This window comes from Schistocerca americana, chromosome 2 (assembly GCF_021461395.2).
Source record: "Schistocerca americana isolate TAMUIC-IGC-003095 chromosome 2, iqSchAmer2.1, whole genome shotgun sequence".
Lineage (NCBI taxonomy): Eukaryota > Metazoa > Arthropoda > Insecta > Orthoptera > Acrididae > Schistocerca > Schistocerca americana.
In genome coordinates this window covers 334712068-335865500 of record NC_060120.1, presented here as the reverse complement: position 1 = coordinate 335865500, position 1153433 = coordinate 334712068, and the positions used below count along the sequence as shown (strand labels likewise).

At 43.1% G+C, this 1153433-nt stretch overlaps 2 protein-coding genes and 2 non-coding genes across 7 annotated transcripts; 1 reads left to right on the top strand and 3 right to left on the bottom strand.

The window, feature by feature from the left end:
• Positions 1–225387: 225387 nt before the first annotated feature.
• On the bottom strand, positions 225388–985967 carry LOC124593138 (atypical protein kinase C). 4 transcript variants are annotated; one of them, XM_047131902.1, is made up of 15 exons: positions 985827–985967; positions 985424–985586; positions 983051–983172; positions 971884–971973; positions 452411–452461; positions 427404–427489; positions 418475–418655; positions 417950–418048; positions 413383–413558; positions 411167–411401; positions 406331–406511; positions 390289–390407; positions 387498–387667; positions 382600–382715; positions 225388–227231 (listed from the first exon to the last, which is right to left on the bottom strand). In XM_047131902.1, exons 2-15 carry the CDS (start codon positions 985486–985488, stop codon positions 227144–227146), a joined length of 1779 nt encoding a protein of 592 aa, XP_046987858.1. In that variant the 5' UTR covers positions 985489–985586; positions 985827–985967; the 3' UTR covers positions 225388–227143. The 4 variants fall into 4 exon arrangements, with proteins under 4 accessions (XP_046987858.1, XP_046987857.1, XP_046987859.1 ...); XM_047131901.1 differs by lacking the exon at positions 382600–382715 and adding an exon at positions 381417–381532; XM_047131903.1 differs by lacking the exons at positions 382600–382715; positions 971884–971973; positions 983051–983172; positions 985424–985586; positions 985827–985967 and adding exons at positions 381417–381532; positions 853100–853484; positions 899149–899306.
• Positions 368532–368606, bottom strand: Trnas-uga. Its single transcript has one exon. It is a non-coding gene; the product is annotated as a tRNA-Ser (tRNA).
• Trnat-ugu lies at positions 861923–861997 on the top strand. Its single transcript has one exon. It is a non-coding gene; the product is annotated as a tRNA-Thr (tRNA).
• A 115523-nt stretch (positions 985968–1101490) lies between the features above and the next one.
• LOC124596575 (F-actin-capping protein subunit beta) lies at positions 1101491–1151877 on the bottom strand. The gene is made up of 5 exons (XM_047135768.1): positions 1151593–1151877; positions 1151016–1151227; positions 1149291–1149463; positions 1121212–1121405; positions 1101491–1103571 (listed from the first exon to the last, which is right to left on the bottom strand). Exons 1-5 carry the CDS (start codon positions 1151593–1151595, stop codon positions 1103329–1103331), a joined length of 825 nt encoding a protein of 274 aa, XP_046991724.1. The 5' UTR covers positions 1151596–1151877; the 3' UTR covers positions 1101491–1103328.
• Between the last annotated feature and the right edge of the window lie 1556 nt (positions 1151878–1153433).

Here is a 1153433-nt window from a genome sequence, read left to right as displayed (position 1 = left end):
TGGCCTCCCTCTTTTTATTTTACCTGTACCTCTGAAAAGGCACACACTAATGGCTTTTTCTCCAGGCATCTGACACAGCTGGCCACTCAAGACGCATTACGTCAAGGTCACTTGGCTTTCTTACCAAAATATTTACGACTCCAGTTTGCACTACTGTGACAGTCTCATAAAAATTTCATGGTTCGAGAATTTGCGTTGCAAATCTGTAGAAACAAAATCCTATAAATATAACAGTGTCAAAAAATATTTGTCAGCATTGCGATACATTCATGCATTTAGACACATTTCATAACTCTGAAAGTACGTTTCTTGGATTCCTACATACTTTTTCACAAGTCACTACCCATTATTCCTTACCTTATTACACATATACATATTCGTCGACACTTCTTCAATATTTCATCATAATAAATACGTAGCATAATCAAATTCCTCATATAGCATCAGCTTATTGATCATAAACATACCGCAACAGTGTAATACACATCGTCATCATAACATCATGAAACCTCAGCCAAATCTCAAAAAAGGTGTAGCTTTCTGCAATAATGTCAAAACCTAAAAAAAATTTTCTGCTCATTTCGATAGTGTCATCTACCTCAAACGTACTTTAAAAATCATGCTCCCTTACCAAATACATCACTCAAAGCTCTCGTAGTATCATAATGGTTCCGAAAAAATATGAACAGTTCACAAAGTACAGACAAAAATACAATTTCATAAGTGTGAAGTTACCCAACTGTGTAACTGTGTAAACATGTGTCACTGATGTAGTAAAAAATGTTTATCTCTCAGTTAAATGATCAGATAGCTGTGTAATTTGTGTGTTAGAGAAATATGGTACCGATGTGTAAAGTTGTATCAGCAAATACCATATTAGCTAGGGCTCCTTGTGCTTGCCAAACACATGGTACAAAAAGTAAGCGTGTACCCCCCTGAGGATTAATGTAATTATACCCTAGGGTGTTACAGATTACAGCAATGGAATGAAATGTATCACGGAAAACCTTTGTATCATTGTACTTCAAATATCTTTAAAAATAAATGATTTAAGTACAAAATTAATCACTCAAATACGTGTACTGTAGCGCTAAACTGTGCGTCATGTTGTAAGAATCTCTGTGGAAGTCTCGTAGTTATCGTCCTCCGAAAGCTAAGTTCTGCAGACGTCAATGTACTTACCTCATGATAAACAAAAGTGAAATGCTTTGCGTATAGATATCTTAGTTATTACGCTTATTGTTGTGATGAAGAAAGTACTGTACTGTAACGTATTGTTGTGCTACGGAAAAGGCTGTCTCCTTGTAGCTATACCACAAAAGTTACTACTAAAACATGTTTTACTTTCCAGAATAATACATAAAACTGTGCAGACATAAAACAGAAACACCGCAAAAGCAACATTGTAAATTGTCACTCATTAGTAGCGTCGTGATAAAATCGTGTAGCTGTCACATAAACTAACCACTGTGTCATCTGGTATCTCTCAGAAAGTACTTTAAATCCAGAATATATTTTCAAGTAAACCAAAATGTTGCATTAAAATCTCATTAGCAGTACCAGTATATGTCCTAAGTATGTAAGTCTGATAGTCGTTACGGAATCGTGCAACTAACGAGCAAGAATGTACAAATACAATAACACCTAGTCGCCTGTTCACTATAACAATGCATTCGTAATTTCTGTTTAAATATGTTCTCTTGGTTCTTGACTGGATATTTAACTTCAAACATTGTTGCATGTTAACAGTTTCTTAAGTCTGACAAAGCATACTAGAAATGTGAAGTGAAAAATTTTATCGCAAAGACTAAGTTAAAAAGCAGATTATCTTCCAATAAACGGTTTTACATGTGAAATGTGGTGCAATCCTTTACTCTTCCTAGTACGCAGAGTTTCAACTTCAACGCAATTATGTAGTATACGTCGGATTATGTAAGGTCCATTGTATTGTTGTTGTTGTTGTTGTTGTTGTGGTCTTCAGTCCTGAGACTGGTTTGATGCAGTTCTCCATGCTACTCTATCCTGTGCAAGCTTTTTCATCTCCCAGTACCTACTGCAACCTACATCCTTCTGAATCTGCTTAGTGTATTCATCTCTTGGTCTCCCTCTACGATTTTTACCCTCCACGCTGCCCTCCAATACTGAATTGGTGATCCCTTGATGCGTCAGAACATGTCCTACCAACCGATCCCTTCTCCTGGTCAAGTTGTGCCACAAACTTCTCTTCTCCCCAATCCTATTCAATACTTCCTCATTAGTTATGTGATCTACCCATCTAATCTTCAGCATTCTACTGTAGCACCACATTTCGAAAGCTTCTATTCTCTTCTTGTCCAAACTATTTATCGTCCATGTTTCACTTCCATACATGGCTACACTCCATACGAATACTTTCAGAAATGACTTCCTGACAAATCTATACTCGATGTTGCCCGCATCTCGTGGTCGTGCGGTAGCGTTCTCGCTTCCCACGCCCGGGTTCCCGGGTTCGATTCCCGGCGGGGTCAGGGATTTTCTCTGCCTCGTGATGGCTGGGTGTTGTGTGCTGTCCTTAGGTTAGTTAGGTTTAAGTAGTTCTAAGTTCTAGGGGACTTATGACCACAGCAGTTGAGTCCCATAGTGCTCAGAGCCATTTGAACCATATACTCGATGTTAACAAATTTCTCTTCTTCAGAAACTCTTTCCTTGCTATTGCCAGCCTACATTTTATATCCTCTCTACTTCGACCATCATCAGTTATTTTGCTCCCTAAATAGCAAAACTCCTTTACTACTTTAAGTGCCTCATTTCCTAATCTAATTCCCTCAGCATCACCCGACTTAATTAGACTACATTCCATTATCCTTGTTTTGCTTTTGTTGATGTTCATCTTATATCCTCCTTTCAAGACACTGTCCATTCCATTCAACTGCTCTTCCAAGTCCTTTGCTGTCTCTGACAGAATTACAATGTCATCGGCGAACCTCAAAGTTTTTATTTCTTCTCCATGAATTTTAATACCTACTCCGAATTTTTCTTTTGTTTCCTTTACTGCTTGCTCAATATACAGATTGAACAACATCGGGGAGAGGCTACAACCCTGTCTTACTCCTTTCCCAACCACTGCTTTCCTTTCATGCCCCTCGACTCTTATCACTCCCATCTGGTTTCTGTACAAATTGTAAATAGCCTTTCGCTCCCTGTATTTTACCCCTGCCACCTTTAGAATTTGAAAGAGAGTATTCCAGTCAACTTTCTCTAAGTCTACAAATCCTAGAAATGTAGGTTTGCCTTTCCTTAATCATTTTTCTAAGGTAAGTCGTAAGGTCAGTATTGCTTCACATGTTCCAGTGTTTGTACGGAATCCAAACTGATCTTCCCCGAGGTTGGCGTCTACTAGTTTCTCCATTCGTCTGGAAAGAATTCGTGTTAGTATTTTGCAGCTGTGACTTATTAAACTGATAGTTCGGTAATTTTCACATCTGTCAACACCTGCTTTCTTTGGGATTGGAATTATTATATTCTTCTTGAAGTCTGAGGGTATTTCGCCTGTTTCATACATCTTGCTCACCAGATGGTAGAGTTTTGTCAGGACTGGCTCTCCCAAGGCCGTCAGTAGTTCCAATGGAATGTTGTCTACTCCGGGGGCCTCGTTTCGACTCAGGTCTTTCAGTGCTCTGTCAAACTCTTCACGCAGTATCACATCTCCCACTTCATCTTCATCTACATCCTCTTCCATTTCCATAATATTGTCCTCAAGTACATCGCCCTTGTATAGACCCTCCATATACTCCTTCCACCTTTCTGCTTTCCTTTCTTTGCTTAGAACTGGGTTTCCATCTGAGCTCTTGATATTCATACAAGTCGTTCTCTTATCTCCAAAGGTCTCTCTAATTTTCCTGTAGGCAGTATCTATCTTACCCCTAGTGAGATAGGCCTCTACATCCTTACATTTGTCCTTTAGCCATCCCCGCTTAGCCATTTTGCACTTCCTGTCGATCTCATTTTTGAGACGTTTGCATTCCTTTTTGCCTGCTTCATTTACTGCATTTTTATATTTTCTCCTTTCATCAATTAAATTCAATATTTCTTCTGTTACCCAATGATTTCGACTAGCCCTCGTCTTTTTACCTACTTGATCCTCTGCTGCCTTCGCTACTTCATCCCTCAAAGCTACCCATTCTTCTTCTACTGTATTTCTTTCCCCCATTCCTGTCAATTGTTCCCTTATGCTCTCCCTGAAACTCTGTACAGCCTCTGGTTTAGTCGGTTTATCCAGGTCCCATCTCCTTAAATTCCCACCTTTTTGCAGTTTCTTCAGTTTTAATCTACAGGTCATAACCAATAGATTGTGGTCAGAGTCCACATCTGCCCCTGGAACTGTCTTACAATTTAAAACCTGTTTCCTAAATCTCTGTCTTACCATTATATAATGTATCTAATAGCTTTTAGTATCTCCAGGGTTCTTCCATGTATACAACCTTCTTTCATGATTCTTAAACCAAGTGTTAGTTATGATTATGTTGTGCTCTGTGCAAAATTCTACCGGACGGCTTCCTCTTTCGTTTCTTAGCCCCAATCCATATTCACCTACTATGTTTCATTCTCTCCCTTTTCCTATACTCGAATTCCAGTCACCCATGACTATTAAATTTTCGTCTCCCTTCACAATCTGAATAATTTCTTTTATTTCATCATACATTTCTTCAATTTCTTCGTCATCTGCAGAGCTAGTTGGCATATAAACTTGTACTACTGTAGTAAGTGTGGGCTTCGTATCTATCTTGGCCACAATAATGCGTTCACTATGCTGTTTGTAGTAGCTTACCCGCATTCCTATTTTCCTATTTTCCTATTCATTATTAAACCTACTCCTGCATTACCCCTATTTGATTTTGTGTTTATAACCCTGTAGTCACCTGACCAGAAGTCTTGTTCCTCCTGCCCTCGAACTTCACTAATTCCCACTATATCTAACTTTAACCTATCCATTTCCCTTTTTAAATTTTCTAACCTACCTGCCCGATTAAGGGATCTGACATTCCACGCTCCGATCCGTAGAATGCCAGTTTTCTTTCTCCTGATAACAACATCCTCTTGAGTAGTCCCCGCCCGGAGATCCGAATGGGGGACTATTTTACCTCCGGAATATTTTACCCAAGAGGACGCCATCATCATTTAATCATACAGTAAAGCTGCATGCCATCGGGAAAAATTACGGCTGTAGTTTCCCCTTACTTTCAGCCGTTCGCAGTACCAGCACAGCAAGGCCGTTTTGGTTATTGTTACAAGGCCAGATCAGTCAATCATCCAGACTGTTGCCCTTGCAACTACTGAAATGGCTGCTGCCCCTCTTCTGGAACCACACGTTTGTCTGGCCTCTCAACAGATACCCCTCCATTGTGGTTGCACCTACGGTACAGCTATCTGTATCGCTGAGGCACGCAAGCCTCCCCACCAATGGCAAGGTCCATGGTTCATGGAGGGGGGGGGGGGGTCCATTGTAAACTAGAAAGAATTAGTGACTCAAGTGTTTCTTCTTATGTGACAATGAATGAGCTTTAATGAGAACTTTCTGATCAATGTATAATTTCTTTGCATTTGCTTTACCGTGTAGTTTCCTCCTTTTGTCTGCTGCAGATTTTATATTTTAATAGCCAAATCAATTATGTCTTTGTGTCGAAGTTTACATGTATTCGGGAAAGGTACAAACTCTCTGATTCTGTTCGGTGGTTCTTCATTCTTCAGTACAAGAGTAGGTGGTAAAGCAGTGGAGTCATGAGGCATTTCAATCAGGACATTTTGAGATAAATGTAAATATCTGTCCCAATGCTGATGCTTTCTGTGACAATAAAGACTGCAAAGATTATTGATTTCTTTCATAATCCGTTCAGACGGGTTACAATGTGGTGAGTATAATGAAATAAAAACAGGTTTGATTTTATGATTCCGTAGCATGCATGACCAAACAGCAGATCTGAATTGCGGTCCGTTATCGGAAATGACTTTACTAACGTGTCCAACTTCACGTAAGAAATTTTTAACAAAGGCGTTGGATACAGACCGTCCAGTGGCTTTACGTAACGGTGTGAAAGAAACAAATTTTGAAGTAAGTTCAACAGCGACTAGAACGTACGAAAATCCATTAGATGTTCTGACAAACGGTCCCAAGAGATCAACAGCAGCAAATTCTTTTAATTTAGAAGGAATAATGGGAAACAACGGAGCACGATGTGAGATAGTAGATGGTTTCGCCTTTTGACAAAGTTTACAAATAGACAAGACTCTTCGAATTCTCTTTTCCATATTGTTAAAACAACAAGTCGTTCGAAGAATATGATAACATTTTCGTGGACCAAAATGTGCGTAGCTGAAATGAATGTACCAAATGAGCTTATTAACAAAATCGTCTGGAATGCAAAGTACCCATAGCTTGTCATCAACAGTGCAGCATTTGAAGAGTATATTGTTTCTATCCAGATAATAATGCCGAATCTGAGTGTGCGGCTTTTCATGCCATTTACCTTTGATGTCTTTCCAAATCGGATCTTTACCTTGTTCATGAGCAATGTCCTTTAAAGATGTGGTGATGAAGTTTTCAAAGGCGACTTTCTGAATGTAAAGAATACTGAAATTTTTCTCGAGGTTGCCTTCTGTGTTACTTTTCTCAAGCCCAGCCGGTGCGCGTGACAGTGCGTCCACAACAATGTTCTCCTTGCCGGGAATGTAGACTATTGTGAAGTGGAATTCTTGCAGAAACAATGCCCAATGTTTTAACCTGTCATGATTTAATTTTGAAGACATAAGAAATTGTAATGCACGATGATCACTATATACTTTTACGTGCTTACCAGAAAGAAAGAAACGGAATTTGTTAAATGCCCAAACGATAGCTAAAGCTTCTAATTCAGTAACGGAATAATTTTTTTCAGATTTTGTTAGCACTCGGCTAGCAAAAGCAATGGTCTTCTGAACAGTAGTGTCATTTTCTATGGCTTCTTGAAATAAGTGGGCACCAAGACCGACTTTAGAAGAATCCGTGCTAAGGCAAAAATCTTGTGAGAGATCTGGATGAGCTAGTATTGGCGCGTTAAGTAGCGTTTCTTTCAAAGAATTGAATTCCAACTTTGCTTGTTCGTCCCAGTTCCAAATAGTATTTTTTTCAGTGAGAGAACAAAGTTTTGGTGTAACTAGTATTTGCATATTCAGAAAACGACGGTAAAAATTTACGAGACCTAGAAAACTGCGGACTTGTCTTTTTGTGGATGGAACTGGAATGGCTCTGATTGCTTCTAACTTTTCAGGATCCGGCTGAATGCCTTCAGAAGAAATAATGTCCCAAAAACCCCGCCTTTGACCTACCGAATTCAGACTTTTCCAAGTTGACTGTAATTCCAGGTTCTGCAAAAATTCATAACAAAATGTTGAGGATGCGACTATGTCGTTCCCATGAGGCTTCTGCTATTAGAATATCGTCCACATATAAGGTGATGTGACGTTTTAAGAACTCAGGTAATATGGAATTTAGCCCGCGAATGAATGCTGCCGAAGAAATGTTCAAACCAAAAGGAAGTTTCCGAAATTGATAAACGGCGAAATAAAGAAAAGCTGTGTATTTTCTACATTCTGGATGAAGTTCGATCTGATAAAAGCTGGATCTGAGATCAATAGAAGACAACACTTTTACGCCATTAAAATTTTGAAGGAGTTCTTCCATCGTCTGCGGCCTGTCTGTTTCAGGAATGATGATAGTATTGATTTGTCTCGAATCAAAGACAAGCCTGATCGATCCATTTTTCTTCTCAACAACATGTAATGGATTGTTGTATGAGCTTACTGCAGGCTCAATAATGGCCTCATTAAGCGTAGATTGTATTTCTGTTCTAACACGGTCCCTATAATACGCCGGAATTCCGTATGGTCTAACACAAAATTTAGTATGCTCACGAACACGAAATTGGTATTGAAATCCCTTGATTGTTCCTGTTTTGTGAGTAAAAACAGTGGAATCTGCTTGTAAAATCTCAAAAAGGTCTTCCCTATCAGTGTCATTACAATTCTCAATTGTTTGAATTTTATTCTGAATTAACTCATTAGTATCAAATATGTCGTCGATATCATCCCTGTCAGTACTTGCAGAGTATTGTTAGTGTCTAGTTCTGTAGAAAATTCCGAACTGTTGTCTAACAGAAGGTAAAGCCGATTAATTTCCTCGTCATGGTTTGAGAACCAATCTTCAAATTTCAAAGCTATTGACTTACCTTCTTTCTCTAAACTTATTTCAGCATCGTGAAAGTTTAAGACTGCTTTGTATTCATTCAAAAAGTCTACTCCCAATATAATTTCCGTCGACAATAATGGAACAATAAGAAAGTTCATAGAGAAGCTGTGGCTTTGACAAAAGAATTCAAAGTTGGTTTGTTGGCGTACAACTACACTTTTTCCAACGATTCCACCTTGTAATTTAATCTCACGTAACGGAAGTGTGGGGCAATGGTTCGATTTTTTGCATTTGGTAAAGGCTGTTTCACTAATTACTGAAATGGGACTGCCAGAGTCAAGTACTGCAGTAAATTTTACGTCATTTTGAGTAATGTGAATCACAGGATATGCAATATTGTTATGTTTTACGTCGTGTTCCTGGAGTAAGATGTCCCTAATGTCTTCCATTTTTACGTAATTACTAACTACGGCAGCTGCGTCGTAAGTTTCATACGTACGTTTCGTGGCTGCCAGCGGTATGAGTCATTGCCTATTGTCTCTTTGTTGGCGTGCGTCGTTATTGGGATTTGGAGACCTAACTTCTACAAATTCACCTTGTCGAGAGGGCCCTGCTCTGTTTGAATCCCGCCAGTTCTGATGCAATTCAGATCTGTCATTACGATTATATCGTCTGTCGTCATGTCGGTAGATTCCATAGTTTCTTTCTTGTCGCTCACGTGGTGGAGAATTTCTTCCTGAATTGTAACTGCGCACTGGACCGTTGCGTCTAAAGGTATTCTGTCTCCCCTGATAATATTTATTTTGGTTCCCATATTGTCTGTTTCTCTGATTGTCTCTGTGATAGTGACTACTGCGGAGAGGTGATCTTTCCCTGTAATTATTACTACTCTGCCAACGGTTGTCATACGGGTGGTGTCTGTTTTGGTCACGATTTTTGTTGTGAGAATAGCCTTGTAGCGTCCAGTTATTAATTCTTCCATCGCAGAATTGCGACGGATGTGACCTGTAATTGTTGTGTTCCTGTTTTCGCGTTCCGCGATTGTCAGTGTCAATTTCTAATTCTTTTAACAGTCCCTGAAAAGCTTCATTGTTGTCTTTGCAACGTTCTGCCAAAATAATATGTCGTAAATGTTGAGGTAATTTGATTAAGCAAATGCTGATGAGTTCTGAGGGGCTGTATGGGTTTGACAGGTACTGATTCTTGTGCAACATGTCTTCAAAATATTTCATAAGACTGGAAAATTCAGATTGTTCGAAATGTTTCATCATTATGGTGCTATGTTTTACTTGGTCTTGTGTAGCTTGAGATCAATATGCTGAGAGGAAGGAATGGTAACATTCTCCTTCACTGTGACAATCGTGAATGACCGATCGCATTCTTACAGCTGGTTCATTCTCTAAATAGCCACACACAAATTCTAATCTGTGCTCTAATGACCAGTTGGGAGGAAAACAATGAGAGAATTGATGGAGCCACGCTTGTGGATGAATGTCGTTGCCAGAATTCTTAAATGTTTTAAATTTACGTGTAGTAATGAACAGCTTATAGTCAAAATCATCACGTCGGCGAGTCGCATATCGGTCATTGTTACGTCGTTTCGGCGGTTACAATTCAAAATTCGGTGCACCTTGCCAATTTTTCATAATGTCCGAAATGTCCTGTGTTATTATTTTGTGGTTGTTCCGTATTTCTATGTCCCTCTTCCCATACTGGAGCACGAGTGTCCTCTGAAATATGAAATTTTTGTATTACTTGTGCCAACTGATCTTGCACTTCCCGGATTTCTCTTTTGTGTTGCGTATTAATTTGATTCTGATGTTGTTTGAATTTCTTAATTTGTTCATACTCTTCTGTGTCAGTGATGGCTACAGGTCTTGTGTCATTCAGATCATCATCTACCTTTGTAGATAAGTTAGTGAACTGATCCGAAAGTTTGGCTACTTTCTCCGATAGTGTACTTATTTCCTCAGTGTGTTTTTCTGAACCAAGTTTCAGAGTATCTACTGTGTCCTTTAAGTTTTCCTGCGTTTTTACAAGTTGCGTAACCGAATCGGTAGATGCAACTGAGTCAATTTTAGCTTGCAAGGTGTCGTGATTTTCATGAACAATGGTTTGCAGTTCTTTTATGGCTGCTTCGTGATTCTGTAATGCATTTTCATGCCGCGAAAAAATAGGTTGAAAATGCTTACAAATTTGTGTTTTTGCGTCATTACAGACTTTTTGACATTTCGATTCAATGTTATGTAACTCAGTAGTTAAATCTTCACATGTTTGTTCAAGTGTGGCGTCTAACTTTTGAAGCTTTTGCTGTGTTTGTCTCTGATTTTGTTCCATTGTGTCTAACTTTTGAAGATTTTGTCCCATTTGTTTCTGATTTTGTTCGAGCGTTGTGTCTAACTTTTGTAGCCTTTGTCCCATTTGTTGCATTAACTGTAATAACAATGCATTAGTGTCTGGAATCTGTTCCTCTACGCTTTTCGGCAGTGCATTTGCACCGGCAACATTCACATTTTGACAAGCAGAAAATGTGTCTTGACTTATATGAGAAAACGGTGAGGACGCAAAACCTGAATCTACAGTATTTGCAAAATTGTGTCCTGTCATTTCGGATTCCTGAGGCGAGCTGTTGCCGAGCGATCGATCGATAATGCTTCCCTGTTCACTAATTGTTTCACTGCCTACACCATTGTTTGCCGCCCGCTCCATTTCCCTATGCACAATTACCAAATTACTATGTTGAACATTAGTTAATTCATTACACGGTGGCGCTAAAGCACTGCTTTCGTCTTCACTGTCATTTCTCAGTTTATTTTGGAGCCTAGTATTACGTTTTTCACACGCCATTATTGTCACAATATTTCACACGACAACACAGAAAACTACAATTTGAAGAGCAAAATAAGAAAACACATTAACATAGCATTGAAAATAATATCTCGTTAATTGCAAGCGCAGCTGCGAAATACTTGGTGCAAATCTACATACATGCCACCACTGTTTTACTGTACAACTGCAACTACAAAGGAGATTCTCTCTACAATTACGCTCTAGCAATAAACAAAATCTACACTAATTACACAAACTACAAGAAAAAATCAGAAGATTCCAGTGAGGTATCCTCGGCTAAGGGTCGACATATGAAACGTCCCCTTAGAACAATTGTATATGACTGCTTAAACTGACACACAATATTTTTAGCGCAACGCAATCTGACTTTCAAAAACCCCTACAAAAGAATGGCCCTGACTAACATTAACGAATACCTTTCACAAATCACTTACCTCACAAAAATCTTCGTTACTCGAACTACTGCAACACAGCAAGCGCCACTACTGCCAGCTAAATAAAAGATTCAAACTATGGAAGGCACTAACTACTGATAGGCATAGTTAGCAAATGAAAGATTTTAATAGAGAACAAACAATGTATTTACCTTAATAGTCATGATATATATAGCAGTTCATGTCATCCAGTCTTACAAATTTCAAAACTCCGCCATTTCTCTCCCCACATCCACCACTGCTGGCGGCTCACCTCCAACTGCGCAACGCTACGCGCTGTTAACATCCAGCTCCCTAACACTACAATAGCAGACAACAATGCAAACCAGCCACAGACTGCACGCAGCACAGCCAGTGATTTTCATATAGAGCGCTACGTGGCGTTCCCAATATAAAAACCTGAACAGCCTACTTACAATTTCTCTTCTTCAGAAATGCATTCCTTGCCATTGCCAGTCTACATTTTATATCCTCTCTACTTCGACCGTCATGAGTCATTTTGCTCCCCAAATAGCAAAACTCATTTACTACTTTAAGAGTCTCATTTCCTAATCTAATCACCTCTATATGGAGAGTGTTTGTTGCAGTGGCCAGCACACTCTCCAGATCTCTCATACATATTAAAAATTGGTCATGGGTGACACTGGCACTCCATTACCGGCTGGCCACCACGACTGATCAAGTCTGGCATAGAGTTGAACCTGTAGGGGGCTGACGTACCCGTCGTTGAGGCTCAGTTCGATTCGGCCAGGCTAGAGAATTTCCTTTTTTTTGTGAAGTCGCAGCTTTGTGTACTACACTGTCCAGTGACGTTAATGTGACGACCTGTCAAAATACTGAATGATCACCTTTTTCAGCACGGACCACAGTGACACGTGCAGGTGTAAAGTCAGTGATGTTCTGGAAGCTACAGACACAGATGTGGAGCCATACCGACTCTACTGTAGTGACCAGACGTGCTAGGTTTGTCGGTTGAGGATCCATGGTGCGAATAGCCCACTCGAGGCTGATACCATAGATTCTCAACTGGGTTTTAATCCGGGGAGTTTCGTGGCCTGGGAAGTATGGTAAATTCATGTTGGTGCTCTTCGAACCAAGCACACACACTGCGAGCTGTGTGACACCTTGCATTTTCCTGCTGTTAGATGACATCCTCCAGAAGGAAACCAAACTGCATGCAGGGGTGAATATGGTCCCCAGAGAAATACGAAGACATTGATCCATTGTGCCATCAAGAATGGCGAGATCACCCAGGGACTGCAACGAAAACATTCCCGAGAGCCTATCTCTCCGTTATCCAGCCTGGAGTCCTTTGCTTTCAGAAGTTTCATGCCGTACACGACAACCATCATCTGTCCCATGTAGCATAAAACGTGATTCATCTGAAAAGGCCACCTCTCGCCACTCAGCAGACGTCCAGTTGCGATAATGGCGTCACTTAGGAAGAGCAGTCAGCATGGGCGCAAGAACCAAGTGCCTGCTGCAGAAGCACATACATTGAAACATTCGCCATGTGGTCGTTGAGGAGACAATTTTGGTAGCCCGAAGGTTCGTCTAGGCAGTCAATTGTTCAACGGTTGCATGACTGTTCGTCCGTATACATCTCTGCAACTGTCGTTCACCCCTGTCACCCTTGGCCGTGGTGCACCACAACTGCCTCCGGTCCGGTTCCGGAACATGCCATTTTACCATACACGGTACACGTTAAGAACCGTGTCATGCGAACTATCTACAAACTTAGCCATTTAGGACATGCTTCCACCTTTTCCCCGAAGGCCAGTGGGATCATGCTCTTGTGGACGTCGGATAAGTCACTCCGTTTCCACATTACAACGACTTCCCTATTTTCCGTGTACCTCCGACAAGCTTCACGTACCCTCATTTGCCTAGCGCTGACTGAAACATCGGATTTAGGGAAAGCAGGAAAGGTGTGGACGGGGCTGAATCAGTTATCGTTGACTGCACAGAAGACACACTTTACTTTTAAAAAACAAAACTCTCAACAATCTTTTTTTTAAATTTACTACAATGGCGGCTGAAAGCCTCATGAGAAGAATTGCCAGTTATTGTCGGCTGAAGGCCACAAACAATGTTACACACAATCAACAGCTGAAGGCCTGATAAAGAAGGTTGAAAATTATTCGTGGGCTGAACGCCTCAAGCAATTTCAGAATACAAAAGGGCTGAAGCATGAATAACTAATAAGGTGGACAATTACACTTTAAAAATACTAAAACCCTTTCTAATAATCTTAAGTTATAACAAGATGTAGTGGTGGCTGAAGGCCTCACGAAAATAGGATTGAAAATTATTTGTCGGCTGAAGACCACAAGCAGTGTTACAAACAATTAATGACTGAAAACCGGAATTACAAGTGGGGAAGGCAATAACATGTTAAAACATGAGGGTAAATTTTAAACAATTATGACAACTTGCCCAAACAAGACGGAGTGATCCACAGGCAGGGCTCCCTGGATCGACCCGAGGAAGGTGACTATGGCTGTGTAAGCGGTGAGATAGGAAGCCAAGAATTGTACTCACGTAACAGATGGTGCAGATGGCTCTGAGCACTATGGGACTTAACTTCTGAGGTCATCAGTCCCCTAGAACTAAGAACCGCTTAAACCTAAATAACCTAAGGACATCACACACATCCATGCCCGAGGCAGGATTCGAACCTGCGACCGTAACGGTCGCGCGGTTCTAGACTGTAGCGCGTAGAACCGCTCGGCCACTCCGGCCGGCCTCACGTAACAGGATGACAACTCATACTAGGGGTAGATTAAGCGCCGACCGACCGACTAACCAGTCCGCCTAACGTCCGATCACCGGTAAAATGATGGAATATTTCTAGGCAAGGGTGAAGAGACGGACAGCACCACGTCTTCAGAAACACACCCAAGGCCAAAGGAAACACTAGAACCAACGTAGACCTCCCAAAAACATATGCACAGTACAATTCCAGAGGCTGTCGAACTACACGCCGTGTCGGACAGCATCAACACGATGAGGAAAGGTACACTGGCAGAAACGTACGCTAACCTCCAGGGCAGGTAACTGGGGCGTTAGCGGCCACAAAGCAGAAAATACCGCTGGTTGCACTTCACTAATAAGAATGATACTAAATCCAAACTAACATCAAGGAGTAGAAGGCTGATAATGGCTTCCGCCAACCTGACAGACTCCACTTGTTGCGGTTGGTCTCACCGACCCTGTGAGCAGCAACACGCAAACAATAGCGAGATCTCAAACAGTGGAGGTTTCAGTACTGGACACGGTTCACTCAACTTCAAACGTCCTGGGTTCGGTCGCTGGCTACAGCCCCTCGTTCTGACAGTGTCTGCACACTGCCAGCAGTCCCGACCTGCCCTAGCGCTGCGGAGCTCCTCGCTGTTTCATCCGAGGCCGCACTACCGTCACGGGAACGCTTGCGGAGTATAAATGTGGATGTAGATGTAGAACACAAGCCTTCCACGAATATGCGTAGCTGGAATATTAAAATGCTTGTCAGTACGAAGTAAAACAATGTTATATTGTAGCATTCCCCTTTTCCATTTTCCACATATTACTGAAGAAATTCTACGAATTTTATGTTAATACGAGCCTTGCGTGTAAAGCAGAAAGTTAAATATGCTGGTAAATTTACACAGGTGGTTCTGTTTAAGAGCATGAAACAGCGCACTCAACTGCAGTGTGTTTATAGCGTGTATTCTCGAGTGCTTTCTCCTCTCTGGTTCCTGACGTTTCCAGTGTGCAAGTGATAAAACGGATCAGCGCTGCATGTAAATTAATATCCACGACAGAGGCGCGCCCCAGCCAGGTACGAAGCGTAGCGCGTGAAAGAAAAAGAGGAACGCATCGCAGCGCAGCGCAGAGCTGGCTGGCTGGGGTTCCCATAAATCTGCCGTCAGCGGCGCAGCGTCTCGCACTACATCAGCATTGTGAATGTGGAAGGAGTACCGACTGTTCGCGGGGGCTGCGTGCGCAGACATTTATCTCAGTTTCCGGGCGGAACGAGCTGACAAGCCGAAAATCCATGTAAATCCAAATATAAGAAGTGAAATATATGTCGCTGTGATACACGATGACAATCGGCGTAGGACAAGCGTATCGTAGAATGTATATATTTTATTTTTGTTGCCCTTGTTACAAGGGAAAGTCCCCACCACACCCGCAACACACCCTCCCCTCCCCCCCCTCCCCCCCCCCCCCCCCCGCCACAGATTTAGTGGTAAAATAATGGCCCAGCGGGTAACCAATCAAAAACTGAACACAGATTAGTCATGAAAACAGCAATAAGTGTACTGAACCGTGAGCGGTCCAAGCTCAAGATGTGCAACATGGAGCGAACTGCGAGACCTACGGTGTCGTGGTCGTGTGGTCAAGGCGTTGGGCTGCTAAGCATGAGAATGGTGGTCAGCTATACCTCGTGCGCCTTTCTTTTTTGGCAAAATTATGACCTTTCCCTCCAGTCATTGACGTGTCTGTTCTCCTGTTGTAGTCTTGGCGGTTGTGATACTATACATTGGGTGTAGAATTTGAGTCATGAAGTAAGAATATATTGTCACCTGGAAGAAGGTGTACTTAGATGAATGACTAACAAATGGTTCAAATGGCTCTGAGCACTATGGGACTCAACTTCTGAGGTCATTAGTCCCCTAGAACTTAGAACTAGTTAAACCTAACTGACATAAGGACATCACACACATCCATGCCCGAGGCAGGATTCGAACCTGCGACCGTAGCGGTCTCGCGGTTCCAGACTGCAGCGCCTAGAACCGCACGGCCACTTCGGCCGGCCAAATTACTAACACCAACGTCAGTTAACAAAAGTTTATTCAGCACTTGCACATACAAGAGCGCGGAGGAAACTGCCTCTGGCCAAAACACACATAGTATATACACGGTGATCCACTGATAGTGACCGGGCCAAATATCTCACGAAATAAGCATCAAACGAAGAAACTACAAAGAATGAAACTCGTCCAGCTTGAAGGGAGAAACCAGATGGCAGTATGGTTGGCCCGCTAGATGGCGCTGCCATAGATCCAACGGATGTCAACTGCGTTTTATTTATTTTTTTATAAGAACTCCCATTTTTATTACATATTCGTGTAGCACGTAAATAAATATGAATGTTTTAGTTGGACCACTTTTTTCGCTTTGTCATAGGTGGTGCTGTAATAGTCAACCGTATAAGTACGTGGTATCACGTAACATTCCGCCAGTGCGGAAGGTATTTGCTTCGTAATACATTACCCGTGTTAAAATGGACCGTTTACCAATTGCGGAAAAGGTCGATATCGTGTTGATGCATGGCTATTGTGATCAAAATGTCCAACGAACGTCTGCTATGTACGCTGCTCGGTATCCTGGACGACATCATCCAAGTGTCCGGACCGTTCGCAAGATAGTTACGTTATGTAAGGAAACAGGAAGTGTTCAGCCACATGTGAAACGTCAGCCACGACCAGCTGCAAATGATGATCCCCAAGTAGGTGTTTTAGCTGTTGTCGCTGCTAATCCGCACATCAGCAGCATACAAATTGCGCGACAATCGGGAATCTCAAAAACGTCGGTGTTGAGAATGCTACATCAACATCGATTGCACACGTATCATATTTCTATGCACCAGGAATTGCATGGCGACGACTTTGAACGTCGTGCACAGGTTCTGCCACTAGGTACAAGACAAATTACGGGAAGATGACAGATTTTTTTGCACGCGTTCTATTTAGCGACGAAGCGTCATTCATTCACCAACAGCGGTAACGTAAACCGGCATAATATGCACTACTGGACAACGGAAAATCCACGATGGCTGCGACAACTGGAACATCAGCGACCTTGGAGGGTTAATGAATGGTGCGGTATTATAGGAGGAAGGCTAATTGGACCTTATTTTATTGATGGCAATCTAAATGGTCCAATGTATGTTGATTTCCTACGAAATGTTCTACCGATGTTACTACAAGATGTTTCACTGCATCACAGAATGGCTATGTACTTCCAACATGATGGATGTCCGGCACATAGCTCGCCTGTGGCTGAAGCGGTATTGAACAGCATATTTCATGACATGTGGATTGGTCGTCGAAGCACGTTCACCGGATCTGACGTCCCCGGATTTCTTTCTGTTGGAGGATGTTTGCTATCGTGATCCACAGACAACGCCTGACAACATGCGTCAGCGCATTGTCAATGCATGTGCGAACATTACGGAAGGCGAACTACTCGCTGTTGAGAGGAATGTCGTCACACGTATTGCCAAATGCGTTGAGTTTGACGGACATCATTTTGAGCATTTATTGCATTAATGTGGTATTCACAGCTGTAACAGCACGCATTCTCAGAAATGATAAGTTCACAAAGGTACATGTATCACATTGGAACAACCGAAATAAAATGTTCAAACGTACCAAAGTTCTGTATTTTAATTTATAAAACCTACCTGTTACCAACTGTTCGTCTAAAATTGTGAGCCACATGTTTGTGACTATTACAGCGCCATCTATCACAAAGCGAAAAAAGTGGTCCAACTAAAACATTCAAATTTCCTTACGTACTACATGAATATATAATTAAAAATGTGGGTTCCTATTTAAAAAACGTAGTTGATATCCGTTTGACCTATGGCAGCGCCATCTAGCGGACCAACCATAGCGCCATGTGGTTTCCCCTTCAAGCTAGACAAGTCTCGTTCTTTGTAGTTTTTTCGTTTGACGTTTATTTCGTGAGATATTTGGCCCGGTCACGATCAGTGGACCACCCTGTATACAGCTAAGAACATTCCAGTACAATGATTCTTGACATTGGTGGATACTTCTAGAATGTACCGAATATAGAAATTAAAAAACACACTCCTGGTGAGTTTTGAGCTCACAACCCGCCATTTAACAGTTTATTGTCATAACTACTACACCACGGTAATACTCGGCTTCTGCTGCGACAATATTACAGTCGCAAGGAAATGCGATGAACAGTGAGAGCAGGAGAGATGCTGCATAGACCTCTCACAGAAATGAAAACAACAAATAAACATGTGTGAACTATGTTACAACAAAGGAATTCAAGAGTCAAAACTTCCTAAACCGAACGCAAGAGTCATAACATGGGGTACTTCTGGAGATCCCTTCTTTACAATGCGCTGTTGCAAACGGACGCTACACCACGACGCAGACGCTAATTTGAATACCGTTAACAGACACGTCAATGACCAGATGGACAGTTCATAACTTTGTGGGAAAAACTGGAGCAAGAGGGAGACCTGAGCACCTCTCCCCTCGCCCCCTTCCTTTCGCAATCCAACACCGTGACCAGACAACCACGAAGCCGAGGCTATTGAAGATCGCTCGACGTAGCACAATTTCACCTGAGACTCTTCACTGTTTCTATTTTGCTTTTTGCTTCTTTTTTCACAGTTCAGCACATCTTCCTGTTTTCATGCTTGATCTGGGTTCAGATTTTGACGGGCTATACACTGGGCCATCTCGCCACCAAATCTGAAGGGGATGGGTTGTGGAGTTTCCCTTGTTACTGGACTGCCGTTGTTCAGTTACCTCGTAATGTTTTCGTCTTCGTCGATGTCTGTACTCCTGAAGACGGTGAGTAGCCAGAGAGTAATTGGCATCACAACGTTATCTATACTTACTTAATCCCATTAATGGATACCTAGTTACTTGTATCCCCATAGCAAATATACCTAAAATTCCTGGAACCTAGCAGTGCTACGCGCTGTTTCTGTTATACCTTAACCCAAGGTCCGTCAGTGTCAGTTATTTACTTATTCTCCAGCGGTCGATGGGTGGAACGATAGTGCGCTCTATATTTTTACATACTGCGCATACCATTCAACGCCCTCTGCCGACACTACCACACAGTACTGTTCTTGTCATTTACCGCATGTTGTCTTTTTCATAGACCCACAACCTGTTGTTATTATCGTTCTTGTTTCAAATGATATACAGCAATGATTTTTCATGATAATCCAGTAATTTTACAGGGTGCTCAGAAACAGTCTGATAAGCTCATGAGCGTGTTGGCGGGTAGACTGTTCCGAGAAATAACTGTTGAGAAAAAATTAGATATGTTGCTACGTTTTTGATTGAATTAGCATAGAATTTAGACAATCAGATAGTTAAGTACGCAAATTCTGTCTGCCAGAGATGCTGTTGCCAAACATTTACTTCCTTTGGTTTCCTCAAATCGAACAAGAGAGAGATACAAAAATGGCAATTTTGACGGTAGCAAGGATCGCACGTGCTACCATCCAAAGTGTCCCGTGTTTTACTTTGAACACATTTTCCGACACCGCCTCTGGCAGGCTGCTCGGTTTTGCAAGCGCAACAACCTGATTGCTCGTCCTGCATCACAGCTGCCTCGACGCCGGTTTTGGAAAGCTTTATTTTGCCATACACGGTGACCTTGAAACACGGCACGTAAACAGTTTAAAATCTTAGCTGCCACCTTTGGTCAAATAGCCAATGATCACGATCACCCTCTTTTGGACGTCTGATAAGTAGCTCCGTTTGGGCATGACGACAACAACCGCTCTGTTTCCCGTCTCCCTCAGACACGCTTTATATTCCCTAAACTACAGTCTGTAAGCGGCTATTGCACGTTGATGTCGATGATATGTGACTGCAGCGTGTTGTTATTTGTTTGGAGGCAGCGGCATCTGTACTCTTATGGTCAGCGCGTACTTCTCACATACGTTTGCATGCCTGCCACCTGTCGCTACTCTAGTGTCTAAAATTCTGAAGCTACAACCGACTTTCGACATTTAGCTGGCGTTCGCGTCGGGTGAAGTCCCTCGCTCGCTGTGTGGTGCGGTCTTCGTCCTGACGGCCGAATTTACGAAATCGTCTTTAACGATTTGGTAGCAGCAAAATAACGTACTGTGACAGCAATAATATAAATGTCACATCTGCTCATATGACTCGTAGCAATTTAATCTATGCTCTTAGGTTCCTGCCAAATCACACTCTAGGAAATTGAGACATACTCGGGAAAAACGGCCAAATATTTGTGGCAATCGAGAATACAAATATCACTGCTGGTCGTTTCACTGGCATGTGTTTCATCTTTCGTTTTTTGATCAGACTGAAGCCACAAAATCTAAGAAACTCGTTCTTGAAAGGGCACGCTCTTATATGTAATTACCATCGAACATTACAGAACATATTTCGATCACATGACTCAGAAAGAACCAACATCTGAACAAATGCAAAGGTGGGGTAAAAACATATCTGCATACAGCACTAAGCGAACCTACTTCCTATGGCTCCACAACCACAAGCCTCTAACCACAAGACCATATTGATCACATTAAAGTCTAATGATTAGTACTGATTACCTTAGGATCTGCTAAGGGCTTTTGTTCGCCACTGTATCGTTAATTGACATTTAATTGTAACAAATCGTACCAAGAGTGATTGTGATAAATCTTCAAAGAGTCATTGCCTTGAAACGACGTACTGTCATAACATGTAAGTCATAATACAGAAACAACACAATACAATGAAATCGAATATAGCGCCTCCAAAGAAGCGAGTGAGGGACGTTACGTGACCCAACCCAAGTGCCGGCTGTAGATTCAGAATTTTAATCACTCACATCGGTACAGCAGTTGCTGTGTCAGCCTGTCTGTTGTCTAGCAAAACACCGGCATCGGTAGCTCGTCCTACAAGTGGCTTTCAAATGACTCGCTCGGTTGTTCTGAAGGCGACCTGGCGCAATGCAAAAGCTTTTAACAACATTAACTGACAGGTAAGTGTTTATTTATTTATTTATTGCTTATTTAGCTTGACTAGATTACGGCCTTAAGGCCTTCTCTTGCATCTGACAAGAAACAACACATAGCAAAGATGTAACAAAAACATTCACGGAAATACTACTAACTAATAGTAACTAATAGTAATGATAATAGTAAATGGCATTAAGAACGATACACAGTAGTTTAGTACATTTGAATACACGTTTAATGTTATAGACTCGAAAGTAGTAAAGAAAGAAGCTTGAAATGACACTGTCGGTTCCTGTTGGGAAAGAAGACAAATAAGAATTCCGCCGACTTGAGGGAAGAAAAAGTTGTTCGTGAGGGGGGGGACTGACGAGAGAGAGCTGCAGACAAGTAAATGGGACAGACGGCTATTGTGATAGAAGGTGGGCCATTAACTGTCTATTGAAGTTTGGAAGAAATTTTATTTCTCTGATTTCTGTAGAATATTGTCTCAAAGTCGGAGACCCGATACAGAAAATTGTTTAGAGGACATGGCAGTGTTATGTGATGGTACAGGGAGGATTTTACTTTCTTGGGAACGAGTATTTCCGCTGTGCTATTCAAATAGTAGAGTAAGAGCAGAAGATAAATAAGAGGGAGTGCAATGTTTGAGACAACGATAGAGGAGGCATATAGTAAGCCCTTGAAGAATAGCATAATCAAAGTCAAGTACGGGGAGAATTAATGAGTCTACTGGCTTCATTTTAAGCACAAAAGGAAATACTTTTTTATATTTCTCTACAGAATGAAGTGACGTTGACACCTTGTTACAGACCGCCGCAGTCCAGTCTAAGTGATGGTCTAGAATCATCCCCAAGTTATCTGCAGAAGAGAAAAATGTTATTTCTGTGCCATGTAGGACTAAGGGTGGAAGAGGTTCTCCGAACTGAGTGGTAACGAGTCTTTCTTGGACCACTGACATTGCTTGCGTTTTGATGGGTCAAGTTTGAAACCTATGTTCTGCGCGCACTCTGATGAAGCAAATAAGTCAGCATTTACGTTCTGGATGGCTGTACGCAGGTATGTTGGACTTAAACTTAGGAATACGTGAACTTCGTCATCATATAAATTATATTTTCAATGGGAGTTAATAGTGGATACATAATTAACATTTAATGATGAAAATGGACCTAATACTGATCCTTGTGGAACACCTGATAGTACATCCTTCCATTGTGACCTTACAGTTCTAATCATTACACACTGTTGGCGGGATGTAAGATATGCGTGAAGCCACCAAACAACACTTGAAGAAAATTTTTACTAGTGAGTTTAGCAAGTAGAATATTAAAGTCAACAGTGTCGAAACCTTTGCTAAAATCCAAAAATCACATGATAATCTCTTGTTTGCCCATAACTTGTCTCGGTTCATTAGCCAATTTTATAAGAGCGGTCGTCGTACTGATATTTTACCAGAAACCAGATAGGTATTCATCTAAAAGGTTAGTTGATGTTAAGTAACTAGTAATCTGTTTGTGGACTATGTATTCTAAAGCCTTGGTCTGGTAGAATACAAATGCGACTGCAGACGGAAGTTTGATTGGGTAATTGTTTTATCAGTCCCTTCTTCCATACTGTTGGGAAGATGCTGGAGGGGAGAGAACGGTACTGGATCGCCGAGAAAATTTATCATTTGTACTGTTATACGAGGTGCATTCAAGTTCTAAGGCCGCCGATTTTTTTTCTCTGGACTGGAAAGAGATAGAAACATGCGCATTGTTTTAAAATGAGGCCGCGTTCATTGTCAATACGTCCCAGGGATGGCAGCACCATATGGCAGATGGAATTTTACCGCCAGCGGCGAGAATGAGAACTGTTTTAAATACTTAAAATGGCGACGTTTTCCTTACTTGAACAGCGTGCAATCATTCGTTTTCTGAATTTGCATGGTGTGAAACTAATTGAAATTCATTGACAGTTGAGGGAGACATGTGATGATGGAGTTATGGATGTGTCGAAAGTGCGTTCGTGGGTGCGACAGTTTAATGAAGGCAGAACATCGTGTGACAACAAACCAAAACAACCTCGGGCTCGCACAAGTCGGTCTGACGACATGATCGAGAAAGTGGAGAGAATTGTTTTTGGGGATCGCCGAATGACTGTTTAACGGATTGCCTCCAGAGTTGGCATTTCTGTGGGTTCTGTGCACACAATCCTGCATGACGACCTGAAAATGCGAAAAGTGTCATCCAGGTGGGTGCCACAAATGCTGACGGACGACCACATGGCTGCCCGTGTGGCATGTTGCCAAGCAATGTTGACGCGCATTGACAGCATGAATGGGACTTTCTTTTCGCCGGTTGTGACAATGGATGAGACGTGGATGCCATTTTTCAATCCATAAACAAAGCGCCAGTCAGCTCAATGGAAGCACACAGATTCACAGCCACCAAACAAATTTCGGGTAACCGCCAGTGCTGAAAAAATGGTGTCCATGTTCTGGGACAGCGAGGGTGTAATCCTTACCCATCGCATTCCAAAGGGCACTACGGTAACAGGTGCATCCTACGAAAATGTTTTGAAGAACAAATTCCTTCCTGCACTGCAACAAAAATGTCCGGGAAGGGCTGTGCGTGTGCTGTTTCACCAAGACAACACACCCGCACATTGAGCTAACGTTACGCAACAGTTACTTCGTGATAACTTTGAAGTGATTCCTCATGCTCCCTACTCACCTGACCTGGCTCCTCGTGACTTTTGGCTTTTTCCAACAATGAAAGACACTCTCCGTGGCCACACATTCACCAGCCGTGCTGCTATTGCCTCAGCGATTTTCCAGTGGTCAAAACAGACTCCTAAAGAAGCCTTCGCCGCTGCCATGGAATCATGGCGTCAGCGTTGTGAAAAATGTGTACGTCTGCGACGGCAGAGTTGTAAGATAACACACCGCTAGAAAAACGCCTGGAACAAGAGTTGCCACTTCTCTCACAGCTTGACGACACCTTATAGGCTTACACGGTCATTCATCATACGAAGAGTATAACACGGACTTTGTTCTTTGTGAAAGTCGTATTTTTCAAGGCCCAAGAGAGTACTGAGAAAAAATTGTCTTCTTTCATCGTGACACCGTGTGCGACTAATCCAGTCTCGTCTGTGATTCAAATCCCTGCGTCGATTAAGATGTCATCTATTAGGCTCTAACGGTTCTCTGGAGACACAGACTTGGCACAGATTTTGGGAACAGCTTGAAAGCTTTAGCGATGGGAATGCTTCCGTGTCTACTATTAATAAACACGAATTCCTCGGAGGATATCTCACTGGTGAGCCCGAACAACTGGTTGATGGCATAGCAGTGATTGCTTCTACCTAGGAAGACAGCAAACGATTTCTTCAGGTAAGATATGAATACCGTAAGAGCATAGTGCAGGTCCACTTAGACTATTTAGAAGAACAACCCGTTCTAGATGAATGTCCTTAAACTCTTAACACGACATTCATAGGATGCAATAAACACATCGAAGCTCTGAAACCCTTTGGTAATGATGTAACTTTGCACGCTTCCCCGGCGTTTTGTCGGTGTTGGATAATTCAAGTGCGAAGGAGACTTACTACGTTGAATGGAATTTTTATGGGAAGATGTCGATGGTGCACTCACCGTGCTTAAGACACTTGAAAGGGAACGAACGAGAAAATAACGGGCACATATAAGCTAATGTAACTTTTATCGTTTGAGACATGATTGAGCAAATTTAGTACGTGTTCTCATTATCTTATTGGCTATAATCTGGCTTTTTCAACATTTTTTGTCAACTAATTTGATGAGGACGTTGCCAGATACTTTCAGAACACAGTGTTACATGAGGAACATTTTCTCAAAAGTTACTGTTCTTGCCACTTTCAAAATGTGGTAGGTTATTCTTACTAATTACACAAACAAATCTGTGAACCAGTTTTTTAATATTCTTAGAAAACTAGTAACAATTTTTTAAATGTGTATCTATGACACATAGCAATTTTTATTTCACGAAAATTTAAATACAGTCGACACTAACGCATATTGAAAAATTTTGCGCCATAGTAAGTTGTGTTATAGCATTTACAAAGTCTGTAGCAAATTTCACCTTATTATCTGCTATGGTTCAACAGAAAATGTTCCTTATACACTGAAAAATGGAAGTTGCAAAAAATGGAGGAAAATGATTTTGTTAACTTTTATGCTACAAACAAGAACCTTGATGTTGGCCACAGCTATACATTTATTCTTTTTGGTCTTCGTGTAGCTCTTTTCTTCTAGACTGATCCTTCTGGCGTGCCCTTTTGGCAATATACTTCACTGACATCTCAGAACTAGCGATATGCACCTCATCAGCCTTCTTCAATAGGCTTTTAGTGAATCTACCTCCATCAAATCCCAATCTTATAAGGGTCCTAATTCTTTCATTGTCACCATCATTGAATTCCAAACAATCGTTATATGAGGAAATTTTAGGAACAGTGGATGAATAAAATGCTGTCTTTTAGGAGTTTCTTCTAAATGAGAGTATTAAGGGTGTAACGTTGTTGCTTTAATTTGCTATGAAAGCGGTACTGATAGACAATACAAGCGGGTTAAAGCTGTGAGCTGTCTGGGGAAGTTAACCTTGCATTACTGAGCAACTGTTTCACCAGGTATCCAGTCTAGCTTACCAAATTCCCAACCAGACTAACATTAATTATAATCTTTTAATCGTCATGCGACAACCGGTGATTATATATATATATATGAGAAAGAGAATTTAAATGAAAATAAATAAATCAGTTTACATTTGGAAATTTATTTTAACATTGATCATTGAAATTTCAGCATATTTAACTTTAGTCATAACTAAGCTGGTGCCTTATTTAGGACTGTGAAAATGTGAGTTTGTAATCTTACGGAACACATCAAATAGGGAGCCAAGATTGGGAGACTACATACAACACTGCATTCATAAAATAACACACAAAGAACGTTGAAACATATGCAAGAGGAAATTAACCACAACCAACCGATTCAATTTTCACCCAAAGAAGTTACGTTCGTAGCGCAATCCTGTCCGTCATGTAATTACCACACACTGGTATACTAAATTCATACTAACTCTCTGTGAAATCTTCCCGAAAAGAATAGCTGAGGGCTACTTTGATGCTTTCACCACATACTTCACGTGGTCAACTTGGTTTACACAAAGAGTGTAACTCCACAATAATTTTGATAATTAAAATAAATTACATCGAAACGCAATTTACTAAAGAAAAACCTCGAACTGGTTACTATCCTCTTATTATTAACCTGATGGGTCAAACAGTTGTATAAGCACGTGGTACTGGTCTCATAAAGTACACCCCACGTGGGTTGAACATAAAGAAAAGTTGCTAAATTAAAAAAGAAAATATTGTCAAGACGAGACGCTATAATCACACGAGCATTCGCATTTTAGAGTTACTGATCAACACGTGGTTCCACTTTACTCACCAATTAGTGACAAAGCAACTACCGGAATATATTCTGAACTGTACACTCGAATCACACTGCGTTGCAATTTAAGATAACATTAGATATTTTAGAGCTAAACCTGAAATAAAGGTGATTAAATTTTCAGTTAGGCTGAACTTAAGAAATCCATTGTCCTACGGACTTAGCAGACGCGCGCTTAGCCGGAGATCTTACCACTTCAGACGCTCGCCACGGACAGACTGCCCTGGTCCCTTCCTGAGGGGTGCCTCACAAATACAAACGGAAGTGACCAGAAAGGCAGCTTCCTATACCAACATGACAAGGGACGGACAGGACATACTAAGGATAGAAACCTCTTTGCTTTTAGAAAGCGTAGCTACCTGTTCCGACGTTGGTCCTACTGTTCTCTAGCAGACAGGGTTGTCTGCTACCAACCAGCATGCAACTAGAAATACATTTGCTCATTCATCCTCACACAGAAGGGAAGGGGGATGACAAAGCGGATGTAGGTTCCATATGAGACTGTGTGACATGAATTACATATACACTGTGTTTTAAAGTGTAGTAGTGTGACAGATCGTTCTTGTTTATGTGTAAAAGTAACACGTTCCACTACTCAGTCTCCTCCCAGATAGTCAGAAACGCCACAGTAAATTTAGAAGAGGAATTTATGCCGTAAATGACAACAGATTTAAGAAATTAACATGAAAGGAATCCAACAGAGACCTTTCAAGGGTTCCGTTCGCGTATTGTGTTCCACCATATGTGCATTTCTTTAATAAATCACCATTAATCTCATCGTAAGTAAACCTGAGGACTTTTATACATTTATATGGCGATCAGTTTAGCTTTAGGAAAAGTAAAGGCCCCAGAAAGGCATTTGTGATGTTGCATTTGATAATGAAAGCAAGAACGAAGAAAAATTAAGACACGTTCATAGGATTTTTGACCTAAAGAAAGCGTTCAGGAATGTAAAATGGTGCAGTACGTTAGAAATCCTGAGTGAAATGGAGGTAAGCTATAGGAAAAGATGGATAATACACAATATGTACAACAACTAAGAAGGAACAATAAGAGTGTAAGACCAAGAATTAATTGTATGGATTAGAAGGAGTGTAAGGCAGAGATGTAGTCTTTCGCCCCTGCTGTTCAATCTGTGCGTCGAAGAAGCAATGACGGAAATAAAAGAAAGGTTCAAGAGTGGGATTAAAAGTCAAGAAGAAGGGATATCAGTATTAAGATTCGCTGATGATATTATTATTCTCAGTGGAAGTGAAGAAGAATTACAGGATCTATTGAATGGAATGAAGTCTAATTAGCACAGAATATGGAATGAGAGTAAACCGAAGAAAGACGAACGTAATGAGAAGTAGCAGAAATGACAACATCGAGAAATTTATCATAATTGGTGATCACGAAGTAGATCATGTTAAGGAGTTCTGATGCCTAGCCAGCAAAATAACCCATGACGGAGCAAGGAGGACATAAAAAGCAAGCAGACAAAAAGGGCACTCCTGGCCAAGAGAAGTCTACTAGTATCCAACACAGGCCTTAATTTGAAAAAAAAAGAGCCGCGCGGGATTAGCCGAGCGATCCAAGGCGCTGCAGTCATGGACTGTGCGGCTTGTCCCGGCGGAGGTTCGAGTCCTCCCTCGGGCATGGTTGTGTGTGTTTGTCCTTAGGATAATTTAGGTTACATAGTGTGTAGGCTTAGGGACTGATGACCTTAGCAGTTAAGTCCCATAAGATTTCACCCACATTTGAAAAAAGAAATTTCTGAGAATGTGCGTCTGGAGCACAGCACTGTATGTCAGTGAGGCACGGACAGTGGAGAAACTGGAAAAGGAGGGAAAAGAAGCATTTGAGATGTGGTACTACAGAATAATATTGAAAGTTAGGTGGTCTGATAAGGTAAGGAATGAGGAGGTTCTCCGCAGAATCGGCGAAGAGAGAAATACATGGAAACACTGCCAAGAAAAAGGGAGAATGTGGTCAGACATCCGTTAAGGCATCAGAGAACAGCTTCCATGGTACTAGAGGGAGCTGTATAGGATAAAAAGTGTAGACGAAGACTGGGATTGGGAAACATCCAGCAAATAATTGAGGACATATGTTGCAAATTCTTCTCTGAGATGAAAAGGCTGGCACAGGAGAGGAATTCATGAAGAGCCGCATCAAACTAGTCAAACGAGTGATGACTCAATAAAAAAAAACCACAGCCTTTTATACTCTACAGATGTCTTCTCTGATGGCAGGAAATTGTAGAATATCGCAAAAGAGGACAGAATCGTGTACACAAGAGAACATGGCACTGCGCATTGTTTGAAACAAGGTAGCTTTTACATTGCTTGCGGCACGAATTGAATTCTGGAAATTGGAGACAATATGCTATCGTGCTACACAACTACCTTGTGGCAAAAAAATTCAACGTTTATGACCAATTTTACGTACATCCCCCCCCCCTCCCCCTAAAGGACACTCCACTCATGGGCATATCTGGTCCTCTGGGCATATTAATTCTTGCTCCAGCCACTCTCAACGTTAGCTCCAAGCAAGGCTATTCGAACCACACGACCATTCGCATTGAGAAGCCTTCCTGCGTTTTTTTGCGAGCATAGCGATAATTGGTAACTAGATTTCAAAGCAGTGCACGGTATCCCAAAGCGTCTCAAGATACTAAGATCGAGAAATCCGCTTTGTCTCAAGCGAGGACACCCTGTCAAAGACTGTTCGAAAAAAGGAGAGCCGCCTGCTCCCACTGCAAACGGAATCGTCACCGTTAAATTTCGGACGTTTCGAGATCAATCTAAGCCAAACAATCTGGTTATCCCTGTTAAAGCTCAGTGGGCGATGGAGTCGAGGGATGCCCAAGTTTCACGAACCTTCAGACGGCACGCGTGTTTGTAATAGGGCCCATAGGCGAAAACCGACTCGCGCGTTCTACAGGGTGATCAAAAAGTCAGTATAAATTTGAAAACTGAATAAATCACGGAATAATGTAGATAGAGAGGTACAAATTTACACACATGCTTGGAATGACATGGGCTGTTATTAGAACCGAAAAAAATACGAAAGTTTAAAAAATGTCCGACAGATGGCGCTTCATCTGATCAGAATAGCAATAATTAGCGTAACAAAGTAAGACAAAGCAAAGATGATGTTCTTTACAGGAAATGCTCAATGTGCCACCATCATTCCTCAACAATAGCTGTAGTCGAGGAATAACGTTGTGAACAGCACTATAAAGCATGTCCGGAGTTATGGTGAGGCACTGGCGTCGGATGTCGTCTTTCAGCATCCCTAGAGATGTCGGTCGATCACGATACACTTGCGACTTCAGGTAACCCCAAAGCCAATAATCGCACGGACTGAGGTCTGGGGACCTGGGAGGCCAAGCATGGCGTAGGTGGCGGCTGAGCACACGATCATCACCAAACAAAGCGCACAAGAGATCTTTCACGTATCTAGCAATATGGGGTGGTTCTAATAAAACCCCATGTCATTCCAAGCATGTGTGTCAATTTTTAATTCTCTATATACATGATTCCCTGGTTTATTAAGTTTTCAAATTTATACTGACTTTTTGATCACGCGGTATTTTGAATGCAGGAAGCCCATCCACGTTCATTTTCCGAAATCTGACTGATCATCTAATCTACAGGTTATCGATACTCTGTCTCTGTCACTAGATACACTCGAATCTTCTTTGACGTCCGTGCCTTGCAGATTTGAGATTTGTGCGTTTCAAGCTAAGCAGAGCATGGAACAGTGCTTTCGAGAGTTGACATAACTTCGCCAAACCTCCGACTGTGCCCTAGGATATCAACATAAATCAAAACATCGAATATTTACAGTTAGCGGACCTTAATATCTCCTGTAATAGTTGATATTTAGGTTGGAATCGCGTTTTGGAGAATATGTATACTTTTTTAAACTGAACTCGTCCTGAACTGGTTAGTAGCATCATTAGTAAATTTGTTTTACAGCAGTCTAAAGAACCTATAAAAACGGAATATATGTTGTTGGGTAGGAATGAGCCATTTCCTTTAGTCTTTTTTTCTCTAGTATTGCATAACCAGCTGGTAACCGTAAAGGTCTTCGTGCAGAGGTTGTTTTATCCATGCAGACATGTTGCTATCTACATTTCAATGTTTGTATAGGTTAAAAACTTCACTTATACATACTCTATTATTCATAAGCTTTTAAAAATAACTAGACAAACAGCCAAAGGTAAATGTGATCTCAGTTTTATAGCTACGTCTGGCGTGTGTATATTATCATGTATTAAGGGGGAATATGATTCAGTATGTATGGTTACACTTTCCTCAGTTGGACTGATACCAAAAGAAGTGAGTTCTATTAAAATTTATATATTTTCGCAAATATTTAACTGATGGAGTCCAGGCAATGCGTTTATCAATGGCTACCTGCATAGCATAGCCTGCAAATACTAAATTCTTATATGTCTTTTTTTAAAGGTGTATACAGTCGTTCTAGTTGAAAATTTTAACTTCAGTCCGAAAGTCTCTACTGTAAACTGCATGGTATTTCAACTTCACTAATGAGTTTTAGTGGTTCAATTAAAGATTGCCTAATACGTACAGAGTTATCACAAGGTTGTACCTAGCAATCAGTACACAATTGCTACCGAGGTAAGAGAATTACTTAACTTCGTCTTCTTCGTGATCCCTAATGCTGATGCAAATATTCTCCCTGTTCTAATTTCTGCTACTTCCCGTTTCTTTCGTCTCTCTTTGATTTACTCTCAATCCATATTCTGCATTCAACAGGTCCTGTAACTCTGCTTCACTTTCACTGAGGGCAGCTATGCCATCCGCCAATCTTATCATTGATAATTTTTCACCTTGAATTTTAATTCCACACATAAGCTTTCTTTTGTCTCCATCATTGCTTCTTCGATGTGTACATTGGACAGTAGAAGCAAAGACTACATTCCCGTCTTACACTCTTTTTAATCGGAGAATTTCGTTCTGACTCTTCCAGTAGTATTACTCCCTCTTAGTCCTCGTACATTTTGTAAATAACCTATCCTTCGCTATAGCTTACTCCAGATTTTCTCAGAGTGTCAAACAACTTTCAGCATTTTACATAGTCGAAAGCTTTTTCTGCGTCCATATATTCTACGAACATGTCTTTATTTTTCGTAAGTATTGCTTTCATTATCAATCGCAACTCCACAACTGCCTCTGTAGTGCCTTTACCTTTAGAAAGGCAAACTGACCGTCACCTGGTAGGTCCTTTTTCATTCAACTGCATATTATTCTTGTCAGCATCTTGGATTCATGAGCTGTTAAGCTGTTTGTCAATAGTTCTCGCACTCATCAGCTCAGAATTGCGTGGGTGATATTTTTCCGAAAGTCTGATGGTACAGCGCCAGTGTCAGATTCTACACACCAACCTGCATAGTCGCTTGGTTGCCACTTTCCCCAACGATTTCAGAAATTTCAAAGGAATGTTATCAATCACTTCTGCCTTATTTAGTCACAAGTGTCCTATAACGCGACTCTTAAGGGTGGATCCGCAATATCTTCGGCATCGACTCTTATTTCTTCTGTTACATCATCCGAAATTTTCTTCCTCTGTTGGAAGCCTTCAGTGTACTACTTCCATCCATTCGCCCTTTCCTCTGCGTTTAACAGTGGAATTCCCATTGCACTTTTAATTTTGGCATACTTGTTTTTAATTTCCCGGAAGGCTGTTAGGACTATTCCAACTCAAATTCTCACAATTAGATTTCTATGCAGCTGAGTCAACCTGGAGGGGGACGGGGAGGTAGCACAGAGACACAATAAAACTTGAAAACTAGGGCTACTTTAGTGTGTAACCTCCCCCCTCACTTATCGACCTTAATGACAGTGAAAAATTAAACCGCGTGTACCTAATGGAAATTTGGGAAAAAGCAATCGTCACCGAAGTTAATCTGTCGGTAAAGAGGGAGGAAAGGGTTACATCTAAATGAAAGGAAAAATGCAAATGAAACTGGTGGAAATTAATTTTGAAAAGGGGTAAAGTTAATAAAGAAAGTAAATGTGCGGCCGTTACGTTAACAATTAACTAGCGGTAATTAGATATTTGAGATTTGGGGGAAATCACGGTCGCCAGTCCTAAGGACAATTACTATAGTAACTGAAAAAGAAAGGTTATTACACATGTAATTAACACTATAAGCGTGGCAACTGAAGGTTGACACGTGTAGTGTGAAAACTGAAAGTTTGTCAGAAGTAATAAATTTCGCTACACACTGACTTAATTTAGCAAAAGAATTAATAAAACCGGAAAATCAAAAGTTAATTTAGTGACTGAAGTTAATAGTGAGCTTTCTTTCTGAAGCACATCGAAATCCAGTAAAATACGGTTAGTCTTGGACTACCTCAACAATCATTTCAAAAGCAACTTGACTCTACGCAATTTAGAAACAAGAGATTTTACTTTGAACTTGAATTAAATGATTCTGAACTATTAACAATAGTAAAATTTAGTACGTACCAAGCTGAGCTGCAATCACAGGTAAGCTAAAATATGCTAACAAAACTCGCACTCTAAATTTCTGCTCGTGTAACCTAAATATTGTGGCCAGCTACTGAACTTTGAAATTAAAGCAGTGAAATCTAATTATATTATTTTAATGCTGGCGTTTGAATTTCAACGACACTCGGGTTCATTTCGGAAAAGGAAGGGACCCTGCTTGGCAATGCAATTGGGATAATGAGCAACAAAGGTTCATGCTAAGTTGCTGTAATTTTGCGAGGCAAATGGAACAATTTGAAAAGCTGAGGTCTGCCATACAGTTCTGAAACTTTACGTGCTTTTAGTCTTCCTTGTTGGTTGATTGAAGGTTTGAAGCCGTCGATCGAGGAGGTGGCGACAGTCACTCATTGTCGGCCGTCGCTGTTGCAGAAGCTGGATGTTGGCGCGCCTTCTTCTCGACACGGTCACCAGGCGAAACGGGCTCTTGATGTGCGCCAGCTAATGCTTCCCGTCCGCGACACCATGTCAGAAACTATCATCGCGAGTCGAGCGCAATTACATGCTGCCAAACCCCGAAAGCGCGGCAACTCGCGGGAGCGTCACACAACACCTGCTCCACTCGCTACTCCCGCCAGACTCTCACTTGCTCTGCCCGCGCTCCACGCGGCAGAGTTAACCCTACCAAAGATCCTACACACTTTGATTCTTCACACGACCTATCGATGTAATCGTTCGATAGCAGTTTTCCCTAGGCAAGACCCAGCGTAAAAATACAAATAATATTTACGAAACAAACCAATTATACATCGACATAAGTGCATAAATATATATATATACACATAGTAAAACAATTACAATATATAAAGACACAGAAGTGTCATATCTTGAGGTAACAAAACAAGGAAAAAAAAATAGTACAATAGATGGAAATAGGAGGATATGCATTTCCGGCGTTACACGTGCCCCACATTGTCTGAGGATGTTCGTGTAACGTAAACAGACTCAGAAAATGTCCCAAAAAAGAAACAGCGGAAATGCATATGCTCAAAACATCAACAAAATTTAGCATTCGCCTAATTAACCATAAATCAATTTTTAGACCATAATAACTGAGTGGAGACACTCCTAATCTTATTCCACTCTGTCATCTTGCACAAAATAAAACAGGTTGACAACATATTAAAATTCATAGAAGATATAGAAAATGGTTTAGCTATTCCAAAATCGTCGAAATTCCTAACAGTATCAAGAAATGGAATACTATTTACAAAATTAATCAGAGTACATGGTCATAAAAACAGGTAGATCAAAATACGCAAATTAATTATTAATTACATAGAATACACATTTTATATAACCTTTTCGTAATTAATACGCTTGCCATGAGAGTCCACTTAATGCTAAACAAGAAAATAATATTCAGTAGATCGAAAAAAACATAAATATTGACAGTAGAATTCTTTCAGCTGTCCAGGAAGAAAAACAATTCCGCCTTCCGTACTCGCAAGTACAAAGAATGCCGACAGCGGCCCAAGAGCCGACAGCGGCACCGTCTCGCCAGTATTGTTGCGCCCGCCTGTGCGGCACGCTTGATCTCACTCGCCTGTGTAACGGCATTTCCAGAACGTCCGTTTCACTGAATTCTTTCGGAAAAACTCACTCCCGAGTAATCTCAAGGAGTCCATAAACACTATCACAGTGGATAACTCAACACTGTCCATCATCACACATGTACAAGCCTGAAACTTAAAACAGCGTCTAAGTACATCGGCAATGACTAGTAAAACACATATTCATGGGATCTCACAGCTAGTTACAAAATCATATTTACATTGCTTAATCTACTGTGACTCAGCTGAAAACTTAAACTAGCAGCTTGGATTTTTAAATTGATTAATATTCAGTAACTCTTAAATCATTTAATCAACATAAATTACTTATTAATTACAACTTCTTTAATGACCTCTGGGTCAGGCAAAAGCATCGCCACATGGCACATCCTTAAATCTTACACTCTATATCTACATACTGCACAAATTACCCTATCTGTGGTACTAATCAATCCTTGGTTGGTACAATTTCAGGTCTACAATGTTTCGTATACCTAATAGCTTTCCAGAGCTTGGATACTCTAAGCAATAAGCATTTGTGTGAGGTATACCAATGACTTTATATGGTCCATTATAAACAAACTTAAATTTAGAGATTTCATTGTCTATCTCGCTCGATTTCTCATGAGCTTTTACAAGTACTAAGTCTCCGATCGCAAACTTAGCAAAACGCGCTTTAGCGTCATGACGACGTATGCGAGCATCGGCTTTAAGCTTCATTACTTCTCGCAAACGGTCTTTTTTCACACCAATACTAATGTCAATCCGTGGAGGGAATTTGATTATCTCTTCCACTAAACTTTTACTTCTGTCATCCAACAGGATTTCCTCTGGAGAAAATCCCGTCGATTCATGTCTCAAGGTGTTCATAATTCTCTCAAATACTGCTACATATTTGCCCCATGCCCTATGGTTGTGATGGCAATAGGTACGGCACAGTCGGCCTAGCTCGCGCATATACCTCTCAGCGGGATTCCCAGCCGGACAATAAGCCGAAATATGGATCACCTCGACCCCATTACTTTCCATGCCTTCATTCCACAACTTAGAAGTAAATTGTGCCCCATTGTCTGATAGAATCGCCTTGGGCTTACCAATATGAACAAAATAATCGTTCACAAGCTTGCTATAGACCGCTTTGGCTGTAGCTTTCCTAATCGGGTATAGCTTGATGAACTTGGAAAAAGCTTCTAGCACTACTAAAATGTAGGCAAAGTTTCCTGATGACTTGGGCAAAGGTCCGTACAAGTCCACGCACAGTAACTCAAAGGTGTCGTTAGGCCTTATACTTTGCATAGGACCACGACTCGTACAGTTGGTAACCTTCACCTTCTGACATAAATCGCAAGTTTTCACTCTGTCAGTAACTCGTTTTAACATGTTGTTAAAATGCACTACTTCACTCAGCTTTTCCGTACATTTCTTTGGTCCACAGTGACCATACGCCAAATGGTAGTAGTCTATTATTTCCGTGACGTATTTGGTGGGCCAGCATACCCGCCAAATATTACTATCTTCACCCTTACGTATGTACAAGATATGATCGTATATCTTGTAATACTTCCTTAATTTCTCTCCTCCTGGACTCTTTTCATCATATCGGGTTTTCACCATATTTAAACAACCATCCTCGTTCTGATGACGACGTAGATTCTTACAGATGTTCATTATTAATTTACGTCCCTCAACTTCTTTAAAATAGTAGAATTTGACCACTCCATCTGCCTCATCTTTCAATAGACCTTGATTAGACTCGGGCAACCGCGACAGCGCATCCGCTACGCAATTGTCGGCCCCTTTTACGTAACAGATGTCATAGTTAAATTGCTGTAAATACAACGACCACCTAGTCAGTCTTTCGTGAAGTAGTTTACAATCCTTCAGATAAGTGAGCGCCTTATGGTCCGTATGAATAATCACCTTACGGTCCCATAGGTAACCCTTGAACTTCTTGAATCCCCACACGATAGCGAGACACTCTTTCTCAGAAATCGTGTAGTTTCGCTCACTTTTTGATAAAGTTCGACTCGCGAACGCTATCGTCCGGTGTTCCTTATCCTCTCCTTTACCAACTTCTTGGAACAGTTCTATTCCCACCCCATAATTCGACGAATCCGTTCCCAGATGGAAGGGTAGCGATAAATCAGGATGAAATAGTATGTTAGATCTTAACAACTCGTCTTTTAATCTCTCGAAAGCGGCCTGACACCCGTCAGTCCACACAAACGGAACATTTTTGCGTAAGAGGTTATTCAAATTTTCATCATTAAACACTTGTCCTTTTACAAATTTACGGTAAAATCCTGTGAGCCCTAGAAAACTTTTTAACTGTTTCCTAGACTTGGGTGGAGGACAATTCCTTATTGCCTCTAGTTTCTCTGGGTCTTTCGTAATACCAGCAGTGGTAATTACATGCCCTAAAAATTTCAGTTCCTGCTTCACAAATTCGCATTTCTTTAGCTTTAGAGTCATTCCGCCACGGCGCAATGCTCTAAAAACTTTATCTAACAGGTCACAATGGTCATTCCAAGTGGCATTGGCCAACAATAGGTCGTCAACATATACAGTTAATCTTGAACTCAAAGCCGGTCTTAGCACTTTATCTAGGGCCCTGATGAATACGGACACAGATATATTAAGTCCAAACGGCAGTACTCTATACTGATAACACCTGCCCGCAAACAAGAAGGCGGTGTATGGCCTAGATTCTTCTTCGAGTTCTATTTGCCAGTAACTAGCTGTCAGATCGAGGCTAGTCATGAACTTAACGTCATGAAAACGTTGCAAAATCTCCTCCATACTCTCTGGTCTGTCTGTTTCACGTTGAACGACCCTATTCAACGTGCGTGCGTCAATCACAATACGCACACTACCATCCCGTTTTGCTACAATGACCAAACCGTTATTGTATGGACTTGTACTTCTTTCAATCACTCCCCATTCGATCATCTTATCGATCTCCCGTTGCACTGCTTCCTTTTTGGACAGCGGTATAGCATACGGTCTCACGAAGAATGGTTCGTGCGGAATTACATGCAACTTGCATTTATATCCTTCCACAAGACCCGGTTTGTCTGAAAACACACTCTTATTCGTCATTATTACTTCATACAGGCCTCGTCTTTGTTCGTGTGTTACGTTTGACGCACCGTCTACAATACTTTCCAATTCACTTTCTACACTATTGTCAATGCCGAGATTCCTCACATTACAGTAGTTCAAATTCATACCTACGTCAATACCATTCGGCCAGTTAACAATGTGTATAGGCTGGTATTGCCTATGCACACCGTCTCCTGCCTCGTCAAAACTAACTACTATTGTTTTATCTTGGGACGTACATGTCAAAGTTTTGCTTTCGCAGTTAATCACTGCACGGTACTTTAATAGCCAATCTAACCCGATAATTACTTCCGTAGTTAAGTCTGGCACGACGACAAACTCTTGTTCAAATCGTGCCCCACATATCTCGAAGTTGACAAAAAATTTGTTTTGTGACCGGTTTACTGGCCTTCCCAGTAGCACCGATAATTTTCACTCCTGTTACTGGCATAACTACGATGCCAGGTCTGTCTTTCAGTAACTCAAATATTTTCCCAGATACAGCACTCCATTCTGCACCGGTGTCAATCAACACGTTTAGTTGTAGTTCGTGCATATTAACAGACACTACTATCTGTCTACACTTGTCCTCGACTGTTTCTTTATTTTCCCACAGTAAATCCTCGTCTATATCCAGGTCATTCCAGAAAAAACCATCCGGTTTTGATCCTAAATCCGGTTTATCTGGCGGCTTTTTCAGCCTCTGTTCACATACAGTTTTAATTTCAACACGTCTGTCCTGAGGCTTAGTCTGTAGCTTCGCCTCCAATACCGAAACCTTTTCCTGTAACTTGTCAACTAGTGAGTGTTGCTTTGCTATCAATTCACTAATTGTCACCTTTGTTGATTCCTCTTTGGCCAGATTGATCTCATCTGCCAATCTACCTGGAAGAATGTGCCCAGTAGCATCTGAAATTACTTCCTCTGGATCTGCGCAACCCACACTGCTACCGTCTGACCGTATAACGTCAGCTCTAACCTCATACACGCTGTAATCTACGTGCTTTTCTACCAATCGTTTCCGGCTATCACTAAAATTTTCGTAATCTTTCTCCTTAATACTCTCGCAATGTTTAAACTGGATGTTCGCGTCGGATGGGTCGGCTACTTCTACCACTACAACTTTCGGTAAAGTCTGCCGGTTAGGGCCAGAGCTTTCCGTTACGACTTCAACATTCAACTCTTGCGGGACGAAACACGACGCATCTTGCTCGTGCTCCCCATTAACAAACTATTTCTAGTAAAGTCTGCCGGTTAGGGCCAGAACTTTCCATCACTTCACAATCACTATCTTCCTGCGGGACGAGACGCGGCAAATCCTGCCCGCGCTCCCCATAAACACTTCTCCCGTACAGGCCCCTATAATCTCTTAGTTCGTCGTATAAGCGACCGAACTGCCTTAACCAGACCTCATCCCTCTCTGCATCCCCTCGCTCGATGACGGACGTTTTATCCGACATCTGATCTTCTTTCAACACTTGCGAATCATTCTTAAACTCAATCTCCAGTTCCGCTGTGGGTATTACAGCTGCCACTTTATAGTCGATTTCCGGAACACCACTTAAATTGTTCTCACTGACAGTGAATGTATTTTCTACTGCCGTGTCTATAGCTGATCTACTACTTGTGGGCGCACTCCTTTCTCCTAATACTGGCACACTCTCCCGCCGTTGATTATTCCATACGGAATTTCCATAACGACGACACCTCGGTTTTCTTCTGTTATTGGGCCGCCAAAATTTCTCCACGCCCGGTCGGCCCCTCACCGGCGCGGCTAATGGTTTCCCTGTCTCGTCCCAGCAGATACGCTCCCCGGATGCTGCTGAGGCGGCTGATCACACCCTCTGGCGTTATTACTACTCTGTGAAGCCCGTATCACGCTAGTATGATACTGGTTTCCGTTATTCCTGTTATTATTTGCATTGTACCGATTGTTATTACGGTCCGAACCATTATTGTTATTGCTGCCATGGTTGCGGTATGCATTATTCCCATGGTTATCGTAGTTGTGATACCCATTGTTGTTACCACGGCCTCTACCACTGTCGCGATTATTGCGCCAATTGTCCTCCTCCTCCACTCTTTCCAGGAAATCATTTATTGTCCTGTAATTGCTTCCTACGTAGCGTTTTGTATCATCTGGAAGCTTTTTGTAGAGTTCCCAGACTATTTCGGATTCCGTGCGGCGATCACGCAAATATTCCAACTTGCGGATCCAGCCCTCACAAAACTCCTCCATCGAGCCACGCGAATTCACATCGAAAGGCCTCGATACGACAAATTCGCGCCAGACACTTTGCTGTTTTTGCTCTGACCAGTATTCAGCCAGAAACAAATTTTTAAACTCGTCAAAAGTCAGGTTCGTAATGTTGATGTTTAGGCCCCAACGCTTGGCATCACCAGCCAACACATCAATAACCGCATTAATTTTTCTCTCATTAGTCCATGATCTGGGTAAAACTCTTTCACAATTCTTAATGAAATCCGTCGCGTGTATACCGCCTTTTTTCAAGGGGTCGAACCGCTCCTCTTTCGTCAACAATTCCGAACTATGTGCATAGATTGGCACATAGCTCTGTTTTTCGTCAAGTTTCCTTTCTAATTCCGACACCCTCGCAATCACTTGGCAAGTGGTTGTCGCAAGCGTTTCCACTTCCCTCTTTTTCTCTTCGCAGGTATTAGCCTGCTTCGTCACTTTGGTATCTACTTCGGATACTAAAGCCTTTAAAGTTTCCACCTTCTGTTGATCCTCTTTCCTCACTAATTGAATTTGTTCCGTCACCTTATTCTCGATGATCGGAGCAACTGATTCTCCTACACTTTTCTCGATTCTGCTAATTTCAGAATTAAAACGAGTATTTACGCTCGCAATTTCCGCCTGAACGCCTATCATTTCCTGTTTAAGATTACCGATTTCGGTATTAATTACAACAATATCTTCTTTGATTTTATCAACTTTTGTGTTAACAACTCCAACATTGTTGATAACAACGTTAATAGCTTTGTTCTGATTGTCTAGCATCCGTTCAAATTTTTCAGACTGAGCTACTTGCTTGGCAGCCTGAGCTTCTTGCTTGGCAGCCTGAGCTTCTTGCTTGACCGATTGACTCTTGATTTCGTTAATCAAAACATTCAATAAATCAGTTAAATTCCCGGAAACTACCGGTTTTACTTCCGCAGCGGCTTCCTCTTTAATTGTCCCCCCATATTCGTCATCAAGGGATTCAGATTTGATTTTCACTTCCGATTCCGAAACATTTTCTAAAGTCTGGAATTCCATTTCTGCTCTTTGTTGCGTTTCGGCGGTCGCATCTTTCATGCTAGCCGCCTGCCCCGGAACAATGGGTACCGCTGTGCGCGTTTCCCACTGTTCGACCGATTGTTCCGTATCTAAGTCTACCAAATTTTGGTAATTGTTGCCTTCACTCATTTTAATAATTTTCAATATAAATGCAAAATCTCAACTCTAATTAGGATTCCTCACACGAATATTCTCGCTGACGTATCGACCATTTCGTAACCAGTACTTTGTTACGAGATTTGCACAATGCAAAATTCGTGTCCAGAACAACCTCAAATTTGAAGATTGTCCTGTCACCAGGTCGCCACGTGTAACCTCCCCCCTCACTTATCGACCTTAATGACAGTGAAAAATTAAACCGCGTGTACCTAATGGAAGTTTGGGAAAAAGCAATCGTCACCGAAGTTAATCTGTCGGTAAAGAGGGAGGAAAGGGTTACATCTAAATGAAAGGAAAAATGCAAATGAAACTGGTGGAAATTAATTTTGAAAAGGGGTAAAGTTCATAAAGAAAGTAAATGTGCGGCCGTTACGTTAACAATTAACTAGCGGTAATTAGATATTTGAGATTTGGGGGAAATCACGGTCGCCAGTCCTAAGGACAATTACTATAGTAACTGAAAAAGAAAGGTTATTACACATATAATTAACACTATAAGCGTGGCAACTGAAGGTTGACACGTGTAGTGTGAAAACTGAAAGTTTGTCAGAAGTAATAAATTTCGCTACACTCTGACTTAATTTAGCAAAAGAATTAATAAAACCGGAAAATCAAAAGTTAATTTAGTGACTGAAGTTAATAGTGAGCTTTCTTTCTGAAGCACATCGAAATCCAGTAAAATACGGTTAGTCTTGGACTACCTCAACAATCATTTCAAAAGCAACTTGACTCTACGCAATTTAGAAACAAGAGATTTTACTTTGAACTTGAATTAAATGATTCTGAACTATTAACAATAGTAAAATTTAGTACGTACCAAGCTGAGCTGCAATCACAGGTAAGCTAAAATATGCTAACAAAACTCGCACTCTAAATTTGTGCTCGTGTAACCTAAATATTGTGGCCAGCTACTGAACTTTGAAATTAAAGCAGTGAAATCTAATTATATTATTTTAATGCTGGCGTTTGAATTTCAACGACACTCGGGTTCATTTCGGAAAAGGAAGGGACCCTGCTTGGCAATGCAATTGGGATAATGAGCAACAAAGGTTCATGCTAAGTTGCTGTAATTTTGCGAGGCAAATGGAACAATTTGAAAAGCTGAGGCCTGCCATACAGTTCTGAAACTTTACGTGCTTTTAGTCTTCCTTGTTGGTTGATTGAAGGTTTGAAGCCGTCGATCGAGGAGGTGGCGACAGTCACTCATTGTCGGCCGTCGCTGTTGCAGAAGCTGGATGTTGGCGCGCCTTCTTCTCGACACGGTCACCAGGCAAAACGGGCTCTTGATGTGCGCCAGCTAATGCTTCCCGTCCGCGACACCATGTCAGAAACTATCATCGCGAGTCGAGCGCAATTACATGCTGCCAAACCCCGAAAGCGCGGCAACTCGCGGGAGCGTCACACAACACCTGCTCCACTCGCTACTCCCGCCAGACTCTCACTTGCTCTGCCCGCGCTCCACGCGGCAGAGTTAACCCTACCAAAGATCCTACACACTTTGATTCTTCACACGACCTATCGATGTAATCGTTCGATAGCAGTTTTCCCTAGGCAAGACCCAGCGTAAAAATACAAATAATATTTACGAAACAAACCAATTATACATCGACATAAGTGCATATATATATATATATATATATATATATATATATATATATATATATATATATATAGTAAAACAATTACAATATATAAAGACACAGAAATGTCATATCTTGAGGTAACAAAACAAGGAAAAAAAAATAGTACAATAGATGGAAATAGGAGGATATGCATTTCCGGCGTTACAAGTGTATAGGCGATAATGTATGCCTTTTTTTAACTAATAGCCTGTCAAGTTACCACATGATTTCCTCGTTTATATTTTCTCTTGGAAAATGCACTAAAATTTTAATTACTTCATCTATTTTATTCTACTCTTAATTAATTGAAACCACTCTAAATATTCCAAAAGCGGTTCAGAATGTTCCCGAGACAGTCTTAAAATCTGTAAAAATGAGGCAAAATAACAAAAACTGTTAATCTGTAATACGGAAACGCACTCAGGAAACAATATACCGGTACCCTTGAGTAAGTCGAAGTTGCTTCGAATAGTGTGAAAGTCAAGAGGAAAGTTCTGAAGCCGTGGAAATTAAGAGACTTATTTACGTTGTCGGAATGGCTCTGTAGGCATTTCACCAGGTACTCTGTTGTTTATGAGTTCGGAGCACATTATCATGCGCCTGAGAAAACAAGAGGATTTTACTGATTAATTGCAGCAACATTTGTCGGGCACGAAATCGTACCGCTATGAAAGTGATCGAATAGTTCAGTTTCGGGAAAATCATTCTGCAAGCTCTGAATAATTGGTAATGAATGGGTGAACTACAATTGGACTGTGAGAGAGTTCGCTTATGAGAAAGTTACGTAAATTGTACTGGTATACTACATGTTTGTGTGATTACAGAAAAAGCGGCGTACAGAGGCGAGATAGCGCTCTTGTTTAGGACACTGATCGCGGCGAGTTAGTAAATTTGATAAGATACACTTTCAAATATACTTTCTATTATCTAAAATAACCTATTTACAAACTTCCAAGAACCGATTTTCAGAAAGATATGTACATATGTTCTGCAGTCACATTACAGTACTACAGAGACCGTAAAGATAAAATCTGACGTATAAGTAATAATGTTTTTCGTACTACATCCGTGAATCAAACGAAGAAGAAATTTTTAATACTTCGCCTAACTAAAAGAAACCAGCGGTATTATATGGCTCGGAGTGAGTTATACTAAACATGAAAACCGAACTGGAAACACCAAAAAGAGAAAAAAAAGGAGTACCTTTAGGAAAATGTTAAGACGATATAATACTGGAGATGTGATATGGCAAAACAGGATAAATGCAGAGATCTCCATATATATGCCGAAAATTTTACAGAAACTTTGTGCAAACGTAGGTTGAAATCCAGTGGACATTTTTTGACCATGGACGACAACATTTTCCTGAACACCGCTGAATAGTTAACAACAATCAGATGGGTGGATGATGTGAAGAAAGACAAAGAATAGACTACTATCATGTTAGAGTTTACACAATACTAAAAATGAGTACTGGAGCAGCATAAAAACACCAAGAGTTTCCAAAGTTTTTTAAACTCAAGAGCAGGAGGAGGAGGAGGAGGAAATGAAGTGAAAGAAATTAAGAAATTTTGTGAAGAGAATACGCCTATGGGAGAAAGCCTTAAATTCTATGCGTTCCATAGTTTGCTAAAATCGAATGAACAAGGAAACGCCTGCAACTTCGCCACGGACCTTGAGGTGGAGTTTTTCGGATTTAAGAGGGCAGCCGAAGACAGATGATTACTTACAAGAATGAATATGCAGCTGGCCAGAGTGCATGCTCTATTCATAAAACGTATAATGTTTCTAGTGTCCATGCTTATAATTTTTCATTAACACCTTGCAAACCGGAATGCCTTATCTGAGATGCAAATATTTTCCGTCTTATCTCCTGAGGACTGTAACATAGCCGAGAGAACATGTTTCACTGACTATAGCTACCTATACACGTAAGCTGCCCATACGAGTAAGTCTCAACATTGTTGCAATTTAACGGTAGGGGAAAGCTATTTCAGTACGATCGCGGTGTGAGCTGTTGGTTTCCACATCACTTATTCCAATGATAGTTTACTCCAGACAGAAAGCGCTCTGGTGAGTACATTGCTATGTTTGCAGACGGATTCCCTATGTTTCACTGTCAGTGAATGTCTGACTCGCGATGGAGCTTTTCGACCCTCCTCTCGAACCGTTTCTTTCTCTGAGTCCATCGTTTCTCCCTTTATTACGCAGATATAAGAGGATTGGTGGGAACGTCGGAATTTACGTAAGACTCAGACGAACTCTGCGATCTTCGTAACGTTCACTGCCGAGCTTTGGAAAGCATCTCAGCGCATCTCAAGTGGATACTTCAAGATTCTCGCTAACGGCGGGTGAGACCTGGGCAGTAGCTGGAAGGGCGTGATCAGGTTTAAGGCGTTATTGGAAACTTTTGTGATGTACCAACCTTTGCCATTTGGAAACAAGCCGTGGAAAAGTTGGGAATTGTTTTCAAGTCGATGACAGAGAGCGACATTCATTATCTGTAGTGGAAGTAAACATGGTAAGGAGAAACGAACTTTAGAAATTTTAGACTCTTCGAGGGATGATAAAATACAAGAAAACAGATTGAGATTATAATGTGTGTATCTAGGAACAAGAATATCTAAGTGGTATAAGAAGGTTAACTAATAATGCTGTTCATTACATGTACAGTCGTAGATAAAACGAGCGAGACCCTCGCCTTTTCGTTATGCTGATCCGCACAGCTTTAAAGTCTGCTGCACAGCATAACAGGCAAGGCGACGAAGTGCTACCAACATACTATGCACAGGCGTGAAATTGACAAACTATCCGAACTTTGTCAGACTGCTTTCAATCATCTGTAAGACTATACTAATGCTGATTAGTGTGTTAAACACAACACGTAAATATAAGATATAAATGAAAGAAGAAGCGCTAATTAGTATGAACTGTATTAATAAAAATGAATGTCAGCTTATTGAGATAACATAACTGTTTTAGTAAGACAAAGTACCCCAGATCGTTACGAATTAGCAAAATATGTGCATTCGGCCGCGAAACTGTGTGTCATCGTTCAGACCAGTCATACTGGATCCTAACATAGCTCACTTTTTTACACCACCAAAGGAACGTATACCGCAGGAAGTGCGATACATTTCATCTTATGTCTACTCGAGGTAAACGAGTTTTGAGGGTTGGGTAGACAGATAAACGGTCAAGAAAGTGAGACTAGTAGGGTTCCATTTTTACCGATTTAGGTGACGAAATCCTAAGAACGAAATAGATACGACAGTTACTGAAGATGAGGGCCAATTCCCCTACTCTTTATTCGAAATGTTCTAGTTGCAGTCGATACATCAGCATATTAATCGTAGCTACGCTTTCGAACCAAAACCCGTTTAGAGGTATGCAAATTAAGTCCATTTGCCTACACACGTGGTAATTCAGATCCCAGTGTTAATGCCAATGCGTTTTAGAAGTGCGGGCATTCCCATTGCTAGCTAGCTTAAGAAACACTTCGGTTATTGAACGTTTTCTCGCTGTGGCGAGGGCCGGCCGGAGTGTCCGAGCGGTTATAGGCACTTCAGTCTGGAACCGCGCGACCGCTACGGTCGCAGGTTCGAATCCTTTCTCGGACATGGATGTGTGTGATGTCCTTAGGTTAGTTAGGTTTAAGTAGTTCTAAGTTCTAGGGGACTGATGACCTCAGATGTTAAGTCCCATAGTGCTCAGAGCCATTTGAACCATTTGAACAAATCAGCATTAATGTAGTCTTACACATGATTGAAAACAGTCTGACAAAGTTCTGATAATTTTTCAATTTCACGCTTCTGCGTAGTATGTTGGTGGCACTTCGTCGCCTTGCCTGTTATGCTGTGTAGCAGACTTTAAAGCTATGCGGATCAGCATAACGAAAAGGCGAGGGGTGTCGCTCGTTTTGTCCACGACTGTACATTCTGTTTATTAGTTAGGGATATGATATGGAATTACCCGTAGGCTCAGTTGGAAGACGGCAGACTGCGGTTCATTAGAAAGGTACTGACTAGCACTCAGTTAGAAAAGAAACTGATTGCAAATCACTTTGTCCTTCACCTTAGAATATCCCTCAAGTGTATGGAACACATACCAAACAACACTATCAAGGAATGATAAACACATACAATAATAGTCAAGTTTTTTTATTGGCTTTCTGGGCAATACCATAAACCCATCGCAATAGCAGAATGTCAATTACGATGATACAAACGTGAGGACAACACAGCGACCAGTTCCCGAGTGGAGAGAATTTCCAACCCAGTCAGGAATCGAAATCTGGCCATTTTGATGAGCAATCCGCCACGATGACGGCGCAACTGTCGAGGCAGTCTTATTGTAAGTAGGCTGTTTAGGTTTTCTTATTGGTAACGCCACGTAGCGCTCTGTATGAAAAATGACTGGCTGTGCTATGTGCAGTCCGTGGCTAGTTTGCATTGTTGTCTGCCATTGTAGTGTTGGGCAGCGGCAGCTGGATGTTAACAGCGCGTAGCGTTGCGCAGTTGGAGGTGAGCCGCCAGCAGTGGTGGATGTGGGGAGAGAGATGGCGGAGTTTTGAAATTTTTAATACTGGATATCATGAACTGCTATGTATATTATGATTTTTCAACACTATTAAGGTAAACACATTGTTTGTTATCTATCAAAATCTTTCATTTGCTAACTATGCCTATCAGTAGTTAGTGCCTTCAGTAGTTTCAATCTTTTATTTAGCTGGCAGTAGTGGCGCTCGCTGTATCGCAGTAGCTTGGGTAACGAAGATTTTTGTGAGGTAAGTGATTTAGTGATTTGTGAAAGGTATAGTTTAATGTCAGTCAGGGCCATTCTTTTGTAGGGAATTCTGAAAGATTGCGTTGCGCTAAAAAAAATATTGTGTGTCAGTATAAGCAGTCATTTGTAATTTTTCTAAGGGGACGTTTCGTTGAAAGGGGGCGTTTCAGAATGTTCGCGTTTTTTAAAAACCTTACCTGCCAGCGGCCTTAAGAGGGACGGCAATTATCCAGAGAAAGCAAACATAAAATATTTCGAGAACCAGCTTTATATGAATAACGTATTTAAATGTGCTCCACTTTGCTCTGTGCCTGTCGCTTCTAGGTGGTGTAAACTACCTGATAGCTTACAGGACGGTTGTGTTGTGTTTAACAGCGTTCTGCAGTTTATTTACTGGGGCAATAAGAATACATGAAAGTCGACTGGTAAACCTTAGAGAAAATTAAGACCAAAAAAAGATTATTAACTATGTTATGCCTGAATGCAGTTTTAAATAATTAACTGCAAACTATGTGAAACTTGTTAACACAGGCTCCAACAAAGACACATAAATATTACGCGCTAGTATTATATCAATGCTGAAGAAAAATAATTTTCTCAATGCAGGACACTCTTCTCCACAACACCATCAAATGAAGATACTTCTGCATTAGGATTTGTTCCCACCAAGAATTTTACCTGCAGGTCTTAAGAAAAAAAAGAAGCTATGAACAGACTAAATCATTTCCTATTATAGATACTACTATTTTAAATGCAATTACTGTGTTACTTGTATGCAAAAGAAAGCTGGAAACGGAATATCTTGAAGTCGAAAAAACGTAGACTTGAGCGTTAGGAGAAACTGTTGCCAGGAAGGAAAAATGGAAACGGTGATGGGAATAAGAACAAGCCATTCCAGATGTGAAATAAAAACTTACAAATTACTGTAAACACAATATAAGGAAAACCCTGGATATGACTGTGGTATATAAGTTATCAATGTTTACTGCAAATCTGTATGTAAAGTGGTCACACATAGCAGCACTCGCAGAAGATGATGGCTCCAGTGACGTTTAGTACTTTAACGGATATACGAAAAATCCGTTTATAAATCTCCATTCATGTTTCGATTTGCTTAAGAACAACGGTTACAATGTATCTAAATGTGCAGGTCTCGACATTGTGCTTCTAGTAACAGAAAAAACATTTGTAGAGTGTGAAACTGATGTAATAAATACATTTAACGGTAATCGTTTACAGAAATGATAATTTTGAGGTTATATACGCCATTTCCTCTAGAATTTGGGCATAAATCCATGGCGTTTATGAGTTTGCGTGACAAAAGAGTGATGACTTCATGATGTCACAGATACTGTGCTGCGAATGGTTGACGGAAGCAAACTATGTTGATCTAAATGTTTACGAAGCGAACATGTCTCATGTGTTGTTTTACTTAGTTATGCTTGGGGAAGTACGAAAATATACAGTTTAAGGAATACGTCACATTAAAGGCCCCCCAAAACTTATTATTTTCGGTATGCTTTCTTATGTTGTCAGGTAAATACGCAGCCACACGCCCTATGAACTTATCTTGGAGTTAACTCTTGGTATTATTTAGTACTTTACTATTAAAAGGAAAGAAGATACATCCAAAACTTTTTAGAGAGCTCTGGCACCAAAATTCAAACTGTTAAATATGACAGGCCTCCTTAGAATGGCAACAGCGAGACACACCTGTTCAGATATGAAGCTACATCGGAGCTTTCGCGAAGTACAGAAAATATAATGCCAGTCAGTAATGTTAATTATATTTTTCTAATGTAGAACATGATTCATAATCTTCTTTCCCCACTAGAATGGTGTTTAGTGGATTGAAACATTATTGAATAGCTTCTGAAACGGCTGATGATGAACATTCGTTTATTATACCACCTGTGGAACATGATCTCAACTAAGCCTAAAATTATAGACAGGCCTCGGTGGCCGAGCGGTTCTAGCCGCGCGGTCTAGGGCGCTGCAGTCATGGACTGTGCGGCTGATCCCGGCGGAGGTTAGAGTCCTCCCTCGGGCATGTGTGTGTGTTTGTCCTTGTGATAATTTAGGTTAAGTAGTGTGTAAGCTTAGGGACTGATAACTTTAGCAGTTAAGTCCCATAAGATTTCACGCACATCTGAACATTTTCGAGCGGCTCTAGGCGCTTCAGTCCGGAACCACGCGGCTGCTATGGTGGCAGGTTCGAATCCTGCCTCGGGCATGGATGTGTGTGATGTCCTTAGGTTAGTAAGGTTTAATTAGTTCTAAGTTCTAGGTGACTGATGACCTCAGCAGTTAAGTCGCATAGTGCTCAGAGCCGTTTTTATAAATGCGAAAATCTGAACTATGGCGACTTCAGTATCAAGTAGAACGAACGTGCTGTTATTCTCTTCTTGGCTGCCGAAGGACAAACACAGCTAGACATCCATGAGGAAATGAAGAACGTGTATGGGGCAGCGTGTCTGTCGGAAAGCACCTTTGAGGAATGGTTCGTAGAGAGTTACTGCTGCTTCATGATAATATACGTCCCCATATCGCAAAAGTCGTAATGCAGAAGTTACAGCAACTCAAGTGGGAGACAATCGAGCACTCGCTCTATAGTCCTGATCTCTCGCCGTGTGATAAGCGCGCCTCCGGCCCCTTAAAAAACGCCTTGAAGGGTCGACGATTCCAGTCGGACGGCGATGTTTCAGGACACGGTGTCCTACCAAATGGGTATCTTCAAGTTGGTGCCACTTGGAGGGATGACTGCCTCAATGCTCACGGCAGTTTTGCCTACTTGGCATACCGATTCTGGACTGTACGACCTTCGAACGAGGCTTTATGATCGCGCTACATGTTTCATGTTTTACTCATCTGCTAAATCGCGAGCAGATTTGCTGTGATAATCATTGCCACTAATCGACATCTGTGGTGTAGTCAATTGTTGCTAGTGGTTTGTGTTAATGATACTCTTTGGTGAGCAGTAGGGCTAGACCAATAGGAACTCAACGTGGCCAGTTTGGGAACAGCATCGTCTATCTTTCATTGAGGTATAAAGAGGTTCTGTTCTGTTGTGTGGCTGCTCTGAAGTATATCGAGAGAATTACAGGCCTATAACACTAACGTTGATTTGCAGTAGGGTTTTGGAACATATACCATGTTCGAACATTATGAACATCGAAGAAAACGATTTATTGACACACAGTCAGCACGGTTTTAGAAAATATCGTTCCTGTGAAACACGACTAGCTCTTTATACTCATGAAGTAATAAGGGCTATCGACAGGGGATGTCAAATTGATTCTATACTTTTAGATTTCCAGAAGGCTTTCGACACCGTTCCTCACAAGCATCTTCTAACCAAACTGCGTGCCTACGGAGTATCGTCTCAGTTGTGCGACTGGATTCGTGATTTCCTGTCAGAAAGGTCACAGTTCGTAATAATAGACGGAAAGCCATCGAGTAAAACAGAAGTAATTTCCGGCGTTCCCCAAGGAAGTGCCCTCTATTGTTCCTGATCTATATTAACGACATAGGAGACAATCTTAGTAGCCGTCTTAGATTGTTTGCAGATGATGCTGTCATTTACCGTCTTGTAAAGTCATCACATTATCAAAACGAATTGCAAAATGATTTAGATAAGATATCTGTATAGCGCGAAAGTGCGAATAAGGAAAAGTGCGAATAAGGACAAGTGTCAAGTTATTCACATTATTACTAAAAGAAATCAGCCTAATTTCGATTACCCGACAAGTCACACAAATCTGAAGGCTGTAAATTCAACTAAATAATTAGGGATTACAATTACAAATAACCTAAATTGGAACCATCACATAGATAATATTTTGGGTAGAGCAAACCAAAGACTGCGATTCATTGGCAGGTGCAACAGATCTACTAAAGAGACTGCTTACACCAAGCTTGTCCGCCCTATTCTGGAGTACTGCTGTGCGGTGTGGGATCTGCATCAGGTGAGACTGACGTATGACATCGAAAAAGTACAAAGAAGGGCAGCTCGTTTTGTATTATCGCGAAATAGGGAAGATAGTGTCACAGACATGATACGTGAATTGGAGAGGCAGTCATTAAAACGACGGGATCTTCTAGTGAAATTTCTATCACCAGTTTTCTCCTCCGATTGCAAAAACATTCTGTTGGCACCCACCTGCCCAAGGAGAAATGATCACGATAAAATAAGAGAAATCAGGGCTCACACAGAAAAATTTAAGTGCTCGTTTTTCTCGCGTGCCGTTCGAGAGTGGAACGGTAGAGAGATAGCTTGAAGGTGGTTCATTGAACCCTCTGCCAGGCACTTTGTGAATAGCAGAGTAATGACGAAGATGTAGATGCAGAGAAAGAAATTGGTTCGGGGCTACAACTTGAATTTGTACAGCAAGTCTTATAATGAGAATTGCGATCTGCATTCTTTGAACAAGAATGACGAGTAATAGGATAATATAGGCCACAATGCGCTTCTTGGTGTGCCTTATTGACACAATGTATTCACGTCTGGACTTGAGCCATCATGAGTGATACTGTGGGGCATCCTCTTTCGATTATTGTCGGCTAGAATTCATTTTCTACATGCTATGCATTTGATTCGTGGGCGACCTAAATAGATCTGTTCTTCATTCAATCCACCATTCTTAGTATTTTCGTCGGTTTCATGAATGGTTTGTGAGCGGAGTATTTGTCTTCCAGTGGCACGGACGCTGTGTAATATATGTAAAATGAGTGTCTTCGGGTTCCAATAATTAAAAATAGATACAAAATATTCCTATATTTATCCACGTACCTTCCAGTCATTAAACAGAGCAACTGCATGAAGTTTCTTGTCAAGAAGCTACGTAGTCATGGACTTACACGTTATACAGTAATGTGGGTCCCATTGTGGTCAATTTCCTTCAGCAAAAGTATTTATTCAATGAGAATGATTTTCCATGTACTGCACACATTTAGTCAGCGTAAGATAGCTCTTCCTCGTCCCAGCCAGAGGGTGAGTATTCGTCGGGATCTATGGAAGAACAAATATATTAAGTTGCATATAGTGTTTTTCATTTATTCAGAATTTTCAGTCTCTTTGTAGCAAAATGTTTAAATTAAAATAACATGCCACGCATTCTCAATGTATATGTTTTGCATGTAAGGTGGAGCATATTGAACATTTCGTTAATTAAACAGTAATTCTGTCAGTAGGAAACTATCATTAAAAGTGTTTTTTTAAACACTGATTAAGCCCTAATTAACCTCCTCGTGAAGTGGCACATGTGATTACTTATTCTTGGAATATAGCCAGATCGTGTTACAATAGTACAGAGTGGCTATAAACAAAGTGCAGTATCGTATGACAGCGGAACATGATAGGTATTCTAATGCGTTAAGGTGAAACCGATTTACCTAAGAGAAAACATTATTTCAATGCTGGACACATGGCGCAAATCTGGCGCTGTGGTTACAAGAAAGACATACATAAATGTTTCCATATGTAATGGATTAGAAACAGGGCGTAGGCAGAAAGTGTGAATGGCATGATTTTTATTTTATTTTTACCCGTTGCTTAAAGAATTTGTTCAGTATGAGCACTGAAGACGTCGACTAGATGCTGTACAATGCCACGTTTGCACTTGGTGGTCAAAATTGGAACTAATCTTCTCTCGCGTAAATCGGTTCCGCGTTAACGCATTAGCATATCTACCAAGTTTCACTGCCATACGATGATTACAGCCGACACTGGACTTCCATGAGTAGGTGCACTTTAATTACAATCACCCGGTACTTTCGTGGGTCAATATTCACAGATAAAAAGGGGCATTAAGATAAATTTCTGTAGTCATTCTTAGCATAAGCAAACACTGGCACTGGTGCCGCGCGGGGGTAGCAACGCGGTCTCGGGCGTCTTGTCGCGGCTAGCTCTCCCCCCCTCCCCCCCCCTCCCCCCCCCCCCCCCCCCCCCCGTCTCCCGTCGGAGATCCGAGTCCTCGGGTGTGCGTGTGGTCCTTAGCGTAAGTTAGTTTAAGTAGGGCGTAAGCTTAGGGACCGATGACCTCAGCACTGTGGTCCCATAAGAACTTACCACAAATTTCCAATTTTTTTCCAAACACAGGTCACTTATAACTTCAAATCTTTTTTTCACACAAAACGCCAAAATGTAATATAAAGCTACGACCCGTTTGCGACGCCTGCACGGTTAACACAAGCATATTTACAGGGTGTTTCAGAAATAACCGGTATATTTGAAACGGCAATAAAAACTAAACGAGCAGCGATAGAAATACACCGTTTGTTGCAATATGCTTGGGACAACAGTACATTTTCAGGCAGACAAACTTTCGAAATTACAGTAGTTCCAATTTTCAACAACAGATGACGCTGCGGTCTGGGAAACTCTATAGTACGATATTTTCCACATATCCACCATGCGTAGCAATAATATGGCGTAGTCTCTGAATGAAATTACCCGAAACCTTTGACAACGTGTCTGGCGGAATGGCTTCACATGCAGATGAGATGTACTGCTTCAGCTGTTCAATTGTTTCTGGATTCTGGCGGTACACCTGATCTTTCAAGTGTCCCCACAGAAAGAAGTCACAGGGGTTCATGTCTGGCGAATAGGGAGGCCAATCCACGCCGCCTCCTGTATGTTTCGGATAGCCCAAAGGAATCACACGATCATCGAAATATTCATTCAGGAAATTAAAGACGTCGGCCGTGCGATGTGGCCGGGCACCATCTTGCATAAACCACGAGGTGTTCGCAGTGTCGTCTAAGGCAGTTTGTACCGCCACAAATTCACGAAGAATGTCCAGATAGCGTGATGCAGTAATCGTTTCGGATCTGAAAAATGGGCCAATGATTCCTTTGGACCAGACCAGTACTTTTTGAGGATGCAGGGACGATGGGACTGCAACATGGGGCTTTTCGGTTCCCCATATGCGCCAGTTCTGTTTATTGACGAAGCCGTCCAGGTAAAAATAAGCTTCGTCAGTAAACCAAATGCTGCCCACATGCATATCGCCGTCATCAATCCTGTGCACTATATCGTTAGCGAATGTCTCTCGTGCAGCAATGGTAGCGGCGCTGAGGGGTTGCCGCGTTTGAATTTTGTATGGATAGAGGTGTAAACTCTGGCGCATGAGACGATACGTGGACGTTGGCGTCATTTGGACCGCAGCTGCAACGCGGCGAACGGAAACCCGAGGCCGCTGTTGGACCACCTGCTGCACTAGCTGTGCGTTGCCCTCTGTGGTTGCCGTACGCGGTCGCCCTACCTTTCCAGCACTTTCATCCGTCACGTTCCCAGTCCGTTGAAATTTTTCAAACAGATCCTTTATTGTATCGCTTTTCGGTCCTTTGGTTACATTAAACCTCCGTTGAAAACTTCGTCGTGTTGCAACAACACTGTGTTCTAGGCGGTGGAATTCCAACACCAGAAAAATCCTCTGTTCTAAGGAATAAACCATGTTGTCTACAGCACACTTGCACGTTGTGAACAGCACACGCTTACAGCAGAAAGACGACGTACAGAATGGAGCACCCACAGACTGCGTTGTCTTCTATATCTTTCACATCACTTGCAGCGCCATCTGTCGTTGAAAATTGTAACTACTGTAATTTCGAAAGTTTGTCCGCCTGAAAATGTACTGTTGTCTCAAGCATATTGCAACAAACGGTGTATTTCTATCGCTGCTCGTTTAGTTTTTATTGCCGTTTCAAATATACCGGACATTTTTGAAACACCCTGTAGGTACACATAGAAAATCTAGCGAAGAGGCAAATTCCGATCGCCACATACGTTGCGTGCTAATCATCAGACTGTGGCAGGCGAGTGTTGTACAGAGGGAGCTACAGACAACACAAGCGTTGTGTGTGACGTTGTGCGGGTTCCAGTAGCCAAGGTTTGATTGCCGCTTACGCCAAACTGGACGTGAATTTTGTGCAGGGTGTACGCAGCTGCTGTGTGCGCAACAACGTGGAGACAGTTTCCATTCGGCGCATACGTTGCACCCTGAGCATCGGAATCTGGCGGGTGGTGTGGGTGTGTCGACTTTAGCCAAACTAAGACGAGTTAGGTGCGACCTTGAAAAGAAGTTAGATAAGATCATTGCGTCATTTAGCACTTTGTACCAGGTATTAATGATGTTAAATCGACTGACAAAAAAGTAATATACCCAGAAAACATGGATGTCAATGACACTTCGGACACGATCAAACCATCGACGTATATGTAAATCCTACAGTGTTGTTATCCGTCCTGGTAGGGAATGTAACGGGCGTGAACAGCTTCAGCTGTCTACTAATGTGATGCAGCGTTATGAGACCTGAAAGTTTGAAAGGGCCTCATTTGGCTAGTGAAATCCCTGCGCTAGCCGGACAAAGCGGATGAGGTTATATTTGTGTAAAGGGGCCAAAATAAGTTACTGTCAGTTGCACTCGACATACAGACTTTATTTCTTAAAACATACAATCACACAAGCAAGAATCAAAAACTCAAGGTTTTCACGAAATACCTCTTTTGATCTAATTTAGATCGGCTGAAGGCCACATCGAAAATCCAAGGCACAAGGTCTAAGCAAAGAATTGAGGTACAGGAGTTCCTCTGGAGATTTCACTTCTTTAGAAAAAAATTTTTTATCGTCAATATAAATAGGTTAAAAGCCTAGGCTTCAATTTTTCCCCACAGAACTCGACTGAAGGCCTCACATTAATCAAGAACAGTGTTACGGCTTAAGGCCGAGACAAAGATTTTCAAAGTTTAATCTAAATAGGCTGAAAACTATGCTGAAGGCGGCATATCAACAAAACAATTTAACGGCTTAAGGCCTAGGAAGAAGAGCTTTCAATCTGAAAAGGCTGAAGGTTTTATCTTAAAATATTTCGGCTGAAGGCTCCATACTAAGGAATAACAATCTTATGAGTTAATGGCAAGACAAGGATTTTGAATTTTTAATTTAAGAGAGATTAAACTCGGCTGAAAGTCACACACCATGCAGAAAACAATTTTACGGCTTAAGGCCTATAGGAAAGAGCTTCTCAATTTCAACAAACAGTCTAAAGGCTTAAATCCCAGATAAAGAAATTTCACATTTTTAATTTATGCTGGAAAACTCGGCTGAAGGTCACATACCAAACAAGAAACTTTTTTTACGGCTTAGAAGAAAAGCCTTGCAATTTTAATAAGCTAGAACTCGGCTGAAGGCCACACAGAGTACTTAAGACTAAAAAGGAAATCACTATGTAAAACACAAGTAGCGGCGCTCAGAAGGTTCCAAGGATCGGCCTGGGAAGGTAACACTAACTCTCGTTTAGGTGAGACAGGCAGCCAGACCGACAACCTCTTAATCTGAAGTCAACCCAACCGAAAGCCAGCCGACGAACCAATCAACAAGATCAGTTCTGCTTCACCCGACCAGCAAAACGACGACAACATGTCAATAACACAACGTTCTGGATACTGGTGCCCAATCCAGCCAAGTCAGAATAAACGCCCAAAACTACCAGCAACACCTCAGCTGTCGAACTACATGCAATGCTGGACAGCGTCAACACGACGAGAAAAATACACTGCCAAAAACTAGGACAAAGACCAGGACAGCTTACCGGAACGTCAACGGCCACACGGCAGAAGATACCGCTGGTACACTTCGGCTCCGGCGTGACCACGCGCCACGGAGACTTCCTCGCTGCTCTGCCCCAACCGACTGACTGCAGTACACAGACAGAATCTCAACAGAGACGCGAAAAAGTCTCACGCTAAAACTGGCAGCTGGTGTGGCCCTTTTAGTGTTATCGTAAGATCTATACTGTTCTTCTGGAGGGCTCTATCTTTTAACATGGGCTGGGGGTGGTCCTGGTGGTTGGCTGGCAACGTGGGTGTCCGTTCCTTATCGTAGGGTCTTCTAGCTTAACACGGTTCTGCTCTCGGCTTCTGTTCTCGTTTCTTCCCTCGGAACTGCGTCTGTTTCACGGTGGGAAGGTATGACATGCATTTAGGCGTTCTTGTGTTAGTCTGTGGTATTCCATTTCCTCACTCGTTGATCGTATTACCTTGGTTAATTTAATGTCAGGATTTATTCGGAGCTATGTGACATACTGCCGGATTTGCTTATCATGTCAGGGTTTTCATGGAAGGTGTTGGAATTGCCTGACACCTTACAAGAGATAGTTTAAGTAAAAGTGAAATACTTAAAAGCACTCCGTCTTCAGGCCACAAGTGGCCCATCGGGACCATCCGACCGCCGTGTCATCCTCAGTTGAGGATGCGGATAGGAGGGGCGTGAGGTCAGCACACCGCTCTCCCGGTCGTTACGGTGGTTTTCTTTGACCGGAGCCGCTACTATTCGGTCGAGTAGCTCCTCAATTGGCATCACGAGGCTGAGTGCAAAAATGAAATACTTAGTTATAACTAATCATGGGTTAGCCAAGTTGCATTGAAAGTTAATAGTTCACTTCAAGCAGTTTTATTTACGAAGCAAAAGTTAAGAAAAGGAAAAGAAAGAAAATAGTTTTATAACGAAACAATCGATTTACAATCAGAACTAAGAGATTCTATTAGTCTTTAACTGAGAAGAGCGCACGGCTATGCGTCTCACGTGTTTGTTGTTGAAGAGGCGTGGCGGCGTGCTGAGAAGACAGCTGCGGCTCGTAATGTTGCAGATGAAATTATTACAGCAACTCCGTTTGTCGTATTTCCACAGCGAAGTATGCTGGTGAAGTCTTTTACGGTTAGACTGCAAAGTCAACCGCAGCGGCGATTAACAAGCCACTGGCTGAATAGACATTATTGTTGGTGATAATTCACAGGTTTAGCACGTGTGCGTTGTTATACACACCTATTTCTCGTTTGAGTACTTTATACACCGGTCGTGGTACTTTCCAACTGCAATGTAACTGCTCGTCACGTTTGCATATGACTACCCCAGTCGTAAATTCACAGTCCGTAAAACCGTTGGTACACCTGATCCACAACAGTACTTGCGTTCACAGCGACAGTTACTGCTTCAAACACTCGGAAATTCATTAAGAGTACAAATATATTACTCTGTTCTATGAACTCCTGTCTCTCGCGATGCGGTTAAATGTAAAAGCAGTTCGACTCACACGGTAGCGATAATGAAAATATCTACTTGCGAAAGCATTGACAGTACCGGTTGAGAGACAGCTTATTTAGTAATACTCAACCTGTACGATCCATCTGTTCATAATGAACACTTCAACTTTCATTACGCACTGCGACGGTAAGCCGACTCATCAGTAGCTAAGTCCCACAATTCACTTGTCTTGGCAAATTTTTGCATCTCTATCAACAACTCTCGTCCCGCAATACTGCCACTCACAAACACACACACACACACACATACACACACATACTGCCACTCACAAAAACACACACACACACACACACACACACACACACACACACACACACATTCTGACACTCCCTCACTGTATATTACTTGTCAACTGAGCTTTCGATATCGCGCTATGTTCTTTCATGTCTGCGATTTACGCAGCAGTTTTTGACATCAAAGTTGATATTACAAATGCAGGTAAAATAAACAACAGAATGCAAAGTCTTTCCATATTCAAGTAGTAATATGAAAAAAATATTTCGTCCCTTGGAGAGAAGGAAGTAAAGTTGTGTTACATTTCAACGTTATTACCAACTACAGCTATGCTACACCATCAAAGATGTGAATACTTAACCTAAGAAAGCAAAAGAAATGACAAAAAAAGAGAAATACATTTACCTTTCATTAATGACTATATCTTCACAAGTTAGAGACTTCACTATTCCTCTCAAATTGTGATGGATTATTTATGATGAATTTCGTTAGCAAATACGCACATTTTCTGAAGATGCAGTTAAAATGCGTTAACTCCTTAAAAAGGTACCTACAAGACTACTGCTGCCTAACGCCACATATTATTCTTACTGGCGGCTTTTGTGTAGTTAATACTTTATATGTAATGAGTTATTCCGAAAAAATATTATTGCTGAGAGGAAGTATGATACAAACTATATCAGGAGCAAGATTCGTTTGTTTCCAAGACTAGCAATTATGCGAAGAGCAAAAGTAGCTTAACTTCACTGCTGAGCAGCTCAGTAATACGCTCCTTCGAGTTCAAACTTTCATCAGTAAATACAATCAAAAATGTGGAGCATTGTATCCAGTTGACTGTCTCCTGTTCTTGTGCTACACCAATTGTTGCTATGACTGTTGTACAAAACTGAAAATAACGCACTTTCCCAAAATTAACAAAATTCCATATGCAGAGGACCACCTAACAATACTGTGAAAAACATCGTTAACTATGTCTTCTGCTGCTTACAACACTAGCATTGTCTGCAAAAAGTTACAATTCTGCCCGGTGCATGCTAAGTGGAAGGGCATTCACACACATAAGGAATAGGAGTGGATCCAAAATTGAACACTGTAGAAATCCTTTTGCGATTTCACACCAGTCAATAACATCTTCTGTCTTTCCAAAATCATTTTCATTATTCAGCACAACACCATGCATTCTGTTTGTTAAGGATGATTCAAACCAGTTCCCTCTAAAGCAAGCCATTCCACAAAACTAAAATTTTTCCAAGAGTGTAACGTGATCTATGAAATGAAACGCCTTGGGAATAACATAAAAACTGACGACATTTTATTATTATTTTCTTGTAACAATTAGTTAAAATTGCATTCTCAACCCTACAGCCCTTTCAGAGTCCTAACTGTGATATGCTGAGAAAATTCTTTGTACTCAGATATGAGATTCAGATGCATTACTTCTTCGTGTATTCTGGAAAATGCTGTCAGTAAGGAAATGGACCAATAATTATTCCTTTCTTGTCATCTTTGTTACAAGAAGTTTAAATTGGCATATCTTAATTTGTTGGGGAAAAGTTCTTTATCAGTAATGCATTATGCATACCACGCAAGACATTTAGAACAACTCATCACAATCCTGTTTCATCATACCATAGGAGCTTTTCTTTTAAATAACGTTTATAATTAATTTCATTAAAGGATGTGCCTCTCCCTATCCTTTCCCACTGCCACCAGGCTCCTCATATTCTTTTCCTTTTCCACCTGCCCAGTATTGCTATGAATCTTCCATTTGCCTCCTACACATCTTGCCTCTGTCCATCCCCTCCTCCCCTCTCTCTGGCCATTTCCTAAGTCATCCCCACTCCACCCAAATGGCAGGCACATGGTTCTTACCCCCACTACATAAGTGGTTCTTACCCCACACAGTTCCCCTTTCTCTCTTCATCTCCTCCTCCCGTTCTCTCTTTCCATCTCTTAAGTCACCCCCACTCCACCCCAATGGCAGGTAACTAGCTCTTACCCCCAGCAGGTAAGTGGTTCTTACCCCCCACAGTCCCTCTCTCTCTGTCCATATCGTGCTCCCTTTCTTTCTGTCCATCTCTTAGGTCACCCCGACTCCACGCCAATGGCAGGTAAGTGCTTCTTTCCAGACACACACACACACAGCTGACCCTTCCTATGGGTTTTGCGCAACCTGTAAAACGTTCAGAAATCACGAGTGATAATTTGATATTATCTTGCTCGCTATGTGCTAACAATTAGTCTTACATAATAACTGAACAAAACTATTTCGTAGTAAATTTAATGTGGTTAAATTTTGTGTCGGGATAAGTTTTCGCTGGAAGCCAAGGTTTTCGAGTAATTCAAGAAAAACGTTTTTGCAGGTCACTTTTGTACGTTTCTTTCGAATAATACGGAAACTATGGCCTCTAGTGAAAACGTATCCCACTAAAATACTTAACTACAATTAATATTCTAGAAAAAAGTCTTGTTTATTTCCTTTGTAACACTAACAGTTTACGCATAGCAAGCGACAGAATACGAAAATCTTGCCAGTGGTATTTGGAGGCGTTGTGGGTTGTAAAAAACCCATAGGTAGGGACAACTGAGAATGTTGAGGTTAGAGGTGTATTTCCTCTACTTCTTTCACAGCTACGTCTTTGCCCTTTTTCAAAAATTGTTATCACTTCTAATATTTTCGAATAGTCGGGCATTTTACGCCAGTGGCAACATTCATTAACTAAAAGTAATCATCTAAGATCACGAGCCGGCCGGGGCGCTACAGTCTGGAACCGCGGGACCGCTACGGTCGCAGGTTCGAATCCTGCCTCGGGCGTGGACGTAAAGTGCCCTCCGCCACACACCGTTGGGTGGCTTGCGGAGTATAAATGTAGATGTAAATGTAGATGAAGATGTGATGTTCTTACGTTAGTTAGGTTTAAGTAGTTCTAGGTTCTAGGGTACTGATGACCTCAGAAGTTAAGTCCCATAGTGCTCAGAGCCATTTGAACCATTTTTTGTAAGATCACGAAAGGCACCAACATGTTCCTGAAGTTCTAAATTACTATCTTTTCCTCCACATATTTTCCTTTTTTCACACTTTTTAATACTGCACTATTGGCCATTAAAATTGCTACACCACGAAGATGACGTGTTACAGACGCGAAATTTAACCGACAGGAAGAAGATGCTGTGATATAAAAATGATTAGCTTTTCAGAGCATTCACACAAGGTTGGCGCCGTGGCGACACCTACAACGTGCTGACATGAGGAAAGTTTCCAACCGATTTCTCATACACAAACAGCAGTTGACCGGCGTTGCCCGGTGAAACGTTGTCGTGATGCCTCGTGTAAGGAGGAGAAATGCGTACCACCACGTCTCCGACTTTGATAAAGGTCGGGTTGTAGCCTATCGGGATTGCGGTTTATTGTATAGCGACATTGCTACTCGCGTTGGTCGAGATCCAATGACTGTTAGCAGAATATGGAATCAGTGGGTTCAGGAGGGTAATACGGAACGCCGTACTGGATCCCAATGGCCTCGTATCACTAGCAGTAGAGATGACAGCCACGTCTCGATCCCTGAGTCAACAGATGGGGACGTTTGGAAGGCAACAACCATCTGCACGAACAGTTCGACGACGTTAGCAGCAGCACGGACTATCAGCTCGGAGACCATGGCTGCGGTTACACTTGACACTGCATCACAGAGAGCAGCGCCTGCGATGGTGTACTCAACGACGAACCTGGGTGATCGAATGGCAAAACGTCATTTTTCCGGGTGAATCCAGGTTCCGTTTACAGCATCATGATGGTCGCATCCGTGTCTGGCGACATCGCGGTGGACGCACATTGGAAGCCTGTATTCGTCATCGCCATACTGGCGTATCACCCGGCGTGATGGTACGGGATACCATTGGTTACACGTCTCGGTCACCTCTTGTTCGCATTGACGGCATTTTGAGCAGTGGACGTTATATTTCAGATGTGTTACGACCCGTGGCTCTACCCTTCATTCGATCCCTGCGAAACCCAACATTTCAGCAGGATAATGCACGAGCGCGTGTTGCAGGTCCTGTACGGTCCTTTCTGGATACAGAAAATGTTCGACTGCTGACCTGGCCAGCACTTTCTCCAGATCTCTCTGCAATTGAAAACGTCGTCACAATACGCCAGTCACTACTTTTGATGAACTGTTTTATAGTGTTGAAGCTGCATGGGCAACTGTGCCTGTACACGCCATCCAAACCCCGTTTGACGCAATGCCCAGGCGTATCAAGTCCGTTATTACGGCCAGAGGTGGTTGTTCTGGATACTGATTTCTCAGGATCTATGCACTCAACGACATTGTAATTCTGTCAGAGACAGCAAAGGACCTGGTAGAGCAGTTGAACGGAATGGACAGTGTCTTGAAAGGAGGGTATAAGATGAACATCAACAAAAGCAAAACGAGGATAATGGAATGTAGTCGAATTAATTCGGGTGATGCTGAGGGAATTAGATTAGGAAATGAGACACTTAAAGTAGTAAAGGAGTTTTGCTATTTGGGGAGCAAAATAACTGATGATGGTCGAAGTAGTGAAGATATAAAATGTAGACTGGCAATGGCAAGGAAATTGAAGAAGAGAAATTTGTTAACATCGAGTATGGATTTAAATGTCAGGAAGTCGTTTCTGAAAGTATTTGTATGGAGTGTAGCCATGTACGGAAGTGAAACGTGGACGATAAATAGCTTAGACAAGAAGAGAATAGAAGCTTTCGAAATGCGTTGCTACAGAAGAATGCTGAAGATTAGATGGGTAGATCACATAACTAATGAGGAGGTATTGAATAGAATTGGGGAGAAGAGGAAGTTGTGGCACATCTTGACGAGAAGAAGGGATCGGTTGGTAGGAAATGTTCTGAGACATCGAGGGAACACCAATTTAGTATTGGAGGGCAGCGTGGAGGGTAAAAACCGTAGAGGGAGACCAAGAGATGAATACACTAAGCAGATTCAGAAGGATGTAGGCTGCAGTAGGTACTGGGAGATGAAGAAGCTTGCACAGGATAGAGTAGCATGGAGAGCTGCATCAAACCAGTCTCAGGACTTAAGACCACAACAACAACAACATGCACCAAAATTGCATGAAAATGTAATCACATGTCAGTTCTTGTATAATATATTTGTCCAATAAACTGGTGTTGCAATTGTAATGGCCAGTAGTGTACTTCCGCTTCTTGTATTGTGACTGAACCCACAGTAATGTTATACACTAAAGAACCAAAGAAACTGGTACACCTTACTAATATCGTGTAGGGCCCCCGCAAGCACAAAGAAGTGCCGCAACAAGACGTGGCATGTATTCGACTAATGTCTGGAGTTGTGTTGGAGGGAACTGACACCATGAATCCTGCAGGGATTCCGTAAGAGTACGAGTGGTGGAGATCTCTTCTGAACAGCACATTGCATGGCATCCCAGATATGCTCAATAATGTTCACATCTCTAGAGGTTGGTGACTAGCGGAAGTGTTTAAACTCAGAAGAGTGTTCCTGGAGCCACTATGTAGCAGTTCTGGACGTGTAGGGTGTCGCATTGTCCTGATGCAATTGGCCACGTCCGTCGGAATGTACAATGGGCGTGAATGGATGCAGGAGATCAGACAGGATTCTTACCTACATGTCACCTGTCACAGTCGTATCTAGATGTATAGTGGTCCCATATCACATCAACTGCACATGCTCTACACCGTTACAGACTCTCCACCAGTTTGAACAGTCCCCTTCTGACATGCAGGGTCCATGGATTCCTGAGGTTGTTTCCATACGCGTACATGTCTATCCACTTGATACGATTTGAAACGAGACTTTGGCGACCAGGCAGTACGTTTCGAGTCATCAACAATCTAATGACGGTGTTGAAGGGCACTGGCGAGCACAGGCGAGGCGTAAACCTTTGTGTCGTGCAGTTATCAAGGGTACGCGAGTGGCCTTCTGTTCTGAAAGCCCATATCGATGATATTCCTTTGAATGATTCGCACGCTGACACTTGTTGATGGCTCAGCATTGAAATAGGCAGCAATTTGCGATAGGGTTGCACTTCTATCACGTTGAATGATTCTTTTCATTCGTCGTTGGTCCTGTTCTTGCAAGATGTTTTTCCGGCCGCAGCGATATCGGAGTATTGATGTTTTAGCGGAGTCGTGATATTCACGGTACTCGTAAGAAATGGAGGTACGGGAAAATCGCACTTCGTCGCTACCTCGGACATGCTGTATCCCATCGCTCGTGCACCGACTATAACACCATGTTCAAACTCACTTAAGTCTTGATAACCTGCCATTGTAGCAGCAGTAACCGATCTAACAATTGGGTCAGACACTTGTTGCCTTAATATTTTCAACATTTCGCGGCACTGTCAGCAATTGTATAAATATGCAGCTGATCGTTAAAAAGGTCATCTTTGTCACATAATAAGTGTTTAAAAATTTGCATTTCTTCCAAAATATCCAACCTCACACCCTTCACTTTGCAATGCAAGAACTGAGTATTATCCGGAGGGTTGGGTGCACTTTTGCACTAAGTGTTCAGCGAATGTCGAACACTTATTATATGACAAAAATAACCTTCTTAACGACCACCTGCAGCTGCGACATAAAAACTTTTTTGAAGGTTTTCAACCGTTATTCCATCAGCCATAATTTTGGGGAGTAATCATTATACCCTTGCCAACATGTTTTTAGCGATCCCGTTTGGTGAATAGCTGGGATTATCTGGTATTTCAAACCCGTAGTTATCCTCATGCTGTCAAGTTCGATGATTAGCCCGAATATGCTAGGTTGGCTTAAAATAGTAAACGCATTGCTCCCTTCACTTTTGACGTCCAACAAAAAATTACAAATGTTAAGACAGTCGATATGTCATTGCTCCTTACAGGATAACGTATACGTCAGTTTCGTTAGCCGCACCTGGTTATTCATAAAATGTTAAGTTTAGGAGTACATGTTGGTACCAGTGTTAACAAGTAGGGGCCTACGCATGACACACTATGGCGCATGCGATCGCGAGGCTATAGCCAGTTCCAGTACAACATCCGTTGCTGCCGTACTGCGGTCACGAAGGGAGGCCGAGGCTGTTTCCCAGATAAGTTATTACAATATGACGATGTATTACTATATTATAGATTTTAGTTTTGACGTTGTCCATTCTGGACAAATCGTAGTTCCTTTTATTTTGAAGAAGGTTGGTATCCCAAATGAAACCTAGGTAAACATTGCAACTGAGGCTGTTGTTAATTTAAAATTTCTTTGTTGCCTTATACAGGCGTTGCCGACAGCAGCGCTGTCTTCTGCCTGTTTATGTATCTCTGCATTTGAATACTCATACCTATAAAGTTTATTTAACGGTTCAGTGTATATTGTGATCTTCTCTCCCTTCAGTTGTGAATCTGCTGCCTGCCAAAACACATTATAAAATCCCTCCCACTAATCGTCGGTAATTATATTCAGTTCTGAAGTATCTTTGTCTGCTCTGTTTAAGTGGTTCATTAGTTTGCAGGCAATAGTTTGTCTCCCATGACTGTATTTTTCTGCTTTAGTTAGAAAATGACTCCATGACTCTTGTTGCGGTATCCTAGTTATTTGCTAGGCATGGTTCCGTTTTTGGCTACCCTCCTCTTTAGTTTCTGGTGTTTTATTTTGCAGGAGTTTTTGTGTACTCGATCTCTTTCAACGGCCTTTGCGGTAGTCTCATGCCGACCTCTTAATCCTTCCTTTTTCTTCACTTTTTCTTCACTCCAGTGCCTCGTATGCTTCTCTTGCTACCCGTTCTCAAATATTTTGTCATTTTTTTCTCTACATCCTAAACATTTGGAATGTCTAGCAAATATTTTTGCAGCCAATTCTGATATAATTTGCTCATACACCGCTGTCGAGAAGGTATCTCTTAAAGACATCGTTTCAGGCTTTGTTTGTCTTCTACGCCCTAGTTTCTTCACTTAACTATCGTTGTGGTGAGTGCAGATATCACTTCCTCGGTGTATAAGTTTCTGTTGCAAATATTGACAGTGTAACACTACGAATGGGGGCATTGAACAAACGTCAAACTGCCATGAACTGTACAGCATGAGTGGATATACAATTGGTTATCTTTCCAGAGTAACCGCATAAAGGAGTGACGCTAGCTACATTCTGCATGTAAGGAAGGATTACGTAGAAGTTATCTATAGACATGCGCTTTAGAAAGTGGGGTGGTTGTTGGAACATCGCGTTATACCTCGTGCAACAAGGAGAACTTATCTAGCAGCACCTATCGGAATTAGATAGAGGCGGACCGTAGCCTATCGAGACTGCCGTTTGTATTATCTACGATACTGCTGCTCACGTTATCCTGGAGCCGAAAATGGAATCAATGGATTATGAGGAAGCATACTGAACGTCTTGCAGCATTTCAACAGTCCCGAGAGACTAGCGCTCTAGAGGACAGCCGTACCTTCCGTTCCGCGGTGCAAGGAGACGAGATAAGTGTCGACACTGAGAGTACAACGACGTGTGGAGCACCCCAGACTGTTAGAATGGTCCGCAACCGCGGGACTGCTACGGTCGCATGTTCGAATCCTGCCTCGGGCATGGATGTGTGTGATGTCCTTAGGTTAGTTACATTTAAGTAGTTCTAAGTTCTAGGGGACTGATGACCTAAGATGTTAAGTCCCATAGTGCTCAGAGCCATTTGAACCATTTGAACCACTGTTAGCATGGCGACCTTTCTTTGCGGCTCCCCTTGACGCGGTAGAGAGGGAGGCGTTCCTAACGAGAACACTGGGTTAAAATGGCTCTAAGCACTATGGGACTTAATATCTGAGGTCATCAGTCCCCTAGACTTAGAACTACTTAAACCTAGCTAACCTAAGGACATCACACACATCCATGCCCGAGGCAGGATTCGAACCTGCGGCCGTAACAGGCGCACGGTTCTGGACTGAAGCGCCTAGAACCGCTCGGCCACAGCGGCCGGCAGAACACCGGGCACAGGAGTATCAGCACGTCATATTGTCAGACGAGTCCCGGTTCTGAGTACACCATCACGAGGGATGCATTCATGTGTGAAAGCTCCGAGGAGAACAAATGTTGCGCGACTGCGTATGTCGTAGTCGTAAGAGCCCAACACATGGCTTGACGGCCTTCTCATATCACTGCGTACATTATAAGGACGAGCGAGGTGGTGCAGTGGTTACCACTGCTGAGGCCGATGGTGTCCGGCATCTACGGTGGCTGGTGGAACAGGGTTGTCAGAGGTAAGAGTGACAGTGGAGCTGTGAGTGGATGCCTCATTGTCGGTCGACCTTTTGTCATGAAACTACCATTGTTGTAACTTTCATTTATTGCTCATCAAACTACAACAGTTGTGCGGATGCTTGGAGAAGCCAATGCCCTCAAATCGCAAGCTGTACACGGTCGGAGAGGTGTTGCAGGTAGCGAGAACCTGTTGCCTCTACTCGTAGCTGCCCGCGGAGTTGCTAACCCAGTGAAGTGAGAACAGCAGCGATTTAGCAAGGACGGTGACTCCAGGAGTGGGCAGCAGCTCACGACGGTAGATGCACGTGCTAGAGGTAGCGGCGCGACTTGTGGTAGGGTGAGCCAGGGTGCGCAGCATCACACCGTGTTCCCAGCAACATTTTTTGCAAACACAAACAGAGGCGGACAGCAAGGAGTTGACCTGCACAGACAACGGATGCCGAGTGGCTGCACCGACTCTCGAACTGTAGTCCACAAGGGTAGGAGGCTGGCAGCAGCTGAATAGGCCTGCAGGTGGCCCACTGGCTGTAGGTACTATGTCAGCAGCATTGGACTCAGCGCAAACAGCGAGGCTGCAGCTAGCGGTGATGCAGTTCAGATGTGGAAGCTAGTTGGTCCACACAGACTCGCAAAAAGGCGTAGGTCCCCTTCAGAGCTGGTGGCTGTCAGACAACATATTTCTGTTTATAAATGAGTAGTATTTGTACAGTCCTGGTCAGTCCTAGTTTTGTCGAGACATTACTCCCCGTCATGTTAGCCACTACAGAACCACAGTTCGGGCGTGAAGCAGTTAGGTCACCCACACCACAGTAGCTCTCATTTCTGCTCTGTCGATGTTAATACAACTGTGGTCCTTCTGCTGGGCTGGCCTATGTCAAACCTGCTCGACGTCGTGGTGACGCCACTCGTTGTGTCAGCAGGACACACCTGAAGTCAAAGCCTGACCCATCTGACCCAGTTCCATAAGGCTCTTCCATTGCCCATGGCGACGTCTGTAGTTTTGAAACATCCTCTTTAGAATATTTATGAATTACTGTGCTGGTTAAACCGATACGTCATTTGATTTTCAAACAGCTGAGCAAAATTGAACGTACTCAGACATTTCTCTCTTTACTTATTCTGATCAACAATAAACTCACACACAATATTTTTAGCGCAACGCAATCTGACTTTCAAAAGTCCCTACAAAAGAATGGCCTTGACTAACAACAACCTATACCTTTCATGAATCACTTACCTCACAAAAATCTTCGTTACTCGAACTACTGCCAGCGAAATAAAAGATTCTTACTACTGAAGGCACTAACTACTGATAGGCATAGTCAGCAAATGAAATATTTTGATAGAGAAAAACAATGTATTTACCTCAATAACGTTCAAAAGTTATTTTACATATATATATCAGTTCATGATATCCAGTATTACAAATTTACTCTTTCTGATAGACACACGTCCAGATCGTCCGCTCTCAAAATTCTGCCATCTCTCTCCCCACATCCACCACTGCTGGCGGCTCACCTCCAACTGCGCAACGCTACGCACTGTTCACAAGCAACAGCCCAACACTACAATAGCAAATATTCCAACAATACAAACCAGCCACAGACTTCACACAGCACAGTCAGTGGTTTTCATATAGAGTGCTACCAACATAAAAACGTAAACAGCCTACTTACAGTTTATACAGCCATGCCAGGCAAATAAGATGCAGCGCAACATGTCTCACTTCATCAGGGGATTCAGCTCATCTGATCCAGCTCATGGCAGTTCTGCAAAGTATCGACGCAGCACTATGGATTCGCATTCAGAAGGACAAAGGTTCATACCATCGTCTAGCCAACCAGATGTGAGTTTCCTGTGATTTCCCTAAATATTTGGGCGTAACATTGCAGAGCGATATGAAGTGGGACAAGCATGTAATGGCAGTTGTGCGGAAGGCGGATAGTCGTCTTCGGTTCATTGGTAGAATTTTGGGTAGATGTGGTTCATCGGTAAAATAAACCGCTTAGAAAACACTAATACGACCTATTCTTGAGTACTGCTCGTGCGTTTGGGATCCCTATCAGGTCGGATTGAGGAAGGACATAGAAGCAATTCAGAGGCGGGCTGCAAGATTTGTTCCTGGTAGATTTGATCATCACACGAGTGTTACGGAAATGCTTCAAAAACTCGGGTGGGAGTCTCTGGAAGAGAACCAGCATTTGAGGCTGACTGCAGTACAATTTTACTGCCGCCAACTTATATTTCGCGCAAAGACCACAAAGATAAGATAAGAGAGATTAGGGCTCGTACAGAGGCATATAGGCAGTCATTTTTCCCTCGTTCTGTCTGGGAGTGTAACAGGGAGAGAAGATGCTAGTTGTGGTACGAGGTACCCTCCGCCACGCACCCTATGGTAGATTGCGGAGTATGTTTGTAGATGTAGATGTAGAAGTCACTGCAGGAAAAATCCGGAATGATTCCTATAACAAGTGCATGCCTGGTCCCCTTCCCCATCCTTTCGTAATCTGAGCTTGTGCTCCCTCTCTAAAAACCGTGCTGTCAGCGGGATGTTAAACTCTAATCATCCTTCTTTCCTTTTTGTACTAAACGATCACCTCTTGTTCGCGTAGCCGGTAACTTGTGCAGTAGTTGTGCCGTTGCCTCGAGGTCTCTGTGATGTTATCTTTCAACAACATAACACAAATCTGCATGTTTCACGTACTTCCCAGTTCCATTTTGCTACAGATGATGTTTGCTGTTTTGAGAGGACGTCCAAATCTCTCACCCACTGAAAAGATCTGGTTATCAATTGTCCTGAGATTGGCACATAATAAATCGCTAACCAAAATGTCTCATGAATTCAGGCACACAGTTCAAGCAGGTTAAAATGGTGTACTCGTATCTATCATCCGAGTTAGATTCGATGTTCAGCTGTTGTCGTTACAATAGGTGAAAGTTTTGTGTGCAATATTTCACACCTTGTATATTCAAAATGCCTACCAATTTACTCAAGTATTCCTCCTACAAAGATGCCTCGTAAGTAGCCCCTTTCAATTTTTCGATCACAATCTTCCTTTATTTGTGGATTAATAATTGCAGGTACTTGCCGAAGATGCTTCTGTAATCAGAATCGAATACAGGCAGTTATGGTCTTTGGGGTGCCTCTCAGTCTATTATATTTGGGAAACTATCTATCCGGCGTTTCTGGCGAATGGGCCAATCAACAGCCGGCCGGTGTGGCCGAACGGTTCTAGGCTCTTCAGTCTGGAAACGCGCGACCGCTACGGTCGCAGGTTCGAATCCTGCCTCGGGCATGGATGTGTGTGATGTCCTTAGGTTAGTTACGTGTAAGTAGTTCTAAGTTCTATGGGACTGATGACCTCAGCTGTTAAGTCCCATAATGCTCAGAGCCATTTTTTTGAGCCAATCAACACTTTAAGCGCTGCCTAGTTGCTTTTAAATAAATCGTTCCCGCGATCCTTTTGGAGAGAGCTGGCTATGCGGTGACAGCAAGATTGTAGTTTCTTGGTGAAACTGTTCCATTTATTGTGAAATTCGTAGAGATTTTTCATATGCAAAGCATCTCTGTTGAATCATACGTAGCCGGCCGATGTGGCCGAGCGGTTCTAGGTGCTTCAGTCTGGAACCGCGCGACCGCTACGGTCGCAGGTTCCAATCGTGCCTCGGGCATGGATGTGTATGATGTCCTTAGGTTAGTTAGGTTTAAGTAGTTCTAAGTTCTTGGGGACTGATGACCTCAGATGTTAAGTCCCATAGTGCTCAGAGCCATTTTTTTTAATCATACGTGAGAGATCACATACTATAGCTGGATTTTCATTGGGTTCGGCTTGCTAAAGTCACTCCGAATCGCGGAAGCGAAAATGTATCCGTACGTTGGCAACGATTTGTCTATTTGTGAAGCCAATAGATGCGAACCTGCTGACAGGCTCGGGATAATTAGTCCTAAATATTATACAAACATTTCAATAATTTTTTTCACTCAGTTAGTTCACTTAATGCCGTGTACGAAATTTATTACATGTGATGGTAATATGTTCGACGTGTCTGATCACGTGTCTTTGTGATGACAAGGAGTCCGGATTTCAATATTCTTACGATTTTGGGTAAACTGTGTAGTTTAAATTCAACTACTATTTCTCATTTCTACTTTCCTGATTCATTTATTATTTAAGTGCATTCTGCGATACACAACGTTACCCTCAGCACACTTCTGCATTTGATGAGTCTCATTAAATATTTCACACCTCGCACGATATACTCCCTACTTATATTTTCTCATTTTGAGAAGACCGAGGGAGCCATCTGCTTAACTTGCTAGAAATATTTTAAAGTAAACATCGCATAAATATTTCTTTATTTAACAACCGGTCTCGACAGAATTTCTTCTATCTTCGGGCCCTTAAACATATTGAAACTTGTTCATCTTTTATCCACATGACAATATAGCGTGAGATGCAACTTTAAATCAACACGTTTCATAACAAGAAGATTTTTAAGGCCTGAAGATGACAGCAAAGCCTGTCGAAGCCAGTTGTTTAAAATAAAGAGATATTTATGCAATCTCGGCTTTAGAATTCTTTTAGCAAGATATCCCGTAAGTTTAGTTATAAACGTCCCGTTCTAATGCACGCAATTTCAGATGACGGACGCTGGTCGGAGTGATCCTGTGGCTGATCCTGCAACGGTGTATTTAGTCATATATCTACTAAGATGGTATCTGTTCTTTCGGACATGTCCGAAAGAACAGATACCATCGGTGACCGTGCAGCTCGTTAGAATGAAATTACAATGAAATGAACACCCTTAGCTGCTTACAGGCGTTGACATACGTCAACGGGGACAGATGAAAATGTGTGCCCCGACCGGGACTCGAACCCGGGATCTCCTGCATACATGGCAGACGCTCTATTCATCTGAGCCACCGAGGACACAGAGGATAGTGCGGCTGCAGGGATTTATCTCTGGCACGCCTCCCGCGAAACCCACATTCTCAACGTCGGGCAACACATTTTCATCTGTCCCCGTTGACGTATGTCAACGCCTGTAAATAGCTAAGGGTGTTCATTTCATTGTATTTATTCATGCCTCACAAGCTATTTCAAGTGGAATATTATCTCGAGAGGTCTGCAAACCACGAATTTTTAAATATTCCGAACTGTGTCATCATTCAACCGGCTTTAAGTCGTTTTGCTAGCAGTCATTCTATGTTTCGTATTTGATTGTTGTGATTAGCGTGTTGGAGGCATATTCGATAGCACGTGAGCCGCTATAAGCTGCTCATTAGAAGACTTCCAACATTTTTAGGATCTTGTGATTGCTTTTTCACGGTAACTATTGAGCCTTACCATGTCGATAGGTCGCAGTACGTCTTCCACATGTCATCTTTGCCTCTAGCGGAGGGCGAGCCTTTTTGAATTAAACACGAGGTAGTTTGAAAAGTACGTCGGACGGCGGCAGGTAGCAGGGCAAAAAGGGCTCTTCAGTCACGGCGTGTTGTGATTTGAGCCGTGCGATTTCTTTATTGAAAGACTGGATTTCAGTATTCCGCCTGGGGTCGCGTGTCCGAGAATAAGTCTTCATCCTGGCGGCTCCGGAGAACACGAGGCGGCTGGAGTTATTTCTACTGCAGAAGTCCGTGGTTGACGCTTTGGTTCAGATGGAAGCGTGGCATATGGGAACTATGGTCAGATACCTTATTTCTGTTGAGTGAATTCGGGGACAGCGTGAGGTTCACAAAGTGTTCTTTGTACTGTCTCCTCCAATGTGTCGCCGTCTGCTCATGCGCCTTGCCCTCCTTCCCGGCTGTTAGAACTCCAAAAGAATACCGGCTCAATCTTCCTGTTTACTTAAGTCCCGGTGGTTGAGTGCAAATTCAAGAGTCCTGTACGTGTTTGTACCAACTGCTTATTGTACCATCACTAAATTTGTGATTTTCTGTAATTAAGAGCTCTTGTGCTTTTATCTGCTTTTATCTGCTTTTATCTGCTTTTATATGATAGCTTTGTGGACTTTGGTTTAAGTTAGCTCACTTATTGCTGTGAATGGCTTCGATACTTGCTGGTTAACTTGTTAATTCTAGGAGGAAAGGGTTTCTTGCTAAATCATGAAAGGTGTCTACACTGAGCCACAGCGCCAGAGATTGCGCCAAAGAGTATTATTCAGCCGCCTCCACTGGCAGTGTTTGTTGAGATGTGGTAGCGGAGAGTGCTTATTGAGAAGTAGCAGTAGGCAGTGCTTGTTGAGATGTAACAGTGGTGAGTCGTTGTTGAGAAGTTCCCATGGAGAGTGCTTGTTCAGATGTTGTCATATTGTTTTAATGGGCTAGACACCAGATATTGTTGGATTGGGGATGCTGTAATGATCAGAGTGTGCTTTTCGTCAATATATATGAAGTTAAAAAATTCATTTTTTTCATTATTTCAATGTCTTAAACAATAATGCCTCTTGGTCACAGGTTCAGTCAACAAAGCTGTCTTTGAACATTTTCATAACTACATACAACATTTTGGGTTTCATATGTTTTTAACGGTATAATGCGGCTCGATGTGGCAGTGTGTTTAAGTCTTACTTGAATACAAAGTAGACACTGCAGCACATGTTGGTGAAGTACATTTTTATCAAATTCTCTTGAGGTTATTGTTGTTCTTAACGTGCTTTTTTAATTGTTGGAAACTTGCAAGTAAATTTTCCTTAATTAGTATGATAGATCCTTTAAGCACCAAATGTTAAATAAATATTTTGGTCACTAATGATGTTCAACCCTTGCTTGGGCCTCGTCCTACCCCTCCTAGATAAGCTCACGCAGTAGGCGGTGTACCAACTATTACTCACCTTTTCATGCTATGCCTGGTATCTTTCTTTTGCGAATGTAATCTAAGCGTGTCCTGCTCATGAATCTCTGATTTCGCTTATCGAAGACATATTGCGTTAAAACGTGTATTTTTGGGTCATTACCTGGTTGTTATAAGGCATAGTTTCTTTACACCAGAGCAAGATTGGTTTACTTAGGATAACTAAACCGTTTTCTTAAAAGAAAACGCCGCTATCAGTACAATAAGAAAAAACTTTCTTGCTATTCGTCCTGTTGTTACTACACTGCTCTGCAAAACTTGAGCACGAGACAGATAAAGTAAAATAACATACTATGTCTTATTAACTACGCAGTGAAAGTGAGTGAAAGTGCGGCAGCATATTGCCAGAGGTCTTCCAGCAGTGCACAGAACGTTCGAGCTCACATGACTTCAGACCAGCGTGAGTCTAGTGCCAAATGAGGCTGGCCCCGCTACGCAAGGCATTTAAAGAAACGGGAAAAGACAGTGTCTGTATGCGCGCTAGCGCTTTTATCCATACATATAAAATTCTCGTGTCATAGTGTCAGCGGCCATACTCCTCCGAAACGGCTAGATCGATCCTGATGAAATTTTAGATGTATATTCGGTAGGTCTGAGAATCGATCTTAATCTGTTTTTCATACCCCTAAGTGATAGCGGTGGTCCACCCCAAACATTTTTTCTTGTTTTTTGGACACAACTTTTTATTTTTATTTTTTTATGATGTGGCATTACAAAATACATACAACCCTAAATTTTCACTCTTCTACCACCAACCCTATTTTTTAATAGCGATTTTAGTAATTTAATAATTTTCAACTCCGGTCGATAACTGATCAATTATCACTTGATCAGTTATCCCCGCCAGGTGTCTGCCGGTAATAGTCTTTCACTATTCGATAGATAGGTAATTGAAGAAAACGTACCAAAAGCAACGACTCGAATATCCCTCTTTGATCGACGTATCTAGACCGAGAAGTTCAACTAGGTAGCACGCGTCATTCGCCAAACCGACATTTAGGGCTAGCGCACACGCATCGATTTTTATCGTACGGAAGTATATCGTACGATCTAATTCGTTTAGTGGAACAAAGAAGTTGCTCTGCTCTCCTTTGTTCCTCTAAAAGAATTTAATCGTACAATATTTTTACGTGCGATAAAAATCGATGCGTATGCGCTTGGTCATATTCATAATGCTGGCGAACACGTTTCGACACGAAATTGGCGCTATGTTTGTATGCTCATGGACGAGCCGTGTATCGGCTGCAATTGTTAAATCCGCGCGATCTACCGTAGAAACGCTAGAACTAATAGTGGCCGATACTGCCGGACTTCCCCCTAAGCCTTTTCTCACTCCCTGCACAGTTTTCGGCCATTATTATTGTTTGTGTCACGAGTTCCCGCCAACAATGGCTATTGTGTTACACATATACATTGTGTTACAGTTGTACATTATTCATATAGACTAGAGATAATTCATATGGCACAACAACGTTTACCGGGTCAGCTATAACATATAACGATATTCAGAGGTGGAGCGAAGTTCGCCGGTTATAGTATATATATATATATATATATATATATATATATATATATATATATATATATATATATATATGTGTGTGTGTGTGTGTTTGTGTGTGTGTGTGTGTGTGTGTGTGAGAGAGAGAGAGAGAGAGAGAGAGAGAGAGAGAGAGTCGAGCAGCGCGCAGTTACAATACAATATGGCGGTGTTGTTCATTACAACGTGGCCCAGAGACAACATTCGGATGAAGTCACAGGGGAAGCATCATCAGGAAACTGGAAGAATCACGAAGTATGACAAGTGTAGCCCGAGTTTGGTATTGCTCACAGCATTGTTTCAAGTTCAGATGAGCATTCCGAGCTACATGCACTGCTTTCTGAAGGTGAGGAGGTGGTCAATCATGGTCAATTACAGCAGCAACAGGCAAGAAGCGACCCACGTCACATAGTCGGTGCAGTTACATCCACGTTTAATAGGACTGGAAGGCAGACAATCTTACGCTCCACAGTGGCACGGCGACTGCATGTGGATGATCTCGTTGACCGACAACCAGTGTACTGTGTCCCATTGACACCCACCCATCGGCGGCGGCGTTTGCGACAATGCAAAAAGCATCGGGACAGAACCAACGAAGTGTGGGTTCTCGTGTTCCTCTCCGCCGAGAGCAAATTTACTCTGAGTAGTTTAGATTATATTAGATTAGATTAGATTTACATTCATTCCAATTGATCCGTAGTGAGGAGGTCCTCCAGGATGTAGAACATGTCAGAAAAACAACAATACATGACAAATATTTACAACTAAAACAAATAAGCTAATGTAGCATTCCACAGGTCCCAAGTGGAATGATCGTCATTTTTTAATGAACGCTATATGAAAGAGTCATTTTACAGATACTAATGCACTGAATTTAAAATAAAAAAGTTTATTTATTTATTTATAAGGTAATAAACGTGTAATACAACTACTATAATACTTATTTACAATGAACACATTACTGCACTGAAATGGCGCAGAAGTTATATTGTACTTATATACAAATCAGTTGGTTTTACTGAGAAATTCACCAATGGAGTAGAAGGAGTTGGCCACCAATAAATCCTTTAGGCTTCTCTTAAACTGAAGTTCATTGGTTGTTAAGCTTTTTATGGCTGCTGGCAAGTTATTGAAAATGTGTGTTCCTGAATAATTCACACCTTTTTGTACAAGACTAACAAGGGAACCTTCCCATCGCACCCCCCTCAGATTTAGTTGTAAGTTGGCACAGTGGATAGGCCTTGAAACTGAACACACATCAGTCGAGAAACCAGGAAGAAGTTGTGTGGAACTATGAAAAAATAAGCAAATACATACAAACTAAGTAGACCATGCGCAAGACAGGCAACATCAAGGATAGTGTGAGCTCAAGAGCACCGTGGTCCCTTGGTTAGCGTGAGCAGCTGTGGACTGAGAGGTCCTTGGTTCAAGTCTTCCCTCGAGTGAAAAGTTTACTTTCTTTATTTTCGCAAAGTTATGATCTGTCCGTTCGTTCATTCACGTCTCTGTTCACTGTAATAAGTTTAGTGTCTGTGTTTTGCGACCGCACCGCAAAACCGTGCAGTTAGTAGACGAAAGGACGTGCCTCTCCAATGGGAACCGAAAACATTTGATCGCAGGCTCATAGGTCAACCGATTTCTCCACAGGAAAACACGTCTGGTATATTCTATACGACACTTGTACACTTGTACACTTGGCGAATGGGTAAAAAGATTCTTCTACCTTGCCCGATTTAGGTTTTCTTGTGGATGTGATAATCACTCGCAAAAAAGTGATAAAAACGTAAGAGTTTGTCACACAAACTTAAAATTAAAAAAATTAAAGTTTTCACTCGAGGGAAGACTTGAACCAAGGACCTCGCGTTCCGCAGCTGCTGACGCTAACCACGGGACCACGGCGCTGCTGCGCACACGCTATCCTTGATGTTGCCTATCTTGCACATGGACTATTCAGTTTGTATATTTTGCTTATTTTTTCATAGTTCCACACAACTTCTTCCTGTTTCTTCGATTGATCTGTGTTCAGTTTTTCAAGGCCTATCGACTGTGCCAACTTATAACTAAATCTGAGGGGGTTGCGATGGGGAGGTTCCCTTGTAAGTGACTTTAAATCCTTGTAAAGATTATTCTTGTTTCTAGTATTGATTCCATGAATTCAGCTGTTGGTTTGAAAAAGTGACATACTTTTTAATGACAAATGTCGTTAAGGAATAAATATATTGGGAAGCAGCAGTTAGTATCCCTAGTTCCCTAAACAGGCTTCTGCAGGCTGTTCTTGAGTTCACACCACATATAACTCTTACTGCACGTTTTTGTGCCCGGAAACTTTAGCTAGGCTTGATGAATTACCCCAAACAATAATCCAGCTTTTTCATTTTTATATCCCCTATGTCTGACACAATTCGCATTGCAAATAGAAATTTGTTAAGACACTTCAGCAGTTCTGTGGTGTGCTCCTCCCAGTTGAATTTATTATCAAGCTGCAGTCCGAAGAATTTAACACTGTCCACTTCCTCTATCTGCTTGTCATCGTATGTTAGACATATACTCGTGGGACACCACTTACAAGATCTGAACTGCATGTAGTGTGTTTTTTCAAAGTTTAGTGACAAATAATTGGCTAGGAACCAGTGATTAATGTCCACAAATATTTTATTAGTGATCTTTCTACGACTACACTTGATTTTCTATTTATTGTGATGTTTGTATCATCGACAAACAAAACGAACTTGACATCTGGTATTGTTACTGATGAAAGGTCATTGATATACACAAGAAAAAGTAAGGGCCCCAAAATGGAACCTTACGGGACCCCATAAATAATTAGTTCCTAGTTGGATGATGCCTGATAGCTTGATACATGTCTCTTTCCTAATAACACCCTTTGTTTCCTGCCAGATATATAAGATTTGAACCATTTTGTAGCATTTCCTGTTACACTATAATATTCTAATTTGCTTAAAAGGATATTGTGGTTTACACAGTCAAATGCCTTTGACAGATCACAAAATATACCAGTTGCCTGCAATTTTTTGTCTAATGAATTAAGTACATTTACACTGTAAGTGTAGATTGCCTTCTCAGTATCAGAACCCTTTAGAAATCCAATCTGTGAATTTGACAGTATGTTACTTGAGATAATAATAATGAGCATATGGCATTGGTGGCCGGGAGACCCCTCGCGGGGCGGTTCGGCCGCCGCTCCACAAGTTCTTTCACGCCACTACGGTGACTTGCGAGTAAATGAGGATGAAATGATGATGAAAGACACACAACACCCAGTCATCTCAGGGCAGAAAAAAATCCCTGACCCCGCCTGAATCTAACCCTGCACGCCGTGCCCAGAAGCGAGAACGCTACCGCAAGACCACGAGCCGCACTCTTATTTGAGATAAGATGATAATAAAGCCGATAGTATATTACTTTTTCTAAAATTTTTGAGAATGCTGGCAACAGTGAAATTGAACAGAAATTTGATGCTATTTCTTTATCTCCCTTCTTCAACAGTGGCTTAACTTCAACATGTTTCAACCATTCAGGAAATATTCCACTGATAAACGACTGGTTAAACAGATAGCTTAATGTGTTACTTAGCTCTGAATCACATTCTTTAATTAACGATATTATGATGGACATTATTTCTGCTGGGGTAGTGAGGGTCAAATTCATATTATCGAAGTTACTTGAAATGTCTCAGATGTTAAGTCCCATAGTGCTCAGAGCCATTTGAAATGTCTGGTCTGAGGTATTCCATAGCAGCATCTACCGAACCTCACAACCCCATCTTTTCAGTAACTCGACTCTGAACATAACACATATGACAAGGAGTTGGAATGAGTATTGCATCCTGGATCACTGTCGAACATGTTCGTTTGAATGGCCCAGGTGATATAGTGTGGAAAAGACATTATGTACGTAGGCGAACTGACTTCCAAATCTTGAACTCGGTACAGCCACGGATCTCCTTTCTCATGCGCGTCTTTTTAGGTGTGCTTTCTGTCCTGTCTTTATTTTTGTGTATTGCAGTGCGAGGTCACATCGAACTGCGCATGTGTATGAGCTCTTGGAAAGAGAGGATATTCGGTGAATGTAGAGACCTACCCGTTCCCGGATTTAAACCTCATTGAGCACTAACGGGATGCGTTAGGAAGACGCACGTCCACATGGATCAACGACCATCCAGAAACTGTCAACCGAATTGGTGGAGGAATTGAACAACCTGCCACAGAAACCCCTTACCAATCTTGTGACGAGCATAGGGACATGTTGCAGAGCATGCACTGCGACCGTAGTGATTACACACCCCATTATAAACCACATCCCATCTTTGGTGACGTCCAGAGAATCATCATGAATAGCGGTGACTTCATTGTATTCTGTAGCAGTTCTTTCCATGTATGGTCTATATTTGTTCGACTTTTGTTACTTCGCAGTGACACATTATGGGAAAGTTATTTCAGTCTTTAAGTTTAACAATTAATGGCGAGTTGTGTAATTGCAATTTCTAGTAATACAGAATCGTCGTCCAACAGAAATACGAGTATGGCCAACAGTAGCGGGAAAGTAAAGCGTAGCTGGGCATTGGTTTTAGTAGATCTTCGAATAATGTGTAGCAGCTGCGAATACTGTATAATGGAATGGTGACGGTGACAACTTGTGCCAGACAGGGAACCCGGATTTCCTGCTCATCGCGTGCGGTCGCCTTACCATTAGGCTATCCGAGCACGACTCACGGCCAGATCCAAACATCCATATGTCGTCAACCACGTGTCTACAACCTGTACTCGTACATCCATTGTGTGTTTTCCTGTACAGGGGACACAACGTATTTGGAAGCTGCTTGCTCGGTGTCGGGGGATAAATATGATCTTGCAGTGACTTTGTTGTCCGGAAGTGTGATGTAATGTTCCTTTGCACATGGAACACTGCATCGTAATTCTGAATAGCACAGGCACTGAAACATCGAATTTGTAAGGAGTCGCCGGCCGCTGTGGCCGAGCGGTAGTAGGCGCTTCAGTCCGGAACCACGCGGCTGCTATGGTCGCAGGTTCGAATCCTGCCTCGGGCATGGTTGTGTGTGATGTCCGTAGGTTAGTTACGTTTACGTAGTTCTAAGTCTAGGGGACTGACGACCTCAGATGTTAAGTCCCATAGTGCTTAGAGCCATTTTTTTGTAAGGAGTCGCGGTGTAGCTGACACTGGGCAGTAAGTATACGGTGGCATCACATGGGGCGTAGTAACACGTACGCAAAAACATTCTGAGAAGGGCTAGGCGTACTCAGCAGAAAACTGTTACCTGGAGCAACAATTGCTGGAGTTGGCGGACGGTGTGACCACTCCAGGGTAAGACTCTTGTTATGAGTGACGCGACACGGTGTGGTGTTTTAGTATAAAAAGTGCGCACCGGAGCCACATAAACAGTAGTGGATTTTGAGGCAGAGATATTCGGACTCCAGCAGCACCACCACGACACCAGACGATGAGACGACTCTGCATCGCCAGCTGCAGCCATAGGTTCGAGACTGGGCCGGGCCAGTTGCACCCTGCAGTGAGTCTCCCTGTGGGAGCCGGCCGCTGTGGCTGAGCGGCTCTAGGCGCTTCAGTCCGGAACCGTGCTTGTGCTACGGTCGCAGGTTCGAATCCTGCCTCGGGCATGGTTGTGTGTAATGTCCTTAGGTTAGTTAGGTTTACGTAGATCTAAGTCTAGGGGACTGATGACCTCAGATGTTAGGTCCCATAGTGCTTAGAGCCATCCCTGTGGGACTTGGCACCACAGCGCCACTGACTTGCCGTGTCGGCTTACCGCCGTCCGACTTCTGTCAGGGGACAGGGTGCCACGTACTGTGCGTTGCGGTCTTCCTTCGCCTTCACGGAGCACGTCGCCAGGTCTGAGCCGCCTAAGTGATGGCGTTCGCCACTACAGAACAATCGTGGCCCAGTGTCAGACCATCGGCAGTCACTCAGCCCGACATCTGAATCACAGGGCGCTGACGCTGTTTCTTCGTGCCAGGGTGAGCCACCGCCCGCGAGACTGGGATACTGAGTGGGGTGTGTATGCATCACATTGCTTACAACATCATGTGTATCTGAAGCTAATAAAGTAACACTATACACTGCAGCAGTGGGTTACGGCTCGAGGGTCTGGGCACACAGGCTCACGAGGGTTGTGCCCGCCATGACAGTGAGAAGGGTTCAGAGGAACATGATACTCAGATCTGTGGGGGCCTATAGAACATCACCAGGGGGAGCCCTATTAGTCATAATGGGGCTCTACCCCCTGGACATTAAAATTAGAGAGCAGGCTGCGTGGTTCTGGGTTAAGGAAGGGAACGTCACGAAGACAGAAGAGATATTAGGCACTGGGGCTAGGGATGAGGGTGAGATTCGGCAAAGGGCCGAACAATTGTGGCAAGAACTATGGGAGGCGGATGAAACAGGGCGTAGAGTATTTGAACTCCTTCCAAACATTAGGGAGCGACTGAAAATAACATAGTTTGAACCCACTAGAGGACTAATCCATTTTCTCACCGGACATGGGCCATCCCGACATACCTATGTCGGTTCGGGAAAAGGGCCACACCAACGTGTGAATGTGGTGGACCGGAGGGTACCCCCGATCACGTGATCTACGAGTACCCCCTTTTCAATGATGTTGCTTCCACATTACGTGACCGATTACCTGACTGCGACACATTCCAACTAATAAGACAACAGGACACTTTCCAAACTCTCAATAAACTAGCAGATGAGGTATCACGAAAAGTGCTAAAGGAATACCTGAGGGACATAAATTATCATAAATTAATGTAAAAAATTGAGACATACTAAATACAGAACACGCGCTCTACTCCTATGCCGCCTGCGCGTGGATAGGCCGACTTTCTCGTAGTCTGGAATCCGCCACGTACAGGACAAGGGGGAGTGGGGAACAATATCACCAACTAGATAAGGCACCGGATTTGACTTAGGTTAGAACTAGTTAGTAGGACTTAGATTAGGAAATTAGTTATTAGGAACCTGCAGCGAATAACATCTTGGCCTGCCGAGTGTCAGGGGCACGGCCATCGGGATTAGTTCGATGGGCTAGGCAATAAAGTAGGTTTATATATTCCTGACACAACTGTGACGCTGCAGGCAGTAGAGTTTAGTCAAGATATTGTACACTAAATATTAATACTTGTAGGGATTTAGCTGTCCATTGTAATTAGTTGTAGCTGTAGCTGTAGCTCACAATTAATTAAATTATAATTAGCTGCATTTGATGCTTAAACAAATTAGGACCCACTAATTATACAAGGAATTGGGTTATGTTGTATAACTATTATTGTTGTTGAAATAAAGAATTATTTTTTTTAAATAAGTTATTGTTCAGGGACTGATGACCTTAGAAGTTAAGTCGCATAGTGGTTCAAATGGCTCTGAGCACTATGGGACTTAACATCTATGGTCATCAGTCCCCTAGAACTTAGAACTAATTAAACCTAACTAACCTAAGGACAGCACACAACACCCAGCCATCACGAGGCAGAGAAAATCCCTGACTCCGCCGGGAATCGAACCCGGGAACCCGGGCGTGGGAAGCGAGAACGCTACCGCACGACCACGAGATGCGGGCAAGTCGCATAGTGCTCAGAGCCATTTGAAAGTATTGTTTCTCGGTCATCAGTGTATCTACAGTGCCCCACCGGCGCGTTACGACCATCACTCCAGCGCCACCAGCACTGTTCAATTTGGCAGAGAGTGAGTACGGGGCGTAGTGGGCACAGCCGCCGGCAGGGCGCGGGCAGTGTGTGGGTGTGGCGAGCGCTGCCCGCGCCTCATTTCGCGACTGATTACGAGCCGCCGCACAGCGAAGAGCTGAGGTGAGCTGTGGTGAGACGAGGAGGCGCGACGCGCGGCGCCCATTTCCGCATCTCAGCCCATCTCACCTCAGCTCGTCACGGTACGGTACTCTCAGCGGCGCCCGAAGAGCTCTCCGCACACTACAAACTGCGCTGCTGCTGCGCTTCCGCGTGTCTCCAGAGCGATAGCGAGCATTTGTCAAGCGTAGTCAAAACGAGACACAGGGGGGAAAAAAAAACAGGACAAGCGAGAGTGGGACTCCAGCTCTGACGGTTCCGTGCACACTTAATTGTGTATACCGCGGTTGCAACAATACAGGGTGATTCAAAAAGAATACCACAACTTTAAAAATGTGTGTTTAATGAAAGAAACATAATATAACCTTCTGTTATACATCATTACAAAGAGTATTTAAAAAGGTTTTTTTTCACTCAAAAACAAGTTCAGAGATGTTCAATATGGCCCCCTCCAGACACACGAGCAATATCAACCCGATACTCCAACTCGTTCCACACTCTCTGTAGCATATCAAGCGTAACAGTTTGGATAGCTGCTGTTATTTCTCGTTTCAAATCATCAATGGTGGCTGGGAGAGGTGGCCGAAACACCATATCCTTAACATACCCCCATAAGAAAAAATCTCAGGGGGTAAGATCAGGGCTTCTTGGAGGCCAGTGATGAAGTGCTCTGTCACGGGCTGCCTGGCGGCCGATCCATCGCCTCGGGTAGTTGACGTTCAGGTAGTTACGGACATATAAGTGCCAATGTGGTGGCACTCCATCCTGCTGAAATATGAATTGTTGTGCTTCTTGTTCGAGTTGAGGGAACAGCCAATTCTCTAACATCTCCGGATACTGTAGTCCAGTTACAATAGCACCTTCGAAGAAAAAGGGACCAAAAACTTTATTGGCTGAAATGGCGAACAAATGTACAACTAAATGAAACTTTATAGCTCCCTTAATTCGCCGACAGATAGTGCTTAGCTCTGCCTTTTGTCGTTGCAGAGTTTTAAATTCCTAAAGTTGTGGTATTCTTTTTGAATCACCCCGTACTTTTACAAACTTGGGCGACAGGTTCCTTACACCAAAACAGGAAGAAAATGTCCGGTAAACATGCGCTGCAGAGCTCATACCTGAATACCTACACTAAGGTGACAAAACTCACTGGATACCTCCTAACATCGTGTTGGACATCCTTTTGCCCGGCATATTGCAGCAACTCGAAATTACATGTACTGCACAACTGCTTCAGTCCAGAACCGCGCTGCTGCTACGGTCGCAGGTTCGAATCCTGCCTCGGGCATGGATGTGTGTGATGATGTCCTTACGTTAGTTAGGTTTAAGTAGTTCTAAGTCTAGGGGACTGATGACCTCAGATGTTAAGTCGCATAGTGCTCAGAGCCATTGGAACCAAAGTTTCAACTCCACAACTCGTTGCAGAAATCTTGAGCCACGCTGCCTCTATAGCTGTTCATAATTGCGAAACTGTTGCCGGTGCTGGATTTTGTCCACTATCTAATGTCTCGATTATGTCCCTTAGATGCTCTGCTGGTGGACAAATCATTAGCTCAAATTCTCCTGAATGCTCTTCAAACAAATGGCTCTGAGCACTATGGGACTTAACATCTATGGTCATCAGTCCCCTAGAACTTAGAACTACTTAAATCTAACTAACCTAAGGACAGCACACAACACCCAGCCATCACGAGGCAGAGAAAATCCCTGACCCCGCCGGGAATCGAACCCGGGAACTCGGGCGTGGGAAGCTCTTCAAACAAATCACGAACAATAGTGGCCAGTGACATGGTGCATTATCATTCCTAAAAATGGTCTTCAAGTAGTCGGACGTAATCATTCATAGTCAATGCCCAGTTGAATTGGACCAGAGGACCCAGTCCATTCCATGTAAACACGATCCACACTATTATAGAGGCACCACCAGCTTGTACAGTGCATTATTGACAACTTGGGTCCAGGTCTGCGCCACACTCGAGCGCTACCGTCAGCTCTTACCAACTGAAATCGGGACTCACCTGACCAGGCCACGGTTTTTCCAGTCCTCTGGGGTCCAACCGACATGGTCACGACCTCAGGACAGTAGCTGCAGGCAATATTGTGCAGTTAGCAAAGACACTCGCGTCGGTCTTCTGCTGGCATAGCCCATTAACGACAAAATTCGCCGCACTGCCGTAACGGATACGTTCGTTGTACGTCTCACATTGATTTCCTTGGTTATTACACGCAGTGCTGCTTTTATGTTAGTACTCACAACTCAACGGAAACGCAGCTACTGTCGTTTGCTAAATGAAGCCCTTCGGTCACTACGTTATCCGTGATTAGAGGCAATGCCTCAACTGTGGTATTCTCGGCAAACTCTTGACACTGTGCATTTCGGAATAATGAATTCCCTAACTATTACCGAAATGGAATGTCCCATGCGTGTACCTCCAACTGCCATTCCGCTTTCAATGTCTGTTAATTTCCGTCGTGCGGCCGTAATCACGTCGGACACCGATTCACACAAATCAGCTGAGTACAAATGGCAGCTCCGCCGACGTACTGCCTTTTATTACTTTTTTACGCGATACTACCGCCATCTGTATCTGTGCATATTGCAGTCCCATGTCACCTCAGTGTATGAGGACTTGTTCAATGCAAAATATGTGTTTCACAGTAGCAAAGACGAAGAAGTGCTCATAGCTCATAGGGTATACATTTAGAGCCCATGTTTACTGGGCATTTATATTTTGATGCATAGTATCTGTACCCAAAATTTGGAACTCAAAGAGCTTGTAGTAGAAGAGATGTATTTCATGGTACCTAAGATGAACAAATTCTCGCAGCTCTTGAGTTATGCATTTCAGAGCCTGTGTTTACTCGACTGTTTTTACTTGTTTCCGCTTAAGGAACCTACCCCCAAAGTGATGTGAGTATCTTACAAATACTCTGTACACATTATATACTGGCTTTGTGCAAGTCTTTTCTAGTGGACATCACTGCGGCGACTTGAGTGTCTCTAATCTAACACAGTTATCCGTTATGGGAAAGGGGACCTACAGTTTGACATGGAATCCAAACCACGTGTTTCTGGCGACTCCTCATGTCGTGAGAGATGAAGACTACGTTGAAACGAAAACTGAAAAATCTTAAGTCCGAGTGCGGTTGGACGCCGTGATCTCCCAGTATCCAGGCACGCGCTTTACCGCCAGAAAACCAGGCCTCATATCTATATAACTTTATCTACGTGGCAAATGGCTCTGAGCACTATAGGACTTAACATCTGAGGTCATCAGTCCCCTAGAACTTAGATCTACTTAAACCTAACTAACCTAAGGACACCAGACACATCAATGCCTGAGGCAGGATTTGAACTAGCGACCGTAGCAGTCGCGCGGTTCCAGAATGTAGCACCTAGAACCGCTCGGCCACACCGGCCGGCTCCGAGAATCAAAGTATGTCACTTATGCGGTGGTACCTTTTGTCTGGATTGACTTAGAACGTTAAATGATTTACACCTACAAGGGACTGTATACCTTAGTACGAGACAAAAATTTCATTTCCCCTCTACCGGTTACTGAGAAATAGGGGTCTCCCCAGACGCCCGTATCTTTTGATTGGCTAAATTTTTTACACCGCCAAGAGATCATAGACCTTAGTATTTCACGTAAATTTCACCTTGATACCTCTATCCGCTCCTGAGAAAAACGGGTCTTAATAGACGGGCAGACAGACGGAAATGACAGAAAAATATTTTTTATGTGATATAATAACAAATTATCTGTTTTCGGATTTTATCCTTTACTTGTACTGTAAAATCTTGTTTCTTGTTAAATTTCATTACTCTAGGTCAACCCTGTAGGTTTTGATGAATGACTTTGCAAGTATCAAAATATGTAACATAAATGGCCGTATCTTTTGCCTACATTGACCTTACATTTCTCACCGGCCCAAGGAAAGATAGGCCTTGGTATGTATATAAATATCAATTTTTTCCCTCTACCGTCCCTGAGAAAAAAGCTCTTAAAAGTCTGACAGACAGATTGACACATGAACAATAAAGTGGCCTTATCAGGGTTACGTTTTTACAGAGTGAGGTACTGAACCCTAAAACGTAAGTAAACTGTTTATTAGTTCAAAAGTAATCGCCATAACTCTTAATACATTTCTCGCGCTGTGAGATAAAACGATCAGTGCCTTCATGGAAAAATACTTGGGGTTGCCTGTGGAACCACGATTGTACGCTGGCTTGTAGATCTTCGTGCGAAGAAAATCAATGGCCACGAATATCTTTTCTCAGGGCCACAAAAATATGGAAATACCACGGGGAGAGATCGGGATTATGTAAGGGCTTTCCAGCAGCTGCAGCGTAGTCGAAACAACAAGCACAACAGTTCTGGGAAAATTATGATGACCTTTTTCGCTGACTGCAAAGGCGCGCTGTTTATTGTCATTCTGGAACACGGCACTACAGTTAACGCACAGCGGTAACTGGACAGTTTGCAAAAACTAAGCGCACCATCAAGTCCAAATGCCCAACAATGTAGACGGACGGCATCATTCTGTTGCAGAATATTGCCCGCCCACATGTGACCCAGGCTGTTTCTACTATGCTGAAGAAGTTTCTCTGGGAAACCCTTACACAACCTCCATACACACCTGATCTCTCCCCATCCGATTTCCATATTTTTGGAGCCGTGAAGAGACACATTTGTGACCGACGATTTGCTTCGGATGAAGAATTGCTGTCATGGGTGCAATCATGGTTCTGTAGGCAACTGTAAACATTTTTCCATGAAGGCGCTGACTGACTTGTCTCACAATGGGATGAATGTATTAACAATTACGGCGATTACTTCTGAAATAATAAATAGTTTACTTACTCTTCTCCGTCTGTCTCGTGTTCTTTGACTGTCCCTTATACAACAGTGAATCCCAACCTCAGAGGAATTACCCCAGGAGGGATAAAATAAAATTTTCTAATGGTAAAAACAAGAGAGTTTGATTGTGTTTCGGTTTTTCAAAAGATCATAACTATCTACTTGGTCCAGTAACATTAATGTTACCAACGCCTATGGTCGACGACAGCGAGCAACAACGACTTATCGACGGTAGGTGGCAGCACTAGCAGAGGGGCAGGGGGTGGTATACAAAGCGTGTGAGAGGGAACGCAGAAAACGCTGCCGTCGTTGTAATGCGGAAATGGAGCGATTTATATGACGTCTAAAATGGCATTATCATTCGATTTCGAGCCAAGGATGAAAGAATTTCCGAAGCGGTGAGTTTGTAAACTGCTCGCGTGCCGCCATGGCAAAAGTATAGTGGCATGGCAAAATGGCGCCATCCAAAACCGGCGCCGAGGCAATTGTAGAGCACCACGGGGCATGCATGACAGGAGTGAAAAACAGCTGCAGACACGTGCAAGGGCGAATAGACGTGCAACTGTTGAGCAACAGAGCACCCCGGTGAACCAAGTGGCGACCAATAGTGTCCCTCGACGACTAAACAGTGATCATTGCTGCATATGGGCCTCCACAGCAAGCGCCTGGTACATGCAACCGTGCTGACTGCTGGAATGAGATTTTCACCCTGCAGCGGAGTATGCGCTGATATGAAACTTCCTGGCAGATTGAAACTGTGTGCCGGACCGAGACTCGAACTCGGGACCTTTACCGCGAACGGCAAAGGTCCCGAGTTCGAGTCTCGGTCCGGCACACAGTTTTAATCTGCCAGGAAGTTTCGTGCTGACTGCTGTTCATCGGCGACAGAGGCTGCAATTTGCACACCGATACCGCAACTGTTTGTTCACTGGGTCGCGACTGGTGGCCTTTACTTATGTCAGATGGTCGTTAGAGTGTACGGCGTGAGACGTCTAGAAGCAAACACTCCGCAACAACAGTCGGAAGGGTCCAGACGGAAGGGGTGAGAGTTGTGGTCTGTGGAAAGTTTTCGTGGCATTTCATGGCTGATCTCGTCATTCTGGAAGGGGCAGTGGATCAACACAAGTATAGCATCTGTCCTTGCATACCATGTCCATACCAACAAGCAGCTTTTTTCCCCGGTAGGTTCGAAGAGCAGCAGGATAAGTTTACCGTACCCCCTTGGCCACCAAGCTCCCCTAATTTAAATCCAATCGAGAGTCTGTGGGACGACACCGGTTGGGCTGTTCGTGCTATGCATCCTCAGCGGAGAAACCTAGCGCAGCTGGCCACAGCATTAGGGTCGGCATGGCCTTACATTCCAATTGGTGCCTTCCAGAACCTCATTGATTCTCTTTCTGTACCTCTCGCCGCGGTTCGCGCTGCAAATGGTGATTATTCAGGCTCTCGACAGGTGGTCTCGTTAATGTGACTGGACAGTGTATATCACTGAGCAGCTATCCCAGAACCCAGAGCCAGCTGCAGGTTGCCTATCTAACGACTTCCAGGAAGAACAATTATTGACTGAATTTAAAAATTTAAAACGCTGTCACAATCTAGTCATTAGCAGGTACAATCGTATGCTAAAACTTAACTCAGTAAGAGAAGAACTAGAGTTAGAAACTCTGTGTGTGTGTGTGTCTTGAAGCAACCTAACTGACGCCGCGCATATACCCGGACTTTATTCACGCAGTGTTTGAGAATGCCAGCATATAGGGACTTCTGACAAATTTCAAAATGCCAGCATATAGGGTCTTTTGACAAATTTCAACGTAATTTCAAACATTTTCGAAACTTTTTCTCACTCACACCCTTCCCTCCCCCCCTCCCCTTCCCTACCCAAAAAAATGATGTAAACACAGAAGTTTGTCATTTACCACTTTTATGCTGTTCACGCAGTGAAATGGCCCCATCAGGTAGGACTTTTTAATTTATTACTTATTTGCTACTAACTTTCTTGGAAACACACTTTTCAGACAGTATCTGCATATACACTACTGGCCATTAAAATTGCTACACCAAGACGAAATGCAGATGATAAACGAGTATTCATTAAAGAAATATATCATGCGAGAACTGACATGTGATTACATTTTCACGCAATTTGGGTGTATAGATCCTGAGAAATCAGTACCCAGAACAACCACCTCTGGTCGCAATAACGGCCTTCATACGCCTGGGCATCGAGTCAAACAGAGCATGGATGGCGTGTACAGGCACAGCTGCCCATGCAGCTTCAACACGATACCACAGCTCATCAAGATCAGTGACTGGAATATTGTGATGGGCCAGTTGCTCGGCTACCATTGACCAGACGGTTTCAATTGGTGAGATATCTGGGATATGTGCTGGCCAGGGCAGCAGTCGAACATTTTCTGTATCCAGAATGGCCCGTACAGGGCCTGCAACATGCGGTCGTGCATTATCCTGCTGAAATGAAGGATTTCACAGGGATCGAATAAAGGGCAGAGCCACAGGTCGTAACACATCTGAAGTGTAACATCCACTGTTCAAAGTGCCGTCAATGCGAACAAGAAGTGACCGAGACGTGTAAGCAATGGCACCCCATACCACCACGCCGGGTGATACGCTAGTATGGCGATGACGAATACACGCTTCCAATGTGCGTTCACCGCGATGTCGCCAAACACGTATGCGACCATCATGATGCTGTAAACACAACCTGGATTCATCCGAAAAAATGACGTTTTGCCATTCGTCCATCCAGGTTCATCGTTGAGTACACCATCACAGGCGCTCCTGTCTGTGATGCAGCGTCACGGGTAACCGCAGCCATGGTCTCCGAGCTGATAATCCATGCCGCTGCAAACGTCTTCGAACTGTTCGAGCAGGTCGTTGTTGTTTTGCAAACGTCCCCATCTGTTGACTCAGGGATCGAGCCATGGCTGCACGATCCGTTACAGTCATGCGGATAAGATACCTGTATCTCGACTGCTAGTGATACGAGGCCGTTGGGATCCAGCACGGCGTTCCGTATTACCCTCCTGAATCCACCGATTTTATATTCTGCTAACAGTCATTGGATCTCGACCGACGCGAGCAGCAATGTCGTGATGTGATTAACCTCAATCGCGATAGGCTACAATCCGACCTTTATCAAAGTCGGAAACGTGATGGTACGCATTTCTTACACGAAGCATCACAACAACGTTTCTCCATGCAACGCCGGTCAACTGCTGTTTGTGCATGAGAAATCGGTTGGAGACTTTCCTCATGTCAGCACGTTGTAGGTGTCGCCACCGGCGCCCACCTTGTGTGAATGCTCTGAAAAGCTAATCATTTGCATATGACAGCATCTTCTTCCTGTCAGTTAAATTTGGCGTCTGTAGCACGTCATCTTTGTGGTGTAGCAATTTTAATGGCCAGTAGTGTATCAATGAATGTGCTTGGAAAATTATACCATTCTATGAAGCATAGTTCAGGAGATACGACAGTATAAACATTTAGATGCGTGAAAAACAGGCCTTTGCTAAAACTGGCGCGCAATAAAAACTTGAATTTCAGGCAGGATGATTTAAATAATTACTTCTTCACGATGAACTCTATTCGCAACACACAATTTTCAGACATTACCCATATATACCACCGAATATAAATGCATAATCATATCACTGTATGACACACAGTTGAGACATGACGCCATAAACTCTGAGGTGCGTGAAAACTTGCTTTTGCTTCAAATGAACCGAAAATTACGCAGCCTATGTCGATGTAGTGTTTGGTAACAGAAGTACTTAGCGACTTCCCACAAACGTGAAGCATAGTTCCACACATTTTCTATATTTTGTTTCGCTTACATGCTTAACGTCAAATTATTTAACACATTAACTCATTACTAAAGTAATCAGACGTTTGAAGTTGTTGTATATATAGGAGTTCGACTCTTAAAGGAATCGCGATTTTACTTGTTGTCAGCCCGCATCTCATGGTCGTGCGGTAGCGTTTTCGCTTCCCACGCCCGGGTTCCCGGGTTCGATTCCCCGCGGGGTCAGAGATTTTCTCTGCCTCGTGATGGCTGGGTGTTGTGTGCTGTCCTTAGGTTAGTTAGGTTTAAGTAGTTCTAAGTTCTAGGGGACTTATGACCACAGCAGTTGAGTCCCATAGTGCTCAGAGCCATTTGAACCATTTACTTGTTGTCACTTTTTTGTAAGGCTGTAATGCTGATTCCGTTACCATTAATTACAAGATTTTTTTTTAAATACTAGTATTAGCGCGTGGCACAATGTAGAACTGAAATATATATACATCCCATATCTCATGGAAATTCCTTCGCCGAGTTACACGTAATACCTGCAACGGACCAGAAATTGCTTCATTTTTCATTTCGTAACAAATTAACGAACTTATTAACATCACAACGCAGCAGTAACTGTTGGCAGCCGTAAATCTTCGTATTTCTGCCATTTCAGAAGTAAGGAGTCCAGGAATCAAGTATTTACATACTAAGTGCACACATCTTAACGTGGTTGATTTTAAATAGGGATGCAAAGTATGGCTGAAGAAAATGTCACTAGGGAGAGGCGTGGTGCACAGGAAAAAGTTCTACTTTCAATGTTGACAGATAGGTTCTTTCTGAGGAGGAGTTTAGGTATGCTTGCCATGCACTGAGAACTGCTTCATCATTCTGTAAAAAAGATTGTTGGAAATAACCGCTACCTGTTTCCTCGTTGAGTCATTACTTCGTAGTTTAATGAAACACTAATTAAATATAAATATTATATACCTTTTGCTGCTTAAAAAATAAAATTGTTCAAAGCAAATTCTTTTTTTATTCTAGAGCTATGTGCTAATGTTGAGGGTGAGGGGAGGGGAGTACTAAATAATACCTGATCACACTCAGCGATAAGAGATGTAGAATGGTTAGCAATCACAGATCTAGAAAAATCCATGCCATATTTTAACGCAGAAAAATACCGGTACTCGTGCAGTCTCCACGGTATCTGAGTCATCAGGTGCATGGAAATGTAGTGAATGTAAATTATGTGCGACTTTATGAGCAATCGGTGACAGAACCTGCAAAAGTATAATCAAGAGAAAAATTGTATTTCAATGTCAAAACGAAGCGTTGAGCGGCGTGAACAGCTGCACTGCAAAATAATATAAAGTAGCACGCTGTGTATGTCCAAGCGCTCATCGACTCCTTTTGAAAATAGTGTACAGTTTACAAGATCCTCTTTACTCTTTACTTACAGTGATCAAGTAACAACAACAAAAATTGGCCTGGTGCGCTTACTTGCGCACTGACAGTTCCTTTCAAACTTTATTACGTATTTCGACAGTCCATCCATTGCTGGAATCGAGAATCTCGGCCATTGTAGCCTGTTTCGATACTGGCAAGATACTGGTTAGAATGTTTTAATTTCAATAATATAAATGTGACGGAATGTAGTGCAGGGGGCAGGCGACCGTTATTATAATATTCAGTAGTTCTCCATTCAGGCTAATTGGGTCAAAATGGTAAAAGTCAAACACCAGGCAGGAATAACTATATTCCTCGTATGACACGCTTCAGTATTTATCCAACATTAGATATCCAAGAGCGATTACTACGTTGATACCGCATTTCAAGATGTATGTGAAACAAACATTCGTAGATTAGTCTGCTAAACCTACATGTAGTAATCGCTCCTGAATTTCTCATGATAAATATTCCAAAACGCGTCATATGAGCGATAAAGGCATTCCTAGCCTGATGCTTGACTTTTACCACTGCGACCCAGTCAGCCTGAGTGCAGAACTACTGATTGTTTTAAATTAAGTCTGACGTCGGATAACAAATGACAAGAAATATATTTTTTCGTGTGATACAATTACAAAATAATAATTTTCGTTTTTTTTTTCTTTACTTGTACAATGAGACTTTACTTCTTGCCAAATTTTATGATTCTAGGTCAACGAGAAATACCCTATAGATTTTGATGGGTGAGTTTGCGAGTATTAAAATTGTGACGTAAAGGGCCGTACCTTTTGAGTGCATTGACTTAGAAGATAACGTTTAGTACACTGCCAAGCGGCCGTAGACATGTGACATCAGTTTCATATTGATACCTCTAGCGGTTCACGAGAAAAAGGAGTCTCAGCAGACAGGCGGAAGGACAGAGAGTCTGATAGCAAATAATTTTTGTTTTTCGTGTGATGTACACTCATGTTCAGAAAAAACAGGACAACTTGAGCGACTAGAGACAGGACGTTCATATTCACAGGACGTATGCATTCTGCAGAAATGATTACCATTTCAGTCACCTCGGTTCAGCATCGACGCGTATAAGGCGCGGATGGCGTCCTGTGATACAGCCCTTTTTATTGCTCATGAAAACCAAACATTGCTTGTTGTAGCACCATATTGCGAGACCTCCGGAGGTGATGAACCAGATTACTGTAAACACCGGTACCTCTAATACGCAGTAGCACGTCCTCTTGCATTGATGAATGCCTGTATTCGTCGTGCATACTATCCACAAGTTCGTCAAGGCACTGTTGGTCTAGATTGTCCCATTCCTCAACGGCGATTAGGCGTAGATCCCTCAGAGTGGTTGGTGGGTCATGCCGACCATAAACAACTGTTTTCAATATATCCCAGGCATATCGGATAGGGTTCGTGTCCGGAGAACATGCTGGCCACTCTAGTCGAGCGATGTCGTTACCCTGAAGGAAATCATTCACAAGATGTGCACGATGGGGGCGCGAACTGTCGTACATCAAGACAAATGCCTCGCCAGTATGTTGCCGTTATGATTGCACTAGCGGTCGGAGGATGGCATTCACGTATCGTACAGACGTTACGGCGCCTTCCATGACCACCAGCGGCGTACGTGGGCCCCACATAATATCACCGCAAAACAGCAGGGAACCCCCACCTTGCTGCACTAGCTGGACAATGGGTCTAAGGCGTTCAGCTGACCGAGTTGTCTGCAAACACGTCTCCCACGATCGTCTGGTTGAAGGCATATGCGACGCTCATCGGTGAAGAGACCGTGATGCCAATCCTGAGCGGTCCATTTGGCATATTGTTGGGCCCATCTGTACCGCGCTGAATGGTATCGTGGTTGCATGATGGAGCTCGCCATGGGCGTCGGGAGTGAAGTAGTGCATCATGCAGCCTATTGTGCACAGTTTGAGTCGTAACACAACGTTCTGTGGCTGCACGAAAGGCATTATTCAACGTGGTGGTTTTGCTTTCAAGGTTCCTCCGAGCCACAATCCGTAGGTAGCGGTCATCCACTGCAGTAGTACCCCTTGGGTGGCCTGAGCGAGGCATGTCATCGATAGTTCCTGTCTCTCTGTATCTCCTTCATGTCCGAACAACATCGCTTTGGTTCACTCCGAGACGCCTCGACATCTTCCTTGTTGAGAGCCCTTCCTGGCGCAAAGTAACAATGCAGACTCGATCGAACCGCGGTATTGACCGTCTAGGCATGGTTGAACTACAGACAACACGAGCCGTGTACCTCCTTCCTGGTGGACTGACTGGAACTGATCGGCCGGCCGATGTGGCCGAGCGGTTTCTAGGCGCTTCAGTCTGGAACCGCGCGACAGCTACGGTCGCAGGTTCTAATCCTGCCTCGGGCATGGATGTGTGTCATGTCCTTAGGTTAGTTAGGTTCAACTAGTTCTAAGTTCTAGGGGACTGATGACCTCAAATGTTAAGTCCCATAGTGCTCAGAGCCATTGGAACCATTTGGAACTGATCGGCTGTCGGACCCCCTCCATGAAATAGGCGCTGCTGAGGCGTGGTTCTTTACATCTTTGGGCGGGTTTAGTGACATCTCTGAACAGACTGAGGGTCTGTATATGTGATATAATATCCACAGTCAACGTCAATCTTCCCGAGTTCTGGGTACCAGGGTGATGCAAAACTTTTTTTGATGTATGTAGTTGTTCTTTCATTTCTTGCATTGATCAGCGTATATCATTAAGTCCAATTCCGAATTCCTTATGGGTCTTATTTAGTTCTTTTGATATTCCCATCGTAGTCCTTTCGCTCTCTGCCAGTAACACCATATCATCCGGAAATCGAATAATTCTATCCTCCTACCACCAACCCGCACTCTTCTTTTTGTTTCCAACGTTGATGAAGAACGTGCCCAGAGAGTATTGGGGAGGGACAGCATTCTTGCCTAACTTCCGATAGTGATTTTCTCTGTCGTCCCATCCCCAATTTGTACTCGCATTTTCTGTTGTAGGTATAGATTCTTAATCCGCCTTCTATCCCTCCAGTCGACGCCATTATTCCTTAGGTTGCCCATTAATGTATTCCACAATACTCTATCAAAGGGTTTCTCCAAGTCAATGAAAACAACTTCACTTTCTATTCCATTGTATGTCTCGCCTATAATTCTCAACAGCCCAGTTGCATCTTTGGTACCTTTCCCTTTTCTAAATCCATACTGTTCCTCTACAGCACTTCTTTCCAGTCCTCCATGAAGTCTTTTATTTATTTCCTGTAATAGAAATTTTGCTGCATCATAAATCAAACTTTTGGTTGTAAAATCCTTATATTTCTTGGCATTGCTTTCGTTTCAGTCAGTATCAGTACTGCCGAGAGAAAGTCATCCGGATACTCACATTTTGCATAGCATTTATTACATAGATAAGTCTTTCACACTCTGCTCCCAAGGCTCTTAAACAACTCTGCTTGCAATCCAACAGTTCCACTTTATTTATGATTCTTTGTCTCCCTCGAAGTCTCTTCTACTTCTCCTCCCAAGATGCAGCAACCTTTGTCCTCTTCTATAGTTCTCGACTCCTCTTCTAATTCAATATACACTCCTGGAAATGGAAAAAAGAACACATTGACACCGGTGTGTCAGACCCACCATACTTGCTCCGGACACTGCGAGAGGGCTGTACAAGCAATGATCACACGCACGGCACAGCGGACACACCAGGAACCGCGGTGTTGGCCGTCGAATGGCGCTAGCTGCGCAGCATTTGTGCACCGCCGCCGTCAGTGTCAGCCAGTTTGCCGTGGCATACGGAGCTCCATCGCAGTCTTTAACACTGGTAGCATGCCGCGACAGCGTGGACGTGAACCGTATGTGCAGTTGACGGACTTTGAGCGAGGGCGTATAGTGGGCATGCGGGAGGCCGGGTGGACGTACCGCCGAATTGCTCAACACGTGGGGCGTGAGGTCTCCACAGTACATCGATGTTGTCGCCAGTGGTCGGCGGAAGGTGCACGTGCCCGTCGACCTGGGACCGGACCGCAGCGACGCACGGATGCACGCCAAGACCGTAGGATCCTACGCAGTGCCGTAGGGGACCGCACCGCCACTTCCCAGCAAATTAGGGACACTGTTGCTCCTGGGGTATCGGCGAGGACCATTCGCAACCGTCTCCATGAAGCTGGGCTACGGTCCCGCACGCCGTTAGGCCGTCTTCCGCTCACGCCCCAACATCGTGCAGCCCGCCTCCAGTGGAGTCGCGACAGGCGTGAATGGAGGGACGAATGGAGACGTGTCGTCTTCAGCGATGAGAGTCGCTTCTGCCTTGGTGCCAATGATGGTCGTATGCGTGTTTGGCGCCGTGCAGGTGAGCGCCACAATCAGGACTGCATACGACCGAGGCACACAGGGCCAACACCCGGCATCATGGTGTGGGGAGCGATCTCCTACACTGGCCGTACACCACTGGTGATCGTCGAGGGGACACTGAATAGTGAACGGTACATCCAAACCGTCATCGAACCCATCGTTCTACCATTCCTAGACCGGCAAGGGAACTTGCTGTTCCAACAGGACAATGCACGTCCGCATGTATCCCGTGCCACCCAACGTGCTCTAGAAGGTGTAAGTCAACTACCCTGGCCAGCAAGATCTCCGGATCTGTCCCCCATTGAGCATGTTTGGGACTGGATGAAGCGTCGTCTCACGCGGTCTGCACGTCCAGCACGAACGCTGGTCCAACTGAGGCGCCAGGTGGAAATGGCATGGCAAGCCGTTCCACAGGACTACAGCCAACATCTCTACGATCGTCTCCATGGGAGAATAGCAGCCTGCATTGCTGCGAAAGGTGGATATACACTGTACTAGTGCCGACATTGTGCATGCTCTGTTGCCTGTGTCTATGTGCCTGTGGTTCTGTCAGTGTGATCATGTGATGTATCTGACCCCAGGAATGTGTCAATAAAGTTTCCCCTTCCTGGGACAATGAATTCACGGTGTTCTTATTTCAATTTCCAGGAGTGTAGTTTAGTTTTCGATCAGCCTCGTACAGGAAATGTAGTCCTGCCACCTTCCCGACACTTCCACCGGTGCCACCGGAACCTCCCTCTGTAACAGAAACCTGAATAAGTAATCACGAGCCATCAATTTTTGCACCAAGCTGTCTGATCTATCACTTTAAAGAAATGCAATAATGAAACCATAAAATAACCTCACTTCAAATCGAAGTGAATAAAAAATGAATCCAGCAAACTCTGGAAATCCAGGCTACTTAATACACTACTGGCCGTTGAAATTGCTACACCACGAAGATGACGTGCTACAGACGCGAAATTCAACCAACAGGAAGAAGATGCTGTCATATGCAAATGATTAGCTTTTCAGAGCATTCACACAAGGTTGGCGCCGGTGGCGACACATACAACGTGCTGACATGAGGAAAGTTTCTAACCGATTTCTCATAGACAAACAGCAGTTCACCGCGTTGCCTGGTGAAACGTTGTTGTGATGCCTCGTGTAAGGAGGAGAAATGCGTACCATCACGTTTCCGACTTTGATAAAGATCGGATTGTAGCCTATCGCGATTGCGGTTTATCGTATTCCCGCCATTGCTGCTGGCTTTGGTCGAGATCCAATGCCCGTTAGCAGAATATGGAATCGGCGGTTTCAGGAGGGTAATATGGAACGCCGTGCTGGATCCCAATGGCCTCATATCACTAGCAGTAGAGATGACAGCCACGTCTCGATCCCTGAGTCAACAGATGGGGACGTTTGGAAGGCAACAACCATCTGCACGAACCGTTGGACGACGTTTGCAGCAGTATGGACTATCAGCTCGGAGACCATGGCTGCGGTTACCCTTGACGGTGCATCACGACAGGAGCGCCTGCGATGGTGTACTCAACGACGAACCTGGATGCACGAATGGCAAAACGTCATTTTTCCGGATGAATCCAGGTTCTGTTTACAACATCATGATGGTCGCATCCGTGTTTGGCGTCATCGCGGTGCACGCACATTGGAAGCGTGTATTCGTCATCGCCATACTGACGTATCACCCGGCGTGATGGTATGGGGTGCCACTGGTTACACGTCTCGGTCACCTCTTGTCCGTATTGACGGCACTTTGAACAGTGGACGTTACATTTCATTCGTGGCTCTACCCTTCATTCGATCCATGGGATACCCTACATTTCAGCAGGATAATGCACGACCGCATGTTGCAGGTCCTGTACGGGTCTTTGTGGATACTCAAAATGTTCGACTGCTGCCCTGGCCAGCACATTCTCCAGATCTCTTACCAATTGAAAACGTCTGGTCAATGGTAGCCGAGCAACTGGCTCGTCACAATACGCCAGTCACTACTCTTTATGAACTGTGGTGTCGTGTTGAAGCTGCATGGGCAGCTGTACCTGTACACGCCATCAAAGCTCTGTTTGACTCAATGCCCAGGCGTATCAAGGCCGTTATTACAACCAGAGGTGGTTGTTCTGGGTACTGATTTCTCAGGATCTATGCACCCAAATTGTGTGAAAATGTAATCACATGTCAGTTCTAGTATTATATATTTGTCCAATGAATACCCGTTTATCATCTGCATTTCTTCTTGGTGTAGCAATTTTAATGGCCAGTAATGTATTATAAATGTCTGGAAAAAGTCACAACTGAGTAATTTTAACAATTATTTTAATAATTCTTTTAATAGTGAATATAATTATTCCTTTAATAATGATTATTAAACTGACTTTAACTTCGTTATTATGTGGCGCCAAGTTCAGAAACATCTTTCAATAAGTGAACACCAAAATACGAGATTTAACTTCACAAGGACCTCACATTTCATTGTGTTGACAGACACACCACCCAGAAGGTTACATCAAATCTCAGGTTAGCGACAGTAACTTAAGGCTTCCAGTCTAGTGGATGGCCACTGCTTTCACTACACCCAAACTACTGGCCATCTAGAGCTCTCTTACAACTGCTTAGTCTTAACAACTTAAAGCAAGACATTAAGTTCACTTAGTTCTTATATTTTACGACTAGTGAGTCTATTCATTTCTACCAGCACTATCCGCAGCTTAATTTAGAATACTCGGTGGGGTTTGGCCCCTTATCACTAGGTAGGCACTAGCTCAGTTAACACAGCCTGCACTTAAAGCGATAGCTTGCCTATATGCAGAAAAGCATTCTAATTCATCACTGACTGCTAATCCGTCACTAAGACACAGGCCGGAGAAGATGCTGAAACGTTGATTTGCTCAACAGGCAGAGCATTGTCTAGACTGAGAGAAGAGTGCCGTTCCGACGTCGTACGGCGCCACTTTTTGCGTCATTTTGAGGAGCGTTGTTTACGAAATCGTCCGCCCATGTTCGAAGAACAACGGAGGGGTATCTGTTGAGAGGCCAGACAAACATGTGGTTCCTGAAGAGGGGCAGCAGCCTTTACAGTAGTTGCAGGGGCAACAGTCTGGATGATTGACTCATCTGGCCTTGTAACATTAACCAAAACGGCCTTGCTGTGCTGGTACTGCGAACGGCTGAAAGCAAGGGGAAACTACAGCCGTAAATTTTCCCGAGGACATGCAGCTTTACTGTATGATTAAATGATGATGGCGTCCTCTTGGGTAAAATATTCCGGAGGTAAAATAGTCCCCCATTCGGATCTCCGGGCGGGGACTACTCAAGAGGACGTTGTTATCAGGAGAAAGAAAACTGGCGTTCTACGGATCGGAGCGTGGAATGTCAGATCCCTTAATCGGGCAGGTAGGTTAGAAAATTTAAAAAGGGAAATGGATAGGTTAAAGTTAGATATAGCGGCAATTAGTGAAGTTCGGTGGCAGGAGGAACAAGACTTTTGGTCAGGTGATTACAGGGTTATAAATACAAAATCAAATAGGGGTAATGCAGGAGTAGGTATAATAATGATTAAAAAAATAGGAGTGCGGATTAGCTACTACAAACAGCATAGTGAACGCATTATTGCGGCCAAGATAGACACAAAGCCCATGCCTACTACAGTAGTACAAGTTTATATGCCAACCAGCTCTGCAGATGATGAAGAAATTGATGAAATGTATGATGAGATAAAAGAAATTATTCAGGTAGTGAAGGGAGACGAAAATTTAATAGCCATGGGTGACTGGAATTCATCAGTAGGAAAAGGGAGAGAAGGAAACATAGTAGGTGAATATGGTTTGGGGGGAAGAAATGAAAGAGGAAGCCGCCTTGTAGAATTTTGCACAGAGCATAACTTAATCATAGCTAACACTTGGTTCAAGAATCATAAAAGAAAGTTGTATACCTGGAAGAATTCTGGAGATACTAAAAGGTATCAGATAGATGATATAATGGTAAGACAGACATTTAGGAACCAGGTTTTAAATTGTAAGACATTTCCAGGGGCAGATGTGGATTCTGACCACAATCTATTGGTTATGAACTGCAGATTGAAACTGAAGAAACTTCAAAAAGGTGGGAATTTAAGGAGATGGGACCTGGATAAACTGAAAGAACCAGAGGTTGTAGAGAGTTTCAGGGAGAGAATAAGGGAACAATTGACAGGAATGGGGGAAAGAAATACAGGAGAAGAAGAATGGGTAGCTCTGAGGGATGAAGTAGTGAAGGCAGCAGAGGATCAAGTAGGTAAAAAGACGAGGGCTAATAGAAATCCTTGGGTAACAGAAGAAATATTGACTTTAATTGATGAAAGGAGAAAATATAAAGATGCAGTAAATGAAGCAGGCAAAAAGGAATACAAACGTCTCAAAAATGAGATCGAAAAGAAGTGCAAAATGGCTAAGCAGGGATGGCTAGAGGACAAATGTAAGGATGTAGAGGCTTGTCTCACTAGGAGTAAGATAGATACTGCCTACAGGAAAATTAAAGAGACCTTTGGAGAGAAACGGTTCAAATGGCTCTGAGCACTATGGGACTCAACATCTTAGGTCATAAGTCCCCTAGAACTTAGAACTACTTAAACCCAACTAACCTAAGGACATCACACACACCCATGCCCGAGGCAGGATTCGAACCTGCGACCGTAGCAGCCTCGCGGATCCGGACTGCAGCGCCAGAACCGCACGGCCACCGCCGCCGGCTTTGGAGAGAAGAGAACCACTTGTATGAATATCAAGAGCTCAGATGGCAACCCAGTTCTAAGCAAAGAAGGGAAGGCAGAAAGGTGGAAGGAGTATATAGAGGGTTTATACAAGGGCGATGTACTTGAGGACAATTCTATGGAAATGGAAGAGGATGTAGATGAAGATGAGATGGGAGTTAAGATACTGTGTGAAGAGTTTGACAGAGCACTGAAAGACCTGAGTCGAAACAAGGCCCCGGGAGTAGACAACATTCCATTAGAACTACTGATGGCCTTGGGAGAACCAGTCATGACAAAACTCTACCATCTGGTGAGCAAGATGTATGAGACAGGCGAAATACCCACAGACTTCAAGAAGAATATAATGATTCCAATCCCAAAGAAAGCAGATGTTGACAGATGTGAAAATTACCGAACTATCAGTTTAATAAGTCACAGCTGCAAAATACTAACGTGAATTCTTTACAGACGAATGGAAAAACTGGTAGAAGCGGACCCCGGGGAAGATCAGTTTGGATTCTGTAGAAATGTTGGAACACGTGAGGCAATACTAACCTTACGACTTATCTTAGAAGAAAGATTAAGAAAAGGGAAACCTACGTTTCTAGCATTTGTAGACTTAGAGAAAGCTTTTGACAACGTTAACTGGAATACTCTCTTTCAAATTCTGAAGGTGGCAGGGGTTAAATACAGGGAGCGAAAGGCTATTTACAATTTGTACAGAAACCAGATGGCAGTTATAAGAGTCGAGGGGCATGAAAGGGAAGCAGTGGTTGGGAAAGGAGTGAGACAGGGTTGTAGCCTCTCCCCGATGTTATTCAATCTGTATATTGAGCAAGCAGTAAAGGAAACAAAAGAAAAATTCGGAGTAGGTATTAAAATTCATGGAGAAGAAGTAAAAACTTTGAGGTTTGCCGATGACATTGTAATTCTGTCAGAGACAGCAAAGGACTTGGAAGAGCAGTTGAACGGAATGGACAGTGTCTTGAAAGGAGGATATAAGATGAACATCAAAAAAAGCAAAACGAGGATAATGGAATGTAGTCAAATTAAATCGGGTGATGCTGAGGGGATTAGATTAGGAAATGAGACACTTAAAGTAGTAAAGGAGTTTTGCTATTTAGGGAGTAAAATAACTGATGATGGTCGAAGTAGAGAGGATATAAAATGTAGACTGGCAATGGCAAGGAAATCGTTTCTGAAGAAGAGAAATTTGTTAACATCGAGTATAGATTTAAGTGTCAGTAAATCGTTTCTGAAAGTATTTGTATGGAGTGTAGTCATGTATGGAAGTGAAACATGGACGATAACCAGTTTGGACAAGAAGAGAATAGAAGCTTTCGAAATGTGGTGCTACAGAAGAATGCTGAAGATAAGGTGGGTAGATCACGTAACTAATGAGGAGGTATTGAATAGGATTGGGGAGAAGAGAAGTTTGTGGTACAACTTGACTAGAAGAAGGGATCGGTTGGTAGGGCATGTTTTGAAGCATCAAGGGATCACAAATTTAGCATTGGAGGGCAGCGTGGAGGGTAAAAATCGTAGAGGGAGACCAAGAGATGAATACACTAAGCAGATTCAGAAGGACGTAGGTTGCAGTAGGTACTGGGAGATGAAGAAGCTTGCACAGGATAGAGTAGCATGGAGAGCTGCATCAAACCAGTCTCGGGACTGAGGACCACAACAACAACATGTTCGAAGACGGGAAGGAGTCGCGCCAGTCAAGCAGAAAGGCCGCCGTCGAGACAACCAGTGAGTCGACCATGAAGTCGCATTGCTGTTTTGAAGAGCGCGCCGCAGCGCGTAGTGTAAAGTAGTCGATTCCGTTTCTGGCGGTGGCGCCGCTGTGGCAGTCGCAGCTTTGGTGTCTCCCTCTGGTGGGAAAGGGTAAAGGTTGCGTGTACACGTGCATTTAAGTGGCGCTATGAGCTCGCCAGGGAGTCAGTCTGGGGGTCAGTTTCTCGTGCGCAGCTTGCTAGTCTGTCCCTCGTCCGCATTTCTTAGGCAGTTAGTGTCTGTCTGTCGGTCGGATTAACCTTTAAAGCCGGCAAAATGAGAGTCTTTCCACTTCGCCAGTAACAGAACTCAGCGAGTGGTCGCCCGGTCGGGGCTTAGTTCCTGCATCTGAGTCTGCGCATTAGGCCACCAGTCTGCTCGAGTTTGCTCAGGCAATGGTCATTGGTGGTTGGATCGATCGGTTGGTCGGTCGCGCACTGAGACACAAGGTGACTCGTCCGTCTTGAGCGTCGGCGCATGTGAGGTCGCCACGTGAGTCCAGTGGGCCGCGCCGTATAGCGAGGGGTAGTGGCTTCGCGGCTAACACGAGAGCAACATAACTCAACCCACTACATCAGTCTGCCCGTTGTGAGCTGCGACGCCGTGGTGCAACTGGTTCTCCGAGCGCTTCTGGGTCCCTTCAGTTACCATCTTGTGGAGCTAGGCTCGGTCCTTTCCTGGTGCAGGGATGTCGTTCTGCCAGTGGGCGTGTTTCCTCTGCATGGTTGGGTCCTAGCCAGTATTTCCGCCGTCGTGTGTCTGGAAGTGAGTGGGAGACGCACCAGCAGTGCAGTCGCGACGGAGCAGCAGTCGCGGACGGAGCAGCGGGCAGTCGGTCGGTTGGTGCGGACCAGGAAAGACGGGAGATCGGCACGCCTTCCTGCGTCCGTTGAAGCGGCCGGCAGCGGACGGTTCGGGAGTGCGATTTGGGGGTGCTGCGCCAGGTCTTCTCGAGAAATCGCAGTTTATTAGAAGTTCAGCGATTGGTGATATGTTGTGTGATTTACTCTTGTTAAATTTTACTTGTTTCTTGGTCAGTCTCTCGTCCCCAGCTTGCTCGTCTGCTTCCGTCCGCATTTGTTTTCCAGTTAGTGTCTGTCTGTCGTTCGGAGCTGCCTGTGTCTTGTTTGTCGGATTTGGTGTGTTAAAGGATTTATTGCTTGGAGTGTAACGGCCTAATGTCTGAAATATGTTTTGATCTTGCCTATCATCTTGAGAGGCGGCATCTGTGTACTGTAGAGCATCTTAACTTGTTTGGCCAACCTTGTAGAATTTTATATAAATTTGAATTTCATGGGCTTTTATTTAAATGATCATTTTAGTATATAAAGTTGGCACCCTTTCACCGTAAGACTTTTCTTAGAAGTAAAAATCAAGTTACACCTTCGGTGACAAAATTAATATTTTAATGGTTAGTGTTTTGTACCATTTCCATCCCTCTTCCGGCCGTGCATAGTTTGTGTGCTTGTGTAAATTGTTAATACTTTAAGTTTAAAGTAATTTGGTGTGTTGCAGAATTGCACCAGTGTAGTCTTTCAGAGGCTGTTGTGAGCGGTCGTAACTACGGCCGTGTCAAAAGGGAGCGGCAAGGTTCTCTGCCCGAAAGCTCATACAGTCAAAACTTGTTTCTTTCTGCCTTTGAATAAATTGTAACCTTGATATTTAGTGGGTGCTTTCTAATTATAATTTTAAATCTGTTTCTTTTAAAAATGCTTTTTAGGCACTATTGAAGTGAATAAAATTCCCATTTGTCAAAAGGAATTTGGTTATGATTTCATCAGTTACTCCCTGGCAACTACTTCCACACTTACATAGTGTGATTAAATGTGTTAATGTTTTTGATGACTCGCTAGTAAATAAAATAAACTCTTAAGAATATTCTTTGGAAATAAATGACGGGTTCAGACATGACTGTCGGCCACAGGTGCAGCCGGAGCAACCACCAGAACTGAGGACACGGCTGAAGTCGCATCGTCAGCCAGCTTGTCCACAACCGGTTCAGGAAGTAGCGGAACACCATCCATCAACTGCTCACGTGATTCCCGAGAGCCACCGTGCTGCCGGCAGCGACCTACGCTCCGTCGCATACGTGACAAGAAGTATCCAGACGAGGGAAGCACCACTCCTCCAGATGGTAGCTACTTTATCGGTCGCTGCAGATCTGGGGTGGTCTTAGTTTCCACACACAGAATAAATATGCGGCTGTCCGTCGTACACGATTGAGGCTCGACATCCGCTGATGGTCAGATCACACTCAACACGGCTGCGCAGATCAATTGTGACCTGACGCTCCCGGTAAGAACAGAGTATGTGCGGAAGTGTGCCCATTGTTCTGCCTTACGATCATGAACAGCGCCTTATGGTCGAAAGCCGCTCTGCCGACCTGTGCAGGTACCTCTAATGGCAGTTCGAACACGCGACTAGTTCTAATGCCTAATCCTGCATGTTCGACTTTGACCACGCCGAGCTAAAACGTGCTCGCTCGCAATATCATTGATCATTTTAACGTGTATGGTGCTAATGAGAATCAAGAGGTGGTTATCCAGGAGCTCCGATGGCGGGATCTTCGCCTCCTCACGGAGGAAACGTTCCACATTGAGGTTATCGGTAGTGATATTGGACAAAAATAGAAATCTAATACCGATTTCCTCAACTTATTTGCCATGATCGCAGTGCGCGAAGCCCGCGTGCAAGCTAAGTCGCAACCTAAACAAATACGAACTCACACGCTCCGCAGGCGGAAGTACGGCACGTCCTCTCTGACGGGCTGCTAAAGCCAGACTGGAGGGTTTAGCCCCTTATTGTTAAGACAAGATAGTCTGTGGTTAAGGCGATAGTTTGCCTATATCCAGAAAAGGGAGGACTCGAACCTCCGCCGGGACCAGCCTCACAGTCCATGACTGTAGCGCCTAAGGCCGCTCGGCTAATACCGCGGCGAACTCTTACAGGAATCGTCACCTTAGTGTGCGCGAGTAATGAGTGGATGGGCAAATATCTAATAGCCACATTATGTATGTAGATTGTGGACAGTTGGGAATGTGGGTGTCACGGGAAGCGTGCAAGTGATAAGCCCCTGCAGTGGCGCTATTCATCTGTGTCCTCAGTGGCTCAGATGGATAGAGCGTCTGACATGTAAGCAGGAGATCCCGGGTTCGAGTCCCGGTCGTGCACACATTTTCAGCTGTTTCCATCGAGGTATATCAACAACACCTGTCGGCAACTAATCATCATTTATAGAAAGAAGTGATTGTACAGTGTGTGCCAATTTGACCGTCCACCAGGGTGATTTGCAGTTCCTCCATGTCGGCTCTCAGCGGATGCCACTCTGCGCAGGCACTGGTGAGCTGCGGCCCGCGGACCGAGGCCAGGGAGAGTGCTTGGTCTGCTTGCGGAAAGAGTCGGCTGGTGCAAGGCACAGGGTCTGTGTTGGTGGGCGGTGGTTGCGTGGGCGTTATGGTCTTTGCTTTTGGAGACACACGGACACCTTTTGCTGTGACTCGAACTGTTCACGAACTCTGGGTAGTTTTGATAGCTCGTTGCCGAATTGTGTCTACTCTGTAGCGAGTGTGAGTTATGATCAGCCAGCAGTTTGTGCTGTGGGGGCTTTGTGTTTCCGTGTGAATAACTGAGGAAACCAAGGCTGAGTTACGTTAGTTGGCGTTAGGGTACAGAAGGGCTCAGCAGGCCACTGTGGCCGAGCGGTTCTAGGCGCTTCAGTCCGGAATCGCGCTGCTGCTACGGTCGCAGGTTCGAATACTGCCTCCGGCGTGGATGTGTGTGTCGTCCTTAGGTTAGTTACGTTTAAGTAGTTCTAAGTCTAGGGGACTGATGACCTCAGATGTTAAGTCCGGTAGTGCTTAGAGCCATTTGAACCATTTTTAAACAGAAGGGTTCCTCTGCACTCAACCATATCTGCTGAGTGGAACGCTGCAGTTCAGAGCTGTTGCTGTATATTCTGTTAACGCGGGAAAACGGTGTTCAGCGCCTTGTCCGGCATGTGACAGACCAACAGTCAGTTGTTTGTCCTTAGCATAATTTAGGTTAAGTATAGTGTAAGCTTAGGGACTGATGACCTTAGCAGTTAAGTCTCATAAGATTTCACACACCATGTAAGGGTTCGGGAAACCTTAGTGTGCGCGAGTAATGAGTGGATGCGCAAATATCTATTAGGCACATTACGTATGTAGATTGTGGACAGTTGGGAATGTGGGTCTCACGGGAAATGTGCAAGGGATAAGTCCCTGCAGTCGCGCTATTCATCTGTGTGCTCGGTCGCTCATACCGGAGTCTTAGTATATTATGAGCCGGCACGGTAGCTCAGCGTGTTCGGTCAGAGGGTTAGCTGCTCCCTGTAATTAAAAATCGAGTTAATGGATCAAAGACGAACTGAAACGGGTGTCTTGCGACGTCCGCCCCGAACAGATACATCGAATGAAAACGAACAAAATGAGATTTAAAATTTAAAAAATGGATAGAACGTCTGACATGTAAGCAGGAGGTCCCGAGTTCGAGTTCCGGTCGGGACAAACATTTTCAGCTGTCCCCCTCGAGGTACATCAACAACACCTGTCAGCACCTGAGGATTTCAGGTAATTGTCATTTGTTCTAGAGAAGTTGCACGGTCATCAATGGTTTCTGTTCTTTCGAAAGCAGTTACTATCTTCATACTTCTTTCTATAGCCGTATTTGTGCTGCTTTTCTTTGCTTCAAAGACTAAGTCAGCAGCTAATGTATGTATCATATTTTCCTTCCCTTTCTAGTTCGTCTATTTCTGTACATCTCTCTTTAATCCATGTCTTCCTTGCTTGTTCTGTTTCTCTCCTTAATTCATTATTCACTTTTCTGTACCTTCCTTTCCCTTCCTCAGTTCCTACTCTATTCGATTTCCTTTTCCCTTCCAATTTACCCAGCATCGTCTTTCCTACCTATTCTTTCCTTATTCTTTCGAACTTCCTCTGCGGATTCACTAATGTTTTGCCTCTTCCTGTTAAAACTCTTGTTTGATATCTCTTCACTGGGCTCTCTATCCCATTTTGACAAAAATGTGTTTTCCAACTAAGCATCCTTACTTTCTTACTTTCGTCTTTCTAGGTCAAATTTCTCTCTTGGTTTTCCTTCTCTCACTCTCCTCAACCTTATTTTCAAGTCAGCCATCACGAAGTTGTGGTCCGAATCTATATGTGCTCCAAGATATGCTCTGGCACTCTTTAGGCCGTATTTGTACCTGTTCTTAGTTATAATATATGTGGTACCTTTCGTAATTCAACTTAGATTGCTACGTATTATCTTCGTCTTCAGCCAATGTGTTTAGCCGGCCGCTGTGGCCGAGCGGTTCTGGGCGCTTCAATCTGAAACCACGCGACCGCTACGGTCGCAGGTTCGAATTCTGCCTCGGGCATGGATGTGTGTGATGTCCTTAGGTTAGTTAGGTTTAAGTAGTTCTAAGTTCTAGGGGACTGATGACCTCAGATGTTAAGTCCCATAGCCCTCAGAGCCATTTGAACCATTTTTTGAACCAATGTGTTCCCAGGCATGAGAGAATTTTCTCTGCCAAAATTAACTAGCCTTTCACCCTGTAGGTCCTATTTCCCAATACAAATCTTCCAAACTCTCCCTCTTCTTTTCCCTCTCCTACCACTACATTGAACTCCCTCATTACGATAATGTAGGCGTTTCTTTTTTCTTTATCCACAATTTCTTCAATCTTTGCATAATATTCCTCTACTTCCACGTCAGTGTGTTGACTTGTTGACCTGTATATTTGTATTAAAACGATATCCTGATTCAGAACGAAATTTTCACTCTGCAGCGGAGTGTACGTTGATACGATGCTGCCTGACGGATTAAAACTGCGCGCTGGACGAGACTCGAACTCTGGAACTATTTGGAAAGTGTTCGGTTTTACTCTACTGTTCATAACCAATAAATTATGGTGTACATCTACATGTACATGATTGCTCTGCAATCCACATTTAAGTGCTTGGCAGAGGGTTCATCGAACCACAATCATACTATCTCTCTGCCATTCCACTCCCGAACAGCGCGCGGGAAAAACGAACACCTAAACCTTTCTGTTCGAGCTCTGATTTCTCTTATTGCATTTTGATGATCATTCCTACCTATGTAGGTTGGGTTCAATAAAAGATTTTCTCATTCGGAAGAGAAAGTTGGTGACCAAAATTTCGTAAATAGTCCTCGCCGCGACGAAAAACGTCTTTGCTTTAATGACTTCCATCCCAACTCGTGTATCATATCTGCCACACTCTCTCCCCTATTACGTGATAATACAAAACGAGCTGCCCTTTTTTGCACCCTTTCGATGTCCTCCGTCAATCCCACCTGGTAAGGATCCCACACCGCGCAGCAATATTCTAACAGAGGACGAGCGAGTGTAGTGTAAGTTGTCTCTTTAGTGGACTTGTTGCATCTTCTAAGTGTCCTGCCAATGAAACGCAACCTTTGGCTCGCCTTCCCCACAATATTATCTATGTGGTCTTTGCAACTGAAGTTGTTCGTAATTTTAACACCCAGGTACTTAGTTGAATTGACAGCCTTGAGAATTGTACTATTTATCGAGTAATCGAATTCCAACGGATTTCTTTTGGAACTCATGTGGATCACCTCACACTTTCCGTTACTTAGCGTCAACTGCCACCTTCCACACCATACAGCAATCTTTTCTAAATCGCTTTGCAACTGATACTGGTCTTCGGATGACCTTACTAGACGGTAAATTACAGCATCATCTGCGAACAACCTAAGAGAACTGCTCAGATTGTCACCCAGGTCATTTATATAGATCAGGAACAGCAGAGGTCCCAGGACGCTTCCCTGGGGAACACCTGATATCACTTCAGTTTAACTCGATGATTTGCCGTCTATTACTACGAACAGCGACCTTCCTGACAGGAAATAACGAATCCAGCCGCACAACTGAGACGATACTCCCATAGGCCCGCAGCTTGATTAGAAGTCGCTTGTGAGGAACGGTGTCAAAAGCTTTCCGGAAATCTATAAATACGGAATCAACTTAAGATCCCCTGTCGATAGCGGCCATTACTTCGTGACGAATAAAGAGCTAGCTGCGTTGCACAAGAACGATGTTTTCTGAAACCATGCTGATTACGTATCAATAGATCGTCCCCTTCGAGGTGATTCATAATGTTGGAATACAGTATGTGCTCCAAAACCCTACTGCAAACCGACGTCAATGATATAGATCTGTAGTTCGATGGATTACTCCTACTACCCTTCTTAAACACTGGTGGGACCTGTGCAATTTTCCAATCTGTAGGTACAGATCTATCGGTGAGCGAGCGGTTGTATATGATTGCTAAGTAGGGAGCTATTGTATCAGCGTAATCTGAAAGGAACCTAATCGCTATACAATCTGGACCTGAAGACTTGCCCGTATCGAGCGATTTGAGTAGCTTCGCAACCCCTAAGGTATCTACTTCTAAGAAACTCATGCTAGCAGCTGTTCGTGTTTCAAATTCTGGAATATTCCGTTCATCTTCCCTGGTGAAGGAATTTCGGAAAACTGCGTTCAATAACTCCGCTTTAGTGGCACAGTCGTCGGTAACAGTACCATCGGCACTGGGCAGCGAAGGTATTGACTGCCTCTTGCCGCTTGTGTACTTTACATACGACCAGAATTTCTTCGGATTTTCTACCAAATTTCGAGAAAATGTTTCGTTGTGGAACCTATTAAAGGCATCTCGCATTGAAGTCTGTGCCAAATTTCGCGCGTCTGCAAATTTTAGCCAATCTTCGGGATTTCGCGTTCTTCTGAACTTCGCATGCTTTTTCCGTTGCCTCTGCAACAGCGTTCGGACCTGTTTTGTGTACCATGGGGGATCAGTTCCATCTCTTACCAATTTATGAGGTATGAATCTCTCAATTGCTGTTGATACTATATCTTTGAATTTGAGCCAGATCTCGTCTACATTTGCATAGTCAGTTCGGAAGGAATGGAGATTGTCTCTCAGGAAGGCTTCTAGTGACACTTTATCCGCTTTTTTAAATTAAATTATTTTGCGTTTGTTTCTGGTGGATTTGGAAGAAACAGTATTGAGCCTAGCTACAACGACCTTGTGATCACTAATCCCTGTATCAGTCATGATGCTCTCTATTAGCTCTGGATTGTTTGTGGCCAAGAGGTCAAGAGTGTTTTCGCAACCATTTACAATTCGCGTGGGTTCGTGGACTAACTGCTCGAAATAATTTTCGGAGAAAGCATTTAGGACAATCTCGGAAGATGTTTTCTGCCTACCACCGGTTTTGAACAAGTATTTTTGCCAACATATCGAGAGAAGGTTGAAATCCCCACCAACTATAACCGTATGAGTGGGGTATTCATTTGTTACGAGACTCAAATTTTCTCTGAACTGTTCAGCAACTATGTCATCGGAGTCTGAGGGTCGGTAGAAGGAGCCAATAATTAACTTAGTTCGGCTGTTAAGTATAACCTCCACCCATACCAATTCGCACGGATAAGCCCCCCTCTACTTCGTCTTCACTACAAGATAAATCACTACTGACAGACACAAACACTCCACCACCAATTCTGCCTAATCTATCCTGAACACCGTCTGAGACTTCGTAAAAATTTCTGCAGAACTTATTTCAGTCTTTAGCCAGCTTTCTATACCTATAACGATTTCAGCTTCTGTGCTTTCTATTAGCGCTTGAAGCTCAGGGACTTTCCCAGCACAACTGCAACAATTTACAACTACAATTCCGACTGTTCTTTGATCCAAGCACGTCCTGTATTTGCCATGCACCCTTTGAGACTGCAGCCCACCCCATACTTTCCCGAGGCCTTCTAACCTAAAAAACCGCCCAGTCCACGCCACACAGCCTCCGCTACCCGTGTAGCCGCCAGCTGAGTGTAGTGAACTCCTGACCTATTCAGCGGAACACGAAATCCCACCACCCCATGGCGCAAGTCAAGGAATCTGCAGCCAACACGGTCGCAAAACCGTCTGAGCCTCTGATTCAGACCCTCCACCCAGCTCTGCACCAAAGGTCCGCAGTCCGTTCTGTCAACAATGCTGCAGATGGTGAGCTCTGCCTTCATCTCGTAAGCAAGACCGGCAGCCTTCACCAAATCAGATAGTCGCTGGAATCCAGAGAGAATTTCCTCAGATCCAAAGCGACACGCGTCATTAGTGCCGACATGTGCCACCACCTGCAGCTGGCTGCACCCTGTGCTCTTCATGGCATCTGGAAGGACCCTTTCCACATCAGGAATGACTCCACCCGGAATGCACACGGAGTGCACACTGGATTTCTTCCCCTCCTTAGCTGCCATATCCCTAAGGGGCCCCATTACGCACCTAACATTGGAGCTCCCAACTACCAATAAGCCCACCCTCTGTGATTGCCCAGACCTTGAAGGCTGAGAATCATCCTCTGAAACAAGGCAGGCAGCTGCATCTGGCTCAGCCAGAGATAGTACCTGAAACCTGTTTGTCAGACGCACCGGGGAGGCTTTCTGATCAGCCTACGGGGACATCTTTCGCTGCCTGCCACGCCTTGGAACGACCTCCCAATCAACCACAGGCGAGGGCTCAGCCCCACTGCGGGCAGCAACCGGGGCAACCACAGCGGCAGACCGATCTGGGGACAGACGGGACGAGGTTGACATCCCCGTGATACCCAAGTCCGGCTCCCCACAGTGGTGCCCATTGGCAACAGCCTCAAGCTGCACGACCGAAGTCAGCGCCGCCTGCAGCTGTGAGTGAAGGGATGCCAAGTCAGCCCTCATCCGAGCACAGCAATCACAGTCCCTGTCCATTCTAATCGATGTTGAACAACAGTTACTGAAACACGAGTCTGTGCCTAGATAATGCAAGGGAAACACGCAAATAATGTATGAACTAACCTGTACAAATGCCTAACTACTGCGCTACAGTCTGCCTGAATTTACGATTACAGTAACTAAAACTCGAAATTACACCTCCTATACGAAACCCACACGCAATGTAAGTAAGAATCTACGAAGTAAACACAGAAAAGAAGCTATATACGTATCTTTCTGCACTGTCGATGTGCACCAACTGGGAGCTCAGGCCACATCTCCCCCTGGAAATGCCCTACTCGTTAAAATCGGGTCCCGATATCTCTGTCTTATTATTATATGATAAGGTAATCTGAAACTTTGTGGTGTCTCTAGGTCTTTTCCCCGTCCACAACCTTTTTTCACAGTGGTTAAACCAAGTATTAGCAATAATTAAATTATGCTCTCTACAAAACTCCACCAGGTGGCTTCATCTCTCATTCCTTTCCCCCAGTTCATACCCTGTTTTTCCTTCTTTACCTTCCGAATTTCAGTCACCAAGCACACTTAACTTTACCTCTTCTTTAATTATCTGGACAATTTCGTTGTCTCATCATACATTTTTTGTTTCTATTCCTCATCTGCTGAGCTATTCGGCATATAAACTTGTACTAGTGTGGTGGGTATTGTCTTTGTGTCTATCTTGGCTACGATAGTGCGTCCACTATGTTGCTCATAGTAGCTTACCCACATTCTTTTTTTCGTATTCATCTGTAGCCCTTCTCCTGTATTTCCCCTGTTTAATTCTGTATTTATAATCTTGTACTCCCCTGACCAGAAGTCCTGTTCTTCCTGCCACCGAATTCTCTAATTCCCCTGTACATAAGTTAAACCTACCCGTTTCCCTTTGTTAATTTCCTAACCTACCTACCCGATTAAGGGATCTACCGCTCCACGCTCCGATCAATGGAATACCATTTTTGTTTTTCCTAATGACAACATTCTTCTGAGTAGCCCTGAACCGAATGGGGGACTACTGTATCTCCTGAATATTTTATCCAGAAGATGCCGTCATCATTTAACCACACAGTAGAGGTGCATGTCCTCAATATAAGTAATTGCTGTAGTTTCCCCTTGCTTTCAGCCTTTCCAAGTACCAGCAGAGCAAGGCCATATTGGATAATGTTTCAAGATCAGCTCAATCAAATGGTTCAAATGGCTCTGAGGAATATGGGACTTAACATCGGAGGTCATCAGTACCCTAGAACTTAGAACTACTTAAACCTAACTAACCTAAGGATATCACACACGTCCATGCCCGAGGCAGGATTCAAACCTGCTACCGTAACAGACGCGCGGTTCCGGACTGCAGCGCCCAGAACCGCTCGGCCACCGCGGCCGGCTCAGATCAGTCAATCATCCAGACTGTTTCCCCTGAAACTACCGGAAAGGCTGTTCGTCCTTCTTCAGGAACGTCATGTTTGTCTGGCCTCTCAACAGATACCCTTCCGTTGTGGTTGCATCCACGGCGCGGCTACTTGTAACGCTGAGCGATGTAAGCCAGCTCACATCCGCAGTGTCTGTGGTCCAAGTATTTTATCTATTATCAGGTATCTTATCTGTGACTGGTGTGCGTGCAATGTGCAGTTGACTTAGATCGTATTTTCAAATAAGTTCTGAGTCAACTGCAAATTGGACACACATCAGTGTGGACTACATTGATGTGGAAAAGGACGAAAGTAACTTTCCGCATGATACGTCAGTGCCAAGTAACATAGCTCGATGCAACATGGACCATACACAGAAAAAAATGCTATAGTGTAGTACAGAAGGTAAACGAAGGAAACATTGTGACGAACGAAAATGACTCCTTTTTTTCAAAGACCATAGTTATACCGAAGTCACAGCGATTGATGATGTTCCGCTGCACATTAAAAAAGGCGGGACATGGTTCTCAATAGGGTGTGTGATCACATAATCTGCAACGTTCTCTAACGCTGAGCACACTTCAGTGTAATTATTGTCTTTCAATAAAACTGTCATTTCTGCTCATCTCAATGGACCTTTCCTTCAGTTAATTTCTGTAGTATACTATAGCAGTCCTTTCTGTGTATGTATGGTCCAATTTTCATCGGGTAACGTTACTTGGAAGCGACACATCATGCGGAAGTTACTTTCGTCCTTAAGTTTTGCACACCAGTGCACACCATCTACAAATTGTTCCTAATATTACTCCTACCTCTCCAGAAGCATTTAACACCCCACTTTACACGCCCTGCAGATACAACTTGATATCTGAAATATTTGTGAGGTCAACTCTACAGAGGCGGGGAAAGCCGTCACCCCTTTCTGTTCCCATCCGCTGGGCAAAAATTTTAACACGTCTAGCGTAGCGATTAGTTTGCAAACTCCGGCAGCCCACCTTTTTTTTTTGCCGTATTTTTCGGTAGCCACCACAGGGCGCAGGCGGCGAAAGTTGTCCGGCGCTGGCGAAGCATCAAGTTAGGCCGCAGTTGGCGGCTTATTAGCGGCTAATTTCGGGCACCCCGTAAACAACAGGCAAGGCCCGCACGCCAGCATTAAAATTCAAACACCGGCGTGCGCGCTTTTTGTACTCCCACGTCCGTCTCTACAATTTCCGTCCCACGGCACACGAAAAGTTTCCGCCAACTATGCCAGACACGTCTGCGCATCTCCGTCAAGTGTGAAGTCGAAGTTTGCCGCTTGCCTGAATGACTCTTCCGGCTCCAAAGGTAATTGTAACTCGTAACAGTGTATCATATAGTCTCCGTTGCGATTGGAGAGACAAATATGAATTATCATTTTCTTCATTTGCTTCTCCCTTTCTTTCTTTATATCTCCATCTCTACTGTCTGATCCTTCATGTGTATTGCTTAACATACATGCCATTCTTCGCATTTTCCTCTTCCTTTCTGCTGCATGGTTATGTGGCATGAATGTTTCCGGTTTTCCTCTCTTCCGTAGAACTTGCCACTACTGACATCTAGCTCCTATGTCGGAACGTTTTGAGCCTCTGGTTGTAGTGCTGGACGAAAAACTATTGAGACATTCGCCTCGGCATTGTAGTGGGTCGTAGCAAGCCAACATTTACTTCGGGAGAAAGTCCATCAGATACTACAACACACACAAAATATTAGATCGCTTCATTCAAACTTGAAAAATATAAAATACTGAACTTGGAAACAATCTATGTTTACGGAAATGTCACTATGCATTTCTAACTGTCGCTGAACACCGTAACTTAGCACTTAATACGATACAGAGTGGTGGTCAGATCCCAATGTTTAATTGACTATAAACTTTGACATACAATTCTGGCATCTACTACATCTCACGCTGCTGTATCTGAAATAAGATGATGCCGTCGTTTTAAGAGAAGATCACAGAGTGGGCATAGCGGCGTTGTGGTCCGACATACCCAACCTTCCGGCAGCGGTGGCGTATGGAATCTCTAGAGGGCGTGTCTTCGCCGACGTCTCTCATTCGTCCTTAATTGTTCTTACTTGTTATTCCGTCTTGAAGCACCAACATCGACATGGGACCTCATTCTTCGGACGACACGACAAGGGTGGCTTAATTCTATTGGTGAAAACAATAGATTCGTCGGTTCTTCGTACCGCAACAGAATACGACCCACAAGGTAGCACTTCCACTGTGTCAGGCACTATACTAAAAACAGCAACAGCTCCATTCCGGTAAATATGGTAGCAACAATTACACGTTAAAACTATATTCACTACTGGCCCTTAAAATTGCTACAACAAGAAGAAATGCAGATGATAAACGGGTATTCATTGGACAAATATATTATACTAGAACTGACATATGATTACATTTTCACGCAATTTGGGTCCATAGATCCTGAGAAATCAGTACCCAGAACAACCACCTCTGGCCGTAATAACGGCCATGATACGCCTGGGCATTGAGTCAGAGCTTGGATGGCGTGTACAGGTACAGCTGCCCATGCAGCTTCAACACGATACCACAGTTCATCAAGAGTAGTGACTGGCGTATTGTGACGAGCCAGTTGCTCGGCCACCATTGACCAGACCTTTTCAGTCGGTGAGAGATCTGGAGAATGTGCTGGCCAGGGCAGCAGTCGAACATTTTGTGTATCCAGAAAGACCCGTACAGGACCTGCAATATGCGGTCGTGCATTATCCTGCTGAAACGTAGGGTTTTGCAGAGACCGAATGAAGGGTGGAGCCACGGGCCGTAACACATCTGCAATGTAACGTCCACTGTTCAAAGTGCCGTCAATGCGAACAAGAGGTGACCGAGACGTGTAACCAATGGCATCCCATACCATCGCGCCAGAATGGCGATGACAAATACACTCTTCCAATGTGCGGTCACCACGATGTCGCCAAACACGGATGCAACCATCGTGATGCTGTAAACAGAACCTGGATTCATCCGAAAAAATGACGTTTTGCCATTCGTGCACCCAGGTTCGTCTTTGAGTAAACCATCGCAGGCGCTCCTGTCTGTGGTGCTGCGTCAAGGGTAACCGCAGCCATGGTCTCCGAGCTGATAGTCCATACTGCTGCAAACGTCGTCGAACTGTCCGCGCAGATGGTTGTCTTGCAAACGTCCCCATCTGTTGACTCAGGGATCGAGACGTGGCTGCACGATCCGTTACAGCCATGCGGATAAGATGCCTGTCATCTCGACTGCTAGTGATACGAGGCCATCGGGATCCAGCACGGAGTTCTGTATTACACTCCTGAACCCACCGATTCCATATTCTGCTAACAGTCATTGGATCTCGACCAACGCGAGCAGCAATATCGCGATACTATAAACCGCAATCGCGATAGGCTACAATGCGACCTTTATCAAAGTCGTAAACTTGATGGTACGCATTTCTCCTCCTTACACGAGGCATCACAACAACGTTTCACCAGGCAACGCCGGTCAACTGCTGTTTGTGTATTGAAATCGGTTGGAAACTTTGCTCATGTCAGCACGTTGTAGGTGTCGTCATCGGCGCCAACCTTGTGTGAATGCTCTGAAAGGCTAATCATTTGCATATCACAGCATCTTCTTCCTGTCGGTTAAATATCGCGTCCGTAGCACGTAATCTTCGTGGTGTAGCAATTTTAATGGCCAGTAGTGTAGTTGCTGCAGATATTTGATCAACGAAAAGTAATTACTTACTGAACACAATCTGACTGCTTCCCTTTTTTAAAATGGAGAGCTGGAGTCATCATCAGTGATTACCATACACATAAATGTATACCTCTTACAAACATCTTACCATCTGACAAACACAGGGTTATCTTTCTGTAATGCAAAATAAGAACAATCTGAAATGTGAAAATTGTTTGTGAAAATTATGTCACCGCAAATAAATCATAAGGTAGATCAAAATGTGTCCATTCGATGGCCGTACAGTCCAGAATGGATATGCTAGGCAAACAAAATCGCAGTGCGCATAGAGGCAATAATCCCACCGATGTACCAGGTTGAAGATACGCGTTTGGTAAAACAACGTGTCCTGCTGCGTGAAGAAGTCCTTTTTAAAGGATCGAAGGCGCGACAACGGCATGGGGAGAGACGTGGACTGTAGGTCGGGTGCTGTTGTCTCCATCTTAATATGGGGACGTTCGTTATCATCAAGCGCAGGAAAACGAGGTTTCTGACGGACATGTTACCTCATGCACATTCTTTATTCTCCGATGGGTGTCTACCGGTGTTTGTCCTTCGGTAGCCAAGAAAAGAAATACAGCACGTAGGTTCTGTTTAGACGCATATGGTAGTAAGATCGTCACAGGTCATGTTTCTGCATTTATTGTACGCACGTCGGAAATACACAAATGTCACACTAATTCTTCACTGACGTGTCGGTGCTTATATACCCGCATCGGAGTCGCGCTGTGTTGCATGTAAGCTGCAACAAAGCCCTCAAACGGAAGCTTTTTTGATGACCCTTATAAAAGCCTAAGATTTGCGCCACATATATAAAACAGTGACGATGACAAGCTAATAAACTGCTCTAGTTCGACCATACCTCCTTAGCCGAGTCCACTTCTGTTGCTTTGTGGCAGATACACTGATCAGCCAGAATATTATGACCACCGACCTATTATCGGTATAAACCCGTCCAAGCGACACCAGCTTCACCTGCCGAGCAATGCCTGTTAATCAGACGCACACACGGTGCATGTACTATCAGTGAGCGTGCTGTCCGTGTGTAGAGTGGGGAAGGCGCGCGGTCTATCTGAGATTGACCGGGGGCAGATTGTGATGGCCCGGAGGCTCGGCACGGAGATTTCTGAAACTGTACAACTTGTCGAGTGTTCGAGGAATGCTGTGCTGAGTGTCTTCAACACGCGGCGAAGCCAAGCTGAAACTACGTCCAGACGTCGTGGGGCTGGGCGGCCACCCCTCGTTACAGATGTCGCACGTCGTAGGCTGGGCAGACTCGTAAAACAGGACAGGCGGCGAATTGTGGCGTAACTAACATCACGCTTTAGTACAGGTCTGTCTGAACACACAGTGTAACTAACGACCGGCCTCCGCATCCGGCGACGCGTGGACCCTCGAATGTACCAGTGTTAACACACGACACAGGCAATTACGGCTGAAATGGGCGAGTGAGCATCGGCACTGGACCTTGGCGCAATTGCAGAGCATTGCATGGTCTGATCAGTTTTATGGGTGGACGCGAATCCATCGTCTTCCACAGAAACAGCTCCTTGATACATGTACTGCGGAACGGAGACGAACTGGCGGCGCCTCCATTGCGCTCTGGGGAACATTCACGTGGGCATCCACGGGTGCAGTGGAGCTCGTGCAAAGCACCAAGACGGCCACGTAGTATCGTACACTGGTTGCAGGCCACGTACGCTTCTTCCTGACGATCAATTTTCCCTGCGGCAGTGGCATTTTTAAACAAAATGGTTCAAATGGTTCAAATGGCTCTGAGCACTATGGGACTTAACATCGGTGGTCATCAGTCCCCTAGAACTTAGAACTACTTAAACCTAACTAACCTAAGGACATCACACACATCCATGCCCAGGGCAAGACTCGAACCTGCGAATTTTTCAACAGAATGCACCACGTCACAAGGCTAGGAGTGTGACGGAGTGGTTCCAATTGATGAGCTGGCCCCTCCAACTCGCCAGATCTGAATTCGATCGAACACATCTGGTGTGTGATTCAACGTAGCATCAGAGCTCATCGCCGCCATCCCGGGAATTTACCGCAATTAGGTAACTTGTGTGTGCAGGTGTGGTGCCAACTCCCTCCAACGACCTATCGAGGCCTCATTGCTTCCACGCCACAACGAGTCGCCGCTGTTATCCGTGCCAAAGGTGGGCGTACCTGCTATTAGGTAGATGGTCATAATGTTCTGGCTGATCAGTGTATTCGTTTGACTGCATCGTATGAAAAGCTCGTCACAAATTTTTCTTAGTAAACTGTGCTAGACGTTCCAATCATTGCCTCATCTACCATTACTACATCCTGCTATCGCTGCTCCTTCGCATACCCCCGTTAGCCTCTTCTGTCTGAGCAAACGTCGCACCAAACTTGTACGGTGTCAGGCAAATCCAACACCTTCCATAAAAACTCTTACATGATAAGCAAATCCAGTAATATGTCACACAACTCTGAATAAATGGTGACATTAAATTAACCAAAGTAATACGAGTAACGAGTGAGCAAAGGCAATACCACAGACTAACACAAGAATGCCTAAATGCATGTCATACCTTCCCACCGTGAGACAGACGCAGTTCCGAGGAGAGAAACGAGAACAGAAGCCGAGAGCACAACCGCGTTAAGCGAGAAGGCCCTACGATAAGGGACAGACGCCTACGTCGCCAGCTAACCGCTACGACCACACCACCAGCAAGTTTTTAGCGTGAGACTTTTTCGCGTCTCTGTTACTTTAGGACCACCCCCCAGCCCATGTTAAAAGCTAGAGCCCTCCAGAAGAACAGTATAGATCTTACGATAACGCTAAAAGAACCACACCAGCTGCAAGTATTAGCGTGAGACTTTTTCGTGTCTCTGTTACGTTGCAAACTTTAAAAACATTGCCCACCACGAAAAGTATAACGTTTCTCATTGGATAGACAGAATTTTTGTTGCCGGAGCTTAAGGTTAACATTGAGACCCTGATTGGTCAGATGAAAACACAGCCAGATAGTTTTTTTTTAAACCAACTTCGGTAAATTGTAGTAAGGAGAAGTTAGGAGAGAGTTGCTTCCGAGAGGGCGAGCTGGACGGATCTGCGCCGGCCGCCACCCCCTGACGAACACCGACAAGGTAATGAATGCACGCGATGCCGCATTTTTTAGTGCATAACGCTTCACTCAGAACTGCAGAAGTCTCATCTGTTACATCCCCTTTACGTAATACTAGTGTCGATCGTCAATTAAAGCTCATGGTGTTCACATTTGTCACTTGAAGTAAAAATCTGAAACGCGATGATTTTTCTGTTATATAGCTATTGAGAAGCCACATCAGCCACTGTAATTTACGACAAGTTAGATAAGTAATTAAAGATAATTGAGGGTCACTGTAGACCATTTTGATAGTTTTCTCTTTTGTGAAGCTTAATTTAAACCTAGATTATAGATGTGATATGGCATAGGTCATCCTTCGATCCATTGTAGAACTTGGAAACCCATTCAGGGAATATTCGTTCACATTTTTGTTGAACGCATTTGGTTTTTACCATCCTGTATTAGAACATTTCCTTTTATCAATAGTGTAATTTATAAACAATGTTTTGTGAGTAGAATAAAATTTCCAATGGTAAACTTAACTGATTTTTCGACGTTATTTTACAAGCTAACTAAAAATAGGAAAGCCTTGAACCCCTTCCACTAAATTTAGTTAGTATTATGATTCCTTTACAGGGACTGCAGTGGAGCTGACGCTGAATTCATTAAGTATTTGGTTATATCATCGCTAGTCTCACTGAACTCTTCTGAATTCTACATGTCATGTGTGGTCTGACGTCTCCTTACCAGCAACAGGTCCCAGGTTCTTCAAACTAGTCAATTCCCTAAAAAACACACTCAGAGCGTCGTTGCGCGAAAGTGGTAGGGAGACACGATATGGAACAAACAGACACCAAGCAGAATGTTTAGAAAATGGCGACCTTGCCAGGATGGTAAAATACCATGATTGAAGGTCGACCACATGCCTAACTAGGTCAGAAAAATATCCTGTTGAAAAATTTTCGTAATAAAAAAAAAATTTTTTTACCGTTATAAATAGTCGAAAACAGTAGCTGCAGCGATAGATAGTAAGAAAGTATTCAATAGATAGTCATTCTAGCAGAGAAAATAGCATAATTAAGTTATGAATTTTAAAAATTGTCAGAATTACGTTTTCTCCTCAACACAAGCGCACAGGTGGCGGATACATCATTGACAAGTTAGTTCTGATCCAACAAGTAAGTGAATGGATTGTCAGTCTTGGTAGTGTCAAGTCGTGTGAACAAAAAGTTTATGAAACGCGTGAGATTGTATGAGCGCATGTTGACTCGAAGTAGGGCGCGTGAATTGCTTTTAAAACAGAAAATAAGGGATTCGGAAAGATTAGCAATGGCAGATCGAGAGCTTGACCGAATTGAGGTAGAGACCCAGCATGAAAATGGACAGAGAATAAAGGACAGTACAACATACGATGCAGTATCGCGAGAAATAGGACATATAACGCACCATAACGAGGATAATGTACGTCAAGGCATAGAAAACGTAAGTCAGCATACGACAGAGGAGCAGGAAAGTAGAGAGACAGTCGATGAGGATTCTAACTTGCGTCTTGAATACGCAGAACCCATAGTACAAGTAATCAGAGTACAAGGAATTCGAGCAGAAACGTGTCGCCGCACAGTTCAATGCAGTCGGTTGCAAACCAAAACTTGGGCGAAAACACAGAGCGTAGGACGTCGGAAGAAAACGCAATAGGACCCACCAATCTGGCAGAATTATTACAATTAATGACGGAAACCATGACAAGACAAAATAAAGAAATTGCGAACCAAATTAAAATTCAGAATGCAGAAATGACGAAACAAAATGCAGAAACCACGAGACAAATGCGTGAGATTAAAGAACAAAACAAAAAAATTCAGTTACACCTAAGTCATATTGAAGACGAGGCAAAAGAATCTCGAGAAGTGATAGGAAACTTAATAACAGGTCACAATCAATTGAGAACAGACATTGACAAGGTACAAGCGGACGTACAAACATTGCGTAATGACACTCAGGACGAGATCAAAACATTACGTAACAACACCCAGGGAGAAGTCACGAAACTACAGAAACAGATAAACGAAATTACTAGACAAGCAGCAGGTACAGCGCGTGAAATTGTTGAAAACAGTGTGTTACACAAACGTATCACGAAAGCAGCGCTGAAAAGATATGATAACCTCATAGTCATAATACAAACGCAAACGAAGCGACAATTTCAGAAATTGCGAACAGAGTTTTTGCAAACCATTGAAGAGCGTAGTGAACAGGATCGAATAAGCACAGAGTCTGCAACCATATCCGTATCTGTAACAGCACCGGAAAAACAAGCAATTAACGAAGATATCACGCATTTGCGATTCCAATCACAGGCGGAAAGCCAGGTCGCGAAGAGTACAGTGCAATGCATTCAGCTACACGTTCACAACCGATGGAAGAAAATTATTGCGTACCACTCCAACGATACTACGCAAGGGTAGGCGAAAGTTACAGTGGACAATATCCAATGGATCTACCACAACCAGAAAGAACGACGGGAGAAATGATCAGAAACAAAAGTGGCGAAGACCCGCGAATTTCATATGGAACTATGACGAAGTACGACAACGATCGTTTCCTCACAGTCAGAAAATTTCAACACTCTCGAGAAGGAAACTCATTACATCCACGAACTTTTATTGATCAATTCCGAGTAGGATTACCAGAACACTGGACGCTAGCACACAAATTAGACTTTATATGTGCACACATGTCAGGAACAGTCGCAGAAACCATGCAGAATGTTGTAGTGACATGCCGATCGTACGAAGATTTCAGAGAGAAGTTTCTCTCACGATATTGGTCCAAAGAAGCAAAGAACAGAGTGAAGTACGAATTATTACAGAACCCATATTTTGAAATTCAGGAGAGAAGAGTCCCGTGAAATTTTTCGAATTAATGGCAAAGAAAAATCAATGCTGAGACGCACCATACAGTGACGGAGAGTTGATTAAATTATGGGCGATGAAGCTACCATCGAAATACCAGCAATCATTAGTAGGTCGCGGAGGCAATGACGTCGAAGCATTTAAAGGTATTCTAAGGGAACTAGAGTTCATATTTTCGGAAGATGACGTAAGAAAAAGACGAAGTGTGCGTGAAAACGAAAGCAAAAAGCAGTGGAATCCACAAGGCACAGTACGAAGAAACTATAATTACGAACCATGTGATAACTTCGCACCAAGAAACGACAATAGATTTCAACAAAGAACCGGTTATGGATTTAGAAGAGAATATGGCAATAACTATAATTCACCCAGGAACGGCAACAACTATTACGGAGGAAATAACGACAACCGCAACGGGTACTGAAGAACCAATATACCGACAAATTATCAAAAAAGAAACCACTACCAACAAGCTGAACAAGAAAAGAGAATAAAGATAGAAGAGGTGGAGGTAAGACCACCAAACCGAGATAAACGTTCGAATTGACAGCTAAGCGCCCATGCCAAAGAGAATGACGCACCGACCCAGGACAATTGCAGCACCTTGAGCAGAGAAGTAAAAATCTTATCATGAGAAGAGAAGAAGGAAGAAACAAATCCGCAGGGACCAGATGAAAACGAAGACAGGAAAAATAACAATATCGTGTTGGGACGAAATTAATTGGGAGAATACTGACGAGGAAGATGAATTACCAGAGGCATGCACAACGAATGTAGGAGGAAAGGACGAAGTAATGAGTATTGCAGAGCTATTTGAGATGGAAACCAGGGAAAGCGAATTTAATGAGGATAATGCGCAGTCGACAGAAGTTGAAAATAAGTTACGAGTAGGCACACAACCCAACGTATATAATGAAGGAAGTTATGAAGCGATAATTAGAGCATTAAGATGCGATTATGTGGAAGTAGCGACAAAGAAGGAGAAGATAGACGAGGATGAGGAAAAAGTAGAGGATGTTGAAGAAAGCGTAAATGAAGGAAGAAATAGAGAAGAGGAAATAAAAGAGAGAGAAGTAGCAGTCGAAGCTTATCCTACAGAAACTTCGAATTCACAAGGGAAATTCCTAAAAAGACTCATGTATGATTCAGTGGAGGATTCGTTGATGCAAGAAGAAGAAGAACAGAACCAACCCTTTCAAATTCAACCAATTGTGAAGGCCATGGTAAAGCATATCCCAGTCAATATTGTAATTGATAGTGGAAGTGAACTGACTGCGATCTCAGAAAATTTATTCATGTAGTGTAATGCCAATGAGGAATAGCCAGTTCTGAAAACACGTAAATTAAAGTAAGAGGTCCTATTAGAAACAATGCTGCGGAAGTTACGAGACAAACAAGGTTAACACTTTCGTGCCAAGGTCAAAAGATCGAAGCCAACTTCGTGATTATACCTAAACTAACTGTAGATTTGATTACAGGTGCAGATTTTTTAAATGAGAGACGAGCGATAATAGATATGGGGAAAGGTAGCGTAACATTCGGGAATGTCACACTTCTCTTTGAGCAAAAGTTAAAATTAGAAGAAATACCAGTCATAAACAAACAATTAAGAATGATGCGACATAAAAAGGATGAAGAATTAGAATGGTATGCACAAAAGGGGGAATCGCCTCAGCTCATGTTAGAAGTGCATAAAGAAATCGACGAAAACTTGCAAGAAGTTCAAGGTATTTCGGAACACAGTAAAAGAGAATTAGAGGGTATTTTACGAGAAAAAGCAGAGGTATTTTTACCTAAGACTGGTAGTATTAAACACTTTCAGTACAAGTTTGAAGTAAAACAGCACAAACCATTTAGAGTGCCACCCTATACAATCCCATTAAGCCACAGAGATAAAGTATTCCAGGAGATATCTAAAATGTTAGATGACGATATTATTGAACCAGCTACCTCCACATATAACAGCCCGCTCCATATTGTACAAAAACGAGATAGGAGCATCAGGTTAGTGCTTGATTCCAGACAGATTAACACAATCATAATCACTGAGGCAGATCACCCAGAAAAATTAGAGGAATTGATACAAAACTTCCACAGTGCTAAGATATTTTCATCAGTTGATTTACAGAGTAGTTTCTGGCAAATAGAATTGGCCCCAGAATGTAGAAAATTTACAGCATTTATCGTATTCGGTAGATGTTACCAGTTTAAACGATTGCCATTTGGTTTAAACATATCATCAGCAGCGTTTATTAGGGCATTTAATACTATACTCAGTCCTGAAATTTTACAAAAAATTACTTGTTATGTTGATGATGTGATTATAGCAGAACCCTCTTGGGAGCATCACAACGACACATTAAATCAGTTTTTACAGATCATGAAAGAGCATGGGGTCACAGTAAACATAACAAAATCCAAATTTGGAAGGCGAGAGGTCAAATTTCTAGGACACATAATTTCAGAGAAAGGGGTAATGCTCGACCCAGCAAAACTAACAGCAATCAAAGAATTCTGTACTCCATATAATACGAAAACTCTCAGAGGATTTCTAGGTCTCACCGGATTCTATAAAAAATTTATTTGGATCGACTCTCTCGCAACACCACGCCTATGTGCATTGACTGGAAAAAACACGCCGTGGGTATGGGATCAACAAGCCAATGAAGAATTTTTAAAAGTGAAAAACGCACTAACAACAGCACCGATTTTAACACATCCTGATCTAACACAAAATTTTTGTATGGCCACTGATAGCGCGAAAACAGGTTTAGGAGTTGTTTTATTCCAAGAATACGAACAGGCAGGGCTAAGATCATATAGAACAATTGCATTTGCCAGTCGGGTGCTCACAAAAAGCGAGAAAAACTATTTAGTCACGAAGCTGGAAGCATTGGCCGTTCTATGGGGCTTCCAACGTTTTCGATGCTTCCTATTCGGAAGAAAAACAAAAGTATACACTGACCACAAAGCATTAGAATTTCTGTTATCCGCCAAATTAACTCATGGGAGGTCAGCCAGATGGATGTTAATACTACAAGAATTTGACTTCGCTATTACACACATACCAGGACCACCGACTGTATTAGCAGATGCTTTATCACCATGTCCACAGGGTGCATCCAATAACATAGGTTTGGAAGCAGCAGAAGACCAGTTTACAATGTACTATATGAAACAAGTACCTTTCGAAAACTACATTACGACAGCATTGAAAAACATAGGCAAAGAACAGGACAAGGATCCCAAAATACTAGGAATCAAACACAAATGGAGAAGTAAGGATTTTCCAGACATTCGACAGCACTATCTCGTAAAGAACAATGCTTTATTTTTTAGACGAAATGTTGCAACGAATGAATGGTTAATTTATATCCCAGATGAACTAATTAATAAGTACATATGGTATACACATTTAAGTAATGGCCACTTTGGACCAAAGAAATGCTTTTTAAAAATAAAACAAACAAGCCATTTTCCTAATATGGAAAGACGAATTAGAACAGTATTAGTCAAATGCAAAAAATGTATGAGGGCTAAACACGTCACTTTCCAAACCAAACCACCTATGTTTCCTATAATCCCTAAAAGATTAAAACAAATAGCTGCAACAGATTTGATGGGGCCCCTCCCACACACAAAAAATGGATATATTTTCATATTTGTCGTTTTGGAACTTACTTCTAAATATGTTACCTTGACACCATTAAAATGGGCAACAGGTCTTACTATAAGTAAAGCATTTAGACAAGATTTTCTCAGACAAGTAGGTCAAGTGGAACGAATAATTTCGGATAACTACCCCGCAATACAAATCAGTGCAATGGCAGAACACGTTAAAACAACACAAAATAAAACCCATCTACATATCTAAGTACAAACCTAGCGTAAATCCAGCAGAACGATCTATGAAGGACATAGGCACTTTATGCCGATTATATGCAAGCAAAAGACACAACACTTGGGATATATACCTTAAAGATTTTCAAGAAGTAATAAATGAAATGCCACATAGCGCTACACTACTACCTCCAGTTCTTGTACTTAAAAATATTGAACCCCCAAACATAACCAGAGAAAATGTTAGATTTCCTATTGCATCACATAGACAGCACAAACAAGTCATAGCAACAGCACTCTCCAACATCAGAAAGGCAGCCATTAAAAGAAAAGAAAGAGGAGGTAGAACAGCAATTAAAAGAACATTCTCAGTAGGCCAGAAAGTATTTGTAAAAACACACCATCTCTCCAGCAAACAGAAACACAAAATACATAAGTTTTACGCTTCACACAAAGGACCTGTCATAATTAGCCGAATTGCTCATGATAATGCTGTGGAACTAATGAACCCAAAAACAGGTAAAACCATGTGAGCCATATCAAAAAGTTTGAAGATTAATTTTATTACTGGTAGATAATCAGCACAATATTTCAAGATTATGTTGCAGATAAGATTGTCAGGAGAAAGAAGAATGAAGAGAGAGGAAGGTGGGAAAAAGAAAGTAGTTTCAATAATAACACCAATAGTACCATAGATTAAGGTGAAGGGAGAAAGCATAGATAGTCTAACAGCATGAAACACTAAAATGCTATACACCACAACACTACACAAAAATAATAAACGAATTTGAGGTTTCTTGTATAAGTTAAGACTCAAAATATCTTAGAATTGTAACATGGAAAGGGCGCCGAAATTTGTAAAGCTTTTTAAGAAGGCGTAAAACAATGTAGGTACTAGACATATGTTAAATGATTGTAAGTAAAACTTTTTGTAAGAACCATTGTAAAAACTCCAGCAAAGACCAGATGCAACGACCCACAAGTTGCAACGCGAGAAGTATCAAGAAAGAAAAGGACGTAATTAGTAAGACACGATTCCTACAAGGCAGAAGCGTCGAGAGAAGGGAAAGGACAGCGAGACCAACAGAAGGCCCTTGTAACTGAAGTGGGCAATAAATCTAACCGCTAGGCAGAACCCTGCTGGAACAAACATGGAGCCGCACGGTGTCAGAGCCCTGCAGAGACGGGACGATGACTTTCACGCATACAAAGCCAGTAAAACATGAGATTCTGCACTCACAGCTCCATTCCATTATGGGACCTCCACAACAGCAACACACACTTGCAAAGCCAACAAGAAACGACAAACGAAGCTGTACATCAAATACTTGCCCACATCCATCTCGCTCAAGTCCATCACCTTCGTGCAAAAACATTCGCCAACCTCATGCTTAAACATTCATAGGATTGTGTGAATGTGTGAAATCAAATTATGTGATGTAGGAATTGTGCAAAAGAAACGTGTGAAAAACTAAATAAGTTAAGCACACCAGACAGCTAATAAACTACAAAATAACAGTCATTGACTATGGACTTAAGTAAAAAATAGACTATCGATAAAAATAAGTCATTAGTTCTGAAATGGACAGTGCATAAAGAACTAAAGTAAGGCATAATAAACACTAAAACTATATGCCACTTATTTTCTCCTCATAAAAATAAAAGAATAACTATATTTTACTTATTTTCTCCTTATAAAAACAAAGAATAAAAAATTATCTTGTTGGATGTGTTCCCTTTTTTTTAACATTTGTACCATTTGTTAGGATAATATCTCAATACTTGTGAATGTATATTTCTTTGTCAAAGCAGTTCTTGGAAATAATTCTTATTTCTTAGTGTAACAATGTTGATATGAGTGTCTAGAAACAAAAACATTTTACTTGTACATGATATTTAGAAAAGTGTTAGGAATAGAATTTACTTAATTACTACATTTATAAAGACAATATTTCTAAGAAAATCGATGTGAAAGACTCCTCACTTTCGATAACAAACTTCTTAAAAAACAAACTTCACACTTAAATAAAGAAAGAAAATAATTAAAAATTAATAATAGCATAAAAATAATCTCTCTTGTCATTTTTAAGAATAATGTAGAAGAATATAAAAATGTAAATTAGTAATACAAACTAGCAAAGAACGAAAATAATGTGGCTGAACAGAAGGCAACAAAATTTAGATAAAGCAATAATTTTTGACTGACTTAGACAATGATTCAATCATTGCCTAACTTCAGTGCAAAAATTAAGTTCGAAGGGTGGTGATATGTAAGGTGTCAGGCAAATCCAACACCTTCCATGAAAACCCCAACATGATAAGCAAATCCAGTAATTTGTCACATAGCTCTGAATAAATCGTGACATTAAATTAACCAAAGTAATACGAGTAACGAGTGAGCAATGGCAATACCACAGATTAACACAAGAATGCCTAAATGCATGTCATACATTCCCACCGTGAGACAGAAGCAGCTCCGAGGAGAGAAACGAGAACAGAAGCCGAGAGCACAACCGCGTTAAGCGAGAAGGCCCTACGATAAGGGACGGACACCCATGTCGCCAGATAACCGCTACGACCACACCACCCGCAAGTCTTTAGCGTGAGACTTTTTCGCGACTCTGTTATTTTAGGAACACCCCCCAGCCCATGTTAAAAGCTAGAGCCCTCCAGAAGAACAGTATAGATCTTACGATAACGCTAAAAGGACCACACCAGGTGCAAGTTTTAGCGTAAGACTTTTTCGTGTCTCTGTTACGTTTCAAACTTTAAAAACATTGCCCACCACGAAAAGTATAACGTTTCTCATTGGATAGACAGAATTTTTGTTGGCGGAGCTTAAGGTTAACATTGAGACCCTGATTGGTCAGATGAAAACACAGCCAGATAGTTTTTTTTTTAAACCAACTTTGGTAAATTGTAGTAAGGAGAAGTTAGGAGAGAGTTGCTTCCGAGAGGGCGAGCTGGACGGATCTGCGCCGGCCGCCACCCCCTGACGAACACCGACAAGGTAATGAATGCACGCGATGCCGCATTTTTTAGTGCATAACGCTTCACTCAGAACTGCAGAAGTCTCATCTGTTACATCCCCTTTACGTAATACTAGTGTCGATCGTCAATTAAAGCTCATGGTGTTCACATTTGTCACTTGAAGTAAAAATCTGAAACTCGATGATTTTTCTGTTATATAGTTATTGAGAAGCCACATCAGCCACTGTAATTTACAACAAGTTAGATAAGTAATTAAAGATAATTGAGGGTCACTGTAGACCATTTTGATAGTTTTCTCTTTTGTGAAACTTAATTTAAACCTAGATTATAGATGTGATATGGCATAGGTCATCCTTCGATCCATTGTAGAACTTGGAAACCCATTCAGGGAATATTCGTTCACATTTTTGTTGAACGCATTTGGTTTTTACCATCCTGTATTAAAACATTTCCTTTTGTCAATAGTGTAATTTATAAACAATGTTTTGTGAGTAGAATAAAATTTCCAATGGTAAACTTAACTGCTTTTTCGACGTTATTTTACCAGCTAACTAAAAGCAGGAAAGCCTTGAACCCCTTCCATTAAATTTAGTTAGTATTAAGATTTCTTTACAGGGACTGCAGTGGAGCTGACGCCGAAATCATTGAGTATTTGGTTATATCATCGCTAGTCTCACTGAACTCTTCTGAATTCTACATGTCATGTGTGGTCTGACGTCTCCTTACCAAGCAACAGGTCCCAGGTTCTTCAAACTAGTCAATTCCCTAAAAAACACGCTCAGTGCGTCGTTGCGCGAAAGTGGTAGGGAGACACGATATAGAACAAACAGATACCACGCAGAATGATTAGAAACTGTTTATCCAAAAATATAATTTCTCGAAAGTACTATCTAACATCCGTTTATTTCTTGCTATAATAATGTCATAGTGTTCATCCTTCAGTGCGTCGTATGTTTTCCCAACCTGAGGAACGCCTCAGTTGTAGACGTCTGCAATTTGACTGTTTAGGAAAAGTTCCACTATGAAAATAACCTCGTTATTATTGTGAAATGCCTGTTGCGCAATGGTTTCTCCAACAAGGGAAACAGGAAGAAATTACTGGGTGCCAATACAAAGAATATGGAGATGAGGCACAATGTTACAGCCCAAAGAAGCAACATGAGTCACGTGCTAAATGAACAAATGCAACACCTTGGACTTCTTATCGCAACACTTCGTACCAATAACCCTTCCCTCCCCTCGACACGTAGTCAGTAGATTTGGATAGTATACACCTGTGACGGTTTTCCCCCTTCGAGCATCAGATAGCACTGCAATATGCCAATCCCAAAAAACGTACAGCAAAACCCTGCTCGATAATGGTTGGGTCTTCGTTTCTTTCAGCGGCGAATTCACATGTTTCTGAAACTGCTAGTGACAATTTCGGAGAGCTGAGGGTACAAGGTGACCAAAAAACAACTTCAATTTAAAACAAATTTCACAAGGCGCTACTGAAATTGTAATTTACGAAACTTCATAAGCAATAGCAAACTTCATAATGCTTATGTCATATACATCATTTACACAAGCTGAACCAGCTTCACCAAGCTGCCTTGAAAATTTGAAATCAATAAACTTAACAGGGAAGACGTTAATTTAAATTCTCACACACTCTTGAATTCAACCGATAAAAAGTATTTCATCATAGAAGTTGGGATGGAAGTTTAATCTTCGCCTCCACCCATGAGCACAAATGATGAGCTACCGTTGGATAACAGAACTATAGCAGAGAAAAGTTTACGCTGTTAAAGATCATAAGATATAGCTTGGTGCAAACATATGGAGCGGAACCAACCTGACACCAACGTAATCAGTTAAAAAAAGAGTAATAATCAGTATGTGGCTAACCATAAACCTTCAAAAATATAGCTTATATTGTTAAGATTAAAACCATCCTCGATCAGTAGTAGAACTGTCAAAAGCATTTACAGTGAAAGTAGTAAAACTAACAGGTATCTGAGCGTACAGAACTGACTTATAAATTCTTTCTTTCGGTTTAGCACAACAGGTATCGTAAAAGCTGTCGGTACTGCAATACATTGTTCACAAAAATGTACTGCCATAAGGCCATTACAGAAACACCTTAAACTATATATTAACATGCCGATGCACTCAACACAAGTGATGCTCACTTTTACAAGCGGAGCGATTTCTTCAACGTGCTTAAAATATTTTCAAAAGCTATACCAGTCTTCAACTACCAACATGCTACAGATTGCAAATGGCATCAAATCGCTACACACTCTTTGAAGATAGTAGTCTGCCGAACTAGACCACCACATCAGACAGACTCTTGGCAATTCCAATCAAAATGTTCTCTACGCCGCTTGCAGACAGGCAGTATCTGCGCCACATCGTTAAACACACGCTGACAATCAGATAACAAAATAACGTCACTGTGGCTAGGCATTTAAGCACCTGCCTGCTGAGACTCCAGGACACACCGAGGCCTCCAGTAACACTGAATCATATCATCGTAGCGCCACCAACACGCCACCTAGTCGGGCGGTGCTGGCTGGCGATAACATGCAGAATTACTGACAACCAAGCCATCGCACTGGAGACAGTACCAAACTGGTTCAGTTTCCGCGGCTTGCTTTGCTTCTTTTTCTACTGTCAATAGTGATGGGCACAGCATTCTTCTGCGTTAATTTTGCCACTAAAGAAGTAACCTTGATTGGCCTGACACAGCTGCAACATTTCCACTCCTCTCTCGGTTTCTACTGGCATTTTGACTGGATGTGACCCGTTGTGGAACCTTTGTGATATTCAAAACTAGCTGAGTACCCAGCGTTGTCTAGGTATGCATGTATCCCGTCCTTCCCCGTCTATCCATCTGCTCCCCCTCTCTCTCTGTCCATCTACTCCCCCCCCTCTCCATCACCTCCTTCCATCTCTTGTTCCCCCTCTAGGGTCCTCTCCTCAGCCCCTGTAAGTTAGTCTCCTCCTCCCTCTCGCTGTACATCTGCTCCTCCCACCTCCTCTACGCTTTCTCTGTCCACATCTTTATCCCGCCTCTCTCTGTTCACCTCTTTCTCCCCCTACCTGTGTCCATCTCCTCCTTCCCTCCTTCTGTCCATCTCCTCCTGCCGACCCTCCCTCTCTGTCACCAGCTTATGACCCCCCCTCTTCCCAAGTAGCAGGCTGGTGGTCCTTACCTCCACAGTATTTCTTTCCAGATAAGTAGTATTCTTCAGTGGCAATGAGGATGGGATCCAGTGCAGAATATTCAGTATTGTAGAACACTAAGTACAATGTCGTTTATTGAAGCTGAACTATACTCCTCGAACAATCACTATACATACTCAAAGAAAACAAATAACGTGTAGACGACTATTCATCAAGAGCATCAATGAGGTCAGTCGGAGCTGGTCCTATCTTGGCGAGGAGCTGCTGCACTGGCCTTATAAAGCCAGTGGAGGTCGGCGGAGAACTTCAACTTTCCCTGTGTCTTTGAGGCGACCTCTGCAGGAAAACGTTTGCATTAGTCTCTAGCAAGTTCTGTTTATTTTGAATAATTGTTTTCCTCTTGGTTGCCCCTGCAAGTGCTTGTGTATGTTATATGGTGCACAGGGGTGTCTTGAGTGTAGTCTGCCTGGCAGGGGCCGCCTGTGGCAGACGTAATAGATGGTGTCTGTGAAATTTCTTACGAATGAAGTCAGTAGCAAAGAAATAATAAAATTAAGAGTCAAGCATGATGCAGCAGTATTTCACGCATCTCAGTGTTTATGACGACGTATCTCCTGAAATATGTGTCATATACTGATATAATTTTGCACGTACATTCTGTGGTATAGGTGAATACTGTTTTCTAAACATTTCGCGAATACTGTTAGTATTAAAGAAGTAATAAGTTAAAACGTCACGTCTGATACTGCGTATTTAGTGCATGAACAACGAAAATGTAGTGAGAGATAAATTTTGTGTCTGTCGTCAAAGAGAAAAAGTTTCCGAAAAGGTTAGAAATTATGTGTAAAGTTTGTTGAAGGCCAAAGCTGTAGTACCGTCATTCTCAAATACTGGATGAGTGTAGTATGGACATTCGCACGCCTTTGGCTACACGGCTTTTTCACCTCCACCCCTTTTGGTAGGTGGTGGTTGTTAGTCTCACAGCAATTCCTTCCAGACGTGATATGTGTACCTAGTTTGGCTGAAATCGTCCCCAATGGTTTAGGAGGAGATTTGGAATATACACATACAAATACATACATGCATACATACAAATCCTTATCCTCGTCCTTATAAATAAAATTCTCGTGTCACAGTGTTAGTTGCCATACTCCTCCGAAACAGCTCGATCGATTCTGATGAAATTTTACATGTATATTCGGTAAGTCTGAGAATTGGTCGTAATCTGTTTTGCATACCCCTAAGTTATCAGTTAGGGGTATGCAAAACAGATTACGACCAATTCTCAGACCCCAAAACGTTTTTTCTTATTTTTTGGACAGAACTTTTTATTTTTATTTTTTTATGATGTGACATTACAAAATACACGCAACCCTCAATTTTCACCCTTCTACCACCAATCCCTATTTTTTAATAACGATTTTAGTAATTTAATAATTTTCAACCCCAATCGATAACTGATCAATTATCACTTGACCAGTCATCCCCGCCAGTTGTCTACCAGTGATAGTCTTTCACTATTCGATACATAGGCAATTGAAGAAAACGTACCAAAAGCAACGACTCGAATATCCCTCATTGAATCGATGTAACTAGACCAAGAAGTTCAACTAGGTAGCACGCGTCATTCGCCAAACCGACATTTAGGCCTAGCGCACACCCATCGATTTTTATCGTTCTGAAATATATCGTACGATCAAATTCGTTTAGTGGAACAAAGAAGTTCCTGTGCTCTGCTTTGTTCTTCTAAAATAATTTAATCGCACAATATTTTCACGTACTACAAAAACCGATGCGTCTGCGCTTGGCCTTATTCATAATGCTGGCGAACACGTTTCGATACGAAATAGCCGCTAAGTTTGTATGTTCATGGACGAGCCGTGTATCGGCTGCAATTGTTACGTGCGCGCGATCTACCGTAGAAACGCTAGAACTAATTGTGGCTGATACAGCCGGACTTCCCCCCTAAGCGTTTTCTCACTCCCTAGACAGTTTTGGCCCATTATTATTGTTTGTGTGACGAGCTCCCGCCAACAACGGCTATTGTGTTACACGTATACATTGTGTTACATGTATACATTATTCTTATAGACTAGAGATAATTTATATGGCAAAACAACGTTTTCCGGGTCAGCTATAACATATAAAGGTTTTTCAGAGGCGGAATGAAGTTCGCCGGGTATATGGTTCAAATGGCTCTGAGCACTATGGGACTTAACGTCTGAGGTCATCAGTCCCCTAGAACCTAGAACTACTTAAACCTAACTAACCTAAGGACATCACACACATCCATGCCCGAGGCAGGATTCGAACCTGCAACCGTAGCGGTCGCCGGGTATACACTGTGTTACACGTATACACTATTCTTATAGACTAGAGATAATTTATATGGCAAAACAAGGTTTGCCGGTCAGCTATAACATATAAGGATTTTCAGAGGCGGAACGAAGTTCGCCGGGTATAGCTAGTATTTTTATAATATTTGTGGATGTATGGATGTCGTGCAATAGGCTATGCTGAAACTAATTTCCACCTTTTCATCTATCAGCTTAATGGTGTTACGCCTGTCTTCGACCATCGAGGACTCCACTTTGCTTGCGATTCTCGCTTCTTCACAGAAAGCTGTTCTGAAACTTCGTTATTTGTAATTCGGACTTGTCTGACCACAATGGAAGCATTTGCACCATCTAAGAACTGTGTCATATGATATTGTGTATTCCTGTACACGTGAACCAACGTGGATTGTTGCAGAATTGTTCTCTTCAAATCCAGGAAGCGGATTACGGCACTATAGCCCGTTTTACCAATGTGTTGGTCATTTCGTTTCGGCTCCTCTAGGGGCGTGCTACGGGAGTGTGGCGTGGGGTTTCAGAATTTACCAGGACAGCACGCACACACTGCTAATAAACAAAATAATAATAATTCACAATAGCCGACATAATAGTCGCGAGAGAATTCAGCAACTGTATTGATATTTAAATTTTTTATGTTGTTCCCTTTTATAGTCCCAATAGCACAATTTTTCACATTGCCTGCAGCGCCTCTCCTGGCCCCATGACCATGACCTTGATCACTGGAAAAGTGACGCCTTGTCAGTGAGTCCCGATTTCAGTTGGTAGGGGTTGATGGTAGGTTTCGAGTGTGGTGCAGACTCCACGTAGCCATAGACCCAGGTTGTCAAAAAAGCACTGTGCAAGCTGGTGGTGGCTACATAATGGCATGGGTCGTGTTTACATAGGATGGACTGGGTTCTCTGGTCCAACTGAACCGAGCATTGACAGTAAATGATTCCGTTCGACTACTTGGAGACCATTGGGCAGCGATTCTTGAACCGAATCATAATTGTTCGTGGTTGCTTTGAAGAATATGTTGGACGCTTCGAGCAAATAACTGGCAACCCATATGGCCCAACATGAATATTTGTGGCACATAATGGAGGGAGCAGTTCGTGCATAGGACCCTTCACTGGCATTATAAACGGCTCTAGGGGCAGCATGACTCAGTATTCCTGCAGAGGACTTCCAAAGACTTGTTGAGTCCATGTCACGTCGAGATCCTGCACGACGCTGGGATAAAGGAGGTCCGACACGATATTAGGAGGTAACTTATGACTTCTATCACCTCTATTTATACCTGGCATCTTCCGCAGTGTCTGACATCGTTAGCAATTCAGACAAAACGAGATGCTTAAACTCTGACAAGACTTGCATAAACCGTCGACTCAGAATAAGCCCAAAGGAAATAGTTTTGACGCTCTGGAAGAGATGCGCGAGCATACCAAGGAATTCCTCCACTATTTCGGTGACAAACCAAGGCTATGAGCATTAGGGTGCAGTCGAGCTCATAAATTAAAGAGCGCAGCGGTGTCAATGTCTAAATACATACAAGTGTTAATACGGTGTCTTCCTAGTGATCCGGCATTATTTTGAAGGAAGTAATGGAAACACGCATGTGAGACATTAGCAGTACCTGTCAACTATGCAAATAAGTATAGCCAGATCACTGTTCTCTCATACGAAAATAAATGTTCGTATTTAATATTATTTAACAGGAAAAATTCAACATGACGATCTCACTACGTCATAATCACTAAATTCACAACATTCGTGACTTAATGAGGAACCAATTCGTAACGAGCGAGGGATCAAACTCTAGACGCCACCTTCCTGAAATGGTCGCTGTGCTACGAGTGACCAGCTGAATATAGCGACACAGGAAAGGAGCCGAAAGTATTTCGTAACTCTGACTCGTGACGTTTATATTAGTTACACATTTTTCTGGCGGCCATTCTGTGCGTTCCGCAGCGGTGCCAAAAGAAGAGGCCTATTTTAGGAGACGTGGGCGAGTTATGTTCCACATTTAGCTTGCCGAGGTTATCCGCCAACTTCCCTAGAATATTGTACTGGGTGTGGGTCGCTTCATGATTTTCAATCTGAATGAAAGATAGAGGGAAGCACCAATTGTCAACATTTCATCAGTTACTACATCTTCATTTCGCGGCTTAATAGTTTGTAAATTATGTATTAGCGTAGGTGGCTACGTTCGTATTTACTTTTTCTGCTCTGGATATTTTAAACGTCTGCTTTCATTTTGTTCTGTTCTGAAGATGGTAAAAATTTGTTTCCAAATTATGAGGCATTCTTGATTTCAGAATAGTGAAAGTCCCGTAGAGGCCTTCTTTTAAGTTTTTAATCTGTAGCCTTGTCAGAGATGTCATCTTGGCACCCATGTTTTCTTCTTGATAATGCAGATACAATATTTGGGATGCCTACACTACGGTTTGAAAAAAGTGAAGTACCAGAACCGGGAGATCACAATGAAATTTATTCCACCGATTAGGCGCGTGATACTACACCAATGATTAACGTTACAGACGTGTACCTGCACGGCGACTGCGGAAATTCAGTACAGTGTAGCGACACCACGTGCTGCAGTCACAGCTGATAGATGTCTTGGCACGGAATCAAAGAGATCCTGAGTATGCTGTTGGGAAATACTTCCCACGCGGTTTGTAAGCACGTCCACAAAGCACTAGCTGTGGCTACGGAAAGACCTGAACGAAAGAGTTACCGACCGACTATACTCCAGACATGATCGATTGGTAACATTTCAGGCAAATGCGCAGGCGAGGGAAAAAGTAGTAGCCATCGTTCTTCAAAGAAGGTTTACACATTCTTCGTCACATGTAGCAGGCGTTGCCCTGCTGAAATATGACATGGGGAACAAACAATGGGAGAGACAGTGACTCGGGTTGTAAAACCTCCCCGATGCAGCGATAGTTCACATTGGGCTCAAGAAGTAGGAGGCAGGATCATGTGTTACAGGCAATTTCGCCTCAAACTACACAGGCCTGCAAAAAATTTTTTTGTCAGCTGCATGAGATATTTTTAGTGAGTTAGATGTTTTAGAATGCACTGATTTCAGAAGTGATGTCCATTTTCTTCTATCACACAAGGATTTTTTTTTTTTTTTTGCAAATTCAAACACAAAAAATTGGTAAAAGCACTCGTTTATTCAAAATTATCAAACATAATATTTTTTACAACCAATGAAACATTATTTTGAGACGTATATTAACAATATTGTACTTATTCATGTTTTTTATGAAACCTTGTGCCGGCCGGGGTGGCCATGCAGTTAAAGGCGCTACAGTCTGGAACCGCGCGACCGCTACGGTCGCAGGTTCGAATCCTGCCTCGGGCATGGATGTGTGTGATGTCCCTAGGTTAGTTAGTTTTAATTAGTTCTAAGTTCTAGGGGACTGATGACCTTAGAAGTTAAGTCCCATAGTACTCAGAGCCATTTTTTGAAACCTTTTCTGCTTTTCCTTAATACTCCGCCGACTCCTTTCCCAATTTCCGTCTTTAGTTTCCCGCTTAAGCATCCAACAGTAGTCAGCAAGCTCAATGACATCCCATCTTCCTTGGTTCCGTCATTCGATATCACGGACATCTTGGTGAAACCGCTCTCCCTGTTCTTCACTATAAGCTCCCAGGATTTCAGGAAAACTGTCTATGTGGGAGTGTAAAAAATGGACCTTGAGCTCATCTTGCACCCTGATGCTTCGTATGCTGCTAGCATCCGTTGAACAATGGTTTTGTAGTTAGGATTCTTAGTATTTCTCAAAAACTTTCGCAGTACATCCTTGAACGATACCCAAGCTTCTTTTTCCTTCTCATTCATACTTTCCACAAAGAGGGTGTTGGTTAAAAGTTTTCTTATGTTGGAGCCAGTGAAAATTCCCTCTTTCAACTTTGCTTCTGACAGCTTCGAGAATTTTGTACATAGATATTTAAAACAGACTCCATCCTTTTGCAGTGATTTTACAAATTGTTTCATCAACCCCAATTTGATATGGAGAGGGGGAACAAAACCTTTTCTGGTGGTACCAAAGCAATACTGATAACATTTTTCTCTCCAGGTTTTAAAGTTTCTCTGGGTGGCCAATCACTTTTAGTCCAGTGCTGTTCTCTGGCTCTACTATCCCACAAGCATAAGAAGCATGGGTATTTAGTATAGCCTGCCTGCTGACCCAAAAGCATCGTGAGTATTTTGAAGTCCCCACAAACCATCCATTGATGGGACTGATATCTGTTTTTTCCAGGATAATGGCCAAATCGTTATAGTTTACGTCCATATGCACAGAATATCCCATAGGAAGCGATGCAAATTTATTTCCATTGTGCAATAATACTATTTTAAGACTAGTTTTAGATGAATGAATGAATAGGCGCCAATCAGATGAGTCATACTGCGTATCAAAGCAATGCATGAGTCCTTCCACATCGTTGCAAAAAAAAGAAAAAAAAATCTCCTTCCTTTGAGAAAAACTGGGTAAATTCTTTTTCTCGGTGTCTGTACCATGAAAATGATGTGCCAGACGAGAAAAGGTTTTTATTTCTTAGTGTGGAACCTAACAGTTCGGCTGCATCGTTTGAAAAACGTAAATCTCTTACTAGACCATTGAGCTCGCTTTGAGAAAATTGTTGAGGTCTTTCATCTTCGTCTGAAGAAAAATCTGAGCTTGATTCACGCTGAGGAGGTAATGTAACTTCGTCCTCCAACTCACTCGGGTATTCATCCAAACTGGAAGGTGACTGTCGGATACGTATTTCAGAGCTATGGGGCACTGGACGTATAGGTGAGTCAAGGTTAGGATAACTTACGCTTCTTTTGTTTTTTGAATTGAATCCCTATACGTCAATTGAACAGAAGTAGCAATCAGTGGTATGATCTTTCCGCCCACGCCATATCATAGGAATTCCAAATCGAAATGCATTTTTCTTAACCTTAAACCACAAACGAAGATCTTCTTCACATCTTCTACACACCTTATGCGGGGCCCATGGTTTATCTTGATCATCAAGTTTTAATTTAAAGTAAGCAAAATAAACTTTCCTCACAAAATCTCTGTTGCTTTTAATAGTGTATTCACCACAGATATAACAACAATCGTTTGGAGAAATAAAACAACATCTTGTAGCCATGACTAGACAGAAACAATAGCATTGTTCACTTGAAAAGCAATATGTCTACTGAGAGTTTCTCTTAATTTCATGCGAGATACAAATCGTCATTTGACTTGTCGCAACACGATAAAACTGAACAATAAGATTGTTTGCATTTGCTTCTGGCGCCCAGGAGTTCACGGTAAAACCTGCAAATGGTAACAAAGAATAGTTAACATTGTACATTTTAAAATAATAAAATTATAAACAACCGACCAGTTGCAATGGATAAAGAAATTCTTTACCTAGGTTTCGACAAATATAAATTTGTCTTCTTCAGAAGGTAACCTAAGGACAATGAACATCATAGCTTACATTAGAAAAGTATGTAACTTGTAAGCCAAGAATAAATTTTAACACAAATTAGAGAATCCTTGCATTACAGAAGCATGATAACGACGACTGGTACTTACAATTTTACATTAGTAAGGACTAACGAACCATCGCCGTTTTTACAATTGTCGGCATAGATCCATGTGTCAAAAATAAAACATAGCCCTAGAATTAGGGTTTTTCACTTTAATACAAAATACCTCATGGATCTTGCAGAGCTCACAACCGACTGAGTGTAATCGGCGAGCGTAGTTACTCTGAAAACAGGGCAGGTGGCGCTCGTGTCGACAAACATGTGGGAACTGGCGTACAAACGCAACGCGTAAATTATCAATATTAATAACGTCCTTAGGTAGAGTAACAATAAAAAAGGAAGGAAATTATCACTCCTGTTATAACAGTATGGGAGCATTGGTACAAATAATGTAGTTATACATCAAAAAAGGCAGGTGGCGCTTACGTCGAGAAAGTTACGCCCAGTGGCATATACAGTCAAAATATATAAAAAATTACATTACTATATTAGTGAAGCCCACAAACGGTATACATGTCAGAACTTTAAAATTCTCGGCGTATAAGAAAATGTTAAAAAAATCCAAAGAAGTTTTTTAGTCGCAGACCTGTGCTATCACTCTTGGCGATTGTCCGCTAGCCGCGCAACAATACAGTCTGCCTGACTCGTTCACCACGGCGACATAGAACGCATATGCTGCCATCGATATAAGACAAGTTGAAGTGGGGAAATACTACATTTTGTCACTCAGCACGCCAATGTTGGCCCCAATTGCAGTCAGTGGTGTGTTCTGGTGAATAGAAGCCGACGCGATGACAAGCTTGCCACGGGTCCCGACCGGAGAGAAAGGCGTCCAACCGTCGGCACAGACACTGTCACACCCCTTGCAATACTCCAAAGTCATGCCAACACTGTTTTGTACGACACGGCCAAGCGGACAAGATGGCGGCCATCTTGCGCTGTGGTAATACTGTGTCATCCAGTACTCTGTCGACGCTGTTTTCGGCCATTCCCTCTCCTCTGGCTCCACATACGCCTCACTGTTGAAACAGCGAGCCCTGAACTAGCCGCCGTGTCATATAACGACAGACTTGCCTCCCTGGCTCCAATCATTCTGCCCCGTTCGCACGCACTCTCATGCCGGTATTCCACCATACGATGTCGGCAAGGCACAGTGGCAGTTGGTTACACGTTTCCACTTCGTATGAAGGATCCACACAGACTGAGCGTTTGGTAACAGTAACCTGTCCAGTCACGTCTTCTTATCGTACCGTGTTGCACAACATTGCACATGAGTGTTTCACTTTTTACAAACAATAGTGTAATATACTGAGTCGAAAGCCATTCCATCAGATAACATAGGTAAAGATGAATTTTGCAAGGACAATTTCCAGCTTTGCTGCAAAGATTTCAGCATGGGTGTTTGCACTTGGGACTTGTTTGGCTGATTGTGAGACACTATTTTTGCTGCAGATAAGTGTTGATCCAAGTGAAATATTCCTTTTTTACTTTAATAGGCACAATTTATATTTAATTGTACGTGGTGACTGTCAAATGATTGATTTGAAATTCTCCATGATGTCGGTTGGACGATAACCTAGCCGGCCGGAGTGGCCGAGCGGTTAAAGGCGCTACAGTCTGGAACCGCACGACCGCTACGGTCGCAAGTTTGAATCCTGCCTCGCGCATGGATGTGTGTGATGTCCTTAGGTTAGTTAGGTTTAAGTAGTTCTAAGTTCTAGGGGACTTATGACCACAGCAGTTGAGTCCCATAGTGCTCAGAGCCATTTGAACCATTTGAACGATAACCTACACTACTGGCCATTAAAATTGCTACACCAAGAAGAAATGCAAATGATACACGGGTATTCATTGGACAAATATATTACATTAGAATAACATGTGATTACATTTTCACGCAATTTGGGTGCATAGATCCTGATAAATCAGTACTCAGAACGACCACCTCTGGCCGTAATAACGGCCTTGATACGCCTGGGCATTGAGTCAAACAGAGCTTGGATGGCGTGCACAGGTACAGCTGCCCATGCAGCTTCAACGCGATACCACAGTACATCAATAGTAGTGACTGGCGTACTGTGACGAGCCAGGTGCTCGGCCACCATTGCCCAGATCTTTTCAGTTGCTGAGAGATCTGGAGAATATGCTGGCCAGGGCAGCAGTCGAACATTTTCTGTATCCAGAAAGGCCCGTACAGGACCTGCAACATGCGGTCGTGCATTATCCTGCTGAAATGTAGGGTTTCGCAGGGATTGAATGAAGGGTAGAGCCACAGGTCGTAACACATCTGAAACGTAACGTCCACTGTTCAAAGTGCCATCAATGCGAACAAGAGGTGACCGAGACATGTAACCAATGGCACCCCATACCATCACGGGTGATACGCCAGTATGGCGATGACGAATACACGCTTCCAATGTGCGTGCACCGCGATGTCGCCAAACACGGATGCGACCATCATGATGCGGTAAACAGAACCTAGATTCATCCGAAAAAATGACGTTTTGCCATTCGTGCACCCAGGTTCGTCGTTGAGCACACCATCGCAGGCGCTCCTGTCTATGCTGCAGCGTCAAGGGTAACCGCAGCCATGGGCTCCGAGCTGTTAGTCCATGCTACTGCAAACGTCGTCCAACTGTTCGTGCAGATGGTTGTCGTCTTGCAAACGTCCCCATCTGTTGACTCAGGGGTCGAGACGTGGCTGCACGATCCGTTACAGCCATGCGGATAAGCTGCCTGTCATCTCGACTGCTAGTGATACGAGGCCTTTGGGATCCAGCACGGCGTTCCGTATTACCCTCCTGAACCCACCGATTCCATATTCTGCTAACAGTCATTGGATCTCGACCAACGAGAGCAGCAATGTCGCGATACGATGAACCGCAATCGCGATAGGCTACAATCCGACCTTTATCAAAGTCGTAAACGTGATGGTACGCATTTGTCCTCCTTACACGAGGCATCACAACAACGTTTCACCAGGCAACGCCGGTCAATTGCTCTTTGTGCATGAGAAATCGGTTGGAAACTTTCCTCATGTCAGCACGTTGTAGGTGTCACCACCGGCGCCAACCTTGTGTGAATGCTCTGAAAAGCTAATCATTTCCGTATCACAGCATCTTCTTCCTGTCGGTTAAATTTCGCGTCTGTAGCACGTCTTCTTCGTGGTGTAGCAATTTTAATGGCCAGTAGTGTAGTTTCTTTCTTGACATTAATTATCTAGAAGTATATCGACTGTTTTACGTTAACAGTTTGACTGAGATCAAATCATATATCACAATTATTGTTTGTTCTTCGACTTTCTGCGTCCCGTACGTTCATTGTTCACATAAATTTTGTTTCTTCATCAGTTTGTGCATCGATGTCTCCCAGCGATATTTTCCTATTTTTCATTATAATTGTAATTATTACTTCTTCTTGAAATACTCAGATATTATTTGCTTTCCCTTGTGTTTTCCAATAATAGCTGTTTGTGGAAGAGGTGCCACTGATGCCTGTTATGTAGTATTTGCTGATTTCATGGAAATAAGCGACATTCTTGCAGAAGAAGATGTCGGATTTAACACTGTCTTTATGGTATTTCCCCTGCAGGTCCAAACAGTGGTAGTTCGTTGGAAGCAGACTGACTGGTTGCCATTTACAGAGACTCAAATTTTCTGATTCAAAATTGTTTGATCTGTATTGCAAATCTCTAGTAGTGTTGAGATTTTAGTATACATTTGTCTACTACACCGATTACTTGCTTTAGTTTATCAATTTTTGTAATGCTCTGATATTTATAGCTCATATGAAGGGTATGCGTTCGGCTGAAGAGATGAAAAATTCCTGTAGATTCCCGAATAATGCTCTCGGTGTATGAGGATCTGTTGGCCGAGATAACTCAGAATCTTTTCTAGGCGGTTTCTTTGCAGGCGTTCTCATCACGCTAGTAGATCTAAATTAATCACGAAATTAATTTTAATCCATCTCTTTGTTTCAGACAGGGCACAGAGCCCTAATGGTTGACTCAACACCGTCTGTGGCTAAGCTTTCGAATCTGCTTTGCAGACCAACCATACTCCTTTATCCAGACTTGCGATCAGAAAAGAAATTACTGAACTATTCGTCACACCTAGTAGCAACAACAGCAGCTGATATTTATTTAGTACTCTGAAATAATATTAGACGCACATATAGTGCCAGATGTTGCTAATTTGTTCAGAAGCGTTGGCGATGGACTTTATTTATTTATTACATTTATTTATTTTGAGTTATCAGTCTTCTGGCTGGTTTGATGAGACACCGCCACGAATTCCTCTCATGCGCCAACCAATTCAGTGCAGAGTTGCAATTGCAGCCTAAGTTCTCAATTATTTGCTGGATGTATTCAAATTGTAAGTAGGCTGTTTAGGTTTTTATGTTGGTAACGCCACGCAGCGCTCTGTATGAAAATCACTGACTGTGCTGTGTGCAGTCTGCAGCTGCCAGGCATTGTTGGAATATTCGCTATTGTAGTGTTGGGCAGTTGGAGGTGAGCCGCCAGCAGTGGTGGATGTGGAGAGAGAGAGATGCCAGAGTTTTGAGAGGTTACTATAAGCGGACAATCTGGACTTGTGTTCACCAGAAAAAGGAAAATTTGTAAAGATGGTTGTCATGAATTGATAGATATACATGATGACTTTTGTACACTATTAAGGTAAATACATTGTTTGTCCTCTATCAAAATCTTTCATTTGCTAACTATGCCTATCAGTAATTAGTGCCTTCCGTAGTTAGAATCTTTTATTCAGCTGGCAGCATTGGCGCTCGCTGGATTGCAGTAGTTCGAGTAAAGGAGATTTTTGTGAGGTAAGTGATTCATGAAAGGTACAGCTAATCGTTAGGGCCATTCTTTTGTAGGAATTTTTGAAAGTCAGATTGCGTTGTGCTAAAAAATATTGTGTCAGTTTAGTGATGATCAGAATAAGTAAAGAGAGAATTGTCTGAGTTCGTTCAGTTTTACTCAGCTGTCTTTGTATCAAATAACGTAGAAGTTTACCAGCACAGTCATTCATAATTTTCTAAGGGACGTTTCAAAATGTCTGTCTTCTCCTGATGTTTTCACCCTCTACAGTTCCCTCCACTACCATTAAGGACATTCCCTGGTGCCTTACCACATACCTCATCATTCTGTCTCTTCTGCTTGTCAGTGTTTTGCATACGTTCTTTCCTCGCCGTTACTGCGGAAAACCACCTCATTCCGTGTCTTATCCGTCCACCTAATTTTCAACATTCTTCTGCAGCATTACATCTCAAATGCTTCGACTCTCTTCTGTTACGCTTTCGCACAGTCCAAGATTCACTACCAAACATTGCTGTGCTCCAAACGTACATTCTCAGAAATTTCTTCCTCAAATTAAGGGCAATGTTACATACCAATTCACTTCTCGTGGCCAGTGTGTCCTTTTCCCCGTGTTAGTCTGTTTTCTACATCCTCCTTGCTTCGTCCGTCATGGTCAGTTTTGCTTCCAGTTTAGCAGAATTCGCTAACTTCGTCTGCTTCGTGATAAACAATTTTGATGTTGCTGTTCTAATTTCTGCTACATCTAATTACCTTCGCCATTACCCGGTTTGCTCTCATTCCGTAGTCTATACTCCTTAGATTGGTCATACTGTTCAAGGTATCCTGTAATTCTTCTTCATTTTCATTCAGGATAGCATTTTCATCAGCGAATCTTATCACTGATAACCATTTACCCTGAATTTTAAACCCACTCTTGAACCCTCCTATTATTTCCTCCATTGCTTCTTTGATGTATAAACTGAAGTGAAGGGACGAAAGACTGCATCTTTGTCTTTCACCCTTTCTAACCCGCGCACCTCGTTCTTTGTTTTCAAGTCTTATTTTCACTCTTGGTTCTTGTACATACTGTATACAACCCGTCATTCCCTGTAACTTGTTCTTATTTTTCTCTGAATTTCGAACACCTTTTCTTGATTGACAAGTCCTAAGTGCGTATCTTGATTTTTCTTTAGTCTTGCTTCCATTATCGAGCGCAAAGTTAGAACTGCCTCTGAGGTGCTTTTATCTTTCCTAAAGCCACACTGATCGCCATCTAACAGGTCCTCAATTTTCTTTTCCATTCTTCTGTATACTCCTGTCAGCAGCTTGTATGCTGAGATGTTAAGCTGATTATGCGGCAGTTTTCTCACCTATCATACCCGTGCTATCTTCGGTATCGTGTGGTTGATCTCTTTCAGAAAGTGTGATGGTACGTAGCCAGTCCCTCAGATTGATTCCCATTTCCCCAAATGATCTTAGAAATTCCGTTGGAATGTTATCTATCCTTTCTTCCTTATTTTATCTCAAATCTTCCAGGGCTCTAATAAAATCTGACCGTAATTTGGATCCCCTATGTCTGCCTTATAGACTCCAGTTTCTTCTTCTATCAAATCTCAGACAAGTTCTCTCCCTCATTGCGGCCTTCAGTTTATTCTTTCCGCATATCAGTTCTTTCCCCTGCTTTTGATAGCGGAATTCCATAGCATTCTTAATGTTACTACCCTTGTTTTTAATTTCATCTACGGCTTTTTTGTCTTTTCTGTGTGCTGAGTAAGTCCTCCCGACGATCATTTCTTTTTCGATTTCTCCACATTTTTCCTGGAGCCATTTCGCCTTGGCTACCCTGCAATTCCTTATTATCTCATTACTTAGTGATTTATATTACCGTATTCCTGTCTTTCCCTGAACATTTATGTACTTCCTCTTTTCGTCGATCACTTAAATTATTTCTTCTGTTACCCATGGTTTCTTCGGAATTATCTTCCTTGTGGCTATGTCTGACTCTCCGACATCTGTGATTACCCTTTTTAGAGATGTCCACTCTTCTTCAACTGAACTACCTACTGTGATATTCCTCATTGCAGTATCCACAACCTTAACTAACTTCAAACGCATCTCATCATTCGTCAGATCTTCAGTGTCCCATTTCCTTTCACACTGATTCTTTCGTACGATTCTCTTAAACTTCAGTCTGCTATTCGTCATTACAAAATTATGATCTGAGTCTATATCTGCTCCTGGATATGCCTTACAATCCAATATCTGATTTAGGAATCTCCATCTGACCATGATGTAATCCACGTGGACACTTCCCGTGTCTCCGGGTCTTTTCCAAGTACACCTCTTCCTCTTGTGATTCGTAAACAGCATATTCGCTATTATCATTTGAAATTTATTGCAGAACTCAATTAGTCTTTCTCAACTCTCATTCCTACTGCCTAGACCACGAGCACTATCCCTCACATCTCTCCTCGACCTTAACGCTCTTTTCTGAAAAAGTATCAGAAACACCGTTCCCATCAAAGCAAAATCCTTTCTGTCTCACTCAATTGTCCAGCCATTTTCTCGAAGTCATTCTCAGTAGCAGCATCCCAACTCTGCAATAAGCTCCCAAATCATACTAGAGAAATGAATAACATCTCCAGCTTCAGAAGACAGTTAATGAAATATCTACTGAAGCAGCAATAGTGACCACCGTTGTCCCTGTAAGCGCTCGTTACCTCGTTACCCCTGTACATCCTTCTTTCCAAGTATTCTTAGCTGACGCAGTTTCCTTAAATTTCCTTTCCCCAGAACTCGCTGTATCAGAAAACTTCTATTCTGTACAACTACAAATTCTTTTTATATCTGCTATGTTATTATTGTCATTTTTATTTTTTATTTTTTTTTATTTTTTGCAGTCGTATTGACCAACTAGGCTCACGTTAACAACTTCAGTTCCTCTTCTTCCTTTGTTGTTGTTTCCTATTTTTCCAGTACTCCCTCATTTTCTCCCCATGAAGTCTCTTCCTTTCTTCTGTCCATGTTGTACCCGATTTTTTATTTCTTCTGCTTTGGAAGCCTTCCAAATCTAGTAATTTATTTTTAGAACGGTTTTTTCTGCTATTTCTGATTTTTTGATGTTGTTTCTTTCTAGATCTTCCTTGCTTCTGTAATCCATTGTATTGTCGATTTCATCTCCCTTTACATACTGAATAATCTGTTTAATATCCTCCTATAATACTTTCTGTATCTCTTTATCTTCGGCTTGTGACATCGGCATGCATACCTGAGCTATCGTTGTCAGCGTTGGTTTGCTGTCGATTCCGATGATAACAATCCTATAATTGAATGTTACAGTAACTCATTCCTTGCCTTACTTCCCTATTCATAACGAATCCTACTGTCGTTATACCATCTTATGCTGTTGTCGATATTACCATATATTCGTGTGACCAAAAATTATTTTCCTTCCATTTCACTTCACTGATATCCACTATATCTAGGTTCAACCTTTGGATTTCCCTTTTCAGATTTTCTAACTTTCCTACTACATTCAAACTTCTGAGATCCCCTGTTGCGACTCATAGAATGTTATCCCTTCATTGGTTATGCCATCTTTTTCTCATGGTCGCCTCCCCCTTTGGTAGTCCCGTCCTGGAGATCCGAATAGTGGCCTAATCTACAGAGATCAACACGACACCTTTTCAGCTACAAGCCACATGGCCTGAGAGTACACACTTTGTGCCTTTAATGCAGTGGTTCCCACTGCCTTCTAAACCCTCATGGTGCTGATCATTGCTTATTCTTCCACCTTTTCGGAACAGTTTCCCACCTCAAGGGCAAGAAAGTATCCTGAACATCTGTCCGCTCCTCCACCCTCTTTGACAAGACTGTTTCCAGAACGAGGACAGTTTCTTATGCCGGAAGTCTTCAGCTGCCACTGCTAATGCTTTTTATTCAGAATTTAAGCAGTGGCTGGGTTAGAGCCTGGAACCCCTGACATTTTGATTAATAGTCAGTGGCGTTAAACCTAGCCCATGGAGGATCCTTTATAAACTGTACATCAGTTGTGGGTTATTAATTTAATTAGATTTGTGCTTATATGGCAGTAGGTATGCAGAGCGGGTTCTTGGACACATTGCACCACTGTGTTGACATTATCAGTGACGTCGTGGGATTTCCCCACTCCCACCCAACACATTCCCCTACCCCCATCTCAACCACACCTTCATCCCTATCGCCACCCATCTGACCAAGGTCCATTGCCCTATGTATAAAATGGCGGGAATTCAAATTCTGGAATGAAATTCAAAATTTTAGTGTGAAATTAAAAAAGAATAGCCCAGCTGCACTATTGTGTTTCCTGTGTAAGGTGGATTGCCTGAGTATAAATTGGTGGGAAATTCAAAATGGTGCATTGTCATACTGGTTGAGCTGATACATGAATCCCAGCTTAACTATGACGTCAGAATACAGTATGTGTGACCTGGAATACAAGATGGCAGCCGAGGCATACCGGTGCAGCTCAATGACATCACCATCTACCTCAGACCCTTTAATGTGTGGAATGCTCTGGTTTTTGTGCAACCTACCCCACCACATAGAGTGCAAGGAGTGCTCTGAAAAGGAAAATATTAATCCTGTTAACTCAGGCCCTACTGGATAGGGAGATCCCACACACAGACATCAGGATAACAGTTGTTGTCGGTGTAACTAAAGTATCAGTGAGGAAGGGGAACCTCTATTTTAGGACAAACAAACAGCCTATTCCATGTACATATATGTCTTTATTACGTAAATTACCATACACATTCGGGTTCAGGATGCGAAAATGATAATCTTATGAAAATCTTATGCAGTCTAGGGAGATCCCATGTTAAAAACGTAAGGCAAGAACACTATATTCATAAAATTTAACGAAACTTAATACGAAAAACATGACAAAAGTGTAAGTTGAAATCTCAACTGAAATATCCGTCAGAAATATTGACTCTGACAACATAAACTAAGCTAAAGTAGCTGGGCAATATTTCCTATCACCTGTATGATTTATCCGAGTTTTAACCTCAGGGTGATGTGGCTGTCATGAACATGAGAGAGTTCTAGCTATTACTCTAAGCTTACACAGTTCTGGTATGAAAGCACGCTAGTGACTTCAACATTCAGTGCCTCAGCAATGCCTCATTTGCCTTTCAAAGTGTTCAGCCCAGTGGCGGCAATGGCCAGCTGCTGTGTTTGATCTATCTTGTACTGTCAACTAAATAACACTATGCTGGTCTCTGACTGAATTTAATCAGTTGAAATCTTCCCAAAGTTTCCAAGCAGTAGAAGACTGCATGTGTCCCCAAGCTAACACAGAATGGCTCTGTACACTCGCCATGGCTGGGCAACGTGTACAATATTGCTCTCAAAGCTCTCGCAAGAACATTAAGTAGAAAGACCCATCTCTTTACTCCGCTTTGGTGATCTATGAGGGATTCACCACAAATATGGCTCAAACGGAGGCTATTGAACCAAAGATGTTCACAGAAAAATGTCTCTCTGCATCATCACAGGGTGTTAAGTGCCCCGTGCAACACTTGACACATCTTGAGAGAAGAGAGGCTCCATTATCCATCCACAATTGGCTTATATTCTGAAGAACTTCTTCCATTGTACCGCGGCCTCGCCTCACACCAACACTGGTACTGGCCAATGGAAGCGCTCAGTACATTCCGTACTTGCTTGTTCGAGACAATCAGAGTTTTCCTATTAAACTTCTGCATCAAAATAACATTGCCTTTCCCTTTTTGTGTTCAATCAGCTTCTGAGTTATTGTTATTACATGTCTTTACATGTGAACCCCATGCTCTATTCACGACGGGATCACGTGATCCGAGTTTTTACTAAAACTTCGATGCAGAGGGTCTTTTCCACCTGCCTTAGAAATGCGCAGAGGCAAGGGTCCAGACCATTATCGTCCTAAATTGGCTCCCTGCGGTGAGGGTCTGTTTGTTGTGCTTCACTAATATGGATTTCCACGTCGCGCTTCTGCGTCCTAACCTGAGCGACTGGTCCCTTTCACATCAGTTTCACGTTGCTACAAAAATGTACCCATTTATCTGCATGCAAATTAGGAAGGGATTGTTAATACTGTGTACGCAAAAGTCATGTACATGCACACTGCCCATTACACTCCTCATTATGCAAATTAAGCTAATTATGTCCAAAGTATGTCATGTACCATGTCAATCGGATCGGCATGTGAGGTGGTAAAACACCCTGCCACCTTAAAACCCTTTGGGCTATGTATGTAACAATGTGGAATTCTGGCTTATCGAAGCAGAGCTGGAATACTGGCCCTGGTTCTATGGTGTCACAATCCCACTCAGTCCTTTTGGACTATTTATAGCAGTGTGGAATTCCAGCATACTGTCCCAGACTTTACCTACTGGGATAGGTTCCATAATTTGAGAATTCACATTCCAGAATCTGGCAAAGCTGCGTCTGAGACAGAGGATGTATTTGCAGGTCCAGGTCTGTGACATGTTTTTCTCTGCTGCTATCTAACTTTGATTCTTTGCATTTTTTATCTTTAATACCACACTAGGAGGGAAAGGCTCTCACTCAGAGATGTACAGTTACTTATTCTTGCATACTGCTCTTCCTAACTCTGTTTCCTCCAGCTCACCCTGAAATCACACTGGAGACAGTTCCATGCACTGAGATGTCACATGCATAGTATTGATTGAACTATGTTCATGATTGAGAAGTCCACCCATGGCCAAATCACTGAGCACCACTGCCAATGTTAGAAGACAGGGCTGCAGAGCTCGCCATACTAAATAAGACATGAGGGCCCCAAGTTAAAATGATGGGAAATATGAAAACACCTGTACTTTAAAGCAAGTGACAGGTAACGGGAAACGCCAGCCGGCGTGGCCGAGTGGTTCTAGTCGCTTCAGTCTGGAACCACACGACTGCTCTGGTTGCAGGTTCGAATCCTGCCTCGAGCATGGATGTGTGTGATGTCCTTAGGTTAGTTCAGTTTAAGTAGTTCTAAGTTCTAGGGGACTGATGACCTCACATGATAAGTCCCATAGTGCTCAGAGCCATTTGAACCATTTCTGAGGTAAGGGGAAACAGCAGTAGGAATGAGATGAATTCTGGGATTGAGAAGCATCAGAGAGTTCCTCCAGCTAGGTCTACTCAATAGGGAATGAGAGAAGAATACTGGGACAGCCAGGGGAAATAAACAGGTATCATGCTTGTCAATTTCGACACATAAATGTGTGTGGAGCAGATGGCGGTATTAATGTAAACAACCACCACAGAGTTGTTTTTTTTCCTTTATTGTTATTTCATCCCTATCACCCTACTTGGGGAGGGATGTGCCGTCAGTGGTACAATATTCAAATCTTCAGCCGAACGAATTTAAAAGTATTGTAGTGACTCGAGAACTGTTTGCAGTATCATACACCATGCAAATTACTAATGAGGTCGCCCCACGTCAGGCATAAAAAATGAAGTGGACTGAAAATTCGTCTCTGTTCTCTGACATGTAATGATGTGTAGATGACCACGTTTGACGCCAAAGTGTTATGATTCTAGGATTCGAGATCTGTTTGTGATATCACACAGCTTGCAAATTACTTACCTTCAAGTGCATGTTCTTAACACTCCATCCTAGTGCTGCAGTGGTCCATCAGTTTCCAGCATTCTTCTCATTGTCTGTCAGGCTCTTCAAAGAGGTCTATGCTTAAATAAGGTGAGGACACCTCATCCTTGCAGAATGGCTCTAGTGCCTACATCTCAGGTGCTTGTCACATAGGGTCCACCTCTCTCCTTGTCCCAGGCTGTTGGCCCTTTGAGTCAGTGAAAGTGGCTCCTGACAGAGGCACCGTAATATAGAATAAGGAACAAAATTTGTGGCTGGTCTTTCTAGTTTAAACTAAAACTTAAAAACAGATAGCTAAAAAACGAAAATATACACATTTTGAAAACGCATAACACAAAGGTGAAATTCTTCTGATTAAAAAAACCACTGAAGTTGGACACTTTCATTTAAAATATGAATGACCCACACTGGACGAGGATTATCATCAGAGGACAGAATACATTCCATAATGTTGAAGGGTATGCGTAAAAAGATAGGGGCCTGTTAGGTAGAAAAACTATGGAGATGTCAAGTAGCAGTTGAGGATAATGGGAAATATAGCCAGTGGAAAAGATGGACGGTTAGCAGTAGATTGATGTGTGGGTAGGATAGTGGTTACAAGAGAAAAGAGGGGGATATGTGGGGAAGAGTTAAAGTTGTTAGGAGCTCAGAACCATCTTTGTTTTCTCTGTTGTTATTTCATCCTCCACACCCCTTATGGGTGTGGGGTGAACTATTAGTGGTACAATATTCCGCTCTTCAGCCAAGGCATTCATAAGGATATAACAAAGATGTACTTGAGGACAATATTATGGAAATGGAAGAGGATGTAGATGAAGATGAAATGGGAGATATGATACTGTGTGAAGAGTTTGACAGAGCACTGAAAGACCTGAGTCGAAACAAGGCCCCCGGAGCAGACAACATTCCATTAGAACTACTGACAGCCTTGGGAGAGCCAGTCCTGACAAAACTCTACCATCTGGTGAGCAAGATGTATGAGACGGGCGAAATACCCTCAGACTACAAGAAGAATATAATAATTCGAATCCCAAAGAAAGCAGGTGTTGACAGATGTGAAAATTACCGAACTATCAGTTTAATAAGTCACAGCTGCAAAATACTAACGCGAATTCCTTACAGACGAATGGAAAAAGTGATAGAAGCCGACCTCGGGGAAGATCAGTTTGGATTCCGTAGAAATATTGGAACACGTGAGGCAATACTGACCCTACGACTTATCTTAGAAGAAAGATTAAGGAAAGGCAAACCTACGTTTCTAGCATTTGTAGACTTAGAGAAAGCTTTTGACAATGTTGATTGGAATACTCTCTTTCTAATTCTGAAGGTGGCAGGGGTAAAATACAGGGAGCGAAAGGCTATTTACAATTTGTACAGAAAGCAGATGGCAGTTATAAGAGTTGAGGGGCATGAAAGGGAAGCAGTGGTTGGGAAGGGAGTGAGACAGGGTTTTAGCCTATCCCCGATGTTATTCAATCTGTATATTGAGCAAGCAATAAAGGAAACAAAAGAAAAGTTTGGAGTAGGTATTAAAATCCATGGAGAAGAAATAAAAACTTTGAGGTTCGCTGATGACATTGTAATTCTGTCAGAGACAGCAAAGGACTTGGAAGAGCAGTTGAACGGAATGGACAGTGTCTTCAAGGGAGGCTATAAGATGAACATCAACAAAAGCAAAACTAGGATAATGGAATGTAGTCTAATTAAGCCAGGTGATGCTGAGGGAATTAGATTAGGAAATGAGACACTTAAAGTAGTAAAGCAGTTTTGCTATTTGGGGAGCAAAATAACTGATGATGGTCGAAGTAGAGAGGATATCAAATGTAGACTGGCAATGGCAAGGAAAGCGTTTCTGAAGAAGAAAAATTTGTTAACATCGAGTATAGATTTAAGTATTTGTATGGAAGTGAAATGTGGACGATAAATAGTTTAGACAAGAAGAGAATAGAAGCTTTCGAAATGTGGTGCTAGAGAAGAATTCTGAAGATTAGATGGGTAGATCACATAACTAATGAGGAGGTATTGAATAGAATAGGGGAGAAGAGGAGCTTGTGGCACAACTTGACTAGAAGAAGGGATCGGTTGGTAGGACATGTTCTGAGACATCGAGGGATCACCAATTTAGTATTGGAGGGCAGCGTGGAGGGTAAAAATCGTAGTGGGAGACCAAGAGATGAATACACTAAGCAGATTCACAAGGATATAGGCTGCAGTAGGTACTGGGAGATGAAGAAGCTTGCACAGGATAGAGTAGCATGGAGAGCTGCATCAAACCAGTCTCAGGACTGAAGACCACAACAACAACAACAACATCATAACAAAGATGATGGAAAATATAAAATACGAATACTGTCTGTGTTATAAACTAAAAATATTAATGATGGACAATCAAAAGGATGAAAAATATATACATTTTAAAAGAAATTCGAATAAGGTTATATTCTTCTATGAAACAAACACTGTAGCACTGCACTCTCACTTAACAACAGAAGGGTCCTGCACTGGGGGAGAAGTATTGTGTGAGGAGAGAATATGTTCCATAGAGGTTGAGAGGTGTGGGTAAAGAGTTGGGGCTTGTTTGGGGGGAAAACTATGTAGATGATAAGTAGGAGATGAAACAGGTAGCAGAAATACAGATGATGGGATAGACAGAGAGTGAGGAAAAGTAATGGGGTGTTGGAAGGGCAATGGTACAAGAAGAAAGGGCTAGGGATGGGTGAAGAGGGTATTTAATGAGATGGTAGAGGATCGACGTGAGGGAAAGTACATAGATGCAGAAAGCAAGACAGACCACGGCACTCAAGGAACTAGAGAGATTTGTAGAACTTTGGAGGTAGAGATCTATAAACATTTTTGTGGCAGAGGATGGATTGGATCAGGATTTTGTAGGTGTGGAGAACAGTGGAGGGGTGTAAACATAAAGTTAGACCTGTTAGTAGTTTTAGTCGATTGTGGGCTTTCTGGTGGATGGTTAGTAGGTGAGGTGTCCACACTGGTTGCCATTCGAGGGTTCAGTCCAATATATTGTAGTGTGTTAGTTAACTAGATAGGATGGTCATAACTGGTAAGGTACAAGTCATGGAAGTGGAAGATGCACATGGTTTATCCTATAACTATTTCCTTGGAAGGACTGATCTTAAGGAGGTAAACTGATTGAGGTGGATTTGGAGGGATTGTTGGGATTCTGGATTGTGGGGTAGAGGGCGAGGAAAGAGGTTTCATCAGCATATTGAAGAAGGTGGACTCGGGGAGCTGGTTAAGGCATATTGCCAGTGTAGAGGAGATAAAGGAGAGGAGAGAGGAGAGAGGACAGAGCCTTGGGGCACTCATGCAGTGGGATGGAAGGTGTTAGAATTGGAGTTTTTAATAGTGACAAAGGATATAGTTAATTGGAAACGAGTATGTCTAGAGTCTGTAAAGGAGGCCACAATGCCATACACAGTCATAGGCTTTCTCTAGATCGAGGGACACAAAAATAACAGATTTACAGGAGCTGAGTTGGCAAGTTAGGAAGTGAGTGAGGTGCAGGAGCAGATTATCAAAGGCGAAACTGGGACAGAAGCCACACTGGTTAATTGAAAAAAGGTGGCATTGGTGCTGGGGTTGACGGATGCACTAGGAGAGGATGTATTTGAAGACCGTGCTGAATATGGAGGTAAAGAAGACAGGGTTATTAGAGGAGGCATCAGTAGGGGATTCGTACAGTTTGAGAGAAAGTAGGATTTTGGAGGTTTTCTGTAGTTCAGGATGGTAACTGGGGAGAAGATAGTGGTAAACGGTCAGAAGGGTGATGAGAAAGGAGAGGGGGGGGGGCATTCTTTGAGGTGTTGATAGATGATGTGGTTGTGACCAGAGGACGTTTGCGTTTTTTATGAAATGTGTGTTGTATGTCATGTGGATGGTAGGAAATAGGGGGTAACCAAAATGAGGCTCATCAGGGATAGAGAAGATGTTGAAGAGATAGGATGCAAAATGGTAAGCTTTGCTCAGGTTGCTATCAGGAAACGGATGGTTGTTGTAGAAGTGCAGGTAGTGAGGTATATGGTTGCTGTCTGTGAATTGATGGAATGATTTCTGGCACTTGGAAGAGTGTATGGGAGTGTAGTGTCGTGTCTGGTGAATGTCTGGCGCCAATTCTGGTGTTTTTTACATTTAATAAATTCCTGGTGCGTCTTTGTGCTTGCCAATGAATGTAACCCAGTCATGAGTTTGAAGGAAGGAGCAGTACATGTGATGAGGTTCTGAAAGGAGGAGTAGGGCTTCTGGCAGAAGGGTGTGACAGTCAGGATATATCATCTTGGTAGGAATGCAGGTAGATATAAGTGTCTGACAAGGTCTGCTGCAAGAAGGATGCGGCGTGATGGATATCATCACGTTGTTGGAAGGTCAGGGGACGGATTCCAGTCTGGGTATCTCGGAGTCCTAGTAGGCATTCTAGGTGGTACAGGAGTAGTCTTGGATATTGGATTGTATTGTATGTTAACCAGGGGCCTAGAAATGATGGAGAGACTCTTTCCCCACTGCAACTGCAGTGGTCCACAACCCCACGACGACTACTGCAGTCCACTTCACCCCTCTGCCGGCCAATACCGAACCACTCTTTCAGGGTTATTGTGCAGTTCGGCCCCCAGTGGACCTCCCAGGGAACGTCTCACACCAGACAAGTGTAACCCCTATATTTGCATAGTGGAGTAATGGTGCTGTACTCATACATGGAGAACTCGTTTGTGCAGCAATCACCAACATAGTGTAGCAGAGGCAGAATCAGGGGAACCAGCCCGCATTCGCCAAGACAGACGGAAAACTGCCTAAAAACCATCCACAGACTGACCGGCTCACTAGACCTCAACACAAGTCTGCTGGGCGGATTTGTGCTGGGGCCAGGCTGTCCTTCCCAACCTGTAAAGCTATGAGTTAGACCACACGGCTAACTGGGTAGGCCATCTTGGATTACTCTTGGATGTAGACTGGGATGGTGTGCACAGGAATAAGGTTGTGTGTAGTAGATGGTGAGAAGTACAGGTAGGTGGTCATTTCCAACCAGATCGAGGAATTCTGCAGTGAGGTGTCCATGGAGGTTGTGAGATGCTAGGATGATACGAGGGTTTGTGTTGCTTTCAGGATGGGTGAGGTGTGGGATGGGAATGATGTCACCTTGCAGGGAGTCAGTAAACTGATGTCACCACTGAAGTTCTGTGGAGGATCTGCAATAGATGTTGAAGTCTGTGGCAATAATATAGATTGAAAAGGTATGATCTATGTGGGTGAGGAAGTCGTAGGGAATCAGGTGATTAGGTCAAATATAGCTGATTGCACAGGTGATGATTCAGGTTTGAAAAAAGAGGTTAAGGATAAGATGTTTAGTGGGAGTATTGTACAAGGTTTGTGGCTGAACAGGGATGTCCTTGTTGTGGTGAATTGCAACTCTACCTCTGGGTAGGGAATTATCTGTGCAGTGTGGTATGTAGGGAGACTTTCGGATTGTGTGACAGGGTCTGAGAAACATTTAATTAAGAACAAATGTATTGATATTGTGTTTGGATACAGTACGCATTAAAAGATGTTTATTGGTGTGGAGAGAGAGGGTATTGTGGTAGAGGATTTTGTAGTGCTGTCGTACCATTATAAAAAATAAGACTGGTTTTTGTAGATGAGGTCTGAGTAGGTTTAGATGAAGGTGTCAAGCTGGGTGAACATGAAGTGGACCTGCCTGTGGAAGAAGGTAGCTTGAGTATTGAGATGGGAGGTGGAGCAAGCAGCAAGGGAGATTTGTTGGAATGAATGGATGTTTTGGAAGTTGAGTATAATGAATTTGATAATATCTTCAGTAGTGGGGATAGGGCAGAGAGAATTGTTGGGTGAATGGGTGTATCAGGGGGATGGAGTGGAACAGTGATCTCGGATTTGGTAGGTTGTGGCTTTGCATTTCACGGATTAGGTGTTGCAAGTGCAAGGTGCCGGGGCAAGCAGTGTATTTAACACTAAATTCTTCTAGAATCTACATATGTAAATGATGCTCTAAGCCCCCCCTATTCTAGCTGTTGCACATGGATTAAAAAATATACGCGAACTGACTGTAATCAACCCTGCAAGTGGAGTAGAAAAGAGTTTGGCACCTGCAATAATTTACTTTGATAAATAAGTTAAATAAAGGAAGGTTTCATTAACGTAGTGAGAAATGATGGGTTGCTCTACCGATTAACAGAATGAAAGATCTGTCCAAAGTAACAATATGATTTATTAAGACTAAACACAAAATAATAAACAAAAACACATAAAACAGTTATAATACATCAAATTGGCTCAAATTGGATACTCAAACAAACGCTGTGAAGGTGAAGTTGTCCCTAAACTAGATTGTGAGGTTTATGACGATGTGGTATGTGGAGCCAATTCCTTGCCACTCAAATCTTAAGAGAGACACACAGCTAACCCAACAAAGTTAGAAAAAGACGAACAGGCGCGCTCTGCTGAGCTCTGATTATCACCTAGGAAAATCCCTATCTGCCGGTGCTGCGGACATACATTACCAAACTGTCTTCTTAACTGCCAGAACACGATCTGGCGTACCGGAGGCGATGGCTGGTTGCTTCGACGTCCTCGACCGAAAGGCGAGAGCCGACTACTTAGAGCACCCGTACAGGCCGAACACACAACATTCCCGCCCCCACGACAGTGGCCGTGGTTAAACGTTCCAATCAGCAACTCGAAAACCGGCGGGAAATTCCACTCCATTGCCGGAGCACTACCATTCCACCAATGGAGATTCTTAGCGCCAATTTCTGCGCTGATTTTGCTACGTCACGGAGCTATGCCATGAGCAAGCCAATCACAGTTACTATTTAGCAGAAAGCGCGGGAATTTTCCCGCCACAGCTGCCTGGGTACACAAGTCATTCCCACGCCTAGCTGGTAGCCCGCCAGAAAGTGTTTTCACTAAGATTCTGCGAAGTAACGGAACCTCTAGCCCAGCCACTACTTCAGACCCCTCCGGGCGTGTCTTTTGACAATGTCGGCGTCTGCAAAGCATTCACTCGACTTCCTCACACCCGTCGGCTTAACCCTTTCCAGATCAGCGGAGCCCGCCTGTCACTGGACCACCCGGGTGACGAGAGACGCTGCGTGGGAAGTCCGCGTGTGAAGGAATAGCGACTTTTCACTGCATGCAATTAGAGAGGAAAATCGTAAGATAGAAATATGAGAGGGGGCTCATGCCACCTCTCACAAGTAGGAGGAGATGATAGGTTAGGACACTGAGAAAATGGGAGGTTTTTGCTGTGTGGATAGGTAGCTGGATTTTTACAATCTGCAGTAAGATGGTCACTGTAACAGACACATTTTTGGCAGCAATAGGACTGAGGAAGGGATTTTGAAAGTTTGACATTGTGGTGGTGGTGGTGGTGGTGGTAGAGCAGGGTTCTCCCTCTTTAAAGTCTATGGTGGCAGCGGATTCAGGTAAGGCTCAGACGAGGTGAAAAGGGCCAAGGTCATTATTGATCCAAACGGCTTTTTCAACTTCTGAATCTAGGTATTTGTTCAATTCAGATGCCACTTCCTCATCCATAATCTCTAGGTAAATCTTTGTGATCCCCAGCATCCTCCCACTGTGACTACAGTGCTCTCAAATGTCGACCTTGAGATCATGGACGGGAGGGTGGGAGGACAACAGGGAGGCTGAGGTTGTTTGACGCAGGGTGTGGTGGTGAGAGGAGTTAAGGAGGCTTTGGGACCAAAGCCAGTGCGAGGAATTTTAGAGAGGAGGCAATATGGAAGTTGCGTTTCAGGGACTGTAGTAAGGCAGAGTCCTTTCTTTGGATGATTTGTTCGATGTGGAGGCTAGGTAGGTGTTTTTGATTTCAAGGGTGAGGGATTTAGGTTGAAGGAACTTTGGGTCAGGGTTGAAGAGGATGAAGATGTGGATGGTAGGGTTCAAATGGTTCAAATGGCTCTGAGCACTATGGGACTTAACAGCTGTGGTCATCAGTCCCCTAGAACTTAGAACTACTTAAACCTAACTAACCTAAGGACATCACACACATCCATGCCCGAGGCAGGATTCGAACCTTCGACCGTAGCAGTTGCACGGTTCCGGACTGCGCGCCTAGAACCGCGAGACCACCGCGGCCGGCGTGGATGGTAGGGAACGATGTTGGTGGAGGAGGAGTTGAATCCATATGCTGAGTGTTGTCAGGTACAGTTTGTGGTTTTTTAGTGTGGGAGTGAAAGGGAGGTCAGTGGTTTGATGTTTTGTAGGTTTCTTAATGCCTGAGGGAGGGAAGAATGATTGTGGGTTGGGGGGTGTCAGAATACAACATGGTTGGTGGTTACCTGTGAGTTGTGCAAGTCCTTCAGCATGGCTTGCAGTGCTCAGTGCAGTGCGGCTCGATGAGGTGACACTTGTGATGTCGTTCTTTACAAGTGGTACTCGGTAGACAGTGACACATGTATCAGTGGTGGACGCAGGGGGCGAGTCGAGGCTGGAAGAGAAACGGGGGGGGGGGGGCAGCTGGGAACAATGCTGCAGTAGAGTAGGATACAGTAGCTAAGGGATGGGATGGACAGATGTAAGGCGGGGGGGGGGGGGGGGGGCTTAGAGGACATGCTCCATGTCGTGACACTGAGAGCAGGAGATAGAGAGGTGTAGATGATTGATGTAGTAGGGTGGTCCATGATGGCAGAGAGTGATGAATGACATTGATTGTGGTGAACGACCGCGAAAGTGGCGCTGGGACAACGGCGACGGGTTGTGGTGGAGTTGTGAATGATGAGAACTTCCCTGATGTGATACGAATGGAGGCAGCTATGTCAGTAGCGGCGATCGACAGATGGAGGCGATGAAATGGCGGTGACACTTATGTAGAAGATGATGACTGGCAGTGAAAGCGATGATGGGTAGCGAACGCTGGCAGCAAAAGTGATGACATGTAGCGAGGGCTGGCAGTGAAGACAACGACGAAGAAGATTGGAAATTATAACCTATCCGAATTTAAAGCCCAGACAGTTGTTATATACGAGAGGAGGAGAGGTTCCAACCCTTGAATGACAGATCCATCTTTCTTATTATTTTTATTTCATTCCTCCCACCCCATAGGTTCTTCAGCCATATAAGAGCTCAATTTTAAAACATAGTAAAAAATTGCAAGTGACAGTTGATAAAATGAATGTTTGACCTAATAAAAAGTCTTAGATTTACTCACAGTCTAAACTATAAAAGGCAGATTAGTGGAGTAATTAAAATATTGATACAAATGAAACAGCAATACAATGTTTCTTGAAAGATGAGAGACTGAATCATAAGTTAAAAATATGTAAAAAGCCACTGCGCAGTAATGCAGAGCCTATACTATCAAAGAGAGGCGTATCATGGAGATACAGAGTCATCAAACACGCTAACTTATATGCGGAAGCTATGTATCGTCAACATTTGTGAATGAAACACACTTATACCTACTAACAACTCAACTCGTACCCATAAAAACGCGACAAGTGCAAATCACAGGAAAGAACGATACCTTCTAGGAGAAGAAAAACTGCGCTGCCACCACCACCAACAGAGAGATGCGTCAACTGGTGGTAGATGACTGTAGCATCGCCGAGCAACATGGCACTGGTTGCCAGCTCCATCTGGTTGAAGGAGTATGAACGCTGTGCCTAGAAAGTGCGAGCAGAGGCTAACGCGAATGACGTGTGCGAGCTCTAGCTGCCGCATAACGTCGCATATGATTCATGCACGCAGACAGCGCACCATCGATCTGGACGAAGAGATGTCTCTATCAGATCACGTGTGCCAGCTTCTGTCACGAGTCGCTGCTGCATGAAGCTCTGCAGACTACATTTACTATCTTTCCTATTAGGCTTCCATCAGACGGTTCCATTGGACTTCTAAGCCTGACGTTGAAATATCGCGTTGAAAACGGTATTGTTTCTACAGAAACCAGAAAACAAATAAGATTTACTGTCTACTACTACTACTACTACTACTACGTGCTCAGGCCCAGTGGACCGCACGCATCTACAAGTTTCCTCCTCCACTGTACTCTGTCCATTGCTGCTATCCGCCATTCGTCCACAGCTATTAACACTTGGTTTAAGTCTTCATGGAGTCCATCCCTCCAACGCTTCTTGGGTCTCCCTGGCGGTCTTTTTCCTGTAGGTGTGAAATCCAGGAGCTTCCGAGGTCATCTGTGATCCTCCATCCGGGCCACATGGCCGGCCCACTGCATTCGTTTGGCTTTGACATTTCCTGCTATGTTAGGCTGCTGGTATAGTTCCTCAAGCTCTTGCTTGTATCTGATCCTCCATTCCCCTGTGTCTGCATCCAGAACCGGACCGAAGATCTTCCGAAGCACTTTTCTCTCAAAAACAAGGAGCTTATGGAAGTCCTGTTTCCGGATACTCCATGTCTCACAGCCATATAGAATAACAGGCTGGATCAGGGTTTTGTAAAGTCGAATCTTGAACTGTCTGGAGAGATATTTGGACCGAACCAGTTGTGCTAGGCTTTGGTAAGATCGGTTTCCTGCTTGTATTCTGGCATTGATCTCTGCTTCACATTACGAGTTCTAAGTGAAAAGTGCCCCTAGGTACTGGAATTCTTGCACTCTCTTGTAGGAATGGTCCCCAACCTGCAGTGATTATAGATGATCAGCAGTCTGACTATGGTTGTTGAAAAGCGTTTCGATATGCATTACAGTCTCGATTTTGCTACACAAGAAGAGAATGTCGACATAAAAGTTTTCTGGGTTTGGTACCGCGTCATAATGTAAACACTACTGCTGCTATAGAAAAACCAACGTTTCGGCCATGATTGCAGCGGCCTTCTTCTGGGTCTGACACAGAAGCAGGCCGCTGCAATCGTGGCCAAAACGTTGACTTTTCTATAGCAGCAGTAGTTTTTACATTATGACACGGTACAAAACCCAGAAAACATTTTATGTCGACTGACTCTGGCCGCGGAAGCCTATGCAATTATAAGAAGAGAATGTTTCTGACGGCGTTGCCATATTTCGAATTTGTCACGCAAAACGTAGAATCCATCCTTTATTATGTATTATTTTGCAATAAGAGCTGTACTTTACGAAATCAAGGAACTATCCCACTGTAACTGCGAAAAGTTTCAGTGATTATGATCATATTTGACCGGAGGTGGGACATCTGCTTGATGGCACGGTAGTTTCTTGAAAGTGTATATGCAAAATTTTCAGGGTTGTGACGAGCAGGCAAAATCTTAATTTCATCTCTCTGTTCGGACATGACTATGCGAGAGAGCAGCACTTCGAATCCGCCAATTTACACAACTAAGAAGTGTGTGGCCCTTGTATTGTATTGCATGGAACTGGGGACCTGGAAACGACGGAGAGGCGTCGTCGCCGCCGTAGCCCACAGCGGTACACAACCCCACAACAGGCTACAGCAGTCTACTCACCCCACCGCCACCCCACACCGAACCCAGGCTTATTGTGCAGTTCGGCCCCCAGTAGACAACCCTCCCCCCCCCCCCCCCCTCCCCGGGAACGTCCCACACCAGATGAGTGTAGCCCCAATGTTTGCGTGGCAGAGTAATTATGGTGTACGCATACGTGGAGAAAATGTTTGCGCAGCAATCGCCGACATAGTGTAACTGAGGCGGAATAGGGGGAACCAGCCCGCATTCACCGAGGCAGATGGAAAACCGCCTTAAAAACCATCCATAGACTGGCCGGCACACCGGACCTCGATGCTAATCCGCCGGGCGGATTCGTGCCGGAGACTGGCACGCCTTCCCGCCCGGAAAGCAGTGCGTTACACCGTACGGCTAACCGGGCGGGCCGTGTGGACCTTTATTTCGCGAAACATTAATGCTAAACTTTACAGAACCCACAACTGACATAGCAGAACGATCCACATCTCACGTAAACACTTCGATAAAGTACCGTTACTCACTGTTGGTGACTGACGACGTGATTACAGAGTTCCATATTCAATATCTACTACTTTTTACGTCAAACAGAACATCTATTCCGCCTGACACAAACCATTTATAAGTTTCCAGGGAATTATTTATGAAATTCACATCCGATAACGCTTGGAAGTTATGTTCACTTCATTGTTATAAAATGATCGTCGGTAATGGCAAATGTATGTGACGAAAGTGCGAAATCTTGTGAGAGTAAATAATCTGTCCCCTTCATATCCACAACACTTCAACGCGAAAAATAGCCGCCAACGGAAGACATTAGGCCACAGTGCACCCTACATTAAAACACCGACCAGAAGTCAGGAACTCTTATGTTCTAACACATACTTAACAACATAATCGAAGAGCATTTAAGATCTCTCTATTGCGATTCACATTGTAGAGTCAAGTATCCTAGGTTCACCCCAACTCAACGCTTAAAAATTTCTTGTCAGAGACACATATTCGTTCTCCCATTGCTCCTTACAACTGAACGCTAAAATTTACTTGACAGAGACGCATATTTGTTCTCCCACTGCAGGTGGAATAGCAAAAGAGACGAATCAACTTTTTTGTCTCTCTCTCTCTCTCTCTCTCTCTCTCTCTCTCTCTGTCTCTCAGTGTGTGTGTTGATAAAATAAAGAGATGCACATTCATCGTCCTGATGGTGAGCCATTCCCTTCTTATACATGACATTTGAACACGAGGAGCAGTCACCACACCACAGCGCACCATGTACTTAACACTGACCAGAAGTCAGGAACGCTAACTTTGTGTTCCAACAAATAATTGACAACATAATCGAAGAGTAAGATATATCCACCACAGACTAAGTCTCTCCATAGCGATCCATACTGCAGACAACATGTTGCACAGGTTCACCGCCGCTGAATGCTTAAAGTTACTTGGCAGAGACACGATTCGTTTTCCGTTGTTACATATGCGGGTGGAATAGCAAACTGGTCGACTGGCGATGAGAATCCAAGACTTGGAGGACTGGCACTGGCTCTATGACTTCACAATCCAGCTCACACCTGTCGGCCTATTTATAACAGTGTGGAATTCTGGCATATTGGCCCAGACCTCAGATACTGGAATAGCTTCTATGATACTTCCTGGCAGATTAAAACTGTGTGCCGGAACGAGACTCAAACCCGGGATCTTTGCCTTTCGCGGGCCAGTGCTCTACCAACTGAGCTACCCAAGCACGACTCACGCCCCTTCCTCACAGCTTTACTTCCGCCAATACCTCCTCTCCTACCTTCTCATTCTGGAAGCTTCTATGATGTCAGAACTTCTGTTATACAGGCACTGTAAAGGAAAATGTATTATAATCATTCACATGACAACATTGTCGAACAGCAGATAAGATACAGCCAATATAGATAGACTCCCTGTAGTGATCCCTATTGCAGATTACAAATCCCACAGGTTCACCACATTTCAATGCTTGAAGTTACCTGTCAGAAGTATATATTCGTTCTCCCATCGCTTTATATGAAAGTGAAACAGAGAAAGGGACTCATTAGCAGTGATAAAAGATATTCTCCACTATACAGGCTTACTACTCATCAAGAATATATTGGATCAAGAGAGCACCAAATTCTTTTGCACCACACACAGCACACACAAGAAATTGCACATCACATCTCTTATTTCTGATGAATTGTAAGAGTGTTTGTCTGTAACGAAAATGTTCTACTGTAGACGCTTTGACTCACTTGGTGTAGTACCATAATAATATTTGAGACAGTAGATTGAAGTAGTTGACCTCATGACTAATTCAGCCTGCAATAAGTTCCCAACTAACTGTAGGATTTTCAGCCAGCTGTACCATAGCGACAGACACATTCTTTTGATCGGTAGCAGTGTAACATTTTAACTGACATCGATTTTCGCTGTAGACGTGCCTTGGTGTGATATAAATTTCACATTGATGCAGACGGAACATTGAACTCCAACCACCATCCTTCCTATAACCAGAGTGTGATCTAACATATGGGCTGGCACTGCATTTTTAAGTGATTCCTCATATAAATTTTAAGCGTTGTACAGTGTACATATGTCATCTAAGATTTACAATATATTTCTATCCACACCTCACTTGTAGCACCCAGGCTCACCATCCATCAAAAATGAGTCTCTGCTATGAATTTCTAACATGTTATTCTCATCTTACATTCCAACGTAGTAAACTACTGAGCAGGGTAACGATCTTTCCATGACATCATCCTGAAGGTACTAACCTGCATGGTTCTGGGTTTAGAATCCATGACATCTTCAGTTACATCAGAATCCAAAATGATTAACCTGGGGATATGAATGCAGTCCAAAATTGTTACAATTCTCATGGCGCTGTGATCATCTCCCTCACACCACTCATCAGCAGTGGAGGCTTACTAATCGTCAAGCAAACCCACAACATGTGCTCTGTACTCCATAGTGAGAGGCTGATCATCATTGTCACCATCATCATGAAGTGTCATCAGAGATCTACCACTCCAGACAGAAGAAACTGACTCACACATTCACTTGTAAGTAACAAACCATTCGTTTCTCTCAATGACTGTTATTCGCTATGTGTGTGTATATGTATGCGTTTTCCACAGTTTTCTTTTATTTCTCCCTCACTTCAATGCCTCCACGATGTAGACAATGCAGTCTGCTGTATCTGAGCATTGGCAGTAGATATCAAATCAGCAGACAGGCACATATCCTGATGCAGCTTCACCACGTTGGAGTGCATTCCAGCATCAGAAATGATGTCAGCATTCAGGCAAACTCCCTGATGCAACTCCCGACATACTGGACTGCAAATCAGGTTAGCATGAAGAAGTGTCTCCATAGTTCGCGTTTCCACAATATTCATCACTGGTACCATCAAGTCAGCATTTAGACAAACTCCTTTATACAATGCCTGATATATCGGAACAGGAAAGTGAACTGTTTCCCATCTTTGACTTTCGATTACATCCAACGTCTGCACCACTTGTCGACCCTTTGCTAAGTCATTTCAGAGTGCTGTTGTTCACTACTACTTCTCAACTGACCGCCAATAGATCAAAGCATGTTAATGTTGTTTTAGCACCTGACATAGACTTCAGAATTGTCATGGAAATAGAAAATGTCCAGTAGGATGCAATGGTGAAGTTCAGTGATAGCAAGTGAGGTCAACTGTGCAACAAGTTGAAATACGAGGGCAGTTCAATAAGTAATGCAACACATTTTTTTTCTCGGCCAATTTTGGTTGAAAAAACCGGAAATTTCTTGTGGAATATTTTCAAACATTCCCGCTTCGTCTCGTATAGTTTCATTGACTTCCGACAGGTGGCAGCGCTGTACGGAGCTGTTAAAATGGCGTCTGTAACGGATGTGCGTTGCAAACAACGGGCAGTGATCGAGTTTCTTTTGGCGGAAAACCAGGGCATCTCAGATATTCATAGGCGCTTGCAGAATGTCTACGGTGATCTGGCAGTGGACAAAAGCACGGTGAGTCGTTGGGCAAAGCGTGTGTCATCATCGCCGCAAGGTCAAGCAAGACTGTCTGATCTCCCGCGTGCGGGCCGGCCGTGCACAGCTGTGACTCCTGCAATGGCGGAGCATGCGAACACACTCGTTCGAGATGATCGACGGATCACCATCAAACAACTCAGTGCTCAACTTGACATCTCTGTTGGTAGTGCTGTCACAATTGTTCACCAGTTGGGATATTCAAAGGTTTGTTCCCGCTGGGTCCCTCCTTGTCTAACCGAACACCATAAAGAGCAAAGGAGAACCATCTGTGCGGAATTGCTTGCTCGTCATGTGGCTGAGGGTGACAATTTCTTGTCAAAGATTGTTACAGGCGATGAAACATGGGTTCATCACTTCGAACCTGAAACAAAACGGCAATCAATGGAGTGGCGCCACACCCACTCCCCTACCAAGAATAAGTTTAAAGCCATACCCTCAGCCGGTAAAGTCATGGTTACAGTCTTCTGGGACGCTGAAGGGGTTATTCTGTTCGATGTCCTTCCCCATGGTCAAACGATCGACTCTGAAGTGTATTGTGCTACTCTTCAGAAATTGAAGAAACGACTTCAGCGTGTTCGTAGGCACAAAAATCTGAACGAACTTCTCCTTCTTCATGACAACGCAAGACCTCACACAAGTCTTAGCACCCGAGAGGAGCTCACAAAACTTCAGTGGACTGTTCTTCCTCATGCACCCTACAGCCCCGATCTCGCACCGTCGGATTTCCATATGTTTGGCCCAATGAAGGACGCAATCCGTGGGAGGCACTACATGGATGATGAAGAGGTTATTGATGCAGTACGACGTTGGCTCCGACATCGACCAGTGGAATGGTACCGTGCAGGCATACAGGCCCTCATTTCAAGGTGGCGTAAGGCCGTAGCATTGAATGGAGATTACGTTGAAAAATAGTGTTGTGTAGCTAAAAGATTGGGGAATAACCTGATGTATTTCAATGCTGAATAAAACAACCCCTGTTTCAGAAAAAAAATGTGTTGCATTACTTATTGAACTGCCCTCGTATATCGAGAACTGCATAGCAACCAAGAACAGTCCATTCCCTCAAGACATCAATCTCTTCAGCAGCAACAGTGTATCCATTGTTGGCATGTTTGGAGGTAGTATGATGAAGTTAACATTTTAAGATGCGATGCAGTGCGTGTATTTAAAGCATCCAAGTGTCATGAAACAGCATGGTCTGTGCAGTGTATTACGGGTCACCATGGAGAGACACTGTCTATGGCGAATCTGTTGCAATATGAAGTTCATGACGAGGACTAGGAGTTAAGTAAGTGTGTAGTGTGTGTAGGTGTGCTATACTTACGTCTGCTAGTGTCACTTCTATAAAGAGAAATTCCATACATGTGGAGTTTACAGAAGGCTCTCCTAAGTCTACTAGTGCTTCAACTGGATTTCGAGGAATACATGCTAAATTTAAAGCAGATAAAAAGCAATTTTTGGAAAGTACTGCAGAGTGATGAATAAGTCTGATGTAGAAAAAAGAGAATGACAATGTTTTTTAACGATAGCGTTTTAGTTACTACAGTTCACAGAGAACCAAATGTGTGTTAAGTGTGTATAGAAGCTGTATCAAAAATATGTATTATAACATTTTTCACTTAGAAATTGTAATTTGTTTTATTCTATCATACACATTTACCATGAGACTTAACAGTGCATATGTTGGACGGAGAGTTTTAGTAGTTCATATATTTGCAATGTTGGAGAGATTTTACAGTTCAGTGGTTGCTATGTCAGAGAAACTTAGAACATTTATAGCCTTCACAGACAGATACTGTTCAGGTGACAACACACATGGTGTGTTAGCAATAGCAACCACTACAAAAAAAAAAAAAAAAAAATCAACCCACCTCCACTCCTCTCATGTCTCTACCTACACACAAGACCATTCCACAGATTTCACAAACTCTCTCTCTCTCTCTCTCTCTCTCTCACACACACACACACACACACACACACACACACACACACACACACATACATACACAAATGAAAAAAGAAGAAATAGTTTCACAGGTTGGAAACATTCACAATGTTAACGAAAACAAACGAACAGACATAAACACTGTTGCAGTGCTCGTTGAGAATCAGTTTAAGAAAGTGAAGTGTAAATAAAGCAGCGCAAGAAATACTACAGAATGGCAAAAACTTTCAAGTGCAAAAGTGAAACGAAGTCTTTCGACGCCAACAGCTGCTAGCAAGGACAGAAGGAGAAGAATATATAAAGAAACATTGTAAGTAACTTGCACACCAACTTTACAAACAAAACGCTGTTTTTAACTTAAAACAATCAAAAATGTACAAACTATGTATCCAATTTGCAGAATAACCAAGGAAGATGCTTTATAATAACAAAAGCGAAACGCATTTGGTGTAATTATTTTTAATTAAAGTGCATTCAGCTCAAGACAGATAACCTATAGTAATGTGTGGAAGAGATTTTGGTTTAAGGTTATAGTTGCTCTGAAATTAATTTTTCAGTTTTTTGTTACCCCAGGAGTGCCCTATTTTTCAAATTTTGAAGGAGAGCTTTTCTCAGGGGAAAGATAACGGAAAAGTGCTGCAGAGAATTATTCAGTAAAATATTCTTACGAACTATGCCAAATTTCAGGCTGTTAGCCTTTATAGTTCCTGAGAAAAGGTACGTTATAACTCAAAAAAGTCGGTTTACAGTAATTCGCATTTAATGTTTTTATTTCAATTTTTGACAATATTGCTATAGCTCTAGTGAATAATGATGTCTCTTCCTCATCTTCCTGGAGTAATCTCTTCCCCTGCCTTCTTTGCCTAGCCAACTTTCGCATTTTTTCTTCTGCTGCCTGAGCTTTGCCAGCCGCACTTGATCGATGCTTCTGAGTATCTTTGGTGTGAATGCACCTGGATGGAAGCGTAGTCTCTGCAAGCACTTCATCCTACCTACATTTCCACTGTCGAACTCTAGACAGGCATCACATGCAGCTATCTTCACAACAACTGAGGACACAATTACTGTTTTTGGACAACACATCCACATAAGATGATTGTAGCTGTCATTTTTATTCTGCTTTCCCCTGTACACATTTTTTCAGATGTTCAGGATCGGCTAGGTATCTGAAAGTTGGTTTCATAACATCTAAAACAGAAAGTGGCAAATCATGTTTGTGGATGTATGGCTTTCCACTGGCTTGTGCCTGAAGACATTTGCCCCACGATATGTCACAAAGGGAATGTTGAGAATTATTACACGTGGAAAGTTTTTGAAAGAATATTGCCCACATGGCTTGCTGCACCGTTTTCGCACTAAGTACGTAATCCTGACAGCTCTTCCATAATGTATTTGTAAAGAGCGAATTTCCTTGTCTGTCGGATTCTTAACACCTCCCAGTGGCTTTCCATCTTCTAATTTCTTGCCTTTCGTTTCTTTCTTCAATCTGAGAAGTCTACCTCCCACTCGCTTTTGAACATGCCCCACACGTTTCAGGTTTTCTTTTTTTTTTTCAATTTTAATTTGTGAGTCATAAGGATTGCTCTGTAAAACAGTCTTAAAAGCACTGGAATCTCCATAACGTAGATACCTCACATATCTAACATCACGTTGTTCAACTGACATTTGGAATATTAGTTTCATCCCAGCTGCTTCCATCCCACCACTTGACCCCTGGTAATTCTTGCTGTACACTTTGTCTTCCTGCTGCCACCTATCTTCTTCACTGCCATCATTGTTCTTTCTTGTGTCACAATGAGAGCAGTATTTGCTCGTTACTTGGAAGTCTAAGATTTTCACTGTATCACTCACGAGAGACACACAGATCTGTCTTCACTACATAGTGTCCTTCTTCACCTGCATTGTTAATATCTACAGCTCCCTCAACAACTGCTTTCATGTACTGTTTGTACTCAACTTCAAGAGCACCGAAGAATGTTCTGTTACGACCACAGAATCTAGTCACTGGTGCAGGCATGTTCATGAAACCACAAAAAAATTTGTGCTTTCTCCCACTGCACATAAGCATCCCATGGCATAACACAGTCTTTTATTGGCCTCATACTTCTTCCTATGGTGAATGGAAGTCTTGAACGGAACATTATATTTACAAACTTTGCACAAATTATGTATATTATTTACAGTGTCAGTTCTGTCACTGTCATCATACAGTCTAAGGCCCCTTGACCCACAATTGCACACGAAACATTAATCATATGGGTAAGTACTTCTAAGTCATTTAACCTAAATCCACTGGAAAACTCGTCTCTAGCACTATACACAGCACAATCAACTCCTTCACTAATTTTCTTCTTTGATGAACTCACTGACTTTGTCAAAACTTGTTCTTCACACTTAGGAGCAGCATATGCAACAATATTATTTAAATTTAGTGTATTTTTTACATGTGAAATTCATCATTTCCTCACTTGTTTGTTTGTGCGCCCACTGTTATGCCCCATTTTGAGCAAAACAAGCTGATATATGCAAAACTAAAAATTGAAATAAGTTCGTAGCGCGTGCTATTCAAAAAACCACGTTGTAAACAAAGGAACAAGCAAAGATAATCTTTCTCACAGCCTTCTAGACATATCTGCGGTTCGTTTCGATCGTGTCAACAAAAAACCGACGCACGAAAAATTTTAGCGTAGAGAAGGTGTGGATGACATCATAGAAAGAGGGGACATGGCAGACGCAGACGCCCAAACAAGCTCTTTTTAAAACATATTTCTAGGCAGTATTCGACTATGAAACTTCATGATGTTATTCCTAAAGAATCAATCTAATAAATTACGCAACAAAAAAATTTGGAATTTCTGCCATTAACCTATTACGGCCGAGCTCACTCTTGTTATAGAAATGGATCTTGTGCTTTTGTGTCCATTGAATCTTTAATGTGTTGTTTTCTTTGTTTCCGTGACACATTGAAAAATTAAATGAGGACTCTGTATTTTTTGCTACTAGCGTTCTCCTACTACTGAGACGAAATCTCTGAAAGGAAAAATGTATTTACCTTTTACAAAGAGAAAGCCGACACTATGCATAAATAAGAACGTTAATAGAGAAATGTGTTTCAATGAAAATTATTTCGACATTGAAAATGTCAGAATTATTTCACGAGAAAAAAAAATTCAGTGTTATTTGGCACTTAGCAAGGAAACAAGATACAAAAGATAAAACAAAAATCGCTATTTACTGCATTCTAGATAATGTTTGATATCCTTTCCAGTATTCATTTTCTCGACAGATAAACTTATATATTCTGAAATATCTGGATGACACTTTTCCAATTCTTTTAGTTGTCAGGAGTGTAAGGAATTTACCACAAGATCTTTGACAAAAACTTCCACTAAAACGTGGACACGAAAACGCACGTTGACGAGGAGCTAGTGGCGCCACAGCGTGAAATTCCACGTTACGCTACCGTGTGGAGCGTGAAATAAAGAATTTGGCATGCCAGATTTTTGCCCCTTGGAGTGGCACGTGGCCAATGAAATGCAACATCGTTTACGTTACAAGCAGAAAACAGGAGCCTCCATGTCGTATGGCGTTAAACGTCGTATTTCGTCGGTTCTCTTTCTCATAGAGTACGTTATATGAATGTCAGTCTTTCAAAGCATCAGAAAATTGAGGATCTCTCGAAAACGCTTTGTTTTAGCCATTATTTGTCATAGTAAACCGACCTGAAACTGTGTATCATTAGGTAAAGTCTTCCTATACTTGATGTTCTTAGTGTTACAACATGTGTGTTGCGAAAGCATACCGTCTCAGTGCAATGATGGTCTATCAAAATTGCGTATTTCTGAAACTTTGCAAATATCAAATAATGACATTCATAGACACAATCTTTACAGACTCTAGACCGAATTCGACGATCCAACTGTTATATCGAAGTTGTAGCGCAGTGAATAGTGTCGCGGGATTTTGAGTCGAGAAGAGCACGGTTGCAGGTTCTCGTCCGTCTTCCCGAATTTCTTCTTCCACCGTCTTTTTTCTAAACGCAGATAATGTAAATGCTGCAATTCTTGTTGCAAAGACCGCCGACAGGAACGTTTCTCCAGTGGCCAGAAATCTTATCGAGACTGCAGTGAATGTCTGAAAGTAAACAAAAGTTACACACTGGAAATTTTTGCTATCATAAAACTTTCTGTAATATATTATTACCTTTCTCTGGGTTAAGGGACTGGCTTATGTTTGTATCTTACAGGTAAGTGTCTATTTTAGTGACGCCGAGCAGTTTCCAAAAAATCTCCTCTTCTATTCAAATGAAATTACGAAACGAATCTTGGTCTTGAAATCTATGTGATGGATTATGTTATTTCAGTGTTGGGAGCGAATGTAGTATCGAGAAAATGGATATTATGCATGCCCAAACTGACATCAGACAATATACCTTAATTACATACCGAGCGGGGTGGCGCAGTGGTTAGACACTGGACTCGCATTCGGGAGGACGACGGTTCAATCCCGCGTCCGGCCATCCTGATTTAGGTTTTCCGTGATTTCCCTAAATCACTCCAGGCAAATGCCGGGATGGTTCCTCTGAAAGGGCACGGCCGACTTCCTTCCCAATCCTCCCCTAATCCGATGAGACCGATGACCACGCTGTCTGGTCTCCTTCCCCAAACCAACCAACCAACCTTAATTACATTCAAATTAAAACCGAAAAACGCATGAGAGTTAACGAATAACTTCTGTTGGTATGTATCTCAAATCGCTGTAGGGCATTATGTAGTGTTCCTCTACCAGGCAATTGTGTTCATGTCATGAATCTTCTTCGCGATTTTCTCCGTTCCTCTTCGACAGTCACTAACAGGGTTAACGCATCTATTTTACGCGCGTACTGTGTGGTCTGCGAGCCAAATGAAGCCGACAGTGGCCGCCGGAGAGCGCTGAGAACGCAAATCACGTCCCGTGTGCCGACGGCGATGTCTCTCGTGAAGACGGATGTGAAATGCACGTCCACGTCAACGTTAGCTGTCTCGTCCAGTGTGATGCCGGCTTAAGAACTGTGCTTTGGTCATTAATTATCTGTGTTATCATTGCTTTTTGCTGCATTTTGTTACTATATTTTGATTTTTTCGTGAAAAGGATATTCCGTCGTAGCCTCAGTTTCACCTTTCAAGATGCCAGAATGCACAGCAGACAGCTCTCACAACATTCGCAAATTTTGGCGCTGACGTGCAAACGAAAATGACCACTCGAAAGAAACGAGACTGAGTACAGAAATAAAACGCCAGGGGTGCTGCAGTAGACTAACTTGTCTCGAATCGTCAATTGAGAAATGAAAGTCGATGGTGCAATAGGGGCTTTAAAGGGTCCTTGAAACGGCGACACACCCCCCCCCCCCCCCCGCAGCCTCCTTAAGACCCCCGCAAACGATCAAACATTTTGTCAAACTTAACTACGCTTGGCAAATATTTGACCGTGTACGGTGAAGTTTGCCGTATTTGTCAAGCATAGGTCGTGTTTGAAGTGTTTGAGAGAAATTTTGATTGACAGAAAGTTTAACAAGATGGCGGACGTTGTTTGTGTTGATGTTTCGCCGCATATGTATAGTGAAAAATTGTTTTATTACGATTTATCTCACTGTAACGTGAGTTTTCTCTACTATGAGAACTACAATCAAGTATAAAAAACAAAAAAGCTCTGACTATCATCGAAATGGCATTGTTACCACATCTTTCCCAGCCATATATTACGCACAAAGAGTTTATGAACAAAATCAATATTTTACGCATACAGTCACATACAAGCGGAATTGAATGAAATAAAAGAAATCGAAGTTCTCCGGTTCTTCCACGGACGATGTGGGCTATATGTTCCCATGTTGCGATGTTTTAATGACCTGTCATTAGAGGACCAAGTCAAAAAGAATAAATTTTCGCGAACTTGTGTCCTCTTTTTCAGTGTGAGTGTGAGGAAAAGTGAAATAAGCTATTAAACGTTTCACTGTGCATTCGCAGAAAGTTGATGTATTTGTCAGGTTGTGAGAGTAAAATTTCCATTAACATGTTTCCAGGTAAAATGTTCCTCATTTTAAACCATTCACTGGACCAGCATCTTGTTTTCTTCTTCTTTAAACACTGTACCAGAGATAATGTTAGAAATGTTTTATCTACGTTTTAGCCATTCCCACTAGTGCCAAAATACAACAGACACGAAAAGTGTCTGCTTCAAAAATAAGGTTAATTTGACAAGCTTTGTTAGAAGGTTTAAGGACTTATTTGACACATCCGTGGCTAGACAAGAGCGAACTTGACACCCAAGTTTGCTCTCTTATGGGGGACTTGTTAAGTTTTAAAAAGTTTCATTGTCCATTCGAAGTAAGTTCATGCAATCATCGGGTTCTGACAGTAATATTTCATTTAGCATATTTTCATGGGTAAATCTCTCATTTTAAGCCATTCCCTGGACCGGAGTCTTGTTTTCTTCTTCTTCTTTCAACACAATGCCAGGACTGCTTTGTCTACATTTGTGGCCGTACTCATAACGCTCGAAACACACACGAAAACGAATAGCGTCTGCTTCAACGTGAGGCTAAACTCAAAAGATTGTTTGAAAGTGAGCGGACTTGCTTGACACATCCGTGACTACATAAGAGCGATTTTGTCAAACACGTTTGATCGTTTACGGGGGCCTTTATCCTCAGAACCAAAGCCTAGCTGAGTTTTGGTTTTAAAAAAAATGGTTCAAATGGCTCTGAGCACTATGGGACTTAACATCTGTGGTCATCAGTCCCCTAGAACTTAGAACTACTTAAAACTAACTAACCTAAGGACACCACACACATCCATGCCCGAGTCAGGATTCGAACCTGCGACCGTAGCAGTCGCGCGGTTCCGGACTGAGCGCCTAGAACCGCTAGACCACCGCTGCCGGCCAGATGAGTTTTGAAGCGTCGGTTGAGCCGAGCGGCTGTGGGCGGCAAGCAGCAGACATACGCAGCAGGCAGCCCGCGTGTTTACGTGTCGGCCGGCGCGTGTGCGCCCGCGTCCGCCTTCAGCCTCGCGGGGGCGGCCGTGTCTGTACCTGCCGCACGGCGCGCCGCGTTGCGCAGATCAGGGCCGGCTGTTGCGCAGGGTAAACACCGCCCCTCCTGCCCCTCCCCTTCCGACACGTCCCGCTGGGGTCCGCGACCTGACCTGCCTCACGGCAGAGCCTCGCGCTGTGACGCCACCCACCGCAGCTGCATGCTCGCCACTGTCCGCTGCTGCGCCACAGGAAACAGCTTCTATGACTGCATGTTGGGCGAAGGTCAACAGCGGTTGGGGCCCAGCACTCCTTCTTATCGAGTGCTGATCGTACTTCAGCTGTAGTGTTCGCTACATACTTCGCCGCACAAAACGTTACTCACGCCCTTTAAAAAGCATGCTGATCCCTCTGGTACTTGTGGGAAGGGGAGGGGAGGCAGGAAGCGCAATTTCTTCGCAGTATTCCAATATATACACGAAACTTTCTTGTCAGTTTATCACTGAGTCAGTACCGTGTCTATTTTGCACTTTGTTATTGCTATATGCGACCGTTTTTACAAACTGGAAGAAACTGTCCCTTCAGATTTGCATCTTTCAGACTGTAATGCCGGTGCTTGCTAATTAAAAGTTGCAGACTATGTGCCGGGTTTCATTGTCGCAGATTGTTCCTTCTCACAGATATCCAACAGAAACACGACGACATGTTGTACACGCAACATTACAGTAATGTTTACAATGTAGATACCGTCTACATTTCATGTGACGTTGAAAGGCAATGGGAAATCTTCGATATGAAACTTTCTGGCAGATTAGTACTGCGTGCTTGACCGAGACTCGAACTCGGGACCTTTGTAGCCGGCCAGGGTAGCCGAGCGGTTCTAGGCGCTACAGTCTGGAACCGCGCGACCGCTACGGTCGCAGGTTCGAATCGTGCCTCAGACATGGATGTGTGTGATGTCCTTAGGTTAGTTAGGTTTCAGTAGTTCTAAGTTCTAGGGGACTGATGACCTCAGAAGTTAAGTCCCATAGTGCTCAGAGACATTTGAACAATTTTTTTGAACCTTTGCCTTTTGCGGGCAAGTGCTCTACCATCTGAGGTACCCAAGCGCTACTCACGCCCCGTCCTCACAGCTTTACTTCTGCCAGTACCTCGTCTCCTACCTTCCAAACTTCACAGAAGCTCTCCTGCGAACCTTGCAGAATGAGCACTCCTGGAAAAAGGATATTGCGGAGACATGGCTTGCCACAGCTGGGGGATGTTTCCAGAATGAAATGTTCACTCTGCAGCGCGGTGTGCGCTGATATGAAAGATCGCGAGCTCGAGTCTCGCTCCGGCACACAGTTTAAATCTGCCAGGAAGTTTCATATCAGCGCACACCTCGCTGCAGAGTGAAAATTTCATTCTGGAAATCTTCGATAGCACCTCGTGCAGGGCAGCTATGCTGAATTCCTGCATCATAGCTGACATTGCGAGTAGGACTTTGTATGTCCATTTTTCACAGATGATTGCGAGATTACGGCTGTTCAGTACAGCATGTCAAATCAAATATCTTTCAGCCGTCTAAATTTCCAAATTGTTATTTTATTGGGATACCAGTTTCAGCGGTATATTATGCCATATTGACTGCACCAAAGGTGGGAATCTTCCAATTCGTCGGTCAGGGGGACTAAAGAAGGCCTATATCGCCGAAAGTGGTAGTCCAATAAATCAACAATTTGTAAATTTAGACGGCTGGAAGGGGTTTGTTTTGACATTACAGGTATGATGCTGATCTTGACAATCCACTCAACACCAAATTAATCATGCAATAACCACGATAATGAAGAGGTAATATTATGGCACCTGTAAAATCGTGAAGGAAATCATACACTGCCTGACGAAAAGGAAATGCAACACCCAGAAGAGGAGGAGGGCACGAATTGAAACTTCAGGAGATCGCCAGGATATGTTTTGTTATTTCGGTGAATACAAAATCGAGCCAAATATTCAGAGAAATTGTCAGTACCAGACCAGTTATAAGTATTACGTTGCACCTCCTCTGGGTTGAATGCATGCACTGATTCGATTCGGATGTCATAAAGCCATTATATCCTCTCCTAATGTTAGCTGGCCCGCATCTCGTGGTCGTGCGGTAGCGTTCTCGCTTCCCACGCCCGGGTTCCCGGGTTCGATTCCCGGCGGGGTCAGGGATTTTCTCTGCCTCGTGATGGCTGGGTGTTGTGTGCTGTCCTTAGGTTAGTTAGGTTTAAGTAGTTCTAAGTTCTAGGGGACTTATGACCACAGCAGTTGAGTCCCATAGTGCTCAGAGCCATTTGAACCATTTTGAATGTTAGCTGGCCCACAACAGCTGTAAACGTTCATTGATATCCTGGACACTGACACAGCGACGGAGCTGACGTGCGAGATGGTCTCACATGTATTCTATCGGGGGCAGAGATGGGGCATTGCTGACCTCCGAGTACCTGAACATCCCGCAGACAATTCAGAGACATGTGCCATATGTGGACCAACATTATCCTACTCAAAAAATGGCACCACGATACTGGGAGGTAGTATATGAAGACGCAGCATGTCCGTGACGTAACGACGTGACTTTAGAGTTACCTGAATCACTACCAGCTGTAACCTGAAGCCATACCCGAATAGCTCCCCATACTATGACGCCGGGAGTGATACCGCTGTGCCTTACAAAACAATGGAAGAACGGGTAGTCTCTCAGGTCGCCGCCAGACTCGTCTTCGACGCTCATCTGAGGCAGTCCAGTTCCGCGATTCTTCGCTGGCACAGCGCGACGCCATCGATTAGCAGTCCATGCTGCCGATCACGGCACCTGTCCAGACGCAGTAGTTTGTGTTGTGGTGTTAATGGTAGCCTACACATGAGCTGCTGCTGCTAGTTTTCGATCAATGGTTCTGGATGACGCAGACTGTCGCATGGAATCCATCACTTGTTGTCGCTTAGTAGGCACAAATTTGAAGCGATTACGATGTGCTTGGTGCACGATACGACGATCCTACCTTGTGTTGTAAAATGTGGTGGACTGGAACCTTGACGAAGAGACGCTTGGTCCCACGTTCCCATGCGGTCCGACATTGGGGCATTGTAACATCCGCGCAGAGTGCCTCACAAATCTAGGTACTGCACGATTTGACCATTCAGCCAAGTGGAGACCGACAATGAGGCCAGCCTCAAACTCTGCAAGGTGCTGATATCGCTGTCTCACACAAGTACACAGCATCTCCATGTCCTCCATGGTGATCACTTCACATCTAACGCTGCTCATGCCTCCTGTTATTCCCCACCTAGTCTTGGTAACAACACTAAGCACGAATAACACTAGTGCACTCTGGTGGCCGTTCTGCCTGTTACAGAGAATTACAACTTCAACCATTTACATACCCGCCAATGGTGGGTACATGTGAGAACTATTACATCCAACCGTCTCTTCTCGGTACTTCACTTTTTTTGTCACACAGTGTATTTCTTCTTCTTCCATTTATTTTCTTTTTTAATGTATGTCTCTTATGATGATTTGAAATGTGCACCTCGTAGGATCGTTTCTGTGTGAGGGTGACGTGATGAGACTCGGCAGGTGAAAGTGCTATCTGTCTGTCACACTTTGGTGCTCATCACAGAAGCGATATTTAAACTGGCGTAAGCAACATATTGCCTTAATGCAGCAAACTATTAATCACAGAATTCGAAAGTGCTCTGTGATTCCAAAACTGTTAAACATAAATGAGAGCAATTTCATCAATCGTTTGACATGTAAATTAATCAAATATACCTACGACACATACTCTGAAGAGCCAAAAAAACTGATACACCTGCCTAGTTTTAAAAAACTGGTTCAAATGGCTCTAAGCTCTATGGGACTTAACATCTGGGGTCGTCAGTCCCCTACACTTAGAACTTCTTAAACTAAATTAACATAAAGACATCACACATGTCCATGCTCGAGGCAGGATTCGAACCTACGACCGTAGCCGCAGCGCGGTTCCGGACTAAAGCGCCTAGAAGCGCTCGGTCACAGCGGACGGCTGCCTAATTTCGTGTGGGGTCCCCGCGAGAACGCAAAAGTTCCTCAAAACGACGTGGCATGGACTCAGGTAATGTCTAATGTAATGCTGGAGGGAACTGAATCCATGAATTCTGCAGGGTTGTCCATAAAACCGTAAGAGTACGAGGGAGTGAAGATCTCTTCTGGACAGCACGTTGCAAGGCATCCCAGATATGCTCAATAATGTTCATGTCTGGGGAGTTTGGTGGCCAGCGAAAGTGTTCAAACTCAGAATGTTCCTGGAGTCACTCTGTAGCAATTCTGGACGGGTGGGGTGTCGCAAATCCTTCGGAATACACAATGGACATGAATGGATGCTTACGTACGTTTCATCTGTCGAGTCGAGTCTAGATGTATCAGGCGTCCCATACCACTCCAACTGCACACGCTCCACGCCAGTTTGAACAGTCCCCTGCTGACATGCAGGGTCCACGGATTCATGAGGTTGTCTCCATACCCGCTCACGTCCGTCCGCTCCATACAATTTGGAACGTGACTCGTCCGACCATGCAACATGTTTCCAGTCATCAACAGTCCAATGTCGGTGTTGATGGGCCCAAGCTTGGCGTAAAGCTCTGTGTCGCGCAGTCTTAAAGCGTACGCGAGTGGGCCTTCGGCTTCGAAAGCCCATATCGATTATGTTTCGTTGAATGGTTCGTACGCTGACACTTGTTGATGGCCCAGCATTGAAATCTGCAGCAATTCCTGATATTCGTGGTTCACTCGTGCAATGGTCGTAAGGGAAAATTCCCACTTCAACGCTAGAAAATCCCCACTTCATCGCTACCTCGGAGATGCTGTGTCCCATCGCTCGCGCGCCGACTGAACACTGGAATTCTTCTAGCTATTAGTAACCGCTTCAGCTTTTGAAAAGTTATATTTTCCACAGATATCCTTTTTCCCATTTCTTCTGTAAAGCTTCCGTTCCATGTCATTTAACTTCCCGGGTACAGAAAGGGTATTTCTTATTCTGTCCATCTATATATGTTAACTGACGTTTCGTAATTCTTTATTTTCATCACCCTTATCTTCCTTGTATTCATCTTCATTCCATATTCTTCTGCCCTTCTTGCAGTACTCTATAACATTTGTTGTAGCTCCTCTTCTGATTCCGCCAGTACTGCGCGAACATAAGCACAGTTTGCAGTCTTTACCCCTTTATATCAGTTACAAGTCCTCTTGCATTCTCTGTGGTCTTACCTATGACATGTTTTCCATATTTGCTGAACAGCTTCGTGACACTCAGCATCGTTCCCTTAAATCTATTGCAATACTGACGTCTTCAGTCTCCTCGGTCCCTATTCTTACTGTCACTTTTTGCTTTATGTACATCTTCTTTACTGGCCTATCTTGTTACTTTATTCCAGCATTCTTTTTCAGATTCTAAGCAGTAAACTTCATTGAATGCCTTCTCCCAATAGATAAAACAAATATGTACACCCTTCTGCACTTCTGTCATTCTTTCTTCAGTCATCCTCGTACAATCTATAGCATCTCATGTTCCTTTACCATTTCTGAACTACAACTGGTATCCTCCAATATTTTCGTCACTTTGCACTTCACATTAGTATCAGTCTCGTTACAGCCTTTGCAACATGACGACAAGACTAGCTGTCCTATAGTCTTTGCATTATTTTGTGTCGCACATTTTAGGTAAGGGTTCTATAATGGTCTTAAGTAGAGCTTGGGACCAGTTGCCTGTATCACAAATTCTGTTTACTATCTCAATAAATCTGGCTATTGATTTGGACCTAAATTTTCAGTGCCTCAGATGGTATTGTGTCATAACCTAATGTTTTGTTTTCACGGACCTCCTGAACTGTTTTCTCCAACTCCCATTTCAATATCTTAAGACCTTGGTCATCTTCATTTCTGTTCCCCTCTTCTGAAGCCAGTCTGGTGTTGACTGCTGTCCACCGTATAACTCTTCTCGTAATCCATCCAAATTTATTCTCCTTTTATATGTATACTGTCCTCTTCCCATGTTTACCTAACTTCATTGTATTTTTCTTACTTCTCTTATTCTTAAATGTTTCACTGTTGTTCAGATTTCTTTCAATTTTCCTTTCTCTTACATTATTTCTCATTCCTCACATTGTTTCCTGGCCAGTTAACCTTCTTAGTTCATTGGTCTGTTTTCTGTATTGTCGTCAGTCTTTTTCGAGTTGTAGTTTTTTTTTAATTTCCTGTACTCATCCATTTTTCCAACGTACTTCTTGTTATCTAATCTTTATTATTCCTTGTTCTTTTCACTTTCCCAATTTCTATCTCAAATACTTCCAATCTTGTATTTCTAATGGTATACCACTCTTCAATGACTTCCGCTCTTCTCCTTAAGTGTTCCAAATTATTTCCGACATAGTTACTGTACTCAAGTTCCTGACGTTTATTTTTGCTCTCCCACAGTTTTTCGAGCTCCAACTGGTGCCTGCACGTGAAGACTGAGGCCACGGGGCCGACGCAAATAAACGTGGCTCTTTGGCCTTTCGGCTGGGTTTTTGCCCGAGTGCAGGAGAGGCGTGACGTCAGGACTCAACAAACACAGTGTCACACACAGAGAGAGTGCGTGGGAACCACGGTAAGTGGAGGGGACTGTTGAAAGACGGCAGGGCGTTGGCCCGGAGCTGGCCTGCCCCACGCAGACACAGTTAAGTATAGATCAAGTCTGCACAGCGTCTCGCGTCACGAGACAGCTGTTGGCTCTCTACTAACAGCGGGTGATTCGTAAACACGGTTGGCAGCTCCCGAGCTGAGAAGTCACAGACCCCTCACTAAACGAGCGAAAAGGTACTCGTTACTCGTCAAGGTAGCCATGCTGAAACGCGGCAATTTGATGGTGTGTCAAGACTGCATCTGTGTGCCCACGTTCCATCTCGTGTCTTCCATGGGGTCGTTAACCTAATGAAATTGTAAAGAAATCTAACTGCACTTTATTGCATTTTTGTGTAAACATGAGACAACAGGTGTCAGGAAAAGTTGTTTTAGCAAATCTCTTTTACGGTTTGTGAGCTATGACGTACTGAATTTTCGTATTCATAGGGGTAGTTCAAATAGACTCTCTAAAACCATCTCTGGAATCGCAGAGCAAGAATATCTGTGGAGTAGCGTACTGCACGTTACCAAACTGAAACAGTCACGAGACACTGAAATGACGCTGCTTTTTAAATTTTGCCCTAAAACCGATAAACATACATTACCCTTCATTGCACTGTTTCCACACATTTATTTGTTAGTAACAGCTATGGTGTTGAATTTTTGGTGTTATCGGTGGAAAACGAAATTCCTCAAAGGGCAAAAGTACAAAAAGGTTCTAATTATAGCTACGACAACAGTAAGAAGCGCTTTGTGTGTTCCCTAATATTGCGACACAGTGTAATGAAAGCATAAAATCGTAGGGCTAATGTATGTGATTGTATAGCCGGCCGAAGTGGCCGTGCGGTTAAAGGCGCTGCCGTCTGGAACCGCAAGACCGCTACGGTCGCAGGTTCGAATCCTGCCTCGGGCATGTATGTTTGTGATGTCCTTCGGTTAGTTAGGTTTAACTAGTTCTAAGTTCTAGGGGACTAATGACCTCAGCAGTTGAGTCCCATAGTGCTCAGAGCCATTTGAACCATTTGTGATTGTATGGCCATATATTTATGAGACAAATTTAAGATAAAGTGGGATATACAAGGTGGTCCATTGATCGTGACCGGGCCAAATATCTCACGAAATAAGCGTCAAACGGAAACACTACAAAGAACTTCACTTGTCTAGCTTGAAGGGGGAAACCAGATGGCGCTATGATTGGCCCCCTAGATGGCGCTGCCATAGGTCAAACGGATATCAACTGCGTTTTTTAAAAATAGGAACCCCCATTTTTATTATATATTCCTGTAGTACGTAAAGAAATATGAATTTTTTTTGTTGGACCACTTTTTTCGCTTTGTGATAGATGGCGCTGTAATAGTCACAAACATATGGCTCACAATTTTAGACGAACAGTTCGTAACAGTAAATTTATTAAATTAAAATACAGAACGTAGGTACGTTTGAACATTCTATTTCGGTTTTCCAATGTGATACATGTACCTTTGTGAACTTATCATTTCTGAGAACGCATGCTGTTACAACGTGATTACCTGTAAATACCACATTAATGCAATAAATGCTCAAAATGATGTCGGTGAACCTCAGTGCATTTAGCAATACGTGTAACGACATTCCTCTCAACAGCGAGTGTTTCGCCTTCGGTAATGTTCGCATATGCATTGACAATGCGCTGACGCATGTTGTCAGGCGTCCGTGGATCACGATAGCAAATATTCTTCAACTTTCCCCACAGAAAGAAATCCGGGAACGTCAGATCCGGTGAACGTGCGGGCCATGGTATGATGCTTCGACGACCAATCCACCTGTCATGAAATATGCTATTCAGTACCGCTTCGACCGCACGCGGGCTATGAGCCGGACAACCATCATGTTGGAAGTACATCGCCATTCTGTCATGCAGTGAAACATCTTGTAGCAACATCGGTAGAACATTACGTAGGAAATCAGCATACATTGCACCATTTAGACTGCCATCGATAAAATGGGGGCCAATTATCCTTCCTCCCATAATGCCGCACCATACATTAACCCGCCAAGGTCGCTGATGTTCCACTTGTCGCAGTCATCGTGGATTTTCCGTTGCCCAATACTGCATATTATGCCGGTTTACGTTACCGCTCTTGGTGAATGACGCTTCGTCCCTAAATAGAACGCGTGCAAATAATCTGTCATCGTCCCGTAATTTCTCTTGTGCCCAGTGGTAGAACTGTACACGACGTTCAAAGTCGTCGCCATGCAATTCCTGGTGCATATAAATATGGTACGGGTCCAATTTTAATATTTTTTTTTTGTTGGTAGGATCTAAAATTTAAAAAACCTCTCTCACACCGGCCTGATTTAGCTTCACTAACCAGGATAGTAAAAACACGCGTATATTAAGGGAATTTTCATTCACAAAGCAGGCTTATCGCATTCACACAGTTCAGTACTGTTTTATCCTGATTAAATTGAGCTTAACTTAAATTCCATAAGGCAGTGAAGCAATTTCGAAGTCTCGGTGCGACGAAAATTGTCAGTCGATCTCCTGAAAACATTTGTAATAATTATTAACTTTCGGTGATCACATGGGGAAGACCGGAGATCTGCTGGTAAGACCGTGTTAGCCTATTTATTTCAGCATACAAAACGGCAGGTTGGTCCAGTGTAAATCAGACGTTCCCCACTGATCCCGTGCAACACAGCGCAGTAAGCAGACACGGTCAATAATAATCAGTTAAATAATACGCGAACACACTTACTTTAGTTTAGTTCATGTATTAAATTCCTTCTCACACAGAATCTCATCAAGATGGCGACTAGCTCAACAATACATACATATACATCCTCCTTCGTTCACGGCTAATCAGCAAGATCTCCTTCATTCTTTTCATAAGAGAAAGCATAGATAGCAGAGAAGCTATTCCAGGGAGTAAATGGACGCTCCAAGGAATAATAGGGCTTGAAACTACTTTGCATTGATAATCATCGTATATTAAAGTTTAGGAATCGGTAAGATAAGAAGAGATATTTCGAGATATGTACTGAGTTATATAATTTATAAAATTTCTGAAAATATCGCGGAGAGACCGCTGCAAGAGACATTACACAATCGATGTTGATATAGCATTCTCAACACCAACGTTTTTGAGATTCCCGATTCTCGCGCAATTTGTCTGCTACTGATGTGCGGATTAGCCGCGAGAGCAGCTAAAACACCTACTTGGGCATCATCATTTGTTGCAGGTCGTGGCTGACGTTTTACATGTAGCTGAACACTTCCAGTAAGTATCCGGCGAACGGTCCGGACACTTGGATGATGTCGTCCAGGATACCGAGCAGCATACATAGCACACCTTTTGCGCAATTGGTAAATGGTACATTTTAACACGGGTAATGTATCACGAAGCAAATACCGTCCGCACTGACAGAATGTTACGTGATACCACGTACTTATACATTTGTGACTATTATAGCGCCATCTATCACAAAGCGAAAAAAGTGGTCCAACAAAAACATTCATATTTCTTTACGTACTACACGAATATGTAATAAAAAATGGGGGTTCCTATTTAAAAAAGAACGCAGTTGATATCCGTTTGACCAATGGCAGCGCCATCTAGCGGGCCAACCATAGCGCCATCTGGTTTCCCCCTTCAAGCTAGAAGAGTTTCGTTCTTTGTAGTTTTTTCGTTTGATGCATATTTCGTGAGATATTTGGCCCGGTCACTATCAATGGACTACCCTGTATGCGAGTGTGCTGTTGGTCAGTCTGTTGAGTGTATATACATATCGAACAATTTTCACCTGAAGATACAATTTTTGCACATCACAATCTCAGTCATTGCCTCAAAATCATACAGATCTCCTAACTACCGTGTCTATTTTACAATAGCGTCGATAGGAAATTGCAATAACAATATCTGTGTCGTTGAGAATGAGCATTTATGTGCGTTCAATATTTTAGTTATTTCATTGTGAACGAAGATTAAACACGAGGTACCATAAAGTAAAAACCGAACAATTTAGTACCTAGAAATACTTCAGTGTCCGATAAATCGCCAATTTGCCGAATGTCTACGCTCCAGATTCAGTCTTTTTCAGGACACATTCATTTTCGTGTCTGGCATATTTCGCAATGTGCCAGTAGCATCAATTATGAAGCCGGCCGAAGTGTCCGTGCGGTTAAAGGCGCTGCAGTCTGGAACCGCAAGACCGCTACGGTCGCAGGCTCGAATCCTGCCTCGGGCATGGATGTTTGTGATGTCCTTAGGTTAGTTAGGTTTAACTAGTTTTAAGTTCTAGGGGACTAATGACCTCAGCAGTTGAGTCCCATAGTGCTCAGAGCCATTTGAACCATCAATTATGAAAACACGATCAGAAATATGATCAGATGCAGTACAAAACCGAAAGACAGCGATGCCCATCAGTTCTTTTCCTACGAAAAACGCATACCAGCTGTGGCAAAAAAGAAAATGTCTGTGCATTTATGTTATAGGATTCTTCCACAACACACACAGTAACCGAATAAACTGATTTCATTTTCAATATTCGAAAATTCACGTCGATAACGATGAGCAAACAACGAACTGCCAACAAAACTAAGAAAACATCCATCGGCAAAGCTACTTCAGCAAATACACTCCTGGAAATTGAAATAAGAACACCGTGAATTCATTGTCCCAGGAAGGGGAAACTTTATTGACACATTCCTGGGGTCAGATACATCACATGATCACACTGACAGAACCACAGGCACATAGACACAGGCAACAGAGCATGCACAATGTCGGCACTAGTACAGTGTATATCCACCTTTCGCAGCAATGCAGGCTGCTATTCTCCCATGGAGACGATCGTAGAGATGCTGGATGTAGTCCTGTGGAACGGCTTGCCATGCCATTTCCACCTGGCGCCTCAGTTGGACCAGCGTTCGTGCTGGACGTGCAGACCGCGTGAGACGACGCTTCATCCAGTCCCAAACATGCTCAATGGGGGACAGATCCGGAGATCTTGCTGGCCAGGGTAGTTGACTTACACCTTCTAGAGCACGTTGGGTGGCACGGGATACATGCGGACGTGCATTGTCCTGTTGGAACAGCAAGTTCCCTTGCCGGTCTAGGAATGGTAGAACGATGGGTTCGATGACGGTTTGGATGTACCGTGCACTATTCAGTGTCCCCTCGACGATCACCAGTGGTGTACGGCCAGTGTAGGAGATCGCTCCCCACACCATGATGCCAGGTGTTGGCCCTGTGTGCCTCGGTCGTATGCAGTCCTGATTGTGGCGCTCACCTGCACGGCGCCAAACACGCATACGACCATCATTGGCACCAAGGCAGAAGCGACTCTCATCGCTGAAGACGACACGTCTCCATTCGTCCCTCCATTCACGCCTGTCGCGACACCACTGGAGGCGGGCTGCACGATGTTGGGGCATGAGCGGAAGACGGCCTAACGGTGTGCGGGACCGTAGCCCAGCTTCATGGAGACGGTTGCGAATGGTCCTCGCCGATACCCCAGGAGCAACAGTGTCCCTAATTTGCTGGGAAGCGGCGGTGCGGTCCCCTACGGCACTTCGTAGGATCCTACGGTCTTGGCGTGCATCCGTGCGTCGCTGCGGTCCGGTCCCAGGTCGACGGGCACGTGCACCTTCCGCCGACCACTGGCGACAACATCGATGTACTGTGGAGACCTCACGCCCCACGTGTTGAGCAATTCGGCGGTACGTCCACCCGGCCTCCCGCATGCCCACTATGCGCCCTCGCTCAAAGTCCGTCAACTGCACATACGGTTCACGTCCACGCTGTCGCGGCATGCTACCAGTGTTAAAGACTGCGATGGAGCTCCGTATGCCACGGCAAACTGGCTGACACTGACGGCGGCGGTGCACAAATGCTGCGCAGCTGGTGCCATTCGACGTCCAACACCGCGGTTCCTGGTGTGTCCGCTGTGCCGTGCGTGTGATCATTGCTTGTACAGCCCTCTCGCAGTGTCCGGAGCAAGTATGGTGGGTCTGACACACCGGTGTCAATGTGTTCTTTTTTCCATTTCCAGGAGTGTAGTTCAAATGGCTCTGAGCACTATGGGACTTAACATCTCAGGTCATCAGTCCCCTAGAACTTAGAACTACTTAAACCTAACTAACCTAAGGACATCACACACATCCATGCCCGAGGCGGGATTCGAACCTGCGACCGTTGTGGTCGCGCGGTTCCAGTCTGTAGTGCCTAGTACCGCTCGGCCACCTCGGCCGGCCTACTTCAGCAGACCAAAGGACAACATTTACATTTTTAATGGCTGTCACTTGTAAATGCTTCTCACGCAAAGCCCCTGCGGTAGAACGGAGCTTCTTGGAATGAGAGGCTATCGTACCCGTCGGCCTGCTTCAGTACAAACTGCCCTGGCGAGTCCTGTGGAATCTCTGCTGAGGCGAGGGCGGCACTGGGACTGTGTGACGAGGACAGCTACTGGGTTGGCTTGAAGTCGTTGAGCCAAGGGTTCTGATCGTTGTGAAGGGGCGACTTGTATTAGCAAACATGCCGGCTTGACCTGTTCCAGTGGTACCGCTCGTGGTTTGCGATTGAACATTATTTGCACCATATGTTCATACCCGTTGAGTACTTGGCGGTTGTAATGGTGGGCGGCCGGCCGGGGTGGCCGAGCGGTTCCAGGCGCCTCGGTCCTGAACCGCGCGACCGCTCCGGTCGCAGGTTCGAATCCTGCCTCGGGCATGGGTGTGTGTGATGTCCTTAGGTTAGTTAGGTTTAAGTAGTTTTAAGTTCAAGGGGACTAATGACGTCAGATGTTAAGGTCTCATAGTGCTCAGAGCAATTTGAATTTTGGTAATGGTGGGAACACTTCACCTTCCTTATGATAAGGGCCCGGGTTCGATTCCCAGCTGGGTCGGAGATTTTCTCCGCTCAGGGACTGGGTGTTGTGTTGTCCTAATCATCATCATTTCATCCCCATCGACGCGCAAGTCGCCGAAGTGGCGTCAGATCGAAAGACTTGCACCCGGCGAACGGTATACTCGACGGGAGGCCCTAGTCACACGACTTTTTTTTTTAAATTTTTACCTTCATTAGGATCATATGCGAGCACTAGACTGTGGACGAAAACTTTCTGGTCTCCATGGCGGGATGCTGGCGAAGGACGTTGCTTAGATGTTTGTATCTTGATTGTTACCGTAAAAGTAGCAGCTCCTGTTCAACTGACAGCTACTGTGCCGAAAAAAAACATCCGATGGCGGGCTTCCTGTCGCCCATAAACCACTTCCACTATCGATGCTCCAGTCTCGCGTCTGAAACTGTGTGCAGGCGCAGTAGTACCAGTGATAGAGCAGTAGTCCAGCTGTTTCCCCGACAGGTAAGCGCAAGTTTAACATTATATGCCAGCGTTTTACCATTTCGTTACTTAGGGCAAGGTAGCTGGTAGTACACTGGTGTTGGAACCCAGACGCGTTGTGCATTTCTAGGAACAACGTTGAATAAAATGTACTTCCTGGATCCGTATTGAAACTTGCTAGACAGCCGAAACGGGAAATACACGTTTACATGGTTCAAATGGCTCTGAGCACTATGGGACTTAACATCTGAGGTCATCAGTCCCCTAGAACTTAGAACTACTTAAACCTAACTAACCTAAGGACATCACACACATCCATGCCCGAGGCAGGATTCGAACCTGCGACCGTAGTGCTCGCGCGGTTCCAGACTGTAGCGCCTAGAACCGCTCGGCCACCCTGGCCGGCAATACACGTTTAAGTTCCTGCTGTTGTTTCCGCTGACATGTCACTGACTGGTGTCGTCTCAGCCCAATGTGTGTGTCTGTCAATAGCCGTAATTACTAAGTGGTTATAATTAAACTTTCACTACATGAGCCAGTGTAGACGAAAATCTATTTACAGTATGAATACACAACTTTATAGGAACAATTTTCAGACCGTGCGCTGCAGGATTTGCATTGTTTCTAGTGTTAGTGTCATGACTTGCCGTTAGGCGCCGGTACTGATACGGCGACGTAGGTTCCAAACACAAGCACCATTGTGCAACTAAACTGCACACAGTCAAAATGGGTCTGGGCAACGTGAGCAGAGCTTTACTCGTAAAAGTGTTTTATCAAAACAACAGCACTAGTGCTGCTACTCTTCGTGAGTATCGACACATTGAAGGAGATGTCCTCTTCCCACCTCCGGGATTCACGAACATTATTCGAAAGTTCGATTACAAATGTTTACACGAAGTTTCATTGCCCTACAATCACGCGTTTGTCATGAGGACTCTCTCAAGTGGCGAAAGTCTAATTATAAGCATCCTGTATGTATCGGCACCCCTCTGACAGTGGAACTTGGTCCTCAAGATCTCTGTGTAAGTGGAAGAAACGGCCTGTTGCTTCTGGAATTTCTGCCACTGGTTTGTGTATATATCGGTTGACTTGGCACTGCTGAGATGCGACACATGTTTCGACGTCTGGCGACGAGTCTATCTTTTTTTTTTTTTTTTTTTAAAAAAAAAGATAATTATACAGAGCCATGCATATTTCTCTGTTATTAACTTAATGGTGGCTTTTGTGCTGGGATGGGCATGGTTAGGAATGCTGAAAAAAACTGCTTGATGTAAAATTTCAGACAGAAATTCTCTGGATGATGGTCGTAACACATCGCCTCAGATAAGACTTTGGTGTCTATGAACAGTATATGTATGGGCTGGAGATCAATTGAATTTCCTTGTAAATACTCCTGTAGCTATTTGTCTGTGGATCGCGCTACACTGAGCTAACTATAATTTATTTTGCAACAGATGGCACCAATCCTGGAGGACCGAGGGAGGTGGCGCCGTGGTTAGCACACTGAACTCGCATTCGGGAGGACGACGGTTCAATCCCGCGTCCGACCATCCTGATTTAGGTTTTCCGTGATTTCCCTAAATCGCTCCAGGCAAATGCTGGGATGGTTCCTTGGAAATGGCACGGCCGATTTCCTTCCCCGTCCTTCCCAAAACCGACGAGACCTATGACCTCGCTGTTTGGTCTCTTCCCCCAACACAACCCACCCCAATCCTGGAGAAAAAATTAGCAACTACATTTTCTGACCCCTTTGACGCATTTATGTCCATCGTAAATTGACAAATGAACTCCAGTTGGCGAAACGAGTGTAAAACCTGTGACGGGTCCTCCGGCTTCCTAAGATTGCTTTCGTTCATCGTTATTACGTTAGTTTAGCTAGGATTCCACTGTTATATCCACTCAAACTTTCTATGCTTGTCTTTCGACTCATGTTAAAGCCTCGACGGAGTATCATCAAGAATCCTGTCAGCTTTCCTGACTCCAAATTTTTAGATACATTTAAACTTCCTTTCATTTTCTACATTTGCGCGTTGTTGCCCCTATTGCGACTCTCAGCTAGCGATGGGAAAACAGACAGGTTAAAATCTATACCGGTATTTCCGTTCTAAATAATCGGTATTTTTCGGCATTTGATTGGTTTCAGGTGTAAGACGTTTTTCCAGTTTTTCTAATAATCGGGTACAAAAGTCAGCAAATTAATTTGCCATAGCAGCAGTGCGAAAATCTTAAGTTCTCGTATAAAACATTTTTTATAGATGATTAATGTTCATTCATTAAATTTCTGTTACTTTGAAGTTAGAAATTCCAAAATCGATCAGCACAAGTTTAATAACAACGGCTATACATAGTAACTAACAACAAATACATGAAGTAAGAATAGGTACAGCACTGCAGAGAAAATAATGTACCTGCTACTGTGTATCGTGGCCTGTTACATGCTAAGCGTGTACTTGCAATATGAAAGCCTTGCCCCATCTAGCCTACACGGTGGTTTCTCGCTGTTGTCGCTGCACATCAGTTGAATTGCAGAGTAGTACCACCCCTAGTCTGGAAGTATTTTACGAAGTGTGTTAGCAGTGACGTACATTCTTCCATTTGCTTTACAGGATTAAAAATGGAAGGAAGCACAACAAATTTGCAACATCTTATAATGAGAAAACGTTCACTATGTTCCGTGGAAGAGAAGTTAAATTTTATTACTATACTCATAAATTTATTGACGTGCTGTAAACATGGGATAATAACTGAACCCCTTAATTGTGTGGGGGAAAAATCCATGGCATCTAAAAGTGACGATACAGGACAGTGAACAACTTGTCACCTTTCGCTCTCACTGTCTCCACACCCGTCTCCTTCACCTTCGCAATCTTTGCTTAAGACAATGAGACCGATTTCTGCCGCAGCTTCGACCCTTATATCGATCACTATCTCTTACTTCTTCACATTCATTATAAGTTTTCAATCTTTGATCTGATTTTGCATTTATTACTGGAAGCAAAAGCAATAAAAAACTGAAAATCGATTACTTCAGAAACCAGTTATTTTGAGCGGTTTTAACAGTAATGTTAAAACGGAGACGAAAAGAACCTATGTAACCGAAAACCGGTTGTTTCTGCAACTGTCATCCCTACTTTCAGCAGCCATCTCTGAGAAAGCAGACTGGGCACGTGTCTCGCCCGTCCACTCTGGGTCGTAAAATGTGTACAAAACGGAGTGGCAACTCCACCGTGTCACGTCGGCAGTCCGCCAACTAGAACACTCTCCCTCTATTAAGGAATCAAACCACTTTACCCTGCTGCTGCTAAACTACGACATGTATCTTCTTACATACGGAACAACCACTTTTCACTCTCAATAATTACACTGTTCGCAGTTGGCAGAATAACACTGCCGCTATACCGACTTTGATTCCATAGAAGAAGTTAAGCCCAACTTATGCACTAAGAATCAAAACTGCTTATAGCTTCTACTATCAATTCTGAGAAAAAGGCTAATGTGAATAATGACGGCTCCAGCAACAAGCACATGAGAAATAAAATCGCTCAGTCAAAGAACATGTCCACAGTTATAGGTAATGTTGATGTCCATTTACTTTTCGTCAGCATGAGGATGCGGAGATGGCAGGCTGTGTCCTGCCTCCTCCAGTCTTGTGTTCCAAGCAAAGTTCCTTGAGAAAGTATTAAGGGAGAGGGTTAGGAATATTTAACGCTTCGGTGATATAAAAGTCAGCAGTTCAGAAAATCAATTCTTAACATCATATTCCCCATTCATTGACGAAACAGTTCTGAACCAAGGCGTTACACCATTTATGGCTGTTACTAGATGATGTCCCAGCAAGTCTCTAAAGTCGTTGTCCTTTTTCCAATGACAGAAAGTTTTATGAGATCCTTCCCTATATGTGTGCCACGAGCCGATTTCTCTCATGTTTCTGGCCGGAATCCTCCAGCTTGACAGCTGATGTTTCACCGATGGTGTTGGCTGATGATGGTGTGCTGGACCACCTAGTCAGAGGCTGAGATAAATGTTGGCAGCCTTCTGAAATGTCTGCCGCCGCCCAGGTCGCTTCCACTGTAACGTGTAGGTACCACAATGAACAGACCACCCACAACTGCCCAAGGGTTCTGTCACTAGCGACGACCATATTGTCGCTTCCTCCAAGCCTTCCTCCACCAAGGGACTCCCCCGTTGGTAAGATTTTTCAGCCTCCTGATTCTTTGTTATACTTAACTTCTGTTTGATCCAGAAAATAATGTACATTCTATATTTACAGTTTTAGATTATACTCTAACCTTTTCCTCTTTGTCAGTGCTAAGTTTAACACTGGAGGTACTTCTTAGTTACGTTAGAAACGTGCTATTTGAAGCTCCACCAAAGATATGCTTCTTGCTTGTTGCTGAGGCTTCTCGCCCCTCCCTGCCTAGGTTCATGATCCCACAGCAATTAAGGCATCGCCGGCCGGTGTGGCCGAGCGGTTCTCGGCGCTTCAGTCTGGAACCCCGCGACCGCTATGGTCGCAGGTTCGAATCCTGCCTTGGGCATGGATGTGTGTGATGTCCTTAGATTAGTTAGGTTTAAGTACTTGTAAGTTCTACGGGACTGATGACCTCAGATGTTAATTCCCATAGAGCCATTTGAACCATTTTGAACTAAGGCATCCCTTTTTGGCCTCTTGAAGCCTCTTCGCACATCATTACTAAAATTTTCAAAAAATTTCTTTAGCCATGAAACATAGCCGCCATAAACACTTCTTGAGTTTCTTAAAAGTGAACGTAATCGGTTTATAGTCCTTATAGACTACAATCTGGCTCCTATATAAGGGCGAAAGCAGTACAGCTTCACAGATGGCCAGAGCAGCTCTTGGTCATACGCATTCCATTTGGTTTGTGCCCCCGTCAGTTTCCGGGAAAAAAGATCTAAAGGTTTCAAATACTTTCCAACATATTGATGGAGAACTGCACTAATAGCATACTAGCATACTAGCATTTGCCACTACTCGTCTTGTCACGGTCCGCGTGTCTCCCTCCGTCGGAGGTTCGAGTCCTCCCTCGGGCATGGCTGGTTGTGTTCTCCTTAGCGTAAGTTAGTTTAAGTTGGATTAAGTAGTGTGTAAGCTAAGGAACCGATGACCTCAATAGTTTGGTCCCATGAGATCTTACCACAAATTTCCATTTTTTTCCACTACCGCTAATGGAGCGTTATAGGCTGGTTGAGACAAGAGAACTGCTTTATACAAGCTGGTTTTTACCTTTTGAAAGGTTTATTTCACCCCGGCGTCATTGAAGGGGGTGTTGACTGTGGTGTTGTTGCCCATTAGTGTTGCTGCTGGTAGTGCCTGTATCTCTGCTGCTCCCAGTAGAAGCAATCGGGTAGAACTTAACAATGCCCAAGAATCATCTCACCTGCTGACAGTTCATATAGTGTGTGGTATGTTTTTAAGGACATCGGCCTTCTCTTTGACTAAACAAATACTGGACATATAAATTTTATGGCCAAGGAATGTTATTTGCTTTGGTACAGACGTATTTTTTCATTCACTGCCAAACTGTATTTTGATATCTAATTGAACACCGCACTGAGATTTTTATGGTGTTATACAGCTGTCTATATGGATATCAAAATATCGCTTATATAGGCAAAACTTAGATTCAATCTCCATAGTGCTTCATCTAAAACAAGCTGCCATTTTTGGGCAGCATTTTTCAGACCAAATGGCATATTTAGATGCTCGAAAAGATCAAAATGTGTTTTCACTGTGGTCTTCCTTTGCCACCGGAATCTGGTTACAAATCTTTTTGCAGTCAATCACACTAAAACTTGTAGCTCCAGCTAATATATTCATGAAATCTCTTACATTGGGGAGTAGGTAGCAGTCAGGGCTGGTATGTGCATTCAGTGAATGGCAATTTCTGCAGGGCCTCCAGGTTCCTTCTTCTTCTCCAGATGTAATGGTGATGCCCATGGGCTGTCACATGTGCGTATGATACCCATTTGTACAGCTTCCTCAAATTCCGCTTTTACTACAGAAAAATGGTTGGTTGCTGGCAGTCTCTGCGGCCTTTGAGCGACTGGTTGCCTGTGTGTTGTCTTAATGCAATGCATTGTGGTATGCTGTAGTTCACCGAAACGGCCAATAACTACGTGTCAGGCTTCTGGTACAACATAATTACAGGGTGAGATGATGATGTTCATAGAACTTTCGGCTGTATTACCTGTGACTGTCTCTGTACCTATCTTGATCTGTGTTGTACAGGGGCTTATTTCCAGTCTTTGGTGGTGAAAGAAATCTGTTCCCAACATTGGTTCAGCAACAACTGCTAGTATGAACCTCCATTTCAACTTTTGGCTAAAACCCAGGTCAACTGTTACTTCACGTCCGCCATATGTTGTAACAGGCGAGTTGTCGGTTGTAATACGTCACAGAGATGTGCCCATTGGTGTAGTTTCGTTCTGTGTGTATGAAGTGTATCATATCTGTACCTAAGTCAGTAAGTTAGCGAACGGTTTGCTTACTTGTCCATCACATACAAACGGCGCAATGTTCTAAACAAGTATGCTGGACTCACTGCATGTGTGGATGTGATTGCTCTGCGAACAATAACTGGGTCAATTTTGCGCGCGCTGTTTCAGTTACTTTCGGTTAGTTGGTCGGTGGCGCTTCCAGAACTAACGATGACTCCTTCATGCATGATTCGGCGCTTTTGTGGAATAGTGCGGTCTGCTGCTCCTACTACACGGCGCTGGGGAGATTTGGCAACGTGTGGCCAGACCACCTAAACTCCTGTAGTACCAGCACTCCAAGTAGGATAATAATGTTTCCAGTGTGCCATTTGGTCGCCGATTGGTTCTGCCAGCAGAAAAATTGACTATCTTCTTTACTTTGTCTGATGCAAGCTCGCGTTTACCCTTTGTGCCAGTAACTGCTTCTGAAGTGTGCCCATTCGACATCACGAAACTGTTCGTAATGTTCAGTTGCTGATCACGTTGTATAGCAGCAGTCTCACCCGAGCTGATGTCGTTACCCGCTTCCGCTAGCCTGTTCCATTATGCGTGAACCTAGATAAAGTTATTTATAGTGAAGATTCAATATCACTTTTCTCACAGGCCAGCATAGCTCCTTTTACTGGTAATGGCAGGTGTGTCAGCTTAACATAACGTAGCGTTCCACCCGTCATTGCTTCTTCCTCGACGATGTTTCTCAGGTGGCGCCAGATCTCCATCGGTATTATGTCGACGATACGCTCAGACTGGAATACTTGTTGCATGCCTTGTTCCACCACTGATTTACACATTTAGCTGGACTAAGGTGCTCTCAAGTGGGGATATTGTTGTTACAAGGGTCGCATTAATATCATGTCCGAAACCATTGCGACTGCTCAGGCATCTGAGTTGTTAACTATTGCGAAAAAGTTTTTGCGTGAACGCTAAGTCCTGATTTATCAGGTAGGAATTTCGGAATTTGCGCTTCCATTTGCTGTATGGAAAGTCGCTGGTTTCGGTGGGTGTATTGTCTATCATATTTGCGGTCTGTCTCGCTGCTGGCGGGAATAACTTAATACCACTGTGTCTTGCAGTTTGAATTTGAAGGTCAATAACCCGATTTTGCTGGTGTTCTCATTGCCGTAAAAGTTAGCTTTGTATCTGACATCGTTTGAAGTCGTGATGCGAAGTCATTGTTGATCTTTGCTCGTTAACCGCAGTTCCTATGTTCATTTGTAATCCAGGAGTCACCAATCCATAGGAGTCTTCCTTAATACACACAATAATAATTCAGAAATACTCCTTTTCCGAATAAAGTTATTTTCTTCAGTATTCGGAAATACATATCGACAACAGCAATCAAACAAGGAATAGTCAACAAAACTTAGAAAAAACATAAACATCGCAAAGTTAGATCAGCAGACCAAACAGCAACTTAAACACTTTTAATCGTTGTGACAAGTCGACGGTTTCTACAATGTCTTCAAAAGTCCTCGAGTTTATTCCATATGCAAATTATTAGGATGCCTATGACGCTCGTGTACAGAATCCGCGGTACTTTTGAATGAGATCTGTCAGTACGAGCGACTTTATGACATTAAAAATTTGCGTCACTGTAAAACACGGAAAACAGACGTTGCGCAAGAATGCAGTAAAGAAAGAGAGAGAAAGATGATGATGTTGGTTTGTGGGGCGCTCAGCATCGCAGTCATTAGCGCCCGTACAACTTCCCAATCTTTCCATTTCCATTCTCGCCACTTCCAGAAACGATGACGAGATGTCGAGGACAACACAAACACCCAGTCCTCGGGCGGATAAAATCTCCGACCCGACCGGGAATCAAACCCGTGATCCAGAAACAGGAACGCTAGCCACTAGACCACAAGCTGCAGACAAAAGAGAGAGAGAGAGAGAGAGAGAGAGAGAGAGAGAGAGAGAGAAAGGCAGGAAGAGTTGATGGAAATGATACAGCAATATACGTCATTCAGAAATGACATCGATAGAAAATTATGGGAAACTAAAGCAAAACTGCTGCAGAAAGAAAAAGTAGGGAAATGGAAATGGTCGTCGGAAGGACAGATTCAGTATATAGAAAAGTTAAAATAATTTTCTGCTAAATTACAAGTAGAGCTGTCAACATAAAGAGTGCAAAAGCATAGGCGAGAGCGGGTAAGTGGAAATAGCACAGGGTGATTATAATTAAACTTTCGCAACTTGAGGAAAAACAAGTGACCTTAGGATAATGAAATTTTGTGGAAAAATTTGTAAGGACATGAGGAAGAAAAATAATAGATAACTCAGTGAAAGAAACACATTTTAATTACCTCTTGACACCGTTCACATCTGGCGATCATGGTGGTTACGCAGTTTGAAACGATAGGTAAACGAATCGGTTTTCTCATGGGAGAGCCGACAGCTAACTGCGCCACGAACTGGCGAAAAATTTACTGTTGCCATGGGTGAGAAAGCTGGAGCAATGTGCAATCTTCAAGCAGTGAACGAGCTGTGTCTCGACAGCTGAACATTCCATGGTCCACCATGGAAAAGTGTTGCGAACAACTGTGAAACGATATACTTACAAACTTCACATTACTTACCAACTTTTGCCACGTGACGCAGACATTCAAGTAGACTTCGTTCTTACGTTTCTTGTAACGGTTGAACTTGACAAGATGTGGCCTTGGAATATTTTGTGAAGTGATGAAGCACACTAAGTTTACTGGGCACTGAACACTCACAGTTTTCGTATTTGCGGTTCGTCACCGCCTACAAACTTTCATTAAGTTCTCCTGCACATCGAACGCGCCTCTGCCGGCCAATGTGGTCGAGCGGTTCTAGGCGCTTCAGTCTGGAACCGCGCGACCGCTACGGTCGCAGGTTTGAATCCTACCTCGGGCGTGGATGTGTGTGATGTCCTTAGGTTCGTTAGGTTTAAGTAGTTCTAAGTTGTAGGGGACTGATGACCTCAGATGTTAAGTTCCATAGTGCTCAGTCATTTGAACCATTTTATTGAACGCGCCACTGTGAGATGTGGCTTCATGACACAGTTCATGATGGGTCCACTATTCTTTCAGGAACTCGGACCCCAAGGACTAAGTGGCATGCAACGTGAACGGCACACGCCAATCTGATTTGCTTCGACAACATATGATTCCTGCTCTACGGGAGAGACGTGCTATGGACTCAACTGTTTTGATGCACGATTGAACGCCATCCCACATTGTTCGTGAGGTCACTCCGTAATACAATTCAAGCAAACCGCATCATTCTCCGATCGTTACAAACTGCATAATCACCTAGATCACTAGATTTGAACAGTCTCATATGGAAATAAAAATGTGTTTCTTTGAGTGGTTTATTTAGTTTCTGCATGTTCTTACAAATGTAAAAGTGTTTCTCCAAAGTTTCATTGTTCTACGATCATTCTTTTTTCATGGGACAACCACCCTGTACATTGATGGACTCTATAATACGGACGAAGTGGCAGCTGACGTAAGGCAAGAAGAAATGTGTGTCGATTAGGAAGGCATGCAGAATCCAGTGTTAGAATCTGAGTTTGACAGTGCTTTGGAAGATCTGCGATAAAACAAATCAGGAGGGATAGATAATGTTAGTTTGGAATTCCTAAAATAACCGGGCAAATGGCATCCATTGATTTATTCAAAAAAATGTTCAAATGTGTGTGAAATCTTATGGGACTTAACTGCTAAGGTCATCAGTCCCTAGGCTTACACACTACGTAACCTAAATAATCCTAAGGACAAGCACACACACCCATGCCCGAGGGAGGACTCGAACCTCCGCCGGAACCAGCCGCACAGTCCATGACTGTAGCGCCTTAGACCGCTCGCGTTACTCAAGACAGTGTGTAGACTCTATAAGGCTGCAGACATACCATGGGTGTTTTGAAAGAATATCGTCTACACAATCGCACAGACGGCGTGGACAGAGAAATGGGAGATTTATAGAATCATCGTAACAGCTTGTGTATAGATTTCTCGACCTATAAAAAGCGTTCAAAAACAAAATATTGGGCCATGTTTGAAATTCGCAGTAAATTATGTGTAAGATGTACGGAAAGAAAGGTAATGTACAGTAGCTACAAGAGCCATGACGGAACAATAACAATGTATGACTAAAACAGATGTGTTCACAGTAACAAGGGCCTAAAGCAGGGAAGGATTCTTTCTCCCTTACTTCTCAACCTGTAGATCGCTGATGCAACGACGGAAATAAAAGAAAGGTTCGAGAGTGAAATTACAGTTCGAGAGTGAAATTATAGTTCAAGGTGAATGGCTTTCAGTGTTAATATCCACTGAGGACAATTGCTCCTCAGTGAAAGTAAGGGTATATTATAAAAAATGTGGAACAAACTGAACAAACAGTGAAGAGCAGCAGAAATGAGATTAGCGATTAAATTAACGTAAAAATTGAAGACCTCGTGGGAGACGAAATAGAGAATTGTGCTCTCCTTGAAATAAAATAACGAATGACAGACGAAGCAAGAAAGGCATAAGAAGTCAAACAGGACATTTATGGCCAAAAGAAGTGCATTAGTATCAAATATAAGCCTTACTTCGAGGAGGAAATTTCTGAGAATATAAGTATGGAGAGCAGCATTATATGGGAGTGAATCATGGAAGAGCGGAAAAGAAGAGAGTCGAATTTTGTGAGATGTGGTGCTACAGAAGAACGCTGGAAATTATTGGACAGGTAAGATAAGATCGCAAGCTGCACTCTGCAGATTGGTGAAGAAAGGGATGTGTGGAAAACACAGACAATAGGGCATGTTTCAAGACATCAGGGTATAACTTTCACAGTAGTAAGAGAAAAATCTAGAGAATAGGATCATACATAGCAAAGTGCCGTCGCGTTCAAACCAGCCTCATCAGTTCACAATAGCTTTGATTAATGACCTACAGTACTCTGAGTATGTAAATGCTATTTCTTCATCGCATTGTACTGCATCACATTGTACTTACATCTATATATTTCGAATGTTTTACATGCATTGTGATTATCAGTTTCACATTCAGGTGCTATGAATCCTCACGCATACTCATTTGTTTTTTTAATTTAGTATCTTTATGCTGAAGCAATTATTCATTGTTGGATTTATTCCTCCGAAAGTAGTAGTCCAGAAGTGTATTTCCTTAGGTGGTGAAATGTCATTCATAATTTATGTCACAGTTCTCTCTTACATTTGAGTATATAAAGCAGAGTGTATGTGTGTGTGTGTTTGAGATCTCCCCCCAAACCTCTGGATCGATTTCAGCCAAATTTGGCACAAAAACAGCAGGCCTCATGAGCGTCAGCTCTCTGAGATTTATAACCTCCCACCTCTAATAGGAGCAGAGATATGGGTAAAAAGTGCTTTTTCCAGCCTCTGGCATAGAGGCTGCACTGCACAACAGGCATGTTGGAACAGTATCAGCCTGCAAAATAAACCTGCTTTCCAGGGCAGCCTCCTGAAAGAAAGGGTATTGTGGAGACATGGCTTCGCCACAGCCTGGGGGATGTTTCCAGAATGAAATTTTCACTTTGAAGCGGAGTGTGCGCTGTTATGAAACTTCCTGGCAGATTAAAACTTTGTGCCGGATGTGGCGATGACGGTTTGGGTGGCAGAGGTGGTGGTTACTCCTCAATAATGGAGCAAAAGTGTTTAATTCATAAATGTCTTTTGTCAAGTCATGATCTGTCATAAACTGAACTTTTGAAGTTTCGTAAATTTCAAGCAAATTAATTGTAATATAAATAAAACTGAGACGTGCAGGGGGTAAATAAGATATAAACTTGGCCACAAATTAAGGGATTTGATCCCCAGCCAGGCTAAAAAGTAATTTAAGTGGTACTTTGATATGAAATTGGATTATTTATGTTATGTATATTTGCAAACTGCACCACTACCATACACTATCGTTCGGTAATCACGGACAACGTCAGTATACAGTAGATGGAAGAGGGAGGGGGAGGGGTAGTTGTGATAGATCTTATTTTGGGTACCCATAAAGCTTATGTCATTTAATAAGTATCGGAACATTGTGTGGGGCAAAGATACAATACAAACATGTCCGTGCCAAACAGAGATATGTACGAAAAGAAGAATTAACACGTATCTACATTCTTATGTTCCTTTAAACCAATATCAAATTTTTCGCTCAACTATCTGCCTCTTCCCTTACGTGATTTTGGGCGGACGTATTTTGTGTGTGTGCGTGTGTGTGTGTGTGTGTGTGTGTGTCAGCTATGGATTTTTAGGTAAAAGTTTATTACAATATATTTTCTGAAAATGCAGGCAGTTTCTTTCATTTCTGAATTATTTTCCAAGAAATGATACCTGGATGCACCGCAGGCTGCAATCTTCGAGATATAACTGTGACGTCATCAAGATTGTATTACGTTGCATTATTTATCGGGGTGATGCATCCTTTTCTTCAAGAGAGCAGAGGTAAATATCATTTCGTTAAAAGGTGAATCAATATATCAATCAGTTTAGACTGGTTCCGTGGTAGCCGTAGCGAGAAACTATGGAGGTGCGAACTTAGACGCGTCAACCACACACCACGAAATAATCTACATTATCCGTTCCTCCCTTATGGCACCAGTTTTTAAATGACCAGCATAAGTGCAAACGTCAAACTGCTGTCTGATATGGAAAGTCTTTTGAGACCTCGTCACCAACTGGTTTCTTGTTCTTTCTTTTGTTTTTCATGAGATATCTGCCACGCTGGTTGCCGGTATGTGATTGTGAGTGGTATTGGGTTAGTCGATGACGCGTCGAGAGCAGGCTGATTCATCGTTGGCGATTCCAGGGTCTTCGGCGAGGCTGCAGATGCTGGTTCCAGTAGTAACTGCTGTAAGAAGGCTGTTTAGGTTTTTATGTTGGTAACGTCACGTAGCGCTCTGTATGAAAATCACTGACTGTGCTGTGTGCAGTATGTGGCTGGTTGGCATTGTTGGAATATTCGCTATTGTAGTGTTGGGCAGTTGGATGTGAACAGCGCGTAGCGTTGCGCAGTTGGAGGTGAGCCGCCAGCAGTGGTGGATGTGGGCAGAGAGATGGCGGAGTTTTGAGAGCGGATGATCTGGACGTGTGTCCATCAGACACAGTAAATCTGTAAGACTGGATGTCATGGATTGATATATATATATTATGATTTTTGAACACTATTAAGGTGAATACATTGATTGTTCTCTATCAAAATCTTTCATTTGCTAAGTATGCCTATCAGTAGTTACTGCCTTCAGTAGTTAGAATCTTTTATTTAGCTGGCAGTATTGGCGCTCGCTGTATTGCAGTAGTTCGAGTAACGAAGATTTTTGTGAGGTAAGTGATTCATGAAAGGTATAGGTTATCCTTAGTCAGGACCATTATTTTGTAGGGATTATTGAAAGTCAGACTGCGTTGCGCTAAAAATATTGTGTGTCAGTTTAGTGTTGATCAGAATAAGTAAAGAGCGAAATGTTTGAGTACGTTCAGTTCTGCTCAGCTGTTTGAAAATCAAATAACGTAGGGGGTTTATCAGCACAGTAATTCATTAATTTTTCTACGGGAATGTTTCACTGCCTACCCCGTATCTTACGCTTTAGGCCATAGCCGCTGAAGGACTTACGACGGATAGACAAAGATTTAATTGTAAAGTTAAAAAAAATTAAGTTGTGATCATGAAAACTGGTTTAGTCCTATACGCACTCACCCTTCATGTGACATATTTTTCCCAATGATGAAAGACTTGGTGGACATCTTGATCACAGACAGCTCTATTTCGGCTGATCAGAAAACGTTCCAACCTGAAAACCACATGGTACCAATTCTGGAAATGCCTGCCAAGACTGGGTTCCATGGCGCGAGGTGCTGTCCCACAATGTTAGTATTGGCTCTTGAGCAAAAAAGGTTGACAACCACTTTTCTGCACGAATGCGGATAGAAGCATGGAGTAGATTTTACCTTACACATTGGGCTATAAAGTTTTTGTTTTCAATACGATCTTCCGATTTTACAGTGATATGTCTTTTTCTCGCATCCACATACAACCACGGGATGTTTTTTTACATTTACGTTTACGATCCAAGTTTTCATTTGACTTTCATAAATGGTCAAACTGTCCTTCATCGGAAGTACAAGAAATATCCTTACCAGAGTAACATTCGTTCATCTGTTTTGTAAACAAGTTCGGGGCTACTGCATTCGCCGTTGTTGATATGCCTCGCGGCAGTTCAACCCAAGTTGCACGGGGAAGCGCGCAGGCGGAGTTTTCACCACCCCGCACCGTACCAACCATCCAAATAGTAAAAACAAACTTTACGGGAACAGACAACATGGGAGTGCAGTGGTACAATCCGAGACCTGTATGCGTCTTACGCTCTAGGAGTGTCAGTGTCGTCCTGTCGCCGAATATGACACAGCATGGATGTAAATGAATTGCATCTGAAAGTTCCTAGGCAAAGGTCCTGCGTTCGAGTCTCGGTCCGGCACACACCTTTAATCTGCCGGGAACTTTCAAATCAGCGCACACTCTACTGCAGAGCGAAAATTTCGTTCTGAACTGCACTCGTTGGAATGGAGAACGCAAAACACGTCACCATCTCCACTCCGCCCTCGCTGAATAGCAAGGAAGCTAGCTGCAGCAGGGAGATTGCTGGTGACACAATTTGCTCGAAGATAAACTTTTAGTGTGGATCCGCAAGTTAAAATCCACCCCACATTTCTCCGTGTACAACACACAGTACTCTGGGAAATCAATACTCTTTTTAGAACAGCTTTTAAGATAGGGGCATAATATTATTTAGAAACCAACGACACAGTAGGGCAAAAGTGTTATTAGAGTTTATAATTTCCGCTAACCTTACGCACGTGAAAAAAAGAAGAACAGTTGCCTTGTCGTATGCGAAAACAATGACGTGAAAATAGAAGAGATTTTACTTTATAGGAAGTGAAGTAGTGGCTGTAATGGAAAGCTGAAATTTGGGCTCAAGCACTGATATTGCAAAAGAAATCGCTTTTATGAGTTCAAAGGTACAAACAAGCCTTTATCTTCAGAAATATCATAACGTAAGAATCTGCGTTTCATTCCGTGCAGATTCTTGCGTTAAGATGTTTCTGATGGCGAGAGCCTATACGTTCGAAATGTTTAAAAATAAGTTATGTTGCACTGTGTGTGACTGGGAACACATTTTTAACTTTCATTTGATAATAGCAGCTAAGCTGCCAAAACATTGACAGGTTTGTAGTGTTTTATAGCTGCTATCAAGTACTAACTTTCTTGATTTACTTTAATATGTTACTCCATTCATTTACTCCGAAAGAATGAAACGCAGCTGAGGAACATTATACCAGAAATCCAAAACACTGTATAAGAAAAAGAACTTCAGACCAGCTGCTAGTCACAAAGATTTTTTGTCTTTATTGTTCTTCGGTTGCACCCATACGGTCAGTGAAAAAATACATATTCGAAAACTAGAGCTGCGTCTGACAACTGGTTCAAATGGCTCTGAGCACTATGGGACTTGAAATCGATGTCATCAGTCCCCTATAACTTAGAACTACTTAAACCTAAATAACCTAAGGACATCACACACATCCATGCCCGAGGCAGGATTCGAACCTGCTACCGTAGCGGTCGCGTGGTTCCAGACTGAAGCGCCTAGAACCGCTCGGCCACACGGGCCGGCGCTGCAGCTGACGGTAACATCTGCACACGAAAATAAGGAAGCTGACCATAGTCGTCTAACAAGATACTGTTCTGACATTTAGCAGTCATAGTTTTCCATATATACTGGGTTTGGAAAAAATAATGGATTCACCACGAGAAATTCAAGTTTGAACACAAATGCAGATGCTAGCGAAGCCCACAGACTGAGCCGTTGTATTTGACCACGATCGGCATTGGTGCAATGTCCTCTATGCGCTTCAAATGTCAGTCGTGGTCAGAACTGTGTTCTGTGTGGTTTTGAGTGCGTTATATCGGAGATCAGTGAATTTGAACGTGGGTAAATTGCTGGCGCTCGTATGATGGGAGCGTCCACAGTCAAGGTAGCTGAAGTGTTTGGTGTTTCTAGAGGCACCGCGTAGAAGAGTTACACCGCTTGCAAAGAAACTAGTAAAATAATATCCGTCACAATACAGACGATCGTGTGTCTAGTGTGTTCGTTACAGACGGTCACTGGAGTGGACTGTGAAGGAAAATAAGAGGAAGACTGCTGAAAAAATCATTGAATGTCGCACTCGCAAACCCTGACAGCACTAAAATACCATGAAGGGAGCAACATGATAATGGAATTGCACGGTCGACTGGAACTCCAAAACAACTCGTGAGTGATGCAGGCACCCGTAATAGGGAAACGTGGTGCCGAAGATACAAAACCTGGAACATTGAATAATGGAAAACAGGAATTTGATCGGGCGAATCTTGCCTCACGCTGTTTCCAACTTCTGGCAGAGTTTACGTCCTACGCGTGAAGCGTGGCGAGCGTTCGATTGTGATTTACACAGCCGTATTGTTGTATTCCATGGGCTCCGTGGCTACTGTGCAACGTCGCATTGTTACTAAGGATTATGTGATCATTTTTGCTGATTATCTCTATCCCATGTACAATGCTTGTTGCCAAATGGTGGTGATGTGTTTCAACACGACAGGGCGTATCATCCGGGACTGGTTTTGTGAGTAGGAATATGAATTATCACATCTCCCTGGCCACCACAAACAGCAGGTTTCAATATTATTGGGCCTTTGTGGTCTACTTTCGAGAGAAGAGTGCGTTATCGCAATCCATCTCCGTCATCGTTCCTGAACTTGCCCGTATTTTCCAGGAAGAGTGGTCTAAGAGCCCCTTGAAAACCATCCTGGACCTGTATTTATGCATTCCCAGACGACCGGACACTATTTTGAATGTCAACGGTTTATCTACACCATATTAGGCGTGGTAATGTGTTTTTAGGGCTTTCATATTTTCGTCCACCCCCAGTATCTGTGTAATAGACAGTGAGACACGATGGATCTGTATTTTCAGAAAGTTGCACTTCCGGTTGTGCCACATCTGGCGAAGTAACTGCACTGACGTAAATAGGAAGTGTTACTTACGTCACTAACACTGCGCCGACCTTTATATATACTGATTATTCAGTTCTGGCATATATCATGTTTGACAGATTATTCATGTAAACAAAGATTACGTCGTGAGCTTAAAAGCTAAAGAGAGTACAGTACTACCTCATCATAAAACTTGTAAACGTAAGTCATTTATTAATGGCGAGAATTATTATGAAATAACTTGTCACTGAAATGTTGCCTTATGAATTTTGCAAGCGAATAGACTTCTTACATGTTATTCATTTGTATTTAAACACTGTTAAGCAAACATTAAAAATGTAACAAATTCATGTTGAAACTTGTATGCAATTGAAATGTATTAGACCTCACGTTAGCTAATATTAAAATGACATTTATATGCAGTTATAAGGAGCAAATTTACGTCATCTTTTAATTTCTTTATGTAAACCAAGTAAAATTTTACGCACTTGTACAAAGACATGTAAGATAAACTGTATATGAAAAGGGTGTTTAACATACGTGAAATAAAAAAGGACATCAAGAAGAACTATCCACATGTCATATGTTTAGCGTGTGTTAAATGAAGACTGCACCCTCGTGTGAAGCAGTGATCAAACTTGAGTGTGCCCTTTGTAGTGGCGTTGGACGCCGAACTTTACTACGAAGGAAAATTAAATCAAGTAATTTAAAGACTTGCCAGGAACTCTCGACGTGGTACCAAAGATACGGTATGGCCTTTTGGACACTGGAATGTGTGATGGACGATGTGATCTTTGCAACCATGGTCCGAACTTTATGGCTTCTTCGTCGTAGCATCGAACTTTTTAACTAAAAAAATATCAACGTGCGCTTTTCCTACAGAGCTACCCTCTAGACGCAATAACGACATACAGTTCGTCGTCGTCTACAGCGTTATAGACCCGAGGCTGAACTGTTCTCCGTAGCTGCACTGATGGTACCGCAAGGTACGCGCACATCCAACACCGCTTAACGTTTGGAAATGTGGCCGCGCTTTGTGAGTGGTGGTTACGCTTCAATAGTGGAGCGAAGGACTCTAATTCAACCGTGCCCTTTGAGAATATCAGAAACTGAACCTTCCATGTTTTGTAAATTTGATGCAAATTAACTGTAATATAAATAAACCTGATCTTGCAGGGGATATAAACTCGGTACCAATTAAAGGGATCTGACACCCAGTCACGCCAGAAAGTAGTTTAGGCGGTACTTGCATCTGAAATTTGATTATTTAAGTAAGGTATGTGTGTAAAATGCACCACTACTGTATACTGTCGTTCAGTACTCATGGACAACGTCAGTATACAGTAGGGGGAAGAGGGGCAGTTATGATAGATATTATTTTGGTTTAGCCGCAAAGCATCCGCTATTAAATAAGTATCGCCACACTGTGCAGGGCAAAAATGCAATATAAATATGTCTTCGCGGAACAGAGACGCGTACGAAAGGAACAATGATCATTCTCTTAAGATGAGAATTAATATGTCAATCAGTTCCGAATATTTTAGTGGTAATTGTAGCGAGAGACTGGGGTAAGCGTGTAAACTGCTGCACACCACGAAATAATCCACGTTATTCGTGCCTCCCTTGCAGAGCCAACATTTAAGCGACCATTATAGTCTCAAGCGTCAAATCGTTGTTTGTTATGGAAACAGTCTTTTGGGACCTCATCGCCAACTGACTTCTTGTTCCTTCTTGTTTTTCTCGTGAGGAATGTCTGCCACACTGGCTGCTGGTAGCTGCTTGTTACTGGTTTTGTATTAGTCGAAGCTGTGTTGGGCACTGCCTGATTGCTGGGTCTTCAGCGTGGCTGGAGGTGCTGGCCCTAGTAGTAGCTGCCTACCCTGTACCTTTTGCTTGAGGTCATTGCAGGTAAAGGATTTACAACAGATAGAAAAACGTTTAGTTATAAGTTTGAAAAAATCACTCTATGACAACGAAAATAAGCGTTAGTCCTCTACTTATTCACTCTTCACGTGAGATACTTTTCCCAAAGACTGAAGACTTGGCGGATATCTTGGTTGTAGAAGTCTCTATTTTAGATGATCGGGAAATGTTTCACCTTGAAAATCACGTGGTGTCTGTCCAGGAAATGCCTGTCAGGACATAGTTCTTTCGTCTGAGAAGAGAGGAAGAATTCACTGTCTTCCATGTCAACAGAATTTCAGGCTGAAGCAAAATTTGGTAGCCAAAAGAATCAACATGTATGACTGCCTCCTTAGCAGAATGAATGGGGGAGTTTGTCGTGGAACAGAAAGACCTCGTTGGACAACTTGCTGTTTTCCTTTCTCAGGACAGCCTCCCGTAACCTCTTCAGGTGATTTCGGTGGTGTACTTCTGTGGCAGTTTACCCATTATGGTTATATTCTGTTAGCTCCACATCAATGCCGTCTCCAAAAACACCCAGCATCAACTTTGTCTTCAGAGTTCTGTCACCACATTGCAAGTGTCTGCAACAGATAGTCACTGTGTCACATGATAGTCCATTGTTGCTTTACAATTTCCACCACTTCAGCAAAGACGGTTACAGTGTTTCTCCCCTACTAATGCAGGAAACGAATTACTGCTCGGTAACCCACTTCATCAGTGAGGTGTACTATATTGTTTCTGCTGCTCTAACGACAGCATAACATTCTGCGGCATAGCAATTTCAATGTGTAGTATCGTATACCATATTCCACTTGCAAGTATGTGCCTATGAACAAATTGAAAATTTAATTATGTAACTTTATATTTTTGATTTGATAGTTAAAATTTTAATACTACCTATTGTAGTTGGAAGTACTTCCTTCTCCATGGTGATTTTACACATTCCACAGTGCGAACGCCAATGCCAAGTCCCTCTTGCTCTTATCATACATCAACGAGTTCTATTGAAAAGGGAAGATACTGACGGCCAGTTTCAGTAAACTCGTGGCAGTCGAAGGATATGTATAGTATGATAGTTGCTATCTGTTACGTCTCTGCCACCTTCTTGCAAAGACATGTCCGTACACAAATTATCGGCCACTGGTTTGACTGCTAATTTCGTGCCGACACAGGTCTTACACTCCTCCTGCGGGTCACATACCTGTTTTCATACTTTGAGCTAGAACAATGAGCGGTAGCCGCATCTCCATTGTGGTAGAGATTTCATCTACTGGAGCTAAATGCCGCCGACTCCGCAGCGATGGGTGCAGCGCTGGAGATCTGAATTGATATGGCAGTGCTTTTTCCAGTGCATGACGTTTCATATATCACAAGCAACCTACTTCCGTTTTGAATTTGCGCTCTCTTCTACATTGCTGACTTAATTGCATGTCCAGATCTAGAAGAGTACACTAGCAATTCCTTGGTCCCATCACACTTCGTGTGCTTTGAAATTGCGATTCTGTGACAATCTTGAGCCTGGATGAGGTTAATGCCACAGTCAAGTCACTTGTTCCTCTTTAGCCGTGTCACGATCCAAACTAGCTCGCGACTCTACACAGTGACTTACTTTCAAGTCTTGGTTGCACACTTCGTTGTTTATGCCCGTAACAGGAAAACCTCACGCCGAAGATATAAAACTTGGAATGTGGAGCAGTGGAAGAATGGTTCAAATGGCTCTGAGCACTATGGGACTTAATTTCTGAGGTCATCAGTACCCTAGAACTTAGAGCTACTTAAACCTAACTAACCTAAGGACATCACACACATCCATGCCCGAGACAGGATTCGAAATTGCGACCGTAGCGGTCGCGCGGTTCTTCACTGTAGCGCCTAGAACCGCTCGGCTACTCCGGCCGACGGAAGAAAGGAATCTATTCGGATGAGTCTTACTTCAGACGGTTTCCAACTTTTGGCAAAGTTTACGTCCCACAAGTGAAACATGAAGGCTCTTCGGTGGTGATTTTGGGAGCCATACTGTTGTACTCCATGGGCTCCATGGTTACTCTGGAATGTTCATACAGTTTACATCGTCCAGGACAATTGTAGTATCTCCGTGACCATCGCAGTCAGTAGGTTTCAATATTATTGGGCCTTTGTGGTATACTTTCGAGAGAAGGGCGCGTGATCCATCTCCATCATTGTTATCTGAACTTGTCACTATTTTCCAGGAGGAGTGGTATAAGAGTCCCTTGAAAATCACACTGGACGTGTATTTATCCATTCCGAAATGTCTGGACGCTATTTTGAATGTCAACTGTTTTCCTACACCGTATTACGCAAGGTGATGCGTTGTTTTTGGTGTTTCCGTATTTTTGTCCACCCCCTGTATCTCTATAACGGCCAGTGAAACACACTGCACCCTTATTGTCAGGAATACGCACTCCCGGCTGTGCCACGCCTAGGATAAAGTAGCTACACTGACGTAAATGGGAAGTGTTACACCACTAACACTTGGCCGAACTTCACAAGCTGATACTTAGTATTTTGAAGACCTCGGGATAATGTTGGTTAAAATCTCATCATTATGAGAGCTTATTTTTAGAATTTTCAGTACAGCACATGAAATTCCTACAGATGACTAATGATGCGAGTACATTATGTCTATTGGGCTTGCCTAATAATACTCGAACTTTCCACGTGGACAGCACAACACAACGTCAAGCGCGTGCACGTGCACCTTATCGTCGTCTTACGGACTTTGAGAATGTTCCAATCATTGGCAAAAGGGGACATGAGAGCATCATAGGAACAGATCGCACAGATACATCTACACCTGCATAGATATTCCGCAGGCCACAGAACGGAGTGTGGCGGAGGGCACTCTGTACCACTACTAGTCATTTCCTTTCCCGTTCCAGTCGCAAACAGAGCGAGGGAAAGACGACTATCTATATGCCTTCGCACGAGCCGTATTTTCTCGTAACTTACCTCCTTGGTCCTTATGTGCGATATATGTTGGCTGAACGGAATGGACAGTGTCTTGAAAGGAGGATATAAAATGAACATCAACAAATGCAAAACGAGGATAATGAAATGTAGTTGAATTAAATCGGGTGATGCTGAGGGAATTAGATTCGGAAATGAGACGCCTAAAGTAGTAAAGGAGTTTTGCTATTTGTGCAGCAAAATAACTGATGATGGTCGAAGTAGAGAGGATACAAAATGTAGACTGGCAATGGCAAGGAAAGCGTTTCTGAAGAAGAAAAATTTGTTAACATCGAGTATAGATTTAAGTGTCAGGAAGTCGTTTCTGAAAGTATTTGTATGGAGTGTAGTCTTGTATGGAAGTGAAACGTGGACGATAAATAGTTTAGACAAGAAGAGAATAGAAGCTTTCGAAATGTGGTGTTACAGAAGAATGCTGAAGATCAGATGGGTAGATCACATAGCTAATGAGGAGGTATTGAATAGAATTGGAGAGAAGAGGAGTTTGTGGCACAAGTTGAATAGAAGAAGGGATCGGTTGGTAGGGCATATTCTGAGAGATCAAGGGATCACCAATTTCGTATTGGAGGGAAGCGTGGAGGGTAAAAATCGTAGAGGGAGACCAAGAGATGAATACACTAAACAGATTCAGAAGGATGTAGACTGCAGCAGGTATTGGGAGATGAAGCAGCCTGCACAGGATAGAGTAGCATGGACAGCTGCATCAAAACAGTCTCTGGACTGAAGACCACAACAACAACAACAACAACAACAACAACAACAAAAACAACGAGCCCTAATTTCTTCAAACTTACCTTCGTGGTCCTTATGTGCGATATACGTTGGCGGCAGTAGAATCGTTCGGCAGTCAGCTTCAAATGGTTCTCTAAATTTTCTCAAAATTGTTTCTGGAAGAGAACGTCGCCCACCCTCTAGCGATTCCCATTTGAGTTTCCGGTGCATCTCCATAACACGTGTTGTTCGAACCTACCGGTAACAAAATCTAGCAGCCCGCCTCAGAATTGCTTCGATGTCTTCCTTCAACCTGACCTGGCACAGATCCCAAACACTCGAGCAGTGCTCAAGAACAGTTTCCTATATGCAACCTCCTTTACAGGTGAGCCATTCTTTCCTAAAATTCTCCCAATAAACCGAACTCGACCACTCGCCTTCCCTATCGCAGTTCTCACATGCTCATTCCATCCCATATCGCTTTGCAACGTTACGCCCAGATATTTAAACGACTTGACTGTGTCAAGCTGGACATTAGTAGTAGTATATCTGAACGTTACTGGTTTGTTCTTCCGACTCATCGGCATTAACTTCCATTTTTCGACAGTCAGGGCTAGCTGCCATTCATCACACCAACTAGAAATTGTGTGTAAGTCGTCTTGTATCTTCCTACAGTCACTCAACTTCGACACCTTACCATACACCATGGCATCAATAACAAACAACCGCCGATTGCTGCCCACCCTGTCCGCCAAATGATTTATGAATACAGAGAAAAGCAGCGGTACTGTCACACTTACCTGGGCACTCCCTTGTCTCCGATGGACACTTCCCGTTCAGGACAACAAACATACTGGGTTCAATTACTTAAGAAGTATTCGAACCACTCACATATTTGTGAAATTCTGTCTGTGAACAGATAGCTGGCGGTGGTGTAATGACACCAGAACAAGTGGTGACTAGATGGGTTCAGGACAACAGTATAGGAAGGGGAGGAGGCACGGATCTTTCCAGAATGACTACACCGCGAGATCTCAGGATTTTTCGACTGGTTCTGTCCGACGGACGGAGTGCAACAGCTGGAATCAGTGAACAGGTTACAGATACAACACAATCTCGAACTGTCAGGGACAGATTATTAGAAGCTGTGTTCACTTCTCCAGTTCCCATGCACCTTTTACCAAGGCAGTAAATCGCAGGACAACAGAAACATGCAAGTCGTGGGGCCAGCGTCAGTTGGACATTATGTAGCTTTTGTGTTCAGCGATGAGTCTCACTTGCGTTCATGGAGGTCAAAAGGACGCCAACGTTTGAGCAGACGGAACAGTGAAAGGTTATAGGAAGCCCAAGTCTCTCCAACCCCTGGAATTATGGTGTGTGGAGTTACAGGATATGGTAAGACTGATACATAAGGGAGGGTGAATGCTTACCACTATGTGGCAAGAATGATAACTCTGCTGTCATATCCTTCATCATCCGGGTAACAAATGTCGTATTTTGGCAGGATAACGCAGATAATGCCACCAACGACTTGAGTGGCCTACCTGATCCAATCACCTGACACACACAGGGCATGTTTGGGATGCCACGGAATACATATACAGACTGTCCCACAGAACACTGACAATGTTTAGTATGCTGTTCAGGAAGGCAAGCTGTCCTGTTTTCAAGGAGAATCCCATATACGGAAATGTCATGGCTTGAGAGCTGGAGAGTGTCGAAGCCTGCATTCCACATTACATCAGCAAACCCTAACACGAGTAGCGCAACGCACTGTCTACATTACAAACGGGCTCTGAACTGCGTAACTTCTACGCCAATACAGAGCGTACATCGGCAGTGCTGACCTCACGCACGAGGCAGTTTGTGTCTTTGATTTATTTTAATCGCTCTTTGTACTCGAGCGATTAGGTCCTCTGCTGACGTTACAGGTCTGCCAGACACCGTAATCTTCATACTACTCCACATAAAATAATCGAGAGGTGTAGGATCTGGCGAAAGTGGCGGCCATGGAGCTGGTCCACCCCTACCAATCCATCGATTGGGATATGCGACGTTAAGGTCATTCCACACAGCTGCATCAAATTATGCTGCAGCTCTGTTGTTTGGAATCGCATGTCCATCCGAACATTTAGTGGCATTACATCAAAACATTTCTAATACATGAAAGGTACATCAGTCCTTTTAGTCTGCTTGACAGTAGATATAGCCCAGTGATATTGTCACCAATTATCCCAGCCCAGAAGTTAATACTGTCCGATATTGGAGGTCCTGGATCACCCATGCATGCAGAGTTTCATCCGCCCAAACGTGCAAGTTTAATATGCTGTCTTTAGTAAATGTGAATTCATCCATGAATGGCACCAAAGTCAGGAATTGTGACTGGAGTATGTTGTAAATAGCACTGCGCAAACTGTACCTGTTGTGGATAGACCTCTTCCCGTAAAGCCTGAGCTTCCTGGAGATGGTACGGATGGAGCTGGTGTTCATGGATAACAAGCCACATGGCACTTTTACCCGTGTACTGCACGTGTACCAACTACCAAGTGCTGGTAGTTGGGTCCTCTTTGAACATTGTCAACGTGTCCTCCTCCAACTGTAGTGTTAGTGCCAAGCGTGGACAACCTGCATCAAATTTCGGCTTCCGCCAGAGGCCAAACTGCAGAATGGAGATAGTACTCGCAAGTAACAACGGTCTCTTGATAACAATGTGGAATGATGTCTGTTTGGAAAACATTCCGCATACAGTCTTGCAGCAGCTCTCCCATTGCAATCCGCCTTGGTGTATGCAAGTCCCATGTCGGTCATTTCCGCGGCTGTGTTCTGGTACATGTTGCACTGCCGTTAACAATATTACTGTATTGGCAGATCACACCAGCAAGGTGCGCAGTAAGATGTGCACAATGGCTGTGTGGAAGAATGTAGCGCTTCCAGACACCAAAACTAATCGGAAGAAACCGTCACGAGAGTTCGTTTTCTGACTTCTATGCTCTACAGCGCCCAAGCCGCGCATTTCCAGATATGGGTTCCTTCTTGCAAAGCGATCAGTTTGCCTCCCACCAGCCTCCAAGCAGTAATCTTTATAAATTGACACAGTATGTGTTTGAGGCTTGAGAAGAAATTCCTGGAGATGACATTGGGTTGTTGATTGCTTCCATGCCGTGGGCGTCACTAAAACTGATACTGATGATGGACGTCAGTTCCGAATGGAATGCTCGATAATTATCGTAGTGCAGCTTCATGGTGCAACACTTCCCATTTTTGTCACTGGATCTGTTGTAGCGATTTTTTATGTTCGAATGTTTTTAGACATTACGCGTGTCTTGCCTTCTGACAGAGCGTAAGCAGCACTTCTGTAAGAAAATGTTCGTTCAGCGTCACTCATCTTTTTCAGTAAGTTGAAAATTGTCATTACATTAAGGACACAGTTGATGGTCGAAACTCAGTGTGCTGTGACAAATGACTCTTAGGGAACCAAGACGTTTCTTTTTTTCACATTTCGTACAGCAATTTAGAAATTCAATTACGCTGCAAGTCTTCAACGTACCATGCAAGAGACAAAGTGAACAACGGGATACTGGAGGCGAGTCGCGATTTCACCTCTTTAGAAATTACGTAAGCCATCGAGTGCATCGACGGCTGAAAGAGGCGATTAACGTATAGTCTGTGGATGATGCAGTTCAGGCTGGAGGTGATTCTCTCATGTTTTGAGAATGTTTTCCTTACCATGACTTGGGCCCAGGATACGTGAGCGTAAACCAGGATGTCTACGGTTGGTGCCTAATTTTTTTGCTCGTGTCCGTAAGTACAGGAGGCAGTACAACGCAGTCATGAAGGCACTAGCGTAAATAGTGCATGAACTTTGGAATGACGTTGAGGTGTATTAGGGAAACTTTATCATCGCATGTTTCCTTGTATACCGATTTGCATCGATCTACAAAAAATTGTTCAAATGGCTCTAAGCACTACGGGACAATATCGGAGGTCATCAGTCCCCTAGACTTAGAACTACTTAAACCTAACTAAGGACACCACACACATCCATGCCCGAGGCAGGATTCGAACCTGCGACCGTAGAAGCAGCGCGGTTCCGGACTGAAGCACCCAGAACCGCTCGGCCACAGCGGCCGGCATCGAATCTCCTTCCTGGCTTCTAGCTACTGACTTCTGACAGAGAATATACGTTGAGATTGGTCCGATGTAATCGAACCCCCCCCCCCCCCCCCCTGTTAACTAATGTGCATCACATAGTTTCCATACTTAAGTCAGTTCTCAATGCATGAGTTATTCACAGAGAAGCTGCCGTCTGCTCCCAATGACACTGCAGTGTGTGTGTGTGTGTGTGTGTGTGTGTGTGTGTGTGTGAGAGAGAGAGAGAGAGAGAGAGAGAGAGAGAGAGAGAGAGAGAGAGAGCAAGTGGGGGCTGGAGAGGGAGGAGGAGTGGTTGGACGATTAATACACTGATTGGCAGGTGACAATAGTGGACTGTGTTATAGGTCAACACTACAATGAAGCATTTTTCGTTTTGCAATTTGTGGGTTCCAGCACTTGTGCTCGGCAGCCTCACGGCAACAGCGTGTCAGGTCCCATAACAGTTATTAAAGTTATAAAAGTTGTTACAAATCACACATCTCATTTGATCCCCTAATTGTTTTGAGCAGTATAGTACCAGCACTTCATGAAATGTTACCCCAAAAGGATTCAATCCTGCAGACATACTTTAACCGACAAAACAATGAGGTCATTAGTTGAGATATCTAGGTCCTGAAGTATTGTCATCGGCAGAAGGAACTAAAATGGTTCGACGTCTTTCTGTCGGATCTACGGAGTGGAGACAACAACATTACGGTCACCGAGATAGTGGTAATAAAGGAAAGTTGCTGCAGAAGGGTTTGGTGATCACTTGCGTTTACTCTACCAAACGAATTACACAAGCAATTGGCTTCAGATAGTGTAGTGAGCAGATAGTGCAGTGCAAGAAAAACGTGACTTACCTGAGAGCCATAGGACGGTTAGAAGCGGGACAGGCACAGAGGGCGGTGGCTGCAGCTATTGGAGTTTCCCGAAACGTAGTTTCCAGGACCTGGACGCGATTTCAGATAACAGAAACCGTTAAAAGAAAGCAACGCCAAGGTCGTCCACGGGTAACATCAGCAAGAGATGACCGTTACCTCCGGTTAACAGGCCGTCGAGAAGGAGACTGAATGCAACTCGGCTGCAACGCACCCTCCAGGCAGCAACACGACGCGCAATATCACCACAAACAGATCGTAATCGCCTTTGGGAATGTGGCCTCTACGCACGGAGGCCTTGGTGTGTGTCCCATTAAAACTACGCCACCGTTTAGCCCGCAGAAACTTGGCGGAGGGACATCAGGATTGGAGTCGTAACGCATGGAGCCGGGTGCTGTTCACAGATGAGTCAAGATTTTGTGTTCAGTGGGACAATCGTCGCTCCTTCATCTGGGGAGAACGTGGAACTCTGAGCAATCCTGCTTATCTGTAGGAAACACCGCCGAACGAATGGTGTGGGCTGCAGTCAGTATTGGCGGACGTACGGACCTCTATGCCGTTCAGAATGGCGCTTTGACTGCTCAGAGGTATAGAGACGAGTTCTCCGACCTTTTATTGTGCCCTAAGCTGGTGCGATTGGAGAAGGGTTGCTTCTGGTGGACGATAACGCTCGTTCCCACAGAGTTGCACTGGTGGACAACATGCTTGAAGTTGAGGGAGCTGAACTAATGGAGTGGACACCTTGTTCACCGGACTTAGACCCGATTGAGCATGTCTGGGATGCACTTGGCAGACGCACTGCACCCAGACCAGCACCTCTCGTAACGGTTGGACAGCTGGAATTGCTCTCACGGAAGAATGGCCAGATGTCCCTCAGGAGCTGATTGATAACCTCACACTGTCCACGCGACGCAGTTGTGCAACTGTACTGGCCGTCCGAGGTGATCACACACCATATTAGAGGACAACGAGAATGACTGTTTCACCGTTACGGTAGACTCATGGTGCCTAGCTCTACGTAAACGCCATGTAAACCTCAGGTGAAGAGTTGAGACACCAAAATATCGCACTGTATCACACACAGATTACAATTGTAGCATATATCTGAATAAAATAAGTTACCATACGTCTATTTTGTATGATATCTCATCTGATCCCCTAATTGTTTTGAGCAGTATAGTACCAGCACTTCATGAAATGTTACCCGAAAAGGATTCAATCCTGCAGAAATACTTTAACCGACAAGCTGAGCCCTATATATTCCTCGACTAGTCCTTAAAAATAGCGTACGAGGGCAATTTTTTTTTTCAACCTCCAGTCAATCGTGAAACGGGAACCACAGTGAAAATCAATAATGCTTTATTTGCAACATTAAGCTACACCTTCCAGCTACTTCTCAATCTAGGCGCCGTTCTGACTTACTCATTTGTCGTAACGTGGCACCAAACTAGCATTCCAATACCCTCGTTATAGAAGACAGCCGCCTGTTTTCTGCCAGTTCCCTACACTGGTCCACTCGCGGTCTGTGCCATAATGCTCTTCTGATAGCCAACGGTTCATGTGAGCGAGGAGATGAAAATCTGAGGGAGACAGGTCTGGTTTGTGTGGTGGGCAATGAAAGAATTCCCGTCGGAAACGTTGCAGGAGAGCGTCTTCGTTGCACCTGCTGTACGTGGGAGAGAACTGTCATGAAGCAGAATCCCAAAATATCAGGATCAAACAAAGTGTATTTACATTCGTGAAAATCGTACATTGACATAACCTGTCCATGATCATACATGCTTTCTAAATTTGCACCATCTCGGGTAAACCTATGATGATCATGACTATGTCAGGGATACTTTTGAAAAATCTGGAAAAAAACGTCTTTTGAAGATATACATGGTAAAACAAAAAAGTTTTTAAAACGAATTTTTGGTGTCCCTGAAGACTGTGTGGTTTCAGTCCAGCTGTCCATTTTGTTTCCCTGATTGCAATATAAGTCACGGAAGTTCTTTCAATATCTGGAAGTTGAATAAGTACATAGAAGTGAACGAGAGTTGTAGTACAAGTAATCAGGGCTAGTTTATTGTTGGTGATCTATTTTTATTTCAAAACATATGCATGAGATACATAATAACAAACTTCACGTCTGTTTTACATTTAGTTAATTACATAAAAATAAGTAAAGCACTTAAACACAAAAAGTTTTCTAAAGTACAAATATCCATTAAGAATAAACTAAAAACTCGAAAGCCAAGCACATACTGGAATGTTAAGGATCACCCGTCTACACACTGCAAACAATTGCTGTCAACAAAGCAGCAAGTCGACACAATAAAAACAACAACAAGCTGACTTCCTCCTCAAGGCCAAAATTATCTTCTTCATTAAAAACAGTGTTGACAAGACATCGTATAGAAGTCGACCGTATGGATCGTTTCAAATCAACTTTTCACAGAAAATATCACTTCTCGCTTCATTTTTTTGAACTACATTAAATCTCCGAGAAAGATTTAACCGCAGCATGAGAGGACCAGGAAAACACTACAGAGAAGCTAGGCTGTTGAAATTGTTTGGAATATACTATGAAGATTAACGTTACGTGTTTATACTTAGGTATACATACTGGCGGTGTGGCCGGAGTACACTAATCGCAAGTTTTCTCGTCCCGGCTTTGTTATCTGGATTGCAATCCCAATTTCTTTTTCTTACTCGTCAAATACTGCAAAAACGTTATTCACAAGCGAAGCTACATAAACTTTCAAAATGCGAAACTTTTCTCCATCCACGCTGCCTGTAATAAGTGATTTTTTTCACGCGTAAAATACGTCAAAAAGAGTGGAATGTACGGTAATAATACTTGTTCCTCTAGTACAAAGGAACGGATACTTTTTTTTGTATTTTTTGTCGGACTACTACACGACGTATCGTTACAAGAGCTGAACGACCAAACTGTTGTACAAAGAGCACACAAAAACGTAACGCTAGCACACGGAAAGAGCACCGCGCGGCGTTCGGAACACAAGAAGTTTCCGTCTCGACTCTTGCGTTAATTAGTGGAGGAGAAAGACCACTTTGCACCAAAACATCGTTAATACTTTCAAGTGACTCTTCGGAAATACTGAGTTTTACTCCACAAAAATAAACGATATCAAATACAACAATGGTATGTATATTTATATGTATATATAACTTTTTATACAGTGCGCTATGAAGCGCCACACTTTAGTGTCACGTTTTCATTTTTTTCATAGCCTCCAATACTTGGAGTCCGATGATCTAAGTAACCATCTACGACTTAAATCTTAATCTACAGACCTGCTTCTCCGTCGTTGAAGAATTTATAACTCTTACATCTAAATTACTTGATACGTAACGCTCTCTTTCTCTCTCTTTTTAAATACACTTCTCTTCGAGAACATCCTTTCTTGCTTCACACTTTCTTTTTTTTTACAGTATAACAATAGCATTATGACAGAGCTAGCCTCCATTGATTTTTTTGTTTGTTTCTGAGTGACTGTGCAGGAAAAAATTAGGCCTGAATGCGTGAGCCGTAGAAGCAGAGAGAACACGCGGGCGGCAAAGTAGTTTTAGGGTGCGAGTGTCGAGCAGTCCTCCGGCGCACACGGGACAGTGAGAGTGTGTAGTGGTGGGGGTGGGGGTGGGGGCCGGGGCGGGCGAGACGGGGACATGAGGGCCAGGGATCCAGATAACGCGGCGCGCAGCGACGCTGACGCCGCTAGAGCGGCAGCGGCAGGCACAGAAGCAGCGGGCCCGCCGCCGCCCGCGGCCGCGCTGCCGCCCCCGCGCCGGGGGCCGGGACTCCTCGCCCGCGCCGTCACACGCAGTCCTCCAGCGACATCAGCAGCGGGTTCACGTACTCGAAGCCCTCGAACTCGGACTGGTCGATCTTCTCAATCACCCGCCTGAAACACGACAAAAACACACACACACAATAGTAACTCGGAATTTCCTCCATCAGCCCACTAACGCTGCACACACAAAAGACGTATAAAGTCTTATCTTCCTACATCCATCTTCCGCCAAATAATGAGACGGCAACTCAGCTGTCACTATATATTCACGTAATAATGATGACGCATTAAGCTATATTTATAGGCCTAATTTTATCTCCTCCTCTGTGATACCAGATGATCATGTGGATATCGGGAAATAACTAAAAATGTGTGTGAATTTCTAAGGGACCAAACTGCTGAGATCATCGGTCCCTAGACTTACACACTACCTAAACTAACTTAAAGCAACTGATACTAAGGACAAACACACACACCCATGCCCGAGGGAGGACTCGAACCTCCGACGGGAGTTGCCGCGCAGTCAGTGACATAGCGCCTCTAACCGCGCGGCGGGGAAATAACTGTTATACATCTCACGGAGGGTAGCAAAAACGATGTCCGCTGTGCTGAACCTCCTTTCGTGCTTGCGCAAATTTATTTGGTGTGTTGCCGCCATGAACATCTTAAGCAGGAGAGACGAGCCTGCATCGGTTTTTTGTACCCTCCATGAGATAATGATTATCTGTCATGGGATCATAACCATATAAGCTGTAATACTGTAAGATTGTGTACTTTAATTATCGTGTGTAATACTGTCCATTGCCTAAAGTTAAGTTTATAATGTTCAACAACATAAAGAGTGAAACTTCCTGGCAGATTAAAACTGTGTGCCGGACCGAGACTCGAACTCGGGACCTTTGCCTTTCGCGGGCAAGTGCTCTACCACTGAGCTACCCAAGCACGACTCACACCCCGTCCTCACAGCTTTACTTCTGCCAGTACCTCGTCTCCTACCTTCCAAACTTCACAGACGCTCTCCTGCGAACCTTGCAGGAGAACTGTGAAGTTTGGAAGGTAAGAGTCGAGGTACTGGCGGAATTAAAGCTGTGAGGACGGGGCGTGAGTCGTGCTTGGGTAGCTCAGTCGGTAGAGCACTTGCCCGCGAAAGCCAAAGATCCCGAGTTCCCGTCTCGGTCCGGCACACAGTTTTAATCTGCCAGGAAGTTTCGTATCAGCGCACACTCCGCTGTAGAGCGAAAATTTCATTCTAGAAACATAAAGAGTGCTTAGTTTAACAATTTCTCAACCAATATAAAGACCTTACGACATTTAGCATTATAACAATTTGACCTGCAATATTGTGTAGCTGAATTATTTATTGTGCTTAACATCGTCTATTACGAAAATTTTAATTTTAACGTTAAGAAATAAGTTCCATACACAACACACTCCGCAAGTGTATTGTATCTTTATGTATAATGTTTGGTTGCATAAGAACTAGCGTCCCCTTCAGACATCAGTCAGTTGTTTCCTGAAGATGGCCTAACAAGCCAAAAACTAGTCCGAGATTAACGAAAAATCAGTAGGACAAAAACAGTGCACTTATTATTCAAACTTAAATATGTAATTGGTTTACCAAGTAGTAACAGAAGAATCCATAAATAAAAATGTGTGCTTATAGCACGTTAGAGTAGAAGACTAACAAATCTAAATACCCTGGCTTCTGAGATCTGATTGTTCATGAGGATATCTTTTGGTTGCTCAATGAATAGACGGGCCTCATAACCAACAGAGTCTTAGGCATTTGCGGAAATGTGCTGCACCATACACTCTTAGCTGTGTACATTCCCGTTGTGAAGTGCATACGCCTCTACATCCATTCTCTGCAAACCGCTATAAACTTCACGACAGACGATGCTTCTCATTTTACCAGTTGTTAGGGTTCTTCCCATTCCATCCCGTGGGGAGCGCGGGAAGAATGATTGTTTAAAAGCACCTGTGCGCACTGTACTTAGTTTAATTTTACTCTCGTGACATCTCCCGGAGCGATAGGTAGAGGGTTGTAGTACATTCCTAGAGCCAACATTTATAGCTGCTTCTTGAAACTTTGCAAGTAGACTTTCTCGGGATAATTTACGTCTACCTTCAATAGTCTGCCAGTCTTGCAGCATCTTCCTGGCACATTCACGTGGGTCGAGCAAACCTGTGACCTTTCGTGCTGCTTTGTTTGTATCGGCAGAATGTCCCCTGTTAGTCGTATTTGGTACGGGTAACACACACGTGAGGAATATTCTAGGATGGGTCGCACGAGTGCTTCGCAAGTAGTCACCTTCCTAGACTGACTACATTTCCCAGGTATTCTACGAATGAACCGAAGTCTGCAACCTGCTTTATCTACAACTGAGCCTATGTGATCATTCCAGTCAATACCTTTACAAATAATTATACCCAGTTATTTGTATGAAATTATCCATTCCAACAATGTTTCGCTCATATTCTAGTCACAGGACACTAAGTTTTTTTGTTTTGTGAAATGCACATGGTTCACTTATAATTACAGTAAATAAAAACACGTAGCATGGCAAATGTGTTGTCGACTAGCTAATCTTTCATTTACACATATCTTATAAGTCGTCATGTCTGCTCCACGTTGACTGACTTTAATTGGCCTGTAAATAACACAAAGCTACGTATTACGTTACTCGTGTCACCGATAACAGCCGTTTATGGAATTACCATTAAACGTGTCACAGACATACTACGGCATCGTTATTGTAGTCTAATTCTATGTCGTAACATGTCATCGAGTCTTGTAAGTTTGTGAATGTTAACAGACTCAGAATGAGATTTTCACTCTGCAGCGGAGTGTGCGCTGATATGAAACTGCCTGTCAGATTAAAACTGTGCGCCGGACCGAGACTCCAACTCGGGACCTTTGCCTTTCGCGCGCAAGTGTTCTACCAACTGAGCTACCCAAGCACGACTCACAGCTTCACTTCTGTCAATACCTCGACTCTTACCTTCCAAACTTTACAGAAGCTCTCCTGCGAACGTTGCAGAACTAGCACTCCTGAAAGAAAGTATATTGCGGAGACATGGCATAGCCACAGCCTGGGGGACGTTTCCAGAGTGAAATTTTCACTTCGCAGCGGAGTGTGCGCTGATATGAAACTTCCTGCCAGATTAAAAACGTGTGTCACTATAATAAGAATCCTTACAGCTGACAGGGGCAGTAAGCAAGCTCACCTTGCTTTAACACGGCTTAAATGAAACCATTTACGCGAAGGACTGGCGTGAAAAAAATATCGCTTCTTGCTCACGCACGTACTTGAGTTCGGCCATCAATCCAACAGTTCGGGCGCAGAAGGCCGCTGCCGCTCCCATACGCCGCGTCGCAGGTAAAACTGGCCCGCGCTGCATAAAAAGTTCCCAAAGGGCGCCATTACGACGGAGCTGACGCCGCTATTCTCAAGGTGGACCGGGCCCCGGCGCACGGCTCCTTCGCGACGGCGCAAGTTCTGCTAGGGCCTTTGTCCCTCCCCCCCTCCCCCTTTACGTGGACGGCGTTTTATGGCCGCATTAAAACGGGTACGCCACCGAGTGGGTTTTGTTCCCCCTTATTTTTTTAAATTTTTTTGCGACTTGGCTCCTACTCAGCCGTAAAAGCGCGCGGAACGCGTTTCTGAAGGGTTGCACGCACACCGCGCCGCGGTTAATGAAGGGCCGGTGGCGGGCGCGCGGTGGCGTTATTAAATAACTCGGGGCTTCCCCGCAGCGCCGCCGCCGACGCCGCCACAAATTACCACCCGGAGGGCTTTTGCGGCGAAAATCCGCGCCGGATTCGTCGGGGTAATTGGCAGCGTTCTCCCCGCGGTAAGAATAACATAGTGTGGTGGGATGATAAACGACCATCTGCCGGCCAGATACGGCCATTAAGAGGTGACGCCCGGGTTATAATCCCCAGTACAAAGTTTTTGTCATACCACCGGCGGTCGTGGCACTTCGCATTAGATACACAGATATATGTGCAGAAATTGTATTTGCTTAAAACACCTCTAATATTTTTTTACTGTGAAATTTTATTTCCCCGTATGGTAATCGAGACGAACTCTGAAATCATGTGCATGTTTAACGAAACCAGAATTAGTCAATTTTGACGTGAATCGCCTCACAAAGAAAGGTGGGGTATTTACTAAATGTGAAGATCATGACTGTACGACAGTTGGTACAGCTAGGGTTCCACCCTGTTATCTTACGTTTACGTGACAAAACAAGTGAAACTGCGCTATATCAGAAACTTCGGAGTTCCCATGAAGGACACACACACACACACACACACACACACACACACACACACACACACAGAGAGAGAGAGAGAGAGAGAGAGAGAGAGAGAGAGACTTCTTGTCAGTCAGATAAATCTCAATACTTCTCCGTTTGAAGCGCACCCGAAATCAGTACATAACGCATTTAACAAAGAGTTCCCCCAGTATCTACTAGTATTACGCTGTCTCTACCGGTATATATTGATACGTTTATGAAATATTGCGGGTCAGTCCGATGCCATGAAAGTTCATGAAACAAATGACACCAAGCTAAACATTTAAAAATGAACGAATGATTTTAGTGTACTGTGATTTCTTACGCAAATTTCAAGTCTATCATTCTCTTATAGCAATCGTTTAGAATTGGACCTGGTGTAACTTCAAGTGGATAAATTGTTCTGAAATGCACGACGTACAAGTGATGAACATCTGAAGAAAATACGGCTAGTAGACTACCACATACGCAAATTTAATGCAATATGCAAAATATCCAATATAGTTTAGTTACACCTTTATTAAACACTCTGTAGAATCAGTCACAATTGTGAAACATTTATAGGAACCTGCAAGGAATGATTGAACATGAGAAGGTCAGATAAATTATGATTTATAGGTTGTTTCACTAGAACCATTATTATTATTCATGAGTCATTATACGTATTACACAAAAATGTGAATGGTTCATCGGACAAAAGAGGAAAGTAACCCAGGAAGCTACGACATATAACGCATCCTCATTGTGTAGCTTGATATCTGGCTTTCATCGAAGGTCGGATGGTTTCCTCAGTATCTTTTGTCGGTGTAGTGTGGGTAACAATCGAACTACGTTGTTTATGTGCCTGATGTAATTGTTTAAAATGAATTCGACACTACACATTCTCGTTGAGTGTGCGGTAGTTTTCGATAATAGAAAGCTCGGGAGGTGAAACATGTAGAAAGCTAATGTCAACTGAAGGTAATTTACGGTTATATACTAAAGAACGAAAAATGAGACAGTGTGAAATGCCGAGCCAATACTTTAAGAAAGTACAGGTCGAAACTCGACTCGAAAATCCACTACTTGTCATATACGAATTGAAGAGTCAATCGAAGAATTAAACTGTGGAAGATACCGACCACAAAGTAGATACGTTTCCTGGACATGAAACGTTTTTGAAGCCAAAGCGAAGAATGCTGTGAAAAAACTGCCTTAAGGGGCTACCAGTCGCTTTGGAGCGCTGTCGATGATGTAGAACTCGTATCAGATGCTCAATTAACTATCCACTGCTGACCTAAGCCATGTCAGCGAAATGGTATTTGGCAATCGCTTATATGCAATGACAGTGGTAAGGTAGAATGCTGTGCGGCTGGTCCCGGCGGAGGTTCGAGTCCTCCCTTGGGCATGGGTGTGTGTCTTTGTCCTTAAGATAATTTAGGTTAAGTAGTGTGTAAGCTTAGGAACTGATGACCTCAGCAGTCAAGTCCCATAAGATTTCACACTCATTTGAACATTTTGAAGGTAGATTGACGTGTCAGGCAGGCAGAGAAGCGGCTGTTGTGTTTGTATTTGCGCATGAGCACACCGTGATTTAAGCTTCCCATTTGTTGGTCTCACAGGCCTGCATGTAATGGCGTACCACTCACAGCCATGTAACACACCACAAGAATAGGCGTAAGAAGTACCTAACGAACAGGGCCCTGAGACGGGAGTCCCGCCTTGTCAATGGAAGCCGATTTCAAATCGGGCAGGCACTGTCAGTGAATGATGCACGTCCAATTCAACACGTTTCCTAGGGAATACCTGGAAAGAAGTCTTTGTTCAAGTACAACATGCAGTGTAAGAATTTGGGGGTCACAAAATCCTGGCGTCATCTTCGAACTCGAAAGAGACTCACCGAAACTGAATGCGTTTTGTGCCTTTTTTGTTCACAAAGTTCATGGACCTTTCTTTTTTGTAGCGGAAACTGTGACAGGATTGTCATACCTCGATATGCTGCGAAACTCATTGTTTCCTGGATTTCACGAAAATTCCAGTGATTTCATTTTTATGTGCGACGTCATCCCGACTCTTTCACCTTGAGGTGTGGCGTTATCTTAACACCACCATCCCACAGCTTTGGCTTGGAAGAAGTGGACAACAAGATCTTGTTCATTATTTTTTGGCCTCCCAGGTCACCAGGCCTCGCGCCTTGCGGTTCTTTTATGTGGGGGTATATACAAGGCACTCTTAGTCCCACTTATGGCAGCTACTCCTCAAGAGCTGAGAAATCGAACTGTTGGAGCCGTCGATTTAGTACACAGGGACTGTTGATTCGAGTGAGGAATGAAATGGACTATCGTTTCGATGTTTCTCGAGCAAAGCATGGTGCTCGTGTCGAATGTATGGCACAGCGTCTCTGCGAACATGAAACTTTGAACCTTCCTCTATCCAGTGACATGAACAATGAATTTCTATCTTTGTTTGTCTGTAATAAACACCTTACAGGTCACTGCTCACATTGGCACAAATCTGCACGACAGTAACTGACAGTAGGTGTGTAGTGTGGTCCGAAGAGTTGCAATTTTCCCTGTTCTGAAATGCTGAGGGGCGTCAAGTGCACCTATGGCCCAATGAGACGATTAACTCTCAGTGTGGGAAGTGTACAGTTCAGGCCAGAGGCGGTTCTGTGATGTTTTGCGGCTATTTTTCCTGCCGTGACTTGAGCCCACTTGTCTATGATACGTTAGCATGAACCGGTAAATATTTTTCAGCATTCTGTTGACCAAGTGCGGCCCCTTCTTTTACGTCTAGTTGATGAGTTTGCTGCGGGCAGTCCTATCTTTAAAGAAGACAGCCTCGACTGGAGCGCTGAACCCCTTGATCTTAACCCCACAGAAGTTATCTCGAACAATTTGGAGCAGCGAGTGAAAACTGCAATCAACATTCCCACGACTTGGTAAGTGTACGGGGAACCCTCCGATATGCACCATACCATGGTTTGAGGAGTTTGCATGTGGCACTCGACGTGGCACAGACTCAACAAGTCGCTGGAAGTCCCGTACAGAAATATTGCGCTATACTGCCTCTGCAGCCGTCCACAACTGCGAAAGTGTTGCCGGTGCAGGATTTTGTGCACCAAGCACCCTCTCGATTATGTCCCATAAACGTCGATGGGATTCATGTCCGGCCATCTGGGTGGCAAAATCATTTGCGTGAATTGTCCAGTACGTTCTTCAGACCAATCGCGAACATCTGTGACCCAGTGACACGATGCACTGTAATTAGTAAAAATTCCATCGTTGTTTGGGAACTTGAAGTCCATAAATGGCTGTAAATGGTTCTAAGTAGCGGAACATAACCATTTCCTGTCAATGATCGGTTCACATGGACCCGAGGATCCAGTCCATTCTATGCAAAGGCAGCCCACATCATTATGCAGCCAACACCAGCTTCCACAGTGCCTTGTTGACAGTTTGGGTCTATGGCTTCGGGGGTCTGCGCCACACTCGAATACTACCATCAGCTCTTACCAAATGAAATCGGGTCTCATCCGACCACGGCACGGTTTTCCAGTCGTCTAGGGTCCAAAAGATATGGTCACGAGCTTAGAAATGCGGTCGTCTGCCGCCATAGCCCACTAACGGCAAATTTCGCCGCACTGCCCGTCGTCGTACGTCCCACATTGATTTCTGCGGTTATTTCATGCAAGGTTGCTTGTCTATTAGCACGGGCAACTCTATTCAAACGCCACCGCTCTCGGTCGTTAAGTGAAGGCCATTGGCGACTGTGTAGTTCGTGGTGCCACTTGCTTGAAATTAGGTACTTCTGCACACTCTTGACACTTTGGAACTCGGCATATTGAATTCCCTAACGATTTCCGAAATGGAATATCCCACGCAGCTAACTACTACTCCGTGTCCAAAGTCTGTACATTTCCGTCGTGCGCCCATAAAGTAGGAAATCACGTGAATGACCCTGAGTACAAATGACAACTCCGCCTATGCTCTGCCCTTCTATACCTTGCGTACGCGATATTACCGCCACCTGTATATGTGCATATCGCTATCCCATGACTTTGGTGACTATAGTCTGTCGGTAAACTGAAGAGCGAGCGAGTCCCCACTCTGCCAACCCAGCTACGTCACAAGTCGTTTCTACAGGCTGTTTCAGAACGTAGTACCGGCCCTGCGCCGCGCGCGCTTTAAATCTGTGGCGACGCCGTATACAGATACGTCTCGGCTACGTTCATTTTTAGACAAATGCATTAAGACCATAAGGAATACGAAAAACGATATTTTCTACCGACACACAACATTATAGAGTAAATAATATTAAGATAAGAACGGAAGTCAGGATTATACTACAAACATAGAACCGAAGGCCTGTTCATGTGAATGTATTGTATGTTCCTCTATTGCTATGGGTAAAACGAACCTCATATAATGCAATCAATCTGTAGAATTTAAGGCTTGTTCTTACTTTGTGTTTCTACTAAAAGGTAGAAGTTTTCTTTGAAGGACTTGCAACACGAAGAGTGTTTTAAAAGTAAGCAAAAGTTTATAATTTTGTGTGTTGTATTAGTCGGATTTGCACTACTTCTTTGCCACTGTCTTCGTAAACATGTCTCAAAAGTATGTGTACAATGTTATGCATATTGGGTGTCGACTCTGTTCTCAGCTGTCAAAAAGGTTACGTGTGTTTTCGTAGCATCAAGGATTCTTGTTTTGTATAAAAACAGATTAGAGAATCTTTATTAAATTTTGTTATAGGAATGGAATAAAGGGTATGAAATTTTTAGAAATGTTAAATATTGCTTTTGGTGAGGCTGTTATGAGTGAACCAAGGGCATACAAGTGGTATAAACATTTAAAAGCAGGCCTTAAAGGACAGCAGTTTTACGAGCATGGATGAGATTAAAAACGCACAGTTAAGAGACCTATAAACTATCCCGAAGAAACAGTTCCTAAAGGATTTCGGGAATTGGAAAAAGCACTGGCACAAGTGCATAGTATGTAATGGGGAATATTTTGAATAGGATAACATTGCTGTAGATTAAAAAATAAAGTTCTTACCAAAAAATAAAAATTAATATGTGAACGCACCTCGTATGTCAAGCTTTTTGCTTAGAAGCCCAGAATCGATGTACATGTTTCGAAGAAAATTTCAGCAGTGTTCAGAATAGCTATTGCGCCTATATTTAAAGCAATATGTCTAATCAGTTTAATAGTGACCGAGATGGAGACTTTGTGTTCCAAAAGCATCAAAGGTGTTACGCGATTTTGAAACTGTCTACAACGATCGGTCTCCTCATAAGATTATTAGTTTTCCTTCGTGGCGATTTCACTAAACCGTGCGGCTCATTTTCGCGTTCGTTCCTTATGCGTCCAACTGGACGAGGCTGACGTTTGTATAAATTGCAGCCCTTTGATTGGGACTGGTAATATTGGCCAACAGTTCTTTTTGGGTCGTCTCTTTAATACATGCTGTAATAACATTAGAGACGATCGAACGCTCGTGCAAATACCTCCTCTTCCTCGTATTCTGCACATTTTCTTGCAATGATAGACGATTATCCCTCACTTCCGGACATCGAAGTATATCAGTAAGTATACAAATTTAACTGGCTGCCACTGGCAACTAAGATCCCACGAACAGAATCAACGTTTATCACTTCACGCCGATCTACACCGCTAGACAGGTAATGCCCAACACATTTTGGGTGCCCCTGTAGGCCGGTGGCAGCGTTCTTCCGGGAAAGGCCACTTCCCCCACCGAAAGCGCTGCTCCGTCTTGAGTTTACAGACACGACTATATGTGTGAGTGGAACCATTGGTTTCCTACAGCGTAACCTAAGGACAAATTGCCTGCAACACACGTGAAAGATAGTCGGTAAACCTCGCTTCTACATCTACGTCTACATTTATACTCTCCAATCCACCCAACGGTGTGTGGCGGAGGGCACTTTATGTGCCACTGTCATTACCTCCCTTTCCTGTTCCAGTCGCGTATGGTTCGCGGGAAGAACGACTGCCGGAAAGCCTCCGTGCGCGCTCGAGTCTCTCTAATTTTACATTCGTGATCTCCTCGGAAAGTGTAAGTAGGGGGAAGCAATATATTCGATACCTCATCCAGAAATGCACCCACTCGAAACCTGGACAGCAAGCTACACCACGATGCAGAGCGCCTCTCTTGCAGAGTCTGCCAATTGAGTTTGCTAAGCATCTCCGTAACGCGCCGCTCTTCTTTGGACCTTCTCTATCTCCTCTGTCAACCCGACCTGATACGGATCCCACACTGATGAGCAATACTCAAGTATAGGTCGAACGAGTCTTTTGTAAGCCACCTCCTTTGTTGATGGACTACATTTTCTAAGGACTCTCCGAATGAATCTCAACCTGGCACCCGCCTTACCAAGAATTAATTTTATATGATCATTCCGCTTCAAATCGTTCCGTACACATACTTCCATATATTTTACAGAAGTAACTGCTACCAGTGTTTGTTCCGCTATCATATAATCATACAATAAAGGATCCTTCTTTCTATGTATTCGCAATACCTTCCATTTGTCTATGTTAAGGGTCAGTTGCCACTCCCTGCACCAAGTGCCTATCCGCTGCAGATCTTCCTGCATTTCGCTGCAATTTTCTAATGCTGCAACTTCTCTGTATACTATAGCACAATCCGCGAAAAGCAGCATGGAACTTCCGACACCATCTACTAGGCCATTTATATATATTGTGGAAAGCAATGGCCCCATAACACTCCCTTGTGGCACGCCAGAGGGAAGTGAACTACGGTGTAACAGTGCCGTAGTTGCGCGGTGTAGTGCGTACAGTGCAACGAGTGGCAGAAGACGTATAAGCGTTAATTGAACAGCGCTGGCGAGAGCGGCGGCCGGCGTGTAGCCAGTGGGGGGTGGAAGCGGTGGTTGGGGTGCAGGTTGGGGCCGGGGGCGGGGCCACGGCGTCGCCGGGCCGGGCCAGGCCGGCCACCGACCGATCAATACGCGCCGCCGGGGCGCGCGTGGGCGGCGAGGCGCTGCGCTGCGCTGCAAAAATAGTCGCGCGCCGCTACCTAGCCGAGCCCGGACGGCGCGGCGGGCGAGCGAGCGCGGCAAACCGCACCTTGCCTCCCTCCACGCTCCAGTCTCGCTGCCTGTGGACCCCTGCTGTCCCGCGCAACTGGGCACAACTACATGCAATAGCGGAGACATGTGTGACGTTTTATACTTCTGTCATGAGTGACGTCACCTACCTCAGTACCTTCAGGAAGGTAATGACGAACTATTTCAATCAGACAAGGCCCAAAATAGTATTATTGCCTCGAAACTGACCCTTCGGTACACTGTTTTACGTCGCAATTGAAAATAGTTTCCTAACAGGCCCTCCCACACACATTCCGGATTACCTGTCTGGTATACCTGCACCGGTTAACGTGAACAAACGTGGCACAGAAAAAGCACGCCACGGTACACCTGAGAGCACAGTTTTGACTGAAGGCAATGAGTTGGCTGTAGTAAGTTTGTTACTTGTTTTCACTTTCAACACTTCTGTGCAGTTTCTTGCCTCCCTTTGATTAGATCCTCCTGTTTTAGGGTTCCGTGCCTCAATATGAAAAAACGGAATCCTTACAGGATCGCTTTGTTGTCTGTCTGTCTCTGTATGTCTGACCGTGTATTAAGAACCCTTTTTCTCAGGAACGGGTAGATGCTCCAAGTTCAAATTCATGTCACATGCTGAAGTCTATGGTCGTTTGTCGGTGTAAGAAATTTAAGCTTCTAAATCAACAGAATCAAAACATTCAGTCATTTATGTTACATATTTTGACACACGCAAACGCACTCCCCAAAACCTCTAGCGTCCTTCCCATTGACCTACAAACACGAAATTCGGCATTCGCAAGGCTTCACGGTGTAAGTAAAGTAACAAATCTGAAACTTGTTAAGCTGTAATTATACCACATAAAAAAATATCTTTTTCCATTTGAACATACATTGCATTCATCATCTGTCAAAACCATAATGGACGAAGATTACAGCATCCAAACGTAAGTTGTAGTCATGTTTTAGGAAGTAAATAAAAATGCTGTATAAATCTTCTCTCTCTGTCTCTACATATATAAAATGAAACCTCCGGCTCGCTTCTTTTTGTATCGAGGAACTGCTGTAGGGATTTTGAAACGGTCTTGGAATTCCCTGGACCAATATCTTTCCAGTATCGATATCGGTCACAGGCAATCTTTGGCATTCTCAATTCGCAAGGTGCGCGAGTCCTACTCACACTAGCCCAATTTTTATTTTTCGTCCACTACACAAGGGCGCGCTTTATACACTATAGCTCAACGATTTCCCCAGCGGTATTCCTTTAACGACATGTCTTGTTGCTAATCAAACAAACCGTCAGAAAAACAAAGGTCAACACTATCAACATTACAAATTAACACAACAAGAACCACAACAAAACATAATTTTTAACTATTCACGCGGTTACTAAGACATACTAGAAGCGGCGCTGTGATAAGACGCTGGATTCAAACTCTGCATCTAACACGGTATGTGACGGAGGGTACTTCAGGTATCACTACCTGTTCCCTCCTTTCCCATTCTATTCAGAATGGCCTGTGGGGAGGACTACATTCGGTAAAACTCCGCATTAGCTCTAATTTCTCGGATACTCTCGTTGTGATAATTTAGCGACACATACACAAGTGTTGCGACAAACTTTGAGAGGTTATAAAGGGGTCTCTTGAAGTACAAATCGAGGAGGATAGGACCTAGTGTTTGTAAACGTCATCCAACGACGCTACAGAGCGTCGAAGTTATGGCCGCCCCTTCGGCAGCAAACGTGATCTTGTACGTTGACGGACGTAGGCGGAATATCTCGCTAGCTACCGGTCAAACAGGCCTTGTCTCCTATGACCGCGAGGCTCAGTTGAGTTTCCATCTGCTGTTTATTTTTCTCCTGGAACACTCTACAATCTCGAATGTTTTTCTGCGTACAAGAGAAAAATAAACTGAGGAAGGAAACGTATGACCGAAACTGTCGTACACCAAGGTACTGAATCCACTCAGAAATCTGTTCCGATACTGGATAATCTCCGATATCTATGACTTTCTGTATCTCATGGACGGCAGAGCTTGCTGAGTTTCACAAAATCTGTATTTGCGGAATCCATGTTGATTATTAGAGGGGAGATGATGTTCTCCAAAAAAATGTCATAATACGTGAGCATAAAACATGCTAAACAGTTCTACAACAGTCTGACGCCAGAGATAGATGCTTACAGTTATGGGCATCTGTCCTACAAGGACGACAGTTAAAAGGATCGTCCGCCCAACCAAATTCACTTTCTCTGTGGTTTTCCTAAATTATTTCAGTTGAATGCTGGAGTGGTTCCTTCGAAGTCGACGTTAAATCTTAATTTTTCTCTGTTCTGAAAAAAAGGCGCTAACTAAGAGCTCTTGAAACCTGTGCAGGTGATTAACACACACGCTCTGGTCTCGAAGCACTTGCAAGGAGGAAAAAAATCGAATTTCGATTCTTCTCTGGCCATCGTCGTGTTCGTCTGCATAGTTTTGTTTTGACAAACGCTACGGTCCATCATTTTAGTTATACCTAACAAGTGTACCGGCAAGTGTTCGGGCCTCTTAACGACAAAATTAATACAGACGGTATGGGATTTGCGTAATTGTGAACCTAAATATCTGCGACACCCTGTAGGTCGAAACTCTGTTGGAAATAGCACACGCTGAGAAAAGCAAGGCTTCAGGTTGGTATTCCAGGTCGCTAATCAGCTGCTAGCTGTCGAGAAGTTTCATTAAAGGTTACAAGGCGCTACGCAGCGAAGGGATCATTACGATAATATATATTGTTTGCAGTATATGGTATTAATATTTCCTATACAATACTCTACTCTTAGAAACACTAAGGTAATGGAAAATTGTCGCTGTTGAACACGCAATGCTCACTGAGAAGATTCCGTGCTTATACACCGGCTGCCCTTACCCATCACAGGTACGGCTCATCAGCGACGTGGAAGATAATTTTCTTTTAGTGTGAAGAGATTTGTTTCGACTCCTGTGTGTCATCTTCCGAGTGCCAAATTTATTTCTGAAAACGACATTGCTAGTGAAAATGCAGTTCTACAAATTGTTTTTGTGCCCTGTTCTTGTTGTTTTGACCGAAATGCATATTTTTCGTCTTGTTGTGGATCTCTGTTCAAAAATGGTTCAAATGGCTCTGAGCACTATAGGACTTAACATCTGTGGTCATTAGTCCCCCAGAACGTAGAACTATTTAAACCTAACTAACCTATGGACTTCACACAACACCCAGTCATCACGAGGCAGAGAAAATCCCTGACCCCGCCGGGAACCCGGGTGTGGGAAGCGAGAACGCTACCGCACGACCACGAGCTGCGGACAAACGTGTGAAAACAATGTACAAAATACCATTACAAAGAGGTATGCACCACACCTACACAATAGGGCGAAAAATGACATACTGACAAAACGACAAAAAAGGGCAACGAAAATCGATGTGTGTTTTCGCTAGCAATGTAATTTCCTAACGGACTGCACGAATTAAAAAAGTTGTGTTTATAAATATGCGCGTAGACGAAGCGTACACAGTTTGGTTACTTTCAGTACGACTTACAAATGTAAGGCTTGGAAGTGGCCACTACAAACTCATGTAGACGGGCAGATGATGTCCTGTGGCAGTCCGGCCCGATGGTACACACGGTTCGCGGCCGCGGCACTTGGCAGCAGTCAGTTCAGGCGGCCAGATGTGAGTCGCTGCCCTCGCCCACGACTTGGTGATCCCCCAAAATACGTCGGGCCGCGCTTGGTGTGTTCTAAAAAGACGCCCGTCAAGCCGCTCCCAGAATAGTGCGGCCGTCGTTCCCGTCTCCTCCAGCACCTGCCGCGTGTGTACGACTGACTGCAACCACAGCACCGGCCGAGCCCTGCTACCCGTGTGTCCGACTGGACTCTCTTAGGGCTACCTCCGTCCGCTGCAGATAGTGTCACTCCTTGCTTTTCACTCTACAAGCTATTCTTTCCTCTTGTGAAAATCCCTGGGAGTTTAAAACCCGATGTTGAAATAGACTGAGACATCCAGGCACGAATCTGTTAGCAGCTGTCCCCTACCACTGGACAGACGTAGAGATACGACTGCGGGTCGAGAGTCTTCCATAGATAGCTTAATCGGTTAGAGCATTGCCTCCGCGAAGCAATTGTTTTAGGTTCGCGTCGCAGTTCGGCATTTCTCACACTGACTACTCCATTCCTAACGCGATTTCTACCTGACATTGTAAACTGTGAAACGAACCGCTTACAATTAAGACGACTAAGTAACGGTCTTATAGGTTTTCAAGACGTCTACAGGCGGACAGAAGCACTTTTTCTATTTTATGTTAGCTAAAATATTTTTTTCCTGGTGTGAAATTATTCGCTTCAAGCAGTCATCAGATAGTTTCGAGCCACACTAAGACGTGTTATCGTTGATTCCCGCTTATTTACGTAACGAAGACTCAACTTCTAGTAGTAAATATTGGAGCGACCTCTCAAAGCTTAAGTATTTCAGTCGAGAACAACAAAAAAAATTATCATCATCTATTCACAACAAACGCTTCACATCTGTAGTCTAAGGAAGTGCACTGTCTGCAATTATACCACTTCGGGAAGAAAATGAAATGCTCGGATTACTGCAATAGTCTGCCTGTATAGTCCCGGAAGTGCAAACCATCAAATCCTACAGACAACTGCCTAAAATAAACAACATCTATTTAGTATCATATAGCTAGTTAGGAACTATCCACGGTCGGTGCCGAAATCCACTAATTTGCTGGAGGGAAAGACAGGCTGTATACCGAACTGCACATTTTCCAACATGTCGCAAATAACCAGCTCGCTTTTTGCCCTTCATCAAGATTCGTTCGTCGTGTTTGCACAGATGTACAGAATTAAAGAAGCTGAAAAAAAATCTTCACGTTGAAGACCGACAGCGATTCGGGGAAGTAGAAAGAATTCTTCAATGCAGCCTTTGATCGCACCGGTCACACACGATTAACTTTTTCAATAAGTGATAATCTTCGGATTTGCGTTCAAGTACGTTTGTGCAGAACCACATAACGAAGTTCTTTCATAATAATGAACATGAGCTCAGATGTCGAAATTGCCATCACTGACAGAAACAATACTCACACACTAAAGTTGCATCCGAACACTGGAAGAAAGATTCCTTTCGAATTAGAACAATTTTCCTTCGAAGGTCAAGTACAAAAATTTTAGACGAATAACGAAAAATCATTCTCATATTTTTCTGGAGCTTCGTTTAAACTACTATTTTGCAATGATTACAATAATTCAAATTATTCAACAATTACAAACGTACAGCAATACGCTATAAAAACAAGACTGCAGGACACAGTATGGCCACTAAAACGGCAATGGAAACATGACATACCACGAAAATAAGGCATCTGGTACATCTTTATAATTTTTTAATTTGAGTTTTATTCTCAAATGTCGCTGCAGATTGACTGCCAGGCCACGACAGTGGCCAATGTTTGAAACAGACATCTGGTGCACTCATATTCCATTCCCTAATAAGCGAAGGATTTTCGGACATGGGAGGACCAAAACGAGACTTATTAAGTATTGTGTGGAAGAAAGAATGAACAGCGTTTAACGAAAGGCTGATCACAAGGCTTAAGAGACAAAGTGTAAACACACATCGGGCAGTGGCAAAGAAGGGAAGCGGACTGACAGTTCCACATAAAGCGTCCCTGTATTCGACAGCAGGAACTGTATTTGCATACTGTAACTGCTAAATGTGAATCCACTAAGGTAATCAGTGTGGAACTTAGATCAATAATCTCTGTCGGATGTCAGAGAAACAGTGATTCTGGTCTTGACAGCGTACACTATTGGCCACCGATAATAGCTGTCTTGACAATGCATCCCTCATACTCGTAAACCGTGGTGGCACTGAGTATTATCCAATTTGTACCCTCTTATTTTGCACCATCACAGAGAGAAACACTCCACAGAACTCAAATTACATCCATTTAATGTCCAAATAAGGAGGGCACAAACCTAAAGCACAAAATTTATTTCCAGAGCTGCAAGAAATCTGAGACCACAATAGGCAGTGGTTTGACTTAGCAGACGATGCAGAGTTTTAACGCAGGGCAACCTACATGCCATGATCCTGAATACCTTTTCTTGCCCCTGACATGCAGGCTGGCTTGCAAAGCAGGTCGATTTGGTAAGCCAGTACTGTTCCCACACAACAGGCTGTCATGCAAGGCAATCTATGCACCAGGCATTTTCGCCTGTATTTCTATTTTAATCAGTGCTAGGAGGTTATACGCCCCACAGTGCTGATACTTGCGAGCTCAGCTGTTTCTATGACAAATTTGGACTAAATTGATTCTGTGGCTTGGAAGGAGATTGTCTTTTAGTGAACTGGCCTATTTTGGGGTGTTGAGAGATGTGCGCAAATCTGCCCCCCCCCCCCCCTCCCCAATCGTCAATCTGCATGAGAAAACCAATTTTAACAATGGCATCTCCCCAGGGAGAATAAACAGCCTATCAAATTATACACCTTTTGCAGTTAATCTATCTACGGGGTAATGCAGGAGTAGGTTTAATAATGAATAGGAAAATAGGAATGCGGGTAAGCTACTACAAACAGCATAGTGAACGCATTATTGTGGCCAAGATAGATACGAAGCCCACGCCTACTACAGTAGTACAAGTTTATATGCCAACTAGCTCTGCAGATGACGAAGAAATTGAAGAAATGTATGATGAAATAAAAGAAATTATTCAGATTGTGAAGGGAGACGAAAATTTAATAGTCATGGGTGACTGGAATTCGAGTGTAGGAAATGGGAGAGAAGGAAACATAGTAGGTGAATATGGATTGGGGGACAGAAATGAAAGAGGAAGCCGCCTGGTCGAATTTTGCACAGAGCACAACATAATCATAACTAACACTTGGTTTAAGAATCATGAAAGAAGGTTGTATACATGGAAGAACCCTGGAGATACTAAAAGGTATCAGATAGATTATATAATGGTAAGACAGAGATTTAGGAACCAGGTTTTAAATTGTAAGACATTTCCAGGGGCAGATGTGGACTCTGACCACAATCTATTGGTTATGACCTGTAGGTTAAAACTGAAGAAACTGCAAAAAGGTGGGAATTTAAGGAGATGGAACCTGGATAAACTAAAAGAACCAGAGGTTGTACAGAGATTCAGGGAGAGCATAAGGGAGCAATTGACGGGGATGGGGGAAATAAATACAGTAGAAGAAGAATGGGTAGCTTTGAGGGATGAAATAGTGAAGGCAGCAGAGGAACAAGTAGGTAAAAAGACGAGGGCTAGTAGAAATCCTTGGGTAACAGAAGAAATATTGAATTTACTTGATGAAAGGAGAAAATATAAAAATGCAGTAAGTGAAACAGGCAAAAAGGAATACAAACGTCTCAAAAATGAGATCGACAGGAAGTGCAAAATGGCTAAGCAGGGATGGCTAGAGGACAAATGTAAGGATGTAGAGGCCTATCTCACTAGGGGTAAGATAGATACCGCCTATAGGAAAATTAAAGAGACCTTTGGAGATAAGAGAACGACTTGTATGAATATCAAGAGCTCAGATGGAAACCCAGTTCTAAGCAAAGAAGGGAAAGCAGAAAGGTGGAAGGAGTATATAGAGGGTCTATACAAGGGCGATGTACTTGAGGACAATATTATGGAAATGGAAGAGGATGTAGATGAAGATGAAATGGGAGATATGATACTGCGTGAAGAGTTTGACAGAGCACTGAAAGACCTGAGTCGAAACAAGGCCTCCGGAGTAGACAATATTCCATTGGAACTACTGACGGCTGTGGGAGAGCCAGTCCTGACAAAACTCTACCATCTGGTGAGCAAGATGTATGAAACAGGCGAAATACCCTCAGACTTCAAGAAGAATATAATAATTCCAATCCCAAAGAAAGCAGGTGTTGACAGATGTGAAAATTACCGAACTATCAGCTTAATAAGTCACAGCTGCAAAATACTAACACGAATTCTTTACAGACGAATGGAAAAACTAGTAGAAGCCAACCTCGGGGAAGATCAGTTTGGATTCCGTAGAAACACTGGAACACGTGAGGCAATACTGACATTATGACTTATCTTAGAAGAAAGATTAAGGAAAGGCAAACCTACGTTTCTAGCATTTATAGACTTAGAGAAAGCTTTTGACAATGTTGACTGGAATACTCTCTTTAAAATTCTAAAGGTGGCAGGGGTAAAATACAGGGAGCGAAAGGCTATTTACAATTTGTACAGAAACCAGATGGCAGTTATAAGAGTCGAGGGACATGAAAGGGAAGCAGTGGTTGGGAAGGGAGTGAGACAGGGTTGTAGCCTCTCCCCGATGTTGTTCAATCTGTATATTGAGCAAGCAGTAAAGGAAACAAAAGAAAAATTCGGAGTAGGTGTTAAAATTCATGGAGAAGAAATAAAAACTTTGAGGTTCGCCGATGACATTGTAATTCTGTCAGAGACAGCAAAGGACTTGGAAAAGCAGTTGAATGGAATGGACAGTTTCTTGAAAGGAGGATATAAGATGAACATCAACAAAAGCAAAACAAGGATAATGGAATGTAGTCTAATTAAGTCGGGTGATGCTGAGGGAATTAGATTAGGAGATGAGGCACTTAAAGTAGTAAAGGAGTTTTGCTATTTGGGGAGCAAAATAACTGATGATGGTCGAAGTAGAGAGGATATAAAATGTAGGCTGGCAATGGCAAGGAAAGCGTTTCTGAAGAAGAGAAATTTGTTAACATCCAGTATTGATTTAAGTGTCAGGAAGTCATTTCTGAAAGTATTCGTATGGAGTGTAGCCATGTATGGAAGTGAAACATGGACGATAAATAGTTTGGACAAGAAGAGAATAGAAGCTTTCGAAATGTGGTGCTACAGAAGAATGCTGAAGACTAGATGGGTAGATCACATAACTAATGAGGAAGTATTGAATAGGATTGGGGAGAAGAGAAGTTTTTGGCACAACTTGACCAGAAGAAGGGATCGGTTGGTAGGACATGTTCTGAGGCATCAAGGGATCACCAATTTAGTATTGGAGGGCAGCGTGGAGGGTAAAAATCGTAGAGGGAGACCAAGAGATGAATACACTAAGCAGATTCAGAAGGATGTAGGTTGCAGTAGGTACTGGGAGATGAAAAAGCTTGCACAGGATAGAGTAGCATGGAGAGCTGCATCAAACCAGTCTCAGGACTGAAGACCACAACAACAACAACTATCTACGGAATGCACTAGCGAGACCCACCACAGACCTCAAATGACAGATTCGACATGCCATTTCGCTCTCTAACTCCAAAGCACCGTTCTGCCGGTTTTCGGAAGCAGGAGACTTACTGGAACTGCGAGGCGTCCTTTGTCCATGAAACGCAAGGGTCCAGGTTCAAACACGAGCCTAAACACAGTTTTAATCTAGCAGGGGATGTTTCATCACACAGCGTGCACTGAAATATTCCTTTCACTTCACCAACTGGGCATTCTGATCAACTGGTGCAAGCACTTGGAAGGGAATGAATTCAAATCTCTTTGATCACTGTAAAAGGGGAACAAAATTACACTACTGGCCATGAAAATTGCTACACCACGAAGATGACGTGCTACAGACGCGAAATTTAACCGACAGGAAGAAGATGCTGTGATATGCAAATGACTAGCTTTTCAGAGCATTCGCACAAGGTTGGCGCCGGTGGCGAAACCTACAATGCGCTGACATGAGGAAAGTTTCCATCCGATTTCTCATACACATACAGCAGTTGAACGGCGTTGCCTGGTGAAACGTTGTTGTGATGCCTCATGAAAGGAGGAGAAATGCGTACAATCATGTTTCCGACTTTGATAAAGGTCGGATTGCAGCCTATCGCGGTTGCGGTTCATCGTATCGCGACATTGCTGCTCGCGTTGGTCGAGATCCAATGACTGTTAGCACAAAATGGAGTCGGTGGGTTCAGGAGGGTAATACGGAACGCCGTGCTGGATCCCAACGGCCTAGTAGCAAAGCAGTCGAGATGACAGGCATCTTATCCGCATGGCTGTAATGGATCGTGCAGCCACGTCTCGATCCCTGAGTCAACAGATGGAGACGTTTGCAAGACAACAACCATCCGCACGAATAGTTCGACGACGTTCGCAGCAGCATGGACTATCAGCTCGGAGACCGTGGCTGCGGTTACCCATGACGCTGCATCACAGACAGGAGCGCCTGCGATGGTGTACTCAACGACGAACCTCGGTGCACGAATGGCAAAACGTCATTTTTTCGGATGAATCTAGGTTCTGTTTACAGCATCATGATGGTCGCATCCGTGTTTGGCGTCATCGCGGTGCACGCACATTGGAAGCGTGTATTCGTCATCGCCATACTGGCGTATCACCCGGCGTGATGGTATGGGGTGCCATTGGTTACACGTCTCGGTCACCTCTTGTTCGCATTGACGGCACTTTGAACAGTGGACGTGACATTTCAGATGTGTTACGACCTGGGGCTCTACCCTTCATTCGATCCCAGTGAAACCCTACATTTCAGCAGGATAATGCACGACCGCATGTTGCAGGTCCTGTACGGGCCCTTCTAGAAAATGTTCGACTGCTGCCCTGGCCAGCACATTCTCCAGATCTTTCACCAACTGAAATACGCCAGTCACTACTCTTGATGAACTGTGGTATCGTGTTGAAGCTGCATGGGCGGCTGTACCTGTACACGCCATCCAAGCTCTGTTTTACTCAATGCCCAGGCGTATCAAGGCCGTTATTACGGCCACAGGTGGTTGTTCTGGATACTGATTTCTCAGGATCTGTGCACCAAAATTGAGTGAAAATGTAATCACATGTCAGTTCTAGTATAATATATATGTCTAATGAATACCCGTTTATCATCTGCATTTCTTCTTCTTGTAGCAATTTTAATGGCCAGTAGCGTAAAAATAGTTGCACCAAACTGGAGATCTATCCGCAAAACGCCGGGAGCGAGGCAGCGCTCCCCTCGGTGACGGCGGGGCTCGGTTAACGAGAGCCGAGCCGTGTACCTGGCAGCGGCGAAGCGCATTAGCAAATTGCATTAGGGGCGACCCTGTCGCCAGCTTCCGGCGACAACTGCAATCAGTCAGCCGCGACCGGCGCCGGCCATTCACTGCGCGGGCAGTTGGAAGGCGGCGCCATTAGCGGAACACGGCGCGCAGGCCGGGGAACGAACGCCGACCCCGCTCTGCATCAAGATTTACAGCGGCATCTGGCAGCTACCCACATGGAAAACCTTAACCCTGTCGTCTTTAACGCATGTTGTTATTTTTCACGATTTAACGTTCCATTGGCTACGCAGCTGACCAGAAGCAGAAATGAGGGTCAGTGGAAAGACACATGCTGATGGACCTATCTGGCGTTCACTTTAGGAGACGTTAATGTGTCTGCGGAAAAACTCAAACATGGCGTCCGAATTGTAATTACTCCTGGTCATTCTACATCTACATCACGTTCAGCATGCCACCTAACGGTATGTGGCGTACATGTCCGTACTGTTTTACGATTTAAATTGGTAGACGGGAGACGAAGCTCCACAGCTGCGATGTTGTCGCGCCAAGTAGACTGCAGGCAGCCACCACAGGGCTCTTTTCTCTGCATGAATAGAAAATCGCGTGAAAAATCAGTCTCTTACAGAACGACAATAAATAGCTTAGACATTTTACTGTGTCTTTCCATTGTACGACGGTTGGAACTTCAATAGCGACAAATATTTATTTAGACTTTATGCAGAATAGATGTTTCCAAGATTTACTATCCTTCAACGTAGTCACCAGCGCTGCGTATAACGTGTTGTCAGTGATACGGAAGTCACAGATTGCCCTCGGCAGCGCCAGTTGTGTTGGCAGTTTGAATGAAGCGGTCTGTTGCCGCACAAATATCTGTAACTGTTCTGAAGCGAGTGCCATGAAGTGCTTCCTCTAATTTAGGAATTAAATTGAAGTCATAATGGTTTAAATCCGAGGAGCATAGTGGATGGTATACCACTTCCCAGCCCCATCAGTCGAACAAATCAGTCACAACTTGTGCCATAAGCGCCCGAGCATTGTGCTGCAATCTTGTTCATTTTTCGAACAAAGCCTGCGAGTAGTTCAGGCCACGTCCTATATAAGCGACAGAAGCAACGTACAGCGCGCAACAACTTCAAGCGACAAAACACAACCGCAGAGACAGCTAAGGAAGTGTCCTATATTGGTGACATCCGTCTCCCTGCTTGTCGTCCACTACAACGGGCGACGTTTGAATTCAAACGTGTTTGAATGTTGTGGCTGCTGCCCACGTAACAGTCACAGCCGAGTCTTCTCAGCAAAGCGCTGGAGCGGACACACCGGTTGCTATGAAATACTTATCGTCTGATTTTAAAGGAAACTATTTGGTGAACATAGCTGACTTTTTTCTTATCTTACAGCTCGATATCTCCGCTCGATAAAGGACTGAATTTCTTTTCGTTATTCGTCATAGTGACTGTGCTGCACGAAATGAACTACTGCACGAAGTTTTTACAAGTTTGCAAAGGTAAAACCGCACTGCATGTCTTTGCGTACAGTTCGTTTTTGACCATACATCATTATGTATGAAATGTAGCCAATATACCGAAATTCCATATGAAGTTGAGAGCAGAAGCACATCTCTTTTCATTCTCAAGGTACTGGTTTTTTGACGCACCGGTCGTGCACGCTATTCCAAATTCCTTCCCCTGTGTATTGGTAAGCATGCGGTTACAGATATCGTCATATTTCATAAATGGTTCAAGACATTGACATGAGATTTTCTGCAAATGACAACGCGCAGAGAGGACTTAATTTATCATACGTTGAAACAACTGAATGTTTTGGTCAAATGTTGGAGTGGAGGGAAAATACGACTCCCTATAAAATACACAATGGTTTTTTTATCTGAATATATTCACAGCCAAAAGAAGACTGAGAAATGAAGAAATGGGGTGTTAAACAGACCAGTGTGAGTTCTAGTTTTGAAAGACAAATATTTAATCACTTGAAAGTAATTGGGATAAATAAGAAATATTTAATGAGTTGAGGGAAAACTGAAATATTTCACTAATATCTGCCACTAGCTACATAAATGAAGTGCCAAGAAGTTTCTCTCTTCAAGGTTTAGCTATTTTGCGCATAAAAAGATGTACTGGTGTGATAAGGTAAGGCTGTATGGTGCGGTAAAGGCTTTTTCGAATCATATACAAAATACAGGATATTTCGAGAACCTAAGACGTTAGGAAGACAAATGAGGTGTCAGTAACATCACGCTTTCTGAATAAAGCTTGAAAATAAAAAAAATTACAAAGAAATCGATAAAATGTTTTGTGAAATGATTTATCTACGAAAAATAAACTAAATTACAGAAACATCTTGCGTGTCTTTGAATGATGCCTAAAACTGTGTACAGCAAGAGAGATGCACCAATTGTTTCTCTAATCTATTTTATTTCTTACTTTTAGACAAATCATTGAAACACTCGGTATTAATATTGATTACGATAAATTACATTCCTAGCAATCAAATGTCAGCGAATTTCCATGGTTGTGCAATGTGTTTTATTAGGAATTTAATGTGTTACGTACAGGGATAGGTATGTGTAAAAAAAAAAGCATTTAAAAACCAAGTACTTTGGCAAGACCTCAACAATATGCTGTGAGGTACAGTGTAAAGAGTATAGATGAAACAGAAGGCGAAGGTGGCGAAGGTTAGTGTTTAACGTCCCGTCGACAACGAGGTCATGAGAGACGGAGCGCAAGCTCGGGTTAGGGAAGGATTGGAAAGGAAATCGGCCGTGCCCTTTCGAAGGAACCATCCTGGCATTTGCCTGAAACGATTTAGGGAAATCACGGAAAACCTAAATCAGGATGGCCGGAGACGGGATTGAACCGTCGTCCTCCCGAATGCGAGTCCAGTGTGCTAACCACTGCGCCACCTCGCTCGGTATGATGAAACAGAGAATATGTCATTGGATTGTAGGTGAGTCAGGTAAATTACAGGAAGTAGCTGGCTCCGAACCCAGGACCCACGACGTTTCACATTACTAACGCTACACCACAGACACCTCGTGTGGAAAGTCCCTTATTTTTCCATACCTGCGTTAAACGGTCATTCTTCCACAATTATCAGCTACTCAAAGGTCTTTGCCACATAAGAAACACTCTCTTTTAATTCATTCATGAGACAATCTGACGTCTCTCTCCTCACCCGCGTATGTTCGATGAATTCGTCTGATTCTACCGTTTATAGGCGACGGTTTATTGAAACAGCTGGTCGGCTCTAGTAGCCACCTTGTAGCGGGAGTTCGCCGCCGCACGCTGGACACTCCAGCGTATCGCCCTATGCCGCCCCGTGTAGAAGGAATTATCCGGAAGTAGCCCGCTGTCAGTCGCTTTTGTCACTTATGGTAAAGAAGAGGCCTAAGGGACACAGGCGACGTCATTTCTGCAGGAGTCACCCATCATTTTGCAGGACAATGCTGAAGCGCGTATGACGTACGTTGTGACTCTTTTGTCTGATCTCCCTCTGTCGGAGATTCGAGTCCTCCCGTGTGTGTGTGTGTGTGTGTGTGTGTGTGTGTGTGTGTGTTGTTGTTGTTAGTTTAAGTTAGATTAAGTAGTGTGTAAGCCTAAGGACTGATGACCTCAGCAGTTTGCTCCCACAGAACTTACCACAAATTTCCAATTTTCGTCTGATCGACGAAGCTGGAGAATGCAAAAAAATCGTTTAAATGGCTCTAAGCACTATGGGACTCAACATCTGAGGTCATCAGTCCCCTAGACTTAGAACTTCTTAAGCCTAACTTAACCCAAGGACATAACACACACCCATGCCCGAGGCAGGATTCGAAACTGCGACCGCAGCAGCAGCGCGGTTCTGGACTGAAGCGCCTAGAACCGCTCGGCCACAGTGGCCGGCTGGAAAGTGCAGTACCACCCATCACAGTCCTCGGATCTAAGTCCTTGTGAATTGATTCCTAAATTGAAGGAAGCACTTCATAGCATTCGCTTCAGAACTATTACAGAAAGATTCGTCAGGCAATGGACCGCTTCACTCGAACTATCAACACAAATGGTGCTGCTGAGAGTATCCTATGACTTCCGCATCGACGGTAATGGGTTGTATACGATGCTAGAGACAACTTTAAATAATAATAAAACTTTGAAACACACATATGATTTCTATAAGTTTTAAATGACTAGTTACCATCATTAAAGTTCCAGCAGCCGTCATATCTTTAAATATCTACGCAAAACCTTTTAAATCTAAAAACCGATATGTAGAAACAAAAATCTTGTAACATTGACGGCCACTAACTGCAAGTGCCTTGTTGAAAAGTATATATATATATATATATATATATATATATATATATATATATATATATATATATGCACGCAAAAAGGCGTTTTCGTAGTAGCTATTGCAATTTAAAAGTATATGTTTCCATTAGCAACAAAAGTAAATACATATTTGCTTCAATATCTCGCTTAACAGAACAGTTAATTTCATCATACCAGCAACATAATCACGTGCCTCTCTTCCTATTACCATTTGCTGAAAATTCCGTTTCGAGATCTTGAACCATTCACGAAATAATAGTGGTGCAAGTCTGAGGTGATTACCTTTGTACAATAAGAATGGGTAGTACGTACAATGAAGGTGGATGGGGTAGAAAGGAAAGGGAAGGAACTGATGATTTCAGCTGCATTGGGGCTTTATGCTGGTACGGCGGCGACGAGTGAGAATGTGTGACGGCGCGGGACTCAACCACTGGGTCTCCTGCTTATTAGGCGTAAACCACACAGTGTTAGCGCAAAAGCGCGCATTATCTCGGCACGCTCCCTGGTCGACCCACACTCGCCACCTATCCGCACAGTCCACGTCCATATTCTTCATACACGCTAATTTTAGATTCTCTTTGGAGGTCGAATACTGTGCATCCGCACTGAAGGTTGCGGATTAGTTGCCCATATAAAGGAATGTGTAGGCTGAGAATGACAAGAAAATCAGGCAGAAAGAAGTGGTACAAAGCTATATAGAATTCCGAATAACGGAGTTGCTTGCTTGTTGTGGGTGCGGTAACTTTAATTTCGCGTACAAGAATATGAGAGACCCAACAGGAAGCAAGGTTTCTTTATCTGTGCTTCACTTCACTTCATTAGTTTCCTGCCGGTGCGCAGCCCACTGGTGCCTCTCTATAGAGAGTGCCCAGAAAATAGCGGACCATATGAAAACGAATCCGTAGCAAGCGGAGGAATAAAATCCAATTTGGAGGCGCACAGCTGAGGTCAATGCTCGTCGGCGAGGTTAGAGCGGAGTGAAGCCGTACCAGCAGAGAGAGAGAGAGAGAGAGAGAGAGAGAGGCGGTGGCTGTGCCGGGGGAACGCCACGCAGTCGCCAGCGCCACCGTGAGCGCGAGCGGATATTGGCGGCCCAGGCCAGCGCCGCTTTGATACGAGTGCGGCGCCTCGATTTCCCGCGATCGCTCAATAAAGGCCGCAGGCGGCGGGCGGCGGCCGCTTCTAGGGAAACGGGTCGGCCTCGTTCTGGGCCGGCACTCCGCAGGAAGCGCCCGCTCCTAATAGCTCATCCCAGTCTCAAAGGAAGCGCCGCGCCGCATCGCTCCACCCTCCTTGTTTCCGAAGGGATTACGCTCTCCACTGATAAAGTACGAAATGAGAGGCCTCAAGTAGGAAGGCTAGGCCTTGGAGAAGGTAAGAGTGAGTGAGTGAGTGAGTGTGTGTGTGTGTGTGTGTGTGTGTGTGTGTGCGCGCCAGCACGCACGTGTTAGGAGGAAAGGGGGGGGGGGGGAGAGGAAGCCGTTACGTACCTACAGAATTTAAACTTGTGCCGAGATTTGCGCTGAAAAACTGGTCTACACAGATGTACCCTTGTCCATTTCACTATGAGCAGCCATTTGACAATAATTAGACAAAGACCTGAAGCTTCATGGCAGATTAAAACTGTGTGCCGGACCGAGACTCTAACTCGGGACCTAGGTACAGCACTTGCCCGCGAAAGGCAAAGGTTCCGAGTTCGACTCTCCGTCTGGCACACAGTTTTAATCTGCCAGGAAGTTTCATATCAGCGCATATTCCGCTGCAGAGTGAAAATCTCAATCTGGAAACATCCCCCAGGCTGTGGTTAAGCCAGGTCTCCGCAATATCCTTTCTTTCAGGAGTGCTAGTTCAGCAGGGTTCGCAGGAGAGCTTCTGTAAAGGTACTGGCACAAGTAAAAAAATGGTTCAAATGGCTCTGAGCACTATGCGACTTCTGAGGTCATAAGTCGCCTAGAACTTAGAACTAACTAAACCTAACTAACCTAAGGACATCACGCACATCCATGCCCGAGGCAGGATTCGAACCTGCGACCGCAGCAGCCGTGCGGTTCCAGACTGTAGCGCCTTTAACCGCTCGGCCACTCCGGCCGGCCAAGAGAGGAACTCGCGGCAGGCCACAGCGAAACGATGAAAAGTCTGGCGATCCCGAAAAGAAGTTAATTAAAGCCTTTAGTATTATGCAAATATTAACTGAGACGGGACAAGAGACGGTACACATAAAAATATTCCACATAAAAGGTTTTGATATATTTAAAGGTCCATTTTCATTCGCACTCTTTCAGTACAGATGCAGCATGCTCCAGATCTTCAGGCTCAAAACAAGTTACAGAGTAAACTAATTCTTCCGAGGCTTCTTTACAGACCGACATCATAACTATAATTGAAAGGGACAACACTATGGATAACCTACAGTTAAATTTATTGTCGTTACCCTGTTTTCGGCTTACAAGGTCATGATCAGATTCATGATGGCCTTGTACGCTGAAAACAGGTTAACCAAACAAATTAATGCCGTAAATCATTCTCAATATTGATCTTTTCATTTACAGCTGGCAGAGGATCCTACACACAGTAAGCTAAGGCTTGAAATCGATGTTTACGTATTACTGGCATAAACATCTGGCGACAGTAACTGTTCCAAGTTAAAGGCATCAGCTTCAATGCATCCTTTGCCGTGGCAGACACAAGCCTACCAACCAGCTTCTCTACCGTTTCTAACGCAGTTTCAAACAACAACGAGTTCGTGTACACCCACAACAACACAACAAAAATCACACTGAGAGATATCCAGCTATCGCGTTGGCCATGGAGCTGAACCTCCACTTTCAGTCCAAGAACGGAGATACCTGTACTCCCGAGTGTCCAGAGGCATTACTCATTTCATCTTCATTCACTCGCAAGTCGCCGTACTGGCGTTAAAGAACTTGTGGAGCGGCGGCCGAACCGCCCCGCGAGGTGTCTCCCGGCCACCAATCCCATACGCTCATTATTATTGTCGAAGCTGGACGGCGCACTGTGTCTTTCAACCACATCATGTCGCAGGCAATAAAAGGTACAGCTGGTAACAGCTGTGGAAGCAAATGAAGTCCTGTTAATCGAACTTGTAGAATTACAGCATTATACCGCTCAACACATTTTTTCATTTTTTGATTCTGTACTGTTTATGTACGACGGCATTGTGGAACTAATGCCTCCGAATCTTTTATGAATCTTTATAAATAAAAGAAACATTACTGACATTCCTCATCTTTATTCATTGTGTCTACGTACTTGCAACCCTCTGCTGTTGGAGGGCTCGGAATTTTAGAATATAAAATGGTGGTGTTTAACTTAACTATGTCGGGGCCTTAGAAACAGTCCTCAAAACACTGAAAGCGTGAACTCGAAGAGTTCCTCCTCGCAGGGAGCACCCACTTCTTCGGCATGGCTATGCCAGACCACACTTGAGCGCGGCGATATCTGCAACCATCCAAAACCTTAGGCTCACTGTTATCGGTCTGTCTACATAGTCCCGACTAGGCCTGTTTATCTGTTAGCAGAAACGTAAATAATACCATCGAGGACTCCACTTCGATAGTGAAGAAGAGGTGCAAGGAGAGGTGAGATCGTGGTGCCGTCAAGAAAGACCCGTATATGGAAGAATGGCTCAAATGGCTCTCAGCACTATGGGACTTAACATATGAGATCATCAGTCCCCTAGAACTTAGAACTACTCAAACCTAACTGACCTAAGGACATCACACACATCCATGCCCGAGGCAGGATTCGAACCTGCGACCGCAGCGGCCGCGTGGTTCCAGACCGAAGGGCCTAGAACCGCTTGGCCACCGCGGCCGGCTTTCCACCTTCGAGATCAGGGCCACTGCTGCTGCTCCTTGCATTCCTGAGGCCTACACCAATGCTGCCATCTTCTAACTTGCAAGTCAGCAAATACTTCAGGTGGGCCGAGGGTGGAAGGGGGGGGGGGGGGGCTGACTCCTGAGTCCGACGTCAACGAGAGCACTTTGGAGATTCATATGTAGGGCTGCAACCACCAGCGCCCATGGGCCGATGGCCACCCTGTGACGTAGCCAACGCCACCTGAGGCTTCGTTGCGCTGGCGCAACCCGAAGTCGAGCACATGCAGCCCGTCTTTCGCTGACGAAGCCACCGCTCTGCCGGCCTAGCTGTGGCGCGCCGCTTTCCAAGAATATCCTGTACTGTTGCTTAATAAATGTGTTACAGTCAATGATGTTTTCTTGTCGCTCTCGAGCGCACCTTCGTCCTCATCACTGCATTCTGCCCAGCTCCCTCCTGACGACCGCAGCACTGCGAGACTGGACTCTTTTAGCTCTACCGACTTCACAGGTGCTTCCGGAAAGCAATCATTCCGCGATCACGTTTCTTGCATTATGTACTATGTACCATGTACCCGCTGGGTGACGGGAGAAGAAAATCGAAAACGGAGCGGCAGCGGCGGCTGCGGACTTTGGCCTTATCATCGGCCATGACGCGCCGCGGCCTAAGTGCGCCGGCGTGTGCTCCGATACCGCGGCCGTAAAACGCCAAGTCTGGGAGCTGTTAGGGCGCCAGGCAGGCACCGTAGCGACGTAAAAGCGGGACGCGGCATTTGGACGCAATTCGCTTGAGGGGGGCGGGGGGCAACAGAAGCGGAGCCACTCGTAAAAAGGGGGCCCGGCTGGCGCGACAGATAGCGGTGGGATGCGACAGTGCAGCGCCAGGGCAAGACCGGCCTACTCCTGGCCCACACTCGCCGTGTCTGCTGCGGGTTATCCTGCATCTGCATACGTTCTAAAAATCATGGTACGGTAAGCTCACCGGACAAAACATTACTTGCGTCCTTTAAAAAGAGCACACTGGCCCCTCTGCAGCACTATAGATGGTGTAGAACTGATAAGAAGCGGTCACGTGACCCTCCGCCGCCGACGTACACGTGCTGAAAAAAACCTTGGATACACCGCTAGAAATGCGTGCTCGAACATAAACGCAGATTCCAGCCGAGCCTGCAGGCTGTGCAATGTCGTCAGTAAATTGCATGTGTCGGTCGTGGTCAGTGTAGTTGTTAGTGCATTATGTCGCAGCTTAGTGAATTAGAATGTGTGCAAATTGTGGCGTTCACATTTAGGATGCTTCCGTTACCAAGGTAGGCAAAGTGTTTCGTATTTCAAGATGCACCGTATGGAAGATTTCTAGTGCATACAAGGAACGGGGTGATCGTGAGTGGCAGTCATTGAAGAGGATTGTGACGAAACATAAAAAGACCTGCCAAACTCACTGCAGAACTGAATGTCGCAATCGCGAATCCTGTCAGCACGAAAACAGGAACGGAGCTTCAAAAATGGCTCTGAGCACTATGGGACTTAACATCTGAGGTCATCAGTCCCCTAGAACTTAGAACTACTTATACCTAACTAACCTAAGGACATCACACACATCCATGCCCGAGGCAGGATTCGAACCTGCGACCGTAGCAGTCGCGCGGTTCCGGACTACAGCGCCTAGAACCGCATGGCCACCGCGGCCGGCAAACGGAGCTTCATAAGCAGAGTATTGCAGCTGGAGCTGGAATTCCAAGACCAGTCATCGGTGATTCAAATTGCCGTAACAAGGGAACAGAGCGCCGAAACGCTGAAACCTGAACTATAGAGCAATGGAAGAAAGTTATTTAGGCGGGTGAGTCTTGCTTCACACCACTGAGGTGTAAAGGCTACATTAAAACGATGACAAACATCCGTAGTCGGGCCAAGATTCGATCCTACGACGTCTCGATTTCTAACCACGCGCTTTATCGCTACACCACCTAACCCGACATGTATGTAGATAGTTCCAGTTTTGGTGAGTATCAAAACATGGGACATAAATAGCCGTGTCTTGTGATTTTACTGACTCAGACGCTTAAATGTTGTACTCCGCCAAGGCACTGTAGACCGTAGTATCTGACAAGTTTCAACTTGACGTATCTACCCGTTCCTGAGAAATAAAAAAAAGAGTCTTAACAAACGCACAGACAGACAGTCAGCCCATTTTTATCACATTGAGGTATAGAACCCTAAAAACAGCTGACATCGTAATAGCTTTGGTGTATACTGTAACATCTGTTCGTTAGACATCAAACCCAAGAAACAGATTCTAAATACCCATGCCGACCCCAGTGGCCGAGCAGTTCTAGGCGCTACAGTCTGGAACCGCGCCACCGCTACGGTCGCAGGTTCGAATCCTGCCTCGGGCATGGATGTGTGTGATGTCCTTAGGTTAGTTAGGTTTAAGTAGTTCTAAGTTCTAGGGGACTGATGACCTCATATGTTAAGTCCCATAGTGCTCAGAGCCATTTGAACCTTTTTTGAACCATTTTAAATACCCATGTTGGAGCACCTGAAAATCAATCCATAGGATCTGAACTGTAGTTGTGCGTTATTTTATAGTTATTTTGTAACTGGAAGAGATAAGAGGCACATTCGGAAAGTAAAGAACTTTTTTTTTCCTACAGAAAATTTTATTTGATATAATAATTAAACGAAACTATATTCTACATACAATTTTATACCCAAATTAATCATTTGAATGCGGTGGCGTTAACCCAGTACTTCTCCACAAGTATAACAGCACAGTCATGGTTCGCAGTTCTCTCGTGAAGCTGCATTAGCATCTCGCAACAATATTTGCACGAGATGGTGAGTTATGGAAGTTCTGTGTCTAGCTTTAAGTACATATTCCTTGGAAATAGTCTAGTTGAGAACCTTGTGCACTGTCTCCCTCCGCTCAGGCCCTTCTACCGCTACCACCAGAAACGTGATCTCCAGTTCAAATCGTTCTTTTACGCCACGAAGACCACTAATATACAGAACACAGTCTGTGTTTGCATAATATTAGCGTTTCAGTCGATAGCAATTCCAAGAAGCGCTTTAGACTTGAAATGTCTCGGTGCGGCCAATAATAACGAAGAGGGAAGAAATTATAGGTCTGCAGAAGCAGCCACCGCAAAGTAGTCCGAATCCCTGTTCAGCGGAACCGCTCCTATTCCGTTGGCGCGGTGCGAATCACTAATGCATGCGCTGGCGATCGTGGCCAAGCGGCTGGTGTGTAATGGCCACCATCCATCGCTTCTAATGGAGCTGCCGCGCAACGAGCTACCCGACCTCCCACGTTGGACGCCACAGCTCTAGTTGACGAAAGAACGCTCATACACTGAAGCGGTGGAGAAACTGGTATAGGCATGCGTATTCAAATACAGAGATACGTAAACATGCAGATACAGCGCTGCGGTCGGCAGCGCCTATATAAGACTAGAAGTGTCTCACGCAGTTGTTAGATCTGTTACTGCTGCTACAATGGCACGTTATCAAGATTTAAGTGAGTTTGAACGGGGTGTTACGGTCGGCGCACGAGCGATGGGACACAGTATCTCCGAGGAAGCGATGAAGTGGGGGATTTACCAGAACGATTATTCTACGAGTGTACCGCGAATAACAGGAAGCCGGTTAAAATCTCAGACATCACTGCGGCCGGAAAAAGATCCGGGATGATGACAACTTGTGTTATTTTCGCTACAAAGGGCTGGTGGTGGTGGTGGTGGTGGTGGTGGTGGTGGTGATGTGATGATGACGACGACTACGACGATTCGATCCCGATCAGGTTCGCCCCTCCGTCTCCCATAATCAGCACGTTAAAGCGCTCAGCTATCTGGGGAGATACAAGGTACTGTTTACACTAATGATTCACTGGAGTCAGTAAAACAGGCAGTTAGTACTGAAGCTAGCTTACCCGCCTTCAAACATAATGTCACCGTTCGAAATTCACTCTGCACTCGATCATGATGAATTATCAAGCCCAGATTTTTAATTTAATTCAAGATATTTATTGGTCACTGTTGTGTAGCACAGAACTACGCAAAAAATTATACAAATAACAAAGCAAGTTTAAAAAAAGATATTACTTACCAATTCTCCTTGCCGTCTACACACCACAGCTCCATTCTTTCTATGTTACAACCCCCTGACTACCACCACAACAACGCCTAAGTGCCGAAAGCGCGGGAAACCAAACATCATCTCTAAACATACCGACAAGTCACAGAAATTTTACAAAAAACACAGTTTAATTATTATATGCGAAGATCGAAACTGTGGGGCAGCCGCATGCAATGTTCCGAGCCGAAACCGGTTAACTGTCATAAATCCACCAAATACCATCAAGACATTTGTGTGCTTTACTGATAGATTATCAGTTTATGTAAGACAGCGCATACACGCGTCAGCTATCGTCATGACATGTTCCAGCGCTGCAAAACTCTCTTTTGGAAGAAGCGTGAAATCACTTCAACGGGGTTCACTGATGACACTTTTAAAGAAACTGTTTACGACAACAATATGTGGCTTACTGGTAGTAAGTGATCCCGCCCCTTAGCAGTTTTTTGAACCGAATCAAGCGACTGGCAGGTCTCCTGGTATTTTTACGTATCTGTGCAACAATGGTGGTGCAACTGTTTGAATATAACGGGAAAATTCTCTAAGAACATCTGCAGATCACGACTGCAAACAGAAGTGTTTCTTCTGTGGATCATGTAGTCCGTAGAGCCACGACCCATAACTGCTTCCAGCGGCCCCCACATGTTCGGCCTAACGAGATCGCACAGCGTTAGTCCGTGGCCCGCTCATGAAATATGCAGCGCCCCGCAGCCTGTTACGTCACGAGCAACAGGTGCAGCACGTCCCCCGTGCCGTGGAAACCATCACGTAAGAGCCTGCGCGCTACCAAACGGCAGCGCCATTTGCGACACAAATAAATGCTGCTTTCATGGGACCACCTGGGATCCGTTTGCAGTAACCTCCTAGTGTGCAGCATCTGGAGTGGGAGTTCCAGCAAATAAGGATCGTGCATGCCTCTAAGCAGACACTGAGCGCATTCTCGTTCGACTTTACAGACGGCATAGTGCTAATAAGTGTATGGACCTCAACAAGACTAATAAAAAAAATCCAGTACATTTGAATTGCAGGATAAATCATACAAATTTTAATGGTTGACGTTTCAAGAAAATACCTAGGGATTACATTAACGAACAACTTAAAGCGGCACAAAAAAGTTGTGAGGAAGGCACACCAAAGACGGCGTTTTATTGGCAGAAGACTCAGAAGGTGCAACAAATCTGCTGAAGAGACTGCCTAGTCTACACTTGTCTGCCCCTTCTGGAGTATTGCTGCACGGTATGTGGATCAGCACCAGATAGGATTAACGGAGGACACCGAAAAAACCCAAACAAGGACAGCTCCTTTGGTGTTATCGCGAAATAAGTGGGATGTATCACGGATACAATAAGTGAATTGGGGTGGATATCATTAAAACAAAAGCTTTTTCGTTGCGTCAAGATCGTCTAATGACAATTCAGTTACCGATTTTCTCCTCTGAATACCCAAATATTTTGTTTACTCCTACCTGCTCAGGGAGACATCTACATCGCAATACAAGGTGACCCAAAAGCTCGTTAACAATTGAAAATTCAATACTTCCTGGGATAGCATAGGTAGAGACGTAAAAATTGACAAACACGTGCTTGAAATGACACGGTATTTTATTGAATCCAAAAAAGTGCAGAAATGACCAACAGATGGTGCTTCATATTACACAAAAGCGATAATTAGTATAAAGACGATGTTGCTTTTAGCAAACGCTCAACATGTTGGCCGTCATTCATCAACAATACCTGTAGTTGAGTGATAATTTTGTGAACAGCACTGTACAGCATACCAGGAGGTATAGTGAGAAACTGCCGTTGGATGTTGTCTTTTAGTATCCGTAATGAAGACAGACGATCGCGATGGACTTGCGACTTCAGGTAACCCCTGCAACCAATGATCACACGGACTGACGTCTGGGGACGTGGGAGGCCAAGCATGAAGGAAGTGGCGGCTCGGCACCCGATCGTCAGCGAACGATGTGCGCGAGAGATCTTTCACACTTAACAGCAATACGGGGTGGAGCGCCATTCTGCATGGAAGTAGTACCTTCCAGCAGGTGTTTATCAGCCAAGCTAGGAACGAACTGACTCCGTCACTACAGCTCATTTTATGCACGGTTCTAATGAGCGCACTGACGTGTTGCTGTCCAATAGTATCTGTTGGCCAGTTTTTGCAATCGTTTTTTGGTTTCAATGAAACGCCATGTCATTTCAAGCATGTAAGTCAATTTTTACCTCCCAACCTACATTATTTCGTGAATTCGTGCGTTTTCAAATGTTAACGGTGTTTTGGGTCACCCTGTCGAATAAGAAAAATCAGAACCTGTACGGAAAATTCTCGTGTTCGTTTTTTCCACACGCTATCTGAAAATGAAACGGCAGAACACCAGCATGAAAGTAGTGCTATGAACCCTCTGCTGAACACTTCCATGTGAACAGCATAAGAATCGAATAGAGTATTAGAGCATCAATTATAATGGGCATGTTTTCCGCCATCTGCTCTAATACTGTTACCACTTCGTTGAGCACATTTTATTATTATTCCATGAAGATTGGGCAAAAATTTGCAAGCCATTTAGTTCCTTTTCTCCAGAGACAGAGATGACGGAACAAATTTTCTCCATTCTGCTTCACAGCATATCTAATAACGTTCAATGATTCTGTCATTACATGGAGTGATCCACATCTACACAATAAAATAAGGCACACACGACACATTGGGATATGCTCAGTACCGCTTTCGTGTAGTCGCAATCGCATCATATAGATTATAGAGATGACTTATAAGCGTATTAGGTTTAACTTCCAATCGACAGTAACGTCATCAAAGTCAGTAATGAAAATCGTCGAAAAACGAGCTGTGGCCTTGTTGATATGACCACGCCGGTATTCGTCGGGAATTAAGAGTAGCTACACATATTACAGTTTAGAATAACATGACAGGAATTTGAGCAAATCATTTTTTTCACAGCCTGTCAACATACTCATACTTTAGTAGCTATGGAAGTACGCAGCTCTTACTGGTTTGCTGCATGAAATTAAACTGATGACATATTAATACTCGCGATTGTAAGTCAACTAGTCTCACTACTGCCACGGGAATGACAGCTAGAACCACACACACACACACACACACACACACACACACACACACACACACACAACCTCATCCTACCAGAAACTAACCAAACGTCGCTACAACGAAGCAAGCGCGGCGTACATCTAAACTGTAGCGGAATCATAAAGTGGATGGTGCTGGACGAATTACTGCATTGAAATAATTAGGTTAGTTGCCTCCGTGAAAGCGACTGAACTTTGTCCTAGCGACTTAAGCTAACGCGTCTGTAATTATTCGTGTGAATGAGATGAGAATGTGGGACCATAACTTTCAGCTGCATATTGCGCAACTGTAGCAACTGTAGATGGCAAGACTGGAGTTTGTGATTGCGCTAAACGATACGAGGCGCACAGGAAGGCCTCTGACGATCTGAGCAATCCAATATTAACAGTGGCTCAGGCTTAATTCGGAGATGATTTCACGCAAGCACCGGTGCAGGGAGCTTAGTCAGCCAGCGTCAAACTCGCCCCGACGCACAGTAATGAAGTTTGTCAGCCCTGAAAAGGCGACGCTCCAACGCAAACATTGGGCTAAATCTCTCCGTGTTTCATGTATGCTGGCAGATCAAAAGAGCTATTGGCCTCCGCTACCGCTAGTGCCACAATTAAACCATACAGGACGTAAACCACCTTTAGGCGAGAATTCAGGCAGCCTAGTACACAGAACATACTAATCTGCTCTGTTTAGAAACAGTCGCCCCAATGGCGTTAACCTACCGTAGGTGGAAGAAAGGTAATTTGTGTAACACTTCTGAGTTTATATGAAGAGAAGTAAACAAAAAATTATTAACAGAGCCAGCAGATAAAAATCAGAGAGAAACATATCTGTTAAAGAAAGGGGAAAAAGGAGGAAATGAAAGAACTAAGTTGTAGAACAAAGTAAAACGACGTGAAGGGCTGAGAATCACAGATGCTTTATCAAACAGAAATGAAAATATCTGCGAGACTCTATAGTGCAAATACTCGGATGAGCAAAGCACATGCTTTAAGCAATTAATTTCAACCACAAGATGGAAGAGCAGCTACCACGCGCTATGATTTTTGGCAGTCCTAGCGCATTCACGTAGCTGAACGCTTCGATGTTACGTAATACTCTCTCAAGCCGTGATCAAAAATAATAACGGAAATACAGTATCGCTGTGAATGCTAAATAGGCGTATATTCAAAAAACAAGATTATGATATGAATAAATAACAAGAATAACCTGTTACAAAATCTTAAGTTAATCGTCGCTGTTACGATAAATGTACAGCGCATGCGATACGATTGCTGCAACTCAGTCAAGAGGCGGCAATATGCAGTAACTCAATTAAAAAAGCAAAAGAGTTCAAGAAAACTATTACTGAGCACTTACTTTTAAGTGACGATGCAATGCCAAGAGAACGCTACCACAGAGGTTATAATTCAAATGGCACTGCATAATTTAGTCAAATCTAGGAAGGAAGGGTAAGAGAAGGGTCAACACGAAATGAAGTCATCATTAGACAGCGGGAAAGCTTACTGTTTAGTGCTTTGCGCATGAAAATCTGAAATAGAACGGAAAATCGCAGATGATGGTCGAAAAGTGATTTAAAAAGAGAAGAAATCCGTCTGTATGGTGATCACCACCACCACCACCACCACCACCACCACCACCACCATCATCATATTATTATCATCTTCTTTCCTTTCTCAGACGTTATGTCTGGTTAAAAATGGAAAGTGACGCGGACCTTGATCAAGCGTGACTTCCTTTTAACTGCACGGTATATGTTACATTGCATTTAGGAACTTTCGGGTAATTGAACATGTATCAATAGTTACAGATTTCTGTAGTTGTATATATACGTTTGGATGTAGCTGTATTGCGTTGATGTACTGGTGGATATTGTGTGGTATGACTCCTGTAGTTGATAGTATAATTGGCATGATGTCAACTTTATCCTGATGCCACATGTCTTTGACTTCCTCAGCCAGTTGGATGTATTTTTCAATTTTTGCTCCTGTTTTCTTCTGTATATTTGTAGTATTGGGTATGGATATTTCGATTACTTGTATTAATTTCTTCTTTTTATTGGTGAGTATGATGTCAGATTTGTTATGTGGTGTTGTTTTATCTGTTATAATGGTTCTGTTCCAGTATAAATTGTATTCATCATTCTCCAGTACATTTTGTGGTGCATACTTGTATGTGGGAACATGTTTTATTAGTTTATGTTGTACGGCAAGTTGTTGATATATTATTTTTGCTACATTGTCATGTCTTCTGGTGTATTCTGTATTTGTTAGTATTGTACATCCGCTTGTGTTGTGATCTACTGTTTTATTTGTTGTTTGCAAAGTCTGCATTTATCTGTTGTGGTATTTGGATCTTTAATAATATGCTTGCTGTAATATCTGGTGTTTATTGTTTGATCCTGTACTGCAATCATGAATCCTTCCGTCTCACTGTATATATTGCCTTTTCTTAGCCATGTGTTGGATGCGTCTTGATCGATGTGTGGCTGTGTTAGATGATACGGGTACTTGCCATGTAGTGTTTTCTTTTTCCAATTTACTTTCTTCGTATCTGTTGATGTTATGTGATCTAAAGGGTTGTAGAAGTGGTTATGAAATTGCAATGGTCTAGCCGATGTATTTATGTGAGCGATTTCTTTGTGTATTTTGCTAGTTTCTGCTCGTTCTATAAAGAATTTTCTTAAATTGTCTACCTGTCCATAATGTAGGTTTTTAATGTCGATAAATCCCCTTCCTCCTTCCTTTCTGCTTAATGTGAATCTTTCTGTTGCTGAATGTATGTGATGTATTCTATATTTGTGGCGTTGTGATCGTGTAAGTGTATTGAGTGCTTCTAGGTCTGAGTTACTACATTCCACTACTCCAAATGAGTACGTCAATTTAAGTATATTATTATTATTATTATTATTATTATTATGTGACTCGTTTTCCGCAAGAAAACGACATATGACCGTTCTGTGATTTCTAATTTTCCTCTAGAAACCACACGAGGAAAACGAACTAGAAAGAAACAATACCAGAAACAACTGGAGTACTGCAACGGAGAAGTACATCCTAAAAATCGAATATATATATAGCAGAAATGAACGGGAATAATAAAGCGAAGAATTGTGCCAAGGCATACAACGATGTCAAACGTATGTTCCGTATGACAAAGTAAAATACGAACGCCCACAGCTTAAGCAAATACTCAAATGGTCGCCATTTCAAGGCGAAACTGAGCACTTTCACTCATTTTTATTGTGAACTCCAACGGTGTTCATAAGTTATGGAAATTGAAAATAATAATTAATCAGAAACGGCAAACAACGTATGTTCAAGCAGCCCACTAAAAATATTCACATACTGTAAATGGATGGGATGTTACTACAGTTCGTTGCAGTCTCTTAATCGGCTCATTTTCTTCACCGAAGGCTGGTATCGTATTGGGAGTGTAATTGTTATATGTGGCTAGGAAGTATGCACTGATAGAACGTAGCGCCATGCTATTAAGGTAGAGGGTGATGGGTGGAAAGGGACAGTCACAATACGAAGGACATATGGCTTTCAACTGTTTCATTTTGCAATACGTCATGAGAAACTGCAAAGGAGACTGATATCTTATCCCATACCTGGAAATCATGCACAGACGACTTCGGTTCCCCTGATTTTCCCTGACTTTTCTACCACCAAGGCTGCAACCCGGGGACCCAAGGACGATTGCTAAAGTTTTGCAGCGCGAAAACAAACGCGGCTAAGGAGGCGTGACTAGAGATTCCAGATTATAGCTGACAGAAGCACTACAGATCTGTATGTCAAAAAATTATTGCAATTAGCTATGAAATGTGAATGCCTGCAAGATAATGATTTCGGTGGTTATGATTTTGCTGTCAGATGACACTGGTTCGGGCCAGTGAACTACCTCTTAGTCAGAAAGGACGCTGGCGTGAATGGGCGCTAACGCATAGGCCTGTGACAGCGGGCATCCATCTCTGACAGGGCGTCAGTTCATCACTTTCAAATGCAGAGAAGCTACGACGCCGTCCGTCTCCAAAACCCCGGCAAGGGCGACAAAAAGACCGATAATGGCTGCAAAATTATTAATTATCATCTCCATGACGAGGCAACGAGTGTCACACTGTATTCATTACTCTTACGTACTGCTCCTCCGGTTCCGCGTTGGAGTTCCAAGCTTCGTTGCAACAATACTGCGTACACCGGTTGATTACAGTGATTTTTCGTCACGTTCCCGTAAAACTGCAACGGTACTGTCGTCCGCAATAGCGGCACGTGGCTTACATCAGCATCTTAATACCTGCCAACACACACACACACACACACACACACACACACACACACACACACACACACACGGCGCTTCCTGTTTCGCGCATTACAATACGACACGACATTTCACACGCACACCGCTCTTGATTTATGCAAACTTTGCGCAATGCAGAGACCTCGTTTGTAAATAGAAATTGCGTCTTTCTCAGATCGCACAGGTTACGCCCAGGCTCACACACATGGGACTTTGCTCTGAAGACGCTTGTGTTTGTTAGTACTTCATCCAAGTCGCACTATAAGAATGACAGTTGTTGGTTTTCGCGGTTGCACTAACGAGTTTTTCGTAAATAATACTGCTGGTAAGGAAGATACGTCTGACAAACGCCACCTTCACACAGTAAGAAAACCAGTGTTAAAAGTGCACAGTTCGATCGAATGCTGTAATACTGTGTCAAGCATGTTGTTACTCCCTCTCTCCTCCTCCTCCTCCTCCTCCTCCTCTCCTCCTTACCCAGCTTGCCACTGTGATGTTTCGGTATTAAGAAAGGAAATAAGCGCTACCAACAAAGTATTAAATCTCATTGTGAAGTTCTTTATACAAGTACTACACTATCTGTCAAAAACTGGTTTAGGAGACACACAGAAATTTTAAGATGGCGGTTTTAATGGTTCAGATGTTCTACGTAATGCCGCGCCGTGTCGTCGTCGTCGTCTCCCCCCCCCCCCCCCCCTTACACACAAACTTTAATACAAGGCACAGAACGTTAATTCGGCCACGTAAAACTTTGCGAAAAGTTCTTCTTTGAGACCTCGTTCAACTTGTCCGTCATATTTGCATCTTCTTTGGTCTTGGCGAACCCATCAGAGACCCATTTTCCACTGTGGTATTTGTGGTAGGATCGTACTCATCACACCAATTCTTTTTTAAATGTGTCCTTTAGGCACTACATAAGCTATAAACCTGAGAAATACGGTGCCAAATTCCATCATGTTACCAAAACCTAGTTGCTCAAATAGGCCGCGTACTTCCTCTACATAAATTTCTACAAAACATGTAGGATTGACCGTGGATTTTCCGATACGCAAGGGAGACAGACATTCAAATGGTTCAAATGGCTCTGAGCACTATGGGACTCAACATCTTTAGGTCATAAGTCCCCTAGAACTTAGAACTACTTTAAACCTAACTAACCTAAGAACATCACACACACCCATGCCCGAGGCAGGATTCGAACCTGCGATCGTAGCAGTCCCGCGGTTCCGGACTGCAGCGCCAGAACCGCACGGCCACCGAGCCGGCGGAGACAGACATTGGTTGTGGGATTTGATATCTAAGTGACAACTAAAAATATCTATTACGGGAACTCGGGGCAGAAGTGGATAGCGGGGCATGACGGGATTACGCTGTTTTCTAGATTTGGGAGTGCTGCTGTCTACTGTAGTGCCATGAAACTACTTCTCTGAATGGAATGAAAAGTGCGACAGTGATTTTGACGTGATTTGGAGTGCGAACTGTAACTGAAAGATTGTCCTTCACGTTTCTAATTCTGTTTTTATAATTATCAATGAATTTAAACGCAAGGTAGGGCCGTTAATTTTTAATTGTACGCCCTTAAATAACATGTAACGTAGAAATGTATGCCATTCGCTGTAAGTTCGTTACATAAAACTTTTAAGCCCATCAGTTGTTATGCTCCATAAAAGTGATCAATCTGGAATGTGTTCTCGAAGTGGATGAGGACGGGGCTTTCATGTTTTGATGCAAGTAGATTTCAAGCTATACATTCCTTTGTCTCCCCCCTCTCGCATTTCCAGATGGCGTGAACTCACATTAGAAAGACTGTTAAATAGCAACTGCGTATTAACTCAACGGAAATGGCAGTTTCACTCGCTTTCTCTTCTGAAATGGGAATTTTGAAAGCTCATAAGAAGTTTAACGCACCTAAATCAAGGTTGCAAAGATACGTTTATAAGGCTAACAAGAATCCCAACTACAGAGTTGACAAATCAATAGTAAATTGAAAAAAATGTGTTCACAAAATGACGAGCTGGTAGAATACTAGAAGTCAATGGGGAACAAACTTTATAGTCCAGCGATGAAATATCTCACTGTCAGATCATTAACCTACCAGATAGTTGAAAGAAATAGTTTACCACACATATTTGACAAAAGAACTTGTCTAGCTTGGCAGTACTGGGTTACAGGATTGTCTACTCGCAAACCGGAAAATACATCGGATGCAGAAACGAAGGGATTCAAAAAGTGATAGGAAGAGTAACTTGGTATTAGGCATTAAAAACAATTGTATATTTTTCAAAATGACAATATATTTTCTCACTGTTAACTATTTTTTGACGATTCCACATTCCTTAGTCCAAATTGTTCATTAAGAAACCTTGTGTGTTGGTTTTAAGACGATTTTAAAAATAATTTCAACGTTTATGCAATAATTTCAAAACAAAATTTGCTTATCCCATTGTGCCGTATGGGTGGGAACAACGGGAAATACTCAAGCATTTCCTTCATACACTGTAAAAAGTACGTAACACAGTTTTAAGCGATTTTCGAGTAAGGTAGGTTAGGTTATACTACAAGGTGAATTTTTATATCTTTAGAAAGTGTTTTCTTGTACTCTTGTATTTTACAAAAATCGTTAAACATTACGTATCACGCTCTGTCCCTGCTTCCCTTACTAACTGAAAACGTGTGGACATGCTTCAGTATACTCTTGGAATGACTTTTCAGGCTGAATTTGGATTAAGTTTTTCAGATTTCGTAAATCTGAATGACCTCACTCTATGAACTGGTACTTGCACCCCGTACTGCAACATAGCCACGACTCGCCATGACGCAAGGTGTGTCTGATTTCATTGAAAACCCTGGCCGCAACGCACAGCCAACGGTACTGAATCTTTTCAAAGCAATTTTAGCTTGCCGTTTCACCACGGTAAACCAGCACGAGTAACGGGTGCAAATCATTCAATGTCAACTCACTAATGCCGGTTCTGCGTGTCAGTTTCTCACTTATTAACACAAACATCATCTCATTTGACTTTATGTGGCTGAGCGAGCCCAGTTTCAGACCACCTCACGGCAAAAAATTCTTAAATGGTTACGGGAGTCAAAGCAAGGAACAGCGCATCAGTATTCTGCGAGGCTAAGACAGCGCTTTCTTTGAACGTTGTCGTTCACAAGTGCGACATAGTCACATCAACAAACGTCTGGTATTTTGAAGAAATGGTGTAAAATAGGACTTTATGATATTCATGGTTTTGATGAATCTCTGGAAGTAATAACACAGCTGACGATGAGGCAAGCTGTCACACAGGTCATTAATAACGAATAATTACTGAAAGACACACCACAATAACGAAGAGCATCCACCTGTGTCGTATGAGTAGTAGTCATATCGTTTTAATTACCACATCGAGAAATAAAATTAAGTGATTAATATTTTTGTATGTTTGCAGGTACGCGTCTCCAGTCCGGATAACAATACCATTTCCCGCTGGTCGAGCAGCGAAAGCTAATCGGCGCTACCCACTGAAAATACACCGAGGTGACAAGAATAACGGTATAGCAATTTGCACTTATATAAAAGGCGGTAGTATCACCTACACAAGCTATAAAAGGGCAGTGCATTGGCAGAGCTATCCCTTGTACTAAGGCAATTCGTGTGAAAGGGTTCCTCACGTCATTTTGGCCGCACGACGGAAATTAACATATTTTGAACGCGGAATCTTAGTTGGAGCTAGACGCACGGGACATACCATTTCGGTAATCGTTAGGAAATTCAACATTCTGAGATACACAGTGTCAAGAGTGTGCCGAGAATGCCAAATTTCAGGCATTACCTCTTACCACGGACAACGCAGTAGCCGACGGCCTTCACTTAATGACTGAGTGCAGCGGCGTTGTGGTGTAGAGTTTGCTGTGCTAACAGACAAGCAACACCGCGTGAAATAACCGCAGAACGTATCCGTTGGACAGTGCGGCGAAATGAGGAGTTAATGCGTTATGGCAGCAGACGGCCGAAGCGAGTGCCTTTGCTGACAACGCAACATCGCCTGCTGCGCCTCTCCCGAACTCGTGATCATATCGTTGGACACAACACTACTGGAAAACTGTGGCTTAGTCAGATGAGTGCCGATTTCATTTGACAAGATCTGATAGTAAGTTCGAGTATGGCGCAGACCCTACGAAGCCATGGATCAAGTAGTCAGCAAGGCACTGTGCAAGCTGATGGTGGCTCATAATAGTGTGTGGTATGTTTAGATGGAACGGACGGAGTCCCCACGTCCAACTGAATCGATCATTGACAGGAAATGATTATATTCGCCTACTTTGAGACCAACTGCAGCCATTCATCTACTTCATGTCCCCAAACAACGGAACAACGATGAAACTTTTATAGATGACAATGCGCCATGTCTGCACATCCTAGACAATTCGAGCGTATTTATTTCGTCACCCTGATCGCCCGACATCAATCCCATCGAACATTTATAGGACGTAATCGAGAGGTCAGTTCGTGCGAAAAATCCTGCACCGGCAACACTTGCGCAATTATGGATGGCTACAGAGAAAGCATGGCTGAGTATTTCTGTAGGGGACTTCCAACGACTTTTTGACTCCATGCCACATCGAATTCCTGCAGTATGTCCGCCAAAAGAAAGTCGACACGATATTAGGACATATCCCATGACTTCTCTCACCTCGGTGTAAGCGGAACTGTTGAAGCTGTGCCAAGTCAGGGGAGACTTTATGATTAAACCTAGTAATTACAATTTTATTCTACGGGGAGGAGACCGCTTTTCTGTAGTCTTCCTAAATAAGACAAATTATCCGTATGTTTCTTCAAAGCAGCGGTAACTGATTCACTCCTCCAGCTCAGTTGCTTAGCGAGAGTTCGGTTTGTAATGACAGAGACGTCAAAATTACATTAATTTTACAAAAAATGGTTCAAATGGCTCTGAGCACTATGGGACTCAACTGCTGAGGTCATTAGTCCCCTAGAACTTAGAACTAGTTAAACCTAACTAACCTAAGGACATCACAAACATCCATGCCCGAGGCAGGATTCGAACCTGCGACCGTAGCGGTCTTGCGGTTCCAGACTGCAGCGCCTGTAACCGCACGGCCACTTCGGCCGGCATTAATTTTACAGAAAAAATAATGCTGTGCTAGAGGGTGTTCAGTTTTATGCACAATATTTTGACAGGTGCTGTGAGTTGTACTGGTAAGAAAACTCTCCCCTTGGACTCAACCGTTGGTGTCGAGCCGTGTTTATAGCTGATGCCCGCACTTTTGTTTTCCAGAGCGTGCAATGCACATTCTTTCAGTGTATCCCAGCTCCAGAAGATAAATCGAGAGCCAGATCACAAGCCTTGTTTATATTGAACCTCCATACCTGTTTATTATGTTTCCGACATATTTATTTCGACATGCTCCTTAATTATGATGTCCCTGAAACTTGGTAAGTGGACCACCGATACTGGTCCCATCGTATTTCACTTCTTGATTATTCTCAAGACAGTCCTCGCAACAGCTGATTTGCTCGGTCGTTGTAGTAGTCGGGTATGTCTTTCATATTTCTTGCATGTCTCATCAACTGTTCTAATGGCCTGCCTCAGGTAAGACATGGTACATTCGCATGGAATGTCGTACGTACCCGACTTTCGGTGTCTTAAATCGTTCTTTAGCTTTTTATCCTTGTTATTGGAAGTGAAATATAATGGATGTTACGTTTCGGCAGGAGCCTACCCATCTTTCCGAGCAATGGGCCAGTAAGATAGAAAACGTTGCTTGACTTCACTTTCTCTGGAAGAGTCTCAACCTATTTCCCAGATGTTCTTCATTTCGACAGCAATTGCCGCTCAGTTAGACTACCTGAGTGCGCTTTCCATCGGAACACGAATCGCAGGCAACCCTCTCCTTGTGTGAAAGCGATCGCGCTCTAGCTACATCTACATCCACACTTCGTACGCTACTGTGTGGTGCATGGCGGACAGTATCTTGTATTACTACTATTACTACTACTACTACTACTAATACTACTACTACTATTATTAGTAGTAGTATACACGATTACTGTTAACATAAATGAACACGTTATTATTTTAAGTCCCACTCTTGGCAGCAGTAGACTGGTTCTGCAGTCGACGTCACCTGCTGGATCTCAAAATTTTCTCAGTAGTAATCCTTGAAAAGAACATCGCCTTCCCTCCAGGTACCTCCATTTGAGTTCACGAAACATCTCCGTAATACAGACAGGTTGATCGAAATTGACGGTAAGAAATCTAGTAGTCCGTCTTTGAACTGCTTCAGTGTCTTCCTTTGGTCCGACCTGCCGCGGATCCCAAACACTGAAGCAATACTCAAGAATGGATCGCACTAGTTTTCTACACGCAGTCTCTTTTACATTTGAACAACATTTCCTAAAATTCTCCCAGTACACCAAATTCGACCATTCGCCACTACAATCCCTACATGCTCGTTCCATTTCATAACGCTTTGCCACGTTACGCCTAGATATTTAAGCACACTACTAATACCGTATTACAATATTACGGGATGGGTTTTTACTATTCATCTGCATTAACTTTCATTTTTCTACATTTAGAGCACGCTGTAGTTCATCACACCAACTAGAAATTTTGCCTAATTGTAAATCATCTTCAATCCTTCTACTGTCACTCAACCTCTACACTTTATCGTATCTCACAGCGTTGTCATCAAACAGTCGCAGACTGCAGATAACTCTGTCCGTCCGATCATATATGTCTATGGATCATATCCTATAACACCTGATACCTTTTCGGCGAACGGCGATCGCTCGAGGAATGGAGATACAAGTTAGGGTGCCAGCATTTCTTTGTTTACTGTGATCCACAAGAAGAACCTGAGAGATCATGCGTTGTCATTATTACGTGGATCGACTGTAAATCGGAGAAGGGACCGAAAATTAATACGTGGAGCTCCGAGGCTAGGGGCGACAGCTCTAGCGACGAAACGCGTCACATTTAGGATTTGTCGTGGCGATTGAAAAGTTATCGCCCCGCGGCAGACAGCGGAGCCAGCACGGCGAAAAATAAACGGAAATTGGTTGGTTGCAGGCGGCGGCGGCGGCGGCGGCAGCGACTGCCGTGGCGTACATTAAACATGGGGCGTGCAGATTGGCGGGCGCTGCTGAATTATGCATCGCGCCGGCTGTCGGCTCTATTTGATTTGGCAAGATGGATGCGCCAGCGTGCGCCATCAATCAGCCGGCCGCATCCCGCGCTCATTAAGCGCCCTGCCCGGACCAGGCTGCGCTGCGCTATACTACGCTGTGTTGTCTATGCTATGCTATCAAGCGCTGGCTGCTGCTGCGTGTTCTTTACAGTGGCGGTGGCTCATACCAAGCACCGAGCACTCAGGTGGTGGTGGTGGTGGTGGTGGTGGTGGTGGTGGTGGTGGTGGTTGGGAGGGAGGGACGGAGGGAGGGGGGGGGATATAAGCAGGGAGAGAGGAGGTGTTCGCTCTGTGCAGTGCCCGGTTGACCCAATTCTCTCTTGCGTGGAGGCGACAGAAATGCCAACACTGCATCGTGGAAAACCAAAACTGCCTTCGTATCTGCAAAGAAGATCTTGCAGGCTACTCATCCTCCACTTTCTTCACAATTATGACACTTGAATGTGTATAGGACAAATGATACCCGTCTTCGAACTGGCTCGACATTTCCCGAAGCGCAACAGTGCTCGGTAGGCTAACGAGCTTGTTCGAACCGTTACTTGACATTCGGCTGGGGCGTCGCGAGTGCAACAGATGCGCGAGAAACCACAAACTACTCGACTCGTACAATCAATGCTTCCACTTAACATTTCCTGAAACTCACACGGAATAGTATTAAATCTTACCACTGTACAAACTGATGATGTATCTGAAAAAATATGCAATAAGAGTTCTCATATAGGTCTGTATGGATATACACTGTGGAGTACCATTAATGTGACCACCCATCAACAGCCTGAATAACCACCTTCTGCGGTGTGAACCAACGCAAGACGTGGAGGGGGAGAGAGAATGAGATTCTGGGAGGTATCGACGGGCAGTGTGGAGTCATGCTGACTCCAGTACCGTGACCAGCTGCACTAAGTTTCTCGGTTGAGAATCTATGTCACGAACAGCCTGACTAAGGTGGTCCAAAAGATTCTCAACTGCTCTAAATACGGGAAGTTTCATGGCCATGGGAATTCGCTTAATCTTATCCTGGTACTCTTGGAACCACACACGTATGATGCGAGTTGCGTGACACGTCGCATTGTCCTGCTGGTACATGCCATCGCGCCGAGAAAAAATAAACCGCATTTAGGAGTGGACATTGTACCGAAGGATAGAGGCAAACTTATGCTGATCCACTGTGCGTTCCATAATTATGGGATCACTCATCGAATGCCCTCTGACCAGGGCCCTTCTGACGACTGCTGCCCAGTGTTTGGTTTCGGACGTTTCACGTCGTACGCGCCAACGGTCATCTGTTCGATGGAGTATAAAACGTGATTCATCTGAACAGCCTCCTGTAGCCACTCAGTGGGACGTACAGCTGAGGTACTGGCGTGTCAAGTCCAGATTTTGTCACCGATTGACGGCACTCAGCATGGTGCATGAACCAGGCGACCGCTGCTGAGGCCCACTTCCAGCATAGTTCGGTGAACGGTCGTTAAGGAGACACTGCTGCTGGCCCCTTGGTTCGTCTGGGCCGTCAGTTACTCAGCAGCTGCACGTCTATTCGCCCTACCATATCCCCGCACCCTCCACCTGTCATCTGGTCCGTCGTGCACCACGGTTGTCTCGGCGCCGAGCGCCATTTCGCCATGCACGGTATACTTCAACCACGGTGGCAAGCCAACAGACTACAAACTTAGCAGTTTCGGAAGAGCTTCCACCCTTGGACTGAAGGTCAGTGATCATGCCCTTTTAGACGTCCGATAAATCGATCCCTAACCGCCTTATGACAACGACTGCATTGCTTTCTGCGTCCCCCCTTCCTCCGTCACACACGTTATATCCTGCGCTGCTAGAGCTGCCCCCCGTCGTCTGTGAGTGGTTACTGCAAGTTGACGTCCACAGGCTATAGATACATATATGACTGCATGGTGTTTAAATATTTATGCTGATATTTGAGTAAAGGTAACAGACAAAGGCGACAACGTTGTGCTAAATATATTTATCCCTGTACAATACCTTATTTCTTTATGAGGAGCTAATAATTTAGGAAGTGGTTTGCAAAATAGCATTTCAGTTCCTTTTACGCGTTATAACAACTGGTATGAACGTTACAAATATGTTTGAAAATAAGATGGGAACATTTAGATGAAACAAGGGAAAAAATACAATCAAGAATTAAAAGTCTAACAAACGAAATATTTTTTGGTAAACTGACTGAATTGTTGCCGCGAGAATAAATTAGAGCGGCAAGACCCGTGTTGGAGATAGTACCATCAGACAACACTGATCGTGGGACGAGCGAAATTTTGAGAAGTGGACAGAATCTTGACATCAATCTTTTATTTATTTATTAATTGTTTTTGTTACACGTGACCTGCATCCTAGAAGATACTGTAGTCCGTGCTTCACAGTTATTTTTATTATCAAAATCCACTGTGCATTAAAAACGCTAAAACCAGTGGCAGAGATAGTACAACAAGAGCCACTGGACTGTGGCCCCACTGAAATATCGAACAGAACACGTGGTTTCCCGAACTGTGACGTACACTGTACGAGCAGTTTGAGTCGTGCTCAAACACAGCCCTACTATCAACATCCAGTAGATCACACTGCAGTTATTAACACCGAAGCATTTCGCAGAGGTTCATAGTACCACTTTGCCTCTACCTTTTCACTCTCTAACACCACGCGAGAAAATAAACCCCCTAAATCTTTCCGTTTTCTCTTACTTCATCACGATGGACATTTATCCCTATGTAGGAGGAAGTAAATATTTTGACATGCGTAGAAAAAGACTGATGATGTAACTTTCGCGAAAAATCTCACCGCTACGTAAACAGCCCTTGGTTTTAATAATTGCTACCCTTACTCGCCTATCTCACCCGCGAAACACACTCTCCCCCGTTAAGTTGTTCGTAATTGCAACTCCTAAGTATTTAGTTGAATTGACAACCTTTAGAGTTGTGTGATTTATCATGTAACCGAAATTTCAAGGATTTTCCTCTTTAGTACTCATACGGAAGATATCACACTTTTTATTGTTTCGCGTCAATTGTCACTTTTCGCACGATGCGGATGCCTTGTCTGAGACGTTTCTCAATTCGCCCTTGTCTTTTAATGACTTTAGTAGACAGCAAATGAGAGTTTTTTTTTAAGGGCTACTCAAATTTGCCGCCAAATCGTTTATCCAGGTAAAGAGCACTAGAGTGCCCGTAACTCGTCATTGTGGAACTCAAAACGTAACTTGTCAGTAACTACAAACTGAAAACTAAAACTTTCCGACAGAAAATCACGAATCTAGTCGCACGACTGACACTACGTTTGCAAGACACGCAGTTTGATGAAAGGTCATTGTACCGACTTACAAGCGAGCTGATCTCACTTACGAAACGCCTGGGCTACCGACTTCCCTGCGTAACATGTGCGTTTAGCGGTACACCTGACTCTCTTGGCGAAGCGTACTGCAGCGCTTCAATGCGCTATCACGGAGGATAGTATCATGTCAACATCTCATTTTCCAATGGAAAGATGCATATACAGGGTGTCTCAGGAGGAATGGTCAATATGCAGGGATATGACAGGAGCGACCATTCAAATCCGAAAAAGTGTAGTAAACAAAGGCTCTAAAATGCATACCTTGAGAGCTAGAAGAGATGAATTTCACAGTTCTTAAGGCATGCACTGCAGAGCCCATGTTTAGCAGACTTTTATGTTTCGTTCCTCTCACATTCCTGACTATTTACCATTTCTCCTGGGACGCCCTGTATGATATACAAACTTCATGACGTTTAGCTACGTAAATGACTCGTATAGCGATGACTAAAAACGCTAATATCGTTAATTAGACCTACAGTTTCCCCCTCTACTTATTTATGCTACAGGAATGCCGTTACGATACTAACATTTTGTGTTCACGACTTTTATTTATTTGTGGTACGTGAGCGACACTTGATGAGTCACGTGACTAGTTGTAGAAAACGTAAGGTAAAGCAGAAACATTTCTCCTCACAATTCGTTACGACACACCTTTACTAATCGTTTGTTTCCGTTTTTAACAAGCAGTGTTGACAGCGTATTGTATAACTTACGTACAATATGCGTGAGTTTGCACGTAAGGCAGCAACAAAAACCCACAAGTACAAGTCATTTTCAAATTTCCTATTATACACAGGAAAAAAAACAACAATAATTTGAATAACTGCACTTGTTTCTAGAATAGCACGTTACCAGAACAATGTAAGCTAAAACATGCTAATATCACACTTAAAAATGTACTACACGACAAACGCATTTGATAATGGTAATTATTTCAAGAAAAGCGTCGTGCAGAAAACAAACACACAAAAATCGTGCCTGGAAGCAAAATAGATAAGCAATTTTTTGTAATTAGGATTGCTTAATACGTTTGTTCGGATTTACGGGCATTTGAACCTGCAACAACATACATTAAATACACGTCTGAAAGTCCACGCCACAGGCAATACTGTATGATCGACAACCAAACATGGGCTATTAATAGCGGTGAATTCCACTGTGCGGTCACGTCGCTCGAGGAGCGTGTAATGTTTTGCAACGTGGCGCTACCAACTTTGTCGGGACATTGTGAAACATAATGTGGTTTACTAAGACGTCCCTCACATGCGTCCCCCCTTCAAAACGCGCACTGACAGACGTATTCATTTCTTGCCCTTTATATCTACTACATGCCCGTATACGCTTCGGAAGCTACTGTATATTGAAATGTGGAGGATATATCGTACCTGTATTACGAATTTTCTTTCCCATTTCCTCCACGTATCGAGCGAAACAAAACTGACTGCTAGCGTGCCCTTAGCTCTCTTATTCTATTCTCGTGATCTGTATGCGTGATACCACGATGGCGAAAGCTTACTGGCCGCAGTCTTTCTTGAATAAAGTCTCTAAATTTACCCAAGAAGGTTTAACGAGAACTACATCATCTTCCTTCCAAGGGTTCACATTTATGTTCCCCATAGATTTCTGTTACGCGTTCATAACGACTGTAACGAACTCGTTACGATCCTACCGGTGCGTCTCTTGAATTTTTTCTGGTTCTGTTGGCACAACTCCTTGATAATGATTCTCTAAACAATCGAACAATACACAAGAAATTGTCGTACTAGCGTTGTCTGGTGCGATTTCCTTTAGGAATGCAATGCATCTTCGCAGAACACTTCCAACAAATCGAAGTCTACCACCTACTTACCCTAATACTGATGTTAGGCGATCAATGCACTTCATATCATTTGTTAGTATTACCCCAATATGTAGAGGCGTGACGTGCTCAGGATGTTCACCAGTCATCTTGCAATCGCATACACTCTGGTTGTTTCTCTTTCTTACAGGCGTTATCTGAAATTTGAAATGGTTCAAATGGCTCTGAGCACTATGGGACTTAACTTCTAAGGTCATCAGTCCCCTAGAACTTAGAACTAATTAAACCTAACTAACCTAAGGACATCACACACATCCATGCCCGAGGCAGGATTCGAACCTGCAACCGTAGCGGTCGCGCAGTTCCAGACTGTAGCCCCTAGAACCGCTCGGCCATCCCGGCCGGCTATCTGAAATTTATCCGCATTTAAATATAGCTGCCATTCATTACACCAAAGTGCAAATTTTATCCAGGTCTGTCTGCATTTTCTTACGATCGTCCAACGTTGATACTTTCCCCTACACAACATCATCATCATTAAACAATCTGTTAGGATGCTGATCCCATCTGATGAATAGTTCATGTTTACCGAAAAATCTGCCGATGCCGTTACGCTCCTTGGCGCACACTTTCAGTTCGTGTGTAACATTCACCATCCAGTATAACGTGCCTGGATCTATTAGTCAAATACTCGTGACGCAAATCACATATCTGCGGAGATATTTCGTGTTACCGTCTCTCGGTCGCTAGTCGACGACGTGATACAGTGTCGAACACCTTTAGGGAGTCCAGAACGACGGATTCTGTATGTTCAGCTGCAACTGTTGTTTGTAATATGTCTATATGAATAAAGCATGCTGAGTTTCACACGAGTGGGTTTCCCTTAATCAGTGCTGGTTTTCCAGAGAAGCTAGTTTTTCCCCAGAAACATCATAATGAATTAGCTTAGGACCTTGAAACACACAGACTTCAGTGATACTGTTCTATATCTTTAAACGTTTTCGTAAAACAGTAGTCATTTCCACTCTTTTCCAGTCACACTGACTTAAAAGCTGCGCAAGATATTCTCGGAAAATAAGAGGTAGGAAGGAAGCTAGTTATGCTGTGTATTAGATGTAAAATCCAGCGCTTCTCCCGTAAATGTGCCCTGCGAGCGGCGGGCACTGTACCCCCTCCGTTGTCATAAAAAATGGGGTGGGTGGTCTGTTTGCATATTTTGTAATCGAGGTAATGAGTCTTGAGGGAATTGCTTGAAGAAATCAGGACTGCACAGTGCCTGTCACATTCATTGCAGATCAATTATTTAAAGCTGTGTTGTCAGCGCGTATTGGGCACTTCGAGGTTTTTCGTTTTCCCACTCAGCTGCGCTATGAATCCTGATTTATTTCCCAACATGACTGATGTTCCTTCAGTAGAAAACTAAACTAATAAATTCCTTGACAAACCTACATTTTCTACACTTACTTCAACGCTGAAGAGAATGTCGCATCGAGGTATGTGCCTTTGATATTCATACTGCTACAGATATGCAACACGATCCTTAAAATGATTTTACGAGCAGCCATCTGCCATAACCTACGTCGGACACATGATTTTCATATTTTATAACGCACCCAATCGAAACTTTCTACATAAAGCGGATATAGAATGGTCAGCTACAAATACCAAGTACACTTTTAACAAATCGCAATCTGTGGAAGGCTGCTAGGACTTTTCTAAAAATAGTGCAATATTGTACCCCGTCGTAATGGCACAAAAACCTCTTGTACACGGCCAAGCACATCACATTTTGCATTTCCGTACTCTCCTTGACATGATAACACACATGAAGTTTTCGTAAATTGAACTTTCTGAAACTAATCAGTGTCTTACGATACACTAAATATTTTGCGAACCCACCTTTTCTTGCGAAAGAAGATTCCTAGCACTGTGGATTGAAGGACGAAATCATTGACGGTATTAGACGATATGGATTCGGCATTGTTGCTATTATAAGGTATCTCTGTCAAAATCTATCGTCCTCGACTTCGTAGTTGGCGCTCCTCCCATGTTCTCGCGACCACATGGTGCGCGTGCATTTCGATCACTCCCCACCACACCGCAACTGCTGCGATCGTGAGCAGGCGCGGGTTTAGAACCAGGGACGCTTATGAGTATAGGAAGGCGCTCCGCACCGTAGTGCGTGCGCCAGGTTACAAGTGGTAACAGAGCGGTGTCACCAGGGAGGGAGAAAAAAAATGTGTGTTAAATCTTATGGGACTTAACTGCTAAGGTCATCAGCCCCTAAGCTTACACACTACTTAAACTAAATTATCCCAAGGACAAACACACACACACACACACACACACACACACACACACACACACACCCATGCCCGAGGGAGGACTCAAACCTCCGCCGAGACCAGCCGCACAGTCAATGACTGCAGCGCCTGAGACCGCTCGTCTAATCCCGTGCGGCAGGGAGGGAGACGCTACTACTTGTTGCGTACGAGCGACAGGCGCATGACTCCGCTACAATCCTCATACCTGGCCGATGTCCACGCAACAGATTTTTCCCGCCAGCAGCGCGCCAAGCCGTGCCGTGCCACGCCTCGTCGTGAGCTGGCGTCCAGGTCCGGCCGGCCGACCGCCCGCGGCTGCAATTCAGTGCGGCTTCTCGCCGCCGCGCCGGCCGCCCGGGACGGGGTCGTTAATCCTGGCGGCCACAGCCAGAGCACGTGTGCACGCGCGGCTGCCCGATTTGTTGCGCTCGCGAGCGCCATTCCGTTTCGCTCGCTTCTCCACTTCGGCGGGGACTCTCTAATTACCCTGTTTGCGTCCAACAGCCTCCGACAAGTTTACAAACGCGCCGTTTCCACGAACGTCTCTAGTTAGCTCAACATGCGATGTGGTGTTAATTAACGCTGTCGTAAATTCTAGCTTTCTGTGAAGTCTCTGACTAGTACTAAAGGTGGCTACACCATGATTGTATCTAAGCGTACACCTCTTCGTCCGAAGCAAATCGGCGGCCACAAATGTGTCTTTCTTCAGGGATCCAAAAATATGTGAACTGCATGGGGAGCGTTCGGGACCGTATAGAGGGGTGTCCGGACATTTGCCACGCCGTACATTTGCCACGATTTTACCTGCTCCGAAGGGTTGGGCCCCTTGTCTCCCCCTCCCTCCTCCCCCTCCACCGCATCGCTTACTGAGCCTTTCCGCCGATTTACTTAACATAGAACCAGAATCTCTTTGGGTTTTACGCCACATTTCTAGAGAGTGTTTCGTTGTGGAAATTATTAAATGCATCTCGCATTGAAATCCGTACCAAATTTCGAGCGTCAGTAAAACTTCGCCAATCTTGGAAATTTTGCGTTCGTCTAAATTATACTTGCCTTTTTCGGTGCTCCTGCAGCAGCTCTCTGTCGTGTTTTGTGTACCATGGGGAATCAGTTCGTCGCTTATTAATTTATTTGGTATGAATCTCTCGAGTGCCGTTGATACTATTTCTTTGAACTTAAGCCACATATGGTCTTCACTTACATAGTTTGGAAGGATTGGAGACTCACTCTCAAAAAGACGTCAACCGAATTTTTAGTTGATTTTATAAATAGATATATTTCGAGTTTAGTTTTGCCTTTCGTAGGCAAGCGCTCTATCAAAGGTCCCGAGTTCGAGTCTCTGTCCGGCACACAGTTTTCATCTGCCAGGAAGTTTTATATCAGCGCACACTCCCCTGCAAAGTGAAATATCTCATTCTGGAAGCATCCCCTAGGCTGTGGCTAAGCCATGTCTCCGCAATATCCTTTCTTTCACGAGTGCTAGTCCTGCATGGTTCGCAGGAGAGCTTCTGTAAGGTTTGGAAGGTAGCAGACGAGGTACTGGCGGAAGTAAAGCTGTGAGGACGGGGCGTGAGTCCTGCTTGGGTAGCTCAGTCGGTAGAGCGCTTGCCCGCGAAAGGCAAAGGTCCCGAGTTCGAGTCTCGGTCCGGCACACAGTTTTAATCTGCCAGGAAGTTTCATATCAGGGCACACTACGCTGTAGAGTGAAAATCTCATTCTGGATACATACTGACATAATCGTTTGTTTCCCAAAAGTTATAAGTATTTCGATTTCGGAAAGAAGCTCTATATTTGGCAAAGATGTCGAAGAAGAAGGTCCCTTACGTACTGGTTGTATCGAGTAACATGTGGAGACGGTGGTTTGAAAGAGGACGGAAGTAGTACGAGGAAGGGGCGTCCCTTACCTGAGGGATCGCTACCTGGCGAAGGGGCAAGTGTGGCAAATGTCCGGCATTCTATAGAGGATGTGCAAGTGCTTCCCTGCGAAACTTCTGCAGCATTGTCGAAGCAACCTTTGAAACATGTGGGCCGGTCCACGGACCCGATCTCTCCCGTGCGAGTTCTTCATTTTTGGAGCCCTGAAGAAAAACATTCGCAGCCGTTGATTTGTTTCGGACGAAGGTGTAGACGGGCACGTACAATCATGATTGAACAGGCAATCGCAAACATTTTTCCATGAAGGCACTACACCTCTTGCCTCACTGTTGGATAAATGTAATAATAATTATGGAAATATAATTGCGTCGGCCAGGGTCAGTCGACATAAAATTTATCTGTGTATGGTACCGCGTCATAATGTATAAAACTACTGCTGCTGCTGCTGCTGCTGGAGAAAAACCAACGTTTCGGTCACGGTTGCAGCGGCCTTCTTCCGGGTCTACTCAATAATGATAATTATGGCGATTACTTTTCAACTAATAAACAGTTTACTTAATTTTTTTCAGCTGTCGCGTTTTCATTTGACTGCCCCTTATGTATGAAACTGCAAGCTCTTTGCTATTACGAACATTACTATGAATGGACATGTCCGAAAGAACAGACACCACGTATTCACACAACAGATTCGTCTTGATGGGCAACAAATCGATAACTTTCAGTGCGGATGCACACCTACTTTCGGCCTCCTACGGGCATCTAAAATTAGCCAGCATGGAGGACACGGACGAGGGGTGCGGATAGGTGGCGCTAGGTGAAAATGAGTCGGCCGGGTAGCGTGTAGAGATAGTCCGCGCATTTGTAGTAAACACTGTGTCCTGATGACGGAGTAGTTAACGCAACTGCCTCGTAACCAGGAGATCCCGGGTTCGAGTCCTAGACCGCCACAGATTTTCACTCATATCCGCTGATTCCGCATAACGTTCTGATACAGCTGATATCATTAGTTCCTTCCCCTTCCATTTCTTTCGCCCCCCCCCCCTCCACCCCATTTACATAAATAGCAGAGAGCTTACCGTAGAAGAGATGTGTTTCACAGGAGCAAAGATCAACAACGGCTCAGACTCTTACGATGTGAATATTCGAGCCCATTTTTTCTGGCCTTTTTTTGGTCCATGCTACGGCCTCTCAAAATACGGAATAGTATTTCAGGTCCTGTATATACACGAGAGAGAATGGCAAACTAACTGCGCTACACTTGCAGCTATTGTTTAAATCTGTATGAGTCTACCAACCCTTGGCAATCCTGTGCTTAAAACAATGCAGCCGCGTTCCGCTGGTCCGGTGCTCAAATCCAATCTGGCCCTAATATATCGGAGACAATCATCTAAAAAATAAAAATATCCCATCCGGCCCTAATATATCGGAGCCAATCAACTAAAAAATAAAAATACAACAGAAAGTTTACCGCCACGGCTGGTTCTTTCTATCCTTCTTTTAGAATTTGAGTGAAGACTACTGCTACATCTGTAATTGTTCTCTGTTGGCCATCACTGTACTTAAGCCTTCTAGCGGTTCCTCCACCCTCCCATGAGCAGGTAATTGGATTCTACTGTTAGGGAGCTCACACCATACTACTTTTATCATTATGCACTACTCTCAATTAATTTCACAAACAAGACAAAAGCGAAGTCCCTGGGTCAAGGCGGATGTCTCATCTGAAAACAGTACGCTACAAGCTCTCGCCTGTCATTGCAGGAAAGTGCTCCTCGAAAGAGAAAACATACAGCACGATCACATACGTTCCTACAACGCTACTTAAATAGAGGATATGTAACAGTGTTCTTCCCGAAACAAGAGTACAACAAAAATTTCTTGTTTGCCTCTCATTTGTGTGTAAAGTACAGGGAAAAACGATGGTTGAGGAACATGATACAACGTAGCTACATCGGCACCCAGACTACACAATCTTGTCGTCTCAGATGACTATTTCAAATCTGCACATGCTCCCACCCCTTGCATCCCCTGAAATGAATAAATCCATGGAAAGATCGCCGCTGCACACGGTTCCTCTACACCGTATATTATGGATACAGTACACAGTATCACGATCGGGAGGGCAGAACCACCACGCAGCGAGCGCCGCAACACTAACAGTATGTGTGTTAAGCCGCGTCCACACCGGCTGCGCTGCGACGCACCGCGCAAAACCAAGAAAAGAGGTTCGGCGCAGCGCGAGGCCTCTGGTGTGGACGTCAAACCACGCCTCTCTGCGCAACAACGAACAAGTAGCGTGCAGTGTAGGTACATCGAAGGAAATGGTTGGTTCGTGCACGGCTCTGTTTGGACGTTTCCCACTGTTAGCGACGCGAGGGCGCACTGGAACATTACTGCGCACCTACGAACACGCTGCTCCATTCTGCGCAATTCTGTGCTGCTCTGCGCCTTTCTGCGCTGCACGTCCTATGTGGACGCGGCTTTACGTTGAAGTCAATTTACAAGGTGGCTCGATTCTGCAAAGCTTCTCACTGACAAGGGAAATACCCCAGTTCGAATGACTAAAACCGAATACAAATGATTTAAAAATAAGGAGATGTGCGTTTCATTATTTATCAAAGTCATTCATTCGTAAAATTCTGAGTTTACATAAGGAAGACTGTAACAAACGTGTCGATAAGGTTCCCTCGTCAATCACATCCAAAAATCGATGTCTGGTTGGTTCAAATGGCTCTGAGCACTATGGGACTCAACTGCTGAGGTCATTAGTCCCCTAGAACTTAGAACTAGTTAAACCTAACTAACCTAAGGACATTACACACATCCATGCCCGAGGCAGGACTCGAACTTGCGACCGTAGCGGTCTCGCGGTTCCAGACTGCAGCGCCAGAACCGCGCGGCCACTTCGGCCGGCTCGATGTCTGGAAAGTGTTTCAAGTTGTTTAGGAGAGAACTATTCGACACGTACGTGAACATTCCACGGTTATGCAGCTCCTTTAGGTCACATTTTATGACGGACGTGAGACTTTTTGATCGAAACCCTCGTTTCGCAGTATTATTCAAATTCCACGTGCGGAACAAAGTAATTTGAAACACGGAAATTGCTGCGTCGTATTTCCGAGCAGCACACGTTGAGATAGTAAACTCACGATTAAGATGGGTTTAATTAGTTCCGCATCTGTTTCTGCGCTTGAACGAGATTTGCAGATTACAGGCGGTATATATCTACGAGCACATTACTTTTTACAGAGTCGATAACAAGGCGCAACGAGCGGAGCACCTGCCTCTGTCCCTGGAGGCGTTTATTAAAGCCATCAATCGCGACAGTAATTTAAAGTTAATCAAGAGAGAATAGGAAGGAGCAGACAGCTCTCTAATAACGGCGCAATTAGTGCCCGCAGGCGCGGTGCGCCCGCATCGACCGCGTAATCGTAATGGCTCGCGCGAGGCACACCGCGGTAGCCAGCCCAGGGCAGCGCCGAGCCGCGCCGCTTACTAACGCAAGCGCACGTCTCGTTCTCATTACTGCCTCCACCACTACCACTACCACCACCTCCTCCTCCTCCTCCTTCTCCTCCTCCTCCTCCTCCCCCCCCCCCCCTTGCCTCCTACATTTCAAGACGACAGCACAAAGCCCCTAAGATACTGCTCGTGTACTGAGCCTAAGTATCCGACAAAAAGTCGCCATACTCGTCGCTTGTAAGTAGAACGGTAGAATTACTGCGCACACACAGCCTACTGCCACAAATGTTTGGAGGGTCACTGTGACCCTGGAGTAGACATTGCGGAACTGTTCTGTGATTTAGTGTGAAGTTCATTTACGTGGAAATGGCACGTGTGAATGACATTTCACCAAGAGGAGACACTAAAAGAGAAGCACTGTTAGAATAACTCAATCGTGAAAGTGATGTGAGTGAGTTTCGTGATGAAAGTGATTCTGAAGCCGATGCTTCTGCCGCCAGTTATGGATAATTGCGAAACTGATCAGTATGCTGAATCTTCAGCCAGTGATGAAGAAAACACCTTCTTCCACGGTAACAACGGTCTTTGTTGGATCACACCTGTCCCAAACAGAAAAGGTCTGCCAGTTACTAACATTGTAATTAATATGCCATCCATAATGAATGGATTTATGAATAACTGAGAAGAAACTTCCTGGCAGATTAAAACTGTGTGCCGGACCGAGACTCGAACTCGGGACCTTTGCCTTTCGCGGGCAAGTGTTTGGAAGGTAGGAGACGAGATACTGGCAGAAGTGAAGCTGTGAGGACGGGGCGTGAGTCGTGCTTGGATAGCTCAGTAGGTAGAGCACTTGCCCGCGAAAGGCAAAGGTCCTGAGTTCGAGTCTCGTTCCGGCACACAGTTTTAATCTGACAGGAAGATGATGGCTCTGAGCACTATGGGACTTAACATCTATGGTCATTAGTCCCCTAGAACTTAGAACTACTTAAACCTAACTAACCTAAGGACAGCACACAACACCCAGCCATAACGAGGCAGAGAAAATCCCTGACCCCGCCGGGAATCGAACCCGGGAACCCGGGCGTGGGAAGCGAGAACGCTACCGCACGACCACGAGATGCGGGCTGACAGGAAGTTTCATATCAGCGCACACTCCGCCGCAGAGTGAAAATCTCATTCTGGAATAACTGAGAACTTCTCAAAATATTCGTGTAATATGTGCATTTCATTAAATGAACAGCGTCTTCATCTAATTAAAATGCAAATAAAGTCATCAGGCCCGGATCACTTTCAATTTTCTTCACTGAAAATTTTTTATAAAGTTTTTACTTAGTCTCTAATTATGAATGCATAACTAACTTACGCTAAGGACAACACACACACCCATGCCCGAGGGAGGACTCGAACCTCCGACGGGGGAAGCCGCACAAACCTTTCATTACGTATCTGTTCATACGAGATGCTTAGTCATTACTGGCAGCTCAATTACGTTACATAACTATTCACAAATACATACTTGTGTTTTTTTTTTTTTTTTTTTTTTACACTTACATTAATTTTATGTCATTTTCATATTTCTATATGTTGTTTTGTCACAGAATTTTTTTTTATATAACCAAGATCTCTGTGCTGTTAACTTGAGTTTGTTTGCTACTTGAAAATCACTATTTATCCTTAAATTAATGTAAAAATGTACCTGATCAGATCGGAAAGATTTTACAAAAATTTGGCATCAAACCAGTTTTTACACCAGTTAAGAAAATGTGTCAAGCACTCCGTCCTGTTAAGGATAAACGTCCCCCTCTGTCAGCATGTAGGGTATACAAGATTCTATGTATTTGTAAGAACGGTCTACTTTTGAACTACCAAGAAAAAAGTGAATACAAGATTGAAACAACGTAGAAGTCTTTGCCGACTATGGCAAATAGAACAACCAGCTGTAGCACAACATATGCTTCAGTCACGAAACCACGAAGTGAAGTTTTCTCAAACCACAACTTTATCCACCATGCTAAAAATATTACCCACGGCTATATAAAGAAGCCATCCAAATATCTAAGCTTGGGGATAGTTTTTACATTAAAAAATGGTTCAAATGGCTCTGAGCACTATGGGACTTAACATCTGAGGTCATCAGTCCCCTAGACTTAGAACTACTTAAACCTAACTAACCTAAGGACATCACACACATCCATGCCCGAGGCAGGATTCGAACCTGCGACCGTAGTAGTCACGCGGTTCCAGACTGAAGCGCCTAGAACCGCTCGGCCACACCGGCCGGCTTAACATAAAAGGAGAAGGTATGATACCTACTGATATATGGGCAATGTCTCTGCAGAATCGACAGGTAAGTTTTGATCCTTGACAGACCACAAATGATAGTTAAGTTTTATCTCTAACAAGTATTATCTCCGCTGATCAAGTGTAAGTGTTAATTCGACCACACCCATTTTACACAGGACTTCCGTCATTCTCCGGCATCCGACTCGTCAGTCGGCAAAACGCAGCATTGCCAAGAGCACCTCCGAAGATTGTCCTTTCCAGTGGTTCTTTTTACAGCTTTTTTTGTTGAAATTAAATTCCCAATGTACCACATGTGTCCAAGTTTTTATGCCAAACGATAAATAAATAAAGGAAACCCCGATGTATTAATACAATGAGATAAAAATCTAAAAATAAGAGCGAATTAGTTACACGAAATAAATGACGTAGTGTAACTTGGCCTCTCTGATCCTCATGATTTTTGCGTATCTGTATGGGTTTATGAGGCTCAACAGAATTTTGCTTGTACAGATAACACTCCCAAAGATAAAAAATTAGTGAACTACAAACTATCATTAAGGTGTTCGAACGTGCAGCGAGACACGTACGGAACGAAAGATTTTCCGGATGTGTCATACACGTAAAAGAGGCGGTGGGTTCGGGATGCCCAATGTGACAGAAGCAAGAACACAAACGAAGGCTACTGCGACAAAGTGTAGTTTATATCTCCATCTGCTACACATGCAGCGTATTCGAGCAAGCCGGCAGAGCGTCGAGGGCCCCTGTAGGATACACCGTTTAATTTACGGCGCAGCAGTAGCAGAGCGCAATTTTTATTGCGCAGCGTGATGCACTTTAGGCTTCTGTACCAGCTGCCGGTAGTCCTTGGCAACGAGGTCGAGCGGCACGTGTGCACACTTCGCCTGAAGCTAGCCACTCGGCCTAGCTTCCATTACTGCCAGATGTCCGCTAAAACACCTGTCACTGGAATACTTCTTTCAATATGTCTTATCTCAACCGTTCAGCACGGCGTGTCGATTCTTACAGCTGTAACAATGAACTCGGACAGATTTTGTACAGTCTTCAAATTTCAGAGTTTTGCAGCTGAAAATTATTGCTTATGGACACCTTAAATCCGTCCGCGTTCTGGCCCTGATGGGAAAATCGGGACCGATCGACCGACCGACCTCCGCTTCATCCTCTGCCAATGACATTAATGGATGCAGTATGGAGAAGCGTGTGGTCAACACACAGATCTTCCGGGCACTGTCGGCCTCTCTCATCTTGGAATCGCTACTTCTCACACAAATAGCTTATCAACTGGCACCAAGACGCTGAGTGCATCCCGTTCCAATCCCTCCAACAAGAAAAAAATCCCTGAAAGTCCCGAGAATCGAATTTCGCATTCCAGTCCACTGTGCTGCCCACTGAGAGGCGGAGGCTGACATTTATCTTATCAGCATGTAACGAAATCACGAACGCTGACGTTGTGGACCTGTTTTGTTAGAGAGAGATACAGTTTAGCTGAGACCATCCCTTTTTTTCCAATTTATCAAAGCAAGTTCCGTTATCATTTGCATCATCACTGTCATTCCTTTCTCTCTCTCTCTTCATCACTAGATTCAATGACGTAAACAACCCTCGCGGCTACGCACAAGGATATCTTTCGTGATTGCTTCCCATGCTTTCTCTCTGAGGTAACAGCACGCATTACTCTGATCCGGGCCATGGCTGTATCTTGTCTTGAGACCAAGTTAGTTCGCGTTATGGCCGCGACTGGGGTTCGCTTTATCGAGTGATACGTACTGTCGTCGTCTTTGGTTCTAGACGAGATAATGGACGACTGTCTTATGTGGCTCGTTGAGATCTTACTTATTTACAGAGTAACTCTGTAGAACAACACACTTTACATTTTCTTTCATATTTGTCGAAGCGCTCTCTCTCTCTCTCTCTCTCTCTCTCTCTCTGCCTCCCGTACCAAATGGGGAGATTTACTTCGACTAGAAATTTTAGCCAAGACTGCTAGCTTGTCCCGCGAGGCACCAGGTTTTACAACCCAACAACAAGCGGTGTCCGAGGCGGGGAACCAGTGCCCGGCGGACCTTTATTCACTCAGCCACAAAGATAACTCGCCAGCGGACATAAAAAGCAGCGCGCCGAGAGTAAAACTAGAGCTGCAGGCCGGAAAAACCAATAAACGCCTTGGGCCGCTTCTCGAGGCGGGCGCCCGTCGTAAATCTGCGCCAAATTAACCGGCAATCAGGGACTCTCTGCCGCTCCGCGCTGGGCCCGAGCTGAAAATTCAGATTTACGAGGCGCCGAGAGGACCTGCACATGAGGGAATGAGGCTCCCCATGTTTATGAGGTGCGAGGCGCCGACCGGGCCCAGGGCCCTAAAAATAAAGCACGCCCAACCGGACTCCCTGCCCTCCCGAGCCATCGACGCTGGTAAACCACGCATTTGGGAAGGTGCGAAGAATGACAGCCAGCTTCTACATACACACTCTTCAACAGGACGAATCAAAAAGCATTAGCGAATACAGTGTTGAATCGCATGAAGAGTATTATCACCATACCGTGGATAGAGAGGTCAGGATGTGTTTCAAGACTAGAGTTGTAAAACTACCATAGGCTACCGACGACTATCATAAGTAAGCGTACGCTACGGTAGTTTTTCTAGTAGCTCTGGTCAGTTAAGGTCGTACCCATGTCACCTGTACGTTACGTGTGTTGTATACCCATTGGGCGCTACCTCATAACAATCGTTTTCCTCAGGTATCCGACCAGTGTCTTACTAGATTCCCCTAAAAAGCGGAAGCAGTATACCGTCTAGAAATTGAAAGAAGATATACACTAATGGAAAGAAAAATCGCGACACCAAAAAATGATGTACAGTACTGAAATTTCGGAAAACATTGCATGATCACAGGTTAATGCAAGTGCGAGATCAAACATAAAACAGAGGTACATTTATAACCGGTGTAACTGCCAAAATGTTGAATTCAAGGATGCAAACGTGCATGCACGGTGTTATACAGACGAGAAATGTCAGTTTGTGGGATGGAGTACCATGCCTGCTACACTTGTTTGTCAATACAGGGACAGTTAACGCTGGTTAGGTATGACTCTGGAGTCGTCGTCCGATGATGCCCCATACGTGCTCGACTGGAGAAAGATCTGGTGATCGAGCAGGCCCAGGCAATATGTCAACACTCTGTAGGGCATCTTGGGTTACAATGGCGATATGTGGGCGAGGGTTATGCTGTTGGAAAATACCCCATGGAATGCAGCTCATGAATGGCAACACAACAGGTCGAATCACCAGACTGACTTACAAATTTGCAGTCAGGGTGCGTGGGATAACACTGAGTGCTCCTGCTGTCATACGAAAGCACACACCAGACCATATCTCCAGATGTAGGTCCAGTGCGTCTAGCATGCAGACAGGTTGGCTGCTGGCCCTCGACTGGCATCCCCCTAACCAACACACGACCATCACTGACACCGAGGCAGAACTGGCTTTCATCAGGAAACACAACAAAAGTCGGAAGTGGCGGTGGTTTTGAGTCAGAGGAATGCATGCATCAGGGCGTCTGGCTCGGAGCTGTCATTGAAAAATTCGATGTCTAGCAGTTCGTTGGGTCACTGTGGTGCAAACTGCTGCTCAAATTGCTGCTGCAGATGCAGGTCGATGCTCCACATCCCTACGCCGAACACGATGGATTTCTCTCTCGGTAGTGCCATGTGGCCATCCGGATCGAAGTCTTCTTGCGACCGTACATTTCTTTTACCACATCTGCCAGCATTCATGTACAGTGACTACATTCCTGCCAAGACTCCTGCAGTATCACAAAAGGAACATCCAGCTTTTCGTAGCCATGTTACAGACCTCGTTCAAACTCAGTGAGGTGTTAATAGTGGCGTTTTTGTCGCCTTAAAGGCATTCTTGACTAACACCAAATCATTACGTCCAAGTTCAGTGGTAACAAACACTCACGACTGTTACAGTACGTATGTAACTGAATCAAACCTGATTTGCATCCTCATTGGGGCGCTACTAGCGCCATTCTAATGCGACTGGGGCGAAGTTTGAACAGGGGTCATGTTTCAGACGCCAAAGCACGCCCACTAATTTTACAAGCCCACCATATTTTGTTTTTGTCACACAACTCCTCATTGCTGTTGCGATTTTTTTCGTAAGTGTATAAAGAACAGTGAAACCCATGGAAAAATTTTGTTCTACATACGTATCCACTTCTCTGTTACTCAAAAATAAACAGTATTGAAAGCAAAACTGAAACTGTCAACGTTTAATTCAGGTTCTATTCTACACTGTTGGTTTGTAACATGAAACAGAGGAACGTCGTAGAAAAAATAAACAATAAAGATTTCTCATACAGCGCTAGAAAACTCAATTTTCTCAATAAACTGGTAAAATAAAAAAACCTCAACACAAAAACATATCAAACATCGCTTCAGTACCTCGTCGAACTTACATAAAACAAGTTTCTGTTTCTTCATACACAACTTTCGCATTTACAGGGTGACAATTAATTACCTATACGAAAAAAACGTAAATTAGTTACGAACTACGACGTTCACACAGTTTAATCAACATGCAAACGTCAATACAGATACTCGGATTTAGGTTATGACATGTTCGATATGCCTGCCATCATTGGGGATGATGTACCGCAGACGAATAGCGAAGTTCTTCATGACCCGCTGAAGTACCGGAATACCGATGCTGTCGATGATCTCCTGAATAGCTGTTTTCAGCTCAGGAATGGTTTTGAGTTTGTTGCTGTACACTTCGTCTTAAATAAAGCACCACAAAGAGGAGTGACATGTGTTCCGATCCGGAGAATATGGCGGCCAACTGAGGCCCATACCAGTGGCCTCTGTGCACGCAGAGCCAGAATGCGGTCCCCGAAGTGCTCCTTGAGGACATCAAACGCTCTCCTGCTTCGATCGGATTGAGTTCCGTCTTGCATGAAACACATCTCGTCGAAATCAGCGTCTTTTGGATAATGGGGATGAAATCATCTTCCAAAACCTTCACGTACCGTTCGGTAGTCACCGTAGCTCCAAGAAATATCGCACCGATTATTCGGTGACTGTACATTGCACACCACACAGTCACCCGTTGAGGGTGAATGGACTTCTCGGTCACGAAATGCGCATTCTCAGTCCCCCAAATGCGCTGATTTTGCTTACGGACAAGCCGATCCAAATGAAAGTGGGCTTCGTCGCTAAACCAAACAACCATACGCATACAAATTTCCATCATGCCCCGAGACCAACCGTGCAGTTCGAACGTCCTTACCCAAGCAGTTCAGAAGTAACTGCTTTGGCTAAATAAAAGCGTAGAACTTACGCAATTTCTATTTATAAGAAAACGCAATTTCTATTTTGTAAGGATACAAAATACACAATCGACAAACACTGAATGATGTCCTGCTCCAATTACGTGAAAAAAAAAAAATAAATAAAAAGAGAGAGAGTGAGAGAGAGAGAGAGAGAGAGAGAGAGAGAGAGAAGTCGTCGGTTCCCAGTTTCTCTCTCTCACATTCACTATGGTTTTTTTTTTCCCCTATCAGTGCTGCCAATACTACCGGTAATTCTACCATTTACTACGTCGTTTATGTAGTGTACCAAAACTACCGAATCGTAGTGTTGGTAGAGTGCAATTATACTCCTGACGTGTATCACGTGGTGTGCAAGTATCTATATTAGGTGACTGACAGGCGGTCGGTATGTGTAAGAGTGATTTATGTTAAAGCTGTTTTACACAACAAGAGTTTCAAAGAGAGTAACGACTAAGGCAAAACGTGACTCTTTGGCCATTACGTCACGAATCACTGTCCCCAGTAAATGAGAGTGTCGTGGAAAAATATCTCTCGATCTGCTTAAGGCGATATAAGAATTCCGGCGACAGAAATGGCAGCACGGAAATACTATCACTAGAAGAGCTCTCAGTTTACGATAGCGTGCTGTGTTACAGTCACTTTTGGCAAAACGGCACAACATAAATAGTGAGAGCAAAACCAATCAACTAATTATTAACAAACCAATTCTACAGGGATCTCCTCCGCAATACCGTAGCAATGGCTTCTCATGTCGTCTGTCAAGGAACGGCAGCTAGGATGGGTCACGTTAAGTCAAAACTGGTAAAAAATTCTGTTGTTTTGAAAAAGGTATAACTGCAAAAAACTTTTACTTGAATATTTGTTTAGGTGTGAATGGTGAAAAAGAGATTTCTAATCAAACGGACACTCAGCCTGTTTTTGTGGTTCACAGACTAATCTGCTTATTTATCAAAAATACAAGATAATAAAAACAGTTGGTTAAAATACCTTCAACTTATGATCTATCGAACTCGACACAACGCACTGAACTTGAGAACTGAGGTTTTCTGAAAGATAATTCTGGGTGCTTCTTCATGAAGTTTCGATAGTAATAGTTACCTGCCCATTTCTGTGACGCAGTTTTAGATTTTCTGCCAAACTGTAAACCAACTTCTGAAACAGAGTCTTCGATAGCTACATTAACCTAATCTAAATCTCTCTATAAACAGTTGTTTGTAATTTTCCTCAAACGTCCGCTTGAACAGCCCTACATGAGATCACAGATGTCCGCCGACTGTACAATAATTTTATCTTATCTGTAGTGTAGTTCTGCGAAGATTAAAACGATCGGGGGCAGCCCTTTCGGTCATTTCGACTTCCAAAACACCTGAAACCGCATCTTTCATTGTAGTTGCGGACCACTCCCTATGACCCTCACCGACAGCCTGCTTCTTAGTCTTGGCATCGCGCCCTAAATACAAAAACAATTCCTGTATGAACCCCTAGCATCTAGCTTTGGCGTAGCTCTTACTGCGCGACTGATTCTGCAGAATAGATATTTGCGGGGGGAAAAAAATTCTGGTTTGAGTGAGCGGAATTTCATTAGTACGATACAATACACATTAGACTACTTTCATGTTAATACTAGTAAGGTAAGAATATTACGATTAACAGTATAAAACGGTGCTGAAATTTACACCGTTCATCTACTTCGACACTCAAAAACAGAATTTAATATGACAACAACTCAAGAGCTACATCACTCGTTTCAGGAAACGGCGGAGTGCCGCCTGCGCTTTATTCCACGCACTGCGTGCGTCCGCCGTTTTGCGTCAAACGCGAGTAACACCAAATGGCCCACACTGCCCACAATAGTTCTCCTTCTGTCTTAACAGTAATTCTTCATCCACAACCTTCTCCCTACCCTGTTTGCCTCCCGTGTTTGGCCCCTCCATACCCAGAGATGTCATCTGAAAGCTGTTTTCTATACGCTGAAATTCGCTAGCAAAATCATTTAATCAGTCCTCAGAATAGGCATTACAATGGCGAAAACGTTTGCGACAGAACTAATAACTAAGTACATCGCCGTTTAGCGGATTTAAGAGGGAACGTAAGTGCTAATGATATTACATACGTAAACGCTGGCAACGTTCCAGCGAGAATCCTCGTAGTGTTTTCTGTTTTCCGTGGGGCCAGTGCCATGAAATGGGGAGCCTTTGTTATGAACACTACGCTGTCGCATCCACAAGGAAACGCCAGTGGACGTTCATCTTACAAACAGATGTAAGAATTTTTACTGGCGCTTGTGTTTCGTCAAATACAAGCACCATGGAAGAAACATAATCTTACGTGAAGAAGGGCAACAGTCTGTGAAAATATACGTCTCATATTCGCTGCCTAGAAAACTGTTTAATTGTTTCCGCCAACTTGCCAAAACTTGTACCGCTAGTAGAACCCCAAACATAAACTGTATGTAGAAGAACAAACACTAAATCAGTGTATACAAATGACATATGACACTAGGCTAATTTTCGTACTTCATGTGTAGCTGGTGGGTTTAATGAGTAGCTTGTACGTGCATTTCACCTGTCACCACAAGGGATGAAAATTTTTCAGTCCTTTCGAATGGATCTACATAGGTAGCGAGGTCATCAGTAAAGACGGAGTGACTACAGGGCACACTTACTAGGCAAGGCAACAACGTGAAGATGCGATTCTGCGCTGCACGCGTCATGTGCCATAAAACGGTGACGGCAGTAAATCTGCACAGCCCCCATATTTACGACACACCATCTCGCAATAAAGTATCCAGGCGACAAGAGTATCAAAAAATATATGAAAAACTGAAATCCCGGCAGAATATCGAAAATGTGTTCTCCCCCCCCCCTCTCTCCCTCTCCCTTTCCCTTTCCTAGCGTTCTACCAATGTTCACACGTATATACGTCATTTCTACTGACGATTTTAAAAAAGTTATTTTTAATGTAACACCATAAACTGCTAAGTAACGGACTGTTATTTGTTTTGTGTCTATTCTGAGCGTATCTGCTCGGCAACGCAAAAAATAAATGATTACTACTGTTGTGGCGTCAATAATAAAAATTTAACTGCAAGTAGCCGTTTGGACTCGCTGAAAATAAAGAACAATGCCTCCAAAAAAAGTACAGCACCCAGATTGGGAGGGTCAAGGGAAATGAAACTTCACGGGTTGAGGGGGTATGCGCTGTTATTCCAGTGATTACAAAATGGAGTCAAATTTACAAAGAGCTTGGTAGTATTAGCACACTTCTCAATACGACGCTGCACCCTCTCTGGCCTGGATGCAGTCACTGGAACGATCGGGAAGGCTGACAGGAAGCTGCTGTATTCTCTCCTGAACCAAGATGGCCCACAACTTTGATAGTTACTACTTGATGTGGATACTGGTGCTGGGACGGAGATGGCGACCGAGCTGGTCCCACAAACATTCTGTACCGCTGTACCGCCATAGTTCCCTCCGTCAAAAAATGTGACCCCTCACCAAGTCGCAATCGTACTAGCCTATGTTATCGTCCGAGGTAGCGCACAACCACGGCTCATCGCTGAACACAATGCCAAGCCACTGATTAGAAGTGCATGCTTGCCGGTCGCAGCACCATTCCAAATTCAGCCATTTTTGTTGTGCTGGATGCAGCCTAAACATGGGATAGTAATACCCTACTACGGCAATTACTAGTCTCCGACCACTGCTGCGGGATGACACAGAATGCTGCAGGGAATCCACTACCTTTTCTCGGATGGCAGGGTCCGAAGCTCATGGTATAGTGGCTAGCGTTGCTGCATCTAGATCACGGGGTCCCGGGTTCGATTCCCGGCTTCCCGGCTGGGTTGGGGATTTTCTTTGCCCAGGACTGGGTGGTTGTACTGTCCTCATTATTTCATCATAATTCGTGAAAGGGGTGAGATTGGACTGTGTAAAGATTGGGAATTTGTCCGGGCGCTAATAACTGCGCACTTGAGTGCCCCACAAACCAAACATCCTCGGATGGCAGGCGCGGTTGTAAAGGAGTTAGGATGTGCTTGGCGCACAATACGGCCATCAGGCGTGGTTGATCGGAATATTGTAGACGTCACGTCATGCCTGCTCTCACACTGTCACATCCGGACACACCACAAATATGGATATTACACGAATCGGCCAACAGGCCAAATGGGGATCCACAGTTAGGATCCTTACAAATTCTCTAAGGTGCTGATAACGGTTTCTCTCGCGAGTACGCGGCACCTCCGTGTCTTTCACACGATCACTCAACATCTGATTTTGTTTACGCCCCTTACACACCTTATCTGGCCCAGTAACAACACTACACACGGATACACGGATACTCTGTTCTACCTGTCACAGAGAGCTGTACTTCTGGATTACCACCAAGGGTGTGTACGAGCAAGGAGTTGCATTGACAACCGACCATGTCTCATGGGTGCGTCATTGCTTTTGCAGGCAGTGTATACAGTACTTTATAACAGAACCTATAGTTTTCGTCGACATGAACCAAATAGTTGCGTAAGACATGTTAGTACAACATTATCTCTACAGTTTTACCCTTCTGACGACATTTAATGCAGTATAAACGTGTCTTATACAAATATTTTGTTTATATCTACAGTAACTTCCGGTCACATTGGCCAATACTATGCGTTTTGTTTGGAGTGACTCATAACAGCTTCTTGGAAGTCATTTTTTCTACTTCTGATTCCACAACAATATGTTCATAATTAATGTATACAGTGATATAGCCAAATACATGTCGTTTTTTCTCCACTGCTAGACAGGCTCCCTGACGATGGCAGTGTCAGATTGAAAATTTCAGCAAATTAATATCCATATTCCTTAAATGTTTACGACCTGTAGGGAACAACTTGCACAGTATTTACTGACAGTTATCGGCGTATGCCAGTAGACAGCACTTCAGCTTTACATCACACAACAGAAATGATCCAGAGAATTCTCGTACATACTGCAGACATCATAACATGCCACTATGGTTGCATTGATCTTTAGTTGATAGAATAATACAAACCATCCGATCATAACAGCAGGAACTACTACCCGCTGGTTTAGATGCAATTATTTGGACAAGATCCTTTTGATTTTAGAGTGAGGCGTAAACAATATTTTTATACACCCTACTCGTTGTAACCTGCTGCTTTTTAGGATCACTGTGCATACTGAAGAGCATGGCTGCTGTGGGAATTCTGCGCAGACACGTGCACTTGGGGGAGGGAGGTCTGTAGCGAGTCCCCTGGTACGGCGCAGAAGGGCGTAGCTAATAGGGCCCGGGGCAGGTGGCATTTTAATCTCGGTGTCGCTGCATTAGGAACGCGCGTGTCCGATCAATTAATCCGGCGGGAGTGCGGGGGCATTTAATGAGAGGGTAGAGCACACACGGAGAGAGGGAGAGAGAGAGAGAGAGAGAGAGAGAGAGAGAGAGAGAGAGAGGGGGGGGGCGGGGGGGGGGGGGGAGGTCCGAGCTGCCAATCAGCGGCCGCGACGCGAGCGATGGGGTCAGGCGGAAGGGGTGGCGGAGGTGTCAGCTACCCACTATTAGTCACCAACGCTTGGACGTCACACGAATGGTACTCGCCACACAACCACGTCTAACAATGGCTTCTGCAGCAGCTGCCAATGTGAAAATTCTATTTCCTTAGATCACTTTCATGACACAAGTTATGATGTGAACCTTCTTTATACTCACAGATGCTTATTAACATTAAATATACACCGGGTGCCCCTCCTACGAGTCGTCAAGCGCATTTTCTCTGGTGTTTCGCCACATATTTCTAATTTCGTCTTTACAATGTGTAGCTGGATTTAGCCCAAACAAATACTGCTCATGAAGTCTCTAATGCGACACCTTATGTCAACAGAAAGCATCGATTTGTATATCGTTACATCAAAAAGATTTTTAAAAGCGGAATTTTATGTGTTGTCCCTATTTATTAACAGGAACAGTAAAACATGAAGAATAAATAATACTCCAACAGCGACCACGTGCCGCCCTGCACCGCGGTATCTGCTACCGCAATGCAGCAGTGCTACTCAGACGCTAGTGGAGTACTGCGTATCGATACAACTAATATCGCACTAGACTAATTTGGAAAAGCTGTATCGGATGGGCAAGTAAACTTTCGCTTTAAAAATCATTCTATTTATAAGGGGGTCAAACATGATTTCCACTGACATGGGCCGTCGCATTAAATGTGTAATAAATACGTAATAAGCAGTGATTGTATGGGCATACTCCATTTATACATAGCATAAAGGAAAGAGCAAATATCTGCCGAAACACCAGAGAAAATGCGCCAGACAACTCTTAGGAGAGCGACCCCGTATACAGGACTAAAACATAGCCTTATTTAGCGACGCGCTGACCATCAATGACGCCACAGTTGGTATCGCGGCTATGTGCCTACAAATACGAAACCATCGACTTGACGGCTGTCAGTTGCCAGTTGACATTGACTATGGAGTACTCAGTCCAAAAGCCATAAAACTTTGGCTACGTAGCCTGGCTAGAAATTCAAAACTACTTTATTAACTCATAACGATGTGCCATCTTGCATTCCTAAATACTGTACGTCTGCACTCAAAACATAATTTCGGGAGTTCGTTTCCTGATAAGGCTGCAAATCAGTTAAACTGTCTTATTTTCTGAAAGAAAAATATCACTTTATGAAGTATTCTGAGCCAGCAGGACCTCTGATAGTGTTGTTGTGGTATTCTGATCTATAGTCACCCCGGGCTTTAAATCGCTTAAAGAGATTTTCGGAAAGGACGAGTTTGATTTCCTTCTCCACATTTTACCAATCCCTACAGGTTTCAGTCTCAACCTCGTAGTCGACGGTAACTCCAGTCTGTCTGTCTGTCTGTCTGTCTGTCTGTCTGTCTTCCTCCCTTCCTTCCTTCCTTCCTTCTTCAATAGGCTCAATTTTCTATCCCTTTTTGGGTGGTACGGCTCTGCCAAGCGTCGCAAATGTAGTATGCACATCTAGGAGAACTGTGTGTAGTGTGTGTCGTGACGGCCGGAAGAGCTCATGAGAACACTTGGTAAGCTAAGCACAGGATCGGAAAGGAAATTGAATTCATCGGCACATAGAAAGTCTTTACATTATTGAATTACATCAGAGGACCACTAACTATGGATATAGCATGATCAATAACACAGAAGTGGTCGTTAAACTGTTTATGTGGATCAGAATACTGTATCAACAAAAACATTGCGTCGGGAAAAACATTGCGTCGGGAAAAACATTGCGTCGGGAAAAACATTGCGTCGGGAAAAACATTGCGTCGGGAAAAACATTGCGTCGGGAAAAACATTGCGTCGGGAAAAACATTGCGTCGGGAAAAACATTGCGTCGGGAAAAACATTGCGTCGGGAAAAACATTGCTCGGGAAAAACATTGCGTCGGGAACTTTATAGACGAAGCATGAATCGCAAAGCAGCGGTTTCAACATATCCTCCAAACCAATTTCATTTAATATGAGATTTCAAATGCTGAATGCGGACAAAACACGGAAAACCGACCAATGCACATATGGAAAGCAGACCGATGAGTCTGCCACTGTATTGAACCCTATCGCCAGACGTCTTTGGGTACCATAGGAAGAGCTTGAAAACACTAACCTAAGTGCTCAATCCAAAGTTTTCGAAAACTAAGGATAGTATCCAATGCAAAGCATGAGAACACCAAGAGAAGCGCGCAGAACAGAATACCTTCATCCTTCTAAGAAACATGGCGGAGCATCTTTGTATGGAGCTCATATCAGTGTTGCAGGACTGTTAACAGTGTCATCATTCACGCTGCGGGAAAAATCAAAGACGGCAAATGAGCATCTGGACGAAGTAGCGCTTTTTAACTAACCTCTGTAGCGTTGAACTAAATACTTGCGAGCCACTGGTAACAAAACCGAGAGCCTTTCACCCTCCTCGGCCACTTGCAAAGCGTAAAACCGTCGTGTTTGCCTGTCTCAATATGCTAATCTCCAAAACTACCACACGAATTACATGGGGTTTTCACAGGTAACTTGAGCTTGTCTTGGGGCAACATACAGGGTTTATTTCATCAAAAGCAGATCAAGGAAAAAATACGTCGTAATTTAAAGTTTTTTTCCATACTAACACTATATACTGAGGTGACGAAAGTCATGGGATACATCCTAACACCGTGTCGAACTTACTTTTGCCCGGCGCAGTGCAGCAACTTAACGTGACATGGTATCAACAAGTCGTTGGAAGTGCCCTGCAGAAATACTGCGTCATACTGCCTCTGCAGCTGTCCATAAAAGCGAAAATGTTGCCGGTGCAGGAATTTGTGCACAAACTCGTCTCCCCATTATATCCCACCAATGTTCGATAGGTTTCATATCGGGCGATCTGACTGACCAAATCATTAACTCTAACTACCCAGAAAGTTGTTCAAACCAATTGTGAACAACTATGGTCCTATGATATGGCTTACTGTCAGCCATAAAATTTCCATCGTTGTTTGGGAACATGAAGTCCATGGGAGTCTGCAAATGTTATCTAGGTAGCCGAACATAGCCACTTTCAAACGATACTCGGACCAGTTGGACCAGAGGAGCTAGTCTGTTCCTCGTAAACACAGCCCACACCATTATTGGCTCAGCACCAAATTGCACAGTACTTATTCACAACTTTCGTCCATGGCTTCGTTGGATCTGCGTCACACTCAAACGCTGCCACCAGTGCCTAGCAGCTGAAATCGGGACTTACTGACCAGGCCAAGGTTTTCCAGTTGTCTAGAGTCCAACAGATATGGTCACAAGCCCGGGAGAGGTGCTGCAGGCGATATCGCAATGTTAGTGAAGGCGCTCGCGTCGGTCGTCTACTGTCGAAGTCCATTAAAGCCAAATTTCGCCACGTTCTCCTAACGGATACGTTCGTCGTACATCCCACTCTGTTTTCTGCGGTTCTTCCACGCAGTGCTGCTTATATGTTAGCACTCACAACTCAACGCAAACGCCGCTGCTGTTGTTCGTTAATTGAAGGCCGTCGGCCACTGCGTTGTCCGTGGAAATACCTGAAATTTGGTATTGTCGGCACACTCGTGACACTGTGGATACTGAATTTCCTAACGATTTCCGTAAAGTAATACACTACTGGCCATTAAAATTGCTACACCAAGAAGAAATGCAGATGATAAACGGGTATTCATTGGACAAACATATTATACTAGAACTGACATGTGATTATATTTTCACGCAATTTTGGCGCATACATCCTGAGAAATCGGTACTCAGAACAACCACCTCTGGCCGTAGTAATGGCCTTGACAGGCCTGGGCATTGAGTCAAACAGAGCTTGGCTGCCCATGCAGCTTCAACACGATACCACAGTTCATCAACAGTAGCGACTGGCGTATTGTGACGAGCCAGTTGCTCGGCCACCATTGACCAGACGTTTTCTGTATCCAGAAAGGCCCGTACAGGACCTGCACCACGCGACCGTGCATTGTTCTGCTGAAATGTAGGGTTTCGCAAGGATCGAATGAAGGATAGAGCAACGGGTCGTAACACATCTGAAATGTAACGACCACTGTTCAAAGTGCCGTCAATGCGAACAAGAGGTGAGCGAGACGTGTAACAATGGCACCCCTTACCATCACGCCGGGTGATACGCCAGTATGGCGATGATAAATGCATGCTTCCAATGTGCGTTCACCGCGATGTCACCAAACACAGATGCGATCACCTAGTTGCTGTAAACAAAATCTGGATTCATCCGAAAAAATTACGTTTTGCCATTCGTGCAACCAGGTTCGTCGTTGAGTACACCATCGCATGCGCTCCTGTCTGTGATGCAGTGTCAAGGGTGCACGCAGCCATGGTCTCCGAGATGATAGTCCAAGCTGCTGCAAACGTCGTCGAATTGTTCGTGCACATGATTGTTGTCTTGCAAACGTCCCCATCTGTTGACTCAGGGATCGAGACGTGGCTGCACGATCCGTTACAGCCATGCGGATAAGATGCCTGTCATCTCGACTGCTAGCGATACGAGGCCGTTGGGATCCAGCACGGCGTTCCGTATTACCCTCCTGAACCCACCGATTCCATATTCTGCTAACAGTCATTGGATCTCGACCAACGCGAGCAGCAATGTCGCGATACGATAAACAGCAATCGCGATAGGCTACAATCCGACCTTTATCGAAGTGGGAAACGTGATGGTACGCAATTCTCCTCCTCACACGAGGCATCACAACAACGTTCCACCAGGCAACGCCGGTCAACTGCTGTCTGTGTATGAGAAATCGGTTGGAAACTTTCCTCATGTCAGCACGTTGTAGGTGTCGGCACCGGCGCCAACCTTGCGTGAATGCTCTGAAAAGCTAATCATTTGCATATCACCGCATCTTCTTCCTGTCGGTTAAATTTCGCGTCTGTAGCACGTCATCTTCGTGGTGTAGCAATTTTAATGGCCAGTAGTGTATCTCATGCGTCTAGCCCCAAAGGCCACACCGCGTTGGAAGTCTGTTCATTCCCAACGTGCCGCCATAATCACGTCGGAAATATTTTCACATGAATCACCTGAGTACAAATGACAGCTCCGCCAATGCACTGCCATTTTGTACCTTGTGTACGCGACACTACCGCCACCTGTACATGTGCATATTGCTGTCATATGACTTTTGTCACCTCAGTGTACTTGCGTATTCGTATTATTTTGTCTAATACGTGTACGAGAGGTGTATGACACGTCTGACCCCATAGGACAGCGCCATTGTTTCAGCTCCTTGGAGGTGTGGTATCGGTTTCTGTATTTGGTAATAAGATAGCGACCGACAACAAAGGTCCCAGTCCTGAGCCTTGAGGGTTACCCATGGAAGAGGCGGTGCGCCGAGCGATCGGTGCGCGCTCTGGGCACGTGGTTCGCGTTACAGGGCTGGGCCTGGGACGCACAAAGCGGATCATTAGGCCAGCGGCGCTCAATGGACTCTGATTGCCGGCCGGCGCTGGCGCTCGTCCGAGACGGCTCATTTCGCGCGCCCAGCAGCGCCGATATGCCTCATTTCCTGTCGCCGTCTGCGCAGCCACTCTGTCTGCACGCCGAAGTCTCCAGCGTCGGTCTGTCGCAAGCGGTGCGTAACTGCCGCTACTGTCGCCATCACGGAGCGTGGCTACACGTCGGCACACGTATTCGGAAGTTTCCGAAATTGGAATTTTGCGTGCAAACTGTTACAAACAAATTCATTGAAACACCACTAGGCATCTCTACACACAGTCTTGTTCAATCACTGTGACAAGTGGCTGCGAACTGAATAGTTTGGTCAGTTGCTGGTTAGCGTACTTCCATTGACGTGTTTGCATGACTTCGCTGTTTTGCGAAGGCTGGCGTGAAAGAGTAGCGTGTCAGTATAAAGTTTTGTTTAAAACTTGTGAAAACCGCTGCCGAAACGCACCAAACGTAGCAGCGAGGTTTAGGAGCTAAAGTTTTAGGTCAGACGCACTATTGTATTACGATTTTCGTAAACGGGAAAAAATCGGCTGATGCTGACGACCGTCCTGGTCGGTCACCAGCCAGCATGAGACTGGAAAATGTTCAGAAAGTGAGGTAGCTGAGTCTCCCAAATAGTAATAGACGATCGAAGGCCTCTGCAACAGCTTAACAGTAAGTCATTGTACATGCGAACGCATTCTGTCAGCGCCATAGGATATAAGGAGGATTGCGGCGAAGTTTGTGCCACGGCTCCTTCAGGACGATCGGAAGCAGCATCACATGGTAGTTTGTAAGCAACTTAAACAGCTGCTTCAAAACCGTCCAGATTTTTTAAGGGTTTTCACTGCAGACGAAAGTTGCTTTTAAGGCCACGAGCGTGACACTAAACAGCAATCGTCGCAATGGAAGAGTCCCTCACCACCTCCTCCGAATTAAATTCAGCATGTCAAGGGCAACATTGTGTCTTGTCCATCATTTTGCTAGTCAGGTGTTCAACAAAGAATTCTATCACGAGGGGAGGACATCACGAGAAAACGCCTACAGAAGTGGCGTACGAACGTCTGGAGACTGATGATGTGCTTTACTAGAAGGTGTCGAGGTTGAATGACTCTCGGAGCATACAAGATAACTTAGACAAAATTTTTAGATGGTGTTGTGCATGGCAGCTTGGTCTAAATGTAAGTAGGGATACAATAGGGAAAAGAAACCCCTAGTGTTCGACTACAGCATTAGTAGTGTCCTGCTTGGCATTGTCACTTCGTTTAAATATCTGCGAGTAACGTTGGAAAGCGATAAGAAATGCAACGAGCATGTGAGGATTCTGGTGGGGTAGGTGAATGGTCGACTTCGGTTTATTGGAAGAATTATCGGAAAGTGTGGGTCATCTGAAAAAGAGACCGCATGTAGGTCGCAAGTGCGACCTATTCTTGAGTACTGCTCGAGTGTTTGGGAACCCCACCAGACAGGGTTAAAGGAAGACATCGAACCAATTCACAGGCGGGCTTTTAGATTTGTTACCAGCATGTTCAAACACGATGCAAGTGTTACGGAGGTGTATCGGGAACTCAGATGGGTTGTCCCTGGATGTAAGGCGACTTTCTTTTGGAGGAACACAGTTGACAAAATTTAGAAAAACGGATTTTGAAACTGACTGCAGGACGACTTACTGCTGGCAACATATATTTGGCGTAAGGACCGCGAAGACAAGATACGAGAAATTAGGGCTCATACGGAGGCGTGTAGACCGTCGTTTTTTACCTCACTCTGTGAATGGAATGGGTCAAGAAATGACTACTAGTGTTACAGCACACCCTCTGCCACGCACCGTGGCTTACGGAGTACATATGTAGATGTAGACGTAGACGATGCTTGACCCTATACGGCACATTTTATTAGGAAATTTTTTACAACACATAAGGGGAAAAATTGTTTCCTACCCGCCGTAGTTACAACACGTAACTGTGCCTAACTTCGTTCTCTTCCCCATGATGAAAAGGAAAAGCTGGGATACAGTGGAGACGATTCACGCAGAATCGCAGAGCGTATAAACAAACAGAGCCTTCGAGGACGAATTTCAAATGTGGCAGAAACCTCGGCATCGGCGAATTTTCTGCTTTGAAGGATATCGTACACAATAAGGTATGACGAAGTAATATTTCGGGAACTTTGAAACTTCAACTCGTATTTCTGAACTTTTTCAAAAAGAACCAGTTGAGAAATAGGCGATGACCGGCAAGGATGCACATTCTCCATTGATGAATGCTAGTGAAGCGGGTACTCTTCTGTTGGGCGCCAGGAAGCACAGCGATAAGGTAAGGTGATCTGCTAGGTACAGCAGCAGAGGATGATGGGTATGAAACTTGTCGAAACGTCGCGGTATTTCTACATTGCCACCCCGCTGGACCCGATGTCTTTGCATCAGTAGTATACGACACGGAGCCTTCGGGTTGACGACAGGTTTACCTTTCTACTGTCAGACCCCAAAGAGATTGCTGTCGTGAAAGACTTTGTGGGCACAATAAAAAACGCAGAACACTAGTACTGGAGAGCAATTTCAACAGATCAGTCCGGTGTTGGAGATCAGAAACAGGGCGAGGACAGTCTAATGTTCGGGTTGCATACATGGCATTACTGTTACATCAGTACCGACGGGCTTGCTTCGTTCCCGCTGTAGTTCTAAGAGTGTGACGAGTCCGAGAACTGTGGCGTTGCGGTCGCTTCATACTCGGCGACTCCTCCTCTCTTACTGAATCATGCAGGAATGTAAGGCTAGTCGTGACTTGCCGCTAGTACGGAAGATGAGTGCACTACCTAGCTGCTGTAAAGTAGAACTGACAAGGCGAAACGACCGATTGTCGTGCTCAGATGACTTTTAACGAAGCTGCATTTTGTGAGACTCTGCACGATATAAGACGAAAAGTAACTGATGCAAAGGCGATAATTGCAGATGGGTTCCATTAGAGGAGATGTGGTGTCTGGGATAAGTTCCACGCCATAGTCCACGCTTCAGACGAAAGAGATACAAATTTAGGCAAATAGAAACAAAACGGTTGTATTCCTATTTATGAGAAAACACATGTGCTGCTGCGTAAAAAAAAGAAAGAAAGAGGCGCAGAGGAACGTCACTGCTATATCCATTCGAAAAAAAGCGCGCTATTTCTGTATTCATTTGGTCGGGGTAACTAACTTACGTTTATGTGCTAACAACGAGTTGTGTGGCCTATCCTTCATTCTGGTAATTTGTTTTAGTAACCAATCTCCATTTAGAGGTTGAACTTCATCCTTATGCCATGTTTTCCGGTACCGGTGTTTCATACTCGGAAATGCCTCGGAAGTATGTGGATGTCAACATAATTGGAAGACATTTTCTAAATAGACATGAAATACTAAAACAGATTAACAGAAGTCTTCGAAAAAGTTTTGTCTATATAAATGTATGTAATAATAGAATCGTGGTACATGCTAACCGATTGGTCGTTATAATGGTACATAACTTTCTTGTACCATTTAGGCAGGTCGGAGATTTTGTGACATTTCAACTTGGACTTGAGAATGGCTACAAAGCCGAAATCATGATCGTGTGAAATAAACGAAGAGTAATTTACAAATTAAACGGCGGAAATTTCTTCCGAAAAGGTTGCGTGTGTAGCGGCAATGCCGCGAGCCCGCGGTTACACATATGAACTAGTGTACTCGCTCTGCTTTCTGAGCGAGTCGGGTCCACTTGTACCGGACTACAGACTCAGGTGGCGACTAGGCTGCGGCGGAGATGCAGGAGTAGAGTCTACGGGCACACGGAGATGGCGAGTTCAGAGATGCGTCGCAATATTAATTGGCGGGTTTAAAGCGAGTGAAGGGAGCTCATTTCTGATCTCAATCCGGAATATTTGTCCCGCGTCAGCACTACTACGCTATCAGCATTTGGATCTGTGCATCTGAGATAGAAGTCAAAGACGTGAGCGGACCGAGGGTAAATTGGACAGAGGGCTGGGACGTATGGGAGCCTGCTGTCCGCACGGCCTGTTTACAGCGAGAGGCGGCAGTGTCCAGCCTGGGCAGTAATTGCGCCGCCCCCGGTCGCGGAATGTATAAATCAGACTTTATGAGCGCCCGCGACTAATGACGGTCCGGTTTTAATATCGCCAGCCCCCGCGATGCCGTAAAATACTGTGCGCCGTCAAAGTGTGTGAGGCTAATGGCACGGCGCGAAGGGGCTGCCGGGTAATCACGCCGGCCCGTGTCGTTTACAGCTGCACCGGGAGGCCGCCGCCACAGCGCCGGCTGCAACACCGCGACACGCGAGAAGTTTTCCCCACTGCGGCGGCGGAAAGGCGCTACTTGGTCCAGTCCTGAGCGACCCAGTGGTACCAGGTCACCAGGAACACTGTGGAGAAACTGACAGAAGCCGATGGGGCAAACGTGCTCTACCAAATCGTGAGGAGCTAAGGTTTTCGGGAAGCAAGATGCCGAGAAAACAATGAAAGAATGACGGGAGGACGGGAGAAGTGGCACAGTGGTTGCGATATAATTCTACTGAACTCAGTGTTCTTTCCGTAAATCTACATCTACACCTACATCTACATTTATACTCTGCAAGCCACCCAACGGTGTGTGGCGGAGGGCACTTTACGTGCCACTGTCATTACCTCCCTTTCCTGTTCCAGTCGCGTATGGTTCGCGGGAAGAACGACTGTCTGAAAGCCTCCGTGCGCGCTCTAATCTCTCTAATTTTACATTCGTGATCTCCTCGGGAGGTATAAGTAGGGGGAAGCAATATATTCGATACCTCATCCAGAAACGCACCCTCTCGAAACCTGGCGAGCAAGCTACACCGCGATGCAGAGCGCCTCTCTTGCAGAGTCTGCCACTTGAGTTTATTAAACATCTCCGCAACACTATCACGGTTACCAAATAACCCTGTGACGAAACGCGCCGCTCTTCTTTGGATCTTCTCTATCTCCTCCGTCAAACCGATCTGGTACGGATCCCACACTGATGAGCAATACTCAAGTATAGGTCGAACGAGTGTTTTGTAAGCCACCTCCTTTGTTGATGGACTACATTTTCTAAGCACTCTCCCAATGAATCTCAACCTGGTACCCACCTTACCAACAATTAATTTTATATGATCATTCCACTTCAAATCGTTCCGCACGCATACTCCCAGATATACCAGTGTTTGTTCCGCAATCATATAATCATACAATAAAGGATCTTTCTTTCTATGTATTCGCAATACTTTACATTTGTCTGTGTTAAGGGACAGTTGCCACTCCCTGCACCAAGTTCCTATCCGCTGCAGATCTTCCTGCATTTCGCTACAATTTTTTAATGCTGCAACTTCTCTGTATACTACAGCATCATCCGCGAAAAGCCGCATGGAACTTCCGACACTATCTACTAGGTCATTTATATATATTGTGAAAAGCAATGGTCCCATAACACTCCCCTGTGGCACGCCAGAGGTTACTTTAACGTCTGTAGACGTCTCTCCGAGATCGGTTCCGACTAATAAGTCTATTCCAAATCGATTGCTGTCGATGACATCTGTTTTGTTCGATATACTCTAAACAGTTCGTAATGAAAGTTGGTACCGATGTAACGTAACACACACTTCCGGCCACCACATAAACTGCTTCAAAGTACGCGTCCCTTTCCGTATCGATGTTTCTATTATACTATTTAATTACTACTTTATTATCTAATTGATCAGATTTCTTCGTGTGTGTCAAATTTTCATATCTGGTCTTCTAGAAATTATCCTTAGCTTCACTTGCATCTACTCCAAGTCAGAACAACTTCTCACTGGCAACCGCATAATAGGATTGTGGGGGATGGCTTCCGTCAACTAATCCTTTTTCACAGCCTGACATAAGAATACTGTTCATCTTCTTGCTGCTGATGATGTACTTCAATCGAAGCGTAAGGTCAAAATATATCGATTCCCACAGTTAACTGTACTTAAAAGGCGACATTTTCATACTACTAATCGATTAAAATATCGAAAGAAAAATATACCAATATCTTTCATAATCCTTTACCTAGACAAAATCCAGTTTCAGTTTTGTATTCTTCTGATCAACTGGAATCGTTTCAGATGCATCACAATAACATACTTTCTGGTTTGTATTGTGGCATTTTTCTAGCAAGTTTTGTGTTCGTCCGTATTGCGCCCTCCAATCACCTAGCAACCCGGTTCAGTCAATATATTATAGGTCCAAATGTAATTATAATGCAATCAAAACAGACAAATTTGTGAGGAGCTCCCAATCTCATTTGGATGCGCTAAACTGTCTGTAAAACTAGCCGCTAACACAAACTCACAGGATACTTTAGTGTTCAGACACGTCGTAATTCTGACTGCGGGCTTGTCTGGCGGCATGGGAATGACCTAACTATCCGCTTGACGGTAACCGACAGCCTTGGCTGAAGGGAACCGCTGGTATAGGGCAGTTATGCTGACAGGCTTCACGCGATACTCGACGAGTATTATTTAGCAGACGCTTTGAGGACAGGGCTACAAACGTGCGTATGTTACGAACATCGCCTCGTATTGTTTCTGTCTACGATGAAGGTGGCAACGCTGAGGCAGCGAGGTGCTTCATTTGATCGATCTCGTGTTATTGTCTATGTCCAGAACAATAATAAAAAAACTTTACTCGAAGTTTTTGTTCGTTATTTATGAGATCTAAAAAAAGAAAATCAACACACGAAACTGTAGACTTGCAGCCCTGTACAGTAAGCGACTACAAAGTATGGATATCCACGGGAGTCGTGGATTTGGAAATCATCGTTGTTGGTGGGGGGCTCGAATTAATGTCATTTAAAATAAACTACACGTAGATCTCGGGGTCACACTCGACGCGAAAACAGCAAGGCAAAGAAGGTTGGAGAAGCGAAGAATTCTGTTGCTTAGGGATGAGCTAAACTATTAATAACAAGTAATAAACAAGATAAAATGAGGAGAAGCTTCAGCCTTGCACGCGATCTATACACAAATTACACTCTCTCGCTAGGTAACGTTCACTATGACGACACTGCATGAAGTAGCATTCGTTCCATCCACCGGTGAAAACCATTGACAACAACGTCGAAGCTGCAAACCTGATTGCAGAGTGCATACAAGTTAATTAAATTAAATGATCCCATTACTTCTTCCCCCAGATCTATAAGTTCCTTATACCCTAAACTGTACGTTACAGAAGTTGGTTCTAGTGCAATATAACCCATACTTCTGGCCACTACAAAAAATTGCTTCAAATTATCCATTCCTTTCCAGGCCGATATTTTTATTTTTATTTGTTTTTTTTTTCAGTTTTTTCGTATGGTTCAAGTCTTCTTAACTGGTCTTTTAGAAATTATCCTTAACATGTATCGGAAGCCAGAACGATTTCTCATTAGCAATGGCGTAATAGGATTTCCGGAGGATGACTCCGGTCAACTAATCGTGCAAAGACTGACATCAGAACACTGTTCGTCTTCATCTTCGCTTTTTTTTCTGAAATATGAATCACATTCTAAGAACTTAGGCAGTCACGTGAAGTATCTTATATTACTGTGAAAATATATATGCTTATCGCCAATAGTTACCAAAGCCCTATATTCCTGTTTCTAGTGAACTATTCGCTTCGACGATCGCGTAGAAAGACGCTGCCGAAAATATTTAACTCTGCAACGTACTGCGAAACGAAAGCAGCAGTCCGCCAACACCCTCTGCTGTAATACAGTACCCCCTCACACCATTCGCAGCAGGCACACGTGAACGCAAAGGGCATCGCCCCCGCCGAAATCTCGCGAAGAGCGTCCCATCGTTTGTAAACAAACATATCTCCGCGGAAAATTCATATGCCTCTGAAATGGAGAAACCAATAACGCCGTATTACTTCCGATCGGTTTTGCAAGCTCACAACACGGATTTCCGATACGATTTCCTCGACAAAGCGTTCGCGTAACATGCGATAAAGAAAACAAAAACTGTGCTCCGGGGTTGAAAGGCCGCTTTTGTTATTGCAAATATGGGAGCACTTCCGGCGACAACATGGGCGCGGGGCATCGATGTTCTCCCGCCGCAGGCAGTGCCGTATCGAATTCTGCGAGCAACCAACCACACAACCCTCGAATCCACCAGTCTCACACACGCTATCTTACGTTCTGTAATTTGAATCGCGGTGTCCGAACCCACGTGTTTGTACGAAACGGCACGTAGAGCACACACAAGAAACTTCTTTGCATGACTAAAAGCCTAAACCATTCACGAAATCTTGATTTGGCGGGTCCAATCTTCACAGTGAAAACTCGCTTGATGCAGCTTTACTTGCTAGTACATCCTGCGCGAACCTCTCAATCTCTGAATAACTACTGCCCAAATAGAAAAACTTATCTGTTTCTCTTAGTACTTCACTTCCACGTTAATTGCCTGAGCATCGTCTGATGTAATTCGACTACATTCCAGTTATATTTAGCTCGCAACTTCTTCTCAAGACACTATACGTTTGGATCAACTGAACTTCGAACTCTTCTATAGTCTCTGACAGCATCGGCAAACCTTACAGTTCTTATGTCTTCTGCATGGCTTTAATTTCCTTTTCAAATTCCTACAACATTTCCTTCACTACTTCCTCAATATACAGATTGAGTAACATCGGGGATAGGCTACAGACCAGTCTCACTCCTTTCTCATTTACAGCCTCCCTTGCATGTGTTTCGACTCTTGTATCTGCAATCTGGTTTCTGCAGAAGTTGTGAATAATCTTTCGCTCCCATTGTTTTATGCGCGATACCTAGAAAATTTCAACATTGTCAAAAGCCTTGTGCAATTATATTTTCCTGTCTTCTAGGGTAAGTGGTAGGGTTGCTACTGCGTCGCGTGTTTCTACATTTGTTTGGAAATAAAAACGATCCTTCCCGAGGTCAAATTCCACCAGTACTTACGATCTTTTATAAATACTTCGTACTAGTATTTTGCAACTATTACATATTACAAATTTTGGGTAGAGCCTTAACCTTAAATATTGTTTTTAAGTAGAACGAAACATGAAGCGACAACTTGTTTTAAATCGTTTGCTACTGATTTATTTTATTTCACTGCTCCGTGGTTAAAGTGATACATGTGTTCGTCTGAAGTAATACGCAGTTTTAAGGTTGGAGGTCGAAGAATCATGTCTCTCTGGTGCTGCCAGTAGAAGCAGCTTTCGGAACCAGGAGAAAAGTACTAGAGAGCATGGGTTGTACGTAGAGATGATACATCCAATGTCCATTTGAGTTAGTTTGTGTTTATAGATAGCATAGTGTATATGTTTTACGGAAATCACATCGAATCACCATCGTTGCCGTTCGAAGGAGACCTGAACAGAGTAAATGTGTTCCCTTCTGTATTACAGGCATTTTTTCTGGAACACTAGTAATTAGGTTGGTTAGTAGATCAATCGTATTTAGTTGCGCCTATATAAGATCTGTGAGAAAAGTTATGCGACTGATTTTTTCTCATTCACTGTTTTTTTATCCATCCAAACAACAATATTGTCCCCTTCAAGGTAGTTCCCTTTGTCAGTTGTACAACGGCAGAGTCATTGTTCCCGGTCTTGGTAGCAGCACTCAAAGGCTTCAAGTGGTAGGGGGGCCTGTAAGATGTGGGTCACATTCTTTTGAATGTTCTCCAGAGTCCCATAATGACGTCATTTTAAGACATTTTTCAATTTCGGGAAATGAAAATGGTCACAAGAACTCAGATCAGGTGAATACGGACTGTGGAACAATAGGAATGCCTTTTGACGAAAAAAATTCCGTAATAGAGGTGGCTGTGTGACGTGGGGCGTTGCCATGATGCAGCAACCATTTGTCCACAATGTCCGGTGTCACTCGATTCACCCTTCTCCTGAGCCTTTTAAAGATATCTTCGTAAAACACTTTGTTCACAGTTCGTACAGGAGGAACAAATTCCTATTGTCAAAACGCGAATCAGTGTTGTTTCGACCTTTCATTTGCTGATTCGAGATTTTTCGGTCCGGGAGACTTCTCAGTGTGCCATCCTCATTTGCCGCTTTGCGTCAGTATTATACTCAAAAATCCAGGATTCATCTCCTGTGATCACATCAACACTGACCCATTCGTGGTCATTGGCAATCAATAAAAATCAACGCACATTTATCTTCCACTGTCATTCTGCTCAGTTGTGAGGTTTTCGGCACAATTTTGGGACAAACATTTCACATGGGTAAATCTTCCGTCAAAATTTGATGTGTCGCAAAAGTGTTCATCAGGTCATCTGTCATCCTTATTACTGAACGTCGGTCTGATCCCACAAGAGCAAGAACACGTTGAAGTTTTCGTCGGTTTTTGAAGTTCAACGTGTTCTCAGTCTTCCAAAAATGATTCATACCACCAAAAAGCTTGTGCTCTCGATAAGGAATGTTCCCTATAGGGTTGTTTCAGCTTTTTAAAGGTCACACTCGCGGATTCTCCAAGTTTAACACAAGACGTGATGGCATAACGTTGCTCTAAATTCCGCTATTCCATTTTCGTAACACACGCCAGAAACACAACTTCACTGACGGCGCTGGCAAAAACACGTGATTGCTGTATGGAGTCTGATCTCGGACAAAGCATCTGGAAGGGATGAACACACCAGTGTACACAAGCAGAACAACGCAACACTGCCAGATTGCTTGCAGAGTTGTCAGTCTCATTATTTTTCTCACACACCTCGTATGTCCCAGCAATCTCCCAAAAAGACGTCAAAGCCATCTTCAAGTTTTATGTTGAAAATTTTTATAGAGATAAACGTAACATTTTCAACCATCTGAGCATAAATGTGTCCTGGTACTGAGATATTGTGATCCTTTTCATAATCTGAGTCGAAAGTCCCTCAACAGATAATAACAGACATTTGAAAATTTTAGGTTCCAAGAAAAGTTCGATATAGTTAGTTTCTATGTCTCAACTGATTGATTATCGAAATGAGCACATAAAAAATAAAAAAGAAAAGAAAGAAAGAGCTACTAAGTAAAAGTTTAAGATCGGTTTTGACCGTTTATTTCTCCAATATGTGTAAAATGAGTTTTTACTACGAAAGGGTTAACAATGGTCCGTACCACGGTTCGTCGACAACGGTAACGTGGATGTCGATCTACGGAAGGGTGGCCACGTCAGGTGCGACTAGATGTACAGATTAGGACCAGGTCGGGCGAACACAGGGCTCTTGAAACCAAGCGGAACGCTGACACCTCGTTTCCGACTGAAATCTGCTAGCTGCCATATCAGAGGGTGCGGTGGTTGTGGTCACACACGGTGTGTGACGTGACGCGGCACTGCGGCGCGTTCGAGTTGCCATCGCTGGTGCGCGGCTGCGGGCTAATTGCGCGCCGCCTGTCGCTGGCAGCCGAGTGTCCGCGCTTCCTCCTCCCCCACACCGCAGGCCCACAGTCGGCAGTTAATTAGCCGCTGTCTGCTACACGGCCGCCGCGCCGCGCCACGCCGCTCAACGTCAACCATTTATTCCGGTTTTTCCTGTCACCGCAGCCGTCTTCTTCCTGCGACAAGTTTTGGAAGAAGCTGTGACAGTCGCTTAGGAGGAAAAAGTCCAGTCTCATCTGATACGCAAGCTCCCCGGGCAGAATAGAATACTGGTCAATCCGCCTCCCCCCCCCCCCCCTTTAAAGAGCACAGTGGTCTCTATGGAGCACTATAAATGTCACAGAATTGGTACAATGGGTCATGTGACGCCCCGGCGCTCTGATACATCACGGCAGTGCCAGTCGACAGCTGCGTTCAACCGAAAGTACGGTTCGGTAGTTTTGGTACAATACATAAATAACGAAGTAAATGGTAGGATTACCGGCAGAATTGCTAGCATTTGTAGCGAAAGAAACATACACTGAGGTGAAAAAAGTAATGGGATCCCTCCTAATATCGTGTCGGACCTCCTTTTGCCCGCCTTAGTGCAGCAACATGGCGTGGTATGGACTCGATAACTCGTTGGAAGAGTCCACTGCAGAAATATTGAGTCATGCTGTCTCTATAGCCGTCCGTAACTGCGGAAGTGTTGCCGGTGCAGGATGTTATACACAACCTGACCTCTGGATTACGTCCCATAAATGTTCGATGGCATTTATGTCGGACGGTCTGCATGGCCAAATCATTCGCTCGAACTGTCCACAATGTCCTTCAAACCAATCGAGAACAACTGTGGCCCGATGACATGGCGCATTGGGTTGGGTTGTTCAAGGGGAAGAGACCAAACTGCTAGGTCATCGCTCTCATCGGATTAGGGAAGGAAGTCGGCCGTGCCCTTTCAAAGGAACCATCCCGGCATTTGCCTGGAGCGATTTAGGGAAACTACGAAAAACCTAAATCAGAATGGCCGGACGCGGTATTGAACCGTCGTCCTCCCGAAAGCGAGTCCATTGTGCTAACCACTGCGCCACCTCGCTCGGTCGCATGGCGCATTGTCAACCGTAAAAATTACATACTTGTTTGGGAAAATGAAGTGCATGAATGGCTCGAAGTGTCTCCGAGTTGCTGAACGATCGGTTCAGTTGGACCAGAGGACCAAGTACTCTATGTAAACACATCCCACACCATTATGGAGCCCCCACTAGCTTCTACAGTGCGTTGTTGACAACTTGGGTGCATGGCTTCGTGATAGCTGCGCCACACTCCAACCTTCCCACCAGTTCTTACAAGCTGAAATCGGGGCGCACCTGACCACGCCACGGTTTTCCAGTCGCCCAGGGTCCAACCGATACGGTCACGAGACCATGGTAGGCGCTACAGGCGACGCCGCGCTGTTAGCAAAGGCGCTCGCATCGGTCAGTTGCTGCCGTAGTCCAGTAACGCCAGACTTCGTCGCACTGTCCCAACGGATACATTCGTCGTACGTCCCACATTGATTTCTGCAGTTACTTCACGCGGTGTTGCTAGTCTGTTAGCACTGACAACTCTACGCAAACGCCGTTGCTCTCGTTCGTTACGTAAAGGCAGTCGGCCACTGCGTTGTTCGTGGTGAGACCTAATGCCATGTATTCTCTGCACACTCTTGATACTGTGGATCTCGGAATACTGAATTCCCTATTTCCGAAATAGGATGTTCAATTTTCTGGCTCCAACTACCATTCCGCGTTCAGTGTCTGTTAATTCCCGTCGTGCGGCCATAATCACGTCGGAAACCTTTTCACATGAATCACCTGAGTAAAAATGACACCTCCGCCAATTCACTGGCCTTTTATACCTTGTGTACGCGATACTACCGCTATCTGTTTATGTGCACATCGCTACCCCATGATTTTTGTCCCCTAAGTGTAATCTAGTCATTATGAGGCATAATCTTACGTTAAAGGTTTAACGCAATACGTCACATATTTAAGGTAAAAAAAAAAGTATGTCTTGAGGCAGCCTTGCTCACGGCGTAGAAATTACCTACAGTATATTCATCCAATATCTGAAACTGAGAGCACTTTGTGGCTATCAACAAATTTTGCAAATAGCCTCAAACATTTTGGAAACTTTTTCTCGCTGACGCCTCCACAGTAAAATAATGAAAGATAAAAAGTTTATTGGTTACTAAATTTTCGCAATTCATGCAGGCGTGACGTTTTAAGTCATTTATTCTTTACTGCTAATGTTACTCGCAACACATTTTGCACACGTAGAGCGTATGTGAGAAAAGTAATGTGACTGACAAGACTGCGAGCGTTTTGGTAACGCTGTGTTGTTCTACTTGTGTAGACCGGTGTTTTCACTCCTTCCAGATGCTCAGTCCGAGTTGCAGCTCCGTACAGCTATTGCGGGATTTTTGAGAGCGCCGTCAGTGAAGCTGTGTTTTTGTTGTGTGTTACGAAAATGGAACAACAGAATTTAGAGCAACGTTTCGTCACGCTTTGTGTTAAACTTGGGAAACCCGCCAGTGTGATCTTCGAAAAGCTGAAACAGCCCTATGGGGAATATTCCTTATCAAGCGCACATGTTTTCCGCTGGTACAAGTCATTTTTTCGAAGGCCGAAAACACGTTGAAGACGAACCTCACTCAGGAAGATCTTCAACTTAAAAAAGCGACGAAAATTTCGAAAGTGTGCGTGCTCTTGTGAGTGTGCACCTCCAGGACAAGCCACCAACCAAGGTTTTACAAAGCTGATCTTCAGAGGCATTAAAAAAAAAAAAAAGAGTGAGACCGGACATTGCAGACAAGAGGATGTTGCGTACGATAACGCCCCAAGTACACGGCCACTTCCATCACCCAGTTTTTGACCTAAACAGGCGTACCTGTTGTTCCACTGCCCCCTTATTCATCTTATCTGAATCGTTGACACCTTTTTCTTTTCCCGAAATTGAAAAATGTCGTAAAAGAAAATCATTTTGGGGCTCTAGAGAACATGAAAAAGAATGTGACCGACATGTTAAAAGCCCTACCAGTTGAAGCCTTTCAGCGCTGCTACCGAGACTGAACAATGACTCAGCCGGTGTGTAGTTGCCGAAGGGAATTACTTCGAAAGAGACTATTGTTGTCTGAAAAAGCCAGTCTCATCACTTTTCCCGCACATCTCGCATTTGTGTTATACATGGGGGTTCGAGTCTTTAAGAGAACCGGAGTTAGGGTGGATTAACGGTATAGACCTGAAACGTTCGGTTTTGACGCACTGATTCTACTGGTTGCATCAGCCGCCTTTTAAGAAATGATACGGCATGGGAAAATATGAAAACGTATATACAGGACCTCGAGGGGCGGGGGCTTAAGGTTTTGGTCTCCAATACAACATTACATAAGAGTTGTCAATGCGTGTATTCCTTTGTGCACCGGAAGTTTGTATTTAGCCGCTCGGTACGTCTTACAGCAGGTACGCAGTTCAGCGGGTGACTAGCGTTAAGCTGGTGGGAGCAGCCTGAATGCAGCGGGCGGAGTTGGCTCGTCGACTGCCGTAGCAAACTTTTCCAGTTATCAAGCAAATGGATGCAAATCCCCGAATTACACGGCCACGGCGCGGGATTGGCTTCTGCCGCCAACGCCGGCATCCCACCCGTATTCCCTTTTCCACACGCTTGGTTTCCGACTTTGATAACAGTGGGTAGATTCAAGATAGCGATGGAACTCGAGATTCTACACAAGCTCTTGCGAGACTATGAAAATGGACGCGACAAGAATTAATTACCGAAATGCACGACCAAACGCTTCGCTATTTGTGAAGCCTAAAAAAGTGTAAAGCTATGAATTCGTTTTGGCCTGAGTGTGGACAGACCTGACAAAGAGCGACTAACGAGATGTGAAAAGTGTTCGGTTGAGCCGTGGTGTGTGTGTGGGGGGGGGGGGGGGGGGGGGGGCGGAGAGAGGAGGCGCTAACTTCGGTGGGGACTGAAAGATGTACTATTATTTTCGATTCAGTGTTGCCAACAACGGAGCAGAAGGCACCAAAAGAATGTACACTAGTCAAGAAATCAGTGTCGTTCTCCGGAGATGCTGGGTGCGTCGATCTGGGGTGCACCATGATGTTACTACGTTACTTCAGGCGAATTCCGGAGTTGTTCCCTAAGCAACCTGCGACCGTAGTAGCTGCGCGGTTCCGGACTGACGCGCCTAGAACCGCTCGGCCACAGCAGCCGACAAATCGGCTTTCAATGTCAATAAAACATCGTATGACGAAGACATGAGTTTTATAACATAAACTGATTTAGGAAAGCCATCAATGTCAGAAACCAAATGGTCCCTCTGAGACGTAACCGGAAAAAAAAAAAGATCTAGATCAACATATTTTACTCCATTTAGACGAAGAGTATGAGAAGTTAATGCCTGCCAAGAAATTATTCTCTTTTAGATTTTACTAGATTCCTGAACACGATCTAGTTCAGACCCGTTCATTTGTTCGACAGCTTAGCGAAAAGAGTTACGATTGAGGATATTAAGGTTCGTAACATTAATACAAAGATTTCCAAGAAGCTTTCAAAAAAAATGGTCATAGACCTTGTGCATCACGGTGTGGTTTAGTTAAAATCAGAGAGATTACGTTCCCTTTCAAATTACTCTCCGCTATACACCATAAGGTGGCATCCGGGGTATAAATGTAGAAGTTAATTCAAAGGTTTGAAAATCAAAAGACACGCACTGTGTTATCTCTAGCACGTATGGATACGAAGTGAGTGAGACCCTGGGCTCTTCTACAGAGTTCAAATTCAAGTATGGAAATCCCGATTTATGTTTCCAGCGATTTCCATGTCACTTCGGAAGAAGGCTCGGCTAATTCCTTTAAAAAAAAATTAAAAAAAAAACAGCGGCCCGTTTCCTAGACTATTCTTATCCAACCTAGTAATTTTTCCCTGTTAACCTAGATACCAACGGAATGCTTATTTCTTACAGCGAAGCTCTTCAAAGATGTTCGTGGTTCACTGATCAGTAACGTGGAACAGGCAAAACACTTGACTATGGGCAATAGCAACAAGAAAAGCAGCACCTCAAAGTCATGTTGATCTGCATTCCTTTTCCGTGCGTTCGCAAAGACGACGGAAAAATAAAGCGAGAGGTGCTGGTCTTTGCGACTCCTCCCCCTCAGAGGCCCCACAGGCATGCTGTGGGAAGCAGTTTCGGGACTAGGAAATGCGGCATTAGCCGGTGGCTGCCTCTGCAACGACACGTCGACCGGGGCTATTTTCGTCGAGTGCAAAGGGGAGCAATTAAACGAATTCATTACCGTGCCAGCGCGGCGAGCTCTGCAAGATCGGATAAATGGACTGTCGCAGGGGGAAGGGAATAAATTACCGCTGCCGGTGGAATAAATTTCCCAGAACAAGGAGCACCTCCCTGTGCTTCAGCTGTGTTTCGTATACTCAACTCTCGACAATTCCGTTGTGTTGCTAGAGCTTTACTTAGCTGTGCCATTAAAATGGATGTGCTTTGGGAAATCACTACCGTACAAGAAGAATACGGATACTATGAACGAGGCATGTGGGATAAATACCACAAACGGCTCCAGTAACTCTCGTAACGTGTTATTCTGTCGTCGTCGTCTTCTTTGACAAACACTAGATGTGTTCTTCCACCGACGCTTAGTAAAACAACGCTGATTTACCAATAAATGCACAAGCTGTGAATGGACTACAATTTTTGTCAAACTTACGAACGCCTTTCGTGTTGACTATCATCGACGAAGTCTTGAACGAAATGGATAACTTTTGATACGATATTAAATGTGAAGGATGTGTATTCACTGGCTAAATATTTTTTAATTGTTTCCTCCTATCATATACACTCCTGGAAATGGAAAAAAGAACACATTGACACCTGTGTGTCAGACCTACCATACTTGCTCCGGACACTGCGAGAGGGCTGTACAAGCAATGATCACACGCACGGCACAGCGGACACACCAGGAACCGCGGTGTTGGCCGTCGAATGGCGCTAGCTGCGCAGCATTTGTGCACCGCCGCCGTCAGTGTCAGCCAATTTGCCGTGGCATACGGAGCTCCATCGCAGTCTTTAACACTCGTAGCATGCCGCGACAGCGTGGACGTGAACCGTATGTGCAGTTGACGGACTTTGAGCGAGGGCGTATAGTGGGCATGCGGGAGGCCGGGTGGACGTACCGCCGAATTGCTCAACACGTGGGGCGTGAGCTCTCCACAGTACATCGATGTTGTCGCCAGTGGTCGGCGGAAGGTGCACGTGCCCGTCGACCTGGGACCGGACCCCAGCGACGCACGGATGCACGCCAAGACCGTAGGATCCTACGCAGTGCCGTAGGGGACTGCACCGCCACTTCCCAGCAAATTAGGGACACTGTTGCTCCTGGGGTATCGGCGAGGACCATTCGCAACCGTCTCCATGAAGCTGGGCTACGGTCCCGCACACCGTTAGGCCGTCTTCCGCTCACACCCCAACATCGTGCAGCCCGCCTCCAGTGGTGTCGCGACAGGCGTGAATGGAGGGACGAATGGTGACGTGTCGTCTTCAGCGATGAGAGTCGCTTCTGCCTTGGTGCCAATGATGGTCGTACGCGTGTTTGGCGCCGTGCAGGTGAGCGCCACAATCAGGACTGCATACGACCGAGGCACACAGGGCCAACACCCGGCATCATGGTGTGGGGAGCGATCTCCTACACTGGCCGTACACCACTGGTGATCGTCGAGGGGACACTGAATAGTGCACGGTACATCCAAACCGTCATCGAACCCATCGTTCTACCATTCCTAGACCGGCAAGGGAACTTGCTGTTCCAACAGGACAATGCACGTCCGCATGTATCCCGTGCCACCCAACGTGCTCTAGAAGGTGTAAGTCAACTACCCTGGCCAGCAAGATCTCCGGATCTGTCCCCCATTGAGCATGTTTGGGACTGGATGAAGCGTCGTCTCACGCGGTCTGCACGTCCAGCACGAACGCTGGTCCAACTGAGGCGCCAGGTGGAAATGGCATGGCAAGCCGTTCCACAGGACTACATCCAGCATCTCTACGATCGTCTCCATGGGAGAATAGCAGCCTGCATTGCTGCGAAAGGTGGATATACACAGTACTAGTGCCGACATTGTGCATGCTCTGTTGCTTGTGTCTATGTGCCTGTGGTTCTGTCAGTGTGATCATGTGATGTATCTGACCCCAGGAATGTGTCAATAAAGTTTCCCCTTCCTGGGACAATGAATTCACGGTGTTCTTATTTCAATTTCCAGGAGTGTATAAATAGTGTCAAAACTTTTATTGCGAACGGTGAGCAACATAAAACTAGCCCGGGTGGATGATACCTTCAGGTGCATGAAATACGGGGTGGTTATAACTAGCCGCGAGGGATTAGTCGAGCGGTCTAGGGCGCTGCAGTCATGGACTGTGCGGCTGGTCCCGGCGGAGGTTCGAGTCCTCCCTCGGGTATGGATGTGTGTGTTTGTCCTTAGGATAATCTAGGTTAAGTAGTGTGTAAGCTTAGGGACTGATGACCTTAGCATTTAAGTCCCATAAGATTTCACACACATTTGAACGTTTTTGGTTATAAGTAAAGTCCCGCTACTTTAGAGGGCCCCATGAAAACCGAGTGATCGTAGGACAATGAAACTTTTTGGAAACATTTGTATGGTCATGCGGGGGAGAAATAAAGGTTGGTTGGCTTGTGGGATTAAAGGGACCAGACTGCTATGATCATCGGTCCCAGAAATAAATAATCAACAATTGAAAGTTTACTATATGAAAGAAGGGAGGAGGGGAAAAGGCGCCTAGACAGTTTCAGCGTAATTGCTCGTGTAGTGCAAATGTTTCAAATGGCTCTGAGCACTATGGGACTTAACATCTGAGGTCATCAGTCCCCTAGAACTTAGAAGTACTTAAACCTAACTAACCTAAGGACATCACACACATCCATGCCCGTGGCAGGATTCGAACCTGCGACCGTAGCGATCGCGCGGCTCCACACTGAAGCGCCTAGAACCGCTCGGTCACAGCGGCCGGCGCTCATGTATTGAACTACAGAAACAGTCTATATTTCGCCAATCTAATCAAAAGAGATGAAGATATACACTGCTGTTTGCAGTGAACAGAGGAAGACAACGCGAAGTATAGCAATTAACTGGTCTACCATAGGAAATAAAACTTGATCAATACACAGATGCAACTGTTGGAATGGAAATCATTAACAAAAACGGCGATATTCTTTTTTAAAATTCAAAATGGACAACACGAGCGCAGAATGATTTTACACGCTATTTTAAAAATGTATTAATTTCAGATCTATCACCACCACCACCACCACCCACCACGTCCCAGGATTAGTACTTACACAGGTCTTCAACTATCCGGAGAACGTGAGAACATTTTTTAGTATGTTTTATTTTTGAGCTTCAAATGGAAGACACCGAAGTGAAAATGGAACCCAAATTACTAGTCGTCCAAACTAAGAATGTGAAATTACTGGAAACGGTACCATAGGGCCTCATGGGATTACTGTTACACCTTGTGATTTGTATTTACTGTGACTGAAAAAAATCTAACAAGTTAACTAGCTTACTCTCTGTGTGTACCGCGAAAAATTTTGCTCTCTTTGCATCGGTGACTGCAACTACATTCTCAGCTACGAAATCTTTGCAGCTAGAGGATGCTGGAATTAGTAACCGAAGCGGGTCTGTCAGATTTACGATGTGGCCGCACGAAGAGCTTTAACGAGGTACACATGTGTTTAATGAGGAAACAGCGCCCACGTCATGCAATGGGGAAACGCATACAGAAGCACGGTTCTCTTCGCAACGATTCTTAGAAGTGAAGGTGCGAGGTCACAGGCATTTGTGCACGAGTTAAAATACCGCAAGAACCACCGTATATCAAAACTGCTACACGTAGAACGCTCACGCTAAAGTAATTAGACGAAGAGGAAGGACAGAGTTATTCAAAGCCAGAAAGAACATGACCGTTAGCGGTAGCTGTATTGCCTAGTCAGCACTTTTTGCCTCGACCTAAACGTTGTTAACTTTAATATCAATAAACTGCAATCATTTTATCGATGCCGACTTGCAACACTTGGTGTTTCCGTCTATTTTTACTTCTGTTTCAGAGGAAAGATATCGTCCTCTTCATAGGAAACATACCAGTATTTCGAAAAGTTACGAAATACCTAAAGCAATGTGGATAGGCGGGCGTGATTTTGATCCCTTTTTTCACAAAATGCGAGACCAGTGCTTTATTCACTATACCGCTTTGTCCGGTGGCTGAGTTGAGAAGGGGAGGCCAAAATTGTTTGGAAAGCAAAAACGTGTTTAAACTGTAATGGACACTCTCTCTGAAGGAAAATTAGGTGTAAAAGGATACGGCCCATCTTACTGAACAAGGGGCTGGGCTGCGTTAAATATAAAAAAATAATGCTACACTCATATGTATTGGCTGTTGGTTCAGCAGAATATACGAGAAACGCATGAAATAAAAACTATGAATGGTATGTCGCTGGTACCTCTTTATCTACGTACACTATGTGATCAAAAGTATCCGGACACCTGGTTGACAGTAACTTACAAGGTCGTGCCGCCCTCCATCGGTAATGCTGGAATTCAATATGATGTTGGCCCACCCCTAGCCTAGATGACAGCTTCCACTCTCACTGGCATTCGTTCAGTCAGGTGCTGGAAGGTTTCTTGGGGAATGGCAGCCCATTCTTCACGGTGTGCTGCACTGAGGAGAGGTATAGATGTCGGTCTGTGAGGCCTGGCACCAAGTCGGCGTTCCAAAACATCACGAAGGCGTTCTATAGGATACAGGTCAAGACTCTGTGCAGGCCAGTCCATTACAGGCATATTATTGTCGTGTAACCACTCCGCCACAGGCCGTGCACTATGAACAGATGCTCGATCGTGTTGAAAGATGCAATCGCCATCCCCGAATTGCTCTTCAACAGTGGGAAGCAAGATGTCTAATACATTAATGTAGCCCTATGCTGTGATAGTGCCACGCAAAACAACAAGGGTGTAAGCCCCATCTATGAAAAACACGAGCACACTATAGCACCAACGTCTCCGAATTTTACTGTTGGCGCCGGCCGCTGTGGTCGAGCGGTTCTAGGCGCTTCAGAACAGAACCACGCGGCTGCTACGGTCGCAGGTTCGAATCCAGCCTCTGGAAGGCTTAAGTACCCCTAAGTCTAGGGGAATGATGACCTCAGTTGTTACGTCCAATAGTGCTTAGAGCCATTTGAACCATTTTTTACTGTTGGCACTACACACGCTGGCAGATTACGTTCACCGGGCATTCGCCATATTACACCCAGTCATCGGATCGCCACGTTGTGTACCGTGATTCGTCACTTCACACAACGTTTTTCCACTGTTCAATCGTCCAATGTTTACGTCCTTACACCAAGCGAGGCGTTGCATGGCATTTACCGCCGTGATGTGTAGCTTATGAGCAGCCTCTCTACCATGAAATCCAAGTTTTCTCACTTCCCGACTATCTGTCATAGTACTTGCAGTGGATCCTGATGCAGTTTGGAATTCCTGTGTGATGGTCTGGATAGATGTCTGCCTATTAAGCATTACGACCATCTTAGACTGTCGGCGGTCTCTGTCAGTCAACAGACGAGGTCGGTCGGCACGCTTTTGTGCTGTAGGTGTTCCTTCACGTTCCTACTTCACTATCACATCAGATGGTTCAAATGGCTCTGAGCACTATGGGACTCAACTGCTGAGGTCATTAGTCCCCTAGAACTTAGAACTAATTAAACCTAACTAACCTAAGGACATCACAAACATCCATGCCCGAGGCAGGATTCGAACCTGCGACCGTAGCGGTCTTGCGGTTCCAGACTGCAGCGCCTTTAACCGCACGGCCACTTCGGCCGGCATCACATCAGAAAGAGTGGATCTAGGGATGTTTAGGAGTGTGGACATCTCGCGTGCAGACGTATGACCCAAGTGACACCCAATCGCTTGACCACGTTCGAAGTCCGTGAGTTCCGCGTAGCCAGTCTTTTACGTATGTCACCGGACAAAATATTACTCAATCCCTAGTGTACTGCACGGTTTGCAGCGATGCAGATTAACAACAACTGCTACCAGGCGGTCATGCGACCCTGCACCGCTCACGAAAGTCATGGTACGGAAGTGGTGAGTTTGTGTCGATTGTATAGAATCAGCGCAATGAGTTGGGTCGACGAGGAGACGCGACACAACGACAGAAAGGAGCTGTCGTGTTTGGATGGACTCATGAGGAGGCGCTGAGCAAAACTGAACGTCTTCATTGGGGGCAAACTATGAACACAGTCGCTCACTGGAGTCGTGTAGTGCCGTCTGACAAAACGCCATTTTATCGATTTTCAAAAGATGCTAAGAGGCGAGTCCATTGACGGTTCGGTGAGGCACTAACATGCAGTGTGAGCAGGGTGCAGTTCAGGTTCTACGATGTTTCAGAGTTTTTCTTGGGACATGACTTGGGCCCATTCATTGAAATTATAGCGAACATGAAGTATGAGCAAGTTTTCCCTTTAGTCTACATCTTTATAATGAGTACATTGTGGACACTCCGGTCTTCCAAGAAGAGAAAACACCCCCGGTTCACCGGTCTGCAAGCGTATGTTCCTCGTTTGACAAACACGCAGGAACCTCCTGACCCTCGCCTTTAGCGCTAAATCACTTGATCTTAATGTCCATTTAAAATGTCTCGGACTATTCGGAGCAGCGAGTGAAACGTAGCATTCCGTCATGTCGTCATGTAGGCATATCCTTAAGGAGTTGGACATTTTAACTGCACCATTACAATTCATGTATTCGTTAATGGGACTCACCATAAATAATCCTTAACAATTTGAGAAGAACAGTGAAATTCGAATTTATATTTAAAAACTGGTAGACTGAAAAAAACTAGTTTTTAAGAGTAGCCGCATGAGTAGGACTAAAATAATACTGTGTGCATTAATGTTAACACTAATCATGTGCCGGCCAGAGTGGCCGAGCGGTTTTAGGCGCTACAGTCTGGAACCGCACGACCGCTCCGTCGCAGGTTCGAATCCTGCCTCGGGCATGGATGTGTGTGATGTCCTTAGGTTAGTTAGGTTTAAGTAGTTCTAAGTTCTAGGGGACTGATGACCTCAGAAGTCAAGTTCCACAGTGCTTAGAGCCATTTGAACTAATTATGTACACACATCCTGTGACTTGTGACAGATCATTTCAACAAAAGAGTAGTTCAAATGATCTAACGGAACGACCGACCAACCGACCGACCATCTCACCGCAATTTGGTAGCTCACCTGGATGTGACATACCTTAAGTAACTTGTGAACACTGTTCTTAGTCGAATTGGGGCCATTTTCAAGGCTAGCGACGATTGATACGCGGTATCATCGCGATGCCCCGTGTGGATGGGACGGGTGGGAAGGTGACTTTTTCTTGTCTATTTCTTATACTGCTTAGCAACACACAATATGGTGCGGTGTGGATGGCTTCTCGGAACCCCCTCCTTCGAGAAATCGCGCTAATACCGCCTAACCTCCATAATGGCCTCAATTTCTTCAGGTATGCCGTATCAAGCTGAAGGCACTCTTTATCATTACATCCCGCGCCTATCATTTGCTTGAAAGTGGCTGCCGCAATCCACGAAGGTAGCGTTATGGAGGACTTGGGAGCAGCGAGCATACTGCCATGCGGTCTGTCTCGGGCGCAAGAGGCCGTGCTCTGTAACCAGCGCCACGCCTGTGCCGCCGTCTACGCACCAGCGTGCACGTAATCGCATTAGGGAGCGCGACACCCCGCGACAGACACCTGCGCGCGGGCCGCGCTGAAGCGTCCAGCCGGCTGGAACCCAGCCGCACCAGAGAGCGGCCTTTGACGCCCGCCGCAGCCGCCTCCGCTGACACTTGCTAGCGCTTCTCTGGGCACGCATTAATACACGTCATTACACGCAGCCGTACCGACCTTGAAACAGCCTCTGCCGAGCTTCTATCAGCTACAGTCTGTGGGGATGTGGATATCCGTGGACAGATCCGCAGAACTAATTATTTCGAGGGTAAAAGCCCACAGCAACGCGGATATCTGCAATAATTGTTACTGTGTGGTTAAATGTTACAGGTCAGTATCAATATCATCATTTTCTTCTATTTGGATTACATACCACTGATAACAGAAGCCGGCCGAAGTGGCCGTGCGGTTAAAGACGCTGCAGTCTGGAACCGCAAGACCGCTACGGTCGCAGGTTCGAATCCTGCCTCGGGCATGGATGTTTGTGATGTCCTTACGTTAAGTTAGGTTTAACTAGTTCTAAGTTCTAGGGCACTAATGACCTCAGCAGTTGCGTCCCATAGTGCTCAGAGCCATTTGAACCATTTGAACTGATAACAGACAAACACAGGGAAACAGAACATCCCCGGCCAAAAGGAGTCTACTAGTATCGATCGTAATCCTTAATTTAAGAAAGATATTTCCGGGAAAGTGCGTTTGGAGCACAGCATTGCATCAAAGTGAATCATGAACTGTGGGAAAACCGGAAAAGAAGAGAATCGAAGCGTTTGATGTGTGTTGCTATAGAAGTATGTTGAAAATTAGCCCACCCAGTTGGCCGTGCGATCTAACGCACGGCTTTCCGGGCTGGAAGCAGCGCCTGGTCCCCGGCACGAATCCGCCCGGCGGAAGTGTGTCGAGGTCCGGTGAACCGGCCAGTCTGTGGATGGCTTTTAGGCGGTTTTCCATCTGCCTCGGCGAATGCGGGCTGGTTCCCCTTATTCCGCCTCAGTTACACTATGTCGGCGATTGCTGCCAAAACAAGTTTTCCACGTATGCGTACACCACCATTGCTCTACCACGCAAACATAGGGGTTACACTCGTCTGGTGTGAGACGTTCCCTGGGGGGTCCACCGGGGGCCGAACTGCACAATAACCCTGGGTTCGGTGTGCGGCGGCGGAGAGGTGAAGTGGACTGCGGTAGTCGCCGTGGGGTTGTGGACCACTGCAGCTGCGGCGGGGACGGAGCCTCTCCGTCGTTTCTAGGTCCCCGGTTAACATACAATACAATACAATACAATGTTGAAAGTTAGTTGCACTGACAAAATAAGAAATAAGGTGATTCTCCACACAAACGAACGGGAGAGAAATATAAGGGAAACGCTAACGAAGAGGAGGAACAGGAAGATAAGACGTGTTTTACGACATCAATGAATAACTTCACTGGTACCTGAGGAGCTGTGGAGGATAAAATCTGCAGGGGAAGACAAGAGATTTGAATACATCCAAAAAAATAACCGAGGGCGTTGGGTGCAAGTGCTACTCTGAACGGAACGCATCAAATCAGCCAGGCAGAAGATGACAAATGAAAAACATACACTACGTGTAAAAATTAGCCGTGTGAGATTGGGACCCTCGCTCTGAGTGTCACGTACATTAATTACATACACAGGCAATTTATCCATCTCGGAAATCGAGAATCTTTACGATTGTTGCCTGTTAACGACACTGACACTCGCAAGACATCTGTCCCGGGAATTCCAAGATTTTCTAGAATGTTTTGATTTTGAGTTTCAAGTCTGATGGCAAATAGCAAAACAAATATTTTTAGTGTGATGGAATCACAAATCAACAATCTTCGGATTCTTTCCTTTACTTGTAGGGTGGAACCTTGATTATCACCAATCATCATGATCATAGGTCAACGGGAACTGTCCTATAGGTTTCGATCAGCGAGTTTGAGAGTGTCAAAATATATAACACGAATGGCCGTATCTTTTGACTGCATTGACTCTGAGGCTTCAGTTTTTTATTCCGCCAAGGAACCATACGCCTCACTACAGGACATAAATCTCAACCTGTTACGTCTACCCGTTCTTGAGAGAAACGATTTTCAACAGTCGGACAGACGGAGGATGGACGAATAATAAACTGATCACGCAAAAGTTCCGATTTCGCCGACTGAGGTACAGAACCCTAAAAACGCCTGATAGTCGTAATTACCATTATTCTTTTTAGTCATTATTATTAACTTTTCGGGATCGATTGTTACTACGCTGCCTGGCGTTCTATGTCCTGGAGAGGGCAAACACGTTATTGATATTTGCAAGAGCGAAAGGGGACAACATTCCCTTCTCCCTGCTTTTCCACACTATCACATGTATGTCTTACCTCCGCCCTACCGCCAACTGCCTTACATCTGAGTCATTCCTGTTTCGTTCGTATTAACAGCTTTCCTTCTTTTGTATAAAATGCAGATACTGAGCATTAGGCAGCAACGGACACCTGTCACTGGGCTGTTACAAGATGGTAAAGAGATGCGCAATGCTTAATGTACCGCTGAAGCCTAAAGATGAGTGGCCACACATCAAATCTGCGAGTTCCAAAACAATTGCTCTCCTCAAGTGCCTGTTGCAAGAAGCATTTGTAACCCACTACAAATTTACATATGGAACGATATCGGCATTTTAATCCTAATTACGTTACGGAAATAAACCTAAGAAAATGTACTAAAGCAACTGGCAACCTAACGATTTCAAAGGTATCTGTCTCAGGTAAACAAAGGTATGGAATATTATGAAAGAAGAAACGGATACATTATGAATCAAACACTACGCCACACCTGCAAAGTACGACAGACTAAAACAAACGAGCCAGGACAAGTAAGATGTTCCGAAGAAAAAACGGTCTTTAATCGGAAGGCATGGTCGTTTTAAAAAAATTCAAGATGGTATCAAGGGAAGTAACCATCAAAATGCGAATGGTAATGATTCATGGAATCCACAAACAGAAGGATAACAAACGGGCTACTCCTGGTTAACTGCAATATTAATATTAATAGTAACCTCCGATTTTTTACAGATAATGCAGTTATGTTTAAACTTCATTAATGAAGTACTGGCTGACTGAAGCTGCATAAATATGCAGTCAGATCTTGATAAGATTTTACAGTGCTGCAAAGACTTGCTTCAGATGTTCAGAAACGTAAAACTGTACACTTCACAAAACGAAAAATCGTAATATCCTATGACTATAGTATCAGTGAGTCACAGTAGCAATCGGCCAAATCATACAAATACCTGGCTGTAACAGTTTGTACGGGTATCAAATAGAATGATCACACAGGCTTACTAGTAGGTAAAGCCCGTGGTAGACTTCAGTTATTTGTAAAGTACTGGGGGACTGCAATCAGTCGTGCGACTCAATGTAGAACATTGATCAAGTGTGTGGGACCAGTACCATGTAGGACTAAAAAATGGTTCAAATGGCTCTGAGCACTATGGAACTTAACATCTGAGGTCATCAGTCCCCTAGAACTCAGAACTACTTAAACCTAACTAACCTAAGGACATCACACACATCCATGCCCAAGGCAGGATTCGAACCTGCGACCGTAGCGGTCGCACGACTCCAGATTGAAGCGCCTAGAATCGCTCGGCCACACCCGCCGGCCTCATGTAGGACTAACGGGGTATAGTGAACGTACACACAGAAGGACAACACGAATGGTCACGGGTTTGTTTGACCCAAGAGAGTGTGTCAGAGAGATGCTGAAGAAAACTAACTTACCAACTACTGAAAATAGATGTAAAGTATCTCCATAAAATCTACTAACAAAGTTTCAAGAACCGGTTTTCAATTATGCCTAGGAATATACAACACCATACTTATCGCTCACATAGGGATCTTGAGGACAAGATTAGGATAATTACAGCACGAACAGAGGCATTCACTCGTTCCGCGCTCCAAACGTGAAGAAACCCTAATAGCTGGTACAAAGGCACGTACACTCTTCCACACATTTCACGATGGTTTGCAAAGTATAGATACAGATATACATGTACAAGTGGAGATGTGGCAGTTGTATGGATGTAAATTCTAACACACGCCCCAGTGAGGTCCCCCAGAAATGTTCTACGACGGAAATGCTCTCAATTCGCAATTAGAAACGGTTAACGTCAAAATATCGGAATATATACACTCACATTATTTCATGCAGGCTGCTAGACAATGAATGTATCGTAGAAGCAGGAAAAAAGGATGCAACGTTAGAGACTAATCTTGTACACATTGAGGTCCGAACAGAATAAAAATGTTAGTTGGTTATGGATACAGGGAAAAAATCGTCTTACTTTTCTTAAATGCAATTGCGTAGACTTATTTACGTAAAGTATGTTAACAACTAGTTCAGCGATGCACAATGAGCTCTTGCATCACGAATAGGACTCCTAGCCATAAATCTATCACCCTGTCAGTCCACAAGGGGTTTTCATGATTCTTTCATTGTCAGCATTAACGTATGGTCTCACCGTATTTACGAGTGCACAGGTCACCGAGGCAACGTGTCACAAATTGCACTTCACCTGCGCGTCAGACTATACAGAAACGTCAGTTTACTTATACTAACGCTCCATTTTTCTTATTCCGAGAAAAATCAGATTTTCAGTGATACTTTTATTTATACAAAGCAAAATATGAGACGGTTAAACCTCTGAAGGAGATTTAAGGCCTACGAGAGCCGAATTCGTTTTATATTCAAATACCATGTGGCGGTATAGCTGGGCTTCCACCAAACGGAGATCAATCGAATAACATCAAACGGGCGAGGAGTGAAAATTCCTACAGATATGCTGCCCCTGCTGAGGGCTGCAGAGGGCTTACACATCTCGAAATCTTATCTGGTCGACCGAAAGATTACTTTTCTTTTTTTTTTTTTTTTTTTTTTTTTTAAGCACGGTATGGACTTCCGTTCGCGAAAAAAGGAGGAGGAGGAATCTTTCCCCCGCTTTTCTTGCGTTTAGCATTTCTGTCAGTGGGGAACCGTTGTACATCCTCATTGCTTTCGATTTCTGTTCAAGGGGCTGCACCAAGTTAAGGATTGCTTTCAATAAACACTAATGATACGACAGTAGTCTACCGAAAATGCTACATAAAAGTGTCATGCAATTCCAATCACTGAAGTACAGTTCCACAGACCATTCGGCCAACACAAAAGCTTACCGTTGTCTTTTAGCGTCCTGCGACTGGGCATGATTTCTTTAGTAGAATTATTCGGTTGTCAAGCTCCATCAAGAATGTAAAAACTTACAATATTTTGTAACTGCAGTGTGCAAGAGATATGTCTGAGGCATTTCGACGTTGAGCGGACTTTACACCCCTCTTGAAACTAATTTATAGTTGCAGCTTTTTGGGAGATTTGAAGTAAGAGCCACAGAGTGACGATTAAACTGTAATAGCTCATTCACTTCTGTTAAGCATTGATCTGAAAATACTACTTTAAATTCTCTTTCGTACACGGAACGAGAAACAGAGTACTTCCTCGTATTAGACGTGGAAACAAAGGGGGTGGGAGAGGAATATACCGCAGCATTAGTCTGAAGTGACTAAGCAGAGAAATGAAGGAATAATAGGATCTGACTACCGTCGACGTCATTAACATGGAGCACAGCTGGGGTTGGAGGTGAACAGCGAAGGATTTCGGCCCTGTTCTTTGAAAGAAACTGTCAGTACTTGGCATGAGCTATTTAAGAGCATAACAGAAAACCTCGATCTGGATGGCCGAACGAGGAAATAAACCGCCATCCTCACGAATATGACTCCAAGCTAGCTGGACAAAACACTGGTCGTCGTCGTCGTGGTTCCTTGGGTGGCTCAAATGGCTCTGAGCACTATGGGACATAACTTCTGAGGTCATCAGTCCCATAGAACTTAGAACTACTTAAACCTAACTAATCTAAGGACAACACACACGTCCATGCCCGAGGCAGGATTCGAACCTGCGAGCGTAACGGTCGCGCGGTTCCAGACTGCAGCGCCTAGAACCGCTCGGCCACAACGACCGGCTTCGTTAAAGGATACAACAATATGTACATACGTACGTATGTTCCAGATCTCCTCCTAAGACACTGGATCAATTACAACTACACTTAGTACACATACCACTTTTTGCCTAGAAAGAAGCACTCTGGGGTAAGAACAACGTATCTCCCATTGGGATGGGGCTGAAAATGGGGTGGTGAAGAAGGAGGATGAGAGGGAGAGGGAGAGGGAGAGGGAGAGAGAGAGAGAGAGAGAGAGAGAGAGAGAGAGAGAGAGAGAGAGAGAGACAGGAGGGAGAGGCGGTGTGTGCCACATACGTGATAAGTGACATACTCTAACGATGACGAAGCCGCGGATAAAAAGCTGGCAGGAAATATAATGCAAGAACAGAATATAAAATAAGTTTAGAGTACAACTTTTAGACAAGCATTTTAGGTCTTATGTACATATATAACAAGTTACTCACGAATTATCAACCACTAATAATAAAGATGAGTAATGTGTTTTAAACGAATAAATTATCGTTCCCACAACTCCCGTAAGAATTATGTGGGCTACAAGACGATACGCGCATGTAATTAGCGGTACGAATATCCGTTACCGCGCTGCACATCCAGTGCAACCTTTGTTACTGAGAATAAAGCAGACCAAATGTTAGTGATCGGAGGATATGCAGGGTATTTTTTTCTGCACTCCTCTGCAGCAATACATGAGCTGTGCCAGGAACCCACGAACACGAGCATGACGCGGAACTGGCTGGGTGGGGCCCCGTGTCGTAATATATCCGGGAATGCGCGGACGCTGTTCGCCAATTAGCACAAATTGAGGTAGCAGCCGGCCGGACAGCACGCGCTTGGGCAGCGCCAGTGCAGGACGTAAAGCGCTGTGCGAACGATTCGCCTGCTTACAGGAGCTTACGGACTGGCACTTTTCGCTTTCCTTCTCGCTTATACTCCGGTGCTATAAGATGAATTTCCCACGACAGTAAGATGCACTTCTCAAAGACACTAAAAATCGACTTTGAAGATTTTTCGGCGCAAGTAAGTACGAACAATTTGAACATTATCAACACAGCCGCCCGTAGCGTTCTGCACTTGTACTCCAGAGTTTGCTCGGCTCTTTCTGGCTAGATGCAACTTTTTTTTCCTCGTTTGTATTTATATTTACTACCAAAGCAGCGATGCGCCATGGCGTTCCCGCTACGTGGCAAGATGAACTATTCTAACAGTCATCATAGAGTCGTATAATAATGCACAGCTTGTGTAATGTTGTTTATGGTTTCATGAGTCTAAATCCGCCACTAGACTTCAGAGGCAACTCAGTACTAAGCATTGCAATCCACGACCTCTGAAACAAGCTGCTATTAACTGGTATTATCGCTTCACCGAAACCGGCTGTGTATCATACGCCGGGTCAGGGTGTACCAGCAGTCTCCGACTCAGCAACTGAACAAGTTCGGCACTCTTACATTCGTAGTTCGGGAAAATGAACGAGACGTGCAAGCTTAAAATTGAATATCCGTAGTGTTACAACTTGGAAGGTATCACGGCCGAGTTATTATGGCGCGCCGGTATATTATCGTGAAGTTGTCGCATATCCCCGTAGGAATGTGCTGACTTGGACTGGACGTGGTGGAACAACATCCAGGCTACCACCATCACCTGATCCAATCCCAATGAACTCCTGTGTATAGGATTATACACTCCTGGAAATGGAAAAAAGAACACATTGACACCGGTGTGTCAGACCCACCATACTTGCTCCGGACACTGCGAGAGGGCTGTACAAGCAATGATCACACGCACGGCACAGCGGACACACCAGGAACCGCGGTGTTGGCCGTCGAATGGCGCTAGCTGCGCAGCATTTGTGCACCGCCGCCGTCACTGTCAGCCAGTTTGCCGTGGCATACGAAGCTCCATCGCAGTCTTTAACACTCGTAGCATGCCGCGACAACGTGGACGTGAACCGTATGTGCAGTTGACGGACTTTGAGCGAGGGCGTATAGTGGGCATGCGGGAGGCCGGGTGGACGTACCGCCGAATTGCTCAACACGTGGGGCGTGAGGTCTCCACAGTACATCAATGTTGTCGCCAGTGGTCGGCGGAAGGTGCACGTGCCCGTCGACCTGGGACCGGACCCCAGCGACGCACGGATACACGCCAAGACCGTAGGATCCTACGCAGTGCCGTAGGGGACCGCACCGCCACTTCCCAGCAAATTAGGGACACTGTTGCTCCTGGGGTATCGGCGAGGACCATTCGCAACCGTCTCCATGAAGCTGGGCTACGGTCCCGCACACCGTTAGGCCGTCTTCCGCTCACACCCCAACATCGTGCAGCCCGCCTCCAGTGGTGTCGCGACAGGCGTGAATGGAGGGACGAATGGAGACGTGTCGTCTTCAGCGATGAGAGTCGCTTCTGCCTTGGTGCCAATGATGGTCGTATGCGTGTTTGGCGCCGTGCAGGTGAGCGCCACAATCAGGACTGCATACGACCGAGGCACACAGGGCCAACACCCGGCATCATGGTGTGGGGAGCGATCTCCTACACTGGCCGTACACCACTGGTGATCGTCGAGGGGACACTGAATAGTGCACGGTACATCCAAACCGTCATCGAACCCATCGTTCTACCATTCCTAGACCGGCAAGGGAACTTGCTGTTCCAACAGGACAATGCACGTCCGCATGTATCCCGTGCCACCCAACGTGCTCTAGAAGGTGTAAGTCAACTACCCTGGCCAGCAAGATCTCCGGATCTGTCCCCCATTGAGCATGTTTGGGACTGGATGAAGCGTCGTCTCACGCGGTCTGCACGTCCAGCACGAACGCTGGTCCAACTGAGGCGCCAGGTGGAAATGGCATGGCAAGCCGTTCCACAGGACTACATCCAGCATCTCTACGATCGTCTCCATGGGAGAATAGCAGCCTGCATTGCTGCGAAAGGTGGATATACACTGTACTAGTGCCGACATTGTGCATGCTCTGTTGCCTGTGTCTATGTGCCTGTGGTTCTGTCAGTGTGATCATGTGATGTATCTGACCCCAGGAATGTGTCAATAAAGTTTCCCCTTCCTGGGACAATGAATTCACGGTGTTCTTATTTCAATTTCCAGGAGTGTATTAAAGACAGATTGTTTGTTCCTCCGCTCCCGGGAAACGTCGACGAGCTGCGACAACGGATAACACAAGCAGTTGCCACCATGCATCAAGACTCGCTTCATAGGGTTTGGCAGCAAATTTACTGTAGATGGGACTTTCGTCGTGTTACAAAAGTTAGCCGCGTTGAACATTTGTAAATAAAACTTGAAGATGTACCGCATTCAGTGATGTATCGAACATTTATGAAAGTTATTTATCTTTTTCACATCATACACATCCATGCCCGAGGCAGGATTCGAACCTGCGACCGTAGCAGCAGCTCGGTTCCGGACTGAAGCGCCTAGAACCGCTCGGCCAACCCGGCCGGCACGAATTACAAAATGGTTCAAATGGCTCTGAGCACTATGCGACTCAACTTCTGAGGCCATCAGTCGCCTAGAACTTAGAACTAATTAAACCTAACTAACCTAAGGACATCACACACATCCATGCCCGAGGCAGGATTCGAACCTGCGACCGTAGCGGTCACGCGGTTCCAGACTGAAGCGCCTTTAACCGCACGGCCACACCGGCCGGCGCACGAATTACATTAGGAAATAAGACACTTTAAGCATTAGATGAGTTTTTCTATTTGGGCAGCAAAATAATTGATGATGGTCGAAGCAGAGAGGATATAAAATGTAGACTGGCTATGGCAAGGAAAGCGTTTCTGAAGATGAGTATAGAATTAAGTGTCAGGAAGTCCTTTCTGAAAGTATCTGTACAGACTGTAGTCGTGGATGTGAAACATGGACGATAATAAACACTTTAGACAATGAGAGAATAGAAGCTTTTGAAATGTGGTGCTACAGAAGAATGCTCAAGATTAGACATGTAGATCACGTAACTAATGAGGAAGTGCTGAATAGAACTGGGGAGAGGAGGAACTTGTGGCACAACCTGACTAGAAGAATGGATGGGTTGGTAGGACACATTCTGAGCATCGAGGATCATCAATTTAGTACTGGAAGGAAGAATGTGTGTGAAATCTTATGGAACTTAACTGCTAAGGTCATCAATTCCTAAGCTTACACACTACTTAACCTAAATTATCCTAAGGACAAACACACACACACACACACACACACACACACACACACACACACACACACACACACACACGCGCGCGCGCGCGCGCGCGCGCGCGCGCGAGGGAACACTCGAACCTCCGCCGGGACCAGCCGCACAGTCCATGACTGCAGCGCCTTAGACTGCTCCGCTAATCGCGCGCGGCTTCTGGAAAGAAGGTTGGGGGGTAAAAACCGTAGAGGGGGGGGGGCAAGAAATGAATACAGTAAGCAGATTCAGAAGGATGTAGGTTGCAGTTGTTACTCAAACATGAAGAGGCTTGCACAGGAAAGTGTAGCGTGGAGACCTGCATTAAAGTAGTCTTTGGACCGAAGACCACAACAACATTTTTTAAATTACTAATTGCATCATGATGCCAGTATTCAAATAAATTAAAATTTGATACAAAAACGCGAAACATCAAATATTAAAACATACTTTTCTTCTAGAGATGATGAATAAATGTTAAAACCAGAATTTTACTTTATGGGAAATCAGGAGGAAATTCGCCCTTTTCAGAGGAACCATCCCGACATTTGCCTTAAGCGGTTTAGGGAAATCTTCAAAAACCTAAATCTGAATGGTCGGACGAGGATTTTAACAGCAGTCGTCCTGAATATGAGTCCAGTCTCACACCGGCGCGATCTCGCTCGGTTCAGTGTGTTGTCGACACAAGAAACATCGCAGCCTGTGGCGGATTGTCAACCACCAAACCTAAATACAAACAACAGTGCGTAACGACAGTACAAAAATTCCATTCCATACGTGAATAGAACCCGTCACAGGGCTTGATTTTGTCGACATTCCAACATGAACATTAACGCCCCGCTATCGGACTTCTCGCACGAACGTAAATAACCAGCTGTGGGACACATAAATAAAACCCCTCTACTGGAGACGTTTGTGCCGCTGACGTTTTAATTACATCAGCAAAGCGAATAATTAGTTTCTTGCAACACAATTTAGGCTCTGCCGCCAGAAGGCCCGCCGTATTTCACGCTGAAGCGTCAGAGAAGGAAAAAATTCGCACAGAGGCCAGCAAAGTGATTACTTGCCCAGAGGCAACTGGCTCCCGCCGCGGCATGGGAATTGCTGCCAAGCACGCGACGCCAGGAAGCGAGCAATCTTTAAGAGTTTTTGCAGCAAAATCTGCTTATGCGCACACCAGTTGCCGAACATCCCCTTTGGCACCAAAAGTTATTGCTTTCTTATTTGTCTGTGTTATTAGGCGAAAACTAACCACACTATAGAGAACCTGAAAGTCAACACATGGAGATCATCAGATAAAATTCTGAAAACATAATTGACGTGGTAAGCATTTAATATCCAGACTTCCAGAAGGTACACTTACTCTAAAATAAGAGATAATTTTAAACACTGTCCGGTTCCTTTTGTTTGTGAGATATGTACTTCCATAAACGTGTTACAAATACTTCATGTGAATTCATTGCATTACACGTCGGCGTAACAACCTACCGTAACCACAAAAGAAAACAGTGTATTTGCTCAAGCTGGGAAATCTAACAAGTCTTTTATTGAAGCAGTGCTGTCCATCATACAAAACGTTACATTTCTCCCTTACTAACAGGGAAACGCTTATTAATGCAACCGTAACAACGCAAGTTCTAAATAGCGTGTAACGAAGGAATCGTGTAAAAAAGTCGCATATTTTATGGTGAGATCGTTAAAAATGAGATAAAATATGAGGAACTATTATTACGTTACTACAGTACTTCATTCTTAAGGCCATTAATACTAACTGCACAACAGATTATTGTAACACATTAAACCGCACGTCTTAAGATCCACGAAAGAGGCTTAACATCTTGTTAGGGTCATAATTACTGATCATAAAGTTAAGGAGTAGTATATGTTCTGAGCCAATTAAAAAGCCGTTATGACTTAAGTAGTTCTCTGCCTAATGATATGTTCACTGTCTTCGTTTTGAGCAACCCGCATCGGCGATGCGTGTCGTTTTGTTGGCCGTGAACATTAAGCAAACGGGTGAACTTCAACTGTCGCCGATATTGACCACCAGTATTTTGACGAATGCCATCGCAGTATTGTGGGAGATGAATAGCAGTTTTAATACTAACTGTAATTATATCAAATGTACCACAACGCTTTTGCACACAAAAAAGTTAAGATGTGATGCGCCACGTAACGAAACTTGATTTGAGTCGTTTGATGTAGTGTCTCGAACTCTTCAGGTAAATCGTAATGCCTGGGTGACTTGTTGACGGATAGCGCCGAGAACAGTAACACACTTCGATATACACGTGCGAGTTAATTCATTCGTATGAAGAAAACTGCTGAAAGAAACATTCGGTCCTTATCGTCTATAAATATCTGTGGTTACTACATACGCCGACGTCGAACATTATGGTCGGATAGCATCACTGAAGCAAGTATTGAAAAGATTCAAGTAAAAAATTCTGTAGCCCTGTAATCTCTGAAAAATCTTATGAGAGAATACCAATAATCCTGTTTTGGGTGGAATCTATGAGTACTCCTAAGCTTCACACATACCGATTCGCGAAGTAGAACAAATTAGCCCAACAATAACTCACAGAGTAGCATGTAAGCAGCTACTCTGCAGATGTTCCATCTATGAACATAAGTGGGAAAAACAGAATACAATATGATCAAAATAATTCTGGTCAGTAAAGCGCTTCCCGCATTTCGTGACAACGCAGTCTAACCAAGAAAGAGGACATTAGGAAACTATCTGAAAAGATCCTAAACACCAGAAAACATCGCTCAAGTGAAAGATGGCCTTCAGAAAATAGCTACGACGGACAGCCGTGTAAGAGGGAACTAAAGGCCGTCGGGTCACGTCAGTATTAGAAAGTACCTACTCATATATATCCTTAGAATTTCGCGTTGTATGTTGGTTAAAATTACCACATCATTCTGCACGTGATCAGTGAATATGGTAGTTTGTGACCGAAATGGTATCGGAAAATTTGGATCCCTAGTTTTTGATTTCTCATATTAAGACTGCTTCGGCCGGTTCGGCTACGTGAACGCGTGGAAAAAGCACTATTATGTATCCAAAGTTCAAATCAATATTGGTGTGTTCCACAGCTACTGCTTGATGTACAGATCAGTGATTGGTGCGCCAATACCTAGTAAGTTTTTATTATAGTCACCCTACATGTGGTTCCTTCCGCCAGGCAATAGTCCGGCGACTTTTGAACAAAATATAAAAAACGGATCCTGAGGTGTAGTTTAATCAGAATGAATTTTTTAGTTAAAATCACACTATCATGTACGTGACTCTCAGTAATATTTTCCGTTGTTTCCATTTCGTCTTCGGCTAAATATGGGAACTTTAGCCCTGTAACACGTCCACGGATGATTTCCTCTACGTACGATTCCCTAGCCCTTTCCGTAACATCAATATGTTGCAAAAGCCAAGTATAAAAGAAAATGGTTTACTTCGAAATTAATTCGCTGACTGCTAATTCCTTGACATCATTTGTATTAGGTGTAGATCTTCTACATAACAGTGACATACGAGAATTTTTGCCAGAATGGAACGAGAAAGACTGGTAATACATGGTACAATAGGAAGTACTCTTTGCCATGCACTTCAAATTGGTTTGCAGAGAATGGATGTAAATGTACATTGCCTAATCGAAAGTATCTGAAAACCACTAAATAGTGCGGAATTGACACTACATGTCATGAGAGGCTGATCCGTCAGTATAAAAACGGACCGGAAGTGTTCTGCAGTCAGCTCGGAAGCAGCAACAGCAGTGAGGGTCGGTCAGGAGGGGTCAGTGACTTCGAAGGCGAACGACTAATTGTATGTCACCTCAGTAACATATCCGTCGAGGACATTTCAATCCTTCTAAAGTAGTCCAAGTTAGTGATGTGATTGTAAAGTGGGAGCGCGAAGGTACGACTAAAGTTAAACCAAGGCAAAGCAGGCTTCATGAACCGATAGACAGGAACCGTCGAACATCGCGGAAGGAGCTTGTACAAAATCGCATAAAATCGGTAGAACAACTCATGAGTTACAAAATACTACCACATCCAGCACAATGGCTACGCTTATAGAGTTAGAAAATGGCGCTACTGGGCAATGGATGGCTGGAAATGAGAGATATGGAGTGATACATCATGCTATATCTTGTGGTAATCTAATGGAAGAGCCTGGGTTTGGCGAATGTTTGGAGAAATTTACTGCCATCATATGTTGTGTCAGCAGTGAGGGACAGAGACGGTGGTTTTACGGTATGGGGTCGCTTTTCGTGGTCAGGTTGTAGTCTCCTTATACCTCTTAAGAATACAAATTGTACAGCATTGCGTAGAACAGAGGAACAGTTTGGAAACGATGGCTGTATCAGCATGACAATGCATCCTGTCATAAAGCAGCATCTGCGAGACAGTTATTGTGGGCAATAACGTTCCTGACATGGACTGGCCTCTCCAGAATACGGAACCTGAACCCAATGGAAAGCCCTTGGGGCGGAACAGAATCTCGACATCGCTCCGTATCCATTCTTCCACAGACACTAAGACATCTCACTGAAAGTGTCCTGTGCTGAGTTCATGCCATCATAAAGACAAAGCATGGCCACACCCCATATTAATACGCACTAATAGCTGTCTAGATTCTTCTCATCTTTTTTTCTTTTTTGTACATACACTGTCCATTCATATTAATGTGACCATCTGTGAAAAGCCTGAGTAACGATCTTTTGCACTAAGGACTGGTGCGGGTCATGCAGGAAGACTGTCAATGAGATTGTCGAAGATACTGATAGGGATGTGGAGCCACGCTGGCTCCAGTGTCATGGTCAGTTGAGCTAGGTTTCTCTGTCGAGGATCCATGGAGCGAACTGCCTCATTGATCAGGGTCCACAGATTCTCGATTGGGTTTGAAATCTGGAGGGATCGGAACACGAACGTACACTTCAAGGTGACACGTTGCATTGTCCTGCTGATAGATGCAATCATGCCGATGAAAAACGAACTGCTTGTAGGAGTGAACATGGTCCCCAAGGGTAGAGGCACATTTGTGTTGATCCACTGTGCGTTCCGGAATGACGAGATCGCCCAGAGAATGCCATGAACACATTCCTCAAACCATAACGCTCCCTCCTCCAGCCTGGAGCCTTCCGACGATAGTTGCAGGGTGTTTGCTTTCAGTCCGGTAAAGAAAACAGGGATTCGTCTAAGAAGGCCACCTGTCACCACTGTGTGGAGGTCCAGTTTCGGTACTGACCTGCAAATTCCAGCCAATGAACAGCAGTCAGCATGCGTGCATGAACCAGGAGCCTGCTCTGGAGAACCATACGCAGCAACTTTCGCTGAACGGTCGTTGAGGAGACATTGTCGATAGCCCCTTAGTTCATCTGGGCGACAAATTGTTCGAGAGTTGCACGTCGGTTCGCCTGTACACATCTCCGCAGCCGTCGTTCATGGCCCGTGGTACAACACAGTTACCACAGTGCTGGTTTTAGATAGTGCCATTGTACCAAGCACAGTATACTTTAACAACGACGGCACGCGAACAGTTTACAAACTCAGCCGTTCCGGAAATGCTTCCAGTGTCCCGAAAGCGGATCATCATGCCCTTTTGGACATCAGATAAATCGGTCCGTTTCCGCATTACGACAACGACTGTAATGTTTACCACCGTCGATCCCACTGAGACGCTTTATATACACTACTGCTAGTGCTGCAACCTGACGTCTTTGAGTTTGCACGGTGGCGTCGAACATGGGCGGTGGTCACAATGTGACTAGATCGTGTCTATGTTTCCAGTAAAACATATCCTTATGTTCTGGATCGCCCACATTTTTCGGTTATCTGTGTGGTCTTGGGTTCGCGTTAACTTGGATAACCGGAATAGTGCTGCATTATTACAGTTGCAAATACCATCAATGAAAGAGTGGTGGCAGCCAGTCCATGAATATTTAGAGAACTGGTTTATGAAATATTTATTTCAAAGGCCCCAACCAAGTCTTTAGCACTTTTCTCCCAGAGTAACTTCGGCTGTGCCTACGTGACACAAGCTGCCTGCCTTTCAGACACCAGGCAGTTTTGAAACTTCCTGGCGGATTAAAACTGTGCCGGACCGAGACTCGAACTCGGGACCTTTGCCTTTCACGGGCAAGTGTTCCACTAACTGAACTACCCAAGCACGACTCACGCCCCGCCCTCACAGCCTTACTTCCACCAGTACCTCGTCTCCTACCTTCAAAACTTGGGAACCTTGCAGGACTAGCAGTCTTGAAAGAAAGGATATTGCGGAGACAAGGCTTAGCCACAGCCTGGGGGATGTTCCCAGAATATGATTTTCACTCTGCAGCGGAGAGTGCGCAGTTTTGTCTGTTTAAAAGCTACAGACAACAGTGGCCTTCAAGCCCTTTGCTGTAGTTGCTAGCGAATTCACGGCATCAGTTCACGGCGACAGCAAGTGTGGGAGGCTGGTCACTTGAGAGGGCTCTTCAGTGTTCTGTGGTGGTGGTGGTGGTGGAGGGGGGGGGGGAGGGGGGGAGGGGGGGGGGGCAGAACACAGTAAGTCACTCTCGTTATCCACATCTCGAGTAGAACAGACGTCCTCCTTAGGATGCACGGCCTGTAGTTCTACACCCCATGACTCCTGCCATCAGATCTTAACGTTAGCTGCCGCCTGTCCTGTTGTCTGCATTCTTTAGTTTGTTCGACGTCCTAGTCTGGCCTACACCTAGCAACTTCCTACCCCGGGTGCGACCCCATGTATCCCGTACACTGAAATATATGCTCTGTACTAGTCCAGATTACCTGTTGTATCAACCCTGGAAGCCCATTCCCAAGTTCCTGACCACACGACCACCTGTACTGTAGTCACCAGTCTGCATGTGAGCAGCACTCAAACGCGCCACGCGAAGCACACTGGCTTTACAGCGGCGGCGGCTGGCGCTTGTCTTATCGAAATTGTCCCCTTATAGTTGCTAATCACGTACGCTTAACAGCCGCAGAAGACAGACTGTGGCGCTATCCACTTACACACGGCACGCAGAGCTGGCGAGCCGCCATAAAACTGGCTGCCCGGAGGGAGAGCGCGCCGCGGTGCCGACGCCTGGGCCGCCGCGCACAATTAACGAGCGGAGCGCAGCGCCGCTGGCCGGGCGTCGGCTTTGATGAAACCCTGCAGGCGGGCCGTATGCAAATGCCGGGCGGCGCGGCGCGGGCGCCGGGGAGACATAATTTAAGGACGGCCGGCGCGCTTTATTGGCGGGGAGCGAACCCGCGCGCTCGTAAAGCCGGCGGGGAATCCCCGACAGGCAGCGCCAGCAGCGCCCGAGCGGCCACCGACTCGGCGTACGTCCGCTTCTGCAGGGCGACTTAATGTGGGCAGAGGCCACGTGGCAGCGTCATCGTTCTGTACCCACGGGCGTACACGATGGCGGGTGGGTTGGGGAGGCAGATGACACCTCCTCCCTCCATGAAAATAAGTGATCACAAACCGAAACCGCAACCTGGCCTGCCACACAGACCAGGGTATCAAATCTGTGCCAGTTGTAAGAAAGGCAGCTGAGGTGATGGACACTGACTACCAATATATAGTACACTGAAGCGACAAAAGTTATGTGGTAGCAATATGCATATACACAGATTGCTATAGTATCACATATACAAGGTATAAAAAGGCACTGCATTGGTGGAATTGTCATTAGTACTCAGGTGATTCATGTGAAAAGGCTTCCGACGTGATTATGGCCACACGACGGGTAATTAATGGACACTGAATGCGGAATGGTAGTTGGAGCTAGCTGCACAAGTTATTCCGCTTCGAAAATCGTTCAGCAATTTAATACTCCAAGAACTACAGCTTCAAGAGTTCGCCGAGAATACCAAATTTCGGGCATTACATCTCACCACAGACAACTCAGTGGCCGATGGTGTTCACTTAACGACCGAGAGCAGCATCCTTTGCAAACAGTTGTCAGTGCTAACAGAGAAGCAACACTGTACTACATAAACAGAGAAATCAATGCGGGGCTTAGGATGAATGTATCCTTAGGGCAATGTGGCGAAATTTGGCGTTAATAGACTATGGGAGCAGACCACCAACGACATCACCTGCAGCACCTCTCCTGGGGCTCGTGACCATGTAAGCTGGACCCTAGACAACTGGAAAATTATGGCCTGGTCAGGTGAATACCAATTTCAGTTGGTAAGAGCTGATGGTAGGGTTTAGGTGTGGCGCAGACACCATGAAGCCATGGATCCAAGTTGTCAACAAGGTACTGTGCAGGCTGGTAGTGGCCACATAATGGTGTGAGCTCTGTTTACATGGAACGGTCTGGGTCCTCTACTCCAAATAAACTGATAATTTACCTGAAACAGTTACGTTCAGCTACATTGAGGCCATTTGCAGCCATTCCTGTACTTGACATTCCCAAACAACAATGGGATTGTTATGGACAACAATGTATCATGGCACAGGGTCACAACTGTTTGCATCTTGTTTGAAGAACATTCTGGACATTTTGAGCAAATGTTCTGGCCATCCAGATCGTCTTACATGAATCCCATCAAACACTCATGGGATATAATTGAGAGGTCAGTTCATGCATAAAATCTTGCTCCAGCAACACTTTCACAATTATTGATCGCTATAGAAGCAGGATTGATCAGCATTCCTGCAGGGGACTACCAACAACTTTTTGAGTCCATGCCACATCGAGTTACTGTGCTTTGCCAGAAATAAGGAGATATGATGTGTATTTGGATGTATCCTATGACTTTTGTCATCTCACTATATTAGTGGTGTGCTGCTTGACAGAGCCATATTGATTAAAAATCTGGTCATAACACCTACAGTGGTATGAAATGGAACGAACACCTAGGATGAGTTGATGATTTCACTTTATTGGGAGAATTCTAGATCAGTGCAGGTCATCCTTAGAGGCAAACATAGGTAAGACTTATGCAGCTGATTCTTGAGTACTGCTGAAGTGTTTGGGATCCCCACAAAACAAAGAATCAATTCGGAGGGGTCCTGCTACATCTGCTAGCACAATGTTTGATCAAAACACTAACATTACAGAAATGCTGTGTGAACACAAATGGCAATCCCTCAAGGAAAGACGATGTTTCTTCTGAGAAACACTGTTCAGAAATGAAATTCTTCATTTGTGTGACCATATTGTCCATAGTTGCTTTATAATTATTGAAGGTATTTTAATTCCACCTTTTCAACTACAAGAAAATTTGCATTTTTGTCACCAAATGCATTTACTTTTATTGAAATAAAACATTATCAGTGGTCTCTAACGAAAGATACTTACAAACTGACTCTCTTTCTAGAATGAAAAAGATTCTTAAAAAAGATGTTGATACCATAGGTAAAATAACATATTTTTCAACTGTTTTTTGATCTAGAATGAAAGTCATTTTGTTACTGTCTCTCGTTACATTTATTTCCAGTATAACAAAATGCATTTGGTGAGAAAAATGCTCATTTTCATCTGGTTGCAAAGACTGACTTAAAATATCTTCTGTAACAGTTGGGAATGTTTGTAGTACTGACATCTGTGACTGACTTTAGAACAATCCTACTGCCAGCAACTTACATGTCCTGCATGGACTGCAAATAAAAGATAAGAGAAATCATGGCTTGTACGGAGGCAAATAAACAGTTGTTGATCCCTTGCTTCATTTCAGAGTTCAACCAGAAACAGAATGACTAGCAGCAGTAGGAGAGACATAAATCTTTCACTCTATAATATAGTGTATAGTACTGTGAAATTTCCTGAAACATTAAAATTTTGTGCCATATGTGGACTTCAAGCAAAAATCTTGCCTTTTCAGAGCACTTCCCTTGAAAGGCAAAGTTCCTCTTTCATTTACATCTACATTTATACTCTGCAATCCACCCAACGGTGTGTGGCGGAGGGCACTTTACATGCCACCGTCATTACCTCCCTTTCCTGTTCCAGTCACGTATGGTTCGCGGGAAGAACGACTGCCGGAAAGCCTCCGTGCGCGCACGAATCTCTCTAATTTTACATCCATGATCTCCTCGAGAGGTATAAGTAGGGGGAAGCAATGTATTCGATACCTCATCTAGAAACGCACCCACTCGAAACCTGGCGAGCAAGCTACACCGTGATGCAGAGCACCTCTCTTGCAGAGTCTGCCACTTGAGTTTGCTAAACATCCCCATAACGCTATCACTCTTACCAAATAACCCTGTGATGAAACGTGCCACTCTTCTTTGGATCTTCTCTATCTCCTCTGTCAACCCGACCTGGTACGGATCCCACACTGATGAGCAATATTCAAGTATAGGTCGAACAAGTGTTTTGTAAGCCACCTCCTTTGTTGATGGACTACATTTTCTAAGGACTCTCCCAATGAATCTCAACCTGGCACCCGCTTTACCAACAATTAATTTTATATGATCATTCCACTTCAAATCATTCCATATGCATACTCCCAGATATTTTACAGAAGTAACTGCTACCAGTGTCTATTCCACTATCATATAATCATACAATAAAGGATCCTTCTTTCTATATATTCGCAATACATTACATTTGTCTATGTTAAGGGTCAGTTGCCACTCCCTGCAGCAAGTGCCTATCCACTGCAGATCTTGCTGCACTACGCTGCAATTTTCTAATGCTGCGACTTCTCTGTATACTATAGCATCATCCGTGAAAAGCCGCATGAAACTTCCGACACCATCTACTAGGCCATTTATCTGTATTGTGAAAAGCAATGGTCCCATAACACTCCCCTGTGGCACACCAGAGGTTACTTTAACGTCTGCAGACGTCTCTCCATTGAGAACAACATGCTGTGTTCTGTTTGCTAAAATCTCTTCAATCCAGCCACACAGCTGGTCTGATATTCCATAGGCTCTTACTTTGTTTATCAGGCGACAGTGTGGAACTGTATCGAACACCTTTCGGAAGTCAAGGAAAATGGCATCTACCTCGAAGCCTGTAGGGCCATTTTAGTCTGGCAGGGAAATTCACAAGACTTTTATTTTTATTTGTGATTACAGTTAGCAAACTTTTAAAATCCACCATTAAATGTAATAAAGAGGTACATTTTATTATTTGCACTAATTGTGACAGTTCATTCAAGTCCAATTCATGGGAGATGAGAAATGACAATAAGTACAGCACCAAAGCTGGTGGATACTGTTTTGTGTGGATGTTTGGCCATGATGTTGTCGTATGCAGCATAGCTGCAAAACTAGAAAAATAGAAATACACAGGAAGAACTGCAGGGGATCAACACTTTGTGCAAGGACAGAGAGTTGACATACAACATAAATAAAAGTAACACATTGCATTTAAATTGGCAGAAAGTCTCATGGCAGTTCAATTACACTATTGTTTATCAGCCACTGAAAAAATACCAATGAGTATGTGCCAGGTGCAATCTACAGTAGGATCACAAAAAACTCGTTATGAATAAAGCAGATGTTGGGCTCGAGTCAATGGAATAGTTCTAAGGAAACGAAAGAGATAACTTACAATACCCTCATTTGACTGATTCTTGAGATCATTCATCAGATTGGAAACCTTGCCAAATAGGGCTAGAAAAGAAGATCAAAATGAACTACAGAAAAACGGTATGTTTCAACAGACAGATTTTCATCAAACTCCAGTCAGAAACTCAACTAGAGAGGTACTGGGCATCATGGAGAGGGTATACTTCAAGAAAAATGTAGCAACGTATTACTATATCCCACATACAATCACCAAAATAACTGCAGCAGTAAATTTACAGAAATTCACATTCTTACATAAGCTTCATTGCAATTATTCTTCCTGTGCATTGTTCATGAATGTAACAGGATGAAGAGTAAACAATAATGGCATCCAAAGTACTCTGTGTCATTCATAAGACAATGGGTTATGGGAATACAGATACAGATGTACATTGTAGGCATGTTCTACGTGTCCTGCCTGGAGGGCACTGCCACTGAAAGCTGCAGTGCAGCCATTCGAGCGAAGTGTGGTGGGAAGCTGTGGGTGACATCCACCATCAGGTCTTCTAGTGGCCTAACCTGTGGGTCCAGGGAGCAGTTAACAACTGGCATCACAGAGGGGTGTGCCACTACTAATGCCCACTTTCTGTTGCAGTACACACACATTGATGGTGCATGCCTTTCTCTTGTTGGAGGCTACAGTGTGACCCAGACCTATTGACACACACTCCATGCATAGTCAGTGGGTGCTTACTGGGACACTGTCAATGATGTCAATGACAGCACTCTGGTAACCCACTGCCCAGAGCTGCAAACACTACAGGCAGGGTGGACAACACCAACCGAGCTGCGACTAATGTGCCGTGACATCATTGGGTGCCAAATACACATCTCCATCACAGCAGTGGCCGAGATGGTATGGTGTGTATGGTAGCAGCCATCAATAAAGGCAACAGTATATTTTGAAACAATAAATGCTTGTTTGTTAATGATGTTTTACTAGAACCTTCAGGTGCTGGGCAGGTTATCTCCGACCAAACTATGGCTCATCCCGCAAGGGCTGACAATCCAGCCAGATTCTGATATTGATGATCTAATGCTACCACCTCATCTAGCATCCAGTCTAAAGGCAGTTGTAATATATTGCAAAAACATCATGCCATGACTGTATTGTCTGAAGAGTACATCCGCTACAACATTCTCAACATGTTTCTACAGACTGAGTAATTCATAAGTGTGTACCAGGCAAACATTAGCCACCAGCAGTGGCCCAATATGATTCTGCAAAGCAGACAATGGAAGGAAGTAAGTTAACAATTTGATGTCTGTTAACATGTAAGTTATTAGACACTAGCCTGTTTGCTTGTGGATAAGGATGGAAACTGGTAAGGGTCTTCTGGGGGCAGTCATAGCAAAAATTTAATCATTACAAAAACAATAGAAATGGTAAATTAAGTTAACTACAGTGGAATTGAAACACATGAAGCCACTGATAACAAATGTCCAATAATTTGTCAAAAAAGAACATCCTGTTGCTAATCAGCACACAGCTCTCCATATTGACGATTATGGTGCATATACAGGTTTCATTTGTCTAGACATACTTCTTAGCATGCCTGAGCACCAAACACGGTTTATAGCAAATAGACCTACTTTGAGTTCCAACTGTGTTCCACAGCTTTCTTAAGAGCACAAGTGATTGATAATCTCCATGCAGTGGTAGTGCCTTTAAAATGAACTACAACTGCCAAGATTCTGTATCAATCATACTATGCATACTGCAGATTCTGCCTGCATTTCCATGTGTTCAACCTGTGGTCCATCTTGTACGTGTAGGTATCTGCAGGTAGGCTGAATCATTTTATTTAACAATACTACAACACACAGAAAGCCTTCAACTCACTCTGCTTTAATTCTCAAGTTTACTTAAGCAATCATCATATACAGGGTGTTCCAAAAGTATTCTTTCAAATTAATATGAGAGGTATTTATTTATTTAATCCATGTGATATGACAGTACACAATGTGCTACAGAAGACTGATAAAATCTGTTAACATTGTTAAGCTCTATTATGAGTAGATTATGGTCTTATAATACATTGCAACAGTATGAACAAAATAGCTCCATTAAGTAGTTCAAGTTTTGCATTTAAACACAATGAACAAAATTGCTTTTCTGCATATTCTTTTAAAGAGTAAAACCAGTAATACAACAAATATGACTTCACAGCTTTACTAAATTGTATGTCGTCTTCAATAGACGTAATACATATGGGAAGCTTGTTGAACAGCTGGAGGCCCAAGAGCAATGTTCCCTTTTTACAATGGTGTGTGTTTGCAGCACATAACACATGCAGTTTTGAGTTCATTCTGGTGCTGAATTTGACTATGTCACTTAACAAAAAAGTTGTCGGGATTGAGCTGGTACAATAAAATTTTTAAAAAATTTTACCGTCTCAGGATCATGTAAATAAGGCAGTGTTAGGATGAGGTAAAGAACAGTGAAACAAATGTATTTTGACAATCAACATATGGTCTCTAAGTCACCTTATAATGTTAGGGAATATTTTTTTAGTGATGCTGACATATGATCTTGTGTTGGTGTCATTCAGTGGAAATGTGTATTGACATTCAAATACCCACAGTTTACATATTTGGGCATGTGAATCCATGAGGTTCTTGACCGTGTGCTCACTGACAGAAATTCGGTGTTAATGTGTGGACAGGAATTCTCAGTGATAGGTTGATTGGAACATACATTCTTCCATTCTGCCTCAACAGTTGGAGATATTGCATCTCCATGGAAAATGTGTTACCAGACCTGCTGGAGGATGTACCTCTGAATGTTAAGACAAAAGATGTACTTCCAGTACAATGGTGTGCCATACCAGCATTTTTATGAGGTATCATCTGAGACTCATATCTGAGAACTGATGAATCAGCTGAGGTGGCCCTGTGACCTGCCCATCCAAGCCACCTGATGTCACTCATCTGGACTTCTTCCTCTGAGGGTATATGAAGAATCTGCTGTATGAAACCACTGTGGAAACAGAAGAGGACCTCATCGCTAGAACTGCCATTGCTGCTGCTACCACTGTGGACATTCCAGGGATCTTCGAATGGACATTACTATCAATAGCCTGACAGTGTACTTCATGTATACTAGCCACTGGTTGTACATTCAAGCAGTTCCTATGAATGCCAGTGCTGTGATTGTCATTCCAAACTACTCTATGTGTAAATTGTCCCTATCATCAGAAATTGCTGTCAGGGACTATATGTACCATAACTAAATGTATTTATTTTGATGTTTTCTTCCTCCCATGTTAATCTGAACAAACCGTTTCAGAGCGGCTTGTATAAGAATGTCAAATCCATTAACTTACATTATATGTACTATTTGTTGAAATGTATCATCAGGTACTGCCCCCTCAACCACTCTAACACCACTGGACACATTGTCAATCAGGGAGGATAGGGTACTCACGATATTTATTACAAACCAACACATAGTGTGTAACTACAATTTCATCATTTCTTTATTTTTTGTCTATTTAGATTTGACTGTGAAGCAGGAGTGTCCAGAAACAATGACGGGATTGCTAATTTACTTGTTGTTATCTATACCACATCAACCCCTACTATAATCCATTTACAATAAGAAACACATACACACATGATTTTGTGAAAAAAACGTATTTGGGGATATAGTGCTAAGGGCAACATGGTGAAAAATAATGAACCATGTGATGAGTGAAATTTTTAATATTAATAAAGTAACAGCAACTGCTGCCTACAGCAAAGTGAAAATGCTAGTCTGCAACCATTCATAATCAGTTCTGCAAGTGCCAAACATCTTTACACGACATATTCGAACATATCATACAGTCTGCCTTAGAAGGATTTTATGTATTTTAACAATACTGTGACATCACTGCAAACAAGACTCTGGAATTCAACTACATATTAATGATTAAATACCAGTTAATACCACCAATGACGTTCACTCATTAAAATAGTTTCACCCATCGTTCTTTAATCATATACCGGTTACATATGAGATCGAATTACAGTCAACATTCTGTTGTTGATTCAGGTTTTCAAGCACTCTTTCCTAAGAAGACGTGGCACAAAATGATTACTTATCAATTGCATGTAACACAGATCTATCTGTGTTTCTTAAAGAAAGCCTGTCACAGTACTTTGTAAAATATTAAGTTTACAGCATCATCTGATGATGTCCCTTTAGTCATGAGAAGGTAGAAAGATTAGGGAAGTTTTACTGGTACCAAGGACAAGGGTGATGAAGGAAACATGTCATGTGCCCTATGAAGGAACAATCTGGATATTTTCCAAAAGTGATTTCAAGTAAGACCAAAAAACTAGTACCTGATTGGCTTAATGACAATCTAAACATCACTCCTCCTATCTTTGAGCCCAGTTTTTCAACAAGTGCACCAAGAAACTTGTTTTTGATGTTTGTCACACTTATTCATTTCAATGAAATCTGCAAATCATTTGGCTGTATTGTATCACAGTTACAGACACTGCCACTAATGTCCATTACTGTTACTCTTTGCTGTATAGAAATAGATGCACTGTGTAACTCACAGAAAAAACTTAATAATGAAAGAGTGACTCCTGCTCAGCATATGAGCATTGCTACCTACATCAAAGAACCTCAAGTCACAGATCCTTATAATGTATACTTAAAGACTCTTACACTGTTTGCAAGTTAGCTCTGAAAGAGCACATTGTCTGTACACTCAGCAATATTTTAATCTTGTTTATGTTCCTCCCGACCAATAACTACCTAGCAAACCATTTGCTGTCTATGAGCAACATCGATATGCAGAAAAGCAATGAAACTTGCTCTCATCAAACTTCTAGTAAGTTTTAAGCTTAGACTTTATACTGTAAAGACCTGCTTGTTTCTTTTATTTTCACTACCAAAAGAATGTTTACATTGTGTCTTCAATTAAAGACATACTTTAAATTTTATTTATTTCAGTAACAGACAAAGAAGGGACAGCAATGCCCAACAACACTGGCATTATTCTCCATCTTTATTCCACATATGAAGAGATCCTTTAGTAGTGAGTGTCTACTAAGACTATAGTTTATTTATTTACAATGCCAGTTAAAATTATGGCTGGTTCTCTTAGAAACGAAGGATTTATATGTTATTTTAGCAATGTCAGATCTTGTAAACTCTATGGCCGTTAACGAATGTGGGTGACTAATGCAATCAGCCACAAATGATTTTAAAATGCTTTTATTTTAGAGCCATAAAGGATTCATAGATCAACCTCACATCTCTAGCATAAGGAAACAATTTCAGCAGGATAGACTTACATATGAATGAAATAGTAAAAATTCTGCAGAAAGTTATAAGGCTTCTTTATACAGGGTGATTCTAAAATGAATGTAAAAATGACACAGTTGTTAGAGTGGGTCATATCGTGCAACTTTCACATAGCACCCAATGTCAGCATCCCATTGAATTTGGCACTAGGCATAATTTAAACAGCATTACATGCTGCAAGGAAGGTAGGCATACAACCTGCCATCAGAGTCAACACAGTAACAGATCTGCACGGAAACATTTTCATTTTCTTTGTGACATCAAGCTAAAAGAGGTGGGGTTCATGTTTCATGACCTTTATTGGAGAACAGTTACAGAAACAGCTTGAAATTATGCCCTCCTGCTTGAATTCAAGCCATGCAATAATACCAGAGTGATTGTCACACCCTTTCAAACACCATTTAAAAAGTGGGGATTGCATCAGAGGCTGCTGTAATTCACGCTATCAGCTCTTCATCCATCACAATAGGTGTTTTGTAAGAATCACGTTTCAGGTGCCACGAAAAGAAAGGGGAAAAAAAAAATCAAATACCTGCCACCATTTCAGCTTCAATGGTGGGTTATATTCCTGTCTTCCCGCAGGCACATAATGATGCTAAATGACACCTAGTGCTGAATGCTAAGGAATGCGGACATGGGTTGCTATGTGGAAGTTGCTTATTATTACCCATTCTATGCACCCTCTCATTTTTACATTAATTTTAGAAACATCGTGTAAAAACAACATGAATCACCGCACAAGACAAATGGATTGTAGTATATGTAATGGAAAATGAAATAACAACAAAGCTACAGTGGAATCTGTAGAAGAATATTCATATCAACACTCTTGAAGAGTGTCACTGTGTTTTTTTTAATAAATTTACAAAAATAAAAAGGGGGGGGGGGGCATTGAACTCCCTAAACCTCAATCCCCTGCTGTAACTTTACTTGGCGACTTAAGAGTGTCATTTCAATATTTTTTAATAAAAGACTTCATTGGACTTCCTCGTGCATGTATAATAAAGACTAAAGACATATAACAGCAAAAAGGAATAGATGGTTCTTGAGGAAAATACTGCTTAATGCAGTACTGTGAGCTCCAATCCTAATTTTCCCTCTTTCATGAGTAGTAGTAGTTCTGGTTTCAAAAGTAATAATTTTTAGTGCAAGAGCATTTGGTCACCAAAACTGATCAGTAAACAGGAAATGTATGGTCTGTATTTGAATGAAATTTTCAGTGTGATACTACAATAATACATTTTACTGTTCTTTTCATAGCACTTAAGAAAATTACACTTTTCATGATATCTGTTGAAAAAGGAAAACCACTTAGAGAATTTTCCAACTGCAATGCACTCTCTGAAGCATATGAGGTAACAATGTGTAGAATTAAAAACCGAGATTTCATGAAGAACAAAGCAAAATAAAACTTAAACACATAAAAATTTCATTTAGTCATACCACACACTGGAAATCAATGATAATGTTCCTGCTAAAAATTATTTCATAATAAAAGCAGTAAAAATCAAGAAAAATTTCATGTTTATGGTATATGTTATCACCAGGTAGGTCAGCTTCAAGTTATTTTCATGCTTGCATTAAAGCTGAATATGCTCTTCCTCTGTTCTGGATTAACAGCCCAAATTCAGTTCATAATCTTAACTTTTTTCTTCCAGTGTTAAACCAATTCTGAGGGGAATAAAATCATGACACCACAGTTGTTACTGAATATTATATCCACTTAATTTTACTGACATGAAAGGTCGGGCTTATTGTTATTTATGAAATGAATTACCTCACTTCTTTGAAGCTATTTATAACACACGAAACTTCCTGGTAGATTAAAACTGTGTGCCAGACTAAGTCTCAAACTCACGACTTTTGCTTTTTTTAACACATTTTTATTAGGTCGCATTCTCGTCTGTTTCTTCAGTACAAATATTGCAACTGATTTTAAATTAATTTTCTGAAGAGCTAAAAGCTTGAAACTTTCGACATAGCTCAAACCCAATGACAATGCAGTATTAACCCACTCTCATGTCTGGTGGGTGGTGGAAGGTACTTAGTGTACTACTGCGACATCCCCCTCTTAGTGTTCCACTCGCAAATGTTTCATAGTAAGAACTGTTGCCAGTAAGTCCCTATGTGAGCTTAAGTCTCTCTAATTTCTACCTTTGAGGCCTTTTTGTGAGACAATTGTAGGAGCAAGCAATGTATTAGTTGACCCAGGTGATGAGAAACTGAAATAATCCCGAAATTTACCACATGTCTCTGTTGTGATATCAAAATCTGTGAAATCGATTGAAAAGTCTGACACACACCAGACAAAAGAGCAGAAAATAAATATTTCAATAATTTTTCAAATATAACACATTTTTAAAATGGACAAAAAAGTGTAAAATAATTTCTCCTGGTTCATTACAGATTCCTAACTTCATACAGATAATACTGAAAATTTGTGTTTGTGAATTTTTTAGCTATGAAAATACAGAATTTAAATCAAAAAAACATGGTTAATATGCAGTACATAATTGATGCATGAACAGATCATCTCCTTACTATTATCTATTGCATGCATCCCACATTCTTTGTTTTGAATTCAACACATATTTTTGTAGCCATTCAAAATTAACCAGCAAAATTTTTCAGTCCTATCTGTATGGGATTAGGAATCTGTATCCGTCTAGGAGAAATTATTTTATACTTTTCAGTCTATTTTAAAATGTGTTACATTAAAAAGCTTTTTATTTAAATAATTACTTTAACACATTTTTATTGGGTCACTTTCTTATCTATCTGTCTGTCTGTCTGTCTGTCTGTCTGTCCAGTACAAATTGGAATTGATTCTAAACTAACTTTTCAAAGAGCTATAGACTTGAAACTTTCAACGTAACTCAGGAAAGGATGACAACGCAATCTTAACTCACTTTCTAGTTTGGTGTGTTGTGGAGGCACTTTTATACCACTGCCATTTTCCTCTTTCCCTGTTCAGTCACAAACGTTTACTGATAAGAACAGTTGCTGGTAAGTCTCTGTGTGAATTCTAATATATCTACTTTTCACCATCATGGTCTCTTCATGAGATGTACATAGAAGAAAGCAATATAATGGTTCACTCAGATGAAGAAAAACTGAAGCAAACCTAAAATTTACAACGTCTCTGTTTTGATCTCATCAAAATGTTTCAAATCGACTGAAACACTTGACGCACACAAGACTAAAACGTAAAGAATAAATTTTAATTTACTACATTTTTTATATTGGACTAAAATGTGTAAAATAATTTCACCTAGCCATTTCACCCATACAAACAGATAGTGGCAATAACATATAAGAACTGCAACACACCAGAGACTCTGAATGACTGTGTGGACCTCTATTGAGAGAAAGTGTTACCCACGTGTTTCAGTTCTACAGGAAGCAGATTATAAGAACAAGCTTTCTTGAAAGTATCACTCTCAGGATCCTTTGCAGAACCACAGTGCTGCTGGCTCGATTTTCAGAATAATCTGCACTGTCACTGATACTGACATACAAAAGCTATTCTTCTTTGCATATTTTCACTCAATTATGTCATATAAAATATTATTCTGAAGCAGTTCTGTGCTTTCACAAAGGATACTCCAAAGAACAGAAAAGGGTAGCATAACAATTCACAAGATCTGTCAGTGGAGAGCTAACAGGTCACTGTTCAAGTGCTGTAAAATTACAAATCTGTCATCCCTTAATACTTACTCACTCATAGGGTTAAAATTTAGTAGTACTGTCTCATTCAATACAATCTCCAGTATTCACTTAACGAAGACCCAACAGAAAGATGATCCGTCATCCTTACCCTAATATATACTAAGATGTACACTATTCTATAGGTTCAATTTTTACTTAGAATATGCTTTCTGTAGAACCAAAACACGTGAGTAACACTTTTTCTCACTGGAGGTTCACACATTCATTCAGAGTCTCTTCTATGTTCCAATTCTTGTATGTTATTGCCATTCTCTTATTTTCATGGTGTTATAAAATTGACTTTCTGCAAAGCCAGTAGGTAGTGGTTGAACATTACCAATTACCTTTAACTCACACCACTGCACAGAATGTAAGAAAAATAAAAGAATAAAATAAAAAAGGAAAGAAAACAGTGTGTGAAAATAAAGTTACAGAATACTCAATTGTGGAGGAAGTGTTCTTTCACTGAAACATTGTAGCTGGTGTTTGTAGTTAATCACACATTAATTATTTATATGCAAAAACAAATGTTACAATTCTTCTAGATAATTATTTGCTACCAATACCCACAGAGTTCAGATACAGCTGAATTCATGATTTCACAAAATTAGCCTGTTGGCAGTAGAGCAAGTAGAAAATTTAATTTATCTCACTTACCCCACTGAACTTGCTGCAAACTCACCTCCAATATCAATTTCAACATTTAATAATAAATGTTACAAATATAGACATCATATTCATCGCAGTGCTACACACTTAATAACATGAAAGTTTTTACTGCAGTTGTTAACATCACTTTCACCACCATTTCACAACCATAAATTTTGACTGGTTGTATCATAACACGTTGGTTATCCCCTCCATTTTTTCCATAACCCTATAATGTTTACATATGTTCAGTCGCATATGTTGATTACATTGATGGCAGTGATGGTGGATGCTGGGGTCTGGAGCACAGCCAACGTTCTAATTCATCTCAAAAGTGTTCCACTGGGTTCAGGTCACGACTCTGGGCCAGCCAGTCTCTATCACTGGGAATGTTACTGTCCACAAACCACTGCCTCACAGATGCTGTTTTATGACAGAGAGCATTACCATGCTGATACAATCAATCATAGTACCTCAACTGTTCCTCTATTGTATGCAGTACACTATACCATAACATGTGTTCATATTCTTCTGTACCTAGTATTTTTAATTGTGATAACAGGAACACACCTTAACCATGAAGAACATCTTCATACCATACCGCCGCCTCCTCCATACTTCACTGTTAGTACTACATATGATAGCAGATAATGTTCCAGACCCCACCATCCATTTGTCACACTTTCAGCATAAGTAATCACTGTAAATCACTTATTTCAGTCATCGACTGCCCAGGCACAAAGCTCTTCACACCATCTCAAGCATCACTTAGCACTGACGATAGAAATGAGTGGCTTGTGAGGAGCAGTTTGGCCATTGTGTCCCATTGTTTTCATCTCCATTCATGCAGTCACTGTGCTTGTTGGTAGCACTTTGGAACTCATGATTGATTCCTTAGAATTTTTTTACAACTACCATCTGCAACACTCGACAGTCCCTCTCTATCAGTACATGAGATCAGCCTGGTCTTTGTTTAGCTGTGGTAGTTCCTTCCTGTTTTCACTTCACAATCATACCACCAACAGTTGCCTTACCAGTAACTACGTCCAACTTTTGGCACAGCTAGTGGCCAGTTCAACAATATTTATGGGTATCGGGGTACTTACAGTCAGACAGGGAATGTTTGTTGTATTTTTTGACACTTTTTCTAAACTTATTGCATAGTGTTACCATAGACTGAACGTGATATTACTGCAGCTACTGCTGGTTAAGCTATCTTCAGCATTTAGGAGTAATCTTTGCCTACTGACACTGGCAACTCTATTCAAATTGTGATTGTCATTTCATGTGCACACTTAGTGTGATACAGTAGTGTGGGTGAGTCCGTTATTGCTGCTGATTGGCCACATCTGTATTCAGATGTGTATGTTTGGAAATCACAATCTATTGGTTATGACCTGTAGATTAAAACTGAAGAAACTGCAAAAAGGTGGGAATTTAAGGAGATGGGACCTGGATAAACTGAAAGAACCAGAGGTTGTACAGAGATTCAGGGAGAGCATAAGGGAGCAATTGACAGGAATGGGGGAAATAAATACAGTAGAAGAAGAATGGGTAGCTTTGAGGGATGAAGTAGTGAAGGCAGCAGAGGATCAAGTAGGTAAAAAGACAAGGGCTAGTAGAAATCCTTGGGTAACAGAAGAAATATTGAATTTAATTGATGAAAGGAGAAAATATAAAAATGCAGTAAGTGAAACAGGCAAAAAGGAATACAAACGTCTCAAAAATGAGATCGACAGGAAGTGCAAAATGGCTAAACAGGGATGGCTAGAGGACAAATGTAAGGATGTAGAGGCCTATCTCACTAGGGGTAAGATAGATACCGCCTACAGGAAAATTAAAGAGACCTTTGGAGATAAGAGAACGACTTGTATGAATATCAAGAGCTCAGATGGAAACCCAGTTCTAAGCAAAGAAGGGAAAGCAGAAAGGTGGAAGGAGTATATAGAGGGTCTATACAAGGGCGATGTACTTGAGGACAATATTATGGAAATGGAAGAGGATGTAGATGAAGATGAAATGGGAGATACGATACTGCGTGAAGAGTTTGACAGAGCACTGAAGGACCTGAGTCGAAACAAGGCCCCCGGAGTAGACAATATTCCATTGGAACTACTGACGGCCGTGGGAGAGCCAGTCCTGACAAAACTCTACCATCTGGTGAGCAAGATGTATGAAACAGGCGAAATACCCTCAGACTTCAAGAAGAATATAATAATTCCAATCCCGAAGAAAGCAGGTGTTGACAGATGTGAAAATTACCGAACTATCAGCTTAATAAATCACAGCTGCAAAATACTAACACGAATTCTTTACAGACGAATGGAAAAACTAGTAGAAGCCAACCTCGGGGAAGATCAGTTTGGATTCCGTAGAAACACTGGAACACGTGAAGTTTGGACAAGAAGAGAATAGAAGCTTTCGAAATGTGGTGCTACAGAAGAATGCTGAAGATTAGATGGGTAGATCGCATAACTAATGATGAAGTATTGAATAGGATTGGGGAGAAGAGAAGTTTGTGGCACAACTTGACCAGAAGAAGGGATCGGTTGGTAGGACATGTTCTGAGGCATCAAGGGATCACCAATTTAGTATTGGAGGGCAGCGTGGAGGGTAAAAATCGTAGAGGGAGACCAAGAGATGAATACACTAAGCAGATTCAGAAGGATGTAGGTTGCAGTAGGTACTGGGAGATGAAAAAGCTTGCACAGGATAGAGTAGCATGGAGAGCTGCATCAAACCAGTCTCAGGACTGAAGACCACAACAACAACATGTTTGGAAATAATGTACGTAGTTTAATTATGTGTTCTTACAGCCTTAAAGTTTCAGTGTGAAGCAATTAATATTGTATGGTAATGTACGGGACATTGTTAAATGGCGTGTAGTTAAACTGGCTTGAAATGTGTAAGAACTTCAGAAATAAATCATACAGTCAGTGATCTGTCATTAACCATTATCAACTGAGCTCTTCATAATCCACTTCCTAAAATTACCAGCAAAGGGAAGAATGTAAGGGGATATTTGGAGGTGATGACTCCGTCGTGTCATACCATCATACTTAATTGTGAGAAACAATCATATGCGAAAGTAGCTTTGAAGGTTATTTGGCTGCCACCACCTTATTTTAAGGATAAAGTCAGAATATCTGATAGGTTGATTTCAGATGCTACTGTTGCATATAAAGAAGAAAATTTTAAGGGATTGCAGGAAGAACTGCAGGGAATCAATCCTTGGTCTCGAAAGAAAACATAAGTGTAAACAAATATAACCTTTTGTGCATAAACAGCAAAAAAGAAATCATTAGTCTTTAATTACATGTTTGTTAACCAACACCAGGAAAGAGACACAGCTGAAAAAAAAAACCAACAACAACAAGGTATATGTGTATGCAGAGTGCCTGTAAGTAGATGAACACATGAGCACCCAAAGTAGTTGTAGGAAAAGCAGAGGCCAGACTGAGAACCAATGGAAGAAACCTCTGTGAATTTAATTAACCTACAAGGCATGAGGTACAAGGCTTAGAAAATCCTCATTCAAATGATTCCAGCATACAGCTTACCAAGTAATATTAATAAGAAGATAGAAGACGGGTGCATTTTGTCAAAGGCTCACTTACAAACATAAGAATATCATAGAGATGTTCATCCACCTCTAGTAGCAGATGTCACAGGAGCTGTATCATGCATCAGAAACAGTTTCCCTATAAAAATTCTGAGAGTGGGGATTTCAGGAAGAGTCAAGAACTATATTACTTCTGAAATGAATCTGATTATAATATCAGAGATATTGGAGCTCATACAGAAGTTTACTGTCAGTCATTCTCCTGAAAACCATTAATGAATGGCGAATGAGATCGATGGAATGATAGTTGAAAACAAACTGCTTTCTTCCACACACAGTAAGGTGGCCTGTAGAGCATGGATATAGACAGAGAAAGAATGCTATACATCGATAAGTCATAATCTTTGGTGTGGCTATAACAGAGAGCCATTAGTTTATGGATTTACAAACGTTCATTGTTGAAGCAAATGTTGATAAAAAGATCACTGAAGGCAGAGCACACACTTTGGTATTGCATGAATGGGGGCAAAAAATTGAACGAAACTTGTTTGAAACATTTATCTTACCATTATTTCAAGTGATTTACAGAAACTTCAGAAAACCTAAATCAAAATAAAAACGTACACGGACATGAACTCTGCTCCAACCAAACAGGTGTTCACTGTTTGGCTACTGTGCCATCTAGACCAGTTCCATTTTGTCATAGCTGGTCTCAAGAGTATTAATGTCCAACAAATAATCCAGTTTCAGAATCACAAAAAATGGCAACATACAATATTTGCACAATGCATTAACAATACTGTCTAACACCACCAAATGCAGTGTCATCCTTTTTCCCCAAAACATTTAAAATAAAATCAATTCCATCTTATCACAGGAGACACGAATACTATAAACCAGTTTTTCCAGTGATGTGTATGGGCATTTTTAATTTAGTGACAACACTCATTGCTAATGACCTGCGCAACTTCCATCATTTCAGATGTTTCTATAAACAATTAGGGAATACATCTTATATTAAACCAGTATGCTGAAAAATGATAATTCAAATATTAATAATTCTATGAATTTGTAGACAATTGAGAATTTGTGCCATACTTCAATTCAAATCCATATTTCTTGCTTACCACAAGAGTTGCCATAAGGGAGAAAGCTGCAGATCTAATCCAGTGATTCGTCCATCAGTGATCTCCCAACATTGCCACTGGAGGTTCTCTCAAAGAAAGGGAGGCAGATTAGAGTTTTATGTATGATCAACAGTTTAATGTATCATCAACATTGAGGTCATTAGAGACAAAAAACAAGCTTGGAATGCTTCAAGGGATGGGAAAGAAATCAGCCATGTCCTTGCAACAGAACAATCCTACCATTTGCCTGGAATTATTTTAAGAAATCACGGAAAACCTAAAACTGGATGGCCAGACATATATTTGAACCATCATCCTCCCAATCCTCCCAGCCACAATTCCAGTGAGCTCACAAGTCTGGAGGTGCTCACCACCACACAACATCAGTCTGTTGTTCTCAAATGGTAAACAGGAATAGCACATGAAACTTCCTGGCAGATTAAAACTGTGTGCCCGACCGAGACTCGAACTCGGGACCTTTGCCTTTCACGGGCAAGTGCTCTACCAACTGAGCTACCGAAGCACGACTCACGCCCGGTACTCACAGCTTTACTTCTGCCAGTACCTCGTCTCCTACCTTCCAAACTTTACAGAAGCTCTCCTGCGAACCTTGCAGAACTAGCACTCCTATAAGAAAGGATATTGCGGAGACATGGCTTAGCCACAGCCTGGGGGATGTTTCCAGAATGAGATTTTCACTCTGCAGCGGAGTGCTAGTTCTGCAAAGTTTGCAGGAGAGCTTCTGTAAAGTTTGGAAGGTAGGAGACGAGGTACTGGCAGAAGTAAAGCTGTGAGTACCGGGCGTGAGTCGTGCTTCGGTAGCTCAGTTGGTAGAGCACTTGCCCGCGAAAGGCAAAGGTCCCGAGTTCGAGTCTCGGTCGGGCACACAGTTTTAATCTGCCACGAAGTTTCATATCAGCGCACACTCCGCTGCAGAGTGAAAATCTCATTCTGGAAACATCCCCCAGGCTGTGGCTAAGCCATGTCTCCGCAATATCCTTTCTTCCGGAGTGCTACTTCTGCAAGGTTCGCAGGAGAGCTTCTGTAAAGTTTGGAAGGTAGGAGACGAGGTACTGGCAGAAGTAAAGCTGTGAGTACCGGGCGTGAGTCGTGCTTCGGTAGCTCAGTTGGTGGAGCACATGCCCGCGAAAGGCAAAGGTCCCGAGTTCGAGTCTCGGTCGGGCACACAGTTTTAATCTGCCAGGAAGTTTCATATCAGCGCACACTCCGCTGCAGAGTGAAAATCTCATTCAAGAATAGGACAACTGGGAAAACAGAGCTGAAGGAGGGCTCTGGTTTACTCTGCCACAAAGGATATGTATGAAATGAATTGAATGCACTGGAAAAAAATCAAAGGGTAAATGTCGATTAAATCAAGCAAGATGCACTAACAACAAGAAATATTAGTGAAAACTGATCAGAGATGTTGAACCTGCAAATGTACAAATCCCTGCCCATCAGTTCTTTCACTTCATTTCAATAATCTAGCGACAACTAAGTTTGCATGAGGCTCAAGAGTGCATAATGGTTAAGATGATTGCTCCCAACAAGCAATAAATCTGGGATCGAGGCCTGACACAGCACAAATTTTCAATTGTCACTACAAGTTCAATACAATGCAGATTCAGTACATCGCATTGATCGCACTGATTTGATTTCATGTCTTAGCATTTCACTTATCTTCAATTCTCTAACTCCACCTACAAACATACTCGACAAGTCCCAGTTTCTCTTATCTTCCTGGTACTTATGCGAATTGTACATGGATGGCAGTAGGATCATTTTGCAGTCAGATTCAAATAAGAGTTATCTACATTTTCTCTACAAAGTTCCCCAAAAAGATCATCATCATCCCTCTAAGAGATTCTCATTTGAGTTGCCAAAGCATCTCTGCAACACCTGCAAGATGATCAAACCTTCTGGTAACAAATATAGCACCCCACCTCTTTATCACTTCGATGTCTTCCTTTAATCCAACCGGTATTCTATATGTGGTCTCCTTTACAGATGAACCATACTTTCCTAAATTTCACCCAATAAGCCAAAGCTGACCATTCACCTTTCCTACTACTGCCCTTATGCACTCGTTCCACTTCCTACCGAGCGAGGTGGCGCAGTGGTTAGCACACTGGACTCGCATTCGGGAGGACGACGATTCAATCCCGTCTCCGGCCATCCTGATTTAGGTTTTCCGTGATTTCCCTAAATCACTTCAGGCAAATGCCGGGATGGTTCCTTTGAAAGGGCACGGCCGACTTCCTTCCCCATCCTTCCCTCATCCGAGCTTGCACTCCGTCTCTAATGACCTCGTTGTCGACGGGACGTTAAACACTAATCTCCTCCTCCTCCTCCACTTCCTATCACTTTGAATCATTACGTCTAGATATTTAACCTACAGGCACTCAACTGTGATACTTTCCATATAGTACAGTGTGATCAGCAAATAGTTGCAGAATGGTACTCTCACTATCAGTCACTCCTTTTTTGTACATAGAGAACAAGTGAGGTCTTTTTACACTTCCCTGGGCCACACCTGATGATACCCTACTCGACTTCAAGGGCAACCTACTAGGTTATATTACCTAAAAAGTCTTTAAGCCACTCATTCTGGGAAACTAGTCTGTATGCTTGTACCTCCATTAACAGTACACAGTGAGCCACCATATGCTTTCCAAAAATCTAGGAATACAGAATCTGCCTGTTTCCCTTCATTCATGGTTTGCAGGGTGAGTTGGTTGGTTGGTTGGTTGGTTGGTTGGTTCCTTGATAGGGGGTGGGGATGGAGGTGGCTTGGGGGACCGAACAATGAGGTTATGAGTCCCACGATCTGAGGTGACAGAAACTAAGGGAGGAACAACACAAACAGCACAGTCCAGTCAATGGGAAAGGAAAACAGGCAAACAAAGAGACAAAAGGAATGCCAGGATGGCAGGAAGATTAAAAAGAACAGGAGAGGGAGAAGGGCATTAGCAGGAGGCTCCCCAAAAGTGCACAAGTGCTACACATGATGGACCTATCCTGAGCCCTACACCATATTGTATCATGATTGTGACACAACTGGGACAATACTACAGGAAAAAGATACAACAAAAGGGGAAACAAAATGGCACAGAAGACCAGACTAAACATTGGGATGGAGGGGGGGGGGGGGGGGGGACGGACCTGATTGGCATGGATGCAAGGCTAAAGGATTCTCAACCAACACCAAAGGTAACCAAGGGACTTCAATTCTGGAAGGAAATTCAGGTACTTAAATCTGGGAGGACACAACATGTTCACAAATAAAACAGAACAGTTGTAACCATGTGAGGGTCATTCACTGACAACCACATTAAGAAAGGGGGAGGGAATTTTAGTGTGAAGGGCCACAAGGCAGGGGCAGTCCAACAAACTATGGATCACTGTAAGGGAGGCCCTGCAACTACAAAAGGGGGGGGGGGGGGGTTAGTTCACTATGAGTAAAAATATGGATCAACCAGATAAGACCAGGGGGAAGATGGAAGAGGATGGTAGATTACTGCAAAGAGAGGCAGAGGGAATAGCACCATGTGGTGGGAGTCCACTTGATGGCACAAAGTTTATTACATAGGGGGTGGCTCCCAAGAGTCAGCCCATAACTGAGCAAACTGGAATTTGATGTGAAGCCACAAATCCATACCTGGAATGGTCACAGAGAACAGGGGGTAGGTGGCTGCCACCACAGCTCAACCATTGGCAAGCTCATTACCTGGGATACCCACTTGGCCAGGAAACCAAAGTAAATCAACCAAACAAGCAGCACAGCCAAGATTGGCAAGAAGGTTGTGGATGGCAAAGACCAACGTGTGCCAGCAAAAACAACAGGCAACAAGCTGAAAGCTACTGATTGTGTCCGTACATAACAAAAATCTGGGTGAGGGCGGACTATTAAATAAAGGAGAGGGTTCGATAGACTGCCATTTGTTTCATGGTAAATACTCCACACATGGCAGGCAACAGACAGTGTTTCCTGCCAACAGAAAATGTGAAGGCATATTCCAAGTGATCACTTGATTTAGAAGCACAAGTGTTAAAAATAATAGCATCCTGAAACTCCCATAAAGACAGAAGCGAGGTGGAGTCCAACCAATATATCCACCTGATGGCAGGCAACGGGCAGGCAACATCCCAAAGCTGCAAAAATTAGAATAGGAGTGGTGAACAGCGGAAGAGTGGTTAGCGATAGCATTGGAAACCAGGAGCTGGGAGCACCAAACCAAAGGGGAGTGAGCCTGAAGACCCCGTTCATGAATGTAAACAAGATGTGATGGTGCCAAGCCATGTCATGGACCTTATGAAGATCGGAGAAAACTGCGAAAAGATGGCGGTGCTGAGAAAAGGTCTCCTAAACTATGATTTCCAATCAAAGTAGATGATTGAAGGAATACTGTGCCTCCCAAAAGCTGTACTGGTAAGAAGACAAAAGGTCCCGAGATTCAAGGATCCAAATGAGCAGATGAGCCACTATCTATTCCAGTAACTTGCAGGGGACATTGGTCAGAATGATCGGCTGGTAACTATTGTGGGATGACAGATCCTCACCGGAATTAAAGACAGGACCCACAATATTGACCTTCCACTGAGAGAGGAAAACACATTACAGCCAAATATGATTCAACATCCAGAGAAAATACTGTTGTTGTAGAAGACTGAGGTTCTGAAGCAAATGGTTATGGATGGAATCAGGGCCAGTGGCTGAATTATGCAAAGAGAAGAGGGCCAGAAACAGCTTCCACTCAGTAAAATGTTTATGGTAAGATTCCATCTCACACGGGTAAAACATAGGTGAGAAACTTCAGCCTGCTGTTTCTGGTGGAGGAAGGCAGCTGGATAGAAGGCTGATGCCAATACTGTTTCAAAATGGATTGCAAGTTGCTCTGCATTAACCAATGCATCCACACGAAGGCCAACCAGAAGTCCAAGGCCTCGGATGGAAGACTGTCATTGGCAACCTAAGAGCATATGGAGCATAGACCACACCTGTGATGTAGGGACAGAAGAACCTACGGAGGAGACAAAGCATTCCCAACACACCCACTTGCTCTGTTTGATTATGTAATGTGCTTTGGGATGAAGACATTTATAGGTAATATGTCTGGCGGATGACGCGTGCCATTTAAGGCATTGCAAGGCCCAATGGCAATCATGGATGGCAATGGCAATGGTCATGCTCCATCATGGGACCACCCAATAGTGAAAGGGGCCCGTCAAGTAGGGAACAACAATGTCGGTGGCATTAATAACTGTATCGGACATGTCACAAATGACTTCATCAATAAAACCTGACAAAGAGGGGATAAATACATTCTGGGAGGTATATAGAGGCCAGTCAGAGTCATTGAAAGCCCAGCACAGTAACCTGGCCATTGGGAGGCAGGAAGAGAAAGAAACAATCAATGAGAAGTAGTCACTATCGCAGAGGTCATTGTACTGCAACCAGTGAAATGAAGGGGGAAGAGGAGAGGAAATGAACAAAGGATCTATGGCAGAGAAAGTGCCGTAAGCAGTACTGAAATGGGTTAAAGGCACCATCATTAAGAAGGCACAGGTCATGTCCACAAGAAAATGGTCTAGCAAGAGACTCCAACTAGATGAACTGCACCACAAGGGTTGATGGAGATTAAAATCTCCAAGGAGGAGGAAGGGAGGTGGTAGTTGCTGATGGAGGCGGCCTGTCACAAGGGAGGTAGAGATTGCGAACAGTGATTGTAGAGTCCAAGTGGACCCGAAAAACAGCTTTCAGTTTGAGGGAAAGGGGGGGGGGGGGTCCCTGTACTACCAATGTCCATAAAGACCAATGTGCAGATACCAACAGAAGCCCTCGAAGGGTTGACCTGGTTCAAACAGAAAGCATGGAACCCATGAAGCATTGGTGAGTAATCAGCATGAAAATGAAATTCCTGGAGAACAACACAAGCTTCAGACTCAAAGGAAACAAAGGATTACAATTTTGGAAGGTAACAGCAGTACCCATTACAATTCCATTGAATAAACATGGAAGGTGGGTCCACATGGGAGGCAAACAGGCTGAAACTGGTCACACTGTGAGGTCACTATCTGTCACCAACATGGTTGGGGTGACATACATAAACTAGTGGTCTGACTCAAATTGCAAAAGGGGAGTCAGTATCCTCTTCTGTTCACGTGGGCAGGGCCCAGAGAGTGAGTGAGTAAGTGTGTGTGTGTGTGTGTGTGTGTGTGTGTGTGTGTGTGTGTGTGTGTGAGTGAATGAGTGAGTGAGAGAGACAGAGAGAGAGAGAGAGAGAGAGAGAAGGCTTCAGTTAGCTCTGGAACTGAGAGAGTGTGGATGATCTTGGGGAAAATGGATTGTGTGTTTCAAAGCTGGCTCCTGTCAGCAGACCTCTGGTCAAGAAGATGCTGGGGGCAGGGTTCCCGGGAGAGGGGCCCCTAATCACTGGCAGGCGCTGAAGAAGGGAGACACTTCTCTAACTAGGTAGGGAAGCAGCATATGGGGGAGGGGGGGGGGGGGGGGGAAGGAGGGAGAGATGGCGGGGGGGGGGGGGGGGGGGGGGCAAGGGACGTAATGCGTAATGGAAGCAAAGTGAGATGTCACAGACACAAGGCGTCGACAGTCATATTTCTGTCGAGCCTGAGTGTAGGATGAACCATTAAAGGATTTACACTCCTGTATCTTCTTCTCCTAATTATGAACTGAACAATATGGTGACCATGGATAGTGATGATTATGACAATCAATGTGCATGGGCAGCAAAAAACATGGGCTTCCCTCATGGAGGGGGGGGGGGGGGGCTCCACTTTCACCACATCGAGGGTCCACTGTACAGTGGGAAGACATGTGCCTGAAATGCAAGCAATAGAAACTCCTCATGGATGGCAGGATGTATGGCTTCACATCACACTGACGACACACAAACTTTACCTTTTTCCAATGGTACCCCCTCAAACGCCAGACTAATGGCACTGTTCTCAATGCAATTGTCCTCACGCCCTTTCTGAACATGCTGAACAAAATGAACACCCTGCTGTCCCGGATTGGCCCAGAATTCCTAATCAGTTTGAAGGATGAGATTACTATGAAAAATGACTTCCTGAACCATATTGAAAGACTGGTGAGGAGTAATTGTCACCAGGTGGTTGCCTAGACGGTCACAGGTGCAAAGCAATGCAAACTGTACAACAAAAGAAATTCTGATAAACAGCAAAACCAACCATATCTTACTCAGAGAGTCCACTTCACCAAACTTGTCTTCAGTATTTCCCACAAAAAATAATGGCTTGATGGTGGTGAAAGTGTCACATCAGTCCATGTGGAAACCTGGTAATATGGAAAGGGTTTCACACCAAGCCAGCAAGTCTGGCCCCCCCTCCAAGAGTGTAGCCAGAGGAAGCAAGGCCGTTGGGTTATAAGAAGAAGCATTAAAAAAATCCATTGCCAACTAAAGAGATGGCCACTGAGGAAAGGCCAGCTTGAAGCTTAGTGCATTTCATACGTAAAGTATCTGCCCTGATACCTCCAATCCAATCAACAGCTCTTCCCATGGGTGCCACCCAGGCACAGCAAGGGCCATCTGGCATGGCAGCCATTGCCAGGAAATCCAATGGTCCACAATGACAAGCAACCACTCCTAGGCATACATGGGGAGGTATCAGCTCAGGTATCAGAAGTGTGAGCTCTCTGTTGTCAGGTGCTCAACCACACAGACTGGCTGCTGTGCTGTCTATCTACTGTTAAAGGAAAGAATGTTGTAGAGGAAAAAATGAAAGAAGCAGTAAGGGCTCATGCTAAAGTGGAGGTCAAATCCCAAAGGGGGACCAAAACTGCTGAAGAGGAAAGATGAAAATGAGAAAGCAAGAGGAACAGAAACCATAAGGAATGTCAGGTACAAGGAGGACAGCCAGGCCGATGTAAACAAGGACTCAAGGACTCACAGAGATGGAAAGGACATCCTGTGTCTGCCATGCATGAACTCACGAAAGAGCTGTAAGTCCCTATGGGACAGCGCAATTAGTACATTTCATACTCCTACATAAGAGGTCAAGGTCCTGCAGGATCCACAGCAGTGATGAGTTGTGAGAATCCTGCTCAGCTATAGGCACTATTTTTTATGTATTATATTACTTTTAGTAAGATGTGACGGTAAATGGCCAATTTTCATTTCACTACCGTATTTACTCGAGTCTAAGCCGCACTCGAATCTAAGCCGCACCTGATAAATGAGACTCGAAATCAAGGAAAAAAAATTTTCCCGAATCTAAGCCACACCTGAAATTTGAGCCTCGAAATTCCAAGGGAGAGAAAAGTTTTAGTCCGCACATCCAAATCGAAACAAAGTTGGTCCACTGTAATATGAGACACAATTTAGGTCGAATGAATGACGATACAGCTACAATAGTTTGGTTCGAGTCTTAAGCTTAGCAGTTAAGCTTTACCATGTAGCCATTGCTATGCGTCAGGTGCTCCGTCCGTATTTTTACGGGTACCATTCCTTTTTCACGTGCTTCGTCTGGTTTGAATTGATTGCTTATTTTTCTTTGATCTGGTAAGTGCCGTTCTCTTTGTTATAGATGTTTACGTCACTCTAAGCTGAAAATGCATAAACTGTGTCATGCATTGTTTGTCGCATTCAGATAGTGAGTGTTTACGACCTGTCGCCGCTCGCGGCATGGCTTGCTTTTGTGCACGCTACAGCCGCTTAAAAAAAAAAAGAGAGAGAGAGGAATCGTCTCATTAGCGAAACAATGGCAAGAGACTGCTTGCTGCTAGCTATTTGCTATTACTTACACTGCTGCTTTCTTTCATAATGATCAACAAGAACCAAATAATAGACTGCGTATGATAGAAGATGTTCTGAACGAGAATTTAGCGAAAATTTTTCTCCGGTTGAAAATCTTTGCAGACGCCTCTTTAGTACCTAGTACATTACATTCTGCACAGAAATTAGTCATCTTAGATTTAAAAATCTTGTCAATTGCCGTGCATCATTTCTGACTGTATCACTATTAGGCATAAGAGCAATACGAATACAAACATGACATGATATGTATATTATTCCGCGTTTGCTGTTGTCTCACTCTAGTTTTGTAGTTTATTAGGTAGACAGCATTTAAATGAGATAACAGCAAACACGAAAGAATACATGGCAAAATGTTTATATTCATACGGTATTATTCTTATGGTGAAAAGAATACTGCATGTGATTCACAATTCATAAAAGCTCTTATTAGCAACGATCTCTTGTCACAAGTAGGAAAAAATTCAGAACGTAGAGTTGGCCATATTGACAAACATCCCAAACAATCTTGCCAGTCGGATTTTCGTAGTACATTGAAATGCTGCTACATTCGAAGATGAACAATACGGAATTTGTATTTACTTCGTTGGATAATGTATGAAAATGCAGTGGTCGAAACTCGGGGGCGGTGAAAAAAAGCTCATCTTCCACCTTTTTTTTATTTTAAATTTACTGACGCAGAGGTTTTGTCACCAGTATTTATCTTTGTGCCTGCAAAGCATGCCAGTGTAGCGCTACATAATTTGATGGCAGAAGTTATTTGAGGCGGCACCTACCAACATTTTTCAGAACTTCCGCTTACTTTGCACTCGATTCTAAGCCGCAGGCGGGTTTTTGGATTACAAAAACCGGAAAAAAAGTGCGGCTTAGATTCGAGTAAATATGGTAATTTATGAATTTACACATTCTATGCACTTTGACTGTTACAGCGTTATCTGATAAACTCATAAATATTAGTAAGGGCACTAAAATTACTTATAATGGTATATATAGCAGGGAAAAATGACTGCTTAGACAAGTAGTTAAATGTCATCTCTTGTTCTGTAACTGTACCCCATAAGAATATTGCTAACCCACAGAGCTAGCTATACAGTGACATCTGAAGACAGTCAGATAATGGAAGAGAGTGCTGTTAAATTCTAAGTCATTCTGAGCCAGTTATCCATTCTCATCTAGGCCCTGGTAGGATGGATGTGTTCCCATTTAAGTTAAGAAAAACCAGACAAGTGCAAGTGGAGTTTGCACCCTGAGGGTTCTGTCATCATCATCTTCGTTCCCGCTCTACCCAACATATGGTCGGGTTGGGGTATCAATGGTACTTCGCCACTTTACTCAGTCTTTCCACCACTCTTCTTCCACAATTTGGTTCCATAGCAGGTTTCTCCTCCTTAAACTCAACTTTATTGTATCAGTCCATCTTGTTCTCAGTCTTCCTCTTGGCCTCTTGCCCTCAATCTTGAACTCCACCCTTTTTCTTGGTATTCTTCCCTCTCCCATCCTCTTCACATGCCAAAACCATTTTAATCTATTATTTTCAATTTTTTTAGTCAACTTCTCCACTCCAATTTTCTTCCTAACATCTTCATTTTTCACTCTGTCTCTCCACGTCTTCCCTAGCATACTTCTCAGAAACTAATTTCTGTCCCCATTAAAACACTTCCCAAATATTTAAAGTTGTCTGCTATTTCAATATCCCATACAAAACGCTAAAAAATTTAATTACAGTGAGTAGCTTTCAGACTTTTGGGAGCATTCTGTTTGTCCAACTGTTTGGTTAGTGACCTATGTCTTTTCCTGCTACAGTATGTCAAAAAATGATTTTTGTCTAGTTTTGTTAACAATGAGAAGCAAACAATCCCTGCCGATAATACTGTGGCGCAAGTATGTTATAATGCACAACAGACCATAGAAGAACAGAAGATGCATAAAAAAAACTTGGGGTCAATTTATAATACAGAAAATTTAGTTTAATGAAGTAAAATTATAATGAATTATTCTTAAAACGTTCAAAAATACAATTTCATGACAATGATCTATTGTTTACTGTGATTTTAAAATACTGTCCATAAATGACATAAAATTAGTGCAAGAGTCCTTAATCATTGTTACTAATCAATGTAATTGCCCATCTTCATCATTAATTTTTATTTTTGTACCCTTAACAGCTAAACACATTATCAGAATAAGTCAGATTAGAATTAGAAAAATGAAAAGTAGTATTTCTAGATGTATGACAATAATAAATACAGTACACAAGTTCTCACAGAATATAATTTGTTTAGGAATAAAAGGGACAACTCACTGAATAGCAGAAGCACTGGGTCATTGACAAATATACACAAAACAGAATGAAAACTGTGCTTGCTTTCTGACCTACATTGTGCTGGCTAGACATGACTGTCAATGACTGAATGCTTCTGCTATTTGGTGAGTGGTCCCATAGAGTCCTAAATTATTTACAGTATTACAACAATACATGTACAAGATGTAATGGAAACATACCATGTCCAAAGTCTCAGTATACTTTATCTTGTCAGTTCTCATGTGCACTTGTAGCATTGGATAGTGATGTTTAGTGAGGCAGTCTACCTTGAATAAAATTTTGGCCTTTAGATGGCATTGAATGTTAATTTTTCTAAAAATGTACAAAACCTGCAATGCCTTCATCATGATAACCAACTGCAGTTCTGGCCTGAAACCTGCATGATTACTTCCTGCTTTTATCTTCTAAATTTACCTTATTTCAGTCTTAACCAACAAAACTTCACTTCTTTCTTTCACTGATGTGGCATCCGCAGCATTAGTTTCAATTTCAATAACTGCATATTTGCACATTTATTGCCACCTAATGATCACTGACAATTATTTAAGCTAGACTATCTTGATACACAGCATTAGTCTATGTACATGTGTCCAGGAGAACTTTGAAGATAAAGTGTGTCAAGCTCTTAAATATGGTACGTTTTTATTTTATCCTATGTATGCTTTACTGTGATATTTGTATAAATATTACTTCTCATTTTCCTATTTCTAATCTGACTGAGACTATGATGTACAATGAGAGTGGGTCCACAGTTGTGATGAATTATGTAAATGATTTAATACCACCTGCAGTTGTCAATTTTCCTTTATGGGTTGTACAGTTGTACAATTCTGGTCTTACACCATTATCGAGTATCTGCATTTTAGGTCAGAGGCACCACCATTGCTTCTAGCCTTGGACAGTGTATGAGTTGCACGTCCCTCATGTTTGCGTCGTTAAATATTCAGTACCACATTTGTCCAAGTTCCAGCTGAACAGGTTTGAATGATGCAAAAGTGCCTTTAGCTGCTCATAATTAGTATCTTTACAATTTCCACAGGCTACAGTTTCCTGACTTAACACCTACACAATACATTTTATAGCTTGTGAAAATTGTTAGGGTACAGAAAAAAGAAACTGTTCACCTACAATAAAACACAGTAATTATGAGCAATTGAAGCCTTTCAGCTGGCACTTCAAAAGATACTGAATATTTAACCAGTGAAACTAAAAACATGCAACAAATGCACTGTTTAGGACTGGGAGTAATGTTGGTACCAGATACCTAAAATACTGATCCTTGATAATGATCTATGACTGAAATTGTATAATTGTACAACCAATAAACGAAAAATTATAGATTCAGGTGGTACTAAATGATTTAAACTGACAGATTTTGATGATGGCTGTAGCCGAAACATGTTAAGGTGTATAATCTCTTAAAAATAAAAATAGCAACCAAGACAGATAATCATCATAATTTTAAAAATAGTGACATCAAGTGCATGCAATTCCACACATTATTTTCAATTTAGATACGCAACAAATATCCTTCCTTCATAAAATCATACAGTGTGACTGCAGAGCTGCTGAAAGTGTGGGATTCATGGCAAGTATCCTACGGATAAATTGCCTCCAACTTTTATATATGAAATCTGCATGTCAACTGAAATATACTAGATACATATAAATTACCAAAAAGTGAGCTAATTTTCTTGCACAAAAATGTCATTCTCTTTTTGAATTCACATTTTCACTAGTTAAAAGTTGTTATGTATGTAAGAAGTTTTAAACCAAAATAAATAATATATGTACATCAACAGTAAATATACTCCTAAGGAAAATTTAAAACAGAGGAGTGTATTTCCCATCGCACCTTCTCCTTGGAACCACAATGAGAAAGGGATGTCTGACACACATGGCAGTAATATAAAGTGGGGTCATGCAATGGCTCACTAGTGAAGAAGCTTTTTATGCTTCATTCATGGATCCATCAGAAGTTTGAAGCATCAGATTAAATCTAACTAACTTATGCTGGGATTTAACACTATCCTTGCTTCTGATGAATAAATTAACATAATTGTTTCAAAAACATAATTACAATATAATAGTATTTAATTAATTTATAACTAAGCAACCAAGCACTATGTCACAGCCAGTAAAGAGTAAAGCTATAAATTTAAAGGCAGCACAGCAGTTTGGATAATATGGCTGGCAGCTAGGTGAAGGGTGAAACTCACGTGTCATCAGGCGTGAGGTGAACAGGCTCATCGGTGAATTCTGGAGGAAAATTGGCCAGGTCTCGGTCCGACTCGAGGCGAGGTTTGTACGGGGGAGCCACTTGCTTCTGCTCAAGCTGCGGACCAACAAGATGCATGGCTACACTACGCAAGGCAAACTATCTACTTAGGAGCCAGGCCACAGGCAGAAGGGGTCAAAACAGCTCTTAGCTATTGGCTGCTTTCTAAAGCTCACTACATTCTGGAATGATCGTGCCCTGAACACTGGTGCACCATCCACCATCACTGATCTCTTCAACAAAGTTCTTAGCGTGCAAAATTTTTCTGTACAGTAATCTATCCCAGTTTGTTTACTTCCTTTTCAAACATCTTCCTTGGTCTAGGTACTTTCTCAAGGATACAGTATTTTATGGCACCCACTTACTTTCTCAAGAATATAGTATTTTATGGTACCTAGGATTCTCAACACTGTTACTTACTAGGCAGTAAACTTTTGTATAGCAGGAAACTCTTGCAGTCATTCTTTCGGAGCAACAAAAAGTTTCCAAAATACTGTAAACTATCTTCAAAAGACAATTTAGTTTTAAAACTATAAATAATATATGGGCTATTCATGTTTCGATAAAACTTTGCAGCAATAAACTTTGACATTGGAAGTGAATCACAATGAACATTATGTCGCCCCCACCTGCCCCCCTTCCACTCTTACTTAAACTTACTCCCCTTACTTTCACTTTTTCTTTCCTGTTCTTCTTCCCATCACAAAATCATAATTATGATATTAAATCAAGAAAGACGTGGCAAAATGGAATTTATCCGTGCAGTCTGTTCAATGGTGCATGTTTATGTTTCTAACAGGTACTTCGGAACTTTCTATTTCCATTAGAGATGTACTTGATTTTTCTGTTGTAATCACTGAGCCACATGTTACAAATAGGGTTATACAAATAAAATACACAAAGCTTAGTGTTCGTTAAGATTTAAAATAAAAGCAGATTTTTTTTTAAAGAAATGGCTTTTTGTTTAACCTTTTCTGTCTGTAAACTTTGTTGCAGCTGAGGCACCAATGTAATAACATACAAAAGAATTTTTTTAAGTGTCCTAAGATTCTTGTGAGGTGAATGGTGCAGCGTGTAGGGGCACTAAAGGGGACAGGACTCAAACTGTAGCTTGGCTCACTTACGGGTCATCCGGGGTCAACTGGACCGGCTCCAGCGTGAACTGGGGATCAAAATTATCCAGGTCCAGCTCAGATTCCAAAGTAGGGCAGAAAGGGGGAGGGATTTGTTTCTGGTTCAGCTGCAAGAAAAGGAATACTCACCAATGATGAAAAAAAAGACAATGTTCCACAGGTATTGAGTAACATCAACTGACAAGTACACCAAAGGCTTAAGGTAAAAGTGAAAACAGATTTGCACAATCACATTCAGTATCATGTGGAACAAATTTCAGATCAGCAGCAAGAAAAAATTCAACCCAAATATTTGCATTTTTAGTTTCAGAAGAAACGTTCTCTGTCACTGAACTAAAATAACAGGCACATAACAGACACACCAAACAGGAGACTTCCACCTATAAGACCCAAGTCATTCATATATGGGTGAGATGACACTTCATACAAATGCCACATTTTCTGCTACACTATGTGATCAAAAGTATCCGGACACCCCCCAAAAAATACATTTTTCATTTTAGATGCAATTGTGCTGCCACTTACTGCCAGGTACTCCATATCAGCAACCTCAGAAGTTGTTAAACATTGTAAGAGAGCAGAATGAGGCACTCCATGGAACTCAAGGACTTCGAACATGGTCAAGTGACTGGGTGTCAGTTGTGTCATATGTCTGTATGCGAGATTTACACACTCTTAAACATCCGTAGGTCCACTGTTTCCACTGTGACAGTGAAGTGGAAATGTACAGCACAAAAGCGTATGGGCTGACCTCATCTGTTGACTGACAGAGACCACTGACATTTGAAGAGGGTCGTAATGTGTAATAGGCAGACATCTATCCAGACCATCACAGAGGAATTCCAAACTGCATCAGGATCCACGGCAAGTACTATGACAGTTACACAGGAAGTGAGAAAACTTGGATTTCATGGTTGAGCCGCTGCTCATAAGACGCACATCACACCGGTAAATGCCAAATGATGCATCATTTGTTGTAAGGGTGTAAACATTGGATGTGGAAAAATAGTAGAAAAATATTGTGTGGAGTGACAAATCCCGGTATACAATGTGGTGATCCGATGGCGATGGCAGGGTGTGGGTATGGCAAATACCCGGCAAACATCATCTGCCAGCGTGTGCAGTGCCAACAATAAAATTTGGAGACTGTGGTGTTATGGTATGGTCATGTTTTTCATGGAGGGGGCTTGCACCCCTTGTTATTTTGCATGGCCTACTTTGATGTTTTAACCACCTTCTTGCTTCCCATTGTTGAAGAGAAAATTGGCAATGGCGATTGCATCTTTCGACATGATCAAGCACCCGTTTATAATGCACAGCCTGCAGCAGAGTGGTTACATGACAATAACATCCCTGTAATGGACTGGCCTGCACAGAGTCCTGACCCAAATCCTATAGAACACCTGTGGGATGTTTTGGAATGCCAAATTTGTGCCAGGCCTCACTGATTGACATCGATGCCTCTCCTCAGTGCAGCACTCCATGAAGAATGGACTGCCATTCCCCAAGAAACCTTCCAGCACCTGACTGAACATATGCCTGCGAGGCTAAGGGTGGGTCAACACCATACTGAATTCCAGCATTACTGATGGAGGGCGCCACAAACTTGTAAGTCACTTTCAGCCAGGTATCCAGATACCTTTGATCACATAGAGAGAGAGAGAGAGAGAGAGAGAGAGAGAGAGAGAGAGAGAGTGAGAGAGTGTGAGAGTGTGAGAGTGTGTGTGTGTGTGTGTGTGTGTGTGTGTGTGTGTGTGTGTCCATAGTTGAAAGGTAGGTAAAACATATTTTTTTGCTCCACAAACATTCTGAGCCCTGTGTGTTTTCATTTGTCTATTTATGATGTACAAGTGACCTAAAATCTTCACTGCTAAATGCCCAACTTTTTGTCACTACCCATGGTTATATGAAGAAAAGTATTTTCATGTATCTTTCTTCATACAAAATTACTGAACATTTAGCAGCACCTTCTATTCCAAAAATGAATCTATGTTGAGTTAATAAGCCTCCCCCCCCCCCTCTCCCCCTCCCCCTCCATCTCCTTTCCCACCTGTTTGTGTGTGTGTGTGTGTGTGTGTGTGTGTGTGTGTGTGTGTGTGTGTGTGTTTTCTATTCTGGATTTTTGGGCAAAGTGAACAATTTTTTTTCATTTAATATATTCCCATAATGTTCATAATGAATGGCAAGCTACCATCAATATCTATCAACGCTATGTACCAAATTATTCTTTCAAGAATCTGACAGCTACTCACATGATGCCGCTGTATATCAAATACTGCAAATTTACACCAGGATGAGTTACCATTTCTGTACAAAGTGTTAATTTTCTGTTGGTACCGTATTCACAGCTATGATAACATCTGTTTCTGTATTATACTGTACCATGTGTAGACAGCACAATTACTGTCTGTTTACTTTATAAGAGACTTGTGGTGTTCGGAAACATGCCAAGGCCTCAGACATAATTTTCTGTTGAATGTTTTGTCTCCTGTTCAGGAAGCACAGGAACCATTGAGATGAGAGTTTAAAATCTCCACTGAAACTGAATCATTTAGAAGATGGCTACTGGAGAAATTACTGTCCTTACAATGAAACAAATAGAATGTGGCACTCTAGATGTTATGGACAAAAAGAAATAGTTAAACGAAAGTTTTCCTTTAGTTCTAAAAACTCATTACTGACTGGAGTAACAGATGTTTAAGATATCAATACCTACATTCTGTAGCCTTTGCAAGTCAGAGCATGAATACACCCCACTCTGGGCAATGAGTGCACTTGCCAGCTTGAGTTGCCTCTATGCTCTGATACTCCCAGGAATAGAACAGGGAGGGCAGGAGGGTGTGGATGCGTCTGTGTGGCAACCGACATCCACGACTGCTGAACAAAATACCACTCTCTGGCAAAGGTCGATAGGCTGCAATGCAGCACTGCTAACAGCCTCAGCCAACCTATGGTTATGGTTAATCATGTTGATCACAGCATGGCACTGCTATTGTGTGGATGGAACAGCCAACATAAAAGCAGAAATACAGAATCCTAACGATAGAGACTGTGAGGATGGAATCCAATTTGATGTGTTCCCTTTACTGCAACTTTGCTGAACCCATACATAACTACACAAAGAGATGCCCATCAAAACATGCTTGTTCATTGTGATTTTAGTGGTCGCCCGAGAGAGGGGTTGTATAGTGTCAATAGTGGTTGCTCCTGTGACAGATTATGCTTTGGTTCAGTGGTCACCCAAGCAACAGATTGTGTAGTGCAATAGTGGTCACTCGTGAGATGGGACATGTCAGTGAGTCCAGTGGTCACCAAAGTGACGGACAGTTTACAGTGTTTTTCAGTGATCACTCCTGTGGCAAGCCCTGTATAGTAATTTAAGTGGTCACCACTGTGATGGGTGTTTCATGACACTATGATCATTTCTGTACCAACAGTGTGAACAGTAAATGTTAATTTACTGAGCAATTGTGGCTTTTGTGTGTCAATACATGTCTCTTATACTTCCTACGTACATTATTCCAAAGTAGTAATCATTCACTGTGTAGTCAGGGTGCTGAATAGTAGGTAAGCACATAAACTAGAATGACCACATCCTTTAAATTTAGTCAATCTCCCTGTCTGCCACATATCAGCAATTTATAAAAGGGCAATTGTATAAATCTAGATCCATTGCTGTTGCTCTGGCAACAACCAATTTCTTTTTTAATTCAAAATGAATTTAGAACTAAAAAAGACTGTTCAGTAACTGAAGTTAATAAGAAAAATGTTAAAATAAATTTTAAAGTAAAGGATGTTCTTATTCACATCACAGTATCCATGGATTCACATCTGCTTCTGAACTAGTTCTCCGAAGAAGGTCTTTCAACTTATTTGTGATATACGGTGTTTCATGTTAAGCAGTATTATAATATTTATCAAATCAATACTAAGTGAAATGATATAAAACCAAAGTCATTACAATGAAAATAACTTTTACTCATCCAAAACAGTTTAGCACAAACATAAAAAATTAATTGAGTTACTGGTGCTGTAAACAGAAATACATGAAGAAAAAGCGCACGACTAGAGTACATGTTTATTTTTATTACTAATGTCTTCACACACACACACACACACACACACACACACACACACACACAGAGAGAGAGAGAGAGAGAGAGAGAGAGAGAGAGAGAGAGAGAGAGAGAGAGAGAGAGATCGCAATCCACTCTGGATGTGCTTAAATATTGGAGTCGGGTTTGTGCTGATTGCGAAATAGTGGCATAGCTCAAATATTAGTTTCCATAGGCAATATTAAATGTAAAGTCTCAAGTAAAAATAAAATGAAAATTAGTAGCTAGCAGCAGGCAACAGGTGGAGAAGCCTGGAGGAGTGGGGAGATAGCACACACAGCGATCCCATTAACTTTACTCTCACAATTTCATGTACTAGAGTCTTAATCTAATTACAATTTGTGTTAGCTTCATGTCATTAACCATTCAAGGTGTGTCAATAATATAGTGATAGGATAATACTGAGAAAGTTTGCGAAAAATAGATGAATGATGAATTTATCTGTTGTACTTCCCATGGAAGAATCTTATTTTCTAAATCTAACTAGCCCATTGGTAAGTAATTACTATTCACATGGAAATGAAGTATACATAGCATTTTACTAGTGGTATGGGCATTTAAAGAGTAATGCATCATTAATAATCTAATGAATTGCCATTAACAATGTAACATTTTGCTAAAACCAATATTTTTACAAGAAAGTCAATGGAGAATATTTCAGGTTCATAAGGGAACTTCAGAAACTGCTTATCTGGATAACTATTATATGCATTAAATCAAAATTACTGAAGTTTTACAGTGCCTATACATTGTTACAACATTTATTACACTTACCAATTCCCACTCTATGCTTTTGAAGAATGGATGATTTGCAATATCCATGAAACCTGTTTCTCGATGACAGCCTAATCTGTCAGCCGGGTTTTTATTTAGGAAACCTTTGAGCACAGATGCAGCTTTCACAGAAAGTGAGCGAGGTATACGAATCGTCTTCTCCAAGATAACTGGAAATACACAAATTCAATAAGCTTATTTAAAAAGAGACTATTTCTTTAGCTGAACAATGAGTACTCTCACTTTCATAAACTATTAGTAGTAAACACGACAGAAATGCACTGAAACTTACATATGCCATTTACCTCTTATCAGTTTGGAGATACAGTATACTTGATAATTCAGGGACCAAAAAGGAAGGAAATTCTGAAACAAACTGCTTCTACATACAGCAAAAATTAGCTCTACAATCATGCTGTTCCAAACAGCTGATGAATCAATGGAACAAAAAGTTTAAAAAACTGTTCCACACAAGAACATGGTCATAAACTAATTGCTGATTTATGAGCCTGCCCTGTATCTTCCCTTTGTTTTTCTTTCTCATATTCTGGATTCTAAATATTTATGCTCCATTGTTTCCTCACTATTTCTCCTGCAACTCATGAAACTGCCCCCAATCTACTCCCTTGCTGCCAGCCACCTCCCATGCACAACCTAAATGCTCAATGTAAGTAAGGGTTCTTGAGCTCCTCCTTTAATGCTCCACTGCCTCCCTCTATCCTACTCTACTTCCACATTTCCAGCCCCTCCCCAGGTAAGACTGATACTCAACCAAGTTACAATGCCCATCAAGGGGGGAAGACCAGGCTGACTGACGAATGGTTTATTTATTTATACAATCATGTCAGAATCATCATGACTATGACTATGATAGTGAGAGGGTGAGAAAATGTTGCCCACAAGTTAACCAATTTATTGCCTTCTTTTTTCCACCTGCCTGTCTGTTGCTCAGTGCTTCTTCTGATTGTGGTGAATAGTAATTACTTTTATAAACATAATTATGCAGTAATACAATGAATCAATAATGCTTTTCTTCTTTCATAAATTAATATAATTTATTTATGGAGACCTGATTATGTGAATACAATTTTCTCAGTGCTGTAAAAATACTGAACTGCAGCACACAATAACCTGTGCCACAAAAGGATTTTCTGGGCAATCTTCACAGTTCTTTGTGATATTATCTGTTAAGTGGTCAAATATTGTAGAGAAGAATGGCAAAATGAATTTTGTGCCAGAACATCCACACTTACTCTATTTTTACAGTCATTAGTCAAATAACAGCATCATACACTGATCAGTCAGAACATTATGACCACCTACCTAATAGCCAGTATGTCCACCTTTGGTACAGATAACAGTGGCAACATGTCATGACACAGAAGCAATGAGGCCTGAATAGGTGACTGAAGGGAGTGGGAACCACATCTGCACACACAAGTCACGTAATGCCCATAAATTCTGGGGAGCGTGTTGGTGAGCTCTGATGCCATATTCAATCACATCCCAAGTTCAGATCTGGTGAGCTGGGTGGCCAGCACATCAACTGTAACTCAACACTGTGTTCCTCAAACCACTTCATCTCACCCCTGGCCTTGTGACATGGTGCATTATCTTGATGAAAAATGCCACTGCTGTCGGGAAACATGATCATCTCATGAAGGGATGTACGTGATCTGCAACCAATGTACGATACTCTTTGGCTGTCATGGTGCCTTGCACAAGCTCCACTGGACCCATGGATGCCCACGTGAATGCTTCCCAGAGAATAATGGAGCCACCATCACTTGTCTCCATCCCACAGTACAGGCGTCAAGGATGTGTTCCCCTGGAAGACAACAGATTTGCACCTTCCCATCAGCATGATGAAGAAGGTATCAGGATTAATCAGACCATGCAATTATCTGTCACTGCACCAACATTCAGTGCGGATGGTTATGAGCCCATTTCATTTGTAGTTGCTCATGCAATTTTAACAGTGGCTCTTGCATGGGTTGGCAGCTGTAGATACCCTTCGTTGGGAGTGCTTGGTGCACTGTGTGTTCACACGCACTTCTACTCTGCCCAGCATTAAAGTCTGATGTTAGTTCCGCCACAGTTTGCCACTTGTCCTGTTTTACCGGTCTGACCAGCCTACAATATTTGACACCTGTAAGGAGAGGTGGCCACCCAACCCCAAGACGGTTGGATGTGATCTCATCTTTGTTTCGCCAGGTGTTGAAGACGCCACAGCACTCCTCAAATGCCCAAAAAGTTGTGCAGGTTCTGAAATACTCATGCCTAGCCTCTGGGCCACCACAAACTGCTCTCGGTCAAACTCAGATTGTGCGCCTTCCCCATTCATTCTACACAAAGACAACATGCATCACATGTGTGTCTAACTAGCAGTCATTCCTCACCAAGTGACATTGCTATCATCTGAATGGGTTTATACTGATAGTAGGTCAGTGGTCATAATGTTCTGTCTGATCAGTGTATTTATACAATGCCAACTGGTTGTATTTTTTTTCTCATACACGATCAATCGAAATACAGACAACAACAAATTTTTGTGCGTAGCAAAGCCTAAAATCATCTGTTGTGTTAAATCTAACTAACAGTGGAGAAGTATTACTGACTCTAAGAACAAGACGTACTACTAAATTAATAACAACACATCATTCAAATACATTGCAAAGTCACATAAGACTTTAAAAACTACCAGAGCCTTCTGTTGCAGACAGTAACTTGCTGGTGAAATGAGTACAGCACTGAAATGTACTGCTGAGCAGTTACAACAAACAGATCTCACCTTGGAAAAGGTAATCTTCAGTATTCTGATCTGGATTCTCAGATGCACCAGCAATATCAAACGGACTTCTACCAGCTAACATCTCATAAAGCAGGACTCCAAGTGCCCACCAATCAACACTGTGAAAATAACATCACTGTTAAAATAACATTCAATGTTAATTATGTTTTTTAGGACTGTTCTTGCTATTTAATGGCATTAGAGCTGGGTGTTTAGTATTACTCACTCTTTGATTTGCATCACATAACATTGTAATTTAGTTTCTTTAATTGAGTGTTTTTAGAACTGCCAATTCCACATTAACTGTGCTTCTGAACCAACCAACCCTTTCATTTTATTAAAAATAAGTGTATTACCTAAGTTATAATAAAATATTAAAGCTGGTATTATAATTGCATTATTTTTCTCTATTTTATGCACATAATTCATTTCACAGCTGCTGATATACATTTGTAATGTTATTACACTGCTGTTTCAACTTCTTATGGTAACTGTAGACGTCTCTGACTTGTTGACCATCATAATAAAACATTCTATCAAATATAAATATTGAGATCAATATAAGGAACTCTAAAAACTGGCACTATTACAATGTGCATTCTCTAAAATGCCCCATCCATATTTCACTTACAGCTTCCACACTGACTTACTCAAAGATTTATATCAATATTTCCGTATGTATCTTAGGAGCAGAAACAGGCATCTTTAGTTCTTTTTTGGTATACAAATATGCCTCAGCTCACTCTCTTCTTTACAACAGATTGAATAACTAATAGCAGTTAATTCTAGAAAATTTAAAATTCATTTTATAAAACTGAGACACCCGTTAAATTCACAATTTCAACCTACACTCCATATACTATAATTAATTGCTCTAGTTTTAAGTTTAGCATGCTTGTATGCTTCGATGGCCTCAATCGGTTCTATGGCCGTATGTTATCTAAGCACAGTCAGCATGCCAAGTCACATTTTGTTATTTACTTATCTGATGCTGTTTACTGTACAATTTCCCTTTAAATGTGATCCTAACATCTCTTTCTCAACATGGATTCTAGGGGACAATTCCCCTTCAGCTACACATTTTGGAACACTCTGCACCTACTGACCTGTCCAAAAAGAAACTGTTTAGAACACAACAATATCACTGTAATGCGTAGAAATATTCAAATAAAAATTTGATCAAAGCCCTTGTGGTTCTTTCTCCGTTGTGACTTTTATTTGCAATACATCTTATCAAATTTACAGTTTTCAATTTGTTAAGCAGATTCTATTTATTTGGATTACGAGTGGGTTACAGGAGAGAGGACGGGGAGACTTGAGTAGAAGGTCTATGTGCAATGGGTTAGCCAAGATTGAGGCCAGGAGGATTACAGAATCAAAGCATATGTTGCAAGGGTAACTCCTATCTCTGTAGTTCAGAAAACTGGAAGATTCCATATGGCACAAGTTGTGAAGCAGAACTGAACTGAAGCATATTGTATTCAGCAGTGTGTTCTGCTACTGAGAGGTCAATTCACCTCTTAGCCACAGTTTGGCAGTGGCACTTGTTCTGGCAAACTGCTGGTTGGTGGTTATGGCCACATAAAATGCTACGCATATATCACCACAAAGCTGGTATATGACTTGACTGCTTTCACCTGTGGCCTTCCATCTGCTGGCATAGGTTTCGCACCTGAGTCTTCCACAGGGATATGACTTGTGGAAATTTACTGGGAATGGGAGTAGCATAGGGATGGACCAGAATGTTGCATAGCTTGGGTGGGCAGAGGAATACCACTACTCCTAAAGTGGTATTCTGCTTTACCAAACCTACACAACATTCTGGTCCATCCATGTGCCACTCCCACACCCAACCCTTTCCCATGTAAAACATCCAGCTTCAAGACCTGCCCAATTCAACCACCTAGCACACCAAGCTCTAGTTCTGTCTCACACATATCCTATCCCACCACTTGGAAACCAGTTGTGCCACACATTAAATCTGGTGCAATTTCTGCACAGCATTTTATGCAGGCATTGCCATCAACCAGCTCTCCACCAGAATGAATGGCCAAAGCAAAATGGTGGCATGTGGAACACACTGCTTAGTGCAACATGCTTGATATCAACAGCTGCTTCACTATCTCTGCCATCTGGATCCTTTGCAAGCTCTTCTGAACTACATAGAGGTGATTTATCCTTGCAACACATCCTGTGTTTCCATGATCCTCTTGTGACACGAACTCACCAGCTCTGGTGCCAGTGTTCTGCATTCCTGTCCTATGCACTTACTTCCTCCCTCTGAATTTTTAATCATCCTTTCCCAGCCCCTCCTTCTATTTCCTGCCTTTTTTCTCCATCTATGCATCCCATCTAACTCAACCCCTCATCCCTGTCTACCTGCTGGACTGCAGTCCCCGCATTGTGTGTTCGGCCAGCACAATGTAGCTGCACAAATGTGTGTAAAATATATATATATATATATATATATATATATATATATATATATATATATCTGTGTGTGTGTGTGTGTGTGTGTGTGTGTGTGTGTGTGTGTGTGTGTGTGCCAATACTTCTGTCATTCAGTGAGTTGTCTCCCATGCATCTAAATCATTAACATTCTGCCAGAACTTTCCTCGCAAAATAATAAGGGCTACAAGGTATCAAAATTCAATTTCCACAGCTTGTTTTCTGGTGGATATGAAACATGCTGACTTCAGCTTTTGTCTTCCTCTTCTGCTACATCACATCTAGACACTTTCCAAGTTCCTAGTACATTTGTGACCACTGAAGTGTTGGTGTACTTTTACATCAGACATTAATGACTTCCAGCAAGAGTAGATTACCAATTCTTTTCAAACTGATGCTTATGTGACAGCAGTTCCAATACGGTATCAATACAGAGGGAACAGACTGTGTTCAGGCACAAACTCCCTGCATTGATGACCAAGCTGCTCATACGGATCACAGCACACATATTCAGTGGACAGTGCTGGAGACTTACCTAGCTGACTTAATACAGCCCCACAGTGTGGGACATAAAGCTTGCTTATTTGCATGAAATGATTTTTTAGTTGTTACACTAAATACATGTAAAACTTTGGTTCATGGCTCTGGATTTAAATTAGGTTTGTAACTTGGACAATGAAGCTGCTCGTTCATTCTACTGTTGCTATTCATGACCTACACTTGACTGTAGATCTGCTGTACACCACAGTGACTTTCAGTACAAACTATACACCTGAGTATCCTGTGGGACAGTAAAGACAACATCAACTGTTGAAAACATTAGTGTGTGGAAAACTCATCTTGTTCACAAAATCAAGATTAATTTGAGAGCAATGCTACTGCTAGTAAGACCATCTGTGCCAGAAAACTGACTGCTGGGTTTAATATGTGTCTGGAAAACGCACTGCCAGCAAACAATCATAGTATGAGTGCTGTCTTACAAACTGCATAAATGTATAAGAAGGTTTTTATAAACACAAAGTATATAAAACTTGATCTAGCAACAAACACAAGCATGTAACATGGTCTGACAAGTCTATGCCTATGTTGTTTACTACTACTGGACATGTTTACTTTTGAAGAAGACCAGATGAGACTGCTCCCAGCTGTGAAGCACAGTGGAAGTTCAGCAGTGGTTTGTGTGAGCATAATATGATTTTCAATGGGTGATACTGTTACAATGAAAGAAAAGCCAACTAGTTAAGTCCATGAAACAATCTATAAGAAGGGGTGTATTCAGTGGTGGTAGTATTGTTTCTAGCAAGTGACTTCATCTTCCAAGATCATAGTACTAGCATTCACATGGCTAGAACTGTCGGAACAGGTTTGATTATGGGGATGACACAGTAAATCATCTGTAGTCCCTACAACTGCTGAGTTTCTGTACTACTGAGGCATTATGGTATTTATTGGAAAAACAACAAAGAGCCCATTACCCTTCCGCACATCCATCAATCCTAGGGGAAATGTAAGTGAAACTGGTGCTAGTGAGCCCCTAGAGATCAATATCTCATCAAACTGGTAAGTGGTTATTTTTATTCTTCCCAGTGAGTTATTTACACTCAACTAAATGCAGTGATATGAAATTATGAAACATAGCTTTGGTCGTGTTTTTAAATTATTATTTATGATCTGTAACAAAAATAATTAACTATATACAAATCCCAAAATGGCACTCATGTAACACACATAAAAAATAACAGACCTAACTTTCCTATAGTTTATCAGTGTGGGGAGCATGGATACATATAAGTGACAACAGCATTCACACTAGCTTTCAAGCACCAGCTCGTTTTCTAGCAAAACTCACATAACCACTCAAATTCAAACACATAACCACACAGACACCAAAATGTACACTCCTGAATGCAGTTGTCTGAGCCGATGGAGGTAGGGAGGGACCAGGGAAGGATGCAAGGAGGTGGTAGTGGGAAAGAGACAAAAGAACACAAAGTGTAGAATGGAAAGCAGCATAGTATGAGGACATGGCAAGTAACTACCTGTTTACTCATATGAAGACCACTGTCAAACTGTGGCAAACTGCAAATTTGACCATCCAGCTGCCATTACAACACAAATGACTTCAACAGCTGCTTCACTATGCAGACCATTTGGATACTACCTTTCACCACACTTTTTTCTGAACCTCGTTCATACCTAGTGAGGTGGCCCAGTGGTTAGCACACAGCACTCCCATTCGGGAAGACAATGGCTCAAATCCACATTTGGCCATCCTGTTTTAGGTTTTCCATAATTATCTTAAAATCACTTCACACAAATGCCGGGATGGTTCCTTTGAAAGGACATGGCCGACTTCCTTCCCCATCCTTCCCTAATCTATAGTCTATTCACCGAGAGCTGGGATGAAACACAAACAGTGTCACGTGAGCAACTACGCTCATTTCCAGAGAAAGCATTCGGTGTTCACATGATACGTAAGGGTGTGGAAAATCCTTGGCGCACGCTTTGCAGCTGGCGGCGTTCAGCTGGCTGCCGAAGTGTCACAGCGGACCATGAGAAACCTGGGCAACAATGTACGAAATAAATTTAACAATAATGTTGAAATAACGTTAAACTGAGTTCATTCTGTCGAAGCAGATTTATTTTCATTCAGGTTGCTAACAAAACGCTCCATTCAAACACATTTAATTGTTAATTTTAATAAAATACCAGTAATAATAATGATAAAGGATGAAACAAGGGTCACTCTGTCGAACTTGAACTGTTTTCATTGAGGTTTATAACAAACTGCTCCTCTCTCTGCTCTATAATGCAGTCTAATTTCCACATTTGAGTTTCCACTTTTTCTACGACATGGAGGACGCACTTGTTCCAATCCTCTGCTTCTTCTAGTAGTACTTTCACTTCCGGCATTTTGTATGTTTTGTTTTTCGCCGCAACACAGCCTTTGATTCTGTCCCACACTAACTCGATGGCTTTAATTTACAGTGGTACAGAGGAATTCTGAGAACAGTTTTCCTTGCATTCTTTGCCATTCCATCTATTGCGTATTTGTTGTGCGCTGTTCTGTGATTTTTAACTATATCTAAAAGTTCTTTCTTCAACATACCGTCTTCGAAATCGATGTTTTTAGATTTTAGTCTCTCTGATATTTCATGCTTATTGGAATTCGCATTGGGAACTTTTTCTTTTCTCCGAGAATGGTACGGCGCGTTATCAAGAACAATAACTGCATTTTCCTGAAGCCGAGGAAGAACATCTTGAAACCACTTCTCGAAGGTTTCGGCGCACATCTCCTCATGATAATCTCCACTTTTCTTGGATTCGAAAGTCCACAAACATACTTCAAGGAACCCTGCTTTGCTGCCAATGTTTGCGATAATCAGACGTGATGGGCCCTTGCTTCCGGTGGATAATCCGGACATGCCTCGTGATGACTGGGTGTTGTGTGATGTCCTTAGGTTAGTTAGGTTTAAGTAGTTATAAGTTCTAGGGGACTGATGACCACAGATGTTAAGTCCCATAGCGCTCAGAGCCATTTGAACCATTTGATAATCCGGACAGAAATGCTTGTTTTGAGGAATTTATAGTGTCATCTACCCAGACGTAACTTCGGGTATGTCCTGCGTTCACCCATGTCTCGTCCAAATAGTAAATGGGTCTGCCTTCATCTCTCAACTGTTTAATGGTTCGAAGATAACGCCGCCTCCATAAAATGATGTCATCCCTGTCTATTAGCATGCTATCGCGCCCACGCCGGACATATTTGAAATTCATTTCTCTCAATAACTTATAAAATGTAGTTCTCCGAAAATTGACTCTAAGCACTTTGTCAATTGTTGGCAACTCGTTACCAAAAAAAAAATTAGTGTACTTCGTATAGCATTTCTATCAAAGTCATCAACACTTACAGAAAGTTTCTGTCGTAATTTTCCTTTCTTGGGAGACTTCAAAGATTGTGTGGCCTTGTACTCACTTATCACACGATACACTGAAGAACGTCCAACACCTGTAGCTGCAGCTGTTTTCGAAACAATGTCACTCATCGACTGCTCTGGATGTAACAGTTCCATTTTATACACATTAAGCACCATGTGCTTCTCAGAAGAACTTAATGATTTCTTCTTTGCTCACTTCTTTGGTGGACTCAGAACTGACACGTCAACCTCGCTCACTGAATCCGTGGATGACATGATGAGGACAGCCGTATATGATGCTAATGCAATACGTGAATATATAAAATAAGAAACCATGCGATGCTATTGGATAAACAGTGAATGCTCAGCGTGACTATAAACACATATACTTACTCTAATAATCAACAACTAGCCTTTCAAGCATCTTTACAGATGAAGTTAAGGTATCTCGAAATCACCGCTGTACAACACCCACTAACGGGCTCTCACCTGCAACTGAGACGGCCACACTGAGCGCAGCGCCTGCGAACCGCACAATGCATCGCTCATAAAGGGCAAACGGTTGCACCCATCGCATTCGAACAAACTACAAAATTAAATTCAAACCTTTCTGAAACTTTTCTCGCTTACACCCCCACAAAAAAATTTAAAGGGGAAAAGTTTGTCACTTACTATATTTCAGATGATGATTTGGTAAAAGTTCTGCATCACACGTGAGATTTTAATTTATTACTTCACTCTTACTGACTCTAATGGGCAGAAAATTTGCAGACGTCATCAACATATAGTACTGAAGGCAATTATAAAATTATTTTGCTGTGCGACACACAGTTTAGGAGATATGGCGTGATCAATATAGAGTAACGCGAAAAAACAACTTTTCCGAAAGCTTAAATATTTCTCTTTTTCAGTGACAATAAATTTTAATGTAATGTAAAAAAAGGCATCTGAAGGTAGTTCTCAGATCACTTGATCATATTCAGGTGCCAAATTATAAAAAACACAACTTTCATTTTTTAATTTCTAAGGCCCCTGCCTTGTACACCCCTCAACGGCAGCGCTGTGGTCACGCGCCTTGCCGTGTTTACAGTACGTCTCTTGTTTCGGTGGATGGAGTATAGTGGGATCAATGACCTCACTGTTTGGTCCCATCCCCCAAATCAACGAACGAACCAACCAACCAACCAAACAACCATGCACATGGGAATTCTCTCCCCAGCATATCCTTGCACTCTCATGATCCCCCTGGCCTTAAACTACACTAACCTGTTCCACTGCCTCCTCTTACCTTTTCCTTTCTCTCTTCTGTCACCTCATTCCTCCTACATCCTGATCATGTACTGCCTTGTCCCACTGCTCTCCCCTCCCCACCTCAATTTGGGCACTCATTCTCTATTTTCAAAACCACTCCCTTCCCACTCTCTTCATTTCTTCCTCTTTATCTTAACCTCTCTCTATTTTTCCCCATCTGTTTTTTTTTTCCTCCTTTCTCCCCCCCCCCCCCCCCCCCTTCTCCCTCACTTCCTACATTTTTTATACTCTACCCTACGTACTTTTTCTTTCTTGTGTGACCGCGGAATCATCAGTCTGAAGACCTGCCTCTTTCCAGCTAGCCCCTCCTTGTGTCCTCCTCTACTCCCCCCTCCCCCCACCCCACCACCATCAGTTCAGGCACCTTCTTTCAATAACTGAATGTCAACATAAATCTTTCTGTGATTACAGGGTTCTATTTTGGAAGTTGTGTGGTTGTGTATGTGAATGAGTCTACTACTTCCATAAAAAGAGCTAGTGTGAATGCTGTTTTGTGGTAAGTGTTTCTGTGCTCCATGCATCGATCTGTGAAACTCAACATTCTCTGAATTGCAGAAATACCGATAGGTATCACTCGCTCCATTAAGTTAACGAAGTACATACACACTGTGTTCCCCAGCGGTAACTCAATGACTCAATTAACTACTACTTCTGACAGTTTTAAATTAATTATTATTTTTGTATCACTTCACTGTTTTCTGTTATTTCCAATGGGTGCACAGCAATTATATATTAATTAGTATCCACAATTCATTTAATAAGTTTCCTAGGAATTTCACGCTTAAAGCCAGTAGATCAGCCTCACATTAAAAGCTTAAAATCAAAATATTTTCCCTTTGCCCTTCATTCCCACTTCAAACTACTTTTTCATTGTCTTCACAGAATTTTTAGCACAGAAGCTTAACAGCGTAAGTATTAAATATTGTTATTCAAGGATGAAAATTTAATACTGGGAATACGTTGTTATTACACTTTCTTTCTAATTAAAATTATGTGCTTGACCAGAATTTGTATCTGAAACACGGCTTCCATGGGCTGCCTTTCATGACTGAACTACCCATTTTTTATGGACCACTTTCTTCAAACCCTTTCAAGCATTCCTCACACCATAACTATCAGAAAAACTATTCATCACCATTGATGCCACCACCCTACACATGCACATCCCCCAAGACCCTGCCCTTGTTGCTGCCAAACACTACCCCTCCTGACATCAAACAGACTTTCAAAAGTAAAAACCACTTTGTTCTCCTGTTTTCAGTTTGTGTTTGTTATTACACATTTCCACCACTCGTGTATCGGATACCACTATATTAAAATTGTACAGGGCCAAATTATTATTAGATCATGCAATGTATGTGAAATTTATCATTATGACTATTTTACACTGTCAGAAATAAGAATAGAAAAATTGTATTTGATACAGATCTACAACCACATTCCTTATGCTCCTGACCAACAACATCCTGAGTGATGATTCCTACTCCTTTCATGAGAAGAAAACAAACAAATTTGGAGCAGTCTTGGGAATCCATGACACCTTCATGTACAAACTGCCTATGTGCCACATAGAAGAAACCTCCACTGCCACTCAAAATCCAAACCCTCTTGTCTGGTTTACATCCACTGTGATATCTTCATGACCTGGATCCGTAACAAAGACACTTCCCTCTCATTCCTCCACAACTTCAATAAATTCTCTCCCATAGCTTCATCTGAGCTTCCTCAACTCAACTAGTCACCTTCCGGAACATTGTCACTATGCCTTTCCAATGGATAAATACAAATCCCTGTCCAAGTCAATTTAATCCTTCCAATTTATGTCACCCCTTCCATACCAAAAAGTCTCTCCCACACAGTCTGGTCAACCAGGGGTGGAGCACCTGCAGTGATGAGCAATACTATCTTCTACACACTGTAGATCTGCTTAGGGCTTGACAGACTAGCCTCCAACTACTCTGCCAACACATCCCCAATGCCATATCCACAGATGCCCCTAATACTGTGACCACCCTATGGGTCAACTGCAAAGGAGTCCCCCTTTACTATCCAAAATTACCCCAAACTAGAACAACTGAACTGCATCCATTCACAAGGGCTACAACTACCTCTTATTATGCCTGAAAATGAGGAACATCCAACCCACAATCCTCCTCACATCTTCAACAATGGTGTTCCTCCACCTCCTTTGTTTACGAAATACCCCGGTCCATCCTTATGCCCTACGTACTCTCAAATCTCTGTCACATAGGTCTTATACCTGTGATAAACCCAAGTACATAACCTGTCCTTTATACCCACCCAGCACGTTCTATTCCAGTCGCACAATAAGAATACACTGCCCTATTAGAGACAGGGTAACATGAGAAGCCACTCATCACTTATCACCTCTGCTGTAACTTAGGCACTATGCACAGCATTTTATGAGGACATGGCCATCAACCACCTGTTCACACAAAAAAATTGCCACTGCCAAACTGGTTACAAGAGTAGAAGTGACCAGCTGACCAGCTGGTCCAATGTGTGTTTCCGAGCTCATGCCTTTTGTGCAACCACACAGAATTATGTAGATGGGAACTGTCCCTGCAACATATTTGATCCTACATCCTCTCAATTTCTCCTAATCCTTGTCCACACCCTCCTCCATCCCTGTCACCATGCTCTGAACTTCCCTCTTTATACACTCAACTAACTCACTCACTCACTCACTCACTCACTACTCTTCCCCGTATCTCTCTTCCTCCACTGTCTTCCTCTCCATTCCTCCACTACACTGCAGGCCACATGCGAGTCTGCTGCCAGCACAAGAGGAGTGTCCCACTCCTATCTCTTCCACATTCTGTCTCTTCTTCCCAGTCATCAATCATCCTTCTCTCTACTCCTCCCTCCCCGTTTACCCTCCACACCCTCTTTTTCCTCTCACCAACTACAGCCAAAAAAACCACTTACCCCAGTCAATCTCCAGTGCTGTACAATGTAGTCAGATGGGACAATTTAGTAGTAGTAGTAGTAGTAGTAGTATTGCGTGTGTGTGTGTGTGTGTGTGTGTGTGTGTGTGTGTGTGTGTGTGTGTGTGTGTGTGTTTTCTGCATAGTCTCTCCTCACTCGAGTACAACACATGGAATATTCATACAACCCCATCAAGAAAGTCTTTCTTTGAGACGTTGTTCAACTGGCGCATCATACAGGGCTGAATATTGCCTATGATGTCAAAGTGTTGACTCTTCATGCGAATTTCTGCACTTTCTTTCTTTCTTTCTCTTTTTCTTTCTTTCTTTTATTCTTGTCTCTCTCTCTCTCTCTCTCTCTCTCTCTCTCTCTCTCTCTCTCTCTCTCTCTCTCTCTCTCTCTCTTTGGTAGATTTTTCATTGCTAACACTATGCCTCATTGCTCATGATGATTTCTTTTTTTTTTCTTTCAGAAAGAACTGTCGATGTTTTGCATTTCAATCAAGTCATAACAAGCATCTATGCATTACTGTTTTTGTTTGGGACACTTCATAAACACTTTTCTCTTATTCAAAATGTTCTACAGTATGTCCTGAACATCTGACATAGAAATGTTGCACCATTCCGATTTGTGACACAACGATATTGATACAATATGGTGGCACCTACATTACTTAGGGCCCTACGACACTGGGATGCCACAGCAGGTCTGCTGGCAATGTTAAACATAAGCACGGGACGCAATGGAGCCTCCTACATATGGCATCTACCTGAGTGTGGCAGGCCTGCCAGCAAAATACATGGCAACTTATGGCAGCACTCGTACCAGGACACCTGTAGACCTGCCAAGAACTACCTGCCTAATTTTAACCACCCACGTTAGCGCTATGAATAGTTTTGACACCAAATCTTTTATCTGTAAGATTCAGAAAAGTTCTGCAACTAAGGATACTCCATCTCAGAACTATTCAACACGTGAGCTAAAAAAAGTGTTGGGAATTATGAGGGTCATAAATGAAGCTCAGTTCAAAGAATAAGCCTCTCCATATTACAGTCACATTCAAACTGCTTACAATAATGCTCTTTCTGAACTCTGGCTTCCTGGAGATCATGGAAATTATCGACCCTCAATTTCCTCACAGCTTGTTCCTGACGCTCCACTCCAACACAAGAGCATTACATCACAGTCAAAGCGCTTTTACTATCTGGGCTATGCAAGTTTTCCTCAGAGCCTACTTCCAGACCGATATAGTTGAGCTACATCTCCTGCTACAACAAGTGATGCTAATGGGCCAGATCATCAGACACAATAGAATTCAGACATGATAGGATTATTTTAAGAAAAAAGATGTGTAAACAAAGGAAACAGATTTCTGACTTCTGTTTAAGTCATTTGTAAACTTCAGTTTATAATAATGTACTTTTCAAATAAAAACTGAAAAACTCTTCTATGTAAACTTTACAGTAACAACTCAAACTGTAAATATCACTACGTACAATGAATAATTACCTACTGAGTACACACATCATGTAAATGTTTTCGTCTGGTGAGATTACTTTCCTTAAAACAATGACCTTTTTTGTCAGTTAATCTTGGGAGATCTCCACTACCTCGTCAAATGAACAGAGTAACATTCTCAGGATACTGGAAAATTTAGCACCGTAATTTCTTAAATATTTATAAAGAGTCAAATAGCCCATAAATATCTTGATCAGCAATGAAGAGATGTACCCAGAACTTCTTTTTTTGGATTCCCTTTTTATTTTGAACCTACACATAAAGTCTGTAGCTCTCCTACTGAGTGGAGGCTGAAGGCATTCCTCTGGCAGCTCTAAATTCAGATTGCAATGAATACCACAGAGACAGGCTGGACAGTGAAGGGAGGCGTGTTTATAGCGATAAGAAGTGCAATAGTATCGAAGGAAATTGATGGAGATCCGAAATGTGAAATAATTTGGGTGAAGGTCACGGTTAATGCAGGCTCAGACATGGTAATTGGATGTCTCTATAGGATCCCTGGCTCAGCAGCTGAGCACCTGAGCACCTGAAGGATAATGTGGAAAATATTTCGAGTACATTTCCCCACCATGTTATGGTTCTGGGTGGAGATTTTAATTTGCCAGATACAGAATGGGACACTCAAACCTTCGTAATGGGTGGCAGGGACAAAGAATCCAGTGCTTTTTCTGAAAACTTCCTTGAGCAGTTAAACAGAGAACCGACTTGTGGAGATATGTGTCACCATCTGGTGACAAACAGACCTGAACTATTTGAGGAGGAGGAGGAGGAGATTAGTGTTTAATGTCCCGTCGACAACAAGGTCATTAGAGACGAAGCACAAGCTCGGATTAGGGAAGGATGGGGAAGGAAAGTGGCTGTGCCCTTTCGAAGGAACCATTTGCCTGAAGTGATCTAGGGAAATCACGGAAAACCTAAATCAGAATGGCCAGACATGGGATTGAACCGTCGTCCTCCTGAATGCGAGTCCAGTGTGCTAACCACTGCGCCACCTCGCTCGGTTGAACTATTTGAAACAGTTAACGCAGAACAGGGAATCAGTGATCATAAAGCGGTTACTGCATCGATGATTTCAGCCGTAAATAGAAATATTAAAAAAGATAGGAAGATTTTTCTGTTTAGCAAAAGTGACAAAAAGCAGATTTCAGAGTACCTGATGCCTCAACACATAAGTTTTGTCTCAAGTACAGATAGTGTTGAGGATCAGTGGACAAAGTTCAGAACCATCGTACAATATGCGTTGGATGAGTATGTGCCAAGCAAGATCGTAAGAGATGGAAAAGAGCCACCGTGGTACAACAACCGAGTTAGAAAACTGCTGCAGAAGCAAAGGGAACTTCACAGCAAACATAAACACAGCCAAAGGCTTGCAGAATAACAAAAATTACGCGAAGCGAAATGTAGTGTGTGGAGGGTTATGCGAGAGGCGTTCAATGAATTCGAAAGTGAAGTTCTATGTACTCACTTGGCAGAAAATCATAAGAAATTTTGGTCTAATGTCAAAGCAGTAGGTGGATCAAAACAAAATGTCCAGGCACTCTGTGACCAAAATGGTACTGAAACAGAGGATGACAGACTAAAGCCTGAAATACTAAATGTCTTTCTCCAAAGCTGTTTCACAGAGGAAGACTGCACTGTAGTTCCTTCTCTAGACTGTCGCACAGACGACAAAATGGTAGATATCGAAATAGACGACAGAGGGATAGAGAAACAGTTAAAATTGCTCAAAAGAGGAAAGGCCGCTGGACCTGATGGGATACCAGTTCGATTTTACACAGAGTACGCAAAGGAACTTGCTCCCCTTCTTGCAGCGGTGTACTGTAGGTCTCTAGAAGAGCATAGCGTTCCAAAGAATTGGAAAAGGGCACAGGTCATCCCCATTTTCAAGAAGGGACATCGAACAGATGTGCAGAACTATAGACCTATATCTCTAACGTCGATCAGTTGTAGAATTTTGGAACACGTATTATGTTCGAGCATAATGACTTTTCTGGAGACTAGAAATCTACTCTGTAGGCATCAGCATGGGTTTCATAAAAGACGATCGTGTGAAGCCCAGCTCACGCTATTTGTCCATGAGACTCAGAGGGCCATAGAAACGGGTTCCCAGGTAGATGCCATGTTTCTTGACTTCCGCAAGGCGTTCAAAACAGTTCCCCCCAGTCGTTTAATGAACAAAGAAAGAGCACATGGACTATCAGACCAATTGTGTGATTGGATTGAAGAGTTCCTAAATAACAGAACGCAGCATGTCATTCTCAATGGAGAGAAGTCTCCCTCAGTGAGAGTGATTTCAGGTGTGCCGGAGGGGAGTGTTGTAGGACTGTTGCTATTCAAAATATACATAAATGACCTTGTGGATGACATCGGAAGTTCACTGAGGCTTTTTGTGAATGATGCTGTGGTATATCGAGAGGTTGTACTGAAATGCAGGAGGAATGCAGCGAATTGACACATGGTGCAGGGAATGGCAATTGAAGCTCACTGTAGACAAGTTTAATGTGCTGCGAATACATAAAAGAAAGATCCCTTATCATTTAACTACATTATAGCAGGTCAGAAAGTGGAAGCAGTTAATTCTGTAAATTATCTGGGAGTACGCATTAGGAGTGATTTAAAATGGAATGACCATATAAAGTTGATCATCAGTCAAACAGATGCCAGACTGAGATTCATTGGAAGAATCCTAAGGAAATACAATCCGAAAACAAAGGAAGTAGGTTACAGTATGCTTGTTCACCCACTGCTTGAATACTGCTCAGCAGTGTGGGATCCGTTCCAGATAGGGTTGAAAGAAGAGAGAGAGAAGATCCAACGGAGAGCAGCGCGCTTTGTTACAGGATCATTTAGTAATCGCGAAAGCGTTACAGAGATGATAGATGGAAGACTCTGCAGGAGAGATGCTCAGTAGCTCGATACGGGCTTTTGTTGAAGTTTCGAGAACATACCTTCACCGAGGAGTCAAGCAGTATATTGCTCCCTCCTACGTACATCTCGCACGAAGAGACCATGAGGATAAAATCAGAGAGATTAGAGTCCACACACAGGCATACCGACAATCCTTCTTTCCACGAACAATACGAGACTGGAATAGAAGGGAGAACCGACAGAGGTACTCAAGGTACCCTCCGCCACACACCGTCAGGTGGCTTGCAGAGTATGGATGTAGCTGTAGATGTAGATGCTGGCGTCCTGTACTACCAGACCAGAGCACTGTCAGCAAAGCAGCCAGCAGAGCTGCCATGGTATCCCAGAGCAGTATGGCCCTTAATGCTACCTGCTCAGAAGTGGCTGCTGAAATACACATCTGTTGTTTACAGTTGTTAGTTCAAGCTGCCACTATAGTCAATGTGGTAACACGACTTGCACACCAGGAATAAAATCAGTCTCAGAACTTTTTCGATGGAAGGTGTACATGCTCTAATTGGCGTGATCTCAAATCTGTCATTTTACATAACACTCAATCATTCATTGGATCAGTAAATACAATGTGTATTAAATAAGATAAATTTTATATTTGTGAATAGAACATTATTGAAGTATAACATATTGATTTTGAGCCCACAGTAAAACCTACTTATCTATAATCACAATAAGTCAATGATAGAATGAGAAGAATGCTACTGATGATTTATGAGAGACTGCCATCAACTGGATCAGTAACAGGAAAAGAATTTTGTAAAAAGAAAAGAAAATCTCTCATCTAAGAAAGAACAGTTGCATAAAACACACACACACACACACACACACACACACACACACACACACACACACAGGGAGGGAGGGATGGAGGGGGGGGGGGGGGAGAGAGAGAGAGAGAGAGAGAGAGAGAGAGAGAGAGAGAGAGAGAGAGAGAGAGAGAGAGAGGCTTCATTTTTGAGTCTATGATTGCTTGATACCTGAAGCCATAATCCTCTCCACGGAGGATTTCTGGAGCGATGTAATTTGGTGTTCCACAGAATGTTGAAGTGGTATCACCAGGTCTGATACCTTCCTTGCACATACCATAATCAGTCAATTTGATATGGCCTTCGTGATCAAGGAGCACATTATCAAGTTTCAGATCACGATAAATTATGCCTGTAAACACACAAGTTGAAAGAGAAATCAAAACATTTTTTCTGCCCAGATTTATAAAATAAAATGCTATATTTTGTTTCTTAAAATGGAAGTTAGCATCTGCATACAATTCTTCAAGCTACAAGTTTGAAACAAAAAACACAAAAATTCAATGTAAAATTAAGTGTGAGAAACAATTACACAGTCTCTTGGCAAAGAGATGCAACGTTGCTGATGTGACTATGTACAGGATGGTAATAAATAAACTTTTGTTACTCGAGCCACTCACTCACACTATGAATGACGTTCTGACTGTTTGCTGCACAATTTGTGTTGTTAGAAGTGTCAGCATCATGACTTACTATTAAGCACCACTGCTGGTATAGTGACATAGTGTTGAAACACAAGCTTCAATGTACATTACAGTTGCAAACAGTCAATATGTTCTGGACAAAGGGAACAGGGTTGTACTTGTAAAGATGTTTTATCAAAACAACAACAATAGGGTTGCTCCTCTTTCTGCACCACGGTTGAAGAACAAGATTCACAAGTCTGAATTAACTAGTACTTTGAGAATTGCTCCTGGGAGAGGCAGACGGCCAATTGTGCCACAGACTGTTGAAAATGTTACTGTTGGCCTGGCTGAAAATTCTGGTTGCAACATGGGATATTCAAGCAGTGCACCAGCTGTGTCATGACAGCTGGGTGGTCCATTGTTCAAAAAGTGCTGCAAACAATTGTGAAATTGTATCTCTAGTGCAGTTCCAAGCAGTTGTGAACGCATTCAGTCATCACAGTGAACAATGTTTGCAACGTGGAGCATAAACATGGTGTTCAATTAACAAATGGTGTTACCCTCTCATGTGGAAATTAAAATGTGCATCTTTCAATGGTTTATTCACTATTGCTCTTCCAAGTACCCTTACAAATGTTATCATAAAGTTTCACTGCCCTAAGATCACTTGTATTTAATGAGAGCTCTGCCAAGTAGTGATAGTTAAATTACAATCAACCTGTATAATGTGCTAATGTTACTTATTACCCATAGTTAGTATGTCTTACAAAGTTTATGAGAGCAGTGTGTTGTCTCTTTATTGGCTATTTTGCTTCACAGTTTATTACAACACTGAGATTTAGATGATGTACTTTAAATGAGAGGCACAGAATTTTGAAGGCGATAAATAACTTACAGCACCCATGTAGCCGACTTATGAGAGAATGACTTTTTTTTCACCCTCTTCACATGGGATCTAACACACTATTAACATTAATGAATGGTCTTACAAACACTTGAGGGCATCTACTTAACAATTCCTACTATTATGGTGATAATGATTGGACTTGTCTTTGATAACAGATTAGGTGATGTCTATTGAATGCATATGCCCTGGCACTTACCTTATTTCTGTGTGACATCACAGGTAAAGGATATACAGCAACAGAACCCCTCACTTTGAAATTAAATGTCTCAAAAACTAAGATTTGATGAAGAATTTGCAAATGGTTTTCACATCAGTTCCTTTTGTAACATTAAATCATGTTTGAAAACTGTGCCTTGTTGGCAAAGGATTGTGTTCTAACCTATGGTATTCCAATACCAGAAAAACACATGATTTCAACCTCTTGGCTCAGTACGCTAACCTCCTTTCATATTTCAACAGTAGAACTGATCGTTCCGAGCTGTGGTGCACTATTTAGCCTATAGGCACTACATACTGTAATTACAATGCCAGCTGTTAGTGACTTTTCAAACTGTTTCAAGCCATTTGTATAAATTTTTTACAGCTTTCCCAATAAACACACTATTTGTTGCAATCATCTATCTATCTTAGTTCTCGAGTCATTCAATTTAGAAATCGGGGCACCTGTGCTGGACACCCTGTAGTCTGCATTCAGATTAGCTAGCAGTTTTCCTCTTAAAATATCACTTGGGAGTGATATAACCATCTGGTAGCATTCCCAAGAGCACTGTAAACAATATGCTGACAGTTCATTGTTGTTTATTTTCTCAATTATTTGCCATTTCTGGAAGAGCAAAGATGAAATAGTCAGCAGGAATGAAGTAGTTTTATGTATGGTGGTATTTGGGTCAAACAATGATCCTCTGTTAAAATGATAATGCATTCCTCAGACACTAAAATAGATAGCAGCTACTGTTTAAGTGCTAGCTGACAACTTTTATGCTACACATTCCTTAGTCTTGTTGCTTCTCTTAGATAATGCATGAATTTCTTTGCGATTTCTCTCAATGCTCCTATACCTGAATCTCATCAGTTCCTAAACTTGAAAAAATCTGGCAACTGCCTCTAGTATAAACTAACTAAATAATTAATCTATACATAAGTTTCAATTCACATTATTTTTTCTTTGTTGTGTTTGTAAACATGTTTAAAAAGTTTCAGAGCAGTGTCGACCATATTGGATATTTAGTCAGTCTGCTGCCAAAAAGAATTATATGTTTTGGTAGTATCAGTGATTGTGTTTTTATATAAAAGTGGTTAAGAGAATTTGAACTATATTTTGCAATGGGATTGCAATAAAATGCAGATTTCAGTGAATATGTTGTGAGTAAAAGAAGAATTTTTGAGTGGTATAAGTGTTTCAAGAATGTCATGAAGGTATTAAAAATGATCACCATGCATGCTCTAGCACATCATCAACTGATGAAACCATGGAAAAAGTGAAACAATCAAATATGAACGATCACCAATCACAATCGGAGAATTTACTGATTCTGTTAGCACATGAACTGGCTTATTCAAGAAATTCTTTCAGAATTTTTGGGTATGAAATGTGCAGCACCAAAATTTGTTCCAAAGTTTTGAATTTAACAAAAACAACAGCAAATGTATGTTGCTCAGGAGTTGTCAGATGAAGTCAACAAGATGTCAAACTACTGAAACATGCTATAACAGATGATGACTATGTGTATGAAGCAGAAACTAAGACTAACTCTTTCCAATGGAATGGAATGTCACGATAACATTGGTGGCCAGTGACAGATGGCATCCTAGAGATGCTGTAAAAATGACTCAAAGATATTATTTGCACATGTCAGTTGTTTCACCAGAAATCTGTACTCTTAGGTATGGTATTCATGAACCACATGGGTATATGAGCATAACTGTATCCATGTGCCACATGTTATGGAGAATTTTCCTTAGCAATAAAATGAAATAATTACATTTCATTAACAACAGCAAAATAATCATTTAACAATATCTTACAATGTCATAATGTGTGAAACTTGTGAAAATTATTGTTATTTTGGAGGAGATGATTTTGCATGTCAGGAATGTGACAGAAGCAAACAAGTGGTCAGGGGCCCAACATGTTGTTGGGGTCTTTTCTGTTAGAGCAGTGCTGGCATGTGGACTCAAAATAGAACAAAGTAAAGTATATCTTTAAACTATAATTTTTATTTGACCCGACCACCTGCTTACACTAAACAAATCATGATATAACGTTAAGATTGGCAAAGAACTGAGTGGTTGTTTCATCCCCTAGAAAGCCGAAAGTAAACTGTAACTTCGGCACAATTTTCACAGTGAGCAGAGCTGATTAGCATTATAGGGAGCATTCTGGATTGTCAAAAATGAAAAAACCTCAATAAATGTGAACAAATGTGAAGGTTATTGTCACTGTGATCTTCAGTGACCTGAGTTCTTGCCACAAGGTTCAAGAAAAAACTGGATTCTGGTCCAGCAAATGCTTTTAATCTGCCAGGGAGTTTCATATCATCCCATACTCCACTGCAAAGTCGAAAATTCATTCTGGACACATGACCAGGTTGTGGTTAAGCCACGTGTATGAACAATATCCTTACTTCCAGGACAGCTAGACCTGCAAAGTTCCCAAAAGTATTCATTAAGCTTAGAAAGTACAAGATGAGAGACTGGCAGAAGTATAGCTGAGAGAACAGGTTTTGAGTCATGAATGGGTAGCTCAGTCAGTACAGCACTTGCCTGCAAAAGGCAAAGCTGTTGGGTTCGATTCCTGGTCCGGCACATAGTTTTAATTTGCCAGGGAATTTAAATGAAGATAAGATACACATCTGTGTCAAGCAATCTAGGGGGTGGATGAATACCCAGGTTTGTTGCAAAATAAACCAAATTTTTGCATCATGATAATACATCTGCTCAAACTCAATCACTTACTCATTAATTTTTGGCCAAAAGCAACACTGTAATGATGCCCCAGCCCCCACAGTTGCCAGACATAGCCATATGTGACTTTTTTGTTGGCAAAAAAGAAAGAAAACTTAAAGAGTCAACATTTTATACGCATACATGAGACTAAAAAGGTTTGGTTGTGACACCTAAAAGCTATTCCTAAATCTGGGCCTCAGAAGTATTCCAGGGATTGGACAATGCTCAGCTACATGTGTATAAAAAATAATAGGGACTCTTTTAATGGGTATAATATTGATGTAGATGAATAAATAAAATTCTTTCAAAAAAAAAAAAATTCGCATTTTTTAACAAACCTCTCAAATTTTGTGTGATCAACACAGTGCAAGATTTATCAGTCAGATTACTAAAATTTTATAAAGAAAGTAAACTGGAAAATAAAAGGCTTCATAATTATCACCAACGAAATTGAATAACAGTACCAGCTGTTGTCGATATGTCACATGTTAGCTAAGTCAAAAATGTGAAGTCTATAATGTGCATTACCTTTATCATGCAGGAAGTTGAGAGCAAGACTGATCTCTGCTGCATAGAAACGAGCATGTTCTTCTGGAAGGCGACGTTGCCTCTGCATGTGGAACATCAAGTCACCTCCACGTACAAACTCAATAACAAAAAACAACCGACTCGGTGTTTGGAAACACGAGTGCAGGCCTACCAAGAAGGGATGGTTTGAAGCTGTTTCAAACACATGCTTCTCTGTTTGCACCCAGTCAATATCCTGCAAGAAAGATTTTAAGTCTTCAAGTAAAGAGAGATGCAAGACTAAGTTCGTACTCTCATTATCATCCTCTTACTAAGTAGAACATGACCATTAACATATAATGCATAACTTATGAGTGACAAGAAGTATACCTGTAGAGAGCAAACATGGAAATTCCTGGATGGAACAATATGCAAAGTATGGGAAAGGAACCATTCACCTAAAGCAGACTCACGTGTGGCACACAGACATGTGTAAAAGAAAACAGTGTTCACTAGCTTTTGAGCTCTAGATCTTTCTCTAGTAGAAATTACCGAAATTCACACACGACCACAAAAACACCCAAATGCACACTACTGCACTAGCTGCAACAATGATTACTGATTACTGAGAGCAATTGCCTGGGCTGATGGATGAGGGGAGGGAGTAGGGAAGGGCACGTTAGGCAAGGAGGGGGTAGTGAGGTAGTGCGAGGCAAAAGTGAATAGCTAGATGTCTCAGCAGCTGAACAACAGGATGAAAGGAGTTCTGCCAGAAAGACTAAATAAGGCAGAAAGGGGGATAGACTGGTTGGGTTGTTGGTTGGTTGGTTTGGGGGAGGGGAGCAAATAGCAAGGTCATCAGTCCCATCAGATTAGGGAAGGGTGGGGAAGGAATATGGCTATGCCCTTCAAAGGAACCATTCCGGCATTTTCCTGAAGTGATTTAGGGAAATCACGGAAAACCTAAATCAGGATGACTGGACACGGGTTCGAACCATCGTCCTCCCAAATGCGAGTCCAGTGTGCTAAGCCCTGCGGCACTTCGTCCTTGTTCGGTAGGGGGAGAGGGAGATGGGGAGGGGGAGGCAGACATACATATATACTTAAGTTTTTTTTGTATGCACATGGAGAGGCCAGGGAGTAAAAGTCGTGGGAGAAGGCAGCACATTATTGGACATGGAAGGAGTAGTGATTTGGCATGCTTCTGCTAAAACAACTTCAAATGATATTAGTATTTGATAAGTAAAAATAATGAATTATTAAACACATCAGATTTACTATTTTCCACTATTATCACACAATATGTCAGAGTTCATAGTGTTTAATATTTTCTATCTTAGTATGGCCATTAGAAGGAGAATAAATTATGTTCTCAGGCCAATATTAACCACTGAATTATTACTTGACATTTTATTAAACAACTCTACAAATGTAATTCGTACCATTGATGGAAGGCATAAAGCATGTGACATTTTGCACATGGAACAGGTGACAGTTTTCGAAACAGTCGTGCTGTTGGTGAGCTTGATACGAAGAGATGTATTTATGGAACCATATGAGAGGTGGAGACTGACATGTGGGAAGGTGGCTCATTGAATTCAGAAGAACTAGTTGGGACACACTTGGGAATAGGTGTTGAGGTTATGCATGCAAAAAGAAAGGTTGTCTTTTCCATGTATCCAGATTATGACAATCTCATTAATGAATCTGAACCAGACAATGGGTTTTAGGTGTTGACTGGATAGGAGGGATTCCACCAGATGGTCCAAATGTAAGTCAGCATAGAATGGTGTCATGCAAGGACCCATGAGAGTACCACAGAATTATTTATAGATTTGGCCTCGAAAAGTGAAATAACCGTAGGTCAGCATGTGGTTGGTCATGGGGATTATGAAAGATGGTGTGGGTTTGGTATCAGGGGGATGCTGGGAAAGTTAGTGTTCTGGTCACAATGCAGCAGGGCTGGAGGATGCTGCTGATCAAGGACGTCACAACCAGAGTGATGAACAAGGAGTCTGGTGGTAAAGGGACAGGAACTGTGATTTTGTTTGTGAATGTGTGTACTTTTTCTGTTACATAAGTCTATGTGCCACACATCCGTCTTCTATAGGTGAGTGTCTGCCTATGTCATTTTCAATGTTGGTTTTACCTCTCACACATACATTGGAATAAAAGACTCTGTGATGTTACAGGAAGACAGAGTTGAGTTGCATATGAACACCTTGAGCACTGCATACCTCATCATCAGTGACAAGTGCCTTCTTAATAACCTTCATAGCATATATACGACGTGTCTTCTTCAGTTCAACCATAAGAACTTTGGCGTAGCTCCCACGACCAATAACACGAATCAGCTCGAAATCATTAAGGGAGTACTGTCTTTGTGATCCTGGCTCCAGAGACTCCTCATCAGCTGCAAAACACACAATAGTTAATTAAATCATGGAACTGGACATGTAATCAAGCATGTATACAAAAGTTTTGAAATTAATGCATCGTACTGGAGAAACCACAGTCTAAAGACTCATAAGGAGAGGCCACCATGTTCAGATCAGGAATTTACTTGAAACATTGTACACTTTTATTAGTCCATTAGGACAACGTAATGTGCAAGTAGTAAGGCATACTACTTAGGCAATTTGAAGAAAATCACAAGGGAAGATTTGAGTGGAGAGGATGTACCAGTGGACTGACACTTGAGCACAAGATGGTGGTGATCAAGTGGTTAGTGTCAGAGATGTTTTGCAGCAGCATTATGCATTGGATCTTTATGACATTCATTAACTGCAGTAGTCAATGAACATTGAGACACATGCATTTTTGCAGTAAAAATGTATATTTCGTGATTTTCAAAAAATTCACATGTACACCATTCATCGTTGCTACATTAGCAAGGTCTCATCATTACACAAGTCAGCTGCTGAAGCGGGCCTGTTTCTGTGTCTGCAGGCCTAGGTGTCCAGGTGCAAAGCAGTTCCACGCATATTGGCTGCAGGTAGAGAGGATTTTGTATATCACAACAGTCATGGATTTTTTGGAAAACTTCAAACATTTTGTCTTTTACTTGTCAGCAGTTACGTTGTAATATTTAAAATTAGTAAACAGCCAAATAACTCTGGAAATAAATAGAAGTTAACATAAATACACATATTTTCTCATTATATTACTTTTCAAATGCCATATATGAACCAATATGACCAATGTTGAGAAACATAAATGGGAAAAAAAATTAAGAGCAGGACTCAATCCAGTGATCCACTAATTATGGAGGTCTGTCACTAACCTCTTGACCATTGCCTTCTCAAAGCAGCAACACACTGGCTCATACTCAGTGTGCAAAACTACTCTTGTGATGTTCTTGAAACTGCTTAAGTACTTACTTATTTACTTACTACTTGCACATTATCTTGTCCTAATGGACTACTAAAAGTGTACAAAGTTTGAAGTAAATCCATAATTCTAATGTCGTGGGCTCCCCTTGTCAGAACAAAACATGTACCTAAACTTCTTAAAATGTTCAAACTGTACCATAGCTGAAGTACAACATAAAGAAAGAAAGAATAGTGAACTTCCAGTTTTTGAAGCAGCGTTTCTTCCCTCTACTCTAAAAGCTGATATGAGCGGTATAGCATATAGTCGGGAAGAAGTAAAAATTGTGAAGAAATCAAAGTGAGCTAGAAATTCTACATGACATACAAATACAAGAATGAATGAGTTCCACTCCTGGTAACTGCTAAATACATGCTTTTATTCTGCTTGCTGCATTTCTGTTATCTCCAATCTTCATTCTGTGATTACAAAACAGCAGTCTCATCAAAGATTATTACACATTCAAAGCAAACTGAATATGCTCAAATTATGTAGCTTTCAAAAACCTGCAAGTTATTGTCATTCCAACAATAACATCAAAAGATTAAACTAAGTCTCAAAATTTACATCTTAAATTTCCACTGCTTAAAAGTAAGTACAGAAAGAAAATGTAAAGACAAAATAGAGAAGCTGATTAAAGTAATGCTAGCCAATCAGAATCATGCATCAGAGAGAGAGAGAGAGAGAGAGAGAGAGAGAGAGAGAGAGAGAGAGAGAGAGCGAGCACAGGAATCCATAAAATTTATTTGTTACTCTGTGTTCTACAATGACACACATTTCTGATGTGTTATCATTACTCAGATAAACTTTTATCAGCTTATATTCTCTCAGCATTTACAAATTAGTAAGTTACTCCATAAGTGTGAAACAATATAATCTCTTTGCACAAAGCTGCTGACATTCCTCGCGTGCGAACTCACTGGTTACAGTAAATTATAAAATTCAGGAAAAAAAGAAATAAATTAAATATATGACACTTCTTAAAAGTAACTAAAATGATGGTTTCATTATGACACAAAATTTCTTGTATGGATTCATAAATGTATGGGTGCGTAACAAACTGTAATTAAGATAAACACAACATAATTTTCAAACACGTGCAGCTCTTAATTAAAGACTTTGAGGTGGAGCCACCCTAAAATATATATTTAAATAAATTTCTCAATAATGTACTGCAGAATTGAAATTATCAGAATGCATTTCACGTACTCCCCAAGTTGATTTAAATAACACATTTCAACATTTTTGGAACCATTAATATGTGATACCAAGCGATGCTTCTTGAACACATAGTAGTTAGTCTTCAGGCTGTGCCTTGGAATGCCACTTAGCTCTATGTAGCAGCAGTTTGGGGGCATGGCTTCCTTGAAATACAGTCCTTAGGGGCATCCTGAAGGCCCTGGTGTTTCAGTCTAAGGGTGTCCTGCCAACCTGCACACTATTTTCACATTCCACTGCTTACATCAAAAGGGAATGAACAGAGTTGGTGAAACTTCACTATCAAACCCCTGTTTCTGTATAACTCTATTAAGCTTTCATTGTCAGTAAAAACACTATCAAAACAATAATACTATTATTGTTTTGATAGTGTTTTAGACAGTTTTTTTTCCTTTCTGCCATTGGTTATTCTGTCTACAGTTGGAATATGTTTGCAAATGTTCTGCCAGAGTGCACTTGGGTATGGTAGCATACATATCACTTTGAAGGAAAAGTGCACAAAATATAACCTGCATGCAAAATACATACTGTTACTTTAGTTTACTTGCTTGCTTACTGTGGGTAATGTCCATTATTAGCAAGTTTGTTTCTCTGAGTGTATTATGCACAAGTTTACTGAGTTTTCTATTTTGTGAGTTTTGAAAACAACACAATATGAATACAGTGTGTAATTTATCAAGTAAAATTCTGGAACATATGGTTAGGGTGGAAATAAAGTAAGTTGGTGCGCCCAGATCTGATTCAAACATGAACCAAGAAGAAAAACAGGCAAGGGTATACAAGCAGTTTTAACAGGCTAAAGTATAAAATGCAGCTCAGTGGTTGTGTGTGCTATATCACTTAAAATGCATATTTTCTTAATATGACAAATACAGTGAGTGATCCCTGAGGTCAAGGCAACATTGCTGTTTCCTCAAGAGAATTCATGAACGCCAGGGTTTGAGCACACAAAACATGAAACGTTTGAAATTAGAAATGAAAATACCGAGAACATTAAGCATGCAGTTGCAGTTGTTACGGCATAAAGTCAAGCACCGGCATGCCAGTCTGGAATGACAGAACAGAGAGGGCTGTGAAAAGACGTCAGCCAATTGCACACTGACCGACCCCTCTCCAGGATGACAACGCAACAGCAGCAGCCTCTATGCAAAGAGGACATAAGCGCTGCACCCGACTGGTCATGGTCCAGTTCTACAGCAGCTTGAAGACTAGTGTTTTGTACAGCAGTGACTTACGAATTATTTATACTGAAGAAACTTTATCATTTTGTATGTTGCCCTTTGCTTGCGACACTTCTATGTACAAGTCAAAGTTAAGTATTGTCATTTAATTTTTTTGTAATAAAACCCATCAATATGATTTGCTTGAATTTTTGTCTAGCGATCCGAAAAAGCAGATTTCCTAGACACCTCACATTCAATGACTACGCAAGATTAAACACCAGTAAAGAGCTCTCCAAATCATGTCTTTTACTGAGATTTGTTGTGGTAAACTGTTGGAAAATGTTATTCAGGGACATGCCAGAAATTATCAAGCAAAGCAAGAAAATCTAGTTAACATGGGCTCCGAAATTCACACCGTAAGTCCACTTCTGCATCTTCGATAACTCCGAAATGAATTTCTTCTACTGTAAGACCTTTCCTTTTCATATTTTGAGAGCTGGTAGTCTGGACCAAAACAAGACAAGAAGTCCAGTAAACATGGGCCCTGAAGTGCATACCTTAAGGGCTGTCAACTTCGATTATATGAAAAGCATCTCTTCTACTGAACAAGTGCTTGTAGGGTTTAAGGTATGAATTTTACAGCCCATGTTTACTCGAATTTCTTGCTTCAAATGATTCTTCCTGTCACATCTTCGAATATACACCATTCCTCCTGGGACACTCCGTATATGTTGGCCGAAAGCTGTGGTTGTTTAGGTGCCTGTTTTCAGAGGTGCTGTATCATTTTGTGATTACAGACAATCAATTACCTAATGCATTTTGAAACATCTATAAAAACTAACAATGAGTTTTCCAAATTTCTGTGTAGAATGCCTCACATTGGAAAGATGCAGTGAATGCCTCTCATTTATGACAGAAAAACAGGGGGACGCGCACGTGCCTGCCTGCCCACCTGCACCACAACAACTCCTATAGCAACACTTCCACTGCAGTGAGTACTTAATAGTATTCAAATGAATCCAATAATTATACATTCACTAATATGAATACTTACTCTTTGTTGGATCTTCAACAGGGACAGAGTCTGATGTAAGATCTAGTGGTGGTTCTGGAAATTCTTTCAAATCTGGTAACAGCTCTGATGTAGGTGTACCTGTGAAATGAAATTTCACTGTAATTTCACTGCCATAAAACAAAAATAATTTGTTTTTCATAGTACTACACTTGGTCTACAATAAAATAGTGAACATAATTTACCCCTTAATGATTCATATCTAGTATCCGTTCTGAAGAATCAGCAGGTGATATGTTATAAAATTACCTATCTAGCAGGTTTGCCCATAAGACATCAATTGTTAACTGACCAGATTTAAGTATTAGGAGATGCTTAAACAAATACTGAACCATACAAACAATAAAATATGCTATCAATATCCCCCTGCTTTTCCTCATTTGTGGTGATGAAAAAAATTATTGCGACCTGATAACATGAAATTTATCATGCTTGAAAGCTTAATAATCACAGTTTTGTCTGCATTACATTTTAATTCAAATGTGTGGAAAAAATTTCACGTCTTACTGATTGTCGGGGTTTCTCCATTGTGCTCCTCCTTAACAATGGGCTCAACTTGCTCACTGCTGCAGGGCTTCTGCACCAACTTGTGGCATTTCTTGTGCACCAAGAGCTTGCACTGGATGCACTTGAAGCCTTGGCGCCCCAGACCCCAAATACGATCTTGACAAAAGGCACAAAACGCTCGCTGAAAAAGTCAAAGAACTTGCCCTATAACAGTTGCAATCCATAACCACAAACTGTGGAAACTGCCAGTGGCATCTATAGAACAGAAATAGATGTTTTCTGGAAACACTAAATTCTAACAAATAAAAGAAAGGCCAATAACTTCACATACAGTCTAAAAACAAGACTTAAAGGAAACAGGAATTCTTTTGTGCTTATAGATGTTCCTCACTTAGATGTTCAGAAGTTTTTTCTCTGACTTACTGAGGTTTTCCTTATCAACCTCTGCCTCTGCCAATTACAACTCTCACTTAAGAAAAGAGGGCAAACAGAACAAGGATGGAATCTTTTAATACAATTTAAATACCTAAAAGAAAATGATGTACAATTATACACTTACTTAAAAGAAATTTGTTAGCTGCTTCTGTTCTTTTAGTCTGTAATTTACACATTTTCACTGTTCCCTCTAAAGTAATAGTTTTATGAACATTTATTTTCAACAAAGTCTATCTGTGGGAATATTTTTATTGACAGTTTATCTGATTTGCTCCACATGCTGTTAAAAAGTTGAGCAGCTTGGATTTTCTAAATATATGATCTTCGCCTTTTAAATTGTTGTAAAATATGGTCTGAGGTATGTCAAACTAATTCACTGTCCCAGTTTGCAAATTATCACCTTCTAAAAACTGTGCAATTTTTAGCTGACCACCTAAAGAAAGCAGTTTCATGTTTTCATTAAATATTCTTCAGCAACTTACACTTGCCAACCAATTAATTTTTGTTTCTTAAAAGGAGACCACACAATAACCAAATTTTTGTATTTTTTTTTATCCTCATGATAAATAAAGTCCAGAACTCAAATATCGATACAACTCTACATTTACATCTACATATCTACTCTGCAAATCACACTTAAGTGCCTGGTAAAGGATTCACTGAATCACCTACACGCTAATTCTCTATTATTCCACATTCGAACAGCAAGCAGAAAAAACAAACATACATATCTTTCAATGCACACTCTGATTTCCATTATTTTATTATGAGTATCATTTCTCCCTGTTTATATCAGTGTCAACAAAATATTTTCGCATTCAGAGGAGAATGTTCGTGACTGAAATTACGTGAGACGATCCCACCACAACGAGGTCCCACACCAAATCCTTTATCATGTCCATGATGCTCTTCCTCCTATTTCTTGATACTACAAAAGATGCTGCCCTCCTTTGACCTTTCTCGATGTACTCTTTTAATCCTACACCATGCATCAGTACTCCAAAAGAGGATGGACAAGCATAGTGTTGGCAGTCTCTACAGTATATCTGCTGCATCTTCTGAGTGTTCCGCCAATAACATGAACTTTTGGTTTGCCTCCCCCACAACATTTTCCATGTGTTCTTTCAAATTTAAGTTGTTCGTAATTTTAATTCCTAAGTACTTAGTACTTGAGTTCATAAAAGAAGGTTGTATACCTGGAAGAATCCTGGAGATACTAAAAGGTATCAGATAGATTATATAATGGTAAGACAGAGATTTAGGAACCAGGTTTTAAATTGTAAGACATTTCCAGGGGTAGATGTGGATTCTGACCACAATCTACTGGTTATGAACTGCAGATTGAAACTGAAGAAACAGCAAAAAGGTGGGAATTTAAGGAGGTGGGACCTGGATAAACTGAAAGAACCAGAGGTTGTACAGAGTTCCAGGGAGAGCATAAGGGAACAATTGACAGGAATGGGGGAAAGAAATACAATAGAAGAAGAATGGGTAGCTCTGAGGGATGTAGTAGTGAAGGCAGCAGACGATCAAGTAGGTAAAAAGACGTGGGCTAATAGAAATCCTTGAGTAAAAGAAGAAATATTGAATTTAATTGACGAAAGGAGAAAATATAAAAATGCAGTAAATGAAGCAGGCAAAAAGGAATACAAACGTCTCAAAAATGAGATCGACAGGAAGTGCAAAATGGCCAAGCAGGGATGGCTAGAGGACAAATGTAAGGATGTAGAGGCTTGTCTCACTAGGGGTAAGATAGATACTGACTACAGGAAAATTAAAGAGACCTTTGGAGAGAAGAGAACCACTTGTATGAATATCAAGAGCTCAGATGGAAACCCAGTTCTAAGCAAAGAAGGGAAGGCAGAAAGGTGGAAGGAGTATACAGAGGGTTTATACAAGGGTGATGTACTTGAGGACAATATTATGGAAATGGAAGAGGATGTAGATGAAGACGAAATGGGAGATAAGATACTGCGTGAAGAGTTTGACAGAGCACTGAAAGACCTGAGTCGAAACAAGGCCCCGGGAGTAGACAACATTCCATTAGAACTACTGATAGCCTTGGGAGAACCAGTCATGACAAGACTCTACCATCTGGTGAGCAAGATGTATGAGACAGGCGAAATACCCTCAGACTTCAAGAAGAATATAATAATTCCAATCCCAAAGAAAGCAGGTGTCGACAGATGTGAAAATTACCGAACTATCAGTTTAATAAGTCACAGCTACAAAATACTAACGCGAATTCTTTACAGACGAATGGAAAAACTAGTAGAAGCGGACCTCGGGGAAGATCAGTTTGGATTCCGCAGAAATGTTGGAACACGTGAGGCAATACTAACCTTACGACTAATCTTAGAAGAAAGATTAAGAAAAGGCAAACCTACGTTTCTAGCATTTGTAGACTTAGAGAAAGCTTTTGACAATGTTAACAAATTCTGAAGGTGGCAGGGGTAAAATACAGGGAGCGAAAGGCTATTTACAATTTGTACAGAAACCAGATGGCATTTATAAGAGTCGAGGGGCATGAAAGGGAAGCAGTGGTTGGGAAAGGAGTGAGACAGGGTTGTAGCCTCTCCCCGATGTTATTCAATCTGTATATTGAGCAAGCAGTAAAGGAAACAAAAGAAAAATTCGGAGTAGGTATTAAAATTCATGGAGAAGAAGTAAAAACTTTGAGGTTCGCCGATGACATTGTAATTCTGTCAGAGACAGTGAAGGACTTGGAAGAGCAGTTGAACGGAATGGACAGTGTCTTGAAAGGAGGATATAAGATGAACATCAACAAAAGCAAAACGAGGATAATGGAATGTAGTCAAATTAAATCGGGTGATGCTGAGGGAATTAGATTAGGAAATGAGGCACTTACAGTAGTAAAGGAGTTTTGCTATTTGGGGAGTAAAATAACTGATGATGGTCGAAGTAGAGAGGATATAAAATGTAGACTGGCAATGGGAAGGAAAGAGTTTCTGAAGAAGAGAAATTTATTAACATCGAGTATAGATTTAAGTGTCAGGAAGTCGTTTCTGAAAGTATTTGTATGGCGTGTAGCCATGTATGGAAGTGAAACATGGGCGATAACTAGTTTGGACAAGAAGAGAATAGAAGCTTTCGAACTGTGGTGCTACAGAAGAATGCTGAAGATTAGATGGGTAGATCTACTATGAGGAGGTATTGAATAGGATTGGGGAGAAGAGAAGTTTGTGGCACAACTTGACTAGAAGAAGGGATCGGTTGGTAGGACATGTTCTGAGGCATCAAGGGATCACAAATTTAGCATTGGAGGGCAGCGTGGAGGGTAAAAATCATAGAGGGAGACCAAGAGATGAATACACCAAGCAGATTCAGAAGGATGTAGGTTGCAGTAGGTACTGGGAGATGAAGAAGCTTGCACCGGATAGAGTAGCATGGAGAGCTGCATCAAACCAGTCTCAGGACTGAAGACCACAACAACAAACAACAAGTACTTAGCTGAATTTACAGCCTTTAGATTTGGCTGATTTATCATGTAACTGAAGTTTTAATGGATTCATTTCAGCACTCATTTGGTTGACCTCACACTTCTTATTATTTACGACCAATTGCCAGTTTTCTCACCATACAGATCTCACACCAAAATTTTTTTCCAATTGGTTTCAATCTTCTGATGACTTCACTGGATGATAAACGACAGCATCATATGAAAACAACCTATAACGGTTGCTCAGATTGTCTCCCAAATTGTTTATATAGGTAAGGAATAGCATAGGGCCTATAAAAATACCTTTGAGAATGCCGTAAGTCACTTCTGTTTCTGTCAATGGACCATTCCCTTCAAGGTAACTCAAAATGTTCAGACACAATGTGTGTTCCAATATCCCGCTGCACATCAACATTAATGATATGGGCCTAGAATTTAGTGGATCACTCCTATTGCCCTTCTCAATATTGGTGTGACCCACACAACTTTCACGTCTTCTCTCTCATAAATTTTCACGAAAATTGACTTTTAAGTTTTCTGAGTGCCTTTAAATACTCTAAAATGAGATCATTCGTTTAAATGAGTATTGTGGCTCTGTGGTAGAATGCTTGCCTGCCATATGGGTGGCACAAGTTCAGGTCCTAGAGTGGTAGTATTTTAAACATAGATCCAAGTTCTGTGAAGATTTGATTACACAAAGATGAAAAAATTTAATTTGTAATTATTTTTAATTTACACAATCTTTATTAACCATCTTTTATACAAGATCAGTAATAAAGAATTTATATCTGTACATGAGAACTGGTTGTTTTTGCACAATATGTAATAAGAAAATTGAGGACTGGCATTTTTCATAAAAATGAGGATTAGGTAGATGTTATTCAGAATATATTTGATGAATTTCATATTTAAATGTTTTAGGTATTCAAACAGAAATGAAAAACAGAAAAATGATGACCAAAAAGTCTCAAACCAGTAATCCAGCAATTATCAGTCTCAAATGCTATCTATTTTTTCCCATCTTTATGTATTTTGCACTTTACAGAAATGCTCATTGAACATGCACCATTCCTGAAGGATTTTCATCAGCCAGGAATCAAAAACAAATCATCCACTTGTCAACCCAGCATTCTACCACACAGTGACAGTACTTGTCAAATAATGGTAACAGAAAACATTTACAATGTGTAACATTCCCAAATGTGTATCAATAACTGAACATTCCATCAATCTATAGATTTATAATTTAACTAGATTCAAAAATTTAATACAAAAAGCATATAAATATACAGTTATTTCAAATTCTGGATAAAATTATTGTGCAGGTAAATTAGTTGTTTCCTTATAACGCCTTCAAGTTTTCTGAGTGCCTTTAAATACTCTAAAATGAGATCATTAGTTTAAATGAGTATTGTGGCTCTGTGGTAGACTTATGAGGATGGAAGTTAATGGGGTCGCACTGATGAGAAATACTATTCCCACTTACAGAGGTCTGTACCTTCTCCATTATAGAGTTTTTAACAGGCTGAAAATGAAAGGAAGTGGGAGTTAGTCCCACTTACAGAGTTTTTTTTTTATCCTCAGTTTCCTATATTGTTATAAGTACTATTTATTTAAAGAACCAGATTAAATTTACATTCTCTCTCTCTCTCTCTCTCTCTCTCTCTCTCTCTCTCTCTCTCTCTCTCTCTCTCTCTCTCTCTCTCTCACCCCAATCTCTCCGCCCTCTTTCTCTCAAGCATCATGTCCCTAGCTTGTATGCTCCTTCCCTTGTGCTCTCTTAAGCAAATAAACTAGAATGTATTTTTTTAATGAATTGTGTTTCTTCAGTATATCCGGTTATTATGTTCTAAAACATCCCTGGAATGTACACAACTGTGAGTGGGAAGATGTGAGAGTATAAATCTTTAGTTATTGGATGAACTTCCAGTGCTGGACAATATTACCACAGAATAAAAAACTAAATACAATCTTTAAAGGGCTGATAACTGTTCACAATAATGTAAGTTTCTGCAGTAGCATGTCAGTTGGAAGTAATGCCTCATAGATTCAGGTTCACTCAAGACGATTATAGTTCAATTCTTTTATCTTGGCAGCTCGCGCATGTCCGCCCAGACGCGAGAGATTGCTGTGTTGCCAGTTACACGCACCAAGAGAAGCAGCGCCATAGTATAGTTCGCAAACTTACATTTAGGGGGGAGCGCTCAGTTTATGAAGTAAAGCCACCACGGCCACATTAACCCTTTCGCTGCTACAGAGACGTGCTCCCCGCACTCCATGCTGTGCGCGATTTTGTCATCACTGCACTGCTCGCCTGTGCAGACACACGGTATTGCGACTGCTTTGACACACTTATCATTCGATTTCACAAAAACTATTTGGCCCAAAAATTTTATTTTTATTCATCTTCTTGACTGATACCTTCCCCCGATAAATTACTTAATTTTGTTTCGATGTTCAACGCAGTTATTGTGCAGCATTAAATGCAGTAAACCATTGCACGAAATTTTGAAGAGTTTGCAGAGGTAAAAGTCCACAGCATATACTTTCTGTATGGTCGATTTTAGTTGCCACTAGAAATTTCAAATAATTACATTCAAACGAATAAAATTCATGAGCTAAGACACTTCGATATTGTTTTAAATAAAGAAAATATTAAACACCACACAAGGTTTGAACTCAGAACCTTTTACTTGGCAGCAAAACACCTTCATGATTACGCTAACGCAGCTCGTCAATCAACGTTATTCCTGGAGGACTTTAAAGCATCACGCAAAATACTGAAGAACACTGTTGGTATGACTACGAATTATTCACGTTTTGTCGAATTACAATAGGAAATAAACAATTACCGCTGTTCATTATTGCGAAAAAGCGGTTAGTGATAATGAATTTCCTTGATATCACCTGAATTAGGAGGCTTATCGCTTGTTTTGTTCAACTAATTAATAGAATATGAAGTAATTGGTATAAAGAATGCTTTTTCCAAACTTTCTTTTATAGAAAGTCTGCAATCAAGACATTGCTTTTGTTCAATTACTTTATATATGACTGAATGTTTCTAAAACTGAAGACACTTGTCCCTGCTCTGCACTGCAGTCGAGCTCTGGCAACGTCGTTCTCTGTTCATTGGCTGACTGTGTTTTGTGATGTCAGATGCGCAGAACGAACCTAAACTCGGCCGCCGCCATAAATGACGTGCACTTTAGTTGAAGAATCTGTCTTGCATAACTTCACAGTGAAACACAGCATGTGTGGAATACAATACCAGTGGACATCATTTCAGTGAAGTTTTGGAGGAAATTTATGTGAATAAAATAAACAGTCCTTGGTAATTAAGCTCCTGAAATTATTATCCTAGCATAAAATTTTGTTGTATAGTGTACACAAAGTTTATAAAAAGTGTCAATGCCTTGAGAAACTTTCAGAACCAACAGAAAACTTAAAGCAGTGTTGACGGACAGTGCTCCAGGTTCAGTCTTGCTACTCTTCTGACTCAGCATGTGAGATTACACAGTTTTGTGCTTTAGCTGTGTGGTTTCTGGAGTAATTTGATACATTCACTCTAAACAGAAGCAGGCAAATCTTGTACATGTAACTCATGCTGAAGTACAGCCTTCCACAACTTAACCACAAGGGAAGAAAGCTGACATAACTGTATTGCTCTATGCTCAACACATATCAGTGTGATGTACAGTTAGTAGAACAATGATAATTAATTCACCGACAGTTCTGCCATGAAAAGAAAATTAAAACTCAGCTCAGTCAACAAAACTAACTGCGGCTTGCCATGACTTGACGGATATTTTTTCTAAAGTGCCAGTCATTATCTACAGAGACAATTATGATTGTGAAGAACCACTTAGAAATCTCTTTGCATCCTGTAATGGCATTTCCATTCATTGCCTGAGAATGTATTAAATAGAACAACTGTGACAGTGATACTGCTACCAGAGAGACTTTGCATCAAGATTATGTAAAGCTGTTCAAGTATCAAATGACGAATCGAACAATACTCATAAATATGTAATAGATACAGCACCATTTCAGAAAAACCTTGTGTTGACAGATAAACAATGGTGGACAGCAAAAGTATCTGCATCCATGGAAGACATTTCAGAAGAACGACAAAATATTTTGGTGTCTGATGCAAATTTTGTTTATAGCAGCTTCACTTCTAAAGAATGGCAGGCTGTATTACATGAAACCATTCAATTTTATTGCAAATTGCATTATCAGGAAAATAGATTTGCAACTGCAGATAAAATTTCATGGATTCCAGTAAGTGAACTACAAACGAGAAAGAATTTGAGGTTTGAGTAAAGGTACAAAATATAAAAGGCATAGTAATAATCCAAGTCTAATAGAGTGTGATACACGTTCAATTATAACAGTAGACAATGATCCAATCTTGTTACAATGTAGCACAGTAGTCACAAAAAGCGTAATTTCTGCGAGGAAATCTGCTGGCCTACAATTCTAGTACAAAAAGACTCATAATATGCTGCACCATATTTCTGTTATAACAAGTGCATTTCCACAGAAATCATTTTGTAACAAGGTAAATAAACGAAGTATTGACTCTATGTCCGCACATGACATGAAAAAATTTGGATTCTAGAAAGGAAGGCGACAAGATTATGATTTAACAAGCTGCTGTCAACAACGTCTCTGGAGATGGAGTACAAGCTCAGACTGGGCAAGGAGGGGAAGAAAATTGGCAATGTCCTTTTGAGAAATGACAGAAACCAAGGAAAATCTAAGTCTGTATGACCAGATAAGGATTTCAGTCTCAGTCCTTGCAAATGGAAATTCAGTAATGTAATCATTGCAACACATCACTCATTTTGGATTCTGGGTGTGAAGCATAAGAACTTCTCACTATAATGCACAATGGTATGTAATATATGCACTTCAGATTTATAACTCATACAGCTCTCTTGTGCACCTGTACTGATAGCACATTACAAGAAAAAAAGAGTGGCATAATCTTCAAAATATTCTATAATCACAAAAAAAAACTCTTTAACTTACTCGATTAAACCGCTTCGCCTGGAAGATGTGTCCATTGACCCGGTACAACTTCCTCCATCTCCGAGCACCTCGTCGATATATACTCCCTGGAAAAAGAGGTAAAAGATCCATTACCAGCTGCCAAACAAATATAATACAAAATACTTTATTGAATATCAATAATTTAAATGTCAATGCAAGAAATTTACACATCAGTGTGAGTATGTGCCACATTTAACAAAGTGAATAACAAAATTTTATGAGAAAAGTTATAGGCGTACTTCACCGAGGTAAACGAAAAGCAACACCAGCATTAGTATCAACAAAAATTTACTACAAAGTAACAGAGGAATTAAAACTACATTAATCAGGTAATATTACAGAATTTTCTGTAAACAGCACTCCACAGCTACAACATATTAAACGAATGGCATTCAAAAACCACCAACAGTTGCTGTATTGTGAATTTATCTGTTCACAAACAGTTTCAGTCTTGCAACTATCTTCGAATCATTTTACACAATATTAAAGGGAAGTTCCCAGGTGTCAAGCACATAATTATCATCCACTGTATCCATTGCAGCATCTGTCACTTATACACACTGCCACTGAATTTATTTTAGCAACTAAGAAAAAAATGTTTACGTGACACACGCTGTAAATGATGATAATTATGTACTTGGTACCAAGGAGCCTTCCTTTAACCTGATGTAATAATACTTGACCAAAACTGGATGTTGATTAATGAACTCTCCTTACAGGGGTTTTTGGAGGTTTTGTGATGCCATCTTATGGTAGACTGACTCTAATCAGTTGTCATTACTTATCCAATGGTGCCCCAACCTCATAAGTTGCTATGTTTTATCTGCTGTGACACAATGGTGTCAATAGAAAGACATATTAAGGGTAGAGAGCATTGATCTTCCAAGGGCACGATGACCATACATGCTCTAAAAAAACGAGCATGAGTACTCATTTTTATCTTATCCTCTATATACTCTTCACTTTTCCTTCATTTACGTGTGGTGAACTTTTTTGCATTCCCCATTCTCACATCATTGAACATACTTTGGATTCAAAGTTGGCAGCAATAATTTCATTTGTTTTTGACAGAGAACAGAACCAGCTGGCATTGGTGCCAATTATTAAGTTTATGTACAGCCAACCTGATGCTCACTTACCACTGAATATTATTGCTTCATTCTTTTGATCCTATATGCCATGTTTATATTGATGGGAACTGATTTAGCATATTGCGTGACAATGTGGCATATTGAGTTGACAGTACATGTGCTGGTCTATGTGGGTCTATGTTAAATTACTTTGCATTTGTGACTTGTATGATTATCTTTATTAAATCCTTGCCACCCCCTCCCTGACCACCACCACCACCACCACCACCACCACCACCACCACCACCACCACTTGTGGGCTGTGTATTATCAACTAGTGAACAACTACTCAGTGCAAAAACTGAAATGGCACGTTGGAAATTAATTTTTGAGAGTGACTATCCTGGAATAAAGCAAATTACAGATTATGACTGCAAGACTAAATGTGCCACCTGCAATGTAGTTTTATCAATTCAGAACAAAGGGAAGCATCATATTGAGCAGCATTTAAATACACCACTGCATAATCTAAAAGTAAAACAAAGTAACTAGGTTAGAAACAGTGTTTTAGGCAAAACAACTGTTTTCTGAGAAGCTGATATTGCACCACATAGACATCATATGGTCATATTCTAATGTTGCCCATAATCAACAGTTTCAAACTGTGGACTGTACAAACGCTCTTCTCAAAAAGTCATGTCATCAACGAATTTTTGTTGCAAGGGCTAAATCAGAAGCTAACGTTATGAATGTTCTGAATAACTGGTTTGAAGAAATGTTAAGAGACGAGTTTAAATCAGAAAATTTCATTGGAGTAGCACGTGGTGCATTAAATAGGAATGACAAGAATATGCTTCCTGTTTTGATTCGACTCTGCAAATTTTCCAGCTTGACTGGTAACATAAATACTCATGTAAACATGAGGCTTCTGTGAGTAGGCATTCTTCCAAATGATACTGCCAATATTGTTGTGGAATGTGTTCAATCTGTTCTAATATGTTATATGCTGGAAGGAAGAATTTTTGCTTATGTCACAGATACCTCATCTTTCAGGTTTAGCGCTCTTACAAATACAGGTTAAGGTAACGAGTACACAATATACTGGAAAAGACATTTAAGAACAATATGCTGACAGTAGCATGTGTTATTCATAATCCACTGGAATCTGCAAGGTGAAGGCAATACCCGTTTACACCAACAACATCAGTTACAAGATATATGATCACTTTGACATTTGTAATGTCGTAATGTGTAAATAAGCTGAAAGAATTCTGTGACTACTGGAATTCAGTAACAGCAAGTGCTGCAACATGGGAAGACTCACTGGATCTCTCTCTCTCTCTTCCCCATGGTGGAATTTATCGAAGTCCACACATGACAAGAAAAATAATGTAAATGTTCATTTATATGACACAAGAAATGAAGGCCAGCCGAGAAGTCTACAGCACAGACTGTGAGCTGTGGAAAAATGTCCTCGATACTCAGGTGTACAAGTCGTAAAGCATCTTCCGAAGAGTCTACAGGACAGTAAGAGTGAAAGGACATTCCAGAAACGTCTAAAAGATTACTTAATGGAAAAAATAATTGTGTAGTAGAGAAGTATATGTAAAGAATGAGGACTACTGTTACTACTTTTATGAATTCACGGTAATCAACTGAAAAGATTGTAGTATGATGTGTGTAAATAACACGTATGCTGTTTTGTATTTTAATATGTAGGCTAAATATCTTAAAATATTAGGTTAAGTTGACCTGTTCCATATTACAGGTACACACACAGTACATAATGTACCAATCTAACTGGACCAAATAAAAAATCAATCTATCTATCTATCCTAAAATTGTCTGAATCATTAAAGAGATACATTTTACGTAATATGGACTTCCCAATAACTTGAAAAAAGTTCTTTGAGGAAGGCACTGAACTGTGGTTTCTGTTTATTCATGCACAACTTAAATTGTTCGGTAGTTTTCTTACACAAATAAAGAGGGACTACATTACTGTAACTGAAGATGCAATAGAATATAACAATTTAATTCCGACATTAGAAGGTAGGCAAATGAAAACATTTATTCTACTTACAGTCACAGCACTGTAGAACACATTAGTAAAGAATGTTGTTGTCTGTAGAACTCAGTTTCAGGAAACTTTCAGGGCATTCTACGAAGAGTGTGTCCTATACCCAAAAATTGGTCTAAACATTTTATTAAAGGTATGCTGGAACTAAGGAAGTTGCTTTTAAATTCTGTTGTAACACACATACATGCTTTGAACTGTACAAAAACATTACTGAGTGCCATGATGTTGAAAACACTATTTCTGATATGCACTGTTCCATGAAGCGAGTAACAAAAGAACACTTGGGAATCCCCAAGAACCAATAATTTGAGTCTTCAGAAAAGATGGGAAATTATCCTACAATGCTTGATGAAGGCTGAGTGTAAGTTAAATGAAGAATTCAAGAGGTTTGTGGAGTTCACTTTTGCTATTCCAGGAACCAATGTAGACTGTGAAAATGTGTTCAGTGTTACCTCAAAATACTGGTCATCCGAAAAAAGTTGACTTTCGATGCAGACAATGAGAAGTGTGATGAAAATGAAAACTAGTTGTAACTATAATTTTCACAATTTTGTTATGACACAAGGAAAAAACATCCCTTCTTGAAAAAGTGGGAACCTCAGAAAAACACAATGAGGAGGGACCAAGTTGCAGCACACAATCTTAAGTGTTCATATATTATGTATCAGAGAACAGCATTGTTGTTATTATTATTATTATTATTTTAGATATTTGGATAGTTGAGCTGATATGTACTCATTTTCAATTGAAAATATATATGCTTATCCTGTACAAGGGTAATTTTTAATACCTCTACCAACACATCCACATAACACCTTTTACAGTGCGCAGTATAAGAAAGTTCCACTTTATCAAATCCTCATACTATGAAAATTTGGTTACACCACATTCTGGCCCACTACGAAATTCAGTGTGTTCTGCTCTGTTATGGCTGCTTTCCCATATGAAAAAAGTGAAGGACGATGACTTATCATAGAACCAAATCGAACACTGTCAAAGTAATTTGGCTATCTAAAAGTTGAGACTACTCTTTCAGGTACACCATGTTTGCTGGTTTAGCAGCATGAAGAGAATATCTATTCCATAAGAAAGTTATCTAGACCAGTTTATCTATACAATTTTATATACAGTAAATAAAAGAAAGAGAGTCATTTCATTACATGCCCTGTTTTCTGCATGGATCAATATTCAATTTCGTGAAATTCATCACTCTAGTACCATAATGCTCCCACTATTATTATTTTAAGATGGAGCTCCCTAGACTCTGGAAATCGGACTTAAGATATAAAGCCCAAATATTCATCGCTAAAATTTTGCTGGAAGTTACGAGGTCAGCAAAGCAAATGACGTCGTAATACTGCATATAAAGCTTCCTCATGTCTTTGGCGCCATTCCTCGTCTAATATTCGGCTCATTAAATGAATAGAGCTCTTCGACGTGTAATAACAAGACGTTTACCATACTGTTATTTTCCGCCAATTTTATGGCTGCGGCAAACAAATTAACAGTTTACAGCAGAACAAAAAGTATTTAATTTTGCCAAACTTAAAATGTTATTAGCGTCCTCCAACGTTACTGCAGCTTATTATTAACCAGGCTTTTCTAAAATCCTGAGAGAAAAACTCATTACCGCTGCTTTGTCTGAAAAGCTTGGATTCCGCCTGGACGATAATCAGAATATTACTATTCTTTAATGCGCAGAACATTGCATACAGAAGCCACTTTTCCGCCGGTGTTTTTTTATTTACTTATTTTTTGCGCAAACAGTCCACAAATAGTATTTTACTGTATACAACTGGAGCAACAGATTCTGAGTTTTGCACGTTTTTTTGAGTTTAACTATAATTTATTTTTATTTTACTTTGTGTTTCAGCAGTCTAGGACAGACAACAAAGGATGAGGTCTAATTCTATTTTTTTCTGATGGGACATATAGCCTTTTCATTTGCCTACAGCGTTTTTTACTAGCCGTGTACATAAACAGTATTCCAAAGATATTTGCAGCGGATAGAAGACAACCACACCACCACCAGCATATAACTGTGGAATATCGGATGTCAGTCAATACCGAAGGCTAAATCTTAAACTAGAGATTTTTGACGACGATTCACAACAGATGCAGCATGCATCATTGACTGAATAAGTAAAGACTATGCAACACTGATGTTCCGCGGGAAAAGAGTAAGAGCTCAGTGATAAACTGTTAATAACATGATTGTTTTTTTTATCTCTCTTGATGATACTAATTTCTTTTTTTTTTTTTTAATGTTATAACTTCTGTGTTATTAGTTATGATTTAAAATTGAAGTAATCACTGAGTAAACCAAGTTTTTCTTATTCTTTAAAAGATTACTAATCTTCAAAATAAACAACGTGTTCAATCGAAGTCCCTCAAGTGTTCTGTCAGAGGAAAAGTTTGGGAACTCCTGGGCTATGCTTAAGTTCTTAGATATCCCGGAAAATGAGAAGAAATATCGACAGAACATAAGAATATAGGAAAACAGACAAATCTGCTTTAATAATACATATAAACAGTGGAAATAACGATTTAGAATTCAACAAATCGTCGATACTGAGCTTATTAAAAATTGTAATCAAGTTCTAATGAATCAAGATGGGTACAACAAGTACCCATGGCATATTCAAAAAACGAAGACTTCCTATCCTCCTGAACGAGGGATATGAAGCTGCGCTTACGACACGAAAGATATTCGGGAGTATACTTAAAGTTGGATCAATTCGAAGACATTAACCCAGATTCCACGAGACATATTTAAATTAATCCATGTGAATCTTTTAAAGGCTCGTAAAAAATTGCATAGTCGCTTTCTTCTACATCTACATACACACACCACAGTCCACGTACACTGGATAGCAGAGAGTACTTCGTACAATATTATCAACTATTTGTCCTATTCCTTTAGCGTACAGAGCGTGGTGAAAACGAAACTGAATCTCTCTTATCCCACTCCCATTAACTTGTCCAATTGTCGCAACGTAATGGGAGGATGGATCTCATCATTGTGGTAACGGAATGGAAGGATAGATCTCATCCAGTACAGATTCTTTAAATTTACCCAACAAGGTTTCGCAAAAAACGAGGTCGTCTTCTTAACAAGTATTTCAAATTAATTTTCTCAATTCTTTCTCCTGCACTGTCGCATGATCTGCATCGACCTATTACGATTCTAGCAGGCGTATTTTAATTGCTTCTATGACTACTGCCATGTCTACACAATACGATAGCAACGATGGAAAAATACTATAGACTTTGTCGCACTAGTGTCATGTGTGAATTTCCTTTACAGAGTGTAACTCAAATGGCCAGTGGGCTACATTCACAATGTACTGAACAACCCGATACACTTCATAAATTTGCTATACGATACAGTTTAGTTCAAATTGTAATGTCGCACATCGTATAGATTTTTACACTTCTACACAGAGTAAGTGCTCAAACATGAATCTAACACAAAAATATTAATTTTATTATGTTTACGAAAAGCTATTTATTTCTCAAATGTTGGATATTTTTCAAAATTTGGTTATCCAATTGTAATTTTGTTCATTATAAACTTTCAAAATAACTTAAAAAATGATTGAGAAGAAACTCATTTGTAATTTCCCCCCCCCCCCCCTCCCCCTGTGTATTATCTTCGTTTTCTTACTCAATCAGAAGCTGGCAGGAAGAGAGACGTGAAAAAAGTTGGTTTTATTCATTATTCACGTTTCTGTAATTATTTGGAGAATATGGAATATATGTGTTGACAAGCACATACTTAAGTATTCCACATGAGATGAACGCAGAATCTTTCTGCATCACTCGGGAACGTTACATACGTCAAGACTGCCTACAACATGAAGAAAATGAAATGCACTTCAAGAAACAATATATTTGAAAATAATTACTTTCAATTTTCATATTAGAAACGATATAAAAATTTCTAATCCAAAACATTGATATTTACAAAAATATCATTATCGGGCCTCGATTTATCAAAAGAAAGGACCGATATATCGATATACCGGCGGAAAAATTATCGAGGCACTGGTATACAAAACTATCGTCTCATATTGTAAATATACTGCCTGTTTTATAAGTGTTATTTAAGTATTGATTTATTATTCGATATTCTGTACATCAACACCGTAGCAGCCTGCTTATCCCTCTTAGTGCAAAGAGCTGAAAGGAAAACAATGCATGTTCAGGTTTAGGTATAACCACTTTGCTAACAATGGTAACTGCATGTAAGTGGCACAATAAGAGGTGTCCGATGGGTCCATCGTTCGGTTTCGTCACACAACGGATTTTCCCGGAACACTTCGACTTCCCTATTTTTTTTTCTCTCCCCAATCGTTTGCAACCCAGCAAAATTGCATGGTGAAGTTAAGCGTTGTAGTTTCTGTTAGCAGCGCCAAGCGCCAATTACTTCAGCCGTTTCCCCATCACGCGTCTCCATCCAGCAGAAAGACCAATCTCTTCATTTAGATTTTTGTTCATCATTTTCAGCAACTGTTTTTGAAGACTGACAATGTGAAGAAAAGGTACAATACTTGAGTTAAAATTGTTTTCTTACGCAACTGGTGTGTTATTTCTTCACGTCGGAAATCTTGTTATTCCATTCATAGCGCCATCCTCAATTGCAATCGGACTACTACTTTGTGCCACCTATATTTGCTTCACACAATCAAAGGGAAAGACTGGACGTGATGAAAGCACAAAAAGTACTAAGACTCCTTCACACAGTGAAAGCAAAATTATATTCTATTACAATTTCAAAAGAACAATTTCATATAGTCATCGAAAACTGCGAAAAAGATATAACAATGAAAAAATATAGGCGTTCGATATTGCCAATTCGATATTGATTAATCGCGGAAGGAAATATTGGCTTTATATATCGACACCATTTGGATTGGAGGAGGAGACCAGACAGCGAGGTCATCGGTCTCATCGGATTAGGGAGGGACGGGGAAGGAAGTCTGCTGTGCCCTTTCAAAGGAACCAACGCGGCATTTGCCTGGAGCGATTTAGGGAAATCACGGAAAACCTAAATCAGGATGGCCGGACGTGGGATTGAGCCGTCGTCCTCCCGACACCTTTTGAAATATATATCGATGTATCTATGTCTTATCAACGGCCCTAGCGGTGAGCATGCTGTCTATTTACACAGTAGTGTACAACAACTGAAAAAAATTAATTCATATTCAGTAATAAAAGGATTAATCTTTCACACTACGTATACCTAACACTGGTTTAAAGACAGCGCGTCTGACCAATAATCAAAACGTACTGGGTCTTGTGTTCGAACTAGCCACTGATTAAATTCTGAATAAAACTATCAGCCCAATCACTCACCGACATTGCCAAAGATGGCTGAGGAGCGGACATACGGTAGTTCCTGGGGAAACTGCACTGAACAACTGAAGAATCTGCCATGATCAACGGCATGAGGCTGCAGAACGCTATGGAAACCACTACATCAAAGACACATGATGTGTGTCTACACAGTTTATGGCCTGTAACTGAGAAAGTGTCGTAATGATATCTGCATTGGCAAAGTATTCCCGATTAGTCCACCACTCTCATCTCCGGTAGGGAGCTGACAAGGACGAGGTAATCATGAAAAAAAGATTGAATAACCGACCATAGTCTGTGAAGGTTCGTGGACGTCCAACAATTTACCGCCTAGCGGTAATTTCACTGTACTATCTCTTTCCGCAAATGCTCACGACAGTAGCACGTGAACAATCGACTGTTTTCGAGATATTCCTTCACAAGCTCTGCTCAATAATAATTTGCCCTTTGGCAAAACAGCTTTCTGGGTAGATTTGTCCATTTCCAGCCCATACCTTGTGTTGGGTGTTCACCCGTCCATGTCTGCACCGCTTACATACTTTTGTCATCGCGTCACGTGCCCGCAACGCGACTAGGCGGCATCTAATGTCGCGGTGGGCAGTGATCATAATGTTTTGGCTCATCGGTGTATGTACATAAATTTGTACGAAATCTTGAGAGCTCAAGTCTTACTCGCACTTGTCCTTTTGTCCATTTTTTCCCCTTAAGACAAAGGGCTACCAAATCACTGGGTTTATGCGGATTCCACCCGTTTTTAATGCACTATTTCAGCCAGCGGCTGCAAATTTTACAACAGTAAACAAAACGAAACTTCCAAGACAGGTTATTGTTCAATGATGTCAGGTGTGTTCTGGCGGACTTAAATTTTAACTGGGCACAAATTGGAGGAGATAAAAGCAGGTTGGCAACACATTAAGCGATCGTCGACTGTCGTGGTTCAAAATGGTTCGAATGGCTCTGAGGACTATGGGACTTAACTTCTGGGGTCATCAGTCCCCTAGAACTTAGAACTACTTAAACCTAACTAACCTAAGGACATCACACACATCCATGCCCGAGGCAGGATTCGAACCTGCGACCGCAGCGGTCGCGCGGTTCCAGTCTGTAGCGCCTAGAACCGCTCGGCCACTCCGCCCGGAGACTGTCGTGGCACTGCGACTTTATCTTCAGCTTCGCTCATCTAGTGCAGCGTACCGCGAATCGACTCAGCTCTGGTCGTGGCGTAGTCATCGATATTAGCTGTTATGAGTGTAATTAACTTTCGAATGTGCAAATTGTGGGACGATTAGACGAATGGATTTCCATTTGTACGAGAAGGAAGAACTGTATATGAGACAGAACGCTCAATGCGCAGGTAAGTGGAAATAAATCGCCTAATAACGTTTCTAAGCTCAAATCTGAAATCAGATCATCATTTTGAGAGAGAACTGTATCTGACAGATTGTGTGATTTCATGAACGATAGTTCTCAAGATGAATATTCAGAACTTTTGAAAACTTTGCAACACATTTTTGCAATCGCTCCCATAGTTACAGCTACGGAAAGAATATTTCTGTTATGAAATAAGTTATAAATTGGACTGATGACCGAAACAAGAGTTTCTGTAGACTGTCTATAAAGCATTTGTTGATAGTCAGCTATAACGACACTAAAGGAAAAACATCGCAACACCACAAAATACGAAGGTTGTCCAGGAAGTAAGTTCCGATCGGTCGCTAAATGGAAACCACAGTGAAAATCAGAAACATTTCATGTGCGCGAATTAGCCAGACTTTCCAGATACTTCTCTACATAGTTGCCGCTCCGACTTAGACATTTGTCGGAGCGTTATACCAAATTCCCAACACCATCGTCATAGAAGGCAGCAGCCTGTGCTTTCCGATAATTCTCTACGCTGGTCTATAGCGCGTACCCTGCGCCCAAGTGTTGTCTCCGTATCCAGCGTTTCATGTGAACAGAGATGATACCCAGGACGAGCCAGTTAGAGCTGTGTTGTGGGTGATCGAATACTTCCCATCGAAAAGACTGCAGGAGCGTCTTCACTGCCCCTGCAGAGTGCGGCCGAGAACTGCCATGAAGAAGGAAGTGCGTGGCAGTTGTGTCAGGTGGGCTGCATTCATTAAGGCAAAGCCTGTCAGCGGGCCCTCCTACTTGGCGGGAGACATCGTTCTAGGCACCTTTACTCTCTCGCAGCCCACACACAACTGAAAAGAGGGTCTTGATGCGATCGACGGTCACTGTGGTGTCCATTTCGCGACCGAGAGTAAAGAAATTTTGGCAATATATTTGTTTAGGTAACATACTTAAGTGACTGACATTGCAAGTTCACAGGTTAATGTTAAGTGTGAGATAAGCTATTGCAAAAGTGAAATGTTGGTACACTACAAATCGGTGTAGCTGCCAGCATGTTGAATGCAAACATGCCTGTATTGTGTTGTATAGATGCCGGATGTCAGTTTGTGGGATTAAGTTCCATGCTTTTGCACTTGGTCTGTCAGTAACAGGGACGGTTAATGCTGGTTGTGGATGACGCCAGAGTAGTCGTCCAACGATGTCCCTAATGTGCTCGATTGAAGACATGTCTTGCGGTCAAGCAGCGGAAGGCAGCATGTTCGGTTACAACAGCGGTATGTGGGCGAGTGTATCCTGTTTGGAAACCCCCCAGGCAGTTCAGCAGGTCCAATCACCAGAATGATGTCAAAATTTGCACTCATGGTGCATGGGATGGCCACGAAAGTGCTCATGTTATCATACGAAACCGCACCCCAGACCATAATAGCAAGTGTAGGTCCAGTGTTTCTAGCACGCATACAGGTTTATTTGCAGGCCCTCAATTGGCCACCTACTAACCAAAACATGGTCATCACTGCACTGAAGCTGAACCAGTTTTAATCAGAAAACACAACAGACCTCCACCCTGTCCAATACGAGTTGCAACGTGGGCTGTCATTAGTCAGAACAGACCAGAACACCTGCAAAGGGAAACAAGTCTACATATAACGCGGGTCAGTGAAGTGAAACACAAAGAAAATAAGAATTTCTGGTCGGACAAATACAGTGTAATATGAATAGCAGCAAAAAACGGTATAACGAGAGTAGAATTCGTTATGAAATGGAAACCAGACCAGAGAGACCGTTACTGCGAACAATTCATCAGAACTGATAGCAAACCAACGCCAACAACAATACTTCAGGTACAAAGGCTGATGTTACAAGCAAAAGACTACAAGACAGAGATAGTATATGAAATTTCAGCTAGCAACTGCGAATACAGTGCTCAGAAGCGACAAGAGGAGAAGGTATATTCGCAAAAGGCTTCCGACACGAGAAAATTCCAGCTGGATTACATGATGGTCAGACAGAGATTCCGAAATCAGATACTGGATTGTAAGGCGTATTGACGAACAGATACAGACTAGGATCACAATTAAAGTAATGAAGAGGAGATTGTGGTTTAAGAGACTCGTTTGCAACTATCAACATGCAAAGAAGTGAGATGCTGAAGTTCTAAGGAATACGGATATGAGTTCTGTAGGACTACAAATACTGCGATAATAAATATCACAGTATGGAGTTCTTTTGAAGCGTAATGGACATCACTAAATACGGAAATCACATAAGTTGGGCAGACAAACATAGGAACAAGGAACTTAAGTGCGTAGACACATTGGGCAGCAGAAGAAATACATCAATCGGTCGACGAAAGAAGGAAGTACGAAAATGTTCAGGAAATAAGGGAATACAGAAATATAAGTCACACAGAAATGTAATAAATAAGAAGAGCACCACACTGATTCGGTATATATAAATGTCAAAACAATCTTCGGTGAAATTAAAAGCTGGTGCGTCGACATTAAGAGTGCGATGTCAAATGCACTGTTACGCGCATAGGTGGAAGAAGTACACTAAATTCTTCTACAAGGGGAAGATCTGAGGACGCGATTAAGGAAGAAGGCAGCTGTAGAGGGTAAAAGGCCTAAGGCAAGTCAGAGATCGGAATACATCCAACAAATAAATGAGAACGCATGGTGGAAGTAAGCGTGTCGTGAAACTTTTATGCAATGTCGACTCTACCGAAAGCTTTTGGAATGGAGATTTTAGTGTGTTGCACAGTAAGTGCTTATTCAAGTACTCAGCCTGCCATACCTGCTACGCTACTTTGACTCTCTTCACTGCTTTATCCTTTTAAATTGTAATTTTTACACCTGGCAAAATACATGTTTCTGCTAAAGAACTTGCTACCGTGTGCCCAAAACACAGCATCATCATCAGCTATACTAATGAAAAGGACTTGATAACTGACAAACGGTCGAGGTGATCGGCGCAATTTCATCATTTATAAAGAAGCCTTTGTTCCTTTCCTCCTCCCATTCATTCTCTGACTCTCACTGCCCCCTCCCCCCCCCCCCCCTCTCTCTCTCTCTCTCTCTCTCTCTCTCTCTCTCTCTCTCTCTCTCTCTCTCTCTCTCTCTCTTTTTAATATGTCCGCTAAATAACAAAGTCTATTTCCTTTTCATCTCGCCATATTATGTTATTTACGGCTCGCGAGAAATAAGTACGGCCGAATATCAGTGTAAATAAAATATAACAATTGAGTGGTTTCGATTCACCGAAACTCCTAATTTTATTGCTCGTGCAGTTACGTAGTATCCATTACTCATACATGAATGATGATTATGTCACTCAAAGCACATTTAAATATTACAATGCAATAATTTCTTCGTTAGGCAGCATCGTACATCAACAGAATATGCAGCTGCCATCAGAGTTTTGTAGTAACGAAAAGATCCTTTTAAAAAATCAGTGATTTGTGTTCGTTAAAAGGTGAGCTAATGCACTCACGTAGATATGTTTAGCTGTAAGTGCTGACTGATGCGGCACACACAAAAGCGATAATGATATTAGAGTTCATATTATGATATGAGCAATAATGCAGATGTTCCTAGTCACAGCACACGAGTGACAATGCGTAGTAGTGTATGGCATACCAAGTCTCCCGCGTGCCTATATTTACACGTGCCTCTTTACGACTGACGAAGGATGTTGAAAACGAAAATGAAAATCGACAATGAAACAGGGAGAATCCTCAATGGTACTAGGACGAAAAGAACTTACTATTTGACTGTTCTGTAGCTGAGGTGTAGAATACCCGAATCTATTTCCATCTACGAGATTATACTGGCAATACCTGATCTATCGCGGCTAGATGAACAGAAGTCTAGAATATTCTGGAACAAGCACCAGGCTGAATTTAGAATCTCCATAAACAAAGCAACCGACTTGTTTTTGACGATGCTCTTAAGACTTGCTTACCCAGAAACTTTCACTCAGTAACTAGAGTGTACTCTGTGGCGATACTTCCTAGCAGATACAACCTGGGTACTGGCAGGTACCGAATCTCAATCGTTCCCAAGGTCCACGCACAACATGCCTTAGAACAAGTAATTAATGTAAGGACCGTTATTTCAGATCACGCGAAGCACGAATAACGTACGTTTGACCTTGAGAAAGCTGACAGTATGTAACTAATTCCCTTGGAAACGGAGGTTCTCGACATCATACTTGCCACATAATAAACATTTCGCCGGGGAAACTAGTAGTAGCTTTATTAAATAATTATTGGATTCACAGTCTGAAAGAGTGTAACGAAAGAAAAAAAAATAGTGACATATGTCTCCTACTGAGAACGTCTTACAAAACTCCACAATCACAGTTTATTCCAAAGCTACTGGGTTTGGCAAAAATATGAAAACACCGCGAGAAAGGCATGCTTGAACATAAATGCAGATGCTAACTATGCCTGCTGGCTGCGCTGTTGTATTTGACCAAGAACGGCATCCACGCAATGTCCTCAGTACGTTGCAAGTGCCAGCCGTGGTCAGAAAAATGTTCTATGCAGTTGTTAGTGAATCATGTCGGAGCTAAGCGATGGGCACACTGTTGGTGCTCGTATGGTTGGAGGTTCTGTAACCCAGGAAGCCAATGTGTTTGGTGTTTCAAGAAGCACTGTTTGGAAGATTTGTACGGCGCACAGGGAAAGCAGAGAAACATTCGCTAAGGCTCAACTCGGACGACAACGTGTGTTGGGTGATCGTGACAAAGTCTCTGAAGAGGACTGTGACGTAAAAAACAGGACAACAGTTGCAAAAGTCACTGAGAACTGAATGTCGCACCAGCGAACCCTGCCAACACCAAAACATTACAAAGGGAGCTCCATGAGCAGTAAACTGCAGAGCGAGCTAGATTTCCAAAAGAATTTATCAGTGACGCAAATGCCTGCAACAGGAAAACGTGGTGCCGAAGCCGTAAGACAGGGACTATGGAGCAATGGAAGGAAGTCATGTGGTCGGATGAGTCTTATTTCACACTCTTCCTAATTGCTGGCAGAGTTTAGGTCTCAAGAGAGAAACATGGCGAGGGTTCCGATAGGGTTTTCGGCAAGGTTCAATGATGATTGTGTGTTATAAGACGACATAGTCCTTGTTCACACAGCTCGCATTGTCCGAGACTGGTTTCGTGAGTACGAGGATGAATTGTCGCAGCTCTCCTAACCACTACAGTCACCAGATATCAGTGTTACTGAGCCCTTGGACAGAATAGTGCGTGATCTTTATCGTCATTATGTGAATCTGCCACTGTTTTCCAGGAAGAATAGTGTTATATTGCCTTGAAAATCATAGATGGCCTGTATTTAACCATTCCTAGACGACTGGAAGTTGTTTTAAATGCCAGCAGTTTTCCTACACCGTTTTAGGCATGGTAATGTGTTGTGTTTTTGGTGTTTCAATATTTGTGTCCAACCTTTGCACTAAATGGAATATCGTCAGCAGAAATAACGTCTTAGCAGTCTGCACATCATACAGATTTCAGTGCCTAAATGTTCAGTCGCAATTGTCGTGTTCAAGTTACCTTTCCAGTAATACACTGTAGCATCAGCACTAGATACAGGATTTCGAACATGACAAGGTGCAACTAAATATGGTAATACAATCACAACAGATTGTTTGTTTTCACAAATACTTCCGTTTGCAGATTTGACTCCATTAGTTTTCTGTAAGATCTAAATGTCTCTGATTTTTTCATTTGTGTCATACAGCAATCGTGAGATTCAGGTACTATAACGCGAGTGAAAATAAATTTCCTGTTCTATAAAGAAAGGGCTGCAACAGCAAAGGGCGGACGGCCCACGAACAGACGAAAGAATATAGCTACAAAATGGGTCACTAGCGGAAGATGCCAATTACAGTATGAAGAGAGAACGACGACAGCGGTGTGTAAAATACTAGGACGTAAAAACTGTAGAGGGAGACCAAGAAACAAATCCAAAAGTATCTGCCCTCAACACCACCATCCGTAAACTTACTAGATCGCAGCCAAACGTGCTCCATACATCGGCCCTGGCACTATGCTTCTCTTAAGCAGCACTAGTTTGGCGAAACTACACATACGAAAAACAGATGGAAACTTCGTTGAATGTGACTGGACACATTGTGACTGGCGGCCTATGACGAGAGCTCGTCGCCAAGATCTGTCAAATTACTGGTATAGCGTCACTTGACATCCGAAGAGGAACTGTCGCAAAAATGGAGAAAAAGAAGCAGGATATCGATCCCAGACACCACCTGTTTGATATGTACCACAAAAACCTTGTTTGAAGTCAAGGAGCAGCCTCATGCGCACATCATCAGCAGTTCCATCAGCACCTGGAACTCGCCGAAAAGAGCTATGGCGAAATTCATTAACCGAAAGAGTTGGAGAGAACACTGCAGAGGAATCTGTTCCGAGCTTTCATCTGCTGTACGTGACGTGGAACGCACTAAACCGACAGAAGACAGGAGTGTCACGATGCAGGATGAGTCCCGTCAGTGTGGTGACCTGCAAGGGCACAGCAACGCTTGCTCTGCAGAAACCTGCCAGATCCTTACACCACAGAAGATCTATATATAGCAAGTGATAAGTCCATAGAGACAGCGGAATCTGGAGCTCAAGCTCCGTCTAATAGAGAGTCAACAGGGCCTGGCAGAATTTCGTTATTATTTTTATTATTTTGTGTTGTCTAAGACCTGGACACGAAAAATAAATAAATAATAAGGCCTGAAGAGAGCTAAGAGGTTCAAATGAATGTTGGTTGCCGTAGATTTGCAAAGAAGGAAAGGCTTATCCAGGCCACGCTAGCGTGGAGACCTGCATCAGACCAGTCTACGGACTGACGACCGCAACTACGGCACCGGTTCCCTCGCTGGTGCCCGAACTGGTGCGCGAGGCGAGTGTATAACGGCGCATAGGTGAGTTTTGTGGCCGGTACCAGACGCGCATCTTCACACACAAACGAGTCTCGGTTGTGCAGTACACGAGTTCAGCTCACGCACTGCCGGCGGCGCGAGGGGGCTCCAGTGAATGCGGCGCTCATTAGCCTCGAGCGACCGGGGCGTGCGTGGAGAGCCGGCGACGCAGGGGTGAGGGGGGGAGGGGGGGGGGGGGGATAGCTCCGCATGACGGCAAAGGGTGTAACGCCGACTCTCGGACTGTCCACAGTGCGAGCGCCACGCCACATTACCGACTTGAACAAATTCTGTTTTTGTTTCGTAGCACGTACCGCGCAATACCAGCAGACAAATGGCTCTTTTATCTGTGGAATAATGTTACACTTGCACCGCTTTTCAAAACTATAATTCGTCGATAATTACTTTAGAACTAACGGCTGCGAAGGAAGCAGCGATCGTGTGAGACCCAACTCGCCTTATTTGTTCATGAGACCCAGAAAATATTAGATACAGGCTCCCAGGTAGATGCTGTTTTTCTTGACTTCCGGAAGGCGTTCGATACAGTTCCGCACTGTCGCCTGATAAACAAAGTAAGAGCCTACGGAATATCAGACCAGCTGTGTGGCTGGATTGAAGAGTTTTTAGCAAACAGAACACAGGATGTTGTCATCAATGGAGAGACGTCTACAGACGTTAAAGTAACCTCTGGCGTGCCACAGGGGAGTGTTATGGGACCATTGCTTTTCACAATATATATAAATGACTTAGTAGATAGTGTCGGAAGTTCCATGCGGCTTTTCGCGGATGATGCTGTAGTATACAGAGAAGTTGCAGCATTAGAAAATTGTAGCGAAATGCAGGAAGATCTGCAGCGGATAGGCACTTGGTGCAGGGAGTGGCAACTGACCCTTAACATAGACAAATGTAATGTATTGCGAATACATAGAAAGAAGGATCCTTTATTGTATGATTATATGATAGCGGACCAAACACTGGTAGCAGTTACTTCTGTAAAATATCTGGGAGTATGCGTGCGGAACGATTTGAAGTGGAATGATCATATAAAATTAATTGTTGGTAAGGCGGGTACCAGGTTGAGATTCATTGGGAGAGTGCTTAGAAAATGTAGTCCATCAACAAAGGAGGTGGCTTACAAAACACTCGTTCGACCTATACTTGAGTATTGCTCATCAGTGTGGGATCCGTACCAGATCGGTCTGACGGAGGAGATAGAGAAGATCCAAAGAAGAGCGGCGCGTTTCGTCACAGGGTTATTTGGTAACCGTGATAGCGTTACGGAGATGTTTAATAAACTCAAGTGGCAGACTCTGCAAGAGAGGCGCTCTGCATCGCGGTGTAGCTTGCTCGCCAGGTTTCGAGAGGGTGCGTTTCTGGATGAGGTATCGAATATATTGCTTCCCCCTACTTATGCCTCCCGAGGAGATCACGAATGTAAAATTGGAGAGATTAGAGCGCGCACGGAGGCTTTCAGACAGTCGTTCTTCCCGCGAACCATACGCGACTGGAACAGGAAAGGGAGGTAATGACAGTGGCACGTAAAGTGCCCTCCGCCACACACCGTTGGGTGGCTTGCGGAGTATCAATGTAGATGTAGATGTAGAAGTGGTACGAAGACGATCACGCGAGAGGACCGGCCCGCATTCAGCCATTCTCGTGAGTTCTGTGACCACAACAACAACCTACTGTTGCCAAACACCCTTACAACCCTTCTCGATTGCACTATTGTTCAGTTTCATGCAGCTTGCTGTCCTGTAGGATCTTTAGTTTGTCTTAAAGTTGGGGAAGTTATTACTATATTTGCTGTTACTATAGTCTGTTGTGCCAAACTGGATATTGCCAGAAGATTGTTCGTCAGATGTTATGAGTGGAAATGTTCGACGTTGCTCTCTCTTCAACAGGGGATTGCCGTACGAGATCAGTTCAGAACATGGAGTTCACGTTACATACTTCCGTCTCCCCGTTATAAAAGTTATCAAACTGATAGCAGCTGCTTTGGATATAAACAAAAACTTGTGAAAATTTTAACAGGAAGGCTATCATCAGCAGCTGAGACCAAGCGAAGCTATCTCAGGAACTTAGTTTTACGCAAAAGAAATCTCTCTCTCTCTCTCTCTCTCTCTCTCTCTCTCTCTCTGTGTAGTCTAACTGCCGCAACACTCAGAATTTCATGTAACGCTATTCTCGCAGTACAAGTAGGCTTATTTAAGATGACGTTTTCCACCTCGATTCACACACACAAGTTTTATTTTCTAATGTTACAAATGAGCAGGCTGACCAGAAAAGGTAGGTGTAGGTTCATTATAAACATTTTTGTTTTTGTCAGTCTTCCGACTGCTTTGATCCGGTTTGTCGCCAATTACTACCTTGCAGCAAACTGTTTGTAAACTCTTATCTCGGAGAAACGCTTCCACCTTACGTCATCAATTAGTTGTTAGCTAAGGCGCTGCAGTCATGGACTGTGCGTCTGATCGCGGCGGAGGTTCGAGTCCTCCCTCGGGCATGGGTGTGTATGTTTGTCCTTAGGATAATTTAGGTTAAGTAGTGTGTAAGCTTAGGGACTGATGACCTTAGCAGTTAAGTCCCATAAGATTTCACACACATTTGAATAGTTCGTAGGTATTTCCGATCTCTGTCTTCTCCAACAAGTTTTACCCTCTACAGCTGCCTCTAGTCTTAACGCATGTCCTATCATCTTGTTCCTTCCTCATGTCAGTGTTCTGCATACGTTCCTTTCCTCGCCGATCCTGTGGAGAACATTTTAATTGCGTGTCAGTCCACCTGATCTTCAACATCCTTCTGTGGCAACACATTGCAAAGATTCGATTCTCTTCTTTTCCTCTTTCACCACAGTTCATGATGAACAGCCGTACAATACGGCGCTCCAAACGTATATCCTCAGATATTCTCAGATATTTCTTCTCCTAATGAGGGCCGATGTTTGGTGTTGGTATATTTCTCTTGGCCAGGAACGCCCTCTTTCCCTGTACTGATTTACTTTCTATGTACTCCTTGTTTCGTAACAGAATTACTCTACTCCGTAGTCTCTCTTCTGATGACAAGTTCCTCACTATCTCGTTTCTGCTACTTCTCATTACTTTAGCTTTTCTTCTGTTTGCTCTGAATTCATATTCTGTACTCATTATAATGTTCATACTATTCAATAGATCCAGTAGTTCATCATCTTCAGTCAGGATAGCAATGTGGTCAGACAATCTTATCACTGATATCGTTTCACCCTAAATTATAATCCCACTATAGAATCTTTCTTTTATTTCCGGCATTGCTTCTTCGATGAACAGATTGAACAGTAGGGGTGCAAGACTTCATTCTTGTCTTACACCTTTCTAACCCAAGCACATCGTTCTTGGTCTTCCAATCTTACTGTTCCCTCTCGATTCTCATACATACTGCATACCACTCGTTTTCCCTATATCTTACGACAGTTTGGAACATCTTGCTCCATTTTACATTTAGCGCTTTTCCTACGTCGATCGATTCTACCAATTTGTTTCTCTTAATTAATCCCAACAGACGAACGGAGCATGGTATTGGAGCATAATTTGCCTCATGTGACTCAAGCATCGCATGTTCGATATCTCTGAGAGAGTTCTAATTTGAAGCAGACGAAAATCTGATTTATTCTCAAGATTTTGTGCGTATAATGTGTTCGTCTAAACTGAATAACGACAATGTTTCCGCATGTCAATAATTCGATGAAATCACTAAAAAAAAAAGAACATTCGTATACTTTCCGTACATTGTACAGTAGTGTAAACATCATGACAAATGGAAGTTTGGACCGCTGCTGGGAGCGAAACCCGGGTTCGAGTCCCAGTAAAGCACAGATTTTCATTTGTTCCGAAATATTCTACAGCTTATGCGGAACGATAATTCCAATTTGTGAATCGTTTCTTAATGTGCATAGATCATCATTTTGTTACAGTAAATAAAGCTAAAATGAAAAAACAGTACAGTTCGTACAGAAACACTGATGTCAGCTCCGGAAATGTGCACAGGATGTGAATGAGTTAGAATAAATGTAAGAAGTCCTGTTTCGTGCGGAATGTAGTAACTCTGCTTCACATCTGCACGAGCTCCTGCCAAAGTGTCACTCCTAAAGGCTGAACCGAGTGGGTCGCGTTGAGTTTCGTTCAAATGGATAAACTGGGATGCCGTAGCGCAATAAAATTGTTTGTTTCGGATAATATGTCATCACTATAAACTGATGAAAAATAGGCGCAGCTTTGTAAGGAGTATGCTCCTATATGTTTAATAGTAAAGAAATCAGTGGCTGATCTCGCCTCTCTTGAAGATAATCCATGGAGAGCATGTTTCAAAACTGCAAACAAAGATGAAAACACCGAGAAAGTGAACGATATAGTACTGGGCGTACGTCAAAGGTGTACCGGATGGTTAACAGAAAGAGGCGCATCGGAACACACGAAAGATCGTTTTCAGCTCACCGACAGGATGCAAAAGAAAATATTATTCGCCAGACCAATACAGTTTCCTGCACAGGATTCATCGGTAAAAAAAAGTTAAAAATATAGAAAAAAATAAATGGCCGGAAAAAAAATCCAATGAAGTAACGACGGCCATAGATGAGTATTTTGCAGAATTTACGGAACGACATTTCACAGACGAGATAAACCCACTGGAAAATTTGCCCAAAATGCATTACTTTAACAATAGGCCTACATTATGTCGAATAAAAGTAAAAAATGAAAGTTGTGTTGTTGGAACGAGAAATTTTCGCCGTAGAAGTATACATATATCACACCTACTCACGCGCTTGAGGAAAATTATGTTAAGTCTGAGTATTTACTTTTAAGCTACTTTTGACGAGTGCATTGGCTGCTGTACGATGCACTGATTAAAAGAAGAACATGAGACCCTACGACATTACGCTATCATTCCACTATCACGTCCAGCACGAATCACCTCATTATCAAATGAACTTAATCATTTATCCTTCAATTCTGTGGAAAGTAAACTCCAAGCCCCGTACAATTACCCGGAAACTATAGAACACGGGATAAAAACACCGCCTTTCACCAAGCCAAACAACTGTCAGCTTTCCTACCTCACCACGTTCCTACATACGTGTCTTTATTTCGTTCTGCACATCCCATTCTGTTTACAGAAGATCTTTCTGTAATTGCCAAAATCTCACGGTAGAAACTCAATCTAAAGAGTTCATTTGACATGTTTCTATAGTTTAACACCCAATCATCAAACAGCAACTTGTTAAGACCGGAGAGATCTGACTCCTAAATGTTTATCGCTCTTGCACGTTTTTCGTGTATCTAAATTCCCAACCGTACACTCCCACGTCTAACAGCTGAAAAATAGTACCTTTGGGAAAATGAAAACGTTTTTATTTATATCCCTTACGCCGAATCTGATCGAACTGAAACTTCCTACCTGTAAATAACTTACTTTTGGAACACTTAAAAGTCCCAAATGCTTTTCGGTACACAAGAGACAAAAAAATTGCTTGGAGAAAGCCGTGTCTGAGAGAGTCATCCACCAACGCAACAGAGCATCGCATTCACAGGAGAGAGGACCTGCCTACGCAGCAGCTAGGTCGATATTCTCCACTGTCGATCGTGGCAACCAGTCGCGAACACTGAATAACAGACGAGAGTGCGAAACGTTCTTCCAAGTCAGTCAGCGTCCAAAGTCACGTTTGCCGCAAAAGGGTGGTGCAGTGGCAGGCGCTGGATCCTGTAACTTCAACGCTCTGTAGCGTCGTTGGATGACGTTTCTGGGCACTGGTTCCTGCCCTCGAGTTGTTCATCAAGACACGCTCTACAACCCCTCGAAGTCTGTCGCATTATTTCTGGGAAAACCTGTAACGGGATTCTTGTTGCAGACTTGAAGAATTCAGAGAGGAATGAGTACATAATATTTTGAGTAGGTAACCATGTCTGGGAACGTAGCTTTTCCGTTCTATAACGATTTCAATTCAGATGTGTAATGCGTCCACATCTGCTGAGGGAAAGATAAAAAGTCTCGGAGTTCCTTGTCCTGGTATGCAAAAGGGTTGACAGCATAATGTGTACTACATCAGACGGTCACTTGCTTTCACTTAACGTCTGCCTTGCACCAGAACTGTTCTGTACGTATAGTACGCTGCGTTCTTTTTCGTTTTGGTATAATGTAAACACGTAATGTTTGTGTGTTAATATAAACAAATGTGCTTAAGTGATAATTGGACGTTTCGTTATATTTCCTTTCGAATTGTTACCTAATAATTGAAGTGCGTCACCCCTGATTCAATTTTTCAAGCAGAAGTGGATGAGCTAAACATTTGAACTGAAACTGTCGTAGAACGGAAACGGTACGTTTCCGGACATCGGTTCCTATTTAAAATATTATGTAGTCACTGCCCTCTACAAGTCCTAGAAGTTTGTAACGGGAATTGCCAAACACCTCGAAAGACTTGTTATGAGACCGACAAATAATAGTGGCGGACTGTTATCCCAGAGGGGAAAAAATCCTATTAAGGAGCATCAGTTATGATGGTTGTATATGGGCTATGAGGGGTGTGACTCAGGATCCCAAACTAAAAAAATACGAACGTCTGTTCCCTTACATATTAAGGAAGGAAAAAAGCGAAGTCACGGTTTCAAGACCAGGCCGGGACAAAGTAAGCCCAGCGAACAAAACTTTAGTCACCGCCTTAAACGAGCACACTGGCCGCTCTGTAGATGCCGCAGAACCGGTACGTGCCAGGCCATCATGGTATCCCCTACCACTGAGGAAATTTAGGTCGGTCAGTGAAGTGGCGTGTCAAAGTCCGATGTATGGAATCAGCGCAGTAATATGCGTCGAGAGTGAGGAGCTGTTGCCTTTCGACGTGCCCATGTCCACACAGTGAACTACATTGGACTGTCAAACTTGCATACATGAAGTGGTGTATCACTGACATCTACAGCATGACGTAAGAGTAGGGATCTTAGAAAAAAAATCCCAGCCAACAGAGACCGGAGATGACCACCACACATTGTCAGTCGCTATCTTATTCAAAGCTGGTGCGGATTGCTCCCGTCCGTAATGCAGGTCCATCTCAACCATTGCGAAGAAAACTGTACGCGATGCACATATGGAGACGGGTGACTCGCAAAGGGCCATTGCTCACAGGGGCACATAAAACTGCACGCCTTCAATAGGTCAAACACTACGAGAACACTCATTTTACTAATGTTTGAAGATCCTCTTATGTTCTTCTGCGTTTGCGATTTACAATTGGGTTGTTTTGAAAATCAAGCATAAGGCTGATTTTCGAAACAACCCAACTACATAAACAGGAAAGTAGCTGACTGTAAATGTACAGTGTTGTCCAAAAAGTCACGTTTTTGCCACTTTCCAAAAGATGTTCACAGTGCTGGAAACACACATTTATTATCTACGAAACGCTCAGGCACTATCTCGTCTTGACAGGCGTGCTCCATCACCGGACGTTAATCCCATAAAAAAATCTCTATTTGGGACAGCGAGTGAATACAGCAATCAATAGCCCCTCGACTTGGTAGCTCCAGGGATATAATCATTGACGAGTAGCTTCAGGTAGATGTGGCATACCTGAAGAAACTTGTGAAATTTCTCCGCCGAATTGATGCCATCATGAAGACTAGAGGCGGTGACAAACGTATCAGCATGATGTCATCTGGAGGTGATTAATTTTTATCCATTGCAGATAAGGCATTATTTTACACTGGACAATGACAGGGCATAAAATCGACATTCGTTTTTCATAGGAACCGTACCGGTATTGGCTTTAAACCATTCATGTACACCACGGGAAACGGATGGCCTCTCCTACCGAATGCGAGTGCAAGATCTTCCCAACAGTACCAATTCGCTTGATGTTGTTATCTGATGATGGAGCGGTTTGGGGGGAAGAAAGGCAAGGCAAAAAAATATCGCAAGAAAAGAAGTTCTAGACTCAAAACAGATTTTGTTAGCAATCGTAGGCAAAAACTACAATTTCGGAAAGTAATAACGCTGAAAAAGGTTGGCATATTATTATAAGGATACCTGTTAAACCAGTGTGTAGCAGAGTAGCATCTCTTCGTATTTAATGTTACGGCGTTATATAAAGCAAATGAGCTAGGAAGCAGAAATCTCCGAAACATCATTAAATGCATTACACTCCTCAGCTTTATATTCAATTCATGTAGTACTTACTGTCTTCTCCTTGGCAAGGCATCCCGGGGGCAGATGGCGCATTGGGAAAAACTGAAACAATAAGAAAGAATGCTGTCAGGAACTAAGCTATTAGCGGCGCCATCGAACTGCAAGACATAGCGCTTCATGGACAAAAGCCAAAATAAAGTAATTAAATAAAAAAATATCAAAAGCTATGTACACAGCGATGTAAAGAAGCTCTCTGAATATTTTTGTTGCAATTTTGGGTTCAAAACCCTATACAGGCGCTGCCACATACAATGCCGCGTAGGTCTACGAGCTACGTACGGCGAAAAGCCTGACTACGCGGGTAGTTGCACTCGCTTGCTCAGAGCTATAAATACGTGCTCTATATAATTCAACGCAATAAAACAAGCAAAACCGTTATCGACGCAAACAATCTGATGTGTCAATATTTGCTCCAAACCTTCACAACATTCGACGTTTCCCAGCGACCTGATGTGCAGTGAGGAACTTCCTTTCCATTTAACTAATTAACGGAAAGCACCACTCAATTCTTCTCATTTATTAGCCAGTAAATGTTCGTATCAGGTACCGAAAGGAATATTCACTCGCTTGTCATTTCGTTACCGGCGCGTTGTACGATAATGCATCTTACACTTCCTTTCTATATGTTTTATTTTCGATGTACACCTTATCGACATGGTTGTAACTTAAACTTAGCAAAGACATCAACCGGGAAAGGAATTGTTTGTGATCTTATCAGACCAACAAAGTTAACACTAGATTTAAGTAAACAGAAAAACAATGGAAAACCTACGCGTACTGATAGCTGAAAGTCGAGAAACAGTTGTTTTTCTGACCTCGTACGGAACATTTACTATTACCTTTCTTTGTGCATCAAGCAATACAGTAAATAGCAATTCAGTGTGTAAGAAGTTTTGCGAAGGTATAAATTAACTAAAGCGTACAGTTCGATTCGGGAAATCGAACTGAGGGCCGCATCGCTGGATGGCAACAATGGTAAACGATTTGATTAACCTAGCCAATAACAACTGCAACATCCATTTCGCGTCTGACAGGTGAAATTGAAAAACGCGATTGCTGCGAAAAGAAGGCTCATCTGTGAATTGAAGCAGCTACAACAACTGTAAGTTCTCTGACAGTAATAAGTCACTATGATCAGCGTCCACGGGATAATGCCAGGTAACTCACTGCTCTCAACGTTACAGGAAGTCCAACGCAACTGTGAATAACCATCTACTCCGAAACTGCACGAGTATACACCGAAGGTTTCTAAAGGTATCAACTTCGTACATATACTAGCGCTGGTAGTTTTTATTTTCAGGGGAAATGTGCGTATGTCACGAAAAGTAGAAACTAATGACACGTTTGCACCACCATTATGATTTAGACGAAAAAGGATCATCAGGCCTACAGGGTGTTTCCCAATTGCTATTACAGTGTCCTAGGGGATGTAGAGGTGGCTTAGTAGATAAAGTTTTGATAACGAACCCATGTTCACAAATACCATTTGGAGATGAAGTATGATTGAAGACCACCTTCTCATCTCCCGCTTCACGGTATGCAGGCAAACTGAGAAGAGGGCGCCGTCGTCAGTCCCTGCTGTAACTAAAACATCACAACCATTTTCTCCCGACTACAACATTGTCTACGTAGAAGAGAACCTGACAACGAGAACTCTAAATACTGTGCATGCCATGTGCTTCTGAAGAGCACGCAGGTCTGAATTCTTAGACACCGTTGTGTGTATATCGCGAAGCGGGAGCTTTGAGTGATCCGATCTTCAAACTTATTTTACATTCAAATTCTACATTTCAGGACAAGGGTTTCGTATCGAAACTTTACCTCGTAAGTCCCCTCTAAAATCCCTAGAAACCTGTAGCACTAATTGTGAAACATGCTGTACACACGGAAGGTCAGCGTGCCTGATCATATTGGAAGGTCAGCGTGCCTGATCATATTTCTTTGGGTGACGAGACTGCTGAAATGTCAGAAACTTTATGCTGGCTCTCACTCGAAGAAAGAAGCTACTTCTTTCAAGAAATTCTGCACACAAAATTACAAAAAGGCAATTTCCAGCGTAGAGATATTACAATACCCACAGAATGCACATTCAGCTTCGAATGAGCTACCGAAGAGAAATACTTATAAAGGACGTAAGCATAGGGACAAGTAAACCTTACTCTTCACCCGTGACATTTACGTGTGGGGTGGTAAAAAAGCTTAATAAACTCGCCGAACATGATGTTAGCCTCTCCCCTTAAAAGAGAACTCAGGCCGTCTTGTAGCACTTTAGATGGGGTAGAAATGGTAACGGTCATGTGACTCTCCACCGCTGACGTACGTTATCGCAGTGAAGTGGTGTCTAAGTCCTAGTCGGTTGCAGGGATTCAACTTATTAAGACCAGTCGACCTCGAGACGTAACGTAAAGGAGAAAAGGGACTATTGATGTTAAGTGTCCCTATGACAACACTGTGAATGAAGTTGGCTGATTTATTAGTGTAACCACGTGTCTAAATGGTATGGTGTGCCACAGCCAGCCACGTAACACAGCGTAAGAACAGGGGTCGTAAAAATATCATAATCGACATGGCCCGGAGACGACAGTCACGCGTATCAGTGACAATCGGCTTCAAGCAGTTGGCGCTGTGAGTGAATGCAGGTCCATCCCAACCAGATACAGCGCTAATATCGTGAAGGGAACGGCAATCAACAGACACCTGGAGTTGGGTATCTCGAAAACGGCCGTTGCTCACACCGGCAAGTAAAGGACGTCTTCAATGGAAACAAACAGCACAGAAACCGACTGGCGGCTGACAGAGGCGTGTAATGTGGTCCGAAGAGTCCCAATTTTGAATCTTTCCATTTACAAATGGCACCGAGTGCAGCGACAACCCAATTAAACGTTTAACTCTAAGAGCGCAGAGGGTGTAGATCAGGCCTGAGGTGGTTCTGCGATATTTTGGGTGTGGTTTTCGTAACGATGACTTCGGCTCGCTCACTCAGGTTCCTGTGATAATTGACCATGATGTTCATCTCAACATTATCGGTGACAAAGTTTGATCCTTTCTCCTACATCTTCGTGATGAGTACGCTGTGCACACTATCTTATTCCAAGAAATACAATAGCGGTGTTCACAGAGCTGTACGCATACGGTTATGGTTTGCGCCAAACACTTAGGCACTCTCTCGCACCTTGACCTCACTCCCGATCTTAATCCCACAGAAAATCTTTGGGATTACCTGGAACGGTGGCTGAAACATAGCAATCAACATTCCCACACTTTGATAGCTACACGAGATTTGATATATTAATGACTAGCTTCAGCTGGTTATGGTATACCTGAAGAAGCTGTTTAACGTCTTCCTCGGCGAATGATGTCTCCTGCTCGTGAGTAATTTTTTTTTCCAGTGTGCTTATGTAGAACTACACTTTAACACTCTGCCACATACTTGACACTATCTTACGCAGCAGACATATATAAGTGTCAGTCAAATGAAAAGCGAACACTCTCCACAACGAGACCATGGAATGGTTTCATTCAAAAGTAATCACCAGACTGATTACGAGATTTACCCCACTCGGAGACGAGACGACCAAATCCTGTATCACTGAACGTGGTTGGACGCTGACAGATCCACAACAGCAACCACTGTTCCACGTCCTCGTCCGACTGAAGCCAATGTCCACTCTTGTCTTTCTCCAGGTCGCTAAAGATATGAAAATCACGCGGTGAAAGATCCAGGTTGTATGGAAAACTCTGCAGTGTTTCCCGACGAAATTGCTGAAGCGCAGCCTTCGTCCGATTGGCAGTATGCCAGCGGGCGTTATCGCGCAACAAGATGCTTCCGTCCGACAGCACTCCTGGGCGTTTTGACTTTATAACGCGTCGCAGTTTCTGCGAAGTGACTTCACTGCGCTGTGCACTGATTGTGGTTCCATGCCCGAGGAACTCTATGAGCGGAGGACCGCTGCAGTTGAAGAAAACGGTTAACATGAACTTACCGGAACTTGGGCAAACAGTTCCGGATTTCAATAACATGTGAGATGTACGGTGCTGCCAATGTTTTGCCATTTGTTCTCTGGCTCAAAATAGAGGCGCCATGTACGGTCATGACGACCTCCTTCGACTGCAAGCGACCTATGTTCGTCGAGTAAACAGAGCGTGGAACCACAATCAATGCGCAGCAATATGAAGACACTTCGCACAAACTGGGACACGTCATGAAGTCAAAACGCCCAGGAATGCTGTCGGACGGAATCACACTGTTGCAATCAGACGGAGGCTACACTTAGGCGATTCGGTTGGGAAACACTGCAACATCCTCCTTACGGCCGGATCTTTCACATCTTTGGCTATCTGAAAAGAGAGATACGTGACGTCGGACGAGGAAGTGCAGGAGTCAGTGCGGTTGTGGATGCATCAAGGGCTGACCGCGTTCTGCGAAGCAGGAATTGATTGTCTCGTCTCCCAGCCGGATAGATGTCTTAACGCGTGTTGTGAATACTTTTGACTGGAACCATTCCATACTCCCGATGGGCTGGTGTTCGGTTTTCTTTTGACTGCCCCTCATATATTCGCGGCTGGTGACAAACAGGCGAAGTGTGCTAAACAAATTAATAACTGCTACCAAAGGTCGAAATACTTTTGGATAGGCGTGTTACGGGAATTGTGTATTACTAGTGCACAAATTCAATTATGACATCAAGTAGGAGGTTCGAGGCCAAATGAAATATTGGCCGTAGACAATGGGAAGAGACAGGGTGCATTATTATGAACATATTGCCTTCAGACATCATGTTGAAGGCGACACATGGCTCAACATTGCACACGTGATGCATAAAAATCAATAATGTGTTGACGGGGTTAAGAATAGACACCTCCTACACAGAATGGAGCTTTGAGTGTCAGAGTACCTACTGGAGAACGGCCGGGGACACGTCGGATCGACGAGCACGAAGTCACCAGAGGGAAGAGAGCAGGATAAAAGGACGAGCACCGCTGCAGAGCCCAGGACAAATATTGGGAGAGCGGCGGCAGGGCAGGAATACGCCCCTTGCCCTCGTCGTTACGATTTCAGGACTGCCGTAAGTCGTTCGACAATGCATTATGCAGGCCTCGCCCGATCCCCTGTGCGCATGCGCAGCAGCCCGCGTCACAGCGGGTGGCTGCCAACCAGTCCAGCAGCACGGAGACCGACCTGCGCACACCCGAGAATTTTTCAGCGCCCAAGTTCCGCTTCCCAGGCTGTCAAACAGTCTTAAATGCCAAGTCACGGTGGACATGTTAATTATGTATGACCTTCGGCTCCCTCTCCGCTCGTTTAGAAAGACTTTAAAAGTAACCTCCTCTCGGCTGAGCCGTGGGAGTGAAAAGGGCACGGAGCGAGATTATACTTCACCACCACCACCACCACCACCACCACCACCACCACCTGCTCCTCCTCCTCTTCGATTTCTCTTAAAAGAAGAACTTAGTTTCGCTGATATTCATTCTGAATGAATATTACTGTGATACAACAAAACATATCAAACCCTGTGACTAAAGCGTCTGTGCGTGTGAATTCTTAAGGGACCAAACTGCTGTGGTAATCGGTCCCTAGACTTACCCACTACTTAAACTAACTTAACCTAACTTACGCTAAGGACAACACACACACCCATGCCCGAGAGAAGACTCGAACCTCCGGCGGGAGAGGTCGCACGATTCGTGACTCGGCGCCTCTAAACGCGCGGCCACTCCGCGCGACGCTGTGAATAATGCCACATACTAAGGTTATAGTCGGAGACAATGTTATTTTAACCGTAATGAATTGATAAAACTCTACAGCTGTTTCTGCAACCCGTGATGTAATAACAACAGAAACAAGCCGCTTACGGATGACTTTATTTCGTCAAAAGAATTCCGACTGCGATGTCACACACGTTTGATTTAGATGCTTTTTCGCTGTAAATGCGCTCATACGGTCTTTTGTGTAACATGCTGCTATGGTTCTACAATTAAATCTCTACAGTCTGTTCAACAAATGCTACGTAAAATGCGTACTAACAGAGAAACTGCAGCATAGAAACTATAAGGTAAATACAAAATACTTACTAATTCATTGACAGCTGCACACGGAGATATACGTATAAATAAATTATTGTGGTAGCAACCACTTACCAATTCCCTAGGCTCCAGTGTCATTATCAGCACAGTGAAAATTACTCTCTAAGGGTGTGATGCTTTTACAAGATCGATCTTTTCCAATTCCCTTGTTGAGATATTTTAGAACTTACGTTAGCAGGACAGTATGCAGCTTTTCCCTGTGACTTTCACGTGGTCGTTTGACTTTAACCATAGTGCTGGCATGTTGCTCTGCTTTGTCTTCGACGAGCGAGCTACACTTCCCACAGCTAACAGTGACGAAATAACCATGCAATTTACAATAGAATACTTACCCGTATATTTATGAGATAAAATTCTCTTGGGTGTCCTACATCGTTCCGTTCGACAAAAAGTTGAGTTAATATTTAAAAAGCTCACGCGGGCGCTGAGAATTGTGTTTCCCGCTGGGGAACGGCGCGCGTGTTCATGCATTACTTAATTTGGCGGCACTCATTTTCCTGTTTATCGCCGTGGGCGGCGACCGTATTTAAACGCCCAAGTCTACGATTTTAGTATATTCACCTTTTACTTTAAAACTGGTGTTAAGTCCATTCTTTTAATACAATGAAAGGTCACATAAAATAATTTTACACTAAATTATCGCAAATTATGTGATATTTCACTCGTTCAGAAAGCTCTATCGTTGAAAGATCACAGAAAATAGCAGTCACAGCTGCTCGTTGCGCCTGGCACGCAGGCAATGCGACATACGTGAGGGTACTACTGGCAGCATAATTTCTGTAGTTGAACGGAAGCCACCAGTGGTACAAACCTCCCGATGAGAGGATCTACCATGAGCCACTGGTGGTAGACACCGGCGTGAGTTATAAACATTCAGCTCCAATATGGAACTGTTCTCGCACTCTGTTTGGAGAAGACAACTTCATTCGTGGATCCATCTATAACGACTTATATCACCAAAAACGTATATGGCGTATCACATGGCTTTCACAGATTTATTCCCTTTTTGTCTAGCCAGTTTCAGAAAGTACAGATATCAGGTTTCGAGAGGGTTTCATCCCAACAAATTGATCGACTCTCACCACAATCCCACTCTTACCTTCAAATCAGAGTTTTGTTTCCTCCTTGACAGCTTTAACAGCACTAGAGAAGATTTGTAAAGAAGCAATATGTGTCGCTATGGAAAAGTCTAGATTTGTGCTATGGCAGTATTACCAAGATACAGGATGTTCCACTATTTGCGAACGCAATATTCGACTGAAATAAAATTTTGAAGTTCCTTGTAGATGAACATACAGTAATTTCTTAATTTACTGTCACGACAATAATATGATATTAAGATGGTTGCAGTCTCAAACGAAACCGATTATACAACGCTGTAATTGTGATTTTCAAATCATTGAAACAAAAAAATATAAAAACATGTCGCAGAACGTAATTTGTCGTATCTAAATTGAAGAAGAGTGAGGTTAATTACCTGGACCGAAACTGAGGAAGAGCGAGATTTATAAACTTCACAGACCACTCAATGGGGTTATAGGTCACCTGTGGCTCTCTTAAATCATTACTAGAGATTTTTGAGATGGTTCCTTCGAAACGCCACGGCTTATTGTGTCTCAGCTCTTCTACTTGCGTGTGATGAGCTGTATTTCAACAGGAAGTTAATATACGGCTTCCCGTCTTCCCTTACAAGCATCCATGAATGGTAACGAAACTGGAACACATCAATATGAACGTTTGTTTGCACATCATACCCGGCATGTTATCCGAGTCCGATAGAGGCTGTGTACGACAACAACTCTGTTCAAACCCCGTTCGCACGTACTTAATTTTCCATAGTTCGCTAAATCAATTCAGGCGCGTTCTTTTGTAAAGGCCATGTTACTCCGTCTCTCCCCCTCCCCCATTTCTGCATAATCATAACTCGCGCGAAGCCTATAATCTACATGTATGCTCTGGGAACCACCTTACGGTGTGTAGCGAAGGGTACTTCCGGTACCATTATCTGTTCCGCCACTCCCCTGTTCCATCAGCGAGTGGTGCTTGAGAAGAACGCATGTCGGCGAATCTCCGCACGAGACATAATTTCTCTACTTTTTCCCATCATTTCACGCGATTTCCGTTGAATAAAGTAATCGTATGTTTTTTGACTGTTCTTGAAACTGCAACGGTAGAGCTCTCCATGATGCACAATGGACCTCTTTTAGCGTCTGCCACTGGAGTTTAATGAGTGCCTTCGTAATGCTGACGCACTTTGTGAACGAACAGATGACGACACATGTCGCTCTTCGTGGAAGCTTCTCTGGCAAAGACCCAATTCCGGCGGGCAATACTCAGTTTGGGACCGTTGTCACATAGGGCTAACAGAACATCATGTCGACGAAAAGTTTAATTAACTATCTCACAACTATTTTTTCTCACCGGAGAAGACTCCCAATGGCCAGTGAAATGACAACATACCCTTTACCAAGTCACCTCTCGACGTACCACCTTTTAAATTGCGCTGCTAACAAATCCAGCAAAATATCTGCCGCAATGGTGATGCCGCATGTCGAACAGAATGTGTACCAGGTTATATCTAGCTATTATAGGTGACCAGTTCGACAGGCCGCTGGTATTTATTGACGTCGAGTAATGCAAGTCCGTTTTGTGCTCCGATGAAGTAAATATCTGTCTGTGAACCAAAGTATCTGCACTATTATCCATGCGTAAAATCTACCTATAATTTATATACCATACAACTATACTTATTCACTGATAATACAGCGAAGAAAAAAGTTAAAATAACTCTAGTCTCCGTGCACTAAGAAGTAACTTTTAAAAGTAAGGCGTCATCTTATAAATTGTACGATCACTTTTCTTACATACTGCGCTTGTACATTTCAAAATAATGTTCACTAGACAAGTTTTACCTATTATTTGACCTAATTATTTATCTAACAATTGTACCACTACATGTGTTGCCTGCTGTAATTTTGGTATGCTCTACCTGCCTCCGTGTAACACACATGGTACCGCCACTATTCGTTTCAATTTTAAGCTATTCGCAGGTTATTACAATTAAGCAGCTGACAAAGGGCTTCGCACAAATTTATAGTAATATTAGTTAGACAAGCTCTTAGAGAGAGTCACACGGCAGAGAAGCGACTGTACAAAATGCTACCAGTGCCTTCTCCAAAACAGGAATCTGCCCACTGGAGCTACACATTTTCCGAGTTTCGGACTTCGGGGCGATTGAGTCCAATTGATGGTCAGAAGCTAGAGACGATGAATACGAAATGAGTCAACAGACAAATCAAATGTGTGAGTGAATTCCTAAGTGACCAAATTGTTGAGGTCATCGGTCCCTAGATTTACACACTACTTGAAGTAACTTATGCAACTAATAACACTAAGAGCAACACATACACCCATGTCCGGGGGAGGACTCGAACCTCCGGCGGGAGGGGCTGCGCAATCCGTGACATGACAGCTCAAACCGCGCGGCAACAGACAAATCAAGAACTCCCGGGAAGATCAAGCAAACTAATGGAAATTATGCACTGTTGGGCCTTCCGCTCGCACAAAACAAAAAGGAGAGTGGCAGTATCGCCTCTACCCGAACTCTACGAAAGAGAACAAGAAACAGAGCAATATCTGTTGTTGGGATCACAGGTAGTCCTTAAAAGAGGTTCCGCCTTGACAAAGAATCTATGAACTACAAAAGTAGTCCTGGAAAAGCTTAAACCAGCGAAACAGAAAATCATAATATGGTTCTGCAAAATCTGAGAAGTTGTTCAGAAGCAAAAATGGTTAACTTCCTCAAATATGTATGGCTTCATATCCGGAGTGTGAAAGTAAGTGCGAAGAAAAAACGTATTTTATTGTGAGAGTTGCAAACCTGAATGAGTCGGTAATGTTGAAATTAATCAGTTTAAGACCAAAAGTAACCTAATATTTCAGATCATGAATATGTATTACAGCTTCAAATGGGTTTGCCAATGCTTTAAAAATTAAAATAAATATTGATCACACTCGCCAAATTTCTTTCTGTAGTTCAAAAAAAATTTTATTTTTATAATTTAAAATACCTCTGGTATAATTCAGAAGATATGATTATGAATAGTACCAGGTTGCAACACTATCTACTGTGTTAAACCTCTCAATTGCAGAAAATTTACTTTCGAAACTTCTAGTGAATGTGTTAGAGAGAACAGACCATTCATTTTTAATATTACACTTAGGTAATACATGTCAGATTTCAGTAAAATAATAAAAATGCTGGAAGTGGTACTATTTATGAAATTTTATTCTACATACTGCCTTTTTCAGAGTTTGTGCGCACACATCTTTACTCGTGTCACATCCCAACAGAAACTGCACAAATTTGTGCCATTCGCTTGAATTTCAGGGTAGTCCGCTGGTGTATGGGGAAGGAGCGGGTGCTGTGCTGGGGGTGCCGGGTTCGGACCCCAGCGGCCCCGGCGCACGCGCTCCCCGCCGCCTCCGCCCATCGATCCGGCCACGCCCACCGCTGGCGCACAGCGCGCGACCTTGGCCCACACTCTCCGCTACAGCCGCCAGCGCACAGGCCCAACAATCCCACACGCTCACTCCCGTGTTTCGGCAGGGGCGGTTTATGATCAGCCCAACACTGGACATAATCCTATCCCTATCAGGGGTACCAGTGAACCGAGTACCAAGATACCTTCTGTGAAACAGAACGATTTTTGACTCTGCAGCGGGCGGTGCGCCGATTTGATTTTCCTTGGCAGATTAAAACTGTGTGTCGGACTGAGACTCGAACCTGGAACCTCCGCCTTTTGCGATCAACTGCTCTGCCGACTGAGCTTCCCAAGCATGATTCACGACCGGTCCTCTCACCTCACTTTCACCAGATTTCTCCCACCTTCCGAAATTCACAAAAGTTCTCTTGTATACCTTGCAGGATTAGCACACCTTTCTGTAAGGAGTATTAGCCCGCAACAAATGCAGGTAATTTGGACTGTAGTTTGGTAAACGTGAATTCGAAGAGATGGCGGCGGGCCGGTAGTCTCCTAGGGTCTTGTACAGGGAAAAAGGAGTCTGCCAAAACAAAGCCTTACAATCTAAATTTGAAAGTCTGGGAGTGCCTTATCATTATACTACTGCTTTGAAACGATACAGTGGTATGTAATTCAGTTAAATAACATGCAGTTCCCTTAAAAATGGTTGCTTCATCGTCTATAAGGTCAGATTATGTCCACAAAGCAATACCACTTCGTGTATAATATATTCCAGAAAACTGTTTCTATATTTCAAAGCGCTTATGAAATATGAGACACGATTGCACACCTTAAACGGCACAAAAAAAAGCCGTGAGATACTGTGAGAAACGTATACAACTGACAGGGCTGAAACTGGAAGAAAGTTTGCTTTATTTTAGATACTCAATTTACTGTACTGAGCAATTAAACATATTTTTTAAAGAACTACGTGCATTTCCATCCTTCTTTTAAGTCGTGAAAAGGTAAGTGCTGTGATAATTCGCTGATTTAAGCAATCACAGTTAAGAATGGGCTGTCAATGAGGTAAATATGAAGGCCAACACAACTGTCAAAATTTTAAAGAAGCAATGGACATAAAGCCAACAGCCTTGCCGCAGTTGTAACATCGGTTCCCGTCAGATCTCGAAGTTAAGCGCTGTCGGGCTGGGCTAACACTCGGATGGGTGACCATCCAGTCTGCCGAGCGCTGTTGGCAAGCGGGGTGCACTCAGACCTTGTGAGGTAAACTGAGGAGCTACTTGATTGAGAAGTAGCGGCTTCGGTCTCGTAAACTGACATACGGCGGGGACAGCGGTGTGCTGACCACATGCCCCTCCAATCCGCATCCAGTGACGCCTCTGGGTGAGGATGACAGGGCGGCCGGTCGGTATCGTTCGGCCTTCCAAGGGCTGTTCGGACGGAGTTAAGTTTAGTTTAGTTTAAATGGACATAAAACCGAACCATGCGACATCAAATGGAACGATCATGTGAGGAGTGTGGTAGGGAAGGGGACTTCGGTTTATTGGGAGAATTTTACGAAAGCACGGTTCATCTGTAAAGGAGACCGCATATAGGAGGCTAGTGCGATCCATTCTTGAGTACTGCCCCAGCCTTTAGTATCCGCACCAAGTCGGATTAGAAGAAAACATCGAAGCAATTCAGAGGCGGGCTGCTAGATCTGTTACCGGTAGGTTCGAACAACACGCAAGTATTAGAGGGACGCTTCTGGATCTTAAATGGGGACTCCTGGATGGAAGGCTACGTTTTTTGCGAGGAACACTGCTGACAAAATGTTGAGAACCAGCATTTGAAGCTGGCTGCAGAACGATCCTACTGCCGCCAACATACATTCGCGCAATGACCACCAAAATAAGGCATGAGAAATTGGGACTCATACGCTGAATATAGATAGTTGTTTTTCCCTCGCGCTATCTGTTGGAGGAACAGGAAAGGAAACGGCGAGGTATATGGTACCCTCCGCCACGCTCCGTACGGCGGCTTGCCGATTATGTACGCAAATTTAGATGCTAAATTTATGTTTTATGACAAAAACGATTACCTGGTGTGCGAGTCAGATGTACTCCATATTCTTCACCAGCGAAGACAATAATGTGTAGATCAGCTATACATAAAACAGGTATTCGGAGACGTGTCGCGCAATGGCGTAATCTCCTATCAGGAAGTGGTCAATGCTCTAGTTATACTGAGCGTTGTAAATTAATACACTAATAACGAGTGTCACTATAGTAAGGTGGAGAGTAGTGTAAAAATGATGCCGTTGTTAGCCTCTGGAAGGGAGTGTATGGTTCGGAAACGTCGAGGAGCCGAAATGCGAGAGTGGAAGCCGTTCTCTCAACGCCAAGTGTGCGGGTGCGCTTTAATCGGATACACGCAGCGATGGGATTGGACCCGTCAGGTGACAAGAACGGCGGCAGGAAATTGCCTCGGTCGCTGGGACGTGCCGTCGCAGGTACGAGCGCTCCCCAAGGAAAGCCACAATTCCAGACAGCAATTTCCCTTAATAAATACAAAGGAAATGCGAAACGCATAGATATCGAACCGTCGAATCGCGTATCCATACGAATCGAAAGGTGAGGTGCAACCTGTCTTATATAGCAAACGACAGAATTTCCAAGTCAGGCATTAGGTTACATAACGGCCACAAAATAGCAATAAGGCTCTCCGGGGAGGCATCCCTTACTATTATTCTGCAGTACTACGTACACGTCGTAAGCACGAATTGTAGAAAGCTAACTATAATCTTTTTCCTCCGCGAGTGAATATGTATCGAAACTAATGACGACAAAGGACGAGAGAAGAATTTACTAAATCCATTTGTTGTACAACGGTTACATCATACAGTACAATTCAAAGAAAGATGCAATCACTGTTCCTTAACAGTTCTGTGAGCACTCTCTCAACTCATTTACAACCGAGAAAAACAGCTATGTGTCTAAGACACTGAACTCTTTTTCGCTGGGAACTGGTTTCTAACGCTCGTCCGACTACACTGATTGGTGCTGTCCATGACTAACCTGAATCACTTCAGGCGAATGCTGCTAGTATCCTTCCACTCACAACGTTGTTTTCGCATCAATGTCTAGGTGAGTTTGTGGAACATAGTTATGTTCCACTAACTCACCTAGATATTGATGCCGAAACAACATAGTCTTGAGAAGCGGAGAACCCAGCGAGGGGCAGGGGACGGCAACTAACATCCAGAGATCTTTCTTAAGACGACCTCACAACCTGCCCAGCAATACAGCCAGTCGCGTTAGCTCAGCACCAGTTTGTAGAAAGCCAGAACATTCAATGCCTAGTGACTAGCAACAGACGAGCACCCAGATAAATTTTGTCGTGATTTCTTCAAACCACAGTATTTCGACGTTCGCTGATATTTTCCTTTCAAACTGAAAACGCCAAATCCCTCTCCGTTCTAAAAGCTTCCAGTAGTGTTGTCCCGTCAATTCGCAATGTTTTTTCCTCGTGTTAAGTCAATGTCAAAAACTACTAAAATGTCAATATAAAATTACTGACATTAGCGTGAACGTTACATTCCTAACAGCTACATAAAACGTACAAAACCGATACAAACTATACAACTGACCGGCACTAGGTAGCTGTTGTAAAGGGCAGCATTTGGTTAATTGGTGAATACTGTCATGAACCCTCGATTTCAAAAGTTTCAAGTTTTAGTTTTATTTTGTGACAACTATACTTCGCCTTCCTCCTCCCTCCACACCCCTCAAAACAAGCTAGGATGCTGGGTACATCCATGATGCTGGGTTACACGAGACATGTATGCTGTTCTCTGACATGAGGCAGAAGAAAGGGATTATTATTTTTCTTTGAAACATGAAGCAATTTCGTAATTCTGTGCTGCTTCCTTCCTTTATTCAGGTCGTTAAATATTTGAAACATTATGTTTCTGTCCCTTGTCGTGTATAAACGACATCGGGTGGGGAGGGAACACGTCGAGCAGGTGTTCGCTGGAAAACTCATAACACGAAGAAAGTACTGCAGTGCAACAGTAAGCCTTTACATTGGTCCCATATTGAAAACCGTCTAAAGAATCACTGTTTTAGCCTCAAACAGCTTTCACTACAACAATCTAAATTATTAGATCTACGGCTGCATTAACACTCCGAAGGCTACCGTGAAGTGTGTAACACAGAACACACAGTACGACGGGTGTTCAAAAAATAATGCAACGCACTTTTTTCTGAAAGCAGGTTGGTTTTATTCAAGATTCCACTGGATTACATTATTGCCCATTCTTTTGGTTACAAAACCCTATTTTTCAACATAACCTCCGTTCAATGAGACGACCTTCTGCCACCCTAATGGAAGAGCCTGTATGCCGTCTTGCTGCATCAATAACCTCCCCCTTATAAACGTACTGCTTCCCGTGGAGGGCATCCTTGATTGGACTTAACAGATGGAAGTCGGAAAATGCGACATTCGGACTGCAGGGTGGATGAGGAAGAACAGTGCAATAAAATTTTGTGAGGTCCTCTCGAGTACGCAGACTTGGGTGAGGCCTAGTGTTATGATAGGGAAGCAGATGTTCCTTCGCATTTTTGTAACGACGAACAAACTGAACGAGAGCTTCCCCGCACGTTCCATAGCCTTTTGCGGCCGTCCAGTAGGCCTACACGGGCTTTCGGACAGGTTTGTGCGATCTTGTAGCGATGATGACAGACGCTTCGCTCAACAACTCACCGTGCTTTTATTCAATGTCACGTCTACAAAGACATTCTGCAGACGCTTGTGAGTATCTGTGATGCTCAGGTTTCCCGTCAGAAAAAACTTACTGACACGTTTCTGCGTGGAACGCACCTCCATTACAGACGCCATTTTGGTGATGATGATGATCATGATGATTGGCTTGTGGGGCACTCAACTGCTCGGTTATCAAGGCCCGTACAAATTCCGAACCTTTGCTCAGCCCAATCTCCCCACTTTCATGATGATGATGATGAAATGATGAGGACAACACAAACACCCAGACATCTCGAGGCAGGTGAAAATCTCTGACCCCGCCGGGAATCGAACCAGGGCCCCGTGCACGGGAAGCGAGAACACGACCGTGAGACCACGAACTGCGGACACGCCACTTTGAAGGCTACGTTAGCGCCGCCACCCGACGGAACTTCATGAAACTACAAGGGCTGAAGCGAGAAAATTCCACGACGTCCCACAAAATTTCTCAATCGAAATTGACTGAGAAAAAATGATTCGCATTACGTACTGATACTATATTACATTTATAAATTCCAGTCGCTGATGGTGCGTGGAAAGCTTAACTGTCGCTACGACTCCGCCCAAGCGCGAATTTCCCTTATTTTAGCAGCTTTTATTATGATGTAGAATATACGTGAGAGGAAGTAACATTTTTGTCTCGTATTGGAACATACGCTTTCGAAATTTCCACAGCAAGCCTTTACATTTGTCTACAGTTTCTCCCACTTAGTCTTGAGCACCTCTCCGACGCCCTCACATTCACAAAACAAATCTCACGAAGCTCTTTTTCAATTTCCTTCGTCCCCTGCGTTAATAAAACACGGCAGAGCTCCCGAACTGGTGAACAGTACTCGATAAACACACAGCGCGAGAGCCGGAGGTTCTGCACGACACCTGTTTTGTGGGTAAATTACATTTATTTAGGCAACAACCGTGATTACGATTGCTCGCTCAAATTAAACGTCACATGCCTCACGTCAGCAGAACTCTGTTATGGAAAAAAAGAGAAGTCGATGGCGCGACGAACAGTAAGATTTAACTTTACGCTGGAATAATGTATGACAGTTTAACAGCAACGAAAGGGACCGAATTACACTGCACCATTTATACACTCAAATAATGACGAAGATACACCAATACCTCCCCCCCCCCCCCCCACCCCCCACCCCGAGCTATTACCGCCGGGGGCGGCGGCGCCGTTAAGCAGATATAGTGAGCGCTGACTGTCTATGGGCACCGTTATGTTGCCGGCAGTGTAGAACATGTACGTTTCCCTGTCGTGTCGTGTCCCTCTCACCCCCCCCCCCCCCCCCCCCGCCCATCAGCCCCTAGTTACAGGGTACGCCCTTGATACTGACACAGACAGCATAGGCAGTTTGGCCAGAGGGGAAGAAGAGTAAGTTCATGAAACCCCCCCCCCCCCCCCCCGCAAACTCGAAGTGATTTGGTAATACTGCTGTTCTGTAGTTCCGTTTATATCTGCATCTATACTCCGCAAGCCAGCTTATGGTTTATGGCGGAGGCTACACTGCGTACCCCTGGCTCTTACCGTCTTCTCTGTTCCAGTCGCGAATGATCCACGGAGAAAACGATTGTGTTGCGCCTCCGTAAGAGCTCGGTCCCTCTGATTTTACTTTAATAGCCTTTCCGCAAGATATGCGTAGGAGAAAGCTATATATTGGTTGGCTCTTCTAGGGACGTAACCTCTCGGAATTTTAACAGTGAAACACACCCGAGATGCACTTCGTCTCGCTTGTAGCGTGCGCCCTCCGAGTTGGATGATGACGCTTTCGTGGTTACTAAATAAACTTGTACGAAACGTTCTGCTTTTCTTTGAATTTTCTCTGCTTCCTCCATCAAGCCAATTTGATACGGGTCCCAGAGTGACGAGGAACATACCAGTATTGGTCTACCGAGGATTTTGTAAGAATATATATATCACACGAGCGGAGAAAACCGGCGTTGCCCAGGTATTTATCAATAGCTGTGCGTCCACGTCCGTACGATACAGCGTCTGGCCTTGCGCTTATTGTCTATGATGTCATACATCCTGAGCTACTTGTCATACAGTGACACAATATTGTAGGTACATTCAGCGGCATATGTGGATACCGTCTACAAAATTTGTTACGAATGGAGTTAGCAGCAACGAAGTAATAAATTTAAACGCCATGCACGATGCGGCAGTTTTTCACGCATATCTCTGTTTATGACGTCACATATCCTCAGCTGCATGTCATAAAATGTTATAATATTATAGGTACATTCAGTGGAATATGTAGATACTCTCTGCAAAATTTATTATGAACAGGTTAGTAGCCAATAAATAATAAACTTAAACGTCAAGCATCTTGCGGCAGTTTTTCAAGCATCTCGTTGTTTCTGACATCTCCTGAATTATATGTCGTAGAATGATATATTTTTTCAAGTGCTTTCAGCGGTACTGTCTCTAAAATGTGTCGCGAGTACAGGTAGCGGTAAATAAGTAATAAAATACAACGCCCTACCTCACGCGTTGCTTTCACTGCTTGTACAGCGGAAAAGTAGTAAGTGACAAACATTTAAACATTTTTCCTTTCATCGCTTTGTAGTGTCTGTTAGAGAGAAAAAATTTCGTAAAGGTTTGAAATCCTGTATAAAGTTTGTTCCAAGTCGCTAAATGTTCTCTTTCTCAAATACTCAATGTATGAAGTCTGGGAATTTATGCGTCAAGGAATACGCTTCTTTCTCACCTCCAGCCCCAGCCCTTTGATAGGTAGGTGGTTCTTACCCCCACAGCGATTGTCGCCTGATGGTTATGTATATGTATTCCAAGTCTGGTTGAAATCGGTCCAGTCGTCAGGAGACGTAAAACAAACAAAGAAAACACACACACACATTTTTATAAGTATGGATACCGTGAAAAATAATGGACCTCTAACACTCCACTGGGGCTCGCGCGAAGTTACTTTTGCGTCTGAAGATCCCTCTGCGTTAAGAATAACATGCTGTCTTTGCTGAGGTCATAAAAATAATGGAAACATAACGTTCTCTGTCTTTTGGTTGTGTGTAACGACATGGTAGCGGGTAAGGAGCAGGATGACGTACGTATTCACTAGAGACCTCGCAACAAGCCGTAAGTACTGCGATGGCAGGCAAGCATTGCACGGTCCCATAATTGCAACGAACACTGTCTAACGGTGGACCAGTGATGCCGCTGGCTCAAGGAAACAGGAGGGAACTCGCCCTAGACGAGGTAAGCGACAAACGAAGTGTACGGCAACTTACAGTCATGGCGAGTCCGGGGAGGGATCAGGCACTGCCAGTCGCCGCAAATCATGTGCGCCGGAGGCGACGATGCGCCAGCCACTGACTCCCAATCCCGTATCTTATCTGTGTGACCAGACATTCAACGAGCAGTCTATCGCGTGACTCAATCGTCGGTGACACGTGGTTACCAGAAAACGCCACTGGGCAGTCTTCGTTACGCTACTACAATTAACACTGCCTCTCTGCATGCAGTCACGCATGGCGTGCGTACCTCTACGGTACTGACAGTGTTTCTTGTTTAGTTTGCTGTTAAGATTACAGTCAAGAGTACGGCTGTTGTATTCGGCCAAATTGATAAAAAGTATCTTATCTAAGTAAGCGCAGTATCTGGGATGGTTTTTCTCGTAACGGCGAAGATAAGCAAAGCTGTAGTATCTCGAAGAGGAAAGCTATCACATAACCCAACTGTCGACCCAGGACAACTGACTGATATATGGGGAATTACTGATACTCTGAAACTGTGAACGCCACAAAGTCAGTGGTGAGACTTGCCCCTTCTTGACTCTGAAACACTTATCGAGATGGCTCAGCGGTGAAGGCGATGGACAAGCATTAGGTAGGATGATTGTTAGTATCCCCCGTCTAACCTTACCAATGATGGTTTCCGCTGATTTTCACTAACTCGCCTAAGATAAACGCCGTGGCTTGTAAAAGGACCTCGCGCATTTCCTTCTTCTACCCAAGCCTGTGCTCCCTCTCTAATGACCGAGTAGTCGACATGACGTTGAGTTAAGCCGCCTCCTTTTGCTTTCCAGACATGTAAAAGTCATTCGCACTACATAGAATAGGGATTCGTCGCCCATAGCCGCGCGGGGTAGCCGCGCCGTCTAGGGGCTCCTCGCCACGGTTCGCGCGGCTCCCCCCGTCGGAGATACGAGTCCTGCCTCAGACGTGTGTGTCTGTGTTATTCTTAGCATAAGTTAGTTTAAGTTAGATTAAGTAGTGTGTAAGCCTAGGGACCGATGACCTCAGCAGTTTGGTCCCACAGCGACTTACCACAAATTTCCATCACCCACAGAAGGCAATGCACTGACTGAATATGTTGTGTAGTTTCAGCAGTGGTTACGTTGCTGTCGTTATCACATGCGAGAGTTACGAAAAAGTAATGCCGTTAATGCTTCTTGCAGATAACATGAAAGACTGTTCATAATAACGTACGTTGTCTTTAATAATGAGCGACGTGATGCAGCGGTTAGAACACTGGACACGTAAGAGTAACGGGAGGACAGGGAATAATTCTCCTCAGATTTGCTCATCGATTCTTCCTGTGGTTTCCCCAAGACTCTTCGAGCTAGTGTCGATTTGATTTTCTGATCACGTACAACTTGGTGAAGGTATCGGCTTTGATTGACTCCTCTCGATAGACTAAGCTGAAATTATTCCTTTATCCAGTTTGACGCAATAATATCGAACTGGACAAGTAAGTTCATCACCAACCATGAAGCTGCGCAGTCAGAGCGTACGAAAATGCCCTTTAATATCTTGCGAATAAAAAATTCTTTTTTGTCTTTTTTCTCCCTCTGTAACCATAGTGATCATCACTCATTCTCTATTCCGTCTGCTAGAGAAATTGTCACCACTGCGACCTGCGTCGTATATTCAAGGAGAAGTCTTCTAGGAACATTTCACGGTTTGCGCCCCCCCCCCCCCCCCCCACACACACCGACGAAATCGTAAAGCAGCACAACCACTGTTTATTTCAAATACTTTTGTTAGTCTGGCATGACTTTCGCGAGGTTCGTCAAACTTTCAGAATCCACAAAGCGGCGTTTGGGTTCCTGCAAACGCCGTCTCATAAAACAAACAACTACTTCCACATATAACGGTAAGTGCACTGCAAAATGTGAGAAAGATATATAAGAGTTCTCCAAAGCAAATTGGAAAGTAGTAGAACGATTATTTGCCTCACAGTGTATGGAAATATACAACAAAAAGTGAAGATAGAAAGATCATGATTTAACATCCAGTCAACGAGGTCATTAGAGACAGAGTACAAGCTCAGATTAGGGAAAGAAATGGCTGACCCTTTTCCAAAGGAACTATCCCAGCATTCGCGTCAAGCTACTAAGGAAAACCGCTAAAATTCCTTACTTTGGTACATGACTGGAATCTGAATCCCCGTCCTCTTTACTGTGAGTTCAGCGACTTAACCAAATCGCAGCCTAGTTTGGTCAAGAAAAAGTGATGATCGTAATTGAAAACAAGCTGCGTGGGACACAATGTCGTCCTCAGTACGCATCCAACACGCTACTGTCACTGTCACTGAAACTTCTCTCTGGTACACTATGGTTTTCTGTCCTAGTGAAACTGAACATTAACCCACTTCCGAAAAAGAAAAAAATAAGCAACAGCATCATGACGAAAGTCGCCTCTGGCGCTGGGAGGACTGACTTTACAAAATTGAAAGAAAATCTAAATCAAAGCTGGATCTAATCAAAGTTTCGCACTATTGTGACTCATGGCTTCACTTTTAGCCTGCTTTAATTGCTGTCTGTAGCTGAACCAAAGGTATGTCAAACACAGCCTTCAAAGACATTCTTGTTAAAATCAATACATTTAATTGCTTTTTCCCATGATGTGCAGTACTGGATCAGACGTCGAATGCTTTGATAAATTTTTAATCTAGTCTTTAATATCTCTTTCATAAGCCGTCTACGAATCACATCGCAGCTTACGCAGAAACTGAAGCAGAATATCTAAGTAAAAGTCGTCATACTTTCTTTTCTGCCTCCTTGAAACATCAAGCATTAAAAATTCAATTAGCTCCAGGCCCACTGCTTTCAGCAGAGTCGGCGAGAGACCTGCCTCTTCACTAATCTGATAGCGCCTGCAGGTTTCTTGCGAAAAGAAATTACGTCGGGATGTACAGATGCTTATGTAATTAGAATATAATCCTCATTTGAAGCTTCTACTTCCCAGTAATTTGAGTGATGCCCATTCGCTACCTTAACTTGAGAGATACACTTCAGCATTCTCCGCCTATGTCCAAGGCGCTACTTTGACAGCCCTAGTTATATATGGTGACAAATAAAATTATTAACAGTATAATTAGGAAGGGTTGAATGTGTACGAACAACCAGAAAGCATCAAAAGTAGAACACAGGTGCAACGAAACATGATGCAGGACTGAAATAAACCAATGACGCGTTAAGCAATACATTAGTGACTTGCGGGGCAAACTGAGAAACCTCCGTAAACGATAGTACTATCTTAAAAGTTCCGATATCTCTGTAAGTGTATGAATAATCAGTGGCAGTATCAGCGATTCGCTGTTAATGAGCTGTGCCACATTCCATTCGTAACCCACGCCCATTTGTAATCTATCATGTATCAGCAGAAGCTTCGAATATTAATTTCAGGTCTTCTTTCAAATCCGCCTATGTACGCTGCTACTGTCGTCAGAAAACATCCAGAAATTATGTCCTGTCTTACGACGTCTATGTGCAACTACAGGAAACATAAGTATGAATGTGGGCATGCAAAACAAGCTAATAACTCCAAAATCCACAACTATTGGAAGCTGTGAGCTTCTAGCGGAAACTGCTAAGATTTACTATTCGTTCATTGGCATAACTCTGGGTTCGTCAAAACACATAATGCTGAAACCTATTTTCTTCTACTAATTCTAGTACCCTTACGGCTCTTACATACCACCGCATATTGTCTTTAACGATTTCATTAACAGTAAATTATTTTAGGCTTTAAGGCTGGTTATCTCTAAAACTGTTTTATGTTGCACTGATTGGGAAATGCGATTTCGTTGGCGGAAATTACTTTCACACCTAAGCCCGTTTTCGGACTGCAGCTCACCTTTCTTGCATAAATACGGTTTTGCATCCATAATAAAGGATCCTTTTTCTGAAATGATACATAATACATTTTCTTCATGACACTGAATTGCGAGGAAGTCTCAGCAAAACAAAGGTTCCACTCTGTAATTCCTAACGAGAACAAGATTGCGGTAAGTCAATGCCGACGAGTGACATAATGCCTTCGCACCACATGCGTCGAAGAAACCTTAATGGAACAGAGAAACAGTTACTGAAGGGGACAAACTGCAAGATATTCAGAATTTTATAATTGCCGGATACCACTACCAATTTCAGGCTTGCACCAATCCTAACATGCAGCTGCATACACGAACTATAGTTTACAGTTAGTAAAATACTCAGGGTAGTAAAATGTAACTTTTATGTTGACTGTTTCTACATAGTCCACGTTCTATCTAATCCTATGCGAAAACCAATTCGCATGCAGTTAACCTTTCCTTGAAGTTCAAGATTGTAAGATATTTGTGCCAACTGTGGAATGTGGCGATTAAGCAACAAATTGCTATCTTTTTCCAGCAACTGATACAAATATCTCGCAATGTTGCATTAAAAATTTCTATGTCTTTCACATGCACTAAGTATTATACTAACTGTCGTCTATTATCCCTGTATATAGCTGTCTACAGATAGGCGCAAAACAAATTCGTAGTAGCGCATTAAATGAATTATCAATACGTTATTGACAGCTAGCAATTTGCTACAAAGCTAAGTGTTTCGAATAGTTCACTGACAGAGACCCAGAAATGTTGTCAAGAACAGATAGGAATGAAGAGGCTTGCTGACATCGCACTCTTTTTGCTTGCGTGTAAGGAGAACACAAAGAATGTTTGAAAGATCCGACTACCTTGCACAGAATCTCAGTTTAAGATATTAGCGCATACTGAAAGTGATGAAATAAAGAAAAGAGAGGAGGGACTTGTTAAATATCTTCCACGAGGAACAGTGAGTTCAAGAAATGTAGTAACTGCCGTAAGTAAAAATGAAGGCTATATAATTACTGGAAGAATCGTATGGAAACGTAATTCACCCAAGAAGGATTCAGCTTACAGAATCATCATTCGCGAAAAAAGCTAGTCAGTCAGGTATCCTTACCAGGTAGGCTTAATAGAAGAGATAGAGCAGGAAAATGGTAGCATTTGGAAAGTATGCCCTCGAAGAATACTAGGCGATGATAGAAGGCTTGGAGTGTTAGAAGGGAGCAATAATAGAGACAGAATGAGACTAGACTATCAAGAAAAAAATTTAAGAGGCTTTTGAGTGAAATAAAAGGGACAGTCGAACAAAAACCACACACTCGCCACAGAGGGATCATGGGATGGTTCCATTCGGAAATAATCAACACACACGTTAAGACATTTATCCCACTGGAGACGAGACGAACAACTCTTGCTTCGTAGAACGCGGTCGGCCGCTGACAGATCCAATTTTGCAGTTGTCGTCCGATTGAAACTGACTTTACGGCGCTTAGCAGTTCTTCAACGTGCTGCGCAATGATTGTGGTTCCACGCTCGAGGAACTCGACGGGCAGAGCGCCGCTGCAGTCGAAGAAGGAAGTCATCATCACCTTACCTTACTTTGATTTGATTTCTTTGGCGGGGAAAATATGGGATGTTTCTTCTGTTGGCTTTGCCGTTTGGATCGGGGCTGGCAGAATGCTGTCGGACAGAATCATCCTGTTGCACGGCAACGCCCAGCACCACACTGTCAATCTTACGACGGCTACCCTTCAGCAGTTGGGTTGGGCAACACTGCAGCATCCTCCACACAGCCTGGATCCCTCACCGCGTGATTTTCACATCCATGGCGATCTGAAGACAAACATTCACAGGCGTCGGTTTCATTCGGACGAGGATGTGCACGAGAGGGTGCTGTTGTGGTTCTGACAGCGGCCGTCTGCGTTCTATGAAACAGGAATAGATTGTCTCGTCTTCCAGCCGGACAACTGTCTTAAAGAGTGCGGTGATTACTTCTGAATGGAAGTATTCCACGGTTTCTTTGTGGCAGATGTTAGATTTTCATTTGACCTTCCCTTGTGGTTATGTGAAAATCAAAGATTATCAGAAGACAGCAACAGATGGAGGCAGCATTAAAGAAGTCCAAAGACTGATGACATAAAAAAAGAGCATATCGAAAGAAGGTCGCCGCATTCAGCCACTTGTTTGTTTAGTGAGGCATCGTCACAGAGATACTCATAAAACTCTAGGAGTAGGCCCTACGACAGATGCCTCGTGAAATGATGGAGAACGCAAAAATCAGCAGCAGAGTGAACATATGCTAGCATTTGATAGTAGGTATGTATGGCCGCGGTCGAAGAAATTTTTTCGGTTCCTGACGTTTCGCCCAAAGTTGCGCTGGTGCACCTCCGAAGAAGACGTCCAGCGCAACTCTGAACGAAACGTCTGGAAGCGAAATGTTTCTTCGACCACGGCCATGCAGCCCGGAGGACTCGTCAGTAAGTATGACATCCGGTCTCGAAAGCCTCCATTGTATCATCGATACGTAATGTTGTTAGGCTGTGGAGGAAGTGGCAGACACTGTCCAGCCGGGACGCAGCGAGGGCGGCGGCGGCAGCGGCAGGTACTGACGTGCGGTGTGCGGGCTGTGTGGAGAGAGGAGGATCCAGCAGGCGGCGGCGGGCAGCTGCAGCGCGGCGACGACGGCCGCCGCCTCGGCGACCACCCCGCGCCGCGACATGGTCCATCAGGCTCGGGGCGGGCAGCAAGCGCGGCTGCCCGAGGCGCACTGCACACCGGCCACGGTATCCTGCGTGTCTCGGATCGCCGCTTATCGCCGCCCGTTCTGACACATCGGCCCTTATCTGGCAGCGCATGACGGCGCGCCGGCGCTCAGTATAGCCAGCCCTCACTCTATAATGGCAGCCTGCTATCGCCACTCCTCATTACCGTTGACAGTCTTATTAATACCTGTCACTTCGCGAGGAGAGGGCCAAAACAGACGCTGCCTTCGCAAACAACTAACACCAACAGCCAAGGATCTACACCGTCAGCAATGGAAGTTGGTTTCAAAACAATGAAAAGTGGCTTGGCAAATTTATTTTGTGTTTAATCTTCGTAACCGGTTTCGGTCATTAAAACCACCTACAGCCCAAGGCTCTAGGTGACGACATGATGATGATGATGATGATCAGTTTGTGGGCGCTGAACTGCGCGATCATCAGCGCCCGTACAAAGTCCCAATTGGTACATTGTCCAGTTTTTTTACACAGTCCAATCTAGCCATAGTCACAAATGAGATGTTGTTGTTGTTGTGGTCTTCAGTCCTGAGACTGGTTTCATGCAGCTCTCCATGCTAATCTATCCTGTGCAAGCTTCTTCATCTCCCAGTACCTACTGCAACCTACATCCTTCTGAATCTGCTTAGTGTATTCATCTCTTGGTCTCCCTCTACGATGTTTACACTCCACGCTGCCCTCCAATACTAAATTGGTGATCCCTTGATCCCTCAGGACATGTCCTACCAACCGATCCCTTCTTCTAGTCAACTTGTGCCACAAACTTCTCTTCTCCCCAATCCTATTCAATACCTCCTCATTAGTTACGTGATCTACCCACCTAATCTTCAACATTCTTCTGTAGCACCACATTTCGAAAGCTTCTATTCTCTTCTTGTCCAAACTATTTATTGTCCATGTTTCACTTCCATACATGGCTACACTCCACACAAATACTTTCAAAAACGACTTCCTGACATGTAAATCTAGACTCGATGTTAACAAATTTCTCTTCTTCAGAAACGTTTTCCTTGCCATTGCCAGTCTATGAGATGAGATGAGGAAAACACAAATACCCAGTCCATGGGCAGAGAAAATCCACAACCCGGCCGGGGATCGAACCGAGGACACCGTAATCCAGAGGCAGCAATGCTGGCCACTGGGCCACGAGCTCTGGACTAGGTGACGAGAGGAGCCAGTGCCCGGAGCTTCAGTGTGATACCAATTAGTATTTCTTGTGTGTGGGGGGGGAGGGGGAGGGGGGAGCATGCCTCCTTGCGCGAGTGGTTCGTGACAGACTCTAGTTAATATCACACTGCAGCTCCCAGCATTAACTCTTTTGACCATCTGGAGTCTTGGTCTGAGGTTGCTCCTGATTGACAAAACCAGTCACCCGGGAACCAACAGTATTAAGTACCATTATATATAATCTTTCTCTCTGCCCAAATTGTTTTCATTCTCTCGGAATGAGCTCTTTTCCTTTCATCAGACCATGTGATTCCAGTTTTCTTTGGTTTTTCAGCTTGACCAACTACCCAGTCATGAATTTTTTGCCCAAATAATTTTCTGTCTTGAATTTCATCTTGTTTTATATCTGCCTCTTTCATGTCCTCTTTTATAGCAGCAATCCATTTTATTGTCTCAAATTTAGCTTTACTTCGATTTTCGTAGAATTCCACTACTTGTTTAGTTAGTCTGGTAGCATCCATTCTTTTAATATGCCCATAAAATTTTAATCTGCGTTTTTTTCATATCCGAATATATGCTGGTGTATTGTTGAATTTCACTATTTGCTCTTAGCCTGTATGTTCCTTCTTCAGTATATTTTGGACCTAGAATTTTTCTGATTACTTTTCTTTCTCTTTTTTGGATTTCTTGAATGTCCTTTTTTCTGTTTAAAATTAGCGTTTCAGCCCCATAAAGGCACTCTGGTTTTATGACCGTGTTGTAATGTCTCAATTTAGAGTACCTCGAGAGACATTTTTTGTTGTAGATGTCTTTTGTAAGTCTAAAAGCTGTCTCCATCTTTTGACAACGAATTTCATTTCCAATTTTTTCTAGACCAGTCTCTGAGATTGTTTCACCTAAATATTTGAATTGCGAAACTCTTTTGATTTTTCCATACTTAGTTTCCAAAAGTTTGGGTGCCAGTTTGTTGCTAGTCATATACTGTGTTTTTTCAAATGAGATTTGGAGACCTACTCTTTCTGCTGTTTCTTTAAGAATTTCTATTTGTTTCTGAGCAATTTGGATGTCCTGCGTTAGAATAACCAAGTCGTCTGCAAAGGCCAAACAGTCTATTCGAATATTTGTTCGTCCTAATTTCACTGGTTGGTCAATTTTGAACTCCAATTTTCGTTCGCGCCACTCTTGTATTACTTTTTCTAGAACGCAGTTAAATAGCAACGGAGAGAGTCCATCACCTTGCCTCACGCCTGTTTTTATTTCAAAGGATTCTGAAATTTCTCCTCTGAACTTTACTTTTGATTTTGTACCAGTTAGCGTGTCTCTGATAATTGCCGTGGTTTTAGGATCCAGGCCTTGTTCTTTCACAATTTGGAAAAGAGATTCACGATCCACTGAGTCATAAGCCTTTCTAAAATCTACAAAGGTACAAACTAGTTTTTTATTGTAAATTTTTTGATGTCTGAGAATTAGTTTGAGGACTAAAATCTGTTCTGGGCAAGATCTATTTGGCCTGAAACCTGCTTGATATTCGCCAATTTTCCATTCAAGTTGTTGTTGTGCTCGGTTCAGAAGACATTGAGAGAGGATTCTGTATGTGACTGGAAGAAGAGAAATTCCTCTGTAATTATTAACATCAGTTTTGTCTCCCTTCTTATGAAGTGGGTGAATCAAGGCGGTTTTCCATTCATCAGGAATTTTTTCAGTTTGCCAAATGTTTTGCATGATTGAAGTAATTTCTTTAACGGTTTTTGGACCAGCTGCCTTTAAAAGTTCTGCAACAATTCCATCTTCACCAGATGCTTTGTTGTTTTTCAACCTATGAATTTCTTGAATGATTTCCTCTTCATTTGGTGCAAGTGAAACTGGATTGCATTGTTGGGGAATTTTTGGTGGAAATCTTTCTGTGGGCTCGGGGCAATTTAGAAGATTCTTAAAATATTTAGAAAGTTCTTTGCAATTTTCTTGGTTGTTAAGAGCCAACTGTCCATTTTCCTTCTTGAAGCAAAGATTCTGGGGTTGGTACCCCTTTATTTTGGTTTTAAAAGTTTTATAAAAATTTCTGGTATTGTATTTCTGAAAATCTTCTTCAATTTCTAAGAGTTGACTATTCTCATATTGTCTTTTTGTTTGTCTAATTAGTTTTGAAGTGTCTTTTCTAGTTGTCAGGAATGTATCATATGTGTCTTCTGTCTTGTTGCTATTCCATGCTTTAAATGTCTCTTGTCTGGCTTTGATTGCATGATCACAGTTTTCATTCCACCAAGCATGTTTCTTGTGTTTTCGTAAAGGAATTTGATCTTGAGCCGTTTTGATAATCTTGTGTTTGAGTTGTTCTCAATTTTGTGCACTTGTTTTGTCAAATTCGTCTGCTAATAATGATGGTTGGATTTTACTGGTGTCAAATTTGGGGATTAATGGTGTCCTTTTGTTGAAATTTTGAGGTTTTAGCTTTAGTTTCACACGGGTTAAGTAATGGTCTGAGTCAATATTTGCGCCTTTACGAACTTGAACATTTAAAATTTCTTTGTGACATGGATACGAGATTGCAATATGGTCAATTTGGAATTCACCTATGTCCTTGTTAGGTGATCGCCATGTCTTTTGTTTTGAAGGTTTTTTCTTAAAATGACTTGACATAATTTTGAGATTGAAATTTCTGCAAAATTCTACCAGCCTCTTTCCATTTTGATTGGTCCATTTATGTGCAGGGAATTCACCGACCGTTTTTCTAAATTTTCTCTCTTTCCCTAACTGTGCATTAAAATCACCCATTAAAATCTTTACATAATTTTGAGGAATTTTGGAGACTGTATTCTCTAACACTTCCCATGACTTATTTACTTTTTCTGGATTTGTTTTATTCTCCTGGTTGATAGGCATGTGTGCGTTAATTAAACAGTACATTTTATTTGCACATTTCATGGAAATTGTCATTAGTCTGTTGTTTACTGGATTTACTTCGATTACGGAGCCAAGAATGTCTTGCGAAATTGCGAATGCAACACCCAGATGCGGAGTGTTTTTAAGAATTCTTTTGTCTGTTTTACTTTTAAACAATCGGTAGTTTCCAAAATCCATGGTATTCTCATCAGGCAACCTTGTTTCTTGCAGGGCTAAAATTTTGATATTTTGTTCTTTTAGTGTGTCTCCTAATTTATAGAGTTTTCCTGGTGTCAAGAGAGAGTTAATATTGATAGTTCCAAAAAATGTTTCGACCTTGGGCATGAGTCGGTCAAAAGACTTCGATTTCCTCTGGTTTGGGATATAGCGTTTCAGCCTAGTCTCCCCAGAATCCGATAGACTAGTTGCGCCACTGATGGCGGAGGATTTGTTACCACCTGGGGTAATTTTGTAATTACAAAAACGCTCCATAATAGTACTTAGAATCCAAGGGTTGAGCTCAGAAAAGCTCAGTGGTTAAGACTGGAGTGGTTAGTTCCAGAATTTGTATTACGGCCGCACCTCTGGTGAACAGACGCCGACCACAGTGCCGCTTGTTACAAGTCAGACGCAAAGTGGATTTATTGTATTATGTGCCTCTTCCGCTAGTTCCACCGTACCGAGATTCGTTCTCTCCGCCTTCACTACCGTTGAGGTCTTCGCTGTAACCCTAGCAAAGGGGCCCTGACAGAGTACTATCACCCGGGCCAGGTGAACTCCGGTTTTTTAAACGAGGTTGTTACTCCTCCCCCTCCTCCTTCCTCATCACTTGCATAATGAGGCCCCGGGCTTGGGACCGGTACAGCGGTGTATATATATATATTTTTTTTGCCCCCGGTCAGCGATTAACTCTAACATTACACGATTATTCAATTTTTCTTGTTTCCTTCTTCCTTTTCTCTTCCAAAACCTCTTCATTCTTTAGCTCTGTTCCTGTTTCCTTTGCTCTGTCCGTATTTTGCCTGTTTTCTTCCTTTCTTTTACTGCAAATTTCGTGCTCACAATTTTGTTTTTGCATTCGTCTCCATTTACCACTTCCGTATTGATCCCTGCCAGTTTTAGGTCTTCTTATATATCTTGATCCAATTTTTTTTCTAACTGGACTGTTTACTACATCAAAAATCCTCTTTGAGAGTCTATGTATGTGTCCACAGAATGTTAGTCGGCGTTTTGTGATCGTGTCTGGAAGTTCGTCTGTGTGCTCCAATGATTCTTTGGTTGGTCGCTTCATCCATACACAATCTCTGTGTACTGCTCCAAAAAAAAAATTTCTCGGGATTTTTCGTTCTATTTTTTCTGTCTCTGTGATGACTGATGCTACGATTGTCGTTTTTGAAGGGTAGTGCGCTTACTGCGCATTGTACTGTATTATAGTGCCAGAGTTTATCTCCACCGCCACGTTTTACTATTATAAAAAGTATGACCGCCGAGCCCCTTCAAGATGTCGAAAGAACTTCTGTGTTTCGTTTTAAAGCACATTGGCTATTTTTATAATAATTTTCCACTCAGCTGTGTTTGTTGTTTATTTCTATTGAAATCGACTTACAAGCCTCTTCAGAAGCTTAAGCACAGCTATTGAAATGAAATACAGCCGCTAGTGTACCTTGTTGCTCAATCACAGCATCCTGAAATGTAGTAAATGTTTCCATGACTGCGCGATGTGCCTGAAGATGAATCCATCCAGGCCTTCGAAATCATTTGGCCGCCTGGTGTGGCCGAGCGGTTCTAAGCGCTCCAGTCTGGAACCACCGCGACCGCTACGGTTGCAGGTTCGAATCCTGCCTCGGGCATGGATGTGTTTGATGTCCTTCGGTTAGTTAGGTTTAAGTAGTTCTAAGTTCTTCTAAGTTCTTGAACTTAGAAGAACTTAGAACTACTTAAACCTAACTAACCGAAGGACATCAAACACATCCATGCCCGAGGCAGGATTCGAATCTGCAACCTCAGATGTTAAGTCCCATAGTGCTCAGAGCCATTTTGAAATCTTTTGCACATAAAGTAAACAACAAACACAGCCGAGTCCAAAATTTGTGTGACAACAGCCTGCATGGTCCAAACAAAAGAAATTTACTGCTACCGTCCTCATTAACCAGCGTAATGGAAGCAACAAGTTTATCATCAATAAACATTCCGAAAAAATCCTCACTCTGGGGCATGTACAGCAATGTATCACCAATGAGCAACGAGGATTAGAGAGGTAGGGCGTAAATTTCTGTCCATTAAGTGTTCCTGTTGCGACAGAGAAAGGTCAATCTTATCCAAAACTTTGACAGAGAATATCTGCCAAACAATATGAAAAATTGAAACGACACCACCCTGTCTCGTTGACGTAAGAGGCGATACAATCACCAGATAAAGCAGTTCGAACGAGAGGAGGAAACAATTTACAGTGTCGTGTGTGTGTGTGTGTGTGTGTGTGTGTGTGTGTGTGTGTGTGTGTGTGTGTGTGTGTTCTACCAGCACAGAGAATAACATTAATCAGACACTGTGAGCAGCACTACCACATTATACGCTGACGACACTTATCTACAGGAACGTATCGCCACTAAAGGAAGTGCAGAAATACTTAGACAGAATTTCAATTCGATGTAATAAATGGCAGCTTCCTTTAAATGTGAATGAATGCTAGATAACGACAGCAACTAAGAAAGGAAAGATATAATTCTGAAGACCATCATATCATTTGAATACTTACAAGTAATTTAGAAAAACACAAGATGGGGAACGTGCACATTAAACCAGTGGCAGCGAACGTCAGGTATCGACGTGAAACTTCACTTCTGCTTTTCTTAAAACGTACCAAAAATTTTCCGGAAAGTGTCATGCAAATGCGTTTGTGGTGAGCAGTGAGCACACGTGGCACCCATTTTGCGCAAAGTTTTGTCATGTTCAGTTCCTGGTGCAACATGTGACCAACACGTGCCTTTGATATCCCTAGAGCATTAACAATTTCACGCAGCTTTATACGACGATCTTCCACAATCAATCGTGCATTTTTCGGAAATTCTTTGACGCTTTCTCGGGCACATTTAAGCTCGCTCATTTCTTCACGGTGGAAATTCAAGGTGAAGAGCCACCACACACGTTTACAAGACGCAAATGAAATATATACAAACTGCAAATGAATGTCAGTCGGTCATAAACCCAATTTAACCACTGCACGATACTCTATTTTTTTCCCATTTTCAACACCAAGCTCACTGCAACTGCTTCAAACGACTGCTTAGTCAGCTGTTGCCTGGAGTGACTTGTAATTTTTCGTCGCTAACACGAGTACCAAGTAAGAGGGAAAAAAAAAAAATCACGCGAGTAATGCTGCAATCTTTGGGTGAAGCCGAGAACTATTTAGTCATCTCTCTTAGTGACTAGGACTAAGGCAGTTTTGACACAGTGTCGTTCACTGGAGTGGGCGCACAGAGAGCGTGTGAGAGGCACGGCAAGCGTGAAGACGCTCGGCGCCGGTGTTTACGGACGTGCTGACAGTACCGGCACCTGGCAGCTCCCCGCAGCCGTGTCCAGCGCTAATTAAGTGCCCGAGGTGGGCCGACACGGCCGTCCCCAGCGAGGGCCCTCGCCGCCCAATTAGGGCATGCGCAACGGGGAACTCGTCGCACCCAGTCCAAAGTGCCCGCGTCCCGCGCAGAAGTGCCTGCCTACACCTGCTTTACTAATTTCCGTCGCACGGCGAGCGAACAAACTAATTAACACCGAACATGAAAGGTGGAGCCATTTCCTTAAATAATGTTCCCGCCGCAAAGTGCACACAAAAGGGTACAAAAGACTGCGTGATATTTCTTCTTAGGCAAACCATTGTTTACAACAGCAGTAATGATGTCTACGCTATCTAACAAAAGAAGCGTCGCACTTCACAGACACAATCCGATAACCAAACTTCATTACACATATGAATTAATTTCGTGCTGCCACAACAGTCAGGTTTCTGCAAAGTCACCCTATGTTACAAACAATGAAAAGCAGCTATTATGATATCATGAATGTGGGAAAAGGAAATAGACCTCGAGCTCTTTAACGAACCCGCAAGATAAAGCTATCATGAATCCGAAGATCGGTTTGAAGGCCGCAGTACTTTATTAAACTAGGTCTTATTGAACGTGCTATGCCCTTGCCACCCTCCACCTACAGAAGTGACAGGGGTCTCTATCACTTAACGTGGGCGGCCTTTCTTGGTTTTTTCATATGCATAAATCATTTACAAACCAGAAGGAAGCGATACTCGTATAATTGCATACAATGGGTGCCCGTCCTACGAGTCGCCAGGCACATTTTTTCTGGTATTTCAGCAGATATTTGCAGTTTAGTTTCTGCAGTGCGGAGCTGGAGTCAACCCAAATAAATACTGCTCATCACGTCTTTCATGCGACGCCAGCGCCGACGGAAAGTGTCGGTTTGTTCATGGTTGCAAACAAAGTTATTTTTAAAGCGTAATTTTACGTGCGCGTTCGATATAGCGGTCGCGAATTAGTCTAGCGTGGTATTCACTTCAAAGATATACAGTGACAGTAAAACACGAAGAACAACCAGGACGCTTACAGCGACTGAATAGCGCAGCTGCACGGTGGTAGCAGTCAGCGCGGGCCAGGGCGGTTCTTTCGCTGCTGGTGCTGGCGTTCTGATTTTTCTTCATGTTTTAAGAGTCTACGTCGATACATATCGATAAGCTGATTATCGCACTATACTAATTTGGGACTACCATATCGACCCACACATGACAGAATCCAAGTCTTGATGACCAAATTGACAAGGAGATCATCATCATCAGATGTAGAAGTATGAATACGTATTTGCTGCAGCATCGTATTGAACCAACGTTGGATGTGTTGCGGAGGTGTTCGGTGGATATTAGATTCGGGTAATTGTTAGTGGCGGATAATCGTGAATGATTCATGTGTGTTACGAAGAATACTGCGACTTTCTGTTGATGAAGCATTGTGTTGTTGGGAAAAGGCACATGCAGTGTGGCAAATAGGAGGTATTATTTCGAGATTTAAGCGTTGCAAGAGCCGTGTTCGTCGTTCAGGGAACGTAGAACTCTTGACACGCGAATTACGTACTTCGTTGTAGCTCAGCATTATCAGAGTTTCATTGTTGTGAATGGCTGAAGACAGCTAACGGGTAGCTAATTGTCGAAAAGTCTTATTTGAGGACCATTCGTACTTCATTTTAGTCTGCAGTCCATCAGACAACGTTGCAAGTACCAAGTTCAAACGTGCGTCCTGTAGGATGATATCGGGCGATCGGTCGGTTGTCCGTTATGAGATGAGATGATTTCGCTTGCTACGAGCGAGTTATTTGGAGCATCTGTTAATACTTTGGACTTATACTGGGCGGAACGGGGTTCAAATCTCACAAGAAGACCACGCGCCAGTGGCTTAAATTATTGATTTTATAACAACGATGTGGGTCTCTCGAACTGTTAAGTAAGCGTACATTTTTCTCGCTGTGGTGTGGTATTGTATTACCCCTATTTACCGCAAGAAACATATCCCTATATACATGTTGTAAATTTTCCAGAGGCTGTAAACACGTGCAAGCAAGATAAAGTTAATTTCAACGTGTGGGTCCATATGGATTATCATCAGAATCAAATCGAAAATAGACGCGGTAAAATGATTTTAATTTACAAATTTTAGGCCATTACAACTTAATATATCATAGTAACTTTGCAAATCGCTACCCAATGGAAGCGTCGTGTGGAAGGCTCTTAGGAAACTGAACGACACTTTCGAGTCTACTATCACGGTGTTAAATCGAGCATAAAACCAGCGGCACAATCCCGTAATGAAAGAAAAAAAGTCCCGTCATCCGTTGTGATTTTTATAGCTTTATTCTCAGTTAGCAAGAAATTTGTGCTTCTTCAGGTTTCAGCACAATGAGATGTATAGAACGAACTGTAGCTGTAGCTATTCTATGGCAGTAAAGGAGAAATCATAGAGCTTCGGTTATGGCGATAGATTTCTCTCAGTTATCACGGCAGAAGTACACTGCGATATAAAATCAGTTCATGTACGACTAGCACCAGAAGTACACATACAGCAAACTGGAACCGAGACTAACATTCCGTAAGTTCTTTGCACATCTCCTATTTTGTTGTTGCAACTTCTTTGTCGTTACAGACTCAAGTATGTGAGATTGACGAAAAGATTATCTGAAGAGTCACTAGAAAGTCGTTTAAAAAAAACTTGCATCACGGTGCAGTGCTATAGAACTACTACTCCACTGAATCATAACCTAAAGCTACCTACTTTTTTCAAGACTCATTGCCCTGAAATTCAGTATTACTACACCATGGATCGGCGTTACAAACGAGGATGCCCTTCATGGAGGTAGGCGGTGAGAAATACACTTATGCGTTGTGTTTAGATCAAGGCACTTAAAAATACAACGCCACAAACAACATTGCTGTTTCAGAAGAAGAAGCATTCGTGGAAAATTGTAATAATAATTTTCTTCAATACAGAATTTCCTATCTCAGTAGATATAATTCCTACAGGTAGAAACTAGTTCTAATGGTTGAAAGCTGAAGAAATAAAAAACAAACGGCCGCTTCCTTCAACGCATTTACCGAGCAGAATACAAAACTAAAACTTTTTTTCCTGTTCTTGTGCCTGAAGGAATAATAACAGTGCAGTAACACGGGTCTGCTGCGGAAATGATATCGCTCCAAAGACTTTTGAAAACCAAGTTACAGCGCACTATTACCTTGAACAGAGGAAACGCTTCTTACGTTCCAGTAAACCATCATCTTTCAAATCCTTCCGTGTTTTCCAACAAACTTTAGAGAGTTACTGCTCCGGCAGCTGACAACACAAATAAACTTATGGGTTCACGGTTCAGAGTTGTAAATAATGACAACATACTTACGAAGCTGTAAGAAGCGGTTTTAAAGAATGACTCCGGAATACACTAGAAGGCTCTACCTATCGCTCTTGTAGGGATGGCAAGGATCTACATCTACATTGATACTCCGCAAGCCACCCAACGGTGTGTGGCGGAGGGCACTTTACGTGTCTCTGTCATTACCTCCCTTTCCTGTTCCAGTCGCGTATGGTTCGCGGGAAGAACGACTGTCTGAAAGCCTCCGTGCGCGCTCTAATCTCTCTAATTTTACATTCGTTATCTCCTCGGGAGGTATAAGTAGGGGGAAGCAATATATTCGATACCTCATCCAGAAACGCACCCTCTCGAAACCTGGCGAGCAAGCTACACCGCGATGCAGAGCGCCTCTCTTGCAGAGTCTGCCACTTGAGTTTATTAAACATCTCCGTAACGCTATCACGGTTACCAAATAACCCGGTAACGAAACGCGCCGCTCTTCTTTGGATCTTCTCTCTCTCTTCCGTCAACCCGACCTGGTACGGATCCCACACTGATGAGCAATACTCAAGTATAGGTCGAACGAGTGTTTTGTAAGCCACCTCCTTTGTTGATGGACTACATTTTCTAAGCACTCTCCCAATGAATCTCAACCTGGTACCCGCCTTACCAACAATTAATTTTATATGATCATTCCACTTCAAATCGTTCCATATGCATACTCCCAGATATTTTACAGAAGTAACTGGTACCAGTGTTTGTTCCGCTATCATATAATCATACAATAAAGGATCCTTCTTTCTATGTATTCGCAATACATTCCATTTGTCTATGTTAAGGGTCAGTTGCCACTCCCTGCACCAAGTGCCTATCCGCTGCAGATTAGATTAATTACAGCGCGCACAGAGACAGTCGTTCTTCCCATGCTCAATACATGAACGGAATGTTAAAATCCCTAATAGGTGGTACAGTGGGACGTTCCCTTTGCCACGTGCTTCACAATGGTTTTCAGAGTATAGACGTAGATGCAGAAAAATATGGATAGACATAACACTGATCAATGAATAAATCAGTAAGGAGTTTTACTCTCTGCTGAGCGTCGTGACCCCATGAACCAAGCGTCTCCATCTCGGAAGGTCACCGACTTCTCTTAGAGCCTGCTGAAGAGGTAGACTTGAGATGATCTTCATTTTAAAAATCCACCTGCTCGCTGCTCTCCCTTTTTTTATGTTCTCCATCTCTTTTCGAAACATGGCCGAAGAAATGGATAATTTTTTGGTTCACAAGAGAAGAAAGGCGCCTTGAAATAATGAGTTGTTCAATAACGTACACATTAATTCTATCGGTCCTTTTAAGTGAAACATCGTGCGTGAAATGCATCAATACGCTGCGTATATCTGGCCTTAAAAGCCCATCTTTCAGAACGTAAAGGAAGACGGAAAACATGAGTGTTTCAGATCTTTGTGCTGTCTGTTATCGCTCTGTTCTACCAGATCTTTGTGATCTTCATAACCAATCGCCCTAGCGCGATCCTTCTTTTTATCTTATCTTCAAAACTTCCTGTGTCGCACATGATTCACCCAAGATAAATGAAAGAATGCACTGCTTCCAGTTCCTTTAATCGACCTGTCAGTTAAACTTGCGCTCCTCGAACAATTATCGTAAGTTGGGACTTGCTAACATTGATTTCTAATCATATTACAGACTGAGGTTCTTTTACTTTTATTAGTAGCGTAACAAGTTCATCTTCGCCGCTGGCTTAAAGCACGGTATCATGAGCAAATCGGAAATGACAGTTCTTCCAGCAACTGAGATGTTTTCGGTCCGACCATCAACAGCTTTCCTAAAGAATAAATATACTTTTAACGTTTTTATTTACCATATTTTATTTAGATACGAGAATGAAATTTATTGTACAGATAACTAAAATTGTGGATGTGTCGTCAGCTTTATTCTTTGGTAGGAGTTATATCTTTGCACATTTTTGCCACCATACGCCTACACCAAGTATCTGTCAAACCACAAGAACAGAGGCATTTGCAAAGCAGGACAACGGTAACACATCACGATTTGCGTTAGGCAACGATCGCAAAATGTTGTGCTTCCGTTTCGCGATGATAACGAAATATTCTTTTTATACAAGTAAACAGTCTATAGTGATTTAGAAAATCGGAAGTAGATCTTAATAAACTGCGTTGTAAGTGGAAAAACGCCGCCTTCATCTAATAAATTTGTGACTGTGTTGTCCACTTTGAAAATGATCTGGAATGAGGTCCGCCAACCCAGCAATGCCATAGGAGTCCTCATTATTATCCGAAGTTAAGGGTTGAGTGTGCATTCGGTCTTAAATGCTTGCGTGTTGTGCTTCTGCAGGCGAGATTTCGAAGTGACCCTGTATTATCCTAACATATATGACTGTCTAGAAACTTTGCTAATCGATGTAGAAGACCCATGATAGTTAATTCAGCGAACTGATTCGACGTGGATTTGTCTCAGCTTCCCTGTCTCGCGAGCTAGCTTTCTACGCTGTAAGACAACATCCTTCATAAGTACGTTGGTGTACAAAACGTAAGGACGAAAGTAACTTTCGCATGATGTGTCATTTCCAAGCGACAAAGCTTGTCGAAACTTCGCCTGTACGTAAAAAGAGCTGCTACGGTATAGTGCAGAAGCTAAGGAAGAACTGCGCAGCGAGACGAACGGAAATAACACTTTTATTCAGAGGCAAAATTACACTGAATTCACCGCGATGTACGATGATCCCCCGAACATTACAATGGCCGGTACTTGGTTCCCAACAGGGTGTGTGATCACCACTGACGGCGAAGCACGCTCCCATGCTGGTCACAAGAGTGGGAAGGAGCCTGCGAGGCAGGAGGCTCCATTCTCACACCAGCGCAGGTGACGGCTGCTGTATGGTCGTCGGTGCCTGTGGACGTGCTGCAATACGTTTCCCTAAGGCAACCTACATGTGCTCGATAGTGTTTCAGTTGGTGGAACGAGCAAGGCAGGGTAGGCCAGGCCAGGCCAGTCCATGCGCCGAATATCCCCTCGATACAAGAGCTGCTCCACCTGTTCGATGTGGTCGTTCATTGTTCCCCACTAAAATTACGTCAGGGACGAATACACCGCTTAAAAAATGCACATGGGGGAGGGAGTACAGTGTCACAATAACGCTGAGCGGTTAGTGTATATGAGTCATAGATTTAGAGGTCAGTACGCCCGTGCAACATTACGACTGTCCACACCTTAATGCCTGGACCACCTTTCGATAATGTTCGACAATGCTGGACGTACCGTCATACGACGAGAGGTGGGAAAACTTAACGCAACCAGGACGACAGTTTTTGTAGTACAGCTGCAATGGTGTGGGGAGGCGTAAGGTTGCAATGGCGTCCTGACCTCTAAATCTTTGAACACAGTGCACTCAACAGTCGACGTCATTATAACACAGTACTCTTTCCTCGTGTGCGTCTTTCCAGGGATGAATTCGGCCTTGAAATCACTTAATGCACGACAATGCGCGACCGCATCGAACAGCGCAGGTAGATGAATTCTTAGAACGAGACGATATTCGGCGAATGGGCTCGCCTACCAGTAACCCCGACTTAAATCCCATCGAGAACGTGTGTGATACGCTGGGGAAACGTCTTGCAGTACGGAGGAATGGAACGCCACACCACAAGAACTCGTTGGAAACCTTGCGGCTAGCAGGTGAGCCCGTGCCAGAGTATCCATTTCCGTCTTATTAAGAACTATGGCACACTTTCTGTAATGTTTGGTGGACACTCATAAATCGCGGTGACTTCTGTGTAATTATTGTCTTTCAATTAAAGTGTCATTTCTGTTCACCTGATTCTGTATTTCTTTTAGTTACCTTCTCTAATGCACTACTATGTATGGATGAAGTTTCATCGAGTTTAGTTACTCGGCAATGACGTATCAAGTGAAAGTTACTTATATCCTCCAGTTTTGCACACCACTGTATGAGAGTGGTCTGACAAGTCTGGTAAGTTTCCATGAACGAATGCAATATTTTTGTTGAACTTCTGTCGTTAGTGAGCTTGATTATTCCGAGGATCGTATAAAGAATTTCGACAATCTACAGTGTGTAGTCCATTGTTGACAGCAATCTAAAATGATCACTGTGTCGACTGAGATTGAAGAATGGGGAAAACCGAGTCTTCGTGCTGTTATTTAACATTTTCATTTGAAGGGTTGGACTAGCGCCCGAAATAAAACTGAATTGGATGAAGTTCACGCGGTCTCTGCACGATCTTTAGAGATCCATTTTCTTTTGGCTTAATGAATTTAGACGTGGTTGGACAAGCACCGAAGACAAAGCACGCTCCGGTCATCCAACTATGGTCACCACAAACCAAACCACTGACAAAATCCATGATATTGTCACGCGAGACGGCCGAATAAAAATTCGTGAGATTGCTGAGACTGTTGGAATCTCAACTGAGGGAGTGCGTAATATCCTCACGAAGAACTGGCTATGAAGAAGCTGTGTGCGAGGTGTGTGCCACGATTGCTCACAGTCGACCAAGAGCGCATCCGACACTACATTTCAACACAATGTCTGACGACGTTTAATCGCAATCCGCAAAAATTTTTACGCCTATTTGTAACTGCTGATGAAATATGGGTCCATCACTGTAAAACAGAGACAAACCGGAAATAGAAACAATGGACATAGGTTGTTCAAAGTGCATCAAAGACCAAACCAACGACCATTCTGTGGCTCGGTAACATGACGGTCACTCTTTTTCTACACACACCAAAATAATATTTGCATCACCTAGGTTCCGAGAGTTACGGAACCTGAACAGAAAATTGGAATAGAGATCAACATAACGATCATTTTCGTTCTTTGCTCATGAAAAACACACATTGTATGTTGTACCACCATACAGCGAAACCTTCAGAGATGGTGGTCCAGATTTCTGGACACACCGGTACCTCTAATACCCAGTAGCACGTCCTCTTGCATTAATGCATGCCTGTATTCGACGTGGCATACTATCCACAAGTTCATCAAGGCACTGTTGATCCAGATTGTTCTACTCCTCAACGGCGATTCGGCATAGATCCCTCTGAGTGGTTGTTGGGTCACGTCGTCCATAGACAGCCCATTTCAATCTATCGCAGGCACGTTCGATAGGGTTCTTGTCTGGAAAACATGCTGGCCACTCTAGTCGAGCGATGTCGTTATCTTGAAGGAAGGCATTCACAAGATGTGCACGATGGGGGCGCGAATTGTCGTCAGTGAAGACGAATGCCTCGCCAATATGCTGCCGATATGGTTGCACTCATCGGTCGGAGGATGGCATTCACGCATCGTACAGCCGTTACGGCGCCTTCCATGACCACCAACGGCGTACGTCGGCCCCACATAATGACGCCCCAAAACAGCAGGGAACCTCCACCTCGCTGCACTCGCTGGATATTGTGTGAAGACTTTCAGCCTGACCGGGGTGCCTCCAAAAACGTGTCGCATATCATCGGAGGATGATTGTCTGGTTGAAGGCATATGCGACACTCGTCGGTGAAGATAACGTGATGCCAATCCTGAGCAGACCATTCGGCGTGTTGTTGGGCCCATCTGTACCGCACTGCATGGTGTCGTGGTTGCAAAGATGTCGGGAGTGAAGTTGTGCATCATGCAGCTTATTGCGCACAGTTTGAGTCGTGGTCGCAAGAAAAGCATTATTCAACATTGCGGCGTTGCTGCCAGGATTCCTCCGAGACATAATCCGTAGGTAGCGGTCATCTACTGCAGTAGTAGCCCTTGGGCGGCCTGAGCGAGGCATGTCATCGACAGTTCCTACCTCTCTGTATCTCCTTCATGTCCGAACATCATCACTTTGTTTCACTCTGAGACGCTTGGACACTTCCCTTATTGAGAGCCCTTCCTAGCACAAAGTAACAATGCGGACGCGATCGAACCGTGGTACTGAATGTCTAGGCATGGCTCAACTACAGACAACACGAGCCGTGTACCTCCTTCCTGGTGGAATGACCGGAACTGATCGGCTCTCAGACCCCTCCGTCTAATAGGTGCTGCTCATGCATGGTGGTTTACATCTTTGGGCGGGTTTAGTGGCATCTCTGAACAGTAAAAGGGACTGTGTCTGTGATAAAATATCCACAGTCAACGTCTATGTTCAGGAGTTCTGGGAACCGGGGTGTAGAATTCCCAAGGACTAATCGCATTAGGTTACTTGGAAAAGGGCAGAACCAAAACTGGACACTATTGTGTTTCACTGATGGCTGAAAAAATGGCCAAGGTTGGCACGTAAAAAAGTGCTCTTTCATCAACATAATGCATCATGCCACATATCAGCGACAAAAATGGCGAAAAGGCATGATTTGGGCTTTGAATTGGTCCCTCATCTACCCTATTCAGCAGACTTGGCGCAAAGTGACTTCTTTCTGTTCTCTACCTCGAAACTTTCGCTTGCTGCAAAGGAATATTCATCAACGAGTATTTTGCACAGTCTGACAGAACCTATTTTTCCGACGGGATGAAAAAGCTGGAGGATCTCTGGACTAAATGTATAGCCCTCAAAGGAGGAACTTGTCGAGAAGTAAGGTGATCTGTTTACGAAACAAGCCTTTTTTCTCACTTTAACAGACGTATTGAAACCACCCTCTGAACTGAAGATAAAATTACGATTTTTTTTTTCTCGTGCAAGTACAGAGCCGCACAAGCCGGTGTTTGTAATGACAGACAACGGTAGCCTGCAGCTGCTCGCCGGGACAAGGTGTCATCGGATACACCGCAGTCGGTAGCCGTCGAGATGTCGGCGCACACAATGGGTCGGCATGAATGGGATTCCGGCGCTGAGAGGCGGCTGGGCAGGGCCCGGCCTAACGCCGCGTGAAGTGGCTGCGGGGTGCGCGGCGGCGCGGGGAAGCGGGGCGTTTTTCAGCTTTTATTTCGGAGCCAGACAACTGCAAATTACAGCGCGGTGAGGCGGCAATTACTCGCGCGCTGGCGGCTGGCGGCAGCTAATCAGGGCGCGCGATACGCCGCGATGGGCCCGCGGCACGCACCGCCAGCTCTACCGCCTCTCGCTGCTGCCAAAAACTTGCTGGTGATGGAGCAACGGCGCCAAAGCAAGAGGGAGAAGTGGTGCCCAAAGGGGAGGTGCGAAGAACGTGGTGGTGGATGGTCCAAAGAGGTCCGTTCAAAAACTAATGAAATACTTTTTCTGAAATCAGACTGGTTTCATTCAGTATCCCATTGCTCTACACTCTTTTGGGTACAAAACTCTAATTTTAACATAATGTCCGTCCAACGCGACCTGGTTACGCCACCTTCCTGCGAAGGCGTGTATGTCCGCTGGCACCACTCTGCTAGTCGACGTCGGAGGCAACACCTCGCTGCATTAACAACCTCACCATCATCCACGTACTGCTTCCCGTGGAATGCATCCTCCACCGGGCCAACCAGATGTCAGTCTGCAGATGCGAGATCCGGGAAATACGGTGGATGAGGAAGATCAGTCCAATGAAGATTTATCAGCTCGTCTGGGTTGCGCAGACTTGTGTCATCTCTTGCGTTTTCATGGAGAAAGAGAAGTTCGTTTGCATTTTTCTGGCGAAGAACACACTGAAGTCATTTCTTCGGCTTCCTGACAGTAGTACAATACACTTGAGAGACGATAGTTGCACCATCAGGAAGGACAACAAACAGGATTACCCCTTCAGAGTTCCAGAAGACCGTCACCATAACCTTACCGACTGACGGTGCGGGTTTGAACGTTTTCTGCGGAAGAGAGGGGGTGTGGCGCCATTTCACACTTCCCTTATTGAGAGCCCTTCCTGGCACAAAGTAACAATGCGGACGCGATCGAACCGCGGTACTGAATGTCTAGGCATGGCTCAACTACAGACAACACGAGCCGTGGACCTCCTTCCTGGTGGAAGGAAGGTACGGTACGGAGTGATGAGCCCGTGTTTCAACGCCTGTAACGATGTTCGACATTGAACTGTCACGATCAGCCTCGTAACGGGCAAGAAATTCCGCACAGATGGTCCTCTGTTGCTGTTTACGGTCTCCTGCTAGGCGGCGAGGTCCTCAGCGGGCACACGCCTTTGAGTACCCCAACTGGTGGACGAGTGGGTCAGCGCTACCAGTAGAGATGTCCAGTTGAGCCGCGAAGTACTTGTTTGTGATCCGTCGATCACTTCGGGAGTGTTCGCGCGTGCAAACATTGCAGGCATCACACAGTGTGCGGCCGGCCGGCACGTGGGAGATCGGAAAGGTTTGCGCGACCTTGTTGCGATGATTATAGATGTCTCCCCAAGGACTTACCGTGCTTTTGTTCACTGTTAGGTCTCCGCAGACATTCTGCAAAGCGCCCACGAACACCTGTGATGCTCTTGGTTTTCGCCAAGAGAAATTTAATGACACCTCTCTGCCATTTCGAAGGCTAAGCATAGCGCCACCAAGTATCGGAAATTCATGAAGCTATAGGCGCTGAAGTGGGAATCAACCGAAGGTGGATGAGAAAAATGTGTTGCTTTACTTACTGAACGCTCCTTGTAGATTGGAATGTATAATGGCGTAGCCGCGCGGAGTCTGAATTTCCGCATTTTTGCATCTATTACTAGCAGTTAGGACAAAGTGTTCGGATAATAATGAGCGTAGTAATGATACGATTTTGTTGTTGGTAGTGGTGCTTGTTATAGATACTGATAGTTTATTCATGACAGTGGAAAATATCAATCTGGCGGGGCAGTGGTAGTAGTGTTGCATTGGCAGGACACAAGAAAACAACGGCATGACGATAACAACGGCAGCAGCGCTCGTGGTTTTGTTGGTGTTACCGATACATACTTCATAACCAGGGAAGGTGAATACGACAGGAAGGCCACAAAAAAAAGTTAAATCTGCCGTGGATACCACCGGTAAATTAAGAGCTTTCGGAAGCGATGATTCCAGTATGTGTCAAACTGCTAACAGTGTAGGAAACCCTTCAAAAAGTTTGCTCAGGTAGTACTGGTAAGGTGAGTGCTGGGAACTGCTACGAGAGATAGTAAACGAAACTAATCGTTCAGGAAACAGACTGGAGAGGAATATTTAACTGAAGTAGTTGAAGGAAGAAAAAGCTTACCAACAAGAGCGTATTTCGAATTACTGCATGCTCTACGCACGGTTAAAATCGTAAACGAGAACATAAATATAACAAGAGTTACTTTCCTCGTTGTTGTCTTTTCTGATCTCAATCCGCGATCCGCAGTTGACGTTCCCAAGTCAGTCCGTCCAGCCTCATCGGGTTTCTCTCGAGACGTGGTTCAAGAGAGGAATTAAGATTAATCACGCGTGAAGGACAGTATTGTGCGTAAAAAATTCGCAAGCAGAGTGTAGTAATTAATGGTATCATTATGAAAGGAGATAAAATGGAGTTTCACTATTTTTAATAAGACCTACACTTTCAGAAATGATCTATTTAAAATAGAAATTTTATTCTATTATGCGGCAGCAGTTTTAGGTTCTCGGATGCGCTGTAATATCGAACATCACATACCTAGGGACCTACAGGAGAGAGTAACGGAGATCATCCAAACAGCTCATTCTCATCCCCTGCTCTAGAAGTACTGATTCAATACGCTTTCAGTTGTGATGAATACGTAAACTCCAACGATGTACAGCACAGCACAGCGAGAAAATTCGAAGCAAAAACCTCTAGAAATCCAAAGACGATTGAGAAGACACAGTGAAAGTATATGAGCTATAACATTTTAGACAGATAGCAAGTATGTCAACAAAATGGTCTTTGGTCTCTGGTAATTCCGATGAGAGGCAACAAATTGGCTCTCCGTGCAATGTTAAATGAAACATCACGCAGTGCACAACAACGGAGAATGCTGTGCATTCAAACGACATTAAGAAGTTGTTTCCGCAAGTACAGCGACATCAGCGGACAGAATGGAAACGAGATAAAAATAAACATCTCTGGCTCGGGAGTTGCATAATATCCCCACCCAGCAAATACGGAATAACTCGGCCTGTAACGGATTGGGACCAAGGTCAAGCTGGGAAGGAGCATTGGGGGGCGGATGGGCGCACACTGCCTCAGAATCCGATTACTGTGCGGATGCACTCAGAATACGCTGGTCGCGGCCACAAAGGCTCCATTAGGACGCTGGCGGACTGCCCCGAAGCGCAGCCGACTTCTGCAGCGGAAGGACCGACGAGCGTTACCAGGCGCCTGTTCCAGCTATTCCGGAATCGCATGTACACCGGAGATATCGATGAGATTCACTTCTGTTTTAAAGCCGCTATGTTACCGCCGAATTCGGGATTACTTTTCTGCGATTTACATAACGCTGGAATGGAGTCTGGATGGCACATGCGTAACGGAAAAGGCAGAGGTATTCCCTCTAGATTGGGGTTTCCTTAATCTCTACGTGATATTGTGATGCCTACAGCAAAAGGAAAAAACTTTCTTTCCGTTCTGCCGTACATTTTATTCTTGGAGAATATGAAATCTACGTCCGACATTATTGCTTTGAGTTTCCTGTGGTTTCCTTTAAACTTTTTTCTTTATTTTCGCCAGTTGTGATTCTGCTTGGGCAGACCATCGTGGTAAACAAAGGCCAGCACAAGCTTGACCAGACGAAAAAATGGAGAAGGAAACTAAACGTGATCTCGTGGAAGGAATCATCACGACAATGGCCTGTTCTAAATGTGGATAAGCTGACGTAGGTTTGAACACCGATACCATCAATGTCAAATGACTCAACCAATGTGCACCTCACCAAGCTCTCTTCACTGCAGACATGTGGAACGGTACCTTGTGATGGCCACGGTCGGTTGTTTTCTGCCTTACAGGCTAACTCAACCAGTGTCCCAGCAACACAGAAGTCAGTACGAATCTGCTCGGTGGTGTTTAAGTGTCTGGGAAAGCGTCAGACTTATTTTATTTTGGCTCCCTAGCGGCATACATTCGGTTGGACGGCGGTTCAATCCCACGTCCGGCCATCCTGATTTAGGTTTTCCGTGATTTCCCTAAATCGCTCCAGGCAAATGCCGGGATGGTTCCTTTGAAAGGGCACGGCCGACTTCCTTCCCCATCCTTCCCTAATCCGATGAGATCGATGACCTCGCTGTCTGGTCTCCTTCCCCAAACAACCCAACCCAACCCAACCCTAGCGGCATGCTACGCTACTATGTGGCTGGGTATTCGGTGTGCACCAGGAGTGCAGACATATACCTGCAAACAAATAAAAATTAATTACTTCACCTTATTTATTCCGGGATATAATCAAAACGTTATGAATGCCTCGTGCCCGAGACGCGGTAGATGTTTTTCGTTTTCACAATAGTTTAACCTTCAGCCATTCAGTGTCAGTAGAAAGAAGGCTACATATGCTAAGGCATTTATCTCCCTTTAGCTCTGTAATAATTTCTCTTTATCGATAGACTGTAATGGTCGGTACTACATATATTTTTGGTAAAATTCGTGAATATGAGCTACAATAGATAGCTAAAGAACCGTGATAATTAGCAACGCCTCTGTATTTCTGTGTCTTACTAAGGATCATATTCACTACTGGAAGCAGAATAAGATATCCCAAAAAATCTACTCCGTTTCAGTGCAAATACATAGACACGCTTAGGTTTTAAACTGGGGCTTATTGCGGTACAAAGACGAGGAGTAACTAAACAACAAATTTTAGAACTAGCGTATTATAAAAGAAAGCTCAGTACAGTGGCGTACGATATTTAATTTCGTCGACGTCGGGCGCTGAATTTGTGACGACCACGACTTTAAAACTGCACCACTATGAACACACACCCCAACACTTGATCATTTGGAAGTCATGAAATCGGCTAATGTAAAGATTACGGTCAACCAAACGTGCTGACGTTTTCCGAATTTTCTAGAGACTGTATACCCAGATTAACCAATTTGAAAACTGAGTATACCATCTCACGTCTTCGTAAATTCCAGAACTGTATGATACTTTGCGTAAAAAGCAACAGAAGAAAGACCGGCCCTCCAACGTATTTGTGTTGCAATACGAATATCGGTGTAACTACAACTTCAGAAACAGCGATTCCTCGAGGAATTATTTCCGCACCGCGTGGAAGAAATAATTCATCCGAAAATTTTGCAACGTATTAAGTTCGACAGCGCTACAGAATTTACACCGAACGTAGGGTTAATTACGTAAGTTGCAGTGCCAATTACGACTACAACACGCGAGTTGCGGTGAATGGGAGAGGAGAACACGCGTCCTCCAATTAGTAGCAGCGCAAAGAGGCCTCCCCGCTTACGTTATCAGTAGGGGAATTCCCTATTATCAGGAATCGAGCAATTTCTCTAGGGTGAGGTGGTGCCCCTTTTTCCATCTTCTTCGTTGTTTTGTGTGTGTGTGTGTGTGTGTGTGTGTGTGTGTGTGTGTGTCAGCGACGAAATGAAATATCGCGACTGCTTCATCATGAAATATACTGTACATAAAACAGGAAAATATTTACACTAATTTCAGAAGAAAAACTGACGCAAAGTTATCTTCGCTATTTGCCCGAGTCAGCACATGGCCTCCACAAAAAAGGTAAAATAAAAGTCATTCACTACGAGCCTACCACAAACGCGAAACCTGTTAATATTTGACAGGCAGCTGTTAAATATTTAATGTGAAAGCAGCGAGTTTGCGCTGGGTCCCGCTGTTTTATCGCACTGTCTCAATCCTCAAAACTCCGAGAGCGTAATTCAAGCGCGTCTGGGTATAACCTGGGCTTCTTGCTTGTTGAATGAGCAATTCTGTATGCAGCAATTGGCAGTTTAACGCGACAGCACTCACAAACAGGAACGCGTCCTGCACTGAAGTAACGAGGCTTAATGTAGGAGATGCAAAAGAACCAAAGAAGAATGGTGTGTTTCGACACAAGATTGTTCAGCGAGGACAAGAGCATTACAAACATGCCTCTCGAGTAGCAGACACTACAAGAGAGGCAGTGTGCATCACAGAGGGGTTTAGTATTGAAATTCCAAGCGGGTAGGTTCCAAGAAGAGCAAGGCAACGTTACTTCCTCCCACAGGCATCTTTCAAATCAGACATGAGAAAATGAGGGAAATCTGAGCTCGTTCAGAAGCTTACCGACCATCAGTCTTCCCATTCACCATTCGTGAATCGGACAGGCAAGGTGTCTTATCACAGTGGCATCCTAAGTACCCTGTAACATACACCGAAATGTGGCTGGTAAACCCTATACTAAGGCTTGCCTTACAACTTTATCCCGGTATTTTAGGAATTTTTCAGACTGTTTTATGCTACAAATTTCCTTCTTTTTTATAACACAATAAAATAATAAGACATCGGCTGAATATGTTACAAAGGATGCATTAGTTACATAATTAGAATCAAGAGCATTTTGTTGGGCACAACAGAGCTACACTAACGTACGGAAATAGCACAGCCTGCAATCGATTTCTCCTTACATCATCTAAATACATCTATTATGAGAGCAGCTCCGATGTCTCCTCGCATTACAGTACGTACGATTACGTGGACCGATATGAGCCGCGGCCTAAAGGATTTTTTATACACGTCTGCGTCTATCTGGTGGGCAATGAAATTCTACTGAAGAGTAATCATTGCTCTCCTGAGCCTTATAGTACGTATAAAGTAACAAAAAGAAGAGATTAGCTTCAGTACTTCTTACGCTAAGATCTGGAAATAAATGATATTTAACTGGCGAGGTAGCTTCTTAAAATGATGATGAAAAAGGAGCGCAGTATCGTAGATTGTGTGACTGTTCACAAAGCAGACCAACGCTGCCCTTGTTCGTCCAGTACAAGTACAAAACGAAAGAGTTTCAACTGGCCTTAATTTATTTTAACACAGGTGACTTCTCTTGTAAGGGTCTGAGAGAGAAATGAAGATACACAGATACTTCAAAATCCTTTCGCCTGCTTATTCCAGCTCTTTCACTGGTTAAATATGCCTGTTTATTATGCAAATGGTATCGGAGACCATAATCTGTCACATTATTTCCGATAGCGACGGTTTACAATGGTACGAAAATGACGTCATTCGTATCAGTAAAATCTCAGTACACCAGTTGGAGATCTGCCTGCAGACCACTGCAAAGTGTTAAGAGAACCTGCAACCACCATTTGGATTTGCTACTTGAATAAGCTAGAATCTGGTAGGACAATAAACAACTTCAGTCTGTAGCCATGACACCTAACCAGTCCACATATAATTTCATTGAATTTCTTTACACGATTTCATAAACCGCATTTCAGAACTCATTACAACTCCCTAGCGTGTTGACGTCGCACTCGGGCCCCTTACGCGGCAATTAAAGCCTCGCTTTGTAATAGTTTTAACATATCGTTTATTTTTCAGTTCCAGTTACACACTTTTTTATAATTTTTTGTCACTACTTTCAATCTCTCTGGATCATCTTCAGATCAATGTAGTTGTGTCAGCAACCCCTCGTCAACTGAACATCATTCAAGGAAATAGTAAGCAGTGATTGTAAAGTAAAATAAGTGTAACTGAACTGAAAAATATACTATGTGTTATATTCGTATCAATAGATCTGTGTATTTGTCTTGCGACATTCATGTCGGCTATGGTGAAGTCCCGATGATGAAGCTCTGATCTCCATGCGCACGTCGGAGAAGTAAAAACGCTACTGAAAAGGCAGTAGACGGATTTTACTACCAAGTTTTCGGTTCATTTCACTGACCCGGTTTTGCTAAGAATACCCATTACGGCCACCATGGAATTTCTTTACATGGTTTACAATTCACTGTGGACTGAGTGCCGAAAGAGGACCGTGGCATCAATACAGATTATTTCTTCCCCAGATCTGCTGACAAAGAATCTACCCCAAACGCACACGAAGTGTTCAGGCAATAGGGAAATTGAGGAAGGAACAGGTGCTGGCTGCTGGCCGTCGTTGAGGAGTGTCGGTAAGCAGCACTGACGCGCTTCCTCCCGTGCTCCTGCAAGAATGCAGCAATCCTACGATCAAAGCTACTCATCTGATGGAACCCAGGTCCGGGCTCCGCCAAGACTGGCGGACGATCTGGCACGTCGCATGGCTTAGTCATATTACAGTTCATAACTGTGTATGTACATTAACACGGTTACTCAAAGTTTTAACTATCACCTCGTAAAGTAACAGGTGCTTTTTTTTTCTTTTGCACATTCACGTCTGCGGTGCTGCTACACCATGCGTGGGCAACCTCTGGTGATCCGCGGGCCTCATTCACTTTCTTACGCTCGCCGACCACCTAGTCACGTGACACGACAGTGGCGCTCCTAGCGCATGAATTCAGATTGTTAGCGTTCATGACATTACTTTATATGGGTATGGTACCTCTTCCCTGACACGTCACGTCGATAAATTATTCCTCCAAACACCAGTTTTAAGAGCATATTCATTTTATGAAACTTCCTGGCAGATTAAAACTGTGTGCCCGACCGAGACTCGAACTCGGGACCTTTGCCTTTCGCGGGCAAGTGCTCTACCATCTGAGCTACCGAAGCACGACTCACGTCCGGTACTCACAGCTTTACTTCTGCCAGTATCCTGTCTCCTACCTTCCAAACTTTACAGAAGCTCTTCTGCGAACCATGCAGAACTAGCACTCCTGAAAGAAAGGATATTGCGGAGACATGGCTTAGCCACAGCCTGGGGGATGTTTCCAGAATGAGATTTTCACTCTGCAGCGGAGTGTGCGCTGATATGAAACTTCCTGGCAGATTAAAACTGTGTGCCCGACCGAGACTCGAACTCGGGACCTTTGCCTTTCGCGGGCAAGTGCTCTACCATCTGAGCTACCGAAGCACGACTCACGTCCGGTACTCACAGCTTTACTTCTGCCAGTATCCTGTCTCCTACCTTCCAAACTTTACAGAAGCTCTTCTGCGAACCATGCAGAACTAGCACTCCTGAAAGAAAGGATATTGCGGAGACATGGCTTACATTTACTTACGCTTCGTGAAGATTGATTCTTTAATTAAGACAATAAGCAGCCTTAGAAACTTCCGTTGCAAAATACTATTTGAAACGGCGGTGAATGAGCGCGTGAGACTTTACAAACCACATTTATGACATTTTTCGCATAAAACTGATGTACCACACAAACATATTTGGTGAATAATACACTGAAGACCTTTTAGACTGGTTTTCTCAATATTTAATTCGTCAGATTTTTCATTTAACATGCCAATAAAACTTTTTCGTTCAACAGTTATCGCCGACGCTCCGTCAGGACAAACTCCTTTATGAATTCACTTTCAGCAAAAGCCTTTAACGATTTGGCCATTTTTCTACTCACTATAAAACTAGCTTTAATCGAATGGTCGCAGTGTGTCCTCGGTTTGGCAAACATTTGCTGATACTTGTCAACCATGGAAATTAATATTTATTTTTGTCTTTCCGCTATTGCCCTGTAAGCTGCTGTTGTGCAAATGTTTCGTAAAAAAGTGCCTTTTCATATCATATTCCTTCACAACAGATGGTTATTCACTACACAACAAGCACACAGGTTCGTCTCTGTTCACTGAAAGAAATAATAATCCGCCCATTTCTTCTGGAATTGGCGACATTCAAAATCATCTTTTCTCTTCTTAATACCAGACATTTTGCGAATGAATTCAGTAAGGCACACGGAAACACTCGCACGAAAATAACAAAACAACTAGAATACAATTGATTTTACGCATCTGTGGTAAGGTAACTAGTTGGTTCACTAAGTAGTGGCCACTGCTATTGTCGATCGAATCTGCACAATACGCAAGCAGTCGGAAAAAATTTCCTGACGTTGCCGCCACCAACGTTTGCGATCTATCAATGTGTAAGCACACCCACTAGGTAGTGAACCGTTACCCTCTCTCCTCGCACGCACAGGAACAGGACATGGGCCGTAACTTTGCGTTCAGACTGGAAACATAATTCTCATTGTTATTTAAATCCAGTGGTGACGCAATGGCACTGCGCATCAGGGAGCAAGCAAAATATTCACTGATCTACGTCACGAGCTGCAAATCCGATGCGAGCCGACCGTCGTCTTAAGCATCCGAAAATGCGTCCAGGTGGAGTGCAATGCGAGTGCGAGTGCCTGCCCCCCCCCCCCCCTCACTCTCTCTCTCTCTCTCTCTCTCTCTCTCTCCCCCCTTCCCCCCCCCCCCTCCCTGCCATAATTCCGTCCGCGGGCCAGATTGAAACCAACTGCGGACCAGAGGCGCGAAAGAATATGCCGTAGACCATTGACAAAGCGGAGTATCGTGCAACAAGCCAAATTATTTGTCTTCTGCAACACTCCATGCTGAGCTGGTGATAGTGTTTGGCAACAGTACACAACTATATGACAGTGGTTAGGTGGTGCACACGTTTGTAGTATGATCAAACAACTCCCATCGGCGAAGAACTAAGTGGCAGACACCTCTGTTAAGAACAGAGTAGCGCCAAAGAAGTGCAGGTCCTCGTGCTCGTCGGCCGGCGTATCACAATCCAGGCGATAGAGAAAAAAGTGGACTCAGCTATCAATTAGTTTTCAACATCTTACACAACATTCTGAACATGACAGAGGTCGCCGCTCGCTGCTTTCCTCCAATGCTCACATTCATTCAAGAAGCTCGTGCTACCGAACCAGCAGCAGGAATGTGGCAGCTGTGCCAGTCCAATCCATGACTTCTTAGGTCACCTCGTCACCATGGACGAGTACTTGGTGTTTCACTGTAACTCCAACGCAGAGGAGCAAAGCAAGAACTGAAAAAATATGGATTCAGCACCGCCAAAAGAGGCGAACATCCAGCCGTCAGCGGACACGGTGGTGCTCAGTGTTTTAAGACTGTCACGATGTGGGGAAAACCGTTTATGCTCGTAAGGGGAAAACGATGATACGAGGGTACTACCATACCTCCTTATGGTATTACGGGAGACTATCGAGATGAAGCATCTTGGGAAGCTGCCCCAGGGTGTTTCTGCCCCATAGTAACGACTCGTTTCCTCCCCCACAGGAAGTGGCGCTTTTTGGGCAGTTAAATTTTGCGTCCCCTTCGTATTCTCCCGACATGGTACCGTGTGATGCCTTCCTCTTTCCTTAGATGAAGAAACCAATGCAGGGCACGTATTTCCAAAGTGACGACCAGGTTATTTTCGAAGTGGAACGTTTCTGTAACAGCCAAAATGCAGGCTTCTGCAACGAAGGTCTCCATCAAATCATCTACAGTTGGCAAGATACCGTCGCACTGCAGCGTGAATTACGAGTTGTGAGAGAAAGGTAATAAGACTGACAACACTGGCAAAGCTCTTGTTCTACTTGTGTAGACCAGTGCGTTCATCCCTTCGAGACGCTCAGTCAGAGTTTCAGCTCCGCACAGCCATTACGTGATTTTTTAGAGCGGCATCAGTGAAGTTGTGTTTCTGTTGTGCTAAGCTTGGGGAAGCCACGAGTGTGGCAACTGAAAAGTTGAAAAAGGCCTATGAGGAACATTCCCTACTAAGAGCACGAGTTTTTGGCTGGCACAAATCATTTTTGGAAGGCCGAGAACACGTTAAAGATCAACCACGCTCAGAGAGATCTTCAACTTCAAAAACGACGAAAACATCGAACGTGTGCGTGCTCTTACGAGACCGGACCGAGGACAAACAGCTAACCAAGCTTTTTGCATAAGTGTCCTTGAAAGGCTCCGCAAAAGAGTGAATCCAGGGAGAAAGGGCACTGCAGACAACTGTATGCTCCTTCGTGTCAACGCCCCATGTCACATGGCCACTTACATCGCCGTATTTTTGACCTCAAAAGGCATTCCTGTTGCACCACGGCCTCGCTATTTACCTGATCTGAGTTCTTGTGAGTTTTTTCTTTTCCCGATACTGAAATATGTCTTAAAAGGACGTCATTTTGGGACTCTTGAGAACATTCACAAGAATGTGACCGACATTTTGCATGTCCTACCAGCTGAAGCCTTTGAGTACTGCTACCAAGACTGGGAAAAGATACTACGTCCGTGTATAACTGCCGATGGGAGCTAATTTGAAGGGGACAATATTGTTGTCCCAAAAAATAAAAATCAGTCTTATTACTTTTCCCACACACATCGTAGAAGGATTAACGCCATCACAGTGGTTCATGGTCGCAGCTTCATTTTTTAGAGGTGATAATTACAACTTTAGGACTACCCTCGTGAAAAGGAACATTTGAGTTTCTCCTTCAACACTGATTAAGGATGCACTAAACATGGCCGCTTATCATGTTTCGAATAGCAGCTTACACTAGTCGACTAGGTATCACTTTTCAGTTACATAAAAGCTGTGGAGTACCACCAGCAGAAGTTGTATTTCCACAACCTAACTCGTACAGTGCTGTGCCATCTAAAGTAACCCCCGCTGTATCTTTAGCAGACGCTTCACGTGTCTGCATTCACTTTTATGCAGGGCAACTGTAGCGCAAGCGAGCAAGTGTGTCATCGTAGGACGACCGAGTGGAGCGCTGTGCGCCAGCCGAAGCGCACACAAGTGACCAAAGACGCCGTGGACTGGCTGACTGGCCGGACCTATTGATCGGGTCGTGCACCAAAACTGGGAGGCAGCCGCGGCAGAGGCCGGTTATGCAGCAGGTCGCGCTTCAAACGCGGTCGCCTCTTCCGAACCACTGGGCAACGCTGCCGTCCACACGTCAGCTCGTCTGGCACCTCGCGCCCTGCAAAGTGGGCCGATGCTCAGAACATCGTATCTTCAGCTATTGGACGCGCTACTTGAGCACGGCAGAATCGACGCAAAAGCAGAATGGGAACATTCTGTTCCTCGACCATGAAACCTACATGATGTGGAAATTGCGGTCATTCACTAAGTAAAGTCTGCTACATCTAAGTATCAGTCTGCTGATAATTGTCAAACGCCTTAAGGAGCCAATAAAAACGATATATGAAATATCCAGCCACTTCTTACTGCGGTCATTTTCTTACGAAGTGACAGCCTTCGCAGCTGAGTTCGCTAAGGCACATTAGTTTATCGTCGTCACATCTGACCAACGTAAGGAAGCAACTAGTCAGGCTAGATATAAGAAAGACTTAGAAGACCCGCTGAAAGGAACTGACAGCGTACTTGGCATGGGATCTGGATTAAGGACAAGCAAAGCAAAGACAAAGATAATGGTGAATAGAAGACTTGGTAGTATCAAATCTGGGAACGACACACCAGAGGAACATGTGAAAGCATTGTCCCAACTAGGAAACGAGACTACACAGGATAACCGAAACAAGGAAGATATCGCAGGTAGATGGGTACGTGCAAAAATAGCATTCTTCAATTAAAAAAGCTCTACGGCTATAAAACATTGATATGGGAAAGAGGAATAAGTTCCTGAAAGTCTAACTCAGGAGCACACCACTGTCCAAAAATGAGCCATGGAACATTGGAAACCCTACAAGATGAAACGAGAAGCTTTTGAAATGTGGAACTCAAAAAAGGTAAAACATTAAGCCAGCAGATAAAGTAGGATATGAAGCAATAAACGGAAGAAACGAGAAACGAAGCCTGTGGACGATCAGTACCAGAAAGATGTGACAAATTAAAGGGACATACGCTACTGCAACTGGAATTGTTAACTACATACTGCCAGGAGTACAAGAGGGGGGAAAAAATAGCAAGGGGCGCAGAATGACTAGAATATGAACAACAGATTACAGAGATGTTAAATGTAGGACTTTTGTGGAGATAAAAATATTGCCACAAGACAGAAAACGGAAGAAGACAAACAAACCTTTCTAAATAGTAATTTTTTTAACACAGAAAGTAACAAAGAGAAAAAGCAGGCGGAACAGAGATGACACTCCGGTCCTGGCAACCTGGCATTGCGACAGTGATCTGGGTAAAATTTCGATCACTCTGAGCGAATTCCTCGACCACCTAAACCAGATTAATGCAAACGTCAAACTGACCCTAGAGGTTGGAAAGACTAGTTCATTTTCGTTTATTGACGTCCATACGCAGTAGGCCATCGATGTCACCCTGGGACATGACGTATACAAGAAACTGATACACACGAACCTGTATCTGCCACCGATCATCCAGTGCAGCGCAGTTCGGTACTGATGATACTGGTATATGGACTGGAAACTATACCTGCCGAATGTAACCAACCGATGCAGCTGCATCACTTGAAAATTACCTTCCCTTCCAACGGGAAAAACATAGTTCATGTCAAGAAATCCCTCATTTTAATTCCTTGGGAAATGACAACATCCAAATAAGAATGCTATATGTCGAACTCCAGTCGCAAAAAGGGATCGGTGTTAAATAAAAGGAGTTTGCTGAAGAACGAAATTCTCAAGAAACATTTTTATTTAATTATTGCCCAAAAGCCAGGTGAGGTTTCCTACTTTTCAACAGAGAACTAACTGTTGATAGTCTAAAAAACACTATCATTATCATTAATACATTACTACTACTAACGAAAGTAGCCATGTTGTCAATCTGAATGGAATCTTTGTAATGGAACGTAACCAGACGTATTTTAAAATAACGAATACCAGCTCATTTTTTGCATTTTCATTTCGTTCTGTTTGGGATGTTATCATATTATCAACAGTACTGAAAATAGTACATGTAACCCGGGTTCCCGGGTTCGATTCCCGGCGGGGTCAGGGATTTTCTCTGCCTCGTGATGGCTGGGTGTTGTGTGATGTCCTTAGGTTAGTTAGGTTTAAGTAGTTCTAAGTTCTAGGGGACTGATGACCATAGATGTTAAGTCCCATAGTGCTCAGAGCCATTTGAACCATTTTTTTAGTACATGTAACATATTCACAGTAAGAGAAGCAAATTACAACATCTGCTCTAAGAAAGTTCGCAGAAGTGTGAACAGCACTGTGGTGTTAGTTTCAAGATGAAGAAATAAAGGAGTAAACAAAACAACATCTACCTAAGCATTTATCTAGCAATTTATGGACACATCACAACTGGGATTATCGTTAAATAGGGGCGGGAAAGGTGTAAGTCAGCAACACCCAGGCTAATTCGAAACACTGAACACACGTAGTAGTAGTTCGTGATGTGTAACTGAGCTCCGCAAGCCTCGGTAAGTCTCTCTAGCATTCCAATCAAGCGCCATCTGGTGCCTGGTTTAATTACAACTTCACGCCAGAACCCTATAAATTTCGTAATATTAACCGTGCCATTTCTTTGCGGCGCCGTGATCAGTATTCATCTCTCGGCGTTAATTAAACGTTACGGTATTTCTACGATCATAATACGCTGAAATACTTCTCGGCGTCGCGACAAGATCTTACCAATTAAATCAGCAGTGATTCGCTGACGGGGGCGTGGCGGCGCTGCCGGCTTCCGCTCGAGTGACGTGGCCCTCGTGAACACCGCCGCTCGCCGCGAAAATGAGATGACGCGACGGCCACGGAGTGCAGCTTACGTATTCAGGGCGGGCGGGCGTTCCTCATCCCGCGTCGCAAAACGTGCTGCGCTTCCCTCCCAAAGCGACGCTCGCTCCTATTGATATTCTACGGACGAAGCATGTGCTCCAAGAAGACGAGTGCCGCAGCGTTACGGTATGTTGCACCGCTGATGCTCAACATTTCCTCCCATCACTCCAAAGTGACGTGACAGTATTTTCCTGTTATGCACGCCCGTGGAGGCATCGAACTGTAAAGCAAACACATGCAGATCCGTATTCCACCTAACTGAAGATGGATGGTGTCACAGCGATAACCTAGTTCTTCAACACAATCCGTTGCTGTCATTCTACTACGTACACCGAGAAATTGTTCCCTTCCTGCTCTTTGTTCCCTCCTCGTCTCTGGTCTCTCCTCCGCCCACTTAGTTCACCGTTGCCAGAAAGCTTTTTACGGATGTTCTTTTCACTATCTTATGTCTTATTATTCATCGTCTCCGTTCAGTCGTCTGCGAACATTAACTTGGAGACGCACTTATTACGTATCTTCCTTTTCTTATATTTTAATACAATGGTGTGCAGAACGTAACGATGAAAGTAACTTTGCGTGGCGTGTCCCTGCCAAATGACATAGTTCGATGAACATTGGACTATACGTGTAAAGATGTGCGACAGTATAGTACAGAAGGTAACTGAAAGAAATATGCAATGAGACGAACATAAATGACACTTTTATTCGAAGACAAAAATTAACTGAAGTCACCGCGATTCATGCTGGTCCCCTGAACATTACAAAAGGCGGGACATGGGTCTCAGTAGAGCGTCTGATCAGCACGGACGGCAATGCATGCTCTACAACGTGCTCTCATGCTGGCCACATGGTTGGCAATGAGTTTTTGTGGAAGGGCGTTTCATTTTTCCACCAACTGCTGGATGGTCGTTGGTGCACGTGGACGTGTTGCAACACCTCAACGCGTTCCACACTTGCTCCGTAGGATTTAAATCGGGCGGCGGGAGGCGGCGGGGGGGTGCAGGCTATTCCATTCGCCGAATATCTTCTCGTTCCAACAGCTCCCTGCATCTACACTGTTCGATGCGGTCGCGCACTGTCTCCCGTAAAAATAGTCAGAAGCCGAATCCATCCCTTAAAAAAAAAAAACCGCACATCGGGAACGAGTAGTGTCACAATAACGTTAGCCGGTCGGTGATCCGCATTTAACGACTTAGAGGTCAGTAAGCTCATGCAACATTATGGCTGCCCAAACCGCAACACCTGGACCATCCAAACGATAATGTTCTATAATGCTGGACGTACCCTCATATGGCGAGAGGTGGGAATACGTACTGCACCCAGAAATACTGTCTAACATAACTGTTTTGGTGATCCAGGTTTTATGGTGTGGGGACGCATAAGTTGCAAAGTCGTACTGATCTCCAAATCTTTGAAGTGGTACACTCATTGCTCAACGTTATTTTGACACTGCAGTCCTTCCCGTGTGTATCTTTATAGGGGCGCATTCGGCCCAGACTTCATTTTTATGGATGACATTTGTCGACCCCAGCAAACAGAGAAGGTGGGGAAGCTCTTGGAGCGACAGGATATTCGGCGAATGGACTAGCATGTCCGTTTCCCCGAGTTAAATACGACAGAGCAGGAGTGGAATGCGTTGTGGGGACGTTTTCCAGCATGTCCAGATGAACCGACGACCATCCAAAAGTTTTCAAGCGCGCTGGTGGATGAATGGAACGCTCTGCCACAGAAACTCCTTATCGACCTTGTGGCGAGCATGGAAGCACATTGCATAGCATGCACTGCCGTCCATGGTGATCACACACCCTATTAAAAACCATGTTGTGCCTTTTGATACGTTCAGAGAGAATAACAGTAACTTCAGTGTGGTTACTGTTTTTGAATAATAGTGTCACTTCTGTTCGTTTGGTTGCGTTTATCTTTCGCTTACCTTCTCTTCTATACAGCAGCTGTTTTTTGTAGGTGTGGTCCAAGTTTCATCGACCTCGGCAATGACACATCATGTGAAAGTTACTTTCGTCCTTCAGTTTTGCACAGCAGAATAATTTCGCTTTAATGCCCTGTACGCTAAAAAGTCGTTAGAAGCAGCAAGGCATGTACAAATCGTCGCGGTTTCAGTAAAGTAATTTGTATCCACCTGTAAATTTTCTAAATACGCTCAAATTGTGGCAAGGAGAAACGAGTGTTTTGGCTCAGTCCTGAAAAGCAATGCTGTTCTGAGGTTGCTAACACCCGACATCGACATCACCATTGCCGGCCGTGGTGGCCGAGCGGTTCTAAGTGCTTCAGTCCGGAACCGCGCGCGAATGCTACGGTAGCAGGTTCGAATCCTGCCTCGGGCATGGATGTTTGTGATGTCCTTAGGTTAGTTAGGTTTAAGTAGTTCTAAGTTCTAGGGGACTGATGACCTCAGATGTTATGTCCCATCGTGCTCAGAGCCATTTGAACTTTTTTTTTTTTTTTTCCCCCATCGCGATCATCGGCAACTTCTCCTTATCACGTCCCTCTCTTCTGAATCTACTAAATGTAGGGCACGGCCACCACTCATTTCTGTATAGCAAACGGAGGTTCTGAATGCAATTGCTGACTGAATGAAATGAAAACAACATATTCCCGACTAGTACACGTGAACGTTTAACTCTGATTATTTGATCTCATAAGAAATGAGACAAGCAATTTTGCGTTAGTTCATTCGGTAGCCAAGTGAAGTTGATACGTCACTGGTTCCGTATTCGTTATGAGAGAGGTCCAAAATCTCTCAGGCGTTCCCTCTCGTCAGCGTTCGGAGCCTCCCTAGCGTTGCGCGAAAACAGGGTCGCGTCGCGCCCACAATACACGCATTCTGGGGTTGTTTGTGCGGAGTGCGAGATGGACTACACGGCATACTGCCCTGCAAAACACGTAAACTCTGTCTAAATAGAGGTTACCAACCTCGCCTTGACGTGCGAGATGCTTTCGGCCCTATGTCAATTTTATAGGTAACTAATGTCGACCGCACCGAACAGCGCACTTGTCGCTAATCCGAAGTAGACAATTAATCGGATTTTTTGTTTTTATATTTATAGTACATGAAGTTCAGAACTCAAATATCAGTCGCTCAAACCTGTTCGATGCAACTCTCAAAATAGCCCACAGAAAATCGACTTTGAAGTTTTGCGAGGAACTTCACGAAAGTAATCCCCTGAAATGAAGACTGTGCCCACGACACGTTCAGTGGCTCAGTCGTTAGCGATGGTAATCGGATGATCACCGATTCGAATCTCGTTACATTATTTTTTTCGTTTATTTGGAATACCTATATCATTCAACATGAAATTTATCAAATATATCCTTCTTAACAAATATCTAATAATTATTTTTATGAAAAATGCATGTCTTCTCGTTTCAAATCACACATTACATGCAAAATTCAAGTTTTCATTGCATATACAAATTATTAATTATATATATTACAAGAAAGATTGTTAATAAAGATTGTTTAAATTTAAATAATAAATTTATTACATTATAAATTTATTAACAATGTTTTATAAAATATCGACAATTAAGAAGTTATATTTGCATTTAAAAATAAAATAATTGTGTACGATTTGTAATTATAAACAAGAAGACGCCCATTTTTAATAAAAAAATGATTACGTATGTGTTAATTATCATATATTTGACGAATTTTATATATATGTGATACAAGTATTCTTACTAACAGAAAAAATTTAAATTAAAAAAGATTCGAACCAGCGACCAATTGATTACTTATTACCATTCTCCATAGCAGCACAGTGATCGTCGCCGTCTGTGTGCAAACTGCCGTCGTTTCAGAGAACTGTAGTTTCTCAAGATCCTAGGAAAACATTTAAATCGATTTCTTGAGAATTTTTGAGAGTCGAATCACACTGCTTTGGGATATTCATATTTGAGTTCGGAACCTCAGGTACTATAAATATTTAAAAAAAAATATGATAAAATTCAGAATGGCGGGTGGTCTCCTTGTAAGTACTTTCAGGAAGGATTTCGATATCCGACCACTGGGCTGGAATATTTCCATAGTTAACAGTCCAACACACCGCTTCCAACTGGTTTCGAGCAATTCCGCCGATAATCAAAACAACCTAGCAGGAACACAGTTCAAAGTGAACGACGAAAGAGAAACACAAAAACATGACTCGCAAATATCCACGGAACCAAATACAATTTACTGGCTGGCTGGCAAATCCATCAAATTCACTAAAACACTACCGTCTAGCTACTTATCGGCTCCTCGATCCGACAGAAGGAATCTGCCCAGCGAACACTTGAATGTTCACAGAGAGGAAACGCCTAGAACCACGTGAAGTCCAATCCAAAATCGACGCCCCCGCACGAGAACGTACAGGGTTATTACAAATGATTGAAGCGATATCACAGCTCTACAATAACTTTATTATTTGAGATATTTTCACAATGCTTTGCACACGCATACAAAAACTCAAAAAGTTTTTTTAGGCATTCACAAATGTTCGATATATGCCCCTTTAGTGATTCGACAGACATAAAGCCGATAATCAAGTTCCTCCCACACTCGGCGCAGCATGTCCCCATCAATGAGTTGGAAAGCATCGTTGATGCGAGCTCGTAGTTCTGGCACGTTTCTTGGTAGAGGAGGTTTAAACACTGAATCTTTCACATAACCCCACAGAAAGAAATCGCATGGGGTTAAGTCGGGAGAGCGTGGAGGCCATGACATGAATTGCTGATCATGATCTCCACCGCGCCGAAAATTCCAAGCGTTTGACTTTGTCATCGGGTATCAGGGCTTGTGGCAATTGTAAACGGTAAGGCTTCTGCTTTAGCCTTTTCCGTAAGATTTTCCAAACCGTCGGCTGTGGCACGTTTAGCTCCCTGCTTGCTTTATTCGTCGACTTCCGCGGGCTAGGCGTGAAACTTGCCCGCACGCGTTCAACCGTTTCTTCGCTCACTGCAGGCCGACCCGTTGATTTCCCCTTACAGAGGCATCCAGAAGCTTTAAACTGCGCATACCATCGCCGAATGGAGTTAGCAGTTGGTGGATCTTTGTTGAACTTCGTCCAGAAGTGTCGTTGCATTGTTATGACTGACTGATGTGAGTGCACTTCAAGCACGACACACGCTTTCTCGGCTCCTGTTCCCATTTTGTCTCACTGCGCTCTCGAGCGCTCTGGCGGCAGAAACCTGAAGTGCGGCTTCAGCCGAACAAAACTTCATGAGTTTTTCTACGTATCTGTAGTGTGTCGTGACCATATGTCAATGAATGGAGCTACAGCGAATTTATGAAATCGCTTCAATCATTTGTAATAGCCCTGTACCTTCGGAATATCTCGATTTTCTGCACTGCACAATACAACTAGGTTGGTCGCCAATGATCACCCTCCCCCGACTCCCGAAGTAAACCAGGGGAGCAACACACGACTTCAGCGTCCCACGAGCGCTGCCGGCAGATTTCGACCTCGCGAGCCTGGAGTTTCTCCATGAAATTATTTCACATTTCAAGCCTTACATCCATTCAGAAGATAACGCATGCAGTTTCAATGGCCACTTCCTGCTCCCACTTACAGCCCTTCAGCAATGTGCTGCTTCCTGCGAGGACTTCCACGCGTTTCTCTGCAGTGGCTGTAGTGGACAACGGTCGTCCTCGTGTCGACCACTACTACTTTAGGAGTACCAGGAAAAGACCGTCCCATCAACTCCAGCCTGATGAAAAGCCTGCATCCCCCGAAAACCAATCCTGCCGTAGACAACAGCTGCAGGTACAGCATACAGACGCGAACAGGATATGTTAAATCTCGTCCGGCCAACTCGATTAAACATTTCCGTGCTTTTCTTACATCAGTTCAGGTGAAAGGTAGTATGGTTACAAAAAACCAGGCTCATATGGTTCTCCACTCGTGTGCAGAGATCAAGTGCTGTCCCCAATACAATGTGTTCAACCTACAATCCATCCCGTATGTAGTTGTAAAGTTGTCTTTCCGCTCGTAAATAACTTGTATTCGCGCAGCACAGTACTACTGGAATAGGTGAAAATAAACGACTGGATAATGCTTGCAGGCAGGGAGGGAGCTTAATAGGTACAATCTATCGGAGAAAATGAGTTCTCATTTCAAAGAAGCCATTGGTTGTGACTGTTTTTCTGGTATGAATTTACTGTGAGTCTAGTTCCATCAAATCGACCAATTCAGTGGCAGCGCACGTGTTCTCGCCTTCCAATGTGCAGTGAAAAGGGCGGGGTTCCTGCGGAACCTCAACGATAACAACATCAGGAAATGGTTTGAGCAATGGAAGAAACGAATGCAGGTGAGCGAGCTCTCAGATGATACTATGAAGGCGATTATCAATAATCAAACAGTGATTTGTAGCCAGAGTTGGAGTATTACTTCCGTTTTGTATCAAACGTAGTACATTGCTTTTCTAAAATAGGAATAGTACACTACTCTTCCACTAGCACTGTGTCGAACGAGAAAGTTGAAAAAATGTCACACACCTAAATCAAGGCCGAAAAACAATCTCACACTAATTTCCTTACCACAAATAGTGCCTACCTTTCTCTTTTTATTTTTCTTTAGGCCTCATGCATGATGAACTCTGTCGCGTGTCTAATAATTTCTGTACATATTGAGAACACTGGAAAACTTCATATTCTCGAGCTGGTGCTACCAAGTATCCCTACTTTCCCTTTTGTCCTGAAGACAAAGTAATATTACAAAGTTCTGTTACGCAAGGATATAAGCGTTATTTGTTTTGGAGGTGAGTAATCTGGAAGCGCAACACTCGATAGGCCACGAGGTGTATTACCCGTGGGGGCGCCTTGACTGCCGCCGCAGCCTAGGTCAGGCGCCAGGCGGCGTGACGAACACGTTCCGGTAGACCGGGCTCCTGGGCCGTGGTGTGGCGTGGCTGTACTGTGTATCCCTACTTTCCCTTTTGTCCTGAAGACAAAGTAATATTACAAAGTTCTGTTACGCAAGGATATAAGCGTTATTTGTTTTGGAGGTGAGTAATCTGGAAGCGCAACACTCGATAGGCCACGAGGTGTATTACCCGTGGGGGCGCCTTGACTGCCGCCGCAGCCTAGGTCAGGCGCCAGGCGGCGTGACGAACACGTTCCGGTAGACCGGGCTCCTGGGCCGTGGTGTGGCGTGGCTGTACTGTGCTGTGCTGTGCCGACCGCTATCTGAATGAGTTGCTGCGCCGTTTCGCCGGCAGTGGGCAAGCGCCGCGTATCGACCTCATCTGCGTGCGCTGTGGAATGGGCCAGGGCTACGTCCACCCACAATCGCACTCAGCGCGCGCTGTGGAATGGGCCAGGGCTACGTCCACCCACAATCGCACTCAGCGCGCGCGCTCGCTGACACACACACACACACACACACACACACACACACACACACACACACAGAGAGAGAGAGAGAGAGAGAGAGAGAGAGAGAGAGAGTGTACACCAAAAAACTACACCAACGCATGCTGGCTTAATGGAGCTGCGTTGGACCGGCTTGCACTCTGAAAAGTTAGCCGTCTGTTAACTGCAATACTCGGAGCTGCGTATCTGAGCGTTTTTTTCACCCCCACACTTCCACGCCCCTTGTGGCTATCACGAATACTCTCTGCTGCTACTGAAAGTGACTGACGGGTAAAATGCAATACTCGCATCGAGTCCCGATACAAACGGTATCCAGAACGAATGTCTGTGTATGCGAAGAACAAGAAGTACGTCACTCTTACAATGGGCCGGCCGAAGCGGCCGTGCGGTTAAAGGCGCTGCAGTCTGGAACCGCAAGACCGCTACGGTCGCAGGTTCGAATCCTGCCTCGGGCATGGATGTTTGTGATGTCCTTAGGTTAGTTAGGTTTAACTAGTTCTAAGTTCTAGGGGACTAATGATCTCAGCAGTTGAGTCCCATAGTGCTCAGAGCCATTTGAACCATTCTTACAATGGACTGTGACTCTTCGTGCTCGACGTGTTTTTAAAAACGAAAAACCACTATTTGTCACTCACTACATCTCTCACACAATTTAACTCGGTAACTACCGCAAAATATGGACCGCGTGTTTCTTTACCCAGCGGATCAAATATTCCATCATCCTTGACCCCACACTGTTTGTTTGCTCCACACCACTGTGTAAAGCGCTTTAAAAATCTTGCGAGCAACTCAACTTGACAATGAGTGTAAGACTGTCAGTTGAAATATCGGAACAAGAGTTAACAATATCCCGGATGCACGCCCGAAAGATGATGGAATAGCACAAAATATAAACCTCCTGACAAGCATATAATCACCACCAGTTCACGTAAAGATGGACATTTTGTTCACAAAATGTTACTACGTAAACAGTGTTATGTGGCTTACCCTGTTCGTACCCCAACTTCTCAATGCATTCTACTTTCGACCCTGTTCTCTTCCCCGCAAACTGCTCTGAAGTATAACCGTTGAAATATTTTGCTGGTAGCAGATTCAAAGCAGTCCCACCAGCGTACTTTTCAGCGGAGGTGTTCCACATTACAACTGCCAAGGCTGTACCTGTAACAGTGCTCTGAATGAAGTCTACCTGCTAAACAGAGATTACACTCTTAGGTGGCGGGCCCACAGTAGCATCGCACCCCATAGCCTGTAGCAGATCGTAGCGTACGAGGCCGCCAACCACCTGCAGCAAACCCATAGGTCTTTCAAATGGTTCAAATGGCTCTGAGAACTATGGAACTTAACATCTGAGGTCATCAGTCCCCTAGAACTTAAAACTACTTAAACCGAACTAAGCTAAGGACATCACACACATCCGTGCCCGAGGCAGGATTCGAGCCTGCGACTGTATCAGCAGCGCGGTTCCGGACTGAAGCGCCTAGAACCGCTCGGTCACAGTGGCCGGCTCCCACAGGTCTCTGACATCCAGACAGAGTTCTCGTTGTGACCAGGTCCTGTCACAGATCTTTCGCTGAGAATACGAGCGGTGGAAGGACGTCACAAATCAGCATCCGTAAATGTAACACAGAACGTTTCCAAAGATCTATTCTAGCGGCAAGAGCGTTTCCTCCAAAAATAAACCCACAACCTACAAACGAGAACGTAAAATAATGAACAAGGCTTTCCTCACTACCTGATTTCCCGGTTTTGTTTCGATTGTTAACTTTTGTGCGTCACAGACACAATCTTCAATAGAGTCCACATTGCACTTCACTGAACTTACCTCCCGTACTCCTCAGTCATCAGTCACACGCGAAATCAAGACCTATGACCACATCTAGTGCGAAGTATACCGAAGTTCAAATCTGTTTGCCAACTTAACCCTTTTACATGCGATCTAACTACCAAGCTTCCTGTCCAAAAAGAGTAACAATTCCGTTATGATTTTCTTAAATCGGATGATTCTTTCTGATACACCGTGCAGTTTACATCCTGCATTTCCTTGTGTTGTTATCGTCTGTGCGTCACATACTTGATCTTAAACAGACTCTGTATTGTGTTTCACTTACCGTCTCCACTCATACACCATTCCTTTCACGGGAACATTTTTAAACGGCACTGTACAGGCAGTATTTCCAGAGCTTCGACCAGAACTCTACGTCCTCAATAACAAAGCTATTAGTATCTTCTGCAGCAACTACAAACTGGAACTGAGACCGTTAGCAGTACTTGATGCTGCTGTACCGCGAACTCCTTGTTGGTTCTACGACGTCAGTCTGACTCTGCTGATGATTACATCCTCAGTGAAATATTTATCATGAATCAATATGCTATTATCCAAAACGTGTTCTCTCAGAAATGTTTTCCTAGTACGAAGTATACACTTCATTTATTTTCGGTAGGCATTAGTAAATCGCTGGAAATCTTTACCACGAATCTCTTGCAACACGATATTCAAATAAAAATTGGACTTTGATGTAACTAATACGTGCACTTCGAGTCTCTTGCCACTACACGAGGATGAAACAGAGTAGAAAGGAACTATGCACTGATAGCCCGTATAAAATCACAAATTCCAATTTTTATTTGAATATCGTGTTGCAAGAGAGACGTTGTAAAACTTTTGAGCGATTTATTAACGCCCCACCCAAGATAAATGAAGTGTAAACTTCGTACGGGGAAAACATTTCCGTGAAAAACTGCAAGCATAAACTTCAAGCGCCCTCCATTCTCGACACTGTGATACATGATCCAGATAGCGCTGTAACTAGGTGCGGGAAAAAGAGGATAAAAAATGCGGCGTGCGATGTGAGTAATGCTGAAACATTCGCCCGACTACCGGCTGCAGGCGGCCCGCCGTTAGCGTACAAAATTCCTGGGGTCGTTAAGCCACAGAACTCTGCACAATAAAGCCACTTCTTCACGGCCGCGCGCCCGGAAGACATTATCAGCGAAACGTGAGGCCGCAAAATGGCCAAAGTTGCGCCAGGAGCCGGCAGCCGGCGGCCCGTGGCTCGGACGCCAGTATTAATACTCGCCCGGCCGCACCGCGTCGCAGCACACGCGGCTCGCGTCGCGTCGCCCGCCAAGGTGGGTCGACTCGCCCGACACCGGAGCCAATCTCTCGCTCCGAATTCAATTCCATTCGACTACCGCTTCGGATATCCGGCAGCTTCTGCCCTGCCTCGCCTTGTACCGCTCTCGGTTCCTCGCGCCGCCTCTCCCCCCCCCCCCCCCCCCCCCTCCCCAACACACACACACACACACACACACACACACACACACACACACACACACACACACAGAGAAACGCCCCCTTCTTCACGCTTCGCTTTTCTGCCAACGTACGAAGTGCTCTCTTGTGACGCTGGCAAAATACGGCGGTCCCACTCCGATTCTTCGATCTGCTGCAGAACGTGCGCAGACTCTACAACCAGTCACGAAACACTTTCCCATCGCAGTTTTTTTCCGAAGCGGACAGACGAAAAATTCATGCGCACTCACCGGGGACCAGTAGCCCACACGGGCGGGGGATTTTTTTACATGCGGAACCAAAATGAATGTCTTGCTGATTCACTATTTCATCTCCACGCGGCTTTCCTTTTCAAAAATCATATAACAAATCTACATCTACATTTATACTCCGCAAGCCACCCAACGGTGTGTGGCGGAGGGCACTTTACGTGCCACTCTCATTACCTCCCTTTGCTGTTCCAGTCGCGTATGGTTCGCGGGAAGAACGACAGCCGGAAAGCCTCCCTGCGCGCTCGAATCTCTCTAATTTTACATTCGTGATCTCCTCTGGAGGTATAAGTAGGGGGAATTCGATACCGCATCCAGAAACGCACCCTCTCGAAACCTGGACAGCAAGCTACACCGCGATGCAAAGCGCCTCTTTTGCAGAGTCTGCCACTTGAGTTTGCTAAACATCTCCGTAACGCTATCACGCTTACCAAATAACCCTGTGGCGAAACGCGCCGCTCTTCTTTGGATCCTCTCTATCTCCTCCGTCAACCCGATCTGGCACGGATCCCACACTGATGAGCAATACTCGAGTATAGGTCGAATGAGTGTTTTGTAAGCCACCTCCTATATTGATGGACTACATTTTCTAAGGACTCTCCCAATGAATCTCAACCTGGCACCCGCCTTACAAACAATTAATTTTATATGATCATTCCACTTCAAATCGTTCCGTACGCATACTCCCAGATATTTTACAGAAGTAACTGCTACCAGTGTTTGTTCCACTATCATATAATCATACAATAAAGGATCCTTCTTTCTATGTATTCGCAATACATTACATTTGTCTATGTTAAAGGTCAGTAGCCACTCCCTGCACCAAGTGCCTATCCGCTGCAGATCTTCCTGCATTTCGCTGCAATTTTCTAATGCTGCAACTTCTCTGTATACTACAGCATCATCCGCGAAAAGCCGCATGGAACTTCCGACACTATCTACTAGGCCATTTATATACTGGGTTTCCAGAAATGACATGATACGCGAGCAAAAAACATGTTCTAAAATTCTACAACAGATCGATGTCAGATATATAGGTCTTCAGTTTTGCGCATCTGCTCGACGACCCTTCTTGAAGACTGGGACTACCTTGCTCTTTTCCAATCATTTGGAACCTTCCGTTCCTCTAGAGACTTGCGGTACACGGCTGTTAGAAGGGGGGCAAGTTCTTTCGCGTACTCTGTGTAAAATCGAATTGGCATCCCGTCAGGTCCAGTGGACTTTCCTCTGTTGAGTGATTTCAGTTGCTTTTCTATTCCTTGGGCACTTATTTCGATGTCAGCCATGTTTTCGTTTGTTCGAGGCTTTAGAGAAGGAACTGCAGTGCGGTCTTCCTCTGTGAAACAGCTTTGGAAAAAGGTGTTTAGTATTTCAGTTTTACGCCTGTCATCCTCCAAATAAGCTCCATTTGGATGGCAAAATTCTTTACCAGCTCGCGACGAGTAAACGACTGCCGGCAGCAAACGAGTTAATGAAAGCACGCTGAACCTTACTGTCAGGTAACCACACCTTCGAACATACACTACGTACGCCACTTAGAAAGTTTGCACCGCAGTAATGAAATCGCTGTGCATGCGATGCAAAGGAGAACTAAAAGGTGCTATATGTCAGCGATGGTTACATCCACAGAGTCATGTTTATCATGAACCAATACGCTGTTACCCCACAGGCGTTTAAAACTGAATCAGTGTGTAATTTCACCTCTTGCGTAGCACACGTCTCCAATTACATCTGTATTAGCCGTAAGCCTCCTTACAGTGTGTGACGGACTGTGCAGTGCACCACGATTACTTCTCACCGTTTTCTTTTCCAATCGGGAAAGTTGCGCGCAAAACTATTGCTGTTATGTTAGAATATCCAAAATCCAATTTTCCCCTTCACTGTCTTTTCCCCAAATGTATACCTGAGGAAGCAATATGTTGATGGACTCTTTTTCGGGGTTTACGTGCTCAGAATTTCAACAGTACGGCCCTACACTACAGTGTTACGCGCAACATCTCCCTGTGTCTAACGTCTGTCAGTAGAACTGGATAAGTATCGCAGTAATATTATCGCGCTTCCTAAACACAAGCCTGACGAAAGGCGTTGATCTTCTTGGATCTCATCTATGCCCTAAAAGGTAAAGAATATTAGCTGTTTAGCTTCTAGAAGTCTTCCATATTTATTATCTCTGTAAGACGCGTAGCTCAGTGGGAAAGTGGGTAAGTGGCAAGCTACGAATCTTACGGTCTGCCATTCGACCCTAAGACTATCGTAGGATATTTCATTCTTTCAATTAACGATTCTTTCATCTCTAGTAATGGTTTGTCAATGTCAAAACATCCCCCGTAGCACCACACTGCCATAGCTGCCAACCTTTAGCCGTTACTAATCACACGGCCAGTATGGAGGCGAGACCTAGGACCCTCCTCTGGAATTTATTCTAAAAATTGGAAACTTGATTTAGGCCTTTAAATGGTATGTTTTAGACACTTTCCGGCCATAAAGATTTCTCAGGAACAGAATAACTGTTAATGAAAAAATCAGGTTACGTGGAAAGTCATCAAATAGGTATCTTGAAAACTCCAATTCTATTATGTTTTTTCGCATTCACTCAGGCCGTCCGGATATAGCTCATTGAACTTTATAACTGATAAAAGGATTTACTTTTTTCTACATCTCATATCTATAACTTCTATGTTTTTTTTAAGAAATCAGCTAGTGAACATTTTTCTTTTATGTAACTACATTAGTTGACGAAAAAACGTCTTATATCTTAATGAAATTTTATAACAACAGATTTCTCACGCCTGGTACGACGAATGTAGTTTTTAGTGTCTACACCAATCAAAGTATCTTCCTGCCCTTTCTTTTATTTACGTATCTATTTATTTTGTAATTTAAATTCCAGAACACAACCAGAAATAGGTACTACAGAAGGTCTGATAAATATCACAATCAAATCTATAAATAAGGTATTTAGGATACTATTAGGTTTATGAATTATTGGCTCTTCTTCTTAAGGAGGCATAATTCTTAAGAAGATATAATTTAGCAGTTGCCTCATTTACAATAGGTTGTAATCTACTTAAGTGAGAGTTGTTTAAATTTTTTGAAGCTTCATCACTGAAAAGTTTTACCAGAGGTTGCCACTGTTAAAATTATTCTTTCGATTGAGTTGTACAAATAGAGCTGTCTTGTACAAACATAATTCAGTATTCGACAAGGTTTACAAATAGACTGTCTTCTTCAACTTTTTCTAAAAAGTAGTGAAGGTCCATTACAGGTCCTTCAGCATCAAAATATTTGAGCCTTTTCGTAACTGCTTGTGCAGCTTAATGAAGGAAGAGGCAGGAACACATTTGTATTCTTATTACTCAACTTTCTTCAAAAGAGCCGCAGCTCCTTTTGTATGTACCACCATTGTATTTGTATTATCAAATGCGAATGAAATGCAGGTTTTCCAGGGAAATCCTTTTCTTAGCTGCTCTTCATTCAAGAGTGGCACCTGGTAAGAAAAACCACAACAGCTTACACACGAATGCCTTGAACCTTGTGATGTAACTTGGTTCGAAAGCAGTTTTAGTCCCATCCTTTATGATCACACGCAATTATCGTCGTCACTCAGCATAACCTAACTTGGCATGGCGTGGTAACGAAATTATTCATAGACAAATTTATTAGTACTCGATCGGGAAATCAGTACAACATTTTACGTTTAGGAGGAGGAGGATATTAGCGTTTAACGTCCCGTCGACAACGAGGTCATTAGAGACGGAGCGCAAGCTCGGGTGAGGGAAGGATGAGGAAGGAAATCGGCCGTGCCCTTTCAAAGGAACCATCCCGGCATTTGCCTGAAGCGATTTAGGGAAATCACGGAAAACCTAAATCAGGATGGCCGGAGACGGGATTGAACCGTCGTCCTCCCGAATGCGAGTCCAGTGTGCTAACCACTGCGCCACCTCGCTCGGTATTTTACGTTTAGTAACACATGATTAGCGGAATGTAACAGTACCTTTACCATTTTTTTACATCAAATTGTTAACTATTTTCGTGATTTTAATAACTCCTCGAAACTCCGAATGAAGGTGATAAATCTGTAATAACTACGGATTTAACAGACGGCAACCATATTCGGCCGGGTAAGTACGTGGGTCAAAGCTTGGAGAAAGCCTGGGGCGTATCAGCTTGAACAGGACTAGGCTGGTTAAGTGCTGTGGTGTTTAAATCAGCCTCCTGTAGTGTTCAAATCATCTTCCGAATTGTGGACAGGTGCACTTCGTTTTATGAAACCTAAGATAGGTTTGCCCATCTTTCGGAAGCTCATCGTCTGAGGGTGAGGGTTACATTGCAAATTGAGTGACGTGGGTCTGTTCTCGTTTTACTTTTCAATCCCTACTACTACAGTTGTTCTGGCATCTGGGAATGCGATGTCCAACACTGAGAAGTTATAGAAAACGTCTTACCGCCCGTCATGGTTCATTCAGATGTTTTGAAACCAGAATTTTGATTCGTAATCAATCAGTTAGACGCACGCTGATGAGGAAATACAACGTTTTGATAGTTGTAATTCTCAAGCAGTCAATGAAATGAGCATCGTGCAGAAATTGGCCTTGCCAGGAAACGTAACAGGGATAAATTCTTCTCTCGTTCCTGACAGAAGAGTGTGCAAACAAGACCAGATCGGTTGTCAACATTGGGGAAGCGGTCGCAAGAGATTCTCCGAAATCAGCAACCAACGGTGTTCGTGTTCCGGAAAAGATGTCACTTCTACACAGGTCGTGTGACGGAACAAACGTGTAGCACGACCGTCTCGGAAAAGACGACCTTTTGAGTGAAACGATGTTAATGTTAATCGGAACTTCAACACGAAATAGTTACGAATGCTTCCAAGACTATTTCGACAGCATCGGCGCCGCGCCCGACGCTTGGCTCCACGCACCCAATTCCACGTAACAGCCACAGTCCACGTCACAACACGCAGGTAAACTCTCCGAGCTTAGCAAAACCCTGGTGCAACTGTTCCTCGGATTTCTCCCATGTACAGTGGAATACTGCGTTTTAATCATCGAACTTTGTACCCTGAAATACGTTGAAAAACAAATACAGTTTTTTAAGCTGCCTATGTTATTATCAATTCTTCTGCATAGCCAGCCCAAATAATACATTGCGTGCTGCTGTTCTAATCGCTCTAGCGACTAAGATTACCCAGCCACGATCATAATATTACTCCTCCAACCTGCAAGTAGATATCGACCCGATATCCTCTGACTGGGAGTATTTCTGCCAATACTTTTTCGCTGAATACTATCAGTTACTCTTTCGGAAGGATCATATAGTAACATTAATCTGGCGACCGCCTCTCATTAATTTTATTACGAGTAGCCATACAGGCACAGTCTGTCGGAGTAATCAAGAGCCATGGGCAATTAATTAATCTCAGGCGGAGGCATAAAGAGGGGAAAGGGGGAAGCGCATTACTGCCTCACAGACTAAATAAAAGTTGTTCATTTAATACACTTTCTTTAGAATAGTTACTCCTGAGATATGGCACACTTGAAGTGCACAAATTCGGCACACGTTTTTGTTTTTGATTTAAGAGCAACAGAAAATAGTATAAAGCTATTTTAAAAGTATTCAATGTTTACTTTGAAAGTATTTATTATTTACTTTATTATGATATGAACCATTTACATTTTACTAGCAGAAAATAATTAAAATTAATAAAAATAAACAATATAAGGAAAAAGGGTAATATGCTGCTCACTACATCTGAGTTGCAGACGAGCACAACGGAAAAACCGTTACACATTTAGCCTTAGGTCGACGGTCAGAGCCGTTGCAGACGGCGGTCTTGTGTGTGTGAGGTGTGTTTGGTTATGTGAATGTATGAGTGTTTTCTCTTGTAAAGAATTCTTTGGCCGAAAGCTAAATGTGTAACAGTCTCTACGTTGTGCTATCTGTAACTCAACGTGTCATCTTTAGGGTGAGTAACAATCCTTTTCCTAATATTGTTGATATTCCAACTTGGAGTTTCCATTGTTTGATTTTCACTAATAAAAGTAATTATTTTTGAAAACTTTGCACTTAGCAAGTTTGAAAGATAGTTACCAAAACCCGAACACTTGTAAAAAAACATCACTAAACAAAATTAGAAAAGGTATTAAATCAGACAAAACATAATCCAATTTCGAAGTACAAGTGTAATATAATAGCTTTCAGAAAGTAACACACTTTGATTCTTTTCTGAACCTGAAAATCATGACGTAGGATGTTCCTGTAGGATTTTTTCTGACAGTTTGGTTCTCTGCGCTTAAGGAAAAACCCACTTTTTCCCAACAATTTCGTCTTTGAAAGGACGTTCAATGTTATTTACCTTTGCCAACTGCATAGGCATTGTTCACAAGTCATTACGAATAAGCCCAAAGAAAGAAGGTTCATAGTAAGGTAATAGTAAACAAGCTCTTCAAAACTTTTACCCAAAATTTTAGGTCTGCCTCTTGGGTTTCGCTGCTTCCTCGCGGGTAGTGCACTTCACGCTGGACAACCTCGTAAGCGTTGTTTTTGGAAGATTATACTGTTTACAGCGGTTCTTCCATTCCATCTCCTCTATTTGATCAACCTTCCTCATTATCCTCTTGGAATCTGCATCTACATGGCAACTTCGCAATTCACATTAAGTGACTGGCGAAGCGTTCATCGAACCACCTTCAAGCTATTTCTGTATTGTTCCACTCTCGAACAGCGTGCGGGAAAAACGAACGCTTCAATCTTTCCGTGCCACCTCCGATTTCTACTGTTTTATTATGATGATCGTTCTCGCCATTTAGTCGGGCGCCAGCAAAATACTTTGCATTCGGAGGGGAAAGTTTAGTGTCTGAAATTTCATGCGGAGATCCTGACTTTTTTTCATGATTGTCACCCCAATTCGAGCATCATGTCCGTAGCCCTGTCTCTCCTATCTGCCAGACAATCGGAAGGGGTAAAGTGTATGTACTAACACAGGCAGACTTTAACCCACATTGTGTTAACCAAATAAATTTTCAATCTAAGACCTAAATCATAAAAATTAACCTTAAACCTTACTTATCCAAGAACACGTGTAAAAGTTTGCTTATATCTAGGAGAAATGTCGAAAAACTTAACACAATATAACAAATTTTTCCATTGTCGAAGCAGGTAGTAACGAAAGCGACAAGTGAAGCGGACGACTTGCACACTCCGCAGCAGATTGACTGAAGCCTGAACTGTTTACACGTGATGCCATTACAGCATTGGGTCAAAGTTTTTCGCTCAGTAATCGGGACTGAGACTGAGGGGCGGCACTTCGTGCCACATATTTATCAGTCTGATTATTAACTGATAACCTACACATATTATTTAGTTACGAGTTGGCTCAAATGGCTCTGAGTACTATGGGACTTAACATCTGAGGTCATCAGTCCCCTAGAACTTAGAACTACTTAATCCTAACTAACCTAAGGACATCACACACATCCATGCCCGAGGCAGGATTCGAACCTGCGACCGTAGCGGTCACGCGGTTCCAGACTGAAGCGCCCAGAACCGCACGGCCACTGCGGCCGGCCTAGTTACGAGTACCCAACAGCCTAGCTATAAGGGCGTTATCTGCTTTTTTCCCTTTTGCGACCAAGCTCTACTATCGTACATATTCATATAAAACGAACACTCACAGTAATTAAGTACTAGTGTAAAGCTAACTGCTGAGCAGAGGTGTGATGAACGTTAGAACTGTTCTGTTACGGACCCTCCAAAACTCTCTAAAGTTGGGTATCAGCTTGATTTTGCTTTGGATGCAGATACGTTTCGCTGAATTGGCTCTCGAGAGATATGATTTTTGTACTAAGTTGTATGTTAAAATGTGGAAACGAGTTCAGGTAGTAGAGTGAAGAATTACGCGAATATTATCTCTGAAATTATTTGGATGCAGGAATTGGAAGACCAATAAATATCTTCATTGTTCCGGTGCTGGTGAGACTAAATGTCAGTTCTACGACTAACATTTCACCAATTAGTCATAAAAATTGCAGATCTGTGGCACGGGCGTGATAGGGAGACGCCAGTTCAGCAGACGAACCTGCAGTTAACTCTCAATTTTATTTCCCTATTCCGCTACGAGAACACGATTTCCATATCGGAATACGCCTTTCACTAGTGCAGTCAACAAGGAACAGTCAGTTATTTAGAGATTTGACACTGGTTTAGTTACTGTAAGAGCAGAATAGGTAGAAAATTTTAGGGTGGCAAGTTAGCTGCCTGCTCGCAAGTATTGATCTTTAAAAGTCGGCGTCATCCGGAACACTTCCAGTCGAGCGTTTACTGTATGAGGATGCTGCAACCGTCAGACGCCAAATTCTTCACACTGTAATTGCCTAACGAATTGGTGTTGTGTTGACTGTGTGAGCGGATGATAAAGTTCTACCTGTTTACGTATCTCTGTATTTGAGTACTCATGCCTGTACCAGTTACTTTGGCGCTTCAGTGTAAATGCATTATCGAGACTCTATCACAAGTATTTTTGAATGTCATGTTTCTTCTACTCATTATGTTGTACTACAACAGCATTAATTTAATTTTATACTCCTTGCTTCGAGTATGTACCACATTTGAAGAGGACCGTCGGTATGATGTGCATTCAAGAGTCTATGAGGTGCTAAAATATGACAAAATACGAGGGTTGAAACTTAAATAGTGGCAACTATTTATTCACAACCGATACAAAAGAGTTACATGTTTGCACCTTTTACTGTCCTTCTGAGTAGTCACCAGCGCTGAGTAGAACCCTTTTCCAGCTATGTGGAAGGTGTAGTATACCGTTGGCAGAGCCTGCTCTGTTGATGGTTCGAATGGAACGGTCTACTGCCAGTCGAATCTCTGGAACAGTTCTGAAGCGCATGCCACCGGTCAATGCACAGTATTACTGTTCGTTTTTGGAGCATCGCCTGCGACCTGCTTCGCGTACGAAGCGGCGACACTTTCTGCGCAACCCACCCATCATTCTGCACGGGCGCATACAGCGTAAGCTGTGGCTGCTCTGTTCGGTCGATCGGAGTGGGAAGTACTGTACCATCCACCATACTCCGCGGACTTAAGTCTTTGTGACTTTGATTTGATTTCGAAGATGAAGGAACCATTTCGTGGCATTCGCTTCAAAACTGTCCAGATATTCGACGGGCAGCAGACCGCTCCATTCGCACCATCAACAGAACAGGCTCTGCTAACGGTACACTACGCCTTCCACATCGCTGGCAACTGGTTCTACACAACGCTGATGACTACTTTGAAGGACAGTAACAGGCGAAAACCTTTTGTATCGGTTGTTAATAAATAGTTGCCACTATTTAAGTTCCAAATGTCGTACCATAGCAGCTGACCGCTTCGAGTTGATTTGTTAGTAATGGAAAAAACTTTCCCGCAAAGTGCATCCCCTAACCTAACGTCAGTTAACATTCAAATGTTCAAATGTGTGTGAAATCTTATGGGACTTAACTGCTAAGGTCATCAGTCCCTAAGCTTACACACTACTTAACCTAAATTATCCTAAGGGCAAACACACACACCCATGCCCGAGGGAGGACTCGAACCTCCGCCGGGACCAGCCGCACAGTCCATGACTGCAGCGCCTTAGACCGCTCGGCTAATCCCGCGCGGCCAGTTAACATTAAATACATCTCAGAGTATTGCTGTTTCTAGAAGTATTTTTTTGTTACTGTGTCCGCAGCTCGTGGTCGTGCGGTAGCGTTCTCGCTTCCCGCGCCCGAGTTCCCGGGTTCGATTCCCGGCGGGGTCAGGGATTTTCTCCGGCTCGTGATGACTGGGTGTTGTGTGATGTCCTTAGGTTAGTTAGGTGTAAGTAGTTCTAAGTTCTAGGGGACTGATGACTATAGATGTTAAGTCCCATAGTGCTCAGAGCCATTTGAACCTCTTAAGAACTCTGACGCTTTTGGATTCTGATATCATTTGCTAGATCCATGATGTTACAGTAAACGCCTCAGAACCACGGGCAGCAGGAATACTTGATTGGAGCCGCATGCTGCCCATGGGCCGCTGTTTGACGACGACTGCACTAGGGTATAACGGAGTGCAGAGCCAAAAGACTGGGGGGATCGTTTTTGGGAGGGGGGGGGGGGGAGTTGGGAGTCCACTGTAGGGCACTTTCCTCTATTACAAGGGCACTTTCCTCTATTACACGTCGAATTTCATACCGAACATGGTGGCCCTATCAGAGGGAATAATTATCCCAGTGGTTGACTCATCAGGAGAGGCGGGAATGAGTAATCAGTCAACACGCAGCCGGGGCGGCAACAAATGAAGAGACGGGCCCGCAGCGCTCGGCACCGCAGGTCAGGTTAGACGGGGCGAGGCGTCCATAATGCAGAGAGTGCACAGCGGAGGACATCCGGCGGGCGGAGGTGTCGGGCCGCGGCGGGCGCGGACGGCCGGCCTTTATTATTCAATTACGGCGGCACACGCGCCGCGGCAAATAATTCAGGCGGCCAGCGTCCCAAGCCGGGCACAAACAGGCCGCTGTCTGTCCGCCCAGGCAAGCGGTCTCACCGCACTCTCCGCTGGCTACTGGCTCACGTCGGCCTACCGTACACTTGCGGAGTGCAGCAGTTACCCAGCTTCAGACACGGATGTGCCGCAGTGGACCGTTTCGAAATCGACAACGAAATGTTAGAACGCAGCAATGACCAAGAATGGCGACTTTCTCTGGGGTTTGTCGATTTTCATACACCTTTTGAATCACTTCCAACAACATCGCTATTAACAGCCCTTAAGAGGTTACGGATTCAAACTTTATGTCGTTATAGACGTGCGGCCCCTGCCACCGCCAATTCGAGTCTTCCCTCGGCCATGGAAGTGCGTGTGTTGTTCTTAACATAGGTTAGTTTAAATAGTGTGTAAGTGTAGGGACCGATGACCTCAGCAGTTTGGTCCCTTAGAAATTCACACATTTATGTTGTTTTACAGAAATACAATGGCGGAAAAAAATCGCAAACCAAAAAATAGAGAAATGAAATTTAGGAAAGACATTTGCCAACGTAAAATATTCAAGTGATTAACACTGCAAGATCACAGGTTAATGTAAGTGCGAGGTAAGCCATTGCAAATGTGACATGCTGGTACTAATAACCCGTGCAACCGCCAGAGTGTCAAACGCAACCATGCAAACGTGCATGCCTTATGTCGTAAAGGTCCCGGATGTGAATTTGAGGGATGGAGTTCCATGCCTGTTGAAGTGGGTCGGCCAATATAGGGACGGTTAATGCTGTTTGTGGATGACGCTGAAATCGTCGCCCGATGAAGTCCCGTACGTGCTCCATTGGAGACAGATCTAGTGATGTCACAGGCCAAGGCCACATGTCGACTCTTTGTAGACCATGTCGGATTAGAACAGCGGTATGTGAGCGTGAGTTATCCTGTTGGAAAACACCCCCTGGAATGCTATTCATGAAAGGCAGCGCAACAGGTCGGATCACCAAACTGACGTACAAACTTGCAATCATGATGCGTGCGACGACCACACGAGTGCTTCTTGTGTCTTACGAAATCGCATCCCAGACGATAACTCCAGCCGTAGGTTCAGTGCGTGTAGCATTCAGACAGGTTGGTTGGAGGTCCCCAACTGGCCTCCTAAGCAACACACGGCCGTCACTGACACCGAAGCAGAACCAGATGTCATCAGAAAACCTAAAACACCTGTACACTGCCCTTCTTTCTCAGTTAACACCATTCAAGTCGAAAATGGCGTCTTGAAAGCGCAGAGTTCCTACATTTTTTCATCAACTGGCATACAATTTTATTCTGTCTTTCCGTAAATTTGGGTTGATTCTGCCGAAGAATACACAGAAGGAAAGCCTTTCCCCTAATTTCATCTTATATTGTATTGTGTGGAACTGGGGACCTGGAAACGACTGAGAGGCTTTGTCCCCGCCGTAGGCCTCAGTGGGTCACAACCCCACAACAGGCTGCAGCAGTCCACTCACCCCACCACCGCTCCACACCGAACCCAGGGTTACTGTGCGGTTCGGCCCCCAGTGGACACCCCCCCCCCCCCCCCGGAACGTCTCACACCAGACGAGTGTAACCCTAATGTTTGCGTGGTAGAGTAATTATGGCGTACGCGTACATGGAAAAAAGTGTTTGCGCAGCATAGTGTAACTGAGGGGGAGTAAGGGGAACCAGCCGGCATTCGCCAAGGCAGATGGAAAACCGCCTTAAAAACCATCCACAGACTGGCCGGCACACCGGACCTCAACATTAATCCGCCGAGCGGATTCGTGCTGGGAACCGGCACGCCTTCCCGCCCAGCAAGCAGTGCGTTGGACCGCACGGCTAACCGGGCGGGCTAATTTCATCTTACTCCAATTATTGGTTCAGTTCTCAGACTTCCGAATCTCGATCAATCTAGGACAGCAGCTCAGGCCTTGCATCTTATATTCAGCCGCATGGTGAATCGAGCGTTTCTGCTGGGAAGGTGACTTCATAGAATATGTATATCGAGCCAATTTGTGTTCACCAGTGTCCTGCATACAACTTCCACCTCCCAAAATTGGTACCATGGTAGCTCTGAACTGACTGACCGAGTCAGGGAGCAGTTGTTCTCTGTGACACTGACGTCAGCTTAAGAAACTTATTCTTATCGATATTAATCCTCCCTCGTATCTGTTACTTCATCAAATCTAATCTGAGATGGAATTCGCTTATGGCAAATTCACGCAATACGCACACTGTCATGATAACGTAACCACGAAGTAATCAGAAAGAGTCTACAAAAGTAATATATATTTCTCATACTGCATGCTATCCCTATTTTGTGCTTGTCTCGGTTGTCCAAAAACAAACTACGTGCCGAGCTTCAATAACCGTGAGAACTGTGGTCTAAAACGAAAGTAGTTGACCCATTGAGCGGAACAACGTACCATGAGACTCTTGTCACTAGTAAAACACACCATATTTTCAATTTACATTAACGGTCCTTCTGCGTTGTATATTCGTATTTCCGTGATCAAGTTGGACTTTGCGCCAATAGAACTGAAATGTGTCCATTCCATGACACTTAAGTACATGACACACAAACGGAATAAATTTAAAATAAATTTAGTAAGCTGCGCAATGAAACATGCTTAATTCTTCAAAGGCACGAAGCGAACATACGCTTAACTGTGGTCCAAATGTAATCACTAGTCAAAAATAAAAAGCCACCAAAGTGCCACCTTTGGCTAACAACATAAAGACGAACTTTGAAAATGAAGAATACGTATGTCAAGTGATGGCTCAGCACAACACTGTTGTGCTGTGTAGACCTAGAACTTAATCTCTTAGGTAATTTTCTTTCATTCGTTCCACTTAGATCCCGCATTGCTAACAGGAGTTGCTTGTCTCTGTATGCATCATTACTAGGACGAATATGCCTACAGGCCTCTGCCACGGCGTTCCGGTGGATTTAACAAGAAGGAGCAAAAATTACAGTTCAGCTAATTTAGTTGTGGCTCGTGATGCAGGCATTCAAGTGCCGAGATGTGTTTCAAAAGGCAACATGTGTCAGAGCAAAGGAAAAATTTAATGCTAACACGTAAGTATAATGAACTACAATCTGTGACACACTCCGTCGATTTGTAGGCTATAAACATACAAGAACAACTAAAAACAACGTGTCTGCTGTCACTCCATTGAAGGACGTGTTTTTAACATTCCGGAGGTGGTCGATACCACTTGGAGACTAACGTCCATACTGAACAACATACACCCTTGTAGTTGTGTTTGGAAAAGAAGTCCTGTCTAATGGTCACAGCGAGCGCAATATTCCACAACTAAACTTTTTTTTTTTTAATTTGACGCCATATCGACTATTAATCGACCGAGACTGCTTCGAATAAATAAAAAGGTTTTGAAATACTGCTACCAGTTACAAAGTGCGTTGACAACTAAATTATCTATTCAACGGCATGTTTCTAGATGACATCTCATCAGGCTATATTGACATTGCTTGACCTGTTTATACCGGTATTAAAGCTTCTTTACAAGACTGCTGTGGTCACCCTGGAGGCAGGGGGAGTGAGAGTGAGAGAGAGAGAGAGAGAGAGAGAGAGAGAGAGAGAGAGAGAGAGAGAGAGAGAGAGAATGTTTTTGTGGTGTGGCAGTTTTCTTCTCATGTATTGAGGCATCGCTATTTCCATGGCTCTGGTGGATTACTAAGGCATCGCTCGCAAAATTCACAATCGTGACTTTAAAACACGCTGCACGAAACCAAGATGGCGGTCAAAACAAGACTAGTTTCGATTTGACTATCGATGTGTCGATCCTGGTGTAGTCAGCAGCAATATCTTCTGCATGTCTTGCTGTCGTATGACTGATGGTTGGTTGGCGTAGTGGATTACAAAATCATCGACAGTGATAATTTTATAGTACAAATGACAGCATAAATACTTTTTATTGTCGTTTTTCAACTCCGTAATTTCATTTAGGCTCTCACTTTTTGACTTAAAACCATGGATGAATATTTCACTTCTTCCAACATGTCCACTCTCGAGCTCTGTTCCAAAGTATGTAGTACTTTGGAGTCATACAGAACACCTATAAAGTATGTAAAAAAACTTACCTTTCTTTAACCTTCTTTGTAAATCTTATTCGTGTTTCTATCGATTAAATATTTATAACGATTTAGAATCGCTAAATTCGTTTTAAACTCCGCTGTATACCTGATCAAGAAAATTTTGAGGGCAGCCTGTAGAAGGAATTGGGGTGGCCAAGTCAACGTCGAGCGTGCCGAGACCACTCAGATAGAAGAACGTCACCTACTTCATATGCACGCCTTCTCTTACCAATACAGAGTCTGGAGACGTCATTCGTCTTCAGTTGAAGCCCAAGTTTTGTGGGTTTTATTACTTACGCCCTATGAATATATGTCTTTCCAAGTGCCAGCAAATTGATCTCTCGAAAGCCATCGTTTATTAATACGATTTGTTGCGATGAAATGACGGGAAATTTCATGTTGGTGGCTAAGGAATTGTCGAATTGTACCTGTATGTGTGCCGTTTCAAGGGAAAGGTACACTGAAGATCAATTAAAAACACTTTTTTCTTGGCACGATATTACAATTAATATCAGTCAATCACATACTAACGATTATATCCTTAAGAAGATAATAACATACAAGACAAGGGCGTATATTACTAAAGGTCGGGGTAGAATAATGAAAAGAGACATTAAGTTACGAAGTGACGGATGATGTATTAGAGGTTCGCGTCTCACTACACAAGGAATATACATAAAAAACATACAAAAAGTGTGAATAAAGTATAAAACAAGTTACATGTAACATATTTGAAAAAAAGGTTACATAATCGTATTATATTAAAGGATTGGAGTAATTTTCACGTAAGATAAGTTACGTAATCAAAATGGTGTATATTTTTTAAATTCAGGTTGAGGATTCAACAAATCTTTTAAATTTGGGTGGGAATGTCTGTATGCTTCAAATTCTTCTAAAAGGTTCATTTTGTAGCTCTTGTCCAAGAACTTTTTATGTTAAGCATGGATGGAGGGGGAAGAGAGAGTTTCCGGATTTCGTTACGTTCTGCGGAAGTTGACTTACATGAATTTTCTCAGTCACGAATAAAATAATATCTGTAATATTCGATTATGTAAATGTAAGTGCGCTGTCTCTGAGGTGTTTGTTGGAGAGGCATGATGTACAAGATACTAGTTGCAATAAGATACTTGGAAATTTCTCCTTTAAATTTTTGTATTTCAGATGTTCTAAGTATTCTGCTACTGAATGGAAACACCAATCAAATGAGAATGATGTTAGGGTTTTACTAAAATGTCAGAATGATGAAATAATTTTACGTGGAAGACTATTGTACATTTGTATAGCACTGTTTGGAATGGAACTTTTACACGCTGTGTTCTTACTCAATGGAAATGGAGCTTTCCTTTTTGCCTCATATCACGTTCATGGATAGTGAAGTTTTTATTTATGTATACTACAGGTATAATAACATGATTAGCATACGGAGAAGGGATGAAATGTGCGTTTTAATACAGATAAAGTAAGAATTTTACGTCTGTTCATTTCGTACATAAATAGTGTGATTTGAGTGCCAGATACAACAGTCAACTGCCACTCAAGCGCGCTGCAGTAGTGTATACCGCGTTGAGACAGGCGTAGCGTACGCGCGAGCCGCGTCGTTTCTGAGCATTCAGCAGCACCGTTATGTTAACCCGGCACGCCCAGCGTTGACGTTGAAGTACACGGCCCACGCGAAGACGGTTTTAGTTAGCAGATTTGGCGAGGAGAGATGTCCAGCGAAGACGTGCAGCTCGCAGGTAACTTATGCAGCGGTGAGGTGGAGGACGCAGGTCAATAGGAAGCCTTGGCTGTGGCGGGGCGGCGTGGGGTGGGGTGGGGTGGGGCGAGGCGAACCAGGAGTGCCGCCGGCCAGTCGATAACCACTGACCGCACCGCGGCGCGGGGCGGCGCACAGCACGCGAGCCGACAAGTTTCTTCAGGAGGACGAAGGGGCGACGGCGGCGGCGGTGGGCGCTCCGGGATAAAAAGGTGGCCAAGTTTACCTGCGAGAGCCGCACTGCCACGGCTATCGGCGTTCCAAGCAGCGTCAGAAATGCCGCGGTACCCACTCTTGTGCTCGTCCCTTTTAGCAGTGTAAGACGTCTTGGTCTCCTGACCTTCATTGCTTACATATTCCGCCCTCACAATCATATTCCGCACATCAAGACGCTTCATTCGAACCCAAACTCGATAAGATAAAGTCAATGTTGTATGCATTAATGTAAACGATATGCAAATAACAAGTAAATCGCAAGTGTGCACCGAGATTGAAATACTCGAGGCTGGCGTACACACACACATTCCAGACACGACGGCCACAAAAGCTTTTAGTTTGGGAGAGGCAAACCGCACGCCAGGAGGCCGGTCCCTTCAGAGGACGAGTCAACCTATGTACGTCGGTCGGCGACCGCCCATAGAGCAGACAGCGTTTGCCCGAGTGAAATGGAGAATGACCCCGTCTTCGGCTTAAAGCAAATTCCGCTACATTGTGTGGGAGCGCCCAGCCTATGCATTCTTTACAAACATAGCACGCAGTTTCAGAGGTTTTCACAGGGAGACAGCAAACGCCAAACGCCGATGCTACAGATTTCCAAATTGGTCGCCTTAAACGAAACGTCATTCTCCCGTTTTAGAAGAGCAATGCTGATTGCCAGACAATATTCCTGACGACTTGGGCCGAAGGAATAATGGAAGAGACCGAAAGATATACCCCTTCACGTCTGGCGTGGAGAGGGGCCGTTCCGATGTCGCTCTTCGAGCGAGAACACGTAACGAGAGCGTGTGCGCTCGTACGTGTACTCAAAGAGCGAGGAACGAGTCTCTCCTCAGTACTTCGCTGGGAGAGCACCTCTGTCGAGAGTGAATCTGAGTGCGACTCTATACTGAGTCCTTGCAATTAAGTGTTGTTCACTGTGTTGGCCGACACACTTATTGTGCGGTGTGAACAGACGGAGTTGTAGTTAAACGCCTGTGAGCGAATTTTTGAGTGGCATCGCAGTGAACTGGTTATCTGACCGGTGTACCAAGCTGAGTAGGCGCGGCTCTCAGCTATTCTGCCAAGTCAATAACAATCTTAAACTCTGTATAGAAATTTCACTAGCGAATCCTATCCGTAAGAGGTAACTTCACATTCCGAAAAGAACCCGGAAATAACTTGTTCAGTTCATAACTAAAAGTGCCATTGTGATTTCTCAGAATTTTTGCAAAATAAATAAGAATTTTCGTTAGTTTTATGTTTTCTTACACTAACTAGCACTACTCCAGTACCCAAGTATCCCAATAGTTACGTAAGAAATTTTGTGAATTTTTGTGTCATTTCCTTACAGCAGACGACTCCAGAAAATATTTACTGCTGAAAGTTTTTCAGGCATTTCTGTTCAGAACGTTGGGAGCGTCTGTCTGACTTCTGTAGTAGTGTGGGGGTGGAAATTGCATCTTGCAGGAGCCACAGCGTAAAGGGTACATCTCAGATTAATCCGTTGCGCAGAATAACAGAATAGCACCCACATGTCGCTCACAGTAGTTAAGATACGAGCAACTCTGCTGTCAGCAGTGGTCGTTCTCCTTTTACCACTACTCATTACAAACACACTGTTTCTCTTTCTGTTATTTCGTCACTTGCGATAGTGACCGACAGATGGCTTGAAAGAAAAGAATTGAAGCAAAGTGTAAATTTATAATGTTGATGTACCTTGAATTGCTGTAGAACACCCGCTCAGTTGTAATGGATCCTTGCTTCAATTGCCAACAATTACTAAGGGAACACGAGCCTAATAATACAACAAACCGATCCATTTATGCAAATAAAAAGACATACATAACTAAACAAGATAAAAAATTAAGTACCCACAGGAGCCTTCACGCTAAAGACGTGCAATATAGCATCCCGCCCTGATAATGGCCTCAATTCGGCGAGGAAGAGAGTCCATGAGATTCTTCTGGCATGCCACTCATTGATGATTAAATCGCGGCATTGCTTGTAACGTACATCACATACAGACGCCATTTTGAATCTGTCGGAAGTGACGGAAACTTGGCACGCTCACTCAGGAAACTTCAAAGAATACATACGTAACGTTTCGCATTTGCAGCATTGTTTTCGGCAGAGAAAAAAAATGCAATGCATTACTTTCTGGGCAACCCTCATAGTTCAAGCGAGAGTTGGTTCTGTGATATTTTGGGGTTGTTTTTCGTACCATGACATAGGGTCACTCATTCATGTTGCCATAAACAATAACGTGAATGATTCTTCAACGTTGAATGAGAGCAGATGTTGCCCTTTATTTTACAAAAAAATGGTCCAGATGGCTCTGAGCACTATGGGACTTAACTTCTCAGGTCCTCAGTCCCCTAGACTTAGAACTACTTAAACCTAACTAACCTAAGGACATCACACACATCTATGCCCGAGGCAGGATTCGAACCTGCACGGTAGCGATCGTGCGGTTCCATACTGTAGCGCCTAGAACCGCTCGGCCACTCCGGCCGGCTTTCTTTTACACCTTCATTGTGTTGTTCCTTTGGACAAGCCCACCTTCCAAGATGACGACAGCTGCGATCACAGGTCTCCAGACACACATGTTCGTGGTGTGGAGCACAGTGAGGCACCCTAGTGCACCTTGATTGGCTCACTCCATCGCCCAATGTTAATCCCATAGAAAATCTCTACGACTATTTGGTACAGAGGGTGGAACATAGCAATGAACATCCAGTCGCTTTTACACCTCTATGCCGTGATGTAATCATCAATGAGTGGCTTTAGCTGGATATGGCATACCAGAAGAACCTCATGGACACTCTTCCTCGCCAAATTGAAGCTGTTATCAGGGCTAGATGCTATATTGCACATTGTCTTCAACTTCTGATCCTCCGTCAGTTTGTGGGTAACCCACTGCGAACAGATTATCCGGAACTTCTGATGCTCTGTGATGACAGTGTGAGCGGTACTTCTACTAATGGCCAACATGAGCCCAATGTCTTCCACCGTCCGCCGTAGGTCATTTTTGACGGCGTCATCCACCGCAGCAGTGAGACAAGCCCGTCCTGATGATGTTTGGTTAGTGGGGTGCTCAACTGCGTGGTCATCAGTGCCCATACTAAGTCCTCGAGTTTACACAGTCCAGTGTTTACACAGTCACAAACGATGATGATGATGATGATGATGATGAAAACACAAACACCCAGTACCCAGGCACAGAAAATCCCCGATCCGGCCGGGAATCGAATCCAGGACACCGTGATTCAGAGGTAACAACGCTAGCCATTAGACCACGAGCTGCGGACTCGAGACTGTCCTGACCGACTGCTGCCTTTCAGTGACACCCGACCACCTGTAAACCGTCTGTAGGACTCAATCACACGCGCACGTGATATAATGTGTTCGCCATACACAGAAGGCAAGCTGGTATAAATACCACTTCCTGACACTCCTTTAACAGTAAAAATTCGCAGAGCTCACTGTTCATCTTCCCCGGCCTCCATAGTGAAGTCGGACGCACTCGACTCGCTGAGCTCACGTCGAGCTCGTCTAACAGACAAACGGCACTGCGGACAACGTTAGCAGTTTTCGTTCTTAATTCGCAACAGAGGGCACTTCCATACACAAACCTACTTGCGTTACCAACGTCCGCGCCATGCTCGTTATATAGCTCGTTTTCATTTGACTGTCCCTTATACTGAGTTCCCTTCGCAATGTTGATCTGAAAACCCGTCGAGATACAGCTGCATTCACTAACTGCCGGTTTGAAACCGATTGTTATTGACAAGGTGTGACACTCGTCTGTGCTCCCTGTCGGTTAAGATCACTTTTCACCACTATTCTTCCGCCGTGTTACATGCCCTCGAATGGTAAAGATACTGAACAGTCCGCGTTGGCATAGCATCGATTTCAACCAAACTTGGTGCACATATTACTTACTATCGGGTAAGAAATACTGTGGGAGTGAACGACAGTAGGGGACAGGAGGAGATGGACACACGCAGGGGAGAGGAAGACATAGGCAGAAAGATGGGTAGGGAAAAAATGGACAGAGAGGAGGAGAGGGGAGGAGGTGCAGCGATATAGGAGGAGATGTTATCAAAGTTGTCTGGACTAAGCTGCAGAAATTTGGCTGCCAACCTTACACATCCTCCATACAGTCCCAATCCCTCCCGACGCGAATTCCATATTTTCCGTGAAGGAAGACATTTGTAGCCGTCCATTTGCTTCGAAAGAAGAGGTGCACGCCTGGGTACAATCATCGTTCCATAGGCAGCCGCAAACAATTTTCCACGAAAGTAATGACCGTCTTGTCTCAACAGTGGGATAAACGTATTAACAGTTATGACGATTACTTTTGAACTAATAAACGGGTTACTTGCGTCCGTTGCCATCTGTCTCGTTTTCATTTGACTGTCCCCTGTAGTAAGTAATTTGAAAACAGCTTTCCGTGAAATCCGCCTTTTACTCACTAAAGTTTCCGCACTACAGTGACGGAATATATTACAAGTTGTCTGTCTTGTCTGCAGCAAAACGGGAATGATATGAAACTTCCCGCGAGAGGCCGACTACATATTCTTGATTAACTGTTTGATTTTGCGTCCTATTTCTTGGGCTACTTCTGTACTGGTAATATTAGAATGATTTTTAGATTTTTGAAGTAAGTCATTTAAGTAAATTGTAACTGTTGGAGAACGAAACTTTTCATTTCCCTTTTTAAAGTCTACTGGATACCGAAGAGATACCTAAAACACACTAAACGTCTGCGAAAGGACAGGTATCTGCTTTGACTGGAAAAAAAAATTAGATGCCGGCTACAACTGTTAGATGAAGGACAATACCCATACCCAGTGTCAAACATAAATTTAGTTCGCCGCCACTTTCTGTTCAACCTGTATTTCAAATTGTAACAGCACAAATAGATACTTCTCTAATAAAAAAATGTTTCAGGCGAAATTCCGATAACGGCACAGAATAAATAATAAACGACAAACATATTCACAGGTTTAACGAAAGCCACAAATGTGAATTAGCCGCCACCTTTAGAATATACTTTCTGTATTTACTTGGAAATTGTTCTTAACAGGAAGGTATCATCATGCAAATAACGTTGCTTAAAAACGTCTATTTGACATCAGCAACAGCGGTAGCATACAAGCACCTAATACCTATCAATATGTTCCACCAGACTCTTCCATAACTTTCACTCAGTCACTTTACTTTGTTCTGTAAGTCAGAGGAGGGGAAGAAGGAGAGAGAAAAAATTATTCTTAAATTTGTCCATATTATAAGTAATGTTCTGAAGTCTGCGATTTATTGTAAATTTATGAAATCATTTCTATCATTTCTGCCAATTTTTGCTAATATTTAATTAGCACAACGCGTTTCGGCAGCATGCTGCCATCATCAAGTGGATTATAGTTACATTTACATTACATTAATGTGCAGTGTGATTACGTTCATATGCCGCTTGCGCCCGTGAGGTTTGTATGGAAACACAACCCTGTACGGAAATATACCTACATTTTTGTGTGTATCGATTTGATCACAAATACATATAAAAAAAAGTTTAGTCTTCACAGTACAGGATCTGAAACCAGTTTATGTATGCAGTTACGACTACCTGGAATGGTGTGAACACCTGCATGCCAAAGTGTAAAGCTATGATGTGTTTGTTACTGTGTTGTGTGTGCCAGATAACTAAATTCCATTGAAAAATCGAAGTTAATGCACTAACAACGTGACCGAAACATGCAAACACTTAATACATATATTAAAATATATCTGTTTTTCAGTACAGGATTGTATTTCGATACATGGTCTCCTGTCACACACAGAAAATGAACCTTATCACACTTTTAGATTAATGTATGTACATGTCACTGTAATCCACCTGATGATGGCACCACGCTGCCGAAATGCGTCGTGCTAATGAAATACTAGTAAAAAGCGAATGAAGCAGTAAATGTGTGTTTTTGTAACAAACAGAGTAAGCAGGCAGAATACAAGTGAGCGTTGAGGCGTCGGAAAGCAGAACAGCAGCCTCATCTTCACAGACCCTTAGGCGACAACACAAAAGCGGCAGGACGTTGCCCTTATTTCATAGTAAAAGTAATAGCAAAGCTCGAGAAAGTAGTAATAAAAGTTAACGACCACGTTAAGACCTAAAAGCCCCTCCCAGACACTCCGTTCCTCCTTCCTCAACTTCACCCACGTCCCTCCTACCGTCCCACCTTACAGCCCCTCCATAGCAGGTAAGCAGACGCGCACGCGCACACTCACGCACGTGAGAACACACACACACACACACACACACACACACACACCACGCTCGCGCTCTCTCTCTCTCTCTCTCTCTCTCTCTCTCTCTCTCTCTCTGTCTGTCCCCCGTCCCTCTCCGCCTTCTCCCATTCCGCTGTTGACAACAATTTCGACTTCGCTTAAACGATCCTTACAACAGCTGTACAAGTACATAAGCGGCAGGGCAGGGCTGCTGGCTACTCACGAGCGGAGGGAAGGCGGCGGCGTCGTCGTCGTCGGCGGCCGCGACCAGACGGAGGCCAGCTCTGTGGCCACTTACCTGCGGCACAACACGCCACACCGCTCGGGCGCCGGATCAATGCCACATCGATCACCGGCTGCGCACGCTTGCTACGGCTGCCGCTCCGGCCACGCCGGCGGCAGCGGCAGCGGCTGCCACCCCTCTCGCCCTGCCCCACGGCTCACGACATCAGACGCGACGCTGGGCGGCGCCACTGGCGGCTTGCATTAATCAACTCCCGGCGGCCGGCGCCGCTTCCGGGGAAATCCACGGAGTGCACATCTAAGAGATTGAAAACTCAACTACCTGTCTCGATCGCTTACGTTTACTGATTTTCGAAAACACGTGGGAATCGCACTGACGGAAATGCAAAAAGTCAAACCGTGAAGCACCGCTGTTCCGATCTTTATGAAACTTTGAGGATATTCACGCTACACAAATCCGCCACCATTGTAAAATACTACACTGCCCGAAGTCTTGCACGACAGAAGTCACTGCACACTTACACGGTTTCGGGGTGTTAGCCCCATCATCAGATGCATACGAAATCTAGCAGTAGTAGGACGTCATGTCGATGCTCTAACAGCTCGCCGTAGCTGCCGAGTCACACAAGTGCGCTGTATCAGCGTATGACTGAATGCACCCACGGTGGCAATTTTGGGACAAGAGCAATTTTCCCTGGCCGCGACTGAAAGTTGGAGTTCTCTGTAGGCACAATTTCGGGTGTTATTTGACGCTCAATCTACGGTAGATATTTACCTATCAGTTGGTAGGATATGGACATAACGTCCTACTACTGCTACATTTCAGATACACCTGATGACGGGGCTAAGACCCTGCAACAGTGGTAGTGTATAGAGACTTCTGTCGTGCAAGACTTCGGTCAATAAAGTATATTACAACAGAGGCGAATTTGTTTTCCATGAGCATGTTGCAGAACAGCTGTGGATGTACCACAAATATGAAATCTGAAGAGAGGTTCATCGTACAGCCGATATTAAGTGCTTAAACGTTCATCCCAATCGGAAGTAATGTCCATCATCAATATTAGTACCAAAAAAAATGGTTCAAATGGCTCTGAGCACTATGGGACTTAACTTCTAAGGTCATCAGTCCCCTAGCACTTAGAACTACTTAAACCTAACTAACCTAAGGACAACACACACATCCATGCCCGAAGCAGGATTCGAACCTGCGATTGTAGCGGTCGCGCGTTTCCAGACTGTAGCGCCTAGAACCGCTCGGCCACACCGGCCGGCAATATTAGCACAAGATGTGGCCTACGGCCACGAATATTCGTTGCGATGTGTTAGGAAACAGTATCCGAATGTGATCTTGAGCAAACTCTTGTAATGCCTGAAACATATACCGGTAAGGTCATGAAGATACCTCACTTGAGGCTGGTATGACTGTATGTCTTCCGACCCCAACTCAGACACGATCTAGGACAGGCATGGGTAACTTTTTGGTGACCTGCGGGCCTGATTCATATACACTGATGGAAAAAGAATCACACAACCAAGAAGGAATTTTCCGACATACACGAAAGATGGTACGCATGTTTCTAGGTCTGAAACAAGATGTCTATTCAAATTTCTCGACAGTCGCATAACAGTGGTGTTAGTAGCTCGACTATGATGATGAAAATCTGTTTGCTTTAAATACACGCTGTAACGGTGGTGACCGCTACTGACCTTTGAGACTAAACGTGGTGAGTTGCCGTTAGTCAAGAAAGGTGACACAGACGCTATATCATCACCTCACTGAGTTTAAATGGGGTCGTGTAATAGGGCTAAGAGGAGCTGCATGTTCCTTCTGCGATACTGCAGAACAACTTGGCAGGGATGAAACCACTGTACATGATTCCTGGCAGCGGTGGTGAGGAGAATGTACGGTCGCAAGAACATGGGGCTCCCGTCGGCCACGTGGCACTTGCCGACAGGAAAGACCAGCGTGTTCGACGTGTGGCTCAGGCGCACCGTACTGCATTTGCAGCACCAATTTGAGCAGCAGTTGGCACCACAGTGACACAGCGAACTGTTACAAATCCATTAATCCAAGGACAGCTCCGAACCAGACGACCTGTAACGTGCATTGCACTGAACCCAAACCATGACCCTTTGCTACTTCAGTGATGACAAGCGAGAGCTCGTTGAAGGGCAGGGTGGAGGTCTGTTGTGTTTTCTGAAGAACGCTGGTTCTGTCTTGGTTGATTAAAAGGAGATCAATTGGGGGCGTGCAACCAATGCCTGTAGCCTAGGTATATTGGACGTACACCTCGAGTTATGGTCTGGGGAGAGCATTTGCATGACAGCAGAAGCACTCTCGTGACTGCGAATTTATACTTCAATCTCGTGATTCAACCTCTTGTGTTGCCATTTATGATAATCATTCCGGGGGTTGTTATCCAACAGGATAACGCTCCCCTCATACCGCCGTTGCAACCCAACATGCTCTATAGAGGGTCGACATGTTGCCTTGGCCTGCGCGATCACCACATCTGTCTCCAGTCGAGCTATATAGGACGACAACTACAGCTTCATTCCAAACAGCATTAACCGTCCCTGTATTGAGCGACCGAGTGCAACAGGCATGGAACTCCATCCCACAATCCGACATCGGGCACCTCTACAACACTATGCATTCACATTTCCATACTTGAATTCAACATTCTAGCCGTTACACCAGTTATTTATGTACCAGCATTTCACATTAGCAATGGCTTACCTCGCGTTTACATTAACCTGTGGTCTTGCAATGTTAATCACTGAAATATGTCCTAGACAAATGTATTCCACAAATTTCATTACTCTGCACTAACTATCATTAGGTGTTGTGACTTTTTTTCCGTCGGTGTACTTACTCAAGATCAGGGGTCACTTCGGCACGTGATCGACAGCAACGCTCCTTGCGCAGAAAGCCCAAACATAGCGTCCGTGACAATGTTTATCGGACAACGCACAAACATGTATGGCGCCCCTTCACGACAAGCCATGCCATCAAACTGTACGTTTTTCAGAGTTAATTCGCTTTATTTTCAACCCATCTTGAGATGCTTACATTTACTTAAGCATTGCGAACATCGTTTCTTTACTTACGACGTTCCTGTTCACATAAGCTGCTTCGTCTCCATGACTCCCACTCTTCGTTCTGCCTCTTTTGTAGCCGCTCAGCACTCAGTGCCGTAGAGAGCAATGGACAGATGACACTCGTTGACTTCAGATAATCTTTCATCCGACGATCGCAGCTGATTCTTGCTGTCGTTCCCAACTTCATCCTGGCTGCTTGCGTCCCTACGTTGTCCACGCTTGGAAGATGGCCGTCGCTAGAGATTGTAGCATTGGGATACTTGAATTTTGTTACCCGTGACAGATCTCCGTCAATGTTGATGATCCCAATTTGTAGTGTATCTGCTGTCATGGACTCAGTCTTCCTTTTGTTGAGCTTCAGGCCATATCGCACAAATCGGTCGTTCCACTCTTGTATTGGACGCTGGATATCAAACTTGTCCTCCGCAGACAACGACATCATCAGCAAAGAGAAGTGTCCCTGGTAGCGGCATGTGCAGATCTGATGTGACAGTGCCCATCAGAAGAATGAATAGCAGTCGTGATAAGGCCGAGCCTTGGTGGACTCCAACAGTGATGCTGAGGCCACTGAATGCTCCTGTAGACGCTTGGACGTAGCTCCTTGGTTCGATATACAGAAGCCGTATCCGATTAACAAGGCACTCTGGAATTCCATGTTCTCGAAGCGTTAGACAGGTTAGGTCATGCGGTGTCCGATCGAAAGCCTTTTCGGGTCTCGGAAAGCAAGGAGCAGTGGCTCAATCCTTTCGTGGTATTTTTCAACAAGCGGCTGTGCAGGACGGATAGCGTCAGTTGTGCTACAATTTTTCACGAATACGGCTTGGTTCCTTGTGACTTCGGCTACCTCGCGAATTAAGATGAATGAACTTACCGTACGCAGTTCCGTTCCTTGGAGGGAATCCTTTAGAATCCTACCAATAGAAAGCATTTCCTTCACTACTACTAAACCTACGAGTAGAAGCGGCGCCAACGATTATAGATACGATGCAATGGAAAATCTCAGACCACATGAAGAGTGTGTGTGTGTGTGTGTGTGCGTGTGCGTGTGCGTGTGGGCGCGCGCGCGCTTGTACAGTGACTACTTTGCTGAATTGAAAATGGTCGATCGCACCTACGACGTCGACGCCACATAACGTTGATGTAATCGGAACTCGAGGGACGGCATAATGAACGACACGGGAAATCCCTTGACAAAACTCGTGCGGCTACCAAAACTACTCGTACACACGCAGATGCCGGCGTAATGTGATTCTACAGGGCATCTACCCACTTAAGTAATGGATCTGTGATTACCTGCCAACCTCGTAATCGTGTAAATGCTTACAGAAGGACAGCCAATACGGATTTTTTGAATACCTACCACGCAAACAAGTAATAATTATGATATTCCTTCTATTAAATTATCATTAACAGACATCGAACTAAATCTAAAATAATGTGATTTTCACATCAAATGTGACAAATAGTGAAGGACTGATTTTTCCCTTCGGCAAAAGTGTATGGATACCTACCCCATCTCTAACACTGAGTGTGAAATATACTCCTACTCGAGTTTCAGATAATCTCCAGAAACCCTGATGGTGTCTATTCAACCCTAAAAATAGTAAGTAAGCTTCACTTTTGGCAGCAATGTAAAGAACTAACGTTGCGATAATGCTGAACTTATCTGGAAGCCCCTCTTCCTTTAAAATTTTTACCAACAGAAGAATTCGAGAAGAGATAATTTCTTACAATCGGATATCAACCTTTTTTGTCCACGCAGAAATGATTCTAAAATATTAAAGCATATTTTAAACGTAAGACTGGAAGAAACTTCTCAACCTTTCCGCGAAACGTTGATGCCAGACCTGCGAAAGCACCTTGCGGTACACAGTAGTTGTGCAACTCAGTGACAGCTGACGTATACGAAACAAATCACTTTGTTATGTTTCTCATAAAGCTGCAGCGTGGAATACATTTTCCATCTCCTTGCACTAGGGTTCAGGTTTCATTTATGTTGTGTACATAGTACCGCGTAGTCAGCGCGTACACAACTTTCCCACTAGAGCGCGCCCCGCTAAGCACAACATCGCAGGCGCAGCGCTCGTCCGTCTCCGCACTACGAGATGGCGCTGCCACAAAGACGGACCAAATTCTGCTTCCGCCGATCCGCGTATTAATATGTAACGCAGCCAATGAGATTGCTGCTTACGTAGAACCTTTTCTCCTCGCGGATCACACTCGCGCAGAGATACATGAACGCGCGAGATATTATAACGAGTGTACAGACCTCCGATTAGTCAGTCTGCATTTGTCTGTACCAGTCTGCATTAGTCTGTACGAGTTCTACATTTGTCTGTACCAGTCTATAGTCAAGTTTCAATCTGCGCCTAATAAGATTACCATATTCCTGTACATAGCCATAGACTCTTTTGTCAATTATCAGAGATATATGTGAGAATAAGATTAACGTACCATTACCAAAGGAACTTCAGACTGTCAACTGTAAATAGCATCCAGAACCAAGTTAAGTAATTTTTATGCTTGTTATTATTTTAATAAATGTGTGTGAAAATTAATCAAGTTCTGTTAAAAGTTGGTCACCGTCAATCTGCTACTCTAAGCGTGCAAGTGGCATTTCTATCGTCTGACCTAACGGCAGAAGATGAACACGCCACGATAAGACCACGAGACATATTGCTGACACTCGCCTACTTCGTTAGAGCGACAAGTCAAATAATCTGATGGTGTGTGTACTGAAGGTCTTGCAGTACGCACACCACAATTTAAATGATGGACTGCATCTATGATCGTTCAGTCTATGTTTATGCCCTGAACCTGAGTGAGGAAATAGTTCTTTTTAGGATAATAAACTTCCACTACTGTTTTCTTTTGGTTCCTCTTAACTGTCATTAAGTTTTAAGTACATGACCTGTTGTATATTACAAAGCGTACTTCATTTTGTAAACAACTGATTCCTTTTCAGTCACTTACTAATATTTAAGAGTTTCTACAACTTCATTCGACATGCAATACAGAATTTTTAGTACATAAAGTTCTCTCTGAAATGCAAACACTGGAGCACAGCGGGTGGCCGCGAGACGCATTGTTCTCGACATCTGGTAGGACGCCCTCCTGCTGCCACGGAGATGGTGGCCAGCAACTACCGCTGATGGCTGGATTGTCTCCGGAAAAGACGGCTCAGTCCCTCACTGTTTTAAGGCAAACCGGCGCCGCAAGTCGTATAAAGCACAGTATTTGAAAACTGTCGCAACAAGTTTGTCAAAGCTGCTCATGCCATTTGAACAATAAATCCGCCGACAGTCGAAACTACACTTGGTGGCATGGAATTTACGAACAACCTGCCAAAGAAACATATCTCCATTTTGTGTAAAGTAAACTGCCCTCCAAAAGTAACTAGAGGAACCTCTGGTGATCACTTAATGCAAGCTTTGATACCGAAATTATGTTACTGAAATCATTGTAATTGTCTCTATTAGTATGTGTGACATCAGACCAATGAAAAATGCCGTTTGTGTCAGATTAATTATGCTTTATTTCTACTAACAACTGAAACAGTTGGAATTCAAATAACCTGAATTTATACGTCTGAGAGATTGGTCTAAAGAACAGATCCTAAGATTTCACCTCAACCTCAAGAGATTCAGTCCACAATAACAATCTTATTCAATCCTGCTTTTCCTATTTTTACAACCATTCTGCTCTAAAATTGAACAGCCTCCGGCAAAATATTAGTAAAGCCGACGGTACAGTTGCAGTACAGCGAGACAAGTCATGCTTCTGAATTATTTCATGTCAGATAAACACTTGCCGCCCTCCAGACAAAACGGGAAAAAGCAATTAACATCAGGCGATTCGCCCAAAAAATGACCACAATCTGAAGGAACAATCACTTGCCGATGTCGGACTAGGAATCGGGAGCCACGCGAAATAGAACACATTTGGTTTCTGCGATTCACAGGGTACATCAAAATCCTTTTACATACAGTGGGAGAAGCTGCAAGTCACTGTAACAAGGAAAAAAGTTCATATAGTCATATCCTCCATAGTCCTTCGTTCTTGAAACAATTAAAAAACAGTCATAAATTAGGTTCAAAACTTTCTCACTTTGGTTTCACACACGAAACGCTTGTCGTGTCATGAACTGTGCACCCTTTCAAACAACCCGAAGGGTGTTCAGTAGTTTCTCAGGTTTCTTTGGATTTCGAATGTCTATTGTATGAACTGTTTTGAAGTGGTTCCACAAACCATAACCTTCAGGACTTACATCGGCGGGAAAGAGTAGGGCATGGAACTCGTCATTCCCTATCTATCAGTCTAATGGCAAATATGACCCTACACACCTCGAACAATATGACTGATACTGGCTGCGGCGTCATAATGCATAATTTAAAAACCACTTGCGGAGGAGCGCGCCCTGTACCCCGTCTATAAATAAGGCCTGATTTAAATTCTTCTATATGACGCTTGTGAGGGTGCGAAACGTACACGACAAACTAACCTCAAATGAACACTAACGCCAATTACAAACAAGTGATAATAGCAACACACTGCCATCTGCCATACAATGAATCCACCAGCAGATACTCAGCTACCGATAAGAACACTCGATCACCAAACACAATGATTTTTAATTACTTGTTGCAAAATTCAGTTGGTAATCTTTACATCTAAATGCGGTGAAATTCCAGTAATAAGTCAGAAAACTAAGTATTTTCGGTCGCAGATTATACCGATTTTTTCATTTTGTTTTGTTGGTAAAAGTATTTCAACTATCTCTATTACTAGACCACTGTACCAGAACTACAGTTCTACAGTTGCAGATTGGCTTCGAGGACAGAAAAAATTTGGTTTTCAATATTTCGCGTCATTATTGCCGAATCAAATAATTTAAAATGCTACGACGTATGATCTTATGCTTAAAGTGTAACACAATAAGACATGTTTTACATTTTGTGTGTGTGTGTGTGTGTGTGTGTGTGTGTGTGGAGGCAGCGTAAGTGACAGCGCGCCAATACACGGGCTGTATTTATGTATTTATCCAGTACTTGAGAATGAGACGACAAACTTCAGCGTATTTCAAATCTTCACGAATTTTTTTCTTGCTGACTGCCCCCATCAGAATGATAAAAGGAAACAAGTTCATGGCTTAGTACTTTTTCGCCCTTCACCGTTCATGAAATCAGTCTTCAGCGTCAAGCATTTACTGCTGACTCCATTCACAACACTGTTTGCAGACATTATCCACAGTACCTTCAAAATTATATCACTGCACGACACAAAGTTTAGGAGATATGAACGTGAGGGATTCCTACGTGACACAAGCTCAGATGTCAAAACTTTATGAAACACAAAAAACCATACCTAATGGATCTCATGGCAATCTATCAGGCTGTAACGAAAGGAGTCAGGTAGTATTAACGAACATCTCAAAAGAAAAATCCGTAACGGTGTTTTTCCAGGTACCAGTCTGCAGTCCTAGTATATGACGAAACCCCCGCGACACAGTGCCGTAGCACTCTGCCAGAGCAGCCAAAATAAGACTGCGCAGCTCAGTCATGAAGTTGAGAATCGTAGGGTAATTCTTTTCCTGCATTTGAACGGCAACAACATCGCAATTATCGATGATGAGTTAGGCGAAGCGCACGGCGACAATGCAACATCATATGAAAATGGTTAGATGGCGTAGACGCTCCCACTGACGTCAAACAAGTCAACGGCGAAGAATGAAATGGTACAAGATCTCTCTGTCAAGAACCGGTGAGTTCAAGAGAAATAGAGCTCTTGGTACTCGGAGACTGATGTATCATAATTGAAGCGACAACAACGGGAAACTGAAGAAAAGTCCTACATCACTTTTAAACACCTTGCGTGACAGTCTGAACACGATTTAGGTCCCCTCTTACTGGGTCCCGTTACTGCCCATACACTTTCAAATAATCCGCCAAACTAAAACAGTGGTGGAAATGTTGCATGTGTCTCATATGAATACAGACGTCTTCTTTAGCTGCTTAGTAACAAAGTACGAGTGGTGGGTGTCACTACGACCCTGAGACAGGAGTGCAAAGGTAGGGATATAAACAAGTGCAATCAACTTCATCGAAAAACGCAACCACCCAGCCATTATCGGATGAGATACGTGGTGTTACCACATTAAGCTGATAAGATTCGAGTGGCTCTAAGCACTATGGGACTTAACATCTGAGGTCATCAGTCCCCTAGACTTAGAACTACTTAAACCTAGCTAACTTAAGGACATCACACACATCCATGCCCGAGGCAGGATTCGAACCTGCGACCGTAGCAGCAGTGCGGTTCTGGACTGAAGCGCCTAGGGCCGCTCGGCCACAGCGGCCGGCCGCTGATAAGGGGAAAACCGTAGGAGGACCATACTCCTGAGAAGGTAATGGGAAGCTGTGAAGACGACGCCTCGCTGAAACCTATCAAAAGTGTGTTTCCGGTCAACGAAATCACCCCAGCCGATTCAGCACGGGACATGGGCACAGCACAAATGTTGCTTCCTTGGGCAATCTAATTTCGCTTCACTCATATGCTCATACGGCACCCAGTACCTTGTTCCTGTTCCCTCGGTTGAAGAAGGCAATGCGTGGCAGGCATTTCTAGAATCACGACGAGATGATTTTCGAGGTAGAACGTCTCCTGAACAGCCAAAATGCAGTCTTCTACTACTAAGTTCTCCGTCGAGTCAGCCGTCACTGGGAAAAATGTGCCGCACTGAAAGGTGAATATGTTGAAAAGATTTAACACTGTCACTAAGCTTCACTATCGCAGCCTGATTCTTTAGAGGTCATAACTAAAACTTCGTGACTATCCCCCGTAGACTACTTTTCTTCTATGTCTTGGTCATATTACTGCATCGTATCACACATCGAATGCACGGTTACTTATTTTCTAAATCTTCCTAACACTTTTTCTTCCTCTCGCCATTCCATTCGTTAACTGTCGCTTGCAAGCTTTCGAGTAAATGTGGGGTGTTTATTTTCGGGTGGTTGTTGCGATTACCACCCGTAGCAACGATTCAGATTTGAGCCCGCTTCAGCATTGTAAGTATCGGTTTATCTAACACATGCGCTCTTATGTATCTGCTCTTTGTTCCCTATAGGAACAACATTATTATGATCATTGCAAACGTACTGTTTCTGTCCTGCCCTCGCACCACGATGCTAGAACAACACTAAACACCGGTGACCGCAGCAAACCCAAGTGGCCACAATGAAATCCAATTTATCGGTGTAATTAGGCAGCTTAGGCAACGGTACAGTGGTGAGCTTCGGCTCGGCGCAGTGCATGTGGCACAGCAAACCGCGTTCGACGCCAACAGCGTAGACTATTACCAGCGCTGGCGTCGTGCGGCGGTACGACGTCATTAGCACTCGCAGGCGCCCGTGCGATTTGCAGTCAGGCGTCAATGGGAACTGCGCTGCTTGTCCGACCGAAAACAAAAATTCCAAACGTATCGACGACAGCGGGTGGTTCTGGTAACGACGTTCGCGAACAGTGCACCGTGAATGTAAATTTATAACGCCACTACCTCGATAACGACCGGTACTCACTCCTGGATATACTGCATTTAATTTCATGATCCCGCTGCAGTGACTAATTTAATAGGATCCTACTGATACGCGACCCAAATCCAGTTGTTTGGAGCATAGTAAATTCACACAACGTCTCTCTCTCTCTCTCTCTCTCTCTCTCTCTCTGAATGACAAAACACTGCAATCTCGTTACACAGCGCATAATGCTCCCGATATCGGACTCCGCAAATTAGGACAGACGGAGCTCAAGCAAGCGGGCGCTATACCGCCTATTTCCGGCCCTGATTTCGGCTCCGATCTGCGTTTGACATATAGAATTCCCGCCTCAAACATACGTTCGTTCTGTTCGTGACGTTATTTTACGCAGAATTAGCGTTGTTGGCGTTATGGGGGAAATTGACCTCCAACAATATATTAGTAACGATTGAGAGACAACAAAATCAACGTTTTGCGGCCATAAGATCTGAACTACTACTAAGTCGATAGCACGCTGCTGCACAAAAGCAGACTATGAATAAACAGAGACAACCATCAAAGCGCAACAAATCCATCACAGTAGAGTTTCAAGTATTCACGCTACCACCGTAAGCTGCTTTTACTGAATAATGCTTTGCTGACGACTAATTTCGATAGGAAGTACCAGTTTTTCGAGTGCACGTAAAAATATTTTACAAAAAAAAACATAAAAACTCTATTTGCAATGTTATACCTACTGATGTATGTCGTACACCTGTGACGGACTTGTGTTGATATGTGATGCGGAGCCGGCCGAAGTGGCCGTGCGGTTAAAGGCGCTGCAGTCTGGAACCGCAAGACCGCTACAGTCGCAGGTTCGAATCCTGCCTCGGGCATGGATGTTTGTGATGTCCTTAGGTTAGTTAGGTTTAACTAGTTCTAAGTTCTAGGGGACTAATGACCTCAGCAGTTGAGTCCCATAGTGCTCAGAGCCATTTTTTTTTGTGATGCGGAAATCGAGAGGAATACAGAACGCCAGCTTGTAATACACTGTAGGCCGTTTCCAATTAAAGCTACGTGCAACTCAGCGACAGCTGACCTGTATGAAACAAGTAACTTTATGATGTTTTTCGCAAAGCTGCAGCGTAGAGTACGGTTTTTCAATAAATTTTTTATATGTAGTCCTTTATTTATATGAAATCTGGACCTGAGATCAAGGACAAGAAAATCGGTTTAAAATTTATTACTCTCTGACTTCCGAACGTAGGAGGGCTGTCCAGAAAGTAGCAGACGTCTTTGTCTATCGTGGCGGTAGGCGAGGCTGCAGCCGCCATCTTCATGCTATAACGTTCCTACATCCACTGCGCATCCAGCGCTGGTAGCGTGTTGTCTGTGTCTCTGCAGCTTTGCTCTGTGTGACGTGTGGAAATGTGCGCTGCGATAGAAAATCTCGCCACTCGAGAGGTGCGTACTGTGATTAGGTTTATGATGGTGAAAAAACTGCAACTAATGGAAATTTATCGCGACCTTTGCGATATGTATGGAAAAGGAATAACGAGTGAAAGACGAATGAGGCAATATTGCAATGCCGCGCGGGGTAGCCATGCGGTCAGGGGCGCCTTGTCACAGTTCGCGCGGCTGCCCCCGTCGAACGTTCGAGTCCTCCCACGCGCGCGCGCGTGTGTGTGTGTGTGTGTGTGTGTGTGTGTTTTTAGCATAAGTTCGTTTAGGTTAGATTAAGTAGTGTGTAAGCTTAGGGGCCGATGACCTCAGCAGTTTGGTCCTATAGGACTTACCACAAATTTCCAATGTCGCATTGATTTAAAAAGTGGTCGCAACAATGTTCACGAGGGGGGGGGGGGGGGGGGGGGGGGCGGGCAGTGGTGGGTCTAGCCTTGTGATTGGCGAACTGGTGATGAAAATCAACGATAAAATTCATGAAAATCGTCGTTTCGTGATTACGGAACTTCTGCAACATTTTCCCCTAATTTCACGGAGTTTGGTGCATGAAATTGAGACGGAGGATATTGCTTACCACAAATTTTGTGCTAATCAACGAGACTTGCTGCAGCACTGACTTTCCTCGAAGATTACAAGAAAATGGTGATAAAGTTATCGATCGTATCGTAACTGCTGACGAGACTTGAGTGAAGCAAGTCGATTGTGAAACAAAACGGCAGTCGATGGAATGGGAACACACAAATTATCCCAAGAAACCTAGGAAGTGTTTGGAAGCGCAATCAGCAAGGAAGATCATGGCTACTGTGTTTTGGGACAGAGAGGGAGTGATTCTCATTGATTTCCTTGAACGTGGCACAACAATTAACTCGTAGAACCGCTGAAAGGAGCCTCAGACCGGGCGGCTCCAGCGCGTGGCTAGTACATTCTTAGTAAAACGTGAAATCAAATGTGCCGAAGCAAAGGAATGAAACAAATAGGACGGAAACACTGCACTTATTTCCTAAATTAAGGGAAAGTATACTAGTGCAGTGCACAGAGCCGAGAGTTTCTTAGTCTATCATTAGAATTATTAACCTTTTTTTATTTGCAAGAGAACTGAAAGATCAGTTTTTGATCAAAATTACTTTTATCAACCTCATTCTATCGTTCTTCTGGACTGGTTAGAAAATTAGCGTTTATTGCTTTCTGCGAAACTTTAAACAAAAAATGTGGCAGTGAAATCAAAGGGTGTGCAAAGAACAAAATAGTAGGCTATCGGTATAATGCTGTTTCTGTAAACGAAAGCAAAATGTCCCTGTGACAGAAGCCTTGACCTTGATAGTTAGCACGCATCGCAGCCCCTTTTGCGAAATTTATCACTTCACAGATAAACATTTATTAGTATTACATTTATCTTTCCAAGAGCTGTAGAATGACATCTGTTTTGAAATTACGCCGTTCTATCGATAAAAACATAACTGTAAAAGACATACGAATATAAAAATGTTAATGGTATTAACTCTTCTGCAGAATACTTCCCACGTAGTATACCGTCAAAACATTATTGTCATACTTTGTGTCCGTTAAAGGCCGCTTAGTTTACTAAAATAAATTTAACTCTTACTTCAACATTTGTTTCTTTTTGGACGGTTTCAAAGGCAAATGTTAGATGTAATATCATCAAAATCTTTACCAATGACGTGCAGATGTGTCGTCATATTTAAAACCAGTTCCTGTTATGCTGTGAACAGCAATATTTGCCGCAAATTATCATATTTTGCTGTATGTAAATACGATAACGACAAAATAACTATGCGCAAACATTGTCCAGCACGCTCTGGGTGACGTCGTACGTGTATGAGGAAACAATTTAGGGTGTGGGAACAAGCTGCTATTTCCGCGTTGGTTTTACATATGGGGTTAAACACGTTATCGATACACATTTTATCGTTGGATATCAAACCTGGAATTAAAAATGGCCTCGTGCTGGAACTGGCTATTAAAGTAAACTGATTATTCAGACAATTTTCCTACTTGTCCCAATAACTTGTTCCTAGCGGCCCTAGTGCCAACAGTCTTGCCGCAGAGGTAACACCGGTTCCCGTCAGATCACCGAAGTTAAGAGCTGTCGGGCTTGGCTGACACTTGGATGAGTGACCGTCCTGTCGGTCGAGCACTGTTGGCGAGTGGGATGGACTCAGCCCTCTTGACGGAAAGTGAGTAACTACTTGATTGAAAAGTAGCGTTCCAGTCACGAAAACTGACAATGGCCGTGAGAGCGGTGTGCTGACCACACGTCCCTCCACATCCGCATCCAGTGACGCCTGTATGCTGTGGGTGGCACGGCAGCCGGTCAGTACCGTTAGCGCCTTCCGAGGCCTGTTCGTTGGAAGTTTAATTTATTAGGCCCTAGAAGTGGAAAAAACGGTTGCGACTATCAGAAATGAAACATTGAGGCTATGGAGTCCAAATGTGAGAAAACTAATGGAAAATTGTTTGCACATCTCAAATTATTTAGAAAATATTTGGAGTCCGCGTTACGTATGACAGTATGTACGAAATTTCTGTCAAGATCGTATAAGACAATTGTTGCCTCGTACTGTCGTACAAGTGAAGATTTTTTAAAGGTTTTCCAAGTCACTTCTGCACAGTGTAACACCGCCTCCGTTGAAGTGGTTGTACGCAACTGCCTCTCAACGGGGCTTTAGATCCTAACAAAAGACCACATACTGTCGGCTACTGCACCTGATAACATGAATGACATCATAATGTGGCGATTGTTCTACATCCATATTCTGATACCGTGAAGTATATGACAGGGAAGACTCTCCAGTGTACCACATGTTAGTGTGTCTTCCCGTTACGTTCATGTATGGAGAGGAAGAATGATTGCTCAACTATCGCAATACCAGAGGCGTGGAGGCGGGGGTACTTTATGCCCACCTATTGAAAATACTGGAATCTAGTCAGTTACTTTATACTTTAAAATCCTGAAAAAATTATTTATTTTTAATCATTCCTTCCATCAGATTCCATACACATTTTAATGTTTTCAGTTAAATTTAATCCAAAAATTTATTTCCAGGTTCAGGCCCTTCGTTACGCATAAAAGGCTATGTTGAGAGAAAGCCGGCCGATGTGGCCGAGCGGTTCTAGGCGCTTCAGTCTGGAACCGCGCGACCGCTACGGTCGCATGTTCGAATCCTGCCTCGGGCATGGATGTGTGTGATGTCCTTAGGTTAGTTAGATTTAAGTAGTTCTAAGTTCTAGGGGACTGAAGACCTCAGCAGTTAAGTCCTATAGTTCTCAGAGCCATTTTTGTTGAGAGAAAAAGTAAACAAAAATCTACGAAATTTTCATTTTTATTTTTATTTATTTATTTATTTATTTTTTTTTTTTGTCCTAGTCATGAAGTCGGTACCATACGTTACCGAAAGTCCGTTCATGTTGATAAAAGTGTGTTGAAAGAGATTTTCACGTTCTCGAACCCACTTACAAGCCAATACATCACTAAAAAGTATGTTGTATGTATAATCCTACACCTATTAACGACTTTATAATGTTTTTTAGGATGGGCATAAAGTATTGCGCGTTACGGCAAATGCCTTGGTGTTGCTAGTGTTTAGGGAGTCTGTGCGCGCTGCAGTCAGTCTAATCTTGTCTTCTCGATCCTTATGGGGCCGGGACGCAGGGGGTTGCAACATATTATTAGATTCCTCACTTCACGCCAGTAAGTAGGCTTTCGCGGGACAGTTTGCGGCTATCTTTAAGAGCCTGCCAGATCATGTTTCTCAACATTTGTGTAACGCTCTACAGTGGGCCAGACAAACCTGTGGCCATTCGTGCAGTTCTGATTTGCTTACGTTCAGTATCACCTGGGAGCCCTCTTTGTTAATGGTCCCACACCCTCACGCAATATTCTAGGCAACGATACTATGTTTTTGCCGTTTGTGAAACCCACAATTCTGCACTTCTAACGAGTTCCCGTGTTCGATTGCCGGCGGGGTCACGGATTTTCCCTGCCTCGTGATGACTGGGTGTGGTGTGATGTCCTTAGGTTAGTTAGGTTTACGTAGTTCTAAGTTCTAGGGGACTGATGACCACAGATGTTAAGTCCCATAGTGCTCAGAGCCATTTTTTTTTTTGCACTTCTAATGATTTAAAGCAGGTTGCATTATCTGCAACAAGTCTGAGGTTACGATTAATATTGTCTGCCAGGTCATTAATACGCAACATAACAGCAAGGCTCCCAGCGCACTTCATTAGGGTACGTCTACATCTCATTATGACTGGACAGTCTACAATACGATGCAGCATCGTTCCTACCAAACATCCTCAATCGTGTTACAAATTTCTCTTGATACTCCCGTACGATCGTGCTTTCGATAATGATCATTGGTGTGCCACTGAATCAAATGCTAATCAGAAGTAAAAAAAAAAAAAAAAAAAAAATATATATATATATATATATATATATATATATATATATATATATATATATATATATCCATCTATGTGACTGCCTCGACCCGCTGCTTTCAGAATGTCGCGTCACAGAAGTGTAAGTTGGGTTTTGCATTGTCGATGTATTCGCAATCTACGCTGGATGCCACGGGGGAGTTTAGTCTGTTCGAGGTACCTCATTACGTTTCATCTTAAGGAAAGTACAGACTGACAATGAACGAGAAGACCGTTGTTGCGTGCCGAGTGTAGGTACGACGTTGGCAGTGCCGACCTCGGTGGTGTGCTGACTTGCCGGCAGCCCGCGGCCACACACGGTCCTGTTAATGCTGGCCGGCCGGCCCGCCCTGCAGAGTGAGCGCCGCAGTGGCCGCAGATCGATGCTCGGATGAAGCGGCTCAAATTGCGACGTCCTCGCTCGGCGGAGGGCCGCAAAACCAGACAATCAGCCCGCAATTGCTCTCTCAACGGCCATGTGCAAATATCTGCCGCTCTCCCATCCCGACAAAAAGAAAAAAATTAGTTCTCTTTCATTACGTCGCGCTCATACGCAACTGCATTTAGAATGTCGTTAACCTTAGCGAAATATATGGTATCACTCAGCAACTTCAATTTTTTGGGATCGGTATCGGGCCACATATCCATTTTCAACGGCACGCTACGCATCGTCATATGTACAGTCTTTAGGGCCTGTACTGCAGACGATAGTAAGCGCAATGGTGGTACTACGCAGCTGATTTGGTTAAAAATAAGCGGGACGTAACTAGAGCACCAACATCCACGTTACTTCGAAACTAACTAACATGTTTACACAGGGTTTTCCATTTATCTTGATCACTCCAAATAATTTTTTGTCTAGAAGCAAACCAAAAAAATGTTCTTGTAACTGTCTTTATTACGAAACTATCAACAGCAGTACGCTTTAAAAAAAATAGCACCCTAAATTTTTTATGTGGTAATAATAACGAGCGTATGGCATTGGTGGCCGGGAGACACCTCGCGGGGCGGTTCGGCCGCCGCTCCACAAGCTCTTTAACGCCACTATGGCGACTTGCGAGTGAATGACGATGAAATGATGATGAAAGACACACAACACCCAGTCATCTCGAGGCAGAGAAAATCCCTGACCACAACGAGAATCGGACCAGGGACCCCGTCCGCGGGAAGCGAGAGCGCTACCGCCAAGACCACGAGCCGCGGACTTTTATTTGGTAATCCACTTCCACTCTTCGCGACTTGAAAAACCTATCACAGTGTACTATTAACGTAAACATGGTGTTCTTAAAAACGGAACACAAAACTGACTTTGACTGTTCTGGTTCGAAATCTGTAGAAGCGCCAAAATAAGGCGAGGAAACATCTGCCGTGAATTTGGATTCTTGTCAGGATTTCGTTCACTGTAAAGTTCCTCTGCCTGAATAGTATTACGTTCACCTTCAACAACGTAAAAAGATAAGTAATGTAAATGCATTTTTTAATCACGGACTCCCTTTACTGTATTAATGTATTTTTAAAATCACTACAGTACTGTACAGATACCTATATTCTCAGTAACAAAACGTTATTGCAATTACTGTTCACTCAACTTACGTTCTACATAGTTGAGTAGCATTTGTACGTGCTCTTCGTTGGTATACACTGGGCTCTCACAAACCTTCAACTGAAGGTGGTCGACTGAACGACGGGAATGCATTATCCTTGTGTTGCCATTTATTCACTGTCAACTCCAGCAGGCGAACGAGTTACGTTGCTCCCTGTATGTGCACCGTCGGCTCGTACTACAGAATCAAAGTTAATTTTCCGTTACGTTTTTATCATCATCTTGTTTACGTGAATGGATACAGTGATCCGATTTTGAACAGGGCTTCAGGAGAGAAAGAAGATTACGTAACAAAAGATATAGGTGCTATTTACAAAACACGCACTCCTATTCGTATCTTGACAACGAACGAAGTTACAAGAAATACAGTCATGCTGGTTAATGCCCCCCTGGTACCTAAACAACACTATTTGATACATTTTTTATTTTGCTTCTGGACAAAGAGTTATTTGGGATGACCATGATAAACTACACACCTTCCATAAGCATACATACCTGACGAAAAGTCTCATTGTCAATTTGTTAAAATGCAACAATGGTTTGTATGTCAGGGTTCAGTTGTTTCCTTCTGTGTTCCACGAAACTGTCAAACGTAAGCAGAACGATAGCTTATTGTTGTGGTTAGATCTTTATTTCTTGCGTCATGCGACTCAGTTGAGAAATCCCGTATCCGTTCGGGTGCAAGTATCTCTCGTCCAGCTATAATGCACCGAGCGACCGGAAGTAATGCGAAGGCGAGGCAACACGAGTCTGTCATCGACTGCCGACACCTATGTGATTCGTATGTATCCGTAGAGTAAATAGCGGAAGTGGTTACCTGAAGCTCCACATTCCGATCGCCCCGTACGGTTCGGCGGAAGCGAGACGACCTCCGTTCGTCAGAGACGTGCGGTCGTCCTGTGCGGTGGTTTGTGCGTTTGGAAACGCTGTCTCTTTCATGCTGAAGATCCACCCTCCACTGTACACTTCGGAAATTCGATTTATTGCGTCAGCTAGTATATACAGAGAAAGCTCGCTAATCCAGACTAATTGGACAGTGACTCAGTCTAAATCGAAGGAAGTTCGAATTATGAAACTTTTTTCGAAAATGGTTATGTGCAGCTACAATTATAAAATATAACACAAAAATGTAGCGTTTAAATAAAACATGGATGAACTGCAATACTTGAAATAATGTTTTTTGCTGTGATGATATCACAATACAGTAATGAACTAGATGACTAAACAAATCACAGTTATAATACATATTCAAAGTTTAAATTAAAGGAGTTTGAAGTTTTTTACACTACTACACCTAATTTTCTTTCAAGCGGCCATGAGATGGCTTTCAACGTAACTCGCCATACACGGTACATACGTATTCGAATGTAACCGCCCTTCTCGTGACTTCCCGCCGCTCTGTACATTTACACCCATCCCCTATTGTATTCAGCTAGGCTTCTCCAGGTTAGATGCGTCAGAATGCACACGTCAGTACTACAAGCACAGAGAGCAAGGTATCATTGCGGCGACTCCTAGCACCAACTGAGGAATTTGTTTTCTCGGGGGGCGCTGCGTTACATGCCATCTCACGCACCTTAATTCTTCTGTCATCCATCACCATATCACGGATTTTATCAATGATTTCTGGTGTCGTAACCTCCACAGGGCGTCCAGAACGTTCAGCATCACTTGTGCCCATATGGTCACTCCGAAAATTTTGAAATCGCTTATAAACTGTTCTAATCGAAGCTTCTCTGAAGTCTCTTGGGGCATTTTGCCTTTCATAAAGTAATTTTTAATCACCACACGAAGTTCTTTTTCGTCCGTTTTTTGACAATCACTCAACTTCCTTGATTCACGCGAATGCCAAGGAGGATGCTAAGTTCACCGGACTTATGACGTATACACGCTACATTGAAAACGATACAAACCGTATATATCGACTATTCGACTTTTGTGAACTTTCGAGGGGTTGTGACAGGGAACCGCTGTGCTCTGCGCCATTCGTTTAAATGTGTTTTGCGTTCCTTGCGTTTAAATCGTGTATTGTACTGTGTTTGTGTCCTGTGCGTTGTTTTTCGTTTGCTCGTCTCTAATTATTGTGGCTATCCGCTCATGTTGTCATGCAATTCGTATTTTGCATAATCTTGTCTTAGCAAATTATACTGCTGACAAACCACATTGACATGGCCAGGTACATGCTAAAACTATTGTGGTTGTATACATGACATAATATACAGTACGTCTGGTTTATCATACCACCATGGAATGCTTTGACACTGCATTCAATCATTTCATACGTCAATCAGTACTAGACACTAACCTTTGGTTAAGATTACATTGAGAAATCCACTTCCCATCGTATTTCATCTCCGGTCGACGATTTTTCTTCAACAATGCCTCATTTTTCTTTTTAAGTTCGAAATTCAATCATTCTACACACCAGTCATTACTGAACACTAAGGTACCTGTCTCTGCGGTCCGAGTGTAAAATTACTTGGAATTATGGTTGATAAAAGACTATCTTGGGATGGACATGTAAATTACTTAGCTAACAAACTTGCACGAGTTCTCTTTCAGCTATATAAATTAAGAAAAAAAAGTCAGCAACAATATGCTGCTACAATCTAATATGTACTGACAAGACCAATTATATGAAACCATACTAAAACGTTGATAATAAATAAACATTATTTTCGGCGTAAGCATTCAATACAACAATCACACAATCTAATCTGGTCGGGACGTAAGAAGACTTCACTTTTTTACGAAACGTGTTGTCCGTGGTGTTTTCAAGGCCACGGCCAGGAGTATTTCTATTAATATCCAGCTCTTTTATTTTGGCGAAATACATATACGCTGCCACACTGAGCTGTTTTCAGAATCGCACGTGTCAAAACAAACCACTAGCTGACGACAGTTTAGAATCTCAAACGTTCGTAAAAGTCGATAGGTGTGTTAATCGACTAAAGCGTATATACGTCATAATGACGTCACATCATATCCAGGTTGGGTGAACTTAGCATCCTCCGAATGTCAAACACAAAGAAATAGACCAATATGGCTGAAACTTGGTTTGCGTTCTTTCCAAAGATGCTACTAACTAAACATGACCTCAATACGCGCCGGTGGTGCCATCTCTCGGACTTTGCACGGACTTTTCAAACGCCCCTAGTGTTAAAATGGAAACTGTGCAAGTAACAACTTTGCGGTTGTCCTCATACAGACTTAGCGCGGGTTGCATAAAACAAACCGGCAGCTTCAACCACTCTGTATATGTCGTAGCAAGCCTACATGAAAGTTCAGTTCTGGAGGATGTCGAGCGGTTACTACACCACACATGAAGAACATCAGCTCTGTTCAGTAAAATTCTCTGCCGCGTGGGATTAGCCGAGCGGTCTGAGGCGCTGCCGTCGTGGAATATGCGGCTGGTCCCGGAGGAGGCTCGAGTCCTAAGTCCCATAAGAATTCACACGCACAAGTAAAATTCTCTAATACTGAACACTTTAACTTGGACGCAGCCTAGGACCACAAGAATGACAATATAAATTTAGTACTGTCGCAGAAAACAATACTAAATCCAGAATTAATTTTCACTCTGCAGCACAGTGGGCGCTGATATTAAACTTTCCGGCAGACTGAAACTGTGTACCTGGCCTAGACTCGACCTCGGGACCTTTGTCTTTTGTGGGCAAGTGCTCTACCAACTGTGCTATCCAAGCACGACACACGACCTGTCCTTACATCTTTACTTCCACCAGTACCTGATCTCCGACCTTTCAAAGTTCGTAGAAGCTATGTTGCGACACGTGTAAGATTAGCACTTCATGAAGAAAGGATGTCGCGGAGATGTGGCTTAGCCACACTGCGTGGGATTGTTTCACTCTGCAGAGTGAAAATTCATTCTGAAAACAATCACTCAAGCTGTGGCTAGGCCACGACTCCACAATATCCTTTCTTACAGGCTTGCTACTCTTAGAATTTTCGCAAGAGAGCTTCTGTGAACTTTGGAAGATCGGAGATGAGGTACTGGCGGAAGGAAAACTGTGAGGACGAGTCGTGAGTCGTGCATGCCATTGGCAGAGTGTGTATGTGTATGTATCGGTACTGAACCGGGGACCTAGAAACGACGGAGAGGCTTGGTCCCGCCGTAAACCTCGGTGGTTCACAACCCCACAGCAGTCCCCCCACCCCACCGCCGTCCCACACCGAACCCAGGGTTATTGTACGGTTTGGCCCCCAGTGGACCCCCCCCCCCCCCCCCCCCCCCTTCCCCCGGGAACGTCTCATACCAGACGAGTGTAGCCCCAAATGTTTGCGTGGTAGAGTAATCATGGTATGCGCGTACATGGAGACAGTGTTTGCGCAGCAATCGCCGGCATAGTGTAACTGAGGCGGAATAAGGGGAACCAGGCCGCATTCGCCGAGGCAGATGGAAAACCACCTTAAAACCATCCACAGGGTGGCTGGCACACCGGACCTCGACACTAATCCGCCGGGCGCATTCGTGCCGGGGACCGGCACGCCTTCGGGCGGGACAGTTGGTAGGGTACTTGCCCGCGAAAGGAAAAGGTCCCAAATTTGAGTGTCGGCCAGGCATGCAGTTTTAAACTGCTAGGAAGTTACACAATGAAAACTAAGTCTCTTGCGACGGCACTGTTTTACCCTGAACTGACGCGGCAAGAAGACCGATAGTGTTTTATACAAGTTTCACAATGCTAACCGTTTTTTACTTTCAACTGTGTTGAATGTCAGTCATCACATGGCTTTTATAAACTTTGGTTCGCAGTTCTGACTAATGGTACTAGCTCGCTGCCTGGATCGGAGCTACGACGTTGCTATTATCATAATGAGCTATCAAACAGTGGAACGAGCGACGCTGCGCTTTGACTTCCAGCAGCGGCGGCGTACCGAACCTCCCGAGGGCGTGTCTTCGCCGACGTCTCTCATTCCTGGCTGCGCCTGACAGCGACTGTTCTTAGCTTGTGGTTCCGCCATGGTATACCAACTATAGCATGGGACCTCACACTTCGAAGGACACCACATATTTGCCCTAGGTTCTGAGCAGCATGCAGCAACAGGGTGGGACTAGCGATTTTAGGAAGTCTGCACAACTCCGAAACTCTTGTTGTACGCTAAAAGAAATGTGTGTGATGTTCTACCACTCTAATGGAAGCGAGTTTTAGTAATCGGTATGACGTTGGTTAAGGACTGTGAGACTGGTCGAAGCGAAATAGGATCTGCGAGTGGCCGCCGCGAGAGGGCAGTCGGCCCGCTAGCAACGTGAGATGGTATCAAGCAGGGTGCAGGGCCGTAATAAAGCCGGTGGAGCGGTGCGGTGCGACTCGACTCGGCCGGCTGGCCAGCTATATTGGGACTGCGGGGGTAATTTCCGATAGAGCGGCCCGCGGCCGGCCGCTTTAATTATATTTTATTGGCGCGCAGCAGACTTCTCGGCGAGTTGCGGCCCTGATGCATCATCTCATTTCCGCGTCCCAGCCGCGAGCTGCACCTCAGCAGCCTGCTTGCCGCCAGTGGGCGGAGGACACTAGCAGCCCGCGGCTCCCGAATCCACTTCCCTAAGAATGCGGATATCGATGCACGGTAACACTGTTCCGTAAATCGTCACTCATGGCAATTCTACGTCCCGAGAGTTCTAACGCCTAGAGCAGAAACATTTCGTCGAAAACGTGAATCTCCTAGTGATTCCACCGAAGACATTCTTACACACTCTCTAGATTGACACATACGCGAGGCAAACTAATATTATAATGAGTACTGCCGTAATCGCCTCTGCTATAGACATGGATCGAAAACAAATAGTAGAAAGCTTTCCTCACTTCGTAGTTGCAGATAACACATTATTATTTTCACTTGCGAATGATTAATAGTTCCGGGCCATTAAGCCACTCGATGAAGAAACTGCAGATGGTTCGGATGGGTCTAAGCACTATGGGACTTAACACCTGAGGTCATCAGCCCCTAGACTTAGAACTACTTAAACCTAACTAACCTAAGGACAGCACACACATCCATGCCCGAGACAGGATTCGAACCTGAGACCGTAGCAGCATCGCGGTTCGGGACTGAAGCGCCTAGAACCGCTCGGCCACAGCGGCCGGCTGAAGAAATTGCATTTTAGACTAACGTATAATAGCCCACGTGTAGAGAAATACAGTGCTTCATTATCATCTATCGACATTTATGGAACATGAAATGCAACTCTACACAGGCATTAAATATCACAATCTCTGAAACTAATTATAACAGTCTAGGTCTCAAGGCACGTTTATTAAGAGGTTACCGGTTTCGATCATAACGTTATCATCTTCAGACCTACAGCCATATTGATGGACACTGGCTGTGCATCGAGCAGGAACCGCTGAATGACGATATTCAACTGTTTAGAGCAACTGCTCAGATCAGTTGACTATCGTCATTCAGCGTTTCCTGCTCCCTGCACAGCCAACGTCGATCAACATGGCTGTAGGTTTGAAGATGATCACGTGATGATCGAAACCGGTAACCTTTTAATAAACGTGCCTTGAGATCTAGACTGATATAATTAATTTCTAAGACGATACTTTGATCGCTGATACCTCCAACAATGTTTTCAAAAGTAATATAATGCTACTTGATGCTTTCAGCCTCGTCGAGCATCTTTTTACAACATATTCAGCACTGGCTGGATATATTCATTGTTTTCTCTCTGCTTACATACAGTTCCGCAATATTTTAGAAATGAAAACATTTTCCCTGGACTGCTACTATTCACGATCGTGACTTCGGTCTATCACGTCATTCTCAAGCGATACGTGTAATAATGTAAATAGCCGCACTTCAGGCTGAGGTAGCGAGAGCTGTCAAGTTCGTCAAACAAATTGTAACATCTTCATAACAAAATTTTTTCTTGAAGCAGAACTGCATTTCAGCAATTTGTGTGTTTAGCTGTCACCTGACAGTGGCGTAACATGTCATAATCGCGATCGTGAACAAATAACTCACGTTGAATACCGGTTCAGACGGGAAGTGTTGTCATTTCTAAAACATTTATCGTAAACGCCGTAACTGCAATTTCTGCTTTACATGACCATCGAGTGGTTTAGACGCTGAAACATAGCAAGTCTCAACACAGCTGAAAGTAATAAAATGCAAGTGAGCTTGTATGGGTACTGGTTGCGTTCGACACACACACACACACACACACACACACACACACACACACACACACACACACACGCACGCACAATTATTCTAAGATTTACAATCAACATACGCAGTCAGTAGCGAAAACATAGCCGAAAGAAAAATTACAGGTCATGCTGCTAGCACGAGTTGATGACGAATCAAAGGGGAGATGGGCACGGAATGGACAGGGATTCTATGCCTTCCCCACTTTAATCATTCCGCAAAGTTGTTAAGTCCTTGGCGACAGTATTAATTTCACAATTTTGTACAGTTGTACCTACTTCTTCATGAAGGTAAGGTGATGACCATCGAGTTGAACCCATGTTTTCTGAAACATAATTTTTTTTTTTTTTGGTGAGTCCGTATATAGTAATCGTTTCTAAAAAGTGCGGCATTTGCGACGTTGAAATATCACGTCTAAACAAAGAAGTTATCGAAATAGATACTAAATTGAACAGACCAAGGCTGCCTCCAAAATCTATCAGTTTCAAGTGCAATACTATCAATGGCGCAGCCTGGCCTTTCTCACATGCACGACGCTTTGACTGAAGATGACGTGACTTTTCAACTTCCGACAGAAAGAGGCTAAACGTATATTGACCGTTTTCTCATACACCAAAATCAACGGATCTTTATTGTCAAATAGTCGTAAGTAATTTCTCTGCAACATTGTTTTTCACTATCCCTACAAAGAAGTCTTACTTTGAAGTTGTACAGTACATTGCTATTCAAAAATTAGAGTGATGAGCATAAATTTTTTAGACAGATCGAAATTGCGTACGAGGCGGCACAAAATTCCACAGCTCATTTTTGCAGCATTCAACTTTAGTCAGCTCACACGTCTCATCTGTAACAAAGCTACCTTTTGTGACCCAAGTATCGCAATTAAGAGTGAGGATTCAATACAATTTCTTTTGGAAATGTCAGTTTTTGGAGTTAAAGAGATACCTTCTATCAAGTTTAGGAAACTAAGCACGAAGCTGTGGTATATTACTAGTTTTTAGTGGATACATAACAGCAGCTCTAACAGTTCCCAAGAGACTTTTTAAGCTCTCCTAGCGAATATATTACAAATCCACTTCTCGGGTTTACCGCCAGAAAACATCCTGTAACGAAAATTTGTACAACTGTTCACGTTTTCTGGTGGTTCGGTACTTACTGTAGCAAAACGCAAATGAAGAACCCGTCTTGGAGCAGCAACCACAAATAATTTAATTCTTACTTCATGTAATACCCGTTTCACTTCTACATGTACGGTACTGGTCTGCAATGTGCGCTTACATGCTTGGCAGAGAAACACGGAACATCCTTCGCACTATTTCTTTACGTCCCGCTTTCGAACAGTAAACGGGAAAAACGAATACTTAAAACTCTCCGCGCGACCTCTGATTTATTTTATTACGATGTTCATTTCTCCCTAAGTAGATGGGCGTCAACAAAATACTTTTGCATTCAGAGGAGAGAATGGCGGATGAAATTTCGTGAAAATATCTCGCCGCATGTGCAATCCAAACTTGGGGTGTTGTTCGCCTAGGTAGCTGCGCGATCAGCCCGGCGGACTGCTAAGAACAGGAGCCTGGGTTCGATTCCCGGATGGGTCGGAGATTTTCTCTGTTTGGGGACTGGATGCTGTGTTGTCCTTACAGTCGTATCGTCGTAACATTAAACTATTGAGATGGCTGAATAGACACGCCCGAAAGCAAATAAAGTGACAAAAAAATATATCCGTCACACTCTCTCCTCTACTTCGCGATAATACGAAACGAGCTGGCCTTCTTTGAACTTCGATGTCCTCCGTCAATCCCATACCACACAACACAACTCTGCAAGAGGAAGGAAAAGCGTAGTATAGGCTGTCTCTCAAGAGATTTATTCTTTCTTCTACGTTTTCTGCCAGTAACAATCTTTGCTTCGCCTTCGACACAAACGTTCTATATGACAGTCCTGTTTAATCAGCTTGTAATTGTAATCACTAGGTATTCAGTTGAACGAACTGTCTTTACAGTTGTGTGAGTTACCGTGTAAAAAGCAGAAATCTAGGAATATGGAATAAATTAAAGATCCGCCGTTTACATTAATTCCAGTGAATGTAAAGAGTCACTTGCGTATCATAAGAACGATATTTTCTGAATCTGGACTGGTAATATGTCAAGGGATCGTTTCCTTCGAGGTGTTTCATAATCTTCGAACACAGTTTTAATGTGCTACGGCCCCCGGTGCAGCTAAAGGAAGGCCTTCTATCATATAAATCAGAACCCCAGGAGATCTTCCTTTACCGCCGTCGTTGACCAACGTGCGCTTATTTCGCTAGGTTTGCAAAGGCAAGAGACTGCGACGTAACTGGTACAAGTGCACCAATAATGTGGTCTATCAAAGGAATAAATACTGCAAATTTGTATGAGTACGTTTCCGACAACGCATCGCGTTTCGTATAATCCTTAAACGTCGTTCACTGACTGACTGTTCTCTATAAACAATCAGCCCAAACAAATTCGTCGGAGGGCCGAGGCGCTGTAGGAGCGTTCGCCTCCGTGCATAAACAGACCAGTGAGATATTCTGCGGAACGCTCAGCAAGACGGGCCGGAAGCAGCAGGTTACGAGACAAACGGCTGCCCTGTTAGCGCGAAACGAATGGCGGCGTCACGTCATTTGCTGCCTTCTGCTGCTGGCCGCGTCTTTGAAGCCGGCGCAGCGCGTCCCTGGGATATTGTGAATAACGGGCTCGCCGCTAAACGAAAAGGCCCCCAAAACAAGCGTAAATCTCGCAAATATTTCACAGCGACAAAAACGACCTGCAAGGGGGCGGACGTACCGCAATAAGGACGTCCCTGCGCGCACAGTGTCGGTCTGCCGTTATTAATTTCCCGCTCCTCAAAATATGGTTTTAAAAATTGCTAAAAAAGAGGGAGAACCTGCTCTGCTTCATCTCTTCTCGCCTTGCCGGTCACCCCACCGTTTTCTCTGTGATTAAGCATAATTTTTTTTTAACCAAACCGTCTCGCACAATAATAATCACGCCGATGGAGCGGCAGACTCAGACGCACGGTTCGTGGAACTAAATACCGCAAAGGCACAGCACTTTCAAGAAAATTAAAAACGTTTTGTTTTGGGGTACACATCAGACGGAAATTTGGGAGAACGTACAGAAAGATAAAACGCTGGGTGTCAGTAATTCGCTGAGAGTTGAATGACATTTCACAATCGCGTATTCCAATACGGTCAATATATTTAAGAATGGTTACGAATGGCAGGTGGTGACGTTAAGATAACTGATAGGTAGAAACTTCCGATGTGTCATCCCTCTTATGAGTGGTTGGGTGCGGCCCACCAGGATTTTCTTATCTGTGCCAAACTCATCATCTCATATTAGCAGTTGCACCCCACGTAGTCCATTACGTGTTCGATGTACCCCGCCCTCTTTGTTCTTACGTTGTACACTCCCTCCAGTACCACGGAAGGCATTCCCTGATGTCTTGACACATGTCCTATCATCCAGTCCCTTGTTGCTGTTCCTTTCTTTGCGGTTCTGCAGAGAACCACCACATCCTTTAAATTCGACAAGGATGCCATCAAGGGTATTCCGAACGTTGTGCAAAGAAATGAAAGTAAATTATCTTAAGCACACTTCAATAGAACGGTTTACGGTTACGAATATTCACTCGTACTTGGAGAAACATAGACATTTAAGAATTGAGACAGTATTAATAGACTACTGCACTATTAATAGACTACTGCACTATTAATATTTTGTTGTGATCCTACTATCGTCTTTCAAGGCCATTATTAGAGGGTAAAAAAAGGTGTGTTTCAGTTTATAATTATAGCTAAAAGCATTAGAACGGAAACTTAATTCATTTTACATTTGTTGTAAGAAATCACACGGAGACAGTTTTCAATGGAGTAGAAAGAATTATCCACCAGAGAACTGTTAAACTCACTCGCGAACTCAACTTCTGACCGACCTCTGCTCTCTACAGCCCCCTCCCCTTAGCCACAATGTAAGTTTCTCAAAATTTGTTGATATCTTGTGGCTCCAAGCAGGCGACTTCGTGCTGGACTAACGTTATGCATGCCTTTGCACAGAATGTACTGTCCTCATCATTTCAAGTCGTCAAAGCGGCGTCAAATAGAAATACTAGTAACAAGCGATCAAACAACCCCATACACGATCTTCCGGCCAATAACGTCATACGTTCATTTCATTTTATATTTTTAGCCCCACATTCAAGTAACCTCTATCGACTTCTCCCTTTCACTGTTGAATTTTATTTGCTCTAGTAACAAACTCTAATGTCATTGCAAATACTCTTCTAGAGTTTGTCGTCGGGTCGTATGGTGAAAATCTCACAATATTTCAACCATACAACTGATCGACATCTTCAGATGTTGGTAGTGGCTGTTGTCACAGCTTCAAGACGCAATTGATGATGATCGCGCCGCGGCGTCGACATTTATCAGGCCAGGAGCAGGAAACACGTGTGCGCGACAGGACGCTCGCAGTTGAAGGAAAGCGGCGCTCCTAGTGCCCCTGCCCGTACCCGTAGAAAGGACAACCGCGCGTGTGCTGTGAGCAATGACAGTGCTGCCGGACGCTCATGTGGTTAAACGTCGAATTAAATCTCAGTAAAATGCTGCGTCGGGTAATGAATAGGAAGTTCTTGGTTCTCCTGTTTTAATTTAATGGCAGCCAGAGCTTGATTCCAGGACCATAGGAGCGTCCGGCAGCAGTCTGCCCAGAGCGCACGCACGGTAGACCTTTCAGCGGCTCCCGGCAGGGGTACTGTGAGCGTCGCTTTCCTCCAACTGCTAGCGTCTTCCCGCGCACACGCATTGCCTGCTCCTTTCTGAGAAATGTTGACACCGTAGGACGATAATCGTCAGTCGTGTCTTGCAGTAGCGACAACAGCCACCACCACTACCTGAAGATGTCGATCAGTTGTATCCGATGAAATATTGTGGGATTTGTACAATATGATCCGAAGGCAACTCCGAGAAGAGTATTTGCAAAAGATCCGTCGGGAAAGCCTGGAAAGTCACACTAGTGTCATTCGCAAAACGAAGGTCGTTCCGATACGATCCATTAACACGTATTACTCACTCACTTTTCCTGTTGCACGATTTGGAAGGTTAGCTGGAGGCTGCTAAGGAAAGTTTTGGTGATAGGAAATTTCCTTCTCTTAGTCCCGTTTCAGTTCTCACTTGCTCACTATTTGACGGTCTCTAACGGAAGCTGCAGTACTATATATGTACATACGGCTGCCAATATTCCAAACTGTTCAAAAGTCCTTTCTGAAGATTATTCTAGTAGCACAAGACAGGCATATTGTAACGTGCTACTGCATTCTGAAAGCATGTTCTTCCCACGTAAAGTTAAAAAAAACTGTAACAAAATTGAAGCTATACAAAGTACGAAAAGTAATAGTCACGAAGACTATTGACCTAATGGTTAGAGGCACTAGTCAGCCAGCTCGCGCAGCATTAGTTGCATGTGGCTCTCACGGCTAATAAAACATGCCTGGTATACGATCTGATGGCATGTGAAGTAAACGTGCCGCTCACGTCGGATTACAGCACGCTAGAGTCCTCAGCATAACAAACAAACATGTAAATACATATAACATCGTCACGCTGAGGCAACACCCCACTCGTTGTGTGTACTTAGCAACACATTTAAGCTTAAGAGATAAACGGCATCCACCCAGGACTGGCTACAGACTATCAGGCAGAACTCGTAAATTATCTGATAACGATACAGCTGTGAAACGTAACATATGGTCTAACTCTCAAATGAGAATCCAAAGTGCGTTCCTATGCTGGTGTGTAGATTTCCCTCTACCTTAATTCCGCCGAGCAGTACTGGTCGTCCATTCATTTCACTCAGCGGCCTGAATGCGACCGGTTGCAACGTTAATTAGTACTAGCGCACCATTAATGGCGCACAGATAGTTTTTTTTGTTTTGTTTTTTAAGGAAATCTTTTAATGGCATCTCTCTCTCTCTCTCTCTCTCTCTCTCTCTCTCTCTCTCTCTCTCTCTTCATCCATCCAAAATAGGTAGTGCGTCGTGGTCAGTACTGCCACTGAAATCGGCACACACACACACACATATTTTAGGGATTAATCAGCGACCATTAGATGCACAGAACGCGTCCCACATCGTCTCGAGCTCGTTTACGTAAACAGAGTCGGATAAGAGACCGGAAGGTGAAATATGTGTCGCCGAATACCAGTCGACCCAATTATAAACATGCGAAGACTTTACACAATATACCTTTCATTTAATTCTGACCATCTCGTTCTTTAAATAATAAACAGTCCGCAGAAAATTACACACATGGTTCGTGGCGTTACACAACAGAAAAAAACTGAAGTTCCTGGTTCCTCGTATCGTCGACGAGGAGATTTCAGATTGAGCAGAATGTTAAGGAAGGATATCAATCGAGAACTTTTCAAAGGGATCCGGCATTGCAAACAGTGATTTAGGGAAACAATGAATATGGCCGGACTCTAGTTTCAACCGTCGTCGTCAACAATGCTGATACACTGTCTAAAAGTAACACTATGCTGTGCTACAGGTTTGACCTGCGCCTAGATTAATACACACTGCAGTTGTGAGAGTGCAATCAGCGATGAAAAGTGTTTTTGCGTCCACACGATATTTAATCACTGGCAGGATTTTCACCTCTAATTATTTTGGTCCTACTGCCAATGCGACAGTACGTCATACGATTATCACTCCAAAGCAAAGCTCGTTTGAAAATACGAAAGTGTTTGGAAAAATTAAACATGTTCGTCTCTATACATATGATATAGAAACATGATGTTAGAACGGGGAAATAACAGGGGACAGTACTGCCACTGAAATCGCCGCACACATTTTAAGGATTAATCAGCGACTATCAGATAAACAGAACGAAAAATGGTTCAGATGGCTCTGAGCACTATGGGACTTAACTTTTGAGGTCATCAGTCCCCTAGAACTATTTAATCCTAACTAACCTAAGGACATCACGCACATCCATGCCCGAGGCAGGATTCGAACCTGCGACCGTAGCAGCAGCGCTGTTCCGGACTGAAACGTCTAGAACCACTCGGCCACAGCGGCCGACGTTTGAGAACTCCAACGTTTGGCACCCGCTTGCGAAGGACATCTTCAAAGGGGGAGTGGGAGGGGGTTGTAACTTCTATGAATTACTCCACTTTGGTGTGGGTTGATCATATCTCGCTGATCAGGTGCCAGTTCTGTTCCTGTAGGAGCACAAACCGCGGGTGTAGACTGCTGGCTCTGTGAGAAGGAGTCTGAACTTCCTCCCCGCCATGCCGCCCCTCACTCCTCGAGTGGTCCAAGTTTTCGTCTGCTTACACTCTCGGCTGTCTGTCATGCTACTGTGTCCGCACAACACGTTATTAAAATTGTTTAAGTTCCATAGTTGGATTGGCTGAAGAGGTTTGTAAATAATTGCCGAGATTGTTGACGTCTATTGGGAACGTAGGCGTTCTTCCTTTTACTATCAATACACCATGAGCCTATCGGATTTTCTGCATTGGCATATACCATCGTCCACTCGCTACCTACTGCCTCGACTGTCACACACTAACTGACTAGCAAGTGACAGTGCATTCAAGAAACACACAAGCCTACTGCAAACAAACATAACACTGTACCTAGGAACTAGGCAGGCTGAATGGCACAAACAAGTGTCGATGTGGTAACTTTCCAGAATACGCATCTCGTAAACAACTCGCGCTATAATTCTGCAACGAACACCACTGACATTCTAATTTGCCCTACTTTTAGTTCGTTAGTGATAATAGGCATTGTTCCATTTCAAAAAAGGGTATCCTTGTACAAAAAATACACTTTTTCATTATTATTACGATCTGATTATTGGCTAACAATACGATCCCCTGACTACCAATCCGTTCTGTGAACACCTCATATCAATAGCACTTCATGTTTCTGCAATATTTGCGGTGCTAGTTCTATGATAATACGTGCTGCAACTCTATTCATACGCGGAGCACTGCTTCAGGGCGTTCGTTTTGCACTGGCGCGGACGGCGGTTCAGAGAGGGTGACGTGCTTTCCAGTGACGGGAGAACAGCTGGAGCGCGCGCGGCCCACACAACACGCGCTGGCGGGGCGCGTCAGATAGGATGCGGATGCCGGTCGCGGCCGGCCGATCGATAAGCGCGCGTGCATCCCGCCGAGAGCCAGCGCGCGCGGCTCATCTGACGCAGGCTGCCAGGCCCCGCCACTCTCCACGACCTCGGCGTGTGCACGTCAAACTTGGTTCCGATCTAGAGTACGACACATGATGCAGTGTAACCACCAAAGTCATTTCGGTGTCTCACTATTTACTTATCTACGTGCGAGGTGTACGAGAAAAATAATGAGATTGACAATACTGCGAGTTATTTGGCAACGCTGTGTTGTTCTATTTGTGTAGACAGGTGTGATCATCCTTCCAGACGTTCAGCTCAAGTTTTAGCTCCGTACAACCATCGCATGACTTTTAAGAGCGCCATCAGTGAAACTGTGTTTTTGTTGTGTGTTACGAAAATAGATCAGCGGAATTAAGAGCAACGTTAAGCCATCAAGTTTGGTGTTAAACTTTGGGAATCAACGAGTGTGACGTTTGAAAAGTTGAAACAGGTCCATAGGGAATATTCCTCATCAAGAGCACAAGTTTTTCGCTGGCGAAAATCACTTTTGGATGGCCGGGAACATGTTGAAGATGATCTTTGCACAGAGAGACCTTCAACTTCAAAAACCGACGAGAACGTCGATAGTGTGCGTCCTCTTGTGACATCAGACCGACGTTTAACAATAAGGAAGATGGGTGACCCTTAAACACTTTCACCTTACGTCAAATTTTGAACCAAGTTTTGCACATCCGAAAGGTTTGTGCCAAAATGATGCGGAAAACCCACAACTGAGCAGAAGAACACTCGAAGCAATGTGTGCGTGCGACCACGAATGGTTCAGTCGTGTGATCACACATGATCAATCCAGTTTAGAATCAAGAATAGAAAATACAGGGTGCCATTTGAAAAAGTCATATCTTTGTAACAAAAACAAAGTTACAACGAAGGAAATCATGCTGAATGATGTCCCCCTGACGGCTAAAGAACATTTGCTTGAAACATTTTGTAATTTGCATCTGCACAAACAGTTATTTAGGGTGGTTAAGATAAATGGGACACCCTGTATACAGTTTTGAGCAGAAGTGCGTCTCGTTCTATAATCGAAATTATCTCTACAGAGTGGAAGGCACTGGGCCAAAACAAGAAAACATAAACTATTTCTACTTCTCTTATTACTCATGTGCAGGTCGGGCAGCAGCTTCATCTGGCCAACTGCTGTGTGTTCTTAGTTTTCCCAGTATTGAATGTTTTTAACAACTCTTCCAACACAAGAAGCTGAATTGGGAGCTTCTGAAAAACCATTCGGTAATAATTCGCAAAGGCCTGAGTTCATTTAACGAGGGTGTAATTCTTATGTTCCGCATTTTGATGAAGCAAGATCGCAACAAAAAAATTTATCAAAGTTCTAAGAGAAGTGCAACGTATTGATCTTCATGTACAATGAACCTATTTATAAACTGTAGCTACAGTGTCTCTAACTTAAGGCGGATTACATTTCTTATTCCTGGAATAAGACGATGTTCTATTATAAATGACGGGCGAGACCGAAGTTTCATCCAAGAAGCTGGATGCTAGTAAATCTTGTGAAAGCAAAGCTTATCTCTCCCAGGAGGAACATTTCTCCTGATATTCAGCGCCTACAGCTACGCCTCCTACGAAAGTTTCAGTGAAAAAAACCATCCACAGGCACTTCGCGTGTGGCTGTGTTTCAACCAGTATGGAGCCGAAGAGCGACTTCTTCAAGGATTATTATGTGTTTACAGTTTCGTCCACCGATTTTTCAGTAAGAGCGAAAAGAATGTAAGGCGGTGTTATCAATATTTTCTCGATTGGAATGTGTTTATTACAGGGTTGTTGATAGTTTTTAAAAGAGGGATATATATATATATATATATATATATATATATATATAAAAGCCCGCAGAGATAGCCGAGCGCGTTAAAGCGTCGCTTCTGGGATACTCGAACACGAGGCGGCGCCGAAACAGATTCCACCTCGTGGAGTAACGACGAGTGCCGGTCAGCCGGATGCGGTTTTTAGGAGGTTTCCCACGTCCACCGAGGTAAATATGGGACTGGTACTCACGTTCCATCTGAACATACGCTACGCAAACTTTTAGAAGACGTTCTCACACTTGAACATACATTTTTTTTTTCTTTGAGAGAGGTAGGTTGGTTTTATTCCAATACATCACATTATTCTCCATTCATTTGGCTATAAAACCCTACTTTTAAACATAATCTCTGTTCAACGCGACGGCCTTATGCTATGTTATTGGGAGAGCCTGTACGTCGCATGGTAGCACTCCACTGGTCAACGTCACAGCCAACGCCACGTTGCATTAATAATAACCTCCCCATCATCCACGTACTGCTTCCCGCGCAGTGCATCCTTCATTGGGCCAAACAGATGGAAGTCGGAAGGTGCGAGATCCGGGCTGTAGTGGGGATTGAGGAAGAAAAGTCCAATGAAGTTTTCTGAGTTCCACTTAGTTGTGGAGACTTCTGAGAGGCCAAGAGTTGTCATGAAGAAGGGAAAGCTCGTATGCAATTTTTGTGGTGACGAACACGCTGAAGTCGTTTCTTCAATGTCCTGAGGGTAACACAATACGCTTCCGAGTTGATCGTTGCATCATGAGGAAGGATATGAAGGAGAACACCACTTTCATAGTTGCAGGAGACCGTCACCATGGTTTTACTGGCTGTTGGTACGCCTTTGAGCTTTTTCTTAGGAGGACAGGTGGTGTGGCGCCACTCCATGGACTGCCGTTTTATTGCCGGCTCGAACAGAATATTTCCTCGCCTGTGACGATGTCCGACAAAACAATGTCACAGTGAACCTCGTAACGCGCAAGCAGTTCAACACAAATGGTCCTTCGGTGTTCTTTAGTCTTCTGCTGGGCTGCGAGGAACCTAGCGGACACACACCTTTGAGTACCGCAACCGATGGACGAATGTGTTATCACTACCAACAGACACGTCCAGTAGAACAGCAAGGTGTTTGTTTGTGATCCGTCAATCGCCTCACCAGAGAATATCCACACGTTCCAACATTGCAGGAATCAGAGGTGTGCGCGGCCGGCCGGCACGAAGGAGATCGCGCAGGTTTGCGCGACTTCGTTGTTGCGATGATGACAGACGGCTCGCCCAATGACTCACGATGTTTTCCTTCACCGCCAGGTATCCGTAGACATTCTGCAAACGCCTATAAATATCCGTGAGGCTCTGGTTTTCCGTCAAAAGAAACACAGTGACAGCTCTCCGCTTAGAACGCCACTACGTTAAACACGCCATTTTGAAGGCTACATAGAGCGCCGCTGAAGCGGGAATATTCCACCATGTCCCACAACGAATTAAGCATTTTTTCAACAGAAAAAAGTGCTAAATTACTTATTGAACGCCTCTCTTAGTTTCAATGACCCTCATGTTTGCAAATTTATTCGTGTGGGAGATATTGTCTTCTGAAATCGGATGAATCTTTTTGAAACACACTACGCTTTTCGTCGCGGAAGCCCTTCGGGAAAGCACAGTATTGCTAATGAGTAACCACATCGTGGTTGAGAGGGGGTGGGTCTTCATAGTGCATCAAAAGTAAAGTAGAGGCACTGAACTTTTCAGTGTCTCCAATGTGTCCAGAGTTTTCTAGATAAAGAATCACGTCTTCTGGAGTGAGCCCCTTCCAACAATCACGAGTGCGACGCTGCTACCCAACGTCGCAAGAGAAACGTCTCACCTTGTTCTTGATCCGACACCTCCGTCACCTATCTCTAGCAGCTCGGCATGAGGGGGGCGGATAAGGCGTCGGCGGGGGCGGGGCGGGGCGCTGTGCCTTGACGTCCCGGCGCCGGGAAGTGCCTTATTGAGTTAGCCGCAACTCACCTTATTGGGTTTCCTGCTGCTCGGTGGTAGGTGCCGGGGGCCAAGTTGGTGCTACCTGCCCCCATCAGGCCGCGCCGGAACGCCCCCTTAATGTTCCAGTGCGCCCTCGATATCACAACTTCGTCGCCTCCTTCCCACGATCGTTCCAGTGTTAAGCACCCGAATTATCGCCGCCATTGTGTGTGACACCATAGCCCCCTGAGTGTATTTGCTGCCCGTGTCTACACCCGCTCGATTTAACAACGCTGCACAAATGGAGAAACGGATTTCTCAGGACTACGAAAACAAATACCACCGGCCTCGCTCCACCGCCCCGCCCCGCCCCCCCCCCCCCCTCTCTCTCTCTCTCTCTCTCTCTCTCTCTCTCTCTCTCTCTCCTCTCCTCTCCCCTCCCCTCCCCAAGCATCGTACTTATACGAAACACTCGTATTGCACTCAGATAGCTCGTTATGTAGAATATACATTAATGGTTGGGTATATACTTACTGTGGAAGCTTGTGTAATTGTTTTAGTATCTGCACACAACGGGTATCAGGAAAACGATCGCACTTCATCCGCAATAACAACTGGATAACTACTGTTTTTTTAAAATAAAATACCGGCCAAAAGTGGCTGTGGTAGACCCAGCATACAATACTTCGATCACTTGAGAACGACGTTGGGATGCAAATACTATAAAGTGATGAAAAATGTAGGAAGAGTACGAAGCGCCAAGCGCCAATTTTTTTGCCTTTAGAACATGTTGATGATGATGAGAAACCAACGTTAAAATGTTTATATTCACATGTCTTAATAGCGGAGTAAATATGGAATAGCTTCATCCTAAATGGAAGTGTTCTCGTATCATATGACGAGACATTTTCCTCAATGACGACATGATATTTAGATGAAGTTGGGGTATCGTGAAATATCATTTACTTTTGTAGTTATACCTCCAAATTGAATTCATTCTTAGCTTTCAAACCCACTGTGTCATTCACTTAAACAATATGGCAGTAAGTATTTGCATTCCTCTTAATGAAACTTAAAACATTATCACCGAAACAATTTTTAAAGTGTGGCACTTGGAAGCTAATATGGAATAGTCGGTAAATATGGAACAGGGTTGTAAAAATGCCGATAATCATGTAAATTTGGAAACAAAAACATACTTTACGTACACAAAATACGATTATGAAATTGATCGCAATTTAAATTCTCAAAAGAATGAGTTCACATAACACTAACAGAATAAATACTTTAATACGGTGACAAATCCGTTAAGTTCATTAACTTCAAATCCAATTTCTCAAACAATTATTTGTTTATATAGCAGAAGTTTCACGGTCTTCTACTTGCGTAAGTCGCATACCTGATCTTTGTTCTCAGCACCTTCACAGTCAATGTGGATTTTACGGAATCCCCCGTACTCCGTATTGCCCGGCATGCCTTCTGGGACTTCAAACATAGCAACAGAACCAACTGTAGCGATAGCCGAAAACCGAGCATTGCATAACGAATAATTACTTCCTATTTTTGAAAAGTTGCAAACAAAAATTTTGTGAAACTACGAAAACAATTTTTTTTTAACTTTCACGATGTTTCGACACCAACCGGACTCGCTACAGAACATCACGGAAACACTTTGAAGTATGTCCTGCGTCTCTTGCTTGTGAGTACCACTCGACGCAAGAGAAATCACGTTATTGCATATTTCCCGACTATTACCTAATACACGAAGTTCAACTATCTTGTCCATCAATATCAAATACTAGAAACCTCTATGCTTTCAAGGCATTCCAATGTGTAGGATAGAATATCTGTAGAAGCAATAATGTAGCTCGAAAGGAAATATCTGATGAATGATAGTATCAGCAAGGGTTGTTGTTGAACTCTGAGAAAGAACTTTATGTTGTTATTGCGTAGAAAATTTGGAGCACGCGGCATGCAGCACGAAACGACTAAGAAACTCTTCGTGTCTCTGTGACAATAATTCCCGCCTTCGATTGTAAGTATTACCTATTTTCCACTGTTGTACAATTTCAGCTGTTACAGAATTTTCAAGTGGTAGTAGCTGACGCACATGAGGACAAGGCACCATATCTCGTCTGTTCCAAAAAGTTTCTAGACTGAGTTAATAACACACTGAGAAGCGTGAAGATATTCTACATCGCTCCCCCCCCCCCCCCCCCACCCCCCACCCACTTGAGTACAAGGCACAGAACGTTCATACATCCATGATGAACTCTCAGAAATGCTCTTCTTTGGGATGTTGTTTAATTCGCGCGCCACATTGGTTTACATGTCGGTAATGTCGTTCAAGCGTTGATCCTTCATGTGAATGTTTGAACTGTGTTGTTCTGCGGTCGGTTCGTATTGTTAACACCAAGTATCGTAACCCGTGATGGTTTTTTCCAGAAAAGAACTGTCCGCATTTTAATCAGGTAGTGGCAGAAGTCCACAAGTCGTTGGTTTTGTTCAGGGGTCATGATGTGTTGGGAGAAAGATGAACACACTTTCCTCTCCTTCAAAACATTCCGGAGATTCCTTTGGAAACTTAACTTACAGACGTTGCTCCATTGGGATTTCTGACACAATGAAGATGACAAACTACCGTCACGCGTCCACAACTATCCGACCATGATATTATTGCACTTGGCCAATGGTCGCACACGTATTACGCACGATGAAGGAGCCGGGCGACCGTTTACCGCTACAAATGAAGAAATCACTGACCGTTCACGTGAAATGATTCTCTTAGACAATAAACTATTGACGAAGTGGCACATCGTCTGCAAATTAGTCACGGTTCTGCCTACGAAATCATCCACAACAGACTTGGGTTTCACAAAGTTTGTGCAAGATGGGTCCCAAAACAATTCACATAAGTGCATAAACAAAGGCGCTTGGAAGTCTGAAGTGATGTAGAGAAAATTCACAATCAAATGCGAGCTACTGATTCGGTCATTATAATTTCCCGTAAAGCCCCAGTGATAGTACTTCGCGCATTCAAAATTAAATAAGGAAGCAAGTCAACGTTTCGTCATCAAGGAGGTCATTAGAAACGGTGCAAAAGCTCGGATCAGGGGAGACGGGGAACGAAGTCGGTTGTATCATTTTCAAACAAATCATCTCGGCATTAAACTTAAAGCGGTTAAAGAAACCGTGCAAAATCTAAATCTAGATGGCTGGAAGGGGATGTTAACCGCGACCGCGTTCCTACTGTAGAATGCTAACCGATGGGTCTCTCTTTTTGGTTTGCGCATTCAAAAGCAGACCCATTGCTTGAATGTCACATCCTGCGACAGCTTCAGTCCTACTCAGAACCGAATATAAATTATGTATATTCCTAGTCAGAATGAAAACTTTACGTAGATTCTACGCTAACCGCTGCAGTATTACATGTAAGGTGAGCTGAACGTCAAATTCTACCACTCGTATGAAAAAGTACACCACCAAGTAAGCTGCAAAGTTACGGCTGCCATACGGACAGGCGAGACATCGTTGTCACACAAGCACTTTAATGAAGCCAAAATATTTTAATTCTATAGGAAATATATCAAATTTCTCGCTCCAGATTCACAAATAATACATTTCCTATCGATTTATATACGTACCGGGGCCCACAGCACCTTCATAGTCAGTACATGAACGCATTTCGAACAGAGGCATCAATAATTCAAAGTTCTGCTACCAACCAATCGCAGAGTGTTTCAGAGAAAGTGATCAAGAGGACAGGGAATGGATTTACCCTGCCCACAGAGGGCCATTTCGCATTGCAGATTTCTTTCTTCTTTCCGGGGCGCCTGGCGGACTTAGACTCGTTACAAATGCATGAACGCTGACGCCAAGGGGCTTTCCGGGCCTCACGTCCACCAGCTATCAGAAAATAAAGTCGCGGGCAGTCTCTGCGTTGATTCAGGATCCGTTCAATATTTCGATAGACACTGCCGGGGTCAGCGAGCGAAGCAACAGCGACGCAGCAGAGACAATTCGTTCGCCAAGACGGGCAGTGGAGGCCTCGCCGCCGTCAAAATGAAACCATGGGCGCCACCAAAAAAATAAGGCCACAGAAATAAAACGTAGAAGTTACCTACTCTGAGGTTATGCTTCAATTATTGGAAGGTACATACAGAAAAATTCTCTTCAACAGAGATGTGCGATATTTATTACACGGATCTTCAAATTTATTCTCCCAGAACGCTTAACTTTCCAGACGAATTTCAGTGATGCTGATCATTTTACTTACAAGTAACTGATTTACGGAAATGTAACCATTTTCATTTATGTATATATCTGAGAATGCACAAATATCGTCCGAATCCTTACGGGGAATACGATTTGCGGGTAGTGGGTTAAAAGTACGAGGGACACTGCAATGCAGGGTTCGATAAGTTGAAAATTTGATTCGGTCAGGGACCGTGTCCGCAAAGCCGAAGCGGTTAAGGCTAACGCTCATGACATGCGGAAAATCCGAATTCGAGTCCCGTTCCGACACAAATTTTCAACTTCCGCCATCGCATTTTCACCATGCCCCATGCGGCTAGCCTGCAGATTTCCTTCCCCTTTCCTTCCCGTCTCTACATCTGATGTTTACATTTCCATTTATACTTCCAAGCCAACAGTACAACAAATAGAAGAATAAATAAATAAAAAAACTTCTGTGGGCCTTCTTACTTCCGGTGTCTGTGAAGAACGAATGTCGGTCAACCAGAGTATGATATCTCATTCCCTTTATTTCCACGTCACAGCCATATCGTCATGTATATGTGTGAGGAAGTATTATTTTGGCTGACTCTTCTCGGAATTTTAACACGACGCTCTCCGCAATGTACGACGGCTCTACTGCAGTGCCTGCATCCCGAATCTAATAAGCGAATCCACACTGCTCTCGAGTTAGTAATCCCAGCTGTCAAGGCTCCAGGACTGACTCATGGCCCCCACACGAGGAACTGCACACGCTTTGTAAAACTTTTGATGATATATGTGTTGCCAACCCGAAACTAATCCAATTTTTCAATAAGATGAAGCTTTATTTTCTTAAAAAAATGAGTGGGTGTGCTCTGACACGTTACAAATACTTGGCATTCACGCCTGGAGTTAATTTCCTCGTAACATTGTGTGTTTCCCTAGATGATTTACCAAAAGACGTGCTCCGCACAAAAGCGACGAAGGAATGCCGCTTCTTAATTCACTGTCCTGCGCTCCACCCCCACACCACTCTCTCTCTCTCTCTCTCTCTCTCTCTGTCTGTGTGTGTGTGTGTGTGTGTGTGTGTGTGTCCGAGAGCGCGCGCTCTCTCGCTCGATGTAGCGCCTTGCTGCATGGACAGACAGCCCGGCACACGATCGTGTTAGGCGGGCAGACTACTCGCCAGGAGTTGGTGTCAGGCACGGCGGATGGAACGCATGCGCCCAACATGGCTGTTCCACGAGGCGCGGCGTTCAGCCTTGCTGACACCTGACATCCCATTAGTCCGCCGCTAGAGGGGGCGTCTTAGGGACGCCGCCTTACGATCACCTTCTCACTTGTCAAGGCTTCCACCGGCTACGTCTTTTTAGCCGCCACGAACGCGATCTGCGTTACTGAATACGTCTGCCGTAAAGTAAAAAAGAGCAAAGAAAAAATGGGGCGGAATGAAGGCACTTCACATGGGAAAAAAGTGATGGTAGCTATCATAGCACAAAATAAAAGGCACCAAATACAGGGGGACAATTATTGAAGTATGTGAAAAAACGTAAATCAGTTACAAACTGCGGTGTACACACACTTTACTCAACATGTAAACGTCACTAAAGATATACGGATTTAGGTTATGAGAAGTCCGATATTCCTGTCATCATTGGCGTGGATGTGGTGCAGACGAATAGCGAAATTCTGCATGACCTGCTGAAGTGTCGGAACATCGACGCTGTCGATGACCTGCTGACTGCCTGTTTTCAGTTCAGCAATGGTTCTGGTGTTCTTGCTTGTCTTTAATACAGCCCCACAAAAAGAAATCGCATGTGTTCGGATACGGAGAACATGGTGACCAATCGAGGCCCATGCCAGTGGCCTCTGGGTACCCCAGAGCGAGAATACGGTCCCCAAAATGCTCCTCTGGGATGTCAAACACTTTCCTGCTTCTATTAGGCCGAGCTCTGTCTCACATGAACCACATCTTGTCGAAGTCAGGGTTACTTTGGATAATGGGGATGAAATTATCTTCCAAAACTTTCACTTACCGTTCGGTAGTCACAATGCCGTCAAGGAATATCGCGCCGATTATTCCGTGACTGGACACTGCACACCACACAGTCACCCGTTGAGGGTGAGGGGGCTTCTCGATGGCGAATTCTCAGTCCCCAAAACGCGCAAACTTTGCTTATTGGTGAACCGATCCAAATGAAAGTGGGCTTCGTCGCTAAACTAAGCCACACATCATGCCCCGCGGCCAACCGTGCAGTCTGAACGTCCTAACGCAAAACCGTTCGGAAGTTATGACGATTTTATTTCATACAGCTCAATAATTGTCACCATGTAAGTCTGTAATTCAGAACCATAGATATGTACTTCTTGTCTTGATCGCAAAATGAATTCATTATTAAGATGAAAACATAATTTCCAGGGACGTTTCTCGTTCGATATTAAAGGCTTCTGCAGAGCATTTACAGTTATTTTTTTCCTGTCCCGACAATTTCTGCACTTCCGTCTCTTAAGAGACGCACTTACACTTCACTTAAAAATCTTAACACGAATCCGCGTCGAAACTCGCGACTTTCTTGATTTTCCACACTTTCTTTTTCGTGTAATATATGCTGTAAAATACTTCGATGGAGATCTGGCAATTATTTCAGATTGATAACGCAAGAACTGTAATGATTTTTCCAGGAATAACTGTTTGTTCAGTGTTTATGTGAAGCGGAAGTGTGTGTATCTCGACCGATTACCATCTGAGAGGTTCCCAAGAAATTGTCAAAACAAGTAAAAAGAAACTCAAAATTCACTTAAGATGTCTTCCACAATACGTTAAAAGCATCCCGAAATTAAAAATATTGTATTTGCAGCAAGAAAGAAGCGTTGAATTCACAAAACGAAAATTTATTACTGTTTATTCGGTGCGCGTTTCGGCTCTTGTCATGGTCTCACGAAAACCTTAGAAGTCAAACATTCAGAGTGTAGAATTTAATGTGTGATCATGCAAAACGTTAATAATGGACTCAAGTCGGTATCAGCTGAAATATGTAGCGAATGAACAGCACTAAGTTTCTCTCGTGATCTAGACAGAATGTAGATTTCAATATGCATAATGATCGTAGAGTCTTACAGAGAATTCCTTTCCTTCATCAACGAATTTTCTCTCACTTTTCTATTCCTTGCCTACTCAGAACACCTGGTCCCAGCGGAGGTTCGAGTCCTCCCTCGTGTGTGTGTGTGTGTGTGTGTGTGTGTGTGTGTGTGTGCGCGTGTGTCCGTAGGACAATTTAGGTTAAGTAGTGTCTAAGCTTAGGGACTGATGACCTTAGCAGTTAAGTCCCATAAGATTTCACACACATTTGCAATTTTACTCAGAACACGGTTCCTACTCCAGTGCTCTCCTTAGAACTATGAGAATTAGTATGCGCGAAGCCGGTGTGTAGTATTGTCTAACAGACGATTCAATGACATTTGTAGCATTCTACGGGATCTTCTGTTGTATCTGGGCCTAATTCAAGCAGTTATGTCCCAGACCTGGAGACCTAAAGTTACTTTCATCTTGTCGTGGAGCGAGTATTCTGACTAGACTAGAGTTGTATCTACTCTATTTTCTAGAACTACAAATGTTAACATTCAATTTAATACACAGGTTTCTTTCCCTTGCAGCTCCTCCTCTAAATTTCAGGTGGAAATGGCTCGAGTAATTTAATGTTCATGATTATGTATTCATCATCTTCATTTCACAACGGTTTTCATTGGATGTGCGTACGGAGCAACATCTTAAATTACTTCTGACGTTATTCTTGAAAGACTGTGTATGCTAATAGTGAACGGCAGCTCTACTGTGAGAGTTCCTTCTGTCACGCTAGGCTTTATGCCCGTCTGCTCTCATATCCGCTATAATGGTTTCTACCCGCCCATTAACGTCACAGTACGGTTCCATATTAGGTCGGTTCCATCACTCGCCAAAAATCGCAATGAATAACAAAATTTTGTTAGTGCAGTATCAGATCTGTAGCCTAGAAGCAGCTCCACTAACCTCTCCCTCCACTACTACTAAGCGCCCCCCTCCCCTCCCCCCCCCCACCCATCCACACACCCACACACACACACACACACACACACACACACAACACTAGAGACCCACTGATATTATCAACGCATGGGTGAGCGCTGTAATTTCAGTGATGAAGCCGCCGACAAACTCATCAAAACCACATTACTGCTACTCATATTAACGCTCTGCGCTAGTGCTGGTGCTGGTTGGCAATTCATATAATGTAATTCCACACACGCGTGTTTAACATTTATGTTGGAATCTGAGTAGCGTTAGCGACACATCAGAGGTGTAACGACAGCTGTTACAACGTCGGACGGCGGAATGTGTGCAATTACACGTTTTCACAGTCCACTTCTCGGACTTCGTCTTTATACCGACGCAACTACTTCTATTCTGTAATTAATCACACGGATGTCGGTATGAACCTGATTTTTATGGTACGTAAAATGTGCACTAACTAATATAGAAAATTACTAGTTAGGTTGTATAAGGAGTGTTTAAATGAAAAGTTACGAAGTCGTGACAACGAAACTGGTTGAATTTGCGAATGCTGCTTCGGGATAGCGTAATGAGACATCTAGGGATGCTAATGCAGTGTCGTCACTTCCACGCAAAAAAATTCAAAGCTGTGCCCTCAGTACGAGAGGTGTTGCTAACCGTCTTTTTCGATACTCATCGAATTGCTCGGGTACGGAAAAACCACTTACAGTGACGTTTACTGTGAGACACACCGTTGCCTATGCAATCCCAGTCGGAGCTAAAAGTCTGGGCTACTCATTGAAGGAGTGATCCTGCTCCACGACAACGCGCGCCCACTTCTCTCCTGTTGTTGTTGTTGTTGTTGTTGTTGTTGTTTTTGTTGTTGCCTTCAGTCCTGAGACTGGTTTGATGCAGCTCTCCCTGCTACTCTATCCTGTGCAAGCTTCTTCATCTCCCAGTACCTACTGCAACCTACATCCTTCTGAATCTGTCTAGTTTATTCATCTCTTGGTCTCACTCTACGATTTTTACCCTCCACGCTGCCCTCCAATACTAAATTGGTGATCCCTTGATGCCTCCGAATATTCCCCACCAACCGATCCCTTCTCCTAGTCAAGTTGTGCCACAAATTTCTCTTCTCTTCAATTCTATTCAGTACCACCTCATTAGTTATGTGATCTCCCCACCTAATCTTCAGCATTCTTCTGTAGCACCACATTTCGAAAGCTTCTATTCTCTTCTTGTCCAAACTATTTATCGTCCACATTTCACTACCATACATGGCTACACTCCATACAAATGCTTTCAGAAAAGACTTCCTGACAGCTCAATATACAGATTGAATAATATCGGGGAGAGGCTACAACCCGGTCTCACTCCCTTCCCAACCACTGCTTCCCTTTCATGCCCCTCGACGCTTATAACTGCCGTCTGGTTTCTGTACAAATTGTAAATAGCTTTTCGCTCCCTGTATTTTACCCCTGCCACCTTCAGAGTTTGAAAGAGAGTATTCCAGTCAAAATTGTCAAAAGCTTTCTCTAAGTCTACAAATGCTAGAAACCTAAGTTTGCCTTTCCTTAATCTTTCTTCTAAGATAAGTCGTAGGGTCAGTATAGCCTCACGTGTTCCAACATTTCTACGGAATCCAAACTGAGCTTCCCCGACGTCGGCTACTACCAGTTTTTCTACTCGTCTGTAAAGAATTCGTGTTAGTATTTTGCAGCCGTGGTTTATTAAACTGACAGTTCGCTAATTTTCACATCTGTCGACATCTGCTTTCTTTGGGATTGGAACTATTATATTCTTCTTGAAGTCTGAGGGTATTTCGCCTGTCTCATGCATCTTGCTCTCTAGATGGTAGAGTTTCGTTAGGCCTGGCTCTCCCAACGCTGTCAGTAGTTCTAATGGAATGTTGTCTACTCCCCGGGCCTTGTTTCGACTCAGGTCTTTCAGTGCTCTATCAAACTCTTCAACTCCTCTTCTAGGTTACTCAAAGTGTAACGCCCAAGTTCAACTGGAAGTAGCCTGAGCATCCGCCCCCACAGCCCGGACATGTTACCCTGTGGCTTCCATGAGTGCGCGTGCGCGCGCGCGCACACACACACACACACACACACACACACACACACACACAGAAAGGGAAGTGCTTCAACTTGGACGATGAACTGAAGGACACAATGGAGGATTGGCTCCTGCCCCCACTCAATTTTTGCAAAAGGAAATCCTTCGGCTCGTGAAGCAGTGGGATAGTTATGCTCAGGCCTACTTTTGACTTCCGTTATAATCAGAGTTATGTTTTGCACCTCTTTTTGAACACCGCTCATACATCTTGGATGTTTCTACATTTAGACCAAAGAAACAGCCACAACAGGAAAGATGTAAAACTAAGTCATGAGTCGGTATCTCAGTCGGAAAAAGCAATGACTGCGAAAAACAACGTTCTGGCTTCGAATGCAGGGCAGATACACAGTTTTTATCTGCCACTAAATTTCTAAATAGTGAATTCTTCACTACAGTGTGAGCGGTCCACATCTGAACCGCACCGTGTCCACAACGCCTGTCGACTGTCGGGAAAACCTTCCCTTAATTGTTCTTTGCACAATTATCCTAAGTGTTATTTGCCGTTAATATCAAATTATGTAGGAGAAGTCTGCCATCTGTCATTTTATCTACGTCTTTATTTTTTTCTCTTTCCTCGTTCTACAACGGTTTCGTGAACACAAAGACAGACGTATTACGGATCCTCTTGTGCAGTTTCCTGGTTACAAATACATCTGTACAAATATCTTGACTTGTTCGGTCGCAATGGTTATCGCGGATAAGGTGTCACTGGAAATAACTCGTTCAATATTGTATCCGTGTCCTAGTTAATGAAGTCATTGTAACGGCGAACAAGAAGTCACAGCTACCTGGACGTTCACGAGAAACTAATACGATGAAAAATCACAACGTCGAAACGCAGGAGCAGCTCAGTGCATATGGAACAGTCGGAGTAAACTTCTCTATTTCAGAAGAAGGAAGAAAGATTGCGGTTAATGTCCCGTCGACGACCAGGTTATTAGAGACGGAGCGTATGCTCTGACTGAGGAAAGAAATTCACCGTGTAGTTTTGAAGGAAAATATCATACCGTAAGGGATTTAGGAAATCCTACATCTGCATGACCGAACGGCAATTTGAACCACCGTCCTAAGGAACACTAGTCCAGTGTCTTAACGCCTGTTTGCTGCAGAATGAGTCTCTAAATCTGATATGAGGTACTGAGAAATATACGAGTAAAATATTAATTAATTGTATGTAACAAACCCAGCTTGTGTCTGCAAGTGTGGTTACATATCAAAAAACATAATATTACGCAAGATGGGTTGATAAGGAGTGTTAAGTTTAGATCGACCTGCGTATCTAGGGATCAGTAAAGATTGCACTACACCTAGTCAATGTTCACAATCAGTGACTCGTACCAAGCAGCAAGGACGACTCTCTTGGTTGGAAAATACAAACATTAGCAATAGAGTATCCAAACAGTATGACTAAGCCTTGCAGAAAGTAATTATCCTTCACTGTGTCACTGAATGGACAGATATACTACGTACAAGTTTCGGCCACAATGAAATAAGACTCGAACGACGCATTTCACACCGATGTTTCTCTTTTCTAATGATAAATTGTAATGTCTAGCTTATTTGTGCGACACATTCATGTTATACAATAGTATTCCCTCCGCTTGGATGGAATATCATACACACGAACTGTTTAAAGGTTTATGGTCAGAATGGTGATGCACCCACCTTTCCGTGTTGTAAGAAATATATTTCTACATTATGGTACACCATACCACATCAATAATGCTCTATGGGATCACCTGACAGTCATATTTTTTTCATTTCATGAAAAACAAAGGTTCAAATTTATAACTAAAATTCAACTTAATCGGAATAGGAATTGATGTACTACCTAAAGCGACTTGTGAAAATTTGTACTAGACCGGGACTCGAAACTGGATTTCACATTTATCGCGAACGTTCTCCTGATCACTTAGGGTCGAGTCCCGGTCCGGCACAAATTTTCATACGTCGCTCTAGGTAGTACGTCTATACCTTCTGCAGTTAAGCTAAGGTATTAAATTTCAAGTCACGTTAGTGTATCGATGAATCTGCCGCAGATGCGCGGTGTCCTAGCCGTCGCGGTTACCCGACATCTGATGTCTGAGCCATCAGACATCTCGTGTGTTCAGTAGTCATCGCAACACAATCGGACGTACTGCTCAGCAGACGGTCGTATTGAGGGCACGCTGGGAGCTCTCAACTGTACACGAACGCCACAGTTTTGCCCCTGACCATATTGAGGTTTTTCAGCTTTTATATATACGCATAAAATCAGGGCGAAGCCTTATCTTGCTGTGCAAGCGTGTCTGCCCTTTGTGTGCCTTGCACATACTGAAGACAATGCCGATTTATGAACATCGCACTCTGCGGCCTGCGCGGAGAAAGAGAGCATGCATGTGGAATTTCCGAAGAGCTACGAAACATGGAGCGCGCACAGTGGCGAAACAAGCGGCGCCGGAACAATGGAGGAGAAGCAGCGTGGCCGATTACAGCACGCGAGAACAGAACAGAACAGAGCAGCCACAGGTAATCGCCCACGGGCGCGCCGCACAGCCCCGATAACACAACGCCCGCCGGCTATCTCACACGGGCCAACGGAGGGCGGAACAAAAAAAAAGCAAAAATTAAAAAAGGAAAAAAGTTGTGCCGCATTTCCAGCTATGCCCAATACGGGACAGCCGACAGCTCTAGCCCGCCGGAACACAATGAAAGTACCGCCATACTTTACACGGCTTATCTACACAAGAGATAAAGCGCCCCGCATTCCGTAACACTTCAAACAAATCAATGGCTGACGACGAGCCTAGGCCCAAACGAGGAAGTAATATCGCAAACGGAAGTGCCACGATGTCGATACCGACCAGTGATAATCCGGGAGGACGACGGTTCAATCCCGCGTCCGGTCATCCTGATTTAGGTTTTCCGTGATTTCCCTAAATCACTCCAGACAAATGCCGGGATGGTTCCTCTGAAAGGGCACGGCCGACTTCCTTCCCCATCCTTGCCTAATCCGATGAGACCGATGACCACGCTGTCTGGTCTCCTTCCCCAAACCAACCAACCAACCAACCGACCAGTGATAAGCGTCCGTGACCACAAACGGCCTACACTACCGAAATTCTAAAAGCTGTCATTTAGGGTGGTATTAGTGATTCACAAATCAATCTCAAAGCTCGACGCCACAGTTACTGTAACAGAAGTAAACCGAAAACCTGCGACGGGAAGGAGAAGAAGAAGCAGTACCTATGCAATGAATTTACATTCGTACAAAATTCTGTTTCCATTTTGGTATCTGTGCACGTAATTTTCGTCTCAAAGACATAAGACTCTTTGATGGTGTGCTTTCGGGTATTCAGCAGAGTTGCTGATTCCCAACTAGGCTAGCTGGAGACTAGGTAGCGAGTACACACAATAATATTGCGCTTGGAGATGATGACTGGGTCGGTCGTCAAAATGTGGTGCAGAAAAATTTAAGTGCTAACTCGGCTGAACACCCGAAAGCACATCACCGGTCAATCACACCCAGGAAACCTGACAGATCACAACTTAATATTTCGTCTGTTAATGCTGACAGCACATGTTGGCTGTATTCGAGGCATTATCATTACACGATATTCTTGACGTGCGATGCATTTTCAAATTGAGTCTTCTCCTGCGGACTAGGTGACCCGAAAAACATACGATTACTTTCTTTAAGAACGGAACCAAACGAGAAAAAAATCACTTGGGCAACTGGCAAATTAGTGGGAAAGGCAGCGAAAAAATGATCTAGAAGTTTATGGCATCACTAGTAGAAGGTCAGGGAGTGAAGTGCACAGGCCAGATATTTGGACGTTTGAACTGTTATCCATAACGTCGGTGTAAGCATCATTATACATCCGCAAACGAAGAAGAAATGTTACGTGCATTAGAGACTCAATGATGATTCCGATGCAGGAAGGTTGGAGATGGAAACTGCCTCGCATTTCGGTTTTCACCTTACGTGATTTAGAGACAACAGAAAATTTACATGTGTATGGCTGGAAGGTGAAATGAATCCCAATCCTTCCGAACGCGCCAGCAGTGTCTTAAGCACTGTGACACATCACACCAAGTACAGACGCGAATTCATAAAATAAACCCCTTGAATTTTTCACCAAAAGTACCCGAGAACTTAAACCACCCATCTAGCAAAATGATATACTACAATCAGAATAATAATATTGCTTGTCCTCAGAAGCAGTTCCTGTTTATTCGCTTCACAAATATTTCGATTATTTCACGGGTAGAAATTCAGTTATCTAGGTCAGAGATGTCATTTAACACATTGTTCACTACTTCATTCTGTACCACGACGAAGCTGGGGCAGCTCTGCCTAAAGCTATACCATTGACCTTTAGTAAAGTCACGGTATAAGCACCTCGTCCACCAGCGACCTTTGTAATTTGAACCTGCAGATCAATAACTTCCACTGAATGCAATAGCTGCGGCGGTACAAAGAGACATAGCATATCAATACAAATCAAATAATAAAAAACACAGGAGTACTCTGATTTAGTAAAAATTATGAAATTAGTAATGGAAAACGGGGAAAGAAAATAAGCTACATAGTTTGCTTTTAGTAAATACTAATCAGCTTTCTTTTTCAATATCTTGGAATCCTTGTAAACTCAATACTTTTTCCCTGAATACTTCTCTTCTTCAGCTCCTATATTATTCTTAATCCTCTTTTATTTTATGGATCTCGCTCCTTGTTTACTTCTTACCCCACAGATTTTTTAAGATTTTTGGTTAACGTATTCTCTTGCCAAAAAATACAAGTCGTCTTTCTCTCATTACTTCTGATGCGTTTTCTAGGTTTCGATAAATTTAATAATTACTACGTAATTTCCAGCCTTCCACAGACTTTAATGGGCCCAATATTTTCCTAATGATTCGCCTTTCTACGTAGTATTTCTAATTTGTCTCAATTATAAATTAATGTGAGACATTCAGTTTCTTGTAAACATTCTGGCTTCACTACTTTACCGTAACGCCTTGTTTATGCATTTTTTGAACAGGCATTTTTTGCTGCGACAGTCTTTAGTTATGCCGCATGCACTGACCATTTTATGTATTCTTTCCTCTATAGCAGCTTTTTCGAAACTATTTTCATGGATTATCTCCGCATGATATTTAAATTTTTTAACTTCTTCAATTTGGCCAATAACTTTCCAGAAATTATTTGCATTTTTAAAGTTAGTAAAAAAAAATTGTTTTTCTGCATAAATTCTTAAGGTGTTCTTACCGGCTACTACTTACAAAACATTAATTTGTGTTACAGCAAAATATTTTCAGAAAGCACAGCACAGTCATCTGCAAATGCGAGACATTTTATTGCAGTATGTGTGTTAACTCTTCTCAACTTTACTGCTGAAATATTATAGTCACTCAGTTTTTCAATCCAGATTTCCACTGTTCTTTCTAGAACGCCATTAAAAACAATTGGAGATAGGCCACAGCCTTGCTGTGCACCTGTCTTTATTCGGAAGGGTTGAGACATTTCTGGCATAAATTTCGCTTTAGATACCGCGTGTGTGTTTCACGAATTAGATTTGCTAATTTTGACTTCACACAAATTCTCGGCCTATTTTATCTACGTTTGTCTATGACGGAATCAAAAGTCTCTTTGAAATCAACTGATATTACTACAATATTTTGAAATCACTAACTTCAGATTGAATATTTGTTCCTGCCCTACCTAAAACCAACTTGATATTCACCTAAATGACTGTACAGTGTTGTTTCTACTCTATTTAGTAAAATCATGGAAAATATTTTATATGCAATTGGTAGCAAACGAATTCCCCTGCAGTTGTTAAGGTCATAATACACGTAATTTCTAATTTGTAACGCGCACCGTTATTAGTGGAGCCAGTCGTAGAGGTTTTTTTTAGAGCAATGATATTTGCACTCTCAAATACAATAGCTGTGGGCAAACACAACATGTGCAAGAAACTAGTCTGGATAATGCGCCATCGCGGATTTTTGACAAGCGTATTGTCCACAAATTTCCAGGTACCTGAAATTGTACAGTGGTACATCTAATAAACTAAAAGTAACAGCTGAAGGGGTCATCCAATCATTTAAACAATTAGCCGCAGCTGTGGACCCGAGTTCAATGGAAGTCATTAATACGTATCACTTTGTTCGACGGTAGGTTCTGGCGAAGATTCTGTCGTCTTATAGGCTACGACCTCCTGCCTTTGTTTGCAGTTGACGGGCATTACGCTTTTCACCACTTCAGTGGAAGTTTCAAACGTCCAGAGGCATTTTCCGCCGCAGTCGCAGTTGCCTACGTGTAGAGCTCATAAGCGCCGACGTGTTAGGACGCAGTTAAGATTCGCTGATACGGGGACTGTTCGGTGGGAAGTACTTGCTGCTATTCTGACCACGGGGATTTGCATACGTTTGCATTTTAAACGGCGGCGCGAGAGGTGAGATGCGCCGCCGCGTGACCCCATATATAACGGACCGACGCTTCCCGACAGCTGAGGCGGGAAGGTACGACGCGAGGCAGGGCCTAACTCGGCAACTCAAGGCCTCATACGGACAACTACGGCCGCAGTAGTTGCTAGACCCTCTACCCGAGTTAGCTCCGAAGCCCATGTTAATCATGAATCACACCGCCCACGTCTCACCTGTTTTCCTAAACATAGCTACCAAACAACAAACCTGACTCACTGGTCGTAGCTACGGCAATGAGCTACCTTGAGTCTACAGCCTGCTTTACGACTAGAGGTTATAATTTTTGTATATCAGGTGTTTGTAACTGCAGTGCAGGTACTTACAGAGGCCCATTGTGAGCTGTCACTATCTCACGGCAGCAAACCTTGTAATTCGATAATGCGGAAACGATTGCCGTTCGAAAAAAATTAGTTCCAGTTCTAGCTTCCAGGTGCAAATCTGGCGCTGTGAATGCAAAAAAGACGCCTGGGAATGTTTACATATCTACCGGATCAGGAACGGAATGTGGGCAGAAAAGATCAAACAAATGAGAAAGGCATAATGTTAATTATTAGCTGCCGCTCGCACAGTTTGTTGAATATGAGTACGGAAGACGTCAACGAGATGCTGAATTCCTAAAACGACGTGATCAACAGTTGCTCGCAGCAGTCTCCTGTGAAATCTGAGCAAGGTGTTCTTCTATGCTTGGCCTATAAATCTCTGGTAAATATAAATCTCTGGTAAATATATTCTTTTCGATATCCCAGAGCCTAAAGTCACATGGATTCAGATGAAGTGATCATGCATGCCATGCATCTGGAAAACCTTTCGAGATAACACGTTCGAGGAAGGGTGCATTAAGCAGATCTTTCACTGGGCGAGCTACCTGAGGTGTTGCCGCATCTTGCATGAAAACAGTGGTTCCACACAGTTGCGCTCTTCCAAAGTAGAAATCACACGCTGTACAAGGTGGTCTCGACAGCGAGCCGACGTCACGGTACACTAGACAGGACCTCTGGGTATATTCGCTTCAAAGAAGACTTGACCGAGAAAAAAAGTTCTTGTGAGTCCATGGCACACAGTCACATACGGAGAGCGCAACGCCTCTTCGTGCATAACACTCAGTTCAACAACGCACCAAATTCGGCAGTTCTGTTTATTTGCTGCCCCCTGTCGTGTAAAAGGGGCCTCATCACTTCACAGAATATTGCCCGGCCACATGTCATCAACTTCGATCCGCGCCAGAAACCGAAGAGCAAATTCAGAACTTCGCTTCGGATCATAAGTTTTCAGTTGCTGCATCGTCTTGAACTTGTACGGATATCACTGTAATATGGACCACAAAACTTTCCGTACTGTTGACCATGGGAAGGACATTTCTCGTGACATTGTTTGAGCATTAGCATTACCCGGGGCATGTGCTGCATGGTCAGTTACAGCAACATCAACGTCGTCAGTAACTTCCACTGGGACAGGATGCCTTCCTCCTGCACCAAGCTCACCCGTGTTTCCGAGTTTCATTATCATCTTCTTTAGATCGTTTAATGGCGTCGGGACCCTCCTCAGACCTTTCAATCGGAGATACACTCGATGCAGCACTGCAATTTCTGCCGTTCGCGTGAAACAGTGTCACAAACAGCTTAAGGACTGTCTTCCCCATAATCGTACCCACAACCGTACTGTTCACTCACGTTATGGCTGATCAAATGACAGCGTGGATTTCATGCCGTCATACAAGCAGTGTACAACGCCAGACTTGCACCAGGTAGTCACAACTGGAACTCAATTTTTTCCATTGTAAATCGGTTCCGCATTAACGCATTAGCATATCTACCACGTTCCGCTGCCATACGATTATTACAGGCCAAACTGCGCCTCTGCTAGTATCTGCATTTTAATTACAACCACGCCGTAGTTACAATCCGTAGTAACATTATAAACGCGAAAATAGTCTGTTACGCTTTCACGAGTAAACCGCTGAACCTAATTTCTGAAATATGGTATGGAGATAGATTGTACGGCGAGGAAGAACATAGGCTACTTTAGGAAGTGTATAGTACAAGAAATTTACTGATTTCAAGAGTATAACGCGAAATATGGAACAATTACTACTCTCCGAAAAAGCGATTTAGTATTTGACTTCTGAACATTATCGCATTTCTCCAAATGCTTTTATTGTTTAATGTGTTATGTATTATACGTTTCAACGTAATGAATACAATATTCAACGTGTTTAATCCATTCTTTTACACTAATGTCAGTCACAAACCAGACGCATTTTAGCCAAAGCTGAAACCGCCACGCGCTTTTCCTTAAACCTGCATACGACCCGACTTATGTATATTTATTCGTATAAGCGGCAGGAGCGGGTCGCGCTCGTCCCCCTTTCACTGGCTCATAACATTACGTACGTTCACATCCGTAAGATAAGCGACTTCGACAACTGCGGAACAACATGAAGCACAGCGATAGTTTGTGTACCACATGTGTTTCATATGGAAACATGGTGACACGTGGTACGACGACGATGGTACAAGGTAAACCAAAAACTGGCTCTGGGTTGTCTTTGGCACTTGCCGTACGTGGTTTCTTTCCGATGGTAGCACATTCAGTATCAGTGAGGGTTGCGATACTATGGAACTGCGATACGGTGGTTTGTATTTCAGGCCTCTGGAGCTCTTCAGTGATCTGTTCTCATGATGCCAGGGCTGCCGCCTTTCTGCCAAAAGCGTTACGTGAGTGTTCAAACGGCTTTTAAGACCAGTGATCGAGCTCGTTGCCTGGATGTGTCATTTCATGTTGTAGGTACTCCACCTTGTCAGTCCCGTGTGGCTGGAAGCTGCCATCCATCACACGCAACCCATGCCGTTGCAGGTTGTCATCCGTATCCTTTTCAGTAACCACAGTGCCCTAGGAAAACATGCAACGACGTGTTCCTCAAAACATGACGCTGCCCCAGAGAAAACATCGTCGCGATGTTTTACTTTCTACAATGTTGTATGGTTTTTAACGGCAATCGCCAGTTGAGTTGCACCACTGCTTACGTCCTTTGAAAAGGGTCCGCGAACCGAGGCAGCATCGGGGAACTTGCACGTGTGTCAGGCCAATCCAGATGCCTTCTTTCCTCGCCTAATCACCATGCCAGAGTCCAGCGTGTGCCTCTATGATCCCGAGAGAACAGCCACGAGTTGAGGAACAAATCATCTGAAGATAGGGTTGATTTAGTTTCTATCCAACTTTCTGTGTAAGGTGGCAAAAAGAATTACTGCTATATGGTAACCGGCAACGTAATGTTTTATGTAAGGGTGAATATACATGAAATAATATTACTTTTCTGACAGTCACAAATCTGTATACATTGTGATTCGTTTGTAGGGAGCTGACAAAGACAAAATGGCAACCTTACATATGACGTACCGCTATGAGTTTCCAGTACTTCAGCAACACAATTTAAGATACATGCTGGTATACTGAGTTTTAAAAAAAAACGCGTTTAGCATTATCAGTGTAATACAATGTTTCGAAATGATGTGAGTTTTCTAATGCGTTCTTTGTCACAAGATATTAAGTAAACAATAATTTTTGTTGCAGTTTAGCGGCAGAAAGGCATTATTAAAATGGAGCACACACAAACTGCATTTAGCTGCAACAGTATATTCCAATGAGGATCGTAGATTAAATAAATGTGAACGAATATAAAATGTGCCTAATCCAACAATTACGAGCCACACTGAAAACTAAAACAAAAATACATAAAACAATATAAAAAACTTTGGCAGTTAAGTCTTTCTCAGCCAAGATGAAAACAAATTACAAGACTACATTCCTAGATTTGAAGAGATGATGTTCGGTTTAAGAAGCATGTCGGACGCAAGAAAACTTGCGTTCAATGTTGCGGAGTAATTTCAGTGCAGAATCAGGCATGGCAGGCAAAAAGTGTGCTAAAGGTGTCCCTCCAAGAAATATGGCCGAATCCGGGAGAAATGATGAAAGCTCCAAGCACAAGATCAAGGTCTATCCTGGGAGCCGGCGAGCAGCCCACGTGAAACAAGAACCAACCAAAGCAAAGCAGCAAAATTCTGGAACTGCAAATCGACATGTGAAAAAGAAGTGTTTTGAAGACTCTATGGGGAAGCCACTACAAAAACACATTGGAAAAATAGTGGAAAGGTATAGCGAACTGTGCGAGGAAGATCGAATGGAAGAAATTATCAGATGCATTACATAGGAAATATGCATTCATGCGAAGTTTGCGGGGATGGAGAAAGAAGTGGGGAACTTGTACCGTACTGCGTGCAAATAGTGATGTAAGAACTATAACATGGTACATTTCCTTAGACTAGTACGTATCTTTAAGTTGAGGCATATAGTTTAGAAGGGTGGTGCAACTTATGCACTCACTGGTACAAACTGGGAAACACGACTTCTAATTTGTACCACTTGTGGATGTTGGAAACTTTAATGTAGGGTCCTCGTTTATCTCAGATATTTCATTCCGTAAAACAGATACCAAGAACAACATCCTCCAGTGGAGGATGACATTGTAGAAAACAATGGAAACTCCAGGTTGGAATATCAACAACATTAGGAAAAGAGTAAGATTGCCATTCACTGTAAAGGTGACCCGTTGAGTTGCGGACAGGCACAACGAAAAGATTGTTGCGTATTAAAGCTTTCGGCCAAAGCCTTCTTGAGCAGAGAAAACCACATTCACACAAGCAAGTACACCCGACGCACACTTGACCGCTACCACCGGAACCCCGGCCGGAATAGTCTCATCCTCCTCTTAACATTGTGGGCATTGTATAAATAATTTCATAACTTACTCTTTAGGTGGTGGTTGTTGTTGTTGTTGTTGTTGTTGTTGTTGTCTTCAGTCCTGAGACTGGTTTGATGTAGCTCTCCATGCTACTCTATCCTGTGCAAGCCTCTTCATCTCCCAGTACCTACTGCAACCTAAATCCTTCTGAATCTGCTTAGTGTATTCATGTGTTGGTCTCCCTCTACGATTTTTACCCTCCAATGCTAAATTTGTGATCCCTTGATGCCTCAGAGCATGTCCGACCAACCGATCCCTTCTTCTTGCCAAGTTGTGCCACAAACTCCTCTTCTCCCCAATTCTGTTCAATACCTCTTCATTAGCTATGTGATCTACCCATCTAATCTTCAACATTCTTCTGTAGCACCACATTTCGAAAGCTTCTCTCTTCTTGTCCAAACTATTTATCGTCCATGTTTCACTTCCATACGTGGCTACACTCCATACAAATACTTTCAGAAACGACTTCCTGACACTTAAATCTATACTCGATGTTAACAAATTTCTCTTCTTCAGAAACGCTTTCCTTGCTATTGCCAGTCTCAATTTTATATCCTCTCTACTTCGACCATCATCAGTTATTTTGCTCCCCAAATAGCAAAACTCCTTTACTACTTTAAGTGTCTCATTTCCTAATCTAATTCCTTCAGCATCTCCCGATTTATTTCGACTACATTCCATTATCCTCGTTTTGCTTTTGTTGATGTTCATCTTATATCCTCCTTTCAAGACACTGTCCATTCCGTTCAACTGCTCTTCCAAGTCCTTTGCTGTCTCTGACAGAATTACGTCATCGGCGAACCTCAACATTTTTATTTCTTCTCCACGGATTTTAATACCTACTCCGAATTTTTCTTTTGTTTCCTTTACTGCTTGCTCAATATACAGATTGAATAACATCTGAGAGAGGCTACAACCCTGTCTCACTTCCTTCTCAACCGCTGCTTCCCTTTCATGTCCCTCGACTCTTAAAAGTGCCATCTGCTTTCTGTACAAATTGTAAATAGTCTTTCGCTCCCTGTATTTCACCCCTGCCATCTTTAGAATTTGAAAGAGGCTATAATAAACAAAATCACGAAACTGGAATAACGTAGACGACTCTACGTAGAGGCCTGCACAAGATGTCCACGGATACCGCACGCTATAGTGATACCGCCGCGCTACGTATAGTGTGGACGATGTGAATCGCTGCAGCAACGCGGACCGCAGGGCACAGTGGCGGGTGTGGGGCGCGCGGGCGGCGCTTCCTGGCGGCGCGCGAACAAAGGCGAGCGCGGGCGCGCCAGCCCTGTGCATCTCGACAGGGGCACAAAGGGGCCCCGCGGCTGCGCGGCGCAGTCTGTCCGCCGTCCACTCGCCCATACAAACACCAACACCCAGCCGCAACTGTGCGTCTCCGGGCCCGTACGCTTACTCACGCACTCTAATGCGGCTAATGGATTAGCGGAAAGGCCGGAGGTCCTCACTGGCTACCTCCATTTGGCCACAACGGACTAAAAAATTAGTCACCCCACACCAAAAGCTGAAGTTTTAACACCGCGGATGAGAGCACCTCTGTATTTCTCCCTACAGGGGGCTCGATCTGCTCTAACACTGCTTCAAAATATTGACACCTATTTTGAAAACCCCATTGTACACAGCATTATCGAAGTGTAGGAATCGACGCGTGAGGAAGGCCATTCCGTTAATTTCGCTTCGGTGAAATCACACTGAGGTATCACCGGAAATGAAGCTGTCGACTGCTTAGCCAAAGAAGCTGTTGCGACACAGCATACCACCTGGACTGCAATCCCAAGTACGGATTACGAATATGACCTACGCAGCTGTATGACAGAAAAGTAGAAACGGGAGTGGTAGGAAACAGCAAGACACAAAGGTAAAAATGGTTCAAATGGCTCTGAGCACTATGGGACTTAACATCTATGGCCATCAGTCCCCTAGAACTTAGAACTACTTAAACCTAACTAACGTAAGGACAGCACACAACAACCAGTCATAACGAGGCAGAGAAAATCCCTGACCCCGCCGGGAATCGAACCCGGGAACCCGGGCGCGGGAAGCGAGAACGCTACCGCACGACCACGAGCTGCGGACACACAAAGGTAATAAGTAGGCAAAAAATTAACCGCCGTTCCCCTGTTCCACGGAATCTCATACAAATTCAGTGCCTAGGCACCTCGCCTCTCTGACATCCACACTAAAATTTAAGCAGGGATGTTTCCGTAAACATCTTCACGGGCTCCACATCTTAAGGCACAGCTTCCTGCTCTTCTGGACCAGCGGTGGATACAGGTCACCTTCTACTCCTACAATTCTTTAACAACAACATTTGTAGCTTGGTCATCTGTTGTCAACCTGCGTGACGGCTTCGTTAGCGACCCAGAACCATGGATTTTTTTCAAAAATGTTCAAATGTGTGTGAAATCTTATGAGACTTAACTGCAAAGGTCATCAGTCCCTAAGCTTACACACTACTTAACCTAAATTATCCTAAGGACAAACACACACACACGCCCATGCCCGAGGGAGGACTCGAACCTCCGCCGGGATCTTTTTTTTTTGTGGGGTTTAAGGGCGCTCAACTACTGAGGTCATTAGCGCCCAGTCACTGTTGTTAGAGCACATGGAATCTAGTAAAACTCAAGGGGAGGGGGGACACCAGAAAGACCTGACAAAGATGCAGATAAAATAAGTAAAAAGGTTAGATGTCTTTAGACAAGCCAGTCAAAGTTATAAAACGCAGAACACGAGCAGCTGCTCGAGCGTCATCAGCTAAAATATCCGGTAAAGTAGATGGCAGGGACAGGACAACACGAGATTGACTAAAGCGGGGACACGACAATAAAACATTCCGCCGGGATCAGCCGCACAGTCCATGACTGCAGCGCCCCAGACCGCTCGGCTAATCCAGCGCGGCTGGATTTTTTCACGTAATGTGCAGATTCACTGTTGCCGTAGGCATCCACATCTAAAACCAACACGTCATTGACAAACGGACTACACGCAAGAGTTGTATAACATTTGATTTTTATAAAGGAAATACGGTACTGGTATATTTGTAACTAGGTATGCTGTGTCGCATTCTAACACTAATTTTCTATCAACACGCGTGTAGTTTATGTATGTATGAGCTGGACCCGTATTAATTCTCTGTTCTGATACACTATAAAATCAGTATAAATAAGGGGAACAAGCCTCACAAAATGTCACTCTAAAATATCGATGGAAACAAGCATATTAATTTAATTATCTATTTATTTATTGTGCTGCTTTCAGTACACCTCGGGAAGTCTGTCTTGTTCACTGAAACACCAAAGTTACTGGCTGAGCGATCTGGTGGAACAGGTTCTGACTAACAGGGCACACGTATCTTCACATGAAGGCAACATTCGCTTCAGAAAACCACAAAGCGCCCGAGAGGAATTCCACGCTGGCTCACGGGAACGCACTCTCGAATGCCTGCACACTTACCTACTGAAAAAGTAACACGCTTGATTACTCAGGTTCATTGGCTACTGACTTCAGTAACCTATCAGTAACACGCTATCTCTCTCCCCCAGAGGTAGACGACACCACACACACCCCGCAAGGGCTGTCGACAGACTCCGCGAATCACGAGCCCCCAAAACGCTCCACGAATTTATTTCCATACGGATCTTTCAGCCAATTTCCTGTTCCCGCAAGCAGGCGCTCTGCAATGTTCTGTTTCTTGAGAATTCTTTCAGAAGTTTCTCCGCAACGAATGTTGGGAAACACCGGTCGCTATGGGAAAATTCCTCGTCGCTGATATTAGCCTCGTCGGCTCCGACCATCACACATTTAGGAGGATTACGGAAATACCGCCCTATCATCTTCAGTAAATTATTAATGATCATGAATGAGACATAACCTGCCAAAATGCAGTGACAAACTGCAGGTATCAGTCAAATAGTAACTAAGGATAGCGAATGCTGGAGTAAATGTAGTGTAAGATGTTGGCAATGTAGCCAAGCAGGCACCCTGTGCTTTGCGCGGAAGAATACCTGTTGGCAATGCACAGAATTTGCAATACCATCTCTCCTACTAACTATACACCATTTTGTTGTGACTGGCGGTTTACAGCTCGAAGAAACCATTCTAAGGTAGTCACCGCCAGTCACAATTGGTGATGGCAGTAAAAAATCTCTCGATTCTATAATCTTTTTATATTCTTCTCAAAACAACAAAATTTTATTTATATTTCAACCTAAAATTACTGTTATTTTAAAGAAGTATCATTCTGTGACAAATATTGCAGACGGAAACGAAACAAAAACTTCCAAAAACTAGAAAATATGCTCCACCTGTTTTAAAATATCAGATAACAGACCTTTAAATTTGCAAAAAATAAAATAAAAAATATCAACCTCAGGCGGAACAAAGAAACCTTCCCCCTAGAACCGGGAACTTGTCCTTGTGACCACATTAGAGAACAGAACTAGAACACACGAACGTGCAAGAAATCGTGTAGTACGACTGCTGACGAAATTTTTCGATTTTTAAGCGCAAGACTCCTTAGCGTGCACGTGTTTTTCATAAGCTTCTGCAGAGACTGGGGAGAGAGAGGGAGAGAGAGGAGGGGAGAGGGAGAGAGAGAGGGGGGGAGAGGGAGAGAGAGGAGGGGAGAGGGAGAGAGAGAGGGGGAGAGGGAGAGAGAGAGGGGCGAGAGGGAGAGAGAGGGGCGAGAGGGAGAGAGAGGGGCGAGAGGGAGAGAGAGGGGCGAGAGGGAGAGAGAGGGGCGAGAGGGAGAGAGAGGGGCGAGAGGGAGAGTGAGAGAGAGGGGGAGAGGGAGGGGGAGAGGGAGAGGGAGGGGGGAGAGGGAGGGGGGAGAGGGAGAGGGAGGGGGAGAGAGGGAGAGGGAGGGGGAGAGAGGGAGAGGGAGAGAGGGAGAGGGAGAGAGGGAGAGGGAGGGGGAGAGAGGGAGAGGGGGGGGGGGAGAGGGAGAGAGGGGGGGAGAGAGGGAGAGGGAGGGGGAGAGAGGGAGAGAGGGGGGGAGAGGGAGAGGGAGAGAGGGGGAGAGGGGGAGAGGGAGAGAGGGGAGAGGGAGAGGGAGAGAGGGGTGAGGGGGAGGGGGAGAGGGAGAGAGAGGGGGAGAGAGGGAGAGGGAGAGAGAGGGGGAGAGAGGGAGAGAGAGGGAGAGGGAGAGAGGGGGGAGGGAGAGAGAGGGGGGAGAGGGAGAGGGAGAGAGAGAGAAGGGAGAGGGGGGGAGAGAGGGGGGAGGGAGAGAGGGGGGAGCGAGATGATGGGGGGGCAATACTGATAAGTGCTGAGGTTGTAATGGTTCTTTATTTACGTGACCATTACGGCACTCCAACCCCAGTTCTCGATACCAGTAATATCGTACTACTTTTCTGCGAAGTAACAGACATATTTTTGTGGCAATATTCACATTTGGTTTTATTAATGTATAGGTACTCCGACGTATCGATATATTACAGTGATATGGTTCTTGTGTGTATTCATTTCTGTGAGACTGTCATAATCTTTGACTTACTTGTAACCGTTTTGGCGCGAATGGGCACAGAGCAGTCTTTGTTTCACTTTGCAGAAGTCAAGTTGTTATTTCGCTTTGTAAAAGAACAGTCAAGTCTTGTGTTTGGTTAAAGTGGAAATTAAATATATGAAGATTGATACAAAACTGTTTTCTTGATGATGTGACAATTAAGAAGAAGTATATGTGAATTTAAAAGAAGTTTAGTAAAAATGTGGATCGTGAACACCAAGTGAAAAATTATTTCTACCATACCATTGTTCTGATCTGGGATTGTTTGATCATTAAAAATTTCCTGAAAAACGCATTTGTTAGGTCTTCAAATATTGTTAAAATACAGATCTGGACCTTCTAGCAGTCAAAGTGGAATCACCCTAGAATCAACCAGATGAGCCATAACAACTTCGACGAAATCTACGTGGGAATCCATTCAAGATAAGTGCCAAAATTAATGACTTTTTTTACAGTGACTTCATTATTTCTATTCTGACGATACTATCCACAGTCAATAACTTTGTTGTTGCCCGATAAAGCGAACATATGCTGCGTGAGCAACATTATTAATCTGATTTCTGATCTACTTTGCAAGTGGTGGTATTGTAAGAAGGTCCACGTGCCATAGTCGTGCCGTGTGGAGCACGGTCGTAATATCGTGCTCGAATGTTCAGATCGGGCGTGTACAACCGCGGACCAGAGCGGCGCTGAGGGACTGGCAGGTGGTGGAACGCTGGCGCAGCGAGCGCTCCGAGAGAGGAGCCGGGCCGCCTGGAGCCGGCTGCAGCCGCACTGCGATCGGCGCTGACCTTTGGGGGACCCCACGTGCCGCGGCGCCGCCGGCCGCGCCCTACCACACACAGCCGGCCGGCCAGCGGGCGGGGATGCGCCGAGCCGCGCCAGACATCGATCCTCCCACGCGCACCGGGCCCTGCTCCGCCCGGGCACCGTGTCCCCCGTGCGCGCTGCGCTACTCCACGCCTCTCTTACTCCGCTCTAGACCTCTCCCCTAATGCAGCCCACGGCACTTCACTCTGCATCTTCATTACACTATCTGATCGACAGTCTCCAGACATCCATGCGTAATGCGGAATCGACCACCAGATGTCACGAGCTGCGATCCCGCCAGTATAAAAGATGGGTGGCGTGCACTGTGTTGTCAGTAGAGAAGCACTAACTGCAGAATAGGTCCGTCTGGAGAGCTCAATGGTTCTGAACGTGCATCGCAGCAGTCTCTGCATTGGAAATGCCAAGGAAAAACCACAACGCGGAGAGTGATTGTACCAAATCGCATGAATTTTGCGAAAGTGATCACTCGCGAGCTTCAAAAAGCTATCACCAGTCCAATATCCAAAATGATTGTGGGTGGGTGTTATTGTTCTGGTCTTCAGGCCGAAGACTCGTTTGATGCAGCTCTCCATGGTACTCTACCCAGTGCAAGCCTCTTCATCTCCGAATAACTGCTGCAGCTTACGTTCTTCTAAATCTGCTTTCTGTATTCACCTCTTTGTCTCCCTCTACGATTTTTACCCGCTGATACTCCCCTCCAATACTAAACTGGTGATCATAAATTCTCTTCTCACAATCGTATTCAGTACCTCCTCGTTAGTTACTTCATTCTTCAGTAAAGAATTGGTGTTACTATTTTGAAACGAAAACTTATTAAAGTGATAATTCAGCTCGTTGTCGTGCGGTAGCGTTCTCGCTTCCCGCGCCCGGGTTTCCGGGTTCGATTCCCGGCGGGGTCAGGGATTTTCTCTGCCTCGTGATGACTGGGTGTTGTCTGCTGTCCTTAGGTTAGTTAGGTTTAAGCAGTTCTAAGTTCTAGGGGACTGATGACCATAGATGTTAAGTCCCATGGTGCTCAGAGCCATTTGAAAGTGATAGTTGGGTAATATTTAAATCTGTCAGTACCTGCTTTCTCTGTAATTGGAATTGTTACATCCTTCTTGAAGGTTGGTGCACACCAGGTGGAATAGTTATATCTTGGTTTGCTCTCCCACGCATAACAGTACCTCTGACGGAATGTCGCCTACTCCAGGGGCCTCTTAAGCAGTAGAAAAAGAATGATGCTTAATGGTATAGTACTCCTTATAAGCCAATACTCTTGTAGTAAATGAAGAGGGACGCTTGAGGTGGAGTAAAGAGCGACGGTACTGGACAGTGGATGACTGGAAACGAGTGATTCGCAGTGATGGCGCACATTATTCTGTTAGCTCCCATCATGTTTAGCGCCAACAGTTTAGTACTGAAGAGAGGATGCAGAGGATGCTAGTGTACGGGAGTGATTTTCGCGTTTAGAATCTGGTCGCCTTATTTCACTTAAGAAAATGCTAAATGCGGAAGGATATGACCACATTCTACGGAATTCTGTACTGAGTAAAGTAGAGAAACAGTTCAGAGATGATGACTGATTGTACAAGCATACAATGCGCTCTGTCATGAAACAGCTTCTGTCAGGCAATGTCTTGTGAACAATACCATCCTACATATCGACTGGCCTGACCGGAGCCCCAATCTGAATGAGCTACGATTGGCGATATCGTTCCAGAACCCAACATCCCCACCTTCTCTTGTTTAGGCTCTTCAGGAAGAACGGGCTCCCATTCCTCCATAGACATTCAGACACGTCACTAACAGTGTTCACGCCATGAAAGCGAAGGGTGAACACACTCCGCATTCATGTCAAAAACAGATGTCCGGTTACTTTCGATCGGACAGTCTTCGTCGATACTGCCCGAGTCTTCCGGGAACGCAAACGCTCGAAACTTCAATAGCAAAACTCGCTGTGATGCACAAGCTGTCTCTTAGCGTCTGCCACTGGCTTTTGTTCAGCATCTGCATGATGCTTCCCCTTCAAGAAAACGACCCCGTGCCGAAATGCGCTCTTTGTTGGATCTCCTCTACCTCTTCTATTAATCCTACTTGCTGACACCCAGACTGGTTTAACGATACTCAATAATCGGTGGAAAAAGTATTTTGTAAGCTATTTGTTTTGTGGACTGATCATATTTCGTTCAGATGACGTTCCTACTACCAATTTTACGTGGTCATTCCACTTAAGCCCGCTTCGGATGGTTAAAAACTACTCTTAGCTATTTTACGACAGTTAATGTTTCCCCTGACTTGACACCTATAGGGAAACGGAAGCTAGTGGGCCCCTTCCCCTACTTAGGCGCAGTACGTCTACTGCCCGTCCCGTACCAATCGTCGGTGCTGTGCAGCTCTTCCCCATTTTCGCTACACTCTTCCAGCACTGCGCCCTTCCTGTAGACAACAGCATCGCCCGTGAATAGCATCACGAAGCCTTCAACGTCGTTAATATTAATCGTAAACAGTAATTGTCTTGGAACTCTCTTGGGGTAATTCCGAAATTGTCTTCCGACTATGTTCCGTTGAAAATGGCATCTTGATTTCTGTTTATAAATAAGTCCTGAAACCGATCACAAACCTGGTCCAATGTGTTGTTCACCAAGCGACAGTGCGAAACTTTATCGAAAGCCTTACTGAAGTCAAGGCACGTATCAACCTGGGCGCCTACGACACTCTGTATTTCTGGGCGAGTTGAGTTTCGTTATATTTCTTTTTGCGGAAGCCATATTGATTTTTGTAGAGAGGATTTTCATCCTCCAAAAACGTGATTACGCGTGACATACAACATGTTCCAAAATCATACGAAATTGTGTGTTCCAGAGATATATTACGTCTCATCTTTATCTATAATAATCAATAAAGGCTGAGGCAATGAATTAAAATTTGTGCTAAGGCCAGGATTCGAGCATGGGTCTACTGCACGCTAGGCACATGCTCAATCACTGTGCCACCCTGCGCACTGCAGCTAAACAGCTGCACGGATTACTCTTATACGTCTCCCTCCCTAATACATTAGCATAGATAAAGCTGACATTTTATGTATCTCTTGAACATATAATTTCATATGATTAATATATACCTATACCTGAGGCACAGGCACGATTATTCCCACTTCGTTCAATGCTAAGCTGCATTCCAGTGTTGGAGAGCCGCTGCAATACTGATACGAGTCAAGAAGGTGATCATCATCACGGGATGAGGTGTGAATTGGAGTATGTTTTAGGAAGGGAAGCTTACTGGAGTAATTGTGCAGCTGTCTTAGCCGCAGTGCCAGATTGGCGTATCTGTCTCGTGAGCAAGAGACCCATGTTCGAATCCCGGCCTTGGTACAAATTATAACTCATTACTTCGGCCTGTATTCAGTACCACGTTCCAAACTTACACAACACTTGACGTCAGCGCCCTAGACCTATAAATATGTACATCTGTTTGACGACCCTTCTAGATAATGTTAACGACGTTCGTTTTTTCCAGTCATTACCCAATTTCGTTGCTATAGTGACATACAATAAACTACTATCAGAAGGAGAGAAATTTTTTTCGCATATTCTTCGTAGTACCTCACAGGTTTCACAGCCGGCCCAGTTGCCAATCCATTGTTGAGCAGTTTTACTTGATTTTCGATTCCGCGATCGCTCATCTCAGTATCTGCCATTTCGGCATTCGTGCGATGATTGAGAGGAGGAACCGTGTTACAGTCTAGAGACAGAGAGACAAGGAAATTTATATTAAATATGGCTAACAAGGGATACTGAACGCACACAAAGAAGTGAAGCATGAATTACCTCGGACCGGTTTGATTCGCGGATGAGCGGCACATAAATGCTGAAGAAGCCAAACTGGCAGACGCTCGTAAATAGGAGTGAACTATCCGGCGAAATCCTATTTACAAGGTTTCGAGAAGCAGCAGGCCCAAAGAGGGGTTGTGTTTATCCAAGATAGGTGCACAACATTAAGCGAACACCCCCTTCCTCTCCTGCACATATATTTGTAGCTAACTGGAAGTGCCCTACTTGCACCCTAGCTAGAAACTCTTCACAAGGCAATAGCTCTACAAAACAACATCACTACGCAACACAACGAGAAACAATAATGATAATTTACTGAAATAAAAATCATAAAAATACACTCAGCTTTGGCTTCCACAGAAGGCGTGGCACTGATGTCAAGTTCTGTAACTGTATAGCGTAACACAGTACACGGTTACTAACTAATCAAACTGAACTTCAATATGGAGAGTGTTTCTCTTAAATTGTGTGCTCAATGAATGGATGTCATTCTGTGCTCTGTTTGACGGATCCAGAAAAGTAGTTCCGGCTTTCAGCGCTCTCTGCGGTGGCAGAAGTAACTATGGCGAATGGAAGGTCTATTTGACTGCCTTACACGGAATCGCAGAATATTTATTCGTACGCGGACCATTCAAGAATCGACTTGACCGTGCTGTATGTGAAGCGCCACGTGGTCACCGGCTGGTGTGAGGCGCCCTCTGACGATGACGCTGTCTGTGTGCCGCGGCTGTCGGAAAGACAGCACACGTAAATCAGAAAAACAACACAGCTTGCGGCCGTGTCATTCCCTTAACCCGTCGTGGGACCGTACGACCAAAATCCACATTATCATGAGACGAGTCTGTACATAATTTATAGAATGCAGATGTAAAATTTATAAACCAAAGAATTGAAGAAGTAGTAAAGCAAGAAAAAAGTGTTGGATAATATACGAATAGATAATACATTACTGAGAAAGCTTGTAAACCAGTGCGACGAACTACCGCAGAGAATAGAAGGCGTTTGAAACAAGAAAACCTTTTGATTTGCATTTGAATACCAGGGTTTTATCGCTCACGTTTTAGACTTCTACAGGAAGCCTACTGAAAATGAAACCTGCAGAACACACGAACCTTTCGCTACAGTGCTTACGGAAGTATTACACATGCGCATATTGTTTTTCCGTCCATTGTTCACTGAATGAATATTGTAATGAGTTAATGTCACCAACCACTAATACCATGATGTTATATATATGGGGACGGCAGAGATATAATTTCGAGACACCTCAACAATGACCTACGCGCAGCTCGTCAACTGATACTGCGAACCAGTCTGAACGCCATCTTTTGGACTATGAATATTCTGCTTCAGTGCACAGAGCTGTCCCAAAATATTATCCGTTAGATATTAACAAAGTTCGCAGTCATATTTCCACAGACGATTCGAAATCGTTTGGCAGTATAATTTGAAGGCTTGTACTTCAGTACGGAGGCGTCGTACCAAAGTACCGTATTCACAATTGAAGCCTGTCATCCTCCGTTAACACCGTATGAAGTATAACTATGTAGAACACAGGAAAAGCAACATGAGCGCTTTCATACTGGTTATTTGTGTCATTCACTTGCAATAAACTTCATTTTAACTTGGTACAGGCGGAGAGATGGAAGTTCCCGAGAGCCGAATATGAAAACACAAATATTGACTGAACGTTGATTAAAGTCAGCAGTTCACAGCAGTGGCCGGCTACAGTGGTAATTACAGAGCTGATATGTTTGACAGCATCCGTTCTCCGGAATGCATGGGCAGTTGGCATTATTACCCGTTAAATCAAATAGGTTATTACGCTTCCCGAATATACTGCTGCGGCATGCGCGAGCGCCATCCTGCTTAACTAACAATGGAGACGGTGCGGGTGTGGAACGCAGTCCCGGAGTAGTTACAGAGACACCACCACACTCCCCTGCCACATGTCTTGCGTGTCGCTGAACAAACAGCATGTCAAACTCTGCGCGAGTCCCCAGTCTCCTAACCACACCTCCATCACCACCTCACATTACTGAAACGACGTTAACATTAACACACGTGCTGGCGTCAGTACTTACATTTCAGAACGAATTTTCACTCTGCAGCAGAGAGTACAAAAATGGTTCAAATGGCTCTGAGCACTATGGGACTCAACAGCTGAGGTCATCAGTCCCCTAGAACTTAGAACTACTTAAACCTAACTAACCTAAGGACATCACACACATCCATGCCCGAGGCAGGATTCGAACCTGCGACCGTAGCAGTCGCGCGGTTCCGGACTGAAGCGCCTAGAACCGCTCGGCCACCGTGGCCGGCAGCAGAAAGTACACACTGATTTGAAATTTCATGGCAAATTAAAACTGTGTGCCGAACCGGGACTCGACAGTGGCACCTTTGCGTTCCACGGGCAAGTACTCTACCGACTGAACTATCCAAGCACTATCCACGAATCGCCCTCGCACCTTTACTCATACCAGTCAGGCAAAGGTCCCGCGAACGACTACCGATCCGACACACAGTGTTCATCCATCGGCCAGTGTCAGTACGTAATTTGTCTTTTTCCTACAACCGTTTCCTCCTGTACATTTCAGTGTCGATGACAACTAGTTTCTACACATGACAGCGGACAATAAAAAATTAGAGAACCTCTTTGCAATCCGATAAACGTTACACACATCCGTTGTGAGAAGACGTTGCAGGTCACCACAAAAGCAAAGCATTTTTTCGTCATCAGTATTCTCACTAGTTTGATGCGGCCCGCCACGAATTCCTCTCCTGTGTCAACCTTTTCGTCTCAGAGTAGCACTTGCAACCTACGTTCTCAATTATCTGCTTGGAAGTATCCCAATCTCTGTCTTCCTCTACAGTTTTTATCCTCTACAGCTCCCTCTAGTACCGTGGAAGCTATTCCCTGATGTCTTGAGATATTCTATCATTCTACCCCTTCTTCTTGTCAGTGTTTTTCATTAATTCCTTTCCTCGCCGGTACTGCAGAGGACCATTTCCATTCCTTACCTTATCAACTCACCAATTTTCAAAATAATTCTGTAGCACCACATCTAAGACTCTTCTATTCTGTTCCGACTTTCCCATAGTCCATGTCTCACTGCCAAACAATACTGTGCTCCAAACACAAATCCTCAGAAATTCTCAACTGAAACGAGTCAGCTGGTTGGATGAATCATGTTTGTTCTTACACCAGGTCTATGACAGTGTCCAGATACGGCGTCATCCAACGAACAGCACCTCGCCACAGACGCAGACCGATGGGCGGCAGTATTACGCTACGGGGGACACTCATCTGGACTTCTTTGGGAGCTACGGTAGTAATCGAAGGCACTGTAACCGCTGGGAACTACGGGAATTATTATTTGCATAACCATCTGCAACCCATCATGATTGATGTCTTCCATGAAGACGACATCTTCCAGCTGGATAACTGTCCTTGTCAAGTCCAGAATCGTGCTACAGTGGTTCGAGGATCACCATAGAGAACTCAAGTTGATGTCTTGGGAAACCAAATTTGCCTGATCTAAACCGACGGAAAACAAACTAAGGCGCTATCGGGCACCAGCTTCGCGCCTCCAAACCATGGGTCCGTAATTTACGGGAATTGCGTGACCAGTACGTAGAAATGCGGTACTACTTACCGCCAGAAACCTACTAGGGACTTGTTGAATTCATGACACGAAGAATTGCTGCCGTATTACACTCCGAAGGAAGACTCTCACGTTGATATGCAGGTGATCATAATGTTTTGGCGTTGTCACCGCGGGCCAGCGGACAGTACGTCTGACTAAGACACAGAGGAGCTGAGGACGATGCCCACTGGCATTGATTTTTCGTTTGAGAAGCACAACGGGCTCTACTTAAAAAGTGAGAAGCAGCACGTCTCGTTTCGACAGAAGATGTTAACCGGGAGAGAGGCCGCCAACAACGTATCCTTTCAGTACCGTCGGCCAACGATGCCTGCGTATACGAAACATATATATGACGGCAGCAGTTCGTCTGAACAAACGAAGTAACTTCAAATTTTACGCTATCGCCTCATTCAGCCTTCACGTCAGTTATAATTTATTTGCGGATTCGATGCACAATTGTACATCAACCCATACCGATGCAGTCTTCACACGTAGAGAAAGGCCGACATCAGTAACATGCTCCTAACACAACCTCACTAATGACACTAGTATTTTATGCAGCAATCATTTCCCCCTCGTATTCTCTGGAGTGTTTGGCTTTTGTCTGTTACATCTTCTTAGTACACACGGTGAAGCGAAATTCGCGCGCTCGCGGCTCCTCACGTGCCAGCTATAAAAAAAATTGTCACAAAATTTCGTCCACCGAGTACATCCGGCAGAAAAAGGACGTTAAAGATTGGCAGTCTGGCAACACTGTATGGTAACTACCTCTGTCAGCACATATTAGTCTTACTGTACTGTTGGTGCAGTGGGTAGAGTTCTGGGTTAGTATGCAGGAGGTCGATGGTTCGATCCAGGGTTGAAGGAGATGTTTTTTATTTGGTAAATGTAGTTAATGTGGTTCGGTATCTGGCATCTTAATCGTCAACAACGATTGCAGCAGGTCCTCTAGAAAACATTCGCACTTATATACTACGATCGTACGAATGGAATATTAGTCAGCTCTGAAAGAAACCCTTTCCACATCGAGGGCGTTAATTTATTCGCACCAGTCCATCTACTAGATGCGAAACCTGTTTTCTTTATACCCTCCTCCGATGGTCCAATAGATTAGTACCAAAAATAGTTGGACCTCATTGAGGTCCATTACATTTCGTTAGGGCCTTTCGTTACCAGTAGGACTAGCAAGGTGCTTTGCAAATAATATCCAAACTCAGTTACTATTTGTATGTGTTATTACCATGGTCCCACTAATTATGCCTTTCAGCACTGAGTGTGGAAACCACATGCTGTTTAGTACATATCTCAATGTACTATTATTATTATTATTATTATTATTATTACTCTATCGATGTGATTGTGGAAACATCACGTCTATTACCGTTACGGTAACAGCGTAATTCGAAACCGAGCATTTCACAATCAGCAGAGTCGGCTTGAATTATGCAGAGCAGTATCTGTCAGAAGGATAATGTGCATTAGGTGGAACAGCGCACAGGACTGACGGCGTGTTTATACTGTATGCGCTATCCACCAGACAGGGACTAGTTGCGAGCGGAGTAACGCGCCTGTGGCAGACTCCAATGTACATGCATAACCGTATCGAATTTTCTCTACCCACGTCGACGCCATTCAGATAAAAATGCACCTTCGGGAGTCAGGTTCTCTTCTTCCACCATCACGTGACCGAGGCTACTGAGGAAGCTATTCTCGAAGTCATACACCAAGAACCTCAGCGAAGTACACGTACTGTAGCAAGGCAGCTGCGTATCTCGCAACGCATGGCCATTAACGTGTTGCCTGAGCATGGGCTGCACCCCTATTATTATACTTTCATGCAACATCAGCATCCTGCCCATCGCCATCAGCGGATGCAATTCTGTGAATGGCTCCAACCACAACAGGAAGTCAACGATGACTTCGAAATATGGTCGGATGAAGTAACATTCACTCATGAGGGTGTCTTCAATAAATACGCACAAAGCCCACAATTGATGTGAGGTTAACCCGCCCATCATCCACGACCGTGGCTATCAAGTTCGCTTTGGTACCAACGTCTGGGCCGGAATATTGGGCGACAGGTGTTTGGGCCCCTACATGTTGCCTGACCGGTTGACTGCACAAAGGTATCGTGCATTCGTCTCAAACTACCTTACTGATGCGCTGGAAGATGTTGCACTACATGTTCGGCAGAGGATATGGTTCCAACATGATGGTGTACCTCCACACTCTGGAATTCATGTGCGACAGTATTTGGACAGAACGTTTCTAGGGAATGGTTCAGACGTGAAGGTCCATTTGTATGGCCACCGCATTCACCTGATCAAAATTCCCTGGATTTCTTCCTGTGCGGACACTTGAAGTAGCCGACGAATGTGGAAGAATTGGTAGCGCGTGTTCATGCTGCTTTTGTTATTGTGGACGAACCTTTGCTGTGAAAGGCTCAGAGCTGTATGATCCGGCGGGTTGCGCAATGTTTGGACGTGCAGGGAGGTCGCTAAGAGCATCTATTGTTCTGAGGACAACGTATTCTATTGTGAAGGTCATGCAGTAATTAGCTGCACTGTACAATCATCTTTAGGATCTAGAAATTGATGTTGTTTTTGTAGTTATTCTGTCCTATAACAGATCATTTGTTTCAAATGTCTATTTCTTGTTTGTCTAACCACGTATTTGTTATGTTCAGCGTTACAAAATGTTGTGAATTTAGGATACATGTGACCTAAGAAACGGTGTATATTACAGTATGGAATGTCAGAATGAAATTAGCAAACAAAAAAATGCGCTCGAACCCAGGATCGAACCCTCCACCTCCCACATGCTAACCCAAAACTCTATCCAACTGTACAGCATGACTAATATGTGCTGACAGAGGTAGATACCGTAAATGTGGTTACAGTGTTGCCAGATTGCCACCCTTCAACGTCCTTTTTTTGCTGGATGTACTCCCAGACGAAATATTGTCACAGACATTTCTTATGGCTGGCGTGTGAGGAGTCGCGCTGCGAAGTCCGAGTGCACGAATTTCGCTTTACCCTTTATTCCTCTGTTGCGTGTGGTTAATGCTTTTCTACTTTCTGGGATGAATATTATAATTTGATATAAAATAGGTTTCTGATACTTCCCCTCTCGAAACAGAATGTGCTACAAAGTGAAACAGTTCCCAAATGCAATTAGCGATGAGGAAATATCGCTGTAAGCAAGAGTATTCTAAACATTTATTTTCATAAATTAATTGGAAGTATGAAATGTTTGTCATTATAAGTAATGTACCAAACTTGCCACACTAAGGAAGCGTTTTTATTTTTTAGTAAAGGAGGGAACGTAACTACTGTATTAGAAATATTCAACCAGTTAGACAAACTAAATCACAATAATTAATATTTTCAAGTGAAGCAGTGTTTGTAAACCCACCTACAGAAACCTACACATGTAGAGATTTAAGTGTTCTGCACGAGTCAATCCACTTTCAGTTCCCTAGAACCTATACGTTTCAGGATGTTCGGAACACAATGCATTTGACATGCTAGCTGCAAGTAACTTGGTAACCTAGTCGCCGGAACCGTCGTAAGATACCTTAAACTGCACCAAGTGCCATCTAATTTACCGTGCGCACATCGTCAAGTGTGGCGCCGCCCTCGCAGGTCTGTATTAATGGAATATTAAAACACAGCCTGGCTCGGAGGCTGTAACCCACGAGCAGTAGCCAACAAGTTAAGGGGAATCTCACACCTGCTAATCTCAGGTTACGTCGTCTAACGGTCGTTGTCTCACGCAAAGTACGAAAGATTCTGCATTTGTGTCACTAGATGTTACATATAGTGATATTTTAACTGGTCACACATGACTGAATTTTAGTTGCTGGTTTAATAATTCGTTAATTTTTTGAGATCGTTGCTTCCTCAATTTATAGGTGTTATTCATATCTGCGCTAGAAGTATTTCTTTTCCTTTTTTTAATGTAGAGCATCGTCAGTGACAAATTAAATTACAAATTTGCAGGATCTTCTTCTCTCTCTTTCCTGCTTCCCAAAATTCAGACAGAAATGTACGCGTGCAACCAACTATTCCTGTACATAAATTTTTAGTTTCTCTGTGATGATATCACTAGAACGAACTGGATTTAATAGCCGAATAACTCTGGTGTTTAGAACACATGAACTCCCTCTAGCAACGCTTCGTAGATGCACTTCTGTTTCACCCGCAGACACTTAACGGACGATCAAACGTGTAACACGTTTAACGTCCAATCGCCATCGAGATCATTACAGAAAGAGCACGCGCTCGGGATGTTTCAAGGATGGGGAAGGAAATCGGTCGTGCCCTTCGTAAAAGAATCATCCCGGCATTTGCCTGGAGCGGTTTAGGGAAATCACGGAGAATCTGTATCTAATTGGCCGGACGTGTATCTCATCCGGCGTCGTCTCGAGTGCGAGACCAGTGAGCTAACCACAGCGCAGACCGACAAGTCCTCGTGGTGCTCATCAATGCAAAGTGCGTGTTCCACAAAAATTGGCTACAAACAGTTCTTCAAACGTTTACAGTCATATTGTATAAAGATGCATCACTCATTGCTCTCTGAGCAAGTATGGTTAACCAGAGCTCGCTGTCTTTTCTCATCGAAAATTTTGAAATTTGTGATAACTTCCTATGGGACCAAACTGTTGAGCACATCGGTCCCTAGGCTTACACACTACTTAATCTAACTTAAACTAACTTACGCTAAGGACAACACACACGCCTATGCCCGAGGGAGGACTCGAATCTCCGACGGGGGGAGAAGGGGGGGGGGGGGGGGGGGTTCCGCGCGAACCGTGGCAAGACGCCCCAAACCGCGCAGCTACCCCGCGCGGCTTTTCTCATTGAACGAGCACTAAAACAGTAAAATCGTTGTTTGACGTTGGCTAGGACCCTACAGCCCCCACTCCCCTTCACGAAGGCATCAGTGAAAATAGCTTATCGGTAGTATAGGTCAGCGATCACAACAAGAAAACGATAACGTTTACGAAAACACTTTTGTATTTCAGTTTTCGAGGTGAACGAAGCGTACGTAAGTAAGTGATGTCACATGTCGTCGGCCTCCGTTGTAAATCTTTCAGGCATTATGCGTTGTGTGGAACCAGAGGCAAAGCCGGGGACAGAGGGGGTTGGAGGAGGAGGAATTTAGCATTTAACGTCCCGTCGACAACGAGGTCATTAGAGACGGAGCACAAGCTCGGATTAGGGAAGGAAACCGGCCGTGCCCTTTCAAAGGAACCATCCCGACATTTGCCTGAAACGATTTAGGGAAATCACGGAAAACCTAAATGAAAATGGCCGGAGACGGGATTGAACCATCGTCCTCCCGAATGCGAGTCCAGTGTGCTAACCACTGCGCCACCTCGCTCGGTGAGGGGGTTGGAGCCTGAGGATGAGAGCCCCCCCCCCCCCCTTTCCAAGAAGTACACCTGCTTCTTCTTGCACTACAGAGAGAGACTCTCTCACACTTAACAGTCTCGAAAAATTTTCTTGCTGTTGTAGTCGATATTATAGCAGATTAAGGAAATACCTTCGTTCACTCTAGAGAATTTATAGACGGCACGTGGCACAGCATTTCTACGAGCTCAGGTCCCACAACCAAAAACCTGGATACTGCGTGAAGTACAACGGCCGACGCAAGGATACGCGGCTACTGGGTTTCACATTAACTGATCTAGACCTTGCATACTTTTGAACCGAATACCACGGCAGTTCGTCCAATATATTTAGCCTATCCTCCATTTTCACAACTTTCAGTCACCAGCATCTTAAACAAGAACTCTACAACCTAACTGCGTGGTAATTTCTAATGTAAATGAAATTACAGCACTTCGGACGTGTTTCGCACGGATAATTCAGTGTTACTGCTTGCCTTCCACCCGGAGATTATGGTGTACTCTTTCTCGTTCAGCACATAGTAAATAACGCCGATGTGCTCCAGGACTGCGGCAGTATATACCGGGACGGAGACAGAACGCGACGCTGACGGCGCCCGAGCCCGTAACGGCCTGCGGCGGTATTTAAGAGGAGCGACGCAGAAATCCCCCCGTAACGAGCGAGGCCGCTAATGAGTGTTCCGGCAGGGCGCTCCTGCGGTCGATACCACTCATAGCCAGGCGCCACCCTCCGACAGGTACGAACGTCGGGTGTCGCTGGTTTCACAACCCCCCAAGGTAAAACACGACAGCCCTCCTCCATTCTCAATTTCGACTAAAATACATAAAAGAAAATCAGTACTGCCTCTCAAAACACTTTTCCACGTTATCTTACGGGACAGGGAGATGAGCCAGTACTGGATGGAAACCGCGTGGCAGTTAGTCTTGTACAATAGCCGATCTGCGTGTCTTTTTTAGGAGGTTTTCCACGCTCCTTTACGCAAATGCTGGGCTGGCCCCAATGTCCGCATCAGAAAACAGGTTATACAAGCAGCTAACACATGTTCACACATAGAATGAGGTTCACACGAATTGAAGACAGATAGCGCACACGGTTCCCCCCCCCCCCCCCCCCCTCCAGATTAACTGACGGCTGATGCGGTAGGAAAGTGATCCGAGCACAAAGCAAAAAATATCCCCCATCACTGATACAGCGAACCTCTTGCGACGGAATAAATGCTAGGATAGGATGAGATTAAGATTATTCTGAGAGATTTTTTGGATTCAAAAGGATGGTGTTAAAACAATAACATGACCAGAAAAGATAGGATTTGCTCTTTTTCGGATAGATACTCCTTTAGGCTTCGGTCTGCACCAAAAATTTTTATCTATCATTACTGCAAGTGTAGGTTACCATTTCCCTGCAAAGAAAAATGGTTCAAATGGCTCTGAGCACTATGGGACTTAACATCTATGGTCATGAGTCCCCTAGAACTTAGAACTACTTGAACCTAACTAACCTAAGGACATCACACACAGCCATGCCCGAGGCAGGATTCGAACCTGCGACCGTAGCGGTCACGCGATTCCAGACTGAAGCGCCTAGAACCGCACGGCCACACCAGCCGGCCCTGCAAAGAAAGAGCTAGGGTATCACTTTTTTTTCCTTGTCTCTAACTATTAGAAGAATTTATTGAGAAGTGTCCCGTTTACGTTACGAACGTTAGGTTACGTCACTTTTGATCACTCGTTACTATCATCTAGAATGGGATTTATTCATAAGCTGTTAAGTTTTTGCGCCTCATAAACTATACACAGGGTGCTACAAAATTCCATAAAAAAAATCGGATTTTGTTCAGGATACTTCCTACGCATTTTAGTATAAGGATGCCTTAGTCGCTGGTCGCTTGTTACAGGGTAACTGCATTTGGTTTGGTATCTTACCCCCATTTATCTTTGTACCGTATTACAATGAAAATATTTCCAGAGTAGTGCTAGTGTAAACGATGTGTGTGTCTTGTTTGGAAACAAACTACTCGTATTTCCTTCGCTCGCGGTGCCTGCGGCTTACAACAGCAATGTCCACAACTTTTCTTCACTCTCGAACTGCCATTCACTACTGCTCGATTTTGTCTCTGGTTTTATTTTTGCGTCAGTGTTAGTTGCACGTTAACGGTGATACACACCAAAACAGATAGTTTTACTGATTAAGAGTTGACCGATATGCACTTCGTGTATACGATACAAAAGAAATCAATGTACAAGTGTTTTCCTTATTTTACGAGGGACGTTCAATGACTAATGCAACACTTTTTTTCTCGGTCAATTTCGGTGAGACACTGTGGAATATTCCCGCTGCAGCCCCTATAGTTTCATAGGGGCTCGCAAAATGTCTACAACGTCTCAATGAACAAAGGCGCAGTGAATCGTTCGGCAAGGCGTCTGTAATCATCACAACAAGGTCGCGCAAACCTGTCCGATTCCCCGCGTGCCGGCCGACCGCACACAGCTGTGACTCCTGCAGTGTTGAAACGAACGCACACGCTCATACGAGGTGATCGACGCATCACAATCCAATATCTCGCTGCAGCCCAACTGGACGTCTCTGTTGGCAGTGCCGACACACTCGTCCACCAGTTGGGGTACTCCGAGGTGTGTGCCCGCTGTGTTCCTCGCCTTCCAACAAAAAAAACATAAAGAGTATCGAAGGACCATCTGTGCGGAACTACTACGCGTTACAAGGCTAACCGTGACAATTTTTTGTCGAATATCGCCACAGCACCACGTTGGCTCATGTCGACCAACGTGAGTGGTACCGTGCGGGGATTCTGGCCCTCCCAGTAAGACGGCGTAAGGCAGTGGCATTGAACGGAGATTATGTTTAAAAGTAAGGTTTTGTAGCCAAAAGAGTGGGGAGTAATGTTTATTGGAATCCAGGATACAACCAACCTGCTTTCACAAAAAAGTGTTGGATTAGTTACTCAACGCCCGTCGACATAATACTGCACTGATCTGCCTCAATAGGAACCCTCTCCTACCATATAGTCGGGTAAAATAGCTGTTCTGCACTTTTTTTATTAATTAAATAATGTCGGCTATATACCCTTCGCGTGTGCTGTATAACACCGAAACTTTGGAATAAAGTGTGGTTTAAATATTAATGTAAAACGCGGAGTGTTGTTCGATATATTATCGTAGAGTGATTAACCGCTCGACCTTTTCCCCAGTTTTCTTTTTCTTCCACAGTAAACCTACATGTAACGGCGCTGCGCCACTGCGCTCTATCGCACACATTTCACTCCGCGTTCATTACCGGCGCGCTGTAAACACGGCACCAGAAGCGTGTCGCCGCCGGCATTATCTGCAGACGCCGTCCCAGCCCGCGCCGACGCCCACCGGCGGTTCGCCGCTCGCCTCGCAGGCAATCGCCGCCCACGCACCAAGCAGATCACATCACCGTGTGTGGGGCCAGTGCTAATTACATTCGCGCCGTTAATACGCCGTCCCGCTTAAACTGCGTTTACCGAGAGAAGGAATCCATCCCGCCGGCCTCATCTGCGTAATTAAAAGAGCCGCGCCGGACAAGGCTTCAATTTACTGTGCTGCTTCCATTGGCCCAGCGCGAAAACTCCCCCTGCTCCCTCCCTCCAACTTCGTCGGTGCGCAAACTCCGCCCGTGGTGTTCCGCTATCTGAGCTTCATCAACTGCCGGGATTAGCTTCATGTTTGTTGGCGCTACGTCTCGCCTCAGGTGAGGAAACGAGAGCTGTACGGAAATTAGAGGGAAGGCTGTGCACCTACCCCGTACAAATACAGATTGCAAGCTTTACTTAAGTGTCATATCGGAAGACGTCAGTAGTACCATTGTACATGCGAACAACGACGATAGAACCAATTTCTTTACTTCAAACCAATTGCATAACCACTCACGTAATTGTAATATCTCGTTGGATTGTAGTCAGACGTGAATTCTATGATTAGGCCCCATTCTTAGGAAACCTCACGTACCATAAAAAAAAACTGTGAATAATGCGGGTATAACTTTCGATTTGCAGATCAACACGGAAGATAATGCTGTCGGCACGCGCAGGAAGACTTCTGCTTTCTCTCTATGCTCTCCACAAATTTTGGAAGTATCTCTTCAGGGTGGCCGGCCGTTGTAGCCGAGCGGTTCTAGGCGCTTCAGTCTGGAACTGCGCGACCGCTATGGTCGCAGGTTCGAATCCTGCTTCGGGCATGGATGTGTGTCATGTCCTTAAGTTAGTTAGGTTTAAGTAGTTCTAAGTTCTAGGGGACTAATGACCTCAAATGCTAAGTCCCATAGTGCTCAAAGCCATTTGAACCATTCTTCAGGGTGTAAAAAATAAACTTGGGCATCAATCAGTGTCTTGAATCTCCACTATTGTGCTGTAGTCTCACATGGTACGAACAGTGGAACCTCTAAATCGTTATAACTAATTCTAATTGTCTATGTGCATTCCCATTTAACCATGACTACTTCGTCTTTTCAGTGCGGTCGTCCATCGGGTACTTTCTCACTGTAGCAACGATCATTTCATCATAATCGTAACACAAAATCTCACTAACCCAGTTTTCTAGTTCTGTCAACCATGAAACCAAAAGTTTTTTTTTTTCTATCTCCTCTGCTGTCCGCCTCCGGGTAAGTTACCCAGCACTTTACGAAAGTTTAACACCCTCTGGCTCTTAATAAACTGCTGAAGTACTTCCTTTTGTCATCCGTCAAAAATTTAGGTGTACTGCCACAGTGTTTTGCTGATACTCACGTCATCTCCAACTAACGTTTCCTTCTACTCCTCTCTTCATTGTGTACCTACCATCACGCTCTTCATCCTGTTCTTCCTCCCTCATCGTTTCCCTCGCGTCCAATGCTCTTATAGCCCGCATTCTATATCTACCTACCTGTAAATTATCTTTAGAATGAGTTTTCCCCCCTCATGAAGGCGAGAAGCGTCTGGCTGTATAAAAATTCAGCTTCCACTACTTCCAATGGTGACAGCGCTAAAATAAGGATCGTTGTCGTAATTATTTCTACGTCCTTAATTCCATACTCCACGTGAAACTTCTTATAACACTTGCGTCACAACGTGTGTAATGTAAAACACGAATGCCTACTCGTATGTTCGAGAGATCCAAGGCTTTAATCCTGCCGTAAATCAATAAACGATGTATGTATAAACGTTTTCCTTTACTATGATCACACGCAAAGTTACATCTAATGAACAACAAACTATTTGTACATTCTTTCAAGTGTGAATCTTTTCGTTGCAGATTTCAGGCACGTATTTTGTTTCCAATACGTCACTTAATTCTTGTTCGTATGACTCGGTTTGTGTTGTAATTAGACTTACACAGGGTGTCTCAGGAGGAACGATCAGTATTCAGGGATCGCTGAAAAGATCATACGACGCAAGCATCGGCTCTAAAATCCATACCGGTATCTTAACAGCTATGAGAACTTGTTCAGTAGAAGTAATGTTTCACATTGGTGGAGATAAGTAAATCCTAGAGACTCTTTAGGTATGCACTTTAGACCCGTATTTACTGGCCTTTTCTTCTTGTTTTGGTCATACTGCCACCTCTCTAAATATGTAAAGTACAGAGATGGCAGTATAAGAAATTTGTTTCACAGTATCGAAGATGAACACGTGCTCACACCTCTTAACGTATTCGTTTTAAGGCCCTTGTTTACTGAATATTTTTGCTTCGAATGATAGTTCCTGGCATATCCCTGAATACTGATCGTTCCTCTGGGACACCCTGTATAAGAGTAGCAGATGTGGCTACACTGGCGTTCTCGTTTGACAAGTGTTGCCGCCGTCGGCATTTTTTGTTTTTAAGTGGCTGCAGTTATGGAGTTGAAGCGTAGATCGAGGTCACTGTTACGTTAGGAGCTCACGGTCTGGTTATGAGTTTCCAAAACTGACTAACGTGTAACGATAATTTTTTAAACACATGAGTTTCATTTATAACCACAGTGAGAACCGTTATTTTTGGATTGCTTTCTGATACGCTTGAATATGAGGTAGTACCCACAATTTCTCGAAATTTGGAATACCCTAACTTTCGTCACCTATGACAACCTTTGATAAAATGTTTCCACCACACTTCCACGCGTTATTGCTCTGATGGTCTTGAAGCCATGGCACTCTAGTATGTCGCAAAATCACATTCCGACTTTCCTAACATTTCCTGGTGTGATGCCAACCGACGGCCGTTCGGGACGGTTCTCACCTAAGGCTTTGACTGTAGAAGTTCGCTCAAAAATCTGGTGTGTTTCTATACCGGTTTCCCTACGCTTAAAACAAAAGTTTATACGGACACGCTGCTCCACTGGGTCAGTCATCGCAGAACTATAGACTCGCGTAAGCACGACAATTGAAATATGTTCACTAACAACTGACCAAACCGCTCATCTCACAGCCGTTACCAAACTGATATAAAGAGGATACATGGCGACACATCTAGCGGTATTTGAATATACCGATTTGCCAAAATTCAAATTTCGGGACCTTTTGGATACCACGTCGTAACACGATCATCCTCCCCTGAAACCCACTATTCCCCTAAATAGTGAATGTCGCGTGTCTAGGGCCTCCCGTCGGGTAGACCATTCGCCGGGTGCAAATTTTTCGATTTGACGCCATTTCGGCAACTTGGGCGTCGATGGAGATGAAATGATGATGATTAGGACAACATAACACCCAGTCCCTGAGCGGAGAAAATCTCCGACCCAGCCGGGAATCGAACCCGGGACCTTAGGATTGACATTCTGTCGCGCTGACCACTCAGCTACCGGTGACGGACAATATTCCCCTGAACACTCCTTATTTCCTCAATTTTCGTTTCGGTAATGTCTACATATTTCGAATGGTTTATCACTTATATTGCAGAATTATTTTGGTAGATTCGTAACAGTGATAAGGGCACAACATTCTATATATTTTGACAACACGAGCTTCCCAGTAGCAACGCGGCTGAGGTAACGAGGACTGGCACCTGATGACTGAGCAACGCCCCCGAAACGTGTAGTACATAAAAAAAACTAAAAAAGTTAAATAACTGGAATCGTTATGTTTACTAACGTTTTAGACAGTCACTCACTGGAACAATTTACGAAATATACGATGGGCGTTCAATAAGTAATGGAACGCATTTTGTTCTGAAAGCAGGTTGGTTTTATTCACGATGCCAATACACCATATTATTCCCCATTCTTTTGGCTATAAAACCCCATTTTCCACCACCATCTCCATTTAATGCAACGGTCTTCCGCAGTCTTACTGCGAGTGCCTGTATGCTGGTCGATATCGGACTCACCGTCTCGCTGCATTAATAACCCACGTACTGCTTCCCACGCGGTGCAGCATCCTTCATTAGGCCAGGCAGGAGGAAGTCGGAGGTTGGGAGATCTGGACTGTCGGTTGAATGGTTCAAATGGCTCTGAGCACTATGGGACTCAACTGCTGTGGTCATAAGTCCCCTAGAACTTAGAACTACTTAAACCTAACTAACCTAAAGACATCACACACATCCATGCCCGAGGCAGGATTCGAACCTGCGACTGTAGCGGTCGTGCGGTTCCAGACTGTAGCGCCTTTAACCGCTCGGCCACTCCGGCCGGCTGTCGGTTGAATGAAGAACAACAGTCCAATGAAGTTTTGTGAGCTCCTCTCGGGTGCGCAGGCTTGTGTGAGGCCTTGTGTTGTCATGAAGAAGTAGTGCAGTAGTTTGTTTGTATTTCTGTGGAGACGAACATGCTGAAGTGACTTCTTCAATTGCCTGAGGATAACACAATACATTCAGAGTTGATCGTTGCACAGCGAGGGAAGAGTGATGAACCTATGTTTCATCGCCTGTGCGATGTTCAACAAAAACTGTCACTATCAGCCCCGTAAAGCGCAAGTAATTCAGCACAGATGGTTCTTCGTTGCACCTTAAGGTCTTCTGTTGGGCGGCGAGGAGCCCAGCTGGTGAACGAGTGTTTCACCAATACCAACAGATACGTACAGTTGAGCAGCGAGGTATTTGTTTGTGATCCGTCGATCATCTCGAATGAGTGTCTCCGACTCTCCATTACAAAAATCACAGCTATGTGCGGCCGGCCGGAACAGGGGAGGTCTGACACGTTTGCGCGACCTTGTTGCAACGACCGAAGCCTCGCTTAACGACTCACAGTGTTTTTGTTCACAGTTAAGTCTCCATACACATTCCGGAAGTGCTTATGTACATCTACGGTGCTCTGGTTTTCCACCAAAAGAAAGTCATAACAGCTCTCTGCTTGGATTTGTAACAGACGCCATTTAGAAGGCTACGTATAGCAGCGCCACCCATCGGAACCTCATGTAACTACAGGGGCTGAAGCGAGAATATTCCATGACGTCCCACAAGAAATTGTGGATTTTTCAATCGAAACTGGCCGATAAAAAATTGTGTTGCATTAATTATTGAGCGCACCTCGTATGCCTGGTATTTTTAGGATATTAGTAAATTTCAGGTCCTTAGTAAGAAGATCATCTCCACTCCAAATTTCCTGTTCCCTAGGACAAAAGCAATTGGCTTCTCATGTTTTGTCTTGATTTTTCTTGTAGTTAGTGACAGATGCAAGATGTTCCTCGTATAGAGTACAAGTACCAAATGGAAACAACAGGAATGGATGATGAAGAATCAAGTGCTGGGATTGAAAAGGACATAACAGTGGGATGCAAATGTAATCTTTCAGCCCTTTTTTCAGTCCATACACTGAAAAATGCTCGTAATAGGTTCAAGACTAGCATTTAAGTTCAGAGTGAGAGAATATCAGTGATACGATTCGCTTATGATACTTCTATCATCAGTGAAAACGAGAAAGAATTACAGGAAGTGTTCACTGGAATGTACAGTATAACGAGTAAAGAATATGGGTTAAGCAAAAGCCTAACAAAGAAGAAAGTAATGAGAAGTAGCAGAAGTGGGATTAGCTATAAAGTTAAGGAATTCTGCTACCTCGGAAGGAAAATTACATATGACGGAGGAAGGAAAAAGGACATAAAAAGCAGACGACCACTGGCAAAAAGGGCATTCCTAGCCAATAGAAGTCTACTAGTGTCAAACAGACCTTAATTTGAGGACGAAATTTCTCAGAATGTACGTCTGGAGCACAGCGTGAGACATGGATTGTGACAAAATCGGAGCAGAAGAGACTCGCAGAATTTGAGATGTGGTGCAACAGACGGATTTTGAAAATTAGGTGGACTGAAAAGATAGAGAATAAGTTTCTTCTCCGGAGAATCGGCGAGGACAGGAAAATATGGAAAACACTAACAAAAAGAAGGAACATGACGACATGACATGTCTTATAACATCAGGGAATAACCTCCGTGGTACTGGTGGGAGCCTGATTTTGAAATAAAACCGACAAATAACTGAGGACGTAGGCTGCAAAAGCTACTCTGAGATGAACAGGTTGGCACAAGAACGCGGTGCGGGCGGAGTCAAGCCAGTCGGAAGATTGATGATGTCATCGATCTCCTGCAGATCGTGTCATTTACTAATCCCGCCGAGTCCGTTTATAGAGTGTTTGCACGGTAGGCGGATGACCCGCACCAGCAGCAAGGCCGAAGAGGGCGGACAACGCAGAGCTGTGGAGTGGTGTGGGGTGGGGTGGGGACGGACAGTCGTGTCGGCAGCGGGGCGCACCGCCGGGCAGCTGGGGCGAGCCGCGCCGCCGGGACCGGCGGCCGACCACTAAATGGATTACATCGGCCGGCAACCGGCTTTAATTCCCGGTACACGGACCCGGTTAGCGCGTTACACGGCGGCGGCGCCGCTAACCGCAGTTTTACACGGATCGCTTCTGCCCGCCGCAGAATTTACGGTCACTAATTCCGTCATCTGCGTTAGCCGGCGCGCGCACGCCCTAATAAAGAACACTGCACCATTCCCGATATTGTAGTCGCGCGCTTCGGCAGTGAGCGGAGACAGCTGCGAGCGTGACCGGCTGGCAGCTGGTCTCACTGCGAGACACACATTTAACGGGCTTTTACTCCACATTTCCTTTCGTTGTACACGGATCCTTGATAAAGTGAAAAGCACGATGGCAATATATCGAGGGAGAACTAACAGGGACACAGCGCAAGTTGCGATCGCAATTGCAACGAAGTTTTGGTTTGCATGTAAGGAGTTTTAAATGTACATAACAAATATGCGCACTATAATTGCCATCGACAATCACACTGCACTTTACAATTATGGGCATTTCAGTCGCCCTCGAAATGGAGAGTTCGCAATAAGTGAAGTTCTTCCCACGTATCGCTTTCATCGGTATTAACTCCTTGCAACACTCGTCACATATTCCAATCTCGTCATATCTATATTCCAGGCTTTAATGTTTACATGTTCTTGTTCAAATGGCTCTGAGCACTATCGGACTTAACATCTGAGGTCATCAGTCCCTATAACATAGAACTACTTAAACCTAACCAACCTAAGGACATCACACACACCCATGCCCGAGGTCGCGCGGTTTCGGAATGAAGCACTTAGAACCGCTCGGCCACCGCTGCCGGGTGGTTACATGTTCTGTTACTGTCCGTGAGCCAAGATGGTGTGTCTGTTGAAACCTTGCAGCGTATCCCTGCAGAGATTCCAGTGAACCGAGCCGGTCCTGTTCCTCTTTTGTTTTTTTTTTTTTTTTTTTTTTTTTTTTTTTTTTTTTTTTTTTTTTAAAATACCAAGCAGAAATACCCCTGTCGTGAACATCAGCGCCTAGAACTGTCCTGAATTTTTCAACTACATAATCGTCAAGCGCCGAAGCTTTCAGTGCTGGCCATCCTTCCCCTTTCTCTACGACGTGACGCATATATCGTAGACGATGTATGCCAAGTTTGTGTACTGTATTGAAGCTTAATATTTTAGTTTTCCCAGAATCCCAGAATGCAATTACCTGCTTTGCCTTTTCAACAGATATATCACCCCACCTTTTCTCTCCTGTAGGATTGGCAGATAAGCAGACGACTGGCTTCCATCACTTCGTAACAAATTAAAACCCAGTCGAGAATCTGTGCAAACATCACGATCGGATTGCTCCCGCCACTGATCGTCAACTGAGAAACCTAGCGCTGCTGGCCACGGCACCGGAGTCGGCATGGCCCCACACCCCTGTCGGCACCATCCAGAACCTCACTGACTCTCTTCCTGCAAGTCTCGCAGAGGTCTTCAGGGTTCTGACAGGTAGTCACATTATTTTGGCTGGGCGGTGTACAAATAACAGCTCGCAAAGAAGCGTGCAAGGAATCAGTCTTCCATTGATTTCTCCGTTAATGCAACGGGAAGAAACCTTAATATACGGTACAATACAAGATAGTCCATGCCGCACAAACCGTAAGGACTTATGCAATATGGTTCAAATGGCTCTGAGCCCCATGGGACTTAACTTCTGAGGTCATCAGTCCCCTAGAACTTAGAAGTACTTAAACCTAACTAACATAAGGACATCACACACATCCATGCCCGAGGCAGGATTCGAACCTGCGACCGTAGCGGTCCCGTGGTTCCAGACTGTAGTGCCTAGAACCGCTCGGTCACATCGGCCGGCTATGGAATATGTATTATCTCGATGTCCTCATACAAGAACGTAATAGAAAGGGCGGATAGTGAGAAGACGTGCAGGAAACGACAGGTGTGATCAGACATTAGGCAAGCCAGAAGCCGCAGGAGGGATTGGAGGGGGGGGGGGGGGGAGGGGTGCCTGTTGTAATCAGACGGCAGACTGTGCCACTTGGCAGCGCGGGCCGCCGCCGCCCAAATGATCTCATTTGCGCCGCCCTCCTGCCACCGCCTGATTACGACCCTTTTAAAAAGCGGATCGCTCGCTTTGAGGAGCACTCACCTCACCTCCCCCGCCGCCGCCCCCAGCGCGGGTCTCGTTCCGCGCTGCCTCCCGCTCCGCTCAGTTTTGCGCCTTTGTTCGCCGGGTCGCTCCGTCTCTTTTCTTTGAAGCCTGCGGCGCAAGTCAGTTGCCAACAGCTTCTGCCGTGTCTTCCCCCGCGGTTGACCGGACGGGCTGTGGCGACCGCAGACTATTCAGCGACGACACGTGGTTTATTTTCCTTTAAACGTATCAGTGTTGCACCATTGCCGTGCAAACTACAGAGACTGTCGCGAAAATGCAGCGGACAACTGAAGGTGTCACATCCACAGACTTGTCATGTGAAAAGGCTCCAACAAAATTTCTCTATGCCGAAAACATGTCCGTTGCTTCTTTTTTTTTCAGACCGATCTTCTGCTCGACTCCTCGGTGAAGGTATGTTCTCGAAACTTCAACAAAAGCCCGTACCGAGATACTGAGCGTCTCTCCTGCAGAGTCTTCCACTGGAGTTTATCTATCATCTCCGTAACGTTTTTGCGATTACTAAATGGCCCTGTAACGAAGCGCGCTGCTCTCCGTTGGATCTTCTCTATCTCTTCTATCAACCCTATCTGGTACGGATCCCACACTGGTGAGCAATATTCAAGCAGTGGGCGAACAAGTGTACTGTAACCTCCTTCCTTTGTTTTCAGATTGCATTTCCTTAGGATTCTTCCAATGGCATCTGCTTTATCGACGATCAACTTTATATGATCATTCCATTTTAAATCACTCCTAATGCGTACTCCCAGATAATTTATGGCATTAACTGCTTCCAGATGCTGACCTGCTATATTGTAGCTAAATGATAAAGGATCTTTCTATGTATTCGCAGCACATTACACTTATCTATATTGAGGTTCAATTGCCATTCCCTGCACCATGGGTCAATTCGTTGCATATCCTCCTGCATTTCAGTACAATTTTCCATTGTTACAACCTCTCGATATACTACAGCAACATCCGCAAAAACCCTCAGTGAACTTCCGATGTTATCCACAAGGTCACTGATGTCAAGTGAGTTACGAGTGTACCCTGCGAGGGGCAGAATGGGGCATCCTATCCTGCCCCCTCCAAACAGACGAGACATACTAATTCAATATCATTCTGAAGGAAAAAAGAACATTTAGTGGATACTGACTAGTATCGAGTGTATTGTGAGCTATTGGTCGTGAAATATGAAAACTACTTCAAAATTCAACCCGAAACAAACAGGAGTCCCTCGCCAACCCATGACCAGATGTTCTGAATGGGTGAGAGATCTGCAGAATATGCTGACCAGGACAACAGTCTAAGAGTCTCTGTATCGATGTAGGTCATGACAGCACGGCCAACGTGTGGTCTTGCGTTAACCTGTTGAAAGATAAATGTCACGAATATCTCGGAGATATGTTATTTCCACCCCCTTAAAACGCTATTCTCCAAATTACCGGCTAAACAAACTAGTTGTGTTGTCTATCCAATACTACTTCATACCATCTCGCCATGTGCAGGGACCATAAACTGACAAATGCAATCTGACAGAGTTTGTTCTCTTCGGAGCCTACAACTCACGAATACATGAAACGTTTATTATGTACGCAGAACAGGGTTTCGCTGAAAAAAAGAAATGGTACCCCTCCTGTGTTTACTTTGTTGCTGGGCATACCTCTGTCAGCGCGCCTCTCTCAGCGTTTTTCTTCGGTACCAAGTCAAGGGAAGGTGGAACAATGTTCGCCATGCTGACACTCCGTGGTGTTCCAGACGTCGCTGCACAGTCCGGGTCTATGCCCACTAGACTTAATAATAAGGCAGCACGCAACCTTCTATTGGCTGCATAAACAAAACATTGATAAAGTGCAAAATATTATGGGCACTCCTCTGGTAAGTGTTAAAGCTATTAAAGAAAGAATGCTTGATATCTGGCAGGGAGAATGAGATAGTTCTAGTACGTGCCGAAGAGTCCATAGTTTCCTACCTACGGTAAGGGAAACGCTAAAGAACAAGGCAATCAAGCCCTCGCATGGCCTAATTCATTTCCTTACAGGTCATGGTCCCTATCCCACGTACCTGCATCGAATAGGGAAAAGACCAACACCAGGGTGTGACTGTGGTGCCCACAAGGGATCGCCTGAACTCGTAGAATTTGACTGCCCAATATACGAACAAGCTGTCTCAGCCGAGAGACAGCGTTTACACACAATATAAGTTAACGAAATATTGAGGAATGGCGAATTATTTGACAATTTCACTAAACTGGTGAACAAAATCTCCAAGGAAGCTCAGCGAGCCTACCTCGTGAGAGAATAAATAGCGTTTGCGCACTCAAGAACTTTAGCGCAATTGTAAATACGTAAATACACTGTTTGTTCAAGTCTCTGACTTGTAGTAGGTTGTAGTTGTAGTTAGCTTAGTATGGTGCTGGAGGGATTAAAAGTAACGTACAAATGTTGTTGTTTTCACGGTAGTAGCGGCCCGTCTCCATGTGGCTAGGGACGGGCAACTCTCTAGGAGGATTCCAGAGAGGCTAAGAGGCCGTTTATTCTGTTACCAGGTTAAACATTTTTCAATAAACCAGTTTTGTAAAATAGTATGATTATTGTACTACACCGACTCAAAAGTGTTAGACAGTGGGTTATGTATGTTTTATAAAACATGGGAAACAAAGTCCCGGTAGATACTTGCCTTACCGCAAACAAGTCCATTTCAGGACTGTCGGCAAGTGGCGTGGCTGTACGATCCTTCACCGGCGACTAACAATGTGTCTCCTCTAGGGCACCAGTCGCGCCGGATCACTGAGATCTCGCATATCGTTGCGTATGGTTCACCTGAACCCATCGATTTCACATTCGCGTTAACACTCTTGGAATCCTAACCAACGCTAACAGCCATACCGCAAAACGATAAACCGCAGTCTCAACAGTCCACGATTCAGCCACTAGCAAACTCTGTCACGCGCTGGCGTAGTATACCATGTTTTCCGTTCGTAAGTTCCCGTCAACCACAGTTATTAGTGTTCGCGCGTTAGCGGCCTTTCGCGCTCCTAACTGTTCACGTGGCTATCGTTTTTTGTTCTTATTGCATTACCATGAACAAAGAGGAGAATGGTTGCAGGTTCTGTAAAAGCTGACAGGGAATATAGATGTGCAAATTTTTCTAGCTTGAGAACGCCATCTTGTAAATTTTAATTAATTAGTTCAAATAGCTCTGAGCACTATGGGACATAACATCTGAGGTCATCAGTCCTTTAGAACTTAGAACTAATTAAACCTAACTAACCTAAGGACATCATACACATCCATGCCCGAGGCAGGATTCGAACCTGCGGCCGTAGCGGTCACGCGGTTCCAAACTGAAGCGCCTAGAAACGCTCGGCCACGACGGCCAGCAAATTTTAATTAATTGTGAATATATCACTGAATCCGAGTAAATGTCGCGCTCGATATAACTGACAAGACTTAAAATTGAAGTATATAAGTTTTAATTTATAGCTGAGAGTAACTTGGATTTCTAGTCTCGTTATCAACTCTTGGACTGGCCTATTAGTACCTTATGTGAGGCTCCAGATTCTCACTCCGGTGGTGATCTTTTATCCTGCTAGTTTCGAGAAATTACACTGATCATAAACTAACTGTTGCGCCTTGGTCATAGTGTAGTTACTTCCCAGCCATCGACTTTGGCTTTGAAGTACTAACAATTACTTGACGTGAACTGTTGTTGTTGTGGTTTGACGCAGCTCTGCATGCTACTCTATCCTGTGCAAGCTGCTTCATCTCCCAATACTTACTGAAACCTACATCCTTCTGAATCTGCTTAGTGTATTCATCTCTTGGTCTCCCTTTACGATTTTTACCCTCCACGCTGCCCTCCAATACTAAATTGGTGATCCCTTGATGCCTCAGAATATGCCCTACCAACCGAACCCTTCTTCTAGTCAAGATGCGCCACAAACTCCTCTTCTCTTCAATTCTATTCAATACCTCCTCATTAGTTAAGTGATCTACCCATCTAATCCTCACCATTCTTCTGTAGCACCACATTTCGAAAGCTTCTATTCTCTTCTTATCCAAATTATTTATCGTCCACGTTTCACTTCCATACATGGCTACACTCCATACAAATACTTTCAGAAACGACTTCCTGACAAATCTATACTCGATGTTGACAAATGAACTATAACAATCAAATAATAAAAACCCAAAAAAATTATTATTACGCTGTAAAACCACACAGGTTGGTGTTTCACGAGGCACAGTACGATACTCTCACGATGAGAAATGCGCGGTGTGATGCTTCCTCGTGTACATAAAGTAGATGGTGTTACCTACTTCATGCGATCGCGCTGGTATGCGTATCATTTGCGTATGTAAACATGCAGTACACTTCATCTCAGTTTGACGTATGTCGCATGTCGCCTTCATGGTATTGCAATTTTAATGGTCAGCACGTAGAAATGAAGGCGCGTTACGTGTCGGAGGATGTGATCCTCAACATCTACGGAGGCGACTTGTGCAAAAGAACATGCGTATTCGAGAGAAACCAGGGAAGAAGGCAGCGCTGTGTGCAACACGGCCTGCAGCTGGTAGTAACGCAAGCAGGCGCCGAGGGGCGCCTCGAGCAGTGAGCCGTGAAACAATACACAAGCAGCGCAGCACAGCACAGCTGCGGGCGTACATCGATCCCCAGTCCCGCCCGCATCAACGCCTCACCGCGGCAACAAGTTCCCCGTCTGGACCCACCCGCGTCAATAACACGCCACACACACGCAGTCTTCCGTTCCACGTTGGCAGCCGACTTCCGCCCATCCTGCAGGCATTTCCTTGCCGTCTGCACTGCCTCCAAAGACAGGGAATTTAACGAGCCACAACTGTTACTGGTGACACGGTATCAGCGTACAGGTCACATACCCTATTTGTAAATACCGTATGGAATTCATCTGCTTCATACTGAGCACCACAGCCATAAATTTATGAAATGAGACATTTGAACTGTCAACGAGATACATCAACTAAGAAACTTCTCTACAAAACAACGTTTGTCGATAATTTTAGTCACAGTGACTACAGCTAACCGAAGCCCAAACACAAATTCAAATCGTAGTTTCCACACAAGATTATTTATATTGCACACACAGCAAGTGAATTAAGTGAATTTTTTTAAATTTTAGAATATCCCCATTTTGCCATACCACCCGTCTCGAATAACTTCATTGTATTAGCTTTTCTTTAGGAATACTCATAAACATACATGTGTGGATCTATAAAACGTTTATTGCGTGTATAGTTTCAGTCTCTGGTCAGCGTTATATGTTTGCACATTTTGCCCCGGCTTAAGCGCAACAAATTTAGCCAGACCACTGGTAACAATACCATTTGTAAATAAATACACACGTAATCAAATGTTGCGAATCTGTCATTTTCATGCGTCTGGCACCTTGTTCCAGGCAGGTATATCTCTGTTAAGTTGACGGCATTGTGTAATGGTTTTGTGGCAATGTGCTTTCTATACAGCTCAGCATTCCAGAACATCTTAAAACACCTAAACTACAGGTTTACTCAAACTTTTGTTGCCATTCAAATGGGATGAACATTTATCTGTTAACCGTGCACCAAACATGTAAGTCATTCAACTTTAGCATAATAATTAAACTTTGGCACAAAGACTATTCAACTATCAATGCTACGAGCTTTAATGTTTTTTTTCTCTTTTTGTAGATGAAGTACCATAATGACTGATCGTAGAAAGAAGAGTTATAGCAAGCTTAATCGACGAATGCCGGCCGAAGTGGCCGTGCGGTTAAAGGCGCTGCAGTCTGGAACCGCAAGACCGCTACGGTCGCAGGTTCGAATCCTGCCTTGGGCGTGGATGTTTGTGATGTCCTTAGGTTAGTTAGGTTTAATTAGTTCTAAGTTCTAGGGGACTAATGACCTCAGCAGTTGAGTCCCATAGTGCTCAGAGCCATTTGAACCATTTTTAATCGACGAATATGATTCACCGACTGTAGTCGGTCGAATGTTTTGGTACTGTATGTGTGTGTGTGTGTGTGTGTGTGTGTGTGTGTGTGTGTGTGAAATCTTATGGGACTGCTAAGGTCATCAGTCCCTAACCGTATACACTACTTAACCTAAATTATTCTAAGGACAAACACACACACCCATGCCCGAGGGAGGACTCGAACCTCCGCCGGGACCAGCCACACAGTTCAGGTACTGTACGGTCATGACCCATCACGCCGTTTAACAGTTCGCCACGTTTATCAAAACTTTGCGAAAACTTTACCAGTAAATGGCAACTATCAAGGAAATGCAGGCCAAAAGCCTGAAGATCTGAAATGAACGCTGCTGTTGTACTGGGCGGTGTATAGTGCAGAGTCCTTCGAAGTCAACCATGTGATGCTGTTTTGAAACTGGGATTCCGCACTCGACTGCTTGGCGTATCTTAAAATACGACCTTGCGATGCGGCCGTTCCACCTTCAGGTCATCCAATCACCAACGGAGCAAAAACGCGCCAGAACTGAATGCTGTCGGATACTAGCTCAACTAACAAATACAGAAATCAATCCGTCGTTCATAATTTTTGACCACACTGGTTCGACAAGTACAGCGGTGCACCTATTGGTTCACCTGCGCTCTACACAATGCGTTCGTCGCAGCGAGCTTTTCACTAGCAAGCTGATGCATGCGGTGCACCTATGGATCTCCTCACACACAATCAAACGCCATCACTTCGGATAAAATTGTGTGAAAAATTCTTTGTCAACAGCCTCGGCCAGCTCTCTACGGCTTGAATGACCTAGTTTCTCGTAGAGTATTTTTCTTTGTACTTTATGTTAATCTTTGGTTATAAGACACACTCCAAGGTTTCTTGCAGTTGCATCAAACAGATGTCCATGAGAAGTTCTACGCCGATACGTGTTGATTACACAAAAAATGGTTCAAATGGCTCTGAGCACTATGGGACTTAACTTTTGAGGTCACCAGTCCCCTAGAACTTAGAACTACTTAAACCTAACTAACCTAATGACATCATACACATCCATACCAAAGGCAGGATTCGAACCTGCGACCGTAGCAGCAGCGCAGTTCCGGACTGGAGCGCCTACATCCGCTCGGTCACAGCGGCCGGCTATAAATAAATGTCTGATGCTTTTTGAACAGCCTTCGTGCAGTGTACCCCGAAATTTAAGCAAGAAAGTGTGGAATTTGTAAACGGAAAAAAAATTATATGATAACAAAACGACCGAAGACTATGTACTTCCAACGTCTGTGATACAGCAGGCCGATAGCCTGGAGTTCCAATACTGCCAGTCACTTCTGATACAACAGTTTCAGTTACAAAGCTTGTAAAAAGGTGTAGTACGTGATAATACAACAACAACAGCAGCAGCTGCAGCAGGAACAAGAGCAGACTTCGTCAATCCAGTGGAGTTCTGTTCGAAGATTACAATGTGAGATAGGTTGGATAATAAATGCCTGTCTCTCAGCAACGGAAGAAATTAACGCTAGCACGAAATGCAAGAATAGGAACGTAGCTGAAGAAGAGGCCACTAACGATGCCCATCTTCCATTTGCATCGATTCTTCTTCCACGTAAGGGCCTTCTGATTTACATGGCGGAAGAATCAAGGCCACATTTTCCTGTGTATGAGGATAATAATGCACTTGCACCTAGTACAAACGTGTGAGTTACTCACTACCAATGCTTGCATATAAAAATAAAATAATCCAAATTAAACGGGCGTCTCTCCTTTTCAATTAGAAGGTGTAAGTTTTCAACGGAATTTCCAACAATGGATCATAACCATAGATGTTCCTAACCATTGTCAACACTTACTTTGCACGTTTAAGATGGCAACACTCACAATAGTTAGCGTGGTAAATTCTCATCCATGAAATCAACTATCCAACAGGCCAGAGCCTATCGAAGTCATTAACTTTTATAATGGAAGGTAAGCGTGGAACATAAAGCATTTGCATCAGACAAAGCGGCCGCAGTGCAAATCGGGCACAGGAGGTAGAATAGAAAAGGTATGCCTGTCGATTTGTCTTACCTATATTAACATGATTACTCTCCCATGTGCATCCCCGACAGTTAAACATGTCAACAAAAATTTTATTTTCTTACCGCTAGCCGAACAAATAAAACCACGCCACACATGGAGAGTCTGATCATAGAAGAGGCATTACTTCCAAAAATTTCCTTACTTACCATATCCCCTGAAGACAGCGGATATGTACAGGCACTTACCTGAAACAAAAATCGGAAACGCTGTCACTTTCTTGTGTAAAATTCACATCAAACAAAAGTAAAAATAAACATAGTACAAATACACACGACATTAATGAAATATTACGTAATCACAAAGTCTACTCTTTCAAAACATACTCATTAATATGAAGCGTGCTAGTTGACAGTAATAAATAATTCCACATCCACGATAACCGGAGCTGCTACAAGTAACGACTACGCTAGGATTCTCGATAGATTTACTACTAGAATTAAGAGTTTTTTCATACATGTAATTTCTCATTCCCTAATTTACTCCACTGTAACGTTAAAAAAATCCTGAACGAAAGTATGTTTTTTTACACTTTATTAGACGGCCTGGCAACTTGCGAACCACAAACCTACAGCACAGACAGACAATCCCGAAATGCAGCTTGTGACATAAGTGAGTGTCCTTACATTACCGCAATTCAGACTTATATTTTAAGGAAATTAAATAGATGCGTGAGTTTCTTAAACCTGTATAAAGATAAATGGTTTAGTACCGAGGTATCCACGTAAAACAATGATACTGCGTGTATCCGAATTTAGTATACACGTTAGAATGGTGTCACGTTACTCATGTGTCTTAAGAACACAAAGTCGCAGAAAGTCAAAGTGAATAAACATAAGAGATTTCGTGGGCAACATGGGGATGTTACCAGCGAAGAATATGGAGACGCATGCCAGAGTGAAGTGAAGCACTCAACCATTCGCCCACGCCTGCTGAAGAGGCGGCCGCAAGCTATTCACGGCAGGGCTTCAATAATGCACGACAATTCTGGCACGTCTATCAGGAAGTTCAGCAGAGTGGTACATTATCAATCACAACAGAATTGCTATGACAACAAAAAAATCAATACGCATAAAGCCGACGGGCTGACATCAAAAATGCTTTACGGTATTTAAAATTGCGTCTTAATGCTGGATGTGTAAATATTTATTATCAGTTCTTCATGTACAACGATGTCACCACCAATATAATCTTACCACTGCCTGATTAATCTGACATCAATTTTCGTTATCTTGTACCGGTAAAATCGACGAGTACACTAACAGCGGCGATGTGTAATGATGTATACGGAAGTTGTTTCCGTGGCTTATAACGTCGTTAAGATGTGGTAGTAAACCGGAACAGTACAATAATGATAGGAAGAAGATAAGGATCCAATTACATATGTGATTCGAGCCGTATAACACAAATCTAAACACACTATCCATTTATTCACGATAATGGAGGTTAAAAGCCGCGGCTACAAATTCAATCATTTGAAGGAACCAGTATTTCCTACAAGCCGTGCTTCAAAGAACCATTAAATGAACTGAACATGGGGAAGGATGAAACTACTACTCATAGAAATACAGACATCCCACAAAACGGGAAAGAATTTTTAACATTAACATGAATGGCACTTACTCTTATACATGTTTTCTGACTTGTCACTGGTATCTGAACCTATACGGAGTCACTTGTAGCGACAACTCAGATGAGCTACAAAGAGGTCAGCGAGCAGTCCGCCTGTCGCGTAGGCAGCCTGCAACCCATGACGACTTGGTTCGCATCACTCACTCAGCTCTCGTTTATGTTGTTTATGTTCAGTTGGCAAAATTAATCTCGCTGCTTCTTATTTTTAACTGCTTTAATAATAATCCTTGTACCATATTAAAAACGAGAACTACAATCCGATATCTAACAGATAAGTAAGTCAGCTGCTCGTTTTATTGCCTACGCAAGACAACCATTTATTAGGGAGAATTACGGCCGTAGATCCACGTTCGACAAATTCCTGCCTTTTTCCTTCTGTCCAACAGTGAACCAGTATCTCTGACAGGCTGTCAACATTATCGATATTTTTGTCATCCCTACTTCTGTTTTCTTGCTAGCATCTGATCTGCTAATCGTACCCTATTATTTCTCGCTCTTCCGCTGAACATTTAACTTGCTCTGCATATTGATTCCTTTTGCACTGCTGCCATACTTTCTGTTACAAGTCTTTACTCACAATTCGAGAATGACGTAACAATGAGAATGACATTTCTAAAATTCATTATTTACTTTTGCATATATTATTATTATTATTATTATTATATTCATATACTAATCATACAGTAGTGCTGATCACTAGGGAGATCTGGTTATGCGTAAGAGTCAGTCGTAAGGCCTTAATCTTGCCGCGTGGAGTAACTGCATTAATTAATTAATCTATTTACATAAAAGGCATTCTCATGACAGGCTGACACGTCATCGCCCAGCCAAACTTGTAAGAACGGAAACGCCAAATCTGGAAAGGATGTTCTTTTTATACTGTAGGCGTTGTTAATGAACGGATTTTTCGAAATTCCACCCATGTGAAATGGGGGACGAAAGGTTTATTGATAGCATGTAGCTATTAAGTCAATTTGGAAGAATTACGAAAATTGGTATTTGGTATGTCAGTCAGACATAAAGAAATAAGTTTGTCATCTTTTTCGAAATTCAAGCACTAAGGAGGTAAAATGGCGAGCGATTTTTTTTAAAATTAATCATTATTAAATTACTACTGAATCATGTTTGAAAATACTTCTACGAAAACATATATCTGATTTCTCTGCTGGAAATAAAAAAAAGACGTATTCATGCGTTTTTGGAAATTCAAACCATAAGGGGGTCAAACACTAGATGAAAAATTTTACTAAGATATCTCATTATGAAAGCATTTTTAAAGCTAAACTAAGAGAATTTGTATATAGCTTCCGGGTTAGAAAAGGAATATGTTTCACTGTTTTTGGAAATTCAACCCTTAACGGGGTGAAATATGGATTCAAATTTTGTAAGAAAATATTTCTTTATATTAAAAAATGTTCAAAGCTAAATCTATGAAAACTGGTATTTCACTTCTCGGTTAGATATAAAGAAATATGTGTTATGGATGAAAGTAGCCAATGCTTCTATGGTCTTACTTAGCGCGAAAAGTTTATAAAGGTTGCAATCTGTGAACATAAAATCTCGATTAAAGAGAAAAAGAGGTGCAGATTATACAGTCTATTCGAGAAGTTTTGATATGTCACAAATACAAATTATAAGAGATATAACAATAATTTATAAATACATGGGATGTGAGAAACGCAAAAATCGAAAGTAGCCTGGTCTACATCAACGCTCCACAAGCCACTTTACGGGCTTTGTGGTGCGTGGCGGATTATACTTTGTCTACCACTTTTGTCCTTCATTGTTACAGTGACGAATGCTACTTCATAAAGGGAGGCATGATCAGTTCTGTACAGACGGCGTAACCACCTCGTCGGTCTCATATTGGTCGAACCGACCAGAAAGATGTCATCACAGAAGGAACCTTATTCTATTACGAGTCCGTCACATTACAGATGAGCTAGCTCGTTACAATTGTGGAGAAGCTGCTGTTACGTCGTATGACCGACTAGTGTCTGCCACGATGCAATAAAGCCACGGCGTTAAGTTAACGAATATCGCGCCTTTTCCCATTAAAAAGCAGCCAGAAGCCCGCCGGCCGGCCGGCTAGCTAGCTGGCTGGAGAGGTGTGCTGATTTGTTAACCTGGTTTCGCAGCTCGCAACAAAGGCACTGAGAGCGGCGCCGCCGGCAGAGGAGCGCCGTCCCGGGGGAAATACGCGCCCGACAGGGGTAATGGAAACGAAGTTAAATTATTGCCAGGCTCTTCTCTATCTCCATCAACGGGCCCGTTCCCGCTCCCACTCCCACTGTAAAAACTTTTACACCCGCTCCGGGCCGCGCTTCCTCAGCGAGGCACTGAAATGCGACAACAGAGTCGTCTCTCTCTCTCTCTCTCTCTCTCTCTCTCTCTCTCTCTCTCTCTCTGTGTGTGTGTGTGTGTGTGTGTGTGTGTGTGTGTGTGTGTGCGTGTGTGTGTCGTCGCGCACACACTGGAATGTAGTCGGGAGCGTATCTCAGCCCATTATCACACTGCCAAAAAACATCTGTATCCTCAGTGACCGTATTCAGCTGGGATTTGGTGCGTAAGCGCGCGGAAGAGTTCCTACGCACGAAGCCAAAAATTTTCTACCTGGCAGTGAAACACTATTTTGTTTGTCACAACTTGTATATACACAACAGAGCTTCGATTAATTGGATACAAATCAACCAAAACTTGGGATGGTGAATTAAGCCGCGCTTCTAGGCATATTTTTGCCACTAACGCTTCGTATTCAAATGACGGATACGTCGTCACAGTTGACGAAGACCCATGTAGCAGTTTCAAACTTGTAATGGCCTTAAAACAAAATTTTCCAAGGACGCAAATACCGACCTTATTGCATGATAGAAACATGGACCAACTAGATGCGTTCCAGTTGGCAGCACTTACGCTGGCGGTGGGCTGGCCAGATGGGGGGTTTCCCTCTCCCTGCCAACCACCGTTGATGATGTTCTGCGTTGACGTGCGAAGGTTCATTTGTGACAGATCGTTGTTCTTACTGTTTCCGACAATCTTCAAATAATGAAGAAGTAGACGAAAGGTAACAGCAGACATAGCATCATTCGGAAATATCCGGCTGGAATTGCAACAATATCGGACATTAAAAAGAGTGATATCATTATACAACATGCCAATTTACTTGACATGAATATGAATCTGTCCACAGAGAAACGATGAGAATGACAGAAAAACAGGATTTAGACGCTCTAAAAAGCTTGAATAATTGTCCTTCAGATGGGTCCTTCACTGCAACTGAAGATTCACCAAACACCCAATTTGTGTCTAAATCTCCAGGACTTGAAAAATGCGACCAGAAAAATCTTTAAGTCTAACTCTAATGTGATTTTTATGACCATGGCTAAAAACTACTGACGAGCGATGAAACAAATGGAAGTGTCATCGACGACCAAGACCTTCGCAAAGAGTCTTGGGAGAGTCCATGGGATAATGTTGTCCAAATGCTACGTCGTCACTTCTCTGTGTCATTTGTAGGACGTAAAATACAAAAGATACATGTACGGTTTTGTATAATTCGGTGTTTATTTCTTCGACATTCCTATCAACTTTGGTACAGTGTATTTTCCTAAATGATTGCTTATGTGGAGGGGAAAGAATATGAGTTACCCGAACGGCTACAGCCCCCTTCTCCAATTACTTCGGGTAATTGATGCACTACTGGATTTGAATTTCACGTCTACGCGCTTTGATAACTTTTGAGTAGTTTAAACCCACAAAGTGAGCTTCTGAAAGGTTGCAAAATATGCACCTATCACAACCTTGTCAATGGATTCAAAATTTTTCTACAAAAAATTCCTGTAGTCGTAGAAACAGGTGAAAGACAGGTGCTGCTTTATCTGGCGAAAATACAGTGGATGTTTTGAAACTAGATAACTACACACGGCAACACTACCTGGCACTTCCTAGCTACAACGTGTTTACGTAAAAGAAATGTCACAGTTCAACGGCTTAAATTAATGTGTTCTAAGTGATATTCAATACCAGTTATTATTGCGTTACTTCGTGTTTTTTTAAACGTACATGCGCCTACGTAGGCAAAAAGAAATCACTGCTGAAATAAATAGTTCGCTTTATTGATATCATGACAGCACTCCAGGACTGCTCCCGTCCAAATGAACATGAGGAACCTGTGCCTGGCTACCTCGAAACAAACGCTGCTGGCTCCACAGGAAATACAGAGAGTAGTTGTCCACCGAAAATAATAAAGATACAATTCCCCCATATTCTATCTAATATAAAAACACAAAATTTGATAGTTATTGACAAAATACAATTATTGCGTTCAATTTATTAGGAATGTTGTTTTTAATTCAAGTTACTGATGAGTCACAGCAGTAACACCACCTGCTCTATTGCGGGTTGGTCCACCTTGGAGCGTAATACAGCAGTGATTCTACGTCGCACGGATTCGACAAGTTCTTGGTACGTTTCTGGAGGTATGTGGTACCGATTGTCTACACACAGGTCACGGGCCGGTGGTCTTTGAGCGCGCAGCTGGCGCCAGACATCGCCACCGGGTTCACACCACGAATTTGGTGGCCAACCCATCAGTGTGAGTTCACGACCATTATCCTTATACCACTGTAGCGCGATTATTGACTTGTGACATGGACATTTATCCTGCTGGAAGACGCCGTCAGGGAAGACATCAATCATGAAACAACGGAGTATGTCCGCAATAATACACACGTAGTCCACAGCCGTCACTGTGCCTTCGAGTACTACCAAAGGCCCAGGGACGCCCAGGTAAATGCCGCCCATAGCATAACACTGCACACTCCAGCCTAGGCCCGTGGTGGCATGCATGTTCCGACCAGGTTTACCTGGATGACGGCGTATCCGTACAGTGACATCGACTTGGTGTAACAAAAAATGCCATTCATCCGAGCAGACCACACGTTTCCACTAGTCCCCGGTCCCATCTCGATGATCCCGTGCCCACTGCAATCGTCTCTGACGATACTGGGAACACGAATGGGTCGCCTGCTTCAGAGCCCCACGTTCAACAATGTGCACCAAAGAGTACGCTCCAAAACCCTTGAGCGTGCACTAGTCAGTTATTCGTCAAATCTGCCACATCTCTACCTATCCTGCTTTACAGAGCGGGCAACCTTCCGACATCCACAGCATGTAATCAGTGATGAGGCATGGACGTCCAACACCAAGTCGCCTGTTCGTAGTGGCCTTCATTCGCTTTCCATGGATGCTCAAGACCGTCGGACGCGAACAGCCTATCAGCTCCGCCGTTTTCCAGTGCCGGGCCAGGTCAATCTGCCCTCTGTCAAACTCGCATAGATTTCCTGCATTTGTGACCCGTATCACCGCTGGAATGATACCCCATTCGCCTCTGACCTGATTCCCCATTCGCCTCTGACCCGTTTATATAACAATGGACGGCATTCACCCTTTCGGTGGGCAGTGGCTCGTCAGTGTATGTGGCGCACACGTATAATCACGCTCACTAAGTCCAAAAGCTTACAACTTCTTCGCAACAAATATTTCGAGATCTCCACAATGACTCTTGGGATACTGTCTACTGTGAGATAAAGATGTTATTGTAATGTTGTACAACCGTTAGCTTTATCACTCTCAAATCACCTTTATGATCCTCCTCTGTTTTCTTATCGAGCTCCTTCTCTCGAATTAATTCATCAGTTGGTCCAGAATATTTGCACAGTATTCGACAACTATTGTTGAGCTCTTTGCATTATTGGAAAAATTCTCTGTGTGTCTAAAAAAAAAAAAAAAAAAAAAAAAAAACAGAAATAAATATTCCGGGAAATTTCGCGTTTTTGTGCAATTGCTCTAATTACTTTTTATCTTCTGAGGGATATAATGTCATCCGCGACAACATAACGATAAGAAAACCTGGCCTTTAAAAATGATTTCTGATAAAACTGTCTTCGAGTTTGGTTATGTCCTGCATTCAGCAAATGCGATACCCATCTTGAACAAAGCTCTCTCCTAATTAATTCAAGGTAACAAAACGTCGTGAACTAATTCTTCTAAAATGCCCATGACGCATTTATTTCGGATACCATTGTCGCCGATCGTCCAACACCAAACTGAGCTCCTTTTCCATGGCCCCTGTGGACGCAGTTTTGGGCTGTTCAGTTTGTCCACCAATAGTAACCGTTGAAAACCTACATAAATCTGGATGAATATTCTTTGGCGATGTATCACCCAATTTCGTGACGACACGGCATTTCATTTCATTTGGACGAAAAGCAGATGAGACGACTCCTGTGATGTATAAGGAAACAGTTCCACAGGTAAGACTGACACTTTACTTACGTTACTGAGCAGCATGTAGCGAAGTAACAAAAATATGATTACATTGATATCAACGAGGACGCTAACGCCGCGTCAACATGTTTACACCTTTCACTCTTACGTCCGTTTCCTGGCTTTCTGTGGTCGCAGTATTTGAATGTGTTGTTTTACTTTCGTCAATACTTTACCTAAGTACATGAGCGTTCAGTTAGCTATACTAACTATTCCTCCATAAATATCTTTCGTCGCTCTTTTAACACATAGGTCAATATTCAGGTCAACGTAATCCACTTACGCCCAACGTGAAGAAATTACTAAAAAATGGATTTAATTACTGGATAATACGCTCTAATAAAAGTTCCGCTCATCCACGACTGCCAGAATAGCTGCCGGTTACGTAACGAGAACAGAGAACCGAGAAATCGAGCACATCGAAGGCTATTGCCCGAGACCTCATGTGCAGACGTTTAGGTTAGTGTTCGAAGCATTTCATGGGAAAAAATGGATTTTAAGTTTTAACATCTGGCCGAGAGATTACCAAGAAGTCAGCACACACTCGAAGCGGAGAAAGTTAGGGAACGAAGCGGAGAGTGTTCTTTTCAAAAGTTCCCAAGAAAATTCAATTTTCATATTTCCAAACGTAGTCTAGAACTCGGCTGGCTTATAATAAAAAGAAAATCTAAATACCGATTTTAATAACTACATAAAGCCTCTCTTAAGAGGCTAAATAATTGTATTTCCATATTTTATTTTTATTGTTTATTACTAATTATTATATAGCCCGGTTCGATGAAGACAAGAAATAGCATCTTGCAGAAACTTTGTGATACCACATGGGGTTCACGAGCTCCAGCACTAAAAACTTCTGCTGTTGGACTGGTGCATCCTGTGGCAGAATACTGTGTTGCAGTTTGGATCAACAGGGCATGCACCAGACTCGTCGACAGGTAGCTCAACTAGACTATGTGCACCGTCACACGAACAATCAAAAACTGTAGAACTTTCTAGTTGCCTATCGTCAGCCGTGTAAGTCCCCTCACTTTTTCGGCCAAGTCCAATGTCCCTGTACACGGGTGCTTTCCTGTACTCAGCAGAAACAGCCTTCGCTCCCGTCATCCACCTGCACAGCGTACAATATTTCTTATGATCAACAGAGAAACAATGATAGACCGTTGGCAATAACTATGGCAGAAGAATGCTACTCCAGAACGGCTGAAGATGCCCTGCTTCTCGTCCAGGCAATCGGATTCTGAAGAGTGCCGCAAGATCTGGTCCGCGCTCAACAGAATAAGAACAAACAGTGGAAGATGTGCTGATTCAATGTACAAACAACAACAACAACAACAATAATGTCTGTGGACTCCTGTGCGTTGTAAATACTGTACATTTAATTAATTTACGATTACGAATTTTTCCATGTTTTACATGTGTGTATACGTTCTGTTAAGAAAAAGCTTTCCTTGGGTGGTGTGATACTAGTAACGAGCTAAACCAAATATTTGGCCAAACGACCCGCTTAAAGCCACGTATCAACACTACATCAAGTTTAAGGGGGAAAAGTTGTAGACGTCGTGTTAGCCCGTGATTAGCAACCTCTCTCAAACTAGGCGTTGTGTTACTCCGTGACTTTAATATGGTCGCTTGGTCGAAACTAGTCTATGGGTCATTACATCACCTTTTTGGTACTTCCACGATGTCGTTCTTCAAAGTTCACTCTCAGTGATACTAAAGTTATTTTCTTCAGAAGGCGCAACGCGTCCTGACAGCAAGAATAAAAAACGAAGGTGTGCAATCACGAAAGGACACCTCATGAAACGACTACCTAAAATGGAAGTTCATTGTTACAAAGTAGCTGTGATGAATAATCCATTTCAAGTGGTAATGGCTAGATTCTGAAAGACGAAGACATAAGCTCTCAGCTGCGACTGCTCCTCCAACAGCACGAAGTACGAATGCTCCATGCTCTTTCATTAGTAACAGCACAACACTGGTATCTGCGTCTAAGCCTAAACATGCACACACACACTCTGGAAACGGAAACCACTATACGGCGCTGAGTGGAGAGTACCCTGTATGATCACTAGTCATTCCCTTTCCTGTTGCACTCGCAAATGGAACGTCTCCGTACGAGCCTTAATTACATCATCTAAAATTTCAGACATGGTAGTATGGACCACAACGAAACAAAAATGGCTAGTAACTTTAAACGAGACGCGTTTCACAGATTTTAAGGTAAGTATTTTAGAGCCCATATTTATTAGACTTTTTTTTCATATTGCCACCTCTGAATGTTTATTGGTGGAGTTCTGTATCATCTAGGCAGAGTTGTCGAAGCTGAAAGCTACACTAATTTTAATTGTTGGTCAAAAACGGTCAGTGGTTCACGGGAAAGGGTCAAGTTTTTAACTAGAAGAGCAGGTCTTTGAAGAACTGCATGTGTGCGTGTGAGAGAAAGACAACAATGTAATTCAGAAAGTAATCAAGAGAAGCATGTATTTTATGGCTGTAAGGACGATGAGCGGCCTCATATTTAAAGAGACGTCCATATCCACTATCTGTGCAGAGGAAATCGTCCTGACTAACCGTTAGGTCACATAATCATTGGAGAATATAACGCACACCTGCAACCCGAAGAGGATAGCTTCACGCAGCAAACACTGGAAATGTTTCAGAGGAAAACGTTTCACAACAGATAACATAAACGCTACGAAAAAAATGTTCAAATGTGTGTGAATTCCGAAGGGACCAAACTGCTTAGGTCATCGGACCCTAGACTTACACAGTACTTAAACTAACTTACGCTAACAACACACAGTCACCCATGCCCGAGGGAGGACTCGAACCTCCGGCGGGAGTGGCCTCTACTAACAACAAATTAAGTAGACATTAGCTGCGATCAGTGCACATACCGAGAAAACCCGTGTTCTCTCGCAGATTTCAGTCCCAACGAAACCCTCGTTCTTGGAATTTCAAACAGAAATTTTGTGCGGCAAGTAATTTTACATTAATGATGGTTAAGTGAAATAGTAGTACTTAGAATATAGTTCGAGAAAACGCATGTTTGTCGTGCATTATTACGTGAGAAACCGGAAACAGTAGACGCTCAGATGCCCTCGCAGAATTTTACAGGTCGCGGTATATGTTTCTTTGAGGAGGTAAATACCCATTCTTAACGTGAATTGGCTATCACTTCGCAGGGGCGCCGCTGCTTTTGTCATCCTATGGCAAAAAAAAAAAGGAGTTATACCTCAATAAACCTCAAAATGGCGCATGTAGGAAAAATACGTTGTTGTTAATGCTACCTTACTACCAATGGAATATGTTGTTTTACTGAAAAAAAAGCTAATGCCCTTTTCAGTTACGATGGTTCATTGAACTGCTACTGCGGCCCTGCGGTCGTTACTAGCAGCGATGGAGGCGCGCGTAATACCACCACATGATATGGCGGCTGCGCTAGCCATATTCGCCGGGTCCGGCGCCGCTTAAACGCACACAAAGCCACTAGGCGCACAGAGCCGTTACCGGACGGACGGCGCTGTAACCGGGGCCTGCACCGCGTGCGCCGACCGTAATGGTGACGTAGTACGACCAGCCGTTGCCGCAGCTTAGCGCTATAGGCCAGAGCTGCCGACATAATATTCAGTACGACCCGCTTCTTGCCATCCCCGTCTTAGTACCACAGACCCCACAGTTGAACAGCAATAATCGAAGCACGTTCGTTAATGTGTTACGGTTAAGTTCTGAGATAGCGAACCGGAATCTGCTTCGGCACTTACATCCGAGATAGTACGCCGAGATACTCTCAACTACAATTCGCTAGCCGGAATAATGATTACTGGCCTGCATTATCGGCCAGCAACTCTATAAGACTTATCTCAGTCGGTTCGTCAAATACTTTTACGCTAGTGCTGGTCTGGTCTTCTACTTTCACATTAAACGTGAGTCACTTAAGACGTAATGCCCGTTTTAATTGGTTGTCAACAGATAACAGTACTCCGGCAGCACGTAACTTTCTCGTAGGCTTAATCCTTCTTACTTACAGAAAGAGAGAGACTGAAGCAAGTATTTTTTTTTAATGGAATGATACACTTCTTTCAAAGGCATTCTAAATCTCATTAAGACATTCATACACCGATACAACGCTTGTTAAAGTTGGCGTTAAAACCTTTGGCAAAAGCATTCCAGTAATCTGTTGCTGTGTACGCTAAGTGGGGTTTTCGTGCCACACTCCGCAGTTACATGCAGCAGGAAAATAAGAGTGAGGGCACTAAGATCAAACTTATTCCCTCCTCAAAATATCTTATGCGACATAGATACATGGTCAGTTACAACTTTTGTAAACGTAACTACACCTTAAATTCTTGTGCATCAAATGGGACGTAGGAAAACTAGTTCAGATGCTTCCATAATGAGATTTTCACTCTGCAGCGGAGTCTGCGCTGATATGAAACTTCCTGGCAGATTAAAACTGGAAAGTTTGGAAGGAAGGAGACGAGATACTGGCTGAAGTAAAGCTGTGAGGACGGGGCGTGAGTCGTGCTTGGGTAGCTCAGTTGGTAGAGCACTTGCCCGCGAAAGGCAAAGGTCCCGAGTTCGAGTCTCGGTCCGGCACACAGTTTTAATCTGCCAGTAAGTTTTATTTCAGATGTGTATACCTTGTCATGTTTCAGTGAGAAGGTTTTGCGGAAGCAAATAAGCAGTCTAAAAGCTTGGTACAAAGCCTTGCTGAAAAGTAATGCCCCCGAATTCTTTTATGTGAAACTCTTAAAGCTTCTTACATAAAACAAAATTTCTTGGTGTTCTACGTCTTTATTCTTCATGTGTGCATGTTTATTTCTCAAAATACTCACTCTGCCGACGAGACACCTGTTTGTTGATACAGTCACTGAAGAATGTTTGACACTGTTGGCGGAGCCACAACCTTACCTCGGCTTGCATCGCTTCATTACTTTCAGGAATTTACGGAGGATGATCGACGACAGTGAAGCCAATGCGTTGTATTATTGCAGATGTCGCAGCGATCGTGAGTGGCCTGGTATTATCGCGATGAAGGGGACGGTGCTCCATGTGTGGACAGGCTCTTCTAATCAGAAACATTATTACGGCACGCTATTTCTCACTCACCGACATAGTTACGTCACACACCACCATGTTACACGCTACAAGTCGCAGCCCTGTAGCGGTAGAGCGCTGCAAGTATGTAGACGCCCAGAAAAAAAGATGCAGAACATTGATAACGTTTGTATTATTTAATATGCTTCAAGAGCAGTCACTCGAAAAATTTGGAGGTGTTACTTTTCAGCAAGCTCTCGTACAACGACGGAGCCTGGCATCAGAGCCCCTCTTGACAGTTTTTACGTCAACAGCCGATTTACCGGAAGTGCTTTCGAATGCCGTTAAAAAAGGTACATCGTTCCAATTAAAAAACCGCACTTGCGTCAATATCTCTGATAGTACAACAGTTACGAAAACTAGAAGAACAATATAATTACGGCCGGCCGGAGTGGCCGAGCGGTTCTAGGCGCTAGTCTGGAGCCGCGCGACCACTACGGTCGCAGGTTCGGATCCTGCCTCGGGCATGGATGTGTGTGATGTCCTTAGGTTAGTTAGGTTTAAGTAGTTCTAAGTTCTAGGGGACTGATGACCTCAGATGTTAAGTTCCATAGTGCTCAGAGTCATTTGAACTATTTTTTTTAACAAAATTACGTGCCTCTCTGTGTATCTGACTAAAAGCCTCATTCCGGTATCCTGAACCGTTCATGAAATAAAAGGAGTGATAGGTCTCAAGCAACTCGCCTTTTGTACACTGCGCAAACAGTTTGTCCAGAAAGTTTGCCGGAATACGATGACTGGGCTCTATCCATTAGGCTCCTTTACTACAGTTTCGTCTGTCAGATCCCACTGTCAAATTCCAGGATTCCAACAGAAACGACTATTTACGTGAAGTGAGAAACTACTGTTCCAAACATTTCAACAAGTTTTGATTTACCACAACTTTCAGTAAAGTCAACGAAGGACAGAATACTAACTAATTGTGGCTGACAGGTATTAGCTCCGAAATTATAGCCTGCCCGAGATGGGAACCACGTTTTTCGATTGCAATTTCAACACACAGCGCAGACAGTACAGCAAGTTTTAAATTAACTGAATTTGTCACATAGCACACGTACTCTGCTCCAAAAGTGACTCATACCTACGAAAAGCCGTATATGTCTCAATACATTCACTGCAACTGTATTCATCCCTCTATGTTAATGATCTGTGGAGGTGACAACTACAATGGCATGTAATATTTTAAGATGTTTCAATGGAAAGTATTTCTTTCAAACGTAGGGTCCCTCCACTTCTATATAAGGTAGTTGCAAAGGAAGCTCTATAACCATGTTAAATTGCCCGAATCATCGATTCATAGTACCGTGACCTTTAATTTGCCTTCGTCCTCACTGATGCCGTACGTCAAGGGACGACTCATAGGCGACCGTGGCCAGAATACGAGGAGCTTTCTAGAAATGTGCTGCGAGCGAGACAAAGTATACAACGTATAGCGACACTGATTAGCATGAAAACAATCATCAGTGTACTCGGAACAGCGCTCGTCACTTCTACATTAGTAAATCAGTCTTAAAAAGGCCGCCAGCCTAACTTCAACAAGCGAGCCAGGGTCAAAATTGTCACTACGACAACATCAATGAAAAATCACTAAATTAAGTTAGTTATATCACAGTTTGCAGACTAAAAGGCTTTCTGAAATTATACGGTAGTATACAGGAAACCAACATCCAGTAATACAGTTCCAACTGCAAAAAATGTTTATGACGGCGGAAGATAAAAAAAACCGGGGAAAGAAAGAACTTCTGAACACACTAATTACTGGTATGCTCCGAACTACACCAAAAGAAGTAAAACGTGCGCACGAAAGAGTGAGACAGAAAAAGGGGAGGGGGGAGGGGGGGGGGGAGGGAGAGGGAGAGAGAGAGAGAGAGAGAGAGAGAGAGAGAGAGAGAGAGCAACGTCTCTCTTTAACAATGTCGACGTTTTAAACTTTCCTTCACAATGCGGTAAAGTAATATTCCTCCGACACGCAAACCCACGCTTTAATGCAGACAAATGTCTTTGAATCAAACTTTTGAAGTCTGGTAGCAAAAACTGCAGTAACTTTTTGAGAGAAAACCTAACTTCCCAGATCTGCCTTAATGAACTACCTTAGCCTTACTTCGTTTGCCAAGAAGTATCAGCTGGATTCGCATTTCTATACAGCACTTCGCTTAATTCAATTAACGCAGGTAAATGAGAAGGTAAAGAAGAAATCATCCCTTTCCACAGCGAAAGAAGCATGCAGGTATTTCGCTTGAGTCAAGAAAGTCTATTTAAAATCACTCCCGTGGCCGAAAATTTGGGGAATTGTGATACTACGCCCTACATCCAGCGATGTTCGCAGGTCGTGGTCGTGCGGTAGCGATTCCCGGTGGGGTCAGGGATTTTCTCTGCCTCGTGATGACTGGTTGTTGTGTGATGTGTTTAGGTTAGTTAGGTTTAAGTAGGTCTAAGTTCTAGGGGACTGATGACGATAGATGTTAAGTCCCAAAGTGCTCAGAGCCATTTTTTGAACATCCAGCGAAGCGACAAGACATTATTTCAGTAGTTTACTCTTACTTTCCATTAGGAACTGCGTCAAATGTGTAAGTTCTCTCAGGTTACCAATAAAGTTTATATTGAAAGCCAGTGCCGACCGATCAGAATTATTACACACTGCAACCAAATATTTATTTGGGCATTACAGAGCTTATCTAGATTTTGCGCACCAGTACAAAACACTGTATCCCTAGGAACGCAGTTTCGATTATTTTTCTCACGTTACCTCCAAGACCCAGTTGTGCCTGGATAAAAATAAACACGAGAGAGAGGGAGACGGAGGGAGAGCAAACAGTCATCCCAGCTCCGAAATATGAAAACCATTTCCCGACGTACAGCTCGTTATTACAAGTTTCTCGCGTCCACGACGGTTTCATAAAGCTGAAGCTCAAAAGTACTTATAGAAATGGCCAATCAATTACTGGAACAGACATGTTTCGCCGAAAACGTAAAAGATGAAAGCGGTAAGGAAAAAGCTGTGACGGAAGTACACTTACTGTTCTCCAACGTTCTCATTCTTAGCTTGTTTCAGGAATAGCAACAGTACTCCTGTTACAGTTACTGTACGTCGCTGCTCAACACATTTTGTCCTTGCAGAAACGTCGGGTGTTATATCTCTTGCTAAACAAACCTCAAGGATTCGTGGCCGTGATAAGGAGTCCGCATTATTAATCTCTCCTAGTTTTTTCATTACAGAGCGGAGTGGCAAAGCATTAATTTCGTGATAAGTTCCGCACGGATGCAATATCTACGAAACTGCAAGCGAAAGGTAGCAAAATATGTGTGAGACATGGCGAAGAACAAAATAACAAACGGTTCTTCTTCATTCGGAAACTTTTCCACCTTGCTATTAGTATTGAGATGTCCCTCATGCAGCTGAACAAGGGTAGGTAGTAAAGCATTCGCGGTAACAGGTCGACATCTGTGAACGAGAAGTTTTCAGACCGGACAGATTAAAATTCTTCGCCTGAGAAGAAAGGCTTGTAGTGCGGCTGGGAAACGAAATTTCGGAGGAAAGAGGGCCGGGCCCCGACTGTTTCGTGAACAACCGCCCCGGAGCGGTAAACTACTTAGATTAAGTCCTCCCGGCTTCCACCGCGCGCAGGATTAACGTTCATTGGCTCCGGCTCCCCAGAGCGGCTCTTTCTCCCACTTCCGTGGTTGCTCTCCAAGAACAACTTGCAAAGGCTGTTAAACCACGTACGCATTTCTCCGTGGATTGTGTGTTCCAAATTCAAAGAGTTCTTCCGTCGTATCTCCAACAAAGATCGTACCGTATAAACAAGATGGAAACATGGGGATTTTAAGTTCAAATATAGCTCCGACTAGTATAAACGTAACATTTTATAATTCACAAGATGCCCCTGAATGAATAATATAATTACACTGCTCATTTATAAACATATACCTTACACACACACACACACACACACACACACACACACACACACACACACATACACACACCCACACACACATACACACACCCGCGCGCGCGAGCGCGCAACTTCATAACTTGAGACATTATGTCGAGTGTTTCTACAGAAGAACTGAGAGGGGTCATTTTCCGCAAAGTCGTTTTTCGTGGAAGGGCGGTAAGTTCCTGCTGGTATCACATCTTGTGTTCGTCAGTATTCGACATGCTACAGCATCACTCGGCTCCAGGAAGACGAGATACAAAGCAAAACGAGCCTTACAAAGTTTTTTTACAGCTGTAAATTAAACACGTGAGACACTTATGTCTCACAGATGAACAACAGACAAGACAGTACACTTTGGGCAGACTAAAAACCACTGCAGAATATTCTGTAAAGCAGATGGCCTCTTTTTGAATTGTAAATAAAGTCCTAGCCGCTATGGTGAAGTCCATCTACATACCAGCAGTGCCTTCTGAAATTCTCTGGAGGAAAAGTGAAATAATAAGTGATGGCCGACAATAGGCTCCAGATTTTATGTTTACCATGTGCTTCTTTGACTGACATAAGTAGAGAATAATGTTGTTCCCATTAAAGAAACGCACAGGACCTAATTCGTGGATCAAGCGGGGCTTACAGAGGGTTCATTTTCGCTCAATGCAGTAAGCGCAGCCCCGTAAAACCACAAGACCTTCTCTTTTCCCCTGTCAACTTTACAGTTTTTATAAATATATAAGTATTTCCAAAAAAAAAATTTTCACTTTTGAATTAACTGCTGTCGGTCGGAGTATGAATCAAGTGGATCAGCGAACCGCGAACTCGGAATAGACTTGGGAAAAAAAAACAGAAATGAATGGCACAACTTAATTAAAAGAAGCAAACTGTTGAGAGGGCATGTGCTCAGACATTACGCAATCGTCAATTTGGTGATGTAGGGAGGATTGTGGCGCAAAAATTGTAGAGGGAGAGCAAGGCCTGAGTACAGCAAGCAGGTTCAAATGGATGTAGGTTGCAGTTGTTACTCACAGATGAAGAGCCTTGCACAGCGTAGACTAGAGCTGCACCAAACTAGTCTACGGACTGAAGATAACAACAATAGCGGCGGCGGCGAATCAGATCCCATAGGCGAAACAATGTGGAGTTAGATTAGCCCAATTAGGTAATAATCTTGAGCAATGACCTGTTACATAGAAATGGCAAGCCGTGGACATGCAAACACTCATCGCTTGGTCTCAATTCAAGCACGAAACACTTGTGTCATCAGTGGAAATTAATTCATCTCCATCTAATAATACTTATATAAAAAGACTGCTTAGACGTATGTATGTCATTTCACCTTGTTAAATTTCACTGAAATTTCTACAAAGGCAACACACACAGATTTCATTGATGAGCATATGAAGCTTGAGTTCACGCTTGTCGGTTTCATCATCATTCACTTTACTGCCACACTTACAGCTTGCAGAATTCTTTTAATCGCAAAATTCCATGTGAGGAATAATTCTGCATTGAGGCGATCGCATTAGAGAGCACAAACATTCCCCAGGGGGCGGTACACATAACGAGTAAACCCCTTCAATGTGTCCAAAAGGATCACGATATCGCAACACCTGTTTCGACCAGTGGCTGTACGCAAAGTAACGACTGTTTTGTTCACCGGCCAAAGCTCAAAACATTTCTTAGCCATCAACATACTTATAGTAAATCTGTTTTTCAATTTAATTACGTGTATTTTCATGACATTTGAAAACCATTTAAAAAAGAACTACAGTATACTGACAGGACAGTTATTAATGGCTGCAGAGAAACTCATCGCAAAAAGAAGAGTACGATTTGCTGAACATGAAGTTGTTTCCAAAGCACACTTTCATCTGCTTCGTCGCTCCAAGGGTTTATACATTATTTATACAGCCTAAGTTACGTGGGACACATTCTATACTTAAAAAATGAAGATATGACATGTTTCCCAGATGAATGTGTAAACTACAAAGAACAGCAATAGTAATAAGTAGGCGTACTGCGGACGATCAAAGTTTAGTATAATGGAAGGTCGTAAAACATGAATGTGCATGCTTTCATCCGCACAGGGCGGATGTATGCGTCAAGCGAGAAACGACTGTAGTAAATCACGCAACTAATTTGTACCGTAATTACAGTCATTATACGGGCAGACGGATTTTGTAACAGCAGCCTATCACTCCGGAGCGGAATGTAAACACGACGGTTCGCGAAATATTCCAGTTATCAACTACCGCGTTTGCTCACTTTGCCTTATCCACTGTGCTAAATCCTTCGTCATACATACAGTTTGTCGCCTTATTGCTGGACAGACGTTGCGCATATATTCCTCGCATTGGCATTTCGTAAGTCGTCAACAGCACTCTGTAAACCGTCAAAAATAGTTTCGCAATTACAGCTTCTATCTCACTGTTACGTAGTGAGACAAATTCAGTCAGGAACATTCACACGCGTATGCCGGAAAAAAAAAGGTCGACATGTTATTCACCCTGCTCTACCCCAAAATCACTTACCCACCTTCCAGTAAGGTTACACGTCTTCAGTGTTTCTGATACCATCACTTGAGGCGATTTTCTGCTTTTGGCATTTTCACTTGTAAATCTTCGCAATCAGGACTCGATCTCGATTAAAATAGTAAGTATTTAAGATGAGAAATTCGACTAAGTTGACTTAAAAAAAAAGTCCATACACGTGGAGCTCATAAGTGAAAATATTGTCTGCAAATAACTTTTCATTTTACAGATTATGCTGAACTTCGAGTCTATGCCTCATGTTGGTAACTAGTTGTCACTGACATTAACAGTTTTTTTTTTAATACTTTATGACAATATCTATCCAGTCGCTCATACCAATTATCCTACATGCAGAATAACTGTGAGTCTTAGAATATTCTAGCACTCTACGGTGTGAAAATGAAAGAAACATTTTTTATAAATAATTACTGAACAGAGTAGTTGAACAAATGCCGGGAAAACTATGTTTTTGTCTGATTTTAAATTTTGTTGTTACCTCTCTATCCTAATGCCAACAGCCCTGCCGCAGTGGTAATGCAGGTTACGTCAGATCACCGAAGTTAATTGCTGTCGGGCTTGTCTGGCACTTGGATGGGTGACTGTCCGGTTCTGCCGACCACTGTTGGCAAGCGGGGTTCAGTCAGCCCCTTGAGAGGCCACTGGAGGAACTACTCGACTGAGAAATAGCCAGGAGAGCACTGCGCTGACCACGCGCCCCTCCCTCTATATCTGCATCCAGTGACTCCTGTCGGCTAAGGATGACACGGCGGTCGGTCGGTAGCGTTAGGCCTTACTAGGCCTGTTGGAATGAAGTTTTATCCATCCTAATGCGCTGATTTTTAAAAATTTTGTCATAATGTATTTCTGAACATCCTCTGTGCTTCCAAACAACAGTAAACTAAGTTACAGCACAGCAATCATTTTACAGTGTTATTTGAGGATTCGCAGTTGACTCCATAAATAGCAAGTGCGAATTAACGAGTAAACACAATGTATGAATTGACAGCTTTTAAGCTTTGTTTCTATAACCTGTACCACTACAGTACAAGTGCTAAACATTGCTGGTTTGAAAATCTTTCTAAAAGGTATGTCTTCACTACCATTATTTACGGCCTGTACTTGGGCGCTGTGGCCATAATGGTGTCCTCGAGTTTTCATAAACAACCACTAACTACTACTCTCTCTGGTGGCCTTTGTTGCACATGTCCTCTGTCACGATGCGAGAATTAGTGTTTACTAGCGATCGAAGTAACGTCGACATCGTCGCTAGGTCGATAACGTCGTTAAGGAACAAATCACCACCACTGTCGTCGTCAGTGCCGCCGCCATGAGTGTGACGTGGAACAGAATACACGGAGAAGTCTTTTCTGAGTTACGTTATTAACTTTTATGCAGGGAAGTATTTTTTTTCTTTCAATCACTGCCAGCACTGAAAGGTAGCGCATTCCAGTTGTAGTATGTTTTGTATTCAAGCTGCAGGCAGTGACACATTAAATTTCTTGCCTCATTTAGTCGCTTTGTATTTCATGAATATCGTTATCTTTGAGGTAACTATGATTCAAAATGTACAAGGGACATACTATGACAGTCACACGCTGAAGCCGTAAGGACCCCATTTGAAGCGGAATAATTTTGTCCAAAGTTAGATGCTATAACGCTTGTGACTGTAAGAACATAGAGGAATAATGTTTTCCACAGTCTTGGAGCCATATTAAAAAAAAAAAAAAAAGAATTACAAGCATGTCAAAAATAAAGATAGAAAAATGAAGATAAAGAGAAACATACAAAGGCATGAGAACTGAAATTCCCTTAGTGGAGACGTAAGCAGACGGAAGTTACTGACATAACGCATGTATTGAAACAAAAGATATGAGACTGTTCGCAATTATTTGTCGCGACTACCATGGCCGCTACTTGTTTTGGGACTCAGCTTTAATAGGCTTCAGGTTACTCGATAAACACAGTTTACTGAAGACATGTTTTAACACATCAAAAATGTCTCTCTTCTTATCGCTTCATCTGGAGTCGTACAGGATATCTTTCGTTCATAATGTTTTATCCAGAGATGCGTCACGCGAAACATCAGGATCAAAAATATGTCGAACGCATCTCTGGACTAAACGTTAAGAGCTGAAAGTGTTTCACGGTCCACAACCTGGAAGAGTCAACAACAACATGTTCTTGAATTCCAACTGAAAGCCTAAACGCCAGAGGTACTGTGCAGATTCAGAGAAAAAAAGAAAAAAAGGACAAACAGCAATGTTCTTAACAGTGAAAGGAAAGACTGGAGTCGTGTGTGGACTCAAACAGCTATTCCTTTGAACACATTCACCACTACCGGAAGACATGTGATGGAGCAAGCTTTGGCAGCATCAGTCTCGTTTCTCTATAATAGTGTCAGGTTATGCAGAGTGGCCAGAAGCGGTCTGAAAAGCTTGTAAGGCTATTGCGGGGTACATTGTACCGGAAATAATTGTTCAGTTTGGCCTGTTTCCCAGTTAATTAACAATGATGTTAGCCAATCACGCCGTTAATCGCGCACATTCAATAGAATCACCAGGTAAAATTGGTTCAAATGGCTCTAAGCACTATGGGATTTAACATCTGAGGTCATCAGTCCCCTAGACTTAGAAGTACTTAAACCTAACTAACCTAAGGACATCACACACATCAACGCCCGAGGCAGGATTCGAACCTGCGACCGTAGCAGCGCTGTTCCGGACTGAAGCGCCTAGAACCGCTCGGTCACAGAGGCCGGCCCAGGTACAATTATTGGCAGTTGTTCTCGTAGTGTAGATGATAGCGCACGAGACTGCTCAGCCTTTGGGCATCGTGTTCTATCTTTACTACCATTCCATGTCCAATTTTTGCATCGCTCTCTTGTTCGGTTGTAGGAAACTAAACGAAGAACACGTTTGGCGACACTGTCTCTGACGCGTCACTTGAATTTGCGCGTAGAACGGCCTGATTGGTTAGCTTCAGTAACTCCGAAAAGGCGCAACGAATCAAATTTATTTTTTCCTTAAATTTATTTCTCAGCACAGCCTACCCTGCAAAATGGACCAACACATCCGTACTAAACTGCTCGCCCACTGCCACCACAGTTATCATTTTGATGAAATTGCTCCCGTGAAAAGTCACAGTTTGTCACACACGAAGGGAAACGGCAGAAAGTTCCTTAATATTGGTAGGAGTCGCGTTTCATTTTGTGCAAGTTGTTGAAAAATGAAAGTAAGGAAATATTCTGCGTCGCAATAGAGGCGACTGAGCATCATATTAGAGCACAGAAAGAGCATCAAATTATGTTTACTGGACAAAGGGTCTTAGAGCAAATGAGGAGAAATCAAGGACTGTAAAATATTTTCGAAAAGAGAAATTTCATCGAAAATTTTTATTTAATATTAAGTGGGAAATAAATCAGTATGAATAGCAATCCAGAATGAACTAGAAGTATTCCACTTGCACGAGCACATACCATCACAGAGTCAAGTCTGAGAGCACCGTCATTACAGGTAGCACAACCTCTTTCTTATAATAAGACCTACGCAGTGTATCTGAAGATGCTTCCCACATCCCATCACCACACAAAATACGCGAACGACAATGGACGCCTAACGTGATTTAGAAAGTGCCGCCCATACTGCCGAAAGACGCGAGCACTCAGCAGCAAGACTGCCATTTACTGAGTACTTGCGTCTCCCATATCTGAGTGTTATCCAGACGTTCGCAGATCAATAGCGTCGTTGCCGCCCTCGTTTCGTTTTTACTGCGGCTGGCACCACTCCCGAAGCTACTACTGGAAAAACACCTCCTTCTCGTCGATAAGACGAAACAGATGCTGAAATTTTGTTTTCGAATCACTGTTCTGCTTCATTTTTTTCCGTATATACAATGACGTAAAATGCTTATAGATGCTATTGCCAACATGTTAAAGTACATCGTTAGAAAGACATCTTACAGAAAAAAATTTAAAAAGATGTACTTAGAATTTATATTAACAACAAAAGTAGACAGCAATAACGGAGACTGATCGAACCACCATTTAAAACTAATCAAACAGTCCTAGCAGATAACATCACTTTTACCATAGTATGAACGTATGGGAAGAGTAAGACAGATCAGGCTGACGAGTTCGTAGATGACGCGGAGAAAGCAGACAAATAAAGAATAATTAAAAATATTAATAAATCTGACACTTCTTGTTTCAGTAACCGTGACATTTACATGTCCCTTTACCACAGGACTGTAGCACTTCCCTTGAGAAGTTTGGGAGACGTTGTGAAGAGAGAAGAAAAAAAAAAAAAAAAAACACTCAGAGATACTGCAGGAAAGGAGAGTACGAGAGAGTTCCTTGGGCGTAAAAGTTACTGATGGAATGTCGATGGAGCAACGCAAACTGTATCACTATTTTAGACACAGTGATTTCTAATATACTTCAGTCACATTTATGTCCTTTCGCCCAGCGGAAAAATGAATATATATATATACTTGTCGGCGCGCGGGCACACACTTTCTTTCCACTAAAGGCTTTTCGGAGAAAAATTTGCAGGAACGTGAGGACAAACTCTGAGGCGACAATCAGAGGACGAGCCACAGCATTAGGCCAAGAATCACATATGCTGTTTGATGAACAAACAAATCTGACGTCAAACGATACAGTTACAGTCAAAAAAAAAATTCCGTAGTTCAAAATGGCTCTGAGCACTATGGGACTCAACTGCTGTGGTCATAAGTCCCCTAGAACTTAGAACTACTTAAACCTAACTAACCTAAGGACATCACACACATCCATGCCCGAGGCAGGATTCGAACCTGCGACCGTAGCGGTCGTGCGGTTCCAGACTGTAGCGCCTTTAACCGCTCGGCCACTCCGGCCGGCCAAAATTCCGCAGTGACCGCTTTACTTTTAATGGAAAATTTATTACATCGTGTGTTCAAGAGTGTCACAATAATATATCGGACAAGGCACTCTTTCTGCAACTGAATAATATCAATATGCCTGAAATTTTCTTACGGCATGTGTTGCATGAACACCAACACCTCCCAAGATTCTTCCAAAGCTATAGCAGAGCAATGTGACACAATGGTAAGAAAGTAGACTCTTACTCGGGAGGAAAGAGATTAAAAGTTCTGTCTGGCCGTCCTGTTTGAGCTTCTTGTAGCTCCCCTGTGGCAAATGTCGGGATGGATTCTTCGAAAAGAAAACAGACGATAAATTTTAACATGTTTCCTTGCTGAGTTTCCCAAAAGGAGTATTACAGCACCACTGCTGTTCTGAATGTGCATAAACGACCTATTTGAGAACGCAGGAAGATGTAACAGTCTGATCGCGGATGATGCTGTTGTGTATAGGGAATTTAGAATATCAGAAAATTTGGCGAAATGCAGGATGACCTGCAGAAGATCTTTACTTCGTGTATGGATTCGTAGTTGGCCATACACATAAACAAATTTAATGTATTGTGCATAAACATGAGGAAAGATGTGTTACACGATTGTTGAACAATAACTAGACACTCTTAGACCCATAAAACACCAGCGAAAACGCGTACGGAGCAGTTTAAAAGCGAACGAGCACATGAATTCTATCATGGTAAAAGCGGACTCCAGACAGAGACTCATTGGAAGACTGAACAGTAGGAAGTGTAATACACCCACAAAGGAGGTAACTTACATAACCCTCTTTAACCAATATTTCAATATTGCTCACCTGTCCGGGATCCTTACCAAATAGAGTTGGTAAGGCAACAGGGAAGATCTGAAGTAGAGTGGAGAGTTTCATAACAGATTACCAGACGCCGAAAGATGGTCATTGTGCATCAGAATGTGATTTACTGTTAAAATTCCGAGAGTGCACGTTCCCAGAAGAGGCAACCAACATACTGATACAACAAACGTACATTTCACGCAAGATCCCTGAAGGTAAATTAGACATACAACTGGTTTGTATAACCTGATACGTATTTTTCGTCGATGACTTTTATTTCACACAAATTCGACGATTTTTGACGTTGTTGTTGTTAACACTTGGAAATGGTCTAGTGCCCAAATACAGACAGTGAAGGAAAAAACAAAGAAAAAAAAAGAAAAAAAAACACAATCAAGTGATGGCAACATCTTTTCCATAATTTTATATGACTGTGGCCCCAGAAAAAGAAAAAAATTATTAAAATTAGAAAGATTGGAGGTCAGACGGGGGCTTACCAGCAGTCATTTTCCCTCCACTGGAACAAGAAAGGGGGTACATGAAGTTCCCTCCGTCACAAACCGTAAGGTAGCTTTGGAGGTACAGACGTAGATCTCGGCGCTGACGGTATGTTCAACTCTAACATTTCTTTTCCGAAGCTAGGAATTACTCGTCAAACACACGTCACCTTCGTGGATAATCGATATGCTATAGTTGCATTCTGATTTTGGTTTTAATTTATCTTAAATATCTTAAGGCGTTGCGGGGATCGTTCCTTTAAAATGACACAACTGATTTCCTTCTTCACCCTTATCTAGTGCGATCGTATGCTGTGTCTCTAACAGTCTCAAAGTCTAACTTACATGGTGTCCCAGAAATTTGCCGGCCAATGTGGCCGAGCGGTTCTAGACGCTTCAGTCTGGAACCGCGCGACCGCTACTGTCGCTGGTTCCAATCCTGCCTCGCGCTTGGATGTGTGTGATGTCCTTACATTAGTTAGGTTTAAGTAGATCTAAGTTCTAGAGGACTGATGACCTCAGATGTTAGGTCCCATAGTGCTCAGAGTCATTTGAACATTTTTGAACCCAGAAATTTATCAACAAAATATCAGAGGTTTTAGATGTTATCTTGAGGAACAAATCGAGGATAGGAACCAATGTCTGGGAACTTCATCCAACGACACTACAGATCGTCGAAGTTAGTCGTACTGGCGCCTGCCACTAGACCACCCCTTCGGCAGCAAAAGTGACTATGTACGCTGACGGATTGTACGCGGAACGCCTTGCAATCCTGTTATTATTCAGTGATCGCGACTGATTGCCACGACTGTCAGTGGAGAAGGTGCATAACTGCTGCACAGAAAGGCCTTGTCTCCCGTGAATGCGATGCCCTGTTGCCTCCGAGGATGACGGCTTCGCACACGGATTTCCAACGGCAGTCTACTTGTTTCTCCTGGAACCTTCTAAAATCTTAATTGTTTTCCGGTACGCAGGAGAAAAATAAATTGCAGATGGACACCTGTGTCCGAAAGTGTCATCCGCCACGGTAACAGAGCATCGCATTTGTGGAAGACAAAGCATTTCTACGCAGCAGCTCCATCTTCTCCACTGGCGATCGTGGCAGTAAGTCGCGATTACTGTATAACTTAAACATTGCGAGACGTACCGCCTACGCTCAATCAGCTTACAAAGTCACGTTTGCTGCTGAAGATGTGGCCTGATGGCAGGCGCCGGCTCCTGCGCCTAAAACGTCGACGCTCTGTAGCGTCGTTGGATGAAATTTCAGACACGGGTCAGCATCCTTGATAGTTCCTCACAACATTTCAGCGACACCCCGTATATTAAACCCTGATCTAATCTTTCCTCACCCAAGTGCCAAGCTGCATCGGTCAGTCGCTGTGACGACATACTGTATTAGCTTACAATAATTATACAGATAGAATGAGATTTTCACTCTGCAGCGGAGTGTGCGCTGATATGAAACTTCCTGGCAGATTAAAACTGTGTGCCCGACCGAGACTCGAACTCGGGACCTTTGCCTTTCGCGGGCAAGTGCTCTACCAACTGAGCTACCGAAGCACGACTCACGCCCGGCGCTCACAGCTTTACTTCCGCCAGTACCTCGTCTCCTACCTTCCAAACTTTACAGAAGCTCTCCTGCGAACCTTGCAGAACTAGCACTCCTGAAAGAAAGGATATTGCGGAGACATTGCTTAGCCACAGCCTGGGGGATGTTTCCAGAATGAGATTTTCACTCTGCAGCGGAGTGTGCGCTGATATGAAACTTCCTGGCAGATTAAAATTGTGTAGGAGAGCTTCTGTAAAGTTTGGAAGGTAGGAGACGAGGTACTGGCAGAAGTAAAGCTGTGAGTGCCGGGCGTGAGTCGTGCTTCGGTAGCTCAGTTGGTAGAGCACTTGCCCGCGAAAGGCAAAGGTCCCGAGTTCGAGTCTCGGTCGGGCACACAGTTTTAATCTGCCAGGAAGTTTCATTATACAGATAGATTGTACAGCTTCTAGAAGCAGCTAAAACTTTGTAGATATAGCATGGGCGAATTACGTCTTTCTGTAAGGCGTGGAAGTCTCGTCTGCTCCCTCATTCTTTTAACAGGATCCCTTCAAAAGCGAAGGCGCAGCACATCATCATCGCAGCACCGCTCCATGTAATTCTCTGCGAACTGATACGTGGGAAACACGCAGTACGCAGGGAGCGGGGTTCTTTGGAAATGTTAATAGCAGCGACCTACGGCCTCGTAATGGCCTTGCGCAACTTCCGACGTAGCTGTAGCTACCGCACGCCAACGGTGTCACACACACACACACACACACACACACACTGTACGTAACAGACTGTTTCTATACTGGCTGTTTAAAAATTTATGTCCCATACCAAACGTCTGGAAATAAATAACATCGGAAATATGGGCCGTTCTTTGCTATGCAGCCATCGGTCTACTGACACTACAGGAGATAATCAATGCGGTTACTAATCATTTTAGAAGAAACAACAACGCATGCGGTCATATTCCGCTGCCCTAGGATATGGTCACACGCTCGGGAAACGCAGTTCTGTGAAGTGTAGACTTTTCTGGTGGGTGTGGAATATACTAATGGCATTAAATGTCCCTACAGTCAAAATCTAAGGAGTCATGTAGTGTGAGCGGAGATGTCTGCTAAGACCAATCCATCACTCATTAGAAATTTGATTTATATAAGGTTTAACGAGGCGCATAAAACGCATTGAAGCCCTGTCGTACACAAACCACATGCGCTATTTTTCTGCATGGATGATTTTCTCCAATAGCATGGGCATTTTATTGTAAAATAATTTGTGATAAAGAAACACTTGTTAATTTGTCTAGTAAAGTGCACGACCCTTTGACTAGGTCAGCCACAAAAGCTGTCCGCACACTGACACTAAAGCGAACCTTACGCCCTGCTCAAATTAATAACTGTTCAAGGGTTTGCATCTCCCCACACGTGGTTATTGTGTTAATTTATTATTTCAATCTGTGAATTTTAGCGATAAAAATTTCTACACTCATTAAGACTCTAGGGCCCACAACAGGCGTAAGAAAAAAAAAATCTATGCTGAACGGCGTTCCATTAACATGATTACGAAGTCCATGCGGTGGTTGCTGTCTGAATGGCCGGTACCACTAGCCGAGGGAAAGTGGACGAAAGACACCAAAAAATCCGACAATATGCGACTACACTGGACACATATCTCTGATCAACTCGGCCTAAGTGAAGACATTACGTACCATGAGACGTGTTCCTAGCGTACATTACTGTTTTTGTTGCTCTTTTCTTCAGTTCGGAGACTGGTTTGATGCAGGTTTCCCACGATACTCTGCCCGGGCATGTCTATTACTTTCATATAACTGATGCACCCTTGGTATATTTGAACCTGCTTACTGCATTCATCACTTGGTCTCCGTCTACAGTTGTTCAGTACCGAACTGACAATTACTTGAGGCCTCAGAATGTGTTCTATCAACTGATCCCTTCTTTTAATCAAATTGTGCCACAAATTTTTCTCCCGATTCTGTTCAGTGCCTCCTCACTAGTTACGCGATCTATCCATCTTATCTTCAGCATTCTTCTACAGCATCGCATTTCAAGAGCCTCTATTCTCTTCTTGTCTGAACTGTTTATCGTTAACATTTCACTTCCATACGCGGCTACACGCCATACAAATAGTTTCGGAAAAAATTGCTAACACTTAAATCTGTATTGTGTGTTAATAAGTTCCTCTTTTCCAGGAATGCTTGCCTTGGTAAAGCCATTCCGCATATTACGTCCTCTCTACTTCGGCCATCTCAATTACTTTGTTGCCCTATTTAGAAAACTCATCTACTTCTAGTCGCTCATTTCCTGATCTAATTCCGTGATTTAATTCTACTACTCCCCATTAGCCTTGTTGTACTTCTGGTGATGCTCATCTTATTAACTCTTTTCAACACATAATCCATCCCATTCAAATGCTCTTCCGAAGTTCTTTGCTATGTCTGACGGAATTACAGTGTCATAGGCAAATCTAATATTTCGGTACAGACGAAAATGTTACAGACACTCTGAGAGAAGTGAAACAGAAATCTTTGGAAGAAAGGCGAAGTTCTTTCCATGAAATATTTGCATTTAAAGAATATATATTTCAGATACAACGTGAAACAAATTTGCTTTATTCATGGTGTACTTAGCGTAAGGATCAGGTAACTAATTAGGAAGCACTGAACAGAACTGGGGACCCAAGAAATTTTGTGCTACAACTTGACCAAAAGAAGGGATCGGCTGACAGGAAACATTTCGAGACATCAAGGTATCGCCAATTTAGTACCGCAGGGAAGCGAGAGAGGTAAAAATCGTAGAGGGAGACCAAGAGATGAATACAGTAAGAAGATACAGAAGGATGTAGGTTGCAGTCGTTATTCTGAGGTGAGGAGGTTCGCAAAGGATAGAGCAGCATGGAGAGCTGCATCAGACTAGTCTTGGAACTGAAGTCAACAACAATAGCAAGGACAACAACAACGACGACTCTGCAAGAGAGACTCTCTTGCAGACTCTGCAAGAGAGCCGCTCTGCATCGCGGTGTAGCTTGCAGTCCAGGTTTCGAGAGGGTGAGTTTCTGGATGAGGTATCAAATATATTGCTTCTCCCTACTTATACCTCCCGAGGAGATCACGAATGTAAAATTAGTGAGATTCGAGCGCGCACGGAGGCTTTCCGGCAGTCGTTCTTCCCGCGAACCATACGCGACTGGAACAGGAAAGGGAGGTAATGGCAGTGGCACGTAAAGCGCCCTCCGCCACACACCGTTGGGTCGCTTGCGGAGTATCAATGTAGATGTAGACGACGAGCAATAAGCCTAGGATATGAGAAAGTAGGGCTCGTACAGATAATTGCAGTCCATCATTTCTCCCTCGTTTCGCAAGAGAACTGAGCAGGAAGAGGTACAAAATACTGTCTCCACTCTACCGAAAGTACGGCTTGAGAATTTATGTGCAATCATAGTTTATTATAGTTGTCCAGCTGTCTGATATGGAGTCCAGACATTCAGTGAGAGATACTGTACTGCCATACTACAGAATCCTCTTCTACCATAAACAGCTGACAAAGTTTGGAAAAAAGAAGCTTCATAGAAACTAGACCACCTGTGTACCTGGGTATAAAAAATAGGCTGTAAAATGCCTCGTTAAAGCCTTTTAGTTAATTCATTGCGTCAGTTACAGCTAGGCTGCGGTCTCGCGTTCAGCAGCCGAAGAATCTCGCTGAACGAAGCTTGGAAAACAAGCTCTGCGAATAGTTTCTGTGAGCACTGTAGGGCGTCGGTGCGTATGCAGCGTTAGATCAAACTTTTCTCATTCTCTGCTAGAGGGCTGGATTTAGGTTTTCGGTGGCATAGCCCTGCTAAGAGAAGTTTGCGCAAGGGGAGGAGCAGGGAGTGGAGGGCAGCAGAGCAGATGAACGTCAATGCCGAAAGACGCTCGCCCCCGCCTGCGCACCAGGATATGGGCAGTAAAGTGGGATTACACTGGCTGCCCGGGGGACACAAGACGGCGAGACACGCTCGGGACTTTTTACAACCCTGTCTTGCGGAGCGGGCCTCTTCTAAGCCCGCAAACGGGAATGCTGTCGGCGATGGCACGAGTTACATGGCGCTCTTAATGGAGCATAGCGTCTGGGGCAGTGACGCGGTCTCTCAGAAGGCGTCGAGTCGGCTGGCTACAGGTTATGGTGGCGCTCTCGCGAGTTTCGGTTTTGCTGAGGGTCTCATCCATTTCTCAATTCTCAAGGGCTAGTGGAACAGTTTAAAAAAATAATTTACTCGTCATTCAAAAGGAATCTCATCATCATCGGAAAGCACTTGTTACATCATTTCTTCCGAGTATCTTCTGGTCAAGAATTCGTCTTCTGCAAGATGAATGAACCGGGGTACACACTGTCTCTCTTGGGAACAACCTACGGGCTACTTGAAGGAGAGGTAGCGGCCATCGTTTTTCGGAGCAAACATTAACGGCCAGTAGAGCTGGGTGCTATCCGTACGCCACTCCACAGCGCCACTGGCAGAGCATGGCACAAAGATTTTCTGCAACATGTTGTACAAGAGATCTAATTACGTGGTTGTTATTAAAACTGTTACTATACTACTACCAAATCCCCTAACATCGAGGTACGTTCACTGTCGCACAGCCCTTCAACTGGTGTGTGTCACTGACCTATTACGCGAATGAGGCCATGCGACATATGGAAAGAAATAGTTTAAAGGCAAAGCACTCCAAAAAACACTGCGGTAATTGCAGCTAAGAACTAAGTACAATTTTTTTTAGTAGCACGTGGCGGTGTCGTAGTGACAGACAGAACTGCAGTCGAGTCTAGGGCGCTGACCAACTGATTTAAGTGCCTCTGAAGACTCAGATAATCAATACTCGTGTAACTACCTTAATGAAAAACACTACGGAAGAAAGATCACGATTTAACCACCATTCGACAACGACGCCATTACACTGAATACAAGCTCCGGTTGGGCGACGGAGAGGACGAATTGGGGCGCGTCTTTTCCGAAGGATTTATCCCGGAAATGGCCTCAGTTTATTTACGGAAACTACGAAAAACATAAACCTGGCTGGCTGGACGTGGACTTCAACCCTGATGTTCCCGGAAGCGAATCCAGAACCGTAATTACTGGTCTACCCCGCTCGGTCGAATAACGTTAATTTAACCCCAAAATAAGTATCATTTCGAATTACTAAGCTGCATTACAGATGTGTGGAACGGAATTGATTCCATTACAGGTCCCCATGAGGATAGTATAAGCGTCACTGTAAATTCCTCAACAGTATCATGATGGCGCTCCCGTAATGTCAAATGATACACGACGAACATTATGCGACTAAGCTTTCAGGTTACGAGGGCGAAAAATTAGCTGACGTTCCTCTTCCTCCCGTTTTAGCAAGTGTCTGAGAATTACAAAAAATTTAAAAGCAGTTAAGACCGACAGACGCATGGCGCTCTGCAGCTACACCATACAACGTCGATTCAATACATCGAGAGATACGAGAAATTCGGTGTAGTAACGCTGACGGAATTTCTGCAGAATAATTCAATAATTATTTTCTGTCCACCGCATTGTTTGCGACTTGCTGCAACACCACGAAACTACTGCTAGCTTAAGGCCATAATAGTAAATGATAAAAGCACCGTGTGGGTACCTGAGACACTCTACAACTTTTATTGGAGTGTCCGCCAAATGCTTCATGTTCAGCTAATCCATCACCACTGGTTACCCTGTATCTAGATCCCTAAGGAGGTCAATAGCTGACGAGAAGTTCTGGACTGGTGATATTGTGAAACGGAGGACTGTTTGCGTGTAGAAACCTGGCAAAACTAAAATTCTGGTGCTCCTATTTGGTTACACTATGTAGGAAGGTGCTACCAGGTTTTCAATTCTACTCTACAATGTAATCCATCAAATCAATTATCAAGGTTATTTTTTGCGCATGTCCTGTAATAAAATCAGGTTCCGAAATATTTGTCTCCGATGAAGTCAGAAAAATTATAGCTTCGCCGAAGCCTCCACCACTATTCATCAACTGTAGAAGAAACAGGAGTATTTTCTACAATTTTTCTGTGCGACCAAGACAGTGACAAGCGACTCAACAATCTTTAAATCTTTTAGTACATTCATTAGAACATCTACACTGCCAATCCAGACAGATAAAACTCAAATTCATTCTCTCCGTTTCGCTCTGTATTTGCTTTTGTGGTGCTTTTAGTTTCACGGGAATATGCCTCACGTTGATCGTAAATTCTACGAGTGTATCCCTTCATAGAGACAGGTCTCACCCTTCAGTCAATCTCACGGTAGGTTTTTTTAAGGATGTGGGCTACGGCAGAGTCAGTTTTCAGCGAACTGGGAGCTGACAACATTCCGTCGATAAGGATGCATGAAGTATAGCTCCTGAACAGTGGACTTTACACAGAGTACAATGCAGTAGTGATTCATCGTGTAGCACGCTTATGCGATGCCTTCTCGGTAGAATATCACTGTTAAGGAGACGTTTCTTCTGGTGGCCTGTCTTGAAAAATGTGTCATTGAATTCACCGTAAAATCTACAGAACATTCAAATCATTCTTTAACTCCCTCCAGACGTTATCGATTTCTTTAATTATAAACAGGATATCTCGATGGACCAATGCTGCAGGTTCTGTTCTATTCAAATTTATCTTTATTGTAACTAATTGAGGTCGGTGTCTGTCTTATGAAACTTAATTTTTCCGCTTGTGTGAGTTTTATTATCAAATATTAGTTGACCACTTGCGACTGGGGAGCACAGAATCTTTATGCGGCCACAAGGGAGGTAATACTTAGACATCCAGCGCAACTCCAACTTCCAACTTGGTGCTTCAAAGAATTGTGTGTCATACAGCATAAAGTAACAATAGCACACAGGCATCTGAAGAGGGCAGTGCGTTGCTGAAACGCGAGATTCCACAGTATTTTTTGGAATAGCACTGATCAAGCAAAAAATGTAAGCAACTGCGTGAGTTTAACTTCATGTCCCATCGAAAACACCCACACTCCTTCCTCTAATATACCACAGAACGTATTCGGCAATATACAGTAGGTCGAACATGTTGTTTATGGCTTATGTGTACCCACACAACTTCTGTATGATGTGCAAAGAGGTTAAGTAAATGTCTTGCAGGGTGACAATTATTGAACTGTATGTAATAAAATCGTCGTAACTTCTGAACGGTTTACGTTAGAACGTTCAAACTGCACGGTTGGAAGCTGGTATGATGGGAATTAGTATGGTTTGGTTTGGCGAGAAGGCCCATTTTCGTCTGGATGGGTTCGTTAATAAGCAAAGTTGGCGCATTCGGGAGACTGAGAATCCGCATTTCGCAACCGAGAAGTCCCTTCACCCTCAACAGGTCACTGCGTGGTCAGCAATGTCCAGTCACGGAATAATCGGTGCGATATTCCTTGATGGCACGGTGACTACCGAACGGAATGTGAAGGTTTTGGAAAATGACATCATCCACATTATCCACAGTAACCCTGATTTCGATAAGACGTGGTTCATGCAAGACGGAGCTCGACCCCATCGAAGCATGAGTGTGTTTGAAGTCCTGGAAGAGCACTTTGGGGACCGCATACTGGCTCTGGGGTTTCCAGCACGGGCCTCGATTGTCCGTCATATTCTCCGGACCGGAACACATGCGACTCCTTTTTGTGCGGCTATATTCAAGATAAGGTGTACAGCAACAACCCCAAAACCACTGCCGAGCTGAAAACAGCCATTCAGGAGTTCACCTACAGTCGACAGCATCGATGTTCCGACACTTCAGCAGGTCATGCAGAATTTCGCTATTCCTCTGCACCACATCAACGCCAATGATGGCAGGAATATCGAACATGTCGTCATAACCTAAATCCGAATATCTGTAGTGACGTTTACTTGCTGAATAAAGTGTGTTACGCCGTAGTGAATACCAATTTATGTTATTTCGTAAATTTCAATAACTTTCATCCTGTAGGTTGAAAAGTGTGAGCAGCAATACCATCTCCACGTCAAGAGTGACTTTCGTCTCCAGTGCAGCAGTGTCGGGTTTGTGACTGCGGAACTTCTACCCGTCAAGAATTTACAGAAGGTAAATATAATCGTAGTTTAGTTTTCCATGTGTGTAACTTTCATACACAGTGTGAGACTCGCATAACTCGGTAACTGATAGCAGTGTATGGGCCGAAATTGAGAGACTGTTTGCTGTAAATGACTGCTGATGATGGTTATCCTTTCGGTAGTCGGAGTAATGGTTCAAAAGGTTCTGAGCACTATGGGACTTAACATCTTAGGTCATCAGTCCCCTAGAACTTAGAACTACTTAAACCTAACTAACCGAAGGACATCACACACATCCATGCCCGAGGCAGGATGCGAACCTGCGACCGTAGCAGTCCCGCGGTTCCGGACTGTAGCGCCTAGAACCGCACGGCCACCGCGGTCGGCAGTCGGAGTAATCTCAGTACCATTGCTTTAGTATACTGGTAGTATTGTCCACCGTTTCCATACCCATAAGTAATTAATATTGATAGGCGCCACATTCAAACAAGATCATCGGTACGCTGCTACATTACGTCGTCTCCCTTGATACGACCTCAGTTCGATTTAGGATATGAGAATGGCATGTACGGGGGGGAAAATGTGAAACTAAAGTTTCTTTAATACAAAATTATTCTGGATATCGTGCACCGTCATAGTGTAAAGAAATTACAACGGCATAAAATCGAAGGTTTATTTCTCAAGACTCTTTAAATTCTCTCTTACGTTAACTGCGAACTCTATGGACATTCCTTGACATGCCGGTGGGGATCATCTTCTTTTATAGCGTTCTTTTCTCTCTCGTATACCCGCCACCATAATCCTGGAATCTAACTACAAGAGCCAGAACCAGATGTTCGAAGACAATACCTATAGATGGAAAATTTCACATGACAACTCCCGGGAAAAGTTTCCCACATTGATGGAGGAACCTAATGTCATAGTCGCACTCGCTGAAAGGGCTGATTGTTATCTTAAGGAGCTTAAGATTCTCTGGCCGACTTTCCCAATAATATTATTGTGGGGAAAAAACTATTTGCCAATATGCATTACATCGAATTTCAGGAGACGGCATACAACGAAATGAATTACCACATCATGGACTGAAGATAAGGTGATGCTCGAATGAAGGACGAAGAGGTGGCAAATTTTTCAAGTTCACAGAATTATTAGATGTATATAAGTTTATCCCCATCACTGTTGTCATGGTATTCAGTGAACATGTGGAGCTAGAATATAGTAAGAAGCAGAAAAACATAATTTACGTATCTAACCACATTAAGCACTCTGTGCCGCTTGTAATAACGTCCACATAAACGCAGAATTCGTAAGGAAACATTTATACATTCATGTGCGAAGAATCTTTATTAACACAGTAGAATCTTGACTATTCTATGACAAGCGAAATGTGGCCGGAGAGTTCACGTATCGAAAAACATGGAACGGAGATCTTAAAGTACAGATCTACGAAAGGTACACATGTCATGTCTCAAAAACCGCAAAGCCACTGGAGAGCTCGGCCTGTTACTTTATTTTATCATATGGCTCAAAGTAAGTACCGACCTATTAACTTTACCACAGGAAAAAAAAGAAGAACGTCTGTTGAGTTTTGTATTTCTACCTCGAAATATTTAAATGGAGACGTCTACCACCTGCTACGCAGCTGTTCATCCACATTTATTACATTGTACGGGTTATCTTTACAGTCGAGTATCCCGTACCTTGAAGCGTGATGTTCCAGCCACAATAGCAAAATCATATATACGAACCTACGACTCCTATCTGGGAAACTGAATCACCACAGTTATGAACACAATACTATACGCATCCTTACGCCATTTCTCTACTGACATGAAGATCTATGTCAGCAATCGTGATTGAAACAGTGTCCTAAAAGCCTTTGGGCCTCACTTTAGACGGCACTGGAAGCAGCCTGCGAGGATTATTACTTTCAAAATATCTTCATATGTAAACAGATACATGTAGGATGACCTTCGTATCCAAAATACAGGGCAACATCCGCGAGAATTTGTACACTTTAAAAATGCCAGCAACTTTACGTTCAAAATGGTTCAAATGGCTCTGGGCACTATGGGACTCAACTGCTGTGGTCATGTCCCCTAGAACTTAGAACTACTTAAACCTAACTAACCTAAGGACATCACACACATCCATGCCCGAGGCAGGATTCGAACCTGCGACCGTAGCGGTCGTGCGGTTCCAGACTGTAGCGACTTTAACCGCTCGGCCACTCCGGCCGGCTACCTTTACGTCGTCATGATGCTCCAGATCTACGGACAGCTTTTACAGGTGCACATTTAGAGAGTCCTGTGAAACTGAGAAACGTTGCAGAACGTGGAAGTAGTTGCGCTTCTTACGAAATATTTGTTGCTAAAATTTCTCCGCCGTCAGAAGGCCAGAAATGCACTCCTTTTCCGTATCCGCAGTTATAGTCGATTCATTCTCTTCGCGATCTTTACGGATCATCATACATGGTCCATGACACATATGTTAACATGTCCCTTTGAAACCAGATTCATGAAATGTTTACTTGCTGCTGCGATCTCATAGACTGAATACTGTTCAATACGTGAGGTAACTTTTGATACACTTCAATATCTGCATGAGCTCCACGTGATCTAAAAGGCCAGTAACTTCACTGTACACTCTTAATTCCCTCAAACGTAACCATGGGTGCACGACCACACATGATCCTGCTGAAGCATATAATACGACTGTAGCAATTATCCTTTTCTCAGATAAATTAAAATTTCTCGCCATTTCCGCAGGTAACTGTAAGTTGTTCTTTATAATTTTTTGTGAATAAACTCAGAAGATAGTTTTCTCTCAAACGGTTTTCAGTTATTTGAAGGCAACGGACGATTGATTGCAAGAAGGACACGACTGTGAACGAAATGTAATGGCATGTTTACGAGTAGCCAAAACGGTAAAGTGACCATTTTTTTATCAGCAGACTTACGTACGGGCCGCTTAGGCTTGATGCTGGAGAAGGTTTCAGAAGACTTTTTGATATCAGTGGGTGCTATTATTGAAGTTGTTAAATATTATTGCGCTCAATAATGTGCGGTGAACGTATCATTTACAATGCAGGAAAAAATATCTGCCACTATCACAATTCTAGCCGACGCATTAAGTGTTTCGATTGTCTTATAATCACTAGCGAGAGATAAAAATGGTAAAGCTGCCATCAGTTCAAAGGTTATTTTGAACAAGACAGTGCTTTACCAAACATGTTCATTTTGAAGATGTTATCGTTTGCATTCCCCGGACCAATAGACCGACTGACCATTCAAGTTCAAAGGGAATCGACAGTTTGACGTGGACTACTGATCACAGCTGAAATAAGCATTTTTTCGGTTTAACAAACTTTGAAAGCAGTGAAAGGAGTTCTGACAGGTAAGAATCCTAGGACTGGCCAGACCTAGTATTAGTAGTCTAGCACTTTAGCACTAAGCCACTCTTTCTGATGAATTATTTCGTAAAATTTAAACCGATTTGCCATGTGGCTCGTTGCCGAACAAATGCCGCACGTGCGCGACACTAACGCGTTTCGAAACGATAAATAAGAATAATCCGCCTGACCAGCTAAACGCGTATCGTAGCGAATGACGGCGAGAATGAAGCAGAGTGCGGTGGTACTCGCGCGCAGACGACATGGGAATGCGGAGCTGCGCGCTTGCCGGGAGCAGGGAGAGCAGTGGCTGGCACCTGTGGCGTACGGCGGGTCAGGATCCTCGTCCTCGGAAGCGGACAGTTCGCGGTGGCACTCGACGAGGGCGGACTGGTGCAGCTGGCAGTGCTCCTGGTGCTGCTGCAGCGACCGGCCCAGTCCGCCGCCCCCGGGCCCGCCGCCGCCCCCGCCGGGCCCACCGCCGCCCCCGCCGGCGCCCCCGCACAGCACGACGGCGAGGGCGCCGCCGGGCCCCAGGTCTAGCGAGGGCCGGCGCGAGGCGACGGCGGCGGCCGGCGGGCCCGGGGGCGGCGGCAGCGCGTCCGCGGCGGCGGCAGGCGCGGGCGGGGGCGGCGGCAGCTGCTGGTGCAGGTGGTCGTGGCGCGGGTGCGGCGGCGGCGGGTGCGGCGGCTGCTGCGCGCGACGCGGCGAGCGCCCGCGGTCGGGCAGCACGGACGTGGCGCTCCAGTAGCCCCACGCCATGGCCGCTGCAGTAGCCGCAGCCGACTGCGCCGCGCTCGCCTCGCCTCGCCTCGCCGGCCGCACCGACCCGGCCTGCCCCGGCCAGCCGCGCCGCCCGGGACGCGCCGCGGCGCACCGCGCGCATGCGCACTGCGGCGCCGCCGCACCGCGCCCGTCAAGTCTCCTTCCCTGGCCCCCAGCTTCCAAATTAACACTTCTTCGAAATGCCACTTTCGGACACAGGTAATCAAACGTGTCGGGCAGATGACTCCACTAACTGCTGCGTCTTGCTTCAGTTCAACTGTATAGAACAAATTCTATGGATATATTGGCTCTACATCCTACTGCTATGAAACCATAGTTTTCGATACTACACCACCACCACCAGTAGTAGCTGCTTTGGATATTAGTATCATATAGGGACGGCAACAGTAGTCGTAAAACTGCGGCCCGAACCAACTGTTAGTGCGACTCGCGTTACTCAGCCGTATTTTATAATACACTACTGGCCATTCAAATTGCTACACCAAGAAGAAATGAAGACTATAAACGGGTATTCATTGGAGAAATATATTATACGAGAGCTGACATGTGATTACATTTCCACGCAATTTGGGTGCATAGATCCCGAGAAATCACTACCCATAACAACCACCTCTGGCCGTAATAACGGCCTCGATACGCCTGGGCATTGAGTCAAATAGAGCTTGGATGGCGTGTACAGGTACAGCTGCCCATGTAGCTTCAACACGATACCACAGTTCATCAAGAGTAGTGACTGGCGCATTGTGACGAGCCACTTGCTCGGCCACCATTGACCAGACGTTTTCAGTTGGTGAGAGATCTGGAGAATGTGCTGACCAGGGCAGCAGTCGAACATTTTCTGTATCCAGAAAGGCCCATACAGGACCTGAAACATGCAGTCGTGCATTATCCTGCTGAAATGTAGGGTTTCGCAGCGATCGAATGAAGGGTAGAGCCACGGGTCGTAACACATCAGAAATGTAACGTCCACTGTTCAAAGTGCTGTCAATGCGAACAAGAGGTGACCGAGACGTGTAACCAATAGCACCCCATACCATCACTCCGGGTGACACGCCAGTATGGCGATGACGAATACAAAATGGTTCAAACGGCTCTGAGCACTATGGGACTTAACTGCTGAGGTCATCAGTCCCCTAGAACTTAGAACTACTTACACCTAACCAACCTAAGGACATCACACACATCCATGCCCGAGGCAGGATTCGAACCTGCGACCGTGATGACGAATACACAGTTCTAATGTGCGTTCACCGCGATGTCGCCAAATACGGATGCGACCATCATGATGCTGTAAACACAACCTGGATTCATCCGAAAAAATGACGTTTTGCCATTCGTGCAACCAGGTTCGTCGTTGAGTACATCATCGCAGGCGCTCCTGTCTGTGATGCAGCGTCAAGGGTAACCGCAGCCATGGTCTCCAAGCTGATAGTCGATGCTGCTGCAAACGTCGTCGAACTGTTCGTGCACATGGTTGTTGTCTTGCAAACTTCCCCATCTGTTGACTCAGGGATCGAGACGTGGCTGCACGATCCGTTACAGCCATTAGGATAAGATGCCTGTCATCTCGACTGCTAGTGATACGAGGCCGTTGGGATCCAGCACGGCGTTCCGTACTACCCTCCTGAACCCACCGATCCCATGTTCTGCTAACAGTCATTGGATCTCGACCAACGCGAGCTGCAATGTCGCGATACGATAAACCGCAATCGTGATAGGCTACAATCCGATCTTTATCGAATTCGGAAACGTGATGGTACGCATTTCTCCTTACACGAGGTATCACAACAATGTTTCACCAGGCAACACAGGTCAGCTGCTGTTTGTGTATGAGAAATCGGTTGGAATCTTTCCTCATGTCAGCACGCTGTAGGTGTCGCCACCGGCGCCAACCTTGTGTGAATGCTCTGAAAAGCTGATCATTTGCATATCACAGCATTTTCTTCGTGTTGGTTAAATTTCGCGTCTGTAGCACGTCATCTTCGTGGTGTAGCAATTTTAATGGCCAGGAGTGGAATATGCTTCCACCAACAGCAAAATCAGAATCTCTAGACTTTATTTTCCTTCCTCACTAATAACGAGAGTATGTACGGAGAGAATAATATTAAAAAATGAGCTTAATTTTAAGAGACATTCGTGTATTCAGCCTTGAGCTAAATGAAGTTGGCCGCTTACGTCACAACCGGAGTGGTATGTATCGCGGCCAATGCGGGGTTAATATAAGTGAGACGGGGAATATTTTATTGGTTGTCTTTCAAATGCTCACAACCCACGAGCGTGCGCAGCTAGCACCAATCAGCTGCTAATGTTATAAATGCCAAATGGACAAAACACGAACTCACGAATGGGCATTATAGAGACGGTCATTTCCAAATGTGGTAAGTATCTGCAGCAAGTAATATGAAATCAGATTAAGGCTGTTGCAATTCGATGCAATATGTGACAGACAAATGACGTTCAAAAAGTTTGTTAACATTTGTGAGAGCATAATTACTGTTTTTAATTACTATAACATACTAATGTATGTTGGTTACCAAGAAATACGAAGATCGGTATGGGAAAGTGTGGTAAGGTGGCCAGGACGAGAAAAGTGGCCATTCAGTATGTTTTACCCTGCCGAGAAGTGGTCAAACTAATTGTCATATAAATCGCCAGGGAGGCTGACAGAATAACCTCGTTCCGTTACATTTTAATGGATGCTGAGCCGTGCTGCTGCTCGCGTTGGTGCTGTTCGTAGGTTTCCGTCCTCTGTTGGAGGCCAGACCGTATCCTTTAGTTGGCATGGTTGCAGTTGTTTGTCTTCTTCTCGTGTTGACTGGTGCCACTTGGTTTCGCAAGCTTTGCCTGTCCGCAAGAGACAGCAGCGGTTGTTATCGACGTCGTTGTTCTTCTGGGTCGTGTCAGTGTGCAGTTCGGAATGGGGACTCAGGAGGAGCAGGTCCGCACAGTGCGAGGAACACGCCAGGACTGCTGGCAGCGCGCAAGGGCTGCCGGATCGGAGGCCTGTGGTCACGAGGGTACACGACCTCATTGTAAACCGGATCCTGCAAGCTTTAAGTTGTGCATTTGGACTCAAGTAGAGAAACCTCCACCATTATGAGATCTTGCAATTCTCCAGTGACTTGGGTTCGTGTTGCTGCTCGTAGTGTTGCCGAGGCGAAGGCGGATCTGATTAGCTTTCCTGGACTTCTAATTACTATTTATTGCGTTCAGTTTGTTACTATTTGTTAAGTTCAACCAGCAGTATTTTTCCTGCCTCGTGGCCGCTAACGCCCCACATACCTGCACCGGGCGGATAGTGTATGTAACGGCAGTGTACGTTTCCTCGCCTTGCTGCTGCTGTCCGGTGAGGCGTGTAGTTTTGAAAGCTTTCTTGATTGTAGATTGGTTGGCGATTCTTCTACTGTGGTGGTAGTAAATTCCTTTCTTGTTTCGGGCGCTCTAAGCACAGTATTCTGCGGGCGGAGGCCAGACCGCCGGTTCCGGCTTTGGCGTATTTTTGCATCTTTGCATTTGGTTTATTGGACGTCAGGTAGCCTCAGCAAGATTATCGTTAGTCATTCGTTAGACTGCCACCAGTCTGAGTTACCATCTTGTGAAGTGGATGCAACTCTTTTCTGCCTATCTCATCGCTTGCGAAAGTGTTTTTTTGCCGAACCTACTCAGAGGTCGATTCCTGGTGCACCGTCTGTGACTGGCCCTTGTGTTTTATTATTGTATTTGCTATTTTATTGTATGTTTCTAATTTTTTTTTACATAATTGCCATTTTGGCGTCACAGCAGGTTTAAATGATTGTGCTACCAAGTTTACCATCATGTTCTCTCACCCGTTTGTTGATCAGTTGCCTGTCTTTTTAAATTAACCTTTGCCATTGTTTTTAAAACATTATTTGTTGTATCTGTATTTTATGCTCATTTGGTAAATTGTAATGCATTGAAAGCACTATTAATTACACAGCTGTTTATTCCTTCTTTAATAACGTGTGGTATCTTTATTTATTGCTGAGTCTGGAATTACCGTTTTGAAATAAATGTAATTGCAAAAGGGAACCAATAGTAACTGATTACGGCCCCGACCACAATCTTAACCGAATCCTGCCTTCCTTAACTAGCAGGTTTCAGGTACATTTTTACTGAGTCGTCTGACGTAAGGTAAGTCATTTATACGAGGGTAGTTTCAAAAGTTCTCGGAACCACCACGAGAGGTCAGCGCAGCGAGTTGTTCACGTGATATTTATTCGACTGTTGCCTGTAAACACGTGCCACGTCAGTGCTCTTCGAAGAGAGCTGTAGCGGTGACGTCGCTCTGTTGTTGTTCCCGCGTAGCGATTTGCGGGGATGGAAAAGAATCGAAATTCGAGCAATGATTAAGTACTTCGTAAAGAAAGATATGAACGTAAAGGACATTCGTGCCGATTTCGAGATTACACTGGGGGACTCTGCTCCTTCATATTCAACTTTTGCCAAGTGGACAAATGAATTTAAATTTGATCGGAAGAGCTTAAATGATGATCCGTGCAATGGTCGGCCAAGATGTGGCACTACTCCAGAAATCATTCCAAATGTGCACAAAATGGTCATGGAGGATCGCTGATTGAAAGTGCGTGAAATTGCTCACGCTTGCCAGATGTCATCTGAAAGGGTACATCACTTTTTAACGCAAGAATTGCTGGATCAAACACGCATGAGAATGGACATATCGGAACAATGATTAGCCCGTTTTAGGAGAAACGTACAAGATTTTTTGCGCCGGTTTGTGACCACAGATGGAACTTGGGTAACTACTATACCCCAAACACAAAACAATAGCCAAATCAGTGGAAACATATAATTCTCCACTACCAAAGAACGCAAAGACAATTTCTTCGGCGTCAGTCCTGGGATGTGAAGGGGAGTCTATTTGTAGATCATCTGCCCACTGGGCAAACAATTACTGGTGAATACTATGCTAAGCTCCTGGACAAACTGCAACAAAAAATACGCGAAAAACGGCCAGGTTTAGCAAGGAAGAAAGTCATCTTCCATCAAGACAATGAGTGCTCGCACATATGTGCCGTCGCCGTGGCAAAATTACACGAACTAATATATGAATTGTTGCCACACCCGACTTATCCACCTGATATGGCTCCGTCAGACTTCCATCTCTTCCCAAAACTGGTGGACGAAGAACTTCACTTCAAACGAAGAACTGAGAGCCGGAATTGACAAGTTTTTTGCAGGCCTGGATTTTCGATATGGATCAAGTCACTGGAAGATCGTTGGACCAAGTGCATTAATCTACAAGGAGACTGCAATGAAAAATAGAAAAAAGTGTCAGTGATGTAAGTACTTTTATTCTACTCTGTTCCGAAAACTTGTCAATCCACCTTCGTATTATTCTTTTTACCTCACTTGTATGGAAAGTAATTTTTTCTTTTGCAACGTCAATGTTTAAACAACGTCTTTTGGCCTACAAATGTAGTTCCACGTTGTTTCTTGCAGCTTGATAGTTTATACAGAAAGCTGCTATCCGCCATTCTATCCCTTTGCTACAATTTTGAATTAATTAAGTTGTATTATTTAAAAGAGTCTTTGTTCTGTAACACTTGGTCTTATAGAAAAGTCCAACTGAAAACGGTCTGCAGCTATCACCCGGTATTCTTTCAGACACTAGAGCGCTTTCGGAATTACTTCTTGTACTCCTTCACAGCTGGGAAGCGATGATAAGCTTTAACCCTCTCCCACTCCCTTTCTTCGCTCCCTGTTTTTATCCATGCTACCTTCATAATTTGAAAGAGACTATTCCAATTGTCAAAAGCGTTCTCTAAGGATATAAATGTACATTGCTTCCCTTTAACCTATCTTCCAAGAGAAATCGTAGGGTTGGTATTGCCTCGCGTGTTCCTTCTTTTCTCCGAAACCCAAATTGTTCTCCTCCGAAGTCGCCATCTGCCCTGTTTCCTTTCTTCTGTAAGTAATTCGTGTCACTATTTTGCAACCATGACTCATGGTTCTTCAATTGTCACACCTCTCAGCACTTGCCTTCTTTGGAATTGGGATCATTAAATTTCTCTGTAATTCTGAAGGTATTTCCAGTAACCACTTTTTCAGCACCATAAATTTTCCACTTTCCAACTCTCACAATCCTTCATTGCGATCAAACAGACCATGAAGGCAGGAACATGCGAACGGGGAAGGAGTAGAGTCCAAGAAGTGTACAGGGGACGGCCCCTCTTAAAGAAAAGGCCGAACAGCTACTGGAAGCCAACAGAGGGCAGCGGTTAGCCGCTCTCGGGGATCGGGAGAATGCGCGGGGAATCGGCAGCACGTGTGAAACACGCACGCGATTACAGAGGAGGAAACTGCGCAAGGATTCCGGTTTAATTACGGAGCAGTTGCCAAAGCCGCAGCCGTGCCACCACAAAGCCCGGCATGCTTCTCTCAGGCGCCCGCCCGGCAGCTGCCGGCCGCCCCCACTCTCTCCATCTCACCACCCTTCCCCCCCCGCCCTCCCACCCACACACACACACACACACACACACACACACACACACACACACACAGAGCTTTGTCTCATTTGGCAGAGGGGCCATTTCGCGCGTGATGTCCCGACGCAGGTCATCACGGCGGATGAAGCGAGTGGAGCGAATAAAAGCGCAAATTCACAAAGCTAGAGAGCCTCTCACACAGAGAATAGAATTTAACGTCGCGTCGGTCTAGACCTCTCTAAAAATGGGACAACCAGCTCAGATGGTGGTCGACGTCCGAAGACATCGGGCGCATATCTGCACTATAGCCATTATCGCTTGAAACTGTGCAAAACATGGAAAATATTACTTACTACTTGGCAAAGCCAAGTAGTTACCTCGCCGCAGTGGCAGCACCGTAGTGTTCATGCCCGAGAAACATGGAGGGGAGGCAGTGTTGGAGTGCACTCTTACAGGCAGATAGGCACTACATGCCGCCTGTCTATCGCCACGTTTTCTAGCGACACAGTATGTGAAAGACTAAAATTAATATCTAAATCTGAAAGCGATGTTCGCAGTTGTGTTTGTGTGACGGCCGAGAATCTATTTTGCTAACCCCGTCAAATATCGGTTTCCGAGTGTCACTTATCTAAAACGAATAGATTATGTAAATCAGCTCTCTGAAATGAGAGTATCAACGCCTTCGTGGATGTTTTTTGTTATTATTTACTGGAGGCGCCAGATCACGCGCATTACGGAAAATAATTGTGAAGTTATCAATGACCGAACTTTACTGTTTACAAAACTTTTGGACACTTACAACGACTAGAAATATTCAGAATTGTTAAAGACATTGCAGGCAATCAACAGAGAGTATTTCGCGTGATTTTCTACAGCATTAAAATCAGCAATGTTGCAAGAAGTAGTGGCGTAATGGACGGGATTAACACACAGTTGTCATGAGCCAGCCATTGCCAGTTTGAGTCCCAGCAGGAACCTCGAAATTTTTAATTCGTCACCTAGACGATTTTATTCATTTACTTTGTTCAATTAATTATATTTATTTTATTTTTATTATTTGCCACGTCGTTTTAATCATCTTATTAGCCTTTTTTGTATGCCCAACACGACTTCGATGACGCTTCAAAAAGTCGATACCGTACCTCCCATTGTGAGTTATCGAATGTTTTGTCACCAGCAAGAAAATGACTGAGGACGAGAGCGTTTGCCAGTACGAGAAACAAGTGTAACAGTTTTCAAGTTAGCTTGATACGGAGGATACCATGGTTGTCGCCAATTTGTTTTGTTAATTTAGGAAATGTTTCAGGATTTGTGTAACTTGTTTCGTCAAAGACAAGTAAAATGTGGCCCTCCAAAGAATACATGGTCCATTTTAGATTGAGAGTCCGACATTTTAGTTTTTGAGTCATATATGAGAAGTGAACTCTTAAAGAAACCCATGTCACTGCTTTCATGCACAACAATTAAACGTTGACCGGCACTTTCATTCGAGAGAACTCCTCACACCGAGTCACTTTGCAACCTTTATTTACGGTGTAATGTACGTGAATCCATATCTCACCTAATTGAATCATTGGTCGCTATCATTCTGCTGCTTCATTTTTTCGTAAAAAGCTAATGATGTGTGACATTTTTCAACTAGACCTCACGTTCGTAAATAATCACACGTTCATTTTGGCACCTTTTTAAAACTCAATCTTAAGACAGAACAATTATTTTTCTAAGAGTTTCCTTGCTAGCCTTAAACTTAGTTCTATGTGACAAAAGCTGCGCAGTTCTCGCATAGTTGGTTTTTCTTTATGTTGTTCGGAACAGCTAGAAATTGCTGGGTCATACTACATGTATCCTTATCGTCAATAGAATACTTACAGTGAGCACCTACCATCTTCTTCTTTTGTTTATAAACTCGAAAAATCCTTCCGTAATTTGCACATCACCATGTTGTTCAGCTTCAACATTTTGGCTGCACGTTCTGTCGCCTTCTCCACCGGTACTATAAATCCCTGCTCTTCCTCACCATGAAAAGATTTATTGACGTAACGTATGCCGTCGCACCTGCCCGCGAAGACACTTTCGCCTCACCTTCCATGCTTGCACTGCGGCGTAACAATGCGCACTATTTTAACCGGAGTGTGACTGAAAGTAGTCAGGTGATAAAGTTGGTTCCTGCTACTGCCGCATTACCAGTTCTCCATACTGGCTAATACTAGTCAACGACAATGTTACTGCACCTGGAAGCGGGACGCTTCGATCAGCATATCTTGAGTTTATATCGTGGCATTTCTCGAGGACACACTGACGCACTTGACAGTACACGAGTGTGTATTGATTTGTCTCGTAAGATCGTTCGCCTTTCGTCACAGCGCAATCACAAAGAACGCCGGGCACCAGCTACCCGCAGCACAGCTACGACATAGTGGTTGCCGGCCTGTCTGCTTCCACACTTCACACACAAGGTCGTGCACAACATAACTAAATAAGACATATCGGTCTTGTAAGCATACTATTTCCTGCAATATACACCACTACTGTCGACAATATATTGCTATTTTTCTGGAAGTTTATAAATACAATTTTTCCAAAATATGGGGGGTTTTCCGGTTGATGAACTCATCGAGGTTCAGTCTGCGCTCCTCCAATAGGTTGAGGCGTTTGCCATTCAGGAAATTCTTCCTGGAACGAAATAGATGAAATACACCGAAGGGCGGAAGAAACTGGTATAGCTATGCGTATTCAAATAGAGATATGTGTAAACTGGTAGAATACGGCGCTGCGATCGGCAATGCCTATATAAAACAACAAGTGTCTGGCACAGTTGTTAGATCGGTTGCAGCTCCTACAATGGCAGGTTATCAAAATTTAAGTGAGTTTGAACGTGATGTCATAGTCGGCGCACGAGCGATGGGATACAGCAACTCCGACGTAGCGATGAAGCGGGGATTTTCCCATACGACCATTTCATGAGTGTACCGTGAATATCAGGAATCCGGTAAAACATCAAATCCCCGACATCGCGGCGGCCGGAAAAAGATCCTGCAAGAACGGGACCAAGGACGACAGGAGAGAATCGTTCAACGTGATAGAAGTGCAACCCTTCTGCAAATTGCTGCATATTTCAATGCTGGGCCATCAACAAGTGTCAGCGTGCGAGCCATTCAACGAAACATCATCGATGTGAGCTTTCGGAGCCGAAGATCAAATCGTGTACCCTTGATGACTGAACAACACAAAGCTTTACGCCTCGCCTGGGCCGTCAACACCGACAGTGGTCTGCTGATGAATAGAAACAAGTTGTCTGGTCGGACGAGTCTCGTTTCAAATTGTATCGAGAGGATGGACGTGTACGGATGGGAGACAACCATGGACCCTGCATGTCTGCAGCGAACTATTCAAGCTGGTCGAGGCTCTGTAATGGTGTGGGGCGTGTGCAGTTGGAGTGATACGGTACCCCTGGTATGCCTAGATACGACTCTGACAGGTGGCACGTACGTAAGCTTCCTGTCAGATCACCGGCATCCACTCATGTCCATTATGCATTCCGACGGACTTAAGCAATTCCAGCAGGACAATGCGATACCCCACACGTCCACAATTGCTACAGAGTGGCTCCAGGAACACTCTTCTGAGTTTAAACACTAACGCTGGCCACCAAACTCCCCAGACATAAACAATGTTGAACGTATCTGGGACGCCTTGCAACGTGCTGTTCAGAAGAGATCTACATCCCTCGTAGTCTTACGGATTTATGGACAGCCCTGCAGGATTCATGGTGTTAATTCCGTCCAGCACTACTTCATACATTAGTCGAGTCCACGCCAAGTCATGTTGTGCCATGTTGAGGCACTTCTGCTTGCTGTCGGGGGTACTACACAACATCAGGCAGGTGTACCGGTTTCTTTGGCTTTACACTGTGTATGAATGCGTAGTGTGTGTTCGCATTCATGTAAGTGACTCGCCTCGATGGGCAATGGATCCTCCTCCTTCGGTGTGGATGTACAAGAACGTCCGACCTTCTGCGGTAATCTCGGAGTAGCAAGCATGAAGGAAATGGGCAGCAACTGCAGACAAGTGACGCTGCGTGGGAATGTTGGTCGGACGTGAGTCGTGCCGAGATAGTCCACGCATTTGCATAACACTGTGTCCCTGGTGGCGCTGTGGTTAACGCACCTGCCTAATAAGCAGGAGACCGCGGGTTCGAATCCCGGTCGGGTGCACGTTTTCAGTCGTCGCCACTGATTCCGCCTGATGTCCTGATGCAGCTGAAATCAGTAATCCCTTCCCTTTCCTTTTTCCCCTGCCGCCTTCAAATCGCATATAACAGACGAAAGTCGGAAGGCTTTTGACGTGTCAGCATAGAGGTATGTGATCCGGCGTTGTCGTGGTGAAATAAGACAGTGTCCCAAATCCGGTCGTTTCCCATTAATGTCTGCCTTGAGACGATCCAACTACGAAGACTATGTGATAGTCTCATTCGGAAGAAGTTCGTAATACGGACACCTTTGCAACCAACCTCATGCATAACAGAATCTTTCTCGAATGCAGCCCTGGTTTAGGAACCAATAGTGGTCACTGCCCTCTCTTGTTCCACGATTTGCTCATTCGGGTGTTGTTGTATACGATCCACTTCTCGTCTCCAGTTACCATCCGTTCCAGAAAATTAGCATTCTGATTGCGTTTCAATAAGGGGTCACAGATGGACATGCGCTGAATCAAATTCGCTTCACTCAGTTGATGAGGAACTCATACATCGCGAATATTTACGTAACACAGATTCTTAAACTTCGTGGCTACAGGAGCACGAGCACACTGCTTCAATGCCAATATCATTCGTGGATTGTAACTATCTCCCATTAAGCCGTTCCGCGTCCGCAACCGTTGGCCGTCCATATCTAGGTTTGTTTGTTAGAGTGAAATTTCCAGCTCAAAATCTACTAAATCACTTTTGACGTGCTCGAGCCGTTACTACATCTTCCTCGCATACAGCACATATCTTCCGCCGGCATCGTGAGGCGGTTTTCCCCTTACCATAGTAGAACGGAATACGACGTCGGAAATGTTCCTCCTTGCTTTCCATGGCTTGTAAACATACTTTCACGCTGTTCCATTCAACGGCAGGCACAAACACACACTGACGTACCGTATTCAAATGGCGCGTCACGTTGTCGATCTCCACGTAGTACGGCCTGTTAGGGAACTGTGTTGTCCTGGGCGGCGGGAGGGGGTGGGGTGGCGGGGGGGGGGGGGGGGGGGGGGGGTACGTCGGGTGCAGGGCTCGCTGGCGCTATAAATGGAACGCGCGAGCAAAACGAACTTACGAGACAACCTAATACAACGGTCTAGAAAGCATTCACAGTGTGATGCGTTTTCCTTAGTCACGACTATACTTGTGTACTATAACGCCACTGCATGTTTCTGATAACGGACACGAGAGGCCAACTGCAATGGTATCGTAGTCGGCTAGTAGTTCGGGCGGACGGGAACGTAGACACACACATACCTGGATACCAAGAGATTTGTTACCAACATGGCAATAATTACAGTTCCGGAGATTTTGCTCTTAAAATGACGAATTCACTGACTTGCAGAACATTATTCTAAATTTAAAAATAATTTATGCTAATGAAAGGTTGGAAACTTGCTCTAAGGACTATGGACAGTATGGGTGCTGATAATTGCTTATCCAATGCGTACATGTCGGTAAAAAAATTATTAAGCAAAACTAGCTAAAAATATAACGTTGTGTATAAACATACTCCAAAATAACTCTGTACATTGTCAAACCACAAGACAATCAGTGTAGAGCAGAAAAAATTTACGAAAAATCAACGAAGCACATCGGACAAGAAGTTAGGAACTCCCAGGAGACGACAAGCTAATACTGCCTAACACCACCTCCAGCCTTCATAATAGGGCAAGTAAGCCAGGGTATTTTCTATGCTACGAAGGTCTGGTGATTTAGCGGTCCAATCGAAATGCGAAAGGGTGGCACAGTGTTCGTCAAAGTAGGAGCGTATGCGTGCAGCCCTGTGAACACAGCTGCTGTCATCTTGCACCACAAGAGAGTCCACAGTACGCTCATCATGAAGGTGTAGAGAACAGAAGGACCACACTTGGGTATCGAGAAAGTTGAAATAAACATCCTGGTTCGTGTTCGCGATAACCTGAATGAGCGGGACCAACTTATGGTAAGAAAAGTGTAGTGTTGGCAGTTAGCCAACACTACGCACACTAATTGAGAGAGGAGGCCGAAATGCACGCGTTGAACTCACGCAGGGTGGCGTGAGGTCTGAAACAAGATACGGAATGAATGCTATAAAGAAAAGTACGTAGCTGTTGGAATACTTAACTTTAATCCATCATTTGTATACATCGTTCTTGACGGTATGGTATAAAGAATATAAACTGTAATGGCGCCTTGCTAGGTCGTAGCCATTGACTTAGCTGACGGCTATTCTAACTATATTCTCTGCAAATAAGCGAGGCTTCGTCAGTGTAGTCGCTAGCAAGTCGTCCGTACAACTGGAACGAGTGCTAGTAAGTCTCTCTAGACCTGCCGTGTGGCGGCGCTCGGTCTGCAATCACTGATAGTGGCGACACGCGGGTCCTGCGTATACTAATGGACCGCGGCCGATTTAAAAGGCTACCACCTAGCAAGTGTGGTGTCTGGCGGTGACACCACAAAAAGTACCTCAAGACATCAAAGAACCACCACTTGCCCCAACTACACGTTCCACACTCACCGCGAGTTACACGCTTCATTGGACCGCCAGTGCTTTCGATGTATTGCATCATTTGAAGAGGGGGCAAAACTGTAACTCATCGGACTGCACAACACGACTCCGTCAGCTACTACCCAGTGTCTGTTGTTTGGCCTACTATTGAATTACTGCTGCGTTACGTAACGCTGTGAGAAATGACCATTTGCGTGGCACTCGACTCAAAATATCCACTAAATGCAGTTGCAATGTTGGCTCGGAAACTGGTTTGTAATGGTCCTGCATTTACTGACATCAGCCACTCCTGTCTATTTTGAACCCGACTGCAAGTGACAACGCACGTCAACTGTCTCCGGTCCCCGTCATATCTAGTGCCTTCACATCGATCCTTCTTAATGCGCTGATTCTAGGGAATGCTAACATTTTGACAGGTGAGAGAAACGTATTTCGAAACAACATACTTAAGGAGGAACGCTGATGAAAAATTCACACTATTTAAAAGATATACCAAATCCACTCTTTTGAAGATGTAGCAATGAAATTTTGTACCATGGTTTCGATCAAATTAACATATTTACTCTTTGCATATAATTACCTTCTCTCATGAGGTTTTTTGAATATATCAAATATGAGAATTTTAATAATTTTAAATTATAATCCCGTAACTGTAACAAAAAGTTCATGAGAAATTCCAAATACTTTGCCCCGTACCTCAGCTTACACTCACAATTTCAAAATTTATTGTTTAGCAACATTTACTGTGTTTATGGAAAAAGTGGGTTTATGGAAAAAAGTGTACGAAACTTCATAATTCTAGGTTTTTAGATTCTGAGTAAAAGATACATAAACCTTAAAAAACAATTTTCAGGAAATGCAATTTGAAGTTCAAGCCTTTTTTTTTTATTGTGTCAATTTTTCAGAAGGCCTCGGATTTGTTTTCTTTCCCTTTAAGGTTTCTGTTACGGTTTCTTGTTTTCTGCATTCTTGTCCTTCACAGAGCACACATCTTCAACTGACTTTCCAGCTGCAGAGATGCGTTGTATCTTTCTCAGGATGACTTTAGTGACATTTCCTATCTTAAAGCCCATTCTCTGTAATACCTTGATCCACCCTACATTACGATCTTTAAATACAACAACGTCATCGTAAGTTGTGATTCTGACAACTGTAGCAGATGTAAATGTGGTTTTAGAGCATCGTTTCTGCATGAGTGAATTTAGAGACTCATCTGCTTTCTGAAGTTTGCCATGAGCACACTTTTTAGAAATTCAGGGTCGGCCAGAAACCTGAAAGTGGGCTCGACAACATCCAGGATATTATTTGGAAGCCTCTCCTTGCGAATGTAGGGGTTGTTATCTCTACGAGCCTGCAAATGTTTACACCAGGTAATGTGGCACAGATGATGAATGGGTCGTTCACCTGTTGACACCATGTGGAAACATGTAGCCCATACTGCATTTTTCGTGTCACACTGCATAGGTTCTAAAATTACTGAATGATGAAAGAATCGAACATTTGCGCATATTTCCGTCAGTAGCACAAGAAAAAACAAGAATTGCTTTTTCAAAAACGAAGCAGCTGGTTTGTTAATGTTTCTAAGACACGAAACAGAGTCACAAACGATGTATAAAAACAAATTGTATACATCACAGCCTTCTAGATGTATCGCATACAAGTTTGAAAGTAATCCACGTAACCGTTCACCGAGCTAGTATTGAAATGTTGCTTCAAAACGTGGCACGAGGGTCGCGTCACATTTCAATTATTTTTCACGCACTTCGCATACGATTTCGTCACTAAAGCTTTGAGAACTTATTCTCCGTGAGTTGTTCTAATAAATAAAAATAATTTGAAAATTGACATTTTCGGTCAACTTCATGAACGTCCCCTATTAAAAACAAATTATTTTAAATTTGCCTTGTTTTGTTCGATAAACAAAAACTAAACACGCCTCATACAGAGCGGTTGTGAAATGATTCACAAATCAGTAAGCTCACCGTTTTTGTATGTGATTTACCCATACACTTACACCCTATTAACGGTAATGGGACATTCATTGCAGAAAATTTGAACTGCAACAAGTGCAGACAGATATGAGAGCCCAGGTGAGAACGTCAGCAAAACTATTACGATTACTGCAGCTTCAGACCGTACAAAAATGCATTTTGAAATTACGAACTCCACTACGGCAATTTTGTATTGTGTTTCATATATTTCACAATTACAAAACAGATGGCTTGTACTCGACCACCTCCAGCCGATTACACATAAGCCTGTGCTAGTTGCGGTAACAGGATTCTGAGAACAAATAACGAGTGATGGGCGAGGAGCTTTCACTTGGAATTATTCGTGTATGCTTCACTGTCGTACTTTCCTAATCGCTATCCAAGCGACGCAAGTTTGGTAAGCGATATGTCGATCCAGCTTCAACACAGGGAATTACGAGAGCGATGTTGCTCGTTAGGTAGCGTCATTGCGCGAGAATATCCAATAACGGGCACTGCAAATGAGCTACGTGATTGGCAACAGCAATATTTAGTAGATGGCCGAAACTCATATGCAGTCATTGCTTCTACAGAACTAACACCGAACAGCCAGTCCGGACAGCCAGTTGTTTATCAGACTTATCTAACGCGCAGTAACGAACATAATCACCAGCACTCCTTCTCAATGTACACGGATACGAGAAATGTTATCTGTAGGTACTGCAGTATTTCTTCATACCCATAAAGTTACCACGAATGAGACCGACAAGTAATCAACAGTTAACTGAATCCTCGCTCTTCAGGTGGTTTTGATGACAAACGGACGAGATGTTCAGGTAACCAGACATGTAATTCAAGCACTTTCAACCACCATTTCATTTCAAAAGAACGCTCACTTCGCCAAGGTATTTGGTGATTTTTTTTTTAAGGATCGAACCTTCTTGAAGATGGGTAGGTGAGACTAGTTCGATTCTAATCCACACTTTTTCCCTTTCACCTCATTGAAGGAGATGTGTTGTTAGTCACGTAACGTAATTCTGAAATGAAGTAATATACATGAACCGGCAAGAGTACAGTATGCTAAGAAAGAAACTCCACAAATTGTGGTGTTCAATGTTACAAAGTGCACCCTTTTTCTTTATCGGACAGTACGAAATTGTAAAGCGAGAAAAATCAAGAATGAAGCCTTTACAAGAAATTAACTTCTAACTTTGTGTTTGCAATTCTCATTCACAACTGAATAAAAGTTTTAGCCAACTTCCATCGGGTTCATTCTGCTCCTCAGGTGGTTCACACCAAAGAACAACTTCAATCAGTTACATTTTTCCAGGATGGATCGACGTTTTCTTTCGTTTAAAAATCTCATTGCACTATATACGAGTAAATCTCTTTTACTGTGAGGATCACTTAAAATGTCCGAGTGCTAGTTCATTAAAAAATTGCGCTGCACATGCCTTCGATTCCACTTCGGGCTGTGTGATTTGACAATTCTGTAAATTTATTATATTCTGTTTTCATTACGTACATCACCGGAGCGTTGCATTCATTTTGAAATTGCGTTATACAGTGTACAACAAACTGGGCACTAATTATGCTAATCAACAATGGCTGAACAGCGGGCCAGAAAACTCAATTACTCTGAATGATATTTACTGTCATTAGAAAATTAATTTTTGGAATAAATCTATGAATGTACTTCAAATGGACAGTCCTGAATTAGAAGTGCAATGTAACAAGAATTAAAAGATGAGAAATTGTCCCAAGCAGGAACGAGTCATGTTCGCCGAAAGAGATTAGTGAGATTTCACGAGACTATCTTGTACATGATTGAAGACAAAAATTTGAACCAAACTATAACTTACGCATCGAAACTATAAGTTTACCTTGGCGCTAGTTTCAAGTTTTCGATTCTTGTGGTTACCGTTAGGTGTCTCCCTGGCGCGGCCAGCCCACTCGCTCCGTCGTAGGAGAGATGGCCATACCATCTTTGGGATAGTTAGTCTCCGCATTAAATTTGGTTTCTTTTTTCTTTTTTACAGAATTTATTTTATTTTATTTACAGGAGCCAACTAAGTACGTTCCTAAGACAGGTTCTACTAAATGCAGATGGAGAGAAGGCAACTTCAGATTGCTATTAATAAAGTAAAAATGATAGTTATTCAGTCAGAAAAAGTTCTGTAGAGTTAAACACTCCAAGGAAAACCCTAGTGGGAAATATAAAAACCAGCTGTAATCGAAAAACTGTAATGGGTCCGGGTTATTGTTTGTATGTAGCCAAATGAAGAACTACTTGTGTGACTTCCTACAATTTCTCAACAAAACGTAACTGTAAGTAGTACTTCAATAAAAACATGTTATTGGATACTCTTTTAATTACATTTCCTCGTTGTTTTTAAAGTTTTTTGACAGCTAGACATCTATTCGTAAGACTGACACACGGGAAAAACGGCCTAGTGCTACATAATTTTTTAAAAAAGTCTTTCTTAGTTTGAAATGTCGTCTACCCTCGTGAAGGAAATCTTATCTTGTTTTTATGAATATTTAAAGCGATATGTAAATTTCCCAGCGGTTTTTTTGTATATTATGGTTTGATACTGACATCTGAAAAAATCATGGCCATCAGTCCCTAGTCTTGTGAAATCAGGTGAACCATTCTGAACCGTCCCCTACTGTACGAGCACGTCCACAATTTGTGGCACTCACTTTTTGGACTAGTTTGTAAATAATGTTGCACCTGCAGTTTGTGCACACTATGTTAACAACTTATAATTTTGTACTGAACATGCCCATTTTCTCTACATGTACTGTAATCGGCAAAATATTTTTTACTTTTCTAATCCATGTATAGGATCGACAGTTGAAATTGTAACGATACGGTAGGAAAAGCTAAAGGGAAGTCCCTCTACGTTACGGAAACAAAACCGCGCCGAAGGAATAAAAGGAGTTCGCGTAGAGAGCACACCAACTGACAACAAGGTACCTGTCAGTCGTTAGCTATCAGAGCGTACGTGTCCCTGTACGGAAGTCAAGATAAGGTGCCTCACATTCCAAGGAATTACAACGTCGAAACGATGTTGGTTCTGAATCTATAGAGGTGAAAAGCTAATACTATGCTCCATGGTAACAGCTAATTGGCAGAAGAGGAACGTGTGAGTTGCGGAAATGCTGAGGCTAACGTCTACGTAGTACTCGTCAACGCTTCGTATTGTTTTCATTGTAATAGTAAAAATGTATGGAGCAGTATTTAGTGTGTGTTTATTAGGAATATACTGACAGAATTCAGCTTACGTATGTATCTAGACCATCACTGATCCAAGTCATCTTACCTATGACAGGATCCAGCCCGAATACTAAAACCTATTTTCTTGTTGTAACTATGTGTTGTAACTATAATGAAAGTCAGTAAGATTTGCTAATTAACAAATTCATTGTTCTATTTGTGACATGAGCATAAATGTGCGAGTGCACTTGCATTAATACGGTGCCTTCGTAAAGAAAGTACGTCTGCAGATTAACTTCAATGATAACTCTAATTATTTTCGTAATCGTTAGTGTGAGGAAATGATTTTCTTATTGCCTAAAATCCCATAGTAACGTGCAAAATTAATACTCCCATGAAAGTTTACTTATGGAAATTGAGTTTAAGGACCACAGCTACTTTGATAAATGTCCAATTTCGACTACAGACCTTCCTATTACGTTGCAACAACTAGTTACAATTATTTTGTGTAACCTAACAAAGACAGTGTAAAATCTGCACTGCTCTGTATACGGATTATCGTGAGGTTAGGAGGCGCGTAAGTAGCTTTTACTCCGGGTAACTAAGCGAAGCATTATGAACACGGTCACGGTCAAAATGCGTTAAAATAATAACACGAGCAAACGAGCGTGGTATACGAATGTGGCAAGTACATCTGCAATGCAAAAATAAAAGACTTCAAACGCTGCCCCGCTGACTGACACATTCGTCAAGTAGTAAGTTTCAATGTTTTCTACCACGTAACAAACTGTCGCAGTAAGAGCATTGTGCGAATAACTCTCAGACTTGGGCACGTAAATTATTCGATATGACATAGCACTCACATGGAAATGTTAGCCGGGCAGCATCAGTGTCGGCACACGGAGCTGCGCAGAATGCAAACCGGTCCCCCGCACGAACCACTTTCGCCACACGTGAACGGCGGGCGACTCCTGCTGGCCAGCGGAGGTTCGCACAACACCGCTACCTGTCTCACCGGCCAGTGCTAAGTGGCGCTGTGCCTTTAACGCTAACACATCTAACGACGAATACGAACCGCTGCGCCAATAGCTGCAAAAACAGTCGTCGATCCCATACTCACCCTCCCATATTAAACATACCCGTTATTTATGCATCATTCCTAAACGACGTCTCAACTACAAAGAAACTCTCGAAAACTGACAAGTTTACTGATCATCGGACCGAAACAGCACAGTGTATTGCTTACAATTAAGGACAGTTACGGTTCAACGTCTCCTCCATACATAGATTATTAGATGATTTACGATCAAAGCGCTGAGGTCAATAGCGGCAGAGCACTACCTCACTGCAGAAGGATGTGAAGGAAATCATCCTTGGGTCGATTATGAGAAACATTTAGTGTACCAACGGAAATACAGATCGAGGTGCGCGAACACAGCCTTGAGCGCTGCGTTAGCTTCCTTGCATATTTCCCATAATCTTTTCCCTGAATATACCAACATACCAATATATAGTTTATTTGTTCTCAAAGGTCTTCATATCTCCCAATAGTCCAGAATTGTTCTAAATAATTTTAATAGCTGGCCAAAAGCAGACTTGGGTTTTTCGTTTGGATTAATAAAAATGGTTGAAATGGCTCTGAGCACTATGGCACTTAACTTCTAAGGTCATCAGTCCCCTAGAACTTAGAACTGCTTAAACCTAACTAACCTAAGGACATCACACACATCCATGCCCGAGGCAGGATTCCAACCTGCGACCATAGCGGTCGCGCGGTTCCAGTCTGTAGCGCCTAGAACCGCTCGGCCACCCCGGCCGGCTTAGATTAATACAAAGACAACTTATTCAACGGACTTAATTAACAGTTCTCCCCAGTTCCTGTTTCAGAAATTCCGTGTTGTAAAAAAGAATCCATAAAAACATTTATACTATATAAAGTTTATCTACAAAAAACGGCAAACTGAGATTGTTTTTGAAGCTGTGACATTTCCATGGTGATTACATATTTCCATGAACCTACGTTAATGCCTGAGAAAACAAAATCAGAAATCCTCACATAACACCGGCCGTGAAAGCCTACATTGTATGATAAAATCAGAAATAATGTCAACAGCATGCTTTCCTTTGAATCCTATAAAACAACACGGGGATATAAGCTTTCGTTCTGTTTAATAGAGATGTGGCTAGAAAACAAGCATTAATATACAGATCGGCATTTCCATGTTTATCAAGTGCAATTTACGTTGTTCATTCAAGTACCTGAATACAGCGCGAAATACAGAAGGCACTTGTATAAAGAGCTACACAACACCACAAAATATATACCAGCTGTTAAGGGCAATTTCCAAAGGCGTTCAGTATCCATAGTATGAGGTAGAAAATTCAGAGAAAACATTGCGTGCCACTAAACTGTAAAAAAGATTTTTGTGAAATAAATGTTATCTTGATTTCTGTTGCTCGTATTATACTGCTCATCAAAGTCATGTATCTGCGAAACCCTGTATTTATGTACAAACGATGTTTGAAGATTACAGAACCTCAAGATTACACAAGCACATGCCGTTGAAGGAATAATACAGCAAACCAGGTAATTATTACAACCAGCATATTCACAAGGGTCATAATCGAGGACCATTTGACAAAAAGCTGAATCACTATAGCACATATTTAATACCTTCGCATAACCGTTCGCGGCGAGGCTGGCTGAGAATAGTAACACCTACGACTGATAGGAATCAATTCGCACGAACCACTTCTCAATTTCTTCGACGCATAATGCTCCTCTTTATTTACCACTGCTTAATCCCCCTGCACTCTTACTACGCTTCCACTTCGAACCATGCTGGCATTCCAACCGGCTCTCTACTTATAAAAAAGCCACGTTTCCACACTCACGACAAGAGCAATAGCATTATCGATCGCCCCAAGGCAGTATTCTTACACTATGGAGGCACCAGGTGTTATGTTACCACAACAGAATTAAGTAATCACTTTTTGGAAACCCTGTAATTCGCACCCACTGGTACCCAGTGGTTCCAACCTGCACACCAGGGCACACATTGCGGTCGCACTACACTACACAGGGGTGCGATCATGTTCAATGGGGTTGCAGACCTACGATGTCCTTAGAGAAGGGTTGAACGGCCCGGAGGTGTCAGAGTTTGTTAAGAAAATCTCCCTGCTGCTCATCGCATAACGAACTGTTGTTCTCGCCCGCGAAATGTGTGGGAATCAAGGCCCCAGCGACAGCGAAAGGGATGGTTGCCCCTAACTGCGGCTTTTTCCTACCGACTCTGAGCGGTGGTGTGTCTGGGATGTTTCCCTTGGCCACTCGTAAGAAAACCTTGTGATTTGAACGCTAGGTATCGCGGTTCAGATCTCCGCAGGGGCGTCAGGAGACAAGCTGAAATATGGCAAAGGGAGGGTGTGATGGCCTTCTCATCCTGTGACACGTCCATGATGGCACTGGCCAGAATTTTGGTGCCAGAGTGATACAATTAACCCACCTTACACGTCCCGTGATCTTTTGAGCTGTGGCGTTTTTATGGTAACAGTCGAGACTGTTTAAAGTGTCGTCGAACCCACGGAGCCCGTCGCAGGGCGCCACACTTTTTCACCTTCACAAGGGAAGGTTGCAAGCACATTTCTGCCGAATTTCAAACTTGAGCATCGTAATGGGTAGGAATTACGGGGTTTCGAAAAAGTGATCCTTTAATTCAGTCGCACAGTGTAGCTCCGAAAACGGTGTGTTGGTACCAGGGTGTCCACATTATTGTGCCCACCGCCGGCTGTATAACGCCCGATGAAATGGATATGAAATGAAATGGCGAGTAAATCATATCTGTGCCCAGAGCACGCAGAGGGCAGCGGGCTACGAGCGAATATATTTGGTGGCATGCCGGCGCGTCGGCACGGTGCGATGTGGGGTGTTCCCGACAGAGCACGGAGTGCTGCGCGATTTAGTGAGGGGGCGGCGTGGGTGGGTGGGGGGGGGGGGGGGAGGGGGAGGAGGAGAGGGACGCCATTAGCGTGCGACAGCTCATTCATTTTAATTACAGCCGCACGCAGCTGGCAGTCACGGAGCGCAGCGACTCTGCGCCCTTAGGGCCGACTGCCACGTCATGACGACTCCCTGTCCGCAGCTCTCTCCAGCGTCGTTTCTCCGCTACCAAGAGCCCTGCTCACGAAGCACACGGTGAACACTGGCACTACGTCTGCGGATTCTGAACCGTTCGTCTGCAAATGAATGCAGTACGGTTATCCAAGACGAGCATTTTCTGACAAATCAAATGGTTCAAATGGCTCTGCGCACTATGGGACTTAACTTCTGAGGTCATCAATCCCCTAGAACTTAGAACTACTTAAACCTAACTAACCTAAGGACATCACACACACACACACACACACACACACATGCTCGAAGCAGGATTCGAACCTGCGACCGTAGCGGTGGCGCGGTTCTAGACTGTAGCGCCTAGAACCGCTCGGCCACCCCGGTCGGCATTTTCTGACAACGTAGATCTTTAGATCTGATGTAACTGAGACACATACGTCTCAAAGAAAATATAATCGTATCAAATCTATAGATCACCCACGCCTGAGGTATACGCAGGATTTACCCACCACGTCCAAAGGTGCGGTGTTGTTCCAATACCGGAGAGCCTCGGCAAAAGTGACAATTTAAGAAGGAGAAAACAAGTTGAGTTTCTGTTGGGGGGGGGGGGGGGCTTTGGACTTAGGTAGTCGGTGCAGCTCTCTTACTTATACCACTAAGTTGGTGTAATGGCTAGCACACCTACCTAGTAAGCAAGGACACCCGGCTTCAAGTCCCGGTCATGGCACAAATTTTAATTCATTTCTTCAGCTTGTATCATAAATGTACATCTTGTTTTCACGACGTACTGCCTGATCGATAAAATTGTGGGAATTCTACTTTAAACAAACTTTTCTTCTGTTAATATTTCGGAAATAAACCGTTTGGCCATCTTTGGGGGGAGCCGTTAAGAAGGTAAAACACTCCTGTTCACCTTATATACCGGTAGAGTGAGCCAATCATGCGTACCCATAAAATGATAATGGAACAAATACCGTACAGGCGGCATAGGCATGTGCTACAATGACGCCTTCTGTGAAGGATGCTTTATCACAAATTCTGGTCAACAAGCGAACAGTACCATTGTCTACGAGAGCTAGCTATTAACAGTGCCGAATTCCACGTTAATCACTCATCAACCGCATTTCAAGGTTTTCTTTAAAAGCTAATCACGGGTTGAAGATATAGATATTGAATACTTTGAGTTCTCTTAGGCTTCAGCGTGGCCTACCTGAATACGACTACAGTACTCGGCGAGGGTAGTTCTATCAGAGTGTATCAGGCGGGTACAACGTCGATGTTCCAAGCGACGTTCCTGAACTGTAAGTAGTACATGCCCAATATATGACAGTCCACAATGACAATGAAACTTATACAAGGCTGTCTTTCGTACAATCAGGACATCTCCTACCAAGTTAACGACCGTGGCTATCCTTGATGCTGACAGAAGAACAGCCGTTCCTACCACACATCCTATTTTAAGAGACAGATTCCCTACGAAACTAAGGGAGACTATAGACCTTAACCTTTCCTCTACAGCTTCTTGCACCTTCGATTCGAACTGCAAAGCCACGAGTATCTTTCATAGTGGATAGGCATCATCACTAAAAACATTTTTTGATGTCTTTGACTTCTCCCTATAGATGTTTCTTACCAGTGTTCGTAAGCGCCCTGTGTGCAAGGGCACTGAGGTCATCATCCCCGTCTGTGCAGCATGACAGCTGTCCACTGGCAGGTACAGAGAAGTCTTTTTGGCATACGAATGACACTATATCCTACGTTGCCGTCGGTTTTACGTTTAACCAAGACATCCAAGAAAGAGAAGCATCAGTTCTTTTCCGGCTCCATTGTAAATTTTGTGTTCCCATGAATGGAATTCCGATGGTCCACGTAATTATGGAGTTTCTCCTCGCAAGTACCTTATCCCCCTACGCATTCGCACTCTGATTTCTTACCGGCATCCGCGGATATTAAAATTTTGTGAATCATTCTAACCCAAACGCTTCACCGGAAATTTGGACCATATTTTCGTCTGCTAAAGTCAATCCTCGAAATTTACAGTCCACAGACTATGAACACAATGACCTATCACGATTACATTTTAATACAACACAGCTTGTCAGATTCCCGATACTTTCCGTAACTATAGCTCCCTGTTGTAATTTATGAAACTGAGTTTGTGATATCTTCAGTTAACGTTTCCGCAAAGTTGTCGTCCCATCTTGCATACAGCTACATATTAGTCATATAGTTCATGCATGAAAGGTACGTTAAGTTCACCACAGTGCTGAATAATATTAACGAGCAGCACTCTCAGTAGAATAAGTGGTCTAAAGTGTAACTGTAAATTTATTTAACAGGAACCTTGACAGAGTCACCAATTTTATACGGAACATTATTCGTCACGTATGCCACACAAGCAGAAGTCAGACTATGAATGGACGATTTCAATGGATGAAGTATCCTAGAAAAGACTTCTGGTAGTTTTATACAAGTTTTTGGCAATTACAGAATGGACCTCTGTTACAGAAAACGAAAAATTAATGAACAAGACTTGAAACAGCTTCTGTTATGACGACGCGCTGAAAAGTAAGGCCTCCGAATTTTTATGTAAAAACCCTTTTTAAATAAAACAAACGTTATTAACATTCTACATATTGATTCTTCATGTCTACGCATTTGCAGCCTTCTGCCGCTAGAGGACTCCGATTTATACTGAACTGTCCTTCAACTTGTAACAACAAAGTAAGTGTTATTGGTTCAAATGGCTCTGAGCACTATGGGACTCAACTGCTGTGGTCATAAGTCCCCTAGAACTTAGAACTACTTAAACCTAACTAACCTAAGGACATCACACACATCCATGCCCGAGTCAGGATTCGAACCTGCGACCATAGCGGTCGTGCGGTTCCAGACTGTAGCGCCTTTAACCGCTCGGCCACTCCGGCCGGCAGTAAGTGTTATTGCGTATATCTGTAGATACAGCCGCGGATATACGTATCGACTTCCGCTTTACCCGTAAAGCAGTCAGTGCTATGGATATTCGGCTTCGTGCTGATCTCTACGAATGAATTCTTCACTTCCCGTAAGTTGAACCGCAAGCCTTCAGTTAAGTTACTAGTCGAACCGAAGCTTTGACATCGCATGATGAGTCATGGTCGGAGAGTTCTGTCGGTAAGAATATATCCCTCGAAATACAAGGGTTTCGAGTCAAGTACCGACTGGGCACACCGTTTAAATCCTTATTTCCTCCACAAAGGACGATATTATGAGGACAAACTGATCATTAAACACAAATAATTTCTGCGCCAGTTAGTTGTCTACAGTACCACTACGCGTTTCGATGCTTAATACCACGATCTTCAGATGGAGAATTAGTACTTTGTATTAATGCAGAGGAAGGACGACATTTCAGAGCAGCAGGTACAGTGAGAACAGGCTATGTTTTGTCTTTTGAGGTAAAGTAGATCGAAATAGATGCCGCATACAGCTGTTTGTTATTTATGCTCTTCACAGTCTGTAAAGTGTTGAACTGTTTCTTTACTGCATATACAGATGTTACACACACTGCAGTATGATACGGTAAACAAGTGACTAACGCAGAAAAATGTTTCACTTACGTTTTTTAATCTGCCAGGATAATACATACTTATCAAAAATTTCACAACTAAGTCTCACAAAATCCTGACCAGACGTGACGACAGTTAACTGACAGCTGGGTTAGTGTACGAAGTTAGGTTAGGTTAGTGGTGTTTAACGTCCCGTCGACAACGAGGTCATTAGAGACGGAGCGCAAGCTCGGGTTAGGGAAGGATGGGGAAGGAAATCGGCCGTGCCCTTTCAAAGGAACCATCCCGGCATTTGCCTGAAACGATTTAGGGAAATCACGGAAAACCTAAATCAGGACGGCTGGAGACGGGATTGAACCGTCGTCCTCCCGAATGCGAGTCCAGTGTGCTAACCACTGCGCCACCTCGCTCGGTAGTGTACGAAGTCCGAAGTATGCGAACGCCTGTACAGATCGGTCAAACTAGATAGGTTTACTGTTGGAGACCAATTGCCACCGAAGATGATTTGGTTAGTGCTAATAAAAGCACTTGTTTGGTGAAGAGAGCTGCATTGGTAGAATTTATTAAATACCTCTCGTTAAGTGATATCCAGAATCTCTGGCAAATCTAAAGCCATTACTCCATTCATTTTAAGAATGTCATCGTTCGTAAGTGCTAGCAACGAACTGTGCATTAGCACTGCAGAGAAGCAGCTGTACAGACGATAAGTGAGTACTGTGGTGACCAATATGAGATACTGACTAAGCATTAAGCAATTCCTTGGGTAGCTAAGAAGCATTCACTACAGCCTCTCCTGATGCATATTGATGTGCTACGGTTAGTGAAGGACGTATAAGTCCCAATTTCAAATCATTGTGTAAATTCTTACAGTACGAAGCATTACGTATAAAAACAAACGAAAAACAGTGGACTTCAATTCTATGAAGAACATTCTTTAGTGATACGAAGAAAATTCACTACACTGAAAATATACACCGTGTTACCGTTCAGGTCATAGTTTCACTACGTTCCACAATCACACAGGCTTACACTACTTGGCAAACCATCGTTTTATGGTTTAAATTTTACAAGCCTCTCGACCCAGAAACAACTTTGTGCCATATTCTACAAATAAACACGAAGATGATTAAAACCATGGAGATCACCTGTTTAACAGCGTGTTGGTCCACCTTCAGCATCAACTATAGAAACGATTCTGAGTGGAACGCATTCCTCAAGTTGTTGGTAGGTTTCAAGAGGTATATGGCTCCAGATGCCTACGCATAGGTCACCAATTCCCGATTATGTCCCGGTGCTTCGTGGATGCGCAGCTGGTGCCCTATAGCGTCCCAGATGTGTTCGGTCGGTGTCGAATCAGGCGATTTTCGTGGCCGAAACATCAACATGAGATGACTGTCATGTTCACTAAAATCACTGCAGCGTAATTCAGGCCTTGTGACACGGATATTTATCTTGCTGGAAGGCAACAATCATGAAGGGATGCAGAGGGTCCGTAATGATGTTCACGCAGTCCACTGATGTCATGGTGCCTTCGATTACTACCACTAGTATCACGGAATCCCGGCTGAATGTCACCAATAGCATAATAGTAACCCTAGCGGCCTGTGGCCACGGCACGGTGCATGTTTCGAGCAGGACATGAAACGTGAATTTTCATCAGATCGCGGTCCAATTTCGATAATCCGGGCGCGATGCAGTCGTAATTGACGGTGTCATTGGGTTAACATGGAAACATGTCGGGGCCGTCTGTTGCAGAGATGCACTTCGCACTATGAGCGATGAATGATGAACGTTCTCTTCCTAAACACTTAGGCTTGAGCCAGCACAGTTATCTATCATCAGATCTACCACGAATCTCTGCCTATCGTATTTTACAGAGCGGCCATGCTTCCAACATCCACGTCCTGTGATGAGACGTGAACGTCTGCCACCTCGCTGAATACTCGTGGCTTCACAGTTTTCAACCACTTTTCACAGATGCTCACGAGTGTATCATAGAAACAGGAAACAGGTTCGCGGTTGCCTAAACCCTTGTTTGCACGCGCCGGCCCGCATCAATCTGACATTAGCGAAAGTCGCTGTTGTCAGTGCCGTACCGCACCCAGAAGGATTCCTATTCGTCTCTGTCCCGTTTTATACGTTCCATGCCGACTTACGTGCCAACACCACCTCCATCTCTACTACCACCACCACCACCACCACCACCACCACCAACAACAACAACAACAGGGCGGCATTCAGTCTGGCGGTGGGCAGTGGTCATAATGTTTGGCTCATAAGTGTATCTCTAAAATGAGCCACAGACAAGGCGCATAGTTCGAGTAGCAGGTGACAATAACCATGTCACTAGCAGAAATATTCCACCTGATGATGCAAATATTGTGTGCGAAACCGGTCGTGTCTCTGCATAAATATTTTAACAGTCGCAGCGATCCTTCCTGTTCAACATGGAATATACGACTGAGGATGCCCTACCTTGTTATTTTCAGAAATATTCCAGCCGGAAAGATTCCGGCAGGTATCAGGCAGAGGATGTGTAACACTTTTCGCCTAACATCTGCAAGCCGGCAGTCACATTCCAATTTCTCGCTTACAAGAAGAGGCAATACCAGCGAGTGCATTTCACACCACGGGTTCACTGATCTCCAGTTCCACAGACAGTCTGCGTGAAAATCCGAGAACACAGTCAAGTTGTTAGCTAGCAGACCAGCGCAAAAAGGCGCCGAGTAATTTCAGAGAAGAGCTGCCTGCAAGGCGGCCATCTCCGACAGAAAAGAAAGTGCCCCGGACGGCAAGTGGTCTCCCGTTTACAGGCGAGTTGGTCGGGATGAAGAGACCTCTGGCCGAGACGTTTCATTTGCTCCGCGCCACTTGATGCCCTCTGACGCTTCGCCACCTCCACCAATAGAGTCTACGTGGTTCTTCACGAGAATATCAATATAATATGGCTGTCGTCCGTACGCCGGAGTACTTTATCAAACGATTTAATGTTCGAGGAGGAGATCAGTTAGCTTCCTGATGCCTGAAAACACAAAACCGCAAGCTGCTAAAAGAAACAAGGCAAAATAGAACAAACATGCTAGCTTCCTAAAGTACTGGAACGGGACTCAAACCAGGATTGTTGCGTAACGCCAGCGACAAACTTTGAGCTACTGAAATACTGCCTAATACTATGTTTAAATGTCAGAATGTTTCATTACAATCAATTCTCCACTGCTGGATAACATCTCATTTTACTCACGCAATACGTATAAAAAACGGTTTCCACAGTAATGGCAAAAACAATAAAAGTAAGTTATCGTTCACCATATAGACAGACGACTAAACACCTGGCTGTAACTTTGATTCCGTCCAGGTATTACTTATTTACTGTAAATGTAATACATAAAGAAGACAAGTTATGACCAATGACATTGTTGTTTGTCATCACATCCGTGCTTAATTACGTATCATCATGTACTAAACAGAAGCCACTGTAACTTCCACGATACGCCAACTTATCGGCAATGTCTATCAGTCACGTTTGTTACCCAACTGTCAAGCGAGACCATACGAACGGAAGAAGGATCATACTGTAGAGATTTTCTGATTATTTGTGTACCTTACGAGTTAGGCACCGTTCGTACTCACTTGATAATTAGAGAAGCGACCGTACCTATGCCTGTATAAATATCTGTATTTGAGGTTTCTGCCTGTAGATGGGAATAATACTCGAAATCGCAACCGCGATAAATAAAAATAAATGCTTTAGCACTCGCGAGTGAAAACATCGGCGTTTATAATAAAGAAACCCTCCCGTTATAGTCTTTGACTGCGCATCGCAGTTAACTTAACTGCCAATTACTTGTCATTCTCTATTAAGTGTTGCGTTTAACGTCTCGGCGAAGTCCAGAAAGTGGAGATGGAGTTGCACAATGGGGACTGAAGGATACTAGCACGATTCAAACCCCTTCCGAATACGTGCAATACTAGCGAAGATGTGTTACAGTTATGAGCTACGTCTGAACACTATTACATATCTGGGAATCTAAGAGCATGTACTCCTATAAGCAATACGTTTACAGGAAATGTGATGGAAGCTTCTTTTCAGTACTACCTGGGTAAAAATACATTAATAACATGAATAATTCATAAAGATAGGCTTTGAAGTGTTTCCCTCTAATTCATAATCATATCCCGTTTGAAAAGAAGATCACCAGTGCACAGTATATACCTAATTTTTAAGCCAGTTTTGCACCCCATCAAACCAAAACAAATACAGTGACTATATTCTAACGGTTCCGCGATGTGCAACATCGGGATTATTGGAGTCCTTACAATATGAACTACGATTTGAGATTTTTCACGTCTTGCTGAGATCTTGGCAGCTAGGATGTATCAAGGTGCAACTTACGCTGTTCAGAAGATTCCTCAAACCATTCCAAATGCTGTGGCACTTCTTGTAACTGCAAAGGATTCCTTAGCGAGATGGGAAGATATTCGCTTTTATTGCGAGTGACAACAGACTTGCAGGGATATACCGAGCGAGGTGGCGCAGTGGCTAGCACACTGGACTCGCATTCGGGAGTACGACGGTTCAATTCCGCCTCCGACCATCCTGATTTAGGTTTTCCGTTATTTCCCTAAATTGCTCCAGGCAAATTCCAGGATGGTTCCTTTGAAAGGGCACGGCCGAGTTATTTCCCCGTCCTTCCCTACTCCGATGAGACCGACGACCTTGCTGTCTGGTCTCCTCCCCCAAATAACCCACACCCTTGCAGGGATAGGTGCAACCGATGTATTTGAAGAAAGATTTTGTTCAGATATGATATTAATTTATGCAATACACACTGTTGTTGGCGACCTCAAACTCATCGGAGACGAATGAATCGTAGCAGTACCGTACTAGACTTTTTTCCTTTATGTTTGCTGCTTTTCGGCTGCTGAAGCGCTGACTGGATAAACAGCAGCAGCTCATGTCGAGGACTTATAGCACACGAGTTGAAAACTGTAAAATCAGCACATCTAGGTAACTTTCTGAAGTCATCTGTACGATCCACACGGCACAGTAAAATCTAAAGCGTATCACTTGTAGTAACCACAATGAATGGAATCAAACGCAGAGCATAAACAAACAGCTGTCCTTTCATTGCAGAGTTTAAATGGCGGCCAGAGGGGTAGAGATGATGAAGTCGTCACGCGGTCTAAAAGAGCTAACACGTAACCAAACTACAAGCCTTTTGTGAGGGCCGACGCAGCGCTCTGCTTTCAAAGTCCGCCTCGGGGGCGAAAACATTCGCGCGGAGACTAGCGGATAGCGGACGCCCCCGCGCACACGAACCCCCCCCCCCCCCCCTCCTCGTCGTCAGCGAGTGAAACGCTGTAAACAGACTGCACTGCGGTGCTCCCGCTGCATACAAAGCGACGCACACGTCCTCCAACACAAGGGCGATTCGCGAGTTGTGTTTAACGATGTGCGGGACATGTTGAATAGCGGAAAACGATGAGGAAAGGTGGGAGTTCTGAGGCAACCCAATTCATCAGAAGGAAAACACTCCCTCTATGGTGAGGCGACGACTAGCGGATCGACGTCAAACACGTAGCAGAAGACACGATTCCTTTTGCAACACTGAGTACACATTTATAACGTTCATACAAATGTTTTTAGAACTGACACTGGAACAGATAACATAAAAAGACTTTCAGAAATGCATCTTGTTCTCAGATGTAAAGCAGTGTGGGACATAAAGCGACGATACATACCGCACAGAGCACTTCAGTACCGTCCGCATAATTGAAGGAGGGAAATGATGTTCAATCTGTGCATTTAACAAGTAGTAAAGTAAAATAAGGTAAAAATTGGAAACGGAATACCAAATAAAAAACTTTGAATTCTGCCGATGATGTAATTCTATTAGAGACGGCACAGGACTTGGAAGAGCAATTCAACATAATGGGTAATGTCTTGAAGAGAGATTGTAAGGTGAACTTCAACAAAACAAAAATAAGTGTAAGAGACTGTGCGCAATTGAGTTAAGTGATGCTGAGGGGATTACATGACGAAATTACGCATAAAAGTAGATGTGTGCTGTTATATGAACAGAAATGTTACTGGTCATGCCAGAGGCAGAGAATGTAAAATACGAAGTAGCAACAGGAAAGCGAGAGTTTCTGAAAAACAGAAATTTCTTAATCTCCAACCTAAATTTAAGTGTGAGGAGTTGTTTTTTGAAAGTATTTGTGTGGATTGTATTCTTATAAGGAAGTGAAATGAAAACAATAATCGGTTCAGACAAGAAGATAATGGAAGTTTTGAAATGTTGTGTTACAGAAGAATGCTGAATATCATGTGTGTAGATCGGATAACTAATGAAGAGGTTTGAATGGAACTAGAGGGGAAAATTTATGACAACTTCCTCTACATCTACATGATTTCTCTACAGTTCAAATGAAACTATATGGTTCGAGAGACCTTTTCAAGTCTCAAGAATCTATGATTATATATATGCAGACTGATGATGCGACGAATGAAAATGTGTACCACGCCCGGTTCAAATACCAGCCTTGGAACATATTTTCAATAGTCGCTCCAGCCTGCATATATATATATATATATATCATACTCTGCAATTAATACTACAGTGTTTGGCAGAATGTGCATAGAATTACTTTCTATTTCTCTACCGTTCTGCTCTTGAATAACATCCATGAGAGATCTAATTTTATTAGCAGACCCGCCGCACCGAAAAACGCCTTTGTTTAATGATTGCCACCTCAAACCGTTTATTATATCCATGACGCTCTCTCTCGCCTTTTTGGGGTAATACAAAACGAGCTGCCCTTCCTTGAACTTTCTCAGCGTCCACTTTTAATTATATCCGGTACAGACCCCGTACCGCGCACAATACTTCAGAAGAAGACGACAACCGTAGTGTGTGAAGTCTTTTTAGTCCATTTGTTTCACCTTACACCTGCCTGGATTCCTTCACAATTGTCGTGATTCAGCTTGCCAGAATTTCTTAGCCATTGTCTAGGTTGTGATTGCCTGCTTACGTCGAGCTAAATGAGGGAAAGGAAATCGGCCGTGTCATTTTCAGAGAAACCACCCCAGCAAAAGCCTCAAGCAATTTGAAGGCGGACTTTTTTATCTGAATAGTTGAAAGAGTATTTGAATTGTCGTTCTCCCGAATGTGAATCCATTGTCTTAATCACTTTGCGACCTGACTAGGTGAAGTAAGACGACAGTGATTTCCTAAACAAACACAGATCGACTTCCTACTGAAGTAGAATTGTCGATGGTACCCAAGTGATTACTTCAAAGACACATTCTAACTACAAAGCGAAAACGTAGTTCTATTACGAAATATCGCGATGGAAATAATACATCAAGTTGACTAAATAATACAGCAAGTTCAATGTGTGTGTGTGTGTGTGTGTGTGTGTGTGTGTGTGTGTTTTCAGTAGACGAGCAGACTACTCTTTGGAGGATAGTTTGGAACACCTATGCTACTTCCAAGTAAACACGAATTCCGTTCTTGTTGCTAGGGGTCCTTCAAGCAGACTCAGCTCACCCGCGCAGTCACTTGTAAAGCTTGGGCTCCTACTCTCCTTGTGCGCGACATTTCTCCCGTCTCTGAGCCTCTGCCAGTACACAGTAGACGAGTAGCGCGGCCTTTTGTTGGCGTCTCCGACAGCTAGACATCTCTCTGGCGGGAAGAAAGCCGAGGGTCTGCAGAAGTTGCTCGTTAAAGATATTCCCGCGGGCCACGAGAGGGAAGGGACGGAATGGCCAGTGGGCTTTGCCGCGAAGAAGCTCACGCATCGATCCAGTTAAGGTGGGCGGGCGCAGACCAGCGCGCATGCGCGAAAGGGGCCGCGCGGGACTTCCGACTACTCACTCTGCCGGAAGGGGACCGACTTCAGAGAAAACTAAAGAACACCACCAGAGACACTCCGAGATCAGACTAAAGGGCGAGCTCCCGTATCCAACAATACAAGCCTGCAGCAAACATACCACGGTAGCCTATCCTATTTCTTGGAAGAACTGGTTCTTTATTCTCCAGGAGAAATGAATATTTAACTTTTCAGAAACTGTACGCCGGGAAGGTGTCAGTTATTACCTTTGTCGATGCTTCCCCTAGCGTTCATCTTTGTAATTAGATGATAAATATATACAGATGTAAATGAAAGATGTAATACTACGTTTGCACATGCATTTATAGCCAAGCAACAACGTATTCTATTTTTAAAAGCCAGAAACAATAAAATGCGGTTAATGCAAATACGAAAAAATGCAATATTCATTACTGTATAAACTGCGAGCTAGGTCCGACAAAAATAATTTACCTTCCAAATCAAGGAATTTATCTCTATCGAAAAATTATTTAAAAATTCATCAAATTCTTACGAGGAGTGGGAACCCACATATACAAAGAGCTCATTATTTGTTCTCCTTATATTCGATTCATACATTCGACTCATGGGTAGTGCCATAAATCTGTACACACATAAGCACAACTTATATTTTGTCATGCTACCTATGTGATCCCTGTACGAGAACACACATTTTTAGTCCAACACAACATGTTCAGCCTCAGAGTAAGCATACAGAGTATGAATGATGAGTATGTATTTTTCCCTTGGTATGGAGACGGAAAAAAAGAGGAAGGGGGGGGGGGACGAAGGGCGGGCTGGAAGGGGAGTTGGGGAGCATGGGGGGGGGGGGGGGGGGGGGGGGGGGGAAAGCGAGATAGAGATTAGGAAGCGGTGTGGAGGAAGCGAGTATAAGGGAGTCGCGCATACGGGAAACGGTGCGTAAAGGACGGACGGCTATTCAGATTCTGAGTGTCTTCTTCAAGTGAATTTTTAAACAAATGTCTGGTTCTCCAAAAAAAAATTGTAGCGCTGGGATGGTACGAACACTGACGATACAAGACGGCTATCCAAAAACGTAACAAATAAATAGCCATCGATACTGGATGCGTATTGCTGTATACGCATTATTTGAATAGAAAATTTCACTGGAGTAATAGATAGCTCAGTGGAAGTGAGAGAGGGTTAACGGTTGCCAGCTGCTCCGTCTTGCGGACGACTCACCTGGAGTGAGGCGCAAGGTGGCGACAGCGCGCACAAGAAGCAGCGTGGTGGCGGCGAGAGCAGCGGCGTCCCGGTGGAACTGCCGCCTATGCCGCGCCGAGCCTCCAAGGGCCACGCCCACGAATGTAGCGTAAACAACAGGGTGGGGCGGCCTCGGGGAGGGGCGCGTCAGGCGCCGCACAATACCGCCACGGCGGCACACAAGCAACGCGGGCAAGCATAACCTCCACAGTGGCGCCAAGCAATGCACGCAAGCCCACCCACGAGAACGGCGCCAGGCAACGCGAGCTAGCCTAACCACGTCAATGGCGCCAGTTATGTAGGCCAGCATAAACATATCAACGGCGCCAGGCAATGCAGGCAAGCCTAACTACGTAAACGGCACGAAGCTATGCAGGTAAGCCTAACCACGAGAACGCCAGCGAGCAATGCAAGCTACCCTAACCACGACAACTGCGCAAAGGAATGTCGGCAGCGCATCCATGACAACAGTGCGAAGCAGCTGCCCTAACACTTAACATGGAGCCTGCCAGTAAAATTAGGTAAGAGTCTATGGCACGTCATATTACACTCTAGCATAATGCAAACAACAGTGCAAAGTAATGTAGGCAAGCACAATCCAAAAATGCGAAGCGTTGCAGGCAGGCCAAAACCTCGACAATATTGATGCAATGAAAGCAGACCAGTCTTCAACTGCAACATAGAAATACAGGCAAGGCTAACCTTTGTGCATCATTCGTGCGAAGGTTCAGTCCAACCATTTTCCTTCCTTCTTACTTCTCTTTTAATGTCTTCGTAGCCAGGTATAGGTCATATCCTGAATGTGGTTGTGGGAGGAAGGGGTGATTATATAGTAATTTCAATTTAAAATACATATTGCTGCCAATAACCATATTTATGGTATTATTGTTTCCATTATGCATTTATGACACTTATACTTCCATCTTGAGTATTGTTTGTCCACCTAACAAGGAAACATTACCAAATTAAACTCATATTTTAAGAAAAAAAAAAAAAAACCTTGCAAGATTCCAGCAACCAACCCCTGCGCGAAAATCTGGGCCATAATTCTGATATTAGGCAATTATTAGCTGATGAATGTACAGCTTTCAAACATGCGCAGACACTGTCACTCGTTTCCCCCCAATGCAGCCGCTTAATGCCCGAGCTTGAGGTACTGTATCGTGCAGTGAGGAAAAAAAAAAAAAAAAAAAAAAAAAAAAAAAAAAAAAAAAAAAAAAAAAAAAAAAAGCACTCCGTCTTCAGGCCACGAGTGGCCTACCGGGACCATCCGACCGCCGTGGCATCCTCAGTGGAGAATGCAGATAGGAGGGGCGTGAAGTCAGCACACCGCTCTCCCGGTCGTTATGATGGTATTCTTGACCAAAGGCGCTACTATTCGGTCGAGCAGCTCCTCAATTGGCATCACGAGGCTGAGTGCACCCCGAAAAATGGCAACAGCGCATGGCGCCTGGATTGTCACCCATCCAAGTGTCGATCACGCCCGACAGCGCTTAACTTCAGTGATCTCACGCGAACCGGTGTATCGACTGCGGCAAGGCCGTTGCCTGCAGTGAGACAGAAGTTTGTGAAATACTGTTTTCCCATTGCTAACATGCTATGTTCGTTGTGTCAGGGTGCGGGGTTTGTTAGCTGTAGCTGGTGTCAGAGATCTCTTTGTTTGGAACATTATGTCGCGGTTCAAAAATACAATATAAATAAATGAAACGAAGAAGTCTGCTGTTATTAACATCGCTGTTGTGCGTTATTTCTTTCGATTTTAAAGCTGGCACTCTTAAAGTGAAATGTATTTCCAGGAGATGCGCTATTCTTCAATGTAATGGCATGGTTAAATTGTGAACCGAAAATCAACAACATCGTTTCGTCTTACTTCTTCAATTACTTAGGTTTGCTGATTTCAATTCTGGGGCATACATATAGGAGAACAGTAGTACAAGCATACTGTTAAAATAATACTAGTCGTATTATTGCGTGAGGCTGACATATTACATACTCATATTACTTATTGTTCACGTGCAATAACATCTGTTCTTGAACAAGATTTCAGAACATGTTAGACTGATGTGTCCATCCCCCGCCCTTCCCCCCTCCTCCCCCTCCCCCCACTTCTCTTCCATCACCCTCAATACCACGCGAATACGAGGGCTCTGCTTATCATTCCGCCGCAAACCACTTTGCGTTCGTGCATTAGGCGCCTGCAGTGTGACGTAGCAGGTGCCAAACAACCAGTGCGCATACTGTCTACATTTCTGCGCGGGATCGATTGTCAGAGAAGATATCTTGCAAGTGCGACTTTTCTCCTTAAATTATGAGATAAAGATGGTGGTGTTTCCCTGCAACAGCAGTACCAGAAAGAATTAACACAGGAAATAGAAAAGAACCACAGAAGAGTAGCGTGTTTCGTCATAGTAAGCGTGAAAGCATCACGGAGATTCTCATCCAACTTCACTGGCACACACTGTGAGGTTTACTGTCGAAATTCTGTGAGTGTACTTTACTATGGGAGTCAACCAATAAGTTGCAACTTCCTACACATATATCGCGAATGGACTATGCAGGTAAAATCAGAAAGTTTAGAGCTCACAACTAATCTGACCAAAAACAGTTTTTCCCTCACACCAATCGCAACTGAAACATAACGAGGGCAGCGGGCGGGGTGGAAGGAAAGGGGGGGCGGGGGAGTGACAGTGGTACACCACGTACCCTCCGCCACATATCATGATGTGTCTTGCGGCGTACAGATGTAGAAGTCATCAGTTGGATTTGTAGCGTCAATGCTTTGTATCACAGATGTCACCACACTAACACTTTACACCAGTTAAGTAAATATTTTTTGCGTGGTTTCATGTTGGGTGTATTTTTCTGAATGTCATTAAGAGACTTATTTACTTTTGTATGTTAAATATATAAAATAATTTGTTAACTAGTCTAGTTCGTGCGTAGGGAGAATGATAACAGTCGTTAATATTCAATTACCTAACATTGTTCTCTCGATTTTAATCATAGCTCTAGGCAGTGACCCGTAAACAACTCTATCGCTACAGCAAGAGAGTCATCTGTCTGTAGATACTTAGTGCTACCCGTGTGAAACTGTGGCGGGTCGATAGCTACATCCTAAATGTGACTGGTCATACCAATGTGCATTTTCAGTAAATACTCAATATCCTAACTGTCAAATATACCCTAAAATGTTAGCATTTAAAATAATATTAATTTTATGGCAGAAAAAATGGTTCAAATGGTTCTGAGCACTATGCGACTTAACTTCTGAGGTCATCAGTCGCCTAGAACTTAGAACTAATTAAACCTAACTAACCTAAGGACATCACACACATCCATGCCCGAGGCAGGATTCGAACCTGCGACCGTAGCAGCAGCGCGGTTCCAGACTGAAGCGCCTTTAACCGCACGGCCACACCGGCCAGCTTATGGCAGAAGGCAGGGTGCAGGAGACAGAGCATAATTTCTTAGAAAATAAAAATTGAAAACTTTTGTAAATTTGTGTTTACTAAAAGCAAAACATGGTACGACTTTTTAATACACACTTATTACCGTCAACGTCATTAAATGAGTGAATATGAGATTTGTACATAGTATTTTGTTGTGCATCGGTAACGTTCACTTACGTACCAATACTTTCTACAATCACATTTTAGTAGTGTCTGGTAACACGGGAAAGGCATCACGAATTGATGGTACATCGCTACTGGAAACTTTGAAATCCTAGACACATTTCGCAGTTTCAGTCGCAAGAAGAATAGCAGCGAATGAAGAAATACACTCATCGTCATAAAAAGAGCTGCACCCCGAAGGGTATTGAGGATTGCTATTATTGTTGGCAGGCAGACAGATTGTACCACACATATGAAATGAGTACACTTTCAATTATGAAGTAAGAACATGTAATGCGTTAGACAGCCACAAAATGTACAGGCAAGTACGGCGTAGGGCCCTCGTGGTTGTGAATACAAGCGTACAGATAGCACGGCATGGACTTGTACAGGTCTCAGATACCGTCTTGTGATACCCCATCTCAGGTCGTTTGTACCTGAGCGTGCTGATCTCGCAGTTTGTTGGGTGAAGATGAAGCTCTGATGACACGCACCATGGCATCCTCATACATTCTCCATCCAGGAGAGATCTGGCGACGCGGTTGGCCATGCAAGAGCATAGAACCTACCGTTACGTTCGGAAGATGGCAGCGGTATGAGGACGCGAGTTGCCCTGTTGAAATAGGGCATCGGCGTGGACGTTCATGAATAGCAGAGCCAGTAGCAGGACCCTATCCACGTGCCGTGCAACTGTCACAGGGCCCGTTAGGAGCACTAACGGTGAACAGGCCCATACGAGATCGCTTCCCACACCATCAAATCACGCTGGCGCAACGTGTGATAGCAGACCACAAATCGTACTTCGTGGCGCTCTCCACTGCGCCTCCAGACGCGAACTCGGTGGTTGTCGGCTCCAAGACAGAAGCGAGACTCGTGCAGAAGACGACCCGCTGTCGGTATGCGGGACCTCATATCCAAGGCGTCCTAACGATTGGCGTGCGGCGGGCCCTACTTCATGCAGCCTCTTGCCAATGGTACTAGCATAGAAGGCAGGACAGCACAGTGAACGGCACCTACCGTTGCCGTTGTACTGCCCTGCGTGTGATGACAAATCTTTCGGTGCCCCCTCCTTGTGTGGTGCATGTTGGACGTCCGGTTCCTACATGTTGTATAAGCAAGCCTTCCTGTAACCATATCCGACAGTAACACAGAAACAGTGTTGCGCGGTATACGACGATTGAACCACTCATTCACTCGCAGCCCCACTATACAGCCCCTCTCGAACTCAACTAGTAGACTGCTGTGGAACATGTCGCCTGGGCATAGTGTACGTTGAGATGAAATGCTGGTGATGCTACCCACTGTCGTACGGCCTGGCACGGCCGTTTGGGGCCCTCTTATAATCGGCACGTCGTCACGGCTCACTCACACTCCCCCAGTACACAGCCAACGTGGAAAAGCAATCACTGGCATAACTAACGGTGTCCAACATACACATCCAGCCTGCAGTGTTCGGTTAGGTCCTTTTGGGTGCAGTTCCTTTTATTATGATGAGTTACATTTCAGGAATAAATATGGTCGAAATACACTTGTCATAATCAATATCCATTACATCGTCTCATTTTCTTAAAATTGAGACTGGATTAACACATATGTCTAAGTAGCACAGCAGGGTGCTAGTACGGTTTCTGAAGATTGAATCTTACAGTATGCTTACGTTATGTAAATACGACTGAAAAAGAAGCCTGTGACCATTGAATGGTACTTACATTTACAGTACGGTTTAGCTATGTAATCGAAGCATCCATTCATCTTTCAGCCTTATATTAAAAAAGTTTTGACTTTTGCTCCTTGAGAGACTGCTCAGAAAAATCAAATATACACTTTGTCTATGCCCTACTCACGATGGAGATTGCGGTAGTCAGCAATTCAAACAGTGAGATTCTTTATACGATGCCAGAACCGCCGGCGCCACACAAACGTAGAGCAGGCAGCGAGCGCACAATGGCTTGGAGATGCCCTCCTCTACTGTGGTGAGTCACGTGGCGTATTCCTGTGACATGCGGAGCAGAATAAAGCTACTAGCGCAGCGACGGGGAACGACTGTTTCCAGTCTGCATGCTTACAACATATGCATCGGTTGCCCTCTTGTTGACGACTTACGCTGCGAGTCTAGACTGTCTGGTGTTTCACATCGGCTGCATTTCTCAGGGCAGTACGATGAACTTCGTCTTTATTCACGGATTGCGGAATTTCACAGTGATCATTCTTCGGGCAACCGCAGCTACCTCTCAATATATAACGAACTTGTAGCTAGTGTTATTGTTGAAATATATAAAAAGAAGCTCCGTTCCAACAGAGATATAGATCTCCGAAACGCGTGGTGGGCAAAATAATTCAGATGATATAGATTGGCTCTTACCATGTGGGTTGTAACTTCAATGGATACAGACAGAATTTTATAGATGTGGGAAACCTACGTATTGCAAACTAAATAGTACTCAAAGAGGAAATTTGCTCCTGAGAGTATCACAATCTTTGTACGACAAAAAATACTGATCGTGTCGAACAGCCTGTAAAGTTGTTTGGGCATTATGGATCCGATATTTAGGAACTCCTCTTGAAGCGAATTCCAGCGTCTTGACATAATTGTCAAGATTTTCGTGGTCACTTGTTGGCAAATTGTCTGTTGGCTTCTGTCTTTGGCCGAGGTTTGTTTCAAGAGTTTTCCGACGTTACACTAGTACGAGTGGCTGGCATTCTCAAAGCTTCACATTCCATTCCTGGTGGTGGACTGGAGTCGGAATTGCAGCCGCAGATTACGTGTACTCGGTGCGCCGTCAGCGGGATTTTCAGTGGTCATTACCGCTGATATTCTACCATTGCTACGCTACCTGCAACATTAGGTCGTTGCTCACAGGAATCCAAGATCAGTTCACGTTGAGGCTTTCCTTCTCCTTGGTGAAACTGAGTGTGGTAGCTCTTCCCCACAGTAAGAGCTTCCGTGTCGGTGAATTTTATTATATGGTGCGTTTCACACAGCGTCTGTTCACCACGGCCGGTTTCTCCACCTTCCCCAACCTACAAAGCCGCTTAATGTTCGGTGATCCTGATGTTGACTGAACACCCAGTCATTCCAAAATAGGCTTTTCCACGTGTTCATGGTATCTGGTATATTACTGACATTACAAGTGGGTCCCTTTTTGTCCTTCGCCAATCCGAACAATCTTTGACCTTTTTTTGGCTTATAAATAGTATTTACGCCGTGTTTACGCAATATATGGCAGATTCTGTCTGTCACCTTGGGAACATATGGCAGAATGGCCGCATTGGACATTTCTTCTTCCGATCTGCAGCTTCACCGAGTGATACTTCTCATGTAACTGGTGGAGCATTCATTGCTCGTCAGAACGCTTTCCAGGTGTTACATCTCGCGTCTGAGGTACTGCGCCTCACATATTCGTCTTGTGCGCTTTACGACAATGTTAATCGTACCTCTCTTCTGGCTCAAGTTGTGATCTGACAATTTGTACAAGTATCGGTCCGTGTTTGTCGGTTTCCGATACACACTGCGTCCCACATTCTTACAATCCCTCGTAATTAGCACTCTAGGAAGTGTAGCTGTTGATCCCTCTCTAAAGTAAATTTCATGTTGGCACGGACACTGTTCAGAACCTTTAGGAAGTCAAGGAGCTGTTCATTACCATGGCTCCACACAACGAATATGTCGTCGATGTATCTGTACCATATCTTAGGTTTACAAGGTGCCAAGTATTAGTATTTCGAAATGTACCATAAAAGTGTTGACCACCACTAGACTACGTGGACTATTCATGGCGACGTCTTCCAGCTGTTCGAAGAAGTTGCCACTCCAAATGAATCCAAATGAAATAGCACGTGGTGAGACATGCATAAAAGAGCTTGGTGATGTCGTGTGCGAAAATGGAACTGATATACCGCAGAGAACGGCTGCGTGACAGTTCGGTAAACAAAGAACCAACATCAATTATCGACATACGCGAGGCGTGAAACACTGGAACTTTGAACAATGGTCAGTAAAACTTCCTGTGTACGACATCGCGCCGCAAGCTCAATGGTATCAGGTCGCGAGAAAATACACGATAGGATGGATATCGCACTCGAGACGCTTGCGAGCCCGATAATGAAATAATGTGGGAAGCGTGTTCGGCTGTCAGTGCCGATTAAATTTAACGGCCGCCGTGTCCCGCTTATTTCCCCTGACAGTACACGCTCGGAATTTATTGCTCTCTATGAAGGGCCGTAGCTGCAGCTCTCGCGAAACAAAATTCCGATCCATTACCAAACGGTGCTGTCCCTGTGTGCAAACGTTACCAACTTCTATAATCTCGTCAACTCTGAAGAGCGACCAATTTTCAGCGCCATCGCTGGAAGAAAAAAAAGAAAAAAAACTCTAGACGAAGGATACAGCTTGGTAGTAAAATTAAATCCCGATTTACCATTATTCCTGTAGAAAAGGCAAATATAATATAATTTCATTTCATATCAGCATAATCTTACCTGTGTATATTAAAATGTATGAATTAATGTAAACTCTTCCATTTACACCAGTCTGTGACTTGGCTGAGTTCCTCCGAACGGCTCCTATTCCCGGGAAAGCTTCTCTCTATTCGTTATAAGGACATTACATCAGTGATAGCCACACGTAACTTCGTGAGAAGTAAATAAAAACCACCTACAGCCGTCCTTATGATTTTATTTTGTCGCTACCAGTTTCAACACTTCAATGCGTCATCTTCAGGCTGATTTTGATGCGCTACAGGTTGATATGATCCCCATGCATACCACATCTGTTGCCAGCATTACTGGATACGCAGATAATGTGTGAACACTCCAACCATCAACTGCCAACTTTTCTTTAGTTTCATTTTTCTAGGACTATTTTGGAGTGAATTGTTGGGAACGACCAAATATCAGTCAGTCCCATGGTCAGAAATTAAGCATTTGAAAGTAGATGCGGCAACACCGCGCTGCCGTCTTGGCCTAGTTCCTGGGAGAGGCGGTTTGCCGTAGCCTTACTTAGACTTGTTATCAAGTGTCAAGTATGTCACGTGGATGACAGTGTTGAGTGTTCGTACACAGTGTTGTGTAGTGTCTGTGTTGTTATGGATGAAAGGAACGTACACGGTGAAATCCGGTGTCATCACATAGACTAATTCTTTCGAATAGCAATAATCGTACGCCGAAGTAAAGGGTCTCGATCTGACTGACGGACCATCAACAATGTCACATGCCCTCACTCTTTATGACATTGTGCAGAAGTTTCAAATTAATTCTGGTGACTGGGGCTAACTGGGGTGATCAGCAACTCTACATCACCACCTGATGTCTTAACGGCTAAATAAAAGCAAAGAAAATTTCTCCCACAATCAGGAGTTGAAACGTGCGTTGGAGACCTCGGTTACGGAGGTGGGTGTTCGATATGTGTGGAAAGAAATGGTTTTTACGACCGCTGCTGTTAAAACAGCGTAGTCCAACGGACCGAAAAAAACCTGATTTACTTTCCTATGCAATTAAATAGCTACTATTCAGTGGCGAAACTAACAATTAATGTGCAAGAAGCTATGAGAGACTGCTGCACTAATCCAAGTGAACCACGTACTAGCTAAAAATTTGCCAAGTCCTACTTTTAGTAGACCGCAAAAATCGGTCTGAATGTCTCGTCTCTCGCTGCTACGTTGCTCTTACAGTCTAGTTTCTACAACTCTTCATAGCCATCTCCCATATAGTTCATTACCTCAACACAAACTATACTGAACAAGCTACGATAAATTTCAGTTCCCTCTGATTTTATGAAAACAACTCTAGGCAAGAAATTACCCGTCCGTATCGTTCGGCTGCAGCTTTATTGTGTCTGACAGATATTTGTCGCTTACAAAAATAAGAAGTGAGAAGTTGCGGGCTGACAACACCATTACGGCCAAACTTTGTTCCAGGCGCCAACTTCGTAATTCAGTCGGCTCTTAACAAAGCTCTGCAGTAGCACTACTTTTTTCCCTTGAAGTCACTGTTTTCATGTGTAATGGCCGTAGCTGACACAAATATGACGAAGAGTTGTAATGATTCAAACTGAGCAGAATCAAGAAGGAAAAATAAGATAATGACAATAATCGTGGAGACTAGAGAAGGTCCGACGCTGAGAGAGAGAAAGAGAGAGAGAGAGGGGGGGGGGGGAGATAGAGGGGGGGTTGGGGGTAGAGAGGGGGGCTGGGTTGGAGGAAGCGATGAGGGCCTGCCTTACACCACTAACGAGGAAGAAACATGAGAAAAGTGCAAACAAACGCGCAGCGAAATACATAAGAGTCAAATTCTCGCAAGCGAGGAAAATTCTAGCCCTGCTCTGATTTCCAACTGCGCAGTAACTACTTTCTGTTGATATTCTGCCGCTTTATGAAACGGACAGGAGAAGGTCGTTAAGCTTAACCGCTTAACTGCCGATATAAATAGTCCTCCAATCTCAGCAAATGAACTCATACATACTGTGACAAGATCGAGATGTTCAATCTTGGGCACTGTAATAATTAATATGCGGTAGACTGTGGCGTGGCAATATCACACATATTAACCGTACACGACTTTATTGCAGTCAGTTAACAAATCTGTAGCGCCACATCTGTCGATACCGCGCCACTTCCAGAAAATAAGTTCCAACAGTACAGATAGATATCTAACTACAGCATTATACGCCCTATTTTCGTCGTTACGTGAATTACTTCATCGCGTTTCGTCTGTGCAGGGTCACTAATGTTTGTAAATTGCGCCCGCTGTAGATTAGTATCGCAGTTTGTCAGTGAAAGATTTCTCTCTTAGCGCCAGCGGCAAACACGCATCCACAAATAGGAGCTGGTACAGCTACGGACGAAAAGGCTACGGTGACGCTTATCGAGCCGTAGGCACGCGTACTGACGTCACGTGGTGACGTCACGCCCCCTTGCCAGCAGGCTACAAGTTGTTACCTCGATCGGCTTGCGAACTCCGAACGCGCCTCAACCCGGCCTGACTCGCCCGCGAAGCACTAACTTGGGAGTTTCACAATTACAGCTACACCGCGTCGGCTGCGGGCTACGTGTCAAAAGTTTCCCCTTCGAAATTTGCGAGGCACGCAGTCGTCGACGGATACGAGCGCGTTCGCATGTCTGCTTACAAGACAGCTTATCTGCTTGCCAGTCGGCGGTGTCAGCGACATGGGTTGCGTGTCCCGTCAGTCACAGAGGTCAGGAAGTAACAACGGTATCGGAAACTACAACATCCCTGCGGGGCAGACGCTGAAGGTCTTCACTTCACGTTTCTTCTCAAGATACTCGTGAACTGCAATGCACACGAGGCAACGCACGAGAGGAAATAATCCTCCTTATCGAACTGAGGATTTATTACTTACGTTCATGTAATTCCACGGTACATGCCCATAACAACAGTAAAAAGGTATGGAGGGATCTTACTACAGTTGACAAGACCGGAAAACAGCACGTATGGCACAAATAAAAACAGAAAAGGAGGTGAAACGGTAGAGAGAGGAAGAAGTGGAACGGGAAGTGAAGAACTTGCAACCTCTCATGGCAACGTTATGTTTTAAACTGTTGCAAGGTTCTTCCAATATAACAACAGAGTTGCAGGCATACGTCTTCAGTATAATCTGAAAGAAAGCACGTATCTATTCACACATCCCTCTCTGTTCTGCTGACGTCTATTAGCGAAGTGTAAGTTAAAAGTATACTGGCTTACCCCGTTACATCTGGTGGGTGTATTAGTAGAACAGTGAATAATTTGCGCGTTAGCTTCTTCAGCGATGGATAAGTAACGTCATAACTCTCCAGATTCGAGATGTGCATACACTCGTGCCACAACTACAGCAACAATCGTAAAATTTTGCAAGGTTGCGTTTATTTTGTCACAACACTGTATAAAAATGTCACAGTAAATTAGTAACAATGGAAATGGAAATGCCGTGTGGCTAGGGCCTCCCGTCGAGTAGACCGTTCGCCTGGTGCAAGTCTTTCGAGTTGACGCCACTTCGGCGACTTGCGTGTCGATGGGGATGAAATGATGATGAAAGACACACAACACCCAGTCATCACGAGGCAGAGAAAATCCCTGGCCCAGCCGGGAATCGAACCCGGGACCCCGTGCGCGGGAAGTGAGAACGCTACCACAAGACCACGAGCTGCGGACTTAGTAACAATGTAAAGAATACAAAATGTAAGCAACTGCAACATGCAAAACGGTAGACAAAACGTTCCTCGTTTTTCTCCAACTTAACGTATTTGTACACAAATTCTGACAACTGGTTAATGCGTTCAGCATGGGTTGTGACTACCTCTGGCGGCAATATAGGCTTGTCAAGGGCGCAGCAAACCGTGAATGATGTCATCAGCCTCATGTTGTGGCGATAACAACCATTCTTCCTGCAGAACTGCTCGCAGCCTTAGAGAATGGCTGGTGAATGATGCCGTGCTGGAACCCGTCTCCCTAGTGCATCCCAGGCTTGCTCTACGGGATTCAAATTGAGACAGCGAGCAGGTCACGCCATGTGTGCAGCATCTTCCCTTTCCAAGAAAACACCAACCACCCGTGCTCTACGGGGTCGAGCATTATTGTCCATCAGTACAAAGTCTGGGCCCACAGCACCTTGTGGCAACCGCACATCAGGTCCGAAGACCTCATCACAATATCTGACAGTAGTTAAACCTTGCCGATTCACCAGTACAATTTCACGAAGAGGTGTTCGAGCTGTCAATATAGCCCATGCCCACACCATTAGGGATCCTCCTCGATACCGGTCTCTTTCCACAATGTCTGGGTCACGAAACCGTGTTCCTTCAGATGTGAATCCGTCGAGAATCACTCTCCAGACCACATCGGGACTCTCTGTGAAATGAACATTGGCCCACTGTTCGACCATCCAGGTGGCATATTGACGACTCCACTCCAGACGTTCCCTTCTGTAACGATGCGTCAGAGGTACACATACAGCAGGTCTCCGGCACCAAAGGCAACTCGGCCAAAGCCTTCTGTACACCATTTGCCTCGACGCAACACTTCCAGTGGAAACTGCGGTCAGATGCCAGTTGCCTTGTAGTACTAACAAGGGAACCTCCCCATCGCACCCCCCTCAGATTTAGTTATAAGTTGGCACAGTGGACAGGCCTTGAAAAACTGAACACAGATCAATCGAGAAAACAGGAAGAAGTTGTGTGGAACTATGGAAAAAATAAGTAAAATATACAAACTGAGTAGTCCATGTGCAAGATAAGCAACATCAAGCAGAGTGTTAGTTCAGGAGCACCATGGTCCCGTGGTTAGCGTGAACAACTGCGGAACGAGAGGTCCTTGGTTCAAGTCTTCCCTCAGGTCAAAATTTTACTTTATTTATTTTCGGAAAGTTACGATCTGTCAGTTCGTTCATTGACGTCTCTGTTCACTGTAATAAGTTTAGTGTCTGTGTTTTGCGACCGCACCGCAAAACCGTGCGATTAGTAGACGAAAGTACGTTCCTCTCCAATGGGAACCGAAAACATTTGATCGCAAGGTCATAGGTCAACCGATTCTTCCACAGGAAAACACGCCTGATATATTCTATACGACACTGATGACGGCATGTGCGTCACATGACAGGAATATGTTGTCGACCCACCTAACTTGTACACTTGGCGAATGGGTAAAAAGATTCTTCTACCTTGCCCAATTTAGGTTTTCTTGTGGATGTGATAATAACTCCCAAAAAAGTGATGAAAACATAAGAGTTTGTCACATAAACTGCAACAAATGAATGCAACAGTTTCACAGTCACACAGTTTTCCCTGTGCTCTGTCAAAACATATGTTTTTAACGTTTTCCAATTTTTTCCGTGTGTAGACCGTCAAATCCTGCATATGTGCAAGCAAATCTGAACATGTCCTGGAATTTTCGAGAGCGAAGTTGATTGTGTGAGTGCCTGAACTTTGATAATTGACACACGTCAATTGCTAGAAAATAAAAAAGTTAAAATTCTTACTCGAGGGAAGACTTGAACCGAGGTCCTCTCGTATCGCAGTTGCTTACGCTAACCACGAGACCACGGCGCTCCTTAGATCATATTGTCCTTGATGCGTCTTATATTACACATCGACTACTCAATTTGTATATTTTGCTTATTTTTTTCATAGTTCGACAAAACTTCTTCCTGTTTTCTCGATTGATCTGTGTTCAGTTTTTCAAGGCCTATCCACTGGGCCAACTTATAACTAAATCTGAGGGGGGTGCGATGGGGAGGTTCCCTTGTAAGGCGGTATCGTCGTGACCTTACAGCCAAGGAACAGTCCTCTCTTTCTGATGTTACACTTGGTCGGTCCTGTCCTGGTCTTTGGGATACAGCTTCAGCCTTTATAAAATATCGACTGTCCTGTTTCCATTTTTTCTATGGCCTTCCACCGCAGAGAGTCTGATAGGGGTCTTCTCTGAGCCACACTGCACCGTCTCTGACCGTATACCACAGACTGCGGATGTGGGACTACCCGGCAAACACTGCCCTGTTTGATAGGTGCCCTGACGTCATCGTTGGCACGGTTGTCAGTTGATCGGAATGCCACCTTCCGTCCAGAACACGATCGTACTGACGTCTATTGACAGTTTGTATGATTATATGATGAATTAGACGCACAACGGGGAAACAGCGGTTTGTGGCTTTAATTTTGGACACCAGTGTAGTATCATTCTGTAGGGCACCTGCAGCGATGAATCAATTGTCTTTCGATGCGCCCCACTTCTAGTTAATAATTACTGCTACATACTTTTTCTTGTACGAAATATTTTAACGTCGCTATTAGACCAAATAAGCGCAAGCCTTTTATGAGAACTGAAGCATGTATGATGGCTCTCACACTACAATGTACAGTTGAACAAGGCTGAGCATAGCTATGGTGATTATGAGTTCCTTACTCTTGGTCTTGTGTCCCTGAGTTCGTGCTTCGTTTCTAATGACAACGTCGAGTAACGCTTAACTGCTATTATGTCTCATTTCCGATATTTTCTTCATTCCACAGCAGCATTCATCCAGTAGACTTGACTGCTGAATAAGCTGCGACTCCGATTATTTCTAGCTGGCGACAGTGACTTCTTTTTTTACCCTGGAAGAGATCTTTTGTTTTCAAAGACACTGGCACAGAGACCGATACGAAAGCGTGGGTCTTCAGAGAATTAAAAGTACAGCAGCAAGCGCCGGGGAAGACAGTGACAAGGACTTGGCTAATAACAACGTGAGAGCAATAAACGTCGCAGGTTATCCCTGGTCATAGCATGAAGGGTTCGGTACTGTCCAGAAGCCACAGTGAGATCTCGCTTAGACCAAGTCATTTGGGGTTTAAACTGGCAGGTCCTCAGCGGTCGGTTCAATTGTCTGCCTGACATCTCATTCTTGTCGAGTTTCTTCACACTTTTTTTTTCTCCGCTGTTTCTCATTTTAATGCCAGCTGCCCGAGTAATGTTGTCCGAAAAGATACTGCCTGGTGTCTTAGCCGGCGCATGTTTGGCCGTGGTCTGCCGAAATGTTACCATGTCCGGCCACGTAGAGACGGAACAGTGGCGCCTATTCTCAGGTTTTTCATCTGAATGTAGTGTTTACATTTGCGGAAATTAAGGAAAAAGGAAACGGGAGTTTTGGAAATTAAAACTTCTTATCCAGGAAGACAGAAAATACGAAGAGTAGAAAAGTGCCACTACTGAGGTGTATAGGGCTGAGGACCTCAGCGACGCATTCCCAACAACATGGCAAAATTCCTCTGAAACCAGTAAGGAATTGGACTCGTTAGGAACAACATAGTTTCAGAAAATTCAGTCACACAGCAAGTCTCATTCTTTAAGCACGTCTGGAATCAGATTAAGTTTGACTGGGGCCGAAATACTGATAGGAAAGTGGTCAAAAATCAGTATGTGCGCTCAACAACAGAAATAACACTTCGAAAACTAACAACATCATAAAACGAAGTAAAAGTTTTAGAAAACCATGGCCATCTCGATACTTCTGCTTACGGCAATTAAAATTAGGTGTTGAGGAAACAATAAAAAATACACGATCTTTTGCTCCTTCTAAACTCGCTATATCCTAACTAGGGTATGCAATGCACGTAGCTCCTTATGACTTGACATGTAGCACGAGAAGCTCCTTCTGATGTACGACTGTACTATATTAAAATGTCTTCCAGGAGACCTTTTGCTATGTATTGTTTCCTTCAATAATAAGTAGTAACAATTGATATTCTCTCGCCCGTCATAAAACGTACGACGTATTTTCTTTGCTTTATAATATATAGTGTTTGCTCAAAAACATGCTGCAGGAATAATAGTGCACACCCATGGTCATTTTGTAGACAGCTGAGTACAGAGTTAGGCATTCTGATTACTGCTTCACACTATACATATTCCTTGTGGATTTTGCTGTAGATAATGCAGTGCAGTTCAAATGGAGGATGATGTACATAATTATAATACCACAAGAAAAAATGACATTCATTACTCCATATTAATGTTATCTGCAGCGCAAAATGGGGTACTCAATGTTGTAACCAAAACTTTCGTTCCCTTGTTAGTGACCGAAAATAGACAGACGGAAAAGTAAAATCTGAAAATAAGCTGAAAAAGTTTCTCCTTGACAACTGCTTCTATTCTGTAGAAGAATTTGTATTATTGTAACGTATGGAAGGAGATGGGTAGGAATTACTAACAGACATCCGGAAAAAAGAAAAAAATTTGAAACTGATCAGCATGTACGCATATTTACAAAACCATTTGTGATGTGAATCTATAATGACTCGTTGCACATCATTACGGTTTACAGTGCAAATGACTCGGGGAACATGGAACTAAGAACATCTGATGAAGAACCTCTACATTTGGTATTTTCAGCAGGCAGGATATTCGTAAGAGACGACGTGACACATAGACTCCAAAAGCCTAAATTCGTTTTTCGGTATTTGGGGCAAAAGTCCAACTTTCATATTTACTGTGGAGAACGCGGAATCTGGAGAACCGAATCATTCTGGTTCTCAGTTGTAAACTAAGGCATGGCCCCATGAATAATTTTCTCATGTTGTAAATGATTTCGTAGCCTTTTCAATTCCAGACTTTATCGTTCACCTGGATGCACAACGTTTGTCCAAAATGGTGCTTAATTATTTGAAACACGTCGCATGTTCCCCTTTACTACCTTTTAATGAGAGATTTATTGGGTTTACATTGTAGAGAATACCATGATTCGCACATTCAAATAATGCAAAAATTCTGCCACTGAATACAAGCAGTGATCATGTGATAAATGAAGGACACAGAAAACAAGTTCCCACAGAAGTGCTATACAGAGCCACTAAAGGAAGAAAACTTAGCCTGTCAGCACCACTTACGGTAAACAAACATTGAGTCCAAAATGCAAAGCTGTAAATAATCAATTACAGCCACGCACATCTCTATTTTTAAGCTTCACATGATGCAGCCAACTAGCGACACAGCCGTAGATCGTCACAATTATCATATACGGCTACAAAAATATGTACCACAAAGTAATTTCGTATTTCTTACCGTGGTTACCTCACAAACTTCGGCATTATAAAAATACAATTTGCATTACTGCAACGCTGCGTATTTTGATCATATACTGTGTTTCATATCATCCATTGCGTAAACTAATTTGCAACGTAAAACATTTTTGTTGCACAACCCAAGTGACTAGTGCTCAGACAGTACTCAACCAATGTCACGACCTCACAAAACTGCAGCTTATAACCATATAACCTGTAATACTGTAATATCGCGCATTTCAATTATTTACTGTTTACTACTGTCCATGGCAGAAAGTTTAATTTACAATGTTAAAAACATGTTTGGTGCACAACAACCTGTACAAGCGGATTCTATCTTTGTTTACAATATTTGGTTACCTAAGAACTGGTGTCCATTGCAGTCGCTAGTCATCTGTTTCCTGAACATGGCCCAATAAGCCGAAAAATAATTAGAAATAAACAGAAATCAGTAGACAAAGAAAGTTTACTTGTTATTCAATCTTCAATCATAAAAACAGCCTTGGCGTTTTATTTAAGAGTGAGAATGATGAAAATTTTTTAATCTTATGTGGAAGACTATTGCAAATTTCTTTAACATTATCTGTAACGAAAGTTTTAACGGCTGCTGATCTGGCTGAGTACACACGGAACTTCCTTCTTGCCTTGTATCACGTTTACAGATATTTACGTTTTTATTTACGTACACTACACACAGAAGATTACCATATGGATAAGGGAGGAAATGTCCGTTTTCATAGAGCTAACATAGAAATTTTACGCCCATTTATTCTACTAAACAAACTGTGATTTGCGAGCCAGATACTGCCGGACAGGGCTGTCGTCGCGAATCACGATGACGAACACGTTGTACCAGCTCGTTTCTAAGTGTGGAAACCACAGCTGGCTCGCTTCACGATGGCAAACACGTCCCGCGTGACGACTGCGTAAGGGTGTGGGGATTCTGGCAGCAACTGCGCGAAGTTGCCACGTGTGCTCCGAGGACGGACGAAAGGGAAGTTTCACTGTGGTCAAAGAAATTGGCAATAACTCTGAAGCGTGTGGGGCAATTCTAGGATGAGTGCGAAGAGTGTGACGGCGGTGCCGCCGCGAAGGGTGGCTTCTGTGGCGGCAGTTCCCGGAGCCGGTGCCTCCTGGAGAAGCCGAGGGCGGCGCTCGCATTACCGTAAAAGCCTGCAGCGGCGGCGCGCTACCTGCCAGCAGGGGCCGCGGCCTGGGCCGGGGTAAATAAATCCGGGCGCGGCGGGCGGACGCTTTATTCCGGCCGGCGGCGACATAAATCACGCACGGGCCGGACGGCGCGTCTGGGGAGCGAAAGCTGCACCAAGTCCGCCGTCAACCCGTCGCCGTCACAGCGGACGTTTTATACGGACGGGCCTACAGCCTCCGTCGTCCGAGTAATAAATTCTGTTTTCACTGCAGCGACACTGACCGCTACACGTGACGCGAATACAGCACGCGTTGGCTCAGAGACGACGCCTTTGGGCAACTCCCGTTTGTCTGAGTACTTCTCCATGACCGGTATTGCGTTGCCAGCTTAACGAAACACTGGCTATAAACCAGTGCCTAAATGCAGCAAGGTATCGTCTAGTCCACTGATGTTCCCAGTTTTGTTTTCACAGATCTACCGCCAGCGCTTTGAGGGGGAAAAAAAATGTTCATCGTGGAATTCACCTGCACACCTAAGGTCATTCTACATGGCAGATCCACTATAAAGATTTTATGCCACTATAAAGATTTTATGAAACGCATGACGCTTATATGTGATGTCTTCTTTCGGACATAAAAGAAAGAACACACACCATTTTGATCCAGCAGACACTATCAATCAAGACACAAAGGAATTAAAGACATTAGCTGCCACTGGGCACTGATTTACATCAAAGGGGTAAGATGAAAAGTTGTCTCCAGCTTACTAAGCAGATGCGCTGACCACTACACGATCCGTACATGCCCCACTGATATAAATCAATACTCACTGGCAACTTGGGTCTTTAATTCCTTTGTGTCTTGAGTCATAGTGGCTGAAGAATCAAAATGGTGTCTGTTCTATCGGAAATATCCAAAAGAACACACACACTATATATATATATATATATATATATATATATATATATATATATATATACATATATAAATTGCTACATCAAGAAGAAATGCAGATGATAAACGGGTGTTCATGTGATAACATTTTCACGCAATTTGGGTGCATAGATCCTGGGAAATCAGTAGCCAGAACAACCACCTCTGGCCGTAATAACGGCCTTGATACGCCTGTGCATTGAGTCAAACAGAGCTTTGATGGCGTGTACAGGTACAGCTGCCCATGCAGCTTCAACACGATACCACAGTTCATCAAGAGTAGTGACTGGCGTATTGTGACGAGCCAGTTGCTCGGCCACTATTGACCAGACGTTTTCAATTCGTCAGAGATCTGGAGAATGTGCTGGCCAGGGCAGCAGTCGAACATTTTCTGTATCCAGAAAGGCCAGGCCCGTACAGGACCTGCAACATGCGGTCATGCATTATCCTGCTGAAATGTAGGGTTTCGCAGGGATCGAATGAAGGGTAGAGCCACGGCTCGTAACACATCTGAAATGTAACGTCCACTGTTCAAAGTGCCGTCAATGCGAACAAGAGGTGACCGAGACGTGTAACCAATGGCACCCCATACCATCACGCCGGGCGATACCCCAGTGTGGCGATGACGAATACACGCTTCCAATGTGCGTTCACCGCGATGTCGTCAAACACGGATGCGACTATCATGATGTTGTAAACAGAATCTGGTTTCATCCGAAAAAATGACGTTTTGCAATTCGTGCACCAGGTTCGTCGTTGAGTACACCATCGCAGGCGCTCCTGTCTGTGATGATGCGTCAAGGGTAACCGCAGCCATGGTCTCCGAGCTGATAGTCCAAGCTGCTACAAACGTCGTCGAACTGTTCGTGCAGATGGTTGTCTTGCAAACGTCCCCGTCTGTTCACTCAGGGATCGAGACCTGGCTGCATGATCCGTTACAGCTATGCGGATAAGATGCCTGTCATCTCGACTGCTAGTGATACGAGACCGTTGGGATCCAGCACGGCGTTCCGTATTACCCTCCTGAACCCACCGATTCCATATTCTGCTAACAGTCATTGAAACTCGACCAACGCGAGCAGCAATGTCACGATACGATAAACCGCAATCCGACCTTCATCAAAGTCGGAAACGTGATGGTACTCATTTATCCTCCTTACACGAGGCATCACAACAACGTTTCATCAGGCAACGCCAGTCAACTGCTGTTTGTGTTTGAGAAATCGGTTGGAAACTTTCCTCATGTCAGCACGTTGTGTCTCCATCGGCACCAACCTTGTATGAATATTCTGAAAAGCTAATCATTTGCATATCACAGCATCTTCTTCCTGTCGGTTAAATTTTGCGTACGTAGCACGTCATCTTCGTGGTGTAGCAATTTTAATGGCCAATAGTGTATATATATACAAAAAATTAAAGCGATGATGTATTTCTCTAAAGGTTTTAATGGTGTTAGCCACACCTGGTCACCGAAATGCGTAAAAGGTAATATGTGGAAATTTATGCTAGGCCGGGACTCGAACCAGGATTTCCCGTTTTACGTGAGCGGTCGCGACATCCACATCGGCGATCGGAGCAAGCTTCCCTTTCAACCAAATTCCCAGCCCGTTAACCACTACCGACGTACCGACAACTACACATGAACCCCGTACTCCCATTCCCGAATCCCGTAAAGATCGTTGGCCGTCGCCACCTTATAGAGTGTAATCGTCTCCGGTTCAGTCTCGTTGAACTCTTCGGGAGGACAGAATTTTCCCCTCGGACAGTGCTACCCATGGCGAAAATGTAATAGCTAAAAAAAAAAAACCAGTCGGGTTTTCTACCGACTGTCATTGATAAGGAACACCCTTCTCTGCTCCCTACATTATGGCGTGGCCTACAGGGTGTAACTAAAGTCCCTTTACTGACTTCGAGGACATGCTCCTTACACTAAAACAAGAAAAATTGCACAGTAAACATGGAATCTAAAATACACTCCTGGAAATTGAAATAAGAACACTGTGAATTCATTGTCCCAGGAAGGGGAAACTTTATTGACACATTCCTGGGGTCAGATACATCACATGATCACACTGACAGAACCACAGGCACATAGACACAGGCAACAGAGCATGCACAATGTCGGCACTAGTACAGTGTATATCCACCTTTCGCAGCAATGCAGGCTGCTATTCTCCCATGGAGACGATCGTAGAGATGCTGGATGTAGTCCTGTGGAACGGCTTGCCATGCCATTTCCACCTGGCGCCTCAGTTGGACCAGCGTTCGTGCTGGACGTGCAGACCGCGTGAGACGACGCTTCATCCAGTCCCAAACATGCTCAATGGGGGACAGATCCGGAGATCTTGCTGGCCAGGGTAGCTGACTTACACCTTCTAGAGCACGTTGGGTGACACGGGATACATGCGGACGTGCATTGTCCTGTTGGAACAGCAAGTTCCCTTGCCAGTCTAGTAATGGTAGAACGATGGGTTCGATGACGGTTTGGATGTACCGTGCACTGTTCAGTGCCCCCTCGACGATCACCAGTGGTGTACGGCCAGTGTAGGAGATCGCTCCCCACACCATGATGCCGGGTGTTGGCCCTGTGTGCCTCGGTCGTATGCAGTCCTGATTGTGGCGCTCACCTGCACGGCGCCAAACACGCATACGACCATCATTGGCACCAAGGCAGAAGCGACTCTCATCGCTGAAGACGACACATCTCCATTCGTCCCTCCATTCACGCCTGTCGCGACACCACTGGAGGCGGGCTGCACGATGTTGGGGCGTGAGCGGAAGACGGCCTAACGGTGTGCGGGACCGTAGCCCAGCTTCATGGAGACGGTTGCGAATGGTCCTCGCCGATACCCCAGGAGCAACAGTGTCCCTAATTTGCTGGGAAGTGGCGGTGCGGTCCCCTACGGCACTGCGAAGGATCCTACGGTCTTGGCGTGCATCCGTGCGTCGCTGCGGTCCGGTCCCAGGTCGACGGGCACGTGCACCTTTCCGCCGACCACTGGCGACAACATCGATGTACTGTGGAGACCTCACGCCCCACGTGTTGAGCAATTCGGCGGTACGTCCACCCGGCCTCCCGCATGCCCACTATACGCCCTCGCTCAAAGTCCGTCAACTGCACATACGGTTCGCGTCCACGCTGTCGCGGCATGCTACCAGTGTTAAAGACTGCGATGGAGCTCCGTATGCCACGGCAAACTGGCTGACACTGACGGCGGCGGTGCACAAATGCTGCGCAGCTAGCGCCATTCGACGGCCAACACCGCGGTTCCTGGTGTGTCCGCTGTGCCGTGCGTGTGATCATTGCTTGTACAGCCCTCTCGCTGTGTCCGGAGCAAGTATGGTGGGTCTGACACACCGGTGTCAATGTGTTCTTTTTTCCATTTCCAGGAGTGTACATACCTAAAGAGCTATTAACACTTAACTGGAGGGAATGGTATACGGGATTGCAGGCTTTCTGGGCGAATTTCGATGATTAACTCTTGACGATTCATCAGCCGAATCAAGGCGTCGTACTGCGGCAACGCTGAAGACACGAATAGGAAACTTGTCGAAACGTTCCCGCAGAACAACGACACCTTGACTCGACTGGTAACCTGAGAAGACTTTGAAAGACGTGCACTTCATTCTCCATTCAGTGCTCGTATCTCATATTTCTAACCCCCGCATTCTGGTACTCAATAAATAATAATTCAGGTAATATTAATCATTTCTATGGGTTGCCTGATTTATTTGACGATTTTTACAGTTTGTCTCACACTGCTCTGTGAGAGGAGCTTGGCGACAGGAAGTTTCTTCATTTATGGGCGAGGGCAGCTGTCTTCCTAGCAGCCATAATGGCTTCCCGTTTCCCATCCCTTTTCCGATCGCCAGGGTAGCACGTGGTGTCGTTTGAACATTCTTTAGTGGCCAAAGTTTCTCCTGTTCTCAGTTCCTCTACCTGCCTTACCAACTTGTAACCGCTATTTCTGCTCAATTTTAACGTCGCGAGGTCGCCTCCCTGTGAAATTCCGGCCCAATGATGGCCAGTTCAGGTGCGCGCCCGTTTTCGCGGGCAGGCGCCAACCGCCCTCTGTGGATGGGTGATGGACAAAGGGGCAGTAGTTCTGTTCTAGTGTGACCGAGCCTGAGGCCGGAGGTGCTGCATCCAGGAGATGAAGCTCGGTAAGCATGAGCGCCGACGTGCGCTGTAGATTCGCGCCCTGCGGCCCAGAGGGAACCTTATAGGTCATTGTGAATAGTTTCGCGTCTTGCGGGTTTTATTGCTTTAGTACGGGAGGCTACCGAACGATTCACGCACAGTAGCATCTTCTTAGTCTTTGGCTAATTCCTGGTGGTGGTCGTTGCACGCCTGCAACCCCTTCCTTTACTAAACGGGATTCTATTTCATAATACGGCGACCATTACTAAAATTCCTTTCCTCCTGCTATCGTGGCCTGTTATGAACGTACGTTAGGGCAGGCTGCTGAACTCGAATCTTTCTTCCCCCCACCCCCATTTTGTTGTATTATTGTTCTATTCTCAACTGTTTAATAAACGAGTCCGCAAATCTTACACTCTCTCTCTTTCCTTACGTGAACTCAACCCTAGTAATAGAATAATGCGGAACTATAACGGTTGCTGTAAGGCCGTGCAGGTCTCGCGCCACTACGATAGTATAAAGATTCAATATTGCGCGCCTGGCACGACCATTGCACGCATGGCACCGTTAACAGTAGCAATCATGTTCAACTATTCTCCATTGATAAACTGGGAAGTGTTCACGGCTCAGTGTGAGTACGTGAGCACTAAATCCACATGATATGGTGGAAGTAGTGGCCTCTCCTTTGCCTTGCTGGTTTAGACAAAAAATATCAACACTCACAGCTCCTACAGCAAGGGATAGTAACCTGTAAAATAGAAAACGAGCCACCGCTTTTAACTTCATCATAGAAGGGATGCGTTTCATAGTATCTAAGACGAACGAGTGGTCATAGCTCTTAATGTACGCATCATACAGCCCATGTTTACTAGAATTCTTTTCTTGTTCTATTGTAAGGGCCCTGCCCTCAAACTCTGTGAAGAGAATTTAGTTAAACCCTGTGTGGCTGCATCTAGTACACCATTGCTTACAGGCATTCCAGACAGTCCGTGATTATACACCAGTAAATCGGGTAAGTTCGTTACGGTGTCGTCACGGGCACTCAGAACACGTCAGCTACTTTCTGCCATTGATTCACGTCTCCACGTCATGCAGTGATTCCATACAGCGACTGGTACACACAACCACCACTTGACCCCCGTGATTCCGCCAACGCTGGTGCGTCAAATGATTGCCTGGTACTAATGTGCTCGTGTAAAAGGGCGAAGGGTCATTAATATTTTGTTTGGCGAGGGTGTAATGAATGCGTGCCGCTGCTGTAGAAACTCCCGCTGTCGGCCTTGAAGGTGAGGCTTTGCGAGCGGCTACCACTGCCACGACGGCACTGCGCCACTGCGGCAGCGGCGTGGAGCAGTGCTGAGCTGCGCCGAGGGCGTGGCGTGGCGTGGCGTGGCGGGGTTTTTACGGGCGCCGCCATTAGCCGGGACAAATGCCCGCCGTGCTTTACGGCGGCACTCTGCGGTCGCCTGGCCGGGAGTCTACACAGGAGCCGCATTACCGCCACACGCTCGTCTGCCGGGCCACGCCGTCAAGCGCTCCTCCAAAACACTGCCTGGTCTCGGTTAAGAGTGCCGTAGCGTTCACAGCAGTCACGGCAAAAGACTTGCCTCGCGGCCTCACAATACTCTTCTTGTTGTCGTTGTTGTTGTTGTTTTGGTTGGTGGTGGTGGTAGTATTAGTTGACCACAATATTTCACGCTGAAACACTTGCCAGTATATCCGCAACTGTTTTCCTTACTCACCACTGTACCTTTTTACTGTAACGTCATCGCGTGTTTCCGGTAACGGCCAAGCTAGGACAAATGTAACAATATCGTCTTTCGGTGGTGGTGGTGGTGGTGGTGGTGGTGGTGGTCCTCATTCCGGAGACAGGTTCTATACAACTCTCCACGTTAATTTATTCTTTGCAAGCTTTGTCATCTCTGTGCAGCTACCGCAACCAACCCAGTTTCAACTTGCTCACTGTAGTCAAGTCTTGGTCTCCTACAATTTTTTGCCCCCACACTTACCTTCATTGCCAAAGTGACGATACCTGGATGCCTCAGGACGCATCACTCCTCTGAGTCAAGTTTTCGATACGTGTCTGTTCTTCTCATTTCGATTCTACACTACTTCATTACTTATTCGATCTATCCATCTAGCCTTCAGCATGATTCTGTAGCACCACATTTGCAAAGCTTCTATTCCTTTCTTGTCTGAACTGTTTATTACCAACTTTCAATACCTTACAACACGCCAGACAAATTACCTTCAGAGATGACTTCTTAAGATTTAAGTCTATACTCGACATTAACAAATTTCTCTTTTTCAGGAATCCAATACTCCCTGCTATCAAAAATCTACTACACTTAAGTTTCATTTCGTAATCTAATTCCCTCAGCACCGCCTGATTCAGTTCAACTACATTCCACTACCCTTGCTTTGCATTTGTTGTAATCTTACTGTCTCTTTTCAAGACCTTATCAATTCCTTTCAATTGCTCTTCCAACTGTGGTGTTAGCAGAAAAAATAAGTAAATATAAGGTTACGGTAGGTCACTGTAAAGATTGCGACTTTCTGCTCAGTTACCGAAGAGGATTGGTCGGAAAACCATAAAATAGCTTTTGTCGAGCAACGATTCCAGCATCCACCTGACGTGGTTTTGGAAAACCCATAGGGTACGTAAACCAGGATTAGAGGAAGGACATGAACACGATGGTAGGAATATTACGGGTTTTACATACGACCCCGTCAATGATTCCGTTATTCAGCGACGGTGCATGCGTTCTGATTGTGTCACTCTCAAAGGAACCAGCCCAGGATTGGCCGTATACATTTTAAGGAAAAACCAAATATGCAGAACGCGGATCTGAATACCATTCCTCTGGCATGCGATTCCAATGAACTGATACGTCAAAAAAGACTTTGTTAACGGAAGGTTTCTAACTACGTATCCACCCAATTCCCCCCCCCCCCCCCCCCCCCCACCACCAAATCGTGTACACTGCAACAAATAACGTCTGTTGACCTACCCGGTGGAATCCGTGGTATATTCTGTTCCTGCCGATGGTGTCCAAAGCAAACCACAGCAGACTAAGACTCGTATTTTTAATACACATTTAGCAAGTACTATATATTAACAACTACTGATCTTAATTTAAATAAAACTTGCAATTAGACTCAAAGGAGATCTCTAAAATATGATAGATAATGGACACAGCTCCGAAAAACGAGATGGAGTGAATTTTTTTTAAAAAATCGCACTTCGATGGACATCGGCCCAGTGCGAACTACTTCCGTATTTTATGACTGTTGTACCCAAAATGGACACATTATTTCTATCATAGTGTACTTTTCAGAGGAACTCAAAGTTGAAACAGAGCAAGTTAACATTCATCAATGTAATTTATTCGCTTGCCGATGGGTCATGAGCTGATATAAGGGACGAGGTGGCTCTTTGGTGAGACACTGGACTAGTATTCGTGAGGACAGAGGTTCTAATCCCCACCCAGACATCCGGATCTAGATTTCTGTAATTCTGTAACTTGCTCAAGAGAACGGGATGGTTCCCTTGAAAAGGTCACAGGCGCTTTTCATTCTGCTCCCATTCGGACCTTGAGTATCACTTCTAATGTCCTCGCCGTCGACGGCATGATAAACCCTAGTGTTCCTTCGTGTGGGCACACGTTTATGTATATTTTGTGACACGCTTCATTCAGCTCGTTAGTTCGTACTATTTGTCCTATCACTCCAATATACACTGAGTTTTGGGGCAACAAATATCTCTTTCCTGCTTAATTCCCTTCAGGCATCAGCTGTTAAGTCGTGGAGGTGTATTCCAGTACACATGCATCTCATCGCATCCATATTTAATGAGTACGCGAGTGATAGTCACGAAGTTTTAATTATTCCCGAGAACGAGACGTGCTGGAGAGGTTTGAATTGATGTGTGGATGCTAACATGCTAGAAGTGGAGAGAGGTAGGGAGGGGGAGATAGAAACCGACGTGATGACAGTCGGGGTGACAAAGGAGAGAGGTTGAGGTGGCTGTCAACAGAGTGACGTAGTCACGCACGCCCAGTGAAAACGGCGACGTCTATACACTAGCAACATCACTAATTTCTGCTCAAAGTAACGAACAGCTAAACCGTAATCTGACTCAAGGCATCAAGTGCCAAGAGAGCACCGCGTTCGCAACGGAGTCGTCTAGCTGCTAATGCTGGTCTGGAAAAGAAGTAATAATAATAAATAACAACAACAATAATAATGCTAGTACTAACTCCTGGAAAGGGCATAGTTCAAAGACAGTCTCCTGGGGCTCAGAGAAGCGACGTCTTCTATTCCCAGAGATTTCACTTCCTATTATAACTTGAAAAGTCTGTACGCGGTCCTCCTTGCATCACTGCACCTCCTCTAAGATGAAGAAAGTCCGTTTGAATTTTACCAGAATTCAACGGTTGCCACCATCTTGAGTAAATAATTAAATCCTCTAAAATGATTTCATCCGAAATCAGTCAAAAATACCGTTCCTGAGTAAGTCAGATACCTGCGTATTACAGTCTCATTTCTCTCTGAATATTTAATAAGGGGTTCATTAGCATTTCAACTTTTGTGAAGCTCGAAATAAAATTATCCTAATTGTAAATTCAGAAGGAAGTAAGTCATTAATAATGGGTTCGTAATGTATTAATTAGTCGCCGATTCTTTGTTAGTAGCATCTCTCAAATGCAAATGTAGGCCTCCTAACAGATGACAAGCCTGGCGTGCTCGCTCTTTCCTAAGATGACAGGCCTTCCTGTCATTGTGCTAATGCAGATTAACCGCATCGCACTATTACTGCATTTCTTAATTTTTGTTTTGGATTTGTTTTCCTAACGAAGAGGTAGGTTCTCTCTTTTCTTCACAGTATTTTTCCGTAGATTTTTTACTTCTATTTCGCTAGAGAAAAACGTTACAGGATCATGGTGTTACAGAGAGAAGTGAAGGCCATGGTACTGGAAGACCAGCGTTTCACAATCCAGACGGTAGTGGAAAACTGAAAATCAGTCGTGGGTAAGTTTCCTACATCTTGCACATTTTGAAAATGGCAAAGGTCGCTGTCCGCTGAGTTCCTCGACTGTTCCCACCCATTCAAACAACCCGCCGAACCGACGCTGTAGCGGAAATAATTCAGCTCTGTCAAGGTGGTCCACACGAGTTCTTTGGCCAACTAATCATCGTGGACAAGGTCTGAAAGTATCATTGTCAACCAGAGACAAAGGAGCAAAACAAGCAGTGGAAACAAGTGCACTCACCACTGCCGTAAAACGCGAAGACACAATCATCATCGGATAATACGAAATTGCAGTCCCTGTGTTGTGAAGAAGTATGGTACAGTGTTCCTTCTGACTCAATGTACTTCTTCACAACGCAGGCACTGCAGTTTCGTATGTGTATACCGATAGCAGGCCAGCGAGTTACGAATAAAAAATGTCTCCCCTGTACAGGAATAATATTCAAATGGTTCAAATGGCTCTGAGCACTATGGGACTTAACATCTATAGTCATCAGTCCCCTAGAACTCAGAACTACTTAAACCTAACTAACCTAAGGACATCACACAACACCCAGTCATCACGAGGCAGAGAAAATCCCTGACTCCGCCGGGAATCGAACCCGGGAACCAGGAATAATATTAATGGGATGTATGAGAACAGATATGACACATGGAAGTATGGATAGCCGAAACGATTATGGCGATCCCTCGCGTAACGCGGGAAATCAAGCCTCGAGTCCAGGTGCGGCACAAATTCTCATTGTCATCCCATTACACAGATTCCGAAAAGCATTTGACACAGTGTCCCATCGCATGCTGTTAACTAAGATATGAGCGTATGGGATACGTTTGCAGATATGTGATTGCCTCGAGGACTTCTTATATAATAGAATCCAGTATGTTGTCCTCGACGGCGAGTGTTCATCAGAGACAAGGGTATCGTCAGCAGTGCACCTAGGAAGTGTGATAGAAGCGCTGTTGTTCTCTATACACATACGCCACACACCGTTGGGTGGCTTGCGGAGTATAAATGTAGATGTAGAAATGATTTGGCGGAGAGGGTGGGCAGCAAAATGCAGTTGTTTGGTCATGATACTGTAGTGTGCAATAATCTTTCGAAGTTGAGTGACGATAGGAAGATACAAGACGACTTAAACAAAATTTCCAGTTGGTGTGATGAATGGCAGCTACCTCTGTAGGTGGAAAAATGTAAGTTAATGCGGATGAGTAGGAAGAACAAACTTGTAATATTGGGATACTGTATTACTAGTGTGTGTGTGTGTGTGTGTGTGTGTGTGTGTGTGTGTGTGTGTGTGTGTGTGAAATCTTATGGGACTTAACGTCTTACTAGTGTCCGGCTTGACACAGTCAAGATATTTAATTATCTGGGTGTAATGTTGCAAAGCGGTGCAAGGAGGAATGAGCATCTGAAAACTGTGGTAGGGAAGGCAAATGATCGACTTCGGTTTATTGGGAGAAATTTTAGGAAAGGGTGGTTCACCTGTGAAGGAGACGGCATGCAGAACGCTGGTGCGACCTATTCTTGAGTACTGCTCGAGTGTTTGGGATCCGTACCAGATCGGATTGAAGGAAGAAATTGGAGCAATTCAGAGCAGGGCTGCTACATTTGTTGCCGGTAGGTTCGAACAAGACGTAAGTGTTAAGGAGGTGCTTCGGGAACTCAAATGGGAATCCCTCGAGGGAAGGCGGCGTTCTTTTTTCGGGGACACTATTACGAAAATTTAGACAGCCAGCGTCTGAAGTTGACTGCCGAACGATTCCAACATACAGCGCGCGTAGGGACCACCAAGATGAGATACGAGAAGTTAGGGCTCAAACGGAGGCGTTTCTCCCTCGCCCTATTTGCCAGTGGAACACGAGGGGAAATGACAAGCGCTACAGGGTATCCTCCGCCACGCATGTTATGGTGACTTGCGAAGTATCTACGTAGATGTAGATTTAGAGGTCGTCCTTATTCGCAACTGCGAATACATTTGGTGTCCGGGCAAGCTGATGCTCTACGTGCTTCGGGACTGCCATGGCGTGAAAGCTAACAGATTATGCTCGCAAGAGGCAAACCGTCCGAGAAGCATACTACTGGGATCTCCTGACGAGTTTACCGAAGACTTACGATAACGCGGAAAACTACCAACAACAAAGTCGCAGTCTGAACAGACGAGGTGATTTTTGTTTTCCACGTCTTCCAGCACTAGGATAAATGGTTCAAAAATGGTTCAAATGGCTCTGAGCACTATGCGACTCAACTGCTGAGGTCATCAGTCGCCTAGAACTTAGAACTAATTAAACCTAACTAACCTAAGGACAGCACACAACACCCAGCCATCATGAGGCAGAGAAATAGGATAAATGTGTTGCATTAAATGTGAATGAGTAAAGAAGGACTAACACTATTGTCATGTTCCATGGTCGCGAGTAGCTTTTTTGTTTTCTTCGCGGTCACTATTAACACTTTGTGACTACACTTGATACTCCACGGTACACTGCGATGACAAAAGTCGTGGAATACCTCCTAATATCGTGTCGGGCCTCCTTTTGCCTGCCGTAGCGCAGCAAAAAAGAGGTTCAAATGGCTCTAAGCACTATGGGACTTAACATCTGAGGTCATCAGTCCCCTAGAACTTAGAACTACTTAAACCTAACTAACCTAAGGACATAACACACATCCATGCCCGAGGCAGGACTCTAACCTGCTACCGTAGCAGCCACGTGGTTCCGGACTGAAGCGCCTACAACCGCTCGGCCACTGCAGCCGGCTCCGTAGCGCAGTAACTCGTCGTGCTACGTATTCAAGTCATTGGAAGCCGCTGCGAAAATACTGAGCCATGCTGCTCCTACAGCCATCCATAATTGCGAAAGAGTTGCCGGTGCAGCATTCTGTGCACTGATTGACCTGTCGATTATGTCCCATAAATGTTCGGTGGGATTCATGTCGGGCGATATGGTTGGGCACGTTATTCGCTCGAAATGCCCAGAATGTTCTTCAAACCAATCACGAACAACTGTGGCCCGATGACATGGTTAACTGCCATCCACAAAAGTTACATCGTCGTTTGGGAAGATTATGTCCCTGAATGGCTGGAAACGGCCATTTTACTTGATAATCTGTTCAGTTGGAGCAGAGGATCCAGTCCGTTCCCTGCAAACACAGCCCGCACCTTTGCGAAGCAACCACCAGCTTGCACAGTGCCTTGTTGACAACTTGAGTCCATTGCTTCATGGGGTCTGTGCCACACTCGAACACTACCATCAGCTCTTACCATCCTCATGTGACACATTCATCTTGCAGGTACTCTTCAACTCTAGTCCTGAATGGTAGCGGGATACTAAGCATAAGTCTGAGGAAGGTAGCGCACTGCTTAGCAGTTTGGCCTCTAGCTCGGGAGAACTGTGGTTCAAATCCTCTCGCAGCCATCCAGGCTTAGGTGTTTTGTGGTTTCCCTTAAAAAGCCCAAGGGAAATGGCGAGACGATTCCAGTGCAAAGGACACGACCGATTTCCTCCCCCACCGTTGTGCTCCGTCTTTAACGTCCTCGCCGTCGACGGAATGTTAAACACATACATTCTTTCCAAATTCTGTATGCACCAAGGTGCTCTCACCAAGGAAAATCAGGATTTGTCTGACCAGGCCACAGTTTTACAGTCGTCTAGGGATCAACTGATTTGGTCACGAGCCCAGGAGAGACGCTGCACGCCATGTCGTGCTGTTAGCAAAGGGACTCGTGTCGGTTGTCTGCTGCCATAGCCCGTTAACGCCCAATTTCGCCTCACTGTCTTAATGGATACGTTGTCGTACATGTCACATTGATTTCTGCATTATTTCACGCAGTGTTGCTTGTCTGTTAGCACTGACAATTCTACACAAACGCCGCTGCTCTCGGTCGTTAAGCGAAGGCCGTCGTCCAGTGCATATTCCGTGGTGAGAGGTAATGCCTGAAATGTGGTATTATCGGCACACTCTTGAGACTGTGTATCTCGGAATATTCACTCCCTAACAATTTCCGAAAAGGACTGTCCCATGTGTGAAGATCCAGCTACCATTACACGTTCAAAGTCAGTCTGTTCGTGTCGTGCGGCCATGCTCACAGTGGAAATCTTTTTACATTATCACCTGAGTACAAACGACAACTCCGCCAATGCACTGTTGCATAATACAGTAGAGCGTCGATTATCCTAAGTAAATGGGGGACATGGGTGTTCGGAAAACTGGTTTGTTCGGATAATCGAACTGTACATGTTTATTTGCGAAAAAGAAGTACTGTACAGTAAATTTATTCATAAAAACAGGCATCTCTTTTAGTATTACAAAGTAACATACAAAGGCAACTTCAGTAGGAATATATAGCATGTGGCACAGTTTATTGAACAAAAATAGATACATATTACATACGCATTCCGCAAGAACAATACACGCAGTATACAAAATTAACGTTTAAAAAACCCTTTATTTTGGTCTGTCTAAGCAAGCCTACACGCTTACGAGCAGCTAAGTCACGCACTTTTTTCATTACAGATATCTGAAACTGGTCACTTTCATCTTGGGTTTCAAACCATCGCAAGGCAGAATCTAAACAAGTGAACGCCTCAGAAGCTGATGGTATACTTTCATCTTCACTTTCTGGAGCACTGATTGATGAGATGCTGGCGGCGTCATTTTTATCAGTGACGACGTTTACAATCTCGCTATCCTGCATGATTTGGTGTCCTGTATCTGCATCATCGATATTCATCCATTCATGAATGTCTTCTTCATCACATTCGTGACAATCTATTTCTTTTAGCATATCGAGAATTTCGGACATATCATTCTGTTCGTCATTTTCAATCATATCTTGTGAATTTTCTTCTGTGTCCAAAATTTTATTCCAAGCTTTCTTCAAATTCTCTTCCTTTACACTATTCCATGCTGCGCTGATCATGTAGGACGCGTCTTTCAAGTCAATATTCTTATGATTTCTTAAGAGACTTTCCTCTCCATCCACAGGTGCGAGCGAGTATACAGTTCGGTTAAGCGGTCGTTCGGTTGACCGACGTTCGGATAATCGACGCTCTACTGTACCTTGTGTACGCGCTATTACGACCATCTGTGTATGTCTATATAGCTAACCATTTACTTGTGTCACCGCCATGTATAGACGGTATTTCCGAAACTGCTACGTCGACGACTCCAACTTGCAAATGTACAGCTGTAAGAAAGTGACATGTGACGGTGCGGTGACAGCAGGTCAGCAGCGGCCGAGGCAGTCGGCAAGCGCGGCATGGCGAGCCGGAAAGCGCAACGCGCAGGCGGCCACACCCGGCGCTGCGCGGCGCAGAGCACAATCGATAGCGGCGTCCGCGCTGCCGCTGCGGACCAGTTGGCGCGGCGCAGCTCCTGCCCGAGCTGGTCCCCTGAGCCTGCGTCAGTCCTCTCCTCGCAGCCAGCCACACCGCCTGCCTACCATTCCTGCTCGTGTTGCACTGCGTCACCGCCGCGTTGTCACCACGCGGTATGGAGATAACAGTGGTGGTGGTCTCAGGGCAGCGCAACGGCAGCAGCTGTGCTACGCTAATGAACTTAGTTTGGCCGCTACTAACAAGTGCCAAAGCTACCACCTGCAGAAGCCTGAGCAACTGCACGAAGCCAAGGTAGCCATGCAGTTTTGAGAAAGAGTAAGACTGGCTTGAACAACTCAGACTATACAACCGTGGCCCGTAGAAGGGAAGATCTGGGCGCACAGCTGTAATCTCTCTGATACTTTCAACTGCAGTAAAGCTACCACCGGAAATAATGATTGCGACATTATGACCGCAGAGGCTGAATCATCGGTAGAAATTAGTAACCTGTTACCAACTAAGCAAGTCATTTCCAAAGAGTGGACAACATAGTCTGGCATTTGTCTTCCACGTCACACAAATGAAGTGAAAGAATCACACAGCATTACTGGCCGAGAGACCCATGTGGTGTGTTCGTCCGCCAAGTGCAAATAACTTTGCCGGCCGAAGTGGCCGTGCGGTTCTAGGCGCTTCAGTCTGGAACCGCGCTACTGCTACGGTAGCAGGTTCGAATCCTGCCTCGGGCATGGTTGTGCGTGATGTCCTTAGGTTGGTTAGGTTTAAGTAGTTCTAAGTTCTAGGCGACTGATGACCTCAGAAGTTAAGTCGCATAGTGCTCACAGACATTTTTTGCAAATAACTTTATTTCAGGCTATTTCCGCAACCTGCGCGTCCATACGGTAAAATGATGATCAGGAAAATATTATACCCAGTCCCAGAGCGGTAATATCTTCAGCTAGGATGGGAACCGAACCCAGGACCCCAACGTGACAGTAAACCGCGCTGACCACTCACCTACAGAGGCGGACTCCACATCACCCAAGTACGTCTGTCGATCGTTCTTCTCATACACATCATTTACAGAGTGGGAAAAACCTGCCAAAGGTAAGCACAGTTTTCCACATTATTATATATCAGGATGCACCGCTGTGGAGCTATTGCATAAAATGACAGAGCGCAGTTACTAATGAAATTAACTGAAGATAATGGTTTCAAATATATATATTTGGGACCGACGGGAGGCTTGCTAGAGTAGTCTGTGCACTTTTCTTGACCACTGTGTCCAAAGGGCGTAATGGGCACCGCATCTTCTCAGTAAGCAGGAAACCGGCTTAGAATCCCAGTAGCTTTCACCACTGATTTCAGTCAATGCCCACAGGCAGGTAATGCGTTCCAATTCCTCTGTGCCTTGATAATGATTTCAACTGGACAACTTTACATTCATATCCACGTCTCATTACGCTGACATGACCTATAATGTTTTCCAGATCAAGCTTCACTATTAAATCTGCTGCAATGGAAATACCCCAAAGCCATAAATTTGTGAAGCTAAGAAGCTTAGTCGGACAAAACCGCACTGCTGAACAGACCCTGACACATTCGCTTCGCAGGCAAACTTCTGCCCGAGTCGCTCATTGGCTGTCGTCCAATGGCCGTAACTCAACAAAAGTTTATTTTTGACCTATTATCAGGAAAATTTTGCTCCAAACCACGCCCCTTACTCCGCTCTGACATTAGCTTTTTCTGGTCCCCATTCTCATGAGAGCTCATCCTAGAAAACAAACATTAATACATACCAAGGCAGAAACACACAAGACACACGTTCTTCTGTTGCACAGTATGACATCCAGAGTCGGTAAATTACAGCTGCCAATCAAAGACCTCTCCGTACTACGAGCTACCTATGGCCTGTTGGCAAATGGCCATTCTCCTACTTCACTACGTGGTCAACGAGAGCATCCAGTAGAAATTTCATAAATCTCCCATTACAGAGAAACCATCGAGGTGGAAGGAAGGAAGATTAGGCATTAACGTTCCTTGTTGGAACGATTTCGGGAATCATGGTAAACCTAAATCTGGATGGTAGGATGCGAATTTGAACCGTCGTCCTCCCGAATGCCAGTCCAGTGTGCTAACCACTGCGAAGAAACTGTGGCGAGGCTGTTTTCCGTGGAAGGTCATGTTATGAAGGCAGCACCTTGTACTACGGTAAAAATATCGGCAAAATAGTGACACGTATTCACGTGAACGATCTAACCGAAGTTGTGAGGATATCACTAACAATCGTTACGAATTCCGTTGGCTTCCACCTGGAAGACGCAATATATCGATAAGCGGTGAAACGAGAGCCAAAGAAACACACCCTCATAAAGCTTCAAAATTTTAGAAAGAAGAGGGAAATGAAGATAATGATTATAATAATGATGATTAGCACGAAGACAGCAAAGTGATATGAGCTGTTCCGTCTTACAGGACTTGTCCAGGTTCCTTAAGGTGGCTAAGAACACGCTTCGACTCATAATACGAGGGCGAGTCAAATGAAAACCTTAAATTTGTAATAACATATCGAAATTTCGCGCCGTTATCCCGTAAGTCCTACAAACAGCGTGCAGAATGGCCTGTGCAGATGCACACATACCGTCGCAGGATCAGTATAAAGATGGCCGCCCCATTTGCGACTTGCACCAGGGAAGAACAGCGTCCTGTTATTTGGTTTTTGCGTATTGAAATTCACCGACGAATGAAGGTTCAGTACGGTGATGCATGTTTGTCACAGCAGCAAGTCTACGAATGGAGTAGGAAGTTCGCAAATGGTGTGACTTCAGTGGAAGACGCTTCTCATCCAGGTCAGGCACAACGAGTTGTGACTCCAGAGAACATTGCAGCAGTTGAAGCCATAGTGAAGGAGAACCGCCGAGTGGCACTAAATGACACTGTAGGATGTTCACAGATTAGTCATACGTCAGCACATCACATTGTACATGATGTGCTCCAGTTGTACAAAGTGTCTGCAAGATGGGTGCCACGGCAGCTGACTCCTGAAATGAGAGAACGACGTGTTGATGCTTGTGAAGAGCTTCTTCGGCACTTTGAACGAAAAGGTGATGGCTTCCTTGAAAGAATCGTTACAGGGGACGAAACCTGGGTTGACTTCCACCAACCGGAAACGAAGAGACCGAGCAAGGAATGGCGCCATTCCTCATCACCAAAACCAAAGAAGTTCCGAAGAGAACCATCAGCAGGGAAGGTTATGCTAACTCTCGTTTGGGACGAAAAAGACGTCATTGTGGAGCATTACATGCTTAGAGGGACCACTGTAACCAGAGCATCATACACTGATCTCCTAAAAAATCGTCTGTGGCCTGTAATCAAATCAAAGCGACGTGGATTGCTGTCAGCAGGTGTCCTTTTCAAACACGACAATGTAAGGCACCACACTGCCCGTACAACAGTTGCAACGGTCACAGACCTGCATTTTGGGTGTCTTCCTCATCCACCATACTCACCCGATCTTGCCCGAAGTGATTTCCGTATGTTTGGACCACTCAAAGACGCAATGGGAGGAAAGAAGTTCCGTTCTGATGAAAAGGTACGCCACGCGGTCCATGAGTGGTTTCACGGACTACCAAAAGAATTTTTTTCTAAAGGAATTTATGCACTTTGTAACCCGTGGAGGACTTGCATTGAGTGTGGGGGAGATTATGTTGAAAAGTGATACAGCTTTGTACCACTTCTGCACAATAAATATTTAAAAAAATATTTAAGGTTTTGATTTGACTCACCCTCGTAAAAAGCATTTCCAGAGAAACTGAGCTGATTGTTAGAAGTGCTGTGGGACTGACTATAGTGCGAGACAGAACTAATAAAGACAACAGCATCTCTCTTAATTATATTTAAGTTTCCTTTATTTAGGCACCGAATCTGCTGAAAGATGAATATCGAGAAAAGTAAAACAACGGAACTGGAATGTAATGGAATTAAATCAGATGATGCTGAGCGAATTAGATTAGGAAATGAAACTCTAAAAGTAGTTTTGGTATTTGGCCAGAAATCTAAGCGACCACGGTTAAAGTAGGGAGGATACGCAGACTGTCAATAGCAAAAAAGTGTTTCTGAAGAAGAAAAAAAAAGTCGTTAACATCGAATACAAATTTAAGTGTGTTCTGAAGCTATGTGCCACGTTACACCGGCTTACGGAAATTAACTTGAAATAAGATATTACACTTTTTTAATACTGTGATGATAGAGAAGATTGCTGAAGATCAGATGGGTAGACGTAACTAATGGGAAATTACTGACCTAGCTCGATGAAAAAAGAAATTTATGTCTCAACTTGATTGAAAGAAGGGCTTAGTTGAGATGATACATCTTGAAGCACCAAGGTATGTTACGGAATCGTCAGTTTGGTAATGGAAGGAAGTGGGGATGTGGGGCGAGGTAAAAGTGTCAGAGAGAGAGAGACCACAGCTTCGCTACAGTAAGCAGGTCCACATGGATGCAAGTAGGGGTGGTTGTGAAAAGATGATGAAGTTTACGCAGGCTACACTAGCGTGGAGAGGTCGTCAGACTGAAGACTACAAGAGCAACAACAAAAACAAGCACTGTCGACCTGCACACATTGCCTTTAGATCCAAACCGAGAGTGGCAAAGCGCAGTTTGTTGCGGGAATAGTTTTGGATCCGAAGATGAACTGTGTACCAATTTGAAACCAGATATATACGTTGCTCTTTCGGTTTACTAACAGTCACTACGGTATCCCAAGTACGTGTCGTCTTCAATTATGAGACAAATTTCATTGTTAAGGTTAACTGTTGGGACTACAACAACGTTGCGTCGGGGGGTGAGTGAGTGAGTGTGTGTGTGTGTGTGTGTGTGTGTGTGTGTGTGTGTGTGTGTGTGTGTGTGTGTGTTAGTGAGTGAGTGAGAGAGAGAGAGAGAGAGAGAGAGAGAGAGAGAGAGAGAGAGAGCTCTAAAAGCATAACAGTTAATAACAGTTTTCCGATTACTAATGGCTGTTGTTATTAAACAAGGTGCTGTAGGTACAAACATTGATTCAGCATCAGAGCCGGCCGGTGTGGCCGAGCGGTTCTAGGCGCTTCAGTCTGGAACCGCGCGACCGCTACGGTCGCAGCTTCGAATCCTGCCTCGGGCATGGATGTGTGTGATGTCCTCAGGTTAGTTAGGTTTAATTAGTTCTAAGTTCTAGGGGACTGATGACCTCAGATGTTAAGTCCCATAGAGCTCAGAGCCATCAGCATCAGAGTAGGACATAGATGACGTTTCAAGTGACTACATTCACTTGAAATGTAGTCTACGTACTATTCTGATGCTATGACTATATTTCACTTGAAATTTCGTCTACTCTGATGCTGAATCAATATTTGTAGCTACAACACCTTGTTTAATAACAACAGCCATTAGGCTCTTTTCCATAACAAGAAAATTCTGACAAAATAACTATAACGATAATAGTCTCTTCACCGTTCAGCGAGATCCTCATTTCCCCGGCGAAATAAATGCAAAACATTTTAAAACGCTCGTAGGTAGCTTATTTCGCACCCACTATTTAACCGCTAAAGAGAAACACAGGTGAAATGGAACGTTCAGTATTTAACCACAACGTCACACGACCTCAAAGTCCGGAAAAAACAACAACAACAAAAATCCGTTTTTACCGTGGAGCGTGAGCGTCAAACCTGTGCAAGACCAACAGCTAATGCGACGCACCCGTCCGCTGAATCACGAGCGCGGCAGAAATTTGAAATATTTAATGCGTCACAGCGGATCTGGCACCAGCGAATATTCCGTCGTTGACATTCAAAGTTATTACGCGAATTCACCGATGAAAAAATACAGAAAACGTGAAATCAAAGCTTGCTGTCAGCCATACATCACAGCAGGCGACAACATTACGTTCCCCATTGCCTGTTACACACACACACACACACACACACACACACACACACACACAAGCCGTAGAAAAGAAGCTCTGCGAAATGAAATCCGTGATGATCTGACGAGGGCCGATGTGTGTTTCATTTTCATGTCGTAGTATGAAATAGCATATTCCCGTAACTCGCTACCAATATTATCTCTCTCTCTCTCTCTCTCTCTCTCTCTCTCTCTCTCTCTCTCTCTCTCTCTAACACATTGCACATTGGTTGCCATAGGCCACAAATGTCAGCACAGTGAAAGGGTATAAAGTGCGCACACGCACACGCATAGAGAGAGAGAGAGAGAGAGAGAGAGAGAGAGAGAGAGAGAGAGAGAGAGACGAGTGTGAGGACGCTCCTCATATACACACACTCCGTATAACTAATATTCGGAATGAAAATCAGGATAGTTTTCTAATATACTTGGAAGAATTTAGTCATTCTTTCAAGCACAATCTTGGGGATAGATATAAGTAACGTCACTTGCGCCGATACGTAGTTAGCTGAGGAACGTGCTGTGTAGATCTTTTTTTTTCTTTCGCTACTCACGAGAGGTGGGCGGCCTGTTATACAGCTTTGTTCATTCCAACAGAATATACCAGTAGGCTGCGAGTGGGGCAGAGATGTACACAGCTGGCGATATTTGGCAACAGATTTCCAGTTCGATGTTCGTATGATGAAACATGGTATCTGGGGAGTTGACAATTTTATTTTGTTTTCGGGACTTTTTTGTATCCTCCATTCTCACTCCAGAAAAGAGAGAGTGGGCTGATAAGGGATAAGGGACTTATGCTCTTTTTAGCCACAGATTTAGTTTTTCTGTTTTTGCTCCATTTATTTTTAGATAAGGGAAAACGATCAATTTGATGTATTTATTTTCTCTTTTTCTTCTTTCTGTAATGGTTACGATTTTGATTTGGATTCGATGAGGTAAATTAGAATCTTGCAATTCGCTTAAGGTGAGAGAAACGCCGCAAAAAGTCAACTGGGATTATTTTGTAGACAGTAGGTTTGATTGTTATTTTCCTAGTTTATCTTTCTTCGCCTTCTAATAATCGATGATTGATATTGCTGGTTAGTATTGTACGCAGTTCTATTTCGTTACATTTTTTGTTTGTCCGTAAAGATTTTCCCGTTGACATCATTTGATTCGGTCCTGTATCCGACCGAGTCTGCTTGTGAGATTGCCTGTAATTTTACAATACAGGGCCTCCAGAAGATCCTGAACTATAAGTGGAATGGGAAGAGAGATACTGGAAGACATCGAAAAATATGGGAATTGAGTTTAGAACAGGCAACAGCCTAATCCTTGAAAGGAAGATGATGATATATTATTCGTCTGTTTTTTAAGCGTTGGACTAATGTATCTGCTGGGTAACTACTGAAACCTCAGAAAATGGCAAATAATGATTTTAACCTTACACAGTTCCATCCTCAATGTATTAATAGTTCGTCTGTTTAGTTTCATTTTATGAGCAAGTCCTATGAGAGTGTATTTTGAAATTTTTATACTGGCCATTTCGTACCAGGCGTAGTTTGGAGCGTACGTGCTCGATTTTGTAGCCATCCTCAGGATTCTTCTTCCCGTACTGAATAACCTTCTTGTTTGGTTTTGGTTAGCCGTCCACGTAGGCGCTGCGTATTCGAAAACTGGTCTAATGAAGGTCTTTTCTGTATGAACGGGACTTGCGTGAAGTGCCGTTTATGCGTCCTTAACTAGTTTTAAAAGGCCTGAACTTCATTTTGCTTTTTCTATGATGTTGTCCTGTGAGGCTTCCATGATAATGTAGTATCCATAGTTAGTCCACGATAATTGGCTTCCGTTTTTGGTGTTATTCATTGTCCCCATAGTAATTATTTCACGTCTTCTGGCGTTTGCTTTTTATTTCTTGTAAAGTTTTTGTGCCGGAGGCTAACACGTTGACCTTTTTGGCCATTAGGTCTGGTCTGCAATCAGTGTACGACACTCCTTGGCCATCACAGTGAATTGCTCGAGCTTCACTGAAGTCACGGATGGTTCAAATGGCTCTGAGCACTATGGGACTTAACATTGAGGTCATCAGTCCCCTACCTAACCTAAGGACATCACACACATCCATGCCCGAGGCAGGATTCGAACCTGCGACCACAGCAGGACTGAAGCGCCTAGAACCGCTCGGCCAGACCCACGGATGCCCACGTGAATGTTGCTCAGAGCATAAAGGATCCCGCCACCAGCTTGTCTCCGTCCTGTAGTACAGGTGTCCAGGATCTGTTCCCCTGGAAGAAGGCGGATTCGCGCCCTCCCGTCATCACGGTGAAGGAGGCATCGGGATTCATCGGACCATACAACGCTCTGCCACTGCGCCAACGTCCAGTGCCGACAGTCACGTGCCCATTTCAGTCATAGTTGTCGAGGTTGTGGTGTTAACTGTCGCACATGCAGGAGTTGTTGGCTGCTGAGGCCCGTCGTTAGGAGTGTTCGTTGCACTGTGTGTTCCAGGCACACTAACTCTGCCAAGCACTGAAGTCTGATGTTAGTTCCGCCAATTTTCGCAGCCTGTCCTGTTTTACCAGTCTGTCTAGCCTACGACGCCCGACATCTGTAATGAGGGGTGGCCGCCCAACCCACGACGTCTGAACGTGGCTTCACCTTGGTTTCGCCACGTGTTGATGACACTCATCACAGCACTCCTCGAACACCCGACAAGTCGTGCAGTTTTCGAAATGCTCGTACCGAGCCTCCGGACCATCACAATTTGCCCTCGATCAAACTCAGATAGATCGCGCGCCTTCCCCATTCTACTCACTGACAGCATGGTCACTGATACTACTATGTCTGACTAGCAGTCATCCTCGCCAGGTGACGCTGCTATCGCCTTAACTGATTTATATCGATAGTAGGTCGGTGGTCATAAAGCTCTGGTTGATCAGTGTATATCTCCCTTTCAAGACACTGTCCATTCCATTCAAATGTTCTTCCAAGCCCTTTCCTCTCTCACACAGAATTATTATGTCATCGCCAACCCTTTAACGTTTATATCTCTTCTCCATCAATTTTAATTCCCTTTCCAAATTTTTCTTTGGTTTCCTTTACTGCTTCCTCGGTTTACAGATTGTATGACATCGGGGATAGACTACAAGCTTGTCTGGCTTCCTCCTCAACCACTGCTTCGCTTTCTGGTTCTTTGACTCTCGTAACTACGTTTGGTATATGTACAAGTTTTCGCCCCCTGTATTTTGCCGCTTCTTCCTAGTATACGAATAATATCATAATTTTTTTTTTAAATCGTGATAAATCGAGGAAAAAATAGTCGTGTAAGAAGCACAATCGTGGGCTAAGATTTCGTTCCCTACACTTTAGATGGCAGTTGAGTGGGACTATAACTGGTGGCGTGTTTCTGGAGTTATAACTGCCCCGCTACGTATATGGATCCCACCCTGTGCTCGCCCGCTCTGGGCCGGCGGCCAGGAAGCGCCGCTGTGCTGTGCTGCGCTGCGGCACTTGTTAGGGCTAGGGTTAGGGCAGGGTCGGCCCCACGTGCCGCGCTGCCAGCAACTGGGACACGGCGCCGCTGGCTGCCTGCGACCTCGTTAGGGCGCCTCGCCTCTGCAGGGGCGCAGCCCGCAGCCACCGGCTTGTACTCGGCCCGTCTTCCTTAACCCACTGTGTATGCATATTCCATGCGCTACAAAGTACCTGTAAGCATGTGCCAAGGTTCCCCTTGTCCAATAACGTGACACATGTTACGCACTGACTTCCTCGAAGTATTTCGCTCTAACCTGCCGAGCTCCTTTCCATTGAAGTCAACAGGGACAACGGTGACACTTTCGTTTCCCCTCTTCCAACTGCTGTGTTATTTTCTACGTACCACACACGGCTCTGAGCACTACGGGACTTAACAACTAACCTAAGGACATCACACAACACCCAGTCATCACGAGGCAGAGAAAATCCCTGACCCCGCCGGGAATCGAACCCGGGAACCCGGCGCGGGAAGCGAGATCTACGTACCAAAACGCTTCAAAAACCACCTTATCTCTAGTCTTTATCTCTAATTTCACAATCTTTGAGAACATGCCATATTACGAAAACGCTCATACGTTAAAGAAACTGAACAGCAACGGCAAAAGTTACCTCAGAAACGGGCATCTCTGCAAATTCTGTTAAACCAAATATAAATTAATCAAACATACAAGAGACTTTTTTTAAACTATGTGAACTCTCTTGGACAGGCATGTACACACAAATGTTCAAAAAATTGAAGTATGCAATTCTAACTACACACCCTTCGAACTTAAGGAAAAAAAATTCAAATGTGTGTGAAATCTTATGGGACTTAACTGCTAATGTCATCAGTCCCTAAGCTTACACACTACTTAACCTAAATTATCCTAAGGACAAACACACACACCCATGCCCGAGGGAGGACTCGAACCTCCGCCGGGACCAGCCGCACAGTACGCTGAAAAAAGAATAGTTTCAATTCTGACTACCAAACGCAAATCAAGCGCTGTGCACTGTAGAGCAGTATAACATACACAGCAATTACAGTGTTACACTGAGAGAGTATCGCCGACTGAAAAGTCTGTGGAGAGATCCGTTGCGATTAAATGTTTTAAAGATGATTGTAATGAAATTGGAAAACACGGGGAAGCTAGACGTGGCACCTGCAAGAGAAAGGCGGTCTATCCCGGTGGAAGGTATACTAGTGCTGGTGCAGTATGGTTCAAATGGCTCTGAGCACTATGGGACTTAACAGCTGAGGTCATCAGTCCCTTAGAACTTAGAACTACTTAAACCTAACTAACCTAAGGACGTCACACACATCCATGCCCGAGGCAGGATTCGAACCTGCGACCGTAGCGGTCGCGCGGTTCCAGACTGAAGCGCCTACAACCGCTCGACCACCCCGGCCGGCTGGTGCAGTATCACAATAGTTGTGCATCCCATGGTCAACAGTACGGAAAGGTTTGTTGTCTATATTGCTCTGGTACCCGTACAAGATCATGACGGTGCAGCAACTGAAACGTTCAGAATTTGCTCTTTTATTTCTGGCCCTGTTCGCAGTTCATGACTTGCGGCCGGGCAATATTCTGTGAAGTGACGAGGCACATTTTACACTAAAGGGTGCAGTGATTATACAGAATTGCCGAATTTGCGGTACTGTTAAACCGGTTGTTGTGCACGAAGAGCCACTGCATTCTCCGTATGCGACTGTGAGGCATGGATTCATACAAAACGTTTGTACTCTGTCCGTATTTTTTCAAGAGAATACACCCAAAGGGCTTGTCACGTGTACTGCGACATCTGCACTTTATCGAGACCTCCGCGTACAGCATGTGACCTGCTTTGGAAGAGTGCAACTGTGTGGAAACCACTGTTTTCATGCAAAGTGGGGCAACATCCCATGTCGCTCGTCCAATGAAAGCTCTGCTTAATGCAACTTTCCACGAACTTGTTGTCTCGAGAGGTTTTATAGATGCATGGCCTGCAACATCACCTAATCTGAATCCGTGTGACTTTACACTCCGGAAATATATAGAAGAACGCATTTACCACGGACACTTCTGACTCTACCTTATCTGAAAGCCAGTATAGAGGAACATGTTGTTCAGATTCCACCAGGACTGTTCCGAGTAACTGTTGATCATGTCGTTTTACAGATGCAGCATCTCGTTGACATCTTCGATGCTCATACTGAACAAATTGGGTAAGCGGTCGTTAATAATAGAATCGACGTTATGCCTTTCTCACTTGTCTGACGTTTTCTGCTCACATCCTGTTCCTAATCCATTACATATGGAAATATTTCTAAAACTGGAACTTTTTTTTAATCGTAAATCAGTTACGCATTAACGCATTAGAGTATCTATCATGTATCGTTGCCACACGATACTTACAGCCTACTATGGACCTCATGAATAGCTGCACTTTAATTACACCAACCCGCTGCTTTACGTGCTACTAAAATATACTAAGGCAACTTCAAAACTTCATGGAGTCTTCAGAATAATAACAGCAGCATTTTTGTTGTTCTGGGATTTTCTGACGCCATCTAAAAGATAGTAGAGACGTTATTGGCGTGGGTTTGTGTTACACTTACAAATGCAAGATACTGTCCAGAAAACGTTTTTTGTTTTTGAGTACGGCTGATATAATTCTCGAATGTAAATTAACGGTCATCTAAGTTAGTCATATGCCAGGTACTTTGATACATTTTCTTTTCGCTTATTTGTACCACGCCACGTTGCCAAGGCATGTTTCTACTCCATTACGTGACATAGCTCGGTATCTCACTTATGGATAACGGAGTAAGAAGGGCAACGTTCGCAAGATTGTGATGTCTAAGAGAAGTGCGGCATAATCTTGGGGCCAGCCGTTGTGGCCGAGCGGTTCTAGGCACTTCAGTCTCGAACCGCGCGACCGCTACGGTCGCAGGTTCGAAATCTGCCTCGGGCATGGTTGTGTGCGATGTCCTTAGGTTAGTTAGGTTTAAGTAGTTCTAATTTCTAGGGGACTGATGTCCTCAGATGGTTAAGTCCCATAGTGCTCAGATCCATTTGAACGATAATCTTGTGTGTGCTTCCCACTTGTGATGATGATAATTTCGTTATCAGAAATACTAATTTACAGATATTTAATTTGCCAACTTTCATAAATGTTGCGTTTTATTTGATGAAGTAAGACTCCTGTAGAAGGTACAGTATTGCTCAAAGGTAATCAGCAACTATATATATGACGACAGTAACTGTTCTCGAAAGAGCAGATACTGTAGATGACCGTGCAGCTTTTCCCTGGAATAAATGATGACTAACTGAAACCCTCAGCTGCCGATAGGTGTTGTTGATAAACCTCGATGTGGACAGCTGAAAATGTGTGCCCCGACCGGGACTGGAATCCAGGATCTCCTGCTTACACGGCAGACGCTCTGTCCATCTGAGCCACCGAGGACACAAATGAATAGCGCGACTGCAGGGACTTATCCCTTGCACGCTTCCCGTGAGACTCACATTCCCAACTGTCCACAATTCTACTTATGTAATGTACGTTATAGACATTTGCCCATTCACTCATTACTCGCGCACGCTTTGGCGATTCCCGTTGGGAATCAGGTGGATAGAGCGTCTGCCATGTAAGCAGGAGATCCCGGGTTCGAGTCCCGGTCGGGGCACACATTTTCAGCTGTCCACATCGAGTCCAACACCTGTCGGCAGCTGAGGGTTTCAGTTAGTCATCATTTAATCAGCAACTGTCCATACGACAGAAGAAAAGGTTGTCTGTTGTGAAGTAAGCCGCCAAGAGGATGTACGGAAAGATGGGAAAATATAATATCGTGATTGCTGCCTCGCCGGAAACAAAGCCCGAGCCCAAGAGCATTTGTCAAATAAGATGTGCGCATAACTAGATCCTCCGAACAGACTCTAAAAGGGAGCAGAAACTCTACGTCGTGTAACGACCGCCGCCACGAAGATGAACAGGGCGTGCGAAGTTTTAATGGCTCCGCTCCGCTCCTTGCGGCTTCCGCCTGTCAGCAGCCTCGCCTTCGCACGCAGACAATGCAGCCAGCTGCCACAGCAACACCGAGCTCTGTCACAATACGAGGCAGATACTGTACACAAATTCTTCTTGTTATCTTGAATTTCATATTTAGAGCTACAAGGTACTAGCACTAACTAAATAAATCGGACACAGTTAGCCGTTTCTCCACAACATTTTCTATCATCAAGCTAATATTTACCAGTCACTGAATCAATACTGGGCTGAGTTACAGATGTGTGAAGCCTGTCCATAATGTAGAAAGGTCACAAATATACAGTTTAATTTAATCAACTTTTTCCTCCAGTCATATGTGCTAATAATTTGAAAGTGTCACCCAAAACCTAAAGTATACCATTCATTTATACCGAAATACAAATAAAATATTAGCAATAATAATGAATTACTAGGAGGCACCGGCAAGTGAATGCCATACTTCGAAGGACAATAAAGGTAATATTATTTCTGGAGACAGTTTTAAGACTTGAGTATACATCAAGTGAATCCAGCATTAATCTGAGTACGTGTTACCAATCAATCTACAATATCGTGGGAGCATTGAAAGGCACAGATGGAGAGAGAGAGGCAAGGCACAGATGGAGAGAGAGAGGCAAGGCACAGATGGAGAGAGAGAGGCAAGGCACAGATGGAGAGAGAGAGGCAAGGCACAGATGGAGAGAGAGAGGCAAGGCACAGATGGAGAGAGAGAGGCAAGGCACAGATGGAGAGAGACAGGCAAGGCACAGATGGAGAGAGAGAAGCAAGGTGGAGAGGGAAGGGAGGTGGGTGGAGAGGGAACGGAGGTGGGTGGAGAGGGAACGGAGGTGGGTGGAGAGGGAACGGAGGTGGGTGGAGAGGGAACGGAGGTGGGTGGAGAGGGAATGGAGGTGGGTGGAGAGGGAACGGAGGTGGGTGGAGAGGGAACGGAGGTGGGTGGAGAGGGAAGGGAGGTGGGTGGAGAGGGAAGGGAGGTGGGTGGAGAGGGAAGGGAGGTGGGTGGAGAGGGAAGGGAGGTGGGTGGAGAGGGAAGGGAGGTGGGTGGAGAGGGAAGGGAGGTGGGTGGAGAGGGAAACGCTAATTAGTTACAACTCAGAAAAAATTTATTGCTGTCCTATAACCCCTCTAACGACACACAACAGCTTGGGGCCTTCTATAAGTGATCTGTAAGGAAGAGAGACTACATGTAAACAAGGAATGCAGGGAGGAGAAGGAAAGTGAAAGGATGGGTAGGATATCGTGATAGTTAGCCACACAGGGCACTGTGGTAATGCAATGGCGAAGGTTGAAAATTTGTGCCGGGCAGGGTCTCGACCCGGAATTTACCGCTTCTCATGAGCCGTTGGCTTAACCGCTTCGGCCATCTGGGGAAGGTCCCTGACACACTTCAATTTCCAAATTATCGCACGCTGCAATGCAGCATTCCTCGTCCATTATACTCACCACTCGCAAATTCAGATTCCCGTTGGAGTTCGGACGATATTTGTGGATTCGCACTGAAGCAAACGTCGAGAAACCGTCCTTTTTTACAGATACATACATTTCTGAAGAGTGACTAATTCAAGTTTAAAAACGACAAAATCCGAATCGCATCCGCTGGCGATTTACGGTCACCACATGTGCGACTGTATTCCTGCAACCAGGACACACCACGTCGACTGCCAGACGGACAAGCGAGGGGATTTTTGCTCGTTTCGTGTTATAGCGCAGAATTAATCTGCGTCGCAACAGCACAACGCGAGTGAAACAGCCCCGAGAGGAAACAAAAAAGGAACGGCGAAAAAGAGAAAACAATAAAAGGAACGGAAACGGTGCAGGCAGTGAAAAATCCATTAGAGATGCAATTGGGGCCGGCTTATTTCACTCGCACGGCGCACGGCACACGCTGGTGCGGAGGGCCCGGCAAGGCAGGGCGCGTGCATAGAAAGCACCGTGATTAGCGTCGGTGGTTGCGGCGACGGCAGCAGTTGCTGGCCAGGCAGCGCAGCGCAGAGCACGGCAGAGAGAAGCGGAACGGAGGCGCTCTTTGCGCTATCGACCTGGTCGCGCTGCCGCTGCCGGTCTGGTCGAGCTCACTAGTGCCTCTCCTCGGCTCTCAGGGACGGAGCAGGTCGCTGCTCACTACCCGCCACTCCAGCCGCCCACCCTACCTGCCTACCTACCTGCGCCGCCCCTGTCCAGGCACCGACGCGGGAGCGGCTGCCGACGGACGGTGCTCTGCCGTCGCCGTCACAGAGTTGCACAACCAGCCGTACCGTAGCTCCGCGATTTCTCCAGGCCTACGATAGCAGTACGTTCACTCTTACGGCCATATCACCTTTTATGCGATTGCTAGTGCAGCAGTTACGTTAACGACATCTCCGAATTCGAGTAGAGTACATTATCAGAGTACATTATCAGAGTACATTATCAGAAAGGAATGGGAACGGGAGTGTTAACTGATTTTTCGGGTAACTTATCTTTCGGGTAACTTATCTTTCGGGTAACTTATCTTTCGGGTAACTTATCTTTCGGGTAACTTATCTTTCGGGTAACTTATCTTTCGGGTAACTTATCTTTCGGGTAACTTATCTTTCGGGTAACTTATCTTTCAAAATACATTGAACCAGACAAGTGCGTTAGGACCGCTTTCGTTCTCAATATACACCGTCCGTCCAAAACGCTCCGAGACTGATTTTATTCCTTGTGTACAAGCGAAGTCAGCGCAGTAACTATGACGACAGGCTGAACTTACAACTGATAAAATTTTCTCGAGCTTCCAGCAGCGTCAAATGTTTTAAAACCCACGAGCTTTCGGCCGAGTGCTTCTCGGCCATTGTCAAGTGGTGACTGTTTTGGTTGCTGCCTTCTGGGACGTCACTGGTGTTCGTCTGAGGCCTACGAGAACGACAGGCCGCGGCGCGTACGTCACGAAGGTAGGCCTTCGCTTGATCGCTCAACTTAGCAGACAAACTAAGTTTTGCACCTCTTAGCTCGTAACTAAGTGTATACGTACAAACGAGAACTCAGTCTTCTACTGGAATCCGCTATTATGGGATCTTACTGTTATTAGTCCTACAATGATGGTAAGTCCATGGGCCTACTTATAATCTGTTACAGCTGTACCGGTGTACAATACAATTAACATCACGCCAAAATGATTATCATTTGCATAAGGCACCACTTCTTGTATGAAATGAGGACTGTTAACAGAAAAGACTAAATGCTCTAAACAATTCGGTACACGATTTATATCGCGTATTGATCTTAAATTAAATTTTGTTGTAGTAATGTTAATGATTAAAGACTTCATAATAGCAGATTTCAGTAGAAGACTTAATTCTTGTTAATACGTACACGTCCAGCTGCGAATTAACAGGTTTAGAAACGCATTTTGTCTGCTGAGCTGGTGAAGAGATTTGTGGTGATCAACACGAACCTACTACAAAATGATGACGTGCCGAAACTCACATGATGGCTCAACGTTATGACGACGTAAATGACATTCAAGCCGAAGCAACGCACGAGTTGATCATTATCCCAAAGGAGGACTGTTTTGACACTTTGATATGGTTCTTTGAATATTCTGAGAGTTGTACTTAAATAAGGGGAAACTACACTCCTGGAAATTGAAATAAGAACACCGTGAATTCATTGTCCCAGGAAGGGGAAACTTTATTGACACATTCCTGGGGTCAGATACATCACATGATCACACTGACAGAACCACAGGCACATAGACACAGGCAACAGAGCATGCACAATGTCAGCACTAGTACAGTGTATATCCACCTTTCGCAGCAATGCAGGCTGCTATTCTCCCATGGAGACGATCGTAGAGATGCTGGATGTAGTCCTGTGGAACGGCTTGCCATGCCATTTCCACCTGGCGCCTCAGTTGGACCAGCGTTCGTGCTGGACGTGCAGACCGCGTGAGACGACGCTTCATCCAGTCCCAAACATGCTCAATGGGGGACAGATCCGGAGATCTTGCTGGCCAGGGTAGCTGACTTACACCTTCTAGAGCACGTTGGGTGGCACGGGATACATGCGGACGTGCATTGTCCTGTTGGAGCAGCAAGTTCCCTTGCCGGTCTAGGAATGGTAGAACGATGGGTTCGATGACGGTTTGGATGTACCGTGCACTGTTCAGTGCCCCCTCGACGATCACCAGTGGTGTACGGCCAGTGTAGGAGATCGCTCCCCACACCATGATGCCGGGTGTTGGCCCTGTGTGCCTCGGTCGTATGCAGTCCTGATTGTGGCGCTCACCCGCACGGCGCCAAACACGCATACGACCATCATTGGCACCAAGGCAGAAGCGACTCTCATCGCTGAAGACGACACATCTCCATTCGTCCCTCCATTGACGCCTGTCGCGACACCACTGGAGGCGGGCTGCACGATGTTGGGGCGTGAGCGGAAGACGGCCTAACGGTGTGCGGGACCGTAGCCCAGCTTCATGGAGACGGTTGCGAATGGTCCTCGCCGATACCCCAGGAGCAACAGTGTCCCTAATTTGCTGGGAAGTGGCGGTGCGGTCCCCTACGGCACTGCGTAGGATCCTACGGTCTTGGCGTGCATCCGTGCGTCGCTGGGGTCCGGTCCCAGGTCGACGGGCACGTGCACCTTCCGCCAACCACTGGCGACAACATCGATGTACTGTGGAGACCTCTCGCCCCACGTGTTGAGCAATTCGGCGGTACGTCCACCCGGCCTCCCGCATGCCCACTATACGCCCTCGCTCAAAGTCCGTCAACTGCACATACGGTTCACGTCCACGCTGTCGCGGCATGCTACCAGTGTTAAAGACTACGATGGAGCTCCGCATGCCACGGCAAACTGGCTGACACTGACGGCGGCGGTGCACAAATGCTGCGCAGCTAGCGCCATTCGACGGCCAACACCGCGGTTCCTGGTGTGTCCGCTGTGCCGTGCGTGTGAAACACACACATATTGTTCACTGCATGCCGATGTTGGTATGAGCTGACTCATTCTATTTGTGACTTATTGGTATTCTTTTCATAGGATACTACACTTCTGCCCTTTCTGAAACGCGCATTTTTTTATTTTTATTTTTTTGTCAATACTTAAAGTTCACAGTAAACGTCTTGGGAAGAAGATCATCCTGCAACAGGATAACGTATGTCCTCACGTTGCTGGTATCACAATGAAGAAGATCGGGAGATGTCGAAAAGTCTTCCACGTCCTCGCTACAGTCCCGACTTGGCATCTCCGACTATCATCTTTACGGTCCTATTAAGGAAGAGATGCGTCGCCAACGCTAGGACACATTGGGGGATGTCGTACAAGCAGTGTGTGAGGATCTTCGGGAAGTTGAAACGAGAGCTTCCATCTTAACTGTATTCTTAAACTTGCAGAACGATGGGAAAAATGTGTGCAAAGCAACAGAGACTAAGTTGAAAAGTGACAGACAGCATGTAGATTAAGATTGACTGAAGAAAAAAAAAAGATTAATAATTTCAAAAATTGCTCTTACTTTCAGAAATTGATCCTGTTCATCTCGTGCAAGTCTAAATTACAAGTCGCAGTGTACATTACCCACACCTCCACTGCTTCGAAGGTATTGCAAAAAATCACACGCCTCGTGAAAAGCAAACGCAACAGGAGCTTGTACGGCTCTCGCGTTTCACGTGCAGTAATCGATGTCTACACAGCTCCAGGACTTCTAATATGCGGAAGTATGTCTATTCATTTAGCTCGTTACCTTCAACGATGACTCTTACGACCGAAATCTTAGTGTGTAACGAGGAGTGTGTGCCAAACATTGTAACTGGAATGAAACTATGGAGAAGGATTATGTGGCAAAAAAACTTTTTACGTCGCGGAAACGCCAACCATTCATGAAGTTAACTGTAGTATGTAAAATCAGGTTACCGGAAGCGTATCGCTTTGATCGTAATTAACAGAGAGAAGAACAGTGCCAGCAGTGGCACAATTACAGTAATTACGCCAATTCATGCTCTACTTGGCAGCGCGCGACCACTACGACGGCGACACACACCGTTTCCGTCCAAAACCACAAAAGTCTCACGGCGGGATTCAAATGATTCATTATCCCTGAAGCTCATTATTTCGTTTCTAATATTCTAGGCTGTGAGAGAGCCGCAGCAGCAATCTCATAAAAGAGGTAGCCGTAAAATTTAGGCCACTCCTGTATTCTAATCGTCGGTCATAATAAAAGTTCGAACTCGCTCTTGTTTAATAGCTAAACTTGCAAGTAGAACTATCGAAAAAAGATAATGCAGACGTTACGCCACTGCGTCCGCATAAGGCAAGAGAGGAATCATATTCCCTCCAATCTCTGAGATTTAGGTTTTCCGTTGTTTCATCGAATCACTCGAGACAAATGCCGAAACGGTTTCTTTGGGAAAGGAAACTGATGTTTTTTTTATCCACTTTTTTTAAAATCAGAGATGGTGTTACGCTTCTGACGACCTCAACGTCGACAGTACATAAAACAGTTGTCTTTCTTTCTAGTAAAAGGAATTGCTACGAATCCTGCTTAATCACTTCCTTTATTTATCTACATATCCTGTCCTCTTGCATCTCGGTGCATTATTTTACCCCGGTCCCGCTGAATACTAATGTGCCGGTCGACCTCTGTAACACAATTCCGTTCCCAGAGAACAACACAGGAGATCACATACTGGGAGGACACCCGGTCACACGTAATAAAATTCAAATTTACGCGCCAATGGAATTCGAACCAGCGATCTTTCAATTGGCCGCTCCTCAGCGAGCTCGGACAGACGAAGTGGTAAATTAAGGAGTTTTCAAAACGACTTCTCTCTTTCAAAAGAAGAGACAATGAGATGTTCCTTGCCTCTGGCCTTTTGTTGTTTGATGGCCTACATCGTTTCACGGTTGTACCGACGCTGAAGATGACATTATAACCGAACTTTAATACATTCATACCGAGAGGCACATACCAGCTTCTGTTAAGACACAAAATGTTATTGGTGTCAGTGCTCTTATTTTGTGACGGAGAGTAAAATAAGAACGGAGTCGCGGCCCCCTAGGTTTTCTTAGTCTGCTGCAATCATGTGACGCGATCGATCCATGCTAGGAGTTCGTTGAGTTGTTGACAGATAGCAGTGTATATCGGCTATTTATCGAACTTTTAAACGCAGTCAAACTGGGAAAACCTTGTTGCCTAGCTCCATATACGACAAGTGAGTACGTGTTTATTTTGCATCACATCGGCTCCAAAGAACTCAACTTGTACTTGGCAAAAATGAACCTTTCTTTACTTCAGTTTCAAATACGTGATGTGGTATTCGTCATAGTAATGTCTTCCATGCCAACCCGCACGGGTTTCGAAAACATCAACCATACGAAATTCCACTCGCGATTTTTATCACGTGATTAATTGAAAACTAAAAAAATTTTATTCAGTACCACATTAATACTTCTTAAGGGAAGTATGATCACATGGGGTATTAAATGAAATTTGTGACTGCATCGAGGATACCTTAGTAAGATGGACGAAGCGTGTCGTCCTCGACAGTCTGGGACACATGCAGAAATAATTCCAGGAGTGCCCCTGGGAAGTGTAATGCAGCCTTTGTTGCTCATGTTGTATATAATGATCTGGTAGACGATATAAAACTAACCACAAACTTTTATGAAGTTATGTGCTATGAAGTGCTACCTGAAAGAAAACTCTACAAATATTCAGTCAAACTGTAATAAGATTTCGAAGTGGCGCAAATACTGTCAACTTGAATTAAGTTTTTAAAATTATACAAATCGTGCAATTCGGAATGCGCGAAAGTTTATTAAGTATCCTATGTCAACAATACCAATAAATCAGAAATAGAAGCAGTCAACTCGTATCAACGCCTGCGTACAGTAATTTGTGGGCATATGAAGTAAGCTGAACAGGATTGTCTCCTTGCTAATTTGCATGGACATAGGAAAGATTGGTAATGCTTTCCCAAATCGTACTTCTCTCTTACTACAAGCGGTAATACATGTATCATGACTGTATTTCTCGATTTCTGGAAAGCATATGAGTCAGTATCACTTTAAAATATATTAACAAAAGGATTTACATATGGGCTATCAAGAAGAATCTGAGTCGACTACGGATTTCTTGTTAGGGAGGACGTAGCATGTTACCTCGCACAGACAGCCATCAACACATGTACAAGTAACTTCAGGTGTCACCCATGGACATGTGTTGGGGCCCTTAGTGTTCATATTGTACACTAATGACATGGACGTCAAAAACACGCAACACGACTATACAGGAACTCGAGACACACTAACAATCCTTCGATCCTCACTCTGGGAAACTACGATCATAACCATAGGTGTAAGTATAAGCGGCCAAAAACACTACTAGCTAGGGCATAACCGCCTATGGCAAGCGACAAACGTCGGCAAGCCCCTCAATATCAGCAACGTTGACTGGAGACACCAGCTGCTATTAAAGCCGACCAACAGGCTACAGCAGAGAAACCAACGACCTCGCCCACTGACGCACATATCGCCAACATCACCGTACACTGTGCATCTGACGTATGACATATCGGACACAAAACGATGATGAACCCAACTGTTACAGGTTGCTGACGCTGATCGAGAGTTCAACACCGGCACCCAGCGGCACCCGCCGAGCAACAGCACAGCACAACGTCAAAGGTATCGACATGCATCGTACCCACTACTAACAAAGCTTTCCTTGCATGACCTACAGCAGGCAGCAAGACATCCGCTAGTACACTGACCACCCGACCTAACTATCGCAGAGTTTTTTTTTTCCCTCGGCTCTTGCCTTGGCACTTTTTTCTCTCTGTACTTCAAACCGCTACCCTTCGTTCGCAGTACCCACATCCTGCGACACCTCACTCTAGTGAAAACTAACCCTTATGCAGAGATGGCAGTAGACCTTTTGAGTTGGTCACCATGCCGGCGTGGGCGTGAGCACCAATCAGCGTCACCATCGAACAGAGGAGGCTTCATCTATGGAAGGAATAATACCAAATCGTGTCCTGGAGCTGAAAGAAGAACTTGTGGCTGGAAGCAACAAATCCTTCACTATCTGGAAAGCTCTCAACAGGCTGAGGACTAGGGTCTCAAATTGCAAATATAACCTTGCCCGATGGGGCTACTTCGATAGGGAACCACTACGTGCCTGTCCGAATGTCCAAACGGACGACCACCTACTGATGTGCGCAAACCTCATTACAAGCTTTACCCCGCTATATTTAGAACTAGCTAATGATAAGGCCATCTGTGTAGTTGATTATTGGACAAAATATATTTACACTTAAAATTATATTACAGTTGACTTACACTAGATTTTAATGTATGGTGTTCTGGACACGAAAAATACATACCTGGCAGACAGTCTTAGCAGTAATTTCAAACTTTCTGTAGACGATCTGTCCATTCATTAAAGTCTCCAACCAAGTATTTATGTCTGTATGTGAAGTCAAATCTCAGGAACTTTTCTAGAGATCTTAATATTGTAATAGACAGACTGATTCACGAGGGAAGTTTGTTTACGTAACTTCCTACCATTACGCCAAACATGTCGTCTGGTTGTAGATACTTAGCACTAACAGTATTTTTATAATGAAGAACTACCTGAAAAAAAGCTGGCTCAAATTTCCAGACAGATTACTTCCAAGTAGTATGAATATTGGTAACTTGCTTTAAATGTTCACAATTGGTACCAGTGAAGTCATATGAGTAACTGGCTGTACAATTTGTTGGTGTATGAAGTGGGATGATCAAATAGGTTGAGCCGAAGGTAAAACAGGTAGCAGACCTCGCCAGACTAGCGGGATACAAGTAACATGCTGTTAATTTATAAAGCAGATTACTCGATGTTGGATCCTGCGACTATCCCTGACAAATACATCCCTTCCCACAGCGCTGTATTCCGGGTTGCCTGCACCGCAGGGACGGCATTAAGCAGCCCGTGTCTCGACGGTTATTTAACAGTGGTCGCCTTAGACAACTTTGCCACACTTCCTGCAGATACTACCCAGAGATGACGCTGGCATCATCTGGCAAGGAGAGTCAACAGGCGACGAGCTCGTTACCTCCGGCAGTGATAGCCAATCACGCAGATCGAACGTAGTCATTCGTGCAGGGTTATAGCCTGCGACCCGTGTGCTGCAAAGTCTTGTTCTACGGTCTATCGCCGCAGTCACGAAGTTACCAGCACGCGCGGTGGACTGCTGAGAGACGCTATAGTGGAATGTGCCTTATTACTAAACAGGCTCAGTGGAACCGCGACAGCTCTAGTGCAGCAGTGCCGATACAAACTTAAGTTTTTGGGGGACATTAGTACTGGAAGTGATGACTTGTCACGGACTTAATGTCCGTCCATGTGGGATATTGTGTACCAGAGTTCATGAGATGATTTTTGTGACTTACAATTTACAGGTGTTCTTTTATTCATACTAATTTATTAATGTAGTAGTTTCAGAACGCTGCATTAGCACAGTCATTAATGGTGACACAGTTCAACACAAGTAGAGAGCACGTAATAACACAATATCCTACAACGTTATTCATGTGAGTGGACCCACAGCAAACAGGACTAACAGGGGATACTGATCGTGGAGAGAGAACGGCACCACGAATGGTGACAGGTTCGCGTAACCGGTGGGACAGTGTCACAAAAATGCTGCAAATACTGAAATGACGGATATGAAATACAGACGAAACGTACCCAGTAACTCTCGACATGTGTGTTCAGTGGTAGGTAGTTCAGACGTGTTGGAAACATCAGCGGGTTTCTCTAGTAGCGCACGGCGCAGAAGGCAGCGAGGAAGGCAGCAGTTTGCTCGGAGAGGAGTGGCGGGTGCTGCGAGTATTCAGGACGCGGGTGCGTGCACGCCTCTTCGCTACCGCAGCCGCACAATAAGCACGCGTCGTCCATATAAAAACCCGGCGGCCCGCCCGACTGCTGGGCGCCTCATCTGCACCAGACCACCACCAGCGGCCGCACCAAGTCGCCTCCATTCCCTGCGAGGCAGCCTACCAGGCCCATGTCGGCGTCCGGTATAAGTATTTTACAAAAAATATATTCGTCCTGTTATTAGAGCGCGGCGCAGAACGCTCTAAATAAACGTTGCTAATGTCAGCAGGGAGACAAAGTTAATAAAAGCCCCTCGCATCGCGACAGCAGTGACGTTTTTCCATACAGATAACAAACTCCAAATTGACAATCGTTGAACTATCAAAACGAGACCAGTCTTACCAGACATTCGCACTGATATCCTCCCATAGCCACGGATCAGGACGCATACTTGTGCGTTCGTGAAACGCCTTTCCCAAAGAAAGAAACTCGGCATGATTACTGATCAATACACATCATTTCAGATTCGGGACCCAATCTTAATACCTGATTCGCTGATGAACTTATTAACGTGTTATCAATTTTATTACGAGGTTTACCGAACATTAAATGCAGATCAACTCATAATTAAAAACTGAGACTCAAAAAAGACCACACAGATATCTGACGTACTCAGGAACTGTAAGACATTGTCTGTGCCGTGACCTTCAAATGGGTTCAAATGGCTCTGAGCACTATGGGACTTAACTGCTGTGGTCATTAGTCCCCTAGACCTTAAAACTACTTAAACCTAACTAACCTAAGGACATCACACACATCCATGCCCGAGGCAGGATTCGAACCTGCGACCGTAGCAGTCGCGCGGTTCCAGAGTGTAGCGCCTAGAACCGCTCGGCCACTCCGGCCGGCGCCGTGACCTTCAAGTAACGATTTGTTGAAGATGACACCAACCGTTAAATACATTCAAACAGCTGCTCTCCTTCCTCGAAGGGGTGCAACGATACAAACACGACCGTCTTCCGACTGTTGAAATCAAAGCAGGGCGTGGAATCTCTGCGGACTGACGTCGGTTCTTTGGGCCCCAGAGGCAGTCTTTGGCCACTTTTGGCGGTTGCCACTCCCAACAGTAGGTACTATCACTAATTTTCGACGTCGGAAGTTCAGTGCAGCGCGTAAACTCCAAAGTCACTATACGTCAGACCGCAGTCGCCCCAGCCCCAGTTTACCAGATTCTCTTCACACCAACAGTAGCAGAAACACAAATCCAATACGAACGCATACGCTCTTGGAACTTGCCGCCTTGAGTCAGGTTACAGTTTGTCTGCCTGTTCATTACTTTGAGCAGAAAATAGTAGGGACGGTTGTGTAAAGGTGTCGCCGTTGTCACTCGGCGCACGTCACTCGATATGGTAACGAGATATCTCGACTCCCCTCACCCCTTTGTCGCCTTTGGCTACCTGGTAGGTTCAGCTCTCTAGCATGATAGCATTCGCAAAAGAATTCAAAACCTTCCAGCACATTAATAACTCAGCTGAAATTTAAGTTCTTTTGTGGAATTCTGCAGTTATGAGCAATATTTATTTGGCTATTATACTGACGCAACAGAAACACACAACAAAGACGATAACAAGTAAGTTCGATGAAACATAAACCAAAACTCACGGATAATCTTAAAATCCATACGTAGTCCGAAATCAAAGCGAAACTGGTCAACAGATAGCAGCCGTTACAGTGACCTTTCCATCACACGAGTACACAAGAGACTGTGTCCGCTGCGCCGCAGACTTACAGTTACAGCCAATGGGCGGTCAAAGGGTCTCGCCAGATGACGTGACGTGACCTCCAGAGGCGCGGCGTCTTCCCAGAGCGCTCCTCGCTGAGTCCGTTTGTAGATTGCGGCATCACCGGTGGTAAGGGATGGAGGTACGGATAGAATTCAAACAGCTGTAAGAGCTCCTTGTCTTTGTCTCAGTGTGTAACTACACTTTTGATAATTATAGACGTCCATCATCACATTCATCGGTTACTATCCCCGTACGTAAGTATTACGAAGGCTCCTTTCGACTGCATGTCTGTGAACTATAATAGAATAAATCTTTGTTAAGCTTCAATCTCTTTCATTAGTGTTGAGTCCCCTGTGCACACACCCCTGTAAGTAGAAACGATGTTGACTACCTTCCACGATCGATACAGAGTTAGGTCTCAAGCTCCGGCAGCTTGTGAATTTCTACACCAAAATTCAAAGACAGTTGTTACGGCCTGACAGTTTTGTCACGAGCAGTATGCAACCGGCTGCTCGGCGCTTACGACACAACAGGGAGATCAGAAAGAGAACCATGAAAGCAGGTAGTCAAAACCCATCAGGTGAGAAAGCTATAAAAGTTCTCATGGCGGTCTATTTTCATTGCAACTTTTTTTATCATCAGTCTTCTGCATGGTTCGACGCGGCCCGCCACGAATCCTTCTCGTGTGCCAACTTCTTCATCTCACAAGGGCAGGCCACGACGTTGGGGCCACAGATTTACTCCGAACTTTGTACGCCTTTAGTAGGCCAATAAACAACAGTGTACAAGTAGTAAGGTGCATTACTCTGTCAATTCCGAGAAAATCGCAAGAGAAGTTTTGCGAGTCTTATGTGCCTTACGCATTCGTGCGTAGCTACCAGGTGTTGGAATTTATGGTGGTCAAGTAATTAGCGTCTGAACTTCGTAAGACGAACGTGTAAAGGCGAGGGTTCGACACCCGCCTTTTCATCACTGGTCACATTATTTAATTTATACATTTGAGAGGTAATATAACGAGAAAAAACTAGGCGTATTTGCATGAAGCATCAATTTATGTTTTCCATGTCTGTATGACAAACACAGTCCTACAAAGGCTGATGTCGAGAGCACATCCGACGAGTAACTGTACATTACTCTTGTGGCCTGGCACATTGTGACTTATTTATTACTGAGTGTGCTTCTATATCACTGATTGTTATTAACGTCATTCGCATCATTATTTATCTAGATTTGACTTGGGCTTCTCACGCCTGTCCCTCGTCCTTGAAAATTTAATTACAAATAATAAATAGTCAAACAACATATGACGTTCACAACTTCATGAAAATGCACGTCTTTTTTTTTTTAATTGTATTACCTCTCAAATGTCATATACATTAAATAATGAGACCAGTGATGAAAAAAATATAGAATAAAAAGTCGTAGAGGTATACGAACCGTCGTCTCGCCCACGACCCACTTGCCACGCGCGAACAATAACCACTTAACCACAATAACTTAGTACGAACGTCACCTTCACACTGATACATCAGTTGCATAACAGATGTCAAACTTCTCTTGCGATTTTTCGGAATTGCCAGAATAGTGCACCTTACTACTTGCACATTGTGTTTTTTTAACGTCCTACTAAAGGTGTACAAAGTTTGAAGTAAATCTGTGATCGCAACGTCGTGGTCTCCTCTTGTCAGTGTAGCACACACACACTACGTCCTCAAATTTCTGCTGGATTTATTCCAATGTCCGTCCTCAAATACAGTCTTTTACCCTCTACAGCTCCCTCTAGTATCATAGTAGTTATTCTCTGATGTCTTCACAAATGTCCCATCATCTTGTTCCATATTCTTTATCAGCGTTTCCTATTAGTTTCTTTCTTCACCGAATCTGCGGAGGGGCTCCTCATTCCTTATCTAAATAGTGCACCTAACTATCGGCATTCTTCGATAGCACCACGACTGAAACACTTCATTTCTCTTCTTTGCCTGTTTCCTCACAGTGTACGTCGCACTACGGTACAATGCAGTGCTCCAAATGTACATTCTTAAAAACTGCGTCCTCAAATAATGCCAGCAATATTTGATATTGGTAGTCTTTTCTTGGCCAGAAAAGCCCTCTTTTCTTGTGCTAGTTCATTTTTTATGTCGTCCTTGCGTCGACCGTCACGTGTTATTTTGCTTTCGAGGTAGCGGAATTCCTTAATTTCGCCGACTTCTAGATCACCAATTTTAATGTTAAGATTATCTCTGCTCCTTCTGATTACTTCCGTCTTTCTTCGGTTTACTCTCAATCCATATCCTGTAGTCATTAGATTTTCATTCTAGTTAACTCCTCCCATAAATCTTCTTCACTTTCACTGACGACAGCAATGTCATCAGCGAATCTAACCTTCGGCATTCTCCCTCCCTGCATTTTAACTTCTTTCTCGAAACTTTTATTTCTATTTCGGTCATTGCTGCTTCGGTACATCGACTGAAGAGTAGTGGCCAAAGACTGCATTCCTATCTTATCCCCTTTTTAATCGGTGCACTCCGTTCTGGATCTTCCAGTCTTACGTTCTTCCTGTTCCCTCTTGGTTCTTGTCTTTAACTGTATACGTTTCTCAGAATGTCCAACAACCTGCATCATTTTACACTGTCTAACATTTTTTCCGTGATGACAAATCCTATGAAGATGTCTTGATTTTTCTTTAGTCTTGCCTCCATATCAAGCTCAACGTCAGGACTGACTCTCTGGTGCCTTTACCTTTCCTACGGCCACACTAGTCATCTTCTAACCGATCTCCAATTTTCTTTTCCATTCTTCTGCCTTTTATTGTTGTCCGAATCTTGGATTCATGAACTGTTAGGGTTATTGCACGATAGCTCCCGCACTTACCTCCCTTCCTATTTTCGGGACTTCGTTTCGAAAGCCTGACGCCCCGTAGCCAATCTCATGGACTCAACTTGAATAGTAGCTTAGTTGCCACTTCCCCCTCCAACGATTTTACAAAGTCCGAAGTAATGTTATGTATCCCTTCCATATCGACTTTAATTTCTTCTTCTATCCAGTGACGACAGCAGTCCTCTGTCTAACAGAGGTCTTCAAAATACTTTTTCCGTCATTCTGCTCTCTTTTCCTTGTTTTACCGTGGAGTTCCCGTTGGGCTCTTAATGTTGTCGCCCTAGCTTTTGATTTCACTCAAGGCTGTATTAACTTTTCCGTTGTGCTGAACCAGTCCTTCCCACGACCATTCCTTTTTCGATTTCTTCCCATTTTTCATGCAGCCATTTCGTCTTGGTTTCCCTGCACTTCTCACTTATTTCATTTCTAGATGACCTTTATTTCCGTATTCCAGAATTTCCCTGAACAAGTTTGTATTTGGTTCTTTCGTCGATCAGCTGAAGTAATTCTTTGGTTCCCCCAGATTTCTTCACAATTATCTTCCATGCACGTGTATTTACCTGGCCAACTTCGGTGACTGCCTTTTTTTAGAGACGTCCTCTCCTCTTCAACCGATCTGCTTAATGCGGTATTCATTATCCCAGTATCTATAGGCTCAAAAAACTTCAAACGCATTCTTCAGTACTTCAGCATCCTACTTTTTTTGCACGCTGATTCTTCCGAACAAGTCTCTTGAACTTCAGCCTTCTCTTCTTCCAGGTACAAATCCGTTTTCGCAATCTGGAGCTAGAGCATGGTTGCACCTGCATTACATCCTTCAGACATTTTAAGGTGCGCGGGCTACGCACAGACGGCATCCACCGACGAATACCGCCTGTTCTGGCACCGGTGTCGACCTGCCAGGCTCGCTGACGTTAACGTCTCCCGCGCCGGAGATAAACGGGCCGAGTAATTTCCGTGCGATCTGACTAGCGGCGGCTCCCGATAGTTACTCCTCGCTGCAGCGGCTGACGTGAACGGCGACACACCGTCTGCCCGCACGCTCACTATGTCCTGTCATTGCCGCCGCTATCGTAGTATCACACACGCTGTATAGAACCACGTACTTAGAAATTTTCTTCTCTCTTACCCTCTTTTGGCCATGAGTATTTGCTCAGTTATGAGAAGTAGTTAGAAAGTTTAAAATATCACCTCCAAAAAATAAAGTTATGTTATTAATTTATTGCTCACTTGCAGGTACGCATACCAATGATGGCCGTTGTAGTCTCCAGCCCTGAAAGTCCATGTTCAATGCCGCAGAAGGGCGAGGATTTTTCTGTGTCCCAGTCCCTCCAGGATGGCTCCAGGTCCACGCAGACTGCTATCAAATATGCACCGGGATCTTTCCCGGGTTAAAGGGTGACCAGGGTGACGGGCCTGCCAGCCTCCCCTCCTAGTGCCGCAAGGAAGCAAGGCTATGATCTACCTGCAGTGAGGCCAATAGCCCGGTAACGGGCTTCCCCCACGGACGTCACATTTTTACTTTTACCTTTCACACATCTCCAGACCAGGCACACATTGAAAACCCCGTGCCACAGTACCGTAACACACCACTAGAGGAGTGAAAAGAAAAAGATACAGCCTACTGGAGTATTAGCTGTATTGTGGCGCAGGGATTTCTGTGTGTACTAGAAATTGTACACATGTACCTGCCAAGATGCAATAGAATTAATTACGCAACTCTATTTCTTTGATCTGGTAATTAAAACATTATGATTACTCCTCGTAACTTAGGTGGAAGTATGACAGTTCAATAACAGAATAATCTCTGGGCGTCTTACGCGAAACAGCTATGGCACTTACCAACTATTTATCCTTCACATTTTGCTGGTCGAGTTGTGAGCTCCTGCTGTATTACTTGATTATACGATCTTCTTACCGCAAACCGAAGCTCTTTTGTAAATGCTTTTGCAGTTGTGTCACACAAAATAACAGCTACTATCCATTAATGACTACAAACTTCAAAAATTATTTTACGTGAAGGTAACTGAAAATCTGATGTTGCTAGTTAATTTCGTCGCACTGCAGTCTTCATCTTCAAATCAACTTTTCAAAAAAAAATTACAGGAACTAATGAGAAAAGACATTTGTGAAGTTTGCAAAAACACCCTAAGTGTAATTCCTAGTGAACTATCACTATTTTTGGGCCCATACATTCTGCGAACTGCAGCTGCTGTTCTGTATCTACTACTGAATACCGCTACTTTAACCTACACTAAGGATATCTTTTATAGCAGTGTGAAAAAATGCAAATACGTTTTTTCAAGCTTACTGCGAATCTTGCGAAAGTCTATAACAATATATACTACAACATATTTTTCCTCGTTTGGGCACATTTTATACGTCACGTAGCGTCCAAATATTAAAGTAAATTTGTCTTGAAGTTTTTATATGTGGTTCAAATGGATCTGAGCACTATCCGACGTAACTTCTGAGGTCATCAGTCTATATGTGGTTTTCTAACACACTTGCACAGACTGCCGCTTGTGGGAATGCTGCTTTACTTACTCGATCAAATACGTGGAATGGTTCAGTGCGTGCAGAAATAAATGATCTTACGAACAGAATCCACTTGAAATGGTGCTAATCGACATTTATGTTGCGCAGTCGTTAGCAATAAATCTGTCAAAAGAGCTGGAAAGCCATAAACAGATGGTGAAGTTAGGTTGCAGGTGTGCTCATGTTGGCGTCGTTAACTTGTGAGGGAATGGGGCATCTGATATGTTTGCTGTTGTACCTCACCGATAAACGATACGCGAGAGACACTTATTATGTGCATTAGTTTATTCGTCAACAGCACTCTAAATGTCGCCAGTACCTTCAGCAAGACAATGCACTACACCACCCCTCCCTAATTGTCTCACAAACGATGGAAGAATAATCCACTGTTATGAGGATGGTTTACGTACCACCTAAGTTATCTCGTCTTCATCCCACTGACTACATCTAGGACGTCCACGACATAGATGTATGCGGATGCCGACCACTACCTAAGTTGCGTGCAGCGGTTACATGGTCAGGCATCAGAACAGCTCCCAATCAGTTTAACAACTTACGGAGTCCACAACACACGCATCGGTGCCGTAAATGTATTTGAATTTGTACGTTTGATGCATGTGAAACCTTGGCAGAATCGGCTATTCTAAGCTAGTATTCCACGTGTATTATTTGGCAGTCTATCGACTCTAAATCCTCTTAAAAGCAATCTTTGCATCTCTTTTAGTTTATTAATTTCTCTGCTGAAGCTAACAATAAAAAATTCTTGAAAATTTAAGATTACAATTGACAAGGTAGCTACAGAGTTGCCACAGCGATTGTTCCGCTGTTCTTCCCAACAGTCGTAAGGGCAACAGTACAGCAGTGCGACTATCAATCAGAATCAATCTAAAAGTACAACGCCCCTTCAAGCCGTGGTTAAATAACCCGGACAGCAGTTTGGCTTGACGTGTTGCCTAACGTCCAAGGCGACTAGCTAGAGCGTTCTTGACTTCGGTTTCCAGCATCTTACCTACAAAACTCTTGAACGCTACTGTCAATCTCAAATAAAAAATTTTACTCTCGTGATCATTTTTTCCGTTTCTTAAGTTCCTTCCGCTGCAGTTATTTCATTTCCATTCTTTTGTTCAGGCGATTAACTCAGCGAAATTTTATGACGTGGAACATCATCAACAATGTTAGTAAATTACTGTAAAAGCTAATGAGGTTTGGTTAACGTATTTATGTTATTCTAAACTTACAGTTCATTCAAATTCTAAATACCAGGTAGATTCTTTTTCATCGCTTTAGAAAGCAAGAGCCACTAACAAGTATGTAAAACACTTACCACAGCCACCCATTGGCACCTTCCCAGTTCTTTAGTGCTGAAACTTACCTGAAACAAGGGAAACATGCATTTTAACGACATGGCAAACATTGAATTTTGTCCTGCATTCACCCTTGAATGTAAAATGTTAAACAGGAGTACGAAAGGAAAAAGAAGAAGAAGAAAGACGAGAAAATCATCAGCAAGCGTCTGAAAAAAGGACGAAGAAATAACGTGCTACATTTTATTTATTATAAGCCCAACACACATGAGGCATTATTGCCTATTTTAGTTTCCTTTTTCATCCAGCTGCTACGTAACAGCTACCTACGGCAAACTGTCGTGTTGCATTTCTAAAATGTTATCAATAGCCTTTAAATTTATTTTTCACGAAAAAATCTCAGTTCTCCCGGTTGGTTTTATCTGTGAGGCAGTTCAGTCTCTTATGTACTGTAACTCCTCCAGGGAATTTCATTTCAATGAGCTGGAGTCGTCTTACGTTCATGGTTTTTCTAATGAATGTTTCTGATGATTCTCTTATTCTTGTGCGAAAGAAGTAGTTAAAGTGCAGAAAAGTGCTTATGATACAGTATTACGCATTGAATTTTATTTATTTATTCGCTGGGAGGTGAAGACAAACCTGGTTCTCTTTGCTGTCGCAAACGCTAGTTACAGGTTCACTCGTCCCGCGATGTAGATCTGACGGACTCATCCGTAGCCGCAATGCCATTAACTTTGCAATCAGTTTACCGTCTCCTCACACTGAAGGCGACGCCAATTTAGTAGCACAAAATTAAGTGGACGTCGATGAGGAGTGTGGGTGGTAGCTAAACTGACTGCGCACTCCCCGAAATAAGCAGTTCATTAAATTACCTCCACCAGTAACTACATTTATAACACCAGTCTCGTCGTAGCAACCAGAAACAAGTGATTTCGATGCACGTTATCACAGAATTAAGCACGGACTGTACAAAGATGCTATAAGCAGAGTTTTCTGTCGCGTTCGCTCATGGTACACAATGACCAAGTATGCCTAACGCTGAATATTGGCAATTACGCAGAAGTAATTCGTTTATTACGAAGTAAAAACAGATTCAGGTTATTTTTTGCCACTAGAAGAGTTAAGCCATATCACGTTTGGCTTCGAAGCTTTCAACTATGTCGTTTTGATCTCAAAGTGATAGTTTCCTTCCTGCATCAATACTAAAAGTTTGTATTACCCACCCTGAAACGCCATGGTATCTCGCACTTGTCTTCCATACCCTCACTAGCCATTCACACAAGTGACAATTGTGAAGACCATGTCTTAATTCTCGAGCCTTCTTTCTTAGTGTACACCTGTAACATATAAATAGTATAGCCCAACCATCTTTTAAAATTATGTAGATGTTTGCACTTCGCTTGAAACTTAACACGTGAGTCCTTTTGGCAGCGTTGACAGAATTATCATTTTCGGAGAAGTGTAAGAACCACGCGAGCCAACACTGACCCCATGACTTACCTTAGAAGACACGATTGAAGAAAGGTAAACCTACGTTTGCAGAATTCGTAGATTTAAAGAAAGCTTTTGACAATGGTGAATGGACTACAGTCTGAAGGTACGAGGGATCACATGTAGGGAGCAAAAGGATATTTACAACTTATACAGCAACCAGAGTGCAGTTGTGAGAGTCCTAGGACATGGAGGGGAAGGAGTGGTTGAGAAGGTGGCGACGCAGGTTTCTAGCTTATCCATGGTGTCATTCAACCATTACACTAAATAGCTGTGAAGAAAACAAAGGCGAAATTCGGAAGAGGATTTGAGGTCAGACAGACGGAATTAGAACTCCGCAGAGATGGCGAAAAACTTTGCAAATCGGTTGAACGCAGTAGATAACGTCTTGAGAAGAAGTTTTAAGGTAACAGTAGTAAAACAAGGGTAACGGAACGTGGCAGAATTAAATCAAGCGATGTCAAGGGAATTAGAAATGGGACACTGAAATTAGTATACTTGCTATTTGGGCATCCAAATAACTGATGATGGCCGAGGCAGAAAGTATATAAAACGCGAACTAGTAATATCAAAGGAAGAGTTCCTGAAAAAGGAAAGTGTGTTAACATCGAATAAAATTGAAGTGTCTGGAGGTGTTCTATGATGGTATTTGCCTGCAGTGTAACGTTCTACGTTAGTGAAAGGTAGACAACAGGCAGTCCACATGAGAAGAGACTAGAAAAATTTGCAATGTGGTGCTACAGCAGAATGCCGAATATTAGGTGGGTAGATTGAGTACGTAATAAGGAGGTCTTGATCCAATTGTGGAGAACAGAAATTTGTGGTACAATTTGGCTAGAAGAAGGAATCATTTGATAGTACATGTCCTGATACATCACGGATCAGTCAGTCTGGTAATGGAGGAGTTGTGGGGGAGGGAGTGATGAGAGCGAGGCGTAGAAATTGTAGAGGGAGACCAAGGCTTGACTACAGCAAGCAGGTTCCGATGGATGTAGATTGTAGTAGGTGTACAGAGATGAAGAGGCCTGTAGAAGATAGACTAGCGTGAACAGCTAGTTGCATGAAGTCAGTCATCGGACTGACGACGACGAAAACAATAACAACAAAAAACGCCTTATACAGTGACACAAAGCGACTTCTCAGACACGTTTCTAATCCCCTTGGTACAAAATGCGTGACGATGAAGTGATCTTCGATTCTTAATGAAAATAAAGGTTCAACGTCCCGTCGACAACGAGGTCATTGGAGGCGGAATTTATTCTTAGTACGAGCAACGTGTAGGTGAAAGTTGTCTGACTCGCACAGTAGTCGCCGAGCTGTTTCTCTACGCCAAACGGGCGCGAGTGTAGGTACAGTAGGGAGCTGCCCCGGCGTAACTCAAGAATGCGCCGTACGGCTTCATTTGGCTGAAAGACGAGGCGGGCGGCAGTGGCGGCCGGTGGCTGGAGCCTGGGTGGTCTTATTAACCTAGCGCACCGCAGAAAAAGCGCGCCGCGCGCCGCCTTCCACGTAATCAGCGAGCGAGCCGACACCGATTATTCAGCGGCGCCGCTGGCCGCCGCGTTATTACCAAGCCCTCCATCACAATGGCCTCACTTCACTTCAATGACACTTTTCTTAATTAAATTCGCAAAATACGACGCCTCGCCCTCCTGTGCTCTTCGACAACAGCCGTATTATATATGGTTGGAACTTCTTACGGTTGGTACCTGGCATGCAAAATTTCTCACGTCAAAAAATACGACTGCTCTTTTACGAAATCAGCAAAGTTCCGTCCGATACAGTTACTATCCTCGTTGGCAGATGATTTAACACGGAACTATGTAGAAAATTTGAGTACCGCCACTGGAATTCCAATCTGAACGTTCTAATCAGAGGTTTCCGAAATTGAGCTGAAGTCCATAAGGAACTTTTTTTTTTATAACAGCAGTCCAATTCCTGGAAACCGCTAGTAATTAGCTGAATGCGGCGTCCTACTGCAGCGAAGACCGGTCACTACCCACAGAGCAACACTGCCGTGTGGCGGCTTCCTTACAGAAGTACTGAAAGCTACGAGACTGCGCAGAACTAAATATTAACAGTTCTGAACTGACACTACTGCATGAGTATACGTAGTTGGCTATGGCCATGATTGTAGAGTTTTCTTAATAACCAAGAGTCTAGAATTCAGTGTGATGTCATACCCCGCACCCGGTTTCTGACCGCTAACCAACATCAGAGACTGTTGGCAACGCTTGGCTATAATAAACATTATCTAAAACATATTATCAGGGAAACCAATTAAAGTACATTTACGTTAATGTGTGGATGCTAATTACCGTCTCAGTATGAAGTTCCAATGACCTTGAAGTCAACGAGACATCAAACTGCGTCGGAACATGTGGCGTTAACAAATCTATGTCATACTTTCACCAAATGTAATTGATAGCGGCTATATATGAAACGCTTATTAACTGTAAGAAAAAGAAACTAATAACAGACAATGAGGATACAGAATGCTGAGACGTCACGAAAGTGGACATCTGAAAATCACATCCGCTTCCTACAGCCCGCTGGCGGTAACCGCTGTGAATCGCGCGCCGTGGTAGTTTTGTTGCTGCATGTACACTACTAAAAAGGGCTTTAGATTAACGCCAGAAGAAAGTTCTGTGTTTCCGTGCGACGTCCTATGTTCACGTGTAGCTTGTCTTCGGCGGAACGGTACACTAAGTCTATTTGGTAGTGAGTAAAATGCAGGAGCAAGTATAGTGCTACTCTCGGTGGTGTGCGTAAAGGGCGAGACATTGGAAAACAATCTAAAATTGTCATACCCAATGTACTGAAAACTTTTTACTGATCTGGCCAACAGTGAATAATATAAATTTTGCACAGGTTTATAAAATGACAACAAAACCTTGTGGTATTTCCGAACTGACTGTATTCCGCATTAACAGCGTAGAAACGTCGTCAGAATCCTTGTGAGCACGTGCTTGATCCCGCAAGAAAGGGATATAAATGAAAACAGAAATTACGGAATTGGACTGTTTTGAAAATAAGATAATGTGTAGAACTGTACTTAGATACTACGAAAGAGGAGACTTATTCCACGGCTAGAAAAAATACAGAGTGATCTCTGTGGAAAAAATAATTATTCTGGCTTAGAGAACTCCGTTCTCTGTTTTCTCCGCTCACTTGGTTTTTGGTTCAGGTAGTATAATTAAGGACAAAAATTTTTACTGCAATGTGGAGACATTGCAGCAGCAAGAACAAACTTTAGTGTAAAAGTCACTTACTGTGTGCTGAGGACATTTACGTTAATGTGTGGATGCTAATTACTGTCTCAGTATGAAGTTCCAATGACCTTGAAGTCACCGAGACATCAAAATGCGTCCGAACATCTGACGTTAACAAATCTATGTCATACTTTCACCAAATGTAATTGATAGCGGCTGTATATGAAATGCTTAGTAACTGTAGGAAAAAGAAACTAGTAACAGAAAATGAGGCTACAGAATGCTGAGACGTCACGAAAGTGGACATCTGAAGATCACATCCGCTTCCTGCAGTCCGCTGGCGGTAACCGCTGTGAATCGCGCGCCGTGGTAGTTTTGTTGCTGCATGTACACTACTAAAAAGGGCTTTAGACAATAGGGAGTAGAAAAGAGGGCAAGAGTTTAACAGTCGCGTACTCGACTTTGAAGTGAGTAGAGATGTAGCACAAATTACAAAACGTTGCCAGTTCTGAACAGATCGGGACTGGCTTAATGGCTGAAGGTCGTCACACCCGGTCGTATCAACTGCGGCTCTAACCCCTGACGGGGATTCCTGCTGTCCCTGCACACTACTTGAAGACTAAAAATTATTCCTTGAGACTGTGAGACCTCACTCCTTTCCAGTTCACAGAGCACTGCGAGACCGGGGTATATGGACTGAAAAAAATTGATGAACATTCTCAAAGTTTACAAACGCATGTGATACATATTTTATCGTGAGAAAATGAAGGTACTCAGCGATAAAAAATAAAATACCGTAAAAGGTGTAAAACTTTTCCGCCTGTGTAACGAAAAAGAAGGTCATGGGTAATGGAATTGGCGTTGCGTTGGACCTTGTACCAACTTCCAGTGAGAAAGTAGTTCAGAAAACTATGAAATTTATTTTGGTAACACCGAAAACATCATTACTGTATCGTGTCACGTATGAACCCACTATATTTACGACAGACTCTGTGCGCTACAGCACGTGAATGCTTTCATGCCGCCGCCGGGATTTCAGTTCCGATGGCGTCCGCAGTTCGTGGCCTAGTGGCGCCAGCACAGTAGCTCAGCGTCTTCGGTCAGAGGGTTAGCTACCCTCTGTAATAATAAAAACTGAGTGAACGGATCAACGAAGAACCTGAACAGGTGTCATCGGAAGTCCGCACCGAACAAATTTAACGAACAATACAGAACAAAATGGGATTAAAAAAAAAAGTGGCTAGCGTTACTGCCTCTGGATCACGGGGAATCTGATTCGATTCCCGGCCGGGTTGGGGTTTTCTCTGCTCGGGGACTGGGTGTTTGTGTTGTCCTCATCATTTCATCATCATCATTCGTGACAGTGGCTAGATTGGACTGTATGCACTTGGACTGCGTAAAAATCGTGACTTTGTACGGGCACTGATGACCATGCAGTTGTGCGCCCCACAAACCAAATATCATCATCTGTTCCGATGGCTCGACTTGATAGGACCGAGAGTATTCCCTACCCCTCGAAACTTCATATGCCGATATAGACCATACAGAAACAACTATAGGTACCTTCGAGCCAGTATTTCCGTTGAAGCCGAGGAAAACATTTTTGCTTGTGGTTTTGTGAAACTCAATTTTTATTAAATACACTATAGGACTATTGTCCTCAGCTCACAGTAAGTGACTTTTACACAAAACTTCGTTCTTGCTGCTGCAATGTCTCCACGTTCCAGTAAAACTTTTTGTCCTTAATTATACTACCTCAACCAAAAAACAAAAAACGGAGGTCTCTGAACAAGAATAATTACTTTTTCCACAGAGATCACTCTGTATTTTTTCTAGCCGTAGGATAGTCTCCTCTGTCGTAGTATCTACGTACAGTTCTGCACATTAACTTATTTTCAAAACAGTCCAATTACGTAATTTCCATTTTCATTTATATCCCTTTCTTGCAGGATCAAGCACGTGCTCAAAGGGATTCTGACGACGTTCCCACATATTAATACGGAATACTGTCGGTTCGGAAATACAACAAAATTTTGTCGTCATTTTATAAACCTGTGTAAAATTTATATTATTCACTGTTGGCAACGTCAGTAAAAAGTTTTCAGTACATTCGGTATGACAATTTTACATTGTTTTCCAATGTCTCGCCCCTTACGCACACCGACGAGAGTAGCACTACACTTGCTCCTGCATTTTACTCACTAACAAACAGACTTAGCCCGCATCTCGTGGTCGTGCGGTAGCGTTCTCGCTTCCCACGCCCGGGTTCCCGGGTTCGATTCCCGGCGGGGTCAGGGATTTTCTCTGCCTCGTGATGGCTGGGTGTTGTGTGCTGTCCTTAGGTTAGTTAGGTTTAAGTAGTTCTAAGTTCTAGGGGACTGATGACTATAGATGTTAAGTCCCATAGTGCTCAGAGCCATTTGAACCATTTTGAACCAAACAGACTTAGTGTACCGTGCCGCCGAAGACAATCCACACGTGAACATACGTCGTCACACGAAAACACAGAACTTTCTTCTGGCGTTAATCTAAAGCCCTTTTTAGTAGTGTACATGCAGCAACAAAACTACCAGGGCGCGCGATTCACAGCGGTTACCTCCAGCGGACTGCAGGAAGCGGATGTGATCTTCAGATGTCCAGTTTCGAGACGTCCACTATAGTAGAATCCAATTAGTCAATTTAGAGAAATTTAGGTATTGTAGTTTTATTTGGGAGTATGCGAGTTTTTTTATTGAAGCTGCTAAGCAGTTTATATTCAACATGCTTGTTTAAAACAAAAAGTATCATTTGTGCAACGCAGTATAGAAAAAGTTCATACTACATTCAATCTAGTTACCTAGATAACAGACTAACGTGAAATCAGTCAACAAATAAACGTCTATATCAGAATAACGTTTACAAAGTTCTATAAAATGTGTGTTTCAAGAATGTGTGAAATAGGTAGTGTAAATTCAGCATCACAATATAACAGAACTGTGTAATACTGCTTAAGACACTGGAGATGGCTCTGAGCACTATGCGACTTAACTTCTGAGGTCATCAGTCGCCTAGAACTTAGAACTAATTAAACCTGCCTAACGTAAGGACATCACACACATCCATGCCCGAGGCAGGATTCGAACCTGCGACCGGAGCGCTCGCTCGGCTCCAGACTGTAGCGCCTAGAACCGCACGGCAACCACGGCCGGCGACACTGGAGAAAGAATCTTTTTCTTGAATTATTAGAGGAGAACGTAAAAATAAGGCAGGCCGCGCTACTGATTCCTGAACCAGAATGTATACTTCAGCATTCTCCTAGACCAAACGCTGCACTTTCTTCTACATCTTCGTTTGGATCCTCCTCTTTTTTTAAGTCGTGCCGATAGTGCTGGATGCATGCGTCCCTGCCTGACGAGCACTCGCCTGATCTATCGCACTTCGACTGTCCGCTTAAATCCTGCGATCTTAATCCCACCGAAAATGTCCAGGAGCATTTGGGCAATCCATAAGTTACAGGTAATTTGGTGCCTCTGATCATCAACGAGTGCCTTCACAAATTTTTCCAGGTATGCTACATCCAGTGGACACACTAGCCCAGACAAGTGAGTCCTTTATGAATGATAGAGGCGCTGTTACAAAGTATTCAAGTGACGCCACCCGCGGGTGACTTTTTTTTTTGTCCGGTTTTCATCCAAAGATTTCCAGTCTAAGCTTACGGGTTCTAGTAGTAGTGCCTGTATGAAGCAGAACGCCGGCCGCAGTGGCCGATCGGTTCTAGGCGCTTCAGTCTGGAACCGCGCGACCGCTACGGTCGCAGGTTCGAATCCTGCCTCGGGCATGGATGTATGTGATGTCCTTAGCTTAGTTAGGTTTAAGTAGTTCAACGTTCTAGGCGACTGATGACCTCAGGTGTTAAGTCCCATAGAGCTCAGAGCCATTTGAACCATTATTTTTTGAAGCAGAACACGACGGCAGAATGCACGGAGGTGACAAAAGTCAGGGGGAGGTTCAATACTCTTGTAGTGCGCTAGTTCGACGTGGCTTGGAGAAGTCGCTGGAAGTCAGCCGCTGCATGTCACCTGCGGAAACACTAAACCATGACGCCTCTAAGGCCGTCTGTAACTGCGAAAGTATTGCCGGTGCAGCATTTTGGCACGAACTGACCTCTCGATTATGTCCCATAAATGTTCGAAGGGATTTGAGTCGGGCGACCTAGGTGGCGAAATCATTCGCTCGAACTGCGCAGAACATTCTTCAAACCAATCGCGAACAGTTGTAGCCCGGTGATATGCCGTATTGTCATCCATAAAAATTACATCGTTGTTTGGGAACATGAAGTTCATGAATGGCTCCAAATGATCTCCAAGTAGCTAAGCAGTCAATGATCGGTTCAGCTGGACCAGACGACCCTGTTCATTCTGTGTGAACACAGAGTACAACATTATGGAGCCACCACCAGCTTGCACAGTGCCTCGTTGACGTTTTGGGTCCATGGCTTCGTGGTGTCTGCGCCACACTCGAAACCTATCATCAGGTCTTGCCAACTGAAATCGGGAATCATCTAACTAGGCCAGAGTTTTCCAGTCGTCTGGAGTAAAACCCACATGGTCACGAGCCCAAGAGAGGAGCTGCAGGTGATGTCGTGTTGTTAGCAAAGGCTCTCGCGTCTGTAATCTTCTGCCATAGCCCATTAACGCTAAATTTCGTCACGCTGTCCTAATGGATGTGTTCGTCGTACGTCTCTCATTGATTTCTGCAGTTATTTCACGCAGTGTTGCTTGTCTGTTAGCACTGACAACTCTACGCAAACGTCGATGCTCATGGTCGTTAAAGCGAAGGCGTTGCCCGAAATTTGGTATTCTCGGCACACTCTTGATACAGTGCATCTCGGAATACTTAATTCCTTAACTATTTCCGAATGCCATGTCCCATGCGTCTAGCTCGAACAACCATTCCGCGTTCGAAGTCTTAATTCCCGTCGTGCGGCCAGACTCACGTCGCAAACCTATTCACATGAATCACCTGAGTACAAATGACAGCTCCACCATTGCACTGCCATTTTATATCTTGTGTACGCGATACTGCTGCGATCTGTATACGTGCATATGACTTTCCAGTGACTTTTGTCAGCTTACTGTGTTTTCACGTGCGTTATATGATTACAGTACAGGTGTCGGCGCCGTGGCAGATGGTGTAGTTTTCAAGGCGGAGTCGATGGAGCGGCTACGGCTGCTACGGGCAGAACTGCTGGCCGGCTGAGGCCGGACGCTGAATGTTTCATGGCGCGCCGTTGCGGAAGCGGCCGTAACGAGCAGTTTCCCCGGATGGCGCGCCGCCGCGGCCCCTGCTTAATCCATTAGGCAGCCAGGCGCTCGCGCCGCCTGTGCTGACGATGTCGCTGCCCCTGCTGCTTACCTGGCATCCCCTGGCGCCGCCCTACAACCCGCTCCTTATGCCTGACGCAAAGCGTTCCCACACACCATTATTAGCAGCTCACATCACTTGCGGATCCAAACGTCGTGGACCAATTGCAGATTATCGGCGTAAGTGAACTCTTAATTAACGTAAGGACGCACTTACGACACTGCACGATAGAGCATAATATAAGGAAAACCCGCAGAACTTAACGTACTAGGCGTCTGAGAAGCCCTCGTACCTCTTCATAAGCGGCGAGAGAAAACGCGTGCCGAAGTCGCTTACTCATCTCAGCAGCCTAAAATGAAATCCATCAGCAACAAAGCAGCTGAATTTCAAGTACTGCTGTCAACAACATTAAAAAGTATTTGAAAATAAAAGGTTTTAAGACAGATGTTTGTGAATGAATTATCTGACAACGACATAGAGCATCAAGTTCTAGTTAGTCGTGTTTAGTTGGTACAACTTCCAAATGCCGTGCCCCTTTCAGAAATGTTGCTGTCTGACGAATGTGCAACATATCGCGGCTCATACAGGAGGAATGTGCAAGTAACTCGCCAATTTCATAACGTGGAGCGGGATGTCGTCACGATACCGGTCTGGACCTTACCACGCGGGACGAATTGTTATGGGGAATAATCAGCTCTCACGTTGCTCAGTGTCGGTGCAAGACTAATGAAGTACTCCGTGAACGCTTTCACGCCTTTACAAGCATTACTTTTGAGAACTCTTGAGATACTCCGCAACATGTCGAGGAGGACACCGAGGTGCAAATATCTCTCTGTAACGCACGATGGCACACATACAGACTCGCGTGATATGTAGTTTTTAGATGTAAGTACTCCAATATACAATATACTGTTTTTGCCTAGCAATGCCGGGACTTCTCGTGCACACTGTACATCGGTAGTGTGTTTAATGTACTGTCTACGACGATCGAGGGTTTGATGTGAGATAGACCCTAATGTGTATGTAGTAAGTGACAGGAACTATAAAGTGTGTCCGGGAACGACGCTGTCTCCGTTTTATGAAACTCATCTTGGTGAATATATAAAGTCAGGAAGATTCCCACTCGAGTATAAGGTAGAGACAGGTAGCCAGTTTCACACACAGCACATGCTGTGCAAGCAAGTGGAATTCCCACTTACTAGCCGAGTAGATAAGCTATAGCAAAAAATTGGAGATAGCTAGATCGTCCTAATACCTTGGCTACACTGTTCAAAGCAAAATAGCTTGAACGCACCATGACAAAGTGAAAACTGGGTAGACAAATGCCTGCTTCCAGATTGTCAGGAAGTAGTCGAGCAGCTTCTGTACGAAAGAAGCAGTGAACAAGACGCTCAAGTGAGTCATCAGTGAGAACTGTACTTTGTTTACGGATCCTTGCCTAGTTTAGATGACAAAAGGAAGCCCAAAAGACAGTCGAAAACAGATGTGCTATTCCTGAAGAGCTTAAAGAGTTCACCTGTCCGGCGCCACACGTTACAGAGATTCTCAGTGAAATCCTACGTGAAGCTTCACAAGAAAAGGCCTCGTGCATTACGTAAAAGAATGCTTTGAAAATTCTTAGTACATGCCTTCAAGGATTATTCTATGACGATTTACACCCTTGTATCTCACCATAATAAATATCGTACAACTAGCACAATGGTATAATTCTATGTGATACCAGGAAATAAAAACGGCCAGGTGCGAGTAGGACTCGTGCTCTGATGATCCCGCACAAACGAATTATGTGTACAGACAGCTTATCCATGCACGGAATCGAGAATCGTGATGATTAATACCTGTTATCGACATTGATTTCATGATTCTAGGTCAACGGGAAATACTCTACAGCTTTTGACGAGTGAGTTTGCGAGTATCAAAATACGACACACAAACTCCAGCATCTTTTGACTCCATTGACTTACGGGCTCAACATTTTTACACCGTCTAGGGACCACACATCTTAGTAGGCGAGGCGACATAAATTTCCAGTTTATACGACTACCCGTTCCTCAGAGAAATAGGTCAACAGATGGACGGACAGACAGACAAAAAAGTGATCTTTTAAGTGTTCCGTTTTTACCGATTTAGGTACGGAACCCTAATGAAGGAACGAATATTACGATTTAGAGTCTCCTCGGTAACGAGATCACATGAGACCGAGCAGAACATGGGGATTCGGCAAAGAACTGGGAGGAAGTCACCGTTATTCTTTCCCAGATCACCACACCGTGTTTTTCAGAACCCATCGAAATGGTTAATCTTGACGACCGAATGGTTACTTGAATCCTGCTCCTGCCGAAAACGGGTTCAGCGCTTTCAAAAACGTGACGCTTCGCTCGGTAGATAATATCAAGTCACACACAAAAGCACATTTGAAGTTTTTCTCAAGCTACATCTGTTATGAAATAACGGGGGGGGGGGGGGGGGGGGGGAAAATAACACCGGTGACAGGTGCCCTCCACTATACACAGCAGCGTCTGACCACCCTGAACTACACAAACAATTAGCTGACAGCAAAATGTCTACCGAATGTAAGGTTGCGTTATTTTTAGTGCCCAGCTTACATACTGGCAGTGTCCGCTGTATCCACGCAATGCAGAATAAATCGAGGCCAGAACATTTTGCAACGGAGCGTCCGAGATAGGCGTAGTGTTCAAGACACTGAACCCGAATTCCGGCGAAGCAAAGTGCCAGTGTCAGTCCCTCAAACATTGCATCTCAGTGCTGGGATGGTTTTTCAACCACTGTCGTCCATTTCTAGCTAGTGTTCTGTTAATTTCTAACATTCCTTACTCTCTCTGGATACGGTCGCCAATGGTGTTGACGGTGAGGCTAGGAAAACGCGGCTAGGCTACGCACGTAGCTTACGCAAATAGGAGGTTACAGCCAGTGAGTGCAGATCCGCAGTCTGGCCGCAAAAGTCGATGCGACGCTGGATGCAGCATGGCTCGCCCCAGTATCCGCTCCCATTAGCCGGCGGCGGGTTAATCGGTATTCAGTATTGCCGTCTGTACGCCGAAGGACTCTAGAAGCACTACTGTGATCGCTGAATTGCGCGGCCCTCAAAAAGCAAAGAAAAACAGCCTCCGCTGCGCTGTTCCATTCTCTTTTCCTCCGAAATCACCCAAGATCAGTGTGAAAGCAGAGCTATCCGAAACTGCAGTACGTAAATGTTTCGTGAACAAAAGCTGGAGAGGATTGCAAATATCTTCAGCCCCAAAGAATTATTCAAACATCTGAAACAAATGCTAAATATGAATGCGTGGCGTCTGTTCTTCCAGCGCTTTCGACGTCTTGCGGTACACTCGGAGTAGCGAGCAAAGACGACATGGGGCTTTGGATAGGTGGCGCTATGGGGGGATGTGGGTTGCCTGGGAGGCATGCCAAGATAGTCCGCGCGATTACAATGAACGATGTGTGCGGCTGGCGCATTGGTTAATGCAACTGCCTAGCTACCGGGAGATCTGGGGTTGCAATCCCGGTCCGGCACACATTTTCAATCGTCGCTGCTGATTCCGCATAAAGTCCTAATGCAGCTGACATCAATAGTTCCTTCCCTTCCCTCTCTTCCATCTCCTCCTTCAATTTACATAACCGTGGTACTACTTTGTTCATGGAGACGCCCTTTCTCTTAGGCTTTTCTTAGATTAAATGTCAACAAAGAAACCTTCATGACAGTAACTGCAAAGCAGTATATTGGCATCCTATTAGCGTGATTGCATACGTTTGCATCACACTTGCTGACCGGTCATGCTCCACAAACGAGGAAACCTGCAAATGTCGATCTGCAGGATAAAAATAGAACATCACACTACTCTGAAGAAAATCGTATGAAAATTAGTTTAATAATAAACATTAAGCACACCATATGACGAAGAAGTGTTGAGGAATTATTACGTCGTGTAAGTAATTTGTGTATGGGATATTATGCGTGGATCTCACTACCGCACAACGCCCATAATTTTCATTCTTAAAAGTCCTCGATCAGATGCGTAAAACCACCTAATGTAAACCGGCTTCTACGTCACCCTCTGCCAAATGGCGCTGTTCCCACCAGATCGGCTTTCCATGCCTTTGGACAGCCGCTTCTCAGTCAAGTACTGCCTCTATTGCCTCAGGTGCCTACGAGCGCCCAATTTCCCCACCAAAGAAAATTCGCTGCCAGTACTGAGATCTGAACCAGGGGCCTCAGAATGATACATAAAAGCACATACCTCTCAGCTACAGAGGTGGACAGAACGTAAATTACATACTTGAAAATTTGATCTCTACGTCTTCTATTCAACAATTGTTTCCTTATAATTATAACGTGTCTTTCCCAGACTTGCATAAAACGGAAAATGTACACTACAAAAATTCAATCTATTCAGTGCAAGATTTTTTTAAATTTTTGCAATAATGTCTATCATTAGAAATTCCCATCATTATCAGTTTTCCAATAATTTTATATGAGTACACTTACACGGATTATTTTATTCTGGATCTCAAAAGTGCATGTGTACTATGTTGCAGTATTCTCGAATCTACAACAGTCTACAGTACAGTTTGTGAGATATAATTCAAACATATATTGACCTCCAGAAGTTACAGGATTTTAAAGACAGCAACAAAACAACACCAACATAACCGATGTGAGTCTTGAAAGGTGCTTAGCAACGTTAACATGAGGCAGTGACACGGATATATGGTGTATCTGTAACCGCCCACTGACCTTGGGTGACACGTGTGATCCTTCACTAGTACTGGTAAATACACCGTCGATGCGGGGCGTGACGCCCACACATAGCAACAAGGGCTGCACAACTGCTCACTGTAAACGGAATTAGGTCTTTCGGCACAGCTTGCTGGAACGCCTTCCACGGCTGCAGAAGCGTATTCTCGAGCTTAACAACGATTCGCTGTGGCAGTGCTAGTGTTTAAATACTACGACTTAGTGTATCCCAGGTACATTAATATTCAATTCTATTTATGTGAAGAAAGCGAGCGAGGTGGTAAACTCAGACCCGTGATTCCCTCGTGTAGCAGATATTCGTCCACCAGGCGAACCGCGTGGTCGTGAACCGTGGTTCACACATACCACTAGAAGAGCGCCAACACCGTTGCAGGGCCTCATCCGTACAGGCTGTAATCGCTACAGAACCGCTACGAAATATGTGGCGCAGGATGTGTAATCCCCACATGATGCCGCTCCAGATAAAAACAAAGGTTCTACCATGTCGTATCTGTGCCACAATTTTTGAAGAGATACGCCAGATTATCGGGTGGTGAATCACTCTCAAAACTAAACCCAATGCTTATTATTAGAGAAGCGGGTGCTGGCTCCAGTGTTCCCAAGTCTTCTTACGGAGGAGAAGACACTACATTTGCAAAGTCACGCAGTCCTTTACGTGAAAGGAACGCAGAACATATATAGCAAGCTCATGAAGCCGACGATACACAGCCTGAAAACAGAGGTGAGCGCAGACGCTACGATGTTCAGGCAGGAAAGATGCCGTGCTGTCTGGAAATCTTCGTAAACTTAAGGCAAGATAACTGGACCTAGTTCGTAACGATTAGTCGACTTTACACGTAGTGCCGTTGTATGCATCCCACCTCCTAGAGGGAAGAAAGGAAGGAAGGAAGAAAGACATTGAGGTCATTAGGGGCGGAGCACAAGGTCGGATTGTGTCAAGGATGCGGAAGAAAACAGACGCGCCCTTTCAAAGGAAACATTCGGCATTTGCCTAGAGCGATTTTGGGAAGTCACGGGAAACAGATCTGGATGGCCGGACATGTCATCAGTATGTCTTCGCTGTGTCATCTGGCTTTCCTCGACGCAAATGCTGTGTGCCGGACGCAACAAGGACGCAGTCAGAAGCAATACCAAAGACTTCAGCCCACACAGACGGGTCCAGGCATACTAGGAGCCGTCGTTCTAGCGTCACAATTTCAGTATTGTCACACCCCAGTTCAGGTGGCACTTTGTTTTCACGGCGTAGCGTGTTTCAGTGGTTCTCAAAAATGCTTTGCCTTCTGAGAAAGAGTTTTTAGCCGACATTAAGCGAACAAATATTTTTAAAACCTTAACAAACCGTTTGTTCGAACTCTAATAAATAACTAACGAAACTGTGTACACAGACTTGCGGGTGTACAGGTACTTCTGTGTATTACGTACTTTTGTATATTACGTATTAGAAGTGTAAGGAAAATGAGAAGGATAAACAAATTGCATAACGACAACAATACGCTTACCGGGAAACACTAGCCGGCGGTGGTAAAGGGAGTGAAGCGAAACGAGAATGGCCGGCATTATGCAAGAGACCGGCCTTGCAAGGTAGCAGCCTGATATTTTCCGCCCGTCCGCCAAGGTGAACTGCGCGCTCTAGCGCCGGCCATGTGCTATACAACGTGACAACCACGTCCGCCTACACGACATCCTGCCTCACTACCTTGTGTTTCTAATAAAGTATCTCGCAGTCTAGCATCCGCAAATCATCGAGATTATTTATAGTTGAATCATCGCATAATGTGGTTGATCCTCCAAATGAGCAACGGCCACATTTCTAACGGTAACATTAAAATACAAAGGCGACGTTTCGTTTCACACTCACAGGATGCAGAACGCGAGAGTTTGTGAACATCTACGAAATAACAAGTAAAATCCACGTAAGGGCAAACGCTTACTTAAATATTTGAGCATAACTAACGAAAGAGATTCCTTTAGGACCAGTTTCCATCTCTAACTCTTTGGGAAGACGAATGGTTACTTTTAGAATTGAATGATTCTACATTCTTTGCAAAAAAATTTTAATGATGAGTAATGGAGACTATATTTATTCTAAGTGTTGATGAAATACCTATAAATTCTGTTAAATTTCATAATAAGATGCAACCCTGTGGCGAACTGGGACTCGAACCGAGACCCCGGCCTTCCGCGAGCAACGCTCTGTCTCACTGGGATATTCAGCCGCAACTCACGGCGCGTCTACAAAGCTTCAATTTTGTCAGTACCTCTCTCCGCGCACGCTCCGCTGAGGAGTGGCAGATTCATTCTATAAAATTATGATTATAAAGACAAACTTCATATTGATTTAAATGTAAATTGGAACTGTCGTTCATTCGTAGAGTTACTTGAATAGGCGCGAGCAAGATATCTGAGTACTTGTACAAACACAGCTACTATCATTCTTCGTACACGTTTTTGTCCAATGTTTTATTTTAGGTGGAACTGTGGAAAAACTTAGTTTACACAGTGTTCTGTTAATTTATGAAGTGATTTATCTGTCAGGTACTTTCATTGCCAAAATCATCTGTCCCATATATACAGCAACAGTTGGTGATTCCACATGCGCTTAAGTACTTCCATAAAACGTGATTCGTAATTAAAGTTGCTATAAACACGATCAAAAACATTCCAGTTCCTCTTTACGTATTGCTATTACCCGCGTTTTCTACTTCTAGTGTTACTGACGAAGTCCACTCATATTCCGTACAGAAACATGATACTCTACATACAGAAACCGATTCAGTATTCTAATAAAAAGTATTTCATTTATCATTCCAACAGTTCACTGATGAGTACTTCACTCGAGGTGTGGGGCCATATTTTTAAACATCCAGAGTGGAAGATGCGCCAGCATTCCTTCTCTAAAACAAGAACTTACAAAAACAAAATAAAGAGCCCAATAATAAAAACCCTTTTTCGAATAAAATGGCTGCTTCAGCACTCAACGTGGAATGTATCTGTGGTTCTTATTTTTCTTCTAATTTTTAAAGAAAGCGATAAAAGCAGATGTCACAAAAGACTTTCTAGAACAGTCGGGCTTTTACAGTCAGATCTTTGTCCGCGAGCGCGAAACACATTCCACTGCATTTCAAAGTTGCGTCCAAAAATGCTTGCCATTACACTGGTTTATTCAAAAAAGAGACACAAAACGGTTCGGCATTATAAAAGTAACGTTTTTTAACAGCATCATTAAGATCAAAGACAACGAAAGACCCACTGAATGAGAGCAATGCAGGTACTGCCGCGAGTTTAACGAGCACGTTTCCGCACTTCCATGCAAATTCTGAATTGCGCCCTGTGAATGCGGATGCCGCTGTCGGCGGGTGCTACTTTAACGAGAGGCTGCTGTCCCTAATACACGCGACGAAGCACCTCTGCTGATGTCACACATTCTCTCAGCAGAAGACTGGTAACGACGATAATGCTATTTCACGCAATATTGCGTTGTTGCAGACATTAGTGCTCAGTCCACATCGTAAAGAGAACTATCGAGCCAGTACTCACGTCTAATGATTAACATTGAAGTTAGCATCTCCCAAACTGAAAAAAATTATTAAAAAATAACCCAAATGACTAGTAATCAGTGTGTGACCCATTGTAAATGAGAGAGTTTCGACAGGCGCAAAACAAAGGAAGTATTTTAGGTTCACTGGCAATGCGTTACAACTAGGTGAACGAAAACGTCACCATCTTGAGTGTCTTAGCAACTGAGCCGTAATTCGGTGGATTAGCTCACAACATGGTTTATGCAATACTCCATTACGGTGTACGATAGATTTAACGTCTCGTCGCCGCCAGGTCATTCACTGTTCACAGAGGCCTATCTCTAATAAGAACTCATAGTCTTTTGTGTAGTGGAGAGGAGGTCGTAACGGAAAGAATATTTATAGAGTGGACCAAAAATTCTATGGTCAGTACTATGCAGGCGATAGAGGATCCTAAAATGAATCCTTCAATATGTGAAACGAATGGTCGGAAATGAGTATTTAAAAGTGAGTCACCGTTTCAGGTACGCATTTGTGAAGTGCCTGCCGCATCGACAATGTTCCTGACCTGTCGTCGAGCGTGGAGCGTTACTCCTTACTCGACACACGATGCAGATGGATGTAGTGGTCAAAAGTCCAACGAGTGCAGAAAGAAAAATTTCGCAACAGGCGTCATCCTTATTGGAAGAAATTTACCGCTTTGGTAGGAATCTTACGACAAACTGGGTTCTTAAAACCAGAAACATTTATCCAACAACCCGCACAATCGAAACTGAGGAGAAGGTGGAGGGATCGTCTAGGAGAAGATTCATCACCTATGAAATTACCAGTGAGAACTTCGAAAACTACAGTTATTATAGCCGTAGCATAAAAAACGCGTAAAAGCCATGGGAGCAGCTGATTCTGAACGCATAAGTCAGTGCTCTCTACAGATTTTCAAATGCAATACTGAATTCTACACAGTTTGTATTATTCACGGTCGCAGCCTCTTCAACCGCTGTAACCATATGCTAAGCTCGTCCATTTTTGAGCACGAATTACACAAGCTGAACTAAGAGACCTTATTCGCTGTCAACCAGCACGAGGCCTAGTTTTCATTCGGGACGTGCTGCCACATTAGCTGGAGAATGTATGTCTCGATGTTAGAGTACGTGGTTTCAACACGGTGCGGCGGTGCATCAGTTCGTTTCAATATTAATGTACTGAGCACCACAACAACAAATAACTAATTAATAAAATAGAAAATCCGCTTGATTAGCCAATCATGTATGATTTTTTTAATTTGTTAAAATGTTCCTCAGTTGTGGATGTTCACACCTGATCAAATATTTTGCACACTAGATAACGTCACTGCTGGACTCTAATGTGAGGTCCTATCTCAAGACCAGCGTGATCGCTGTATTTCACTCCAATGGATACTTTCCTACGGGGCTACATGAAGTAGTTGGAGTTTGAAACGCCAGCAGGAACTGAAATACATTTGGTTGGTAGGGTACTCGCTGCCTATCTCCATTGACAACAGACAAATTTGATATTTGAGACAGTGAAGAAACGTTTCATTCCTGGCGTATAAATAACGTCAGAGTAATACCTACGAAGGCGGCTTGAACTAACAACTGTAGACAATAGACGTGCATTCGACAAGTCAGTGTAAGCATGGAGTGTTAAATAGACGTGCGGTCGCAGTGTGTTAACGCCATTGCGTCACAAATCTCAATGGAGCAACTTCTCTAAATCAAGTGTTCAAGACACTGCCCAGAATGTTTTAAAGAAGAGAAAAGTTTGTGTCTAATTTTTTCCGCACACCTTGACTCCGGAACAAAAACAACGCGCGGACTCTCGTCGAACTAGACTGAAATGCAAGACGCGGACAATTCTTGTCCGGAATATACCACTACGGGTGATGAGACTTTTGTCTACCTACCAAAAAACGGCAACGTGCGGAAACTCACCAGAAGGGTCAACATTTTTATGACATAACCGACATTCAAGTCAATGTGACGCGCAAGTTGAACATCATCCTAAAGAAGGGTTTTTCTGACAGTTTCACATAGTTGTACGAACGTTCTGTGCGAGTGCGGTGACACTACGTAAGACACCTGAAGCATTAAAACTTATCTTCACTGTATTTTTTATTGATTAAATTTCTGTGCTGACCGGATATGTAAAACACCACCTCAGCTGTCTTCAAGAAATGTTTTAATTTGCACTAACAGCTAAGTTCACTGAAAATCCTCAGGTGACATGTGCATAGGACCTGGCCGAGTGCTTTAGCACCCACGGAAACAGCTCCAGTAGAATGTTGTTTTATGACAAGCTTTAACACACAATACAAAAAACTGCAAATGCCACTGCAGCATAATGAGAAAGGGCCAAACCAAAACAAATACTAACTTTTTGCAAGCAAATCACAAACAACACTTCATGCTCATTTACGTAGCTGTCAACTGCGCCACTCTAATGCATGGAGACTGGTGGTCGCCGTTCTGAAGGTTGCTACGATTTTAAATTTCTGTATGGTGTAAGTTGCTTTGAGTCAACAGTCTTCTTCTCCTGTGCCAAACTTTTCATCTCAGAGGAGCAATTGCAACCTACATCCTCAGTTATTTGCTAGATGAATTTTAATCTCTGTCTTCCTCCACTGTTTTTACATTCTATAGCTCCCTCTAGTATGCAAGTTATTCCTTGATGTCCTATCATCCCGTCCCTTCTTCTTGTCGGGTATCCCATACATTCCATTCCCCTCAGATTCTGGGCAGAACCTCATTCCTTAACTTATCAGTTCGCCTAATTTTCAACATTTGTAAGTAGCACAAAGTCTTAAATGCTTCTGCTCCGGTTTTCCCACATTCCATGTTTCATTACCATACAATGCTGTGCTCCAAACGTACATTCTCAGAAATTTCTTCCTCAAATTAAGGCCTATGTTTTATACTAGTAGACTTCTCTTGGCTGGGAATGGCCTTTTTGTCAGTGTTTGTCTGCTTTTGATATCCTTCCTGTTCTTTCACTCATTTGTTATACTGCTGCCCAAGTAGCGAAATTCTTTAACTTCATCTATATCGTGACCATCAATCGTGATGGTAAGTTTTTCGTTGTTCTGATTTCTGCTACTTCTCTTACTTTCGTCTTTCTTCGATTTACTATAAATCCATATTCTTAACTCATCAGACTGTTTATTCCATCCAGCAGATCCTATAATTCTTCTTCGCTTTCACTGAAAATATCAGTCTCATTAGCGAATCTGATCAGTGATATCATTTCACCTTGAATTGTAATCTCACTCTTGAACCCTCCTTTTACTGCCAACATGCCTTCTTTGATGTACAGATTGAATATTAGAGGCGGAAGACTACATTCCTGTCTTACACCCTTTCTCTTCCACTCTTATTGTTACCTCTTGGTTCTTATGCGTATTATGTATTACCTGCCTTTCCCTGTACCTTACCGCTATTTTCCTCACAATTTAGAACATGTTGCACCATTTGACACTGTCGAACACTTTTGCCATGTCGACAAATACTATGAATACGTCTTGATTTTTCTTTAGCCTTGCTTCCATTATCAGCCACATCATCAGAATTGCCTGTCTGGTGCCTTTACCTTTTCTAAAGCCGAACTGATGGTCATCTAACACATCCTCAATTTCCTTTTCCATTCTTCTGCATATTATTCTTGTCAGCAACTTGGATGCATGAGCTGTTAAGCTGACTGTGCGATGATTCTCGCACTTGTCAGCTCTTGCCGTCTACAGAATTGTGTGGCTGATGTTTTCTCCGAAAGTCAGATGGTATATCGCCAGTCTCAGACATTGTTCGTTCGCACCAACGTCAACAGTAGTCTTGTTCCCACTTCCTCCAATGATTTTAGAAATTCTGATGGGATGGTACCTATCCCTTCTGACTTATTTGATTTTAAGCCTTCCGAAGCTCTTAAATTCTAATTCTGGGTTCCCTATCTCTTCTATATCGACTCCTGTTTCTTCTTCTATCACATCAGTCTCCCCTCTCCCTCTCACAGAGGCCTTAAATGTACTCTTTCCACCTACTCGCTTTCTCCTCTGCCTTTAACAGTGGATTTCCCATTGCATCCTTAACGTAGCCACCGTTGCTATTAATTTCATCAAAGGTTGTTTTGACTCTCCTACAAGATGAGTCAGTCCTTGCGACAATCATTTCTTTCTAGATTTCGGCAGATTTTTCACGCAGCCATTTCGCCTTCGCTGTCCTGCACTTCCTATTTATTTCATTCTTCAGCGACTTTTATTTCTGTATTCCTGAATTTCTCTGAACACTTTTGTACTTCCTTCTTTCATCGATCAACTGAAGTATTCCTTCTGTCACGCATCGTTCCTTCGCAGTTACCTTCTTTGAGCCTATGTTTTTCTTTCCAATCTCTGTGTTTTCCCTTTCTGAGATGTCCATTCCTCTTCAACTGAACTGCCTACTGAGTTATTCCTTATCGAAGGATCACTAGCCGTAGAGAACATCAATCGTATCTCTTCATTCCTTAGTACTTCTGTATCCCACTTATTTGCGCACTGATTCTTGCTGACTAGTCTCAAACTTCAGCCTATTCTTCATCACTACTAATCTGTGATCCGCGTTTATATCTGCTCCAGGGTATGCCTTACAATCCAGTATCTGATTTCGGAATCTCTACCTGACCATGGCGTAATCTAACTGAAATCTTCTCGTACCTCCAGGTCTTTTCCAACTATACCTCCACTATTGTGATTCTTGGACAGATTATTCCCTCTTACTGGCTGTAATTTATTACAGTACTCAATTAGTCTTTCCCCTCTCTCATTCCTAGTACGAAGCCCATATTCTCCCATAACCCTTTCTTCTAGTCCTTCCTATACAACCGCATTCCAGTCCTCATGACTATTTGGGTTTCATATTTCTTTCGTTCTGAATTACCCGTTCAATATCCTCATACACTTCCTCTTCCTCTCCATATGGCGACAGTGACATGTATACCTTTAACTAGCATTGTCGTTGTTGGTTTGCTGTCTATTCTGATAAGAAAAAACCTGTCACTGAACTGTTCACAGTGACACACTGTCTGCCCTACCTTCCTGTTCATGACAAACCCTACTCCCGTTATACCATTTTCGGCTACTGTTAACATTACCCCATACTCACCTGTTGCTAAAAACTAAATATCCATTTACGACCATTAGATCGTAATCGCAAATGAATTAGTTCAGGACTCTGAACCACCTGTATGATTTTGACAATAGAAGTTTGAAACACCATGCGTAACTGTGTTTGCAGTAGAATTGCGCTCTAACAAAACTACAGTTCGGTAGTTTTGGTATACAACATAAGTGGCCTAGTAAACTGTTGTTTACTGGAAATATTAGTGGTATTGATAGGGAAGGAAACATAAATGAATACGTGAGAGAGAAAAGTGGAGCCGACCACTTCCCAAAGTTTTTTATTTGCTTGTTTGTAAGCATTGCGCATAATTAGAACCGCACATTATTCAGAGTTAGTCCACTGTGTATTTTATGTAGTTTTACAATATACATTGCACTTTAAAAGTAAGGAAAATTAGGTTATAGAATAACTTCTGCGGTTTTTTTGTAACCAAAACAATCATTCTGACTGAAGCACATTTATATGCACAAACATAAAAATATGTACGTAAGTACTGTTGTTATTTTGTACTCAGTAGAACGTTCTTCATCATGATCAAATCAAGAGTTTCCAGCTGTTACTGTACTACTGTAGTAGGCGTGGGCTTCGTATCTATCTTGGCCACAATAATGCGTTCACTATGCTGTTTGTAGTAGCTTACCCGAATTCCTAATTTCCTATTCATTATTAAACCTACTCCTGCATTACCCCTATTTGATTTTGTGTTTATAACCCTGTAGTCACCTGACCAGAAGTCTTGTTCCTCCTTCCACCAAACTTCACTAATTCCCACTATATCTAACTTTAACCTATCCATTTCCCTTTTTAAATTTTCTAACCTACCTGCCCGATTAAGGGATCTGACATTCCACGCTCCGATCCGTAGAACGCCAGTTTTCTTTCTCCTGATAAGGACATCCTCTTGAGTAGTCCCCGCCCGGAGATCCGAATGGGGGACTATTTTACCTCCGGAATATTTTACCCAAGAGGACGCCACCATCATTTAATCATACAGTAAAGCTGCATGCCCTCGGGAAAAAATTACGGCCGTAGTTTCCCCTTGCTTTCACCCGTTCGCAGTACCAGCACAGTAAGGCCGTTTTGGTTAGTGTTACAAGGCCAGATCTGTCAATCATCCAGACTGTTGCCCTTGCAACTACTGAAAAGGCTGCTGCCCCTCTTCAGGAACCACACGTTTGTCTGGCCTCTCAACAGATACCCCTCCGTTGTGGTTGCACATACGGTACGGCTATCTGTATCGCTGAGGCACGCAAGCCTCCCCACCAACGGCAAGGTCCATGGTTCATGGGGGGGGGAGACGAAAATTTAACAGTCATGGGTGACTGGAATTCGGCAGTAGGAAAAGGGAGAGAAGGAAACTTAGTAGGTGAATATGGATTGGGAGTAAGAAATGAAAGAGGAAGCCGTCTGGTAGAATTTTGCACAGAGCACAACATAATCATAGCTAACACTTGGTTCAAGAATCATGAAAGAAGGTTGTATACATGGAAGAAGCCTGGAGATACTGACAGGTTTCAGATAGATTATATAATGGTAAGACAGAGATTTAGGAACCAGGTTTTAAATTTTAAGACATTTCCAGGGGCAGATGTAGATTCTGACCATAATATATTGGTTATGACCTGTAGATTAAAACTGAAGAAACTCCAAAAAGGTGGGAATTTAAGGAGATGGGACCTGGATAAACTGACTAAACCAGAGGTTGTACAGAGTTTCAGGGAGAGCATAAGGGAACAATTGACAGGAATTAGGGAAAGAAATACAGTAGAAGAAGAATGGGTAGCTTTGAGGGACGAAGTAGTGAAGGCGGCAGAGGATCAAGTAGGTAAAAAGACGATGGCTAGTAGAAATCCTTGGGTGGCAGAAGAAATATTGAATTTAATTGATGAAATGAGAAAATATAAAAATGCAGTAAATGAAGCAGGCAAAAAGGAATACAAACGTCTCAAAAATGAGATCGACAGGAAGTGCAAAACGGCTAAGCAGGCATGGCTAGAGGACAAATGTAAGGTTCAAATGCCTCTGAGCACTATGGGACTCAACTGCTGTGGTCATCAGTCCCCTAGGACTTAGAACTACTTAAACCTAACTAGCCTAAGGACATCACACACACCCATGCCCGAGGAAGGATTCGAACCTGCGACCGAAGCAGCAGCGCGGCTCCGGACTGGAGCGCCTAGAACCGTACGGCCACCGCCGCCGGCGCCAAATGTAAGGATGTAGAGGCTTATCTCACTAGGGGTAATTTTCCTACAGGAAAATTAAAGAGACCTTCAGAGAAAAGAGAACCACTTGTATGAATATCAAAAGTTCAGATGGAAACCCAGTTCTAAGCAAAGAAGGGAAAGCAGAAAGGTGGAAGGAGTATATAGAGGGTCTATACAAGGGCGATGTACTCGAGGACAATATTATGGAAATGGAAGAGGATGTAGATGAAGATGAAATGGGAGATATAATACTGCGTGAAGAGTTTGACAGAGCACTGAGAGACCTGAGTCGAAATAAGACCCCGGGAGTAGTTCCATTAGAACTACGGACAGCCTTGGGAGAGCCAGTCCTGACAAAACTCTACCATCTGGTGAGCAAGATGTATGAAACAGGCTTCAAGAAGAATATAATAATTCCAATCCCAAAGAAAGCAGGTGTTGACAAAAGCGAAAATTACCGAGCTATCAGTTTAATAAGTCACGGCTGCAAAACACTAACGCGGATTCTTTACAGACGAATGGAGAAACTAGTAGAAGCCGACCTCGGGGAAGATCAGTTCGGATTCCGTAGAAATGTTGGGACACGTGAGGCAATACTGACCCTACGACTTATCTTAAAACCTAGATTAAGGAAAGGCAAACCTACGTTTCTAGCATTTGTAGTCTTAGAGAAAGCTTTTGACAATGGTGAGTGGAATACTCTCTTTCAAATTCTGAAGGTGGCAGGGGTAAAATACAGGGAGCGAAAGGCTATTTACAATTTGTACAGAAACCAGATGGCAGTTATAAGAGTCGAGGGGCATGAAAGGGAAGCAGTGGTTGGGAAGGGAGTGAGACAGGGCTGTAGTCTCTCCCCGATGTTATTCAATCTGTATATTGAGCCAGCAGTGAAGGAAACAAAAGAAAAATTCGGAGTTGGTATTAAAATCCATGGAGAAGTAATAAAAATGTTGAGGTTCGCCGATGACATTGTAGTTCTGTCAGAGACAGCAAAGGACCTGGAAGAGCAGTTGAATGGAATGGACAGTGTCATGAAAGGAAGATATAAGATGAACATCAAAGCAAAGCAAGGGTAATGGAACGTAGTCGAATTAAGTCAGGTGATGCTGAGGGAATTAGATTAGGAAATGGGACACTTAAAGTAGTAAAGGAGTTTTGCTATTTGGGGAGCAGAATAACTGATGATGGTCAAAGTAGGGAGGATATAAAATGTAGACTGGCAATGGCATGGAAAGCGTTTCTGGAGAAGAGAAATTCGTTAACATCGAGTATAGATTTAAGTGTCAGGAAGTCATTTCTGAAAGTATTTGTATGGAGTGTAGCCACGTATGGAAGTGAAACATGGACGATAAATAGTTTGGACAAGAAGAGAATAGAAGCTTTTGAAATGTGGTGCTACAGAAGAATGCTGAAGATTAGATGGGCAGATCACGTAACTAATGAGGAGGTATTTAATAAGATTGGGGAGAAGAGAAGTTTGTGGCACAATTTGACTAGAAGAAGGGATCGGTTGGTAGGACATGTGTTGAGGCATCAAGGGATCACCAATTTAGTATTGGAGGGCAGCGTGCAGGGTATAAATCGTAGAGGGAGACCAAGAGATGAATTCACTAAGCAGATTCAGAAGGATGTAGGTTGCAGTAGTAGTAGTAGTAGAGGGGTTTTGTGGGCGCACGACAGCAAGGTCTTCAGCGCCCGTTGAGTATCATAGTGAGACGGGTGTCAAGGAAAAAAAAAAGCTCAGAATATTTACATAAAACGGAACATAAAACACGGGAAACAATCATCGGAAAAGATGTGCTCACCCACACCGAAGCGTGGGATGAAGCAGGGCGTCAGCAGTAAAACATGGACAACACAGGAAGACAGTAGGTACTGGGAGATGAAGAAGCTTGCACATGATAGAGTAGCATGGAGAGTTGCATCAAACCAGTCTCAGGACTGAAGACCACCACAACAACAACAACAACAACAACAACAACAACTGATAATGCTAAAGTTTTTTTGTGAATAACAGAAACATGTTTTATATACATGCGACGAAGTACTGAAGCGAAGTTTGATGTATTTTGTTATGCGGTTTTATTTTGCCTCTGTTTGAAGAAATTGCGTTTTTTAGCGCTATATGGTAAATCTGTTTTTTTTTTTATTTTTACCACAATGTCCCTCTGCCTTAAGTTACAAATAAACGATTTTCGAATAAAACCTGAATTAAATATTGACAATTTCAGTTTAGCTATGAGCACATGTTCTTTTTAAGTAACAGACATGAGGATAAATACGTTGAACAAAAATATTTCGCAGGTTACGCAGCCCTTTATATAGCCTCATTCAGTTTCTAGACAGTTCAGTGCTACCGGTGTGTAAGGGAATCTAGTAAGAGACTAATAGCACCCGCACACAAATCGATCGAAATAAGGTAACGCCCGATAGGTATGCAACATACATAACGTACAGATAACGCAGTTACGATCGTAACTGGCTAAGGCTATTAAGGAGACTACCATAGTCTACACTTACAATAGACTACGGTAGCCTGCAGCAGTTTTACAACTCTAATTCGGAATAACACGAAGTCTGGATTCTCCATTGGCACAGTCAGCGAATCGCAACCGCGCAGCCAAGTGCAGACGGCACGGTGGTTGCGCATGGAGCAGTGCCAGATCGCTTCGCCGTTGACAGGCGGCGGCGGTTGGGAAACCAGACCAGAGTGGTGGGGACTGCTGCTGTGCCGCTTCGTCCCATCCAACCCGTCTCGCCTTGTTAGGCGCCTGACCCCGCCACGGCGCAAGACGATCGCCTCCGCGGAGGCGCGTTTCCCGCCGGGCGGTCCAGCCCCAGCCGCAGACTGCGAACACGACCGCCGCTAGACCCCGCCTCCAGAGCGACGGTACCGGTTCACCCGCCGCGCCGCGAAACCTGACTGCTGCTGCTGCGGCTAAACTCTTCAGTCCGCAGTCTGCTCCGTGACACCTCTCCCACATCACGCTACTGGTTTTAGTTACTTCCTCTTATAATACGACCGAACGATGGCTGCTTCTTCCTTTTACACGTACGGGAACAACACCACACGCGTCAAAGACAATATAACGCACGCAAACGCGTGTACGCTATACCGTCAGCACGTTGCCTCAGCGGCATTGCACTCTGTATCAATAGAACTTGAAGTTGCATGGGGCTTTTTAGTTTCTTCGACTCATTTTTATTTACTAAGATAAACTTCTGAACGAGACTTAGTGAATAATCTGTGAGGCCACACGCCCGCAGCTCGTGGTCTAGCGATTAGCGTCTCTGTTTCTAGATAGGTGAGTCCCGAGTTCAAATCCCAGGCGGGATAGAGTTTCTTGGATCTCTGGTGCATTGGGTGTTTGTGTTGTCCTAATCATTTCATTGCATCACATCTTCACCACGAAAACGTCGAAGTAGTCGAAGTGCCGTCAAATAGACTTGCATCTGGCGTCCGAACAACCACAGGCCAATAGTGCAATACAATCATTTGAAGTGCTGGAACCACAAGGGCCAAAAGCACAGTCATCGATTTTGAGACTGATTCATGTATGTATGCTCCTGACATCTGTTGGTCTTGTGGTGAACCAACTTTATCTGTATTTGCAGCACCACACTGTACATATGCACGTTCACGAAATGTTCTCGGCTATTCATTTCCATATCGGCCCAAAACACAAGGCACGATTTTGTTGCCTTCCGCTGCTTAATTGTTATCTAGGGCTGAGAACATAACTTGGTGGTTACATATCGTACGTAGTTGTGATACCTCATAACCGGAGGCGTATCCGCAGTTTTATCTGAGTCCAAGCCCTCAGAATACGCTTATTGAGAATGATGATAACGAGGACCATGAAGTATTGGAATACACCATAATCGCGTGTGTGGTGCATTTATTATCCGTTCTTTATGTTGTGATTCTAGTTTCACATTAACTATAAACGTTACAACTGTCAAAATCATTTTTAGCTCAAATATGAAGTTTTTTTGCTGTCAATATACGAAGCAATCACAAACATTCAACAAAACCCTATTAAATGTTCGTACATATCGTACAAAGCCCGATCGGTCTTTGCTGGTGTCATCAAACAGCGTATGAGATTTCTGCCACGCACAGGAAGTTATATTTCCTCAATGAAACACATGCGTGAAATGTACGCCTATAATTATCAGCTGTGAGTATAGATTTCGATAATGTGATCAATGCGCATAAAATATAAGGGACACTCAATGAAAACGATACAAAGAGCAAAAAAGTAAGTAAACTATTATTTCAAAAGCATTCGCCGTGTCAATGCCTACATGAAAAAATGTTTGCGGTTGCCTACAGAACCATGATTGTACCAAGGCGTGCACCTCTCCGTCCGAAACAAATGGACGGCCACGAATGTCTTTCTTCAAGAGCCCAAAAATATGGAAATCGGTTGTGGAGAGATCGAGACTATGAATTATGTGTAAGAACTTTCTCTGCGAAAATTCTGTACCATTCTCGAAATAACCGTGATAACATGTGGGCGTAGCCTTACACATCCTGCGTACAGACTTGATCTCTCCCCATGCGATTTCCACATTTTTGGAGCCCTGAAGAAAGGCATTCGTGGTCATCAATTAGCTTCGGACGAAGAGGTGCACGCCTCGGTAGGATCATGGTTCCGTAGAAACGGCAAACATTTTTTCAAGAATCCAATTAGCGTCTTGTCTCACAGTGGGATAAATGTATTAACAGTTATGGCGACGACTTTTGAAACGTAGTATAGAGGCGACCCGGTCATCAAGTTCGCGTAACTGTTTTTACGCTTTCCACCATACTTGCGACGGGCGAACGGTTACCATGCCATCAGCTTTTTTTTGGGAGGGGGGGGGGGGGGGGTCTGATAAAGGCTCACCGTTTTCTACTTGACGTGGAAATAATCCGAGTTATGTTGTCGAAAACCACAACGATTGTATGTACAGAAAGAATGTTACAATTCACACGTCCGAGCAGAACAGCAATACATAAGAAGCTAGGCATCTTACGAATGACACATGTAAACTGACACGTAAATTGACAGTGTTTATTGCTCCGACCTCTGGCAATTATTTGTTAATGTGAAAAACGCCTGCAAATTTCCCCATGGTTCAGATAAGTCGAAATGTAAGTTCCTCGTATAGCAGGCCGAATACATCAAGTCAAGGATTGAAAGAAGGTACTATCTCCAAAGGCTCACTCTCTGAGGAGCACTGGGGTCTGTAAACCATCCTTCTGGTTCAGCGTAATTTTATTACGCTTATAAATAATGGAAAATCCATTCTGTTCCAAGACTTTAGTTTTAAAGAAGAAGCAATGTTACATAGAGAACTAGTTTCGTGGAAATATTACCTTTTAACATTATATTACGGAGTAACAAGAAACACAGATCCATTATCGATCCAACAACATGTTGAAACACTCTTGATGTACGTATTATCATCACTTAGAAAACGCTATGTCAGTCTGTTTTATTATTATTATTATTATTATTATTATTATTATTATTGTAGGTTTAGGGAGCTAAACGGCGAAGTCATCAGCGCCGTTGCCTAAAATAAATACAGGCGAAGGTGGTGAAAATCTATTAATGTTGAAACGAAGCTGTGTCCTCACACAAGTATTGAAAACACCACCCTGACATTGTGACACTCATAAAAGAACAGCTACAAAATTCAGACAAAACTTAGCACAATAACTGGATAAAAACAAAGATGAAGTACCCGTACAGAGTTAAAAACGGGACTGTGGCTGGATGACTACTTAGAAATAACGGCTGACCGAGCCACTCTTCAACACATTAAAATCTCTCAGCCAGTATTTTGGGAAGAAGTTCAGACATCACACAAAAACTTTAAACGCGAACCATGCTCGCCTCATTATTTAAAATAGCGGGCAGGTCCCACGCGAGACGCAGGTCCATCTTAAGTCGTTACATAAAACACATACAATTAAAATGTCGTATCGACAACTGTGTTCCAAATCTGTAACACACCGGCGGTCCCTCACGACATAAGAAAATCCCGTGTGTCAATTGGGCAATGTCCCACGCTACGCCTCCTAAGGACTACGCCCTCAGCTCGTTGTGGTCTTAAGGAGATAGGCTATGGTCACACTGAAGGTTTCACTGCTTATTATTATTATTATTATTATTATTATTATTATTATTATTATTATTATTATTATTATTGGCTTATTATCCCTCCCACCAACACAGAGTCTTCTTGGTCCCAAGTGAGGGGGCTGAAGAGAGAGCAGGTGGTGGAAGTAGCAAGCCTCCTTGGGAGCCGTATCAGGGAGTTCATTTCCCCGGATCCTTATGTCCTGGAACCCAGCAGAAAATTATTTCTTTATCCTGCCTTTGCAAGGGAAGGAGAGCGTCCTGCAGATCATCTGATCTTCTGCGTACATCTCACCAACAGCGAGAAGGGCACCACTGGAAGCTGAGTGGGTGTCACGACGCCGTCTCTTCTGCTCCAGTGCCTCCAGCATAGCAAACAACTCTGCATAACAAACTGAAAACGGCTCTGGAACGTTATGCTAAAGACATTGTCGGCGAACACAACGGAGCATCCGTTAAAATCCCCGTGCTTAGACCCACCGGTGTCAACACTAATAAACTCCTTGTGGCGGTTTAAAATCTCGTCAAATTTAATTTTAAAAGAAACATAATCCGAGGAAAAGACTGCATTCTGAGTGCAGAAAATCATCGTTCAAACACAGGTACGTGCTCCTGAATTGTGGATCGTGTTTCCTTCAACAAGTGCGAACGACTGGTGGAACAGTCGTCCTAGTATGACTAAAACTCTGAAATGCTGTTTCACACCCTTACAAGCTGTACAAAGCGCATTTAAGGACGACGTCAAGAACTGAAGGTACGTATAGTCACAATATTTGTTACGTTGTCGATGATGTCTTAGGACGACGTCCACCAGGCGAAAGGAAATGCGCCGCTGCATTATAACATAAGAGAGTGAGAAACCCTGACACGTCATCCCACGGGCAGCAACGTCCGTAATGAGACACGTCCGGTCCACGTGTTCCCGCTCTCTCCGCTGCAGAATCGCCCCGTTAATGTCTCTTTTCCTGCAATATAGGCCGAGTCAGTCACACGTCTCGCTAACGGCGAGCGAAAAATTTTCGCTAATAGACTCATTGCTTTCTTGCGCCCTGTCCTTTCAAAAATTCTGTGCTTCCTGTTTTACAATTGCATGTGCTGTGCAATGTTTGTTTCCTTTGCTACCACGCAGCTCGAAAACCCACCTGAAAACTGATAACTCTTCCTACTTTCCACATCGCACTGACGGAAGGATGTGTTCCAATGCTTCATGTTGCCCCTAAATACTGTTTTCTGGATCTATTGTAAATACAGAGACGTATTACAAACGTTTAAGATCACAAAATACAGCCAAATAATTTACAGAACACCTGATGTAAAAGTGTTGTACCATAACGAAATGCGGCTTCATAGTCTTTCAGTGTACACGAATATTTATGATCGTACAAGTACATTCAGTGAGTTCCGAACGCTCAAGATCAACTGTAACCACTGCTTACAGATAGTATATGATGAGAAACAGACTTCGAAGTCGGCATCAGGCGGGAAGATTAAGGCTGCATCGAGTTGGTACACACAATTAGCCTTCACCGGCCAACAGCTGCAATCGTTTAACGCGATAAGCACCAACAGCATCCATCAGGCAGCGAAATTACCATACATCGTCATTGCCATTTCAAATACTACACAACGTTCTTTCCCACTTGTGCACGCATAAAAATGTTACACAGGCAGTTTGATAGAAGTCTAAGTTCACATTTTCATCCTAGTTTGCAAAGTTAATTTATAAAAACGAAATGATTTTCAGAAATATTTTGTGGATCATCCGATTTTATCATTTTCTCGGTTGTCACCTACTGCAGTGTGCGTTTTTAAAATTACGAGGGTTGGAATTTAAATAGTGGCAACTATTTATCTACGGCTCGTACTAAATAGATTCGTGTTTCAAAGTTTTACTGATCTTCAAAGTAGTCACCAGCATTGTGTATAATCCGCTGCCAGCGATGTGGAAGTCGTAGGATACTCTTAGCAGTGCCAGTTGTGTTGACAGTTCGAGTGGCGCGGTCAATTGCCCGACGAATTTGTAGCAGTTCTGAAGCGAATGCCGTAAAGTATTTCCTTCAGTTTAGAAATCGAGTTGAACTCATGAGGGGTTCGGTAAGGGGAGTGCAGTAGGTGGTATAGCACTTAGCAGCCCCATCAGTCAAACAAATCAGTAACAGGTTGCACTGTACGTGCTTGAGCATTGCATTGCAAAATGATGGTCAGCTCCTGCAGAAAGTGTCATCACTTCTGTCTCTATGCTGTTCATTTTTGGAACACAACCTACGACCAGCTTATTCCATATGCTGGCACTTTCGTTGACAGCCTGCAATGGGGTATCGTGTCAAATGCTCTCCGGAAATCTAGAAATATGGGATCCGCCTGATGCCCTTCATCCACTGTTCTCAGTATATCAAATGAGAAAAGGGCAAGCCGAGTACCGCACGAGCGATGCTTTTTAAAACCATGCTGATTCGCGGACATAAGCGTCTCAGTCTCAAGAAAGGTTTTTACATTCAAACTGAGAATATGTTCAAGGATTCTGCAGCACACCTAAGTTCGGAATATTAGTCTGTAATTTTGCGGGTCCGTTCTTTTACCCTCCTTACACACCGTAGTCATCTGTGCTTTTTTCCAGCCGCTTGGGATTTTGAGCTGGGCGTGAGGTTCACGATAAATGCAGGCTAGATAAGTGATCAATGCCGTAGAGTACCCTTCGTAAAACCGAACTGCGATTCCATCCAAACACGGTGTTTTATTTGCTTTTAAATCTTTCTGTTGTTTCTCCACTCCAAGGATGCTTATTACTGTGTTGGCCACACGGGATAGTCCGATAGTCAAATGAAGGTATGTTTGTACCATTCTCCAGCGTGAACGGTTTCTTGGACGTGAAAATTAAGACTCCGGCTTTCATTTTGCTACCTTCAGCTGCCACACCAGACTGGTCAACAGGGGATTGAATGGAAGCCGATTAGAGATTTCCCATAGGGCCAGAATTTTCTCGGGTTCTCTGACAGATCTTTTCCTAAGGTTTGACGGTGGTGGTGGTTGCACGCTTCGCTCATGGATCTTTTCACAGACGCGCGAAATTCGCTTGTCTTTTATGCGTTCTCTTAACCGTGAGTACAACAACCTCTGCTTCCTCCACATCTTCCGAATTTCGTTATTAAAACATGGTGAGTCTTTTCGATCCTTTATCCACTTCCTAGGCACGTAACTCTCCAGATCACTATTTACAAATCTGCTTAAACTTTGTCCATGATTCATCTACATCCATCTTACTGCCACTAAGTGATGTCAATTCACTGTCTAACTGAAATTCTAAACAACTGGTTATCTGCTCTATCTAGCAGAAACACTCTCCTAGCCTTCTTCACCGATTTATTAACTTTCGTAATCACAGTTGGTGCAATGACATCATGATAGCTAATCCTCGTTTATATGCTGACATCGGCTGCCAGCATCGTGGAATAGTGGCATCGCTCCTATTTAAATGGCAAGCAATTCGTCGATTATCCCAACCGGCTTCTTTGTGCCCAACTACATCCTCTGTCAAATACTGACATCTGCGTATGTTTTTGACGCGCCCGTCTGCGAGGCATAGTTACCATCCAAATGAGTACAAGAAACTGAATTCTCGAAGGCTTTATGCCCATGGACTACCCTCGTCAGCTGCGCAGTGAAGCTGCGCTGCAGAGTCACATATTCATCCATATACAGCGAACGTTTAAAATTCTGTATTTTCAGTCAACACCCATACGAATATCAATTCGTGGCCAAATCGCGTAACTCCTTCGTGGTGCGTAATTTTCCTTTTTAAAAAGAGTGTATTAATTAAGCACAATCAATGAATTTCTTCATGACGTCAAATATTCACTGTCATAATCACTGGAAGCTTATCATGGTCCTTAGACAATATACCAAGTTATGACACGGCTGCTTGAATTAGACGCCGTGTTACACGGTTTTAAAAGGCCGTCTGCAGCACCTTCCCAGCACGGGGACAGGTGATTACGGAGGAGCAGTAGCCCGACCGCCATGGAAGACGAGATCTCTGCGCCGTCCGCGCCTTTGTACAGGCTGAGGCGGTCAGTAGTGAGACGTGTAAGAGCCGCTTTCAGGCACAGAGGGCCCAGAACTGCTGGGAAGGGACAAAGAGGAGGACCTGCAGAGGCGTGGGAAGCCCGGGACTGCGAAACGCGACACCGGCCGTACCAGGCCCAGCTGGTCGTCGGCCGAGTCTTTCCTGGTGCCTTGGGGGGGCGCAGCTCCAAGGTCCAGCCCTTACACTAGGTCTGAAGTTGCTGCCGCCCTACAGCTTTGCTGTGTCGTACGATCCTCGCGGTATGGGCGTTACCACAGAGCAACTAACTGCAAAGATGAGTATAATAAAGCGCATCATAACAGTGTCTTTTGGACTTTCTAGATGTCAATACAGAATTAATGATTTATTAACTTATTTATCGTACGATGACAGAGAAATGGAGATAATTATTTACAACAGATACATTCGAGGTGTAATCAAAAAATACGGTGAATAGTTTTATTAGACGCCAGAAAATAATACGCATGCAATTTGATTTTATCTCCTTCAAAGCACTGTCCTTGGCTAGCAATGCACTTACCCCATCGTTGAACCCACGAATTGAAGAATTTCTGGAATGCTACCTTTGGAAGGACGTTCAGCAGCTCTGTCGTGGCCTTCTCAATATCAGGTATGGCGTCAACACGTTTTCCTTCAAGACGGATTTAATTTTTGGGAAGGGCCAGAATGAGCATGCTGCTAAATCTTGTGAGTAAGGCGGATGTGGACAGACAAGAGCACTTTTCCGCCCAAAAACTGGAGAATCAAAGGTGAGTGTGGCACGGCGCGTTGTCGTGATGAAGGAAGCTAGTGACCCATTTTATGATCTCTTTCTTCGTACACCATTTCGCAAACGTTGCACTGCGCCCTTGTAAAATTCGACGTTTACAGCTGACCCCTTGAAACGAACTCTCCATTATGCCCACAAAATCGAAAAAAAAGCACGATTCTGATATTCAATTTTGACTGACATGGCTTTTTAGGGCGAGGAGATTCAGTAGTTTTCCACTGCTATGTCTCAATTTTCGTGTAAGGGTCTACCGATAGAACCAAGTTTCATCTCCAGTTAAAATTATGGACATATATTGAATATCTATGAAAAGTGGTTGGAGGACGACTGGGCTGCAAGGTGGTGTTCGTCCATGCCTTATCATAGAATGTGGAGGTCGTAGGTTGTCTGCTCTGACAAGCAGGACGAGAGGCGATCTGTAATGTAACCCAAAACTCTGAAAAATACGATTTCGAAAGAAATAACTTCAAATTAATACGTACAGCCTTTTTGCGACATCTTCAAAAGTCTATTTTCGATGCACGTCTTTGCCTCGATTTTGTGTGTGGAGAAACTGACATTTGTTTCAACACGGCACCCTTTTGTTCGAACCCAATTTTTTTTTCTTTTTCCTATGTATGTTGATGATTTATACAAAATTATTTTGTTGCAAGTCCAATAGGTGAGGTGCGCTTCGGGAATTCACGTCGATGACCAATGTTCCGGCTACAAGGGGTCCTTCCACCCGACGTAGTGCTTACAGTGAGCGTCCGATGTGGACACAAAAAAGATTTTTTAAAGACAAAAGTGTAAGGAATAAAACCATGTCATCAAATTTAACATTACTTCCTATTTTACTTGAAAAAAAAATCACAAAAATCATCCATTTTTCGTGCGTGCAAAGAGGATTAGCTCCTTCAGAAACAGTCAGACACTATCAAAAGGGTTAAAATTTGCAATATCAAGGACCTCACTCAATTATTCTTCAGTACCACTTACGCTCTCGCCCTTTTCCTCGTCCCTGTGAAGCAGGAGATCAGATATGCAGTCACAGGTTTAATCGGGCCTTTCAGTCAACCAGATGTTCACTGTAATGTTAGAAAAAACGCGGTCGCCATCAACTCGTGAAAGGAGATTCTGTGAAGTACTCTAGACAGGATTTGAAATGGTTCTGTGGTCTTCACTGTATATCTCGCATGAAGAGGATAGAAAATCTCCTGTAGTTCTGTGACAAACTCCTTAATTCCTCGTAATTCTCTTTTGCATAGAGAACTACAAAATAGTTTGTGATGTACATTGGAATATTAACAGGAAAGAAAAACGAGAAAAAAAAGTAAATGGAATGATTAATAAGAGAAAATAATAGTCATGCATGCAGTAAAGGCTTCACTAAGACGATGCTAATTAAACTGTCTATCTCCTGCTCGATTTATCCACAATTCGAGATGCGCTGTTAAGAACGTTGCTGCAATAAATCAACGATGTAATACACCACTTTTGAGGGGATGGGGCAAGAAGAATTCTGAAGAATAACAGTTTTGCTCTATCCAGAGGGAATTCACAGTTCATTAGACTTACATGAGAAGTAAGGAGCGCCCATTAGCTCTTAATAGGACAAAAGACGTTCCGCAGTATTTTCTTAGCTTCGTAATGCTGGTATACACTGTCTAAAGGCGTGTAGAAAACTGAGATGCAGGAATGAATTTAACTCCTTCGTAATACAAACATTGAATCATTATTTTCACGATCTGAAAATGAGTACAACAGAAATAACAACAAAACAAAATGTCTCGTCGTGCACTTATAAAAGAAACGCTCAACGATTCTCGTAAGTTCCGATGTCGTCCATTCCCAAGCACCTAACAATGTTAATCCCACGAAAAAGCTATCTATGTATTCGACGCAATAACCTTTAATCTTCCAAACTAAAGCAACCGAAACACGTACGCAGTCACGATGTATACGTATGTAGGCACTATGCAAAACACGGCTGTGACATGGAGAATAATGGCTCAGTGTTCTACTTTGTGAAATTTAAATCTGTTCAGGTTGTAAGAAACTGCATGAAAATACATACACGTTACATTTTACTGTTTTCGTTTCCTTCTCGTCTGTAATGCCTGCAGTAGATATCAAACCAATGAGGCAACAACGTCATCACTACGTCGTGAGAAGCTCAGTATCACTGTGTTATTTAGACTAGAGAGTAAACTGAAGCTTTGTGTCCGACTCTAAGCGTGCGATATTTATAGAGTACTAGTTGATAAGGATGTTCAAGAGCCTCTCCAGCGCAAAATTTCAACTTGTTAGAAATATTAATACTTTATTAGCTTCAATAATTTGTGCAACTCCAAGCTGCACTAATTCTTAGAAAATGCTGAAACGGCAGTACCTACTAGACACAGCCTCGTGAAAATATCTTGAGACAAAATTCAGTACTAAAGCTCTTTCTGACTCGTACTTAACCTGCTCCCGACTTCTTGCTGAGAAATCTGTGGCAAAGAAATCAGATCCTGCAAGCAAGCACCTATAATTCTTCATTATCAAATCGATGTTAATAAAATAAATCTGTACTCCAGAGACAGTTCTTTCGTCGCTATCTTTTTGATGTCTCTCTCTCTCTCTCTCTCTCTCTCTCTCTCTCTCTCTCTTATCTATTCTCTTTCCATTTAACTTCCAGTTGACATGAACTCTCGAACTTGCTGAACGTGTTCCCAATCTGTATACTCTCGCCGCAGCCAGCACAGCCGGTTTGGAAATGAAAGTCAGTTCGAGGGCACATCCTGCAGTATAGAAACCGCAGATACAAAGGCGGGATACAGACTCTGGCTATGTAGCCGGTATTTCTAGTAACTCGCACACAAACTTCCATATCCAAAGCACGGCTAACGCCACTCCTTTCACACTAGTAAATCCATCATTTATTCTAAGATTATTCTACGAAATATACCTGTTTTCGTTTAATTTTCAACCAGCTCATTACAAAAGCCTCTCTGCCATGCGTCCCAAATTCAACATATGATTAGAATTTCACTACCGCATTAAGAAGGTATAAATTTAATGTGAATTAGACAAGATCAGTCTATAAGGCTGAAAGAGACGGTCTACGAGCCCCTATCTTTAGTATCATGATCAATGAAGTATTAGTTCTTATTGTACTATCTGGGCAGTCTTTACGTTAGGTATGAACGTTATGTTGTATTTTCGGTGGAGGTTGTGCGTTTATACCGAGGTACAGTCCGTATGCTTTCCTCGACATACAGTATCAACTTACAGCAGTATAATCACTCCATATGCTGTTCTATAGTGGATGGTAATTTGTGTCAATATTAGCGAATTACTGTTTTACTGCATTCTCATATGGAGCGTGAGAAATATGACATGCCTCGTAAGTACCTTGATCTCTCTCGTCTCATAACATTCGTCCGTGATATACAGGGTGTCCCAGAAATGTTGCGACTAACTTCGAGGGGTTGTAGAGGGTGTTCTGAGGAACAAATCGGGCATAGGAACCGCAAATGTCATCCAACGACGCTACAGAGCATCGAAGCGATAGGCGCCGGCGCCTGCCACTAGGTCACCCCTTTGACAGCAAACTTTGTACACTGAGTACCGTAGGCGGAGCGTCTCGCAATGTTGTTCGTTACTGTATTCAGTGATTGCGACAATCGTCAATGGAGAAGATTGAGCCAGCTACTGCGTAGAAGGGCCTTGTCTCCTATGAATGTGACAGATTGTCGCCTCGGTGGATGACGGTTTCGGTCACAGGCTTCCATCAACAATTTATTTTTCTCCTGAAACCCTCTACAATCTCCATTGTTTTTCGTTATACTGAGCATTGCATTGATAGGAGAGGAGGCCTTCCTACGCAGTAGCTAGCTCCACAGGCGGTTACGACACCAATCAGCTGCGATAACTGAATAAGAAACAACATAGCGACACGTTCCCCCTACGGTACGTTAATGTATGGTCACATTTGCTGCCGAAGGGGTGGCCTAATGGCAGGCGCCAACGCCTATTACTTCGACGCTCTGTATTATTGTTGGAAGATGTTTCCAGCCACGGGTTCCTATCCTCGATTTGTTCCTCACGACACCCTCTACAGCCCTTCCCCTTCGAAGTTTGTCGCAACATTTGTGAGACACCCTGCATACAGATCTATGGCACAGTCTACCTTGTATAATTGTTAATCTTCTCAACTATTGTGTTTGGAGAGAACAACGCCGTGATTCCTCCAACCTGTGCCGCTGTCCTGTCCTGCGATAAATACAACTGTTAAAATAAATAACACAATTAAATGGATTAATTTATGTCGCAACCGAGTAAATGTAATTTAACAATCAACAGCTTGTATGTGCAATGGGAAGCTCTCTTCGAAAGCGCGAACGTAGTGTCTGTAGAACAGCTGCAACTCAAGCGAGGGAATTAAGGAAATTACTTGAATTTTTTTCCCTTTCCAAGGCACTTAGAACCCATAAATGAAGTTAGGCGTGTGTTTTAGTCCGCATGTGTGGTAATAAACCTGTCCGCCATTCACATTAATGAAGAGGCACTACCATTCGAGAAACATCTTCAGACTAACTGGACTGTAAAGCCATACTGTCACGCTAATAGAAACGCCGATCAAATCCCACTCCCAGTTACCCTAAATTTATTCAGGGGAAGTATACTTCCCTCTCTACATCTGAGTTTGTGTCTAACATCAGCGTCAACGACACCTTAACTCTAAACTCCTTCCTTTCTTTTATAAGATTTAAGTTCGACCAGAGTTTTATTTGATCAAGCATCTACGGATTGTGAAGCGTCGACACGTCTCCACATACGTTCCAGATCTGCTGTAGCTGGTACCCTAATGGCGTCCTAGTAGGACGAGGAACTTGTGTCGTGTTGACCGCACCTGTTACCGGTTGTCAAGTGCACTCAGGGTGGCTGAAGGGGAAACCGAAGATGAATCGGGTGGGCGAGCAATAACGGCAGCGCGGTGATAAAATCTGAATGCCGGCCAGGAGGCCAGTGCCAATATCGACGCGGCTGGCGCAGCCGTGCCGAAGACGCGCGCCGCGCCACAGGACGGGCATGAATTGCGAACGCGGTGGCGGCGGCGATCCCTCATACCGCGCGCGCCAGGCCCGCACTGCGGCACCGCGGCCGGTGGGTGGGTGGCGTACCGCGCCGGACAGCCGGGGCGCAACCGAGCTCCGCCACGCCCCACCCGCCGCTATCAGCAAAACGCTGCTGCTCACACGCACACCTTGCTGCGGCGAGGAGGGATGGAGGAGGGGGTGGGAAGGCGTTACAACAACCCCACGTGGACGTACACTGTGTACCGAATGTTACATAGGAAATTATATTATGTAAACAAAACAGTGCGGGCATTAATATGGGGTGCACTACCCTCCGCCTTAATGACTGCTTGAACTTTGCTGGAGACACTACCAATAAGGTGACTTCAAGTCTACGGTGGAACTGTAGCCCATTCATCCCTCTAAAGCCGAAGTTCTAACTCATCCCAAAGACGTTGCTAACTGAATTCAGCTTGGGACTTTGGGAAAGTCAGCCCATTTCAGGAATGGTATTGTCCACAAGCCACTACTTCACAGATGTTGCTTTATGACAGAGTGCAGTGTCATGCTGATTCAATCACTCATCTCCAAACTGTTCATCTATTGTAAACATACACAATGCTGTAAAAAGCGTTCATGCCTTTCCATATTTAACTTTTTCTGAAGTGCAATTCCGGGGCCATATCCTGACCAGGAACAACACTGCCATACCATAACACCACTTCTTCCATACTTCACTGCTGGCATTATAAATCATGAGAGATAACATTCTCTAGGCGTTCGCCAAACTCAAAAGCCTCTATCGTTTTGCCAAATTGTATGTTGTCACTAACCACTCCGTATCACTCATTACACGACACCCATTATCCAGATGGTTCAAATGGCTCTAAGCACTATGGGACTAAGCATCTGAGGTCATCAGTCCCCTAGACTTAGAACTACTTGAACCTAACTAACCTAAGGACATCACACACATCCATGCTCGAGGCAGGATTCGAACCTGCGACTGTAGCAGCCGCGTGGTTCCCGACTGAGGCTCCTTGAACGGCTCGGCCACCGCGGCCGGCCCACTATCCAGCTGTGTCTCTATTTACACCACCTCAGTTGTCGCTTTACATTGACTACAGATATGTATGGGTTATATGACAGGAATGCTCGACCACTGTACCCCATTCTTTAACTCCCTACCCACAATCATTGTACTAGCTGGAATGGTAAATAGTATTTTGAAATTCATGGGTGATTGATGTGATTTTTGACAGACACTTTCCACAATGCCTTTCAGTCAATGCACGAGGTCTGCCTGTTCTTTGTTTCGCTACGATCGTTTCTTTGCGTTTCAATTTGACATTCACATCATCAACAGTCAACTTGGGCAGCTTGAGAAGGATCGAAATGTCCCTCATGGATTAGTTATTCTGGTGACATCAAATGACTAGCCCACGTTTCAAGCCACTGAATTCTATTGACCGACCTATTTTGCTGTTACTAATTCTCTACTAACAACATAATACTCCCCACCTCCTTTTATATTGATGGGTCCACCTCTCTTTGCATTTAGCAGTCAATTTCGGTTTACATAGGGGTGTACAGATACTTTTGATCAGATTGTGCACTCTGCAACCCACTGGGAAGTGCAGGGGAGGGGGTACTTCCCATTGTAACGGTTGTGCATGCTTCTTCCCGTTGTGGTCACTTACAAAGGCGATAAGAATGACTGCTTAAATGTATCTATGCTTGCTATTATTCTAATCTTTTCTTCGCGATCGTTACGAGACAACTTGTAAAAAGTTGTCCTATGTTCCTAAATTAGTCAAAGTTGGTTCAATAGTCGCTCTCTGACATTTACTAGTCCAGATGGCTACACATTTAACTGCAAGCATGACGAGCATACAGGATCAACCGTTTTGCGCAATCCTGGTTGAGCGTCTGAATGGAATTTTGGGTAAGCATTTTACTGTAGAAGCCGCTTGAGGCTTGACCGACTTTGAATGCACGAGCCTACCAGCAAGAAGATGCTGGAGCTTATGTACACACAGGAGGCCAAGAAGAACGTCTGCAATATGTGAGGCGGGCCAACAGACTCCCACTCCCCCACCCCCAATCACGCTGCCTATACAGGGTGTTCCAGGAGGAATGATCAGTATTCACGGATATGCCACAAACGATCATTCGAAGAAAGGAAAAGAAGTCCAGAAACATGGCATCAAAAGTTCACAGCTTAAGAACTATTTGCACTTGTTCAGGAGAAGAGATGTGTTCAACAGTATCGAACAAGTGTTCACAGCTCGTAAGGTAAGGATTTTAGAGCCCATGTTTACTCGACATTTTTTTCTGAAATGATCTCTGAAATAAAGACTATTCTCCCTGGAACACGCTGCACAGTGGTATCGGCAGTGGGAAGGACACAGGACTATTAGTAAACTTCGCGGTCAGCCTCTCTCTGTCGTGTTTCGTTGTTCGCATTATGATAGTATACGGATGAACAGACAGTGCATAGCGCACACGGACTGATATGAATACTTTACTCAGGGTATTAACTGTGAATCCAACTACTAAAACACGTTGTTTTCTTTCTACCACTATACATCTCTAATATTATTTACTTAAAACTCTGTCTTCTGTTTCTATTACTAGCTTACGAATCAATGTGTTGGCTTGTTTAACACTTCACACAAATTTTACCTTCGAAAAGTACTTCTTGTACTTGTTTTATTTACTACGTCAGTGCCAAAGGTGAAATTTCTTGTGAAAAGATGTTGTAAACATAAAGTACTCATTTTAAGCAAGACGCACTGCCGTTCCCTCCAAATACGAATGGTGTCATAACGAAAATACGCATTTCAACAGTTGCATGTACAGTAGCTATTGTGGTACCGTATCTCAGTTTCATTTTCAATCCCACAGCGTAGCAAGTTTATTTCATTATGATATAATTTAACGATGTTCTCGTCTGCGATCTATAGCAGAACAATAATACATTTTTTTACTCTTCTGACGTTCAATCGTGTTCCTCTCTACGGAGACAAAGACAATGCCAGACAGACCAATTTGCGTTCATCGGCTCACTGGAGTATAGGCTTTCCTGTCGAGATCCGCCTTATGTCATTAGTATCCATTACAAGAGCCACAATTATCTGAATAATACCGCGGAAGAAGATTCCAAAGTCGAAGTATTGTATATGAGTACATGGCTGAAGTCCAACAATTTATGTGCTCAAAAGGTAAAGAACATTATTCTTTTGTTATTTCTCTGTGTGAACTAATAAACCCAAAGTTTTGTTTCCACGTTAATCTGCTACGTAGCGACGGAAGCGAAGAATTATTGTTCTCACACTACAAATTTCTCTCTCTGTAAGGAGGCTACACGGTAAAAAGTAAGTAAATAAATAACATATTTCACACACATCCTTTTTGGGAATTGTCAGACGATATTGTGACCATACAAACGAAAGACGCTATTCCAGATGCATCAACACGCTGGAACATGTCATATTTACGTCGCTTGCACGTAAACAAGTCATTCACACAGTGCTGACACAACTCCAAAACTCTAATATTGTTGGAACAGCGCGTACTATACTGCTCCAGAGCACGTCACAATGCTCATCCGACAGACTCCCGCATCCCTCTTCGAGGAGCTACGCAGCAACGGCTCTACCCGCTCTCATAGCTTCACCTCGGCCAGCACCTTGGCTGCTTTCTGAACCTCACCCAAGTTTTCCTGTATACCTTGCGGGCTGTCAATATGCAAGTAAAGACACTGTGGAGAAATGGCTGCTAAGCGAAGGGGGTGCTTTCCACAAATAGTCTCTGCATCGGCTCGCGCGCTGATTTTAAACACCATTGGACAGGAGAATAAAGCTGTGTCGGACAGGCACTCGAATTTGAAATCTTGCCTTCTGCGAACAGTGCTCTTACCTACTGAATTATCCACGCATGACTTATGGGGGCGCCCTCACAGACTTACTATTGGCAGTACCTCTCGCCTGTTTTCCAGACTTCACATAAGCTCTGCCAAGTCTTAAAACATCCCGCATTCTGCTGCAAAGTGAAAGATTAATTCTGGACACAACGCGCTTGCTTGTGTTAAGTGTGAACAGCGTACCTTTGCGCCACACATTGAACTCAAGGTGTCACACTGGGCCTGTGGAAATGACTCGTCAGCCACTGCTCCGAAAAATGTGTACTAGTATTCCTGGCCCCATGTCGCCAGAATGAACGGACCGCTTCTGCCCACGGAAGCGGCCACTCGTCCGGTGCTGGTGGGCCCTGGAGTTTCTCCGAGTTTCGGTATTATTAGTCACGCCTGGTCCGATCCGTACTCTGGAAAGCTGAAGTGGAGCGGCGCGGTGGGCAGTTCTTCTGGCCCGCGCAGCAGTCTAGATGGTGCGGTGATCTGTACGCCATCGAGTTAAGTACGACGGGACCGGCAGGAAATCAGGCGGGAGGCGAGTGCGGGGTGCAGATAGCGAGGTCGCTCGCCGGTGGGCGGAGCGTGTAATCCCGCGCCGCCAGAAGGGCCGAGACAAACTGCCTGGCGTCGCGTCGCTGTCTCCAGATCCACCCCCTGCTGTTCGCCTACGTCTCCTCGCCACTACCAGCTCTCCTCTCTGCCGCCAGCAGCGCCCGTTTGCGGAGCTTCTGATATTAACTGTTACAACTTCTCTGCCTGTCTAATCGTTTTCACTTCTCTCTCTCTCTCTCTCTCTCTCTCTCTTTCACACACACAAACAAACTTACGTTCGGCCAGCCACTAGCGCTACGTGTGGTGTAAAATATTTGATACCAATTAACAAGAAATGCCGCGCTGCTTCTCATTAACGCGGCGTCTTGCAGCGAAAGCTGGCGGTAAACGTAGCTACAAAGGGTTGACAAAAAGATCGAAATACCAAACCCACAACACATTACTACGCCTAATACGGTGTAGGAAAACCGTTGGCAATTAAAGTAGCTTCCAGTCGTTTCAGAAAGGATAAATACAAGTCTTGTATGGTTTCCGAGGGAATTTTAAACCGTTCTTCCACATAAATACTGGCTAGTTGACGTAACGACGTGGAAGTTAGAAAGCAATAACGCACCCTTCTCTCCGAAGTAGAACACAAGGGCTAATCAATATGGAGATCCGGTGACTCTGATGGCCAGGGGAGAGATGACAATTCATCCTCGTGCTCACAAACCGGTCCTGGACGATGGGAGCTCTGTGTACAGAGCCTTGTCTTGGAACAAAGAATCGCTATTGCCACACAAATATTGTACAGTCAGATAGACCTGATCAACCAAAAATCTTCACATAATCCTCGGCAGTAATGCGGCCTTGCAGAGTAACCATGGAGCTCATGAAATACCACGACATGGCTGCCCAAATCACCACCGAACCCCCATCATCTTCTACACTTGCCACCAAGCAGACAGCATTGTAGGCTTGGGACGGTGTAACGAGACTCATCCTAACAAACGACTTCCTTCCATTGCTCCATAGTCCAAGTGTTACGGCTTCGCTCTACTTTTTCCTGTTATTGGCATTTGCATCACTCGTGTACGGTTTTAGAATTCCATCTCGCTTTTCAATTACCAACTTATGGAGCAACCTCCTTGTTTTGGTGCTGACACGACCGCAAGCGCGACATTCAGTTCTGCTGAGGTACTGCAGCTGTCGTCTTCTTTTGCGTCGCAATCCTTCTCAATTATCGTCTGTTACGATGACTCTACACACACTTTCGACTGAGTTGTGACAGCGAATGACGTTTCTCCGGTTTCCCCGTATGCGTTATAAATCTTCGATACTGTGCCTCTTGAAACATCAAACACTTTGGCTCCCTTGGTTACGGGAGCACCCATCGTATGAACAGCAGCAATTTACCATGTTCCAATTCACTTAGCTCCGACACAATGCTTTCACATCAACACTGAACATTGCTGTAATCACGAATGACACTTGCAACGTACTGAAAAATTGGACAGGAGCCGTTGGTGATCAAATATAACAGTGAAACCTGCAGGATAGTCTAACACCAGCATTTATGTTCACGCATGCATTTGTCGCAGTTTTTCTACATTTTTGTCCAACCCCTGTCGCCCTGGCAGTGACAGTGATGAATGGAAAGCTTCTTGAGATGTACAGTCGTCACTTTCAAATGTCTGTAGCTATCCATTCTATGGTCGCCCAAGTGTACGAGAAGTATATGTTATGCAGTTACCTCAGCCAGATGCTGACTGCAGGAGTAAAGCGGTTTTTGTTTGGCCTGGAGGTGATGGGCTGGTCTTTCCCTAATCCTCCTAAATGGGTGGTGATCGAAGCTGGGTAGGCGGATTTTTTTCCCGTTGGCGACCAGTATTAGTCAACATCTGTAGTAGAGTATTTAAAAGTCCCGTCAGGTAACAGCACCTTACAGAAGCTCTATTTGCGGGAGCAGGAATTGGTCAACGAAAATGAATACGTTCTGCTCCTGATTCTGAACGCTTTGAAGTTTGTACACGGGCGCCAACTAAACAGCTGGCGCCGCAACAGATGACAAAGGGAGTGGGAGACGTCCGACAAAGGGTGTCGCATTTTCTCCTCCTTTCCCAGTATTCGGGAACAACTGAAGTTGAAATATGCGGGTGCAAGGTTTGTCATGGTTCACTTTTCGATCGGCCAAAGCCCGTACCCAGTGTATCTGAATCCCCGTCTTTATCTGAAGCCTAACTTTACTGTTAGGTTCTGAATTAATGTCGTTCAACAAACACGGTAACCCCCTCCGTACAAGAAGTAAATAACCCGACGTGTGCGAACTAACACAAACAAGAGGTACAGGAACGCTGCATGCAGTAAGATGGAGCGGATGCAACCGCATGTTGGCCATTCACAGAGTCCACGCATATAGTATTGCGAAATATCTATCACATTCATCATTTGTAACATGGAGTGCAATTTTAATGTGACTGTAGTGTTTAAAATGGATGAGTAACATTGAGCATACCGAAGATCATCCAGACAAGTGTGCCGTATTTCGAAGCCTCCAGTTCTTTGGATTTATCGGGAGTGGCGAATATCACAGTCTGAAAAGAAATTCGTATCAGAATTACTGCCGAAAGGTAATCTTGTCGATCACTGGTGGCTGAACTCTGTCACAGTTCGTGGCAAAAACATTGTTGGCTACCAGGTTTGAACTGCCATACAACGTTAACCTTGGCGCTTTCAACTGGTTCAAACGGCTCTGAGCACTATGGGACTTAACATAGGAGGTCATCAGTCCCCTAGAACTTCGAACTACTTAAACCTAGGGGTCGCGCGGTTCCAGATTGAAGCGCCTAGAACCGCTCGGCCGCACTGGCCGGCCTTTGCACTTTCCGGCGATTCTACCTTTCCTCACAAAGGTGTCCCCTTACTTCTAAGAATTCTAAGTTTACTTCTTTGTGCGATCAACGATTCGAATGAAAACGCTCACTTACGGATATTGTATGATAAGGGGCAGGAGACCACAGGGACAAAACATACTGTTCGTCTCTTTAAATTTTTATTTTGAAATAGAAGACCACAGTATACTGTTTTATACAACAATTTCTCACACAAATAGTGAGTGACAAGTAAGTGTGTGTGTGTGTGTGTGTGTGTGTGTGTGTGTGTGTGTGTGTGTTTTTTCTCCAGAAAAAGTGCTGCTGGCAAGAGCAATGTCCATCAGCGTTTGAGGGATCCGAAAGAAGATAAATGACGCGACAGAGGCAACGCCACTTCAAATAAAGCTGAATACACACCAACGACGTGATAAATAGTCTGCTTTATTACGCACCCTGCTAGACGAAACGAGATAAGGCTGACAAAAGAAGGCCTCCAACCGCCACTCATATTTACTCATCACACAAAGAGCTGCCTACGCCGTCTGATCAGGTACAACTGATTACCACGTAGCAAACAAAGTGTTGAAATTGGGGGCAGAGAAGGATGAATATCTGCTTTAGAACCTACGCGTATAGGGTTGGCGTTTTGCGTGTCTGCGAAGTGTAATTACACAAACCATTGGAGACAGAGCTCATATCGAACAGCAAAGCAGCTATCTCCACACCAGTACGCTATAAAAAAGTTTTCCGTCATTTTCTTCTTAAGGGTGCTACAAATCATACGGAGAAAGCAACACCGATGCCAATAATCAACGCCCTAACTAACAACGGACAATCTGCCTGACCAACAAACAAATTGCAATCGGCAACTGCCCAGTTCCAATTTCTAGGTGCCTCTAGTCTCCAAACTGTTCCGCGATCCATCCAGACAAATGTTTGTGTGTTTTCCAGTTTCTCTCCATTCTACTCGATGCAGAAGCACCGTTAAGTTTCAAAATTGTTTACATCCGTTATTTTTTCTCCGATGGAAAGCGTTAATTCTGCTTTAAGGTGTGCGACGACGGTTACCTATGCGGAAATCGCAGACTGACTGCGTGATTTAAATGAAGAAACTAATGCGTTACTGAATTCACGAGACAACGCAGTACGTTATGTTCATCACCGTAAGTCACGTATTCTCACAAATTAGACAATTATTCTCGCAAAATCTTCCATCAGTGACAAAATTTCTAAGAGTCATTTTACCCATTACCACATACTGGATTCTATTTTCGCTTTATCCCATGCTGAATTCGGAAACTTTTACACAACTGAAGTTTTTTCATTAGGTGCCGCTATCGCTGTAACAAACAACGCTTTGGCCCCGCCAAAAGGGAGAAAAATTGTACAAATATTTCTTTCAATTTAAAGACTTTGTGACGTATCATGCCGTTTACTGAGGATCTTTTAACAATTTCGATCTGTGCTCATAGGCTACATGCAGTAGAAGAAAAGAAAGAAGGTAAAACGTGTAATGAAGAACAGGGTGCCGGCCGGAGCGGCCGAGCGGTTCTAGGAGCTTCAGTCTGGAACCGCGCGACCGCTACCGTCGCAGGTTCGAATCTTGCCTCGGGCATGGATGTGAGTGATGTCCTTAGGTTAGTTAGGTTTAATTAGTTCTAAGTTCTAGGGGACTGATGATCACAGAAGTTAAGTCCCATAGTGCTCAGAGCCATTTGAACCATAAGAACGGGGTATACGCTAGAATAATAATTTTTTCTTGACATGGGTACAGTTAAGTAAATATAAAATTTACGTAAGCAAAGAATTTTCATAAAAAATTGTTTTACAGTATTTTTGTTGTGTGTTTCATACTGAAGCCACTGGAAAACCAGAATCTGTTCACTTTTTGTCGCATTCTGCACAACGATATCCTTGTTATTACTCTTGCAGAGTTTACCACCCATTAAGTTTGCAGGATATATAGTTTGTAACAGGTGATACGTAGTGCTTCATTTACTAATGTTCGCAATCACATTGGTAACCCCAAAGGCCCTGAAATGACATCATGTCCGAACTCCTTCAAACTCGTTCGATCTTCTGCATTGATTTCGCTGCAGATTATGCAAGCACTGACTATAGCCACACCAAGAAAATTCCACATTATGTGGTGCTACCATTTCATTTTCACTGTCAATGTCGAAGGTTATTGACTTCTGGTCACTTGGTAATTCATCCAGTAGCTGATATCTCGTGGCACTTGGTCACGTCAGCAGCTGGCGGATTCCGTAATTTCATTGCTGAGAGGAGATGAAGACTCGATTTTTTAGTTGCCATTGGTTGAAGACAGGATTATCTCGCTTAATGCTGAAGACAACAGTCAGTAGTAACTTACTCCACAAGAATCGAAATTTTAAGAGACGCACCAACACTTATCCTAAAAAGACGAAGTTTTCTGCACTGTAGAATCACTAATACGGAACGACGCACTGGCAGCGGAGCCTCTAAGAATATGAGCTATACCAGTAACCACGAGGGACCGTTGGTCTGACGCAGGAGAGAGCGACAAGGAAATGCTGAAAAACGTCAACTGGTAGATGCTTGAAGACAGATGCCAATACCCGCAAAAGTCTGCTCTACAAAGTTTCCAGAAGCAGTTTTAAGCTGAGGCTGCACAGACGTTCTTGAGCCACTGTACCTATCACTCGCGTTGGGACCGTGAATACAAGGATAGACTATTTTCAGCGCAAACACAGGCTTTTAAACAGTCGTCCTTCCCGCGTTCCACATAAAATTATATAAAATTAGAATGGGAAGTAACCGTAACATGTGGCACAATAGTAAGTACTGTATGTCACGCGATTCACTGTGGTTTTCAGAGAATGTATGTAGATGTACAAAGACGGGTACTGTGTGTGCCCCCCAATGGCCATAGCTACTACTAAAAGTCACGGTTTCGCTACGACAGGACTGGTTGGCTAGGGTACTCGACTTAGAAAGGGTAGTTTCGCTTAGCAACCTCAAATAAAAAACATGTTGAGACAGTTTTTGGGTTTTACTGATACGTGGCGCCATACGCATTCACCTCTCTGAAGAGTTATACAACAGTAATTTTAACCTACTATAATATTAAAACAAACATTGTGCTGTCTGCTCCTCCGTGTTTTTTGTTACCTCGCTGGAGTCCCCCTTCCCGTGGGACGTAAATCTCTGTCTGTGCTGCAGCTAGGAAGCGCTTCTCAGAATATTCTCTTACGGCGAGGAAACAAACGTCATGGGATAGCGCTACGCACATACATAGATAGATGGCAGTAGTATAAAGTATACACTGTGTAAAAGGGCAGTGCACTGGTGAAGCCGTCTTTTGTACTCAGATGATTGATGTACAAAGGTTCCCGACGTAACTGTGGCCGCACGACGGGAATTAACACAATTTGAACGAGGAATGGCAGTTGGAGCTAGACGTGTAGGACATGACATTTCGGAAATCGGCAGGTAATTAAATATTTCGAAATCCACAGTGTCAAGAGTGTGCCGACAATACCAAACTTAACGCATCACCTTTCACCATCAATTATGCAGTGCACGATAGCCTTTACTTAACAATCGAGAGCATCGGCGTTTGCGCAGAGGTGCCAGTGCTAAGAGACAAATAACATTGCGTGAAATAACCGAAGAAATCAATGTGCGGCAAAATTTGGCGTTAATTGGCTATGGCAGCAGAGTACCGACGCGAGTGCCTCCACTAACAGCACGACATCGCCTGCAGCTCCTCTCCAGGGCTCGTGACCATATCAATTGGACCCTAGACGACCGGAAAACCGTGGCCTGGTCAGATGAGTTCCGATTTCAGTTGATTAGAGAGCTGACAGTAGGGTTAGTATGTGGCGCAGACCCCACGAAGCCATGGACCCAGTTCGTCAACGAGGCACTGTGCAAGTTGGTGGCGGCTCCATAATAGTGTGGGCCGTGTTTACATGTAATAGACTGCGTCCTCTGGTCCAACTGAACGGACTACTGACTGGAAATCATTATGTTCGGCTACCTGGATACCATCTACAGCCATTCACGGATTTCGTGTTACCAAACGTCACTGGGCCACAGTTGTTCCCTATTGGTGTGAAGAACATTCTGGACAATTCGAGCGAATGATTTGGCCACGCAGATCGCCCATCATGCATCCCAACGAACATTTATGAAGTTAAGTCAAGAGGTCAGTTTGCGCACAAAATCTGGCACTGAGGACACTTTCGCAACTATGGACGACTGTAGAGGTAGCATAGCTCGTACTTTTGAATGCGACTTTGAACGACTTATTGAGTCCATGCTACACTGCGTTACTGCACTACGCCGAACAGTTCAGATCCGACACGCTATTAGGAGGTATCCCATGGCTCTTGTCACCTCAGTGTATTTTCCTCAGAAACATGATCGTCACCTTGTTCACCCAAACGTAGACGGATTACCTGTTTACTGGTATACTTTTCACGCACATAGTGCACTAGACAAAGTAACTCCGGTAAACTGAGATGGAATTTCTGAAATATCGGAGACATTAAGCACCATCTATTCGTCGCGATTTTCAGCACCTCTGTTTCACAACATATTTTCACAGCGCATACGGTCTAAAGCACGTGAGGACGAGGCGAGACACAGACTGGCAAAGGAAACTGGAAACAGGAACTATGTGACAAACATTTCAAAACAGTGAACACTTTATTTTACTGTGTTTCATTGCATCATTCACGCAAAAGTAACAAGTAATGACTTACCAGGTGTATCGCTTTTAAATGAGCGTTTTTTGTGAAAATGAAACACTAATTTTGAATTGAAAAGTAAAACTTTTAATTCAAAGTACTGACCATTGCTTTCTATACATTTTTACCACCTTTCTGGCAATTTGTGGACACCACGCCAATAGAAATGTTCGTCTTTTGAAGCAAACCAATCAGACACCCAATTTTCGACTTCTTCGTAGGAATCGAAGTGTTCCTCAGCCAATGCGTGTCACACTGATGAAAACAAATGGTAGTCGGAAAGGGCCATGTCTGGTGAATAGGGCGGGTGGGGTAGCAGCTCCCAGCCAACTGCTTTGATTGCATCCTGAACCAGTTTTGCTTTGTGTGCAGGTGCATGGTCGTGTAAAAAAATTACTTTGCCATGTCTTCTGGCCCATTCTGGTCTTTTTTCGATCAATGCATAGTTCAAATTGATCATTTGTTGTCTGTAGCGATTAGTATTCACAGTTTCACCGGGTTTTAGAAGCTCATGATACACCACTCCCTTTTGATCCCACCAAACACAGAGCATTGTCTTCTTACCGAATCGATCTGGTTTTCCAGTCGATGTTGATGGTTGTCCGGGATTAACCCATGATTTTTTCCAGTTTAGGATTCTTAAAATAAACCCATTTTTCATCGCCAGTAACAATTCGATGCAAAACTGATTTTCTTTCATGTCTATGAAGCAAAATTTGACAAATGGTTTTTCAGTTTTCCATCTGTCTTTCATTCAGTTCATGTGGTACCCCTTTTCCACACTTTGGATCTTTCCCATAGCTTTCAAACGATCATAAATTGTTTGATGTGCAACATTTAGCATTGCTGCCATTTGCTTCCGACTCAAAGCATCATCTTCATCCAATATTGCTTGCAATTCGGCGTCTTCGAACTTTTTTGGTGGTCTTCCACGTTCTTCACTTCTTATATCAAAATCATTACTTATGAACCGTTGAAACCATCTTTTGCATGTTGCTTCTGATAGAGCATGATTACCATATCCCTCGACAAGCAAACGATGCGACTCTGCAGCACTTTTTTTCAAATGAACGCAAAAAATTAATGCTTTCCGCAAATCATCACTTTCTGGTATAAAATTCGACATTGTTAACACGATGAAAACATAAGATGATGTTTGTTCCACGACTTGATGTACACTAAATATCTTTTGCAGATGTCATACCAACCAAACAAACAAAAAATTAAGGCTCGTTCACAAAAAATGTTCCCTATCGACATTTCATAACGGTGCACCTGGTATATGTAAGTAGAGTATATTTCCAGCGGCGTCACATCATCTCGTGCAGGTCACAGTGCTCGACAACCAGCCGCAGAGCTGGCGTTTGTTTCCATTAAACTGAACTTACAAGGAATAAAGTATAAGACAAAACACTAGTCCATACAGGATGGTCGGCTTAATTTCGGCCTTGGGAGACGTATGCCGATACGAACCGCCTCGCCGCCAGTGCTATTTAATAAGGGCGGTCTTCCCTCGGAGTTTCGACGCCAGGAGCGGGCTTTGCCGGCAGCTTAGCGGTGATTTAGCGCGAATCGCCGGCCGCTGTCTTACCTGCCGGCTGGCTATTTAGAGGCGCTTAAGGCCGGCGCGGCGAGCACCTAGCGATAAGCCAGCCCGCCGGCTGCCGGGCGCCAGATGGCCGCCGAAGCCAGTGTCCGCGGCCCGGCGAGGCGAGGCGCGCCCATTCGTCACTCAATAATGGCCGCCCTCAGTTAGCGTCAGCCGCACGCCATCTTCCATTCCACGCGCCCATCTGCGCCCGGCATTAGCGTTCATGGCCCGTCCCTCACGGCTAAACGCAGCCAGAAGTTAACGCCGTCGCGAGAATGGATTGTCGTCCTCATTTCGGCTATTGAAGACATTTCACTAACTGCCGTCAGAAAGGTCATGGCGAGATTACAACACGGAAATAATACGTGCTCGTTAAATGGACGAACGTCTCGGCAATATATTCCTAGCCATCGCATTCCGTTAAACATCCAATCTCGAACAAAACACGACGAAACTGCAGTCGATTAAAGAGACTATTACTAACCGCGAATGGAGCTAATATTTGTCTCATAGAAATTCAAGTCCGCCTATTATGCAAACTATTATTCTTTTTAATGCCGAAGCATAAATCAGTACCTTTCTACCGTTATCAAGTGTTATTTCCTAGAATCTTAGGCTCTGTAAGGCCTTCCTTACTTTATTACACAGCTTCCCGTTGTTATTTCCGGCCGGCCGCGGTGGTCTCGCGGTTCTAGGCGCACAGTCCGGAACCGCGCGACTCGTACGGTCGCAGGTTCGAATCCTGCCTCGGGCATGGATGTACTTAGGTTAGTTAGGTTTAAGTAGTTCTAAGTTCTAGGGGACTGATGACCACAGCTGTTAAGTCCCGTAGTGCTCAGAGCCATTTGAACCATTTTTTGTTATTTCCGTGGTACCTGTCCTCATTTACACGCTCATCTGTTGCGGAAATACACACAGGAACGGGTACGTATGTTTAATGAAGCAACATCGCAAATTACAACTTCGAACTTGATAAAACACGATGTTTGTGTTGCTGCTGGGTACTTGGAGCGTTTTCATGTTCAGGGACATGTGAACATGAACTGTAACAGGACTTTCGATGTGACTCCTCATCTAGAGTTCGGCGGTCTAAGGCATCAGGTTATGAAAGCAGAGCTGGAAAACGCTCAACGGTTTTCACTGTTCATGACTAGAATGTGGATCGTCAGAGTAACAACGAGGGGGTATTCAACAGGATTTGCGTAAGGGCAACAGTTTAGAAATTATCGCCTAATCAACACTGACAATGACGACGCTGCTAGTGGCAACGGTCACGCTGAGGATGACGATAATGACATTGCTAATGATGATGGTGGTAACGATGGTGTTGAAAGTGATGATGATTGATGATGATGATGATGATGATGATGATTACGACGACGACGACGACGACATTGATTATAATTATGCTGATAACGAGGATGCTACTTATAGTGATGATGACTATAATATTTATATCGATCGAATTGGCTATCTTCTGCGATGAGTCGATCAGTTATTTGCCATGGCCGTTTGAAAGGATCATCTTCGTCTCTAGCGATTTAGACGCACCATGGGAAACCTAGACCAGGGTAATTGGGCATATGTTTACACACTGCTGTTCCGAAATAAGAGTCCAACGTATTTCTTCTTCCTCTCTGATCTTTTCTTGGTTCAAATGGCTCTGAGCACTATGGGGCTTAACTTCTGAGGTCACCAGTCCCCTAGAACTTAGAACTACTTAAACCTAACTAACCTAAGTACATCCATGCTCGAGGCAGGATTCGAACCTCCGACCGTAGCAGTCGCGCGGTTCCAGACTGAAGCGCCTAGAACCGCTCGGCCACCCCAGCCGGCGATCTTTTCTTCATTTACTTACTAAAATAAGTAGTCTTTCCCCTTACTTTTGAATCAGTACATCGAAGAAGCAATGATAGAAGTAAAAGAAAGGTTCAGGAGTGGAATTAAAATTCAATGTGAAAGGATATCAATGGTACGATTCGCTGATGACATTGCTATCCTGAGTGAAAGTGAAGATGAACTGCATGACATGCTCAATGGGACGAACAATCTAATGAGTACAGAATATAGACTGAGGGTACATCGAAGAAAAACAAAAGTAATGAGAAGTAGCAGAAATGAGAACAGCGAGAAATTTAATATCAGGATTGATGGCCACGAAATAGATGAAGTTAAGGAATTCAGCTACCAATGATGGACGGAGCAAGGAGGACATCAAAAGCAGACTAGCAATTTCAAGAAGGATATTCCTGGCCAAGAGAAATATACTAGAATCAAATATAGGCCTAAATCTGAGTAAGAAATTTCTGAGAATGTACCTCTGTAGCACAACACTGTAGGGTAGCGAAACATGGACTGTAGGAAAACCTGAACAGAAGAAAATCAAAGCATTTGAGATGCCGTGCTACAGACGAATGATGAAAATTAGGTAGACTGATAAGGTAGAGAATGAGGTGATTTTGCGCAGGATCAGAGAGGAAAGGAATAATGGAAAACAAAGCCAAGAAGAAAGGACCGTATGACAGGACATCTGTTAAGACATCAGGAAATGACTTCCATGGTATTAGAGGGAGCTGTAGAGGGCAAAAACTGCACAGGAAGACAGAGATTGGAATACATGCAACAAATAATTGAGAGCGTAGGTTGCAAGTGCTGTTCTGATATGAAGAGGTTGGCATAGGAGAGGAATTCGTGGCGGGCGGCATCAAACCAGTTAGAAGACTGATGACCAAAAAAAAAAATTCTTGTTACAAAACTTGTAACTCACCAAAACATGTAATCATATTTTATTTACGTAAATTTAATACTGGTTTGTATTATAGGTACATATCAAGCATTAAATTATTAATACATGTTGCTAATTTTCATAACGTTGTATAGCGAAACATAAGAGTCCGGGGCGTTAACCACGGTGCCACCACACTGTATGGTGTTCTCTGATCTGCTCCAACATTCTAAAAACATTTTGGAGTTTGAAAATATTCATTTCACTGCCTTATTCTGACGACCATTTATAAAACTCGTAAGCATATATTTTCAAAGTGTGCAAATAAAAGCGGACAGGAGGAAACGTGAGTTGCGCGTCTAAGACGCATATTGGCGGCCAAGAGGATTGTGCCGCAGCGCACGTGCAGTCCCCAGCCAGTGCTTCTCGGAAGACCTAAATAGGGTCAACTCGGCGGAGCGCGCTGAAAATTTAAACACATCTGGCGCTCCAGGGCGGCGCAGCAACATTTCGTGTGCGAGCTGGCGTCTTTGCGCGTCTGCAGAGTTATGCAGTAGCTGTCTTAATACAGGCAAGTCACCCGTTGCTCCAGGAACTCATCCGCTTGGTGGACACTACCACAAGTTCCAACTCGCCACGCTACAGTAGAAGCTAAAACCCTGACTCAGGACAAACCAATCCCTTCCCACTGATACGCTTTTGAACAGTTCTGTCCCCCCGTTGATTCACTACGAACAACAATCCTTAAATAAATGGAGTCAAACATCAGCACCAAACGCATAAATTACTTGTGTTCATTATAAGACATATTCGCGTCACATGCGTCATGTTGGTTTCAGGTATATAAAATGGCTGTTCAACTGTCTATTAGTAATTTACACGGATGAAACATGACAATAGAAGCAAACACATTCCAGGAAATATGGGCCCACAACCAAGGATCTCGCCATGGTATTGTGAAAGTGTGGGGCTAGAAGCCGCCTCTGAGTACAGTTTGAAATATTGACTTACTTAGTATAAATGTACGAGTATTTGAACTATAAGCCTTTCGATTAAGTCGGCTCATTTTCCACTCCGTCCCACGGTTGGGGAACGTGGCACAAGCATAATGTAGTACCAGTATATAGTCCACGATGATTAGGTGGAGAATGGCCTGTACTTCGGTCTCTAAGGTGACTTGAACTCAATGCTCTGCATTTCTCTGTCTTGAGTCAGCTCAAAAGTTAGGTGTACAACATTCCCGTTGATACGGTTCTCGAACTTGGAAAGTGAATTGAACAGCCTAGTGAAGCAATGAGAGATGATTCGGAGGTGCTTCAAAGAATTCTAAAATCTCTGCGGAGGCGAGTGCAGTACTGCACTGAAATGCAGCGACAACACGTAACCCATACTTCGAGCAGGTACAATTGTGCAGTGAAATGTAAAATCTAACGTGTTGAATCAGTATAGTATTTCATTTTAAATTAAGCCACTAGTGACATTTGAGTAAAATTAGACAGATCAGATTATATCTGTGACACATTTGATTACCTATGACGATACTACATACTGGAGGCAGTGCCGGCTTCTAACATTCGCAATTATCTTCCAAGCGGCTTGTTTGCGGACCCATGTTCACTAGAACATTTTCATTTCTGTAACCGTTTATTTTCACCACCCGTATCAGTTTTTGCTGTTAATTCACCCACTGTATAGTGAACATTAAAGAGTGACGCGGTGGTGTCAAAGTAAGTTTTGCCTCGCAGAGCGACTATAGGAAATTTTAAGGATACAGTATTTTCAAATGAGAATATCCAAAAAATTGATTATATTTATTTTAGGTTTGCAATGCAAATAGATTACCGTCTTATAACTATCCTCCAGGCGGTGTTTACATCCACACATCATACATTTTAAAACCAATGAACTAACAGGAGATGCTTTCGGAGTGTGGACGTAAAAACTTAAGCAATGAAATGTCTGCTTCAGAAGCTAATGCCCAATTCAAATGGTTCAAATGGCTCTGAGCACTATGGGACTTAACTTCTAAGGTCATCAGTCCCCTATAACGTAGAACTACTTAAACCTAACTAACCTAAGGACATCACACACATCCATGCCCGAGGCAGGATTCGAACCTGGGACCGTAGCGGTCGCGCGCTTCCAGACTGTAGCGCCTTTAACCGCTTGGCCACTCCGAATGCCCAATTCACACCCAACGGTTTGCTGAACTGTTTTCACTACCACAAAAATTTATGTAAGAGCAACGCACAAACTGTAACGAATCTCACTTTCAATAATGTCGAAGGAAAACTAATTCTTAAATTTGAACTCGGCAGTCAATCTTCGTTGTGAGAACAATTTCGATATAAGGGCATTCCGAGCTTCAGATGCTACTGGGTATTGCCGAAAGTCCAAAGAATTCAGTCCTGAGCAAGTGCTTGTGTTACATTTTGTAAGAGAATTAATACCTGTACGGTAGTTCCCGCGCGTATCAAAAATACGGCAAACGCTGTGTCCAAGAACTATTCATAAATTCAGTATTTCATTGTAAGGAGACAACACGAAGCCTTGCGTGACATAGCTTACATTTTACTCCATTTAACAACAGTCAGGGTGGAAAAAATCTTATCTAAACAACTGTTGTGGCTGTGGACAGACTTACAACGAAAATTATATGCACACATGTAATAAGACTCGTTCGACATGATTTCCATTAAAATCACGCAAATGAAATGTGGAACCTCTAACTAACCAACAAACCAGCTACTCGACCACTAGTGTCATGTCGCACGTTACTCACCTTGTGATGAAACAGTACGTGACTGGCGGCAAAGCACGAAGTTCCGATAACAGTTTCGTTTCAGTAATTCAGAAAACAACAAAAAAGATAACTAAAGACTAAAAGCCAGCTCTTAACGAACATAAATGTTACTACAGCACTTGTGAGGAAGCGAGGTGAAGACTTAAAAACCTGCCTTTGTGAAGCTCCAGGTCTAAACAGCCGAGAGAAATTGCTATACCGATAAGATAATCTGCATCGTCAGGTTTGGACTAAATTCGACAGGCGAGAGAATGTTTAACAAACTGAAATTAACTCTTTTCCGTCTCTCTGGACAATCAGAGATAATCATCACTTACTGAAAACTTTGTTCTTTATACAGGGTGTTACAAAAAGGTACGGCCAAACTTTCAGGAAACATTCCTCACACACAAATAAAGAAAAGATGTTATGTGGACATGTGTCGGGAAACGCTTAATTTCCATGTTAGAGCTCATTTTAGTTTCGTCCACCTACGCTCAATGGAGCACGTTATCATGATTTCATACGGGATACTCTACCTGTGCTGCTAGAACATGAGCCTTTACAAGTACGACACAACATGTGGTTCATGCACGATGGAGCTCCTGCACATTTCAATCGAAGTATTCGTACGCTTCTTAACAGATTCGGTGACCGATGGATTGGTAGAGGCGGACCAATTCCATGGCCTCCACGCTCTCCTGACCTCAACCCTCTTGACTTTCATTTATGGGGGCATTTGAAAGCTCTTGTCTACGCAACCCCGGTACCAAATGTAGAGACTCTTCGTGCTCGTATTGTGGATGGCTGTGATACAATACGCCACTCGCCAGGGCTGCATCAGCGCATCAAGGATTCCATGCGACGGAGGGTGGATGCATGTATCCTCGCTAACGGAGGACATTTTGAACATTTCCTGTAACAAAGTGTTTTAAGTCACGCTGGTACGTTCTGTTGCTGTGTGTTTCCATTCCATGATTAATGTGATTTGAAGAGAAGTAAAAAAATGAGCTCTAACATGGAAAGTAAGCGTTTCCGGACATATGTCCACATAACATATTTTCTTTCTTTGTGTGTGAGGAATGTTTCCTGAAAGTTTGGCCGTACCTTTTTGTAACACCCTGTATAATTACCTTCCATCAATGTGGTGCTAGATGCCCAGTTAGAGCTACTGACTTAAAGTGATTTACACGTTCCTTGAACTCTTTCGGTAATCACATACAAAATACGAAAACAATAATAAACTAGGATGTGTGTATTTCATAGCCAATTGCAACGTTCGCTGCGGCGTGCCCATGCATAAGCTATATGGTGACTATAGATCATCATCTACTAATGGGCATTACTACTGGCGTTACCATCACCACCTCACCCTCAGTAATACAACGATGTTAGTCGTCTGAACGTCTAAGCCAGTTTCGACTTGTTCTGCCTTTACATATTCTGTTTGGTCAAAGTTATTCTTGACCTTCACGTCATTTTTTACTCTTCGTAAAAAACAAAGACGAAAAGGAAAAACAATTTATAGAGTTTTCGCACTCGTTGTGTTCTTCGCAGTTGTGGCTCTTCGATTACTGTCGATACTCTACAGAGGCCTGTCCTCCTGATGACACCCGATTGTGAAAGAAAGCGTAGTTTTACCACGCCTCCGAGAATCTTCAGCGTTATACTTCTGTCTGTTTTGCTTAAGTGACATGTAGTGGCAAAAGGAAGTGGGCGGGCGGTAACTGACACATGATAATTCTGAAAGACGGAATTACGTCGTGTAGTAGTTGTAACAATGACTATTATTAGATCAATGATATACAACATCCGACGAATGAGTGTCTTCAAAATGCTATGTGGCAGTCGGCGAAAGCAGGGGATGATGAGAATGACCGCGACTACAACGTTAATTCTGAGTGCACGAAAATTCACCAACAGGTTCTCTCCAAATAGTGCTACGTTTCTCACGAAACGAAAACACCGTATCAAAGGTTTTATCTTCGTGAGAAGTTCTGTAGCGAGATTAACTTTCAAGACAAGAAACGGTTTGTGGCTTGCGGTCACAATAAGCACAAATGTTCATTAGAAGTACTAGTTAACGACAATCCTTAGGCATTTAACTATATAGCACTTCGTATTTGAGGGACGCTATTTGTCTTCTTTCCTTCTTTAACTTGTTACACATCATTTGTCGGCAAGGTGAACAGCCATTTGCTACCTCACGTTCTCTTACGGTGGGTCGGAAGAAAGAAGACTCGTCTGGGCGTATTTTATGCAATAACATTTTGGGCTTAGCAATACAGTCGGCGAACTGTAAATACTGATCATATAACATCTCAGTACAAACGATGTCTGTGGTGGACACACACACACACACACACACACACACACACACACACACACACACACACGCGCGCGCGCTCGCTCGGTGAACGTAAGTGTGCACGTTAATGTGACCCTTAAACGACAAATATCGAGTAACATAAGCAGGACGTTTAGTAGTTGTACAGACACATGATCACCGACACACTGCACGGTACTCTTTAAGGTGTTGGTCAACGATTAGGTTCAGAGCACCCATTTGGCTTTACGACGTTTTTAAAGCTCACGAGTGAGCAATAAGGCAATGCACAAGCGTTTCTAATATCAGCTGATTCGACTGTGCGAGTTCGCTTTTTCTAATAACGTAAGCGACGTCCCTTGCTGAAGAAAGGTGGCCTTCCACGTGACGGAATTTATACACCAGTTTGTTACTTTGGCCAGTGACTATGCGTCTCAGTGTTTGCTTCCAGTAAGTTCATTTCTAAAACGCTAATCTTACTAGAAACATTTACGACAATTTTAAATGTTTCCTTATCAAAACAATAAAATGAACCAATTCCACTCTACTTTTTTATATTCATGTTCAAGACTAAGCAGAAAATACAATGAACGAAGTTGCGTATTTCGTTTTGTACTTTGTGACTGCAATTTAAAAGCACTAACAATACTCATTTTCCACCATGTGACATTCACATCTTCACTCAAAGGAAAGGTCTCCGACAGATATTTGAGCCTGTTTACCAAAAACAGAAATAGAAACGACAAGAATCTGGTAACACGAAATTTAATAACTGTATCATTCAAAACAGAGACTTGGCCGAAGGTTCCAGTATCCACTCAATGTTGACAAACAGCGATTTTTAAAATATGAAACCCCATTTTTAATACGTCTGTAATCCCGAAACGTAGCGTAAAATGTGACATTCATGGGATCCTACCGTAGATAAGTCACCTAGTTTGCACTTGACATCTTCGCAGGTGATTATCAGAAACACCGCAAGTCCTTCCATAATGTGGTGTCCCGCCAGTGTTGCCTCCCAAGTGTCAAAGGAAAACAAACACCACTGACGTTTGATAAAATCGATGTGCGCCTCCACTGTATACCTGCCCTTCAAACAATGGACGGCATCGTAAATAATAGGCACTAGCTGGCACCTGAACACAGACTGCCCATGATGACAACTGACATGGGCCTCTCTGTTAGAGAATAAACGCATTGATGATTGCTTCTTGAAATCAATACTTGCGTTCAGAAGAAATATATAGGGTACAGAACACGGGGCCTGAACGCTGAAAATCATTTAAATTCCTATGGGTAATGCGTTGTGTTATGCATGAAATCCAATTAAATGAGCATTGAACACTGGAATATTTTAAAATTTCACAGGCCTTGGATTAGATCCAGCAATGGGACTTGTCAAGTTTGTGTTCATTTCACTAAGTTAAGAAATCTTTTTCTTAATCCAACAAATTTTGCTTCGTGTCTCTGTGACACAAGGAAAGGTCGGAATAGTGTTTTCAAGAACAGCCTTAATCCTTATCGTAACGGAAACTCCCGCGACATGAGAGTCATTCACTGTTCTTTGCGATTACTGTGACGAAACTGTTTACGAAGATCACGACCATGAGAGTTACGCCGTGATATACATTTAATTTTTACTCCACGTTCTAACTACGAAGGCTAAAAGAAATTCCTTGTAAGCAACTACAAAGTTGGACACAACTCTGCTACGATGATTTTCGTGTTGCAAATTCATTGTTAAAAATAAAGGAAGTCATTGTTCGCTTTTCATAAGTAGATTTGATTCTTCTCTCTCTTTGTTATTTGCACATAATTTTATGTTTAGACGGAATTATACCTATTTTACGTTCGGATAAAATTCGCAAAAATATTAAAAATAGCTCCAAGAGGTGGCCTTAAAACGAGGTGCGATTTCCCTAAATTGCTAACACCACAACTGCTCGTTTCTGAAACAGTGAATTTTTAAAGTGCAGTGTAATGGCTATAACACAAATAATCAATTAACGGAAAAAAGATCTGTCAACTTGGTGAATGGAAATGAGTGCTTTAATGGCGAAAGAGGCACACTGACATGAGCTACCGAGCAATTCACATATACTGTATAACAGGGCCGGCAAACATATGCGCTCCTGGAGCGCGCTCGGCGAGTGCAGTCGCATATTTTCAGCGCTCCGGTTTCCCTCCACCAAATGCGCCATTCCGAGCTGATGCGTGAGTGAGACTGCCATATGCTGAAGCGTGCACATGTGGGACACTTAGGAAAGCGTGTATTGAAACACAGTGCGGCTACTTCTAAGAGGCGAATATTGCAGCATATTTCTGTAAGCATGATTTTATAATGCGTTTATTTCCAGCTTTTTCTCTGGCAAAGCAATAACTATCACTATTCAACTAAATAACTACATTTAAGTCTACTAATACGGTAAACAGAACTACAAAAAGGTTTGATGTTAATAAATTTTTGATGTTTGTAAGAAAGATAAAATTTCATGTTTATAAATTTATAGACGTGTCGGTTTTAGAAAATGTAACATATCTCGAACTATGGTTCATGATGTTGTCAAACACGTGGAGATAGATTGAAATCTGTTAAACCCGAAGGTTGGCGAAACTTTTGAGAATTTCTTAACAGAAAGGAAAGATAAAGCTAGCACCATGTATTGATCCAAACACTGAAATGACTTTAGCAGCTTGTCCTAGTAATGGAAGATATTGCTGTTGGGGCAATATTTTATGAACGTTTTGTAAACTGTTGACAAGTCGTTGCGCTATACGTCTATCAGCTCAAGTTGGAAGTAATGAGGAACATCAGCACCCAAAAGCGAGAACTATCTGACATGCAAGCAGAAATCGGACTACAATCGTGCAGTGTCCTGGAATCTCTATGAAGACTCGTCACGTAATATTTCAGTTACCGAAACGTAATCAGTGATGTTTGGTCCACAAATAACTGCCTCGAGTTCCGTGAAATGTTACATCTCATGAACTTTAAGCTGAGTTTTCAACAGGATAAATTTTGTTCGATAGCATCAGTCTTGGCTGCCGTGATTCCCCCGCGGCGTCCACCTGCAGCGTTGCTGTTCCCTCTTATCCTCCGAGACCGGAGTGCACGACTCGCCGAGCGCCGATTGGCCAGGCTTGCTGTATGATGTAGAAAGCATGACGCCTCTGTGCCATGGGTCGTTTTATGTCGCTCCTTATTTCTTCCGGAGGCTCGTTATCTGCTTCTCATAATTAATGAAGTGTTTGCGTATAAAACTTTCTCCGTGTCCAAACCAAGTTATGTCTGAACCAAAACTCGAGCTTTTGAAGACATTCGTTAGGAGCTGCAAGTAAACTCTAACGAGGAGAAGCAGCGGTTAGAAGTCGGGAACTACACTTGAGAAGACGGGAATACAAATTTCTGTAAGTTGATCATGACGCGGCTTGAATAGAGACGAAAAATTAGGAAGCCGTAACAAGAACGAAGTTGGTTCTGTTTTGTGGAGCAACGGGAAAAGATGTTAAAAAAAGACAATGGAGTCAGATCAACGCACAGAAAAGCAATGAGATAACTGCACATCCAAAGGATTAATAAGTGGTCAATAAACTTACGTACTGCGCACTGGTGAAAAAAAAAAACACTAGACGAAAACTAGGTGTAAATCCCTTGCTTTCACTACCTTGCTCTCATTGGGTGTAAGAACACAACTGGCGGGTCTTCTGTCACGTTACTACGTACAATGGATTCTACGTGGCTACCAGCACGTGTGTTAGTGAGATGGTCTACTGGAGACCAGTACCACATCATGTGGGTGTCCGTATTACATTGATCAAATGTGTTATACACCCTGAACACACTTGAACAAACGACACCAAATCGACACTCCAATACTTCCAAACCTGTACGATGTGCTGATCAAAAGTTAATCCTTTTACAATCATCTCTTTTGCGTTTTCAGGAAAGAAAAATGTCATTCACACAGATGAAGAATGGTGTGAGTACGCGATGGTTAGTGGGTTTGTTAATGGTAATGGAACTTACCAGGTGGAGATCGAATATTTCATGTCCAGAGAATGTTCACATGCAGCCTACCACCTGTTTCGGACACTGAGGAAGGCGAATCATTGGCATGAGTGGCATGGGAGGACAATATCGATAGATCGTACATATAGTTAGCTGTAGTGCCATAAATGCAGAACGAGTGGTGACGTAACAGACTCAGGACAACAACCTGGCAGAGTAGGAGGACTACATCCCATGAAAGTGACATGACTGTTCCACCAGCTCTGAGAACAGATGGATTAAAAAAACTGAAATCTGGGCAGAGGTTACAGACAGAGTGTCACCAAGTGTCGGGAAAAGTTTACGAGAATCTGAGTTGAGATCTCGAGCTGGCATACGCTGCTTAGCACTGACACGATACTACAGACCACAGGGATTTGCGTGGGATGGAGGTGGCGTCAGCTGCGACATTTAGTGGCATTCTGTGGTGTTCAGTGAAGAGTGTCGCTTGTGTCTGTGGCCAATGTGAACGTAAGCAACCTGATGAAAGGTCACAGACAGCACTGATTCTCAAAACCCATACCTCACCAACTGCTGGAATCATGGAGTGGGGCGTTATTGCATGTGAGAACAAGAATGATATGGTATTTATTAGAGGGAGGCCATACGATCGGCAGTTATAATACTGTTAATGCCTAGGATGGCAATTGACATATTCCAGCAGAATAATGCAAGACCCCATATTGCAATTCACAGCAAAACACCTTTATGAATGTAGGGATCCTTCACTGATCTATCCAGTCCTTTGATATGTCACCCAGGGAGTATGGCTAGGATGCGATGACAAACAATGTTGGCAGAAACAGCCTGAAAAGCTAGTAAGGGTGCTGCAGGGTAGGTTGTGCTGAGAAATAATTAGTAAGAAAAAAATTCGATATGTTACGTACTTTCCGTGTTAATTAGCATTGAAATTAGCCAATCAGTTAGCTGCGCGCGCAAATTCAAACGATCCGCCAGATACCGTTAGTGTCAGTTGTTCCGATGGCGTAGATGGTAGCGGACGGTACAGCTCAATCTTTGGCTCGAGTTAGATCCTTACTACGGTCCCGAGTTCAGTTTCTGTATAGCTCTCCTGTTCGGGTTTAGGAAACCGAAACGAGGAACACGTTTGGCGACACACACTCTGGTGGGCAGCTTGAATTAGAGCGCTCAACGGATTCATTAGCTGAATTCAATGCTAATTAACTCGAAAACGGCGCAACATATCCATTTTTTTCCTAAAAATTATTTCTCAGCAAAAGCTACTCTGCAACACCCTTACAAGCTTTTCATTAGTCAAGAATTTTTATAAACTGACACATAATTTGTTTCAGGTACGGTAATAAATAACTCAAGATTACATTCGGAGGCCGTTTGCTTCCATTCCACCAAGAATCCAAAGCTGTATTTGTGCCTGTAGGGATCACACACAATACACTCGTTGCCCATGGACGTCGGTTCTGAAATAATCATTTAGTGCCGTTGCATGATAAAAGTTTGATGAATATCGGACTCGTACTTCACGGTGTAACCCTTTCCGTCTCCACTGGTGTCCTTCGCCAGAGGTGGGTTCAGCCTGTGATCTGCGAGCAGTGAAGCCAGCGTGTGGACCGTGCAGCGGCAACAAGCAGCGAGCGGCCAGCAGAGAGACAGACAGACGTACCTGGGCGTTCGAGGTGTCCCCCGGCGGCGCCGGCCACGCCCTGCAGCAGGATCTTGGCCGGGCTGAGCGCGCACAGGCAGCGCGGCAGCAGCGTCTCCAGGCTCACGGGGCTGCAGCCCATCTTTCACTGCACTCCACTGCACATCACTCGACAACACACCCACTGTGCTACCTGTCCCCGCAACGTCCTCCTCGAGTTAACAATTCGTGAGACACTTCACTCGCTGAGAGTTGACGCTTTGCTTCTAATGGAGGAAAGGACCTCAGATGTCCTCCGTTCTTTGGTTACTATGCCGAAAAACTTTGCGTCCAAAGTCGAGGTTAGTAGGACTTTTTTGCACGATACAGTTGTTATCTTCTAATAAAATTTCGTTAGATCTCAGTCCTGCAATTAAAAATCACTACTTGAGATATCAACAGTAGGTGAAAGCCAAATGTACCTCGCTATTCTTACACAGAAGAAACAGAACATCTGCATTCGACAAATCCACACTGCCAACGATCCGGATATATCGATAAATAACTGACGTAATACATTTGATTTAATCATGTTGTATGACATAGTGAAAAAAACAATAGCTCATGCGCACCGAATTTTTTAGAACCGGAGAGCTGTGTAACAGAACGAACCATCCATGGCCGGCTTAGAAATCCCTCCTACATACCCCTAAAATGGCGTACGATAGACCACGGAAAACCTAAATCACAATGGACGGACCCAGATATACAGTCTCTCTTCTCGAACACACATCTCGGTTCTTTATCACCGTTTCATTCCGCTCGTTATAAACAGAGATATTTATCACTGTTTTTCTTCTAATTTCATTAAACAATACTTACAAGCGAGTGTGTCTCTCTTGCGACAAAATATCTGAACATCGTTTCTCTGGCTCCTGCCGTTAACCGTCCAAGCAGTAAGTCGTACCGAACGTCTCACAGTTCAAGACGTATTTTCAAATATTCACTGTGAATGCTTCTCCCAGTCATCTGTAGAACGGACGTTGTATGTAAAAACAATTTAAATATCTACAACCTTTAAGGAATTTTAAATCGATGTACGTGACGAGTTCGAGCTTCGTTTACCACCGTTAACGCGGAGTGTTTTACAATCCGAACTATTCAAATACCCTCTATGGCAAGATTAAAATATCTCCAAATAAGCTTTCGTAATAACCACTGCTGTATTAACAATGAGACACGCATGAGCACAGCATAATTTATCACAGCCAGTAAACCTTCCTTGGTACAGAAAAGCATTGCTCCCAGAAACTCGTGTAACACGAAAAAAAAAAAAGAAAAGAGAGCTACCCCTAGGCTTTAGGTTACTCCGCGAATCGTATTTTGACGGAACCGTTGACAGAGTGTACGCCGTGAAAACGATGGCTATCCTGGTGTTCGCTCCAGCTTTGAACACATTTTTTAATCCGGAGTACCAACTTTCTATATTTTTTTAGTGCGCTGTCTCACATAACGATGCAAAATTTTCATCTGTGAAGTCATTAACTATGCCATGATGCCATGAGTTACGTACTATTCACACTAGAAGGCCAACAGCTAAAAAGGGTACCGCTAACCGAGGTCGTTAACGTATGCTAATGTGGTGGTGTTTAATCTGGATACAGCGAGTCGGAATCCTTGCAACTGAATCTATTATCTCCAATAATCATCCGTGGCTGAAACTTCCTGATAACCAGACCTTTTGTCAGCGCACTCCGCATTAAATTTCCGAGCATCTCTCCCTTCTCTACTCGAGTGATCCCGCAAGACAGCGCTGTGGTCAGCACACTGTACTCACATTCGGGAGGAAAACGATTCACATCCGGATCCAGCCATCCTGATTTAGGTTTTGCAAGATTTCCCCCAAAGTCGCTTAAGGCAAATGCCGTGATTGTTCCTTTAGAAAGATACGGCCGATTTCCTTCCGCATCCTTCCTTAAGCCACCTTGTGCTCTGCCTCTAAGGACGTCGTCGTCGACTGAACATTAAACATTCATCAGAGTGAGGGCACGTCACACTGTCATGACAATCCGCCCGTCAGATGATTGTGTTAAGCTCGCCGGACCCTTTGGTGCTACTGGAATGGAGTAGGTTACCCACTATTACCTAGTTCCCCCACTCCACACCCCTCAGCCTTTTGTATCACTATCATCGTGAATACAAACACTACAATGCAATCTATATATAATCGCCAGAGACTGTTAAATTAAACAGATGCACTTTGAACAATGCATTTCAAATCTCGCGAGCGAAATGTGTCAACTGGCAGCACGCGATTAAAAAAAGTCCAATAAGACGGCAGAAACAGCATCTTACGGTACCCCAGCCAATCCTCTGAGATGGGACGCCTTGCTTAAAATTCCGACGTAGTGACCCCTCTCTGATACATTCGATTCTGCTTAAGATATGCAGTTCTTGTTTCTCAGAGAGGATTGCCAGGCTGGACACTATCGTTCTCTTTCGGCAGCAGCCCGCGTCTAGGAAGAGGAAGGAGAGGACGTTCAGCTAGAGTGCCGCTGTCGACCCGCGGAAGACCGTGTGCCAGCCGGCGCGGAGCCTGCAGCAGCTGACGTAACGGCACACACGGCCGCTGCGGCTGCTTACCGTACTGTTAGCCAGGCAGGCCAACACACGCCGCAGCAGGACAACTTGCCTAACCGCACGCTGATTCAGCCGACACAGGCGCGCTCCTCACACCCTGGCCCAATTCCCAGAACCATTCCTTCTCGATGCACGCCTTGTCAATGCGTAATCTGGAGGTTGCAGCAGAGTAGTTCCCATGTCGAATGCACTTTAGTACTACATGGACTTCTTTCCAGCGCGGGGAACTTCGTCTGGCAGTGCTTACAAAAACACTCAGCGTGTAAACCGAAAAGAAACTTTTACTTACAGCCTGTTGGCTGATACGGCGCAGGGGCTAAGACGGTGGACTCGTATTTGGATCGGGAGAATCCAAATTACTGGGTCTTTTGCATGTTCCCTGTTTTCCTTAAAATACTTCATGGCAATTCCGAAATAGTTTGAAGGAAAAGGCATCCCCCCCCCCCCCCCCCCCATCTTGGCAGAATGACCTACACTATAGCTTCGTCCCTAAAACCACAGTTGGCGGCGGTGTGTACATTTCTACACTTCATTTCTTCTTCTTTCTCCGAGTGAACAACTAATATCTCACCGTGTTTAGTTGTTCTGCACGTGCACTTGGCTGGAATACCAGGGCGCAATCTGCTTTCAACCCTGCGATTCCTGCAATGAGTCATCACTGCTCCTTGAGTAAAGCGGTCATCATTTCGAATGTTGGTTTCAAATCCGCGGTGATTCACTAGACAGGTCTGTTTGACAGCTCAATTTAAAAAATTAAAAAACTGAAAGACGTTATACTGTACGAAAATTATATATCGTAATTCAAACATTACTCCGTTTTGGAGCAAGGTTCAGTAGAGAACGGTTCTCGCCCCTGTGGCCTTCTAATCCTGATCGAGCAAAAGTTTAAATTAGACAAATTTTACTTGTCCCCTATGCCCTTCTTACCGAAGTTTTCCATTCACAACAACAATCTTAAGGAAATGTAACTCATTCACGAACGAAGTGGCTTACAAGGCGCTTGTTTCACCGAGTCTTGAATATTCTTCATCAATCTGGAACCGTTACCAGAAGAGATAGAGAAGATCCAACGAGCGGTCAGTTTCGTCACAAAACCGTTTAGTCCGCGCGAGAACGTTACAGAGATGCTCAACAGAAGAGCTCCAGTGGCAGACGGTACAAGAGAGGTATTGTGAATCACTAAGAGGTTTACTACTAAAATTTCGAATGTGCACTTTCCGGAACAGTCGGACACGCATTACTTCCTTCCACACGCATCTCGTGAAATGACCAGGACGAGGAAAGTCGAGAAACTGGAGCCAATACAGAGGATTGCCGACAGTTATTCTTCCCACGTGTCATTCGTGAGTGAAACAGGGAAGGGAGAATCAATTAATGGTATCAGATGTACCTTCCGCCACTCACCGTTAGGTGGCTTGCGGAGTATGCTGTTAATATACATGAAGTGAATCTACTGGCTGAAGAGTTAAGCTTGTATACTGTCGCAAAAATCACAATACACTGCCAACAATTGTTTTCCACTATCACATCAGTCCTCGGTAGACTCCCCCATTTCAAGAGCAAACACTTATTACCGAAAAACAAAGAAGCAGTAGATCATGCGCTGGAAACAAGTTTACGGAAAGCTCAGTGAGACAACACAGGCGACCCTTCAAAAACAAGGGATACTTCAGCACATGCTTAGAAAACTTTTTGCTGTTAGCATTTAAGATTTCATCCAACAGCGGCAACTACATACAAAGCACGAGCTCGGTTGAAGAAATTCTGTCGGCGGGATTGTTTTGGCTCAATATGGAACGGGGTATGGCGGTCGAAGTAGCGGTCCCGTAACCGAAAGCGGCGAAAAGTCGAAAAGAAGAAGCAGGAAAATGGCCAAATCGCAGAATATCAGTAGCGAACGGGTAACCGTCGGTGTTTTGGAACACGACACTACACTCTGAGGCGTGGAAACCGATGGTTGGCTCTGCAGTCAGCCGATCGCGAGGCTGCAGATTACGCGGCCAAGTCACGCGACCGAGACGACGCTATTTTCCGCCTCCGCGCCCCACCCCGCCAGGCACTTTGCGCACAAACAGTGGCCCCGTTTTCACGCTGATACCAGATGTGGAGCGACCAGGTGGCGCGGTAAACTTCTCTCAGTGCCGAAAACTCTCAGTTCAAGGCGACTGTTGTTCTTGTGGGTCTTCACGACTTCCCGCTACATTGCCACTCTTTCGGTTGAATACGTCAGTTTAGCTGTCAATAGGTTTGTTTCACTACCCGTTCAATGTACAATTTCGGGGCCGCGCCTGTGCGCTCGTCAGTTGGCTGTTATGTCCGCCAGGGCCAGTGTCGGGAAGAAGGTAGTGTTCTCCAGACTGGAGATAATGAGCTGGTCTTTCCCCAATCATCCTAAACGGGTTGTGGTAGGAGCCAACATGGCTGTTTGCGATTTCCCATGATGTACAGTTTCTTTCCGACACACATTGCAGGAAAAAGTTCTAAAACTAATGCCACAAAGCAACACTTCACAGAAGCTCTGTTAGCAGGGTGCAGAAAATGACCACTGAAAACGTCTACAGTCTACTCCTGATTCTGATTAGCTGAAACGTTTAAATGTTACATAAGTTTGCGGAGGGAAGAAGGTAGTGTTCTCCAGACTGGAGATAATGAGCTGGTCTTTCCCCAATCATCCTAAACGGGTTGTGGTAGGAGCCAACATGGCTGTTTGTGATTTCCCATGATGTACAGTTTTTTTCCGACACACATTGCAGGAAAAAGTTCTAAAACTAATGCCACAAAGCAACACTTCACAGAAGCTCTGTTAGCAGGGTGCAGAAAATGACCACTGAAAATGTCTACAGTCTACTCCTGATTAGCTGAAACGTTTAAATGTTACACAAGTTTGCGGAACGACTTGGAGCTCGCAGCATCTAGGACTCGGACGGCAGCCCTCGTGGCTTGTAGAAGTCGTATGCCCTCTGGGAATGGAGGTAGAGTACTTCAGATGACGAATGAAGCTCACCTTTCGTGGTTAACCGAGTCATTTCTGGCAGCATGGAAAATTGAGAGATTTCCAGAGTGCTTTCCTGGGCGGGGGAGGTGTATTTCGAGTTCAGTTGTTCTGATTTTGTAGGCGAGTGCCGCCGTTTTAAACGAGTGTGCTAGTAGCTACTTAGACCGTGGTATTTCATCTACATCAACATTCCTCAAGCCATCTTCCCCTGCTGCACTCGCGAATGATGCGTGGGAGGAATGACTGTCGTAATCCTCTGTATTGGCTGTAATTTCTCGAGTTTTCTCACTGTGTACGTATCGTGAGATGTATGTGGAAGGAAGTAACATGTTATCCGACTCTTCCCGGAACGTATTCTTTCGGAATTTCAATAGAAAACGATTCCGTGACGAAACGTGCAGTTCTTCTTTGGATCTTCTCTATCTCTCGTATTAGTCCTACATGCCAAGGATACTAGGTTGACGAACAATACTCAAGAATCAGTCGATCACTTCTTTCGTGGATGACTTACATTTCCTTGCTATGAATCTCAGTCTAGCATCTGCTTTTCCTAGTATTTGTTTCGCGTGGACATTCGAATTAAGGTCGCTCTGGATAGTTACTCCTAGATATTATACGGTAAACACAGTTTCCAGCAGTTTGTCGTGAATAGTGTAGTTGTTCAATAATGGATTTCCTTTCCTACGGCCGGCCGCGGTGGTCTAGCGGTTCTAGGCGCTCAGTCCGGAGCCGCGCGACTGCTACGATCGCAGGTTCGAATCCTGCCTCGGGCATGGATGTGTGTGATGTCCTTAGGTTCGTTAGGTTTAGGCAGTTCTAAGTTCTGGGGGACTGATGACCATAGATGTTAAGTCCGATAGTGCTCAGATCCATTTGAACCAACCTTTCCTACGCATGCGCTATATCTTACATATATTTACACTCAGTGTCAACTGCCAGTCCTTGCACCGTTCATCAATCCTGTGCTGTCCTTTTGCAAATCGCTAGTCTTCTGGCGCTGTTATCTTCTTGTAGACAACCCCATCATCTGTGAATAGCATTACGGAGCTTCCGACATTTCCTACTAGATCACTATCACACTTCCTATGGGTACTCCTGGAATTACCTTCACACCTGTCGATTTTATTTCGCTAAAAGCGACGTGTAGAGTTCTCTCTGATGCGATACTGCGTAAGCTTTTTTTTCCCCCCTAAACAGTACTGCGACACAGTGTCAAGTGGGCACCTTGCAGGAACAGAGCAAGTTGAACGAAACGGACTTGGAGAGGCTTAATTTAAGCACGTAAATTCAATTTGTATTCGTTTAAATATGAGTGTTGCGTTTTTTGAGGCTCTCTCTTTATTGACATCGCACTGCCACTCTGTTGTGTTACGTGAAGACTGTCGGCGAAAGTTGTTAGGAGCTAGTTGGATGTTGCGTAGGAGCTGTAAGTGGCGTTCAGTTTAGTTTAGTCCAGTTTAGTAGTCAGATCTCTGTACCCTTCCTGAAAGTAATTACATAGTTACAGGGATTTTAATGCCTGACTTTAGAGTTGCGAAGTTTAATCTTGTCTAGGTGGAGTCAAAGCGAGGCTGGCGACCCTATATTTAGAATGACTGGTAGTGTTCAAGAGCAGGGAATTAATCCTGGTCCGCGATTAATCGTTTCAGATTGTATCCGCGGAGCAGTAAGTCACATAATTTGTCTCGTGAGTATCTAACGTCCCTTCCAAAACGTTACCATTAGAGTCCGGGCACAAACTCAGATCGGCAAAAGACGAGGAAGGAAATTGTCCTTTTCCTTTTCACAGGAACTATCCCGGCGTTTCCTTTAAATGATTTAGGAAAATTATGCACAATCTAAATATGGATTATCCGACGGACATTTGAAAAGCTGTCCTCCAGAATGATGGACCACTGTTTTATCAACTGCACCATATCGCTTAGTTTTATTTCTTTAGAACAAACAAAGCAAAATTTTGGTGACGAACGAAATATCTAACGACCAATATAAAATTGATTACGTTGTGCTTGCTAATACGTAACTAAAATAAAGTCTTAATTAAGGACATTGTTAGAGTTCTTATCAGTCCCTTGTAACCTCCATTAACGATGTTACAAGATCACATCGAGTGTTCTGGGCAGGACACCTGTGTTAGAACGACATAACAGTCTTCTTTGGAATCTATTGTTCCATTCCCTTCGCAGCTACCAAAAAGACATGATAAACAAGAGCTCTCTTTAGAAGTTTCGAAATACAGTGGAGGAGTATATATGAAATGCATTCGTCAAGTCTCAGCACAAATCTGCGTGACTACATGTCAGCAGCTGCACAGTGCCTTCATAAACCAACCACAGCCAAGAAATATTTTGCTCTGTTTCATGTGTAGGACGAATTTAATCTTACGTCCCAGAGAAATTGTATCGTTGAAGCAATTTTAAAAGAAATATTTCACTGCATAACTCGTACTCATTATTAACGTACGACGAACACTGGTATGTCTGCGAAATCAATATCTCCCTCTGGGTCTTTAAATACTATTTTAACTGGAAGGCATGTACGACAGTTAAAAATTCTCCCCTCTCTCTCTCTCTCTCTCTCTCTCTCTCTCTCTCTCTCTCTCTCTCTCTCTAAAGAGATACCGAAACTTGTAGTCACTTTTCCATCATATTTCAAGAAATCGTTCACGGAGCCCGAACGGTACCATCGTCTGCTTATAGAAACGACGAGAAGCGTGGGCGGTAGATTTATAACGAACATGGACAATCAGAAATTTGCAGTTTTGTTCAGACATCGCATGACGATGAAGAAGTAGTTAATGTGTCTTTCACTGTCGTATTATACGCACTTTTACGAGGAAGAAAAATCACGAGATGAATTCTAGGTAGCCCTACACCAAATAATTTGTGAAAAATGCCTTGAAAATATCTCACGTGTTTGGAGAGATAACTGCCTCTCTCGCCAGTATGTGCTTGTGGGTTCAGACGACTTATGGGAAATCCGCTGCTAAGTTAAACTCAATAAGCTCATTATACGCTGTTCAACACTTTCGACAACATCCACCAAAAAACGAACTGCTAAACAGTCTCTAAATTTACAACAGTAGCAGCTGTGCGTCCGAACAGTTGGAATATGTGATGGGCAAGCATCTATTAGGCGCACTACGAATGTAGTCGTGTGGACATGTTGGGAATGTGGGTCTCACGGGGAGCGTGCACGGGATAAGTCCCTGCAGGCGCACTATCCTCTGTGCCCTCGGTGGCTCAAATAGATAGAGCGTCTGCCATGTAAGCAGGAGATCCCGGGTTCGAGTCCCGGTCGGGGCACACATTTTCAACATGTTCCCAATGATGTATATCAAGGTCTATTTGCAGCCAGGGTGTCAATTTAATTATAATTTCATTCTAGAGAAGCTGCACGGTCATCATTGGTATCTGTTCTTTCGGGAGCAGATACTACCTTCATATATAAAAAAAGATTCTCTGAGCATGTTTACATAGTATTTAGATAAAGGGCAAAAACAATATTGTACAAGAAAGAAAAAAACTGCGGAATACTCTTGGAACATAAATAAAAGAAGCGACCATTTCGTCACCACGAATTCTGTAACTGAGTTCGCCGCTGTCTTTTCACTTGGCTCTGGAATTGTTCCTGCAGCTTTCCGTCCGGCTCTTGGCAGTGTTTTTTTTTTTTTACAGTAACAGTCACCTGATTCCAGATCGAGGTGAGTACAGCGGGAAGCAAAACCCGCCACGGCGCACAATCAATTTTACAGTCCGTGCGCTGTCGGCTGTCACTGTGCCTAGGACGGCATCCAGCGGCACTGAAATACACTGCGGGGATGGATGGAGTCCGTTTTCCCTCGTTACGTGCTCCGGCCGGACGGGACAGGACACGACATGATTAATGTAAAAACCCACTGCAGATACCGGCGCGGACGAGGTGAAACACGTTCGGCTTATAACAAACAGCGCCGTATTTTCGTTTTACGGCCGGCCGTATTTTTCAGTAATTCGACTAAAACTCCGTGAAGTAGCAAACAATGCCGTACAGATAAACAACGGAGTGATGTGGAGAGTCGCTCGATATTGTTTGGTAATATCAGCCTCTGGGCAGTAGAAGAATACAAGAAACAACGGGTAATGCACAGTTTTCGCCCTATTAGTACTGAACAATGCGTTGTTTACAGATCGATGGCTGAGAGGGTAAGAACCAGGCCACCATTCCCACAAAATTCTGGGTTCCATCTCGAGTCGACCGTAGGATTTCCTTTTTTGTCACTTATTCCTTCTTTCAGCCATGGCAGTAATTTGTTAACGCAAAAAAAGCCAGGTTAGACCATTAGCTGGAGTCTACGTTAAATTGTATATCCCGATATATCCGACCGGATATGTCAGTACAAAGGGCATACCACTCCAATACGACCATTCCTACAAAGCACTGCGCTAGTCAAACCAATCTTAGAGTTCAAGATGGCTTTGCTATTTAATAGGTCGCACAATGACAAAAAAATAACTATTTTCTTTCCCGCTTATATGTAACAAGTTAAAATTGTGCGTTGGACTGGTATTTGAGCCCGGATCAACGGCTTTGGAGCCCAATCCACAAAATGTTTTCGCTGGAGTACGTACCGCAAACAGATTCATACAGCTTACTAGTTTTTTCTGTCGTTAGGCCATTTCTCGCTGGCTGTTGCATTACTTTTGCAGACCACAGCAGATTATAAAGACCGGCTGACCTCTGCAACTGTGGGATCAACAGCCGTCGTCGGAAAAAAGTGGAAAGTACGTGAAAGAAATGCATATAGAATAAAATACATTCCACGGCCCTAAATGGAAACCTTTTTGAAAGTTGTGGATTCAGAAAAAAAGCCTTTATTAGTCATGATCGGAAGTATAATTTGTTATTGATAACTGGTGCTGCTACATCAATCAGCCATCTTCAAATCTGTAACACACAGAAAATATCCTAACTACGTGTCTCTACACTTCTAGAATTGGAGCTACATGCTACTTGAGCATTTAGGGACTCCAAATTGCATCAGCATTTCACGTCAAATTGGCGGCTAATTTAAGAGCTCTCTTATAATGCTGTTAATCCTAATCTATGTCATGTACAAAAATATTTTTCATCCAATGTAAATTATGGTTCTATGTTGTCGATATGTAAGGCTAGCTGATTGCTGTGTAGGCTGGCATTGCTTACAGTCTTTATTACCAGTTAACTAACAGTAACTTTCTCACGGTTGCACGATTTTTTCCTCAGTAAAGATTTATTTTGCACTCTCTTAGATACTAAGATAGAAGCCATAGCACGTTTCCGAACGGCTTCTGGATCTCTCTTGCTATGAGACAACTTACTATAGATTTCAAGACAATTTTTACGCTTAACATTTTTCTGTAACTCTCTATGATAGTAATAAAGATGATTTCTACTCGCCAAATAACGACATATATAGTTTATACGCTACTGCTACTTCCCGCGTAATTATAAGCCGCTGCTTTTTATGTTATCCATTCATGAAATTATCTCAAATTACTTCAGTTTGTCAATCGTTCAGTGGTTTCTCCTGCGATCAGCACCCAGCAATAGCGCAATCTGGTGGGGGAAATTACTTTCTTGTAAGCCTGCTACGATATGGACATTCCCCTGTTTACAGATACCGTACGTCATGAGCGAACTATGATGTTTGCTTTCACATGTAGAACTTACTTAGTAATAGACTTACACAGTGAACAGGAGACTGTCATACAACTTAGTCAACATTATCCATTCGTTCTGGTGTCACGTCTTTACAGTAACACACGGTGTCAGTTTTGTTCTTACTATGTACATGTGGAGAATATATGATTCTGATATTAAAGAGGTTAGAGACGCCATGCCGTGTTCTTAGCGTAAGTTAGTCCAAGTAGTGTGTAGGTCTAGAGACCGATGACCTCAGTAATTTGATCCCTTACGAATTCACACACATTTGAACATTTTTTTACTATAGATGGCACGCAACCATCTCGATAACTTGGGTAAGCGTTGTAGTCTCAACCTCTATTTCTATGTGACATTCATGCACTGAGTATGTATCGTTATGATTTAAGCACGCCTTACAGATAATTTTAAATCTTTGTTCCATCAGCTTGTGTAATAAGCAACACAGCTTAAACACAATTATGACGCTGTGTCCCGTGTCTGGTGATGTACACTAAACAAATAACAACTTGTGTCGTACTACATACATCAACAAACTGCCTTTCGACTTCTGTCTCGGGTTGTTCGGTCGACGCTTGTTTGCTGACTTTTTCTCACGTTTCGCCAGCACGAGCGGCTGTCAATGTCAATGTCAAAGCTTTAGTTTACACGCTACTGTCACTTCCAACATAACCAGCCACTCGTGCTGGCGAAACGTCACGAAAATCATCAAACAAACGTCGGCGATGAACCCGAGACAGAAGCCAACAAGTACTTTGTCAACAGGTGGCCACGAAAGCCTTAATTTTTTTATGTTATCGTTTTATACAGTATTATTTTCTTAGATGGAATTTTCTATGTATTACAGATCTAAAGATGACTAATTAAGATAGCCGTAACTGTCAATAAAAACTTACACTTGCGATCTTGACAAATAAAAGATTTTTCCTGAACCCACAACTTTTAATAACCACAAATCGCTTATCTCCAGTTTGACTATCTCTCACACTAATTAAACCTTTTTATTGCGATCACAAAAATGGTTCAAATGGCTCTGAGCACTATGGGACTTAACAGCTATGGTCATCAGTCCCCTAGAACTTAGAACTACTTAAACCTAACTAACCTAAGGACAGCACACAACACCCAGCCATCACGAGGCAGAGAAAATCCCTGACCCTGCCGGGAATCGAACCCGGGAACCCGGGCGTGGGAAGCGAGAACGCTACCGCACGACCACGAGATGCGGGCTATTGCGATCACAATAGTCCGTGCTGCCAAGAAGACCATATTTGACTCTTTATTAGAATTATATCCGGCGTACATTTTAGTTCTGTTTATAAAAATGTACACTTCATGTGGATGATGTGCTGTTCAAGAAAACCATATGAAGTGAGCACGAATAATACAGTAAAATCGTACAAATTCATTGAAAAACCTCATACAAAGTCATTGAAAAATCGATATTGGCTCAGGTTGGATTGTCTTTTCTTCTTGAAAGAGCGGAATGACCACACACAGCATTAAGTTTCTGGAGCTCTGTTGCTATTTTTAAAGACGTGGATCGAATGTTTCATTTTTTCGTTTTGGTGACACTGCCTCGATGGATCATTTAAACTTGAAAGCGTCAAACTTGGCGGATAAAGACTGTGCACATGAATGGGAAATGCAGAAATGCAATAACGCCGGATAAAACAGGAAATCTTAGAAGAAATCTTAGAATCTTAATATTCGTGAATAAACTTAAATAAGAGCCAAATATTTATGTACCAAAAAAAAACGTTTTTGGTACAAATAATCCGAAAATTCCCTATTCATCTAATATTTTTCCTTTTTATAATGGTTGTGCGTTCACGACGCCTTTCAGCACCCGCAGTCGTAGTGGTTGTGATTGTGGTTGTTCTGGTGGTGGTATGAATAAAGATACGATAAAAATGGTTCACTATAATAAACAAGAGAGTTATCGATGGCTCCAGCACGCGCTATCAAAAGAGCATTAAACGATTTATTTGTATAGTAATAAACTGATGCAGAGCTGTTACGACTATGGGGCTTACGCGAACGTACTGTTAATTAGACAAAAACAGTTGCCTTAGGAACGCGGTCATGCCAAAAGTGGAGCGACCGGCCTGCGGGAGGCATTCAGACAAACAAAGATGTAGAAACTAAACAGAATGGGGACGAAGCGGACCTAGAAAGGGAGAAACTACACGTAAATCGAATAGATTGAATTCCAGCCCACACGTGACAGGACTAGAGTGGAAAAACGAATATATGCACCATAGTGGCAGAACAGGTTGAGAAATTTGATTAAAACAACAGTGGAGATGGCAATAACATTTGTTTTTTACTACCCGTTTCGGCCTACGTTAAGCCCATCCTCAGATTTTCTTAGGCTCCCTGTGACTGGTACTGGCGTCTCCTCGGTTCTTCACGCGGTACCATGATCGTACACTTTACAAGATATCTCACATGGAAAATTATATTAGATCCTGAAACCGACAAGCGATATCGGAGACGATAAAGAAGGGATGCTTTACGCGGTGCGTGGTGTCGCCGCTTTTGGAAGGTAACCCTGGTAAAGACGAAGCACTATGTCAAATGGAAGGAATGGGATGTGGACATGGGAACAGAAAGATTCCAACTACGGCCTAACGTTTTAGGGGAAAAACAATCGGAACATACAATCAGAATGACCGAGTCAGCGTTTTAACTCCTCCTCCATAATCTAAAACAATGAGCCAATGTACTCGGTACATACACATTTTTGTCCTTTATTATTTCCTGCCTGATTAAAATTGTGTGCCAGACTAGTATTCGAAAATGTGATCTTGGATTTTCGCGGTAACTGGTCAACCGACAGAACAGATAAAAGTGGAGCCTTGAGAGCGGGTCGTGAGCCGTGCTTGGATAGCTCAGTCGGTAGAGAACTTGCCCGCGTGAGGCAACAGACCCATGTTCAATTCCGGGTTTGGTATAGTTTTCGTCTGACAGGAAGTTTCAAATCAACGTACACTCCGCTTTAGAGTGGAAAGTCATACGGTAAATTATGGTCTTCAGTCTGAATTCCGGATAGATTCAGTCTCCATGCTGTTGAAGTCTCCTGAGCTCTGAAGAAGTATTTCAGCTTAATCATTCATTAATATAACACAAACCATCACAAGCAGAGTGTGTTCCTGTTCGAATAATAATGAAGATTTTATAAATTTTCCTCTCCGCTCTGACGGACCCTACTCTTGTATAACGTAATAATCAGAGTTTATACCCTTTTGACTCCACGTATAACTGACAAGGTGTATACACTCAGGTGAAAAGAGTCATGGGATAGCGGTATGCACATAAGCAGATGGCGGTAGTATCGCTTACACAAGATATAAAAAGGGTAGTGCATTGGCAGAGCTGTCGTTTGTACTCGGGTGATTCGTCAGAAAAATGTCCGGCGTGGTCGTTGCCGCACGACAGGAATTAACAGATTCTGAACGTGGAATGGGACATTCCGGGAATACCAAATTTCAGGCATTAACTCTCACCACGGACAACGCAGTGGCCGATCGCCTGCACTTAACGACCGAGAGCAGCGGCGTTTGCAAAAGTTGTCAGCGCAAACAGACACGCAACACTTCGTAAAATAACAGCAGATATCAATGTGGCACGTACAGAGAACGTATCCGTTGGGATAGTACGGCGAAATTTCGCGTTAATGGGCTACTGCAGCAGATGACCGATGCGAGTACCTTTGCTGACAGCGAGACAGCGCCTGCAGCGCCTCTGCTGGTTGCTGACCGTATCGGTTGGACCCTGGACGACTGGAAAACCGGGGACTGGTCAGATGAGTCCCGATTTCAGTCGGTGAGAGCTGATGGTGGGGTTAGAGTGTGGTGCAGACCCCAGGAAGCCATGGACTCAAGTTGTTCAAATGGCTCTGAGCACTATGGGACTTAACTTCTGAGGTCATCAATCCCCTAGAACTTAGAACTACTTAAACCTAACTAACCTAAGGACATCACACACATCCATGCCCGAGGCAGGATTCGAACCTGCGACCGTAGGGGTCGCGCGGTTCCAGACTGAAGAGCCTAGAACCGCCCGGCCACTCAAGTCGTCAACATGACAGTGTGTGAGCTGGTGGTGGCTCTATTTATGTGTGGACTGTGTTTACATGGAATGGGCTCGGTTCTCTGGCGCAAATGAACCGATTACTGAGTGGAAATGGTTATGTTCGGTTACTTGGAGACCATTTCAGCCATTCGTGGACTTCACGTTCCCGAACAACGATGAAATTTTTATGGATGACAATGCGCCATGTCGCCGTGCAACAAATGTTCGCAGTTGCTTTGATGAACCGTTTCGACAGTTCGAGCGAATGATTTCGCCGCCCGGATCGTCCGACATGAATACCATTAAACATTTATGGGGCATAATCGAGAGGTCAGTTCGAGCACAGAATTCTGCACCGGCGACACTTTCGCTTTTATGGACAGCTATAGAGGCAGTATGGCTCCATATTTCAGCAGGAGATTTCCAACGACTTGTCGAGTCCATGCCACGTCCAACTGTTGCACTACGCCGGGCAAAAGCAGGTCCGACACGATATTAGGCGAGGTGCCCCATGACTTTTGTCACCTCAATGTACAGATATAAGTCTCTTCTGTAGTTACTACAGCGTAATTATTTCACTATTATTTCACCTGTCATGACGCAACTGTTAATGGTGAATGTTGCGAGCAACTCCAGAAATAATAATCTGAAAGCATTATAGAGCAACAGGAACAGGCCTGGAGAGGCAAGAAAACGCCGAGAAAGGATAAAAAGTCTGGAACAAAAAGAGAGGAGAGAGCATCTCACTTGCCAGATCCGCCCGGACCCTGGAAACAGATCATGACAGACACTGACGACACTCCAAGTGGCGAAATCCACAACGGCTCCAGCCGCTCTTCCACCGTACCGCGTCTAGCAAAAAACGGCAGCTCCTAGAACGGCACGTGCCTCCCGCGCAGGCAGCGCAACTGGCACGGCGCCGCCGCAGCTGCGGATGAGTACACAGGCGCGGCAATTCGGACACGTTGCCACGACGACGGCTGATAACGGAGCGACTCTCAAACAGAAACAAGCAGCCGCCGTTCCCCGGGTAGCGGCGCAGCGCGGCGGGGCCATTACGGTAATGCATTCACACGGTGCCGCGACAACACGCGCCGTCATTAACATGGCCGCCTGGGGCGGCGCACCGATGCCGAGATGAGGGCGAGATCGGCTGATGCGCCGGAAGGGAGGCGTGGCGTGTACAGGCGGGTGGGTACATGTGCGCCAAACACGACCGACAAGGCCAGACCCACTTCTCGGCGCCATCCGACTCAACACGCAGGCGCACAAGTCAAACAAGCTCTTCGCTATACAGGGTGTTACAAAAAGGTACGGGCAAACTTTCAGGAAACATTCCTCACACACAAAGAGAGAAAATATGTTATGTGGACATGTGTCCGGAAACGCTTACATTCCATGTTAGAGCTCATTTTATTACTTCTCTTCAAATCACATTAGTCATGGAATGGAAACACACAGCAACAGAACGTACCAGCGTGACTTAAAACACTTTGTTACAGAAAATGTTCAAAATGTCCTCCGTTAGCGAGGATACGTGCATCCACCCTCCGTCGCATGGAATCCCTGATGCGCTGATGCAGCCCTGGAGAATGGCGTATTGTATCACAGCCGTCCACAATACGAGCACGAAGAGTCTCTACATTTAGTACCGGGGTTGCGTAGACAAGAGCTTTCAAATGCCCCCATAAATGAAAACCAAAAGGGTTGAGGTCAGGAGAGCGTGGAGGCCATGGAATTGGTCCGCCTCTACCAATCTATCGGTCACCGAATCTGTTGTTGAGAAGCGTACGAACACTTCGACTGAAATGTGCAGGAGCTCCATCGTGCATGAACCACATGTTGTGTCGTACTTGTAAAGGCTCATGTTCTAGCAGCACAGGTAGAGTATCCCGTATGAAATCATGATAACGTGCTCCATTGAGTGTAGGTGGAAGAACATGGGGACCAATCAAGACATCGCCAACAATGCCTGCCCAAACGTTCACAGAAAATCTGTGTTGATGACGTGATTGCACAATTGCATGCGGATTCTCATCAGCCCACACATGTTGATTGTGAAAATTTACAATTTGATCACGTTGGAATGAAGCCTCATCCGTAAAGAGAACATCTGCACTGAAATGAGGATTGACACATTGTTGGATGAACCATTCGCAGAAGTGTACCCGTGGAGGCCAATCAGCTGCTGATAGTGCCTGCACACGCTGTACATGGTACGGAAACAACTGGTTCTCCAGTAGCACTCTCCATACAGTGACGTGGTCAACGTTACCTTGTACAGCAGCAACTTCTCTGACGCTGACATTAGGGTTATCGTCAACTGCACGAAGAATTGCATCGTCCATTGCAGGTGTCCTCGTCGTTCTAGGTCTTCCCCAGTCGCGAGTCATAGGCTGGAATGTTCCGTGCTCCCTAAGACGCCGATCAATTGCTTCGAACGTCATCCTGTCGAGACACCTTCGTTCTGGAAATCTGTCTCGATACAAACGTACCGCGCCACGGCTATTCCCCCGTGCTAATCCATACATCAAATGGGCATCTGCCAACTCCGCATTTCTAAACATTGCACAGACTTCAAAACCACGTTCGTGATGAACACTTCCTGTTGATGCTACGTAGTGATGTGCTTGATGCTAGTACTGTAGAGCAATGAGTCGCATGTCAACACAAGCACCGAAGTCAACATTACCTTCCTTCAATTGGGCCAACTGGCGGTGAATCGAGGAAGTACAGTACATACTGACGAAACTAAAATGAGCTCTAACATGGAAATTAAGCTTTTCCGGACACATGTCCACATCTTTTCTTTATTTGTGTGTGGGGAATGTTTCCTGAAAGTTTGGCCGTACCTTTTTGTAACACCCTGTATAAGTACCGAGCACACAACCTGCAGTTGTACACAGTCCAGTCACATTAATGAACTACTTGTCACAAGCCTGAATAACCACCTTTTGGAGCGTAGACGGCTGCGAGATATTCAGGAACAGAGTCAATGAAGTTCTGGATGGAAGGATGAGGAGTCATGCCGACTCCAGTGGCACGAGCAGTTGGCTAGGTCTCTAGGATGACGATCCATGGCGCGAACTGTCCGATTGAGGTTGTCTCACAGATTCTCGATTGGGTTGACATCCAGGGAGTTTGGTGACAAGGGGAGTATGGTAAATTCATCCTGGTGCTTTTCAAACCACGTACGTACAACCGAGAGCTGTGCGAAACGTTGCATTGTCCTGCCGGTGGATGCCTGCGTGCTGAGGAAAAACATACTGCATGCAGGGTGAACTTGTTCCCCAAGGAGAGAAGCGTACTTGCGTTGATCGACCGGTATTCTGCCTTCCACAACGAAGAGCTCAGCCCACGAAATAGACGAAAACATTCCTCTGGTCAAAACACTCCCTCCTCCGACCTGGACCCTTTCGACAATTGTTGCAGGGTGTTTGCTTTCATACGTCTCACGCATAAAACGTGATTTATCTGAAAAGGCCATTTGCCGCCACTCCGTGGACGAGTAATTACTATACTGGCGTCCAAATTCCAGTCTTTGTCGCCGACGAACAGCAGTCAGCATGGGTGCATGAACCTGACGCCTTCTGCAGGGGCCCAAATGCAGCATCATTCACCCCTGTCATTTAGGGCCCGTGGTGCATCACGGTTGTCTCGGCGCCAGCTTTGATTAGCGCCATTTTGCCATGCACGTTATATGTTAACCACGACGGCACGCGACCAGTTTACAAACTTAACCGTTTCGGAAATGATTGTCCGCTTGGCCTGAAAGCCCATGATCGTGCCCTTTTGGACGTCAGATAAATCGCTTAGTTTCCTCATTACGACAACGACTGCACTGTTTTCCGCGTCCCCCACACAGGCTTTATATCACCTCCAGTGCCAGCGCTGCCACCTGCCCTCTGCGCGGTTGCTCCACGTTGACGTCAAACGTAGGCGGTGGTCACATTAAGGTGACTGGACTGTGCGTAGCGCACTGGACGCAACATTAGTCAACTACATCATGCAAATATCGAGAAACATCGCCTCTTATTTTGATAGAGGCCACAATTGACGGATGAAGAGAGTCCCCACTTTCTGTAGAAGTGCGACATCCTGATGGAATCAGTTTTTGTTGATTAGATCTCGTAGAGCTACCGAAATGTCCTCTTCAGTAGCTGACTAATCACGGAGCTCCTTTTTGTCTATTATTTATTTATTACAGCTATCAAATTGCGCATAAGTTGATCGCTATGCGTCGCTAGTCGTCCAGATTGGCCCAGTAATGGGGAGGGGTTGGGCTACAATGCACACCACTTTTAACGGTCTAACACTTTCAATCGATTTACGTTTCTTGATCTTAGATCTGCGTTTGTAGTGCCTAGCCACTGCAATTTAGGTCTTCCATGTTGCCTCCGGCCTTCGACAGTGAGATGGTACGGTGCGCTGATGACTGAATTAGGTGGTGTTCGTGTGATGTGTCCACCATACCGAAATTTCCATTCTTGCATATATTCACTGAATGGAGCTACTCCAGCTAGTCGTCGGATCATTGTACTGCTGACTTGCTCGAGCTGAGAAGTGCCTAATGATTTTCTCAGTATCTGCATTTCCACGGCATGTGGAAATGCATTTTCTAGGTGTGGGCCAACACTCGGTACTACATAATGCAACTGACCGCGCCATTGAACAATATATATTTTATTTTAGATATATAGGCATCTTCTTATCACAAAGAATCTTCTTGAAAATTCTGAAATTAAGATAAACTGGTTTAGCTGGTCGGCAGCAGAGCTATATGGTGCCTAAGTGTTCCTCAAACCGGGGACGAAAGTTGCCATCTCGGAGGACGGGGGTGTCCACACCATACTCATCACGGAGATACAGACGAAAAGGCAACACTTCCTTACCGAGAACGTTTAAACAAACAGCTTGACTCACGCTCATGGTAACCTGAAAAAGTGGACACTGATCTTCGTGTACGAGAAACACCGCGAAAAGATCAGCGTTTCTATTGTCTTATTCCAACATCTCTCCGTAACTGATCTCAGCGATGGCCTTTTTAAGTCCAATACAATTTACTAAATATACAACTGATATTGATCAATACATGGTGATTGTCTCCACGGCTTAGATGAGACAGTATCTCCTCATTGCAGTGACCTTTATCATTTCAATTCCGACTATGAGTTCATGTCGTCAAAACAAACTGAGGCAGGCTTTGTGCAATCATAAACTACAAAATGGCGTCTGTTTTGGTGAAGCACGTCATCATGTCTGTCCTAGTTTAGCCGACAGAGTGAAATTTCAATTTCTGGTCCAGCTGCCCAATTTATGCCTACTGCGGTTTTCGTGTTTCATTCCTCGACGAAATTGGAATGGTCTCTCTAATGAGCACCTCGGCAGATTTTCTCTCAGAAAGCTTGCGTAATCGGCGTGATTAAGTCAGCCTAACGATCTCGAAGCCGGTGTAGTCCCGGTCCCCCCACGTCCTTCCCCATCCGCAATCGCATACCGAACCATTACTCTGATCCCGACTTACGGATTACTTTCTAGCAGATACGTAATCGATAGTGAAGTCTGTTAATCACCCATGCTACCACTTCTCCACGATGTGTTACAGCAGTGGCATTATTATTATGATTATAATTATTATATTATTATTATCACCAGTCAAAGAAGAGAAAGAAAAATTAGCGTTTAACGTTCCACTGAAGAGGACATTAGAGACATTCCGCGAGATCGGAAGAAAATCGGCTGTGAGTCTTTCAAAGGACCCTCCCCTTCATTTTCCTTAAGTGATTTAGGAAAGCCACGAAAAACGTAAATATAAATGATAGAACAAAGATTTGAACAGTCTCCCAAATTCGAAGTCATCGTGTTGCCAGTGCCCCACCTCACTCGCTATGGTTAAAGAAAGAACGAGCTATCAGAAACCACGACAAAAATAAAAGGGAGCAATTAATATACAGACTTGCATGGGACAGAAAAAAAGTTGAATATAATTGCACAAATTACCGCTAAAATGGACAAAAAACTTAGTGTAAGTCAAGTCTTACCAGTCAGGAGAACAAGTCTTTTTTTTTTTTTTTTTTTTTTTTTTTTTAGCAATGATATGGTGATAACGCCTTTGTTGTAGTAGCATGTATACGAATGAACAAGATACACATATACAATGGCATAAAAACAGAAGGTAAGTCGGCGAGCGAGGCCATTATTCCCAGAGCGTGGGAGAGAAACACGGAAGTATTACGAGGAAGCGGACGTTGTTGTCCACGTGAGACATGAGCACAGCTATGACTCAAGGCGACGACGCGCAGCTATGAGAGATGCTGCGGCAGTAAAAGTGGGTGTGAGTTAGACAATCGCCGCCCCACTACGCGGTGCCTCGCACCCAGGTTTCACCCGGTCGCTGACTTCCGGATGCGACGACTTCTCACTGGGACATTCCGCGTGGTTCCGCGGCTGGTACGCTCTTCCACGAGAGGTTTCTTGCTCGACTCCTAGAGACAGCTGCTGCTCACAGCGAGAGCTAACGATAGGGCGTTGCACCGAAAAGAAGCCGGTTCACTTCCCTGGGTGGCCGTCGCCATTAAGGTTATCGAACGAAATGTAATACACTGCAGAAGACAGAACAACCGCGACATGCCCATTTCGTGCGCCCGATTATCATGGTTCATTCTCCAATCCAGTTACAGTCTTCTGCTTTTCTACTTAACCTCCCCCATTATTTATTATTCGCGAACGTTCGAAGTTTTTTTCTTTTTTTTAATTGTACATTTCTACACGATGTAACACGGAAACGTCAGCAGACAGATGTATTCGGCAAAAACAAGAAAAAAATGATTAACAAAGAAGGGTGACTTACGGGTTACTGTTCAAGAGATTAATAGCCTGGGATCATAGAAGACATTGAAGACGGGTTACTAGCTTAGCTCAATGCTCGAAGTTATTATGGAAAGACTGAATTTTGAGCACTCTACGAACAAGAATCTTTTGGTGTCTACTTATGTCAAATCATCTTCTTCTTGTTAACCAAGAAAGTACCAAGTTTATTTGCACCATTACAATGAAATTGTATTGCTCTGTTGACGCTATCGTTCAAAAATGGTTCAATTTTGCACCATTACAATGAAATTGTATTGCTCTGTTGACGCTATCGTTCAAAAATGGTTCATTGGCTCTGAGCACTATGGGACTCAACTGCTGAGGTCATTAGTCCCCTAGAACTTAGAACTAGTTAAACCTAACTAACCTAAGGACATCACAAACATCCATTCCCGAGGCAGGATTCGAACCTGCGACCGTAGCGGTCTTGCGGTTCCAGACTGCAGCGCCTTTAACCGCACGGCCACTTCGGCCGGCGACGCTATCGTTATCATCAGTCATCTGACAGGTACGATGCAGCCAGTTATAATTCTCCGTCCCGTGCAAATTTCTTCCTTTCAGAACAGTCCTTCCTCTATTCAATAAAAAAACTGAAGATTTCTTTTTTCTGAAGCATACCATTATGAAATATTTAAATACATTTTCGTCGAACTTCCGTTCTGCCGCAAGGAAACGCGAGAGAAGGAAACACGAGAGAAAATTCGAAACGTCTATTTAGTACACAGATAATCTGCATAAACTGAACTGTTTTTGAGGCTTTACACAAAATTTCATGTAACAAATCTTTTAATCACGTCCACTCGACGCAATGTTTAATACAAGCGTGAACCAACGTCCCCATCACAAGGCCTCCGCGAAATTCACAAGCCACCGTAGCTGACTCATCACACGACTCTGAATATTGTCATTCTTTATTTTCGGACACGCCAGCTACTGCAGCGGCAAATCATGACGTATTTGGAAGTTGTGCAATGGTGGCTTCGAAAACAAACGTGGCCGCAAACAGCACTTCACTCACCTTCAGTTACATTACGATAAAGGTTAAGGTCGTCATTCAATCACGATAATCTCGTATAATTCGGAGAATGATGCTTGAGCACTGCTAACTGCGGTTGCGTTTTAATTCACACATACCTTCAAAGGGCTCAAGGTGCAGCACATAATATGATCTGAGCTTTCCAATGCAGAAAAATAAGTCGCTCGGGCATGCCTACAAATATGGACGATAGAGCATTTAAATCATGGACCTCCAAGTTCGGTAACTGCTTCGACACGAATTTGACACTTGTAAGGATGACCTACACCAAAATGTTTCAAAGAACAAAATATGTATACTGTAACAGTCTTTCCGACACTTCGTTAATCGCTCTTTGAAGCACGGAGTTCTGCGGTAATGGTTTGCCGTAGAATGACAGCAGATTTTGTTACTCCATCACTAAATTGCCTCCTAGACACATGACATTAGCTAAGACATTACGCACAAGACGGTGTTCTATTAGAATGTTTCAGAATCTAAGCAACGCAGAAGGGAAAACTGGAATTTGGAACGAGGATAGTTGTCCACTATGTGCCGGGCGTTACAATCGTGATGCTAGCTAAGCGGACCTCGGTGACAACATGTTAGCGTCTCGTCGCTACTGGAGCTGACTTACTTCGCACGACAGCAAACTCATTAGCGCAGTTTCGTACCCTAGTTGGCAGCTTCAAAGGCGGATAGGGGCAGTGCGTTGTGTATCCCGGAAGAGCAAAGGCCTCCAGTACGAAGATCATGCAAATACTACAGCATATAGCCACAACTGCATAACCTAAATTAATATTCAACACTCGTCAGTGGCCGGCCGGAGTGGCCGAGCGGTTCTAGATGCTACAGTCTGGAACCGTGCGCCCGCTACGGTCACAGGTTCGAATCCTGCCTCGGGCATGGATGTGTGTGATCTCCTTAGGTTAGTTAGGTTTAAGTACTTCTAAGTTCTGGGGGACTGATGACCTCAGAAGTTAAGTCCCATAGTGCTCAGAGCCATTTGAACTCGTCAATGTCTAGTAGGATACTTCTGGAGAATCAAGTGAGGAGCTGACAGGCTGTACGACGCAAATGTGCCAGTGGAACTTCCACCCAGTTCACGCAGTAATTCTACAACCGCCTACTTCCGAATAAAAACAGAGGGGAAGACAAAAGAATCCCAATACTCATGAGCACTGGCAGTAAAAGGAATGGCAATGACAGACGTTAAACCACAGACAGCACCATCGACCACGCGACTGATACACATAGTGATTCCATAATGACGTAACAAACTTTCATGATAGTGAAGGGTAAATTCATCAATTTGAGGCGGCAAGGGACCCGAGTCCGGAAACGATCAAGTGAAAGTTATAACCGAAAATCTACAAGTTCCGCCTTGGCCTCGGGCAGCGCTCAAACCAAGGGCTGCAACTTCCGAACCATGATCATGACGTACTGATTCCCGCTGAATACTCCGTAATATCATCAGATAACATCTCCTGTTGATGGACTAGTAACGGCGCATGTAACTTGACGTAGCAGAAAACTAAAATCCTAAATCTGCGGTCCGGTAATAATTAATTCTATTTACCTGCCAGATTTCATAAGTTGGTAAAATTACAACTGTTGTTCAAAATGGCTTCCACCAACGTCAATGGAGGCATGGCCTGGTCGCACAAAGTTCTGTCGCTCCTGCTCCAATATCCCCGACGTTGTTTGAATAGTGTCGTAGGCAGTGAAATTTCTTGCAAGAAGATACTATCCATTCTCGACAGGGCTCTCATACACAAGACTTTTCACATAGGGACGCAAAAAGACACTAAGTGTGGTGAGATCAGATGAACGTTCTAACTCGAAACAGGGCTTCCTCTACCTATCCAGTTTTCAGGGACTGTCTGATACCCGTGCTCATGAAACCTCAGTGCAAAGTATAGTGGGGCTACATAGCGTTGGAACCACTTCTATTGACGAAAAACAAGTGATATTTTTTCAAGAACCTACAATCTTAGCAGACAGTACAAGTACAAGTATTCCACAGTCAGAGGTTTCAGAACAGTTTTTACTTATAACTTTCGACTTGGTCGCTTCTGGACAAGGGTTCCTTATCTCAAATTGATACATTTACCCCTCTTCATCATTCTTGAAATTTTGTATCATGACGGAAACACTCTAAACAATGAGCCTCTTTTAAAAGGACAAACACGTGAGCAAATTGGAGAATCTGCGCGAAAACTCTACATATGCGAATCAAATGGCATAAATTGAAAAGTAAGGTGAATTTGAGTTAATTGCGAGATTATTAGATACTGAATATAAGCTCAGACTGTCAGACTGCACACGAGCGGAGAAGCTAATTGGCCTTGTCCTTCCAGAAGGAACCATCTCAGTATTCTCTTTAAGCGATTTAGGAAAATTACAGAAAATCTGGATGTCTGAACGGAGACCTCATGCCTGCACCACCTGTATGCATGCAAGGGGAGAGAAGAGTTCAAAAAAATCTGATGAATGTGTGTGTGTGTGTGTGTGTGTGTGTGTGTGTGTGAGAGAGAGAGAGAGAGAGAGAGAGAGAGAGAGAGAGAGAGAAGGGAGGGGGGGGGGGGCGGACACGTGTTTGTTGGCTCTTTCGACTAGTGGCCAGTGGATGAACACCGTATTCGCGAGCCATGAGAAGTGAGTTCTTTATGGCGCTTCACGAGACTGTCAATGCTGATGGCATGACACTACCACTCAAACAACAAAAACCCGCATTCTCGTTCAAAGGTCGTGCCTCAGCGGGGTTTACTGCTAATGGAACTATGTACTGTTACCTAACGCAGTGAGAGCCAATCGCAGTTTCGGCTGCATAACTTATAGTGATCAGAACACGCCGATGAAAAACAAAAACCGTTTACACACAGGTTTTGCCTTAGGGCAGTACACAAACGCCATGTCTGTACTATGTTCTCTGAGTTCATGATGCACCCTTTAAACCTAAATTGTGTGCATTCATTACCGACTTGGATCTCATACGTATGGGTAACAAATGTCATTACAAATAAATATTGCACTCACCCGTTTATGACACGTCCGGGATGTCTAGATCGTTTTTCTATTTTGTAAACTCGTTTTGCACAAACGCCGGCCATGCAGACTGCTATACTCTGAAGCAACCACGCAGAAAACCACAAGTATGTCAGCGGAGAAGACGTTTCTGCGTCAAACTGAGGGAAACACAGATTACAGATTCTGTGGAAATTTCGCAGTTTGGGTTACTATTTGTAGAAACGATGATTTAGATCACTTGGAGGATTTAAATTCGGCTGACCGCATTCACTGCGAGATCCACAATCTGAGCACTTGTTGAAGATACCTTATTATCTTAATGCAGACTATATACGATCTTCCAGGTACACCTTACTAAGTGCTGACACACATCTTTTCTTTTGACTGTGAAATCAAAGTAAGATATTGTATGCAAACAAAATTAAAGATTTTTCCGCACCAAAACAAACGCATCTGATCACCGACACACTGGAAGCAGGCAGGTAGAGCTGCGATGGGAAGCCGGCTGTCATCTATTACGGCAAATTTGTTTACGGAAGATTTCGAGGAAAGTGCCTTGCAGTTGCCGGCTTTGAAACTTACGAGTTTTTAAGATCTGTAGACGATATTTTTGTTGTTTGGCCACAAGGCAGTGATAATTTGAACGACTTTTTACAACATCTAAATTCAATCCACCCGAATATTTGCCTCGTGATGAAGGTGGGAAAGGATGATGTCCTCACTTCCTTGATGTGCTGGCCAGGACGACGGTAGATGGTACGTTGGGACATGCCATTTATTGGAAGCCTATTCACACGACTTGTAGCTGCAGACTGACAGTTGTCACCATCCGGCTCAATGCGAAGAGGCACATCGTACCTTAGTTCACATGACCCATGTCATCTCTGTCCCTGATAGTTTATCAGTTGTGTTAGCCCATCTCGAAGTCACCGTTCGTCAGAATGTTATAGTGAAATATCAGACGTGCGTTGCGCCCCAAATGTGCACCGGGTGAGTGATAATACTGTGGTGGCACCAAAGTCTGCGGCCTTCTTGCCTCAAGCAGGGAACGTTTGAAACAGGATTGGTCTGTTTTGAGGAAATACGTGAAGTGTGTTTTTCGACAACCATCTAAGATCACGGCCCTTCTGGGTCCGTAAAGGATGACCGCTGTACTGAGCATAGGCGGCGCACATGCTTACAACAGCCACGCAAATCCGCCTTTGCAGAACACTGTGTTGGCTTTGGCCATCTTAAGGAGTATAGCAACACGGAGATTCTGGCAAACAATTCCAGTGATTAGGATAGTGTTACTAAGGAAGCGGCTGTTTGTGTGTGTGTGTGTGTGTGTGTGTGTGTGTGTGTGTGTGTGTGTGTTTTACCTTTCTGGAGTTTCTCTGAAAACCGAGATTTTGGATTCCCTTACGTAGCGCTTACTTGCTATAGTTTTGCCTTGAATATAGCAGGGTATGCTCCTGTGGAAATATCGGTGGCCTTCGACATCACGCGGCTGCACCCCTTTAAGTTATTTGAAGAAGTAAATACACAGCCACAGTGCGCAAGGAAAATGACGAACTACCAAGAAGCCACCCATGTTTTTTGGTAAACAATCCTTCTCCTCTCCTCCCCCTCCAACCCCCCATCTCTCTCTCTCTCTCTCTCTCTCTCTCTCTCTCTCTCTCTCTCTCTCTCTCTCTCTCTCTCCCCCCCCCACCCTAGTATTCGTACCTATCCCATTACCGAGGCCCACCAATCGTAACAGAATAAGTACCCAGTAAGGCACTTCTTCAGATCAAGATCGGGAAAACTTCCTTTTATAAACGAACGCGACATGGTGTCTGACAGTGTTCAGCTAATCGGGGACAACCCGACATCCTGAAAAAGATGCCAGCAAATACGTCAAATTGTCAACTGTGCGAGAACTAGTTGAAGAGGAATATGATGTAGCCTAACAGTTGGATGACCTTACATTTAATTGAAAGTTTTTGGGTTCCTTTACTTTCGAGAACCGCAAATTAGACAGGCCAGCTTGAAGCTGTGAAACTAATATGGCGCGCATCTGAAATCGAGTAGACGACGAGTAGAGGAGCAGACTTCTCGCCGGCCGCGTTCAGAAGCGACACAGGTGGTGGGCCCGGGCCGCTCCTGGTCTACCGGTTCGCCAGTTGGCCGGACGTTTAACCGGCGCTGAGTGGGTCGCTGGCTGCGCCGTCCGCATTCCTGTGGTCGCGGACTGCAGACCTCGCAAAACCCAAGAGCCGCCGACTCCGGGGCTGGCCGCGGCCGCCGCTACTTTCACTACGCACACACTCCGCACTTGCAGCTGTGCGCGGTCCCTGCTGTCATACAAAAGACCGAAAAATTATGTAAGTAACGTGCAAGGAGTTCCCGTGGCAAGCGTCACCAGCTGGGACGTACCAGGCCTCCTTACCATTGCGGTGATGATCTACATCGACATACCTATTCAACAAGCCACCGTATGGGGAATGGCGGAGTATACCACTGCTTGTCATTCCATTTCCTGTTGCACTCGCAAAAGAAGAGAAAGTAAAACGGCAGTTAGTGTGTTTCCGAAGAAGCCCCAATTTCTCTTACTTTGTGTCGCGGTCCTTCCGCGAGATGTATGTTAGCGCCTGCAAGAACTTGCTGCAGCCTGTCGCAAACGCCGGTTCTCTAAACTCATCTTTCCTCCAAAGTTTCTCTTTCAGTTCACGACGCATCTCCGTAACAATCGCGTGTTGATCGAATATACCGTTAACAAACCTAGCAGCCTGTAAACTGATTCGATGTCTCCCTATAATCCGACTTGGTACGGACCCCATGCACCCGAGCAGTACTCAAAAATAGGTCGCTCGACTGTTCCGTACACGGTCTCCTATAAAGGTAAGCGACACTTTCTTAGAATTCTCCTAATAAACCGAAGTCAACGATTCGGCTTCCCTACAATCGATCTTAGGTGCCCGTTCCATTCCAAGTCGCTATGCAACTTTACCTCTTGATATATAGGGGACTACATAAAACTTAAAACTGGAGGGCCGGACAGGGATACGAACCGCCGTCCTCCAGAATAGGGTTGGGTTGTTTGGGGAAGGAGACCAGACAGCGAGGTCATCGGTCTCATCCGATTAGGGAAGGATGGGGAAGGAAGTCGGTCGTGCCTTTTCAAGGGAACCATCCCGGCATTTGCCTGGAGCGATTTAGTGAAATCACGGAAAACCTAAATTAGGGATTGAACCGTCGTCCTCCCAGAATATGAATCCAGGATCTTTTCACTAGGCAACCTCGTTCCATCCCAGTCAGTAAGAAGTAAGGCAGTGACGAATGCATTGTTGACTGAGAAAATCCTGTAAGTTATTCAACAACCTGATTGAAAATGTTTTTCGTGTATCGTTCGCAATGCTGTCTTTCCTTCTCTAAGTGTGAGTTTTGGAATCCGTGTGTAACTGCCCAGCGTAGATCACAGATCGAGTGAGTTAAGGGTTCAGAATCATGTTTGTGTCGTCGTTGACGATGAGAGACAAGGGAGAGGTTAAATACTGCAGTAAGCACTTAGCCTACTCCTCTCGAGTAACACCTTGGGTGTCCCTGAGTTTAACATCCCCATACGACGCATGACTGACGAACAACAGTGCCACATTATCTCGCCCCCCAGGAGATACTTCGAAGACGTTTAAAATTTAACACAGACCTTATAGCGAAAAGTCTGGAGACCAGGCACTGCAAGCCAACAGCCCTTGATCCCCTGCCGACCAAATACGGGCGAAGAAAATGTTTTCACCATCACGACTCGAATCGGCTATTTACGAAACCAGCGTGACAATGCGACCTCGGTCATGGAGGCGGGTATTCACTCTGTTACTAATATTATTCTAAACGCTACCACTGTGTACTAAAATGGTACGCAGCACTGATGCACTAGTAAGACAGAAGGAACAGTCAACTTAATCTGCCCACAGTTCCCAATACCTGGATACTGTTATGCAGTGAGTGTTCGGCTCATTTACGTTACACACTCAGATACACGTTACACAAACTCATTCAGCTTTAAGAGCAGTCTTCAGAGCTTGCACGATTTATGGTTACTGGTTACATACGTTTTATTCCCTCAGAAAACGGGCAAGGGTTAACATCTACTCGTGCGATGGAGAAAGGAATAAACGGTTAGGCCTGCCAAATTTCATCTAGAGAGAGAAAGGGGGGGGGGGGGGAGGGGACAGGTACTACGTATCTACACCAATCATGTCCGCTCGGGAGACATTCAGAGCGAAAATTGGAAAGACTGACCGAGAAAAAGGTTACATACGTTTTATTCCCTCAGAAAACGGGCAAGGGTAACATCTACTCGTGCGATGGAGAAAGGAATAAACGGTTAGGCCTGCCAAATTTCATCTAGAGAGAGAAAGGGGGGGGGGGGAGGGGACAGGTACTACGTATCTACACCAATCATGTCCGCTCGGGAGACATTCAGAGCGAAAATTGGAAAGACTGACCGAGAAAAAGGTTAGATACAGGAAGGGTCATCGCGTCAACGCCAAGCGATGGACAGCCAGTTCGGCTGTTCGGTTGGAGAGGTGGCTGGTTGTAGTCTGTTTACGAAAATTATCCAGGGAGGCACCGAAACTGATTCTTGAGAAAATATTCGAGACCAAAATTTACATGTCTGTAAAAGGACTTTTGATTACTTCTCGTCAAATACACACATCAAAAAAAATTTTGCATCGCCCCGGTTCCCAGAACTCCTGAAGATAGACGTTGTCTGTAGATATGGTATCACAGACACAGTCCCGTTGACTGTTCAGAGATGGCTGTAAACCCGCCCAAAGATGTAAACAACTATGCATGAGCAGCGCCTATTAGACGTAGGGGGTCCGACAGCCGATCAGTTCCAGTCATTCCACCAGGAAGGAGTTATACGGCTCGTTTTGTCTGTAGTTCAACCACGCCTAGACGGTCAATACCGAGGATCGATCGCATCTGCATTGTTTGCCAGGAAGGGCTCTCAACAAGGGAAGTGTAGAGGCAACTCGGAGTGAACCAAAGCGATGTTGTTCGGACATGGTGGAGACAGAGAGAGACAGGAACTGTCGATGACATGCCTCGCTCAGGCCGCTTAAGGGCTACTACTGCAGTGGATGACCGCTACCTACGAATTGTGGCTTGGAGGAACCCTGAGAGCAACACCACCATGTTAAAAATGCTTTCCGTGGAGCCACAGGACGGAGTGTTACGACTCAAACTGTGCGCAACAGCCTACCTAGAGCACAACTTCACTCTCGGCGTCCATGGTGAGGTCCATCTTTGCAACCACGACACCATGCAGAGCTGGACAGATGGGCCCAGTACATGCCGAACGGACCACTCAGGATTGGCATCACGTTCTCTTCACCGGTGAGAGTTGCATATGCCTTCAACCAGACAATCGTCGGAGACGTGTTTGGAGGCAACCTGGTCAGGCTGAACGCTTTAGACACACTGTCCAGCGAGTGCAGCAAGGTGGAGGTTCCCTGCTGTTTTGGGGTGGCATTATGTGGGACCGTCGTACGCCGTTGGTGGTCATGGAAGGTGCCGTAACGGCTGCACGATAGGTGAATGCCATCCTCCGACCGATAGTGGAACCATATCGGCAGCATATTGGCGATCCGTCTTCATCGAGGACAATTCGCGCCCCTATCGTGCGCATCTTGTGAATGACTTCCTTCAGGATAACTAGTGTGTGTGTGTGTGTGTGTGTGTGTGTGTGTGTGTGTGTGTGTGTGTGGTTTGAGGTTTTCGGGCGCTAAACAGCGTGGTCATCAGCGCCCAAACGCATAGAAACAGGAACACATGCAGTGAAGGGACGAAGTCGGGCAGCGAACAAGGAGAACGGCTAAAAGACACAGACCTGACGCAGTTACAAATCCTCACATACAGAGGCAAAACAAAAGGAGAAGAAACGCACTAAAAAAGGAAAGGAAACATAAGGAAAAGAGAACAGAAATCGAAGTGAAACAAGTAGATAATCGTGACTGGCGGACCTCTTACCTAAAGCCTGGGTGAGCCAGTCACCCAGCAGCACATTAAAATCCTCTCCCTAAAATCCGAGGTAACAAATTGGACAGGACACAAAACCGTAAGACCTTAACCACAGTCGTTGCGTCGTCTTGCAAAATAGAGGGCAAATCCGGTGGCAAGGAAACCACCGCCCTCTGGTCAGAGAATAAAAGACAGTCAAGTAAAATGTGGCGGACAGTAATCTGGACGCCACAAGCACTGCAGATTGGGGGGTCCTCCCGCCGGAGTAAAAAACCGTGCGTTAAGGGACTGTGCCCGATGCGGAGGCGAGTGAGGAGAACCTCATCCCGCCTGCATGACTGGTAGGACGTACGCCATGGCCGCGTGGTGGCCTTGATCAAACGCAGCTTATTTTCACCGACTGCCAGCCACTCCTCTTCCCATTGACGCATAACACGAAAACGCAAAAGGGAGGTAACAGCATGGAGGGGGACGGCACATTCAACAACGTGAGGGAGGGAACATGCATCTTTGGCAGCCACATCCGCCAGTTCGTTTCCCCTAATACCCACGTGCCCCGGCACCCAGCAGAAAGAAACCTCCTTCCCCTGCCGTTGCAGGTGGAGTAGGGCATCATGGATGTTCTGGACGACCGTATCCGCTGGGTACAAGTGTTGCATGGTCTGAAGGACACTCAGGGAGTCAGAACAGATGAGAAACTTAAGACTGGGAACACATCTCATCTGCTCCAATGCCCGCAAGATCGCAAACAATTCGGCATCAAAGATGGTAAACTCTGCAGGAAGCCGTAACTTGACGGCTCGATCAGGGAAAACAACAGCACAACCAACAGAGTCCCCCTGTTTAGAGCCATCCGTAAATACTGGTACATGGTCGGCATGCTGGTTTAAAATATCGTAAAATAAGGAGGTAAAAACAAACGCAGGAGTGCAGCTCCTCCGGTACTCTGGCAAGTCTAAAAGGACGCTGGGCCTCTGGAGCAACCAGGGAGGCAGACGGGTAAAACCCTGGAGTTGGGGTGCCACACGCTCCACACCAAGGGACTCAAGCAAATGCTTGGCACGAATCCCAAATGGTCTCGTTGACCTTGGACGACTGGAAAAAGAGACGTTCCATAGGCGGTCGGGTAACAGTAGGGTATGCAGGTGAGATAGGACAGGCAAGGAATTGACACACCCGTCGCACCGTGAGGAGTTTCCGCCGGATGGCGAGCGGCGGCTACCCTGCCTCAGCGCACAGGCTGGGGATGGGACTGGTACGGAAGGCACCAGTAGCCAGCCTGATACCCTCATGGTGTACTGCGTCAAGAATCTTCAGATACGAAGGCCTCGCTGACCCATACACCATCCATAGTCAAGACGCGACCGGACGAAAGCCCTATAAAACTGCAGCAGACGCGCCCGATCTGCTCCCCAGGACCGATGGCTCAGACAGTTCAAAATATTCAGCGCCTTCAGGGCCCGCACCTTGAGCTCTTTAAGGTGCGGCAACCACGACAACTTGGAATCAAAAGGATAACTAGAGTGGCCAGCATGTTCTCCGGGCATGAAACCTATCGAACAGGCCTGGGACAGATTGAAAAGGGCTGTTTATGGACGACGTGACCCACCAACCACTCTGAGGAATCTAAGCCGAATCGCCGTTGAGGTGTGGGACAAGCTGGACCAACAGTGCCTTGATGAACTTGTGGATAGTATGCCACGACGAGTACAGACATACATCAATGCAAGAGGACGTGCTACTGGGTATTAGAGGTACCGCTGTGTACAGCAATCTGGACTACCACCTCTGAAGGTCTCGCTGTGTGGTAGTACAACAGGCAGTGTATCGTTTTCATGAGCAATAAGAAGGACGGAAATGATGATGATGTTGATCTCGATTCCAATTTTCTGTACAGGTTCCGGAATTCTCGGAACCGAGATGATGCAAAACTTTTTTGATGTATGTAGGAGTCCCACACATCATAACCACTCGTTCTGGCCTCAGAAGATGTGCTAACGATTTATAATACAGCACAAAAAAACAGCAACCATTTAACAAAATGTTAACTTAGAGAATACGTATTCAAGTTTGATCAACGTTATCAGTTTCGTCATATCTTTACTATAATCTGCGTTATTAAGAAAGCATTTCAATTTAGTTTCAAATAACCTTAACATCCGAAACCGACTTCAAAGTAGTTGCGTTTTCACTGCGATAGCTCTTTAACCTGAAGGAGAAATTCGTATAACAACGTATAACTTTTGCAAAATGCAGCTACATATTTTTGCAAAACCAGTGGTGTGTTAATATACTGTATGTTGCGATGATGTCTAGTTGATAAAAAACACAGTCTTGCTAGAATGAGACGATACAGTGCACCTGAGCAACTGTTCTAAGCGGTTTAAAACGCCAACAGCGCGTTAGCATTTGTTACACAGGTTTCTTTTTCTTTGGAAGTACATAGTACTTACCGACCGTGCTAGTCTTTTTCCGAAATTGTCAATTTCTAGTGCTTGAATGTCACTGTTTTGTTTAGATACACAGTCCAATATCTGACTTCGCAAGAAAGAAGATTGTGGCTCTGTAATGAAACCAACAGATAAATATTTTCCAGGCGCAAACATCTGCGGAAAACTGCATACTATGGGCCAAGGTGAACTGAAGTCACCGAAAAGAATGGCGCGAAGTTTATCCAAGCATTTATTGGAAAGGAAATGTTTGTACTACCTCGTACAACAAAGGTGAGCTCGGATACGGAAATAGTTCTCCAGTGTTGAATCGACAGCTAACGTCGAGGTCATTAGAAAGACAAAACTGTGTGTGTGTTAAATTGGGAGGATGGGGAGGTGGTTAGCATGATCACTGTCATCAAAGATAATCAGCCTGACTCTTAAAAACCGTAACACTGACGGATGCCACATGTTTAAGAAGGGGTTCATAAAGAAGTCACAATGAAAGGCGATAGGAACAGTACAGTTCACGAAACATTAGTTGCGCTTAGCAGCACACAGCGATTCACAACTATCGACAGTGCTAAATGAATAATAAATTTCTTCATTTCTTGAATGAAACAGCACAGTAATACAGAACAAACGGGAGGTAGCGTTGCTCACGTCCGTAGGTTTAACCTTAAAATACCCTACACGTGCCTCCTGGGTGGTGCTAATTGAGCAACAGTGATTACAGGCAGCCAGACTATCCATAGGATCTCCTGGCAATGACATATCAACTAAATAGCAGAAACAGTTCTTTTCAGAGCTCATTAACAAGAAACATTGGACCAACTATCAGACTCCTTCAACTGAATATCGAAAGCATTAGCAGGGCAAAGTGTGACTACCTGTCAAAATCTTTGCTGGACAACAATATCGATGTCGTCGCCATTCAAGAAACTCGTGTTTCCAGCGAAGAAATATTCCGAAGCCGAGGTCGAATTCTTGGATATTCTGCACTTGGTGTAACTTACCACGAGGTGTATGGAATTGCTACGTATGTCCGTAACAACATAAACGAAGCTTCGCTGATTTCTGTAAGTGTGGAGGCAGATATACATACAGTTGTCATACAATTGCACGGCATTACTATTACAAATGTTTACAAACCACCCAAAACAACATGGCCCGATTTTGTCCTACACACAGCAGAACATCCTGCAATTTACATAGGAGACTTCAATAGTCACCATGAACTTTGGAAGTACTCTCAAAATGATGAAAATGGGAGCATGCTTGCAGAATGGATCGAAGAGAATAATCTTCATCTAGTGTTTGATGCCAAAGATCAAGGCACTTTCAGGTCAGTTGCTTGGGACAAGTATTCAAATCCTGACTTATGCTTTGTTAGCTGCAACGAAACTGGCTTTCCCATCAACACCACAAGGAAAGTGATAGATGCCTTTCCTCACAGCCAACACAGACCTGTAATAATACAAATTGGCCGCACTGTTCCTGTCATACGATCAACTCCGCATGCTCGATGGAATTTCCAGAAAGCCGACTGGATGAAGTTTTCAACGGAACTGGATAAGACCATTCGATGGATACCTCCATCACATAATAACTATCAACGCTTCATTGGTGCAGTAACAGCAACAGCTAAAAAGTGTATGCCAAGAGGATACCGAAAAGAATATGATCCAGGATGGAATGAGAAAAGTGAAACACTGTACCAATACTTTCAGCAAAGTGGTGACCCAGAGATAGCTACGGAACTATTGTCCAGCTTGGACATGTCTCTGAGGCAGAAATGGGCAGAAACAGTCAAAACTATGGACTTTACCCACTCGAGCAGGAAAGGATGGAGTCTTCTGAGAAAACTGGGAGGAAGTGCACCAGCATGCAGAAAAAATTCCGAAGTAACACCAGACCAAATTGCTTCCCACATCATTACCACCTCAAGAGTACCTCCTGACAAGGAACATACAAGACATATCAGACGACAGCTTCGTGACCTTAAAAAGAAGGCATCTCCCTCATCTGAGTATACCCATCCCGTCACAGTTTCAGACACTGACTCTGGACTGAAGGACCTCAAACCTCTTAAGGCACCTGGATTCGATGGTATCCACCCAGAATTCCTGATCCATATGGGAGGAAAAGCTAAGAAATGGCTGGCAGAATTCTTCACTGACATCCTGCTGACTGGTCAACTTCCATCTGAGTTTAAAAAGGTGAAGATAATATCTGTTCTGAAACCTGGCAAACCCAGCAACAGGGTAGTAAACTATCGCCCCATTTCCCTACTCAGCTGCTGCTACAAGCTTTTTGAAAGGCTAATATATAACAGAATAAGTAGCGCTATCTTAGAGAACGTTCCAGTTGATCAGGCAGGCTTCAGACCAGGGCGTAGCTGCTGCGACCAAGTGTTGTCTCTCACATCCTTCATAGAGTCAGGATACCAAATGAAGCAGAAAACATCTGTGGCATTTGTTGATCTAACTGCCGCCTTCGACGCTGTGTTGAGGGAAGGCCTTATCTACAAATTTCTCCGCATCATACCCTGCAGAACAATGGCTCGACTGATTAACAACATGCTAAGTGATCGGAAGTTCCAGGTAATCACTGGAAGCAACATAAGTAAGGAGAGGAAGCTGAACAACGGATTGCCTCAAGGATCAGTTCTCTCACCCTTACTGTTCAACCTATATCTATCTGATCTACCTTACACTTCGTCCAGAAAATACTGCTATGCCGACGATCTGGCTCTAGCCGTCAAACACCAGGAAATGAAGACAACAGAAGAGATTTTAGCCAATGACCTGTCTGCATTAGACAATTACTTCAAAATCTGGAGACTCCAACCCAGTGTGAGTAAAACAGAAGTGTGTTGCTTCCATCTAAATAACCAGTTGGCGAACGTAAAACTGGAGGTAAGTTTCAGAGGCAGAATTCTTCATCACAACTGGAACCCAAAATATCTTGGTGTCACCCTGGATCGTACACTATGCTTCAAACAACACCTTCTTAACTTAGCTCAAAAGCTGAGGACTCGAAACAACATCCTCCATAAGCTATGCGGAACTACCTGGGGATCTTCAGCAACCACCCTGCGAACTTCAGCTCTGGGCTTGGTATACTCAAGTGCTGAGTATTGTGCACCTGTTTGGATGAATAGTCATCATACAAGGCTTGTTGATACCCAGCTGAATACGACAATGCGCATAATATCTGGCACAATCAGATCTACTCCAGTTTATTGGCTTCCACTGTTAACTGGTATAATGCCTCCTGATCTACGCAGATGTACTGCCCTTATGAGAGAATTCCACAAGATCTCCAGGAATTCTAACCTACCCGTGCATAGCGACCTGCCACTTTTAAATCGCAAGAGACTGAAATCACGTCATCCAACTCTGTGCGATGCTGCTGACATGTTGGCTAAGAATTTCAAACCTCTTGAAGAATGGAAAGGTCGGTGGGAAGCAGTGACAGATGTGCACCTGCATAACATCTTCTCAGGTGCTAAACTTCCAAGTGGATTCGACTTACCACGCAAGACGTGGTCTACTCTCAACAGAATCCGTACCAGCCATGGGCGATGCAGGGATGCTCTCTTTAAGTGGAACAAGCTGCCTGATCCAGCTTGTGACTGCGGGGCTCCATACCAGACTGTTCACCACATCGTCAGTGAATGCAGGATTCGAGCCTATCACGGCGCCAAAGAGGACTTCCTGCTAGCAACTCCAGATGCAGTGCGCTGGATTGTGTGCCAATATGTACATATATATATGTAATCTCATGATATGTCTGTATTAGCCACACGCTAAATAAAATAACAGAACAAACTTTGCAATAGTTAATTCGAATGCAGAAAACAAGAAGACGTATAACGGGAACTGGGCAGAAATTTCAAACAAGTTTTCCCCTCCTCAAAAGCAATGCGCCTGCCACCACAATGGATCTAGGAACTAGAATTAAACTGTCTTCGTATCAGAGGTTGTTAACGTCAACATTCACATTCCGTTTAGAGCTTCTATTCATGGATTAATGAGAGTGACAAGGCCGCCTTGTCGCCTGTTTCGAATGCTAAGCTGTTACTCTCGAAGGGCTGGGTATTGTCCTCCATCGTACGTATCAATAGAAGTAGAAAATTTAACAGAATCTCTTCAAGTCTGGTATAAAATCAGGCAAGTCGGCTTGGATGGACAGGATTTTCCATTAAATAATTAGACTTAATTTGCACTTTTATACTGACAAACCGTTTATCACACCTACCATACAAGAATGAAACAACAATGAAGGTAAATTGAAAGGATTCGTCTGCATTACTGCCAACGGGGTTAATTAACTCCATTACAGACGCGCTCAGGTTAATGGCTACCTTTTTTTTCCTTTTGTGCCAGCAGCTAATGCACCACAGTGTAAAATACCTGTTGTTTGCAAAGGCGGCGATGATTAATTTACTTCGATGTCTCGTAACATTTCACACCATTTTGTTGAACTACTGACGCGGGCTGCATCCACAGGGTCGTGTCTCCGTCAGTGGCCGTACCAGCGACAGCGAGGAAATCGCTGGGTACGCAGCATCGAAAAAGAGTTTCGCATTTTATGCGCGCGTACGCTACGCTCAAAATGGTGCCTTCCGCAAACTTTTCCTCTAAAGCTCTTTTAAAGACTACATTACCAACGCTGCGCTGAAAATGTGCGCTTCGAGTTCAGCTGATTATTCTGCAGTCTTTCCTCGTCGTCCCACCAAAGTCGCTCAAAATTCTTTCAGGAAATACGACACAAAATCTGCTGCGGTCCTCTGGAAAAACTTTCCTGCTACGAGAGTGAACGAAGAGGCTTTCAAAAGGTGGGCTGCTTTAGTTTCTTTCCCATAGGTACTCATAAAATTCGAAACGTGCCAAGCGCCAGACTAAGCACAATCTCCTAGTAGCTTGATTAAAAAATGTGTGGTTGCTAAAAACATGACGCTAGGTTGAACATTCGGCATCCCTTTTCGTTTGACACGGACGTGCTAACGAGCCATTTCAAGTGTCCAGTAAACATGTATTTCGTGGAAATATTTTAAGAGTTGAGCAGCTACACAAATATTTACACTTTATTTAAATGATTAATCCTTTTAAGCAATTTCTGTTGGCAAATTACCATTAATACCTAGGTAACTGAGTTAGTAAAAATCAGGGGTAAGAAGCTGCTGATTTTATGAAGCGAAGTTAACGAGCAGCCAAACCGAAGATTATCAACAGATGCTCAGAAGAATACTGGCAAAGAACTACCAGCACCGTTATTGTCTAGTTCATTTACAACCATGATCTGTAAGCAAACGGAAAAGTTATTTCAATCAATCATGATCGTCAATCACAAGTAAATCAAATGGGTGCATTTAACTTCTGTCCACTCACACACGCACACTTCCTCTCCTAGCAACCGAAAGACATTGCTTAAAATAAAAACAATACTAATATTAAGAATGCGACTCATACAGAAACGATTAACAATTAAATCTGAGCACATGGTTACGTCAAATATGAATGCGTCACGATTTGTTAATCGTGAAGCACAATACTGGGAGAAAGATACCCACAAGTGAACTCATCATCATAAATTTCTTTATTAAGTCTGCCATACCCAACTAATCCGACAGAACAGCTTCAGCTTCACATGACAGCACAATACAGCGTAAGACGTAAGACTCACAAGAGGGCTACGCAAGCGGCAGCATATCACCATCGATTGAAGTAAGCTCTTTAAAGAACACACTGTATTACAAAAATACTGAAATTTTTAATTTGGTTAACAATGCTTTGCAGTTGGTGTCTGCGAAACAGCTGCAAAACCGGTATTTCATTACAACGTTCCAGACTACCTACGAAACGTTAACACATTCGTATGTAACTGAACACAGAAACACAAAGTCCAGCTACTTTACCTCTCTCTCTCTCTCTCTCTCTCTCTCTCTCTCTCTCTCTCTCTCTCTCTCTCTCTCTCTCAGCCCCCCACCCCCTCCCCTTTTCTCTCACGCTCGTAGCAACAACGGGGTTGTGCTGAAAAAGAGAGGGGGGGGGGAAGGGGGAGAGGGGGAGAGAGATAGAGAGAGAGAGAGAGAGAGAGAGAGAGAGAGAGAGAGAGAGAGAGAGAGAGAGAGAGAGAGAACATATGGAACACTTAAACACGTCGAGAGCAATATTTACTGTTTTTAACGAGAGTATTATGAGCGAACAACTGAATGCCAACTATGATGAAACTACTGTTTCGTCACATGCTTGGAAAACTGGTGATCCATTTTAAATGCATAATACAGTGTATCCGTTTGCAATTGTATTCAGTCACATGGAAATTTTATCAGCTGAGAACGCATGTACGTACACATCGGAGACAAACAGTCGCCCACAGTATAACCGATGACACATCCTCTCCAACTCACGTTGAGTTCATGAAACAAAGCACACGCTAGCACGTAAATTTCAGGTAACATATTCAACGTATTTGTGTTTCAACGACACTATTTCGAACGAAAGAGCGGACATTATCGTTTCGTAATGTGTTTGCTCAGACAAGGTGAGTGCGCCAGCCGTCGACGAGAAGCGTAAGCAACCGACAGGTGTTTCCTATCATCGGACTTCACAACACTTTATTACCAGTGTCGTCAGTCCTGTTTTACTCATGTAAATAACGAAGGATGAGGAGAAACGCCGGCCGCGGTGGCCGTGCAGTTCTAGGCACTTCAGTCCGGAACCGCGTGACTGCTACGGTCGCAGGTTCGAATCCTGCCTCGGGCATGGATGTGTGTGATGTCCTTAGGTTAGTTAGGTTTAAGTAGTTCTAAGTTCTAAGGGACTAATGACCTCAGATGTTGAGTCCCATAGTGCTCAGAGCCATTTCAACCATTTGAGGAGAAACATTTGTACGAGTATCCCGCAAACTATATCTCTTCCTGGGATAGTGCTGTCACTTCTCCTTTCGTTCAAATGGCTCTGAGCACTATGGTACTTAACTTCTTAGGTTATCAGTCCCCTAGAACTTAGAACTACTTAAACCTAACTAACCTAAGGACATCACACACATCCATGCCCGAGGCAGGATTCGAACCTGCGACCGTAGCGGTCGCGCGGTTCCAGACTATAGCGCCTAGAACCGATCGGCCACCCCGGCCGGCTCTCCTTTCGTCATAGACGTTACTTTAGTGTCGCGGCGACGTATTTTATAACGGTTATGGTTGTTGACAACGTGTACTACTGGCTCATACCGACGGAAATGCCGCAGAGGTTAAGATACTCGAATCACATTTAGAAGGATCAGGTTTCGAACCTGCTACCGGTCATGCCGGTGAACTTTCCTGGTGTTCCCTACATCGGTGAAGACTAATACACTCAATCCTTTTCCCATATGCGTTTTTACTTCACCTCTAGTAACCTCGTCTTCGACGGAACGGTAACCGCTAATTTATTTTTTTCATTTATTTCACATGCTCAAGGCGAGACAGACAACACTTAGTCCGTGAGTAATTGACAAGGTTTCAGTTCTAACGACACTGTCTCTTTCATGGGTCTTGATGCAACAATCATGCGGACTCAGCTACTGTCAGCAATGTGTTCAAAGGCTGTTCTGAACTACCAGCAGTTCAATTATTTCACTATGGGAATCCTCCTTGGTACGGTACAGCGGTACCAGATACTACAATACCTATTGGAGTATCTGGAACATTTTGAAACCATTTCCGATGAGGTTCGCAAAACTTGCGTTTCATTTATATTTATATCCAAATTCTTAATACATAGAGGTTATGCTTAAAGTAACACTAGAACAAAACTACAACGAAAAGAACCTAAAACATGGATGCAACAACGCCTGATTTCCCATCAGTAGGCGACTATCAAACAACTACACAAAAGTTCGTCCGCCTGAGTCGTTTCTACACCTCCGTGCTGCCTAAAGTCACAGACCGGACTGACAAAACTGCAGCAGCTGCAGAATATGCCGGAACATCACAATTCTGCCAGATGTCATACAAAGAACGAAATATTGCTCCCGCCTGACACAGACTTCATTGGCTGTAGGTTCAGCCTGCTGGCCTTCAAAGTGAATACATCCAAAATTACTGTCGAGCGAGGTGCCGCAACGGTTAGTTCACTGGATTCGCATTCCGGATGGCGGCGGTTCAAATAACCACCCAGCAATCTAGATTCAGATTTTTCACAATCTACCTACAGCGCTTACGGCAAAAGCCGGAGTGAATCTTTTGAAAGCGATATGGACAATTGCCTTCCCCAATCAGAGTATGTGTCCCGTCTCCAAACATCTCGTCGTCTATGAGGTGCCAAACCCTAATCTTCCTTCCTTTCTTCAAGCCTTTACAGCTTGTTTGAGGTATCTCCAGCCGACGCATTACTAGTAATAAAGGGCCTATGTCCACTGGACATCGAAATTCGACAATAAGCTGTACATTACTAGTTGAACGATTGTGAATTCAAAACAAGTAACAGATAATTTGTCAAAACTGCATTTAACAGACAGGAAACTGCAGAGACATGGCATAGTCAAGGAGAAACCTATCACGCTGGACAGCGCGGGCCGGTACTGAAGTAAACACACTGGACTCTTACTCGGCCGGACAATGATTCAGATCTCCGAATGGCTACCCAGAATTGGGCTTTCCGTATTTTCTCTTAATCAGCAAGGCAAATTCCGGGATGATTCCTCTGAAAACGAAACGGCCGAGTTCCATCTAGAGCGCGTGCTCCGTCACTAATGACAACATCATCGAAGCGACGCTAATCCCCTATCTTTCTTCGTTTCTTCTTCCGAACCTGCAGTTCGCACAAAGAAGAACCTTTTCTTTTGTCCTGATATTTTACCTCTATTTTTTTTTTTTCTCTGCCCCGGCGAGAGTTCTTATCTTCCGGGAGGAATGCTGCGGATGACATGTGTCACTAATTCGTGAAAGCCACGTCGTGAGACTTGCCGCGTTTCAATCGTTCGTTTTAGTGTCTTCCTGAGGTGAAGATTGGGAATAAGCCTGGTATTTGCTTAAATTGATGTGACAACACGTTTAGAACATATATAAGCTGGACGATACAACAGGATAGCCGTCGTTGATCGGGGAAGGGAATCTGATCCGGCTGTAGCTCCCTGTCCTGTCCCGCATGCTAGTATTGTATGCGTTACCGGTTACGGTATACGTTCATGTAAAGAAAGAGCAGGCGTAAAAAAGAAAGACACGAAACCCCGTATGGATACGGGACAGCATTTTCCTCACTGTCCTTACATTATCTGATACCAGCGTAGCGCAGTCACACACGTCGGAGTGTATATAAGATTTCACTGTCCACAATTATGTTACTGCAGTTCACCAGAGCCACAAAAATTTTAAAAATAATCTGCTAGCGTCATTAGGAAAGCTTTCCGATTCACGTGACAAACATAGTTTCTGCGTAGACTGACGCAGTCCAAAACCTTACATACATCGTTCACGAATCGCGCTTTGTTTTTCAAGGGGTTTAGCGTGGAAGCGTTAACACGTGCGTCGTTCAACGTCCCTCACCCTCTCCCCACTCAAATGTACACGTATCTAATGAATAGATCTTTAAGTCCTTTTTGTCAAAAATTTTCACAGAAACTTGGACAAGAATTACTGTTCAAGGAAACGATCTTCCTTTCGAGAGAACGCCTTAAACTAATAAAATAAATTACGTACAACGCGACAATTTCCCCTAGCAAACGGAGCTTACACTTTTTAAATGGAAGATGCCAGCGTTGAGACACTTCCACCGTACACAAATAAGAAGGTATTCCGACTGAACGGCTGCCGAAATGAGAAACGTAATTTCTTTGGAGTCGATTTATAAGAGGCTGAATCAAAAAAGAATAACTCATGTGTCACAAGAAAATTAATAATGAACATATATCAGCAGAATTAGTACAGATCATAGCCCAAATTGTCCTCGACACAATACTACTGTTGAACATAGTCGCCATACATTTGTACACATCTGCAATTGTATCGTTGAACTCGGGCATCAAGAATAGTTTGGAAATGTGTTTTACTTCTTGACTCATTAACTGAACGCTGTTTTAATCCAAATCACGCAGAACGTGCATGGGGAGGCTGTAAACGACATCAACAATGTGCAGCATTGGGGGAAGAAGTTTGGTGACGGAGAAACGAACATCGCAGATAAACCGCGCGGTGGCCGACCGACGACATCTGCAGCAGATGCCAATCGAGGGCGTGCTCATGATGTGATTCGAGGAACATCAGTTCACAATCAACAGCTTCAAAATCATTCTGAGAAAAATGGATCAGGAAGAAAAGCCCTGACTTTTTGGAACTGGTTTTGATGCCTGGTTCAACGATGGAACAAATGTGTAAAAAATGCAAGGTTACTGTGCTGCACTGTAGTCGTACACAGAACAGTTCAGGGTGTAACATTAATTCCGCTGTTATATGTGCATCATTAATTTTTTATGATACAGGAGGCATTATTTTTTGATCCACTGTCGTAACTTTGAAGTTTTTTTGAAGCTACAATGACATAGCGGTCTTGACAGCGCATTTGATGTTCATGTTAAGATAATGCTGCTGAGGTCTGTAACACTTTGTAAGAAACGCTCTGGATTTACTACGATCTTTTTTAAGAAGATACCAATTTGTAACATCCAAGAAGGATTTTTGTTCAAGCTTATAAGGTGTAATCACGAAATCTAATTCTGAAATTGAGAGACCTACTTGTCGCCAATCTTATTCTGAGAAGGAGAACAAGTTCTGCTTTATGTATGTAGCACTCGTATATTAATGACACAACATAGTTCCAGCGAGAGGCTTCCACCAACGTTCTCTTTATCAGGAATGATTGCGATCTATGACTGCTTCACCAGAGCTCTTACTATGAACCGGTCCATCTCTGATCAGTTCTGTACTCGCTGTGACACGAAAACCGGTCTGATAATTCAACGAAAATGTCAAGTAAATTAACAATTTTTCAATTTTTCTTGTCGGTCATGGCTTGTAAATTGTCTTAGTGAAGTTGTCTTGCATCCGATCGCCGGACTTTTCTAGTCTTAGTAACAAGAAAAAGGCAATAACGAAGGACATCGGAAACTTTTCATGCGTACAACAACGGCTCCCTCTAAAATTATCCTGTAACATACAGTTGGAACATAAAGTCACCGTGTTAGCTTTGTAGGGGATCGGTAAAAAAAGGGCTTGTTAAACGAACACTACTGAAGCGAGGAACACAGATCTATTCTGATAGGGTACAAGAAATTAGGCGATCCTTTACGAAACCAAGGGTAGCTAGATGCATGGGCTTCTACTGAACACCTTCGACTGAAGCCCAGACGCCTCCATCATAGTAAGTCCACCTACCAATGGCGACTCGACGGTGCCTGCGCAGGATTTCGGTTGTCACCCTGTGCTCCCAGACATCCCCGCCCACTCACACACACGTACACACACGCGACACACTGCCAGACGCGGAAATTACGCGCGGAACACTACACAGCACACACCAACTATTGCCCGCCGCGCCGCGGGAGTGACTGAGGTCTCAAGACCGGCTGTAGACAGCAGATGCCGCAACAAACGGGAACCGGCGGCGGCCGGTCGGTCACGTGACCGAGTCACTCAACTCACGAAGCGGCCGGCCAATCAGCTGTTCTGCTCAGCGCTCAGCCAGCGTCTGGCGATGCCCCTGATCTCGGCGTTCACTGTCTCAGTGTTCCAGGCAGCAAAGCTCTTGGTGTAGCACAGACAAGAGGAACATACGGCGCCGTTACGTAGCACTGAAATCAGGCCTGAGAAAACATTTAGATTCAGCTTTGTTCTCCACCGACGGACTGACTCAATTCAGAGAGTAACTACAGTAGAGAGAATTTTTTTTTTTTTCCTCTCTCAGTGTACAGAACGATAAACACCTGTTTATTTGTACAATAACCGGATTCAACCGTGATCTACAGTCACAACAGCCACACTGAAGATCAGTGTTGCAGCATAGAAACCCTTGTAACAAGAGCCGGAAGTAATGATATCCTTACTGAAGGGGTCGGCAGAAGAAAATGCCGTCAGTTTAGCAAAGATTACTCTCATCCGTTGTATATCTGAATACACCACATGCTGGTAATTTCACATTTACCGCTACAAACCACTGTCTACTATACAAACTGTTCTGTCTTTTCCTATTTTTTTCTTGTCTTTGAATTTAACCAAACATAGAGGACGCAGTAACTCATAATATCCTTTACTGACTTTTTTAATATTAGTCTTCTGACTGGTTTGATGCAGCCTGCTACGAATTCCCCTCCTGTGCCAACCTTTTCATCTCAGAGCAGCAATTGCACTCTACGTCCTCAATTATTTGATGAATGTATTCCAACCTATGTCTTCCTTTCAGTGGTTATCCTCTACAGCTTCTCTAGTACCATATAAGTTATCCCCTAATGCCTTAATAGCTGCCTTATCATTCTGTCCGTCCCTTCTTCTTGTCAGCGTTTTCCACATGTTCCTAGCGTCGCCGATTCTGTGGAGAACCTCCTAATTTCTTCCCTTATCAGTCCACCTAATTTTCAACATCCTTCCATAGGACCATGTCTCAAAGGCTTCGATTCTCTTCCGTTCTAGTTTTCCCACAGTCCATGTCTCACTACCATACAATGCTGTCCCCCAAATGTATATTCTCCGAAATTTCATCCTCACGTGAAGATGTATACTACTAGACTTCTCTTGGCCAAGAATGTCTTTTTCGCCAGTGTTAGTTTAGTTTTTACGTCCTCCTTGCTCCGTCCAGCACAGGTTACTTTGCTGCCCAGGTAGAAAACTTCCTTGACTTCGTCTACTTCGTGATCACCAATCCTGATGTTAAAGTTTCTAGCTGTTGTCATTTCTGCCACTTCTCATTACTTTCCTTTTTCTTCGATTTACTCTCAATGCATATTCTCCACATTAGACTGGTCATTCGAGTCAACACATCCTGCAATCCTTCACTTTCATTGAATCAGTGAATCATTAACATCCTTTCACCCTGAATTTCAATTCCACTATTGAACCTTTCTTTTACTTCTCACATTGATTCTTCTTGTGGATTAGCACAACTGTAAAAATGAAATCACTGATTGTCACTCGCTGTAAGAGAAAATCATGCGTTCTTGGTGTTCCCCCATTTGTATGTATTTGAGATCTTGTTGCACACCATTAGCTGCACGTAAAAATTACTTACCTGCCACAGTATTGGGTGATATGGTCCATTATCAGTGGATTATGGGACATATTAAGATTTTATACCTAACTGGCCCGTCGTTTAATTTAGACTTCAACAACATGTAAGTAATTTTTGCTACGTTAGTGTATACAGTTCTTGTGTTATCGATATAGGTACGCATAAGTTTGTTGTTTATCCTCTGCCGGCCGAAGTGGCCGTGCGGTTAAAGGCGCTGCAGTCTGGAACCGCAAGAACGCTACGGTCGCAGGTTCGAATCCTGCCTCGGGCATGGATGTTTGTGATGTCCTTAGGTTACTTAGGTTTAACTAGTTCTAAGTTCTAGGGGACTAATGACCTCAGCAGTTGAGTCCCATAGTGCTCAGAGCCATTTGAACCATTTTTTTGTTTATCCTCTTGGAGGCCAAGCTGAGATGGGCATCAGAGGCGCCACATGTGTAACATGTACCTTAAGATGACGGAATGGACAGCGGACACAGTAACAAAATTACTCCTCGTGTACATCCGCAAGGAGTAACAAGGTATTTTTTATTTTCATTTATTATTACAAAAAAGTGACCAAAAACACGCGACAAAACTACATCTTTGTCTCAAACGTCCCGCACTTTATTACTTTTTCAAATTTCACAAAAACTGTATTGCTATTCCGCGCTGGGAATAACCTATAGATTAAGCATATTAAAAAAAAAAATTCAGATACGATTACCAGACTGCAGGTCTTCCGTCATGGACAAACCTCACTTTGGACAGAGCAACTTTAACTGCTCGGACGAGGCGGAAGGGCTTAATTATGACAAAATTACTCAGAAAAAAGTCCGAAAACGTTGTTGAAGGAACTATAAATGTGGAAAAGGTTTATTCTGATGGTACATTATTTTTCCAAAAATATCGCGATTATCGCTTATTTTATAGTTCGAGTAAGTAAACTGGGCCCTTAACCCTAGATTACTAAAATACTCCTAGAATTTACGATTGCAGGTGGTACTAATTCGCGGTTCAAACAAATCTGGTACTGTCAGTATATGGTACAAAACAGCGAACTTTGTAGTTATTCTGTATGTCACACACCACTGCGTACCTTACAGCTGAATCAATTAGCGCATAATCTACAAATGACTTACTCTGAATAAAATATGTAGTTGTAAAATTTACGATGGTTTCGTAAAAATGTAACGTTAGCTCTACACTTAAGACAAATGTCGCAATAATCCTTTGAAAAGGACAAGGTCGATTTCCTACCTCAGCTGTCAAAAGCCGTTTTTGTGCTACGTCTGTAATGACCTTGTCGTCAACGGCACGTAAAACCCTAAGCCTCATTTGTTCCTTTCCTGCACCTCACATATACACACTAACTGAATACAAAATAATTCGTCATGTTTTATTCGGGTCCTAAGTTTAATGAAAAACCTTTAAGAATTCTCATCCTACAACAATAAAAAAAAATTATTTGAATATGGCATAAATGGGAACGGAACAACTGACCTAGGGTTTCCTCTAACGCCGAGGAACCCATTACTACACTAAAGCGTTCATCGAACCGTAATCTCACGCTGTTAAAATTTAATAGTCTCATTCGCAGCGTTCTTTTTTTTTCTTTTTTTAATTTGGTTTATTGCGATCGAACGGAAAGTATCGATAAGGTAAGAGCGCAACGCAGGGGAGCGCGCTGGATATTGCAGTCAATAAAGGGTGTGTAAACAGGGGGAAATGAACTGGGGCAGCTGTCCACCACGCCGCACAGTTCCACACAGTAGAAGGCAACGTGAAGGAAATTTCATAAAAACTCTTGAGATGGAGACAATGAGAACATACTATACGTTGTTATTTGCGTACGATGAATGTGTGGGCGGTGGCCAGCCCCGTGGCAGGGAGTGCTTGTTGCACTTTCTCTGCGCTCGCCGCGTATCTGGATCTCGCCAGAGAGGAAGCAGATTCGCCGTCGGGCGCGTCCGTTCCCTCAAGAAAGCGACGCAATACTTTTACCGGCACTCCCACCGCGCGAGGACTCGGGTGTTAATGCAGGGGCTCTCACAGCAATAGGGGGTCATTATCAGCACACAAAGGGGTACGTCTCTACCGCATCATCCTGTTTGCGGTGTCTACAACACTACGTAATGACATCACGGACAAGTGGTAGATTACGTAGTATTTCATCACATACTACTACAGGAGGGAAAATAACAACCGGTGAACAGATGAAAATTTCACTGGCGGTATACAAGAGAGTCGAGTTCACGTAAATTTGCATCCACTGTCACAAGGGCACAGAGAATAATAATTAGTCCGCTGAATATAAATAATATCTGAAACATTCAAGCTAACAGAACTGGTGTCAAGTTCACCAACAATTTTATTAAAACATTGTTCAGGAATACCGACGCAACTAGCTGCGGTAAAGAACAAGCACACCAATTCGTCGTTGTGTTGGTCCAGCTTATTCTTGTGGAACGTGTGCCAGTGACTCGCCATGCTGAGACCACTTACGCATGTGAATAACGGGAGACAAAGTAAGGAAGAACATGACCAATGAATGTTTCATGGACACCTCAGGTAAGACGCCACGCAAGTACACAAGGCACAGTCATGTAGTCTGCAATACCAGCCCATCGTAGCATGGTAAACGTTGAATACAAATAGAATACAAACGTGAAAACTACGACCAGTAACACGGAAATATCAGTTTGGTTCCATAAACTAGTTTTCGAACTTTCTCAAGTTCATCTGCAGACGGCGAACGTAAAAGTTACATTATTTATTATCGTAGCGTGATGCAGGGTAATGGCTCCACGGGAAGAAGAGAAGAAACACCTTAATGTATTGTCTGAGTGATACTTATCTGACAAGCTGCGTCGAAAAACTTATTTCTTTGCTTGCCGTGATGATCCTCTCTCTTCTTTCAGGCAGGTTGTGCCAAAAAGCTTTTTTTTCCTCAGTTCTATGCAGTAACTCTTGATCAGTAACTCCATCTACCCATGTAAACTTCAGCATTATTCTTTAATCTCACATTTCAAAACCCTCGTCGGCCGCTATGGTTGAGCGGTTCTAGGCGCTTCAGTCGGGAACCGCGCTGCTGCTGCTGCTGCTGCTACGGTCGCAGGTTCGAACCCTGCCTCGGCCATGGATGTGTGTGATGTCCTTAGGTTAGTTAGGTTTAAGTAGATCTACGTCTAGGGGACTGAAAACCTCAGATGTTAAGTCCCATAGTGCTTAGATACATTTGAACCATCTGAATCAAAAGCCTGCTACTTACCTCTTGTCTGTAATGCTGATCGTAAAAGTTTCACTTCCACATAAGAACGCAAGACTACACTTCAAATAACTTACATTCAGAAAAGATTCGTAACACTCAAATTTCGATTTGATGTTCACAAATTTCTCTTTTTGAGAAACGCTTTTCTTGCTTTTGCCAGTCTGCATTTTATAACCTCATTACTTTCGCCGTCTATAGTTATTTTGCTGCCCGAATAGCAACACTCATCTATGATTTTTAGTGTCTTATTGCCTAATTTAGTTCCATCAGTATCGTCTGGATTTTTGTTCTTTGGCTTTGACAAGTCGCATTTTTATGTCATTCTGGTACGTTGGAAATTGTCTCAGTAGAAAGAAAACCAAAGAAATATGTTTTGATGTTTTATTTCAAGAAGGAAAAAAAAAGGAACTTCAAAGTCTCGTTAGGTCATAATATATTCAGTCATCGAAAAACATTACAACATGAGAACTGGTTTTGATGAAAACAATTTTCTCTCTCACCGACACAAAACAACAGCTCATATTGGGCATTCTTTGTATTAGTTCTTGATTGCGTATTATAAATAGATAAGTTTTCACATTTTCCATTAACAACAAAATATGGCAATGAGCTCCCAAGATTTAGGGTTCACATTTCATTTGAAACTGAAAGACCTTATTTCTTTTTTTGTTCTGAAAAATGTTGGCAGATACTTCTCGTTATCGATGCCATCTTCAAACAATTTCTACAGCTACTGGAAATATTCTGTTGATGATCCCACCTGGCGTGGTATCATTTTTTTGTTTATTTGGCCAGCAAAATGTTGAATTGGAATTATTCAACAACATGTTTTGTTTCAGAATAACTACTTTCCTAAATAGGGAAAACTTAGTAACTCCGTTATCTCCTAACCTTCCAATTTTCTTGCCGTGGCCTGTCATGCAAAAACATTAAGCTATAAACTTGGCGGGACTTGACAAGTACAAAATTTTTTATATGAAAATTTTCTAAAAATCGTAAATGTTTTGCGCTTCTAATCGGTTATTAGGATAAACAGTCTTACCATAAAATTTGAGGGAAATATGAAACTAGATTATCACAGTAAATACCCAAGACCAAGCACAGAATGATCCACATCCAACTACGCACAACCGAATGGCGTGAGAACTGCTAAGACTCAAATTACTCTAGAGCCACAAATACCACATCCGCAAAAGTTAACAATTTACCAAGCTAACAATAACCGTGGCGCGGCAGTCTTGTCAGACTAGTAACGAAAGATAATGTTTTATACTTTTGTTTTAAGTGCTACTCAAAAGTCCCGTCAGATCATAAAGGGTTATATTCGACCAAATTTCATTACCCTTGCTTTACTTTTGTTAATATTTCTCCTACGACTTATCTTAGAAGAAATATTCAGGAAAGGCAAACCTACGTTTCCAGCATTTGTAGACTTAGAGAAAGCTTTTGACAATGTTGACCGGAATACTCTCTTTCAAATTCTGAAGGTGGCAGGGGTAAAATACAGGGAGCGAAAGGCTATTTACAATTTGTACAGAAACCAGATGGCAGTTACAAGAGTCGAGGGACATGAAAAGGGAAGCAGTGGTTGGGAAGGAAGTGAGACAGGGTTGTAGCCTCTCCCCGATGTTATTCAATCTGTATATTGAGCAAGCAGTAAAGGAAACGAAAGAAAAGTTCGGAGTAGGTATTAAAATCCATGGAGAAGAAATAAAAATGTTGAGGTTCGCCGATGACATTGTAATTCTGTCAGAGACAGCAAAGGACTTGGAAGAGCAGTTGAACGGAATGGACAGTGTCTTGAAAGGAGGGTATAAGATGAACAACAACAAAAGCAAAACGAGGATAATGGAATGTACACGAATTAAGTAGGGTGATGCTGAGGGAATTAGATTAGGATATGAGACACTTAAAGTAGTAAAGGAGTTTTGCTATTTGGGGAGCAAAATAACTGATGATGGTTGAAGTAGAGAGGATATAAAATGTAGACTGGCAATGACAAGGAAAGCGTTTCTGAAGAAGAGAAATTTGGTAACATCGACTATTGATTTAAGTGTCAGGAAGTCGTTTCTGAAAGTATTTGTATGAAGTGTAGCCATGTATGGAAGTGAAACATGGACGATAAATAGTTTAGACAAGAAGAGAATAGAAGCTTTCGAAATGTGGCGATACAGAAGAATGCTGAAGATTAGATGGGTAGATCACATAACTAATGAGGAAGTATTGAATAGGATTGGGGAGAAGAGAAGTTTGTGGCACAACTTGACCAGAAGAAGGGATCGGTTGGTAGGACATGTTCTGAGGCATCAAGGGACCACAAACTTAGCATTGGAGGGCAGCATGGAGGGTAAAAATCGTAGAGGGAGAACAAGAGATGAATACACTAAGCAGATTCAGAAGGATGTAGGCTGCAGCAGGTACTGGGAGATGAAGAGGCTTGCACAGGATAGAGTAGCATGGAGAGCTACATCAAACCAGTCTCAGGACTGAAGACCACAACAACAACAACATTTCTCCATGGTCATAGTCATTACAGATGGGCCTCAAGCTCGGAATGTACAAAGTAAAGGTAATCATGATCGTCTTCTCCAAACGTTGTAAGAATAACTACATCATGGATCCCTGGAGAAGACACAGAAAACCAAAATCAGGACCAGGGGGGCAGGGGACTCGAACCGCACCCCTTGCGAACGAGAGTCGAATATCTTAAGTACTAAGCCCCCATCGCACTGTGAAGTGAAAACATACATCTTCCAGTAACAATGAAACTATACGTCTTCCAGTAATAATGAAACTCCGTCAAATTACAAACGGCAGTCTTCGACTCATGTAGATTATAAGTGAGCCTTTTGCAATATCAAGTAACCTTGACTGATGTGGCAAAACCACCGTATTTATAATGTATTTTTCACGGCGTAAGTCCTCCACGGCAATGAAGTCCCACCGCAACAAAAGGCGTCCGCAGCCAGATTGCCGTCGCAGACGCCGAGTCCCACAGCTAACGATTCACAATACAGAGGGTGCGGGAAGAATAAACTTGGAGACCTTGGCACATTCCGCCGAAATTGGCTTCTAACTGATCCAACAGCGTCTGAAAGCAGCAAGCAGAAGCCTTCGGGCCGCTAGCTTTTTTCCTCCGAGCCCGTCTCACTATTCAGAGTCGCCACTCCGGGGCGACAGAACTGGGTCAAGCGGAAGGCAGCCAGGCGGGCAAGAACACACACACACACACACACACACACACACACACACACACACACACACACAGCAGCAGCAAAATCCGCGGAAAGGGAGCCACCGCCTCGGCGTTCTGCTGAGTGGCGAAAGGGAAAGGAAAGCAGACCACAGGCGCAGCAAAACACTGTGCCAGCAGCAGCAGACGTTGCCTCTTTAAAGCGGTCTCGAAGATGCGGCAGGCGGAGGGCGACAATTTATTGGCGCCACTCGAACGCCGCAACTTCCCACTTCCGAGAGCCCTCTCCGCCTCCGCCTGCGTCTCCGGCTCGCTAACACGCGGCAGTAAAGAGGCTGGAGGCCCGCGACACGGCGCTCTCCCATGTAACGCGAGACGACTTCTGAAACTCATTTTTCACCCGCAAGCCTCCCTCGTCCACAGTGCGGCGCTTTCGTCGCCGCGACATCACACCCCGTGTCTGCTCCTTCCCCTCGTCTAGCAACAAAATAAATACGTATCCGGATATCACTACCTGACAACCATTTGCTGTAGAATCTTCCAACGTATTCCGAGCTCAAACATAATGAGGTATCTCGAACAGAATGACCACTTCCAGACCAAACAGCACGCATTTCGAAGAAAAATTCATTTGAAACCCAATTCGCACTTTTCTCACATGGCGTACTGAAAGTCATGGATCGAGGCAGCCAGGAAGACGCAGGATTTCCGATAAGCATTTGATTCAGAACCACACATACGCTTATTACCAAAGAACGATATAAAGCGAAATTTGTGAGTGGATTAAGGACCTTTGGTAGGAGAATACAGGCCATTATCTTGGATGGATAGTCATCGACTGATGTAGAACTTACTTTGGGTGCGCCTCGGGGAAGTGTTGGGACCCATGCTTCTCATTCTGCACTATATTAAAAGTAACCGCTGACTTTTTACACATGATTCACTTACCTATAATGAATACAATCTGAAATAAGCTGCACAAATATTCAGTAACATCTTGATATTTCAAAGTGGAGGAAACATTGGAAACTTGCTTTAAGTGTCCTGAAATACATAATTGTGTATCCACAAAACGAAAGAACGTAGTATCCTACGACTATAACATCAATAAGTCTCAGCTACTCATACAAATACCTGGGTGTGGCACACTGTAGGTAGATCAAATGGAATGGTCACATAGACTCAGCCGTAGGTACAGCAGGTGGTAGTCATCAGTTTCTTGGTAGAATAACTGGGAGGTAGCTTACAAATCATTCGTGCGACCCATCCCAGAATATTGCTCAAACGTGTGGGACCTCTACCAGATAGGCTCTAAGAACTATAGGACTTAACATCTGAGGTTATCAGTACCCTAGACTCAGAAATACTTAAACCTAACTAGCCTAAGGACATCACGCTCATCCATGCCCGAGGCAGGATTCGAACCTGCGACCGTAGCAGCAGCGCGGTTCCAGACTGAAGCACCTAGAACCGCTCGGCTACAGCGGCCGGCACCACATAGGACTAATGGGGGATATTGAACATAAAAAGAGAAGGGCGGCACGAATGGTAACGTATTTATTTGTTTCGCTACTGAGTGTTACTGAGATGTTGAAAGAACTCAACTGGCATCCTCTTGACGACAGACGTAAACAATTAAACTATCCCGAGATGGCCCACTGACAAAGTTCCAAGGACCGGCTTTATGACTCTCTATGACTCTTCGAATACACTAGAACCGACAATCGGTCCCACGGGGATCGTAACGACAAGATCAGAATAATTACAGCACACATCAGTCACTCTTCCGCGCTCCATACGTGAATAGGACGGGAAAAAGTCCTAATAAATGGCATAATGGGACTTGTCCCCCACCCCCCACCATACACTTAACAGTGGTTTGTGGAGTATAGATGTAGGTGTAGACATATCAAAGGTGGAGGAGACAATGGATACACAGTGAAACGCGGTAACACAAATACGCTTATCAAGAAAAATCAGTCAACATTGGAAGACAATTGAGCCCCCCCCCCCTCTCCCTCTCCCCACTAACACACACACACACACACACACACACACACACACACACACACACTTGAATTTACCATTAGAGGACTGTACCAGCTTGAATACTCTGCCAATTGTTTTTTACACAGCCGTAGCTAAATTCAGGAACATGAGATGCAGTACAAGGCTACAGTTCAAAACTTCGTTTCGTATTCCCCGTCGGCTTTATTCACTGGAAAGAAATAGACTCTCTCAAGATCGTACCAGGCCAATAGAAAACATATGATGAAAGCCAAAATGAAGATGTCTGACGTTTTTCAAAAATTCAACTACAGCAAAATGGCCAAAAATTCAAATAAATAGAATAAACAAAAAATTAAAAATCAATGATTCGGTAATACACCACAGCCCCGATAAAGAAACTAACGAATGGAGGAGAAAAAGTGCTGATAAAGCGCATGTTAGCCACGACCATTAGGGTCGTAAATAAAGGAGAATGGTTCAAATGGCTCTGAGCACTATGGGACTTAACATCTGAGGACATCAGTCCCCTAGAACTTAGAACTACTTAAACCTAACTAACCTAAGGACATCATACATATCCATGCCCGAGGCATGATTCGAACCTGCGACCGTGCGAATAAAGAAAAAGGGAAATGTACACTTTAAGAGTGGCTCTTAACGTTGGATGCACCCACAAATCAATTGTGTGACCATTAGTCAACTTCAGACTGAGTTCCAGGTGTTTTTTTTTTTCCCCGAACTGATAATTTGTCGATAAAGGCGCGTTTGGTAATTAGATGTTAGGTTACCTCTTGTCATTTTTGTAGTTGACATTTATCTCAGCAAAGATTCAAACTGTCAACATTTTGGAGTGAAATTTCATACCACTATTTTCAAGAAGTCAGTAGATTCCGCAAAAGACGTAAACCTACTACTTGCCCTAGTCTGTGAGAACTTATCAAATAAAACAGACTTGGGATGACGTCGCTGACTAAGCGGAGTACTGTCGTTCATCAGAATTGAAAACCATGAAAAACTTTAGCAGTTCTAGAAGAACACATTGGTGGTCCTTTTGAAACGCCTGCATTGTTAGGCGTCATTATCACGAAACTTCACGGTCTCATGATATTACATATTCAGTAGAAAAATCATTCACTCTTTGCAAGAAACAGTAGAAACAATAGAGTACCATGATACTGGGTAACCGAACCGAACTGCGCAGGTGGTAGACCTCTCGGAACAAGAAGATATTCGCCGAATAGACTGGTCTGCCCGTTACCCCGACGAAAATCCCACCAAGCCCGTTTGGGACACGTCGATATGCACCAACGACCATTCACCAATTGTCAACAGCGCTGGTGAATAAATGGAACGCCCTACCACGAGAATCCCTCACCAGCCTTGTGGCCAGCATTGGAGCATGACGCAGGGCATGAAATGCCTTCCGCGCTGATCACACACCTTATTAAGAACCATGTCCTACCGTCTGTAATGTCAAGTGGACCACCACGAATCGCGCTGGTAGAGTAATTAATTTCTTCGAATAAAAGTGTCATTTCTGTTCGTCAATTGCGTATTTCTTTCAGTTAGCTTCTGTACTATAGTGTATCAGTTTTTTCTATGTATAGTCCAATTTTCATCGAGCTACGTTATTTAGAAGTGACATATAAGCGTAAGTTACTTTCGTTCTTAAGTTTTGCGCATCAGTGTATATAGTGACATCCTGTATTCGGTAACTCACTTTCAACACTATTTATAATGGCCTGATGACTTGTGTGTGGTTCTCGCGACTTTCTTATAAACTATGTTCTCTCCTACAGCGATTAATCTGGTACACCTCTCTTCACATGCTTCAGCCAAAAACGTGCCAACGCTCTTTGAAACAATCAAACCTATTTCGTACAGTTTACTTGCGACCTGCTTCATACAAGATTTAAAAATAACTGTATAGACAACTGAGGCGTAAAACAACATTTTCGCGTTGACTGTTTGTTCGACACGACCAACAGCTTCCCAATAGAACGGAGCTTTCATTATTTCTGTCCATCCTATATATGACTTGGAACTGAACACAAACGAAACACAAATACGGGTCTTCCACACAGCGCAAACTGTCGCTGGGCTCTGTTATTGAGGAAGTCTCGTTTCGAAGGGAAATTCAACAGAATCCTTATTTCGGCTCCATTCTACAGGTGGAGCGGAAATGTTACACAATTCACACGGTCGCAAACAGAACTAGAAAATACTCGCCATTTCATTCAAACCTTATTCGCTGTGTGTGCTTCCCATCGTATGACATTCTATAACATATGCACTCAAAAGCATTCAATCGATGCAGAAACAGTTCCAGCGTTGTTTCGTGATTTCCTGCCCTTTCATTTTTCCCACTCTACCAGCAGGGAGGGAGGGAGAGAGGGAGAAGAGTTGACTGTTTAAACCGACAGCCACGAAATGGTCTATTACAAGCAGTCAAAAACAAATGCACCAGAGCTCCATTTCATTACTCCCTTACAGTGCTTTCCATTATACGGCGTATAATGCTTTCTTCCCATTCGAATCATGAATGTGGCGCGGGAAGAATCACTGTTTATATACCTCTGTGCATGCGGTCGGGAGCACAGCGCTCGCTTTTGTCACTACAGTTGTGTGTAGACAACGGGGAGTATATTCGGCGCAAGAAAATTCTTAACATGGCTAGTTCCTTCTCAGCAGCTACGTAAGAGATAGACAGAGGACTGTAGTACATTCCTGAACTCCTCACTTAACAGTGGTTCTTGAAACTTCGTTAGAAAGCTTTCACAGAATAGTCGACATCTATCTACGAGCATCTTCTAGTTTAGATTTTTCATCATTTCCATGACGTTTTTAACCGAGTCAAACAAACCTGTTATGGTCTTCATTGTACTGCGTGTGTTCAAGTTACCCTGCTGAGCCCACACACTAGAGAATATTCCTCGACTGGTCTCAACAGTGTTTTGTAAGCAACCTTCTTTGGACAGACTGACTGCATTCTGAAAATATTCAAATAGTGAACCGAAGTATCCCACCTGCTTTACCTAAATTTAAGCGTAAGATTAAGCCTAAGTGATCACTTGCTACTATAAGCACGATGTAACGGACGTACATTGGAGTATTATGTAAGGACGAATAGGCTTGCGCAGGATAGACCAGAATGGAGAGCTGTATTGCAGCTCTTCTTTGGTATCGTTCTAATAAACCACCTCACTCCAAAATGCACGACTAATAGGCACTGCGATTTCCTCGGACTTCTCTGCGGGCTATATGTCACTTGAACTACACTCCTGGAAATGGAAAAAAGAACACATTGACACCGGTGTGTCAGACCCACCATACTTGCTCCGGACACTGCGAGAGGGCTGTACAAGCAATGATCACACGCACGGCACAGCGGACACACCAGGAACCGCGGTGTTGGCCGTCGAATGGCTCTAGCTGCGCAGCATTTGTGCACCGCCGCCGTCAGTGTCAGCCAGTTTGCCGTGGCATACGGAGCTCCATCGCAGTCTTTAACACTGGTAGCATGCCGCGACAGCGTGGACGTGAACCGTATGTGCAGTTGACGGACTTTGAGCGAGGGCGTATAGTGGGCATGCGGGAGGCCGGGTGGACGTACCGCCGAATTGCTCAACACGTGGGGCGTGAGGTCTCCACAGTACATCGATGTTGTCGCCAGTGGTCGGCGGAAGGTGCACGTGCCCGTCGACCTGGGACCGGACCGCAGCGACGCACGGTTGCACGCCAAGACCGTAGGATCCTACGCAGTGCCGTAGGGGACCGCACCACCACTTCCCAGCAAATTAGGGACACTGTTGCTCGTGGGGTATCGGCGAGGACCATTCGCAACCGTCTCCATTAAGCTGGGCTACGGTCCCACACACCGTTAGGCCGTCTTCCGCTCACGCCCCAACATCGTGCAGCCCGCCTCCAGTGGTGTCGCGACAGGCGTGAATGGAGGGACGAATGGAGACGTGTCGTCTTCAGCGATGAGAGTCCCTTCTGCCTTGGTGCCAATGATGGTCGTATGCGTGTTTGGCGCCGTGCAGGTGAGCGCCACAATCAGGACTGCATACGACCGAGGCACACAGGGCCAACACCCGGCATCATGGTGTGGGGAGCGATCTCCTACACTGGCCGTACACCACTGGTGATCGTCGAGGGGACACTGAATAGTGCACAGTACATCCAAACCGTCATTGAACCCATCGTTCTACCATTCCTAGACCGGCAAGGGAACTTGCTGTTCCAACAGGACAATGCACGTCCGCATGTATCCCGTGCCACCCAACGTGCTCTAGAAGGTGTAAGTCAACTACCCTGGCCAGCAAGATCTCCGGATCTGTCCCCCATTGAGCATGTTTGGGACTGGATGAAGCGTCGTCTCACGCGGTCTGCACGTCCAGCACGAACGCTGGTCCAACTGAGGCGCCAGGTGGAAATGGCATGGCAAGCCGTTCCACAGGACTACATCCAGCATCTCTACGATCGTCTCCATGGGAGAATAGCAGCCTGCATTGCTGCGAAAGGTGGATATACACTGTACTAGTGCCGACATTGTGCATGCTCTGTTGCCTGTGTCTATGTGCCTGTGGTTCTGTCAGTGTGATCATGTGATGTATCTGACCCCAGGAATGTGTCAATAAAGTTTCCCCTTCCTGGGACAATGAATTCACAGTGTTCTTATTTCAATTTCCAGGAGTGTATGTGTTAGAGTGTTCAGACTCGAATCTTATGCTTTCCATGATACCTTGCTGGTTAAAAATTACTATATCCGGCAATGCCGAAAGTAAAATTCGGGTCATTCTTATTTTGGCCAAGCTATATGCACTAATTCGTGCAATAACACAGTGACATTTAGACAACGACCTTGCCGCATTAGATGGCCCGACGTCCAACAGAAATCAGCAAGCAACATGATATTTTTTTCCGTACACGACAGCAAACATTTCATGAAGATAACTGCGCATCTCGATTCCCAGTTCTTCTGAAATTGCGGACACTATATATATATCACACTCGCGTAAGCGGAACACACCTTAAAATAATCTCAAAGCCTCTCGTGATTGAAATTCCCGTATACCCAGATTTCATTCAAGGCTTAGAGGTCAATGCTGCACGCACAGTTCTGTGTCGAATGAAATCTGACACCTCCGCTCTTGCCGAAGAATAGAGCATTGTTCTCCGTGACGGGTGCGTTACCAAGTGTTAACAGTTGTCTCGATATTGAGGTCAGCTGGGGAACACAATGTCAGCGGCCAACTTACAGAAACAAAAAGGACATTCACCCGTGTCTGCAAAGAGAACAGACACGTGTGTATCAAAATATGACGTGAAATATTTTATTTCGCGTCCATAAATTAAAACGCTCATACGGCGCTGGAGTGATTTCCATTCTGTCATATGCTTAAATTTTAAAGCGAGTAAAGCTTCCTTACTGTACAGCCTGGGAAAGTGGGCAGCTCGATCACTGCTTACATTTCCGGCCGGCGGCATTGCACCTGCATCTATCACGTCTAAATTACGAGTGCTCCAGAAACAGCAGGTAGTAGAGCCTACACTAAAGGGACGACGCACCACGAAGGAATTATCCAAATGCACCGCCTCTCCTAGCTTTGACGATATCGGTTGGACCCTGAACGACTGGACAACCGTGGTCTGTTCAAATGAGTCCCGATTTCAGTTGGTAGAGCTGACGGTAGGGTTCGATTCTGGTACAGGCCCCATGAAGCCATGGGCCGAAGGTACTGTGCGAGCTGGTGATGGGTATATGATGATGTGGGCTGTGTTTACATGGAATGGACTGGGTTCTCTGGTACAACTGAACAGATCATTGACTTGAAATGGTTATGTTCGGCTACTTGGAGACCATTTCAGCCATTCATTGACTTCATGTTCCAAAAAACGATGGAATTTTTATGGATGACGATGCGCCATGTCAACGGCTAACAATTGTTCCCAGTTGGTTTGAAAAACAGTCTCGACAATTCGAGCGAATGATTACGCCATCCACGTCGTCCGACATGAATCCGATCGAACATTTATGGAACAATCGATAGGTCGATTCGTTCACAAAATCCTGTACCGGCAACACTTTCACAATTATGGAGGGCTACTGAGGCAGCATGACTTAGCATTTCTGGAAGGGTCTTCAAACGATTTGTTGAGTCCACGCGACCTCCAGTTGCTGCATTATGTCGGGCAAAAGGAGGTTCGACACAGCGGTAGGAGGTATCCTGTGATTTTTGTCACCCCAGTGCATACCTACTCAAATTATAGTGCAACAGAATGTACTACAAGATATTAACCGATTTCCGTATCTCGGCAGCCATATCTGCAGTAACGATGACGTATGAGAAGCAGGTGTCATGAGCAAAATTGGAAACGCTTTTTTTCCCACGAATGTGCCCCATGTGGTAACTAGACTCTGTATGTATGTGTAAAAAAATTCGGCTGTATTTGTCTATCCGCCTACAGATGACTATTTACGCATGCGAGACCTGGGAAAGTCAACAAAATCAGCACACACAAGCTCAATGTTTTTCAGCACCGTTACTTGAAACGAATTTTGATGGTCATCTATCATGACCCTGCTTCACATTATGAAATGGTGAGAAGTGGTGAGAAGTGGTTTACGCAAGCTGCATAAATTCGTTGCTAAAAGAAGGCTGAAGCTTATGGGGAATATTTTACGCACGAAAGATTGCAGAATCCCCAAACAGTACAGTTGTGGAAGCCAACGGATGGAACGGATGGACACAGAAGTAGAGGAAGACCTAGTAATACCTGGATACGAACTTTTGCCAACGATGTTTAAATCACGGACATGCACTGCAGGGAAGCTGGAAACCTGGCAGGTGATCGAGTTCGCTGGAGGAAACTTACTGGCCAATATGCTATACGTTTTTGGAGGAACTGCAAATGGTACTGTATTATCGAGCCCTTGGTTAACGCCCAGTAATTTACACTGCTGGAAAAACGCAACATCCTCAACAAGAGTGTTCAGTGGCACCTGGGTATGATATGTGCATATTGAGGGGTGGTTGTGTCACTGGTTCGTCTGTCACGGTCATCTGCGACCACATGGCGCTCACGAGGCCTGTCTGGGCACCCTTTGCTTTGACTCTGCAGTCAATAACTGTGCTGAGTTTAGACGTGAGCAGTGCACCCTTCATCCCAGGGTTCAACGATGCTCCGCCGACGAGTACGCACTCCTACATAACAGCTGCAGCCATTTGGACGGAGTCACATTGTGGTCCTGCTGGATGGACATACCAACGGATTCCTGCACAGGGCACAATATATTAGCGCGCTGCTTTCAGTAGTGGTCTGTGGAACGTTCCCACGCCCCTCGATCAAGTTCGGAACGTTCGCGTATTACGGGCGCACGTCGTGTTGACGCATTTCGTGAGCAGCTGTGGCCGACCGAACGTCTTTCGGGGACGAAACCATGACGCATGTTGTCACTTGCTGTGTCACCAAGGACCACCGGGAACCCTCAGCTTGCAGCAGGACTAACATCACGTATGCCTCTGGCCAGGCTACCACTGTCACCGCGACACCGGCAATCATGGCTACTCTGGTGTCGTGAAAGTGTCTCCTGCATGTCTAGTACAAATTTTATTTTCTAACTATGTAGTTTTCTGGTTATTGACTCCTTTTCTAGAAAACGGCATAGTAACCGAAAACTTAGGCCTTACGAAACTAAGATTACTGAGAAATTTTGATTGACGCGGCGCGCCATGATTTCCTGTCTTGGGCTAATGTTTTACTCTAAGTAGTGCTTACACACAATGGCTTGAATTATTTGTTGTATATATTCCAATCTCTGTGTACCTCTACATCTACCTCTAGTATCATGCAAGTTATTGACTGATGGCCTGAGCTGCCAAGGAGATTGTACGTACGATATTTCTCGTATTAATATGACCAGGCTGCCTTTGGGATTATGTGTATGACATTCTCCGTCCACAGAAACACCAATTATTTTTTAATTTATTTATGGCTTTGGGTATCATCCACACAGCCAGCCGAAGACCACGAAAAAAAAAAACAATTACCTGCTACATCCATTTAAACTAAACTTATGCAAACGATCTACGTAAACACACGTGTTTTGTTTTCTGTTGCTAAATTGGTTTTATTGTTTGTAGCTAAGGCATTTCCAGACATCACCAGACGCTATAATAGTTTCGTAGTTCCCTGAAACATCCAGAGGGAGCCAAAGAAAATGTGATTATCATGATCCTCACAGCCGCATTCACACGAAGACGATGTGACCATGTTGAGGCGGTAGAGGTGATGTCGGAATCTCCCGTGATTGAAGTGAAGTCGTGCCATTGTCACTATGAAGTTTCTGTTGTATCTGCAGTTTTGGTAGCAACGACCTGATGGGACGTTAGACACCTTTGCGGCATCGCGTCTCCCCTAAATTTCATAAAACTGTTGGAGATTTTCATTCCTTCGGGCCCCGATAATAGTCCTTATTGTACGAAGAATATCGTCCGGTGGCATTTTATCATACATCACTAAATTAACGCATACAGCTCCCTTGGTCAGAGCGCCTACTTTTTCATTTCCTTTTATTCTGTTGTGCGCTTTCACACTTAACATGATGGTCGTCTTATTTAAGTGTGAAAGCTCCTGAATTGCTTCTATAATCCGATATACTGGGTAATTTTTGGCATTGTTGATGATGTACTATTGTAACATCAATGCTGAACGTGAGTCTGATAAAATTATGATAGTTTCTTCTTGCACTTCTTTTGCACATCTAAGTTCCTCTAAATTCGGTACAAGTTCTGCAGCGAGCATGGGTTCAACTTCCGGGAGCTTGAATTTGCCTCCTCGATTAGTCTTGCCATCTACGGAGACAGTTCCTGCCCCGTCGTTTTGTTTAGACAATTGTCTTGACGACGGCCATGTTGCTAGGTTCACGGCTAAAATCTTCTGATTCAGTTAACCTTGCCTGAACTGAAGGCGCGTCTCGATATTCAGTTTCACTGAGCTGTTAACGTAGCGCACCCTAAGCAGCTTATATTTTAAGAAGTGGCGACCTATTCACGGAAAGACGAGGTGTGAAATAAAATTCTGCTAAGGGTGGAAGTTTCTTCTGAATCTAATACCTGCCTGCATAGCACTTTGTAGTGAGACCTCTAATCTAATAAATTGTCATGTTCCATGACAATTACTACCTGACTGCTCGACACATGTACTACCATCCTGCCCTTTTTTCTTCTGATCAGCTGTCAAGCAGATTGTAGAGGGTGTTTCAAAAAGAATGACCTGATTTTGGGCGGTAGCAATTACGAAACATGGGACGTGTCGGCAGGAAAATGTGTGTCTGAATGGGAGTGCGCTAGAGTTTCAGAAAATCGCCGTTCGACATCAATCAATGCGTCTTCTCAGTTTGCAGCCAGTCAGAATCAAAAGGGCGTACGCTTAATAGAACCCTCGGCGCTTAGGCATTGATCTGCTTGCACCCAGAAACATTCGTCGTTGGTATCGCCAACTTTAAGAGAAAGGATGCTTGTGCTAAGGTAAGAGTGCAGGTCGACCTCGCACTTCTGATTACATGGTGCAAAGAATTCGGTAAGCGTTTGAGCGGAGTCCACGAAAGTCTATTCGACCCGCAAGCTGAGAACTAGCAATGTCTCATACGGCTGTCGGACGAGTGCCAAGGCGTCGTTTGATCTATAAACAACACAGGCTACAATTAGTGCAAGTTCTTCGGGTTGGTGATAAAAGGAAACGACTTCAGCAATGTCGTGATGTTAGCCGCAAAGTAAACCAACATAACGTGCGCAAATGAGGACTCCTGAATCCTCGTGACACTACTAAGCAAGGGTGAGACACACTGAAAGTGAACATTTTTTGTGCCAATTCTCGTCAAAAAGTGTAAGGTCCCATCTCTTTTTGAGGATAACATGGTGACTGGAATCAGCTATCTTCAAATGCTGCGGAACTGGCTTTTTCCACAACTTCAGTAGGGCCCCGAGGACTTCATTCAGGATGGAGCTCCACCACACTGGCGCAACGTACGTCTGTTTCACAATGACATTCCGCCTTAACGCTGGATACAGCGCAAGGGACCTTGAGACACTGCCCAGCATTCTTGGCCTCCAAGATCGCCTGGCATGGCCTCATGCGATTTTTTTCTTCTGGGATATGAGAAGGAAAGTGTGTTCATCTACCTTTTACCTCGTGACGAAGTGACGAACAGCGTAACAGCAGCCATAACCTGCGTAAAAGCAGATACATTGTGCAAACTTTATTTAGCTATCGTCTAGATGTTCGTGCTACTGGTGGTGGACACAGTAGAGCATTTATAATATCATAGGTAAAACTTTAAAAAATTTTGGGTATTTTGCAATCTATCCCATGTTTGTAGGATATTTTTTATCAATAAATACGGAGTTTTGAAATCAGATCATTCTCGCACTATATTTCTCATATTAACATTACTCGGCTGTCTTTGGGATCGTGTAGATGATATTCTTGGAAACGCCTGACTGGATGTCTTCCACAGGAACACGGGCTTAGTAAATAAGGGTTCATTATTGTTACTTCACCTGACTGACTGTGGATAGTTACCGACATGCCTGTTTTATGAGTCCTCTAACGACCTTGTGTTTCCTGCGCAGCCATTACCTTGCACACCACGTCCACCCTGGAGGTGGTGTCGATAGCGGCGCTCTCCAGAGACCGGCGCTATCGCGGCGGCCTGGAGCTGGAGCACAATGCGCCAGCTGAGTTACAGCTGGGATATCCGGCCGGCCGAGCGCGCGGGAAGAACGCCCCGGCCCGCCCCACCCACATGGGCGCTCGGCTGCGTCCGCTATTTGCAAACAAAGGGGCGGAGCTGCCGCACAATGTGGCCAGACCGGCGCGTCGCTCCCATCACGTAAGACGTGTGGATACGGTGGTGCCTCACAGGACTGGCGCCGTAGGTCACGACACGATGATAACTCCCTACATCGCAAGCCTAACATTAGGCACCAACAAGTCTCTCCCAAGCTGATGCTGACTGACGCCAAGGATCGGGGTGACGTGTAGGGAGTACCCATATAGGGAGTAGGTTAACATGCAGTGATGATCTCCACCCAAGATATGATGTGTCCTCCCTAAATCACATAACAAATCTCATCTGCTACCGCATCTGATCGTATTTTTGGTATGCTACCGTGCTAAATGCTTTTCGGTTGTCAGGAAGTACTGCATCTATCTGATTGATCTATGGCTTCCACGATTTCATATTAGAAAAGCGGGAGTTGGGTTTCGCGGGAATTCTAAGGAATTCGTGCTCGTCCTTAGGAGGATGTCATTCTGTTGGGAGATAACTCCTACGCTTAAGCTCAGAATCTACAAAGCCGAGAAAAAGAATGAAACACAGTGACAACAAGGTTATGTTATCGACAAGTGACGTGACAAGTTCTACATTCACTGTTGGAGTATATGATGACGAATTCAGACGAAATGAAAGACTGGATCACAGTAAAAGGGGACCAATGGCATCAATACCCAGTGCAGCCGCAATGGCGACAGTCTCTCCGAAGGTGGCGGCTTTTGACAATGTCGACTGGAAAATACACTCTCTGAAATTCTGAAGGTAGCAAAATTAAAATATAGGGAGCCGAACGGTAGCTGCAACTCGTACACAAACCAGACGGCAGCGTCTTACGAGTGACAGGAAACAGTATTTGTGCGAGGGAGGGCACTGACACAGAGTTGTAACCTATCCCCAACGCTATTCTATCTGTACAATAAGAGCAAGCAAGGAGAAACTTGCCAATGGGATAGCAGAGTTATTTCTGACACTCGCAAACAATACGATAATTATAACCTTATGAAGAAGGGCTCAAGGTGCCTGAAACAGGTAAAGGGAATAAAACTTCTGTGCAACCGCTTGCTGACTATTTCAACAAATAAATAAAAACTTGCGGTGTGCCGGCTGGCATTGTAATCTAGTCAGAGACGGCGAAAGGCTAGGAAGAGCAATTGAACGGAACGGATGGAGTCTTGGAATGAGCCTATAGGATGACCATCAACAAAAGCAAAATAACGGTAATGAAACGTAACTGAATTAAACAGAGCGATGGAGAGGGAATTACATTAGGAAATAAAAGTTGAAATGTAGTAGACGAGTTTTGCTATTTTGGCAGCAATGTAAGAGACGACGGCCAAAATTGGGAGGATATAAACCGCAGATTAGCAACAGCAAGGAAAATATTACTGATACAAGAGAAATTTGCTAACATCGAATATAAATTTCAGTATTGAGAAGTATTTTCTGAAAGGATTTGTTTCGAATGTAGCCTCGTACAGAAATGAAACGTGGGACGATACGCTGGCCAGGCAAGAAGACAATGTGACGAGCAAAGAATATTTTGAAATGTCGTACTTCAGAAGAATGCTAAATATTAGACTGCTTGATCGAGTAGCTAACAAGTTACTGAATCGGAATGGGGGAAAAGAAACTTGTGGCACAAATCGGCTAAAAGAAGGGATCCGGCGATAGGATAAATACTTCAAGTTACATCTATTTGTACCTGCTTAATACAGTCAAGGCTTGTTACCTCCCTCCCCCCCTCCCCCACCGCACGCACACACGCACGCACACCCGCAGCCACTTCCTTTCAAGACCTGACTCACTATTTGTCTTACCAACCTATCCTTTCCTTTAGTAAAGTCGTGCCCTAAATTTCTTTCCTCCCCAAATCTATTCAGTGCTACTTATCAGTTACCCGATTGATCCACCTAATCTTCAGTATTGTTTTGAAGCAATACATTTCGAAAGCTTCTGTTCTCTTCTGGTCTGTTCCGTTTATTAGCCACTTCCACGTAAAACCACACTCCCAAAGCATTCTCGCAGAAGACTTTGTATCACTTACAGTTATATTCGATGTTAGCATGTTTCTATTTCTCACCTAGGCTGTTCTTCGTATTGTCAGTCAACACTTTATATACAGGGTGATTATAATTAAAGTTAAACTTTCAAAACGCTGTAGAAATAACACCACTGGTCGGAATGACGTCAAATTGCAACGGAATATTATCGGAGAAGGGGGGAAATGTTTGGAAGAAGAAAAAAAAATAGTGTGAAAACTGATCACTACATGGCGATGTATGTGTCAGAATACGTAAATGAAAACACCTGTCATGCGCACGACCCATTGAAGTTTGTATAAACACGCCTTTCGCGTCTGCAACGTTTGCCATGACTGTCTCAATGCAGGATCGAGCTCTGCCTGTAAAGCTGTATTACAAGAATGATGACTGTGCACACGTCGCTCTGCAGAAGTTCCGGACACTGAACAGTTTGAAAAAAGGCATTGGTCCGATGACTGCCGTGGGTCTAGAGAAAATGATTCGGAAATCCTAAAAGACGGGTTCTTCCGGTGTGCGACCTGGTGGAGGGAGGAAACGAATTGCTTCGATGTCAGTGGAAGCAGTGGTCACAGCAATGCAGGAGTAGACGAGTGATGGTGTGCAAACGTGTAGTGCACGGAGAATTGTCCGAAGATTGGACATACCTGTGAGCACGGTGCGTAAAATCCTACAAAACATCCTTCTTTGTATTCATTCAAAATTACCCATGTGCACGAGTTGCTTCCTGCTGACCTGCAAGAGAGATCTTTGCTTTAGAATTTCTTGTTCGCATGGAAGTGAACAATGATTGGCCGTGGAACTCACTTCCATCTGACAGGATATGCCAATACACAGAGTTGTCGAATACGGGCAACGGAAAATCCACACGCAAATCAACCAGTAACACTTCATTCTGGAAAGGTCTCTGTGTGGTGCGGGTTTACGGCATCATTTATCATAGGGCCACATTTTTTCAAAGAGACAGGTCTTCCGGTCCTGTTACCTCTATCGTCACTCGTAAGCGCAACCAAGTCATTCCACCTCTCCAACAGCGTGGATGTGTGGATAGGATAATTTTTATGCAAGATGGCGCACCTCCGCACTCTGCAAATCCAGTTAAGCATCTGCTGAAGCGCCATTTCGGTAATGCTAGAATTATCAGTCGCCATTTCCCTACAGCCTGGCCGTCCCGATCACCTGATCTTAATCCGTGTGGTGCCTACTGGCTGTGGGGCTATCTGAAAGATGTGTTCAGTGTTCCGACTACAAACTTTGCTGCATTGAAGGCACGTATCGCGCAACACATTCTGAACGTGACCTCGGAAAAACATCGATCAGTTGTGGAACATGCTGTTTCTCGATTTCAACTTTTTGCAGAAAACGGTAGACAGCATATTGAACATGTTTTGTGCCAGTCACACAGAAATTAATAATCCGATTTGATTTTGGCTCTGAGCACTATGGGACTTAACATCTGAGGTCATCAGTCCCCTAGAACTTAGAACTACTTAAACCTAACTAACCTAAGGACATCACACACATCCATGCCCGAGGCAGGATTCGAACCTGCGACCGTAGCGGTCACGCGGTTCCAGACAGTAGCGCCTAGAACCGCACGGCCATCCGGCCGGCGATTTGATTTTGATTGATACTTTTTATGCGGTTTTTGGCCTCAGGACAATTAAAAACCGATTTTTCCAATCCGATGCGATATGTCTTTGGGTTTACGTAACTAACGGTAACACACGTGTACACCCATGCACACTGAAGTAGTAAAGTTTGTTTAACGTCAAACGTACACTTTAGGCCTTGATGTCTGATTCATTTGTCATTTGTAGATCACTATTAAATTATGATGCTTACGACGACATCTACTGCTTCATTTTGCAACTATTTATTTTCTTCTTCCATACGTTTTTCCCCTTCTCCGACGATATTCCGTTATAATTTAAAGTCATTCTGACCAGTGGTGTTACTTCTACAGCGGTTTGAAAGTTGAATTATAATCACCCTGTACTCTTTTACGTAACACGCAGTCGTTTAAACACACATTTAAATTCGAATAGTTGTGCTGCGAAGAGTAATTACATAAATATGCTTTTAAAGTAATGGCCAACGCAATGTCAAACACTATCCATCAGTTGCAACATATGTGAAGCTGTTTTGTTTTTTATTTTCTGGTGAAGGTCTGCAACGAAAGGTGAAGAAAAGATTTTGTGAACATACCGAATACCGAGACTGGAGACCACGGGTAAACCTACAGATATATATGGTCCAGTACAGATTTACAAACATTCTAACAAGGCCGAAGCCAAGCTTTTTTTTTTTTTCCTCCACCGACAGAACGATTAACAACTAACATATCGAACTTTTTTTCATCTACTATATACAGTGATGAACCAAAACATTATGAAGACCTGCTAAAAAGGTCGTTTGTCTGTCTTTGGAAAGAGATTCATCACTGATTCTCCGTATCAGGGATCCGACAGTTTGTTGGTAGGTTTGTGGAGGTATGTGGCATTAGATGTCTACGCACAGGTTATGTAATTCAAGTAAATTACGGACCACTGACTTCCGTACGCGGTGATGGCACCCGATAGCGACTCAGGTGGTTTCCACAGGCTTTACACCAGACGAATACGGTCGCCGAGACATCAAAGTGAGTGCACTATAATGCTCCTCAAACCAATTATCATGGTTCTGGCTCCGAGACAGGGACAATTATACTGCTGAAAGATGACATCGCCGGTGGGGAAGACGTCAAGCATGAAAGGATGCAGGTGGTTCGCAGCTGTGAGCTTGCCTTCCACTATTACCACAGGTCCCACGCAAGCCCATAATATAACACTGCTCCCACCAGCCTGCATCCGTGGCTGCGTTTGTGGAGACGACCATCGACCTAGTGTAGCAAAATTGTGTTTCACCCGAGAAGCCAATCCGTTTCCACTGAATGACGGTCGAGTCCCGATGGTCCCGTTCCCACTGCAATCCTAACTGACGACGTTGTTGGGTCGACATGTGAACACGCAGGGGTGGTCTGCTGCGGGGCTCCATGTCCAACAAGGTACGACGATCGGTGTGCTCCGAAACACTTGTGCGTGCACCAGCATTGTGCTCTTTCTACAGAGATGCCACAGATTACCATCTATCTTACTTTACAGAGCAGACAAGCCTCCGAACCCCACGTTCTGTGAAGAGTCGTGGACGTCCAACCATTTAGCGCCTAGAGGTAGTTTCACTGTTCTTCTACCTCTTTCCGTAGATGTTCGAAAGAGTGGCACGTGAACATTCGACCAGCTTCGCCATTTTCGACATACACTTTCACAGACTGTGTGTAATAATAATCTGCCCTTTGTCGAAGTCGCTATGTCAATGGATTTCCCCATTTGCAACCCATATCTTCGTTAGGGCTATACCCTTTCCGTGTCTGCTCCGCTTATACACTTTTGTTACCGCGTCGCATGCTCGCAACGCCACCAGGTGGCGTCCAACGTCGCAGTGGGCACTGGTCATAAATTATGGCTTATCAGTGTATTTATATTCTGTACCTCTCTACACTATGAAATACGGTGTATCCTGGATTTCTCAGGAATTGTCCATTTATTACCCAAAAATTCCGTACTGTCTGACACCAATAAGCGCCGAAAATAAGTAAGATCACGGTTTAAGGTCCCGGCATAAACGAGAGTATTAGAAACGGAACACTACACCGTATTAATGAAGGGTAGGGATGGAAATCGGCGTGCCGTTTTAAAGGAACGGTCACGAAATTAGCTTTAAACTGTTTACGGGAATCACGCAAAATCTATATCTGGTTAACCGAACCGCCATCCTCTCGAATCCACTGCGCCACCCAGCAAGCGTCGAGGTATTCACATGCAGCAGTCCTGCATTTTTACGCTAGCTCTCAGCTCTGTTTCATCCGTAGTTCCTTCTTTCCCTTTTTTACCTAGCCGGCGCTTTCGGTGATGACTCTTTCGCCAGTGGTTCTTCGCGGGAAGTCAGCCTGGCTGTGTCCACCGGGCCGCGCACTATTTCTGCACCCTATAAATTACGTTTATAGCTCACACAAAGATCGCGAAATGTCGACGAAGACAATTACAGCGGTCGCTGTTGCTCACGGCGTTCTCCGTCCACCTCCGGAACCTCGTAGCTGAGTCGATAAATTGTGGAGAAATGCAGCCGTTTCCTGCGGAGCGTTTTTCGGCGCCATAACAAGGTGCTACACCGTGAGCAGTTTCACTGGCCACCGCAAGAAAGGAATGTGCGCATCGGTTTTTCGCCACATTCCGCACAAAGGACAAAAAATAAATGGAGACGCAGGAAAGCAAGGCACAGGCTACATATACTTTCACCTTTTACACACTTCAAGCCACAGAACAGCGCACAGACGACGGTATCAATTACTGGACGTATTTGTCTTCTCTCCTACTCCATTCACACATTCAGCGCACGTAAAACGCGATTCTTGTATTTTATCTCCGAAATTTTTACGCAATGAGCGCGTAGGGGCGAGGTAACACGTGGTACGCGCAGAAAGTTAAGTTCCGTTTTCATTTCATTCCGCAGCCTAAAGTCGGCGCATGACTCCTAACTGCTTTGAGACAAGGAGAAGCAAATAACCATTTCGAGTTCTCTGTGTGTTCTTTATGCTGCATAGTGTTTGCGTAGAACCGGGAAGTTGACTGAAAATCCCGCCGCTTGAGAGATTAAATTTGTATTTAGTTTCCTGAGTGCGAAGAACACTAAACTGGTTGATAGACATCGACAGATTTGAGAGGTTTACGGGGAAAATTTAATTAGTTATTCAGTGGTAAGGAAATGGGTCCAACAGTTCAATTAAATTCGTCATAAAGTGTACGAAAACAAAGTGGGCATATATGTTTGGTTATGTGGAATTGGATCGTGCAGTTGAAATCGTAAAAAACCAACAACACTCTCAAGCTCGCAGTATCCCAGATTTCTAAGAACTTTCCGCAAAATTCAATATCAGTTCTTCATAAAACTGGTTCTGAAAAAACAGAATTTGCGAAAATTGTGTGTTCGTTGAGACACAAAAACTTTTACAGAGCCAACACAGTAACAGCTTCCGGGTGCTTGACTTTTTCTGGAGATTACAATAAAGATGATGAAGATTTTCTATGCAAGACAGTGACCGTGGATGGGACTTGACGCTATGGAAACCCCTCCCTCCAATCCAATCGAAACGGCAATCAATGGAATGGAAGGCACACTGCCTCATTGAAAAAAAAAAAAAAGCCATGTGCAGAGTCTTTTGGGATAGACGTTGCACTGCTGGCGCATTTCTCACCGCGATGTGGAACAATTAATGACAATATTTAGCGCGAGACGCTTATCAAACTGCGTCGCGCAACACAGAATAAGTGATCTGACGGAAAGCTCACGAAGTATTGTTTTCATTCGTGACAATTCCCCACACTGCGCAAAAGACACAACTGTTACAGGGCCCTGGCCTCGCCTCTACTGTCTTCCATCCCGTATTTCAACTGCAAACGCACCTAGGTGGCCAAAAATTCAACAACGATGATGAGCTCAAAGGCCATGCTATCATGTCGATGATAACACAAGCGCCAACGTACCATGAGGACGCCATACAAAAACTTGTGCCACGCAATAACAAGTTCCCATAAAATGCTAGCAGCTACGTAGAAAAATAGTTTACGATTGGCACCTTATATATTCCATAACGCTTTGCACAGACGGATTACAGAATGTCTGGCAGTACCCTACACTCGGTTTGTTTCCACCTATCATTCCGACTCATATCAAGCTGAATAAAATTAAACTTCTTAGCAACTGAAGCAGTGAAATATAATGAAAATATGGGAGTCAGTTAAGAGATAACAATAACTTTTCCTAACTCACTAGTGTAAGACCAGAGACACTGCAGCTCCAAGCTATCCTGGTCAAGACGATTGCGATAACTTCTTGGGGAGCAAATACGTCTGTTCTCAAGCAGATCTCCTCTCGGGTGATCACTCGACGAAAAGCTGCGGTGAGGTTAGGAGTTTAAGCTACGATACTGATACGAAGTATGGTGACCAATAACTTCAAGTGACCGTCTTCCCTCGCCTCCAAAATACACTGGAACCTTGGTCCATCCCCGGCCCTTACGTAAGTAGTTATTCGGTTTGGCATTGACTGATAGAGGTGTTGAATCTCCTCCTGACGATATCATGCCAAAATTGTCCGATTGGTGCGTGATCAGAGCGTCAAAATCCCGTAATGCTCTAAACGTTCTCAATTGGGAGAGATTTGGAGACGTTGCAGAACTAGGTAGGGTTCGGCAAGCATGAAGACGAGCATCAGAAACTCTCGCCGAGTGCGGGCGGGCATTATCTTGCTGAAACGTCCGTCCAGGATGGCTTGCCACGAAATACAACAAAACAGGGCGTATATTATAGTCGATGTAGTGCTGTGCTGTAAGGATTCCGCACCGGTCGGAGTGGCCGAGCGGTTCTAGGCGCTACAGTCTGGAACCGCGCGACCGCTACGGCCGCAGGTTCGAATCCTGCCTCGGGCATGGATGTGTGTGATGTCCATAGGTTAGTTAGGTTTAAGTAGTTCCAAGTTCTAGGGGACTGATGACCTCAGAAGTTAAGTCCCATAGTGCTCAGAGCCATTTGAACCATTTTTAAGGATTCCGCGGATGACAAACAGAGAGGCCTTTCTATGAAAAGGGATGGCGCCACAGACCATCACTCCTGGTTCCTGGGATGTATGACGGCGACATTTACGTTGGTATCCCGCCGGCTCAGTTCGAAGCGAGATTTCATTCTGAAATTGTAATCATTGAATAGTCTGTACCTTTACATCACATTTACCGATTTCTGTCTCATTCGGATAATTTATCCGTAGTGAGTCGTTTTTCGTCTTACGAGTGTACATGGTGGTTAAAATTGAGTGCCACAACACAACCGTGCGTTGGCGTCCTCGCATACAGAGGCGGATACGCCACCCAAACCGAACAGTGTAAATGGACCTGCCTAGCGGGCGTCGCAATCACGGATCAAGAGCGATTACACGAGTCACGACTGTAAACTGATTTGTGACGTAAATCCGCTTCGACACAAATGTCTGGTCAGCTGCGAACACGCTTCCAGTGGCCCGCGCCACAGCCGCGGCCCGCCAGTCGCTGTTTGGACGACGACCCGGAGCCTCTCGGGCAGCAGGTGCGCCCGGCGCGGGCTTACCGCTGCGTCAACACGGCCCGGCGTCGCTGTTTGCCGAGGACACCATAACAGCCAGCCGGCCGGCCCGCACAGTCTCGTTAACGGCACCTCACCCAAGAACACTAGATGCTTGCCCCAGTTGCACACACTAGCTATTGTCAGAATTTTGTTCCATCCTTGACCCTGCAATTCACAGGTCGACGCAGAACTCTAGTCGTAGTGAAACAGACACTGTGGCACATCAATAATCCGATTAAAATTACTTGATACTTAACACTTCACGCATCCAATTAGACCACTCAATGTCACGCCCGAACTGCTCGCTGTCGCCAAACTGCCACAACAAATGGTCAGTTCACTTCCAATTCATTGTCTGGCTTTTGTTCTTGGTGTGTCTGGATCCCGAGTCCTGGGTTTGGCCCTTTTATTTCATATTTTATCAGGCATGATAATCACCCAAAACACAACACATACAAAACGATGGTAACGAAATACGCACTTTTCGTATACAGCATTAGCCAAACACTACTGGATCCTTTTACACAAGACGCGATTCGGCGTCACATATTCAGTTATTATCACCACAGAAATCGGCCTACAGCATATCACCATCACATGACATTGCAAGGGGCCCTTTTATTTCATATTTTATCAGGCATGATAATCACCCAAAACACAACACATACAAAACGATGGTAACGAAATACGCACTTTTCGTATACAGCATTAGCCAAACACTACTGGATCCTTTTACACAAGACGCGATTCGGCGTCACATATTCAGTTATTATCACCACAGAAATCGGCCTACAGCATATCACCATCACATGACATTGCAAGGGGCCGAAATTTTTGAAGGAAACAAATCACTGTTGCAACTGGTAGTGTAGGGCCGGCCGGAGTGGCCGGGCGGTTCTAGGCGCTACGTCAGAAACCGCGCGACCGCTACGGTCGCAGGTTCGAATCCTGCCTCCGGTATGGATGTGTGTGATGTCCTTAGGTTAGTTAGGTTTACGTAGTTCTAAGTTCTAGGGGACTGATGACCTCAAAAGTTAAGTCCCATAGTGCTCAGAGCCATTTGAACCATTCTACATCTACATGACTACTCTGCAATTGACATTTAAGTGCTTGGCATAGGGTTCATCGAACCACAATCATACTATCTCTCTACCATTCCACTCCCGAACAGCGCGCGGGAAAAACGAACACCTAAACCTTTCTGTTCGAGCTCTGATTTCTCTTATTTTATTTTGATGATCATTCCTACCTATGTAGGTTGGGCTCAACAAAATGTTTTCGCATTCGGAAGAGAAAGTTGGTGACTGAAATTTCGTAAATAGATCTCGCCGCGATGAAAAACGTCTTTGCTTTAATGACTTCCATCCCAACTCGCGTATCATATCTGCCACACTCTCTCCCCTATTACGTGATAATACAAAACGAGCTGCCCTTTTCTTGCACCCTTTCGATGTCCTCCGTCAATTCCACCTGGTAAGGATCCCACACCGCCCAGCAATATTCTAACAGAGGACGAACGAATGTAGTGTAAGCTGTCTCTTTAGTGGACTTGTTGTCTTTAGTGGTCTTATTGCATCTTCTAAGTGTCCTGCCAATGAAACGCAACCTTTGGCGCGCCTTTCCCACAATATCATTAATGTGGTCCTTCCAACTGAAGTTGTTCGTAATTTTAACACCCAGGTACTTAGTTGAATTGACAGCCTTGAGAATTGTACTATTTATCGAGTAATCGAATTCCAACGGATTTCATTTGGAACTCATGTGGATCACCTCACGCTTTTCGTTATTTAGCGTCAACTGCCACCTGCCACACCATACAGCAATCTTTTCTAAATCACTTTGCAACTGATACTGGTCTTCGGATGACCTTACTAGACGGTAAATTACAGCATCATCTGCGAACAACATAAGAGAACTGCTCAGATTGTCACCCAGGTCATTTATATAGATCAGGAACAGCAGAGGTCCCACGACGCTTCCCTGGGGAACACCTGATATCACTTCAGTTTTACTCGATGATTTGCCGTCTATTTAGTAGCGTAGGGCAACTAACTGGATCAACATCTACACTCCGCAATCCACATTACGACGTGTGGTGGAGGGTACCTCAGTACTGCAAATCGTCATTTCCTTTCCCGTTCCACACAAAAATCGACAGAGGAAAAAAAACGAGTGTCTACATGCCTCCGTATGAGCCCTAATTTTTCGTATCGTATCTTCGTAGTGCTTGCGGGCAATATATGTACGTTGCAAGCAACAGAATCTTTCCACAGTCAGCTTCAATTGCCGGTCCTCTGTATTTTCTCCATAGTATTCCTCGAAAAGATTGACACCTTCTCTCCAGAGATTCCCATTTGAGTTCCCGAAGCAATTCCGTAACACCTGCGTGTTGTTCGAACCTACCAATAACAAACCTAGCAGCCCGCCTCTGAATTGCTTCGATGTCCTTCAGTCCGACCTGGTACGGATCCCAAACATTCTAGCAGTACTCAAGAATACGTCGCACCAGCGACCTACACGCGGCCTACTTTACGGATGAATCACACTGTTCTACAATTCTCCCAATAAACCGAATTCGACCATTCGCCTTTCTCACCACAGTCACTCAATTTCGACACCTTACCGTACACCACAGCATCATCAGCAAACTGCTGTACACAGCCACCGGCTCAAAATGTTAGTTTTTGACAAAATAGCAGACTGCTGTCCATCCTGTCCGCCAAATCATTTACTTATGTAGAGAATAATAGCGGTCCTAATATACTTCCCTGGGGCACTCCTGACTATATCCTTGTCTCTAACACTCGCCACTGAGGACAACATACTTGGTTCTATCATTTACGAAATTTTTGAGCCACTCACATACCGTCGAACTTATTGCACATGCTCGTACCTTCCTTAACAGCCTGCCTTTCTAAAACCATGCTGATTCGTTGACGTAAGATAAGTCTCAATAGAATTTATGATATTCGAACTGAGAATATGTTCAAGGATTCTGCAGCAGACCGATGTTAGGGATATTGATCTGTAATTTTGCTCGTCCGTTCTTTTGCCCATCTTACACACCGGAGTCGCCTATGCTTTTTTTTCCCCCGGTCGCTTGGGACTTAGCGCTGGGCTAGAGATTCACAATAAATGCAAGCTAAGTAAGGGGCCATTGCCTAGAGTACTCTCTGAAAAATCTAATTGGGTTTCCATCCGGACCAGGTGACTTTTTTGTTTTCAACTCTTTGAGTGGTTTCCTTACGCCAGGGATACTTATTACTATGTCGCGCATACACAAGTTGTTCGATGGTCAAACCTCGGTATGTTTGTACGATTCTCCCGCGTGAATTATTTCCTGAATGTGAAATTTAAAACTTCAGCATTCGTTTTGCTATCATCAACTGCCACACCAGGTTGGACAACAAGTGAGCGGATAGAAGCCTTGGACCCACTTAGCGATTTTGTATACGACAAGAATTTTCTCGGGTTCTCTGCCGGATCTTTTGCTACGGTTTGACGGTGGTAGTAGTTGTATGCCTCGCGCATAGGTCACCTTCAGAGTTAGTAGTGCCATAGCACTATGGTTAAGTATCATTCCTGACGTGCGGAAGATCATGGGTTCGAATCTCACAACGCATAAATTTTATTTAATTGTAAATCTTTATCAAACTGACTGATTATTATTACTTTCAGATAATTGGTAAATGTAAGTTTTTTAATATTTTGTCGCATAATTTTCTTCATCGTTACAGATTAATATCCCTAACATCTGTTTGCTGCAGAATCCTTGAACATATCCTCAGTTCGAATATCATAAATTCTATTGAGAGTTAGAAGCTTATGTCAACGAATCAGCATGGTTTTAGAAAGCATCGTTTTACACTCCTGGAAATGGAAAAAAGAACACATTGACACCGGTGTGTCAGACCCACCATACTTGCTCCGGACACTGCGAGAGGGCTGTACAAGCAATGATCACACGCACGGCACAGCGGACACACCAGGAACCGCGGTGTTGGCCGTCGAATGGCGCTAGCTGCGCAGCATTTGTGCACCGCCGCCGTCAGTGTCAGCCAGTTTGCCGTGGCATACGGAGCTCCATCGCAGTCTTTAACACTGGTAGCATGCCGCGACAGCGTGGACGTGAACCGTATGTGCAGTTGACGGACTTTGAGCGAGGGCGTATAGTGGGCATGCGGGAGGCCGGGTGGACGTACCGCCGAATTGCTCAACACGTGGGGCGTGAGGTCTCCACAGTACATCAATGTTGTCGCCAGTGGTCGGCGGAAGGTGCACGTGCCCGTCGACCTAGGACCGGACCGCAGCGACGCACGGATGCACGCCAAGACTGTAGGATCCTACGCAGTGCCGTAGTGGACCGCACCGCCACTTCCCAGCAAATTAGGGACACTGTTGCTCCTGGGGTATCGGCGAGGACCATTCGCAACCGTCTCCATGAAGCTGGGCTACGGTCCCGCACACCGTTAGGCCGTCTTCCGCTCACGCCCCAACATCGTGCAGCCCGCCTCCAGTGGTGTCGCGACAGGCGTGAATGGAGGGACGAATGGAGACGTGTCGTCTTCAGCGATGAGAGTCGCTTCTGCCTTGGTGCCAATGATGGTCGTAGGCGTGTTTGGCGCCGTGCAGGTGAGCGCCACAATCAGGACTGCATACGACCGAGGCACACAGGGCCAACACCCGGCATCATGGTGTGGGGAGCGATCTCCTACACTGGCCGTACACCACTGGTGATCGTCGAGGGGACACTGAATAGTGCACGGTACATCCAAACCGTCATCGAACCCATCGTTCTACCATTCCTAGACCGGCAAGGGAACTTCCTGTTCCAACAGGACAATGCACGTCCGCATGTATCCCGTGCCACCCAACGTGCTCTAGAAGGTGTAAGTCAACTACCCTGGGCAGCAAGATCTCCGGATCTGTCCCCCATTGAGCATGTTTGGGACTGGATGAAGCGTCGTCTCACGCGGTCTGCACGTCCAGCACGAACGCTGGTCCAACTGAGGCGCCAGGTGGAAATGGCATGGCAAGCCGTTCCACAGGACTACATCCAGCATCTCTACGATCGTCTCCATGGGAGAATAGCAGCCTGCATTGCTGCGAAAGGTGGATATACACTGTACTAGTGCCGACATTGTGCATGCTCTGTTGCCTGTGTCTATGTCCCTGTGGTTCTGTCAGTGTGATCATGTGATGTATCTGACCCCAGGAATGTGTCAATAAAGTTTCCCCTTTCTGGGTCAATGAATTCACGGTGTTCTTATTTCAATTTCCAGGAGTGTATTTGCAATATTTTTCCTTATACCATTTTTTGTCGTTTGCAATCTGCCTGTGTCAAATCCAAGTTTCAACTAGCACTGCATATCGGCTGGAATCGTGTCAGCTTGTGTAGTCCGTACGAGGGTAGTTTCTGGTAATCGACGAAAGTGGAAAGGTACAGTTCGCGTGTAGTGCTGAAACTGAAATTTTTCAGTCTTTTGTTTGTGCTTTATACAACTGGCATGAACAAAGCAAGCGTGATTAATAGTTCTGCCGCAGGTTGTTGACAGCAGTGTTCTCGGATGCATCACACATTGTGGTTACGCTAGAAAACGAGTGTATATTAATGGTTACACAACGCATCGTCTACCGTAGTTGAGTCATCGGTCAATTAAAATGCTGTGGACAGAGTCGTTCGCGTGCCCGCCGCATCTGACGGAAGCCGCTTCCAACACTGCTCCGCGTTACATGTACAGCATTTCATCATTCGTCAAGTGATCCGCCGCGTTCGCGAGTCGCCTTTAATCGAGCGACAGACGATGCAGCAACACTGTAACGGCGACGGACATCAACAATCAAGTTATTTTAATTGGGCTATAGGTAGTCATCCTGTGACGTCCCTTCGCTGGATCAACGGTACGGAAAAACAAAAATCCCACCGGCTACTACAGTGGAGTCACGCAAAATTTACTGCGTGGGAGTCGCGACCAGAAATTATACGTTACGTTCCCAGGAGTCTGCGTTAGCATTTCCTGTACCTGGATCTCAACAACAATCTGATTTTCCAGATATTTGTTAACAGGACAGCTATGATATCAATACATGACCAGAGAATGAATTTCGTCACCATTCTGTTCCATTCAGTGTTGACATAAAGCTTCACCGGGTGTGAGACTTTCATTCCATCTCTATAGGAACCAAGCAATAACAGAAAGTAATAAGAAATTTGGAAAGATTAATGTTCACATACTTCGTTATTTAGTCTGAGACAGCAGAAAGACTTGAGAAACCAATTGAACGGAATGGAGAGTGTCATGAAAAGAAGTTTTAAGATGAACACCAACAAAAGTAAAAATATGGTAATGGTGTGTAATCGAAATAAATCACGAGATATAGAGTGAAATGATCAAAGAACGAGGGACTGAACATAGTAGATAAGATTTGTTACCTGAGAAGCAAATTCGCTGGCAAGAAACAGGACTGGAGAATTGTATTAAACCTACCCGAGTGCTGAAGACCAAAACATCGTCAATCTAATCACAAAACAGGTCAAAAGTGGTATCTTGGCATTCCGGTGGGGAAGTGCTTCTGCACTTTTGGAGAATGGTACTGGAGCGCTTGTTTCGCTTGTGGCAAACCCTAAGAACGATGTTGTATACGTAGAAACATCTGAAACCGTTGCCATAGTCGCTCGCAATATTCAACCCAGAACAAAGAAACTGAGGGATAGGGGGAAAAAACGCAATAATTTTAGTTTGAAAATTACGTTGCTCCTCCGCTACCCCAAATACCTGACAAAAGTGTTGCACCCAGAAAGGGAGGAGGACCCTAAATGAAATTTCACACGTTGAGAGGGTATGCGATGTTATTTTGGTGATTACAAAATCCCGTCAAAACTACACGGAACTTGGCAGTGAGAGCCCACTTGTGTCCTCGGAGTCTTGCGTCAATTCGAACTGACGCGGCTTGAAAACCGAGAAGATTTTACTAAGAGCCCATTTATCCATACGACGCTGCACCCTCTCTGGCCTGGATGCACGCACCTCTCTTGAGGCAGGCTGGCCCCCAACCGTTGTAAGTGGTCCTTGATATCCTTCTTACTGGCGCTGAGACAGAGATGATGTCCGAGCTGGTTCCACACATCTTCTTTTGGGGAAACATACGGCGATCTTCTCTGTTACGGCGTACAGTTACGCGCCGGCACACCAGTCGGGAACGAGAGAGCAGAGGGGGCTGTGAAGAAGACGTCAGCCAATTGCACGCTGATGACAACGCGACAGCAGTGGCATCTACATAAGCGCTGCGCCCGTTTGGCCGCGGCCCAGTTCTACGAGCAGCTTCAAGACCAGCGACTTGAATAGAAGCGTCAAGGCTCATTACTTTGCACGTACATTCTATGTAGCTCAATCTTGGAACTGTTATACTGACTCCTCAGTATCGTATTTCGTCTGTCGTCCTTTGCTTCCGACACATCTGTTTAACACAAAGTTAAGTATTGTCAGTTACCCTTCGTAATAAAACTCATTAATATGATCCGTTGTCTAACGATCCGAGAAAGCAAGTTTCCTAGACTCCCCATAGTTGACGACTAGGCAGGATTCAACATACTCGGTAACCCGAGTACCTCAACATCACTCAGAAGTTCACAGAGCCAAGTCCCTGCTGTGGAGGAGCACTGTCCTGTTGAAAAATGGCACCAACATACAGTCGCATGAGTCGTAACACACGAGAAAACAGGACATCTGTGGTGTGCCACTGTGGCGTCAGAGTTCCCCCTCAATCACTATCAGCCGTGACCTGGAGCCACACGCGATGACTCCTCACACTAGGACGCCACGTGTTATATCGCTGTACCTCTCCAAAATATTGGAAGATGGGCATCTCGGCCCAGGTCGGCGACTATGGTCATCAGAGGTAGTGCAGAACCGCGATTCATCGCTGAACACAATGCGACGCCATTGATCAGCAGTTCGTGTTTCCCGGTCTCGGTACCACTCCAAACGCAGCCGCTCGTGTTGTGGTGTTAACATGATGTGAAGGGGTTACTCTGTGCTTGGCGCACAGTTCGGCAATATTCTGCTGTGGCACTCAGATGTGATTATCCGGGATCTTGGAGACGCTTATGCCTATTCTCACGTTCCCATGCAGTCCAACATCACATTCGAATGCCATACAAATTTGGATACTGTAGGATTCGACCAGACGGCCAAATCAAGGCCCACTTTCAAACTATGTCGGGTGCTGATAACGCTGTCTCATATGAGTACGTACCTTGTCCGTATTCTTCAGTGGTCACTAAACATCTGACGCTGTTGACGTCCCTTATTATACCCTACCAGGCATGGTAACAACAATAAACGCAATCAACACTAATGCGTTCTGGTAACCGTTCTACCTGTCACATAGAATTTTAACTTATCATATACATACCTGCCGATCGTGCGTATGTGTACGAAATTTCATTTCCATCAGACCATGTCTTCTGGATGCTTCACTTTCCTTGTCAGGCAGTGTGTAATATCTACCAGTTAATGCCGCTATGGTGAAGTTGTCACGACAAATACCTGATTGCCTCACACAAGAACAGTAGGTATTTCAACAGGCTTCGGTTTAACAAGGGAAGACGAGAGAGACAATTGAAGGGCGAGTAATCACTCCCTGATTACGGCAGACGCCTGCGTCAGCTGGGATCTCGTTCCGGTGTGATTAGAGACTAAAGCAGACGGACTGACGGGCTTATAAGGTGGGCAAGCACAGTGTTTATCGGGGAGCACGGCAATCAGGGGAGCTTCCGACCGGGATCGATGTCGGTGCGGCGTTATGATGAGACGGCGTGATCAGGCGGTGCCTGATTCGACGCTCTCTACGTCACGCGCATGACAGCGACGCTCCGTCTGATTTACGGCGCGCGCCGTGATCAATCAGACCCGGCGCTGCCCTCTGGGGGAATCACGCATACGCCAGCGCCTCACCCCGGCGCCGCATCGGGTGCCGCTGAGAGAGCGATGGAAATGTAAGTGCTAAAAACAATGCAAAATTTACTACGGCAACAGCTCCACAATGCAGCGCACTTTCCTCGTACACCCGGTGAAATGACTGCACCAACAAGGCGAGAGAAACGCGATATTGCAGTGCGTGTCATAGCCGTCGAGACAGCCACACAAAAACAACTACGGGAGCCGTAGGGATTTGGCCCTCAGGTAACTTCACAGTAGCTTCACCAATCTCGCAAAAACCCACTTTAGTGATCCGGTCAGGGTAGGCTTCCTGTGGAACGGTGGCCTACTCTGCGCACCCTGGCGTGAGGGTAGGTATCGATCTGACGTCTTTGAGCAGTGCAGTAGCATGGCACTGGCGCACACCAAAATAATCGATGAGTGCTCAATCCGGTTCAAACAACATATCTTTGGAAAGCAGCCCATAAAAAGTTATTGTCCGCATATTGTTTACAGATCATCTGATGAATCCTTACTGATGGCTGTATCAGAGATAACAGCATGAGCTCGAGAGGGAGAGGGAGAGAGAGAGAGAGGGGGGGGAGGGAGGGGGGGGAGAGGGGGTTACGTAGGGATCGGTGAGGCACACCAGGAAGATTACTTCCTGCACGAACCGTAGCTGGGAGATCAACGTGTCTGACACCATGCTGACAGAACATTTTGATAGCTGGCTTCTGCCGAGGAGCTAATTGAATGAGAATTAGCAGTTCCGATTTAGAAAAGCAGACGTTATCGCCCGGGAGAACAGTGTGCCAAGCATATTCCAAATCTACGCTGACGTCCAAATGACGCCACAGACAGACGAAAGAGACATAGATCGACCGGAATCTAGTATTTTTATACAATAATCGACCGAAAAGGACCCACTTCCCTCGTCTCTTTTCATCTGGTTTCGGAATTGTAAATAATAAGCAATTAATCATCTCCTTTGTAGAAGCTGTAAAATGTACAAAGTTTATTCTTATAACCTACGTTTAGTGTTTCGCTTTCAGCTGCGGAGTAGTTGTCCAACACGAGAAAACGTTACGTGCTGCTGCCCGCAGAATAAACACGATTCTTTTAAATTCACTCTGCTGGAGCCTTTTAAAGCTGAATAGTAAGTTAGTTGGAATTCGTGATATGAATACTGACGTGCCTTTTTTTTCCACGCCAGTATTTCAGATTTCATTCTTTTTTTTGGGGGGGGGGGGGGGGCGTACAGAAAAAATGAGCGAATTTAGGAATTCTGTTGAGAATCTAAGAGATTCAAAATTATATCAATGGATTAAACTAGCTTTCCTTCGCCTGATGTCGTTCAGCTTTTTCTCTATAAGCGATTGAGTTGTTATTCTGTCCTTACAACGTTGTAGAACCTCACCAGATAAGACGATTCTACCGGACTAGGGATCAGTCAGATACGAGCAGTTTCCAAGTTGTATTCTGTAAGAGGCAGTCAAACGAGAGAGAGTCAGATGAAAAAAAAAAAAAAAAAAAAACACTAACTATGTTATTTAAAAATTAATCGCCAAGTCTGGTAATATTTTTATTCAACTCTGAGACAAGACGGTACCTTAATGGAAAATGTTTGCGGTTGCCAACGGAACTATGATTGTACCCAGTACACGGCCACGAATGTTTTTCCTCGGGGCTCCAAAAATAGGAAACTGGATGGTGAGAGATACGGACTGTGTGGAGAATCTGTAAGGGCTTGCCAGCGACTGCGTAGTCGAAACAACCTTGGCAACACGTAACAGAACAGATACGGTTATAAATACTATTACTTAATTAATTCAAAATCGGGGATAGAATGAACTTTGCCACGGGTAGAGTGGCCACTTTTGTAGATCGACGCAATGTCAGCATGAACGGTTCGCAGATGAAGCAATCGAACCGAAAGAAACAACCAGGAAAAAATACGCAATGGCCACTTCTCCCGCCTTGGCCACTTTATGCCACCTTCACCTAGTATCATCTCTCCGTGGAAAACATATTTAAAGACGGACGCAAAATTATGGGAAAGACTCCCGGATGAAACAGGATGAAAGATGGCTACAGCCTAAAAGTGCAAAATACAACAGAAAAGTTATTCAACCTCGCGGAAGACATCTGGAAAGAATAAGTTTTATGAACACATCCACAGATCCCCAGCAACAGGGAGCCGCTGGGGGCAGTATTATGCTACAGTGGACATTCACCTGGGCTTCCATGGGGCCGAAGGCCCAGTTACATCTCCAGACTACACGAACATTCCTGCAGGCCACCTGCTTCGAATTCAGGTTTGATGCCTCCCACGATTGCGATGGTATCTGCCATCAGGATAACATTTCTAGTCATAAGGCTACAACAGCGCTACGGTGGTATTAGGAGCATGATAGTGAAAAGTGAACTTACGTTGAGTTCGTGGCCACCAAATTCACCTGACACGAACTAAACGGTACACAACTGGGACGTTGTCGGGAGCAAGCTGGGCGACCACGCACCATCGACCCGTAATTTACGGGAAATGCATGACAAGTGTGTAGCTATCTGGTGCCAAATATCCCTGGACACCTACTAAGGACTTGTCGAATTTATGCCAAGTGGAATCGCTGCTGTATTGCGTTCCAACTTTGGGTCAATACGCTGTTTAACCAGATGGTCATACTATTTTGGCTCATCAGTGTAAGAATAAAATGGAATGAAGAAACAAAGAGTGTTCACAGAGAAACAATAGGCTGCATGGAAAATTATAAAATAGAACCATAAAGCTTTGTGTAACCTAGTACAGTCCAATTTCGCTTGATAAAGATTATTATTATCCCCTTCACTTTCTCAGACGTTAAGTCCAGTTAAAAATGGAGTGACGCGGACCTTGATCAAGCGTTACTTCCTTTTAACTGTACGGTATGTGTTATATTGCATTTAGGAACTTTCGGGTAATTGAACATGTATCAATAATTACGGATTTCTGTAGTTGTATATATATGTTTGGATGTAGCTGTATTGCATTGATGTACTGGTGGATATTGTGTGGTATGACTCCTGTAGTTGATAGTATAATTGGTATGATGTCAACTTTATCCTCATGCCACATGTCTTTGACTTCCTCAGCCAGTTGGATGTATTTTTCAATTTTTTCTCCTGTTTTCTTTTGTATATTTGCTGTATTGGGTATGGATATTTTGATTAGTTGTGTTAATTTCTTCTTTTTATTGGTGAGTATGATGTCAGGTTTGTTATGTGGCGTTGTTTTATCTGTTATAATGGTTCTGTTCCAGTATAATTTGTATTCATCATTCTCCAGTACATTTTGTGGTGTATACTTGTATGTGGGAACATGTTTTATTAGTTTATGTTGTATGGCAAGTTGTTGATATATTATTTTTGCTACATTGTCATGTCTTCTGGTGTATTCTGTATTTGTTAGTATTGTACATCCGCTTGTGTTGTGATCTACTGTTTTATTTGTTGTTTGCAAAGTCTGCATTTATCTGTTGTGGTATTTGGATCTTAAATAATATGCTTGCTGTAATATCTGGTGTTTATTGTTTGATCCTGTACTGCAATCATGAATCCTTCCGTCTCACTGCATTTTCTTAGCCATGTGTTGGATGCGTCTTGATCGATGTATGGCTGTGTTAGATGATACGGGTACTTGCCATGTAGTGTTTTCTTTTTCCAATTTACTTTCTTCGCATCTGTTGATGTTATGTGATCTAAAGGGTTGTAGAAGTGGTTATGAAATTGCAATGGTGTAGCCGATGTATTTATGTGAGTGATTGCTTTGTGTATTTTGCTAGTTTCTGCTCGTTCTATAAAGAATTTTCTTAAATTGTCTACCTGTCCATAATGTAGGTTTTTAATGTCGATAAATCCCCTTCCTCCTTCCTTTCTGCTTAATGTGAATCTTTCTGTTGCTGAATGTATGTGATGTATTCTATATTTGTGGCGTTGTGATCGTGTAAGTGTATTGAGTGCTTCTAGGTCTGTGTTACTCCATTTCACTACTCCAAATGAGTAGGTCAATATTGGTATGGTATAAGTATTTACAGCTTTTGTCTTGTTTCTTGCTGTCAATTCTGTTTTCAGTATTTTTGTTAGTCTTTGTCTATATTTTTCTTTTAGTTCTTTTTTAATATTTGTATTATCTATTCCTATTTTTTGTCTGTATCCTAGATATTTATAGGCATCCGTTTTTTCCATTATTATTATTATTATTATTATTATTATTATTATTGTTATTATTAATAAGTGGCGTCGACAGGGTTAAAAGTGAAAAACTTAAGAGTCTGACATCACGCCGACGAGCTAGTGATGAAGCCTCATAAGGTTGGAAAAAAACTGGCGATGGCTTTTTTTGAGTTAAATATAAAGGGGTCGATCAAAAAGTCTCCCTTTGAGAGCGTTGTTGCAGCACACATGGAACGTAGCGCAACTGCGATGCGGGTGTACAAGCACCGACATGCAGGCAAGGGATTTGTGTGGCATTTCTGTCTTTCCGATCTAAGTGCGGAAAATGGAGGAACGTGAACTATGGCGACGAAACAGGACCAACCCACTGTTACTTTTTTCTTGGTTGCCGAAGGACAAACGCCAGTAGACCATCCATCGGAGAATGAAGAGCGTGTATGGGACAGCATGTCTGTCGAAAACCACCGCTGTGGAATGGTGCGCCAAGTTCCTTGCTGTTCGCGGTTCGGCACAAGCCAGTTGGTCTGGGAGGCCAACATCGTCCAATACGGACACGTGGGGGAGACACGAATACTTGCCCTATAGTCCTCATCTTTCCCCACGCGATTATCACATCTTCGGTCCCTTTAAAAAGGCCTTGAAGGATCGACGATTCCTGTAGCACGAGGGTGTGCAGCAGGCACTTACGGTCTTCTTCAAGCAGCAAGACACGTTTTTTTACTAAAAGGAAATCTTCAACTTGAGGTGTGAGTGGGATGACTGGCTCAATGCTCACGGCAATTTTGCCTGACTTGCATACCGACACTGGACTGTACGCCCTTCGAACTGCATCCTTCAACACCACTTACATTTTGGCATCAAAGTTAAGTGCTTGAGGTGAACGACGGAAAACAAATCTGGATGGAGGGATGGAGATTCAAACCCCCCTCCTCCTGAATATGATCTAGTGTCTTACCCACAGCCACAAGGAAGATCTCCCGGCCATTTTACAAAAGTCACGAGAGAAAAATGATTGTGCCATTGGCTTGCATGATTCGAGGGATGATGTTTACACAAGTTATGATCCAGAGTTCTCTCAATTATGAGTCCTGCGAAACATTTCTGAATTTGTAAGGAGACATTAAAATATAACAGCGCTTACGTACGAGGATTCGGACGTGTTTGTGACGGCCTAGTTTGTTCTTCAGACGCTAGTGATGACATAAAGAAGCCAAGAGGGCACGAGGGCACGACCGGTTGAGCAGCGCAGTCCCAGGGGTGCGCCCTGGTGGCTGGGCAGTTGCTGGCCGCGGCAAAAACAGCGACAGACCTGGGGGCGCAGTGGAGTTGGCGTGGCTCCAGAATGGGGCGTGGCTGCCCCGCTAGGTGCCTCGCTGCAGACACCGCACCCTCACGCAGCACAAGAACATACCCGCAACGGCATAGCTAAATACCACCGCCACTTGTGCACGAGAGATAATATCAGTTCTTCTTCTTATTATTCTTCTTCTTCTTCTTCTTCTTCCTGTCGTCAACTACACTGTTTGTTTACAGTCGTCATCCTCCTGTCCACTCTGTCCTCAGCTCGTGCCTTCAAATCGCTGCACTCATTGGAGTCGTCTTTATCAGTTTATCAACGCCGTTCATCCGAGACTGTCCCATGGTATTCTTCCCTTCCGTTGCACCTTTGAAACCCTGTTTACATAAAAGATTCCTGTATGAATACATGACCAACAGATGTGGGGTCTATACGTTCCAGTAGCTGAAATCTTCCCCAAGTCAGATTTCACTTCCATTCGAGTCAGTATTTTTTTGTTGCATATTTTTGTCCGTTCACGATTTTCTTGAACTCTACGGGCACGTCGTATCCCAGTCTCGACTACGCTGCTTCTAATGCAAATGTTTCACTCCACCACTATGTTATATTCCATAATTCTCAACAAATAATTTGGACTGTCTGTATAAAGAAAATATTTCGTATTTAGGGCTATTTCTGCTTGTTGTACTCTACGACATCCTTTTTATTTCTTACTTTCTGTTGACTAACTCGAAGGGGTCGTCGGAAGAAAGTGCTATGCGTCAGTTTCGTAAGTATTATTCTAATCAGTCTGTTTTGTTTTCATAAAAATGGTTCAAAAGGCTCTGAGCACTATGGGACTTAACATCTGAGGTCATCAGTTCCCTAGAACTTAGAACTACTTAAACCTAACTAACCTAAGGACATCACACACATCCATGCCCGGGGCAGATTCGAACCTGCGACCGTAGCGGTCCCGCGGTTCCAGACTGAAGCGCCTAGAACCGCTCGGCGACACCGGCCGGCTTGTTTTCACATTCATGACATGCTGGTAACTAGTGCTTCTACATATACGCCTACAGCGCGCTTCTAGTATAGAGTGTGTACCAGAATTATACCGACAAACTTTCAGAGGTGATAGTATGGTCGAAAACAGAAGGACTCTAGTGAACATGAGCTCCAAAATGCATATCTTAAGAACTACGAGCACTTATTCATCTACACTTAAGTGAAACACATCCCTTCAATTGAACAAGTGATCATAGCTCCTACTGTATGCATTTTAGGGCCCTTGTTTACAAGACAATTTTTTCTTATTCTGGTACATAATACCACCTCTGGAACTTCGACGGTGGGGTGCTAATTCACCGGTATAACCGAGCATATAACATGCAATAACAAAAAACACGTTCTTGTGATTTAGCACTTTTCTCCGTCAACCCCTTTAATCCCATCTCATTTCCACAATAGACATTGTGTACAACTGTCAGCTCTGGTATTCCTGATTCGCATACGTGTGTCGAAGGTCTTTTCTAACTTATTGCAGGTTCTACCCTGCAGATGTTATCTCCCAGTCAGTGAGCATTTGATTCCAAATGTGTCCCTAATTCAGCCAAGGCTGCTACACCATTCGAAAAGCGTGAAATACCTACTGGTCATCTCATATGCGACCTTATGTTTCCACACAGTTCACTCTCAATTTCTGCACAAACATGTTAAATAGATTACGTGACAGCGTCCCCTCAAGTCCCGCTTTTCTTGTAATTATGTGCTATTTTTCTTGTCGTCAAATTTCACAACCGTGTGCCTTTCCCTAAAAAAGTCCTTCTACATCTATAAATTATCTCTGTTATTTAAAGTATCATTAAACGTAGACGAACTGCAAAATATCGGGCTGACGCCAGATGCTGAGATGTGACTGACTGAAGCAGCCATTGTCCGTGACAGCCTGATGCCAGCGGCAAAGTGGAGGAGCATCCGACGAAATCGGCGCCACGATAAAAGATGAGACTGCAGCACAAAGCAATTGTTACGACGCATGTGGTCACACGACAGACGCTGGAACGTCCTACAAACCTCCGAAGTGCACAGTGCTACTACAACTCTGTCATGACGGCATCCCCACGCGCTTTCGCTATGCAAGCGACGTAAGTGGAGCACACAGGGTCTTCAGGAAGCGCCTGGCAGTTCGCCTCGCACGCTGCTGTGAGTCACCTCATGTGTGTTCCGTTCCTTGGCTGGCAGTCGCGGAAGGCTGAGTGCAGCTCGGGCGCAAATCCTGTCGCTCCAGGAAGCAGCGGCACCGCCCACCCGCTACTTGACGACGATGCTGCCGACACGGAGGTGCTGCTGCACGTAGTCGACGCAACTCAGTACCTCCAAGTCGGAGGGCGTCGTCGCTGTGGCAATGCGGCAGCTGATAATGGTTAGTCTCGCTGACAGTAAGTCAGTCAGAAGTGGGGCTCCAGCTCCGATGGAGAAGTGTGGGGGAATAAATTAATCGTTGCATTCGCTTAAAGTAACGAAGTCAAACTAAGGAAATCTAAAGGCGAATGATCGAACAGACATTCCAAGACAACTCCTCTCGAATTTGAGAACGCAATGACCAAGTTGTCTGGTAAGATGCCGACCCGACCGTAACAGTCAGCAACATTTTTATTAAAAGACGTCTTCACTACACCATGAACTGCTCATCGTGTATTGCAGTTGTCCTTTTGCTGCGGAGCACCAAGAATTCAAGATTTTTAAGTCAGCAACATAGTTCCTAAGAGAAATTGCCGAAGCTGTACTCGACAGATGCTACGGAAGAGGTGGTAACAGCGTTTGCTGCACAAATAATGTTGGAAACGCATTATCAGTACTATGGCACCTTTATTATGCAACAATTTAATTACGAGTGGTCTTCTTTGCAACCTCACTGGGCAAAATATCAGTGACCTCTTGGATGATCACAACGGTCACTTTGGAGCTCTGTAGATGGTGTACAGCTGCTCATGTGACTCATTGCCGCTGTCGTTAAGTGCCGCCAGTGAAGTTGTGTGTTTATGTCAGTCGGTTGTACGGAATCACCGAAGTAAGACAGGTCCAGATGGAGACGTGACAGAATGGTAGAAAAGAGTTATTGTGTTTGGACTTGCCATGATCACACCGTGAATGAAGTTATCCGATTCGTTGGTGCATCAACATGGTCTATCCAACGTGTCTTCGAACAATGGAGTACCAATCGCAGCCGTGTTGTAACATGACTGTAGAACAGTGGTAGAAAGAAGATCCTGACGGGTCGAGACCATGTGTCTCAAACTGACAATAACCATCGGCTTGCTACTATCATTGGGTGCATGTCCACCTCAACCAAATTCAGAACGAATATTGCCATGAGAACTGCACGCAATCGACAGTCAGGTACCTAGCAGAGGGCCGTTGATCACACAAGCGCCTTAAGTTGGACCAACTCAGAAACTGACAGCAGCTGACTAAGTGTAGCGATTTTGTCTTCTCAAATGATGCATGGCTTAGAGAGCACTGATAACCCAAAGAACAGTTTAACCTTAAGTGTGGAGGGTGTATCTCAGGCCAGAAGTGGTCCTATGACGCACTGGGCCCACTCATTCATATTACCGCGAACATGAACCAGAAAGTTTATTTTAACATTGACTGTGAACAAGGGTAACCCTTTTTTCTACATAGACATGGGAACTACGTTGTGGACATTCCCGTCTTCCAAAATGATAAGAGGCGTGTTCACAGGGCTGCACGCAAATGTTCCATGTGTGACGAAAACTCAGACACCTTGCCCCATTGGATCAACAGAGAGTAATCCCTTAGAAAATGCCCGGAACTATTTGAAACAGTGCATGAAATGTAGGAATCAACATTCCAGGAATTTGAGATTTAATCTACAATGAGTGTCTTTGGTGGACATACTGCAATATATGTCGTCGGTGGGAACAGCAGGTGAAGCAACGGTAGACTACATAGGAGTACAAAAGACAGATCGTCAACTATATGGGGTGCCGCAATCATGTTGAAATGAGGTGGACAGGTGGCAAGCGACAGAAATATGGAACTGCATCATTCCAGCCTCAAGGCTGATGACTAAACCACACACAAAACAGATGAGGTAAACATGATTATGAAATGGCAGCACGTGTTTACGCATTAATTATAAATAGAGACAAAAAACTGCGTACATCCAGTAGTAAGTGCAAGATAACTGAAAAGTCAATTCAGCACGTCTTATGAAGAATTAGGACAATATTCAATATTTCGGAACTACAGTACTCCAAACGTCGATCAACGACTCGCAATTATTAACCTTACATTATGCATCAGAATGTCGTTCGAGACAGTACTGTAAACATCGAAAAGCTTTCACTAACCTTCATATATGATAATTGGTCGTTTTCGATCGTCTATAAACTTGCTTCAATACCACTAGGCTAACAAACTGGTACTATAAACAGATGACTAAACGATCGTCCATCCGCCCCAGCCTTGGACAACAACAATACCGCCATTAGCGCGTGTTCTCGTAGCAACGATGGCAGGATTTTTGTCTCCTGCAGTCTCTCCTCTGCCAAACTGCCATCCATCCCTTCACCAAAATAAAACATCTTTACAATTTTAGATAATACACCTCTCTGCCGAAATATTAAAACAGAGTAAGGTGGCACAGTGCGTAAGTCACTGAACTCGTTCGCAACACGAATGGAGCTCATACCTCGGCGTGATCATCCAATGGTATGTTTCCGTAGTTTCCCTAAATCATTTCTATCATCCAGGGAGTTCCTTTAAAAAAGGGAGATTTTCAACCTGTAGCCTGCATCCAATGACGCTGTCGAAAAGCCCTTCTTTGCGCGGATTTAAAATGAAGTCTACTGGGAGGGAGTGGGGAGTGATTAATTTTTCAGTCCGGTGCGCTTATTTTTGAAATCTCAACCAGTGTGTGGGTGGAGGTAAGACAGGTTCCAGAAAGGGAGACTACACACTCTGAGAAGAAAGTGATATCTCAGCACAGGCAATGAGCTTACTAATACTGGGAGAGGCCGAGGCACTTTAGCCATAGGAGCACGATGGAAAATTGGCATTATTTCGTTAAACTATTTTTAGAATAGATCAGTGACTTTCATCCTGTGGGTCGTGACCCTCTGGGGGGCGGCAAAGCCTTGCTGAGGGGGTCGCGGTCACAGAACAAAGCAGTTGCAGCATGACCATCTGCTATGGTATAAATATCACACACAAGTGACTAGGTTTTGTGAAAGCATCTCACAAATTCGCTCATGTTCAGATCTGGTACTTATTTATAACAACGAATACGAATTTAATTTAAACCTGTCGAAGAGTTCAAGCACGCAAACACTTGCAGCAGCGAGAAGCTACACAATGTCTATCGATCTCTTCCCAGTTCTGCGGAAAGGAACTACAGCGGCGAGAGTCACAAAGTCTTGTACAGATAGCATTTACCTCTGAGAGGTTTGCAGGGAGAGGGAAAGGACCACAGCGTCATAAAGTCTATTTTCTTTTTTCGATTTTCATTCGCTTTCGCCACTGCCACTTTTACCAGACGTGGGGGGCTGCACAGCTCTTTTAAGAAACTTGTCCATTTTATGCTCGATCAGAGCGATGGGCGAAGACAAAAGTCACGTCCGTACTTGCTGGCGTACTCGGACACCTGACTGTAGTGACCAAAAACGCGCGACTATATCCCCGCTGACCCCTTCTCACCCCCACGCCTCTACCGCGGCAAAGAATATAATTGTATCTCTGCCTGCAAAGTACTGCGACCTCTTTTCACATTGCATTTGCTTTCTCTATCAGTATAGTATCAATACAAAGAAAATTATATACGTATTATGGTTCTGGGAGTCGCTAGAATATTCTTCGTTGGAAAGGGGACGCGTATTCAAAATGGCTGAAAAACACTGGAATAGTCTGCCATGTAGGTTGGTGGCAACAATACCGTCGTCTTTCCACAAACGCGTCAATACAATTGGATTGTCGAGCGAGGAAGGGCACGCATTTTGTGTTTCCTTGTCAGTGAAAGGAAATTTTGCTTGCTTCAGATACTTTGTGCACTCCAAGACGACGTCTTTTAGTCTCAAAGTCGATATACTTTTAATTAAATAACCGATGTCAAAGGGTAAATGATAAAATCTTAAAGATTAACTTTTCCCAACTGCTTGGTAACTTGCCTCATGGGTGCGGCACGTGTGTTGGTCCAGGTGCATTACAGGACTAAATATTTTTTTATGAATAGATAAATAGTGACGAGACTTTGTTGTAAAATTGCTGAAGTAATGTACCAATTTATGCGCATAAAAATATCAATGGAAACTTCTTAAATACAGACTAGAAAGAAACGAAGAAAAACAAAATGTGGGCCAACCTGTTCCAATCTCCCCGACCTAATGTTCAACAAACCTTGTTACAGAAATCAATCCAGACTGCCTTTCATATAGTTCATTGTTCTCAGAGGATGTCATCAAATTATTCCATTACGCTAGATACACATGACCGATTTTTCGGTTGACCGATTTTACTCGGCCGATAACGCAAATAAGCGCGCATTGAACTTTCGTTAATCGGGCGAGAACTGTTGGCGCGCATGACCGATCTATCGATAGGTGGAGTACGAAAATGCACAACTGGGAAGACAGGAACGAAACGATTAGTAACCTTTGAAATGTGAGGTGTTGCAGGAGATTTCGAAGGTCAGGTGGCTCGATCGAGGAAGCAACGAAAATCTCATGCATCGTCTAGTAAGAAGCGTAATAAAACGGGGAGAGAGAATAGTTGGGCACATATGTGTCGTTGGTGGAAACAGCAGTTGAAGGGACGTTAAAGGAAAGGAACCACACGGTCACGCCTAGACAGGAGTACATGAGACTGATCTTCAACGCTGTGTGTTCCGGTAGTCATATTGAAATGAGGTGGACAAGTGGCACGTGACAGAAATATGGAACTGCATCATTCCAGCCTCAAGGCTGATGACATAACCAAACAAAAAACAAATGAGGTAAACATGATTTATGAAATGGTATCATGTGTTTACGCTGTACTTATACCCAGAGAAAACAAACGCCGTACATCAGTAACAAATGCAAGATAACTAAAAGGTCAATTCAGTAGGTCTTATGAAGATTTAGGATAATATTCAACATTTTGGAACTAGATTTTTGGAAAACATGGTTGTGGAGAGAAGCAGCGATTAGTATGATGAACCAATAATTCAAAAACAGTCTTAATCGCATTTCTTATTATTATACCGTCAACCGGTTTCAACCCGACGTAAGGGTCATCTTCTGGGCGTTTACACCAATGGTCGACTGCTGGTGGTGTCACTCCTGTCTACATAACGCCAGGAAACTATTTATTTTGGAACTACTTCAAAATATCGATCAACGACTTGCAATTATTAACGTCATTTTACGTTTCAGAATGGCGTTCGAGGTAGTACACACATAAAAAAAAAAAGTTTTGCATCATGTCGGTTTCAAGAATTCCGGAACCTGTACAGAAAATTGAAACAGAGATCAACATAAACATCATTTCCGCCCTTCTTATTGCCGGTGAAAACCTTACATTGCATGTTGTACCACCACACAGCGAGACCTTCAGACGTGGTAGTCCAGATTGCTGTATACACCGGTACCTCTAATATCCAGTAGCACGCCCTCTTGCATTGATGCATGCCTGTATTCGTCGTGGCGTACTATCCGAAAGTTCATCAAGGCACTGTTGGTCCAGATTGTACCACTCCTCCACGGCGATTCGGCGTAGATCCCTCAGTGTGGTTGGTGGGTCACGTCGTCCATAAACAGCCCTTTTCAATCTATCCCAGGCATGTTCCATACGGTTCATGTCTGGAGAACGTGCTGGCCACTCTGGTCGAGCGATGTCGTTATCTTGAAGGAAGTCATTCACAAGATGTACACGATGGAGGCGCGAACTGTCGTCCATGAAGAAGAATGCCTCGCCAATATGCTGCCGACATGGTTGCACTATCGGTCGGAGGATGGCATTCACGTATCGCACAGCCGATGCGGCGCCTTTCATGACCACCAGCGGCGTACGTCGGCCCCACATAAAGCTACCCCAAAACAGCAGGTAACCTCCACCTTGCTGCACTGGCTGGACAGTGTGTCTAAGGCGTTCAGCCTGACCGGGTTGCCTCCAAACACGTCTCCGACGATTGTCTGGTTGAAGGCATATGCGACACTCATCGGTGAAGAGAATGTTATGCCAATCCTGAGCGGTCCATTCAGCATGTTGTTGGGCCCTTCTATGCCGCGCTGCATGGTGTCGTGGTTGCAAAGATGGACCTCACCGTGGACGTCGGGAGTGAAGTTGCGCATTATGCAGCCTATTGTGCACAGTTCGAGTTGTAGCACGACGTCCTGTGGCTGCACGAAAAGCATTGTTCAACATGGTGGCGTTGTTGTCAGGGTGCCTCCGAGTCATAATCCGTAGGTAGCGGTCATCCACTGCAGTAGCAGCCCTTGGGCGGCCTGAGCGAGGCATGTCATCGAAAGTTCCTGTCTCTCTGTATCTCCTCCGTGCCCGAACAATATCATTTTGGTTCACTGCGAGTCACCTGGACACTTCCCTTGCTGAGAACCCTTCCTGGTACAAAGTAACAATGCAGAAGCGATCGAACCGCGGTATTGGCCGTCTACGCATGGTTGAACTACAGATTAAGGAAAACGTACATCTGGGTTGCCGGACGGAGATTATTGGCAACCGCTTCCTCCCGATAGGATTTCCAACGTCTAAACTATATTGCAACGAACCACTCGGCAACAACACACACAAAGGCAGAACATTTTCTACATCCACATCTACAGGGTGTTTCAAAAATGACCGGTATATTTGAAACGAGCAGCGATAGAAATACACCGTTTGTTGCAATATGCTTGGGACAACAGTACATTTTCAGGCAGACAAACTTTCGAAATTACAGTAGTTACAATTTTCAACAACAGATGGCGCTGCGGTCTGGGAAACTCTATAGTACGATATTTTCCACATATCCACCATGCGTAGCAATAATATGGCGTAGTCTCTGAATGAAATTACCCGAAACCTTTGACAACGTGTCTGGAGGAATGGCTTCACATGCAGATGAGATGTACTGCTTCAGCTGTTCAATTGTTTCTGGATTCTGGCGGTACACCTGGTCTTTCAAGTGTCCCCACAGAAAGAAGTCACAGGGGTTCATGTCTGGCGAATAGGGAGGCCAATCCACGCCGCCTCCTGTATGTTTCGGATAGCCCAAAGCAATCACACGATCATCGAAATATTCATTCAGGAAATTAAAGACGTCGGCCGTGCGATGTGGCCGGGCACCATCTTGCATAAACCACGAGGTGTTCGCGGTGTCGTCTAAGGCAGTTTGTACCGCCACAAATTCATGAAGAATGTCCAGATAGCGTGATGCAGTAATCGTTTCGGATCTGAGAAATGGGCCAATGATTCCTTTGGAAGAAATGGCGGCCCAGACCAGTACTTTTTGAGGATGCAGGGACGATGGGACTGCAACATGGGGCTTTTCGGTTCCCCATATGCGCCAGTTCTGTTTATTGACGAAGCCATCCAGGTAAAAATAAGCTTCGTCAGTAAACCAAATGCTGCCCACATGCATATCGCCGTCATCAATCCTGTGCACTATATCGTTAGCGAATGTCTCTCGTGCAGCAATGGTAGCGGCGCTGAGGGGTTGCCGCGTTTGAATTTTGTATGGATAGAGGTGTAAACTCTGGCGCATGAGACGATACGTGGACGTTGGCGTCATTTGGACCGCAGCTGCAACACGGCGAACGGAAACCCGAGGCCGCTGTTGGATCACCTGCTGCACTAGCTGCGCGTTGCCCTCTGTGGTTGCCGTACGCGGTCGCCCTACCTTTCCAGCACGTTCATCCGTCACGTTCCCAGTCCGTTGAAATTTTTCAAACAGATCCTTTATTGGATCGCTTTTCGGTCCTTTGGTTACATTAAACCTCCGTTGAAAACTCCGTCTTGTTGCAACAACACTGTGTTCTAGGCAGTGGAATTCCAACACCAGAAAAATCCTCTGTTCTAAGGAATAAACCATGTTGTCTACAGCACACTTGCACGTTGTGAACAGCACACGCTTACAGCAGAAAGACGACGTACAGAATGGCGCACCCACAGACTGCGTTGTCTTCTATATCTTTCACATCACTTGCAGCGCCATCTGTTGTTGAAAATTGTAACTACTGTAATTTCGAAAGTTTGTCCGCCTGAAAATGTACTGTTGTCCCAAGCATATTGCAACAAACGGTGTATTTCTATCGCTGCTCGTTTAGTTTTTATTGCCGTTTCAAATATACCGGTCATTTTTGAAACACCCTGTACACTCTGCAGGCCACCTTGTGATGTGCGGCAACGGCGACGGCTTTCCTCATTTCCTGTTGCAATGCGAGCACAAATCCCTCTAATTTTACCTCCATGTTCTTTTCGCGACATATATGGAGACAGAAGCAATATAATATTTGACTCTTCTAGGAACGTAAACCACACCACGATGCCCAATATATCTCTTGCAGCGTCCGCCACTCGAGTAGATTGAGCATTTACATGCACCTGTCGGGTCTTTCAAACGACAATTTCTTGAGACACCCGCGGTATTGCATAAACATTGTAACTCTTTGGATGAATGACGAAAACGGAAGACATTTTGGACCGGTTGGCAATGAGTAACGCGTGTGCAGTCAGTTGTTAGGACATCTTACACAGTCCCTTAGCTATCTAAACAAGTAGATCCTACCAGTAAACCTCCAATTCTTTAAAGAATCGAACTCCTTGTATGCAACAACTTCAAACGTCTGATTACTTATGAGTCAATGTGTTAAACATTTGACTCTAAGCATGTAAGCGAGAAGAAGTTAGATATTACGTTTAAAGGTTCTAGGACGTGGACAAGTGCTCCCGTTATCAAACACTGTATGACTATATTCTGTGCAATCTGCGTTTCGTTTAAAGCAAAAGCTAATTTTTCATGAATTTCGACGCTTCTGATGTCTCCTGAACTGTGTGTCGTAGAATGATATAATTTTGCAGGTACATTCACTAGTATCTGTGGATGTTGTCCGCAAAACGCGTTGCGAATAAAGTTAGTAGTAAAGAAGTAATAAATTAAAACATCATGCCCGGTGCGGCAGTTTTACAGCATGAACAGTGAAAATGGAGTAAGCGTTAAACATGTTTTCTCTCATTGTTTTCTGGGCGGTTTCAGTGGGACAACATTTCGTAAATATTTTAAATTATGTATAAAGTTTGTTCCAAGTCACTAAGTGCTCTCATTCTCAGATTCTGAATGAATATAGTCTGCGTGTTTGTACGCCGTGAATTATGCTGCCTCAAGAAAAATGTTCACATGTGTGTGAATTCCTAAGGGACCAAACTGCTTAGGTCATCGATCCCTAGACTTACACACTACTTAAACTAACTTATGCTAATAACGCCCATGCCCGAGGGAAGACTCGAACCTCTGAAGGGAGGGGCCGCACAATCCGTGACATGGCGCCTCAAACCGCTTGGTCACTCCGCGCGGCTGCCCCAAGGTATAAACACAGTTTCTAACTGTAATTCTTGTCTTAATGTGCTAACCCTGTAGCATAATAGTATCCCCTTAGTAAGTAGAGTATGTTAGTACTGAAGATTTGGTCACTAATTATATAACACTAGCTGCACCCTGCATGCTTTGCAGTGCCATTGAAAGAAAAAAAAGTCGTTTTACAATTTGTGTATTGAAGCGCTTTTGGATACGCAATATTATGGTTTCTCCGCCTGGTGCGTCTTGAACGACTGATTTTAAAGTTTGATCCAACGTTGCAATGGAATACTCCCGTGGTTTCATATACTTTTTTTTTTTAAGAAGTTTGTGAAATTTGTTGCCAATAACTTCACTACTAAGAAGTAATAAAACAGTGTCCTGCCTGATGAGGCAGTTTCTCACGAATCTCAATGTTTATGACGTCGTATCTTCTGAACCTGTGTCTCGTACAGAGATATACGTTTGCCGGCACATTTAGTGATATATATGGACACTGTATACAAAATACGTTGCCAATAGAGTTGGTAGTAACGAGGTAATATATTAACGCGTCATGCCTGATATGGCATTTTTTACGGTATGTACAGCGAAAATGTAGCAAGCGATAATCTTTTTTTCTTTCAGCATCTTTGGGGGGGGGGGGGGCTGTCGGCGAGAAACGTTTTCGTAAATGTTTTTAATTATAACTTATATAAAGTTTGTTGTCAGTCGCTAAGTGCTCCCATACTCAAATAGCGGATGCATAAGTCTGGGTATATTCGCGAAGTGGCATTTCACTGTTTATGACGTCATACCTCCTGAACCATGTGTCGTACTCTTCTTTTTTTCGACCAGGAACCGTCGCGGGCAAAGAACAACAACTCACTAACGTGTCACCGCAATCGGATGAATGATTTAGGAACGCACACAAAACGAATATACAAAACTGAAATTCGATTTTTTTTCTACCCTTGTAAGCGTTTAGATATGCAAGCTCTAACAGCAGCCGAGGTCCATGCCTGGGATAGTCGCTTAATAATACAGATGGTTAAATGTACGTCCTACTCAAGTTTTTGGAGATGCTTTGAACAGTGTCTAAACTACGTGGAATCACAACTAAGCTCGACTAAGGAAACAGTAGCAGTTTCGTCTGTCACTACTCCGTAAAACATACAAACTGCTAAACTGTGATGTTACGAGCGCAAGTTTAAAGAAATGTTCTCGCTGGTGGGCGTGTCGTGAATGGCTGATGCAGACTACTGGCGCTAACGCAACAGTGTTTCCCGAACCGCTGACGTCACAGACGTGGCAGAGCTGAACTGACGACCGCAGCAAATGCTGGACTGTCCTTCCCGCCGTCCCCGGGAAATCGGAGAGCAATAACCATAAAATGGTGGCCACGTACGCCCCCGCCCCAAATGGCTCCGATGGAGGGCCATTAAAACGGCGGGCAGCCGTGTCCCGCCTGCCACGGAGGGCCACCGATAAGGAAAATGCCGCATCGCTCATTACAGCTTTTACGGACGGGAACGGAGACCTAATCATTTACCTCACTGCATGTGGGGCACACACAAACACACACAGAGCGTGACACACAGTGCTCGTAACTGCTTACTGTGGAGGTGGCCGACGTAATCCAGCGGTAAACGAGGGCGGTGCTTCACACAGTAACTATAGTTAGTTCCCGTGGTGTATTGGTCGCGCCACGTGAAGTCCATTCGCAGAGGAGAGACGGGCACGATGACAGGCTGGAACCTAAGTTCGTAGGGTTTTTTCGTACGCTTAACAAACACACGATCGAGAATTCGGTCATTAGTAACAAATATCCTTCACTATAAACAACAATCTACCAACGCCTGTCTTGAGGCGAAGAACTCGTCTAGCCATGCTCGGGCCGCTTTTTCATTGGAAAGAAAGTTCTTGAAGGTTTTCGATAGAGAGCGGAAAAGGTGAAAATCTGAGGGCGCTAGATCACTTGACTTGGGTACGGAATGACTTCCCAACTCACCTGCTGTACAATGTTTCTCGACAGTCTAGCAGAATGTGGGCGGCTATTACAGTAGAGTAGCATCACTTCCCGTAATCTTCCTGGCTGTTGTTCTTTGAGTAAGTCCGGAAGGCGTCTCAGTTGTTGATAAGGTAGCAGTGGTGGTTACACCTCGGGGAAACAGTTCGGTAGTCTTTACACGGGGAGTTGCTGCTTTGTTTGGGATCAAACATTCCTTTCTTCTGTGTACGTTGATATAAAGACACCGTTTCTCGTAACCTGCAACGATAGAGGATAGGAATGGTCCATGTTGTTCCCGAACCAATTAATGACGAGCACGTAAAGACACAAGTATGGCCACCCGCCGATTTTTTATTTTTTTTATTTTGGATTAGGGGAAGCGGTACCCATACATCCGATTTTTGAACCTTCCCCGTCGCATGCAAATGCCGCACGATGGTGGAATGACCACAGTGCATCTGCACTAATGCGTTTAAACCGTCTTCTTCAAACTCCAAGGTCTTCCTGAACGTGTAGAGTCACTGATGTCAAAAAGATCCTCCTCAAAACGAGAATACCGTTTCTTTGCCGTGCTCTGTCCAATGGCATTATCCCCATACACGACGCAAATTTTTCTGGTTGCCTCAGTTGGTATCATTGGTATCACCCTTCCACAGAATTCAGGCAGAAGAATACGCCAGAATGTTCCCAATTTTCCACTTGGCACCCCATTCCCTAGCGTCCACAGCACCACTCACTATCTCCAAATGACAGAACGACATTATCTCAAATCAAACAGCAACACTGAACTACAAATAAAAAATGACAATCGATAAATAAACCCATAGCAACCGGAATACCAGCATACAAAACAAAAAAGCCAAACTATTGATTATAGTAACTTCAGACGCCTGCAGGCGCTTGGGGGGGGGGGGGGGGGGGGGGCGGAGGCAAAAAGAGTTCAGCGTAGCAGAGGCGAACAAAAACGAGAACTTTCAGGAATCGAGAAATCCGTTCCCGTTCTCGATAACGAAAATAAATCGAATACACAGCCGTGAACTTTAACGATACATCCAAATCCTAACTAGCCACTTCAGTGTTACAACAAGAGTGAAATCCTAGTACGTACGAAGTGAGTGTTCACAGGAGTTACCTACCAGCCTAGCGACTCCATAAATTGTGGAACTGATATAAACATTGGCAGTTTTCGGTACTAGTAGCTCTTAGCTCTCTACCTACTGCCGCCCCCTCCCACCAATAAATGTGCTACAGCTGTTTTAACTTCACAGATTTTTGGTCAGATAACGAGTGCCATTGGTACGCGTCACATATCTGACAGCCACTGCTCCACTCCTTCCCGATATATGCAGAAAAATACATTGATTCAAATCTTATCAGAAGTTTTCTTGAACAACAACGCACTGAACCAAACACAGCACTTTGTTGACAGTGACTCTGATCCATACTGGGCAATGTATTCAGCAACAGCACATATTAAAATCCACACCTGTACACAGGACTCGATCAGCACTACACTGTAACAGTTACTGGTGCTACCCTGAGCCAACTGAAACTAGCCCCCTGGTGGCTTTCCATGGCATGGCAGAAAGAAGCCCAATATTCATGGCAATCCCAGCAGCATTTATCCATATTTTCATGGCAATCGTGAATATTATAGCTGTTTCCAGTAGCATAAGTATTTAAACTACTTCATTGTTTTCAATATAACTTACTAACAAGACATTTTATCTTCTTTCACTTCCAAAATCATTACTGTTAGTTAATGGGTCATTTCACAGCATGATTTTATGTGGTACTGTAAATATACTAGAATTTCCACATTTTAAAATCCATCTTTCAATGCAACACTCACTGCTGTAGACCAAATTCCTGTAGCAAGGGACAGCGGACACAAAATAGAAATGAATACCAATCCAAGAATTTTTTATCTCAGGAGAAACAACCAAAGTCAGAGGACTGAATTGAGAAATAAAAAGAAAAGTTGGTTCCCGTGAATCTGAGAACTCTTCGGAATTGAGACCTTTGTCGTTTTCAGGCTGCTCGTCATTAGTCTAGACCTATAGTACTGTCAGTGCACACTGCCAATGGAGAGGGGTAGAGTGCAGAGCTTGTTTTGTTGGTGAGAGTACTCAAGTTTTTTGATATCACAGCAATAGACTGTACAAGTTTCGTAGCCATAGAGGAGCTTGGAAATAACATCAGCTCTGTTCACCAAGAGCTTGGTATGGAGTTTTAGACCTTTAGTCATGAAGACTCTGAGCATTAACCATCCAAATGCTGCGTGGACAGCTGCAATTCTTTTATCAACATCCTATCTATAGGTACATCATTTAGCTAGGATGCCTCCAAGATAAGAAAAGTGATAAACTTACTTCAGCTACTAAACCCAAGAATTGCTGATCCTGGGGCAGACTGTGCGAATACCTGCCCCCCCCCCCCCCCCCCCCGCACACATTCATGGTAAGACCAAAGTGATCATATGCAGTTGGCTGCTTGTCATTAACTGTGCAGGTGTTACGAGTAAACTCTCCAGGTGTTAGAGTAGGAGACGCGGCATCATCGTTATACTGCTTGACTACCATGTTTAGCTCACATTTTATAGGATCTTCTCCATTCAGGGTGGGCAGCAGTAATCCTAAATAGGCCTGCTCAAGGACTGATCAGTCACAGGGTCTCGGAAAGACAAGCATTGCACATCTGCTGCCAACGTGCAAGTCCAAATTAGAGGCTTCCAGTTTCACCCAAAATTCTGCCTTCACCATCCCTATCCCATTACTGCTGAAATTGACTTGCAAATGTGACAGACAGCTGGAAGAAGTGACACAAGCAATGTTTTGTTTAAGGTGGATCTCAGCTTGCAAGGAAGTGACCCACATGCTAACATCTCACAACCACACTCCACAGCAAAAATGAAGTGAGAAATGCAAGTGCATAAATCAGATATATTAAAACTGCACCATACTAAAACTGAGGTGCTGTCATAACTGTCGACTGACAAATCTTCCAGGCATTTTTACACAATGTACGGGAAAACTCTGCTGCATTCCTAACATTTCATTAGTAAATGAGATCCATCTGTGACAACTTTATTGTGAATAAACAGGTCAGCTGTAATACAAAACCAGCTTCACACTGTGGTTAGGTAATAGTTTGATTGAATGGCTCCATTACTTGATTATCATTTGGCTTCCTCACATCTGTGGCATTTGCCTCCCGACCGTCAGAAAAATGGAAAGTTTGGCACAAGCATATCTCTGGGTTGCAGACTTATACTGATCATATTTAAGTTAATGTTTAAAACTCCTTTCACAGGCTTCCTCTTAGTTTGTACTGGATCACAGCTCCTCACACAGAATCTATCAAGAAACTGAAAAATACAAAAAATGCAATAACAACCTAACCTCTTTACCAATGCAGTATGGCAGCTTGGTGTGCAATATATTAATACAGATAACTTGATAAGTATTTCTTGAAGTTTTCCTAGTGCATCAAATATTCCATTATTTCTCAGATGTGCATATTCCGCTAATTGTTTGTGTACATTTTCAAACCTGAGTCAATATGAATATTTTTTTTCTTTTTCTTCTTTGTATTTGTTGCAGATACCACACACACTTTCAGTCAAGCAACATATTTCCAGCAGCAAGAAGAGTAACCAGCTAGTTCATGTTTTCTAGCCAAGACAGCCGACAAAATACAGGAAGATCAGATATACATGTAACAGAAAGGCCACAACTTTAAGATACAGTAACTGCCAGAAGAACAGACAGCCAACAGTGTAACTTCACATGGGTGGATTCACACTCATCTAAAATAATTTTAAGAGACATCAAATTCACCGCGGACAACAGAAATTATGCTATTGTGTCAAAAACTAACATTCTGAGCCACAGTTGTGTACGAAATACAGGTTTTTTTCTTGCAGGAAAGAAAACAGTAATTAGCCACTTTTAACACTTCCTTGCTCACACAGATCACATTGTTCACCCACATGATCTTCCTGCTCTGTTTTGTCCAAATTGGATAGACTGAGTTCATGCCATTTTCAGTACCTTTCTGTTAACTCTCCATATGTTAGCTTCAGCCAACACGTTTTCAGTCATGCAAGTGGCATTTTTTCTTAAACATTATTACACCTAGGAGGACACTGGTCATCTGAGCAACCTCCACTACAACAGTCCGAAACGAAGTAAGTCTATGTTACATCATTGTTTTTCTGGATTCAATCCTATTTTCATGTGCACAATTTTAGGTATATCAAATCTAATAATAGTTAATTTGCTTTTTACCTACAAAAAGTAAATATTCTCTTCACTTTTAGTTTGTTGAATAAAAGTCAAAGGTAAAAAAACCTAGAACAAGGTTTAGCAGAGATCCTTATGTACGTCTGGAATGATTCCAAAAGCTGAGTGATGAAGATCCTGAAAGTGATATTGCTGGTTCAGAAAATGAGGATTGTGTACATGAGATTCAGAACAGAACAAGAAGTGTCACAAAATGATGAATTTGAAGCATGGGAAGATGTTAATTCAAGAGGATGTATTACTGTCAGAAAGAGATGGAGTGACTAGATGAAGGGAAAGTAAATATCATACCAATGTTAGAACAAAATCTTTACCTGGACCCAAAATGAAGCTCATATCACAAAGACAGAAATAGAAATTCTGAAGTTATTCTTTGATGAAAATATATGAACATTTATATACAATGTTCAAAGTGTTGTAATATGCTATCTATATCGAACATGAGACCTTTCATCCGTGTGAGTGACTGTGTCAGGAATTATTACATAACTGAGGGTTCATTGTGTTATTTATTCACACAAATGTCACTGTCAGAACTGAGCCCGACAACATGATCATTACCAACCTTAACACAAATCACAATAAACCCAAGTGTTCTTACACATTGTTTACATGTGAACATGTATACATGTTGGAGGCTTTTCAATTTTGATACACTCCAAGGCAAAATTACCACTGGAATTGCAGCTGTGATATAAATAATTTCTACAGTAAATGGTGAACATGTCTTTTATATGAGTCCTACAAACAACTTACATTACAAATTGTCTATCTTTGGGTCGCTGTCTTTGACTCAAAAGCTTTCAAAAACATGAAGAGAATAACAAGCCTCCAATTGCTGAATCTGCTTTAGAAATTCACGATTCATTTCCCAGAACACTAAAATTCCTATAAACGTGAACCATCTTTTAATCAATACAGAAAAGTCATCCCACAAACAAATAATAAATATTTCTACATCTCCCACCCAATTCCACTTCAAGTGTGTTATTGGCATATCATATGTATCCCTTCTTGCCAAAATGTTACAAACTACAGTTTATCAGTTGTAATAAGTAATTTCATCTGCATAGTAATTATTTTCTACCCAAATAACTTTGCTATTGCAACAAATGAGGTAACATCAAAGAGCAGACAAGAAGAAGATTATGTGACAGGGTTAAGAGTTTTCTATCCTACACAATAAGCAGAGCCACAATATGTGACAATGAAGAAATAACTGCTACACACTTTAGGATTGCAGGCCAGCTCTGCATGTCCCTGGCCACATAAATGTTCTAGTGGTTCACAGCACTGGCTACTTCGGTGAACATCTGAGATTCGATTCCCGGTGCCCTCTCTCTCTCTCTCTCTCTCTCTCTCTCTCTCTCTCTCTCTCTCTCTCTCTCTCTGAAATTGACACATAAGCCACCGAAGTGTTATCAAGTAGACAGGCGTGCACCAAGCTGATAGTCAAGTGACATTTATTTATTTTACATATCACTTGCAGTTTCAAAAATATCTATCTACCTGTCCAAGTTCATATTTATTGAAATATCTTCCAATTTCAAGCCTAAACTACCAGTCACACTTTGTGATATTATTGGATTTCAGACATTTTGCATATGAGAAAAGGACAGCCACCGAGCTGTAGTTTGTAATGATACTGAGGATGACAACGCGAGAGTAAAGAAACGAAATCTGTTTATAACGTGCGCCTATACCAAGACGCGCGGCCAGTGTTTAAAAAGGTACTTTTAAACACTATGACTCGCTGGGCGCAGATATTTAAAATCATTGCCGCAGCGCTTGATAGCAAGAAGCTGCAAAACAGAAGAAAGAACAATTTATCATTTGTTAGGAAAATTCTAGAGTCTTTATAGTTAGTTGTACTTCTGGTCGCAGATATGTTAACATGTACTTCATTACCTTTGATGTTTGGTCGCCGACTTGTTAAGGTGTATTGTGTAGCACCGCTACAAGTTATATTTCATTTAGTGTGAAAAACCACGTTATCATCAAGAAAGAAAACCGCTTTTGTAAACCTTGTGGCGATAAAAAATACTTACGCGCACGCCAGGACATTTAGTTTTTACAAAATATCACACATACAAAAGCAGCGATTGTTGGACGGCTCCATGTATGAGAAAAACATAAAAAAGTAAGTTTTGTATTCATTGTAAATTTGTTAATGTTTATAGTTTAACGCCTTTCTTCTTTGAGAATATATTGATGCTTCACTGTACAGAAAATCTATGCTTATTCTTTTCTTTAAATTAACCACAAATAATGTTTATGTTTAAATGAACTTTGTTACAGATTCGCTCTTTATCACGGTGTCTCGATTGTATTTAGGAGACCATTAATGTGTTCAATTTCCGATCTGACAATGTTTTTTTACAAAATTTCACTGTTTTGCTTTTTTTTTTATTATTCAAATAGGTCCCTTAGGTAATTTCATTGAAGAGTCTGACTGCGTGAAAGCAATCCGGGTTAAGAGGTCGTTTGAGAAACTATTTTCGCGCAATCAATCTGTACGTCTCCTGAACACAATTGAGAACCGATGCATTGGCGATCATTAATTGATTTTTCTCTCTTTCCAAGTCGTACCAAAAAACGGCCAAGGAGAACTACCATGAGTACGCAATCTAGTGTTAAAGGGTGCATTCTTTATCTTGTCGACAAACATTGCCATAAATTATCATCATCAATGTTATATTTGGTTAAATGTGAAAAGCCAAAAAACCTTTTAACGGTAGAACTTATTAACTGTGTACCCATCTGAAGCTATGCCACAAATGTTCAACACATTCCAGTAGGGACAGAGTGCTTGCTACAATCCCCCAGAAGTCCTACGCTTCTGACTTCTTTGTGTGGCTCCTGCTTATAATATGAAGGAGAAAAGGAGATTACTGTCTGTTTCAGAAATACTGTCATTGATTGCAAAACCATCATGGTCAATTTTGAAACCAGATTCTACAAGCAGCTCCAGAATTTCTTCATTAGTCAAACTGTCCCCCATTTTATGACAAAATTTTTCAGTCAAGGCAACTGTGGAAGCACACTGCAACAATGAGTGCACAGGAATTGATCACATCTTTAACACGTTTTTCAGCAGTAACATCCCTCTAGCAGCTTACTTCAAGTGTAAGCAACTAACTTCAAGCCATCACTGATCAGAAAAAATGGATTGCAAAGTAACCATCATGAAATCTGCACTCAGGGATTCTTCAGGTGCTGACTGTTAGGGAAAGCACAAGGTGCCCTCAATTTCTATGGACAGTGGGAATGAGTTAATAACACTGTGATTTTAGTGTTTCATGAGTATGTTCGAAACATTTGATCATTTTAGATGTGCATAAAATATACTAATTCTTTCAAAACATTCTCCACTCATTGTGTGGCTTTGTCAAGACTATCACATTCTGAAATCTACAGTATCAACCCGGTTTAATCCATCGAGCACTATCGGCTGACCAATTAAACACTTCCTGCTTATCTACCAAAGTTGGATCAATGTGATCTTTCTTCTACTCGTTGCCTCTTATATTCATCACAGCTGTTTAAGGATGCCTTATAATGATGATGGGGATATAAATTGTTATGATTGCTATTAGAGCTTTTTTATGTAAACGCTAGAATATCTTTGTCTGGATTGCTCTCACTGTAAACGAAACAGAAATGTAACAAACTAACTAACTAACAAAAGAAAAGCCCTCCGAGAACCCAACACTAACTTGCATAAAAACCTTCCAGAATTAATTAAATAATACATATTATTTCTACAACACTATGGAGGAATTACCAAAAATGTAGCCTAGTATATTTCATTGTAAAAATACAGCAACCAGCCACTTTTTAATGCGTTTTATTTATGCCAATATGCATTTCGGGTTTGCACCCATCTTCAGCTGGCAAATTACATGGATCTTCAGTTACTACAGTAGTACAATCTCGACAGCAGTTTGGATGCTGCAGCAGGCATTCTCCTCTCCTTGTTTTTTCTTGGCTTTTCTTCTTTCTTGCAACAACACAAACACTTTTTACCACGTATTTTACACAGGCGCACTGCGTTATCCGCCATATTGTTATTGTAGCCTAGTATTCTTTGTCCACATACAACACACATTTGTAAAGATATAATAAAAGAACAGAGCAATTTTTTTTTCATATCACGTACATATCTACATTCTTGTAGCCACCATGGGCTGTGATATGACCTTCAGTCAGCAGTGGCATCGAACACTGTGTTAGTTACTGGGCTGGCAACAGTAGCAAGTCACTGGCAGTCACACATTACAGAATACCCAATTCATGTGATACCTTGTGAACAATTGGCACAGGCAGGAACATTCCTGCCATGTGCCGTAATCTTGAATGTCACTTACAACATATGAACCACAATGTACTGTTGTTATATAATCTCATAAATGTGTTGAAATAATGAGACTATTTAAAACTTTGTAACTTCCTTTGGTTTCAAAGTAACCTTTCATTTAAGTATCCTAAATTTACAGTAGCAAGACTTGTGGATTGTCCCTAATGGTCACTAGAACATGATGCAAGACATAAATCTAGCACAATTTCATAGAAAACAATGGAATGTCCGGATGGAATAACAATATTTGGATCCTTCCTGCCAACACCAGATTTTCTGACTTGCACAGGTGGGACCTCCACATACAAAATATCCTTCACTAGAACCAGTCCTCCACTTACCTTTCCCCTTCCATGCTCCCCTCCAGCACTACATACAACCTTCCATTCAGCCAATGCACCCACTACGTTTCTCCCCTTCTCTCCACTCCCCTCTTCTTTTTCTGCTCCTCCCCCCCCCCCCCTCCCCCCAGCAGCACAACATCCGGACTCTGCATCCAGCAGCCCTATCCCTTCCCCACCCCATCCCCATCCACATCCCGCAAGGTCACACAGGGAGCAAAGCACCATCCCCACTTGTATCCTGCTAGCCTCCCATTCCCCAACCCATACTTCCCTCTCAAATCCCACCACACATCTCAGATTGAGGCTCACATCAGACTTAGTCACAGATCACAGTCTGACCATAGTGGCTGGAGACAGTAGTCGCCTTTGTGTGTGTGTGTGGAGGGGGGGGGGGGGCGTCTTAGTGCGCACACGCACGCACTTTACAGTTCTAAATAAGGTCTTTTTGCTGAAAGCTTAAACATTTAGTAGTCTTTCCACTGTGCCTGTTTGCAACTCAATGCCTCCTCCATATTGTAATAATTTCATAAAATGGATTCTGGAAGATGACTTATTTCCATAGTGTTTTAAACACATTCAGATATCATACCATCTGCTTGGGGGGAGGACAGATATAAGTGCACTATTCCTGGCAACATGGAAGAAATCATTCCAAGAACTTGGAAACATAATAGGGAATAAATTTAAGAAATAATTTAAACATGTCCAATTCCTTCATCAAGCAGCAAGTTCAGTGAAATGTCTGCAAGTGACATGAAACAGTTCTTACTAAATAACCGCAAGAAAACCCAGAATATCACTGTGACAGTGGTACATTAATAACAAAATGTGAAAAACAATGAGGAATTAGAGACTGTTGCACACACAGTTCAAAAAAGGGCACAATGATATTGGCAAGTAAAAATTAGTAGAACTTTGTGTGCCTATTAAAAGATCAACGTGTGAAGCATACAGCTTCCACTGTCATACATCAGTGAAAGATCTTGCTGAGAACCACAGAAAATTCTGGTCGCACGTAAAATTACCAAGTGGCTTGAAGGACTCTATCCAGTCAGCCACCAACCAGTCTGGTGTGGCAGTAGAAGACAGCAAAGGGAAAGCTGAAGTTTTAAACTGCACATTTAACAAATTATTTATGCAAGAGGAACATACAGACATAGCAGCATTGTTTGACCGTCTCACAGACTTCCATATGGAGGACACAGAAATATGCATTTCTGGTTCTGAGAAGTAACTGAAAGAGTAAAAAGCGAATAAGTCACCAGGGATGGATGGAATCACAATTTAGTTTTACAGATACTGGCCCATTAGTCAGCTTGCATTTATCATGAATCCCTCACCCATCAGAAAGTCCAAAGCAAATGGAAAAACAAAAAAAAAAAAAAAAAACCAATGCTGGTGACTCCTGCATCTAACAACGGTTAAAGAACAGGCTCACAAAATTATACATCAATATCCTTAACATTGGTTTGCTGCTTAATTCTTGAGCATATTCTTAAGTATGAATATAATAAATTTCCTTGAGGCAGGAAAGCTTCAGTCCATAAATCAGAATGGGTTTAAAAAGAATTACTTGTATGGAACTCACATTGCCCTTTTCTTACATGGTATTCTGTGAACCACAGACGAAGAGCAAGACAGATGGCCTATTTCTACAATTCCAGAAATTGTTAGACACAGTGTGCCACTATACACTGTCAATAAATATCTGGGCATATGGAATAGATTCCCAGAATTGAGTGGCTTGAAGACTTCTTAAGTAACTGAACCTTATATTTTATCCTGGTTGGCGAGTGTTCATCAGAGACAAGGGCGCAGTCAAGCGTGTCCCAGCAAAGGGCAGTAGGACCACTCTTCTTCTCTATACACTTAAATTATCAGACAGATAAGTGACAACAATCTGTAACTTTATGATGATGCAGCTGTAGTGTACGGAAAAGTGTCTAAAGGAAGATACTGAAGAAATTCAGCGGCATTCTGCTAGATTTGTTGCCAGCAGTTTTAATCAACAGATGAGTATTACAGAGATGCTTTGTAAACTCAAATAGAAATCCCCATGGGGGAAGGTGATATTCTCTTCATGAAACATTACTGAGAAAATTTAGAGAATTGGCATTTGTAGCTGACAGCAAATGATTCTACTAATTCCAACTTAACATTTCACATAAGGACCACAAAGATAAGACACAAGAAATTAGGGGTGATGCAGAAGCATATTGGCAATCAGCAATTTTTTGTTTGCTCCTCCAAGTGCCATATGGCTTGCAGAAAATTTATGTAGATGTAGACATTAAATGAGCATTTACTGTTTGTATAAGCCACAGTTACATAGAAACCACCTGTTTCCTTGCTGGACTTCAACCTGTCATCAGTACTTTAGTACTGCCTTCAAAACACGTGCTTTAATAAGATGCATTTCTATTACAGGTCGTATGGCCATGCTCTGCTATAAGGACTAGCATACCCTCTCATTTACAGATGGACCTTCATTCTTTAATTGGAATTTGAAAGTAAAAGCGAACTGATATTTTAGAGGTGCATGGAGTATTGCCAAGAGATGAACCAAGTGTTGGAGAAATCCCTAATACTCATCATCAACTCCACGCCGGATCTCTAGATTACCAATCTACAAATACATGTATCTACCACATCACAGTTGAATAATTTTAGTTACATCCATTTCACTCACATATAATTTTACTACATACCACACAAAATTAAAAAACTATGCCTTCTTATCTAGTATTTAATATGCTGCTGTATCTACTACCTTGGGAAAAAAAAGCAAGAACAATATGATGTTTCAGTTCAGTCGCATAATGAACAGTATGCAGAGCACATTCCTCAACAGAAGATGGACTCAACCTGGTGTTTCCATCAGGAGATAAACTAAAGTGCTTCAAATCAAGAAATACAGAGTTTTAGACAGAGAGAAGTATTGCAGGTACCTGCCCAATCCACTTTAATAAAATAAAAAAAACAGATACTGGTTGTCATATTATTCTGTTAGTTAGCAATTATACTACATCAGTTAAATAGGATTATAGTTGTAAAACTACCATAGGCTATCTCAGACAATCAGAAGCAGGCATGGACTATGGTTGCTTTCCCAGTTGACTTGGTCTGTTAAAATCCTATCCGCACGGCCTGTACAACATTACGTGTGTTGCATACCTATCAGGCATTGGCTCATTTTGGTTACTTTGTTTACTTATCCAACCAGTGTCTTACTAGATTGCCCTTGGAACTCGAAGCGCTGAACCCTCTATAAGCTGAGTGAGGATATATAAAGATCTGCATAACCTACAGAACATTAGTAAATGATCAGTGTTTTTCAGCATGAATCACTGTTTTGAAGTGTGGGAATTGCTCAATACAAGGACCACTGAAAGCAAGATAGAAGCCATGTTTCAGTACTGTAGAACTAAATGTATATCATAAGACAATGGTTACTTGTCTATGAGATAACCACCACAGATGTAGACTGTCTGAAATGTGTCCCACATGTTGCTCTGTAACCTTTACACAGATCAGGAAAAATTTCGAGGAAAACTTCTGAAACAACTAATGAAATGTCGATACCTACTATGTCTGTGACCTCATGAACACCACGGCAAGAATTTCGTCAGATACTCCGATGACAATATCTGACAGATTTAGATGATGTCATCAACAGAGCTGTTTATGCTTCAGGAGCCTCGATATCAATGTTAGAGATAGTTTTTCATTTAATCTGTCCTGGCTATGAGCCACCTAACCACTACAGTAAGGGTACCACATTACTGGACGCTGAACATCAGTGTGTTCATGCTGCTATCACATATGAGATAAAATGCTGAAATGCTCTCGCTATGCATGGACAGATGTGTCTGGCCACAGAGAAATTAAATTCTTTGTTACAACATCAGAACCACTTTTCATCAAGAGTATTTTCCCTGGTGAGTGCAGAGAAACAGACAATTAAGGATGTGAAACACACACTGGACTAACACTGAACAATGTGTAGTTCTAAGTATGTGCAAAACAAATAAATAAAAAACCAAAGAGAAGTTGTTAGCTCCCAGTTTCTCTCTTACACATTCAATTATGTTTCACTCCTATCAATGTTACCAGTAATCACATCATTTACTACACCATTTATGTACTGTACCAAAACTACAGAACCATTGTTTTGATATGGCTCAACTCTATACAGGATACATTAATCAACTAAAACAAAAAAATGGCTTCTCATAAATATGAGAGTGTTCCTCCAACTGGAATATGTATCACATTCCACTGATATTAACTGAAAACTGATATGCAGCACACAAAAGGTCTTAGTTGGAGTGGGGGGAAGCTAATGATAGTTTCACTGTAAATGATGGAGAAAAAAAAGATATAGAAGGAAAATACAAGAGGCAGTCGAAATCTTGAAGCAGCCTAACAACACCAACAGGGAAGATCAGCTACAGGCTCCTAACATCCTGGCTGCCAGAAATCCCAGTATGATAGCTATGTGTAACTGCAGGGCAGTGGTTTCATCAGACAATGCAACCACTGGCTAAATAAACAGTGTGCAGACAACTGATGTCATCCTTCCAGCATTAACAGTGTAAAAACATTGCCCTCAGGAAGCTTGATTCGTAGTGGGCAACCAATTGCCAACAAGCTGTGCAACAGAGAAATCATTACCCACATGTCCTGCCCTCTCTCCTTACACCCACCAATGTTATTTTAGTGTCAACAAAATCTAATAAATGTGATATTGGTGGTCTAGTGACTAAGTCAAGAAAACAACATATTGATGCACCCACACCTCGGCTACACAGTTTCTGCACTGAGAAGGCCACCGCAACTTGCTTGAAACATCGGTAAGTATTAGGTTTTTAAGTATCTTATCAGGTGATAAGGCAACAAATCTTTTAATGACAGTACTGAAATAACTCTGTGCTTCCATGCCCATACGGATCTGGGCACACTCACTGCTAATCAATATTCATTACATGCTCCGACTTTCTTCTAACTAAACGGTTAAGTCAGTCAGTCCATCTGGTGGGGCACGACATGAGTTGGACTGTTGCTGATTTGTTTCTGGAAGAGGAGAGAGGGGTGCAGTTTCCCTCTGCTGCCCCCTTAGCCCCACTGTGCACGCTCTTGTTCACCAAGTACCTTTCATAGATTGTCATGTTACAATCACACTTTCAACTCATACACAACATAAAATGGTAGGAAGAAAGGAAATTTTTTATAATGGTATGCCTACCACACAGTAAAACATATATGATAATAGTAAATAAAAATAAAGAGTTGTACTTGGGATAAGAACTGCATCTTCTTCTCTCCCTCTCTCTCCAATGAACTTCCCTGCAAAGCATTTCAGGATATAAAAAATATTGGTCTTATACTTACCATGAATGGTGAGCTCAGAATCCTTGTTGACCTCATAAAGACGTATGGCCTCATCTAGTTCCATCTGCGTTGAAATAATGCATGGGTCCCCTGCAAGAGAGAACAAGTCAATGAGCAAATACATTATTGGTTTGTTTCCAACATGTAACAGGTCTGTCATTATCACAGTGGCATGCTATGTTTCTTCTTTTGTTACTATGGATACATTATATAGGTATGAACACTCAAATTCATTGCACAGACAAAAATTAACTGGAGGCGGTCCAGTAAAATTTGTAATTAAAATTCTTCTTTAGTGTTCTGCTAGGTGAGTGAATGCTTCAGCATGAATTTTTGGCAACAAGACTTGGCTCCATCTAAATGCGATGCCAGATGGATGATGATCTCGACCAGTGAGGCATCAATTTTTCCCTTATTGGCATTCTTCTCCTCAGGTGGTACTGGCTGTGCTTCTAAAGTGACATATGTTCTGGTGATTCATTTGGTACTGCCTTACTGGGATCAGATCCTGTGTCATTAAGTATGCAGTATGCCAGAGTCAGAATCCCGTAACATGGTAAGATAGAATCTGCTACTTTTGTTCCCAGGTCCCTGTCAAGTCAAATACCTATAACTTCCATTAAGTACAGAGTCAAAGAAAAAAGCTGACTGCCCAAGTACCTTATCATTTCAGCCCATGGCATGGCTAGTTTCCAAGCAGTGATCTACAACAACTAACTTGGTAGGTTGGTACAGTTATGTGTGTCATTTGCTTCCTTGATATCTCTCCTCAATTGTGTGAGCCATGTAATCAATGTAATCTTTGCCTTACTGGTAGAGGAGATGGTAGACACACAACTTGCAAAGTTTCAGATAGCCTTTCACATGTATTGGGTTGGGTTGTTTGGGGAAGGAGACCAGACAGCGAGGTCATCAGTCTCATCGGATTAGGGAAGGATGGGGAAGGAAGTCGGCCGTGCCCTTTCAAAGGAACCATCCCGGCATTTGCCTGGAGCGATTTAGGGAAATCACGGAAAACCTAAATCAGGATGGCCGGACGTGGGATTGAACCGCCGTCCAACCGAATGCGAGTCCAGTGTCTAACCACTGTCCCACCTCGCTTGGTTTTCACTTGTATTAATTAATCTGACATCTTGGGAGGCAGGTGGAAAATTCGCTTGATGTTCTGGAGTCCTACGATAATTGTGAATTCCTTTGACATACTGACAGCATACACAATGTATGTCATTGCTTTGGTGTCTACTGTTCATCCTTTTGTCTTACAACTGCCAGCTGGTGAATATAAAACTGCCACTCTTGTGTGATACAATGACAGTGGAAAGCATGCGTATATATGCTTTCTGAGCACATTGTTTTCTAATGGGCCTTCACCTCCTCTTCCCACTGTGATATCCAGGAATAGGGAGGAGGAGGAGATTAGTGTTTAACGTCCCATCGACAACGAGGTCATTAGAGACGGAGCACAAGCTCGGGTTAGGGAAGGATGGGGAAGGAAATCGGCCGTGCCCTTTCAAAGGAACCATCCCGGCATTTGCCTAAAGTGATATAGGGAAATCACGGAAAACCTAAATCAGGATGGCCGAACGCGGGATTGAACCGTCGTCCTTCCGAATGCGAGTCCAGTGTCCAGGAATAGGGGTGCTCCATATATTCTGCCTTCATTGTGAACAGTATGCCAGGTTGGTGAAACTTCAGGTGGTTCAGGAATTCATATACGCCAAAACTTTCTTGCTGATGTGCGTATGTGGCCCTCTTGGAACAGCTTATCATTCAACCGCAGAGACATGAGGATAACAATAAGTCTTGCTGCTAAAAATTCATACAGGACCCAAGACTCGACATAGTGATAAATCCAAGAATTGCTAGAAAGGGTGTTCATTTTTATCAAATGCAAAATGTTACCTTATTAAACCATGTTTGTGGAACTAGCCTCAGCTCAAAGAGATAAAACTACATTCACAACTTAATTACCAATAAAAGTACACGATGGAATAACAACAATACTGTGAACAGGATAAATTGCTACACACAATATGGAGGAGACTTTTGCAGACAGGTATAACAACATTCACACAAGCAGGATGTACACACATGGCCACGATTTCTCGCTGATGTCCCTGTACTCTTGGATGCGATGACCATGTGTGTCTAGGCTGTATGGAATGGACTTCTTGGTACTGAACGGATGACAACTGCAAAGGTATTGCTGATTGTTGGTAAGTTTGATATGGATGGAGTACTGATGTAGCCGTCATTGATGTGGAAGTCAACATCAAGGAAGGGGGCTTCTTGAGTTGAGGGGGGCCAGGTGAAATGAATGGGGGTGGTGTTGAGATTCTGGAGGAATGTGAATAGGGTGTCATCATCCTCAGTCCACATCACAAAGATTTCATCATCCAGTTTGAATCAGGTGAGGGGTTTGGGATTTTGGATGGTTAGGAAGGATTCCTCTAAATGGCCAATGAATAGACTGGCATAGGTTGGTGCCACAAAGGTGCCCACTGCAATACCACAGATTTGTTTGTTGGTGACGACTGCATGGGTGAAAAAATTGTGGGTGAGAGTGTAGGCTGCGATGGTGACCAGGAAGGAGGTTGTAGATTTTGAGTCAGTCAGGTGCTGCGGAAGGTAGTGTTTCATAGCAGCAAGGTCATGGGCATTAGAGATGATATAGCAGAGCAAGACACCCTATTGTAAAGGAAAGGAAACTGTTGGTGTCTTTTGCATGGGGGGGTGGGAGTACGTTACAGGTAATAAGGTGAAGGTGCTGGTCCACGAGAGCAGAGATTTGCACAGTGATGGCATAGTAACCAGTCACAATTGTGTGTTCCGGTTGGTTGGGTTTATGGACTTTGGAATGCAGTGAGTGGTAGAGGTTGTGTGTGTGTGTGTGTGTGTGTGTGTGTGTGTGTGTGTGTGTGTGTGTGTGACGAGGAGGGCGAGGGGGGGGGGGGGAGAGAGAGAGAGAGAGAGAGAGAGAGAGAGAGAGAGAGAGAGAGAGAGAGAGAGAGAGAGAGAGAGACATCATGGACAGGTTATGGGATGAGATATGGATAAATCTGACTGCTGCAAAGTCCGTCCGCCAAGTAATCCCAGCAGTTTGCAACCTCAGTGGTGGAGGCTTTGTGAGCAAGTATAATTATAAGGTCGGGATCAGCTTTTAGGTGGTGGATTGCAGTTTTTTCTGTGGATATGTAGTTGGCTTCCATGTTCAGGGATTTGGGGAATGATGGTGATGCAGGGTTTCAAGCAAAGAAATCCTGAATTGTTAACAGGAGGACGATTTGTGGGTAGCGAGGTAGACCACGGACAGATGGAGAAGTGAAATGAGTCAGGCAGAGTTCAGTATTGATTTTGTGTTGAGTATGGTTGGTAGGGTTAGTGGTGAAAAGATTTTCCACAACGGATAGTGCCTTTTGAAAAGAGAGAGAGACAGTGGTCATTTGTGTATGCATTGCACTTGCCTGAATGTGTGCGAGCTTTCTACTCTGGAATAAGGCCTTTTGGGTGAAAGCTTAAATATACAGCAGTCTTTTCATTGTGCCTGTCTGCAGATCACTGTCTCCTTTACATTTTGTGTAGCAATCTATCCTTTCCATAATGTTGTAATTACAAATAAAACATTTTTAAGGTTAAGTGCAAACATGTAACAACTATTTTAACATTGGGTCCAAAAGAGGTTCCATGCAGTAGCAACAATGGGGGGGGGAAACAAGTAGATTCTGCAGTTGCAGTGCATCAAAGCAAGAAAACATTAATGTTCAGAAACATTCAGTGAACAGACTGAGCAACATGTTGCCACTTCCCTGCCTCTCATCAATAACATATCCAAGTTTAAAATTAAAACATCATCATAGACAGAGACAAAATTTTTGAGATTTACTGAACCAAGTGGCATTTCATCATTTGTTGCAATCCTCCAAGAATATTTCAGTAACAGACATTGGACAGACACGAAAGGTTTGCAACAATTAAACTCTACCTCATAACATAAAAGACTTCAACAATAATGAAATAAGGAAACTTAAGTAAATTGATAACGTCACGAAGTTCAGAATACTGACAGTAAAGTCCCTCAATTACAATGCTATAATTTGGTGAAGACATTTAGATCTGAACAGTCTCTCCACAAACATTATTTGAAGAATCCCAAGCAATCAACCAAATGAGAATCTTAGTCACTTACTGCTAGGTGTGTTAGGTGTGTGATGAACCAGTGAAGTGTGGCTCAGTCTTCATATTTTCTGGGAGTGTTTTAGATTGATTATTTTTATCAGACTGCATTAAATCACTGCTAAATTTGGGTACTGCCTGAGTAACTAGTAGTTTTGAGAAGTTCTACTTAATTTTTAATGACACTTGAAACTACCTTTGAAGATGCTTACTCTTTTATTTCAATTATTAGTGCTCTAATCATCAAGTCAGGCTCTACATTTCGTGTAGGGCCAGCTGAGGAGCCTAGAGTCACAACAATTTAAAATATTTGTATCACACAAACTGCAGTCTGTCACACTTTATGACTGTGTCTGGTTTATCTGGAAGTTGACAAAAAAAAAAAAAAAAAAGTCCCGGGGATTCAAATTCACTCTAACAACAGTAAGAGAGATGTACAGGTATAATTTTGACTAGATGCTCAACATTCTAAAGCGTTATGCTGTACTTCCAAGAGTTTGGTCAGGTTTCTGATTCCACATTATGCACAACCACACTGTTCTCAGTTCAGGATGTGAGCATAAAAACACAGTTCACAGCACCTTATGTACATGGCTGAGTCAGCCATCAAAATATTGTTCATAAAATGGAATCAACAAGACAGGTAAATACCAGAGAAACAATCACATGGATAAAACCTGGGAGATCACATTTTGGAGAGTCTTCATAGTGTACAATAGAAGAAATCATGAATACAAAGTTGACATGTCAAAGGATAGGAATAAAAGTGAGGATCAGCAGTAGGGAAAGGATTAAATGCAGCAGCACATAACCAGGGAATTAACAGGAGGACTGAGGACTGTTAAACATTCAAGGTCAGAAACATTGTAAAACCAAACCAATGGAATAGCTACATGGAAACCACGGTGGGCAGAAAAAAAAAAAAAAAAATGGGCAGCAGAGAGAAAAAATACTGAAAAAACATATTCCAAATCAGGTGCTCACAAAGAAGTACACCAACTGAAATAGTGATAAGCATTCCATGAAGTTCCGGAACTGCAGCCTGTGATGTCCACTTCTTGCCATGATATTTCGGCCGACAACCATTCAGCCATCTTCAGGTGAGTGTTTAGCACTTGAGATTGCTAGTTCATGTTGTTGACTTAACATAAAAAAATTGGTGCAGACATACATGCATGAAGGTAGCCACTACATAAGCAACCTGTGTCAAGTTTTGCATCCCCTTCAAATATTGGTCCATCTGTAGTATGCAGGAGCATGCATATTGGTGACACTGCATGCACGCTCTCTGCTGAAATGCAGGCTCACAGAGTTAAATTCAGATATTGAATTAATAAAACTAGTTGTCACTGGACATGTCACTAGTCATGAAATGTTTTCTTTCTGTAGATATTAAAGAAATTATTGGGCTCCCCCAGTTACTTAATTCTACCAATTCCTTAATAAATGAATCTCAGAAGGACCTCATTGCAACCAAGATTTCCATGGCAGAATAATCCACGTAATATCCTGTGGAGAAGCAATATTTGACTATGGCTGACTTGCTGGGCTGTAAAAGGCAAGTGTGGTGATCGTGTTCAATGCACCTTTTGCACACTGTGCACATGTCTAACCAATGTAGGCTTTTCCACATTGGCAAGGTATTCTGGAGATTCCAGCCCTCTGCAGTCCCACATTGTCCTCTGTCAAGCTGAGAAGAGCACAGGGTGGAAGATTACTTTGGCATAATGTTTCCTTATGCTTCTGTTTAATTTCAGTTAAATACTGGTGGCATATGGACTTGAACAGCTGCTCCTCCTCCTCCTCTTTATCTTGTCAGTGGTCACGTTTCTTCCTCCTTAAAGATGTGCAGTTCTGATGTGAAGAATATCCATTATCTTTGAACACAGACTGTAGGTGTTCCAGCTCCTTTGCGAAGCTGTGTCCACCTGTTTAGCTGAGTGGTAACGTGCTTGCCTCTCAAGCAGCGGGCTCGGGTTCGATCCCTGGCCAAGTTGGAGATTTTCTCCACTCATCGACTCGGTGTTGTGTTGCCCTCATCATCATTTCATCCTTATCGGTGTTGAGTGAAATAAGACTTGCACTTGGTGGCCAAACCCGAATGGGACCTCCCAGTCAACAACACCATACTACCATTTTTATTGCGAAGCTGTCTCCATCAGACATAACATCTGCCCAGTGCATGAATGTTCGAAGGATGTTCATATTTTGTAATGGATGGTGGCAGTTAGATGCAAACAAATACAGGTCGGGTATGTGTGGGCTTATGGAAAACACAATGGCCAATGATACATCCACTTTCCCACTGACCAAGACATCGAGAAACAGCAGACAATTGTCTTTCCCCAATTCCATTGTAAATTTGATATTCTTGTTGATTGAATTTAGGTGCTGCAGAAAGCACAAAAGACTCACTTGAAGATGGCTGAACTGTTGCCAATTGAAACATTGTGGCATCGAAACTTCCTGGCAGATTAAAACTGTGTGCCGGACTGAGACTCGAACTCGGGACCTTTGCCTTTCGCGGGCTAGTGCTCTACCAACTGAGCTACCCAAGCACGACTCACACCCCGTCCTCACAGCCTTACTTCTGCCAGTACCTCATCTCCTACCTCCCAAACTTAACAGAAGCTCTCCTGCGAAAGGCAAAGGTCCCGAGTTCGAGTCTCGGTCCGGCACACAGTTTTAATCTGCCAGAAAGTTTCATATCAGCGCACACTCCGCTGCAGAGTGAAAATCTCATCCTGGAAATATTGTGGCATCATCCAGCTCCGATCTTGAAACTTCACGCAACACTCTTTATGCCGGGAAAATAACAGTAAGTAACTGGCAGAATGACCGGTGTCAGTGAAATGGGAAGACAAAATCATGAGTTGTATACAGATGACCTCAACATTCTTGTATTCTACAGTATTGATTGCAAAACAGAACAAAGGGAACACAAGGCGGGATCTACAAAATTCCTTGCCAGTGTAGCAAAGCTTACATAGGTCACACGACATGCACAGTTTACAACAGGTGCGTTGAATATGAGTGCCACACTTGCCTTTCGCAGCCCATTAAATCAGCCATAGCTGGGCATTGAATTACCACAGGCCATACTAAGGATTTTTCTACCACAAAAATCTTGGCCCACCGACTCAAGGCAGCACAAGAGGAGGCAATGCACAAAAAGGTGAACAGGAACCAGGAACAGGCAGGGTTACCCACTGAGCTAATCAGAATTAACCAAGATCAATTTATGTTTTGATTCAACTTGGGTGCTGAGAGAGTGACTAGGAGATTACTTTAAGGTACGGTAAATCCCTAGTTATTCTGGAACTTTAAGAACACGGCCCTTATGTTCGCTATGGAACACTGAAAGGTAGGATGAATAACTGGTAACAGAGTGAACTGTCTCAGAAAAATGGGAACCCAAAGCTGAGTTAGAGCCCAAGCCACATGAATGTTTCATGAAACTAACCTCAAATTTTCTACCCACCTGACTGATATACTTGTACGAGCATTCATTACACGTAATTCTCTAAGCCCTCTGCCTGTTAGTTCAGGGAATAAAATAGGCTGCAACAATCTTACGAGGTGAAAGCTGTTTGCCAACACAACATGAAATCCTACAAAACCATCTTACAGGTTCATTTACCTAATGGAACCAATGTAATTATGCCCTCTTGCTAGTCTGAGGGTGGAGTCAAGGAACCTGTCTGGTGTTGAGTTTCACACTGTGTTTTTCAGATTATATGTTAAATTTCAGTATGGAGACTGCATTTACCTTACATTTCTCTGTGTAGGAACTAATAATTGCCCATCCATTCTTTTAGCAACTAATTTTAAGCAAGAAAAATAGAAAGGGTGATATAATTACTACTTACTTTTACAGGATATGATCAGGGAAAATAGAACCTAATAAAACAATTCATGATGGACAAACAATAAAAAATCTACAAAATAACTGCAACTTCTAATGGGGGTACAGTTGTGGAATAAAGAGGAATATTCCATAAGGGCTGTCAGCTTGCACCAGTAACACAGAAAACATGTGACAAATGCTGTAAACAACAGGGCAAACATAATGCAATATTAATGGCAGATTTATCAAACAATGTAAGCTATAGACAAGTAGGTCCCCACAACCACGTATTCTCAGTTTCCCACTTGTTGGCTTCGCCAACCAAACACCCTGTAACCTTCCAACCTATCCTACACTTTGGGCAAAGCTACGTATCAGTTTGCGACCAAAACCATGTTTCTGTGCTTTTACATTTGTGGGCTTCACCAACTAACAAAAAAATTGAATCTACACCTCAAAAGGTAATGCCACAGCAGCCATTAACATTGCAGCAGTAGTGAAAGCCGACGACTCATTACTGCATATTCCTCTTGGCCCCAGCTGTGTAGTTTGTGCCAGGTGGTACACCTTCCAGAAAAATTACATGAAGCAGAGTAGTATTTGGTGACAATAAATATTGGTTACGAGTGGATACTGCATATAGTATACTTGAGAATGCTTTGGTCTAACCACATGCAATAGGCATCACTACAAATTTGTCATTACCAACTGAGGTCAGCAGAGAACAGCCAGAAACCTAAGAAACTGCTTTAGATATTATTTCAGTATCATCAGTACAACTTGAATGCGTGTTATACTTTGACTAACAGTTCAAAATTTAAGTAAACTGATAACATACTTAAAGAGAAGCACAAAATATGCTAAAATACAGTCTTTAGATGAATCCGAAACTGACTTCTACATGACCGTAATATACTCTCACTGTATAATGAAATATATATAATTTTATGGCCCATATTTTATACAAATCACAAATTTAAGCCATACACACTTGTTCAACCCAGTTGATAAGGTAGTTTAGACTGAACTATTTTGACGAACTAAATGATTACAAACCTTTGAAACACAATATTACAGGAGATTGTTAAAGACAAGATGAACTAACTGAGCAAGGAATGAATATGCCCTACAACAAGTCAATGAGTATGAATGACTCATAAAAAGCATAATGAAATGAACAGAATTGGTAAACACATATGACATGTATTGTTGCTGAAAACTGTACGAATAATCACTGGAGCCAGTCTAGACAGAAATACTTAAATTAAATTGATGATTATGTAGGATGCACGAGTTACGCTGAACTGAAGAGGATAGCTGACATGACAAGAACGGTCTGCATCAAACGAACTTTAGGGTTGATGACCAAAACAACAACAAAAGTCAGCTGCGGTTAGTAAGGCCAGTATCTATTAACCTGTACAAAAAGTGGATCAACTGAAGCATTCAACTAGTGCTTTGCCAACTCAATCCTACTGTCACATTCCAACATAATCTAGACCCCTAGCTACAGTACTGATTAATGCAACACCACATCCACAATTTCATATTCACATTCACTGGTTTATTGTCAGAGTTCTGTTCTCTTACTAATGCACACATTTGATATCAGATGCCACATCACTATTACATTACAGGATGGAGCAGACACGCAGTAATGGTAGGTTCAGTTGACCCCTTGAACTAATTTAAATAACATTCAAGCTAACTAGCAAACTGATGTATCATCTGGACTTCAAGGTTTAGATTCCTGTGCCTATTCCATCACTCTGATACATAGGATATTAAAATTCATTGAAAATAGGTAAGTAGTCATTCCTGTAACACATTAAATAAGTGATGAACTAAACTAAGAGTTCAACATTCTAGATCCAAGACGAAGTTACATTCATTCACAGTCTCCATTATTGTTTCAATTCTATGGCACTTTTTATTCTTTCTCTTAGCACCAACGGCTAACACTTTCTAGAACGTACATGTGTTACCCACTACACATTACAGATATGCTGCCTTGGAATCTGATAACTGTTTTTACTACAGTTACTATCCTGTATCAACAATACAGCCTTTCAATGCAGAATACTACCTAAATGAAATTGAAAGCAGGCTAGCAGTAAGTTACCAAGTAGTGTGTGCCCAAATTATGCTGCAATATAGGAGCGCACTCCATATGTGAGCACAAATGACACCACTGGGATTTATGGATTATATTTGTAGTGGTAATAGCATCACTACCCTGAGCAAGTATTACTGCAGATTGCACTTTGTCAAATCTTTCTATAATATAAACAAAGTGGGTAGTCTCTATTATAACACATTGCAAATTCAGTCGCTGTACCTGTTATATATGCATTTTCTATCTGCATTACAAGCAACTTATTTGTGTAACTGATCAGTCAATAAACTTTTCCTGTTATAAGTACATATGCTGGATCAGCATATTTCATTTTGACCTGAAACAGCCAACCATTACTGACCGTACAACAACATAAACTTCACACCAAGGCTTTGAAACATGGTTCTCTACCTCTCTTTCTGCAAGACATATAGTATTTTGGTTTACATTTACACCCAACTTTTTATTACATTAATAGATGCCTTCTCCTGACATTCAATCTCATTTCAGGCAAACATCACTATTCCACATTTTTTACCACTTAAGAAATTGTCAATTATCAGGTGTGGTAACTTGGAAGGGGTGGAGCTACTACAGATTAAAGTATTGAAATATGTATTACTCAACAAACAGAAAGTTTCTTAATATTTCCAAAGTTTTCCCTTTATGGTTGAGATAAGATAACCTGTCATTCCAATGAATATACAAAAGTAGCCCTTTATGATACAACAAAAATTACAAAGCTCGAAACAACACTAAGAAAGTATCCCACTAATGGAGCGTTTTGAATAAGTTGCTTTTTGTCTAATAAGGGGAAAAATCAAACACTAATTTCCTGAAACCTCACTGATGGTCCCCAGTCATACACTGAATCTCTATAAGTAAATTTAAACATTTTTAAGAAAAGTTTTGTTACAGACTAGTCACAATTCTCAGTATTGTGCCTAATTATACACAACAAGCAGTGTTAATTCAACAGAACATGTCATACATTGTGGACGTAACATGCAGTCAGAAATTTAAATACGCACCTTCCTCATCAACCCATTTCATAGTAAAGACTTGGTCTGGGGGAAAACGACAGATGTCTCTCATCTCTTGACATAACTGCTCAACTGTGATTTGTGGATCAATGTAAGTTATCATGATTTCCCTGCAAGAGAAACAATGATTTATATCCATTATAATTTACAGTCACACAGTTTACTTGAAACTATTTTACTATATCACATCACAATTTTAACACACTAATTATTACACAGAAAATGTGACAACTACATGAAAGACAATATAGAAAACTAAACTGTCAAAATACATAACTTCATCAAGATTTCCAAATTCAGAGAAGTAACAGTATGAAATACCCGCTGCCATAACACAATGTTTTTGTTCATATACAGCAGTTACAAACACCTAATGGGAATAAACAGTGTGGAAAGACGTGACCACCAGAAGTAAACAAAAATGTGTAAAGTTTCTCAACAAAATCTATCAGAAGGGGGACACAATAAGGCTTTTGCTTTTGTCAGTGCCCTCTCCCAGGTAAGTAAGGACCCATGATTGAATAGATGATGAATATTATAAACCAACAGTGTATTTCTTATCCAATACTAATCAAAAACATTCAAGACCTTTCAATACACAAATAGCTCTGCTATAAATAGACAAACTATAAAACCAAGTGAGCAAACACTTTTCTGAATTTCTGGAAATAACTCTCACATAGCTTCAATTTATTCCTTTGATTGGCCATAACTAGTCTATAAGTTGAAGCACCCACATGGGGCATAGGTGTGTGTACACATGTGAGAGTGGACATTTCAGACGAATTCATCAAAGCGCAACTCCCAAAGCCAGCAAGTTTCGTTTCTTTTGTGTGTGCCTTTCGACAGCTCAACACTACTTCTTTTTGGGGAGTGGTCTCCTTTAACACAAAAGTATTTTCCCTCTCATTGAGGGCACATAGATAGAAACTGCCATCGTACTATCCAGTATGCACAGGTGTCAAACACACATATAACATCCTTCTCCTCACCAATTTTGTTATGGCATCCCAAGTTCCACTTCTTAGGATGTAAAAGTACACAGCAATGAATTTCAGCAAGATCAGTGACCTTGTTTCCAAGAAACTTCACCACAACTGGATGTGTAATATCCTGGTACCCTTATCTTCACCAAACATGATAGCTACTGAATTTAAAGTAGTCATGGAAAACAATGGGTATCTAAAGGGTGTTAACACATTTCACAGTCAACTGGTAACCAACCCAGACAAGCTTTTTTTCAGTTCATGGCAGGGTCATAAAGCAACCAGTGATCAATGTTTTTGAAAGATAAACAGTCTCTATGGAGAAACAAGCTTTATTGTTTTATAGTTTGCCAATAATGTGTTTTGCCTTGTTTAGGGCAGTTTCAGATTGGCTGGCACAACAGGTGTTAAACAAAATAGGCGGCCATCCATGTGAATGCCTTAGCAGGCGAACACTGTTTTCAATATTTTAAGAGTAGCTACTGCGTGGTGCCATGAGATAGAATAACGTTGAGTACACAAGAAGTCACATTTAAAATACATAAAAGATCTCAGTAGGTAGTTGTCCTTGTTGACTATTAAGTCCTTGCACAGTGTCCTTATAGAGTATATAGCACAGTTCAAAAGACACCAAAAACGGGATCAGGCCTACAGAAGTGCATCACAAAATACAAACATGTAAGAAAAGCCAGTGTACACATTCTGGGCACACAAATAATACTCACACAATGCAAATGATTAAGGGCCATCTATTTTAAACACAGCGACATCAAAGTACTCATAAAAAACATCTGTCTTGCCCATAGAGATGGGCTCTTCAAACATTATACTCAAATTTCTGAGAAGATTGGAAAGAATACAACCACAAATGAATGTCTGAAAGTAAAATGAACTATTGGGACACGGACTTCCTCTTCTATACAAACAAAATCACTTACTCACATTAAAACAGATACAGAAAGAAGTGTGTATTCATCAATTAACTTTCCTCCCACACAAAGTGCCTGAGTTTTTCCTTACATCCCTGAATCATTCAGATTTGAAAATACACGCAAAACATGGTTCATCTATCATAGTTTGAAATCAGGAATCTCATTTAACTTCGTAAGAATATAAAAACGATGGTAGTTATGAAACCAGAGTGATTAAACCGGTAAGAAGTTAAATTAAAATTCTCTGCGGACAGCAAGATTTTTGATTAACGTTTCTGATCTAGTTCACCGAGAATTTGGAAACGACAACTGTCCGAATTGAATGTACAGTCACCCATATACCTCAGGCATCTCGACCCTTTGCGAGTCAGTTGGGATCTATTTTAAAGAATAACTAATATGAAATATCGTCGGGGTGCCTTGAAACAACGAATCACACTCACCCATTATAAGCGGTCTTCACCCTTATCTCCGGAACTTCGTTATCAGGCGAAAGCTGGGTAGGCATTTTTATGTTTCCACCTTCTTGAATGCTTCGTTAACCAACTGACTTGAGAAACAGAAAGCTTATCTGTCTCCGTTAAGCCTAATGAACGGGGATTTGTCCTGAAAAAGCACACATCATATGACCACATCAAGGTCAGTACTTTTGACAGCACACTACGAATGGACAAACAAACTAAAAATTAATCACGAAATTGTTTTATGTCATTACAAACACACTGGAATAACATAGCTAGAGAACTAACAGAAAACTCAAGTGACCGAACAGTTGGCAGAGAGTTTAATTTAGCGCAAATTATCATTCATCCTTCCCACTACAACATTCAGCGAAGAGACACAAACCTAATGCTTCACTAATGTATATACAATAACTGTGTTCAGCCACTTTCACTACCACTTCACATAAAAATAACAAGCACCACAAGTACACAACACAACGCCTTCCCCCAGTGTCTCGAATGACAACAACTCATGACACATCTCTGGTTATTTAAACTGACGCATGGCGGCACTCTCGCAGCAGACTGTATATCGAAATTTGAAAAGCGTGGTCCGCAAAGTGGTCCGAACGATAAATATAGTAGTAAGTATGCAAACAAATTCACAAAAACAATAAGACGCAAATAAAAATTCGATCGCCCTGTTACAAGAGCCCTGAATGTGAAAAATAAATCAGAAGTAAAATGAACATAATAGTGACTCCGTCTTTTCAAATACAGTACTAAAAAGTAAATAAGTATAGCTCTGACACATAGCTTACTTTTCTAATCTAAAGTACTCTAAACTCTGAATCTAACATCAAACGCAACAATTAAATACAAACAGGCTTGTATTAGACGTTCCAATTTCTGTCTATTTTATTTTCATCTTTCTCAGATAAACTTCTTCTCAGTTTCGCGTGGATTAATCGACGTATCATCAAATACATGTTAAACTCCTCAACTGAAATAAAAGCTGTAATCATAAACAATCTGAAGAAACACCGAAATCAGCAGGATGACAGAAAGCGAATGGGATATTGCTATGGTAGGGATTCAGTAATCAAGAATTCTCCATGGATCATTTTACATTGGAGTCTAGTACAGGATGTAGTAACGTACACTTAATAATAAAATAAATTAAAACTAGTAAACTATTGTATACATATCAAGCATAGCAATAAAAAGTACACTACAATAAAACTCCTCAGAGGTAGTGTCAATCAGCTATACTGTAATACAGAATGGAATAAACCCTGTGCATAATAACTGGATAGAGTACACTGGACATAATCATACAAGGTAGAACCACAACACATAATAATACAAAAACTGTAGGAAAATTTGTTAAGTGCTAATATCCCTCTCAAGAATCCCAAAGAATTCTTTAATTTGGTAAAACAGATGATCTGATAGCAAGTTGAACCATATAATTTTAAAAATTTGTAGGTCCGTAGACCTAACATAGACTGGTAATTTCTTGATAATTTTGAGTGGGTTCGCTTCGTGAGAATTTCCAGTTCTAGCTAACATGTGCCTTGATAGGGCTAAACTGGCCTTAGCTCTGGTGTAATATTCATGAATTGATCCCTTAGTAACAAATTCTGAAATATTATTTTTAATACGCAGCAGAGACACACAGACATATGAAATTATAATAATTTACTTGGAAAAAAGATGATGACAGTGCTTCATACCACCTGTTTTACACATTATCTATAGGTCTTTGCTTGCATAGGTCTTTTTTTTTTAATTTTAAAATATTCTTGATGAGAGGGGAAAGTCCCCTCACAGTCAGACCATATGACATATGCAACTGAAATAGCCCATAGGAGGTCACCCTAAAGCAATCCAAGCTCACCACATCCCAAGTTTGAAAATGAGCTATGCTGCTCAAGATATTTTTTCGCATACATGTTTGGTATGTTCCTCCCACCAGAGTTCAGGGTCATTGCAAAGTCCTACAAGTTTTACTAACTTATTTTCTCCTTCATTTTACCTCCCCATTAGGACTTGTTGCCAACAGTCTTGTACAGTGGTAACACCAGTTCCCATCATATCATCGAAGTAAAGTGCTGCTGGGCTGGGTTAGCATTCAGATGGGCAACCATCTGGTCTGCTGAGCGCTGTTGGCAAGAGGGGTGCACTCAGCCGTTGTGAGGCGAACTGAGAAGCTACTTGATTTCGAAGTAGCGATCCTGATCTCGTAAACTGTCATATGACTGGGATAATGGTGACTGACCACATGCCCCTCCATATCTACATCCAGTGTTGCATGTGTGTTGAGGATGACACTGCGGCCAGTCAGTACAGCTGGGCCTTCATGGCATGTTCAGGTGGAATTTAGTTTTTTATGAGGACTTGTTGGGATCTATTTGGATTACACTGGAGTTTATCAGCTAAAAACCAGTCCAATGCTGTGTCACGATTTCACTTCGTTATCCAGTTCAGACCTGAAATTCTCTGGTGTGTGAAAAGTAATGTTATATCATCAGCATAACATATGACCCAGCGAGTTATGTTACTAGGCAGCTCATTGATTGTTGCAATGAAGAAGAAGGGTCTGAGAATAGATCCTTGAGGAACAGCTGCACTTTTATGAAGTACAGCTGTACTTCCATGAAGGATGAATTTACATTTCCAACTGGGACAAATTGTTTTGTGTTGCTTAAATATGAACTCATCACAGGAAATGTGCTCCCACACACACGCAAAACTCCAGTTTCCTTAGTAGAATTTCAGCAGGAATGCAATCAAATGCTTTGCTTGGATCACATTACATCGTGATACAACCTATGTCTACATTTACATGATTACTCTGCAATTCATAATTAAGTGCATGGCAGACAGTTCATCAAACTTCTTTCAAGTCATTTCTCTACTGTTCCACTCTCGAACAGCATGCAGGGAAAAAAACACTTAAATCTTTCTGTGCAAACTCTGATTTCTCTTATTTTAGTATGATGATCAATAAAACATTTCCACATTCTGAGGTGACTGAAATTTTATGAGAAAATTCTGCCGCAAGGAAAAGTGTCTTTGTTTCACTAATTGCCACTGCAATCTGCAAATCACATTCACAGCACTCTCTCCCTTATTTCGCAATAATACAAAACGACCTGCCCTTCTTTAAGCTTTCTAGATGTCCTCTATAAATCCTCTCTGATATGGATCCCACACTGCACAGCAATATTCTAGAAGAGGACGGAATTGCCTACTACAAGCAGTATATTTAGTAAACCTGTTACATTTTCTAAGTGTTCATCCAATAAATCACAGTACTTTGTTTACTTTCCCTACAACATTATTTATACGATCATTCCAACTTACGTTTTTTGTAATTGTAATCCATAACTCTTTAGTTGAGTTTATAGCATTTACATTTGTCTGATTCAGCATGCAACTGAAATTTAGTGGATTCTTTACAGTACTCACATAGATGAGTTCGCACTTTTCATGGTTTAGAGTCGACTGCCACTTTTTTCGCTGTACAGATATCTTGTCTAAATCATTTTGCAGTTCGTTCTGATCATCTGATGAATTACATGACGTTAAATGACGCATCAACAGCAAACAATCTAAGATTACTGCTCAAATTGTCTCCTGAATCGCTTAAGTCGACTAGGAACAACAGAAGGGCTATAAGACTTCTGTTTTACTCGATGACTTGCCACCAATTATTACCAATTGTGATCTTTCTGACAGGAAATCACGAATGCAGTCGCACAACGGAGATGATACTCCATAGGCAAGCAATTTGATTAAAAGTTGCTTGTGTCAAAAGCCTTTCGAAAATCTAAAACTATGGAACCAATTGACATTCTCTGTCGAGGGCACTCAGTACTTCATGATAACAAAGAGCTAGTTGTGCTTCCCATGATCGGTATATTCTGAATCTGTGTTGCCTGTTTGTCAATAAATCGTTTTCTTTGAGGTAACTCCTAATGATCGAACATCTTGTATGTCCCTAAATCTTATTACAAATCGACGTTAGCGATATGAGTCTGTAATTCAGCGGATTATTCCCATTTCCTTTCTTGGGTGTTGGTGTGACTTCCGCAGCTTTCCAGTCTTCCGGGATGGATCTTTCGACTCGCGAGCAGTTGTACATGATTGCTAAGTGTGGAGCTATTGCATCAGCACAGTCTGAAAGGAAGCTGACTGGTATACGATCTGGACTGGAAGTTTTGCCATTGATAAGTGATTTGAGCTTTCTCACTATACCAAGGATATCTACTTCTAAGTTGCTCATGTTAGCAGTTGTTCTAGATTAGAATTCTGGAATCTCTAATTCGTCCTTTTTGTCTTCAAGAGGTGTTATGTTGGATTCACAATTTTCAAAATGGCTACTGCTGTGTTTCTCGCCTGTGAAGCCTAGAACTGATTGCTACTGTGGGAGACTGTTTTTGTCAAAGTAGCTGCTTATTTGTATATGTAGCAGTGCCTGAAATACCTTTCAAACTAATAGCTGAATTGAGACTGCTCTACAGCTGTGGAGCAGTTGTATGTACCCTTTTTTAAAAAACTGGAATAACTTTTGGTAGTTTGAGCGAATCTGGAATAACTCAAAATTCTACGGATTCATCTATATCTGCATCTATATTACTATACAGGGTGAAGAAAAAGCGCTGCACTGGGCAGTTGGCATGCGATTCATCATCCGAACTCAAGACAAAAGTGTAGTTATCAAAACCTAGTCCCACCAACAGGTTTAATAGAAATGCGATTTAAAAAATGAGGCTCTGGCAATGCTATCACTGCATGCAGTGTGGGCAAGAACAGGTAACATTAACTGTGTCAGAGCTGTCCCGTTAGTTCATTGAGATGAGACAATGTCATGGGCAATGGATATGCAGGCTCACTAATGGTTGAGCTGAGTTCACATCAAACATTCCTTTTTTCGGTTAAAACATCAATTTGTATCCAATTTACATCTCCACAATGCGGTATCTTGTGTATTTCTTTCTGTTACTGTTGCCTTTCTTTAAACAGTAAGACATAACACGAACTTTCTACAGATGTAAACGAACACTTTGTTTTGTCCATGACACAAGTAAAGCCAATAGAAAATAATAGTTGACACAGAAACATAGTCTGTACCTAATGAGGTACAAAAAGCACAATAGGTAAGCTATACTAGGTTGCACACCATGCTATGCACAATACAGGGTGTATGAAAAAGAATCATTCGATTTAAAAAAAAATCCTAACTGTTACATTATTCGAGATATGTGTGTGAACAACATACTGTTGGAAAAAGTAAACTCTCCAGTTTTACATGGTTCACGCTAGGTAACAGCAGTGTGTGCCCACTTCAGTTCTAGTAAAAATGGCGTGGACAATAGAAAGCGTTTTGTGTTCTACATTCTGTGCAGTGCGGATCAGCAGTAACTGTCCAGCGTGACTTTCGTACTAAGTATGGTGTAGATCCTCAAACAGCACAGAGCATTAGACGATGCCACGAACAATTCCTAGAAACAGGTTGTTTGTGTAAAGGCAAATCGCCGGGCCATCCCCAAGTGTCTCACACAGACGTCGAACGCCTCCACCATAGTTTCACAAGGAGCCCACAGCAATCCGTATGCCGTACAGCTCGACAGCTCAACATGTCCCCAATATGCATCTGGCTTGTGTTGCGTCGACGCTTACACATAAAACCATACAAAATTCAGCTACTGGAAGCTCTTCATGAAGGTGACAAACAACAATGTGTGGAGTTTTGTAATTTTGTTCTTGGCAAGATGGAGGATGGCAGTTTTCTTCCACACTGAGTGTTCATTATCGTGGTAACATTCTATTTAAATGGAAAGATGAACCATCATAATGTGAGAATATGGGGTATGAATAACACATGAAGCTGTACAATATGAGAGGGACTGTCGAAAAACTCAATATGTTTTTTGGAGCTTCACGGGAAAAGGTGTATGATCCATTTTTCTTTGCTGAGAAGAATGCTACAGGAAGCACATATCTCGATATGCTTGAGAACTTCCTTTTCCCACGGTTGGAGACTGATGCGAACGACATAATTTATTAACAAGATGGGACACCGCCACACTCGCATCTGGAAGTGCAGGAATTTTTAAATCAAAGGATTACTGAACCATGGATCCATCGCACTGGACCAAATGATTCAGCCTGAATACCGCATTGACCTATGCCATGTATCTCAAGGGGGCAATATTGAACACTTATGAAAAGGTATGAAAAAACCTTTTTGAGTTTCCCATTCAACAAAAAAATGAATTCATTCTATGTGTTTGTTAGTTTCAGAAATATAGACATGCCAAATCAGATGATTCTTTTTGATATGCCCTGCATAACATATTTGCCATTACTGATGGAATGACACTTGTATGTAGTGAACTGATCAGCACATTGATTTGCCAGTGTCTGAGCAGAACCTTCTAATAATCTCTTAACAGACTTAATTCTATTTTGATCACTCATTCCTTCAATGAAATAGCTTTTGCATACTGAAGGGAAGTACACAGCACTGTACTTGCCTTCATCTGAAATAATTCTGCCACTCGGTACCTGTGTCATAGAATACCCTACATTTCCTGAAGTACTGAATGATTCTAAATTTCTTATTCTACTATTGACTAATTTCACCATTTACAGCTACCACACTATCCACCACATTCCCTAAACTGCTAGCTATACCTACTAGTTCACCCACCAACAAATTTTCCTTGCCATAACATCTAGCCACAACCTCTCTAACCATCTCCATTAGAGCTTGCTTTGTCTTTTCATCCTTTGTATTACACAACTGCCTGACTGAATCAATCTCATCTTCCAATTCAGTCTCCACCATATCAGTTCTAACAATTAAATTCTTTTCCATCTCCCCAAACTTTACCATTAATTCCTCCAATTTATTGCTCCAACCCTCCATGGGACTATTTATTTCAGCTTTTAATTAATCTTTTAAATAACCCATATAAATATCTATACTGCCCATCTGACTCATCAACATGCTAAACTTTTCTTTCATGGTCCCACTATTTCTTCCTGTATATGGGGGCTCTGTGCTTCATTCTCGCTAGCTGTAGTCTCAGAATCATTAGGTGACTTCTTAATCTCGTGATTCATGGCTTTGGTTAACAAGTGATCTGAAAAGCACACTTGTGCTGTAACCATTGCTCTACTGCTGCTGATGACTGCTACAGTTGTCGCCTGCTCTGATGTGATGAGCTGCCGAAATACGGCATGGAGCGGATGCATTTCAGAGCAGTGTATCATTTGGCTTGGCAGCGGCTGGATGGTCGGCGCTTGGACAGACGTTTTGCACAGATATGCTGGCCGATAAGCGACACTATTCTCGCAACGCTGAACTGGCTTCACATGTAAACTGGGCCGTGCACGTCTCTGCAGGAGTTATAGCCGACGCTACCGCCACGCTCGTGTATTTTTCATTAGGTGGCCGTGCGGAATTGTATCGAATGCGTTTCCGAAGTCAACAAACATGGTATCTACCTGGGCACCTGCATTTACTGCTTTCTGTGTCTTGTGGACGAACAGAGTGAGCTGGGTGTGACATGTTTGTTGTTTTCGGAACGCTTGTTAGTTTCCTCGGAGGAGGTTTTCGGTCTCCAGAAGTCTCATAACACACAAGCATAAAACATGTTCCAAAATGCTGCAGCAAATAGTCATTAGGAACGCTTCACTCCTCAGTAGACCTACAGTACAGTGCTCCTACAAGAGGGGCAAGTTCTTTCCATGCTCTTGTAGAATCGAACTTGTAACCCTTCAGGTCGAGCGGTCTTTCCTGTATTGACCGATTTCACTTGATTTTCCATCCGTTGGTCACTTTTTTTCGATGTCTGTCATTTCGTCGCTCGTTCAGGGGTTTAAAAGGAGGAACTACAGTGCACCCTTCCTCTGTAAACATTTGTGGAAAACCAATTTTAGTATTTTGGCCTTTTCTGTGCCATCTTCTGTTTCAGTGCCTTTGTTGTCACAAATTATCTGGACAGATGAATTCGATCGATTTACTAATTTAATATAAGACCAGAACTTCATAATGTCTACAGAAAGCGTCGGTTTGTTTGCTGTTACGAACGAAATTATTTTTAAAGCAAAATTTGGGTGCCCATTCTACAGAGCAGTCGCAGATTAGTCTAACGCGATATTCATTTTATCGATACGTATTAAAAGGGACAGTAAAACAGGAAAAGTAAAAACCAGTACTGGAGCAGCGACTGAGCAACGCTGCTGCATTCTGGTAGCAATCAACGCTGATATATTAATGTAAACGTTTTATTGTTATTTCAAATTACCACAGTAAAATCAGTTATTCCTTCCACAACAACGTTGCAAATGCCTTGTACCAAGTGGCATGTCGAAAAGAAATGCACTTTCAAGAGGGACGTCAAACTTCTGTATGAGTCACCAGCAGACAGAAACCGAAGGGTGTTTGCCGATCTGCATACAACCACCATACAAAATACAGGATGTATCAAAAAGAATCATCTGATTTGGTCCGTCCATATTTCTGAAACTAATAAACATATACAATGAATTTTGTTTGTAGATTAACGAGAAACTCAAAATGCTTTTTTTCCATACCTTTTCATAGATATGCCCTCTTGAGATGCATTGCATATGTCAATGTGGAATGCAGATTGTTCCTACACTGCACTGAACATGTCTTGAGTTACAGCTTCTGCAGCCGCTGTTGTGCAATGTTTAAGTTCATTCATTGTTGTTGGTAACAGAGGCACATAAACAGCGTATTTTAAAAATCCCCACAAGAAATAATCATATACAGTCAGGTCCGGTGACCTTGGAGGCCAGCAAAATAAGGCGTAATCATTTGGTACAGTGCGACCAATCCATCGCTCAGTAATCCTTTGATTTAAAAATTACCACACTTCCAGATGCCAGTGAGGCAGTGCTCCACTCTGCTGGTAAATGAAGTCGTTCGAATCAGTCTCCAACTGTGGGAAAAGGAAGTTCTCAAGCGAATTGAGGTATGTGCTTCATGTGAAAATGTTCTCAGCAAAGAAAAATTGGACTATATACCTTTTCCCATCAAACTGCACAAAACGCACTAAATTTTGGAGAGTCCCTCTCATGTTGTACAACTTCATATAATTGTTCCATACCTCACATTCTCACATTATGGTCGTTGACCTTTCCATTTAAATGGAATGTTGCCTCGTCAGTAAACACTAAACATGGAAGAAAACTGTCATCATCCATCTTGACAACAACGAAATTACAGAACTCAGCACATTGTTGTTTGTCGCCTTCATAAAGAGCTTGCAATATCTGAATTTTGTATGGTTTCATGTGTGAATGTCGACGCACCACACGCCAGACAGACATCAGGGGCATGTCGAACTGTCAAGCTGCACAGAGAACAAATTTCTGTGGACTCCTTGTGAAACTATGTCGGATGCATTTGAAGTCTGTGTCAGACACTCTGGGACAGCCTGACTGTTTGCCTTTAAACAAACAACCTGTTTCTCGGAATTGTCCATGTCATCGTCTAATGCTGTGTGCTGTAGGAGGATCCACACCAAAGTCACGCTGAACAGTTATTACCGATCCGCATAGTACAAAAAATAGAACAAAAACGCTTTTGGCTATCCAAACACCATTTTTACTAGAACTGAAGCAGGCGCACACTGCTGCTACCTAGCAGGAATCATCTAAAACTCGAGAGTTTGGTCTTTCCAACAGTACATTGTTCATGTACATATTTCAAATAACATGACAGTTATGGTTTTTTTAAAAATCAGATTATTCTTTCTGATACATCATGTATTTTAAGAACATGTGGCATCACCATAATCACAGTAAATATATTTCAAAGCCTGCAGCAAACATCACCATAATCAACCAACAGATTGCGACCACATGCGAAGATGGCTCAGTACCAGAGCCTGAAACATTCAGTGTGAGGTTTTCTGTGCTGCACGATGGATCCTCCCCCATCCTCCCTACTCACCAGACCTATGTTCATGCAACTTCAACCTCATTCTACAACTAAGGAGACGATTGTGTTAGACCAAGCGAGGTGGGGCAGTGGTTAGCACACTGGACTCCTATTTGGGAGGACGATAGTTCAAACTTATGTCAAGCCATCCTGATTTAGGTTTTTCACGATTTCACCAAATCACTTCAAGCAAATGCCAGGATGGTTCCTTTGAAAGGGCATAGCCAACTTCCTTCCTATATCCTATACTTCCCTAATCTGATGGAACAAATGGTCTTGCTGCTTGGTCCCCTCCTGCAGATCAACCAACCATTGCATTGGAGGTGTTTTGCAAACAGGGCAAATGTTCTCAAAGCATTTCAGCAACAGGTGGCACAGATTGAAATCGATGCCAATGACATTCAATGCCTTCCCCATCGTTGGAAATGCTGTGTGTGCACAGGGGGCTATTTTGAAGCACAGTAGTTGATTTTGATTTCTTTTTGTTCCATTAGTACTCACGTACAATAAATTTACACAGAGTTCCAACATGTGTGTGTTTCATTCCAGCCTTTACCAAGAGCGCCTGTACTGGAACACTATTTTATGTTGGCATTCAGATACACACTGTTGTACTGGTTCAAAGCACATTGTGGTATCTGCATGATGTCACACTATTGCAAGACAAACTATAGTTGCCATGACTTACAGAATGACCCATGTATGATGCATTTAAAAAGTTCTTTTTAAATAGGTATTAGAGTCAAACAAGCAATGTAGATTACAAAATGAGTTTCTGAATGTACCAGTGTACAAGGGGGGCAGATATACTATGATAGAATTCTGTCAGGAGGAATTGAGCGATTGATATATTCAGGTAGATCATTGGGATACTAACTGAAACTTCCATATTAAGAAGTATGTTACCTGAGAATTTACAGTGGGAGTTAATACACTGTTCTACAAAATCTATTGAAAGTTTGTTTGGATTTTATAGAAAGGCTGGATCAGTCATTGTGCCATAAGGCAAGCATTGGGAGTAATAATTAGGAAAATAATCAGAGGAATTACCAAGATGATAAGAATAAAAGAATTTGGGGAAGCATCCACAGCATCAGATAGAAATAAGAATCATGATGAGAATTGGAAAGGAAACAGAGATAGGAGTAATGAGGAGAACAGGAATCAGAGGGGTTTATGGGAAAGAAATTACAGGAATGAACCAGTACCAATGCATGAAAACAGATTATGGAACTGAATAATATAGAGCAATTCGAAAGGAATTTGGAAAACTAAATTTTGTTCCAAGTGGGGTTGACTAAGGGACAAGAAATAATGTAAGGTACAGAACCAAGAGGTGTAATACTGTTTATGTGCACAGTAGCAGGGTTTTTTGATGACAACAGTAAAAGCAAAGGAGTAGGGGAAGAGAAGGTATGTGAGATGGGGGCAGTCACAGGAAATAATAATTTATTTGGAGACTGGTTTGAGCAGCATCGTAGAAGAAATTCTTATAGGAGAAATTTTTGTGGAGAAACTAGGAAAGAAAGGGAAGAAACTAATACTGAGGGTCTGTTTAATGAAGGGGATAATAGTGGCATAAATGCAGAGTTTTCCTCTGCATTGGTTTGTCATTTGTATTAAATAAGGAATCAGAATCAGCTGTGGAGCATGAGCAAGTACATGTGTGTTGTGGTACTGAAAATGAGGGTGTAGTTTGCAAAAAAAAAAAAAAAAAATAATAATAATAATAATAATACTGAGCTAAGTGAACTGTAAACCAATTCAGTGGAAGTAAGTGTTAATTGTGTGTGGGGAAATGGTGCCGGCATGTAGTCTTTTTGTGAATAGGGATGTGCAAGTAGGTACTTGCTCCAGTGTTATGGGTGAATTAATTTTGGTCAGACAGTTGTTTCTGTATTAGATGGTTTTGCTGGTGATTTTTGTAATATGATGAATATAGCTGCAGATAATTATGTTTTTGTGTTAGAAGCAGTCAGTGATACTATAAATCCCAGTTATGTAAATTCTGTCACAAATATTGTGAATGAAGACGTGGTCAGATACACTTATTTAGTGAATCAGGGGAGAATAAGAAGGAGAGTGATTTTGACTGCAGTGATTGGTACCCAGGACCAAGTGGTTTTAGAAGTGGGCACCTAAGAATTGGATGTTTAGTAAGCATGACTGCATAAGGCAAATCACGGAATTAGATGTGGAGAATCGTGGATACAAAGATGTTTTCAAAGAAATATTTAATGAGAATAAAGATGTTAAGTTATTGGGAGAGAATATATGATGGAGAAAGTGGATAACAGTCCAGAAGATGAAGATGAAGATGAAGATGATGATGAAGTACAAACTTTCTTGATTTATAATGATAAACTGTGTGTGGATTAGAAACACTGTGAATTAGATACTAAACAGAAGGGAAAACATGAGTATAATTAAGGAACCAAGAACTGGGTAGGCTTTGCAAAATTCCACCAGCCACTGGTATGAGAAAAGCAGAAGACAGAAAAATGTAGAGTTGCTTGAGAATTATGGGGATTTAGTGTAGAAAAATCAGAATTTAAAAAAGCTTATAATTTAATATTTGCAGAGGATGATAAGATAGAATCATTTGGTATAAAGCTGACATGTGCCATGTGAGACACTGTGCATATGAGGTAGAGGACGACCTGTCAACTGAAACAGAATTAAAACACAGTTTTATTGAATAAAGCCTATAATAAATATTAAATTGGGAGACATATTTGAGACTGCTTTGGTGGATACTGGGAGTCCAACTTGCGAAATTGCAGAGAATTTTTATGAGCACATTAGGAATGAGAAAACAGATGAATTTTCAGCCACAGAAGTAGAATAAAAATACTACTGGGAATTACATTAAGCCATTAAGGCAGGAAGTAGTTTACATTAATCTTTGATGGAGAATCATTTTATCAAGCTTTTTTTGTGGTACTACATTTGTGAAAAAATGTGGTGCTGGGCACAGACTTTCTGGGTAAACACAATGCAAATACATACCGTAAGGAAAACTTACTTGAAGCAGATGCTGGAGGAGTTAGGGAGAAAGTTAAGTTTAAGAGTGCCTTGACTATGAAGGATTTGGTGTCTAAGTGATAAGTGGAGAAGAGACAGTGAAAAAGGGAATAGGATAAGATCAAACAGAGATGTACACCAGTGTACATAGTAAATTAAGTGTTTAGCTTATAGTGTGTTTTATTTTTTGTACATTATTATGTATATGTGTTTAGAGGTAAGAATGTTGGTGAAGCAGTGAGAATGAGGTCACATTATGCAAACAGCAGATGCTAACAAGCTAACAACCAGTGTTGTGGTGAATTAAAATGATGGATATATGAAGCAGATTATTTTTTTGTGGTTAGGTTAAAGATTTTGGGTATCATATTGTCATGGGTGTATGTTGGGCATATTTTACTGCATTAATTGGTATAATTTGGCAGCATATTTATAACAAGATGGCTAGAGTTAAGAATTCTGGATGGGCTAACTGTATGTATTTTTTTTTCTTCTGCAATTTTCTTCTGTGTATTTTTGTTTGAATGTTGGAATTGAAACTATGAGCTTCAAATCCAGGGAAGAATAAAGTGTGGTTCAATAAGCTATAATAGCTCAAATTATTGTATAACATCTGAATGTGCTTAATTTGAACACGCAAAGGGAATGAGTTACAGGGGTGTGACATTATATACGCTTGTTGCATTAGTGACAATTTTAGTTTGGTCACACACCAAAGTTCTTTTGGTGTGTGGGGGTCAAACTATGAACTAGGAAAGGTCAGTTATTATTATAAAAAGGTAAAAACAATATAAAGTTATAGTGCAAGATGTCTGTGTTACTTTTCATTCTTGCATATCATATTACTTTGGTTTGTGAGGATGTTTAGTCATTGGGATTCGATTAGGCTCAAGTACAGTGTTGTGTGCAGTTTTGTTTAATACACTTTAATTCATGGTGTTTAGCCATGGCAAAGTAATGAGATACAGCAGTCAATTTATCGTGTGTTTTGGACGAAGTAAGGATTAGTTTTTTTCCCGATGCTTGCTCATGACACCAGTCATCTGTTGAAGATTCTGAGCATTATGTATGCCACATCTAGAGTGCATTTTGATTCGAGAAAATTTGTTTCAATGTAGTACAGTGGCTATGGCTTCAGCTGTCCTGGCCTTGAGGGGAACAAGTTGTTGCTGCAGATATGAAAAGTCTGTACTTATCAAACATTTCTTGTGAACACTTTGATCTCTTTGCTTGTGTCAGGTTTTGCTGTAAGATCTAGAGCTGACCGTGTTGCATCTGGGTATCTGAGGGGTGGGTTTAGTATGACCAGTCCTTGGTATTCAGTTGCATGGAAATAACAGGTGACTTACTGGACGATTTTTGTTTCTTGGTATCATCATGTCAACTGACTAACAGAGCAATTGGAAACAGGCTCAATGAACTAAGCTGCATCTTTGTTACGAGCTTGGAGGCACATATTAAGAAATCAAATATCCTGTGTAAAGTGTTTTGTTTGTGCTATGAAAAAATGGTGAAAAGTCTGTGACAACAAAAGTTTAATTTTGATTTTCATTTTGTTTATTGTGTTTACCAGTGAGAATGCACTCACACATGCACACAAAATCATGGGAGATTAGAATCATTAATTTGTTTACAGATTTGTACTGATTTTTTGGTATGCACACATATACAAATAATTCAGTATGTTTAGGATAATATTTAGGATAGGAGATGCAAAGCTTTTATTAAATTCTTGTGTTTAAAGAGATGAGTATAATCTCCTATGAGTGCATCACAGTGTTATATGCTACTTGTGAGAACACTCATTATGTATATGGAGTAACTCATGGGGGTATAGAGGTGGAACATTACGTAAATGGCTATGAGAAACACGTCCTGTTGTAGTTTTAACAGCTGAATTGGCTGGTGTTGTGACAGCCAAGAGGGCGTATTTTGACAGCTGTGGGGGTCATGTTCGGTTGGAGGAGCTTTGTGGCGTTGTTAACATGTGGCGACAACTTTGAGGCGCGATGATTGGCAAAACTCAAAAATCGAGAAATTTGGACAGCAGGTCAGCTAACCAGTCTCTGACCACACTGTGGGAAAAACGCAGGCACTAATGTGGACATCGAAGAGTATCCGCCATGTCTGACTTGGCTGAATAAAAATGGTTCAAATGACTCCAAAAACTATGGGACTTAACATCTGAGATCATCATTCCCCTAGACTTAGAACTACGTAAACCTACCTAACCTAAGGACATCACACCACATTCATGCCTGAGGCAGGATTCGAACCTGCGACCATAGCAGCAGCGAGGTTCTGGACGGAAGCGCCTAGAACCGCTCGGCCACAACGGCCGGCTACTTGGCTGAATAGAGTTAATATCAAATAAACGAAATACTAATAAAAACTAAACCCAACCAGCGGCAGACAAACCAGTAACATGGTTTCAAAGACAAAAATTAAACGAGTGCTTGAGTAAAGACAAGTCCTCGCAACAAGATTTAGTTTCTGAGTTACTTAATGTTAAATGTTTCTGAAATAAAATAATGTTTAAAAATTAATAATAAATTGTAGGCCAGAATAAATATATTCTGCTTATAAAACAGTCAAATTTCTCGTAAGTAAAATATAAAATAGTGAAAGTAGTAGCAGCATTAGTAAAGAGATGTATTTAGGGATGTATAAGTGTAACTACTTTCAATTATTTATTTGTATTGTTGACAGAACTACACAAAATAGGGTACCATTTGTGATCAAACCATTCAACATACACAGAAAATACAATTAGCATTAGAAATCTGATATAATTTGCTTCCAAGTTCATGTGTAATATTTATGTATAACATTAAACTTATAGTTTTAAGTGTTATTTTGGAAGTGCACAAGCATGACTCGTGTTAATGCGAAGGTATAAATAACAGTCACCATTTTCGTACAGGACTATCACTATGTAGCCGTCCGGCAGATGGGATTGAGATCTGGAGGAGACAGGATGCGTATGTGGTAGTAAGTCGTCTCGTGTGTGTGTCAGATATATTTTTAAGATTTTGAATCAAGTGAACTTGTAGCCTTGTGAACTTGTAACATTTGATAATGAATAGTCTGAAACTTTTCAGCATGTGTATTCTGAATATTTCGGGTTAGGAGACTTGTTTTAAGCTTTAAAAACTTCTGTAGTCAACATGGAGGGTGATCTGCACTTAGAATTATGTTAGTTTGGAATTAGAAACTTCCACTTTACACTTTTGGTACAGTAACATGCACTAATTTCCGTGGACTTTCGGAAGTTTATGCAAATGAGTGATGTTGACCAGTTTATTTAAACCCTCACGAAGACAGTTATTACTTCAATAAGAAAAGGCTGTGAATTTTAAGAGGGATAGCTTGTTTTTTCTGCAATAAATTCAGAAAAATTAAAATCCCTTGAGAAGTCATTTTCTGCCTGCATTAACTTCTAACTGAATTTATTTTGGGTTAATGTAACAGGTGCTTTGTTCGGAAACTAGTCAGAATCATAGCCAATATTTTAGAAATCCAACCATGCTTTAAGGAAACCCTATAAACAGTGTTTTTTCCTTGGCTTTAAATTTTTTGTTCATGTCAATGTACATGGAGGCTCGTAAGCCATTATCTGATGAAAGCAACAGTGATTAGTTACGATATTCATCAATTATTTATCCAAACAGGATTAACAAGAGTTAGCAAGAAGAATACAACTCCATTTACTTTCATAATATTTCAAATAATTCAATCCTACATGTCACAAGAGTGTGGAGCTGCACACATTGAATGTTATTCAGTAGCAGATTTTGCCTTCACAGAGGATCAAAGATTTTCAGTTTTGATCAGACTACCTTTTTTGTTATTGCTGTGTTTTTATTTGACAGTAAAGTTATTATTTTTGGCTCTTCTTTCCTGCTACCTTGGTACTGAAGTCAACTCAGATTCACAAGCATAATGGCGGTGCATGATATTTTTAAGTAGTTTACTACGTTTAAAGGACTGAAAATTCGGTGTACTGTAACTTTATAATTGTATTTTTAGACTGAAATTTTCACAAGCGCTGTAAATCTTGCACACTACGGCAACAAAACTTGCTGTTTGAAGGATTATTAATTTTATATTTATCGTTCCAAATCACTTTTTAGTGCTCCTACACAAGTGTTAATTTAAAATTAGATCTTTAAAAAGAAATTACACCCGACAAAGGACTTCCCATAATACCAAACCACTGATTTATTCGAATTCTGAAATCCAGTCGATCCTTTCGAGGACAACAGTTGGTACACAGGTTGTTGTTTCATGAAAATTCTTCTTCAATTGTGTAAGGGTCCTTGGATGACAGATGTAAACAAAACACTTTAGATATCTGATTAGAAAAAGTCCAAGGGATTGGTCAAGTGCGCTGGCAAAAGAGGATCACCCATAAAGCAGACCAGGCAGCAGGAGGAGTTTTCCCACAAAATACCCATTGTAGTTCGTGCAGAGTGTGTCGTGGCCCCATCTTACTGGAATCACATATCACTAACAGCAGTTTGTTCCAGATTAGGCCAAAAAAACTCTATCCTCTTGATGGACCACTGAGAATTCACAGTTACTGGACTTCCGTTTCATTCGCAAAAGTACCAGTGATAGTGTGGGAACACTGCTACATGAAGTAACATCGCTGGTGATCAATCTAAGTTGACTGGCTGCTGATCTGACGAGATTGTCGCGTTCGGTTTCTTGTTCAGAGTATGTTTATATCGTTGATAAAAATTTTATAAGAGTATGTGGATCGTCTTAATTATCTCCTATCCCTGTAGATCTACATGGTGACTTCCGACGATTGTGATTGCACCCAAATTTCAATATTCTGGGCTACTGCACAACAACAATGCTGTTAGCGTACCCACATTGTGCTTGGAAATTCACACTTGTGGACGTTTCTCAAGTCACGACATCAGCCATTATGGATAACGTTCCACATCCTCTTCACGCAGCATGTCGTGCTCTTCTCTTCTTCCACTATGAAGATCTTCTGGCCACAGGATACACCTTAAACTACCGTGTTTCCAGCAAGACCACCCAACTTTGTGGGTCGCCATTGTGGACAATGTATTCGTCCATGACCTACAGCAGACAACAACTATGAGATGGTGAAGGCACTCTACTCTGCCACCTCACCCACTCCCCAGAGGAGCAAATCCACCACAACTTTAAGACGAATTTTTAAGTGACAAGATCCCATTGCAACTGTGATGTTGCCTCCACACACAGACTGACGTCCATCTATGTCCCACCACACGTTATGGACTCTGTGGGTTGTGAAATTACCTTTGAAAGTGCATCCAGCAGTGGTCGCCCCTGAGCATGAACCCTTGGACTCATGCTTTCAGTTTGCCGATCAAATATATTTGATCATACAACACAGACAGTACATCAATAATACCGACCACAATGGCGTCCACGTCACTTGCAACCTCAACAGCAGTACAAATGATGGGCTGCCGACTAAAAGCTGAGCCAACCTTGCTCGACTTTCAACAACAGTGATATGATGGCACCTGGCCAGGGTGATAAGCTCCACATGGCATCAACAAATCCCCACCTCCCTGCCATCCACCTCACGTCCTCACCTGTGCAGAGCACAGTCAACTACATCACATCCTTGAGTCTGCAACATGCCACTGATCCAAAAATGCTTCAAATGGCTCTGAGCACTATGGGACTTAACTTCTGAGGTCATCAGTCCCCTAGAACTTAGAACTACTTAAACCTAACCAACCTAAGGACATCACACACATCCATGCCCGAGGCAGGATTCGAACCTGCGACCGTAACGGTCGCGTGGTTCCAGACTGTAGCGTCTAGAACCACTCCGCCACTCTGGCCGTCAGCCACTAATCACATCACACTTGCGCAGTTTCGTTTTTGTAGGCGTCACGCAATATATGGCGATGCTGCCCGCAGCTGCTGTCCTCTATGCAGTTTTCCAAACTACACTCATAGTTCACTGGAGGTGCACCAGACTGTGCAGGACTTTTAAATGGTTCGAATGGCTCGGAGCACTATGAGACTTAACATCTGTGGTCATCAGTCCCCTAGAACTTAAAATTACTTAAACCTAACTAACCTAAGGACATGACACACATCCATGCCCGAGGCAGGATTCGAACCTGCGACCGTAGTGGTCATGCGGTTCCAGACTGAAGCGCCTAGAACCGCACGGCCACACCGACCGATGCAGAACTTTTAAGTTGTCTTGATACCCACAGTGACAACTATGGACCACATCTACAGCGCCGCCTCCATGAAACCAGAGTTAGGTACGTGATCACTTCTGTGACTGATTGTAACTTGTTGACACAGGCTCAGAGGTCAGCACTTTGCCACCCTCCTCGCCAGGGCAAACAGCGTCCCATGTGCTTGCTCATCTCCATGAAGCAAATAATTCCACAGTCGAATTCTATAGCTCACAAGGCTGCACACTAGACCTCGGCCTCAATAAAAAATTCACTTGAGCATTTATTATTGTGGATTTAGCAGAACCAGTTATCAGTGCATATTTTCCCTGGCACTTCTACTTGGCTCAGGACCTAACTGAAGGTGCGCTATCTCACGCGGGCCATGCCTGGTCCGCTGCAGGTGCTGTCGACCACAACCCTTCAATGGGCCAACCCAACGTAATGGCTCAACCTACTTCTTGCGCCTCCCCCCTCTCCCCACATACACGGCTAACAGACAACGAGTCCTTCAAGTGTCCCTCGACACGATCGACTGTATTCAGCACATTCAGCAACTCTATTACAAGACGTGTGAAACCAACTTTCACCTATTACATGATAACCATGTCATCTGACACAGAATTCAAGACATTGAATGGGAAATCCATGCAATGTGGCAACACCTCCACCAGCTATGTTAATTGCCTACACCTGTCGTCATCACCTCACTGATAATCGACTGCCATACACAAAGAAGCTGACAACACTGTTTCTGGATACCCATACAGAGGTCAGTATTGCACCAGTCGCTTGCCCACCTACTAGTGGGTTTTTGTATGCCCTCCTGCCAGATCGATTCAGAGTGTGCGCCATTATGAATGGAACAGTCCACGAGTGCATGTCCACACCCAGCCCCTGCTGTGCCACAGACAACGTCGCTACCACCGAATCTATTTAGCGGTGCGAAAGCAGCAGTGGAAGAGCTGTTACAAGCAGGTATGATTCTCCCCTCCGACAGTTTGTGGACTTCTCTCATAAAATTAGTTCCCAAAAAGAATGGATCTCTCAGGATGTGCAGTAATTACAGACTGTAAGATGGTGTACCTATAAATGCCCATGTGTCCAGATAACATTCACAAAACGGCCGTTATCATGCCTTTTAATCTGTTCGAAGTTATATTCATGGCATATGGACTGAGAACACGCCACATGCATGTCGACACTATATTGATGATTTACTTTTCTCACCATATAAGGAATCCAACAATAACCAACTCAAACAATTTTTAAGCTGCATCTTGCAAAATTGTATGAAAAAAGTCAAATTCGATCAAGGAAGTCGTCGTCCTCGGACATATTGTGAGTGCTTGGAGCATTCGTCTTACAACACAGTATGCAGAGACTATCCAACAACTGGGTTCTATCACAAGACTACGTCGGCTCTTAGGTATGATAAATTTCTACAGAAGACACATTCCACAGGCACCCTTCCTGCAAACGCCCCTAACACGAGCCCTTACCTGCAGGAATACCACAGGCAAAAACAAATTCACATAGAAGAAAGAAATGCAGTCCGTTTCTGAAAGTATTAAGGACTGCCATACCCAGGCCATCACCCTAGCACACCTCCTCCCTTGCACACAGTTCATTATAGAGGCAGATGCGAGTGATACTGTTATCAGAGCTTCGTTACAAGAAGAGGTGAGAGGTGTACAGCAGCCACTCCGTTTCATTTCATGCAAGCTCATGTTGTCACAAAGCAAGTGGTTTGTGTATGACAGGGAGTTATTGACGTTCTACAAAGCAGTATGTTACTTCAGACAGGATGTAGAAGGATGCCCCCCTTTTATCTATACCGATCATCACCCACTTGGCGACTCTATTCAAAACCCACCCAAGGACGCCTGCCCCTGATGGTTTCGGCATCTAGACTAGGATGCACTAGTTTCCTTGGGATGTCTATTGACCGTCTATTCGTATCGAGTTCTGAGAAATCAGAGAGGCCATACTGGATTTCGTCGTTTTAGCTGGACCCCGTATTTGACGGGTTTTCTATTATAACTTATGTCCTATGAACATAAGCTGTTTCAGTTATTGAGGAGCTCTCAGAAACGCATTGGGATTGCTGTGATTTGTCATAATTACATGTAAGGTAATGATATATTTGTGGTTAAAGCATGTGGGAGGTGTAAGCTGAAATGCACAATGCTGAATTGCAAGAATACATGGTGGTGTACTGCATAGATGGTCAGGTTTCGAAGTGGAATGTAGTTGGTGCCCTGGTTAATGTCCTCCAAATTCTTCTATTTTTTTATTTGCTTTTTTCTAAAACATTCTGGGAACTTCTTATTAATTAAATAACAGCATATTCTGTAATAGTTGATGTTATTTATGTATAAGCGTGCAGTCTTCCAGGAGTGAATTGTCACTCTCAATAATTTACAAATTAAGCATGAAACACGCAAACACAAGAAATATTCAAAACACATTGTCCATATGGTAAAACAAAATAGGTACAATTGGCAATAAATTGTGTATAAAATGCTGATGCATCTGAAAAAGAATTAAAAGGAAACTTAGTCTCAGACATCTGTAAAGTATAAAAGGAAATTTACTCACTAGCTGTTTTAAGAGTCTTATTTCCCAAACAAGAACATCTTCACACTGAGATTTTCACTCTGCAGCGGAGTGTGCGCTGATATGAAATTTCCTGGCAGATTAAAACTGTGTGCCAGACCGAGACTCGAACTCGGGACCTTTGCCTTTCATGGGCAAGTGCTCTAGCAACTGAGCTTCTGTTAAGTTTGGAAGGTAGGAGACGAGGTACTGGCAAAAGTAAAGCTGTGAGGACGGGGCGTGAGTCGTGCTTGGGTAGCTCAGTTGCTAGAGCACTAGTCCGTGAAAGGCAAAGGTCCCGATTTCGAGTCTCGGTCCGGCACACAGTTTTAATCTGCCAGGAAGTTTCAAGAACATCTTCAATTGAAGTGAACATGAAAACAAAATGCATTCTGGTGCTGGAGTAGAAATTTTCTAGCTGCTGTTTTTTCTTGTTTCAGGTACCATCAGGTGCAAAGGGAGAAGTTTATTTTTATCACTGTTCTTTTTAGCGCAACTTAAAACATACTTCACACTCACTGAACACTTTTAACATTTGGAGAGCTTAATGTTAACACTTTACGTAATACATATGTAAATCATGAGTGTGAAGTTGGCAGGTTCTAACTTTCAGAGAAAGAAAAGACAGTAATAGTTTTAAAAGTGCAATGAATGTACTAATTAAAGCTATATTGAGTTGCTGTTTTAATTTGTGTCCAAGAATGGATACCACAGTCACAATGATACTCCATATTTGCAATCTTTTTTATGGTTTGAGAAGAGTGTAATGGCAATGCGACATTTATTATTCTGGTCTACAGAGCACGTATAATTTTGTATGTGCAACTACACAATATTTATTACACATATGTTTCTCAAATGAATAAACAGATAAATTAAAATGAAATCGATGAATAGATCAAGTCCAATAAGAGGAGGCCAGATATGACTTATAAACCACACACAATGACTGTGCACTTGCAGAAAACATTTCTAAAATGAACATAAGCTGGTTCATCAAACATGACTCCCAGGCTTCCAAGTAGTTAGGCATTGCAAACAGTATTAGTTACAATATTTCTAAAAATCATTAAGTCACAGCAGAAATTATACCAGGTGTGACCATCATTCCACATCTGCGCTTATTTCCCAAGGAGCAAAATCTTTCTAGGTTGGGTAAAGAGCTAAAACCATGGGGGTGAAAAAAAGAAGGGAGCTGACACTATAGACTTACCAAAGTCTAACATATACAGTCACGACACTCACTGCTATGAAGATTGTTACCATCTGACAGCTGGTGCGACACTAGCGCCCCAGCTGCGAGAAAGAAGCCATATAATTAAAGTTTGTTTTTTAATTATATTTGTAGTTAATTAGCGAAATAGTTACTAATTGTTGCGTTCTAGGCGTTATTAAATTATCAACAGGCATGAATGATCATTAAATACATGTAAAAACAGCTGAATCTCCTTAATTCATTGACATACGCTACAGCTTACTGATGAGTTTTAGTGGTGGTAAGATCCTATGGGACCAAACTGCTGAGGTCATCGGTTCCTAGGCTTACGCACTACTTAATCTAACTTAAACTAACGTACGCTAAGGACAACACACACACCCATGCCCGAGGGAGGACTCGAACCTCCGACAGGGGAAGCCACGCTAACCGTGGCAAGACGCGATAGACCGCGCGGCTACCCCGCACGGCTTATGATGATGAAATACTTACAAATATGTGTATAACTACAGCGTACTCCACTGAAAACGAGAAAATATAAACAAATATCTCATGCATGAGAAGGATATATTTCTTTTGTTTTCTGTCCTCATTATGACAGGCACTTTCCTTGACATTTGACAACTTTGTAGGGATCCTAATGTTTCGCACAGTCTTACAATTCTCTCGAATTTTTAATACATAAATATTTTTGTAAGCGTAATTACTTTTGTTTCAAAAGCGAATGTGCTGAAGATTCTTGCCGTTTGTGGCTCAGATGCAGCAACAACTGTGGAATTCGTTTCTTCTATGTCGGGAAACCACTTTATTGCTTTTGTTCCTTTATTTTCTGGTCTGTGTGGTTTCTCCTTCAGCTATAGTTGTTGTAGCTTATCTGCTACGTTAAATAACGTAAGCACTGCATTCCATTAGCGTTACCTACGTTCCACATTCACTGATTTGACTGGAAGTACAAAACGTCTCGTTTGTGAGTAGACGACGTCTTTCTGCTAAAGGTCAGGTCTTCTGCTGTTTCCTAGCAATTCTGTTGTTGTTAAGCACCACCAACACCTCCCAGTAAATAGCTTTAGGTTACAAGAAAATCGTAAATAAACTGTTCTGTAATGTAGGAGTGCACACTTCCGAGGGTCATTAGGAACTCTAAAGACAAATGTGGGTGTCTTCTTCTTGTTGTTGCTGCATTTATTGCGCTACAGACGCTCTCATTTGTAAAAACCATTCTACAGACAAATATAAACAATTACGATTCGCTTTCGCTCTCATAAGACCTCGTCGAACTCAACTCCACTTGGAGGGCTGCAATCGCAGTGGGTGAAAAAAAAGAGATGGGGTGTCGCGACTGTTCTGTTACACTGTGGACTTCCTCTGTACACTGTTTTGAAACCAGAGTCGGTGAGGCCTGTGGCCATCTTAAATAGCCCAAAACATTAGCACACTACTGTGTACAACTGCTTGTTGTTCATTACTTCTGTCATGTGTACGCAACAGCTCTTTTAAATATTAAAACTTACAGTGATTACATGAATAATGTAGTGGCAGGAAGACAATTTCGAAAGTTTTTCTGTTCTTGAACGCCTTTTTATGTAGTAAAACGACGCATTTATCCTTGTTACTGTAACTTGTTTTTTTGTTGATCTACAGGTTGCCGAATACTTTGAGAGGTGGTAGTACTTATAGAAACAAGAATAAAAAGTCCATTAAACGTCAGTCTGGAAATGCATACTTACTGAGATATGTCCAATAAACATGGGTCCAGAAATACATACTTTCCGCGATAAATGCGCGTTTACACAAGGTGTTCAATATTTCGTCCATTCATGACACTACACCTATTTGCCCTTCGGCAAAGGAGTGAAGCACCCTTCGAAGTATATACCATTATTGTTGTACCTGCTGGCACACATTGAAGACGCAACCCTGTGGTGTCTGCATAGTGTTGACTGGCACAGCATAGACCAATTCTTCAAGTGTCCTCGTAACTGAAAGTCTAGGGGATTGAGGTCTGGAGAACGAGCAGGCCAAGGTGTGGGGTCCCTCCCCGACCAGTCAAGTGGTCCTGAAATGTCTGAATCAGATGTTTGTGCACATTGCAACGAAAGTGTGCTGATGCGCCATCAGGCATGAACCACATTTGTATTCGTTGCTCTACTGGCTCAGGCAATGCATTAATGAGGAAATTTTGGAAATTTGTGGTAAGTTCCTATGTGACTAAACTGCTGAGGTCATCGTGAAGTGTCTCTGTCGAGTCTTTTCATACATGTCTGCCTCATATGATTCAGTTACGTCTCATTTGATCCACTGCGTAATTGCGATTTTGCTTATTAACTCTACCAGAAAGACTGAGCAGTGGAACTGAAAGTAATTCACTATATATCCAACGTAAAATGCAAACAAATGGTGCCTTGTATTCTAATTTTATGTTCTACGTGAAATCATGAGCCATATTTATCATGCCCCTCCGTTATATTACCTTATGTGTGGTTGAATGTGAGTGAATGGGTGTTTTACGTATCTGTTCGGGCTTATTTTGTCGTGGAAGCTAGTTGGCAGTTGTCTTCTGGGAGCAGAAGATGAGTGCCTTTCGTTCGGCAGGGTTCACAGGCTCACCAACTTAGAATTGCTTACCTGAGCAAAGAGGTTCATCCGAGGTTCATCCCTTTTGTCCCGAGATTTGTGTGTTTGTCACGTTGGTGGTGGAAACGATCCTTCTGGTCGCTTCCGTCTCAGCCAGGGGTTGCTACGAGCTTTGTGCAGAGCAGGCACTCATCTCCAGGCTGTTGGTGAGTACGGTTCACAGATTCTAAGTAAGGCTTCTAGTACTAATGACAAAGTAGGAGGTAGTGTTAATCGCGATTTTCCTATCTTAAATTCGTTGGAATATTTAAGTCGTTCAGCCTAACTGAAACCTTACGAATTTCTGCTCAGACTGTGGTACAATTGGTTAATAATAGGTCATGATCGTGTGTAAAAATAGTTGTGGGGGAAATTGGTTTTGTTCCTTTCGGACATCGTCGTGTGGGGCATCCACTATTGAACATGATTAAGAACAGCTAGTGAACTTATATCTCATGCCAATGTGAAACTAATTGTGTTTTTTGCGTGTGTGGTTTTATTTTTTTTTTACTACTTTTTGTGGTTTCTTGGTGATAGTATATGCTTGTGTTCGTATTGTACTACGGGTTTGGTAAATCATGTACGTTTCCACTTTCCTACTGCATACCGATAGGTTTTGCCAGTGCTAATGTAATCTGTTTTGTGCGGGATAAATTAGTTGAAACATCGGATTTTCGTGAATTAAGGCGAACTTTTGTAATGGTGTAATTCTTAACGGACAACATGTACCTTCAATCATCGGAAGGTTTTCTGCCATGGTGATTTAGTTTTCTATTGTAGTGACAAATTCATTTTATAGTCGTTCCCAAAGAAAAGAAACGCTTCTTGTATTTGTGCTTTCCACTTAAATTCTGGCCGGCCGAAGTGGCCGTGCTGTTAAAGGCGCTGCAGTCTGAAACCGCAAGACCGCTACGGTCGCAGGTTCGAATCCTGCCTCGGGCATGGCTGTTTGTGATGTCCTTAGGTTAGTTAGGTTTAACTAGTTCTAAGTTCTAGGGGACTAATGACCTCAGCAGTTGAGTCCCATAGTGCTCAGAGCCATTTGAACCATTTGAACTTAAATTCTGCTTTGAAACCATAAATGTGTGACCCAATTCACCACGTGATGAACTCCGTTCTTTGCACATGGGCGCACGGCTTCTCATCTCATGTACTTACACTGACCAAATCTTGCAACGGAAATAAACCTCTTTGCAAATTAGTGCATGTTTGTAAAGGTGGTCAGTTATTCCTGTGATCTTTCTCTGTCGTGTGAATCTAGATTAAATAATTGAGAGGATGTTTCCAGTTTCCCCTTCCTCACCTTTTCCATTAATCACAACAGTTAAATTGTACAATATAATTTCACTTATCGAAAATAGATTAATGTAGTTCATGTTCAGGCACCAGCTAAGTGTACCCATAGGATGTGCACGCTATTTCAGAAATCTTTATTAACAAATAAATATGCCATAAAGGATAATACTGTGTGTCCTGCTACTTCATTTGTTTCCATTGAATTCCAAATTTGAATTAATTCCAGTTCAGTCATTCTTGTATGTTAGGAAGGGTTTGGGCTGGTGGCGACCCTGTAAATTTTATTGTAAAAAAAGTGTCGTTTGATGTTAGCTTAACTGCAGATATTTGCCAAGTGTGGATGCGATTCGGTGCTTAATATGGTTCGAGTCAGTCCATTATCATCGATAAGGTTACGACGTGTAGCTTACACCTACAAATTGAAATAGCTCCCACTGTAGACCAGTGAACAATCGGTTTACATAAGTAGCTTACAATCGGTCCCTAGACTTACATAATATTTAATCTAACTTAAACTAACTTACGCTAAGGACAACACACACACCCATGCCCGAGGGAGGACTCGAACCTCTGACGGGGGGACATTAATGAGGAAGTCCAGATAATGCGCCACAGTTAACCTTTGTGGTAGCATGATTGGCCCTGTTAACCTATCATCAAGTACGCCTACTCCTAAGATGACTGATAACCATTGTTGATGCCCTCTTTCCTGAAATACTTGGAAATTTACATCTGCCCATACTTGCTGCCTATGGAAATTCACAACACCATCTCCTGTGAAACCTGCCTCATCGACAAATAAAATCTTGGATGCGAACAGTGGATCTGCGGTACACTTCTGCAGCAGCCATTGACAGAACTACCACCTGCCATGATGATCCTGAGGCCTTATCCCTGAACGCACTATAGATGATAGGGGTACAGCTATAGTTCATGAAGTGCCCCCCAGATAGGAGAGTGAGACAAACCTGCTGCTGCTAATCGTTGCACGCTGGTCCCAGGGGTTTCTTCCACCAAACATGGCACACTCTACTCCATGTCAGGCGTGCAAACTGTGAGGGGCCTTCCACTGTCAGTCTTCTGAGCTGCAAGGGTGCGTGTTCCCTCAGATGCTCGAAAAGCCTGTCGAACAGCTTATTAGAGGGCACCCTGCACTGCAGATATTTTTCAGTGTAGAGGGTACAGGCTTGCAGGCTACGTCCATTTGCTAAACCATTAAAGGGTATCATACCCGCAATTTCACTTTTTGAATAGTCGACTTCCATTGCTAACAAGTGGTGGGAGAGAGAAGATGAAAATGTATTACCCATTTGTACCTACAAGCAACGCAATAACAGTAAACATATAAGTGAATTCGCGTTAGGAAGATCGTAAAACACCATGATATGTACCCAGGGTTGACATTACTGAACAATAAGACAGACAAACACGACGCAGACTAATGTAGCCTACAACATGATTTGAACCACAAAACTAAATGCAGACCATCTAATTGTAAGTAGAGTGCTGTGAATAAGACATCATAATGCCTTGCAGACACATTTGATGGAGAGCCAATGGGATGACTGTGCTAATATCCAAAACCAAGCGTCATGGACCCCTTCCTGTACCACATTTATCTCGAAAAGTACGTTTCCAGACCCATGTTTACTAGACTTATTTTTATTGTTTCGATGAGTACTACTGCCTCTCAAGGTATTAGATACTTTTTTGAACACCCTGTATTTCTAATAATCAAGAAGAGGTGGAAGTGAGATGAAAAGCATAATTTCGTAATTCATTTAATTCTACTTTTACTGTATTTGTATCGATAGCACATAAAATTGGAACTATGAAACCAATGCTTGTTAGCTTACTGGTAATGCTTCTTGTATGTTACATTTTCAGTTTGTATGCACAACATTTTTAATGCTCACGTTTGCAAAAAACTTACCTCGTTGCTAGCTCATAAATGTGTGCAAAGAGGGAAGGCGCAAGGCATGCTACCCTGGCCTGTGCATGTCAACTAAGTGAATGAGTTCTGAAATGTCAAATAAATAGAACTGCATAGAGGTGTACCTCCATGTAGAACAGAATAACTGTTTCATTAGATAGTCAGTGCGTTAGTTTCACATCTTACTTAAAAATGTAACCTATGATGTGTCATTCAGTGTGTGACAATTAGCAATCTACATGGTAAACAACGAAATAATTATATTAACAGAATCTTCCGTCGGTTCTTGGTAGAACAACATTATAATAATAAATGAGAAGCACCAGTTTGCTTTTGTTCTACAATTTTACTTTTATGTCTGAAGATGGCCTTGTAAGCCGAAAACCAGTTAGCAATAAAAGTAATATTGTAGAACAAAAGCAAACTGGTGCTTTTCGTTTATTATTAACGATATAATTTTTAAACATGTGCCAGTCTTGTGCAATATTATAAATGTGATTAAGAGAATGATCTCTCAAACGCTTAGGCTGTGTAAAATGAGTATTTTAATTTAACATATATTTAAGTCTTTTTTAAGTAATAATAGCCCAACCTGTGTAACAGGTCATCCTTTCTAATGGTAGCTTGTTTGTGTCTTTTCCCATACTAATTTTCACTGGTAACTGTCAGTTTTTCAGGAATAATCGAACATATCACAATTGAGGTATGTATCTGCCTTGATCATCTGCTTCATTTTACTTTTGAACTTCATTTTGACGTTTTCAAAGTATACAAGTCTGTATCATTCTTTGTCATATACCCATAGTTAGTTATTTTCATCTTCCAGGTATCATTTGCATGACAAATCGAAATGATGTTGAATGAGTTATTTTATATTAACATGTCTTTTTGTAAATATGCCTCTATGCTGATCATTTTCTAATTTTTTGTTTTCGTTAAAAACATACAGATATAAGTAATTCCTAGTCATAACCACTTTCTCATTACAACAATAGACAGGCATCTACAAAGTAGGAGGAATTGTCAAAGAGAAACGTTTTCAGTTTGCTTTCAAATTATACTTTGCTGCCTTGTAGGCATTTTATATAACTGGATAAGTGACCAAAACTTTTGACTGCAGCATTGGGAAGCCCTATTTGTGCTACAGACAACTTTAATGTGACGTAATGGACGTCGGTTTTTTTCTTTTGGTATTGCAATTACATTGGTCCTGTTGAAGTGCAACTATGGTTGCCATATCTAGCTAAGACCTCCTCGGAACACTCTGAGATGGGGGTGTAGAAACGAATCAAAAAATTTATTTTATGTTATTCTTTTTTATTTAGGACACAACTACATGGAATTTGTTGGGGCAGAGGTAATTGGTACACTATATTTTTTGAAAGATTTCACCTTTGTTAGCAAGTATTTTTTCCCTTCTATATATTTATAAAACTCCATGCAAGTCAGCTTTTAATTAAACGGGCACTGTAAGACTAATTCCATAGCCCTGGCAGCAGTCGATTTCTTTCATCAGTCATCTCGGCCAACATCAGCAAAAACACTCTTCCTACAGTGACATTGTGTATGGGAATAGGAAACAAATAGCTGCATAATTTTAGCAGGTGACATTTGCATTCAGGAGTTTGGTTTTCTTAAGAAAATAAATTCGCCTTTCTTCCAAGAAGTGTTTAGACTTCGATTGTTCCAAGTCATGCTTAGCTTCTAAAAAGCTCTTCAGATACATATGTTTTTGTTAACAATTCTCGCCTGAAATCTTCACACCAGTTTTAGTCAGGAATATAATAGTGTCTTCAATCATCACCCAATCTGGGGCTTCAGATAGCATCATCCAATCAAATACTTGATGTTTATTAATAGAAGTAGCCCATTTCCCTATGTAATCATATGTTGTGGTAAAGTACATCATTGTCTCTCCCTCAAATTTTGAAATAAAATTAATTATTTCTTGGTTAGGGTTCTCACTTTTTAATTTGTTCAAATACATCTTGGTTTTGCACGCCAATAAAACTGGCAGTCTTCGTTTCATTCAGACATCTTTGAGTTCCGATTAATATATTTCTTATTTCAATTATCAAGACCTCATTCTTCTCCACACTTTTATTTCAAACCGAGCCAAGTTCGAAGTCAATTTCACGGAAGCAAATTTTCAAACAGTTTCCAAAATTTACTAACAATTGATAGACTTTTATTCTTCAAGCAGGTTGAAATACTAAAGACACAGTTAACAGACTTATACATTTTAACCGCACTTGACACAAAATATTTACTTACAGTAGAAAGGTCTATACATTTTGGATACACTTGGCATGGAACATTTATTTAAGCCATAACACTAAATTAAATGTGACCCCTTTCGTATGGCCAGGGCCAGTGAAACTTAACCTACTGTACAGATAATAAACATATGGTGTGAAAAAAATAACAGTTTAACTCGTGCGCATGGTGTGCAGAGAAACTAAGTAATTTCTCTCTCTCTCTCTCTCTCTCTCTCTCTCTCTCTCTCTCTCTCTCTCTCTCTCTCTCTCTCTCACACACACACACACACACACACACACATACACACTATTGCCCAAGTGAATAGTGTGCTTACAGTAGGATTTCTTTCACATCAGCACAAATAACTCGCTTATAGTTATGTCGAGGCAGACTGATTCTCAGTTGCAATACTGGGCGCACCTCATGTCTTCATGACTCAATAGTGAACTGCCATACCATGTGCAGACTGGGGGTCAGAGCACCAGTGTGTAGATACTTCATGTAGTCCTCAGTCGTGAAAGCCATTAATGCCACATGCCACCCACCCTTCCTCCATCAAAGGATGGCACCTGTATCTGTACAGTATGTGTACATTTTTGAACGGAGACCTACCATCTCCACAATCAGTGACCCATTCTCCTCATCTTTCACCAGACCAATGATGTTTTTGTTTGGCAGGTGTTATTCCATGAGGACTATTGGCCACATATCCAGATGCATCATATGTATTGTAGTGGCACCTTCTCTTGCTTCACCCAATAGATGAAGCTATCGATGTCCATACAAGTAACTTCGGATTTGTGAAATGAGATTTTGCGACCTTATAATGGAAACGGTACATGTGGAGTTTAGATATGCCAAATATAAACATACCCACATAAACAGATTTCGTTTACTCTGCCGAAACTTTACCATCTCCAAGGCAAAGAAGTCTCTGTTGAGGATTGCGGCCCATTTAAAATTTGGCATGATGATACAATCCAGTGCACCATACCGCCTCTTCCAACAGGGTGCTAAGTGAATTTCGCGAAGTTCTCTCACATTTTGTCTAGTTATGGCGAAAATTGCATTGTTTATAAGTTTGTAAAAATCCTTCTCAAATGTACACATCGTGAGAGACCTCTTTTTGGCGTTTACATCAAAATATTCCTTCAATCATAGACGCTGCTTGCGACAGGTACTCACTTCTTGTGCAGAAAATTCTTAAACTTTAAGATTTCATTCTCCTGAGCAGGCATTACAACACATACTGGGTCATTTCTAGAGCGATCTATTGGATGTTTTGTTAAGCTCTCACTCATTTGAAACATGTTCAGGTACCTAAGGCAAAGATGCCATGTACTATGATGTTTCGATATTTGTGAGGAGAAGGGGCAGGATGTTCTTCTGGTCCTGCAGTAATGCTGCCAGTCACCCATGGAGAATAATATCCAACCTGAATGCTTTAATCACCAACCAGCAACTCTGGGAAAGTAATTGGGTCCAACGATCATGTAGGTAACAATACCATTATCTGACTCACAATCCCTCAGGGTATATACATGAATGGATATATAGGGGTTTTGCATCTCAAATTTTCTGATCTGATGATTCATGGGGAATTTAATACTATTATATTCATAACATCCACAAATATTCACAAGGTATCATTCTGGGCCACGCAGAATACATCTTATAATTTCTTTTGCAAACCGGAAGCGACCACAGAAAGAAGTAATGGTATTTATTTTGCACTTTAACAACAGCCTTTTTATCAGCTATATTATTTAGAAGGCAGATAAGCGATGACCCTCCATGCTCTGTGTCATACACATGTTTGTGAATGTCCAAATACAGAACTCCATGGAGATCTTTAATGAAGCTCATTTTGGAAATGAAAGTGCTGAGCCTGTATCATCTTCAGGGTAAAATCATCAAACTATTTAGCAATTGAGGTGCCCCATGATATCTCACCTTTCTTACTTCACTTATGTACCACAGCATACTTTGACACAATCTCCTTTGGTGGGAGAGTGAATTCACAGCATATCACAGCAAAGTATTTAATGGAAGAATACTGTGGATCCTTTAAGATCTTAGAAAATACCCTTTCCTGAACAGACAGACACCCATTCATGAAACAAATTGCATCTTGGTACCCAGCTGTGTTACTGATGTAAGTAAGCAAGATCTTGTCTTCAAGTGCACCTTGAATCACTTAAGGTGGTAAATCTATCCAACATACTTGAACATCCTTATCCTCTGAATCACTGAAGGTGGTAAATCTATGCAACATACTTGAACATCCTTATCCTCACTGTCACAACAGGTAGAGTGTCTGCTGCTAGCCAATATATGATTGCTACAATTACTATGCAGACCTCATCCCAGTAGTCCAGCTGCCAGTGACAGTGGTGCTGCTCCTGATGGTCTGGCCACTGGACAGGAGTGACTGCTACAGGCCTAGCTGCTGGCATTGGTGTTCATGGTGATGGTGACAAACATGTTATTGGTGCCTTTGATAGGAACAGCAGCTCCAAGTCACCAAGAATTTTTGAAACAGAACAGAACAACAGTCTACAAATATCAGAAAAAATTACAAACATACATAGTCAATCAATTCTGAAGCATTCTATAAGTGTCCAAAACCTTAAATACAATAGATATACATACTTAGGAATTCTACCTCACCCAAATAACTCATGGCTACATGTCCACTACTGAGCCTCTACTCCAAATCCCTCAAGAGCTCATGATAACCTGGAACTAGAGGTTGCTACATGGGTGAGGGGGGGGTTGTTGTTACAGGCAGTGGTGATACCTGAAGTACCTAAGTGGATTGAAAATGTCTGTGAAAAAAATTATAGACACACACACAAAAATAAAAGAGACACTCATGTAAAAATCAATATAGTCATCACCACCATAGTCATCATCATCAACAACAACATTACTATTATCCAGCACCAGGCTTGCAGGGGCCCACTGACCCATGACAAAATACATGCCTTGGTGCATCTAGCTCACTAGAACTATAACGTTTTGTTGATTATACATAAACACAGTGGCACTTGATGTGCATAGAGACACAAACATATATCAAGAAACCACCTAGAATGATAAACTGGTTAAGCAAAACACACAATGCATAAGGAGTACTTAAGTGGAGAGTCAGGATCATCATTGTCATCTGAGTCACTGTAAGGCAGTAACATTACAGGAGTCTTGAAGGACTCAATTAAAATCTGGGATGGTGTGACCAACACCTAAATACATGTGACGACATTTGCTGGCCAAACTGACGATACTGGCAATGCAAAAAATTTATTCTGAAAAAGCAAGAAAGACATTGGCTAAGTAGAAAATATAGACACCAACATGAACACACACACACACACACACACACACATTTATAAATTCTGTGTCATCATTAGCATCGTCATCATCATCATCAACCCCCTGTGATGGGTTAATGTTAATACACCAATCCTCGAAATGAGGATGCTTGCTGCTGCTGCTACTACTTGGTCACTTCATGATGATGAATTCTATGTGACGAGCACATATGTCGGACTAATAGATCCTCGAAGCAGCACTTGTGATGCTGTAAATGGGGTGGCAGCCTGTACATTTAGTTATTCTGAAACAGAAGGAATGATCTGGTTAAGTAAACTATGTGATAAAATACAGATCCTCATGCATTCCCTCAGTTATATATATCACCCCTAAAACAACAGTATAACAGCCTGCTCATGATGATCTGGCCACTGGCACAGGCGTGACCACCACGTAGGTGGCTGCTGGCATTTCTGGTGATGATGGTGGTGATGTAGATGTTGGTGCTACCTATGACAGGGACAGCAGCACCAGGTCACTGAGCATTCCCGAAACAGAGCAGAACAGTCTATAAGTATCAGAAAAATTTACTAACATACGCCATCAAGCATTTCTGAAGCATTCTCTAAGTGTCCAAAAACTTAAATACAGTAGAGGTACTTACATTCAAGAGTTTCGTCCACCCCAGCACACCACACCAAAATAGCAAACGTCTCATCATTGAAGAGGTTCAATGCAACATTGCTCTTATCAACAACTCCTCGAAATGAGGATGCTTGCTGGTGCTGCTACTACTTGGTCACTTCATGATGATGAATTCTATGTGACGAGCACATATGTCGGACTAATAGATGCTAGAAGCAGACTGAGGAGAAAGTACTCTTACTTTGTCATCTGCTTTTGGTGGTGGGATGGGGGAGGAGGGGTGTTGGAGATGTGTGGGGAGGGGTAAAATTACATCAGTATTGCTTCACAAGGAAAGACGAAATAAATATCCCAGAATTGGAATAAAGAACAACTGCCAACACGAGTAACTTAGAAGTAGATATCCTCAGCGTAGAGAAGCAGCTTAAAACAATTAAGAAAGGCACGACTTCCTGTCCAGACTATACACCAGTCAAGTTCCTTTCAGAGTATGCTGACACAATAACTCCATACAATAAAATACAACCGCTCGCTCATAGAAAGATCCATACACAGAAACAGGAAAGCTGCACAGGTCACACCAACACTGAAGAAAGGAAATAGGGGTAGCTCGCTGAATTACAGACTCGTATCACTAACATCGATTGCAGCAGGATTTTGGAACATATCTTCTGCTCGAACATTGTGAATCACCTGAAAAAAAACGATTTATTGACAAATAGCCAACACAGATTCAGGAAATATCGTTGTTCTGAAACACACTTAGCTCTTTATTCTCATGAAGTAATGAGTGCTATCGATGGGGGACGTAAGATTGATTCCATATTTCTAGATTTTCAGAAGGCTTTTGACGCTGTTCCCCACAAGCGACTTCTAATTAAATGGCGTGCCTATGAAGTCTTGTCTCAGTTGTGTGACTGGATTCGTGACTTCCTGTCAGAAAGATCACAATTCGTAATAATTGATGGCAAGTCATCGAGTAAAACAGGAGTAATATCTGCCGTTCCCCAGGGAAATATTATAGGCCGTGTGTTGTTCCTGATCCGCATAAACGATTTAAGAGACAATGTGAGCAGCCCTCTTATATTGTTTCCTGATGATTCTGTCATTTACCGTCATGTAACGTCATCAGATGATAAAAAGTGACTGCAATATCATTTAGGTAAGATATTTATGGTGATAAAGTGACAGTTGACTCTGAATCGTGAAAAGTGTGAAGTTAGTTAGTTAGTTGCTTGTGTGTTCCATTGATCAATCGCATGGTATGATACCCGTTATGATGTGGAACATGTCAAGTGCACAAGAATGCACATATGAAACTATATATATATATATATATATATATATATATATATATATATATATATATATTACAATACAGAGTTAAAGATTAATATTTCTATTATTTATTCCATTCCCTTAAATGGCAATAAACATATACTATATTTATAGATTTATTTATCCCTATTCAAGAATTCATCTATGGTATAGAAGGAGTTGTCGAGGAGGTATGATTACTGATTACAAATTATTTTTGAAGCTATTAGTGCTGTCTGTCAGACACCTTATTTCATCTGGTAATTTGTCGAAAATTTTATAGCAGCATATTTTACCCCTTTCTGTGCCAAAGATACGTTGAGCAAATGATAGTGTAAGTCTTCCTTTTTCTGGTATTATAATCATGAATATCCCTGTTGTTTATAAACTGGTCCATGTTATTGAGAACAAATTTCATTAGTGAATAGATGTATTGTGAGGCTATTGTAAGAATTCCCAATACTTTAAAAAGATGCCTACAAGATGTGCGGCTATGAACCATACACATTATTCTAACCACTTTCTTTTGAGCAGTGAATACAGAATATCAGAGAGTGAAAGTTCGCAAAGTATGTTAGCTTACTAATTTCTATATCCTCAAAATTGGCAATTGGCGAAAGTTTCTGAATGCAGTCGCTTTAGGAGATCCAAAATATGAATTTTCCAATTAAGATTCTCATCTGTATGTACACCCATAAACTTAGTATGCTCTACCCTGTCTACTGACTTCTGTTGTTGTGTTATGTTTATTGAAGGAATTGTACTTTTTGCAGCAGAAAGTTGGATGTACTGTGTTTTTTCAAAGTTTAGAGCAAGCCCATTTGCAGAAAACCAATTAATGACTTTTCCAAAGACCTTATTTGTATCATTTTCAATAGGACTTTCTTTTACTGGATTAATAATGATGTTTGTATCATCAGCAAACAGTGTCAGTTCAGCTTCCTTTTTCAGATAGGAAGGGAGGTCCTTCACATATTTCAACAACAGAAGGGGACCCATGATTGAAACCTGTAGAACACCTAATGTAATTTCACCTGAGTTAGATGAAGTGGCAAACTTATTTAAATCACTTGACCCATATAAGGAAACTTTTTGCTTCCTGTTCTGTAGGTATGACGTAAAACACTCATACGCTATTCCATTTATACCATAGAATTGTAATTTCTGCAACATAATGTCATGGTTCACACAATCAAATGCTTTGGACAAGTCACAGAAAATTACTATTGGTGACATTTTACTATTTAAAGACTCTATTATGTGGACAGTGAAATTGTATATTGCTGTCTCAGTGGAACAGCATTTTTGAAATCCAAACTATGATTTACTAAGTATCCCATTACTGTTGAGGTGGCTAACCACTCTTGAGTACATTATTTTCTTGAAGATTTTTGAGAACGCTGTAAGCAAGGATACTGGCCGATAATTATTGACATCTGTGGTGTCGCCCTTTTTGTAGAGAGGCCTGACAATGGTATATTTTAACCTGCCTGGGAAAATACCTTGAGTTAGTGATGCATTACATATGTGACTCAGAACATTAGCTGTAATTGCTCCATATTGTTTTAATATTTTATTAGAGATGTCATCTACTCTAACAGAACATTTATTTTTCAGCGATTTAATAATTTTATTTATTTCACAAGAGGTTGTTTGGTGAAACTTAGTCTGACAAAATTTTTTCAAAACAGATTCTTCCATGTAGTGCCTAGCTTTTTCTTTTGAACTGTTCTCATCAATTTTTTCTCCTACACTTAAGAAATGATTCTTAAACACATTAGCTACTTGTGTACTGTTGGTTAGGATGGTCTTGTTCTCTGTAACAGTAGTACTACCTACCCCAGTCGTTACTTTTTCTGTCTCCCTTCTAACAACAATCCATATTGATTTTATTCTATTGCTGGAGTTGTTAATTTGTTCTCTAACATACATAGTTCTTAATTTCCTAACTACTTTTCTCAGTATGTTAGAATAATTTTTATAGTGTAAAACTACTTCTGGATCTTTACTAGTTCTTGCTGTCTCATACAGTTTTCTTTTTCTTTCTGAAGACCATATGAGCACTATAAAGAATCCGCAAAATTCCAGTTACACGATAAATGACACAAAACTACTGACTGTGAAGTCAACAAAATATTTAAGGATTACAATTACGAATAACTTGAATTGGAACGTTCACATAGATAATGTTGTGTGGAAAGCAACCCCAAGACTGCAGTTTATTGATATAACATGAAAAATGCAACAACTTTACTAAAGAGAGTGCTTACACTACACTTGTCTACCTATCTTCTTTGGAGTGCTGCTGTGCGGTGTGGGATCTGCATCAGATAGGAATGATGGAGGGCATCGAAAAAGTTTAAAGAAGGGTAGCTCGTTCTGTATTATCTCGGAATAGGGGAAAGAATGCCACAAATTGATGTGGTCGTCATTAAAACAAAGGTGTTTTTCGCTGTGGCAGGATCTTCTCAAGACATTTTAATCACTAACTTTCTCCTCAGAGAGTGAAAATATTTTGTTGACGTCCAACTACATAGGGAGAAATGGTCATTAGAATAAAGCAAGAGAAATTAGAGCTTGGACAGAAAGATTGAAGTGTTCTTTTTTCCCGCGCTCTTTTTGGGGATGGAACGGTAGAGAAGCAGCTTAAAGGTGCTCTCACGAACCCTCTGTCACGCACTTAATTGTGAATTGCAGAGTAATCATTTAGACATAGCTTTGACCATGAGTGGACAAAGGCACCAAAGCTCCACAGGGGGGAGCGTGTTCGTGAAATAAGAAGCCCTGAGAGCTAGCGTTAAAATAATTCATTCATAATCCAACTAAATGCTACTTTCACATTATCCATTGCACATATATAACAATTCTTCTTCCCCATTCTAATCCGTTGCAGCAGAGGACCTGTATGTCTTTTTACATCTCTAACACAGGCGTTCTTGTAAATACTGTATCATGTATCCATAAAGATTTCTTACTACCTTTCACGCAAACTACCGAATCTGTGTGATCGAAATTTTGAAGTAATGTCATTAGATCTTAAAAAATTATTATATCTCCTTCCCAGATGAAACCACAATAATACTGGCTCAACCAAGACATCCTTTTATGTGCTTGAGGCAGCTGATTTCTTTGAAAGGTTTACTTGGAGCCACGATTCTTAAAAATGTTGTGGTAACTCGGTCCTCGTTCGTAAAAGCGAAAAAAGTAAGTCCTTAAATACGAAACGCCCATATTCATCAAGAGAAAGCCTTGCACATCTATCACAATGTTAGTAGTTTGAAGTGCCTTTGTGAAATGGTTACTTGTTGTGCTACACCTATAAAAGAGCTGTAGCTGATGATCCAAACATATAGTATTAATGCAAATGCTGCCATGTTTTCTGGGAAGTTTTTGAGTGTTCAAATTCAATACGAACGTCAACAGGACCGCCTTGCATTGATTCATTCTGTTTCGAACAGTCTATAACAACGATTTGAGCTAGCTCCATAACTTCCATTGCACTGAGCAGGCACCCCTCATTCTCTTCACCCTCTTAGCAAGCAGCACGATATCTAGCATACATATAAAAAAGAAAGCTGTATCATTATTGACTAGTCGTGCTTTAAGTTGTCATAGGGGTAAAATTTGGCATTTAAGTATACTCGAGCATTAAACAACTATTGTCGAGATGACTCTAATCGCATTTGAGGTTCACTTTCCTATTGGTTGAAAATGTGAGGATGATAAGTCGAGGTGTTTCTAACTGGACTGATGTCTTAATGGTCCATGATTGACGAGATGAGCATGGAAGTAGAGTATATTCAAACAGCTTCTATGTTATGAAATTTAAAGGCAGTTGAGCCCCAGATCCAAGTATTTTTAAAACTTTCAAGCGTTGTTCATCGGTTAGAGAGATATGGCGGGGCCTACCAAATTAATTTCTGTAGCACAGTCCTGTTCCCTTCTCCATTGGCACCATGGATATATGTGGTACCATCTATTCCACTTCTTACTAATATAAGTTTCTACTTCATATTAAATAGATTTCTCCTCATATCTTCAAAGAATCTCATAAGCATTTTGCGAGGTATTCATGCACTAGATCAATTGTACTCGTCTGCTGATGGTGGTTTAACCATAAACCATCCTGCATTTTCTAAACTGTTCAAGTCCGTTTTTTAAGGTTGATGGGGTACCTGCATTCCTACTGCGATCAATTTGTACACCATTCAACTTGTATATTATGTCCTGAAACAGAAATAGTAATGTGTTACATGTAAGGTGAGATGCTTCCGTGGGATTATCGTCCTTTCTCATGAATTTACGCACCAAGCATAGGAAGCTCTTGCTTGGAATGGTCAAATCATACTAATGTTGGATCACAATTCAGATCTCAGCACTGTTCTTGAATGTTGCTGATGCAAAAGGTTTGTGTGAGAAGTATTCTTGATGAATGGTTTGTTCATCATACTCGACTGGAATGGCTATGTTTAGTGATAATTTTGTTCTTGCCTGGTTTCAAGTCTAGCGATTTAAGGACTTGACGGTTCTTTGATGTTAACTCACTACAGTTTGGTTGTAAAGAAAAGCACTACGGGCTGTGTATGAACGTTTAATATCGTATGTCCATCCTGTTTCAAATTAAGGCGCATCACGATCTCTTCATCGCGAAAACCGACGACATGGTCGCTCTGGTCCACAATCTTGAGCTAAAGATGGTTTAAGGTCGAAACAGTCACTGCAAGATAATGTCAGCACTTGGTGTCTCCAAAATTTTGTATCCCGCACCTACTGTAGGGAAAAAACGATAGGTGCTACGAAGCAGAACATTGTTGAGAAATGAATTTGTTGCAATACTGGACTCAATTCAAATTGTGCTAAACGGTAGTATATCCACTGAATGAGCTGACCCGTAAAATTTAATTGATTCATTTTGCAGCATTTGATCCTTTGAGAAACCTAGTAACTATACTATTGAATTTTCCTTTGTACAGTCTGTTATGTGCTTAGTCGTTCTTATTTTATCTTAAGTGTGTTGAAGTTCACGTGTAACACTAGACCAGCCACTGTCTCTTTTAAATATTCGTTTCAATCATCAGAGCTGTATGTGCCGTGATGTATTTCCAGAACTTAAGCACTTCCCAGATTTAGATTGCAATGATATTTAGAACTGTGTTGTATGTTTCTAAGCGTAGCAGTGCAATACTCCACCCTCCTTTGTCTAGACTGATTGGCAGCAAGTAATTCGTAATTAGTACCGACGATCGACTACTGAAAGTCAACGTGTATGACAATGCTTCTCAAATTCAACTGATGGACTGGTGTGCGTGATTACCATTTTTATATCTTCCCTGTAGTTGTCAGGATGAACATAAGACATAGATGTCCGCAGATATATATACTGAATTTTCTGTAGTGTTGAAAATTATAAAATGTGTGGTTACTAGCAAAGTAATGGCGTAATTACCCTGGAGGCCTCAAATCGCCGAAAAACTATTTTGGCATCTTCTCCTAACATGTGCCACCCAGTGAGTTCCAGGTCCTTCCACAAAGCCTCAATTAAGAATTCCACATATTCTCAGGTAGCGTTTTCCTCATGAACACTCCATGAAATCTAGGGATTGATAAATTAAAGTAGGTCGAGATTTTAATGTGGTCTCTTGGACGGTACAGCAAATAATTTTTTTAAATGAACAATCCAAGACCTTTCCTGCGAGGCTTTAGATATAATCATTTCCATATAGCCACAGATTCCATGAATCTATTAAGCCTTTTGGTTTCGTCAAGTTGCTGCTGTGCACATTCCGCGTTTTTCACTGTTCTGGCGATAGCTTCTACACTCCTAGCCAGAGAACGAACAACCGAAAGCCCTGCCAAGGCTCGAATGAAAAAGGGAAGGTAATCCACCTGATGAACTTGGCTGTGGTAGGACCCCCCTCGCCCTCCTACAAACTATCATATGGGCGGCGTTAATATCACGTTAAATTTAAGCCAGATTACTAACAACACTTGTCACCCATTGAAGAATAACAAAAAGAAGAAGGCGAAAGGCAAGTCAGGATGTTTAAAAAAATGTATTCAGTTATCACTGGCTGCAGTTAAAAGGCCCATACCCAGTTTAAGACTTACATGTCTTGCTTTGCCTACTAAAAGTGTGGCAGTACACTGACCAGTACCGATAACCCTTCTTGAACGTATTTTCTTAGCTTGTCCAGATAATACGCTACCTGCAATGTAAAGTCCTGGGAGATCCTTATTTGCTGCATATGTGATGTCGTGACCTCTGCATGTTTCGTCTAAAAGACTGACCCCTCTTGTCACTATGTATGAGTCGTTTCTCAAGCTTAATTACAAGTCCACAGACGCTACTTGTAGGGATATGAAGTTGTATCATTTACGAAAATACCACCGCCTCTGCTGATGTGTTTTCTATCATACATTTTATGCTACTATGCTGTTTGAGGTTTGCATACTTTGTTATATGGTGAGTCAGTGTCGTCCACCCAAATGTTACGTGATGAAGGGAATCCTAACGATTCAACAAGAGCGGTATCGCTTCTATCCTTGAGGATTATTCCGCCTCAGTTACACTATGTCGGCGATTGCTGCGCAAACACTGTCTCCACGTACATGTACATCAGAATTTCTCTACCACGCAAACATTTGGGGCTACACTCGTCTGGTACATGACGTTCCCGGGGGAGGGGGGTTTCACTGGGAGACGAACCGCACAATAACCCTGGGTTTTCGGTGTGGAGCGGCAGTGGTGTGGGTAGACTACTGTGGCCTGTTGTTGTGTTGTGAACCATTGAGGGCTACGGCGGGACGATGCCTCTCCATCGTTTCTAGGCCCTCGGTTTAAATATACTATACAATACACACAATCCTTGAGGATGTAAGTTCTTGGGTTTGTTCGTTGCACCCTGGAAGCTGTAAATATCTCCGTTGACCAATTTGGGAGGTATGATTTTTCAAATGTTGTCTTGTGTTGTGAAATACATACAAAACCATCTAAATTAAATTTATGTTTATGTGAATCTACCATTTTAATGTGAGTGCAAACGATCTTTAGAAGCTCATTATCACATGGTCAATTGGCTTGGTTTTAATTGCTCTGTGAACAGATCAGTCCATTTGAAAGACCATTACAGTTAAAACACACCAACATTTACCCTTTTACAGTCTGGTTCAAATGCTCCACAATAAATTGTTTCATCTGAGAGAAGGTTGAATAGCAATGTATTCCATACCGTTCCATTACCGTCTTGATAGTGCATTGCGTCCATGCATCCTGTCACGTGACGTCCGTTCACAGTCGGCCACTCTTGGCCAGTCTCTCACTATACCACCATTATATTTCACGTCGCTGCCAGTGTTGGTTGTATGGTTACATTGCTTCGTTTGTTGCCATGTCAATCGATAATCCCACAAATCGTGAAGTGTGCTCGGTTATCTGGTTCTTAAATTTATAAGAAGTAAATCCACTGCCAGTTTGTTGAAGTTTATGGTGTAGGTGTAATGAATGGCGGAGATATGTGTAAATGGTGTAGGCTGCTTAAAGAAGCAAGGACAAAGTTAATAACGAAGAACGATCTGGACAGACTACTGTCATGAATAAAGACTTCACACAAAAAGTTGATAAGGCCAAAACTGGCGCTTCACTATTGACGAGCTGCATCAGAAATTTCCACAAGTTTCAAGGCCATGAGTTTACAACATTGCTACTGACAAACTTCACTACAAAAAATGTGTGTAAGATTGGTGCTGAAAATGTTGACAGAAGAGCGGAAAACAAAGTGACTGGCACATTCTTTCTCGGTTTTGGAGCACTATCACATGGATGGTAATGAGTACTTGAGTCACATTGTGACTGGTGATGAAACATGGGGTGGGAACTACACTCCAGAGAATAAACATCAATCCAATGCGTGGCATCATTCAAACTCCGCAACTAAACCATGAAAATTCAAACAAGAACCTTCAACATGGAAAATCGTGGCCATTGTTGTTTGGGAACTGAAAGGCATTCTTCTGTTACCCATTTTGCCAAGAGGAATGACAATAAATGCTGAAAGGTACTGTGAAACATTATTAAAGCTTAGATCCACTACTCAGAATCGCCGTTGGGAACTGCTCTCTAGCGGCGCCCTTCTACTTGATGGTAATTCTCGGCCTCATGCTGCGGCAACAACAAAATGCAACTGTACGAGTTTCATAGGCAATTGCTGGATCATCCACCTTACATCCCTGACTTAACACAATCAGACGTTCATCTGTTTCCAAAACTGAAGGAATTTCTTGGTGGAAAGCTATTGGAAAATGATGACATGTTGAACGAAACTGTTACTAACTGGTTTAATGATCAGGCTGCAGAGTTCCTTGCTGCTGGGATCCAAAAGCTGGTGTCACAACTTGACAAACGTTTCAATATTCATGGCGACTGTGTTGAAAAGTGAAAAATGTGCATATCGTAGTCTCTGTTACAATTTATGTTCATGAATAAAGTTCTCGTACTCCATTACAAATCTGTTCTCACTTTAATAAAGAATGATAATTGTATTACAGAACTCAGTACCAGGATCTTTTTTGTAGATTGTGTCGCTTGCGGGTGGTTCCTTTCTGTAGTAGTTGTCCAAAAACCAGTGCTTCCATCTTCCCCATCTTTGTTTTCACAGGCAGAGCCAAAGCAAATATGGAGCGTCCATCAATGACAATCAAGTAATGTCTGAAACGTTTATTCTCCCGTGAATATTGTCTCATATCTACGAACTCTGCCTACTATAACCCATCCAAATCTTGAATTATATCCTACCTACGTGGGTAAGTCATGCCTGATGGTTTATGGACTTCTTGAAAAACTGTCTCCAAGATTATTCAATGATACATCTTTCTATAAGCTGAGAGAGTATTTCATTCGAATGTACGGCATTCCCAGCTGCAGATGATGCTCTGGGCAACTGCCATCATTCAACTATTTTGTTGGGGTCATTGTAATAGATGTGTTGCGGTGATGTGTTGTTGATCATCTTATTCTGAATGCAGATAATGCCACTGCCAGGTATATCTACTAATGCACGTTCAATAATGTTCCTGTATTTAGAACTGCTGATACATTTCAGATCTATTCCATTGTCTTTCTTATATACATCCAACATACATGATAGTTGATCACAATTTACAATATCTTTCAGTGAATAGCAGTCTAGTTTTGTGTTTTTTTAGTATTAGATTCAATAAGCAGGGTGTTCTTTTGAATTCACTGTCTCCAATCTTTATTGCATTCTTCGTTAAATTTATGGGTTAAGCACCCAGCATATATGGTTTTTCCATAGATGAGATTAGATTACATTGGATTAATTTTTCATTCCATAGATCCATAAAAGAGGGAATCCTCCTGGGTGTGGAACATGTCAGATAAACACATCACAAAAATGTAATTAGAAAAACTTGAGTTTCATTAATTTTAATGAGCCTCCATCAATAAACAGAAAAATTATGTACATGAATTAAATTTAAACATTCTCATATTTAAAGGTTTAATACTTACATCTGCTTTCATTAAATCCATCATTCCGACATTTGCTAGTTTCTTGGCTATTACAACCAAGTATTGGCAAAAATTAAAGTATATTATTCATTTCAGTGATCCTCAGTTAAGAACAGTCAGAATATGTACAAGATTTAAAATTAAACGTCCACTATTTACAGACTTAAGACCTACATCTGCTTTCCATACATCCATCATTCACACAGTAGGTAGTTACTTGGCTGTTACAACCAAGTATTGTCAAATATTAAAGTACAATAAATTTTCATTAAAATGCTGTCCTGCACTTGTTGAGAAATTCATGGATTGAACAGAAGGATTTGGCCACCAAAAAGTCTTTAAAATTATGTTTACACTGTGCCTTGTCTGAAACTAACATTCTAAGTTCTATCTACCTGATTGTCGGTGTTATGTTTAATGGAATCACCAACAGCATCTTCTGCATACTCTTTCTTAGCCTTCGAGAGTCATAAGAGATATTCTATGGAAGGCCTAAACGTGTCTTTCAGTGATTGCTCTGGTTCAAAATGCCCTAGCTTTATAAGTCGCAGTTTCTCTCAGATAACCTATGTGCTTCAACAACTTTATGTTTTGTCGACATGTTGTTAATACTAGGCAGACTCTGGAATGAGATGCAACTTATGTGCACTCCCGTTTGACTTTTTTTTCAGTTACATCAAGCTGTCTACTTAACTCGCTTGTATTCTTTCCAGAAACATCAACCCTTGCAGCCACAGGTACTAGAATACATGGTAGGGATTACAAGGTGTATGCACAGTAGAAAGCAGCGCTGCTGTTGTCAGACTGAACCCAACCAGCGCTGAATAGCTTGCAATAGCCATAACTCATTGTGTTGTAATTGCGTTTACGAGCAGAATCAAGGTTGTTTAAGAGAGTGCGAATTTATATTAGTGACTGGCGATTGACTTCGGAGTTATACCGTGGTTATCAGTGTATTGAAGGACAACAAGTTTGTTTGCATGGCCATCCTCTGCAGCAAGCATATAAATACTTGTTTTGTAATTGTTTTAAATGTTTTATTTACAAAACAGGTATTGAAGGATTTTTAGGATATGTTTTCAAGTGAAAAATAATGGTTTGCTGCATGGTAGCTAGTTGTACTAACCACAGCAGACAACTAAGTTGTAGTTGAAAATGCTCATGTCTGCTCAATACATTTTATTGATTTGGATTATAAAAGGAATTTGAAAAGTGAACCGTTGAATATTTCTTCGAAACTCAAGTTTAATAAAATGCTTATGTCTGCTCAATACATTTTACTGATTTGGATTATAAAAGGGATTTGAAAACGGAACCGTTGAATATTTCTTCGAAACACAAGTTTAAGACTGATGCTGTTCCAGCTCTGAGTTTGCCATCCTCCAGTGTTGATTTAGGGCATAGTAATGAGTCTAGTAACGTAACAAATAACTGAGCATAAAAACGAAGCTATTATAAAGAAGTAGAAGAGATTTTATAGGTAAATACATTAACAACTAACGAAGGAATTACTACTAGACAAGTCACTGTCCATGAAAACAAAAACTACTGTAAATGCGACACTGCGTTTCTACGCCAACAATTAGAAATTATGGAAAAAGAAGTAAAAGACTTTTGGGCAAAAGAAAAAAAAGTGACTGAGGCTTCTTTTTCTGACAGTCAACAACAAATCGTTATGGAAGGACAGTGTACTAACAGGTCATCTGAAGATATTGCTAAGGCTGTGAGTTTACGTTTTCTGCCTTATAAAGCGTTGTCTTTTGTCAAGTATGTATTGAAATATCCTCTTCCTAATGAAGTCACTATTAAAAAGAAGACTCAGGCAATTTAGTGTTCCACAAGTTTTATAGATTTGAACCTTAGTGTTTTGAAAATACAAAGCTTTTAAAAAAATTCGAAAAAGACGTAGTTCAAAGACTTTACACTAGCATTCCATCGGCCTTGGCAAAAAAAGTTCAATTAACATAAAGATTAATAATAATAACAATAATAATAATACTCTAAAACTTGGAAAATCTCGAATATCTTCATACTTGCCTATGAGCGAAATACGTGTGCGCCATGTCACTATAAGCTTCAGTGCAATGCCACGTTTCAAGAGGGTTCACAGTGACATCACAGCTCACAGCCTGCCTGTGCGTGATCCCTACTTTGTATTCTAGTATCTGTGCTTGCAGGTAATTCATTGGTTAACCTCAGAATGGTTTGAGAATAAGTATTTAATCCCTTGATACTTTTGTTGAGTGCTTCGGCTCTGGTGGAATGACGTTTAATACTGTCATTTATCATCTGAATTTACACCTCAACATACAGATGACTGTCTGTCTTCTCCCTCTCAACTGACTGTAGATGGATGACCTTATAAACTTATCCACACTGTAAAGTATAATGACGTAATTACCCTGTTGTTTCAACACACACACACACACACACACACACACACACACACACACACACACACACACACAAAGATCTTGTAGAAACATCCCAAAAGTTCCAGAAGTATCGTCTTTCACTCAACTGTTTAGTTTTATCAATAACAACGAAGCTATATTGTCAATGACCCCAGAAATCTCTAGATAAGTGTGTAAATTCATCGAATGTCATGTGAGTTGCTCCATGCGTCGGGTAAATGTGTTTTCAATTCATATTATCCTGTCTGTAGGCAATAAAACATTTTGCATTATCTCTCATTAGTTACTTTGGGGTTCTTTAATAGATCTGACTTTGGCAAAAGACGTCAAAATCTCCATGGCGCCCAAAACAGAAGTACCTGCGTATTTGATCCTGATTTTCCACCATGACATCGTCGAATATGAACGCTGTACCAGATTTTTCGACTTCAGGTGCTGCGACCTCTTCACTTTGGATGAAAGACTTATATGTAATTCTGTCAACACATCAAAGTATTTCCTCATGTAGCTGGTACTTCGGTTGAAACAGTGTTTATGAAAAAATATATGTACATTCTCGAAGCAAACACTATCTGGATCTAATAGCAGAGATATTAGGACATTTGTTTTGCCTCAAGACAATGGACCAACAAAGATTGATCTAATGCTACTGGACAGTAGTGATGCATTCTTGTTATTCTGTTTTTCCAAATTGTTATCAGACCTTTCCGTTACAACACGTCCTTGTGGAGAGGCTACTTCATCCATCTGCTCATGCTGAACACTATATGGCTACACTAACATACAAGAGGTTTTGTAGGATAAAATAAGAACACAGATATCAGACACGTGCTTAATTTATTTCTACAGACAACTATACGTGGATATATATACATACTCATGTCATACACGTGGTTCATTAATTTCTGTAGATAGCTGAGTATATACATGTACTCAAATAAAATCGCAATTCTATGCCTACATCATGCATAGTTCCACATATCGACATGTAACATGCAGCAAAATATTGAGCTACATCTTCTTCCATGGGATTCCAGATTTGCCGCAAAAGTTCCCATAAATTGGTCCACAATGTTTCGTAGAAGCTATGAACGTAAGGATGCCAGCTCTATCTCTGGTCAAGTGCGTGCCGTACAGCAAAATTGCTGTACATTAAATTCTTGAAGGTCTGTTCCTGCATGTGAATCGATTCCTTTTCTTAAAAGTTTTTATTACTCGTGGGAAGTCACCACCACTGATCACCTAGTAACATTGTAGGTGTTGTTTGAGTATTTCGAGTAAATTTGCCTGAAATCGCTAATGATTTGCTACACAGCCTAAAACACTCTGTAGGGGTTAATATTACTTTTGCACAACAATCATGGATTTTTTTTTTCAAAAATCACTGCTGGTTTGAATTAGTGACCAGAGAACATTCCAGTGCTAATAATTTTACATCCACTTGAATTTAGGGTGTAAGACTTGTTGCAAATGGATACGTACTCCTGTTGAGACGTTTTCGTTGGAGTGTACTCCAGAACAACATCTGGAAATAGGAAAATAAACAGCGTTGTAGCATAGATCTGCAGTACACTAGAACTATACATATACACAAGAACATTGATTATGCTTACATGATATTGGTTGTTTAGGTGAAACCTTATGTTTCATGATGGTGATACCTCGCCAGTCACACATTTCAAACTGAAATCATTACTTACCGAAGTCATATATCCTTATTTCGCAATGATATGCTGGTAACTCGATGAAAAGAATTGTCTGATCGATGTACTGCAGCTGTTTGTGTGAGGAGGACCCTAAGATTACAACTGTGCTAGGATAGAAGATGATATGTGTGTTAAATGGACATATTACCATAACCCACAATTCTATGTGGAACCTACGACTAAACCAGTTTCACTGCACCGATCATTTGACTTAAATCACTTACTAGGTGAATGCTGGTCTAACAGAAACGCTAGTAATGTATGATTATCATCTTCAATTTTCTTTATTCAGCTTTATTTCCACAGGAGTGGGAAAACACACTGGCATAATTGGGCTAAATTTGAGTTTCCCATCAAAATTTTAATTTCCTGTCATTTTGCACAGAGGGCAATTGACTTTTGTCAGTTGGGGGGAGCAGGGTGGAGGGGGGGGGGGGATTGCATGACTCATCGGTGACATCATTGGTAATATACATTGTCTGAGAGTACCTCTTGTCTACCTATCACTGCTGGTTGTTTCACCCACAGCTATTCCATCCTTCATTTCCTAATCGGACAGAACTCAAAAGATTCCTGAGAGAGTACCCCCTTACACGAAAATGATATCAACTATTAAAGATCATCCTTCTATTATACGAATAAAAAAGTTCTCAAGTGTGGTAGAAACATTAAGATAAAAAAATCTATTTCCTTATATTGCGTACTTCATGATTTTCAACACAACCAGTTCATTACACTAATAACTTGCAACCTGAAACTTCAGTTGCGTTCATCTTCGAGTCTCTTGAGGCTTTTACGGCTAATGACTATTGACATTTAGTTATAAGAAATCGACCCGAGGTTACGTTTTTGTGATAAATCTCCACTGTGCCATTGCCTTGAAATGGCATACTGCAAGTTAAAGTACCAAAATTGCGAAATACGACAGGTCAGTATGGCATCTTTCGCATGGACGCGTCGAGTGACAAGTCATTTTGACGTCACTTCCCAGTAAGCTGAGTGTGGCCACTTCTTGACGAATCTGGCTGGAGAGCGTCCCCCACTTCTCAATATTTGTCAAAAAATACGATGTCAGAGCAGTCTGTCCAATGAAATTCCCGTATTTTCACGCCCAGAGGGCTACGTGACTCCAGATAAAGAAATCATACTGTTTTGGATCTGTCCTGTCAGTGACTCAAACGACCCCATTATTCTATGTAACAGAATGTTTCAACCCTCCTACGATTCCTATCTGCTTTTTTCGTGAAGGGCTGTCAGCAAGTATTTCAGGATGAGAAAGCTGCAGTCCTATGTTTTATGAAAGCTCACTCCTCTCGTTGCGTGTTCTGCCGATAGCGCAAAGTCATAGATGTCTTCCCCTCTCTCCAAGTTGCTTTCATAGAGGCCATGCTGTGCAGCTGTGCATTGCTATTGACAGGGCGGCACCGTGCCTCCTCTGTGTTTCTACACAGTCTGTCGCTACTCGCTAGCCGAGACATGGAACTGTTCTTTAGAAAAAAATTTAAAACATGTGAGCAGCAGTCAGGCTGCCCAGAATTTCTCCATCTTGTAACGCCCCAAGGACAGAAAACCCCAATCAACAAACTTTGTGGAAACTTAAAGTAGGGAAGTGAGTCATCTTGACAGTGATGGCAGCTGTTGACAATAAAATCTACACTAGTAATATTTTGATTAACAGCTATATCATTCAAATACTGAGAACAGCATACAAAAGGGGAGATAAAAGGAAAGGATTATGATAGATTCTTTACCAAACATCTATAGAATAAATTCAAAATCATATGAACGAAGGTTAAATCCAAGAAAGTAATTCAGTCAACGAAACATTTACCATGGAAGAGAGTTGTAGTCGAATCGAAAAGGCAATTCAATGCGACTACAGTGCAACTCGGATATGGAAATGTTCAGTTAGTTAGTTGTTCTTGAGTCACTCTAGAGTACTTTTGCGATAGTTGGCTGGACGCAAACGCTATTAGATTGTTTCAGTTTTGGAAGTCGGATAATTCGTGAGGTAGACACTGAAGTATTGCTCAGTCATTCGACTGAAGAAAGTTAATCTTTACCGTTCTCAACACGACGGTATAGTAAGACGAGTATTAGATTTCAATTGAGTGATATTCGTTTATCGGACATAGCCTTGGTACTGATGAACAGCTACAAACCTTGAGAGCAATGGATCAACGACAGAAAAACAATTCGTAGTCTTGAGTAGGACATAAAACAAAGACACTAAGAAAGACAAGTATGCCGATTAGTCAAAAGTTTTCGTCAGCGTCACGACTACTGAACTGAAGTTAATCTTGAATGACATATCACTGTGCGTGTGTTGTAGGGACAAACAATTAATTACAGAAAAAACAATAAAATCTGAGTCAAAAGATAAATCTTACGTGTCGCCTAACTCATTAAACGGACAATACAATGTGTTTTAATGCAAGTTGATTGACTGTTTAAACATTTTAAGTGACTAGATGACTACATGAACAATGGACAGCGAAAAGTGATTAGTTTAAACCAATATTACGGCGTATTAAAAAGAAACATTTACTCCAATGTAAGTTATCTCTGGAGTTACGTCGGACCGTTGTTAATAACTTGACGTAGCAACGGCATAGCAACGGAATAGCAGACAGCAAAATTTCATCCTTACTATGTATGATGTGAAAAACGACCGTAATGATGAAATCAAGAATAAAAATTTTATTTCATCACGGAACTAACCGGGCATAAAAATAAAAATAAACGACTGCAGTTTACCAGTTCACACAAGCTGAGAAGATTGTTGCTGACAGATAACAGAATATTTCTAAACCACGCGAGGAGTTGTGTTCTTACGAGAGTTACAGGTGCTGTTCCATGTCACACCGATGGGGAAGAACATCGTTACGAGTCGCGTCTCATACCGGCGAGTGAAGGAGGAGGGAAGGGACGGCACAATCTCCTGGTGGGGCCTGCTCATGCCTACCACAGCGAATCTCCACTGCACACAATAGTCTTTGGCAAACGCTGTGCTAACTGAAGTCGCCTTTTTTACAAACTATGTTAATGGTGCCCTTCCGTCCGCTTTGCTCTGCTGTCTGTGAAATTGCCAGCCCAGCCCAGGCTCAGATCTCAGGGGGAGGTGGGGGGCAAAAAAAACTTGTTTCTCAAAGCGCCTAGCATCCAGTGCACATTGGTCAGTTATTCATACAATTTTGAAACGCATCCTTGTCCGTTTTTTAACATTTTTGAACAGATTCTAAGTTGATTTCTGAACGAATCATAAGTTGATTTTTGAATGCGTGCATAGTGTACACGATGTCTCTGTCAGGGGAATCTCCGTCGCAACAAGAAATAAAAACCTTCCCCACAGACATAAGCAGACGTGGCTATACGAACCGAACCGAATGAAACCGAACAGGTGAATTTCAATCACTGTTTGTTTATGTGGTTGATTGGGTGTGCGAGAGATAAGTGTTGTTATAACTGTTAGCAAAATCCATAGATTCAAACTACCAGAATGGAAATAAACGATTAACAAGAATAACAGGTAAGAAAGACTACATATTACCTTCTCGGCGTATCCAAGAAAATGAAATTTTGACAGAAAATTTTTGGCAGATCAGTACACTATTAAGAGCCAGTTGTACAGTCAACCACTTAGTAGCCGCTTAAGTTCTATTCTCGGAATAGCGCGGAAAACGCGCTGTGCGAACACTTAACAACGCCTAACCAAAGAATAAACGCGGGATAATTGAACCAGTGATTCCGGCAAGGTTAGCAAAGTTAACCAGAGAATAATTTTTGACAATGGCATAGAATTAGTGATGACAAGATTGTGTGTTAGAACGAGGAAGGAGAAGAAACGGTGACATAGCACACATATTATATGGAAGAATATGACAATTCCAAATTTATATAAAAATTTCGTACTACTACTACTTTTTGATCTCATGCTTGAAAAACTGGTGCGTATGAATGAAATGTGAAACTATTTCCTAACATAATAATTTTTGCTCGTAATAGGCCTGATGCACTTTTGATATTAATACTTCGTGAATTATATTCTGTCGTGTTGTTTATGTAAATGTGTATATTTCAGAGAGAGCATAAGGGAACAATTGACAGGAATGGGAGAACGAAATACATAGAAGAAGAATGGGTAGCTCTGAGGGATGAAGTAGTGAAAGCAGCAGACGATCAAGTAAGTAGAAAATGAGGGCTAGTAGAAATCCTTGGGTAACAGAAGAAATACTGAATTTAATTGATGAAAGAAGAAAATGTAAAAATGCAGTAGATGAAGCAGGCAAAAACGAATACAAACGTCTCAAAATTGAGATCGACAGGAAGTGCAAAATGGCTAAGCAGGGATGGCTAGAAGACAAGTGCAAGGACGTAGAGGTTTATCTCACTAGGGGTAAGATAGATACTGCATACAGAGAAATTAAAGAGACCTTTGGAGAAAAGAGAACCAATTGTATGACTATCAAGAGCTCAGATGGAAACCCAGTTCTAAGCAAAGAAGGGAAGGCAGAAAGGTGGAAGGAGTATGTAGAGGGTCTATAAAATGGCGATGTACTTGAGGACAATATTATGGAAATGGAAGAGTTTTGTTGATGAAGATGAAATGGGAGATACAATACTGCGTGAAGAGTTTGACAGAGCACTGAAAGACCTGAGTCGAAACAAAGCCCTGGGAGTAGACAACATTCCATTAGAACTATTGACAGCCTTGGGAGAGCCAGTCATGACAAAACTCTACCATCTGGTGAGTAAGATTGTAACCTCCCCACAAAATAATAATAAATAATATGAATATAATTCTAATTTTAGTGTAACCTCCCCACAAAATTCATTTACATTTATAACCTCCCTACAAAATTCTTTTCACATTAACCTCCACACAAAATTGTTTCCGATTTAATATAAGCTCAAAATTCATTCACATTTAGCGTAACCTCATAACAGAAAAATTCCTAAACCTCTCAACAGTAAAAATTATAATTATGTCGTTCACATTCAGTATAGCGTCCCAATAAAAAATAAATTCAGTAACCTGGTAATAAAACAATGTAACTAACCTCTCAATTAAATAGTCGCTCACTTATGATTTTTCAATAATTCACTGAGAATTTAAACTGGTAAATTTTGGACGACAGCAGTGCTGCGTCATGGCCCTGAAAGATCATTCTGAATAAAAAAAGGAAAAATTCTTACCTCAATGAAGTCGCCGGATACACCAGACCAGACCAGAGTAGACTCCAGACTAGCAACAACTTACTGCTACAGGTACACAGTTCCTACTGCAGTCAACACTGCTCTCTGGTCAGAGACCTTGCATATCACTGGCAGCGCATGAGCAGTACATCGAAATTACATCTGCTCGGACCTCTTACATAACCCTCCACTGGGTGGGGCAAAAATTTGGCAGCGATGGTGAGTCAATTGGACTTGCCATGAGCAACAAATTTTTCTAAAATCTACTTAATTAACTAAGTTTACAGTCACAGAGTATATACATATACATATACATATACATATATATATATATATATATATATATATATATATATATATATATATATAAGTGCAGAACATGTAATGAAATAGAGTGCACATGCACTGAGTACAGAACATATCAAGCAATGACAAAATGTATACGCAATGAGTACAAAACACATTAACAAATGACATAAAGTGCACAGACACTGTATATATATTTTTTTAGCATTTTACAAGAACTAGGATATGCAATGAGTACAAAACATATTAACAAATGACATAAAGTGCACGCGCACTGTATATGTCTCTACCATTTTACAAGAACTAGGAAAGGAAAGGGAAGGATTGCATCATGGTTGTAGCACAGTAGGTTGCACATAGCTGCACTGAAAGTCCATATCTTTCTACAGAAGCACAACACCAAGTGAGACAATCTGAAGTTCTCTTCCCTGAAGTATGAATCAGTGTAGCCAAGACACTGTAATGTCGTATTAATATTCAATTTTATCGATTTGGCAGTACATTAGGTACACCAAACAGTGGGACCCTAATAACATCTCCATCGTTTAAGGTGGTGGACAGCATGATGTGTCAACACCACATACTTTTTCACCAATGTAGAATTAGTGCAAAATCCAAATATAGTGCTCCATGATCATGAGGATAGACAGGACAAACGGATATTGCAATAATTTCTGGTAATTAGGTCAGAAGGTGAAGGACATTAAGTCTTATGCTAGTCATCATAGAGAATTACACTAGTCTATTAACTGATTTGAGTAATTGTTGGCACTCATTGCCTAGTTACTAAACATTTCTGTACTATGTATGGAGTAATACAGAACATTATTCATAAGTCATCTGATTACAGTGAACATTGGCACTCATTGGCCAGTTACAAACCATTTTTATGCATTATTCAAAAGTGATCATTCAAAGCAAGAGTTAATTAATGGCATAGCATTTACATAATTCATCTAGTTATAGTAATCATTGGTATTCATTGGCCAGTTACTAAACATTTTTATGCATTGTTCAGAAGTCATCATTCAAAACACGAGTTAATGAGTGTAGCATCAAGCTACTGGTATTCATATATAATAGCATGTAAGTGACATAAGACAAATTTAAAATATAAGAAACAGTGGCATTCATTGGCGAGTTACAAAGTATTCATATAGTTTTATAAAACATTATTCAGTATTATTCAGAAGTCATCATTCAAAATGAGAGTTAATTATTGGCATAGCATTTATAGAGTATAACAAAAATATTATTTACAGAAATTATTGGCATAGCATTTATACATTATTACAAAATATCATTCAGTATTACTCAGAACCCATCATTCAAGTAACATAGGACATATTTAAAATGTAACACACTATAACTATTACACAAGGTCTGTGGTCCAATAATACATAGATATAATGGATTCAATACATCTGACAAATCTGCATTATATTTAGTACTATGAATATCTCTTAAACTAGTAGCATTATTTGGGACTGGTAATACATTTTTTTGTGCCAGTAATGCATTGCATTGTGATCGATAATTAATTGCTGGGGCATGAAAATATTTGCTTTTGACTTATTGCTGCAAATAACGATTAGTAACGTCATTTGTCGTGAGTCAGCTGTAGCAAGGTTATGAAATAAGCAGAGTATATGTGATCACATTCATGAATGACACACACAAATGGGTAAAAAAAATGCAAGTACTATAACAGGTTTAATAACTAACTGCTTATAGCACATTAATTTCATGAATAGCTTCTCCTGGAAAAAATACAAAATGGATTATTAAGCTGAAAGAAGAAATGCATATTATGCTGAAAAGTAGTGAACTTCGAATTAACAGTTAATGAAACGTGCACTCAATATGTATGTACTCTAGCTGTCCTTTCCAAAATATTCAGTCATTATACCATGCGATATAAGACATACTGTCAAAACGAACTGCAACAAATACTTAAATAACTACATAGCATCTCTTAACTAACAGTAAATACAAAAACTTCATCATTATCCTCATCTGCAAAGAAAAACTTCATTATTCATATTAGAATAACTTCATTACTATCATCACCTGCAAAGAAAAACTTCATTATTCATATTAGCATATTCTTCATATAACTACTCATCATCATTCATTATCATCTACAAAAAAGACACTTCATTATTCAATATTCATATTACCATTTACTTCATACAACTATTCATAGTATAGAGTTTCTTATTTCTAGCATATTTCATCACTAAAACTAAGATGTGTAGTTCTGTCTGACAGCCTGCATCAATCACCTTGTATTCAGAAACAAAAAAATTAGTTAAGACTGCTATCATACGATGTGTATAGTGTATTCTTGTTAATGCTTGTTAATTCTGATCCATATACTCTTCATGCCGAGGTATTGCATTTTATTTCGTTCATTCCGAAGGTGAAATTTCCACATCATAGTAATCCACTGTGGTTTGTTTAAGTTATTTCTTTTACACGTTATTGCTTTCTGAAAATGATGAATAAGGATTAATATCTTGCATTTAAATAATATACCCATTAAATAAAAACTGGTTTCTAGTGATATAATTAAGCATACAGCATAGCATGACAGAAAACGTATTATGTCAAAAACATAGAGAGTGTTCAGGTGCAAAAAAAAATGTACACAGAGTATCCTAATTTAGTAGCAAAAAATGTAAAATAGTCAAGCTGTTGAGATATCATAAGGCAAAATGTCAAAGTCAACTGGTGTTTGTTATATCTTAAAGATTTCGTAGTGCATACAAACAAAACGGGAAAACAATCATACACACACGAAAAATGGAAAATGTGCACGGTCTGATATATAATGACAAGAAATGACTTTCTTCGTGTTCAGCTTGTATGTTGTGTAGTTGATAGAGGCGAGAGTTGAAGACTTTAAGGGAGAAAGAATTTGATAAAATTAATATGTCACTAGATAGAATTGCATAATTGGTCATAAAATATGTAAGTTTATCTGGAAAAATGTGCACGGTCTGATGTGTAACGACAAGAAAAGCGACCTGCTAACCTTACCTTGCCGGGCACTTGCCAAGAAAAAATATGATAATCATCAGCAAGTAGTCATATAAATATAATTGCATAAGTGGTCATAAAAAGATCAGGAAATGGCATTACAGTGTGATAAATCATAAAGTATGTTCATTCAATAAAGAGTTTAATATTGGAGACATGGTGATTGCCTTTACTTTTTCTGGTTCTCAGAGTTTCGACGTGTACTACATTGGGGTGAGGAATGCTGCGAATTCTGTATGGACCTGCATATAGAAGCTCAAATTTACTGCATCTACTCTTTCCTCTGTTGGATAAATAATGTGTGCGTACTAATATCTTCTGTCCAATGTGAAAGTCACGGTGTGTACAAACCTGTTTTTGCTGTCTTCTCCGGCACTCTGCGGCACGTTTGATGTTGTTCAGCGCAATGTCAATTATTTCATGGTGTCGTAGTCGACGAGATGTAGGAAAGGATACTAATTCTTTAATTTTGTTAGGTGGTTCAACATTTTTCAGTATAACAGTCGGAGATAGCATAGTAGATTCATTTGGTATTGAGTTAATTACATCCTGGAATGACAGTATGTGTGTATCCCAATCAATATGTTTTTTATGACAGTATAGTCTACATAGTTTACCAATTTCTTTCATTAGTCGTTCACAAGGGTTCGAAGAAGCGTGATACTTGGATATATAAATCGGAGAAATGTTTCTTGCTCGTAACATATGTGTCCATATACCAGATCGAAACTGTGGTTCACTGTCGGAAATTACTTTCAATACATGCCCTACATGAAGTAAAAAAATGTTTTACAAATGCATTCGAAACAGATTTAGCAGTAGCTTTGCATAACGGAGTGAAGGTAACAAATTTCGAAGTGAGCTCAACAGCGACAAAGACGTAACAAAAACCTCTATTAGGTCTGGGAATCGAACCAAAAATGTCTACAGCGGTCATGTGTATCAATTTAACAGGTACAATGGGATGTAACGGAGGAATATGTGAAGTCGTGTCTGACTTAGCTTTCTGGCAGATTTTACATGACGCTAAAACTCGTCGAATACGTTTCTCCATGTTGGCAAAATAACAGTTCTGTCTCAGTATAAGAAAACGTTTCCTGGCTCAATAACGTGCGTAACTTAAATGAGTATACCAAATTAATTTGTTAATAAGCTCGTCAGGAATGCATAGTAACCAATTGTTGCTGTCAGGGTGAGAGCGGCGAAACAGAACGTTATTGCGTACAGTGTAATGGTTTCTAATGGTAACATTATTCCTATCTTGCCAAAGGTGTTTAATTTCTTTCCATGCGTTGTCTATGGTCTGCTCCTGTGCTATATCTCGTAATGACGACGAAATGAAATTTTCAAATGCAACTTGTTGAATATACATGACGCTAAAATTTGCTTGGCAGAAGTTGGTTCCGATGTCTTGCTGATTGTTGCTGAGAGAACGGGATAGTGCGTCTGCTACAATATTTTGTGTACCGGGAATGTGAACAATTGCAAAATTAAATTCCTGTAAATAGAGTTTCCATCTGCTTAATCTGTCGTGTGTAAATTTTGCTGAAAGTAAAAACTGTATCGCTCTATGATCTGTGTAAACGGTCATATGTCTTCCATAAAGAAAAGGCCGAAATCTCGTAAATGCCCATACAACACATAATGTTTCAAGTTCTGTAACAGAATAATTGCGTTCAGCAGGTGACAGAATGCGACTCGCAAAGGCGATGTTTTTAATTACTGTAGAACCATCTTCTTCAATTTCCTGAAAAATGTGTACGCCTAAAGCAGTGTTAGAACTGTCGGTGGCAATGGAAAAATTTCTAGTAAGATCTGGATGTGATAAAAGTGGTGCATTCAACAAAGCTTGTTTCAGATTGACAAATTCAGAATGTGCTTGGCTATCCCAGGACCAAATAGTGTTTTTACCCGTCAATTGACATAATCTAGGGGTGTCTAAAGCAGAGTAATGAATAAATTTACGAAAAAAGTTAATTAAACCCAAAAAGCTGCGTAGTTGTTTCTTTGTCGTAGGTACAGTAATGTCACGAAAAGCTTGAAGTTTTTCCGGGTCAGGCGCAATGCCTTCTGCTGAAATTACATGTCCAAGAAATTTTATAGAAGTTTTGCCAAAGTGTGGTTTGCTAAGATTAACTGTGAGTCCTTGTGCACGAAAAGTTTGCAACAGTTGTTCAAGAATCAGATTGTGTTCAGACCAGTTAGCTTCTGCAATAAGAATGTCGTCTACATACGTTGTGATTCTGTCTTTTAGTTTTGTCGGAAGTATAGTATTCAAACCGCGAATAAATGCTGCTGAAGAAATAGTTAAACCGAACGGTAATTTACAAAATTGGTAACAGTCTCCAAAACAGAGAAAAGCCGTGTACTTTCTGCAGTTCGGATGGAGCTGAATTTGCCAAAATCCCGATTTCAAATCTAATGTGGAATAAATAGCAGTACCATGAAATTGCTGTAGAAGTTCTTCTAGTGTTTGAGGGCGATCTATTTCATTAATAATAATGTCATTGATGTGGCGCGAATCAAGTACGAGGCGAAGTGAACCATAATTTTTCTTAACAATATGGAGCGGGTTTATGTACGGACTAACTGCCGGTTCAATAATTCCTTGGTCAAGCATAGCTTGAAATTCTTTCTTAACTTGCTCTGTGTGAATATATGGAATGGGATAATGTTTGGCTTTAAATGTGTCGTGCTGTTTAACTTGAAATTCATACATAAAACCGGAAATAGTACCAAGGATGTTGTCAAAAACTGGAGCTTGCTGTAAAAGAATTGGCGTAGTTGCGTGCGTTCGTCGTCTGTATTTGGACTGATCTGTTTAACTTTATCAGAAATCATCTGAATAACGTCATAATCGGCTTCGTCTGGAGTATTATAGTTGTGTACGTACGTATCTGTGAATAATGTGGAATGACAGTCTATGTTACGTGAAGCAGAAATGACCTCTGTACGATTAATTGTTTGTTCTTCTACAGATAAAGAGTGCTGAAATCCTAATGCCAGTTGTACATTTTCATCCTTTAACATGAAATAGGAATTTTGAAAGTCAATAATTGCGTCGTGTTGTACCAGAAAATTCGTACCTAAAATAACGTCTGTTGTCAATAAGGGAACAATCCAAAAATTTGAGTGAAACGTATGACCTGCAATACAAAATGATAAGTGTGTCTGTAACTTTACATCTACTCCTTTACCAGATACTGCTCCTTTTACTTTAGTTTTGCCTAATGGTAATGTAGGATAGGTATTCTCTTTGTTACATTCGTTGAAAGTTTCCTCATTTATAACTGACATAGGTGGTCCAGAATCGATTACTGCTGAAAATTTGGATGATCCAATCTTTACTTCAATGACAGGGTGTGAAATGGTTTTTTGAATAACTTGTTTTTCATGCAAAAGTGTGTCTCGGATGTCGTCAAAAGTAATAACATTTTCGTGAATAAGATTCTGTGTGTCAAAAGTATTGCTTGCGTTGCTGGAAGATGCAACCTGTACTGTATCTAGTCAAATTCTTTCTGACGTGCTGTTATTTGCGGGAGGATGCTGTGGCATTTCGACTATTTGTACTGTTCTGTTATTTCTTCCTGACGTATTAGGTTCGGGATGATATCTACTGTCTGGTTCATTCATGATAATCTGTTGTTGCGGATGATTTTGCTGCTGGTAAGACCGACTGTTATTAAACGTACGCTGAAGATTGTGCTCATTACTTTTACGTCTGTCATGATAGTCATTTCTATGCGGTGCATTGCGATATGAGTTGAAATGGTGTGTTTTCTGTACGTACTGATTTCCTTGTTGCTGTGCGTTTCTATTTGGTGGAGCCGACGCTATACGCGTAGGCGGCGAAACATTAAAGCTTGGTTGATCTTGCACATTATATTGTTGGTTAGGTATGCTAACCGGCTGTTTTGTTGCTGTTGTAGGGAAAAGCCTCTATTGTTACCAAAATGTGGTTGCTGATAATTTTGGCGATTGCTCAAAATGTTGTACATACTGATGATTACAATTTTGTCTGTTATTAAAATTACGCCGGTAGTTGTCATTTCGGGAGTGTCTAAAGAAAACTGTCAGTTTCGGTAAAACTTGTATCAGGTTTTCTTTATGCACCCTTAATCCTAGATAGATCGATAGTTGAAGAGCTGTTTTGATAGATATAAAGGATAGTAAAAGAGAAGGCAGCAGTGCAGAAAACTAAAGATGAAATAGCACTACTACGGCTCGGGGCCCTGTGCATGCTACGGCACATATTCATCGAAGTGTAATGGATCCCCTGAGGTCACTTACGCGCTGCAAATAAATTTTAGTTACTGCGTTACAGGCAGTGCCGGTGAAAATTCAAAAACAAATTGTTGTATCCAGGCCAGTTCTAGTTTTCAACGTTATCGTCTCTGACTGTGTGAACTGGTTCAGGATTGCATGATAATCTGTTTGTCTGTGTCCCTTCGGATTCTAAGTCGCGTGGTCTCTGTAAATTATTTAAGTTATACTGGCTGTGTGAGTGTGACAAATGTTCGGAACGTGGCGTATGCTGTGACGTATTAGTGACTGAGACATTTTTCATTTCTGTCACTTTAAAACGTTCGTCAATTTGGCTGATCTGTTGTTCAAATTTCGTATCTACTTTCGCATCCAGCGTGTGTGAAAGTTTTGCTGACATTAATTTAAACTCGTCGTGTAACTGTGTTGCGTTTTCAGAACATTGTTTAGCGACGGCACTACTTTCATCTGTAAGTAATTTCGTTGTGGCTACACGTGTACAACTTAATTCTTGTGCAACAGATCTAATTTCTTCACTACTATTCCTAGCACAAGCCTCAATTTCCTCACGTAATTGTTCTTTAGTATCATGACGTTGCACGGTAACGGCTGTAATCTGTTCACTAAGTTGTTTGTTCTGTTCGTTAAGGTTGTCGTGTTTTTCATTCAACTGTTTGAAACTCCCATTAAGTTGTTTGTTCGATTCATTAAGTTGTTTGTAATTGTTGTCTAGTTTTTCACTCAGTTGTCTGAAATAGTTGTTTTGTTTTTCATTAAATTGTTTGTGCTGATTGTCTATTTTTTCATTAAGTTGTAGCAATAATGCCATAACTCGATCCCAGCCAAAATTAGCGACTCTATTTTCTGTGCTGTGTGATGGTGTATCTGAATGTGTCACGTTTTGTGTAAACATTTGACCATTATTTGATTCACGAAAAGGTTAGCTACTCGGATGAGCACTGTTTTTGGTCACTACATCGGAATCAAATAAATCTGACGTACTTTGAGTACATTGTTCACCTTCATTAGAAACAATTATCTGTTCGTTACGTAAATTTTGCAAATTGGGTGTGTCAAGCTGAGCAGCGTTCATTGTAACGGAACGTGCCGCGTCATCAATTGTTAAATTTACTGTGGACATAATTGAATTTGTTTGCCCATCATTAGAATTAAAATCATTACTAGTGATCGGCAGGCACTGATTATCTGTAATTATAGGATTATCGCTATTACACTGAGTGTCGCAAGTATTATCGGTCAAATTATTCGAGTCGGCTATTTCACTCATTGCACATCGCAATGTACTGTTAACAGTTTTTCTGGCATTTTTCACAAATCAAAATTAAGCACAAAATGAAACAAAGACGAAGCAAAAATGGAACAAACACAATTACAACAAAGAGCAATAAATTGTCGATGATCTGTGAAAGAAAGAGTGACAAATTAGTAAATGCGTTGCGCCAGATGCAAACTACATTTAAGTAAATAAGAGCAGATATATGACTACTTCTCAGAGACTCACAAAAAAATATGATCCTGGCCGGTTGTCGCCAAGTGTAACCTCCCCACGAACTAAAAAAAATAAATATTATTGATAATGATTCTGATTTTAGTGTAACCTCAAAACAAAATTCTTTCACAGTGTAACCTCCCGACAAAATAAAAATAAATAATATGAGTAATGATTCTAATTTACGGTGTAACCTCCCCACAAAATTCATTTACATTTATAACCTCCCTACAAAATTCTTTTCACATTAACCTCCACACAAAATTCTTTCTGATTTAATCTAAGCTCAAAATTCATTCACATTTAGCGTAACCTCACAACAGAAAGATTCCTAAACCTCTCAACAGTAAAAATTATAATTATGCCGTTCACATTCAGTATAACATCCCAATAAAAAATAAATTCAGTAACCTGGTAATAAAACAATGTAATTAACCTCTCAATTAAATTGTCGCTCACTTATGATTTTTCAATAATTCACTGTGAATTTCACCTGGTAAATTTTGGATGACAGCAGTGCTGCGTCATGGCCCTGAAAGATCATTCTGAATGAAAAAAGGAAAAATTCTTACCTCAATGAAGTCGCTGGATATATCTGCTCTTATAATAAATTTTTCCGGCACAGCTCTGTGCAATGCTGGCCGACCTATCTGTCATTTATGAAACGGAGCAACTGATTTTTCTATTGCAATAATCCGGATGATCATGGATGGGAGAGATTAGTAAATTCTTTAAATTGAAATGAATGATTGTTAAAAGTTACTTTTTATGAGGAAGATTGTTATTACGAGAGTTTTAAAATATTTACATGGGACTTGAGATAACATTACTACATATGCGCGAGACTGCTTTTTACCTTATACAATAATACTCAAGCTCCGGCATCGCTGCACCGCGACCGGGCCAGCCAACACGATGCACCAGACCAGACCAGAGCAGACTCCAAACTAGCAACAACTTACTGCTATAGCTACACAGTTCCTACTGTAGTCAACACTGCTCTCTGGTCAGAGACCTTGCATATCGCAGGCAGCGCATGAGCAATACATCGAAATTACATCTGCTCGGACCTCTTACAAGATGTATGAGACAGGCGAATATCTTCAGACTTCAAGAACGATATAATAATTCAAATCCCAAAGAAAGCAGGTGTTGACAGATGTGAAAAATACCGAACTATCAGTTTAATAAGTCACAGCCGCAAAATACTAACGCGAATTCTTTACAGACGAATGGAAAAACTGGTAGAAGCCGACCTCGGGGAAGATCAGTTTGGATTCCGTAGAAATGTAGGAACACATGAGGCAATACTGACCTTACGACTCATCTTAGAAGAAAGATTAAGGAAAGGCAAACCTACGTTTCCAGCATTTGTAGATTTAGAGAAAGCTTTTAACAATTTTAACTGGAATACTCTCTTTCAAATTCTGAAGGTGGCAGGGGCAAAATACAGGGATCGAAAGGCTATTTACAATTTGTACAGAAACCAGATGGCAGTTATAAGAGTCGAGGGACATGAAAGGGAAGCAGTGGTTGGGAAGGGAGTGAGACAGGGTTGTAGCCTATCCCCGATGTTATTCAATCTGTATACTGAGCAAGCAATAAAGGAAACAAAAGAATTCCGAGCAGGTAATAAAATCCATGGAGAAGAAATAGAAACTTTGAGGTTCGCCGATGACATTGTAATTCTGTCAGAGACAGCAAAGGTCTTGGAAGAGTAGTTGAACGGAATGGACAGTGTCTTGAAAGGAGGATATAAGATGCATCAACAGAAGCATAACGAGGATAATGGAATGTAGTCGAATTAAGTCGGGTGATGCTGAGGGAATTAGATTAGGAAATGAGACACTTAAAGTAGTAAAGGAGTTTTGCTGTTTCGGGAGTAAAATAACTGATGATGGTCGAAGTAGAGAGGATATAAAATGTAGACTGGCAATGGCAAGGAAAGCGTTTCTGAAGAAGAGAAATTTGTTAACATCGAGTATAGTTTTAAGTGTCAGGAAGTCGTTTCTGCAAGTATTTGTATGGAGTGTAGCCATGTATGGAAGTGAAACATGGACGATAAATAGTTTGGACAAAAACAGAATAGAAGCTTTCGAAATGTGGTGCTGCAGAAGAATGCTGAAGATTAGATGGGTAGATCACATAACTAATGAAGAGGTATTGAATAGAATTGGGGAGAAGAGGAGTTTGTGGCACAACTTGACAAAAAGAAGAGACCGGTTGGTAGGACATGTTCTGAGGCATCAAGGGATCACAAATTTAGCATTGGAGGGCAGCGCGGAGGGTAAAAATCGTAGAGGGAGACCAAGAGATGAATACACTAAACAGATACAGAAGGATGTAGGTTGCAGTAGGTACTGAGAGATGAAGGAGCTTGCACAGGATAGAGTAGCATGGAGAGCTGCATCAAACCAGCCTCAAGAAAAAAATGGTTCAAATGGCTCTGAGCACTATGGGACTCAACTGCTGAGGTCATTAGTCCCCTAGAACTTAGAACTAGTTAAACCTAACTAACCTAAGGACATCACAAACATCCATGCCCGAGGCAGGATTCGAACCTGCGACCGGAGCGGTCTTGCGGTTCCAGACTGCAGCGCCTTTAACCGCACGGCCACTTCGGCCGGCCCCCCCTCAAGACTTAAGACGACAACAACAAACATGAGCATTAGTTGCCAAAGCGTATTTTGTGTGCGTTAGAATTGCTGCAGTATTACAGAGGCCTATTTCATCGAGCAGAAACTGACAAAATAGACGTAATCAGATCGAGAAATCGCATCACTCTTGGGTACTACTGGTATTAACAGCTTTTTGAGTATTAGACAACGACATTTTGATTTTTCATGTAGCAAAACGTTTGACGAACTTTGATGAGGTAGCACATTCTTCCGCAGAAAGGAAAGCACGTCGTGCAAGATTAGAGAGAAAAATGCTGGCACCTAAGAATTGAAGTAATGCGTACTGCCTCGCTTGTCTCTTGTGCTTACTGGTTTTATGTTTCCTGTATTTAATGTTATGACACACGAAAGAGAAAGTTATTAGCTAATAGGCAATAAAGAGTGCAAATTTTTTAATAAGAACTCTTGCGCCCACAAATAATCCCGCATCAATTTGGAGGTTTTTTTTTCTTTTTTTTTTTTAAAAAAAAAGGGGGTGATGTAGAATGTCAAACCGGTCGACTGAGAGCAGGAGACGCATCACAGGACATTTTCATTTTCACCGTCCAGAGTATAGGTTTGATGGTTTCCATTACAAAATATATGCGTTTGAATTCCACAGAGCGAATTACAGTGACGTGTGATAGCAGAATGCTGTGTGAAGAGGCGTAGCATTGCCCTTTGGCATATTTAAGACCAATAACATGTCTCACATTTCCTCGAACATACATGCATGTTTTATGTACCTAACTCTTCAGAAAGATGTGCGCTACAAAATGAACGTATGTGACTTCTTATCTGAAACGCTCGAGTGGGGAGGGAGGGGGGGGGCACGATCAAGTTTTTGCTTCGGCTCGGAAATATCGTAGATATGAGGCTGGCCCAACCAAATGCAATTCTCAAAAAAATTTAACTGCTACAGGTACTTAATTTATTAAGAATCACTGTTGCTAAGACAAAAGAATGAACTGAATAACATAACGGGGACTCGTTATAATCAAATTAATTGGATTTACATATCTCGGTATACAGTCTGTATATCATATGAGGATAACATGAAAGTCGACGAAACCGTCAGTTTCGAAGTCTTTCAGCATGACGATCAAGGAACTAACATTGGAAAGTAGGACCATACAGGAAAGGTTTTAGGAATCAGTGAACAAGACACTTGACTCTCAGGACTGGATACCAGAGGGTTGTGAAGACGTTCGTGTTTGGTGAGTTACATGAAACGATACAGACACGCGAATTAGAGCAACTGTTTTTCAAAAATTTAAAACGGTTCAAATGGCTCTGAGCACTATGGGACTTAACATCTGAGGTCATCAGTCCCCTAGAATTTAGAACTGCTTAAACCTAACTAACCTAATGACACCACACACATCCATACCCGAGGCAGGATTCGAACCTGCGACCGTAGCGGTCGCGCGGTTCCAGACTGTAGCGCCTAGAACCGCTCGGCCACACGGACCGGCCCCTGGAGTAAGCGCTGTGCGTTGACGACCGCGTCCGTTAGGCCTTCGCACCTGTAACACAAAAGAATACACTGGGATTCGAAGGAGGCCTTAATTGCACGTGTACCATAACTAATGAAAAACTGTCGACGATATAATTTTGAAATGTAGGTACTTACAGATGGAAACCGCCCATGCAAAATGTGAAGCTGGATACGCCTGTGATCCATCTCTACAGGGATAATGGAAAAACTCCACTGATATCACTCTCGTCGCTATGATGGATTTCTGAAGTGTTACTATCACTGTCACTGCCATCGTTTAATGAACTTACCATCTCCTCCATTGAATTTTCCAAAAGAGCCTCATTCTGCCACGCTCTTTCCATCATGCTCTGCGTATGTTTGCCGGCTTCCTTCCACTCTTCAGCGTGACATTCCTGACAAGCTTCTCTTGTGAGTGCTTCGACTGCAGAGAGGGTAGATTTATTATTATTTCTGGCAACGTAACTTTTAGTTTGGGCCCATATTAACGCTTTTGGGATGAAACGGCAGTGATAAGGTGGTAACCTTACGACTTTGTGTCATGTTTTTCTTCTTGCCAGTTTGTTGATTTCGTACAGGGGGAACTGTAGCTTATGGAGAGATGTTTTTCACATAGGCTCCATCTATTTAAGATCATCACTTACATCCATGTTATGACGCTGAAGCCAATCAGTCATTACCTCCTTTCGGTTTGCTATGGTCAGTGCCCTGTCAACAACAACTGAATGGTAAGGAGTATTATCTAGAACATTGGTTGGTTTACCGTGATTTGATATTAGTGAATCTTCGAACCACTTGGTAAATACACTACTGGCCATTAACACTGTTACACCACGAAGATGACATGCTACAGACACGAAATTTAACCAACAGGACGAAGATGCTGTGATATGAAAATGATTAGCTTTTCAGAGCATTCACACAAGGTTGGCGCCAGTGGCGACACCTACAACGTGCTGACATGAGGAAAGTTTCCAACCGATTTCTCATCCACAAACAGCAGTTGACCGGCGTTGCCTGGTGAAACGTTGTTGTGATGCCTCCTGTAAGGAGGAGAAATGCGTACCACCACGTTTCCGACTTTGATAAAGGTCGGATTGTAGCCTATCGCAATTGCGGTTTATCGTATCGCGACATTGCTGCTCGCGTTGGTCGAGATCCAATGACTGTTAGCAGAATATGGAATCCATGGGTTCAGGAGGGTAATACATAATGCCGTGCTGGATCCCAAAGGCCTCGTATCACTAGCAGTCGAGATGACAGGTATCTTATCTGCATGGCTGTAATGGATCGTGCAGCCACGTCTCGATCCCTGAGTTAACAGAGGGGGACGTTTGCAAGACAACAACCATCCGTACGAACAGTTCGACGACGTCTGCAGCAGCATGGACTATCGGCTTGGAGACCATGGCTGCGGTTACTCTTGACGCTCCATCACAGACAGGAGCGCCTGCGATGGTGTACTCAACGACGAACCTGGTTGCACGAACGGCAAAACGTCATTTTTTCGGATGAATCCAGGTTCTGTTTACAGCATCATGATGGTCGCATCCGTGTTTGGCGACATCGCGGTGAACGCACATTGGAAGCGTGTATTCGTCATCGCCATACTGGTGTATCACCCGGCGTGATGGTATGGGGTGCCATTCGTTACACGTCTCGGTCACCTCTTGTTCGCATTGAAGGCACTTTGAACAGTGGACGCTACATTTCAGATGTGTTACGACCCGTGGCTCTACCATTCATTCGATCCCTGCGAAACCCTACATTTCAACATGATAATGGACGACCGCATTTTGCAGGTCCTGTACGGGCCTTTCTGGATACAGAGGAGGAGGATATTGGTGTTTAACGTCCCGTCGACAACGTGGTCATTAGAGACGGAGCACAAGCTCGGATTAGGGAAGGATGGGGAAGGAAGTCGGCCGTGCCCTTTCAAAGGAACCATCCCGGCATTTGCCTAGAGTAATCTAGGGAAATCACGGAAAACCTAAATCAGTATGGCCGGACGCGGGATTGAACCGTCGTCCTCCCGAATGCGAGTCCAGTGTCCTACCACTGCGCCACCTCGCTCGGTTCTGGATACAGAAAATGTTCTCCTGCTGCCCTGGCCAGCACATTCTCCAGATCTCTCACCAATTGAAAACGTCTGGTCAATGGTGGCCGAGCAACTGGCTCGTCACAATACATCAGTCACTACTCTTGATGAACTGTGGTACCGTGTTGAAGCGGCATGGGCAGTTGTACCTGTACACGCCATCCAAGCTCTGTTTGACTCAATGCCCAGGCGTATCAAGGCCGTTATTACGGGCAGAGGTGGTTGTTCTGGGTACTGAATTCTCAGGATCTATGCACCTAAATTGCGTGAAAATGTAATCACATGTCAGTTCTAGTATAATATATTTGTCCAATGAATACCCATTTATCATCTGCATTTCTTCTTGATGTAGCAATTTTAATGACCAGTAGTGTATAATGTGGTTCATTTCATGGTGATAATTTTTGTTGCTTTAAAAAGCAGGAAGACTTGGAGAAAAGCCTTGCGACGTGCCTGCCCGTAGAAGATAAAGTCTGCCCCCCTTGCCACAAGGCACTGCCATTGTTCGTTTAGCTGTAGCGTCTGTCCAACCGTGTTTGACAACGTGACCAGCACACACGAAAATCACAAAAGCCCAGCGATCATCCGGAAGAAAATAATGAGACATTTGACCAGACCCTGAGTTTCGTAAGTCCATCCACTGGACCAGTGTGCGCTTTGCAGGGTGCGGGTGGGGGGGGGGGGGGACGGGGGGGGATGGGGGATTTCCCCCCCTCTGCATCAGACCATCCCCTCCTCTGGTTTTAGTTTATGCATCCCAACCTGGGATGTTTATTGCCCACGCACTGGAAATTTGTGGAGCCGAACACTGAAAGTTTTTAATACAGTCTTATTATTAGTACCATTAATATGTTTGCTTATTAATTTTGAAAAAGTGCTATGTAGTAATTACGCATTTCAAAATAGAACTAAATCATCATTCTCATGTAGTCATTGTTGCTTTCGTCTAAGACGCGTCATCCGTTTACTTCCGAGCTTGCGAGGGAAGTAGTGTGGCAGTCATACCGCAGCAGTCGTGCCGCAGAGTTGGCTGAGCTGGGGGCTGAAATTCCTACCCCGTGCCCTGACACGGGGTGGTGACCGGCCGGTACCTGTGCGAACATTTACCGTTGGGCCACCTTCTGGCAACGGTATGGCGCGGTCTAACGCGCCTGGGACGAAAGCACAAAGTAGTGCGAAACTGCGAAGTGAGCAACGGTACCTACCAGACGGGATCGGACAGTCTGACTTCGCTAGTCGAGAACCACGTGGGTGGAGCTTAACACAGGTTCCCCAGCATCGCGTACTCCAAATTAGTTGGTGCCGTTCGTTTGTTGCCTCGCGTCCGCCAAACACACGGCGATCTTCACACGTTCCCGCTTCAGTAGCTTCATTAGTAAGATGTGAGCGTCCGGGCCTGTAAGAACTACGGAATTTCAGGATGGCATTCAAACAACGCAAAATTTCTGATTTCCTTAAGAGCAGTGCATTACCTGATACGTGTACAAACTGTGACAGTCAGGATACTAACAGTGGTGCTTAAAGAGTTAAAATAGACAGTGAAAGTAAAAAAGAAAACGGTAATGATGGTGCTAATACAGGGGAAGAGACTGAATCTCCGGTGACTGAATACTGTGTCACGTCTCAAGGTAGGAATGGGAGTAACAATACTCTTGAGATTATAGTAGGATATTATGTTGCCTTATCAAGTTTTCAAAACTGGCAAAAGACTAAGCCGTGGCTGTCGGTAAATGACAAAAACTTAGTAATATGCACAGTGTGTTCACAAGTTCGTGAACTGAAGGTGGAAAGCAGTAAACGTGTGCGTATCGATAGCGCGTTTTTAGCTGGTGGTGTTTCTGCTAATAACGCCAAAAAACTAAATGATAAAATCGGGGATCATGAAGTGCGTAGAAATTATGAGTATAAAAGAAAAGAAAAGTTAAGAAAAATGCGTGAGTGAAAGTGAAAAGTTGTGGGGAAAACAGCATCAAGAAAATGTAATCGCAACTGATTCGTTGTTCAGATCTGCATATGTAATAGCTAAACAGAAATTATCATTCAAATCGTATCCTGCAGTAATCGAAATACAAAATCTTAATGGTTTATTGAATGTAGCGTGCTTCATTCTGACCATGCATGCCGAAATATCATTATGTTTGTAGGAGAAGAAATGGAAAAGAATCTTGCTCACTTCCTTGTAGAATCGAGTACAAACTTTAATATCATTATGGACGAAAGTACAACAGTTTGCAATAAGACTTGTTTAATAATATATTTACGTTTGCCCCTTGAGGGAGTTGCTTGCAATTATTTTTTTGACATTGTTGAATTAGAAAGTGGGACAGGAGAATGCATTTTCAACGCACTGTTAGCAGCTCTTGAAAAGTATGGCATTACAAATGATGTACTAAAAAACCACCTTGTAGGTATTGCAACAGATGGTACCTCAACAATGCTTGCACCTTACAAAGGGGTAGCCACTCTACTGCGTAGTCATTTACATAAGGATTTAACTGTCATTCATTGTATGAATCACAAAATGGAATTAGCTGTCCACGATGCTATGAATGAAAATTCCTTATATTCCGTGTTTTCTCGCAGTCCCAAAAATCAGAAACTACCACAAACTGTTTCACAAGAATTATCCTCGCAACTATTAAAACTAGGCCGTATTTTTCGCGTACGTTGAGTTGCTTCCGCATTTAATGCTGTTCGAGCTCTTCTTGAAAGTCACACTTCTCTTGTCCATCTTTTTTGAAAAACTGAGACATGATGGTTCCCGATCAACTCAGGAGAGATCTAAATTTAAGGTTTACTAAAACATCTCACAAAGTGGTTGCTTGTAATGGAATTAGTTATGCATTATGAGGCCCTAGAAGTTCTGCAAGTATTATCATTCTTCATGCCAAACAGAAATTCTTCAATCCTTAAAGCAAAACAGGAAATTGACGTAGCTATAAGAACTCTTGAAACACTGAAACCAAATGACTCGCCATGAATTAGGATGACAGTACAAGAGTTGGAGGAAAAGCGCACATACAAAGGGGTATTAATTAAAGAACCATCTTGTGATGAATGTAAAAGATTTCAGACATTTCGGAAGAAATTTTTTCAGTCTTTGGTAGACAATATAAAAAACCGCTTTGAGAACCTGGATTTCTTTTCGGATGTAGCCGTATTAAATTCAGATACATGGCCTTCAGATGATTATGAACGTGTGTTTTATGGTGACATGTCAATTTCTCACTTGTGTAATAAGGTGGATTTTAAATTACGTGAAAGCACGCGTGCGTCACTAGTTAAAGATTTTCGAATCTATAAAGAAAATCCTCAACACATGCCCAATTCTGTGAAGGAACTTGTGAAAGATGTCAAAGTTGTACCTATATCTACAGCTGAATGTGAACGCGGATTTAGTGCCATGAATTTAACACTGACTGATCAGAGAATTCACTTACAAATTCCGACACTTTCAAATCTACTTTTCATTTCAATAAATGGACCTCCACTGCATTGCTTCGATGCAGAAAAATTTGCAGCAAGGTGGATCAAGTCTCAGCACCAAGCTCCCTTGACAAACCAACATGCAAACCCTCGAATCTTCAGGGGCAGTCTCATTCATCTCGTCTCTTCAACTAAACTCCATAAGTTAAAATGACAATTATATACTGTAGTACTAGCTGAACCGGCCACACTTTGCTGTGGCTTTGTCATAATAGGATGATTTAACAAATTAACATTCACTTATAATTTCAGAGTGTTAAAATTAAGCACAAAACAACACAAAAACTTTAATTTTACATTTTATTCATCTCATATATTAGTATAGTTTGAGTATTGTATATTACATGAATCATTTACAATGTTGTGAATTAAAAACATATGAAGATTTATTAATTTTATAAATGAGGTAAATCAACTTTTCCCACTCCCCATCTTCTCCTGCCCTTCTCTCTGTCCAACTGCTTCTCTCCTCTATCACCTCCTACCCCATCTGTCACTCTCCCCTTCACTAAGGTCAATTTCTCTCCACCTCTAAGTCAATCTCCTCCTCCCCTCTCTTTCTGTCCCTGTGACATCCAACATTAATATATTGAAAGCAGTAATTTGCGTCTACAATTGCCATAAGGACAATGCTGAATGTTTTTTTGTAGTTGATGTATTCACTTCCAGTATTCGGAGGACACATAATTTGCACATTTTTGCCATATATGGCTCCTATGCAGTGAGGGAAATTCCACTTCACTTCGAAATTTCTTGCTACCTTCTGCCATTCTTCAGTATCCTTTGGAATCTGAAAAGTAAAACATACTCATTACTACCCCCATTTTTTCAGACTGATGACAGAGAGGACACAGTACCAAAAGATGACGGCGATGTAGCTCTTGAAGAACATGTACCTCCCACATATGTCAAGCACATATTATCAAATGTTCTTTTTAATGCGGCCTTGGGGGAGTATGATCAGCAAACTCCGAGCATCGAAACATTGCTTGCAAAACCTAGCTGTGAAATTGTATATGGGGGAATTAATAATTGTGACGAATTTGTTCAAACAGAAACAGAAGAACTCGAATTAGTTCGATTTTAGAAATAACTATTTTAACAGTTCTTTAATATCCATTGTAATTTGCTTAAAAATGCCAATAAAACATTACTTAAATGAAATCAGTATTGAATGTAGCATGCTTACCTTTATGTAATTCTTCAACACCAATGAAATAGCAGAATATGATACTTTAAATAAGTACATTAGTGACTTGTATGAATCGCCAGTGGCTAAAAATCGTAATGTGATGGCCCATCGAATTCTTGGTGAAATTCTGTCTTGGCAGTTGTTATCTTTCTTTACAATAGGAGGTGTAGTTAACTGCAGCAAGTAATTAAAGTGTTCAGTCGACATTCTCGTAAAATTACTAAATAATGCACCATCGTCTGCTTCTAGTTCCTAGGATACTATTTCGTGGACCTTCTTTAAATACTTTTCTCTTCCACCATCGTTTTCTTTTCCTTTGTTTTTCATTTCCGTTGTTAACTGCCTGTGCAAGTACCAAGTAGGCCGCCGCTGTGATCACTTTATCATCCATTATACTGCAAGACCGACACACGTGTGGCACAAATTCTGTTGCTTTGGTATAAGTTAACCTGCCGCATGCAACATACGCCGCAAGATGTTGCCTGTTGTAGCATGCTACAAGACGACTCACGCCACATTTCCGTAGCATGCCACAATGTTGCAAGACATAGCCCCAGCGTAACGAAGTTTTAAAGCCAGGTCTGTTTTGTATGGTGGATGTGATGTGTTGCGTACGAAACTAAAACCGACAATCACATCCAAACGTCGTGGAAAACTGTGAAGAGGTGTCATCCTGCAGCAAGATGACGCTCGCCCAAATTCTGCCAAACGGACAGCCAACGCAATAAAGGAGTTGAGATTCGAGGTGCTGGAACATTCACCATACAGTCCAAACCTGGCTCCAAGCGATTTTCACATGTTTGGACCCTTAACGGAAGCACTACAGGGAAGAAGATTTGAAAGTGATGAAGACGTCATTGCTGCAGTGCAAAATTGGTTACGGATGCAACCGAAAAACGTATTTTCTGATGAAATAAAAAAAAAAACTCGTAAAACATCGGGAAAACTGCATTGAAGTCCAGGGAGGTTACGTAGAAAAATAGCGCATGTTTCAGTTTTCCATCGTCAGAATTAGTACAGCTTTTCACATATGTGCCTTTACTTTTTGAATTCACCTCGTATACCTGTATGCAGATGATTTTGTAAATAAGCTTTACCTATAATGTACTTTTAAAAATATAACAAGGGATGCCTTTTCTGATAGTGCATACGTGTGAATAGTGAGTTTCGGCATTAACATCTATTTATAAATAACTGTTTAACCATGGGTAACGCCACAGTCCAAGTTAGTAACATATAGAATTATACTCACTCCCTAAGACATCCCCCCCACTGGTAAAAGCACAAATCGCATGCTGCACTGGACTAGATGTAAAACCACCGCTCAGCCTGACCAAGACGCTGCTTCAACGAGCTCTCACAGCACACTCCCCAACCAGCACAATCAGGCCATACCAGACCCTCCCACATCATAATGGCCTTCGCCCCTATATAGCCTTGGTCCACCCTCCTCCGCGAAATTCCCGTATACATCACTTAATGAAATTCACTATTTCACCAGCCTCCCTAACAACTTTTTATACAGACTACTTACAAATGATTTGACTGCACCATTAGCTGCGCATTGAAACTCAAGTCTAAATTATGTATAGCCCACCCAATAATTAAAGTTGAATAATTGTTAACTTCGTTGCAACACTCAAAAAATGTTCTTTCATTTTGTACCATTATAAATATTATTACAGTTATTAATGTGGCACCACTTCCTCGCCGGATTTTTACTGCTCTTTTGGTTGCACTGCTCAGAATTTACACACATATTTAATAGTTCATTAGTAATGGACGAACATATGCAAAATTACGAACAAAGACAGATACAATAAAAACTATAGATATTAAGAACTAATGATTGTAAATTGTGTTACGACCTCCGTCAATACATATTCCCTTGCTATATGTGTACTTGTTTGGCAGAAGTTTTATATCAATTTTCAATTTAAGTCCATTTAAAATATGCCACACTGATGAATTAATTACGCCATGAAATATGTGAATATACCAGTCAAGTATCTCGCTGAGAGCTAAAGATCGATTGTCTCATCTTCTTTATACACTAATTAGTGAAGAAATTATTACACTTTTGCTTATTGGCGGTCACAGGAAAACTTCTCGATTCTGTTGGAAAGGTTGGGTGTGTCTGCAGTTCTTGTTCTTGCTTATGCTCACATTCTAACCACTAGTGCATTGAGTTTATTAATGTGAGCGCAGCTGTTTATCTTTGTCTTCTTTGCAGTAGTAGTATTCTTTGTGGTTGTTTCTGTTGCATGCGAAAAGTCAGCTGTTGTTAAGAAACCCAGTTATTTTAATCAATAAACTAAGTTCATACACAGCTTTATTAATTTCTCTTAGCAAACCTCCACTATCAGTATCAGGTTATGGGTCCTGCATGCTTCCATTGCGTGAGGAAAGTTGTTTATTTCATATAAACTTTGGGTATCCGACGGTGATATGTTCGGACGGAAAGAAGAGAGAAGAAATCTGCAATGGCTGAAGAAGTGTATTCAGAATACATCTCAAAGCTGGACTCGAAAAATTATCAAAGAAATTCCAGATAACTGCAATCTTGAAGGCTTACGGAATTTTCGATGTTGTGATTGGTACTCGAGATCAATCTAACGAAGTCGACGGTGCCGCCTTGAAAGCATGGGCAAAAGAAAGCGCAAAAGGTATGTTTCAGATTTCCACATCAGTAGACAATACACAAATGCAAAGTATGTTGGTTTGTGAGACAGTCCACAAAATGCGGAACAAGTTGAGATCAGTACATGAGGAACGGTCAGAAGCCAGCAAACTAACAATAACTCAATGTTTTCATGAATATCGGTGAATGATTCTGTAGTTGCACGTGTAGCTAAAGCTGAAAATCCAGCATTACAAATCAGAAGTGTTGGAGAAAAGGTTTCAGATGTAGCTGTAATGGCAAAAGTCATTGCGTCCTTAGCATCAAAATATAACGTGTGAGACCTTAACTTTTCCTGGCGAATTGAATGTTCAAATAACTTACGGGTTTGCTGCCGGGTGACGTCGTCCACAACCGCCGACATTTCGACAGGAGCAAGCCCTGCGATTCTCAAGGCACAGATGCAAGGAGGAAGCAATATGCAAGGAAATTTAATACCTCGGTTCACAGAGTAGAAACAAGGAAGATACCACACACAGAACAAGTGTCAACACAAACAAAGATAACCAACATCAGAAATATCGATAGTGACTATTAATCAACAGGTGAGGCAGCACTAATTCTGTCCCTCTGTTTTTTGATGAGAGACAGAGCCGGATTCCAAGCAGCATTTAAACAAAATCCACCATCTCTCTTTATAAGGTTGCTTGATAGTTTGATTTCAACAGCTTCCTTAATAATAATATCCCAATAGCTGGATGTGCAAGCCAGAATCTCCATGTTGTTGTATTCCATAGGATGACCGGTGTCAAGGCAATATTCTGCAATAGTGGATTTTCTCGGCTGTTGTAAGCGTGTGTGACGCTTATGTTCAATACACCGGTCTTCCACAGTCTTGATTGTCTGACCAATATATGACATGCCACAACTGCAAGGAATACGATAGACACTTACGCAAACCAAGATAATCTTTTATGGACGCCAACAGGGCCTTAATCTTAGAAGGTGGTCAAAAAACACATTTCACATCATATTTCCGCAAAATACGGCCAATCCTGTTGGAAATGCTTACTGCGTAAGGCAAAAAGGCCGTAGACTTAAGGTGCCACTTCGTTGCTATCTTCACTCACCCGTTGCACAGAAGGCTGATAGCGCAACCCACGTTTGATCTGCCTCTCACTATAATCATTCTGTCGAAAGGTGACTTCGAGCTCAGTTGCCAAACTTTCAGGGTCTGAGATAACGTGGGCCCTGTGAACCAAGGTACGAAGTACTCCTTCACACTGAAATGTCCCCTTAGAAAAATTATACATGACTGTCCTTAAACTGACACACAATATTTTTAGCGCAACGCAATCTGACTTTCAAAAATCCCTACAAAAGAATGGCCCTGACTAACATTAACCTATACCTTTCACAAATCACTTACCTCTCCAAAAATCTTTGTTACTCGAACTACTGCAATATATCGAGCGCCACTACTGCCAGTTAAATAAAAGATTCAAACTACTGAAGCCACTAACTACTGATAGGCATAGTTAGCAAATGAAAGATTTGATAGAGAATAAACAATGTATTTACCTTAATAGTGTTGAAAAATCGTAATATACAGAGCAGTTCATGACATCCAGTCTTACAAATTTCACAACTCCGCCATCTCTCTGCCCACATCCACCACTGCTGCCGGCTCACCTCCAACTGCGCAACGCTGCTAACATCCAGCTGCCCAACACTACAATGGCGAGTATTACAACAATGCCAACTAGCCACTGACTGCACACAGCACAGTCAGTGATTTTCATACAGAGCGTTACGTGGCGTTACCAATAAGAGAACCTAAACAGCCTACTTACATAGCCCTCATGCTCCCCACAAAAAATTTTACAAATTGTTTTGGGCAGTGGCCAATACAGATTTGAAAAAAATTTGTCATAATTATAATAACAAAGAAATCAAATGCACACACTTATCGATGCAATGTTGGTCAAAAGCTAAAATTTTCTCACAGTCCATAAAGACAGTCCTGATCATTCATCACAGTAAAATTGCAGTGTTTTTCTCAAAGTGTGAGCAGTAAAAGAAAATGCACATGGAAGTAGTGGATTTCCATGCAGTCTTGAAGAAGTAGTGTTGTCCTTCCAACAGAAAGACAATGCTGACTCTTGACATGCTGACAGGTAATGGGTCACAACAGAGCAAACCCACAGCAGAGCCAGTCGAAGTTTTGAAGAATATTGGTAGGTAGGTCATCACAGAGCAGACCACTGTCAACCTGTTAGAGATTACTGTATTGGTGGGCCACCAGAGGTGCAGACCCACTGCAGTCCTTGTAGAAATAATGGTACTGGTGAGTCAGCAAAGGTGTAGACCCACTATAGTCCTTGTAGAAATAATGGTATTGGTGGATCATCAAAGGTGTAGACCCACTGTAGTCCGTGTAGAGATGGCCAGCAGCCATCTACTGCGACTGTGCAGGTGCACAATCACCATCGAAGAGTCTTGCAGACAATATAGCAAGTCCATAAACCACCACTTGTGCACTCACAAAGTTTTTGGAATTGTCCTTAGAACCAGAAATGCTGTTATCCAGTCCCTTGCTGAATTATTAACACACGTGCAAACACTAACAGTCCCAACTTCTCACATATTGTCCATATACTATGACCAACAGAAATGTGTGCAGTGAAACGTAACTTACAAGTTACTTAATTTGATGAACTGGTGTCAATTACAATTTCATAACATAAGAATACAATAAGAAAGGTAAAAAATACATGATTAAAGAACATAACAATATAGATGACATTTGTAGTAATACGGGCTTTACAAAAGAATCGAAATAACATATACATCAGTGTTACAGGAATTATGACATAAGTACATACATAAAAGATCAGAATAACTTTCAAAACATCAATTTCACACATGAGCATTAAAACAAAACAGAATAAATAATGTCTAAACATATTTACAAGGTAAATAACATATTATCAGAAAAATTCTACAACATAACTCTTATTAGATAAAAACATAAAGACTGGAAAAACACAAATTCACATAGCGTAATAACACAAAAATACAGGACAGCGATTGTTTTCAGTGTAACTTTTGGTACTGCAGTCCAACCCAAAACTTCATTCCATAGATCGTCCCTCTTATTTCGATATTTGCTCCAGCCAAAAAAAAAAAATCCTGTCCAAGCATGCTTTCTGTATTCTGTTCACATCCTCTTTCAACCGAGCGAGGTGGCGCAGTGGTTAGCACACTGGACTCGCATTCGGGAGGACGACGGTTCAATCCCGTCTCCAGCCATCCTGATTTAGGTTTTCCGTGATTTCCCTAAATCGTTTCAGGCAAATGCCGGGATGGTTCCTTCGAAAGGGCACGGCCGATTTCCTTCCCAATCCTTCCCTAACCCGAGCTTGCGCTCCGTTTCTAATGACCTCGTTGTCGACGGGACGTTAAACACTAACCACCACCACCACCTCCTCTTTCAAATATAGTTTTTCTCCACTGTACACTCCTTTTTTGGCCAAACCATTTTCTTATAGCTTCTCAATGCATTTCTTCCAATTCATCACAACTCGTTCTCTTATATAGTCTACCCCCTCTTAAGCTAACTTAAATCTACTGAGCTCATATGCTAAACTAAGGGACGAGGGAATGCAGCAGCACAAAACAATTAACACAAACAGCAATGATGAAAAAATGCCAATTTGCAAAGCAAGCAGCAATAAATATAAATTAGCAGAGTAAATGCGACATTACAACTAATATGAGCCAATGTGCAGCAAAAAGAAAAATAAATCAGTACTAAAACTGGCTTAACAGAGTAATACAAAGTGAAATTTAACAGCGTTATGCCTGGCAAACAGCAGCAGCAAATGCTATAACTTATATCTAAACATGACAAAGCTCAAGCAGAAAAAATATTACAGTAAAGATGGCAATGTCTAATACCTATGTCACATCTTAGTGTCTATGTAATTAAAGTGGTGCACCACAAAAACTAATTCTACAACAAAATTACCAAGTACTTGAAGAGAAAATTATATATGCAGTTACTGTTATTAGTCCCTTCTTATTGTTCTTTCCATTCCAAGAGCTCCTTTCTCGAAGAATTTGGATCAGAAAATAATTATTTAATAGATCTGTTGACAGAAAGTGTTCACATTAGCAGATGCATTTAAGTTTATTTTATAAAACCAATGCTGCAACACAGCTGGAAAACAGATATCAAATGAAATAAGCAATTACGCAAACCAAAGCATAAAAACATCATTCAATAGCTATGTGGCATTTCGTAAGTCAGTAGCTGTCAACTCTCGTAGAAAGACACTTGTCATAATAAGGTTTGCAGATGGAAGAATATTTCCCATCAATTCATAAGCTTTTCAGTAAGTAGCACAAAGTACGATATGTTTCCAAGTAATGAGCATGTCGTATTTGCGATGCTTTCTACAATAGAATGTCAATAGCGAGGATAATGGCCTCCTTTTTTCTCCCCCTGTGCCTCTGAAAGGCACACACTAATGGCTTTTTTCCAGGCGACTGTCGCGCAGCTGGGTGCCCACGACTCATTACGTGAAGGTGGTCACTTAACTTTCTTATTGAAATATTTACTACACCAGTTTGCATTACAGTGACAGTCTCATACAAAAAATTTCGCAGGTCGAGAATTTGAATTGCAAATGTGTAGAAACAAAATCCTATGAATATAACAGTGTGCAAAAAATTTCCAGTGGCATTGTGATACATTCAAGCATTTACATACATTTCATAACTCTTAAAATACGATTCTTGGTTTCCAACAACCTTTTTCACAAACCAGAGTCCCTAACCACTACTCATTATTCCTTACCTTACTATACATATACATATCGTCGACACATCAATCTTGCAGTGACACTTCAATATTTCATCATAATAAATACATAGCATAATTAAATTCCTCATATAGCATCAGCTTATTGATCATAAACATACCTCAACAGCATAATACACATCGTCGTCGTAATAATATCATAACATCTCAGTCAAATCTCAAAAATGTCGTAGCTTTCTGCAATAATTTCAAAACCTAAAAAAAATTCCCTGCTCATTTCAATAGGGTCATCTACCTCAAACGTACTTTAAAATCATGATCTCATACCAAATACGACATTCAAAGCTCTCATAGTATCACAATGGTTCCGAAAAAATATGAACAGTTCACACAGTACAGACAAAATACAATTTCGTAAGTGTGAAGTAATCCAACTCTGCAATTGCGTAAACATCTGTCACTGATGTAGTAAAAAAAATGTTTGTCTCCCTCAGTTAAATGATCAGATAGCTGTGTAATTTATGTGTTAGAGAAATATGGTACCAATGTGTAAAGTTGTATAAGCAAATGCCATGTTAGCTAGGGCTCCTTGTGCTTGCCAAACACATGATACACAAAGTAAGCGTGTACCCCCCTGAGGATTAATGTAATTATACCCTCAGGTGTTACAGATTACAGCAATGGACTGAAATGTATCACGGAAAACCTTTGTATCATTGTACTTCAAATATCTTTAAAAATAAATGTTTTAAGTACAAAATTAATCACTCAAATACGTGTACTGTAGTGCTAAACTGTGCGTCTTGTTGTAAGATAATCTCTGTGGAAGTGTCGTAGTTATTGTCCTCCGAAAGCTAAGTTCTGCAGAAGCCAATGTACTTACCTCATGATAAACAAAAGTGAAATGCTTTGCGTATAGATATCTTAGTTATTACGCTTATTGCCGTGATGAAGAAAGTACTGTGCTGTAACGTATTGTTGTGCTACTGAAAAGGCAGTCTCATTGTAGCTATACCACAAAAGTTACTACTAAAACATGTTTCACTTTCCAGGATAATACAGAAAAACTGTGCAGATATAAAACAGAAACACAGCAAAAGCAACATTGTAAATTGTCACTCATTAGTAGCATCGTGATAAAATCGTGTAGCTGTCACATAAACTAACCACTGTCTCGTCTCGTATCTCACAGAAAGTACTTTAAATTCAGAATGTATTTTCAAGTAAACCAAAATGTCGCATTAAAATCTCATTAGCAGTGCTGGTAAATGTTCTAAATATGTGAGCCTTATAGTCGTTATGTAACCATGCAACTAACAAGCAAGAATGTACACACACAATAACACTGTGTCATCTGTTCACTATAACAATGCGTTTGTAATTACTGTTTAAATAAGTTCTCTTGATTCTTGATTGGATATTTAACTTCAAACATTGTTGCATGGTAACAGTTTCTAAGTCTGACAAAGCATACTAGTAATGTAAAGTGAAAAGTTATATGGCAAAGACAAAGTTAAAAAGCAGATTATCTTTCAATAAACGGTTTTACATGTGAAATGTGGTGTAAACCTTTACGCTTCCTAGTACACAGAGATTCAACTTCAACGCAATTATCATGTTGTATACGTCGGTAAGGAATGCTAAAATTTTTCTCAAGGCTAGCGTCTATGTTATTTTTCCCTGAGCCAGCGGGCGCACGTGGCTGCCTGCGGTGCGAGTCATTGTCTGTTTCTTTGTTGGCGCGCGCCATTATTGGGATTAGGAGACCTAACTTCAACAAATTCACCTTGACGAGAAGGCCTTGCCCTGTTTGAAGCTCGCCAGTTCTGATGGAATTCAGGTCTGTCGTTTTGTCGGTAGTTTACATAGTTTCTTGTTTTTCGGTCATGTGGTGGAGAACTTCTCCCTGAATCGTAACTGCGTGCTGGACAGTTGCTTCTAAAGTTATTCTTTCTCCCTTGATAATAATTATTTTGGTTCCCATATTGTTTGTTTCTCTGATTGTCTCTGTGATAGTTACTACTGCAGAGAGGTGATCTTTCCCTATAATTACTACTACTCTGCCAACAGTTGTCATACGGGTGGTGTCTGTTTTGGTCACGATTTACATTGTAAGAATAGCCTAGTTGTGTATTATTTCTGTCATCGCGGAATTGTAACAGATGTGACCTGTAATTGTTGTGCTCCTGTTTTCGCGTTCCGCAATTGTCAGTGTCAATTTCCAGTTCTTGTAACAGTCCCTGAAAAGCTTCAATGTCGTCTTTGCAACGTCCTGCTAGAATAATATGTCGTAAATGTTCAGGCAATTTGATTAAGCAAATGCAGATGAGTTCTGAGGGGCTGTATTGGTTTGAAAGATACTGGTTCTTGTGCAACATGTCTTCAAAATATTTGACAAGACTGGAAAATTCAGATTTTTCAAAGTGTTTCATCATCATGATGCTATGTTTTACTCGGTCTTGTGTAGCATGAGACCAATATGCTGAGAGGAAGGCATGATAAAATTCTCCTTCACTGTGACAATCGTGAATGACCGATCGCATTCTTACAGCTGGTTCATTCTCCAAGTAGCCACACATAAATTCTAACCTGTGCTCCAATGACCAGTTGGGAGGAAAACAATGAGAGAATTCATGAAGCCATGCTTGTGGATGAATGTCGTTGTCAGAATTCTTAAATGTTTTGAATTTACGTGTAGTAAAGAACAGCTTACAGTCAAAATCATCATGTCGGCGAGTCGCATGTCGGTCATTGTTACTTCGTTTCGGCGGTTCCATCTCAAAATCCAATGCGCCTTGCCAATTTCTTTCATAATTTCCGAAGTATCCTGTGTTATTATTTTGTGGTTGTTCCGTATTTCTATGTCCCTCTTCCCGTACTGGAGCGCGAGTGTCCTCTGAAATATGTAATTCTTGTATTACTTGTGCCAACTGATCTTGTACTTACCGGATTTCTCTTTTGTACTGTGTATTGATTTGATTTTGATTTTGTTTGAATTTTATAATTTGTTCATACTCTTCAGTGTCCGTGAAGGCTACAGGTCTTGTGTCATTCAGATCATCATCTACCTTTGTAGATAAGCTAGTGAACTGATCTGAAAGTTCGGCTACTTTATCCGATAGTGAAATTATTTCCTCTGTGTGTTTTTCTGAACCAAGTTTCAGAGTGTCCATTTGTGTTGAAATCATATCTACTGTGTCCTTTAAGTTTTCCTGAGTTTTTGCAAGTTGCGTAACCGAATCGGTAGATGCAACTGAGTCAATTTTAGCTTGCAAGGTGTCGTGATTTTCATGAACAATAGTTTGCAGTTCTTTTATGGCTGCTTCGTGATTCTGTAATGCATTTTCATGACGCAAAAAAATAGGTTGGAAATGCTCACAAATTTGTGTTTTTAAGTCATTACAGACTTTTTGACATTTCGATTCGATTTTAAGTAACTCAGCAGTTAAACCTTCTCGTGTTTGCTCAAGTGTGGCATCTAACTTTCGAAGATTTTCTTCCATCGCGTCTAACTTTTGAAGATTTTGTTCCATTGTGTCTAACTTTTGAAGATTATGTTCCATTGTGTCTAACTGTTGCTGTGTTTGTCTCTGATTTTGTTTCATTAGTTGCATTAATTGCAATAATAATGTATTTGTGTCTGGAATCTGTTCCTCTATGCTTTTCGGCAGTGAATTTGCACCGGCAACATTCACATTTTGACAAGCGGAAAATGTGTCTTGACTCATTTGAGAAAACGGTGAGAACTCAAAACCTGAGTCTACAGTATTTGCAATATTGTGTTCTGTCATTCCCGATTCCTGAGGCGAGTTGTTGCCGACCGATCGATCTATAATGCTTCCCTGTTCACTACCTGTTTCACTGTCTACACCATTATTTGACGCCCGCTCCATTTCCCTATGCACAGTTACCAAATTACTACTTTGAATGTCTGTTAATTCATTACACAGTGGTGCTGGTAAGCTACGCTCGTCGTCACTATTATTTCTCAGTTTACTTTGGAGGCTAGTTTTACGTTTTTCACACGTCATTATTGTCACAATATTTCACACGATAACACAGAAAAGCATAATTTGAAGAGCAAAAATAAGAGAACACATTAACATAGCACTGAAAATAATATCTAGTTAATTGCAAGCGCAGCTGCGAAATACTTGGTGCGAATCTACATGCATGCCACAACTGTTTTACTGTACAACAATGAAAGACTGCAACTACAAAGGAGACTCTCTCTACAATTACGCGCTAGCAATAAACAAAAGCTACACTAATTACACGAACTACAAGAAAAAATCAGAAGATTCCAGTGAGGTATCCTCGGCTAAGGGTCGACATATGAAACGTCCCCTTAGAACAATTATACATGGTTGTCCTTAAACTGACACACAATATTTTTAGCGCAACGCAATCTGACTTCCAAAAATCCCTACAAAAGAATGGCCCTGAGTAACATTAACCTATACCTTTCACAAATCACTTACCGCACCAAAAATCTTCGTTACTCGAACTACTGCAATACATCGAGCGCCACTACTGCCAGTTAAATAAAAGATTCAAACTACTGAAGCCACTAACTACTGATAGGCATTGTTAGCAAATGAAAGATTTGATAGAGAACAAACAATGTATTTACCTTAATAGTGTTGAAAAATCATAATATACATAGCAGTTCATGACATCCAGTCTTACAAATTTCACAACTCCGCCATCTCTCTCCCCCCATCCACCACTGCTGGCGGCTCACCTCCAACTGCGCAACGCTGTTAACATCCAGCTGCCCAACACTACAATGGCGAGTATTACAACAATGCCAACCAGCCACTGACTGCACACAGCACAGCCAGTAATTTTCATACAGAGCGCTACGTGGCGTTACCAATAAGAGAACCTAAACAGCCTACTTACAACACTGAGCTGGGTGGTGACAACTATCAGCTTGCAGATACAAAGTCATTGTAAGTAGGCTTCCTATAAACAGAATGTCCCAACGTCGAGTTAACAAATTTGTTTCGACATGTGCTGACTTCAACTTACTTTTTATTCAATGGTCTGTACTACAAACAGACTGATGGAATTGCAATGGGTTATCGACAATGAGGCTTTTTCACCAGTGATTTTTCTTGGCAATTGTCACATATAATGATCTAGAGGTGGTAGAATCCGATGTTCGCACAGCATATCTGTTTCGAAGCCGTGAAGAAGACGTTTACATGAATATACCCGAGGGAGTGGTGTTTAAAACAGAGAAACCTGTAGTCTGCAAACTTGAGAAATCGCTGTATGGACTTAAGCAAGGTCCTCGGTTTTGGAACAAGAAATTTATAGACTTTATTTCACATTATAGTTTTCAAGCAACTGACGCTGATCCATTTATATTCAGTGGTGTTAATCAGAGGTGCTGTTATCTTGTTAGTATGATTTGTAGATGATGGTCTTAGAGAAGTCTTTCAAATCACTGTCGGTGAAGGTCATTGCTTTGTTGGAGTGGAAATTGAGCGAGATCGTGTGGGAAAGAAAATGTTAATACGTCAACACCAGTATACGAGAAGAGTTATTGAGAAATTAGGAATGTCTGAACCAAAAGGTTTAAGTGTTCCTGCTGATCCTCATGTGTCTCTGTTACCTACTGACGAAGAGTTCAGTGGTGAAAAAGTACCTATCGTGAAGCGGTTGGATCTCTTATGTTTTTGTCGGTTATCTCTCGACCTGATATTTCATTTGCAGTGAACAGTGTGAGCAGATTTTTGAAGAGTCAGTCTAATACACATTGCCAAGCAGTGAAAAGAATTTACAGGTACTTAATTGAAACACCAGATTACGGTATAGAGTACTCAAATAGCGGGTGCAAAATGCATCTGGTTGGTTTTTCTGATGCTGACTACGCAGATGATCTTACATCGTGAAAGTCAACAACAGGATTGTTTTTCTTTTGGCTGGTGGTCCTGTACCCTGGACTTCTCAGAGACAAAAGGTTGTTGCTCTAAGTACAACTGAATCCGAATATGTGGTTGCTGCTACTGCTGTTAAGGAGGCAATTTGACTGAAAAAATTACTAGGTGGTCCGGGAATCAAGTGCAAAGAACTAACTATATTACAAATCGACAACCAGAGTGCAATCAAGCTGTCAAAAATCCTGAAAATCACAAACGCACCAAACATATATATGTATGCTATCATTTCTTATGTGAAAAAGTGCAGTGTAAAGAGACAGAAGTTGTTTATGTGTGTACCAAAGAAGAACTTGCTGATTTATTGACCAAGACATTAACCAAAGAAAAATTTGTATATTTTCGCTCAAAGCTCAATGTCGTTATTGGTAAATGCAATCACTTAAAGAGCGGGAGTGTTGGAAAGGTTTTGCATAATTGCATCTGCGCGTGTTTGAAGCTCTTGTTCTTGTTTATGCTCACATTCTGACCTCTAGAGCATAGAGTTTATTTATGTGAGCACAGCTGTTTATCTTTGTCTTCTTTGCGGTAGTAGTATTCTTCGTATTGTTTTTGTTGCATATGAAAAGTCAGCTGTTTTAAAGAAAGCCAGTTATTTTAATTAATAAAATAAGTTCGTACACAGCTTTATTAATCTTTCTTAGCAAACCTCCACTACTCGCATCAGTATCTTTTTACATACAATGATTACAAATAAGATCTGCACACTGGCATAATTGTGATACTCGAGTATTTCATATGACGTATCATCCTTCGTTGCATGATTAATCGTTCACTTTGTATGAACGAGAACAATAGTTAGCTGCCATTGTGTGTTCAATGGCTGAGCTAACTTCACGTCCGTATTATGTCAGCTTTTATAGATACGCATGGCGCAGCCAATGCGCGTGGAAACGGGGTTGACACAAGATAGCCCACGGACCTAACCAGCTCTGCAGCCGACTACGCTCGCTAGCCCGGCCGGCACCGTGGCCAGTCTTTACTTCAAGGAGCGTGTGCCGTTCAATCGCCGCTCGAAGCCAAACCCTCGCTTTCACACATAAACGAAGTCGGTTGTGTCACTCCGGCTATCACTTCCGTCCCCATTGTCAACCCTAAAGCAATTTTGGACGGATTATAGAGGATCACTTTTGTACTACGGCTACAATTGGACAGTAATGTTCTGCATCCCAAGTTACAAGCCAAAGCGCATGCACAGGGTGTCTCACGGAGGACGGCCAGGAGGAGTCCACGGATCGCAAGGCGCGTTTGCCAGCTGTTGCCACTGTATCTGCCAGTTGTCGTTACGCGTTCTTGGACACCAGTACTTTTCGCGTGCCCCCTACACTGTGGGACTTAGCCTACTGGTGTTTTATTTCGAGTTTTTTTTTTGTCGTGTTTAATCACTTCAGATATTGTTGGGAGCTTTCCCTTCCCGTATGTCGCTGGGACCGGCCCTCAGCCAGGATCATTGTGAACACCATGTGAGTGTTGTCTATACTGTACAACTGAGTGTTCGATGTTTTGTTTTGAGTTTACTATCGAAACTCCATTCCTTATGATATACACGAAGGATCAACGAAAGTTTCTTGTACTGAAGTATGCAAAAACAGAATTGTATGTGGATTGTCGGTTTTAAGTCATACGAAAATTTCCCAGTGTGCATGTTCGCGATGATTCGACGACATGCAGATAAGTGAAAAAATTTCAAGAGACTGGATCTGCGTTATACAAACGAATGCCTAGAGAACCTAGCCTTTTAACCGAAAATAAATTACATGAGATACAGGAGACCTCGGAAAGAAGTCTGAGAAAATTTCTGCACTTCTGACTGGTGTGTCAAGAGCATCTTCTCGCAAAGCTGTACACAAACTAAAATCGAAACCATACAAAATAATGGTAGTGCCTCCAACGCCTGACTGTTACAGTCTGTTCAAAATGGGTAAGTTGATCCTGAGATGCTTTTATTTCTGATGAAGCATGGCTGCGTTTGTGAGGGTACCTAAACTCTCAAAACAGTCGACGCTGGTGCTCCGAAAATTCTCATGAGTTACATCAACAACCTCTGCCTGATGTGAAAACAGAAGTGTGGTATGCAATTAGTGCAAGACGAATTATTGGACCAACCTTTATCCACGAAACAATACGTTCTGACAGGTACGTGAACAATATACTGCATCCTTTTTTTCGAGAACTAAAACCTAACGAAAAGATGTACAGTTATTTCATGCAGCAACACGAAGCGTTTTTGATGATAGGATAGTTGACTGGACTTCTCGTTCTCCAGATCTAAATCCGTGTGAATTTTGTCTTTGGGGAATGTTAAAAGACAAGATGTATGCAACCAATCCCCACACACTTGAAGAACTGGAAGACAGGGTTCGGCTAGCCGTTTCCAAAATTTTGGCAGCCGAAATTCGTCGAGTGTTTGCTGATACATTCAGATGTCAGGCTGCTCTTACGACAGGGTGACATCATTTTGAGCACCAATTGTAAGTAAAGGTAAGTTTAAGTTAATGAGACAGCAACGTTGTTTATACTGAAGTCAGGGGAAGCACGCACACAGCTGACTACCAGGAGATTAGCCTCCTCAGTCCTGGTGTCCCCTATGGGGGACATAACACATAGCATTATTTGAAATTTTCTCCCCGAGCTCATATGATATTAGCAACACCGAAAAGTGTTTTTGAAGGAACTTCAGAGATGGCAGTACCTCATGCAACAGCAGTTAATCATCGTTGTGCTGAATCTTATTGTTGCCAGGCAGAATAGAAAATGGCTGACAGAAGAAAGCATGTTTTCAGAGGAGATGCCCTTTTATAAGTTTTTTATTACTACTTTATACTATTTTAATCAGTGTAATTTATATGGAATAATGTAAATGAATAGTCAGAGGATAATTATTTAAAACTATAATTTTAATAGTTTTACAGTTGTCTTTGAAATATGTATTAAAATTCGATTGTATCCTGTAGAGGACATCAGGACTTAGTGCAATGTATAACATGATTTGTCAACAAAACATATTTCCTCTTTTTTTACAAAAATAATATTTTAAGCATTCATTCTATATACTGTGGTGAATATTTGATTAATATTAATTATGTTTCAGGAAACTGTAATCTACATGTCAACAATTTTACAATTTTTAGCCCTAATTTCGAATTTTTTTCAGATTTAAAAGGCATTTGAAGATTTTGTAAATGAATTATTTGATGGAGATGTTAGTGAATTGGAGCTCTCTGATGGTGGTGATGATTACCATGTTAGTAATGAACAGGAATTAGGTATAGCTATGAAGATGAAGAAAAAGCTGAAGATAGGAATGATAACAAATCTGAAAGAATATGCTCTAGTCAATCTACCACTGACAGGACATTTTGGAAGAAAACTTTGGATTTTCTCCCCTTACCACCTGCACCTGAACGTGAGGAAGAAGTAGCAGTTGGTGTGAACTAACCACTTCATGATTATGTGAGTAAATATCTGCCAGAAAATATTTTTAGCATCCTTATCAAATATACAAATTGGAAGTATCTTAAAAATACTGGGAGAGAGCTGAAACGTACTGTAGATGAAAAGTTTATTTTATCTCAGCGACAGTGATAATGTCATACTTGTGCTATCCTAGGATTAGGATTTACTGGGCCAAAAAGACTAGGATGGGAGGTATTGCCAAAAAAATTGCCATGACAGATATTTTACAATTAGAAAACATCTGAAACTTGTTGATGATGACGAAGTGTCCCTCAAAGTAAAACAAAATAATAAAGTTTGGAAAATACAACCTATTCTTGAAAGTGTGCATACTGGTTGCGGATTGAACACCAGGCCCACTAATGTTTCTGTTGATGAACAGATAATTCCATTTTGGGGTCACAGTCCAGCAAGACATGTCATAAAATCGAAACCTAACCCTTATAGACTTAAGAATTTTGTACTGGCTGGAGCTGATGGCCTTCCTTTAGATTTCTTCTTTTACCAAGGGGAAGTTGATCCTATAGTGACTGACACTCAATATGAAAATTTGGATGTAGGTGGAAAAGCTGTTATAAAACTGACAGCCACTGTTCTTCCTGGAGTCACCATATACATGGACCGTTATTTCACATTGGAGTCACTTTTAGACAAACTGCACTGTGAAGCTGAGTGTCAAGCTACTGGGTAATTCCGGAGCTCCAGAATTACAAAAGCTTCCAAACTATCATTGGACAAGGATACGAAGAAAAATGTTAGGGGATCCAGTGATCAGTCAGTTGGAAGTGATGGCTAAGTTTGTGAAAGAAGAAAAGTACATTCAAATGGGTCATCCCACAATTGTAAGCACCTACAATTCAAATATGACTTTCTCGACAGGTTGAGCGGCTATTATAGAATAAGTGCCAGAATTAAGAAGTGGGCTGTAAGAGTGATTATGCACTTCATTGATTTCACTATTTGTGCTTCATGGCTAGAATACAGTCCTGATCAAGCTGTCTTGGGTACATAGAAGAATGACGTTCTAGACTTCCTCCAGTTCAGAGTTAAGTATGAGAAATATCTATGGCGTACACTTGAAACTGAAGTGGTATCTGATGATTATCCTGACATCGAAAATCTAGTACCAAAGCGTTCAAAATGGCTCAAATGGCTCTGAGTACTATGGGACTCAACATCTGAGGTCATCAGTCCCCTAGAACTTAGAACTACTTAAACCTAACTAACCTAAGGACAACACACACATCCACAGCCGAGGCAGGATTCGAACCTGCGAGCTTAGCGGTCCACGGTTCCAGACTAAAGCGCCTAGAACCGCTCAGCCATAACGGTCGGCCACCAAAGCATTCAAATCTAGAGTGATCACCCTCCTGAAGCCCTTCAAACCAAAAATGTTCTACATCTACCAGAATTTCCTCAACAAGTTACCAAAAATCGCTGTCGATTTCCAGGGTGTTCAGCTAATAAGGCATGTATAAGATGTTCCACTTGCAAAGTTTTCCTATGCCTGCAGGATACAAGCAATTACTTCAAGCTTCATCATGAGCTGTGAAGACTAATTGAATTAAACTTGTCATCACTAATAAATGATTATGATAGAGCTACTGTATTCCGAATTTTTTTCTAATCTACTTTTCCTTTGTTCAGTAGATATACCTAAGTACAATTTTGTAAAAATAAAACGTATTTTTATAGTAATTTAAATAAATAATGTATCGTTAAAACTAAAATAATGTTCTTAATGAAATATGATTTGTGGAACTTCATTATACCTTGAGACCTAATGTCTCCTGTGGGGGACATCCCTTTGTAGGACTAGGATTTTTTAAACATTTTACTTGTATTTCTAATATTGCTAGTAAGCAAATTATGGAAGAAAATATAAGAATTTTAAATAATTTTCTCAGGACTGCGGAGGTTAGTGTCCAAGAGTCGAGCATATAAGCTAGCAGCCATGATTCTCAACTAGTGGCTGCAGTTATGCTGAGAGATGGGATTAAACATTAATACAATTAAAACAATGAAATTAATTGATTATATTCATTACAATTAAACACACTGTACATACCAATATCACAGTAGGTGCTGGAAAATTTTCCTCTTTCTTGAATACATAGTTCAGCACGTTTACATTTATTTGTGAACACCTTTACCAATGTTTCATGTGTAATCGAATGCAGATAATCAGTTATTGTTGTTTTCGGATCATCGTGTCCTTGGGTTATTTTGATACATAAATGCTTTAGTTGCATCCCAGAGGGGCCAGAGACCTTTTGCAATTATTCTGTTTCCAAAGGTTTCATCTAAATGTCATAGGGACTGGTGCAAAACAAAATTAGTGTGACGTTTCAGTATGCATTTTTGAGCCCATGTTTACTGGATATATATTTCTTGTTTTGGTCCATACTACCATTTCTGAAAGTTGCCTGCCCTACAATCTTAGCAGCAGTATTAGTACATATATTGCATTGTCAGAGATATCATAACGATTTTTGCCAATAACTTTCGACTTTCTCGTTTCCATGGTCTTTTATCTGATACTGGTACATTTACCCTTCTCCATCAAGCCTGAAAGTTTCCATCATCATCACAGAATCGGCCAGTATACAGTTCCCTTTTTGTGACTCTCTGTGTTTTCAGTCTCAGTCACCTTAACTCGCAACTAAAGATAGCAATACTTTCTGATGAAAATCACTGCTGTCTTGGCAAACATACGCTTTCATGCAGTGCACACATAAATCAATGCTGGAGAGTGGGTTGCAACAAAGTTGCAAGGTTTACAAGCAGCAATACGAATGAAGTACAGAATTGCTATAGAAACCTATTACCAGTAAGTGTCCTTTTCATACTACTGCTTTTCAAGCCCAGTTCACTCTGGCCAACTCATCACATCATGTCACATCACCGTCATGTCATGGTGTATTCACACTCCGATTTTCCCTGTGTGCAGTGGAGTTTCTCTTAAGATGTGTGGATTTTCTGGTGACCAAGTCAGCTACCTAAGAAACATAGGTAAACATCAAAACAACAAAATCAAGTCGTTGAGTCTAAGTCTTAATTAATTACTCTCAAAATTCGCAATATAGACACAACTGCCAGCAATTCCTGCGCTCACGCAACTGCCAATTCGGGTCGCTGCATGTGGTCATGGCCTGTGCACTGCATACTACAACCACATGACTCGCACTCGCGATTTAATGAAGCGTGAGTTACTACACAATCATCAAACCCCTGCATGACAGAGGCCTCATAAGATGGATTAATGCATGAAACTAAGTTCATACATAATTATGTAAAAAAATAAATAGGTAACTCTATTCTTTAACAATGTTAGGCTAATTAAAGATGGGTTGGTTTCTGTCTTTAAATGATAATCAGTAATTATAACTCCTCTAGCCATTTTGAGGTGTGGATGTGGAATATGCAGGCCTGGAATAGATGACGCCAAACAGAAGCAGCTTATACCTAGCAAGAACAGAAGTATGGTGTTCTAGAAAAGATACTTGCTGTTAATTTTTTTTTTTTAGGCGATGGTGCTTGGTTCAACACATTATTTCTTTACTTTTTGGAGGTTTTTGTGTATTTTTTATTTTTGATTTATTTTCTATACACAATGTAAGCTATGTTCCGTTATTGTAAAACTTACATAATTTTTCGACTTCAGATATCTGACGTCGCTTGTGGAAGAACACTCAGTGGGAAAAATATCCAAATCGACAAGGAAAATTTGCAATGTTCCACGAAAACAAAGCACAATAATAGAATAAAAATTAGGAAGATACATAAGCACAACATTCACTACTATAACATTAGCGAACACGGCGAATGTAGATTAACTTCCAATGTTAGCAGACGATGATGTTGTCAAAACTCTTTCCTCGAGAAACTCTGACGCAATGTGACGGTCCGTTGAAAGTCTGTGTGAATGCTGCCATTTCAAATGTATTGCACAATGTTTTGGCATGAAGTGACGTGAGGACTAGTGCAACGCCATCTGGAGTATCTTAGAAGGCTTTGGCCAGTGTGAAATGGGCTTTCCGATGCCACCTGGACGGCACGTGAGCCGCAAGGGCGGGGGGGGGGGGGGGGGGGGGCCGTTGGGACTAAGGGCGGGAGAACGAACTTATCTAACTCAGCCGCCGCTTTCACTGCTGCGTTTCACTGTCTACTACAAACAGTCGAGATAGAAAAGGGCAAAAAAATAAAATCTTCGACAGGTGCAGCGATGCTAGTACTCCAAGCAACAAAAGAATGACATAATATCAAATGAGGAACAATAATTTCACCAGTACGAAAAGGACAATTTATATATATATATATATATATATTTCACAGTTGCACAAACGTAATTGATTCACCGAAATTGAAATGAATGATGACCTAGTGTGCTTATGATCGTAGGGAACTGATTATATTTACGTGCTTGCCTCATCTTTTCTGATGTTATGCGCCAACTGTAGATCCTTTCGCAAATTTATTTATGGATTTCAGACCCATTCTAATACGCTCTAAAGTACTGGAAATTTTTTATATTCTAGGACATGAGCCGATATTTATTCTTATAAAAGACTTTTTGGTCTTGGTCTTTACCTGTACCTATCGTATTTATCTATTTAGCGCCCAAGTATCAAAATGCGTACATCGTCTAAATTCTCTTACCCGCCTGTAACGTATAGTCCTCCAGGATGCGCACTTGTGACGCATTCTTCTTATTCATGTGCATACCTTAATCTAGTAACTAGCCCATGTTCCATTACATTTAGCACAAAACCCAATGCAGCTCACTTTCGCTATCACTGTTGTATCGTCAATGAATTGTAATGTGGTAATTGTCTGTCCTTGATAAACAAACAACAGTCATTTTATTCCCTCGTCCCCATTTCAGAGAACAAATTAACCTCTCCTAGTTAGCCCATCTCGTACAAATCTGTCAGTACAGGCTTTTCCAATTTGCTTTGGAGGAGGAGGTAAGGTTTCCATCTCCCTCTGCTACTGATATTGCATTGCCTGAGGAAGGTAAAACATTTTATTTCATCCCCCAAATTTGCTTTGGAAGAGGAAATTAGGTTTCCATCTCCCTCTGTTACTGATATTGCACTGCCTGAGGAAGGTAAAACATTTTATTTCATCCCACATTACAAAGTGCTGTCCAGATTTATAGTGCCACAATGAACTTCTGAAATATGACCTTATCTGCATTCTTCACTCCATATACACATTCTGCACTAGTGAAGTTGCAGAAGAAAGGCAGGAGTTATGTGACATGTTTGTCCTGGACTCTGTCCGTAGTACACAATTGTTACAACAGTGTACAGCATCACAGTAATGTCACAACAGACATGTCCACTGGTGCCTCTGAGAAAAGTAAGTACGTCTTCGAATTAAATCACCCTCACCCTCACTCAGACTACCACGACTCCCTTCACAGTGCCCATTTCAAACAGATTAGTTTCACTGCCGCACTCTTACGTGAAGGGGGAAAAATATATATTGGCTGTCACCTGATTTTTATATTCATAAATATTCCTCTTGTTGGTGTTTAGACATGCAGCAGTTCTGGATGTGTCGTAATATTCCTAAGAGTTTTCTTCCCCTGCATGCATGTCTGTGGGTTTTGCGATCACCTGGGCTGCTTGAACACTCAGCTTGTGTGCCAAAACCTTTTTTGTAAGCAGTGGGGCTTCTGCTAGCTGCTGCTGGATTGCAGCCATGAGATAGCCTCACAGCAGACAGCTTTGAATTCTGGAGACCCTGGTGGTGTCTGTGTCTGATGTGTATTGTCCAACACCAGTGCTAGGTGCTCTAGCACAGTGCAAATTAATGTGAAGCCTGGGAGACAGCACTGATCTGGGATTCAGCACGGGGTGTAAGACTCAAAGCCTTCCCGTTACATATCGTCATTCCTCTTCTTAGACACTAACACTTGGTGAGTGGGTCTACCCAAAGTTACTCCTAGGTAATGTGCAATATCTCTCCATGAAAACAGCAAGTAACACATGCTCACAGAATGCAGATCATGGATAGAGGCCATCTGCATACTGTTTGGTGGTGTGTTTTGGTGCCATTGACAGGCATCACAGCACCACACATCCAATGTAGGTGCAGCTGAGAATGATCTGCATTTGTGCTTCTTGTGTATACACCCATATTGTTGGTGCAGAGTGCAACATATAGTTACTCCTTTGTCATGATATCGGCAGGCCCAACTACATTGCCTTGGGGCATGCAAGTTAGTATTGTTTCACAGCGTTCGCAACTTCCTTAAATATGTGCTGAGCTGTTAGAGGTGCTCTTCCTTTTGTAAGTGCCCTGTACACCATACCATGCCCCTCCTGGTGGTCCAGTTGATGTTCCTTCTGCCATTACTCCCTATAGCTACTCTTTATTCGGAGGCATTTTGCACATGGTTCACACCCACACTCATCACCTGGTGTCTACGTCCTCCACAATAGGTCCACTACCCTGCCAATGGAACTGCAGTTCATGTACAATACAAGCCAGTAGGATCATGTTTTCTGCCAAATCTGCTAGTTGAGGTGGTGCAGAAAACATGACTGTTTAATTGCAAGAACAGCAAAACAGTTTTTTTTTCTTCATGTCTATGCAGGCACTATTGCATCTTCAAATTACCTACGCATTGGTGGTTAGTAGCCAGGTTTACCCAAGCTCAATTTCAGTTACCTCCTTAAAAACACTGCCCTACAATACAGGAGACTGACCCAAGATGCAATTTCATCGTAATTCCTCAGCTACCACAATTTACTAATTTGTCCAAGTCCACACATTGAACCTTCACTGTCCTGGTTGTTGGGCCAAATAACACCGTAGATTCCTACGTCTGTAAGCCTTGGAAGCAGAATGATGACAGCTACTTATTTATTTATTTTTAGAAGTGGCTGATGTGTAACTGATGTTGTCAGTATTATCATGTAATGTATTTGAAAGCAAACAATGCCAATATGGTTTGGGATCGAAAACATGACTTACAAAAAATGAGTGAGTTTAAAGCAGCCATAAATTAATATGAACCAAAAAGTTATGTTATGTGGAAAACAGTTTTCAGATGTGTCTGAGAAAGATGCAGCACGTATTGATAAGGAAGTAGCTGGCAAGCATTCATAAGATAACAGTCTGTGCCTTCAAAACAGGTTACCTTCCTGTACTAACCTACGCATCCAATCGGCAAAACTGTCTGTTGACACCACATTAACCCATTAGTTTTTTTTGAAAGGTGCCACTGTGGTCTCATAATACCAGTACTTTAATCACAGGAAACTACCAAATGTAAAAGAAAATTTTCATGCAGCACAAATCTGAAAATATTTTCCTGGAAATCAGATTGCAAAGTTCTTTCAGTGAACACAGCATGTGAAGTAAGTATTGGTGATAAATTTTTTCTTCATTGCCAGGATTCCTAGTTCTGAACTATTTTAAGTCTGTCAGTCACGTTCTGTGGAAGAACACTGTCAGCCTTAGCAATTAAAGACACTGCATAAGCCATTGCCCAATTTTAACTACATAGAGTCAGCACTGTGAGAGCAAGATGAGCTGCTTCCCCCACTGATCACAATGAGGCAGTGCAGTGAGCAGAGCTTGCTTCACATGAACCCACAACAAAACCTGATGAAAATTGCTTTTTAACTCTTAAAAGTAAAAGCTACACTCCAGACAAATACCTTCACGAAAGGCCTTCTGAAAGATTTATATTCAATGTCAACTAATTTCTCTTTTTCAGAAATGCTTTTGTCGTGTGAATGCCAATCAACTTTTTATACTATAATCTCTACTCCAGCCATGGTCAGTTATTTTGCTACCCATCTACTACTGTTAAGTGCCTCACTTTCAAGTCCAGTTCACTCAGCATCAACTGATTTACCCTGATTGTGTTCCACATTGTTTCCTTTTGTTGATATCTTATATCAATTTTTACAGGCAGTGTTTGTTACATTCAAATAACCTTGAACATCCTTTGTTGTCTCTGACCTAACAGATTATCATCAGCAAACCTCAAAGTTTTCATTTCTTCTCCCTGAACATTCACATTTTTTTTCAAATTCCTCTTTAGTTTCCTTTAGTGCTTGCTCAGACTGAGCAAGATGGGGGACAGACAGCAACCCTGTCTCAGTCTTGTTCCAATTACTACCTACCTTTCACATCTTTGGCTCTTAGAAAGCAGTACGATTTCAGTACAGGTTGAACATAACCTTTGTTCTCTGTATTTTTTTCCCAGCTACCTTGTGACTGTCCAAGAGACTATTCCAGTCAACATTAACAAAACCTACAGTATATCTACATTTTCAAATGCTGTTAATGTAAGTCTGCCTTTTATCAATCGATCTTCTCTGGCAAGTATCAGTATCAACATTGCCTCACTTGCACCTCCATTTCTCCGTTATCCAAACTAATCTTCCCGTTGGCTTCTAGCAGCCTTTCCATTCATCTGCAAACAATTCATTTTAAGATTTTCTACCTGTGGCTTATTAAACTGATGGTTCAGTAATCTTCACAATTGTCAGCACCTGCCTTCTTTGTAATTAGTATTATTACATTCATCTTGAATTCTGACGGTATTTAGTATGTATCATATGTCTTGCATACTGGTCGAATAGTTTTGTAATGGTCTGTTCTCCCAGGGACATCAATAACTCTGAAGAAATGTCTATCCTAGGTGCTTTGTTTTGATGCAGTTCTTTCTGAGTTTTGACAAATTATTCTTGCAGTATCACACCCCCGTATCATCTACTTCCACCCCTATATCACCTACTTCCTCTCCCCTTTCCATAATGTTGTTTTCAGGAGTCTCTCCTTTATATAGGCCTTCTGTATTTTCCTTCCAACTTTCAACCTTCCCTTCTTTGGTTAATATCACATGAGGTCTTGATATACATACAGCTGCTTCTCTCTTCTTCAATTTTTTAAAAATTTCCTAACAATGGAAAATCCAGGCTGGAATTTCAACAATATAAGGAAGAGATGGATTGCTACTCTCCATAAGGACAAAACACACACACACACACACACACACACACACACACACACACTCACACTCTCTGGTATCTAGGACTGGAGGAGAATGTAGTCATGTGTGCTTGTTTGTGTGTGTGTGTGTGTGTGTGTGTGTGTGTGTGTGTGTGTGGTTTATTTTTTTTTCCTTTTCTGAAGAAGCTGAATGAGTAACTGTCTTTTGTTGTGTCTGCTTGAACTCAATGTGTCATCTTAATGGCCAGCAGCCATCTATCTATTTCTTATTAGTATTATTTTTTTAGTGTTTTTACACACACTGCATCTATGTTTTCCATTTTCAGATCCCTGACCGAAGACTTGCAATCAAGGCAAATGAGCTGGTGTGGGTTGTGGAGCAGAATAGTGCGGAAACCTGTCACAGAGGGCACATGGGATGTAGTATGGGCAGACACACTAACAGAAGAGTTTACCTACAGGCGGCAGTAAGCTGAGTGGGCCAGTACTTATGCTGAATTCCACCACTGTGGATCTCACGTTTGTACCAAGTGTTCATTCATCAGTTGCCCATGCCAGCCTTGTGCTGAGCTTATTGCTGTGCACCTCTCTGCTTGGTTTTGGACATTCTGCTTCCCACTGGTTAACTCACCCAGTGAGTTTCATTTCCTCTCAAGGTGTTCTATTCCCTGGATATTATTGAGCAACTGTCAGCCCGTGAAGTACTCGTGTCGACAGTGTAGTGTAGTGATACTGTCTCGTGTATGCAGGTACTAAACCCATTGTCATTTTAAAACTTTGCACTTCTGCTCTAGCTGTTCCAATTTTGCCATTTTGCACTTTCTTCCAGTCTCTTTTTTAGATGCCTTTATCCTATTTTATTTGCTTCATTTTTATATTTTCTTCTTTGTTAATAAAATACAATGACTCGTGTTATCCAAAGGATTTCTATTGGGCCTTGTTTCTTGCCTATTTGATCATTCGCTGTCCTCACAATTTCACCTCACCAGCATAACCTGACAAATAAATAACAAAAGTGAAATACATTAATAATAATGATAAACGATTACAACAGTGTAACTTGGAAACCAACTGAAATATTTTTCCATTTGATCTTACTTTGGAACACTTTATACAGAAAAACCCTGGGTAAGATACACATAATGAAAGGCATAAAGGTAACCACTAACTGCATAATTAGCTCTGGTGGATGACAATGATGATGACGATAATAAGCTCCCAAGTATTTTCATTCTTGTTTTAATCAGATTTGATTATTAATGACAGAGAACACTGTCTATTACATATTGCAGCACCAGATAGATGGACCACAGTATATCAACATTCATAAACTCAGTTTTGAACGAGATCTGCTAGTGTGTTCAGAGGCTATGGTGCCTCTGCAGTTTAAGAGATTAGCATCAGTGTCCAAACAGTCTGAATGGAGGGCTAATGAATTTTAATAGATATTGGTAGATATAACTGGCACAGTGTGAGTACTTTGAAAGCCACATGTATTCCGCTAGCCAACACAGCACCATTTGCGCTGAATGTAGAGGTACACAGTCCAATCATATTAATGTAAACACCTGTCAAAAGCCTGAATAACCACCTTTTTCAGTGTGGACTGCTGCTAGATGTGCAAGAAGGTTCTGGAAGTTACATACAGGGATGTGGAACCGTGCCGACTCCACGTTCCTCAGTTGGTTATCCCACAGATTCTGGGTTGAGTAGTTTGGTGGTGAGGGGGGGAGAAGTAAACTCATCTCGGTGATGTTTGAACCATACATATATGGTGTGACCTGTGCAACACTTTGCATTGTCCTGCTAGTAGATGCCATGTGCACAAACTATGTGTAGGGATGTACATGGTCCCTCGGAATAGATGTGTACTTGTGTTATCCATTGTACCTTCCAGAACGAAGAAATCACCCAGGGACTGCCATGAAAACATTCCCCAGACCATAACACTCCCATCATTTGTTGCAGGGTGTTTGCTTTCAGATGCCTGATGACACCCACAAGTGCAGCTAAGAGAGGTCTACGTCATATACAGCTCCGAGGAATACTGATGACCTGAATGTTTGATGAACAAGTATATCAAAGGCTTTAAGGCTTCTTTGTGTGTCCATCTTAAGAGACTACTGTAAAATGCAATGAGTCTTAGTATAAAGCGTGAAGATTAAATACAAGTTGAGTTGCTCCTTCAGCAATGTTACTAATAATTACTGTCACGTTATAAAATAAATAAAATAAAATAAAATATTAATTTTTCTATCTGTATGATAGTGATTGGTTGTAATTAATATTTGCTTATCTGGAACGTGGACGTTTAATTATTTGGTATCAGACGCTTGACAATGGCTTTTTCGTAAACGCAATGTTATTCGTAGTTGACCGTGAAATAAGACTCAAATAATCGGACTTCGTATTTAAATCGTTTCCAAAGACTGCTGCGGTAGATGCGGACTCAAATCTAAATTCTCAATATTAGAGTAATTTTGCCAGCCATGTCAATACGTCGTACAGAGGTGACTGTCTACTAAACATAAAAAGTTTACACAGTTAGTTAAATCAGATACATTCAACCAATAAGCCTACAGTTAAATAATTCTATTTACTTTAATAAATATAAATTCTTTACAGAATCGAGTGCCTAGTAAGATTGCAACTCGCTGTGTTCTTATACAATATCAAATATGGCGGTGTGCCAGTCAAAGAAATATACGTGCTTCCCGCACCACTTATCCAAGACCTCTCCTTCTTAATGAAACATAAGAGTATCGTAATTGTGTTTTTTGTTTTATCAGCGACATAGCGCTGCAGTTCTGTGCCATAGGCTTTATTTATTTGTCAGAGATTAATTATTTAATTAAGATTTCGCGTTTCCGAGGAAACTCACGCACGGCATGCAAATGTGCCTTTATAACGTGTAACTGAGGATTTGTCAACTTTTACTGCATCAGAAGAGTTTGATAGATATGGACTCTTGTATCATGCACGGTACACTTCAAGCGCAGCAGCACACAAACGATTCACAAACTTAGCCATTTCAAAAAAGATTCTATCTTTCGCCCAAAACCCAATTATCATGCCCTTTCAGATGCTGTATCAATCACTCCATTTACCAGTTATGACAACGAATGCCCTATTTTCCGTGACACCCGACACACTTCCTATACCCTCCACTGCTAATGCTGGCACCTGCCATCTGTGAGTGATTATTGCACATTGGTCATATTAATGTGACTGGACTGTGTATTTACATGTGGGGAATCTTAAGGTATGAAATAACAGGTATACTGTCATTTAGGCCCATTACTTCATCCACAGCAACCCTTAAATAATGTGCGCCACAAGTTATAAACCACCACACAGAGATTGATGACACATCAAAATTTTATAAATTTTGAAAGGAATAAATTGTGATATGGTCTGCATGCCAACTTGTCACTTTTCATTTCTTCTGCTTTCTTCGTACAAGAACACACACTCTTCTCTCACAAACACAAATAATCACTCACTGACCACCCTTTTTGCACTATTATAAAATGCAGGTGTTAATTCACAATGATAATTACCCTTTAATAGAATACGCTGACCAAAAAACTATACTGTCTTCCTCTTATTTGTACATGCACAGAAATAGATCTGTCACTAGTCAAGTCCAAGAAATGCTCTACAGGTGTTGGCAATGTGTGGCATCTTTGAAGAAACTGCATCTTATAAAACCCTACCTTGAGCAAACATTTTTTTACTGTTATGTACAGCAACATGGAAGGCTTTTTACCTCCGTACAGATGAAGGATCATAACATATTTTAACTACGCATGGTATACATAATTTTCTGTTTACTTTTGCATTTCTGTGCTCTAGTGATCAACTAGTGCTTTTATGTTTTTCTTATATTATCCATTAGTTGCACCTCATTTTATCCGGCATCAGCAGTGTGTTGTACATTACATTATGACATAACAGAGCCTCTTAACCTTTTGAGCACCAGAGGTTTCTACCTGAAACCATCAATCTTTTAAGCACCAGTGCCTTTTGCATGAAACCACCAATGCTACTGCAAGGCAGACACATCTAGTGTTACGCTGAGATACACCTACAAATGTAGTGCATTGTAGTGGTCACTTACAGCATTCAAAGCAACATTTGGCATGGAGATTGCAATATGTGAATTGCATATGATTGTGGCACGTGGTTTATTTAATATTGATTATGTTGAGGAGACCATTGACAGGGAAAGTAAGTATATCTATATATTGTAACATAAATGAAAGTTTGTACTACTGCTTTTATGAGTATAATGAGATCAAACCACTGGGACAATATGTACGTTTGATGCAAGTTTATTCAATTTTCGGCCCAGTGTTGCTTGTTATGTAGTACTATAATTTGTTTTAGACATTATGAGTTTATAGAAGTTCTGAGGTGTGGGATTGTGTCTAGGAAAAATTCGAAGTTGGTTTCATATATACAGGGTGTCCCATTTCTCTTGGCCACCCTAAATAACTGTTTGTCCAGACGCAAATTACAAAGTGTTTCAAGCAAATGACCTTTAGGCGTCACGAGGACATCAGCATGGTCGCCTTCATTGCAACTTTATTTTTTTATTTTTATTTTTTTTTACAAGGGGAAGAACAGTGGTATGACTTTTTTGAATGGCACCCTGTATTTCCTCTCCTAAAAACCTATTCAAAAATGTGTAATAGTGTACCATTCAATGAAAAACAACCTTATTAGTTACATAACACAACATTGACTTCCACTTGCTGGAGTTGTTAGAAAACAAAAGAAAACCAAGTAAAAACATAACACAAAATTGACTTTGACTCTCCTGTACCACTGCCCAGGAGTAGTACATTCAAAGGTGCTCAAAGTGGTGACCCTGGACACTGATACTGGTGCACTCGTTGAATGAAAGAATTATTTACTGCTTCCAGTGTTGCCTGCTAAAGAGAATTACAAGCAAGCACGATATGTTCCTGCATGTCCTCTGGAGTTGTTGGAATATTGCGATAAGACCATCTTTAATGCATCCCCAAAGAAAGAAGTCTAGAGGATTTAAATCAGGAGACCTAGCAGGCCAAGTAACTGTTCCTCCTCGACCAATCAACCTGGCAGGATACCTTCGGTTCAGAACATGACGTGCAGGCAAGGCATTATGTGTTGGACATCCATCGTGTTGATACTACGTAAGCTTTCTGGTTCTTAGCGGCACTTCATCCAGAAGAGGAGAAAGAATTCATCTGAGGAAGTTGGCATACGCTGTGCCGTTTAGACTACCACTGATGAAATAAGGGCCAATAATTGTAGTACCAAGCATCCCACACCAGATGTTAACTCTCCATTGACCCTGATATTTCACCTATCTAAGCCATTGTGGGTTGTCATTGGACCAATAATGCATGTTCCTTGTCATTTGTTTGAGAAGGAACATTCATCGGTAAATAGAACATTGGAGAAGAAGCTCGGGTTGGCAGAGAAGAAGCTCGGGTTGGCAGAGAAGAAGCTCGGGTTGGCAGAGAAGAAGCTCGGGTTGGCAGAGAAGAAGCTCGGGTTGGCAGAGAAGAAGCTCGGGTTGGCAGAGAAGAAGCTCGGGTTGGCAGAGAAGAAGCTCGGGTTGGCAGAGAAGAAGTTCGGGTTGGCAGAGAAGAAGTTCGGGTTGGCAGAGAAGAAGTTCGGGTTGGCAGAGAAGAAGTTCGGGTTGGCAGAGAAGAAGTTCGGGTTGGCAGAGAAGAAGTTCGGGTTGGCAGAGAAGAAGTTCGGGTTGGCAGAGAAGAAGTTCGGGTTGGCAAGGATTTGCTGCTGTGCCAACTGACAGAACTGTACACGATTCTGGAAATCATTCCCGTGCAAGGTGTATATGGTAAGGATGGAACCAATTACTTGTAAGAATACGATATACACTGATGTTAGGAATTCCAATCTCTCATTCAAGCTCTTGTGTGCTCACATGTGAATTCATAGCAATGGAAGCGAGGACAGTAACTTTGGCAGCTTCGTCTGTGCAAGTGCTACGACGACTGCATTGTCGCAGTTTGAAACTTCCCGTTTCCTGAAATGTCGCAACAAGACGAGGAAAAAATCTGTCAGTAAGGTGGGTTTTTGTCAGGATATGTCTCTATGTACAGTTCCACTGCCTGCGTAGCATTTCGCCTACCTTCAACAACAACAACAACAACAACAACAACAACAAAAGAAACGTTATGTCGATGCAGTTTGTACGCCAACTCTACAGAACAGTATTTGGAAGGACTAAACTACTGTACTAAATGTACCCGTACATAAGGAAACAGTATTGCAATTACTGTTCTGCTAACTTACATTCCCCATAGACGAGTAGCATTTTGGTGTACATTCTACTCACACAACTCTTCCACCGCCGATGGTTGATGGAATGACTGGTGTGCATTCTACTTATGTTTACATTTGTCCTCTGTCAACATCAGCACTTGGGTGTGTTCCATTACTCTGAGTACCTGCACTAAGCACTGGGAGTGTCAACATCAATGTTGTGTTTCGTAATTAATAATGTTGTGTTACAGTGAATGGTACACTGTGATACATTTTTTAATAGGCCTTTAGAAGAGGAAATGGATTACCAAATAGAAAATACAGGATGCCATTTAAAAGAGTCATACTGCTGTTCATATCTTTGTAAGAACAAAGCTACAACACAGGCAATCATGCTGATTGATGTCCACCTACCTCTTTCAAACAACCGATTTTTTACTTTTTGTCAATTTGATGTTACATTTGATGCTTCCTATGACAATAAAGATCAATTTTTTGAAAAAATTTGAAGTTAATTTTTTTAAATATTACTAGGACTTAAATTTTTAAATTGAGTGAGTGCCCATTCGCCATTTCCACAATATTTAAATTCTTTGCTTGCCCTCATTTTGAAGAAGAAACACTTAGTTCCCTAACTTCAAAGCTCTTTCTTGAGTGTTCTGTATATATGCCTTGTCAACACAATGTTATCTCTTGGCCAATCAATCTTTATGCGGACTCAGTGTTTATAAGCAATTATTCTTCGCTAAGTACAGAACCCACACATTCAGAAATACGCTGTGGCATTTTGTTGAGACTATTTAAAATAATGTACTACAAAATTGCTGATGTCTTTAAATACATAATTTAGAAAAGGTGAAACTTCGAGCGTAATCCCAAAAGTAAGGTCTCCTATTTTTTTTTATAAGTACATAAACCTGTTTATTTCTACAATGGTTTACATCAGTTTACAGCTTGAACATTCAGTTATTTTTCAACATTATCACCATTTCTGCGAATGCATTTTTGTAGACACTGTGGCTGTTTTTATATGCCGATGTCATACCAGCTCACCACCATGCTGTTCAGAAAGTTATGAACCTCTTCTTTCACCTAGTCATCGGAGCTGAATCGCTTTCCTTCTGAATGTTCTTTTCACCTAGGGAACAGGTGATAGTCACTGGGCTGGTGGGTGGGTGATTATGTTCCACTGAAACTGTTGCAGGAGAGCAACGGTATGCCAAGCGACGTGTGGGCGAGCATCGTCATGGACAATGTGTACGCCGTTGCTCAACATTCCTCTTCTCTGGTTCTGAATTGCCCGTTCGAGTTTTTTCAGAGTCTCGCAGTACTTGTCAGTGTTAATTGTGGTCCCAGTGATTTAGATCCAACGACAAGGTGAAAGAAGAGGTTCATAACTTTCTGAACAGCATGGCGGCGATCTGGTATGACACGGGGATACAAAAACTGCCACAGTGTATACAAAAATGCATCGACAGAAATGGTGATAATGTCAAAAAAATAGCTGAATGTTTAAGCTGTAATATGATGTAAGCCATTGTAGAAATAAACAGGTCTGTGTACTTATAAAAAAAGTAGGAGACATTACTTTTGGGATTACCCTCATATTTCCTGCAAGGACAATTACCTGTTTTTGATATTATGATTTTGGCAACTAAACTAGCTGAATTTTTACTGTAGTAACATGGATGAAAGTTTTAAAGATTTACCTTGCTTCAGGATGAGCACCGTTTATTTTCAAAGTTTGTCAAAACCAATGATAATTCTCAGTCCACCAAAGGACTTATTGCTAATGATCTAGTGCAAACCCTATGGCTCACTCAATAGACAAGAAATTTCAAATCATAGCACATACAGGAAAATATTAATTACCTTAACATTTTTCTATTGTTAACAGTTCTGACACCAATCCGCAGTCCTCTTAGAAGTCTATCATGCAAACCTGTTTACACGAAAAACTTACTACTTTCACCAAAGATCCAATATCGCAGTTTGGCTGTGGACAGAAAGTAATGGATTCGTACAGAGAGACCTTGAAAATGTTTTCTGCATGAAGTTACTAATATGTTTACTTTTTGTTTAGTGAAATATCAATTGAGCTACGGATCTGACCAGAAAATTAAATACTTCCAACCACCAGTGCAAAGTGATTGTGCATCGACCACACATCACTTTCAAGCAGAACGATATACTGATTCATGTTTTTGGCTAAATAAAAGAGAGCCAACAAAATAATGTCTGCCATACTCAATACAGTACTGTGCACTAGATCTAACTGTTAAAGAGAAGCATTTTTCTTCCTAGTCACAGTTCTGTTAATGTTGGTGACATTTTGATTGAACACAAAGAAAAGGGCTATGAAATCAAGAAAAAAATTATATTCACTGAAAATAATTTTATTTTCTCAACCCATATCTATGAAGGTATCTGATGTACCCTCCAACCATAGTTTCAAAGGATTCATAGTAACAGATATGATACTCTCATTCTCTGACATCAGAGTGCACTGCACAACAGATGTAAATTATTAATACGAATGCAACATAAATTTAGGCAATAAAATTATCTGCATGTAGTAACAAAATACTGTTATTTCCATGGAACTGCTGTTCTATTGGCAAGCACCTGCAGGCACTGCAGAAGATAAAAAACACCTGCACATTACAATAATATTTCAAATAAATGTTGTGCTTATATACACAGGGAGTACAAAACAGTTTACTTAGAAAATGGTTTTAATTAGAATACAAAGTTGATTTCACTGCTATAATAACTAACAATCTGTAATCTTGTTAATTACCTCACTAGCATCATCATTACAGCATTTTGGGAATAATGCACCTTCCCAACAATTTAGCCAATTTTTATTGAGGAAACAACTTTGCATATAGTTCGACACGTTACAAAGGTAATGCGTAGCATTACTTGTACCATTTATGCATCCCTGTCTCTCTATTCAATTTTCGGTAACTACTGCATATTTCACAACAATTTCAAATTCTTAACAATATAATAGGCTATGGTTGTGACACACACACACACACACACACACACACACACACACACACACACAGACAGACAGACAGACAGACAGAGAGAGAGAGAGAGAGAGAGAGAGTTCTTGCAAATAAAAAACCTGTAAAATGAAGTAGACTTAACACAGTGGAAAGTGGCAGTTACATGTTAGCAAACAATTGGCAGTTTATCAGGCTGGAAAATGCTTTTATAGCAGCCACATATTTAATGCAGAGCTTTATGAATGGAATGTTTGTGAAGCAACTAGAGGCTCATCTTCAAAATGGAAAACTAACATGAACTAAAAATGTTTTAAGAAAGTAACAGAACTAACAGTTACTTCAAATTGTAACTCTTGTTGAACAACAAGACGAAGCAATTTTCTTTGATTGAATTTCACATTATAACACAGCCTAACCCCCTCACTGAAATGTTGTGTAGCAGTCAAACATGCATTTTTAAAACACAATATCACCAGCATCTTTAAACATACAATATCACTAATGAATAGGTTAAAAAAAGAAAAAAAAACAGAAAAAAGATAGCAATAAACTTTACTTCCACATGTTATGCTGCTACCATAGTTTTCAGAAAGAAAAATCTCAGAAGCTTGGAACTGTCACTTCAATTTTCTTTTACACTTATTTTCCCTGTATTACAGCTGAACTTGTTAACATTTCCAAATATCAAATTTACTTTTTTACTTTACAGTTTATACAAAGAACGAGTACAGTATTTACAAATTTAGACCGAAGCACTTTCTTCTCAGTGTGTGTGTGTGTGTGTGTGTGTGTGTGTGTGTGTGTGTGTGTGTGTGTGTGTAAATAGATGACTTTTTGTATGGGTATCTGATGTCTGCATGAAAGGTATTATGTTTGATGATATGATTGATAAGTAACATTTATAAATTTGAAGGCATAAGAAAGGCAGGACAAGTAGGGTTTATGGACTACATTGACAGAAAACAGAAGACTTAATACCTGTACCAGTCTTTAGCATTGTACAGTGTACTTTTAGAGAGATTAAGTTTGGTAAAACTTGAGATGTTATCAAGTTTAGTAAAACTATATATGTGAAATAAACAAAGGAAGATTGGAAAGACAGCATGACAAAAATGGAACTAAAAAATTATTCAAGATTAGAATCTATGAGACTCTAGACATCCCACTGAGCTACTAGAAGAATACCATTCACATCACAGCCCTACAAACAGTGAGGGCCCACATATAATAATAGTAAATTCATTACCATAAAATGAAGAAGAAATTGCCAAACAGATCAAAAGACTAAAAAACAATAAAGCATTGAGAAAGATGGAATCATAGCACAAATCTTCACATCAGCAGGCTCAAACATCATAAAAGAAGTCACTAAAATCGTATAAGACTCTGGCAAACATAACAAATACCACAAGACTGGAAAAAGATATTAATTCACCCATTACACAAGAAAAAGATAGAGAAATGATGCAAATGAGTGGAGGAATCTCATTAATACCAGTTGCATACAAAATTCTATCCCAGTGTTCTCTGAACAGAGCACAGAAACAACTTTAACCAAAAATTACAGCGTATCACGTAGGATTCATACCAGGCCATTCATGTCCAGAGCAAATCTTTAACCTAAAGCTGATCGCAGACAGACAATTTAACAATGTTAACTCGCAACATTTCATCAGTCCAAAATCAGACTGGACTTTTGAAAGAAACTGCAGAAAAAGTGTTTCCAGGTATCTTTTTAAAAGACGGAGTATGTGACCTGCCATAAAGAAACACCGAAGTTCATAGAGATGAGATCTGGCAAATATTTCATGAAAATGGAATTGACACTAAAGCACACGATGTTAGATTTCAAAAGCCAGAAACTGCTTACCCATCTTATCCTAAATACCTGCAACAAGAAATGTACATCAAAATAAACAAAATTAAGACATTACCATACAATAACCAAACCACAAAGCCTTTCTGGATCAGAAACACCAATTTTGGACAGAAAAACTGGCACTAAAAATACCAGAAAAAGGAATTCAAAATCTTAAGAAACATTCTCAGCCCAAAACTTGCAAACAATACCAACTAAGGAACAATAAGGAAATCAGACAATAAATGAACAACAACAACACTGACATTAAAAAACCCAACTTAAGAATCTATGGGTATATTAAAAAAGCGAACCCAGTCAGCTTTACAAAACAAGTAGTCAAATATTGTGGCAACAGGAGCGAAGCAAAAACTGACATGATGGAAATGGGTTGGTGAGATCAAAACTGATGTGGAACTGGCAGGAATACTCCTGAAGTTCAAGTTTGCAAAATCTTCAAGTCCAAAACTTGAAAGTGGCTAGCTGAACGAGAGGAAAAATCAATGAAGATCACTAGAATAGCATGGTCTATACGAGATAATGAAACGAATATGTGAATGCAAATGTCCACCTCTAAGTACTTTATGCAAAGTCTTAATGGACTTATTCACAAAAAATAATAAATAAAGGAAAAGAAAATTGGTGGTTTGTTAGATGATGGCCAGTTTAACTTAAGGAAACGAAGACATCAATGAGAGAGAGTTAACAAAGGTACAGAAGTGTGAAATTATATCAATATTACTTGCTAATGACATTGATGTCATGTGAAAGCGATGACTTAGATGTCCTGTTGAAGTATTGATAAGATTAAAGTACTGATGAGAGTAACGGGTGAAGCAAGGATGACATAAAATGCAAACATACGAATAGAGAACATACTTCCCAAAGAGAAATATAGGCACTAATCAGAGACACATTTCTGAGATAATGTAAAAATAACCAAGGATGTTGGTTCCACATGCTATTAAAACAGTATATCCTATACATGTTTGGATATGAATTGAAACGGAATATGGACATGCAGAGAAGCAAAAAGTGCTCACTTCCTTACATTCAAACAATACAAATCACAATAAGCAGCTCATAATTATGTAGTAATAAGACTTGCCATTAATTTTAAGTGAAAACTACAGAAAGCTTCACTCACTGCAAAATGAAAATATCTAAAAATAAAGAAGCTACGCCTTATGCAGTGCTGTTGAAGTTTTTCTACAGATATTTGTCGAAAAGGATCAAGTTAACATGCTAGAACTTTCATATACAGTCATAATAACTTGAGCTTTACAGTCTATGCAATACTCATGAAAGTCTCATACGGCCAGTTACTTTGTTTTCCACATTTTTGAGACGGTTCTTATTCTTGGAACAAACGAATGACTGTTAACCAACAATAATAATAATAATAAAACAAGAACTCAAGAGGATGTCACCTTTCTAAGAAAAGGCAGAAAAGTTTTCTTAACTTTGTGACACAAGACATTTTGATTTTACAAATATCTGGTTTCAAACAAAAAGCTTATAAATTTCTAATGTACTATTCGATATTAAGCATGTAATGACATTCATATTTGCAAATTATTTGGAAAATGTTAAAGCCTTACATCTATCAAATGTACAAAATAAAACAAAAACCAACCAGTCAAAGTTTTCACGAGACTTTTTCCGACATTACTGATGTCAATTTTTTTCTCATATTTCTTCACCCCTGTCTCCTACACAGCACTTGCATGTAATCCCAAGAATTAGTCTCTGATGCCCTGTAGATCAATAGCATGTTTAAATTTAAACCTTCCTTTATTCATTCCAATGACAAACATGATGGGAGAAAAAAAGTAAATATTCTGTTCTGTTGCTGTGAACAGAATGGAAACTGAAAAGTGGATGATACACAAAATATGATAGTACTGACTCAAATGGAAGCAACATTCTCTCTAAATGAACTGCAATATTAACTGTCGACCAATGGAATTAAAAGCAATATACTCTAAATTTATCCCATCCCCCTAAATGCTGTATGCTTCATCAACAGCAAATTCTTTTGTAAAACAAAGGCTTCTTTATTCAAAGACTGAAAGTGATGTTAATAATTTGTTAGATGGGGGTTATGAAAACTGAAACCTACAAAGTTTTTAATGGCATATTATCAAGGCCATAAAAACTGTAAACAATTATCACATGCATTTTTCATATCCTGTGATCAATGACACTTATTAGAAATCGTTGGCACGAATCTGTTCCTTATGCTGTGAGAAGTCAATTTTCTCAATTGCTGAAAAACTACAAGGTGTAGTACACACAGTTGCCTCTACCAAAAGAGGGCAACAAGTGGAAAGTGAAACAAGTCATCTTTAACCTGGACAATACTGACTACTGACTGCTTCTACTACAGCAGTAATAGTAATAATAATAATAATAATAATAATAATAACAATAATAATAATCAATAATAATATAAAAAGCCTCGGGAATGCAACCATGCATGTTAACTACACCTTACATCATCTTAAGCAGCAACACTGGTGCACGTGTCACAGGAATCTAGCAAAAATCATATGCAGACTTTAAAATACCATGTTAGTACCCATGCACAATCATCATAAGAATAATAATAAATACAACATGACACAGTGGGTTTTAGAATGTTATAAAGCAGTACTGTGTTGTAAGCCTCATATGACAGCTCTTACCTGAATCTCAGGAAAAAAAATGTACCACAAATGTCATCTCATTATTATGAGACTACTGAGCGAGTTTTATTGCCGACTGGTTTTCAGTCATAGTAACAAAAAATAGACATATCACAATCAACATAATGCTTTCTTCCTGTAAATTCCGATTTCTAGATACACATTTAGGTATGACCTGCCATCTTTCAACGACTTCACATTACCTACGCTGATAATGAAAACTGTAATGTTATAACCAACAAATATTTGTAAATATACAGTTGTGCTGGGTATGTTTATTAATAACATACCCACCACCGTTATGGAACACATTACAATAAGAACTGTGACTCATTTGATGAACAGTGATTCTCCGTATCTTGTTTCTGCACTGTAAAATCTCTATGTACAAAACGGATAGTGCTCTAAAATAGAAAAAAATATTTTGCAAAATAGTTTAATTTACTGTTATGATTTGTCTTAGTACTATTCATAATAGTCATGGGAAAGAATTTGTACAGATTACAGAGGTGTTAAACAGCTGAAAAATATACATATGAAGTGCAAATCTGAAAACAAACGTACATTCCACATACCACACAGCACCTACAACCAAACAAAAATTTAAATTTGAAATTGTCCTACTATGTAAAGATACTTCCATACCAAAATGGAACAACTGAGTAAGATGCAAAATGTTACTCTATACAATGTACTTCTAAGTACTAAGAGGGTATCCATACAAGCAGCACAACACGAATGAGGCCTAAAACCACAACCTGGTATTGCAACATTTATAAAATCAATCTCTCTCTCTCTCTCTCTCTCTCTCTCTCTCTCTCTCTCTCCCCCCCCCCCCCCCCGCCCCTCCCCTTTCCCTCCTCACATATGCCACAGATACACGACGACACATTCACAAAATAAAATCCACAATCCAGTGATGTGTTCTCTCTTCTTATTTACATGTCGTCCTAATTCAAATTTGTGTTGAAAATATGCAGTAGGCACTTTGGTAATTTTTTATAGCATTAAAAGCCTGAAGTATTCAGAGTAGTTTACACACTTCTTAAGGTGCAGTAAGATTAACAGGAATCTATTCATTAATATAATTTTCCAAATGAGTAACGGTTTACTTGTGCAAAACTCTTTCTTATACAAAGAACTAGTGGCACCATATTAAGTAGTCTGCAAACTACTGCAGCTAATAGGCCCCTTAATTTTGATACAGCAATCGTTTTAGTAGAAACCACTGCAGGTAGATGAATATAAAGATCTTTTATATAAAAAACAAGATATAATGGAGTGAGGTGTTTAAAATTAAATAATAAGAGTTTACACATTGAATTCAGAAGTGAAACATATCTGCTCTAAAGAAAATAATTTTTTTTTTTTTGTCAATTTGGGTTACACCCAACATTAACTTTTCTGTCACTCTGTTGCCAATTTTTTACAATATCCTTTGCGTGACTGATCAGACAGTACAGCTTCTGGGCACTCGCTTCTTTTCTGTTCAGAAATGTTGATTAATTAAATTAATTTCTGAGTTAGAGCTCTTCTGTGGGTTGCAGAATTTATATAACAAATGTAGCATACGAAATTTTGAATATCACAATTTGGAGATGTTAACTAACACAGAAAAAGTTTAACAGCAGAATGCTTCCTCTTTTCTTTGTTTGACAATATGATTGAAAATTAAACACATATACAAAAAATTAAAGCTCCTATGAAACACTGAAATGCATACTTGCAAGATGCCTTAGATCACAATGGACAGTGGCAATATAAAACATAAAAAATATGGTTACATGAACTTATGTAAAATAATTAATTGTATCTTTTTGTATTGTCCCAGAGATACTTAACGGAGTCCAACCTTAGGATTATCACCACTGTTTTTCATACACACACTTTTCAGTTCACTGGTTTCAATATAAAAAGCACCAAAGATTTATTATACATCTCACTGATCATAATCCTGTGACCCAAGTATTTACAAAATTTATTTATGCCACATTCCTCTTTAAGTATTACTTTCACTCCGTGTCATACCACCAGAAGAACAAAATGGGAATATTCTCTTGCCCTCAATCATAAACAACTAACTGATCTTCATTTTCTACAAATTGTACCACAATCTTTTGAACTGTAGAATGGTCAGCTGATGCACCAAGAAAGCTCCAAGCTAATACAAATTCTAATACATTGAGCAGTTTTATTTTAACATGGCCACTCTACAGTTCTAACACACTTTACATTTCCCAACACTTTTATATAACATAGTAAATCCACAATCTATGGCAGCAGTATTGTAAATTGCTCGCCCACATGTAATCCATTTTCTCCGAATAAAGGAAACCTTTTGAAAATGCTTCATAACTTGAATTAGGTGAGCACAGTTTCACAGGATGAAGTTCAATGATAAAGTTGAGAGAGCTCCAAGTTGGTCAAATCATAAATGCAGAAACCTTTAGCATCTGACAGCTGAGATTTAAGAAATTGCATACTATGTTATTTAGTGATGCAGAGGCGCTTGAAATGATGCACTTGTGTTTAAACTCTGTACTTCTCCATGCACATTTCTGACATAACATTTTGAGACAGTATTTTTCCTAAGCAAACAAATCTGTACATTAAAGGTTCCACTTTCTGCAGCTATCAAACCTCTCCAGCAACTTTAAAGATTAAAATAATTAATTCAACAACATTATTTCTAAAACAATTAACATGAACAACTGTGAAACTCATTACACAGTCAACTGCCTGCAATGATTATGACAGCGGAAGACACACTCAGGCTTCAGATTTACACCCCGTTGCCTTCTGACATTCTCAGCTCAATAATGTCAGTTTTGGACATGGAGAAGCTATTTGTAGAAACACTTATATGTCCATCAGTGTGACGGATGCTGTCAACACATAGCAGTTTGCACAACAGTCACTTGATGTCTCAGTTTGTTTCTGTTTTTGCGTGTCTCCTCTGGATGGCAGCTGCCAGATCTTGCTTCAGCATGGCTTGCTGTCTCTGTTCTGCCAGTGGTTGCATACTACGTAAACCATTAACAATGTCCTTTGTCTTACTGAAGTAAATTTCATTTAAAGTATTACGTATCTTATTCTCCATGTCCTCCACCATTCGACCAATATTGGCGATGTGGGGAGAAGCTTCACTAACATTTGCATCTTGTTCCACCTGAAAATCACATAAATAAATTCATCTGGTACACAGAATGACCTGGTGATCATATTAAATACATTCAAAACTATAAAATGGTGAAATGAATTAAATGCACAGAAATACCACTAATGAATCAGCTGGGGATGGACTCTAAGACGGAACGACATGAATGATGTCATTCCAAACTATTCACGTGCTGGATCTTTGATGTAATGATTATGTTATAACATTTACAAATCTGTGTCAGAGCTGGTCTTTAACCAAGATTTTCATCTTTCTATGAGCAGTCAATTTAACCTTCAGGATATCTGAGTATGCCTCAAGGCCTAACTTGAACCTTCAGTATCACTGATTTTTCCACCTAAAACTTCTTAACATTCTTTAGCTATGGTACTCTACAGACCCTGTTTCCCCAGTGCAGCTATTTCCATATAATCTGTAAAAGGAAGCTCTTTTAGTACAATTCAGAAATCATACGTGGAAACCATGAGTGACAATGAAGGTTTAAGTCAAGTCTGGAGTTGTGATGAGTTGACCATAATGTTACGGCAACACCACAGAAAGTAGGAAATCTGGTTTAAAGTTCAGCTCTGTCACAATATTTCCAACAGTCATAATACATTAATTATAAAAGTATATTTATGATATGACATTAGTGACAAGACAATTAGACCAACAACTTCACATTCTAAATGTGTAACATAACTAGTGCCTCATGTTAAATGATCATTAAATCAAATCATAAAACACAAATGAGTCTTAAACTTATGTTACTGTGAACTTTAATCAGTCCACAGAATTTAAAGATTCGTCACAGGTCTTTTATTACTCATATGTGGTAATGTGATGTAATCCACCTGCCCTCACCAATGGTCATGTCCCACATCATAAACCCAAGAATATAGTGTCTGGAACACCATGACACTAAATTAAAATTCAATATGAATAGATAAATTATTTACAAGGGCAAACTGAAAATGTCTTCCTCTGACTACAAAAGAATGTTTCACGGTAGCAGAAAATGACAGAAACGCAATGTGAATATGAACAAAAATAACTTTCGAGTGCATCAAATACAAAAGAGTGCCCACTAATGAATCTTCTCATAACTACAAATGCAATATCTTACGACGCCTCCAACTCACTATATCAAAAGAGTGGTGTGAAGAAATAATAGCAGTACAGAAATATCTGGGAGCATGCAACAATCCACCTGCCCCAGCAGTAGTATAAGCAGTTAATGTGCCTGGGAAGCATAATGTTGCGAGCTTTGGGACGATAACTGTCTACTTTCCACTCTGATCGATTTAGTGTAACTGTTTAGGAAAAAAATTGTTCTCAGTTACATCTCAAACTGATATATGACTAAAAAAAGATAATTCCTAGATCTGCCTCTACACACAGATGGTGTTTTTCATACAAAAAGTTACCCAAACTACAGACAATTTTTATTCCAGCTGACAATGAAACACCTAACCTAATTTTATACATTTTATTATGTGACCACATGCTATCCTCGATATAACCATTTTAACATTTGACAACAATCTGTAACTGAATCGAAACTGGTTGTGTGAACAATTTACTTGCGAACTGGAGAGAGTGACCTAAATAAACAAAGGCTGAACCCATACAACTTACATAGCTGCTATAGAGACTGGATATACAAAATAGCCCCCTTTCGTTTGTACACCAGCAGCTGGCTTATTACATGGTGTCTTTGTACTTGTAATACACAAGGTTTACACATATTGTTTTTACGCTAAAACTAGTTGTTGAATTGCAGGCATTTAAGATCTTATATGTTAGTATTATCAAATGCTTGAAAAGCCCAAACACGCATCTTTAGCAAGTTTAAATTTAAACATTTTTATCCAAAATTATTGTTGAAGGAACAAAAAAGTTTGCGTTCTGGCATAACAAAATTTCTGTAATATATATGTCAATAAACAATGAATGAGTGTGGGTTAATTCACTGAAGTGAACATTAGGATTTTTCATGTTCATGATCCAGAAAGAGAACTGATACAATCATCTAGTAAATGTTACATTGATGTTCACGCTATTATTACACAGCCACATTTGTTGCAGCATATATGACATTATCTTACTAGCGTTCTTGAAATTAATTTCTTTGTCATTTTTCCACCATCTTATGAGCTCCCACTTCTAAGCAACTTATGGCTACCTTCTGGTGACTATCCCATGTGACTCCTAATTTCACCCCAACTGGTTTTATCACACAATTCAACACTATGTCACCTTTACTTATAGCTTTCACTCTTATTTTTAATTTTTTATTTGTTGTTCCACACTTCGAATTCAAAATATAACAACTCCCCATAAATTGTCTGAATCTGTCCTTTTAACTTATTTTTCTAACAACAGTATAACAATATGAAAAGGACAGACGTCTTCATTGTCCGGAATGGACGGTCATCAGAAGTGGCTAAAGCAAGAGAATATGGTGGGTATGGCAGTACCGGGAACTGCATTTCCACAATGTTTGCCATGGCTCTCTGACTTGTATGGAGACGCGTGTTGTGTTGCAAGACCATATTTTTTGACAGTGCGCACACTCTACACAATTCCAACAGTCGACTGAATATCCGCAGTGTTTACACCCTCCTTCCACAGAAACACATCTTCCAGCACCATGCTTTATGATCTAAATCCATGTCATCTGCTCATGTAATGACAGCAGTTGGGAAAATGGGCTGCGTCGTGCAGCAATTGCACTTATATTGATTGTTCTGTCACTTATGGTTAGACGAAAGTACTACGAGGGCAGTTTGAAAAGTTCTCGGAGTCACCACGAGAGGTCTGTGCTAGTGCAACAAGTTGTTAACGTGATATTCATTGGACAGTTTCCTGTGAACATGTGCCATGTCAGTGCTCTTGGAAGAGAGCTGTGGCAGTGACGTGGCTCTGTTCCTGTGTAGTGATTTGTGAAGAGGGGGGAGGGGGAGGGAAAAAAAAAAAAAAAAAAAAAAAATCAAGATTCGAGCAGTTATTGAATACTTCATAAAGAAAGGTACGAAAGCAAAGGATATTCATGCCGATTTCCAGAACACACTGGGGTGACTCTGCTCCTTCATATTCCACTGTTGCCAAGTGGACAAATGACTTTAAATTTGATCAGAACAGCTTAGATGATGATCCACGCAGTGAACGTTTAAGATGTACCACTACTCCAGAAATCATTGCAAAAGTGCACAAAATGGTCATGGAGGATTGCTGATTGACAGTGCATGAAATTGCTCAAGCTTGCCAGATGTCACCTGAAAGGTTATATCACATTTTAACTGAAGAATTAGAAATGAAAGGATTATCTGCAAGATGGGTGCCACGACTCTTGATGCGACCCTGCACATGTTCTGTCACCATGTCAAACTTACACGAACTAAGGTATGAATCGTTGTCACACCCAGCCTTATTCACCTGATACGGCTCCATCAGACTTCCATCTCTTCCCAGAACTGAAAATTTTTCTTGGTGGATGAAGATCCGCTTCAAACGAAGAACTGATAGCTGAAGTTCACAACTATTTTGCAAGCCTGGACGAAACTCGTTTTCAAGATGGTATCAAGGCACTGGATCACTGTTGGAGCAAGTGCCCTATTCCTTTCAGAGAACTTTTCAAACCACCCTTGTACATATTTGCAACTGTAATGATGAGTCCAATGATGCACGATGAATGGTGGGGAAAAAATAAAGTGTAAATCAATATCTAACAGCTACTGTACTTCTGACAAAGGACTTTGTCTGAAAGTTGAATATTTCTAGCATTTATTTTCACTGGGGCTGTCTGCCACTCAATGCTTCTTCCATGAAGCAAGTAGTAATCTATTCTTTCTACACCGTTATTATTCCATCCTGGACTTTCAATTGGTTGTTTAAGTTGTTTTCCTGGTGTTAAAGGTCCCATAAAACAAAACCGAACTACCCTACTATAGCCAATTATACTTGCAATCTTCTATTTTTGTTTTCCACTGATAGTAACCTTTGGACACATGCTCAAATCGAATTACTTGTCTTATTTAAGTATTATCACTCTAAGTTGCCTGGATTAGACTGATGGGTTTGAGAAAACAAACTACTACTACATCAGTCCCTCCATCCTGGGAGTGTCGTCCAACAAAATTTTTCTCAGTGGGAAGAGACTGACAGCCAAAAAACCATTAGTACGTCTGGGATACAAAACGAAGAATGGAAGGATAATATCAGCTATAAATAAAAGCCAAATTTTGATTGGGGGAGGGGATTTATGCTGGCCAAAATCAGATGAAGGCCCTTCAGAGCACATCAGTGGCGAGAAACACATCTGCATCCATCCAGTAGGCTGCTCCTTGTAAAATACTGTTGAGACAGTCAAGGCCAATGAAATGACAGGAGTAAATAAGGTACCATCCTTAGATTAGAATGATGAGGGATGTATAAGGATAAACAAATTAAAAGGTGAGATCTGGCCAACCTCTTAGTCCAAGATGTCCAGAGGCCCTCTGGGGCAGAGATTGCAGCAGGGAACCACCAGCCACCCCTAACCAGAGCCAGGAAGACCGTAATATCTGACCTTCAGATACAACTGTTCAAATTGTATTATAGGGTAAAGTGCAAAACTAAGTTTGCTGCTTTGACGACATCAGCTAAAATGGGAGGTGATGCGGTGGCAGAGTTCAGCATTTGCTTTTTCACAGTGAAGGCAGAACAACATTTAGTGCGGCCACTGAAAAAACACAACTACAGTGCACTGGAGTACTTTGTTAACAACGTATTAATGGGCGAATTGCTACTCACCATATAGAGGAGATGCTGAGGTGCAGACTGGCACAACCCCAGAGTCTATGGCTGCCGGGCCAGACTGCGAACTGCAGTGCATGGTGGGAGAAGCAATCCAGGTGGTGGGCTAAGGAGGAGGCCGGGGTGGGAAGGGGAGGGGAGGGCTAACAGGGCAGGGGAGTGGGAAGAGGGTAGTGCAGCTAAGTGTAATTGGTAGGTTAAACAAAGGGTAGAGGGAATAGAAAAGGAGCGAAGTAAAAAGACAGTGTGTTTGTGGACACGAAGACTGTTTTTGGGCTGGACTAGGAACGGGGAGGCGACAAGCAGGTGAAGGACAGTGACTAATGAAGGCTGACTAATTTCTTTTGTTTTAGGGCACAAAAACAACTAAGGTCATATGTTCCCATGTCAGAACTGCATACCCTATTTTTAAAAGCAGGCGACAAAAGGAAAGACAGCTAAAGATCAGGTACTTTGAGAAAGGTCCATAAAATATGCCACAGAGTAACAGAGGTCCTAAACTGAAGATTAAATGTCCTTCGCCATATTACTATGATGGATAAGAAGTAAAATGTGGCAGACAGCCTGCGAGTCATTCCCTAAAATGACAGATAACTCAGATGGCAAACATAAATGAGAACAAAAGTGGTTAAAAAAGGGCATTCTATCAGGAAATGGCAAACAGTCAGAGGTCGAGGGCAATGAGCACAGAGTGGTGGGGGAGTACCACATGGATAAAAAACCATTGCCTGATATGCTACCTAGTTAAAATGATGTCACAGCAAGAGGACCAAGAGGTAGTCATCCACGCTGATGGGAGATGCTTAATTCCTGGAGCTTGTTCCCATAAAGGGAGGATCAGTTGTGATGCCAAAGTGACACTGCCTGCTGACAGGCGGAGATACAGATATAATCGGAGGTAGTGGAAGAACTAGTGGGCTGAAGCACGAGGACTGTACCCATGACAGCTGCCTCGTTTCCCATCAGATAGATGTAACCAGGAACCCACGTAAACATCACAGTGGATCCATGCAGAATTAGCAAGTGACAGCTTTCCTGTACCCTTTGCACTTAGGGATGGACAGTTTACAGCACACTGAGGCTCCGGAGGCTACTGATAGAGTCAGAGCAGATGACACAATTGAAAAACCTTTGTCCCTGGATGTACAGCGTGGCCTGAGACAGCGAAGATTTCTGCTGTAAATACTGACCAGTGTTCCGTAAGCCGATACCAAAAATCGTCAGTGCCAATGACGAAAGCACACCCTACACCACGGTCAGTCTGAAAGCCATTGGTTGGTTGGTTGTTTGAGGTGTAAGGGACCAAACAGCAAGGTCATCAGTCCCTTGTTTCAAATATACTCCATTCTGCTAACAGGACATCTCAGAAAAGTCAGAACAATAAAACGAAAAAAGGGAAAAACGTAAAAGGGCAGTCACGTTGTCATTGGTAAAAAACAAATGAGGTAAGTTGGCATGAGAAACGAACCCAACACTATGCTGAAGCAGCATAGGCAAGACCACCTGTGACTTAAAAGGTACAACTGCTATAATGCACAAAGTACGTATGGGAATAGAAAGACTAACCAAGCCTTAAAAAAAAGGGGGGTAAAAACAAAGTAAAAGGGGAAGAAAAAAGAAATTCCAGTCAGGGAGGTGAATCGGGAATCTCTGAACACTGCCTACAGTGGGAGACACCCAAACACTCACCGCCCTGCCCCAACACCAGAGAGAGATTACAAACCTTAGAACTGAGAATAAAAACCACTCTCCCGGAGGAAACCGAGAACCAGAGAGACCATCCGGGAATTGTCAGCCAACATCAAAGGTAAAGTGTGGGGGAGTCTGTACTTAACACGCAGACCCAAAAGAAGGGGGCATTCAACCAAAATGTGGGCCACTGACTGGAAGGCTCCACAACCACATAGCGGGGGTGGCTCATCACGCAAAAGAAAACCATGGATCAGCCTGGTATGGCCAATGCGGAGACGACACAGTGTGGTCGAGTCCTTTCGGGAGAGGCGAAAGGAAGAACACCACGGGCCTGGTGTCACCTTAATTGTACGAAGTTTATTAGACAGTGGAGTAGCCTCCCAAAGAATTGGCCCACGACTGTGCGAAGTGGGATTTGATGTGAAGCCATAAATCCGCTGCAGGAGGGGTTACAGAAAACGGGGGGTAAGTAACTGCTCCCCCAGCCAAACGATCAGCGAGCTCATTACCCGGGATACCCACATGGCCAGGGACCCAAAGGAAGTCAATGGAACAAGCAGCACGGTGAATATCAGCGAGATGGTCATGGATGGCAGAGACCAAGGGATGGTGCGAAAAACACCGGTCAATAGCAAGAAGGCCACTCATCGAGTCCGTACATAACAAAACGCGGTTGTGTTGGGATTGTTTAATAAAGGTAAGGGCCCGGGAAATTGCCATCGATTCCGCAGTAAACACCCCACATGTAGGTGGCAGCAGATGATTTTCCGTTCCAACAGAGGACGTGAAGGCATACCCAACATGATCAGCAGATTTAGAGCCATCAGTGTAAAAAACAACAGCATCCCGAAACTCCCATAAAATTTGGCGGAAAAAGGTATGGAACACCACCGGGGGGATGGAATCTTTCGGACCGCGGCGGAGATCCATCCGAATTCGAGGCCAAGGAACTAACCAAGGAGGGGTGGAGGGGAGGGAGCAAGGAAGACAGGACAAAGAAGGAAGCTGAAAATCACGGTAAAGAGACGCAAGGCGCAGCCCAACCGGTAAACCCGCCCGAGGGCGGGAGTCGGGTGGGCGACGGCCATGGTCTGGGAACAGGATAGAATAGGAAGGATGAGTGGGAGAAGAACGGATAGTGAGGGCATAAGACACCAGAAGCTGGGACCGCCGAACAGAAAGGGGGGGGGGGGGGGATCCCAGCTTCAACCAGGAGACTATCAACAGGGCTAGTAGGGAAGGCACCGGTGGCCAAACGGATACCATGATGGTGGACTGGATCCAGCACGTGCAGTGTGGAAGGAGCAGCTGAACCATAAACTTGACAACCATAGTCCAAACGAGACAGAACTAGAGCACGATGAAGACGGAGGAGGAGGGAACGGTCCGCACCCCAAGAGGAGTGGGCAAGGAAGCGAAGGACATTGAGTTTACGGAAACATCCTACCTTCAGGAGTCTGATATGGGGCAGCCAAGTGAGCTTGTTGTCGAAAAGAAGACCCAGGAAACGAAACTGTGGAACCACAGGCAATCGTTGTGCAGCGAGATAGAGCTCTGGATCAGGGTGGACCGTAGTACGGCGACAGAAGTGGACCACCCGCGATTTTAAAGGAGAGAATTGAAACCCGTGTGAGTGGGTCCACGCAGAGGCACACCGTATAGCCACCTGGAGCTGCTGTTCTGCAGATGCCATCAAGGAGGAACTAACCCAAATGCAGAAACCATCCACATACAGGGCAGGAGCGACCAAGGGACTGACAGAGGCCCCAAGTCCATCGATAGCAATGAGGAAAAGAAGGACACTTCAAGACAGAACCCTGTGGGATGCCCGTCTCCTGGGTCCGTGGAGAACTAAAAGCAGTACCAACTCGAACTCTGAATGACCGATGGATCAGGAACTGGCGGATAAAAATCGGGAGTGGGCCCCGAAGACCCCACTGATGAAGGGTTAGTAAGATGTGATGGCGCCAGGCCGTGTCATAGGCCTTGCGAAGGTCAAAAAAACACTGCAACCAAATGGCGGCGCTGGGAAAAAGCCTGCCGAACTGCGGATTCCAAACGAAGTAAATGATCGATTGGAGATCGTCCCTCGCGAAAGCCACACTGGTAAGGGGACAATAGATCCCGAGATTCGAGGACCCAAGTGAGCCGACTGGCTACCATCCGTTCAAGTAACTTACAAACAACATTGGTCAAACTAATTGGCCGATAGCTGTCAACAGATAGGGGGTCCTTACCAGGCTTAAGGACAGGAACCACAATGCTATCCCTCCACTGAGAAGGGAAGTCACCCTGAACCCGAAGAAGATGTTGCCGTTGTGGAGCACTGAGAAGTTGAAGCAGTTGGTTATGAATGGAATCTGGGCCAGGGGCCGTATCATGAGAAGAAGATAGAGCAGAAAGAAATTCCCATTCAGTAAAAGGTTCGTTGTAAGATTCTGGCTCACAAGTGGTGAAACATAAGTTGAGAGCTTCAGCCTGCTGTTTTTGATGAAGGAAAGCAGCTGGATAGGAGGCTGACGCTGATGCCACTGCAAAATGGGTCGCAAGATGTTCTGCGAGAACTAATGGATCCGTACAAATGCCATCTGGGAGGTGAAGGCCTGGGAAAGTGGACTGCCTATGGCAACCTTGGAGAGAGCAAAGTGTAGCCCATACCCGTGACAGAGGGACAGTGGAACCAAGGGAAGAAACGAATCGTTCCCAACATATCCGCTTGCTCTGTTTGATTAAATAACGGGGGCTTTAGCGCGAAGGCGTTTAAAGGTAGTAAGGCTGGCTACGGATGGGCGCCTCTTGAAGTGTTGCAAAGCTCGACGGCGATCACGGATGGCAATGGCAATGGCCGTACTCCACCACGGGACTTGCCGTCGACGAAATGGTCCAGATGAGCGCGGGACAGCAAGGTTAGCAGCGCGAACAATCGCGTCAGACACGTCACGTAGGACGTCATCAATACAACCTGACAAAGAGGGAGAAAACTCGACCTGTGCAGTGTATAGAGGCCAATCGGCGCGGTGGAAAGACCAACGAGGTAACCTGTCCATCGGGGAGCGGGAAGGGAGCGTGATAACCAACGGGAAATGGTCACTATCAGAAAGGTCGTCGTGTGGCGACCAGTGTAATGAAGGGAGGAGAGAGGGAGAAGAAAGAGAAAGATCAATGGCAGAAAAGGTACTATGACCGGCACTGAAATGAGTAGGGGAGCCATCATTAAGAAGGCACAGGTCGTGGTCTGCAATAAATTGGTCTATAAGAAGACCTCATCGAGATGGAAAAGCACTGCCCCACAAAGGATGATGAGCATTAAAATCCCCAAGGAGGAGGAAGGGAGGAGGAAGTTGCTGAAGAAGGGTGGTTAAGGCAGCAGGTGTAAGAGTCCTGTCAGGAGGGAGATAAAGATTGCAAACTGTGACTGCAGAGTCTAAGTGGACCCTAACAGCAACCGCTTCCAATGTAGTTTGGAGAGGAATCCACGTGCTAGCAATTTCTGTACGGACCAACGTACAAACGCCACCAGAAGCCCGCAAGGGTCCGACCCGATTTCGACAGAAAACACGGAACCCACGGAGGGTCGGTGAGTGAGCATCAGTAAAATGAGATTCCTGGAGAACCACACAAGCTGCAGAGTAGGACGAAAGAAGGGATTTCAATTCCGGAAGGTGACGATAGTAGCCATTACAATTCCATTGGAGAACCACAGAATGATGGTTTAAATGAGGGCTGAACACGCTAAATCCAGTCATACCGCCGGGTCCCCACCCGTCACCGACAAGGAGGGGGCGACATCCATGAACGACAGGTCAGAATCCGGTTGTGAAGTCGGGGAAGGGACCTCCGGTGACACCAGAGGCTCTTTGTCCCGGGACTTACGTTTCTTCTTCTTTTCAGGCTGAGATCGAGGAGGACTGTGTGGCATAAAGGAGCCAGCTGCAGCAAGATCAGGAACAGAAAGAGACCGGGTGACCTGGGGGCCGACAGCCAGCGGCTCTCGCGGTCGCCGCGCGGCAGCAGACCCTTTACCTGGAAGGTGCCGGGAAGGGGCATCCCGGGAGAGGCGCCCTTGACTGGCAGACGCCGAAGGAGTGAGACACTTCTCTGGTTGGGGAGGGGGAGCAGCGCCCAGAGGAGAAGGTGTGGGAGCCGCAGGGGAGGGGGAGGAGAGGGGTGCGGGATGGGGGTAAGGAAGGGGGAGGAAGGGGTGAAGATGTAACCAAGGGATAACTAGACGTCATGGACACAGGGTGCAGTCGTGCATATTTCTTACCGGCCTCTGTGTAGCTTAAACGATCCAGGGACTTATACTCCTGTATCTTTTTTTCTTTCTTATATACTGGGCAATCTGGTGAACGTGGAGAATGACTACCATGACAATTTACACATACAGGAGGGGGAACACAGGGACTCCCCTCATGGAGTGGATGTCCACAGTCACCACAGAGAGGGTCCTGAGAACAGCGAGAAGACATGTGGCCAAAACACAAGCACTTAAAACACCGCATAGGAGGTGGGATGTACGGCTTCACATCACAGCGATAGACCATAATCTTAACTTTCTCAGGAAGGGTATCCCCTTCAAAGGCCAGGATAAAGGCACCAGTATCAATAGGATTATCTTTAGGACCCTTCTGAACATGCCGAACAAAGAACAAAGTGAACACCCCGCCGTCCGAGATTGTCCCGAAGTTCCTCATCAGTTTGAAGGATGAGGTCCCTGTGAAAAATCACACCTTGTACCATATTTAGAGACTGGTGAGGGGTAATGGACACAGGAATTGTGCCAAGATGGGTACAGGCACGAAGGGCCACAGATTGGGCAGCTGAAGCGGTTTTTATCAGCAACGAACCCGACCGCATCTTGCTCAGGGAGTCCACTTCGCCGAACTTGTCTTCAATGTGTTCCACAAAGAATAAAGGTTTGACACTGGTGAAAGTATCTCCATCAGTCCTGGTGCAAACTAGATAACGGGGGAAAGGTTTTGCCCCTAGACGACGGGCCTGACCCTCTTCCCAGGGGGTAGCCATGGAAGGGAAGGCCGAAGGGGCAAGAGAAGCAGCACTTGAGGAATCAGTACCACGCAGAGAGACGGCCGCAGAAGAACGGCCAGAGTTTTGTACCCGTATGCGTTTCATCTGCATAGTGTCCGCCCTGATACCACCCACTCCGATCAGGGGCTCTCCTCACGGGCGCCACCCAGCCACAGCAAGGGCCGTCTGGCACGGCGGCCATTGCCGGGAGTTCCGATGCTCCAGGATGACGAGCAACCACTCCAAGGCATGCATGAGGAGGTCACAGCTCAGGTATCAGAAGTGTGATCCCTGTGTGTTCAGGGGGCTCAACCAAAAGGGTACATAGCGACCCCACCACACGGGCTGGCTACCGTGCTGGCTATGCACCCTAGCATCAAACAACGACGTGAAAGAAAAGGTGGAATGTACTAGGAGGGCGCACACCGGAGACACTAGGTAAGGTGCTCTTCCCCAAATGGCTCACACTACGGAGGAGAAATTTTGTAATGGAGGTCAAACCCCAGAGGGGGACCAAGGAATGCCAAAAGGAGGAGACTAGTACGCAACAAAGCCGGAGTGTAAAACCAACAGAACCATGAGGATAGCGGGGGCCAACATAAGCAAGGACACCAATAGAGGGAGAGGAGAGGAGAGGGCGAGGGGAAAGGAGCATGGAGGGGAAAGGAAATGCAGCCCGGGAGAGAAAGAAGGCTGCAATGGCTCGGGGCCCCATGCTCGCCACGCACATATCCACAAAAGAGTTGTGGACCCCCTGGGGGGCTGAAAGCCATCACTGCACACAAAGGTACTATAGGAAGTTCCATGTGGAGGTCGTGAAACTCACAGTCATCAAAGAAGGAGGCGTACAACAGGTGGCCAGGCATGGCAGACAAATGGCATGCGTATCTGCTGACAAGAAAGTCACGACGGTATGACAGCGGTAGTTCGGCTGCTTCAGCATACAGGCTCCCACCCGGGCTAGTGTAAATGAGGGTACTGCGATTCTAAGAGCAGCTGTAAGTCCTCTTTGTTGGACCGAAGACTGAAAATGTTCCATTTAAGGAGGTTAATAATGAAGAAAGGAGAGGAGGGAAAAAATGAAGGGATGTCATCTCGACGGCTGCCAAGTTCCAGCCTTCGAAGACTCACGCTACAGGGCACAGAGGCTGGAGGATCCTGCTCCTTGAGGTCTACAGAGGCATCAGTATTCTCTTTCAGTTGGTCTGTGGAGTCCACGGCAGAAAAACAGTTGGTGCTGTGCAGTGGTGACATGGAAGTCGGCCGAGCAATGGTATCGCATGGCAACACTGTTGAAGAGGATCTCCGAGTCGTCGAAGGAGAAGACCGTTTGCCTTTGTTTGGCTTCTTGGAGCCTTTCCAGCTGTCAGAGGAAGACTCACATGTCTGCTGGCTGGAGCGATGTAGGAAGTCCTCGTGGGAGTATTCCTTCTCTCCTTTCTGGCCTGCCGGTTGTGTGGCAGTTGATTTCACCCTGTGAGGCAAAAGTTTGGTGGCTTGTTGCACAGCTGGAGGAGGAGACGGGGATGCTACCATGACACTGGGCAATTTCACAACCACAGTGTGAATTTGAGGCTGTATGTCTGCATGGCTATATCCTTCGTGGAACGAGATGTAGGAACAACGACACTGTACGTACCAAATGGTAGAATGCAGGGTTTCCGACTAGCCAACAACTAGTAAGCGAGCGGGTAAGGAATTTTTTCCTTCACCTGGATCTCCTGGACAGCCTACTCATCGAGATACCTGGGACAATCTCTAGAGGAGGTGGCATGCTTGCCGTTGCAATTGATGCAGCGGGGAGAAAGAGGTGGACAATCGCTGTTGTGAGCATCCCTACCACAGATTACACATTTGGTCGGGTGTTGATAGGACATTCAAGTGTGGTTGTAATGATGACACAGGTTGCAGCGCATTGGGTTCAGAATGTACGGTCAACTGTGATAATTTCATAGCCTGCTTTGATCTTTGACAGAATCAACGCTCTATGAAAAGTGAGCCAATGGACTGTAACGGCACTGATTGGAGGTGTATATTTGGATTTCTGCCTCAGTCAGACCATGAGCAGCCTTGAGTAAGTAACACCACAGGAAGAATTTGGTTTTTGATGGGCCTCAACACGAACAGGATAGCCATGGAGGAGCGAAGCTGCAAGCAGTTGTGCTTGCGAATGTAAATGAGAGCAGGATTTCACAGGGCCAGCAATTGCATCAACTTTCCTAATAATAAATGGATTTACCACAGCAAAGGACTGATCATCTTCAGTATGTGAAACCACGAGGAACTGTGGTGTATCTGGGAGGGTCTTTCAATCGTTAGCCTTATTCCATTTATGTTTAGTAGATGTAGACTGAGAAGATTATGTTTGGCTCATTGCAAGGAAGTCCCACACAACTGCCAGTGTCTCCGATGGTGCGCTCGTTCCAACTGGGGGCCCCCTCTCAGAAGGGAGTGCACCCGCCTTAGGTGATTGTTCAGACCTCAAGTCACACCTCCGTTAACACCTGACAGAGGGATCAATCATCAATTTAGGAAGATAGCAGCTCAGGCAATCACCCCTCCCTGCACCTAGCCTTTAGCAGGGGGTAGTTGCGAACCCTACCTATCAAATCGGGGTTGGGAATTACGCATTACCCAGTCACCTGTTACGCGTCAGATGTGTGGACTGGCCTTCAGGAGTCCACAGAGACAAAGAAGAAATAGATGAACCTCAAACACTGAAGCAGAGGAAGGGAAACAAAAAAAAGAAAGAAAGGAACAAAAACAGTGGAGAGACTGTTCTGATATCTGCGTCTGAATGTGCAGAACATATTTCCAACAACTTCCCAGACATGTACCCCAAGGGAGGGGAAAAAGAATAGCAAGAGGATACACATGCAGCACGGAAGGGAAAAGTTGCTGCAAAGGCTGGGGCCCTGTTGTAGCCCAGCACGAACCCGCCAAACAGCGTCACGGCCCCTGGAGGCGATGATGGTTGAGGCCAAGAGGGTTATGGGTCATAAGATATATTTCAAGGAGTGTTCTCACCCATGCAGTTCAGAAAAGATGGTGTTGGTAGGAAGGATGAATGACTATAGTATAGGCTGTGAAGCTGTCATTGAAATGAAGAATGATGCACTGGGTAGTTTGATCAGTCCAGCTGTTTCTTGGCCACAGTTTTTCAGTGGTCATTCATGCAGGCAGACAGCTTATTAGGTGTCATGTCCACATAGAAGGCCTCGACTGACATCTCTGCCCAAACTCTTTGCCTTTTAATATGTCTACTTGTGTGTGTGTGTGTGTGTGTGTGTGTGTGTGTGTGTGTGTGTGTGCGCGCGCGCGAGTGTATACCTGTCCTTTTCCCCCTAAGGTAAGTCTTTCCGCTCCCGGGATTGGAATGACTCCTTACCTTCTCCTTTAAAACCCACATCCTTTCGTCTTTCCCTCTCCTTCCCTCTTTCCTGACGAAGCAACCGTTGGTTGCGAAAGCTAGAATTTTGTGTGTATGTATGTGTGTGTTTCTATCGACCTGCCAGCGCTTTCGTATGGTAAGTCACATCATCTTTGTTTTTAAATATATTTTTCCCGCGTGGAATGTTTCCCTATTATAAGAATATGTTCTTTGTATTCTAGGGGTAAATAACATAGCATCTGACTATGCATCTGGCTATCTGGATCTGGGCCTTTATTGTGGCACAGTGCATAGAGCACTGAGGTGGTCCCAGTCACTGTATGCTTCTGAAGGTTTATAATCTGAGAATAGGTAAACAATATCTGATCATCTTTTACGGATGTGGCTTGGGTGAAGAGGGTTGCTATTTGTTCAGCAACAATGGAAGTGTCAGATTGAATGACACCATTCTGATGGATATGTAGGATGCCAGATAATGACTGGAGCCTGTGAAAGCAGTGCAGTTTGTCGCATACTTGTGACAAGGAAGTACGGGTTTCAATTATATAGCAGGTCTGCGCTTGGAGCCTTTTGAAGATGTGTGCACACCTTGACGGATGTCATTTATGTTGCCTGAGTGCTCTTGTGTGCGTCTCTATATCTGGATCTATTTCACTGTTTCAACATTCAACAGGTGGCCTACAAGGAAGATAGAGTGCTGATTCTGCCATTAGTAGTATCATAGTAATGGTATGTGTACAGACTACTTCACTTCCTCCTTGGGAGACAGGTTTGGGATTTAAAGAAATAGTGAAGCTATGTCAATCAGTATTCTTTACGTCCCAATAAATAGAGTTTCTGATGGGCATTGGTGTGGCAAAGAAAGAGTATTGGAAAATGATCACCGTCACTATAAACATTCCAGTAAATCGACAAGAGAAAGCAGGAATTGCCCCATTAGGTCTTGTGAGAATTTAAATTCCCTAAAATGAATAGTGGTGGTGGTACTTTCAAGATCGAAACCATAATAAATAAATAAATATATATATATATATATATATATATATATATATATATATATATATATATATATGTGTGTGTGTGTGTGTGTGTGTGTGTGTGTGTGTGTGTGTGTGTGTGTGTGTTGATGAATTTTAGATTATAAGAATTACTATATGGATACCACATTCGTCTGCAAGCATGCTGATCACATCTTCCATTTCATTTCAATATTTCATTCTCTAAGAATGACTCCGTTATCAGTAACCAAAAATGATTTAACATTTATCCAATTCCAATTTGATCACACTGTTTGTGTGCTTTCCTCATTTATATCATAAATGAAACTGATGTCTGGACAGAGCTTTCCCCAAGGCCTTTATTTATGAAGAATGTGAGAGGAAAGCATATAGTCAAATCCTTTTTTGATTAATGTTGTTTTTTCCAAAAGTGTCCTTACAACTGGAAAAGGAGCAAAGAAGAAAAAACAATGGCAAGCAGCATTGATATATTAGGTCCAACCAAAAAGCTGTCACCTATTATGCAAATGCTTTCAAGGTCAGCCAATTTCAGAGACATTTTTAGTACCCGTACAGTTCACAAACAGGAGCTTTCAATTACTCTACTTCACATTAACACTGCAACGTAGGTTTTGCATTTATTATTCTCCAGTGCATCATTCAATGCAATGTGGATGACACACACCTTAGGTTATTCAAAATGCTGATGTTTAAGCCACAGCATTTTTTAAAACTTCTCATATCTGCAGCCTTGACTACATCACTACCTACCACTTACACTGAAATGGAGTGTGAATAGATGATACTTGGGTTAGATAAAGTGTATTTTATGTGGTTAGTGTGCATTTTTGTGTAATGCACTGCATACAAAGCTCATGTCCTACAATCACAGCTAGATCCTGTTATCAACATCAATTCTCCTCCTCCACAGAAGGTGGTTGATGCATGCTTGTATGGCGGGGTTTGAAAACATTTCAATCCCTAGTGATACATTGCCATTCATTTACCTCGATGCTTCTTCCTCCCTCCAGTCAACTATCCTTTCCCCTACCCCTCACCTCCCTTTTTGTTCAATGGGAAAGCTAAATGATCATTCTCTTATTTGCAATCAGTTTCTGTTAACAATGAAGGAGGGCAATTATCACCAATGAGAAAGCTTGGGTCTCCAAATGGGTCTTGTTGGAACCAAGATTCTTTTGAAGGACAGGAGAACTCTTTATGACCAGGACATTATTAAACTGTAACAACAGCAGCAGTGCAAAATTATTTAATATTTACATAGTCTGAAAACTGTCACCAAGCACAGCATGCATTCGCGGTCTTGACCAATGTCCTAGAGAGGGCGAAAACATATGGGAGAACCTAGTTCTAGTACAAGAGGCCCTTGTCGGTTACAGGCGAAGGAATAAAGACAACAATAACACAGAAAGTTTAAAGAAACAAAGAAATCAGTTAACAGAGCTGCTGTAATCTTAAACGATCAGTACTAACAATTAACAGTGGCAAAGACAAGTGAAGGTGAGGAAAAAGAGAATGAGGGTGCTGGTTATTTGGAAATGCAACATAATAAGAGCATAACAAAAAAGGTTTTGAGTGAGTTTGAAGCATAAAAATCCTTAGGTTTTTAATTTGGTATAGACAACATTGCTTCAACTAATGATATTGCAAATGGGGCTAATAAATTCCATACAACTTCATGTTTTTAACAGCAGTAATTAATACAGGTTTTACACCACAATCACATACCTGTCTTGTGAGACTTCCTCCTAAGTTCATGGTTCCTGAACCAGTCTTATTTGTCTGGAGCCACAGCATTGCAGTGGATGTAAGTTTGTAATGTGCATTTCTTGTCTTCTCTTGAACTTCAACCACATGAATTGAATCCCAACAGCCCTTTATTTTCTTGGATCCATCACCAGCCTTTTTAATAAGAATAACACCTAGAAAATAAAAATGAAGGCAATGATATATTATTGCCATTTTAAAAACACTAACTTTCAAAAATGAATACAGCTATAAATTTATATATGGATTTTTGCTCTCAACTACATCCTGGTCCTTGAATTATAGCTCTGTGTCCCTGACAAGCTATTTTAATGTCACTCATCAGATCTATTTCTTGTCTCTACATCTTTTACTTTAGGTGACCACAAAGTGTGCAATACTGTAGAGGTTTAACAAAACCTTGTTGCAACGCTTTTTCTCTAACTCCTGACTGAGTCATTGATTGGGATTATGTTGTACAATGTTTTTATCATCTTAACATAACCACACTACATTTTTAATGTCAGTGTTTGACCATCAAGGTCATGTAAAACATTTGCTATTGCTTTTACAAGTAAATCATTAATGATTTTTCGGTCCGAGATACTGTGTTGACTATTATTGTAGCATGAAATCCAATCTTCATTTGTAGCTTTAATCTGGGGAAATAATTTAAGGCTTGATATTACCAACTGTGGGTTTTCTCTATAAGTGATGTCTGGTACTGTATACACTCATTTTACCCCTAAACAAAATATAAGCTTTCAAAACTCTACAGAGTGCTTTACCACAGATGGGAACAGTACAGCGAAGCACCTGCAAGCATGACGCACTCCTTGCAATAACTATAAATTATTCTTAGAAAGTGTGTACATAGAGAAAGCAATGACTGTAGGACTGATGACCATAGCTGTTAAGTCCCATAGTGCTCAGAGCCAATGACTGTACAACTTACTTCACAACTAACTCTAAGACATAGGTCTATATTTATGACTGTAATATGAGAAGTAATGTTATGTAATTGCAATATTGTAAAAGAAAGTTACATTATATGAAAAAGTCCACCTGTGGACAGAGAATCTAAACTTACGTGAAAGCAAGTCAGGAATCTGTGCTTTAATTTTTGCAGAAACACTGTTATTTACTAAACACATCCATCTTTCTTAATTAATGACAATCTGTGTTGCCAGAAATTTCACACTGGCTTACATTACGATCACAATTATCAAAGGATAGTGGGTGATTGATAGAACCTGCAAATCTTTTCTTACTACTGTTTAAGAATGCAATTCTTTCATCTACAATATTCTTTTTACCACAACACAAGAAATATTGGCAGCTACTTTTGTGACAGTTCTACTCCATACATCTTCCATGCCATCTTCAGAGGAATGGAAGAGCTTTTCCTCATTGCTTGGTCAAATAACACTAATTTTAGGAAACTGCCTTTTCCACCAGCCGAAGAGTAGACGACTGGAGAAATCAAGAACTAAATGCACTATAAAAACTGCTCATTGAACACACATGAGCTTAGCTTTCATACGTGGTCTTAGTTAGGCCAGTATTACACTACCATGTTTCTTGGACAAAGAAATATGCCCAAATATTTGTCAAATTTCTTTGACACAGATCTCTCACGTGGCACTAAAAAGTTCAAGATGGCAGACAACAATAACTGGTTATTATGTGCTGCAATTGCATGTACCACAATTGCATTGTGTGTGCATTTGGAAGGGAAGTGGCAGAAAAAAGGAAACATATTTGCCTGAAGCTGTCAATCTTATGTTGAGATAATAAAAACATTCATCAAAATTTATTAAGAGAGCTCCAAGTGGAAGACATCTAGTCTTGTACAAATTACTCATGAATGGAAGAGAGCGCATTTCACTATTTGCCCAGTAAAGTGACTCCTAATATTACAGAGCAGAATACTCACTTGAGTAATGCTGTATGTCCAGAAACACTTGAGTAATGCTATATGTATAGAAGAAAGGTTCACCATAACACAAAGCTAATCTTATTTACTATACAGCACATAAATACCACAGCACACATTAACCAAAATAATTTCAGAAATGTGTGAAGTTATTTATAAAGCACTGAAGGAGGAATATCTGAAGATAAATAAATGTTTACAGAACTTTATGGGTTGTTGTTGTTGTTGTGGTCTTCAGTCCTGAGACTGGTTTGATGCAGCTCTCCATGCTACTCTATCCTGTGCAAGCTTCTTCATCTCCCAGTACCTACTGCAACCTACATCCTTCTGAATCTGCTTAGTGTATTGATCTCTTGGTCTCCCTCTACGATTTTTACCCTCCACGCTGCCCTCCAATTCTAAACTGGTGATCCCTTGATGCCTCAAAACATGTCCTACCAACCGATCCCTTCTCCTAGTCAAGTTGTGCCACAAACTTCTCTTCTCCCCAATCCTATTCAATACCTCCTCATTAGTTACGTGATCTACCCACCTTATCTTCAGCATTCTTCTGTAGCACCACATTTCGAAAGCTTCTATTCTCTTCTTGTCCAAACTGGTTATCGTCCATGTTTCAGTTCCATACATGGCTACACTCCATACAAATACTTTCAGAAACGACTTCCTGACACTTAAATCTATACTCGATGTTAACAAATTTCTCTTTTCAGAAACTATTTCCTTGCCATTGCCAGCCTACATTTTATATCCTCTCTACTTCGACCACCATCAGTTATTTTACTCCCTAAATAGCAAAACTCCTTTACTACTTTAAGTGTCTCATTTCCTAATCTAATCCCCTCAGCATCACCCGATTTAATTTGACTACATTCCATTATCCTCGTTTTGCTTTTGTTGATGTTCATCTTATATCCACCTTTCAAGACACTGTCCATTCCGTTCAACTGCTCTTCCAAGTCCTTTGCTGTCTCTGACAGAATTACAATGTCATCGGCGAACCTCAACATTTTTATTTCTTCTCCACGGATTTTAATACCTACTCCGAATTTTTCTTTTGTTTACTTTACTGCTTGCTCAATATACAGATTGAATAACATCGGGGACAGGCTACAACCCTGTCTCACTCCTTTCCCAACCACTGTTTCCCTTTCATGCCCCTCGACTCTTATAACTGCCATCTGGTTTCTGTACAAATCGTAAATAGCCTTTCGCTCCATGTATTTCACCCCTGCCACCTTTAGAATTTGAAAGAGAGTATTCCAGTTAATGTTGTCAAAAGCTTTCTCTAAGTCTACAAATGCTAGAAACATAGGTTTGCCTTTTCTTAATCTTTCTTCTAAGATAAGTCTTAAGGTTAGTATTGCCTCACGTGTTCCAACATTTCTACGGAATCCAAACTGATCTTCCCCGAGGTCCGCTTCTACCAGTTTTTCCATTCGTCTCTAAAGAATTCGCGTTAGTATTTTACAGCTGTGACTTATTAAACTGATAGTTCGGTAATTTTCACATCTGTCAACACCTGCTTTCTATGGGATTGGAATTATTATATTCTTCTTGAAGTCTGTGGGTATTTCGCCTGTCTCATACATCTTGCTCACCAGATGGTAGAGTTTTGTCATGACTGGCTCTCCCAAGGCCATCAGTAGTTCTAATGGAATGTTGTCTACTCCCGGGGCCTTGTTTCGACTCAGGTCTTTCAGTGCTCTGTCAAACACTTCACGCAGTATCTTATCTCCCATTTCATCTTCATCTACATCCTCTTCCATTTCCATAATATTGTCCTCAAGTACATCGCCCTTGTATAAACCCTCTATATACTCCTTCCACCTTTCTGCCTTCCCTTCTTTGCTTAGAACTGGGTTGCCATCTGAGCTCTTGATATTCATACAAGTGGTTCTCTTTTCTCCAAAGGTCTCTTTGATTTTCCTGTAGGCAGTATCTATCTTACCCCTAGTGAGACAAGCCTCTACATCCTAACATTTGTTCTCTAGCCATCCCTGCTTAGCCATTTTGCACTTCCTGTCGATCTCATTTTTGAGACGTTTGTATTCTTTTTTGCCTGCTTCATTTACTGCATTTTTATATTTTCTCCTTTCATCAACTAAATTCAATATTTCTTCTGTTACCCAAGGATTTCTATTAGCCCTCGTCTTTTTACCTACTTGATCCTCTGCTGCCTTCACTACTTCATCCCTCAAAGCTACCCATTCTTCTTCTACTGTACTTCTTTCCCCGCATTCCTGTCAATTGTTCCCTTATGCTCTCCCTGAAACTCTCTACAACCTCTGGTTCTTTCAGTTTATCCAGGTCCCATCTCCTTAAATTCCCACCTTTTTGCAGTTTCTTCAGTTTCAATCTGCAGTTCATAACCAATAGATTGTGATCAGAATCCACATCTGCCCCTGGAAATGTCTTACAATTTAAAACCTGGTTCCTAAATCTCTGTCTTACCATTATATAATCTATCTGATACCTTTTAGTATCTCCAGGATTCTTCCAGGTATACTACCTTCTTTCATGATTCTTGAACCAAGTGTTAGCTATGATTAAATTATGCTCTGTGCAAAATTCTACAAGGCGGCTTCCTCTTTCATTTCTTCCCCCCAATCCATATTCACCTACTATGTTTCCTTCTCTCCCTTTTCCTACTGACGAATTCCAGTCACCCATGACTATTAAATTTTCGTCTCCCTTCACTACCTGAATAATTTCTTTTATCTCATCATACATTTCATCAATTTCTTCATCATCTGCAGAGCTAGTTGGCATATAAACTTTTACTACTGTAGTAGGCAGGGGCTTTGTGTCTATCTTGGCCACAATAATGCGTTCACTATGCTGTTTGTAGTAGCTAACCCGCACTCCTATTTTTTTATTCATTATTAAACCTACTCCTGCATTACCCCTATTTGATTTTGTATTTACACTCCTGGAAATTGAAATAAGAACACCGTGAATTCATTGTCCCAGGAAGGGGAAACTTTATTGACACATTCCTGGGGTCAGATACATCACATGATCACACTGACAGAACCACAGGCACATAGACACAGGCAACAGAGCATGCGCAATGTCGGCACTAGTACAGTGTATATCCACCTTTCGCAGCAATGCAGGCTGCTATTCTCCCATGGAGACGATCGTAGAGATGCTGGATGTAGTCCTGTGGAACGGCTTGCCATGCCATTTCCACCTGGCGCCTCAGTTGGACCAGCGTTCGTGCTGGACGTGCAGACCGCGTGAGACGACGCTTCATCCAGTCCCAAACATGCTCAATGGGGGACAGATCCGGAGATCTTGCTGGCCAGGGTAGTTGACTTACACCTTCTAGAGCACGTTGGGTGGCACGGGATACATGCGGACGTGCATTGTCCTGTTGGAACAGCAGGTTCCCTTGCCGGTCTATGAATGGTAGAACGATGGGTTCGATGACGGTTTGGATGTACCGTGCACTATTCAGTGTCCCCTCGACGATCACCAGTGGTGTACGGCCAGTGTAGGAGATCGCTCCCCACACCATGATGCCGGGTGTTGGCCCTGTGTGCCTCGGTCGTATGCAGTCCTGATTGTGGTGCTCACCTGCACGGCACCAAACACGCATACGACCATCATTGGCACCAAGGCAGAAGCGACTCTCATCGCTGAAGACGACACGTCTCCATTCGTCCCTCCATTCATGCCTGTCGGACACCACTGGAGGCGGGCTGCACGATGTTGGGGCGTGAGCGGAAGACGGCCTAACAGTGTGCGGGACCGTAGCCCAGCTTCATGGAGACGGTTGCGAATGGTCCTCGCCGATACCCCAGGAGCAACAGTATCCCTAATTTGCTGGGAAGTGACGGTGCGGTCCCCTACGGCACTGCGTAGGATCCTACGGTCTAGGCGTGCATCCGTGCGTCGCTGCGGTCCGGTCCCAGGTCGACGGGCACGTGCACCTTCCGCCGACCACTGGCGACAACATCGATGTACTGTGGAGACCTCACGCCCCACGTGTTGAGCAATTCGGCGGTACGTCCACCCGGCCTCCCGCATGCCCACTATACGCCCTCGCTCAAAGTCCGTCAACTGCACATACGGTTCACGTCCACGCTGTCGCGGCATGCTACCAGTGTTAAAGACTGCGATGGAGCTCCGTATGCCACAGCAAACTGGCTGACACTGACGGCGGCGGTGCACAAATGCTGCGCAGCTAGCGCCATTCGACGGCCAACACCGCGGTTCCTGGTGTGTCCGCTGTGCCGTGCGTGTGATCATTGCTTGTACAGCCCTCTCGCAGTGTCCGGAGCAAGTATGGTGGGTCTGACACACCGGTGTCAATGTGTTCTTTTTTCCATTTCCAGGAGGGTATAACCCTGTAATAACCTGACCAAAAGTCTTGTTCCTCCTGCCTCCGAACTTCACTAATTCCCACTATATCTAACTTTAACCTATCCATTTCCCTTTTTAAATTTTCTCACCTACCTGCCCGATTAAGGGATCTGACATTCCACGCTTCGATCCGTAGAATGCCAGTTTTCTTTCTCCTGATAACGACGTCCTCTTGAGTAGTACCCGCCCGGAGATCCGAATGGGGGACTATTTTACCTCCGGAATATTTTACCCAAGAGGACGCCATCATCATTTAATCATACAGTAAAGCTGCATGTCCTCGGGAAAAATTACGGCTGTAGTTTCCCCTTGCTTTCAGCCGTTCGCAGTAGCAGCACAGCAAGGCCGTTTTGGTTAGTGTTACACGGCCAGATCAGTCAATCATCCAGACTGTTGCCCCTGCAACTACTGAAAAGGCTGCTGCCCCTCTTCAGGAACCACATGTTTGTCTGGCCTCTCAACAGATACCCCTCCGTTGTGGTTGCACCTACGGTATGGCCATCTGTGTCGCTGAGGCACGCAAGCCTCCCCACCAATGGCAAGGTCCATGGTTCATGGGTATTAAGAACTATTTTTACTTTTGAATAATTAAGCACTTTTTAACTTGTGGCATCCAAAGTTCAGAACTAGACAAACTAGAATGGAGAGCTGCTAAGAATTATTTTTTTTAATTTTAATTTTTTTTTTTGGGGGGGGGGGGGGGGTAATGGCGCTCAACTACTGAGGTCATTAGCGCCCAGTCACAATTGTTAGAGCACATAGAATCTAGTAAAACTCAAGCGGGGGGAGGGACACCAGAAAGTTCCTACAAAGATGCAGATAAAATAAGTGAAAGGGTTAGATGTCTTTGGACAAGCCAGTCAAGGTATAAAACGAAGAACACGAGCAGCTGCTCGAGCGTCATCAGCTAAAATATCCTGTAAAGTAGATGGCAGAGACAGGACAACACGAGATTGACTAAAACGGGGACACGACAATAAAACATGGCACACTGTCAAGTCACGACCACAAGGGCACTGCGGGGCTGGGTCACCAGAGAGCAGGTAGCTGTGGCTAAACCGGCAATGCCCAATCCGCAACCTGGTCAGAAGGACCTCTTCTCACCGAGACGGTCGGGAGGAGGTTGTCCAAGCAGTTGGGAACAGTTTTACTGTCCGGAGCTTGTTTCCTTGAAGTGATGACCAAGTATCCCACCACAACGACACAAGCCTCTTACAAACAACCCCACTAATGTCTGATGGCAGGACACAATGGGAGGCTGGCCGAGGCAGGAGGACTGCAGCCTTGGCTGCAGCATCAGCAGCCTCATTCCCAGGCACTCCTACATGGCCGGGAACCCACAGAAAGCTGACAGGAGAGCCATCATCAGCAAAAGAATGGAGGGACTGCTGGATCCGTTGCACCAAGGGATGGACCGGATATGGAGCTCCAAGGCTCTGAAGAGCACTGAGTGAATCAGAGCAGAGTACATCCGATAAATGGCGGTGGCGGCGGGCATACTGAACGGCCTGATAGAGAGCAAAAAGCTCGGCCGTAAAGTTGGAACACTGGTCGAGGAGCCGGTATTTAAAAGTGACGGCCCCGACGGCAGGGGCACAGCCGACGCCATCGTCACTTTTGGAGCCATCAGTGTAAATAAAGGTGTGACTGGCAAGTCGCGCACGAAGTTCGACAAACCGTGAGCAATACACTGCAGCCGGAGTACCCTCCTTCGGGAGCAAGCTGAGGTCGAGATAAATATGAACCGGAGTCTGGAGCCAAGGTGGTGTTGGGCTCTCACCCTCTCTGAAGGTGGTAGGGAGGGCAAAATCCAATTGTTGAAGCAGGCGACGAAAGCGGACTCCAGGGGGCAGCAGGGCACACACATACAACCCGTACTGACGGTCAAGAAAATCGGCGAAGAAGGACTGATAAGAGGGGTGGTCGGGCATTGACAACAGGCAGGCGTACCGACAAAGCAGTACGTCGCGCTGGTAGGTCAATGGTAATTCAACAGCTTCAGCATAAAGACTCGACGGGACTAGTGTAGAATGCTCCGGTCGCAAGACGTAACCCCCCAATGGTGGATGGAGTTGAGACGGCGTAAGAGGGACGGCCGAGCAGACGAGGCTCCCATAATCCAGCTTCCTTCGGACTATGGACCGATACAAGCGAAGCAGGACAGTGCGATCCGCTCCCCAAGATGAACCATGAAGAACTCTAAGGACATTTAGGGAACGTCTACAACAGGCAGCCAAATAAGAGATGTGCGGAGACCAACAAAGTTTCCTGTCCAGTGTGAGCCCTAGAAAACTGAGTTGTTTCCACGAATGGGAGAACAACGGGACCGAGATGTACGGATGGCGGAAGGAACGCTTTATATCGCCAAAAGTTGATGCAAACCGTCTTCTCTTCAGAGAACCGGAAGCCATTTGCCACACTCCATGAGTATAGGCTGTCTAGACAATGCTGAAGGCAGCGCTCCAGGAGGCATGTTCTCTGGGCACTGCAGTAGATCGCAAAGTCATCGACAAAAAGAGAGCCTGAGACATTAGGTGGAATGCAATCCATAATTGGATTGATCGTTATGGCAAAAAGGGCTACGCTCAAGACGGAGTCCTGAGGCACTCCGTTCTCCTGGAGGAAGACGTCGGACAATACAGAACCCACACGTACCCTAAACTTTCGATCTGTTAAAAAGGAATCAATAAAAAGGGGCAGGCGACCGCGTAGACCCCACCTGTGCTTAGTGCGGAGGATACCTCCTCTCCAACAGGTATCATAAGCCTTCTCCAAATCGAAGAACACGGCTACCGTTTGGCGCTTTCGCAAAAAGTTGGTCATGATTAATGTCGACAAGGTCACAAGGTGGTCAACAGCGGAGCGGCGGCGACGAAAGCCGCATTGAACATTGGTAAGTAGCCGTCGAGATTCAAGAACCCAAACTAACCGAGTGTTAACCATGTGCTCCATCACCTTACAGACACAGCTTGTAAGAGAAATGGGGCGGTAACTAGAAGGAAGGTGTCTATCCTTCCCGGGTTTGGATATAGGAACAATGACGGCGTCACGCCAACGCATGGGGACTTGACCTTCGGTCCAGACGCGATTGTAGGTACGAAGAAGGAAGCTTTTGCCTGCCGGAGAAAGGTGTGCCAGCATCTGAACGTGAATGGCATCTGGCCCCGGAGCAGAGGACCAGGACAGTGCAAGTGCACGTTCGAGTTCCCGCATAGTAAAGGGGGCATTATAATTTTCCAGATTCAGCGAGTGGAAGGAAGGTCGCCAAGCCTCTTCTGCCTCTTTCCTGGGAAGGAAGGCAGGGTGGTAATGGGCGGAGCTTGAAACCTCCGCGAAAAAGCGGCCGAAGGCGTTGGAGACATCCACAGGATCAACAAGGACCTTATTACCTGAAGTCAGGCCAGGTACCGAGGAGTGGGCCTTAACGCCCGACAGCCGGCGCAGGCCACCCCAGACAACAGAAGAGGGAGTAAAACTGTTAAAGGAGCTGGTGAAAGAGGCCCAACAAGCTTTTTTGCTGTCTTTGATGACTCTACGGCATTGCGCTCGGAGTCGTTTGTATCCAATACAATTCGCCAACCTAGGATGGCGGCAAAAGGTGCGTAAAGCACGTCGTCGAGCACGGATAGCGTCCCTACAAACCTCATTCCACCAGGGGACGGAAACGCGACGTGAAGAAGAGGTAGTATGAGGAATGGAACGTTCGGCAGCATTGATGATAACAGCCATGAGGTATTCGACCTGACTGTCACAACTGAGAAAATCGTGGTCCGGAAAGGTCGCCAGGGAGTAGTAAAGTCCCCAGTCAGCTTTCGGTATGTTCCAGCTCGAAGGACGTGGGGATGGGGTGTGGTGCAGGAGACGAACGACACAGGGGAAGTGGTCGCTCGAATAGGTGTCAGGAAGGACATACCACTCGAACCGACGGGCAAGAGTGGTAGAACAGATCGAGAGGTCCAAGTGGGAGTAGGTATGAGTAGAGTCCGAGAGGAAAGTCGGGGCGCCAGTATTGAGGCAGACAAGATTGAGATGGTTGAAGACATTCGCCAAGAGGGAGCCTCTCTGACAGGATGCAGGAGAGCCCCAAAGGGGATGATGGGCATTGAAGTCGCCAAAAATAAAAACGGCAGAGGAAGCTGAACAATCAGGTGCATCATGTCAGCCCGACTAACTGCGGATGACGATGGAGTGTAGACGGTACAAACAGAAAAAGGAAAGGCAGAAAGAGTAATACGGACAGCTATTGCTTGGAGTGGGGTGGTCAATGGGATGGGATGGTAATAGACATCGTCCCGAACGAGCAACATGACCCCACCATGAGCTGGAATATCGTCCACAGAGGTGAGATCAGACCGCTCTGAGGTATAGTGGGGAAAAGCAATACGGTCAGTTGGGCGCAACTTGGTTTCCTGGAGACCAAGGACGAGCGGACAGTGCAGGCGGAGGAGCAGCTGTAATTCCTCCCGATTAGATCGAATACCTCTTACGTTCCAATGTAACAAAGCCATCGCTAGTCAGAAAAAAGGGGGAACGAAACGGGTGAAGAGCTGGTCACCTCGTCGGCCGCGGAGGGCCAGGTTTCGAGGGAACAATGCTACAACCGACGGGAGGCGGATCCTGTTCCATCGAGTCGTCGCCAGCTGTGGCCGCTTTCCCGGGTTGCGTAGGAGGGACAGCATCATTCGCCGACGAGAGGCCAGCTGAGCGCCTGGCAGCAGAGCGTCCCGGCGAAACTGAGGACGGCCGGGAGCAGCGACTCACGAATGGAGCGTCGGACGAAATGCGCCGGGGTGGAGAGGGGAATAAAGACTACTTCTTGGAGGCCTTCGTGCAAGTCCGATGAGGCACGGGGATGGTGGGCTGGACCCGAAGAAGGTCCTCACGCGCGGGGTCCGTTTTGGAACGCCGGACCTCAGAAGCCGGGGTCCGGAACGTTTCCCCGATGGACGCCTGAGAAGAAGATCGCTTCTCAGGCGGCGGAGGGGGAGGAGGAGGAGGAGGAGGAGGAGGAGGAGGAGGAAGGGTGGCCCCTGGGGCAGAGGGGGCAGGGGCCACAAGGGAGGAGGATTTGGAAGGGAGGGATTTGGGAGGTGGAGGCATAAACCCTGGATGGGGTGAGGAGGTGGAGGGGGGGACAGGATAGGGGTGAGGATACTGTGGAAGGAGTGGACACGACTACGGCAAACGAAGTTGTCAACGTCACGGGGTAGAGGCGGTCATACTTCTTCCTGGCCTCAGAATAAGAGAGACGATCCAAAGTTTTTAATTCTTGAATCTTCTTCTCCATCTGATACGTGGGGCAGTCTAAAGATCTAGGGGAGTGGATGCCAGGGCAATTGACGCACCGAGGTGGTGGGGTGCATGTATGTTCCTCACGACGAGGACGTCCACAATCGCCACAAAGGGTCTCAGCCTCACACCGTGACGACATGTGCCCAAAGCGCAAACACCGAAAGCAGCGCATAGGAGGCGGGTCGTAAGGTCGCACGTCGCACCGGTAGCACATCACCTTTACCTTCTCTGGGAGAACATCCCCCTCGAAGGCGAGGATAAAAGGCCCCGGTGTCGATGCGACGGTCTTTGGGGCCGCTCTGGACTCGCCGGACGAAATGCACACCTCGGCGCTCCAGGTTGGCCCTGAGCTCCTCATCAGATTGCAGCAGGAGGTCCCGATGAAAAATAGCCCCCTGTGTCCTATTCAGTGCCAGATGCGGGACAATGGACACTGGGATGTCCCCTAGTCGGTCGCACGCCTGGAGCGCCGCCGACTGTGTGGCGGAGGTGGTCTTTATAGGAGCGGACCCCGAACGCATTTTACTGAGAGCCTCGATTTCCCCGAAGATATCCTCGATGTGCTGGACAAAGAACATGGGCTTGGAGGTGGCCAACGTCCCCCCATCGGTCCGAGAACAGACTAAATAGCGGGGGAAGTACTTTGCCCCAAGCCGGCGGGCCTGTCCTTCCTCCCAGGGAGTGGCCAAGGGGGAAACGGCAGGAGAACCAGAACCAGAGACAGTACCTTTCTTTTTAAAATACTCGGCCGCAGATCGACCTGATACATGTTGACGTTTCATCTGCGAAACGTCCGCCCCGATACCACCCACTCCGACCAAGGGCTCTCCCCACGGGCGCCACCCAGCCTCAGCAAGGGCCACCTGGCAGGATGACCGTTGCCGGGAGTCCTGATGCCCCAAGGAGACGGGCATCTACTCCTTGGCCGACGTGGGGAGGGTGCAGCTCAGGTATCGTCAGTATGATCCCTGTGTTGTCAGGGGGCTACAACCTAGACGGTACATGACGACCCCACCACAACGGTCTGGCTACCGTGCTGGTTTTCGGGTGCCATGGAAAGTCCATCATGATCGTAAGTGCAGATGGGGACGCACTATGGGCGTAACTTGTGCAACCCATCAGGCGTTTAGGCCCAATTTGAGGAATAGTGGGTGTGGTTACAACGCCGTTACAATGCTGAGTGCCAAGGTCTTAGTGCACTGAGGACCACGTAAGGCGTCCTTCCCCAAAAGGCTCGCACTTCTGTAGAATTTTGAAAAATGGAGGTCAAACCCCAAGGGGGACCATCACATGGAAGGCCGAAACGGTTGAAACTCCTTTTAGTCGCCTCTTACGACAGGCAGGAATACCTCGGGCCTATTCTTACCCCGGACCCGCAGGGGGGAATTTTAATGTGTGTCGTCTATTCTGACTTGCTGAAAAGTTGCCTTTGTGTTTCCTGATGTAGATGTTGATGGCTGTAGCTGCGATTGTGGATTTGAAGTCACCTGCAGCATAAGCTACTGGCACACAATTAATAGTGTGTGTTGTACCCCTTGCTCACTCCCCCATCTCTGTCGAAGCAAGGTTATTATTATGAGTTGAAGGAACAGACAACTAAACTTTGCAGCCATGTTTAATATCACACTAGAGACGTCAAATATCTGCAGTGATGTCAGCACTTCAAGTGATTGCATTTCACACAGCAGTGAACAGAAGACAAACGACTTATGATCATATTTATGGCAAGGCCCTAGATTTGATAATATTTCTTTGACAAAAGGTGAGATTACACTATCAAATTTCTTGAACATTTGACGTATCAACATGTTGTTGTTGTGGTCTTCAGTCCTGAGACTGGTTTGATGCAGCTCTCCATGCTACTCTATCCTGTGCAAGCTTTTTCATCTCCCAGTACCTACTGCAACCTACATCCTTCTGAATCTGCTTAGTGTATTCATCTCTTGGTCTCCCTCTACGATTTTTACCCTCCACACTGCCCTCCAATACTAAATTGGTGATCCCTTGATGCCTCAGAACATGTCCTACCAACCGATCCCTTCTTCTGGTCAAGTTGTGCCACAAACTTCTCTTCTCCCCAATCCTATTCAATACTTCCTCATTAGTTATGTGATCTACCCATCTAATCTTCAGCATTCTTCTGTAGCACCACATTTCGAAAGCTTCTATTCTCTTCTTGTCCAAACTATTTATCGTCCATGTTTCACTTCCATACATGGCTACACTCCATACGAATACTTTCAGAAATGACTTCCTGACACTTAAATCTATACTCGATGTTAACAAATTTCTCTTCTTCAGAAACGCTTTCCTTGCCATTGCCAGCCTACATTTTATATCCTCTCTACTTCGACCATCATCAGTTATTTTGCTCCCCAAATAGCAAAACTCCTTTACTACTTTAAGTGCCTCATTTCCTAATCTAATTCCCTCAGCATCACCCGAAAGCATTGAAAGAGAAATATTATAGGGTAATATCGGCCTTAGGTTGCTACAACAGATTTGGTGCAAATTGTGGCAGGCTCTCTTAACGAGATATAAATACATTAATTTCATGTAACCTTTATACGTACTTTGTATAGAATAGGAGGCCAACATACACTTAACTCACATATTCTGTAGAATATTAAGAGTATAGCAGGTGGTTGATATGGAAGCCACCACAAATAGAATGTCTCCAATTAACTCCCAAATTTATAAACCACTCATTACTTGAGATTCATCCTGCTGGCAGCCTCCGAGCTGTCAACAGCACTGGCTTATGTGTTTCCAGACACACATTTGTGCTGCAACATTTAAAGATCTGTTCACTACAGTATGTTACAAGTTACACCAACTGCAAATAAACTCCTATTTTTCTGTATGCAGTCGTTCCTATTCCTTTTACTGTTTGTGCAGTAATATGACACAATATCACATTCAGAAAGATCAAACATATTGATTCCAGGAATTCCCAACAAGTGTTCTAATAATACATTATGCTTATTATAAGGGCCATTCAAAAAGAAACAAGCCAGAGACATAATTACAGAAATAAGTTTTTTTTGGGGGGGGGGGGGGGGGGGGGGGTATGGCGCAAAATGTCTAAGGTCATAAGCGCCCATTATAGATCCATAGAATGCTGGGACCGCGAGGGTAAAAAACCGTTTCCAAGTCCAATACAGAAAGGAAGAAAAAACAAATCTAAAACGTCAAGATGTTACAGAAGAGTATCTAAAAGATGCCGACAGGACACCAGAGTCACCAGGTAGAAATCAAATCTCATTTGTCATATTACTGCTTTTTAAAAAACTTAAAACATGAGCCACAGCTTGCACATCATCCACTAAAATGTCTGGAAAAGTGGGCGGCAGCCTGACCCTGATACCGTATTTACCCGAATCTAAACCGCACTTTTTCTCTGGTTTTTTAAATCCAAAAAACCAGCCTGCGGCTTAGAATCGAGTGCAAAGTAAGCAGAAGTTCTGAAAAATGTTGGTAGGTGCTGCCACAACTAACTTCTGCCATCTAATATGTGTAGCGCTACACAGGCATGCTTGCAGTCACAAAGATAAATACTGGCACCAAAACCTCTGTGTCAGTAAATAAATTAAAAGGAAAGGTAGAATAAAGTAAACATTTTGCCATGTATTCTTTCGTATTTGCTGCTATCTCATTTAAATCCTGCCTGCCTAATAAATCTCGAAACTAGAGTGAGACAACAGCAAACGCAGAAGAATATACATATCATGTCATTTTTTTAATTCGTATCATTCTTATGCCGACTAGTGATATAGTCAGAAATGAAGCACGGCAATTGATTAGATTTTTAAATCTAAGATGTCTCTAATTATCTGCAAAGATTTTCAGACAGAGAAAAATTTTCGCTAAACTTTCGTTCAGAACATCATCTATCATACGCAGTCTATTATTTGGTTCTTGTTGATCATTATTAAAGAAAGTGGCAGTGTAAGTAACAACAAATAGCAGTCTCTTGCCATTGTTTCGCTAATGAGACGATTCCTCTCTTTTTTTTAAAAAAATTGTAAGCGGCAGTAGCGCACACAAAAGCAAGCCATGCCGCGAGCGGCGACAGGTCGTAAACACTTATTATCAGAATGCGACAAACAATGCATGACACAGTACAGTAATGCATTTTCAGCATTGAGTGATGTACACACCTACAACAAAGAAAATGGCACTTATCAGATCAAAGAAAAATAAGCAATCAATTCAAACCAGACGAAGCACGTGAAAAAGGAAGGGTACCCGTATAAATACGGACGGAGCGCCTGACGCATAGCAACAGCTACCTGGTAAAGCTTAACTGCTAAGCTTTACATCTCGAACCAAACTACTGTAGCTGTATTGTCATCCATTTGACCTAAATTGTGTCTCATATTACAATGGACCAACTTTGTTTCGATTTGGAGGTGCGGGCTAAAACTTTTCTCTCCCCTTGAATTTCAAGTCTCAGATTTCTGGTGCGGCTTAGATTCGGGAAAATTTTTTTCCTCGATTTCGAATCTCATTTTTCAGGTGCGGCTTAGATTTGAGTGCGGCTTAAATTCGAGTAAATACGGTATCTATCATACACAGTCTATTATTTGGTTCTTGTTGATCATTATCAAAGAAAGCAGCAGTATAGGTAACAACAAATAGCAGTCTCTTGCCATTGTTTTGCTTACGAGACAATTCCTCTCTCTTTTTTTTTATTGTAAGCCGCGGTAACGCACACAAAAGCAAGCCATGCCGCGAGCGGTGACAGGTCGTAAACACTCATTATCAGAATGTGACGAACAACACAAGACACAGTACAATAACGCATTTTCAGCTTAGAGTGACGTAAACACCTATAACAAAGAGAACGGCATTTACCAGATCAAAGCAAAATAAGCAATTGATTCAAACCAGACGAAGCACGTGAAAAAGGAAGGGTACCCGTATAAATACGGCCGAAGTGCCTGACACATAGCGATGGCTACTTGGTAAAGCTTACGACTGGAACCGAACTACTGTAGCTGTATCGTCATCCATTCGACCTAAATTGTGTCTGATGTTACAATGGACAAACTTCGTTCCGATTTGGAGGTGCGGTCAAACTTTTATCTCCCCTTGAATTTCGAGTCTCAAATTTCAGGTGTGGCTTAGATTTGGGAAAATTTTTTTTCTTTGATTTCGAGTCTCATTTCTCAGGTGCGGCTTAGATTCGAGTAAATATGGTATGTAAGTGGCTAAAATAGGGGCAGAGGATCAGGAAATGTCTGGCTACAGAATGGACTGCTGGGTGCAGGATCATCCCTCAACAAGTGGCGGTGACTAAAGCGGCAGTGCCCTATTCGCAACCGAGCTAACATTACTTCCTCATGGCGAGGAGATGACTGCGAGGAAGTTGACCAGACTGTTGGGAGAGGTTTGACTTCTCTGAATTTGTTCCCATGAACCGTGCACCAACTGTCATGCCAAAGTGATGTGATACACCGATACAAAAAATTATGAGTATCTTACGAGGGAAGAGAGTATGAGTCAGTCCGGCTACAGAAACCAGTACCTGTGTGTTAGAAGTATTGACCCTGGCTTTTGAGACACTTGACCCATTATGACACAAATCCGTGAGTGGCTGTCTGATAAAATTCCCGGGACTGCAATGTTAACCAGTTCCGCACATACAGTTGGACATCGTATCAAAGGTGAATCGTTTGCCTCTCAGAGCCTTATCAAGGGGACAATAGATGGAGCACATAACCACTTTCAGCATTTCAAGGTATAAGAGTAGATCAATGCAGTAGTGTAATGAAAGATGGGTAGACAACATTAAAAAACTTCTAGGAGCAATATGGATGTATTCGGCATAATATCACAATGTATCAAGAAGTTCACAAAAGCTCTTCATCTAGTAGATTAACTGTCAGGTAGCAGCTGTAGTTGTAGCTGCCATTGGATATCTTCTGCTGGATAAAAAAACTACTTGTCTCATAGGTATTTTTAGCACATACAAACAACATAACTTACAACGTAGCATACACTGACTGACGACGAGACAGTGCCCAACAGGAAACTACAGTACCATCATGTTGTAATTTTTAGGGAAGCTAGAACAAGTTTAATGTATACACGAGGTTTACTACAGAAACCCACCTTAAAATGTGAATAAATGCAAGATAGTGTATTTCTACAACAGAACAGAAATAAATTTTAATAATTTGGAGCAAAAGCAATACATTTCTGCACTTAACCATAAAGATCAGAAACCCAACCATATTTTTAAGACACACTGGTATAAAACAAACCCATAAAATGTGAGGCAGAAAGGCATTCCCGATAACAATACAAAGGACATTAAACATATAATTAAGTGTAATTACTAAGTTTAGAGTAGCTATCAAGATAGCCTGGTGAAAGGAGATAAGTGATTTCAGACAGTGTAATGCAGATGCTATGGTATGGTTGAAGGAAGGCATGAATGATAATGGGTAGGAACAATGAACATTCATAGGAATTATTGGAGAGAAAAGTCAGTCTGAAATATGAAAACTAGTACTTTAGAAAATTTTGATAATTATTTGCAGCCTCTTTTCAATATTTTACATAAAAATTGAAATGAGGTATTGGTGAAGGATAGGAACTACTGCTCACAATATCACACATTATTCACCATCAATGAATCATCAATTTGGTAAGGGAAGGACATGGAGATGTGGTAAAATTGTAGAGGCAGACCAAAGTTTGATTACAGTATGCAAATTCAAATGGAAGTAGGTTGTTGTATTTATGCAAAGATGGAGAGGCTTGCACAGGATAGTGAAGCATGCAGAGCAGGACCAAACCTGTCTTTGGACTGATGACTACAATAACAGACCTTAACCTGGTTCAAAACAGGTGTTACATTTACTGAAGAGGTATTTAAATTATTTCAACAATTAATCCACAAGGAACATACCAATCTTTGACAGTGTAATGTCTGTCTGGCAATGCATTCTGTGATGTTAGAGTCTGATGACTGACACCAGGCTAAAGAAAGTTTGCTCACAAGCTACACAGTATTAGGGTTATATCATCACTTTTATTACATTCTTTTGAACTATACTGCAGGCTTTCCGTGCACAAAGATTATATGAGACAGTTGGTTCATTGGCAAAAATGCCACTTTATTCGAACCATTTTCACATATCCCAAAGGATAATAGTTACAGCGATCTTATTGTAAATTAAATGGGTTTTGGCTGCACACCGATTTAACTCATTGTAACTACATTTCAATTATTAGGGAATTTGAATCAGGAGCTGCGAATCTTAATTGACTTCAGCTGTATTATTTACATTATCAGCCCGAATGTTATGATCACCATCCCACAATCAATACAAAACCATCCAGGCGATAGCAGCATTAGCTGGTGAGAAATGACTGCTAGTCAGACCCATGCATGATGTACATAGTATCAGCGAGTATGCTGTCTGTGCGTAGAATGGGGAGGGCACGTGATCTATCCGAGTTTGACTGAGGGCATATTGTGATGCCCGGAGGCTCAGCACAAGCTTTTCGGAAACAGCACAATTTGTTGGGTGTTTGATGAGTCCTGTGGCGAGTGTCTTCTACACATACAGGAACGAAAGTGCAACCATGTCCAGACAGGATCAGGTTGGGCGGCCACCCCTCATTACAGATGTCTGACACTGTAGGCTGTGCAGATTTGCTAAAAAAAAAAGACAGGCAGTGAACTGTGACATAACTAATATCAGACTTTAATGATGGGCAGGGTGTAAGTGAATCTGAACATGCAGTTCACCGAACACTCCTAACACAGGCCTCTACCCAACGACCCATGTCCATGCTGATGTTAACACTATGACACTGGCAACTACAACTGAAATGGGTATGTGACCATCGGCACTGTACACTGGTACAGTGGCAGGACATCAGCACTGTACACTGGTGCAGTGGCAGGACATCAGCACTGTACACTGGTGCAGTGGCAGGACATCAGCACTGTACACTGGTGCAGTGGCAGGACATCAGCACTGTACACTGGTGCAGTGGCAGGACATCAGCACTGTACACTGGTGCAGTGGCAGGACATCAGCACTGTACACTGGTGCAGTGGCAGGACATCAGCACTGTACACTGGTGCAGTGGCAGGACATCAGCACTGTACACTGGTGCAGTGGCAGGACATCAGCACTGTACACTGGTGCAGTGGCAGGACATCAGCACTGTACACTGGTGCAGTGGCAGGGTGTTGTGTGATCTGATGAATCCCAGTACCTTCTTCATCACAGCAATGGGAGGGCATGAATCCATCGTCTTCCATGGGAATGGCTCCTTAACACCTGTACTTGGGACGGAGACAAGCTGGCAGCAGCTCGAATATGCCTGGGGAATCTTTACGTGGGCATCCTTCGGTCCAGTGGAGCTTGTGCAAGGCACTGCGATGGGGCCAAGAGGTATCATACACTGGATGCAGAACACTTACACCCCTTTGTAGCGATCATGTTTCTCAAGAGCGGTGACAGTTTTCAACAAGATAACATGCCATGTCACAAGGCCAGGAGTGTGATGGAGTAATTCAAGGAACAAGGTGTCAATTTCCAATCGATGTGCTGGTCCCCTATCTCCCCAGATGCTGAACCTGACTAAACACTTCTGGGCTGTAACTGAAAGTGGCGTCAGAGCTGATGCGCTGCCGCCGCCGCGCCCCCCCCCCCCCACCCCGATAGTCCAGGGTGGGTAGGTAGGTGTGTATTTAGGGATCTTATTTGCAGCTGCAAATCCATATTTACAGTTCTCAAAGTGAATGTTGGGCAACCAGTCACCCCTCTAACCAAACAGTCTGCCAGTTCATTCCCTGGGATACCTACAAGACTTAGCACCCAGAAAAATACAACTGAACATGCAGTACGATTACATTCAGAGAGGTGGTCAGGAATAGCAGATACCACAGGGTGAGAACAGCAACATGGATTGACAGCCTGGAGACAGCTCACTGAATCACTGGAAATTAAAATGCAGTCAAGAGAGGTATGTTTCATTAAACACAAGGCTCTGTTAATAGCTAACAGCTTCACTGAAAGAACACTAAATGTTCCTAACTGGTGCGAGAAGTAAAATAATAACCCATCTTAACCAAGGTTTTAGAACTGTCAGTGCAAATGACAGTAACACTCTGATATTCCTGAAGAATTGAGAAGAACAGACGCTGGGAGGTCATAGGGGTGACAGTCTAAGTCCTTGAAATAGATTGGTCATAATTCACGGTGGGGATATGTGGAAAAACATGCGGAGAATATTCTGAGAAGGTTTGACGAGGGCCAAATGGCCACAAAGCTCATTTCAACTCTTAACCCCACCTGAGGGCAAATACCAGGGCTCTGAAGCCCAATGCACAAAGACATAATTTGATATTTTTGATGATTAAGAATCTCTTGAAAGGTAACTGTAAAGTTAGCATGATCGGTACTGCCGAAATTGAAGGAGGCAGACCTTTGCTTTGGGAAGAAGACAATCTACAGCACTAGTCTGGCAGATGATAGTGGCCACTCATACTCCATGGCAGTGGACTGGATCCAATAATTTCAAAGCTGAAGGTGCTAATGAGCCATAAACACTAGCAACCATAGGCCAATCGGGACAACACTGGGGCCCAATAAATGAGGAAAAAAGTAGTGTGGTCCCCACTAGAATAGTTGTGGGCAAGCAAGCAGAGAGTGTTAAGCCTTCGCAAGCAGCCAGTCTTACATGCTGAATTTGCACCAGCCCTGTAAGTTATTTATCAGAGATGGGTATGAAAAATCAGGACTGTCCAATAGCTGTGTATTTAAGCAGAATTCTGAGTCAGGATGGATCCTGGTATGATGATGATAATGCACAATTCAGGTATTAGGGGGAGAAATTAGAAACCATGGAAATAAGTCTCTGCAGAGACCCTTTGGATAGTGCCTTGGAACTGGTGTTCAGCCAAGGCTACAGAATGGAAACTGCATCAAATGCAAATGTCACTGACATACAGTGCTGGAGTTACTGCTAAATCGGCACCAAGCCTTGAAAACCCGTCATGGACAATAAGTAAAATGTCAGGCTCTAAGCACTGTCATATGCCTTATGTAGGTCAAGAAAGAAGGCAAGGAGGTGGCATTTAGAAAAACACTATCAGAGAGCTGTTTTGAATCTAATCAGATGACTGATTGTTGATAGTCCTTCCCAGAAGCTGTACTGACAAGAGGACAGAGGGCTTTGCAATTCAAGACCACAGTATAGTACTGGGCTACTACCACCTTTTCAAGTAGCTTGCACACCATGTTGGTGAGGCTAATCAGTCAGCACTATTGATCGAGGTGGAGATTTTATTCAATTTGAGGATTGAGGTGACGATCCTGTGTTGTTACTGTGAAGAGAAAACATCCTAGCCAAATATAGTTGAAGACCTTGAGTATATGGAGTCTGAGAAACTTTCAGATGTTCGAACATCTGTTTGTGAAGTAAATCAGAGCCTGGGTCCATATCAGTCAAGGTGACCTGTAGACAGGGCAACAGCTATTCCTGAGGTGCAAGTGATCACTTCGGAGACATCTCCTAGAACCTTGTTCGGGTAATCTGACGAAGAAGAATAACCTGGTGGTCAAAGTATATAATTTCAGCTGGTTCTTTGAACAGCCCAACATAGTAAATGGTTCATTGAGCAGTGAAAGATTGCTGCCCCTTCAAAATATGAGAGGCAATAAGAGACCTTCATCTCTTGGATTCTGCAATCTTTAATTAGCGTAGCATACTATAGGGATCGGAGAGAATACTCATTTCCTCAATTGATGGAGATGCGGTAGTAGGTGAATTTTTGTAAACCAACTGGCCAAGGTCTCCAAGAATCAGCAATATATACAATCCATGTGTTGCCATTAAAAGCGTCACATTGGGAATGGGAAAAATGGCTTGACATCTAGCGGTAAACCCTGATTTTGGTTTTCTCTAGAAGTGAATCCCCAGCAAATACAAGGACAAATCTTCCAATGGCAACCTTGTTGTCTGGCAGGTCTCTATGTGCACGACATACAAAATGGAAACCACATTTCTCCAAATGTTTGTGTAGTCCTGCTGAAAAACAATAATACCCTGTACCATGTTTCGTAACATCTCAGTAATAGGTAAACCACCAAGTTTTTTTTTTTTTTTTACATGAGATAATATCTGGAACTAGCAAGGGTTCACTGTTTTAATTAATGTGGAACCATTTTGAAATTTATCAACAAAAGCGATTTCTCCGAATACCTTTTCTACATTATTCACAAAGAACACTGGCTTAGTCAAGGAAAGGACACTCCATCTGTTCAGGTGCAATCCACGAACTGAAAGGAGTAAGCTGCTTTGTTTTGCCCCTCCTCCCCAGGCATGGCCAAGGAGGGACATTTCCTAGGGTCATAACATTCGATACTTTTTAGAGTTCCAGTTAGTCCAAGGAGATTGCCGAGAGCCAAATATTCACTGTGATGCTGACTACACTGACTGAGGGCTCTCCTCACAGGTACCACTCAGCCAGAGCAATGGCCACCTGGCTTGATGGAGATGACCAGCTGGTGCAAAATAATGCCACATCGTGCAGACAAACATAACGGATGTCTTATGAATGAGTTAGGTTGACAGCAGTGAAAAGCCTGAGCAAAGATACACTCAGATAAGACGGCAGCACGCACGTACTGACAAAAGAGTTGTGAGCCCCTGGGGCAAACCATTAGCTGACCAAGTCTTTCGACCAGAGGTTAGGAACACAAAGGAAAAGATTTTAAGCCTTAACATTTCATTCCAAAATAATATTCTAGTTCCATCACATTACTATCATTAGAAATATAAGAGAAGGGTCAGGTATGCCCTTTGAGATTAGCTATGGGATTTCATTTCAGTATCAGTTATTTTTGTAAACATCCTGCAAAACAATTTTATATGGAAGTTAACCCATAATCTTCCTTCCTTTAGTACAGCAATATGGAATTCCCACATAGTTCCTGACACCTACTGCCTAAGTATGGGACTGTTTTCAATTTAGAAACCTGTAATCGTTCCAAATGTTGGTTTGAACACACTGATATTTTTCCAGCTGGGAGGTGGTAGGCTCTATAGCTGAGTCTTTGCAAGCTGATCCCTGACAGTTGCAGTGGGCTGTACGCAACAGTTTCATCCAACTACCTCAACCAATAACGTAATTCGAATTTGTAGAAGTCTCTATGGCAACGCCTCATTCTTGTTACAGCTATTTAATGGCTACTGTTTTCGCATGCAACCATCTGCATTTCACAGTTGAAAGCTGGCAACAGTGCTGTAGGCAATCAAGGATCTTCTTTCGCTGTCTCGACTTTAATCTTACTACAATATTTCTTTACCGAACCCTGGCTTTTATTGGGGATCTAAATTTTAATACAGAATCCAAGTCAACATATTCAAATACACACAGCAATTTCAGAGATGAACGTCACATTAACTGCCTGCGAAGATCTAAGGACCCACCACGGGTCAAACTACAGAGTGTTGGAACAGTGGCCTCTCAGTTAGCCACCATGATTAATGCTCTGTCTGGTATCCTCCTCTTTTGAACCCAAGAACTGGTTAACCAGAACGCAAAGGCGTGGGTGGGGGGGGGGGGGGGGGGGGGAGGGAATATCCTGGATTTCCCAGTTAAAAATACACTTTTTTTCCATTTTAATGGGCAGTATACTTTCCCTTGGAGCTGTAAAACTTATCAATCCTTTGAAAGGTAAAGGTTTTATACACTGGCGCAGAACTTTCGGGCACTCTAGGAAACAAAACACAGCAAAAAAATGTGTTATGGAAAGCTCTTTGATGAGCAGCAACATGCACACTGTTTACTTTTTATTACGGAAGTATAAATAGGAATTCCACCAAATACAGTACATTAGTTTCCAAAGTACTGACATCAGTATTGAGATGCACTTTCGTTAGCCAACAGCAACATCACAAGTTAAGTGGCGGAAATAAATGAACAGGAAAAGTTAACGATTTAAATGAATATACAAATTAAGCTTTCACATGTAATATTAGTCTTTTTTTGCATGTGTTACCTGATAAGGTATATCAAACACAAATGTGCCAGTAAAATTTTAAATAATGATTTAACTGGATGGCCTTCTAGGTCCAAAAATTTTCTAAGCGGTAAGTTTTGAATGAAAGTTGAATACTCTGCAAGTTAAGAAATTCATCGCACACTGTCACACGTAACATAATTCATCTTGCATAAAAAGAAATTTACTCTTAAAGCAAAGTTTCTCAAACCATCATTCAAAATATTTTCCTGTGACCTGCTAGAAATAGGTTCATTTGAACAGCTGCCAGGGAGCATCAGCGAACAGGCATTACCGCCATGCGCAACTATAATGATGTAAAGGCCCCATACTTCATGTTTCCTCAGCCTCTACGCCTTTCGTTGCATTTCTATTTGGAATTTTGTGTGTACTGGAGCATCATGTGACCATGTGCAGCACCATGATATGTTGTTCAGAGGGGACATACGGAGTTATTGTACTTAGGGAAATTGTTTTATCACATCTTATCCAGATAAGGAATGCAAAACAAGAAAGCAGTCCTTGGCATAATATTCAACTCAAAACTTGACTCTATAACTCAAGAGTACCCTATATTTTGTTATCAATACTGATTTATAGGATTTCCGATCAGGTTTACACCCACACAGCACTGTAAAATGCTAGTAAGAAGGAACACAAATTTCTTGCAAAAATAAAAGAATGTTGTTTGTATATGCCTGAATTAACGACTATAAGTTTTTCCATCACTTTTTCTAAACACATAAATTAACAAGGTTATCTGTGAAGCCAAGAAACTGTATAATTGGCAGTTTATAATGATATGAATATCGGGTCTTCAGCCAGAAAATATGTCATCTTGACACAAAATTTTGGTAGTCCACCTGGCCACCATCTTCAGGTGAGTAGCCAATCACTGAACTCACTGAAACTGAAACCCAACCTCAGTGGGGCTCCTTTATACACCACCTGTAGGTCCACCGCGCATGAGTGAATGTAGCTGCCTTCTAGCACAAAGCAAGACAGTGAACCTATGGTTAAAATCTGTGGAAATGATATATTGATATCAAACACTGTTGACATCATTTGATGACCGAAAGAAAGACTGTTGTTTTATAATGTCAAACAAAAGAGAGATCCAATTCTTACTCAAAGAATCCCCTTATCCCTGTTTATAATACTGTCAGACAGCCAAAAATCCTGTTTTGTTTGCATTAAAAAACATTGGTCTCTGATTTCGATTTATCGCTTCCACAAGTTTTCATCACCAGTGCTCTGTTGTGCTTTGCAATAGAGGGCAGTTATGTCCGTGCACGCGCAGTGCACCTACAAGACGTCAAGACGTGTATGAAGGCGCTGCCCCTGCTGTTTGATTTCAGTTCTGGTGAGTTAGTGCGATGGTTTACTCACCTGAAGGTGGCAGCCAGGTGGACTTCCGAAATAATGTGTCAAGATGACGTTATGTTCCAGCTGGAGACCCGATAAGAATATCATCAGTTACTATGCTGGGAAAGTTTACGGAGCGAGGGCAACTTATATTCTACTCCAAGAGTAAATATACTGCCTTTCGGCGGGGGGAGGGGGGGAGTTACAATGGTAGAATATGGTGTACTGCTTACCAAAGAATGGTATTCTGTAAACTTAAGATGTAAACAATACAAATTAAGAAATAATGTCAAGCCTAGAGGATGTACCACACAAGTGTTGAACGATGTCTTGTGATAAAAAAAGCATTGTGTTTCATGGCAGGCTGACTTGCAAAATTGTGTTCAAGCTGTCAATATATTTGAAACTAAACTTTTCATTCAATACTACTGACCAAATTCGCCTGCTTAGTCATCTTCAAGTGAACATTTACCAACGTTTGTACGTATATAGAACAGATATAACATTATGTCATAAAATGAACAGGAAATCACAATACTCCAAGCAGGTCAAAATTTCGTAAACCATGTTAAAATGGATAATTCGGCTTAAAGTGCAGATTCCTATGTCCTGATTCATAATAATATAGGCCCCCTACCTGGTATTAAGCTTTTCAATGTGGTTTTTGGGATGCCTATTTTCTTGGAATACCAGTACTTTATCATCTTGTACTTGGTTCTTTACTATGGCATTACGGTGTATGTGCCAGAAGATGAAAATGTGCACTTGAAATTCAGCGAATGGTTGAAACTGGCCAACAGTGTGGAATGAAACACAGTTTCAAATTGATTGCCTGCCTCTGTGGAAAAGATTAATAAAAGCCAAATTTCTTTCGTAAACCAATAAAAATAATTTCATTGTTCTGCAAGATGATTAATGCTTGATTGCCAATGATGTTGAAATGAAATAAAATCAGAAAAACTAATAACATATTTTAGTTTTCCATAATTATGTGAATGTATTTTCATTCACTTTACAGCCCCCAGCCACAGAAATCAGTTTTGTTTTCACCTGACGCGAGAGCTGTAAATTAAGACAAAACAGCAAATCACAAAACGCAAACACACGTCACATGAAGACCACCCTAACTACTCAGCCTTTTCTGCACCTGTGTGAATTTGGCAACTAGGTTGCACCAGAAAAAATTTTCTGGCTAGCATCTGGCTGCTACTGCGCATACAGCTAACAGCCTCCGTTCAAGTAGCCAGAAGTAGGAGAAGGTTCTGCTCGAAGAAACTTCAGCTCTGCGCATGTGAGTGAGCGCAATGGCAACTCATCAAACGAAGTAATGTAAACAGGTGTGACATCACCCTCATCGAAAGCAGTTTGTTGTAACAAAGTACTGCATAGTTTTCATCCTATAATCTTTCGTTCATTTTGCTGTTGGTGTACGCTTGCCTGTGCACTGTGTTTTGTTGTAAATGGTGCATTTCCTTTTCAGCTTAAGTTTCATTTTGGTGTTTTTCTCTCATTTATGTTTTATTGCAGTAGTGAGGTAAAGTAAAATTCTTTGTTAAGATTACAAAAATTTAACTGAAGTCTACAACAATGAAAAATTCCTGGAATTCTAAAATATTCACTGGTTTTTCCGGACGAAAAATTCCTGGGCTTTCCCCAAATTTCCCAGGTCTTATTTACCCTATCAAGAGAATCATTCCTGATAAGAAATTCCCAATGCTCATTCGGAGAGAAAGTAAGAATAACAGTCTCTCTAGCAGTGCATTTGGGACAATTCTACATTTACCAAACATTGCAGAGACAAACAAATATATGATACTACACGAAACACAATGAGAAAAAGTGTCCCATCTGTTTAGCACTATGGACATATTTTTTACAGAAGCCTTTATATATTTCGGTCAATAATATTACAATAATAAATCTACAACTTTAGACTTCAAACACCAATGAATGCCCCTGTTTAAGTGTACTACCTGCAAAATTTACCACCTATCAGATAATATAACAATAAATTATTTCAAACCGTAGCATCACAGTTTTGTCTTGGAACAAAAAATACTAACCTGCAAATCCATGCTCCAGGTCCCATAAATAAACAGAAGATACACCACCTTCAAAATACATCTCTCTATACTGGTCAAACGCATGATTTGCATCTATTTCAAGTTTCCTGAGTCTTTCTGATGGCATTGATCCATCTTCTAAAGGTGGGTCATAGGTGTTACTCCAAGGAGACCTGTATTGAAAACAGATGAACTTTCTGTCATTTTAGAATTATTCAAGAATACACCCAATGAAAAATTTATCATCTAACGCAAATAATTTCAATGCAGTTACCACTAAATCAACAAAAGTGAAACCAATAGAGCAAAAAAAAAAAAAAAAAAAAAAACAGAACTAATACTTGGTTGACTTTTTTGTATCATTTACTCTAGTTTCAAACAAATGTAGCACACTGGTAACATAATTATTACAATGTAGTAGCCCCCCCTCCGCCCTTTTCAAGAAATGGCAGTTCTTGCTTTCAAATAGAGCACAACGTCACACAGTAAGTACAGTAGGCCTATTTCAGAAGGTCTGTTTACTGAAATAAACAAAATGTTATGCTTGCAACATAAAAGCTTCTCATTTCATACAAAACTCCACTTCTTTAGACCAAAATTCCAAACTAGTTAGAGTAGTGTACACAAATTTATAGCTGCTTTTTAAACATGATTTTGTGTGTTACTGATAATGTCACTTCTTCCAACCCTCCTCTGAAATCTGACTCATCTGTAGCAATGACTGAGGTCCAGGGTAGATTGGAGTTTAACAGTTTTGGTTCAGAGTTGGAGAAGCCAAAAGAATGAATTCAAAATAAAATACAGGTTATGGTAAATGATTGACCTGTATGAAGACTATGTTTATGTCCAGCCATCACTATGACACTATAAATAATTGCCTACTGTTTTAGCTTCAAACTTTGTAGTTTTACATTCTTTGCTGAATGAAATTTCTACACAAAACCTCTATTGAAAAGTTCAGTGTCATATGGGGGGGGGGGGGGGGGGGGAGGGGTACAAATGTCTCATCGGTGACACGACAAGCACACTATGTATCAAACCTGTGTATTTACTTTCCTCCAGCAATCATGTGATCAATGCTGCGTATGTCAACTATTACTATTGAGGCAGCAGCCAGGTTTTTCCTGGATCAGTTTTGGGATTAATATGTAAACCTTTAAAAGATGCACTTTTGGTTGCCTACATTCATATCATAGCACATGCCCTTTTCTTCATAGATAGGCCTAATTAAAATCTCAATATAGCTATTAAAACTTCATGTTAGATACCAGACAGATATCCAAGTATTCTGATTCACAAACTATCAAAATCCATTGGATGAGGAGGCATTAATTACTTTACTCACTTTGATATCAGACAGACTTTTGAATCACCTTGGTACACATGAACTACATTTGATGCTGTTTTACATTGCTCACAAGATGACTAATTCCACTACACAGAACGTGATGTTCTGGCTGACATATTCAGTGAGCAAAATTGCTGGTCTTATGTTAATGAAGTGCTGCATTCTACCACTTGTGCATACTTTATCCGTTAAACATGCCAACAACACCTGCATTTACTGAGTTTAAAAACCAGCGCCAACAACAAAATGAAGAACAATACACCTATCAGTACACTTTAATGCTCACACTTAAGCATTTCAAATCTGCATAATGTAAAAATTCCAACGGGGAAAAAACCATACTGACTTAGTCAAGTCACGACACAATGTAACGTTACCTGTATGAATCACCATCTCTATTGTAGTCACAAAGAAGATAATCTTTCCCCATTTCCTTGTCTCTTGCTATTTTCAGGGGTTGATCTACTGATGAAAGTAAATCTTCACATAGACTTGGTACCAAATCTATTAGGTCACTTAGATTTTTCTCTATCTGCTGGGGCGGCAAACGCCGCATGAGATCCAAAGCACAATCCATCTGCTGGTCCGTCTACAAAATAAAATAGTTGAAAATCACTGTTTAAAATTTGTTCTTTCTACGTCATAATGCTATTTAGGTGCAAATATTCGTTTACTGTCTACGGAGATACCCGGAAGTAACACTAACATGCGCCGCCTATTATCCAATAAATAGCTATACGTTACTCAACAAGCATACATAATATGTAACCCTCCTTAATGACACAAATTTGAAGGAGAACTGTGTACAAAACATCTCACAAACATCAACAAACATTTGACAGAAATAGGGTGTGAACCTCAAACGAAGATGAGTCATCCTTTCAGATGTGTTTATTCCATGTACGCAAAGCAATTAATGTCAAAAACTTCACTGCGCATTTATCAGTAACATACCATTTTGTAGATGAATGTCTATTTATGTATCTGCCCGAACAAGATTCTGTGTCATACACCCGTTGTCCAAAAAAATGGTGACTCGTTGCTATCTATGCGTCGGAAGAACACGGTGAATGATAAGGACCCGCTAATCCAAAGGCTAACCGTGTTCTTCGCGGTATTGACAATCTTTCTTCTCAATTACACATCATTTTGCACATCTTATCAAAAATATATATGTACTACACCCGAATGATACTCTCGCCCTAATAATACAGCCTGAGATCCCCACACCTCGACCAAACACAGTCTCTGGGAACTGATTCCGTATGTAGAAGGCGTAGGATTTATCTGGATACATAATCTCACAAGGAGAACGATAGTAAAGTAGGCAGTAGCTAGATCGGTGCTATGCTTCTCACAGGTGACCGTTATTATTTACAAGGGCTTTGCAGGTGACTATGAATATTTATGGCTGCGCGGAAAGACAAAAGAAATACGAGTGTAGAAAAATTATGACAACTGGATACTTTATAACCATCTCTGTAAATGTGTTTAGAGAAATGCATACAGTTGTTCGTACTTTTTACGACTAAAGATGAAAACCGATTTTAAAACTGGAAGCTATCAAACTTGTCCAAGCAAATCAGCGGTACATTGTTATGTTGAGTCATGGTGCTGGAGTGCCAGTCTGCAGTTTAAGTGACAACGCACTATTTACGGACTGGTGAGAGAGCTATATGTCATCCGAACGATGAGAGTAGAAGGAAATGTGCTGCTAGCAAAGTGTCAGTTTCATGGAAAGTAATTTGTTTTTTCTCACTTCTGACAAAGTCCTCTCCCACTAACTCTTGAGTTCAACAGGGGTGTAAATTATATGGGACAAAGTCCTAATATGTATCACATACAATAATGAATACTCCATAATCATAGCGGAAACCACAGAAAGTGAGCCGCGCGGGGTTAGCCGAGCGGTCTAGGGCGCTGCAGTCAGGGACTGTGCGGCTGGTCCCGGCGGAGGTTCGAGTCCCCCTCGGGCATGAGTGTGTGTGTTTGTCCTTAGGATAATTTAGGTTTAGTAATGTGTAAGCTTAGGGACTGATGACCTTAGCAGCTAAGTCCCATAAGATTTCACACACATTTTGAACACAGTAAGTGAAGTATTCTGACTTTAGAACAGATCGTGTAGTCCCTTTGAAATTTGAAAATAAATGCAGCATGGTAATGTGGAAGAGAATGTATCCAAAAGACGCAATAAAAAATAAAAGGCTACAAACACTCACTGAGTCCTGACGCTTACAGCATGCCCTGTTCTATAATGAAAACTGCAGTCTGTAAAATTGGTCAAGCACAGACAGTCATGATGGCATGCCCTATTCTATACTGAAAACTGTAGTTTGTGTATACTATTGGCCATTAAAATTGCTACACCAAGAAGAAATGCAGACGATAAATGAATGGTTATTCATTGGACAAATATATTATACTAGAACTGACATGTGACTTCATTTTCATGCAATTTGGGTGCATAGATCCTGAGAAATCAGTACCCAGAACAACCACCTCTGGCCGTAATAACGGCCTTGATATGTATGGGCATTGAGTCAAACAGAGCTTGGATGGCGTGTACAGGTGCAGCTGCCCATGCATCTTCAACAACATACCACAGTTCATCAAGAGTAGTGACTGGCGTATTGTGACGAGCCAGCAATTGGTGAGAGATCTGGAGAATGTGCTGGCCAGGGCAGCAGTCGAACATTTTCTGTATCCAGAAAGGCCCGTACAGGACCTGCAACATGCAGTCGCGCATTATCCTGTTGAAATGTAGGGTTTCGCAGGGATTGAACGAAGGGTAGAGC

Coding starts and splice junctions, on each gene's coding strand:
- LOC124593138 (XM_047131902.1), bottom strand. CDS start 985,488: ATGCCTACCCAGCTTTCGCCTGATAACGAAGTTCCGGAGATAAGGGTG. Junction 411,402..413,382: donor CACTTGTCACTGATGATGAG/GTATGCAGTGCT, acceptor TCTTTCTTGCAG/GATATTGACTGGGTGCAAAC. Junction 387,668..390,288: donor TGAAGATTACCTTTTCCAAG/GTGAGATCTGTT, acceptor GTGTATTTCCAG/TTATCTTGGAGAAGACGATT.
- LOC124596575 (XM_047135768.1), bottom strand. Junction 1,149,464..1,151,015: donor AGAGATGGTGATTCATACAG/GTAACGTTACAT, acceptor TTTTCAATACAG/GTCTCCTTGGAGTAACACCT. Junction 1,103,572..1,121,211: donor GAGGAAGTCTCACAAGACAG/GTATGTGATTGT, acceptor TGTGATTTTCAG/GTGGAACAAGATGCAAATGT.